We start from the raw sequence: 862,712 nt of genomic DNA, 5'->3' as shown, positions 1-862,712 counted from the left end.
TCCTATTGGTACACTAACCTGACAAGCCTCTTGAGATGGACCAGACTGGAGTATGATTTTTATTGCTGGGTTCCTGTAACAAGCATAGAGAATTCCTAGCATCAAATATTATTCATCTCCCTCCTGAAGACTTCAGGGGTTTGAGCAACAGCAAAACCCAAGTAAAAGGGTTGCAGGAAATCGCCATCTTAATGTATTCTCTATCCCTACTAAACTGAGTGCTGATATCTGATGAGGTACTGTGCATGTGCTGTAAAACACACACATCTCTCTGTAAAATGCCCAGATGTGCTCTAATTGGAGGCATCTAGCATTACAGGACTCTGAAAGGTGTAGTTCTTGCACTCACATCTACTTTCTCCATTTTAACTCATGGCTGTGAATACTGTGCACTTAACTTGTATGAAGAGAACCAGATGCATCTGTCTCCCCAAGAGAAATCTGCATTTAGAATTTTGTTTCTAGAGAGCGGCGCACACCTGACAAATGGGCATCTAATATGTGTTCCTTATGCAAGTTCCCTTGACATTACTATGACTTCATTATTTTATATTCTACTTCATACAAGTTTCAAGGTAGCTAACAATAAAGCTACCACAATCAAGCTGGAGAGATGTATTATCTTCATCTCAAAATTCATCATTTAAGTGCATCTCAAATTTAACTAAATATAGATTTCCCTCAAGCATCCCAAGATCTCATTGCTGATGAGATTCATTTTAGTGGACTCTTGAGGGGATGGGGTAAATTCTAGGGTGGCCCTGTGGGCGCTTAGAGCTTTTTCCTCCATTGTGTTCCCTTCCAGCACACTTCTGTCAAAAGTCAAGAGATGAAAGCTAGGGAATACCAATTCTTCCAAGTTAATTTAGGGTTGGGAATTAATTTTAATGAAACTAATTATGATTGCACAGTGGAACTACTGAAGGTGGAACATTTTTAATACAGGAATGTAGCATCATTTGCAGAAGCTAGTCTGAACCATTGTCCCAACTCCAGGAAAAAGCATTTAGAGAGCTCTCCTTTTTAGTTTCCTCTCCCAAATTGATTTTGTTCATTCGTGTCTCATATATTTTTAAGCTGATGCCTTGGCTGTGTAGCCTTTTCTTGAGTATATATGATTTTGGCATGGTGCATCAGTCCTTCATAAAGGTTAAGATGGAAACAATCCCCACAGATAGCTATCAACTGCATTCTTTATTCAGACAAGGGCAGTTGTTGCTGCTCCTTTTATTTACATGTTTCTCCAGTGGATCTGGTTCTATCTTAAGAACCTTCAATATACTGACTTGAGCTTTGCTGTGCAGAAGTCAGGATGATTTCAAAGCACAAGAAATGTGATTGCTATATGGCACTGCCTTGTGGAGGGGTGGCCTGTACTTGAGAGGAAGTATTCATGTCCCCCTCCCTCAGCCAGCCTTCATCTGTCCCAGGAAGAAGCAGTTCTCCTCCCAGTGATATGTGGCCAGGATCTCAGAAAGATACAACCGAGAAGAGGAAACAGGAAACTGCTTATTGCAGAATGAAGAAAACATCATTTGGAGGGAAGTGACTGGCAGGAAGAAAAGCTATTAAGTGTTCTCTTTTCAAACCACATCCTCTTTCCTCTCCCAGCCCTACTGCCACTAACAAGGCTTCAGATCAGATTCACCTGTGCACCCTTGAGAATAGCAAGGGAATTTGCTATACTGGAAGAGAAAAATGTAGCTCTGGAAATCTAAATGAGAGAAGTAGGATGCTGCTTCTATAGGAACTTGTTAATTATAACAGACAGCTCAATTAGATGGGCACAGTGGCAGAAACAGCAAAATCTGATTCTCAGTCATATGTTGCAGGCTAAGCCTTTCAAATGCAGGACATTTAATATGTTTGTTTCTGGGAAGTAGTGTTTTAAGGATTGCAACCTAAAGAAATATATAGATAGTAATGTAGTGGCTAGATGGAGTCTATGCTTCTACCCCATTGCCCTGGCATTCAGATTATTCACTAATAGGCAAAAAACCTTGCAGTTTAAGAACGTACCTATAGCCCACAGATATTTCTATCAAACTTTAAAAAGCAGGGAAATTGGGCAGCTATAGTGAATGCACCAGGGGAGCAGGAGACCTGACCTCCACTCTGAGAAATTGGACTGCCCTACAAATTTGTCAAAATGCAAACACAATTTGGGTTGGTCCAATCTACCAATCTACCAATTTCTCTGCTTTTTAATCCAGGAAGTAAGAAATGGGATCCTGTGCAAGTTTGCTGAGAATGGATTGATCATTCACATGCTTATTGAGTTCAGTGGGATTTACTCCCCTGCAATCATGCCTAGGATAGGTGAAACTGACCATGGGGGATTGGGAGGGGAGGAGGGGGAGGAGGGAGGGGAGGAAATGCAGAGGGGAGGACTGGGAGGGGAGCAGGCAGGAGGGGGAGGGGAGGAGAAGGGCAGGTTTGATCATTTGCATGTTTATTGTTCAGTGCGATTTACTCCTGTGCAATCATGCTTAGGATAGATAAAAGTGAGCGGGGGGAGAGAGTGCTGGAGTGGGCAGGGAAGGAGGAAGAAGGAAGAGGGAAGGGGAGGAGGAAGGGAGAGCAGAGGGAAAGGAGGGGCAGGTCTGATCATTTGCATGCTTATTGAGTTCAATGGGATTTACTCCTATGCAATAATGGTTACGATAGGAAAAACTGACCATGGGGGAGGAAGAGGGGGAGGGGAAAAGGGCATATTGGAGGGGACAAAGGCAGGGGGAGGGGAGGGCAGGTTTGATAATTTGCATGCTTATAGAGTTCAATGGTATTTACTTCTGTGCAATCATGCTTAAGGTAGGTAAAACTGACCGTGGGGAGGAGGAAGGGGAGGGGGAAGGAATTGGAAGGTGATGGGGATGGGTAGGGAGGGGCAAAGGAAGGGGGAGGGAAGGGGCAATAGGGAGGAGATAGGAGGGAGGAGAAGGGAGGGTGGGTTTGATCATTTGTATACTTTTTGAGTTCAATGGGAGTCATTTCTGTGCAATCATGTTTGAAAATGGAAGCGGACTGCCTTCAAGTTGACCAGACTTATGGCGACCCTTTGAATAGGGTTTTCATGGTAAATGGTATTCAGAGGTGGTTTTACCATTGCCTTCCTCTGAGAGTCGCTAGGAGATGCCCTGTTCTCACAGACCTTCAATCAGAGTGAGTGACTGTTAAACCAGTCTGGCCACTGGAGCTCTCTCAGTGGAATAGCAGTCTCCTCTCAGCACCCTTCACAAACTACACTTCCCAGGATTCTCTGAAGGAAGCCATGACTGTCTCAAGTGACATCAAAGTCTGGTGTGGGTGTGGCCCCCTGATTAGCCAAGCCAAGCAGCTGTGAGTCTGGCTTTTAGAACACTGACAGTTGGTTCTTACTGAGCATGCCCGACATTATAATTGGTTTCCAGCCAAAATTTCTTAAAGTAATTAAAAATCAGCCAGACATTTTTTTTAACTTTTAAATGGCAGAAGATGAAGGTCAGAGTATGGGGCAAGGTTATTAACAGGATTACAGGTACTCTGTGAACATGGCTGATTTTTAATGAATTTCAACATATTATGAGAACTCTGACAGAAATAAGCCCAAAAGGGCTCTGGGGTTTTTCCCCTCTCTTTTTAGACTTTGAACTCTCTATTCTCTCTGACTGTATTGTGTATCGCCATAAAAATTGAGAGAGCTGTTAAGCAAGCATTTCTGAGTTCAGGACTATACATTTTGTAAGGTTTTGTTTTGAAATGAGCTTATGGGAAGCATCAGAATGGCATGAGGGGTATTTTCAATTTAACACTGTGGAATGTGAAAAATCCACGCTGGCTATAGTATATGGCCACTGTCGTGGCTATATAATACATCTGAGCACACAGCATAGAGATTGCTCTGAATGTGTGGCACCTGTAAGGCATGGTATAGGGCAGCGTTTCCCAACTAGTGGACCACCAGATGTTGTTGGACCACAATTCCCATCTTTCCTGACCATTGGCAATGCTGGGTGAGGCTGATGGGAGTTGTGCTCCAACAACACCTGGTGGCCCACTAGTTGGGAAAGGCTGGTATAGGGGCTTTAGTCTCCCTTTTTTATCCTTTTCATGTTTATCCTGAAAACCCATTGAGATCAATGGGATTTGCCTATTGTATCTTCAGTCCTATGCACCATTAGGCATGCCTAAGACTATTGAAAGCAATGGGTTTAAGCACACCTAATTCTTCATAGGACTGAGCTGTTAAATACAATCATTCATTTGATAGACTAGTTTGGTTTTACTTAAACCATCCCTTTAGTTTTGATATATATTTTATGGGTATAATCTGGTGACAAAAGGGTTCAAGTAAAGCAAGTGTGAGATGAATGGGTTTGCAAAATAAAACTGCTGAACTTTGCTCCTGTGAGAAATTCCATTTTTGGCTGCACCTATCTCTTAGAAGCCAATATAAATTATGCAAACCAGATTAACACATTGATATGGGTTATCTCCTAGCTGTGGCATCTTTTTGATGGCAGTTTTGTATTTAATAGGGACACCCAGCATAATAGCCCTGAAAACCTAATACAGTGCCCATAGTAGAACTTCACTTCCTTTGTAGTCTTTCAGACTAGCTTTTTTTACCATAAGCTTCCTTTTAGCATCTAACAGAACTTGAACAAAATTAAATCCTATCGTCCATCAAAATAGCAGCCAATACTGGCAATAGTAGCCAATGTCTTCAGTGTGGGAATAGATGTTGCTGGTGGGAGCAAGGAGCCACCTGACCTTAGGGGTTGCCTTTTTGTACATAAGGGGCCCCTTACACAGGATTCATTCATGAAGGGGCTTGAGAGACCAGATAATTGTTTCTGATTCTGAGAACCATCAAGCATCACACTTTTTACAGGAAGGAAAATGCAGTAGCATATCAGATATTATCAAGAACAGTACTACAAGAAATAGAAGATAAATAAAGATGTATCCCTATCAAACTGTCGTAAGGGATAGAAGGTGAATTGTATCTCCAGAAGACTGTGGAACAAGATATCACCAGCTTTCTGTCCTCCCATAACATCGTTTCTATAAAATCTTTCTACCCAACCTTTCCTCATGTAGTTCCAAGGCTGAGGCCTATAGCAACATCCAAGCCCAGGAATGCAAACATTTGTAATACCTATGGATAACTATTTTATTAGTCTCCACCCTCTTCTATTAGTGTAGAGCAGGAGTAGGGTATTGCATCTGACTGGAGGGGGGGAATCTCCACTGCCAACTTTGACATCTGGGTGAGACTGCACACCTGTTGATCATCTGATGTCATAAGGATGTTGGGCAACAACTTCAACGGGGCTTGCTCCCAGCACCTATCAGCAGGGAAAGTAAGGACCTTGGAAGGAGTGCTGATCATGCTAATCACCTGATTGGTACTGACAGAGCAACTTCAAGTCACCCCTTTGATGACCATTTACACATGTGGTTTGTATTCAAACCATGCCTGCAAACGGACAAGAAAAATAACAGTTTGCAAGTCTGCTTTGAATCCCAACTGTGCATACAAATGAACTTTGAAGGCACACTGTGATAACAGGAAGGGCCTTAGACTAATTGGGCATTTAAACTTTAGCAGCAATAGCGGTTTTGAAAGATTATAGGCATCCAACAGGATGATCCCCCCCCCAAAAAATGATCAAAATGCTATGCTAAGTGGATAGGGTGGCCAGGTGCTGATGATAAGGCTACTACACCTGTAGCTTGTCATGAGCCCTGCTGAAATCCCACCTTTTGCACAACTATTAAAGGTGCAGGAGGTCTGTACTCTTTTTGTGTACTTCTTGCCACCCAGTATAAGCAGATAATGCAGGCAGCAGAATTTTTATCAGGAATTGAAGCTGGGAGAAAAGACCACTGGAAATCAAAGCATTACCATAATCCAAATGAGAAATAATCAAAAGTCAGAATCAGTGTCTTCAGCAGGTGATTCCTGTACCTTTTTGAGCTGCCTATGCTTTTGTATGCTTCAACAGGGCCTCAACCCACCTTGGCAATATGCCTGACTCTGCAGCTTTAACAAGCTAAGATCAGAAACTCCCTGCTTTTATCTTCCCACCTTGCATGCCTGCTGCAGGGTGTACTGGAAGCAAATATCTGTTACTTGTTTCCTACATTGTTGCTCTGGGATTGTATTAGATGTCTGATGCATGTATGTATTCTCATACATAAGTGATGATATTAATATATGATTTTATGTTCAATTAGACAAATGTAATTGCTTCAGTTACAGTGATCTCCACCATGCTAAATCCCTGTGAAAACATATGCAAACATCTATATATCTGTCATCCGAGTCAACTTTGGATAGTTAGAGTAGGTCATATCCCCTCAACCACCAAGGTGGCTGAACCATTAGTCAAACTTGAGACGACTGCCTCAGACAGATCATTTTGGGCATCATGATGGCATCAAATTGTCAGTTATTTAACACATTATTATTATTGTATTTTTAATCCCACAGAGAGGTACTTTTGGGATTCTCTGCCTCAGATGCCACAGTGATACAGTGGTTCCGTTCCTACCTGTAAGGCTGTTTCCAGAGAGTAGTGTTAGAGAGGTCTGCCTTGCTCCATGGCAATTATTTTGTGGGGTTTCATAGGGTTGCATCTTTCCCCCAATGCTTTTAAACATCTATATGAAGCTGTTGGGGGCAGTCATCAAGGGGTTTGGAGCTTGGTGCCATCAGTATGCTGATAACACACAGCTCAATCTCTCTGAACCAGAGAGAAGCTGTGGCAGTGCTGAACCAGTGCTTGGAAGTAGTATTGGGCTAGAATGGGGGCCAATAAACTGAAGCTGAATCCTGACAAGATAGAGGCAGGTGGTTCTTGTGTCTGGGGGTTGGATATATGACCTGTTCTAGAGAGCATTGCACACCCCCTGAAAGAGTAGGTATGTAGTCTGGAGACACTCCTTCATCAGATTTGTTACTTGAGACACAGATGGCCTTGGTAGCAAAGAATATCGATTTCCAGCTCTAACTGGTCACCAGCTATGGCCATGCCTAGACTGAGAGAGCTGGCTACAGTTTTGTACATTTTAGTAACCTCCCGTCTTGACTGAGAGCCAGTGTGGGGTAGTGGTTACAGTGTTGGACTACAACCTGGGAGACCAGGGCTCGAATCCCCACACAGCCATGAAGCTCATTGGGTGACCTTGGGCCAGTCACTGCCTCTCAGCCTTAGAGGAAGGCAATGGTAAGCCCCCTCTGAATACCACTTACCATGAAAACCCTATTTATAGGGTCACCATAAGTCAGAATTGACTTGAAGGCAGTTCAGGCAGGCCCGTCTTGACTACTGTAATGCATTCTATATAGGGCTTCCCTTGAAGACAGTCCTGAAATAAATTAGTGCAGACTGCAGCTGCTGGTGTATTGGCTGGAACTTCTGTATGATGTCATATAACACCTGTTTTGCAGGACCTGCATTGGCTGCCTATATATTGCTGGGCCTAATCTAAGATGTTAATGTTAATACATAAATTCCTGTACAACTTGGGCCTTAGGCATTTAGAACACTAGTACTTCTCCACATATCAGCTGACCTGAGCCCTGAGGTAAAGGGGGGGGGGCTGTCTTGCTGTCTCACCAGCAGATGTAGCTTGCTGTGCAGTCATTGCTTTTGTAATGGTTCCCTGTTGCAGGATAGGGCTACCTTTACAGTGGCTTCCTGACTGTAGAATTTTGTCCCCCACTGATGGCCACAACATTGATGGGATTCTTTTGCCAAGTGAAATAGAATTTGTTAACCCAGGCTTTTATGGGATGTGTTTAGATTGGTCTAAGTTTGGAATAATTCTGTAATGTAGCTTTTTTATTGTTATAATAATAAATAATAATTCTGTATTGTAGTTTTATTATTGTTATATAGCTGATAGGACTTGGATGAGGAGGTTCAGGGAACGCTTATCAGATTTGCAGATGACAGAAAATTGGGAGGGATAGCTAATACTCTGGAAGACAGAAACGAAATTCAAAGGGATCTTGACAGGCTGGAACACTGGACTGAAAACAACAGAATGAAATTTAACAGGGATAAGTGCAAAGTTCTACACCTAGGAAAAAGAAAACAAATGCAGAGTTATGAGATGGGGGATACTTGGCTCAACAATACTACAAGCAGGAAGGATCTTGGAATTGATTATCACAAGCTGAATATAAACCAACAGTGCAATATGCTATTTTAGGCTGCATTAACAGAAATGTAATTTACAAATCATGTGAAGTATTAGTTTCCCTCTATTCAGCAGTGGATAGGCCTCATCTTGAGTACTGTGTCCAGTTCTGGTCTCCGCACTTCAAGAAGGATGCAGACAAACTGAAACAGGTTCAGAGGAGGGCAACAAGGATGATCAGGGGACTGGAAACAAAGCTCTATAAGGAGAGACTGAAAGAACTGGGAATGTTTAACCTTATTTATTTATTTATTGTATTTATATACCACCCCATAGCCAAAGCTCTCTGGGCGGTTTACAATAACTAAAAACATTAAAAACAAATATACAAATTTAAAAACACATCTTTTAAAAACAATTTAAAACACAATTTAAAACAATTTAAAACACATGCTAAAATGCCTGGGAGAAGAAAAGACTGAGTGGAGATATGATAGCACTCTTCAAGTATCTGAAAGGTAGTCACACAGAGGAGGGCCAGGATCTCTTCTCTATCGTCCCAGAGTGCAGGACACAGAATAATGGGCTTAAGTTATAAGAAGCCAGATTTCAGCTGAATTGGGGAAAACCTCCTGTTAGAGCAATACGACAATGTAGCCAATTATCTAGGGAGGTCGTGGTCTCTTCAGCATTGGAAGCATTGAAGAGGCAGGTGAACAGCCATCTGTTGGGTATGCTTTAAGCTGGATTCTTGCATTGATCAGGGGATTGGAATCGATGACCTTCTGCTGGGAGGAAGGGTGGGGTATTAATCAAATAATAATAAATAACTCAGTAAAATAATAAATATATATATAGTGATTTAAATTGTGTTTTATACATTTTAAATTTTAATGAGATGCTAAAATGATGTGTTAATGATATGTTGTTTTTTGGTATTGGAAACCATTTAGGGGTCACACTGAAAAGAGATGTATAAGTACAATAAATATACAAAAATAATGCATTTCGAAGGGAAAACTTGGCAGCACTATAATTTCAGTACTGGCTATGATAAGCTCTGAAAGCCACAGTCAGGCTTATGAGGAGACTGTTGGGTTTATGACTTAGCACTCTAGGCCTTCATGACAGGGGGAAAAAGAGTTTCTGGACAGAAGACCAAATGGAGGAATTAAAAACTCCTGCTGGGAGGAAGGGTGGGATATCAAACAAACAAACAAACAAACACATAAACAAATAAACAAATAAACAAACAAACAAACAAACAAACTGACACACTAGTGTGTGTATATACTCTGAGATACCAAAGGAAAGAACTGTCCTGGCCAACCTCACTAGATTCAGAGTCAGACTGGTGTGTTTTTCTCCATTATGTTTAATGTGGAATTTCAGCTGATGGCATTTCATAAATGTCTGCCTGTCTGCACATCTGCCAGTGTGTCCTTGGAGATGTGGATGGAGTCAGGTCAGGCAGATATTCCTCAGGCACTGTCTCTGGTCCAGCAACTGATTCCCCCGTCACACGGGGCAGCGGCTAGGCAACAAGGGATGGGGGAGAGGAGGAAGAGGGGCCAGCTTGTTATCAGACAGCAGCGTTTCTCCAGTTGGAACTGAAACTAAGGGGGTAGAGCTTTCACTGCCTAAAGCATTGAAGCCCTCTCCAATTTCAGCCTCTTGCCACTGTAACCCACTGGGTCCCTCCCCTGGGTCCCAGATCTTCTCATCTTGATCACTCCAGGAGCCAGGACTCTCTACAGAGTCCATGAGAAGTACCTCTAAAGAGTCTTGAAATGAGAATTGACTGGTGCTGAAAGGAAGACTTTCCGCAAGTCCCAGCAGCTGTAGAGGGAATGGGCTGACTGAATTGAAAGAAAGGGGGCTCAATGGCTCCTGCATGTGGGGTGGTGGTGGAAGGGAATGAGTGACAGAAGGGGGAAAGTTTCAGCTCTCTTTACCTCAGAACATTCTGATTATTCTCTCTCTCTCTCTCCCCTCCCTCCCTCCCTCTCCCTCTCCCCCACCTCTGAGAAGAAAAGGATTGCTTACCAACTCCTCCTCCTAGTCACAACTCACCATTTCCATCAGAGAAGGAAGGGTATATATATTTCTAGATGCAGCTACTGGGGTGGGGGCAGGTGAGAGGAAGACGTGATGGGGAGAAATTTGTCTGCTTCATATTTTAATGCTAACCTCTGTAATTTCACTTCCTGAACCAAAACACAGCTGTCTTTCAAAATTAACATTTCCCCAAATTATGTGATTCAGTTCCCCGACCAAAACAAAGGCACACACACAAAGTTTATATTAGGGGAAAGCGCACACAATGCTTACATTAATTAAACATAATGTACAAAAACACATTATTTAGAAGAGAATTGCTTGTAAAAATGCTATAGTGCTGTAAAATGCATATCAGATGTAATGCATATGGAAATATGTATGACTTCTGAAGAGGACTTCTTTTATTAAAAATATCAAGCTGCTGTAGAAGTGAGAACTGAACTTATGATTGGAAAAATGAGAAACCGAGGGAATCTGAAATTGACAGATTTGTTCATCCCTCAGAGGAAGCAAACAAGGAGCTTCACTTTCTCTATTCTCTCCATTTGTTTCAATTAAACCAATGCATAATTCTGGACCGAGTCACTCTGCATATAAGAAATCCTGTTTCAGTAAGGCCTCTCCTGCATTTTCAACAAGACTTACCTGTGATGTACTATAGCCTAGCTGTCATTGTGCCATAAACTTCAATAAACCTACCAGTGAGGAGCATGGCCAGGTGTTTGTTTATTTATTTATTATTTATGTTTGATGCATTGATGTTTTTATAGATCTTATTGTAATTTTGTATGTTGTATACAACCTTGCTGGATTTCTATGAAAATGCTGTCTATAAATACCCAAAAAAAGATAAGAGGACAGGGCTCCAGCACCTTTTCTAGTTATATAGAGGAGGGATTTTCAGCAGGCATCATGTGCATGACAAGCTACACCTGCTGAAATTCTCTCATCTACACAGCTTTCATGGGTGCGGGATCCCTGTCCTGTCTGTGTTTCAACTGGCCACTACTATCTTCAAAATTCAGTGGAGATACTTATATACTTTTAAGTATGTGTACATAGGGATTGTGACCTTACTAGTTTGGCATTTGGATAATGAAATTATTTCCTAAAAGTTTCTATGTCTGTTCAGGATGCTTGTAACTGATGGTGTGGTCACAGATGGAATATTATGTACTTTTATGGCCTTCTCATCTTTAAAAGGATGTTGTACGTGGGAATGGCAAAGCTGTGGTCCTTCAGATGTTGTTGGACTGCAACTCCCATCATCCCTGATCATTGACTATGCTGGCTGGGGCCAAGGGAAGCAGGATAGGCAGAGATACTCTGCTGCCTAAGGCAGAAGTGTCACTGACACCCCCACATACACAAGCATCTCCACCTCCCTCATTTGCTCTTGTTGATTTTTCTGCTACATCAATGGCAGCACTGCAAACATGCCAAGGTTCTCCAGGGCCATCTCTGCACTACTTTGCCCTGATGAAGGATTCTATGGAATGTAGGGTCATTCCAGAGCAAGACATTCCAGCTGAAGGGGCCCCAAGGAACTCCTACTGCAGCAAATACTACTAGTTAATATTTAACTGTTAAACTTGAAATAGTGTTTGCCACGGCAAAGCAACAGCAGCAGCAACAGAAGCAATCTCTTGGGTGATCTCAACCAGATGCATCACTCTGAGGCACCAGGGGCCCTGTAGGACTGACCAGGTGCCACTGGACGGCAGATAGGTGCATCACTGATTGCTTTGTTGCAGTGGCAAAGCAGTACTGACACTCCTAGAGTGCTAAATGGTGGGTGGGTGGTCTGGCCAGAGTAGGGTGTGTAAACCCATTGCCTTCCCAAATCCACCACCTGAGACAAAAGTTAACAGGAGGACCAGCCCTAGAGTTGGAGTCCAACAACATTTGGAGGGTCATAGGTTTCCCATCCCTGTTAGAAAAGGTCCAGAGAGGGGCAAACACAATGATCAAGGAATATGAGCGGCTTGAATCTCATTTTGGAATAAAGACAAAGGCAGTTTATGATAGTTATAAAATTATGCTTGGTTTGGAGAAAGCATACAGAAAAACCTTTCCCCTTCCCAGGGCTGGTGTTTGCAAATGCCAGGCCCGATTGGGAAACTTATTGCGGGCACTGATTTCCACAAAGCAGCGGAAACGGAAACAAGTGCTGCCGCTCAAGGGCAAATGCCAGGTCCAATTGGGAACCTTATGGGGGGCAATTTCCACGAAGCAGCGGAAACGGAAACAAGCGCTGCCGCTCGAGGGTTAAAAAAAGGCACAATTCTCCCACGAGCACGGGGCCCTGCTAAGTGTGGGGCCCAATTGGGCCCAATCGGTCCAATCGGTATTTTGCCGGCCCTGCCCCTTCCTTATAAAGGTATAATTCAGGTCTTCCAATGAAATTGGCAATAGATTTAGGACAGACAAAAGCAGTTCACTCATTGCATGATAAATGTGTGGAATTCACTGCCACAATATGTAGTGATATCAACTGGCTTAGATGGCTATAAAATAGGATCCGACAAATTTATGGAGCAGGATTGGCCTATCAATGGCTATTAAGCATGATGGTGAATGGGGTCTTCATGGTTCAGAAGCAGTATGCCACTAGATACTCTTTGCAAGGAGGCAACAGTGCCTTCATATCCTGTTCATGGGCTTCCAAGAAGTATCTGAGGGACTGAGGCCACTGAAGGACATAAAATGTTGGACTAGATGAATTTTTGGTCTTAACTGAGGGTGGTCTTCTTTTAATTCTGACATCTCCCCAGTGATCTGTATTACTTTTGATTTCTCTATTGATACTTTCATTTAATATTGATACTGAATTTAATGTAGAAAATAAAAGTATAGATATGAATTTTGTCAGGCATTAAAACTAAACATTTGTTGTAAAGATGGCTTCCCCATCTCCAGTGGAGGGCATGTACACCTCTTTGATGGCAATTCAATTGTATGTACCATTCCCTCCCCCCAAAAATTGTGGTGCCCCTTGTTCTGGATGTGTGATTCCTTTCTGATCAGGACTTAACACCTAATATGTGTCTTTTCCTACTTTAAATATAGTTTACCCCAAAATGTTCTAGAGGGTTTTGTGTGTGGGGGGGTGCCATTTTAATGTTTTCATATTGTTGTTCTTAAAAGAGTACTTGATAAAATAAAGACAAAACACCAAAGCAACCCATAATAATAGTTCTTTGTATTTACACAGTACCATTAACCATAAGATCTCAAAAGCATTTTGTGTTCCTTAAATATAAAATAAAATTAGCTACTAACTATCATTACCCGGAGGTTGCAGAAGCACTTAATCTGAGGTCACTTTAAATCTGCAAAGAATTTCTCCTGGAATAAGTGGTTTGTTGAAACTGCCTTCTGAAGTAATTTCAGTAAAAATGTTCTGTTAATCAAGCACTGAGTCTGTAATCCTGTGCACACTTACCCGAGACTTTGAACATAGTGGGATTCACTTCTGAGGAGTAAGGAGGACATGAATAATCTCTAAACCATTGGGTTTCCTCTGCAATGGAGCTTGGTTGAAAGCACTAACTGATTAAACTATGAGATTCATGGATAAATCACATCCTGAATATGAAAATTTTTGTTTGGTTGTAAACTTGAACTAGCTGCCTGCTGATTACACAGACTGAAAAATTTGGGCTGCCATTCATTGTACCTTTACTTGACACTAAGGTGACGATCCAGCGAGGGGTGAATACATGTAACTTAATTTTGAATAAACATCCCTGGGGTGAGACTGCCAATGGACACATTGTGCTTCAGAACATGGGCAGTATCCAACGGAGTTGTTCAGTTAGTGCAAGGACTAGAGATGTGAAAGCCTGGGGAAAAAGAATTAGGGGAAATGGCTGTGTGTGTCTGAATATTTCCTTTTTTTCTGGAAAAAAATATGCGAAAGGGAGGAGAATTTCTTTTTTGTAACCTAATTTCTCCATTTCCCCCTCAGACCTTCACATCTCTAGCAAGGACTTTCACCTCTGCAACAGGACTTCGTATCCCCACATGCCTCTTAAATCTGTTCTGATTTTTGCCCCAACTCTCTGATCTGAAGCAGATTTGGGGATGGCATGTGGGGAGGGGGGAAGGTACACAGGGAGAGAAGAGGGAAGGGAAGTTCTGTTGCGCAGCCAGAAGTCGTTGCACTAATCTCTGAACTACTTCACTGGATGCCACCTAATGCATTTAAACTCACAGGTGCGTGATTCAGGCAATACATTTAAACTCACAGAATCCCAGATGTGCCTTCCACAAGTGCAAGGCCTCTTCCAAAAGCAGAAAGGCTTTTTACAACTTAGCATAAATTTCTTGGGTGAGAAAACAGTTGAAATTTAGCTGTATACTTAGCACTGTGTGCTGTTCAGTCTCTTGTATTGTGCAAGCTCCTCTATAATGTCTTAAACAAGGCGTCCTGACAAAAAGCATTGCAGAATTTCATGCACAAGGTATGCATAACTCTCATGATGTTTGCTTGCTAACTCCGTGTTGTGTGAAGTCTTCTGCAAACTCTTGTGCTAGTTTGTCAAACACCTCCACAATTTCTTCCACTAGTGGGAAGAAATAGTCCTCAAACTTCCTATGTTAGGCTAGCCCATTTTCCCAGTAGTATTGCTTTTAGATTCGGTGGATGGGGGATAAACTACACATTACATGGGAGTTCTGGGATTCAATTTCCTAATTTTATTTTTAAAAGGAATTGTTATTGAAATGCATTTCAATAGTAGGAGGGCACTGCCAATTTAACCTTCTCTTCTGTTGCTTCCTGGTTTTTTGAAAATGTCCCTTCTACCTGCTTTTTATCCACAGAGGAAAATTACAGGTGCCTTGGTACGGTGAAGGGGACGGGGATGAACCCCATCTCCCTGCTGCTTTGAAAAAATGGGAGCCCCCTCATGTCTGCATTTCAAACAGGAAACCTCATTTAGTCAGAAGGACCTCATGTAAAGTACTGTGCCCAGTTCTGGGCATCATACATTAAGAAGGATATAGAGCAGGGGTGGGGAACCTTTGGCCTTCTAGATGTTGCTGAACTAGGGTTGCCAGGTGCCTGGCCTGAGACTGATCCTGTATCTTTAGGAGAAGAGAAAGTCAGCCAAGTGCAGGTGTTCTTGCAACATTGTAATGGGAAAAACCACAAGGTGGAATTCTCCCTTCCTCCTGCACAACTTTTAAAGATACAGAAGACCTCTTGGAGGCTGGGCCTGGCAACCAAAAGGTCTTCTGTATCTTTAAAAGTTGGGCAGGAGGAAGGGAGAATTCCTCCTTGTGGTTTTTCCCATTACAGAGTTGCAAGAACACCTGCACTTGGCTGACTTTCTCTTCCCCTAAAGGTACAGGATCAGTCTCAGGCCAGGCACCTGGCAACCCTATGCTGAACTATAGCTCCTATCATCCCTAGTCATTGGCCATGCTTGGTGGGGCTGATGGGTGTTGTTGCTCATTAATATCTGGAGTGTCAAAGGTTGACACCCCAATATACAGTATAGGTAAACTGGAATAGATTCAGAGGATGGGAATGAAGCTGGTCAGTAATATGGAAAACAAGTCCTTGGAGGAAAGATTGTAGTAACAGTGTGGCCTTCTTTACATGACATGGGAAGCCAAACTATGGCTTACCAGAATCATGTGAAAGTGTGGGCTTCCAGAGAGGAGCTATCAGCTGCTTTGATTCTCCCTATTTTTTACTTCTGCATTGCACTGAGCAAAGCTAAGGTTTGGCTTGGTGTGTCATCTGACTGAACCTGGGCTTGTGGTTAAACTCTCTCCTTGCTAGCCATGAGCTGTAGCCAAGAACAAAACGAGGCTACTGTGTTATGCAAACCAAGTCAGTATATTAAGCTTGAGAAGAAGACTGAGGGGAGATATGATGATGACACTCTTCAAATACCTGATGGGCTGTCACATGAGAAGATTTCTGCTGCCCCAGCAAACAGGGCTAGATTTAATGGGTTCAAGGCGTATGGATTTCAGTTTATCCTTAGCAGTTCAACAACGGAATTAATTATATAGAAGGCTGATGGGCTCTCCATTCTCTCCCTCTCTGGAGGTCATCAAGAAAAGGATGATAGACATCTATGGTTATCGAATCTTAGAGTAGGAGGAAATCTTGTAGTCCGTTACCTTTCTTGATGCAGGAGATGCATCAAGGAAGCGATGCATCTCTATCTGTTGGAGATGCTTGCCCTCTGGATTTCCTGCATCAAGAAAGGGAATGGACTCCAGGGTTTCCACCTAAACTAAGATTCTATAAGCATGGATCTCTGGTGCAATTTGGACCTTACAGCATTCATGGAAATAAATGTTATTGCAATTATTTTAATAATTACAGTATTCTCATACGTAGAGTTGTTAAATGATCCAGGAGGGGGAGATGTAGTTGAGCCTGCTCACTGATCTGTAGAAATCAGCAGAGGAAGCATTGACATAAGGCAGGGGTAGATAATGTGATGTTCGCCACATGTGGCTCAACTCCAACTCCCATCATTCCCAGTCAGCATGGCCAATGGTCAAGGATGATGGGAATTGTAGTCCAACAGCAGCTGGAGGTCACCATGTTGGCTATTCCTGACATAGCATTACCACCTATCTGCAGATAAAGCTGCTGTTAGAGGCACTGAGGTCAGGGTCAATTCAGTAAGTCGTCCAGAATCAATGGAATGATAACTCTTTTCTTTGCATTGGGATAACTGTTGAATTAAAATGCAATGAATGATGCCTCATAAGGAAGCATATGAAGAATGTTATGAATGAATGAAATTGCAGTCTAAATCACATTAGATATGTCCATGAAGTGCAGTTCAGGATACACGATTTTCCTCGTAAAATAGATATCACCCTACATACAACTCACTTGCATAGTGCATGTCTTGAATTACATCTTAACCACAGAGGGGAGCAGAACTTTTTCAGCCTTCATTCTTGATCTCACTAAGTAAGTGATATATACAGGTTTCAAAAAACGCTTCCAGTAAGGGAGAAAAAGGAGCAGGTGATTTGCTTTCTGGAAGCTGTCTGTAATGATTAAACAAAGGAAAAGAACAAGGCAAGCCACCTGCTTAAGCTGCTTTCTCCCTTCTTCTAATTTGGCTACAGGGCTGTGTAACTAAATCTTGATGCCATTTGAGGTTGGGAAATGCAGACAGGTGGCCAAATATCTAATTATTTCAGTTCTTATGAAAACTACTATTGCAAAGAGAGAGCATGGATGTTGTTTATTAAATCCCATCTTTTTCTTCAACAAAGGCATGACATCCCTAGGTAATTAAAAAAGATGTTGAATTTTGTTTATTTGTTGATATGTACTTGCTTTTTTTTTGCCCCTAATTAAAGGGTTTAGAAATGGTTTTGAAGGTGGGGAAATAGCTTAGGGGACATCTGTACTGCCTGTCTTGCTCTTTGAACACAGCCGAGAACAGGAGGAGGACACACTTAACGTCTCACACTTCCAGAACAAACAGAACCTCCAACTGAATCAACATTCTGGAAACAATTAAGTCATATCAGTGGTCACACCATTCTGTCTCTCTAGATTTCTTGCTCCTTTCTGGAGTAATTTAGAATGTAGATTCAGCATAGAATGAGGTGGTGACGGTCTGCTGTTCCAACATTCCTAGGGAAAAGTGGGAAATCTTGCATCACATGTTCTTGACTTGAACTTCACAGGGCATATCTAATGCAAAATTTGGATCAAACACAGTGATTTCATGATGACCAAGCTCTGCCATAGTATTATAGAAAGAGAAAACAGAAATTGTGGTTCCTGCTCTGGATTGTTTCAACACACCATTGTTTATAACTAGTTGCAGTTCTGAGTTCAGGTATAATCATAATCTGTGGTTAGCTTAAACCAGGAAGTTGATGCTTCTATTCTAGCAATCACAAAGGAGGGATGGGTAAAGCACTCACATCCTAGGCTTTATCAGGCTCATTCCTGTAACGCTAAGCTATGTTATGTACAAACTGGATCGCAAACTATATGCTATGTTTAATATTATATTGCTCAGGTGGTGTAGTATTTTTTCTCAATAATTCCATACATGGATACAATGTACCTGTACCTATGCATCTATACATTTGGTTCCTCCTTAAGAACAGCTGGTAATCTGATATGGGTAGTATTTGAACTTTAATACGAATTGCAATATGTTGTATTTTTAGTGGTTTGAGCAATAACATATACTTTTTGTATATTTTTCAAGTACTACAAATGTTAACAGACATTTACTTGTTTATTTTGAATTATACAAAAACCCACAGGTGTGGCTTTGCTTTTAAATCATTGCACAATTTCCTGCTGAAGAAGATCCTTTGAGGCTGAAGCACATTCAGGACTCTGATATCTTTTCATTCACACATACACCATACTGTTACATTGTCAGATTTATTGCTGTTATTGGTGGTTTCTATTAGTGTATATACAAGATCTTCAGGGAAGTCTCTAGACAGTGGCCCTCATTGTTCAAAGTAGGGATGGAAAGATGTGTAAATGTTGGCTTTTTCAGTTTCTAATTTTTCCAATCTTAAATTCAGTTCTCCTCACTGCTGCGCAATTTACTTAAAAAAATTCTCATGAAAATTCTTCAGCAGTTTAATGCAAATTTCTCCTAATATGTGTGCACATTTTTATATGCAGTTTTGACTAATGTACATATTTTTGCAAGCAATTTCTGATGCATGTTTGTATGTTATTTCCACTAATATATTCATTTTATGCACATTTTCCCCAATATATGCATTTTTGTAAACATCATCATATCATTCTATGCTAAACAACTCCAAATGTTTGCTGCTGTCCCGACTATAAGCTGCTTAAATCCCACAGAAGTCAATAGGAACAAATGTATCCCAATTGTTACTGGATGGTGGTGGTGATTGACTCAGTGGGTAGAGATTTGACAATGAAACTTACCTGAAAGTCATATACATTCACATGCTGTTATTACAAGCAGTTATATAATTTGAATATCATTCATTGTAAACCTTTGGGAGTGTGAGCATGGGCAATTGGAGCTAGTCCTGTCTTGTTGTTTGAGGCATTAAGGAATAATAAGGACTAGAAACTTACTTTGTCTAAAAATGAAAGCTAAGATCCTCAAGATTCTGCACAATTATCTATACATATCCATTGCGCATAACACAGAGACAAATAGTTTTATAGATGGACCTTCTGCATTTGCTCGCTACAGGAGATTGATTTATAAGCATCAATTAGATATTTGTCTTGAAAGGCAGACTGGAAAAACAGTGAAGGAAGGAGCAGGTTGGCTGAGAAGTAATGAACGGAACTAAAGTATTACTGCTGGAGACAGCAGCTGTCTGGTTTCTGAGAGACAGAGTGTATTAGCTACACAGAGGGCATGATTTCTGTAAACCTAATTTAGTTTTCTTTTATGAGACGATGAGACCTGGGGCTCTAGAAATGCAGAGGGATTCAAGAGGAAATGAAATTTCAGGTCTGACAGGTTCTATATGTGCAAGAATGATGAGTCAAGGAGTTTGTTGTGTCTGGAGATAAAAGATAACCTGATGCTATGTACAGAGCAGAAAGGACTATTGAACTGAGGATGCTGTGTTACCCATCAGATGGAGAAAAGATGCACTGCACAGATTGCTTAGAAGGACACTATGATAATATTGCTATCTCTTGAGGACCTTGCTGCTAAGCAAGCACACAACACATTTATTATAAATTTGATGTAGTGTGTTCCTCTTAACCCCATCCATTTAACGTCTTTTTTAAAAAAACCTGTACTGCAAAGCCTGCACCCTGTGTATCACTGTTCCCAAACAGACTCATTCAGTTCATCTTCTTTGCTTTGCTTTCCTTTTCCACTCTCCAGAACTGCTTTTTCATGCTTAACCTGCACGGGATGCATATTCTTTTTTTCTTTCTGAAACACCACAGGCCTGCACCCGCAGTTCTCTATCCACAGATCTTTATTTCTTTTATCTGCACCTTTTTGTTTTTTGTCACTCCATAAATTTCTCTGTGTGCCTCCATCTCTCAGCTACTACTTTCCCCTCATGCTAAAGGTCTTCCTGTACCCAATAACGGGCTCTTTCTCTCTCTCTCTGAATCTCTCTCTGTATTCCCATCTGTTTTCTCTACTCCACAGAACTATCTGCACCCCAACTCTCAGCACCCCCTTTCTTCAGACAGCAAACTTTTGAGCACTTAGAATCATAACATTGTCAGTATATTTGAATTATGCCAGATGTTTCATTTTGGGCATGGAAAATACAATGTTAATCAAATCCCAATGATTCCAAAAGTTTAATGAAACAAGGTCAATGGGACTTTTCTTTTTAAAAAATCATTTCTTTTGGCTAAACCATTCCTACATCATTTGGGACCCACCTCACAACCTATCAGCGATTTTAGAGAGCCTACCAGAGGTTAAATAAACCTTGATGCATGTACTGCTTGCCTGAGACTACAAAAATATTTTTTTCAGATGGATGTTGCAAACAAGCACCTAACAGGACACAATACATGGGGTGTTTTCACCTTGATACATCAGATGTTTTGCAGGGCTACCCGACATGGTTAACTATAATAGTTGTCTCCATACCCTCCAGTGTTTTCCATATGAAAGTTGGAACATACATACATTTCATATTCAATTTTCATACCAAAAACCACTGCCCCAGGTGTCATAGAATAGTAGAGTTGGAAGGGGCCTATAAGGCCATTGAGTCCAACCCCCTGATCAATGCAAAACTCCAACTTAAAGCATACACTTTCTTTATCCTAGATGTAGACCTTTGCACTTATTCCTGTTAAATTTCATTCTGTTGTCTTCAGGCCAATGCTCCAGCCTATCAAGATCCCTTTGAATTTTGTTTCTGTCTTCCAGCTATCCCACCCAATTTTGCATCATCTGCAGATTTGATAAGCATTCCTTGCACCTTCTCATCCAAGTCATTAATAAAAATGTTGAAGAGCACTGGGCCCAGGACTGAGCCCTATGGCACCCCCCTCATTACCTTACCCAGTTTGAGAAGGAATCATTGATAAGCACTCTTTGAGTGTGATTCTGTGTTCCCATCGCATATTGCTAAAGACTCTAGTCAGTATTCCATTTTCATTGACTATACAGTTGCTTTAAAAGTCAGTTGGATGTTTGTTCATGGGGTAACAGTATGCCAGAAAAACATAACTGTCCTACAATATGTAATCAACAGTTAAAAATATACACCAGCAGCTTCAGCTCATGAAATGGCAGGCTGTGTATGATGTATTGTTCACATGGATGCACTTATCTACATTTGCATTAAAGATTAGGTAACGCATCTACTCACTCAAAGGTTTAACTTCTTAGGGCCTTTGAAGAAGCAGCCGCCTAGGTGAAGCAAAGCCATTACATCCCACCACCTAGCCACCAAGATGCTGAGGCCTAGGTGGCCTAGACCTTTATTTCCCACCACTTACCCTCCACTTTGTCAAGAATGGTGTTCTTTTATCCCACCAGCTGCCAACATTTTAAACCTTAAATTAACATAAAAGCTTGATTTATTTATCCTTTTCTAGTCCCACAACCACCATTTGTTTCACACACGTCCTAGCCTTTTACCAATACAGTAGCTGGATATAGGTATGGGACAAAATGAACCAGAGATTCTTACTTAAAAGTAAAACAAAGATATAATTTAGTAAATCTTAGTATTAACGTAACATGTTTACTTGTTTACTATTAGATACAAGATTACCTAAGGTTGTTTTAAGAAAATAGCTAGATATTTGCTCTAGTTCCTTTGCCTACGCCAGGGGTGGGGAACCTTTGCTAATCAGAGGGCCAGATCTTCATCTCCCCCACCCCTGGTGGGCCAAAGTTGACAGGGGAGCAGGGCAGCCCACCTGTCAGTCACCTGACATCATAATGATGTTAGGTGATGCTTCAAAGTGAACCACGGGGCTTTCAAACACGGAAGGAATATGAAGCTTTAATTTAATATTTGCTTTTCTGGGAGTAAAGCTACAATGCTAATCCTACATACCTGGAATAAACCTCAATGAATTCAGTAGGACTTACTTTTGAGTAGACATGGTTAGAATTGTGCTGTAAATTAATGGGACTTTTGAGTGAACATAGCAAAGAATTGTGTTTGTGTTATAAATCTTTCTCTCCCCCTCCAATCCTATGTTTTAAAGCAATTAGGTGGGGCTTACTTAGGTATCACAGTTTTTATCATCTAGGAAACTAATACTGATTTTTTTTAAAAAATGTTCTGCAATGACCAACTGGTTTGACAATAAACTATTATATGAGGTGTATATTTTTACATCGTGTGTGTATATGGAGTCTTTCCAACAACCCTGTGAGGTAGGGTTGGTGAGTGGAAACCAAGGCACCTCACAATAAGAAATAAATCCCTTTAAAATCCAATAACCATAAAAACAAGTTTAAAAGTTGCAAAACAGCTTAAAGTGGCATGATTCTGAATTTTGGGTTGAATGAAAAGTCCCTTATCACTTGAGGTTGCAGTACTGTGCATGCTTCCCTGTTTGAGTAAGCCCAAATGAATATATTGGGACGTGCTTCTGATTAAACAAACATAGGATTGCACTATAAATATCTTTACAGGTTGTGTAAATAATAAACATCTTTGAGAGTCATTCTTATATAAATATTTCTTCATACTGTGTCCCCATAAGTATTTGATTTCACACTATGGTTGTAGATTATCATTTCTTCTACATTTTAAGTGTGCCCTTCTTCCTTGGGGTCGTCATGATTCCCTTCTGTTGTTTTCATCCTGAGGGGAAGATAAGCTAAGAGATGGTGAGTAGTCCATCATCAGTACACTTTATAGCTCATTTCCATTTTGAAAAAAATAATTAAAAGGATTTACATGCAGGCAAAGTTTCTTAAGTAGATCATCCACACAATACATTTAAACCACATCCAACTCACATTTAAAGCGAATGACTTCCCCTAAGAATCCTGGAATGTGTAGTTTTCCCCTCACAGTTATAGTTCTCATCACCCTTAACAAACTACAGTTCCCATGATTCTGTGGTGGGATTCATGTGCTTCAAATGTTGTTGAATGTGCTTTAAATAAATGGTGTGGAATTGCCCTAGGCATGATGTGCATTCATTAGTGAATTGAAAACAGCAATTTTAAAAGATACTTTTTTAAACAGGGGAAGGGTTGTAGCTCAGTGGCAGAGCATATGCTTTGCATGCAAAGGTCCAAAATTCACTTTCTGGAAAAGACTATTGCCTGGAATCCAGGAGAGCCAATGCTAGTCCATGTCATCAGCATTGAGCTAGATGGTACCAAATGGCTTCAGTCAGTATAAGGCAGATTCCTTGGTTCCTAAAAATGGAAAGAGACCCAAGGGCCACAGTGAATTCAAAATTTATTTATGTATTTACACACAGATATATCACTGAACACTAAAGTTAGGATCATTCAGACCATGGTATTTCCAATCTCTATGTATGGATATGAAAGCTGGACAATGAAAAAAGCGGATAAGAGAAAAATCAACTCATTTGAAATGTGGTGTTGGAGGAGAGCTTTGTGCATACCATGGACTGCGAAAAAGACAAATAATTGGGTGTTAGAACAAATTAAACCAGAACTATCACTAGAAGCTAAAACGATGAAACTGAGGTTATCATACTTTGGACACATAATGAGAAGACATGATTCACTAGAAAAGACAATAATGCTGGGAAAAACAGAAGGGAGTAGAAAAAGAGGAAGGCCAAAGAAGAGATGGATTGATTCCCTAAAGGAAGCCACAGACCTGAACTTACAAGGTCTGAACAGGGTGGTGCACGACATATGCTATTGGAGGTCACGGATTCATAGCGTCACCATAACTCGTAATCAACTTGAAGGCACATAACAACAACACTTTTACTGACAACATTTATATACGGCTTTATTGTAAAAAAAGTTCAAAGCGGTTTACAGAAAGAATTAGAACAAAATTATTGGCAAAAACAGTTAAAGACAGGTATTTAAAAACATTCAAAATAATAAAACCAACAATTAGTTAAAAACAAATAAAAAACATAATAGCTTCTATATGCCTGGATGGGGTTGCCAAAAAAAAAAAAAAGATTTTAGCAGGTGCTGAAAAGAGTACAATGAAGGTGCATGGCTAATATCAATAGGCAAGGCGTGCCAAAGTGTAGGTGCTGCCACATTGAAGGACAGATTTCTTACAAAAGCAAAACAAGTACTATGTGGAATCCACAACATGGAAAGCACACCTTGAACTTGGCTGGTAGCAAATCAGCAACAACAGATTTCAGATCAGAGATATTATGTGCTGATAGGGTTTCACTCATGTTGGCAATTGTGCCACAGCATTCTGCACTGTCTGCAGTCCCCAGGTCAGGTTATACTGCATGTGGATTTCTGTGACCTTGGCTCACCGGCTGCCAGGATTTTTTTAGTTTTGGTTTTTGGTTATGAATCCTGACTGGTTGTGGGATGCTGAGTTTTCTGCCTTACTCATAGGAATCTTGTTGTGTTTGGTATGGTAGTGCATTTAGGAAATTATCACTGTCTTTTGTTTTTCTTTTCTATTTGCATTTCATTTATCTTTAACCTCATTTCCTTACAACCATAGAAGCAACAATAGTAGTTCCATGCACTCAGCAAAACCCCCTTAAACCCACTGATGATGCACCTTGTTGGTTGCATGATGTGTTCTTGCCCAATACTGGTAAAAGAGAATTCACATATTTGAAAGTGTGACTGCAGTTGTTGTTCCCAAGCTGCTACCTGTGAAGGTAGACCAAACCATGTGTGTTTTCTCTCTGTCAGTTATTACCCAATTATGGAATTGGGTTGGTTGTCAAAGTGAGTTTATAGCAGCCCATAGGGTACACAGAAAAGGGTAGAGAATTTTCTTACTTTTACTCATTTCTCAAACTGCTTTCTGAAGTGAAGGTTCAAATCTGTAAAGAAGTTTGGAGCAGCCATGACAGGGGGCATGGCATTCCAAGCAAGGGGTTGCCAACCCTGCTTGAATATGGACATCTTTGCAGATAATCCCTAGTCAAGCTTTACTAACAGCACAATCCAAACTATATCTACTTAGATGTAAGTACTGTTGAGTTCTATGGGGCTTAGTCTATAGAATCCTGTATTTAGAATTGCAGCCTTCAGGGCATCCATCTTTACTCCTGAGTGCTCCTATCTAACATCTCCACAACACTAGGCTGCTTTCTTCCTACAATGCCCTTCTGGTGGCTGGCCTGGCCTGAGAGCTGTTAAACCCTTTTTGCTAGAAGCAAGTAGGCTAGATTAAATGTTCCCTACCCAGGGTCTATCTTTTTGCTAAGATTTGTATCTTAATTTCTAGTCAGAGAAATCTATCTATCTATCTATCTATCTATCTATCTATCTATCTATCTATCTATCTATCTATCTATCTATCTATCTATCTATCATCTATCTATCTATCATCTATCTATCTATCTATCTATCTATCTATCTATCTATCTATCTATCTATCTATCTATCTATCTATCTATCTATCTATCTATCTATCTATCTATCTATCTATCTATCTATCTATCTATCTATCTAATCTATTTATTTATTTGATTTATATCCCACCCTTCCTTCCGGCAGGAGCCCAGGGCCGCAAACAAAAGCACTAAAAACTTGAGAACATCATAAAAACAAACTTTAAAACACATAAAAACAAAACATCTTTAAAAATGTTTCTTAAAAAAAGCTTTCAAAACATCATCTAAGATTAAAAACATTTTTAAAAGGAAGGTTTAAGAACATATTAAAATGCAATTCCAACACAGATGCAGACTATTTTTGTTTTAATTGTATGCTTCAAGCAACTGTGGTTCATGCTTAATGATATTACTCGGGCCCGCCTCCGTGACATCACTTAGGGTTTGCAATGCTTCTGATCTGGCAACCCTAGTTCCAATAGGCCCATCAGGCAATGAGATGGTAGGAGCCCCTCCTCCGCACTTCTCTTTCAGACCTCTGCGGTCTGAGGGAGAAGCATGAAGGGGACTGAAGTCATGCTCCCATCTGCCTATTAATGGATGGGCAGACAGGAACACGTCTTCAAATGCCCTCCTTCCCTAAGACGTCAGCTGGTGGGTGGGTGAGTGTGGTTTGGGGAAAATGGCCTTGGGCTAAACTGGATCCCTTGTGAGGCATGATTGGCCCAGAGGCTGGCGGTTCCCCCCCCCCGACCTGAGACAATTACTCTTTCTACTTACCTGAGACAATTACTCTTCCCACTTAATTCACAGGCATGTCATGAGAGTTTTACCTAAAGTCTTCCCTCTGGGTCAGGGTTCACTTCTCTTAGGTACCTCTGTAGCTTTACCAAGGTCTTCACTAGAAATCTTCACTCTGGACCACTTCCACCTGCTGTCACGCTGGCATCAGCATTTCCAAAGGCTGCTACTGGAGTTATTCACCTCTCTCAGTCTTGGAGACCTTATTGGCCCTCAGTTCAAGTCATTTCAGCTCCCAGGTGGGTTTCTTGGGCTTCTTCTCCTACTATTGCTTCAGGCTCTATCTCTCGGCTTCTTTTGGCCTTGAGTCTCGCTGAAAGTGTTTACAGTCTACCAAAGACCATTCAACTGACCTACCCCCAGTGCTGGACCTGACCTTATATTCCCTTCAGCCAGGACCATCCAGCCAATCCGTTTGTTTCTGCTGAAAGCCCAGAGTCTCATTGGCCTATTATTATGGACCAATAGATCTGAATGAAATGTCTACTAAATGACCAACGATAAACTGGCCACTTTTGGATGCTACTACTCTGTATATAAAAAAGCCAAAAGCCAGCATTTATACTGCTATCTTCCTAGCAATAGGGAGCAACTTTTGGCAATTTCACTGTCACTTGGCGCAATACTTTGGCTCTGGCCAGGGTAAAAAACAAGTTTCTTCTTCTTCTTAACCTTAACTATTTACATTCTGGTCAGCATTTAAATCATTACAACATTCTTACAATAAAACCTCACCTAATAACAATATGTTTTCTTCACAGAGGTTTCTTCACAGAATCTGAACCTGGAAGAAAGGCTATGTTAGATACTTGCACTAAAAATGCCACCTACTGGAAGGAACAGGCAGGGTCCACTAAAGCCTTTTGCCTCCTCTCCAGGGGGAGGAGTCATTCCTCTCATCAGACTGACTGACAAAGCAGAAAACTCCTCAACCCCATGCTGACATTCCAACTTCAACTCTGTTGATCACTGGAACCTAACTTTTAAGAAACTGTACGGAACACAAAAAGAGAAAACAGGGAACAGAGAAGCACAGCAAAAACGGGTTTAACCACACTAAAGTAGAACAGCCACCTGCAAAACCCAGTGGAGAACATACATGTGGAAAGGACAGAAAAATGCCTAACCATATGTGTCCTCACTGTACTGATCAGTAGATTTCTGTCTCTTAAGATGGTATTTCTGGTGGTAATAACATCAGCCAAAAGGGTGTCAGTGTTAGAGGCCATGTCTTCCTATCCATAGTCTGCATTGTGTTTTGTTTCTCCATCCTACTAAGGGGGTGTTGCAATCTGATGCACTTTTATTTATTTATTAAATTATATCGTACCCTTCCTCCCAGAAACTTTCATGCCTCGGGTCAGTACATCTCCACGCCCCCAACCAAAAGACAGAAATATGGACCAGGACCTAAAAATATGGACAGTCTTGGGTAAATAGGGACACGTGGATTGCATTTGTCTCAATACATTGGCCTGTGGGCCAATACATATTGCTGTTTAGCTCATATGCACACTTGCGTGTTGAGCCCCAACTGTGTATAACAGAGAGAGTTCAGTTTATCTTCTGGGTTCTCCACTTTGAATCTATTCTATCTGTCAACCTGAATAAATACTCCATAGTTACCTTCACTGGGTCATCCATTTCTCTTAGGTCTGATGCATATATTTTTGCTGAAAGCAGTTTGCCAGTTGGCTGTTTTTCCCGCACAGATATATATGTTGCACTTAAATAAACATGATTATACCTTATGTGAAACTACAGTTTTCTTCAAATGGTAAAAATAAAGCATCCAAAGTTTTAGAGACTTAAATTAGATGTGGGTTGCCCAACAATTTAACTTCTAATTGGCGTGTGGTTCCTCTTCAGCAACGAACTGATCCTGTAGATTTATGGTCCTTGAACTGCAGCGGAGGGGTGAGGGGGAGTTATGATCTTTGCAAGTAGGACTAAAGCACATAGTGACTATTAGAACCTTAAATTATTTGTGCAAGTTAGCTACTGTCAATGTGTTTAAAGATCCAATTCTATACACACTTTCCTAGGAGTAAGTCCAACTGAGCACAGTAGGACTTAATTCTGAGTAAGCATGCACTGGATAAGGCTGTTACAGAGCAATCCTGATCCAGCCTCTGGAACGATCAGAGCAGTTGGATAGGGCAGGATGTGATGGAGGGTTTTTTGTTTTTAATTTTTGGTTCACCAGCTTCAGGCTGGCATAGCAGAGGGACCTGAATTGGTCTTTTTCTTTCTTTCTGGGAGCTGAGCAGGCTTTGGATCCATGAGGATCCATAACTGACCCAGCTCTGACCTACCACATTCTGGGACCGTATGCCCATTACCACCACCAGGAGCCTTGCGCTCACTTGGATGGTGTTAGGTCTCCACCACTGCCTTTCCACCATAGCAGCACCCCTTTCTGCCGATAGAAGCCTGTGGAAAGGAGCCCAAATATCTTCCAAGCCCCTCCAGCCATCAACATTGGGGCTAAGATTGCAGCCTTAATTATATTTTGTGCACAACAATGCATATGTCGATGCTTAGTCTCGCATTACTTCCTGACATACAGTAGATGCTACTGCTAGCATAGGTGGGTCACTAAATTTAAAAGCTGCTACTGGGGTGCAGAAGCTGATAAAGATGTTCCTGTAACAGGGGTAGCCAGCATGGCATCTCTTAGACATTGTCGGACACCAACTGCACAGGAACATAGGAAACTGCCTTATACTTAATTAGACAGCTGGTCCATCTAGCCCAGTATTGTCTACACTGAGTGGCAGCATCTTTCCAGGGTTTCAGGCAAGGTTCTCTCCTAGCCCTACCTGGAGATGCCAGGGATTAAACCTGGGACCTTCTGCATGCAAGGCAGATGCTCTACCACTGAGCTACAGCTTTCCTCCATCAGCCCAGCCAACATAGCCAACACCCAAGGATGAGGTTGTAATCCAACAACATCTGGAGGACAACACACTGGCTATCCCTGTCCTATAAGTTTATAATTTATGTATGGCACAATCATTTGCTGTGGCAGGTATTTTCCTCTAGGTAGCTCTTCCATTGTGGGGATACTGCATTTCTTGTGAAAATGTGAAACCAGCTCCCATCCCGCAAACCTATCAATTGCAATTTACGCTGTTGTGCGGGATGTGTTGTAAGTCAAAGGGCACCTCCAGACTGTCAGTATTTTGCAGAAGGGCTTCAAGCACATACTGGAAATTTGGATTTGTGCAATTAAAGTGGATTGAAGTGCTCTGTCATTCTAGTCCAACAAATCCACTTTTTAACAAAAAAACACATACATCAACAACAGATTTTTCTTGTTAGGAAAGTGATAGGGATTGAAAAGTGTAGGATGAACAAATGATTAATGGAAAGATGTGTAAACACCACGCATGCAAATCAGGATGAATGCTGGTTGCTATATAATTGCTCCATAAACAAACAAAGACTGGACACAGTCTAACCACTGTGTAAATTTTGTGCCCATCTAAACGACGGTATAATCCGCAATGTAATTGCTTTGTGTAGTGATTAATTCTCCATGGTCCATACGACGTTGCAAGGTGTTGCGGTTTTTCGAGCTCACAAATCTGCATTTCTGATTCCCTGGAAAAACTTATTTGCTTTCCTAAAGCGGAATCAATAGCATTACCTTCATGGAGCTGAGATGCAATGCTGCAGACTGTACTTAAATGGGCTTTCCAGGGGCAGTCCAGGGCCGTTTTCCCATCATTTTCCAAGCCCCTTCTCTCCTTCCCAGCCAACAGCACATTCGCAAATCTGTGCATGTGTGTGAATGTTCGAGACAGCACGCAAGAACCAATTGGCTCATATGGGCAGAGTGACAGGCGGAGCGTTGGGGAATACCGAAATGAATGTATTTCATGGTGCAAAAACAGTGGATTTGTTAATATTGAAAACAGCAAACAAACAGCCAAGGTAGGGACTCTCCTATTACAAAGTGAATACGGAAAATGTGGATTATCAAGGTATGTTTGGATGAGCCCTTTGTGCAAGCAAATCAGGATGAAATCAGGATGAGTCCAAAGATAATTAAAACAGACAGGGCCTTAATGATATTTGTGCTGTTTCAAAACTGTTTCATTCTGTAATTGTTTTAAATTTGTTTTTAATTGTATTAGAGACTGAGTCTGCATCTGCACCATACATTTAAAGCACATTACTATCTACAAATACTCTTGGGAACTGTAGCTTGTTAAGGGTGCTGGGAACTGTAGCTCTGTGAGGGGTAAACTGCAATTCCCAGGATTCTTTGGGGGAAGCCACGTGCTTTAAATGTGCTTTAAATGTATGGTGTGTATTCATGAGTGTTTGGACACAGAATCACTTACATGTACTGTATTGCTTAAATTGTGAATGCAGAGTCCTTTAAAAACATAGCAAATATTTTATTTATTTTAATTTGTATCCCTTGCCACTGAATGTGGAGGGGGAGGGCAGGGAAATTTCAAGGAGACTTGACAATATAAAACCTAAAACATGTTCAATTTCTGGCATCTCCAGGTAGGAGAGACTCCTGGATAAGGAACCTGGGAAGCTGGCATTTGTCCCTTTAGCTGGTATTGTCTCCTGGCCTCTGGCTGGTAGTGACCGTCCCAGCGTCTCAAGCAGATCTTTCCCAGCCCTTGCTATCTGATCCTTTTAACAGGAGATGCCAAGGTCTGAACCTGGGAGCTTCCTTATGAAAAGCACGTGCTACCACTAAGCCATTGCATGAAGATTAGACTTTGCACCATTGTAGCATTGACAATGAACACTACTAGTAATAGTGGTAGTAGTATAAAAACCCTTGAAAGCATTCTATTTTATAGGAATCCTTGCCACATTACATTTTTATGTCTGCAATTAAGATGGAGGGTATGGTGAACTATTTCCATGCCTGCTGCTGTTCCTTTCAAAACTGTTTTCCTCAAGCTAATGGTTTGCTCTGCAGAAGAAAAGAAATAGAGATGTGTATAACATCTTGGTATGCTTGTCAGGCATTAGTGACTGGTGTATGCTCGGTGGGGAAGTCTGCTTGTCCGTGTCTCCATAATGTGTGACCTGGCTGGGCCCATCGTAACTTTCCCCTCTCCCAGCAACTATATTCAGAAAAAAGAGCAGCAGCATCCATTATTGTGGGTCTTGCCATTCAGCTAGAATGGGGGATGCTGTGACTTGGTAACGCTAATTTGGTGGCTGCTGTATAAGTAAGCTAAACAACAGGAAGAGGAAATAGCTACCCAAAGCTTGCCAGCTGCCAGCAAAGTTCCAACCTGCTTGAATGACTTTCTAGTCCAACTTGCTAAAAACTGTGATCTTGAGTTAAAGATAGCACATTGCAAATAACATAGGGCAAAGGTTGGTTTGAACTGAATGGACCCTTAGTTTTAATTTACCAAACTTGGAATAGCCACATAAGTTTTGTTTATTTATGGCTTGACAGTACAAAGTGCTGGGCCTCTGCTGTAAGGTGCCAAGCACCCTCAATTTTCTAAGCACAAAGAGAGACCAGAAGACCCTTGATAGCAGGTTGCTTGTCTGTTTGGTGTGCACAGTATATTTAGGGATATACTGAAATGAGAGACTGTAGATGAAATAAGGGCCTCCTTTAAACCCTGAATGAATGCACCATTGGCAGGCTGGATTCTAGGTTAGGCCCAAAGCCCTACTAGAATTCAGTGTCTACTAAACTTCTGGAAATTAATGTTTGTATACCTAACCTTCCTCATATCCAGTCTGTCATACTTGCTTTGATCCCACATGCTCTTTTCACAGTCCCTGCTCCATGGTTTCCCACTCCAGCTGTGCCCCCATACAAATGCTTGTGTATTTTATACTTGATTCCTGTATGTCTCTGGGCTTCACCACTTCCTGATCTTAGCTTGACTGTACTCCAGCGCTGGAATCCATATTATTTGTGGATATGCAAGCTTCTACCATAATCATGTCTGAGGGTTGTTTCTTCCTTGTTTTGTTGCAATGCTGTCTCAGTACTGGTCCATGCAATTTCTGACCTTATTTCAGGATTTCTCTTTGATGTTGCATGTTTACTGCCGTCTCAGTCAAATGGACCTGGATCTCTGTTGGTGATCTCATGTCCCCTGTAAGTGCACAGATTCCAACAGTATACTGTTGGACTCAATTACCATCAGACCCAGCAACTGTGGATAATGGTCAGGGATTATGGTAGTTGTAGTCCAGCAATGTCTGGAGGGCCCCAGATTCCCCTTCTCTGATGTACAGGATCTTAGCAGGTCACTAGTGTTTTTTTGTTTTTTTGTTTGCCCCTCCTTATAATTATCTAGTTAGCCAATTATTAGGAATAGCTTGTATTGACATCTGAGGAGGCTATTTGCTCTAATAATAAAGCTAAAGGTGATAATGGACACCTGTGATCAGATAGTCTCCACCAGAGGCCAACTCTGGCAAGGTGGGTAGGATCACCAACCTGTCACATGACATCCCACCCACCTGTCATAATCCCTTGTGCAGGGTACCCAAGCTTGGGAACCAAAGTGCAAGGGGCATTACCAGCCCTGTGCTTTGTAAGCTTCCCCGTGGTTCTGCTTTCAATGATAGTGGTAGGAAGGAGAAGAAGCATGGAGATACTTGCAAGCCTTTTGTGAGCTTTCCTGTGCTTCTCATTTCCATCTCCAATGTTCAAGGCAGAGAGGAGAAGCATGGGGTGGCTCCAAAGAGCAGCTCTGGGAAGCAGGGTTTTGGTCATCCAGGGCCTCAGGGGTTTTTAGACCCCTTGCTTTTTGGTGACCAGGGTCTCAGTGGGGTCCTTAGGTCTCCAGCATCCTATGAGCCAATCAGCAAGAAAGGGGAGTGTGTTAGCCACTGAGAGGACATGCTTCCTTGTCCTTTCCTGCTGATTGGAGCCAATCAGAGTGAAAGGAGGTGAGTCAGCCGCTGAGAAGACTCTTCTCAATTAACACTCTCCCCTTTTATGCTTACTGGCTCCTAGGGATATCTGTTGTGGGAGAAGGCATTAACAAGGATCTCATTCTCAACTCAGCGGAAAAAGGGGGGAGAGGGTGTGGCTGCGACTAGCTTGAAGGGACCCTACACTTCTGAATTTGCCACTATACTACTGCTGGGAGGGAGAAGCAGTTTCCATTGAATGCAAATTGCTTCTCCCTCCTTCTCCTGCCCATCAGCTGATGGATGGTTGGGAGAACACCTTCTTCTAGCAAAGCAATAATCAGAAGCCCTCTTAAAGCTCCCAATTGTTCCTTTGAAGCCCTGCCCCACACTTGACATCATGTATGACATGGGGTGTAGGGCAGGTGGGCTTAGCTTCCCCAAAATGGCATCACAGGCCCAATGGGGGGAGCCTAGCTGGCCAAATGTGGCCTGCTGGCCAGAGGTTCCCCACCCCTGGTCTCCACATACACTTCCAAACATATGATCAAACAGTCTCAATGTTCCTCCCCGCCCCCCATCAAAATATGATGTACATTCCTTGCTTATATGCCTGTATTGAGAGCTGAAGAAGTCACAATGGATCTAGAGTTGATCAAGCCCTAGGTTGAGTCCAAAAACCTGGCCACTTGCCTGGGATGGTGAGAGAGGCAGTCTCAGAACTGCTAGGGCCTGCCTCTGCTGACATCATGAACAGAGAAAGGTATCGTGTCTGTGATCAATGCTATAACAGATAGTTGTAGCAGTGATGTGCTTCATGTAACTGTTTTGTTTGCTCTACTCATGCAGTTGTGAAAAATGATGACTATGCATAGGCAGCTCAGGTCACTTATGGTCTGGTTGCAAGATGTGCGAGATTTGTTGTTGTTGTTGCACTGTTTTATTTATTTTTTACATTTATATGCCATATTTCCTCTAAGGAGCACCAGGTGGCACACATACTGGCCCAAGATCATTTAGTGGGCTTCATGTCTGACTGGGATCCTAGTCTGACACTATAACCACTACATGACACTACACTATACATGTGCAACTGTTATAGTTATGCTATGTGTATGTTAATGTCACACTGTTTAATGTTCTTATGTTTAAAAACTGAAGAGTAAATTAGACCCCACATACTGTTTGTATAAGATTTCGTATTTTCCATGTGGCGTATGATTGACCCTGATGACTTTTGTGCATCTATATTGCTTTAATAGAAAAGGGCTCAATAAAAGGCATGATGTAACCTTGCAAATAGTGTCATGCTCAATAACTTCCACTAGACTTTAAATTGTATGGCTTCCCTGGGGTACATTTGACCCTTATATTGGATTGGTACAGTTAGGATTTTTTTTATTGATGGAAGGTTAATTTCTTACAATTCATAAATCATCATTTGCACATTGCTTTATGAACTATTCTTGCTCACAGATGTCACCTCCATAAAGAAAGTACATATTACTCCTGTACATTGCTCCCATGTGATAAAATACATGTGTAGTGAAATAGACATATAAGAACATAAGAAGAGCCTGCTGGATCAGGCCAGTGGCCCATCTAGTCCAGCATCCTGTTCTCACAGTGGCCAACCAGGTGCCTGGGGGAAGCCCGCAAGCAGGACCCGACTGCAAGAACACTCTCCCCTCCTGAGGCTTCCGGCAACTGGTTTTCAGAAGCATGCTGCCTCTGACTAGGGTGGCAGAGCACAGCCATCATGGCTAGTAGCCATTGATAGCCCTGTCCTCCATGAATTTGTCTAATCTTCTTTTAAAGCCATCCAAGCTGGTGGCCATTACTGCGTCTTGTGGGAGCAAATTCCATAGTATAACTATGCGCTGAGTAAAGAAGTACTTCCTTTTGTCTGTCCTGAATCTTCCAACATTCAGCTTCTTTGAATGTCCACGAGTTCTAGTATTGAGAGGGAGAAGAACTTTTCTCTATCCACTTTCTCAATGCCATGCATAATTTTATGCACTTCTATCATGTCTCCTCTGACCCGCCTTTTCTCTAAACTAAAAAGCCCCAAATGCTGCAACCTTTCCTCGTAAGGGAGTCGCTCCATCCCCTTGATCATTCTGGTTGCCCTCTTCTGAACCTTTTCCAACTCTATAATATCCTTTTTGAGATGAGGCGACCAGAACTGTACACAGTATTCCAAATGCGGCCACACCATAGATTTATACAACGGCATTATGATATTGGCTGTTTTATTTTCAATACCTTTCCTAATTATCCCTAGCATGGAATTTGCCTTTTCACAGCTGCCGCACACTGGGTCGACATTTTCATCATGCTGTCCACTACAACCCCGAGGTCTCTCTCCTGGTTGGTCACCACCAGTTCAGACCCCATGAGCGTATATGTGAAATTAAGATTTTTTGCTCCAATATGCATAATTTTACACTTGTTTATATTGAATTGCATTTGCCATTTTCCCGCCCATTCACTCAGTTTGGAGAGGTCTTTTTGGAGCTCTTCGCAATCCCTTTTTGTTTTAACATGTATCACATGTGATGAGTTAAATACAAGATTCATATAGTTTCCTACAGAGAAGTAATTTCAGTGTAGGAAATTTATGATGTGTCAAAAAAAAAAGTCCTGTGTAACTTGCAGCACTCGTTATTATGAAGCAAAAAGCCATCAACACCAATTTGGCTTTTATATAATTTCCATCTGTTTCTTGGGATGCCTCAAAGAATTTAAGCCCTGGAAAACATACTTATTATTTGAACCTGAAGCTACATTTATTCAATATATATATATATATATACATATATATATATATAAGTTTTTCAGTTTGGTTGTAATGAGCCTCTTTGTTGAAAACAAATAATATGTCCCTCCTGTAAAGTTTAACAGACTGAGTCGGACTGCTCAGAATTAAAATGATTTGAAAACCTAATCTTCTCAATTCCCAAAGCACGTCATTAGCCACTTTTATATCACTTAATGTTGCTAATAGAACAGAATCTAATGTTCTTCACTGACAGGAAAGAACACTGAACTTTGGGGGGGGAGCAGATTATTCTCATTAGTGAAAGAAGAAAAGCCATTAATGAACAAAAAGTTTATATTTATGCAATTATGCCTTCTGTAGAATCAGCATAAATTCCAATTTAATAATTAAGATTATATCTGGAGCAGAAAACCAAGGAGACAGGATAGTGGAGAATGTTTACTGGAACCTATGGAAATCAGTCTTTCTGTCAACTGTGATGTTTCTGGAATCTCTGACGGCAAAGTTCAGAGCAGGGGAAGTGCTGGCCTGAGAGTCAAATGCAGCCCTCCTGGATTCTTTGTTTGGCCTGCGGACTCTCCCCACCAGGCCACGCCCCCTCAGCAGTGGAGTCACCATAAAACATCATAAAACACAGCAACAGAAACAAACAACAATGAAACAGCAATGAAATATTAGTAGCGATAAATCATTTAGCCCAGGATAATATATTCCAAACAAACAAAACCAATTCAACACTAGATCAAGCAGCTACAATATAACATACTTTCCAAAAAAATGAGGGGGCTTGAAACAAATAGGTCTTTTAAACCTGTTTGAAGACTTGGAATCATACGAACCACAGTTGGAACAGAGCTCCACAAGCAAGGAGACACAGCTGAGAAGGCCTGCTTCCTCAAGTCTCATGCCCAGCAACCTAACCGATTTCACTGGTGAGCATATGAATTGATGTTGTTATGTGCCTTCAAGTCGATTATGACTTATGGCAACCCTCTGAATCAGTGACCTCCAAGAGCATCTGTCGTGAACCACCCGGTTCAGCTCTTGTAAGTTCAAGTCTGTGGCTTCCTTTATGGAATCAACCCATCTCTTCTTTGGTCTTCCTCTTTTTCTACTCCCTTCTGTTTTTCCCAGCATTATTGTCTTTTGTAGTGAATCATGTCTTCTCATGATGTGTCCAAATATGATAACCTCAGTTTCATCATTTTAGCTTCTAGTGATAGTTCTGGTTTAATGTGTTCTAACACCCAATTATCTGTCTTTTTTGCAGTCCATGGTATGCACAAATCTCTCCTCCAACACCACATTTCAAATGAGTTGATATTTCTCTTATCCACTTTTTTCACTGTCCAACTTTCACATCCATACATAGAGATTGGGAATATCGTGGTCCAAATGATCCTGACTTTAGTGTTCAGTGATACATCTTTGCATTTGAGGACCTTTTCTAGTTATCTCATAGCTGCCCTCCCCAGTCTTAGCCTTCTTCTGATTTCTTCACTATTGTCACCATTTTGGTTAATGATTGTGCCAAGGTATTGATAATGTTTGACAAGTTCAATGTCCTCATTGTCAACTTTAAAGTTACATAACTCTTCTGTTGTTATTACTTTAGTCTTGATGTTCAGCTGTAGTCCTGCTTTTGTGCTTTCCTCTTTAACTTTCATCAGCATTCATTTCAAATTATTACCGGTTTCTGCTAGTAGTATGGTATTGTCTGCATATCTTAAATTATTGATATTTCTCCCTCCAGTTTTCACACTTTCTTCATCTTGGTCCAATCCCACTTTCCGTATGATATATTCTGCATATAGATTAAACAAATAGGGTGATAAAATACACCCCTGTCTCTCACCCTTTCTGATTGGGAACCAGTCGGTTCCTCCATATTCTTACAGTAGCTCTTGTCCAAAATAGAGGTTATGCATCAGGACAATCAGATTCTGTGGTAACCCATTTCTTTTAAAGCATTCCATAGTTTTTTATGGTCTACACAATCAAAGGCTTTGCTGTAATCTATAAAGTACGGGGTGATCATTGTCTGAAATTCCTTGGTCCGTTCCATTATGCAACGTATGTTTGCAATGTGATCTCTGGTGCCTCTTCCCTTTCTAAATTCAGCTTTGATGTCTGGCATTTCTTGCTCCATCTATGGTAAGAGCCTTAGTTGTAGAATCATGAGTATTACTTTACCTGCATGGGATATTAAGGCAATAGTTTGATAATTACTGCATTCCCTGGGATCCCCTTTCTTTGGAAGTGGGATGTATATTGAATGGTTCCAGTCTATGGGCCATTGTTTAGTTTTCTATACTTGCTGACAAATTTTGTCAAAATTTGGACAGATTCAGTCTCAGTAGCTTGTAGCAACTCTATTGGTATGCCATCTGTTCCTGGTGATTTGTTTCTTCCAAGTATTTGGAAGACCATCTTGGCTGTAAGACCCTCTCCCTGCTTGCTGGACTCTTTCCACCTGGTCTGGAAGGGTGGGGCCTTGATTGACTGCAGGTTCAAAAGGGATCACTACCTGAAGATGCCAGAGGCCAACTTGACTGTGGGGTGTTGTTTAGGGGCTTCTGTTTGGGTAAAAGTTTAATTTCTGATGGTCAGTTTTTTGTTTTGCTGTTATTGGGATTATGCGTCTATATTTTATTGTTGGATTTTATTAGGAATTATAAGGATGTATTGTATGTTTTTTACAATGTTTTTGTTAACTTATTGACCATTTGAATTTATTTCTTACAATGAGTTGTGTAACTTTTTTTTCTGTTCATGTTGTGAGCCGCCTTGTGCATAAATTGTTATGGAAAGGCGGCACACAAATAAACAGTGATGATGATGATGATGATTTTAAGAGCAGCTTTCACTTCACATTCTAAAATTTCTGGTTCTTCATCATACAGTTCCTCCGTGAATGAATCTGTCATCCTTTTATAGAGTTCTTCAGTGTATTGTTTCCATCTTCCTTTTATTTCATCACGGTCAGTCAGTGTGTTCCCCTGTTGATTACTCAACATCCCTACTCTTGCTTTAAATTTCCCTTTCATTTCTCTAATCTTTTGGAATAGGGCTCTTGTTCTACCCTTTTTGTTGTCCTCTTCTATTTCTATACAATAACTATTGTAATAGTTCTCTTTGTCCCTATGTACTAGTCGCTGTATTGTTGCATTTAGGGTTCTAACTGTGTTTCTGTCTCCTTTTGCTTTTGCTTTCCTTCTTTCTTTAACCTTTAAGAGTTTTGTCAGTCATCTATTGAGGTCTTTCTCTCTTTTTGAAATGGAAATGAACTTCCTTCAAGTCGATTCCAACTTATAGCGACTCTATGAATAGGGTTTTCATGCTAAGTGGTATTCAGAGGTGGTTTACCATTGCCTTCCTCTGAGGCTGAGAGGCAGTGGCTGGCCCACGGTCACCCAGTGAGCTTCATGGCTGTGTGGGGATTTGAATCCTGGTCTCCCAGGCCATAGTCCAACACTCTAACCACTACACCTCACTGGCTGTCTTTCTCTGAGGTATTGTCTTTTTGCATTCTTCCCTGATAATCCCTCTGACTTCACTCCATAGTTCTTCTGGTTCCCTGTCACCTCAGCTTAAAGCATCAGATCTGTTCCTTATTAGATCGTTATATTCTTCTAGGAAGTTATTTAAATTGTATTTTGGCATTTTGATTGCTTTGTTCTTCTTCTTTAGTTTTACTCTGATTTTCTATATTACCAGTTCATGATGTGTACCGCAGTCTGCTCCTGGTCTTGTTTTTGCAGAAAGTATGGAACTTCTCCATCTTCTGCTACCAATTATATAATCAATTTGATTCCTGTATTGACCATATAGTGATGTCCACGTGTACAGTTGTCTTTTTGGTTGCTCAAAAAATGTGTTTGCAAGAAACGAATTATTGGCTTCACAATTAATCTTTTTCCTGCTTCATTTCTATCTCCTAGGCCCCATTTCCCCACAATTCCTAGTTCTTCTCTGTTCCCTACTTTTGCATTCCAGTCCCCCATGATTATCAGCACATCTTGTTTTGGTGTGTGATCAATTTCTTCCTGTACTTCCACATAAAATCTCTCCAATTCCTCCTCTTCTGCTTTTGCCGTTGGAGTGTAGACTTGGATGATGGTTATGTTAATAGGTTTGCTGTTTAATCTCATTGATATCACTCGCTCAGACCTTGCCTTGTAGCTCCTACTTGCTTTTGCTACATCATTTCTCACTATTAAAGCAACCCCATTTCTTCTTAACTTCTCATTTCCTGCATAAAATATTTTGTAGTTGTCTGATTGAAAATGTCCCATTCCTGTCCATTTTAATTCACTCATGCCAAGTATTGTAATGTTGATACATTCCATTTCTTGCTTGACAATTTCTAACTTTCCCTGGTTCATGCTTCTCACATACCATGTTCCTATTGTGTAAGTCATACAACTCCGGACTCTCCTTTCACATCTGTGCGCATCAGCCTCTGGGCTTTGACCCAGCTGCATCATTAGTCACAGCACTACTTATACTTGTCTTTTGTTCTTCTCCAGTAGCTCGGTGAGTGCCTTCTGCCCTAGGGGGTCTCATCTTTCAGCACTCTCTCGTGTTGCATATGAGCATATCAGTATATGCATATGAGCAGGGCCTCTGAAAGTGACCTCAAAGTGCAGACAGGTGCAAGTAGTCCTTCATGTAATCTGGCCCCAAATCATTTAGGGTTTTAAAGGAAGGAAAACAAAGCAGCTTTTTGGACAGGGCCCAGAAACACACTGGTAGCCAGTGCAACTGGAATAATATTGGTGTCACATTTGCCAACCAACATCTAGGAAGCTGCATTCTGAACCAGTCGAAGTTTCCAAACCATCTTCAAAGACCTACATAGGGGGCATTTCAGGACGTTTTCACCTGGATGTCACTAGTGCATGGGTAACTGAAGCTAGGTCCATCCTTTCCAGACACGATTACAGCTGGCGCATCAGCCTAAGCTGATAAAAGTCACACCTAGCTATTAGCATCACCTGTGCTTCCACAGATAGCACTAAATCCATGAAGACCCCCAAGCTGCAAACTTGGTCTTTCATGGTAATACAACCCCGACCAAGATCTGTTGCAAATCTCCATCCACAGTACCTTCATCTGGATTAAGCCTTGGCTTGCTTTCCCTGATCAATCCCAAAATGTCCTCCAGACACTGGTTCAAGAGTTCCACAGCCTGCCTAGGATGAGCAGATGGCAACAAGAAGCAGACTGGCTTGTTGCCCATAGATGATTTCTCCCAGTGATTTCATGTTGATGTCAAAATTTCAAAAAGCATGGGGGACAGAATGAATCTTGAGGCACCCAAGGCCACAGGATGGAACAGAAACCCTTCAGCACCACATTCTGGGAATGACCCTCCAGGAAAGACGGGAGCCACTATTCCACCAAGCCTCCCCAAGTCCAAACCCAGTTAAAAAAATGTTTACATGCATCTGTTACATGGCATGTTTGTATCCTGTGTTTAAAAAGGTAGGATGAAGAGCAATCACTAGTTTACCTGTTTTATTTTTAAGGTTTGACTTATAATCTAATAGGAGATCTGTCATTAGCATTCCACAGTATCCATGGAGAAGACGAAGCAGAATGCTTTCATTAATTGTCAGGTAATTGTGTCCTTTTTAAATTATAGTTAGGCCAATATATTTTTAATCATAACCCTCAAGCACTTATTAATCTCTTTCATCATGAACTCGTGTGGGCAAGGAAGGAAAATATATATAAGCTTCTTGCATAATGGAATGCAAGAAGAGAAGAGGCCTTCCTTCTATTCCCATCATTTAGATCCCTGATCATGTATGAACAAATACAAAACAGGAAGAGATGTTGCACGTCCAAGGTGTGTGGGATATAAAATCATAGTATTTATCAGCTTCATTCTGTGAGGTCATCATTGTCATGCTCTGCATCTAGTCCAGCATTCAGTCTGGCCAGCCAGATGCTCCTAGAATGCTCATAGGCAGAGCATGATGTAATAGCTAACAGAGAGGACCCTCTAATCCTATAGATATGGGCTGTGGTCTAGCAAAGCCTACATGCATCTGAGTTCTATTGGAATCAAAGAACCAGAGTTCTTTCATGAGTAACTATTAAAATTTATTAATAACTGAAAATTTGTGAGGTTATACAGGCCAGTTATTTCCAATGGAGATTTGAAGCACATTGTTTTCCCCTCCCCTGAAGTTTTATATGCAAAAGTCACAGCCTACTGGGGAGTATCAACTCTTTTTTAATGTATGGTTGATTTTTATTCTAGAAGTGCTGATTTGTGAATTTGCTTGTTGACAGATTTGTCATGTTTTGTTTCTTTCATATTAATATATTAGGAAACTGATGAAGACCTTTATGTTGAAAAATGCTGTTGGGCAGATTTTGAAATATACTACACAGGATTTGGCCTGTTAAGGAAGGACTCATTATTGATTTTGTATGGTAGGTTTTTTATTCAGTACCTTTTGGGCTTCAGTTGTACCCATGCATAATTGCCATAATACCATAATGTGCACATGATAGTTTGGACGAATATAAGAACTTTATATAACATATCAGACATGCGCAAATGTGCTAGCTCACTGTGTTTTGCACTGACATTTTTTCTATAATCAATTTTGAAAGTGTACTGCTGGTAGAGATAGTACCCAGAAAAATTTTCAGGGCAACTGGGAAAACACCTGTAGAGTACTGGTATAGCAATGTGTTCTGGAAAAACATGTTACAAAAATTTGTCCCTGCCATATACTTTCTACTGCTACGTCTGTACCATATAATGGCATTTAGAGTGAAAACTCACGAGCAGGGGTGTAGTCGTGGGGGGTCTCAGGGCATCTTAGACCCTTTCTTTTTTGCAATCAGGGTCCCAGCAGGGTCCCTATATCTCCAGCATCCTACAATCCAATTAGTATGAAAGGGGAGTGTGTTAGTCACCAAGAAGAGTCTTCTAATATGCTTCCTTGTCCTTTCCTGCTGATTGGAGCCAACCAGAGTGAAAGCAGGTGAGTCAAACACCGAGAAGAGTCTTCTTAGAGCTAATACTCTCCTTTTTCATGCTTATTAGTTCCTAGGCATTAAAAAGGACCTCATTTTCAACCCTGCAGCAAAAGAAGTGGTGACGGAGCATGGCTGTGACCAATATGAAGGGACCCTGCCCTTCTGAATTTGCCACTACACTACTGCTCATGAAACATGCATTTAGTGTAAATATCACAGCTGTATTAACTAGTACAAAAGATCTGCAGCAAGCACAAGCAGCATCGGGCAAGATATTATGCATAGGAGACAAAGAGCATCCTCATGCCTTTATCTCTGTTCTTGGGCAACACCACTCTGGCTTGAACCCAATCACCTGGGTTAACTAAGGTGAAATTCTCAACTCACCACAAAGATGATCGGGGCAGGGGGCTACTTCCCCACTCTGCCCCTACTGACCAGTGTTCAGTATGGTGGTTCCATGACATCCCAACAATGCCAGACCAAGCATCCCCTTAAACCAGGTGGCAATGTGAGATAGTTGGCCAGGTGCCTTTCAGCCAAGGGTGTCTCACAGTGTTTACCTTATGTCCACATTATTTCCCATCCTGCGGTAAATGCCAAGTTGTTCCAAATGACAGCCAATTAAAAGCCAAATTATCTCAGTTGGAAAAGTACAGAGTAGGTAAAAAAGGTTACCCCAAGGAGCTCACTTTAAGTTCCCAATTGAACCTTTGAAGCCCCGCATTCACCCCACATTGGACATCATGTATGATGTCAGGTGTAGGGCAGGGTGGCTCAGCTTTCCCCAAACAGCCTCGTGGACCAAATGAGGTGGGCCTGGTGGGCCACGTTTGACCCATGGGCCAGAGGTTTTCCACCCCTGCTCTAACATGACTAAATATGTAACAAAAGCATAGAGAATGGATCTGCCGGGAAGTCGTATCTAGTTATGATCTTCATTTCTTATAACAGCTCTCCCAAAAGTTCTTATCTTTGGGCAAGAACAAAAAGTATGGTTCATGTCACCGTTAATTGCTTTACACCTTCAACCTGCATTATTTAATCCCCCATAAATGTGGTTAAGTCTTGAGGGTGTTTAAGCGCCAGTGAAAGATGAATTAATTAAAAAAACTTTCAAAGCAGAACTAATTGTTTGCTGTGGAACATACTGCCATAACTGTTTCTATTTAGCTATAGGTGTTTCATGCCCCAGATCTCTTTCCATTTAGCTTAATACGTTTTAATGGTTGTATCTGGGTTCATAGTAATACAATACAATTTTGCTCAGTAATTTCTGAGTCTGATCTTTTATTGTTACAAAATCAAATTCTGGGTTTCCTTGAATGGGTCCATGTTTAACTACTAGGCAATTAGCGATATTTCATACTTTCAGATACTGGAAAAAATGTGAACGAGATTGCTGTATTCCATCATCTCAATCAATCCATAAATTTTCCACAAGTAGAAATCAAATAGCAAAGATGCTTCTTCTGTTTCTTCCTTATAAAATATAGCTTCTAGTGGGGACAATCCAGATTTTAGTTTCCTTTTGAATTTACTTGCTGTAGTGAGCAAAGCTTTTGTACGTGGGTTAGTTTTAATCAACTCTTTGTTTTGTTTTTTTAAAAAGTTGTCATCCTCCTCTGGACATGTTTCAGTTTGTTGCTAGCCTTTTAAAACTGCAATGCCCAGAACAAGTACTCCAGGTGAGGTCCAGCCAAAGAAGAATAATGCACTACCATTAATTTTCACAATTTGGGCACTATACAAACTAGAATTGCATTAGTCTTTTTTGCTACTGCATCACACTGCTAACTCATGCTTAGCTTGTGGTTTAGGTAACACACACACACACAATATAACATGTGCAAATGCCATTGCCATTTTCTAGAGCCATGGAGCAAGGAGATTTATTATTGAGACTGAGCAAGTTTGTTTCATTCCTGCTTCCAATAGGTAACTAGCTGTGGGTGTTCTATTGGGTCTTGAATACATCTGTATTGATTAAATGAAATGCAAAATGACAGTGCTTTGCTATCAATGGATGAGACATAATTTTGCCATTTGTTCTCTACAAAATAAAGACATCAGCCATGAAAATTCTAGAAGTGTCTCCTTTGGCTCCACCATACAGCCAAGTAATTGAAGAAAGAATAGAGCTGACTTTGATCTCTGTGAGGTGCTAATTTGAAAGATCTGGGGACTGTTAAGAACTTAGGAAGCAAGGAAGCAGTACATAAACAATGACCTTTATCTCGAAGGCCATTACTGACGCATTACTCTCTGGATACATTCATTTATGCAAGTTTTTGAAGACAAGACAATGTGTCAATAAAGGAATTAAACCAGACACCTTGAGTCCATCACATTTATCTCAGTTTGCTGACAGGAACAGTAGGTGACATTAAGTCACAGAAAATACTTCAAAGTCTCCTGGGCCCTGAGGTTTTCCACAGAAGCCAAACAACATTTACTGCTTTGGTAACAACAAACAATGTGTTGGGAGAATGCAGCTGGAAGATGAAAGCCTAGTCCGCTTAGCAAACACAAAGCTTTCACATCCAGTATTCTTTAACCAGATTGAATTCAGTTGTTTTTGGCTTTTGAAAACTGAAATTATTTCTAACTTTCATCATGACCATTTTGAAAGGAACACTTGCTGTATTTTTTAAAGGATGTAGCAAGTTCAAAAACTAGCACATTTAAAGCTATGAAAAGCTGGTGGATTTGTTTCTACAAATGCAGCATGAGGTAAGATTAAAAGGTGAGGATTGTTTAACGGGTGGGGATTGTTGTTGTTTATGTGCCTTCCAATCGATTACGACTTATGACAACCCTATGACCCAGCGACTTCCAATAGCATCTGTTATAAACCACCCGGTTCAGATCTTGTAAGTTCAGGTCTGTGGCTTCCTTTATGGAATCAATCCATCTCTTATTTGGTCTTCCTCTTTTTATACTCCCTTCTGTTTTTCTCAGCATTATTGTTTTTTCTAGTGAAGCATGTCTTCTCATTATGTGTCCAAAGTATGATAACCTCAGTTTCATCATTTTAGCTTGTAGTGATAGTTCTGGTTTAATGTGTTCTAACACCCAATTATTTGTCTTTTTCGCAGTCCATGGTATGCGTGAAGCTCTCCCCCAACACCACATTTCAAATGAGCTGATTTTTCTCTTATCCCCTTTTTTCACTGTCTCAGCTTTCACATCCATACATAGATATCGGGAATACCATGGTCTGAATGATCCTGACTTTGGTGTTCATTGCTACATCTTTGTATTTGAGGATCTTTTCTAGTTCTCTCATAGCAGCCTTCCCCAGTCCTAGCCTTCTTCTGATTTCTTCACTATTGTCTCCATTTTGGTTTCTCTGTAACAGTTGGGATGTCTGCAAACAATCAGCTTTTCTTTCCAAGCCTCCCCAATATACAATTTTAAATGATTTGTGGCAAGGAAATAGTCCTCAAAATTATGCAGAGCTTCCAAGATGCAATGAAATAGGGAAGCTGAATATGTTTTAATAAAGGAGTAGGTTCTCCTTTAAACAAATACTGTTCCGCTTATTGCTGTTGGTGTACAAAAGTAAAAATGGCAGAGTCTATCAAATAAAGACAATTTTGTTCTTCATCTAACATACAGGAAAGCTGAAACATCAGCCATTCTAAAATTGATTATGATAAAAAATGACAACAATAATAATTCTGTTACCACTCCTTTTAATAGCAAACTTAGGTGGTGAGTGTCAGCAGCATCCTGTTGTCACAGTGACCAACCAGATGCCTACGGGAAGCCAACAAGCAGGACTGAGCACAGGAGCACTCTCCCCTTCTGCGGGTTCCAGCAACTGGTATTCGGAAGCATATTGCCTCTGACCATGGAGGTAGTGCATAGCCATCAGGGCTAGTAGCCACTGATAGCCTTATCATCAAATGTATGATTTGTCTAATCCTCTTTTAAAGCCATCCAAGTTGGTGGCAAATCTCTGTCTTTTGTGAGAGTGAATTCCATAGTTCAACTATGTGCTGTGTGAATAAATACAGTAATACCTCGCATTAACGTACTCAATGGGACCAGAGCGAGTACGTAAACTGAAAATGTCCTTAAAGTGAAGCACTACCTTTTAAAACTTTTTTTTACCTCTCCTTCATGTGGAGCCTCAAAGCCCCGTGCTAAAGCCTCTGCTGCTGCGCTGCCGCGCCTCCCAGCTGATCGCAATGTGCCTCCCAGCTGATTTGCGGTGGCGCGATCATGTCTATTTCCACCTCTGCGCTCTAAAGCCTCTGCTGCTGCGCTGCCACGCCTCCCAGCTGATCGCGATCGTGCCTCCCAGCTGATTTGTGGTGGCGCGATCGCATCTATTTCCACCTCCACGCACTAAAGCCTCTGCTGCTGCACTGCGTTTCTGGAGAAATACAGGCATATGGAGCATGTATGTTATAGCGAGGCTACGTTAAGTGAAGCAACGTTAAGCGGGGTATGCCTGTACTTTCTTCTTCCAAGGTTCAGCTTCATTGAATGTCCACAAGAGAGGGAGAAAAACCTTTCTCTGTCCACTTTCTCTATACCATATATAATCTTATACTCTTCCGTTGTGTTGCCTCTTACTTGCCTTTTCTATAAACCTTTGGCCAAACTTGGAGGGGCAATGGGTTGATCTGCCAATCAGTCACTAAATCTGTTTGAAGCTGAATATTTTAAAAATGTACTCAAGCTGCTCCCAGGCTTTACAGTAAAAAAGGACCCCCAGTTTTCAGAAAAGAGAGGTGGAGACCCACTGGAACCAGCAGAAGAGAAATGTGTCTCTACTCTAAAAAGCTCCAAATGCTGTAACTTTCCTTGTTAGGGAGTTGCTCCATGTCCTTGATCATCTTGGTTGCCCTTTTCTAACTCTAAAGTATCCTTTTTTTAGGTGACAGGACCAGCAGTGTGGTGGCAAATTCAGAAGTGCAGGGTCCCTTCATGTTAGTCACAGCTGTGCCGCTCCCCTTTTGTTGCTGGGTTAAGAATGAAAGCCTTTTTAAACCTTCTCCCACAACAACAGATATCCCTAGGAGCCAATCAGCATTAAAGGGGAGTGTGTTAGCTGCTCAGAAGAGTCTTCTCAGTGGCTGACTAGCCTCGTTTCAGTCGGATTGGCTCCACTAATCAGGAAAGAACAAAGAAGCATGTTAGAAGACTTTTCTCAGTGATTAACATACTCCCCTTTCATGCTGATTGTCTCATAAGATGCTATAGACATAGGGATCCTGCTGAGACCCTCCACTGAAAAAAGTAAAGGGTCTAAGACCCCCTGAGACCCTGAACAACTACACCCCTGGAGAGGACCAGAGCTGTACACAGTATTCCAAATGCAGTTGCACAACAGATTTGTGCAATGGCTTTCTGATACTGACTATTTTATTTTTGATTCCTTTTCTGTGTTGAATTTACCATTTTTTACAGCTGCTGCACACTGGGTGATAATAATATGGGAAATAAGAAGTTCTTCAACACATTATGCACTTGTTTGCACCATAAATTTGGGCTAGTATTTTAGTGTCAGATGCCTGTGAGTGAAATTAAAGATGGTGTTATAACTATGCTGCAGAAGGAAAGAGTGGCATGCATGTAAGCAGAGCTTGGAAGATTACTTTTAAAAAGTAATAAATTACAGTTACAGTTACATGGCCCCCCAAAAATAGTAATTACCGTTACAATTACAATTGCTCTGAAAGTAACTGATTACTTTGCTTTTACTCAAAACTAATTGCTACAATTACATTTTAGTTACTTTTTTAAAAAAAATTGCCAAGGTGCTGGCCTTGGCTGCTGCACATCTAAGTAGCCTAAGACAACATTAAAAATAAGCACGCACACAAAGAGGGTAGTAGAATATTTTTTTATCTATAAGATTAACGGAATGGCATAACAGAATCTCACATCCCCTCACCCCACCCCCAGCAATGATGATACCCCAACACACACATTTTTGTATATATATATATTGCCTCCAGCACTTTTGTCCTTCCACTCCTGTCAATTTTTAAACAATTGTTTTCTCCACCCCATCTCGCTCTCCGCCTCCTCCCTCGGTGCCTCCTAAGCACCCATAGAGCATGAAGGAAGCACAATGCTGCACAGAAGCCCAATTTGAAGCACATGGTTTTTATTCACAAATCAGAGGAGCAGAAGACTTTCCCTGCTCCCCCCCAAGTAATGAGCAAAAGTAATGCTGGAAACATTACAATTACTCCTCAAAAGTAATAAAGTTACTACTCGTTCTATTACCAGCAAAATGTAATGAAGTTACCCACTCGTTACTCAAAAAAGTAATAAATTACAAGTAATTCATCACTTGTAACTAGTTACTTCCAAGCTCTGCATGTAAGAAATAAAGTAATTGCACATACCAAAGACCTCAGTATTTGTGGTGAAGCCCTCTCTCCTTTATCTGCTTCCTCCTTTGATGTGAGTCTTTGTATCTTATTTATTTATTGTTTCATTTATATCCCGCCCTTCCTCCCAGCAGGAGCCCAGGGCGGCAAACAGAAGCACTAAAAACACTTTAAAACATCATAAAAAGACCTTAAGATACATTAAAACAAAACGTTAAAAACATTTCTTTAAAAAGCTTTAAAAATCTTTTTTTAAAAGGGGTTAAAAACTTTATTAAAGAAAACATATTAAAAGCAATTCTAACACAGACACAGACTGGGATAGGTCTCAACCTAAAAGGCTTGTTGAAAGAGGAAAGTCTTCAAAAGGCGCCGAAAAGATAGCAGAGATGGCACCTGCCTAATATTCAAAGGGAGGGAATTCCACAGGGTAGGTGCTGCCACACTAAAGGTCAGTTTCCTATATTGTGCAGAACGAACCTCCTGATAAGATGGTATCTGCAGGAGGCCCTCACTTGCAGAGTGCAGTGATCAACTGGGTATATAAGGGGTAAGACGGTTTTTCAGGTATCCTGGTCCCAAGCTGTATAGGGCTTTGTACACCAAAACTAGAACCTTGCACTTGGCCTGGTAGCAAATGGGCAGCCAATGCAATTATTTCAGCAGCGGGGTGACATGTTGGCGATACTCTGCCCCAGTGAGCAGTCTCGCCACTGCATTTTGCACCAGCTGCAGCTTCCGGACCAACCTCAAGGGCAGCCCCACATAGAGTGCGTTACAGTAATCCAGCCTGGAGGTTACCAGTGCGTGGACAACAGTGGTCAGGCTATCCCGGTCCAGAAACGGCCGCAGCTGTCTTACCAGCCGAAGCTGCTAAAAGGCACTCCTAGCCACAGAGGTCACCTGGGCCTCTAGCAACAAAGATGGATCCAGGAGCACCCCCAGACTACGGACCTGCTCTTTCAGAGGGTGTACAACCCCATCCAAAACAGGCAACTGACCAATTATCCAAACTCGGGAACTACCAACCCACAGTGCATCTGTCTTGCTAGGATTCAGACTCAGTTTATTGGCCCTCATCCAGCCCACCACAGAGTCCAGGCAGCAGTCCAGTCCCAGCACAATGGGTCCAGGGTGGGCTTTTTCAGGAGTGGCCGGATCACCGCCTCTTTCAAGGGCAACCGAGGCTGATGCAGTCCCATTTCCAGGCCTGATCCCAGACTGGGATGGGTCAAGATAATCTGTTTCATCCAAGAATACTAATTGCTGCGCCACAACCCTTTCGATCCCCTTCCCTAAAAAGGGGGTATTTGCAACCGGTCGGCAGTTGTCACAAACCAATGGGTCCAGGGTGGGTTTTTTCAGGAGTGGCCGGATCACCGCCTCTTTCAAGGCGCCTGGAACCACTTCCTCCCGCAATAATGCATTGACCACACTCTGGATCCACTCGGTCAAACCTCCTCAGCAAGCTTTAATAAGCCAAGAAGGGCAAGGGTTGAGAGGACACTTTGCTGGCTGCCTCATCGCAAGCACCTTGTCTACTGAAGCTGTTCCCAAGAAGTTGCAGCAGACGTTGCACTGGACACCTCATTGGGGACTACTGTAGATGTAGAGGGGGCATCAAAACTGCTATGGAGGTGAGCAACTTTACCCTCAAAGTGCCTTGTAAACAATTCACAGTGGGCCTCCAAAGGGTCTAAAGCTCCATTTCCTGGAGTTGATGTCAACAGACTCCTGACAATACAGAAAAGCTCCACTGGATGGCTACTTTAGGATGCGATGGAGGCAGAGAAGTGGGCCTTCTTCGTTGCCCTCACTGCCACACAGTAGGCATGGTTATGATGTTTTACTTGTGCCCAATCAGCCTCACAGCACGTCTTTCGCCACTTGTGCTCTAGCCATCGTCCATCCTGTTTCATTGCCCTTAGCTCACTGGTGTATCAAGGTGCAGACCGGGCTCCACAATGCTGGAGAGGGCGCTCGGGGGCAACTGCATCAAGAGTCAGATGCGCCTCACTGTTCCACAGCGTGACAAGGGCTTCAACAGGGTCACCTGCTCTATCTACTGGGAACTCCCCCAGGACATTTAGGAATCCAGTGGATTCCATTAGTCTCTGGGGGTGGACCATCTTAATCTGTCCACCACCCCTGCAGGGAAGGATCGGAGCCATAAGTTTAAACATCACCAGGAAGTGGTCTGACCATGACAATGGGGTGACACCCGCCTTATCTCCAGACCACCCCTTCCTCCATCTGGAGCAAAAACCAAGTCAAGGGTGTGCCCTGCCCTATGCATTGGGCCAGTGATAACTTGAGACAACCCCATGGTCGTCATGGAGGCCATGAAGTCCCGAGCCAGAACACTAGAGGCAGTCTTAGCATGGACATTGAAATCACCCAGCACTATTGTTCTGGGCTCCTCCAACACTACAGCCGAGATGGCCTCTGCCAGCTCAGTCAGAGAAGCTGCTGGGCAGCAGGGTGGACGGTACACCAGCAGCAACCCTAGTTTACTGTCTCCTCAGCCTGACACCAGGTGCAGGCCATCACAGCCAGCTCCAAGACAGAGTGGTTTCCTCAGGGGTGCCCCAAGGGTAGCTGGGCTTTTATGCCTCCTGACCCAGCCAGCAGTTGATACAAGAGGCTGCAAGATTAACTGCAGCCTCTCTCTGGAGCCAGGGTCAGGCAGGGGGTCCCAATCCTTGCAGCACTTACCAGGGACTTCAGCTGTCTTGAGAGACAGCATCCCAAAGGAGCAAGGAGCAAGCACCCAGATGCTCAGATACTCACTCCCTGGGCAGGTCTTCTTCAGTCCCCTAGTGCTGCAGCTGTTCCCCATTGCTTTCTTGCATTGTTTCATCACAGCACTCTCCAGCATATTTTTTTGGGGGGGGTATTCCGCAACACATCATTGATACAATAACCATGTGTTAGTGGTGGATTAATACTGAACCAAATCATTCTACTTTATTAGTTGTTCTACAATGTTTCCCCGACATTAACTGTTGTCAGGAGAAGCACCCTTGCACAACACTGCAACCAAAGTGGAGCAAAACATAATTGAGGACATTTGTAGTGTAAAAAGGTACAGGTATTCAGCAGAAAGTAATGGGAAACTGATTGGAAACAAAGCAGCATGTCTGCCCCAAAACTGTTGTAGGCATGAACAGTACTGAAAGTGGGATTGTGTATGACCACCCCAATATCACAATGAACACAAATAATCATGAATTATCAATAAAAAGGATGTCTGGAGGAGCCATGTGTCTGTGTTTGCCAAAGGCCATCCTTTGCAGGAAAAATATAAAATGTACATATTTTAATCTGCCTTTCCTTCAGTGAAACGTCATACTCTGTTCACATCTACACTGTACGTTTAAAGTTCTCTTATACCACTTTTACTGTAGTTTACTCTTCACAAAGCTACAATTCTCAGCACCCTTAACAAACTGCTGTGTTCTACCTTTAGTATCAGAGCCAGTTTGCCCCTGAGTACCAGCTGTTGTGGAACACACATGGGGAGAGTGCTGTTGTGCTCATGTCTCAGTTGTGGATTTCCCAGAAGCTCCTGTTTGACCACTGTGAGAACAGGATGCTGGACTAGATGGGCCTTTGGTCTGATCCAGCAAGGATCATCCTATGTTATTATGCTGTTTGGGCTGGGGCACTAGTGCATAGCCCAGAATGCTACTAGCTCAGAGAAGATCCTGACATCAGAGGACCAATCTGGTGGCACTATATGGTTTAAAGCTCCAAAATCTACTGCTTTCTTTCAGTCTGGACGTCACAGAGGGATGGTACCAGCTTATCTCTCCAGGTAGTTGCAGTCATATTCAGACCTGAATGCCTTTCATACCTTTTTGTATTGTTATGGCTAATTAACAACAACAACAACAGTACTACTACTACTACTACTACTGCTGCTACTGCTACTACTACTACTACTACTAATAACAACAACAAATTATTGTCACTGTCAATTATCAATTTCATTTATAAATCACTTCCCATAAATCATACTTAAGTGATGTAAGAATCTGCACTTAAAAGGCTTGTTGGAAGAGGAAGTTCTTCAATACAGTAGGGCCCCTCTTTTCGGCATTCTGCTTCTTGGCGTTCCGCTAATACGGCAGTTTTCAATTATATCCATGTTCATTATGTTCGGCACTTGTTCCGCTTTTTAAGCGTTTTTGCAGCATGACACGCAGAGCTTGGAAAAGTTACTTTTTTAAACTACAGTTGGGCTGATGGGAGTTGTAGTTCAAAAAAGTAACTTTTCCAAGCTCTGACGATGCCCTCAGCAGCTGAGTCCAAGAAGGGCATTGGGCGCCATTTTATTGTCAGTGATTCAATCTGTTTACAGCATTTGTGCTCTCTGTGTCTCTCTGTATTCTGGCAATTTTCCAAACTTTCAAAGGTTAAGGTTATTATAGTGTACAATACTATTTATATTGTTTTGCGCCTCCCCAATCTCCGAGCAGTGAGATTTCCAGGGTCCTGCACTCATCCAGGGTTTGGTTTCCTTTGGGAAGAAGGTCAGCGGAGACTGCGGTGTCTTTATGAAATATGGTTTATTTATTTACACACATTCCAACCTGAGCTTAAGATGAAGGGGGTTCAAGGCATCAGCAGTCCAATATCCAGCTTTTCCATCTGGGTTGCAGGAGGCACCCCAAATGCCATGGTGCAGAGAGCCAGTCTCTTTACCTGCCTTCAATCACCAGCCTTTCTCTAGACCCGACTAAAAACACAAACCTCTCCTAGGCTCCGGGGGGGGGGGAGGCTCTCCTGAAGAGTTTCAATGACAAAAGGATCTTCCTGGCTCATTCATCAGTTGCTGGCACCCAATAGGCCCATTAACTACCTGGCCACTCTATTAGCTTAACAAAGGAGATTCATCTGACCAGCAGAGCGATTTCCTCATTCCAAGGCACAGGATTCCAAATCAGAGGCTGGAAAGGGGACCCACAGGGATCATCCATTCCAATCCCCATGCTCATAGCAATATATACTGTATATAAATATATAATAATTTATAATATATAAATATAATAAATATAATATAAATATAATATATATATATTATATAATATAATAATATATTATATAAAATATATAATATTGATTACAATGGCATCTAAGTGTAGTACTAGTGATAAAAATAGGAGTCGTAAGTCTCTTACTTTAAATGCCAAGTTAGAAATTATTAAACTAAGTGAGCAAGGCATGTCTATGGCTGAGATAGGCTGTAAGCTAGGTTTGACTCGCCAAACAGTTAGTACAGTTGTGAATGCTAAGGGGAAAGTGTTGAAGGAAATTAAAAGTGCTACACCAGTGATTACTGAAGTTATAAGAAAATGTGATAGCCTTATTGCTGACATGGAAAAACTTTTAGTGGTGTGGATTGAAGATCAAACCAGTCACAACATGCCTTTAAGCTGAGCCACCATCCAGGGCAAGGCCCTAAGTCTCTTCAATGCTATGAAGGCTGAGAGAGGCAGGGAAGCTGCTGAGGATAAATTCGAAGCTAGCAGAGGCTGGTTTAACAGGTTTAAGGAAAGAAGCCATCTCCACAACATCAAAGTGCAGGGTGAAGCAGCTAGTGCTGATGCAGTAGCTGCAGAAAGTTATCCACGTGAGCTTTCAAAGATCATCGAAGATGGTGGATATACTAAGCAGCAGATTTTCAATGTCAATGAAATGGGCCTATATTGGAAGAAGATGTCATCTAGGACATTTATTGCTAAAGAGGAGAAGTCAATGCCTGTCTTCAAAGCTAAAGAGAACAAGCTAACTCTCTTGTTAGGGGCTAATGCAGCTGGTGATTGCAAGTTAAATCCTATGATGATTTATCACTCAGAAAATCCTAGGGCCCTAAAGAACTGTGCAAAAGCTAGACTCCCTGTTTATTATTAATCCAATTCAAAAGCTTGGATGACTGGCGATCTTTTCTCAAATTGGTTCACGGGCTATTTTAAGCCTACAGTTGAGGCTTACTGCAAGGAAAAGAACATTCCTTTTAAGATTTTACTTGTTGCAGACAATGCCCCTGGCCATCCTAGAGCTCTAATTGGTTTGTACAAGGAGATAAATGTTATTTTTCTACCTGCAAATACAACTTCATTGCTGCAGCCTATGGACCAAGGTGTAATTGCAGCGTTTAAATTCTATTACCTAAGAAGAACTTTTGCTAAGGCTATAAATGCCTTAGACAGTAATACAGTACCTGGGCATAGACAAAATAAATTAAAAGCATTTTGGAAAGGCTTCATGATTTTGGATGGTATAAAAACTATTAGAGATGCATGGCAGGAAGTTAAAGCAACAACATTGAAAGGTGTTTGGAAGAAGCTAATTCCCACACTTATGGACGATTTTGAAGACTTTGAGAATCCAGTGGAGGAAGTCACTACAAATGTTGTGGAAATGACAAGGGAATTAGAACTGGAAATTGAGCCTGAGGATGTGGCAGAATTGCTTGTCTCTCATGACGAGACCCTAACAGATGAAGATCTTCTTCTGATTGAAGAGCAAAGAAGGATGTTTCATGAAGAGGAGTCCCATTGTGATGATAGTCCTGCTTTGCCTAGAGAAATGACAACCAAGGAATTGGAAGAAGCTATCAACTTTATAGAAACAGGAATGGCAGCTTTTGAGAGGATTGATCCAAATTTTAAAAGAAGTTCTAAAGTGAATGCAAGCCTTCTAAACAGTATTGCATGCTATAAAGAAATTCTAAGGGAAAGGAGACGGGAATTTATGAGGCAAAGTTAATTGCTTTCCTACTTTAAGAAAGTACCATCGCAACCTTCAACAGCAACAGCTATCCTTGAACAATCGTCAGTGTCAACATCAACAGCAAGAGCTTCATCCAAGTCTCCACCATCAAAATAAATAAGATTCGTTGATGAGTCAGATGATGGAGACTTGGATGTCTTGGAGTCAGATGATGAAAATGTGCCAGCTCCAGTGGCAACGGAGAAGGCTCGCCATGCAATGGTTAGCCATCCGGCCCCACAGCCCTAAAGGCTGAAAGGCAGTGGTGACCCCCGGCTGCAACACCAACTGTGTTGCACGCTCCGGGCAGACAACGCCAAGCACTCCCTTTGCCAAGCTGCTGGAGCTGGACACGGCGGTGCGGAGAATCACAGTACAAGGAAGCTCCTTCGCCAATCTTTGCGTGCGCAGGATAGAAGCACTGCAGCCAACACTCCAATATTTTAAGGTAAGCAATGTGTGTACTGTATACTGTATTCATTTTACTTCTGTATCATTTTTTAGGCCTAGTTCTATTGTGTATTGTGTAAAAAAGTGAAAAAAGGGCTATGTTCCACTTTTCAGCGACTTTCGCTTTTCAGCAGGGGTCTGGAATCTAACCCACCGTATGAGTGGGGCCCTACTGTAGGCACCAAAAAGATAGTTGTTCCAAAGGGTAAGTGCTGCCACACTAGCCAGGCATTTCTTCTTGATTAGGGAGATTATTTGTAAATGTGGTAGTTGATGCTTTCTCATTCAGAGCTAATAGAGCAGATAGGGCTTTGGTATTAGCCATAAGAACGTGGCTCCACCATGATGGGAAGGTGCGTGTGTGTAAAGGATCAAAAGAAGCAGAGAGAGAAGAATCAGTTGAAGGGGGGAAGCATCTTGGGATCAAGCTAGAGATGGCCCTAACTTGAAGTTGAAACTCATGGTTTGTTTGTTTGTTTTAAAACCCTGTGCCGCCCACCCCCAATTTTCATTGGGACAGCAGCGCACAAGGAGAGGAAGTTAATCCTCTGTGTCCCTGCTGTGGTCATGACAAAAATTCCCATCACTTAAAAATAGACAACAAAACCGGCACTACCACTTCAATGAACCTGTTTAGCAGCAAATTAAGCCTTGAGTTCATGGATCTGCTGCCTGATAGGAGTGCACGTGCTGCTTTCCAAAAGTTTCCAGTGCCCTTTCCTCCGATGGAAGCCAAATTTGGGTAGTGCCCACCTCCTGGATCTTTTCTCTCCTCAAGGACATGGGCTGAATGTAACAGTATATGTCATTACAATATCACAAACTTCCTTTAAATTTTTATTTCGTTTAACAGATATGTATTGTAGCCCAATAAACTGCTCCTTTGGCCTGGCAAGTAGATAAAGGGCTGCACAACAGGTTTGCAGAGGAGGACAGAGAAAGCAAGGGATGTAGCTCCTTACTGAAATATAGCTCCTTATAGCTCCCACATCTGTCTCAAGTGTCCTATGTTCTTACAACTTAAAACCAGAGAATTGGATATTGGGCTTCTACCCTTCCTAAGCCACCTATTTATCCCTCACTTCTACAGCTGAGTTATGTTGGAGCTGGAACTCAAGTCTGAACGATGGAAATATTCCTGTGTGAACACTTATGCAAATCTGAGGGACTGAAAGGAATGTGTTAGCACATTGGGAATGTTTATGGGCTAAGTTCCTTCCCATTCCTCTTCTCTTGTTAAAGCAGACTTTTTTTTTTGAAGAGTGAACTGCATGTATTTATACTGTCACTCCTGAAGTTCCAGTAGATTGCTATCTATCTGACAAACCTTTTCAACTTGCCGACAGGTGCTCCGGAATAAAGTACATATAATTTTAACTTCTACTTATGGTTGTCAGCGATTGACTCCCAAATGCTTTTTTTTAGTAAACAGCTTGAATATTAGACAGAATGGTGATTGGACTAACACACAATCTTTTCAATGATTAAATGTGAAGTTTGCCAGCCATGGCAAGCTTATGATTTAATGTGGTTTTAAGAAGTTAGGGCTCATCCATACATCTGTATAATCTGTAATGTAAGCCACTCGTGCCTGCATTAATTCACCTTCATCCATATGACATTCACCTCCAATCACTATCTTCCCAACTTTCCCCTCCCTTGATCTAGAGTTTCCAATATCAACTATAAACCAAAAAGGAAAGAAAAAAGTGATTACAAAGAGTTGTTGAGGAGGGATGCCAGCTGCATTGTCTTACATTTTCACCTCCTTCCATGCCTCCTGCTTCTGTTGGCTCCCAAACCCCTCTCTCTTCTGATCTGAGCCAATCAGCAACACAACAAGATGAGAAGGAGGGCGGGGGAGTTTGTAAACAAAAAAGGGTATGCCTGCAAGTATGGATGAGGGAACCATTTGATTTGAGTACAAAGACAGCGCAAAACAATTAGGTTTGGACTGAAAAATGGAAACGGTCTGCCTTCAAGTCGATCCCAACTTATGGCGGCCCTATGAATAGGGTTTTCATGATAAGCGATATTCAGAGGTGGTTTACCATTGCCTCCCTCTGAGACTGAGACAAGCAGGCAATTCCAAAAAGGAAAATGAGAATTTGTTGTTTGGTCTGCATGACCCCTTAATTGTTAGTGAACCAGTCTCAAAATTTCAAGGTCTAATATGAACTGTGATTGTGAGCCCTTAGGACAAGCTCTAGGCAAGTTGACACAGTCAATTTTTTCCTACACACAAATAGCCCCCATTAACTTTAAAAATCCACACACATGAGCCTGCAGATTGTAGACACCACCAGTATACATTTTAATGGCTGCAGTGACTGGGAAGCGCTAAGCTAGAAATAAGCTCGATTCAAGGTGCTGGTTTTAACCTATAAAGCCTTACATGGCTTAGGACCACAATGCCTGATGGACTGCTTCTCCCGACATGAACCCACCTGTACACTACGCTCAACATCTAAGGCCCTCCTCTGGGTGCCTACTCGGAGGGAAGCTGGGAGGCTGGCAACAAGGAAGAGGGCCTTTTCAGTGGTGGCCCCCAGATTATGGAATGATTTGTATGGTGAGGTGCACCTGGCGCCAACACTGTTATCTTTTCGGTGCCAGGTCAAGATTTTCCTCTTCTCCCAGGCGTTTTAGCATGTGTTTTTAAATTGTTTTTAAAAAAATTTAAAATTGTGTTTTTAAATTGTTTTTTGTGTCTTAAAATTTATATATTTGTTTTTATTGTTTTTAATTGCTGTAAACCGCCCAGAGAGCTTCAGCTATGGAGCGGTATATAAATGTAATAAATGAATGAATGAATGAAACACTAGTGCCCAGTCTTACTTTTGAAAATGTTTCCATTCCTTTTATTACTCATGCCTTAGCTCTACACTTTTTTTTTGCAACTGAATGCCTTTGTGTCTTTGGCAAATATTATGTCCAGGATGGGTGACATGCAGAGATTTGTTCATGCATATTGAACGTTTCCACTACTTCTACCAGAAGTGTTGATGGCTCTTCTGGAGTGGCATCTAATGGGGTCACAAGAGATTGCAATCAGAATTTTGTAGTACTGTGTACAGTTCTGGTTGCTGCACCTCCAAAAGAGTATTGTAGAGCTGGAAAAGGTTCAGAAAAGGGCAACAAAAATGATAATGGCTATTGACGACATCCCTAGAGGAAAGGTTGCAGCATTTGGGACTTTTTAGTTTAGAGAAAAGGCAAGTAAGAGGTGATACAATAAAAGTGTATAGAATTGTTTGTGGCATGGAGAAAGTGGATCGAGAGTTGTTCTCCCTCTCATATAACACTAGAGGCTCCCGGGCTATGGTCTGAAGGCACATGAGGCCAGCACCCTGCTGAAGCTAAGCAGGGTCAGGTTTGCTCAGTGCCTGGATGGGAGACCGCCTGGGAACTATATGAAAGCCACCTTGGGTTTCTCTCATGCAAAGAAAGGTGGGGTATAAATGTAATAAATAAATAAATAAATAAATAAATGGTAATAAATAAATAAATAAATAAATAATAGAACTCATGGACATCCAATGAAGCTGAATTTTGGAAGATTCAGGACAGACAAAAGACAGTACATCTTCATATGGAAAAATGAAATGGACTGCCTTCAAGTCGATTCCGACTTATGGGGAAGCCTATGAATAGGGTTTTCAAGGTAAGCGGTATTCAGAGGGGGTTTACCATTGCCTCCCTCTGAGACCGAGAGGCAGTGACTGGCCCAAGGTCACCCAGTGAGCTTCATGGCTGTGTGGGGCTTTGAACTCTGGTCTCCCAGGTCGTAACCACTTTATAGTGCATAGTTAAATTCACTCCCACCTCCCACCCAGAAGGAACCCTGGGCGGCAAACAAGGGACAAACTCTAAAAACAAATTTAAAAATATAACATCTTAAAATAAAACACCTTATGGCTGTGTGGGGATTCGAACCCTGGTCTCCCAGGTCGTAGTCCAGCACCTTAACTAAAACCTATTAAAAACAATTCCAGTACAGACACAGACTGGGATAAAGTCTCTATTTAAAAGGCTTATTGAAAGAGGATGGTCTTTAGTAGGCCCCCAAAAGATAACAGAGATGGTGCCTGTCTAATATTTGAGGGGAGTGAATTCGAAAGGGAAACTGCCACTACTAAAGGTCTGTTTCCTATGTGGTGTGAAACAGACCTCCTGTTCATATGTTGTCATGGAAATGGTCAACATTCCTCTGATATGGAACCGTTTTAGGTGTACACACAGGACTCAGCCGAAGTACAATCCTGAACATTATAGTTCAGTATTTTTAGGTGATTCATGTTGCTAAATGAGAGAATTACCTAGTACTGGATCATTCCTATTGCTAAATGAGAGACATCTGAAAGCGGTGGATAATTCCTTTGAATTAATTCTTTCCTATCCTTTCCATAAAGTAAATGCAGAGGCTGGAAAAGTTACTTTTTTGAACTACAACTCCCATCAGCCCAATCCAGTGGCCATGCTGGCTGGGGCTGATGGGAGTTGTAGTTCAAAAAAGTAACTTTTCCAAGCTCTGATTAAATGTGATGTGTTATGGAAGTGATAGGAGAGAAGTCCTGCTCCGCTCGCCCGAACGCAGTCTGGGTAGGCAGGGCGCATTTGCGGCCAGAGGATGAAGCCCCGGTTGCTGTATTGGAGGAGGGCAGTAGTTGCACATTGTGCACTGAGTGCGCGTGTGGGATGCTGAGTGAAGGGTTGGGGCATCGGACCTTATTTAAGCCTGTGCTGCCTCCCTAATCCTCCTCTTGGTGTGCTATGGCTGGACAGAAGAGGATGGAGTGGTGTTCGACAGAGGAGGACAGAGCGGTGTTCACAGGAGTGGTGGCAATTTTGTGCCTTGCATGTGAACGGCACCATTTTGTCGGGCACCGCGGGAATTCGTGCCTTTGGCAGAGGCGCATCCTGGGCCTTTGGACCATCCAAAGGCTTGGGCCAGGCTGGGATTAGGCTTTCCTTAACTGCTGGAGGCTGGGGTGTGTGGTCAATGTTTGGGGGGTGGTGGAGGTGACCTTTGGACTGGGTGTTGCATTTGCTATATAGGCCTGTGGGCCTTTTAAGCTACCCCCTCACACCCAGGGCAGATTGTAGGAGAGGAGGCAGCACAGGCCTTTCGGGCCTTTCAATTCCCTCCCCCCATACACCTGGGATAGGTTTTGGGCCTTTTAAGACCCCCCCCCCAGCCTGGGACTGATTATAGGAGAGGAGGCTGCACAGGGTTTTCGAGCTTTTCAATGCAGGCCCTATTTCCCCCTTTGGTCACCGAGGCTGTGAGTGAGTTCAGCCTGGGTAGGGTGCACAAGACGGAGTAGGGCTGTGGGTAGGCCCTGGAAGGCTTTATTTGGCATTGTGCAGGGCTCTTTGGTTAGGCTTACAGCCTCTTGCTAGGCCTGTGCCTATATTAGGTTTGAGGTACTATATTCTATTATTTTTATTACATGGTGGCTGCATTGTGGGGTGCAGAACTCTTTGGTTAGGCTTATGACTTCTTGCTTGGCCCAGGCATATATTAGGTTGAGGTAATTCATTCTATTATTATTATATTATAATGTGGCCTTATTGTGGAGCGCAGGGCTCCTTGACTAGGCTTACAGCCTCTTGCTAGGCCCAGGCATATATTAGGTTTGAGGTACTTTAGTATTACTATTATATTACATTGTGGCATTTTTGTGGGGCCTGGTGAGCCCTTTGGGCCTTTCATATTTGGATAATAACATTGTGCACAGATAATAGTTTGCTAGAAAATGTCTAAATTGCCATATCTTGACAGTGAGCCTTTTCCATCCCAATTGTCAATTTCACATTACTTGTTAACTCTTGAGACCGAAGATGCATTTATTTGAATTTGGTCTCATATCAAAAACAAAACATATGGCATTTTTATATTTAAAGAAAAACATGCAAACTTCTGCAGGGAATAGAATGTCTAACAGAAGATAATGTGGCTTAATTGGAGGATAGGAATAAAGGGAAAAGCCAGATTTACTTAATAGGCTCTTATCCTTATTTGACAGGATCTTAGACTCTTATTGAAACAGAGGCTGCCGTGACAGGATCTTAAGATTCTTATTGACACAGAGGCTGCCTTTTAAGGTCCAGACAGAATCTTCACCCTTTCCTGATGATCTTTACAACAACAACAAAACCTTCTTTGTTAGGACTTCTGATATCATTTACCTAAAATCACATATAGCATGCAACTTTTACATTGGCACATCTGTTTTGCTGCAGGGGTGAGACTGTGCTGAGACCATCAAGGGGCAAGCTTTTCCACCTGTCTTCCCCCACCCCTCTGCTTGGATCTTATCAGGAGGAGCTGCAGACTCAGATGTATTGCTGTTTTGCCCCCTGCTCTTAGTGACATTTTTCTGGGGACTGTCCTTTACCAAGATGACGACTGCTTTTTGTTTTCAGTTGTTGTTGCTTTTTAGAAATGTTATAATTATGTTGGTTTGGATCCTTGTAGATTGTGTTGTTTTGATTTGTATTTATGTTTTTCTATTTGTGTGTGAGCCGCCTTGGGGGCCTTTTTGGCCGAAAGGCAGGCTAGAAATAAACGCTAACATAACATAACATCTATTCTGATATGTGTTGGAAAACCCACAATGAGTAATCTGCCACAGTGGGGCCACATACTGGTGACAGCAACACATCCTCAGCATCTGTTGCTCTAGGAATTATGATATCATTTACATGAAATCGATATAGCATGCAAATTTTGAATTTTGAACATCTATTCTGATAGGTGTTTGGAAACCCACAAGGAGAAAGCTGCTACAGTGGGGCCAAATATTGGTGACAGCACCATATCCTCAGTATCTGTGCTTTAGGGGAACTGGGTTAGCTGAAATGAAATAGCAGCTGGTAAAGTGTACTTACTTATAAATGATTTTCTTTCTTTCTTTACAGAAGGATGTGTGAAACAGTGAGATATGAGGCCAAGGGCCCTCAAAGGGGTGAGAAGCAGCCCAGTTAAGCTCGAGGTACTATGGACCTTGCTTGCAGACTACCCAGTTTATGGGAGACTCGTTTTTGTTATGGGCTTTTCTTTTTGGTTTCCGGATCCTATACTCTGGCCCCCAGCTTGCCTTCATGGCCTGCAATCTTAAATCTGTTTTAGGCGTGGAAGAAATCAGGGAAAGATTGATAAAGATATACAGTGGGCATGGTTCTTGGCCCCTTCCCATCATCCCCTGCCTCTGCTCTCAGGATGCCCCCCTCCAGTATACTGCCCAAAGTGGCAACTGGCGAATTCCACCTAATTCACCACTTGTCATACCCATGGGGTCAGTTAGTAATGGCTTCATACCAGATAGCCTATGAACAGTGCGCTACACTTCATTTGACATGCTGCACGTCTGTGGCAGAGGTGCCTTATGGACAAGTGTGACATCTAATCTGCCTTTCATCTCCTGCTGGTATACATGGTGGATTTTGAGCTGCTGGGTTTTGTCTTTTAGGTCAATTCTATGTGACAGAGCATTACCTATGGGCAGCCCTATTTTGCACATGGAGCACTTCAGCTTCGTGGAGGGAGCAGTCAGGAGACGAGTGGGCTCAGAAGCAGTGATTTGCTGTTCATGGGTAGGGCAGATGTTTGGGTGCATGTTAGCACCTGATGTCACAGTTTAGAGCCTGGCTATGTAACTGGGGGTTCCCTTGGAAGCTGGGGAAATGGAGGATCCTGCCCCAGTGTTAACCTTCCTGGGTATCAAGATTGACTCTGGGGCCCGGGGCTGCAGGCTGCCCAGGGAAAAGCTTGAACTGTTGCAGATCAAGATCCTGGAGTTTTCAGGGGCCAGGAAAGTTTTTCCTTTCTGCCCTCCAGGTGTTGGGGGTCTTTTAAGGCAGGTTTATGATGCCATGGCAGGGCTTTCACAGGTTCAGGGTTATGGCTGCCTTATGCGCTGACTTGGCTGTGTGGCCCTCTTTCCTGCGGGGCTTCAATGGTGTTTCAATTTGGAGGGAGGACCAACTCAGGGAGGTAGAACTGCAAGTCCATTTGGATGCGTCAGGGCATTTGGTTTTGGGGGTTGTCTTTGGAACTTCCGGGTGCAGTGGTTGCTGGCCGCAGGCCTGGATTCAGGAGGGGTTAATTAGGGATTTCTCCTTTCATTAACTTTTCCCCAGTGTTTTGGAGGTCAACTTATGGGCAAAGAGGCTTTGGAACTCTCCTGACCATTTTTGGTGTGAAAACATGGCCATGGGCCAGGTTCGTAACTTCGTAATATCTAGGAATGCTAGGATTATGGCCCTTGTCTGTTCCTTTGTTCTCCAGTGCCTATGTTTTAATGTTCTCTTTTGGGGCATGGCATGTGCAGGGTATTGAAAATAGTGTTGTAGATCCGCTGTCACGGAATCAGTTGGAGAGGTTTCGGCAGTGCTGTGCAAACTGTACATTGGGAGATTGGGGAGTGGGGTCGGAGAAGGCCATAAGCCTATCCATTGTCCCAGCATGCTCACCAGCTATCAGAATGCAGGAAGAGATTCCCAGGAGTTCAGGGCCAGCAGGGGCTATGTGAAGGTGTGGCCTATTCCTGTGTGCTGGAATTCCTCATGGATGGTAGGAGTAAGAACCTGTCTGTCAGTGCACTACAAGGTAAGCTGACGGAGCTGTCCTTTAAGGCCAAGGCAGGGGGTTTTCAGGACCATTCGGATGACTTTAGGATATGCCATGTGCTGGCCGGCCGGCCTGGGAAACACCCACATACCCCGGATCCTCATCCCCTTTTTCACCTGACCCGCTACTGGGATTGTTAGTCAGGGGGGTGCCCTGTGGTCATCACCCTTTGAAGCGCAGCAGTTGCATGCTCCACACTAATTTTGGAGCCTTCTGGATGAGGAAGCAGGTTGCTGGGTCTAGGTCAGACTCCTTCCTATGAGCCTTCCTGTGGTCCGAGGTTAATTTTGAGGCCCTAGTGGTGCAAGGGTTGCACCATCATTGTATCCTGCCCCAAGACTGGACACCTGCCCTGTGAGGGCGTTATAGTGTTTCTTGGATACTTGAAGCTCCAGGCCTGGTTGTCTGTTATTCATGAGAATAGATGTCCTCTCACAAAGTTTTGGTTTAGCGCCACAAGGCCTGGGAGTGGACCCAATGGGGGTTTGGGACATGCTCCTCCAGAATTTGAGTTGCCTACACAACAGTGGAGTTACTTACCCAGCACAGTCTATTTTGGGTTTTTGTAAATGCAGGTACAGGGTATTGGAAGGTGGAATTATGGAGCATATAGGAAACATTCACTCCTGGGGTGAGCCTGGAGGTAAAGGACCCAACTGTTCACAATTGTTTCTGTTTTTAGCAAGTTGCTGGATAGGGACCGAGCAGATGCGCAGCCTACTCTGTAGCCATGGCATGATCTTATGGGCTGGCCTTGGGGCTGCAAACTCACATTGGTTCACATCTGGGCCTCAGATGGTGGGCCACAATTCGGTGAGTCGACAGAGTATGTGCTGCAATGGACTCCTACCCATGTTGTTCCAGCAAGGTTCAGTGCAGATGGTTCCACATGTGGTGGTCATTTACCTGGGTGGGAATGACCTTGGTTACTTAAGGGCAAGGCCCTCAGTTTGCAGGCATGTGAGGACATGCAGTTTGTGAGGCAATGATAGCCTCTGGTTGTCTGATCTGGTTAGGCGTACTCCCTCACAGGCTTGGGGGACCCTAGGGGTAGCTATAGGGCACGCAAGAGGGTCAACCGGCTGCTTCGATTGGCCCTTCTGGCACATGGGAGGTTGGCTTTGCATCACCCTGATATAAGGCACACGTGGGTTGAACTTTACAGGGCTGATGGAGTTCACCTGATGGATGCAGGGAATGCCATTGTCCAGATGACCTGCAGAGGTGTCTGCAAGACAGGGTTCTTGGCAGTGGGGTGAAGGAGGACTAAATAGAGATTTGTCCCCCTTTTGTGGCAGCAGGAAGGGAAGTAGGTAAGGACAACTAGGTGGCCCCCTTAGGCATCTTTGGAGGTGATTGGTGGTTCTGGAGGCCTATCTGTCAGGGCTTTACGGCCCATGGTCAGGATATGGGCTGCTTCTGTGGCCTACTTACCTCAATCACCCGGAGTTGTAGGTCCCGGGGGGTGATGTGGGAAGGCCCCCCTGTTCACCTACAGGTGTGGCAGAGGTAAGGGGTAAGCAGAATGGCTTGCCCTTGCCCCAGCAGGGGCTGGTCACCCGATAGCAGTATTGCAACAGATTGCTTATAGACAGTTCCCACACCTATGTTTTCCCTCTGCAGGTTAGTTTAAGGGGTTTTGTTTTTAGTTTAATAAAGTGGCCCTTTGTTCAACCCAGCTTGCTGTGTCTGTGTATTATTTCAACCCTCAACTGCAAGTCCCGCTATGCTTGCCTGAGCGCAGCCTGGGAAGGTGGGACATATTTGCAGCCAGAGGTTGAGGCTCCAGTCACCATGTTGGAGGTGTGCAATAGTTGCGCGTTGCACACTGAGTGCATGTGAGTGGGTGGGGCATCGGACCTTATTTAAGCTCATGCTGCCTCCCTAATCATCCTCTTGGCATTTAACGCCCATCCCGCTCTCCCATTGCTATAGTGTGTTCTGGGTCACTTCAGGGCCGAGTAGGAATTTTTATCCTGCACACCCTTGTTGGCGGGCAGGTATTTGCCTACTCCACACTGTGGTGGTGGGATGGAATCGGGTTAGCAGGCATTGTGTTTAATAGGTTATTTTGGCTAATTCGACATGGTTAAGTTTAATTCCCTGAGTTGGGTTTAGCTTGTCTGGCAACGTGTGTGGCAAGGTGTGGGAAGACAAGTAGATAAGGATAGCTAGGTGCCCCCCTTAGGCACCTTTAGAGGTGATTGGTGGTTGTGGAGGCCTTTCTGTCAGGGCTTTATGGCCCAAGGGCAGGATACTGGTTGCTTCTGGGGCCTACTTACCTCATCCACCCAGAGTTGTAGGGCCCCGGAGGGTGGTGACATGGGAAGGCCCCCTGTTGAAGGGTGAACAACATTTTGGCAGAGATAGTGTTAATTAGGGTTGCCAGATCCACTTAAAGTGAGACCCTAAGACTTAAGAACATAAGAAGAGCCTGCTGGATCAGGCCAGTGGCCCATCAAGTTCTCACAGTGACCAACCAGATGGCTGTGGGAAACTTCTGAGTAGGACCTGAGCGTGAGAGTACTCCCTATTCCTGCATTTTCCAGCAACTGGTATCCAGAACCATACTGCAGTTTTGACTAATGTACGCATTTTTGCAAGGAATTTATCTTAATATAATGCATTTTGTATTACCCTTTTACAAATGTATTCATTTTGTGCACACATTCTTCTAATATATGATTTTTTGTAAACATTCTGTAGTTGAACTGCATTGCAAAATTTGGATGTGTGAATTTTGAAGGATAGCTATGTTTCAGTTCTCACATTGTTTCGGAAAGTGCAAATTTGATAATTTTGGCTTTCAGTGTGGACTGAATCGAATTTCTCCCCCAACCATACTTTGCACCCACAAAGGTTTGCTCTTAGGGATACAATACATTTGTCCACTTGCAGAATTAAGTAGTTATGCAGTTGAAAGAGGAGCAGGCCACCCATACATCAATTATTATACGGTTGGTTTACAAAAATCCTTCTTATGTACTTTATTATTTTTAATCTCTTGTTTGCGGTTTACAATGTTCTGCTGTCTTCAATTTGTGGCCATTCACTAACCAACAGTTCTCTGCCAGAAGCTGTCCGGATTACAGAAGCACTTTTAGGCAACCACAGAGTTTTGGAGAATTGGGATGCAATGAAATATTTAAGTGGAATTGTTCAGCTGTTGGAAAAAACTAGGCAGTAGCACTCTAACATGGTAACATGCCAGTGAAGAAAAATGGTAAAATGCCAATGAAGAAACAAGCAGGACTAAACTTTCTGTACATAATGCAACAAATCTAATTGTTTTATCATGTTAAGTTCAACAGACTAAGGACCTATTCAGTCTGTGTATTGGTAAGATGATGATGGAAAGTGGATTCCCACAGGGCTCAATTATTTATTTATTACATTTATATCCTGCCTTTTTTCATGAAACTCAAGGCGGCTTACATATGGTTCACAGGCGGTCTCACATCCAGGCACTGACCAGACCTGACCCTGCTTAGCTTTAGCAGGGAGCTGGCCTTATGAATCCTGCTCGTCTCCATCATCCCACCTAAAAGACAGGTGGATGAGATAGACATAGCACTCTCTTCACATGCAGGTGCAAAAATAGAGGACTGGATTGCAAGACTGTTGTTGTCGAATGCTTATAAAGCACCTAAAGCTTTATATAGTAAGCACTACACATATATTAAAAGTAAGACAGTTCTTGTCTGCAGGTGCACATCTAAGAGATATGATACAAGAGGAAAAAATGGGGAGGGAAGGGGAAAGCAAGTGCTGGAGCAGCAGCACCCTCTATGGCCAATGGATAAAGTACATTGTTGGTCTTCCCCTTTTCATATTATTGTCCCTGTGAGGCAGCAGGTGCAGCCTCCCTAGGATCCTTGGTTTCCTTCCTTCAACTTTGCACTCCCAGGGTAATTGGAACAAGCATGCACACCTTTGTGTTTGTGTGGTGGTGGTGGGGATAGGGAAACAGGGCTATACAGGGTTGGGCTGAGCCCTAATTTGGCCAAGTAGATGGAACAATGAATGGTTCAGTTATGTGCCTTCTAGAATTATTCTACAGACTGGAGAATAAAACCTGAGCAACAGGTATTTCCACCCCATGCTTTCCACCTCAGGCCAATGCTGTGATGAGGTGTTCTTGCCCCATCATAGTGCTGGACTAAGTCCAGTGCTGTGATGACATGATTTTTCTCCCCATGTCAGTGCTTCACTTGGAAGAAAAGAACCTCTCTTCTCAACCCTGTGCTATGATGGGGAGGAAGATATGGTTATTTAAAATAACTTGGCAGGCCTGATGCAACCCATAGCGCATGGGTTCACCACTTTTGCTGTATTATGTCACATGAGCAAATGAATGTACCAAGCCAGATTTTAATTTTATCTTAAATTATTTAAAAAGAGTTCGGAGGTGGCAGTGGAGGGAACTGTGACACAGCAAATGTGTGGCATTTGTGATTGAAGACCTACTAACAGATTGTCTCAGAAGCTCATTTTAAGAATGTGGCCCAACTTTGTATACTATCGGTCCGGTATATGTTTACAAATATTAATACATTCTGCAAGATCCATTCTAATATTACATCTTGTGACATAATTCCATTTACGACTGCTATACTATTGGACAAATTCTAATTAATCCTAAATGTAATATAATGGGCTACTTGGAAATCAATCCTGTATTAAAGCATAACACATCTTAATGCAAGAAAAAATGTGGGAAAAGGGAGTTTTGAGTGAGGCACAGGAGGAAAGAAAAGGCTTGTACACTATGGAGTAAGACCTATGTTAAAGCTCATAGGACCAGAAAGTCAAGAAGGAAGAAAGGCAACCATAGCCATGCCCCTATAATACCCTAGTCTCATTGAAACATATGCTTCTGTCTGGGGAAGGACCACATCTGCTTCCTTGCAAAAGGTCCCTGGTTCAATTCTTAGCATGGTAGGGCTGTAAAAAGCTTCTACCTGAAACCCTGAAAAACGTCTGCCAATCAGACTAGAGACAATAGTGAGGTAGATGGACCAATGATCTGACTTGGTATAAAGCAGCTTCCTATGTTGTTTTTAAATAACCATGGTTTTTCCTTCTTTTCAAACGTGGACAAACTGTGATTAATTTTATTTATGGTTTGTTCAAACAAGCAACTTCATACTATAATCCTGGCTTGTTTGAAAAGAAATCCTGGTTAAATCTAACCACAGTTCTTGGTTCACACTTAATGACAAACTGCACCACATTGAAAATGGAAATGGATGGTTCTGATCTGCTTGGAAGCTACACTGAAGGAGAAGGTGGAGTGGGAAGCAGGCTCGTGCATATAACACTAAAATGCTGCAGCTAGACTGTTGGTGGGGACAACAGCACATAACTCTGGTGTTCAAAAATTTGCTTTAGGTGGCCATATGCTACTGTGTCAAGTTTAAGGTTCTTGCATTCATTTACAAGGCCTTAATAAGTTGGGTTCAGGATATCTTAAGGACAGCCTGAAGCTTATATCCCTGCCTAAACACTGAGGACTTCAGGGGAGTCACTGTTAATGGTACCCTGGTGGCTTAGATGCAGAGCTAGTATCCACTAGGAGCCCAATTGTGTATTGTGGGCCTAAATTCCATCGAACTCCCGCCCAGCTGTGATCACGGAAGCTGTTGAACTTCCACCATTAGGTGAAAACCTTTTCATTTCAGTAGGCATTTTAAGTGAGTTTTCTGATTTTGTGGTTAATTTTAACTGATTTTATCGTTAACATAAATTCTTATTCTTACATAAATTTGTATCCCACCCTTCCTCCCAGAACATCATAAAAACAAAACATCTTTAAAAACATTTTGAAAACAAAACATCTTTTAAAAACATTTATATTAAAAAAATCTTTAAAAACATATTAAAAAAATTCAATGCAGATGTGGAATGGGATAAGGTTTCCACGTAAAAGGCTTCTTGAAAGAGGAAGGTGTTCAACAAGCACTGAAAAGACAAAAGAGATAGTGCCTTTTCATACATTTTTGTAATCTTACTGTACACCACATAGAGAATACAGCGTTAAGTAATATATAAATAGTTGAAACAAATAAATTATGGTCCAAACAAGTCTATGGGGACAGCCTATAACCTTTCTTTATAGCACAATTCCAAGAATGTGTATTCAAAGTAAATTGTACTGGATCCAGTGGGTCTTACTCTCAGGTAAGTGCATCTAGAACTCTGCCTTAATGTAGGAGAAATACTTCTCCCCTCTTCCCTGCCTGCAACAGGGGTCATACTTCCTCTGAAAGAGCAGGTCCATAGTCTGGGGGTGCTCCTGGATCCATCTTTGTTGCTAGAGGCCCAGGTGACCTCTGTGGCTAGGAGTGCCTTTTAGCAGCTTCGGCTGGTAAGACAGCTGCGGCCGTTTCTGGACCGGGATAGCCTGACCACTGTTGTCCACGCACTGGTAACCTCCAGGCTGGATTATTGTAATGTGCTCTATGTGGGGCTACCCTTGAGGTTGGTCCGGAAGCTGCAGCTGGTGCAAAATGCAATGGTGAGACTACTCACTGGGACAGGGTATCGCCAACATGTCACCCCGCTGCTGAAAGAATTTCATTGGCTGCCCATTTGCTACCCGGCCAAGTTCAAGGTTCTAGTTTTGGTGTACAAAGCCCTATACAGCTTGGGACCAAGATACCTGAAAGACCATCTTACCCCTTATATACCCAATCGATCACTGCACTCTGCAAGTGAGGGCCTCCTGCAGATACCATCTTATCAGGAGGTTTGTTCTGCACAATATATAGGAAACTGACCTTTGGTGTGGTGGCACCTACCCTGTGGAATTCCCTCCCCTTAAATATTAGGCAGGCACCATCTCTGTTCTCTTTTTGGCACCTTTTGAAGACTTCCCTCTTTCAACAAGCCTTTTAAGTTGAGACCTATCCCAGTCTGCATTTGTGTTAGAATTGCTTGTTAATAATGTTTTTAACCCTTTTTAAAATATGTTTTTAAAGCTTTGTTTTTAATGTTTTGTTTTAATATATTTTAAGGTCTGTTTTTATGATGTTTTAAAGTGTTTTTAGCGCTTCTGTTTGCAGCCCTGGGCTCCTGCTGGGAGGAAGGGCGGGATGTACATAACTCCATTTGTGAGCAAATTATGTTTTTGTTATGAACAGAAGCTCTCAAAAAGCAGGAGTGTAGTGGCAAATTCACCAGTGCAAGGTCCCTTCATGGAGCTTCACTCCTCCCCCTTTTTTGTTGCTGGGTTGAGAATAAGATCTTTGTTAATGCCTTTTCCCACAACAACAAATATCCCTAGGAGCCAACAAACATGAAAGGGGGAAGGGTTTGTTGCAGATAGGTGAGCTCTGAAAGTTTTCACAAAGAAGAGAAAGGGGTTAATAAAGTACAGAGTTGTTCAAGGGCACAAGGCAGCTGGCCCTGAACAGAAAGTGTTTAAAAGCAGTTAGCAAAAGAACAGAAGTGTGGGGGAAGAGCTGTAGTGGGGGATGAGCTGTATTGGAGAAAGAGACTTGTATCATATTGAGCTAAGTAAAAGCTTCTATTTACAAGAGCCTGGTGTGCACGTTGTTACTCTGGCTAACTTGTTTATTGCCTGGCATCGGAGCTGTTTGGTCTATCGCTTCTACATCTATCACACTTTCACAAGGGTTATGGGCCCAGAATAGGCCATAACAGAACCAGCAGAAAGCACCAGTGGCAGAAAGAAAGAAGCCAAAGGAGACCAGCTGCAAGCGGCAGTGAGAAAGGAAGCTTGGCTGGTAAGCAGAAACTGATGAGAGGCTGTAAATTATGGCAGTGTCACTCTTGGCGGGAATGCCTCTGGAAAGGCTAACAGAGACTAATTACATGAGTTGGAGATTACGGATGCAAGCATTTCTCATGAAAGAAGACGTTTGGGAAGTTGTAGTTAATGACCCCCCCGCCATGCCACCTCCGGAGCAGTGGATCAGAAGAGAGGAGAAAGCGAAAGCATTTCTGATCCTGGGAGTGGATGACTCACAATTGATTTATTTACATGACAAACCGACAGCTAAACTGATATGGGCTGCTCTGGGAGACATTCATGTAAGGAAAACTGCCAGTAGCCGAATCCATATGGCGAGGAAATTATACCAAATGAGATTAATGGAGGGCACATCAATGTCAGAGCATTTACTAGCCATCAAGAAGCTATTCGCCGAATTACAGGAGAGGCATGTAGAACATACACAACTTCAGAAAGTTTATATTATATTATCATCATTAGATATTTCCTGGGACCCTGTCGTAAGTTCACTCGAGGCGATGAGAGATGAAAATTTGACGGTGGATTATGTGTCTGGCAAATTGATTCAGGAATGGGAGAGACGGCAGGAGGCGGCAGAAAGAGAGCACGTGGAAAAAGGCAACAGAAAGGACAATAAAACATTCTTCAAAGAAGCAGGTTCCAGGGTGTTTGGTGTGAAAGCCTGCTACATATGTGGATCCTTTTCACATCTACAAAGAGACTGTGGGTCAAGAAGAAGAAAAGCAAAAGGAAGACAACAGTCATGTGTGCAGCTGGTGAGTGTGGGCAAAAGCTGCGGAATCAATAACTGTGGGAATTGGGTGGTTGATTCAGGGGCAACACATAGCCTGGTTGCAGACCAATCCATGTTTCAAACTATGGTTCCCACCACAGAAAGTGTACTTCTAGCAGACGGTACACAGAGAACTGTGTTAGGGAGAGGGACTGTCAAATTATGTGAATTGCAAACAATCATGACGGATGTATTATATGTGAAGGGACTGGAGAACAATATCTTATCTGTGACAAAACTTAATGCAATGGGTTTTGACGTGTTGTTTAAACATGGGGTTTGTGAAATAAGAAAGGAGGACAAAGTATGTTCCAAAGGGAGATTAAAGGGTTCACTGTTCTATGTGGATTTGGGGACAACCAAGAAAGCAGCAATGGTGACAAACGTAAAACCTCATGACAATTGCATCCATTTGTGGCACAGAAAGTTAGGGCATGCTAACTTTGATACTATAAGAGACATGCAAAAACATAGTGCTGATATGACATTAAAGGAGTGCAGCAAGCATGTAGAATGTAATACATGTAAACAAAGAAAAGCCACAGTAGCGCCCATAAACAAAGAGGCTAAAAGTGAAACCAATGAACCCTATCAAACTATTCATGTAGATCTGGCCGGGCCATTTCAGAAGTCACAGGGGGGAGCCAGATTTTATCTGGTAATAGTGGATGATTTTACCAGATTCAGTACTGTTTACCTGTTAAACTCAAAGGATGAAGCAGAGAAGAAACTGAGGATGTTTGTGCGCAAGGTAGAGGTGCAACATGGCACACACATAAAGAGAATTTGCTCAGATCACGGTGGGGAATTCACTAGCAAAGCCTTTGAGCAATATCTAACGCAGAAAGGCATAAAACATGAATTAACTGCACCATTTTCCCCATTTCAGAATGGGATAGCTGAACAAAAAAATAGGTCTTTGCAGGAGGCAACAAGAGCCATGCTACAGGACTCAAACTTACCAAACGCGTTTTGGGGAGAATGTGTGCTATATGCATGTTACATACAAAACAGAGTGGTGCACAGAGTACTTCACATGACACCATATGAAAAGTTACACAGCCAGAAACCCAGGTTACAACAGATAATCAGGTTTGGAGCAGAGTGCTGGGTGCACATACCACAGAACAAGAGGAGAGGCAAATTGGCCCCCAGAGCAGAAAAGCGGTATTTGCTGGAGTTTCAAAATACTTATTATCGGGTGTGGCTACCAAAACAAAGAAGAGTAGTATTAAGTAGAAGTGTGAAAGTCCAGGAACAAGATTGGGATGGAGTAAGATATGTGGAACTAGAAAACACACACGAAAAAGAGACAGAGCAAGAAATAAAAGAAGAGGAAGAGGAACAGGCTGTTATGGACTCAGGGCAAAGCAGCAGACATGAAGCTGAGCCACAAACAACACTCAGGAGGTCTGAAAGGGCGAACTTAGGGAAACCTCCAGATCGCTTTCAGATAAACACAATAACAACACGTAACACAATCAACAGGCAATGGCCGATAGATGAGAATAAACAATGTACTGATAATAGGTCTGAAGAAGAAAGAAAGTGGGAAACATTGTATGTAGAATGTGTGCAAACGAAATGCTCATAAAAAAAGGTAACTGAATGTAAAACTGTAAAACATGTACTATGAAATGTAAAGTGAATATTCTTTGTGAAAAGGTGGGGGCTGTTGCAGATAGGTGAGCTCTGAAAGTTTTCACAAAGAAGAGAAAGGGGTTAATAAAGTACAGAGCTGTTCAAGGGCACAAGGCAGCTGACCCTGAACAGAAAGTGTTTAAAAGCAGTGAGCAAAAGAACAGAAGTGCAGGGGAAGAGCTGTAGTGGGGGATGAGCTGTATTGGAGAAAGAGACTTGTATCATATTGAGCTAAGTAAAAGCTTCTATTTACAAGAGCCTGGTGTGCGCGTTGTTACTCTGGCTAACTTGTTTATTGCCTGGCATCGGAGCTGTTTGGTCTATCGCTTCTACATCTATCACACTTTCACCACAGGGTTAGCTACTGAAGAGTTTTCTCAGTAGTTGATTCATCTCATTTCATTCTGATTGGCTCCAATTAGCAGGAAAGGACAAGAAAGCATATGAGTAAACCCTTCTCAGTGGCTAACACACTCCTTTTTCATGCCCATTGGCTCATAGGGTGCTGGAGACATAGGGACCCTGCTGGGACCCTGATCCCCAAAATGTAAGGGATTTAAGACCGCCCGAGACCCTGGACAACTACACCCCTGTCAAAAGGTAATGGATTTTTAAAAAATATATCACAATACAGATGGTTGTTAACAAATTGGAAGTTATAAAGAGTCAATGAACTGCATGATACTCACAGGTCCTAAATTGTCAATCCTCTTCATAAATAATATGTGCTGCAGAGTATTGTTAGGCTTTACACAGAGGCTTTCAAGGATGTCTTTCAAGAACTCAGTTGCAGTGGCTGTGATCCTATTCTGACCCACAGTTTTCAAAGTATGATAAATTTTTCTTACTATCTTATTTTGTTATTGCTATCATGCATATGCAGCCCTGCCCAGAGATAAGGAGCTCACATGCAAGCCATGACCCCTCTTTGGCATGCCCTCTGCTGGCTGCACATTCAGCAGAAGTGTGAAAGCCCTTGGCATCAGTTAGTGAGAATGGCCTTAAATCAAAGTACTCTGCCCTGTCATGAGGTAAGACAATCTGTGCCATTCCCCAAGGTGTTCTCAGTTACTTGATGGGTAAGTTATTTTCCAACTTTGCAAGGGAACAGACTGATAGAAGCTGGAGCTCTGTGCAAAAGACCTCTCAAGATTCTTTGTGGGCAGAGTTTTTATTTATTTCACCAAATGCCTCCAATTTCCTTCTCCCTCCACCCCCAGGTTTTGTGTTAAGTTCTGAAAGTAAAAGAAGCAGCAATTTGTGTCGGCAGCCTGGCCACCACTGTGCATCCTCCACTAGGCCCATGACCTAGTTCTTTTAAAGGGGCACTACTGACTCACCTTCCCCCCGAGCTGCTTTGTGTGTTCTCTGTTACATCAGTTGTGCATATGAAGAATTACTTGTGTTTAAACTTGGCATCTTCAGGTGGAAGGGCAGGTTATAAATGTAACAGATAGACAGACAGACTAGGGTGACATTTACCTCTTCATATGAAGTGATACAATTCCTCTGCTGGCTCAAGTTTTGCTTCTAAATCTAAACATGAATGTGCTTATAAAATCACGGGGATGGGATTACATAGCCGATTAGAATACATGCAGATAAACACCTTCTTATACCACAACCTTAAAAAAACCTGACCCTGCCATAAGCCATAACACAATTTCATATTACTTAGTAGGTTACCGTACCAGCTGCATCATATACAGGACTGCAAATTCACATAAACTGCAAAACAAGCAATTTTCTCAAGCTCCATGACAGAATGTAATTAATGAATTTGAGATATCAAGCTGCCAGGGGAGAGAGACTCTGTGTTTGCCATCAGGGGATGGCTGTTTCCACCTGCCTTGCCCACCCTCCAGCCCTAGGAGTATTCATAAGGGAGCTGCTTCCGGAAGACTTTCTTGCCTTCCAGGTTGAGGAAGAAGATGCAGGGAGATAGAAGAGATTGTTATATCAGCTTTGGGGGGTTGCTTTTGGATATATTGGCTTGAGCTTTATTGTTGAGTGTTATGCTCATGTACATTTTGATGTATATTATATGTTTTTTTAGTGTTGTAGTGATTGTTCTTTTTATTATGTATTGTTGTTATGCTACAGTATTTGGATTGTTTGTTTATGTAAACCACTTTGAGCACAGACTATTTGTGGAAAATGCGGTATATAAATAAAGTGACTATTGACTATAGTTAGAAAATTCTGGTGAGCTTTTATAGCTGCCCAGGTAAAATTTGTTACACTTAGGATGGTTGGGTTTTGTTTGTTTGTTACTGCTTGTCATCAAATATTCCAACTTCTGTGCAAAGAAACTGATATTTTGTTTTTGAGGAGGTACTGGTGATTACCAGTCCATTATGATGAACTTCTTTTGGCCCAATGTGAACATTTCAAACACTAAATATTTAAAATGGGGCAATCTTTTGGTTGATATGGTATACTTCAGTCTAATACATAACATTCTCTGAGAGCTAAAAGCCATGACTATTACTACAATGGGAAATGGAAATAAGTCAATCCTGACTTATGGCGACCCTATGAATAGGGTTTTCATGGTAAGCGGTATTCAGAGGGAGTTTACCATTGCCTCCCTCTGAGACTGAGAGGCAGTGACTGGCCCAAAGTCACCCAGTGAGCTTCATGACTGTGTGGGAATTCGAACCCTAGTCTCCCAGGTTGTAGTCCAGCACCTTAACCACTATACCACATTGGCAGATAGAGCTAACTGGAAGACTGAGATTCAGAATGAAATGGCTGAGGTCTCTATCGTCAGTCAATCTGAGATGATGCTCACATTTCCCCTCTCTGTTGGTGTATATTTGCTGTCACAGCCCATAAGGATGTTATTTACCATGTCCAGGGAATAAAACCTTGCCATATACTAGGGAAATCTTAGCATAGTATTTCTTGTGTCTCAGTTATTAATGGATGTATTTACAAAACTGAAGATGAAGGTAGTACCTTGACAGAACTCCCTGATAAATGACAGTGCAATCCGCTCCATTTCTATTCAAGCCTGAAGTAAGCCTCACTGAGTTCAGTTGGGTTTACTTCTAGGTAAGTGTGCATAAGATTACAGCAGGGGTAGCTAACATGGCCTCTCAAGATGTTGTGGGACTACAACTCTAACACTCTCTATTCCCATTTGGGTTTTCTTCACTATGAAGAGTGCTACTTGTTACAACTCCTTGGCGCCCCAGACCAGCAAAAGTATAGCAGAAGTGCTAGAATGAATGTAAACAGAGAATTACATTATTACAGATGCATGTGATATTATAATTAAGTAAGATTGCAGCAGAGCCAGTGGTGTATCATATGCGCCACACTGTCACCAAATCTGCAGATGTTCATCCTTACTTTTATTAAGCATGACGATGCCCAGCAGGATCTATTTTGCCTGATTATACTCAATTGGAGAAGAATAGTAAAAGGCAGGATAATTAAAAATATATGCTCAAACTAAGGATGCGTCTACAATTCCTTCGTGCTTTGAAATACTTCAAATTTCTCAGTTGGCTCATATGTATAGGGAACCCAAAGGATGTCTTAAATTCCGACATATGTCTTCAGTCTGTTTAATGTGCCAGAACAAAAAACATTGCTGAAGACCACCATGATTTGATCTCTAGGTGGTGGCTTGACAGAAAGCCCCTAATTTTTAATAGGCAATGTATGATGCCATTACTGTGGAGGAAACTGCTGCTGTGTCTTGTTCATGTATCTGGTAGGAATATTTTTTAACTGCGCTAAGTTTCCTCTCTCCCCATGGAGTAAAAGCTAGGAAGTCATCTCATCTGAGATCTATCTTAATTTTAGAAAATGATTTCTTTGAAGCACGCACACACATACAGAGCAGCAAGAGCAAACACAGACTGAACTATTTGCTGTCTTCCAATTAGGTGGTTTCTCAACTGACTCAATGGGTAAATTAAGACAGACATGTTTGTGTACAAAATGATAGCCATTTAGCAATAGTAGTGGCCACAAATGCAGAAACAAACAAACAAAAATAAGCATATGGATGGAAGCTGTCCATGATGCATTTAGACTGAAGATCAAACTGAGAATACTTTCCTTCCACAAAGGACAATAGCTGTGTTTCATTTTCCTTTCAGGCGCAATAAATAAGGGCCAATCTGTGTAATCAATCAGATTGACATGTGTAATCAATCAGACTTCCTCCTAGCTGCTAGTACTGGCAGCAGTGATTGGAGGGAGCCCCAAATCCCACATCCACCTAGTCCTAATTTTGCTCCAAGTGTGCGGGGGTACTCTCTCTCTCTCTCTCTCTCTCTCTCTCTCTCTCTCTCTCTCTCTCTCATATGCTGTTCAGCAGCAGTGCATTGCTCACTCTCTGGATGTAGATTGTTGTGCTCAGAACAGTATGTGCAGGGTGGTGGGGAGACGAAAGGTGGGAGGTTAGGGATGGATGTGTCAATTTCTGTTTCTCTAAGTTTCTCATTTTTCCAAGCTTCTGTTCACTTAGCCACATTTCCACATCAGTCTGATTTTTTTTAAAGAAAAAAGTCCTCATGAAAATTCATCACACACAATATACACACAATTTTGCTAATATAATGCCTTTTTTATATGTTTTTGTATCTTTATATAAAATCAATGTATCTAAACATGCAGTATAGCAGCACACATTCTCTGGAATTCCTTGCCCATTAACATTGGGCAAATACCCTTGCTGTACTGTTTTAGACGCCTGCTAAAAACATTTTTGTTTTGGCAAGCCTACTCAAATATGTAATCTAATTATATGGAAATGGAAATGGACTGCCTTGAAGTCAATTCCAACTTATGGCAACCCTATGAATAGGGTTTTCATGGTAAGCAGTATTCAGAGGGGGTTTACCATTGCCTTCCTCTGAGGCTGAGAGGCAGTGACTGGCCCAAGGTCACCCTGTGAGCTTCATGGCTGTGTGGGGATTCAAACCCCGGTCTCCTAGGTCATAACTGTAATTTTGAAAATTTAATTATATACACTTGTTTTTAAATCTTGTCGATTTTATCTGTATTTCTGAGAAACATTTTACATTGTTTTATGTATGCCACTTAGACATTTTTTATTTTTTGATTCAGTACTCTATACATTTTGTTAAATAAATAAATGTATAGAAAGAATCATTCTACTGGAGTATAGTGCATTTGTATAATATATCAAATCATACCAGCCTTGCATGAAAAATAACCAAGGGTAATCAGATAAATCACACCATCAATATTATGAACTTCATGTATCAATGAATTTATTTAGAATACATTTGCTGCTTAATTTCTCAAAATGTCTTACAAAAGATTTTTGGGAATGGAGGTGAAATGAACTTGGTCTTCATTTTGGTAATCGATAAGCTAATCTAATTTTCTGGTCCTGGACATATGTGCAGATCAGAACCAGATTTCTTACAATAGTTCCACACCACATGTTATCCCTATGGTGCTAGGATTAATCAGGGAGCTTGGTCTTCCCTGGTGTTACATTATATCACTGCCTGCTCTGCCCACTGAGTACTTCTAAGGCAATGGGGTGGGATTGAGCTGCTGGATCTCACTCAAGCACATCATGGAGGCAAGTCTTCCCTTGCTGGCAGTGACAGTTGCAAACAAAATATAAGTGTGTATATATGTCACACTCCTTTTCCACATTTCCCACATTTCCCTTTCATAATATGCTACTCCATTCTGCTGTTTTGGAATCATATCTAATGAGTTACAGATACATGATTCATCCTGGATATAATTGATGTACTCCATAATGTGAACAGGAAGTGAGAAAAAGTATGATGTGCTTGCAAACAGAGGATATTATAAACAAATATATGACTTGTATTTATAGGATTATTTATCTGATTATATGTGATTGTTTTTAGGGCCAGGCCTTCCAGGGGATGGAGGATACACGTGAACCTATTGTATCAGGCTCAGAGCCAGCAGGGGGCTCAACTCCAAATTCTATATACATATATTTAAAAGTCTCTAGCCCTTGTAGAATGAGAGTTACAAAGCAAAGCAAACTGACCAACTGCTTTGTGAGAAATGAGCCCATCCTGCTTTTCACTATATTTTGTCAATAAGTGAAGTCACATCTGTGACTGATCTTTAGAGAAGCCATACAGAGAAAAAAGTCTTGCAAATTCTTTGTCTGGAGAAGGGACTTCCTGTCTCATTTTGAAGACATTTGTGGTCTTTCCTGGTAGAGACGCAATTGTTGCCTCTTCTAGGGCTCTGAGCTTTCATTAAAGAAGAGAAGAGCAAGTCTCTTGTGCCCTTGTAAAATAAGAACTATAAAGCAAAATGTGCAGGTGAAATTCTAATAAATTATTTTGTGAGAAATAAGTCCACTCTCCCCTTTCAGTGTTTTTAGCCAATGAGGGAAGTCACAGCTGTGATGAATACTTAGAGAAATAGTAGAATCCCACACACACACTAGGGGAGACCAAATAATGGCTTCAAAATGAACCAGGAAATCTTCTCTAGACAGTGAAAGACACAACTTCCTGGATCACTTTGAAACCATGCAACAGCCCCCCCCCCATAAGTGAATGGTACCCATACCCAGAGACAACAATTGAGAAATCCTGCTGGGAGGAAGGGTGGGATATAAATCCAATAATAAATAAATAAAAGCAAGGATTTTGGTGTAGCTGCTGCAACTGGGCGGCATTTTGTCCGGCCAAAAGGAAAAGATAGCAGCAAATGCAGGGATTCCATACTCTAAGGACACAATCCAAGTTGTATACATGCTGGGTCGAGGGGAGGTGAATACTGCTGGCATAAGTCCCCCCTCCCGGTGCAGCCACAGGGCAGTCAGCCGAAACTGGCTCAGCCAGGGATCTGCTAGAGAAGTCTAGGCCCATGTAGGAAGCTGGAGCAAGGCCCTAAAAGGGGGCATTCTGGGGGGGTGTCAGGGGAGGCACTGGGGGGGCCTTCCGCTATATCCAGGTCCTATTTGGCCCCCTCCCACAAATCTCTGTCCCGGCAGCCAGAGCACCAGGAAAAGGGTGGCAGAAAGAAACATGTATTTTGTTTCCTTCTGCTGCACCTTACTATCACAACCAGTGTCCTTTCTTTCCAGAGGCCTCTGAACAGCAGCTGGATGTGGCGGCCCCTTCCGTCAGCTCAGCCTCCGCTGACTCCGCTCCCGCTGGCCTTCAACAAGATGGATTACTCTGCCCGTTGATTGTGACAGCTACACGGGGTGGGAGGTGGAGCAGAGAAAAATAGGGGGGTTTTGTGGGAGGTTTGTTGCTGCTGGTACAAACAATTACATGATATATTCATGCCAACTAATTCATATCCCTTTTGCTCAAAAAAGAAGAGAAAAGAGTTGCTATAGTTACTATTAGGTATAAATTGCCACAACAAATGCTCTTAGGATACGTTGCGTGTTTTTCAACACTGTAAAGGGACACCAGTGTAAATGGGGAAGGGGTGTCATCAATTACGTAACGTTGCAGACTGAAAGCAAAAACAGCAAATGCTGATTGCATGTGTGGGATTGATTCCATTGCGGACTTGGGATGAATAAGCGAACACAATTTCCCGTTTCTGTTTCCGGCAGAACTCTCCAGCATCCTTATGGAAGGCTGCAACTCCCAGCACCCCTGACCATTGGCTGTGCTGTGGGAACTGTAGCCCAAAACATCTGGATGGCCACAGGATGGGGAAGGTTCCTCTAAAGTTTTATTTTGCTTCCAATGACTAGTGAACCTTCCCTGGCTCTGTCTATTTTTAGCCTTAACCCCTCCCCAAACTCCCCCCCCCAAGCATATAGAAAATAAAAGTTGTTGAATGAGGATGAAGCAGCAAATGTGTATATATTAAGAGAAAGAGCAGGCAGGATCTGGATAATTAATGTTCTTTGTGGAATTCATCTCCAGCAAAAAGGAACAGGGGAAACAAAATTGTGGAAGTTCCCTTGTGTGAACTCAAACAAATAAGATAAGGAAAATTGACATATGAGTATAGGATGGAAAAGAAAAATGAATCAAGTTGTTGGAAATGGGGGAGTAGCTCAACCCTATACACAGCCAATGCTATAGAGGACTGAGCAGGGGGTTGGACTTGATGGTCTTGTAGGCCTCTGCCAACTCTATATATATAATGCCGCCCTGGGCTCCTGCTGGGAGGAAGGGCAGGATCTAAATCAAATAATAAACAAACAAACTCTGCTATTCTATGATTCCTGTTGTTCCAGTATTGGCCTTGGAACACAGCCCACCATCCTTGGGACTTTGGCTGAGCTGGAACCAGCAGCAGTTACTGATGGGCTTGCCACATGACAATGGAGTGCAAATCCATTACTGACTTCACCTGCTCAAATGTTTTTAATTATTATTACTGTCTTGTCAAACTGCAGCAGAAGTTTTTGTACCAGGCTCAACACAGTAATACTTTCAATAAAATTAGGAGAAAGGTGTTCCCCAATAAGAAAATGCATCCCAGGACTAATCAACTCACCTTTGGACCTTAGCCCTGGGAGGGATCCATCCAATTGTCTGTTCTCAGCATGTTTGCATGCATGCATGCTAACAATTATTTTGCCCTGTGTTCCTCTACAATTTGCTTTACTTACAGACAATTTTGTTCAGCATATAGCATTTATCATGCAAAGTCAGGCAGAAATGGCACACCCCCTTTCTGTTTACTCTTTGCTGCCACACTTCCTTTTACTATTAAATGAGCAGTTGGACACTTACCATCCTATTTAAAGAGATTAAAAAAATATCCAGAAGTGTTTGTTTACACTGCATTGGACCATGTGGCACTGAGTCCTTTTCAGTGGAAAGCTTGCTGTAACATTCTGCTTAATTGATTTAATTCTTTTGTAGTCCCCAACCTCCCCCTCTGTTTCTGTACAATTGCCAGAGCCAGAAGATTAGCCACATTAAAAAAGAGAGAAAAGATCACATCAATCTTATTAATTAGCAGCATCTGGAACATCCGGTTGAGATATATATCCTCTGTGACTAGAAGTGCCTTTTACCAGCTTTGTCTGGTTCGTCAGCTATGGCCATTCCTGGACAGGGATAAACTGACCTTTGTAGTCCATGCATTGGAAACCTTGAGGTTGTATTACTGCAATACGCTCTATGTAGGGCTGCCCTTGGCCCTCGTTCGGATGCTCCAGCTGGTGCAAAATGCAGCCGCCAGATTGTTGATGGAAGGATGTGGCCAACAACATCTGACACCACTTTTAAAACATCTGCACTGGCTGCCCATCTGCTACCAAGCCAGGTTCCAGTTCCTTGTATTAATTTACAAAGCCCTAAACAACTTAGGTCCAGAGTAACTTAGGGACTGCTTGAACCCTTATTTCCCAGCTCAATCACTGAGATCTTCTGCAGGAGCGGCTCTGGTTGTCCCCCAAGTTGGCAAGGCTCATTTAACATCAACACGAAATCGAGCCTTCAGTGTCATCGGGCCAGTTTTCTGGATTGCTCTGCCAACAGAGTTTCAGCAGGCGCCTTCTGTTTTAACTTTTAAGTGCCTGCTGAAAACCTTTCTGTTTTGCCAGGCTTATGCAGGCAATTAAGAACATGCTTTTTCGCAACAATTGAATTTTTATTTTATTCTATGGTTGTCGTTGTTTTAAGCATGTTGTAAACCACACTGATGTTGTTAACAAAATAGTGGTATACAAATATTATTATAAATAATTAATAAATAAATAATGATTGAAATAAAGGCAGCGTTCAGTCAGTCAAGGAGGGAATTGGAGACCTCTCAGCTTTTTATGGTGGCCATCACCTTGGACCACAAGGCAGGGGTTTCTGCTTCTACAAGTTCTTGTATTGCTTCAAGTAACTCTGACTATAGCTTTATCTCAAGTAAGACATGAGGTCTCCCTAATATTCTTGATCTTCCACAGGAAGCATTGGCCTCTTGAAATGCCACTTCTTTCTGAAATGTTGCAATACAGAGCTGCCTGTTGTTATTATTATTATTATTTGGAGGGGGAGTGGATATTCCCAAAAAGTTTAGAGAGTGCTTAGGTTATTTTGGTTCAACTGGGTTACCTTCTCTTTTGAGTTTAATGTTCAGTCATGAATATTTCCTGCTCCTATCCCCCACAAGAAAAGAACTCTTAAAACAAACTTATAGCTTATAGCTACATGAGCTGTTTATTTAATGTAAAGGTTTTGAAAAGGTTTAAGTGAATGCATTTTAATTTCACTCAGTTTAGTATTACTTTATAAACAGGGATGTAGTCGTCCAGGATCTTAGGGGTTTTTAGATCCCTAACTTTTTTTGGGAGCCAGGTTCCAGTGGGGTCCCTATGTTTCCAGCATCCTATGAACCAATCAGCATGAAAGGGGTGTATGTTGGCCACTGAGAAGAGGCTTCCTTGTCATTTCTTGATGATTCCTTTCAGAGTGAAAGGAGTTCCTATTAGTTTCAAATTCAAAAAGCCAAGTTGTGGAGAGTGAGACTTTTGTAACTGTAGAAGAAGAGACAGTGAATCCTGGTGATAGCATCCCATCTACATCATCAAGCCGTTTGGAAGCAGCAGGAGATAAATATGCAGATACTGAACTCAGTAATTCAAGCAATATCTCTTCCAGTGAGAAAGGACAGTCAAATGTTGACAGTAATAGAGAAACAGAAAGCAGTATTCAAGCCTAGCCTGTTTTTATGCTGTGTTATCAGCATGTTCCAGGCATATCTGTTCCCTTTTCTTAATCAAGAATCTGTTTCATTTGTGTATACTCTGCACATAGTTCTTCCCCCAATAGATTGGGGGGTGTTTTGTCATAGGGCCTTGATTAAAAGAACTAGTTTCACCTGGGTGCCAGTTTGAATGTGTGCTTTTTTCACCCTCCCAGCAGCCATGGGGAACATGTGGTTCTCTCATAGGGATGGGGAGAAATTCAATTTAGTTCACATTTAAAGGTGAACTCACCTAATTCACACTTTTTGAAACAATATGCAAACCAAAACACAACCATCCTTCAAAATGTGCATGTTTCTGAATTTTGCAATGCAGTTCTCTGGCCAAGAAATGTGTACAAAAATGCATATACTAGGATAATGTATGCATATCATTGCATGTATTCGTGAAAATAACATATAAACACAGATTATATTAGGGAAAGGTGCTTTGCAAAAATGTGTGTATTAGAAAATATTGCAAACAAAGTGTGTATATTAGGATAAAGCATTTTGGCTGAAGAAAACATCTTTTTATTACCTTTTTTGGATTTAACCCTGGTAAGGATTAGGGTGCAATAATCTGTCAATTCTGGTTCTCTCAGTTCCTCTTTTTATCTAATCTTATATTCATTTCACATTTCTGCAGCAATTTGCTTTTTTTTAAAAAAAAATAAAAACCTCATGAAAATTCTTCAGCATTTTAGTGTGAATTTCTCCTAATAAATACATTTTTGTATACACTTTTGATGGACACATGTTTGCAAGCAATTTATCCTAATGTAATGCATTTTTGTATGTTATTTTCACCAATATATTCATTTTGTGCACACTTTCCCCTAATAGTTGCATAAACTTTCTTTCGAATTTGTGACATGACAGACAATGACAGCCTCCATTTAAAGAATTACAGTTTGTTTTAAGAACAGGAGCAGTTCTCAGGACCCTCTGAAAAATTCAGTGAATAAGGCAGGGCGAGTGCACAACAAAGCCTTATCTGGAAGGGTGATAGCGCAGTAATGGCCATTTTAGATATGGTAGGAAAAAACACTAGCTATGTTGTAGTCATTCCAAACAGATGCAGAAGTGTCTCAGAAGAAAGTGAAAGATATTGTAAGACTCTATAGGAAGGTTGTTGTTGTTGTTATGTGCCTTCAAGTTGATTACGACTTATGGCGACCCTATGAATCAGTGACCTCCAACAGCATCTGTCATGAACCACCCTGTTCAGATCTTGTAAGTTTAGGTCTGTGGCTTCCTTTATGGAATCAATCCATCTCTTGTTTGGCCTTCCTCTTCTTCTACTCCCTTCTGGTTTTTTCCAGCATTATGGTATTTTCTAGTGAATCATGTCTTCTCATGATGTGGCCAAAGTATGATAGCCTCAGTTTCATCATTTTAGCTTCTAGTGACAGTTCTGGTTTGATTTGTTCTAACACCCAATTATTTGTCTTTTTTGCACTCCATGGTATGCACAAAGCTCTCCTCCAACACCACATTTCAAATGAGTTGATTTTTCTCTTATCCACTTTTTTCACTGTCCAACTTTCACATCCATACATAGAGATCGGGAATACCATGGTCTGAATGATCCTGACTTTAGTGTTCATATAAATGTAATATCCTGCCTTCGCTCCTTGGTCTCAAGGAGCTGGGAGTCAGGAGAGTGAGTTTTCATTAAGCACTCATGTTTCACAAAGCAAGTATTCTAAGGAGCTTAGGCGCTCATAGGAAATATGTGTTTAATTATCAACAGCATAAACCAGCAGCAAACTATAGAAATTAAGGAAGGAAGAAGTTTTATGTTCTCATTTAGAGGGGGTTTCCTAAGTTGTAGCACATAAGTTTGCAATCCCACTGCCATATATTATTTTTAAGGATGCAGCAAAAAACATATGCATTCAAGTAAAGGGCTTTTTTAAAAAAGTTTACCTTGTGCATCTAGTATCCTTTATCACCCCTGTCCTATGTAGGAATCTTGCAGTTATGATTTAACAGGCATATTTTTATTTTTTAAACATAAGCTACAGCAGCACTGAAGCCACTATTATCACATCAAAAATCCCCCTTGAATTCTGATGTTAGCCATAGCTGCCAATGGAAACTTTCCCCCTTTCCACCCCTGGCATTTTCAGTGTGACTGAAGTGCACTGAAGTACAAAGGATGACCCAACTCCCCACACAATTTGGTCCCAATCCTGTTCCCTCAAGACTGCTATTTAAAGTATTTTAAAAGTGCACATTAAAAATAAGAGTACACACATTTAACATCATGTTTAGTGTGACCATTTGGTTTGCATCCAAGTGATGTCCTCACCTTAATGGAAAGTACTTTTATTTGTGCATGTTGGGGGCATCCATTTTCACCAAACCCACTTAATCCCACCCCAAATATCTGATGTAGGACTTTCCAGAACCAAACTGGATAAGATGCAGAAGGCTGCATTAGAGGTGTGTGTGTGTGTGTATCAGTGACCGACCAGGAGAGAGACCTCGGGGTTGTAGTGGACAGCACGATGAAAATGTCAGCCCAGTGTGCGGCAGCTGTGAAAAAGGCAAATTCCATGCTAGCGATAATTAGGAAAGGTATTGAAAATAAAACAGCTGATATCATAATGCCGTTGTATAAATCTATGGTGCGGCCGCATTTGGAATACTGTGTACAGTTCTGATCGCCTCATCTCAAAAAGGATATTATAGAGTTGGAAAAGGTTCAGAAGAGGGCAACCAGAATGATCAAGGGGATAGAGCGACTCCCTTACGAGGAAAGGTTGCAGCATTTGGGGCTTTTTAGTTGAGAGAAAAGGCGGGTCAGAGGAGACATGATAGAAGTGTATAAAATTATGCATGGCATTGAGAAAGTGGATAGAGAAAAGTTCTTCTCCCTCTCTCATAATACTAGAACTCGTGGACATTCAAAGAAGCTGAATGTTGGAAGATTCAGGACAGACAAAAGGAAGTACTTCTTTACTCAGCGCATAGTCAAACTATGGAATTTGCTCCCACAAGATGCAGTAATGGCCACCAGCTTGGACGGCTTTAAAAGAAGATTAGACAAATTCATGGAGGACAGGGCTATCAATGGCTACTAGCCATGATGGCTGTGCTCTGCCACCCTAGTCAGAGGCAGCATGCTTCTGAAAACCAGTTGCCGGAAGCCTCAGGAGGGGAGAGTGTTCTTGCAGTCGGGTCCTGCTTGCGGGCTTCCCCCAGGCACCTGGTTGGCCACTGTGAGAACAGGATGCTGGACTAGATGGGCCACTGGCCTGATCCAGCAGGCTCTTCTTATGTTCTTATGTTAACTGTCCCCACTTGTGTAAGCAGAAGCACTTTGAAGCCACCATGGGACACAACCCATTCAGGTTCCCCCACCCCCTGAAATGTTAGAATTCTCAGTGTGCATATAGTTTGAAATTGTACCAAGACAGACTCCAAAACTGCTGCCTGCTAATATATTGAATCAGAAACAGAGCTGTTTTTGCCACTGGAAGATGATGCCAATAGTAGCTCCAGCGTTCATGACATTATGTGCATTGATTATTTGAAGCTAGTTGGAGCACCAGCCTACTCATCTATCCTCCGACTTTTCTGCTTAACAATTTCTGTTCTGGAGATGGCACTTTGGTGCATTTGTTACTAAGTCAGTAACGGACTTTCCAAATCATGAGTGATTTATTTGCTTCATCATAGTCATTGATTTCTTGGACAATGACTGATGACTGATGCTAACCTGTATTAGAATTGCCTTCAGTAACAAGTTCACTGCTTGACTATATCAATACACAGCCAACATCTTTAAATATATACATTCAGTGGTCTATTTGAAACAGATCTACTCATTTTTATGTAGTGTAAATAGCATATAGTGTTGAATTCAGCTAAGTCCTATTTGGACGTAGATCCATTGAAATTAATGAGCCTAACTTAGTCATGTACATTTCAGTGGATCTACTTTCAGTAGGACTAGCACTGAATATCACCTATAGTCTTTTTAAATATTATATGAATTTTTCATCATAAGTTCATATTTGTTCATTAGCTTGTGTGGATAAATGAATATGCAACAAATTATGGCTACCATTTTTCTCTTTTATGCAAGCAGTAATAAAAGGGCATTTCAAATGTATGTATTATGTTATATTCCTTATGGAAGGCATATACACTTAGGGGCTTCATCATTGATGGATTTTTATTTTATGGTTGCAAGCAACAACCTACAACAATCTAGTAACATTTCCTTCTGCTGGTCTTCCACACATAACCATATAAGTATTACATCACACATGTTCTTCCTCCACCATATGGACAACATATAATCAGGAAGTAGGCCATCATTTAACTGGCCTTGTCGGTAACATTGTTATATTCCTTTCATGGTGATCTAGCTTCCCCCCACCCAAGTGCAGGAATTTTATCAATAAATATACGGAAACTAAACATGTGGTTCACTATTCATACTGCAGTTGGCTGCATGGATCTGAAATTGCCCCCTTGCCCAGAACATCTTATCTATATTTTGAAAAAGTAATTCACATCTCTCTCTCTCTCTCTCTCTCTCTCTCTCTCTCTCTCTCTCTGTTATTGCTGTTATGTCAAAATTGACACCAGGGACCCATTATGGGGAAATGCCTGTACTGGGCAAGGGCTGTAGCTCAGTGGTAGAACTAGATGGACCGATGATCTTACTTATTCTGAAGCAGCTTCCTATGTCCCCCCTAGTTAAAAATATTGAACACTGAGCAGCTTGCAACAAGCAAGAATGGACTAAATGGATTTAGGATGGTATGCACAGGCCTCCTGATCCCTGTGATGACTTGTTTACTGCTTATACAATCACTCCACTTGGAATGCTACACCTATGGAAAAATAGATCCTCCCAAAACATTTACCTTGTAGGAGAGAGCACTACATTTTTCTGGGGTATGGCAGATTGTGTAGTTTTCTTGTGAGCAGACTTCTTGGGCAAGCTGTCCAACCTATCATAACAAGCCCACATTCACACCATACACTTATTCCACTGTTATTCCACTTTACAGTCATGGTTTAAACAGTCAAGAATCCTGGGATGTGTAGCTTGTGAAGGGTGCTGAGAGTTGTTAGGAAGCCCCTATTCCCCTCACAGTGTTACCATTCCCAGAGATCTCTGTGAAGAAGGATTGATTGTTAAACCACTCTGGGAATGGTAGCTCTCTGAGGGCAGTAGGGGTCTCGTAACGATTCTCAGCACCTTTCAGAAACTACACTTCCCAACATTCTTTGGGGAAGCCATGACTGTTAAAAGTGGAATAATTGTGGAATAAATGTTTGGTGTGAATATGGCCCTAGTCTGGAAAGCTTCTCTGTGAGTAGATAAACAAATTTGGGGAGCACGTTAGAACTGTGGGAATACCTTTTTCTTTCTCTTTTCAACTATATGAGTAACTCTGCTAACTTTCTGGTGTTAGAGTGTTTGTTACTAAAGCACCACTTCCCTTTGACTTCCCCACACTGAAAGCATTAAACAACTGTGAAGACCACACTGCCAGCGTTGCTCCCACAGTGGTACTTTTTAGTACTTCAGAGATATCCTGCACATGTAGAGATTAGGTACACTGAAATCTCCTAAGTAAGAACTTGTTGGGTGCTTTTTAATTCATCAACTTTGAGCTTGAAAACAACATGTACCCACACCTTTTAATGACTTAAAAGTTTATTTCTCAAACTTTGGTTAACAAACCTGGCATATGGTAGAGATGTGGAATCTTACTGAAGGCAGAAGACTATAATTATTACCAGTGCTTTTTTGGTAAAAAAAAAAAATGAGGTGCAGGTATTCATATCTTGATAAAAGCACTGTGGGTGCCACCATAAAATGGCCGGCATGGGTAGGAAAAAAAAATGTACCAGTACTCTGTTCTAGTGAGTACTGTCACACACAAAATCCCTGACTGTTAGTTACCATAAATATAATTGTTATGTTGTTTCAACCTGTTTGACTTTGTAGACCAAGTCATATCATCTGCTGTGACTCTCTCAGAACTGTTAAGAGTAGGACCAGATTCCATTCTGGACCAGCTTCTGGGGGTTATATGCCAGTGGTGGGAGTAACAAATGTAAATGTGTAGTAGGTTACTGTCTATACACACCATTATCTATCTTGCATCTAGGCAAGCAGAAGATGTTATCAGAGTTCAGGAGACATTATGAGAGTTCAAGCACACATTCTAGAAGGCAAAAACACTCACATAGGATGCAAAGCAAGGCTGGTAAACAGTGTGGCCTAGTGAGAGAGGGGATGGCGAGGGAGGGGTGTAGCCTGGAGAGAGTCTGAAATATCAGATACAAAGGCCTGGGTTGCATTCAGTCCCCAGTTCTGAAGTTTCCCACCCCTATGTCAGAGGTTCAATGTGCTTGTGGAGAACTATGCCATTTTTCTACAAAATTAATAAGTAACAGACCTCTAAATATCTTCTGAAAAGAGGAGAAAAGCTGCTGTCTCCTTCATTATTCCTTTGAATGACTGTGCTATTGTTAGGACAAACCATCTATATCAGCAGCAGGGTTGCCAGGTCAGAAGCATCCCAAACCCTGAGATTTCAGGAGCGGACCTTAGCGGTGTCAGAGAGGTGGACCCTAGTGATGTCATTAAGCATGTTACGTTAAGCATCAACCACAGTTGCTCAGAGCATACAATTCAAACAAAAACATTTCTCTGATTAGAAATTAAGATAGAAATCTTAGCTAAAAGATGGAGCATGGGTAGGGAACATTTAATTTAGCCTACTTGCTTCTGGGAAGAAGGGTTTAAGTGCCCTCAGGCCAGTCACTAGAAGGCCATTGTAGGAAGAAAGGAGCCTAGTGTTGTGGAGATGTTAGACGGGAGCGCTCAGGAGTAAAGATTTAGGGTTGCCAGGTTCAGGGCCTGAGACTGATCCTGTATCTTTAGGAGAAGAGAAAATCAGCCAAATGCAGGTGTTCTTGCAACACTGTAATAGGAAAAACCACAAGGTGGAATGCTCCCCCCTGCACAACTTTTAAAGATACAAAAGACCTCTTGGAGGCCAGGCCTGGCAACCAAGAGGTCTTCTGTATCTTTAAAAGTTGTGCAGGGGGAAGGGAGAATTCCACCTTGTGGTTTTTCCTATTAAAGTGTTGCAAGAACACCTGCATTTGGCTGATTTTCTCTTCTCCTAAAGATACAGGATCAGTCTCAGGCCCTGAACCTGACAACCCTAGTAAAGATGGATGCCCCTGAAGGCTGAAATTCTAAACACACTTACTAAGCCCCATAGAACTCAATAGGACTTACGTCTGAGTAGATATGGTTTGGATTGTGCTGTTGGTAAAGCTTGACTAGGGATTCTCTGCAAAGATGTCCATATCCAAGCAGGGTTGGCAACCCCCTGCCTGGAATGCCCTGCCCCTCCCTTTTAACATGGCTACTCCAAAGTTCTTTACAGATTTGACCCTTCACTTCCGAAAGAGATCTGAGAAATGAGTAAGAAGATTCTTTCCCCTTTTCTGTCTACCCTGTGAGCTACTATAAACTCAGCCAACCCAATTCCAGTGAGTAATAATTGACAGAGAGAAAACACACATGGTTTGGTCTACTTTCACAGGCAGCAGCTTGAGAATAACAACTGCAGCCACACTTCCCATTGTGTGAATTCACTGTTGTTGCTTCTATGGATGTAAGGGAGTGAGGTGAAATGTAAATGAAATGCAAAAAGAAAAAGAACAGACAGGGATTATTTCCTAAATGCAATACTATACCAACCACAACAAGATTCCTATGAGTAGAGCAGAAAACTCAGCATCCCACAACCAGTCAGGATTCCTAACCAAAGACCAAAACCAAAATAATTCCTGGCAGCCAGTCAGCCAAGGACACAGAAATCTTCATTGTATTACTTTCAGCACCTGCTAAAAACATTTTTGTTTAGGCAAGCCTACCAAGGCATGTAGAAGCTATTGTGTTTTTTATTTGTTTTTAACTCATTGCTGGTTTTATTATTTTGAACATTTTTAAATACCTCTTTAACTGTTTTTGCCAATATTTTTAATCCCTTCTGTAAACTGCTTTGAGGTTTTTTTTACAGTAAAGCTGTATATAAATGTTGTAAATAAAATACATAAATAAATTTTTGGAGTCACTCTGGCCCTTGGGTCTCTTTCCTCTTTTAAGGAACAAAGGAACAAAGGGATCTGACTTATACTGACTCAGGCCATTTGGTAGCATCTAGTTCAGTACTGATGACACAGACTAGCATTGGCTGGCCAGGATTCCAGACAGCAGTCTTTTCCAGAAATTGAATTTTGGACCTTTGCATGCAAAGCACATGCCCTACCACTGAACTATAGCCCTTCCCCAGTTTAAAAAAGTATATTTTAAAACTGTTCTTTTCAGTTCACTAATTATTATTATTATTGTTATTGTTATTATTATTGTTGTTATTTTATAATTATCTTCTATTTTATTTTTCAGAATATACAGAAAAATGAACAGTTAATCAACAAACATGGAGTACATTGTATATACAAATGATGTTGATAATCCAATCTTGTGTCCAAACCTTAATAAAAACAAAATGGCATTTTATAATTATTTTTCACTCACTGACTTTATTCTCTCTGTCGTTCTATAAGTTTCTCTATGTGAGTGTGAAAGATAGACAAGAAAAATAAACACAGGTATAAAAATACAATAAAAATAAAAGCAATACAATTTACAAAAATTCATTTAAATAACAAATAACATTATCATTATCGGCACCGCCAAGAAAGAGGAGGTGGTGTTAGCAGGGGCAGCAGCTTCCGAGAGGCAGAAGGGTGACAGGCATTTGTTACAGTGAAGCTGTTTGCTGTTTCAATGTTGTCTTCCTCTCCATGTCCTTGGGCTTGCTCAGCTGCTACTCCCCGGGCTTCTGCTGCTGCTGGTGGTGATGGTTTGTGTTGGGAGGCGGCTGCGGGAGCTCGGGCTCGGGAACCTGGGCCTTGCCCGGCAGGATCTCACATTGTTGGCTATTAATGCACTATTTCTGGCCACCAGAGGGCCTTGGCTAGTTGCTCAGGAAAAGCCAAAGCCATTTCTCTTGTTATTTCTCTGTTTGGTTGAACAAGACACCCCCCAATGAATGGACATCATATCTAGGGCAGATCCATACAATTCATTTAAAGCACATTCAACACACATTTGAAGCACATGAATCACGCTACAGAATCATGGGAACTGTAGTTTGTTAAGGGTGGTGGGAACTATAACTGTGAAGGGAAAACTACACTTCCCAGGATGCTTTAGGGGAAGTCATGCACTTTAAATGTGAGTTGGATGTGGTTTAAACGTATTGTGTAGATCTACTTAATAAACTTTGCCTGCATGTAAATTGTTTTAATTAATTTTTTTAAATGGAGATGAGCTATGAAGTTGTCTGGGTGACCATGGGCTACTCATCATCTCTCAGCCTAATCTGTCCCACAGGATGAAAACAACAGAGGGGAACCATGACCACTCCATAGAAGAAGGGTACACTTAAAATGAAGAGGAAATAATAATATACAACCATAGTGTGAAATCATATACTTATCGGGACACAATATGAAGAAATATTTATATAAGCATGACAAAGATGTTTATTATTTACACAACCTGTAAAGATATTTATAATGCAATCCCATGTTTGTTTACTCAGAGCAAGTCCCAATGTATTCAGTAGAGCTTACTTAAACATAGAAGTTTGCACAGGGCTGCAACCTCAAGTGATAAGGGCTCCTGCTGGGAGGAAGGGCAGGATATAAATCAAATAACAAACAAACTTCACTCACCCAACCCAAAATTAGGAATCATGCCACTTTAAGCTGTTTTGCAACTATTTATACTTGTTTGTATGGTTATTGGATTTTAAAGGGATTTATTTCTTATTTTGAGCTGCCTTGGTTTCCAGTCGACAACCCAACCTCACAGGTTGTTGGAAAGACTCCATATATACACAGACTTCGGTGATATAAAAATACATACACCCCATGTAATAGTTTATTGTAAAAACCAGTTGGTCATTGCAGAACATTTTTTAAAATATTTAAAGTCAGTATTAGTTTCCTACATAATAAAAGCAGTGATGCCTAAATAAACCCTGCCTAACTGCTTTAAAAATAGGATTGGAGAGAAAGAGAAAGTTTTACAACACAAACACAGTTCTTTGCTATATTCACTCAAAACTCCCATTAAGTTACAGCACAATCCTAACCATGTCTACTCAAAAGTCCTATTGAATGCAATGGGGTTTACTCAGGGTATGTGTGATTAACATTGCAGCTTTACTCCCGGAAAGAGAGTATAGGATTAAAGCTTTGTACTGGGAAGGTTTTCAAAACACTGCCCTCTTCAACAGCCCAGGAAAATTTAAACTTGTTTTGACTCCTATACACAAGATAGAAAAAGACTGAAAGCTATGTACTTACTCAATTTATGTGATTTTCAGATAAGCAGGAAAAAAACAACAGTTTTCTGGCCTTGCAATGAGGTCTACCTACTGCCTGGAGGTCAACAAATCACAACCCTGACTTCACTTGTTGGCTACAAACCTGAAAGGGTGGGGTTAGAGCAGCCAACTACCAGCTCATTAAACAGAAGTTGTCAGGGGGCTGATGTTTTGATGTATATCTCCTGAACCAGACCACCTAGAAACTTAATTTGTTTTTTAAATGAAAGCTGAGGGTCCGGAGATTAAGGTGACTCACTCAGAGACCTGGAAAAGACCCAAAAAATCCAGAGTCTCTGGGCAAAAACTAGAGACCTGGCAACCCTAATCAGCAGTGACTTCCATTAGCATAGTAGTGACAAGAAACAGAACAGCACATCAGTGGCTCCTGTGAGGCTGACACTAGTGTTATATATTGTGTTGATGTGTCCTTATCACTATTTCAACTGCAGTTGTATTCTTGGCAGTAGCATGCAACCACTATATAAGCACATGCATAGTTTGATTAAAACTAATTTAAGTACTAAATATTATTTATTATTACCTTATACAAGCTATACATTTACTTATTAAAGATAGTGTAGGACATAGGCAGTACAATAAACAATTTGTTTACATATTGTTTTGGCCACCGTCACAATTAGTTTTGATTAGTCTAATAAAAATATTATCAGTGCATCTCTGTAGTGAAAACTAATTCAGAGATATAAAATGTAAAATGGATATAAAAATGTAAAAGCTGAAATAAAATATAAAAATGGATATTTTTATACATATAAAATATGTATAAAATATAATATAAAAACAAAAGGTAGATATACACATGTAAAAATTGAACAAAAATTAAATTGCAACAACAAAGTGGTTTGCATAATGATCTAATATGCATAAAGAATGGTGATGGTAAACTATTTGTATTTATTCACTAATTTCCTATGATGTTTGGCCTTGATTTGAACCAGTATAATGGTTCAGATTGGATGATGTAAGGTGAACTTTTTTAAAAAAAAAACAAAAAACCAAACGAGGTCAGGAAGGGTTCTTCTCTGGCACATTGAGATGCTGGTGGCCAGAAAGTGAGCCAGTCAAACTGGAAGTGACATGGCAGGGGCGCAACATCGCTCAGCCCAAAAGAAAATAAATGTGGGCCAAAAGATACATTGGGTGTGAGTCGCAGGTGCTGAGAAAGAGGAGAAAAAGGTGCTGAGGTGGGAGCGAAAGGGGTGGCAGCACAGAGAGTGCTGGTGAAGGGAATCCAATGAAGGAGAGCGAAAGAAAAGTGGCTGCATGAAGGTAGGAGGGGAGCCTGGCATGAAGTAGAGAGTGAAGATGAGAGAGTGGAAGTGGGGGGACTGGTATGGAGGACAGAAAAGGAGTGTGAATGAAAGTGAGCATGAAATGGAAGGGGAACAAGGAGAAAGAGCAAGCAGAGAGCCAAGTAGCAAACAGACAAAAACATGGGAAAGTAACAAGAAGCAGGAGTAAAACATGAACTGAAGCAGAAATAAGGGAAAAGAGGATCACCCATGGTGAATTAAGAGAGGAGGGATTGCATCTGAATGAAAGGGGATGGCAAGCATAATCAAGGAGGGGCAGAAAAGATAAGAAGGAAGGTTTGTAGGTTTGTTTTAATAGTAAGTTAATATATTTTAAAGTCTGTTATGATGTTTTAAAGTGTGTTTAGTGCTTTTGTTTGCCACCCTGGGCTCCTACTGGGAGGAATGATTGATTGATCAATTAATTAATTAATAGGGTGGGACACCATACTGCAGTCGTGGGCTAAGTAATAGGAGTAAAAACAATCATAAGAGTGTGCCTGTTGATAAGAAGAACCCTATCTTGAAAGGGGAAGGGCATACTAGCTGGCTCTGAATGTAAGAGACACACTAGAGCTCTGAAGCAGTTGAGATCCACAAGGAAATAAGTAGAGCTTGAAAGTAATTTGTTATAAGTAACAAATTACTTGTAATTCATTATTTTCTTGAGGAACGAGTGGGTAATTCCTTTACATTTTGATTGTAATAGAACCAGGACTAATTTTATTACTTTTGTGGAGTAATTGTAATGTTTCCAGCATTACTTTTGGGAATTACTGGGGGGGGGAAGCAAGGGAACTCTTCTGCTCCTCTGATTTGTGGATGAAAATCATGTGCCTCAAACTGGGCTTCTGTGCAGTGTTGCTCTTCCCTCATGCTGTTTGGGTGGGTAGGACGTGATGCGGGAGGAGGTGCAGAGTGAGACAGGGTGGAGTGGAGAAAACAATTGTTAAAAAAAATAAATGGTGGTGGTGAAGAACGGAGTGGAGGGAAAAAGGAGCTGGAGGGCAAGAACATGGATAAAGGAGGAGGAGGCAGCAGCAGAATGGAGATAAAGAACTGTGGAGGTGAAAGGTGTGTGTGTGTGTGTGTGTGTGTGTGTGTGTGTGTGTGTGTGTGTGTGTGTGTGTGTGTGTGTGTGTGTGTGTGTGTGTGTGTGTGTGTGTGTGTGTGTGTGTGTGTGTGTGTGTGTGTGTGTGTGTGTGTGTGTGTGTGTGTGTGTGTGTGTGTGTGTGTGTGTGTGTGTGTGTGTGTGTGTGTGTGTGTGTGAATACCGTGTTTGCACTTGGCACACAAAGTGGCCACCACCACTCTTTGTAGCTACTGTGCTGCATTTGCAGTATTTTAACTTTTTTGCATCTCAGGGGGAAATGGTTGCTTGGGTGAGTGTCCCTTAGCTGGTAGCAGAGCAGGGTCCAGGACGTGGTTAAGTGAGAGAGATTATGCTTGCTGGTTGGGGGGGGGAGTTGCACTTGGTTTGATGTGCAAAGATCTGAGTAGTGGCCTCTGCGTCCCTCCCCACCTCCCTTACCAGCAGAGAGACCGCCATTGCTAACTTATGGATAAAAAGAATTATTCTACTACTTCTGTATGTGTGTGTTTATTTTTAATGTTGTTTTAGGCTACTTAGATGTGCAGCAGCCAAGGCCAGCACCTTGTAGGTTTTTTTTAAAAAAAGTAGCTGAAATGTAATTATAGTGATTACTTTTGAAAAAAGTAAAGTAATCAGCTACTTTCAGAGCAATTGTAATTGTAACGGTAATTACTACTTTGGGGGGGGCATGTAATTGTAACTGTAATTTATTACTTTTTAAAAGTAATCTTTCAAGCTCTGGAAATAAGGTAGGAATAATCACAGGCTGCAATCCTTAGGTCTTTGGGTGGGCATCCCAAGGGCCATAGGTCAAGGGTAGAGGTAGTGGTCTGAATTCAGAGAGGAAGATCTAACCTTGTACGGCCCCTCCCAACTACCATGGAAACATCTATCAGTGACTATAGCCTCACTGATGTCAGAGTCAGAGCTTGGAAGTAACTAGTTACAAGTAATGAATTACTTGTAATTCATTACTTTTTTGAGTAACGAGTGAGTAATTCCATTACATTTTGATTGTAATAGAACTAGGAGTAATTTTACTACTTTTGTGAAGTAATTGTAACGTTTCCAGAATTACTTTAGGGCATTATTTGGGGGGGGAGCAGGGGAAGTCTTCTGCTCCTCTGATTTGTGGATGAAAATCATGTGCCTCAAGCTGGGCTTCTGTGCAGTGTTGCTCTTTCCTCATGCTCTGTGGATGGGTAGGAGTCGACGAGGGAGGAGGCAGAGAGTGAGATGGGGTGGAGTGGAGAAAACAGTTATTTTAAAAAATGGATAGTGGTGGTGAAGAATGGAGTGGAGGGGGAAAGGATCCGGAGGTCAAGAACGTACATAAAGGAGGAGAAGGAGGCAGCAGCAGAATGGAGATAAAGAACTGTGGAGGTGAAAGATGACAACGCGTGTGTGTGTGTGTGTGTGTGTGTGTGTGTGTGTGAATACTGTGTTTGCACTTGGCACACAAAGTGGCCTCCACCACCCTCTCTGGCTACTGGGCTGCATTTGCAGTATTTTAACTTTTTTGCATCTCAGGGGAAAATGTTTGCTTGAGTGAGTGTCCCTTAGTTGGTGGCAGGGCAGGGTCTGGGAGGTGGTTAAGTGAGAGAGATTATGTTGGCTGGCTGAGTGTGGGAGGGTTGCACTTGGTTTGACGTGCAAAGATCTGAGTAGTGGCCTCAGCCTCCCTCCCCACCACCCTTACCAGCAGAGAGACCACCATTGCTATCTTATGAATAAAAATAATTATTCTACTGCCTCTGTATGCGTTTGTTTATTTTTAATGTTGTTTTAGGCTACTTAGATGTGCAGCAGCCAAGGCCAGCACCTTGTAGGCATTTTTTTAAAGTAACTGAAATGTAATTGTAGTGATTACTTTGGAGGAAAAGTAAAGTAATCAGTTACTTTCAGTGCAATTGTAATTGTAACGGCAATTACTACTTTTGGGGGGCCTGTAACTATAATTTATTACTTTTTAAAAGTAATCTTCCAAGCTCTGGTCAGAGTTTGATGTCAGTAGGGGCAAAAAGAGGGCATGCCAGGAATGGATTGGGGTCTGTGCCAGGGATGGACTTGATAAAGCTTGGCTCCAAGACATACCTCACAAAATGGCAGGAACCGCCAGCCCTGGAGCTAGTGTTGGAAGCAGTGGCAGGAAAATTCTATTTCCTTTTTGAAACTCTGCTTTCTCTCTTCCACTCTGCTGCTGTGTACCTGGCAGGGTTCTGAATTTGGCAGTTTGTCCACCTTCAGTTTTACCCTACTTGTCTCCCCCTCACTTTTGTATTGCTCTGTAAATGGTGCAAGTGCAGCTGAAGAGACTGATGTTCAAGCACTCAAGAAGCATAAGCACTGATTATGTACACTCTTCTGAATATTACACTTGAATAGGAATGGGGAACATAATTTTCTCAATGCTACCCTAAAGTGATATTACTCAAGTTTACTGTAGTTCTCAAACTCAAATGAAAATGTAAAAATATGAAATTATGGCTCAATAAAGGGCTTAATAGAATGTATTTTATGAATGCGGGGACACACAATGGTAGTAAAATTAGGGTTAAGGTTCTAGTTTTCTTGTACAAGGCCCTATACAGCTTGGGACCAGGATACCTGAAAGACTGTCTTGCCCCTTATATACCCAGTTGATCACTACACTCTGCAGTAGATTGCCAGGTTCAATCCCTGAGACTGATCCTGTATCTTTAGGAGAAAAGAAAGTCTGCCAAGTGCAGGTGTTCTTTCAAACCTGTAATGGGAAAAACCACAAGGTGGAATTCTCCCTTCCCCCTCCACAACTTTTAAAGATACAGAAGACCTCTTGGAGGCTGGGCCTGGCAACCAAGAGGTCTTTTGTATCTTTAAAAATTGTTTAGGGGGGAGGGAGAATTCCACCTTGTGGTTTTTCCCATTACAGGGTTGCAAGAACACCTGCAGTTGGCTGACTTTCTCTTCTCCTAAAGATACAGGATCAGTCTCAGGGATTGAACCTGGCAACCCTACTCTGCAGGTGAAGGCCTCCTGCAGATACCATCTTATCAAGAGGTCTGTTCTGCACAACATAGGAAATGGACCTTTAGGGTAGTGGCAACTGCCCTTTGGAATTCCCTCCCCTTAAACATTAGACAGTCTCCATATATGCTATCTTTTTGGCGCCTACTGAAGACCTTCCTCTTTCAACAAGCCTTTAAAGCTTTTTTTAAAAAATATGTGTTTAAAACTTAAAAAAAAAAGTTTTTAAATATGTTATGTTTTAATATGTTTTTAAGAATGTTTTGTTTTAATATATTTTAAAATCTGTTTTTATGATGTTTTAAAGTGTTTTTAGTGCTTTTGTTTGCCATCCTGGGCTCCTACTGGCAGGAAGGGTGGGATATAAACATACAAACAAACAAAATAAAACTTGGGCCCCTTTTACTCCAAAAACTCAGAAGTTGCAGTTCCAGTGCGTTTGATCTTGAAGTCAGTTTCATGCAGACTTCAGAACTGATTGGCCATCAATCCCGGTGCCACTTCAGGTGTATTTCATGAAAATGCTTTGCTATACGCTGAGGCAGATAGTGATTGGCCCAACTCTTTGCTGTGGGTGGTCCTACAGTGGGGAAGAGAGATGTGTCCAGCTGCGGGCAGAGTTGTTTCAAAACAAAGCCAGAGAAAATGGTCTGGCTGCTTTTGAAGCAACTAGTGAGTTTGCGGCCAGGATCAAAAGGATCCCCCCCCCCCGGTTTCCATCAGAACACAGATAGAGAGCAGTGGTGTAGTGACAAATTCAGAAATGAGGGTTCCTTCATAATAGTCACAGCCACACTCCCTCATAGCCACACCACCTTCTAAGATTCAAGAATAATCTGCCGAGCCTCAGCAGCAGGAGATAAATGTATAGACCCTGAACTCAGTGCTTCAAGCAGTATCTCTTCCAGTGAAAAAGGACAGTCAAATGGTGACAGTGATAGAGAAACAGAAAGCAGTATTCAAGCCTAGACAGATTATTCTTTAATCTTAGAAGGTGGTGTAGTTGTGAGGGGGCATGGCTGTGACTATTATGAAGGGACCCTGCACTTCTGAATTTGCCACTACACTATTGGCTAAGACCCTTTCGTTGGTGGCATAGGAGCTGCAATAGCATCACTCCTTCCTGCAGCAGCACCACCAAGTTAATATGAGAAATATCCATTCAGGAAAGGGCCATGCTGCAGTTCTTCCTCATTTGTCAACACATGACACTGCTATGGCCCTCCTGCCTATGATGGCTGTGTCTACAGAGAACCATCCTTCATTTGAAGGGCACTCCTTGTACAGCTGTTCAGTTCAAGTCCAGCTTAAAGAGCCATAAGAAGGGGGAGAGCAAAAGCCTTGAAGGTGCCCAACAATAGCACCTAGGCAGGCACAGGCACTTATCTCTTGGGCAGACTGAATACCCATAAAGGTCACCTGATCATAGTCTTCCCCATGATGGGGAGAAGTATTTTTCATTCCATTTAAATTACAGTAATGATTCCTTAATTTGCATCTTGTTATAAATTAGCAAATCTCTCTCCCCTTTGTCCTCTTTTTGGGGGTGCCTAAGTGGCCACTCTACTGATGCTGCTGGAAGGTAATGATGAGATACCAGGCCTATATTCCTCAACCATTTTGATCCCAAGAAGGTGTGGTTGCCTGTATACATCTCCTTCAGGATGTCTAGATCTTTTATTTATTTACAAAATGTTCATTAAGAGGGGAAAATCCCAGGGCAGTTTGCAATAAAAATTCTAAAAACAGAGAACAGTAAAACAAGATGGTAATAAATAACAGAATGAGATCTGGAAAAATATTTTAAAAAGTTAGTCTGGCAGGCAGCAAAATATAACTAAATAAGTACCAGGTGAGTGTTTCTGGGGAAGGAGTTCCATGAATGGGTGCCACAGGCAAAAAAATTAGTTTTCCTTTTTACATCCATTAGCCTTACGGCTTACCTCAGGAGGGCACTTTGAAGAGATCATCATCAGAAGATGGCATTCACAACCATGTTGCCTGATATGGAAGGAGGCAGTTATGTTTCTGGGTCCCAAAGCATATATTATGTGTGTAGCTATTTTTTCCCTTTCTCACATGCACCTTTAAGAGGCTAGAAGGGAAAAATAATACTGAAGCAGCCCTTAGATTCATGTACACATCAGGTAGCACAATAATCAATTCTATAGACCACTAGTGGGCCACAGTCCTGAAACCACTTACTTGTAACTAATAAGCCCACACTTTTATCCTCTTCTTTATAAAGGACGCTTTTCTACAATCAAATTTCACTGATGTCTGCCAGTGCAAGCAGTGAATGTTTTAATATATCACTAATCTAAAAATGTTTGAATTGAAACCTCTTAAATAGTAGGGAGTATATGTTGTGGACAGTTGGGTGTTCATTGTGCAATTGGTGTTTCTCATGCATGCAAGTTTTTTTCAGCAACCACACAACACTGTTGGAAGCAAAATGCCAGCCTATTTCCCCATTTAATCTGAATTTACACTTTCTGCAATAAATCTGATAACATAAGCACAACATACATGGACCAAAGGGTTTTAAGAGACTAAGAATTTCCCCTTGTAAGTAGCTAAAACCTGCACTGATTTCAGTGGATGTAGGATCAGATTTTTCTTCATTTCAAACCCATGTGTCTCTTTCCCTTTACCTATAATTATTGAAGCCCTGATTTCACTAGTTCCTCTGTCAGATACATCATGTAAGAAACAATTACAGCTCAAGACCTTGTCTTATATCATTAGCCAGAGCTCTGGCATTTGTGCCCACAACAATTTCAGTAAAAAATTGCTGTTCAGAAGCCGTCATGGCTAAAAAGCTAATACAATCAAAATCTCATTTCTTGATTTATATCTGCTATTTGGGCTCTTAATTTCCAGGGCTTACCCATTGATTTTGATGATTATAATGAGATCCAATACATTTAAACCAAAGGACATTGCCTCCATTCAGAGACTTCCGTGTTGGTTTTTACTTCTTTATGTTATGTTAAATAAACTTATCTTATTGTTCATGTTTGCTCTCGTCTTGGATTATTAATTGATGGGGCTGTGATGGGCTTTGATTTATTTAAATCAAAACAGGCCTATCTGGTTTCAGTTACTCTTCATTTAAGGTCACATAGACATCATTAGAAGTCTTACTGATACAAAGAGTATCTGGTTTGGATAAATGACATCTGGGGATGCATGGCACCAGTCAGCTCCAAAAACATCCACAGTGTGCCATGCATCATTAGATGCATACATATTTTGTCTATGGCACTAATAACCCTGAGTTGATGAAGAGGCTAGAAGTTGCAAAGCACAGGAAACTTTCAGCAGCACAGAGATCTGAAGAAGCCTTCTATCGCAAGGAGGCACACATTATTGCAGAGAGAAAGAGAGAGAGAAAACATTATACGATCATATATTGTTCAAATTTTAAAAATATCTACAACATAAAGATTAATGCATGCATAATTATTTCATCCATACTGCCAGGGCCGGTTCTAAAGGGCTGTCAGGTGGGGCACTGGCCCGAGGGCCCCTGGAGCTACAGACGCCCCTGAGGGGCCCCTATGCTCCCCTTCTGTGATCCACGGCAGGAGCCATGGATCGCAGGACAGGAGAAGCTTCCAAGCCGCCCGCCATCCCCGCCGCTTCACCTGCCTTTCTCTCTGCTGTTTTTTGCTCGGTGCACAGGGTTGCCATCAATCAAGATGGCGGCAGAGGTTTCCATAAGGGTCTGAAGCCTCTGCCGCCATCTTGGTTGATGGCAGCAATGCGTGTGCATGTGTGCCATCAACCAAGATGGCGGCAGAGGCTTCAGCCCCTTATGGAAACCTCAGCTTCCATCTTGATTGATGGCAACCCTGCGTGCGCAGTGCACACAGCCACAAAAAACAGCAGAGAAAGGTTGGTGAAGCAGGAGGATGGCAGGTGGCTCAGAAGCTCCTGTGTTGCGATCTGCGGCTCCTGCCGTAGATCGCGAAAGGGGAGCGGAGGGGCCCGTGGCAGGCTGGTGCCCAAGGGCCCCAGCATGCCTGGAGCCGGCCCTGCATACTGCCATATAGACTTTCCTCTTCTCCCAGGCATTTTAGCATGTGTTTTAAATTGTTTTAAATTGTGTTTTAAATTGTTTTTAAAAGATGTGTTTTTAAATTTGTATATTTGTTTTTAATGCTTTTAATAATTGTAAACCGTCCAGAGAGTTTCAGCTATGGGGCGGTATATAAATACAATAAATAAATGAATGAATAAATAAATATAAATACATTAAGGCCGCAAACTTATCTGGAAGTAAATACCATTACATTTAATGAGACTTCCAAGCAGACATCAATAGGTTTCACTCTAACTTTAGTTATAAAATTATTGATAATTCTAATGCTTCAAAAGTTATAACGCTAGCAGAGAAAGATGGAAAAATTCAGTCATGTACACTTTAGTTTAGATCATAGCAAACAAAGAACATGCAGATAATCTCTATGCATATCATTGCAGAAAGCAGTTAGTAAGCAGATATTATTTATTAACTTGTCTTCCTAGGTTAGATTTTCTCTTCCCTGTTAATGTCTTAGTTAACGTCTAAGCCTGGAGATGCTGTTGTTCGAACTCCCACATACCTCAAGGCAACATCAAGTAAAACAGTTAAATACAGTACAAAAATATCAGGAGATAAATTTGAAAAACAATACAAAATGGCACCCATGGCAGAGACCTATTCATTTCGCTGGGAAAGTTTGCTGGAACAAAAATGTATTCACTTTAAATATACATACATACATATATATATATTGGAGATGTTCATAATATATAAATAATTATGCATAAGATATATAAGAATAAAAAAATGTTGTTTTTCTGAAAGTGCAGATAGCAGATGTCTATCGTGTCTCAACAGAAATGATGTTCCACAGAATGGGCCAGCCACAGTGTAAGCCCTGCTTCGAGTTACTGTTGAAGAGGCTTCTGAGAAATTTGGAGCTTGCAGAAAAACTTTCCTGCAACTTCAGTGACCTACATGAATCAATGAGGGATAAGGCAGTCTCTCAAGTAAACTGGTCATGTTTGGAAAGTGGTATTTTAATTATAAACACATTTTGTGAAAAGAAGTCATACTGAAGTAAATGGGGCTTGCTTCTCTGTAGTTCATTCCAGATTGGATTGTGGGCCCATCCATACAACTGTATAATCTACATGGTATAGCTTTGTGTCCTCCTTAATTCACCATCATCCATATTTATTTATTTATTTATTTAAATAAATAAATAAAAATAAAATAAATAAATAAATCTACATGTTATAGCTTTGTGTCCTCCTTAATTCACCATCATCCATATGACGTTGCAAACTAGTCCAGATTTTTGCATTCACAAATCTGCATTAGAAATACCACCGAAAAACTGATATGCTTTCCTAAACTGATAATCAATCACATTGATGTCTGTGTGCTTGGATGAAATGCTGCAGACTTTCCTGCAATAGGCAGTCCATAGGTGTTCCTCCATGATATGCCAAGCCCCTTGTCTTCTTCCTACCCAGTAGCACATCCACAAACCTGCACATGTCTGGGAATTAAAAAATATAGATGTTTCTGCGCTCTTCTGAATAAGCATGTGAAAAGCAAAAAATTATTATGGATCAATCACTGAAAAGAGCTGGACTTAGGGGGAGTGGTCAATGCTAAAGACAAAAAAAAAAAAGACAAGGCAAAACAAAGGCCACATGTATGTATGCTTGGTATTCAGGTTTTCACAATAATCTGACCACAAACAGGACATGTATAGATCTTGAGGCCACCACCTAAATATGGAAAATGCGGATTTTACGGTTAGTTATGGATGGGTCCTGTGATTCTGTTAAGGAGTCCTTGTGATGTAGAACTACTTCTTAACATTGCCTCTCACTCCACATGTTGCATCGGTAAAGAAATGGCTGGGAGATAACTTGGAACAGTCAGATGTATGTCTAAGACATGTTCAGTCAATTGGAAGCTAAGATGTTTGCCAAAGACCACTTCCAGACTATCACAGTTTTGCAGGTGGAATTCACTTACCTGGAAATTCAGGTTGCCCAATTAAAGTGAATTTGCTGCTGTTGAACAATAAACATTTTTCCCCTGAAGAAGAAACCAACCCCATCCCCACAGCTTTTTGCAGTAAGGAAAGTGATGGGGAAACGCTGCACTGGAAAGTGTGGGAAAACATTCATCTATTTTGTTTTATTTATCTATTTATACCCCACCCTTTTTCCCAGCAGGAGCCCAGGATGGCAAACAAAAGCACCAAAAACACTTTAAAACATCATAAAAACAGACTTTAAAATATATTAAAACACAGCAACCATTAAAAACCTATTAAAACAAAACATCTTTAAAAACATTTTTAAAAAAGCTTTAAAAACATTTTAAAAAGGTTTAAAATATATTAAAAAGCAATTCCATCACAGAAGCAACAATTGCTTGAAATGATGGCATATAACTTCCTGCAAACAAATCAGAATAAACAGTGGATGCCACATAATCTTCCTGCCAACTTTGCACTAATAAATCTGGATGAATGCTCAATAAACAAGTTGTCTGAGTGTCAAGAGTGTCCAGGTTTAGAACTGAAGCTTCTGCTGCTGCCCCTTGTGGTAAACGACCTCATGCTGTTACAGTTCTATTATCCTTCCAGGTTCCAGAACAACTCCACCCGTTGGTCCTTAAATATCTAGCCATAAATGCTATACATGCTTCCAAGTTAGGCTTGGGTCTTTGTGTCTGATGAGTCAGATTCTGGCATTGTTCAGTGGTCAACTAGGCATTTCCTTTTTTTTTTTTCAATAATTTTTATTCAGATTTTCATAAAACATACAAGACAAAATCATAAAACATTCAAAGACAAAAAACAAAATCAAAAATAGTTAAACAAAAAGAAAAAAAGAAAAAAAAAACAAAAATAAAAAATAAAGAGTAAAATATTGACTTCCCATTTGTCAAAGATCAAATCAGTTATAAGTCTATAATATATAACAATCCTGTCTCTTAAGTCATATTATAAAATCACTTTCCTCCAGTAGTTATCTTACTTAATCATCAAATCTCATAAACATTACTTTATTCTTTCCACAAAAAGTCAAAGAGAGGTTTCAATTCTTTAAGAAATATATCTATCAATTTTTTTTTCCAGATAAGCATATCGATTAATCCATCTCATTACTAATTATGATAATCTTGTTGTCATAACCATAGTCATTTCCAAGTACTAGCTTTCCCCAAATTTCCTCGCTTTTCTCCAGTCCTAGATATGCTTAAATCTCTTGCAAGTTCTGCAAGTACTTCCAGTCGGCTGAGACTCATAGTTTCAGTATTCTGTGCTCCTGGCTGTCCATGGCCCCAACCTTCAGGGAGACTCCAGCTATATTTACAGACATGTGTATTTTTTGGCTACTTTTGGCTACCCTGTGGTTTGGCAAAAGTAAAACAACAACAGATATCCACAGCAGCAAATCATGGCAGTGAGAAAAACTGCAGCAACAACAGCTGAAATTGCTGCCAGATGCTGCAAGCTGTACCTGGGTACAGTCAGCTTAGTTCACTCTGACATTATCCATGTGATCCAAAATGTAGGGGTGATAATGAGCGATTGCATAGAGATTAAAAATGTGGCTGCTTACATCTATGAACTAGCGTTTAGATATCATGGGATGGAATGCAGGAAAATTTAATGGAGATGTAACAATGTGAACACAGCTAGCTATTAAAGCAATTGAATAAAAATAATCAAAACATTCTGGCTTTTTGGATCCAACTTAGTGAAGCTGTGCTAGATCTGTAGAATTTAATCATACACATTGATGCGCTTGGGTGTTAAGATCAGCAGGGCACCAGGGCAGGCCCTGTTGAGAGATCCACTGTCCCCTGTGGTTCAACAGGAGGTGGCACATGAGAGAACCTTCTCTGTGGGGGGTCCCAGTCCAGACGTGGAATGACCTTCTCGCCAAGGGGCATCTTGTGCCATCATGGGATGCTTTTCCACATTTAGTCATCATGGCCTGTTTCCATAGGCCTTTGCTTGAGTGGATGTCTTCCCTCTTCCTGAATTGCCACTCTGTGTTGCTGTTTTGTTAACTTTGTTATTAGTTAGTTTTATTAATTTTTTGGTTAGTGTCATGGTTTTCTCTCATCTTGGATTATTAATTGGTTTTATTTTATAATTTTAATATAATTTGTACTTGTTTTAATTGTGATATTTTTGTAACCTGTCCTGGAACTGCTCAGTAAAGGGGAGGCTATAATAATTAATAAATATTTTATGGATCTTGAAAAGCCGTACAGAGGAAATGATAATGAAAGATGTGAGCAAATTTTCAGTGATATCGCTCCTTGTTGTTCAGTTTTTATAATGTATGTTTCAGTGTCACAAGACAATAAAGAAACCCATAAAATGCTAAGATTACAAACATCTATATTCATAATCTCCCTGTCTTGATATTTCCAAAAATTCTTTCATTTTCTTAAAGCAACTGTTGAAGATGAGTTCATTAAGCAAATGAGAAAAATTAGTAGGTCTAAAAACATGTTTTTCTTTTACAATGTATGCTAACTATTCAATGATGACAAGGTAATCTTTGGAAAACTGCCCTGGTGGAGATTAGTACTACATGAAATAATTTCCTGGTTCCAGTGACTTATCAATATGGTTAATTCAGAATGGATTTAATGGGTAACTAAAATACCTATACATTGGAAAATAAAATAGGACAATCTCCTAGAGAAGTGTTTCCACATGCATCTTAGAAGAAAGGCTTTCTACTGGCAAATAGAAACATCTCCTTTAATCTTAGTGAGTACAGCCAATAAATGATAAGAATTCCAAGTATAAGGCAAGCCAGTTTCCCCAAGATAACGTCTGCAAGCTTATAAAAGCAAACGGCACAAAACAGAATTAAAACATCGTGCAGTATTTGCTGCTCACCACCCCCATCTTCTTTTAAGTTGTGGAGCCTAGTGTAATCAGTTGGTCAGATCACTTCCTGAAAGGGCTATTTTCAGTTTCGACAGGACGTCTTTCTGGATTGTCCCCCCTCCACTCCTGCTCGCTAATTGGAGGTCAGATTGTGTTGAGTTTATAAACTGGTTAATGAAACAGACATGACGTACATTGGGTGGATGGATGAAGTGGTCAGATTTGAGTTCAACAATGCTTGCATTAATCTGTATCTGTAATTTGTCATTGTGCCAACATTTACAGATCTTGAGGGACATAGTAAAGTGAAAATGCAGGTATAATTATTCTGAGAGTACTAGGGCCCCAAAGAAGAAAAAGATTAGGAATAAAATTTGTAAGTAAAATGCTGGTTTTTCTATTACATTTATTTTAGATGAGTGACTTAAGATGCTACATTATTGTACTGAATGATGAATTCTAATTGCTCAGAGCCTCTGGGTACATATTAGGCTTAACATATACAAAGTATCCTAGCTTGGCTTGTATAAACTCAGAAATATAGGCAACATATAATGGCTTAGGACATTGTCTTCATCTGTTTTAGTATTGTTCCAAACAAAATTCAGGATGGAAACAGTTTTCACCATCCTGATGGAAGAGCTATACAAGGAAAGAGGCAGGGTAAATGTGACCTGATTTATATTCTACCTCAGGGGTGGCAAATAGAATCCAGCCAGTGGGTCAGAATCTGAGCTCCCTCATTCCACAGGACCACAGAATCATAAAATCATAGAATGGTAGAGTTGGAAGGGGCCTATAAGGCCATTGTGTCCAACTCCTTGCTCAGTGCAGGAATCCAAGTTAAATCCTACCCGACAGGTGGCTGCCCAGCTACCTCTTGAATGCCTCCAGTGTCTAGTCCACCACCTCCCCTGGTAATTGTTGTACCATTCAAACAGTTAGGAGGTTTTCCTGATGTTCAGCTAAAATCTGGCTTCTTGCAGTGTGAGCCCATTATTCTGTGTCCTGCACTCTGGGATGACTGAGAAGAGATCCTGGTCCTCCTCTGTGTGCCAAACTTCTGGGAGGAAGGATGGGATATAAACAAACAAACAAACAAATAATAAGTACCTGAAGAGTGCTATCATATCTCCCCTCAGTCTTTTCTTATCATGGCTAAACATGCCCAGTTCTTTCAGTCTCTCCTCATAGAGCTTTGTTTCCAGTTCCCTGATTATCCTCGTTGCCTTCCTCTGAACCTGTTTCAATTTGTCTGTATTCTTCTTGAAGTGCCTTGTCCAGAACTGGACGCAGTAATCAAGAGGAGGCCTAACTAGTGCTGAATAGAGAGAAACTGGTATTGCATGTGATTTGGAAACTATACTTCTGGTAATGCAGCCTAAAATAGCATTTGCCTTTTCTTCAGCCACATTGCACTGTTGGTTCATATTCAGCTTGTGATTAACAACAATTTCAAGATGCTTCTCACATGTAGTATTGCTGATCCAAGTATCCCCCATCTTATATCAGTACACTTGGGGCTCATCTACACAGGATGTTACTGTGTGTCTGGTGCTACTTGCATCCCCTTTTAATTTGCATGGTTCACATGATGTTACCTGCAAACAGAAGCTATCAAACAGTCCCCCCCCTGTAAATCCGTACTAACCAAAACCTCTGATAATCCGAAAAGGGAAGAAAAAAATGTCTTCACTCCGTATCTCTAGGACTTGCAGACGCCGTGCTCCAATGCTTTTAGGTGGGTGTGTCAATCATTCCCCTCTCCCCGCCCACTCCCTGCTCCCCCTTCTTTCATTGCATTTCCTGTGAGCTGAAGAGAAACTTCCACTTCTCTCTTCCGTTCTTCAAGCTTCTTTTATGTTGCTGCTAATGGTGCCTTCCCCCCCCTAACTTGTGGACAAAAGCATAACACCGCTCAACAAAGATTTGTATTTCATCTGTATTGTACCAGTGAAAATACAAATAATCGCACTTCGAGATTGTTGTCTTTAAAAATGAAACTTACTGGTAAAACTAACTGATCATGCTTGGTTGCCAGGTAAATAGAGGGAGTGGAAATGTTAAATTAGAGAGCATGGTCTTTAGGAAACTGCGTGATTGATGCTTCCCCTCAAGTGTGACTAGAAAACACCATGTTTGCAGCTGGCATTGATCCCTTACTGCAGACGATGCCAACAGAAAACGGAGATAAAAACAGCCTCTTTAGCACAAAGTTATGCTCCCATGTGGATAAGTCCTTGGTTTCTTTTTCCTAGGTATTGAACTTTTCACTTATCCCTGTCAAATTTCATTCTGTTGTTTTCAGCCTAGTGCTCCAGTCTATCAAGATCCCTTTGATTTTTTTTCTGTCTTCCAGGGTATTAGCTATCTCTCTCAATTTTGTATCATCTGCAACTTTGATGAGCATTCCTGACACCTTCTCATCTAAGTCATTAATAAAAATGTTGAACTGCACTGGGCCAGGATTGAGCCCTGCGGTACCCTGCTTGTTACCTCCCCCAAGTTTGAGAAGGAACCATTCTATGTTGATGACTGCTGCAAGGCACCATGTATGGGGTGTCCCTTGAAAACGGCCTCCAAGAGGTCTTCTGTATCTTTAAAAGTTGTGCAGAGGGAAGGGAGAATTCCATCTTGTGATTTTTCCCATGACAGTGTTGCAAGAACACCTGCACTTGACTGACTTTCTCTTCTCCTAAAGATACAGGATCAGTCTCAGGCCCTGAACCTGGCAACCCTAAACTGAACTGCAAGAGTTTGCTGTTTCTAGTTCAAGTTGTTCATTTGCACCTATAACAGCTTAAATGACCTGGGAGCAGGATATTTTAAGGAATGCCTTGTCCCATACGAACTCCAGCTTCCTTCAGTTAATTAAAGTCAACTAGAGAACTACCATTTCAGGTGCTTTTGCTATCGGAAGAGAGATTGCCCTTAGAATGAAGACTGTATGACTCCCAACTGTGTTTCCTTTTCTCAACAGATCCAGGAGAGGTGGAATTTCTGCATAGATGCCTGGGACAACGATGTACTAGGTGAGAGTGAATAAACCAAAGCCCAATAATAGTGAACTGGCTGACTGGCCTGAAGTTGCTCGTTCCTGTGTTCTGGATGGAGCCAACTCCCCTAGATGTGTGCAAAGGTGCATAGTTTGGGAGATACTGCTAGGTTGGCATTTCTCCTGGATCCCCATATAGTTACTGTGTCCTCTAGCATTCAGGTTTTTTTTCTTGCCTAGGACAAACTCTTAAAACATCAAAATGAGAAATGATGAAAAAAAAGAGTAGTGATGTTGTTAACATAAACCACCTCAGGTTAGAGACTGACTCTGTGTAGTCCACAACCAAGATGAAACCCAATGGACTGGTCAGTCCAATGAAACAGCTTGCTTCATTTGTGGAATAAACTACTATTTGCTTGTATTCACCCTTTCCAGTGCCTGCTTTCCCAATCTTGCTTCCAAGTACATGGATGGATCGCAATTTCTGTCAGCCAAAAAGTCTTTGAAAGTCTTCCGTTCAGGCCCTCTCTGTGTCACATATCTGTTGCTTTACCCTGGCCTTTGTTTAGCCAGGAACTATTTTTATGTGGCACCCAGGTATAAAGCTAGGCAGCTGATACGATCCTGAATTAGTCAGTCATTCCAACAAATAGAAAACTCCTGCCTGGCATTCTCCAGTTCCTACAGATGTTTACTTTTCTCTTTCAGAACAACGTCTGTTGGCTCTAGGCCAGTTCAAATTCATGGAGCTTTTAGTGGGGAAAGGAAAGATTGCTGTTAGTACATCAGCTGAACAAGAGTTGATTGATACCTTTGATCTGAAAATGCATTGTTTATAAAGAAAGGAAATAATTATATTGCTTATTTGCTCATACATAGTGTAGATAAGCATTTCACCTATATTTTCCATAACATGGCATGGCATTTTGACATTAAGTACTATTTATGTGCCCCTTATCAGACCCTTGCTTATGATAAAGCAACTTAATGGCAGCTTCAGTACCTGTAATTGCTCAGCATACCATAGCATTAGACAGAGAACTATAATTATCAATTCTCTGAAGGAGACAGCCTTGAAGACCAAGGAACTAAAGTGTGCAGTATCTAAACTACTTAAATACAGGCCTTCCCTGATCCTTCATAAGGTTGGTCTCTTAGAGCTAGACAACATGAGTTCTAGTACATTCATTTCTTCCCATCTATTTACTATGCTGCTTGTATCTTTGGGGGCAGTTGTAAAGTCCAGGAAACTCTGTTCCAGGCACTCTTGAATGAAAGTGATTTTCTGTATCCATTTCAATCATGGTTCAGGCTGGGTTTTGACACTGAAATTGCCTGGAATGACCTATGCTGGGTGAGAGAAAGGGGAGTGCATCCCTGTTGATTCTGCTGGACCACATGGGCTTTTTGATACCATCAATCAAGACATCCTTCTAGAGAGGCTGTGCTAGTTGAGTGTGGAAGGTGGTGCTGGGAAATTTCAACTCAGCCCCTTGGCATTTGTACTTTGGGGTCCTACAGGGCTCCATCTTATGCATGAAATGGCTAAGTGAGGTCATTCAGAATATAGTGTCACCAGTATGCTGATGGTGTGCAATTCTGTTTATAGTTCTTATTGAAGCCAGGTGAGGTAATGGGCCTGGGTGAGAGCTCAGTCCAGATAACACAGGGCTATTGTTAGTGTGTGGTTCCTCCTTATGTATTTATTTACATTTGTTTATAAAAGTATTTATAGATCACTCTCTCCTAAAACATTAGGGCAGTGTACAGAAACATAAAAACATTTAAAAACAATATAAAACAATCATTAAAATAATGGGCTACTCAAAAAGCATTTTAAATAGCTGCATGGGCCTGTTGGCACAAAAAAGTCTTCAAGAGACTCCTGAAAGTCACAAATGAGTATGTCTGCTGAATCTCTGCCAGAAGGGAGTTCCACAGCATGGAATAGCAACACTAAATGCCCAACTTCTGGTTGAGGCCAGTTTGGCCCCTGTAAAATGGGGGACAACTAAAAGTGATATTCTGAATGGTCTCAGTGATCAGGCTGGGATATAAGAGCTCAGACAGTCCTTAAAGTATCCTGAACGCAAGTGGTTCAGAGCTTTGTATACCAACACGAGAACCCTTGAACCTGGCTTGGTAGCAGATGGGCAGCCAGTGCAGATGTTTTAGCAGAGGTGTCACATGTTGTTGGCTGTCTGCCCCCATCAGCAGTCTAGCTGCTGCATTCTGCACCAGCTGGAGTTTCCATACGTGGCCCAATGGCCCAAAGAGCACATTGCATCCACCCAGACTCGAGTTTACCAATGCTGGGAGTATAGTGGCCAACTTATTCCAGTCCAGATAAGGCCATAGCTGGCATACCAGATGAAGCTGGTAAAAGGCACTCGTAGCCACCAAGGTCACTTGGGCCTCTAATGACAAAGATATATCCAGGAGCACCCCCAAGCTTTGTACCTGTACCTTACAGTGCAATCCCATCCTGAACCAGCAACTGTTACGTTTCAGGTATATAGTAGTCAGTCTGTTGTGGATGGAGCTGCACTTCACCTAAAGGATCAAGTACATAGTTTGGGGGTACTTATTGATCCATCTTTGTTACTAAAGGCACAAGTCTCTTCTCTGGGTTGGAATGCCTGTTACTACTGTAGGCTGGTGCACTAGCTATGATCCTACTTGGGGAGATAGCTTGGCTTCAGTGATTATGCTTCTTTTTTCCTTTTTCTGTTTGTTTGATGCTGAAAGAATGATAGCTTTGGCTGTCTAATAAATTTAGTGACTAACTTAACTAAATAAATATTTCCTCCTCCCCTGTTTTTTTTTATATATAGCTGGTGACTGGTGGATGCTTCAAGCCACAAGGATCTGAGACATCCTTTGCCTTCCTGGATGGGGGTTGAAAAAGATAGCAGAGCAGTTCATATTTATTTGGCCAAAGATCTCAGTTTTTAGCAGCCGGCTGACAAGAAAAAAAATATTGGGACTGCTGCTACTTTTATGGAATGATACTATTCGAAGAGTTGTGTTGCTATCTACCCTGTGTACACATTTCAGCTTGTAAATAAGTGGATAGAAGTGAACCACAATAAGTCTCTCCAGTATTCTTTCCTTACAAGGAAATAGATGGTGTGGAAGGTATCCCTTGGAACTTCCTAATGCTCAGGAAAATGGAGAGCATGGAATACTATAAGCCATAGTACTGATAACTGGATGATATATGGCAGATGTCGGTTCATTCATTAAGATAAGGCACCACAGATGAACACATTCAGGCAGGCAGTATTAATGAGAAATGTTTAGTTCCAAATTGTCGGGAAAAGTTCACTGACTGCTCAACTGAAATCCATAGGTATGAATCACAGAATTGATAGCACATTCATAGAAATTCACTTACTAATGTGAAATGGTTGAGATTCATTGTACTGCTCAGTGAGAGAGCAGGCCCCATTTCAAGCAATCTTAAAACCATCATGTTTGGCTTACTTAAATTCAGCTGATAACTAGCAAGTGATTCAATGAAGAATAATCCAAGAGCAAAGAATGTTAACAAGAATGAGGACCCCTTTGCTATGTCTTGTTTACAGGTGTTAACAACAGATCTTTTAAAAAACAATGGCAAGAAACATTGATATTGTTCAATAATAAAATTATATCAAACTGTTTAAAATAAGCAAGTGAATAAATAAAACTACATCATTAAAACTTGTCAAATATAAACTGTGGCTGAATTCCCACATAAATAACTGAAAAACGTGAGCAGTACTCTTTATATGTAACATTGCTCAATGGACAACATCCTATAAAACTCTGCAATCCTACGTATGTTTAAAATGTACATCCAAAGTTGGAGGTGCATCGAAACAACTGTTTACCAAGTCATAACTTATCATGGTGGGAGTGTAACAGTTGGGACTTGGACCTCACTCAAATCCTCACTCAGCCCTGAAGCTTGCTGGGTGACCTTGGGCCAGTCACAGTCTCTCAGCCTAACCTACCTCACAAGGTTGTTGTGAGGATAGAATGAAGAGGGTGAAGAACTATGCATGCCACTTTGAGCTCCTTGGAAGAAAGGTGGGATAAAAATGTAATAATAAATAAATAATAAAATAAATAAACATTTCATCACATATCAACTGAAGCTGTGTAGTACTATTGTGCAATGGAGAATAGGAATATTCTTTTAAAAAATCTAGTCCACCTTCATCCTCATAACACCTTGTTCAAATCACAAGAGCCCTGTTCACATGTTTGAAATAATGCTTGAGAGCTTAAACTGGGAGTAAGAAGTGAGTGTGCTTATGGTGGCCCCACTCTCAATGTCCTTGCACATGCTGGGCATACCTGTTCCATCCCCAAACTGAGTGGGAAAGTCTGAAGGGGGTTTGCAAGCCTATTCACCCGGACATATTTACAAGCCTCCTTGTGATCAGAAGCCCTAATTATGCACTTCAGCTGAAGACACTTACAAACCCCCTTCAGACCTTCATGTTCAATGAGGGAAGATCAGAGCTGGAAGGAATTCTTTCATCAGTGGAACATAGGAAGTTGCTTTATACTGAGTCAGATCACTGGTCCATCTAGCCCAGTATTGTCAACACTGATGGACAGCAGCTCTCCAGGGTTTCAAATGGGGGTCTCTCCTAGTCCTACCTGGAGATCCAGGTATCAAACCTAGGACCTTCTGCATGCAAAGCAGATGCTCTGTCACAGAGCTATAGCCTTTTCCCCTTAAATGGAAACTTGCAGTTTGCAGCTTAGAGGACATAGCCCTGCAGAGGAAGCACCTTCGATAGGAGGAAGTGAACCTTGGATCCAATTCATTATATTTGAGGTTCAATTTTTCAGTGCTAATTCCATATTTCAGAAAGGAATGGCAGGGGCCTAAGCCCTGGAAAGCACAGGGATGCCTTATAATACACCATACTCATTATACAAATGTATGACAATATTCCCCATTTTGCTAAGCTAAAACAAAATAATCTAAATGTGTATCTGAGACACCCCCTTGCTAATCTTCAGATTTCTCCTCTTTGATAGAATGCCATGAGAAAAATGCTTTTAATGGTGGTTCCCACTACAAGCACATGGCTTTCATCTGGGCTATAACCACAAAAAGAAAACCACGTGTTTGTGGCTTGAGAACACCAAGAAGAGAAACCATGCTCATTGAATTTCAAGCTAAAGGAGACACACTATGAAAAAGTCTCAATTCTCTTGCATCACTGAGTTCTCACTATTATTAAACAAGATCAAACAGGTCCAGCCAAGATTAACATGAAAGCAATACATATGTTGGGGTGAGGGGAAGAGGGAGGATAAGGCATTGAAAAGGAAGTGTGGAAGCGAAAGGAAACAAAGTTTTGGGTGCAGCGATATCTACTTTGAAAAATCCACAATAATTGGCATCTATGTCACATTAATATTTCAAAACCTATGCCTTCTTGAAACCTGGTGTATTAAAATATGGAGCTCCAAGGAAATGCTGTTCCCAAATTGACTTGATATGGTCAATGACAAGAAGATCTCCATAAAGCCAGCATTGCAGAGATCAATGATCAGCAATTTAATTTTTCAATGAGAAAATGCTTGAGAATCTTGAAATACAGTGTGAGAGTGTCTGCGCTATGAGTTTTCACAATTATATTGCCATTCTGAAGCAGTTAGCCTACTGTTGAAAAGTGTATAATTGTATTATACAGCCACATTCAAATCTTCACCGAGGTTGGCTGTAGAGACCCTGTCCAAGTGCCTGGAGTCGGTGAGTGGCTGGATGGGAAGGAATAAGCTAAAGCTGAACCCTGACAAAACCGAGGTACTGTTTGTGGGAGACAAGGGAAGGTTGGGGGATGTTGACCTGGTGCTCAATGGGGTACAATTGCCCCTGAAAGACCAGGTCCGCAGCCTGGGGGTCATTCTTGACTCCCAGCTGTCCATGGAGGCTCAGGTCTCGGCTGTGAGCCGGGTGGCGCTGTATCAACTCCATCTGATATGGAGGCTGTGCCCTTACCTTCCCAACCATCTGCTCCCATCTGTGGTACATGCCCTGGTCTCCTCTCGCCTAGACTACTGTAATGCACTCTACGTGGGGTTACCCTTGAAAACGGTCCAGAAGCTGCAACTGGTGCAGAATGCAGCGGCTCGCCTGATTAAAGGCAGCCGCTGGCGAGATCACATCACTCCAGTGCTGAAGGAGTTGCACTGGTTACCGGTTGTTTTCTGGGCCCAATTCAAGATGTTGGTTCTGACCTTTAAAACCCTATACGGTTTCGGCCCAGTCTATCTGAAGGAGCACCTCCAACATCATCAGGGATGCCGCTCAACAAGATCAGCCTCAAAAGGCCTTCTCTCTATCCCACCAGTTAAAACAGCTAGACTGGTGAGAACTAGGGAGAGGGCTTTTTCAATTGTGGCCCGCACTTTGTGGAATTCCCTCCCAAATGATCTCCGCCATGCCCCCGCTATGATGAGCTTCCACTGGGCCTTGAAGACCTGGCTCTTCAGGCAGGCTTTTGGGGTGGGTTAGGTTTTATTATTATTGTTGAGATTTTTAATGTTTTAATGTATTTGTATGTTTTTATTTTGTACGTCGCCCAGAGTGGCTGGACAGCCAGCCAGATGGGCAACTAATAAATTTAATAAATAATAAATAATAATAATAATAGCCAGCATAGATTTTTTGCATTCCACAATGTTAAATTGAAAATACCCCCAGTGCCATTCTGCTGCTTTCCATAAGCTCATTTCAAAACAAAACCTTACAAATCCTATACTCCTGAACTCAGAAATGCTTACTTAACAATCCTCTAAGTTTTCATAGCAATACACAAAATAGTCAAAGAGAATAGAGAGTTCAAAGTGTAAAACTAGAGAGAAAAAACCCCAGACCCCTGTTGGATACCAGAGTTCTCATAATTTGTTGAAGTTAATTAAAAATCAGGCATGTTCACAGAATACCTGTAATCCTATTACTGACCTTGCCCCATACTCTGACCTCATCTTCTGAAGTTTAAAAGTTAAAAAAAATGCCTGGCTGATTTTTAATTAATTTAAGAAATGTAACATTGAAATCAATGATAAGCAAGGACATGCTCAATAAGAACCAATTGTCAGTGTTCTAAAAGCCAGACTCACAGCTGTTTGGCTTGGCTAATCAGGTGGCCACACCTATGCCAGACCTTTATTTCAGTTTAGACAGTCATGGCTTCCCCCAAAGAATCCTGGGAAGTGTAGTTTGTGAAGAGTGCCAAGAGTTGTTAGGAGATGCCTATTTCCCTAACAGAGCTCCAGTGGCCAGAGTGGTTTAAAAGTCAGCCCCTCTTCTGAGGATTGTAGCTATGCGAGGGGAAAAGAGCATTTCCTAGCAACTGTCAGCACCCTTCACAATCTATAGTTCCCGGAATTCTTTGGGGGAAGCCATGACTATCTAAAGTGAAATAAAGGTCTGGTGTGGATGTGGCCAGGGGCAGCTTTGGTTTAAATTTGGGCGGGAGACAACATGAGCCTGCTGTAGAATAAAAAGATGGGGGAATGCTGAAAAGCAATGATACTGTTCACAGTGTTTTCCTTCTGGAAAGGAAAAGAGCTTCCCCTCTGCCCAGTGCCCGCCCACCCAATCCCCTTCCATCCCCTTCCCCTCCTTCTTCCCTCCCCCTTCTTACCTATCCTAAGCATGATTGCATGGACGTAAATCCCATTGAACTCAGTATGCATATAATCAGTCCATTCTCAGCAAACTTGCACAATTTGGTAACTTGCCTCTGAGCATATGGTGAGTGATGGCGACACCTGCAACCAGTCCAAATAACAGAAACAAGACATGTGCTGTGCTTGTTTTAGCAGGGAGGATGCAACAATTTTAAAACAGTTGATATAGTTCAGATAGTCACTTTAAATATGTTTGATTTACTTTGCAATTTTAGTGAAGTTTCTTATAGAAAATCATTTTCTTTTGCTTCTGTTTCTGTGAATATGTGGAGTGCAGCAACACTTTGCAAAACAACAACAACAACAACAACAACAACAACAACATTTTATTTACGGTCAAAGACCCGTCTAATGTACATATATTACAAATCATACATAGTACATAAAAATTAAAATGGAAAACGGTACCTGTCAGTCACTGACAAGTTGTATACAATACATCAAATTAACTAGCTAAAACCTCGTCTCTTAGCAGTTGCGCAGCGAAAACAAAATTGGCAACTTTCATGGTAATTTCCTTGTTTAATCCTGAGATAAGATAACTAATCATGTTATCTGGAGCCATCGCAGAAATATTTTCCAACATGCTCGCTAAGAATTTGCGGCGTATTGATTCATAAAAGGGGCATTTAATTAAAACATGAAATAGAGTTTCGATGTTACCCATCCCACAAGGGCATAAACGTTGATCATAGGGAGTTCCTTGAAACCTTCCTACCAATATTAAAGAATGGAGGGAGTTAAATCTGGCCTTGGTGAAAGCTAAGCGAAGTTTTGGTACCGTGAGAAAATCCAGATAAGGGGCTTGGTGTAGAAACTTGGGCTGTAGTTTAAAATAGATGGGAGAGCATGTTTTAGAGGCCATGGTTATAGCGGTTTGAAAGTCAATGTCTTTTAGGCGGGACCGGATTTCAAATTTGGCCATAGTAGCATTTTGTATAGATAAGTACTCTGGAGACAGGCCAATCGAAGATAGTTCGGTCTTAAATTTTCTGTTCCAGCTTGATGTAAAAGGATCGCTCCAAAGGTATGATAGATAACCCAAAGGGTATTCATACGATAATCTGATCCAGTAATTTGAGGCCATCAACCATGCTTGGCATTCTGTGGAGGGAATTCTAACCTAAGGGCTGCCGCCGGGGCGCATCTTGGTACGCCCAGTGTGTGACATAAAAATGTTGTAAGTACAGATTCAGCTGAGGAGTTAAATGCATGAATCCATAATGGCACACCAAACAGAAGCTGCGGAATGATTTTTACTTGGAAGACCTGGATGGCTGCAGGCACGTACCTCCCCCCTTTCTGGAAGAAGTAGCGTAAAACATTTTTTGCGGTGTTACATGCCACTTTGCAAAACTAAAAAAAAACTCTAAAAACAATTGTGGAATAATAGCACTGACTGTTCTACTATAGCTGCCCAATTTCCCTGCTTTTAACGTTTCATAGAAATACCTGTTGGCTATAGGTACATCCTTAAACTGCAAGGTTTTTTTGCCTATTAGTGAACTTTCTTCTAAAGTACTTACTTTTTGATATGCATGAAGTTCATTATATTATGAATAGCATAGTCCAGGAATTCAATAAATTGAAATTAATTTTTAAAGGACTAAACAGGTAGTTTTTTTTTAAATCTATTTTTATCCTGTGATTTCCTCCCTCCCTACAAGGGTAAAGCTGCATTCAAAAGGCCTCTCCCCCATAAATATTTTAATTTATAGTGTAGTTCAAATGGCATCTGGGAAAATGTCTTATAGTTTATGTTCTGGGCAGGCAATAGTGTTAGTTGTATGCTTAAATGATCAAAGTGGTGATCTGCTTTACCACACTCTAGATTCTAGAGAAGTGCTACTTTATTAAACTGTCAGGAAAAGCAGGCTGAGGAGATTCATCGGTCCCCTTGAACTACAAGTAATTGTACTTTATGACCTTGGTCACCTGTGTGGATGAGCTGTATCAAAAAGCATGGTGGTTGACAGGACAGTGGTAATGGTCCTCAGGAACATGGCAGGGAGGCGGTGGTGGTGGTGATAGAAGAATGTGATGACAGGAAGGTAAAGACAGGCCCAGTATTAATACCTGGTATCCTTGGGTATCATGTTGACATATACTCTGACTTTCCATGCTGGTCATCTGGATATGGGAAACACTATTTAAATTTCCCACAATGTTCTGGAGTAGGGTTGCCAGGTCTCCGGTTTTTGCCTGGAGCCTCCAGATTTTTGGGGACCTCTCTGGGTGAGTCACCTTAATCCCCAGACTCTCAGCTTCCATTAAAAAAATTTTTTTCTAGGTGGTCTGGTTCATGAGATATACACCACAATGTCAGCCCCCCCTGTAATTTCTGTTAAGTGAGCTCATAGCTGGCTGCTCTAACCCCACCCTTTCAGGTTTGTGGCCAATAAGTGAAGTCAGGGTTGTGATTGACAAGGGATTTGTTGACCTCCAGGCAGTAGCTAGACCCCATTGCAAGGCCAGAAAACTGTTGTTTTTTCCTACTTATCTAAAAATTCATAAATTTTCAGTAATGAAATATGAGTAAGTATATAGCTTTCAGTCTTTTTCTCTCTTGTGTGTAGAAGTCAAACAAGAAGAAGACCAAACTAAGAAACATCAGGATTGGTTTGATGAGAATGATAGTGAGATTGAACATATCACTGACAAGAAAAGAAAAGCCTTCCCGATATGGCAGGAAGACATTAACTGTGCTGATAAGAAAAACATCTATGCCAGTGCAAAGGCTGAGGTCCAAAGAAGAACTAGAAAACTTAACAACGCCTGGTGGATAGAGAAAGCTCAAGAAATCCAGCACTTTGCAGATGCTCACGATGCACAGGGCTTTTTTAATGCCACAAAGGCCATCTATGGACCAACAAATTATGGTATTACATTCAATGAATGGTACCAAACTTCTTAAGGATAAAGGGTCTATTGCACTGTGCTGGAAAGAACATTACCATGACCCCCTTAATCGTAACTCTGTTGTGGGTAGTGAGCTGGCAAATTCCACAGCAAACTAGAGACGAACTTGCAGTATCCCTTAATTGGGATGAAGTCAGCAAAGCCATCAATCAAATGAAGAACAACAAAGCTAGTGGACCTGATGGGATTCCTGCTGAAGTCTTTAAAGAAGGTGGACACCATAATTATCACCCTTTTGAAGAACGGTGATAGAACAGATTGTGGGAACTATCGAGGTATCTCTCTTCTTGCTACCACAGGTAAAATCCTTGCAAGGATCCTTGCAAATCACCTCCTGGCGATCTCGAGGGTGTCCTCCCAGAATCTCAAAATGGTTTCCGCCTTTCCAGGGGGACAGTGGACATGATCTTCACTGCACAACTGCTTCAAGAAAAATGCCGGGAGCAGAATCGACATTTATATATGGCATTTATTGATCTGACTAAGGCCTTTGATATTGTGAATCGAACCGCTCTCTGGACCATCCTTCTGAAAACTGGATGCCCTGATAAATTTGTGAATATTTTGCGACTCCTTCATGATAATATGACAGCAACAATTTTGGATAACAGTGGCTTTCAGAGTGATCCATTCAGAGTTGGATCAGGTGTAAAACAGGGATGTGTCATTGCTGCTACCTTATTTTCTATCTTCATTGCTGTGATTCTACACTTTATTTAGGGGAAACGTCCTACTGGTGTGGAAATCACATATCAAACAGGTGGAAAGTTTTTTAATCTCAGTAGGCTGAAAGCAAAAACTAAGGTAATATCAACCTCTGTCGTAGAACTTCAATATGCCGATGATAATGTAGCCTTCGCACGTTCAGAGAAAGATATTCAAACTATCCTAAATGTCTTTGCAGAAGCATATGGAAAGCTTGGGCTCTCACTTAATATTAAAAAAACCAAAGTGCTTCATCAACAGGTGACAACTAATCCCTCTGTAGCACCATCAATCCAGCTTAATGGTATGAAGCTAGAGAACATTGATCACTTCCCCTGTCTTGGCAGCCATCTTTCTGTAAAAGCTGACATCAATGCTAAAATTCAACATCATCTGAGCTCTGCGAGTGCTGCATTCTCCCAAATGAAGTGTAGAGTGTTTGAGGATCAGGATATTCACAGGGAAACCAAAATCCTTATTTACAAAGCTATTGTACTACTGACCTTACTGTATGCCTGTGAAACATGGATCATCTATAAACACCACTCCCAACTTCTTGAAAGATTCCACCAACGCTGTCTCCAGAAAATTCTGCAAATTATTTGGGAAGACAGACGGACTAATGTTAGCGTTTTGGAAGAAGCAAAGACCACCAGTGTTGAAACAATGATCCTTCAACATCAACTTCACTGGACTGGCCATGTTGTTCAAATGCCTGATCACCGTCTTCCAAAGCAGCTACTTTACTCCCAACTTAAGGATGGAAAATGGAATATCAGTGGACATCAAAAGAGGTTTAAAGATGTTTTTAAAGTGAATCTAAAAAGAGTAACATGTGCATAGAGAACTGGGAAGTCTTGGCCCATAAACGTCCCAAACGGAGGTAAGCTGTTATCAAAGGTGCTATGGACTTCGAAGAAGCATGAATACAGGGCGAATGGGACAAACGAGCTAAGTGGAAGGCACGTAAAACAAATCCTCATCGTGACCATCTTCCATCTGGAAACCTATGTCCTCACTGTGGGAGGTGTGTGGATCCAGAATTGGCCTCCACAGTCACTTACGGACCCACTGTTAAAGATCTTATCTTGGAAGACAATCTTACTCAGTCACAAGTGATCACCAATGAAGAATGTTTTGAAAACCTTCCCAATATGAAGCTTTAATCCAATACTTGCTTTTCTGGGAGTAAAGCTGCAATGCTAATTCCACATACCTGGAGTAAACCCCATTGAATTCAATAGAACTTACTTTTGAGCAGATATGGTTAGGGTTATGCTGTAAATTAATGGGTGAACATAGCAAATAACTGTGTTTGTGTTGTAAATCTTTCTCTCTCCTTCCAATCCTATTTTTAAAGCAATTAGGCAAGGCTTACTTAGGTATCACTGCTTTTATTATGTAGGAAACTAATACTGATTTTATTTTTTTATTTAAAAAAATGTACTGCAATGACCAACTGGTTTTGACAATAAACTCTTATATGGGGTGTGTGTATTTTTACATCTCCAGTGTGTGTGTGTGTGTGTATAGAGTCTTTCCAACAACCCTGTGAGACAGGGTTGGTGATTGGAAACCAAGGCACCTCACAATAATAAATAAATCCCTTTAAAACCAATAACCATAAAAACAAGTATAAACAGTTGCAAAACAGCTTAAAATGGCATGATTCTGAATTTTGGGTTGGGTGAGTGAAGTTCTTTATCACTTGAGGTTGCAGTTCTGTGCATGCTTCCCTGTTTGAGTAAGCCCCATTGAATACATTGGGAACTTGCTTCTTAGTAAACAAACATAGGGTTGCACTATAAATATTTTACAGTTTGTGTAAATAATAAACATCTTTGATAGTCATGCTTATATAAATATTTCTTCATGCTGTTTCTGATTTCACACTATGGTTGTACATTATTATTTCCTCTCCATTTTAAGTGTGCCCTTCTTCCTTGGGGTGGTTATGGTTCCCCTCTGTTTTCATCCTGGGGGATAGATTAGGCTGAGAGATGGTGAGTTTCCACTGCCACCCAGTAAACTTTATAGCTCATTTCCATTTTTAAAAATTAATTAAAACAATTTACATGTAGGGAAATTTTATGAAGTAGATCCACAATACATTTAAGGCACATCCAACTTGCAGTTAAAGTGCATGACTTCCCCCAAAGAACCCTAGGAAGTGTAGCTTCCCCTTTGCTGTTATGGTTTCCACCATCCTTAAGCAACTACAGTTCTCATTATTCTGTGGTGGGATTCATGTGCTTCAACTGAGGGGAGAGAGACTCGGCTGCCATCAGGGGAGGCTGCTTCCACCTGCCTTGCCCCACCCTCCAGCCTTCAAAAGGGAGCTGCCTCAAGAGAAGGACTATGAGGGGAGAGAGACTCGGCTGCCATCAGGGGAGGCTGCTTCCACCTGCCTTGCCCCACCCTCCAGCCTTCAAAAGGGAGCTGCCTCAAGAGAAGGACAATGAGGGGAGAGAGACTCGGTTGCCATCAGGGGAGGCTGCTTCCACCTGCCTTGCCCCACCCTACAGCCTTCAAAAGGGAGCTGCCTCAAGAGAAGGACTATGAGGGGAGAGAGACTCTGTTGCCATCAGGGGAGGCTGCTTCCACCTGCCTTGCCCCACCCTCCAGCCTTCAAAAGGGAGCTTCTTTAGGAGGACTTTCTGATCTTTGGGTTGGGCTGTGTGGGTTGGGGGATAGCTTCTACTTTGTTGTTTAGTTTTATTGCTTCTTTTTTGATGTTTATATGCCTTTATTTTGTACGTCGCTCAGAGTGGCTGGGTTTCCAACCAGATGAGCGACTAATAAATCGAATAAAATAAAAAAATAAAAAAAATAAAATAAATACTGTGTGTTGAGTGTGCTTTAAATGAATGATGTGGATCTGCCCTAGGTATTCTGTGCATTCATTAGTGAATTAAAAAAACAATTTTAAAAGATACTTTTTTAAAATGGGAAGAGTTGTAGCACAGTGGTAGGGCATATGCTTTGCATGCAAAGGTCCAAAATTCAAACTATTGCCTGGAATCCTGGAGAACTAATGCTAGTCCTTGTACTGAGCTAGGTGGTACCAAATGGTCTGAATCGGTATAAGGCAGATTCCTTTGTTCCTAAAAGAGGGAAGAGACTAAAGGGCCATAGTGACTCTCAAATTTATTTAGAGTATTTTATTTACATTTATGTGCTGCTTTATTGTAAAAAACCTCAAAGTGGTTTACAGAAGGAATTAAAATAATGAAATTATTGGCAAAAACAGTTAAAGACAGGTATTTAAAAACATTCAAAATAATAAAACCAACAATGAATTAAAAACAGATGAAAAAACAGAATAGCTTCTACCTGCCTGGGTAGGCTTGATTAAACAAACATGTTTTTAGCATGTGCTGAAAAGAGTACAATGAAGGTGTCTGCCTAATGTCAATAGGCAGGGAGTTCCAAAGTGTAGGTGCTGCTACACTAAAGGATTGATTTCTTATAAGAGCAGAACAAGTACTATGTGTCACCCGTAACACGGAAAGCACACCTTGAACTTGGCCTGGTAGCAGATCAGCAACCAGTCCAGATTTCAGAGCAGAGATATTATGTGCTGATAGGGTTTCACTCATGTCAGCAGGTAGGCTAGATTAAATGTTCTAGTGACTGGCCTGGTGACTGAGGGCACTTAAACCCTTCTTGCAAGTAGGCTGGATTAAATGGTCCCTTCCCAGGCTCTATCTTTTAGCTAAGATTTCTATCTTAATTTCCAATGAGTGAAATGTTTTTGTTTGATTTGTATGCTCCAAGCAACTGTAGTAGATGTTTAATGTATCATGCTTAATGACATCACTACGGCTCACCCCTGGGACATCACTCAGGCTTGCCCCTGTGACATCACTAAGGCCCACCCCTGAAATCTCAGGCTTTGGGGTGCTTCTCACCTGGCAACCCTACTCTGGAACAGCATGACAGGGGTATTGTGGGAAATCTTGCCTGGTGCTGCTTAGAACACTGTTATCACTGCCACATAAGCCTGGAGGGGGCCACCAAACTAGAACAGGGTCTTTACCAGAGACACTGGCCAGAGAGCGAGATTTTGACCAGATTGCCTCTACTCTGACAGCATCTGAGTATCCTTTATTTACCCCATGAGATTTTGATAGTCTTTTTAATGTATTTTTTTTGCTAATGGTGTATTTTATCAGATTTGATATTTTGTTGCATTATTTGATTTGTGTTTCAATGTTTTGTTGACTAATTTCTTGTTGATAGATAAATAAATTGTGCACTATACATGTAGCTTATTAGATACTTAGTATATGTATTAAGAGATCACTGCACTGCTTTTTAAATAGAAAAAGCAACATTACCATATGAATGCTAGGTAATTTTATTGTCAACTTTGCTACAGTCAGAATGCCCTTAATGTGACTGCGTGTACCACCATAAAAAGTAAAAAAAAAAAAAGCCTGCTATTAAACCTTTAGTTCGAAACAGTAGTTGGGTCTCAATATGCTTTTCTTATGACTTTTAAGCAGATTTTATTTTATTTTGGATCAAAACAGTGCATAAAAACTTGTCCTTAACTCATTCCAGTATTTCATCAATTCAACTACTTTCTCCATAATTCATTTTCTCTACATCAAATTACAGCAATTTAATTTTGCCATGCAGTTTTCATCGTTACCAAGAGGAAACTTCAGCTCTGCATGAAATCATGAAAATCCATCAGAGATTTACTGAACACAAGCCCACTAAGGAATGTTTAGCATTAGGAAGTTGTTCGCCTTCTGGTAGAAACCACAGTTGGCAAATCTTGTTTAATGATCTCTCTTAATTACTACCATAGAAAATTTAAAGATTGAGTCTTTTGAATACAAAAAGACACCTTCCTATCATTTGAAGTTGTATATTAGAGTAATATCAATTACTGACCTGCGAAGCCAAATCATAATCATTAAGTCCCAAGGAAAATTGTGGCATTGTATATCCTGAGAAGTTCATAATTTTGTCCTTCTATAACTGATGCATTTTTATAGGGTGGAATTATAGGGCTTTTAAAAATTCATGCTGTGGTAAGCTACAGGTGGCTGGCAGTATGATGAACCACAAACAGGAGGCTCTTAAACACCACACAAATGGAAAGTCTCACAATCTAGCCTTGACAGGCTCAAGTATTAAAGTAGCCCAGTATTGCACTCAGCACTGAGCTTTCACATAGGAAATGTAGACTAAGTACACTGGCACTTTTCACTGGACCAACATGCAAGCATTTGACCTTCACAATTTTTTTCTACAGTCCAGGTTTTCAGAGCAGAAATAAAATTAGATATTGCATTAGATACTATCTAGCTGAGTCTGTTTGCTTTCCCTAACAAAAACAAAACAAAACAAAAACCATGGAGGTTGGCAAAGCTATTTGGACCTTCATTCAGAGTGTGCCTTAACTCATGCTTCCTTTCCTTGGCAGGGCCTGCACAATGAGCCCCCAGAGGTGGCGGCCATGCTGTGGCCCTGGCTCACCGGTACTGCGGCTTTCTGGGGAAGTGGGCTTTCCCTATTTAAAAAGGGGGTCCTGGCCTCTTCCCATCATACCTCCCCCACCCAATGTCCCTCAGAGTTAGGTCTCTTGGCTGGAAATGTAATTGTCAGTGGTTGACATGGCCAGGAAGCAATTTTGCTATGACTGATTGGCCTTTGGTAATGAGACTTTTGCTTTCCCCTTAGCAAGAGCTATTTTCATGTAATGTGTTTTTGCCAAATTGTGTTTGTCACCACTATGGAGGGAAAAGGCATAGGGCAGGGTCATTAATAGAAGAGAGGAAGCCCTTATGGAGTCTTGGGGGAGTGCCTAGGGCTTGGCCCTAGCTCCAGAGACAGCAGGCGTTGCTCCACTGAAGCCAAGTTACTAGCTAACAACGGCATGCTTGGTCTGCACCACAGTAGGCACCTTAAGCTGATAACTCCCCTGGAGGCCCCCAGCTGATTGGCTGGGTGTGGAGCATCAGAGAGCAGGCAGGCTGTTTGATCACTGATCCATACCCAGCCAACCCTGTGAGCTTGCTCTAAGTGTAACCAATAAAGTTGTGGCCTGATTTCACCTGTAACTGGACTGTGTCTCCCTTTGCACAATTCCCAAGGGTGAGGTACCATTGTGCATGCAGCAGCACTGCATTTCACAAGCTGTGTGACTCTCCCGCAATGCTGGACCATATGTTATAGGACATAGGAGAATAGTGCTGCTCTTTGCTTCCCGTAGCCACAGATGTGGGACAATGTTCTCCTGCACATGAGAGGGGGAGCACAGATTCAGTGGAGGAAGCTGCTGCTGGCTGTCTCAGAAAAGACCTCATAGCACACTTGTTGGATGAGCGCCCACACATTTAAGATGGGCACAACCATGCAACAGACAATAAAAAAGGTCATAAGGCTGGGATAGATGGGCTGGGAGAATTGTTGCATCAGTTATCATTCATGTCACAGACACTGTCTGTTGATGATACTCAAACAACCACCTTCCGTATCATAATCATGTTAGCAATAGTAGCGCCAGCTAAGATGGGCAGGATCAGATTTCCACTGTAACAGTATATCAGTAGAAGAGTGCAATGTACATATGCTATTCTTTTGCAACAGAAGCAACATCTTGAAGGGAAATATTTGGATCCTGTGCAACTGTTCATTTATTTTACAAAAAAGCAATTATGTAACAAGTTTGAACCATCCTTTGACCACAAATAGATGGACTTACTGAGAAGACTGAAGAAACAGACAGCCAAACAAACATATTTATATAGTCTCAGTGGCCTGATGTGGACAATCATTCAAGATTTCAAGTCAAGACGAACCGTTGAGTTTGTGTGCACTTCTTCCATGCTCTGGCTTTGGTGCAAAGAGCCTGTCTTGTATTGTCAGTGTTCCTTGTTGTTGTCGTTGCTGTTTACTAATTTATGAATCACTTTTCACATGTGTCTCAAGGTGATTTACAAACATACAATTGGTTATGTTATGACTAAACCAGAGTCTGGCTTAATATTGGGTAACAAACCAGGAAAACAAGCCAGAAGAACATTCAACATTAAGCCAGAGTTTCCCAGTTTTTTTATAAACAGCCAAAGCCAGTGCATGATGGAACTAGGGGAGGGATGAGAGAAGAGCACTCATTCCCACACTAATTCCCAGATCCCTAAACCATTGTCTGTGGTGCATTGAACCATCATTCAAATCAAGCCACTGAGTTCAAGTGAACTTATTTCCAGATCATAGAGACTGCAGGTAGTCAAAAGCTCTTGAAACTCCAAATGTTGCTCCAAAAACTCTGAGAGCCATATCTAAACCTATCATGCGTTCAGTGAACCCATCATTTCTTCCTTATTATCATTGCTGTTAAACTCATATCAAATACTATGCATTCTCATACCAGCAGTTTCAATGACACTTTAACTCTTAGGCATCATGCTCCAGACATAGTTGGATTTGGGGCAGTGTAATTTTTTAAAAAACTGTTTCTCTGAATGTGACTAGCCTGCAGGTAAAGATAGATGGAAGGAGGAAGTTGAATCTTTGGTAAAACGGGTCGAGGTCCACTCAGCCTTCCATCCATCCGTGGTTAGTAAAATTAGTACCTGGCATATGCTGGGGGGAAAAGAAAGGTCGGGGAAGGAACTGGCAATCCCACCCCATATATACGGTCTGCCTAGTAAACATCGTAAGAGGTCACCCTAAGAGTTGGAAACGACTCGCACTATAAGTGCGGGGACACCTTTACCTTTTAGCTCTTTCAGTTCTTAGGATGAAGGTACATTTCCTTATCACATTAAACCACACAATGGTCCCCTAGAGACAAGTCCCTATGACAATCCAGTTAACAAAAGGAAAAGTGCTTTGATTTGACCAATGCTTTTCTGTCCCTGTTCTATAGCTCTGTGTCAGGAATCACTGCAATTTCTGCTCACCCCACCCCACCTTTTCAGCACAACTAATAATGTGACAGGAGACTCCTGTACTGAAAATGAGAAACCCACTAAGATTCCAGAGCTGGGGTTTAATTTAATAGGTTTAATTTGACCAGAGCAAAGGAGCATCACGTCTAATCACTGATGGAGCAAGGAAGCCGAACTTACACCCATCTGCATATATACCTGCCAATTGAAGAGAACACTTCATATATCCAATGATGTGAACTTAAAGTCCGTGAAACATTATGCCACAATACATGGGTTAGTTTTTAAGGTGCCATAAGATTTGTTTTTGTTTTATTTTAAGGATTGTATGGTAGAAATAGTTAAAAAGAAAATGTTAATGTAGTTGTAATTGCTCTCAGGAATTTTAACTTGAATATTGTACACATGCAGGGCTACTTACAAAAGTCCAATCTGTAGCAATTTACATTTGCAAATCAAGGTTTCAGAACTTTGAATGATAAAACCTCTAGAGGAGGGAACGAAAGAGTGTGCTCTTCAAAAATAAAACAAAAATAAAAATTACTGTCTTGCTGAAAGTGATTTGTGACATGAGAATTCCTGCCCACCCAGCGTATGGAGTACTCAATGCTTTGAAATAACTACAGTTACTGAAATGTATTTTGGTGGTATTTTGGTGAAGGCCTACTGAATACAATAGGCAGAGTTAACAAGAAAAATCTTGCAAACTATATGAATGTGTGTGTGCACTCAGTGCATGGGTAAGCAAACAATACACACACAAATCAGGGTTGTTTTCATTCTTCCTTTCTCATATTTTACCAAAGCCCGTACTTTCATTTTTACCTGTCCAAGAGAAGCTAATCAATTAGATCAAAATGTGTTCAGCAATCTTGTGAATGACTTTCCTTCCCAATGTGGTGTGCTCCTTTGCTGACACGTGATCATGACAGGAGCCTTTAAAATACACCAGTTCAGCTTGATTGGCATTATTCTCAAATGTCCTTGGCCTACAATCCACAGAGTCTGCTTTCAGTTCCACAGAGATCATTCATGCATTAATGCCTTTGAGCAGCAGCAACAGACAGCAGGAGAGGGTGTAGTGCTGGCACTCACCAGACCCCTGATTGGTCATGTCACAGTGCTTACCAGGAAGTAGAGGGGAGGTGTGAGGGGGGCAAGGACTGAATTGACGTCACCACTGCATTTACACTGTGCTGCCCTCCCCACCACCTCACCTCTACCTCCTGGTAAGCAGCAACACAATCACCCAGAGGTCAGGTCAGAGGCACTGCCCCACGCCACTATACACTGCTGTCTTTGATCATGTGCCTTTTCAGAATTCAAGCTTGCAGCAGTTCCTGAACTCTAGCAGTGCAGCAAGGGGAATCTGCCAAACAACCAAAAACAGGAGTAGGGGTAACCAATGAGCAGTGCTAGTTCTAGATATTTTATTGGCTGGAATGAAGCCCAAATGGCAACCCCCCACACACACACAAATATGAGGGTCAACACTTTAAACAAGTTTGTTGCACCATCCAGATACCAATTCCAACTTTTCTCTCTTCCCCTTGCCCTAACAGTCACCTGGAGCACGTTGTTTCACCTTAATGCATGGCAGAACTGGTTCTGGCAACAAGACAGGGAGGTCAGGTAACCCATTTCCTTTGTCTGTCCTTTTACATCTTTTCTGTTCCCTCCCCCCTCAGGTTGTGTCACTGTACTTCTTCCTGTCCATGCAATACTACAACCCAATTGCACTGGAGCAGGTCTGACAACCTTTCTCCTATCATAGAGAAGTATAGCACAGTGGGGAGGAGAGCCTGGCTGGGAGTCCAGAGGCTGTGAGTTCAAATCCCCAGTCGTGTCTCCTGGGTGTGAAGGGCCAGCTAAAGATCACCCCCACAGGGAGTGGATCAGGGGTTACGTGCTCTGACACCTGTGCAGCCGTGGGCAAGCTGCATAGTCCCAAGGAGCCCAGTTGCCCCCCAGCTGGCAGTTGCAGACAAGGAAGGGGCTGGCTTGTGCAGCTGTGGCAAGCTGAGCAGGCCCTAGGCAGCTGGGGAGGACTAGCCTCAGAGGGAGGCAATGGAAACCCCCTCTGAATACTGCTTACCATGAAAACCCTAAGTCGTAGGGTAGCCATAAGTTGGGATCAACTTGAAGGCAGTCCATTTCCATTTCAGAGAATCCACAAATCATCCTCTATGCACCTGAGACTAAAAAAAAGGGCGTTTCATCAAGATCTTTAATTTACCAGCAGGCTATAAGCCCAAACAGCTCTCGAGAAAGCAGATTCAGATACTTTAGGAGAGGGTGGGATTGCCAACACCGTAATGATGTTACCTTTTCAAAACCTAGGGAAATTAACTTTGAAGAACCCAGTGGGTTACCCATCAAAAGACACTACAAATTTCCATTCTGGCAATTTTGAACATCTGGGATGGTCAACATTTGGATTCTAAAAACAAAGAAGTAATTGTTTACTTGCTAATAGCAGCTAGATTGACCATCACACACTTTTGGAAGTGCATAGATAAAGCAATGGTGGGAATTTGGTATGATAAAGTCTGGCTTCTAGCCATGTCAGAAAAGCTAATGCAAACTGTTTACTCAGAGGGATAACAAGAAAAGACACATTTTATCCAGTCTGTTTTGACTTTATTAAACATATAAATGAGAGTGCAAAGGCACCCAAAACACCAGTAAGTTGTATATGCAAGTTTATGGAACCCTTAATAGCCAAAATACTTGATATGGAAGATCAGTGAGCAGTACCTTGGGAACTCTATGCTGCATTTTATGGAACTTGTGAAGAGACAGAATAATCAGGCTAAGCACTGACTTTTGTTTTATATTTTATTTATTTTTACTTACCGTTGTAATTCTGGGAATTTCTCTTGTGTTTATTTATGATTTTTAATCTTTGGGTGGTATTCAATGCTAGTCCTACTCAGAGTAGACCCATTGAACTTAATAGACATGATTAGCTTAGGTTCATTGATTTCAGTGGGTCTGCTCTGAGTAACACCCCCCCACCCCACCAAAACAGGGAAAATCATTCATCACAAAACTTTCTGCTTTAAGATCACAGTTAAGGCCACTTCATTGTAGCTCAAGTTCCATAAAGCTGGAAAACTGGGAGCTATGGCTTAACACACGTGCCCTGTGATCAACAATTTTTTTAAAAAAATGTTGATCAACAATGTGCTTTTGGAGTAGCAAGTTACGGTTTTGTTCCCATGATAAGAGAGAGCTGGCATATAGCTCTTATGGAGAAATTGACCAGACAGCTTTCAGCTTTCTTAAGGTCTTGTGCTCACTACCTATAATACAGTAATTTAGTGGATTTCCTGCCTTTGACCCAGCAATTGGGAAACTGTTCTGTGTCTATAAAACAGAATAAATGCTAAATTCTCCCTCAGTAATGGATGTTTCATACAAGTATGTGTTAACGCCTCTGATTTTAAATAACAGTGCAGGGCTATCATTTCAGTCATGAATTGTTGCTTTATAAAAGGGCTTAATGCTTTGCCAAAACTCTCCTCACATTGTTACTGTCATTCCTCTGTATTTTCAGATATTATCACAATTGCCATTTTTGGAACTGGAACCTTAACATAACAAAAACATTCAGCTTTTAGAAATCTGAGGATTAGTCGATTAGTCTTTTAGTTAATCCTGGTATGTCAAGGAACCCAGAATGTAAACTTTGAAAATTACTGTAAAATGAAAGGCCTTTATGACATACCTTTTCCAGGAAAGAAATATACATATTTTTATTAGAGCATAACACTTCAGAGCTTGGAAAAGTTACTTTTTTGAACAACAACTCCCATCAGCCCAATCGAGTGGCCATGCTGGCTGGGGCTGATGGGAGTTGTAGTTCCAAAAAGTAACTTTTCCAAGCTCTGCACTTAGTAAACAGAGAAATGCTGTTATCTTACAAGCACTGTTCATCTCCTTTGGTTTCCAAGGGATCTGGGTAACAGTCAGATCCAGTAGAATTAATCTGAGCCTTGAAAAGCACAGAGAGCTGAAACAGGAAGTGGGAAAAAGCATCACTGTTCCAATTTCCTCTGTGAATTCTATGTACTTTTTAAGGAGAGAAAAATGTAACCATCAGGGGAAGACATCAAGGACACTATTTTACCACAGGTGCCATGTTGGCACCCCCTGCTGTAAGCAAACAGGTTTATAAGCTTCCAAATATTACTTTAAACCTACCTGGTTGTACTCATTGATTAATAAATACAAAGAGAAAAGAGGGAAGATATGGAAACCCTTTCCTGCAGTAAGTATTTCAAATTGTTATTTAGTGATGCTGAAAATTACTTTAAAGTAGTGATGCCAGACTACTGTAGAAGCCTGTGGTCTCTGATAACTGGATTCAAGTGAAATGAGTCCCATTTACAATGCAACTGAGATTTAAAAGGGTGAAAATATAGCAAGGTTATAGATGTAAATTTAAGTAAAAGCACTGGACCATGCATACTCACTAATAGCAGACTCAAACCAAACAATTTGCTTTGGACATCCAAAGACTATTAAATCCTTTCCCCCCCACCCCATATTTGATGGTGGGAGTCATGCAGAGAAAGAAGTGCATTCATGAAATGAATTGTGGAACTTAGCTATAGTTATGGATTTAAATTCATAACCCATCTAGTCCCAAAGAGCAAGGATCACAATATTATTAATGGGAAAAAAGAGAAATAAAAAAGGAGTATGTTAAATAGGCTGGAGAAGATACAAATGACAAGCTTTTGCTACTTTCTATAGAAAGGATGGGGAATGTGACTTCATATGTTGTTAGTCTCCCAGTCCCATTAGCCCCAATCAGCATGGCCAATGATCAGGAAAGCAGTGGTGTCACTAGGGTTGGTGTCACTAGGGTTGGTGTCACCCAGTGCGGTAACTCATGGTGTCACCCCCCATGGACCTCCTCCCGTACCAGACCTAGGGTGCCTAGGGGCTCTGGGTTAGGGTTGCCATATTCCAGTTACACAAATCCAGATAGGCTAATTTGCATATTATGCAAATATTTGCATATTAATATTTGGATTGTCCAGTTGTTTTGTTTTTGTGCCTAGAAATTACCACCAAAAACTGGGGAAAGATGTGAGAAATCTTTTTTTAAAAAAAAACAACATTTTCAGCCTTAAATGCCAAGACTCTAGTTTCCAACACTATGGTATGTTGACTGATTGATTAAGAGGATTTATATCCTGCCCTTCTGCTGTTAAAAACAGAGCTCAGCACAGCTTACAAATATAATAAAAACAATAAAAATGCACAATCAATATAAAAACATAATAAAAACACAAAATAGCAGCAAACATAAAGTAAGTCAGGGCAGCAGTACGGTTAACCATTACATATACGATATATTTCAGAGATGTGGTGGGTGGAGAAAAACAAGCCAAAATGTTAGGAAAAGGAGTCTTTCACACCACATGCTTAGTTCTAAATACTGTTGCAGCAAGTTTTACAAGTTCCTCCAGTATTCCACTGGTGCAGGCACTCAGACATTCAAAGTATCTGTATGTTTCTTAGGTTTTATAAAAGCAGAGCTTTGCTTAACTCAAAATTTCTTCTCCCTTTGATCAACCGCATCTACAGTTTCCACCTCCCTACTCAAAATGAAACTGGGCCTGGAAGTGTGCAACAACCCCACACATACCTTGCTAATTAGATTACCAATGCCAGGATGTCTGTCTTATCGACTACTCTCCTCCCCCCCTCCACCGGGCATCATGAAAGACCCAATCCTGGGCTCAGAAAGACAATAAATATCTGGTCCTCTTCAAAGTACTCATAAGCCTCTTGTTTTAATTAAAATAATAATTATAAGTTCTTGTTCTTATCACTAATGGGAGTTAATTATCTTGCATATGCTGCTCTTGCTGCTATGGCTGTAACGGAGTGAGGTTAAAGATAAGTGAAATGCAAATAGGAAAAAAACAACACAAAAGGCAGTAACACTTTCCTAAATGTAATACCATACCAACCACAACAAGATTCCTATGAGTAAGGCAGAAAACTAAGCATCTCACAACCAGTCAGGATTCCTAACCAAAAACCAAAAATAGGATAAATGAAGAAATATTTATATAAGCATGACTATCAAATATATTTATTATTTACACAAACTGTAAAGATATTTATAGTGCAATCCTAGGTTTATTTATTCAGAAGCAAGTCCCAGTATATTCAGTGGAACTTACTCAAACAGGGACAGAACTGCAACCTCAAGTGATAAGCAACTTCATTCACACAATCCAAAATTCTGAATCATGCCACTTTACACTGTTTTGCAACTGTTTATACTTGTTTTTATGGTTATTGGATTTTAAATGGCTTTATTTCTTGTTGTGAGCTGCCTTGGTTTCTAACCCTACCTCACAGGGTTGTTGGAAAGACTACACACACACACTACAGATGTATAAATACATACAGCCCATATAATAGTTTATTGTCAAACCAGTTGGTCATTGCAGAAAAATCAGTATTAGTTTTTAAAAATCAGTATTAGTTTCCTGCAGAATAAAAACTGTAATGCCTAAGTAAGCCCTGTCTACTTGCTTTAAAATAGGACTGGGGTGGGGGGGACAGAAAGAGAACACAAACACAATTCTTTCTTACATTCACTCCAAAGTCCCACTGATTTTCAGCACATTCATAACCATGTCTACTCAAAAGTAAATCCTATTGAATTCAATGGGATTTACTCTGGACATATGGGATTAGCAATGCTTTTACCTCCACAAAAGCAAGTATTGGGAAGGTTTTCAAAACACTGTCCAGGATCTGAGTCCTACCCACAAGAGGGGGAAAAACTGAAATGTATATACTTACCCAATTTATGAGATTTTCAGATAAACGGGGGGGGGAACCACCATTTTCTGGCCTTGCAATGAGGTTTACTAGACACTACAACAGGTCAACCAAACACGTCACTGATTGGCTGCAATCCTGAATGGGCGGGGTTAAAGCTACAAAGTGCTATACAGTAGTTTAAAAAAAGATTTAACAGGGTGGGTGGGCCTGATGTTTTTATGTATATCTCGAGAACCGGACCACCTAGAAACTTAATTTTTTTAAAAATTAAAGCTTAGAATCCGGGCCAGCTAAGGGGCAAAACGGGCGCTGGGTGGCATGCAAAGAATCCAGGTAAAACCCAGCTAATGGTAACCCTACTGTGGGTGACACCCCCTCTCATGGTGTCACCCTGGTGCGGTCCGCACTCCCCGCACCCGGCTAGTGACGCCACTGCAGGAAAGATGGGAGCTGTAGTAGTCCAACAACATCTGGAGGGCCACAGGTTCCTCATTTCATGTCTAAAGGATACTAGGTTAGGGACAAACAAGACAGGATGATGACACCAAACTTAACCCTTAAAGAGCCATGGTCTCTCTCTCTCTCTGTGTGTGTGTATGTGATCAAAAATTCATAGCCACTATGGTGGTTTCCCACTGTTCACAGGGAGAGGGGTTAACACGTTCCTCCTTGCTGCAGTCCAAATGAAAATCAATTCCTCCCCATGGTGGCTATCTGCCCCAGAAGGCAAGCTCACATAGACATTTCCTTTTGGGGTGGGGCTGTAAGCCTGTAGCCCGGGGGAGGCAAATGAGTGCACCCCTCCTAGAGCTGTGCTTTGCCCCCTTCCTAGGATTTTTTGGGAACTTGTCTTTTTAACTTTTCTTTATGACAGCCAGTTACAGCCTCCATGTAAAAAATGACAGCTTGTTTGAAGAACAGGGGCAATTTAAGAATAGGACCGTCTGAAAAATTCAGTAAATAAGGCAAGGTGAATGCACAACAAAATCCTGATCAGGAAGAGCCAGCTTTGCCATGACTGCCTCCAGTCGGGTAGTGGTGAATTTTGAAGTGAACAGGTGCATGATGACAGCCCCCATAACTATGATCCCAAGGAGTCCAAAGATGCAATCAGCTATTTGCAATCAGCTAGCCATTATATACGACATATTTACACAGAGAGAGAGAGAAGTAGAACACAGCAGTGCATGGTCCTCCAACCTTCTAGACCAGATTTTGAGGGGGCAGAAGAGGGGAGGGGAGGATGAAGTTCTCTTCTACAAGTGGAAATCCATTTTGCTCATGTATGGACAGGATTGAATAGTATCCACAATAATTCTCATTGAGGTACAAATATGGATGGATGAATCTGTCAAATTCAGTTTCTCTCAGTTTCTCATTTTCCCAGTCTTAAATTCAGTACTCCGCATTTCTGCAAGCAATCTGAGACGTGGTGTGTGTTTTTTTTTAAAAAAAGTCATGAAAATTCATAAGTGTTTTAGTGTGAATTTTTCTGTCTATACGGTTTTGCCTCATTTTCATATTTTGTACACAATCTTCTCTAATAGAATGCATTTTTGTATGTTTCTTTTCAGTAACGTATGCATTTTGGGGTACATGTTCCCCTGACACAAGCATTTGTGTACACATTGTTTGGCTGGAGAACAGCACCACAAAATTCAGACAAGTACAAATTTTGAAGGATATTCATGTTTCAGCTCACATATTGGTTCAAAAAGTGTGAAGCAGTTAGCTTCTCATTAAAGTTAAAACAGTTTGACAACTAGCATTAATAGACAAATTGACGCAAAAGCTGAAGATTGCAAAAGGACAAATACATTTGTTGCAGAGTGGTGGAGCTTTACTACATACTCCAATGCAACAGACAATAAAAACAAGGTTCCCAAGGCTTTTCAAAGGTGATCGTAAAGGTGATCAAACCATAATACCAACAGATTATTTATTTGTATGTTTAAGTGCAGGAAAAAGTATTTCATATATGATGTACCTCTTACTTTTTTAAACTCATACAGTTAAGAACAACTCAAATCATACATTAACTGAGAGTTATGATTTGAGTTGTTCTTAACTGTTTCAATTAAAAAAGTTAAGTAAAAAACATGAAAATGAAAACAAAATAAAATCTCCCCCCTCTTGGCACAAACCAGTGTCTCAGTTAGATCACTTGACAGATGGAGGAGAGGTGTCACATGACTGAATGCTGTTCCATCGCAAAGAATAAAATAAAATCCTCCACAATATAAACTAGGTATCAGGAAGGGTCCTAGCCTAACCTTCATCCCAACATGTATATTTTTTATGTCCAGAGGGGTTTTTTTTTTGTATAGAGGAACATACCATTTGTATGAATAAAAATGGGTTAAAATAAGGATGAGGACAAAAATAATTGGAAATGAGTATGCTGCATATTTATTAGATATTATATTGTACTAATCCATATTTACATGTTTGTAACTTTGTATTAAATTTATTTTCCACTCCCTGCCAGAAGGTTCCCCAAGGTATATACAAAACTCTAGTATCACAGCATCTCACTCTCTGCTTTTCTAAAGTCTGAGAGATTCCAATGAAGAAACCACACAAAGCTAAAGATAATTGAGATCATATGGGTTTTTTTTATCAAAGCTTCCTCAGGAAAGCAGTTTAAGTGGAAAATCCATAAATCCCTGTCTTGACCACAGTCTACCGGTCTTCTTCCATATTAACTTATTCCTTTAGCTTATTTTTCACTTTAATTTCTATAGGAACAGGAAAGTCCATAAGAATTATAATCAAGCATTTTTAATAAGCAGATCATCACACCAAAATAAGCTTGACTCAGCAAAACCAAACATAGTTAACCCTAGAAGTCAGCTTATCTATCCTGTATCCACTTACTTGGGAATAAGATCCATTGAACTCCATGAGACTTACTTCTGAGTAGAAATGTTTAGGATTGCACTGTTAAAGCATGCTGTAATATGACATTTTCTGGGAGGAAAGGCGGGATACAAATTTAATCAATCAATCAATTTTGGTTTTGTAAACCAATAATATTTGCTGAAGGCTGATATAAATCTATTAAATAAATCTCAGAACCCAAACCATACAGTTTTGAAATGTATTGTAGTGGATGTGTTTATTGAACGTCTTGGTTGTATCCAGTGGTAAGTGAAAGAAAAGCGTGTCTGCTTGCACAAAACAGGGCATCCGGTTTTTGTCAAACTGTTCTGCTGCCTCCTGTGCCCCTGAACAGCTGAGGTTGGAGAGTATTGGACTATCAATGGCAGGGGTTGACACCAAAAAGTGCAAGCTAATGGTTAATTTTATTTTAAGGCTTTAAATGAGTTAGTTAGGTGCAATATCAAAGGTCACTCATGGTACAGAGCTAATTAACAGCTCTGGTTGCATCCAGAAAGCCCTGGCTACAAACTGCACTAAAAAGAGTTATGATGTTGTGTAGCAGCCAACGGAGCCAAAGAAGTTTCCCTTCAGCCTGAGTTTCTTGCATATAAAAACTCTAGCATTTTCAGTATGTTTCAGTAGTTTTATTCTGTTCAAAGTCTAACCTGTTTTGGCTCCTTAGCCAAGAGGCTTTTGTCTGCAAACTGTTATTTTGCAGTTGTCTCACTGCTACAGTTTTGCACAGTGTATCTGTTTAAGACTCAGTAAAGCTTGCCCAGCCCTTCACCTTCTGGATCCAGACTGCTTTATTCAGCTAACGGGGGCGGTATGGATTATGTGGGAAAGTATGGATTATGGTGTGAAAGGCTGCAGTGGAGGATCAGCAAAAATCATGTACCTTCCCTGCCCAAGTGGAAGGACTTACCAGTAGCACAAAGCCACCATCACATAGGACCCCCTGTATGTAAAGGAATGGAAATGGGTAAAATTTGACATTCTGTAGTTGCTCCTTTTCTCCTCTTACATATGTTTGTTTTTATGTACACCGCTTAGAAAGTATGTACACCGCTTAGAAATGCAAGGAATGAACCGGTATATAAATGCTTTAAACAAATAAATATTTGAATTGATTGTGGCATCTATAACCAGTGTTGAACCATCTTGAAACAGTGTTGGGGGAATGATTAACACATTGTGAAATGAAGCTGAGGAACAGATGGAAGTAGTAACTAAACAGGGAAGATATGATTATGGAAGTACCTTGAAGGAGTCTGTATGTCTGCCGAGGGCAGGTGGGGGGGGATGATCCAAGAAGCAAACAACAGGAAGTAAGTTGCTTGCTAAAATTATCACCTTTGAGTCCATAAATCTAGAATATGTTTGTGCTTGGAGAAAAGTGAAAAATACCATTCATAACTTGCCATCAAATCTCATAATCACCAGCAGCACGATGGCAGTGAGGCATGTTTCTAAAATATAGAATTTAATAGTGTGATATCAGCCATGGAGAGCAGAGAGAACAATGGAAGGTTCAAATGCAGAAGCCCTCTGCACAGGTTTTAGATCAAATTTGTGTGTATTTGTCATAGTTCATTTGAAAATGGTTCTTTCTGAAGACTGCAGTAGAAAATTCAATGGCCTTTGCGTGAAAAGCTGATGCTGAAGAAATCGGATTGTTATCACTTGCACAATGGAAAGAGAAAAGGGAAAAAATAAAAGGGTAATTCATTTGATGCTCAAGTAGAGATTATGATGCTGGGATCAAAGGCTATAGGATTTAAGTGACAAAAGGAGGAAGGGGGGTGGCCCCAAGATGCCGGCAAAGAAGAATTACTTATTGAAGGATTCCAAATGGATTTATTAAAAAAAAGGAATAGAGCCCAACGCTTTTCGGCCACATAGGGGTTGGCCTTCGTCAGGGGCGAATATGAAGTGTGTCTCTGCAAAGGTGTATTCGTCACTCAACTATATTGTATTCACAGCCGTTCAGAGTTTCCCCTCTCCAGTTTTGTCTGAAAAGAATATCTCATTCTTCTACAATTGGGATTAATGATTCAGTATGAAGCAGATAACAGTGCTAGAATCAGTCTTCTCACTTCCAGACTGTCACCGTTTTGTGGGTGGGATTCAAGCACATACCGGTAAATTCAGGTTGGGCAATTCAGGTGGATTTGGCGCTCTTGTGCAACAAATCCACTTCCCCAAAAAACCAAAATGGAACTTTCTGCAATAAGGAAAGTGACAGAAAAAGCACTGGAAAGTGTGGTATAGCAATTGCTTGACATGACATTATATAACCTCCCCACAAACAAATCAGAATGATATCGTATAATTTCTCCATAAACTTTGTATAAACAAATGAGGATGAATACTCAATAAATAGGTTGTCTGGAAGTGACCTATAAACAGCACAACGTGATTTTTGCATCAAAGCAGTTAAGTACATTTTCTTAATATATTACATTCCAATTAAGAATATAATGTAGAATGTTTTTCACTTATGAGATTGCTACTAAAATATATTGTGTTTGTTATTTGGGAGTTGCTCTAGTTTGTATCTTACATATACCTTATGTTTTTACTTGGGGAATGTGCAGACCTGTAATAATTCTGCTTCAGGTTGTTCTCCAGTATCTCTATGACTGATTTTTTAAAACATGAGGGGAAAACCCAGCACTGGCTGCCAGTACATTACGAAGCTAAGTTCAAGGTCTAAATCCCTAAATGACCTGGGACCAGGTTACTTGAAGGGCTGCCTTGTCCCTTATACCACACCCAGGTCACTTCAGTCAGGGACTCCCCGAGGAGGAAAAGTTGCAGCATTTGAGGCTTTTCTTGTTTAGAGGAAAGGTGAGTAAGATGTGACATGACATAAGTGTATAAAATTATGCATGGCATGAAGAAAGTGGATAGGGAGAAATTTTTCTCCCTCCCACATAACACTAGAACTCGTGGACATCCATCCAAGGAAGTTGAATGCTGGAAGATACAGGACGGACAAACGAAAGTGCTTCACACAGTGCACAATTCAACAATGGAATTTGCTCTCACAAAAGGCAGTGATGGCTAACAAACTGGATGGCTTTAAAAGAGGATTAGACAAATTCATGGAGGATAAGGCTATCAGCGGCTACTAGCCATGATAGCTATGATCTGCCTCCATAGTCGGAGGCAAAATGCTTCCGAATACCAGGTGCTGGAAACCACAGGAGGGAAGAGTGCTCTTGCACCAAGGTCTCACTTGTGGCCTTCCCTTAGGTATCTGGTTGGCCACTGTTTGAACAGGATGCTGGACTAAATGGACCATTGGCCTGATCCAGCAGGCTCTTCTTATGTTCTTATGATCTTATGTTCTTATCTGGAGAAGACCTTCTAACAGTCCCAGAGTGAGTTCAGATTCACTTAGTTTCTACATAAACCAAGGCCTTTACGCATAAAGAAACTATTGTTCCTATTGACATCTGGTGGGCACCCAAAATTCTGATATTCTCCTGCTTGCTGGTGACATTTCTGTCTTGCCAAGCATTTTTAGAGAATTAATTTAATTCCATGTTCATTTTTTTTCTGTATTTTACTTAAAAAAAAAGATGTTTTAAGGCAGGGGTTCCCAAATTGTGGCCCATGGACAACCAGTGGTCTGTGGCTTCATTCAGGTGGCTAGCAGCATGTAATAAAAATCATACAGCATCTAGCACATGACATTACAATTGTTTCAACAGGTAGAAAAAAGTGGTCCACCAAGACACTCATCAGTTTTCAATTGGTTTGTAGGGAAAAGCTTAAGAACCTCAGTTTTAATGCTTATATTGTAAATTGCCATGATTTTTTTTGGATGAGTTGGTGGTTTAGAAACACTCCTATAAACCGAATAAATAAATAAAACATTTGTTCATTAAATTAAAGTGTGTGAATTGTTTATTCCGCCTGCACTCTTTGTAGTATTGTCTGTGCTATGCCCAAATTGGCTGTCTCTCTCAAGTCAAGAGGTGTGGCTCTCACTCCCCTCCCCACCTCTTTGCTCTTTAAACTTGGATGCAGTTGCAGAGACTTGTGTCTCGTATTAGCTTTAACTGCTAGCATTGTAGACCTACTGGCACCATTAACAAAAGGGGAGGTTCTGACACTCAGAAAAGATATTATTATTTCACTAGCCAACAAAGATTAAATGGGAAGCCCTATTATTACTGCTAGTGACACACAGATTTACTGTATGATTAATCACTAAAGTCAGAATCAAAATTCTGGCTGGCTACTGAGAGTTTTTCCAGAGCTCATTAAACCTGTCTTTTTTAATAGGGCTTGTAATTTATCATTTCTTATGATATCAGTAAACTTCTTTTGATTTAATATTTCTTGCCATCATCTCAGGACATAAAAGCGGGTGGGAAACCCTGTTTCAATTTCTGAAAACACAACAAAACAACTAAAACAATTACTTTCATCTTGGTTGCAAAAATGGTATTAAAACAAATCAAAATAAAACAGGCTCAGAGGCAAAACTGGTATGCCAAAGCAAGACAGGGCAACCCCCTCATTATCTCCCTCTTTTACTTCTATACTTTGTGGTGTAAACATTCATTAAACAACATGATCTATCCACCAAAAGCTGATTTTTGATCTGGCTGAAAAAGCATTGTTTTACATATATATCTTGATCCAAGTAATGTGTCTAAGGTGTCCAAAGAAGCCATTATTTTATTACATATCTTCAAAATATTGGGATATTGCACCACTAATTCTAATTCTTAATTTTTAAAACATCTGATAAAACAGAAGCAGATTTACCAGTTAAAACATATCATTGTTTGAAAGGTCTATTTGCAAACTTCTAAGATCCAGTAAGTTTAGGAACAGGATCCCCCCCCCCTCCATTTAGCACTAAGGCTGGGTCAGTCCATATACATCCTGTCCATTTAAGCAGAGACAACACCTCTGGTAAGTTTCTCTTGTAGAGAGGTTAATAAGCAGATAGAAGAACGACATCCCTGTACTTTTGACTTTGATGCTACGACAAGGGAGGGACACAGGAATGTCTCCTCATTGGCGTCAAACAGTCCCCCTGAAGCATGCATGCAATTTAAATTATTACAAGGCAATGTTACAAGTATGAACCCTGGTACAAAATAAAGTAATTACATTTAATTAGGCAGCCAAAAAGGGACAGCCAGCCACTCGCTGCCTTAGAGCTCACCTTTTGTTGACTTAACACAGGACAGGTATTGAATGAAACTTCAAAGTGCAAGTGGATAAACTGCCACTTAATTAGTGGAGACAACGTTAGAAAACACAAGCAAAACAACAACAAAATCCTCAATTTTTCTTTGCCAAGGAGTTCAGATAAAGACTGTTGTGTCTCCTTTGTGGATGACCCCACATTAGGACAGTTCTTCGGCTAAGAGTTTGATTATGCACTTACGTTCAAAAGGGAAGATTTTGGTTTTAATTAGAGTAGCACTTCAGAAAGGTGCTAGATTGACAGGCCTAAAGACTGGGGATTTCTGACTAGCTCAATGAACATTTTTGTCTGCAAATAAGTGGTTTAGGCATAAACCACTCCTGTCTGCCGCTACGATTGAGCACAGATACTTAACCTATTTGGCACTAAATTTGAAAACTAATAATCACAGGACGGTATTCAACTAAGTCTTACTCATTGAAATTAATAAACCTAAATTAGTCATGTTTATTAGCTTCAGTAGGTTTACTCTGAGTAGGAATAGCATTGGATGCCACCCACAGAAGCTACAAAATGCATAAATTAATTGTACTGGGAAGATTGAAGGACCCTACTAGATCAGTCCAAAGGTCCACCTAGATCAGCATCCTGTTTCCAGATAGCTCACTAGTAGGACATGAAGGCAACAACCTGGTATACTGTCATTGAACACTGAACATGATAGATCTAGCCTACTTAATATGTACAAACCACTCTTAAAGCCATCTGAACCACAAACCATACCACAGTTTCTGGTAGTGAATTCCTCACCCATATGAGCCTGCTCAAATTTTTAACTTCAGAGGTCCTGCCCTCATGTCTACCTCTGTTGGTCATAGCAGGCGGAGGGCGGAGTTTGCTAGAAGCAGCCTTCTGGGCCATTGGGAGGCCCGTGGAGGGCCAAATTAGTGGCACTATTATTCAAGGAGACATAGGATGGAACAAGGCAAGCAAAGAAAGCACAAAACAGGTTTGAGATACCCCCTAGAAGTTCGAAGCAGGACTTACTCTGACCACCAGCACTATCCTGCACCCATTTTTAGGGGCAGGAAAACAGTGAAGCTCAAAAGTGGCCTCAGGTGAGAACCAAATACGGTAGCTGCTTAGACATCCCTTGAAAAGACAAAATGTACCACCAAAATAAGATGCAGATTTGCATAACTTTTGCATAAACTAATTTACATGCATAAAGACAGCATTTAGATGTAGATATCACGACACAGTGAGACACGGTGAGACCAGAGTTCAATTTCGGAGCCCCCCTCGTAATTCTCGTCTCCGCTTTTATTTTACCTCCGCTTGGAGGCGTGGATTATTTTCTCTCCATAAACAGCCTATGACCTTTAACTATTGTATAACATCACGTACATACATAGTACAACAGCATTATCTACGTGGCAATATGCAGGCAGTTATTTAACCACTACAGATGTCAGTATCGTTTACAGCCATAAAGTTAACCACATCCTGTTTTTCCACTGGTCAGATCGCAATGTCTTGAGAGATAGTGTACTGAGAACAGCAGCGTGGTTTGCCAACGTATGCTGTTCATTCAGTCCACCCCACATCTCCCCCTTTTTTATTTTTTAGCAAAAAGTAATTACTACGTAATGGTCGCGGAGCAACAGGTGTACACGTCTGGAAAAGGTATTGTAAAAAACAGCATAAGCCTATACTTAAAATGAGTAAAAGAATAGCATATCTAAGAATCTGACTTAGCCATCCAGTGGGCAGCCAACTCCAAAGCCACTGCCACCAAGTTGTAGGGGCGTCCTGCAAAATGTTATTAGCTAGATCCTTCAAGTTTTTTACCTGTGTTCTGATTTCAAAACTGTTGTCAGTTAAATTAAAACAGCACATATTCTTTATAGTTTCGCACCCCAACTGATGTTGTAATAGCAGGTAATCTATAGCTGCACGATTATCCAAGATAGCTTGTCTTAATATACCCTGCTCTTCATTTAACAAAGCAATGGCTCGAGAGGTGGCATTTATCATCTTAACATAATTACAGGCTAATTTATGTAATTGATTGCTGTTACTTACTGCCAATGCAGGAAGTCCAACAAGGGAGATGGCTAGTGATACACTTTCTGCTTTATTAAGCAATTCCACCTTGTCATTACAATCAGCCGGCATGGCAACAGCTTCTCTTTTCCTACGTTGGGCTAGCAACTCCCTTTTATGAAGGAAAATGGGAACCAGTCGACTCAGGCAACAGATGGTATCAGAAATATTAGCGGGAACATAATTAAAAGTGGTTTCTCCACATGTCCAAAACCATCCACCTGGTAAAGGAATGTGTCCGTACATACTGGATATGTTAATGTGCTGTGTACAATTCCATGTGGGTCTCCCAACCTTTAGACATCCCTTCTGCACCTTATGTCGACTACAATTAACCATCCGAGCACACGTATTATTAATGGAATTTGCAACATGTGATGTAAATAATTGAAAAGCATTAACAGGCAGCTGGAAGGTTGGAGTTCCCCAATTCGAAACAGTATGATATTTAATCTCTGAAGTATTCATGAACCGCCCAAGTCCTGTAATGTTCCCAATATCCCCAGGTGCTTTGCATACGGGTATTAAACATGTTCCCAACATACCCATTTCCTGTACATGTTCAGTCATGCAAAAGTCACTCACATTTGTCATTCTTGCTAACTGAACCCAGATATTGTGTTGAAACCGCATCCCCAACTCCTGCCCCAACCTGTCAGCCCCGGCGCTTCCTAAAATCCAACAAATGCAAAGTACAAAAATAGAATTTGTATTTAAAGACGCAATTAAAGCAAGAATGGTATTCTCAGTTGTCTTGTCCACCCCGGCTTGTTCCATTGCTTTTTCTGCTTGTGTTGCTAAGTTCTTTATTTGGCCCCAAGTCACGGGAGGTTGCGGAACATTCCGACCACGCTTCCTGGAAGACATCCCAGTATCCTGAAGTTGCAGAGAAAAATTAGGGATGGGATTCTTAAGATTATCGTGCCAGGACATCGTCTTTCCAGGGCCGGATACACCTAGCAGGTACCCACACAGGACCGTCAGGCGTAGACACAGCCGCGTAACCTCGACCCCACGTTATAAGCGGAACTGGGCCTTTCCACTCTGGATTTGGTAGTTGCCGAAACTGCACCCGCGGGGCAGGTAGAGACTCCGACTGCTGAAAATGCCGCTGCGCTCGAGTAGAAAAGGAAAAATGAGTATTGGGAGATTGAGACAAATTTAAATGATTAATGGTAAACAACACTTGTGCCAGCCACTCCTCTTTGGTGGCCAATCCCAGTGGTACTCCTCCTTTTTGTTTTTGTTTAAGCAAATGCTCTTTAAGGGTACGATTGGTACGTTCGACGACAGCTTGACCTGTAGAATTATAAGGAATACCAAACAAATGTGTAATGGACCACTTAGTGCAAAACTGTGCAAATTGCTGTGAAACATATGCAGGACCATTATCAGTTTTTATCGTCTGAGGTTGGCCCATGATGGCAATAGAACGAATGACATGATTAATAACATTCTTAGTTTTTTCCCCTTTCTGAGGAGTTACCCATATGTATCCGGAATATGTATCTACTGTAACATGCAAATACTTCCATGGGGAGAAAGTAGGAAAATGTGTAACATCCATTTGCCACAACTGGTTAACTATGAGACCTCGTGGGTTCACTCCTGGTTCTGGGGATAGAGTTAACTGTGTGCATTGGGGACATTGTTGAATAATGGCAGAGGCTTCCTGGGCAGTAAGATGGAATTGCTTCTGGAGTGCTTTAGCATTTTGATGATGAAGGGCATGACTTTCTATGGGTGTGCAAAGGAGGGCACGAAGAGCCTGATCAGCATATTGATTACCTTCTGTTAACAATCCTGGGAAAGGTTGATGACTGCGAATATGAAATATAGCAAATCGACAAGACCGAGTATGTATGAGTTTTTGAAGTGTAAGCATAAGAGCAAGTAGATTAGTGTCCAGCATGGGAGAGACATAACTACCGGGTAATGCAAGTACAACATTCTTAACATAAAGACTATCGGTAATAATGTTAACCTCCTGATCTGCAAAAGTCAACAGCGCCATACTAACAGCGGCCAACTCAGATCTCTGAGCGGAAGTTTGGGGTAAGGTGAAAATTGTCTTCCAAACCCCCTGCTCGTGCCATGCAACAACCCCTCTAGTTGGACTGCCATCAGTATAGACCGTGACCGCAGGTAAGGGTTGTAAACTGATTACAGATTGAAACTGGATAGGAATTTTTTGTGTAATTTGAAGCCGTGGATCTGATGAGGAACGACATGAAATTGTGCCCAAATAAGAGACTAAAGCCCATTGAAGGTCATCAGAAAGCGCAATAGCATTTTCCCATGTGTAAAGTTTAAGAGGCAACGAAATTTCAACCGGATCGATACCTAATAATTGCCTTGATCGTAATCGTGCTTTTTGGATTATTTCTGCTGCTTGCATTGGCAAAGTTGTGATAGATGACTTTGGTGTATGGGCTAAGTAAAGCCACTCTATTATATGTGTAGCATTGGAGCCTGACTCCTGAGTGAGTGCAGCAAAAAGTTGGCTTCCATCAAATAAAACAAATAAAATCAGTGGTTTATTCAATATTTGTCGATCCACCCAAATAGCTTTTAACGTTGTAGAAACTAATTCTAGGGATTGCCTTGCCTGTTTCGTTAAAGTAATAATATCTGCAGGTTGACGTCCTTGTTTTAAACATTCAAATAAAGGCCCCATGTCTTGAGTGGTAAGTTTACAATATGGTCGAATCCAATTAATAGAACCCAAGAATTGTTGTAGTTCTACATAAGTTGGCTTCATTGACAAGGTAAGACAGGGCAATACAGGAGTGGAGTAGGATTGCATTAATTTATGTCCTAAATACAGAAATGGTTCTTTGAGTTGTACCTTTTCAGGGGCAATCTGCAACCCTGACTGTGACAAATGATCAGTAAGGTGTTGTTGCCACATAGATGGGAGGGTTCTCCCAGCCACCAAGATGTCATCCATATAATGGTAGACCAATAATGTAGGGTATTGAGCCCGAAAGGGTCGCAGGGCCATGTCTACAAACTGTTGACATAGGGTTGGACTATTTAACATGCCCTGAGGTAGCACTTTCCATTGATATCGTTGCGCAGGGCCAGAGTTATTATATACGGGAACAGTAAACGCAAATTTCGGTGCGTCTTGCGCTTGTAACGGTATTGTGAAAAAGCAATCTTTCAGGTCTATAATAGCTAAGGAATAGTCATATGGAATTAAATTTGGATTGGGCGTCCCACATTGTAGCGGACCCATGGGCACAATTAATTTATTTATTTCTCGTAAATCATGTAAGAGCCTCCACTTTCCAGATTTCTTTTTAATCACAAACACTGGGGTGTTATAAGGGCTATTACTTTCTGCTATATGATCAGCTTCCAGTTGCTCCTTTACCAGTTGGTGCAGAGCTTCTAATTTTTCTTTGGGTAAGGGCCATTGTTCTACCCAAATGGGTATGTCTGTCTTCCATTGTAAAGGAAGAGCTGCCTTTTGTTGGCTAATCATTAATAACAATGGTGGTCTGGAATTGCTCCAGTAAATCCCTTCCCCACAGATTTACTGAAATGTCCAAAATACAAGGGCGAATGTGGGCTATACGATCACCATCAAGAGCAACAACTTGTATCCAATCCTTACTCCGTTTTGAATCCTGAGCTCCGCCCACTCCCCACACAGAAGGGGCCACTTCTACTGGCCAAGAGGATGGCCAGTTATGTTCAGCAATTACTGTGACATCTGCCCCAGAATCTATAATACCTTCAAAAATAACATTGTTTAAACAATACTTACGAACCGGTTTCTCCCTGGTCACTTCTGCCAGTACTGCAGCTACCTGTGGATGGAAAGGATTACCTGAAATACTCACACTCGGCGATTTCGTCCTTGTAGATCCGAATCCACCAGTACGTTTTTGGGAGGAAGTGTTCGATGTGAAAAGACGATATGGCAATAACAATAGTTGCGCAAAAGAATCTCCCTTCTTCAACTGAAGGGGAAGGTGACTCCAATACTGAATATAAATAATTCCCTGATAATCAGAATCAATAACACCAGGTACCACCATTATATTATTCTTGGAAGCAGAGGATCGCGGTAGTACAAGGCCTACGGTGCCTTCTGGTAAAGGGCCAGTGAGTGTGGTAGGCATTAAAAGAACTGCTCCAGGCAAAGGAACATCTTTTGACTCTGCATGTATTAAATCAATTCCAGCGCTTCCTTGAGTAGCAGGGGTGGGTACACTTCCTTGAGATTCGGGGCTGGAAGCCTGCCCCAAGTTCAGTTTCCCTCAATAGGACGGGAAGACACATTGGTATTGGTAGTGGGAGCTGAACGACACTGATTAGCCCAATGATAACCCTTTTTACATTTCGGACAGATTTTCTTTGGCCGGTTTGTAACAGTGCCCCCACCTTTAAATGCTCCTCCGCCAGGAGCCCGACATTCCCTTCTGAAATGACCAGGCTTTTGACAATTAAAACAATTGCCTGTAGGTTTGTTACCCTGTCTTAATGCCCCAGCTAACAATGTCATGGCATGAACATGTGTACCTACCTCTGCACAAGCTTGAATCATGTCTCCCAATTCATATTGCGGTCTATGAATAATGTTTTTCAAAATCTTTTTACAGTCTGTGTTAGAATTCTCGTAAGCTAATTTTAACAATAATTCCCCTTGTGCCTGAGGGTTATCAACCTGCCGTGTCAGAGCCTCTTTCAAACGGTCAACAAACTGAAAATAGGGCTCTGTTGCTTGCTGCCGTACATTCGTAAAAGAACGTAAGGGTTCTTTCCCAGCAGGCACCTTTTTAAATGCTTTCTGTATACACTCAGCAGTTCGATGAAATGCGGCTTCAGGCAATACCCCTTGTTGTGCTATGGTAGCAAAATTACCTGACCCATAAATTTGCTCGGGAATGATATTAGCATCCCCAGCTGCTATAGCAGCATGTCTAAATTCTTGGTCCCAAACTACATATTGCGAAGGAGTCAAAATCATCCTAAAGAGATCCTTCCAATCTTGAGGGATCATGTTATATCCAGTAGCTACTCCTTCCAACATCCCTTGTACATAATTAGCCGTAATCCCATATTCTCTTACTGCCTTATTTATTTCTCTAATAACAGAAAACGGAAGAGCTGTCCAAGTTGCTATGCGATTATTAGCATTATTAGGATCTGGCTGATATGTAACGGGAAAAGCTGAAATTGTACCCTCCCAGTCTCCCATTTCTTCCATAGATAATAATCCTGAGGCTGCAGCCTGAGCTATGGCTGCTTTAACCTTCCCAGTAACCTGTTCTTGTTGAACTGGAGGGCTATATGGAGGAGCATTTACAAATTTCTCAATATCCTTTTCAGGTGTAGGTAAAGAAAGTTGGGGATAAAGAGGAGTTTTCTGGTCAGAATTGGCAAACAGCGATGTCTCTTTTATCCCTAAATGACTAATGGCCTCAGCACACTTTTGCCATAATAAGAGATGGTGAATAGGTGCTCTTGGTTCTTCATGTAATTTTCTCCCTATCTTTATCCAATCTGACTGACGTAGTGATCCTTGCTCTGGATACCATGGACATTGACATTGAATTGTTTTTAACAATGATTCAATGTGAGAACGACTTATAAAAGCTGAGGTATCCTGTTTTAAAATTTTTTGTAGCTCTTGTGCATGAACCTTCTGCTGAGCTGACAATTCCCCCCCCATACTCACGAATGGGAGCTGTACGCTGAGGTGCACCGTTGGCTGATCCTGCCAGTGGGTACGAGGGTGTTTGTTCTGAATCACGTCGGGGTCACCAGATGTAGATATCACGACACAGTGAGACACGGTGAGACCAGAGTTCAATTTCGGAGCCCCCCTCGTAATTCTCGTCTCCGCTTTTATTTTACCTCCGCTTGGAGGCGTGGATTATTTTCTCTCCATAAACAGCCTATGACCTTTAACTATTGTATAACATCACGTACATACATAGTACAACAGCATTATCTACGTGGCAATATGCAGGCAGTTATTTAACCACTACAGATGTCAGTATCGTTTACAGCCATAAAGTTAACCACATCCTGTTTTTCCACTGGTCAGATCGCAATGTCTTGAGAGATAGTGTACTGAGAACAGCAGCGTGGTTTGCCAACGTATGCTGTTCATTCAGTCCACCCCACATTTAGAAATAAAGATTCCATGGACTATAACCAGGGGACGTATCTGCTGTTCAAGGGATAACTGTTGATGGGCAACTTCAAGACCCTGCTCTCCTTTATTAGAGTTCTTTGTTTTAAACCAGACATGGACTGGACAGGCCTTCAAACAGGAGACCACCCTTGATGAAGTAGGCTACTGTGGAGTCATAGAATCTTAGAATCATATGATAGTAGAGTTGAAAGGGGCCTACAAGGCCATTGAGTCCAACACCCTGCTCAGTGCAGGAATCCAGACAAAAGCATACCAGACAGGTGGCTGTCCAGCTGCCTCTTGAAGGCCTCCAGTGTTGAAGAGCCTGCCACCTCCCTTGGTAATTGGTTCCATTGTTGAACCTGATGTTCAGCTGAAATCTGGCTTCCTGCAATCTGAGCCCATTATTCCGTGTTCTGCACTCTGGGCTGATTGAGAAGAGAGCCTGGCCCTCCTCTGTGTGGCAACCTTTCAAGTACTTGAAGAGTGCTATCATATCTCCCCTCTGCCTCTTCTCAAGGCTAAACATGCCCAGTTCTTTCAGCCTCTCCTCATCAGGCTTTGTTTCTAGTCCCCTGGTCATCCTTGTTACCCTCCTCTGAACCTGTTCCAGTTTGTCTGCATCCTTCTTAGAGTGCAGTGTTCAGAACTTGATGCAATATTCAAGATGAGGCCTAACCAGTGCCGAATAGAGGGGAACTAATACTTCAGGCAATTTCAAAACTATGCTTTTGTTAATGCAGCCTAAAATAGCATTTGCCTTTTTTTTCAGCCACATCATATTGTTGGCTCATATATTCAGTTTGTGATCAACAAAAATTGCAAGATCCTTCTCGCATGTAGTATTGCTGAGCCAAATACTACAAATCTTATAACTGTACACTAGGTTTATTTTTCCTAGTGTAGAACTTTGCACTTACTCTGTTACATTTAACTCTGTTGTTTTCAGCCCAGTGCTCCAGCCTATCAAGATCCCTTTGAATTTTGTTTCTGTCTTTCAGGGTATTAGCTATCCCTCCCAATGTTGTATCATCTGCAAATTTTGATAAGCATTCCCTGCACTTCTGCATCCAAGTTATAAATAAAAATGATGAAGAGCACTGGGGCCAGGACCAAGCTCTGTGGTGCCCTGCTTGTTACCTCCCCACATTTTGAGAAGAACCATTGATAAACACTCTTTGAGTACGATTCTGTAGCCAATTGTGGATCCACCTGATAGTTGTTGCATCCAGCCCACATTTAGCTAGCTTGCCAATCAGAATATCATGGGGCACTTTGTGAAAAGCTTTGCTGAAGTCAAGATATATTATGTCCACAGCATTCCCACAGTACTAAGGAGGTTACCCGATCAAAAAATGAGATAAGATTAGTCTGGTAGGATTTGGTTTTGATAAATGTTGTCTTCTAGTAATCATTGCATTACTTTCAAGGTGCTTACAGACTGACTGCTTTATAATCTGCTCTAGAATTTTCCCAGGGATCGATGCCAGGCTGACTGGTCTGTAGTTCCCAAATTACTCCTTTTTGCCCTTTTTGAAGATAAGGACATTAGCCCTCCTCCAGTCATCTGACACTTCACCCACCCACCCTGATTTTGCAAAGATAATAGACAGTGGTTCCAAGATTTCTTCAGCCAGTTTCTTCAATACTCTAGGATCAAGTTCATCGGGCCCTGCAGATTTGAACTCATTCAAAGTGATTAGGTATCCCTTGACCATTTGTCTGTCAATCTCAAGCTCCAGACCTGCCCCTCCAACTTCACATTTCCCAGGAGGGTCATAGACCCTGTTTTGGGAGAAGACTGAGCCAAAGTAAGTTCAGCTGACATACTACTTTGTGTTGTTTTTAATGTGCATGTTTTAAGACTGATCACACCTCTTTCTTTAAAAGCATCTGCAGGGACTCCCCTGTACAGAGCATGGCTTGTTTTTTGTTAAGAAAGAGTCATGCCCAGTCCTAAGCACACTATTTAAATGTGCTATTAAGGCAATGTGTAGTATGGCTCTCAGTTAGTATTCCAACTCATACTTTACAAATGAACTTTCCTAATGTTTTGAAGAGTATGCCTGTAACAGTTGGAAACTGACAGCATACTCTGAGTGTTAAGAAATAAAAGGAAGAGAACTCATGGTCCTATTTGTACAAATGCTATCTCATAAATATTTCAGTCCACTTTAATTAATCTCCTGAGAATTCTCATGTCACAGATTAGACTACTGCAATGCATTATGCGTGGGGCTGCCTTTGAAGACAGTTAGGAAACTTCATCTAGTACAGAATGCGATAACCAGATTGCTGACCAAGGTAGGTTGGTCCACACATATAACACCAATTCTGGCATGGTTGCACTGGCTACAAGTTAGTATCTGGACTCAATTCAAAGTGTTGGTTTTAACCTCAATATCTCAAGGACTGCCTCTCCCTGTATGAACCTCCCCAGACCCTGTGTTCATCATCTGTGGCCCTTCTTGGTGTTCCCCTTCACGGGAGACTTGGAAGATGGCAACTTGGGAACAGGCCTTCTCTGTGGTGGCCCCAAGGACGCATGCCTGGCAACTTCTTTATCCATGTTTAGGTGCCAGGCAAATGCCTTCCTTTTGACTCAAGCCTTTGGTATGCTGTCTTTGTCCTTTTTGTTTGGGTTTTAAATTTTGTATATTGTATGCTTTTAAATTCATTTTATATTGCATAGTTTTGAAATGTGCTGTAAGTCACCTAGAGACCACTAGGTATGAGGGGGAATAACAAATTAAATATATTATTATTATTATTATTATTATTATTATTATTATTATTATTATTATTATTTATACCCCACCTTTTGGCCAAAGGCCCTCAAGGTGGCTTACAAAGAAAAATAAACACATGTGTAGAAATACAATAAAAATACAATAAAAACAATACAATTTACAAAAAATAAATTAACAAATAATAATACAATAAATAATATAGTAAATATCTTTGTAGATAAATTAATCATAGCAAGCAATCATTCTGGGGATGTACATAAAAGGAAAAAACTTGCATTTGAGACCGTTTGAATGCAAACAATCTCTTTATAGCTGCATAAATGAGCAGTTAGGGTGACAGATTCGAAGGTGAGAAATGGCTATCAGTCATTTAGCCATGGTGAAATTGTCATCTCCCATGTAAAGAGAAAACACACTCACCCAACTGTGCTTTCTCGGCTTCCGTGCACAGAGCCACAGCAGAGCAGTGCGTCTCTGCCCTGCTCCAGGCTGTTTGTCTATACTAATACCCTTGGAGACAACAGCCTGCTCATGTCACAAACCACATCTGTCACCACAAGCTTTGTTTCTCTATCCCCAAGTTAATATTTTTTGAAGGAGGCACCAGATCATTCTTTCTCTTTCTTTTTCATCCCAAGTATGGAGTCTGCCTTTCTGTTGAGGTGGTTGGGAGATCAAAACCATGCCTCTGACAGTGATGGGTGGCCCTGACAAGCAAGGGTGACAGCATCAAATCTGTTAGACAAAGTTATAAAGTGGATCTCTGTGGCAGGCACTGCTGAATGCTCCAAATGCTTTCCCTGCAGCTGCTGCTACCGCCGAGTGCCATGCTTGGCTTGCAGAGCTCTTTGTTTTACTAGAACAAGCACATCCTCTTCGATGCTAATAAAAGCATTTATTTCTGTCATCACACTTCTTGATTAACAGCATTTAAGGACCCCCTGCTAATGTTATATTTGCCCACCACAGGAGTGCTTTTGGAAAAATTCCAGGGAAGACATATATGAAGGAGGGGGGGAAATGTCATGTCAAAATAGCACAGTCATATGTAGTGTGCCGCAGCATTCTGAAAGAGCAGGAACTAGCTAGAAACGTGCCTTGTTTCTCAGCTAGACCTCCAGAAACCCCCATTCAGTCAACATGTTGGCTTTAGCTAGATTTCTTCTACAGGGTTAGAGCAACATGTGGGGCAGTTCTAAGTTTGAGGGTCCCTCACTGCCCAAGTGCTGCCTGGTGGCCCCTTCTGATAGGCCTTAGCAAATTTGGCATTGCAATCTTGGCAGGTGACTATGACCCACCTACCATTTTAATCCATAGTGCCCTGATGCAGTGTCACTCTAGAGATGTCAGAGAATTCCAACAGAAACAGAAATGGGAGTGATAATTGCCATCATCTGCTTATTTGCAGGGGTGTAGTCATCTGGGGATGAGGGGGTTCATAAACCCATTACTTTTTTGGGAACAGGATCTAAGCCAGGTCCCTTTGTATGAGCCAATCAGCATGCAAAGGGAGAATATTAGCCACTGAGGAGAGTCCTTTTCCTTTCATGCTGATTGGAGCCAATCAGAATGAAAGGAGGTGAGCCAGCCACTGAGAAGACTCTTCTCAGTAGCAAACACACAGCCTCCCCTTTCATGCTGATTGGCTCCTAGGGACATTTGTTGTAGTGGAGTGTGGATTTGTGAGATGCCATGGAGAGCAAGGGAGATGACGGAAAGTGGAAAGGGTGTGTGACTGTGGCTATCATGAAAGGACCCTGCACTTCTGAATTTTCGGCTACACTACTGCTTATTCATCCCATGTCCGGAATGGAAATCAGTCCAGCAAATACAATTGGTATTTGCTGTTGTTGCTTTCCGTCCACAAATGATATACAATTGATGACTTTACTTTGCCTTTGTATTGTGTTTCCTTTGTATTGGAAGGAATGGAGTTAGCATTGTAATGAATGGTGTGCAATAATGTAATAATAACCTTATTAATGACATAATTATGTAAAATTTCTCCTTAGTGGCTAGGGAGAAAAATAAAGTAGCTTTTGCCAGAAACCAAATTGTAGCAGAATGAAAACAGTGCTGCATGCGATGAACACATGCAGGTTAGAATGTAAATCAATGCCTTCTTACAGTTTGGGGCATTGTAGAAAATGTAAAATGATTGGCTCTGCTGTGAGATGATCCCAAACCAGGGAGGGGTGTGGATGAGTGGGCCCAGCAGCACACATGTCAGTTATGGTGGATGCTGTTGGACGGCTGGAGCCCTGGCAGGTACCTGAGGGTGCTGGGTACTGACTCTGGGCCTGCGTACCATGGTGCCTGAGCTGTGAACCAGAATTAGTGGTTCCAGTCTTGCCTCTCCCATGAAATACAGTAGGTGACCTTATGCAGTTTTGTGTCTCAACCGAGCCCTTTTGTACTTTGTTATTTGGGTATAACAATACCAATTCAACAGATTGGTTGAAAGGATTATTAAAGTAATGTATTAGAATCTTTGAAGCTCTTTGCTAAGTAAGAGCTGTAGAGCATATAGTAATGCCCTGTAGAGCATACACTAATTTGGAATAGATCCTGCCAAAGAATCCCTTTTGGTGTTGCCATATTGGTATGGAAGCCAGTGAAGCATGTGTCCTTCCCCACACTGCTCCAGTTATGTCAGAAGCCCAAGGTCATGTCAGAGGAGACCATGACAAAGATCACAATTGTGATCTTGTTCACATGTACATCACAATTGTTCCCATTTCTAGGGCACTTAGGATTTATATATCAAAGTGACACTAACCTCTACAGAGACATTAAAAAGGGAGTAATTACATATCCCTCTCCTTCCTGTTTATCAGCAACCAGCTTCTGCAATGGAGATGGGGAGCCAGACGTTGGACTACAACTCTTTTTGTATGTGTTTTAGATTGCCTTTGAAGGAGAGGGGGAAATTCCGAAACTCATGACTTTGAGAATATTCATTCTTCTTTAGTGCCTTAGCTCTCTTGTTTGTTGTTTTGCACTACAACTCCCACCATCCCTGTCTATTGGCTATACTGGCTAGGGCTGATGGGAGTTGGAGTCGGGTTCTCTATACCTGCACTACAACATTGTTCAACCATGCTTACAGGGCACAGGGTACAGGGAGAAATGTGGGGAGATGGGAAGACTGAGAGGAGAAAAGGGAGGGATGATGACAGTGAAGATGTCTTCTTGCAGGTCTAGAGCATCAAATAGTTCCAGAAATGAGGACCAAAGCCATAGACATTTCACCCTTATCTCACATTTTTTCTTTGACAGTCAAATCAAAATGGTCATCTGCTCATTGTTCTATGTGTGGTATATCTGGGACACCCAGCTTTGTAAGACGTGTTTGGCCAGCATGGCTGCCCATTAAATCCAGTCTGTGTCCCTTCCTTATTTCACGGGTAACAATGCCAATAATACAGACACAAAGAACAGATACATCCAGTGTTATATCTAGTACAAACCTTCATTATGTCAGAAAGGAGTATTAATTGGCCAAGAACATAACATTTGGTTTACGGTCCTTCCATTTTTTAGAGCATCTCTAGTATTTGTTTTCGTCAAGGATGTCCAGTTGGTAAAGTCATCTCTATATACTGTTGGATGTAGTCCGGATTAACTGTGGTTGCAAATCTAAAGAAGTTTTTTTTTATGTTTTACGGAGCAATTGTATACATATAATAGATGATAGATAGATAGATAGATTGATTGATTTCCCTATGGGAAATGTGGTTTATCCCCCTACAGAGGTATAATTCCCAGCACCCTTAACAAACCACAGTTCCCAGATTTCTTTAGGAAGCCCATGTGCTTTAAATGTGGTTTAAATGTATGTTGTGAATGTGACTGGATGCTGATCTGGATGTGCATTCAGAAGTGAATGTTCATTTGGATATGCATTAGAATGCTCATTTGGATACACATCTGAGTGTGTATCCAGCTAAAGGCAAAGCATCATGGATAGACCATGTTGACACTCTGATGTGCATTTGGGCTGTGCATCCAGTTTGCCCTGTGGCCCATTAATCCCTCTCTGTTTAAAGGATTCTCGAGGGGAAAGTTTGGCTCAGAGAATGCACATGTTCTCTGAGCACAAATGCACCCACCTACCCACTTTAGGCTCCTGGAGGAAAGCAAGCAAGCAAGCATCTTTCTTTGGCCTGATTCCTAACTGAGATGGATAAGGGCACGTGCCAGTGCACTGCAGTTTGCTGCCAATGTTCACTGGTTCATGAGAGCAGTGCATATTTATAGCCCTAATTCTTGCCAGTTTTAGGAAAGCTTGAAGCAGCTTCAAAAAACCCCAGACAATGCAGCATTTTGCCCTCATATCTTGGGGGTCCCTTCCACCTCTAGTGTCCAATTCAAGCCACTGATCCTTCCTCTTTTTTGGTGTTTGGTGCAGATGCATATAGGGCACACCTTTTCACTAATAGGGGCAGTGATATTGCACATATGGGAACCACCATCCAAGAAGGAATATTGCTATGCATGTGTGGAAATGTCAAGAGTAGGCTCCAGCCTTCAACTTTTCTTTTCTGTCACTCTAGTTTAGCAGTACACAAACATAGCAGTCATGAATTACAGCAAAACAGTTGTGTGATGCCGTGCAGGATGAGCCATTTAACAATATCAGCCCAGCAGCCATGCAGATCCAGGGATGACAGTGGCTCAAGTGGTTGCCCTGGACTGCAGTGTAGACCCAGCAGGTGTGATGTACTGCAGAGCTACTTCAGGGCAATTGCACATTTATACAAAGGTGAACCTGTTCCATGCAAAAGCAGCAACGCAGACATGCTGCACTTCTGCAAAATGAAGCTTTGCCTCACTAACTTTTTAGAATGCATTGGCTAGTACAATAAAAAAAAAAATTTTGGGGGGGGGGAAATATCCACAAACTGGTATGGAGGCCTGGCTGATATGGAAGACCAGAGCTGCACAAGCTGTAATTCAGCAAACCAAATACAGCGTGCCATCTATGTTTTTCTGGCCCCCAGACAAAAAACAAGCTCATTGCAATTCTGTTGGCCTTCCATTCATAGCCACTATATTTACCTTGGAGGGTTGCACCGGACATAGACAGTGGACTTTCAAAAAATGTTGGACAAAGTCCAGCACTGCAAGATTTTAAGAAAACATAAGTCCAGCTTCATATTCTGTTCCAAAATGGACAGCATGGGTGGTTGCACCTGCTGTCATCCTGCTTGTACTGTAACATGTGATGATATACTCCAAATGGACATATCTGTGGAGGGGAATCATATAATTCCTCCCTTCCGAGGATGAAAGATAGGACAATTCCACTTCCAGGCATATGAGGGTCCATGTAAGATTCTCCAATGTCACATATTTAGATAATGAGCCATAGAAGGGAAAATATTTGGGATATTTAAGATAATATTCTATCTATTGACCACTATGGCCAAATAATCTTTGTCCTAAAAAGCATCTGACAAGCCCCCTTAGATGGGTCTTGGCATGATCCAGCAGCATAATTTTTATGTCCTTGTGTCTTTACTGACATGAAGTAGCCATGGTGAGTGATTCATTCAGATTTAAATCAGTTTTATGTATCCTGCCTTTCTTTTGATGGTGTACTGGTTAAAAACTTATTTCCTGTGTAATGTCTTCTGCAATTCTGTTTATCATTCCATAGAAAATCCTACTTTTAAGTTTCATGGTCCTTTAAAGCTCATATTTATGATTTTCATCATGGACTCTTCAGGACAATTTCTACATTCCTTAACTAAGCAAATTTTCCTTTTATGTCAATGACCCCGTCTCTTGATTCTTAATTTTCAAATCTGATGCTTTCCCAACAATATTTTCCCATTCTAACATGCTGAGCTTTACAGTAACTTTACTCCCACCATTAACTACACTAGAAGATAGCTGTTCCTTCTAATAAAATAAATGCACGTGCTATTCTTGAGCAAATCTGACTAGTTTTCAATTCATTAAAAATATTGCACACACACAAAATCTGGTTATGGGATTATAGCCCAGTTTGCGAAACCATCGCTTGGAATTCTGAGGATGAGCCACAGCAAGCTGCTCCCCTCTTCTGCTCCGCTTTGGCTATGAGGAGGAGAGCTAAAGGTTTTACTTCCGTTTTAAATTAACCATAGTATAGCATGTCATCTAAACCTGGACAAACTGCGGTTACAGGCCCTCCACTGGCTGGCAGACAGGTGGGACACAGACCTGAGGGCCCCTGGGGCTCAGAGGGGCCCTTAGGAAGGTGGGGATCCCACATCACAATAGTGGTGGGTGTGATCTGTGGTGCACATCAGCCCCTTATGCCAGGCTGCAAATCAGCCACTCCCGCAAACTGAAGCTGGTGCAGATTGCGGAATTCGACCCTCCCATGTCATGCGAAGGCATATGCACATAGTAGGGTTGCCAGGTCCATGGCCTGAGACTGATCCTGTATCTTTAGGAGAAGAGAAGGTCAGCCAAGTGCAGGTGTTCTTGCAACTCTGTAATGGGAAAAACCACAAGGTGGAATTCTTCCTCCCCCCTCCCCAAATTTTAAAGATACAGAAGACCTCTCGGAGGCCGGGCCTGGCAACCAAAAGGTCTTCTGTATCTTTAAAAGTTGTGCAGGGGGAAGGGAGAATTCCACCTTGTGGTTTTTCTCGTTACAGAGTTGCAAAAACACCTGCATTTGCTGACCTTCTTTTCTCCTAAAGATACAGGATCAGTCTCAGGCCAAGAACCTGGCCACCCTAGCACACAGTGTGTTAGCATGCTGATGCAATGACGTAGGATTTGGGGTGGCTGGGCCTATTTAAGCCCATGCCAGCTGCATGGGGCGATATTGGTACCCAAGAGCCCCACCATGCCTGGCACCAGCCCTGCGTGGTTAATCTTAAATATGGTTAGCTGAAGCCTGAAACAAGGTAACTTCATAAATTATGGTTGGAAGTTGGCTTGTTTCAACTAAGCATAGTTCTTAAAAGTATTCATACCCCCCCCACGTTTTAAACAAAGAACGTTTAGGACTGCATTCATCACTGTCATTCAGTTGATGAAAAGGCAGAACAGGGAGGGAAGCAATTTCCATGGATTTTCCCCTCCCTCTGCAGCTCCTTCACTCTCCCCCAAATCTGCTCTGGATGGTCCTCAGAGCCTTTTGAGCAGCATTAGGGGCTGGGGTGGGCATTTTCACTGACAGAAGCTGAGCAACATCACTGGTTACAAGCCATAAAGTTTATGTTCTATGTTCAGAACTGGAAAAAACCCTAATAAAAGTATGAATAATAATAATAATAAACCTTATGGTTAGGTGAAATAAGTTTGAATTATAAATATCGGGAAAGGAAGTAGATAATAAAGATAGGAAGAAGATGGGATCAAAAAATGTAAGGATATTAGTTTGCAACAATGAAGTATATATGATAAGTGTAGAAATATTCTGATCCAGTTGGCTCAGAATACTAACACAGCCTACGCATAGACACAATTTAGATAAACAGTTTATCTGGATTTGTATGTCATGGTAAAGGCAATGTATTTCTGTATGCCAGATGCTGGAGAAAAACAGTTGCAGAGGTCTGTTGCTTGAGAGCATCCTGGAGGCATCTGACAGGCCACTGTTGAAAGAGGATGCTGGACTAAGTGGAGCCCAGGTCTGATTCAGCAAGGCTCTTTTTGTGCCCTTAAGCAACTTCTTAATGAAACAAAGAAGGCCCTTAAATTAGTAGTTGCAGCTTGAAATACAGCAGGATAAATCTCATGAAATGTGACTCCTTTTTATATATGTGTTTGTAGATCCTCATAAAGGAGAAATGCATCCCTGATTTCCCAAGCACTCTTTTTTGGAGGCATGTTGTTGTTATGTACCTTCAAGTTGATTATGACTTATGGCAATCCCTCTAAGAGCATCTGTCATAAACCACCCTGCTCAGATCTTGTAAGTTCAGGTCTGTGGCTTCCTTTATGGAATTGATCCATCTCTTGTTTGGCCTTCCTCTTTTTCTACTCCCTGCTGTTTTTCCCAGCATTATTGTCTTTTCTAGTGAATCATGTCTTCTCATGATGTGTCCGAAGTATGATAACCTCCGTTTCATCATTTTAGTTTCTTCTGGTTTAATGTGTTCTAACACCCAATTATTTGTCTTTTTCGCCATCCATGGTCCATTTGGAGGCACATACTTCTATAATTTAATAATAATTTTGGGGAGGGGGGATTGTGGCTATGTTAAACCTATGTATCAGTGACTATATGTACTACTTGCAGAACTAAGCAATTGTTGTTTATTTCTGTTTTAAAATTCAATAAGAATTATTTTTTTAAAAAAGGCATTCTCCTCTGAAGACTCTTCTCCTATGTTTCATTCATAAGTGCACAGACCTTGTCCTCCATGCAAGTTAATTGAAGTGATTTTTGTAAGTGGCAGATTTTCATTTTGAGTATTACTTAAGACAATAGTTTCTTAAAACAGTAATATTTGTGGGTGTTTTCTCTTAGTCTCCAGTCTCCAGGATCCATTGATAGCATACTGGCATCTGAATAATTTACATTACTTAAGATAATATTTTCTCTGTGTTACTAATTCCTCACAACCTGCAGAGGATACAGCCTCTCTTTCTGGTGTGATGAATTCCAGTCCTAAATTCTACAGTTCCAGACTTCAGCAAATATTGTAGCTTAACTACAAAATATTGCAACCAATACTTATAGAGAACCCCCCCATCTAGAAACCAGATGCCTTTGCTTGTGAGTCACTGACTGAAAAATATGATAAGAGAAGCTTTCAGAGAATCTCAGCAATGTGTGGACTACAAAGGTATTACAAGATGTTTTCTTTTGGGATTCCATTAGATCAACCTTTCATCTCTTAATCAATCAGTTTAGATCATACATGTACATGTTTTAAGTGTCTTTTATAAGTTTAAAGCCTTTGAAGAATGCTATCCAAAGGACACCAGCATTACAACAGAGCTTGGAAAAGTTACTTTTTTGAACTACAACTCCCATCAGCCCTAGCCAGCATGGCCGCTGGATTGGGCTGATGGGAGTTGTAGTTCAAAAAAGTAACTTTTCCAAGCTCTGCTTACAATATATTACAACATATAGTTCATATTAAGTACCAATTTTTATGTTCCTGTTAGGGTTAGTCCTTGAACCTGAGACCTCTTTAGATGAGGGACAAGGGGAGCAGGGTCCTTTAGCACAGGGCTAGGGAACCTTTGGCCCTCCAGATATTGCTAAACTACAGTTCTCATCATCCCTGATCATTGGCCATGCCGTCTGTGACTGATGGGAGTCGGAGTCAATCAACATCTGGAGGGCCAAAGGTTCCCCAGCCCTACTCTAACAGATTTCCACATTGCTATCCTAAGAAGCCATCAGATCTGGTCACCCCATCACAGGACTGTTGGTCCTCACACCAGCTACTGGGGTTCCTGGATGGGTCTCAGACCTTCCCCCTATCTCCCTGAGGGGCACAGAGAGATAGTGAGCCATGTGGGAACTTCAGAGCTGCTGCCCACACATGAGACTATGAAGCTGTTCGGGAGGAGGTGGAAGCACATGGGAACACCTGCTCAGATCAGGGCCTTACTGAGAGCCAGGAAAGGGCGGAGCCTCCAGCTCCTATATAAGCTGCCAGTCTAAACTGCTTTATTGCTGAAACAGCAGCTTTCATCCCAGCTTTACACTTCTTCCTGACCTGGGGAAATGGACAATTTCCCCAGTGTTTATGTCCTTATTTAATTTATATTTTGTATAAGAAAAATAGTTTGTATGCATTATGCTAAGCCAGAGAAGGGGGAGCATGTAGTCTTGCAGTTTTGTTGAACTACAACTCCTATTATTCCTGGCCATTGGCCATGACTCAAGGCAGCATACATGAGGTTCCTAGGCACTCATCCAGGCAGTGACGAGACCCAGAAGAACGTAATCTTCAGCAAGCATTACCCTTGGAGCCTCCCCGGGACTGGAAAAGAAGATCCTTATTATAATTCACTAATGGGCAAAAAACCTTGAGGTTTAAGAATGTACCTATAGTCCACAGATATTTCTATCCAACTTTAAAAAGCAGGGAAATTGGGCAGCTATAGTGAATGCACCAGGGGAGCAGGAGACCTGACCTCCTCTCTGAGATATTGTACTGCCCTACAAATTTGTCAAAATGCAAACACAATTTGGGTTGGTCTTTCACAGTCCAATCCACATCCTAGAAATCTGTGTCAAAGACATAGCTCTGTCTATGTGCAGAAGTCAAGCCATTTTCCTATCACTCCTTCCTTTGGGTGCTTCCGGATAGGGACATAACGTACAAACGGGTCACTGAAATATCACCAGCAGGTGGGTGGTAACAGGGTTTTTTAAAAACACTGCTTTTCCCCCAGAAAGGATAAATATGAATTAAATGAAAAAAATATAGATTGGCATTTTGCTGCCAACAAGGTCATATGAACACTGCAAATACTGACTGCATGAGGAGCACTATTTCCACAATAAACACCCATCTAGAAGTACCCTTTGTTGTCTTTGGAACACGACCTGAGAATGAGAAGGAAGACCGGCTCTTGATCTTTATTTCATCTGAGCACTTTTTGGTGTCACTTTTGGACATGTAACAAATATTGAAGTGATACATTTAAGCAATATAGGACATATGTTACAAAAGGTTCTTCACTTCCTAACGGCAATATTTATATGGAATACATACAGGACAATTTGAGGTAGCGCAAGATTTTGCTTTCCAAAGCGGGGTTAGCATTTCTTTCCACATTAGTTGAAGTTGCATTTACAGCTCTTTAAATTTATGCTCTGCAAATCCTCCAAACCCGAGTTAAACATAATGGTTAGCTAATCCCTATCCCTATCCAAACGCATAGCCGTTCTCAAAGCATCTGCAGAAAAAATGTGTTGGATGCATTTATCAGCAGGTTATTCGATAACCTTGGGCCCGTCACCGCCTCTCAGCCTCAGAGGAAGGCAATGGTAAACCACCTCTGAATACCGCTTACCATGAAAACCCTATTCATAGGGTTGCCATAAGTCAGAATTGACTTGAAGGCCATCCATTTATTTATTTTATTTTTATTTATTTATTTATTAAATTTATATACCGCCTGACTAGCAATAGCTCTCTGGGCGGTGAACATAAAACAGCATAAAAATACAATAAAAATTTCATTTTTATTCCTAGAACAATACAAAATTTCTGCTGGGAAGCCTTTAAAAATTCTGGCACATAGTAACAAAGCTTTATGTTGTGCAAAAGATAATTTTTGTTATGGTCAAAATCTTCAGTAGCTCATTCAAAAAAAGATTCCGTTTAGAAGGTAGGGATGAAAGAGAATAAATGACTAAATGTATATTCTGAGCAGGCCCAGAATTTGGCAGTGGTGGCAAGGGGCGGGAAGGGATCATTGAACATAACTGGTATTTTGTTGAGATTATCTTGTAACATTATATGTGAAACTGATCCTTGCATTTTGTTAATTGTTTGTTTTTCATTATATGTTGAATTGTTCTAGGATAACTAGGGGGGCTCTGTTCCCTGCTCGCTCTGCTTGCCAACCCCCAACCCCACCAACCCCCACCTTTCCTTGCCCTAATCTGAGCACTATCAGGAGGTAGGAGAACAAACCATCCAATCTGGTAGTTGCTTGATGCCCTTTTAAAAATACTTAGTTACTTGGGGTATTGGCCTGCTTTCTTTAGACAAGCACTGAAATGGCTCTGGGATTAGGAACTCTAAGTAGAGTATCAGCTAATGTGATAACAGAATTCCTAGGGTAGAAGAGGTTTGGTGTGCTAGCCTGAAATTTCAGCTCTCCAGTCCTTTACAAAAGAACCTTATCTGGGAACAAGAGAAGGTTTTAGCTCTGGGTGGAGGGGAGGTACTGCAGAAAACCTTTGCCAGGAGCACTTGGCAGAATCAACTCAAATAGAGAAGTTCCCAGACAAAGGGTCATTTGGTTGACTAATCCAGTCATCCTGTTCACTGCAATCTATGGGAGTGTCACTGAGAGCAAAGACATTGAGGGCAACATTTATCAATTTCTCCAAGCTCTGCAATACCTGTGGTTTCATTGCAATCAATGAGAGTTTCACTGAGAGAAAAGCTAAACATTAATGCACTTGCTTCTGCAGCAGGCTTTGTATTTCATTGAGTTTCACAGCAACCAAGGAGTTTCAGCAAGAGTAACATGAAAGGGTTTGTTTTTTTTTGCATGTGCACTTAAAAGGCACCTTGTCTGCTGAACATAGATGGTGCATACTCAGATTCCCCCTCCCCAGGTTTCAGTTTTCCCCATAAAAGTCATTCAGCATTCTGTGTCCTTCTCAGTCCTCATTGGGGTGTTTGGGGGAATCTCCCCCTTTAGGGGGTTTGCCTAAGGATTTTTAAAATATTTTGATAAAAGCTGGTGCTCCCTCCCCCATATCAGCTGATACCACTCTCTTTTGTTTTGATTGCATAAAACAGTGACACTCATCGTCCTGAACGCTGGAAATAGAAAGAATGATTGCTTTAATGTAATGTTTTATATTAAAAGACGGAAAACACATTTATTAGAAAGAAATACACAGAGACATTTGCCTAGAATCTAGGTAAATGTCTCTATGTATTTATAACTGTGTCCCATCTTTGAGACTGTCATAATACTATGGCTAATTCATCTGTTCTGGTTCACATTTAGAGATGGAAGGATGTCTGCATTGCAGCTTGCTAATTATTTTTACAATGGCAGAGGGCAATAGCTATACAATAAAGCTTCCTTTCCCAGATCCCTCTGATTTTTTAAAAGCTTTTTAAAGAGGGATGTCTATTTAAGCTCAAACACATAAATTCATTAAAGGTATATTAAGCCTTTGTATCATTTTGATTGTGACATGGAACTTCCACTTTCAGCTAAATTGGTGGGGAAAATGCTTGTACTACAATAATTTTTGGCTGTAGAGAGGCACAAGCAGGACAGAGGGCATACATAGTTAAACAGATGATTTCCAAAAAGAGTCCCCCCCCCCGCCTTTTATGAGAGTAAGTCTTTGCTGGAAAAGTTAATAGAAAATCTCTCAGGAATGCAGGCAGCACCCTCTGCTGCCTAGATCTGGAATAGACACAATATGGGAAAATAAATGCTCCCAAAGAAATGACCTTGATCCAGCATTACATGTGCTCAGCCCCAGTGAAATGAATTTATGGTCATTAACATTAGTCAACATTGACCATATAAGAAGGAGTGCAGGACTGAAAAATAGTGCTCTCACCCTCCGAACAGATTGTCTGTCTGTGGATGCATATAAAGAGTCCTCCCTCCTGTTTGGGATTGTTCTCCCCTTTGGGAAATAAGCATACAACATGAATTAGTTCTAGAATTACCAACTTCCGAACTAACTCCTAAAAGCATATGCCTGTTCCAAATATTTTTACAGGATATGAAATTCTTTCAGGTTTAGACACTTGCAGAATCAATCAGTGCTGCAGAATCAATAAATGCCAACATGATTTTAAGAGTTTCTTCCCATTTCTGTGCTGAAGGAGTTATGATAAGTCCACAGTCAGAAAGTGAAAGCAGTGTAAGATTCAGATGGGGTAAGACAGAAAAAGCTGACATTTTATGCAAGGGATCAGTTAGTCGTGCTGATGGTGGTGGTGGTGGGGAATGTGCAAGTTTATAAATTTAGTCAGTATTGCAGGTTCCTTTGTATTACGGGCATATATTTAAGTTTTGGCTTAAAGAAAGGCTATCAATTACTGCTCAGCAAAGCCAGCCCCACCATTAGGTAGAGTGAAGCAGCTGCCTCAGGCAGCAGATGCTGAGGCATGATAGTGACGTGTTAGAGGACAGAGCTGTGTGTGCCACATGCTCTGCCCAATGCTCCCTTAAGCTGGGCTCATCGCCAGTGCAGACATAGGATTCAACTGCCAGTCTGTGGAATGGTCTCTGTCCATTTTGTCCTTTGCCTCAGGCAGCAAAATATTTTGGGCTGACCCTGCAGCAAGGATGGGGAACCTGTGGCTCTCCAGATGATATTGGTCACAACCCCCATCACTCCTGACCATTGGTTGTGCTGCCTGGGACGGATGGGAGTTCAAATCCAACATCTGGAGGGTCAGAGGTTCACCATCCCTGATTTACAGCATCACAACGTTTTGATGGTTTGGTGGAATTGGTTAGCTTCATGGTTTCCAATGAGTTTTAATCTAGTTAGGTTCCATTTGTGTGTCATCCCTTCATCTTTGCCTTTAATTTAAAAGTTCGACTTCCGTCTTTGTTGGCAAACCTGATGGCGTTTTGAAGTTCATCCTGGCACTGGACTCTTCAGATGGGCGGCAATACCAGCCAACAGTGCTAATTACCAAATTACTGTCACAGAACTCTCTTGGAGAAAGGAATGTGGCACAGCTGATACCCTTGTGATTTCTCATAAACCACATTCTGTCTCTTCCATAGCGTACTATTATTCTGCCAGTCACAGAAGCAGGCTGTCATAAATCATGCACTCAGAATGTTTCCTCTAAACAAGATGATGGTGCAGACCCAGGATGCGAGTGTTTTGAAGCAATAGAGCCTGAAGGCCCAGGCATTACAGCAAGACAGGGAGAGCCCTAAACAGAAAAGCCTCTCTGAGAAATATGTGCATGAGATCTTCTTCTGGGGTTTTCTGGGGCTAGGAGGGAGAGGGCAGGACAACAGGGATGTTGGAACGGTGTAGGAGCCCATTTGGCAATCCCACGAATGTGCCCACACAACACTGACCTCTCTGCTGCCTCTCCTCCATCTGCGTGGCCAGGTGCGTGGCACCACCCCTCGTCCCCAATCTTTCCTGCTGTGAATGTTGTGAGCTGGCCACAGACCCAGAAGCCTGGGTAGCTCTTGCATCTTAGGGCTGGTTCACGCGGAAGTTTAGTACGACTCTGGTGCTACTTGTATCCCCGTTAAATTTGCATGGTTCACATGATGTTGCAGGCAAAGAGAAGGCAGAACAGTTTTTCCCTTTAAATCTGCATGAAAGCAATCAGGGGATAATGCAAAAAGTGAAGGAAAAAACTTTTCCGCTTCACTGCCCTCCTCCCATGCAGGTGCTTTGCTCTGATTTTTGGGGGGGGGAGTAGATAGTCACTTTCAGATACTCCCATTTCTCCACCCACTAAACTCTCCACAAATTTCATTTTATTTCTGGCACCTTAACAAGGCACGTCCGACTGACTGCTCCTGAACTCCTGCAGCCCTCCTTTCTTTCACCCCTTACTCCCCCAGTAAAATGCCTTCCTTCACACCTGTCTTTTCTTTCTTGTTTCTTGTAAACTTTGGCACAGTTCAAACTCTTTCCACCTAAACTCCCTTGGGCTTTGCAGAAGTAAAGCAGCGCCACCGTTCTGCAGGAAGGAAGGGAATGTTGGGCTGCGAAGTGTGTGGCAGCGGCGGCAACAATGCCCTGGTGCGATAGAAACGGGGCAGCCCAAAGTGCATAATGAGTTACTCTGAAATCACTTTTATGATCCAGGCTATCAACTTTGGCAGCTGCACACAAGTGTGCACACATCTCTCACTCGTCCGCCATCACCTGTTCTGTTCCCAGAGGAGGGGAGAGAGAGTGGGCAGAACAGGAGGAGGAGGAGGGGAAAATCGTTGGCCTTACATGGTGAAAGTGAAAGGCAAGTTCTGCTCCATGTGGAGTGACTGTCCCTTAGAAAACAATCCTGCACACTGTGCAAGCATTTCTTCACACCATGAGGTGCTACTTTTCCCTCCCAGTTTGCTGCACACCACCCAGCGGAGAGGGGAAAGGAACAGTTCCGGGGTAACCTGAGTCACCTCCACATCTCCCCAAAGCCACAACGTTCCCTAGTCCTGGACCATTCCTTAAGGACCCCCCCCTTGCTCACATGCAGACAATCCTGCAATTCTTGCAAAGCAATATTTTTTTATCCGCCAGTTACCGGCGATGTAACAGAAGGCACACACACACACTGTCTTTCACTATTAAAAATTGCATTTAATACATACTTAATACTTAATTTAAAAAGGGGTTTTTTTTACTGGAAATGAAACTGACAGAAAATAGTTTTTTGGGTCAATTGCACCCTCCATGCTCTCTGGCTTCAGCCTGCAATTGCCAAAAAAAACGCCTCCCCTTCTCGATTAGCAATATGGCTACTTCGGAGGGAGTAAACATGTAAGTTTGGGGGTGGGCCACAAGGAAACAGCGATACTAAACCTTTCCAGATGAATGCAAACTAGTGTGAATACAAAACAGCAGATTGGAAGGTAGGAAGTGTGTGAACCTTCCAAATCGATCGCGATGGAAAAAGCTGTGTCTTTAATCCTAAATTCAGCTCTCAGGTGAACCAGTCCTTAAGCTGCTTTACTGGTGCTCTTAGGTTGCTTGTGCAGCTGGGCAGGACTTGCATTTTGGATTGTGGGTCACTTACAATGATGGCGTGGGGGCCTCAAGGCATTGACTACCAGGAGGAGTTCCTGGTGGTGGTGGTGGAGTTCCAGACCATGTCAGTGGCAATGTCATACTATGATAGTCTTGATCATATTATAATCTGCATAGCCTCTAGTTTCTGAAACTAAGTGCTGTATGGTATCTTTGAAGCAAAGAAACTAGAAAGCAAAGTCTGCCCCCTGCAACCTAACGGGTACTCCAAAACCAAAATGCAGGGAAGGAAAACATTTAAAATGATTCTAAGATCTAAACTGCCTGGGCAAATAGGAAGGTATTCATGTGGTGCCAGAAAGTTTGTAATGTCACCTCCAGATGTGCCTCCTTGGGGAGAGCATTCCAAAATTAAGACCCCACCACAGTAGAGGTCCTCTTCTTTGTAGAAGTATAGCATACCTCTCCTGAAAATGGATACTTGGACAAAAGTCTCTGCAGAAGATCTTAAGACCACAACAGAATGGTATATTTGAGTCCCAAGCCATTTAGGGCTTTAAAAGTAAGCACCTCCAGCACCTTAAATTGAGTCTACAAGTGAATAGGCAGCCAATGCAGATCTTTCAAAATAAGTGCAAGATAAACAACTGTGGCTATACCCATCAAAACTCTAGCAACCAAGTTGTCCACTAACTGAAGCTTTCAGGTTGTCTTCAAGGCCAACTACACATACTGTATAACACATTACAATAATCCAGCTGGGAGGCTACTAGAGTATGGATCACTGTGGGCTATCCCTGTCTAGAAACAGTTGCAGCTGGTAAGCCAGCCAAAGCTGGTAAAAGATAATCCAAGCCCTTGCGTCCACTTGGGTCTCAAGTGACAGTCCAGAACAAGATGAACACCAATTTTCCAAAGCCAAGAACAACCCACCCATAGTGCCTCCATCTTGTCAAGAATCATTTTCAGTTTATTCATCCCATTACTGAGTCCAGACTGATTTAGCTCTTGCAAACTTTCCTTTTCTTTTTCATGGAAATCTCCTCAGTATATTCCTCTCTATATGTAGTTTGGTGCTTTCCTTTTTCATCATTCTTAACACATTACATTTGGTGGTGTGTCTCTGATTCCCACACTGATCGGGAGCAACTGGATGGGTGAGAAGTATATAATGAGGATGGTGACGACAATGGCGACTATTTTGCTATACACAAATCATTTGTTATACAAAAAAGATTTCCAAGCAACTTGCAGGGTTCCAGAGCATAAACATAAGTAAAATGCATTATAATAAAAACACATGCAATTCATAAAATCCACAGAACAATCATCAATAACGGCAGCCAAAAGCTTCAGCAGCACATCTAGAGCAAACAACCCCATCATAGTTCATAAAAAACCTGGGGGGGGAGTAAGTTTTAACCTGGTACTGAAAAGGTGTCAATGAAGGCACCAGGTGTACTTCATTAGGGACTGCATTTCACAAATGGGGAGCCACAACTGAAAAGGCCCTCTTCCTTGTCATCATCCTCTGAGCCTTCCTGAGGGTCTCAGAAATATGGGATTAGGATGGAAGGGGGACTAAATGGGATTGGGAATTAGGATCATGGGGAAGGGGATCTGGTATGAGGAACAGGGAGTAGATGAGGGCCTCAGACCAAAAGACCTCATAAGAAAGAGAAAGTATGAATAAATTTTATGAATTATAGCAGAATTGGGAGAAGAATCATCATGAACATTGCAGTATGGACAGGAAAAAAAGAAAGATGGAACTTTAAATCTACAAGATTTCTAATCAAAATCTATAAGATGAGAAGAAAAAAGATCCAGAACAGACAATGAAGAAAAAACAAAAAAGTTATAAACAATGAACAGTAGGAACCTTGAATTTTTTTTAAAAGAAAGAACAGGGTATCACCAGGACTTAAAACTGATGCGAAGAAATCTAACTCTGCCACTATGTTTATTAGGACAAAGCAGCTATGGAAAACAAAAGATCAGTGAAAGATAGTGCAGCAGGAATAACTATCAGAAGGAGATAATCAAGTATTAGACAAAGAACAAAAATCCAAAAGACAATGGAACTCAGTAGAAAAGAGAAGAAAGGGTATTGAAATCAGATTCCAAGAAGTATTAAAGCTTGGGCAAGGAGGGCCGAGATTAAGATAAATGTCAACAGATGATAAAAGTGACAAGCCAATAAACAAATAAGAAAAGACAGAAGAAAGCTGCTTAACACCAGTACAACTAGATTGGGCAGAAAATGAGGGTGGATGTAGATTCTGCAAGTCAATTGACAATAGACATTCAAAAGAAGGCACTGAGAAGGTCAATGGAAGGGGGAGGGAACTCATGCTAATTTACTGGAAGAGAAAATGTGAACCTGTCTTTCCCTAATACTCAACTGGGGAACAGTGGTTATTCTCAAAATACATTGAGATGTATTAGATTCTTTGATACCTATCATTGAACTGCTATTTTTTTATTGTGATAAATTGTGTAAGATTATGAGAAGATAAGAAGAGAGTTTCTGGATCAGGCCAATGGCCCATCTAATTCAGCATCCTGCTCTCACAGTGGCCAGTCAGATGCCGATGGGAATCCCGCAAGCAGGACCTGACGGCAGCACTGTTCTCCTCACTTGTAATTCCCAGCCACTGGCGTTCAGAGGCATACTGCCTCCAACAGTGGGTGTAGACTACAGCCATCATGGCCAGTAGCCACTGACAGCATTATCTTCCACAATCTTTGACAGTTTGGCAATAATAATAATAATAATAATAATAATAATAATAATAATAATAATAATAATAATAATAATAATAATAATAATAATAATAATAATGTGGGATAGCAAAAGAGCTGCTCAACAGTGAGGAAAACGGCTGATGCTAAGGCAGCCACCAATAACTTTCTGAGCTTGATGTGTCTTCCTCCAGGCCAGGCCAGGCCAGCCTGACCAAAAGCACAATACCAGAGACGCATCCCACCTCTTTTCATCCTATCCTTTTCTAGACATGCAGTGGAGGTTGGTCTGTTGGGGCGAATGGGGCTCTGCCCCACCAACCTCAGTCTACCCTCAGCCAGCTCCCACTTGCCTGCCTTCTTACTTACAATCAGTCCAGGGGGTGGCACTGCCTGTCAGCTTCCTTCTCCTCAGTCTCAGTGTTGCTTTGCAGAACACAGCAGGGAGGGGGGAAATGGGGACAAACCCAGAATGAGGTAGTTCTGCCTGTCATTGGCTCTGGCTCCACCTACTGTTGGGCTCCCTGCCTCCCGCCCTACCAGTCCCAGTGGGCAGCAGCCACCACTGAAGACTTTCCATGGCAAATTTAGACAACGGAATGTAACGCAAAGTTAGAAAATCTATTTTGTTGTAGCCATAGTGATAGAAAAACTTCCAAATTTATTGCCAAATACAGTTTCCAGTAAATTGTGCCCTGTTTTCATCTACCTCAGTAATATATGATTCAGGAAAGTAGCCTAGCTGAAGCTGCCAGGGCATCTCAGACTCACAAGTAGATCCCACAGAAACCACAACAGCTACATTGGAGCCAAGCAAGTAAACACCCAGCTGCACTGGTGAGAAAATAAATTCCAGAGCTTGGTATCTGCATCCTATTAACTTCCAAGCTTGAAAGATTATGACTGGTTTTCTCTCTGCTTGATGTATAGCAGCAAATGCCATTGCTACCAGGTTTAATGGATAATACCTAGAGCTATAAACTTGCAATGGAAGAAGCCTGCTTTTGTTGTTTGTATATTCTCCAGCAAGCAGCCTGACAATTCATCTGAGAAGGATGTGTTGCTGCTTTTATTTGGAAAAGTCTGGTTCTGTGACGGCTTCTGCAAGCAGAACTGCAGACTGCTTGTCAGCATGTGTGAACAAGAGGAACCCATTCCCCACTTCTGCAAATGCAAAACTTTATTCAAGCGGTATGACGTTATCAAGCCTGGCAAAAGCCAGTTTTGTAAAAGCATGATTATTCATGATTCAGAATGAGAACAATTAAAGGTCTTCATGCACCTTAACCTGATCATATCCCATACACTTTTACATGCATATATAGCCACAGAATCCCCCTTCCCCTTGCCTGATTTTTTTTTTAAATCAATTGCTTCAGAGCCCTGGAAGACAGAACATTTTATCAAGTCCCCTTTAGCATTAATGTTTCCATGGTTGCCTCTTTACAGTTGCCTTTAAGCAGCAATGTGCCTTATGGCCAGCAAACAATGTGTGTCCTCCTAAATATGAGTTTTCACAAGGCAGGGGTTCTGGAGATGTCCTGTCTTCATGGCCCTTAGAACCCTCCCACATGAAATGGGAGAGATAACAGGTCTAAGGTAGCCATGCATCCTCTGAGAAAGGGGAAGAGGAAAGATTGTCATTGTAGAGATTGCATCTCAAGCCAACCATTGGCCAGAGGGAACATGGAAGAAAGCTTCTCACACCCAGCCTGAATTGTTGATATGAAAAGCCATGCACAATCTTGTTGTGTTATAGTACATTATCTGAAACGCTTACCTTGTTCAGGGTCAAAGCACAAGGAATATCCTAGTCCTTACATCAGGGAACATCACACCTGGGGGCCAAATGGAGCTTTCCAGACCTCAATATCTGGCCCCAGGTCACACCTCTTGTCAATCCTGCTACGCACCAACCTTGACTGTTTTTGCCTGATTGGAATTTGTCCTTGAATGCTGATAAAGTTTCGTGCTGGCCTGGATAGAGGATGCGCAGGTTGTGTGTGTGTCTGCATGTACAGAAACTAGCCTACCGTACAAAGGGAACATTTACAGGTGTTGCTTTGCCTGCTTTTGCCTCTGGCCCTGCCCATCACTACCATGTGGCCCCTGGAAGGCTGCCCAGAAAGGAATGTGGCCCTTGAGCAGAAAATGGTTCCCCATCCCTGCCTTACAAGCTGATTAGATTGCCCTGAGGACCCTGGTGTTATGTTGTCTTCACACAAGGTGAAGCCTGGAGAAAATCCCAACATCTCCAAGTATGGTGCCCTTACTGTATAGAGTCATGTTCTAATGTGTCCTCCCCATGGAGAAGTATGTATTTGAACTTGGTTAGAACAATTTTCCCAGAAGGACAGAGCTTTGCGTATTACAGGTATCTACCAGAGAGGTTTTTAAAAAAGTTGTTTAAATGTTTGGAGAACTAGTGCATGTTTCATGGTTCCCTCTACAACAGTAATTCTCAAAATTTTCCCCTCCGCAGACCACTTGAAAATTCCTGATGGTCGCGGCAGAGCCCTTAATGGTTTTTCTGCTTGTTGTCATAATTGTAATGTGCTGTGCTAGATGCTGTATGATTTTTAATTGCATTTTATTGCTTCTTACATTTCTTTTATTGCATTTTGTAGAATTACAGTCTGTATTCCACAGAATTCAAACTGTAATACAATAAAATACAATATGAGAAATAAAAGAAGCAATAAAATACAATCAACTATCAATCTGAATATTTAATGTAGACATTCTGCAGACCACCTGGATGAAGCTCCCGGCCCATTGGAGGTCCATGAACCACAGTTTGGGAACCCTTGCTCTAGAAATCCCTTATTTTGGAGTATTTTGGTATAGCCCCCACCTTCCAAACCTCTGACTTTCCATGAAGCCTGCCTGGTCTACACAGTACCATCCTCAGTGATGTTGCTGGGCTATGAGATGGGGCCAGCCAAAGCCAAGTTGCTGCCTGAGGTGGAGCAGAAATGCCCCCCCTTCTCAAGTCAATGTGCAGAGTACCCAAGGTGGTGCAGGTATGTTGGCACCTGAGACAGAAAGTCCGAGGAGTGCCTCTCTCCCTCCCTGGCAGTAAAAGTACAATTACAACCAAATGTAAGAGTTGGCTGCCCTTTCATGACACCCCTAAAATTAGCTGTCTGAGACAGCCTCCTCACTCTGTCTAATGGCAGGACTGGCCTTGGGAGATCACATGAGGAGGGATCCAGCTGTTGTCCTAGGCTGTGTACACACTTACCCATTTGTAAAGGTGTTTTTCTCAATATGGAATTGTGCGTACACATTCTCAACATACTGCTTTCAATCTCATTTGATTCTAGATCCTGCTGTCCACAAAGGTGGGTGTGATTACTTGATACACATCTGAAAACCCTCCCCTCGATTAGGTTATCCATGCCTTATCATTCCCACACACGCCCCAGATGAGTGAAGGGGTAGTTGCGATTCTGGTATCCAGCAACCCTCAATGTCATTGGGCAGGTGTGGATACAAACCCCATTAGTTGGGACAGCCTCCATTCATTCTCAAATCAATCCATGGGGCGGGGGGGGGTAATACAGAATCAATCTGCATTGAGCTTTGATTTTCCAGAATGAAACTAGATTGTGAAAAAGGCCTTTCTGGGAGCATAAAACCAGACTGCATGTGGATTAGGTAGGAAAAGATGTCAGTGTGCACTGAATGTAGAATATTACATTGTGTGTGCAACGCCCACGTCTCCTTCAGCATCATCTTCATGTTAGATTGACAGTAAAGAAAAAACATCAGCATGGTAGTACCCCTGCAGCATACCTGTGCTGGGGTATGTTCCTGTACTTGTGCAACAATTGTGTGCCTTCACTCACTAGCCTCCTTAAAGCTGCTCTGGCAGCACAGTGCCAGAAGGCAGAATCAGAGTAAGATCTTGTCTTAAAAACAAATGTGCTTTTGTGGAATAAGAGGCTGGTGGTTTGAACTTTGTTGTTGGGACTAGTGGGGTAGGCTTTGATCATTGTTCTTACCCACTCTGGGATCACAAAAGTAATGAAGGATGTGATATACATCTAATTAATAACAATAAATAAATTTTAAAAATCCAGTTCAGTTATACACTTTTTTCAGTCCTATTGGATTCAGTGGAAAGGCTTGCATAACTGTGCGCTGGATTGAAGCCCAGATGATGGGGAAAGGCTGCAGCATTTGTGGCTTTTTAGTTCAGAGAAAAGGCGAGTAAGGGGTGATATGATAGAAATGTATAAAATTATGCATGGCATGGAGAACGTGGATAAAGAAGAGTTTTTCTTCCTTTCTCATAGCACTAGAACCCATGGGCATCCAGTGAAGCTGAATGCTGGAAGATTCAGGACAGACAAAAGAAAGTGCTTCTTTACATGGTGCATAGTTAAACTATGGAATTCACTCCCACAAGAGGCAGAGATGCCACCAACTTGGATGGCTTTGAAAGAGGATTAGACAAATTCATGGAGGATGCTATAAATGGCTGCTAGCCATGATGGTTATGCTCTGCCTCCACAGCTGCAGGCAGTATGCTTCCAAATAACCATTGCTGGAAACCGCAGAAGGGAAAGTGCTCTTGCATGCAGGTCCTGCTTGCAGGCTTCCCATGGGCAACTGGTTGGACACTGTGAGAACAGGATGCTGGACTAGATAGGCCATTGGCCTGATCCAACAGGCTCTTCTTATGTTCTTATGATAAAAGACAGTTGTCTCAAACTATAGCCCAGGATATGCCCCAACATACGAAAGAGACTGTTAAGAGACAAATAAAGTACTGAAGTAAATGTATATATTTTCATATGTATGAACATTAATACAAATCATCAAAACTACTTAAGGAACTCCATGAGCACCATTCAAATCAATGGGGCAAAATCCTGGGAGGGTCATTTGAGTAGTGGAATGCCTTGCGTAAATAAGAAAGTAACTGTTAACATTTTATTGCACATGGAATAATCTGGAAGATAGGAAGTCCCCCCCCCCAAAAAAAAAGGTTAGGAAATGAAGTGCTCACAGATGACCAGCTGGCAAGACCTTTTATGGCCAAAAACGAACACTTTTTCATGCCTGCTTTCAACTGCTGCACACAAAAAATTACCCTTCAATTTTCTTTTGACAGAACAGTTATAAAATCTGTTTTAGAATCAATTCATGATTATAAACCAGCCCATGAAATCAGACACAGCAACTGCCACTCTGCATTGTTATGGCGAGCTTTCAAATCACAGGCACAATGGTTTTAATCGTTGGCTAATAATAAAAATATATTTTCTCTTAAATAGAAATCTAAAATTAGAAAGAGCTCAGCCCAGCCACTGTCCTTGTATGAACACCAAGTTCCTATCCAGTAGTTTTCCCTTGGTTGCTGATTCATTAGTTCCTTGTCCTGTTGTGACCTCTTTTGGAAAATAAGAGTATTGCAGCCAGCTACAATGAATGCATTTTTGTTTGATTGATATGCTCATTGAGGGTTTTTCCCTTGGCTGACCCTATCCCATCATCCTACCCACTCCTGTTAGTTAAATGGAAAGCAAAAGTATGAATAAATAATAGTAACAGTGTAGCTCATGAAACCAGATGGGCAGAGAGAGCATTAAGAAAGTTCCATTCTAAAATAGCTGGTTCTCTGAAACCAGCTTACTTAACCTTCTTCAGGTTAATTAATCTTCAGAGATGTGGGAATTTTAGGACCATTCATATTACTACCACGTTTTCTTCAGCCTACAGTCTCTCTGTCCCATTCACCGTGAACATACCATCACCAGTGTGGTATAGTGGTTAGGGTGGCAGACCAGGACTAGTGAGGCCTGAGTTCAAATCCTCAATCTGGCCTGAATGTTACTATTTCTCAGTTTAGCATATCTTTCGGGATTGTTGTGAACATGAAATGGAGAGAGATGGGAGACCAATGTGTGCTGGGTTGAACTCCTTGGAGGAAATGTGGGATATAAATATATAGAATCCATGACACTAGTAAATAAATAGCACAACCACAGGTAAATGGCACACCTAGCTGGGAGGCCGCTTGAAGAAAGAACAAAGGCACCACAAATGTGTGAATTGGCCACTACAAAAGATAAATCAAGCATCTGTCTGTTTTTATTTAAATTAGAGTGTTTATCTCACCTGTTATATTTTAAACAATTCTTTGCTTCCAGAGTTCAGAGGACTGAGGGGAGTAATTCTAGATCAACACCCTTCCTCCTTTATCTAGCAAACAAGGACAAGGTGCAGCCAACTTGCAGAGAAGGTGGAATATCTCCCATGAGTTTATGTTCAAGCAGAATCCTTGTAATGAAAATTGAAAATGAAATGAAACGGACTGCCTTCAAGTTGATTCTGACTTATGGTGACCCTATGAATAGGGTTTTCATGGTAAGTGATATTCAGAGGTGGTTTACCATTGCTTTCCTCTGAGGCTGAGAGACAGTGACTGGCGCAAGGTCACCCAGTGAGCTTCATGGCAGTGAGGGGATTCGAACCCTGGTCTCCCAGGTCATAGCATAACACCTTAACCACTACATTAATGCCCTTTCAAATCCACCTTAATTCATTTGCAATCCATTCAGTTTAATTCAATCACCATGTGGGGATAATTCAATAAAGATAAGTGATGTTGAAAATCATCAGTGTGCCATGGAGACAAAGAGGGAAATGAATTACCTCCCTCTTTTCTTCTGTCTGTGCCCTGCTTCTGCTTCTGTCATGGCTACTTGGGAGGTAATGGATAGGGGAGGGTATTCTTAAGGATAGAGGCTGGCATCAAAGGTCACTGAAGTTGGGAAAAGCTATTGGAGATGGTGGGGAGGAAAGCTAGGAATAATTCTCTGGTTCAGATTTTTGATTCAAGCTTAAGAAGAATTCAGGGGCTTTAAAAGGCCATTTCTCATTTGAAGCAGGTTTTAACAAGCTCCCACAGTCCTTATTGGAGCCCCCTTGCATGAAGGCTTATATAAATGACTAAACAACTGGGAAGATGCTTTCTCATCTTGAATCATGTAGTAAAGAGAATTTTACAACACCTCAGTTTGCAGATGTCTGTAAACTATGTAGTGAAAATCATAACTGCCCTCTATTGCATACTTTGCTATGAGTCTTCAGAGCAAGTGTCAGAAAATATATTGTGGGAAATGAGCCAATTTATGACCAATATGCCCCAGTAAAAAAAAGTTTTTGATTAGTGTTTTAACAGTGACAATGTGGGGACAGCACTGCACTTCCCTGGGGAGGAAATTCCACAGTTGGGGCGATGCCACCAAGAAGGCCCTATGTCAGACTACTGCTCCACGGGCTATGTTCACAAGAGTGATCACAAGCAGGAACTCTCCTGCTGATGTCAGAGCAGATGTAGGTATTAGGGGGAGGCACTCATTTATGTACTTAGGTCCTAAGCCATTTAGGGCTTTGTATGTCAGTACTAGTATCTTGAATTGGATCCAGTAGCTCAGAGGTAGCCAGCACAGAGCTTTGTGAACTGGTGTCATATGGTCCCATCTAATTCCCCCTCTTAACAGTCTGGCAGCCATGTTGTGTACTAGTTGCTGTTGCTTCAGTTAGACATAGACTGTATTGTAGCAATCCAACGATGAGCTTATTAGAGCATGGATTACTAAGGCAAGACTCTCCCAGCCCAGGAATGGCCATAACTGGCAAATCAGCAGAGCTGGGTATCTGCACCCAGAAGGCCACCTGCACCTCCAGTGACAGCTTTGAATTGAGGAGAACCCAAACAAATGATGTCTGTGTTCCTTCTACGCTAGTGTGCGTGTGTGTGTGTGTGTGTGTGTGTGTGTGTGTGTGTGTGTGAGTGAGTGAGTGAGTGAGTGAGTGAGTGAGTGAGAGTGTTAGAATATAGAGGTGTCTTCTCTTCATCAGTTTCCAGTGATGGAGAGGAGCACCATGTAGGTGGTGATGGTGGTTCCATTGTAACATAAGCCTGAATGGTCAGGAAGGTACTGCTAGTGGGTGTCCAATTGGTAGCCTGGAGAAAGCCCTGAAACAGGATATTTTGATGCAAGAGTGGGGGTGGGGATCCATAGGATCCAAAGCCCTACAGATCCTGCAAGGAGCCTGATTCTAACGCTGCTGTACTGTGCCAGCCTTGAATTTCTCCAAATGGCCACTTTTGTGCAAGATGGGCAGTGGCGGCTGGTGGCTCCATGTCACTGGGCACCTAGGAGCTGTCCAAGGTGCTTTCAGCTTTCAGCACCTTGGACAGCTTCTTGAAAGTTCAGACTAAACCCCAGAGTGGATTCCACTGCCTACTGACATGGAGCCATCAGCTACTACTGAAGATGGGGGATCCATAAGTGTTTTGATGGTTTTGCTTCTTGTTCCCAGCAGGCCTTGGCGCAACCTGATACCCACATAGCACCTAGAAGAGCCTCATTTCAATGTCTGTGTTCCCCTCCTCCAGTCCATCTTAAGCTTGTGAGCAACTGCAGACTCCATGGCTTCAAGATCAGCCAGATTTTCCTCTCTCCCACATTGCTCGGTTTACCAAGTAGCCTGATGGAGAGTTCTGGGGAAGTCAAAATCTTCCACATTATTTCACGATGTTTTGGTGGGCTCTAAGGCTTTGTGTTTTATTATGTATGTCTTCTTATTATAATTGTTTTAATTTTTTCTATTGTGTAATTATATATTGTCTGTTATGTTCTAAGTTGTAAACCACCCTGTGGTGTCTTGACAATGGGTGGTATATAACAATAACAACAATAACAATTGCCTAGGGAGGTGGTGGGCTGTCCAACATTGGAGGCATTCAAGAGGCAGCTGAAGAGCCACCTGTCAGGTATGCTATAATTTGGATTCCTGTATTGAGCGGGGGTTATATGGCCCTTCCAACTCTACTATTCTATGATTCTGTGAACAAAGTGGGGATTTGGACTTCTTTCCCCAGTTTCACCATCTCTTCTTCATCCTTGCTATATGTTTACAGTCAAGGATAAATGCATCCCTGAGGCATCCTGTGAAAAGTCCAAATTCTTAAAGCAATTTAGAGTGGCAGCTTTAGTGCAGTGCAATAGTTTGTATCAATCCCTACAATTACTCTTTAAGCCCTCAAGCACCAGCAGTCAGGCTTCATCCTGTCTATATTTTACATCAACAGAGAAGATTTATTTATTTACTTTTGCTAAGGTTGTGAAATAGAACATCTCCTTAAAGGGTTGTCGGCTGTAAAGACTAGGAGAAAAATGGATTGTGAATCATTCATTAGCAAGCAAATGAAAAGTTCAGCACGAATGGGCCATTTTGCTGAACAGTCACTTTTGTTTTCCAATGTAAATACAGTAAGCCTGCATACACCGCTTGTGGTGGCATTTCAGTGTAATTTGAAGCTATGTCATTTCAAGCTGTGACACTGATCTCAGTGAGGGTAGGTGAAGCAAGAGAAAGGGAAAAGATAGACCCTAAAAACCAAGGAATCTTCACAATCATTTACTTCAAAGATAGTCATCAGGATTGTTAAACTTTTTGGAGATGGCCACAGGCCTACTGCCAGGAGGCAGCCAGGTTGGCACTGGCAAAAGGGCAGATGGCCTTGGAAGGTCCCCTCCCTGATGTGACCCAGCTGTGCTGCCATTCACCACATTCCTGCTGAGCCCTGGATTCTTTTCATTGGTGGGTGACAGTGCTACTCCCATTTGTGGTGGCCACATTTTAAGTGACCCCAAATGTAATGCTCCAGCCCATATATCTATGAAATGTATTTATTTCATAGATCTATAGTCTTGGGATGTAGTCAATATATAACATGGTATTTTTCTTCTATAGCCATGTATTATTAATGCCTTTAAAAGAGATTGATAATTATAACATATGATAACCCTATGTGAACAAAAGTTGTGATGGAAGCCTCTTTGAATTGAAGTTTATAATAAAGGCTTATCAAACAAAAGTGGGCTCTTTTTAACTGTGTAATATTTGTCTAAGGCATCACACAGTGTGACAACAGCATTCCATAGTGGTGTGTGGGTGGGCGCGCTTGGTGTGGCAGACAGATGAACGAACGAGTGAGTGAGGCTCATGTAGGTTGAATGAGTGAGCAAGTATTGTAAGCAAGGAAGGCAGGCGAGCAAGCGAGGCATGTGTGCATGAGGCGGTTCAGTGAGCAAGCAAAGGAAAAGCTAGCAAGATGGTGGCAACCGGCTAAGCCACAAAGGAACAGTCAGGACAGGTTGGGGCAGCTCCTTGGCAGCCATTCTGCTCTGCCCCCACTATCACCCCTCACCTCACAGACCATGCTGTTACTGTTTCTGTAGCGAAGGGCGAGGAGGAGGGAAGCAGCAGTAGAGCATGATGGTTGGTGACTGTTCCTGTGTGGCTCATCTCAGCTGCCCTTCCTCTACTTCCCTCCTCCTCATGAGAGAAGGTCTAAAGGGGGGGGGAGGTTTGGAGAGCTGTGGGGGTGGGAGGAGAGGTGGAGATTTGGCAACCTACAGAGGGGGAGAGAAGATGGCTTGGTGACCTGTAGTTGGGGAGGACAGCAGGAGGCTTGGTGATCTGTAGGGAGGGCAGATGAGGACGCATGGCAACCTGTAGATAAGAAGGTAGAGTAGGCTTGGCAAGCTGTAGAGGCAGGAAGGAGGCTGGGCTAGGTCTAAGGGGAGGGGGAGTTTGGCGAGGCCTGGGGGCAGTAGGGGGGTTGGCAAGGGGGTGTTGAGTAGATGGGATTGGCATTCCTGGAGTTAGGCAGTGGGGTGGGTAAGCAAAGCAGGAAGAGCAGCAACCTCTGTTTAATAATATTCTCCAAAATGTCTGCTTTAAACTGTATTTGCAGTTCCACCTCTGTGGTTTCTGTGATGATAATGAATGAATGAATGAATCTTTATTTTTACCCCGCCCTTTTTCCAAAACTGGAACTCAGGGCGGCTTACAAATAAAAACTACACATAGGTAAAAAAAACATACAAAAATATACAATTAAAATAGAATTAAACTATTTGTAACATTAAAACCATGAAACATACACTTAAGATACTAAGACAATTTAAAACATTAAGAATAGGACCACAGAACAATACAACAGACCGTGTGATGATAAAACAGATTATAACATTTAATTTGAGAATAATGCTATTGTATGCCACAGTTTTAAAATAGCTCCACTGTGCTAAGGATTTCTACTTGCAATTTGGTATGTCGCTATAACGAATAGCATTGCTTTCCCCTTCAGAACAGAAGTGATAGCTGCCCATAGGGGGAAATAATAAGAGAAAAGGTAGCATTAAAGATGGAATTTCACAGTCTTTCTAACCCAGATATTACTTTATATAAAAATATGATTTTCTAAGTTTCTAAAGAAGTTTATGTTGCACCCCTGCTTCCTCACCAACTCACTTTTGTTAGGACATGGGTTTTTATTTACCCTTCACACTACCCAGTATAGCAATGCTATTCAAAATTCCCTTCTAAGTTCCTTTTGGGTTGTTGCTATATGGTTCAGGTATAAAGGCAAATCTCCACTCCCCTGTGACACTTTGTCCCTTTAATGGTCACAGTTATGAGTTTGGCTCCTGTGACCTGATACTAAACCCTCCTTCAAGGGTTTGCTGCCATCACGGACACTAAGTATCTGACTCAGCCTCTGGCAAAGGCAAGAGGAGCTTATATGACAACAAAACAATATTTATTTTATAACAGATGTATTTGAAAAGAAGCACGTTCATTTGTCCATAAGCGTGTGGTTTCATTAATTGTCTCAAGGTCTTAAACTTAAGTTACTGTATGTTCTTTAAACACTTTCAAGCCCTTCTAATATTCCTACTCTAGCTCCACCCTCACACCATCTAAATCCAAAAACAATAAAAACGCAGACCCTACACTCTCTTACTCTAAAGCCCAAGCCTCTTCAACTAACCAATTGCCAGAACAGTCACACACTCAAATATATGAACCTTTCACTCTCAGTCACTCAGCCAATCACTATCCACACACTCATTCCCCCTCCCAACACTCACCACCTATTACCTAATATACTATAATATAACCCACTTGCCATAAATATTATTATATAACAGCATGAAACATTAACACAACAGCATGGAACATCACAGTTTACAGTTACCAGTAGTTGATGTTCTGGTGACCTCCTGTTTGGACTACCGTAATGTGCTGTATGTGGGGTTGCTGTTGATGGTCCGGAGGCTGCAGCTAGTGCAGAATGCAGCTGCTAGGCTGGTAAGAGGGGCAGCCTGATAGGATCATGTGCCATTGGCAGAGCTTGGAAAAGTTACTTTTTTGAACTACAACTTCCATCAGCCCAATCCAGTGGCCATGCTGGCTGGGGCTGATGGGAGTTGTAGTTCAAAAAAGTAACTTTTCCAAGCTCTGGATTGGTCCTGAAAGTGCTTCACTGGCTGCCAGTGAGCTACTGGGCCCAGGTCAAGGTGTTAGTAATGTCACATAAAGCCCTAAACTGTTTATGATACATGTACCTAAAAGAGTGCCTTCTCCAGTATCAGCCATCTCAGACCCTATGTTTGGTAGGTGAGGCCTTGTTGTTGATGTAACCACTGGGGGCTGCTCAGCTGGTGTTGACCTGTGGCAGAGTGTTTTCAGTGGAAGTTCCTCATTTGTGGAATGCCCTCCCTGGTGAGATGTGTCTGGCTCCCTCATTATTGAGGAGGAATTTGAAAACATTCCTTACCCAGTCATTTGATGGCTGAAAGACACAGTTCCTGGTAACCCTGATATCACTGGTTGAGAAAACATTTTTAACTGTTCTTCGAATGTTTTTAACTGTTTTTAGATTTTTAAAAATTATTATTGATGGGTTTGCCACCCTGAGCTCCAGGAAGACGGGTGGGATAAATTGCATGACTGACTGACTGACTGACGGAAGGAAGGAAGGAAATATTGCAGGTGGTGACTGCAAAAGTGTGGGTTATTTATTTTAAACAACTTTACCTCATGCTTTAATCAATTAGACTTCCATAGTGGCTTAAACAAGGTCAAGAAAACAAGGTGGTCCCTGCTCACAGGTTTACAATCAAAAAGGCACAACATGAAAGGAAAAAGGAACAAGGAGGAACAAGTTCAGGCATCAGTTTTTAACAATGACACACTAAATAACATTATTTTCTACATTTTGAAATCATGGTACGCTCAGCACTTGCTTAGATGCATTCTTAAATTTATAGTTGCTTCATAGTTTCCAGGGCTACGTCCTGGTATAAAAATCAGGTTTTAGGACTAGGTCCTTGAAAAATCTGGCTCAAATTATACAATAATATAAGAGCTTGTACATGAAGGCTGCAGGGGTCAGACTGCATTCTTCCACTGGAAAGACTGGACATTGTAGCTGTGAATGAAATCCATGTGATTTGTTCAAACTGCTTGAAATTTTGCATGGATTATCTACATCATGACTTCCAAATTTGTAGGAGTATGGTCAAATTTCAGACAGATCCATTGAGAAATTGCCAAGATACAGCAAATCTCTTCCTGGGCATATGTACAACCTTTTTTTTTTTTTGCCCAGGCATAACATAGTTTCAGTTTTGTCCCACTTTGTGCCTTTAGATGCATCCAAAGCAGGAAGAGTAGTGTGTTGCTTTTCTTGGTTTGATAAAAATTAGTTGTGAATTTATCAATTTATAAAAAAATTAAACCTTAGTGCAACTCAGCACAATTTTCAGGGAAACATCCCAACTGTTTAGGGAATGTTCAGATGACCCCCTCACACACTGAAAGAATGAAGGGGTGGGGAATAATGAGGCTGCATGAGCTAGCATGCAACATCCATGCCTTCTCACCATCTGTGTGTTCAGCCAGTGTATCATAGGATTCAGCCAGCCATTCATGTAGAATTCTTCCATGCAAGAGGGTGGTGAGCAGACGGAGCCACAATATCCCTTGAATAGTGATGTGTTTGTATTTTTATTGATTAAAAACCCATCCTGGATTTTTTTTGAAGGGTGGGATAAAATACTACTACTGTAATAGAAATGCATGTGCCCATTTGCTAAAGCTGCACATCTGGCCTCTCTGCCCCTCAGCAAAACTTGGGATACTATGTTGCAGATAATGTTCCTTTCTTCATCTCATAACCATTGTCCCTAAAAGGTTGGCATGTTGAAACTTTTCCTAACTGTATTATTTCCACAGGCTATGATTCATTATTAAAACATAAATGGCACAAAAGGTTTTTCCCTGGAGTTCGGAAACCTTGAATCCAAGAGCCACACTTTGGCTCAAATGAGTCACACTCACTAGGAGAATGGGAGAGAAAAGGTTCTGTAAGCCGCGGTACTTCTTAATTATGAAGCCCCCAATTTATTTATGTGCTAAGCAGCCCCACGCCATGAAGCTCTGCCAAGACATTAACTGTTCCTGTATGACAAAACCCAAGAGCTCCACTATGGGACCCGGCACCACTAATAGGTAAGATTATCAAGATGTATCAATCGGCAGAAACAAGCACAGCAGGCAGTGTGTAATTGGCTTTGGCGGCACAGCTTGTACAATGTGTGGCAGGAACAGGAAGGAATGGCAATAAATGTCTCTTTTGCTGTTTCTTATGGTGTTTTCTATGGCAAAATAAAGTTACTGTGTCACCACAAGACAAACACATGCCACACCATGTTAGGCTGGTGAGATAACTGCTCTGCAATGGCACCTTCGGCTGTGTCTTTATACTCCCACATTAGGAGAACCTACACTGTGATTTGGTATCATGCCAGGGTCTGGAATAGGTGATGCTGTTGTAGGGAGAAGCCTTACCAGGGCTTCTCACATGGGAAAGGGCTGAGCTATAGCTGCTTCTATGCTGCCAACATAATGTATGTATGATGGGGCTCTTGGGCTGCAGTCCAATACACACTTACTTGGGAGTAAGTCCCACTGAACCCAATGGAGCCTACTTCTGAGTAGACATGTATTGGATTGCAGCCTGAATTGATTTTTTCCATTCCACTTGCTATCATCGGTTGCAAGTGATTTGTAGCAAAAACAAGCCAACAAAAGAGTTCCAAAATAGGAGTGTTACAAAGTTTTCACTCACAAAATGGGGAGTTTAACTTTCTTATGCTAATTTGCATCTTCTCCTCTCCTCAATTTAAAACTTCCATGCCCTTAAAAAAGAAAAAGGAAAAAAAGGCATTCTCCTGAGGCACTCTCAGCACACATCACCATGCAGCCAATCTAATTCGGCTTGATCACAGTATCACAAAGACAAATCAAAGTGAGGGCAGGGAACATTGCCCTCATTCCGAAGAAGATTTCTGATGATGGCATGACCCAGATCAGAGTGGGGACAATGCTTTCTACCCTCACTCTGAATGGTGTTCCCCATCACCTAAAATGGCTGATGTGTTTCACCAGCAGCAAAGCTTTGTTTGTGTGTGCAAAACTTTGCTCTGCCCAACCTCATGTGAGCTCAGTCCTGTTACAAAAAACAATAACCAACAAACAACATTGTTATGCTGCCCTGGAATATTTGAATGTATCTTACTGCCCAAGAGACTCTGCTTTAAAAATCATGTCCTCTCTTAGAAACTGATTCTAAAATGTATACACTTTTTAAGTTCTGATTCAATAATTCACTAATACTGACAATAGTTTTTTTTCTAAATGCAAATATCAATCAATCATAATTCATGATGCTTAAGGGATATGTTGATTTTCACACCTGTAAATAAAGATGCAGTATTATTTTCATCTCAAATGCACTTTATCACACTGATCAGTAATTAAGAGACTGTTTTGTGAGAACAGCCCTCATATATCTTTGCCAATGCTCTTCCACAGCTGTCTGCTTCATTATTTTGCTTTATAATACACACTAAGTATTCTGTTCTGTGTGTATTACTTTAAAATTTTAAATTCTGCACTCATTTTATGCTAAGAAAAGACAACACAACTATAATTATGTCAATTCTGTATCCTTTATCCTAAATTCAGCATTTGCTTTTGAGTTATGTTTTGCTGTTTGTACAAACTATTGGCTATGATTTTGACAGTGGAGCATAAAAAGTGAAAACGTTGGATCCTTGGTCTTAAGAAAATTACAACTTATGATGGTCCTCTCTTACATGCAAGCCTTCACTTGATGCTGCAGTCTTCAAGTTATAAACATGCATGTATTATAACACTGCCCTTTGTGCAAGAGAAGCCTTAAATCTATATGAGATGAATGAGACAAGCAAGCATGAAGTGGGAGTTCAGGGTCAGGGTCAGAATAGGTAAGATGAGGCAATTGTGATCTGCAGGCTTATTAAAGAAGTGAGTTTGAGATGGATCTGAATGTAACTTTAGATATCCAATAAAATTCAGTAGGAGGAGGTGCAAATGGCTTCCTTTCCCCCTAATTTTGGGTCTCATCTGGAAAGATGCATTGAACAGGGGGTCGGACTCGATGGCCTTCTAGGCCCCTTCCAGCTCTACTGTTTTATGATTCTAAGATGGTGATGCACATTCCCCCTGTGGACCATTAACTCTGCATCAAATGCACCACTCTTCAGAAGTGTGGGAAGAGAGTGGGAATAAATAAACAGTGGCAAGAGAAAAGTTGAACAAGAGAGCATGGAGCAAAGGTGGAGATAGGGGCCAACAAACTTTAACTGGCCTTGGTAGACAGCTAAAATTTATTCTCACCCTGGCTCTATCCCACCTCCAGTGGGAGGCTACAAGGTCTTCTAGACATGCTGAGTTCAAGATCCTGAGCAACTGAGGTGAGGGGTCTCTATACTGTCCTCTGCAGATGAGAAGGATGGGTGCTCATCCCCATCACAATAAGGCTCAGACACTCAGAAAGCCCCAAGACATCCCAGGGATTTTAGAGTGTCTCCAAGGTTCATTTCAGCATCAGGGAGAGCCCCTGCCATTCTCCTGTGCTTCTAGAGTCAGTGCAGCATCAGGGAGAGTCTAATGATTCTCCAGGTGCAGGAGAACATCATGGGGTCTCCTTGATTATGTGCAAAAAAGCTATCACCTGCCAGTGGCAAGCTGGCTAAATGTATTTGTGGACCCTTGGTTGAAGGAGACTAAATGATGGAGAAGGGAAATTCAAGGACCTGAACACAAGAGTATTCTTCCGTCCTGCAGCTTCCAGCAACTGGCATTCAGAAGCATGCTGCCTTTACCTATCTGCCGTGTACGGTGTCCTACCAGCAAAAACCTTGTTTTTTATTCCCCTTTCAGACTATATAAAATGGCTGGGAGGTGTTAAACACCTGGCAGGCCTCAATGCATGGCTGGTAAATTGTGTCCAGCTTCCTGGACCACAAAGTTATGTAGGCCCCCTTTAATGGAAGCAGCTTAAACTTACTGATTTAATGCAAGCATGCAGAACCTCTAGCTGACTTGTGGTTCCATTTGTGAGCTTCCAATTGAGGTTTATCCCTGATGCAACCCATGCTTTTGGCAGGAAGCTTTGCAACCCTTTTAAAGAGGGCCTACCAAGGAATAAAGAGAAGGACACTTAAGAGCGTGCTTCCAATTCTCCCTTTTAAGATGAATCACTTGATCAGTTTCAGGGGGATGTCCCCGACTCCCTGCCCACAAAAGTGGCTCAGAGAAAGTGGGCTAGATCTAGACCTGGCTGTGATCAGATTTACTTCCCTAATCCTGATTTAATAGGATGCCAAAAAAAAAAATGGACTGCCTTCAAGTCGATTCTGACTTACGGCGACCCTGTGAATAGGGATGTCATGGTAAGCGGTATTCAGAGGGGGTTTACCATTGCCTCTCTTTGAGGCTGAGAGGCAGTGACTGGCCCAAGGTCACCCAGTGAGTTTCATGACTGTGTGGGGATTCGAACCCTGGTCTCCCAGGTTGTAGTCCAACACTAACCACTACACCACACTGGCTCTCTATAACAGGATGCAAGTAGTATTGAAATTTTAAAATGAGATGTCTTCATGTTTGTTTTGCAATTTACACTAAATCCTGGCCATGACTTGGACAGCGAAGGTGAAGCAGTGGCAGCTGGATCTTCCCTTGATTTCACAGCATCTAACCTGGAAGCCTCTCTCTCACTCAATATGAGGCACTCTGTGTACATATTCAAAGGCACTTTATGCTTATATTGTTGCGTTATATGTTCAGGTGGATTTGAATGCAAAGTCCTGGTGGATCCAGATTCAAACTAAGCCATGAACTTAAAACTCACATAATTGGTCACAGGGTTAATCAGGGATTAATTTTTTTGCTAAATTGCACAGATACTGGATTAAATCCATTTTAGCCGGTTTGCGAAAGCTGGCTGTGATACCTTGCTCTGGATATGCTTTCACTACTACATTAAGATGTGGATAATAATCCTTTTTGGAGGATATTGCATTACTACAGTGAGTATTTCCACAAGTGACCTTGTAGAAGCAGAGGTGAATCTGCAGATCTTTTCTGCCAATCTGATTGTGCTATATGCAGAATTACTTGGTTAAGTTTGAAACACGATCACTGACACTGTAGGAACATTGGGCAAGGTTCCAACAAAACAGGGTAGAGTTGCAAGGAAAATGTCAGAATTTCATATAACCAATTTTCCTGATTACAGTACATTATGGTATAACTTTATGCAATTTATTTGATATTCCCAGACATTTTTTTTGTCCTTGACAGATCATTTTTATACAAGCTAAGCTTATTAAAATTTCAGTGCTCATTGGGCTAGCAGCCTGTCACAGCATCCTTTGGCCTGGAATCCATCTTGTATTCTTTAACCTAAAGGCAAGCTGTAGCTGAAAATATATGGATCTGCATTTATTGCCCGATTACCTTTTATGCCTTTTGATATCATTCAAGTGCCTGCATCATTCCCATTTTAATTCTGGCCACTGTTGCCATAAGGTAAGGAAATTATTGATTAATCATAAAATTTGCAGACAAGGATATTATATAGAAACAAACAAAATGGATGCATGAGAGGGAAAAGGCTTAACCAGAGATGACAGAAATTAAAAAGCAAGACTGATTATCACAAACATCCCTGCTGTAAGCGATTTTGTATTATCTTTAATCTTCCATTCTATGCATCTACAAAGGTTATTGCACTATATAATGAGTATATTGCTGATACCAGGGGCCTGATTCATGTTTCACTTAGACCAGTTTTATAGCTTAAGAATTCCATTAAGCCTGCTCCTCAGTAGTTGTAAATTTACGAAGCTCCATTGGCTTCAGCAAAATTATGCTGATTTAACCTAGCTGAGTGTCTTATTCATTGGAGATATTTCTAATTTATAATACTGTGAGATCTGAATTGTTCCCTTTGTATGTTACACAGCTCTTATGAATGGGAGATTTTTTTTAAAAAAATGCACCCCGGATATACTGTGCAGCACGTTATGCTGTAAATGTAAATGGGTTGTATCCAGTGAGGGCTTTGCCTTAGCAGAAGTGCTTTTGCTTGTGCAAGTGAATTTTTATTGATGCCCCAAGCCACTTTTGCTCCCCATCTCCCTGAAAAGCTGTTCCTGAAGACTGTGAGCTGATGGGCTTTCCCCCCACTTTTTTCTTTTTCTGATTTTCCTTTTCTGTTTTTCTTTTTGTTATGAAAATTCAGTAGTTTGGGGGGCTGTCTTGAACAAAAAGGAAAATGTGCAGTGCTGCCATAGGCAGGGAGAATTAGTGCTAATTAGATTCCCCAACAAGCACAAGTGGAACTGTTTTCCATTCAGGCAAAGCCAGCAGTGGCTACAATCCACAGAGCCTGAAGCAGGTAAATAATAAGTACATAATGGTGATCAATTTGATATGGCTGGTCCAATTCTAACACTGCAGGGTTTCCATACATTTACCTGCAGGGTTGTAGATCTAGGAGTAAAGAATATAGCCCATAGCTAGACGATGAGAAGGAACATCTGAGAAAGAAGGAATTCCTTAATGGTCACGTCACATATCAAAACTGGGCTGGCTTATTGAGAGCAAGTTGAACCAATCTCTGTGGTTTTGCATATGCTGAAGCACATGAGTGGCTCAAAAAATGTGAATTGGGGCAGAACCAGTCAGGTCAGAGGCAGATAAGGGCAGAATACAGTTCATCATGGGTGCAGCCTGGAAGGTTCTAGAGCTTACCGGCTTTTCAGATCCTCATCTTGGTTGCTAACTTGACACAACTCAGCCTTTTAGGACTGAAGTAAATACACGTTTGAATTATGTGCTGACAGTGTGATGAAGCAAATCTCACAGCTGCTTCAGGTGATGTGCTGAACTTGGCAAGAATCCATACAAACCTCATTACCATCCTACCAATTTCACCATGTGAAGTGACCCTAGAAAGGTCTTACTGGCTTCCCAGGAGCTGGGAGCTTCCCAGGCAAAGCTTTAGCATTAACAATAGAGAGAATAAGTGGAGCAAAGCATCAGCACTGCCAAATGGAAGCCTTGAGTACATGTACATTATCCGATATTGCTATCCATAGTGTGTAAAAGATGATACAAACTGGAAAGGATACAGAGATGAGCTGTAAAAGTTATCTGTGACATGTAAAGGATCTTAAGAGAGTCAACATGTTTGTTTCAAACAACATTTGATTAAGCTGTTTGGAGGAGGGAGCACGTTCCTTCTGAAATAAATGGCTCTTCTAGATTTGTGAGGAAGGCATAGCAAGAGCCAACTGATACGTTCTAATTAGAAATAAGGCACATTTTCTTTTCTTTTAAAAAATAGAACTGATTTCCAAGGCAGCTAGTGATTTTCTTCACAGTTTGTTGCCTTCAAATAAAGACTAAACCTTCACAAGGGGTCACAAAACATAGGGCAGATTTTGCAGTGTATAGCAATTGAATTTACCAACCACGAGTGGCTGAGTCTCAGCCTGAAAAGAAATTAGACAAGATACATTAAGTGTGTAGGATTATCAGTAGGGTAAATGGGTACATGTTTGTAGGCTGAAACAGTAGTGGCTAGTGATTAAGCTTTCATGTACTTTACAGGCATGTCAAACAAGTGTGTGACTGTTGCCTTCTTAGCTACAATCAGTTTCTGTGCCTTTAAGTAGGGCTTTGATGATTATTAAACAATAACTCCAGAGCCAACAAAATTAGTCCATTTTAATGATATTTGTTCAGTGAGGTCGAAGCCTGTCAAAAAGAGTTGTTGGGAAGAACAATTAATTGGTACAAATGAGTGCAAATTCTCTGGATTCCCCCCCTTTTACTTTAAAGCATTTTGTTCAAAGTGTACAACTTATGTGCATGATACAAAGTTCAGATGGTTTTCCTCGGTGACGATAAAAAGCCTACTTTTATTATAAATGGGAGTAAAAATTAAAATGAAAAAGAAGGGTCACAGTTTTGTCATTGGTATGTGGAGGTTGTTCCAAGGACCCATCCAGAGTTCCTCGTCATCTGACTGTGTGTGATCACTGGGCAGTTCCAAAGGCTCTTTGATGTCCTCATTGTCGACAATGGACTCCAGCTCTTCTGTGCTTTTCAACCTGTTTCCCCCTGATTTTGTTGCTGTGTTGTCAGTGTCTACAGCAGAGGATGCAAAGGAAACAGTACATGGTCTTGTGTTCAGCTTGTCACTAGATGACACCCCCGTTGAAAATGTGTTCAGCGGGACGTTCTCCTCGTGTGTCACTGCTAGCTTATCAAGTTTCTTGAAATGTTTCCCCAGCCTCACGGGGGATGTGACCTTTAAATTGTTTGAAAGGCAACTTCGCCGGGTTCTAATAACCGATCCATTTTGAGCAATGTAGATGTTGCCGTTGATATTGGTTTGAATGTTGGGGTTGCTGAGACGATTCCTCTGATTTTCTGGGGCACTGTCCTCTCCAGTGGAGCTGGTCTCATACTCTGGATCAACTACCAACTTGATCCTTTTCTTCCTTGCCCACTGTTCAATGACAAACAGAGAGAGAGAAAATGAATTATCTATTTCATAGGTGTGCGTGTTTTTTAAAAAATGCATAGCCTTGCCAGCTCCTTTGTTTTCACTAGAAAATAAACTTAGGTAAGTGAGATTTTGGTTATAGAATCAATTTAGCTGCACTAAGTTATGTTTGATGGTCCTGTTAACTGCTGTGTCTTAAGATTAAAGCAATGAATGCCTCAATATTTATGTTTTTCTTTCCAAAATGAAATAAAAGCTATTTAAATCAAAATCTATAATAAAACTGAGAAAAAAGCAGTAATCCCTATAAACATTTTAAACATCGCTTGCTCGGTGGGTGCAGGAAAACCCTTTATTCATGACCTAGGACGCAACTAGGATCTGGATTTTGATCTCAGAGGGTGAAAATTACAAGGCTGCTCTAGGCAAAGGCCATTTCAGAATAGGGTTTGCCAAGGTGGTGCCCTCACTGGACTACAACTCCCATCATGCCTGAACATTGGCCATGCTTGCTGGGGCTGACAGGAGTTGGAGTCCAACAAGAGTTGGAGTGCCTCAAGTTGGTGGAAGCCTGGGCTAGTATCTTTATCCTCTGATTCATACTGCATAGTGAACTGAACATTTCGGTTTTGAATTTTTATTTGCATTTGTCACTACAGGAGTTAATTCCAATATGGGGAGAAAAACAAAATAACTAGGGGAACTAATCAGGCTAAGGCATCTCCCTGGGAAATGGTGGAATTGTTATCTGCAGATTGATCTGCCTCCCTGCATAAGCCAGTAACTGATCCAAAGCTGAACAAAGTCTGGGCAGTGATTGTGGTGACTTTTCCTGGGGCTGACAATCTATGATTTAGTTGTCTCTGAAATTCATTCAGCTGACGCAGTAGCTTACAAATGGTATCTTATCTCTTTACCTGCTTATTTCCATGATCAGATACTGAATTTACATGCAGTTCTCTCCAAGACAGCTGCACTCTGAGACAGAATCGGGCGCTCAAAGTCATCACACCATAAACACAGGCAGATGAACTGGCTTTAGATAGCAACGGGATTGGTATGTATGCTAATAGGATAAATATTTGGAAATGTATTATAATGTCCTTCTAGAAATTAATTGCATGAAATACTGTGTGGTAATGTCAGCTCATGAAGAGCACTTGTCATTTCTGCTTCATTGGGCTCATAGCAAAAGCAGGAGTATTTTAGAGTGCAGCAATATTCATTTCTGAAGCAAGTGTAGAGTGTGGATGTTGTGATCAAGGGAAAAAAACCCACATGAAACCATGATTATCCTCACATGATTTCTCACAGCATGAAATTCCAGTGTGTACAAAGATTTCCTCCGTGGTGCAGAGTGGTAAGCGGCGGTAACGCAGCCAAAGCTCTGCTCACGGCCGGAGTTCGATTCCAACGGAAGGAGGAAGTCAAATCTCCGGTAAAAGGGGTCGAGGTCCACTCAGCCTTCCATCCATCCGTGGTCGGTAAAATGAGTACCCGGCATATGCTGGGGGGTAAAGAAAGGCTGGGGAAGGAACTGGCAATCCCACCCCATATATATGGTCTGCCTAGTAAATGTCACAAGACGTCACCCTAAGAGTCGGGAACGACTCGCACTATAAGTGCGGGGACACCTTTACCTTTACAAGGATTTCCTAATTTACATTAATGGGATTACAGTAAACAAACCTAAAATTTGTAATACACTAGCTAAAGATAAGCACAACAGGTTCAATATAATTATTAATTACCTCCATAATTGGCATCCCCCATGTGGGCACTAACCATGTAAATTTAATGAAAAACCATCAATCTAGTTAATGAGTAGTTTCCATGCTAAATAATGAACCTAGCTATTAGCAGTTTGGATAGGCATAGAATTTATGCAAATAGCTCTACAGTGAAAAGTTTTTTGTTTCTTGATTTTAAAAGGAAGTTGCTTTCTAAGGCACAGACATCTTTAGAAAATACAAATCATGCAGTGGTAGAAACAGTCACTCCCTGGATATTTAAAGAAACAGCTAGTTCACACATGCTTGCTGTTGGCTTGATAACTGCAGCATCAACTGCTAACTTTTCTGAATGAATGAATCATTTGAGCAAACACTACAGGCAGAATGTTCATAAGAGCTCAAACCAATTCAAACACAACCTTATTCAGTGGAGTTCACATTCCATTAAGAATTGGGAAATGCTGAGAAATCAAAAAACATTTCTCATTTGTACAGACTGAACCAGTTCATTCATTCATTCATTCATTCATAATGAATGAATGAATAATAAAAGTTCTGTAAAAACGTTTTTGTAATCTGGGAATGCCACCCCATTATCCAAATGTGGCTGTAAACATTTTTTGTTTATAAAACAAATAGAAGGGGTGGCAGGTACTTACTAGTTTCCAAATTGTGTCTATCTGACTGGTTATGCTGAGACTGGTAGAATGTTCTCTAAAACCTTTTTAAAAAGCAACACAGAGAGCACAGCAAACCAAAACCACACCTTACTGCAAACTGACTACCTCCTGTTCCACCTACTGTCTTCTAAAAGGATGTGGAGTCACTAGGAGTTTCTGACTCTGCAGTATCTGGGATCTCTTTATTATCATGATCTGACTGTCCATGGTGTCCTGTGGGCACTTTCTTCCTAACCCTCTCCCTTTTCACGACATCTTCTCTTTCTGTCTCACTGGCCTCTGGATCAATTTCACTTTCACTCCTCCCTCTCTGTTTGCTGGAGGTTTCATTGTCATCTGACTCCTCTTCTTCCGCAGCTGACAGCGGCTCTTCTTCTTCTTCTGATAGTTCTTCTATCGTGTCCTCTAATTCACTTCCACCTGCAGATGATCGGTTCTTGAAACTGGCCCTGGAGCTCCTGCTTTTCCTTGTCCTAGGAGTAACTTCACTGCTGATCGAGCTCTGCAATGATGAGGACACCTTGGAGTCTGTATCATCGCCTTCAGTGGTGGAAACTTTGCTCCGAGAATCAGATGTTTCATCTTCTGAGCTGCTACTAGATGTGGATCCTGATGAATCTGAATGCTCTTCGTCAGAGTCCACCGTACTTTCGGTGGTTTCATCTTGGTCCAGTGTCACTTTCAAGTAATCTTTATCAGACTGGGATGCAGAGGTACTACTTACTGATGACGACGATGACGATTCACTTGATGAAGATGACTTTCTTCTCCTTTTCTTCTTCACGTAGTCACTGTCTTCAGACTCGCTTTCCGCTGTGACGCTAATTGAAATTCCTGACTTTGATTCAGATTCACTCACTTCCTCAGAAGTACCACGCTCCCGAAGTTTCTTGGAAACACTAACACGCTTAAGAGCACGGCCAAGCTTTTTTGTTGATGTCACATCACCTGCTGATTTCTGGAAATAGCTCCCCTTAATAACCATGCTGTCTTCTCCATCCGCTTGGCGCGCAGCCACCAGCTCAGCATAATCTGAATCTTTCCCTTTCACTTTCTGCAGCATCATTGGGAATATCTTTGCTTTTTTCCATGGAGAGGATGCTGCCTCAGCTGTTCCCGGCCTGTGGGTGCTAACTGATACTCGGCTCAGTTGCATCACTGCTCTTAGTTTCCTCCTTTCCTGGCTGGGGCCTTTTCTTACAGCTTCCCCTTCACCTACTGCACTAATAGCTACTTGAGCCCCTGGTCTCTGGCTTACACCTCTCCTTGGAACAACTGCACCTGGACTTGTGCCCTGCAAATTATAAAAATAATTATACACATAAATATACAAATAATTTTTGGAAGACTGGCTGGTGTGAAAACCTGTTACCCTTGAATACATTGGGGTGGGGGAAAATGAAGAGTTAACTTGCAGCATTTATCTAGAGTCAAAAATAAGCATATAGATTAGATTCCCCCCCCCCATCATCTCTGGAAACATCTAAGGAACAATGAAACTGCTGTTCACCGCCCAGAGAGCTATTCGCTATGGGCAGTCTATAAATAAAATAAAATAAAAATAAATAAATAAAAACTAAAAGAGTTGAGAGTCTTGTGACTCCAGCTTTTGGCTTGCAGTGGAGGCAGGAGCAAATTCTATGGCAGAATAACTTGGATCTTCTGCACACTTTTACATCAGAACTTCTTGATAGTTTACTGTTAAAGGGGTTTTAAGATATGCACTAGTTACATGATCATTGAAAACCTTTAATTTAATAAAATGCAGATCATCATTCTGGCCACTAGAGGATGGTACAGAGCTGGAAATGAATAGAAGATATTAAAGAAACAGTTTTAAAACTGTTTTTCTTATAGACCCATCTAGGGCTGCACACAAAGGACTTCTTGAAACTCTCCACCCAATTTGTGAGTAGGTGTGTATTGCAGAGGGGACGCCTCGGGACTTTGTTGCCTTACTTTTTCCACAGCTGCCCCCCTCCAATCTGCCACCTCTCTCCCACACCCACCATGGTGAAGGAGGAGGCAGGAGGGGAGGGGGCTCCCCAGCCAAACCACACAGCAGAGGCTTCTGCAACAGCTTCTCCGAGCAGGCAGAGGCGGAAAAAGAAGAGGGGGTGCAACACCGCAGGGCAAGAGACAGGCTGCTGGCAGAAGCTGGCAAAAAACTGCTTAATTCCAGTGGGGGGGTGGTGGAATTAAGCAGATATTTGCCCGTCCCAGGCTACTGCCTGTCTCTTGCCCTGCAGTGTGGCAGTCTTCCTTCTCCGTGGGCTGGCACTCCTGGGGAGGCTATTGCAGCAGCCTCTGCTATATGGATGTGCCCAGGAAGTCCTGCCTCCTCCTTCTCCATGGTAGCAGGGGTGGTGGATCTGCAGCAGCACAGTGTGAGTGTGTGTGTCTACATATGTGAGAAAGAGGGGTGGCATGAAGGAGAGAAGGAGTTTACTCGGGGAGGGTGGAAGGCACTTGCAACCCCAGGAATGACTATTTTGACTTCAAATCACCTGGCCTAGGAATGAATTGGACGTTGTGCTTGCTTCTTGGGTTTTTTACCCCCTCCCAGAGGTGATGAATCAGTTCAGGTTTCAGAAGAGGAGGAGGGGCACATTAGTTGCAAAGCATTGGAAAGGGACGAAGAATTGTGCCCTTTCTCTCTCTGATAAAAAGAGGCTTTAGAAGTTTGTGAGATCTTCCTGTCTTCTCCTCCCTCAGATTCCCTCCCCCCATGCACCTGAAAGTATTCCTGATGCAAAGCATTATAATTTGCAAACACAGAAGGAAAACGGGTGCTTCTTGCCTCGGTTTGTTATATGAGCAACAGATTATTCAAAGCAATGTCTTCCCTTCTCTTTCAAACTCTGCCCAGACAAAGTTGCTCTCTTGCTCTCTCTCTTGTTAACAAATTTAAGATGCAATCCAGCCTAACCTGGGACTAAGTTCCATTGAAGCCAATGGAGCTTACATCTGAGTATTTCTGTACTGGATTGCAGCCTTAATCTGCTCCCTGTGGGGAATGGATGCTGCTGCTGTGGGAAAAGCGAAAGAGGAAGCCATTTTCTCAGCTAGGAAGGCAGTCGCACAGTCTCTCCTCTTTGTCCTAAAGTCTTCCCCTTTTGTTGCTGCCACTACAAGTGGCAGCAGCAACAAGTGTGTTGGCACCCTGATCACAATACTCCAAGCCTCGAGTTGCCAGGGCATTAAGGGAGGAAATACCAGCTGCCACAAAAAATAGTGGAGAATATTTGTTAAAACATTCTTCAAAAAAGAAAAATGTCAGATATTTTCTCAGAAAAGTGTCTTCTGAGAAATTCCAGCGCATCTCTAGGCCCATCACAGACATTACAGATGTGGTATAGTTGGTCGCCAGACCGCAGCTAGTAATGTACACAATAGATCACACCGGTTGTCTGGATTGTATCCTTACGCGCCATGCCAATACCAGCCATCCTGAGGGAGGTACAGAAAGAAACCTTGGTAACCCATGTGACTATCTTTTGCATACATTACTGCTGTGTTGTGGAGCCACATGGTGTGGTTTTCCAGAAATAACCAAGCTTGGTGACATATTAATAGGGTTTCAGTCATGGTACAAGATCCAGCCTGGCCTCTGTAATGCTTGTAAGAAGGAATGTCACTGAAAAAGTAGTGAATACACCTCCTTCCTGCCAACCATCTATATCTGCCTCCTATCCTACTGGGAGGTCATGCTGGAGGGAGGTTTGGAACAGGCATAGGGAACTTGCAGCAACAATCAGCCCCAGCCAGCACGTTCAATGGTCATGGCATGTCCAATCCCAAAAAGCCTGGAGGGCCATAGGTTCCCCCATCCCTTGTCTAGATTCTCTGCTTGAGAAATGGGATATGAAAGGTGGAGATATGAGACACGTTTCTTTGATTCCCCTGATTCTAATCTTCACATTGTGTAGAATTGTGCCAAATTCTCCAGTAGTTTAAATATATACTTTTTTTATGAGACCATTGGCTTTAATTTTGACTTTATGCAAGTGACTCCCTCATTTTAAAATATATCTCCCATGGTATTCTTCTTCTTTTGGGCCTTTTTGTTTTGCAGAAATCCAAATTCTGACTATGATGACAAAATGACATGGCATCTAAGGTAAGTTAGCAGAAGGAAGATCAAGAGAGGAAAATGTTATGCCTCTCCTTCTCTCAGTAGCCTCCTTCATGTCCAAAAGACATCCTAGAGCAGATTTCAGGAGAAATCTGCTTAATTTGAGGTAATTTCAACCTCCCACAGCAGCCCCACCTCCATCCCATATTAATCAGGAAGTCACTCCTTGACTCCAGAGAGGCTTTTGGGATGCAGGTGACTTCAGGGAAGAAGATGGGATGCAAACACTTCCTTTCCATGAATGTCCTTCCATTCACTTCCTTTAGGAGCCATGCTTTTTTAAGAATGCAAATAAAAGTGCTTACTAATTGAACACGTTATATTAAAAGGCTCAACATATTTTAGAAGGTCATTATATTTGGAACGGGAAGAAAAACCTACCTCTGCTTCTGCTGTAGTTCCCTGTGGGCTGTAATAGTAGCCACTATCACTCTCCACAACCGCTTCACCATATTCATCATACATTCCAGAAGGAGACAACAATCGGTGACGACTTCCGTATTGAGGCAATTCGTACCTGGGGGGAAAGCCAGGTACAGACACGTCTTCTATGTTTGTATCCATGTGGATTATACTCGCAAACACACAGGAACTCATCTGTCATCATGAATTTGCTTGCTTGCTTGCTTTTTTTTTTTAAATAAAGATAATGTTTAGGTCTCCAGAGCCTGTGTTCTTTTCATATGGTTTTGGCCTCTGACAGTTTAACCATCTTTTATTCCCTATGTGGTATCTTCCTAGCTTTGGTGGCAGTGGGGTAAGAGGAATATTCTTACTATAAACAAAATTGCCCTCCTGCTTTCCTACCTCCAACTTCTTTCTGTATAGTTGTTTTGAGTGACTGAAAAACTGTTAGGGTCACAAAGACCCTTCTTTTAAGCCCAATGAAGTATGGAGAGCACTTCCTAAGAGTGGCTGATGTGACAGTCACTGTTGCATTACTGTATTCACTTCCAATAGTTAATCACAACTAGGGATGGACAAATCTGTCAATGTTGGTTTCTCTTTTTCATTTTTCCACTCTTACATTCAGTTATCCACATTTCCATATTGGTTTATTTTATTTTTTAAAAAAAGCACAAAGTCCTCAGCATTTTAATGCAGATTTCTCCTAATATACTCATTTTTGTATTCAAATGTTCATAATATAGATTTTTGCAAAACAATTTCCCCTAATATGATGCATTTTTGTATGCCATTTTTACTAATATATGCATTTTTATGTTCACTTTGCCCTAGTATATGCATCGTTGTACACTAGAGAACTGCATTGCAAAATTTGGACAAGTGCACATTTCAAAAGATGGCTGATTTGCATATTGTTTTGGAAAATGTGAATTAGGTAGGTTCACTTTTAAATGTGAACTGAATCAAATTTCTTCCTCCATCCTTAGTCACAACTTGCGACTACTATTTCAAGCTGTACTCAGGCCTGGCCTTGGAAGCAGCTATAGCTGGTTCTGAATATGGTGCTGACACGGTTTTCACTCAAGACACATTATATCTGTACCCCAGCTACAGTACTTCTGTAGCTCTTCCCCTCTACAACTGAAGGTGCTTGTTTTCAGTGTGAGTCTATGTGCTGCTTTGAGGTCGCATGGTCTCTACATGCATGGGATTATGGCGGAATCTGAAGTTATAAAAATAGCCACCACCCACAATGAAATGCCCAATAACATTGTAATATATTACACTGATGCCATCATAGGGGTTTTGGCCTTTCTTGATGATTTAGTTCAGGTAGAGGATCAATTAATATTCCAGCTTTACAAGATTTACAGGAAGAAATCCAAAGGCACAACAGAAAGGCACAAGTATAGAACCATGTGTGACATGCCCAAGGGAACAAGCAAACTATTTCTTAATATAAAAGGACTTTCACAAGCTGTTTCTGAAATGGCCCTGGGACCTGCTGTGTAAAGAAATCAAGTCTACACCCCCTCCCCTTGGGCATGCCTAAAGTAGTCTTTTAGATTCCAGCTATGATGTACATATACATTTGGGAAATAATATAGAAAATGCAGAATAAATAATACCCATGCTCATAACTGTAGTAATCTTGCCCATAATACTCTTGGCCAGGATCAATACCAGATTCCATAGAAAGTTCCTGTATACCAAAAAGAAAACAGAAAACTGAGTACACGAATCCATAGACTGTTGATGTTAAAGAGCCCTGACTTCCACTGTTGAAATGGGCAGGAGAAGAGAGAAAAGGATTAAAGTTGCTTGGTCTTTTTATCCTGAACTGTTGGCGCTGTTATAATAATATGAATCATAATCCAGTTTTTTTCTCCCTTTAGTGCCAGTGCTCAGATGTGGGGAAAATAAAAGTTCTTCTGTGGTGCTATTCAGCATCCTAAACTGGCAGTGGGGTTGAGGCAAGGTCATTGGGCTCTTTAAATGCATTTTTGGACTGTGCCTAAGTCTATTCCGATTTACAAAAGGATCTAGTTGACAGATGGTGTGCATTCAGGCTAATGCTGAAAGAACAATACTTTGAATGTGGTATCATATTTCTCTCACAAAAAATATATATGTTTTGCTTTCCTGCCCCAACTCTGCTAGCATTATTGCTAAATAAAAACTAAACCAAAGAGAGAGACCCTTCTATTCTCAGCAAGTTGGATCTTATTCATATGATATAAATTGCAACTTTTTTGGAGTTTTTATACAGTTATGTAATTTTTTTTATTTTGCAGCTTATTAATAATACTGTATTTGAAGAAACCCTTATGAGTCCTTGCATATGGAAAAATTCAAGACAAGAATGCAGTGGTGCAACTAGTTCATTTAAGACCAGGTGTGGAGAACATTTGGCCCTCCAGATGTTGCTGAATTACAATTCCCACCAGCCCTAGCAAGCACGACCAATAGTCAAGGATAATGGGAGTTGTAGTTCAGCAACAACTGGAGGGCCAAAGGTTCCCCACACCTGTTTTAGACCTGGACTTAGTTGTCTTATGGGGACTCCCCATAAGACAATAGCCATGTGTATTGCTTCAGTTGTGGAGTATACCATTGGCATTTCTCTTCTCTTCTCTACTCCGACATCCTATGCCTTATAACTGCTTCTACAGTCTTCACATCTTAGAGCCCCTATATTCTACCATACAATTCATTTCAATGACCTTTTGATCTAAGGGTACACTTGTCATTCAAGTCAATTACAACTTTCCCATTGGTATTTATGAAACTGGACTGTACCTCTTTGGCCTGATTCAGTGATAAGCTAGGTCCTTGAGGCTCTAATGCATACATGGGGCTCTCCATCCATATGCAATCATTTCTTCAAAACAAAGAGTTTTGTGGCATCTTAACAACTATCAAGTTTATTGTGGCCTATGCGTCATGGACCAGAGTCCACTTCATTAGTTATAGTGGTATCGTATTTTCCCAGGCATGGGTGTAAAGAGGAGAAAAATGTTAGCAGTGACATCAGAGAGAAATGTAATGTAGGAAATACAGATAGTGATAATTATGCTAAAGCTTAGATGTATGTAAAATACAATTACTATTCACTGTAATGTTTATTTTAAGTAGTATTGATAAGTATCCTGGCATTGATCATTTCTCTATGGCAGGGGTACGTGAACCTTTAGCCTTCTAGAAGCTGCTGGATTGTAACTCCCATGATCCCTCACCATTAGTGGCACTGGCTAAGGCTGATGGGAGTTGGAGTCCAACAACACCTTGAAGGACATCGGTTCCCCATTCATGATCTAAGCACGCTTATTTTAACTAGGATCCCAATGGATGGCATTGCTCAGCAACTAAACTTATAAAAATACCACAAACTAGACTGTTTTAATATATATTAATACATATATCAATACTTTGAAATAAATTTTAACAGTTGGAGGCATTACATTACAATAACAAAACTCTGTCAGACTTATTTAGAGGGCTATTATGGTCAATCATACGCAGTTTATGAATGTATGGGACCCTGTCAGAATAAAGTCTTCTGCCTGATCCATTATGAGGGTAACACAGAGCATCAGATCCCTTTCTAACGAGGATCCCCCTAGAAGAGCAGGATTCTTTTTAAAAAAAGATTTTTAAAGCTTTTTTTTTTAAAAAAAGATGTTTTTAAAGATGTTTTGTTTTAATATGTTTTTAACATAATATATTTGTTGTAATATATTTTAAAGTCTTTTATGATGTTTTAGACTGTTTTTAGTGCTTTTGTTTGCCACCCTGGGCTCCTCCTGGGAGGAAGGGCAGGATATAAACCTAATAAATAAATAAATAAATAAATAGAAGAGCAATGGCAGACATGCATGGTGATGGCTGAGGCTTCTTCTAGTTTTTTATGCACACCACTTCACATCCTGTGTGTGTTCTCATGAACACATGGAGGTTCTGAAGGTAGGTTGCTTTCTTCATTTTGACAAAGGAGACAATTCTTCAAGGAGCTTCCAGTTCCATTTTAGTGAATAAAGAAAGATTTTCCAGAGGGGGTATGCAATGTCAGTCTGTTGCAGCAAAAACAACAAAGAGCCTTGTGGTATCTTAAAGACTACACATTTATTATGATTTCGCACTGGCTATACAAAATAAAATGGCTGACATAATTCATGACATGAATAGCCCCTGTCCTGAATCACATCCTTACTGTTTCACCATAATAACCATGAGTTGTTATAAATTGTGCTATACCATGCAATGTCTTAGTCTGATCTCCTAGTTTGTTCTGTTTAAAGGCAGTAAGGCCTGTGTTTACATCTTTTTCATGGGGATGGGTCCCCAGGATCAAGACGTGAGAATGTGCAAATCTGACAGCATGTGTAATTGGTGAGTTGGCCAAAAGACATGACATGTATGCATGATTTGCCTCCAATACATGAACCTTCCTTCTCTTTAAAGTGTGGAAGAATCAAGCATGTGTGAATCACCAATACAACATGTATGTCAGGGGTGGACAGACTTCAGGCTTGCAAGTTCTACTAGAACCCCGAGATCTATCAACCTGCTGCAAGTGACATATCCTTAAAATTAAAGGATGTGGGCCCAGAAATTTGTTTTGGGTACCAGAACTGAATTGAACTCACAGTCCTTCCACACAAAAAACTACTCCTCTGGGTAAACCTCAAACTTGCTTCATTCCAGCAGTGGGGGAGCCATTTTGTTGTTGCTATTGTTAAACAACTGGTAGTTAGAAATCTTTGCCGATCTTGTGCAAATCACCCAGAGATCTACCATTAGATGCAGGGCTGCCTTCTTCCCACTCCTGACAAACAGTCTTCACTCATCTTACACAATATTTAATTTGTGTGGGGCTAGACACAAGTGCTTCCAAAATTTGGCTCTGGCTTTCATTTCATGGAAGATTATACTATGGTCTGAACCTCAAAAACAAGTCTTATCTTAGATAATTAAAGCAGTACCATGTATAAATATACTTTACAAAGAATTAAGTGTATTGTTTGTCCTTCTAGTAAAGTTAATGGAACTTATTAGGATTATTAGAGCATAAAGGATCTTGATAATTATCATTCAGATCCTTGAGTGTAGCTTATACTGCAGTTTAATTATGTTATTTTGGACTAAAAGGAACTTGGGACAGTTTCAGTGATAGCAGAGAGGCTACAGAAATACATCAACTTCAAAATTACACAACTGAAGTCAGCAGGCTGAACTGCATGAGACTACATACACTATTGCCAATTAAGTTTGTCAGTTAGTCTTAATAAATATATAGAGAAAATACTTCTTTTCTCTTTCAGTGGTAAAGACAGATAAGAGTCAAATGTATAAATGTGTGTCAGAAGATATTCTGACATGAGAGCTTTGAAAGTTCTAGAAGAGTAAAGGGAAAAAATGGTACCTCTGGTCTAAGAAGGGAAGGCCTCAGCAATTGCTGTTGCTGACAAAGAAAATTGGAAAGAGAAACAGGTTTATGAGAAAGACTGAATGGAAAATGCAAGTAATTTATTTTGAGGTTGAAGGGTTAACAAGGTAACCTTTAAGCCAGCATAACAACAGTATTTTTGCTTATGGCTCTAATAGCTGCAATGTTATTCAGAGCTCATTTAGTTCCACTGCATCTGTGACTTTTCTCCAGGCAAAACATAAAGCGTCGAATCCATGTGTGTTAAATTCGGCTTTGCTGCCCTGTAGTTGACCAAGTCCTCTACATGCCCTAAAAATTCTGGTCTCTAGGAAACTGGCTGTCCCAGTTGTCAGTAAAGCTATCTTCTTAGTAGACATTCTATACTCATTCTGAACAGATTCCAGAGTAGGCAACACGTCTCATGTCAGTTTTGTAGAGTGGCCATATATAGCTTTTTTCCTTAAAAACCCAAGTGAATGGTGACTGAATAAGGCACGCGTTCATATTTATTTTTGGAGGGAAAAGACTACAATCAAATAATTGAAGTGATATGTGTATTTTGACCTCTGAAATCTGTCCCAAGTACAAAATGTCTCTTGTGGCACAGCTGTAGCTCTCTGAGCCTACCCTCTCACCTGTCCATGTGGCTGTCTGTCAAGATTAAACTGTCAGTCCGATTGGTTTTTGTCAGTGCAGGCTGGTGGCTCTGAAGTCAGTGGGGCAGTGAATCTGTTTCGGGTTTTAGCTTGAACTTTCAAGGAGTTTTCAGCACCTTGGACAGCTCCTTGAAAGTTTAGACTAAAACCCATAGCAGAGTCACTGCCCCACTGACATTGGAGCCACCAGCTTCCACTGTTTTTTGTACAAGGCATGGGAGGGAAGGTGCCTTAATGTCCTTCATCTCAGGCAGCAAAATGTCTTGGGCAAGCCAAAAGCAGCTTGTAGGCATCAAGAAGTTTCTCTACTAATACTCAACCCCTCCACAAGCATTCATGTAAAAACTATTTTTCAAAACATAATTACCAAGAGTATATAATCACTACAAAAGCTGGGAGACTATTTCACAAACCAGGCACCAAGCAGAAGCCAGGAATGCTGCATTTGGAAATCCCTGAGAGGACTCCACTTGATCCAGCTTTGTGGATCCTCAGCTCTCACTGATAATGCAGCTTAAATGTTCTATTCAGTGGATTAAATAATATAAACTGCAATAGACAAAATTTTCCAAGCTATGCTGCAGAAAAGAGATGCAAATAGTAACTTTTTACTAAAATATAGGGAGGGTGTGTCTTACCTCTTGCTGTGCATATCCTCGCCTGAAATTAAGAACAAAAAAATATGTTAATTCAGCTATTAAAGTTATGAATATAAATAGGCATTCCACAAACCCCTTTTTCTTCAAAAGATAAGAAATTTAAAGGCGTTACAATACAATGTTATGGGCTCCGCACCACACACCACTGAATCCCGCAAAACTAGTCGAAAACAAACAATGAGGTTTGTAGATTACGTAACGTGCTTATGAGTGGCCTCCTTGGCTGTGCTTCAGGTTTCTAATCCAGAAACCACAGGTTCTTGAGACTTAATTTGGCCCACTACTGTGGGAGGCAACCATTTCCCTCCACCGTTTAATCACTGATTAAAAAGGGGATTAAAAGCATTAACATGTGGTTGGTTCTAGGGCAAATCCCTTGGGAATAATTATCAAGATATTAAGGAACAGGTAATTATGGCAACAGTATGTGAATATGCCATAAATATCTTAAGTAGAGAAGTAATGTGAATTTGTATTGATTACTACTGCAGACAGAATAATAAAAACTTGAATCCGAAATTGACCAAGGAAAGCAAGTTTCCTTTGACATGGGCTGGCGGTACTGCATCGTAATCATAGGTCTCTTGAGAATTTTTTTTCATCTACTTTCCCTTGGGATCCAAAGAAGCAGAGGTGGAGGATCTATTTGTAGTTAGCAGCATCTGGCCATTCATCAGGTCTTCAACCCACCTCTCCCCCTCCATCTACTGCACTTCCAGTAAAGTCAGGAAACATCTAGGAATGGCCTCCATCAAGTCACAATGAGCTGCAGTCGGGATGGAACATAGTGAGAGTTTCTGTGCATGAGTGGAAGTTCTTGGGCATTTGCAAGGATCAATTTGGACTTAGGCCATGGCAACCCAGGGTCACTTAATGACACATTTCCAGTCCAGGACATAATGATTTCATTGACGATTGCCTTTTTAGGGAAAAAATGACTCTGAATAATAGAATATGCATCTCAGAAACTATTTTCCTGTAAGCAGCTCTTGGACCACATCCTTGAAAACATCCTTGTTTTTAATGTTTATTTTTGTAAGTCACTTTGAATTTCACTTTTCTGAAAAAAGTGACTAATAATAACAATGTTAAAAATGGAGGATTGGAATCAGATTTAGTTTGCTTAGAATAGACCTATAAATGGGACAAGTTAATCATGACTAAACACCACTGATTTCAATAAATATATTGAAAGCTGCATCCAACCCAGAAAAAAATATCAAAGCATCTTGTGAATTTGCATGATGAAACTACTGGGTAGTAGCATTCAATGCTTCCCCTCTATTGACAGAAGTCATCCATCAGAAATTGCTTCCCTTCCCCATTTCATTTTCCATCAGCAAAAGGGAAGGATTGGATACTACCCACTGAATGGAAAACATTTAAATGGATCCTAAATTCTGCTAAAATCAATGGAACTTGTAATGCTATTCTATGTAGGCTTACTAAGATTGTTCAATTGCAACCCAGATACTAAATCTGTATATTTAAATAAAATGGGACTGCAATCTCATACACAGTTCCCTAGAAAAACCTTTTAACAGAATGAGACTTACTGAGAGATAACTGCACTCCCCCTATCCATTTTTCCATAGACCTTTGGTTCACCCCATGCTTCCTACTGTAGAAAGCTGGACTCTGGGTGTTCAGCAGAATGGATGGTGGATAAACAAAAGGGCAGGAGATGCCACTGCTGTGTTGCTTGCTTGATTTAGACATTTAAAGAAACAGCATTCATTTCTAGGATGTGATTTTGAGGAGTTAATATTTCCTAAGACTTCTGCTGCACTGAGTTCAATGGGATTCAGTTCCCACTAGGGGACCAAAGGACCTGTCAATTTTGGTTCTCATTTTTCCAGTCTTAAATTCAGTTCTCCACATTTTTTCAGCAGTTTGAAATTTTTTTATTTAAAAAATCCTCATGAAATTTCTTCAGCATGTTAACACACATTTCTCCATGTGTTTCAAAACACATTTTATATGCAGTTTTGATAATGTACACTTTTTGCAAGCAGTTTCTCCTAATATAATGCATTTCTATATAATATTCAGTTTTACGCACATCTTCCCCTAATATATGCATTTTATAAACATTGGTTGGTTGGAGAACTGCACTACAAAATTTGGATAAGTGCAAATTTTGAAGGATGGCTATGTTTGGTTCTCATATTGTTTCAGAAAGTGCAGATTTGATAGATTCAGCTTTACATGCAAACTAAATCAAATTTCTCCCCAGTCACTAATTCCCAGTAGCTGTGCACAGGATTGCCAGCTTAGGCATTTAATTATGTGTTTGGGCCACTGATTTTAGTAAAATCTAAGAGCGCTTAACTTCCTTTGGACTGATCTCTTCATGTTTTATTTAGAACAACTTTTTTTTCCTGATGTAGACATGCTTGAGACAGAGTGAATGCTCAAAATTATATTAAGCCTAAACTAGAAGAGAAACAGCAGATGAGGGAAACAATTTAATTACACCCAGGGGGGAAATAAAGAACAGTCTGGAGGTTCACATTTAATTTTTAATATTACCACCCACAAAGCCTTTCTATTAGCTTGTGCAGTAGATTATCACAGGTAAATTATTGCTGTAGTCCATTTGATAGGAAAGTAATGAACACCTAAAATGGAGATTTATCACCACGGTTATCAATGACTTTTCAAAGCCTACCTAAGCAGTACTGCTTTATTCTTTTGTATGCAGAGGTGTAGTTGTCTAGGGTCTCGGGGGGTCTTAGACCCTTTACTTTTTGGGAGCCAGGTCCCAGCAGGGTCCCTATGTCTCCAGTGTCCTACAAGCCAATCATCATGAAAGGGGTGTGTGTTAGCCACGAAGACTAAAGGAGTATTCAAGTCTGGCCAGATTATTCTATAATCCTACAAGGTTGTATAATCCTAGAAAGGAGTGTGGCTGTTGCTATTATGAAAGGACCCTGCACTTCTGAATTTGCCACTACACTACTATTTGGATGCCATGTTCCATTGCTGCCTTGTGGTCTTAAACCCTGGCTGCCACTTCTTGGTAAAGTGGCGCTGAGGAGAAAATTTGTAGGACAAACATGGCAGACAGCAGAAGGAGAGTTTCTTCCCTGTTCATTGCTCTCTGGCCCCACGCAACTGTCCCCCAACTGGGGTTCCACATTGATAGAACCATAGATCTGAAAGCTTGGCTAGAAAAAAAAGGGGCTTGGGAGGAGACAACTTGTAGTGAGAAGCAGCAGGCAGGAGAAGGGACGCTTCTCCTTCCCCTACCCACTGCTCTCCTCCTGGGAACCCACCAGCGAAGAGAAGATTCCAGTTATATGTTCACAATGGAAATATGAGTCTAACATTCCAACTGGGGGGGAAAGTGAATGGGGGAAATTGCAGAGGTGGAGGAACTATTGGATGGAGAGAAGGGTTCAGGAGTTTGCCACCCACCTGCCAGTCCTCAATAACAAATCATTCCTTGCCAATGGAAATGGGCTTCCAAGATGGCAATGTAGGAGGACGCTGTGTCTTGAGCTCCGCGGCTTATCTTTTTAGAGATTAGATTCAACACTGCTTAAATACCGCATCATATCCCCAACACTAATTGGTTACGAGTGTTTGTTTTAGTCTTCGCTGGCTGAATCTGGAGGATTGTTTTGTCCAAAATAGAGTCTTATCTTTTTTTACCTCTGCTTTGGCTCGAGATATACTTAGAACTACATCAAGTCAGTCAGTAGCAATAGCTATAATAGCATTCCACTAACATCAGTAATATCAGAGAGTTGTTTAATCAACTAGATCCTGGCATGTATTTGTCTTAATTTTGCTATTGTAGAAACTAGCAACTCACAAGCTACTACGTTGTTATTAAAGTGGAAACCTTGAAATATGGTGTATACCAGAAAAGACTACAGAAAACTGGGAATTGTGCCTTCCTTTGAGCCTACTCCTTAAAATGTGCGGTGTAAACAAACAAAAATTACACACTTTTACTCTTCCAAGGAGGGAGATGAGGAAGGCAAGGGAGATAAGGAGGAAGGAGAGGAATCTCCCCAACACCCAAATTTAATCACAGATTGGTTGTTAGGCACTAAAGGGGAACTTCAAATTGTTAATGAAGATCTATCTCCCATAAATCTTGCATTAGAGTTAGTTCTGGCGGAGAACTTGACCCCACAAGGGGTAGCTCAATCACTTGAGAATAGCCAGTTAAATGAGCTAAACAAACTGAGGCTAAAACAAATTGCAGAACTGTCCTGTAGTGAAGAAAAAGCTAATAAGGGGCCTATCTGCCAAAAAGAGATGACAAAAGGAGAGAATCTTCCAATTAAAGGAGATATTTTGCCAAATGAGGATTGGCTGTTCATGATAGTGAGAGATATAGAACATATTAAAGCTTTTTTATCCGAATGTAATAAGCTTCTAACCACATTTGTTGAAGTTTTAAAAAACTTAGGCTCAAGATGTGAAGGTGATAGTTCTGGGACTCTGATTAACAAAGGCCCAATACAAACAACATAAACAATTAAAACAACTACGGGGTGTAATAAGGAACTTAAGAGAATGACTAAGAAGAGATGGAGTAGTAATGTAAAGAAGAGCAAGAATATAAAACAGCCAAAGACTCAACGTTGCAATAAAATGGACTCTGAGAAACTTTTGTTTTTAGATACCAGCCCAAAGCAGAAAATAGAGCTGAAATGCAAGAAGAAAACTCAATCTGACCGAAATAAGGGTGATAACACCAATTCTCTTCTTGAAAAAGCAGCTGTTCTCCCTCTGCAGCCTTTAACAGATAGTTCAGCGCAGGATCAGGATCCTGACCTGCAGGACCCATGGGCACCTGTGCTCTTGGAACCTAAACCATCTCAGAAGATGGTGGCAGATGACAAATGGCTTCTAGTGCTTTATCAAGGAAAACTGGTTTTATCTAATTATCCCAAACCTATAGGCCTTCTCACACAAGATGAACGTAAATTTCATCTTTTAAAATATTTGGAAGGAACTCTTCCAGGCTTGTTCACCATAGACGACATAATTCAAGTGGAATATCTATATTACAATTATGTTACTGCACGTGCTGTGGTTACTTTTAGTGGCTGGGGTAAAGCCTGACTCATATTTGAATGTAGAGATACACTCTCTACCAGTGGTATATTAACATCCAGAGTTTTTGAGAATTTAGCACACACACCCAGGCTTTAGTTGCCTATCCTCTTACACACACAAAAGGAGTTTTGGCAAAGGTGGATAGTGGGCCAGAAATTTTTTTAATTGAGTTTGAATCTGCCGAGGAAGCTCCCCCACCTTATAAAGACTTAGATTTACAGGTCAACGAGGAGAAAAACTGTGCTTGGACCCAAGAATATAGGCTAAGGACCAATAATGGGATGGATTTGTTCAACGAAGAGGAGAAAAGGCTTTAGATTCTTTCTGTGCTTATTATGCCGCCCGACAAGATCAGCCACTCAGGACCTTCTCTCAGTCCCACCAACTAAAACAGCTAGGTTGGTGGGGACTAGAGAGAGGGCATTTTCAGTGGCGGCCCCCACTCTCTGGAACTCCCTCCCATACGATCTTCGGCATGCCCCTTCCCTGAACATATTCCGCATAGCCTTGAAGACCTGGCTCTTCAGACAGGCCTTTGGGACTTCCGGGGAGGGTTAATTTTTAGGACAAATTGCCTATTACTCTGAACTGTTATTATTTTACTGTCATGTTGTATTTTATTTGTATTTTATTGTGATGCATTATTGCAATTGCATTGTACGTCGCCTAGAGTGGCCATCGGCCAGATAGGCGACACACAAATTAAATTATTATTATTATTATTATTATTTACCACCAGCAGCACAAAATGAAATTGTGTCAAGACTTCAGATCTTGAAGACCCATTTATTAAACAGGCAAACGAAATGTTGGAGTGGTTCCTATATTGAGAAAGAATACCGAGCGACAGAGGATCTTGCTCCACCACAAGATGATAATTCCAAAGGTGAAGAGGGAGTGGCACAGGGACCCCTTGAAGATAAGAATCGTGCCCTCCATGCCAGGTCATAGCAGAAATTAACCTAACATCAATTAATACAGAACAGGGCTATACTGAGAAGGAATTAGTACCTACCATATCTAATGTAAAATCTGTAGCATTCTCATCTCAGACTTGGACAGATATAAGATATCTAGATGAAGAGGAAAAGGGATCTCCGCAGAAGGTGATCGTTTATACGGGCTATTCATTTAGCCCACTGCATCTAGTAGTCTCAAATGTCAGCAGGTTAGATCCAACTATAGAGGCAATTGATCATCTGGACACTGAACTGGGATCATCGACTATAGCACCTAAAGTGCAGAATTCACCATCTAAGCAATTAAGTGCCAGGAGGCCATCTGCTACACTTTGACAAAGAGTAAACCAACCAAACTGTCAGCTAACAATTCTCTCATGGACTATCTCAGGATGGAGGAACAAAGCTGCAGACCCATCTTTTTTGGATTATATTAAGATGCACGATATTATTCTTTTACAAGAGACCTGGGTCAGAGAAGAACTCGATCTGAATGGTTTCACGGCCCACTTGCTGGAAGCAAGCCCAAGCGCCAAGAGGGGGTGTCCTAAAGGAGGTTTGAGTATGCTGGTCTCTACAAACATCTGAGCTACTAACACCAGATCAGGCTCTTTGGCTGGGTTTGCTACCTCTCTAGCCATTAAGTTTAATTGGTTTTGGTTATTGGTAATAAATGTTTATTTGCCTCCTCATCGTCAAAAAAAGTTGGTGAAGGACACTGGGTCAAGACTAGAAGAATATATTGCTAATCTGACAGTTTTATACCCAGAAGCCCTTGTGATTGTGGCTGGAGATTTTAATGCTTGACTAGGATTGAATGATGAGGCTCTGTATTCTTATTTCCATGAAACCCCATCTGTAATAGATAAGGCTCTTAATTTACCAGTTAGACAGTTTAAAGATAAAGGGTGCAATTATGTTAGGTTATGTCTTACACAAATGCTAAATAGACTGGATTTAGTAATGGCAAATGGCAAGTGGAAGGAGACAGAAATGTAGAATTTACCTTCTTATCTGGGTTCGGAGCATCTACTATTTATTTTTTATAGTTTCTTATGATTTGCTAAATGCAATATCCAGCTGTGTGGTAGATAAACATACTGAAAGTGACCACCTGCCCCGGTCATGTCTTTGAACTGTGGCAATCAAATTATTCATGCTGACCAGGAACCCATCTTGAATGAAGAGATTGAAGCAAGAGCTGCATGCATCAGGTGGTCGGCTAAGTTGGAGAATGATTTAAAAGGGATGCTATGCTCAGGTAGGAGTCTTCGTTAATGCTATGTCTTGATGTCAGCGGACTCTGTGCAAACTGTTCTTGAGGCTTTCCAAGAACTGATTTTGGACTTACAAAACTAACTCATAAGTCCTTTGTAAGGAAACATAGCTTTCCCTGTAAGTCTAAACCTTGGTTTGATCAGGAATGCATAACTATGAAATAATCTCTGAACGAAAAATATAGATCATACAGAGATAGGACTCTATCAATACTGCCCATAGAATGGATGGAGCTGAAGAGGAGGTATAAAAATCTAATTAAGGGGAAAAAAAGACAGGCACAGAGAGAGAACTGGCAGTATTTAATAAAAGCTTCAAGGACAAAGGACTCAGTTACCTTTTGGAGGATGGTCGCTAGGAGATGGCTGAAAACATCAGTTGATTTGCAGTACCATACTTCTGTGAACTCTTGGGAATTGCACTTTAGCAGTATTTATGCAATGGACCAGAAAGGCCACCAGACAGCAAAGGCTAATATAAATGATTTCCCAGAGTGGCCACCTGTTAGTTATGGAAGCTGGAAATCTCATTGCCAAACTGAAACTGGGTAAAGCACCTGGGAATGATAACATTCCTCCTGAAGTATTTAAAGCTAACACGGAGTGGTCGGCCCCAGTATTGGCAGCATTATTTATGAGCATTGACCACTGAGCATGTATTCCAGATGATTGGGGGCTTGCCATTATCATCCCAATTTATAAAAAAGTTAAAAGATCTGACCCTGTTAATTACACACCCATTAGCCTGCTGAACATTATTAGCAAGCTATATGCTAGTCATCTACACGAGAAACTGCAGAATTGGCTGGAGCAAGAAAACATTTTGGTAGACGAGCAGGCTGGATTCAGGGAGGAGTGTTCTACAATGGATCACAGACTTGTATTACAACATCTGGTGGAAAAATATACAAATAACCTTGGGGGAGCCCTCTATGCAGCCTTTATTGACTTTAAATCAGCTTTTGACCTGATATAGACTTTGGGGGAAATTTGAGGCCACTAACACTGATAGACATTTGCTATCACTTATACGATGCCTGTATGAAAATACTCAATTACGTGTAAGATGTTATAGCGCTGGCCATCTGTCTAGGCCTATTCCCACTTTCAAGGGAATTAAACAGGGGTACATCTTAGCTCCCACTTTGTTTAACTTTTATATTAACTCCCTGGTCAAAAGTTTAGCGCTGGTATGTTCTCACCAACCTAGATTGTCAAACAGTCCTTTGTCTATTCCCCTTTAAGCAGATGATGCAGGTCTCTTATCTTTGACAAGCATTGGTCTGAGGCGCTTGTTGAGCGCCCTAGACAGCTACTGTAAAAAAGAACTACTGGTAATTAACTATGACAAATCTAAGGTTATGGTTTTTACCAGGAAGACCGACGGCAGGTAAATGATCACCCAATCGAACAGGCAACAACCTATAGGTATTTAGGAGTGACATTTCACTCATCAGGAACATGGAGACTTCAAGCAAAAAATGCCACTGCTAATGCGCAGAGGAGTATAAAGGCCCTCCTTTCCTTCTTTTACATTAAAGGGAGGCAGCATACTCCATCTGTCATTCAGGTGTTTGTTGCTAAAACTGTAGCTCATATGCTGTATGGTTCACAACTATGTGCTTATGATAACTCTGCCCCTTTCGAAACTGTGCAAACCAAACTTTTTGAGATCAATACTTGGTATTCCAAGTTGTGTCCCCAATCCTATCATGCGATTAGAGGTAGGGCTAATTTCGATAGAGGCCCGCATATGGATGTGCAAAATAAAGTTCTGGCTAAAAATAATGTTCTCACCAGTGGGACTGGCTCCACTCACGTTAACTGACGCTTTCCAGTCAAAATGGAAAAAGACCTTAAATATGAAATTACTAAGTTTAGGATTTTCACCTACCACTATTCTAGCATTAGCAAAAATGTGCATTTTCCAGCGAATTTGGGACATTGAATTCCAAAATCATTTAAGTTTGGCAGCATCCTACCCTGATTTTAGACATAGGGGCATTTGTACCTGCTCATTATTTGGCTAATCTGACCATTCCCAAATTTAGAAAAGCGTTTACATTAGCTAAGTTTAATGTCTTACCATTGGCACTTCTGGATGGCAGGTTCAAAAAAATCCCTTATAGTGAGCAAGTATGCCCTTGTGATGCGGGGGAAGTAGAGACAGTGGGTCATGTTCTACTTTATTGTGTCTTTTATCATGACCTTTGATTCTCTCTCATTACCCTGATTTTACAAAAAATTCCCGGTAGAGATGATGCATTTTATCAGGAGTATCTCCTGTCTGATCAGAATCCTCAGGTCACAGTTAAAGTGGCCAGGTTTTGTGCAGCAGCCATTATAAGACGGAGAGCAATGATAAAGCAATAGCACACATAGGCTTTGTAACTGGCTTTTTATCAGAATTTGTTTAGTTTTGTGGATGTTTGAATTTTAATTATACCCTATTGTTTTAATGCTGTGTATTTATATGCTGGTCTTTGACCGTAATGAATTTACTACTACTATTCCTTGCCAAAGCTACTTTGCAGAGAAGTAGTGGTGATGGTCACAATTTTAAGACACAAGGTAGCAGCAGAATGTATGATTCCACCCACAATCTCCGCAACCAATATTGCTTAGATCCCAAGAACCAATTTCCAAAGCACTTCCATGTTCACATGAGGGCAGATAGCAGTTTCTCAAGACCCAGTGATGCTGTTCTGGATGACACAACCTACAGGGGTTTTTTTCAGGAGTTGTCAGTGTGAAGAAGAAGCTAATTCACCTGTGTGCACATGTTTCTGTGCTCCAAGCCAAAATACTATGTTGCAGGCAATGTAAGCAAAACTGTTGCTTTAATTAAGGGGAGAGGAACCTGTGGACCTCCAGATGCAGTGCTGGCCAAGGATGATGGGAGCTGGAGACTAACAACATCTGCAGGACCACAGGTTTCCCAGCCCTATTTTGTTTGATATTCACTGAATTGAAATATTATCAAATAAAACTGTTCCTAATAAAAACAAAATAATACATATCTCATTTAGTAATATGTAAACTGTTCATAATAATAAAAACAAAAGAATATGCATTTCATTTTTATTTTTATACAATAGACTTGGGAGATCACTCTTTTGGAAATATTTGCCATTGTACTATCCTGACACTTAAGGGCAAACTGGGGTTGAATCGAAACAGATGATATTTCTTATACACATGTAGTCGTTGTTAGAAAGAAACATGATTTACCAGTTTCACCATTCTCTTAATTTGTGCTCCGTATCTGCAATCAACAATCTTGGATGTTCAATATAATCTGAATTCCAGGTTACTTCTGCTTTCAATCCTCTTTTTTTAAAACAAGGCACATTTCTAGTCACTATTACTGTGAAGAAACACTTGATGGCATTGATGGTTTTTGCTAAATGTGCAGATTACATGGTAGTTATAGTGTCTGGAAGAAAAGAGGTACACCTGTCTCCTGCACACTGCCAACATTTCCCCTTTACTATTCCATAGCTGAGCAAAAAAATCTTAAAATTCAAAGAACAAATGATACATAATCATGCCCCCCATCAGATGCCAAACCATTGCTGTACATATCTACTACTTCATGATACAAAGAAACATTATTTGCACAATTGGTTGCATACTGTCCCTGCAATGTTTTCCTGATATAGATTTACAGGAGCTCCAATTTGTCAACTAGCAGTTATTGGACTGGTTAGATTCCTATGTGTATTTGTCTTTGCCTTACTTTAACACGTTTTAGTTATTATCTTGTAAGAAACCAAAAAGATAGATCAAAATCAAAGGCAGTAAACAGAATTTAGAATTAGAACATGCTATCTTTAACTTTTGGCTTCTGAGATAAAGGTTTACTATTTAATGCTTGAACGATGCTGTTTGTCTCAGTTTTTGATAAATACACAGGCTCTTTTCAAATGGCTCATGGAAAGATAATTGGTTTCTCTTAAATCAGTTCCATTCTACCCTTGCTCTAAAAAATAAAGTTTTGAAGAGAACTGAATGTGTTATGATAGCCATAGTAATCTTTTCCCCTTCTGCTATGGTCTCTGATCAAGCAGTGGTTCAAAAATGGCTTGCCATTTGGAACAGTGTCAATGGGATTTTATTTGCAAGTGGCTACAAAACCTGACTGAAGATGTGAATTGGTCAAGGATAATTCACAGCCCAACAAAAAAAATTTTTTTTTAGTTGCCAAGGATGTTTGAATGACTTTAGGGCATTTTGGGGGTGCTAAATCCAAAAATGACATTAGTTTTGCCGAATTGGCTCTAGTTTTTGAGATAATGGATACCCCTCAAATGACGATTGTACCCCAATACGACCTGTAGCTGATGACATATGCAGCAGGGTTTGGTCTGTCTTTTTACTCTTGAACATTGTTTTGCAAGTTTATCCATTGCATATAATATATTGATACTTTTTTTGTTTTTGAAGAGGAATATGAGTTCGTCACAAAGAGGCTGCTTAAACAATCCTAATGCATTCTGCTACATTTGTGGCGAATACACTCTGCAAAAACAAAGAAAAAACATCACTGACTTTGTAAAACAAGCATATCTTGCTTATTTTGGAGTGAAGCTTGGAGATCAAGATAAGTCTTGGGCTCCCCATAAGGTTTGCAAAACCTGTGTAGAGCGCCTACGACAGTGGAAAAATGGAGAAAGGAAACGTTTAAACTTTGGTGTGCCTATGGTGTGGAGAGAGCTGCAAAACCATCACGATGATTGTTATTTTTGTGTTGTGAATGTGAAAGGCTTCAATCGCTACAAGAAACATAAGTGGGAGTATCCTGATTTGGACTCAGCAAGGTGACCTGTGCCACACAGCGAAGACGTTCCCATACCAGTGTTTACCTCACTGCCTGACCTTCCATTGTCAGATGTTGAAGAAATGCTGGACGTGGAGTGTAGCACAGGTGGTAGTCCTAGAAGTGGATATGAAGAAAGCTTTTCAACACCTGAGCAGTTCTCCCAAAAAGAACTCAATGATCTGATATGAGACCTCAGTCTGTCAAAGCAAGCATCTGAACTTTTAGCATCCAGGCTAATGGAAAAGAACTGTCTATAGCCAGAAGCTAACATAACAGCTTATTGGACAAGAGAGGAGGGAGTTCTTCCATACTTCAGCCAAGATGAAGAACTTGTATACTGCAATAACATTCCTGGACTTTTTCTCCAAATGGGACTACCGGAATATTGACCAGAAGATTGGCGGCTTTTTATAGACAGCTCCACCAGAAGCTTGAAATGTGTTTTATTGCACAATGGTAACTGCTGTGTGCATCTGCTCACTCAACAAAACTTAAAGAAGAATATGAAAATATCAAAATGATCTTGCAGAAGCTCTGCTATCATGAGCACCAGTGGTCTATTTGTGTTGATCTAAAGATGGTGAACTTCTTGCTTGGGCAGCAGAGTGGATACACAAAGTACCTTTGTTTCATCTGTTTGTGGGATAGTAGGGCAAAGCGAGATCATTGGGAAAAAGTGACATGGCCTTCAAGGGAACACATGACTGTAGGTGCAGCAAACATCATTAACAAGCCATTGGTTGACAGAGAAAAAATCATTCTCCCACCACTCCATATCAAGCTTGGACTGATGAAGCAATTTGTTAAGGCCTTGGACAAAGATGGTGATTGCTTCAAATACATTTGTAGATCGTTCCTTGGACTGACTATGGAAAAACTAAAAGCAGGAATCTTTGATGGTCCTAAAATTCATAAACGCATCAATGATTTGAATTTCACTAAATTTATGAATGATGTTGAAGCTTCTGCCTGGTGCAGTTATGTCTCAGTTGTCAAGAACTTCTTGGGTAACCACAAAGCAGGCAATTATGAAGAATTGGTTCAAAACATGCTCACTAACTTTAAACATTTGGGTACTAATATGAGCATAAAGGTACACTATCTCCATAGCCACTTAGACAGATTTTCGGATAATCTTGGTGATTTTAGTGAGGAACAAGGGTAGAGGTTCCATCAGGATATAAAGGTGATGGAGGAAAGGTATCAAGGCAGATGGGACAGACACATGATGGCAGACTACTGCTGGAGCCTCCAACATGATTGCCCTGATGCCCCACATAAAAGAAAATCGTACACACAGCATTTTTCTATGCATTAATTGTGATTATCTGAATCAGCTTACTTTGTTTTAATGTTATTGTATTGAATACAATGTCATTAGGTATTTCATGTGTTTATTTTTGTATGATTTGAGACAGTTTCCATGTCATTTGTGGGTAGGCTATGCCTGACCATTAAATTTTTTGAATTTGTTATGTTTTTCAATGGGGGCATCCATTATCTCAAAAATTAGAGCCAGTCTAGCAAAACTGATGCCATATTCGGAATCAGCAACACAAAGATACCCTAAAATCAATCAAACATCATTGGCAATAAAATTAGTGTTGACCATTATTATAGTAATGGTAAACTCCTAAAATATATCCAGGACACTGGTCTTCTGAGTGACTTCAGAAACCACAAAGATACTTTACGCTACACACTGTGGTTACATTCAGTAGGAGATCTCTCCATGGCACAATTTTTTATACTCTTATTTGCAGAGACAGGGCACACTGAAAAAAGTTCGTGTACTTGCCCTCTGTATAGTGTGTTTGCACATTCCAAGAAATGCTTAAACAGGAAGTGGGATTCATTGACACTCTCAGACTTTTATGAAAAGCACTTTGCATTTACTCTGTACAAGAAAGTGATCATGTGCCAATAATTAAACTATTAATTATTAAAGTAATAATTTAATTTAATTTATATCCCGCCCTTCCTCCCAAACAAAACACTGAAAACACTCTAAAACATATTAAAAAGACTTTAAAATATATTAAAACAAAACATCTTTAAAAACATATTTTAAAAAAGCTTTAAAAACATCTTAAAAAGCAATCAACAGACACAGACTGGGATAAGGTCTCTACTTAAAAGGCTTTCTGAAAGTGGAAGTTCTTCAGTAGGCACCGCAAAGATCACAGAGATGGTGCCTGTCTAATATTTAAGGGGAGGGAATTGTTGTTTGTGTAATAAAAAACAAACAAACATTCAGGCAGTACCCAAAGCTGAAGGGGGGAAGTGTGATGGTTTCAAAACTGGAGAAAAAAGGAAGTGGGATATTAAGGCCAGACTTAACTGTGCTCATGGGAAAAGAAGTGCGCTGCTTATAGACCCACTGGAAACTTAGGGAGAGGCCATCCTAACCCATCCCATTTTGAGTTTGCTCTATCGAAAATGATAATTTATGTTGAAAAGTTAAAACATTTCTAGTGCTTAAAAACAGCCTTCTGAATGGCAGTGTTCATTTCACCCAGGAGATTATTTTGAGCTTTGTGTGGCTGAACTAAAGAAATCTTTATAAACAGGGTTATTGTGCATTGGCTGACCCACTTGCATATGGACGGCCACACATGATTAGAGATTCATTATTCTCCTGACAAGATTCGCTAGAAACTAATTTTGAAAGGCGATGGCCATTTGGGTCTGAATAATTTCATGCTTTGAAAAATATGTGCTTTTGTAATAGATTTCCAATGTCTCTTCTGGTCTGCCGATATCAACCCTTCAAACCCACATGCCTACTTTCCTTACAGTAAGTGGCTTTATTGAATCGAAACATACTTTACACATTATATACCCTATTGTTAAGGATCTCAGCATGATGTAAGGCTTCCTCTTCAGTTTTATCTTGAATGACAGCAACTGAGGCTGCAATCCTATATCCATTTACCTGGGGATAAGTCTGGATAAATTCAGTGGGGCTTACTGTTGAGTAGACTGCATAGAATTCCACCGTGACAGTGCAATCCTATTCATGTCTACTCAGAGGTAAGTCCAACTGAGTTCAACAGGACTTACTCACAGGCAAGTATATACAGGACTGCAGTCTTAAACGCTTTGCCCCATGCTGGGATGTACCACAAATTTTCACAAGGGGGAAGGACTGAAAAAATGTACCTGGTCTAACATGAAAAATAAAAAAGGTATTTAGAGTTTTGCTTTAGATTTTCTGGCCTTAATGGATATGGCTATGGAAGTAACACAGCCTGTGTATTTGCTGCAGCACCCACTTAATAACAGGTTAATTCACTAACAGGAAAAAAACCTTACGGTTTAAGAAAGTATCTATAGCCAGCAGACATTGCTATCAAACTTTAAAAAGCAGGGAAATTGGGCAGCTAGAGTGGAAGCAGGAGACCTGACCTTCTCTCTGAGATATTGTACTTCCCTACACATTTGTCAAAATGCAAGCACAATTTGGATTGGTCTTTCACAGTCGCTTGGAATAATTTGGTAATATGTGCCTCTGAGCATATGGGGAGTGGTGGCAACACCTGCTATCTGCAAAGATGGAGAATTACATTTTTGTATGTTTGTGGGTGTTCTTACTTTTCTTCATTCCTGTGTTACTACTGTTTCTACAGAGAATCTAATCTAGAAAATTGTATTTCTCTCATTATTCATCCTAGAAATTGTGTCAAACTTGTTTTTATTAATTCCAAAGCCTTTTTATTGGTCAATGTCATATGATGGTAAAGACAGCCTTTTGTGTTTCAAACTGGAAGTTATGCTTTGTTTCTATTTTGGGAGCATTAACAGTTGAATCTGAAACTGCAGTTTGATGTAAAATCAGGCTGATTACAATAATGTTGCTACTTCTGCAATGAAACCTGCTGGAAAAAACAAACTTGGCCTGCCCAGGATGCATGTTTTCAGCTTGCTATGCTTAAGGAAAGGTGGACAGCACGGTCAATTAAAAACATAGAGCACACCTAGAATTTTTCTAGAATATATTTCACCTCCCACTGTTTTATCTTGTGCAAACTGAGACACTCCTCATGTCCATTGGAAACTATTCTACAGAACAGTCAGTGCCATTATTCCACAATTGTTTTTGGAGCTTTTTTTTAGTGTTGCAAAGTGTTGCTGTGCTTCACATATTCACAGAAACAAGCAAAAGAGAATGATTGCAAAGTAAATCAAACATATTTAAACTGACTATCTGAACTATATCAACTGTTTTAATATTGTTGCTTCCTCCCTGCTAATCAAGATCAGAACAGCACATGTTTTGTTTCTGTTATTTGGGTTGATTGCAGGTGAAGGGGGAGGGGAAGAGATTGGTGGGTGGGTACTGGGCAGAGGGGAAGCCCCTTTCCTTTCCAAAAGGAAAACATTGTGAATAATATCATTGCTTTTCAGTGTTTCCCCCACTTTTTTATCCTACAGCAGGCATATGTAGTCTCCCACCCAAATTTAAACCAAAGCTGTTACTGGCCACATCCACACCAGACCTTTATTCCACTTTAGACAGTCATGGCTTCCCCCAAAGAATCCTGGGAAGTGTAGTTAGTGAAGGGTGGTGAGAGTTGCTAGGAGATGTCCTGTTCTCCTCACAGAGCTTCAATCAGAGGGGCTGACTGTTAAACCACCGTGTCCACTGGAGCTCTGTCAGGGGAATTGGAGTCTCCTCTTAGCACCCTTCACAAGCTACACTTCCCAGGATTCTTTGGGGAAGCCATGGCTGCCTCAAGCGAAATAAAGGTAGTCAGTGGTCCTTCAGATGGTTTTGGACTCAATAGTCCTAGCTGTCATGGACAATCATCAGGACTGATGTGAGCTGCAGTCCAACAAATCTGGAAGACTAGGTTCCCTACAGCTGATAAGCAGCAACTTCATAATTTTCCAGTGGGCCCTGCCTCAAAGAAAACTGGTCCTGAGAAACAGCTATGGGGAACTTGTACTCCAGATGTTTTAGAATATAGTTCATACTGACCATTAGAAATGCTGTCTGAGGCTGATGGAAGTTGGAATCAAAAAGCAAACCTCCAGTATAGGAGGACAGCATGCCTCTGAATACCAGTTGCCAGGTAGCACAAGTTTTGCCAGCTACACAGTACTGCAGAATTGTGTATAATTCCGATGACATTCTGAAATAATGAAATTAAGCAGTTTGAGACTTACAGATTAATAAACCTGTTGTCTCAGGAGTTTCTGCTGTTCCTGAAGATGTGCTATACACAAGAGCGCTCAAAAATGTTAAACTTCTGTTATAGCAAGAAAAAGAAACAGAGTGATTACTGTACTCCCTAGACATTTGGCTGCTATTGCTACTCATGGCATAAGCTGGACTTGAAATCAACTCCTCTTTGAATAGGAGACTTTATTAAGCACAGAACATTTCTAATGTGTCAGCAGAACTCAAGTGATGAAGTTCACAGAGCTTGGCTCTGGGACAAAATAGAAACTACCTTCATCAATTTTTGATTGAGTCATCCATACTTGTCCCAAGAGCTGCTGGATAAAAAGGCAGACTTTTTAGACCTTTAACTAAAGTACCCTTCTAATGACTTGTCTGTGCATGTCTGATATTAGCCCAACAAACTGGTTCTAAGCTTTTAAAGTTCTCTCTGCATATATGTTTTTGGCACTGTTCATTAACACTTTCCTCTTAAATTCTGGTTTTAGCATAGATATTTGATTTGAAGGAACAGGAGGAAAGATGTGGTGAGCTGAACTCACATCTTTTAGGGCCAGACCAGATGCAACAAACAAAGATCTGTGATCACATCTCCCAATATTTCTCTCTCTCTCTCTCTCTCTCTGGTTCTTTTGTAATGGTATTATAGACCTGCGGGAGGTGGCTAAACCATTTCTCCAGTGGAAATCATCCTGTTTCCTAAGCCCTAGATGATCAGAAGGTAGATTGGTCTCTACTGGCAGATTTCTGGATGATTTGCAATAGAACACCAAGGATTTCTGATTCTTATTTGTTTACGAGCATCAGCAATAAAAGAAATGTTCCCTTCTCTGTCTTCTTAAAATTAGGCTACTGAGATGAAGAAAGCTTAGTGGGAAAACCAGGAGTGAATTTTGTGTATGACAGGACTATGAGTTCAATTCTGGTGTGGAGAACACGTTCCTAGACTGTGCATGTGATCAGAGGTATAATTCTAAGAGCGTGTTGTCCCTCCCACTACTATTTATTATTTTACACCTGGCTCTGATTGGTGGACCTCTGCATTTTAGTAAAAAGAGAGAGAAAAAGAAGATACTACTTCTGAAGTCTGCTTGTCCCTGCAAGCAAGTCTGGCACAATATGAATCTCTCTCTCTTTTCTTCCTCTGTGGCTAAAAGCAGCTGAGGGAAAATGTTCAATTCTCCTCCCCCAGAGCTATTTCCCTGATCCAAATCTTCTCCCCCTCTGCCACTTTTAACCAAAGAATGACAGAGATATGATCACAGATCTCCAACATCTCACCTACTTTGGCCTTTAGCCAAACTCCTTTTCTCTTACCTACCATAAAGGGCCAGCTAGCCAATTTAATACAATCAAAATGTAATAAGTATGTTTCATTTGAAGTACTGCAAGCCAAACTATTGCAAAATCTACCAGAACAAAATGACACAAACGTAAAAAAATCCTCTTTTTGTGATAATGATTCAAATTGCTTTATTAGATTTGATGGAATGAAAAGAAAATTCTCCGAACAAAGTAAGTTGAGCATGTTGCATGCAGAATGGAGAAACACTTTATTTTAATAGGAAGGTGTTTTTTTGTAAAACAAATGCTTTTTACACAGACTAAATTACAAAAGTGAAGTCTCAGAATATGCAGCGTCAGTATGTAAAAAAGTAATGAAAGGCATGCTGCGGATAACAGAAAGAAGGAAAAAAAGGTTGAATGACAAATAGGAGAACCTTTTTCAAAGTTGCATGCCTGCCTCCATGGCACAAAGCTCTCCAATCTACAGAACAAGATGATACATTATTGTAATAACTTCAGCTTTTCTTTCTTCTTTTGCTGAGTCTGTTTTGCCTCCTATCATTTGCTTTCCAGTGACAGCCAATATTTTACAGTGAAAAGTTAAGACCTGTCCCCTGGCGAACACTTTTATGTGAAAGCAATAAAATGCCACATTTCCTTTTTGCACTGCAGGATAGTTGCTTTGCTTCTTGATACAAACACTTTTGACAAAATGATGCCAACCAACCCCCAACCCCCAACAAAAAACACTTTGCATTACAGCTGTGCTAACATGTGCCTCCAGTACATTGATTTTAATTTTGGAATGTCCGGTTTGCCTCATGAAATATTTCACAGCATACTAAGAAATAAAAGCAGTACTTAAAAAAAAAAGTAATTGACTCTAGCGCTCCTTTATGGAAATAATCAAACATCACAAAATCAAATAAACTGGACCAGCTGAAGAAGGATGTGATGAAGGATTTGCAGGCTGCAAGGTGAGGAAGAAAATGGAAGAGCAGAAACTCTCGGTGATGATGACAAAGCAGATGGGCTCTGGAACCCATGAGGTATACGGGCGAGGTGTTTTGCAATGGAACCAGGACATACATTAGACAATGTACACAGAGCTTGTCATAATGCAGTGGACTGGGATGGAAATCGTTTTTCAAGTTCCTCCACTATGCAGCTGAAGTTTCCATTCTGTTGGCTGTGCTCAGCCTCAGCCGCAGTTTCAGTACTTGGTAGTTCCGGTGTTGCCATCACCTTCAGCTTGGCTATATGTTTAGGTAGAATGTGTTTTTTTGTCTATTTGGCTATACATATTGGCCACTGATTTTTCAATATCTGCAAAGTTCTGGATATTTTTAAGAATCCCCTTTAGCTCCTGGTGAGGAGGGGCAGGTGGCTCAGGCATGCAAGCCTGTGGTGACATCACTTCTTCTTTGGAGGGTGACTTAGTATGTTTTGCAGTGGACAGGAGCTGGGGGCTTAGAGTAGATGAGGAAGATGACAAAAAAAGTCTGGGAGGAGGGTTAGGAAATGGAGGTGGCAAGGGGGGAGGAGTTGGCGGCAGTGGAGACGGGGAAGGTGGTGGGGGAGGAGGGCTTTGGGGTGGATCTGGAATGATTTCCTTTACTTCAGCTTTTGGTTGAGAGGTGACAAGATTTTGGTGAGTTGGAATTTTGATCTTAAAGGAAGGAGGAATGGGCTTGTGACTTGGTGGAGGGGACAACTGTTCAGGAGACTCATGATGAGTGATGATTACAGAAGGTACTATAGATGTATTGAGTTCAGCCACCTCAGAACGAGGTATGAGGTTGGAAAAAGAAGGTGGGGGATGGTCTGGAGATGGAAGGAGATTTTCGGTAGTCAACTCTAATGAGCTCTCTCTGTCTTGGGTGTAGCTGCTGTGTGTTGGTGAACGCAAACATTTCAGATCTTGGGATTTCACTTGTTTCATTTCTTGCAGAGCCTGCTGTTCAAACTGCCTTGCTTTGTCTTTGACTGATATCTTTGTGCCAATTATCTTTTTGAAAATTGGACTGCTAATATCAGCTCTGCTGTGCTGGATTTCAGCCCTTTCATTCTCTGCTCTGATTCTCTCCTGCTCCCACTGAACTGGATCCATAAGACTGCCCTATTCAAAGTACTGGACACATGTCTTCTGGTAAGACGGGTTGGCAGAGTCCATGCCCGATGTACACCTCTCAAAGGGCATCCCAACAGAAAGTTTTTCAAGGCTAGCCTCCGAGGAGAAAAGGCCCGCCGAAAATCTTTTCATTCTTGCAGGAACCCAGAATAAGTGGAATCCTGGACTGAGCCCTCCATGTACAGAGGGTTCTGAGTTGTTAATGGGTTCTCATCAGATAAAAATGTGACATTACTTGCAGATTTTGGAAGGTTATTATTCAATGTTCCATTAATATTAGACTGCTTGTGGGCCTCAATTGCACGAGAGGCAAAGTTGCTTATCGCTCTCTGGCGGTCTCCTTCTTCTAAGACTGATTCCCCCCCCTACTTTGTTGAAAATGGTAGAAAAGAAAAAGACTTGAAAGAAAAGAAGATAATCACAGGTAAAGAAGCATGCATGGACATTGATTCTCATGAGAAAATATAATCTGAATGCACTGAACAAAAGGCAATAACAATTAAAGCCTTCTAAGGTTATCTAGAAATCTAGATCTATATGTAATTAATCTATATGCAATTAAACTAAAAAGGCAAGACACTTGGGAAGTGATTTACTTCTTTACCAAGGGAAAGAGACCTAAAAAGAAGATAAATAAGGTAAACTTTAATCTAAATGAATTTTTTATATAAACAAGTGCCTGACAAAAATTAGTATTCCTACTTTCTCCTAAAAACTAAAAAAAAAAAAAAATGACAACGAGGTGTTCAATGAGATCTATTTGCGTTCACATAGTAACTAGGTCCATGCATATAATGTGTTTACTCAAGCTTATGCATCAGAATAAGGATGAAATAGCACCAAAGAAATAAAATATTATTCAAATGTGGATTGTGTGGGCACATACAAAGTGCCGAAGAAGCAATAAGGAATTTTACTATCACCCCAATCCACTGATTTATTTTAGGGGATCTGAGCTACATATGGAGTCAGCCACAGCCAAGGCTTTACTATTCATTTGAGTGGAGGGGGCAGCTTCATGTTGAGAGCTGCCGCTTGCATTGGAATGAACAGAGACTTTGGGTACATTAGTGCACACATAAGGATCTTGAGTGGGATGTTTAGGTTCAAAATGAGCTAGACCACTCCTTATGGTCCCTAAAACATTCATTTTCTAGCTCAAACATCTAGAAGTACTCACCAGATGGTTTAAAACCAACACATTGTGCATCTGTACTCCATATTCCTAGTGGGTTCAAGAGAAGGCATCTACAGATATGGCAACTACCTAGTGGGGCTGTAGTGGGATGTGTCACTACAGAAAGGGCCCCTTCAGTAGCACCCCCCCATGGCAGTTGCACCATGTGGTCTGCCTGTGAGACCAATTGAAAATTGTGTTCAAGCGAGTCAGCTCAGCAGTATTTCTGTGCACGACCTACACATTTCATTTCTAAAGCATTTGTAGGAGCAGTGATTGGTAGTTATTCTCTATGCTTGCTGTTAATGAGACCTTTTTTTGCATAGTCTAACTGCAGACATGATAAACTGAAAAGGCTGCACTTTGGTGATTTGATTACTACAAAGCTTGAGCTAGTTAACTGTGATCAGTCTCACTGGAGTTAATGAGCCTTCCAGTGAATACAAATTTTCAGGCTGCAGCCTCTCTGTTTTAGAAGTGCCAACAATGGAAACAAGTTGCAGGGAATAGAATCTGCCAGAAATTACTGGTGTCCATACACAGTGCAATGACAGTATTTTTAGCCCCTTATCCCTACTTCCCTTTGGAAAGTAGTAAATTGAATGATTTGGAAGATAAATGTCTTCTAGATGCTACACTACTGACAGACTACTAGAAAATCATTACAACTCTACAACCCTCCACTACTGTTTCCATCTGCTACATTACACACAATGGTGTGAGTTTACTTACTGATGCCTACATATCCAAAGACAGAGATAAAAAGGAAAAAACAAGATAAAATCAAAACAAAACATATTTTGAAATGTTAGTCATGTACATCATGAGTAAATTCAATGAGAAAACAAGACTTGAAAGTAGAACGAGTGATACGGGGAAATCAGAAAAGTAATTAGAAAGAGATGTCTTCTTCAAAGCACCTATTACTTACATTTGGAGAGATCACAGAAGCACTGATACTTCAATTTCATATTGAAGAAATTATTAAAATGATGCAAGATGTTGTTTTACGAAAACAATTTCATTAAAGATAAAACACAATTAACAAAGCACAGTGTCCTTAAATCCATAAAGTCTCTCAGTGACTTCTCTGTGCACAGTAGGTCTTCTGAAAGAAGTCCCAAAAGCAGTATAAAGTGCCGGGCTGGATAAAGGGAACAATCCAGTGCATGTTCCAAACTGCTTGCACAGACTCTTGGGACTGTGGCCAATACCCAATCTATGTCTGGACATTAGGACTTCTGTACATGTATACAGTATTCCTCACCCCCTATGACAACTTTGTTGTCTCTCTTGAAACTGTCTCCCTCTCGTTACTGGAATTTTGCATTTTTACAGGATTAAACAAGGAATGGAAAGGAGCAATGGCTTTCTTTGGTCAAGTCAAGTGAATCTATAGTGACGATAGCCTTTCTTCACAATTGCCTGCAGAAGCTAACAACACACATACACACTCTTGAAATAGAACAACAATCAATCAGATTAATTTATACACATGCACTTTACATAAATGTACCCAGACACTATATTTGCTAGTCATACCTTCCTTCAATTTTTGTTCAGCACTATACAAAACTTCTGCCAGGTGTGTGTGTGTGTGTGTGTATGTGTGTGTGCGAGGAAGTGCTGATGTATAGCTGCAAACCCAACTTATAAGAAAGAAAAAGCTTCCTATGCTGTGCTGCTAGTGGACGGCATCACATCCTTATACAGCTGGGGACACATCTCAAGTAATGAAAGGCAGTGTAAGACACTGGGAGCAAACAGCCAGGATCTCGCCTTCTGCATCCCTAGTACACTAATTCCTGAGCAAGATAGACATTCTAAGTTTTGTGTTTCGAGAATGCAATCTCTAAGATGTACTACCACCAGCCTGCTTAAATATCCCTTACAGCCGACTCCACATGCCAACCCAGACTGACCATGTCCCATAAAACCCTGACATCAGAACCAAACCCCTAGTCCAAGTAACATGTCAGCAAAAGTAGCAGTGCAGAATCCAGATGCCATGCCATGCCATGCCTTGCTTTCTTCTCTGAACTGGACTTGACTTGACATCACTGCCTTTGCTCTATCAGATCCTGAGCTGCCTTCCCCAGAATTTGGCTTGGCTCTGACTATACATCCATCTCTGCCTCCTGGGCTGACAGCACCCAATGCCTAGAGTAGAACTTTACCGGGTCCTGATGGGAAGTTAGATAGACTGGCATGTAGTGATTAGTTTGGATACAGTGACCAGTGAGGAGTGCTAGGATCCACAAACCCATTTGCTATCAGTCTCCCATTCCAGTTCTCAGGATGTGGTGACTCCTGGTAAGTAGTGCAACACCCACTTCCTGGCACAGGGTCTGCCTGGGCAATCTCTCATCCCACCATAGCTTGGCTCTCCCCAACCTGTCCAGACCTGAAAAGCTGCAGATCCTTCTGAAAGGTGCGGCAGCAGCAAGTGATATTGTGAAGGCATGGCATGCAACAAGCCATTGTGCGGTAGGAAGGAAGGCTTACATGTTTGATATGTCCCTGGTGGTGAGATGTTGGCAGCTCTGCATACCCTAGGCTAGAGTCCACTTGCATCACATATGGAGGCCACTATACCCAACTCTGACTGAACACAGGCTAGAGCTCATTTTTGAGCCTATCATGTGGCAATGATGGCAGCAAAGAAAATTAACTTCTCTGCCACCACTGCGTCTGCTCAACGTTGTCCGGTGATGCTTTTCTGGGTGGCATGGGGTCTTTTGGGCTCTGGCCGAATATTAGACTCTGAGCCCTCAGTCGTTCATTGTGACATGTTTGAGAGACACTTTGCAGATAAAATTGCTCGCATTCGGACTGACTTGGACTCCTCATTAACTACAGTTGTGGTAGATGTCCCTGAGGCTTCCTCTGGTCATTCTTCTATGGATACCTTTCAGCTTGTAAAGCCTGAGGATGTGGACAGGATTCTGGGAGAATCGAGGGCCACTACTTGTTCTCTTGACCCTTGCGCATCCTGGTTAATCAACTCTGCCCGAGTGGAAGTGGTTGACTGGTTGGCATATTTAATTAACATCTCCTTAAGGGAAGGTTCTATGCCAACATTGTTGAAGGAGGCTGTGATAAGACCTTTGTTAAAGAAGCCTTCATTAGACCCTGCAGATCTTAACAACTTCCGCTCAGTCTCTAATCTCCTTTTTGGACAAGGTGATTGAGAAGGTAGTGGCTGCTCAGCTCAAAGTTTTCCTGGATGAATCAGACTATCTAGACCCTTTTCAATCAGGCTTCAGGCCTGGTTATGGGACAGAGACTGCCTTGGTTGTCCTGTTTGATTACCTACACCGGGCATCAGACAGGGGGCAGTGCATCCCTGTTGGTGCTGCTGGACCTTTCGGTGGCCTTCAGTATGATCAACCATGGTATTGTTCTGGGCTATCTAGCTGGGATGGGATTGGGAGGCACTGTTTTGTGGAGGCTCCAGTCCTACTTGTTGGACAGGACCCAGAAAGTGGTGCTGGGAGACTACTGCTCGACCCCCTGGCTGTTGGCCTAAGGGGTACCACAGGGTTCCATTCTGTCTCCCATACTCTTTAATATTTATATGAAACCGCTGGGAGAGGTCATCCAGAGATTTGTAGTACAATGGCATCAATATTCTGATGACACTCAACTCTATCTCTCCCTACCACCTTATTGTTCAAATGTGCCCTTGAACTGCAATAATACTAGGGTTGTGCTCCATATTTGGCTGAGATCAGGGCTATGGGGCGGATTGGGAGGGCTGTGCACAGCCCTAGATAATACCCCTTGTTTGCCTGGATGGAGAAAACTGTGGATGTAGAAACCGGTTGTTTGCATCGCTAGGATGTCCCCTACTGTACAAAAGTAAGAGCTGCTCTGACCACTGTTGCCTCTGAGCCCACCCACCATTAGTATGGGAAGAAGATTGCCCATGAAAGAATGTGGTTCTCAGACTGAAACTGTTCCCCACCCCTGCTGCTGTACAGCATACCCTTAATGTTTAGGAGACTATTTATAGCTTGTTAATTATCCTCTCTTCTTGAAGAGAAAAGACTTGAATTTACACAGGAGTATCAACTGTAAACTCTGAAGTATCAGAATGATACCTTGAATTACTAGTATTTTAAATGACACACTTCACTGAGGACTTACATGGTGCTGTCACCAAGTTCTTCGTAGAGATTATTGGCGGGAGTGCTTGTTGGTTTACCAGCTGGTAAGGCCATCTGGATTCGAGCTGTCTTTGCACATTCAGCTTGTCTCCTTTGGTGAATCACATGGAAAAGAAATGGAGAGTGACCCAATGGCCACGTAAGGGATATTTATTGCTGTTTTTCACCTCATAATTGGTTACAACAATAATAAGAGGATTTGAATAAATCACACAGCAGAAGAAAATCTAGTTCCTTGTTCAATTTTATTTCTGTTACAATGAAATATCCTATAGAGAGAATTCTGGAAGGGCTGAAATATAGACTCTCACTCTGAAATTAACACCTGAGATACCTAAACACGCAAGTGAAGTATATCCCACTATTTTCAGTGGAGCTTAATTTCCAAGTAACTTTGCTTTGAGAAATGATACATTTGTGTTACAGAGCAGATACAACTGGCTTATCTCAGTGTGTACTGCTGACTTAACAATCCATGTATTGATTAGCCTGCGTTAGGAAAATACGCTGGGATTTGCTCTTAATGCGATTATGCTATCAGACTGTTCATCCCCCTCTCATCCCTAGCCATGTTCAAGACTCAGCAGTTCATAATAAAGTGTACTTGCTTTATGCACACAAACACACCATGCAGCACAACATAACATGCATAATTTGATAACTTCTATTATACACTATAAAGGCAATATTCATGAAATTATCTTGTCCCTTTTAACATCTGGACATATGTATGTAATCTTTAACTGTATTGCTTTCCATAGATTTACTTCAGTAGACATTAAAAGCCGTGCATGGAAACCTGCATTTGAATATAACTTTTCTTTTCAGCATCCAATAGCTAAGGGATGGGGAACCTGAGGTCTAGGGACAGCCCTCCAGGCCTCTGTATCTGGCCCTTGGGACTTTCTGTAGGTCACACTCCCTCTCCTCCAGGCCACATTCCCCACTGACCCTGCTCCGTATCTTCAAATGCCTTTGCCCGGCTGGAATATGTCCTTAAATAATGATAATGCCTCTTGCTTGCCTGGTTTAAGGATGGAGAGGGTCTGTATGGAACCATCTGACTTTTGTGCGGTTGAAATGTAGCATATCAAAGAAAGACTTGTGTCCATTGCTCCACCTACATTTCCCCTGGCCCCACCCACCCTTGGAATGCTGAGAGAAAGTTGTCCACAAGGGAATGTGGCCCTTGGGCTGAAGAAAGAACTCGCAGCCCTGCAATAACCGCAAGGAACACCATCACTAGGTGAATGCTGATTTTGGTGGTCAGGAGTGTCAGGGAACCCACAGGGAGTGTACCCTCCCATCACAATGTAGACTTTGGTGGAGATTTAAGATGGTGGAAACACACATCTAATGCTCTAAATTTTAGTGCTTTTTATCTGAGACTTCAAGACATATACACAGTAGGAACTAAGTGCATTCCTCTTGTATACTTTGCTTTTCCTTGCAAAATGGTCCAAAGCAAACTTTTAGCAATCTTTGACTTTCTTATACAAATGCATTTGAAACAAGGTCAAAAATAAATACTTACTCTTTAAATCTGTTTTGTTATGCAGAGTGATAAAATAGAGGAGAAAAAAGTGAGTTTCAGTTAATCAAAAAAATCAGAATTGTGAACTCTAATAAATTTCATAAGGCATTGAACTTAATTGTACCATTGTATTAGGGCTAAAACATTAATCGATTAGCCAGTTTACCATGCAATCCTATATGTGTTTGCTCAGAAGTAAGCCCTATTGCGATTTATTCCCACGTAAATGTGTATAGCATTGCAGCCTGAATGAATAAATTAAAAGTCTTTTTAATTAACTAAAACAGCATCACTGATAGGGCTACCAATTCAAATTATTATTTTATTATAAATATTTATAAAAACCACAGATGGCAAAACCCCATCTTAAAAGAATCACCGCCAGTCATTCTTACACAGCAGCGAAAGCCTCTTCTAAGGCAGAAATTGCTGTCATATAAATGTCCCATTGTAAAGAAAAGAACAAGCTTCTTTTTCTTCTTTAAAACAGTCACATGTGAGTTGGCTACAGCTCGTGGTTAAGGAGGAAAATGATTAACTATGTACAAATGACATGCTAAGCCAAACCTTGGCTTAGCTGCTGAGTCATGCTAAGCTAAAACGACCAGACAACAGCAAAGTGGCTGGAAGCTCCTCTCTGGGAGCCAGCATGATCACAGTCATGGCAGCCAAAGTTCAGCTTATTATTATGTGTAAAGCAGGCCATAGCATGATCGATTGGCTTACTTTCTACCAAGGCTTTGGTGCACTGGCTTAGGGCTAGCAAGGGAAGGGTTCCAAACAGCCCTGACAAGTTCCATAGGGGATGGATCATGCCTTATAACTGGCTTTTCAGTTGTCAATTATTACTTATATTTATGTAATCTTTGTACAATAACCCACAAAGGGATTTCCAAGAAAAATAGCAATTATTAACTAGGCACTGTCTACAAAACCAATAATTAAAACAGCTATCAATACTAGAGTTGTGTTTTCAAATGTTAAGAGACCAAATAAGAAGTAACTTTTATAATTACCTCCTATTTTAAATTATACATGGAATATAAAGATTTTTTGAAGGCCGTTCTATATTTTGGGGTACATTGTGAATGTGCCACATCCTATGATTAATTGATAACCTGTGGTTCATAATGCTTTCTTCTTCAGTGCACGATACTGAAATTTCAGAGGTGTTACTTAATAGAAATGAGCAGTGATAAGTTCTTGGATTATTTATGAGCCATACAAGCAGGCACTGAGCAGTGCTATAACAAGGCTAATTCACACTGGAAAATAAGCAGTGTAGAATTCATATAACTTTGCTGTTCTTTTTTACGATCTACAAAAATTAATTCATTGAATATTAAACTGATCAGTGGGCTGGAAAGTATCGAAAAAATGTAGCTACCAACACACACACACTTTTAACATAAAGCAATTCTTAATGTTTCCATTTTATGTACACCAATGATGACAGTCATGTTAATTTGGCTTTAATCTTTGCACTAAGTAGCAAACCTGAACCGTTATTTTGCCAGCTTTGATATTTGTTGATGAAGGCATAAGAAAACCTTAAGAAGAGGGAAATAGACATATTTCCTTATTATTTAATCACAAGGGTTTAGGAGTTCTCTCAAATTTAGCTTTCATTTAGATCTATAGTATCTCAAGTGTCATCAAGGATACTTTAGGTACTGTAGAACTCACAGGAAGGAAGTAAATGGAAACATGGATGAGGAAAACCTGCCTTGCTTACACACTAGTGCAGAAAACTGATATATGTGGCAGCTCACTGAAAAAAAACAGGATCACAGTACTAAGGTTCATTTGAAGCATACCAGCCCAAAGCAGAAGGCAAGAGACCTTCTAAGTATGTGAGGAAAGGATTATGAGATGGAAGGGGTGGGGGGAGGGAAGGGAAGAGTCTGGACAGAGTACATATTGTCAGTCAATGTATGCTGAATAGAAACCCATGACTCATTTACTCCAGTATTATTCAGCCTAGATTACAGCAGTCCTCTAAAGTTTTGGGAACAAACCCAGAACCTTATTTGCAAAGCATATCTTCCACTTCTGACCCATGGCCCTTACCCTCAAATGGTGAGATGGAGACAACAGTCAGGCCTCTGCTTTTGAGAAGGATAGAGCTTTGAGCTGTTCTGTAAATATTCTTAGTGAGGAGGGCAGATGGTGGAGTTTGGAGTCAACTGAATCGCTACAATACTGTTTCTCCTGTGTACCACTTCCATGCAGCCAGGCCTTCCTGTAGGGCTGAGAAGCTACAGATGGCGGGAAATGGGATTCTAGCTCTAACACTTCTTCTAGCTGACCCTCTGCACCTGAGTTCTCAAACTTTTACCCCCACGGTCCACTTGAAAATTGCTGACGGTCTTGGCGGACGACTTAATGATTTTTCTGCCCGTTGTAGCAATTGCAATGCGCTGTGCCAGATGCTGTATGATTTTTAATTGTATTTTGATTGCTTCTTTTATTTCTTATTTTGTATTGTATTTTATTGCACTGCAATTTGCATGCCACAGAACTCAAATTGTAGCACAATAAAATATAACAATAAAAGAAGCAATCAAAATACGATTAAAAATCCATATGAATATTTATTGAAGACATGCTGCAGACCGCCTGAATGATACTCATAGACCACTGGTGGTCCACAGATGGGTTTGGGAATCTCTGTTGTATTTGGTCAGAGGAAGCCATGGCAGCCAGACAAACCAGGATACCTTTTGATTCTCACTTCCCAGGAGTTGTCATGTGGTGGCTTCAACACTGGGGTGGTATTCAATGCTATTCCTACACAAAGTAGACCCATTGATGTTAACAGACATGACCAACTTAAGAGCAATAATTTCAGTGGGTCTACTCTGAGTAGAACTTAATTGAGTAGAACCCTTGGTCTTTTGTGTTAGAGGGTGGGGAACATTTGCCCCTCCAGATGTTGCTGAATTACAACTCCCATCAGCCCCAGCAAGCATGGCCAATAGCCAGAGATGAAGGGAGTTGCAGTTCAGCAACATCTGGAGGGCCAAAGGTTCCACATGCCTGTGCTAGACCCTAAATATCCTGTTCTCACCCAATTTTTAAAGCATTTAAAAAATGTTGCTTATAGGGCTGTTGGGCATGCTGGAAAGTGCAGTACTGGTGAGACCTCAGCCACCTGCCATCTTAATTTGCTCAGACTTATATTTGCATATATAAACATATGCAGATTTATGCAAATTCATTCCACCGTCCTATGTGCTGAGTCTTTAAATACCTAGCAATGCCCCCTCCACCAATCTTTTCCAACATATATGGCTTATATTTTCCTACAGTTGTCTATATTCTGGTCATGTGATAGTTTCATGTTAGGTACCCACATGATGGGGCTCCGTCCATGGACCTTTAAATGTTACACATTGTGGTAAAAATGCTTCAGATAAATAAATACATTGGTACCATGGAACAAACCCACAAAAAAGTAGCAACCTTCAACTGGCAGAACTGTCCAGTCAAGCATTCCTGATGTTGCTGTGTTATTTGTCTCATTTAATTACCCAAATAGTCAACTCATTAAGTAAACCTTTTTAAAAAATGATTAAGATCCGTAGGATTATACAGACAAATCTGTATATGAAATAGGCCTTTCTGCTTTCTCAAACACTTGCTTCCTCGCTTTGCAAAGAAAACAAACGATATCAAAATGGTAGGGTTCCTCAAATGCGTACGCTGGAAAGAAGACCAAAAATATGAACCATGCCACCAAGCCTGCTGTTATACGGACTTTCATCTTTGAGTACTATGCAATCCACAATAAAAGAAGGCAGTATACTTACTGTCTGTAGCTGACCATAACTATTAAGATAGCAGGCATACAGCAAAGGATGATGATGACAGCCAGAGCCAGCAATGCCCCTTCTGTGTAGCCTACAGCTTGTGCCTGCTTTTTGACATTGGCCACCACATCTGGAGTGCGGATTTCCAAAATACGTCCTCCTTGCCCAAGGTATGGCTGAAATTCTTTATTGATATCCAGAAGCTTGCCATCCAGAAATCTTCAGTATTAAAAATGATACATTAAGAAGGTAACAAGTAAAACCGGCAAGATCAAGGTATACTGTGTATACCAGCTTTCTAAAACCTGGTGTCCCCTCCAGATGTTTTGGACTTCAACTCCCAAACTCCCTAGGGTTTGAAGAGGCTGTTCTATACCTATTGAAGGCTGTATCAGATATTATTTAATTTTGTATTTACTCCAAAATTAACAAATTTGACATACCTAAATAATAAGGGGAAAAATACACAGCTAAATAATTGGGGGGAGGGGAAATAGAGCGGAAAACAAAGAAAAATATTTATAGGAAAAATATTAACTTTCTGATTTTTTTCAGTGCCCCTTTGTTTCCTGAGACTGCTTTGTTTGTGTGTATGTGTGTGTGGGGGGGAACAGTTTCTTCCTCCTCCTTTGCCCTCTCCGAGCTGCATTTGGTCTCACTGCCATGTAATCTGATTGGCTACAGTGACCCACAGGATTGCCATTTAGAGGTGTGACATTTGTGATAACAGAATGGTCCGAGATAACATCATGACATCATAACAAAACCACATTGCCCTTGCTAATCATATTGGGACAGCAGTGAGGGCAAAGAAGGAGGTATAAAATGGAGCCAAGACACAGTGGCTATGAAGGTAACAAAAGGGCATCAAACAACACTGACACAATGCAAACATTATCATAAAGAATGGCAAAAATAGGAGATGGAATCCTATTCAGCAAAAGTGCTATAACCATTCAGTATTCTTTGTGAACTATACTTGGGACCCTTAGACTAGTACATTCAAGTATAACTCGAGAAGAAAGCCTCTTACTGCACACTAGATGCTGCTCATGTATAGATGTCATTTGTACTGATGGAAGAACATGAAGGAATTTTGCTTTGCCAGCAGTATACCTTAGGGAGATGTAACACTGTCTCTGTTAAAAATTCAATAAGCAATATCTCTACAAACCTCTATTTTAAGTTTTTTATAGCTTAGCAATGCATTTTCCACTCCAGATGAAACCTGGAATACTGTACAAAATATTTTTAAACATCACATATTTGTATAAAGACAACATGCATGAGAAATTGTCTCTTTTTTGTATTTATACAAGATAATGCAGGTATATAATATTTGATACCTAATGATTCTTTTCTGGTACTTGTAATGGAATAGCTATGTAGCACACAACTGAAGTTACTTTAGCAAGTAACTTCACACATGCCTTCTGAACATTCTCAAGCCAAGTCAGTTCAAATTCACAATTATATAATTGATCACAAGATTTTGCACACTTCCCTGGAATAAAACACTACTGAAATCAATAGAATTTAGGGTTTGAGTCAAGAATATTAGATAAAATTATGCAGGCTTCATTCTGTGTGAGCATTTCAATTAATGGGATGTACCACAATCACCTAATATTGAGTGGCTATAGACTGTTGATTTACTGAAATAGGTAATCCTAGCCAATTTTATGAATTAATGTTTAGCTCAGAAGGCACAGTGTACATCTGACAGCCTGAGGCCTCCCATCTCTAAGCCCTACTTGGGGAAAACAAGTGACACTGATATGTGCTCGGGATCATGGAACTGAGTAGTGAGTACAGATGTATTTATAGAAAATGCAATATATAAATAATTGACTGTGACTATTAAAAATTTGTTGGTTGCAGCCTGACTGCTATAACCCCTCTTTAGACCAGTGACTTAGTTCAAGTCTTCTTCTGCATTTTACTGCTTTCTCAGAAACATTCCCCTAAAAATTGGCTTGCTGGATAGCTCTCCTGCCTCACAAGTACAATAGATGGGGAATCTGGCCCCCTAGGTCCAGTCTTGGCAGGAACACAATACCTTCATATTCATATGACTACTGGTCTGGAGTGTTTGCATCTTGTGTTGTCAGCAGGACTGGGGATTCCGTTGGTGTACCGCCCACCCTGCTGCCCAACATACTCCCTAGCTGAGCTGATGGAGGGGGTCTTGGATGTACTGCGGAGATCCCCCAGACTGTTGGTTCTGGGGGATGTCAGCATCCATGCCAAGGCCACCTTATCCGGGGCAGCTCAGGATTTAATGGTTTCCATGACAACCATGGGACTGTCCCAACATGCCATTGGCCCAACACAGGTAGCAGGGCATACTCTAGACTTGGTTTTTGCAACTGGACATGGATGAAACAATATAGGAGATGGCTTGAGTGCAGATGAAGAAGAAATCCTGGTGGATGCAGTTACACACTGGGAAGTGCCTATGACAAGCTGTATTTAGGGACAGTGAGGGCAGCAAAAAACCCACAACAATTTGCTGCCACTATCAAATCATCAATCTGTTGCCCAGCAGAGCTCTTCAGAATTGTCCGAGGGCTATTACATGCTAGCCCCAAGGACATGGTAGAACCATCTGAGGCCCGCTGTAATGCATTTGCTAGGCACTTCCAGGATAAAATCTTTAGCATCCACCAGAACTTAGACTCCAGTGTTATAGCAGGTGAATCAAGTGGGGTATCCAGAGCACAGCCTTGTCTCACTTTCTTGGATGAGTTTCAGTTGGTACAGCTTGAGGACGTTGACAAGGAGCTTGGACAGGTTCGTGCAACCACTTCTGTCCTGGATCCTTGCCCTTCTTGACTAATAAAAACTAGCAGGGATGGAACAGCTGGCTGGGCCAGGGAAGTGATTAATGCCTCTCTGCGAGTGGGGGTGGTCCCTGGCTGCCTGAAAGAGGCGGTAGTGAGTCCACTCCTGAAGAGACCCTCCCTGGAGCCAGAAAATCCTAATAACTGCAGGCCGGTAGCAAATGTTCCATTCCTGGGCAAGGTCCTTGAACAAGTGGTGGCAGGCCAGCTCCAGACACTCTTGGATGAGACCGATTATCTGGAACCATTTCAGTCGGGTTTCAGGCCTGGTTTTGGCATGGAAACAGCCTTGGTCGTCCTGTATGATGACCTCTGTTGGGAGAGAGACAGGGGGAGTGTGACTCTGTTAATTCCCCTTGACCTCTCAGTGGCTTTTGATACCATTGACCATGGTATCCTTCTGGGAAGACTGGCTGAGTTCGGAGTGGGAGGGACCCTGGACTCTCCAGTATGGGGTTCCACAGGGGTCAGTTCTGTCCCCTATGCTGTTCAACATTTACATGAAACCATTGGGTGCGGTCATCCGGAGCTTTGGAGTGCGTTGCCATCAGTATGCTGTTGACATGCAGCTCTGTTTCTCCTTTTCATCTTCTTCAGGTGAGGCTGTCAATGTGTTAAACCGGTGCCTGGCTGTGACAATGGACTGGGTGAAGGCTAACTGAGGCTCAATCCAGACAAGACTGAGATGCTGCTAGTGGGTGGTTCTTCTGACTGGATGATGGATGTCCAACCTGTCCTGGATGGGGTTGCACTCCCCTTGAAGGAGCAGGTTTGTAGCTTAGGGGTTCTCCTAGAACCATCTCTGTCACTTGAGGCTCAGGTAGCCTCGGTGGCATGGAATGCCTTTTACCAACTTCAGTTGGTGGCAAAGCTATGCCCCTATCTGGACAGGGATAACCTGGCTTTAGTTGTCCATGCTCTGGTAACCTCCAAGCTAGATTACTGCAATGCACTCTATGTGGGGCTGCCTTTGAAGACAGTTTGGAAGCTGCAGCTTGTGCAAAATGCAATGGCCAGATTGGTAACAGGGACCAGACGGTTCGAACACATAAAACCAATTCTGGCATGCTTGCATTATCTACCTGTATGTTTCTGAGCTCGATTTATGGTGCTGGTTTTAACCTATAAAGCCTTACACAGCTTAGGACCACAATACCTGATGGACCACCTCTCCCGACATGAACCCATCCATACACTATACTCAATGTCTAAGGCCCTCCTCCTGGTGCCTACTCGGAGGGAAGCTGGGAGGCTGGCAACAAGGGAGATGGCCTCAGTGGCGGCTCCCAAATTATGGAATGATCTCCCTGACGAGGTGCGCATGGCACCAATACTGTTATCTTTTTGGCTCCAGGTAAAGACTTTCCTCTTCTCTCAGACATTTTAGCATGTGTTTTTAAATTGTTTTTACTTTTTTAAAAAATGTGTTTTTAAATTGTTTTTTGTGTTTTAAAATTTGTATATTTGTTTTTATTGTTTTTAACTGCTGTAAACCGCCTAGAGAGCTTCAGCTATGGGGCGGTATATAAATGTAATAAATAAATAAATATTCATATTTGAGTTTCTCCTTACTATCATGCAACCACATTTTGTCTACAGTGGACAAACAATTTTTTGCATAGTTCAGAATGTTGTTGTTTTTTTTAAAAAAACACCCATGGTTTGATTGTGATTCCTAGTTCTGGTTTGCAGGAAAACAATGGTTTGCATAAACTATGCTTTGCTAAGAACCAGGAATTATAGGAAGCTATAGGAGCACATGAAGGGATGAGGAAGTGTGCTAACCCAAGGCTCATGCCCTTTATTTATAGCCCCCTGCTGCAAAAAAACCCCCCTTCTTCCTGATAGTCTCCATTCTCTGAATGATAGTCTTTGGATGGGAAGGCCATGAGGGATACAGTGAGAAAACGCAGGTGATTGAAGGACCAGTTTACTCTTCCAAAGAACCATGAAGGCCATTTCTAAAATCACCCTGCAGGTTCCACTGGGTAAGAAAGGTAATTGAGTTCCCTTCAAAGCTTCCTACTACAGGATGAGGTGAAGGAAAGTAATGGAGTAGCTTTTGAGATTAGGATAAGAATCTGAACTTCTCTGAACGGAACCTCTGGAGGTTCCCAGCCACAAGCTAAAACATGTTAATGCTTCAGATTGAAACCCTCACGTCATTTCTTTCCTTTACGTTGCTAAACTGGCACTTGTTCACCTCTACCCCAAAGCCAAGGAACTATTCCCTGGGATTTTGCTGATTTACATTTTTGAAAGCTTTTGATGAGGCGTGGGAGAAGTCTGATTGTGTGAGCACAAAATTGTTTAATTAGGTTGCTTCCAAGCTTGTGTTAATCGGGGGCTGTTCAAAACAAGAACTGGCACACTTTCTTCACTTTTTTATTTTTTAAAACCTTTTTTTAGTCTAAAGACTGTATATTAAATTAAGGCATAATTATGCAAAACGATTCCTCAGCCCTGTATTTGGGGATGTGGAGAACAACCAGATTAACCCAAGATGTTAAATCTTTAAAATCTACACTAAAAGTGGTCTCATATTATTGGACAAAAGTGTCTGCTGAAAGTGTTGATGGTATAAAAATAATTCCTTTTTAATACATGCTGTGATTCTGTGTACACTTACTGGGCAGAAGAAGACATGATTCACTAGAAAAGACAATAATGCTGGGGAAAACAGCAGGGAGCAGAAAAAGACGAAGGCCAAACAAGAGATGGATTGATTCCATAAAGGAAGCCACAGACCTGAACTTACAAGATCTGAACAGGATGGTTCATGACAGATGCTCTTGGAGGTCACTTATTCATAGTGTTGCCATAAGTCGTAATCGACTTGAAGGCACATAACAACAATGTCCAGATAAATATTTGTGGGATCCACCTGTTAAACCTAAGAAGACCCCCGCTAGATCAGGCGAAAGGCCAATTTAGTCCATCATTTGGCTAACCAGATACCTAAGGGAAGCCTGCAAGCAGGGCCTGAGTGCAACAGCACCCTTTCCACTTGCAGTTCCTGCAGCTGGTATTCAGAGACATGCTGATAGTGTTTAGTTCTCAATGAAACTGATGAACCAAGCTACTGCTTAAAAAAACTCACTCTAGGCTGAAATCCAAAACATATTTTATTTAGAACCAAGTCCCATTGAAATAACTTCTGACTAAACTTTGCTAGGACTGGGCAGCTAGTTTATTGAGGGTTGCAGTTTCTTTGGGTGTTGGGAAAATATTGATACTGGGCCAGCTCTTTCGTTGCTGCTCTGTTTGTGTTTATTTAGTTGGCTCCAGTTAAGCAGCTGAGGGGAAAAAGCCACAGGAGATAGGATGAAATAAGATTGGATAGCCTCTCATAGTCCAAAAGGAAAGTACAGTTGCTTTCAGGTGCCTGTAGGTGTTAAAAAAGAGGTGGTTCTCCTGTTGAAATATCACCTGTGATTTATGTATGTAAAGCTGAAAACAACAATTGTGTAAAATGTAATGAGGGTTGTGTACACGTAGTACATTTGAAAAACATGACTTCCCCCCCAAGAATCTTGGGAACTGTAGCTTACCCTCACAGAGCAATAATTCCAAGCACTCTTAACAAACTACAGTTAGCAGGATTATTTGGAGAAAGTTGTGTGTTTTTAATGTGCTTTAAATATATGGTGTGTATGCAGCCTAGGTGAGCAACAAAGGTGCTTCCATTTCCAGGTATGGAACGTGACTGGTACATATATTCCCACTTCTAACCTAGCTGGATCCAGAGACAATGGAGGATTCAGAGCTAATATTCATATTCGTAATTCCCCAGATAGCCTTGTAAGATCCCTCAACCAAATGGGGCACAATTAAATCTAATACACACGGAATAGTCATCCCTTTGTCTATTCCTGATGGGCCCACCATCATGGGATCTGATAAAAACCAGAACACCTTTGGTGCCACACTAAAACATCTCTAGCCGTAAAACCATAAACTTCAAGCTGATGTTCAAGACATAAAATTTCAGAATGACTACCATGATTTAGGAGCAATTAAATCACACTGATCATAAAGGCCATTAATTATCTATATCATAAATTATTAAGTGGTTTCACTTAGTCAGACAATTGTTAGTATAAACATTGAAAAACATCCAATGTTCAGATGCATACCAGATATTGTCCTATATCTAAGAGATTTAGTATGTTATTCTGTAGCTGAAATTTATTGTATTTCATGTATTCAGATATATTGAGGAATGTACCATCTTGCTATATTTTAAAATAGTTAATTTTTTCTGACAATTAAGCTATGAATGTTTCATAAAATTATAATCTTAAAAGGAACATTTAGCATAATATTTCTGCATTTTAGTATAAAATAAGTCTTCCCCTAGGAGAGGCTCACTCATGCTTGCATCTCCAGACAGCCTAGTAAGATCCAGGTAACTAAGCAAGGTACCTCACCTCTGAATCAGATAGGTTGCATCAGCAGTGTGTTATATCTATGCAATATATGAGGATTTTAGATGTTATGCTTTAAGATATGTAAAGCCTTAACTTGCTTTTATTTTGATTCTATGCTGATTAACTTTTATTCTTATGGAATGTTTAAATAGTTTTATAACTAAAGGCCATTCGTTTAACTGATCTTACTTGTCTGAACACTTTCTCTCGAATCCTAAATTTCCTGTGTGCTAATACGAGGGGGGGGGGCTAACTCTCTTCCCTTTGACATGGCATTTGTTTCAAGGAAAGCTAAGGTGCAGGTTAACTGCCAGGCTCACAGCCTGCTACATAGACAGCACACTCAGACTTCTACCCTAAACAGAGCAAATCTGTCACAGCTGCCTATGAAGACAGTGAGATCTGCAAGCTACCAATCTCCAGGCAAGCTTCACAATATCAAGAAAATATTGCATTTCAAAAATATTTCTACATTCCGTCTAATTAACGGAAATCAAAGAATTATTCTAATAAAATATCCTATTGGATACATGATTAAATATTACTTTAAGGACATAAAAACAGGATATAACAGGATGAAAGAATGACTAGAGACCAAGATACTACAACTGGTGCTTTCTTTGGGGGGTGGTGGTAAAAAAATAAGGTACAGTACACATAGCATGATAAAAGTGCTGTGGGGGCCAGCACAAAATAGCTGCCATTGGCAGCAAAAAAAGAGGTGCCTGTACTCTGTACTGGTGAGCGCCATCACAAAAAAGGCACCAACTACAACATTGTATACATTTTTATTGGGTATCATAATCCTGCATACAAGCATGCATGCATATGACTATTCCATCTTTAGTGATAACTGTGTGAATGCAATTGATGATTGCCCAGATATTCTTTGTTGTTGTTGAGGGTGGGTGGGAAGGGAAGGGAAAAAGTAAACCAATTTCACCAAGAGGTTAGAAATATAGAATCATAGAATAGTAGAATTGGAAGGGGCCTATAAGGCCATCGAGTCCAACCCCCTACTCAATGCAGCAAACTAAATTAAAGCAAAGCCAGCAGCTAGCTGTCCAGCTGCCTCTTGAATGCCTCCAGTGTTGGAGAGCCTACCACCTGCCTAGGTAACTGGTCCCATTGTTGTACTGCCCTAACAGTTAGGATGTTTTTCCTGATGTTCAGCCAAAATCTGGCTTCCTGGGATGATTGACAAGAGATCCTGGCCCTCATCTGTGTGACAATCTTTCAGGTACTTGAAGAATGCTCTTCTGAAGGCTAAACATGCCCAGTTCTTTCAGTATCTGCTCAGGGGGTTTTGTTTTCAGTCCAGATATCATCCTCGTTGCTCTCCTTTGAACCCGGTCCAGTTTGTCTGCATCCTTCTTAAAGTGTGGAGTCCAGAACTGGATGCAGTACTCAAGATGAGGCCTAACCAGGGCTGAATCACACGATTTGGAAACTATATTTAATGCAGCCTAAAATAGCATTTGCCTTTTTTGCAGTCACATTGCACTGTTGAAGAACTGCACAATAAAAGAGAGCTTATGTTTTCTTGTTTTGCTCTGTATGTTCCAACATTTGTCCCTTTCAGTCTTTATGTTTGTTATCTCTCCATACAATGATAGACTAGAAAGCAAATTTTTCACTTTCTTATTCAGTAACTATTTCCAACCTCTCTCACCACCCACCATGTGCCTATTTACTACATCTCTTTTTAATAGCCACATGCTTTTCTATCTCACTTGTGCTGTAATTCATCCATACAAGATTGGGGACTCTGGGGCATAAGACTCCTCTAATAAATCACAATTCATAAGATAGCCCATAAGTATTTACTTCTTGGGCGCATGACTGACAGATTGTTTCATTCCATCACAGAGCGCTATGGCCTGACTATCCTTAGGGGAAAAGAGGTACCATAAATTGTATGCAAAGCATCAGCAGGCATCAGTGGATTTGGATAAAGAATAATGATTTCCCTCTCCTTGTAGATACAGGGGAATGGAAATGGGGGTAAAATACAACAGTCTTTACAAATGAAAGAACACACACCTACACATTTGTTATGCCAAATGCCCTAAACTTGCTGATTGTTAATGTTTGTGCAACTGCTTGCAATCCCAGACAAAGTTTGTGAAAGTCTAAAAATGCAGAATACCTCACTGCATTTTGACAATCACCTAACCATGATTGTTAGCATTCATATGTATGATTGAAATAAGAGGTAGGGAGGCATGTAGGTAGGTAGATAGGCAATATAGATATCTTTCTGAGCACCAAACTCATCTAGGATTGTCAGCATTCACTACAGCTGGGGCAAAGCATTCAGGCCACACTTTTTTATTTTGTCAGTTTCAGGAGGTTGAGAATGGAACAAAAACAGCCCCCAATATAGCAAAGATTGTCAAAGTTTGTCTGAAATTCATTAGTATGTGTGCGTGTTACCATGATTTAAGATGAGTTAGCAAAGATATTCGTACTTTTCTCCCTTTTCTTAAACAGGAAACAAAGATTTGCCGATGTTTCAAGTGGTGGTGGAGCTGCCGTCAAAACAGCCTATTCCCAGAATGGCCTAATGGGAATGATGCTTTGGCACAATGTAGCCTCACTTCCACGGCATTCTGGGGCAGGGGAAATACGGCTTCCTCACTGGCCAGGGAGAAGAGTACACTCGAACTCTTGTCTCTGACTTCTAGTTTTCTAGCTACAGGGAATGCTTTCATATGGGAGAGCACTCAGTGATGCTCCACCTGTAATCCAGGTACAGCCCAGAACACAGGTTTGTCTCACCAGAGTCATCTTCTGGTGTCCCGTGCCATGTGATTACAGTTGTATAAAGGGAGAAACTGGTATCACACTTTCTGTCCCTGCCCCCAATACTGTATCCTCATTGCCCAATACTTTTACTTCTCATGTGTTGTGTCTCCCAAGGTTCTAAATCATGTGGGGAACCAACATTCTTACAGCCAGCTTCCTGCTGCATACATTATCATTACAATAGGCATGGGTGCACAGACTGAGTAATCAGGACATAGAGATGGGGGATAAATTCAATTCAATTCACATTTAAAGGAGAATTTACTTAATTCACACTTTCTGAAACAATGTGCAAACCAAAACCCTTCAAAATTTGCACTTATCTGAATTTTGCAATGCAGTTCTCCAACCAATACATACCAAAATGCATATATTAGACTAAAGTGTGTACATAAATGCATACATTAGTGAAAATAACATACAAAAATCCATTATATTAGGGGGAATTGCTCTGTGAAAATGTGTGCATTAGGGAAAAGTGGATCTAAAAATGTGTCTAGTAGGAGAAATTTGCACAAAAATGCTGACAAATTTTCAAGAGAACATTTTTTGACCAAAAATTATTTATTTATTACATTTATATACTGCCCCATAGCTAAAGCTCTCTGGGTGGTTTACAGCAATCAAAAACAATAAAAACAAATATACACATTTTAACAAAAAAACAATTTAAAAACACAATTTAAAAAAAATTAAAACAATTTAAAAACACATGCTAAAATGCCTGGGAGAAGAGGAAAGTCTTGACCCAACACCAAAAAGATAACAGTGTTGGTGCCAGGCGCACCTCATCAGGACATCATTCCATAATTTGGGGACCATCACTGAGAAGGCCCTCTCCCTTGTTGCCACACTCCCAGCTTCCCTCGGAGTAGGCACCCAGAGGAGGGCCTTAGATGTTGAGCATAGTGTACAGGTAGGTTCATGTTGGGAGAGGCGGTCCATCAGGTATTGTGGACCTAAGCCGTGTAAAGCTTTATAGGTTAAAACCAGCACCTTGAATCGAGCCTGGAAACATACAGGCAGCCAATGCAAGCGGGCCAGAATCGGTTTTACATGTTTGAACCATCTGGTCCCTGTTACCAATCTGGCCACTGCATTTTGCACAAGCTGCAGTTTCCAGACTGTCTTCAAAGGCAGCCCCACGTAGACCATTTCCACAAACAGATGTGGAAATGTGGAGAACTGAACTTAAGACTGGAAAAATGAGAATCCGAGAGAAACCAAAATGGACCTTTTCACCCATCTCTATGGCCCTGCTCTCCTTCCTTGTGCACCTGCAATCACATGAGGGGAATGAAACCTGAACAGAGCTCAGCTGCTGGAGAAAACTAAGCCCATGTTCTTACTCATTTTCAGCTCTGGTATTCAATCTAGCTGGAAAGAACGCTATATTTCTGTGAAGTCAAATAGAGCGGGAAAAACTAGAGATAGGCTTATTTTCACTGCCTAGAAGCTGGGTAGTATTTATTTCTACATCTGCATTGGATGGGCAACCTTGGAGTTACACTAAGTCAAGACAAAGCTGGTGTCAAATCTGAATGTGGAGTGCATTGTATGGGCACTCCAAACTTTCACATGAATCTTATGTGGAACGTATAAATATTATGCTCATCTATCAACAGCCTACAGATACCTAATGGTCTGCATGTATCTCAGTGTTATGCAAAAGGGGCAAAAACCATTAATTTTGCCAGTCAACATAGTTACAGCATGAACAAAAATAACTATTTTGCAAACCAGATATTCAAGATGCTGACCACAAATGCCACAATGACGATAAAATAACTTACTTGAAAAGCTCATTCCTCATTATAGCACGGTTTGTTTGGGGGTCAATTGCGTAGATCATAAGATCAGATTTTGAATAATCTTCTTCTGAATAGCCATCTCCATATCTGCGAGCACCAATAGATTCTACCACAACTTTTGCACCAGGAATCTGGTCTTGAACGTAGCGTTCCAAAATCCTGATAATGGAATACAATGGAAAAATCTTCTGTGACTTTTGGGTATGATAATGTATGGTTAAAAATGCATAAACCCCAAAATGCTGTGAATGAACCCCAATTATTTTTAAATGAAGAACTCCTACGGAAAACTCTAGCAACACAGAAACAGCTCTCACAAGCATTGTGTCCTCAACAGTCTTTCTTTGTATTTATAATAGCACTGGGGTTTTAAATGGCTTTTGGGAAATTCCAATTATATTTTAAAAATAAAACTATTAGTATAGTTTGACCTCTTCATAGAAAGCTAATAAATTCTCTCACACAAAAAATATGCCCACAATGAGTTGCAGCAGAATATTTCATTGTACATACAATATGACATAACATAGCAGGCAGCAGTGCATCTAGTATTCCTAAATACATAAAGTAAGCTTTGTACCAGTGGGGAAAAAGCAGACTACAGAGCTGACAGGTTTACCACAGTATGATTTAAAACAAACAAACAAACCCGCAATTAAACCACAAGCATTATATAGAAACTAACAAATTGCTGAAAAATTGTTTAAGCAATGTACCTGCAAAAATACACAATGTATCAGGGACACAGAAAACATAGTTCACAATTGGCCTACATCTAGCAAGTGAGATCTGCTCAAAGAGATAGGCTTCTGCAAGTCCAGTGATACATATCAAAAGGTGCATCTATATTATGATTCTAAAAAGTGTTCAAGGTAGCAAAAATGCAATAGAAAATTAAAGTAGTAAATCAAACATAAACATCTATAAATTAAACTGTTACAGCAGTAAAAATTAGAGTCAGCAGAAAAATAGCAACATTTTGTTGTGGTGGTTGAAAAAGCAGCATCTGAAAGACCTGTTGAAATAAGTATGCCTCGGCTGTTCATCGAAAGGCAAGATTTCCTTCAGCAAGGCATTCCTTTGCCATGTTACTACCACAGAAAAGGCCCTGCCCCTTGTGCTCACATGCTGTACTTCAAAGAAGTACAAAGAATAGGATTCAATGAACAAATGGAAGGGTCAGGCAGATTCACTTGGGTGGAGGAAATTCCTAAAACAATGACTACATTCTGGATTGCACTGTGAATTAGTACTGACTTAATTTAGTGCTTAAACACTTGTCAGATTGAAAGGTGGTAACTGCATTTCTGGATCAATGATGAGAGGTGTGTCTTCTTAATACTATTTCCAGCCAATATTTTTCTATCCCTTTGTTGGATCACTCCATAGAGCAGAGGTGGCCCTCCAGATGGATGCGTATCAGCTCCAGCCAGTATGGCCAATGGTCAGGATCATGGGAGTTGTAGTCCAACAGCATCTGGAGGTTTAGAGGTTAGCCACCCCTTCTACAGTGTATAGACCTTTTTTCTCTTTCAGTATCTGACTAATGGCTCTGGAAGTCAATGGAGTGATTTACTACTATTTAAAATCTTGCTATGTGCTTCTCTGGATTCTCTTGGAGATAGGGATGTCAGAGGAAAATGGACTATGAAGTGGAATTCCTTCTTTTCACCCATCGTGGCATAGAGTCATGCTGTGAATGTTCTCTACAATGAACTTTTTTTTTTACTATGCGGCACTGCAAATAGATATATAAATTGCTATGCAATTTATGTCATTTATATATTTATTGGTATATAACTGCTGCTATCCTGACAGGGGCCTCACTGCTTCCCCCCCCAAAATGTAGTTTCTTGATTTTGTGTGCATGTAAATTGTTTGTTACTAGAGGTGGCCTACGAACAATAAGGATGAAATCCAAACCATCTCAACTCAGAAGTCCCATTGAATGTTTGTAACCTTAACCCACTTCCTACTGTGAATTTTTAAACCAGTAGAATGCATCATTCATTTTTGTTCTTTTCACATGGAAAGGAGTTATCTCTTTTGTTACCTGCTGATTTTATCTGTGCTCCTCAGTTAAAGTCTGAGGATTTCAAGCTGTCATACACAAAATCATATTTACCACAAACACTTAAAACATATATTAGCTTGAGTGTTATTTCAACTGATGCACACACACGACCATTTTCTGTATAAAGTACACATTTATGAAATAAAATGATGCATTACAAAAAATAATTATATAAATTAAATTACACTGAGTGAAAGAAAATGCTTGTAAAATGTTTCATAGGGTGGTATTCAACAAACACATCCTGTCAGCACAAGGATTTCCACTTTTGTAACGGGACTTTCTCCCCTCCTCCTCTCACTGCACGCATCCTGCACCTTCCCCCCAAATCTGCTCTAGAGGGTGGGGGAACCCTTCAAAGTGATTTGGGGAAGAGAGGGGGGAATGTTCTATCATTCAAGCAGAGATCCTTGTGCTTGTGTACACAGCGCTACGTTGGTCACATAGTGCTAGGCTGGATACAACCCATATAGTCTAGAACACAAAAAGCAAAACATCAACAAGGTACTAAACTATCCCTACCTTGGAGTCAGTTCAAATGAATTAAATGGATTTTACTTCTAAGTAGAGATGGTTAAGATTGCAGCCTTAGATGGCTTTGTGATGGGGCATTAGGAACACACATGGAAAAGTAACTGATTTGTACATAAGTGTTGATGACTGAGACATGCATGTCTATTAAGCACTATGATATACATAAAAATATGTGTATTGCCACATAAGCAGATGATGAGATGGAAGAAAGACTTGTGCAGAATAAACTCAGTGGAACAGAAAATACCAGATGAAAGTGTGAATGAATGTTGGAACCGATTGAGACATGTGAGTCCTGCTCTGTTTGGAGCTATTTCAGACAAGAATTATTATACTTATGTCCCACTCTGCAATGGGAGTCCCAGGGGTCTCCTGTCCAAAGGACTTACAAGATCCATGCTCACACTTTCAGCAACACTGCAGCACCAGCAGCCCGTCATTATTCACTGGGAGCCTCTCTGGGGAATCTTACATGGACCCATTAAACCTTTCTGGGTTCTGACCCTGACCTTATAATAAGAGTAAATCCTCATAGTCTGAGTATACTTTCTGCACTGGAAAGAAGTCTCCTTTTTTACTTTGAATGACGGTCCTGCCCATTTGGTAGGGGCGGGTTTGCCTACACCCTATTTCTAGGAAGGCTCGGGAAGGTTCCAGAAATTGTGTAAGAGGTCAGGTGGGGTATCTTGACCAATGGGGTAAGGGTTTTGAGCGGCTATATATAGCCTGCTCCGCTTTAAGAGCGCGCCTTTTTTGCCTTGCGGCACGTTAAGAAAAGGCTCCTTGGGTCTCCTGCTGCTGACCGTCTTTGGTGAATTTTCCTTGTAGAGGTTTCCTGCTTTCTACTGCCGGTACCCTCGTGCCTTGTTTAACTTTGCTTTCTCATCAGCTGAGAGGCGGGTGTGGGGCTTGCCTATTGGCGTTAGTGCCTCGTCTTACCTACTTCCCGGGCGTTCTTTCTGTTTGTTGCAGCCTTCCTCTTTTTCCCGCGCGTCAGCTGGGCAGCGGTGTTTGACCGGCTGCCTCGGCTTGCCGGCTGGCTCTGGCGCTGCGGCGCTGAGCCTGCACGTGGCTGCTTCCTGGAGTTCTCCCTCATCGCCTTCCTTTTGTTGGGCCCCCTTTTCCCGCGCATCAGCTGTGCAGTGGTTGCAGTGTTGCTTGCTAGCTCTACTGCTGCTGCGCTGAGCCTGCACGTGGCTTTCTATAGGACTTCTCACACTTTGCCTTCTGTTGTTGGCCCCTTTCCATTTGTCAGCTCTTCCTGGAGCTGGCTGTTTGCAGGTGCGTTCCAGCACCAATCCCACCCCATTTATTTCAGGGGCCTTCCTTGCACCCTATTGGGGCCTTGCTAGAGTGGGTTTTAAGCAAGTGCTTTGCACAAGCAACCCCCCTTTGTGGATGGTAACCTTCATTAACCCCCCCTCCATTCAGCCTGCTACATAATTCTTCCACCCCTTTTTGGATTGTGGGGAGTTGGGTTGTTTACCCCTCCCCTTAGCCCCCTCCCTTATTCCTTTTGCCTCTTTCATGGGGGAGGTGTGAGTTGCTCACAAGGGTGGGGGGTGTCTGCTTGTTTTGTCTTATTAATTAATTATATATAATATTATTTTATTATTAAATATATAAATAGATACGTACATGAATTAATTTTCAGATATTTCTAGATATATAATATCATTTTATTATTATTAAATAAATAAATACATGAATTCATTTTAATATTTATAGATATGTATTTAGATTCCCCCCGTTCCTTTTGCTTTTTTCGTGTAGGAGGGGTGAGTAGCTTGGAAGGGGGGGGGTGTCTGCTTGTTTTGATTTCTTAAATTCTTTATTATATATGGAATGATTTTATCATTATTATATGAATAAATACTTTGATAATATATAAATTAATTTTAAAATCTTTATAGATATATGCATAATCATATATAGATATATGAAGCTTATTCTGGCAGGTAGCATTGCGGATGTAGGTTTTAGATTGATCTTCGTTGTTGCTTATCCCCATATCATTTATTTTATATACTTAGTTCTGTTTGTATTCCTGCATGCATGTTTTGTATTTTAAAATGATGTTCTCAATCATGTAGCTTCATAATTTGTTGCATTTCTTATGCATGGAGGAAAAGTATAGATGCTTCTACAATAGCGTCTCTAAAGGGCAATAGTTTATTTTAAGGTGAGTATAGAAAAATCCCACATATTTCTTTTGCGGTTTTTTTTTTAAAATATGTGAATAGGTGTGATTCCGAGAAAGGTAATCTATGCTATGTAAGCTTATAGGAAATGCTCTGCAGCCAGGTGAACTCATTGTTGTGGCGTTCTGAGCCAAGCAGAAAGGAAATGCCCTACAGCCAGATAAACTCATAGTTGTGGCTTTCTGGGAGCCAATATGTTTAAGGTTAATATATATCTTTCCTGTAGTTTTAAATGCTCTGTTGTATCCCTGAAATATCTAAAATGAAACATTATGCTTAATTTGAGATTGACAGTTTATTGGTCCTTGATTAAAGTGCTCCTCTAGCATTAGGTAAATCTTTATTATGACGCTTTTCCACGGAATTTTAAATCAATTTAACTTTATTCCACAAATATGAATTGTATACTGCTTGTTTCACAAGATACAGGTACCCTCTTCAATCGCATCTATTTCATGGCAGTCTCGTGTACACTGGGCGCTGCTACCAATTTTCTCAAGCAGCCGTTCTTTCTTCAAAGAACAGAGGACTTCCTCCTGTAGCCTGAACTGCAGGTAAGTTTTGATACAGGCTGTAGTTGATAATTTGGTGTCAATTCAGGAGCTTGGGCGTGCCAAATAATGGCTGGCTGCCTTTAGGTGCCTGGGGGCTCACTATAGAATTTATTTTCTTGGATTATCTTCCTACAGTGCCAGCGGTACATATGTGGCCTTCTGCCCTTCAGATCTGCATGATACGTTCAGTGCAGCACTTGGCTATGGTTATGGGGTAAATCCCCAGACCCTCAACGCTATTTGAGCTATGCGCTTTGTGCATGCGTTTATTCTGCAAAGTATAATACAATATCTATTCATCACTTGGTATGTCTGGGTTTACGTGCAGTCAGGAACCCATTTTATGAATATCATAAAGGGGTTGGTTACATTTCACTCTAATGCCACCTGATCTTATGAGGCCATTTCCCCCCCCCCAATGAACGAATGATGTACACCTTGTTGCAGTTTATTATCTACTAAAGAGGGCAGGACGTTACCATTGGGAATATATCTTGCCTCCTTTCTGCCTTTGTCATTAATTTTCTGGCCAAGTGCATTAGGGAACCCATTTCATGAAAACCAAAGGGTGTTAGTTGCATTCCACCCTGAGACCGCCTGGTCCTATGTGGCCATTTGCCCCAGATGTGCTATCGATACTCCTGCCTTCGATGATTCTTAGTTCCCCCCCCCCTTACAGGACAGTTGTCCTGGGCGGTGGCCTTAATAATATTTTCAGTGAGCCTTTTGCCCTGGAAAAATTAGCTTTCTGGGCAAGTCATTGTAAAATTTGAGCCCTGTGCTTATATTGCCGTGCTGTTTTTTTTTTTTTTTTAAGCGCATACGCTTAATATGGACCAGTGGGCTAGTGACTGAGTGGTTAAGCTGAGGGGCTGCCCATCGCCCACTCTGTCTCTGGTTTCCCTCAGATAGAGCTTTTTCTCTGTTAGGCCAGTGGGCCAGTACTATCTTTTCATATTCATTAATGGCTATGTATTGATTTAATTTTGATTATTGCTATGTTGTTCGTATGGCCATTATGTTTAGAGGTTGCATTTCTTTCATACAGGAGCGGCTGCGACAACTGCCCTAGCGGGCATGCGTTCTGGAAGTATTCTGATATTTATGCTATATTCAAAAGGGCAAAATTAATTCTGTCATAATTATCGCTTGACACTCTCTGCGCTGGCCTTTAATCCAAGGCAAGAGGAATGCAGGATCATTCTGTAGATTTAGGGTCAGAAAGGTCCTTGAGGGTTGGTTGTGTTCCGCTCCCAAGGCCACTGACTGGAGGAGGCTAATCACACCCGATGTCCTCCTTCAGATCCTGCCTTTATTTAGGTCAATGTGCTCATCTCTGTATGAGTCGCACCTGTTCGCCGCAGTAACTCTGACGATGTTCTATGGTGCTTTTCGCCCTAGTGAAGTATTGGTTTCCTCAAAGCGCGATGTGTCCTGTAGTGCTTTATGCTGGCGATTGCACGTTAGGTGAAGATTTAATGAGGTTTTCCTTAAATGTCTTTAAGACTGATCAATGGGGCCATAGCAGTTCTGTATCTTTATTTAGTTGCCAGGTACCTGAACTATGCCCAGTTTCCGCTATGCGGCAATTTTGTGTGTGTGTGTGTGTGTGTGTGTGTGTGTTTCAGGCCAGCGGGCCAGCGTTATCTCTTATACATGCAGATAGTTCTGCCCTGACTCAGTTTCAATTTTGGGCCGTTGTTCGGTGGGCCTTGTTGGCCAGTGGTTGCGATGCTGGAGTCTTTGGGCTGCATTCCTTTCACATTGGAGTAGCTACGGCCGCTGCCCTCGTGGGCATGAGCATCGAGGACGTCCAGACGATTGGCAGGTGGCGTTCTTCAGCTATAACTTCTGCCCTTGCTCCCAGCTCTCAGAGGGCATACCAGCGTGCCTTGGGAACGTTCAGGCGTTCCATGCCAGTAGTGCTTTGCCTCCTGTATGGCCTATCCCTGTTTCACATTTGCTGCAGTTTAAGTTACATCTGAAAGGGCAATCTCATTCTGTTTCTACCATCGCCGGACACCTCTCTGCGCTGGCCTTTATTTCCAAGGCAAGAGGATTGCAGGATCATTCTGTAGATTTTAGGGTCAGAAAGGTCCTTCAGGGTTGGTCGCGTTCCGCTCACAGGCCCGCTGACCGAAGGAGGCCAATCACGCCCGATGTACTCCTTCAGATCCTGCCTTTATTTAGGTCTCTGTGCTCATCTCAGTATGAGTCGCACCTGTTCGCCGCAGTAACACTGACGATGTTCTATGGTGCTTTTCGCCCTAGCGAAGTATTGGCTTCCTCAAAGCACGATGTGTCCTACCGAGCCTTTTGCTTTGGCGATTGCACGCTAGGTGCAGAGATAGTTAGGCTTTCCCTTCGAGTCTCTAAGACTGATCAAAAGGGCCGTGGCAGTATTATTTCATTGAGAGTTTGCCAGGTCCCTGAATTGTGCCCAGTGGCTGCAGTGCGTTTATTTCTGTCAATGAGGCCAGCGGGCCAGCGTTACCTCTTTATACATGCGGATGGTTCTGCCCTGACTCAATTTCAATTTGGGGCCGTTGTTCGGCGGGCCTTGTCGGCCAGTGGTCGTGATGCTGGAGTCTATGGGCTGCATTCCTTTCGGATTGGGGCGGCTATGGCCGCCGCCCTCGTGGGCATGAGCGTTCAGGACATTCAGGCGATTGGAAGGTGGCGTTCTTCCGCTTTCAAGTCTTATGTCAGGTATTGATTCTGATGTATTGTTTTTTCTTTTCTTAGGTGTGCTGAGCCTTCCTGTGTCTGCGAGGGTCGTCATGTGTGGCCACTCTATTTTATTTTGGGCACATCGGAGAGCCTTCTCTATGCTTGCTGGGACACAGCTGCAGCTTTCCGCTAGAGCAACGGTTGGCTGGGAGGCTCAGAGGGGCATGCTTTGGGATGCGCTCATGCCTTTGGTGTGTCGCCTTATGGCATCGTTTAACCGGCCACATGTGTTGGTGGTTCATTTAGGGGAAAACGACTTGGTGCAGCGGCCAGGTATGGATCCGCTGCTTAGGATCACCCAGGATTTTAATGCTCTCATCCAGTCATACCCGGACCTTGTTATAGTCTGGTCCGACATGCTGGTGCGACGTGTTTGGAGGGGTGCAATGCACCCCAACAGGATCGACAGATCCAGAAAGTGGGTAAATAGGAAAGTTAGGAGTTTAGTTTTGTCATTGGGTGGGGCACATATTCCTCATGACAGAATCCGTTTTCATGCACCGCATCTGTTTCGAGATGATGGTGTCCATCTTTCGGATATTGGGTGTGATTTGCTATTGGAGGATTTTAGGTTGGGTTTGGGGGCTTTGTTTTCTTTGGGTTGAGGGGACCAAGCTTCAGCTGATCCCCTCTTGTGGCGTTGGATTCGGGCAGGTGAGGTAATTGGGGTTAAAAATGGAGGTGGATGAGGCATTTGGGTAAAGGGCACTCCCTGGTGAAACATCAAGGCGTAATGCCTGGTGTGGATCCGGGGGGTGTCCACATGGGACCGGCTTGCGCATCATGGTGAACGCCTGTATGGTGGGGCCAGGATGCGGAGGTTGGAACCACAAACCTGACTCCAATTGCAAGGAGGGAGAAGTTTTCCCACATCCTTGTCTGGGGAGTTGCAGTACGATGTGACTGACTTGCCTCCTGGTTTGGAGGGTCTAGACCCTCATAGATAGGTTGAGCCTCACCTGCCCGAAGGATTTGAGATTATTAATTGGCGGATTGGAATTTGATTGATTATGTGTTATATTTTAATAAATATAACATTTCAACCATACATGTGTCACGAGTCTTCCTTGGTGTGTTGGCAGTGACGGTCCTGCCCATTTGGTAGGGGCGGGTTTGCCTACACCCTATTTCTAGGAAGGCTCGGGAAGGTTCCAGAAATTGTGTAAGAGGTCAGGTGGGGTATCTTGACCAATGAGGTAAGGGTTTTGAGCGGCTATATATAGCCTGCTCCGCTTTAAGAGCGCGCCTTTTTTGCCTTGCGGCACCCACCCACCCCTCCCTTGTCAGTATGGGCTCAGCTAGTCGCCTGCGGGGGCTGAGTAGGAATTTTTTTTTGGAGATTCTGATTTCAGAATCTCTTTGGTTTTGCCTACTCCATACTGCTTGGGTTTGATTCATTTGGCTTGTTCCGGGTGGGTTGTGGTGATTCCGGTTTGGCTGGCATTGGATTCGGGCAGGTGAGGTAATTGGGGTTAAAAATGGAGGTGGATGAGGCATTTGGGTAAAGGGCACTCCCTGGTGAAACATCAAGGCGTAATGCCTGGTGTGGATCCGGGGGGTGTCCACGTGGGACCGGCTTGCGCATCATGGTGAACGCCTGTATGGTGGGGCCAGGATGCGGAGGTTGGAACCACAAACCTGACTCCGATTGCAAGGAGGGAGAAGTTTTCCCACATCCTTGTCTGGGGAGTTGCAGTACGATGTGACTGACTTGCCTCCTGGTTTGGAGGGTCTAGACCCTCATAGATAGGTTGAGCCTCACCTGCCCGAAGGATTTAAGATTATTAATTGGCGGATTGGAATTTGATTGATTATGTGTTATATTTTAATAAATATAACATTTCAACCATACATGTGTCACGAGTCTTCCTTGGTGTGTTGGCAAAGGCTTGCTGTGACAAAATATATAAACTATTCTAGAATATGGTAGGCAAAACTGTAGCAGCACAACATTGCCACTGGTGGAAAGCTCATCTGGTTGACATCAATACGTGTCATCTCCGCCCCCCTGCTTGTTCTCTGAATGTCATTTAACGTTTTAAGAGAGTTTGATGCTGATTATTCTAACAGTACAATGATCTTAGCACAAGTTTCAATACAGAACTTCAATATATATAAAAACAATTATTTCCAGCTGATTCAATGAGCAGTATGCCTTTGTTCAGTGTCCTCTAAAATTTGACCTGTCAGAGAGAAACTACTAACAAAGCGATTGCTTTTCATATTCATTTTAGACAGAACAGCAAGTTCTTTGTGGATGTTTGCTACACGCTACATCTAGTAAAAAGGAGATTTACAGGATACATAGTTACAGGAATAACTATGTGAACTTCAAACATTGTAATAATGGAGAAAGCAACTATTTTGATAAGTGGTTTAGGAAAGTTGCTGAATGAGATAGTGATGAAAAGTGAACATTGATTTTATATATATATATATATATATATATATATATATATATATAAATAAAAATATCTGCCACAGCATTAAGCAAATGAAAGTAATGATTCTGCATTTTTAACATGCAAACACACACATATATGTATGCATGTATGTCCTATTACCTTAAGAGAACAGGAATAATGCATAATCCTCCTAATATGGTTATTCTATAAACATGGAATGAAAAGGAGCATCTTGCTGAAGACTATTTATTTATTAAATTCCAACTGTTCATGGCTTGGGGACCACATTGCCAAATCAGTCAGTGGGCAACACCAGCAAAACAATCAAATGTTACCTCATACTCAAAATATACATTATTCCTTGTCCTGATGTACTTTCCCTATTTCTATGCATGTGACTGTGGACTTAGGGAGGAAGATCAATGATTGGAAAACATGGTGACGAAACAAAGGTTTTTAAAATTAAAATCTCAAAAAGCACAATCCTGCTTGTCTTGCACATGGAAAGCAGGGTACAGAAAGCTTATTTAGAGGCTAGTACTGCTGTTCCCTGAGAGCCAGTGTGGTGTAGTGGTTAAGGTGTTGGACTATGACCTGAGAGACCAGGGTTCGAATCCCCACATAGCCATGAAGCTCAGCCTCATGAAAACCCTGTTCATAGGGTCACCATAAGTCGGAATTGACTCAAAGGCAGTACATTTACATTTTTACTGCACTTCCCAAACTCACATTGCTGCCTTGTTAAGTGGCCATGGCTGTGATCTGCAGACAAGAGTGTGAGATGTCATAGGGTATCTCCTCTAAGAGAATGCTAGCCTGTGACAGTGAGTGTGTGGAGAACAGCAGTGGCCAGGCACTGGTAACACAGTGAGCGGAAGGAAGGTGTATACTAATCTCTAGTATACTATCCTCTAGTGAAGCTGCTCAGAATTATAGCACATTGGCTAAAGCCCCAATTCAAATATCATCCATGGCTAAATTTGGATGATAAGATAACACGATATGAATGAGTCTTGTGCCTCCACATCAAGCTGCTTCACTCCAAGCCAAGGTGTCTTCTATTACCTATAGCCACCCATTTCGTATCGAAATTGGGAAACTATGGTTAACGGCTTCAGAACAAGCAAGAGACGAAGCCATGATTTGAAGGTGTTAGCCACTGTTTCCCATTTTGGATGAAGTTTAAAAAATGCTATAGCTAATGAAAGGCTTATTTGTTTGATGGCTTATGTGAAGGGAGGAGCAAAACAGTTGTGCGGAGTCGCACAAGGCTTATTTAGTCTATGGGACAAAAAGTGGTATATAAATAAAACATAACATGTTTGTCCAAACATGGCCATTGGATAGCCTCCAGTAATCAAGTCTCTCTCAGCCTTACATCCTCTCCCACACCAGTTTGTAATATCAGGATTACTAATACTGGAAAGACTTCAAGAGGTGATGGGCTGCTATCCCATTCACTCTCTCTGCTTTCAACCACAGTATATTACTATCTTCTTCTATTCTTTGTTTTTGGGGCAGTGGGGGAGGGGGAGAGATACTGTCCTGGGCTCCATTTGGAGGAAGAGCAGGATATAGCCTCAATAAATAATCATAAATAATCATCTTCCTGGAGAGTGCAAGAGCTAAGCTTTCCTCATCAACTGCAATCTCCAGAAAGATCAAGATTAGGCTTGAAAAAAGCACACACAGAGGTCTTCTCTGGCACCCACAGGGCCCATCCTCCCTACCCTGCCCTGCTGAAATTAGGCTTGGAAGAAGTCTGCTATTGTAGCTGATTGGAGGCTTTTTAAAAGTCTAATTGCAGTGAGAGGACCTTTTTGGTTTGTGGAGATCACAGCTTGAGATAGAACAGTTAACCCTTCCTTCCCCAGCTGTGTCCTCCCCCCCTCCAAAAATGCTCCCCGCAATTAGGATTGAAATAAGGGTTTTCTCAATTTGAACAAGGGGAGAGGACGGGGGGCAGGATCCTGCACATGCCAGAGAATGCCTCTGCAGGCACATGTGTGCCCACAAACTCTGCATTGACCACCCATGAGAAAGGAAAGGTTCTCTCCTTGAAGAACAAGAAAGCATGTGTTGATTGTATCTGTTTTTTAAAATCCACCTCTGAAGACAACATGATGCAGAGCCAATTTATTTTCCATGTTAACAAAAACAGGCACTCGGCTATTGTTATTTTTTCAACCAACTTTTGGGATATAATATCTTTTCACGGGGGTACCCCATTCATCTGTAGAGAGATTAAATAAAATTACATTTTTTGGCCTTTCTTGAACAACACTTTAGTCGTTTCCTCTCTCTCTCTCTTTTGCACTACAATTATATAGCAATGCTCTCCAGGAGATCAGGTCTGCATGCTGACTTTGCTAAGGTTTTTGCATCAACATCCCTTATTAGTGTAGCTAGCAAAGGAGCTTTCAGAGGCAAAGCACCTAGTACATTTATTTTTCCTGGGCTCCCTTCTTCTTTCCTCCCTCCTCCTTAACCAAACAGCAGGAGGCGCCCTCTCCCTGGGGAAGCAGCATTCTGCTCTTCTCTCTACAGTGCCTAAGCCACCTCTTCCTTATGCATGTCATTCTAAACTTTAAAGCGGGGTTAACAATTCAAATCACTGGAAGTGCCACCTTCAGCTTTTTATCAGCTCAGGAGGTCCACATTGCCACATTAAATGCAGGAAGAGATTTTTTTATTTTAACTCAGTGCTTTCTTTTAAGCAATTCTTTATTAAATTTCTCTCTTCCCCTCCATAGATTAACCTTTTTTCTGCTGACAGTGCACTTTCCATTCTCTTTCTTCAAAACTGCTACACATCTGCACCCCATTCTGTTTTGCCTCTTTGTGTGTGTGTGTGTGTATGTCATCACCCACATGGTCTCCCCACACTTGTTTCTCACTTTCCTCTCTACATCCCCCAGTGGTCTCTTGTCTTCCCCAGCACCATAGGTTTTTCTAGTCCCTTCCTTTTTCTTCCTTCTGTGTTTGCCTGAATTTGGTAGCAACATCACAAATGGCTTTCACTCTCCTAGCAAGTCACACACTGAGAGAGGCTGGCCATGCAGGATGCCTGACTAGCAGCAACAGGTTGGAGAAACAGCTCTGCCAGCTAAGCTGGCCTCCTGTAGGTCACTGCCAACGGAGGGACAAAAATGTCACTCTGCCAGTGCAGAGCTCCACTTCCGCCCACCAAATGGGTGGGCAGAAGTGCTGCCAGTTGGACCTCCACTCGCAGAAGATCCAAAACTGGAATGTTCCAAAGGTGGGCCAGAAGGAAGAAGAAACAGCTGGTTGAAAGCAGTGGTTAATAATAGAGGAGTCCCAAAACACTGGAATGAAGTGAAATGTGAGAGCTGGTATATCTGTTGCCTTTGCCACAGAGAGTGGCATCCTCATGATATATTTTCCAACTCCAGGCGATATTGCAAAGCAGTTGACACTATGATTTGAGGCCTTTATGTAGTTAGTTTCTCCCTTCACCATTGATGTTAATGGTCACTTCCAGTGGAGGTGGAGAAACTTGCTACATTGTGGCTTCAATTCATTCAGTGATTCCACCATTGAATGTGAAAGTGTATCTGCAAAATTTGTCACAAGTACACCTATCTTAACAGTAGAGTTAATGCATGAAGCTATAATTATTCATTCATTGTGGGGAGACAGAAAGCCCAACGGAAGTTTCAGTGTTTCATTATGCTAAAAGCTCTCCCCGCCAATCACTGAAAACTGCAATTTACTGAGAGATTATTATAATAGACCCAACAAAGCCCTAACACTGCATATTGAGATTTGCTTCAAGATCTTCACCATGCTGCCTAGAATCCTGGATTCCCGGTGGAGGATCAAAGGCTGAACATACATGTCTGATAAGGATTTAAAAATATTAATTCTTCATTCAAAAACAGATATTGTAAAGCCCTAAGAAATGACATAGGATGCAGCTTCACAGCTAACTATAAAAGTCACAGATAGCTGTAAAATCTACTTTTAACTCCCAAATGTTGATATTGTACATTTTCAATTTTTGTTGTAAAAATAGTTTTAGGAGTTAATATTTGGGGTCAAAGGAAGGTCAGTCCATAATTGGGAAAATTTGATTCATGTATCATTTGGGGAAATGAAAATTAGGTAGGTTTGCATTAAAATATGAACCGAACTGAATTTATCCCTATCCCTACCAAACATGAACCAAAAATGCAGCTGTCTTTCAAATTTGCACTTCCTCTAATTTTGCAATGCAGTTCTGCAACCATAAAGTATGGTTGCATATAAATGCATAGTTTATTAGTCAAAATAACATTCAAAATGCAATGGGGAAAAATGCTTGCAAAATGTGTATATTTGGAGGAATGTACACAAAAATGCTCACAGACTTTCATTAGGACTTTGAAACAATCACAACCTGATGCAGAAATGTGGTGCTCAGAACGTAAGACTGGGAAAATGAAGAAGAAGAAAAAAGGTAAACTGAAAATGACAGATTCATCCATTCGAAACCAGACAGGAAGGATGCTTTTTGCTAGCTGGTCTAATTTTTCTGTGAAGTGGGATGTATTTCTTTAGCCTCAATATTCCTGGCAGAAGTATAGGTTGTGCAGCTCCTAGGATATGAGGAGTTTGGAATAGATTGCACATGTAATTTCTCAGATGGGGCTATGCACATATAGCTCAAGTATGGTTCTGACAATATGACTGTACCAGGCCAGATTTGATCCCTCATTCCCATTCTCTGCCCCTTACTGAATAGTTGAACTGTGCAGCTCAATGTTTCTAACCAGGCTTCTACACAGGCTTCACTTTTGTTACAAAGAAACTTGGCTCAGCTGGAACTCTGCACATGGCCAGGAACTGTGTATCTGCTTTGGCTTTGCTCTGAGTACTGAGTGCAGTGCCATTGCAAAGTGACAGAGGAAACGGCATTGGTTTAAGCTAAATGACTGGCTGCCCGCAGTAATTCAGAGTAGGATTGAACAGGGACATAAGTTGCCATATGCATCAGAAGCCTAATTAGTCCCTAAATCTTTGCCATATTTAATATAAGCATACCCCCAAGGGCAAGTATCTTCCCCCGGTATTGGATGGAGTCTAAATATGTATTTCTTGGGGAAGTGCCACCCCTTCTCTGCATGAGGGACACCTTAGTCACCCCTTCTCATGATCATCTTGCCATGTGCATTGACATGCCTGCTAATAGCACAGCACTTAATTAGCATTTCATGTCCCTTCCATCCAGTACTGTCATTAAGGCAATCGTCCTTTGTGTTTGAGCCAGCATCCACCAGGAAGCTTCTCTCCTATAACTGGACACCTCACATGCTCCCAAACTGTCCAGTCTTTCTGCCGTGAGACTGGTCCATACTCACCGCTTCTCCTCTTAAACCTTCATGATCCTGTGGATCCTATGGAAGAGGAACTCTTTTTGACTCAGCTAGTTTCTTCCTGTTTACCTCCTATCCTAGTCTCCTTGTCTCTCAGTTGTGTTTGTCATTTTCCTCAGGATTAGCAGGTCAGTGATATTTCCGCGATATGGAACTTTGTTAGGAGGGTTCTAAGGAACTTAGGGTGGAATCTTTCAACAGACAGAATCAGGAAACTGTCTTGAAGACTCCCTGCCCCCTCAAATGAACTGCTGTCACAGCCATGATGCAAGAAACCATCTCTTCTTCCACTTTCTTCCTTGGATCAGGCAACTGTTAGTGTCTCACATTTTCCTCCGATGTCTACATTTTCCATTTCATAAACATTGCTGTCTGTATTTATTTGTTACTTATTATTACATTTATATCTTACCTTTCCTCCAAGGAGCTCAAGATGGCATACATACTTCTCCTCCCTCTCCATTTTCTCATAATAAGAACCCTGTGAGGTAGGTTAGGCTGAGAGATTGTGACTGGCCTGAGGTCACCCAGCAAGCTTGATGGCTGAGGCGGGATTTTAACCCTGACCTCCCAGGTCCTAGTCCAACACTAGCCACTATACCATGTTGGCTCTCACCTTGTTATAGAACAGAGTTGTTACAGAAGCCCCAACCATTTGTATTCAAGCACTCCACAGGGGTGTCTGGGATTCCACAGCAGTCCTGCCAGTTCCCTAGTACCTGCCCCACTCGATATAAGGCAGCTCTCTTCCCTCCATCTCTATCTCTGGAACAGAAGTATAAGCTTATGATTCAGATCATGAGGGTTTGGGTAGCCTGTGTAACTTGTAACAACTATCTTATAGACATGAACAGATCTGCTAACAAATTGCTGCTTCAGATGTATTGGCTGCATCCAATTAAGCTCTACTTAAAGCAGACCTGGTGAAGTCAATGGACCTAAGTTAGTCATGCCCTTTCATTTCAGTGGACCTACTTAGAGTAAAGCTTAGTTGGATACAACCCTGTATGTTTGAATTAGGGCCACTGTGCTAAGACCGTGGGCCTCTCAGTTTGTGTGCAAAGAAATGAGTTTATTCAGTCTCCCTGTTACCCTCACATTGACATTTCTGTTGCTAGCGGAAAGAAAATGCCAATTCCTGACTACTCGAGGGATGGTACATGCCATTGATGCCACACCTTCATTGCTCTTGAGTTTTCTGCATGGAATGCTAAGTGAATGTCCCGAACAAGTGGGCTCTCTTATGACACAACTCGTGATAAGCAGCACAGATCTCTCCTCATATGACTGCTCATACAGTATATGATATTTTTCAAGTATCATATATACTGGGGGAGATAAACCTCAGGACCAGATGCCAAATGCAGTCCTCAAAGCCATTCTAGCTGCCCCTAGGACTTTTTCCAGGCCACAGCCTCTCTCTAGCCACACCCCCTCCTGGCCTTGTATTTGCCTAGATGGAATGTGCCCTTCAACTATGATAATGACTCTTACTTCCCAAGATGGAGGATAGAGACAGGTGTGTCATTGTACAAAGATAAAATTTGCATTCATTGCTCTGCCCACTTTTGCCTCTGGCCCCACCCACCACTGGCACATGGCCCTCAGAACATTAGCCAGAAGGGAACACAGCTGAAAAAGGTTCCACACACCCCTGATGTACACTAATAGTGAACCCAGTTCCCTCAATGGGATTCTTGTGTAGCCAAAACAGCATCTTCCATGCACAAGTGGAAGGTATCAGCAGGCTTGGAGGAATCCCAAGTTTTGCAGAAGTATAAAAAATCTTTAGGAAAGAAGGGAAGAACCCCAAACAACCTGCTGAGGACTGAGCATGCTCACTGGCCATGGAATGCTTGCGACTGACTGCTGACAGGAGGGGCTGGAAAACCAGGGAATGAGCAATGGACCTGAGCATCCTGGCTGGTTGGAACCTCAACAGAATTACTCCACACTGCAACATTTTGTTGCAATCCCCACTTGTTTATTATGTTTTATTCTTTTTTTTTTTAGAATATATGCTCTTGCATTTTACTTTACCAGTAAAAACCACACATTCAGTGATTTTTATTTTTAAAAAGGTGGTATATACCAGCAAAGTTCAATAATTACAATAGCACTCCACACATACATAATTATTTCAAGTGTTTATACTTGGCCTCTCCTACACCATAGCAGTCATCTATCCAGCTTCATTCCCCCCACTCCCTGTCCCAGATTTTTTTAAGAAGAGAAACGTTTAGAAGTGACTATCAGTATTCCTTGTTTAGACAGTGAGTGGTTAAAAGATAGATTGTGGAGAAGAATTGAAACATTCTTAAGTGCATCCTATTATAGTAGCACAACAATGGCCAAAATGAGACTTCTTCTAAAATTAATTTATCTTCAGTCTCACAGCTGAAAACAATGCGTCTACATTGAAAAAGGAAATGATCACCAATGTTCTTATTGTAAATAAGCTAAGCAGTAGTTTCTTTAATTTAATCCGAGAAGTAATTACTCTCTGTATGAACTAATTTATTGTTGCTTTGCTGAAGAATGAATAAAATAGTTCTTGACATAGAAATAAATCATAAAATCCTAATACCTTTAAGTAGGGCTACAAATTATCTTTGGTTAAATCAGTATATTAATCAACAAAAGCTTCACTTTATTAATCACTGAGGATCAATTTTAATATGTGGGAACTGTGAGTTAGCAACACATTTTTGAGGCTCTTTTAGTGCTGATGTTCTACTATGATAAGGAATGAATAAAAATGGAAGATGTTTTTTAACAAGGATTTTTTTAAGGAAGAAAATTATAATTAATCTTACACAACCTTTAGTGTCTCCAAAAGACATCTATATTGAGGTTTTAATAATAACCACCTTTAGTTAAATGTAATTAATTGGCTAAAAAGACAGAACAGGAGGATGTATTTCACAGAATCAGCAAAACCCTCTAAAATGTGGGATTTACTGGAGCAATTCCTACCTTTTCGAATTCCATCCCAGGAGAGACAGACGTACATCCCTATTTTGCATCTGTTTATGATTCCATATTAATCTGCAGTTTTTAAAAAACCAAATCCATCTAAAAGTCTGTATTTAAATAATTACTTAATTAAATATGTATTTTACCCCAATGTACACATTTCTAAAAATATTTTATCCTAAAATAAGTGTTTTTCACACATTTGGGTACATTTTTGTTGCAACAACTGTATTGCCAAAAAAGAAAAGAAAAGGATAACTCTGAAGGATTTGTGTATTAGTGCAGGAGGTGTAAATTAGGCTAGTTCACTCAAAAATGCAGACCAAACAAAATTCTCCTGCATCCCTACTACCACGTTCCAGGCTGTCAGGCCCAGGATGTGACTCAGGAACCAGACCAACGGCTGTAGTTAATTCGTGTTTTATTAGGGTAATGTCCAAACAAAGACTGCGTTTTCTCATGAAGCAATACAGGGATACAGGTCCTGCGGCATTGGGAGAAAGTTGACAGAGCAAGGGACTTCTTCCCGCCTGTTCTTTAAGAAGGGGCCAAACGGGCGCGCAATCTTTCGCTCCTCCTTAACTGCCCCTCAGGTACTGCCCGCCTTCCCCCCCTTCTCTCCTGTCTTTTCAGCTGTCTGCGTGTGCGCAGTGAGGGGGGAAGCATCACCCCCTCCTCTTCTGAAGTTTCCGATTCCAGGATGGGGGTTAGGGGAGGGGCTGATGGTAAACTGCCTCCCCGCTTTTCGGCTGTGAGCAGCCCTCCCTCTTTCCCCTCTTGCTCTGAGCCTGAAAGAGGGGGAGGCGTGAGAATGTCCAGGGAGGGCTCAGGCTCCCCGTTGCTAAGTGACCTTATCACTGGCAGTTCCTCTGTTTCGTCTTCGCTCCAAAGGGGGGAAGTTCCTCCCCCTTCCCTCTGCCATCCATCCGAATACTCTTCTCCCAACTCTCCGGGATCCAGCTCCCCGGGATTGGGACCCCAGCTCTGCCTTCCGACACCATCCCCCCTCCCAGGCTGTGCCCCCCTCCCCTTGTCTGGCTTGGGATGGTGGGGAAAACGTTGATGGAAAAGTTTTACCAATTCTGGAGCATGCACATCAGCTGCATCTTCCCATGATCTGTCAGCCACTCCATAGCCTTTCCAGTGAATCAAGTACTGCAGCTTGTGGCGTCTGATCCTGGAATCTAAGATCTCCTCAACTTCAAACTCAAGCTGCTCATTTACCAGGAGCGGAGCTCCGGGAGGTTCCTCCGGCCGTAACTCACTGGGAGGGGCGGCTTTCGTTAAGAGGGATCGATGGAACACAGGATGTATTTTAAACGTGTCAGGCAGCTTCAGTCGGTACGCCACGGGATTGATTTGAGTTTCTATTTCGAAAGGACCCACCCTCTTGTCTTGTAATTTTCTACATTTGCCCGGCATCTGGAGGAAGCGGGTGGACAGCCATACCTGGTCTCCCGGTTGAAGGGGGGGGCCCTCCTTCCTGTGCAGGTCAGCAACTCGCTTGTACTCCGTTTTGGCTTCGTTTAACTGCTGTTTCAGTGTCTGTTGCGCAGCTTGCAATTCCTTAAGGAAGTTCTCAGCTGCCGGTACCAGCATTCCTTCTGAGCTGCTTGGAAAGACTTTAGGATGGAATCCATAATTAGCGAAGAACGGGGTTTGTTGAGTGCTGGAGTGCAGAGAATTGTTGTAGGCGAACTCTGCAAAATGCAAATATGATACCCAGTCAGTCTGTTGATAGGACACATAACTTCGTAAATATCTTTCCAAAACAGCGTTCAAGCGTTCCGTCTGCCCATCTGTCTGGGGGTGATGGGCGGAGGAGAGTTTTAATTCCGTCTGCAACTGTTTCCACATTGCTCTCCAAAATTTGGCTGTGAACTGAGTTCCTCGGTCTGAGACTACGCTGTTTGGCAATCCATGCAGCCGGTAGACTTCTTTTATGAATAACTTGGCCGTTTCTTTAGCCCTGCACAAGGAAGAAAGTGTGCCATTTTGGTAAGTAGATCCACCACTACTAAGATGGCTGTCATTCCTTGAGACTTGGGTAGATCAGTTATAAAATCCATGGAGAGGTCCTTCCAGGGTTCGTGTGGGACAGGCAACGGTTGTAACAGTCCTGCTGGTGTCCCTGTTTGTGTTTTTGTCCGCAGACAGACAGAGCAGGACTTTACATAACTCTCAATATCCCGACGCATTTTAGGCCACCAGAAGTCCTTGGCCACATTCTGAATGGTCTTGTAAATCCCAAAGTGTCCCGCTGTGATGGAATCATGACACTGCCGTAGGATTCTGAGCCTTAATTCCCCTTCTGGCACATATCTGGTGGTTTTGAACCATAACAGTCCATTTCTCCAGTGAAAGGTTACTTCTGAGTCTTGACCTTGTCCCGTCTCCTGCTGATATTTTAGCATGTCTGCATCTTCTTGTTGTGCCTTTTTGAGTTCCTCTTCCCATGAAGGCTGGCATACTCCCAACGTTAATTTCTCTGGCGGGATTACGTACTGAGGCTGGTCCTCGGATTCACTTTCTTTGTATTGTGGCTGTCTGGATAAGGCATCCGCTCTCTGGTTTTTGGCTTGGGCATGGTAAGTAATCTGGAAGTTAAACCTAGTGAAGAACTGGGACCATCTTATCTGTCTCTGGTTCAGCTTTCTGGCTGTTTGGAGGCTTTCAAGATTCTTGTGGTCGGAGCGCACTTCAATTCGATGAGAGGTCCCCTCTAGGTATTGTCTCCAGTTTTCAAAAGAGTCCTTGATGGCCAGCAGCTCCTTCTCCCAAACTGTGTAGTTCTTCTCTGCAGGCTTTAACTTCCGAGAGAAGTACACACAGGGGTGCAGCTCCTTCCCTTCTTGGTCTAATTGTAGCAGGACCCCCCCGATGACAAAATCTGAAGCATCTGCTTCCACTACGAAAGGGCGGTTCGGATCAGCAAAGCGCAGAATGGGCTCAGTAGCAAACCTTCTCTTCAGCTCCTCAAAGGCCTTGGTGGCGTTCTCTGTCCATTGAAACTTCTTCTTCCCCCTTAAACAGTCAGTCAGAGGAGCTGTTAATTTGGAAAACCCTGGAATGAACTTTCTGTAATAATTGGCAAACCCCAAAAACCGTTGTACATCCTTTTTGGTGACAGGTTGGCCCCAGTCCAATATGCAGCTTACTTTCCCTGGGTCCATCTCCATGCCTTCCGCTGAGATTCGATATCCAAGGAAGTCTAGAGACTTGAGGTCAAATCCACATTTCTCTAATTTAGCATACAGGTGATTTTCTCTCAGTCTCTTCAACACATGCTGGTCGTGGTCTTCCTGGTTCTTTGAGAACACCAGGATATCATCTAAGTAACAGATTACATACGTGTCCAACAAGTCTCTAAACACGTCGTTCATGAATTTTTGAAAAATTCCTGAACTTCCACAAAGCCCGAACGGCATGACCAGGTATTCATACTGTCCGTAAGCGGTCAAGAATCCTGTTTTCCATTCATCTCCCTCCTTCATTCTGATCAGATTGTACGCTCCTCTCAAATCCAACTTCGTGAAGATTTTTGCAGAGCGCAGTCGGTCCAGCAACTCTGAGATCAGGGGCAGCGGGTAGCTGTTGGGGATGGTGATCTGGTTCAATGCGCGATAGTCATTACAGGGTCTGAGTTCCCCCCCCTTCTTTTTCACAAACAATAGTGGCGCTCCAGCAGGGGATTGTGAGGGGCGTATGAATCCTCGCCTCAGGTTTTTATCCAGGAATTCCTTCAGGGCCTCCCTCTCATTCTCTGTGAGAGAGTAGATTCTCCCTGATGGGATGCTGGCTCCTGGCACTAGGTCAATCGCACAGTCGTAAGGGCGGTGGGGGGGTAAAGTCTCTGCCTCTTTTTCATCAAACACATCTTTGAATTCTTCATACTTTGGCGGCAGGGTCTCTTGCTCGATCTCTTGCACTGCCCCCGCTAAGGTGTTCTTGATTCCTTCAGGTTGACAGTTATCCTGGCAATACTGTGAGGTGAACCACACCACCGCCTCCTTCCAACTTATTTTGGGTTCATGCTTTGCTAGCCAGGGCATTCCCAGAATCACCTCAAAGTTCGAGAGATCTGACACATATAGCGAAATGAACTCTTTGTGCCCAGGGATTTGAAGTTTCACTTCCTCCGTGGCTTGTGTCACCCCTCCTGACTTCAGGGGTCTCCCATCGATAGTCTCCACAGCTAGGGGAGCATCCAGTTTCCACTGGGAAATTCCATGACGCTTGACTAACTTTGCATCAATAAAATTTGTGGAGGCTCCACTGTCAATTAAGGCAGTGGAATTAAACACCACTCCTCTGGAAGTTGTAATCCGAATAGGAAGACCAACACCCCCTTTGAGGGAGGTTGGATCGTTGGGGGGCCTTTCTACAACGCTGCCCCCAGTCCACCGGCCTGCACGTGGACTGGGTGTTCTAGTTTCCCGACGGCTGGGCTTTCCCCCCTTTCAGTCCACAGTCTCTGGCCACATGGCCCAGCTTTGAACAATAAAAGCATAAATGTTCCCGGCGTCGTCTTTCCTTTTCTTCTTCCGACAGTCTTGGCCTAGCCCCTCCCTGTCCCTCAGTTGCATTACCTGCCATCCCTGCAGTGGGAAGGGTCTTGTTGCGGGATGCCGAGGCTGAGTATCTCGGGACCTCCTGCTTCCTTTCCAGGCGCCTTCCTTCCATCCGGTGATCTATCTGTAGGCATAGCCGGATGAGCCCTGGTAGGTCAGCGGGGGGGGGAGGTCCTGGCCAACTCATCCAGGATTTCAGCATTTAATCCACTCCGGTACATAAACATCAGGGCGGCGTCATTGTAACCAGTTTCCTGGGACAGAATTTTAAAAGCGTTAGTGTACTCGGAAACAGTCCCTTTAGCTTGCTTCAGAGCGCCTAGTTGCCGCGCTCCTGTTTCAGCCCTTTGCGGGTCTTGAAACATCTCGGTCATCCCCTGTATAAATCCTCTGTACCTTCCTAAGACAGTATCCTTTCTCACGAGATACGGAGTCACCCATTTTGCAGCTTCTCCCTCCAGGAGGCTAATCACGAAAGCTACTTTAGCCCCATCGTCTGGAAATTCCGTGTGCCTGACATCCAGATATAACTCACATTGAGCCACGAAGGTTGCCAACTGATCACTTTGTCCCGCGTATTTTGGGGGCAATCCAATGGGAACCTTTACTACGGCAGCTGGAGGGGCTGTTTGCATCTGGTCTATCGTGGCCTTCAAGGTTTGATTATCCGTCTTCAGCGCCTTGACTGCTGCTAGCAGGGCTTGAACATCCGTCTGCAAATCAGCTACCTTAGTCCTCAAGAGTTCCACTTCTTCCGTCTCAGAAGTGGGGTTCGTCTCCCCCGCTGCTCCCTTTGACATCTTGTCCCAGTCAAGTGAAGAGAGCGTTGAGGGTGATTTAGGTGGCTCTGTCAAGCTGTCAGGCCCAGGATGTGACTCAGGAACCAGACCAACAGCTGTAGTTAATTCGTGTTTTATTAGGGTAATGTCCAAACAAAGACTGCGTTTTCTCATGAAGCAATACAGGGATACAGGTCCTGCGGCATTGGGAGAAAGTTGACAGAGCAAGGGACTTCTTCCCGCCTGTTCTTTAAGAAGGGGCCAAACGGGCGCGCAATCTTTCGCTCCTCCTTAACTGCCCCTCAGGTACTGCCCGCCTTCCCCCCCTTCTCTCCTGTCTTTTCAGCTGTCTGCGTGTGCGCGGTGAGGGGGGAAGCATCACCCCTCCTCTTCTGAAGTTTCCGATTCCAGGATGGGGGATAGGGGAGGGGCTGATGGTAAACTGCCTCCCCGCTTTTCGGCTGTGAGCAGCCCTCCCTCTTTCCCCTCTTGCTCTGAGCCTGAAAGAGGGGGAGGCGTGAGAATGTCCAGGGAGGGCTCAGGCTCCCCGTTGCTAAGTGACCTTATCACTGGCAGTTCCTCTGTTTCGTCTTCACTCCAAAGGGGGGAAGTTCCTCCCCCTTCCCTCTGCCATCCATCCGAATACTCTTCTCCCAACTCTCTGGGATCCAGCTCCCCGGGATTGGGACCCCAGCTCTGCCTTCCGTCACAGGCATGACTTCAGAAAAATCCAGAAATCCATACAAGAAAGAGCTTTACCAAAGCTAAGCTCGGGCAAGTTCCCTTACTGAGCTAAAGCTTAGACAGAGACTTTTAATATACTGTCTGCAAATAATATCCTCAGTTTATATGACTGTAGAGAGGGCTGGGGCAGGGCTGTTACTAATATGGACTTGGAGGAGGGCTCACGGAAAGTATCTAGAAGTTATTGTCTGTAAATGCTATGGTACAATAAGTGTAGGCATCCCAAAGAATCCCCTTTCTCCCAAAATGCAAATGTGAAAACTTTGCAAAGAGGCTTAGACATGTCTCCTGCTTTGTAGGAGCTAAAGATATGGGACTCTGCAGAATTCACTCTATAGTTCACTTATAGCACAATGGTATACATATCTACTCAGAAGTAAGTCTCCTTGTGTTTAATGGGGCTTACTTCCAGGTACGTGAGTACAGGATGGCAGCCTAGGCTTTGACAATGGGGAAAACAGGGTTCTTGTGCCTTTAACACCTGTATGGCAGGCAGAAATCCAACAACCAAGCTTTTTCTAGTATGGAAATACAATTTGGGGAAAATCTTGACCATGACTACTCTCATGACTATTTTGTGTTATGCCATGCTGCCATCACTGCCGTTTTGTGACTGGTGCCCCCAGCCCTTTCTCAAAATTTGAAATATGCCCTCTGGTCCAAAAAGGTTGGCGACCCCTGGTACATGACAACGGGCTCTACCTAAACTTCAGTTTACTTAGGCCTTCAATTTAGAGCTATACCTAGTGGACTAGTGCAGAGTCCACTCAGTTCTTTGGAGTCTTAAAAACTAGTGTTGGTGGTTGGGTGGGTACACAGTTCTGTTGAAGCTGTGATTAGGTTTCCGGACCAGACTGGTTCCAGGTGTGTAGGGGGTCCTTGGCAGTGTGTCCTGGTGGGCTTCCCCAGTGTAGACTGGAACCTCCAAGCTTTTCTAGTACCAGCTGGGGAGTAGCACTGGCACTTGAAAACCACAAGAGGTGGTGGAGATGACAGCAAGTGTTCTAAACAGAGTGGTGATGGGACCAAGCAACAGGGCTGCTTGTATCGCCACAGTGAGAAGGACCTAGTCAAGAAGGAACAGCAGTAGCTCTCCAAAGAATTGCAGGGGTCAGGCCAGACTGGAGTAGGACTGACAGTAACAACAGGACTCTGAGTGGCCCGAAAGTTACCAGCTAAACATCTTAAAATGCCCTTCAGGAGCAACACTAAGTCCGGGGCATTGTAGGAAGTTAAGATGGCAATCAGGAAACTACTATGCATTTGAAGCACCACAAGAAAAGGAAATTTAAAGGGAGTAGGTGGCGCAGGACATGTCCAGGACAGACAAAAATGGATGAAATGTCAGTGGCACTCAAGAGCACACACAAATGAAAGCCTGTTTCAAAAATAGGGAAAGTATAACAAAAATGTTTAGGCTTAGGTCTTCTTTCTTGGCTTGTACCTTAGCCTTATGTTTCCTGTTCTGATTCAGAAAAGATTGAACAGTAACATTTTAATCATAAACATCTTCCACCATTTGACTCTGTGAGATGTTTACACAGTGAACACATTTCATTACCCTATAAGCTGATCCTTGCTTTGTTCCACGAGGGTAGGAGGAACATTTGAAACGACGACTTGCATATCCAACTGGTTGACTACAGAGACCTGGAAACAGAGAAGCAAAATGCACTTGAGCCGGTAAAACATACATTATCTCAAAATGGGAAAGGCAGCATTATGATCTCCTGTGAGATCCTCCACCTCCACCTGTAACCGCCATTGGTGTAGAGCAGTGATGGGGAAATTCAGCATGCAGAAGCATGGTTAAAGCAATGCCTAGAGGTTGCAGGCTTCTTTCACCAGGAGCTATTCAATGCTAGTCCTATTCAGAATAGACTAATTGAAATGAACAGGTAGGACAATTAATTTCAGTGGGTCTACTCTGAGTAGGACTTAGCTGAATGCACCCCATTAAAATCAATGAAATTTAAAAGCACTTAAAGTTTAGCAGGATTGCATCCTTTGATGGCTGGTTTCCCGAGGCCACACCCCTCACTGGCTCTGCTTCACACTCTCCTCGCATGTTTTTGCCTAGCTGGAATGTGCCCTTGAAATCTGATAATGTATCTTGTTTGCCTGAATGGGCAGAGAGAGGTGTGAGAGAGTGTGTGTATAAACCAGCCTACTGTACAAAAGTCAAATTTACATTTGCTGCTCTGTCGACTTTTGCCTCTGACTCTGCCCCCCATTGGCATGTGGGTCCAGAAAGTTGCTCAGGAGGAAATGTGACCCTCGGGGTCAAAAAGGTCCCCCATCCCTGTTTTAAGCAGGACGCCTTCATTCAATGAAACTCGCATTTTATAATTAATATACAGCTCACATTCCGTTGCATCTGATCATCTTGTACCTTTGCCTGTGACACAACACCAGTTAATTCAGTTGCAACTGGGATGGTCACCAAAAGAAAGGAAATGCATCTCCAAAAAAAAAAAAAGGGGGGGGGAGACACAGATCTGAATAAATTTTGCATATGCTGATTTACAGGTATATAATTACTATAATTTAAATAGAAATACAGTACACCTAACCACAGTGGGTAAGACTGTGACCAGGAGACCTATGTGCCTGTCTGCTGTCCATTTGCTGCTGATGGACAACTTCAAGGTCTCTGCCCTCCTTTCTAATGGCTCTTCATCTTTAAACAGGGTTTGGACTGGACTACCCTTCAAACAGAGAACTGCTATCTATAAAGGAGGACACACAGCCACCCTAGTTGCAACAGTTTGCCTACATGTATATGCAAATTAATCCCCCACATTACGTACGGGTAGTGAGTACAGGATTTGAGGCACAAAACTGTCTGTCAAAGATATTGTCTGTTTTTGAGACAAAACTATTTATCATCTCTCCCCTCAAGCTCTGTTGCTCAGAACAGCAAAGGCAGCCAGTTATAGCAAGGGAAGCAGAGATGGGAAATCTCAGCTCATATTTGCTCCTGTCTATGCGAGACAAAACAAGCACAGTGAGAGTTTATCCACGTGTACACTGAAAAAGTGATCAAGCTGTGTTTTTCTTCCTTCCTTCCTTCTCAAAAGCAGAATGGCATCAGTTGCAAAGATGGCAGGAGGGAAGGAAAGGAAAATGTACAAGCAGAGGACATTCTAAGCAAGTGGATGAAAGTCATCTCTTTCTCTCTCATACAGAGCCTTGCTTTCTCTGCTCTCCTGGATGGGAAAGAGCAGCAATCAAGTTGCTAAATGGAGACACACATCTAGAGAATTCTCTTCTCTAGCATTCAGAAACTAGCCAGGCACATGATGGTAAACACTATTAGTGACATAGCATGCAAATCACAAATGATCTACAGTAGTACCAACAAACTCTGGTTCAATTCTAATCTATAGCAAGCCATCCTGTATGCAAATAAAATACAAAAACATGTAATCTGCAAGACAGGAGGTTCTATCTTTCCACAGATAATGACATTCCATGGCAATATACTGAAAGATGTGAAGTATCTTTGCTGTGTTAAACAGACTGCAAAAATAAAGTGTTTGCAGACACGCATACCACACAGGTACATATCTCAGGGAACCAGACTTTCATGGCATTCAAAAGAATGTGTGAGAGCTCAAACTGTGATGGGGGTGTTGGGACATGCACATTGACCAGGCCTTAGGGAGATTCTAATCACGTTTAGCTGAATGCAGTAAGAATTCTCCCATTGGGAGGAAGATTCTAACCTCCACATTGTTGGGGTTAGAATCCCCATCCAGAACTTCATGCTAAATGTATGAAGGTTGAGTGAAGAGCTGTTGGAGCCACTCTAGCTCTGGATTTCCTACACAGAGCTGAGGATTGGCTTGTTTGGTCTACAAGGTCCCAACTCTATGATTCTATGCTGACTGGCAGCTGCTCTCCAGGGTGTCAGACAAGTGTCTTTCCTAGCCCTGCTTGGAGATGCTGAGCATCAAATCTGGGACTTTCTGCATTCAAAGCATGTGCTTCATCACTGAGCTACGGCCCTTCTGCTAGAAAATCAGCTGCTTCCCCATCTGCACACAAAGATAACTCCATAAACACCACCTACGTTGCACAAGAGTGGGATGAAAAGGTAATACATTATATATAGATATACTGGATAATTATATGTGCAAATATCTGAAAGTTATTAAACTCAGAAGTAAACTTCAGGGTAATCTACTCAAGGAAACTAAAGCACTGAAGTGTTGGTGCATTAGTCATTCTCAACACACTACGACTCTAATTTCATTTCCTACAGATGGTATTTAAATCTTCATATATTTAAGAGAAGATGAAAAACAACCCTTCCATTCTGCAGCCACATATCCCTCCATTGAGACATGATGAAAACCATGGCAAAGGCTCTGGTAATTACAAGCAGTAGCATCTATTCTATTGAAGAAAAAATCCTAAAGCCATTTCTCTCGGCCGAAGCTATTATGAATCCTTTCCTTTGCTCAAATATACCATATGTAAAACCAAGAAGGAATAAAATAATAGACAAAGCTAACAGGGAAATAAATCATTTTAACTAACTGAGGGAAAATGACTATGCAGATATTACACTTCAAAGCTTACACTTTCTTAACCTTTACTCTACCTAACATGATGTTTTTCTTCTCTCCTGTCTCCCTAAGTAATAAAGAAGTGTATGGCCATGATCCAGCCGAAGGGAAGCACTTTTAAGCACTATTAATTTCAATGGAAGAAAAGCATGCTCTTAAAATGATCACGCCCTCTATTTGCAATTGTCCTTTAAAGCAAATAACAAACACTTGCATACTACATTTCCAATTTATATCTATGAGAGGTGTGCAAGAAGGGATAAATCGTTTGTAGAACCTGTAAATTTTGTGACCCAAGCACAGTATGCACAAAGGTCCTCAAATTTTGGCTTGGCTCAGCAGCCAAGCCATTATAAGTAGTTGATGCCAACCCTTTCCCTACTCTGAGTAGCAGACGGAATGCAGAAAGCTTGGGTGGTGGTGGTTGGTTCTCTCATGTTGTTTATTACAAGGGAAAGCTTTAGAGAAAACAGAAGGAGCTTCTGTCTTGCCCAAAGCCCAGGTGATATGAGATTATTTGATGAGAAACTGTTCTGAACTCAATGGCAGGGGCTACACTGCCTGCCCCCTCCCTCCTACTGACACAAATTCTGCAGTTTGGATCTTACCAGTATGGTGCTGTGTGCCATCAGCTCCATCTTGTGCACAATGTCTCAGGTAGTGGAAAAGCAGCTATAAAATGTCAAGGATGGATCCAGCTTGCCAGTGACTAGAATGATGATGAGTGAAGTGACTTCTTTGCATGAGTGAGCTGGGCCCTGTTACCACTTCTGGATGCACAATGAAGCCACTGCAAATCAGTGGCCTTCACACTCCATCCAGTAGTTCTTGTTCACGCTCTACCCCCTTGTGGGCAATGATCATGAGCTGTCTTTGAAAGGCGAAGTGACTTGGCACACATTTTCTCTAAGTCTGGAGACAGAGACCCAATTAGGTTGCCAAGACTTTTTCATGCATTCCAGATAATTCAGAAGATGGGAGAGGAAAGTCTCAGGTCAGGCTTCTCTAATGCTGGATGCAATCCTCTGCAGTTCAACAACAAATTTAGGGCAGGAGAACTTTGTGTGCTGATGGGTGTTCTGCCTAAGGTAGGTGTTTACCAGATCACTAGCCCCTGATGATCTGATAAGCAGATTGGTGGAAGCTAGTCCCTTGTAGCACCAAGTAGACAACAGGAACAGGGAGCCTGTGTTTGAATCAAACTGATGCAGGCCTGGTCTTACAGCTATTGCATCATCAAATGGAATCAGAACCATAAAAAACTACGAGGGCAAATGCCTGCTAGAGAAGTGATCTAAAAGAAACTTATCCTTGCTACAAGAAAGAGCCTCCAAATGCAGATCTTCATTCATACTTACAAGTACATCTGATTTATTGCTCAGCCCCTTTCCATAGTTGTCGGTAGCAATGACATGAAACTTGAAATAAGATCGTCGCATGTTTTTGAAGAGCATAGCAGTTTTGATCAGCCCTGTATATGGTTCGATCACAAAACCTTCCTTGCCATCCTTGATTGGAGGAACAATCAGTCTATACTGCATAGCACTGTAGTTGCCTGTGTCTTTATCATGTGCCTGATAGGTAAAAAATAGAAGACATAGAAACAATTAAGTTAAGCATGCATACTGAGAAACATTCACCTTGGCCTTTATAATCAATCAATTTAAAAACTAGTCTAGTGGGCACAATGAGAATCAATTTGACTGCATACTGTATTTGTACTATTGGAAATTGATTTTTAGTAGCATCATGACTTCCACAGATATTTAGATCAGGGTAGAGAACTTTTTTCAGCCTGAGGTCCATGTTCATTTGTGGACAACCTCCTGGAGACAGCGTTCCAGAAGTGGACAGAGAAATGGATGTGACTCTTACATTTCTAGAATAGCCTACATTTCAACCACATAAAAGCCAGAGGGCTCCCTCCATCTCTCTCCCACACACCCACACACCCCACCTCTCCCTTCATCCTCTATCTAGGCAAGAAACAGCCATTATCACAGTTCAAAGATATATTCCAAACAGAAATAAAGCACTAGAGTACTGTGTGGAATGTGACCTGATGAGAGGGGTGTGTGGCCTAGAAAGGGCCCCAACAACCAGACAGAGAGATCTGGAGGGCCACATTTAGTCTCCAGTCCTGAGGTGCCTCACCCCTCATTCAAACTTTCAAAAACAGCATTAAGTGGAAAAAAGCAAAGCCCTACTGTGAAATTTTTGGTTTAAAATGCTGCCTAGAGCCGTTATACGGAGAAGCAAGAAAATTCTAGATGCATTTACCATCCTTGCCCATTTTCCCACAAACCTATGGAATTATGTAGTCAGATTAAGAATTTTTGGAAAAGTTATGGCTGTGCTTAAATCCCTTCTATTGCAATCAATAGGATATAACAGTGTTTTGGCTAGTTCATGTCAATGACTAAAACAGACTGTTAGAAATGTTAGAATTACTAATAAAACTGGTTTGTTCTTTTTGTCATATAAGCTATCATTATGAAAAGCTGCATGATATATATCCATGTTAGCACGCTAAAAGATTGGCATGAAAACTCCTGTTCACTCAATTAAAAGAAAACATTTTGGGGGGAAAGTTTGACATATGAATAAACTTTCCCCCCCACTTATCACTAGCATGTGTTGATTTTGTCAGCTATATTTATTATTCTCATGTATTCATAAATCCTTAAATTTAAGTTAAATGTTTTCTTCTGTTTCAGAGAGACCCTGAACTCTGCCAATGATGTCACACACCAAAGTCCTTTTTAACACAAGGCGGCAAGGGTGCTTGCTATCCCTATAATTTGTCGTGAAGGTAAATATTTTTGTCACTTCATTAAGAGAAGATATCTGAAGCCTCAAGGATTGTGATATGCCTGTCATAAAAGAGAAAGGATTGCAGTTAATTTTAATGGCAGTATATCTTTGCTTTTGTTTATGTAGCAGATATAAATATGCAGATGTTTTCCCAATTGTTTTATGAATGAATGCTGAGAGATATTATATGCCCTTTGTGTCAGAGGCAAACTCAACTGTAACAATTAGGTGCAACTTTATCTCTGGGTTGCAAAATTATAGCCAGGGTGAAGCACACTTTAAATGTGTTTTAAAATGTCGACCCAGTGTGCTGCAGCTGTGAAAAAGGTAAATTCCATACTAGGGATCATTAGGAAAGGTATTGAAAGTAAAACTGCCAATGTCATAATGCCGTTGTATCTATGGTGCGACCGCATTTGGAATACTGTGTACAGTTCTGGTCGCCTCACCTCAAAAAGGATGTTCTAGAGTTGGAAAAGGTTCAGAAGAGGGCAACCAGAATGATCAAGGGGATGGAGTGACTCCCCTATGAGGAAAGGTTGCAGGATTTGGAGCTTTTTACTTTAGAAAAAAGGCGAGTCAGTCAGAGGTGACATGATAGAAGTGTATAAAATTAGGAATGGCATGGAGAAAGTGGATAGAGAAAAGTTTTCCTCCCTCTCTCATAACACTAGAACTCTTGGACATCCAATGAATTTGTATGTTGGAAGATTCAGGACAGACAAAAGGAAGTACTTCTTTACTCAGCGCATAGTGAAACTATGGAATTTGCTCTTACAAGAGGCAGGGATGGCCACCAACTTGGATGGTTTTAACAGAGGATTAGATAAATTCATGAAGGATAGGGCTATCAATGGCTACTAGCCACGATGACTGTGCCCTGCCGCCACAGTCAGAGGCAGTGTGTTTTTGAAAACCAGTTGCCAGAAGCCAGAGGGGAGAATGCTCTTGTCCTCAGGCCCTGCTTGCAGGCTTCCCATCAGCATCTGATTGGGATGCTGGACTAGATGGGCCACTTGCCTGATCCAACAGACTCTTCTGAAGTTCTTAGGTTCTTAAAATTTAGAATGAACATATAAAGCTTTCTAAAACATGGACTGCATGTCATCATAGGCTCCCTGATTGCATCTATGAAGGGACATGCTGAGTGTGCATGGGTTATTTCATTTCATAGCACCATGGTTTAGCATCACTAAGAGAACGAGCTCTGTTAAGCCTTGGACTTACTTGCTCCCCTTCCTCTTCTCCACTGTGTCCAAACTCTGGAAACTGTGGTTTGTTTGAACTCTAGATAGTGAGAACAAACCAGGATCAAATCTGGATTTCAGAATCTAATTTGTATACTCTAGAGTTTAAATCAGCCTTTTGGAGCCTTCCAGATATTTTGGACTACAACTCCTATCAGCCCCAGCCAGCACTGTACTTGGAGGAATGTGTCCTCCCACACAAGCATGCCACACACAAATGTCATTGGCCAATCACCTTCTTCAAACACCATTTCTATCACAGGTGAAGTTTCTTATGGCAGGAGAGAGGACCTTTTCGGAAGTAGCACCCAGTTCTCAAATGCTACCCAGGTGGTATGCATGACACAACTTTGCTATCTTTTAGTGGCTGAGGGGCGGATGGAGCTCATTTTTGTTTACACAGACATTTTAAAACATTTTTACTATCTGAACAGTCCCCACACCATTCAACAAGCTGCTTGCAAAACTCAAATGAACTTCAGGAACAGCCTTTGACACAGTGTGAAGAGTTTCAGCCAGCAAAAGAAGTGACAATTTACCACATGTGTAGAAGTGCTGACAAATGGCCTAATGGGACGTTTTGGATTGCAGCCATTGTCATTAGATTAACTCAATTCATTGACAATTACCTCTGAAGATATGGCATCTTTAACCAAGTGTTCCAAATAATGAAAACTGATCTACTAACACTGTTTGCATAAATATGCAATCAATCAGAACCTAATCATTGAATTGTCAAGACTAAACAGAAGTGGCAATGGACTGAATCGGAGATGGAATGTGTTTCTGGTTTTCTTTTTTTTGCCTAGCAATCCATCCCCCTAACCATGAACTGTTCTGAAACTAATCCATATGTTCAACCAGCTTTGTGGGTGGCCAATTGAAACAAAACACATGAGTAGGCAAATACTTGAAAAGGGACTGGTGCTGCTGAAATGATCCCAATCCTTGTAATTTGTCAATTTCAAATCCTTGTTGAAAATAAATCCTGGTTAACATTGAAATGGACTGCCTTCAAGTTAATCCTGACTTATGGGGACCCTATGAATAGGGTTTTCATAGTAAGCAGTATTCAGAGGGGGTTTACCATTGCCTCCCTCTGAGGCTGAGAGGCAGTGATGAATTTACATCAGAAAGATAAGCGACTGGAGGATAGGAACATGTGATCCTATGGCCTACTTCCTTGGCCATGGTTAGGAATTGGGAAGGTTACATATGCATTAACTTAAATTGGTGATATGATTAAAAGTGCCCAAGTCATATAGACATACAAACTAGTAGAATGTGGCAACTTTAGATAAATCTTGAGTGAAAGCAGGGTGCTTCAGAGTGATTTTGGACCTGTACCAGGCAAAGTGATGTCTATACAAAGTTCCTGGAGTCAAAGCATGGAAAAACCTCATGGTGCCTTGGTTCCTCAGCACCAAACAAACACTACAGACAACTGATATAAGTGAAGCTAATGACTTTAACCTTACCATGTAAGGAAAATGCCAGAGTGGAGTGGAATAAACAGCAGAGTGGGAAGAGGAAGGAGGGAGAGCTTTATTATGACTGACAGATCAAGCTTGTTAACAGATAACATGATTTTATCCAGTCTCTCCAGTCTCAGTGCTTTAGGTGAGGAAAGTGAATCCCTCTTAGTTCTCTCCCCTCAAAATCTTTTTTTTTTGTGCCTAGCACAAAAACCACTGAACCAGTTTGTCTTAAATTTGGGAGGATTATTATCTGGGGGTACTGATCTCATGTCTGCTATTACTTACCCACAAAACATTAAAGGAGATTAAAAGAATCCCCAATCCAAAACAGTAAAGGCTGCCTTTGTGGGAAAACCAGTATAGTCAACCATCTTAAATTTGGCAGGATTCATCCCATTAGGAAGGGCTACGATACCTACAGATTTTATCTAGTTATGATTTATATATTACATTCATACCCCACCTTTCTTTTCATGAGAGAAACCCAAGGCGGCTTACATATGGTTCCCAGGTAGTCTCCCATCCAGGCACTGACCAGACCTCACGGGTCCTGGCCTCATGTGCCTTCAGACCATAGCCTGGGACTATGAGGTTCTATATAGTTCTGCTGGGGAATAAAGTTATAGAATTTCCTTTAAAAAATAAAAATAAATGTGCCCAGCACAAAACAGGATATATTCAATATAGCACTAAGTTGAATGTTCCATCAGTGCCACCCTGGGCTCCTTTTTTGGAGGAAGGGCAGATTATACATTTAATTCATCATTATCATTATTATTATCATCATCAATGCAAGGATAACTCCTTGTGCAATGGAATGTTCTTCTCTTCTCCCACCATGCACCCTCGAAATCTGTTTGGGTTTTCCCTCAACCCTCTGGAGCAGATTTGGGGACAGCAAGGTGGGTATAACAGGGGGAAGACAGAGGGGGGAAATCCAATTGTGCTAGCACAACAATTTAGTTGAATACCACCCTAGTTCTACTTGCCTATAATTTGGCAGGCTTAATCTATTATTGAGGGCCTACTTATGCCTGCAAATTTCATCTAATTCTGTCAAAAGGAAAAAAAGTTATAGTTTTATGTTTTTAAAAAAAATCTCAATAGCGAATGGGGGGGGGGCAACAAAGCCTTGAGTTTTTTTCAAAGGGGACTTGGACCTGGACTGCACAATGAATCTGGTAGCTTCAAAAGTGTTTTGGGCAGAGGCAGACTGTTTTCTGATGTGCCAGATCGGGATCTGAACTGAATCTTGTGGTTGGTGTAGACCACAAATACAAATTCATATAAACATATGATAATGTAGAGCTGACTCTATATAGTGGTGCTTCAAGCCACTGGTGTTCTAACCATGCAAAGAGGGGAGCTACCTTTCCATTATTTAATTTCACACAGCCAGGGACCCTTCCATGGGTGCATGAATCAGTCCTCAGTGAATCTCAATCTAATGTTATCCTCATTAAGTGTGTGTGTGTGTGTGAGAAATGTATGACTTTCAGATGTTGATGAACTACAACTCCCATAATCTTTGACCATTAATCATTCTTGCTGGGGCTGGTGGGTTGGAGCCCTAGAACATCTGGAGGGACACAGGTACCCAGATGGTACTATAATGTATGAACAAAACAATTTTAAAAATCAAATAGATGCAAGGAAAAAAGATACAATTGCTGGGTGAACTAAATGAAGGAAATACTGGTTTAGGATGTATAGTTAATCATCTGGGTTGAGAGAAGGTGAATATCTGGAACCCAGAATATGAAAGTAATAAATAACATACAGAAACTCCCTGTATTTTTTGTTTTTTCAAATCAGCATGGCAACCTGCAGGAATGTGCTTAGTTTTTACCCTTGAAGGACACAGATGCATAAGATTACTCAAGACAAGAAAAAATTCTTCAGAATTTATAACAGGAAGACAGCCTATGAGGTCAGTAAATATGAAATATACAGCTAGCTCTGGAGATAGTGACAATACAATGATGAAAACAAGTGGTATTTTACTGGTTTCAAAACAAGACAAAAAGAAGAATATAAGAAATATGGGAACAAATTTGCTCACAACTATGTGAGAGACAATGCATTAATGTCAAAGCATTAAAAATACTGGAGCAGCAGATGTAGCTTTTAAAACTGAAAATATACATCAAGCTGTCAATTCCTGCAGGGAGAAAAGTGATCTTGTTATAAAAGCTATTATATTTTGCCGGAAACTGTGATTGAAACATTTGAATTTGCCATCTGCTTTAGTGGTGCTAATGTTGACTAGGAAAGTCCATTCATTTTATGAGCCCCTTCAGTATGTAAGAATTGAAATTAAGAATGATCCTATGAGGAAGGCTGCAATGCACAAAAGGACTGATAACAGTTTTTCTGCATCAAGGAGCTATTTTAACTCAAGCTCGCTTTCTTAAAAAGAAACAAAAAGACAAAAAGAAATAGCAACTGATAGGAGTCATTGCTAATAAAGTGAAAAATTTTCAGCAATCTTCAGGCCCTAAGCAACATTTTGCTGAGTCCACAGAAAAAGTAGGGTTAAGGGTCAGTACAGTAGTACTTAAAGCCCCAATAAAAGCAAAAGAAGTGTGTATTTCTAAAGTGACAGAGAAACTGCATCACTTCATAACTTTTTGATAGCATTTTTATTGCAAAATCAGAAAGAATTTCATGAAGCTATAGCTTCTTGAAATACTCTTAGCAGTCCAGGTCAAAGTTCAAAATTTGGTATGTCTACTGTATCCTCCAATTCTTCCCTTTAAAAAAACCTGCCTCTTTGTGAAGCCCTAGCCACTCTTACTCTCAGTTATAACAAAATGTAAATATGTGTGATTCCATTTGGATTTATAGGGTTGTCATAAGTTGAAATTGACTTGAAGGCACATAGCAACAACAATACCTTGTTGCCCATGGCACTGCTGTGAATACTCACCACGCTTAGCTTGTATAAAACGAAAATGTTCATGGACAGCCCAACTGCCTACATTCCCACATGTATATGTATCTACCAACTAGGGATAACACTTAATGCATCTGATGAAGTGGTTTCTGTTCTCCCCTCTCATCACTATAAAATTTAAAACTGTAAACACTTTGAGGCACAATCTGTCTTTTTCTTTTATTAAAGTCCTTTTTTAAAACCAATTCTTATGCACCTTGATGTAACAAGTAAATCTTTGCTCATTAATGTTAACATTACAAAATATTATGAGGCCTGAATGCCATGTAATAAATAGATTCAGACAATTGAAATTATATACATGAATCTGATATACATAAATTTAAAACAGTTTTACTTATCATAGTTGGACTGAGAGCTTTGTGGTACCTCTGGGCATTAGTACAGAGCACTACCTGTTACAATCTACCCACCAGTTTCACAGACGGAAGCAGGTGAATTTGTTAACACTGGAAGGGCTCTAAAGGAGTCCATTATTGAGAAAGCTGTGCTTAACCCTTTCCTTTGTACTTGTCAACATAGTTTTGCTTAATTTATTGTGTTGATTGGTGTAGTATCAAATACCATAAAAGCTCAGTACTTTTACTCAGTAGTTTTCAAACTCCCTATCTTCAGTGAATCTTGTCCACATAGATTTGTCTCCTGATAAATTCCTGCACATCTGCCGCAGAATCCCAGTGTATTGGAGAGGATTCCTGAGCACGTTCTGGGGTGCATACTAAGGCCAGGCCTGTTGACCCTCACTATCACCTGTAGTATATGCACTCTGTATTCCTCTGTAGCAGTGTGTGGCAGGGAAAGATGGTTACCATGAGCAAGTTCTTATTCGAAAAAGCTAATCTGCCACTACTATTGAACTTCTTTGTGTGCTCAGCACATAGCCAAGTAGGGTTTGTGTGTGTGCACGTGTGTGAATACATCCAAAGTGGGTTTTGAAATGGTCACAACTCTGTTAGTTGAAGCTCACAGAATTTGGTGTGGCAAAGGGCAGGGTTCTAGTCAATGAGCAGCCTACCTGTGGGCTGATACTACCATCCCTACCCTTGCATGATCTTCAGGCCCCCTACAATGTGAACCACCACTGAGGACCCCTCATGCAACTTCGGAGTCTGGCAGCTATCCTGAGGCTGAGACGTTATGGTGACACCCCAACGCCTCTTAAGCGCCCCCCCAGTAGAAAGCAGGGTGCCCACTTGCTTACCTTAACTATGGATCCGATCCAATGCCTGCAATGTTAGAATAACATAACAGCAGACAACAATGATGCTATGGGAGAGCCAAAACCCCCACAACACTGTGCCCAATCATGAGTCATGACTGTGGGTAAAATACCTTCCCAGCCCTATCAACGTCTGTGATTAATCTATGTCCACAGCAACAGGAAAAACCACCTAGTATATAGGGGTGGATGGGCAGATTGGTGAGTGCAATGCCAGAACCCCAGGTCCACATATATGGCACAGAAGGGAATTTTTTTCTCTCTCTGGTCTGCTCCTTTCCCCTCTAGAGTGCAGTACTGCCACTGATTGGCTCCTGAGGAGGAGCCTTCTCTGGTTGTGGCGCAGCTGAGCAGAGTGCTGTTTGTGAGCTTACCTGCAAGCTGCCACTGCATGCCCAGCACAATTATTTAATTTATATCCCACCCTTCCTCCCAGCAGGAGCCCAGGGCAGCAAACAGAAACGCTAAAAACACTTTGAAACATCATAAAAAGACAAAATGCATGAAAACAAAACAACGTTAAAAACATTTTTAAAAAAGCTTTAAAAACATCTTTTTTTTTTTAAAAAAGTTAAAAACTTTATTAAAGAAAACATATTAAAAGTAATTCTAACACGGACACAGACAGGGATAGGTCTCAACTTAAAAGGCTTGTTGAAAGAGGAAAGTCTTCAAAAGGCACCGAAAAGATAGCAGAGATGTCACTTGCCTAATATCTAAGGAGAGGGAATTCCACAGGGTAGGTGCTGCCACACTAAAGGTCCGTTTCCTATATTGTGCAGAACAATCAGGCCTGCTCCCCACCCCTAATGCAGCGACACAAAGAGGGATCCAGGACAACTAATGATAAATCTCAAAGAGGAACCTCAGAGTTGCCAGGAACATTGTTAGACAAAACTACTGTGTTTTTTTTCAAAGTACAAACAGAATAATATAAAGAGCATATTTTGACCTCCTGTTACTCCTTGTGAGAAAACCAAAAGAAAAGGTTAGGGGGGAAATGGGTAAAAATTAAACAACACCAGAATACAATGTTATAACCAGATGTTAATGCTCAGGAAAACAATGAAGCAACAGGACAACAGTATTAAATTGAAAGATCAGTCTTTTAATTAATCAACCATAAGATAACATGCATTAATTATTCCTTGTAGAGTAAATTGAATGCATTGAGAAGAATGAGGAGATAGGGCTAAATAATGTGGAACATCCAAAAGGTATGTGAAGACACAATTGATATGCAAAACACTAAAATCATATCATGCTAAGTAAATCTCATGCTTCAAATCCCCTAGATTAATAGCTGCAATTATTGCATGTTTATATTTAATTTACTTATTTGCCACAAAAATGCATGAAGTAACATTTAACCTTACAATGACAATAAAGAATGAACAGCTGTTCTTATTTGAAATGTCTAAAGAAATAAAATTATAACAAAGATTGTCAAGAAAAGATGGATATAACTCTAGGGCAACTTATTCTGTTGATGCCTGGATTTTTACAGGAAAACTCCATCCATCCATCCCTCCCTCCTCCCCCAAAGTTACATTCTGTTTTACTGCTTCAACCTCAACTTCCAGATGAAAATATTTTCTTGGCTTGGTTGGCTTTCCCCACCCATGCAGCTGGGAGAGTGAATGTGCTGAATCACTGCAAAGGGTGGTCATTCCATCCAGGACCAGTCATAACATGCAGGAGAAGGAAGCATTCTGTTTCAGGTAATACTGAGGTGGGCTTGGGGAATAGATGAAGGCAGAAATTAACGTCTGAATGGTGAACAAAGACTCTTGGAAGTGTTAGCTAGCAAGGGGGGCACTTGGGAACCATTCTGGGAAGCAAAATTTCTCGGGGTTTGCATAAGCCATTCCTATCACTTGCTTAACTGTCTGTTCCTGTTCTGCATTAATTGATTGGAGGTCACCCAATTGATTGCTTTGTTGGCGTGGAAAATATGAGTGCCTCAGAAGCAACCCCACTGGATCTGAATTCTCCCTCTTCTGAGGTTTATGTTTGTTATAAAAATGTATCTTTCCCTAACCTTTTAGTTGTGCAAATTCTTATGTTAATTTTGAGTCAAGTACTGGCATCCAAAATCCATTGAAGTTGCCTTGCTGCCTCTGGGACAAAGGCAAAGAATGTGTTCCCTGCAGATACGCATTTCTAAATACATTTAACCCTGAGAAGAAACAAAACATGTTTGTTCTTCTCTAATCCACAGGTCACAAAGCATCTGTTTGAAAGGGGTGATAACTTTAAGGACAGGAAGACAGGAAGAGTGAAAACACACTTTTTGTTCTTTTATTACGTCTGTTTACAGCTTTGTTTGACGACCCTGCTTTTGATCTGTTTACTGTTTGCCGTGCCCTGATGATCTATAAAATGTTGATGTTTCCTAAATAAACTCGTCCATCTGACCATTGCTGTTGCCCGGTTGGACTGGGAGCTGCTTTGTGCGGGTGGAAACTTTGGCCAAAGATCACTTGTGTGTGAATGTGTTTTCTTTCCTAAGCCTGGTTCAGGGTCCAATCCAGCTCGTGCCTTACCTGGGGAAGGAGGCACAGTGAGATTGATATTGAATCTCACCCAACAGCTTTGTCTGGATTTCTTTGTTCAACTTTTTTTAAATGACTTACACAATTTTTATGTAGTTTTCTTGAAATTATTCACTACATCAATTCTATAGTTATATCAAGATAAAAATCGTATTTCTTCAAACTGTATGGCAAAGGGCATGTGAGATAGAAAAGGACTGAAAGAGTTGCCATGACACAACCTGAAGATTTCCTCTCACCATTAACTCAGGAGATGAGGCAATGGGGTAGACTAAAGGATTGCACAGGATTTGCCACTATTGCATAGTCTTCAAAGCTAGTGGCAAATTTAAACATAAAATGGAATCACCACGTTTAAATCTACAGGTAAGATTGTTTGATGTGCTCTTTCAGGTATGCTACAGAATGAAATTATTTTAGCCATTGTGTGCTTTGCTTTTTGTTTGTAAAATGGCAGGCTGCTTGGACCATGAGAGTCAGAAGTTCACCCATGAAAATAACATGCAAGAAAGAGAGAAAAAAGAAACCTAACAACTTAAGTGAGGCAGGTGATGATGGTAAGAAAACTAAAAAATTAGGGAAAACACAAACTGAGTTCTACTGTTCTTCTGATTGGCCAAGACTTTGGGAGGCTGACTATATAAGTAAAGCTGGCAAATAAAATTAAAGTTGAGTTGGAATTAGAGGGCCATAATAGATCCAAACTCTAGAAACAGAAGAAGCTAAACTAGGATAGGAAGCATAGTAGCAATATTACTGTTTAAAAGCCTCTGAATTGCCCTTTGAATAACCTCTATTAATTGTCTTATTGTCAGTCTCTGTTCCTGCTTGGGGGGGGAGGGGATATTAATTACTGATTTCCTTTTATAATCTTTTATCTTTTCACTATAGCAAAATATATAAATCTGCAAAAAATATGAGAGGAAATCAGTAACTGGAAGAGCAATCCTAATCCCCTTTGCGCTGGGGATGGTGGCAGATAGGGTGGAGATGTCCCTCCATCCAGCCCGGCTGGCCTCCCATCAGACCACCCGTGGAGTGATGCTAGTATTAATCCACTGGTGCAGAGCTTCACTTTCACTCATCAAACATGTGGGTGGGCAGAAGTGGCATCAACAGGTCCCGCCAGAGACAGCCTACAGAAAGTCCTGAAAAGGCAGGTGCAGCAGTCTATCTCCGCTCCCGTCACTGTGTGCAGCAAGACTGTGGATGCAGTGATAGGCCTGCCACACCATATAGTTGCATTAGACTGGGGGAGGAGTTAGGATTGTTTCCTAAAGCTCCCCCAGGGGCATCACTACCGGGGTGCGGAGGGTGCGGCCTGCACCCGGGTGTCACCATGAGGGGGGTGACACCCAGAGCCGCCCCGTCCCGCCCCGTTGCCCGGCAAGGCTGCTCCAACTCCTCCTCGGAGGCGGGTGGGCAGGCGAGACCGGGAGCAGCGTCAGCGGGGCAAGGGAGGCACGCCAGTGTTCCCAGGCCTTCTCCGGCTGGGTGCCCCTCTGGCGCCCGCCCTCCCAGGGGCATGGATGGGATGGCTGGCCCCGAGTGCGCATGCGCATAAGCCCAACCACCTCGTCCATGCCCCTGGGAGGGCGCGCACCAGAGGTCCGCACCCCCCTGCACTCCTGCTAGTGACACCGCTGAGCTCCCCCTTTCAACTTTCAGTATAATGCACTTAAGGCAGGCTATTCAAGGGGCAATAAACAGGCTATTCATCAGTAAACCCACTTCCAACTCAACAGGAAGCTGTAAAAGAGAAGAACCTAAGTGGGAAACTTTAATTAAAGGTACAGAGGCCTTGGAAAGCTATGACAGTGCTTTGTCTGATAACAGTTGACAGGTTGACACAGCAATTGTGTTAATATTTTTTTAAAAAAGAAACACAAATGAGATCTGCCCGATTTGCTTTAAATTGTGTCTAAAAAAACATAGGAAGACAATGAAGAATGAGGCAGAAAAACAGAAGCTTCTTTTGAGAAGAAAACTACTGAGAATGGGATACAGGTTTTGTCATAGCACTAGAACAAAGGATGCAAATTCTCGAGGAAAGGGTAGAAGCAAGGTTTTGTTCCCCCACCCTACTAAAAATGGTGTAAATTTTGTGTTACTACACCAAAACATATTCTAAAACTATTTATTTTAAGAATTTTAAACAAAACAGTGATTCTAGTCTTCACATTTTTAATTATTTTTGTCTACAAAAACCATTTTAATAAGAAACATACCTGGAATAGATATCTAGTTAATGCAATATTTTTTCACTACTTCCCTGGTCATAGGAGTTGTATCATAAAAATAAATACTGTCTGTATTATACTTCTGGTCAAATTTGTGCAACTAAAAGATACGGACAAAATATCAGATCTGTTTTCACTTTTATATTAAAATAAAGGTGAACAGAACAAAAGCCCTGTCTTTCCCTTATCCCCCATATAATCATAGAATAGTAAAACTGGAAGGGGCCTTAAGGCCGTTGAGGCCAACCACTTGCTCAATGCAGGAATCCAACTTCAAGCATACCTGACAGTTGGCTCTCCAGCTGCCTCTTGAATGCCTCCAGTGTTGGACAGCTCACTACCTCCCTAGGAGATTGGTTCCATTGTCATACTGCTTTAACAGTTAGGACTTTTTTCTGATGTTCAGCCGAAATCTGGCTTCCTGTACCTTGAGCCCATTATTCCTTGTCCTGCACTCTGGGATAAGTGCAGGATCTTGAGAAGAGGTCCTGGCCCTCCTTTGTGTGACAACCTTTCAAGTACTTGAATAATGTTATCATATCTCCCCTCAGTCTTCTCTTCTCAAAGCTAAACATTCCCATTTCTTTCAGTCTTTACTCATAGGGCTTTGTTTCCAGTTTGCTGATTATCCTTGTTGCCCTCCTCTGAACCTGTTCCAGTTTGTGCATCCGTCTTAAAGTGCAGGGTCCAGGACTGGAACCATTTTAAATTAATTGCAAGAAGGATTTTTGTTTGCTTAGTCCAAATTATATTTAATAGTGGAGATGAAATAATGCTGTACAAAGACCTGCATTTCTGGTTAGTTACAATGTTTATATGTAGCAAATAGAATGACTGTGCAGACATTAAGGCTATATAACACAATTTCTTAGGATTAAAAATTTCAGAGATTAATTTCTACTTAAATGTTTGCTCATCAGATTGAAGTCATTTTTCATGAATCTGTGATAAAAAAGGCACACAAATCTGTAGCAAATGAAATTCAGTTTATAAACATGAAACTGTGGCATATTTGATATACATTTCTTGAATGTGATCCACATAAATTGCTACACTAAAACTTAATAACTATAATAACTAAATCATCCAAGACTATTAAAGTGACACTCATTACAGTGAAAATTGTTTATACTGACTTGAACTATGTACCGGCCTCAAGAGCTTATCTGTTTAACTTCATGCAAATTATATCCTTTACAACTTGCAATGCATTCCATACCAATAAGGCCAAGATGCTCTCTTGCAAGTTGAGTGACAGAAGCATAACTAAATACAAAAAGGGACATGTAAGAAATGTATGTGGAATATTTCATAGTGTTTTCCAATTAAAAATTATCAAATGAGATACAGGGCATTTTAAGCATGTTTATTTAGAATTAAGTCCCACTAGGTTGTATTCAGTGTTAGTCCTACTCAGAGTAGACTCTTTGAAATTAACAGACATAGTCACTTAGGTCCATTAATTTAAAAGAGATTACTTTGAGTATAACGTATGGATGAAAGCTACAGAGTTCAATGGGTTGTACTTTGAGGAAAAAGCACAAAGGTATGCAGTCCTTCACTTGTGCTATGATAGTGCACAAAGTGGGAGAAAAAATGAAGTGGGATGGTTAGGCCAGACTCAGTTATGTTGACCTGAAAATGAGTCAGAGAGCTTCCCACCTCATTTTGACAGTTAGCATGCAAAGGTTCTAGTGCAAGCACAGAGTACACACAGGAGCTGCCCCTTCTTTCCTGGGACTTGGAAAATGTTAGGTGCACCAAAGGAGGATTCCTAGGCTCACAGAAGAGAAAATGGGGCACCTGTGCATCTACATGTGCATCTCAAAGCCCCACAAACCACTGGGTTTAGCGACCCATGTCATAAAGAATACCAGAATGGGTACAAGACAGAGTCGTAGTCTAAAAACCTATAACTCCCCTAAAACTGGGATCAATACTATCAAGAAAGCCAGGAACCAGGGATGGGGAGAGAACTTGCAGCAGCCACATACATTCAGGACAGAAGAGGACACTAGGCTTGGAGGTCCTCTTGAAAGCCTATTACCGTGAAGAAAAAAATGAGGATAATGTTTGAGAATTTTTATGCAAATGTATTTGCCAATATGTAAACAAAATCTCCAATTCTTGTAAGAATTGCTGGAGATTAATTAGAGACAGAATAGAGAAAGGGAGTGAAAGCGCTTGTATAGGAAACACTTGTAGTTTGAGAGACAAGAAGTGTGCCACTCTATGTGACGTGACCTTTCAAGCTACTATTTCCAGGGTTTCTTAGTTCTTGTAGGCGTGAACTTCCTTAACTGATCTTAAAGTGGCCATTCATAAGGAAAGGAATTTTAAAGGAAGACTGTAACATGAGACTACCGAATTACTATTAATCAGGCAATTCAGTTCTATGACCTGTACCATGAATTGCAATGAAAGTGTTCTTTCTGTTTTATCACACTGCATGTGTAAATTAGTGTACCAAAATTAGGATGTCTTACCAAATATTTTTGTTATTACCAACAATTTTTTTGTGAATGGCCATTGTCCCTACTTTCTGAATTCATTTCCCTTTGATCTCACTGTTTATAACCTCCCTATCCTCAATCACGTTTATATAGATCCACACTTATAACTCAAGATGACATTTCATGCATCTGATGCAATGAACTGTAGTTCACTAAATATACATGAAGTAAAAAATGGTTAGTCTTTAAAGTGCCTTGAGACTTTTCATTGTTTTTGCTACAGCAGACTATGATGGCTGCCCCTTTGGAAATTGGGATTAAAGGATTAACTAGGGAACTATCAATGGAACGTGGCCTGTGGATTTAACCAGTGGGGTTAAAGCTTAGAATCTTTTTCAGGAAGGCAGTAAGAAGTGTCCAGATCGATCAATTGATGTGTAAATGGCAAAAAACTGGCTTTTTGCAATAGCAGTATTCCCTACTGCTACTCATTTGGTGTCTGTCTGAGATCCAGCTTGCTTGCGTAGGAGTTGCTGGATTCTTGTTCCATATATTTAGCTGCCTTTGTTCCAAGCTGTTCCTGTTGTTTGCAGACATTTTAATCTCAAGAATTCTTTTCTTTCAAGTTTTCAGTTGCCATTCAACACCTTGGACATTTTTCTTAAACCCAATTCATCTTTTGCCCCTAAGATTACCAGCAGCAGTCCTGAATGAGACACAATACACTCTCAGTCCTTGTTCCAGGCAACCTGCAGCCTCCATTTGTCTCTGATAGTGTCGTTCATTATTAATGGTTTTACTTCTATGAGGTGTCATTTCGTTCTGTATTGTGCCTTCCTAGTTTCCTTTAATTCTAAGTTGCATGATCTTAGTTTGGCTTTTTTTTAAAAAAAACTTTCCTGAGTCTCCAAAATACAAATCTACTAGAAAACAGACAGTGTAAAAATGATACCTCCTTACTCAGCAGATGTGGCTTACACATTCATAATACTGCTCACTGCAAGAGTAAAGAAGTTCTTGCAACTTCTTAACTCAAAGGGCTCATCTACACGGTAGTTTACTGTATGTTTGGTGCTACTCACATCTCCTTTAAATTTGCATGGTTCACATGATGTTACTAACAAACAGAAGCTATCATGCAGTTTTCCCCCTGGAAATCCATACTAACCCAATCAGCTGATAATATGAAAAGTGGAGAAAAAAGTCTCCACTCCATTTCTATAGTGCTTGCAGATGCTTTGCTCCAATGGTTTTAGGTGGGTGTGTTAATTGTTTCCCTCTCCACGCCCATAATCTCTTCCTCCCTTCTTTCATTTTGTTTCCTGTGGATTGACAAGCAATTTCCAGCTGCTCTCCTCTGTTCTGCTGGCCTTTTTTATGTTGCTGCAAAAAGTGCCTTTATTTTCTTCTACACCTAACTTGTTTGCAAAAGCTTAACACTGCTCAGACAAATATTTGAATTTCAGCTGTATCCCACCAACCATTGGCAGGGAAAACACAGATATTCACACTTCAGGTTTTTTTAAAGGAATCTACTGCAGCTGGTAGAACAGACTGAGCATGCTCGGTCACCTAGCAACCAGAGAGAGTGGAAATGTATAATTAGAAGGTTGGGCCACAAGGAATGCCAACTTGTGTGAATGGGAATGTGATTGGCAGCTAACATTGAGCAGGAACTGCGGACGATGCAAATCTATAATGAAGGCAAATACAATGTATTTGCTACAAAGAAATGCTCCCACATAGATGAGCCCTATGTAAAATAGCCATGCAAGAAGAGACAGGGTTCTATTCCAGGCATACAGTCTGGCCTCTACACTAGGCAAATTTGATCCTTGATCTATAAATGAAGAAATAATATTTTAAGGTCTATAATTTTAGATTCATTTCTGAACATCTCAACTTCTTCCTATACCATGCTTTGCTGTGCAAAGAAGAGTTCTAATCCTTAATTTCCCTCCCTCGTTAGCTGAGTATGTGGGGAGGGGATCCCTTCCCTCTCCCTTCTTTCTTAATGTCGATTCCAGTCTGTCTCCTCCACTGGTAAAATGGAATGGAGTAGAAGAGGGCCAAACTGGATGACATGTTTGTTTGTTAAATTTAATATCCTGCCTCAATGTGCGTTTATGAACAACTATCTGCCTGGCCTGGGATAACTAGCAGTCCCTAATTCCTGACCCCCACCCCATCCCAAAGCAATTATATTTAAAGTAAAAAACAATATTATATACACATTAAAGGAACACCTAGTTTGGCACTGAATGTTTTTGCAAATAGGAGTTGGAGGAAACAATGATGAGGGGGACAGCACATCCTTGTCATCTAAGTGAAGGATAGCAAGTAAGTCTGAGGTCACTGATCCATCATGAGATGAGATCACTGAGGAGTGTGTCCTGTATTATTTTCAGGCTCATTCCTGGAGTGAGTGGCTTACAATAGAGCTGGGGTAAAGTATAGGATGAATGGTCCTTTGTAAGTGTTGAGTGTGGTTATTCCCATTTTAGCTTACAGTGCTGCTGTGTGTGGAAGGTGGATGGCTGGGTGAGATGCTGTGGTTGGAGGTTCTCCACAAACCTGTATGAGAATTTTGAATAAAACCAGAACTTTTGGGGGGCTCTAACTTAAAGTTTCAGAATTGGTGATCTGACACTAGGGGTGGGGAAATCAGTCTATTTCTAGTTCCTGTCAATTTTCCATGTTTTTTTATAAGTCTATTCCACTTTGTTTCTGCATAATCTCCATTTTTTTACAAAACAACTGCCTGAAAATGTATATTTAAATACATATTTTATTTATTTATTTATTTATTTTATTACATTTCTAGACCGCCCTATAGCAGAAAGCTCTCAGGGCGGTGTACAACAAATAAAATCACAATTAAAATATGAGCAAGTGTGAAAAATATAACATGATAAAAATCCGAAATAGAATTGCCATGAGTTTATAAATTAAAATCCATATTAGGTTTAAAATTAAATTTAAAATGTTTAAAAAGCCTGGGCGAAAAGGTAGGTTTTTACCTGGCGCCGAAAAGATAACAAAGAAGGCGCCAGGCGTATCTCGTCTGGGAGGGCATTCCATAGTTTGGGGGCCACCACTGAGAAGGCCCTAGATCTAGTTGTTGATCTCCAGGCCTCTTTATGAGTTGGGACCCGGAGAAGGGCCTTCGACGTCGAGCGTAGTGAACGGGTAGGTACATAGCGAGAGAGGCGTTCCACCAGGTATTGCGGTCCGATGCCGTTTAGGGCTTTATAGGTAAGAACCAACACTTTGAATCTGGCCCGGAAACATATCGGTAGCCAGTGCAGCTGCGCCAGGACAGGTGTTATATGGTCAAATTTCTCTGTCCCAGTGAGAACTCTGGCCGCAGCATTTTGCACTAGCTGAAGTTTCCGAACCGTCTTCACAGGTAGCCCCACGTAGAGTGCATTACAGTAGTCCAATCTAGAGGTTACCATAGCATGGATAACTGAGTCGAGATTCTCCCTGTCCAGATAGGGTCGTAGTTGGGCTACCAGCCGAAGCTGGTAGAATGCATTCCGTGCCACCGAGGCTACCTGAGCCTCAAGTGACAGGAGCGGATCTAATAAGACCCCCAAACTACGTACCTGCTCCTTTAGGGGGAGTGTAACCCCATCTAGGGCAGGTCGAACGTCAACCATCTGGGCAGAGGGCCCTCCCACCAACAGCATCTCAGTCTTGTTAGGATTGAGTTTCAGTTTATTAGCTCTCATCCAGCCCATTATCGCGGCCAGGCAGCGGTCTAGTACATCAACAGCCTCACCTGACGAAGATGAAAAGGAGTAGTAGAGCTGCGTATCATCAGCATATTGCTGGAAACGCACTCCAAAACTCCTGATGACCTCACCCAGCGGCTTCATATAGATATTGAAAAGCATGGGGGACAGAACTGAACCCTGTGGGACTCCATATTGGAGTACCCAGGGACTCGAGTAATGTTCCCCCAGGATCACCTTCTGGAGACGATTTCCGAGATAGGAGCAGAGCCACCGCCAAGCAGTGCCTCCCACTCCTAAATCCGTAAGTCGCTCCAGAAGGATACCATGGTCGATGGTATCAAACGCCGCTGAGAGATCAAGGAGAACCAACAGAGTTACACTCCCTCTGTCTTTCTCCCGACAGAGGTCATCATACAGGGCGACCAAGGCCGTTTCTGTACCAAACCCCGGCCGAAAGCCCGATTGAAATGGGTCCAGATAATCAGTTTCATCCAAGAGAGCCTGGAGTTGGCGAGCGACCACACGCTCTAGGACCTTGCCCAGGAATGGAACATTTGCTACCGGCCTATAGTTGTCCAAATTATCAGGGTCCAAGGAGGGATTTTTAGGAGCGGTCTCACCACCGCCTGTTTCAGGCAGGATGGGACCACTCCCTCTCGTAAAGAGGCATTAATCACCTCCTTGGCCCAGCCGGCTGTTCCATTCCTGCTAGCTTTTATTAGCCATGAGGGGCAAGGATCCAGAGCAGAAGTGGTCGCCCGCACCTGTCCAAGCACCTTGTCCACATCCTCGAGCTGTACCAACTGAAACTCATCCAGTAAAACAGGACAAGACTGTGCTCTGGACACCTCATTAGGATCAACTGCTACAATAATGGAGTCAAGGTCCCGGCGGATGTTTTTATTTTTATCCCAAAGTATGTATATCTAAACATATTCATCCTAAAATATGTGTTTTAATGTATTTGGGTATGTTTTTGTGCCAAGAACTGTATCACATAACTTGAAGGAGTGCAAAATCTGAAGAATAATTATGTTCTGATCTGTGTATTAGTCTACGAGTCAAGAATTAGGTCAGTTCACTTAAAACTGTAGATCAAACAAAATTCTCCATTCCTATTTGGCACCACTGAATGCTGCCTGCAAGTGTCTCCAGAGTTTCCTCATACGAATGGAAACTAAACATGTACTACTGCCCCTGGAAATTCTCACCCCCTTGGGAAGCATGCCACATACATTATTTGGAACTAGGCACTTAACCTATTGATCATTTCATACCGATTTGTATGATCAGTGTGATCATTTCTTACTGATCTATATGTGGGCTAAATATCCAGTGTTACATGGCATCTTGTTTTCCAGACTAACAATGCTATAACAAATGCTACCATGCCTCAGTTTTTCTGAAAAAGTACTTGTGATCATTGCAGTATCTATGCATAGTGTTATTTGATAAGCTTATATGCTTTGAATATATAATGCTTTAAATACTGTGCACTGTGATAGTTATATTTTTTGGGAAGAAAATTTTTATTTGTATGAACAATCATTTCAACTTGCATCAGCTTAATAACATTCCTCTGCCAAGTTCAACAGAAGGCACTTCCAGATTAACCATATTTTAATAGTTTATTATGTTTTCCCTAAACTGAGGATTAACAGCTCAGTTCAGAATGCACTATACTCCCCTTCAAAACTTTGTGGTAGTGCCTTTGTGTCTTAATTGGTTGTTTTCAAATTTTTGCTCAGATCTATCATTGTCAATGACCTGCTGTTTTACTGCTAAGAAACTCATAGGCATAGCAGTAAGGAGGGAACATCCATACCTCAGCAAAGTTTTACAGCATCCTTTTTTCACTGTAAGAGATCAAGTACCTCTTTTCTTCCATCTTATTTTAAAGTGTGCACATTTAATGATTTTCCCAGTTAAATCTACAATGGCATGGCTTTCTTTTACATTCAGATGCAAGCATCTTCAAAACTAAGTATAAGTATGCAATGAATTTCCTGGATACTGATACTAATGCAAATTTTAAAATTCAGAGACAAAGTGATATAAGCTGAAAAAGCTTGGTTTGATTTTAAATTTACCCTTTTGTCCAATATAATGAGGACAATTAGAATTCAGAATCCTAAATTACAATGTAGAACTGTAAAGAATTTTTAAACTAGAAATGCCCTTTTTCATTTCTGCAAACATTATTTTGCAGTTTAATTACATAAAACTTAATAGTCTAAACATAACATGATTGTTTTACAGTTACTTTTTTGCTCCCTTTTCATATGCTGCCTTGTAATGTCATGTAATAGTAAAGGAGAAATAAACTGGATGGTTGTTACTCATTTCATGATTTTATGTAACCTGCAGGTTTAGTTGATTGTACTTTCTTGCTGCCAATTTAGAGACAATTATTTGGAAAAGGCACAGCTATAACTTTCATTTATAGTCATGTACATTCTAAAACACTTACTATTTGGCAGAAAAAGTCAATCCACTTGGAAAATGTCCTAGGACTGATGGATCAAGTAAATTGATCTTCTTTTGCCTACCATAGTCCAAGTGTGTGATGATTTTTGTATGAACCTGGAATATATGTACAATTATGCTTGTTTTTGTGATTGCTGTTTCAATGGTTGATTCAAAAATTATTGACTATAAAGCCACAGGGTTCCTCACTCATAGCCTTTGGACAATCTGATCTATTAATAGCTATCCAATATAGACATCCTGTTGTGTTGTTTTGTATGTTTTTGGTATGTGTTTTTGTGACTGCAACTGCTTCTGGAAGAAAGCCAACCTATATTTCTGATTATTTACTTATTGTGCAATCCTAAGCATGTTTATTCAGAAGTGAGTCACATTGACTTCAATAGGGCTTATTCCCTAGGTCAGGGGTGGAGAACCCTTTGGGCCTGCTCTGCCCACCCCACAGGCAAACTGTTACAGGTAGATGTGACCACCCACCTGTCAATCATCTGATGCCAGGGTGGAGGGATGGGTCTGCTTTGCCATCAAAGCAGCACCCAGCAGGATTGAACTCTCTGCTCATCAGCTGATGAGAAGACGGTTCAGTCCTGTTCTCTGCAAGGGAGTGGTTTGCTACTACATGCCCTGCAGGAAACATGCTGGTGAAACAGTAGTCAGAAGGATTGAACCCCATCCCCATCAGCTGATATCAGCCAGTGCCATCAGTTGATTGGCAGGTGGGTGTAGTTTTGGGGAAATGTCCTTGTAGGCCAAACTGGACCCCCTGGTTGGCAAAGATTTGCCCATGGGCCAGAGGTTCACTACCCCTGTCCATGGGTAAATGTGTTTAGGATGACAGTGCTGATTTCTATAAATTTCTATAAGGCGATATGTGGAAGAACAGATGTAAAAGGTCAAAAATTAGTCAGAACATAAGAAGATGTCCATCTGCTCCAGCATTCTGTTTTCACAGTGGCCAACCAAATTCTTATGGGAAGCCCACAAGAAGGACCTGAGCGCAACAGTGCACTCCCCACTTGCAAATCCCATCAACTGGTATTAAAAGACATACATCAGTAGATGACACAGAGGGATGCTAACAGCAGAGATAGACATCAGTAGATGATGTTCAAAGCATGGTAGTAGCCAATATAGTTATTTTAGAGTTACAAAGAAAGCTGGGGTGACAATTAGGTACAGAAAGAAGTAGTCATATAATCTTAAAGTCAAACAAAAGTCACCATAGCAAAATTCCTAAGTTTTTATCCTATGAGATGATAACTTGAGTTTTGCTAATCAATAGTGCCTACTCCGAAGTAAGTTCCACTGAATTCAACCCTGTGAAGTATTACAACTGAATTGGCCAAAGCTGGGTCAACCATCTCTTATAAATGTAACATGCTTTTGTAGATAAGAAATGCCTTCATCCTTTTTAACAAAGCAAGCTGGAGGGGAGAAATGATGGACTTTTTTACGGCAACTTACTATAACCAGGAACTGATTGTAACTAGAATTTACAACAATTGTTTAATTCTTTGTGATCTCACCATTTTTAGTCTTCTTTTTTTTGCAATTCCAGTAAAATTGTGTAGAAAAGCAAGAATCTGGAGTGTCTGAACACCACATGGGTCTGAATCAGGGAGAATGGAATATCTGTTCAAAGGAAATAATTCCCTGTCACATCAGGATACAACCAACTTGGTAATGTGGAAAAACTCATTCAAAAGTCATAAATTTGGTTTACTTTGCTTGTTAATTCCATGCACTAGATAAAGCACAGTATCCAATGAAGTGTTTCTGCTAGTGCAAAGAATTTGCCACACCTCTCCTCTTCCCATGAACCCCCAAATCTGTTTTGGGTTTTCCCCACCCATTCAGACCAGATTTAGGGAGGGCGAGGAGAGGGAGAGCAAATTTCATTTTGCAAGTGGAAATCCTTGTACCAGCAGAAGCTCTTAGCTGAACACTGCCCCCTGTACTTGGAACTCTGCATGTAAGCAAAGTGACTATCTAGTAGAGTGTCAAAATGAGAACATGGAGATAATCTATACACAGAGTTTGAAGTTCTTTGCAAGATAGCACACATTCCCATATGTGGTGTATCCATTCATTTTCTCTGTGTGAGCATAATTTAAAGAGACAGCGAAGGCAGGAAGAAAGATCAGGTTGTTGCAAACCAAGGCATTCATTTCAGAGTGGACTTCTGTTAAGGATGTATTTGCCTGCCAGTAAACCCAAAGCTGTGAAAGCAGTAAGTAGAGAATGGGTTCTGTGAGAACAGATAGCAGATCAGGCATGCAAAATTATCTGATTTGGAACGTTTTCTTTTATTCTTAAAGTAATGCTTGTGGGGATTATGTTTACATCACAGCAGACTAAGCAGTGGACTGACAGAAGATACCATTTTGACTGTCATATAAAGTTGTTGCATTCCACATATGTTCAGCCTTTACAGGCAAGGAAAAAAGCCAGTCTGAAACAGGTCAAGATAATCAGTCTTCTCCAAAAGCATCTGCAGCTAAGTGGTTGTCACCCTCTCAAGCAGGATCTTGGGAAGGTTTTTTTTAGGTTGCACAACTGTTTGTTTCACGATTGTGGGAATCAGGCCCTGAGGCAGCGATAATCACTCCCAATACATAGTCAGTCACCTCCCCCCTCCCCAGACTAGTATTTATTAGTCAAGATGGGTAAGGGGCAAAATGACAGTGTCTGCAGATATCATGTCTGCATTCTTGGGCTGCAACAATTGAAACTGATCCCATAATCAATTACCAGAGGATACTCGGAACTTGAGAGTCTTGAGTGTGTTGCAGAGTGGCGAGATATCTTGCCACTGCTTCCCAGTCTTTCTTGGTTGGCAAGCTGGTTTTTCTGCATAGGTATCCCACTGCTAACACCACGTCTGGTCTGGTTATTGTGCTGATGTATTGGAGTTTTTCCTATAGCTTGTCTGTAGCTTTCATTGTCTTCCCATGGTTGATTGTTCTGGTCTGGTTTCAAGTATCCTACTTCCATTGGTGTAGGTGCTGGATGTGCATCCTTCAGTCCTAGACTCTCAAGTAGGTCTTGAATCTTTTGGTTTTGGTTCAGAAGAAAGGATCCATCTTCCTCGCTTTCAATTTGTATTCCAAGGTAGTATGTGATGTCACCAAGACATTTCACTTCAGCTTCCTTGTTTAGATTATTTACTAACTCTTGCTTGTCTTGTGGACTTGTGGGCGGTGACTAGATCCAGGGCCTTTTCAGTGGTGGCCCCCGAATTGTGGAATAGTCTCCCCGATGAGGTACGTCTGGCGCCGACGCTGCTATCTTTTCAGTGCCAGGTGAAAACCTTTTTATACTCCCAGGCATTTAAAAAAAAATTAAATATTCTATTTTTTTAAAAAAATGTTTTATAGTGTATTTTAAAACAGTATTTCATTACTGGTATATTCTGATGTTGTTTAGTTTTTGTTCTTTGTTTGTTTTGCTTTTTGATTTTCTTATATTTGTTCTATTCATATATTTTCTTGTTTATCCTCTATGTACACCGCCCAGAGAGCCTTTTTGGCTTAGGGCGGTATATAAATAAAATAAATAAATAAATAAATAAATAAATAAATAAAATAAATTAGTAAATCATCTATATAAATCCATTTGTTGTTCTTGAATCTGCTGTACAGGCATTTGTCTGCTTCGCCTCTTTGAAAGCCTTGTTTCAAGAGCATTTGGTTCAGTTTGTCATTCCATGCTCTTGCAGCCTTTATTTCTAGATGCTCTACTTGCATCTTCCTGTTGGCAGCAACACTCAGGAGTGTCCTGATTGTTGTATGCTTGACTACAGTTTCAGTCTCTTTCCAGGTCTCTGGCTCTGGAAGTTCATCAGCTCTTGCAAGGTAGGACAGTCTCAGTGGAGGTACACATCTGTTGGTGCGGTTAGAGTTCTTGGTCCAGGATTCTCTACTACCCCTTCTGGCTGTGCAGGTTCCCCTTCTTGTTCTGATTCCTCACTGTCCCCCAGTGCTGGCATGTTGCTGTAATCTGTAGTACTGTATGGTATTTCTACTTTATCTTCTTCACTGTCGTGGTCTTGGGATGGTGCACTTTCTGGTTGAAATGCACCTTGACCTTCATCAAAGTAGACAGCTCTTTGGATTTCAATCCTTTCTGTTTTGGGATTTAGGATTTTGTATCCCTTTTGTTTTGTAGAATATCCAACAAAGATTCCTTCTTTTGTACTGTTTGGTTCTCTTCTGGTGTGGTATGTGACTGTACACTTTTGATCCAAACACCTTTAGATGAGCCAAACTGGGTATGCATCCATGCCATAATTAGAATGGAGTCTTGTTGCCATTCGTTTTTGTTGGCAAATGATTCTGTAGATAGGTGGCAGTATACACTGCCTCTCCCCAATGTTTCTGTGGGAGATTGGCATCTTTTAGCATTGATCTCACCATCTCAATAAGGGTTCTAAATTTTCTCTCCGAGACACTATTTTGTTCTGGCTTGTGAGGTACAGTGGTCTGATGCTCAATCCCATGTTCACGCAGAAACTGCTGGGTAGCATGAGACACGTATTCCCCCGCATTGTCAGAATGTAGTATTTGTGGCTTTCTCTGGAATTTAGTGGTCACCATTGCAATATACTCTTTGAGTTTCTGAAGCATTTGCCCTTTCTCTTTCAGTATATAGATTACAGTGAATCTTGAATAGTCATCAATAAAACTAACAATACATCTATTTCCACCATTTGAAGGAATTGGCATTTCACAAATGTTGTTGTGAATCAACTCTAGGGGGCGCTTAGTCTTCCTTTCACTCTGCTTAGGAAAACTTGGTCTTGTCTCTTTAGCTTTAACACAGCACATCTTCCCTTTCCTTGGCAGGGTTCAATTTTCATGCCTTTTACTAAATTATTCTTTTGAAGGGTATTAATCTTTGCAATGTCTTTGTGTCCAAGCCTTCTATGCCATAAATGCGAACATGGCTTGTTACAGCAGTCCTTCACAATATTAGCCTCTGGACTTTGCTGATCAATTTCATACATTCCTTTTCTCTTAGTAGCTGTGCATATAATTACACCATCTTGAGAAATTGTACAGGATTTTTGTTCAAATAGCACTGAACACCCTTTATTGGTTGCCTCACTGACAGAGATCAAATTATTAGAAATTCCTGGAGTCCAGAGCGCATTTTTAAGGTAAATCTCTTTGGTACCACTTGGCATCTGGCAAACCAGCTTTGCATTCCCTTCCCCTTTTATGGGCACTTCTTGTGAGTGAGCAACTTTAACTGAGCCTCCACATGGGGTTAGACTTTCAAATAGGGTTCTTTCATTTAACATACGGGCAGTTGCTCCACTGTCCACATATACTTTATTATTATTACATTTTTCAACATGAGTTACTTGTAAACTGTTGAAATCTTTCTTGTCTGTCTTTTTAAATCCTTTATTTTGTCCTTCAGACTTCCCTTTCCTGTCGCACTGATTTTTAAGGTGAGTCAGCGAACCACATAGAAAACAGCCCTTGGCTCTAGCACCTTTTGATTGCTTCTTTTGTTCTTCAAATCTGCACATGACTGGCATTCGGCCAGAAGTCTGTTTACTAAGGAATAAGGAAACACTGTCCTTTCCTGCAGCATCTCTTTCGCTTTGCTGAAAGAACTGCTCTCTGACTTCTGATATAATTTCATTTAGAGTCTTTTGCTGTTGTGGCAATATGAGGCAGAAAGTATTGATTGATTTTGGGAGGGAATCTAGAAACAGAGCAATTTGGGTCAGCTCATCCAATTTTGTGCTGCATTCTTGGATTCCCTGATTCAACACCATAAACTTAGTGAGGTGTTCTTCAAATGAGTCATCTCTCATTTGCAAGTTAATACAGTAGGTCCCCACTCATACGGCGGGTTACGTTGCGGACCTCCGCTGTAAAGCAGAACTCATTGAATAGAATGGGGCTCGATGCCCGAAAACCGCTGTAAAAGCGGAACAAGTGCCGTATGAGTGGGGCTTTAGTCTAATTGCATCTGAGACCGCTGTATTAGCGAAGCGCTGTAAAGTGGGGCCCCACTGTAAGACTACGTAACATTGAAATTAAATGCCCTTGACTTTTTGGCTGGTGGTTAGACTCCAGTGCAATCCACATTTCTCTGGCATTCTTACAGTTAATGATCAAAGGGATTTGTGAGTTACTCACACATTTGACAATGAGGTCCTGAACTCGATCCAAACTCTCTTTGTCTCCTCTGAGGCTTCTCCTCCTGGTTCTGGGCCTTTGATTACTTCCATTAGCTTCTGTTGCTTTAAGTGACATCCCATCCGAAACGACCACAACTTCCAGTTTCCAGGTGAGAATTTATCAAGGCTTAGCTGTTGTTCCATGGTAGCCATCGTTGAGAAAAAGGCTTAACTCTTTACTGACTAAACTCGGAAGGTCTTTGCTAGCTTCCTTGATTCGCAACACAAAAGCTCCTTTAATTACTCTGATCTTTTGCATGGCTGGGGCCCATGACCTGTTGCAGAGTGGCGAAATTGGGAATGGAGAGACTGAGTGAGCCTTTATGTGTTTGAATCTTTGCTAAAGATTACACCTTCCCTGCAAATTAGTTAGACAGACACTTTAAGCTTTAAAATAAGAAATAACTACTTTATTCTGGAAGTACATATTTGATAGGAAAGAGTCCTATATCTCATGCTTGGAGGAGAGGGAGAGACAAAGAGAATATGTATGCTCTCCCTCTCAATAGAAAGAAGTAGGAAGGAAGAAGGAGATGTGGTCAACATCCTATGCATAACAGTCTAGCAGGAAGGGAGAGACAGCAGGAGATCAAAGGATAGGTATTAGCCTAGCAATCAGGAGGTCTTCTCTCTAGCTACCCTTTTTAACCCCATGCAGCCTCAACCACAAATTGGAGTTGAACCACATATTCCAACAGAGTGGATATGAGCAATTTTATTCTCAACGTTCTTAGTGCATTTGTCAGAGATGGCTACCGAGGGTTCAAGGTTCATCCAACACTGATTTCAACAAGCCTGTCACCACTCGGAACAGCTCAGCTCAAGAGGCAAAATACCCCCCCTTTTGCTTTCCTCACTGGCACAAAATAGCCATGATTATGTGCTCACACATATGTTTGGTAATGTTTGTTTCAAGATTTATAGCACTGGCGCTCTAGCTGTCACCCAAACTTCTTCATCACCTGAAACTCCCTAGAGAACCAGGGAGCTACCTGGCCTTTGCAGTGATGGACAGGGAACCTAGGCCCTCCCCATCACACCATTCCACAGTCAGACCAGGGCCTCAAAAGAATCACCACCTCTTTCAGCCGGAAATCCTCTGGAGCACTCAGGACTCCTTCAGGCTCCCTAACTCTCCAAGGGTAGGCCATGTTAATTAACGCCCCCACTCCTACAGGGGGTATTGGTACCATCAGCCCAAATCTCACCAGGAGATTGTCTTAACTATGACAATGGGGTTATTTCAGTCCTCCCCAGACTATCCCCTGCCTGCTCTATTGCAAAGAGTAGATCTAAAGCATGTCCTGTCACATGAGTTGGGACACTGATGAATTGAGACAGCCCCATAGTTATCTTCAGGGCCATATAGGCCTCAGACTGTTAAGGTGATCCCATATAGATTTTGAAATCCCTCACAATAATAATTCAGGGGTTTCCCAACACCACACTGGAGACCACTTCAGCCAACTTAAGCAGGGAGGATGCTGGGCACCGGGGTGGGTAACATGCCAGCAACATCCCTGCTCTGTTGCAGCCCCTCACCGGGAACAAGCATTCAAATCCAGCATGTGGCCAGAAAGTCTCCTGTGATGGAATCCATATGGATGATGGCAACATCCCCTCCAGCCTATGTTTGTGCTGTATTGAGTACCCAAGTAAGATCCACAGGCACCCAAGTCTCAGTAATACACACCAGGTAGACCCCTTCTTCCACTATAAGTCACATATGATTGAAGTTTTATTATGGACCAACCTAATTTAAAAATAGTATTACAAGGCTGGAGGGGTGGCTAACAAAGCAACCTAAACCTTGTTGGCTAGGAGGGCCCCAGAAGGGGGACAGATCTTCCCTCATGTTTTGCTCAACTGCCTCAGAGTGGCATATTATTCTCTGCCCCGTATTAAACTAATTTTGTCCAGCAGAAAAGCCCCTGAACCTATTTGTATGTAACTTGGCAGGTTTTATTCATTCTACCATGTCTGCAAATTTCATTTACTTCTGTGAAAAGGAAGAAAAAATGATAGCCATGTTTAAATTTCCCAGTAGTGAAGGGGGGGGGCAAAGTGAACATGGACAGTCAAGTTGAATTGGACAATCCATGAAGCAACTTAGATTGAGGCAGTCACATAGCACCAAATCTGGATCTAAACCAAATTTTGTGGTCAGCACACACTCCCATTACCTACACAAATCTGATTGATTAGGTAGAGTTGTGTTGTTATCCACTTTACTACATTTCCCAACTGGCTGAGGTCACCCATGTGACTGATCCAGGGAGTATTTTTTTTTCTTGTATTACTTTTCATCAGGTAATCAAAATAGGAGAACATCTGGCTTAGTCCTTATAGTGATTTCTTTGAGCCTTGATAATTGATTCCTTCCCACCACCTTTATAAACATTTTGGTAATGACTACAGTCAATCCAGCGACTGTACATTTCTATAGCACATTTATGATAGTAAAACATTCTCAGTATCCTCTGCCCACTCCTTAAGCAGTTATGACTAATTTCAGGGTTTGCTTTCTTGAAGTTTTTTGTAGCTTTTGTCCCAGTGGGCCTCTTCTCTTATGGTGCTACTATCAGAGATGGTGAGAAAATATGAATTATGAGAACTTCCCCACATCTAAATCTTTAAAGTTAACATTATGAGGACTACCCTGAGGAAAAATCATGGGTGTCTAATAAATTGCTGTCATTCTCCATTAGATTTCTAGCTTCCTAAATCAGGCCCAAATAAGAGAGAATTCTTGGTAGGTCAGGCTTCCATGGCCACTTTTCAATAAGCTTGTCAGCAATTTACACTCTTCGTCATGTTGACTCCACAAAGTGCAATATGAAGAAGAAAGTAAACACATATGGGCATTGGATCCTATGGATCATCAAAGACTTGTAGTCATATGCAATCTCTTAATAAACATGGTAGTTTGTATGGTACTTTTCCCTGTTAATCCTCCCTTCATTTGCAACATCCTGGTATACAAATTTAAAAACCTAATATGAACATCAAGTAAGAAAACTGATTATAGAGCAATTATACATCTTTGTATGTATGGAAAAATACTCAAAATATTTTTAAACAAAAGTTCCCAAATACCCCTAATAGTGCAGTCATACTGCTATAGCAGTGTAACTGGTACCAGGAAAATTACTCAGGGGACCACAGAAGGGACAAAATTATTTTGGGGGAGGGTGGAGCTTTGACCATGTGTCACATTTGGAGAGTGCCGCTGCCCAATTTTGGCTGATACTTCTTCCCACAGCATCTCTTGAAGCCCATTCCACACTGCTTGCAACTTTCTGGGGAGGCTTTTCACGGGGTGCAGGTGACTTACGGGGGAGAAGAAGAGGAGCAAAGACAAGAAAGTTCCCCTCCATGAACTTAACAGCATTCATGGTTCTTAGGGTCCAAGTCTTCTTCTCTGGAGCAAAATAAGGATGCTTAGGATTCTGACTTAGGACTGGGGAGTGCTCCTCACACTCTTTACCATGTCTCTGGTGCCTATGATGGCTCTGCCCTCTTCTTTCAGAGAAGCCCTCACCAAAGAACTTTCACCAAAATCTGACACTGGGTTGTACTTTCGACACTCCACAGCTTCAGTGGGCCCCAACGAATCACTGGATCCTCTGACTGTTCTTATACCTGAAATCAACTCACCCCTTGGGTTGCAAGGCAACACACAAGTGCCCCTATATAGAACTGTAAGAAAGTAAAAGTCAATATAACAGTGATGGTGGAGACTACTGCATTTGGAGCTGCAATTTTCCAGGGGATAGCCCATGGCCACTAGTTATAATCTCATGCCAGCACCAATAGCTTAGCACCGCAACTCTAAACATGCACAAAGGCTATAAGGGGTTAACCATAAGCACACCTTTAAAATATCTTATTATTGTCTTATTTATTTATTTATTACATTTATATACCACCCCATAGCCAAAGCTCTCTGGGCGGTTTACAAAAATTAAAAATATTGAACATTAAAACAAATATATAATTAGTAATTCAGTATAATTAGTAATCAGTATAAAGTAGTAATTCAGTATAAAGGAGCAACTATAATTCATTATTTAAGAGTAAAGTAATTTAACCAGTTGTGAAGTATCTATTGTTTTATTTACAAGCAAATCTTCAACTGAAATCTGTATGTATACAAAGCGGCATCCTTGCATCCTGATAGACTTGATGGTAAGTGTTAGAACAGGGAGCCACACTTGCTTTATAGCTACACCTTTTAAGATGTCCACATGAACATATTTCAAAGATTAAGTATCCTCAGCCTCAGTAGTGTATTTGTTTAATGGGATTCTCACCTTCACTTTCATCACAGAAGAAAACATTCTAGCATCTTCAGACACACCACCTATGTAGAGCTTTTTTGTGAAGATAGGCGCATGGTCATTTTCATCTTGTACTTCAATGAACACCTTGGCAGTATTACCTACAATAAAAACAAGACATTAGCAGAATTTGGCTACATTTAATGCTGTTCCCTAAAGGGCAAATCTGAAGAGAGACGCATAAAAGGAATGAGATTTACAGCAATAATACCCTGATCCTAAAGGCCTACATAGGCACACTGTGCACATTGGACACAGTGACCTGCTGCTGATGTTACTACTGTTTGAAAGGGAGATAACAACACTTGTAGTTAGTTACCAGAACCAGCAGGGGATAACAGACAGAGAAAGTAATCCTTGTGTTCCTCTCAGTCTTTGTAACTAAGAAAGCTACCTTGTTTGTCTTGCCCCTCTTCCCTCTTCTTCACCAGATCACTCTCTCCTTTGTTCTCTGACTATATGTAAGGATGTGCTCTCGCTCAGACATGGCTTTGTACACTAGAAGTAAACAAACCTTTAACTCTGTTTCTCACCTTCACCTGTGGTCTCAACAGACTGTTTATTGTTGCAATTGCTGTTAGACTTTGCTGACTTCCCATAGCTACAGTGATAGTCTGTATGAGATTTGCTGGGCTATGCATGTCCATTATATAATGTTTCTTCAATGCATGGAGTTCTGATGATGTAGCTTATTTATTTGATTTATATCTCGCCCTTCCTCCCAGTAGGAGCCCAGGGCGGCAAACAAAAGCACTAAAAACACTTTAAAACATCATAAAAACAGACTTTAAAACATATTAAAACAAAACATCTTTAAAAACATTTTTTTAAAAGCTGTAAAAAACATCTTTAAAAAAAAAGTTTAAAAGCATCTTAAAAAGCAATTCCAACACAGACACAGAATGAGATATGGTCTCTGCTTAAAAGTCTTGTTGAAAGAGGAAGGTAGAAGATAACAGAGATGGCGCCTATCTAATATTTAAAGGGAGGGAATTCAAGGGTAGGTGCCACTACACTAAAGGTCCATTTCCTAAATAACAAGTTGCTAAAATGTCTACAAGGGCATTTAAATGAAGTGTTCCTAATGCTGCCTTTATGTCTATTTGCTATTTCCTTAGCTACGGAATGACTTTGTGTAGTATCACTGCCCTGCATATGACCATGGTCATGGTAGTGGTCTTTTATTTTATTTATTATTAAATTTATATCCCACCATTCCTCCCAGAAGGAGCCCAGGATGGTAAACAAGCGATAAAACACTAGAAACATCTATAAAACACTAGAAACATCTATAAAACATATTTAAAACAAAGCATATTGAAAATATTTTTTAAAATCTTTAAAAAAAATTCCAACACAGATGCAGACTGGCATAAGGTCTCTATTTAAAAAGGCTTGTTGAAAGAGGAAGGTCTTGAGTAGGTGCCAAAAAGATTACAGAGATGGTCCCTGTCTAATATTTAAGGGGAGGGAATTCCAAAGAATATGTGCCACAGTTCTAAAGATCCACTTCCTATGATGTGAAGAATGATATCTGTAGGAGGCCCTCACCTGCAGAGTGCAGTGATCAACTGGGTATATAAAGGGTAAGACGATATTTCAGGTATCCTGGTCCCAAGCTGTTTAGGGCTTTATACACTTTATATGCGGTACCATGTTGGCAATGTCCTGCTCCAGAGAGCAATCATGCCACCATATTTTGCACCAGCTGCAGCTTCCGGATCAACCTCAAGGGCAGCCCCACATAGAGTGCATTATAGTAATCCAGCCTGGAGACTACCACTGTGACAACAGTGGTCACATTATCCTGGTCCAGAAATGGCTGCAGAAGTCTTACCAGCTGATAAAAGGCATTCCTAGCCACTGATCACCTGGGCCTCTGAACCTGCTCTTTCAGAGGGAGTACAACCCCATTCAAAGCAGGCAATTGACCAGTTATCTGGACTAGGGATCTACCTACTCACAGTGCCTCTATCTAGCTAAGATTCAGAGTCAGTTTACTGGCCCTCATCCAGCCCACTGAGTCCAGCAACTGGTCCAAGGCTTGCACGGTCTCTTCCAATTTGGATGTTACTAAAAAATAGAGCTGGGTATCATCAGCATACTGTGACACCTTGCCCCAAGTCACCTGATGACCACTCCCAATGGTTTCATATAGGTGTTAAACAGCACTGGGGGGAAAATGGCACCCTGAGGCACCCGACAACTGCCTGGGGACCAAAAGACCATTCCCCCAATGCTATTCTCTGAAACCGACCCTGGAAATAGGATTGGAACCACTATAAAACAGTGCTTTCGATACCTATCTTTGTAAATGTCGGCTCAGAAGGCTACCATGGGTGAATGGTATCAAAACCTGCTGAGAGATCAAATAAGGTTGAACTCCGCATGTCCTTCTCCCAATAAAAGTCATCCATCTGGGCTGCATGGCTGATTCAGTCCCATAACCATGCCTAAACCCCGATTGGAATTACTTTTGCAATGGCATAGATCCAGGCTGCCATGCTAGTTCATGCACCCTGCTATTTTACGGACATCACACACGATCTTATAACTTACTAAATTTATAACCCACCCTTTCTCCCAAAGGAGCCAGAAGTTATGACAGTGCACTGGTATAATAGTGACTGCAGTTTATTCTGAGAACAGCCTGGAATATCATAACATTGGGTTATTAATCACACAAAGACAGTTTCTTTGCAAAGGAGTTGTGGGGGTGGGTGGGTAGGAAAGTGTTAGAGGTGAAGCTTTAATGGACTGGAAGAAGACCCAAGGATGTAGGATTTGTGAGGTTTGTATCTTATAACACAAAATGAAGAGACTGACGAGGGCTGATGTGGGACCAGTCACAGCAAGCCTTTGTTTTGTGTTTCTCTGGCCTATAAAAGTCTTGGTAGGCATCTATGTCTCCAAACTCTGGCATCATCATTGGATAAGACTAAAGCATTCTAATAAAATGAAATCTGGTCTCGTATTAGTAACTACAATTTGGTTCCCAACGTGAATTGAGTATGAGCAATCATGCTAATCCATACTAAAATGGATACCGAATTCATTGCAGCCACACCATAGATCTTAGATGTGAAAGGATCTCCTTTTCAGTAACCATGAACCACGAGTGCATAAAGCTTCAACATCAATATGAAAAGTATACAGCAATCTAAAGAAGAAGAAAAATACAACCACAAACAACCTCATATCACTTTCAGACTCCATAATCAAAGAAGTTGACACATTGTTGAAAACAGTGAAAACTCAGATTCCTGAAAGAAATCCCATTTGCCAGTGAGAAATGATTTCCTTTCAGAGTTGATTCTTTTCCATGACAGAAAGTTATGGTTGTTTTTTTTAATAGTGCTATATATGGGACATGTTTTCTTCATATCCGTCACCCTGATTATTTTGGTTTCTTTTGTTTTCAAGTGCATTTCTGAACAGAGTTGCATAGCTGTCACTGGATTGGAAACATACCAGTTCCTATATTGGCAGAGGCATCAACAATATTATGACTTCTGTAGTCCAACCACTGGGAAAAATATAACTTCATAAGAAACACTTAATCTGATACTTTATATACATGAGAAGATAAACATAGAATTGCCAATACTTCAGCAGAATATCCATTTATTCCATTTCTTTGTAGATGTCTACAGTTGTTTTTTTAAGGGACTGGTGTAGATATGCTCTTAAATGGGAAAATATTCACTAATTGGCAAAAAACCTTGGGGTTTAAGAACATACGTATAGCCAACAGATATTTCTATCAAACTTTTAAAAGCAGGGAAGTTGGGCAGCTATAGTGAATGCACCAGAGTAGCAGGAGACCTGATCTCCTCTCTGAGATACTGGACTGCCCTACAAATTTGTCAAAATGCAAACACAATTTGGGTTGGTCTTTCACAGTCCAATCCACTTCCCATGTAGCTTGGAAGACTATGGTAACATGTGCCTTTGAGAATATGGGAAGTGGAGGCAACACCTGCAATCTCAAAAAATGGAGAATTACATGTTTGTGGGTGTTCTTCTTACTTTGCTTCTTTTCTGTGTTACTACAGTTTCTACAGAGAATCTAACCTAGAAAATTATATTTCGCTCATTATTCATCCTAGAAATCTGTGTCAGATTCATTTTTATTAATTTCAAAGCCTTTTTATTGATCAGTGTCATACGATGGTGAAGATAGCCTTTTGTGTTTCAAACTGGAGGCTATGCTCTATTTGTATTTTGGGTGCATTAACAGTTGAATCTGAAACTGCAGTTTGATGTAAAATCAGTCTGATTACAATATGTTGCTACTGATGCAATGACTCTAGCTGCTGGAGAAAACAAACTGGGCCTGCCCAAAATGCATGTGTTCAGCCTTCTATGCTTAAACTACTCCACTTAAGGAAAGATGGTCATGTTCAATTAAAAACATAGAGCACACCTAGAATTTTGCTAGAAAAATATCATCTCCCTCTGTTTTATCTTGTGCAAACTGAGACACTCATGTCCATTGGACACTATTCTGCAGAGCAGTCAGTGCCATTATTCCACAATTATTTTTGGAGCCTTTTTTAGTGTTGCAAAATGTTGCTGTACTTCACATATTCATAGAAACAGAAGCAAAAGAAAATGATTTACTATAGGAACTTCACTAAAATTGCAAAGTAAATCAAACATATTTAAAGTGACTATCTGAACTATATCAATTGTTTTAATATGGTTGCTTCCTCTCTGCTAAAACAAGATCAGCACAGAACATGTCTTGTTTCTGTTCTTTGGGCTGATTGCAGGTGTTGCCACCACTCACCATATTCTCAAAGGCTATTATTGAATTTTAATCCAGGAGGTATTTAATCCAGGAGATAAGAAATGGGATCCTGTGCAAGTTAGTTGAGAATGGATTGATCATTTGCATGCTTATTGAGTTCAGTTGGATTTACTCCGATGCAATCATGCTCGAGAATGAAATGAACTGCCTTCAAGTCAATTCTGACTTATGGCGACCCTATGAATAGGTTTTTATGGTAAGCAGTATTCAGAGGTGGATTAATATTGCTTCCTCTGAGGCTGGGAGGCAGTGATTGGCCCAAGGTCACCCAGTGAGCTTCATGGCTGTATGGGGATTCGAACCCTGGTCTCCCAGGTCATAGTCCTAGGATACGTAAAACTGACCATGGGGGAGGAGGAGGGTGGAGGGGAGGAGGGGGATAGGGAAGGAGGGGATGGAGGAGAGGAAGGGAGGGGGAGGGAAGGGGCAAGAGGGAGGGGATAGGAGGGAGGAGGAAAGGTTTGATCGTTTGCATGCTTTTTGAGTTCAGTGGGATTTACTCCTGTGCAGTCATGCTTAGGATAGGTGAAATGGGGAGGGGCAGGGAGGGGAGGAGGAGGGCAGGAATGGGAGGGGATTGGATGGGTGGGCACTGGGCAGAGGGGAAGACCCTTTCCTTTCCAAAAGGAAAACATTGTGAACAGTATCATTCTTTTTCAGGGTTTCCCCCACTTTTTATTCTACAGCAGGCACATGTACCCTCCCACCCAAATTTAAACCAAAGCTGTCCCTGGCCACATCCACACCAGGCCTTTATTTCACTTTGGACGGTCATGCTTTCTCTCAAAGAATCCTGAGAAGTGTAGGTGGTGAAGGGTGGTGAGAGTGGCTAGGAGATGCCCTGTTCCCCTCACAGAGCTTTAGTCAGAGCAGCTGACTGTTAAACCACTCTGGCCAATGGAGCTCTGCCAGGAGAATAGGAGTCTCCTGTCAGCACCCTTCACAAACTACACTTCCCAGGATTCTTTGGGAGAAGCCATTACTGTCTCAAGTGAAATAAAGGTATGGTATGGGTGTGGCCCTCTGATTAGGCAAGCCCAGCAGCTGTGAGTCTGACAGTTGGTTCTTACTGAGTATGCCCAGCTAATCATTGAGTTCTATGCTAAATTAATTAAAAATCAGCCAGGCATTTTTTTTTAAACTTTTAAACTGCAGAAGATGAAGGTCAGCATATGGGGCAAGGTCAGTAATAGGATTACAGGTACTCTGTGAACATTGCTGATTTTTAATGAATTTCAACAGATTATGAGAACACTGACAGAAAAATGTCCAACAAGGATCTGGTTTTTTTCTATTTTTGCACTTTGAACTCTCGATTCTCTCTGACTGTTCTGTGTATCACCATTAAAATTTAGAGGGTTGTTAAGCAAGTGTTTCTGAGTTCAGGACTATAAGTTTTGTAAGGTTTTGTTTTAAAATGAGCTTATGGGAAGCATCGAATGGCATGGGGGTATTTTCAATTTAACATTGAGGAATGCGAAAAATCCATGCTGTCTATAGTATACAGCCACTCTTGTGGCTGTATAAACAGTGTAATTAAAGTTCACTCTGTTACAAAAGTTTTAACAAGTCAAGAGACAAATGGCCATTTTTAATATGTCAGTAATGTGTAGGACCACCACAAAATGATTCTTTCAGAGCTTTCTGTTGCAGACACTCCAGTGTTGCCAAGCTTCATAATAAGCAGCACTGGGCATTGGGAGCAAGGAGTGGGGATGGTTGAAGAATCACACTGTAGTGGCTTATCATAAAACACACACGTAACAATTGACATTTGGAATCAGAAAAAATATACAGGGGAATTTGAGTAGTGAGACTAGATTTTTGTTCATTTTTGTTCGTTGACAAGCTATGGAATTGTCATCACCAGGTGTCATGAGATAAGGGCAGGGTGAGGGAAAGAAAAGGCAGAGGAGAAGCAAGGTGGAGATTATCCATAATCAGGAAGAAAACAAGAGCAGAATCTCCTTGTTGTTCAGAGATTCAAGTAGACATGACCCAGAAAACTATAGCGGCGAGAACTACCGATTAGTGATAAGTAACTATATGGCCAGAACCGATGGTTCACTGGCAGAACTCCTGCTCGACATCCTTCAGTCACATGATCGAGACCCAATGGAGCCTTGACAGAAACAGAAACTGAATGGTTCAAGACATCCTTTTCTGGTCCTCAAGAGGATGGGATGGGAAGGAAGAGTACAGAAAGGAGGCAAGGCAGGTCAATTGCTACAGTATGAAGGAGAGCTTCTAGTAAGCAACTTGCTTTAACAAAGGCTGGAGGTGACCTGAGGCCTTTTGAACTGCTGCCTTCAATCCACTTCTTCTATGTTCCTCCCCCCACCCCTCGAAGACAAACTGCATATGCTTAAAGGGCCTGAAAATAGACACTTCCACTCTGTGTCCTCCCACTTGGTGGACTAGCATGGGCTATATGGGAGGCATTTGGTTCCCCAGCCCAGGAAAAGATGCCCATGAGAGTCCTGGCTCCAGTTCTACAAGTCCTGGTATGGTGGGATTCATTTCAGTAGGCTCCTGTCTGCCAGCCTCCAGGCCAATAGATCTCTGATCCAGTGATCAGGCTCAGAGTTAGGGACCTGGTACAGCTCCTCAGCCAATGGTCCTGTAGCCTCTGATTCAGTGTGCTGGCTGCTGCTGTATTCCAGGGCCAAGACCAAATACAGAAATTAGAAGCTGGTATCAGTTTTTCAATGTTAGAAAGATATTTCCTGCTATGAACATTAAAAAATGTGTGAGATTTTAGTTCTAACTTCAACACTGAATGGAACAACCTTGTGTTCCAATGCTCTATCCAGAGTAGGGATTTGCTAGAATTCCACCCAATTCGGATTTGGTACCAAATTTTCCATTAATTTGCTTATTCTCAATAGCTGAGGGTTGGATTTTAATGTAGTGAATTTCCATGGTTATTTTTGAAAATAGACTTTAAACAAAATCCATCTCTAAAACATTGATTGTAAGAATGATAACTTATCAATATTTCCTTTTAAAATATCAATATTAATATCAATATTTTTTCAGAGCAGAAAAAACATGGATCCGTAAAAGCAGCAGCTAGGGGATACAGGGGAAAAAATTGAATTGATGCTGTTGACCATTGAACTGTACTGTCACTGAGTTTATTTTCCATCAAGTCTGCAAGTCTGGAAATCTGTAGCTAGAAGGAGTTATGTCTTTGCCCAGTCTGGGAACGGACAGCCAAGGCCGTTGCCATGGTAGCATCAAGATAGACTGGGAGAGTTCTAGCAGCTATCTGTGTTGAGCTGAGTCTTCTGTATATTGCCTCTGAACTGAGAGGTTGTCTTCTGTGTTTACCTTTGGAGAGAGATGTACCAGAAGGGGGGGTGACTGAAGAAACTCTACATGTTTTTACTCTTAAGCCTGTTGGCCCTAATGTCTTAATAAAGACTCTTAACCTGATCTAATGCATCTGAGAAGTTTCTTGCTCAACTTAACTCCAACGTAACGTATGCTGTGTCACGCAAGAACCGCCACCATCAACAGATGCAAGCCTGTTAGGTTGATGGAACACTTTCGAACCAGCACTGGCAAACAGATCCCATCCCTAATCCAGAGTCCTGCTGGCTTCCTCCAGCCAGGATGGGAGTTGAGAGTTCCCTCCTTCCCTCCCCATAATTTTTTACTTTTACTGTTTTACCACCTCTTGTGACACCACTGGGATGGAAAATACCTATGCCAGTTCCATACTGGCATAGGCCAGGGTTGTTTCCTGTGGCCATGTTGGGGGAATGAGAAGGATTTGGATCCAGTGCATTCAAGACTGCCTGTGACACATCCTATTTTGACTCGTACTGCCAGTGGTAGATCTACACCCATAAAGCTTTCCATGGGCATACTGGAGGTTCTTTTGCCCCATCAGAATGTCCATCAGCCAGCCTTCAGCAGCGGTTAAGATTGCTGTTAAGCCTCATTCACACCATACATTTTCCCCACTATTATTTCACTTTAAACAGTGCTAAGAGTTGGTAGGAGACTCCTATTCTCTTCACAGAGCTATAGTTTCCCAAGAGGTTTAACAGTCAATCTCTCTTTCCAGGGAACTCTGGGAATTGTAGCTCTTTGAGGTGAATAGATGTCTCCTAATGACTCTCAGCACCCTTTACACACTACACTTCAAGGTTTTTCTGGGGGAAGCCACGACTGTTTAAAGTGGAATAATAGTGGAATAAATGTATAGTGTGAATGTGGCATTAGGAACTGCAGCATTGAAATTTATTTATTTTATTTTTGAAATGTTTTTGTTTTTGAAACATTGAAATGTTCTTGGCTCGTCCCTTACTACAGTTAATTCTTAAGTGAAAGAATATTTTCCACAATTACAGTGCCTTGCAACAGTAATCAGACCCCTGACCAATGCTCATCACCACATCACAGTTCTGGCAAACTCCAGACATGCTTTCAGATGGTACTTTTTGAGTAATGGCTTCTTTCTTGCCACCCTCCCATACAGGCCAGTGTTATGCAGAGCTGTTGATATGGTTGACAGGTGCACCATTACTCCACTCCCAACCACTGAACTCTGTAGCTCCTTCAAAGTGATTGTTGGCCTCTCTGTGGCTTCTCTCACAAGTCTTCTTCTTGTTCAAGCACTGGGTTTTGAGGGGCAGCCTTTTCTTGGCAGTGCCTGGGTGGTGTGATGCAGCTTCCACTTCTTCATTATTGATCCAGCTGTGCTCACTGGGATATCCAAACACTTGGATATTATTTTGTACCCTTTTCCTAATCTACGCATTTGTATTACATTATCTCTCTCTCTTCTGTAGAATGCTCTTTGGTCTTCATTTTCCTTCAGATCTACAGCCTGACCAATAATCTTTCAACAGTGGGGTTTTGATCCTTTCAATGTGACAGCAACTTCACAGATGGAGGCCGATGGTAAAGTAATTGTGTCCTCGATAGCGTAATTTCTTTCATCTGTGTAAACTGGGAGCTTCCACAGCACAGGGGTTGAATTCTTATGCAAGCAACATGTTTCAGTTTTTTATGTTTCTTACAAACATTTCCCAACATAAAACCAATGTCACCTTACAATAACTGATTCTGAATTTCAGTGTTTCAAAATAAAATATCATACAGAATGAAATTACAATGTACCATTTGTAATTCAGTAATATGAGAGCATTGGTCAAGGGTTTGATTATTTTTGCAAGTCACTGTATATCCTGTATAAGTGTTCCTGATTTACAGAGATTGTAAATAACTAGTTAATGACAGGAGGAAATATTAATTTAAGTTCAATGTTTGCAGGACAGCATAAATTTGCATACTATATTTAAAATGTACAACAGGACATAAGAAGTGAACTGTATTATAATTTCTAAGTATGGTTTTCTATTAAAAGGTTAGATATAACTGAATCGACTGTCAACTTTTTAAAAGAGGTAAGCAAGCTTAAACGTTACAATGAAAGACAACTACCAGTACAACTAGCAGACCTTGACTGTGATTGTTTCCATTACTTCTAGGCCATGGACAGAAAGCCCAGACTTGAGTAACCTTGGAGTATTTTCAACATTACTTAGCCCAAAATATTTTTTCAAATGTCAAGTAATCTCCTCTGCATAATTAAAATTATTCTGCTATTTCTGTCTCTTTTAATTTCTGACATTAAACTATTAAAGCCTTTAGTCCCTATAGTTATTTATATACATACATTAATCTACCTTCCAGCTGAAACTTCAGTGACATTTAATTTCATTAACACCTTCATTTCAGCTCATCAGTTCATTTTCATACATGGCCTATATTTCATTGGCTTTGGCAGTTTGAGAACACAGCATCTGTGAGTCATTCATCATTTAACTCTTTCCTTCTAATAAGATTCCAAACAATCAGCAGCTGACTGCAATAAAATAATTACATGTCAAAATATAGCTATCGGTTTGTCTTCCGGTCTGGGTTAACAGATGCTAAAATCCCAGTTCTCATTCTTCACACAAGCAGATACAGATGTGAGAGGGAGATAGTTGTTTTGACTATAGGGGCAACAGCAAACAAAAACAAAACCACCATATGTGACTTAAAAATATCCAATCTATCTATATATACCCTAACTCCTAACATACTTTAGTGTCACTCTCTAGTAAGACCATGAAATGGAATCCAGTGCGAAGCTAGGGAGATGAAGGGTACAACGTTTTCGTGAAGGAGCAGGCTCTCGTCTCAAGGTTCTTCAGTTATATAGGGAAAACATAAGAAGTATAATCCTGCCTCTTTTCCCCAGGATTGTTTTTAAACCATAGAAGCTTTCACCCCCCTCCACGAGTTATGCTCCAAGCAATCATTATCATGTGGAAGGAGAATGCAAGGTTCACCTCAGGGTTCTATACCATGGTGGGAGCTTACCTGTGTAGAGGAATGTCCCCTCTACAGACATGCCCTTCAAAAGAAATGGCAGAGGGTTGTAGTTGATGGGGACACAACAGTGGGGGTCGGGTCAATGCATGTGGTCCCTCTTTACATCACCCTATGCAATTATTATTAATCATGTGAGGGGAAATAACTGAGTAGGGTTTTTAGGTTTTAAATATCAGGCTTTATTTTCAATACAGAAACTGTGCAACCTCTACAAATGAGGAAATGGCAAACTCTTCCTAGCATCACTTTACAATCATGCATTAATCTATCTGCTGCTGTAGAAACATTGGCTTGGATCTGAAGTTGTCATTGGCTTGGATCCAAAGATATCCTTTTGCTGGCAGAAAGTCTCTTCCACTCAAGTTAGGGTTATTTCTGACTGGGGATGGAAAGATCTGTCCATTTCTATTTCTCATTTTTCCAATCTTAAATTCTATTCTCAATCATTAAGGATCAGATTTCAATGTAGCAAATTCCCGTGGCTATTTTTGTAAACAGACATTTTTTTAAAAAAACAAGGTCCACCTCTAAAACATTGATTGGAAAAATTATAATTTACTGATTTCCTTTAAAAATATTGACAATTCCTTCAAAATATCAATATTTTATCGATATTTCCATCAAAATATTGAATTTCCTTTAAAAATATTGATATTAATATTAATATTTTTTTCTGAGCAAAAGAACCACCCTGGATCAGTAAAGCAGAGGCTAGCAGATACAGAACAAACTCAAATAGATGCCAGCCTGTTAGGTCGACGGAATGCTTTCGAACTGGCGCTGGTCAACAAATCCCACCCCTATTCCCAATGAAAAATATTAGACATGATGCTGCATCTGCTTTTGATTTACACTGGCACACCCATACTTCTACATTATAAAATATGTCTTTAAAAGAAAAGCATGATGAATGATGCTTCTAAAACATTTTGCACTCAGTAAAGATGATGCTGGGATAATACAACAGGATGTAAACAGGCAACATGATAGTAATATATAAAATGTTCTACACTTTTAAGACTTCATCTGGATGTGAATGCTAAAGTCTTACTGAAGTCAAGTGAAAGATTATAGCATGGGCTGTCAACCAGTGCGCCCATGAAATGTCTCAATAAATGTCCCCTCAAAAATCCACAATGCTCTTTGTTCTTCCTGCTCAATTTCTGTTTGTACTGGTCCTGGTACTATTCAAAAACAATCCACTGTCTGTTCAGACAGCAGTCTTCCTAACAAACGATGTCCTTGGCAACTTGTCCACTGACTAACAAGGAACATTTCAGCCATTTTGGACCATTAACCCTCTCCTCCCCAGCTCCCGAAACATACAATTATATGCACGTGACAAATATTTATTGAGCTTCATGGGACTTAAATGGTCTTAATTGGTTTAATTGATGCTATTCAAAAACAATCTACTGGCTTTTCAGACAGCAGTCTTCCTAACAAAAGATGTGCTTGGCAACTTGGGCATTGACTAACAAGGAACATTTCAGCCATTTTGGACCATTAACCCTCTCCTCCCCAGCCTCCGAAACATACAATTATATGCACATGACAAATATTTATTGAGCTTCACGGGACAATTGGTGCTATTCAAAAACAATCCACTGGCTTTTCAGACAGCAGTCTTCCTAACAAAAGATGTGCTTGGCAACTTGGGCATTGACTAACAAGGAACATTTCAGCCATTTTGGACCATTAGTCCTCTCCTCCCCAGCCCCCCCAACATATAATTATATGCACTTGACAAATATTTATTGAGCTTCGTGAGACTCACATCTACTATGGGGGCACCCAACTCCTCCCCCAATGGAATTTCCAGCACAAACAGCTATTCTGTTCCAAAGTGGGCTAACAGCAGATGGTTATTTCTCTTGCAAAGACTGCTTTCATTAAATCGTGGGTGAGCAGCATAATTGGATGGGTATCAGCAATCATTTATTTAGCCAGGATTTATTTAATGATTTGCCAGGATGTTCTTGCACGTTGGCAGGTAAAATAAACTAATAGTTTAACTTAGTTTTGCTTTAAAAACCTGGCTTGATCCACGAAGATTACAGTACTTTAATGACAAATCTTGCTTATCATTTCAATTCATCAGTCATCTGCCTTCTAAACAATTAATCAATTGTTTAATCTAGTACATGTAAATACATTTGTTTATTCCCAAACTTCAATAAATCTGCCCTGTTGACACAATGAAGGAAGTGTAAAATAATTACATTGTAGTACAATTTAATAATCAAGAGCTGCAACTTAGCACATTGGCCATTCTTAATGGGAGATACAGAACATGATGCCAGCAGAAGAAACAGAGCCCTCTTCCTTGCGACTCCTGAGTCTCCCCACCCCCCAAAAAATCGCCTATGGAGGATTCCCTCCAAAAGTCTGTTATACAAGCATTTATTTTTGATATTGTGAGAAAATTACATTGCCTTAAAATGTGTGGCAGCTGCCGACCCATGTCTCCTCCCCATGGATTCGGACGATATTTAGTTGAAACAGTGATGGCCACCAACATGGATGGCTTTAATATAGTATTAGACAAATTCATGGAAAAGGCGGCTTTTAATGTCTACTAGCCACAATGGCTCTGCTCTGTCTCCAGTGTCGGAGGCAGTGAGCCTCTGAAGACTGGTTGCTGGGATTCACAAGTGGGGAAGAGAACTGTTGTTTTCAGAACCTCCTTGCTGGCTTCCCATAGGCACAGAGAATGGACTAGATGGGCCATTGGCATGATCCAGAAAGGCTTCTCTTGCGTTCTTAAAGCAGACACATGATAGGACGTCACTGCATTCAGCAATCCCCTAATATCTGTACGTAGCTGGCAATGAAGTTTGGGCAATGACATAATAGAACCGAAATAGCTGAAAAAAATGAAATCAAATAAATGAACTTGACTAGTTCAATAAGCTATTAATTAAACTGATGAAAGCTTTCCAGAAGAGTAGCCATGTTAGTCTGTTGCAGCAGAAACAAGAGAGTGTCTTTTGGTATCTTAAAGACTGACAAGTTCAGTTTTTAAGATGCCACAATTCTCTTGGTTTACTTTGGCTAAAGCTTGAAGATCTAATTCTAACACAACTCATTATTCATCAGATTTTCAGACATGTTCACTGCCAGGGCTGGTGCCAGGCATGACTGGGCCCTTGGGCATCAGCCTGCCTGGGCCTGCAGTGCCGTACAGCCAAATACTTCCTCCTGGTACAGGCAGTGCGAGGCTTAATGAGGCTTAAATAAGGCCAGCCTGCCCCACCTACCTCTTGAGTCAGCATGCTCACATCTGCTGTCAACCAAGATAGAGGCAAGGGTGTCAACCTCTGAGGGACGCCCCTGCCTCCACACTGGGTGATGGTGTGTGTGTGCACTGATGCTCTAACATGACAGGTAGGTGGGGCAGGCAGTCTTATTGAAGGTTGCACTGTCTGCACTGGGGAGGTGCCTCGGATTGTCTGCTTCATGATCTGTGGCAGCGTCAGATCATATGACCCAATGCTGCTGCAAATTGTGGAGCAGGAGTATCACCCTACCACCTAAAGGAGGGGTCCCTCTGGGCTGCAGGGGCCGTTGACCAGGGCCCAACCTGGCCACCTGCTGGTGCTGGGCCTGATCACTGGCCTAAGCAGAAGTAATAACAAGACATACTCAACATTTATTACATATGTACCAACTGGATAAGTATATATGGTTCATAAGCTGGTCAGGGCCAGTGAATCACCCTGATTCCTTACTCTTGGTTAAAAGCCTGGCAAGAGTCTACCCTTCCCAACGCCCACTCTATCACATGCATGAATTCTCCCATACTTCCCATGTAAGCCTTAACTATGGTTAATGGTAACATTTGAACCTACTTTAACTATGGTAATTGCAAGCAAGTTCCCTCTTCACTGGGGTTTCAAACCTGCTTCAAACCATGGTTAAGATGGCTAACTTAAGATTGTTAAAGCCAATGCAGATGGGGGTAGCATGGGGGGGGGGTTGTTCAGAAGAGGAGAGAGGCTAGGGGGAGGAAGTGCCCAATCCACGGCCCCTTCCAATCTCTTAACCATGTTTAACAGACTGAAAGTGTTACATCTGCACCAGATCTCTGCCTAATTCCCATACCATCTCTGGAAAAAACAGAGATTCCCCAGTGTGAAGTTGATCTTGCAGATACACAACTCAAAGGGTGGACTGGGATTCCTCTTTAATAATAACTCGAGCCTCTGTCGGGTATGTGTTAACTTGGATCCTGCCTTGAGCAGGGTCTTGGACTCAATGGCCGTATGGGCCCCTTCCAACTCTACTATCCTATGATTCTTCTTCTTCTCAACTGAGCTTTTCTCTTGCTGGGATGTCTGCTCACTGATGAAGAGCAGACTCCCTTGTCAGAAAGTTTCCGGTAAGGAAACTGAATTTGATCTCTGTATTGTACCCATTTTTGCCCATGCTCACGCTTTTCTGTGTCTGTGAGCAGATGGAGAGGCCAAGTTTGAGATAGGATACTGCCTTCTACCTTTTGCCCTCTGCCTCTCTCACTGACCAGGTTCAGCTGCCTATTGATTCCATGGGACAAGCAGCAGCATGCTTGTAGGAGTGTGCATTAGCAATAGTTACAGACAAGGAATTACAAACTTGTTTCCAGTCATGCCATATGGTGAATTGAGCACTATTGTTGCTTAGTTGGGAGTCATATGTAGTTCTCATTCATGTGAAGCTAGTATTCCAGCTGTTCTGGGAAATAACACCAATTGCCACATGTAACCTTAGGAAGTAGCATAGATTCTTCATCACACCTATTCATTTAAAGTAGGGATGGGGAACCTGTGCCTCTGTCCCTCCAGATGGAGTTGTTGGACTACAACTCCCCTCAGCTCTAGTCAGCATGGCCAATGGTCAGAGATGATGGGAGCTGTAGTCTAACAATATCAATGGAGTGCCCACAGGTTTCCTATCCCTGATTTAAAGGGAACTACCAGTAAACATGTTTTTTTGTACTAGATGTGTACTGATATATAGGAAATAGAAATTTTAAAACAGCACAGATCTTTTCAAAAGCAATATGTAGCAAAGTTGCCTAATTTCATCATAAAGGTGGGGATGGTGGGTGTCAAGAATACCTAACTTTGAACTAAAGTTGGTCAAGATAAAATGGTTCAACCAGAGGGAATTCTGGAAGCTTTGTTGATCCCTGGAATACTCTGCTAGAGAAGTCCAAGGCTTTAGTGCCAGACAAGCAATTTGCTAATGTCAAGAAGATGCAACTGAACCTTATCTGTTATCTCTTATCTGCTTCCTGAGATCAAAGTCAGGGAGAGTTGGTATTGCAGATGAGGACAGCTGGGTGGGACTGTCTAGCCCCCCTTATCTTCAAAGGAGGTTATCATGGAAGGGGCACCTAGGATGGCTAATTGGTCCCCTCCTTGTTGCCAGCTAAACCCCATAAAAATGAAGGGTGATCCTTCAGTTACTTGTTCCCATTCTCTTATTCCAACTGCCTTGACCTGCCTGATGATGCTGACACGCTGTTTGGAACCAGGCATTTATTGAAGTGAGTATAGATAGGTTAGGCTAAGTTTGTTGTATTGATTGTCTGTTTGAATCTCTCACAGCATTATGCAAATGTATCTCTTGTTTAGCCAGGTTGAGGGCAATCAGCTTTAGAGGAAATATATGCTGCTCTCTTTTTGTATGTACCTTTCTTTTCTTTTAAATAAACTACCCTTTTATTAGTGGTGTGTATTGCTTGGGGCTTCTGACTCTAAATTCAGTCCTTGTTCACTACTACTGTCAATTAGTGTGAGTTAATGCCCTAGAGCAGAGGGTGTAACAACAGGTCTGCTCTAGGATCTCTGTTAGTGCTGTGAATTCCCCTTATTCAGAGTGGAAGCTAATAAAGACGTGGTGGCAGTGTACCCCTTCCAGGATTGGTATTTGGGTGTAACTAATCCTGGGAAGGTAACAGTTTGCCTGGGAAGCAGTGACCACAGGGAATTGGGGCTGTTCTCAGAAGCAAAGAACCCCCTTGGGGTGCTGAGGTCAAGGGACCCCAGGGGGGCAATCTTTGACAGTGGGGGAAATCAAACACCTTTTTTTGCAATTTGATTATCTACCTGAGAAATACTCATCACTTCTATTTGCTTAGTGCTTGGGGACGGCAATTGTTCTTTGAGGAGATAAAAAACAGAAGTGAAGATAAATTCTCTGTGTTATACTATAGCAATAAACAACCTCCTAGTCAACAGCTTACACAACAGAAAAAATGAGATAGCGATCAAAGGTAACATTTACCTAAGATGAAGATTCCACTAGGTATCATCTGCCAACTGGCAACACCTCTATCTTTGAGGACTTATTTTTCAGCCATATATTTGTATCCATGACGATTTTCAGAGTGACAAGAGAACAGCCTGAAGGCTTCTTCCTCTGAATCTCTGCCAACAACTGCTAAAGCTGGGTATCACATATAACAGGAGTGATAATTCAAGATATGATAACAAAGTGTGACCACTACCTTCAGCAGTTGTACAATAAGCAACCATCCAGCATTACACCTATGGGGTCATGAGAACTGAATTGGAAAATAAACAGCCTCCTTCTTTCTTGGATGTCTTAAAGCTTGGATATGGGAAAATATATGGCAAAATCCCTTAGAGTCTACTCTATAGAATATGAGAGAACAATGTGGTCTACTAATAAGGTAGAGCCCCGCTGATATGAACAAGATTGCGGCTTAGTAAGTGATAATCATGTCACTAAGCTATAAAATATTTTGTATTTTATCGTGCTTTATTGTACGCCGCCTAGAGTGGCCATTGGCCAGATAGGCGGCCTATAAATTAAAGTTTATTATAAGTTTATTAAAGTGCTAGATTCTGTGTCAGGACTCTGCTGAATGAAAACTCCTAACCGCGATTGAATCACTATTTCCCATGTGCCATAACTTTAGTGAAAAATAGTACTTACAAAAATGTTGTATTTTATTACACATTTCTCCTATCCTCTTCATTGTCTTTGTCCTTCTTTAGATTTCCAAGCTTCCCCTTCAAGCCAGGCATAGACTTCCTGAACTTCTCCACTCAACTCCAACCCAATGTTCTTTCTTTCCCATCAGACGAGTCAATTTTATATTGCTTCCTTCTCTTATAGTGACACCCATATGCTCTAGATTCGAATCCAGCAGAATGCTTTGAAAGTACAGTTCTAGTGGGATCCACACTTTCAAAAGGCACCCTTTTATGGTGTGTGTGTGTGTATGGATAGATGGATGGATATATATACAGAGTGTGTGTGTGTTTGAAAGAGAGAGAGATGCCCCTCTCTCTTTCTAAAGTTCATAACATGCCACACCATCTCTCTCTCTCTCCCCTTTACTAAAGAGAGAAGGAAACAACAGTGTGGGGTGGTAATGAAATTAACAGAGAGAGGGTGTGGTATGGCTCTGGCACTTCCCACCACTGCCAACTGCCACCATTATTTTAAGGTGGAGCAGGCTTGTATCAGGGGATTGGAAATGGGAGCACTATCCCCCCAGAGCTGTGCTTACCCCCCCCCCAGGATTTTTTGGGAAAATGTCTTCTTTTTAATTTGTGACATGACAGACAACCTCCATTAAAGAATAGCTTATTACAGAAGCAATTTAAGAACAGGATACTCTGAAAAATTCAATTAATAACGCAGGGCAAGCGCACAACAAATGTCTCATCTGGAAGACTTGCTGCAATTGCAGGTACTCTTGGATGAAAGAGATTATCTTGACCCACTCCAGTCTGGGTTCAGGCCTGGTTATGGGACTGAATCGGCCTCGGTTGCCCTGATGGATGACCTTTATCAGGAGAAGGACAGGGGGAGTGCAACCCTGTTATTCTTACTTGATCTCTCAGCGGCTTTTGATGCCATTGACCATGGTATCCTTCTGGGCCAACTTGGTGTGACGGGTATTGGAGGTGTGATGTTCCTATATTAATGTATATATGGTAAGTGTTGGTTGTTTAGAAGATACATGGTAAGTGGAGTGAAAGAGGAGGGGGAGTGAATGGGCAGTAGAATGCTAGATGATTGGCTGAGTGTTTAAAATGGCTGAACATATAAAAGGAAGAGTGAGAGTGGAATCTGGGGGGAGAAGAGAAAGAGTGGGTTGCTTGGTGGGGTTTAGAGAGTTGGTTGCCAGGAGAGAGTGGAGAAGGAGGGGGGTGGAGTTCGGATTAGTATTGAGTAAAACCATATGCTTATGTGCCTTAAGAAGAAATCTTGTTAATCTTGTTAGCTTTGTTATCTTTCAGAAATACTTAATTTGGTTTACCAAAGGCCTGATCCTTGGCTGGGGTTTCACAGACCAGAAGGGAGGGTAAGGTAATGACCAAGGCTGAAGGGAAACTGTAACAAATGGTGGCAGCAGTGAAGAGAATAACAATACCAGTATTCAGAGTCTCTGGGAATACTAGTATTAGGACGTGACTGGTGGTTGCCTAGCAGGGGGATCTGTTGAGATCTGTGCTAGAGCGGGGAGAGAAACAATAAAAAAGGACAGTCCGGACTGGTGGAGTCCCTGGTGGTGCCTAGTGACAGGCAGTAGCCACGCGCAGGTAGGAACCTGACAGGGAGAGCCAGGGAAGGGCGTCACAGAGGCACTGTTTTACAGTGGTTCCGATCCTATCTCCAAGGTCATTTTCAGAGAGTAGTACTGGGTGATTGTCTTTCAGCCCCCTTGTAGTTGTGCTGTGCAGTACCGCAGGGTACCATTTTGTCCCCCATGTTGTTTAACATCTATATGAAGCCATTGGGAATGGTTATCCGGAGATTTGGGGCGAGGTGTCAGCAGTACACTGACAATACCCAGCTCTATTTCTCTGTAACATCCAAATCAGGAGAGGCCCTGCAAGCCCTGGACCAGTGCCTGGACTTGGTGGTGGGCTGGATGAGGGCCAATAAACTGAGTCTGAATCCTAGCAAGACGGAGGCGCCGTGGGTTGGTGGTTCCCAAGTTCAGATAAGTGGTCAGTTGCCTCCTTTTGGATGGGGTCGTACTCCCTCTGAAAGAGCAGGTTCATAGTCTGGAGGTGCTTCTGGATCCTTCTTTGTCGCTAGAGGCCCAGGTGACCTCAGTGGCTAGGAGTGCCTTTCACCAGCTTCAGCTGGTAAGACAGTTGCGGCTGTTTCTGGACCAGAATAGCCTGACCACTGTTGTCCATGCACTGGTAACCTCTAGGTTTAATTCCTGTAATGTGCTCTGTGTTGGGCTGCCCTTGAGGATGGTCTGGAAGCTGCAGCTGGTGCAAAATGAGGCGGCAAGACTGCTCACTGGGGCAGGGTATCGCCAACATGTCACTCTGCTGCTGAAAGATTGCATTAGCTACCCATTTGCTACAAGGCCAAATTCAAGGTTCTAGTCTTGGTGTACAAAGCCCTATACAGCTTGGGACCAGGATACCTGAAAGACCGTCTTATCCCTTATATACCCAGCCGATCACTACACTCTGGAGTTCCATTCTGCACAACATAGGAAACGGACCTTTAGTGTGGTGGCACCTACCCTGTGGAATTCCTTCCCCTTAAATATTAGACTGGCACCATTTCTGTTATCTTTTCGGCACCTATTGAAGACCTTCCTCTTTCAATAAGCCTTTGAAGTTGAGACCTTATCCCAGTCTGCATCTGTGTTGGAATTGCTTTTTAATATGTTTTTAAACTTTTTTTAACAATATGTTTTAACCTTTTTTTTAACCTTTAAAAATGTTTTTAAACATGTTTTGTTTTAATGTATTTTAAAGTCTTTTAAATGATGTTTTAAAGTGTTTTTAGTGCTTTTATTTGCTGCCCTGGGCTCCTGCTGGGAGGAAGGGCGGGATATAAATAAAATAATAAATAAAATAAATAATAAATAAGAAGAAGTGAACAAACACACCCTATATTATTTATTTTCTCTCTGCCCTTCTCTAAACTTACAGTATGGACAAGTTTGTTTTCAGGTGGAATCTAAAACTGAGATACCTAATGCAGCATCAAAGCCAAGCTCAGGAGCTCACTGTCTTTACCAAAGTAGTTCAGTTCATGAAGAATCAGAACACAGGGACAGACTACAGGTGAAAGGGGAATGTAGCTAGAGGCAAAGTCAAGCTTTTGACTCTGGAATTCCTGGGGCTCTCTCAAAAAAGGGTAAGACAATTCAACAGATTAAATTTCATTCATGTAAGCTAACACACTCTCTGGATGGAGGTGGAATGATGGGTAAGATCGCTACTTTTTTCTTCCCCTGGCCTGGCCCTCACATACTCTCTACCAGTATGGCTGCCTCATGCTATGCACCTCTCCCCCCTCAATGCCCTACCTAGAAATGTGGATGTCCCACCTAATAAGGAAGGCTGGCTACAGGGCTGCTTCTAATATTTCTTCTTAAAAAATAATTACAATTTCTGCTTTTGCTTCATATTCGTTTCATTCACTGATTCACATTTTAAGTGAGGTAAGTTATTATGGGCAACTTCTGTGGGATTTCAAGATTATTATTCTTCCCATTCTTCCTCTAGCAACAATTCGCAAATGCAATGGATACAATAGTGACTATAGTAACTTGCATTTGAAAACTGTTTTTAGAAACATGCTCCTGAGAATGGGTTTTTCCTTTAAATATGTCCAATCTGGAATCAACCATATTTCTAGCACCTGGAGTTTGCTCCTCTTCTTTCTTTATTTTTTTTCTTGGCAGTGGTGCCATGTCTGGGTTTTTGTGTGTGTGTGCTTTGTTGCTTTTCTTTTCCCAATTATCAGCTCCAGATGAATTATAACTGTGTCAACGTTTGTCTTCTGATCTTCTCTGGAAGATCATTAGCATTTAGATATATCTATCATATATATAAGTAGGAAACAACTATTTATACATGATAAGGAGAACTCTTGGGTCATACACTTTTGACAGTTTATATGAGACACATCAAGAATGGAATGTAACTCATATCAAGATAAACTATACAGATCATTCAACATGCAATATATGAGCTTCAAAAAAGGTGGGGGAGGGGAAGAAGGTAAGTGTGAGCTGGAAATTTGGTGGATTGTTCACAAGCATTATTGTGCAACCTTCACACCATCCTTAAAAATATTTACATGCTTCACAGTTGTCAGTAACATTGCATTCATTCTGACCATGGTGAATAAAATAATGAAGGCAGGAAACACTCTATGTACTCAAAAAGTGCCTGTTTAATGGAATCCATGTTTATAATAAATTTGAACTAAGTTTTAACATTGGCCCTCTGGGATTAGTAGGGTCTAAAAGCCATGCCAAAAGTATTTTAATTGCTTCTTCAGATATATGTGTCAGGTTGTATTCTTTCTCTAGCATTGTGGGCATTAAATTATTTCAGATACGCAACTGCTCGTGAAGTAGCATCAGCTGTTCCTTAAAATACTATACTACTTTTATGTTACTTTGTAAGGAAAGGGATGAAAATAAACAATTTCATACTTGTATCGGAAGTCATTGGTGCAAAGGAGCAGGAATGCTGCCACACCAGCTATTAGAAAACTCCAGTGAATTAGCAGCATGCAAAGTTGAAGATTCAGGACCAGGGATCAGTTGCTACCCAACCACAAGAACCGGTGTTATAAGCAATATGCATTGGTCCTTAGATGGGAGAAAGGCAATAAGAATGCAGTTACCTGAGCATTTTTGGAATTTGGTCAGAAAATTCTTGCTGGCTCTGGGGAGCATAGTTCCCACTGTTGCTCATAACTCAGCTATTTTTTTTTTTAAAAAAACACCCTACATTTCCAAGAGTTCCTACTGATAATGGAAGGTTCAAGCTTGCTCACACATCTTCATTACAAAGAACTGGACACTTTGAGAGAGTGTTCTGCTATTGCTTCTGTTCCGTATCACTTGGAAGTTTGGAAATGTATGGGGAAAGAGGAAGAGCAGGGAAACGTTGGCAAGCGGGATGGAGTGAGCGAGTAAGTGAGTAAGCAAGTAGTAGTAGCAGTAGTAGTATATGAACTCCTGCAGTTGGTTCTTCAGAGAATTCTTGGGAAAAGCCAAGATTTTCCTGACAGTTCTCCAAAAACAGCATGGATAACCCCAGCTCATAGTAGAACTGGGAAGATTTTGTTTATCATTATGAATTAATTTTCTATTGCAATTAGAATTCAAACCCACACTAGGCCAAAGGTTCATTATTGAAGGTTCCATTCCTGGGCAAGGTCTTGGAACGGGTGGTTGCTGGCCAGCTTCAGGTGCTATTGGATGAAACTGATTATCTAGATCCATTTCAATCAGGTTTTAGGCCCGGTTTTGGCACCGAGACAGCCTTGGTCGCCCTGTACGATGACCTATGTCGGGAAAGAGACAGAGGGAGTTGATTCTCCTTGATCTCTCAGCGGCTTTTGATACCATCGACCATGGTATCCTTCTGGAGAGGCTCGCAGAGTTGGGAGTTGGAAGTACTGCTTGGCAGTGGTTCCGCTCCTACTTGGCGGGTCGTCTCCAGAAGGTAGTGCTTGGGGAACATTGCTCGACACCGTGGGCTCTCCAATATGGGGTCCCGCAGGGGTCAGTTTTGTCCCCCCTGCTTTTTAATATCTACATGAAGCCATTGGGAGAGGTCATCAGGAGTTTTGGAGTGCGTTGTCATCAGTATGCTGATGACACGCAGCTCTACTCCTTTTCATCTTCTTCAGGTGAGGCTGTCGATTTGCTGAACCGTTGCCTGGCCGCGACAATGGACTGGATGAGAGTTAACAAACTGAAGCTCAATCCAGACAAAACTGAGATGCTGTTGGTGGACGGGTTCTCTGATCAGATGGTGGAAATATACCCTGTCCTGGACGGGGTTACACTTCCCCTAAAGGAGTGGGTTCGTAGTCTGGGAGTCTTTTTAGACTCTTCCCTCTCACTTGAGGCTCAAGTAGCCTCGGTGGTTAGGAATGCGTTTTACCAACTTCGGTTGGTAGCCCAGCTACATCCCTATTTGAGTAAAGAGGACCTTACATCAGTGGTACATGCTCTGGTAACCTCACGTTTGGATTACTGTAAAGCGCTTTACGTAGGGCTACCTTTGAAGACAGTTCGGAAGCTACAACTAGTGCAAAATGCGGCGGCCAGATTGCTGACAAGGACCAAGCGGTCCGAGCATATAACACCTGTTCTGGCCAGCTTGCACTGGTTGCCAATATGTTTCCGGGCTAGATTCAAAGTGTTGGTATTAACCTATAAAGCCTTATACGGTGCGGGACCACGATACCTTGCGGAACGCCTCTTCCGATATGAACCGGCCCGTGCACTACGTTCTGCTACGAAGGCCCTCCTCCGGGTTCCAACTCACAGGGAGGCCCGGAGGGTGATGACAAGATCTAGGGCCTTCTCAGTGGTGGCCCCCGAACTATGGAACAGGCTCCCTGAGGAAGTACGCCTGGCGCCGACTCTGCTCTCCTTCCGGCGCCAGGTCAAAACCTTCCTATTCTCTGAAGCATTTTAAGTTACACTGATTTACTTTTAAAAATGTTTATTGTATTGGATTGTTGATTGTATTTTAGTATTATTTTGTTATTCATTGTATTTTTATGCTATTTTATGTTCACCGCCCAGAGAGCTATTGCTAGTCGGGCGGTATATAAATTTAATAAATAATAATAATAATAATAATAATAATAATAATAATAAGATGCCTAACAAGAGACAAATGGAGCTCTCCTGAAATAGAGGCTGAACTGTGTATGTGTGGGGAAAATCCCTGTACACACATCAGAACTTCCTGCAACAGTAAATAGCATCCTAGGGTATATTCTCAGTTTGTGGAGATCCTAACATGCTGGAAGCAATGCGTGGATGGGCCCAGACTGCTTCCAGTATGGTGGTCACCCCCTGATTTATGCCACTCCAGACACCTGTCTAGTTTCTCTATGTGGCTGACTGGCTTCTGCTCACAATCTAAAAAGGCACTGAGAAACAAAAGGAAGGGGAACAATGAAAATGATAAAACAAAACATATTTAAACTATACATTGCACAGAAATATTGCTGTTGTCATCTTACAGATAAAGAGGTATTGAAATTATAATGGAGAAGGAAAAAAAAGGACTAATGCTGAGAGATTTCTCCTGTCAAAATTGCAGAGCTGTTGTGGCAGACAGCCACTGACCGGAATGAAAACTGTTATCTTCTTAATTTCTAAAACTGGCTGAATAAGGAAAAATACTTCAAAATATTGCTTTACTTTATTAAAATATATTTCTGACAATAGAGAATCAAAAACATGGCCTTCTGTTTTCTAGAGCATATAGTCATCTCTGTGGAATACAAGCATCATCAACTATTTATCCACTGGGGAATTTCAGGGACACCCAAGGAAATAACATGGAAGAACTAGCAACTGTATGTGATGAGTGATATTTTCTGCAAATGCTAATTTTAATAAGAAATGCACTCACTCACTCACACACATCAGTCTTTGGGATCATTTCTGGCATATCCACCTATGAAAATGAGAAACATTACAAGGATATGCCCTGAAGCAAAAACATAAAATGAAATCCATAACATTCAAGTTGTCTTCATCACAAAATTTATTTTAATTACCATGCAATTTATTATTATCTAGAAGGCTGATTAGCCAAGTGTTTTGATGTTCTCAGAAGACAAGTTGCCATGACTCCTAATGCTTTGGTTTATGGTTATTATGGGTCAGAGACAAAATGGGAAAACTGGATTAATTTAAACAATTGCTTACGAGACATACTGTGCCTTTTCATTTCTTTGAGCCTCCCTCTACATCCTTATCCAGCTAGAGGCATATCTTATGACAGAAACATCCTGAAACGAAGCAATATTTTTTGTTGTGTTTGTAAGGATCTAGGAAGCGTCCATACAAGGAACAGGCCATTTGTCCATTTATCTCAGTATGATCTACTGACTGCAGCTCTACAGAGCTTCAGACAGGAGTCTATCACAGCCATACCTGGAGATGCTAGGTCCTTTTTTCATGTAAAACATATTCTCTATTAGTTGCCTATGGCCCCTTAATGTATTCACATTAATTGCATGATGTCATTATAATGGAAGAATAGTCAACAATATCAATAGCTGCCCCATTCTACAGTAATGAATATATAATTCCAAGGTTTGATTACTGTTCAGTTCTGCATTAAATTGGAAGAGAAATACAACTTTGCAAAATATTTCAAATCACAGCCTTGACTTGTATATAAAATACCCCAAAGGAGAAAGAAAAAGAAAACTGACTGTAGGAAAAAAATCTTTAGAAAAACGAAACTGTACGTTCTCTTTCTGTCTGTAGAACAGCAATGGCTAACCTATGGCCTTTGATGCTGCTGGATGCCATCTCTGACCATTGGCTATGCATCTGTGGCTGATGGGAGTTGGAGTCCCACAACATCTTGAGGGCTACAAGTTTCCTACCCCAACTGTATAAGAACAGAGAAAGTCCATCTAACCAAATTAAACTCAAAGACCAGCTCATTGTTTTGTTACTTAAGCCCATTAAGTTTAATTAATTGGAATGAAGCAAGCAAATCATCATAAATTAAATGGCCATAAATTTTAATCAATTTAAGTCACCAGTTAATGTTTTGTTCTTTTATTTAACTTCATGAACATTTAATTATGGTTATTGAAAACTTCAAAAGACTTTAATTCTTTACTGATCATATACCAGGAGACGTTCTTTCATAAAGTATTCATGCAGAACATATTGCTGTATCACTGGACTAAAACTTCCAGTTTTAATTACAATTCACACTTTTCATTTAAATGATACTTGTTACTTGTGTTAAGAAACCTTTTAGAAAAGTTGCCAATTCAAAACATTTTCAAGTTTGATAAGTTGAGCACAAGTCAATATTGGAAAATGCATGGAACACTGATAAACATATGAAACATATCAAACATATGAAAGCTAGACAGTAGAATATTTTACTTTGGTCATATATTGTACTGTATAGGCTTTTCCTCAAAGGAAAACACAATATTACTTTTTAAAAAATATATAGGCACAATCCATCCTTTATGGGCAGTAGAGATTAGTCCAGTAGTGTGAATGGGGTACTGCCCCATCAGCCTGTCTGCTCTCAGCCAGCCCCTACCGGCATTCTTACATACAATCAGACAAGGTGCTCAGTATTCCCCTTACAGAACTCAGTGGGCAGGAGGATGAGGGCAAAATTATAATTAGTTGGCGCTCCCTGTCATTGGCTCTGGATCCAGCTAATGTTGGTCTCCCTGCCTTCTGCCCTACCAACCCCAGTGGGCACCAACCACCACAACTTATATGCACATGTGCATACCCCCTTTTTTGGGGGGGGGGCTTATGCTACTAACAATCCTTGGAGGAGAGGCATCCTGTGGCAAAACGGTGGTGGTAGCAATTAGGGCCTTACCAAACATTGCTGAATCATCAGAATCACCAACATGTATCCTAGTGGAGGTTGGGCAGCTGTTTGGCAGCACACCCCCCCGGATCCTATAAACTGCAGGCCATCCTGAGAACTGTTAGAGCTGCACAACATCAGAGTCCTATATTTTAAAACAATATGTGGTATATTTTATTAGGGGACAGTAAGTAGTGCTATATACCGTAAGTAAGAGCCATGGGCATTCTTATAATACAGTTTAGATGCAGTGGCCTGCATCTTTCGCTGTACTATTCTATCTGGAGCTGCTGCCAATTTAGCATACAAAGGTCTTGACTATCAATTTAACAAAATGGCAAATTAATTCTTAAGGTAGTGGGTGAGGGGTGTGGCGGGTGAGGGGGGGAAAGAAAGATGACTTTTTAACGTAAATATCCAAATACATAAATAAGTAAGAAAACTATGGAAGTAACTTACTTTTGGATGGCACAGGTAAATTGGAGCGGACCACTTGTAATGAGTCAGCTTGCACACGAAGTAAATAGCTTTTCACAGTTTCATAATCCAGAGGTTTTTTGATAGATATAACACCTGTTCTGTTATTAATGGCAAACACATCTGGAGCGTAGCACACAAAAAAGGAAAAACAAGTTTTAGTGACTTTTTCTCCCCACCACTTAAAAAGTGTATTTTATTCATATATCATACAAAACCACCTGGGACAGTATTACTTACCATCTTCATTTCCTGAAACAATGGAATAGATAATTGTCTGATTCAAGGCAGCAGCAGTTACAACAACAATCTGAGTTCCCTTGGGTGCACCTTCGCTCACAGGAGGGGGCCTGCAGGATTGGACAAAACAGATTGCTCTTTCTTATTGTCATGTCCTGAGTACTGAACTAAATTACTCAATAAATGCAAGATTTTCTTCTGCTTTAAGAGGTTGAAGAAGAAACTGGAAGCTATGTGCGACTTGGGATCATGTAATTCCAGTGGTTGGCTGGCAAGAAATAAGGAAAAATTAAGCATACAAAATAATTCTGTGACAATGGCTTAAATCAAACATTAGAACAGTGACATGATTGTGCCTAAATTTGCTGCTGCACGGACAGGGCTCCAAGTGAATATGAAAACATTTTAATCCCTTTCACACATAGGAAATTGCATGGGGAAGGGATTCAGTATTCCCAGAGTCATACAATGTCCCCAGTCTTGTTGCAGAAAATTTTGGTGGGCAATCCATGCCACTGACTCAATGCTTTAATCTTGTCTAAGATTAATCTCGTCCTCTGGAATAAAAAGATTCTGCACAAAGGAAGCTGCATAAGCTTGTCCAAAGATGTAACTTCAGGACTAAGTTTGTACTAGAAATAATAATTTAGTTGCTAGTTCTCTTTGTTGAACAAAAATGACCATCCAGTAGAGATATATGTTGACAAATGTCACTAGAAGTTTCTCTTTTGAAAGTCCCTGTTGTCAAAAACAGGTCACAAATAAATATGCTTGGCAATAAAATGCTGTTTTCTGCACCTTGGCCATGAAACCCTTATTCAGTTAGATCGTCCTGAAAGAAAAAAAGATATGCTGAACTCAACTTACCTACCTCCACCATTTTGCATGACATCATAGGTCCTGAGGTTTATAAGAAACATTTCAAATCAGGTCAAGCCTCAGTCCTGATCATTCTGTAAATGCCTATGGCAAACATGGATGGATTATTCCATTGCTCCTGTTTGATGTGTCTTAGGGACATTACTCATTTCCCTTTTTATATTCAGTTCACATATCTGATAACAAAATACATGCATGCCCAGAACTTAAGAGGTATATATATAGATCTATAATTAGGTTTAGGTCTATTTAAAAACATCAGAAACAACTTCTGGGAAAGACTGAATTTGTACAAAAAGAGAGACATGCCTAATTCTGCATGTATGGGTCCTTTACATTTCACAGGAAACCACATAGTTTGCATTTAGTTAAGTTTATATAACAGAATGCAAAATACAAAGTGAGAATCAGCTCTAACTCAGCTCCAGTACTCTACCTCAGCTTCAGTATTCCTGTGAATCTGGTGAACCCGCTGATGTGTTTGCACTGTGCTGACCTCAACCCTCCCACCCAGTGAACAGTAGTAACGTGACTGACCAGAGGTCAGCTGAGTGCTCCCACCCCACCCCGCTGTCTGCTACTGTCTGTGAACTGCCACTTTGATCTCACTTGCCACCTTTGTGGTCCATAGTACACTCTGATTATTTGTTAGTACCTCACTGGGCTCCTTTGTGAGGAAGGGCAGGATATTTTTTTCTTTCTTATTTCTTTTTTTGAAATAAAAGAAATTGTCTTTATTTTTATTTTTCTTTATTTTTAATATGCCACTTTTCCACAGTAAGCTGTGCCCAAAGTAGCTTGCAACAAACATTCAAAATACAAAGCAACAAAACATAATAAATTCAAATAGAACAAAACCCAACACTTTAGCAAACAAAATAAACTCATTAGAAAAAGAAATAATCTAGATTTAAATACAAAGCAAAAAGAAAGAAGGCTAACAGACAATAGAGCTCCAGGTGCTTATTTTGCTGCACCTCAGTAGCCTGGCTTAGGTGAGGGATATAAATTTAATTAAAAAATTAAAAATAAACAATAAATAATAAACCCATTCCTCTGCTACTACTAGGTATGGCCAGTGAGCTCCTAAAACTCTTTCAGCCTAATTCCCATCATTAGTGAATAATAGGAATGGGGTTTACTGCCTAGTTCCAATCTGTTTGTATTCTGATAGTCCATTGTTCGATCCCTATCTGCCCTTTTTTTGCTCACACTTGCCGATTCGATTCACTGGTGTGTGTTTTTTTTGGTTGTGAAAAAAATGTGTAATTTTTACTGTAAATGTTTATGTAAATGATCAAGGTGTTCCACATGGTTTATTTTTTCTTATTTATCACATCTACACACTATTGCAAATGCATCAACTTAGAGAAATTACAACGATAATTACTTAAAATTGAGAAAAAATAAAAAAAAAATCCATGCCAATTACAGCTGCAACCTGCTGCAAAAAAATCTGTGCTGGTTACAGCCTCAGCCCACTGCAAGAAATCAGTGCCAGTCTCAAAAGATAGCGGACTGTTGAATTCGGTTGGAATGTGGTACTAAGTCCAATTCAGCGGATATTCTCCCCCATCCCTAGTGAAGAATGAGATTACTTTAAAATATCAAGCCCTATGTAATATATTTAGGTCTCTCTGTAGCCCATTTCATACATTGCTCACAAATAGGTAAATCACAGACGCAAGGTACAGTAGGAATGCACCTCTGGTATCACATCTATCCTCACACACACACGTACTAGTGTTTGTTTGAACCAAGCTGAAAGAAGAAGGCAGCTGCAGACAGGAAAACAAGCGGGAGCAGCAGCGGCTGAAGTCTTGTTTTGCCTGTGGGGCTCGTGGGCATCTCCAGAAAGACTGTGCAATCAAGCGAAACTCCAGGGACGGAGGCTTGAAGCAGGGAAGTGTGAACTTTGTTTGTAAACAGTCTCAAGATTTAGCACCTGTTAATTGGCTTCTTGACAGTGGGGCAAGCCATATATTAATCAAAGACAGAAGTTTGTTTTACACTTCAGAAAAAGTGCAGGATTTTGTGCAACTTGCTGATGGATCACATAAAAGGGTGGAAACCCGTGGACTGGTGAAATTTGATAAACTTGGGATAATGTCAGATTGTTTGTTTGTTCCGGAATTGGCTCATAATATTTTATCAGTCAGAAAACTGGTAAGTTGTGATTTTTCTATATTTTTCCACAAAGACCAATGTTATATAATGAGGGGAGATCAAGTGTGTTTGCAGGGAAGCCTTAATGATTCACAGTTTGTAATAAAGAGCAGTCAAGCAGGGTGTGCTGTGTTAAACGCTGAGGCACAGGTACATCAGGGCTGCGTTCATGAATGGCATCAAAGGCTGGGGCATGCAAACCTTGACACGATTAAGAAAACCCCAATGCATAGTGAAGACATGCGTTTAAGAGATTGTGGACAGTTAATGGATTGTGATTCTTGTCATAAAGCTAAAATGACTATTGCACCAATTAACCAGGAGGCTGAAAGAACCACAACAGCTCCCTACCAGCTAGTTCATGTTGATTTATCAGGGCCAATAAATGCTTCACGAGGAGGTGCGAAATTCTTTATGGTACTGGTTGATGATTTTTCGAAATACACTCATGTTTATTTGCTTAAGCAGAAAAGTGAAGCTGAGCAGAAGCTGAAACTTTTCATTAAGAGAATCGAAACTCAACATGACGTCACTGTGAAAGCGATTCACTCAGATCAAGGGGGGGAATTTACGAGCAAAGCGTTAAGTGACTTCCTTGAGAGTAAGGGAATACGCCAGACTTTCACAGCTCCTTTTAGCCCGTTTTCCAATGGATCTGCTGAGAGAAAAAATAGGGTGCTTCAGGAAGCAATGAGAGCCATGCTGATGGATTGAAGTTTAGGGAATTCCTTCTGGGCAGAAGCAATTCTTTATGCGAATTACATTCACAATAGGGTGTTACACAGTGCACTTGGAATGTCTCCTTATGAGAAAATCACTGGCAGAAAACCGAAAGTACAACACATTCAAAAATTCGGGGCAAGGTGCTGGATCCACATTCCACAGGGAAAAAGGAGGGGCAAGCTTGCGCCCAGAGCACAGCAAGGTTTTGTTTTGGGATTTCAGAATGCATATTTCAGAGTTTGGTGTCCAGAAACACAGCAGTTACTTCTGAGCAGAAGCATTAAAGTCTCAGAAAAACCTTGGGATCAAAGGGAAACAGTTGTTCTTACAGGGTCAGATGACACAGAAAAACAATCATTTAAGCCAGATCTTGACATTAAAGTGGAAGGCACACAAATACCTCTCAGAGATGCTTTGAATGAGCTCATTTGTGCAAAACGCAGATCAAAGAAACGCAAGGCTGAGGAAATGGAAGCTCCTGCGCAGGCTTTGCCAAGCACAAGCACAGATGGGGGGGCAGAGAGAGCAGAAGCTCTGGTACCTTTAAGACGTTCTACAAGAGTAAACATAGGGAAACCACCTGAAAAATTCACAGTGGGGTTAGTATCCAGTCCTGGAATGCATAAATTGGTGGACATGGATCCTGACACTTTGTATTTGACATGTGTACAGCCAAAGTTTGATTGAATAAAATTCTAGCTAAATGTACAGAGATGTTCTGAAATGTACTGTAATGTACTGAGATGTAATTTTGAACTGTACTGAAATGTATTGCAAGATGTATTGGAGAAATGTATTGTTGTTATTGTTGTAATGAGTTACAGACATGATGGGAAAATGGGGGGATTTGTTGACCATTGAACCGCACTGTCACTGAGTCTGTTTTCCATCAAGTCTGCAAAACTGTAACTAGGGGGAGTTATGTCTTAGCCCAGTCTGGGAACGGACTGCCAAGGTCGTTGCTATGGTAACCATCTGATAGACTGGGAAAGTTCTAACAGAGTCTGTAAGTTGTGTCTTCTGTATTATGTCTCTGAACTGTGAGGCTGGTCTTCTGTTTTATGCCTCTGAACTGAGAGGTTCTGTGTTTACCCCCAGAGTGACTGGGGGTGACTGAAGAAACTCTACATGTATTTACTCTTAAGCCTCTGGCCATAATGTCTTAATAAAGACTCTTAATATGCTCTAATGCTCTGAAGAAGTTTCTTGCTCAACTTAACTCCAACGTAATGTATGCTGTTTCACGCAACAACACACACACGCCAACAACTAGTCCTTCCCCCTGCTGCTACTCTTATGTAGACAACCTCTGCAAATGTCCACACTCAACATCTGGACAGCAAAGAAGAAGGCTCAATGAGGGATGTAATGAGGGACGCAATGTTGAGCTGCATGGCTCTGCTCCCCTTTAAGATCAGAATAAGAAGTTCCTGCTGGATCAGACCTGTGGCCTATCTAGTCCAGAATCCTGTTTCCCAATGTGGCCAGAAAGATGCCTTTGGGAAGCCCACAAACAGGACATGAGAACTAAAACCTTCTCCCATTCTTGTTCCTCAGCAACAGGTATTCAGATGCATGCTGCCTCTAATCATGGCATTAGCATACAGACGGCATGACTAGAAGCCATCCTTTTAAAGCCATGTAAATTGGGGGCCAACACCAACCTGTCTTGAATCTCCCACCATTCTTTGGATGACTCTGCATTCTAGCATTATGAAAAGGGAAAACAACTACAACCACCAGTAACACACATTTCTATGCATTTTATCCACATTGCATAATTTTATAAAATTCTACTCTTGCCAAACATTGTAACCTTTCTTCATATGGGATTTGCTAAGCCCCCCCCATTTCTGTTTACCTTTTCTACCATACGTATCCTTGACTGCCATACACACAAATAATGTGTCAGGAGATATAGTCTTCGCTAGTATTGTGGCTAAAAAAGAGATCCAAACAAAAGTGAAGTTTTCAAATTTGAATTCCATATTAGTATGATAACCTTTTCATTAAAGGAGAGTAGAAATGTTTGCTACTTAATTATCAATGAATACTTAATATGGTATTTGGAAATGCAGAACCATATATTTATTTTGTGACTGACTTCTCTCATAGAAGCATTTGGGAATCTTTTGATCCTAGCCTACTTGTAGCACTTCCTTTTTTTAGTAACATCTCTGTAAATCCTATTCAGACATTGTTGAATTCTGTGGACTGAGAAATCAATATCAATCAGGAAGTGCTTCCGCGTTCAGTATGGAGAATTTGAAGGAAGTGTATAAAGAAACACCAAAATTCATGTTCTTTGTAACCTTATAGTAATTGTGCCTTATTGATTTAACTTCCTTGAGTTAACAAACGCAATCAGGTTCAAAGAACAACACATCACTTCAATGAAAAAATACTTTTGGTCCCTAAAGAAACTTTTGTCAAACATGCACACTAAATTGGTAAAAAGGATAAAAGGACTCGCTAGCTAATCTGTGGCTGTGTTTGTCCTGCGCATTTTAGCTCACATACCTTCTGTGTTTTTTTCTGAAAAGTTCAGTTACTAAAAGAGAGTATTTTAGGAGAATATTCCCCTTCTTGCATTAATTGCATAAAGGGGCTGTACATGGGAAGAGTGAGGCTGTATTGCTGGCTCTGCTCCCAATGTCTTACAGCTCCTCGGCCCCACCCCTTGGTGCCTATGACGGGTCAAGTTATGAATGCAAGTCCTGGCCGTCTTGACATGCCTGCCTTCTAAAAATCAAAAAGTAGTAATCTATCTCTTTGAATTGCACTAGCTCTTGACACCACCCTCCAAGTACGTAGAATCTGGACATTATGACTGGCCTAACTACAATAATTGTTGTCTACTGAAACCTTCCAATATTTGTAAAATGCTTTCCAATACAATAGGCCCCACTCATATGGCGGGTTACATTCCAGACCCTGCTGAAAAGCGAAACCTGCTGAAAAGTGGAACTCCGTCAATAACATGGTGCCTGACACCCAAAAAATGCCATAAAAGGGGAACAAGCACTGTATGAGTGGGGCCTTACTCTGATTGAATACCGCCGTATTAGCGGAAAGCCAAAGCGGGGCCCTACTGTAATCAGTTTTAATATACCCTGTAAAGTGTAAATGTAATAAATATATAAATTGACTTTCCGCCTCACAGTTCCAAATGCTTTTTTAGGGGTTAGCATGCAACCTGCCATCTTTTTTTTTTTTTTAAACTGGACTTTGCAACTGGGACCAAAATCATTCACTTCAGGGAAAGAGCAAACCTGGAGCCAACATTTCTTTGTCAAGTGCAATTCCACAGTGTCACTGACTCAGTCCTTTGCTATCCTCCCCTTTTCTTTTCAGAATCCACTGAAAAGGTCACAGCTGGGGTAGCATCCATTTTGTGTCAAGTAGAAAAAAGGGATAGCATCCATTTTGTATCAATTAGGAAAATAACACGTAGTAGTTATAGTGTTGGACTACGACCTGGGAGACCAGGGTTCAAATCCCCACATAGTCATCAAGCTCACTGGGTGACCTTGGGCCAGTCACTGCCTCTCAACCTCAGGGGAAGGTAATGGTAAACCACCTCTGTATAGTGCTTACCATGAAAACCCTATTCATAGGGTCGCCATAAGTCGGAATCGACTGGAAGGCAGTTCATTTCTATTTTCAGGAAAATAACACACAGTGTAAAGAAATACTCTATTGAACTAAAACAAACATTAATATTGGTTCTTCCCCCTTCAAATAGATACATTTGAATAATAAAATTAATACATTTATCTGCAAAAGAGGTCTAAGATTTGCCAGAAAAACTTGGTCATTGTTTGCTAGGGATGGGGTTCTCTAGCTGGTTCCATTTTAGTTCTGACAGTTCGGCTTTCTGTGCTGATCTGCCATTTTTTGTTCCCATTTGTTTTCACAATTATCAATCTGCTGTTTTTTTTAAAGTAAGCAAACAAACAAACTAGCAAACACGTTGTTTCTAATGAAAATGTTTATAAAAATGCTTATGCTGTTGGACCTTGTTTCACCTTTTCTTTTTTTCTATTAGGCAGATAATCGCCCATTGAGACTCTCTCTTGCCTCAGGGTAACCGATGTGTTGCTTAAAGATGACTCCCCTCCATTTCACTTTTCTTGTTGTTTCACAGTACTTTTGATTTTTACTGTTGAAAAGTTGACCATCACTGCTTATTTTAACTGCTTTTTGGGGAGAATTTATAACTATGTCACTCACTCACACACAACACAATCATTCTCTCTCTCTCTCTCTCTCTCTCTCTCACACACACACACAGAGAGAGAGAGAGAGAGAGAAGAGAGAGAGAGAGAGAGAGAGAGAGAGAGAGAGAGAGAGCAGATTCAAAAGCCAGGGGGGGGAATCCTACCCAGTTCTGCTCTGTACTACAATATAATAAGTGGGAGGAAAAAAAGGGTGGGTTGTTGGCCATCTTTGAGAATTAACAAAACAAAGAGAAAATTAGAGAGAGGTTAATGGATGTAAATGCCGATTGTTATCACCTAGACAGCCATTAAGAATACATCAGTTTAGAGGAAAGCCAATAATGAAGACAATAACGTAAAATTTGGAGCAGATTTTTTTTTAACACCATGCCAATGACAGCCATGACCTGTCACAAGAAATCAATGCTAGTCTGAAAACAGAGCAGATTGTCAGATTTTGTCAAAATCTGGTAATAAGTCTGATTTAGCGGTATCCTCTCCTATCCCTGTTGTTTGCAAACTATAAGAATCCAAACAACATTTCTCGATAGGAAATCTTCAAATGTCAGAAACCCACTGGGTATATGGGAGTCTGGGAAAAGAGACTGAAACACTGGCAGATGCTGACAGCTTTGCTTTTTTGTACCCACTGCCACATACATATCGTGACATATCCCCACAAAGTTACACTCCCCCTCCGCTTTTGTAAAGCATGTTTAAAGCTGGATCTTGTGCATGCACATGATGTGCTGATCAAGGCATGGGGACAGAACATGCATAACATTCAAGCATTTTCTACTTATCAGTTGTGTTAGCCCTTCTGGAAATTGGAACAGACACATGAACAGAGACCTCGATGTGGCCCTTTTCATATCATGTGGTCTGGGACTTTTGATATTACTTTCCTGGTAAGGTAAGGAGCCATACTGCAGTGGCTCCAATTCAAAATGGAACTTGAAAAGTGGCCATAAGGTTAAATCTGTGTTCCGCTCTGCACCAGAGCATAAGGTGATTTTGTTATAGAGAGCTGAATATTTTAATTTACAGCATTCATGTTTGCATGCCTTTGTGTTTGCACGTGCCGCACCACACCAGTAAAACGTCTGCAATATGCTGAATTGCCACCATTCATTGCTTCCAGAAGCCCAATTTAAATGGTTTCTTTCTCTTCTGTGCAATATTATTTGCAAGGCATGTTCAGTAGGATTGTAAGCCTTTTACTATGCCCCCTCTTCACACTTGTCATCCTGGTTCATGAAGTTTTGACCTTTTCAGTGATATTTAACTCGGAAAAGATGACAAGGAAGTTTAGATATTATTACAATGAACCACTGACATAGCCTATTATCCTTAAAGATAAATGTCAAACTTCATTCTGATGGGCTTAATGTCATCAGGTGCAATGCATCCTTGTGTAGTCCTTCCAATGATTCAAAATGAAAGCTAGAAGTCAGTATTTTTGTCAGGAATTCTTTGGAATCAAAAGAACGGGAATACATACTATACTCTTTAAATAACTCTTTACCAGTTAAGTATTGTGGCATAATTGCCAAGATGAATCAGATATGGAAAGGTTATTCTGTTCTCTGAAATACAGTGAAAAGTTGGGGTCTGCCCCTAAAGAAAGATGATGGATTATGAAATTCATATGCTAAGTTTATTTGATTTTTTAAAAATGATTTTGCTAGAGGATGTTTGCTATTAAGGATTTATTCAGCAATCCTTACCTTTCTTTTGATAATAGTAAGAGCTAGAAAAACTTTACTTCTTTGTGAAAGTCAGATGAAAGTCTCCCTTTACTGTAACAGTTGATGCAGAATCTTGCTATGATTACATGCCTCATGTCTTTTGTATTAAACTCCCTTAGGGAGGTGTCCTGAGATTCATTTATTTGACTTTGAAAGAAGGATGAGAAAAACAAGTATTCTTGTATAGAATTGTCTAAGGAATAATACTTTGATTTGTTGTGCCTTTTTGAGTATCTCTGAAGAGAAAGTCCTGCTAGTTTTCTTAGTAAAAATGGTTTGGTTTGTGAGAAAAAGATGTTCTTGTAGTAGTGAGTGGGCTTGCGTGTTCCAATGAACCCTGTGAGCAATGCTGTCGGGAGTCATGTACTCCCAGCAGGGTCACCCATGGCGGTAAGGACAAGGGAGAGGAACCAAAGAAAGATCCAAGAATGTCCTCAATGGCAGAACAGGTGGAGGATAACAATGTGTAATTTACAATAACAATGTGTGAAGGTGGATGAAGGCTGCAGCAGATAAAAGACTTCCAATCGTTGTGGTATCCCATGCCATTGAATCAAAGCCTTTTTCTGTCAAGATTGTGTGTTGATCGTCGTGCGCCAATCTCCCCACATAAAACAAATTCACACACAGGCGTCTTCCAAGCAAATCTATCTGGAAACTTATGTCCTCACTGTGGGAGGTTGTGTGGATCCAGAATTGGCCTCCACAGTCACTTACAGACCCACCATTAAGGACCTTATCTTGGAAGACAATCTTACTCGGCCACGAGTGATCGCCAATAAATGAATGAAAAAATGAATGCTCAAATGAGGGCCACACAGAGAATGAACAGGGAATAGAAGTGACAGAATTACTAGAAAGATGCTGGCCTAGTTTGCACAAAGCACTAAGCCATGCTTTGTTTAACAAACCAAGAGTTAACTATGAGTGTCCCACACAGATAATAAAACAAGCCATCATGGCTTGTTTCTCTAAAGTGTGACTTCTTTTTGCAGCTGCTCGTCTCACTCCTTTGTTCTTCGGTGACCATCTATGGTGGGGCAGTCAAACAAACCATGGTTAATGAAGGGGGCGGGGTTCATATATAACACTACCCACAGTTAAAATAAACCAAAGTTCATATGTCAACAAAAAAACATGGCTTCAGGTTGTGGTTTGTTGGCACGTGTCTGGAAATGGGAAGAGAAGAGAGTTGATCCTGCTGGTCAGTCAGTGTCATTCTTGTGAATTAGAAATCTGTTCACCGGATCATGCATATAGAAACAAAGCTTGTGTAACAACAACATCAACTGCTGAACACCATTATTTTTGATATTTCACCTTTTTTTGTGAGAAATAATATCCTTAATAAGAGTGTTCCTTGAAACAGACCAGTTTCTCAAAATGGAGCCTAGGGCTTAATATGCTATTCCAACGTATTTGAAAGATGCTTCTATTTTCCTTTACTTGATATAAAATGCTTGAACACCTGTTAAATGTGCCCACAGGCAATACTTAATAGCTATTGATTGCACTCTTTAGCTAGCAATTTATTGCCTACAATTGAAGTCCATGGCTATTAACTATGACTTTCTAGTTATAGAAGAGTCTAGTTACAGAAGAGGACAAGATATGCATTAATTAACAAAAATCCAAGGTACCTTTGAACTCTTGCTTTTTTTTTTTAAAAAAAAGGATAATTAATCACAAGAGAATGCCATTTCTAAAAAAACAAAACAAAAAGACGATAATTTAACAATTTCTGCTTTATGTTTACTTTCCCATCTGGCCTTTACAATTTTGTAAGGGTGGAAAGCGACAGAAGGACTTCTATTATTGTTTTTTCAGAAAGTTTCCTTATTCTTAGCTCTCCAAAGTAATTTTGCACATGTACAGAATTACAGTCATAGATATGCTAAAAACATGCCATTGTCAAATTCTCAATAAATTCATATTCAAAAGAGCACATAATTTAATGAACATCCTCTTTGTTAAAACACCTCCTGATGTGTTTACGCCTATCATATCCTATGTAAGCTTTGTTCTTATTTGCCTGACACTCTGATTACCTGAAAATGTCTGATGCAAGCCATGTCCAATGCAAAATGGATCAATGGAAAAGCATTAGTATTCAGAACAAACAATACAGCACAATAGGGATTTTCCATGCAATAATAACTATAATGAACACATATTTTAACTTAATCAACCATGCGTTTTATTTTTGTGTGTGCTCTTACTCATCCTATTAAGCCTCCCAGAATTCTGCCCCTCTCTGTGCATAATTTTTTTGTTATGTTTTGATGTGAATCTTTTGAGCATAGCGCATATGTTAAAGTGATATATAGAATCAGAGAATCATTATGAATGGAGTGGCTATGACTATAATACCATTATGTCTTGTATTATGATGACGCTTTCATAGTAAATATAGAACAACACAATCACTTTAGTTCAGTTGCTCTAGTGTGCTGTAAGAGATCTGAGGTGGGCATGGAGCCCATGGAATATCCTTACATACGTACTGTTGGTACACATTGTTGACAGGCTGCTATTAGCCTATAAAGCTGGGAGACACTCCACCTCAGTATTGCCCATATGATTTTAAAATGCCTTCAGTTTGGTTCACTTTGCAAAGAGGCTGCTTAAGACCTGATGGGAAAAGTAACTGAAAGAGTTATGTTTGTCATCTCAACTGAGATAATATTGCCAGTCATATGCACGTGACATGACCTTTAGCAATCCAGTCAATATGATCCAAAGGTAACTTGTAGTTTTGCCAAAAGTAAAAAGTAGTTTGACTCTCAGGAGAGGAGCCCATTGTTCAAATCTAAATTTTATCAAGCCAAAAGTGAATACCACCACCTGTCTCCACAGAAGAAAAACCCACCACCTTCACCATATGACTCACATCAGGTATGGAAAATGAGGAATAACACCTCCTTGATCCAATCAGTGTTGGGTTCTCCTTTGAGGCTTTTGTTTAAGAAAAGTATAAAAACTGGACTCAGAGCCATTTTTTGTTTTGGGTTCTGGTTACCCAGTTCCATTCTACTGAATATCACTCTGCCTGAAGCCATTTCCTTAATCGCTTAACCAGTCAGAACCCAGGGGTCTGACTCCCCTGCTTTTCCTCCACTATCTCTGGATCCTGCCTGATGAAGCAAGGGGCTCTGCTTGCTGCAAATGTTTCAAAAGCCCTTGGCCGGGCACCACTGCTTTTACAGCTTTACCCTGGATTTTTGCTAGCTATGGCAGAGATCCAAAAAATCATTTTCAGGGCCTGCCTGCTGCATATTTTGTGTCCCTGCCTGGCCGCGGAGTTTCAGTGTGCCCCAGTTCTACTTCCGGATTGCCTTCCAGGGCTGAGAAAAGAAAGGTAATTGCATGAAAATGTAAACCTAAAGGCCCATTTTCACCTTCATAAACAGTTAACATGTTTTTTTATCAGTTAACGTAATTTCCCAAAGTTTCATTATCTGGCACTAGTTTTTCAAAATGGCATTTTACACATAAGTAAAACAAACAGAATCGTTGCATGCAAGATGACACAGAATTTCTTTATTTCCCCCCCAATCTTCAGTTAATGACCTCTCCAAGAAAATAGACACTAGATTAATGACCTTTTATTATACTGATAGTTTTGCTTTCTCATTTGGTAAACTGAGAAGAGATTTTATGTTAGGAACAAAACCAGATGAGTTTAGGACAATAAAACGTATGTTGGTTGAGCATTTATGCTGGTCACAGAAACAAGTACTTTTATTCCTCCTCAACAAATTAAAAAAATTGTAAGTTTTAACTTTATTCTCTTCTTTGAGTTTGTAAGCATTAAGAAAATATGATGAGATATTAACTGAGATGTGTTTTACATGCAACAATTTTTGTAACCATTTTAACACCACAATATGCAACTTACATAGCATAAACGTGTTGTCATGTGTGTCATTTAAATCCCTTTTTGGACTGCTGTAATTATTTCCCCAATAATTTAATAATTATTAGGCCTATTATTTGTACCATACTACCAATGCAGGGTACCTTACAGAATTTTAACAAAAAGAGACAGGTCCCTGCCCTCAAGAAGCTTACAATCTAAAAGGCAAATCAGACAAGGGCAGGAAGGACATATGGTATTGCTTTTAGAAGAAACATAATACAATTATATGTTAATATATTTAACAATTAGATAACGTTTTAGGTTAATTCTCAGTAAACTTCAGCCTAGATTTGGTTTATAAAAGGATTGAATTGATATTTCTCTAGTAGACCCCCACCCACTTTCTTGAAGCATGTAGAAGTTTCTACTAGCTTCGTTTCAGAAGTATCAAGGAGGCAGGCTCATATTGATTGGCTCCCCCTAGCTGTGCTGAATAGGTGGGGTCAGGGAGTGCCAACCTTTCTGGACAAGAGGGCACATTTCATATTTTGAGAAAGTGCTGGGGGTACCAGTCACAAAATTGCTGTCATGAGGGTGTGGCATAACAACAAATGGCTACCATGGGGTGTGGCATAACACAAAATTAGAGAGTAGTCATGCTGAACCTTTCCCCATAAATGAATTTCTATATTAGAAAAAATTAATTTCTGCCTGCCATACAGCCGTTAAATGATAAGTGTTGGACTGGAAAAGAAACAAATAATTAGGGTGTTGCCACAGCCAAGTGTGAATTCCTGTGGAATTCCCACACAGACTTGATTCTGACCTGCAACTTGTTAATGCACAGTACAGTGACATATGCACAGTGTCTTGCTTTTGGAGGCATTTATTTGTAGATGTCTGTCACAGAATTGTCACATATTACATGGGTCAAGTTATGTTGGTCACAGGTCATTTGCCAGAAAACCCTTTTTCACATTACCATAAATTTAACACTTGCCCATGAAATATTAGCTGTTTATATATGTTGCTGCAAATGGAATTTATTTTCTGATTCATACTTTTAGGGAACACAGTTGTTTAAGTTATATATAAATTCTTCAGGTTGCAAAACCATAGCATTGCTCACATCTTTCAAAACACAGTAAAAAGGAAATATGTAAATTACCTGTGGCATACTTCATGATTTACTTTTTCAGGGAAGATCAATCCAGTTAAAACACAAATAGTTTAATGTTAATTGGAGTTCAATTAATATTAGCTAAAACACAAAATATGATGTAAAAAAGCTTACAAATGTGAAGTTGGTCACTACAGAATTGCCCAGTATGTCTTGCTCACTATCCTGCCTCCTGGAGGTCCTTTCCCTACAAACTGTAGCATCCACATCTGCTCCCTCATCCTATCTTTGAATGTGTGTGTGGCTCTGTGTCCATCCTATGGTCTTCCTTGCCCAGCTGCACATGACTGAGGCCCAGTCTGCAAAGTGAGCCCAGAGAGAGAAAGGGCAGGCTAGCATGCCTTCCTCAGTTGTGCTGATCTCAATACCCCCATCTCCTCTTATGCCTTGTGTGCTTGCTCCTTCATGTGTGTGTATGTTGTGCATGTGTTGGCTTAGTTATGATTAATCTTATTTAGTTCATTCCCATAACAAATAAATGTATATAACTACTGAGCTATCCCCATTGATGTTGTATTCCCCATTGATGTGTTAAATGTGTATATTTTGATGTGTGCTCAATAAATACCCCCCTTTTAAGACCAATATGAGTGGATAATTTTCCACAGGTAGCCTGCCATCAGATTGGGTACTACTGCCATCTAGCGTCCGAAGGCAAGAATGCACTAGAGTTAAAACCTGGGCCTCGGGCCCCTCCCACTCCAGTCTTCATTCTTGCCTTTGTCTGAGGCAGGTTAAATTGTTGGACAGAGCGATAGATAAGTCTTTATTCCTTCTTCCATTTCACCTTTTTTCACCTGTTTGTTTCCCTCCCCATGTTGGTGTTCGGAGGGTGTGCAATTTTTTCTTATTTTTTCCTAGTATATTGTTCCTTATCTCTCCTTGGCGTTATTTTTTCCCCTTTTTGTTTTCCCGTTTGGGATTGTTTGGGGGTGCATCGCTGAGGCTACTTAAGCGGCGGCTGCTGCTTTTTTGTCGGGTGGGGGTCCCGCGGCTGTGGATCCCCCCCCTGCTCAGTTTCGGCTGCCTTTTCAACCCTCCTGGGGCCTTATTTCGCTGAGGCTGCGGCTCCCTCGCGGGCTCTCCACCCGTTCCCGCACCCCAGGACAGCGTTTTTTGGCCTATGGCTGCTCTTTCAGCCCTCCTGGGGTCTTATTTAGGCAACCCCGATATCGCGGCCGCCATTTTGTTTTTTGCACTTTTAAAGTTTTTTCCTTTCTGAGGCTTCTTGAGGCCCTATAAGGCAGCCTCTTGTCCCGGCTGCCTTCTCAGCCCTGTTGGGGCTTTATTTAGGCTCGGCTGCTTTTTTTTTTTCAGCCCTCCTGGGGTCTTATTTAGGCAACCCCGATATCGCGGCCGCCATTTTGTTTTTGCGGCCGCCATTTTGTTTTTTGCATTTTTGAAGTTTTTTCCTTTCTGAGGCTTCTTGAGGCCCTATAAGGCAGCGTTTCATCCCGGCTGCTCTCTCAGCCCTGTTGGGCCTTAATTTAGGCTCCCCTATTCTAAAGTATTTCTGCATGTGAGACCTGTGTCTTTAGAATGACCTATAGTCAAGAGATACCACACCTTCCCCATTGTGTGTGTGTGTATCCCCTTATGTGCACCACTATTTGAGGCTTAGTTTTCGTCAGTGCACTTTGGCGGTACCGCACCTTCCCCATTGTGTGCGTGTATCTAGCCCTGGCCATGCTGCACTTTTTAAAGAAAAGCATCCTTTTTTCCTGGCAGTGTAATTAGCGGTCTCGCACCTTCCCCATTGTGTGCGTGTACTTAGCTAGTGGCCAATAATACACCTTTACTTCTCACTTACTTTTTGGAGTCCTGATTGTTTAGTGGGGCACTTAATATTGGTGGGCGTACATCCACGATCTCAGCACCTTCCCCATTGTGTGCGTGATCCAGACTTTGATCTCAGCACCTTCCCTGTTGTGTGCGTGATCCAGACTTTGACATGGCAGATCAGAACCCAGAGGTGCCACAAGCTTCTAAAGCAGGTTGTCAGGGCATCGCTTCATCTCTACGCAAGCCACCTAAACACAAGCCCGCTAAAGCCTTAGCCAAGACTAAACACCTGTCTGGCCACGGGCCGCCCAAGAGGGCACGCTACGTTGCACCCCCGCTCCCGGAGAAGCCTCTGCACGCAGCGGTGCCTGCGCTCTTTCAGTCTCCTGAGTCCTCAGAGGATGAGTTTGAAGGCTTCCCCAGCCAAACCCCTCGCCAATCTGACCTGACTACATCAGTGCAGCCTCATGCGCCTCCACAGGAACATACTCTACCCACACCTCCACCTGCAGGGATACAGCTGACTCCAGATTTTCTGCTACAGTTACAAGAGATGCTTGGGTGCCTATATCAACCTCAGCCTCCACCTCATGTATCCTCTCAACCTGAAGTTTCGTGGCAGTCTACCTCTGCAAGACTACCGAGCTGCCACGATGATGCCCCGCTACCCTCACCTAACCCATTTGATGTGGTCAGGGGCAGAGTAGGCGTGGAATCCTCACAAATGGAGGACTACTTAAACCTTTTCCAGGCTGACCCTGATGAATGGAGTGGAGAATCTGACCCAGATGAGGACTACTCTTACCGCCTTTTCAACCCGGCAGACATCATTCCTCTGTCTCGCAGAGTAATGGACACCCTTGGCATTCAACCAGAACAAACACCACCGGTTGCCCCTCTGGTGAAGGGTGCCAGAGTCCTCAAGTCGCCTAGATCAGTGGATCATTTTATCCCTGTGCCAGATCCCATTAACAAGCTGGCCAGAGAAGAATGGGCCCGCCCTCTACATCCGCACCGTTCCTCCACTTTGGCCAACAAGCTGTATACCCTGGCCCCGGACTTCATGTCATTCCTGAACGTCCCGGGGGTGGACCAACCCATTTCCAATCTTGTGTCTCGGTCTCTCCTCCTGAAAGAAGGAGACTCCCAGTTCAAGGATCCCTCGGAGAGGCGGCTCGACTTTGTCCTCCGAAAGATCCACGAGGCATCCGCCCATTCCATCTGGGCCTCTGCTGCCGCCTCCATCTTCTCACGGGCCTCCATGATGTGGCTAGATGACCTTCTGGATGACCCTAACCCAGATCCCGCCAAGCTACGGAAGGGTCTACTCAAGGTACACAAGACTGCTGCATTTGTGGCTGATGCCACGTTAGACGCAACCCACCAAGTTGCACGGGTTCTGGCGGCTGGCATTGTTGCTCGTTGAACCCTATGGCTTCAACATTGGGATTCTGACTCTACTGCCAGAACTAACTTGTCCATGGGCCCATACTCGGGCGCTATGCTCTTTGGCGACGACGCACTTAAAGCTGTCCTGGTCGATCCCAAGGACAATCGTAAGCCTGCCTTAGCCACAGTCAGAAGAGACGACCGCAGACCATTTCGGCGGTTTACTCCTTACTGCTCCTTCCAGCCCTTTCGGAGAGGATGACCTGGTGGACGAGGACGGGATACCAGGCCTACAGGGCACCCTGGCCCAGACAATGTTTCCAGCCCAGAGCCCAATACCAAGGCAGGCAAGCCGCTTCAGCCTCTTACGGCAGAGGAGCCCGTCAGCGCAGGCAGTTCTGACACTTTTCCCATTGGAGGCAGACTCTCCTTCTTCTCCAGCTCCTGGCTCACTCTGACACAAATCTCTTGGGTCAGGGCAATCTTCACCCAGGGGTACAACATAGAGTTTTGGAGGGAACCCCCGGACAGATTTTGCCTCTCCCCCGTCTCCAAGTCACGCAGGGCGGCTATGCAGGATGCCCTACGCCATCTTCTAAACATAGCCGCTATAGAGACAGTACTTCCATCCGAAAGGCTGCAAGGCGTGTACTCCGTCCTCTTCACGGTCCCCAAGCGAGATTCCTCATGGAGGGCGGTCCTAGACCTCAAGTTTTTCAACCGCTTTGTCAAGTACCGCCGCTTCAAGATGGAGTCTCTGGCGTCTATTGTGGAAGCTCTACAACAAGGGGATTTCCTAGTGTCCATCGACCTGAAGGACGCGTATTTACACATTCCAATTTGCTCGGATCACAGAAGATTCCTGAGATTCGCACTAGGCCACCACCATTTCCAATACCGTGCCATGCCATTTGGCCTCTCCTCGGCTCCTCGAGTATTCACCAAGGTGATGGCCACCATGGTGGAATCTCTTCGCCTACAGGGGGTTCACATTTATGCCTATCTCAACGATCTCCTCCTTCGAGCATGCTCCCGGGACCTGGCCAACAGACAATTCCAGTTCACCCTAGACGCCCTAGACGCTCACGGCTAGCTGATCAATGCCGAAAAGAGTCACCTGCAGCCAACCCAACGCCTCCAGCACCTGGGGGCTATACTGGACACCTCTTCAGCCATGTTTTTCCTGTCCCCAGATCGTATTGCCTCCATCACAACCATGGCAACCTTACTGATACATCGCTCAAGGGCAGATGTCATGCTCCTGGCGCAGTTCCTAGGGTCAATGATTTCCACAATTCACATCGTCCCGTGGGCTCGACATCATTCGAGACCTCTACAATGGGCCCTCCTACCTCTTCAGGCGGACATCACCAAGTCCAACCATCGTGTGATTCCGCTGGACCCATCGTTGAAGGAATCACTCCGCTGGTGGGTAGCGACAACCCACCTCAGCAAGGGGATGCCTTTTCGGGACCCAGCCAGAGTCCTAATCACCACAGACGCCAGTCTGTCTGGCTGGGGAGCCCATTGCAACTCCACCTTCGTTCAGGGCGTGTGGTCCACTCAGGACCTAAATCACAACATAAACTGGCTGGAGCTCAGAGCTGCTCATCTGGCCCTTCGACGCTTCCAGCCTCTGTTCTCTCTACAACACGTCCTCATCCGTATGGACGTTTGCGTGAAATCTCATATCAACAGACAGGGGGGAACCAGGTCCAGGGTTCTACAGGAAGAGGCGACCCGAATCTTCGACTGGGCTGAGAACCATCTATTGTCGTTACGAGCAGAACATCTCAGCAGGGCTCTAAACGTGACCGCCCATTGGCTCAGCAGGCAACAGATCAACCCGGGGGAATGGAAGCTTCATCCAGCAGTGTTCCACCTCCTCCAGCTCCGGTTTGGCCCTCTCTCGGTGGACCTCTTCGCTTCCAGCCACAACTGCCAGCTGCCTTGTTACTTCTCGAGGTACCTAGAGCCGAGGGCGGAAGCAGTGGATGCGCTGACGACACCATGGCCAGACGGGCTTCTGTATGCCTTTCCCCCGATATCCCTCCTGGGCAGGACGTTGACGAAACTCCGACAAGAAGGGACTTGGATTCTTCTAATAGCACCATACTGGCCTCGCAGACCTTGGTTCTCGGACCTTCTCTCAATGTCAGTTGTGGACCCCTGGACCCTCCCGTTCAGGCCGGACCTTCTCACCCAGGGACCAGTTTGGCATCCAGACCCGACCTGGCTGAGCATGACGGCCTGGCTTTTGAACGGACACAGTTGAATACTGCTGGACTTTCTCAGGGGGTGATAGACACTATCTTAGCATCAAGACGACCGTCAACTACTCGCATTTACCAGAGTACTTGGCGTGCCTTCTCCAACTGGTGCACTTCCAAGGGTTTTTCAGCACCTCACGCCACTGTACAGCATGTTCTACAGTTCCTATACAGAGGTTTGGCATTGGGACTCCAACCAAACACTCTGCGCCGCCATGCCTCCACCATGTCCTCGATCTTATCCGTTTCCTCATCGGCCGCCCCCCTGGGAGCTCACCCGCTCATCAAACATTTTTAAGAGGGGCTGCCTGCCTTTCTCTGCCTGTACGCCACCATTTTCCTTCCTGGAACCTCTCTAAGGTCTTGCAAGCCTTACAGCGCTCTCCGTTTGAGCCCCTTGCTTCAGTACCCCTCAGACTGTTACCTTACAAAGTTCTTTTTCTCGTTGCTATTACTTCTGCAAGACGAATTTCGGAGCTACATGCCTTATCATCGGCCTGTCACCTGTGCGTGTTTCACAAGGACTCATTAATTCTGAGGGTTGACCCATCCTTCTGTCCAAAGGTCACCTCAGTATTCCACTGTGGCCAGGATATTATACTTCCTTCATTCTGCCCAAAGCCGGTCCATCCCCTCGAAAAGGCCTGGCATTCGCTGGATGTTAGGAGAGCACTCAAGGTTTATCTCTCTCGCACCCAAGACATCAGGCAGACAGAAGCATTATTTGTATCCTTTCACCCTAGGTCTTTGGGAAAAAAGGTTTCTAAATCCACTTTGTCCTGTTGGCTACGAGCCTGTATTTCTATCGCATATCAGTCTCTTAATCTGCCAGTGCCGTCTAACATCACGGCTCATTCCACCAGGTCAGCTGCCGCTATGGCGGCATTCCTAACTAATGCTCCTCTTGCTGACATATGTAGGGCGGCGGTATGGGCTACCCCTAACTCCTTCGTGAAGCATTATAAGATTGATCACTATGCTTCGGCTGACGCCTCCTTCAGGAGACATGTCCTTCAACATGTCCTTTCTGATTCGTAAGCTGTTTGTAGTCCCTCCCTATTAAGGGGCTGCGTTGGTACATCCCAATCTGATGGCAGGCTACCTGTGGAAAATGGTCCATTGGACTCACCTGAAGGGTGATTTTCACAGGTACACCTGCCATCACGTCCCTCCCTTGTGGGGGATTTCTAGATAAATTATGCTATAAGTTTAGTGCTCTGTTCTGTTCTCACTTAGTTAAAACCTGTGTTTTTGGTAGCAAGTTCTATGATGTTTCCTGTTCCGATTTTCCTACCTCTATTTTCCTTGCTGCTGCGGCCTTTGGCCTTTAGTTCCTTTCAGATATACCACTTCGGACTCATCGCAAATGAAGACTGGAGTGGGAGGGGCCCGAGGCCCAGGTTTTAACTCTAGTGCATTCTTGCCTTCGGACGCTAGATGGCAGTAGTACCCAATCTGATGGCAGGCATACCTGTGAAAATCACCCTTCAGGTGAGTCCAATGGACCAATCTGTCAAGATGCTCTGTTGCCAATGTCTAAAGAACCTAATTCACAAGACTGCTGGAACATGTGTATGTGAAACAGAGAAGACTTGCTAATAGCATGAAGAATTTCTGGTCATTTAACAGGACAGGACACCCCTTGCTTATGTAGAGTTCTATGTGTACAATTTCTGTTTGCCTCTCCCTAAACAGCCTCTGTTGGCTGCACGCAATTCATCTCTACATCAAATGTATTTCAGTCATCCTATCATTCTCAGTGCAGAGACTAACCAGAATTACTTGCACAAAGACAGGGGTGGGGAACCTGCGGCTGGCCCTCCAGATGTTGTTGGACTGCAACTGCCATCAGGCCCAGAAAGCATGGCCAATGGTAAGGAATGACAGGAAATCAATGGACTTAAGTTAGCCAGGTTCATTGACTTCAATGGGTCTACTATTAGTATGGCTTAGTTGGATACAATACACATGCCTGGCAAGGAAATATTTGTCTCTTGGTGCAAAATTTGCTTCAAGCGTACATGATATTTTTCACAGCCTGCATGATGAAATACTTTAAAGAATAATTTCCCTCTCCTCCCCCCCTACTCCGGTGGACCAATTTCCTTAAACTAGTATTAATGACAGAAATGGAACACATACTATACCTGTATTCATCCTGGGTAAACCTTGGAATTACTGAGGGTTGCAATACTGAAATTTCTACAGTGGTGGTGTTGAACTTCACGGGATCACCATCATCATAGGCAATGACCACAAGCTATTAAGCACACAAACACAGTGAACACTTTATGTATCAGTTTCAGTTTTACACAGTGTCATATTGCACTTAGGGTTATATCCAATGTAGCAGTAAGTGGTCATCCCATATGCACAATATTTAAGCTTGTGTAACGGAGCTTCCCCTCTCTGTCCATGCATGCCCTGTATCTTCCACAAATCTCCTCCTGAGAGTTGGGAAAATCCAATATCAGACTGGGGGAGGTGGTGAGGAGAGGAGGAATTTCTGTTACACAACTGTAAATCCTTGCACTAACAGAAGGAGTTAGTTGGATGCTGCCCTTAGATTTTTTGTGAGCTTATTTGTTTTTATTTAAAAGCAAAAATAACAGTGAAATAAAACATGGGCAATAAACCTAACAAAAGCTAAACTTTTTAAAAAACAAACTATTTGTAGAGCTTAATACTATAAATATTCCACACTATAATGAAAGATTAAAGTACATAATGCAAAAAAAGAAGTGGAAGGAATCTCTGAGATATGCAGAAGTTGTTTGAGAAATTCTTTATTCAGTTCTCTGAAATCCTTTTTAATTCCCTTAAAGCTTCGGCTATGGGGTGGTATACAAATGTAATTAATAACAACAACAACAACAACAACAACAATAATAATAATAATAATTTTGGATGTTTCACCTGAGGTGTGTGAACATACAGACTTCTCTTAACATTTCACTTCAGGTGAAATTGAGTGACAGCTCTAGACAGTTTCCACACCACTAATTATCCTCTTTATTTTTTAAGTCAGGGTAAAAAATAGATACCTTTTCCTAACTTTCCAAACAAAGAACACATTACCTAGGGACATTTACTGAAGAACAAGATGTGTGCTTTGTTGCATATACTGTACCACAGTGGGCCCAGGATACACCATTAGTTTTATTCAAGGCTAGCAGATCTATAGTCTCTATCAGCTTAAGCAGAACACCTTTTGTGGACTGGGAACTTCCATGTAAGAAACTGGGTTCTAGAACTCCAAATTGGGTTCTAATGCAAAATGGAAGTCTATTACATTTTTTGAAGCAAAGCATTCAGTTTTACTTTCAGTCAATCCTGAGTGCAATTATTTGAATCACTACAGATAAAAAATATCAGGGTAAGGAGATAATGTGTGTAAAGTGCACTGGTGTTATAGTATCTCTGAATTTGGTTTCTAGTATACTTTATATAACATATAAGAATAGATGCCTGTCTTGATTCTGTCTTGTCAAAATGTTATCTTAGTTCTGACATGCAGGACGATCTTTTGTGCATTTACTCAGAAGTAAGTCTCACTGTGTTCAATGGGACTTACTCCCTAGTAAGCATGCTTAGGATTGCAACCTAAGTACACATCTGCAATTTTCAACAATTTGAGAATAATACTGTATTTTACGGATTATTTGCCGCTTTTCTGAACCTGAGACACCAAAATGCTTAAAAGCCATAAAGTCATGTTCCTTCCACTTATTAAAAGTGAATGGTTTCATTTCTTTCATAGTTTCATACACATATATAAACAAGCTAGAAAACCATGGCAAACAGATGGTATTTTCCATGAAGACAGATGAGTGGGTTAAAGTAGTCAGACTCACTGAGAGATACCTTTTTTGGGGTTTGATGGCATGTTTTTCAATTAAGAAAAGCTGTGATTAAAAAGGAGCTGTTTTAACTCAACATTTCAGGCAAGAATAATTATCATAACCTGAACCTGTTCTTTATTCAGAAATAATGAGACAACACACATCCCCCAAATTATGCTGAATTCAATTTTTTGCATTGGAATCTGAGCTTTTAAAGTCGCAGTGTAATTTGAAATCCTACAGACAGAAACTGAGTAGGAAACTTTAATTAACATAATGGATCTCCTCATCAAACAACTGCTAAGACAACAGAAGGCATGAATAATAAGAAAAAGTAAAAGAATTACAGACATCTTCCCAATTTTATACACATTTATTTTGGTGAAGATCCCACTGGTTTAATTGAAGCTTGCTTCAAATTAAGCAGCTTGGAGACAATTCATACAATGATCTGGGAGATGGTGGATTCATTAATCCTGTGATGCATAAGTACTGTACAGCTACCCCATCAGTATCCACGTGATAGATCAGTCTTGTGCAGCCCCCCACCATTACCACTTTTGTAGGAAAGGCCCTTTCGTGGGACCACTTAATGGTGTCAGTGCTGCATGTGGAGTTGTCTTGTACTGACAACTGTATGATCTACTGCACTGACAAACAGATATATTGGTTGGGGTACAAGAATTGCTTCACTACCCAAATATCAGAACTTGTGATTAAGAATATTATAATTCTTGCTGAAGCTGAGCTGGTCAAGATACGGTCAGTGCCTGGGAATGTCATATGCTCTGCGTTTCATGATATAAGAAAGTTGAGATATAAATGCATCAAATAAATTATCTTGTTCATAACATATTCATATCCTGTTCATAACATGTGGTAGGATATGAATGCAGGAACTGTAATGCAGGTTATTCATCTGCTACTGAGCTTGGGAAGCCTCCAATGTCCAGGGGTCCTCTTTCCTACCCACAACAGGTGCCCCAATACTTTCACTGGGGGAATCATTGGGGAGTTGCAGATCATAGCAGTGGAGAATATTATGTGTTACTTTCTTTCCAGCTATATATCTTATTAACATAGTTACACAAAAAGGGATAAGCCAACATGTGCCACAGATGGATATGCATGGGCTTGTCTGAGGTAAACTGACTCCATGTAGTGTCAGCATAACAACATAAGAAGAGTCTGCTGGTTCAGGTCAGTGGCCCACCTAGTTCAGCATCCCTTGTCATGGTAGCCAACCAGATACTTATGGGAAGTCTGAAGGGACCTGAGCACAAGAGCACACTCCCCACTCATGATTCCCAGTAGCTAGCATAAGAACATAAGAAGAGCCTGCTGGATCAGGCCAGTGGCCCATCTAGTCCAGCATCCTGTTCTCACAGTGGCCAACCTGGTGCCTGGGGGAAGCCCGCAAGCAGGACCTGAATGCAAGAACACTCTCCCCTCCTGAGGCTTCCAGCAACTGGTTTTCAGAAGCATGGTGCCTCTGACTAGGGTGGCACAGCACAGCCATCATGGCTAGCAGCCACTGATGGCCCTGTCCTCCATGAATTTGTCTAATCTTCTTTTAAAGCCATCCAAGCTGGTGGCCATTACTGCATCTTGTGGGAGCAAATTCCATAGTTTAACTATGCGCTGAGTAAAGAAGTACTTCCTTTTGTCTGTCCTGAATCTTCCAACATTCAGCTTCTTTGAATGTCCACGAGTTCTAGTATTATGAGAGAGGGAGAAGAACTTTTCTCTATCCACTTTCTCAATGCCATGCATAATTTTATACACTTCTATCATGTCTCCTCTGATCCGCCTTTTCTCTAAACTAAAAAGCCCCAAATGCTGCAACCTTTCCTCATAAGGGAGTCGCTCCATCCCCTTGATCATTCTGGTTGCCCTCTTCTGAACCTTTTCCAACTCTGTAATATCCTATTTGAGATGAGGTGACCAGAACTGTACACAGTATTCCAAATGTGGCCGCACCATAGATTTATACAACGGCATTATGATATCGGCTGTTTTATTTTCAATACCTTTCCTAATTATCGCTAGCATGGAATTTGCCTTTTTCACAGCTGCTGCACACTGGGTCGACATTTTCATCGTGCTGTCCACTACAACCCTGAGGTCCCTCTCCTGGTTGGTCACCGCCAGTTCAGACCCCATGAGCGTATATGTGAAATTAAGATTTTTTGCTTCAATATGCATAATTTTACACTAGTTTATATTGAATAGCATTTGCCATTTTTCTGCCCATTCACTCAGCTTGGAGAGGTCTTTTTGGAGCTCTTCGCAATCCCTTTTTGTTTTAACAACCCTGAACAATTTAGTGTCGTCAGCAAACTTGGCCACTTCACTGCTCACTCCTAATTCTAGGTCATTAATGAACAAGTTGAAAAGTACAGGTCCAAATACCGATCCTTTCTACAGCCCTCCATTGGGAGAACTGTCCGTTTATTCCTACTCTCTGCTTTCTGCTTCTTAACCAATTCCTTATCCATAAGAGGACCTCTCCTCTTATTCCATGACTGCTAAGCTTCCTCAGAAGTCTTTGGTGAGATACCTTGTCAAACGCTTTTTGAAAGTCTAAGTACACTATGTCCACTGGATCACCTCTATCTATATGCTTGTTGACACTCTCAAAGAATTCTAATAGGTTACTGAGACAGGACTTTCCCTTGCAGAAGCCATGCTGGCTCTGCTTCAGCAAGGCTTGTTCTTCTATGTGCTTAGTTAATCTAGCTTTAATAATACTTTCTACCAGTTTTCCAGGGACAGAAGTTAAGCTGACTGGCCTGTAATTTCCGGGATCCCCCCTGGATCCCTTTTTGAAGATTGGCGTTACATTTGCCACTTTCCAGTCCTCAGGCATGGAGGAAGACCTGAGGGACAAGTTACATATTTTAGTTAGCACATCAGCAATTTCACCTTTGAGTTCTTTGAGAACTCTCGGGTGGATGCCATCCGGGCCCGGTGATTTGTCAGTTTTTATATTGTCCATTAAGCCTAGAACTTCCTCTCTCGTTACCACTATTTGTCTCAGTTCCTCAGAATCCCTTCCTGCAAATGTTAGTTCAGGTTCAGGGATCTGCCCTATATCTTCCACTGTGAAGACAGATGCAAAAAATTTGTTTAGCTTCTCTGCAATCTCCTTATCATTCTTTAGTACACCTTTGACTCCCTTATCATCCAAGGGTCCAATCACTTCCCTAGATGATCTCCTGCTTTGAATGTATTTATAGAATTTTTTGTTGTTGGTTTTTATGTTCTTAGCAATGTGCTCCTCAAATTCTTTTTTAGCATCCCTTATTGTCTTCTTGCATTTTTTTTGCCAGAGTTTGTGTTCCTTTTTATCTTCTTCATTCGGACAAGACTTCCATTTTCTGAAGGAAGACTTTTTGCCTCTAAGAGCTTCCTTGACTTTGCTCGTTAACCATGCTGGCATCTTCTTGGCCCTGGCGGTACCTTTTCTGATCTGCGGTATGCACTCCAGTTGAGCTTCTAATATAGAGTTTTTAAACAACTTCCAAGCATTTTTGAGTGATGTGACCCTCTGGACTTTGTTTTTCAGCTTTCTTTTTACCAATCCCCTCATTTTTGTGAAGTTTCCTCTTTTGAAATCAAATGTGACCATGTTGGATTTTCTTGGCAATTGGCCATTTACATGTATGGTTAATTTAATAGCACTATGGTCACTGCTCCCAATCGGTTCGACAACACTTACATCTCGCACCAGGTCCCGGTCCCCACTGAGGATTAAGTCCAGGGTTGCTGTCCCTCTGGTCAGTTCCATGACCAACTGGTCTAGGGAATAGTCATTTAGAATATCTAGAAACTTTGCTTCTTTGTTGTGACTGGAACACATATGCGGCCAGTCTATGTCCGGGTAGTTGAAGTCGCCCATTACTACCACATTTCCTAGTTTGGATGCTTCCTCAATTTCATATCTCATCTCAAGGTCTCCCTGAGCATTTTGATCAGGGGGACGATAGATCGTTCCCAGTATTAAATCCCTCCTGGGGCATGGTATCACCACCCACAACGATCCTGTGGAGGAGTCCGCCTCTTTTTGGGTTTCGAGCTTGCTGGATTCAATGCCTTCTTTCACGTATAGAGTGACTCCGCCACCAATACGTCCTTCCCTGTCCTTCCAATAGAGTTTATATCCAGGGATAACCGTATCCCACTGGTTTTCTCCATTCCACCAGGTCTCCGTTATGCTCACTATATCAATGCTCTCCTCTAAGACCAAGCACTCCAGTTCTCCCATCTTGGTTCGGAGGCTCCTAGCATTAGCGTACAGGCACTTGTAAGCAGTGTCTCTCTTCAAGTGTCTTTGGCACTTTTGGTTTGGCCTGTGGTAATTTTGCCCTTCCGAATTGATATCCTGTGGCCCTGCTCTCACAATGCCTACTTCTAGGCCTACCCCTTTTAGAATTTCATCATTTCTTTGGTCTTTATCCCAGAGGGGAGGTTTATTCCTTCCTCAGCTCCTGTCAGGTTTCCCCCCTCAGTCAGTTTAAAAGCTGCTCTGCCACCTTTTTAATTTTAAGTGCCAGCAGTCTGGTTCCATTCTGGTTCAAGTGGAGCCCATCCCTTTTGTACAGGCCTGGCTTGTCCCAAAATGTTCCCCAGTGCCTAACAAATCCAAACCCCTCCTCTGACAGTGAAAGCAGAACACACCCATCGTGGCTAGTAGCCATCGATAACCTTATCCTCCATGAATTTGTCTAATCCTCTTTTAAAGCCATCCAAGTTGGTGACCATTGCTAAAATGGATTAGCAAAATTATCCATTACACTAAAGCTGGGGTGGCTAATCTTTTTGGACCAAAGAGCTGCATTTGCCCATGGCCAAACCTCCAGGGGCTGCAAGACAGCAGTGGGTGTGGCCACCCCACCCTCTCACATGCACACACATACAGAGGACATATAGCTGTTCCAAGCAGATCAGTGGGTTATCATCCCTTCCTACTCATCAAATGACGTATCTGATGACAGGGGAAGGGGCAATTTGCATCCGCATCAGGGTGCTGAGCTGGGTGAAGACCCAGCATGGTTCTGATTTAATTTTTCTTTCGTTTTGCTGCCACTCAGTGGGGTTGTGGAAGACCAGAATAATTTGCTAGGGGGTCTGATGGAGCCCCCCAGGCTGGGGTTAGCCACCTCAGTGATAAAACATGTGCATGCTATTACCTTAAATAATGTACTGGGCTCTTCATTAAGGTTCACTCGAGTTACTACACGCCCAGAATCTTCTTCAACATCAAAGATACTTGCACTGTAAGGGAACTGGACCACATCTACTTTATACCTCACTCGACTTGCTGGTGTCCCCTGTGAGAAATACAACACATTTGTTATTGTATACAGCATGACTGGAAAAGAAGAGTGAAACATTAAGAAGTATCCCAACATTATTATGCTGACTTTTTTTTAAAAAAAACCCCAACCTATATTTTATTGTATTTTATATACAACAAGTGGTTATTTCTGTGTCTGCATACACAGCAGAAATATTGCAAGGATGTCTTCCACATGCATTTGGCAACCTATCCCAGTTTACAAACCTATAAGGGAGATAGATGTACAGGTTGGATATTTACGCAACAAATATTCATGTGTGAACTTGCAAACATGTGTATGTACAAAATAAGAAAGATAACCATAACACAATTTTGGAATTTATACAAAATAAAATCACAACACCAGAAGGAGTTCTTTAGGAAAGGTGATTGGTGTTGGAGCTCCGAACATGGCATACACTTGCTCAGCCTGGCAAGACTCTTGGAAGTTCTGGCTTTGGATGCCTGTCTCATCAGTCCCTCAGTCATTGACCTGTACAGTGTAAAGCCATAACTGGGGAATGAATGCAGTTCCTGCCTTATTTTTATATCCACTTTTCCTCTGCAGATCCTCACAAACCCTCTCACTCACCCTCTCCTCGACATGTTCCTGGACAGATCACAAGGAATCCAATAGGTATAATACTGCAATGCCCAGTTCTCTCCACACCAATCTTCTTCTTCTGCTGCTGCTGCTACTGCTACTCCTCCTCCCCTCTCTCTATGTGTCACCTGTCAGGATTCAGCCCTGCTCAGACCTTGAACCTGAGATTTCCTCAGATGAAAAGGAAGGGAAGCAGGACCCTACAAAAGATCTCCACACTGCCAATGACATTGAGGGGCTCATTGGATCTGGATATTCCTGCCCCAAAACCTAATATCCCAACACCAGCTAGATGGGGTCCTGGCCAGCTCTCAGACTTCCTTATCTCCTCCAGTGCCACAAAAACAGACAAGATGGCAAGCCAGGAAGGGATTCCAGAGTTTCACAGAAGCATCTGGCTAGCTGCACGTGAGGCTGCTTGGAAGAAGATAGAAGTACATGGATCATGACCTGACTGGGAACAAAGTTCTCCAGCTCCTATATAACCTCCCAGTTTGAGCGGCTTTGTTGCTGAAGCAACAGCTCTCATCCAAGCTCCAACATTCCTGACCTGGGAAAACAGTCACCCCTTCTTTTTCCTTGAATGCCAAAAAATCTGTGCAGTTGCTCTAGGTTTGTGCTGCTCATCTTTTTCTCTTCATATCTCTTTCTTTCTGTTCTAAAACAAAGCTTCAGTTTTTGCCTTTTATTTTGCTTTCAAAATAAAACCTTCTTTTGGTTTCATCTCTGCTACTCCCTCTCAGGTACCTTACAAAGGCAGTCCACTATCTAGACTAAGGCTGTAATCCTACACATACTTACTGGGGAGCACTTTTCATTGAACCCCTTCTACTTCTGATTACATATGTATAGGATTGCATTGTAAACTTCTTAAAGGTACAGATGCTGTACTCCTGTGTATTTTGGTAAACATGCTAGTTTCTGGGCCAAGTCTACTAGACTGACAGCAACCTGCCCACTGGCAGAAAGAAGCAGAGCCACCATGGGAAACATTTCCATAAACACTAGAGTAATTCCTTCATCCCAGTCATTTGTGTTTTGGAAAAGCTTATCCCTAAACAGAATCTTGCCTGAAAAAAGGTTCTACACATGTAGAGAGAAGTGTGTCCCAAGCAAGCGTAACAACATAGTTTAGAATCTGGCCTGAGTCAGACAATTGACAATTATTTCTGTACTGAAATATTTGGCTAGTGCTTTATTATTTTTGTATTGTATGGGGCTATTGACTGTAAGCTGCTTTGAATATGGGAGTGGCCTATAAATGCCATGATAGCATAAATTTGTACTTTATAGCATCAATAGATCCACTAGATAGCTGATGATACATGCCTGGTAAGCAAATTCATGTGCTGATAGCATAAATTAAATGCCACATAGAACTGGGATAGATTTCCTCCTAACTTCTCCCTTTCCACACAGAAGCATTTCATGGACCCTATGATTTGGGACAGATTTTAGTAGGAGGACATTAGCATTTCACATATTAAAATGAATCATTTGCAGAGCACTTGCAGCTTTATGATATTTATCTCAAAATGCATATTCAGTGCTTAGCACAAATAACTAACTTGAGGACACAATCACCAAATCAGTTATTCCGTATGCTTTCACCTATAAACCAATTGAAACTCCTGAAATATTAAGCACAAGTCAGTCAAGTATTGTAACTGCATTGCTAATTATATCAGGAATCAATGTTGGCTTTGCACCAGAGGACAGAAGTTGTGCAAAGCAGGACATTCATTTTATGCTTAGCCATTCTACTCACAGTATTCCCTCCTCCCACCGAGTTGATCCTATGGAACTGTATGGGATATTGAAAGGAGGGCTGCAGTAGCTAATGGGATCAGTGAAAATCAGATGCCTCACCTTATGATTTTCATAAAAGCCATCATTAGATACAATCCAACGAGTGTTTCAGTTTAACCTGGATGCACATAGCAAAATATTTTCCTTCAAACTACAGAAGCATGTAAGGAGACTACCCCATCATTGTCATGTGATATTCTTATCAATATGCTTCTGAATGGTGAGATCGACAGAGAAAATGCCCTCGACAGTGAATGATGGTAAACAATTCCAGGGACATTTTACTTATTGATCTCATGACAAACAGATGTACTTTGAAGTCACCTTTCCAACATAAAAATCATGGGGGAAAGTCACTTTGTCAAAAATGATAATGTAAGATCAGGCCTCTGATAGCAGAACTAAATTATATTTTTCAACCTGCACCTATTCTGAAATATTCTGGTCCAAGGGAGAATTTTTAAGTCTGAAACTATGCTACACTGGTAATTAATATATATCAATCTAGCATTTTTACCTATTGCACCTTGACACTTTATGTTTATCAAAATAAATCGGAATGTTTATACCAGTCAGGGGAACCGTTGGCCTCCAAATATTGCTGAACTACATCTCCCATCAACCCCAGCATGGCCAATGGCCAGGGATGATGGGAATTATACTTCATTAACATCTGGAGGGCCAAAGATTCTTCACACTTGAGCCCCATCTGCACAATACATTTAAAGCAGTATTATACCACTTTAAACAGATATGGTTTGCCCCAAATAATCCTGTGAACTCTAGTTTGTTAAGGGTGCTGAGAGTTATTAGCAGACCCCTTATTCCCCTCACAGAGCTACAATTCCCAAAGTTTCCTGAGAAGAGGGACTGATGGTTAAATCACTGGGAACGATGATGTTGTAAAGGGAACAGGGGTCTTCTAACAGCTTTCAGCACCCTTAACAAACTACAGTTCCCAAGATTCTTTGTGGAATCCATGACTTTTTAAAGTGGTGTAATATTGCTCTAAATAGATGGAGCCCTGGTTTATACTAATGATTGTTAAAACTATGGTCTGCAGTACACTCTGAAGGGGAATTTGAGATCATAAGGAAAATAATAGAACATGTTGGAGTATTTTCCAGAACAGTCACAAGTGATAAGTTAAATTTAACTCATTTTGCACTCTAAAGGCAGCTGTAGGAAATGCATAGTATATAAAATAGGTCTGTCCATGGCCATATAATGTGTGCGTTATTCTGCTGAGGATTCTCCTTCTCAGATGGACTATAAAGCAAAACTGGAACTAAGGAAAGTGGTAACTTCTGCCTTTGTGAGTAAGCAACTGTGAAGTTGTTGTTGTTTTTCTCCATCCTTATTACCCATGTGCTGTGAGTAAATTCATTGTTATACTTATTGATGGTTATGAGATGGCAAGCATCAATGAATATGTGATCAATAACAACAAAACTATTTTGCATCATGTTAGTAAATACAGCTTCAAGTAACCAATCATTTTAATGAAAATGTCAGTGAAAATTGGTGTGTGGTGTTATGTCTTATTAAGAAAGATGTAGGCGTTTAAATAGAATCTGGTTGCATTTAGGTAATACGACAGCATTTTTTTCTTTTGTAAAACTGATAATGAATTTTGAAACTGAACTATAGAGAGCATGGCCACCACCTACCCAAATCAGCAAATAAATGGAAAGAATGCAAATTTTGCTATATTGCAGGGAATGGGTACCTGTGGCCCTCCAGATCTTGGCCAAGGATTATGGAGGTTGTAGTCCAACATCTGGAGGGTCTCAGGTTCTCCATCCCAGCTTTATATTTTTGCCCACAAACACACACATATACAACATAAGCAGAAAAATTATGTGCCATTCCATTTCTCAGATATGATGGATTCTGCTTCCTGAGATGGCTCCTGTGCACCATAATGACTGATGTCTGCTACTATAAGCAGAGTGATGAGGTAACATGGAGTACTCACAAAGTCTGGCCACTTTATTTGGCTTCTGCTAGTCAGCTTATGATATGGCTGGGTTGCATGAGCCTTATGCACTTCAGCTGCCTGCATATCACAGATAGGATATATTCACTCACCACATTTCTTCTAGTCATATATATTTGTAAAAGCTGACTATATCAAACCTTGTCTGTGATACTGCAGCTTCAAAAGAACGTATAATATATCCTAAACATAGCATTTCGCAGGAAAGGGGAAGGAATACTGTCATACAATGCTGCCTAACAGGAGGCTCTGTGATCGAACTATATACAACCTTTCATTCCTCATGAGTGCGAATTGAGGGAGACAACTCAAAGAATGGTAGCAATAGATCCAATTTCCATAGATCCAAAATTTACTGCATATGTAGAAGAGAAAGAAATACATCAGGATAGGAGACAGGGAAAGCAACCTCTTCACTTTTCGAACCATTTCTAAGTTAATGTGAGGACCTGCTTGTGGTGCATTGCAACCCAAATATTTTGCAACCCAGTATCTTTGGAAGATGGGTCTGACTGACATTCTGCAGGCTCTAGAACAGTCTGCACAATTTATATGATATAAAGTTTGAAGGACAGGCATGTGAGGGCTTCCCACAAGACGACATAAGGCAAACTGGACGCCAATAAACCTCACCGGCTGATTACTACTGCTGCTGCTAGTGCTTCTTCTTCACTAGCCCTGACCCTTTCACACCTACCCTTTGTGCATTGAATATGGAGGTCTGAAGGGGCTCACTGGAAGGTACCTTAGGAGTCAGACCATTGGTCCCCCTAGCCTAGTATTGTCTATACTGACTGGCAGTGGCTCTTTAGGAGTCTCTCTCAGCCCTACCTGGAAGTTCTAGGGATTGAACCTGGGACCTTCTGCATGGAAAGCAGAACCACTGGCCATTTCTCATCTGAATGCAGTTAAAACCCTCCTCAGGTTCAGGGCCCCTACTCAATCAGGGTTCCCAAATGAAGGCAGGTTCTAACAGTATTGAACTGAACACAGTTAGAATCTCACTGCCTACCTTTGTGTGTCTGGAGAGATGTGGTGGAACTGGTACAGGGGTATTGGGGAGGAGGGCTAGCACATGCACATTCTTTGCATGCCTAAAAAAGGGCTTGTAATGCATCAGAATTCAATACATCTTCTGTTATTAGAATAGGTAATTGTTCAAGACTACAGATCCTTGCAAATGTAAGGAATTCCAACAAGATCAGAATGCACTGATGATTATACTCTCAATGTCAAGAGAAAACCTGATTTAATAATGTTTTTACAAAATACACTTAGCAAGAAATTACTCAAACCCAGATAATGTAGTTCAGAAGAGTGACAACCACAATTTCTTCCAATGACTAAAACCTACAATTATCATTAAACATGAGCACATTAGGTAATTAGTTATTGAATTCATAAAGCTGGCATGAGATCATTATTTCTGATGAAGCCACTTTTCTGCCATCATTTTAGAAAACAACAACATAAGGATATTACACTTACTGGCAAAATTGCAATTGATTGACAAAAGTCATCAAAAAGTGATTTAACATTGCATTTTTAAAAAAGAAATTAACTTTCATTATCTGTCACGTTTGTTATTTGTTTATATTACTTTAAGTCATTCAGGAAGCCTGCTTGCTTCTGTTGTGAACATCAAACATTTTAGAACCCTGGATTGCACATTTACATAGTGAGAGGTGTTATATACCTCATGCTAAGGAAAGATATAAGATATGCAAGAACTTGGTGTGTTTTAGCATGTAAAAAGGTTACCATTGGCATCCTCCACAAATGCTACAAAGGGATAACTGCTATGGGAGCAAGAACCTTTATAGTAACTTAACAGCATGTTTTTTGTTGTGTTTTGAAATGGCAGTAAGTTCCATTGAACTCCATGGGAGTTACTTCCATGCAAACACGCAAAGGACTGAACTTCAAAGCTTCAGTTTCAAAAGCATTAAAAATGGAAATGCCAAAAGCATTAAAATAAAATTTTGTGGTTACTGTCTTACGTAATAGTGGCTCATTACAAAGCACTGATTTACAAATGAGGAGTCATTGAGGTCTGGAAACTCTTTGCCTTCAGATCTTCCTGACTGTCCTCACTAGAAGACTGAGAACTTCATTGTATTCCTATATTGTAATGACTTTTGCCTGTAGTTTAATTTAATTATCTAGTTTATAATCTGTTCAGCCTGTTTGATTTATTTTAGTTTTTTCTGACTATTTGATTCTTGTACTTCTTATTATAGTTTTTACATCATCATTAACTTTAATTTTTAGTACTGATTGCATTGCCATATTGTATTTGGATTTTAGCAGGAGTTTAGGACTATTCTATTAATGCATCCTGACAGTGCAAGGATTTCACTGGCACAATGCAACTTTCTTCCCTCTGCTCCCCCGCCCCCACATGCTCCATGCCCATTCCAAAATTGCTCTGGAGAATTGGGGGAAACAACAACAGGCACTTTCTGTTTTAACTTTCACACGCCTGCTGAAAACCCTTCTGTTCCGCCAGATGTCTTTTTGCAAGAATTGACCTTTGTTTTTACTGTATCTTTAATGATTTTATTGTATTTTTAAAAAACTTGTAAACTGTTTTGATGTTTTTAAATGACATAGTGGTATACAAATATATTTACAAATAAATAAAATAAATAAACTGATTTTTTTATTTTTTTATTTTATAGAACAGATTGCCTTAATATCCCATGCAAGTAAAATAATGCTCAAGATTCTACAACAAAAAGGCTCTTACCATACATGGAGCAAGAAATGCCAGATGTCCAAGCTGTATTTAAAAAGGGAAGAGGCACCAGAGATCATATCACAAACATAGGTTGGATAATGGAACGGACCAAGGAATTTCAGAAGAAAATCACCCTGTGCTTTATAGATTACAGCAAAGCCTTTGACTGTGTAGATCACGAAAAACTATGGAATGCTTTAAAAGCAATGGGGGTGCCACAGCATCTGATTGTCCTGATGCGCAACCTATAGTCTGCACAAGAGGCTACTGTAAGGACACAATATGGAGAAACCGATTGGTTCCCAATTGGAAAGGGTGTGTGACAGGGGTGTATTTTATCACCCTAATTGTTTAATCTATACGTAGAACATATCATACGGAAAGCGGGATTGGACCAAGTTGGTGTGAAAATTGGAAGGAGAAATATCAATAATTTAAGATATGCAGACAACACCATACTACTAGCAGAAACCAGTAATGATTTGAAATGAATGCTGATGAAAGTTAAAGAGGAAAGCACAAAAGCAGGACTACAGCTGAACGTCAAGAAGACTAAAGTAATGACAACAGAAGATTTATGTAACTTTACAGTTGACAATGAGGACATTGAACTTGTCAAGGATTATCAATACCCAAAATGTAGACAATAGTCAAGAAATCAGAAGAAGGCTAGACTGGGGAGGGCAACTAGGAGAGAACTGGAAAAGGTCCTCAAATGCAAAGATGTATCATTGAACACTAAAGTCAGGATCATTCAGACCATGGTATTCCCGATCTCTATGTATGGATGTGAAAGTTGGACAGTGAAAAAAGTGGGTAAGTGAAAAATCTACTCCTTTGAAATGTGGTGTTGGAGAAGAGCTTTGTGCATACCATGGAGTGTGAAAGAGACAAATAACTGGGTGTCAGAACAAATTAAACCAGAACTGTCACTAGAAGCTAAAATGATGAAACTGAGGTTATCCTACTTTTGACACATAATGAGAAGGCATGATTCATAGAAAAGATAATAATGCTGGGAAAAGCAGAAGGGAGTAGAAAAAGAGGAAGACCTATAAAGCTCTATAGGTCCAGGCTATTTGTCAGACCGTATCTCCCCATATGAGCCTGCCCGGGTGTTGAGATCCTCAGGAGAGGCTCTTCTCTCAGTCCCAATACCTTCACAAGCGCGATTGGTGGGGACGCGAGATAGGGCCTTCTCGGTGGCTGCCCCCAGGTTCTGGAACTCTCTTCCTAGGGAAGCACGAATGGCCCCTTCCTTGCTATCCTTCCGTCAGCAGGCAAAGACTTTTTTATTCTGACAGGCTTTTGGACTAGAAGATGTTTAAGATAGGGCCTCATAAGGTCTGTTGTATTGTTCTATGGTCCTATTCTTAAAAGTTTTAAATTGTCTTAGTATTTTAAGTGTATGTTTTATGTTTTTAATGTTACGAATAGTTTAATTCTATTTTAATTGTTTATTTTTGTATGTTTTTCACCTATGGGTAGTTTTTATTTGTAAGCCGCCCTGAGTTTCTAGTTTTGGAAAAAGGGCGGGGTAAAAATAAAGATTGATTGATTGATTGAAACAAGAAATGGATTTATTTCATAAAGGAAGCCACAGACCTGAATTTACAAGATCTCAACAGGGTGGTTCATGACAGATGCTATTGGAGGTCACTGATTCATAGGGACGCCATGAGTCGTAATCAATGTGAAGGCACATAACAAAACAACAACACCTTCATAAAATTATATAGCTATGCATCAATAATTATTCCCTGGGTGGCTTACAAAGCAACAATGCTAAAAATACAATATATCATGAAAACCAACCACAAGAAAAGACAACCTAGGGGAATTCCCTAGTGCAGCTGATCCCACTGAGGCTTGCTATCAGTGAGCACCACTTGCAAAGGAACAACCAGGAGCTCACTTTAAGCTCCTGATTGTTCCTTTGGAGACATGTCCCAACCTATCCCACACCTGATGTCACATATGACATGAGGGGTGGGGAACGTGGGTGTGGTTTGGGGAAAATGGCCTTGAGGGCCAAAATGAACCCATGGCAGGCCTAATTAGGCTCGTAAGGTGGAGATTCTCGTCCCCGTTCCATACCTATACTTGGGGAAACATCCTGATTTTAAGAATTAACATTTCCTTGCAATCTTCAGTATCATGCCATTCAATATTTTATAATTCACTAATAGGCAAAAAAAAACCCTTGTGGTTTAAGAATGTACAGATAGCAAACAGATATCAAAATTTAAAAAGCAGAGAAATTGGGCAGCTATAGGGAATGCACCAGAGGGGCAGAAGACCTGACCTCCTCTCTGAGATATTGTACTGCCCTAGAAATTTGTAAAACTGCACACACAATTTGGGCTGGTCTTTCACAGTCCAATCTACTTCCTGTATAGCTTGGAAAAATTTGGTAACATGTGCCTCTAAGTATATGGTGAGCGGGGGCAACTCCTGCAATGAGGGCTACATCTCCAAAGATGGAGAATTACATTTTTTTCTATGTTTGCTGGTGTTCTTTGCTTTTTTCCTGTTACTACTGTTTCTACAGATCATCTAACCTATAAAATTATATTTTGCTCATTATTCATCCTAGAAATCTGTGTCAAATTTATTGTTATTAATTTCAAATCCTTCTTTTTGGTCAATGCCATATGAGGATGAAGACAGCCTTTTGTGTTTAAAACTGAAGGTTATACTCTATTTCTATTTTGGGTGCATTAACAGTTGAATCTTAAACTGCAGTTTGATGTAAAATCAGACTGATTACAATATGTTACTACTAAAGCAATGAATCTAGCCGTTGGGAAAAAACACACTTGGCCTGCCCAAAATGCATGTGTTCAGCCTGCTATGCTTAAAACACCTCATTTAAGAAAAGATGGATATGGTCAATTAAAAACATAGAGCATACCTAGAAATTTGATAGAATATTTTTCACCTTCCACTTTTTTATCCTGTGCGAACTGAGACACCCCTCATGTCAACTGGAGACTAGTCTACAGAATAGTCAGTGCCATTATTACACAATTGTTTCTGGAGGGTTTTTTTAGTGCAAATTATGTAAAGTGTTGCTGTACTTCACATATTCACAGAAACAGAAGCAAAAGAAAATGATTTCCTATAGGAAACTTCACTGAAATTGCAAAGGAAATCAGACATATTTAAAGTGACTATCTGAACTCTATCAACTGTCTTAATATTGCTGCTTCTTCCCTGTAAAACAAGATCAGCACAGAACATGTCTTGTTTCTGTTATTTGGGCGGATTGCCAGTGTTGCCTCTACTCACCATATCCTCAGAGACACATGTTAGCAAATTCTTCCAAGCTACACAGCAAGTGAAAGATGAAAATTGTGTTTGCATTTTTACAAATTTGTAGGGCAGTACAATAGCTCAGAGAGGAGGTCAGGTCTCCTGTTCCCCTGGTGCATTCACTATAGTTGCCCAATTTCCCTACTTTTTAAAGTTTAATAGAAATATCTGTTGGCTATAAGTACGGTCTTAAACTGCAGGGTTTTTTTTGCCTATTAGTTAATTTCTCTGCTTTTTAATCCAGGGGATAAGGAATGGGATCCTGTGCAAGTTTGCTGAGAATGGATTGATCATTTGCATGCTTATTGAGTTCAATGGGATTTACTCCCCTGCAATCATGCTTAGGATAGGTGAAACTGACCATGGGGGAGGAAGAAGGGAGGAAGAAGGAAGGGCAGGGGTAGGGGAAGAGGATGGGGAGGAGGAGGAGGGGCAGCAGGGAATGGGAGCAGGCAGGAGGGGTAGGGGAAGAAGAGAGAAGGTTTGATTATTTGCATGCTTATTGAGTTCAGTGGCATTTACTCCCATGCAATCATTATTTATTTATTATTATTTATTAAATTTATTAGTCGCCCATTTGGCTGGCTGTCCAGCCACTCTGGGCGACGTACAAAATAAAAACATACAAATACATCAAAACATTAAAAATCTCAACAATAATAATAAAACCTAACCCACCCCAAAAACCTGCCTGAAGAGCCAGGTCTTCAAGGCCCGGCGGAAGCTCATCATAGAGGGGGCATGGCGGATATAATCTGGGAGGGAATTCCATAAAGTGGGGGCCACAACTGAAAAAGCCCTCTCCACGAGCTAGAGGGAGCCCCAGCTGATGAAGCGTCAAGGCCCCAGCTGACAAAGCATCAAGGCCAGTTAAGCAGCAGAGCGAAAAGAGGGTAAGTAGCTCCCATTTATTCCATTATTTAAATTGAAGTAAAACAGCTCAGAGAAATAACTAATAAGGGCAGCCCAAGGTCACCCTGAGCTAGGAGCCAAATCCTGAAAGAACCTATATCTTAGGAGACAGATCCTAGGAGAAGGAAGCGTATAGAAAGCTAGTTTTCAACACCACCCTAGCAGGAAAGCTTCAGGGGACACTGTAAACAAGGCTAAATTCCAGTCGGAGAGAAGGGGGAAAAGGAAACTCCACCGATACATACAGGAAGAGAGTCAGCTCAGTCCTTGCTAAAAAGGGCAGCTTCAGCCTTCCTGAAACACAACCACAAGCTCTGTTTCCCTAGGTTAAAGAAAGGTCAGGCTGTTCTAGGTGGGAAAACAACAAACACAAAAGACTTGCCTGGAAGGCGCAGCCCCTTGCTGAGATTAAAAGCAGCCAAAAGCTTAAACAGCCCCGCCCCTCGCTCAGGAAGGAAGCCTGAGAGAATACTAAAGAGTTAAGCCCCAGCTGATAGCCATCAGCCTCAAGTAACACATCATTGGCTGGCAGCAGTAGCTGGGAGGAACCAGCCACACATATAAAGTCAGAGCACCCTAGCGAGGGAGCCTGCTTCACGAGCTAGAGGGAGCCACAGCTGACAAAGCGTCAAGGCGAGTTAAGCAGCAGAGCGAGTTCGGCAGCAGGGCGAGGAGGCCAGGGCCCCCCACTCTGCCCATCTGTTCCCTGACCTCAACTAAACCGCAGTCTCCAACCCATTGACGTAATAAACCTTAAACAAAACTATGCAGGTAAGAAGCCAGCAGGGGTGTGGGGGCTTTCCAGTGTTTTGCACCGCCAGCAGCATGTACGACTATCTGCCTGTTGGACAGAAGTTGTGGGTATGCTCTTGGTGCAATGAGCTCCTGGCTCTCCGGGAACGACTTCATTTCCTTGAGGCCAAGGTGGCGGACCTGGAAAAGCTGAGAGAGGCAGAGAGGTGTGTGGAGGAGGCCTTCAGGGACGTTATAGCTGTGTCCCACTCCAACGATGATAGCTCTCCTGCTATCATGGACAATGATGGTCTCAGGGAAGGAGAGCATCCAGCTGAGGAAGAGGGAAACGATCCCTTAGAAGGGACCCATTCCTTGGGGGATGAGCAGCTATCCTCTCGTGCCGAGGATATATCTCCAGGGGGTGGAGGGATCCTTGTAGTGGGTGATTCGATCATTAGGAACATAGACAGTGGGGTGTGTGATGGGCGTGTAGACCGCAAGGTGTTTTGCCTGCCTGGTGCGAAGGTTGCGGATATCGCCCGTCGTTTAGATAGTTTGGTAGACAGTGCTGGGAAGGAGTCAGTGGTCGTGGTGCACGTTGGCACCAACGACATGGGGAAATGCAGCCGTGAGGTCCTGGAAGCAAAATTTAGGTTGCTAGGTAGGATGCTGAAAGCCAGGACCTCCAAGGTGGCTTTCTCTGAAATGCTACCGGTTCCACGCGCAGGACCAGCCAGACAGGCCCAGCTTCGCAGTTTCAATGCGTGGATGAGACGATGGTGTCGGGTGGAAGGGTTTGGATTTGTTAGGCACTGGGGAACATTTTGGGACAAGCCGGGCCTGTACAAAAGGGATGGGCTCCACTTGAACCAGAATGGAACCAGACTGCTGGCACTTAAAATTAAAAAGGTGGCAGAGCAGCTTTTAAACTGACTGAGGGGGGAAATCTGACAGGAGCTGAGAAAGGTCCGGTTCGGAATAAACCTCCCCCCTGGGATAAAAACCAAAGAAATGATGAAATTTTAAAAGGGGTAGGCCTAGAAGTAGGCATTGTGAGAGCAGGGGCACAGGATATAAATTCAGAAGAGCAAAATTACCACAGGCCTAACCACAAGTGCCAAAGACACTTGAAGAGAGACACTGCTTACAAGTGCCTGTACGCTAATGCTAGGAGCCTGCGAACCAAGATGGGAGAACTGGAGTGCTTGGTCTTAGAGGAGAGCATTGATATAGTGAGCATAACGGAGACCTGGTGGAATGGAGAAAACCAGTGGGATACGGTTATCCCTGGATATAAACTATATCGGAAGGACAGGGAAGGACGTATTGGTGGCGGAGTCGCTCTATACGTGAAAGAAGGCATTGAATCCAGCAAGCTCGAAACCCCAAAAGAGGCAGACTCCTCCACAGAATCGTTGTGGGTGGTGATACCATGCCCCAGGAGGGACTTAATACTGGGAACGATCTATCGTCCCCCTGATCAAAATGCTCAGGGAGACCTTGAGATGAGATATGAAATTGAGGAAGCATCCAAACTAGGAAATGTGGTAGTAATGGGTGACTTCAACTACCCGGACATAGACTGGCTGCATATGTGTTCCAGTCATGACAAAGAAGCAAAGTTTCTAGATATTCTAAATGACTATTCCCTAGACCAGTTGGTCATGGAACCGATCAGAGGGACGGCAACCCTGGACTTAATCCTCAGTGGGGACCGGGACCTGGTGCAAGATGTAAGTGTTGTTGAACCGATTGGGAGCAGTGACCACAGTGCTATTAAATTAAACATACATGTAAATGGCCAATTGCCAAGAAAATCCAACACGGTCACATTTGACTTCAAAAGAGGAAACTTCACAAAAATGAGGGGATTGGTAAAAAGAAAGCTGAAAAACAAAGTCCAGAGGGTCACATCACTCGAAAATGCTTGGAAGTTGTTTAAAAACACTATATTAGAAGCTCAACTGGAGTGCATACCGCAGATCAGAAAAGGTACCGCCAGGGCCAAGAAGATGCCGGCATGGTTAACGAGCAAAGTCAAGGAAGCTCTTAGAGGCAAAAAGTCTTCCTTCAAAAAATGGAAGTCTTGTCCAAATGAAGAAAATAAAAAAGAACACAAACTCTGGCAAAAGAAATGCAAGAAGACAATAAGGGATGCTAAAAAAGAATTTGAGGAGCACATTGCTAAGAACATAAAAACCAACAACAAAAAATTCTATAAATACATTCAAAGCAGGAGACCATCTAGGGAGACAATTGGACCCTTGGATGATAAGGGAGTCAAAGGTGTACTAAAGAATGATAAGGAGATTGCAGAGAAGCTAAACAAATTTTTTGCATCTGTCTTCACAGTGGAAGATATAGGGCAGATCCCTGAACCTGAACTAACATTTGCAGGAAGGGATTTTGAGGAACTGAGACAAATAGTGGTAACGAGAGAGGAAGTTCTAGGCTTAATGGACAATATAAAAACTGACAAATCACCGGGCCCGGATGGCATCCACCCGAGAGTTCTCAAAGAACTCAAAGGTGAAATTGCTGATGTGCTAACTAAAATATGTAACTTGTCCCTCAGGTCTTCCTCCATGCCTGAGGACTGGAAAGTGGCAAATGTAACGCCAATCTTCAAAAAGGGATCCAGGGGGGATCCCGGAAATTACAGGCCAGTTAGCTTAACTTCTGTCCCTGGAAAACTGGTAGAAAGTATTAAAGCTAGATTAACTAAGCACATAGAAGAACAAGCCTTGCTGAAGCAGAGCCAGCATGGCTTCTGCAAGGGAAAGTCCTGTCTCAGTAACCTATTAGAATTCTTTGAGAGTGTCAACAAGCATATAGATAGAGGTGATCCAGTGGACATAGTGTACTTAGACTTTCAAAAAGCGTTTGACAAGGTACCTCACCAAAGGCTTCTGAGGAAGCTTAGCAGTCATGGAATAAGAGGAGAGGTCCTCTTGTGGATAAGGAATTGGTTAAGAAGCAGAAAGCAGAGAGTAGGAATAAACGGACAGTTCTCCCAATGGAGGGCTGTAGAAAGTGGAGTCCCTCAAGAATCGGTATTGGGACCTGTACTTTTCAACTTGTTCATTAATGACCTAGAATTAGGAGTGAGCAGTGAAGTGGCCAAGTTTGCTGATGACACTAAATTGTTCAGGGTTGTTAAAACAAAAAGGGATTGCGAAGAGCTCCAAAAAGACCTCTCCAAACTGAGTGAATGGGCAGAAAAATGGCAAATGCAATTCAATATAAACAAGTGTAAAATTATGCATATTGGAGCAAAAAATCTTAATTTCACATATACGCTCATGGGGTCTGAACTGGCGGTGACCAACCAGGAGAGAGACCTCGGGGTTGTAGTGGACAGCACGATGAAAATGTCAACCCAGTGTGCGGCAGCTGTGAAAAAGGCAAATTCCATGCTAGCGATAATTAGGAAAGGTATTGAAAATAAAACAGCCGATATCATAATGCCATTGTATAAATCTATGGTGTGGCCGCATTTGGAATACTGTGTACAGTTCTGGTCGCCTCATCTCAAAAAGGATATTATAGAGTTGGAAAAGGTTCAGAAGAGGGCAACCAGAATGATCAAGGGGATGGAGCGACTCCCTTACGAGGAAAGGTTGCAGCATTTGGGGCTTTTTAGTTTAGAGAAAAGGCGGGTCAGAGGAGACATGATAGAAGTGTATAAAATTATGCATGGCATTGAGAAAGTGGATAGAGAAAAGTTCTTCTCCCTCTCTCATAATACTAGAACTCGTGGACATTCAAAGAAGCTGAATGTTGGAAGATTCAGGACAGACAAAAGGAAGTACTTCTTTACTCAGCGCATAGTTAAACTATGGAATTTGCTCCCACAAGATGCAGTAATGGCCACCAGCTTGGACGGCTTTAAAAGAAGATTAGACAAATTCATGGAGGACAGGGCTATCAATGGCTACTAGCCGTGATGGCTGTGCTGTGCCACCCTAGTCAGAGGCAGCATGCTTCTGAAAACCAGTTGCCGGAAGCCTCAGGAGGGGAGAGTGTTCTTGCATTCGGGTCCTGCTTGCGGGCTTCCCCCAGGCACCTGGTTGGCCACTGTGAGAACAGGATGCTGGACTAGATGGGCCACTGGCCTGATCCAGCAGGCTCTTCTTATGTTCTTATGTTCTAGTTCTCACCAGTCTAGCTGTTTTAACTGGTGGGATAGAGAGAAGGCCTTTTGAGGCTGATCTTGTTGAGTGGCATCCCTGATGATGTTGGAGGCGCTCCTTCGGATAGCCTGGGCTGAAACCATATAGGGTTTTAAAGGTTAGAACCAACACCTTGAATTGGGCCCGGAAAACAACTGGTAACCAGTGCAACTCCTTCAGCACTGGAGTGATGTGATCTCGCCGGCAGCTGCCTTTAATCAGGCGAGCTGCTGCATTCTGTACCAGTTGCAGCTTCCAGACCATTTTCAAGGGTAACCCCATGTAGAGCACATTACAGTAGTCTAGGCAAGAGGAGACCAGGGCATGTACCACAGATGGGAGCAGATGGTTGGGAAGGTAGGGGCACAGCCTCCATATCAGATGGAGTTGATACAGCGCCGCCTGGCTCACACCAGAGACCTGAGCCTCCATGGACAGCTGGGAGTCAAGAATGACCCCCAGGCTGCGGACCTGGTCATGCTTGGATAGGATGAGATAGGATGGGGGATGAGGGGAAGGGGAGGATAATGGGTGGGTGAGCACTGGGCAAAGGAAAAGCCCCTTTCCTTTTTAAAAGGAAACATTGTGAACAGTATCATTGTTTTTCAGAGTTTCCCCCAACTTTTTATTCTACAGCAAGCACATGTAGTCTCCCATCCAAATTTAAACCAAAGGTGTCACTGGCCACATCCACACCAGGCCTTTTTTTCACTTTAGACAACCATGGTTTCCCCCAAAGAATCTTGGGAAGTGTAGTTCATGAAGGGTGCTGAGAGTTGCTAGGATACACCCTGTTCCCCTCACAGAGCTACAATCCCCAGAAGAAGGGCTGACTATTAAACCACTCTGGCCACTGGAGCTCAGCACCTTTCACAAACTGCACTTCTCAGGATTCTTTGGGGGAAGCCATGACTGTTTAAAATGGAATAAATGTCTGGCATGGGTGTGGGGTCCTGATTAGCCAAGCTGACTCACACAGAAGCTAAATCTGTATTGAAAACAAAGCTTTTCCCATCGCGATAGAATTGCAACATTCAGACACATTGTTTTCCACAACCTTTGAACCCGCTGTTTCCCATTCACACTTCCTCCAGAGTATTGCTAATGGAGGAGGGGAGGGGGGGTTATTCCATTTCTTGTCAATTGCATGCCTCTCCGGGCATTGACATGAAACGGGGGGGGGGAGTGAGTGAAAGGAAGGTAGGGCAGCTTTTGCCATGACAGAGACAGGGAGCCTTCTCAGCAGGAAGCAGAGATGCTTTTTCCTTACTTTTCAGATTATCAGTGGGTTGGATTGATTCACATTTAAAGGGAAATGCAGTGACATGCCTTCCCTTTCCAAAAAAGTCATGTGAACGCTGCAAATTAAATTAAGATGACGGGAGGCTTAATATTAAATTAAATTGCCATGTGAACGAGCCCTGAGTCTGGCTTTTAGAACACTGACAGTTGGCTCTTACTGAGCATGTCCATGGTTATCATTGACTTCAATGTTAAATTTCTTTAATTAAAAATCAGCCAGGCATTTTTAAAAAACTTTTAAACTGCAGAAGATGAAGGTCAGTGTATGGGGCAAGGTCAGTAATAGGATTACAAGTACTCTGTGAACATGGGTGATTTTTAATGATTTTCAACGTATTATGAGACCACTGACAAAAAAATCCAACAGGGGTCTGGATTTTTTTTTCTCCTGTTTTACATTTCAAACTCCCAGTTCTCTCTGGGTGTTTTGTGTATAGCCATGAAAAAGTAGAGAGTTGTTAAGCAAGCATTTCTGAGTTCAGAACTCTAGGTTTTGTAAGGCTTTGTTTTGAAATGTGCTTATGGGAAGGATCAGAATGGCATAGCTTGCACTGGCTGCCTGTATGTTTCTGAGCTCGATTCAAGGTGCTGCTTTTGACCTATAAAGCCTTACACGGCTTAGGACCACAATACCTGATGGAATGCCTCTCCCGATACAAACCCACCCGTACACTACATTCAAGATCAAATGCTATCCTCTGGGTGCCTACTCCAAGGGAAGCTCGGAGGATGGCAACAAGGGAGAGGGCCTTCTCAGTGGTGGCCCCCAAATTATGGAATGATTTGCCTGACGAGGTGCACCTGGCGCCAACACTGTTATCTTTTCGGTGCCAAGTCAAGACTTTCCTCTTCTCCCAGGCATTTTAGCATGTGTTTTATACTGTTTAATTTTTAAATTGTGTTTTAAATTGTTTTTATAAGATCTGTTTTAAATTGTATTTGATTTAATGTTTTTAGTTACTGTAAACCGCCCAGAGAGCTTCGGCTATGGGGCGGTATACAAGTATAATAAAATAAATAAATAAAATAAATAGGGGGTATTTTCAATGTAGCATTGCAGAATGTGAAAAATCCACACTGTCTATAGAATAAAGCCACTCTCATGGCTGTATAAAAAAGGAAAAATATTATTGCAGCAGTGGCAACAGGAATGTTACAGGTATGGAATTCCCTTAACCCCTATCTCCAGGCTTATTTACTTTTAAATAAAGCTAGAAAATTATGCATGCTCAGGTCACTTGTTCTAGTGGCTCAGTTTTACCCCCTGCCAATAGATTGCTATTGAATGACTAATTTGAAGCTTAAATGTTTTGATAAGATTGGCAACAATTACTTGGTATCCTTCAGTGGTATTATGGTGCTTCAGTAAACATGGACTGTCTTCAGTAAATAAGCACACCAAGAAAAATGTTTTACTCTGAAGACAATAAAATATGCCACTCTGACTTGGATGGAATCTAATGTGAAGGGCGATATATACAGAAGGGACCAACACAGTAATAATAGGCAAGTTCATTTATCTTCAAACTGATGGGACAAATGTCAGCTCAAGGAGCTCTGCCAATGAAAAATTACTAGACAGAATAAATGATGGCTTCATCCAACTGCTAGTTCTGAGAAACCTATTTAGGATGAGATTTGATTTAGTCATCAATGGAATGGTGATGTCCATAAACCTTTGCAAAAAGCTAGGATTGAATGGCAAAGAGGAAAACTACCCATTTCACTGCTGTTTCGTGGCTTCTTCTACCCTATTGTCACAGAAGCACTACTCATGGTCTGTGTACTGATAGAAATATACTAGTCTAGATATATCATTGGGGTATCCTAATGCCTACATTAAGCACTGTATTGATAATGCAGAGCCCTTCTACAAACAGACTACTGTGATGCGATAAAACATCCATTTCTATCTCAGGAAATCCCTTAAGTCCATAAAAAAGCCAATGCCACCAAACCCACAAACATTCATCCCTTTTTTTAAAAAAGCATAATTGCTGGCTTTGCTAGCTGGATGTTACTTAGGAAGAGCAGAGGGGAGTCTTTATTTATTTATAAATATATTTGTATATAGTTATTTCATTTAAAAACATCAAAGCAATTTACCACAAGTAAAAACACAACCCCTGTACAGTAAAAACCATTAAAAAATACAGTAAAAACCAAGATCAACTATTGCAAAAAGATGTCTTCCCCTTCCTTCCCATTAGCAACAGAATGGGAAAACATGCATATTCCCAGTTAATGTTGACCTATCTGGAAACTCTTTGTAACTTGTTTTTGGTTGCTTTATGCTGTATTTGTTTCTAGATTTTATATTTATTTGAGGAGTTTTTTTCTTTTTTGGTACTGATTGGTGTTTTTATTGATGGTTTTGCTATTACTTTGTATGGCACTGAACTTTTACTTTGTACAATGTTCTGAAATTATGTTCTCTTGTATTTTATATTTATTATTTGTACATCACTTTGAGATTCACAAAGTGATTAAGAAATTTTCTAAATAAATAAATTCATTCATACATAAAAACTCTTGAGCTGCTTTGTCTTTTAGAGTTCCCAAAATATATCTATTTATCATTCAGATTCACCAGTACTTTGACAAGTAAACCAGAATTTCCCCATGGGGTATATACAGCTCTGTGAATCGAATGTGAGACAGAGAATTTATTGGAAAACCAGATACTGATGTGAAGACTGCTTGTATCAAATCAGCTCTGCTGTATTCAAATCTTACATAGTATAAAAATGATTTTTTGATGAGGTTTCCTGTTTCTTCACACACACGCACACACAACCGACATATAGTTCATGCTGCAAGATGTACAATACTGGCAACTCAAAGAAATAACAACTCTTTAAAAAATGTGCTTTGTTTTCTGTTGGAGCCACAAAGCTGTTCCAAATGCAGGTTATATCCCCATCTACTTTTTCCTGTTTATGATCAGCACACTAAAGCCCAATAAGGATTTTACATTGACATTGTTCCATAATAATTAAAAAACAAACACACACACACAAACATAACTAGAGCAGGGAGCGGAGAGGCTTGGGGAGCGCAATACATAGGCTTTATCAGTCTTGGGAATAATAACTGAAGTGCAGCCTAGGCTTAAAACAGAGGATAGGTTGGCATAAAAATGCATGGGAGCTGCTGCTGTGTAAAAAAATAATAGTAATTACTTCTGTTGTTCAGAGGATTAAGGCCACTTACGTTTTATTGATTTTTTTTAAAGAAAGCACTCTTGGGTGCAGGGTACTAAAAAAACTTTTTTTGTTTTGCTTACCAGAGGGTCCTGATCCTCAGCTTCAACCGTTGTGATAACAGTGCCCTTGATTGCATCAGGAGCAACCATGCCCCTGTACAGAGATTTGCTAAATACTGGGGAGTAATCGTTCATATCCTGCAAAACATAATTAAGAATTTACTGCTGAATGAAATGAGATTATGGACATGTCTACAATTGTTCTTCCAAACTAGGCCCCATTCAGCCTCTTCTCACTAGCCAATCCATTCACCTTTATCAGGCCTTCTGGATTCTCACTTTTGTTACTATGCACACACAAGACTGGCACTCAAGAGGAAGATGACATATTTTCCATGTAATGTTAATGCGTAAAGGATTGACAGAGCAGACCTACTTCATAATAACAATCTCCATTCCAAAAAATATGATGAATGATAGTACATTGTCTTTCAATAACAGCACAGTGAAAACCTTAAAATCTTCTTCAGTATAATTGTTATGTTATGAACATTATGAGCTCCTTTTAGTATCCCTGTCAAAACCAGCATATAAATCTAAAAAATTAAAATAACTCCTGAAAAGTATATTATTAAACAACAGGCAGAGGGGTTATCACCATACTTAGCAAAGTGTTGCCACACTGGAGTTGAACTGCGTTTTTAAAACAAAGCTTTTTCCATCACGATGGGAGTTTAAAGATCACACTTCCTACCTTCCAATCACTATTTTCTGTTCATACTGAAGGGACAGAGTCAATCACACAGCTTCCTAAAGACCCCTCTTAAAGTCCTCTTAAAGTCAAACTATCACACCCTCATAAAGTCAAACTATCACTTCCTCTGTTTACCTTGGCAACCAAGCATGCTCAGTTTGCTCCAGAGTAAGTTTCATAAAAAAAGAAAAAATCCTCAAGTTTGATTATTTGTATTTTCAGAATCCAGCAGAAATACAAATATTTGTTTGAACGACGTTATGCTTTTTTGCACAAGTTTGGGGGGTGGGGTGAGGGAAGAAAAAAAAGCACAATTTGCAGCAGGCTTGCAGAATGGGAGCCAGCAAGAAATGACATAACGAAGGGAGGAGGAGGGAGCGCGTGTGGACTCACAAAAGCATCAGAGCTAAGCATCTACAAGCCCCTAGAGATACAAAACACAGACGGTTTTTCCTTCCCTTTTTGGATTAAACTTGGATTTATGTGCTGCGGATTAAAAGCAGAAAGCATCATGTGATTGCTGCAAATTAAATGGGCATGCAAGTAGAACTCATCTAGGAGGAAAACAAACCCTCTGCCTCAATGCTCAATGTGTGTCTGTGTGCATCCATGTCTGTGGTGTGTGAGACAGTATGCATGAGTGTGTGATTTCACATATGTGTGCCTTAGAGGGGGGGGAAGGGCTGTGTGTCTGTAAGTCTAATGCATGTGTGTTTGTGTCAATACTGTGTGTGTGTGTGGGGGGGAAAGGTACATGTATTTTTATTTTTTGTTTTGCCCCAACCACTTTTGGAATGCAGCGCCATAAGGTTGGCCAACTTCTAATCTGGTCCTTGGGCTAAAATGGGCTCCCTACCAGTGGCCTAGAACATTAGGAAGATGAGAGAGAGGTGATTGTTTTTTTTGGTTTGGGAGGGGGTGACTCCCAAGGTAGAGCTTCTGTATGGCACCCATGCTTGTCACCAAATTTGGAAAAACACCATTAAAACGTTTTCATAAGTACTTCAGTTCAGCATGCTAAAAACCATATGTCTGTTTGGGCAGGGAAAAAGCTTCTTCTAGCTGACAAACTTCTGCAGATCAAGCATGTTCCACATGTTTATCAGCAGGATGGTTCCACACCTGCACAAAAGCAGGAATACAGCTGAACGTCAAGAAGACTAAAGTAATGACAACAGAAAAATTATGTAACTTTAAAGTTGAAAACGAGGACATTGAACTTGTCAAGGATTATCAATACCTTGGCACGGTCATTAACTAAAATGGAGACAATAGTCAAGAAATCAGAAGAAGGCTAGGACTGGGGAGGGCTGCCATGAGGGAACAAGAAAAGGCCCTCAAATGCAAAGATGTATCACTGAACATTAAAGTCAGGATCATTCAGACCATGGTATTCCCGATCTCTATGTATGGATGTGAAAGTTGGACAGTGAAAAAAGCGGGTAAGAGAAAAATCAACTCATTTGAAATGTGGTGTTGGAGGAGAGCTTTGCGCATACCATGGACTGCAAAAAAGACAAATAATTGGGTGTTAGAACAAATTGAACCAGAACTATCACTAGAAGCTAAAATGATGAAACTGAGGTTATCATACTTTGGACACATCATGAGAAGACATGATTCATTAGAAAAGATAATAATGCTGGGGAAAATAGAAGGGAGTAGAAAAAGAGGAAGACGAAACAAGAGATGGATTGATTCCATAAAAGAAGCTACAGACTTGAACTTACAAATCTGAACAGAGTGGTTTATGACAGATGCTACTGGAGGTTGCCAATTCATACAGTTGCCATAACTCGTAGTAGACTTGAAGGCACATAACAAAACATGCTGCAGTGTTTATTTTTCTAATTAAGGATTCCAACAAGTTTAAATTTTACTGGACTGTCTTATTCATAACCTGTTTTGAAAACTTTCCCAATATGAAGCTTTTCTGGGAGTAAAGCTACAATGCTAATTCCACATATCTGGGAGCTAACCCCATTGAATTCAATAGAACTTACTTTTGAGTAGACATGGTTAGGATTGTGCTGAAAATAACTGGGACTTTTCAGTGAACACAGAAAAGGATTGTGTTATAAATCTTTCTCTCCCCCTCCAAACCTTTTTTTTAAGCAGTTAGGCAGGGCTTACTTAGGTTTCACTGCTTTTATTTGGCAGGAAACTAATATATATATATATATATTAAAAATGTTCTGCAATGGCCAGTTGGTTCTCCTCTCACAGTTATAGTCCCACCACCCTTAAACTACAGTTCCCAGGATTCTGTAGTAGGATTCATGTGCTTCAAATGTATGTTAAACGTATGGTGTGGTGCTGCTCTGGCATGCTGCGCATTCATTACTGCATTGAAAAGAACTATTTTAGAAGATACTTTTTTAAACAGGGTTGTAGCTCAGTGGTAGGGCACATGCTTTGAATGCAAAGGTCCAAAATTCAATATTTGGAAGAGACTATTGCCTGGAATCCTAGAGAGCCAATGCTAGTCCATATCATCAGTACTGAGCTAGATGGTACCAAAAGAGGAAAGAGACTCAACACCACAGTGACTCCAAAATTTATTTATGTATTTTATTTACAATATTTATATACCACTTTATTGTAAAAAACCACAAAGCGGTTTATAGAAGGAATTAAAACAATAAAATTAATGGCAAAAATAGTTAAAGACAGGTATTTAAAAACATTCAAAATAATAAAACCAATAATGAGTTAAAAACAGATTAAAAACATAATACAGGAATACCTCGCATTAATGTACTCAATGGGACAAGAGCGAGTACGTAAACCGAAAATGTCCTTAAAGTGAAGCACTACCTTTTAAAACTTTTTTTACCTCTCCTTCATGCGGAGCCTCAAAGCCCCGCGCTAAGGCCTCCGCTGCCACACCTCTCAGCTGATCGTGATCGTGCCTCCCAGCTGATTTGGGTGGCGCGATCGCATCTATTTCCACGCCCACGCACTGTTAAGTGTCCGTAAGTATGAAGCAAGCGTACGTAAACAGGGGCATGGTGGAGTATGGAATATGTCCGTAAAAGCGAGTGTACATTAAGTGAAGGTCCATATAGTGGGGTATTCCTGTAGCTTCTACATTCCTGGGTACTACTACTGGGGTTGCCTTCAAGTCGATCCTGACTTATGGCGACCCTACGAATAGGGTTTTCATGGTAAGCGTTATTCAGAGGGGGTTTACCATTGCCTCCCTCTGAGGCTGAGGTGACTGGCCCAAGGTCACCCAGTGAGTTTCATGGCGGTGTGGGGATGCAAACCCTGGTCTCCCAGGTGGCAGTCCAGCACCTTAACCACTACACCACACTAGGCTTGCCTAAACAAAAATGTTTTCAGCAGGTGCCAAAATGAGGTACAATGAAGGTACCTGCGTAATGGAAATAGGCAGGCAGTTCCAAAGCATAGGTACTGCTACACTAAAGGAATGATTTCTTACAAGGGCAGAACAAGTGCTATGTGGAACCCATAACATAGAAAGTACATCTTGAACTTGGCCTGGTAGCAACCAGTGCAGATTTCAGAGTAGAGGTATTATGTGCTAATAGGGTCTCACTCATGTCAGCAATTGTGCAGTAGCATTCTGCACTAAATGGCCCGGGTCAGGTTGTGCTGTGTGGGGATTTCTGTAAACTTGGCTGACTGGCTGCCAGGATTCTTTTAGTTTTGATTAGGAACCCTCACTGGCTGAATTTTCTGTCTTACTCACAGGAATCTTGTTGTGGTTGGTATGGTATTGCGTTTAGGAAATCATCACTATCTTTTCTTTTTCTATTTGCATTTCATTTACCTCTGACCTTACTCCGTTACATCCATAGAAGCAACAACAGTGGTTCTATGTGGTCAGCTCAACCCCTTTAAGCCCACTGATGTTATTTGCATGATGGTTTGTTTCTTGCCCAATAGTGGAAAAAGAGAATTCATATACTGGGAAGTATGGCTTCAATTGCTGTTGTTCCCAATCTACTGCCTGGGAAGGTAGACCAAACCATGTGTGTTTTCTCTCTGTCTATTATCACTCACTGGAACTGGGTTGGCTGTCAAAGTGAGTTTACAGCAGCCCACAGAGTAGACAGGAAAGAGAAGAGAATCTTCTTAACTCTTACTCATTTCTCAAACCTCTCTCTGCAGTGAAGGGTCAAGTCTGTAAAAAAAAGTTTGGAGCAGCCACATTTAAAGTCAGGGAGGGCATTCCAGGCAGGGGGTTGCCAACCCTGCTTTGATATGGATATCATTGCAGATAATCCCTAGTCAAGCCTTACCAACAGCACAATCCTAACAATATCTACTCAGAAGTAAGTCCTGTTGAGTTCTATGGGGCTTAGTTCCTTAGTAAGTGTGTTCAGAATTGCAGCCTTCCGGGGCATCCATCTTTACTCCTGAGTGCTCCCATCTAACATCTCCACAACATTCTTCCTACAATGGCCTTCTGGTTACTGGCCTGGTCTGAAGGCATTTAAACCCTTCTTGCCAGGCTAGATTAAATGTTCCTTACCTAGGCTATCAAAGCAGGTGAGAAGGAATGATCCCATCACTTCAGCTGGACCTGGAAACACCCTCATTTATATAAGATTTCTATCTTAATTTCCAATCAGAGAAAAAAAAATTGTTTGAGTGGTATGCTCCAAGCAACTGTGGTTGATGCTTAATTATCATGCTTAATTACATCACTAGGGCATGCCCCATGACATCACAAGGGCACGCCCCTGAAATCTCAGGGTTTGGGATGCTTCTAACCTGGCAACGCTAATATGATCTGACTGGGGAATAGCCCAAGAAGTAGGATCAGAAGGAAGGTTTAAGAAGGCAATGGTGTACAGGCTGTTTTTTGAAATTACTTCATCCAATACATTTTCTTGCTGCCCATGGCTCCTACTGAGAGGAAGGGTGGGATAAAAATCTAATAAATAAAATATATGGATATAATCTCGGTGCAGGAAATAGATGCTTAACTGTAATGTGTGAAATACAGTCCTAGTATTTTTCAGTACACTAACTGGGCCTCCAATGCACTGTAAATAAAAAACATTTTATATATATTTGTTCAAAAACACATTCAAGAACACATGTAAGAGACAACATTATTTCAAGCAAAAATCATATTCAGACCTGTCAAACATTGCTTGCTATGTCCCTTTATTGTGTCTCTATTGCTTCCCGATAATAGATGACAAACTCAGAATTCCTAAGCATTCATCTTCAGCATGTCCTTATGTCCTTATTGTTGGGAAATCAGAGACTAGAAATAGAAATGGCAGAGAAGCGATATGAAACATCCTCTGATAAGAATGTTTCAGAACATCCTCTTCTATCGGAAAGGAGTAGAAGGCCCTATTTATATTTCTAAGGTAAACAAATCAATAGCAAACAAAAGCATAAAGGTCCAAGTTCAAGGTTCTAGTCTTGGTGTACAAAGCCCTATACAGCTTGGGACCAGGATACCTGAAAGACCGTCTTATCCCTTACATACCCAGTTGATCACTGTGCTCTGTAGGTGAGGGCCTCCTGCGGATACCATCTTATCAGGAGGTCCATTCCACACAACATAGAAACAGACCTTTAATGTGTCAGCACCTAGCCTGTCATCTCTGTTATCTTTTAGGTACCTCTTTCAACAAGCCTTTTCAGTTGAGACCTTATCCCAGTCTGTGTCTGTGTTGGAATTGCTTTTTAATATGTTTTTAAACCTTTTTTTAAACAATGTTTTTAACCCTTTTTTTTTAAGATGTCTTGAAAGCTTTTTAAAAATATTTTTAAAGATGTTTTGTTCTAATGTATTTTAAAGTCTGTTTTAATAATGTTTTAAAGTGTTTTTAGTGCTTTTGTTTGCCGCCCTGGGCTACTGGTGGGTAGAAGGGCGGGATATAAATCAAACAAACAAACAAATACGACGTCACTTAAAAAGCTGAAAGGCAAAGAGTTTTTTGTCCTAACACCAGCTTTTTTAACATAAAGAATTTGACGGGGAAAAGTTGTACAATTAGCAACATCCTTCAATGGACAAAAAAGGTCAATACTCCTGATAGTGTGGAAATCCAACTGCAATTCAATTGTAGCTTACCCTGGAAGAGCAATTATTGGGTAGTTCTAGGAGGCACCCATCTGGAAGCAGCACAGATGTATTTGAGCTAATAGAACCTTTTAAATAAAAAAATAACAATAATAATAAGGCAGTCATCATTCTAGAACCCCAGGATAGGATGAGCTAAAAATCTAAACTAAATTAAACATTTTTTCTATGTGTACATCCTGCTATGTTTCATCCACATTAGTTGGTGTGACATTGCTGTGGGTGGGGCCATTTGAAGCCCAATACACAACTACTTTGCACTATGTGGTGGGCATCATTTCGTGACCCCATTTACTTTTTTAATTAGCACTAAAACATTATTCTGGCTAGATAGATAGATGACAGATAGATGTACAGAGCTATAACACCATCCATAATGCTGTAATGTTAACCTTTTAAAAATTATTATTTTTAAAAACATGGTCTTTTAGCACTAATTAAAATATTGGTTAAAAGCTCAGAAAAATGTATCCATTGCAAAGGTTATGATAGATTCACTTTCCCTATGCATAACTGGAGATGTCAAAACTCCGCCCTTATAAAAAGATGGATTCATAGCACAAATGGCATCTACACCTGTGAAGAATTTGCTACTCTTCAATACTTTTGAAAACAAGATGGAAGAACCCCAAGTAAAAATACAGGGTGATAAAGACTGGATGATGATGTTGTGTGGATATCCAGTAAAAAGTGAAGCATGGCATTTCCACACAAAACACTTAGTGTGGAAGCACTCTAGCAGTGAATCCTATAGATACCAAGCCAGATAAACCCCAATTAGTTCCATGGGATTTATTCCCTGGAGAATATGTATAAGATTTCAGCTTTAATATGCAATTCTAAACATAGCTACTTGGAAGTAAATCTGAGTGAAATAAATAGGACTTAAAGTTGGATTTCTATTTCATATATACACAATGATCCTTCAGTGTCCTGAGGGACACTTTCACAAAGAGAATATCTGAAACGTCTCATTTGCAGGGGTTGCCAGTGTGATGCCCACCAGAACCTGTTCAACTCCAACTCTTATCAGACCCTGGCATCACAGCCAATGGTTAAGGATGATGGGTTTGGCAGGGCATCAGCTTCTGGAGGGCACCACATTGGCAACTTCTGCTGTATGACTTCAGACTGCAGGTGTTGTCCTATATTTTTGAATGAGACCCTACATTAAATAAGCATCCCAACATGTACAAAACTAATACATTATGAAGAGGGTGTGGGAAAGCATTTAAAAAATCCAATCCTACACCTTTAGTTTTAAGTAGTAAAGTTCAGGAAGCATTTTACCGCATGATTTTGCTGATTGGTAGCTTTGCTCTTAATCCCTTGTAAAGTTCACTATTAGTAAAAAGTTACTGAAATAATCTTTGGAGTATTCCATGAAGGGCCTGGAAAAGTTAGATATGATAGTAATTTAGTTAGAGGAAAAGGATACACAGTTTGAATGTATATATGAACAACCAAAATTAGGTAAAATGATAGCTTTAAAAGTGCAGCTATTTTCTCTAAATGAAATGTTATGGGTGTGTAGCCTGCAATTTATTTTAAAGAAGGCTTTGTAATCCTACAAGAGGAAAAAGAGGAAACCTACACTGTACACTGCGTATGTGAGATGAATCAGTATGAATACTTGTAGATAATTAAATCATTTTAAATTCTTGGGAGATTCAGTAATACAGTTTTCATGTCCTCCAGCGAAGTCACTCATCCACAAAGGCATGGAGAAGAATGCTTGATGGCTGAAGAACATCTGCCATAGCTAGGAACAGGGCCCATTAGAGTATATAGTCTTTGGATCATACCCAATGGTGACAAATATATGTTGCAACAAGTGGACTACATCTCACACACAATGCAAGACTAAATTCTAAACATGTAAATCATGATAGACTAAAGGGATGACACGTTCAACATTCTCAATTTTTAACAACCTCGTGCAGCTGATCTCTCACTGAACTGAACTATGAAATATACAGTTACTAGACTTACAACACAGATGAAAATGATTTCACGTGTTAACTATATATTTAAGCTGATTGCCATTTCCATTATTTTCTTCATCTTAGATATTTAATATTACTTTGTTGTCTGTGTCTCATGCAAACACTACGTTATTAAAAATTCAACTAAACTGAAGAAAATAATGCAAATGGTAATCCGTTTGATGCAGTATCCTAAGTGTACAAGTTTTTGTTTCAAAGAATGATTTGTATTAGGATTTTGAATTATGGTATCATCTTTTCCATTGATTAAGAAGACTAGTACCCACACGAGACCCCTAGATCTATAATTATCATAGTTCTCAAGGGGTTGCTCCTTTCCAAACATTTAAACAGATTAATGCTGTTTCACAACACAAAGTCAAATATTACTATGCAAATTCTTCTATTGTTATTTGCATATTGTTTTTGTTGATTAAAATTCAAAGGCGTGGCATTTATACCTTACATACATAGTATTATTATTAGGTTGTATTTCTGATTTCATGGTTCGATTTCAGTAGATAGACTCTGAAAGCAATAAAGAAAAGTCATGTTTTTCATTCGAAATTTCATGCTTACACGAAGAGTGCAATATAGGAGGAATTCTGACTACATATTCTGAACTCTGTGTGCCTAGCCTTGAAATTATGTCACAATGAAAATAAAGACTGCTAGACCAGATTTCCTGAAGCCATCCCTATTGCAGAGCTGTTGACTTGGCTCTAGCAAGATCTGCCAATACCATTCCATCAAGATATTAACTGACAAATCATTTATATATATATATTTATATTTATATATATATTTATATATATATATATATAAAAGAGTATATTCTGTAAGAAGGTAACATTAGCTTTGCAAAAGAGGAAACAAATATGTTAAACAAACACACACAAGGTCAGTGAAGGATACAGTGGGACATGCATTCTAGAGACAGGGAGAAAGAATGTGAGGATACTGAAAACTGGCCAACTGGTTATTGACTTTTTCAATGGGGTCTGCATGGAAATAGCGCTTAGAGGGATTGCAAGCAGTTAGATCTCCCAGATCATCCCAATCATGGACTAAAATCTACTACCTGCTTCTATCTTTTCTCTCCAAGCTAGAACTTATGTTTCCTGAACATATGAAAGGTTGTGAGTAAACATTCTTAATATTTTTTACCAAAGACAACTGTCTCTGTTGTTTTTATTCAGCTAGTCTGTATGAGGGGAAGGTGGGCTGGTTAATTCTCATTCCGCTTTGCAAAATATATACTCTGCTAAGAAACAGAACTACTAAACTGTTTCTATTTCATTTTAAACCAAACAGTAAATAATAGCCCAGGCATGCAATCACTGAGTTCTTTGCTCTGAGCAACTAAACATGATGAAATGTGGCTTAAAAACTCCCAAGCAGCTTTTCTGAACTCACTTCCTTTCCCATTAGTGTTCCTAATTAAGAAAATGAGTTATCTTTAATGACGTTTCTGTAATGTGTTCAGGATGTCTTGGATGGGTTTCCTGGAAAGTTCTCAGGAACTTCTCTGGAATTTATACTTCTACCATCACCAATTTATTTATGGGATTTTTACTCTGCCTTTCAAATCCAACAGAATGCTGAAGGTGGTTTAAAAACAATGCTAAGCGTGCAATCCTATAAATATTTGCGTGGGAGTATGCCCCATTGATCTCAGTGGCACTTCTTTCTGAGTACTTCTTATGAAGGATTACACTTCACAAGAATACAATAAAATAATTAAGCCAGAACAGAACAGTACCATCACAGCCATCATTGTCGTCATTAAAAAAAACAACAGACTGAAGGTGAAGCATAGTGGGAAGGCAGAAGCATATAATGATTCTATAATTTATTTACATAATTAACACATAGCAATTTATGGATGATTTCAAAAAATGTAAAGTTATCATAGAATAGTAGGGTTGGAAGGGGTCTACAAGGCCATCGAGTCCAACCCCCATCCTTTTGGGATTACCTACACACATATTTTCAAAAGTTTTTCTTTTTTAAATTGGAAAATGTATTTGCTTCCTCTGTGCTTTAGAGCACAATCTTGCACATGTCTACTCAGAAGTATGCCCTATTGATTTCAATGAGGTTTGCTCAGAGGTAAGTGAGCACAGGATTGCAGCCTAAACTCTACCTGAATAGTACCATAGTCATAACTGCATAGATGAAGTAACAGGTGAACAGATGGGACTATGCAGTTTCCCAGCAGTTATTTGCATGGCATTTTGAAAAATCTTCCACATTCACTCTACATTGGGATTTTATTACATTTAAAGCTAGCTGCAATATTAGAAATGGGACTGACTACTAAGCATTAGCAGCTCATGTGGTCAAGAGGAGCCATGTTACCAACATTGGTGTCACTGCAGCTTACCTGGGCAGATCTAGGATGGGGTGGCGAGGTTGGAGCTGAATAGGTGCACTAGCAGGAGCACCAGATTGGTTCTGCAGTGTGCCCCTGCATCCCCAACCTTGTTGCTTCCCTACCCTGCCCCAACCCCACCCAGGTAGGCTGCAGCTAATGTCAGAAGTGTGGCTATATGCCACCACATGGGCTGCTACTGCTGCAAATGTCACTTAAAATTTTGTGGTCAGTGGAATTGTCTGGATCTATTATTGGAATGGATGAATCTAAATGAGCATCTTGTTAGGAAAATGATCCTCTGTTATTTCCACATTTATTGTTTAAACACATCTGCCTTGAGGGAGGGATATTAAACAGTAAGGAGTTTGCAATGAGTCAAGCAACTGATTACAAAGTGATTGAAGTCGGTGCAGTTGGTTCACCAATACAGTGGAAAATGACCATTGTAATGAAAACAGATCTGCTTGAAAAATTGTAACAAATGCCTGCTAGTAGACATTCAAATTTCCTTCTAAACATTCTATGGCATCTGTAGGAAAATTATATATTGGAACAATTTTTTTAAAAAAGCTCAGCTCTATTTTTTTGGTTTAAAAGTAATGATTGATGATCAGAGAACCATGTAATTTCATGAAATATTACCAGTCTTATTCACGATCATTCTCCCCTCCCTCACAACTGTTTGCAATGCTGTTTCATGGCTTGAGTCCAAACCTATTCCCTTGTTGCGTATGCCTGCAGCCTAAGTAACTCCCCTCCAATCTGTTCAGATGGAGGAAGGAGGGAGTATTTCCGCACTCTATTTTGAAACGTCCAGCGACACTTTCATTGCCACCACAACACAATGTCTGCTGGGATGAACAGAGAAAACTGTCTTATAGCAAGTCAGACCTTCGGCCCACCTGGCTCAGTATTGACTGCAGTGACTGGCACCAGCTCTTCGGGGTTTCAAGCAGTAGATTTTCCCAGTCCTACCTGGAGAGGCTGGGCACTGAATGTCTTCATGCAAAGTATGTGCTCTATCTAACACAGCGCTATGGCCCTTCCCTCAAGCTTTTCACACATTATTTCGAGAGTGGTCTACCACAGCAGCACATCTGACAATATAGTAAGTACAATCAGAAAACAAAGTGCAAGGTAGTGACTGGGTATTAGGGTAGCTGATTTTGCTTCAAAAAAAAAAGTCTTTGCCTTTTTATGAAAACTTTTTTGGATTCCCCTTGCAATTTTTGCCCACTTCTCTTATGATACTTGGAAATTGTCACTTGGCTATTTTTTCTTTTTAAACTAAGCAGACCTTAAAGAAATTGCAGTACTGTTGTTAACATGGTACAACAGCCTCTTTTTCACATTTAATGTTCAGCAAGCCCTTAAAGAAGCTAATTATTTAAATTAAGGGATATTGTTCATGCTGAAGTATATGAGGCAATAAAAGGCTTACGCAGACAATTAAACACCAAAGTGAAGTTCAGGAGTCTGACATCTGCTAAAGCTTCTCATTGCACACACTGCCCAGTGTGCCTCTGCATTTCTTTTCTCCAAAGGAAAATAGAATAAAGGGGAAAAAATACTGTGTATATCAGGCAACAAAGTCATCAAATGGGGTCTGTGAGAAGATATGTTTTGGGAGGTGGAAGAAAGATAACGAATGAACAAATGAAGAGAAAACTGTGCATACACAGTATGACACAGTGTTTTGGTACTGATTTGAGAACCTAACATTTCTTTGGAATATAAAAAAACCCACATGTCCGCTGAAACATGCTCCCTTGGGAAAAGGAGTTTAAAAAAAGGATACCCCAACTGTAGTCACCCAAGAGGGTTGGACCATGTAATGTTTTTGTACATACTGTCTGTCTTTTGGAGACATATCTGGAAGTAGCCTCACACATGTCAAGAACTGGCACAAAGTCAAACTAGTAGAAGATTCCTGCAAGCTCAGTAATCCATGCTTTGACAAATAATATTCAGGCCACATGTCACAACTGCCGTGGGGAGACTATTTTTCATAAATCTACATGGCCTTTGCCACCATGCGATGTTCACGTGTAATGGGCCATCATCTAAACTAGGCAGCTTTTTCTAAGCAACTGTAAAAGCTTAGATTCCTGACCTGGGCATGGGGAAAAAATGTGATGCCATAAAAAGATGAACTTATAGATGGCTCATCATATGATAACCACACTTTCCATCTGTTCAGCCTTACAGTATGCATTAGGCCATAGTTCAAGTTGATGCCCAAACTCTGACTACTGCAAAGGTGCCTCCAAATGACTTTTATAAAGCTCTGCAATACAACTGTTGGAAGAATGAAGAAAAGAAATAAATAAAATAAGACAAGTGATTTAAAAGTGATAGGATGGTAGCTTCAGACTTTTCTTTATAATGCCTTTAGCTTAGATATAGAGCTAGAAATAACAATTGTTTTAAAAATTGAAACTTGTAGAGAATGCAGTAGCCAGGGCTGGTACTGATGGGTCTTGAACATAAACAAAATCCCAGGTGATACTTTTAATAGAGAGACACTTTGAGCAAAATAGCAGTGGCTACAATATAGTCCCCTGAAAGATTCAACCTGAAAGTTTCTTTATTGTCTAACAATGGTCCAGTAATGAACTGCTTATTGGTACAAGTGGTTTAAGTGAGATATATTCACTCTCAAAGTCATACTTTGAGCAATGCTGACAGCTGTGGCTTGAGTGCACTTGTTTCTATAGTACAATCCACCACCAGGATCACAGTTCACGGACAAGGAATACCAAGCCACTATACATTAGAGATCTCATCTTAAACTGATCAGATGATAAACATCAGTATTATCATTTCTAAAAGGAGAAGTGATATGAAATACAATAACATCCAAAATAAAAACATGCACAGGCAGAAGTTATATAACAGTTGACCTTTGTTATTATATTTTTCATGTTTTTATTCCATGGTTGTTGTTTTTAACGTGTTGTAAACCGCTTTGATGTTTTAAATTATATTTGTTGTTGTTATATGCCTCCAAGACGACTACGACTTATGGTGACACTATGAATCAGCGACCTCCAAGAGCATCTGTCATGAACCACTCTGTTCAGATCTTGTAAGTTCAGGTCTGTGGCTTCCTTTATGGAATCAATCCATCTCTTGTTTGGCCTACCTCTTTTTCTACTCCCTTCTGTTTTTCCCAGCATTATTATCTTTTCTAGTGAATCATTACTTCTCATTATGTGTCTAAAGTATGATAACCTCAGTTTCATCATTTTAGCTTCTAGTGATAGTTCTGGTTTAATTTGTTCTAACACCCAATGATTTGTCTTTTTCACAGTCCATGGTATCCGCAAAGCTCTCCTCCAACACCACATTTCAAATGAGTTGATTTTTCTCTTATCTGCTTTTCTCACTGTCTAACTTTCACATCCATACATAGAGATCGGGAATACCATGGTCTGAATGATCCTGACTTTAGTGTTCAGTGATACATCTTTGCATTTGAGGACCTTTTCTAGTTCTCTCACAGCTACCCTCCCCAGTCCTAGCCTTCTCCTGATTTCTTGAGTATTGTCTCCATTTTGGTTAATGACTGTGCCGAGGTATTGATAATCCTTGACAAGTTAAATGTCCTCATTGTCAACTGTAAAGTTACATAATTTTTCTGTTGTCAATACTTTAGTCTTTTTGACGTTCAGATGTAGTCCTGGTTTTGTGCTTTCCTCTTTAACTTTCATCAGCATTCATTTCAAATCATTACTGGTTTCTGCAAGTAGTATGGTATTGTCTGCATATCTTAAATTATTGATATTTCTCCCTCCGAATTTCACACCTTCATCTTGGTCCAATCCTACTTTCCATATGATATGTTCTGCATATAGATTATATAAATAGGGTGATAAAATACACCCCTGTCTCACACCCTTTCCGATGGAGAACCAATCGGTTTCTCCATATTCCGTCCTTACAGTGGCCTCTTGTGCAGAGTATAGGTTGCGCATCAGGACAATCAGATGCTGTGGCAGCCCATTTCTTTTAAAGCATTCCATTTAATGAAATGGTGGTATACAATTTTTTTATAAAAAAAATAAAAATAACAAATAAATAGTTATAGCGTAACAGCATGGTATTATAATAATTCCAGGATAGCAAAGAGAACACTTACAATGAGTGTATATCTATGGTTGCCAATCACTTCATATGTCAGCCTTCCATGTTGAGTTTCTGTATGAGAATTCCTCTCTGCACAGTAACAGCTGTCATACGGTCAAATGTTAAGTACGCTCCACATGTTGGTCATAACATGTAACTTGGCCCTTAGTAAAAGGTATTACTAATCTAAACCTTAGTTCAGCAGCAGCGGCAGAAAAGGAACAGAGTCAAACTCTTTTGGTCACCATGTCAGATCACTCCATGGCAAATACATTTAGCAACAAACTCCTCCTTTTAAAATGGTACAGAGTTTGTCTTCATTGGAAGGCCTATTCCCATTACATTTTCATGGATGTAAATTCATGTATGGATAAGGATGCACGTGTTTTGAAAGATGGTAGCAGCCTTTCCACCTGTTGTTTCTCCCTTAGTATACAAGGCAGTGAGATTTGGTTAGGCAAGTTCATTTGCACAATTCTACTCACATTACAAAGCATGAGACAGACAAAAGCGGGGTGGCATGTACAGAAATGTCATAATAATAATTTATTAAGAAAGGTATACAATAACTTCTAATACTAGATCCTGTTGTCTTTGCACAAACTACTAAAACAAATTATGATCACAAACCCTAAATATAACTGCTAATAGCAAGGAATATTTCATTTTTATAGCAAGCAATATTTCACTTTTATAGCAAGCAATATTTCACTTCTATCTCATTCTGGGAAACACTTTTACCTCCTACAATGTTTCTGAGGTGCTAGCAACCAATGTTTTGGGTTGACAAAAACATTGGGTTGGTTTCTATGTAAATAACTATAGTTTCCTGTTTCAGACATTATGGGAAATGATGGTTATTGAACCCAGGAAATTTACCATCATGGCATGCCAAGAAGGGTGGAATGGCAGGAGGACAGAACATGTTTGCATAAGGCTAGTGGGCCATTGCTAAACACTCTTTTAAAGACAATTCAGTCATTGACTGAATATCGGTCTTTGTCCACTTTAGTACGTACACATATGTCCCCACTGTTCCTTTTCTCTTCAGTGATTATTTTGTGGCAAATTCAGGGCTCTTGGAAAGTCCTTACATCCAGAAAAGCTCCATACAAAGATTAAAATTCCCATAACTACAAAGAATCAGAATGGGTTGACTGCTCTTTATATGCTTAGTTCTTGACATCATTATATTCTTAATCATCATGCCTTCATGTTTTCCTCATTGCAATTGTTTTTATTCATGTGCTATTTTTAGAATAATTTCTTGACCATGCTAAGAAATCAAAGGACTTTAAGGCTGTAATTGCATCTGAAATTTGAGAGTTTAGATGCAGTTTGCTCTAACTACTCCATAATAGAGGAAAATAATACATTTATGTTTCGACCTTAAGTTAGAATTGCTGTCACTGTTTGAAGAAATATTGTGAAATGCAGGGTCAATCCAGGAAGAGAATGCAACAATTGGGATTTCATGAGAGTGTGAGAACAATACCATGCGTTCAAATTATGATTAAAAAAATGAACAATTTTTTTTCAGAGGATTAAAAAACTCATTTAAAAGATAGCACAGATCTACAGTTAATTGGGCTGTATCCAACAAAATCATACTCAAAGACTAGGGATGGGGGAGAAATGAGATTCAGTTCACACTTAAAGGCAAATCTATCATACTTTCACTTTCCAAAACAATATAAGAACCAGAACATCCTTCAAAGTCACACTTATCCAAATTTTGCGATGCAGTTTTCCAAACAATGTTTTAAAAAATGCATAGAGGAAAGTGCGCATTAAACTGAAAATATTAGTGAAAACATACAAAAATGCATTGTACGTTGAGAAATTGCTTGCGAAAATATGTACATTAGTCCAAACTGCGTACAAAAATCTGTTTATTAGGAGATATTCACATTAAAATGCTGGAGAATTTTCCAGAGGATTTTAAAAAACCTCACAAATTGCTGCAGAAAGGTGGGGAACTAAATTTGAGATTGGAAAAATGAGAAACTGAGAGAATAAAAATGGACACATCTCAGCAATGAACTGCAGCCAATCACAATTCCCTGAACAGCGTACACTTTTTGCAAGAATTCATATTTGATATTGCTGCCATTACACTTACAATATCTTGATTATATATCTAACAATTTAATGTCTAAAGTGGCCTTTAAAAGCAGTAAGAATAAAGTAACCAGATTTCACAGTACAATTACGAACAAAGAAATATTTATACTACAAAAGCACACAGTCATTTCTTTTGGAGAGCTGGAGCCTCATGACAGCAGAAATTGCAGTTCTACTATAGCATGTACAAGCATTTCATCCATAAGTGAGGCTCATAAAACTATGGGTTTATGCGAATTTAAACTGAAATATAGATGTTGCTTCTGTGGCAAACAATTTTGTTGAGCATTTATTTCAATGGTTGAGGGATTTTAAAGGGTTCACCAATCCAATTTTGTAACTCACAAATATATGAGCCAAGGCATAGCTCTATAATTATGTACATTTGCAAAGCAATTATATTTCTTAGTACTATACACTTTAAAAGTGAACAAGCTCCTGCTATAAAGTCTACAGACATATGCAAATAAAAGAGAACGAACATTAGAAAACTATAGGGGAGAGAAGAGAATTTCTCTTGGGTGTCTGCCATTGCAAACATATATTTGGGTCTCTGTTTAATGGCACCACGTAGCAGATAAGATTTTTTGTTTTAAACTCTTACCTTTATTCTCACAGTGACAGTAGCAAGGCCTGGAGGCATTGTTCCCCCAATATCGAAAGCTTCCACTAAAAATGTGAACGTTGCATCTGTGCCAGAAAATGACTCAAAATCCAAGGACTTTATAAGTGATAGGTCCCCTGTAAATTTGTTCAATGAAAAAAACTGCAACACTTCCCGGGTTCGTATTCCATAGGTAATATTGGCTCCAAGATCAATATCTGTAGCCTAGAGGAAATAAAGAACATGGTTTGGCTTACAGCAAAGATAGCGTACACAGATTTCATAAGAAAGAAACCTTGGAGGCCAAAAATTATTATTATTATTTCAACTTTATCTGCATAATCATTTAAGTATATATTAGCAAGATGACTGCAATACAAAAAATCCTAATACACACACTTTTCTCCTTCAGAACTGTAGGCACAATACCTCCATGAAAACATAGGCCTACACAAATGGAGAAATTGCCACAACGACGTACGGAAGTCTCCTCTCTACCATCCCATCCCTTGGTACCCACTGGCCATTACCTTGGAATAGAAGACCAATATGCCTACGTATACAGTCCTTCATTTCCTCTCCAGGAGCTTGATCACTAAATCAGTCCTGCTCTATTACAATCCTTCACTGTGCAGCTACAGTTGGACAGAGGGGTATGGGGAACTCTTTTTGCCCTGTGTTTTAAAAGTCCAAATTTTTAAAAGCAATTTTTCAGTTTTGTGGCTTGGCATGAAAAATTGGGTTGGAGGTGGAGAGGAAGCATTTTGCACTGGATTGCAGGCAACCTGTCTGTAGTGCAAGAGTTTGAATACACATATGGAGCTCCTCTATCTACAATAGCTTCCTCATTCATTTCATGCCTATATGTCAATGTCTGCCCACATCAACAAATCCATGATCTTATCTGAGCACATTCAGACTCCTGGATGATGATGTTGCCTCTTGCTAATATAAAGCTTTGCTTACAATCATGGAAATAAATAAGCTAAAACAAGTTGCTGAAGTAACAGGTCCTTATAGTACAGCAGGGATGGGGAACTTGTAGCCCTCCAGATGTTGCTGGATTACAACTCCTGCTATTCCTAGTAATGAGGCATGCTGGTTGGGGCTGAGGAGAGTTGGAGTCCAACAGCACCTGCCAGGGAAGAGGTTCCCCATTGCTGGAGTACAGTTATAGTTTACTGTTTTAGTATCATAAGAAAGAAGTTAGGCTCCGTTAGGTTGGCCTATTAAGTTCGAAGAGATGCTGAGATTAATAAGGAGTCATAATTCAGAAATTCAATTTTGCAATGCACTATTTTGTGATGGGGAAGAAGATCTAATGGTGCCCAAAAGTATTTCAGTATTAATCTAATTTCAAATATTGATTCTCTTTCTTTCTTTTAATTAATTTATTATGAAGTCTGCCAGTGTTATAGTCTGCCTTTTGTAGGTTAAAAACTTAATATAAATCCCAGAAATGAATGATCAAGACTTTTAGTTTTTCCCACTCACTCTCAAGTAATTTTAATGTTTTCTTTTAACAGATAGCCAACTGGGTGGATCAAGTCTGGCACAATCTGATTAAGACACATTCTGCTTAGGTGACAATATCCATGGAACTCAGGTCTCTCTTACCTCTAAACGTAGGAAGCCAGTGCCTGGGGGCAGATTTTCAGGAATAGTCACTGTATAGGAGGAATTTGTGAACACAGGACTGTTGTCATCAATATCCAGAACTTTGATTCCCAGAGTTAATGTGGTACGACGGGCATCCACAGCTCCATCTGTTGCTTCAACAATGAGTTCATAATAGTCCCTTTTTTCTCTGTTGAGCTTCACTAAGGTGTAAATACTGCCATTGGATGTTATGCGAAAAAGATGGTTGAAGTTTGCTAAACTATAACGGACTTGGCCATTTACTCCAGCATCGGGGTCAGTAGCCTAAAAGGTAAGAAAAAATATATAATCAGGAGCTTGTAGCACAAGGAGGCCCTCTTCAGGTCAATAGAGGAAAGCCAGCTTCTTTGATATTAAATTCATAACCCTGCAACTCTAAGAAAGTGAGGACATTCAGGGCTATTGATCAAAATGTCTTTGACAGGAATCCAGATTCCAAACAGCAATGTCACTGAAAGTCCCAGGCAAATGCAATTCTGCAAAAAAAGCCAGCTTAGCCACCTGGCTACTAAAGACTCTAAAACCGGGAGAAGCAATTTAAATTCAAGTAGGATCAAAGTGAACATACATCAGGTATTGAGACGAAGGGTAGCAAGTCCACTCCTGCAAGTAGCAGTTAAACAGTTCATCTTAAATTAGCAGTGGCTGTCACAATAATCCATATTCAGACACTTCCTAAAAAAAAATGGGAATGGACTGCCTTCAAGTCAATCCTGACTTATGGCTACCCTATTTTCATGGTAAGCGGTATTCAGAGGGGGTTTCCCATTGCCTCCCTCTGAAGCTAGTCCTCTCCAGCTGGCTAGGGACTGCTCAGCTTGCCACAGCTGCACAAGCCAGCCTCTTTCTTGTCTGCAACTGCCAGCTGGGGGGCAACTGGGCTCCTTGGGACTATGCAGCTTGCCCATGGCTGCACAGGTGGCAGGGCACGTAACCCCTGAGCCACTCACTGTGGGAGTGATCTTTAGCTGGCCCTTGACACCCAGGAGACATGAGTGTGGATTTGAACTCACAGACTCTGGACTCTCAGCCAGGCTCTCCTCCCCACTGTGCTATATCGAAGTCCTTACTTTTTCCTGAATCTCCTGAATTGCAAAAAAGAAAACTCTGCTTGCTCCCACTTTCTGTTGGGAGTTATTGGTTTCTACTGGGGATTGCCAGAGACTAGCATGAATGAAATCCTTGACTCTGTTATCTTCAGTCTGCTTCTATTCCTGCTTGAACCCATAGGTATTTCTACTCCTTGACCTAAAGCCATGCCTTGGATATCTAGAGGAGGCCAGGTAGATCGGGAGGCAGGGCAGAATTCAGAATATCAGCAGACCTGATACCATACAACCTCTTCTATTCACTTTAAATAAATGAAGGGGTAGCAACTTTGCCCACTTAAGTAAAATGAATGTCCACTAGACTAAGGGACTTTCATTTGTGCACATTTATAAAAGAGCCTGCAGATCATATCCCACAAGATGTTACATAACATAAAGGTTCCTGGTTATCAGCACTACTGTCAGGAAGTTTCTAAAGACATTTAATATCCTGCCATGGTGCTCAGTGTGAAGCATGATAATGAAACCATTTATCTTCATGGAAATCAATTAAAAGTTAATTAAAATTGTTAATAAAAAACGCACACTTGTTTCCCTTTTGTACTACATCAACACTATAAACAGTAATGGTTTTAGCTTTATTTCTGTCTGATGGTTAACACATCCTTGGAGAGAACTTCTTACTGTGGATGACGATGTGGTGCCTACTGTTGCTACTTCAATATTAGTGTTAAGGTTCAAAGATCTGAAAGATGCTCCTTGATATACTGCTGCTAGAATAGAATCTGTGCACCAAGAACAGAGTAAGAGGCACACATTTAAAACAATTACTTTGTCTCTATCCATGGGCAGGCAGCATCTGGCTGCCAATTAGCTACTGGGCTAAGTTCAAGGCTCTGGTTTTGATGTATAAAGCGCTAAACAGCTTGGGACCAGGTACCTGAAAGTTCATTTCACTCATATATTAATTCAATCACTGCGCTCTGCAGGTGAGGGTCTCCTGCTGATACCATCTTACCAGGAGGTCCATTCTGTACAATATAAGAATTTGCACCTACCATTTAGAATTTCCCCACCTTAAACATTAGACACGCATCATCTGTGCTGTCATTTCAGTGCCTACTGAAAACCCTCCAAAATGTTACCAGCCGCTACTGAACGAGATCACTTCTGGATGCTGCACTTTAAGGAGGATATAGACAGTATGTAAAACAACAAGGAAAGACTGAAGGAGCTGAAGGCACATTTAGGCTGCAGTAGGGAAGACTGAGGTTGGGACATTATTGTACTTTTCAAATACCTGAAGGGCTGTCACACTGTAGAGGAGAAAAACCTGTTTTTTGTGGTGGCCACCATTTTTCTAGGACTGATCAGAAAGTGCTTCCCAATCTTCATGGTCCCATTTGAGGGTGGGCTAAATAAATTCAGATTACTTTCTTGGGGGGTGGGTTAGAGGGGGGTCTTACATTTTTAGAAGCCACAATTAATAAAATAGAGGCTTTTCTTTCTTTCTTTCTTTCTTTCTTTCTTTCTTTCTTTCTTTCTTTCTTTCTTTCTTTCTTTCTTTCTTTCTTTCTTTCTTAAATAGTTTTGGCAGAGTCAAAGATAGATGAGCCCAGGTGCTGTTTGGTCATGTTATTTTGGATACTTTTCAGTTTGTGGAACCTGAGGATGTAGTTAAGCTGCATGGAGGGCTGAGACCTACTACTTGTTCTCTTGGTCATTGCCCTTCTTGGCTTTTGAAATCTGACAGGAGTGGGAACCTCAGAGGTAATGGATACTTCCTTGATGTATGGCATCACCCAACTGCCTTAAGAAGGACAGGAGTGAAACCACTCACAAAAACCAAACTTGAAACCAAACTCTGTGAGGAGTTCCACAACTTAGGGGATCCCACAGAGAATGCCCTCTCCTGGGCCACCACCACCCTGAGCTTCTGAGGGTGGTGGAACTACCAAAAGGGCCCCTCTGCTTATCTCAACACTCGAGAGGGTCTGTAGAGAAGGAGGCAATTTTCCAGATTTTGGGGACCTGCGTCATTTAGGGCTTTAAACACTAACATGAGCACCTTTCAGTGGGCCCAGAAACGAACCAGCAACCAATGCAGCTGTTTTAAACAAGGTGTTATGTAAGATCCAAAGGGAACCCAGCCAGTAATCTGGCTGCTGCATTATGGATCAGTTGAAGCTTCTGAGTTGTCTTCAAGGCCAGCCAACATAGAGTGCACTGCAATAATCCAATCTGAACGTTACCGGAGCATGGAGTACTGTGGCCAAGTCATCTTTGACCAAAAGAGACTGAAGCTGGTGCAAAAGGGCTGGTGGCTGGAGCTGCACTCCTAGACACTAAAGCCACCTGAGCCTCCAATGACAATGTTGGACCCAGGAGTATCCCCAAGCTGTGGACCTGCTCCTTCAAGGGGAGTGCAACCCATCCACAACAAGCCATTTCCCTTGGAGTTCCTTTCAGACATTAGAACTCTGAACACATTAACACCTCTGTCTCCTGAGGACATCTCCCAGAAGCTTCATATCTAGCACGGGGGACAAGATGGAACCCTGTGGAACACCAGAGGACCATGGTGTCGAACAGTAGCCTCCATAAGGCTATTTTTGGAAGTGGCCCTGGAGGTATGATCAGAGCCACTGAAGCACAGTGCCCTCAACCCCCAGCTCCCTGAGACACTCAACAATATCAAAAGCCACTGAGAGATCAAGGAGAATGAGCAGAGAGGCATTCCCTCTACCTATCTCCTGACAGACATCATCAACCAGGGTGACCAAGGCAGTTTCAGTGCCATGGCCAGGATTCAAGCCAGACTGGACTGGATCCAAGGAATCAATTTCCTCCAAAGATGCTTGAAGCTGAACTGCTACTACCCTCTCCAGCACTTTGCCCTAAAAGGGGATATTTGCCATTGGGCCATAGTTGTTTAACACTTTTGGGTCCAGGAAGGTCCTCTAAAGAAAGGGATGCACCACTGCAGGGACACACCACCCCAGTCAACAAAGTATTAGCAATCTGCTCTGTGGCTCATTTGAGGCAGCTTCAGCATGGAGATCAAAGTCCCTAACACCACTGTGAAAGGGTGTTTCAACACCACATCTGAGATTACCTCTGCGAGCTTGGTTAGGGAGGTTGTAGCACAGCAGGGTGGACTGTACACTAACAACATCCTTGTTCTGTCTCTCTGGCCCAACACCACAAACAATCCCAAAGACCCAGTGCAGAGTGGTCTCCTGGTGAGTGAGATGAAATTTTAATGGATAATTGCAACTTCCCCTCCCTGTCCCTTTGACCTGGAATGTGCTGTGAGTACTCAAGCAAACACAGCTGGGTTAGCACTGGGGCACCCAGTTCATCTACCCAGGTTTCATTTATACTTGCTACATCTGCCCCCTCACTTACAATTAACTCGTGGATGATAGATGTTTTATTTTGGGCAGACCTGGCATTTAACACAACCATCACAAGGCCAGGGGGTCGGCTGACTAACACCCCCAAATTCTGAAACACAGCAGGCAAAGCAGAGGGGAACAAGAAATTTGATGCAACTAGCCCTCCTCTTCCCCCATGTATACCTTCGCCCACTACGATATTTCTCCCTACCTACCAACACAGGGATAGCAGTCCCAGTCCCACCCACCCTCTTCTCTGGCCAAGACACATACTTCCCTGACCCAGCTCTATAAAACAAAGGAACAGCAGAGGATAGGAGAACAAAGAAAATTACTGGATACGACTCACATCCCAGCTCTCACCTGGGACAAAAACTAACCAATCCCCTACAACTTTCACCTAGGAAGGGCACAGTTTCATGATTGGACTCTCACCTAGGGTTGCCAGGTTCACGGCCTGAGACTGATTTTGTATCTACTGGTTTTGTAGGAGAAGAGAAAGTCAGCCAAGTGCAGGTGTTCTTGCCACACGGTAATGGGAAAAACCACAAGGTGGAATTCTCCCTTCCCCCTGCACAACTTTTAAAGATACAGAAGACCTCTTGGAGGCCGGGTCTGGCAACCAAAGGTCTTCTGTATCTTTAAAAGTTGTGCAGGGAGAAGGGAGAATTCCACCTTGTGGTTTTTCCCATTACAGTGTGGCAAGAACACCTGCACTTGGTTGACTTTTTCTTCTCCTAAAGATACAGGATCAGTCTCAGACCCTGAGCCTGGCAACCCTACTCTCACCCCAAGGGCATGAAACCACTTTCCACAAACACACCGCACTCCAGACCATCTCCAGCCTCTCACCCTGGTGAGCAGTCTAGAGAAAACCACAACAATCCCGCCCAGAGGAAAAAACAAGGAATCAACACCACACATAAAATTCTGCCCTAAAAACCAATTAAAAGGGATGAGCCTTCATCTTCATCACACCCCAAAGACATGACCCAAATAAGTGTTCCCCTATGGTGTCACCCCTGCCAGAGATGACACCAATCACCACCAGCATGCTTGGCTTACATCCTTCCCTTTCCAAGCCTGTTGGGTTGGGGAGTGTCCTGGGCAGCTGCAGCCATTGAGGCAGATGGAATACAGCCTCTGCAGGGCCTACTCCTGATGTTAACTATAGTTTAGTCACTGGAGGCCCAGGTCTTAGTCATATCTAGATGGAGTCAGGAGTTTCCTCTTTCCTGTTCTTGTTGGAAAGGGACAATCTCAGCACAGGCTGTTGTGGAATAATTTAACAAATGAAGAAAAGCATTCAGCAGTGTGCTTAATTAGAAGGGCAAAACCTCCTACAGTGGTCCTTGGGATGAGGATACTTTTATCTCTGAAAATGTGGAAGGCAGGTCAAACAAGCAAATATGCTTGTAACACACAGTTGAGATGGGAATTTAGCCAGGTCTCCCAATAGTGGCTACACTGAACTACTGCAATAAAAGTAGCTACCTGTACTTAATCATAGACTAAATTAAAACATTGTTAAAATCTTGTTTAGAAAGAGATATGATTTCTTTTTAAAGCAGAAGGCATCACAGAGATTTCAGCTGAGGTACTCCAAGTACCCTGTATAGTCAAAACCTTAATCCATTACAGATGTGCACAAGCAGAGCCAATGTGTGTGCTCAGATAGTTTTGCTTTAAACAAGGACTACATGAAAGTAATTAAACAGCTGCTAACTGGATTACAACATATACCCATTAAGACCACAGTAAATTAAGAAAGATTTATCACTATCTAAAATTAAACAGCCAAATTAAGTTGCGTAAACATGTAGTCCTCAATTTATCAGGGAAGCAGAAATGTCCTGAAAGTAGTGAAATGATTTTTTTTTAAATTGAAGTATTATTGTTGTCTTCACTTGAAAAGTTCAGAGCAATTTTTGCTCCAAAGGAGCCTACATGAAAAGCTGATACAGTACATGAAGGCTTTCGAAATGCTACAGTGCATATCCTGAATTAGCTGAAAGTCAAAATAAAAAATAATACTCAAGGGACAAGGTGAAAACAGAGTTTTCAAAAGAGCTGGTTTGTTTTTATAAAAAATTCCTTACGTAAAAAAGTCTTCTATTTCCTGGATAACAGCAATTTAACAGCTCAAATTTTGAAAAGCAGAGAGTGCCACAAATAGCTAGATAGCTAGATAGGCTTGGTTTGCACAGCATGGTAAACCAAATTATGGCTTATTGAGATCATGCAGGCTCCAAGAGCAGAACTCACAGCCACTTTGCTTCTCTCTGGTCCTTTTTGCTCCCATGCTGCATTGAGCTAAGCCAAATTTTAGGTCTTAGTGTGTCATCTGAACCAGTACATGTGGTTAAGCTCTCTCCTCACTAACCATGAGTTGCACCCCAGAACAAACTTTGGCTGCAGCCCATGGTTAGTGATGAGAGAGCTTAACCACAAGTCCTGGTTCAGATGGCATCTGGAAGCTCCTCTCCAGGAGATTGCATGTTCATGCAGGCCCAGAAAGCCATAGTGGTTTACAAACCAGGCCACAGATAAGATAGATATGCAAGTGTACTTCAAAAGGTGCAGTTATTTCTCTCGTTTTTCCTTCCCATTTTGGGTAGAGTAGCAGGAAGCTGAGGATGGGGTGGGGAGACATCCAAAGTGTCAACTTTTCCGCAGGGCTGATTTTATTTATTTATTTATTCGATTTATTAGTCGCCCATCTGGCTGGTTACCCAGCCACTCTGAGCGACGTACACAAGCAAATACATATAAAACATCAGAACATCGAAAAGCTAAACAATAAAACTAAACAATAAGGTAGAGGCCAACTCAGTTTCAATAATAGGGCTTCTCGCCTGTATGGTCCAAAAGATGTACTGTCAGGATGCAGGATTGGGGCCCTGATGTTTCAGAAGATGAGGAGAGGGAGGGGGTCATTTGGCCAGAGCCATGTGAAGAAGACACAGAGGAGGGGGAGGGAATCTCAGAGATAGAACTGTCTGGCAGCGAAGACCTTGAATGTCCAACAGACACACATCCTTCCCGTGAGCTTCCCACGCCTCCTCCCCCTTCGAGCTTAGAGCAGTTGGAGAAGGAGAGAGGGCAAGGGGGAATCCAACCTCCTCCTGATCTAGGGAAAAGCAAGGAGAAGCAGCCAGATGGTTTAGGCCTTGCCCCCCCGCTTTCCCCCATACCTGAATCAGAGTCCTCAGAAGGGGAGGGGGCAGTGGCACCCCCTTCACCACGTACAAGGAGACAGCAAAAGAGGCAACAAAAGAAGGGGGAGAGGAGGGGTGTGGATGTGAGCACTTTGAGGCAGTGTGAGAGAATTCGTGCTCGATTGCCCCCTTCTTAAGGGACAGGGGGAATAGTGGTTCCTTGTTCTGTCAACTCTCTTCTAAGTCGCAGGTTATGTGTTGTACTGAAACTTCATGAGACGACGTGGTCTTTGTCTGGATATTACTTTAATAAAAACTGATTTGCTTTCACCAACTGGTCTGGTTCCTGAGTCCCAACCTGGACACAACAGTTTGACAGAACCACCTACCTGGTGTAAGTCTTCCTACACTGGCCTAGAAACCGGTATGGGTGATAGTCCGTTTGCATGATCAAAAGCAGCACCCCCTCTTGATCTTAATGTCCAGCAGCTCCAAAAGGGAGGAGGGTGGGATTAACAGGCCCCTCAAAGTCAAAACTCACAGGAAAGTTCTTCTCAAAGAAGCCGAAGGTGCTGGGGCATGGGCGCAGCCGACACCAAGGTGAAGTAGACAAAGGCCGGACAGTAGGACGGCGGCAGCTGCAGGGGTGCTTCCTGGCCCTCAGAAGCCGCCGAAAGATCATCACAGCAGAGTGGCATCTCCCGAGGACAGGCCGCGGCAACCAGGCCCGCCAAAAGGCTGCAGCCCATCTCCAGCTTCAGCCCGACTCAGCGCCCTCCACTGCGAGAGGTGGTGGCAGCAGAGGCCCAGCGCAGACGGAGCACCAAGTCGCGGCCCTGGGTCACCCTGGGTCACTTAAGTGCTGGCTTTGGCTGCTGCACACCTAAGTCAAAGTACAAATCTGTCCACGTATACTTGGAAGTATGTGCCACTGTGTTCAATGGGGCTTTGAGCCACATGGAAACAGCATCTCTAAATTCTTCACCCTTTCCAACCTTAACAGTGGTTGCTGACTCTCTTTCCCTCCATCTTTCAGTTTATTATTAATGTTGTCCTTCTCTTTCCTGCTGTGGCTGCAGAGAGTAATGAACCTGGTGCTGATTTGCTGTCAGATAAATGGGGCAAATGATTGTTGCTATATCTTTTGCAATTAAGAATATAGGAATATAGGAACTGGGGAAAGCCCTAGCTTAGCGGTAGAACATCTGTTTTGCCTACAGAAGGTACCTGTTCCTATCCTCAGACTCTCCAGGTAAGGCTGAAAACCTAGACAGCTATCATCAGCCATTGTAGGCAATACTGAGTGAGATAGACCAATAGTCAGACTGAGTATCAGGTAGCTTCCTATGCTCCTAATTGCCTTCTTGGATAATAAACCAAGAATCCATCTGGTACAGCTCACTGTTTTCAACAATGGGCAACGTCAGATAGCTCTGGAAAGTCAAACAGGTTGCAGATGCCTCCTGTTGTTTTTGTCGAGCATCTGGTTCTCAAAAGTATACTTCCTTTGAACTTGATGGCTGCATTTAGTTCACCTGGCTAATTCACTGATGGACATGTTCATTAATATATCTAATCCTTTCTTTTAATGCCATAGTTATGAGATTCACTATTAGAAAATATGATGATGGCCACGAGCTTAGACTGCAGTCTTGGGTATACTATATATACCAAATCACAAAATACATATGGGTCCATCTAATGTGAAGAGCGCATACATGCAGAATTAAGGAGTGCATCTTTTTATAGCAGGAGGAGGAGGAAGGTCTGATTCTTTTCTGGCCATTGCCTCTATTTTTTTGGTAGGGGGAGAGATGTGTATGTAATCTCTCTCCTCGCCCCACCCTCCCCCTGTGCCCTCCCCAAATCTGCTCCAGAGGGTTGGGAGAACCCCTAAATTGAATTTTGGGGGAGTGCAGGGTGGAGGAGAGGGAGGGAAATTCCCATTGTGCAAGTGGAAATCCTTGCACTGATGTGATGGCTACATTGGATATAACCCCATGTACAGAAATAGTGAAAAGTAATAATAATAATAATAATAATAATAATAATAAGTTTTATTTTTCAGCCGCCTATCTGTCCGGGTTAGGGACACTCTAGGCGATGAACAACAAGAATAAAAGCAATACATATACATCAATATAATCAAATTTTAAGCTAAAAAACCATTCATTAATTCAATTATAACATAAGTTAATCTGTCCCAATCTTGTAGGCCTGCCTGAACAGCCAGGTCTTCAAGGCTCGGCGATAGCTGGACAGGGAGGGTGCCTGTCTGAGATCGAAAGGGAGAGAGTTCCAGAGGGTGGGGGCCACAACAGAGAATGCCCTCTCTCTGGTCCGTACCAGCCTAGCTGTTCTCACCGGTGGGACCGAGAGAAGGTCTTGCGAGGCTGATCTCGTCAGGCGGCACAATCGGTGATTCTGGAGGCGTTCCTTCAGATATACTGGGCCGAAACCGTAGAGGGTTTTAAAGGTCAACACCAACACCTTGAATTGGGCCCGGTAGACAACTGGTAGCCAGTGAAGATCTAATAACACTGGGGCGATGTGATCCCAGCAACGGCTATGCATAATCAAGCATGCCGCCGCGTTCTGTACCAGCTGTAATTTCCGGACTGTTTTCAAGGGTAACCCCACGTAGAGCGCATTGCAGTAGTCTAAGCGAGAGGAGACCAGGACATGTATCACCTGAGGGAGCAGATGAACACGAAGATAGGGACGCAGTCTCCGTATCAGATGTAATTGATACCAAGCTGCCCGGCTCACTGCTGTAATCTGAGCCTCCATGGACAGCTGGGAGTCAAGTATGACCCCAAGACTGCGGACCTGGTCCTTCAGGGGTAGACTTACCCCATCAAGCATCAGGTCAGTAATTCCTAACTTCCTTTTATCTTCCACAAGTAATACCTCAGTCTTGTCGGGGTTCAGCTTCAGCCTGTTCTCTCCCATCCATCCACTTACGGATTCCAGGCACTTGGACACGGTATTCACAGCCAACTCCGGTGAGGACTTACAGGAGAGATAGAGCTGAGTGGCATCTGCATACTGATGGCACTGCAACCCAAAACTCCTGATGATCGCTCCCAGTGGTTTCACATAGATGTTGAATAGCATTCGAGAGAGGATAGAACCCTCCATAATGAAGAGGCCAAGGGTCTGAAACCTCATCTCCCAATGCCACCCATTGCTGCCTATCCGAGAGATAGGAACGGAACCACTGCAAAACAGTGCCTCCTATTCCTAATCCCTCTAGGTGGTTTAAAAGGATACCGTGGTCAACGGTATCGAAAGCCGCTGAGAGGTCCAGGAGGACAAGGAAGGTGTATTCACCCCTATCCAATGCCCTCCGCATATCATCTACCAGAGAGACCAAGGCTGTTTCCGTACCATGACCAGTCCTAAAATCTGTATAAATTGTACACATCAGCACATCATCCAGCAGCCCTGAAAGAGGCAGTAATTCAACTGCTCCTGAAGAAGCACACCCTGGACCCATTGGTTTGTGACAACTACCACCCGGTCGCAAATACCCCCTTCTTAGGAAAGGTGATTGACAGGGTTGTGGTGCAACAATTACAAGTACTCTTGGATGAAAGAGATTATCTTGACCACTCCAGTCTGGGTTCAGCCCTGGTTATGGGACTGAATCGGCCTTGGTGGATGGATGACCTTTTTTGGAAGAAGGACAGGGGAAGTGCAACCGTTATTCTTACTTGATCTCTTGGCGGCTTTTGATACCATTGACCATGGTATCCTTCTGGGCACACTTGGTGAGATGGGTATCAGAGGCACTGTTTTCCAGTGGTTCCGATCCTATCTCCAGGGTCATTCTCAGAGAATTTTATTTTTATTTATTTTTTATTTATTTATTAAATTTATATACCGCCCGACTAGCAATAGCTCTCTGGGCGGTGAACATAAAATAGCATAAAAATACAATGAATAACAAAATAATACTAAAATACAATCAATAATCCAATACAATAAACATTTTTAAAAGTAAATCAGTGTAACTTAAAATGCTTCAGAGAATAGGAAAGTTTTGACCTGGCGCCGGAAGGAGAGCAGAGTCGGCGCCAGGCGTACTTCCTCAGGGAGACTGTTCCATAGTTCGGGGGCCACCACTGAGAAGGCCCTAGATCTTGTCATCACCCTCCGGGCCTCCCTGTGAGTTGGAACCCGGAGGAGGGCCTTCGTAGCAGAACGTAGTGCACGGGCCGGTTCATATCGGAAGAGGCGTTCCGCAAGGTATCGTGGTCCCGCACCGTATAAGGCTTTATAGGTTAATACCAACACTTTGAATCTAGCCCGGAAACATATTGGCAACCAGTGCAAGCTGGCCAGAACAGGTGTTATATGCTCGGACCGCTTGGTCCTTGTCAGCAATCTGGCCGCCGCATTTTGCACTAGTTGTAGCTTCCGAACTGTCTTCAAAGGTAGCCCTACGTAAAGCGCATTACAGTAATCCAAACGTGAGGTTACCAGAGCATGTACCACTGATGTAAGGTCCTCTTTACTCAAATAGCATTGGGTGATTGTATTTTGGCCCCCTGACACTTATGCTGTGGGGTGCCGCAGAGTACCATCTTGTCCCCCATTATGTTTAACATCTATATGAAGCCCTTGGGAGTGGTCATCAGGAGATTTGGGGCAAGGTGTCAGCAGTACAATGATGATACTTCCCTATAACATCTGAATCAGGAGAGGCCATGCAAGCCCTGGACTGGTGACTGGACTCGGTGGTGGGCTGGTTGAGGGCCAATAAACTGACAATCAGTCCTAGCAAGATGGAGACACTGTGGGTTCGTGGTTCCCGAGTTCAGATGGCAAGACAGCTGCGTCCGTTTCTGGATTGGAATAGCCTGACCACTGTTGTCCATGCACTGGTAACTTCCAGATTGGATTACTGTAGTGCACTCTATGTGGGGCTACCCTTGAAGCTGGTCCACAAGCTGCAGCTGGTGCAAAATGCGGCAGCGAGACTGCTCACTGGAGCAGGTTATCAACAACATGTCACTCTGCTACTGAAAGAATTGCATTGGCTACCTATTAGCTACCGGACTATGTTCAAGGTTCAGTTTTGGTGTACAAAGCCCTATATAGCCTGTGACCAGGATACCTGAAAAACTGTCTTATCCCTTTTATACCCAGTCAATCAGTGTGCTCTGCAGGTGAGGGCCTCCTGCAGATACCATCTTATTAGAAGGTCCATTATGCACAACATAGAAAACAGATCTTTAGTGTAGTGGCGCCTACCCTTTGGAATTCCCTCCTCTTAACTGTTAGACAGGCACCATCTCTGTTATCTTTTCGGCACCTATTGAAAATCTTCCTCTTTCAATAAGGCTTTTAAGTAGAGAACGTATCCCAGTCTGCATCTGTGTTGGAACTGCTTTTTTATATATTTTAAACCTTCTTTTTTAATGTTTCTAAAACTTTTCAAAAATGTTTTAAAAGATCATTTGTTTTAATATGTTTTTATTGGTTGTGTTTTAATATATTTTGAAGTCATATTTAAGATGTTTTAAAGTGTTTTTAGTGCTTTTGTTTGCAGCCCTGGGCTCCTGCTGGGAGAAAGGGCGGGATATAAATCAAATAAATAAATAAATATTTGCTGTCAATGCAGACGGGTTTCACAAACCCTTGTCTATAACAATTACAACTTACAAATCAATATCATCAAGCTATTATTTATTCATAGAATTATCACATGGAAGAATGGATATACTGCTAAATTCATCTAGATGTATCTGGAGGCGGGTTTATTTATATCAACATTGAATCAATGCATTGTCTGCTTAGAATAAAACTCTGCATAAATATGAATTAGTTTTTTCCCTTTTACTAGAAGCAAAAAACCTATATACATGATTCTCTGCTCAACAGCTGCATCTTGTCAATGACTGCAACAAAGGAATAGGGTGATGATATGTGCTGTTGGGACTGCACTTTCATTATATTCAATCAAAATTGTAACAAGCTAGTTCTTTTGATGTGTCTGCAGTATCTGCTGCTGCCTGATCTATTCTTTGTACAGTACATAGTGAAACAGCTTGGATTCAGAGGCAAGATATATGACATTTTCACAGTATGAAAAACAAAAGGCACCAGAGCACAAAAATTAAAAATAAAATCACCTTACAGTAAACAGAAACAAAAGCTGTGTGCACACCATACATTTAAACACATTTAGAGCACATGATTTCCTCTAAAGAATCCTGGGAACTGTACTTTGTTAAGGGTGCTGCAAACTGTAGCTCTGTAAGTGGTAAACTACAGTTCCCAGACTTTTGGGTGGAAAGTGTTTTGCCAACAAGCAAGAAAGATTCGGAATTTCAGAAGGCAATGAATCACACTGGTGGAAGAAGATTGTCTGTTTTATTTGAGATAGCAGTGTAGCTTTGAGTTGCAGGCCAGGCACTAAAACAATAAAACAGAAATGAAAGCAGCTAATGAGCCCCCCTCCCAGTCTTACATTTATCTTAAAAATTAATAAAATGAAATTCAATAAAGACAAATGCAAGATTCTGCATTTAGGCCACAAAAACAAAATGCATGGGTTCAGGATGGGAAATACCCGGCTTAGCAGTAGTGCGTGTGAGAAGGACCTTGGAATTGTAGTGGATCGCAAGTTGAACATGACCCAGCAGTGTGATGCTGCGGCAAAAAAGGCAAACACGGTTTTGGGATGCATAAACAGAGCTATAGTTTCCAGGTCGAGGGAAGGAATAGTCCCACTATATTCTGCATTAGTCAGGCCTCATCTGGAATACTGCGTTCAGTACTGGGCGCCTCATTTTAAGAAAGATATAGACAAGTTAGAGCGGGTTCAGAAGAGGGCGACGAGGATGATAGCCGGTATGGAGAACAAGTCTCATGAGGAAAGGTTGAAGGAACTTGGCATGTTCAGTTTGGTGAAGAGAAGGTTGAGGGGTGACATGATTGCACTCTTTAAGTACCTGAAGGGCTGTCACATAGAGGAGGGTACAGATTTGTTCTCTGCTGCCCCAGAGGGTAGGACTAGGTCTAATGGTTTTAAGTTGCAGGAGCGTAGATTCAGATTGGACATTAGAAGGAACTTCTTGACAGTAAGGGCAGTTCGGCAATGGAACCGACTGCCTAGGGAGGTGGTGGGATCCCCTTTGCTGGATGTCTTCAAGCAGAGGCTGGACAGCTATCTGTGGGAGATGCTCCACCTGTGGATTTCCTGCTGTGAGCAGGGGCTTGGACTCGATGGCCTACAAGGCCCCTTCCAACTCTATGATTCTATGATTCTATTATTCAGTTACTGGAAGCCTCGAAAACAGCAACAGAGTGATCCCACCGGTATGTATTGAAGCTTCTTGATCAAGAGCTAAGGGGGTTTATACCCCAAAGAGCCCCTGGATGTGGGCACAGGTTTGCACCTGTGTTTTTAATTAGCTATACCTTCTTGGGATGTTTTTAATTAGGCTCTCACACTTCTGCCTTTTGTTTATTACTTCTGCTGGCCAATGTCCTTGAACATGTCTCATAATCTGGCTTTGAAGGCTGCGTTCCCAGTCCTTGGTAGCGTATGTGAAAAAATCTTCCCCGATGAGCTCATGGACATCCACTGTCTGTTTTGGCTAATTAAAGGCCTTTCCTCAGCTTTCTGTACTGTTATGTTCAACATAAAGTGAGAAAGCCTGCAAATGGAGCTTACTGGCCTAAACAGAGCTTCTTAGACTTCTGTACTATACAAGAAGCCAGAGAAAACAATACACAAACTTCCCTGGGTGAGAAGCAGGGCTGTGAGACAGGAGTAGGGGACAGGGGAATGGAGCATGCCACACTAAATCTCCCCAGTTTACATCAAGATGTCTTGTGGTTATTTCCCGTACAGGAAGTGATGTGTTTTAAGTGTATGGTGTGCATACAGTCTAAACAGATTGTAGCAGTACATGCCTTACTTAAAGCACTGAAATCTAAACCTCTGATCAAAAGTGCAAATAATGTCTTCTGATTTAATAATGTTTTGTAATTGATTTTAATCATTTTGGTAACTATTTTAGCCAAGTTGAGTTTTAGTGCAGTAAATTTTATGTATATGGATTTTATTTATGACCACTTTTATGTACACTGTCAATGCACATTTTAGTTTGTAAATTATTAATTTGTGGAATGAATGGATGTGAGGTTTGCAAAGGCCTTTGGCTATTTACATTAAAGATTACTATCTCTAAATACTCCTAAACTAAAAATGTGCAAGTGATTCACATATCTTTCAACAGGGATCCCAGTGTGTGTTAATTCCTTTATGGCAGCCTTTCCCAACCAGTGTGCCTCCAGATGTTGTTGGACCACAACTCCCATCAGCCTCAGCCAGCATTGCCATTGGTCAGGAAATATGAGAGTTGTGGTCCAACAACATCTGGAGGCACACTGGTTGGGAAAGGCTGCTTTATGGTGACAACCTGTATCCATCTTTATTGCTAGAGGCCCAAGTGGCTTCAGTGGCTAGGATTGCTTTTTTTTGGCTGGTAAGACAGCTGCAGCCGTTTCTGGATTGGAATAGCCTGACCACTGTTGTCCATGCACTGGTAACCTCCAGGCTGGATTACTGTAATGCCCTCTATGTAAGGCTACCCTTCAGGTTGGTCCACAAGCTGCAGCTGGTGCAAAAATGCAGCAGTGCGACTGCTTACTCGGTCAGGATATTGCCAACATGTTACATCTCTGCTGAAAGAATTGCACTGGCTGCCCATTAGCTACCAGGCTAAGTTCAAAGTGCTGATTTTGGTGTACAAAGCTTGGGACCAGGATACCTGAAAGACTGTCTTACGCCTTATATACTTATATACAGCTTCAGGGTACTGTTTTATGTTGGCTCCGCTCCTTCCTGGAGGGTCGAACCCAGAAGGTAATACTCAGAGACTCCTGCTCAGCCCCCTGGCCTTTGACCTGTGGGGTTCCACAGGGCTCTGTTTTGTCTCCTTTGTTATTTAACATCTATATGAAGCCGCTGGGTGAGGTCATCCGGAGGTTTGGAGTTCGTTACCATCAATATGCAGATGACACCCAGCTTTATTTCTCCTTTCCCCCTGATGCCAAGGAAGCCGTTCGACCCCTGAACCAGTGCCTGTCCACAGTGATGGATTGGATGAAGGTGAACAAGTTGAAATTAAATCCAGACAAGACAGAAATGCTCTTTGTCAGTCGTAGGGCTAAACTAGAAACGTGGAATGTACCTGTGTTAGACGGGGTTACACTCCCCCTGAAGACTCAAGTCCGCAGCTTGGGTGTGCTTCTGGACTCGGCCTTGAACCTGGAAGCTCAGGTTTCTGCTGTGTCCAGGAGCGCTTTTGCCCAGTTAAGACTGGTTCGTCAGCTGCGCCCGTTTTTAGAGATGTCTGATCTGACGAAGGTAACTCATGCCTTAGTTACATCCAGTCTTGACTACTGCAACGCACTCTACGTGGGGCTGCCTTTGAAGACAGTTCGGAAGCTTAAATTGGTTCAACGTGCAGCAGTAAGAATGCTGACAGGGGCTGACATTCGCGCCCAAACAACCCCCCTGTTGCAACAGCTTCACTGGTTGCCGATTTGCTTCCGGACTCAATTCAAGGTGCTGGTGTTGCCCTTTAAAGCCCTTCACGGCCTGGGCCCTGTCTATCTGTCCGATCGGTTGTCTTCTTATGAACCCCCCCGTTCTCTCAGGTCCTCCGATAATTCGTTCCTTAGGATACCTTCATCCACACAAGTTCATCTTTCAGGAACCAGAGACAGGGCGTTCTCTGTTATCGCCCCTAGACTCTGGAATTCCTTGCCAATAGAGGTCCGGTCGGCCTCCTCGCTTCCAGCATTCCGTCGCCAGGTCAAGACGTTCCTTTTCCGTCTCGCATTTAACCTGGACTGAGGAATAGGAAATCTCTTGACCATGAGAGACTATGGAGTAATGATGTTGTTTATTTTACTGTATATAGTTTTACTATTTTAACCTTATCTTAAAAGTTTGTATTTATGGTTGTATGTCTTGTTTTTATAAGGTATTTTTGTCTATGTTCTTTTATTATAGAGTTGTTCGCCGCTCTGAGCTTTCCAGGAAGATAGAGCAGCATAGAAATGTTTTAAATAAATAAATATACCCAGTCGATCACTGAGCTCTGCAGGTGAGGGCCTCCTGCAGATACCATCTCATCTGGAGGTCTGTTCTGCACAATATAGGAAACAGACTTTTAGTGTTGTGGCATCTGCCCTTTGGAATTCACTCCCCTTAAATATTAGACAGGCTCTATTTGTGTTGTGTTTTGGTGCTTATTGAAGACCTTCCTCTATCAACAAGCCTTTTAAGGAGAGACCTAATCCCAGTCTGCACATGTGTTGGAATTGTTTTTAGGTTTTTAAAAAAAGATGTTTTAAAGATTTATTTTTAAAGATTTTTTTAAGGCTGTTTTAAAGATATTTAGTGTTTTTGTTTGCCACCCTGGGCTTCTTCTGGGCAGATAGTCGTGATATAAATAAAATAATAATATATCTGCTTTGATTTAAATACTAATGGAAAGACATTTGGTTCTGACACAAAGTTTAAAATATAGAACTGATCTATTTATAATCTATTAACAGGAATTACAAGAAAAACATCTAAATTCATTAGCAGGGAAAATACAGGCAGGCGTCACTTAAACCAAGAACTCCAGCCCAAAGAATTTTAGGTGCATTAAGATGCACATCCATTGCTGCCCTTGGCTTTTTAAAGTGTCACTCATGTGGTGAGGACCAAGCAATTTTCCCCATGCCAAAATAAATCACAAACAAAATTCTGACAAGCCACAATGCTGTAAAAATTACTGGATCCAGAGGGTATAATGCCTAGCAGCAAAAGATGTGGATAGTGCTGAAATAGTGTTCTCTAATGGATAGCAGTTTTTTTCTTAAGTTGTGGTCTTTCATTGAAGAAACCCTGTGTCAACAGGACTACTCCATAAATCAGGCACTTATCCAGAACCCTTTTAAATTAGCTTTTCTTTTAAAACCATTTGATCAATGCTATAGTTGGTTGCTGTTGTCTTTTAGTGGTGTAGAATTAAATATTTAATGAGACCTTCCAAATAGCAGAGAAAACACATCTGCATTGGAAGATCATCATTTAACCCAAGGATGCAAAGTAACGAACTTCAGCAAAGCAAAGCAGACAGACACTGAGAAATAAGCTTTTGGGGATGGAGTGTGTATGTAGGGCAGCCTTTCCCAACTAGTGGGCCACCAGATGTTGTTGGACCACAACTCCCATCAGCCTCAGCCACAATTGCCAATGGTCAGAAAAGATGGGATTTGTGGTCCAACAACATCTGGTGGCCCACTAGTTGGGAAAGGCTGGTGTAGGGGGTAAGATGTAGGTCTTCCAGTACAGAACCACCACAATCCCCAGGGAAAAATACACTCAGATAACATGCACTTCCAGGCAAAATATCCACTCAGATAAATTAGTTTAGAAAATAAATCAGGTGGGTTATTTTTTAAAGGGTGTAGTATGATAAACTAAACCATCTAAAATTGCAAAGAAAATCCCCCCAATCCTTCTATGAATAACTTCTCAAAATACTAATGCAGCTGACTGCTGACACTTTTCTATACCCACAAGCACAATGGGATTCTGCAAACAGCAAGTTATGTTGAATGGTTTTATTATATAAAAAAGGGAAGGTTCTTAAGCGGATGATTTAGACTGCATCAGAATGATGGTGTGAACCTTTAATTAGCAGTTATCCAGCAGAATTCCTACTATTGGAGCCTGACAGTGAGTGCCACCAAAAGTGGCAATGGATAAAGTTTCCATCCCTCACATCACCAATACTCGCTCTCTCCCTTCCTCCCCTGCTGCTCCCTCCCACTCCTTGCTCTTCCTTACCACTCTCTTCCTGGTGACATAGTGATGGCAGCATGGATGTCCCATGCCTCATTAGAGCAAGTTCTGAATTTATATACCAAGTCCATTCAGTGTTGAATCCTCCTAACATGCTTGAGTGATGAGGTTACTATGGATTACTTGCAGAGGTTGTGAAAAAGGAGTAGCTGAATAGGTAAGAAGGCATTTGTATAGGGTTCACAAAAGCATGCTCGGGTGAACTTAAAAGATGACATGAATTACTAAGTGTGCATTAGTCACTTCTGTATGAGATTTTTAGGCAAACAAGGTGTTTGTCCATTCCTAAAAGTGAAATGCAATATAATTTTTTCCTGTTACTTATGTGATACTTGTGAGTTAGCTAGCACAAACCCATGCTATTTTTCCCATTTCCTTTTGCATCTTTCCACACCAGAGGCCCTCAACGAGTATGATCCAAAATGAACATCTCTCTGCCCCACCTTTCAAAACCTTTCTATTAATGTGCTTAAGTGAAACCAATAGAGCATAAGAACTTAGTTTTGCTTTTAAGGCCCTGCAGTTTCATAGGCATTTAAGTGCATCTTCACTTACTTGGGATTGCTTCCTTTGCCTACATGACACCTACAGTAACCTATCTAGAGTGCCTTTCTTAGAACCATATACAAAGGGAGGATTAGAAATCTGACACAGATACCAAAAGGGAGCATTTAGCTTTTAGTAATTTCTATTGATTTCTCAAAAATTAAACTTGCCAATGGATTCTTAATAGAGAAAGGGATTCACTACAAAGGGATGTAGGCAGTTTTACATTTGACGTCTTAGAGTAGGAAATGTAACATGCCATGCCACATTGTGTGAAGAGCTTCTTTAAAATGGAAAATATTTCAAGCTTTGTAATTATGAATAATGCAGGAAGTTAATTCCAACATAATCTATTCTGCCCTCTTTCCCCTTCAAGGACTCCCACTGTGACATTAAGAAAAATAAGCAAGGAATGGGATGATCCCTGCCTAGGAAGTAATAGTTCAATTTATTAGAACATTAGGGAATATCTTATAATTTTCTCATAAATTCAGTTTATTTGGTCAACATTTCAAAGTCAGAGTGTGGTGCACTCTGTTCACTACACTGCTATTTTAATTTAAAATATTTTTTTTTGCACAATATCAGGGTTGTTTTTTATTAATCCCTCAGTGAGTTTGATGCCCAGGTCAGAAATTAAGACTTCTCTCTCTGGAGGTAGTCAAAGAGTATTATTGAATTAAGGCATAAATAGAGAGGTCACCTGCAGGCTACAATTATGTATATTATCCAATTCTCCTGGTGTGATGAACTGTTCCTAGTTGCAGGATCAAAAAAGAACTAAAGAACTTTGGTGTGTGGGAGAAAACTGTAAGAAGACAGTGAAGCATATTTCACAAGACTACTATATATAGAACACAGGAGGGAACCGTTGGCCCATAGATCAATTCTGGCCTGCAGGATCTCCCCTCTTTGTACAATCCACTCCCATGCAGCAATTAGACTTATCTTATCCCCCTTACATTAGTGCCAATGCAAGTTTTTTTAAAAGCCCAATTGCCAAATGGATTAGCCCTCCGTATGCACTGCAACACTGTCCCTGCAAAGTTCCTTTGCAGCAGACTGCAATTGGCTCCAATAGGAGGCCCCTTTGAAGCCCACCTGAGGTGTACCATTTTCAGGGAAGGGTCCACAGCATGGGAGAGAAAGGTTAACCGTCCTAGTGCACTGCAACCATCACCATGACAAATCACTCCCTGCACAGCAATTAAGCTAACTGTTAACACTGAAAGAATCTAGGGCCGGCAGCAGGCATGGTCCAGGAAGGGCACTGGCTGAGGGCCCACAACCTAACAGGGGCCCACTGTCCCAAGCCGGCCCTGACACTATTGCCAGGGCCGGCTCCAGGCATGCGTGGGCCCTTGGGCATCAGCTTGCCCTGGCCCCCCGGTGTGTGTGTGTGCACGCGCACATGCATATGCCCCCCGTGCTCACCACACAGCCCCCTACCTGTCTAGTCTTTACCATTGCCCTTAATGAAGATGGCGGCCGCGGTTTCCCTAAGGGGAATGAAGCCTCCGCTGCCATCTTTGTTGATGGCACATGTGTGTGCTATGTGCGCACATCTCTGCCATCAACTAAGATGTCAGCAGCAGCTTCAGTACCTTAGGGAAGCTGCAGCCGCCATCTTCATTAAGGGCAATGCTAAAAAGCCGGCTGACTGGTAAGTGGGAGGCATGGGGGGTGCAGATCGTGGAAGGGGAGCGGAGGGCCCCTTAGGGGCTCCTGTAGCTCCGGGGCCCTCACGCCAGTGCCCAACCTGGCCGCCCTTTAGAACCGGCCCTGACTATTGCCCCTGCTGCCACTGCCACCCTCCACCTCACCATCAGGAAAAAAAGCACCTCCTACCTACCTAACACACTGCTTGGTTTCTAGGCTTCTAGATATCTTAACCATCCTACTTACTACTCATGGGAGCTGAGTCATTCCCACTGAGTTGGGGCTTATTTCTCTGCTGTGTGCATGCCTTCTAATGCCTCTTAAAAGCAGAGCATGCATTTTCTGCATGCAGCTGAATGGGTTGCTCACTGCGAGGCTACCAATTTCCTCTTCCTTCCAGCCCTGCTTGGAAGGAAACCCTTTGATCTGCAGCCTGGAGTGGAAGGTTTTGCACTTTCTTGGAATTTGCCTAAGTAAGTAGTAAGCATCATCATGCAAGTAAACAAGCAACCCTGGCCTTTACAAAGTAAGTTAAGAAGAACTTACCGAAAGGGGGGGGGGAAGCACACTCTACACAATGCTGTCTGTGACTTATTGTCTTGTTTTTACATAAGGTTGTTTGTTTGACATGTTGGCACTTTAAAATAAATAAAAATATTTACAACCCCCCATCACCAATTTTTGATACTACTACATCAGATTTGTGAACAAGGTAATGACTAGCTATGTGTTCTGTGCTTTTTGTGAAACGCAAGGGTACAGTATATTTTTGTTCCTCTCCCCCCCCAGCGCAAAAAAGCTATACTAGAAACTCCAGATGCCCTTTTCAAAGTGTTTTCCCTATTCTTGAGTTTATTTATTTATTGTATTTGTATACCGTCCCATAGCCAAAGCTCTCTGGGCAGTTTACAGTAACTAAAAACATTAAAAACAAATATACAAATTTAAAACACATCTTTTAAAAACAATTTAAAACACAATTTTAAAAATTTAAAACAATTTAAAAAACATGCTAAAATGCCTGGCAGAAGAGGAAAGTCTTGACCTGGCACCGAAAAGATAACAGTGATGGCGCCAGGCGCACCTCGTCAAAAGAATAATTCCATAATTTGGGGGCCACTGAGAAGGCCCTCTCCCTTGTTGCCACACTCCCAGCTTCCCTCTGAGTAGGCACCCGGAGGAGGGCCTTTGATCTTGAACGTAGTGTACAGGTGGGTTCGTATCGGGAGAGGCGTTCCATCAGGTACTGTGGTCCCAAGCCGTGTAAGGCTTTATAGGTTAAAACCAGCACCTTGAATCGAGCTCGGAAACATACAGGCAGCCAATGCAAGTGGGCCAAAATTGGTTTTATATGTTCGGACCGTCTGGTCCCTGTTACCAATCTGGCCGCTGCATTTTGCACAAGCTGCAGTTTCCGAACCGTCTCCAAAGGCAGTCCCACGTAGAGTGCATTGCAGTAATCTAACTTGGAGATTACCAGAGCATGGACAACTGAAGCCAGGTTATCCCTGTCCAGATAGGGGTGCAGCTGGGCCACCAACCAAAGTTGGTAGAAGGCACTCCGTGCCACCAAGGCTACCTGAGCCTCAAGTGACAGAGATGGTTCTAGGAGAACCCCCAAGCTACGAACCTGCTCTTTCAAGGGGAGTGCAACCCCATCCGGGACAGGTTTGACATCCACCATCCGGTCAGAAGAACCACCCACTAGCAGCATCTCATTGTCTGGATTGAGCCTCAGTTTATTAGCCCTCATCCAGTCCATTGTCGCAGCCAGGCACTGGTTCAGCACATTGACAGCCTCACCTGAAGAAGATGAAAAGGAGAAATAGAGCTGTGTGTCATCAGCATACTGATGGCAACGCGCTCCAAAGCTCTGGATGACCGAACCCAACGATTTCATGTAGATGTTGAACAGCATGGCGGACAGAACTGATCCCTGTGGAACCCCATACTGGAAAATCCAGGGTGCCGAGCAATGTTCCCCAAGCACCACCTATTCTTGAGTTGTGGTAGTGATATTTTTCAAATAGGAAGGATTTGTAAACAATATAAAACTGCCTTTTACCAAATCCAACCATTAGCATACCTAACCCAGTGCTGTCCACTCCCCAGTCTTGCTTTTAAATTTGTTCACAAATGACCTGGAGTTAGAAGTAAACACTGAGAAGTGAAAACTAAAAAGGGTCACGAAGAACTCTAAAAGCATCTCTTGAAAGTGGGTGAGTGAGCATTAAAATAGCAAATCTGGTTCAATGTAAGCAAGTCCAAATTTCACCTATACACTAATGGTGCTTGTCACTCATCCCCTTTTAGAAAATAAATAAATTCAAACCCCACTGGATCTGCCTGCATGCAGCCAGTAGTGCGGCGGCTTTTACCCCAAGTCCTATTTCCACTACCCTTCCTGAAGAGAGAGAGCAAAGTCCAACTGGATCTTTTCTTCTTCCTTCCTCCTCCCTTACCACCCCCCTCAAAAAGCTGATCTAGAAACTTCATATTTTCCCTATTCTTGAATGTTGGTATTCCAAATGAGAAGGATTTGCAGAGACCCAGTTAGCTCACCATTTTCTAGGCTGACTGGCAGTGGCTTTCCAGCGTTTCAGGCAGGAAATATTATCAGCCTTACCAGGACTTGCCAGGGATTGAACAAGGGATTTTTTGCATGCCGATATGCATATTTCCTGTTTACATCTAAACAGCAGGGCTCAAATTCTATATTTGACAGTGCAATCCTATGTATGTGTCTACTCAGACAGAAGCTCCTATTAATCTGTTTATTTTATATCACACCCTTCCTCCCAAAGGAGCCCAGGATGGCAGGTAAGTGTGCACAGGATTGCAGATTAAGCTATACCTCTAAATTATACTGTTGAAAATGCAATTAAGAAGACATCTAATGGAATACTAAAGTTTGTGCTGTTTTTCTTTGACAATAAGTGGTTGTCACATTGGTCAAAAATTGTTTTAGTTTAAAGGGAAGGAGCCAAGATGGAGGGGTGTGGTTTAAGAAGGAAAGGATGGGGGCCAAGGTATCTGGTGCCCAAGGGCCCCAAGGAATCTGGAGCTGGCCCTGAGTTCACCCTCCCTTTCCCACACACAGTGGTCTCCATGAATATCACCCCAACCCCCCCCATCTCTAGCACAAAGCTCTAAGCCCTGTTACTGTGCAGCGGTGTGTGTGTCAATGAGAGAATGGATGTGCATGTGTAGATATGTAGGCATGAATGTGTATAACGTTTGTGTTTGGATGTGTATAAATGGGTGTGCAGATATGCACGTATGTGGGACAGGTAGGTGGCCCTGAACAGTTTTACATTGCCCCACTACTGTTGTCATGTGCACTCCAGAAGATTAGCCACAGGGGAATATGGCTTTTGAGCTGAAAAAAGGATCCCCACTCCCAATACAAAAGAAAGGAAGGAGGAGGCTAGTCGGCATTTCGGTCAGGATGCAACAGGAAAGAGTCATGCAGTGGGAAAGTTAGGACAAGGTAGTAGAAGCTGGTAACTTTCCAGTCATTTTGAAGCATTGCTCTGTGAGCAACAGACTTTCTTGTATTATTCTTTAAGCACGCCGTTGACTATCTTTTCTTTCTGTTCTTGCCTATACAAATACAGACGCTGCCACAATCAGAAACAAAAAGAAAGGTCAAACACTGGAATTCCAGTAAAAGTATGAGGATGGGCCAGTAGGGTTAGTTGTAGTTTATTTAAGATGAAGATGAAATGATACTCAGAAATAGCAGCAGCAGAAAAATAGAGCAGCAAGTTGTTGGCACAAAAGTGAGAATGCATATTAAAAGAATAAATAATAGGGCCAAGACGAAGGAGACAGAGACGAGGGCCCAAGACAAAGCATTGAGAAACACTGATTCAAATAGGAAAGAATAATTGTTACTAATAGATATGGATAAAAATGTTCAGAAAGATAACCTAGAAAGCAGGTGTCCACCAAATCTCAGAGAGCATAGCAAAGTAAGAGCAGATTCAGTAGAGTGAATATAAAAAAAATATACTGAAAGTATATTCTAACAGAATTCTCAGAAAGAAGACTTAAGAACAAAATATTTAAGAACATTTGAAGTAGAAGGTAAAAAAGAAATGCGACAATAATAAGAGTGGGGCAAAAGAAGGGTCAAGAGAAGGTTTATTCATGATGGGAAATACAATAGCAAATTCATAGAGAAATACCAGTAGAGAGTGAGAGGAAAAACTATGCAAGAGTAAAAGATTAAAAAAAAGTAGGAGAAAGATATGTTAATGAAAATAATACAAAAGGATTAAGTTAACAAGCAGTTGGTTTGGAAGAAGAGAAAAATTATGAAAAGATAGCAACAGATGAAAAAATGTGAAGTATAGGGAAATTGTCATTTTAATTATTAATGTCATAAAATAAATAACGAGAACTTTATCTTGTCCTTACTGTGTTAATTCAAGCACACTGAGCAGCTGCTGCCAATGAGATGGGGATGAAAGCAGTAGGTGGTTTCTGCCACAGCATGGTGGCTACAGGGGAGCAGGCCCAACATCCTCATTGGAAACCAACAATGTGAGTCAGTGGAGGCAGCAACCAGTTTAGGTAGCACTACACAGGCATACTGCTGGTGAATGGGCAGCAGTACCCAGCACTGACACAATCTGTTACACTATCACCCATGCTGGGCATTGTCGTCCATTCTCCAACAGTATCCCTGTAGCATGTTGCCTGTTCTTCCCCATCCTTCTCTGCATTGGCTATGCCCAACCCTGCTGCCCATTCACCAGCTAAATGCCTGCACAGTGCTGTCCACACTGCTGTCCTCTTCAAGCTGAGCAAGTAGCAAGGAACTGGGGCTATCAGGTTGAAGAGTTACCTCACCACCCTGTTGCACTCAACAACCAGGGACTGATGAATCCTGTAGAGGGCTGGGTGGCCCTGCCTCTTCTGGAGCTGCTCAGAGCCAGTATCTGGGCTGTGCATGGGGCTCGCCTCTTCCTCCCAACTAAACCTGATGGATAGGAAGCCTCAGGTGGCTAGCTGAACAGTGCACTGTCAGAACTAAGCAATGGCCCAGACCAGCAATTGCCACCTTACCTCAAGTCCCAGAAGTGTTGAGGCTGGTGCAGAGCTGAGATGGGGGACTGGCAGTGGGCAGCAAGGTCCCCCAGTACTGGAGCCCCTTTAGGCAGGGTGCCTTCTGGGGAAGCAGCCTCTAATTTTGCCCCAAGGGTATCTAGCCCCACAGTAATGCACACCACAGGATCCTTGTGCTCCTCCTCTTCAGAAGGGGTTCTCATCAGGAGTGAGGGCAGAGTCTCGGTGGGTCAAAACTTAGTCACAACTCAGCCACTGTTGACACTGAATTGACTTAGGTCAAGGTGTTAAAGTGACAGAGCATAAAGAGGTCTGTAGACTGGAACTGCAATTGAAGTAATAGCTTTTTAGTAATAAGACTCCCAAATTCATCAGTTTTGAAATTCACAGGGTCTCTGCTGCATCAATATGTCTCTTTTCCCACCAGCAATGCAAAGGGTTTCTTAGTATCAAGGGAATTGTGTGGTCCACGCTGATGCTTCCTGAAAATGTGCTAGTTGTAAATATTAAAATATGATCTTGCAAGACATTTTGGTGTAAAGTTTGATCAAAATATTTTAATGTTCTACATAAGATAGGTCAATAGCTGTAAGAAAAGTGGTTTGATATGGTTGAACTTCACTCAGTTTCATGCATTTGAACTCTCAAATCTTTCTGCTTCACAGTGGTCCTTTAAAAAGAACAAATTTGCATTCAAAAATTGACTTTGGGGGATCCCAATGATAAAATTAAAAGAACAGTGTGGGAGCTGGTACAGCTCCAGTTTCCACAGTCAAGTAAGTACTGTGCGAGTTAAAAGGATATGAAATGCATCCACAACACTTTGAGACATGTCCTTTTCAGTTTTTCTTCTTTTAATCTTCTTTGCATTCTCCCATTCCCAGCAGGAGTTTTTTTCCTATGGCACTGCCTACAAGGATTCCAGCAGTGAGCTCTTTTACTTCATAGGATTTTAACACTTTCTATCAATTGCTAATGTGTAATGAGGTATATTGATGTAGCTTTGGGTTCCCAAGAAACTAAGCAGTTGGTCTGAAACCCTCTTGCTTTGGTTTCAAATCCCAGTTCAAAAGTAAACTAGAGCAAAGATATTTACATTCAGGTTGGAAAGGTCTGTTTAACGTTTTGTTAACAATAGTTTCATTCCAGTGTTTCTCAAATTGTACTATGTTTCTTCAGACCAATTTGTGGTGGGCTTTTTTTCTTGTAATAAAACTAGTGTGAACTGGCAAAGCACAGGCTACTGCGCCCTTAATTAAAAACTTCCTCCTTGAAACTTTCCTTCATTGCTTTCCGTTCAGCATGACTGGGGGATGCATGATAAATTCCACTTTAATTGTTTAATTCCTTTGAGCAATTAAATGAGAATTAAACATTCATCTCCCCAACTATGCTGGTTTTAGTTACTAGTTTCTTTTAATTATTTTTAAAATAGTTTTCTTCAGTAGAACCAGTTATTAAAGTCTCCCACCCTGGAGAAAACTGAAGATGAGTTAAAGGGTAATTCATCATTACCCTACCACTGACCTACAGAGCCTATTGATGTAAACTTAAACATTCAGATCCTCCTGTATGTACAAATCCCACACTGTAAAAATGGAAGATATGGATCACACATTCGAGAGCCTATACATATTTGGCTATGTGCAAACAGGACACTTGGACATAGGGAGGTCGATGGGGACAGTGGGTGTGACCCTGATTTTCCATCTGGTCATTTCTACCTAAAATAATGCCTCAGCAGGACTATAGAAATGTACCTTCAGTCCCTTTTGACAATATTAAACCTTTTCAGATTACCTGAGTTACAATAAATGATGTCTACTCTTTGCAAATTAAAGCTGCAAAGCAACTGATAGAGTTAAACTCAAACTGTAACCAACATTTCCAAATCAGGGCAGATTTTAATTTGCATTGTTACTATTTTTTATTTTTCTTTGTGTACAGCCATGTGTGGCTCAACTACATTAGCTGGGAAAGAAATCCTGCTAAAGGGTCTTTCATCTTTCAAACACACAAAAAGGTTTTGCCAACACTTCTCTTGTTATTTCTGAATCGACTACTAGGTGACAATTCCAACTTCAGTGAAGGCAGAACTCTACAGGATTTAGAAATTACAATGACAGAAGACAGAGATATGTTGGAACAGTGACATATTCTATTCCACTACCTAAGCTAAGGAATGAGTTGCATTTTGTTATTTGAGACGATTTGTTGACAGCATCCTGAGAGAGCACAAAATGGATTTAAAAGGTGCTGGTTGCTACTCTAAAATGGCATGACTATATCCAGTAGAATGTCAGAAGACCATCAGTGATCATTTTATTCTAGTCTCAGACAATGTATGCTCACTTACATTTACATTCTTATTATTTTTATTTTGGAGTGTTTTATGAACCCTGTTTTCACACTTATTAGTTAATATTCCAAAACAGAATTTGCACATCTGTGGAAGGCATTTTTCCACAGATGAGATTCAAAGTTTCAATTTCAATTGTTATTAAAACAGTGCATTCCTGTTTTCCACAAAAGGTTTGAACAACACATCCCTATGAATGTTTATTTCCCCCCCAAAAAATAACCAACCCCATTGTATTCAGTGGGACTTTCATTTTAGTGTGTTTAGGGCTGCAGTATTAATCGCTATGAGATCAATAAAAGAATATTAATACAAACCCAGCTCACCTGAATAAAACATTGATAGTTATTCACTGGCCTGGTTTGGATATAACACATCTTGGCTTCCTAGGTTAATTAACTGGAGTTTGCAATTATGTCCAAACCAGGAAATTATTGTTACTAGGTTTGCATCTAACCAGGATCTGACACCAACTTCAAACTACTTCTATATTCCCCACAAAATATCTGAATGGGACTTAAGCATGTTACTCTAACATGAGCATCTGCAGGCTGGGGGCAGGGCAAGAAGGACAGTTGCCCATAATCCCTGCTTTCATTTAATTATTTATTATTATTATTTATTTATTACATTTATACCCTGACAGAAACCCAAGGTGGCTTACATATGGTTCCCAGGTGGTCTCCCATCCAGGCACTGACCAGACCTGACTCTGCTTAGTTTCAGCAGGGTAAAGGCCTCATGTACCTTCAGACCATAGCCTGGGACTATTTAAAAGAAAAGTCTTAAGCCTTTGTGGACTCCAAGACAGGAGGCAAATTGTGCAGGCATTCTGCTCATTCATTTTGTGAGAAACTAAACTGCCTTCAACAGTTTTAACTAATGAACAAAGAAACAACGATTGGCATTTAGGAAAGCAAATCTAACCAATTAGACAAAGAGAAGGCTAGATCCAGGCTGCATTCAGATATGGGGTTTATTGCATTAATTGTAGCGATGATAATGGTAGTGCTTCTGTCCTGATTTCTAACATTCCTTTCACGCTGCATTACTTGTTGCCTTATGGACCTGTGACTTTCTGATTGATACATCTGCATCTCGCGCTAAATTTTATTCACACCAGTGGGTGTGGGGTGATACAACAATGAACATTATTGGACATAGTGCTACTCCCTCACCCTTTCCCCACATGCACACTTCTTTTTCCCCATGATTCCCCCATGAAAATGGTGGAAAATAACTGTATGCCAGTATGCCAGAAGTTTCATCACTTCATTCCCATGATTTTCTGGGTCAATGTGGTTGCAAACTGTTTTTTTCTGGAAGCAATTAACACGGATATGAGTGTTACACTTCCACTATATTCTGCTAGATTTCCAGAAGTGGCTTTTACGTGATGTGAAGGATCAAATAAAATGCAGACGGGTAGAACTAGAATACAAGTTTCTCAAAGGCCAGGTCAATCCAGGCTGCTGCCAAAAATGAAGATGATGCCAGTTATGTATGTAAACTGACTGATTCAAAGTCTTTGCTTTGCTTCCCCACCCCTAAAAAAATCTGTAGACACCCATGTACGATACACTTCATTTTTATTCATTTCAGACACAGGATGATGGCACCTTATTTAAACCTGAGTCAAGTATGGTGGGGGGTCTTGTTTTTGGAGCCAAAGGGTCTCCTCCTCACTAGACAAATAGAGGATCCTGCTCCTTCTCTTTGCTCCTATCACTACTCACTGCCTGGTGATGCTGCCTTCTGACAGTGGCCATGCAAAGGGGCATGACCAAGGAGAGGTGAACCCTACCCCATGTATTCTGCTTGCTTCCCAATAGCCCTGGCACTTCTCTTCTGACCTAGCTTACTTCCTGTGTCAGAGCTCAGGTGGGATATTGAGAGAGTCTGTGCAGAGGAAAGCTGTAGGCAGGGAGCTTTAGTATTTAGCATTTACCAAGCATGTGTCCCTTTTGCTCTAAAGAAATATTCTCTGCAAAACCGCATTTTATACTCCCAACAGTTTATACTCCATGGTGGGTTGGGAGGGAGTGGTGGTTTGAAAAGGATGTCTATTGAGATAAGTTTAATTTCCGTTTCTAAGGAAATGTAGCAATGGTTTGAAATATTATCTAAATGGATAAAAGTTGCCCAGTAGATGATGTCAACATACAATCGACTTTATCAGCTATGTTCATCTTCACCAACAACAGACTCACCCTCACTTGACCAACAAACGCATTGGCTTCCTCTTCTTGTACTGTAAGGTTTTTCAGAAGAAAAGGATCAAAGACTGGTCCATTGTCATTTACATCTGTTACAACCACATTCACTGTAGCAGTTGATGTCTGCAAGAAAAAGGAAAATAAAAATATGATGCAGACATTTCAGCCTTACAGGATGACATTTTTCCAGTGTTTATTCTAAACGGTTAATACTATTTATTTATTATTAAGATTTATATCCTGCCCTTCACTGTAAGGTTACATCAATGAGAAAACAAGTGAGTTAGAAAACAGACACACAACACCTAAAACCAGTATTCAAATTTATGTTACAGAGTTGGATTATCACTCTTACTTTATACCTGGTTACACAAACCTCCGTTTCTATACATTTTATTTTTTTATTTCTTATTTGTTAAATCTGTATCCTGCCTTTACACTAAATGTTCCTCATGGCACCTAACAGCAATGATAAAAATGCAAGAAAACATGATAAAATATAATAAAACACAAAGTAAAAAATAAATAAAAAGACGGGTAAAACATAAATAAGATCAATAAAACACCCAGTCAAAACAAATTAAAATCACAACATATTTTCAAGTCTGTGTATATGCATATCTAAAGTATTTGCCTGCTGGCAGAAGATAATCAGGGATGGGGCTAGCCAAGCCTCTTTGGCAAGGGGTTCTAAAACCTAGGAGAAGCCACCAAGAAGGCCCTCTCAAGTTCCCACAAATGTGTTTCAGTTGTTGGGAAAGGCCCCCCCCGTGTCCCACCAAGGAATTTTAAACCCTGGCAAGCTTGTATGGGAGAATGCAGTCTAACCTGGTCACAAATCTTGCAGGACTTTGCAGGCCTTATCCAGCATTTTGAATTGTGCCTGGAAATGGACTGGGCACCAGTGAAGCTGTTGTAACACAGGGGTCACACTCTCCCTAATGTTCATGTCATGTCTTTGTAAAAAATGACAGAAATATTTTGCAGAAATTCTTACAAAATCATGGCATACTGGCTAGCCGTTTTGAACAGGTGGATGTTTTTCCTATCACTAATTGCAGCATGGGAGATGATTTCCATCGGGATCGTGTCTGTGTTGGGAAGGGGTAGCCTACGTGATTCTGAAGGAAATCACCTCCCCTTTCACCTAGGATTATTATTTTAAAAAACTCCCCTTGCATGGCTGCCATCCATACAACCAAGATTCCAATACTGGAAATCAGCCTGGTGGAAAGAACAATGTGCAAGTGAACGATGGAAGGTTCAGCCCTCATCACCCACATGTTCCCGCTGCTGCTTAAAAACCAGGCTGCCATACCCCTTCTTCATATGTAACTTGGACAGGCTCACATTGAAATAGATAGCTCTACTACAGATGGTGAACTCTGCCACACTGAACCACCAGCCCCAGCATAGCAGATCAGGGCTTGGGCTTGGACCCTGAGACGTCTTTTTTAAAGGCAGACAGAAATCCTTGGAACTAAATCTGAAGTCTTCCACATGCAAAGAATCCACTCTGCCTCTCACCTATGGCCTCTTCCCTTCAATGGGATATTGTTAATATCAATTCTATTTGTTGTTTTCGTGATCTTGACAGCGATGACTCAGTGATTAGATTACTTCAAACATTTAAGTTAGGGTTTTTTGCTTGGCAGTAAAAGCACATTTTTTGACTTTTGAATGAAATTTCAATATCTCACTTTATAGGGTTGTTGTTAGGTGAGTTTTGCTGGCGGGACGTGGAGGGATGGCATCCCATTACCTCTTCTGCAGGAGGCCCTCTGCTGGACCCCTCCAATCTGCCATCCCCACACCTCTCTCTCAGAGGCTGGGGGGGGGAGTCTGCTTGGGAGGGAGCCGAACTCCTCCACTTCTTCCTGAAACTAGGAGAGAAAGCAGTGCACTCAAGGAAGGAGTCGGCAGGGCCTCCTCCGTCGGCGCCCTGCAGTCTGCTGATTCCCACAGCCACTGTTAGCTGGGGCAAGATGGGAGTGGCTATGCAGCAGCAGGAGGAGGAGGAGGAGGATTCGTCAGAGACAACTGCGATAGCAGCAGCAGCAGCAACCTGCCTTTAGCACCTCCATTGTCGCATCCAGCTCATGGAGCAGGCAGGCATTGTTGCAAACCACAAAAAAACCCTCTGATTTTCTCTCACAGGCTCTGCCTTGCAAAGGAGGAGAAGAAAAAGCTCTTTTCCTGCCCTACCCTCGTGGTCACGCGTGTGTGGACCTTCTCTTTGCCTACCTGGAGAGAGACAGATCTCCCAGGTGCTTTGGTCTCTGTGTGTGCAGCCTGCCTGCCTGCTTCGGCAAAGCCGCCTGACCTTGCCAGGTCCTATAGCCCCTTGGGTTCTGCCGCTGCTCTCCCTTTCACCTATTTCTCTCTGGTTTTTTAGGTCAAGCCTGAGTGGTGGCTGCTTTCAGCAGCTGCCAGAAGATTCAAAGAAAGAATCCTTGGGGGTTTAAGGATCAGGGTTAATCTGGAAGGTTTTTCTTCTTTTTCTATTTTGAGGCTGGATGCATTTGTTGGTATGTTGTGTTCCCTGCTTCTAGGGGGTGGGGTGACCAATTATGGAAGGGGTCTGGCAAGTGATTTTCTTCCAAAGTCTGCCTTTTCTTTTTCAAGCCTGGTGTATGAGTGTCATTGTGAATGTGGTGAACAAGACAGAATGTGGCAAAGAGCCATTTAAAAACAACAGCAACAAAACATTGAATGTGCTGTCTTGACAGTCCGGGGTTTGTTATGGATGCAGGAAATTTGGGGGGTACTTGGGGTAACAATGTAAAGCACGCTAGTGAAATGGGTGGTGGTACTTTTCAGGGAGGATCTTTTGAAATGTGTTTATTTGGGGAGTTTCCAAACATACTCGCACAGATGAGAATTGCCCTTGCTGCTAAGTCACTAGTCCTCATGGCTGAAGATAAAGCCTTGGAAACAAAGGATAGAATCATAGAATAGTATAGAGTTGGAAGGGTCCTAAAAGGCCATCTAGTCCAACCCCCTGCTCAATGTAGGAATCCAAGTTAAGGAATCCAAGTTAACATCATCATTCCGGCACAGCAATCAGCCCAGACCACCACCACCAACCCACTTGGTCTCACAGTCCTACTTCACTGTTGGCAATTGTGTGTGCTGTTTGCATGTGTGTTGAATCAATATTTATGTTTTGTAGCTTTAGTGGAAAGTGGTGATGGTCTGGGTTTGGGTGATGTGGAAAACACTCTCCTTAAGTGTTGTTACATCTATTCTCCTGCCTGCTCGATATCCTCCCTTGTTTCCCCAATCCCTTGGGCTTGCACACTAGGCACTAAATGTGAAATTTCCACGCTTCATTCACATACCTTTTAAAGCATATCCACATGCCATGCTCATCCAGTCATTGTTCCCCAATGTTTTCCCCATGATTTTACATCTCTTTTCAGACCAAGAGAATCTGAGTTTTTCTTTTTGAAAGGTCAAAACATAAGAATGTAAGAAGAACCTGCTGAATCAGGCCAGTGGCCCATCTAGTCCAGCATCCTGTTTTCACAGTGGCCAACCAGATGCCCCAATGGGAAGCCCAAAAGCAGGACCTGAGCATGACAGCACTCCCCCCTCTTGTGATTCCTCGCAACTGGTATTCAGAGGCATACTGCCTTTGATAGTGGAGGTAAAATATAACCATCATGGCTAGTAGCCATTGATAGCCTTATTCTCTGTTAATTTGTCTAATCCAGGGGCATAGTCATCCTTTTTTTAGGTGCAGGGTCCCTATAACTCCAGCATCCTACAAACCAATCAGCATGAAAGGGGAATGTGTTTCCTTGTCCTTTCCTGCTGATTAGAGCCAATCAGAGTGAAAGGAGGTGAGTCAGCCACTGAGAAGACTCTCCTCTTTCGTGCTTATTGGCTCCTAGGGATGTCTGTTGCTGTGGGAGTAGGCATTCACAAGGACCTCATTCTCAACCCAGCAGCAAAAAATCAAGAAACAAGAAACAAAAAGGATGGGAGGGGGTGTGGCTGTGACTCTCATGTGTTATGGAAGTATGTATGCAGAGTGATTCAGCGGTCTGAGCTGCGTGCGTGCCAGTGTGTGTATTTACCTAAGTAGCAGGCTTTTACCCTGCATTGAGATCACCGAGACTTAAGACTTAGTAAACTAAGAAAAGCTACTTTATTTATAGAAATACATAGTAGATAGGAAAGGCATACCTAGTTCTAACTAAGTTGGAGGAGCAATGCCCAGACTTGGGTATTGCCCTCATGGCTCAGGAGAGAGAACAAAGACAAAGATGTCTCCTCTTCCATCAGACAATCCAAGAAGAAGACAAAGGAAGGAGGGGCAGGTAAGCACAAGGATTCCAGGTGCGGAGATTGTAGCTGTTTTGCTCCTCCCTGGTCGTTCTGAGTTAAGCCATGTCATTCGAACTTGGGCTCATGGTTTAGCTTTCCCAGAGAAACCATGAACTATAAGCCATGTGACAAACCTTGGTTACAGCTTGTGATTAGTCTAGAGCAGGCTTTCCCAACCAGTTTGCCTCCAGATGCTGTTGGACCACAACTCCCATCAGCCTCAGCCAGCATTGCCAATGGTCAGGAAAGAAGGGAATTGTGGTCCAACAACACCTGGAGGCACACTGGTTGGAAAAGGCTGGTCTAGAGAGAATTAAACCATGAGCCCAGAGTCAGACAACATGCTAAGCTAAGCCATAGCTGAGCTCAGCACAGTGCATCAGTAGAATGAGTGGGGAGGAGCAAAGTGGCCATGATCTGCTCTCCAAGAGCTCACACACTTGCGCATTTGTGCTAAGCCATGGTTTGGCTTAAAACAATGTGCAAACCAGGCTTTGAAACTGATGTTGAAACATAAGCAAAGATAAGGGGTTATAAAATCTTTAGGTACCTTACCATGGCCACTCCTACACTCTTGTTTGGCACTAAGCCAGAATTAGAAAAGGTACCATAATAGCATTAGACAAGACTCAGAAATTGTTTTGTGTGTAAATTATGGCATCATTTAAAAGTTAAACAAAGAATGTATGTGCAAGTAAAATATCCCAATAACTGAGCAAATGGATGAACATAAGTTTTTTTAAAAGAAAGAAACGAAACAAGAGACTTCTGTAATTTGTATCTAACTATTGTAAACTGCTATGTAAATTAAAATAAAAAATGAGAGAATTCTTTGTCATCAGAATGAAAGTGGTCTTAGCTCTGACGTTAAGCAAATGTATCGATTTAAATAGCATCTAGTTTAGAGAAAAGAAATTATCTCTAAACTGAGAAGGAAAATTTCAGGCAAAACCTAAAATATTCTATTATGAGAACTTAAAAGGAGCTTTGAATAGCACTTTTGTCCTCATACATTGGTATACAAATCATACCCTGATCCAGCAAGGGAGATCCTCATGCATAAGCAGGCTTCCACACCGACGTATCTGGATGTGCACTGCAATGCGCATTCGGACCCCACTGAACCAACTCGGTGCATCTTTCGTGCGGGAGATGGGATCCGTGTTCCCTTCCGGAGCCATTAGTTATTACGTGCAACTAGATTGTGCCATTGTACTTTTAAAAACTTGCTCTACTTCCTGCTCATTCTCAGCCATATATTCAGATGGCAAATGGAATTCATCAACAGAGTAAGATGTTCAAAGTAAAATGCTAAGAGGCCAGAAAATGATGCACTGCTTGAAAGGGAAGATCCTGAACTTGTACACTTGGATGCTACATCTTACTGATGGAAAACTCAATTCTTTTTTTTTTACTTTACATATTGGAAGTACAGCCTGAAAGTAGAATGTGGTAATTAGAAACAAAGATGCAAATGTGACCTTTCCACTGAAAAGGTGTAACCACAGTGACAGCTAACTAGCCAGGATGAAGCAACTGAAGCAACTGTAGTTCATTACAGTCTTGCTGACGCCCCTATAAATGCAATTGCAAGTCTGATAAATTAGCATATTTTGTTATGCTCACCAAACATTCTGTTCAAAATGAAATAAAGGTAAAAGAACTAAAACATAAAAGCTACTATATGGAAGGTGAACTTCAGACAGATTTTCTCCTTCAGTAATGATATATTTATTACAGAAAACTCTTTGCATACTGAACTGAGAAAGTCCCCAGATAGAATACACATATGTGGTACATTTATCTTTGTTTTTTTCATGTAATCATCAAATAAAAATCTATAGTCTACATGGACTTTGCAGGAAAGTTCAATGAACAATGGCAGGATAGAATCTAGTCTACTGCTCATTGTTTATTTGACAAAATCCACAGCTCTTTCATATTCCATTCACCCCCACCCCAATAAGTATTCTTCCGGAGAAGAAGAAGAAAATGACATAAAAATAAACTCCCATATGTGTTTTGCGACAGACGGGCACAGTACTGTCTGTTTGATGGTACTTGGTAGATTATATCTTACAGTCTATATCTTACAGTCAGTAGAAAAAAAGAAAATTTCACAAAGAAGCTTGAAAGGATTATGTAAAAGATTGTGCCATTTGTTAACCAGGAAGCTGTGCTTGAGTTTGGTTTACCCTTGCAGCCTATATCAAGTGATGAGTTGCATGTATGAATGAGTAATCATGAATCTAACACCACAAAAAGAGCTTTCATTTTGTCTCACATGCACAATGTTTTTCGATGCAGTCACACATTCAGTTCGCAGCAATTAGGGACAGAGAAAATAGCATACATGCTTATTACATTACATTTTTATATCCTACCTTTCCTCCAAGGAGCTCAAGGTGGCATACATGGTTTTCCTCCCTTTCCATTTTATCTTCACAAGAACGCTGTGAGGTAGGCTAGGCTGAGAGACTGTGACTGGCCCGAGGTCACCCAGCAAGCTTCATGGATGAGTGGGGTTTTGAACCCTGGTCGTCCAGGTCCTAGTCCAACACTCTAACCACTACACCACGCTATATGAGAACCAACCCTTATTCTCCAAAGGACAGAACTAAATGCTACAGCAGACACAGGCTTGCCACCAAAACATTATCCCTGTGTGACATGATCACACTGTAAATCTCCCTGGGTCCATTCCACTGACTGTAGCTTTTAGGGATAGGGAAACATTACATCACATATTGAGTATCTGCAGATGTTCAAGAGGAGAAAAAGACACGGTCGCCATTTTTTGTGGCAGTCCTCTGTCATTCAGAACACCTCTCTGAGAATGCCTCCTTATGCACACTTGGGCAAGACACACTGATTACACAGTTAACAGATTATTATTGGTTTATGAGCAAGTCATCATAAATGCTTTCATTATTTAATTTGAGCACTATAAAGGCTACAGAAATCGTACATTATAAGCAATAGCTCAATTTACCAAAATTATTCTTTATTTCCTGTAGTGACTGTGAATTACTAGGGCTTTAAAAAAAGGCAGAAGTGGTGCAATCCATAATCCAAACAAAGACCACAGTCCAGTCTAACTTGACAGCATTTAAGGGAAATGTAGTATTAGCCAATAATTGAAAGATTACCTGAAAGTATTAAGATAACTTTCTTGCCAGTGGCAGTCAATTATATGGCCACAGTTAACAAATACCATGAGAAACAAAGCAAAACCTTGCAATACCTCAAGAGCAAACCTAATTTGTAAACATGTTCTTCACACCCTAGCTAGTGGAAGAAAGCATTTTATAGTTTTCCTTATGATTTGTCACAAAACATTTCAAAATGATTTCCCCAGTGCTGGGGGGGAAATCAAACCAACTATATTTGTCATGTGCAAATTCTCTGTAGAGATTCTGGTAAAATGTTTTATAAGGTACAACAAGCATCTCAGGATATGGTTTCACAGAGTTGCAAGGGGGAATGTTCAAAAATGATGTGTGCTGGTCCCAGTGAGATGGAACAGCCACAAGATGCACCCCATGAGGTGTCCCTCGCAGTGTGCTGTGTGTGTATGTGACACAAATCATTTCAGTTGCAGCTATATTTCCAAAATAGTACATTGGAGGCATTTGCACAAAACTTCCAACATAAAGGGGAATTGCTGAAGGTTATAGACAGGTCAACATAGTACTTGCACTTAAGATGTTTTGGCTGCACTGCTCTTAGCTCTCCATTGTTTTGGTCTCAGAAACATGTTCTTACATTTCTGTGAGAAACTTACCCCATCTGGTCGGCCATCTGAGGCTGTAACAATCAAAATGTAGCGATCAGTGCTTTCTCGGTCTAAAGGCTTTCCTAAGGCTAGAAGCCCGGATCTGCCAATAAAACAAAAAAGCATGCTATATCAAAACATAGCTCCTAAAAAGTATATTTATATGCCACTGGGTTGGTAGTATTAGTGAATGATTTTCTTTTAGGAAATATTACTTGCCTTTTAAAATCTGCTTAGTTCCCCCCCCCTTTGGAGCAGAGGTTGGTAAAAAGGTGTGTTTCTGAGGCTTTACAGCTGCAGATATATGCATGAATTAGGATCATAGGAGAGATTTGGAGATTTTATATTACAGGATCATATGACAGATAATCCCAGCATTAATACAACAAGCCTTGAGCTGGTAGCACAGCTGTCTCAAACCACAAGAGATAACTTAATACACTAACAATAGTATCAAAACCACAGGACCTCCCTGACTAGAATGGTTTTAATGGCTACAGTAAACTACGAGAGCCAACAATTTCAGTCAAATTATAGATTAAGATTAAAGCTGCTTTATACAAGGGGTAGCCCATGTGGACTCCCCATTAGACCCAGCCAGCATGCCAATAATTGGGGCTGATGGAGATTGTAATCCAAAACTTCTGGAGGACACCATGTTGGCTCTCCATGCTTTATACATATAGAAAAAGCTGATAGTGACAGATAAACTCCCATCTAGCGTGATGCACAGGGGGTGAGGCAGAGTTCCAGTTGTTTCCCCCTCTCGCTCAGCAATTGTGCCTAGAATTGTAACTTAAGTCAATTTGGAGAAAGTATTACGTTTTTGTGTGTTCATCAGTATATCATTCATTATATTTCCCATTACTAACAATAAAGAATAACAACTGTAAATCACATATTGTGTTTGTCATTAAACAGCTGCCCATTCAAAAACCACATAATCTTATCATAAACACTGGGAAGGAGTTGTGATACAAAGCAAAATAAAGCAAAGCGAAATGTTTTCCTCTGTGAGAACTGCAGACAAGTACTTTCTATTTTGTTTGCACATTAAACACACACACACACCAGTAAGTGCTGGGAATAGACTAAAACCATTTTCAGAGAGAAAGTTACAAGGCAAGTACGTTTTCTTCATTAACTTCTGCTGATGTGGAAGATCAGAACTGTCAAGGCAAGGGCATTTTTATTACACCATTGTGAGTAACCTGTGCATTTTCTTTATAGCTCACCTAATTTATCTATATAAGCACTGTAACAAGTGCAGATTTTGCACCCAACTAGACACACTGGATATCAGAATTCATGACCAACTGTTCAGGCGCAGGGTTCGCAGAAGACAATGGATAAAGACTTCCCTTTATCTGTGCTGCTATGTATTGAGTACTTGTATGACTGGCTAGCAAACGTTTACATGTGGAGCTGTACATGCGGAAAGGCAGTCCCTATCCCCATGTTTCCATTTTGCTCAGCTCCTATCTGCTGAATGTATGGGAAGTTGGCACAAAGTGGAAAGCTGTCATTGGTTCTTTAAGAGCCATCTGACACAGCTGTGTTGACTGATGGAGAGGCAGAGAGTGTGCTTAGCTCCTCCCCCCTACTTCGTGAGATACCCTTTTAGCTTAGAAAGCGAGGGTTGCCAACCTGTCGCCTTCAGTGGTGCCTCCAGCAGGTAGCCCGGAATCTGAGCTTCCTTTAAAAAAAAAAAAGTAAGTCTCTAGTCTTCCTGGGAAGTTATGGAGCAAAATGTAGAGGTACTTTGCAAAGTGATTTCTGTGAAATGAGCCAGTCTGGCTACTCCTGCCGGTCAGTGTTATTAGCCAGTGAGTTAAGTCAGAGCCATGACTGAGAAGTGACTTGTTTGGACACCAGGGAATAGGAATCCCTGGGGTCCTAAAGAGCTGCTGTTTTGCCCTTTTCCTGCTTTTTCTTTCTAGTATTTGGAATCCCCATAGTTTGCCCTTTCCCCCCCCTTGGAACCAGGATGCATCTTTTCTGGGATGAGTTTGCCTGAGATCAGATAGCACCTAGAAATTATTTTCCGCAAATATAACTACACAATAAGTGTGCGTAAATGCTAATGAATCCCCCTTCCCACCCAAAAGGCAAATGTGAAAACTTTACAAAGAGGCTTAGGCATGCTTTGTAGGAGCTAAAGACCAGGGACTCTAAGCATTTACTGTATATATTTGTTTAATCTATCCGCAGAACATATCATACAGAAAGCGGGATTGGACCAAGATGAAGGAGGTGTGAAAACTGGAGGGAGAAACATCAATAAGTTAAGATATGCAGACGATACCATACTACTAGCAGAAACCAGTAATGATTTGAAACGAATGCTGATGAAAGTTAAAGAGGAAAGCACAAAAGCAGGACTACAGCTGAATGTCAAAAAGACTAAAGTAATGACAACAGAAGAGTTATGCAACTTTACAGTTGACAATGAGGACACTGAACTTGTCAAGGATTATCAATACCACGGTACAGTCATTAAACAAAATGGAGACAACAGTCAAGAAATCAGAAGAAGGCTAGGACTGGGGAGGGTAGCTGTGAGAGAACTAGAAAAGGTCCTCAAATGCAAAGATGTATCACTGAACACTAAAGTCAGGATCATTTAGACCATGGTATTCCCGATCTCTATGTATGGATGTGAAAGTTAGACAGTGAAAAAAGTGGATAAGAGAAAAATCAACTCATTTGAAATGCGGTGTTGGATGAGAGCTTTGCACATACCATGGACTGTGAAAAAGACAAATCATTGGGTGTTAGAACAAATTAAACCAGAACTGTCACTAGAAGCTAAAATGATGAAACTGAGGTTATCATACTTTGGACACATAATGAGAAGACATGATTCACTAGAAAAGACAATAATGCTGGGAAAAACAGAAGGGAGTAGAAAAATAGGAAGGCCAAACAAGAGATGGATTGATTCCATAAAGGAAGCCACAGATCTGAACTTACAAGATCTGAACAGGGTGGTTCATGACAGATGCTCTTGGAGGTCACTGATTCATAGGGTCACCATAAGTCATAATTGACTTGAAGGCACATAACAACAACAGTACAAAGTCTCTTTAGGTTTAAATAGGGTTTGCTTCCAGGTATGCAGGTGCAGGATGGCAGCCTAGACTTTGGGTTGGCACTGGGGAAAAACATGGTTCATCTGCCCTTAACAGCTGCATGGCAGGCAGAAATTCAACAGGCCAAGTGTTTTCTAGTGGGAAAATACAATTATGGGAAAAGCTTAACCGTGACTACTCTCTAATTTTGTGTTATGCCACTACCCTGTGACAGCCATTTTATGACTGGTGCCCCCAGCACACTCTCAAAATGTGGCCCAAAAAGGTTGGTGACCCTATTATAAAGGAATTCCATGGGATATAGGTTTTTTGTTCTCAGTCCTCATCAGGGCCGGCTCCAGGAATGCCAGGACCCTTGGGCATCAGCTTGCCCTGGGCCCCAGCATGTTTGCGTGTGTGCGCGCGCACGCATGTGCACACATGCACACGCCCCCCATACACTCTCACCTACCTGTCTGCTGTCTTTTACCATTGCCCTTAATGAAGATGGTGGCCGTGGTTTCCCTAAGAGGAACTAAGATGGCGGCAGGGGCTTCAGTAGCTTAGGGAAACTGTGGCTGCCATCTTAGTTAAGGGCAATGGTAAAAGACAGCAGACAGGTAGGTGGGGGACGTGGGGGCATGGATCACAGAAGGCGAGCAGAGGGGGCCCCTGTAGCTCCAGGGGCCGTCGGGCTAGTGCCCCACCTGGCTGCCCTTTAGAACCGGCCCTGGTCCTCATGACCCTCACCTGATACTATTGCTTGATGAAGTGCAACCAATGCTCCATATGTCTAGTAGAGGATTGTGTCAGTGATGGACCTGTCCTCATGTAGTCATGACAGATTCTGAAACTATGAGCTCTGTCCAAAATTAATTATTCCAGTTGCACTTCAAGCCTCTCTGATTTGCTTGATCATTAAAGAAGTGATCAGTTGTGGAAGCCACATCCAAGAATTAATTATTTGGTTTCTCTGAATTCCTGTAACCCCAAGAGAAGTAGAGAAAAAACTCTTTTTAGATTGATCAGTTCTATGACATGCATAAGCAGTACTACCAAACTACTTCTACTTCCAAAAGCATGCATACACACAACATATATCTGCTCTGAGCTTTTTTTTATTTTCGTTATCCTGCCATACACCTAGAGAAAATGAAGGCTAGATTATAATTGTGCATGGAACCACATAACTTGTGGTGGCCCACCCCATAGTTCAAGGAAGCTTGCCACTCGACAGAACCTGGAACAGGTTCAGAGGAGGGCAACAAAGATGATCAGGGGACTGGAAACAAAGCCCTGTGAGGAGAAACTGAAAGAACTGGGTATGTTTAGCCTGGAGAAGAGAAGACTGAGGGGAGATATGACAGCACTCTTCAAGTACATGAAAGGTTGTCACATAGATGACGGCGGGGATCTCTTCTCGATTGTCCCAGAGTGCAGGACACGGAATAATGGGCTCAAGTTGCAGGAAGCCAGATTTTGACTGAACTTCCTAACTGTTAGAGCCATACGACAATGGAACCAATTACCTAGAGAGGTAGTGGGCTCTCCGACCCTGGAGGCATTCAAGAAGCAGCTGGACAGCCATCTGTCAGGAATGCTATGATTGGATTCCTGCATTGAGCAGGGGGTTGGACTTGATGGCCTTATCAATTATCTATTCTAGTAATTCTATACTGTTCTATAATTCTATGAGTCCAATGAACTAACTGAAAATATAACAGTGTGTGTGTGTTGGTGTGGATGTATGTGTATATACAGTATTTTACTTCAGCCAAGTCTCACAATCAGAGGAAAGCAGAAAGACTGGGTAATGGGACAAGTTCCTCTATTAAGTTTTGACATGTATTTTCCAACAGGTTTTTAAGATCATAGTGTGATAGGATTGTTTTAGGCCTGGAGTGGGGAATCTTTTTTTCAGCCTGAGCGCCACATTCATTTTTGGGCAACCTTCTATGGGCCACATGCCAGCTGGTGGATGGGCTGGAGGCAAGGTTAGGTGGACTAATTAACGTGAATTTTACCTTTGTATAGTCAGCTGGTTTCTAAAAAAGGTAAAGGTGTCCCCGCACTTGTAGTGCGAGTCGTTTCCGACTCTCAGGGTAACGTCTTGCGATGTTTACTAGGCAGACCGTATATATGGGGTGGGATTGCCAGTTCCTTCCCCGGCCTTTCTTTACCCCCCAGCATATGCCGGGTACTCATTTTACTGACCACGGATGGATGGAAGGCTGAGTGGACCTCGACCCCTTTTACTGGAGATTCAACTTCCTCCTTCCGTTGGAATCGAACTCTGGCTGTGAGCAGAGCTTCAGCTGTGTTACCGCCGCTTACCACTCTGCACATATTCAAACACCCCTCTATCCTCCTTCCAGGGAAGCAAGATGCATGATCACAATTCAAGGACACGTTTCAGCCAGGAAAAACACTCAAGGAGGATGCAAAACAGGGCCTGTAGGGGGTGTGGCCTGCACAGAATCCTGAGGGCCCTACAGAGAAGCCTGGGGGCCACATTCGGCCTCAGGGCTAAAGGTTCCCCATTCCTGTTTTAGTCCAAAGAATACAGTTGCTAAGGGATTCAACTTGATGTCCTTCTGATCTTTAGGATGTGAGATGATGTGATGTTCCAAAAACAGTGTGAAATCTGGAACACATGAAAGGAATCCATGCGGCAGGTCCTCCCAGCAGCAGTGTCTTCCGTCCCAGAAACATGGAAGAGCCAAGGACCTACAATATGACCTGGATCTTCTGACATTTTCAGTCAATGTCTCCCATTTCCTAAAGTTGGTGCTAGATTGCAAATGGGGTATTTTCAAATTCTTTTATTCTAGAATATGAATAAATTACCATTTCTTGACATATAATGGAGCTGTGACCCAAGAAGAACACTATGGTGTTTATATTTTGTTTTTATGTTTCTTTTGGTATGAATCAGATGACAGTTATTTAATTAGTAATACCTATTAAAAGTGGTCATGCTAGTTGGCATCAAAAATTATGCACTTCTCTTTTCTTACAGATCACTGGAGAGAACCTGCCATAATATTATATCACATATTTTGAACAGGTTTTCTTGAAACATTTTCCCCTTACTCGCTTTTCTTTTAATTCTGTAGATGTTTCTACCTCATAGGCTTAAACATCCATAAAACCTCTGCAGAGTGTCTCAGCTATCCTTGCTTTTAGGGACTGCAGGAATAAATCAGATATGCATTCAGATGTTGCCCATTACTTTTCACAGCGATACACCTGGAAGTATGGATGCAGTTCATTACTTTTAATAGGTGCACATCTAAATGCATATCAAAAAGTAATGCTGGCCCAAAGTATTTGGCTCAAACTTTTGAGTCAGGGATTTTTGTGAATTTGGGGTGGGAGAAATTTCTAATACTTTTCAGGGAAAGAGTTTACCACAATAGATATACGGAAGAAAGCTGCAGTCAGCCTTTTAAAAACAATTCTGGCAAAATAAAGGTGTCCAATGGGGGAGTTATCTTTCCTTTTTTAAAGCAAGAATGTCCCTGGGACAATGATACATCATAACATGGAGTCATTCCTATTGAGCCATTCTCAGTGAGAAATGCCACCAAGGTGCTGTTGCTTATTGCAGGCGCATCACCTTTTGAATGGATGGCAAAGCTTTTTTTTGCGTTAAAAGAAAAACCAACTGTAACCCTCTGCCACCTGGCACATAAATTTCTCCCTGACCTCCCTCCAAAAACACCCAATCCCCACCTTTTGCAGAAAACAAACAATTCCACAAAAGTTGGACGCATTTTCAGCCCAGCCTAATTGAAAAGTACAATGCTGTCCTTGGCTTTCAATGGTTTGTTCATTCTTAACTCTCCAGCTATCTTGCGCAACAGTTTATACATCCAGATCCCAATATTTTTTCCCCTACAGTGGAAAGTGAATTGCATAGAAATGGACAGAAGGGAACTTCTGGATAATCATCTGTAGCAGCAGAACTACAATATCAGCTTGGGGAAAAGTTTCTAGATTATTGCAGCATCCTCAGTTTTTAGTATGTATTCTGCTTATACCAGTATTCACAGTAGTGAACAAATACCTTTAAATTTTATTTTTGCTTAGCTCAATTGTTGAGCTTTAAGAACATAATCATAAGTCTCTACTTACTCTTTTCATAATTTCGCTCTCCCCCTTCCGTGTCATTCCTTTCCCAATTCTTATAATTAATATTCAGGCAAATAATAGCTTTGCCAATGACAGGTTCTAAAAGGAAAGAAGTTTTCCCTATTTCTAGTACATACGCTTTCACTGCTCCATGGCTTTTCTTTACACTAATTAAGGTGGCATCAATTTGGAAGGAAAGCTAAAAGCTTTCTCAGTTAGTAATGCCTGGAATGTCTGGTGCTGAATTCAAACAATAGCCCCAAAAGGTCTTCCTTTTCACTGCATCACTTTTCATTTTCAAGACAAGAAACGGTAAGTAAAAAAATGTCACTGTCATTAGCAGAAACCTGGCAAGTCTAAAGGCTTCTAATTAATCCCAGGTCACTCATATAATGGAAGTTTCCATCTCAGTGGGTTTTACCTAGTCAAACATTTAAAATAAATAAATGGTCTCAGGTGTACAATTTCAAAGTTCAGTACCATTCACAGAGCTCCCATTCGTGTCTGAGAGTTCAGCTTCACACAGCTGAATACCTCTGATTAGAAGCTGTGTTATTTCCACACAATCTGCATATTCAGCTGGGCTGGGAAGTTGAAAAATCTGTCATAATGGTTATTCTACTTACGTTCTAGAAAGGTTAAATACTTGCTGGGGATCTCCATTCTGTATGACGTACGTTATAGGGTCACCCTCCCGATCAGTTGCCTTCAGAAGAACAACACAAATAAGTGGCATGTTACAGATTGCAATAGTTTCATTTTTATAAGGATCTTTTTTTTTTAAAAAAAATCCTCAGTAGTGATGGACAACACATTTTAAATGCTAATCAACTCTTTCATAACAATTAAACATTTGACAGCTTTAATTCTAGATCAACTGATTGTATGTGTTTGTCCTCTCTGGAGAGTGCCTGCGTTTTGGCTGCATGGAGAGTGCACTCTCATAAGCATGATAATTGCTTACTGGGATTTCAGGAAATTAGAGTATTTGCATACTTAAGCTTTAATCAACAATGACTGACAGAACGAGAGGTAATAAGGAAGCTTTCAATAGGCAGTAAATTCTCCAGCTAATTTTCAAGATAACTCAGTAGGGATTTATTACTACATTCCTTAAAGAAAAACATGATAGCTTCATTTAAATATTGCACTCATTTGGGCCCTTCTTAACATATGCGATATTAAAAACCATACTGGACAATAATTAGTTTGAAAAGGATGAAGATATTATTAGATAATGCCATTAATTAAACAAGATCATGCAACCAGTAAGCATTTAGGGAAAACCCCACTGTATCTGTTTTAAGAATATAATGCACGATCCAGTTCATTGATTGAAGCATGTGAAATCAATGGGACATCAAAGTGCTTAACTTTGGCTGATCCTAGTATTTCCAAGTGTAATACAAATGTGATCCAGTTCCACAGCTGTTGTTTTCAAATAAAGCAACAAATAAATAACAATGCTGTTTCCCCCCCAAACTTCCAAACTTATTTTTAATTTCACGAATTTGAAACCTATCTGTTAAATTATGAAGGTATACACCATAAGCTTTACTTTGATAAGCCAGGAAAGTCATAGAGATCAGATGACTGGCAAGAAATGTTGACCTTTTTATAGTGCTGAAGCCTGGAGTGAGCACTTGTGTTTAGGTTTCTGTATTCATAACCCACAAGTGGCCTAGAATTGACCATTGCCACTTCTGGCTACTGCTTACCAACTAAACCTGTATCCTGCACTCTACCCCCCTCTTCCTGCAAAATGAACATGAATTACTTTGACTTAGGCTGCAAACCTAACCCCCCCCCCTTTGGAGTAGGCCACATTAAATTCAATAGGACTTACTTCCGAGAATACATAATTAGAATTGGACTGTAAGTAACTGTTTTAAAGTAAACCTTGTATAGAAATGACTATGGATGGATGGATCAGTCTGCTTCTAGTCAGTACCAATTTCACATGTGTTCATTTATAAAGTCTATTCCATCTTGTTCCACATTAATTGCATTTTTTTAAAAATGCATAAAGATTTGTATTTAAATACATATTTTATCACAAAATATATATTTAACTACATATATTATTTCAATATATGAAGTCCTAGATATATTTTAACACATTTTGTATGTTTTTTCAGACAAGAACTGTAATCACTGTATTTGGAGATGTGCAAAATCTGAAGAACAATTACATTTTGATCCACACTTTTGTGCAAAAGTTTGCAAATCAGGTCCGTTTGCATCAGGATTTACAGAAATCAAGTTCTTCAAGCATGTAGCACTGACTATCAGTCATTTAATATGTAAGGGAGACATTTGTACCAGTCAAATAACCTCAGGCTCATCCAGACAGTTGCTTTCCATATTTCTGATTCAGTTGCCTGATTAAGACTGCCAATATTGTAATGATCCTGCTACAGAGCATTTAATAGCAACCAGACACAGTAATTACACAGGTAAAGCTTTGCACACCATTCTATTTTCATGCAAGAATTATTTATTTATTATAGAATAGTTATAATCCACTAGATCAAAGAGTTCTCCAAGCAGTATACAAAACAACTGTAGAAGAAACACAGCTAAAATCCACAAACCAATTAAAAACACATATACATAGAGCCATCATACATAGAGCACATAAAATTATTCATGTCAGGCAATATGCCAGGAACAGGCCAAGCTGGGGAAAAGTTGGTTACTCAAGGGACATGAAGGTATCTTTTCCATGAACACATTCTTGTAGTGCTTACTGGAATCAAATCTTGTGTACAACACAGCCCCGGATTGTTTTGTACTGCAATATGATTGCCATATTGGCTGCGATTCTGTGCGTTTGACAGAAAAATATTCAACCAAATCAGGTTTTGCTGGCTGGCACAAAGACACTGTGATGAGAAAAGCTGCAGCCTGCCAGTATGTTGTTAAAGGCTTCTGCATGGGAAAAGGTGATAGCCCTGCCTTTCCCTATCACTAATAGTGACTAGCACTGTCTAAAGGTACCCCTTACATTTCCACAGCAACAGTATAGCCAGTCACTGAACTAAGAGCTATCTGGACACATCAAAATCCTCTTCTTCCCTTCTCTTTATCATTGCTGTTCCTTTTGGAAGTGTCCTCTATGCTGAGACAAGCAATTTAGTATTTGTAATCATATGCTAGCAGTACAACTGCAGTATTGTCAATGCTGAAAAGTTAGGAAGTACAGCATAGTCTTATACTGAAGTATAGCCTTATACCGAATCAGAGCACAGGTCCATCTAGCTCAGTATTGTCTATACTAACTGGCAGCAGCTCTCCAGGTTTTCAGACAAAGGTCTCTCTCAATTCTGTTTGGAGATGCAATGGATTGAACCTAGAACCTACTGCATATGCAAAGGATTTGCTCTAGGCCTTATGAAAAGACTGTGCAACACTATACAGTATATTATGCTGTATTCACATCTCATTCCTTTAAACAGCGACAAATAAAGATCTTAAAACATCTCTGTAACAAAAGCTGTTATGTTGAATGAATGAATGAATGAATGAATGAATGAAAGGGTTTCATTTAAGACAGCGTAGAGCAGTAGTGTTCAAACTGTGTTCCAGACGTTTTCCAGGGATTCTCAATGAGAAAAATCTATAACGATGGGCAACCTACTCCAACAGTGATAGCTTGTCTATCACTATTGTCCACTACAAAATGAAGCCAAAGGAGTGTGCTAGTGTGTTCTAGGGTGCATTTTCAACTCCATGTAGGGCAACAATGAGGTCTAAGAGGCCCAACTAACACAGCATGTGAAGTGACCATGCACCCGAGGTCTCCCCAGAATATTAAGATGTACATGCAGACGTTTCTCAACAGGCAATCCAATAAGAAAAGAGTTAAATGATGGCAGAAATATTCAAAGCCCATGCTGTAGAGCAGGGATGGGGAACCTGTGACACTTCAGATGTTGTTCAGTTACAACTCCCATCAACTCTAAACACTGGCCATACTGGCTGGGGCTGATGGGAGTTGAAGCCCAACAACATCTGGAGGACCTCAGGTTCCCCACCTCTGCCACAGAGCAATGTTTGTCCAGAACATGCCCTAGAAATACCAAAGGTAGCTAGGATCAAGACCATTATATCCATAAGCAGAAAGAGTTCTGTAAATGCTTACATTGAAGCATTCTGTACCTGCAAATTTAGCAAAATGGCACCAATTCTCATGGCCTCACTAAGTTCAAGACTGTACATCTGCTGGGGGAAGCGGGGTGGGCTCTGATTGTTTGGAGGAAGAACCTCAATGTAAACAGTAGTGATGGAGCTCCTGCAATGACAAGGAAACAAACAAAACCCAGTCAAAAGCAATTCCCAACACGGCACCTCCCCTTCACTAAAACTGCAAATGTTATTATACTTCAGAAATAAGCACTCAACGCTCCTTATGAACCAGAGTCCCAGTTCAGCAATTGCTTGCATATGATGCACAACCCATTCACTCTAACATTGAGAGCATATTTGCATGGAGTGACTGCACAGGCTGTATGTAGGTTTTTTCTTATTTTCTACCAGGATTTAGATTATAAAGACTAATATGAAAGCTGGCAATTAAACAACATGCACATTCATACTTAACCAGTTATAACGTTTTCCTAATCTACTGTCAGAAATAACAATTCTTGTCTAAATGTCCATAATCTTTTGCTCTGAAGATGTAAGGACTCCAATTTTTCTGTTCCCCAGTCTAAGGCGCGCACACACGCACACATACACAAAGAACCTAGGGTAATTTTTTAAAAAAACAATACACTAGACAGAGAAAATAAAACCTTTTGTTCTTTTTCGCCTCCAAATACATGGCTTACCTGAGTAAAACTGTTCAAGGTTTGAAGTGAATTGTTAGATAATTCTTCTAAGCTAGTCCTGAACTCCACAGCAACCAGCGCAGTGATGAGAAACAGGAAGCCTTCCAAAAACAAAAACTTTACTGACGAAGTGGAGTTGAACGTGTGCTTCCTCCTCGATATAAACTATATCGGAAGGATGGGGAAGGACGTACTGGAGGTGCTGCTGCTCTACATGTGAAAGAGTGCATTGAATCCAGAAAGCTAGAAACCCCCAAAGAGGCAGATGCCTCCACAGTATCATTGTGGGTGATGACTGGGCCCCAAGAGTAATTTAGTACTAGGGACATTCTATCATCCCCTTGATCAAAATGCTTAGGGTGATCTTGAAATGAAAAATGAAACGGAGAGGGCATCCAAATGAGGAAATGTAGGAATGGACAACTTCAGCTACCCTAACAAAGAATGACTACATATGTGTTCCAGCCACGACACAGTAAAATTTCTAGATACCCTAAATGACTGTACCCTAGAACAGTTGGTCATGGAACCAATCAACGGGACAGCAACCCTGGACTTAATCTTAAGTGGCGCACAGGACCTGGTGCAAGATGTTTGTTTGTCAAACCGATTGGGAGCAGTGACCATAGTGCTATTAATTAACATATAGTAAATGGTCAATTGTCAAGAAAATCCAACACTGTCACATTTGAGCAGAGCTTGGAAAAGTTACTTTTTTGAACTATAACTCCCATCAGCCCTATCCAGTGGCCATGCTGGCTGGGGCTGATGGGAGTTGTAGTTTTAAAAAGTAACTTTTCCAAGCTCTGCATTTGACTTCGAAAGAGGAACCTTCCCCAAAATGACAGGATTGGTAAAAAGAAAGTTGAAAGTCAGAGACAAGAGGGTCAAATCACTTCAAAATGCTTGAGAGTTATTTAAAAACACAATATTAGAACCTCAACTGGAGTATCTACCACAGATCAGGAAAGGTACTACCTGGGCCAAGAGGATGCCAACATGGTTATTGTTATTATTATTATTTTTATTATTATTATTTGATTTATATCCCACCCTTCCTCCCAGCAGGAGCCCAGTTAATGAGCAAAGAAACTATTAGAGGCTTCCTTCAAAAACTGGAAGTCTTATCTGAATAAGGAAAATAAAAAGGAACACAAACTCTGGCAAAAGAAATGCAAGAAGACAATAAGGGATGCTAAAATTTTGAGGAGCACATTGCTAAAAATATAAAACCAACAACAACAAAAATCTTTAAATACATTCAAAGCAGAAGACCATCTAGGGAGGCAGTTGGACCCTTGGATGACAAAATGTGCTAAAGAGGATAAGGAGATTGCAGAGAAGTTAAATGAATTACTTGCATTTGTCTTCACAGATATATATAGGGCAGATCCCTGTGTCTGAACTAAGTTTGCGGAAATGAGTCAGAGGAACTGAGGCTGATAGTGATTATGAGAGATGACGTCCCAGGCTTAATAGACAAAATAAAGACTGACAAATGCCGGGTCTGGATGGCATCCACCCGAGAATTCTCAATGAAGTCAAAAGTGAGTATTGATTTTCTAACAAAAATATGTAATTTGTCCCTCAGATCAGCCTCTGTGCCTGAAGACTGGAAAGTGGCCAATAAAACACCAATCTTGAAAAAGGGATCCATGGGGATTCTGGAAATTTTAGGCCGGTTAGATTAATGTCTGTACCAGGAAAACTGGTACAAAGTATTGTTAAAGATAACATAAGCATATAGAAGAGCAAGCCTTGCTGAAGCAGAGCCAGCATGGCTTCTGCAAGAGTAAGTCTTGTCTCACCAACCTATTGGAGTTCTTGGAGTGTGCCAACAAGCATATAGATAGAGGTGATCTGGTTGACATAGTGTACTCGGGCTTTCAAAAAGCTTTCAACGAGGTACCTCACCAAAGATTCCTGAGTAAGCTTAGCAGTCATGGAATAAGAGGAGAGGTCCTCTTGTGCATCAGAAACTGGTTAAACAGCAGGAAGCAGACAGCAAGGATGAATGGACAGTTCTCCCAATGGAGGGGTGTAGAAAGTGGAGTCCCCCAAGTATCGGTATTGGGACCAGTGCTTTTTAACATGTTCATAAACAATCTAGAGTTGGGGGTAAGTAGTGATGTGGCCAAGTTTGCTGATAATACTAAATTGTTTAGGGTCATTAAAACAAAAATAAATTGTGAAGAGCTGCAAAAGGACCTCTCCAAACTGAGTGTATAGGCAGTAAAATGGTAAATGCAATTTAATGTAAGCAAGTGTAAAGTGATGCATGCCGGGGCAAAAAGTCTTCTTTTCACATATATGCTCATAGGGTCTGAACTGGCAGTGACTGATCAGGAACAAGAACTTGGGGTCACACTGGATACTCAATAAAGATTTTGACCCAGTATGTGGCAGCTATGAAAAAGGCCAATTCCATTCTAGGGATCATTAGGAAAGGTATTGAAAATAAAAGTGCTGATGTTATAATGCCATTATACAAATCTATGGTGCAAACACTTTTGGAATACTGTGTACAGTTCTGGTTGACTCACCTCAGAAACCATATTGTAGATTTGGAAAAGGTTCAAAAAGGGCAACCAAGATAATCAGAGGAATGGAGTGACTCCACTCTGAGGAAAGGTTGCAGCATTTGAGGCTTTTTAGTTTAGAGAAAAGGTGAGTAAGAGGTGACATGATGATCGATGTTTATAAAATTATGCATAGCATGGAGAGAGTGGATAGGGAGAAGTTTTTCCTCTTTCTCTCATAATACTAGATCCAAGAAGCTGAAGCCTAGAAGATTCAGGACAGATAAAAGAAAAGGACTTCTTCACCCAGCACATAGCTAAGCTATGGAACCAGCTCCTTGAGGAAGCAGTAATAGCCACCAACTTGGCCAGCTTTAAAAGAAGATTAGACAGATCCATGGAGAATAACAGTATCATAGGCTACTAGCCATAATGGCTGTGCTCTGCCTCCACAGTCAGAGGCAGTACGCTTCTGAATACCAGTTGCTGGAAACCACAGGGAAAGGGCTCTTGTACTCAGGTCCCACTTGTAGGCTTCCCATGGGCATCTGGCTGGCCACTTTGAGAACAGGATGCTGGACTAGATGGGCCAGTGGCCAGATCCAGCAGACTCTTCTTATGTTCTTATAATTTAATGGGCCACATATAGAGATTACACTTGCTCATGCTAGAGCTCCCCAGTGCCCATTTCATAATTTCAGGGAACCTTTGGTAAGGCAGATTCATACAGTTTACTAATCAAAAGCTCTCTCACACTTCCTTAATCTTGTCGAGTGCTTCATGCAAATTAGAATGGCAGCCACTGCAGAAACAGAGGACCGTAATACAGGTTCCATGTGGACATCACAGCTCCTGCTCCAAGTTATCAATATGACAGAAAGTCATTACTGACTTCCAGGAGAAATTTAAAAACATTCTTGTTTACCCAGCATTTGATGGTTCAAAGATAACTAGCCATGGCAACCTTGAAATTAGTGAGTGCGGACAAGTGATTGCTTTAAATATTTTTAGAGATTATTTTAGATGGTTTTAAATTGTTTTAAAATGTTTAATTTTAAATGTTTTACATATTTTCATTTTATTATAAATTGTATTGTTTTAACATTTCAGTGTTTGCCATTTTTGGCTCCTTTGGGAAGAAGGGGGGGTATAAACATTTAATAATTGACAATGATGACAGCTACAATAACATTAAGAATATTCCCAAATAATTTGCTTTTTCTACTAGTCACATTAGTTGATTTTACAAGGTTTTGTTGATGAAGCAATATCCAACTAATTATGAAAAAAACTATTTAATTATTAAGAAGCTATTTAGCATGTCCCCTATCCAACATTATTAGGATTAAGACCAGAGAATTCCATTCCACCAGTCAATGCCACATTGAGATCATCTTCAGAGTGGAAAAAAAGAGATTATATTAGTTTCATTTCCATCTCGATTTAAACCCTAGTTAAAATATGAACAACTGGGCTGCTGCTGCACTGCTAGGAAACAAGCCATGGTCTGGTTTAGGATTGTGTCTAAACCCAGTAAGCCAAGAAAAAATCTTGGTTACCACTTATTTCTGTCTGGGCAGAAATAAACCACAAGCCTGAATTCAGACATAATGTTATTGTTGCCAGACCCTGATATGTTTCCTAGGAGCAACAAGAGTACAGGAGAAGTGAAGCACCCACAATTTCAGCAGCCTGCACGACCCTCTGCACGTTCACATCATTTATTGTAACTAAGTGACATTGTGATACTGGACTTTATTTGTTTAAGTTAAAATGCATTTTAACTTACTCTGGCTTGGTTTACTTAAGAATTGTGGCACAGTGAACTTACAGTTAATTTACTTGTGTGTGTGTAACAGAAATGCTAATTTGCTGACTGGTATTGTTTGTATAAAGCTGCGTTTGCAAAATAGCTATAGCTGGGAAAATCAGGCTTTGTTGCAATATGCAGCTGTGTTTGTAGAAAAAGGTATCAGATATGAGTGAAACATCCAAGGTTGAAATGGGAAAAACAAGTTGTGAATAACAACTCCAAATATGGAACTAGGAAGAGAGGGGAAGGTACCAGTGGACATGGTTAAAGTGATGTATGGAAAATGAAAGTGATGTAGTTATGATGCTAATGATGCTAATGTAATTAACATAACAAAGCTGATAAAAAGGCCAGCAATGCATAGTTTTGCCAGAACTGGCCTGGCCTCTTCTCCACGTGCACGTGTTAGCAATAAAGATACTCCTTCTCCATCATTGTTTCGTCGTTTCTGAGACTCTATTGGGGTGAGTATTGGGAGCGAACTCAAGCCACCAGGATCCCTAAAAGGGACTGGGGCGTTTTGTTGGTAACAACATGTGAGCCAGACCAATGTCATGAAGAGTTACGAATTAGGAACATAATTTCTGTCCCTATGTTAAGTCTAAATCGATTTAACCACTGAACAGAGTTGCCCCCCTTTCTACAAAGCCAGGCTGAAGTTCTGCTACTATTTGTTCCCATTCCCAGGCAGTAGCAAACAACCTGTGTATGTTATTAGTCTCAAACACTGGATGTCTAAAGACAAGCCTGAACTTGCCCCATGCCCCCACCTTATGTTATACATAGGAAAACCATCTCAATCCCCCTGGCCTATTATTTACCATTTTATAACACATTGTTACCTGAAGCTAACTTATAAGTTTCCCTATGAGAGTGGAGATAAGGCTATTGATGGGAGTCTTCTTGAGTCAAAGAGCCAGCAAAAGCCGTATCTTTCTGCCAATCAGAAAGATCCATTTAATTTCTAATTCAGAAACAACTGCTTCTCACTATGGATCTTATGCAATCTTATACAGTAGGGCCCTGCTTTACGGCGCTTCGCTTTACAGCAATTCGCTAATACAGCGGTCTCAATTAGACGCAATTAGACTAAAGCCCCACTCATACGGCGCATGTTCCGCTTTTACAGCGGTTTTTGGGTATCGCACACCATTCTATTCAATTGTTGAGCCTCGGCTCTCTCTTCAGGGGCAGGAAGGGGGGAGGCATGAGTTGCAGGTGCCTCAGCTGTCAGAGGGCGCGGAAGACCCAGGAATTATTGAGTCTGAGCAGGACCTTGGGAGAGGAAGCGAGCCTGAATTTGAGCCAATTCCCACTGATAGTGTGCTCTCAGAAGAGGGGAGTGCGCCGCCCCCAGTTGTTGCAGAGGAGCCGTTGGGGGAAGCTCAGGAGAATGTGCCAACTCCTCCCTCGCCAAGCAGTTCTCAGGAGGCCACCAGCATGACGCAGCCTCCTGACCTCGAGCCTACTCTGGAGCAGGTGTCTTCCAATGAACCGTTGGAAACACGCCCCCCGTCGCCTCGCTCCCGCCGCCGTGAGAAGTGGACAGGGCAGAGACAGGACTTGCGAAGGAGTCAGAGAATATGCTCAAAAACGTTCCCTACTTAAGCTGGCAGCACACGGGGGGGGGTTGCTGAGTCAACTTTCTTCACACGTCAGAGAGCATGTGTAGAGTGTAGTTTGGGATTCAAGTGAGCCAGTATAGGTGTTTCTTATGAAGTACAATGCTTTTGATGTATCCATTACTTTAATAAAATGAGATTTAATTGCACCCGCGTCTCAGTCTCGTGGTTCTGGCTCTGGATGGGACATCAATGAGTTCTGCTTTACAGCGGTTCTTGCTTTACAGTGGGGGTCCGGAACATAACCCGCCATATGAGTGGGGCCCTACTGTACCCATTTACCTGGGAATAAGCAAGATTGCACTGCAAGTAAATTTAAAAATTAGTGCTGTGCTGAAATTTTCTTCTTTTTTTCCTCCTCTGGCCATTCTCATCAATTAAGGAGCTCAGAAATTGTATTTGAAAATGATCAAGGAGATACAATTCCAGTGACATCCTCAGGGACAGGCTGCAGTGTATTTTTGCACTTACCTTACTTTCAAGGTGGGCCAAAGGGTTTTGTAAGTGTCCTTTCTTTCATTCTACAAATCATCTGTCTGGTAGGGATGGTGGAAAAATTCAATTCGCTTTGCATTTAAAGCTGAATTTACCAGATTTGCACTTTTCAAAAAAATATGAGAACTGAAACACAGTCATCCTTCAAAAGTCACACTTATCTGAATTTTGCAATGCAGTTCTCCAACCACTGTTTGCAAAAAATGCATACATCAAGGGGAAATGTGCATAAAATAAGTATTATAGTAAAAATAACATACAAAATGCATTATATTAGGAGAAATTGCTTGCAAAATGTGTACATTAGTCAAAACTGCATACAAAAATGTGTGTAATAGAAGACATTTTCATGAGGGTTTTTTTTTAAATGCAAATTGCTGCAGAACTGAGTTTAAGACTGGAAAAATGAGAATCTTGGAAAACCAAAACTGACAGATCTTTCTATCCCTACTGTTGGGTGGGCAGCATTCTGCAGCACTCTCAGGTGCTTGCGCTTCCTGAAAACCCCATGAAATCCTCAGCAGGGCTTTTGTATAGGTGCAGGAAGTGGGGAAGCTATCTACTATGCCCCTGGCTGTTTCCAGAGAGGCAGAGTGTTGGAGAAATGCGCAGCAGAAAGGAAAATGCACACACCTGCTTTGGCCTGCGGCACAATAAGGCAAGCTCTCAGCCCCACCCCCATTACTGAAATTATAAAGTGCTGTGAGAATGGGGGAGAAAAAAAGAAGCTTCATTTACATGGGAACAAACCTTTTGAGAAATTGGAGGACAAGTTTTGGCACAGCATTATTCTAAACACCTGCCTATTATAAGATCTGAAGGGATGTATTAAGCCAGGATCAATATTTTGTTTTTTATTTCCTTGAATGGAATTACATGTCATTTGTGTATGTTAATAAACCTAATACCTTGTTAAATAAACCTGGGAGAAGGGTCTGCTAAGCTTATAACACTCCATTTTAATGTCTTTGCCCTTTCAGTCAAGTTTCCAATAGCTTGGTAGAGTGGATTAATTAGAAACTGGAGACTGGCAGCATTATAACTGGGCCAGAGCAAGAACTAAGTTGACTGGTACTGAGTTTGCCTTTTGGTCACTCAACAGAGGATTGCAGCTACTGATTGATAGCGAGTAATGTAGTTATAGCAGTAAAGCTGCAGCAACTAGAACTCCAGGGTAAGGAAAGGCGTTAAAAACTCTCTGAAGGACCCAAGGGATGTCACAGGGATGTTTTATTCACATTATAATGGAATAGTTGAAGTTCCATCTAATTCATGCCAATTTCACTCTGGCAGCAATTAATCTACCAAACATGGTTCTTAAGACATGCGCCAACAGAAAACTGAAAGACGCCTAACTGCTCCGTAGTCACAAGGGTCTGGATCTTAGCAAGGCCTGCATTTCAATAATAATAATAAAAAACACAGCAGAAACACCCCTAAGTCTTCCATTGGGATATAAGTCAGGAATGAAGGCATGCATGTGGAATACAGAAAATCGAGTCAAAGCTGATCTCAGTGCAGCTCTTGAATGAGAGAATAATTTGGCTGTTGTCAGTCACCCATCTCCTGATAATACCCTGGGCTTTCAGAAAGCAAGGACTGTAGTCTGTAGGGGGTGACTTCAATATCCAGCGATTAAGCCAGTTTTAGAAAATTGCTCAGATCTAATAGTAGTAGTCCATTGAGTCATTGCTCTACCGGTCACACAAATTGAGAATCGGGGGGGGGAGGGGAGGAGAGAAAAAGAGATGACTTGAAAATGTCTCATCTGACCAACTTAGAAGGGAAAAAACATTTTTAAAAAATCAAACATTTCCTTAAAGGCTAGAGAAGGGATTCTCTATCAATGCAGGGATGGAAAAAGTAAAGCCCAAAGGACATGTATACCATCCAGTGATTTCTGCATAATCTTTGAGTTTATTCTAGAACCCCAAGGCTACTTGCTTTTAGTTACAGCTTCTAGCCCTTGTGTTTGTTTGCAAATGTACATTGGAAAACAAGATGGCAATCCTATGAAATGACTGGAAACGACAACAAAAAAGTAAGCTAAGAGTCAAAAGTTTAAACTCCTGTGGATTCTAAGCCTATACACCACAATTTTTCAAGGACTGTGTAAAGTTTTTTTGCATCTTAGAGTAGCACTAGGGCTGATCAGCCAAAAGCCTTTCACACATGTAGTATATATAGCATACACATGCTGAGGAAAGTGGGATTGCCCTTGCTGGTCCTACTCCCTACAATCACATGCTCTGCCCACAAATGTCAACACATTTAATGGACCGTTAGAAAGGAGAGCTATGCACATACAGCTGTGTGTGCTTTAGTTCTGCACCCAATCAGGATGAGAGCTTATGCATGTAGTAGGCTCTCTTCTCAAATGGCCCTTGAAGGTGGGGATATCCATGGCGGGTTCTGCAGACATGGGTCTGCTCCTGCCTCCACACATATACCACACATGTGGAGGACTAATGACCAAAGAGCCCTACATTTACAACATGAATATTGTAGAAATTCACCATAGGGAGAAGAGTTTGGACTTCCAAGTTTTGCCCACAATAAACATAGGGGCTATTTGGGGTGATATTTCCTCTCTCTCCATATTGGGAATGGTCCTTGGTCTCACCTGATTCTTCCCAACTTTCTCCTTAAATATAATAGTAACATTCAAACCAGGAGGAGAAAGAGCCCCCTCTCGTGTCTCTTTCATTACACAGAGAGGTGAAGGGGGCCATGGGCAGATTCAGCAAGATCTGTTTTCGTTTGCTGTGTTTCCTTTTTATCTTCCTTACACTTCATTGGATGATAGATTCAGAATTTTTAGAACTGAAGGACCAAAACTCCTTAACTAGTCTCTACACATTTCTCCAGCTTTACTTTACTGTGCTTTTGTGGTGCTAACACGTGGCCATCTCACATCTTTTTGCCAACACGGTGATCATCTTTGCATCTGCACACCCTGAAAAATGTAATGCATAGTCCCTCATGGACCTGACAGACAATGGGTGGGTATTAAACTAAGCCCTGCTCAGAATAGACCCACTGAAATTAATGAACATAAGTTCGTTGTGTCTATTAACTCCAGTGGGTCTACATTGGCATACAAAACCATCCAATGGAATTTGTTGTTTAAATTCAAAATGGATCTGACCTCATTTAAAATATGCATGCCACATGGTACTTGTTATCCCCTGCCCCCTCAGTATGCATACTGTCACATGGAAAAGGGAGAATCCCTGCAAATTATAACATGCAAATCAGGATTAAGCCATCTCAGCTATTCTATTTAAACCTGAAAGTGTTCTGAGAGCTAAAATATCTCTTTTTGTTGTTGCTGCTGTTTCTGTTAAGTTGGTATGAGAAAACAGTCCATCTCTCCCTACTCCTCGCTTCCCAGATCTAACAAGTTGGAGATTAGAAACTGAATTTGCTGGTGCAAACGTGTTTCCGTGGAGTGTATTTCATTGCTTGCCTAGCGTTTGCACAGCTTGCAATTTGTGCTCCAAATTGAGCTAAGGCACACTATAAGATTGTATCATTTGGATAAAAGGTTACCACCAGCTTAGCAATCCTTTCATTCCAGGATTTGGAGATATTACCTTTGCATTATAGTTTGCAATTTATAGAACAAACACCTACTTTTGCCTTCATTGCTTAGCTTTCTCTCATTCTGTCCCTTAAACAAACCCACACGGCAAATATGGATGGAAGAAACTTAACATGTAACAATTTACAATAATAATAATAATGACAAAACAACATATTCTGGTGCACTGAAATAGCCACATGCAAATATCTGTGTGCTGGATATATACTAATTTCATTAATGAGCTATGACATTCCGATATAAAGACTTCTTTTCAATATGACACTTCAAGCAATCAACTGATGTGCCTTGTCCAAAGAAACCAAATAACTGGAGTTGTGTTTCTTTGATCATTGTGCTCCTTTACACCATTTATGAACTATAGTGTGGAAAGGTTAATTTCTCAGCTATGAAGGAAAAACATTTAATTACAATATTAATTACCTTCTCTGTGCAAGAGGAGCACTGTCAGATGCTTTGACAGTGAGGGCATAGGAACGTCCAACCACCAATTCAATTCCTGGAGCAATAGTGATAAGGCCTGTTTGATCATTAATTACGAAGTCTCCCTGATCCCCGGCCAGGATTTCATATATGATCCGCCCATTTGAACCTTCATCAGCATCCATGGCAGTGAGCTGCAATTGAAAATTAGAATTTGATTTTTGTTTCATGTTCAGGCTGGTGGTTGTTGTTGTTTTCTGCTAGAATGACAAGAGACCCATGCTATTAAAATAAGGAGTGTGTGTGTGTACATGTGTACAACCTATGAAACGAGGGAGAAAGCAACCATGTATTGAATCTGTACATCCTGCATTAAAGAATGAAGTTCAAGAAACTGCATTACAAGTGCAAGCACATAGCAGCAGGAACAGCAGATCAGTTAACCCAATATAGTGGCTACTAGGTTAAATCCAGTGGTGGGTTTGCCATAGAGGAAAGCTTCTGGGAGGAAGGGCAGGATATAAATCTGAAAGAGAGAGAGAGAGAGAGAGAGATCCTCCCAATCAACTTCAGCCCTTCACACTATACACCATTCTGTTCCAGAGCATCCTCTGACCATCAGGAAAAATTTTTTGGGAGGGGATAGGAGGCTCCAGAAGCAAGTAGTGCTCCAACTTGTGTGGGTGAAAGCACTTTCTACTAAGGCAAAACCACCACTGGATACAACCCATTATCATTCCTGGTGGATACCAATGCCTTAAAGTAGCACTGCCCTAATTGTACAAATCAGGTCAGAACCAGGCCAACCTTCTGATGTTATCCATCTGAAGGTAGCCAGGCAAACTGAGAAAAGGGGTAGCGCTAAGTGAGCATCCTGTCAGTGCAAGGATTTCTGCTTACACAATGGGACTTCCCCTTCTCCTCTCCATGCCCCCTAGTTCTATTCTAGGGGAACCCCGAAATCTCTGGAGCAGATTTGGGGACGGCACAGGGTTCATGCAAGGGGAGGAGAGGGCAGCACAAGCGGAAATCCTTCTGCTGCCAGGATGCTTACTTAGCGCTATGTTGGATACGACTCATTCTTTTATGAACACAGATGCAAATCTGTTTTACATCGATATCTAACTGTAGAAGTCACAATGTGATTTCTTTCTTAATTCAGTGTTCCCATTTCCATTATGTAAGGCGGTGGTTCTCAAACTTTTTCCCCATTTGAAAATTGCCAATGGTCTTGGTGGACCACTTGATTATTTTTCTGCCTGTTGTAGCAATTGCGATATGCTGTGCTAGGTGCTGTATGATTTTAAAATGTATTTTTATTGCTTCTTTTATTTCTAATATTATATTGTATTGCATAACAATTTGCATTCCATAGAATTCAAATTGTAATAACATAAAATATAAGCAATAAAAGCAGCAATAAAATGCAATTAAAAGTCAATATGAATATTTAGCACAGACATGCCACAGACCACCCGAATAAAGCTTATAAACCACAGTTTGAAGACCACAGTTTGAGAACCCCTGATATGGACATTATCACATGTCTGTGCAAGTATTATCCTTGAGGTGGTAGCAATTTAGGAGGTCCCTTGTAAATTCCTAGTGTCCATGAGAAACACAGACAAATAAAACTACTGCTATATTGTGTGAGAGTTTTTTAAATGAGGGGAAACTGAAATGAAATCACATGCTTTGCAACCATTGTTTTAAAGAGCTGCTTCATGTTTTCTTTAAAAAACAAATTTGTGAAATATATTCTTTTGAAACCATAAAAACAGATGCTAGTTTAGGCACCTAACCAGAAAGCTTCTCTGTAGAGTTAAAACCTGCTGCTGGACATCAAGTTCAAGAATTTATCCATTTTGCATATCTTTGCTTTTTGGTGTTTAAAATGCCATCACTTTATTCTGCATATAATGAAGTTCATGATAGGGCTGGGCCAAAATACTCCCCCTTTATGTCTCCATAGACCATAAAATATGGGTAGTGGTGGCTATTTTTGGTGGTGGGTACATTATTTTTGTTGGTAATAGGAAACTTACTGAGCTCCCTTAATCTGATTAGCTGGTATCCACCATATTTTTTTTTACCAAACTGCCCCATTTGGAGGGGCAATGGGGGGTTATTTAGACTACTCCCTGGACCATGGAATTTGCAGGGGACGGGGAGATGTCTATTTCTGGCTGATTGCAACAAGAGAGTGCTGGTAAATTTCTATCCTGTGAAAATTCCACACTAGTAGTGGATGGAGTGGTGCGATGGATGTGCTTACCTGACCTCCCAGCAGGTGAGTCGCTGCTGCTTACTGGGAGGGAGAGGAAGTAGTGATGGGGAGGGCGGCAGGGTACAAACGCACTGACAGGAACACTAGAACACTTGTACCACTCTGACCTTGCCCCTTCCACTCTCAGTATGCAGCAGCGACTCACCTTCCTGGTTGGTCAGGCACACACGCCCCTAAAATGTGACAGAGGGCAGTAAATTTCATCCCTCTCTTCTGCTCCTGAGCCTCTCTAAATTCAGTTCTACAGTCGACAAACACATGACACCTACAAATCTACTGCTCTATCAGGCTGCATACAGATGTACCTGGAAACAGAAGGGCTGTTTGCTGACAGTGAGCTCTGCTTTCACCCACCTTTCGTCCTGAACTGACACGTATATACTGCCTATCAATCTAATTCTGAATTGCTTCTTCCTGATCACTCCTCATGCTTCAGGCAGGCAGTCTTTTTGTTTTTTTAAAAAAGTAATTAGATTAAAAGTGTGTTTGGGCAGGCACTGATTTTTTTTAAAAAAAAGGAGCTCCCCCCCATTTTTAAACACCACCCCTTCCAACAAAGCATGGAGGAGGGAGGTGACTTCATGACTAATAGGAAGGCTCTTGGCATTGGGCACAGCGCTGTGGTGAGAAGGGTGAGTAGCTTCATGACTGACAAAAGGGCCAGAGAATGGGCCCTGCAAAAATCCAGCTTCATCTCAAAGAAGGAAAACAGAATTTTCCCTAAGCCCACTTAGCATAATAAGGCTGTACATGTGTGACATGATGTGTTGAGTTCGGTTCCAAACTGGGCTCTTCAGTGAATGTTTGCATGTCTGCTTGTGCTCCAAATGCCTTGTAAAATAAATGCTCTTGTCATAGCCAGCATATTTAAACTAGTAAATAACCCCATTTACTCAGATCTCCTACAAAGTATTTCTACATACTGGTCAGGTATACATGGTTTGGTGGACATCACATTGAATGAACAACTACAGCAGCAACAGCCTTTTCCTTGCAGAGAATACAGGAGGGGGAATACACACACCTCCATGCATTTAATGTATGCATGAACGGGGCTACAAGGATGCATGGGTGATTCCCGCCCATTGCCATCACTGAACACTGACATCACTGTCCCCTGACAAATGTCTGCATGAAATCTGTTGGAAGGATTTCTCCCTATATGTAGATCAACATGCAGACAGCTAATACATGCAAGGAGGGATCCTGTTTGCCCAGGATCTCTCCTCACATGTCGGAGCTCTCTGCATGTACATCTATTCCTGGGAAAACTGTTTCTGACAAAGACAAATTGATGCTCATTGGGGGAGTGTGGTGGTGGTGGTGTAACCAGGCTAACTCACACAGCCCCATAATTTCCTCCATGTGTACATTCAGCAGTTGTGTGCATCTTGCTAGGGAAAGGCAGGACTGAAAGGATTTTTTCTTACAGCCTTTGCCTGTAGGCCACTTCTGGGCCATTAATCTCTATAGGCAGACAGAAGCTTCTGTCAAGTGATAATTCATTAAAGCTGCAATCCTAAACCCAATGGCTAGGAAATAAGCTCTGCTTATTTACGTTCTGAGTAAACATGCATAATATAAGAGGAGCCCTGCTGAATCAGACAGCATCCTGTCTTGACAGGGGCCAATTAGATGCCTATGGGAAGCCCACAAGCAGCACACGAGCTCAACAGCTCGCTTGTGATTCTCAGGAACTGATATTCCAAGGCATACTACCTCCATACTACAAAGACATAATGGCTAGCAGTCATTGATAGCCTTATCCTCCATGAGTTTGCCTAACTCCTTTTTAAACTGTCATCACACCACCACCACACTCCCTCATTGAACATCACTTTGATTTTGTCAGAAAGTTCTGCAAAATATAGATGTACAAGTTGGTGGCCATCACCACATCTTGTGTGGCAAAGTTCAAAGTTTAATTATAGAATCATACTCCACAAGGCTATCATTTGAACAGATCCATGGAGTATGGCAACAGAGGATGATGCATTACAGCACTGAACTCAACAATGTGCCTCATTTTTATTGCTTAAAAATACTCTCAAAAGCATATATTCCTTTAATCATTTAAACATTTCCTTGTAATACTTCTCATAGTTGTTGACCTCATAAATGAATGTTATTAATAAAGGTTGATGAGAGCTTTAAAAACGTTATAATAACCTTCTCTAGATCAGCAATAAAGGGGTTGGGTAAAGATAAATAAGAGCTTCATATAAAATGCAAGTCCTAAGCGTTTAATTATGTACTTGGAACCAACCCAAGTTTTACAGCGACAACACAAATAGGGAAACTGGTAGACTACACAAATACATAAATTAATAAGGTTAATTAAATTTACAAATGAAGGTGCCTTGAAATGCTAAGTCATCTGAATAATATTTTGGGGCCAGAAAGATGTCTGAAAGGGAGAATTAAAGTAAAATAAACCAGTCACAACACTATGATTTTTAAAATTCAAATTGCAGGTGGCTTTGGCTGACAGACTCCGTAGTTTACATGAATGTGTGTGTGTGTGGGGGGGAAGGGAATAACATCTAAGAGGTTGAAATAGGATCATTCTGCTTTTTCTATATAACTTCATGCAGTAGCAGCAATTTTGTTCATTAAAAATGTGCAATACTCACAACTTGACAACGATAAATATATTCTGTTAATGCTGAGGCAAAGACTTGATTTGCATTATGCAAATAGGAAGCTACATGAAACCTTCACAGCATCGTGTCCTAACAATGCCACTTTGTTTACAGGGTTGCCAGTTCTGATTTGTTGCAATCATTTTTAACAAGAGTTAGTTTAGTTGGACAGAACCCTCTTTACCGGTGATGTTTTCCACCAAAACGTGGAAAAGTTAATAAGACATCCTGGCTCCAGTAGTTCCATGTCTGTCATGAACGAAAAGTTCAGGCAAATTGGTCTGATTCCCAAATGCCTAACGTGATTACTTCCTGCTGATCTAAATTGAAACCTGCAGTCATTGTGTGCCAAAAGGTTTTGCCTTCCAACCTTCCACATGTGGAATAACTGTTCCAAGCAAACAAACCTGCTTCCCCAAAGTCATAGACAATTAGCATAAATGTATTCTAGCTACTCCTGTAGTGTTATGAAAATTACCATGTCGCACTGCAGCTGACACCTTTGGATTAATAAGCAACTGGGGTCTACCATAACAAAATTCAGGCAGTCTCTGCATATGGGCTCTTCACTTGTTCTTGGCCCAACATTACAATCCATCCACCAAGAGCCACAGTTTAATAAAGTGGATGTGATACAAACTTTATCCCCCAGTTACTCAAAGGCTGCATCTGTATGGGGGATTTCTTCTGATCCCAGCTTGCTTCTGCAGGACCCCTAAAATATTCTGTTTATTATGATTAAATTACTACTACTATTACTGATCTTATTGTTTTTGTACACAACCTTGGAATTCTCCATAATGAGAGGAATTGTTTTAAATAAAAAATAAAATAAAATCAAAACCAGCAAGGATAGGGAAAGTTACTTGAAAAAGAGGGATAATATGGCATATGAGAAGCATGTGCCAACACTACATCTTGGGTTATATAGATGCCTGTGGCGATTAGGTATTCATTCTCTTCTGCCATACACATAGGTGAAAGACCAATATGAGCATCTGCATTGTGCAGATGAGCACGCTGTATTAGCAGTGGTATCAATGCCCCTCCAAGGTCCCTGTGTGGCTATTTGTACTTCAGTCTCAAAGCCATACTTTGGAAGGGCAAACTTACTAGCTCTCCTTCCTCCTTCAGAATTATAAGCATTCTGCTCTAGCAACAACAACAACAACAAAACCATTCTCAAAACCACTGCACCCAGAAGGATAGCATCAGAGGGGCCATAGTGGTTGCCTTTTCACTAGGGGTCTTTGGAGGAAGTGAGAGGGCCTATAAGAAAATGACATTAGAAGTTCCATGAAGATGTGTCCTCAGTCATCTTATTCTCTCCCAGACAGTCTGTTCTAACTTTGGTACAAATCAAAGCATCCTTGCCCATAAGTATTTTTTCTTAACAGCACAGAGAGTGCTTGAAGCATTGAGCCGGGGGTTCAACTTGATGACCTTATAGGCCCTTCCAACTCTATTATTCTATGATTCTATGAAAAATAATTCCCTGCAGACAGTATGCAAGCTCTCTGTCCACACTTTGTAAAGAACTTCTTGCATGAATATTGCAATGTCTGCATGATGGCTACTGCCGGATGACACACCTTTTCTTTTCTGAGAAAGGTAGCTCCTTCACAGCATTGCTTTGGGGGAATTTAAGTACACAAGTGGAAACCAAATTTTACTGTGGGAATATGCCTGTCATTGTTTTGGTTTCCAAATCCTATTTCCCACTGATTCCCCCATTTCATTTTATTTCATTTCCAATTGCATGCTGACCACAGAAATGCAGCCTATAATTAACACAGAAACAAGTCCTATTGATTTCATTGGAACCAGACCTACTCCCAGGTAAATGTGTATAAGATTTGCAGCCTTAGCCAATAATCTCTCTATAGTATAGGGAAGCTTTCCCCAGGAGTTTTAGATTCTTAAGGCAATCTAACTTGCTGTTTCATTTTTAAAAAATGGAAGACTAGGAGGAGGTGGTATGAGACAAAGGGATGTGGTAGAGGGTCAGAAGAGTTGTGGCAGAAAATCATATTCAAGGTCACATGAAATAGCAAGGAAGAACTGATCATACACAGAGAAAAGTATGAGGGATGTGGCTAGACCTCAGGATTCATTCTCACTTTAAGAAAGTTGAATCCATTTTAACTCCTTTTCCTGACAAAGGTCATGTACAGGGACTGATAAGGGAAAAATAATCCTCTCCAAATCCTGAAGACTATGAAAACATTGAACCACAAAAGTCTTGAAACTGCCGTTGCAAAGGTTGCTGTTAAAATAATGGAGAGAGGGAAGAACCAAGAATTCAATTGGTTATACCCAATCAATGAATAAATCAAATCCACCTACTTCTTCCCTGCTCTTTCTTCATGATTGTGTGCATTCGTTCTTCCATTACACAGGGAAAATGGCTAACAATTTCAAATCTGGAAATCTAGTGTAGGGGGTTTTGAGGTCAGGCAGGGCTGGATTTAGGTGACCCAGGGACTGCCTGGGGCACTCAGTTCAGGTGATGCTTGTCACAGGCTATTTACTTAGCAATGCACTTCACAGGTGCAGAAAGTTCACCTTCCCTTGCAACACTGACCTGTGTGACCAGTGATGTTAGTTAATCTTTGTTATTGTCATTAACATTTGCAGGAAGATTTGCATCGTGATCAGTCAACAAGCTGTGTGTGAGAGTGACTGAGATCAGATCCATGTGTGCAAAAGTAACTTATACAAAGTCTCAAATCATGCATACATATCATATATCCAAGTCATGAATAGGGAACAAATGTAATAATAAGTTATTCAAAATGTGAACAAATTGAGGGAGATACCATAAGTGGGGAGGAGAGCCTGGCTGGGAGTCCAGAGGCTGTGAGTTCAAATCCCCGCTCGTGTCTCCTGGGTATAAAGGGCCAGCTAAAGATCACCCCCACAGTGAGTGGCTCAGGGGTTACGTACCCTGCCACCTGTGCAGCCGTGGGCAAGCTGTATAGTCCCAAGGAGCCCAATTACCCCTCAGATGGCAGTTGTGGACAAGGAAGGGGCTGGCTTGTGCAGCTGTGGCAAGCCAGCTGGAAAGGACTAGCCTCAGAGGGAGGCAATGGTAAACCCCCTCTGAATAACGCTTACCATGAAATCCCTATTCATAGAGTCGCCATGTGTGTGTGTGTGTGTGTGTGTGTGTGTGTGTGTGTGTGTGTGTGTGTGTGTGTGTGTGTGTGTGTGTGTGTGTGTGTGTGTGTGAGAGAGAGAGAGAGAGAGAGAGAGAGAGAGAGAGAGAGAGAGAGAGAGAGATCCAAAATAGTCAAAAGGCCCACTACTCCAATAGTTCCAACATTCTCCCTTTCCATGGAACACCCAGGAAGGGAGAGGAAGCATGCAAGAAAACTCAATTTGTACACACCACTTCTTCTAGATAAAGGGGGATACTGATGCATTGGCCAAGATCCTTAAATCCTGTAGCCAGCCCTGCACACTGCAAATGCCATTGGTTAATCCAACTGTAATGTTTTCCTAACATTTATCACATAAAGCCAACGTTAAAACCAACTGGTCTGACAAATTATAATCGTAACAGATAATGTACTGGAGTAGGAACTGTCATTTTTGCAAGACAACTATATGTTACCCAAATTAAATGTTTTATTATCTCAGTAATGCAACTCAATTAGCGAATTGAAGAAGCCTTTCATGATGAATTATAGTTTAACTGTGCAAATGCACTAAGGTCAGTATTCTTTTTCTAACCTACTTTTTTATTAGAATATCCTGTTTCACAGTCTAATCATGACTGACCTGGGCCATTTTTCTTTTGAAGCGATCACAGCTGATTATCATCTTGAAGGAGGCAAGTGTCCTTATAAGATTATAAAGCAATTAGAAAGCAAAGCAGCAGAGTAGGACCACACAATTTCAAGAATAAATATTAAGACCTGAATGATTATTTCTGATACACAGTCCACCCCCAATTAAAAAAATATATAGTTTCTTATTTAAGAGATGTGCAGTCCAACCCTATACATATTTACTTGGAAGTATGTCCCATTGTGTTCAATAGAGTCAGTGCTTTGGGACAGTAGCCAGAATTTCTGAAGCTGACAATCACATACTTTAAAATATAATGAAAATAGACAGTCCCATCTGAATCAATTGTTGGCGTGTGTGCGTTGTTGTGTGAAACAGCATACATTACGTTGGAGTTAAGTTGAGCAAGAAACTTCTTCAGAGCATGTTAAGAGTCTTTATTGAAAGACATTAAGGCCAGAGGCTTAAGAGTAAATACATGCAGAGATTCTTCAGTCACCCCCCTTCTGGTACATCTCTCTCCATAGATATACACAAAAGACAGCCTCTCAGCTCAGAGGCATAATTCAGAAGAAGAAAACAACACACAGACTCTGTTAGAACTTTCCCAGTCGCTATCAGATGGCTACCATAGCAACGGCCTTCACTGTCCGTTCCCAGACAGGGCATAGACATAACTCCCCCTTAACCACAGTTACGTCTTCACACTTGCAGGTTTCATGGAAAACTACTAGAGACAGTAATGCCTACTGGTCACCAGCCCAACAGCTTCCCTTTTTTTCCATTAAGACTGCAAAATACTCATGAAATACATCTCCATAATACATAGTCATACAGTCATACATTTCTACAATACCTCTTGCAATACATTTCAGTACAGTTCAGTACAGTTCAAACTTACATCTCAGTAAAGTTCAAAACCTTATTCACTCAAACTTTGGTTCAACACATGTCAAATAAAGTGTCTCAGGATCCATGTCTACAACTTTATTCATTCCAGGACTTGTTATTAATCCCACAGTAAATCTGTCAGGCGGTTTGCCTAAATTCGCTCTCGTGGAGCGTCTTAAAGGAACCAGAGCCTCGGCTCTCTCTGCCCCCCCCCATTTGTGCTTGTGCTTGGCACAACCTGCGCAGGAGCTTCCATTTCCTCAGCTTTTCGTTTCTTTGATCTGCGTTTTCCAGAAATGAGCTCATTCAAAGCATCTCTGAGAGGTATTTGTGTACCTTCCACTTTAATGTCAACATCTGGCTTAAATTGTGTTCGTGTTTGTGTTTCATTTGTTTCTGTAAGAAGGACTGTCTCCCTTTGATCCCAAGGCTTTTCTGAGACTAATGCTTCTGCTCAGAATTAACTGCTGTGTTTCTGGACACCAAACTCTGAAATATGCATTCTGAAATCCCAAAACAAGACCTTGCTGTGCTCTGGGAGCAAGCTTGCCCCTCCTTTTTCCCTGTGGAATGTGGATCCAGCACCTTGCCCCGAATTTTTGAATGTGTTGTATTCTAGGCTTTCTGCCAGTAAGTTTCTCATAAGGAGACATTCCAATAGCACTGTGTAACACCCTGTTGTGAACGTAATTCGCATAAATAATTGCTTCTGCCCAGAAAGAATTCCCTAAACTGCAATCCAGCAGCATGGCTCTCATTGCTTCCCCAAGCACCCTATTTTTTCTCTCAGCAGTTCCATTGGAAAACGGGCTGTGTGGAGCAGTGAGATTCTGGTTTATTCCCTTACTCTCCAGAAAGTCACTCAATGCTTTACTCGTAAATTCTCCACCTTGGTCTGAGCGTATAGCCCCCACCGTGACCAAGTGTTGAGTTTCGATTCTCTTAATGAACAGTTTCAGCTTCTGCTCAGCTTCACTTTTATGCTTTAACAGAAAAACATGACAAAATCTTGAAAAATCATCTACCATTACCATGTAGAATTTCGCACCTCCTCGTGAAGCATTTATTGGCCCTGCTAAATCAACATGTACTAGCTGGTAGGGAGCTGTTGTGGTTCTCTCAGCCTCCCGGTTTATTGGTGCAATAGTCATTTTAGCTTGATTACAAGAATCACAATCCATTAACTGCCCACAAGCTTTTAAACGCATGTCTTCACTGTGCAAAGGGGTTTTCCTTACCGTGTCAAGGTTTGCATGCCCCAGCCTTTGATGCCATTCATGGACGCAGCCCTGATGTACCTGTGCCTCAGCGTTTAACACAGCACACCCTGCTTGACTGCTCTTTATTACAAACTGTGAATCATTAAGGCTTCCCTGCATGCACATTTCATCTCCCCTCATTATAAAACATTGGTCTTTGTGGAACAAAATTGAATAATTACAACTTACCAGTTTGCTAACTGATAAAATACTATGAGCCAATTCCGGAACAAACAAACAGTCTGTCATAATGCCAAGCTTGTCAAATTTAATCAGACCTTTAGCTTTTACAGATTTCCGTGATCCATCAGCAAGTAAAACAAAGTCCTGCTCATCTGTAGATGTGTAAAACAGACTCCTGTCTTTAATTAATATATGGCTTGCTCCGCTGTCGACAATAAAGTTAATTTGTTCCAAGTCTTTAGACTTCTGTTTACAAACAAAGTTCACACTTCCCTGCTTCAAGCCTCCGTCCCTGGAGTTTCGCTTGATTGCACAATCTTTACGGAGATGCCCACGGGCCCCACAGGCAAACCAAGACTTCAGCCGCTGCTGCTCCCGCTTGTTTTCCTGTCTGCTTTCGACAGCCTGCTCCGGTTCGGCACATTTCTCCTCCTTGCTTCTGACAGCTTCCACCGGCTGGGCTCTCTGCGCCTCCTGCCTCCGCTGCCATTCCTGGGACAAATCCTGCAACGTGTCCCACGTCTGTTTAGCCGACGGCTCATCTCTCACACACATCAGTTGAGAATCCAATAGAGCCAAGATTATAAACGCCTGCGCCCTCTGGTCTCGACGCTTCCAGGCTGCGGTCGGTACCGCCGGGGTTTTTTCCTCAATCACGTCCCATAAATCCTCTGTTATCAGCAAAGCCCTCATCCTCGGCTTCCAGCTGCCAAAATTCTTGTCATTAAGTTGTTCCATCGGCAAGCCTCCCCCAGACAGGTTTACAGCCATGTTGCTCACCTCCGTCTGGTTCAATCAATCAAGCTGCCCTCTCTGGAACTCCGTCTGCAGTTCAAACCAGCAACTTACTCCGGTGTAATGCGCTGTGGAGCGTAACCATCCTCTGCTACCACTGTTGGAGTGTATGCATTGTTGTGTGAAACAGCATACATTACGTTGGAGTTAAGTTGAGCAAGAAACTTCTTCAGAGCATGTTAAGAGTCTTTATTGAAAGACATTAAGGCCAGAGGCTTAAGAGTAAATACATGCAGAGATTCTTCAGTCACCCCCCTTCTGGTACATCTCTCTCCATAGATATACACAAAAGACAGCCTCTCAGCTCAGAGGCATAATTCAGAAGAAGAAAACAACACACAGACTCTGTTAGAACTTTCCCAGTCGCTATCAGATGGCTACCATAGCAACGGCCTTCACTGTCCGTTCCCAGACAGGGCATAGACATAACTCCCCCTTAACCACGGTTACGTCTTCACACTTGCAGGCTTCATGGAAAACTACTAGAGACAGTAATGCCTACTGGTCACCAGCCCAACATCAATGTCCTATGATAGACTATCAAGTCTCTTAGACTCAAAAAACCAATACTTTAAAAGGTCAATTTATTCCATTTGGAGGAATACTAGGGTCACATCCACACAATTTGTTTAAAGCACTCTTATACAACTTTAACAGTCAAAGAATCACGGGAACTGTATTTGTTAAGGGGCTGACCTCACAGACTTAAAGTTCCCAACACCCTTACCAAACTACAGTTCCCAGGATTATCCATAACTGTTTTAAGTACTGTAAGAGTGCTTTAAATGTATGGAGCGGATGTGACCTAGATTAAAATGCCCGGGTGTGTTATTTTGCCAGATAGGTTATAAGCACTGCTGTGCTAAATGCTATTTGTCCTTGAAGAATGTTTTAAATTGAGGCAAATGGAGGTCTGCCAAAATAAGTGTGTAAAAGCAAGTTCAGAGCTATTGAGTAATTTGTTGTCTGAATCAACTACTGTTAGTAGCAATTCAAAAGGTCAAAGCAAGTCTATACTCTTTTTGTAATGGGAATGCATATTTTGAAATTCAAGTTCATATAGCTTAATTACAAAGTTTTGAAAATGTAAAAACAGGAGCTGTCTGCCAATCACAATCAGTGTTCCATAAGTACCTTTTCAGGGCTGGCCAAAGACATTTTCATCTATAGCAACACATGTGGTCGGGCAGAGCTACAATTTAAATCCCAGCATTGCTGCTGCTTACCTGAGCAGAGCTGGGCTGGAAGCTGGTATCAGTTTCGGATTCTCAACTGATGTGTGTGAGAGATGAGCCGTCGGCTAAACAGATGTGGGACGCGTTGCAGGATTTGTCCCAGGAATGGCATCGGAGACAAGAGGCGAAAAGTGCTGAGGAAAAGCAAAGAGCCAAGCTGAAAGAAGAAAGCAGCTGCAGACAGGAAAACAAGCGGGAGCAGCAGCGGCTGAAATCTTGTTATGCCTGTGGGGCTCGTGAGCATCTTCAAAGAGACTGTGCAGTCAAGCGTAACTCCAGGGAAGGAGGCTTGAAGCAGGGAAGTGTGAACTTTGTTTGTAAACAGAAGCCACAAACTTTAGCACCTATTGACTGGCTTCTTGACAGCGGTGCAAGCCATATATTAATCAAAGACAGGAGTTTGTTTTACACGTCTACAGATGAGCAGGACTTTGTGCAACTGGCGGATGGATCACGCAAGAATGTGGAGGCTCGAGGTCTGGTGAGATTTGATAAACTTGGAATACTGTCAGATTGTTTGTTTGTACCAGAATTGGCTCATAACGTACTGTCAGTAAGAAAACTGGTGAGTTGTCAATTTTCAGTCTTGTTTGACAGAGGGAAATGTTTTGTGCAAAGAAGAGGCAAAGTTGTCTGTCAGGGTTTTATGACACAAGGGCAGTTTAAAATGACCATGGGTGTGAAGTGTGCTGATGCCTTGAGTTTAATGGGGTGGAAAGAGAATGACGGTCAGAGCTGTAAAAAGACAGCTGTTAAAAGCACACAGCCACAGTATTCATGTAATGCAGTCAGGCTGATGCCTGAAAGAGTGCATCACAGCCGAATTGACAAGCCACAGGGTAAGAGACGTGGCAAACGTGCACCTAGAGCACAAGAGAATGCATATTTCAGAGTTTGGTTGCCAGAAACACAGCAATTAGTTCTGAGCAGAAGCATTAAAGTCTCAGAAAAGCCTTGGAATCAAAGGGAAACAGTCATTCTTACAGGGTCAGATGACACACAAGCACAAACATTTAAGCCAAATCTAGACATAAAGGTGGAGGGCACACATATTCCACTCAGAGATGAGTTAAATGAGCTCATTTGTGGGAAACAAAGATTGAAGAAACGTAAGGCTGTGGAAATGGAAGATCCTGGGCAAGCTGTGCCAAGCACAAGCACAAATGGGGGGGCAGAGAGAGCAGAAGCCCTAGTGCCTTTAAGACGTTCTACAAGATCAAACATAGGGAAACCGCCTGAAAGATTCACAGTGGGGGTGGTGACCAGTCCTGGAATGCACAAACAGGTTGAAATGGATCCTGAAACATTATATCTGACTTGTGTTCAGCCAAAGTTTGATTGAATAAAGTGTTAGCTAAATGTACAGAGATGTTCTGAACTGTACTGAAATGTAAACTGTATTGCAAGATGTATTGTAGAAATGTATTATTGTTATTGTTGTCATGAATTACAAACATGATGGGGAAAAGGGGGGATTGTTGACCATTGAACTGTACTGTCACTGAGTTTATTTTCCATCAAGTCTGCAAGTCTGGAAATCTGTAGCTAGAAGGAGTTATGTCTTTGCCCAGTCTGGGAATGGACAGCCAAGGCCGTTGCCATGGTAGCATCAAGATAGACTGGGAGAGTTCTAGCAGCTATCTGTGTTGAGCTGAGTCTTCTGTGTCATGTCTTTGAACTGAGAACTTCTCTCCTGGGGGGGGGAGAGCAATTCTACATGTAATCTTAAAGCCTTAAGCCATAATGTCTTGTAGTAAAGACTCTTAACCTGATCTAATGCCTCTGTGATGTTTCTTGCTCAACTTAACTCCAATGTAACGTATGCTGTTTCACGCAACAACGCACACACATCAACAGTTAGAAGCAGGAAAGAGGTGAAACAGGATTGTACAGCAATACAAGGAGCAGGGCTTTGAAGTGGAAGTAGCAGGTTTAATTCTCAGCTCAGCCATGAACTCATTGAATAGACTTAGGCAAATCACATGGGACTATAGGAAGCTGCTTTATATGGAGTCAGACCACTGGTCCATCTAGTTCAGCATTGTCCACTCTGACTCTTCCAGCTGTACCTGGAGATGCTGGGGATTGAACTTGGGACCTTCTGCATGCAAGGCAGATGTTCTACCACTGAGATATGCCCGTTTCCCTACAACCCTTATATCTCTCAGCCTGTGCCTCCATCAGTAATAAAGGACACTGATACCAGGATATTGTATAGCGATTACTGAGATAAGGCATGAAACAATAATAAAAAGAATGTTATACTTGTTATTTGAAAAGGTTTATGGTCAAAAACAAATGGTCAAAATCAGAGCAATCCCTTCATTTCAGCACCAGCTGTCAGCACACACCCTTTTCTCACATTACTGTTGGTGTAGGCAGTATGGTTGTATTTGCATTTATATGACAGTGTTCAGTTTTCATCCACAAACAGTCACAAGTGAATCTCCTTTCTCAATATTCTATCGCTTTTCATTTTTATGGCAAGGTTATCCTTTCCCTCCTATTGGTCAGTCAGCTGAACAATTAGCACTTTTGAATGTTTGACAACTATTTTGGCTCAGAAAACTGAAAATTATTTCTGGTGAAGAGGTACTTAACTCCACCTTACTGGCTATATGCCTTTTCTCTCTTCAATTTAAGAGTAGACTACTATAAAGACATAGTGGCTCTTCACCATATGTCAGACATGTTGACTCTAAAAGTCATCCACTAATAATGAAAATATGCTATCAACTTTCCAAAGGAGATACATCCTGATGAGTGACTGTTTTTGTCTCTCCTCACAAGATCAAATACAACTTGAAGGCAATGAATAAATGATTGCACAATGTATGAACATGATAAAAGATCACGGTGGGTATTCAAAATGATTTCACTTTTACATATGTTCAGTCTGGTACATAACATGGTGACATTTGGTATGTGTGAATTATACACATACAAATTCCTTTAATCCAAAATGTAATAAAATCTGTATCATTGGATTAATTTCTCTAACCCTCTTTTAAAGACATGTAAATTGGTGGCCATCACCACATCTCATGGTAGCAAATTCCACAGTTGAAGGCTATGGGCACACTAGTCGCATACAGACAAGCGTTTCCATTGGCCACACAGAGAGGGGCAATGGGTTGGTTTGCCAATCAGTTCCGAAATCTGCCTCCAGCTGATCTGACCAGGTTTTAGAGTAAAAAGGGCCAGGGTTTGACTAGTATCATGTGTCCCCGTTTTCAGAACCGGTACAGCAGTTAGTATATCTCTGCTCTAAGTATGTGTCATGTGAAGAAGTACTCCCTTTCATCTGTTTATTCAGCTTCACTGAATGAGCCTGGGTTTTAGTATTATTCTCTTTACCATGCACAAGTTATATACCTCTAGCATGTATCCTACTTGATTTTTTCCCTAAACTAAAATGCCCCAAGCACTGTCATTTGTTGCTTTCCTTTCTCTTTTCTGCACCATTTCTGGGGATATTGGGGAAAAAAACTATCTTGCTTCAACCCTTGGCTCTAGAGTGGCCCATCAGCCAATCTAATCGCCATCCAGAAGCAAATGTGATCTTTTTTGTACATAACTCATTTGGAAGCAATGGCTAATTTTCATCTATTTGAAAGCTGCCAAAAAGAAAATAATCAACAGCATTAGAGAACTAATCTACAGTAAACAAAGATGGCATTCACATAAGAAGAAACTGGAACTAAATTATCTTAAAAGAACTAGTTGTCCAATTACAAAACAACAAAATTACCAGTCTAAATCTCTTTATTCACATGAATATATAACTGTAGCAAGCAGTGATTTAAAAAATCTGTGGCTCAGGAGAAAACTTATTAAAGTTCTACTTTTGCAAAAGCTGAATTGGAGAATAGCACTAAAGCTACATACAAAGCCCAAATCTCAAGGTAAAGTCTCACAAGCAAACAAACAAACAAAGCAAATCCTCAATTGTCCTAAGCGATATTCAATACAAGCCCCTAAAAGGTGTTACATACTGATTTCCCACCCCCATGAAGGCCACCAGTAGTGTTAGAAACAAGAAAATATTTCCTCCCACCACAGATTTTATATGACTTGTTGAAAATGAGTATCACTTATTTTCACATTGAAAAATGTAAACAGGTTCTTTAAATTCCTGTCCATTCACATCTTCCATTATAACATTTTTTTTTGCTATTTCCCACTTTATGGAACATGATAAGAATGCATTACAAATTATTAAAGTATTAGTAATAGTCATGGTGGAAGTTTCTTGGAGATGTGTCAAGGAGGGGAACTATAATGGAGAATCTAAAAATGGCTATAACTTTTTTTTCTTTTCACAGAGGTGTGTGACTACAGGCATAAGAGGCATACAGAATGTAAGCAGATACATCCAGATGTTTTCATTCAGGGCAGCCTTAAAGTCTGCTTTTTAAATAAAAGAAAAGTCTGTTTTTTTCATTTTCTGCCAGAATTGGATGCAATTTGCAGGCATGGCCATTCAGTTTAAGAGAATGAAGACTACTAAGTTTCAGAATGATAGCTGCAGTGGTTCTCCTGCAAGAGCAGACTTTACTGTTTGGGGATGGGTTCAATAGGAACTATAGAGAGTGGGTAGTGGTGGAAAAAAGGGTATGGATCCCCAGGAAAAACTGAGGTGTTGGAAAGGTCATCTAACAATTACTCTGTCACCTCAAGGGTCATTCTGCCCCCCCCACCATGGATTTTTTTGGGATACAGTTTCTTCTTCCTGTGAAGGAGAGATCTCCTTGTCAACTTGCATATGGTCAGAGAATAGTGGAAAAACAGTACAAATCCCCAGGAAAGAGTGGTTTGGGGAAAATTTAACCCCCTCTCCAGCAAGGGCCCTACTATCCCAAGGATCACTGGTCAGGCTCGATTTTGGGGGATACAATGGAGATCTTTCTGTTGACTTGCATAGGGGAAGGTAGACCCACAAGAAAAACAAAACAGTTTTTAATTGTCACCAATGGGAAATTGGAACCAGGAGTAAGACAGAAACTGGAGATGAAGTAGTAGCTGGTCTGGGTGATGGTATGTTAAGCACCATCAGCACAATAAGAATTGCCTTGCTGCATGAGACCAAACATCCATTTATTTGCATGAAAGGGGCATGATGCAGATAGCCAATTTGCCGCCCTAGGCTCCTACTGGGAGGAAGGGTGGGATATAAATCAAATCAAATCAAATCAATCAATCAATATCCTGATGTTTGCCCCCAGCATTCACAGATTTTGGTGATGCAAGATTTTCCCAACTTGCTGGAGATGATAGATGGGAAAGTAGTCTCAGATTATCTGGGATCCAGTCAATGAAGCATCTATTAAGCTGGGAAGCATATCAGCCAACCAGACTATCCAGCCACCCAACAGCTACTCTTCAGAAGATCATGGCAAAGATCAGGATCCTCAAGATGTATTATTTCTCCAAAACACTTTTATTTTTATAGTTCAGTTACAGGTTTCATTGAGGAACAGGCAAAGAAAAAAATCCACCAAATGTAAGAAACCATTTGATTACCTTGATAACACTTTCTGCAGGCCTCATGTCTGTGTATATCTTGACATTATACGATATGTTAGAGAAGGTTGGTGAGTTGTCATTTGCATCAATCACAACAATATTGACTGTAACTGGCAGGCTTTCTTGCACACCATCAGAAGCTATCATCTTCAAAATAAACAGACAACAAGAGGAAGTCTTTGAGAAAAAATACAATTAAATGCATACTAATTCAAATATGACAACTTGATTTTACTTTTGCTGCTCATATTATTTTTTCACAAAATCCATATATGACAACTTTTGCAAATTAGTCACACAATCTTAGTATACCAGTTAGGACAATTCCTTAAAGTGATCCCTTTAAAGCCTCTTTTCAATAATTATATCCCCAAAAATGATGGAGAAAACCTTTTATTTTAATTTAATTTGTGAGCTATCTCCTTTCTTATTCTTCTTTGGTTCTCTTCACACATTTTTTTTTTAGGTATCTAAAGGTGTAAATTGCAAACATGTGTAAGGATATGTGCACATTGGTATACTAGCGTCTGGTTCATTTCGAGCTGAGATCTGGCAGCTGTAAAGGCAACCTTGCCTACTTTTCCACCCCCTTCCTGATTTTTCTGACCTATTAAGCCTTACCGGTTATTGTAAAGACATGGACTCAGACATCTATTGCATCAGCCCTCAAATTAATGAATTTGCCACCTCCTCAAGGAACATGCAGACCCCATACTAAGCTATATCTTGCCTTCTTGGCAGAATTCCCTCACGCCTAGCAGAAAAAATTCCATTGTTTAAGAGAGCGTCAGAAGAACAGAACTAGTTCTTTCCCCCAAAGGCATTTTAGCATGTGTTTTTAATTTTTTTTAAAAAAATGTGTTTTTAAATTTGTATATTTGTATATTAAAATGTTTAATTGTTGTAAACCACCCAGAGAGCTTCGGCTATGGGGCAGTATACAAATGTAATAAATAATAATAATCCCAGCACAGAATTATCTCATGCTCCAAAATCTGTTTTTTCATGTGAATTTTGGGAGGTGAAAGTGTATTTAAGAGCAGGGTTTTGAGCCATAAGATGGTGGATCTGAGCTCCAACTTGTAACTATGTCCCCAGCTGTGGTCTGAAGGCACATAAGGCCAGCTCCTTATGGGAGCCATATGTAAGCCGCCATGGGTTTCATGAAAAGAAAGGCAGGGTATAAATGTAACAAATAAATAAATAGCTATGCTCTCAAGGGATGCAGCGCTTGATTTCGGATCATGCACCTTCCTGCCTAAACAGACATGGCAGCTGTACTGCAGTTTCCACACTCTTGGGCCTAGGACAGGTAATTTCTGTTAACTACCTACCTCTGGATTTCCTGCATAGAACAGGAGGGTTGGACAGCCTACAAGATCTCTTCCAACTCTATGATTCTATGAAATAGCTTTCTTAAAATATCTGCCAATTTGACATCTCCACTGAAAATCTCATATTTGTTTTTCAACAGTTAAACCCTGCAGTATCTGACATAAATGCTCACTGTAGCACTAACTCCCCCCCCAACATTGCTTACCGAAAAGGTGTAGAGCTGTTGGAGCTCCCTGTCAACTGGTTGGAGCAAGGTGAGGTAGCGGGTTATGCCAGTCTGAGTCACAGTGAAAAATGTATTATAGTCATTTAGAAAAAGATGGAGCAAGGGGTCCTTTGTCTTCAAATGGAAACAAAGAGAACAGCTATTACATTCTCAAAGGTATAGCAACAATATACATGCAGCCTTTTTAAATTATAGTACTAAATATCTAGACAGACAATTAAATTTGGGAGAAAATGCAACATATCTAAATTGCTGGAATTACAACCTATGTTTGAATTGAAGGGAGGTGCTGGGGAGGGAGGACCTATTCCTCACGCCATCATTTTCCTTTTAACCAGAAATGCTGGTGAAAAGCCGTCATCTTTCTCCCAAATAATTCAAGCTCTGATCATAATTGTCTTTTGGCAATTGGGTATTTGAACAATTATTTCCAGATTAAACTTAAAAAAGCAGTGAGAGGGTGAAGATTCCGGCCACCTGCCACATGAACAAAACCCCAGCACCACAGTGAAAGCATTTCCTGATAATATATTTGCTACAAACCGCCCTTCTTACAATGCAGGTTTCAACAGACCAATGGAAAGATGATAATTTATGATCCAAAGCATCTGCTTCCATTGAAGGACTTGAGAAAACTGCCAGTATGTGTAACACAATTGGGATGCAGAATAGCTTTGACATGTTGACAATTGGTGTAAGGCTGTTCCTTGTGCACGATAAAACAAAGGGCTGAGGATCTCGTTTTGTGCCACAAAGCAAGCCATTCACAAAGGGGAAAATGATCTTTTGTTTTCTGTATCAGGAAAAAAAAACACTGGGAAATGAGAATTGTCTTGATTTAAAAAAGACTGAGGGCATGAGAATGACTAATCTTTCATGTGACAGAGCTCTTCTCTTTAATTCATACAATTTAATTCATACAATTTTCTGATATATGAACAATATCTACATAATTGGTTTTTAGTAAACCGCTTAGAGGGTTTTTTACAGTCAAGTGGTATATAAATTTTGTTAAATAATAAAAAAATGCTAGCTTGGATCCAGACTTAGTCATGCTTAAAGATGATTTGGTGAAATCAATGGGACTCAAATTGGTCAATGAGTCTACTTTACACAAGGATCCAACCCACTGCAAAGACCCTCAACCTAGAAGACCCCTCTATAGAGGATACCCTGCAATACATATTTTAACACCCATGCCCAAATATTCCAAAGTAAAAATTCCAGAATAAGCATGCCCTGAGCTGTGAGGAAAAGGTTAGCTTTTCCTTAAGAAATAATATTTTCCAGACTTTCTCCCTTGGTCTAACTTGTCAGAGTTTTGGGAGAAGTGGAAATGTTATACTTTTATAAAGCAGCACTGTGTGTGCCACAGCAACATCCAAAGTCTGTGCTCCTTAGGTCAAATCCTGTGATAGAGTATTTTTGCAATGCTATTGTGAAATAGTGTTTGATGCCACTGTGGAGTAATGCCATGATAACTGAGAGGTATTGGGCTTCTGGGCAGCAAGCCAGCTATGCAGAGTAACAAAGGTCTCATTCCACAGACCAGTTTCCAGACAGAACAACATCAAGAGTTCCCATTTGCAAAAGAATGTGATTTTTCTGCAAGCAATAACATCTATTTGCAAAGCTATTCTGCAATATGTATTATAAAAATCTTCTAAACATCAGTTAATGTAATACCTTTTATTTTCATGAACCAGTTACATAGCAAAAGTAAGTGTAAACAGCCAGTCACTTATGCTGTAGCAGGCATAACAGCATCACTGCAACAGTCAAGAAGAGAAGCAGAGAACCAAGAAAAGGCCCATGTCTATTTTTCACACATGATGCATCTTTTTACCTCCTTTTCCCAGCCCCTCATGGCTCTCTTTCACATTCAGTCATAAGACAACACTGCTATGCGCACATAAAAAAGTGGAAGAGACATACAACAGTGTGCAATGTGTTGGAAACGGTTAACAAAGTGAGATGGTGGTTTTGAATGTGATGTAGGGGGAAAGCGTGAGAGGCTTATGCTTCTTCAGAAGCTATATCTCCATCTCTGGTCTTCAGATAAGATGTGGAAGTACAGGCAGAGGAAAGCATTCAACTCATGCTTTCAGTCTATGGGTGACATCCAACGATGTCTGCCCACTTGGCCAATGGAAATGGGACTTCCTGTTCCTTTTCTCTCCTGTGCAGTCTCCCCTACACCACAAAAAATGTGATACAGAGAGTCTCCCAACCCTCCAGATCAGACTTGGGGGGTGCACGGAGGACTGCGGGGGGAGGGAGGCATGAATAACTCCTTGTGTGACATTGACTCTTGCCCTAAGTAATATCCAAAGCCACCCACTGACAGGAAAAAAGATTAACAGTACAATCCTATCCATGTGTACACAGAAGTAAGTCTTACTGCAGGGGTGGGGGATCTGTGGCCCTCCCGATGTTGTTGGACTCTAAACCCCATTAGCCCCACTCAGGATGGACAAGAGATAGGAAAGATGTAAGATGAAGTCCAACAACATCTTGAGGCCTACGGGTTCCTTATCCCTATCTTATTTTGTTCAATGGGGCTTGCTCATTAATAAACACACTCTGACTGCAGGCTATGCTTAGCCATTTTTTTATCACTGCATAGGAAAATGAAATATTAGAAAATTTAATTAATGAAGGTAGAGAACCTACTTCAATTATTAAAGCTAATGTATGCAAAAATAGAAACCTCATTGAAACAAGTAGTTTCTAGCAGTTAGTTAAGGGGTTTTTCTTCTAAATGAACAAAGATAAATACATGGTTTATTGCGATACTAATCAGATACTATTGTGTAAGTGCTATACAATGATTTTGTATTTATTCAAAATCAGAGTTTTGAAAAAATATTCTCAGCAAAAGGCAATTCAATTTTTTCACATTCTTTAAGACTTATTCACACAGGAAGAAAAGGTGAGAAAAAGTAAAGTCGAGGAGTAGGAGTTAACACACCAAGACAAACATCTAAAAATACCTACAGGAATGGCACCTGGTGGGATCTAAAAAGCAAAGGGAAACAAATAGAAAATAAAACAAATATAAGCAGGCAACTTATATAATGCCTGGAGCCTTTTTAAAAATAAACAATAGAAATAAGACATGTAACAGCAACAGATCACCAAACAAAAGCATTCACTAACAGGATCTTCTAATATTTTTCCTTGTAGAGATTACAGACTTGGGCTGAACCTAACACTCGTACCATTCTCTAGATTTCTGTCAGCACTTTGCCATTATAATCACAATTTCTGTTTCCTTATCCATGGAACAGGAATCACAAGCTCAAGTGTGTTTGCTCTTCTGAAGTTACACTGCTCACATTATTAGATTGTATGCATAAATTGGGATTTGCAGGGAAACAGCTCACAAAAGTAATGTTTCTGCACCACCTCTTAAAAAGCTAAAAAGGCACTAGGAAGAAGGGGAAGAAACAATGGTGAAACTACCAGACTGGTAAATAGTTAGCTGGGAAATTAGAATTCCTAAATCATAGTGCTACATGAGGTACACTTGGTTCCACATCATCTTCCCTCATGGAAAAGGTACTGTAAACCACCCAGAGAGCTTCAGCTATGGGGCGGTATACAAATACAATAAATAAATAAATAAATAAGTAAGTAAGTAAGTAAGTAAGTAAGTAGTCCGGTAGTTTGCCCCAGAAAACAAGTGTTTTTTGTGAAGTCAAAGCTTCTGAAAAGAGTTGGGGTTAGGAAGTGGATTTTGTTGTGGGTCACAGGAACCGGACATCATTTTCTTAATTTCCTATACTAGGAGGATGTTCTTTGTACTAAAAAGCAGTAGGTATGAATCTTTGATGGCAAATATGTGTATTGGATAAGGTCTCACAATATCCAATAACCTGAGCTCTTGCAACATTTGGACAAAGAGGCAGGAATAAAGCCAGGACCCATCTTGCCTCATCTTGAGTCAGTGCAGGCAAACAACATAGACAGAGCTTCATTGACTGGGAAGGGGAGGGAGAGGCTGGTGATATTTAGTATCATTAGAAAATTTAATTAGGCCTCAGGATGACCCTCTCTCCTGTAACATGTAGTGCACTAGCTTGGGAAGAGGCCCCACTCCTAACTGCTCATATAGGGAACTACACCATACATTTGGATCCACCATAGCAGGGTAGCAGCACAATAAGCGGAGGACAATCTCTGTCCCTTGTCCCATACTAGGAGGGAGGAGCAGTCTTGGTTTGTGGGAAGAAGCAATAGTACAGGGTACACAGGTTCAGCACTTGGTTCTGTGGTGTAGCTGAGGCAATTGTATTAGTGCCATGAATCATATTTAATGGCTACAGCCCTCCACCAATTAAGGGATTACAGCAACTACCCCTGACCTCACAGGACCCATCACATTGTGTGGAGCATCAGTAGCAAGCTGCAGTGGAGATTGGTGGCTCCAATGTCAGTGGTGTAGGGAATCAGCTCCGGGTTTTACTCCAAACCCCGAAGCAGATTCACTGCCCCACTAACATCGCAGCCACTAGTCTCCACTGGTAGTCTGCATACCAGTACTTTGGTGTTTGTGTCCTATATAAGCTGGACCAATCCTTCACAGTGGTTTACATCAGGGGGTATGTTTATGCTTCTTTAGTCTGTGTTAGATGTCCAATCTTTATAAGTTTCATTAGACCAGGCTGTAAGCAGATGCCTGGTCTAATGAACCTAATTATGCATGTATCCCTTTCCCCACTCTCCCACCTACAGTTGGGCCAGATGCATGAGGTCCTCATGATCATTCTTGATCACTTCCTATGTGAAGGAAGCAATCTTGAACTGCTTCTTGGATGACAGGAACATCTTTCCCTGCATAGTGTCCAGGAGCACTTCCAAATGTTTAAAATCTTGTGCTCTTAGCAAGGTTGATGTGGAGGCTGGGGGAATCCTAATAGGACAACATGAGGTACATATTTGTGAGACAGAAATATCTTCTTAGAAGATCATCCAGTAGATGTGACTCCAAACAAAGTTGCTGAAGTGAGCTCTAAGGGCTACAATAAACTTTGGGAATGCCCAAGGACCTGAAGACCAGTACTGCACACTGAGCTTGTCTGTAGCTCTACGCGAACCAAATAAAACTCCAGGGAACCAAATAGATGGGAACATAAAAACATGTTTCAGTTGAGTAAGCAGAAGTTCACAAATGTCTTTCCTGAATCACCATGGAGATTTCCTGAATCATCTTGGCAATTTCAGTGTCTCCATTCTGAATTTCCTCTTTTGCCAGAAACCTGCTGAGAAACTTCAAATCCAGAATGTCCACCCAATCTCAATTCTTTTTGGGAACAATGGAAAATATTGCAAATGATGGCCCAGAAGGGCTATCTCAGCAGATATGTGGGATGTCAGGACATACCAAAGGCTGGAATGCTACACAGGTAGGATGTTATATATGGTATTAGAGGTAAGATACAACTGTAAGGGGTTATAATTGGCTTCCACAGGAAATGTCTCTCTCTTCAAGAAAGGAACAGGGCAGTTTTTTTCAGATGCAGCTGAACTGTATCAGGGAGACATCTTGGCTAGCTATCTACATTAATCTCCCTGGGCAACACAACAAGATTTATAACTCCTTTCACACTGGCCTTAATAACAAGCATAACATGCCATGTTTGTTTATGAAAGTTGTGGCTGGCATAATGGCAGTTATTGGTGTTGGCTTGTTAATTTCCTTCTATCTGCAGCAGAAGGTGTATTGGCCTTCCTGGTAGGATACCATGCATGGCTCATAAGCATTCTTCACTTTATAGATCACAAATTTCAAAGGCCTGATCTAGACATTCTGTTACAGAGTTAGTGCTTAGTTTGAATCTAATGCAGAAGGCTCATGCTATAATGAATACTCAATGTTCCACACTAATTCCATGTCTGAGCTTCTGAACTCCACACCATTATTAACACTAACTTCTAGCTTTCAATTCAAGAGGGAAAATGCATTTTCATTAATTTTACCAAGTCTTCAGATGCTCATGTTCTCACATGCAGAAATCCAATTGTTACACCTCAGGGGTTTGTCCACAGGGAGTTAAATTAGCAATGAACATTTATTTTTGGTTTTGATTTAATGGAGGCAAACAAATTTATCGTGTTTTAATTTTGAATTAAATATTTTTGCTAATATGCAAATGAGATTACACTGATGTGAGTTAACGAAGTTGATGCTTTAATATACTTGACTAAAATATTCTTGAAAAAATATTGAAGCAGCTAATTCTGTTTCTCCTTCTATTTCCTCTTGTCTTTGCTGCCATCAAGGCTATATATTCATTGAGATTCCTGTTTTGACATATAAACATTTATTTGCATAGCTTGATTTATAGCATGCCCTATTTAAAAGTGTCATGGCCAAAAAAAGCCCCACACTTTTAGAAAAACAACTACAATATAGCAAGTTAAAGTAACACAAGTCTTAATAATGTAATGTCAGCCCAAATATAGTGGACCTGCATTGCTTATGGAAAATGCTTATCAGGGATGCAAAATCCGCATGCCCAATTGCCACTGGAACCTAAAACATTGGGGCAAGGGGCAGGTATCTGGGTTGCTGATGAGAATGGGAAGAAGGTTTCTTTGTCTCTTCTTATTCTCCTAGTTTAACCCTGAAGTTCCAGGAACAACTATGAATTTAAGATTGTATCAACATTCCAGACCTGAACTATTAAGAGGACCCTAACTCCATCAATGAAACATATTTTGTCTCTCTCTCCCTTCCCACCTACATATCCTGATCACATGGATCACTACATTTAGTTTCTCTGGTATCATCTAGATCAATTGGCTAACAGTCGATACTGCAGCACAGTGTGATTTCCAGTTTTAAAACAAGCTGTAGGCTAGAAACCTGGGTAAAATCCGAAAAAAGGAGGCAAGGGATTTGGGAAGACATCCTAACTACTTAGTCTCATGTTCTCTGCCTTAAGATCATGTTATATGACATAGGCATTAGATGATAGTTGCTAGTAAATAATGCAGCTGTATGGAGAGTTGTTTCATATGCTAAACCATTTGTATGCACATATATTTGAAGATAACACAGGAGTAGGAACCAGAGCATCAGCTTTCAAGGTTCCAAAAGATGTTGACAGTAAAAATTCTTCAAGCTTTTTTTTTAATCAGAGGAAAAATATCATAGAAATGTGAGGCATGATACCAGTCTCATAGATTTCAGTGAGCAAGGACGCCTGAGCCCCAGGCCTTTTGCACTAAACTCTTCCCCTTCCCTATTTTTAAACTTAAAAAAATATTTAGTTACAGGACTGCTGAGCATGCTGGAAAGCAATCACCAATCACAATCTTAATTTGCTCAGAGGGAAATTAATGCATTAGGCCCAGATTATCCAGTTGGCACCCCACAGGTCAGAGTAAATAACAGCCATAGTTTGTTTTTTTATCTCTGAAAGGCAATCTACATTTTCATCATATATATGATTTGCATCATATACATATTACATAAATATATGAATGGAAGAATGAAACACAAGCATAATTTTTCCCCACTGATAGGGGTGTTGCTAGATACTTAAAAGACTCAGGGAACAGGCTCATGACACAAATAAATTTGCTATATGGAAATTTGTGTCATGAGCCTATGTCTTGAGTCTTTTAAGTATTTACTACAGCCCTGTCAGTGGGAGAGATTTAAAATGGAAATGGACTGCCTTCAAGTCAATCCTGACTTATGGCAATCCTATGAATAGGGTGTTCATGGTAAGCAGTATTCAGAGGGGGTTTACCATTGCCTCCCTCTGAGGCTAGTCCTCCCCAGCTGGCTAGGGCCTGCTCAGCTTGCCACACCTGCACAAGCCAACCTAAGCTTGTGCTTAATTCTCCCATTCAAATCTACTGAACTTGAAAGCGCCTACCTTTCTCTGGATCATGCCCATGGCATTTTTGTACTAAAAACTAGTGGGAGGGGTTGAATGGAAATCCTACTCAGAGTAGACCAATTGATGTTAATAGACAGGACTAATTTAAGTTTGTTACTTTTAATGGGTCTACTCTGTGTAGGACTTAGGGAAATACAACCCAGTAGAGGATGGTAAATCCCCTCTGAATATCATTTACCATGAAAACCCTATTCATAGGGTCACCATAAGTTGGAATTGGATTGAAGGCAGTCCATTTCCATTGGTAAGTCAGTGCCTTGTCAGAAAACAACCCATTTCTTAACAAGTATTACAAGCTGCTTTTGAAACGCATCTCATCCCAAATTTAAATCTTAAATGAAAATGTTAAGCACAATAATTTCATTTTCTTGACACCTCCAAATATTCATAAGGCTTCATTTCAGCCTGGGCTATACAATTCTTACTAAGGAATCACTAAGCAATTATCTACTGTTACATGCATTTCCAGAATTGACCCCTTTGTATACTAGTTCATGTTAGATTGGCCAGATGCAAAGGAGGACAGAGAGAAATCCAGCAGGTGTAGCATTTCATGACTAAGAAGTGGACAATCATGTATGACAGAGCACATTCTAAAAAATGGGGGACAAGTTGGAAGATATGATTGAAGGGAAATTGGAAGGATGGAAAAGCATCTAGATACAGATGCAGAAAGTAAATTAAATACGAAAAAGGGGAGGAGATATATATGCTGTCCTGAAAAAGCTTGCACAAGACAGAGAAGAATGGAGGCTTGTTGGAAACCAATCTATGGATTAAAACATGAAAAGACCACCTTTTCTCATTACTACATTATAAGGTGAATGCCCTCTACACAACTCTGAGAAGTACAGGGGCCTTGTCCTCCTTTGCATCCGGTCATTCTGTCTGTGCCATGCTTGGGGCAGGGTGATGGTGGTAAACAGTGAAATTGCCTAGGCATCCAGAATATATCTTTTAAGACTTTATGATCAGGAATATTGTTATGATCTAGGTCTGCCTTTTACACAATGTAATCTGGTTTATTTCCTTCTAAATGGCAAAGGTTTAAATTTTTACTACTATAGATTAAGTTTAAACACTTCCTTAACTATTTACCGTAACAGTTTATCAGCATTATCATTAAACTTTGTTCGTGATCCCTGCCTAGATTTCTCTAGCTGCCTGAACTAATCAGAACAACCCTGAATCAGAGCTCCTACAAGTATATTATTTCCATTCTAGGCTGGATTTGGATCACTTCAGTTGCAAAAGCCACCAGAGCAAATATATAAGGCTCATTCACATGAGAGCTGTACTTCGTATTAAAGATGAAGCTTTTGCCATCGCGATAGATTTGCAAGGTTCACACTTCCTACCTTCCAATCCACTGTTTTCCATTCACACTGAAGGGAAAGGATCAATCACGCAGCTTCCTAATGACCACCCCCACTTAAGGTCAAAATACCACTTCCTCTGGTTACCTTGGCAACCGAGCATGCTTAGTTTGATCCAGAGTAAGTTTCATTAAAAAAAGGAAAAACCATGAAGTGTGATTATTTGTATTTTTACTGCTACAATCCAGCTGAAATACAAATATTGGTTTGAACAGTGTTATACTTTTTTGCACAAGTTAGGGGGGAAGAAAATAAAGTACCATTTGCAGCAGGCTTGCAGAATGGGAGCCAGCAGGAGGAGGAGGGAATGCGCGTGGAGAGGGGAATGATTGACACACCCACCTAAAAGCATTGGAGCACAGCCTCTGCAAGCACTAGAGATACGAAGTGGAGACTTTTCTCCTTCCCTTTTTGGATTATAATTGGATTGGGTTGATATGGAGTTAAAAGGGAAAACTGCGTTCTAGCTGGTATGCAAATTAAACAGGGATGCAAGTGGCGCTAATCTCTCAGTAAATGGCTGTGTGAACCAGCCCATAGAGCAAATATTTCACTGCTCTTGGGACTGATCCTAGAAGCAAGAGATTAGGTTGAACTGTGGGACTGTAGTGGTAGGATAAGATGTTGAGCACTGTTTCTGAACATTCTGCTATCTGTTTTTATTCTGTTCTATTGTATATCACATGTAGCAGTGACATTGGTAAATCATGGTGCAATTGGGGTTTTATTTATGAAATTATCCAGTGTTTATGGACAAATACGGCATTTCACAGAGCACACACCAGTGCTTTAACAATACAAAACACAAACCTCTTCAACATCATTATCCAAAGCTATGATTTGCAGTGGAGACGTCAAGTTCTGGTTATCTGAGATAGCTGTACCCACAGGCGAGGACTCCAAAATAAAGCCCTCATACGTTGCTTCTGTGAAGTAAGGTTTCTGATTGTTTTCATCTAGAACTTCAATATGTAGATTGGCAAATGCTGGAAGAGGATGGCCATTGTCTTGTTCAGCCTACAAAAGCAGAACATGAATTTGTTACTGGTTCCCTCTGCCACTCTTAACATCAGAAGCAAAAGAAAATGATTTACTATAGGAAACTTCACTAAAATTGCAAAGTAAATCAAACATTTAAAGTTACTATCTGAACTATATCAACTGTTTTAATATTGTTGCTTCCTCTCTGCTAAAACAAGATCACCACAGCACGTCTTGTTTCTGTTATCTGGGCTGATTGCAGGTGTTGCCACCACTCACCATATGCTCAGAGGCACGTTAGCAAATTCTTCCAAGCTTCACAGGAAGTGGATTGGACTGTGAAAGACCAACCCAAATTGTGTTTGCATTTTGACAAATTTGTAGGGGAGTACAATATGTCAGAGAGGAGTTCAGGTCTCCTGCTGCCCTAGTGCATTCACTATAGCTGCTGAATTTCTTTGCTTTTTAAAGTTTGATAGAAATATCTGTGGGCTATATGTACATTCTTAAACCGCAAAGTTTTTTGCCTATTAGTGAATTTCTCTGCTTTTTAATCCGGGAGGTAAGAAATGGGATCCTGTGCAAGTTTGCTGAGAATGGATTGATCATTTGCATGCTTATTGTGTTCAGTGGGATTTACTCCTCTGCAATCATGCTTAGGATAGGTGAAACTGACCACAAGGGATGGGGAGAGGAGGAGGGGGAGGGGAGCAGGCAGGAGGGGGAGGAGGACGAGAGGTTTGATCATTTGCATGGGCAGGAGAGGAGGAAGAAGGAAGGAACAGGGGAGGAGAAGAAGAAGGAAGGAGCAGAAAGGCAGGTTTGATCATTTGCATGGTTATTGAATTCAAAAGGGTTTACTCCCATGCCATCATGCTTAGCATATGTAAAACTGACCATGGGGAAGGAGGAGGAGAAGAGGGAGGGGGCGGAAGGGCTGCAGTGGGCAGGGGAGGAGGAAGAAGGAAGACAGGAGGAGAGGAAGAGGGGAGGAGGAAGGGATAGGAGAGGGGAAGGAGGGGAAAGGCGGGTCTAATCATTTGCATGCTTAATGAGTTCAGTGGGATTTACTCCCATGCAATCATGGCTAGGATACGTAAAACTGACAATGGGGGAGGAGGAGGGGGAGGGGACAGTAAAGAGAAAGGAAGGCGGGAGAGGGGAACAGAAGGGGGGAGGGAAAGGAGGGAATTGGAAGGGGAGGGGGAGGGGTGAAGCAAGGGGGAGGGAAGGAGCAAAAGGAAGGTGATGGAAGGGAGGAGGAGGTTTGCTAATTTGCATGCTTCCTGAGTTCAACGGGATTTATTCCTGCGCAATCTTGCTTGATAATGAAATGGACTGCCTTCAAGTCGATCCTGACATATTGTGAATAGGGTTTTCATGATAAGCAGTATTCAGAGGTGGTTTACTATTGCCTTCCTCTGAGGCTGAGAGGCAGTGACTGGCCCAAGGTCACCCAGTGAACTTCATGGTTGTGTGGGCATTCGAACCCTGATTTCCCAGGATGTAGTCCTAGGATGGGTAAAACTGACCATGGGGGAGAAAGACGGGGAGGGGAGGGCGGAGGGGAGGGGAAGGAGGGGATTGGAAGGGGATAGGAAAGGAGGGGTGAAGGAGGGGGAGGGCAGGGGCAAGAGGGAGGGAATAGGATGGAGGAGGAGGGGAGGGCAGGTTTGATCATTTGCATGCTTTTTGAGTTCAGTGGGATTTACTCCTGTGCATTCATGCTTAGGATAGATGAAACTGACCTGGAGGAATGGCAGGGAGGGGAGGAGGAGGGCATGAAGGGAGGGAAGGGAGGGGGGAGGAGATTGGATGGATGGGTACTGGGCAGATGGGAAGCCCCTTTCCTTTCCAAAAGGAAAACATTGTTAACAGTACCATTCTTTTTCAGCTTTTATTCTACAGCAGGCACATGTAGCCTCCCACCCAAATTTAAACCAAAGCTGTCACTGGCCACATCCACACCAGACCTTTATTTCACTTTAGACAGTCATGGCTTCTCCCAAAAAATCCTGGGAAGTGTAGTTAGTGAAGGGTGCTGAGACCTGCTAGGAGATGCCCTGTTCCCCTCACAGTGCTTCAATCAGAGCTGCTGTTAAACCACTCTGGCCCCTGGAGCTCTGTCAGTGGAATACGAGTCTCCTCTCAGCACCCTTCAAAAACTATACTTCCCACAATTCTTTGGTGGAAGCCATGATTGTCTCAAGTGAAATAAAGGTCTGGTGTGGGTGTGGCCCTCTGATTAGGCAAGCCCAGCAGCTGTGAGTCTGGCTTTTAGAACATTGAGAGTTGGTTCTTACTGAGGATGCCCAACATTATCATTCAATGCTAAATTTTTTAAATTAATTAAAAATCAGCCAGGCATTTTTTTAACTTTTAAACTGCAGAAGATGAAGGTCAGAGTATGGGGCAAGGTCAGTAATAGGATTACAGGTACTCTGTGAACATGGCTGATTTTAATTAATTTCAACAGATTGTGAGAACTCTGACAGAAAAAATCCAACAGGAGTCTGGGTTTCTCTCTCTCTCTCTTTACACTTTGAACTCTTGATTCTCTCTGATTGTTTTGTGTATTGCCATGGAAATTTAGAGGGTTATTAAGCAAGTGTTTCTGAGTTCAGGACTATAAGTTTGTAAGGTTTTGTTTTGAAATGAGCTTAAGGGAAGCATCAGAATGGCACGGGGAGTATTTTCAATTTAGCATTGTGAAATGCAAAAACTCCATGCTGACTATAGTATACAGCTACTCTTGGGGCTGTATAATCAATTTCAAAATTATTTGATTGACTCATTGTTTCTCTCTAGTCTCTAAGTTCTGCACATGCGCATGGCAGCATCTGCGGCCAAATGGAGACCCTAACTGTGGTACCTGGGATGAGCCTTTGTCACTGTTGCCTTACGTTGGTGGGTTAGGGAAATAGAGGGCAGCAGCACAGCAATGTCAAGTACAGCAGAAGGGGAAACTAAAATGAGTTTGACTAAAATGAGATTGAGACCAGCCCTAATTGGATCTTGGGGGTGGGGCTGATGCCAGGAACCTCATATCCTATTTAAGATTCCACTCTATCACTATAAATCTCAGCATAACTCATCAAAATAAGAAATATCTCCTTGGAGAATTAAGGGGGGGGAAATACTGATTTCATCACTGCAGCACATTCTAAATTATGTAATAAAAAACCCTCATTCATTATAATGGATAACCATTAATTCTAAATATCAAAGTCTACTCATATTAAACACCAGCTGTGTCAGAAACAGGTAGAATATGCTGATATAGTATTTTTGAACTCTTCCCACTTCCTTACTACTACATCTATACACACATAACACAGGATGGGGGGAAGTGGGGTGCAGAGAAGATGACTTTTTAAAATTCTGCTTCAATGAGAAATGTACTTAGAGGCAAATTAACTTATTGATTGTACTAAGTTTCCCAGCTAACAGAGATCATTTGACCAGAAATAATCAGTGAAATGAATCTGTCACTTTCATGAGATGAGACTGGGCAAATGTTTAAAGTAGGTATATATTTTTAGACCTTCTCTTTCTTTTTTTTCTCACAGTCCAAATTCAATGATGACCCAAGCATCTCCCTTTCCTTGTGCCATAGCAGGGCCAATTTATCTGAACTCAGTACTAAGAACTGACTTCTCATAAACAGGAATGACAAGAGTGAAACATGAAATATCAACAGCAGTAGAAGGTTAAGGGTTATTTTTTTTTGTTTTGTTTTTGGAAAGCTGAGATCTCCTCGGCTAGATGTGCCAGGGATAGTAAAGGGTATATAGTTTTTCTTGTATCTGCCTTCAAGTTTCCCTGTGAATATGTAAATAAGCTCACAAAGAAAATGAGCAGTTAAATCAAGAATGGGGAATCTGTGGTTCTGGTCCTCCAGGTGCTGTTGAACTACAATTCCCACCCATCTTGTGACCTTAAGGTGAAAGCTGGTAGGAAATCACCATAATCATCACTAGGATTTTTTTTAAAAAGGAATATTGTAAAGTCGGACAAGGTTCAAAAAGGGTAAACTAAATAATCTGATAGTCATGGGGGACTGGGAAGCAAAAATAGGGAACAGAGAAGAACTAGAAATTGTGGGAAAATGGGGCTTAGGTCATAGAAATGAAGCAGGAGAGAGACTTATTCAATTCTGTGAAGCCAATAATTTGTGTCTTGCAAACACATTTTTTGAACAACCCAAAAGATGACTGTACATGTGGACATCATCAAATGGTCAATAGAAGAATCAAATTGATTATATTGATAGCAGAAGATGGAGAAGTCCCAAACTTTCTCAGAAAACACTACTAGGGGCAGACCGTGGTACAGATCATGAATTGGTTTCTGGTGCCTCTTCCCTTTCTAAATCCTGCTTGGATGTCTGGCATTTCTTGCTCCACATATGGTAAGAGCCTTTATTGTAGAATCTTGAGCATTACTTTACTTGCATGGAATATTAAGGCAATAGTGTAGGGCCCAGAGCCAAAGGATTCAGACTGAGGTGAGGTGATGTCTTTTTCTCTTTTTATTAAGGTTATGGTTACATTTATTAAGGTTATGGTTACATCCAAAGCAGTGTGCTTCATACACCTGACTACTCTGACTCACTACTTTTCCTAACTATCCTAACTAAGCAGTCTCTGCAGCATTTGGGGAAAGTTGACTCAGCACTTGCGCCTTGGACGACACTGGTTTAAGTAGGGAAGGCTTTTGTATGTAAACGGTGGCTCCTCCTGAGTTCCACCTTTTAAAAGTCTCTCTTCTCACACCTCCTCACATGGGATGAGGGGGGGGGTGAGTCTCAAGCGGCACATCAGTAAGAGGGCTTCACTAGGTGACAGTGTGGGCTCCGGAAGCCAGATGCTGATTGGCTGGGAAGCGCTCGAAGTGTCTGGCAGGGACTCCTGCACAGGCATGGAGGGTGCAACCGGGGAGTCTCACCTCAACTGCTCAGACATTGGACTTGCAAAAGGGGCAGGAACTGAATCCATGGGCGTGCTGGGCATGGGAGTCTGGGGTCTGTCTGAACCCTCCCCGATACTCTATCTTCCCCCAGCTTCCCAAGGGATCTTGTCCTCATCTGACTCCTCTCCTCGATCTAGCTCTCCCTCAGTCTGGGGCACAACAAATAGTTGGATAATTACTGTATTCCCTGGGATCCCCTTTCTTTGGAATTGGGATGTATATTGAACTCTTCCAGTCTGTGCGCCATTGTTTTGTTTTCCATATTTCGTGACAAATTTTTGTCAACATTAGGACAGATTCGGTCTCAGTAGCTTGTAGCAACTCTATTGGTATGCCATCTATTCCTGGTGATTTGTTTCTTCCAAGTATTTTAAGAGCAGCTTTCACCTCACATTCTAAAATTTCTGGTTCTTCATCATACAGTTCCTCCGTGAATGAATCTGTCATCCTGGCATCTTTTTTATAGAGTTCTTCAGTGTATTGCTTCCATCTCGGTCAGTCGGTGTGTTCCCCTGTTGATTATTCAACATCCCTAATCTTGGTTTAAAATTCCCTTTCATTTCTCTAATCTTTTGGAATAGGGCTTCCCTTTTTATTGTCCTCTATTTTTATACAATAACTATTGTAATAGTTCTCTTTGTCCCTAAGTACTAGTGGCTGTAGTACTGCATTTAGGGTTCTGACCATGTTTCTTTCTCCTTTTGCTTTTGCTTTCCTTCTCTCTTTAACCATTTGAAGAGTTTCTTCAGTCATCCATTGAGGTCTTTCTCTCTTTTTAACTAGAGGCATCATCTTTTTACATCCTTCCCTGATAATGTCTCGGAATTCATTCCATAGTTCTTCTGGTTCTCTGTCAACTAAGTTTTAAGCCTCAAATCTGTTCCTTATTAGATCTTTATATCCTTCTGGGATGTTATTTAAATTGTATTTTGGCATTATGATTGCTTTGTTCTTCTTCTTTAGCTTTACTCTGATTTTTGATGGAAGTTTTCAATTTTTGAGATTTTTGAGAGAAAGTGGATAGAGAAAATTTATTCTCCTTCTCTCAGAGAGCACTAGAACTCAGGGACATCTGTTGAAGCTCCATGTTGGAACATTCGGGACAGATAAAAGAAAGTACTTCTTCACATAGGACAGAAACCATGGAATTTGCTCTCACAAGAGGTAGTGATGGCCACCAACTTGGATAGTTTTAAAATAGAATTAAACAAATCTACAGAGGAGAAGACTCAATGGCTAGGCTACTAACAACTATAGCTATGTCGTAGCTTCACTTGCACAAGCATTATGCCTCTGAATACATGGTGCAGGGAATCATAGGTGGGGAGAGTGCGGTTGAGCTTAGGACCTGCTTCTGGCCTGCCATAGGCAACTGATTGGCCACTATGAGAACAGGATACTGGACTATATGGGTCTCTGGCCTGATCCACCAGACTCTTCTTATGTTCTTATGTGGAAATTTCCCCTCTGCCCCCCAAAACCAGCAGCCAATCACAGATCACATCTGTCTCCATTGACCTAATCATAAAAACCACAGATTCAGCACTTTTCAGCATTGTCATGAAATTAAAATCATGGATCTGAGGCACTGATCCTTATATGGATTTTTCATGGGATCCTCTCAAACCCATCATAAAATCACCACAGATGTGACCTGTGACTTGACAGTTTTGATGATATTATGTAAACAGTGTTAGAGCAGTACAGCAATGGAACCAATTACCTAGGGAGGTGGTGGGCTCTCCAACACTGGAGGCATCCAAGAGGCAGCTGGACAGCAATTTGTCAGGTGTGCTTTAAGTTGGATTCCTACATTGAGCGGGGGTTGGGGGGTTGGACTCGATGGCCTTATACACCCCTTCCAACCCCACTATTTTATGATTCTAATTATTTTGTGTTGATGGCAAGTACCAGAGCTGTGATGCTTACTGTAAGCTTACTGTAATTGAGCACTGTACGCTTTAGTTTTAAGGGTTTTGGGGGGGGGCAGTGTAAAATAATGCAAATTCCATTCTACTGGATTTACTCAGATTTACCAGGATTTATCCAGAGATTCTGAGATTCACACAGAACTCTTGGAAGGGCAAAGAGTCCGTTTGTGTGTGTGTGTACTCTCTCTCTGTCTGTCTGAGAATGGAGAGAGAACACAGGAACCTAGGAAGCTAGCAGACCATTGGTCCATCTAGCTCAGTATTGTCGATACTGAGTGACAGCATCTCTCCAGGGTTTCAGAAAGGGATCTGTCCCAGCTCTACCTGGATATGCCAGGGATTGAACCTGGGACCTTCTGCTTGCTCTACCACTGAGCTATGACCCTTCCCAAGCAACCAGAGGAGTTGGTGCCCATGACACTCTCTCAAAAATTCCAAAGGTGTCTACAGGCCCCCAACAGTTGGTGACACCTGCATTCAGGCTTTAAGCTGCCCATGAAAAACAAGAAGCCACAGAGGTGTGTCAACACAATCCAAAGTTTCAGACTCAGAATAATAACAAATTGAAGTGTATTTACAATTAAAGGGGAGGGAATACTTGGAAAGATTTTTCATGTAGGTACTGAAGTGCAACTTGTGGGTACAGATAAATGAAAATGATATATGTATACTTTGCAGTATGCACCCATGCTGGGAAAAATGTGGCTTGCTATTATTTGCACACACTGTAAAATCCACACATGACATGCAGATTGCACTCCCTCCATGGAAGTGTTTTCCTTGGAACTATAAAAGTGACCCTAAGAGAGAAAGGAATTGTAGCATCTTCTGTGGTCATTCCAATCCTGCCTGCATTTTTTTCTCTCTGAATTAAATAAAAGCAAAGCTTATCTAAATAATGAAAATCTATGTCCAAGATGTACAGCAAGGTGTACAGGCATTACCAATTATAGGAGGTCTTTCTGTACTTCACAGTATGTTCCACTAAATGGCTATGTTGTACTAAAGGAGAAAGATTAAACTCGTTGCAGATACATAAAAACTAGCATGTGTTTTAATCATGCTTCCACTCACACAAAAGTCTCTCTCTTGCTGCCTAACATGCTTGGAAGAGCTCCTGTAGGATACCACCTGTCTTACTTCCAGGAAATCACTCCTTTTCTGTCAAGCTTTTGGTTCAGCCCCCTAGTTCTCATGCCCCCTGCAACTAATCAAGCATGAGCATATGTCAAACACATATTCTTTTCCTGTTTATCCCTGCCTCCACTTCTTTACCCTTCCTGTGTTATTTTTCCTATGTTGAATTTTAGATTGGAAGCTCCTCAGGGCAGGGACCTATCTTCTTATACTCTATAAAGCGCCATACACAGTGACTGCTCTGTGTAAATTAATAACAATAATTAGGGGTCAGTATAATCAGTCTGATTAAGGATGTTTGGCAGCTTTAAGACAGAAACGATAGAGACAAAGTAACCTTTCCAGTCTAGTGATTCTTCCTTTATATCTTTCACAATAAGCAGGCAGCATGCCGGCTCAGAGAAGCAGTCCTTTGCACATGTTCCTTCAGTTTACCTCTCTCACCACTCAGCCACAACCAAACCTAATTATATAGTTGTGCAGTTAAGTATGGGTCACTGCTACTGACCAAGTTCAGGAATCTCTAACAGATCTAAGGAAAAGAACTGAAAATATACTGCCATTTCCTCTCCCAGCCAAAATTAATAACTGTGGTTATATAAAGCAAGCACACTTCACACTTAATTAATCAAAACGGTAATGGAAATACTATGTTTTGCAATTTGTTGGTTGCAAGACATTAGCAACCCTGAAACAAAAGTTCTTATCAATCTATGCAAGCCCTTATATAAAATAAGATGCCAGTTTGGTGTTGCTTTTTCACTCTGTGTTGTATTTTGTGCCCTATGTTAATAGCCTGGGAGATTGCCCTGCTGACAACTTGACGTGTTAGGGCATGCCATCATGCATACATTCACGGGCTGACCCAGCTGAGGCAACATGCTTCTCCCACTTAGACTCAGTGCTGCAGTGACTAATCAGCTTTCATACTATATCTCACACAGGTTATTCATCATCCAGGGCTGGCTCAAAAGACATTTTGCTGCCTGAGATGGAACACATCAAGGCTGGCCAAATTATTTTACCATGTATGACAGAGAAGCACACAATCGCCTCTCCTTGAGAGTAAAAATATAATTAACTAAATTAAGTAGCTAACAATTTCCTAACCTTTCATAATGTCCAGAGGCAGCTGCCTCACTCTCCTTAATGGTAGGGTTTGTCCTATGAAGTGTCACCACTTTACCACATATAGGGGCAAACTATATGTTACATAACAGTGCTCCAATAGCATTTTTTGTAAGCAAAGCTGTTTTGGAAGAGAGGTTTTAGAATAGAAAAGTGGTTAGAGGATAAATGTGATATTTAACCCTTCATCAACCTGACAAAGCAAAGAGCCAGTAAAGCCACTTAGACTCACTGAGTTCTGTGATTTTCCACAAACAGCCCATTTCCCAGAAATATTGTGGAGTCTTCCAAAGCCTGTTGATACTACCCTCTAGTGCATGGATGGCACTATTTGGGTTACAAAAGGAGAGACACTCAGAGAATTGAGATAGCTTCTAGTATGTATAATTCCCAACATAGAAAGCATTGAAAAGTGAGCTTGCACACCTGTCTTTCAACACGCTCATAGCACTTTTCATTAACTGAATACTACATCAGAGGTTCACAAAAGATCAAACAGAAAATTCATCCAAAATAAATTGTCAAAGTGTGGATTCAAAGAACAGCTGGTAATGGAAGTAGGGAAGGAACTTTTTATTTATTTATTTATTTATTAAATGTACCATTGGTCTCACCTGAAAGGTGATTTTCATAGGAGGTATCCCATCACTGCGGGGCTGTAGCTCCACCTATCGTGCGAAGGCAAGAATGTTTTTGAAGTCAAGACGAGGGGCGTCAGGCCCCTCCCACTCTCCAGTTCATTCGCAGCGAGTCTAAGGAGAAATATCTAAAAATACAATAACAAGGCCAACAGGCCTGCCAGCAGGAAAATAACACAATGGTAACATTCATAATAACGTGACTCCAACATAGCAAAATAACAGAACTAGGAGCCTTGACTTCACTATAAAATTTAAATATAATAGCGTAACAGGGATAAATAATACATGAGAAAATATCTATTCATCCTCCAGCTGGGAGGGTCGTGATGGGATACCTCCTATGAAAATCACCTTTCAGGTGAGACCAATGGTACATTTTCCATAGGAGGTATACCATCACTGCGGGATGTACCAAAGCAGCCCATACAGGGAGGGACCACCCACATGCTAATACTCATTAAGAACCTGTTGCAACACTCATCTGCCAAAAGAAGCATCGGCAGAGGCATAACGATCTATTTTATAATGCCTGATAAACGAGTGAGGGGTAGACCAAACAGCAGCCCTGCAGATATCAGCAACAGGAGCGTTGGTAGCAAAAGCAACCGTAGTGGCCGCTGACCTAGTTGAACGAGCTGTTATGTTAGCTGGTACTGGAAGCTTAAGGGATTAGTAAGCTAAAGCAATACAAGCCCGCAGCCAGTGGGATAAAGTGGAATTAGCTACTTTATGCCCCATAGAACGTGGGTTAAAGGATACAAACAGAGACTCAGTTCGTCGTATATCCTGGGTCCTAGACAGGTAGGTCTTGAGAGCCCTCCGGACATCCAACAAATGCCAAGCCTTCTCGAGAGGATGGGTAGGATTCGGGCAAAAGGAAGGTAAAACGATGTCCTGGTTGCAATGGAAGACTGAATCAACCTTGGGACGGAAGGAAGGATCAGTCTTCAGTACAACAGAGTCCTTATGGAAGACGCAGAGATGGCGAGCAGAAGACAATGTGCCCAACTCCGAAACTCGTCTGGCAGATGTAATTGCGATCAGGAACAAGACCTTGAAGGACAGCATACGTAGAGGCACAGTCCTGATGGGTTCAAACAGAGGGCGTTGCAAAGCCTACAGAACCTTCGGCAAACTCCATGAGGGAAACCGATGGACAACAGCCGGAGATCGTAGGGCGACTCCCCTCAAAAAGCGTTTGATGAACGGATGTGAGGTGATAGTCGCACCAGAAGAAGAAACTGATAGAATAGACGACAAGGTAGAGGCATGTCGACGTAAGGTGTTGGGTCTAAGTCCCATCATGAAGCCGTTATGGAGATATTGTAGCACCTGTTGCATGGTGGCCTGGGATGGATCGTGGTGGTGGGACTGGCACCACTTGGAGAAAGCCACCCAAGTATGTTGATAAATCCGAGTGGTAGATGGTCTTCTTGAGGCCAAGATAATATCAATAACAGCGTCAGACAGGCCAGCCAACCTCAAATGTCCCCGTTCAAACGCCACGCTGTTAAGTTGAGCCAAGTGGGGTCCTGGTGCCATACTGGACCCTGTGATAGAAGGTCTGGCCTGACTGGGATTGTCCATGGATCCATTACTGACATTGCAAGAAGGTCCGAGAACCACGGTCGGCGTGGCCAAAATGGTGCTATCAGGACCAGCTGTGCCCTCTCGCTTCGCACCTTCCTCAATGTTTTGGCTAACATTGGTATTGGAGGGAAGGCGTACAAAAGACCTTCCGGCCACGGTGTTGATAGCACATCCACTGCTTCCGCTGTTGTGTCCAGGTATCGGGCAAAGTACCTGGGAAGCTGGCAATTGCGACTGGAAGCAAACAGGTCGATTGAGAATGCGCCGAACCGACACTGGAGACAATGGAAAATGGCTGGATGAAGTTTCCATTCTCCCGGAAAAACCTGTTGTCTGCTGAGCCAGTCTGCTGTCACATTCCAAATCCCTCTGAGTTGTTCTGCTTTCAGGGATTGTAGATGTTGTTCTGCCCAGACAAAGATGAGGGAGGCTAAGTCCTGCAGAGGACGAGACCTGGTGCCTCCCTGTCTGTTCAAATGTGATTTTACACACGTGTTGTCTGTTCGAATGAGCACATGGTCCAAAGGGAACAGAGACTGAAAATGACGTGGAGCTAAGTGGACAGCCTTTAGCTCCAGCCAGTTGATGCTTTGAGTTTGCTCTGCGGTGGACCAAACCCCCTGAACGTACTGGGAGTTGCAGTGGGCTCCCCAGCCGATGAGGCTGGCATCTGTGGTTACAACAGTTCTGCAAGGTTCTTTGAACGGCGTGCCCTTGGAAAGGTGTTGGGCCCTCGTCCACCAGCGGAAGGAGAGGCGCAGTGCGGGGCTCAAGTGAACTTTGCGATGGTTGGAGCTGGCAATGTCCTGTTGAAAGGGCAACAAAGTCCACTGAAGGTGACGAGTGTGGGCTCGAGCCCATGGCACAATATGGATGGTAGAGATGAACATTCCGAGCGCCCTGGCTAGGAGCATGACATCTGCGGATGTTTGTTGCATCAGGGACCTTGCGATGTTTGTGATGGCCGTGATGCGATCTGGAGCCAGAAATACCATTGCCTGCAGGGTGTCCAACATCGCCCCTAGATGTAGTAGGCATTGGGTTGGTTGAAGATGGCTTTTGTCGAAGTTGACAAGCCAGCCGTAGGCCTGCAAGACATTGAGGGTGATTGTTAAATGATGATGAGCCAGCTTTTCAGACTTTGCCCGTATTAACAGATCATCCAGATATGGGTAGAGATGAACCCCTTGAATCCGGAGATAAGCCACTAGAATGAGTAGCGCTTTGGTAAATACTCTTGGAGCAGAGGAGAGGCCGAACGGCATTGCTCTATATTGAAAGTGCTGGTGGCCAAAGGCAAACCGAAGAAACTTTCTGTGGGCTATGCAAATGGGCACATGGAGATACGCTTCCTTAAGGTCGATAGAAGCCAGGAAGTCTCCTTCATGCAGACTCTCTGTAATGGAGTGGAGTGATTCCATTTTGAACCTGCGATATGTCACAAAACGGTTGATGAACTTGAGGTCCAATACCGCCCTCCATGACAAATCTCGTTTAGGCACAGCAAATAGGAGGGAGTACACTCCTTCCGACCTCTCAGTTGTGGGGACTGGCTCTATTGCCGCTATGTCCAAGAGGTGGTGTATGGCTATCTGCATGATGCTGTGCCTGGCTGGTGCCCTTGGACAAGGGGAAGGATGGAATCTGTCTGGTGGGGTCACCCAAAACTCTATTGCATAGCCATAACAGAAAAGCTACCTGATCCAGGAGACCATAGTGAGGCACAGCCACTGGTCTCCAAAATTAAGCAATCTGCCACCAACAGGAGGTGCGTTAATACTGCTTGCATTGACGAGGCCCTTCCCTATATGAGGACGATGAGGTACCCCTGCGCCCTTGGCACTGACCTCTGCCCTGGAAACGCCGGTTCCAGGTTCCCTTGAAGGAATTGGGGTCATATGATCTGAAGTTGCGGCCTCGTCCTCCTGGCCACGTTCCTCGAAAGGGCTGGTTAGTGCGGAAGGGAGGAGGTCGCCTGAAAGGCCTGAGGTCGATGTTCTTGACAGTGGCCAAAACCGGTTTGTGGGCGTCTTTGGGATCAACCAGCACTGCCTTTAGAGCTTCCTCGCCGAAGAGTAGAGATCCGGAGTAAGGAGCCCTAGATAGATTCATTCTGGCCGCAGAGTCAGCTTGCCAGTGGCGAAGCCAGAGGGTCCGTCGAGCAACTATCTGAGCCGTCATGGCTCGTGCCCCCAGTTGAGTGGCATCCAAAGTGGCATCAGCCACAAACGCCGCTGTCTTACGCAACTTTATCAGTGACCTTCTGAGGGAGACAGGGTCCGGGTTAGTGTCCTCTAGAAGATCATCCAGCCACATCATAGCTGCTCTGGAGAAGACGGAGGCTGATGTGGAGGCACGCATGGAGAAAGCAGTGGCCTCATGGTTTTTGCGGAGGGTGAAGTCTAGTCGTCGCTCAGTAGCGTCCTTCAGTTGGGATTCTCCTTCCCTGGGCAAAAGCGATTGTGAAACTAGGTTAGCGATCGGTTCGTCTATGCCAGGGACGGCTAGCTTGGTGGCAAAGTCCGGAGCTAGGGCGTAAAGCTTGTCAGCCAGGTTCTTGAAGCGGCAAGTTTGGAATGGATGAGACCATTCTTCAGAGGCCAGTTTGGCAATAGGTCCGGCACCGGGATGTAGTGCTCAGTAGGTGCAGGGGATTTGAGGACCTTGGCCCCTTTGATAGCTGGAGTGGTAGATGTTAAAGGCGCAGCTTGGAGACCAAGGGTGTTAACTACCCTGCGTGCCAGGGAGTGATAATCTGAGGCATTAAACAGGCGATACGATGTATCCTCCTCATGATCCGAATAGTCGCTCCAGTCATCTCCTTCAACGTGGTCAGTGAAGGTTGATTCCTCCCCATACGAAGCTTCGTCAAGACATCTGCCTCTGGCTACATCAAAGGGATTTGGGGAACAGGAAGGGTGTGCTTCATGACACGCACGTTGGTCCATAGAGCATTGAGGTATGGCAGGGACTTGTGGTGGTGACTGCATTTGGGTGAAAAATGACAGCATGCCTTGAAGTTGGGAAAGGAAATCATGGGACAGCTGCAGCCCCGTTGGAGCAGATGTTTGTGCCTGAGTAGCTGGCTCCGTGGGTTGAGCCGGAGGATAAGCCCTGGGCGGCAACATGGAGGGAGGCTGGGTAAGCGAAGGCTGAGTAGGAAAGCCAGCAAAGTCCTCCTCGTCAGAGGAAGCAGCAGGTGAATGAAATATATCTCTTATTTGTTCCTGAGCTGCTGTGGTGGGGGTCGGCACAGAAGCATAACATGGACGCTTTGGTTTGCTATGGCTGGAAAGATGTTTGGTCTTAGCCAGTGCTTTAGCATGCTTAGTGTTAGTTGCCTTAGAAGGTTGCGGCTTGGCTGTTTGAGACATGCCTGGCTGTTCTGCCATCTTAAATTCACTTTGGGTGCGGTACATGGCCACAGCGGGGGCAGGATGTAGGGACCCGAACGGGCACAGTGTACGACCACAGAGGGGGTAGGATACACTGGCAGATGGCTAAGTGCACGGCCACAGAGGGGGCAGGATGCACTATGGTATCAGCGTTAGTATAATGTAGGCTGGATTTCAGGCTTGGTACATGGCCACAGAGGGGGCAGGATGTACAGTATAAACTTCAGGCTAGGTACACGGCCACAGAGGGGGCAGGATGTACAGTATAAACTTCAGGCTAGGTACACGGCCACAGAGGGGGCAGGATGTACAGTATAAACTTCAGGCTAGGTACACGGCCACAGAGGGGGCAGGATGTACGGGTCAACAGCTCGTGCACAATATCACAGTCTCAGCACACGGCCACAGAAGGGGCAGAATGTACAGGTCAACAAGTTGTGCACCCAGTGACAGAGCTGGCAAGTTTCAAAAGTCTAGAGCTCAGTCACAGCGATAATGAAACAGCCACAGAAGTACAGGAGCTAGCTGTCAGCTAGTTGTCAGAAGCAGCAGCAATAGTCGTGTGATAGAGGAATCCAAGTAGAACTAAGGAACCCTATCTAACACAGACGTACAAGGAGCCCTTGCCAGGTGAGCCCCCTTTGTTTAGTATGGGATAGACTGAACAAAAAAGGCAGGAAAAGAAGAGAAAAAAGATGGCGTCCAACCAAGGAGTGGGAGGAAATAACGGTCAAAATGGCGTATTATGAAGGGGGGGCAATGGCGGGCACTGAGCAGCCCAGCGGACTGTAAAAATGTCGGGCACTGCCTCAGCAACACGTTGCAGCCACAGACCCGATATAAGCAACGCTGCTCTAGGTCAGTGGCGGGGCCTCAGGGAGAAAAAGACTAAGCGCTGAGGGGGCAATAGAGATGAGCTGCAGCCACCGGCTGCAAACGCTGCCGCGGCAAATTACAAGTCCGGGAACGGATCTGGGGAGGAGAAAAAACTCAAGCGGCTAGGCGGCAGCCGATATCAGCCTCAGCCACGGCAAAATTAAGGGGTCGGGAGACGGAGTCAAAACCGGCGCCGAACGACGAAAGCCGCCGCAGCCGCAAGCTCCTGGAGGGGGAAATAAGGAGGCCGCGAGAGCCGGCTCCTATGTGAGGCAAACAGCGGGGCAAATCGGGAGCTGCAGCCGCAAGCTCCCGCCTGAAAAGCTAGAGAGCCGCAGCCGCGGTCTCTGCTGAACTGACAGACTCAAAAAAGCTGGGAAAAAGGGACCGGGTGAGGGAATATCCCCCCCAACAATTCTCCAGGAGACACAAACGAATTAAAGACAAGACAAAGGGAGAAAGTGGAATTACATATAACAACCTCCACACACTGTCAGACAAACACACAAGTAGACACAAGAAACTTAGCTAAGCTACACTATCTGCAAATATAGAACTTGCTTGTACGAAGGCAAGAATGAACTGGAGAGTGGGAGGGGCCTGACGCCCCTAGTCTTGACTTCAAAAACATTCTTGCCTTCGCACGATAGGTGGAGCTACAGCCCCGTAGTGATGGGATACCTCCTATGGAAAATGGATTAGTCGCCCATCTGGTTGGGTGACGTACAAGATAAAAAACAATACATTAAAAAGTTAAAATTTAAAACCATAACAGTAAAAAGCTAACCCACCCCAAAAGCCTGCCTCAAGTTAAGGACTTCCCTCAAGATAAGGACAAAGATGTTAAGATGGATATGGATGAAGATGGATTTTGACAATATAATTAAAACTGACAGGGAAAATGTCTTAAAGCTGGTGCTATTTGGCTTTCAAATTTTGTTGAGTTACACATTGCAAAACACAAACCCAAATAAGCAAATTTGCCACATCTTGCCAGTTTAATGGATCTTTCAACATACAGTAATTGTGCTAAATGATACTATTCAAGCATGTCTGCATATGGCATATTATTAGTCTTACAGATTGATACTCTTGCTTATTATCCACTCAACTGCACACAAACCACAGTAATTCGAATCGAATAATGTCTGTAAAAATTTCCATTAATAATATAGCCAGTTATCAAGGCACTAAAATGTGGTTATGGACAACTGTAAACTGATTTTTTTAAAATTAGTGTAGAGTTACTGTGCTTGATTACCTTGCACCATTTTTTTCAAGAAAAACTAACAGGTCTTTGTCAATGGCGGTTTGAACATGCAAACATGTTAACGCATTTGTCTTAAGCACAATCCATGTACATTTGAAACATTCAAATGAGAGAAGTACTCTAACAGCTAAGACATGAAAATGAATTGTTTAATAAAGAAATTCCCTGTAATTAGTGACATCGATAGTTGTCACATTCCTTAACAAATATTCATATGAAAGCAAACCAATACAAAAATGTGTGTGTGTGTTTGTACACCGGGGGGAGTGCATATCTTATGTATCTGTGTCTCTTGAAGTATATATTGGTTCAACACATTTTATATTGACAAATAGCTACTTGATAAAGGGGCAAAACAATCCTACTGGAGGGTCTGTATGGAGGGAAGGGGAGGACTGAAGAGACAGGATTTGTAACTTCCAAAACCCTGCTAGGTGTAGAGTGGCAGTGTAGAAGGGAGGGAGGAGCAGCATTTTTCCTTTTTTTTCCCTTTACCAATGACAGGAAAAACACATAACCAATTCCAGGAGTGGTGTAAGTTTCCTGCCATTTTGAGGCATGTTGGGAGATTGGGAATACTTTGGATTCATGACTTCCCCAATCCACCCCATCATACATCCCTTTTCCCTCTACTGTGAGTCAAACTCCGATGTCAGGAAGGCAAGGACAATTGAGGTTCCATAGCAGTGGGGAGGGGCATCATCATCATCATCATCATCATCATTATACCACCCTTACTCCCAGAAGGAGCCCAAGGTGGCAAACAAGGGACAAAACTCTAAAACATCTTTAAAACAGAACATTCATTAATTCGTTCGTTCATTAGACTTATATCCTGCCCTTCCTCTTACATCCTGCCCTTCCTCCTAGTAGGAGCCCAGGGCAGCAAACAAAAGTGCTAAAAACACTCTAAAACATCATAAAAATAGACTTTAAAATATATTCCAACAAAACATCCTTAAAAACATATTAAAACAAATCTTTAAAAACATCTTTTTTAAAAAAGTTTTAAAAACATTAAAAAGCAATTCTAACACAGACACAGACTGGGATAAGGTCTCTACTTAAAAGGCTTGTTGAAAGAGGAAGGAAAAAATCTTAAAGGTATCTTAAAAATCAAACACCTTATTTTCTTGGCTGTAAGTGAAATAAACATGCTTCCCTAACCTGATGTCGTCCAAATACTTTGGACTACAACTACTGGCCAATGGTCAGGAATGGTGAGAATTTTCATCCAAAACACCAGTTTGGGGAAGACTTGCTTTGGACACAAGACTCATTGACTGCAGTGGGATGAGACTAAGTCCCAGCTAACTTTTGCTGGATGGCACATCTTAAGTGCCAAATACATAATGTTTTTCCCCATGCAACATTATTGTCAAAGCAATTGCAATGATATGGATTAGTTACTTATAATGTGCTATTAAATTAAACTTAAATTATTTGAGTCAATAATGTTAAAGGATCACCTTCCTCCTAAACTGAATCTTTAAGCTGATGGTTCTTTCTAAAAAAGGAATCCTCACATCCTTCATGGACACTGCTACTTAGTAATGTACAAACACATGAAAAGAGAATCCAGCTGAAATTACCTTAATAACCAAATCAAATTTCTGGTGCAAATCCCTGTTTATTGGCTTTAGGAGGCTGAGTACAGCAGTCGTAACATTCATACTGAAATACTGTGAATAATCCTCAGGAGTCCCTGCAGAAAGACAATGGGGTTTGATCAGATAATTGAGAAGAAGGATTAGTATGGAAAATCACAGCTTTATTTTTCTAAAAAAACAACAACACTTCATTTGTCAATAATGGAATAAAATTAAATCCACTGTGTAAAACATTAAATAATGTAGTAATAATACTTGATACATCTTCATTTAATAAAGTTTTCTTTTTGCACCTTGATCATCACTTTTAATGTATGGGAGGCCTCACGACACTTCCCCCCCCAATAAAAGAGAGTTGAGTGGAAATGTCAAGGTGCCAATAGGTTTAGCAGAGAAAATCAGCAGCTTCTATACTGAGCCATAGGAAGCTCCCTTACATGGAGGCAGACCACTGATTCATATCACTGACAGGCAATGGCTCTCCAGGGTTTCAGGCAGGAATCTTTCCCAGTCTTAACTGGAGATGCTGGAGGTTGAACCAGGGACCTTCTGCATGCAAAGCATGTGTTCTGTCACTGAGCTACAGCCCCTCCCCTGTAATTCCTCCAAAATTCCAGGAAAATTCTTGTCCCTTTGTCCCTTCCAACACAGACTATGCACGGCATTTCCAGAAGCTGGAAAAGTGCACACAAGAAAAGTGCAGAAAAAATATTATTACTCCATGTACACATATTTTTGTTCGGGGGGGGGAACAGCTCTGAATGGAAACAGGAAAAAGAAGACAACGATTTGCAATGTAATGAGTGAGAAAAAACATCCACACAATCCCACTTCTGTCCTGCAGGAAACAAGTTTCTAGAACTATTTCGTAGAAGCATTACTTTTCCATCTCTCCCAGTGCAGCACTTAGACATTTTAACAATTATACCCCATGCTGTGCCAGAGATCTGTGTATAGAGCTCACCCATGCACAGAGCAGATGAATGTCTCTTTCCATTGTGCAAAAAAATAAAACTAAAGGAAACAAAAAGAGTTAGTTATCTTCACAGCTGTATTTAGGGTTTTCCATACAGAGTGTTATAACTTCAGAAAGAGGATGTTCTTTTCAAGCTGCAAACTGATGGTATAGATTGCTGAGATTTGATCGGTAATAAAACATATTCCTGGCTCCACCAAACACTGCAAAACAGTTCCTAGGGTTTGTAAGTGAAACATCATTCCTATAAACACTTTTGGATGTGCTTAGTTTTATGCATGCCAAATAAATGCAGTGAATTTAGCTGTACAGTTTCTGTTCCTTCACCACATCATGGTTATAGGGCCTTTGTTTTTCCTGGAAGATACACAGGCTCTAATCACAGACTTTGGCTGTGTACACACCATACATTTAAAGCACATTTAAAGCGCATGACTTTCCCCAAAGAATCCTGGGAACTGTAGTTTGTTGAGGGTGTTGGGTGTTGTAGCTCTGTGAGGAAAAGAAAGAATGCTAAACCAGTATTTCTGACTTGATTTACCTATAGAATCAATATGGTTCCTTATTCTGTAGACAAAAAAAACAGGTCTCCTAGTTGTTTAGATCAGCAAGCAGACCTGATGCAGAAGCTTTTATAGGATCAGCAATTTTACCTGACTTCTACTGGCCTATAACTTTAAGGTGGATTCCTTGGCTGGTATAGCTGATCTCTCTGCAATTTATATCTTGGGTCAAAGCTGGGTAGTGATGTTAGGCTAACTCCTTGCCTGAAATCCTTCACATCACCCATTCAAGACTCATTGTGTGCTCAAATCTGAACATGCAGAAGAACAGGCAGCTTATATATATATATGCCAATGTCTCTGTGCAGCATCAGTACACCCAACCCTCCTCTAGAACTATGCTTCTTATTATGAAAATATTTTTATTTTATTTTCTTATATTTATATCCTAACTTTTTTTCATCAAGGAACTCAAGGTGGCATACATGTGGTTCCCATCCAGGTACTAACCTGAGCCAGACCTGCTGAGCTTCGGAAAGGTGGTGGTGGCCTCATGTGCCTTCAGATCATACCCTGGTCTGAAGGCTTATGAAGATGTGGTGAGAAACCAATATTTCACCATTCTAGCTGAATGCAAAACTTGCATAAAATGGAGTGAGGGGTGCGTGGGTATACATACTGAAAATATTAATAATAAAATAATAGGTAACACTGCTCTTTGGTTGTATTACTTTAATGAGACACACAAGAAATGGGTGATATTGGGAGAAAATTGTGTGTTTTGCTACACCAAAGCTTGCAGGAAGCTTGGGCTCTGTGATACAAATATGATCTTGTAGGAGACTTGCTACTCCTCTCTCTCTCTCTCTCTCTTTGCAGGACTGCAGATAGCAGAGATGACTAACCTTTAAAGAAGCCTAGAAAAATTCACAGTCTATGCTAAAATGAGCCCTGATTGTCTTTGTCAGATCATGGCATGAAAGCAATGCTATTATGTGAATAGAAACCATCAGGCTGTTGTAAAAAATTAAAGAAAGGGAAACGGGACTAGATCAACTGTATTCTATTATATCAAGAAGAGCAGTAAATCAATTGTTCTCTGTGTCTTCTAAACTTCAGAAAAGAAAGGGGCTATTTTATATGGCCGGTTGTGATACTAGACAAATCTGTTATGCAGAGCAGTTACATAGGTTTCATACAGATGTGGGAAGGAAGTAACAACTGAAACAGTGAACTTCACAAATACTGGCTAAGTCTGGGTACAAATAACTTTTGAAATCAGATGGGATTGGAATTATTTGATTTCGTATGGATAAGTCAACAATGTTTTTTTAATGTTAACTTAATTGTTGACTACTCACTATAGAATTATTTTTTTAAAAAATACTCCTTCTATATCCCCTACTGTTCTTGAAATGAATGACAAGGCTTTCAATTTGGATTGCCACCTTGGCAAGGTTAAGTTATGGCAAGCAGAAGGGGTTGATCATTATAAAAGACTAGTTTATAAATGATGAAGCTCTATGTTACAACCAAATTACTCAAATGAAACATTCTACCAGAATCAATATTTCTACCAATATTTACAAATAAGAACTTGTAAATCAACAACATCCAGAAATTTAATTGCATCCAGATTTCTGAGTGCATCCACAGCTGTGAGAGCCAGATGGGAGTTCCACTCATGCAAGCTGCCTCTGCTCAGTTTTTGCTGTAATGATCCAACTCTGAGCAGTGGCTAAGGAGTCTGACACAGAGGGAAAAATCAGCTACATCAGGAAGACCAGTGGTGTATGCTGTGGAGATGCTGAACCTGTACCCAGTCCCTGATACCAAGCTTGAGCCTGTCAAATCACGAGGCCTTCAGCCTGGGATTCCCAAACTGGGCAACTTGGAGAGAACCAAGTTTATGCAACTCCAGTCTGACCCTGCCTACCTAACTTACTCTCAGGCATCTATTGGATGGCCACCCACTCAAGGCCAGAACAGAATAAGCCTCTCGCTGCTACTTCCTGTACCACATTCCAGACTTTTCCTGATACTTTTCAGAGTGCACAGGAAGTTGCAGTGTGGTTAAGGGGGGCGGGAATTCCACTGCACAAATTGACTTCTGCTTGCATATCTCTGGATATAATCCTATATATTTATGCTGGAACTCTGTCTGTATTTATCTGGAAGTAAGTTCCATTGAACTCAGTGGTACAACTTTCCAATAACCATGCATATGCTTTGGCTGTTAGGTAAAAGAAACCCATTTAGAAAGGGAAAAGGGTAAATATTTAAGATATATCTATACATAAAAAGGAATACCTGTGGCATAAAAAATGTATAAATGAAATAGACAGTAAGACTTTTAAGTAAACCTTTCAGCCAAAACCTGGTATTTCTTATTTATGAGGCAATCACAATTTCCAACAGCACTGCAGATTATACAAAATGGTTACAAAATGGCCTCACAGTTGTATTGAACACCATGCAGCATTCATAAGATTTAAAACATGGAAGAGGGTAACAGTTGGTACTATCAAGCATTTAAAGTAGGGTTGCCAGGTTCAGGGCCTGAGATTGATCCTGTATCTTTAGGAGAAGAGAAAGTTAGCCAAGTGCAGGTGTTCTTGCAACACTGTAATGGGAAAAACCACAAGGTGGAATTCTCCCTTCCTCCTGCACAACTTTTAAAGATACAGAAGACCTCTTGGAGGGTGGGCCTGGCAACCATTACAGTGTTGCAAGACCACCTGCACTTGGCTGACTTTCTCTTCTCCTAAAGATACAGGATCAGTCTCAGGCCCTGAACCTGACAACCCTAATTTAAAGGTGATTTTCATTATGTGTGGAAGTGTAAAAGGAATTTAATATTTGGATGTGGTGCTAATTGTTTTTAATGAGCTGCTTAAAATACAGTTAAAATCAGAACCTGAACTTTGTTTTCTTAATTATGTGAAAAAATAAATAAATAAAAGGTCTTGCTCATAAATATTCAGGACCCTCTTTTGTAGATGCTGACAGGATTAAGAATAATATATACAAAACATATGAAAGCAAATCAAACCATAAGAAATGAGAATGCCTCAGAAAAGATTGATCAAATTAATACTATCTGAAAAATATCCTATAAAAGTATCAACTACTAGTTTTCACCCTCCGCAGGGGACTAGGACCTATTAGGATGGTCCGCCCCAGACGCCTGATGGATCCTAAAAGATTCCTGAATGCGCTGGGAGATTTGGAGCCGGCTGAAGGGCGCCGGTCGAAACCCTGGTGATGGAGTGGAATAGGGAGATCACTAGGGCAGTAGACTGGGTGGCTCTGAAATGTCCTCTCCCCCTGAATAGAACTCAGATAGCACCCTGGTATACACCACAGCTCCGGGGTCTGAGACAGGAGGTGAGACGACTAGAGCGCCGGTGGCGGAAATCTCGTTCTGAAGACGATCGGACACTGGTTAGAGCAGCAATAGCTGCCTACCAGGTGGCAACAAAGGCAACAAAGAGGGAATTTTTTGCTGCCTCTATTGCGTCCGCAGAGTGTTGTCCCAAGAGGTTGTTCCAAGTGATCCGAAACCTGGTTGGTCCAGTTGTTCAGGAACCCATGGAGCACTTTAAAGCCTCCTGTGACATATTTGCTAAACACTTTGCCGATAAAATCGAGCGCCTGAAGAGCACGATTCCGTACGCCATGGATACAGGAAGTGAGCCAGAGTCGGCCAGTTGCATTCCGGTCCGGTGGGATTGGTTTCAGCCTCTTCTCTCTGAGGACATGGACAAGGTGCTCTCTACTGTGAAGCCAACCACCTGTCTGTTGGATCCTTGCCCTTCATGGCTCATTATGAGCTGTAAAGAGAGACTGAGCAAAGGGATCAAGGCAGTGGTAAATGCATCCTTGGAAGAGGGTGTAATGCCATCAGCCCTCAAGGAAGCAGTAATAAAGCCCATCTTGAAAAAGTCTTCCTTGGATCCCCAAGAGTTAAATAACTTTCGCTCAGTCTCTAATTTACCATTCTTGGGCAAGGTGATTGAACGAGTGGTGGCCAAACAGTTACAGACACACTTGGATGAAGCAGATTATCTAGATCCATTCCAATTGGGTTTCAGGACTGGACATGGAACTGAAACAGCCTTGGTCGCCCTGGTGGATGATATGAGGAGGGCGTTGGATAGGGGAGAATATACCTTCCTCGTCCTCCTGGATCTCTCAGCGGCTTTCGATACCGTTGACCACGGTATCCTTTTAGATCGCCTGGTGGGATTGGGAATAGGAGGCACCGTTTTACGGTGGCTCCGTTCCTATCTCTCAGACAGACATCAACGGGTGGCATTGGGGGATGAGGTTTCAGACCCTTGACCTCTCAATTGTGGAGTGCCACAGGGTTCTATCCTCTCCCCCATGCCATTCAATATCTATGTAAAGCCGCTGGGGGCCATCATCAGGAGATTTGGGCTGCAGTGTCACCAATATGCGGATGACACTCAGCTCTATCTCTCATTTAAGTCCTCACCATGTCCAAGTGCCTGGAATCCGTAAGTGGATGGATGGGAAGGAATAGGCTGAAACTAAACTTCGACAAGACCGAGGTGTTGCTCGTGGGAGACAAGAGAAGGTTAGGAGAAATAGACCTGGTGTTTAATGGCGTAAGATTACCCCTGAAAGACCAGGTCCGCAGCCTCGGGGTCATTCTTGACTCCCAACTGTCCATGGAGGCTCAGGTTTCAGCAGTGAGCCGGGCAGCTTGGTATCAATTACATCTGATAAGGAGGCTGCAACCCTACCTTCCTGTCCATCTGCTCCCACGAGTGATACATGCTCTGGTCTCCTCCCGCTTAGACTACTGTAATGCGCTCTACATGGGGTTACCCTTGAAAACGGTCTGGAAATTACAACTGATACAGAATGCGGCGGCATGACTGATTAAGAACAGCCGTCGCCGTGATCATATCACTCCGGTGTTAGTAGATCTACACTGGCTACCAGTTGTTTACCGGGTCCAATTCAAGGTGTTGGTGTTGACCTATAAAGCCCTATACGGTTTCGGCCCAGTTTATCTGAAGGAGCGCCTCCAGCATCACCAATTATGCTGCTGGACGAGATCAGCCACACAAGACCTTCTCTCGGTCCCACCAGTTAAAACAGCTAGACTGGTGCGGACCAGAGAGAGGGCATTCTCAATTGTGGCCCCCACCCTCTGGAATTCCCTTCCTTTCGATCTTCGCCATGCCCCCTCCCTGATAGGTTTCTGCCGAGCCTTGAAGACCTGGCTGTTCAGGCAGGCCTATGGGATCCCTGGGGTGGGTTAGCTTTTAATACTGTTATTAATCAGAATTGTAGTGTTTAGTCTAATTATTGATTGTGGCCCTCATTGTTTTATATTGTATTTTATTGTACTGATGTACGTCGCCTAGAGTGGCTGTTAACTCAGCCAGGTAGGCGACTCATAAATAAAATTTTATTATTATATTATTATTTTATTATTATTATTATTATTATTATTCACCCTGAAGACCTTTATAAACACACACACACACACAGAGGATGCAAAAGGTTCCTTGTTCAGCCACTAGCACCTCCAGTAAAAAGGATCAGGTGGCAATGGATGGGAAAAGTTGTCTGCCTGAGACTTTGGAGAGCTACTGCGAGTCAGAATAGATAATACAGAGTTAGATGTACAAAGAGACCGGCCTGCATCCTATGTTAGATGACTAAGTAGACAAATAAAGCTATGTTCTTTTCTATCTTTAACATTAATGACAATGATTTGAATCTGTTATAAATGTTTTTGAAAATACCCTCCTCCCAAATTTATTTTGAATGTTTGTTATTTTCTTTCATGGTTTGTCATGTTCCAAAGTAATTTCTACATGTTAAAAAATCTTTTTAAAAAGGCAGCAACGCAACAGGTGCTGCTTCCCAATGACAATATACACAGGGATAATGGCTGGAAATGGTTGCTCCTAAGAAGTGGCACTAGTAACAACGGGCACAGCTGGACAGATGCTATTTCCTCCACAAGGCTTATGTGTGAAAGATTTCCCAGCTTCTGAACCAGCCGTACATTAGATAAAATGTGAATATGCACCAAGCCAACCATAATTAGTACATCAAATTGACTGAAATGTTTATACTCTACAAATGCACCTGTCACATAATCAACTATTTGCTCATCTCCATTTTCCTATAGTTGTTCTTAGTAAAAATGTGACAGGCAGTGATATTATAGCAATCAGAATCTGAGATACCTGAATAGCAACAAAGACTTAACTAATAAGCAGAAATGTGGGAGAGGCAAATTCTGAAGGTGTTAAAAGAAAAAAAAGAAATAAGTTTCTACAGGGCAACTGGATATGTGGTGAGGAAGATGAAATAGATTACAAAATCACACTTAAATTGCTTAGATGGGCAATTACATAAATTGCTCAGTAAGGATAAGAGGGGCTGTAATCTCCACACTTTTAAATGATCATCTCTTAGGGCAGAGACACATACTGGAACGCTCTAATAAAAGGAAGGGCTACTGAAATGTCACTTCAGCTGATACAAACAAAACTCTCTGAAAAAAAGCTGTAGTTTGGGGCTACCACTGAGTACCTACCAGCAGATCTTGGAAAGCTTATAAATCGCAGCACATTGTCAGAGCAACTAAAAACAAACAATCCAGTGCTGTAATATTTTGGCCCCTGGAACAGAACACAACAGAATTGGGGGACAGTTACTGGCTGACATATTCAGCTGGAGACCAAGGGTAGAGACGCACTTACTGTTGTGCCGGTTCCATTGCATCTCTACCTCTCCTTTTAAAAACAGGGGCACATGACGCTAGTCAAACTTCACCTCTTTTTACTCTCAAAAACCTCATCGGATCAGCTCCAGTGCATTTTTAAATTATTACTCAGCTTCAGGAAGGTTTCACAACGGATTGGTAGATCAACCTCTTTGTTTTCCAGGTGTGGCCAATGGAAATGTTTGCTGCAGGCTCAGGCAGACACAGTGATTGGTTCAATGCTTTACTGTGGACAGTCCTGAAAGGTCTGAAGGCAGCAGTGGAGAAGAGAGGTCAGCAGAGGGCAGCGTTACTTCAAAATGCAGCCAGAAAAACAATTCTGGCTGCTTTTGAAGCAACTAGTGTGCCCACAGCCCAGTTGGGGCATAGCCTCTAAGCAATTCAAGGTATCAAGGCTCCAAACCTTGTCCTTCCTAAGACTTTCACAACTAAAGTATTTTTCACAAAACCTCATCAGACAGCGGCTGGCATTGCTGGGCTTCTCCTACACCCACAATGAGCAGGTTTCAACACCTGAAAGTCCTTGAAAGTAGCATAACAAAGTGCTAGATCAGACACAACCAGGTATTTTTGGACTACAGCTCCAAATGTTCCTGACTGTTGGCCTTGCTGGCTCAGGCTGAAGGAAATTAAGACCCCAACAACATCTGGAAGTCACTGTGGGGCTGTTTACATGCCCGGAAAATCTGCATCTGATGCTTTTTGCAGATCCTTTTAATTTGGACCATTTACTTGACGTTTTACCCAATGTGTGTACATTCTACTGCTTTTGCCTTTAACTCCATATATGCCCCGTCTATAATGAGCTTCCGCCGGACCCTGAAGACTTGGTTTTTTAAGCAGGCTTTTGGAACGGGCTAGTTTTACTGTGTTCTTAAATTTTTAACTGTTTTATATACTGTTTTAACGTGTACGTCGCCCAGAGCGGCTGGCCAACCAGCCAGATGGGCGACTAACAAATCTCACAATAAATAAATAAATAATAAATAAATAAATAAACTCCAGATTAAATGGTTGCGAAAAAAACCGAAATTGCTTTTAAAATCCGCACCTGCTTCTACCGTGTATTACCTTTTAAGTGCCTTTTTTGGCTGTGCAGTTTGTTCGCCATTAGATCCTCCCTTTTTTCCGCCCCTTTAACTGTCTCTGGGCATCATTTTGTTTCCTGCGGTTGATGAAGCAACTTCTGGTTGCTCTTGCCTTCCTTTTTCCCATTTACTCCTGCTTCTCCTCCAATACATTTCCTCCTCCGCTCCTTTAAACGAAATCACATTCCCCACCCTTTCATTCTCTCTCTTCTGCAGCAACACCAACAACTCCCCGAGGGTAGCAGGGCTGGAGCTCGTAAAATTCCTTCCTCAAAGCTGTGGTTTTGGCGCTGTTGTTTACATCTAGCGTGTGTGTGTGCGAGAGAGAGTGTGAGAAAGTGTTTGTGTGGAGGGCCTCTTCTGCCTCATAGCATCCCTCCGCTCCCCCCCAAAGCTGGATCTTCCCCCCCTTGGGCTGATGCATGTGCCCTTTTCACAGCCACGGTGAGAGGAGGCTGGCGAAGGCGAGCTGGGGTAATTTATAAGTGCCCAAAAGTGCAGGGGAAAGGGGAGCTGCCTTGGCGTTTCATCCCAGCATCTGCTCCACTCACAGAGAGCGATAATATTAAATGGTCAATGCTTCCTTTAGTAGCTGCTTTTAATGTCTCTCTAAAGATAATTGTTCAGGGTTTTTTTATGTTTCCCAGAATGCATGCTGAGGCTTGTCCCAGGATGCCAAAGGCACACCAATCTCGCACAGGGACAGCCTAATAGCCACGGGTGGGAGCGATTCCCTTTCTTTCAAGCGCCTACTACTTCATTTAGGGAAACACTGCCCCTTCCCCGCCTCCACAGTTAACATGCTAATGTGTGGGAGCGGCAACAAGGAAACGCTGATAGCAATAAACGCACACGCGTGTGAATGCTACAAAGAAAAACAGCCAATTTATTCGTAGCGAGGGCGGAAGTATGTGAACTGTCAAAATCAATCGTGATGGAAAAAGCAGCATTTTTAATGTGGATCTTGGGTCCCATGTAAACAAGCCCTGTGTTGGCTAGATGTTGAGAGAAGTACTCATTTTCCCCATACAATACTTAACAAAGCAACCTGCTTCAGCCATGTAAACAGACATTCTGCTTCACCAGATATATAATCTGGAGAGGAAATAAACCCATACAAAATGTTTTTCCCCAAGTCACAGGTAAAATGCTGTTTGATCAACCTCTGTTGCCCTCATTCATTTAGCTGTCACAACATAGCATGCACTTGCAGTAGAATGGGCTGGTTCTATGAGTTACATCCAAGGATCAAAAACATGATTCCCATTGGCTTACAGTGGCTATATTTCCAATTTTACTGCATTCCAAAAGTAACTATGATTTCTTAACTTAATAATTTTCCTACTTGTAAAGTAGAACAATCAATTTTGGATGCTTACCCTGGGTGAATTTAAGTGCTGTAGGAAATATTCACTTATTAACCATTATGGGAATATTCTGCCAGATAACTCTCTTGTTGTGAGTTGCTGAAAGCTCCAAAAGACTAACATATGACAACTGCAGTCACCATGAGAGTAGCAATTATAGTCATACATTTTTATTTAAATGTATAAGTTGTCTTTCAACAATGTATTAGAAGGCTGCAATTCTAGGCATTCATACCTCTGAATAAACATGTGTAGTTTTGTAAAGAAAAGGCCACTTCTGTTACAGTTACAGTGCAATCCTATGCATTTTAATTTGATAGTAAGTCCTATTGTGTTCATTGGGACTTACTCCCACGTAAGTGTGAATAGGATTACATCCTTAACAGAATGACTAATAATGCTAGTTTTAGTGCAGAACCTTAAAAACAGTTTTGCTGACTTTGATCAATGTAAGCAAGGAGCATTAAATATCTGGGTGAACTGTACTTATGTGTCTTGGTGTGCTGTTTGTTATGTTGTACACAAGAGCAGCCACACAGGAGAAAGAAGAAAAGTCAAAGCAGAGGAAAAAAATGTACAGCAAAAGTAAAAACAGGATGATTTTAAAATTTGAGGTTTTTTTATTTAAATAGGATTTTTTTTAAAGATCAGGAAAACTGTCTCTCTAAAATGAAATCTGAATTTAATATAAACTTGTTAATTGTAAAAAATGGAATCCATGACCTTCTATGAAGCAGATCAAATAGACTGTTTTTGTATATAATAGAATGGTATCACTGTTGAGATCAGGAATAAGATGAAATACATCATGTATTATTTGTATTAATTAATACTGGTTTCGTCCTGGAAGCAAGAAATTGGGAAAAATCCCAGGCGTTAAGTTCCAGAATACTCCATCCTGTATCTCATTAGGATCAACTACCAAATCCATCTGAGTAATCTTTATGCCGGGGCAGGGAACCTGTGGCCTTCCAGATGTTGTTAGACTCCAGCTTTTTCATGATCCCCAGCAAACATGGCCAGTGGACAAGGATGTTTGGAGCTGTAGTCCAGCAACATTTGGAAGTCCACAGGTTCATCTTCCCTGCTTTATGCTGCACAATTGCCTGCGCCCTGCATTCTGTCCAGTTTTCAAATTATGAATATTTGTGACTACCAACCAAATATCATGGACATTTACTTTCCATATGTCTAGCTCTTGCTTCTGGAAGGTTGGCATTTCAGGTAAATAGTCTTGCTTAATGTTCTTTGGTGTGAACACAGAGAACGAAACAGACATTACCTAATAACATGTGTGTGCACAAAGACACACCCACACAAAGATCATGCACTCCTAGGTAGCATAAAGCCTCTATTTAATTGCAAACCAATATGTTTTATTTGGAACTAATTAGTGCTCCCGTTTGTTCAAAAATAGACAATGTACAACATGGAAAACTTGATTTAAATCAATTATTCAAATAACTTTTTTTCTGTCCTGGTTATTTAAATCATGATTTATAGTATTAATTTAAACTGCCTTCATTCAAATTATTCCACTCTGCTTTAGAACCCTTGCTTTGCTATAATTAAATGACCCACCTTTAATTTCAAATGGAAATTAAGTTATCGGATATCTTTATATGTGATAGTGTCAACTCCCCCCTCCCCACATACACACCAGAATCCTATTATACCTTGGGTTAATCACTAGGTCCCAGTTACTGGTCAGTTCAAGCATGAATATGCTCTACACAATTTAGTAGTTTATCTTTGATTCAAACCTATCTGACAGCCCAGTCTTTAACTGCTGCAGAGGCTTCTGCTGCCGAAGCTAGAGCAGAATTGTAACTTTATTTCTCACCTTACTACATCAAATCCTGGACGCAACATCACATACACACATGATATGATATCCAATGCTGCAAGTGGTCTTGTGCAAGCCTATTCTAGTCTTGAGCATCACATGGTATTCAGCTAAACTTGCATCAGTGCAAACGTTTCTGCTTCCCTCATTATTCTCTCGCAATGGAACATCTTAGCTCACAGAATGCAGTAGTGCAATAAGGAAGAAATATATGGTGATATATGCTTATCTATCCAAAGTAACAGAGCAGAGATCAAAACAAAGAACGATGACATTAATAGAGGTGATGCTAGCCTCATTAGGAAGTGAGAAACATAGGAAGTTACTAGGCCAGACTATTTGTCCATCCAGTTAGGGCTGGGAGCCTGTGGCCCTCCACATGAAGTTGGACTACAAGTCCCATCATCCTTCATCAGGGCCATGCCATTTGGGGCTGAAGGGAGTTGGAGTCCAATAGAATCTGGAGGGCCACAGGTTTCCCCATGCCTGACCTAGCCCCATGATGACTGACAGCAGCTCTACAGGGCCTCAGTCTGAAGTCTTTCCCATCATCTCTGATCCTTTTAGCTGGAAATTCCAGGGAATAAACCCAGGACTTTCTGAGTATGTATTTTACTGCTGAGCTACTCTCACTCCCTTAACCCTATGAATTTTTCAAAACCTACTTTTTCTATGCTCAGAAAAAAAAATGTGGCAACCAAAAGGGCTGATTGTTATGCCTCTTGTATTTCCTTTGTCAGTTCAACACAGCGTAACAGCAATATCTGTATATGTGGACAAGCATTTCCTCGGATTAATTTAACGCACTTTATTATTTGAGGCAAAAAAACAAAAACAGAAACAACTCCCCCAAAAGAAAGCTAAATCTTCAAACAGCAGCAATCCAATTTGGAAATAACCATAAGAAGAAACTGCACAATAAAAATCCTTGAACAATAGCAGCTATCACACTAGACTCAGCATGAATCTGCTTTAGGTTTCTACGCCCCACTTAATCTTTGCCTGCCTGCTGGTAATACAGTGTTGATTGTAAAAGACAGTGAGGTTATCAAATACCTACCAACTAAGATGGAATAGAGGATCCCTGGCCGATCTGAAGGAGTCTGGATGTTTCGGTCCTGATCTATAGCTTGTATAGGTGGTGTGACATTGATTGGGTTCACACGTGCCTGGAATGAAAATTAAACACATTACATTACATTACACATTACACATTACCCATTGTAATGGGTTGGTTCGGTTGGTTCTGAGGATTGGAGGGTGGATTGGATTAGGCAGGTAGTGAGGCAGGTTATTGATGACTAAGAAACATAAAGAGTAACATAAAGAGTAATTGCAGGGCAGCAATTTGGCGGTAGAGGCATGTAATCAATATGGCGGTAGAGGCAACAGCGACGGGCAATGGAGCCCCACCGCCGATGGCTTTTATAGGGCAATCTTCCCTTGGTTGATGGTTACAAAGCATGGGAATGCACATAAAATACAGGGGAACCCCCCCTCCCTTTTATTATGCTGCCTCCCTTGTTATTTGACTGGGACTTGGATGCCCGTTATCAATATGACCCAGGGACCTATGTACATCAGGCCACCACTGCCTCTTGTGGTGGAAAGCGCTGGGCCGGCTGGAGCCAGAGCCGGGGAGGAACTGCGGCCTCTCGGCGGGCCCGTTGTTGTGGCCTATCCTGGAGGACATCGGTTCCTGTGATGATCTTTTGGCGTTTCAGAGGCGGTTTGGAGGCCCGGGAAGCGCCCCTGCAGCGGCCGCCGCCCTTCCATACAACATTCATCCACTTGCCTGATATCGGCGGCATTTACACTCTGGCCCCTTCACTGAGGCTTCTCTAAGAAGAACTGCTCTGTTAGTTTCATTTTTGAGAGGCTGGTTGTTCCGCCCCTCTCCTCGCTGGAACTGCTGGATGCTGGAGTTGGGGGAGATGCTGGTTTTTGACTTTGTAAATGGACTATCTCCCACACTGGTTTTATGCCAGGGTGGGAAGACTTACATCAGGAACTCCCATCTCTAGTTACACCTCGGACCATACAGGCGAGAACCCTATTATTGAAACTGAGTTGCCTCTACCTTGTTGTTTAGTTATCATTTATTGTTACAGTTTTTATTGTTTGCTTTCTGATATTCTGTTGTTTTATATGTTTTGTTATGTACATCACTCAGAGTGGCTGGTAAATCTAGCCAGATGGGCGATTAATAAATAGAATAAAATAAATAAATAAAAATAAATAAATAAATGCTTACAAAGTGGGTTCTGCTTAATATTAACTCAAGTTACTGTGTGTATTGAATGTGTACACAGTAATGGTCTATGGTGGACACAAGGAATACAGTTACACAAGCATATCATTTTGCAGTATTGAATACGTTAGGCACAATCTAGAGCCATTAAAACTAACATGGGTTTGGCTATTGGGTCACAATTGAAAATGCATCCTGCAAATTACATGCATTTCTGCCATCATACTGTTCTATGTTGCACTTCCCCAAGTGGTGAGAAGTTCCAGGGATATCAATTATACAGGTTTGGTTCCCTTTGGTAGGGGAAATGACTGGAAAGGCATTCCTGTAAATTTGAGTTTATACAAAGGCATTAAAGTTGATAGGAAAAGGCACAGCATAATACTTTTAGAAAGCAAATCTACTGCTCCAACATCAGATTTCTAAAGAGAGAACCTTCTACATTCCCAGATGCTTTATCTTACAGCTCTCTCTGTCTCTTTCTCCAATTCATTCCAAACAGCAATTTCCTCTTCCTTACAGGGTTCTTGCTTATATCAGCTGGGAAGGCAAAGGTATGCCATCCAATCCTCTGCCCCTTCTGATGATTTTCACATCTCTGGGAAGTTTCTGCTATTTACCGCCTATTAGCTTCCATTAAGACACATTGCTCCATCCACTGAGCCATTAACCAAAAATCTGACTAACAGAAGGAAGGGATGGCCAGACCTGGCTGGCTGGTTTAGCTGAATATTCATAACAATATTTTTAGTAGATTAAGAGAACTTTTCTAAGTGCTATATATTTGACAAACATAGAAGTTATAAGTAGAAGATATTCAGGGTGGGGGAAAAGTACACTCATGAGGGGGTTTGGGGTTCATGCTGTGTAAGATCCAGGCAAATGCTTGTAGAGCTCTTCCCTGAGAAGTGGGAAGAGCCTGATTGGCCTAGGATCCCTCCTAGTATGGAAGAGTTCTATGCATGTATGTTAGAAAGAACATAGGGGCCCCTCTCAGAGTCAGCAGAAGCATGGCTGGTGGGTGTACCAATGGTGGAGCCCGTCCACATGACTCCCAGCCCCCCCCACACAGATGCTTTTAACTTGTGATGGGGTTTGTCTATTAATAAGTGTGCAGGCTTATTTCTGTTGCTAGGACTTTCCACACAAAATTAGAGTTGTCTCTTTTAACAACAGAAAGGTCTTTGCTCATGCACAGCAAGTGACACTTAGGTCACTCTGCCCTCTTAATGCCAAACTGTTTTCAACTGGCCTGTTTCCACCCAAGTCATTTGCTCAGCCTGTCTGCTGGGCAGAACTGGAAACTGTTAGACAGAAATAGCAAGAATATTCAGTACAAGGCAGAGGTTGATACTTGTGGTGGTGTAGTAAGATTCAGTGTAGTGTAATGGTTGGAGTGATGGACTGGGACCTGGGTGACCAGGGTTCAAATCCTTGCTCGGCCATAAAGCTCACCAGGCAACATTGTGTCAGTCACTGTCTATCAGCCTAACCTATCTCACAGGGTTGTTGTGAGGATAAAATTCGGAGGGGAAGAACCATTTTATGTAACAATAATAAGAAGTTAACCCATTCTAGCTCATGGACGAATATGGGTATCCTACAACCCCCTGCAGACTCCTACTAGACAGACCATGAAGGAGGTTGTAAGTTGCCTGTAAGTTGCTTGCTATTCTCAAGTTTTTGCCCAGTGCCTATGCACTATAGGAAATGGACAAGTCCTGAGGTACAGAAGAGTCTCCACCAAGCCTCCATCAAGATGATGATGCCTGGGATATCCTAGGATGACGACACAGCTGGTGACAAAGTTCAACCTTCCTTCAGCTATGCCCCCCCAGCCCCTCACTTCCCATTCCTCTTTTCCTTGCTTTCCTGACTCAGATCCAGCATGAGGAGAAGGAGAGAAACAAAAAAAGCTTCATTAGCCTGGTAGACATTTCATACTGAGGGTCCCGTTTCCATATGGATAAATTAGCTGTCTTCCATACCAGTACTACAGCTCTGGTGTCACATTCCTCATTGTCCTCCATTTTGACTGTTTTGCCCTTGATGTTTGACTGTAAGCATTTATAGCAATTGACTAAAAGGGAGCTCTGTTCCGAAACATCAATCCCTTGTTACTGTTTCCAAACAATTTCAACTTATCCACAACAGTTTTAATATTACAGCGAATTACAGTGGAGATAAGAACAGATTTCATTCAGAGGGGCAACCTTAAAAAACATCCTATGATTACTTCGACTACTAGACGTATATTTTTCATCAACTATATGCATACCCAGAGATACTATATTCTATGTTAAAAATAGCCTTTTTCTCAGCCATGGGGCAGGGTTAGCTATGGACAAATAGTTCTTTTCTTTTACATATGTGATTGATTTATGGCTATACTTTCACTCTACTTTAATAGGTGGTACATTGGAGAGATTAAAAAATAGAGGCTTTAAGTCTGAAGTTATTTTAACTGCAATCCCACTGTTGCAATACATATAGGCTAATGTCAAAATGCAGCAGTATAGCCACAAGAAGGAACTGCCTGTAACAAGATTTAAAACCCCTGAGTTTTAAGCACATTTCCACCCCTGCAAGAATAGCTTGGCGTTACTCAAAGCACAAAATGAGTCATAAATTTCACAAATGGAATGTTGGGAAACCAAACCATTTTAAATAGCAGATTTCTTCTGAGTTTAGCATTATATACTTGTCACATAATAGGACAGGAAGATAAACAGCAAAGTGTTTATTTAGAGGCACCAATTGGAACCCATATGCTATGAGTTAGTAGACTTTGAACTTCTATCATAGCGTCAGATTTAAATTTTACTGGAGAATTTGGAATTTATATGAAAGATCCTTCATGATTTCCCCTTAAGAGTGGTATTTATCAATCTAAAACAAAGCAGTAGTGGTGTACTTCTATTTCGGACAAAGCCTGAATACCAAATCAAGATAGGCTGCTTCAGAGGTATTTGGATCTCCTTCAAAGCTAAGCATGTTTAGCCAGTGTAATGGTTATAGTAGGACCCAGGAGATCAGGGTTCAAATCCCCACTCAGCCATGAAGCTCGCTGGGTGACCTTGGGCCAGTCACTGCCTCTCAGTCTAGCCTACCTCACAGGGTTGTTGTGAGAATTAAATGAGAGAGTAAAAACTATGTACTTGAGCTCTTTGGAGAAAAAGTGAGATATAAATGCAATAAATAAATAAATAAAAATTCTGCAAAGTGGTCCAAAGTGAAGCTGGCTGGTCTGGAAGGAAGGTGGTTTTTGTAGGGGCAACTCTCAAAGGCTCCATGCTGCCTTCAAAAAGCCCCCACTAGTTATTTTCAGGCAGGCAGCCATACAAATCTTGCATCCTCCTCAAGTGCTGTCTCCAAGATTTCCCTCCATGGGGGAAATAAAACCCACATCCACATCCACAGTTGGTGGAGGGAAAGCTCACTCCTTCCATGGACCCTTAGGGCAACAGCCATTTTTGTGAATGATGTCTTTATTTTTTCCCTTTGATGGCTGTCCCCACATTTTGTAAAACTCAAGTGAACCTCTTCCTTCAAGTCTGAAGGCACATTGTGGCCTTACATCCAAAGCACAGAATCAGGACTGGGTTAAAATAAACAGTATGGATCTTCTTTCAGTTATGTATATGTTTTTAGAGAATTTGTTTTTTCCAGAACGTTTTATTACTCTGAAAAACCAAAACCAAACAAAACCCAAGCAGAATTAAGTCATGTTATCAGGACAATTTAAGTGCAATTAAAGCAAGGGATACAAGATAGAGAATTCATACCCATAGTGGCCAATAGACTTACTATTGTCCAGCAACACAACAATTTCCTGATTCTGCCTCTTTAAACATATGGTTTAGTGCTTTTAATATCACAGGCACTATGGTTTTCTCTGCTGTCAGATTTATTGTGCTTTTATTCTGATGTTTTTACTTGTTTTTGATTTTATGTCCATGTTATATTTTTATTTTTTATGATTTTTAAAGGTACAATAACATTGTTAATGGGCAGTATAAAAATTTGCAAATATTGTCACTCATCTAGAAAAACAATGAAGCCTACACTCAACTTTTGTTATTCAACCAGTTCCACTGCAATCATACATAAGTGCTATCTAGATTTTAATACAAAAATATCAATGTTGAGTAGTTCTTTGGCACTGAGTGTACTATACTACCATTCTTCTCTCCTGATGTGGAAAGACTAGTGCTCTCTCTACACCTACTATTTTTGCCTGTAAAGGCTGAGATCGATATGCATGATCTTGACAGGGAAGCAACTGTGTGTGCAACCCCTAAGATGCAATGTTTCAGGGATAGTTCAAATATTCATTATGACTGGGTTATTCTACACGTGATGAAGTCATATCTGACGATTCACATGTTAATGTGTAAACTGACACTACTGAAAAGCACTGCAGTCAAGGAAATATTAAATGTTATAGAGATTTTGTTTTTCAGCTGACAATAACATTTTTCAACTGGCTAAGGAACATCTGAATGTATTAAAGTATGGTATAACACATTTTATTGAAGAGCTTCAGTGTTGCTATGGTCAAATTATATAATATGTTTTGAAGACATACATGTCCATTCTTTACGGTTGAGTGAATAAATAAGAATAAGTAAACTCCACAAAGTCTGTCAGAACAGGTGTCCTTACCCATGTCATTACAGTACAGATTCATTGTTCAGGCTCAGAAATGCAAGAAGGTATTCATGGTGATTCAATGGTTGGTTGTTTTATATTGTGTTGTGTTTCATGTTGCTACGCTGAATGGCGCTGCTAAAGACAATATGCTGGTGGGGGTAACTATTAGTACACATTTTCTAACATTGCATTTTGTCCAGAGCTTGGAAAATTACTTTTAAAAAGTAATAAATTACAATTACTGTTATATGGCTCAAAAAAGTAATAAATTACCATTACAGTTACAATTGCTCTAAAGTAACTGATTACTGTTACTCAAAAGTAATCACTACAATTACACTTAAGTTACTTTTTTTAAAAGTGGAGTGCCTACAAGATGCTGGCCTTGGCTGCTGCACCTCTAAGTAGCCTAAAACTACATTAAGTAGCCTAAAACTACATTAAAAATAAACACACATACACAGAGGGTAATAAAAAAAAATCCATAAGATTAACAGAATGGCATAGCAGAATCACACATTCACCCCCACCCCAGCAATGGTGATAGCCCAACACACGTATACTTTTTCACTCAAAATAAAATTTAAACTTGAAATACTGCTTTTACAATACATTTCTGTCATGTCTCATCTTTGCTCAAAGAGCACGTCAGACAAGGAATGTCATTATGTTGTCACCAGTACTGAACAGGCTGCAAAGAACAACAGAGCACCCCTTTCAACTAAAGCACATTTTTATCAATATGGCAATCCCCTATCATCAAAGAAAAATGCAAACTTTAGTATTTTACCAGGTGCCTTGGTAATTTTTTTGGTCAACTTAATCCTGTGCATACATACCTGGGAATACGTCCCACTGAATTCATTGGGTAATCACGTATGCACGATTGAACTGTCAGAGGTAGAACTTAAGAGACATAACAGAGGTAAACAGAAAATGCACATATCAAAAGTAATCCATCAGAATAAACATTATCCCTTCTGCTGTAATTAAAAATGTAGTCTTGCATAGCATAGAGTGAAACTATGGAATTCACTACCACAAGAAGCAGTGATGGGCACCAACTTGGATGGCTTTAAAAGAGGATTAGACAAATTCATGGAGGATAAAGCCATCAGCAGCACCTAGCAATAATGGCTAAGTTCTACTTCCGCTGTCAGAGATGGTATGCTTCTGAATATCAGTTGCTGGAAATACAAGCGAGCAGAGTGCTGCTTGTGCACTCCGGTCCTGCTTGTGGGCTTCATTTAAGGGCATCTTATTGGCTGCTGTGAGAACAGGATGCTGGACTAGATGGGCCACTGGCTGGATCTAGCAGACTCTTCTTATGTTCTTATATGTATCGCAGATACCATTTTATCGGGAGGTTCGTTCTGCACAATATAGGAAACGGACCTTTAGTGTGGCAGCACCTACCCTGTGGAATTCCCTCCCTTTGAATATTAGGCAGCTATCTCTGCTATCTTTTCGGCACCTTTTGAAGACTTTCCTCTTTCAACAAGCTTTTTAAGTTGAGACCTATCCCAGTCTGCATCTGTGTCAGAATTGTTTAATATTTATTTATTTATTTATTTATTTATTTTATTACATTTTTAGACCGCCCTATAGCAATAAGCTCCCAGGGCGGTGAACAGCAATTATTATTAATATGTTTTTAATAATGTTTTAAACCCTTTTTAAAGGTTGTTTTTTAAAATGTTTTTAATGCTGTTTTGTTTTAATGTGTTTTACGATCTGTTTTTAAAGTGTTTTAGTGCTTTGTTTGCCGCCCTGGGCTCCTGCTGGGAGGAAGGGCGGGATACAAATTAAACAAACAAACAAACAAATAAATATTGCAACAAGCAACAAAAATTACTTGTGGGGCCTTACAGACCAGGGATAGCCAACGCGGTGCCCTTCAGATGTTGTAGGACTACAATTTCCATCATCCCTGAGAAATGGTTATGTTGTCTGAGACTGATGGGAATTGTAGTCCAACAACATCTGGAGGGCAATATGTTGATGACCCAATTAGATTAGCACAACTCCCTTCCCACTTACCCACCTGTTTCAAACATGTCCAGAAAAGCATGCCTCTTAAATTCTATGTCTGACAGTGTGTTCCTTTCAGAGGTAAAAATTAATCTGCAATCTTATATAATCTATTTAACTCAATGAGGCTTAATTCAGAGTAGACATATACAGGACTGGACTCCACCAGAATATATTTCAGCATTTCAGGGGCTATACTTTATTAATGCTGTACCACCTACAACTACCAGCTGCTGCTTATGTACATATATTATCTCAGCCTACGCTACCTCACAGAGTTGTTGCAAAAATAAATGGGGGGAGGGAATGGCAATGGTCATGGCATTCACAAATAGGGTTGCCAGGTTCAGGGCCTGAGACTGAACCTGTATCTTTAGGAGAAGAGAAAGTCAGCCAAGTGCAGGTGTTCTTGCAACATTGTAATGGGAAAAACCACAAGGTGGAATTCTCCCTTCCCCCTGCAAAACTTTTAAAGATACAGAAGACCTCTTGGAGGCCGGGCCTGAAGTATATACCTGAAGTATATACTTTTAGTGCCCTTTGCATGTCCAGTGAGTGCCGAGCCTTCTCTGTGGGATGAACTGGGGAAGGACAGAAAAAGGGAGCACAAGCTCCTGGTGACAGTGAAGGAGAGACAACACTTTAGGATGAAACAAAGGGACAGTGTGGAGAACTACCCTATCTTATGAAAAATACAGTAACATTTATCAACAGACATAGCATTCAACTCAGACACTCTTTGGGCCGAGGTACTAGCCATGAGGAACACAACTTTAAAGGACGGTAGGTGGAGAGACTGCTGAGAGGCTCAAAGGGGTGTGTGTGTTGGAGGGCCGTTAACACTTTGTGCAAGTCCAAAGTTGGATAGCAGTGCTTTGTGGGTGCAGCGGACAGTGTTGCTCCCTGTAGAAAATGCTTAATGAAGGGATGGAAACCCAGAGGATTCTCTGGGGATCTAGACAGAATCGCTGACAGAGTTGAGGCCTGACGCTTTAAGGTGTTAGGTCTGAGCCCCAAGGATAGACCATCTTGCAGGAAGGTCAGGACCTCATTGATACCTGCCTTCCTAGGAAGCAACTTCTTCTGTGCCCAAACCGAGAAAGCCTTCCAAGTCCCCTTGTATATCCAAATGGTGGACGGCCATCTAGATGCCATCATGGTCTCTACCACTGGAGGTGGGATGGCCTTCTTTAGCAAGCATCGTCTCTTAACTTCCATACATGAAGAGCCAGCCATCCCGGATCTGGGTGGTGTAGCTGCCCTAGCAGGCCCTTCCTCAGAGGAATCTCCCAGAGCTGGACCACTGATAAGTTGAGGAACCAGGATCTCCTTGGCCAGAATGGGGCCACCAGCAGCACTGTTGCACTCTTGGCTCGGATCTTCTGGATCACCCTGGGAATGATTGGGATTGGAGGGAAGGCATACAACTGTCCTGGAGGCCATGGGGATGTCAGAGTGTTTATCCCTTCTGCCGCCTGTTTGGCATATCTGGTGAAGAATCTGTTTGCCTGGCAACTGAGGTGCGTGGCGAACAGATCCACGTTGACTCTCCCAAAGTGATCCAAGATTTCCTGAAAGGCCGTTGTCGTGTTCAGGTTGGGACTCAAGAATCAGATCACTTGGTGAAAGCAAATCAGTTTTTATTAAAGTAATTTCCAGACATAGACTCCTCCGTCGCATGAACAACTTCTGCAAACAAGAACCTGCAACATGGAAGAAAGGTGACAGAACAGGGGCACTCTGCTCCCCCCACTCTTTATAAAGGGGTTTTTCTGGTGCGAATTCTCTCACTTCGTCTCAAAGCGCCCTGTTCTAAACCTCTCCTTTCTCTTTCCCTTGTTACTTTGAGACGCCTCCTGGAACGAGGTGAGGGTGGGGGCATGGCCTTCTCTTCTTCTAAAGTAGAAGGTTTAAATTGTCAGGCAGGTTTTTCTCCGCTTGAGGGGGAATTGGAACCCCTCCTTTTTCAGTCTCTAACTGCTCTGGGCTGGAGAGAGGGGAGGGTGTGGGAAACTTCTGGGAGCCATCTGTTTCCCTGGTTACCAGGCTCTCAAGGTCTCTGTCGGCAGACATCTCTACCTCTGTCCTCTCTCCCTCCTGCAACTCTGGGAAACTAACATCTCCCCCCTCCTCATCATCCTCTGAACTCCCAGGGTCCCAATCCTGCATCCGGACAGCCGTTGGGTGGAGCTTCCATTCTCCTTGATGGACTTACTCCCAACTCAACCAGTCTGCTTGCCTGTTGTTCTCCTCTCTCAGGTACTCTGCCATGATTGAGTCCAGATGTGTCTTCATCCACAGAAACAGCAGTAAGGCATCTTGTTGGAGCTGCAAAGAGCACGCGCCTCCCTGATGGTTCAAATGGGCTTTGGCTGTGACATTGTCTGTTCTGACAAGCACTGCCCCCAACTGTCTCGATCCCACAAAGTGCCTTAATGCCAGACAAATTGCACAGAGCTCCAGGAGATTGATGGGGAGTAAGGACTCCTGAGCCATCCAAGTCCCCTGAACTATCTGACCATTGCATATGGCCCCCAAGCCTGCAAGACTGGCATCTGAGGTGATGAGAGTCCATGGTGGATCTTGGAAGGGAATAAGCAGAGGGTGGCTAGCATCCAAAAGAGAATACAAAAAGGGGTCAAAGACCAAGATGCTGGAAAATAGGAACTTTTTAATTTTTGATAAAACCCAACGCATTTCAGCCTGTTATCTACAGGCCTTCATCAGGGGATAATAGCTTATAAGATTATAAGACAAGCAAATCGCTTTCTGTACTGTGCCAATATCAAATTTGATATTGATGGCCTGTAGATAACAGGCTGAAACGTGTTGGGTTTTATCAAAAATTAAAAAGTTCCTATTTTCCAGCATCTTGGTCTTTGACCCCTTTTTTGTAGGATCTTGGAAGGGGACACCCCTCTGAAGATTGGGCTTGTGTATCCACCATAGGAGGGATTGGCAGACCAGTGCTGATAACCTCAACCATCGGTGTTGCCTGGCAGCTATATTGCTTTGAAATGGGAGCAGCACCCACTGAAGGGTGGGTGTATAGGATCCACTGATGAGGAAACAAGGATGGATAATATTGCTGAGCTTATCTTGCTTATTCTGCCCTGTGACAATGCTATAACTCCTTGCTTGGAGTCTACTGTGGCCCCCAGATGGGTGATGCAGCAAGATGGAATCAACTGACTCTTGGCATGGTTGATTAGGAAGCTGTGGTCTTTTAGACGCTAGGGTGACATGTAGGTCTTCCCAAGACTTGTGTAGCGATGGGGGGCAGATCAAGACGTTGTCCAGATAGGGGTATACATGAACCCCCTGCATCCTGAGGTATGCCACCAGAGTAACTGTGATCTTTGTGAATACCCTGGGAGCAGACGACAGCTTCAAGGACATGGCTCTGTATCGGAAGTGGTCTTCCCCTACTGCAAACCTCAGATAGTGTCTATATGGCTGGAAAATAGGAACATATAGGTGCACTTCTTGTAAGTCGATTGAGGTTAGGAAGTCCCCCTGTCTCATGGCTTCCTTGACCACCATTAAGGTGTCTGTTCGAAACTTGTGGTAAATGACATACTCGTTCAGGCTCTTTAGGTTGAACACTGCTCTGAACAAGCCATCTTTCTTCACGACTGTAAAGAAGAGAGAGTAGTTTCCCCAAAATCTCTCCCACAATTTGTAGTAGGTAGGAGATTGCCTGTTGAATCCTCACCCTTTTGACCAGAGATGTCAATATGGGGGATGGTATGAATCTCGGTGGTGGTGGTAATGTGAACTCCAGAAGAAGCCCATGCCATAAGGTTTATAGGACCCATTGGTCTGATGATATATCCCTCCACTGATGAGCGAACCGCTGAAGACCTCCCTCTGGAGTAGTGTTGCAGTCAGAACTGGTGTTTACTCCCTCATGATTGGATCCTGTATCCAGCCTTGTTGGAGAAGCGTTGCTGGCCCTTTGCCTGGATGGATTGTCTATTCCACAAGGGCTGACTGGGCCGGCCATCCTTTGGTCTTCCAGATTGTCTGGAGGCACAAAAGGACTGGGCTGTCTGGTAAGGGTGGAAGGATCTCTGAAAGGATCTTCTGTCCTCTCTTTTCCTGGTAGAAGGCACTGACTTCTTTTCTTTTGACTCCAGGGCTCCTGCCAGGGCAGCGTATCTGGGTCCGCCTCCCAGTGGCGCAACGAAAGGGTCCTTCTAGTAAAAATACCAGCTGCGAGAGACCTAGCTGAAAATTGCATAGCATCTATGGATACATCTGCCATGAAGGTCACCGCCCGGGCAACTTTTAGTAAGGATTTTCAGACTCTCGCTGGGTCCGGTTGCGGGCCATTCAGCAAGTCTTCCAACCAGAGGAGGGACGCCCTTGTGAACACCGAGGAAGCCAACACTGCCCGGATTGATAAGGCACTAGCCTCATGGATTGTTCTGAGGCCCTGATCCATCTTGCTTTCTATAGTGTCTTTAAGATGGCCATCTGAGTCTTTTGGGTTCAAGGATGGATTTAGTAAATTCACTATAGGGGCTAGTACTACAGGAACTTTTAGCTGACCCATGATCATTTGTTCCAGCATATAATATTTGATAGCAGCAGGGACTGACTTCTTAAATTGCAAGGGAATGTCAAATTCAGATTTGATCACCTTGGGCAGTAAGGACAGAAGTTTAAGTAGCCTTGACTTGGGTTCCTGAACAGCGCTCTTTCTGCCTTCAACAGCTAGGTGGAGCTAGCTACCCACCTGATATCATCTTTCCATGCACAGGAGAATTTACTTGGTTGATTGATGCATCTTTGTACTATAAAGTGTCATATTCTTCCCACACACACACAAATTAGTACAGCTTCAAGGCTTCAACCAGTTCTTATCTTGCCTAATTAGTACAATCCTACACCCAATTTGATTTACCTGGGAGTAAGCTCCATTAAACATATAGACTTACTTCTGAGTAGACTCATATATATTGTATTGTTAGTTAACTATACAATGATTTTTAACAAGTGCCTGTTTGGAACTCTTTGCATTTGCCATGGGGAGGGGGATATTTAAATTTGCAGAAAAGAACTTCCAAGGAATACTTTCCTCAGAAGACAAAGATGCATCCTGGTTGTTAGGAAGAAAGGAAGGGCAGGAAAGAAAACAGGAAGCAGCAGCTCTTTAGGACCTTGGCTGCTTGCTGCTGCAACTTCTGCCTGCCCCTCGCTCATCCTGAAGCCACGGCTGTGCGGAGGCTTTTGGCTGGGCTCCTTGCTCTCTCAGCAGCCCTGCTACTTCTGGGCAGCTAGCTAGCAGTGGTGGTCTCTCATCTTTCTGCTGGTGAGAGAGGGGAGGAGGGAAGAGAGTCAGACACCACCGCTCAAAGCTTTGCAAGCCAAACCACGTGCAACCCCCCACTCTTTCTCAGCCAGCAAGCATAGCCTCTCTCACTCAACCACCTCCCAAACTCTGCCCTGCCACAAAGCAAACATTTTCCCTTGGGATGCAAAAAAGTTAAAACTGCAAATGCAGCAAAGTGACCAGGGAGGGCTACTCCCTCGCATGCACACGCACACAAGTCGTCGTCTCTCACTTCCGCAGTTCTTCATGTCCATTCTGCTGCTGCCTCCTTGCCCTCCAGTTCCTGTCTCCCTCCATTCTTATCCACCACCGTCCATTTTTAACCATTTTTTCTCCACTCCACCCCTGACTCGGTCTTCACCTCCTCCCTCGCCGCTTCCTAAACACCCATAGAGCATGAGGGTAGAGCAATGCTGCGCAGAAGCATGTGATTTTTATCCACGAATCAGAGGAGCAGAATGTTTCCCCTGCTCCACCCCCAAGTAACACCCAAAAGTATCGCTGGAAACATTACAATTACAGCTCAAAAGCAATAAAATTACTCCTCATTCTATTACAATCCAAATGTAAAGAAACTACCCACTAGTTCCTCAGAAAAAAGTAATAAATTACAAGTAATTCATTTTTCCTAATGAATTACTTCCAAGCTCTGATTTTATCAGATAATAACTGTAGTGAAATTTGCTCACTGGGCTTTTCCGTTGTGCCTGTTGAGCTCCTTTTTGCCAATTTATGGTACTCTCCCTCATATCTACATTTGTATGAATAATGCAATGTGTGATAAGGATCTCAACTGCAGCAGCTTCAAGAGTCTCTGGTGCAGAAGGAGTCTGTCGTAGCTGTTGAGATTTAGTTTCCTATGAACTGGAGATGCTATAACAAATCCTACAAGTGAAGACCAGTGGTTCAACTTAAAATCTGACTTGCCATTAAAAAAACCCAAAGTGCTACATTGTTGTTTTTAATGAACCTTTTAAAATTAAACAAGGGTGTGCATATAGCACTGCAAACAGAAAGATACATTCCAGCCAGTGTTAAACACTTTAGCATTGGTTGCAATGCAAGCGATTTAAGCAAGAGAACTGAATGGCATTTAAAAGTGCTCAACACTGGCTGTATTTAATCCAAAAACTTTTAACCTTTCAGCATAAGAATGCATCTTACTTAACATCAGAGAATTTGCACCATCAAACAACCCCTTGCTGCACTACTACAAAAAGAATAATAATACTACTGTTTTACAATGCTACCTATCCTTTAAAACAATATATTCCTCTTGACCTGTGTTAATCCATTATTATGGTAAAGAGAAAGACAATTATTCAATTTAATTACATAGGGATCCAGCTGCCAAGAGATTATAAAGCAACCATATTGAAGTAGAAACTGAGGGCTTATCCACATGGGGGCATTTCTTTGTAGCAAATACACTGCTTTTACAGTCATAACAGATTTGCAAGGTCCACACTTCGTGCCCAATGGTAGCTTTAAATCCGTTGTTTTCCATTCACACAAGCAGGCGTTCCTCTGGGAAGGATTAGTGTTGCTGTTTCCTTCTGCCCCCACCCTCTAATTTTACATTTTTACTCCCATCCAGTTGCTTAGTTACCCAGCATGTGCAAATATGTTTGACTTGCACAGTATTTCCACTCTCTCCTGCCCCCACACTTCCTGAAATTTTGAGACTGAAAAGAAGTGGTGTCATCTGCCCTCCTTCCTCTGCTGCCCCTTGCTTTTTCTGAGTTAATTTTTCCCTGATGGAAAAACAAATCAATATAATATCGATATTTTAAATTTATTTATTTATTATTTGATTTATATCCCGCCCTTCCTCCCAGCAGGACCCTGATTAATATCAATATCAATATTTCGAGAAAATATCAATATTTTTAGGGAAATATTAATATTAATATCAATATTTTTGATGTGACTTCAAAAATAATCTACTTTAGATGTTTTAGAAAAAAAATCGGAAACCAGGCGTGGAGAGATGTTACTTCAAAATTCTCTCCACAAAGATAGAGAATATGAGAAAGAATGATAAAATCCAGTGGCAATTCCCATTGCTAGTTACAACGAGTGAAGGAAGTTTACTTGGGGAGAAAGAGAGGAAAAAAGGGAAGGCTGCAGCAAATTGTGAAGTGGGAAGGACAGAGCAGTCCAAAGTTGCTAGATAAACCACCGGAAACAAAATGGAATTCATGGGACAGTTAATGGGCAGAGAAAGGGGAACAGCTGAAAGTGACGATTCACCTCCCCACTAAAAAAAGATCGAAGCAAACCGTCTGCAAAGATGTGTGGAGACGAGTGGAGCCATATTGTTCTAAACTTTTCGTATTATCAGCGGGTTGGGTTAATATGGATTTACAGGAGGAAACCTGTGTGATAACTTCTGTTTGCCAGTAGCATGATGTGAACCATGCAAATTAAAAGGAGATGTGAGTAGCAACAAACATACACTCAACCATCATATAGATGAGCCCTGAAGTGCTTCTCCACCAGGAGAAACCCCCTCCTTTACTGAACTCCATCGCTCCTTCCTGCTCACACTTTAACTCCAGAAGAACCAATAGTATATCACACCACACTTTTTGATATTAGTCCACAATAATACTGCAGTCCACATGCTTCATTCTGAGGGAGGGAATCCCTGTATATGGAGCAAATTTTTGAATTCTATAGGAACATCCCTACCCCGTAATGCCCTTGTCATTTTAAATGACAGCATGCATACTCCTCAGCTAACAATAAATAATGCAGACATGCAGTCAAGTTATGCATTCAGCATCCGCCTCAGAAATGCCATTGACATTATAAAGTAGATTATAAGAAACTGATTTACTTTCATTATTTATGCAAATGATTAGGAGTTCAAATGCCTACACGCAAGGCTGTAAAATGAGAAAAGAGAAATTTTGCATCACCCACGATTAGATTGTAGGCTGCTAATGCAGACGTTGTAAAGTCTATGAAACCAAGTACCAAACCATTGTCCCATTTGCCTTTAATAACCCTTACCCCACTCCTAATTGCAATGTTTGGCTTGCACTAGATGGACATTGCTGCCCAGATTGCCCTTAGCCTGATGTGCAAGGGGGAGCTCATCTCCCCCCCCCGACAAGCTTCCTGCCCTCTACAATGACTTTGCATGGCATAGCAGTGACATATATGGGCTTTTCTGCAGATCAAAGTAAATGGGAAGATCTTAGGTGGATGCAAAATGGTCTGCTTGACAGGCTACTAAAGCCTGTGAAGCATGGAATAATAATATTGCTATCTTGAAATTGTTTGTGCTTTACCCTCATACCCTCTTCCCCCAACACCACGCCAAATGCTAAGGCCTTTGATCCACACTCCTACAGGATAATAAATATGTCATTGCTTTGAACTTATCCGGATCACACAGAGAGAAACTATTAGAGCCAAAGTACACATGACATTCATTACATGAAAGCAGTTAATATGCATGTGAAAATAACAATAATGTGCATTCAGGACATACTACCCCTGACAGTGTAAAGACAACATAGCCATCATGGCTATCAATGGCTACTAGTCACTATGTCTATTGGCTACTAGTCACTATGTCTATGTCCCTCTTCCACTGTTGGAGGCAGTATGCCTTTGAATGCCAGCTGATGGCAATCAAAAGTAAAGAGGACCACTGCATTCAGGTCCTGCTTGTGTGCTTCCCATAGGCAAGTGGCTGACCATCACTGCATGGATAGGATGATGGATTAGAGGGGTCTTTGGCCTAATCCAGCAGGGTTCTTCTTGTGTTCACATTTATAAAATCTAAATAGTCACTATGGGGAATGAGGAAAGCAGGATTAGGACTGTGGTGCATGAGGAAGAGGGGTTTGACCCTTTTCTCTTAATGTGGTCCCAATGAAAATCAACCCCTCTTCCCCAATCAAAGCTGCTATTTGTGCCAGCAAGGAAGTTTCCATTGATGCCCATGGCAGCTACCCTCCCAAGGCAAATGGCAGCTTGGGGGGGATTTTCAGATTGATCTCTGTGCAGGGGTGGTTAAATTCTTCTCCCTGACTGCTGTAGTCCAGATCCTGCTTGGAGGCCCACACAAGAGCTATTTACAATGGTGAGTAACTGTGCACATTATTTTTTTTTCACATAATTACAGCTAGCGTTAGTGAGCTATGATGATCTGTGGTGTGTACTCAAATCTCAGGGGTGCAAATTCAGCCTCTGCTATTAGCAAGCAGTACAAAATCTCTGGATTGGTTAGGCTTGGTATATTGCAAGAATAATGGCTTTCTGCCTTTGCCAGGTCAACAGCACAGGCTCTATCTTTCATCTCTTTTACAGAACTGCAGGCTCACGTTCATACTCCTGGCACTGAGCTCACAGCCCCAGGGTGGCCCTGATACATGGAAGGAAACCTATAGGTTCTGCAGAAGATAATGTGCATGTGATTTTATCCCTTCATATCAAACTGCAACAAGCAGGTCAACTGGAAAGATGGAAGGAAAGATGCTGTTAAACATGTATGTTTCTGCTAATCTATCCATGATTCCTAATAGAATGGAAATCCACATTTCTGCTTTCTCCCTTTTCTATGTTTTATAGTCCCAAGAGGATTATTTCCTTTTGTGTGATCCATGAATTTAGCACTTACTTCAGGCAAAGCCTAAATTGCATATATTTGGGGAAGATTTATTGTACCCCCAACATACACAAAGCACTAAATGTTGTGACAATAATACTGTGAGAAGACAACTTATCTCAACCTTTAACGAACAGTTTCCAGACAAACAGGATAGCTTAGCAAATTATGATTATCTCCATATGAAGTGGCACTGTGACAAAGATGAGAAATCTTTTCGAAATGAAGCACACTAATAAACCATCATTCTGAAACTATCTTATATTGTCATTTCAAAATCTCTAAATTGTCAGAAGTGACATTTAAAGATGAAAATATATGAATACACATCATTAGATCAAAATAGTTGAACACATTAATTTCCTCTTCTCTTCCTCTCCTCCCAATTCCTTATTATGATTTATGCAAAATAGAATTTTAAGATACATTTCTGCATGCCCAATTTGTCACAGAAAATATTCAGCAGAGGAATTCAATTACAGTAAGCATCAACCATACCTACTGAGGACTAAAGAGGCTTTACATGTACAAAGACTGTTGATGCTGAAGAGCCATGATTTCAGCTTAAAGAGCACTAATAAGTGGAACAAAAGGAGGCCTATTTACCTTATACAGTATTTTCTTGGCATGCTGAAAACCTCAGAAGATAACCACTTTGCCAATGTCCAACTTGCAACTTACCATTTCCTTGATGGACCAATTTTTTGAAGAATTGTCCATCAAAGAATCTTAGTTTTCTTTCTTTGGTTAACACTATTGGCTACAAAGATTGGGTTGAAACTGGGGAGCTCCTGCAAAGCCAAGCCCCAAAACTGTTCAGTCTTCACCAACTGGGAAGCCCACGGAACACATGCTCTTGAGCACCGTTTAATTTAGCCCAAATCTGGTTTCAACTACAAACTTCTGCACCAGCCTGTTCTTCCATTGCTTTGAGCAGTCTGAAGTAGAAAGTGGCAAGCATCCAAAAAACAGAGAATAAAAATGCAGAGAATATTACAAGATGCTGGAAAATGTGGTAATTATTTTCAAAAAAAGCCCCCAAAGTCCAATGAGTTGCACAGATGTATGTATTCACACACACACCCATTTTTTTTGTATTTGTGGATGCCTTGGAGTTTCCCCAGGCATACAGGTACTTCACTTTTGTTTCTTGGTGGTTCTGTTTTGGCTACAAAGCTGTCAGGATCATGAGGCTGAGTTCAGCATTAGGAGTGATGATTAAACCTCTTCCTATTAAAATCAATGGAAGGCAAAGTGCTTAACTATGGCTCAGTCATGCACATAGTATCTTTGCAATATTTATTTATTTATAAATATATACATTGAAGGAGGCAACTTAGACTCATACAAACATTTGCCATGTTCTTTTCTTTCTTTCTTTTTAAAGTTTTAAGGTACAAACTGGCTTTTCAAGATATACAACTTTTTTAAAAAGTTGACATAACTGATTTTTAAAAAATAAGTGTGTCTCAAGTTTAATCTTCATTACATTTTAAATATTTGAAGATAGGCTATGCTTCATTATGTAATATAGCTATTTTAATGATAATCCAGCCTAAATCTTTAGCCACATGTGAAGCACAGTTATAAAACAGACCCATCCACAGCTAGGAAGCTTTGTAGGTAATAGAAATGGATACACATCTGCCAAAAGGAAAATGCAACCCCCACATTCCCTAAGCTTCATGTATTTCCATATTAAAATTAGTGCCAATTTCTTTTAATTAGCCTTGTCATTCTTTGTGCAGCCCCATAAATATAAAAATTAATTATCTGTAAATTCACATCTTCATAATTTTTAACCTTCACTTCACTTGTTTTCAGTGACATTTACTTAAAAACACCACTTATCAGGAGATTGCACATGAAGGACAGACAATATATCAAAAGGTAAAAATGAAAAAAGGATGAGGAAAAAACACCCCAAAATAGTGCATAAAACATGAACTACCACGTAATCAAGAGCTCATCAAACCTTTCTGTTCTGATGCTGCTGAAAGAGGCTTCCCATTTAAATGCCATTAAGGTGAAATGGCGATTTTCATTAAGTTGCAATATCTAGTACCTGGCAAGTCTTGCTGTAAATCTGTTGAAAGCTTAACACTCCCCTTCACCTTTATTTATATCACTTTATATCACTGATGACTCTGTGTTCCTGTTGTGATAAACCACAACGTTATTTAAAATAAAAGTCAAGGAAGCTCTTAGAGGCAAAAAGTCTTCCTTCAAAAAGTGGAAGTCTTGTCCAAATGAAGAAAATAAAAAAGAACACAAACTCTGGCAAAAGAAATGCAAGAAGACAATAAGGGATGCTAAAAAAGAATTTGAGGAGCACATTGCTAAGAACATAAAAACCAACAACAAAAAATTCTATAAATACATTCAAAGCAGGAGACCATCTAGGGAGACAATTGGACCCTTGGATGATAAGGGAGTCAAAGGTGTACTAAAGAACGATAAGGAGATTGCAGAGAAGCTAAATGAATTCTTTGCATCTGTCTTCACAGTGGAAGATATAGGGCAGATCCCTGAACCTGAACTAACATTTGCAGGAAGGGATTCTGAGGAACTGAGACAAATAGTGGTAACGAGAGAGGAAGTTCTAAGCTTAATGGACAATATAAAAACTGACAAATCACCGGGCCCGGATGGCATCCACCCGAGAGTTCTCAAAGAACTCAAAGGTGAAATTGCTGATCTGCTAACTAAAATATGTAACTTGTCCCTTGGGTCCTCCTCCGTGCCTGAGGACTGGAAAGTGGCAAATGTAACACCAATCTTCAAAAAGGGATCCAGAGGGGATCCCGGAAATTACAGGCCAGTTAGCTTAACTTCTGTCCCTGGAAAACTGGTAGAAAGTATTATTAAAGCTAGATTAACTAAGCACATAGAAGAACAAGCCTTGCTGAAGCAGAGCCAGCATGGCTTCTGCAAGGGAAAGTCCTGTCTCAGTAACCTATTAGAATTCTTTGAGAGTGTCAACAAGCATATAGATAGAGGTGATCCAGTGGACATAGTGTACTTAGACTTTCAAAAAGCGTTTGACAAGGTACCTCACCAAAGGCTTCTGAGGAAGCTTAGCAGTCATGGAATAAGAGGAGAGGTCCTCTTGTGGATAAGGAATTGGTTAAGAAGCAGAAAGCAGAGAGTAGGAATAAACGGACAGTTCTCCCAATGGAGGGCTGTAGAAAGTGGAGTCCCTCAAGGATCGGTATTGGGACCTGTACTTTTCAACTTGTTCATTAATGACCTAGAATTAGGAGTGAGCAGTGAAGTGGCCAAGTTTGCTGATGACACTAAATTTTTCAGGGTTGTTAAAACAAAAAGGGATTGCGAAGAGCTCCAAAAAGACCTCTCCAAACTGAGTGAATGGGCGGAAAAATGGCAAATGCAATTCAATATAAACAAGTGTAAAATTATGCACATTGGAGCAAAAAATCTGAATTTCACATATACGCTCATGGGGTCTGAACTGGCGGTGACCGACCAGGAGAGAGACCTCGGGGTTGTAGTGGACAGCACGATGAAAATGTCGACCCAGTGTGCGGCAGCTGGGAAAAAGGCAAATTCCATGCTGGCGATAATTAGGAAAGGTATTGAAAATAAAACAGCCGATATCATAATGCCGTTGTATAAATCTATGGTGCGGCCGCATTTGGAATACTGTGTACAGTTCTGGTCGCCTCATCTCAAAAAGGATATTATAGAGTTGGAAAAGGTTCAGAAGAGGGCAACCAGAATGATCAAGGGGATGGAGCGACTCCCTTACAAGGAAAGGTTGCAGCATTTGGGGCTTTTTAGTTTAGAGAAAAGGCGGGTCAGAGGAGACATGATAGAAGTGTATAAAATTATGCATGGCATTGAGAAAGTGGATAGAGAAAAGTTCTTCTCCCTCTCTCATAATACTAGAACTCGTGGACATTCAAAGAAGCTGAATGTTGGAAGATTCAGGACAGACAAAAGGAAGTACTTCTTTACTCAGCGCATAGTTAAACTATGGAATTTGCTCCCACAAGATGCAGTGATGGCCACCAGCTTGGATGGGTTTAAAAGAAGATTAGACAAATTCATGGAGAACAGGGCTATCAATGGCTACTAGCTGTGATGGCTGTGCTCTGCCACCCTAGTCAGAGGCAGCATGCTTCTGAAAACCAGTTGCTGGAAGCCTCAGGAGGGGAGAGTGTTGTTGCACTCGGGTCCTGCTTGCGGGCTTCCCCCAGGCACCTGGTTGGCCACTGTGAGAACAGGATGCTGGACTAGATGGGCCACTGGCCTGATCCAGCAGGCTCTTCTTATGTTCTTATGTTTATGTTCTTAAAATATCAGACAACCATTCAACAAAAATAACTAAAAAATATTTAAATTACAACAAACTGTTTTACACCTAAGCAAAACTGTTTCTTACAACTTTTGAACTAGTTTTTGGCTTCCATCCAAAAGCTGAAGATCAATTTGTTATGCATCTATTTCCAAAATTGATCTACTAAGGCTGTAATCTTGTACAAATGTGCCCTGAGATTAAATCCCACTTTACTCATTGGGATTACTTCTGAGAAGACATGTATAGAATTGCACTGTAAACTTGTTATCCTTGAACCAATTTAGCCACAACAAATAAATCATCAGTTATAATAATAATAATAATAATAATAATAATAATAATAATAATAATAATAATAATCACTTAGCAGCAAGTGTCTGAAACGGCAATCAATCTTCTTTTCCCCTCTCAATCTAATGATTTCAGGCTTTGCCCCCAAATCCTATAAAATTGCAACTGCTATCATGAAAAAATAATCCCTGAAAATGAGCCCAATTGTTCATTGTCAGCCCAGTGACAATAAAAACAGTTGTAGACCTCAAGTGAGAAGATAGACTGATTGTTTCTAAATGGCCATATGTGAACAAACATGAAGAATGGCATTATGAGTATATTTCCATTCCCTAAGTTCTCCTTGTTGCTAAGATGGGGTGACAGGAGTAAATTGTAGCTAATATTTCACCACCTACCAAATGTCTTTTGTAAGATAGTAAGCACATATACATCAACTCCATTAGTATTTAAATGTATTATCTGACAAGAACTTGTTTAGTATGTGAGATTCTAATCTAATTAACACCATCAATTCAAGGACAACCCAAGTGTCAAGGAGGCCTACGTTTTTGGAGAAAACAGAGGAATGTGTTCTTTGATATCAGATACAATGCTTCCATTGCAAATGGTAGGAATGTAGCCCACCAATCTGGATTAGAACTATAGCAGAGGATAAGGGGTTAAAGCCTCCCCCCCCCCGCATACCTTCCCATGCCAGATTTCTGATCTGGATCAAGTCTCTTTCACCTGCTATTTACCTTTGAAATGTCATTCAAACCATTGCTAATTGTGGGAATGGTTTCTTGTCTGGTTTAGTTCTCCCTTTCCATGGCACACTGAGAATAAACAAACAAGAATATCTGGACTGGCTCAGATGTTACTTGGGAACTTCCTATGGGTGGAGGGAAGGAGTGGCCTCAAGATCACAGGCTGACTAGACCACATGGGAAGTCCGGAGGATCTGAGCATCCTGGCCTCATGCAGATAGAATTTGCATAATTGTTTTTTTCCCACCCCTTTTGGGAGAGGGAAGGACTGCTAAAATGATACAAACCCCACACATGTGACTTCATTTTATTTTTACTAGCAGCTGGCGCCCGATAGCCTTGCTCGCCAACCCCATCTACTGTTGCCATAGCACCCTCTTCCCGTACTGCCCCAAACGGGTTGCCACAACTCCCCCTTCCTGCCCCCCACATGGGATGCCAAAGCTCCCCCTTCCCACATCACATAGGAGTTGCCAGAGCTTCCCCTTCCCACCCCAGATGATGCTTACAAAAATATGTATATATATGAGGAAAAGTATTTATACTCACACCCACTCACATGAAATATGTGCACAACATAAAATGCTATAAAACGATATAAAATAATTGCAAGAATGACTGGCTAATCTAAAAAAGGAAAATAAACAACTGAATAGGCCTGTTGACACAAAAAAGTCTTGAAGAGACATCTGAAGGTTAACCATGAGGATGGCTGCCAAATCTCTGCTGGAAGAGTGCTCTAAAGCATGGGACTGGTGACATTATATGCCTGACTTAGTTGAGGTCAATTGGGCTTCTGAGACACAGGGCTTCTCTAACAGAGCTCCTCTAGATTATTTCAGTGATCAAGTTGAGATATAAGAGCTCAAACAGTCCTTAAGGCAGCCTTTCCCAACCAGTGTGCCTCTAGATGTTGTTGGACCACAACTCCCATCAGCCTCAGCCAGCATTGCCAATGGTCAGGAAAGATGGGAGTTGTGGTCCAACAACATCTGGAGGCACACTGGTTGGGAAAGGCTGCCTTAAGGTATCCTGGACCAAGTTGTTCAGAGCATTGCATATTAACCCAAGAACCTTGGACCTAGCCCAGTATCATACAAGCAGCCAGTGCAGCCCACATTCTGCACAAGCTGGAGTTTCCAGACTATGCCCAAGGACAGCCCCACATAGAGCACAGTACAGCAAACCAGTCAAAAGGCTGCCAGTGCATGGACTACAGAGGCCACATTATCCTGGTCCAAATATGGCCATAACTGGTCTACCAGACAAAGCTGGTAAAAGGTACTCCTAGCCACAAAGAACACTTTGGCCTCTAATGACAAAAATGTATCCAGAGTATCCCTAAGCTACATACCTATCCCTACTGAGGGAGTGCAACTCCATCTACAACAGGCAACTGACCTATCTTCTAGACATGGAAACCACCTGCCCACAGGGCTTCCATTTTCCCAGCATTCAAACTCAGTTTATTAGCCCTCAACTCATACATCACTGTGATCAGGCACTGGTCCAGGCTTGCACTGCCATTCCTGATTCAGATGTTATGGTGAAATAGAGCTGTGTACTGATGGCACCATGTCTCATACTCCTAATGACCACTCCCAACAGTTTAATGTAGATGCTAAATAGTACTGGGGACAAAACAGTACCCTGCAGAATCCCAAAGAGCACTCACCCAGTGAACTTGACCACACAGGTTGGAATGAAACTACTGTAATCCAGTTCCTTCGAAACCCATCCTGAACAGTGGAATACAGGAGAACACCATGGTAAAAAGACTGAGTAACAGTAACAAGTCACACTCTTCCTGTTCCTCTTTCAACAGAGGCCATCTATCAAACCTGGTGCGAACCCTGATTGAAGTGGGTCCTACTACAACTTTCTGCATCACCTTTCCCCCCAAAAAGGGGTATTAGTGACTGGCTGGCAGTTATTGCACACCAGTGGGTCCAGGGTGGACTTTTTAAGGAATGAACACACTACCGTCTCTTTAAGGGTGGCAGGCACCATTCCATCATGTAATTATGTGTTCACAATAGCCTGGATCTGCCGGGTCACCCACCCGCCATGGATCTGCCCCATGCCTGCCCACCTCTGCACTATGGAGAAGGAAGAGGCAGGAGAGGAGGTTCCCCCTCCCTGGCTGAATGATAGAGTGGAGGTCTCAGCAACAACCTCCCAGAGCATGACCAGACTTTGGAGGAGGAGCAGAAAGGGGAGGCGTGAAACCGTGGAGCCAGTGACAGGCTGCAGGCTGGGATAGATGAAAAATCTGCTTAATTCTGACGATGGCTGGTGGTGGTGGTGGTGGAATTAAGCAGATTATTTACCCATCCCAGCCTGCAAGCACTTGTTTGCCCCACGATGTGGTATCTCCTTTTCCTGTTCCTCTTCCTCCTCTGTGGTCTGGCCCTGCTGGGGAGGCTGTTTCTGTGGCCCCACTGTATCCTTCAGCCCAGGTGGGGCCTCCTCTCCTGCCTCTTTCTTCTCTGTGATGATGGGGGGGGCAGGCACAGAGCAGATTGGCAGTGGCTGTGGATTCCATCCTTCATTCAACTAATTAAAATGTTCCTTGGTCGGTAGTATAATCAGATTTGTCTACATAATAACTGGAATGTTATCACATTCATATATTTAGGATAATTGGAATAAATATGGAGTAAAGCAAAATTCTGACAAAGTCTACAAACATTAAATATTTCAAACAGAGAATATATGGTTAGGACAATCACTTTTAAAATATTGCATATGTTGCTACTTTTCATAATCTTTTCTTATCCAGGGCTACTAGTAGGCTCACCATGCTGAACAACTCAAGTCATCTAGGTTAGACCACAGGAAACTCCATAATGTTCATTACAACTTTGCTCTGGAGCATAGGCAAAATGGCAAGAACAGTTCTTAGGAGGGTTGGCAGCAGGTGCCCAAGGATGCTAATCAGGGTGAGGGGATGTGATCATTCTGTTTTTTTTTTAATAATTTTTATTCAAATTTTTCAAAAGACAAACAAAACAAAGTCAAACAACAAAAACATAACAATACAACAAAAGAAAAAAAATAGTTGACTTCCGATTTGTCGCAGATCAGCTATAAGTATATAATATACATCAAACCTGTCCCTTAATATATACATACAGGATCACTTTTCTCCATAGGCTATCTTAGTTAATCGTCAAATCCCAATAAGTCTAAGAGAGGCTTCCATTCCTTAAGAAATGTGTCTGTCGATTTTTCTCTAAGTAGACATGTCAATTTATCCATCTCTACTAAATCCATTAATTTCAATAGCCATTCTTCTGTTGGTGTTGATTCCATTTTCCACTTTTGTGCATATAATAATCTTGCTGCCGTAATCATATATAATATTATTCTTCCATATTTCTTTTCTATTTGTTTATCCATAAAACCCAATAAAAAATTCTGGTTTTGACTGAATATTTATCTTTATAATTTTTTGCATCATCCTACCTATCTGTGCCCAAAATGATTTTGCCTTTTTACACAGCCACCACATATGATAAAATGATCCTTCTTGTTGTTTACATTTCCAACAAACATTAGAAACATTACTATACATTTTTGACAAAAATGGGATGTGATCATTCTGAAAGGACCTTTCCTAAACTAGGGCTGGACTTGCCACAATTTTGATATAAAGGAAGATAGTTCATTGTTTGCTCTCCTAGATATTAGAATGGGCAGAGTGATAGTATATCTTTAAGATAAATGGCTCACTCTCCTAACCCAGAGGAGGGGAGCCACCAACACAGGCTCACCCTGCTGCGGCCAGAGGGGGCAAGCCCCAAATTGCTTCCTCTTTCTTCTTGAGGGAGCCCCAGCCTCTTGGCCTTCCCCTAAACGGGGTCAGAGCCAAGAGGCAATACCATGTTGCAGACAAGCCCAAGTCCTGTTTGTTTGTGTTTCTGCTTTCAACTGGTGGGAGTCCAAACCTCTTGGAGACCTGAGACAGCTGCGAATCTGGATGTTTCAGACACTCCCAGAGAACATGCAACCACCGCCCGCAGAAGGAGCCTGGGCCCACCCCGCTCCCCAGCCACAGACTCTGCGTCAGAAGATCCACCCTGAACCCATCAACGCAACTCCCAGAAAGGACTTACACGCCAGATGCTTGTGCTGCATCCAACCCCCCAACTATCTAAAATGTTGCATTTTACCTGTGCTCTGCTTATTATATGTAACCTTGCGCTCTGGGAACTATTATATGTGACCTATAACCATGCCATTTAAATGCGCCGGATGCACCAGCTCCACCTCAGAGAAAGCCTCAGAAGAGCTTCCTGCCTTGGAGAAGAACTCCCACTACCCAGGATCGATGACTGGAGGCTACAATCAGTGGAAGAGGATTGATCCGGCTCACCGGCCCCACACAAGGTGAGACTGGCTTTGCCCCAATCTCCCTTCCGATACTCTCAAAACTCATTTATTGGACTTTAACCTGGACTTACCACCTTCCCTAAAAGAACTTTCATGCCTTACCATATGTTGCTTCCTGCCATTGCTTGTTAGAACTTTTTCTGCATGCACCCAACTTGTATGGGAGTGATATATGCTGCTTCATTGCCTGTACACTGATCTGTAATCAAAACATTATCTAATAAAAATATTTATCTTGAAGGCCTGATGATGGTAAGATTAAAGCCTTGCTCTCTCATTTAAGAAGAGCCAGAGAGGTCTTCATAAACTGGAAAGGACTACAAGAATTTTCAACTGCTGCTACAAAGGAACTGTGAAAACCTTTATAAAAAGTGAAGGCCTACGCAGTCTAGACCTATAACTATAGAGAACAGACACAACTTTGAAGCTTTCTTTGAAGTTTTTTGCACAGTTTGGGCTTTCTGTTCTATTTTATATATCCCAAGTTAGAGAGAATTTTCTATATAATTGAGAGAATAGCTGCACAGCCAACAAGTTGTATCATAAAATCAAATACCTCAATTTCACCACCACTGTCGCAAAAATATAAAGGTTTTACTTGACCTTGTGCTCTTGAAATTGTGTTACTTCTGAGATTTCACTGGGGAGAAGTTTTTTTCCAGGGATTTATTTTGCTTTCAGTATAGTGGACTGTTTTAGAAAAACTTATATTTTTTTTCAAAGCGCTAATATGTTTTGTTTCTAAGACCAAAGCAACAAGAATGTGAAAAATATTTTAGGAGACGATTGGAGAAATAATACTGAGTATACAACCCAGTCTGCCTGTGACAATGTATACCTTTTTCTGAAATGTGAATTTTGTTTACTTATTTATTAAATTTATTTATTACATTTATTAGTCGCCCATCTGGCTGGTTGTCCAGCCACTCTGGGCGACGTACAAGATAAAAAACAATACATTAAAACGTTAAAATTTAAAACCATAACAGTAAAAACCTAACCCACCCCAAAAGCCTGCCTGAAGAGCCAGGTCTTCAAGGCCCGGCGGAAGCTCATCATAGAATAGTTGAATACTTGAATAGTTTTTATATTATCAACATTTGAAGCCAGGTCTGTTATGGACCTTTGGATCTGTTCAGAAAAAACAAATCCTCCCATCTCTCTTCACATGTCAATTACAGTTTTAAGGACCAGAAGCAAGCAAGTAATCACAGGCATTGATTTGGAGGAAGATCCAGGATATAAATGTAATAAATAACAATGTGGATTAGCCTCAATTAGGATTCAACAGGATTCATTCAGGCCTCAAGTTGCTAGATTTCAGGGTCCTGAAGGTGGAGGTGAGGCTTATGCTCATTCTGCCAATTTTACTCTGCTTCAGATAGAACGACATAATTGTTTTATTCCATAGACCCCAACAAAAAGTTTTTCTTTTACAGTGTGAGTGAGAAGCAAAAGGAGGAATGGGTGTGTGTGGCAGAGCAGAATAGGGGGACAGCACCGCCACTGCTGGTACTACAAAAATGAGGGTGGAGGACAGCACAGTGGGAAGAGAAGGATGTGCTGGGCCTGCTTGAGAGTCACTTTTAAAACTTTCCAATCAGTCTTTGGATGCATTGATCACATTGGCATTCATCACATTTCCTAGCTACAAAATGCAGTCTTGTGTGTGGTAATTCACAGGTTTATCAAATGTGCCATATGAAGGACATTGGAGCTTCAAGACAAAGAAGCTTTTCTTTTGTTCACAAATAACCTTGATGAATTATGTTTTCTCTATGAGAATATTTGCAGGAGTCATTTGGAAAAGACCTCTGCTTTATACTGAAGTGCCAAAGCAAACAACGAGTTGCTGGCAAGCTCTTGTGCATGAGTAGGCTTCATGACCTTCACTTTGGTGAGCTGGGAAAGAGGTGGGAGAGATTTATACAGAAAATACATCTGTGCTGACATACACAGATATCACAGATTTCTCTGAAATACATCATATAAAAGTTGGTTGTGACTTTTTTCTTTCAAAAAATGTCTGATTAAAAACAATTTGAGAACAAAGACTGTGGTAAACATGAATGGTAAAGGACAAAACTACAACAGTGTTGATAGGTGGAACCAATGAACTTTACTAAGACAATAACTTCCTGACTCAGCAACTAGTCAAAAAACAACAGCTTTATTAATATGGGGTGAGTCATACTGGGCTAGATTAATCCCATCCTAGCAAGTGCCAAAGGAAATTAACTGCTAATGTGTGCTAAATGTGTTGTAAAATAGTACGGACAAGTGGGACCTGCAACAAAATGTTGCAGTGTGGATTGTTCCTGTTCAATGTTCCAATCAGCCAGTCGCCTATCTCTTTGTCCACAATATTCCATTCCGATCACTCCACTATCCAGCTTTCTGTAGCCACTAAGCACACACAATCCTCATTGAACTGTTCTGGTTGTTGCTAAATCCACTATGGGGTTTTTTTCTTAAAGATTTTTTGTACTTTTGCAAATCTTGGTGTTCCACCAGCCTGCTACTACCTTCCTCTTATGTGTGAATGAAAGCTGTTTTGGCTACATAAGGATCCATGCACACTTTTGAACTTTGGAAATAGAGGGAACAATATTTTTATTTATTTATTTATTATTTGATTTATATCCTGCCCTTCCTCCCAGCAGGAGCCCAGGGCGGCAAACAAAAGCACTGAAAACACTTTAAAACATGATAAAAACAGACCTTAAAATACATTAAAACAAAATAAAAACTTTTTTAAAAAGCTTTAAAGACATCTTTAAAAAAAAAGTTAAAAATATTGTTTAAAACAAAAAGGGTTTTAAAAAAAAATTAAACAGCAATTCCAACACAGACTGGGATAGGTCTCAACTTAAAAGGCTTGTTGAAAGAGGAAAGTCTTCAAAAGGCGCCAAAAAGATAACAGAGATAGCACCTGCCTAATATTTAAGGGGAGGGAATTCCATAGGGTAGGTGCCGCCACACTAAAGGTCTATTTCCTATGTTGTGCAGAATGAACCTCCTGATAAGATGGTATCTGCAGAAGGCCCTCACCTGCGAGTGCAGTGATCGACTGGGTATATACGGGGTAAGACGGTCTTTCAGGTATCCTGCTTCCAAGCTGTATAGGGCTGTGTACACCAAAACTAGAACCTTGAACTTGGCCTGGTATCAAATCAGCAGTGGGGTGAATGTTGGCAATACTCTGCCCCATTGAGCAGTCTCGCCACCACATTTTGCACCAGCTGCAACTTCTGGACCAACCTCAAGGGCAGCCCCACATAGAGCGCATTACAGTAATCCAGCCTAGAGGTTACCAGTACGTGGATAACAGTGATCAGGCTATCCTGGTCCAGAAACAGCCGCAGTTGTCGAACCACCCGAAGCTGGTAAAAGGCAGTACTAGCCATGGAGGCCATCAGGGCCTCTAGCAACAAAGATGGATCCAGGAGCACCCCAAAACTATGAACCTGCTCTTTCAGAGGGAGTACAACCCCATCCAAAGCAGGCAACTGACCAATTATCTGAACTTGGGAACCACCAACCCACAGTGCCTCCATCTTGCTAGGATTCAGACTCAGTTTATTGGCCCTCATCCAACTCACCACTGAGTCCAGGCAGCGGCCAAGTGCTTGCACGGCCTCTCCTGATTCAGATGTTATGGAGAAATAGAGCTGGGTATCGTCAGCATACTGCTGACACCTCACCCCAAATCTCCTCCCAAGGGCTTCACATAGATGTTAAACAGCATGGGGGACAAGAAGGTACCCTGCAGCACCCCATAGCACAACTACCAGGGGGCCAAAAGATAGTCACCCAATGTTATTCTCTGACAGCAACCTTGGAGATAGGATCAGAACCACCATAAAACAGTGCCTCCAATACCCATCTCACCAAGTTGGCCCAGAAGGATACCATGGTCAATGGCATCAAATGCCACTGAGAGATCAAGTAAGAGTAACCAGATTGCACTCCCCCTGTCATCCATCAGGGTGATGAAGGCCAATTCAGTCCCATAACCAGGCCTGAACCCAGACTGGAGTGGGTCAAGATAATCTGTTTAAACAGAGCCCAGAAGATAATGAAGATTGAAATGGGGGCAACCACCTGGTTTCTTTTCAAAACAAGTTCATTTCCAGTTTTAAGTTCAGTTCTCTACAATTCCACATCTGTATGCAAATTTATTTTTAAATGTCCTCATGAAAACTCATCAGCTAATTGACCCTAATTATATGAAAGTGGCTGTATACTATAGCCAGCATGGATTTTTTACATTACACAATGTTAAATTGAACATACCCCCCATGCCATACTGCTGCTTCCCATAAACTAATTTCAAAACAAAACCTTACAAAACCTATAATCCTGAACTCAGAAACACTTGCTTAACAACCCTCTAAATTTCATGGAGATACACAAAGCAGTCAGAGAGAATCAAGAGTTCAAAGTTCAAAAAGAGGGGGAAAATCCAGACCCCTGTTGGACTTTTTTATGTCAGAGTTCTCATAATTTGTTGAAATTAATAAAAAATCAGCCATGTTCACAGAGTCCCTGTAATCCTATTACTGACCTTGCCCCATACTCTGGCCTTCATCTTCTGCAGCTTATAAATTAAAAATGCTTGGTGGATTTTCAATTAAAGAAATTTAGCACTGGAGTCAATGATAAGCGTAGGCATGCTCAGTAAGAACCAAATGCCACTGTTCTAAAAGCCAGACTCACAGCTGTTTGGCTTGGCTAATCAGGGGGCCACACCAACACCAGACCTTTATTTCACTTTAGATAGTCATGGCCTCACCCAAATAATCCTGGGAAGTGCAGTTTGTGAAGGGTGCTGAGAATTGTTAGGAGGCTCCTATTCCCAACAGTGTTCCAATGGCCAGAGTGGTTTAACAGTAAGCTGCTGTGATTGCAGGGGAGTAAATCCCATTGAACTCAGTAAGCATACAAATGATCAATCCATTCTCAGCAAACTTGCACAGGATCCCATTTCTTACCTCCCGGATTAAAAAGCAGAGAAATTCACTATTAGGCAAAAAAAATCCTTGCAGTTTAAGAATGTACCTATAGCCAACAGATATTTCTATCAAATCTTAAAAAGCAGGGAAATTGGGTGGCTATAGCGAATGCACCAGGGAAGCAGGAGACCTGACCTCCTCTCTGAGATATTGGACTGCCCTACAAATTTGGCAAAATGCAAACACCATTTGGGTTGGTCTTTCACAATTCAATCCACATTCTGTGTAGCTTGGAAGAATTTGGTAACATGTGCTTCTGAGCATATGGTGAGTGGTGGCAACAGCTGTAGTCAGCCCAAAGAACAGAAACAAGACGTGCTGTGCTGATCTTGTTTTAGCAGAGAGGAAGCAATAATATTGTCGATATAGTTCAGATAGTCACTTTAAATATGTCTGATTTACTTTGCAATTTTAGTGAAGTTTCCTATAGCAAATCATTTTCTTTTGCTTCAGTTTCTGTGAATATGTGAAGTACACTAGTATTTTGCACACTTTACACTAAAAAAAACTCCAAAAACAATTGTGGAATAAAGGCACTGACAATTCTGCAGAGGAGTCTCCTCTGGACATGAGGAGTTGTCTCAGTTTGCACAAGATAAAACAGTGGGAGGTGAAATATATTCTAGCAAAATTCTAGGTGTCCTCTATGTTTTTATTTCACCATGCCCGCCTTTCCTTAAGTGGAGCAATTTAAACAAAGCAGGCTGAACACATGCAGGCCAAGTTTGTTTCTTCCAACAGCTAGAGTCATTCATGAAGTAGCAACATATTGTAAAAAGTCTGATTTTATATCAAACTGCAGTTTCAGATTCAACTGTTAATGCACCCAGAATAGAAACAAAGTATAACCTCCAGTTTGAAACACAAAAGGCTGTCATCATATGACAGTGACCAATAAAAAGGCTTTGAAATTAATAAAAATAAATTTGACACAGATTTCTAGGATGAATAATGAGAGAAATATAATTCTCTAGATTAGATTCTCTGTAGGAAAAGTAGAAACACAGGAATGAAGCAAAGTAAGATCACCAACAAACATACAAAAAAATTAATACCCCATCTTTGGAGATGCAGTCCTGATCGCAGGTGTTGCCACCACTCACCATATGCTCAGAGGCACATTACCAAATTCTTCCAAGGTACACAGGATGTGGATTGGATTGTGAAACACCAACCCAAATGGTGTTTGCATTTCTACAAATGTGTAGGGCAGTACAATATCTTAGAGAGGAGGCCAGGTCTCCTGCTTCCCTGGTGCATTCACTATAGCCACCCAATTTCCCTCCTTTTTAAAGTTTGATAGAAATATCTGTTGGCTATAGATACATTCTTAGGTTTCAAGGTTTTATTGCCTATTAGTCATGAAGCTCAGTGGGTGGCCGTGGGCCAGTCACTGCCTCTCAGCCTCAGAGGAAGACAATGGTAAACCCCCTCTGATTACTGCTTACCATGAAATCCCTATTCACAGGGTCGCCATAAGTAGGAACCGACTTGAAGGCAGTCAAATTACAATCAAGTGAATGTAAATAGGCAGTGAGTTCCAAAGTGTAGGTACTACCATACTAAAGGATCAATTTCTTACAAGGGCAGAACAAGTCCTATGTAGAACCAGTAACATGGAAAGCACACCTTAAACCTGACCTTGTAGCAAATATACACCTTTTTGCAAAGCAATTGTCCCTGATGTAATGTGTAAAATTCATACACCCCATATAATAGTTTATTGTCAAAATGAGTTGGTCATTGCAGAACATTTTTTAAAAAAGAAATAAAATCAGTATTGGTTTCCAACATAATAAAAGCAATGATATATTTGTAAACCCTGTCTAATTGCTTTAAAAAATAGGATTGGAGACAGAAAGATTTCAAACACAAACACAATCCTTTGCTATGTTTACTCAAAAGTCCCATTAATTTACAGCACAATCCTAACCATTTCTACTCCAAAGTAAGTCCTATTGAATTCAATGGGGTTTACTCTGGGTATGTGGGATTAGCATTGCAGCTTTACTCCCAGAAAAGCAAATATTGCTTTAAAGCGTCATATTGGGAAGGTTTTCAAAACACTGCCATCTTTAACAGCCCAGGAAAATGTAAACTTGTTTGACTCATGAACACAAGAGAAAAAAGAGTTTTGGTACTGCTGAAAGCTATATACTTAATGTATGAGATGTTCAGATAAACAGGAAAAAAACAATAGTTTTCTACCTTTGCAATGGAGTCTAGGTACTGCCTGGAGAACCAGAAATCTCTTGTCAATTACAACCCTGACTTCATTTATGGGCTACAAACCTGAAAGGGAGGGGTTAGAGCTGCCAGCTAAGAGATCATTTCACAGAAGTTGTAGGGAGTGGCGGCTGACAATTTGGTGTATATCTCAAGAGCCAGACCACCTGCAAACCTTTTTTTTAAAATTAAAGCTGAGAGTCCGGAGATTAAACTGACTCACCTGGAGACCCGGAAAGGACCCCAAAAATCCAGAGTCTCCAGGCGAAAACTGGACTTCTGGTAAACCTACTTACATTTAGGTGGGGCTTGTTCAAACAGATTCATTTAGAGTACATCCACTGGATGTTTTAATTAATCCATCTAACATCTGAACCTGTTTCAAATCAGCAATGTGACAGCATGTGGGTCTAAGAGCTTCCTACTGTTCCCACTACTCACCACAAGCTTTATCTATCCCCTTTTTCAAGAGGCAAAAGGAGTAAAGTAACAAAGACAGAGAGACAGATAACAATTTAAGAACAGTCTAAACTCCAGAAGTCTCCAGGCATCCCAGCAGAGAATTTCTGCTTTCTGCAGTGTCATTAATGTTAGGTATATGAAACAGCAAAGAAAATTGTATTATTTAAGGAATAATAATAATAGTAATAGTAATACATTAGTCATTTATTTCTGTATTGCATAATAGAACTTGCTGTGAAAATCTCCTTGAAGATCAAGCACAAGGAAAAGAAATTACGAAAAGATTGGATGAAGGCTTGGGCAAAGCAAAAATAAATAGTATTAAAGCACACCCACTCACATATCTTACAACTCACACTTCTGTCTTGCTTCCAGATATGTCCAAGCAGTGGGTTCTGAAGTCTTTTTAGTTTATGATTACATCAGGAAAACTGTATTACTTATTAATACAAGGCATGTTTATCATGCACATGTTGGAGAACAAGCAGTGAGGTGCACATCATTAATAAACTAGGGATTGTGCCCCTGTGTGCTTTGCATGCCAAACACTCTCCTTGCCCCAGGTCGCCAAAGCACTGTCCTCCCTCCCTCCCTGTGGCCCAGCTCGCCAAGGCATCTTCCTTCCTTCCCATGCCCCATGTCACTAAGGCACTTCCCTGCCCTGCCCCTGCTGTGCGTCTAGTGTCACCCATCCTTCTCCCTACCCCCAGCAGCCTGGAGGAACAGGAGGCCCCGTGGTAGCAATGTTGAGGCCTCCCATGAAATGGCTTCACAGTCATCCAGGGCACCACCCACACACTTGCATCCATTCCCATTCCTTTCCCCCGTGCTGGCCTTGAGCCCAGCATGGTTGGGCTGACATGCGTTCGCTCACCTTCTTCCCCTGTCCTTCCCACTACCCCCAGCTTTGAGCGCTGCACAACTGAGCCACTGTTGTGCACTCGCCTTCTTTCCCTGCATCCTCACCTTCTTTCCCAATCCTCCCTTTGCTGGCCTTCAACTCAACGTGGCTAGGTCATGCTGTGGTCTGCTCAGTGCCACCTGCCTGTAGCCACACGAACTGTACCATGAGGCTTACGCTTTTATGTATATAGATAAAATAAAATTTAGCTAGGCAAGCGTCAGAGTGACACAGGAGAGTCATCCCATCAGCAACAGGAAAAAGTGGAAATCTAACAAAAGTTCCTAGAAAAGGTGGGAAGAACATGGCATTAAGGACCCCCCCCCAAATATCCTGTTCACTTATTGTGCTTGTCAAAGCGTATCAGACACAGACCAAGAAGAATTTGGGCTCAGCTATTCAGGCATGAGGCTTACTGGATGACCATGAGCCAATCACTATCTCTCAACTTAGACTACAAAGGAAGCTAGCATATAGTGAGTCAGACCACTGGCCCATCTAACATTATTGTCAACACTGACTAGGAACATAGGACCCTGCTTTATACCAAGTCAGATCATTGGTCCATCTAACAGTACTACCTGCATGGACTGGCAGCAGCTATCCAGGATTTCAGGCAGGGGACATTCCCAGCCCTATCTGGAGATGCTGGGGACTGAAACTGGGACCTTCTGCATGCAAAGCAGACCCTCCACCACTGAGCTATGGTCCTTCCCCATCTGGCAGTGTATCTCCAGTATTTCAGGCAGGGGTCTCTCCCAGCCCTACCTAGAGATGGCAGGGATTTAACCTTGGACCTTTTGCATCCAAAGCATTTGCTGTACCGCTAATCAATGGCCCTTTCCCTACCTCATAAAATAAACACCCCATGTATAATGCCATGAGAAGGTGAGATACAAGTGAAACAATTTGCTGTGGATTCATGCACTAAGAAGGTACTTTTTCTTTAACTGAAAATCTTAATGGTTCCTAGGACTCAAAGTAATCTCTATTGTCCTTCTGATTTCAAAACTATGCAATTGTGTTTTAAGCTCACTGTCATTTACGGTCACAACTGATTTGATGGATAACAGCCTTGTATCAAACGCCTGCTCAGATGTTTAGAATCTTCATTTTAAACTACACATTTGTTGTTTGAAAGCAGGCAATACATTGATTTTATTCTGTTACTGAGCTGTTACAGTACATCACAGCTGTTTGATGCCATTAATATGGATGTTCTTACTACCTTAAATACATATTATACCATCAACGTTATAGTAAGGGAGGAGGCAAAATATTGGTGTTGCTGAAATGACAGAGTCCATAACATCCATTACAAGTTGCTCAAGTACTTGTTTCACCTTCAGTCCCTTGTGCAGCCCAAACCCAGCTGTTGACCATTCAGCCTGTTGATCGCAATTTCTCTTATAAATACTTGTGTTAACATCTGTATTGTTGACAAGGTGCAAATAACATAGCTCCCGCAATATTCTTTGGAAAACTTTCTTTATGAAATTGGCAGTTCGGGGCCAATTTATTCTATAACCCCCCCCCAGCCAAATTCCAAAAAGCTGCTTCTAAGGATATTACAAATTAAATCAAAAGAAAACATAGCACAGGTCTAAATATAGTGTTCAGAAGATAATAATTTCTCGTAGTGGCATTGTTAACTATTAGCTCCTAGAAGTCATGAATAAACCAATTAAACAAACAGCACTCTTCTCAACAGAGTCCATTAAATTATGCCAACCACCTTAATCTCCCCAGCCACATATAAAATAAAAATGCAACTTCGTTGATATTTTGTATTCTGCCAATGTATCAAGCTGTTTTAGTGCTACTAAAAGAAACAATTACATTACAGATGTAATCTCTCTCTTTTTTACATCACAAACAGCTTTAATAAAAACCAACTGGAAAATAATTGTGCTACAAAAACAGAACACCATTTTACATTCTACATTACACTCTTAAATATGCTCTGTTCTGGTCAATTCAGTGTCACATTTCTTCTTTTAAAATTGTAAACATCCATCAATTAAAAGGTTCTTGCATAGCTGAGAAATAAATATATGTGATTTCTGGAATGCCCAACTGTATTTGGAGGACTATACATTGTGAATGATTACCACAGAATTTAAGGTTCCATCTCATTCTATCCACCTACATTGTTTGAAAGAAATACATCAACCTACACTTGCTAAGTGATTAGCATTTTGAGAACGTTGTCATTAAATAGATCTACCAATTTGCCCAGTGGGGCGTTGTCTTTCTCTGCTTCTGTTTACTACAAGGACTATGGTAAATAAATCAGCAATCCATGCCTGCATTAAGGATAAGATGGCCAGTCTTGGGCCCAGATGAACCTGCAATGGCCCCAAATACAAAGGTGTGAGCTGAAGATCAGAATATAGTGTGTGTGATGAAGTTAATACTGGGGATACTTAGACAAGACAGATGGTATCCAGTGACTGATAATGACCAATTCTTAGTTTAATTTTTGTACATGAGGATTCATATCACATTAGAAATCACATTCATAGTTTGCTGAAGGGCATGCACATGTGGAATTAGGCATGCTTCTCTTTTTTATTTTTTTAAAGAAACACCTTTGAAATGTCAGTTGAGAAAGGATACCATTTCAGGGATTAATTTTTAAAGACAGAAATGTTACATGCACAAGTTTGTAATACTTAATGAAGAATAAATACATTTTGTGCTCAAGCGTGTGTGTGTGTGTGTGTGTATCTGTCTGTATATATGTGTGTGTATAAAAAGAAAAATGAAAAAGGCCCTCAGTGTCCACTTCACTCTCTCAGAAAAATTGGCTCCTCCTTCTATTGAAGGCAAGTTAACCCTCTACTCCCCATGCGCCATGATTCCCCCCTCAAAAAAAACTTCTGTTGGCTCCAAAATAAGACTTTGTCAAGAATAATTGCAGTATGGTGCTGCACCTTTGGAGGGAAATCACAGCTGAAGAAGAAAGGCTTAACCATCCATGTGCATTACATCCTCCCTGTAGTGTAGTGGCAAATTCAGAAGTGCAGGGTTCCTTTATGATACTCACAGCCATGCACCCTCAGAGCCACACCCCCTTCAGATATTATACAAACTTCTATAAGAATGAAAGGAGACTGAGAAGAGCTAACTTGGCTGACTTGCCTCCTTTCACTCTGATTATCTCCAATAAGCAGGTAAAGACAAGGAAGCATGATAAAAGACTCTTCTCAATGGCCAACACACTCCTTTTTCCTACTGATTGGCTCACAGGATGCTGGAGACCCTGCTCTCAAAAAGTAAGGGGCCTAAGACCTTCCAAGATCCTGGACAACTACACCCCTGCAACTTTCCCTCACGCACACACATACAGAAAATCCCCTGCCCTGCTGTTTGAAAAAAGCCTTCTTTTGTCTCCAACAGAAAACTCCCTAATTGTTAAAGTGAAGGGGGATATGGAATGATGTTCCTGTAGAGTGCAGCTGTGGACAGAATCTCTCTGGCAATTAATTGTTGTTGTTGTTGTGCACATAGTTTGGGCAGTGGCTTTTGTCATGTTTGTGTCCGCCATTAGCCAAAGGGCCCTGGAAGGTTGGTCAGGAAGGTAGGTAGCCCTCAGGCAGTGGAAACTGGTGACTCCAATAATGGACAGTGAATCCGCTCTGGGTTTTAGTCCAAACTTTCAAGCAGCTGTCAAAAGATGTGGAAACCAATTCCCAAAATAGGTTCAGGACCTTGGACACCTCCTTGAAAGTTCAGACTAAAACCCAAAGCAGGTTCGCTGCCCCACTGACATCGGAGCCACCAGCCTCCACTGCCCTTGGGGCAGAAATGGTTCTCCACTAATGCATTACAGAGTCTTTGGCAAAGCCTGCAGGGATATCCCATTTTTATTTTATTTTATATATTTTTAAAAACATATATATATACTGGCAACTCTTATAAAATATCAAAGTGATGTACAATAATATATACAGGTACAATAAAACATAAACCACCATGAAACAATACAAAATAATAATTAAAATGACTGGCTAATCAATAAAGTTTAAACTGTTGGCATAAAAAGGTCTTCAAGGGATGCCTGAAAATCATTAGCAAGGATGCCTTCCAAATCTCTGCTGGAAGTTGGTAGTTTCAACACATAGGTTGAGGCTGGATTATTAAGGCTAAACATGTGGTTGAACATAATGTTGAATCTGACATTTTGAATTAGATTGGAAATGGGACCATCCACTTTCTTTCTCAGTCATTTAAGAGCACAGCCTGAGAACTGGAAAGTTCTCTAAGCCTATTCTTCCAGCAGAGCCCAAGGTTTCAGAGTGTGGCACTCAGTACTCTTATATAACACAACATGTTATATATATTATCAATGAATGCATTCTAACTAGAAAGATAATAACAAAAAGCTAGTTAAAAATAAACTTTAAACCAGGCCTGCTCATCTTGTGACCCACACACAGACTGAATGCATCCTAGCAGATATATATGTGGTTATCCAACAGGGGCTTGCTGAATCAATGTTTGCTATCTTCAAGGAACTGCAAAAACAGGAGGATTTTCAAACACTTGGCAGGCACAATATCTGTTGGTGGACTGCATTTGGCATGCTGGGTGCAGGACTATGCTAACCAAGAGAGTTGCTGACCTGAATGCAGACAGAGAATGAAGGAAATTCAAAGGAAGGAAAGAATGCTCATTTTTGTACTTACAGGGTCAGTGAGCTCCGGCAAACTAGCCTGGTAAGTGAGTGGCCGACAGTCCCGAGTATTGAAAACTAATACACATGGAAGGAACATTGGGCCAAGGTCATCCCCATCGAGGACATCAACAGTGAGGGTGGTTGTACTTGTTCTTCGTTCCATAAGATTTTGAGCTCGGTCCTGTGGAGAAAAGAAAATAGGATTTACAGAGTTTGCTCCTTCACACATGAAAAGTTATCTTGCTATCACGACACATCATAATATACAATTTGAATCCATATGCCATAAAACTTGTTACAAAGATAGGCAGAGGTAAATATGGAACTTCCTGACCTCAGAAGGCTGTAAACTAGGATCACTTATAGGACCAAGTGGTGGTGGAACGTTTGTATGTGTGTGTGTGTGGGGCTACTAGCCGTCTGCATCTCAGGAGGCAAATATCCTTAAGAGTGCTCGAAACTGTAGCACAATGAGGGCTAAACTATAGTTCCCAGGATTCTTTGGGGGAAGTTATGTGATTTAAATACATGGTGTGTATACAGCCTCTGTAGTATCATGTTCTGTATCTTTCGCTTCTTTCTTCCCCCCCTCCTCTCCTCTACTGCTTTCTCTCCTCTCCTTGACCTTCCTTTCTACCTGTATTCCAAGATACATCTTTCTTGTCTACAGAACTCTTTCTCCTCAAAACTCTCCTTTCCTTGGACACCAAATCATTACTCTCCTGAAACTGTTGCATGCAAGACTGAGGCATCTGCTGACATTACATACAGAGCAAAATTTGAAAAGTAGGCGAGCAAGCATTGAATACAGAACCCATCTTTTGTGCTGTTTTGGTGGCCTGTCTGGGAAGGAAAGCAAGTTATCCAATACCAGCAAAGAGATCTAATATTAGCCATATGAGAAAAAACTTTAAACTGAAGGGTTTTCTCCCCCTAGCAATATTTGAGGAAACAAAAATGTAGAACAGATTCTGTGATAAAATCTTCTCCCTTGCAAATTTGGAACTGATGAGCATTGTTTTCCACACATTACAACAAAGGATTTTAATCCTCTGTATCTCAAAAAAAAAAAAAAAAGGAAAGGAAAAAAGTTACACAGCTTTAATTACAGAATCACTTATCAGCACAGCACAGCACACCAGTATGTGTTCCATATATTTTGTTACTGACAGAAGAATTCATGAATCCTCTTTGTTGCTTTTCTAGTAGGAAGAAAGCAGTGTGCAGAAAAAGAATTAAGCCAGACTGCAAAAAATCACTATTCTTATTCAAAATGGTAGTAATATTATCACATCACAGATATTTAATTTGGAATTTGCATGCCACTTCTGCTTTCAGCCATTTTACAATGGAGGGTCTGGAATAGAGTATTTCTAATGCATATTATTATGGTCAGGATAATCCTGTAATCAAGCAACAGCCTTGCCTTCAGTGATGGAACTTTTCAGGAGAAGGCTATATGTTTAACAGGAGACATTCCACTGTATCATTATGTTGATACTTTAAGTACTAATTTGTTTAGCTGGTCAAGTAAATAGAAAGTATAATACTTGCTATAAATTGAATTAAAAGCAAGGATTGCAAATGTGGACTTGGGGAAAATTTGAACTTGCAGTCTTAGATGCTTGGTGGAAACAGACCATTGATCCTGGGAAAGGACAGGAAGGGGGACAAAATGGTGGCAGGGTTAGGCTCATACCCAGAGGAAATGGTGTGGCACGATGCTATAGAGCTGGAAGGAAGAAAATCAGGCTGAAGCAAGTAAGAAAGGTTAGCAGCAAAGGTTGACAGTTGTGCAGCTAGGACTGGATCTTGGGACTGAAGTCCAGGGCCCTATAACTAGGACATCTCCAAATGACTATCTAGAGCAGCCTTTCCCAACCGGTGTGCCTCCAGATGTTGTTGGACCACAACTCCCATCAGCCTCAGCCACCATTTCCAATGGTTGAGGCTGATGGGAGTTGTGGTCCAACAACATCTGAAGGCACAACGGTTGGGAAAGGCTGATCTAGAGAGTAGCAGTAATGGGTGCAGCAACAAAAAGGTCCCACATCAGCACCTAAACTGGCATAGCCATGTTGGAACTCACTGGAATTAATTCTGGTCCCTGCAGCTTCCTTTCTTTCATCATCATCATCATCATCATCATCATCATCATCATCATCATCATCATAATGGTGACCATCTGGGCACATGCATGGTTACAGATGCTAATTTTTTTTAACTTTAAAAGTGTATTATAATTTTCTACAACAAAATTGTGCTTATTCCCAAATAAATGTCTTTAGCATCAGGAGTGTAGAAGCAAACAGCACTTTATTCCTTTAACAATGATAAGTGAGTTTAAAATGAAAAACTGCACGTACTCAGAGAAGTATATCATTTAATCGGGGTTGGCAAATTGGTTTTGAAATGTTTTTGGTTATACAGTATCAGGAATGCAGAGGCACAGAATGGCAGTTATTGTGGAGAGAAGAAAAATGTTAGCTATGTGCTTCACAGCTGAAATAATATACATGGGGGTGTCCCAAAAAGCCATTAAGTCCAGGATCTAATATGACCTAGGTGCACCCCTGAAGGCTGATCAAGAAACAATTCCAAGAACAAATAATATGATGCTTAGGCTAACAGAAGTGATTCAGAAACATCTATAGATAGCCAGAATTGGCAAGAAGTAGTGACCAGAAAGTGGGAGTAATGAATAGCATTCAGCTCTCTTTAGTGATTTGACCCTAGTGACAATTGATGTAATCACCAATCCTGCATCTGGTATGCTCAGAGTCTTCACATATGTGCCATTCAAAAGTGGCACAATACCCATGTGCTCTGTTCTCACGTATTTGAATCCAAGTACGATAAGACTGGTCCTAGGAGGCATCAAGAGCTCTTGAATCAAAAGCATAAGTATTCTAAATTATGTGAATAAGGTCTTCTAGACTGTTGCTATTTTGGAGTAGGATTCAATCACATACCAGCAAATTCAGGTTGTGCAGTTATATTAGACTGGGAAGTCTTGTGCAACAAACCCACTTCCCCCTAAGATTTGATTTTTTGTGATAAGGAAAGGGATAAGAGAAAGCACTGGAAAGTGTGGCAAAACATCCTCCCTGTATGCAACATCATCTAACTTCCCTGCAAACTAATCAGAATGAATGCTAATTAAATAGCCAACATTGTGTAATCTCCCTGTAAACAAACCAGAATGAATGCTTAATAAACAGATTATCTGGAAGCAACCTTAGTGAAACATATCAGAAGAATGCTGGGAATTCATGACTTCTTTAAAGTGGATTTATAACTCTGCAAGTAACTTGCAGAATTCTACAACAAATGGAACCTTTTCCAGTTCTGCTTGCAAATACAATATCATTTGAAAAGCTGATTTAGGGAAACCTTTTCTGGCTTTCAAGGGCAAAGAAAGCTTCCCAATAGGCAGATATACTTTATACAATGTAAACATAACTTTATTTCTCAGCTTGAAATATCTGTTACATAACATGTCAGGAAAATGCTTCACACACGCACACATATGATATACACAATTGGAGAGAAAAGAAAAAGCATCTTCAGAAAGTTGCATTTCAAAACTGAAGGATGCAATGGCAGCCATTAAATTAATTTCATACCAAATTAGTGTTGCTAGTTGCATCAGAACATTAAAACTCATTGACACTACAATGCATCATTCCAAACTTTCCCAGACTTGAAAGGCTATTTTTCAACTCAACACCAATACCATTATAACCAGTTAATAACCAGTTAACATATGAAAGATTGTGTTACAAGGCAACAAAAACATAGGGCTGATTCTCATGTATGCAGGTCTCAACAAATGGCATCACTTGAGAACTGCAAAATAATTTGGTAACTTCTTCCATTAAAATGTGAGGTTCGTCAGCAGCATATGATCTACAATGGTTCATTCAGATACAATGCTGCAACAATCAAATGATGGATATTTATGTGTGAATTCACTCTTGAAATAATGTGATATGTTGATAATGGCAGCTTAAATGTCCATCAGATACAAGACAAAGAAATAGTTTCTTTTGTCCCTTTAAATCAGTTATAATAAAGGGCACCAAAAATGACAAGTAAGTCGTACTCACATTGGCTTGTACAATGACAAAATAGCGTGTCTTTTCTTCATAATTCAGCCTCTCACGCAAAACAACTGCTCCAGACAATGTAAGAGGAATGTCAAAAGTTCTATTTGATGTCTGAAAAATTAAAAGAGAAAAGGGGAAATATAGGATCACAGGAAAAACTGATATTATCAATTTGGGAAGACTAGTCAGTGGCAATCAATAGCAACACTCATTGATTTCAACTGCAATGGATAATCAGTTACCTTTCTCCCCACCCCCTTCCCCATGGACCAAATGAGTTTCCATAGAAAGAAAGGGTACAGGCTTTTTCCCCTAAATTTGAAGCAAGTTTTGTGTTCGGATTTTATTCAGAAAGCAAAGATCCCTGGCGAAATGGCAGCACAGAATGACATTATTTCAATGAAAGAACAATATCACCAGGGAAAAAAGTACCTATTTTACAACAATAAAAGTCCAATTAAAACACTTTCACACCGGACAGGAACAGAGGGGGATATCCAACTATATATATATATCCTGCTACAATCTTTTGAGTCAGGTCTAGCTATAACTAACATTGGATATCACCAGGGTCTGGTAGAAGTCAAGGGCAGCAAGTGACGTGATGACAAACAGGGCTTAAAACTGACATAACCAACCAAAAGGTTAGTAGAGATTTGGAACCTGTTCACATGACCTAACTGCATTAAAACCAAGGCAAAGTGGTTGCCTGATTTCTTCCTTAGAGGCAGAGAAATCAGTCACTTCACCATTGCTCAGACTAACATGAAAAATGTTTGCATTGGCATGAAGGGTGTGTTTACACAGAGAACTCTCACCACAAGAGAGAAATTTGTTCTTCTGTGTTTATGTGGGCCTCATAATCACAGCCACCTGTGGTTGGACACCTGCATAAATGAACCCGAGGAGGGAAGATTCCCCCCCTCCATACAGTTGGGACTCTGAATGAGAGGCCAGCATGTGTGGACCCCCCCCACCTCCATACATGCACTCATTTGTACATGGTAAGTCTCCACATAGTTGGAGTCTGATTAAATAGGGTGAAATAATGGACTTTCATTTGCTGGAGAATTAACACAAGCTTTTAGGCAAATCAGTTCTTCTCCCATGGTTTTATCTTTACTTCTCTTCATGGGGGCACATTAGTAAAAACAGGTAACCATGGAAGAATCTTAGGAATTTTTTCTCATACCACTGTGAGATTCCTCTGTTAAAAAACCAAACACATTAGGTGAAGCAATCAAATTACCATTTTGCCATGCCTAAAGTGCTCACCAGGAGAACAGCACTTTAGTTTGTAATTTGCCTAAAAGGTTGTGCAACCTGAAGTCAGCACAGGACCATTGATCATTACAGGGCATGATAAATGTAATCAAGTTACTTTTGAGGATTGAAACTTGTCAGGTTAAAACTGAAATGGCTAATTTCTGTACCCAAGGATCCTTTGATCTGCAAAGTCTTGATTCAGAAATTTGCTGGTGATGACAGGCTTTATGTAACAGAGAAGTAGTGTGTGTGAGCTCATCCACATATGTAACGTATGTTACAGACACTCTACTTAGAGGTCTGTACGTAAGCTGCTCCATTTGAAGCTGCTTCCTTTACAACTGAGGCTACATCTGCACTATACATTTAAAGTATTATGATTATACCACTTTATACACTGGGGACTGTAGGTTGTTAAGGGTACAGACAGTTGTTAGGAGACCCCTATTCCCCTCATAGAGCTACAGTTCCCAGAATGAATTAACAATCAATCTCTCTTCCCAGGAACCTCTGAGTGCAGAACTATGAAGAGCCTCCCCAACCACTCAGAAGCATACACTTCAATCTGAGCCAGTCAGATGCATTCATTTGAAAGCTGCTTGGTGCTCTCTCTCTCTCTCTCTCTCTCTCTCTCTCTCTCTCTCTCTCACACACACACACACACACACACACACACACACACACACACACACACAGAGTTCAGTGAGGGGTGTAGTGGTAAACTACCCAAAAAACATGTTTGTCTGGCATGGGTGGCGGGAAGGAATGTGGTTTCTTCATGGGCTGGGCTGGGCCCTATTTACTGTAGGGAGGAGGAATAGCATAGGAGATTCTTGGTGGCAAACGGCCTCTAAACATGCTTGGGTGGCATCATAAGGGGGTGGGGGATTCTTAAGGGGAGAGAGGAGATTCTTGGTGGCAAACTGAACCTAAAAGTATTTGTTTGGCATCATAAGGGGGGATTTGGTTTCTTCATGGGCTGGAATTGACTTTTTTATTGTTAGGGTGGGGGAAGAGGAGATTCTTGGTGGCAAACCATCTCTAAAAATTGTTTGGCTGGCATCATAAGGTGGGAGGGCAGAGAATCTAGTTTCTTATGGGTTGGACCTGGACTGGACCTTTTTATTGCCAGGGTGGGAAGGAGAGGGATTTGTGGTAGCAAGCTGCCCCAAGAATGGATTGGACTGGACCTTTTTTTAAAATTATTTAAAGTATCTGAAAATTTGATATGGGCTTGTATATGAAAATTAACTCCCATTAGGGATAAGAGGAAGAACTTATAATTATTTTAATTAAAACAACAAACTTAGCAGTACTTTGAGGAGGACCAGATTTTTTATTCTTTCTGAACCCAGGACTGTATCTTTCATGATGTGGGGAGGGGAGACCAGGAGAGTAATTGATGACACAGGCATCCTGGCATTGGTAATTCAATTAGCAGGGCATGTTTGGAGTTCTTGCACACTCCCAGCTCCAATTTCACTTTGAGTGGGGAGGTGGAGGCTGTGTAAATGTAGCTGATCAAAAAGAGAAGGAATTTTGAGTTAATCAGATCCCTGCTTATTGATATTAATATTGATATTTTATCACTATTTCCTTTAATTTATCAATATTTGCTTTAATTTAGCAGCATTTCCTTTTAAAATACTGATATTTCCTTTAAAAATATTAATATATTTTTTTTAACAGATAAAACTGGATTGGTAAAAGCAGGGGCTTTTGGACAAAGAGCAAACTTAAATTGATACCAGCTTGTTAGGTCAACAGAATGCTTTTGAACAGGCACCAGGCAACGGATCCCATCCCTAGCAGAGATCTAGGTTTCTGTTCACTACTGAGGACGTATGATGTAACTATGTGCACACTCATGACAGCATAGGACTAAAACCTTTTGGAATACCTACAAAATGTGAGTTTCCAGCAAGTTGCTCACGTTGTGCTTTTTTTTTTTTTTTAAACAGGATTGGGAGAGCATTACTGAATGAGCAGAGATGTAGGTTTTTGTTCACTATGGAGGTAGAATGACTAACTGTGCACACCTATGACAGCAAGCAACGTTTCTCCCATCTGAGAAGCAACTGTGACAATAGGGACCCCTTCTGAACCAAAGACACTCTAAAGTTTGTTTAGGTGCTGTTTGTAAAAGTGCAGTGCGTAAGCGTCTACAGCATATTTGCAAGGGAGGAAGATGGAGAAGAAAACAGAACTTGGTCCTGCATCTCAGCTTTTGCATAATCTTAATCACAATGTAGCCTTGGTATAATAAGTGACCTAAAAATGATACCTTCCCCCCCTCATCTTGACCCTACTATCAAAATACACTTATATATGTTTACATTTTATTATTATATTCATACTGCCACTGATAATTAAGAACTTGGGCACAGCAATAGTAATATGAATAGTGAATAAAAAATGCTCAAGATGTCTAAAAATGAAGTACTTTTGGATATACCTGAAATGTGCAAAAATCTATAATTGGTAGAAACTATTCTCTGGGTTTTGATCTTGAATTAAGACTTGATTCAAGAATTATATCCAAAAATTCTTCTCTCCAGAAATAGCCAGTCTAAAACATCAGAAAACTAATTCGACCTGCCCGCTAGGAAGTCTTTTAAAAAATCCGATTAGCTAAATGCATCTGAATAAAACTTACATGAATTCACTGGTTTGTAATCTTCATGACAAGTTAAAGAACAGACTGCAAAACTCAATCCGGTTTTAACATAGATAGCAAAAGGGGGCAAACAATCAAATGGATGTACTAATACATTTTATTATACAGCCACCAGAGTGGCTGTATACTATAGCCAACATGGATTTTTCACATTCCACAATGTTAAATTGAAAATACTCCCCATGCCATTCTGACGCTTCCCATAAGCTCATTTCAAAACAAAACCTTACAAAACCTATAGTCTTGAACTCAGAAATGCTTGCTTAACAACCCTCTCAATTTTCATGGTGATACACAAAACAGAGAGAATAGAGAGTTTAAAAGGAGAGGGGAAAAAACCAGAGCCCTTTTGGACTTTTTCTTCTCAGAGTTCTCATAATCTGTTGAAAGTCATTAAGACTGGTGGCAAATGTCCCTTTTTTGGGCAAGGTTTTGGAGCGGGTGGTCGCTGGCCAGCTCCAGGCGCTCTTGGATGAAACCAATTATCTGGATCCGTTTCAATCTGGTTTTAGGTCCGGTTTTGGCACTGAAACAGCCTTGGTCGCCCTGTATGATGACCTTTGTCGGGAGAGGGACAGGGGGAGTGTGACTCTGTTGATTCTCCTTGATCTCTCAGCAGCGTTTGATACCATCGACCATGGTATCCTTCTGGGGAGGCTCGCGGAGTTGGGAGTTGGGGGCACTGCTTGGCAGTGGCTCCGCTCCTACTTAGCGGATCGTCGCCAGAAGGTAGTGTTTGGGGAACATTGCTCGACACCCTGGACTCTCCATTGTGGAGTCCCTCAGGGGTCGGTTTTGTCCCCTATGCTCTTTAACATCTACATGCAGCCTCTGGGTGTGGTTATCAGGAGTTTTGGAGTGCGTTGCCATCAGTACACTGATGACACGCAGCTCTACTTCTCCTTTTCACCTTCTTCAGGTGCGGCTGTTGATGTGCTGAACCGTTGCCTGATAATGGACTGGATGAGAGCTAATAAACTGAAACTCAATCCAGACAAGACTGAGACACTGTTAGTGAGCTCTTTCCCTGCCCAGATGGTGGATGTTTCTCCTGTTCTAGATGGGGTTACACTCCCCTTGAAGGAACAGGTTCGTAGTTTGGGGGTCCTTTTTGACCCTTCCTTGTCGCTTGAGGCTCAAGTGGCCTCGGTGGCATGGAACGCGTTCTACCATCTTCGCTTAGTAGCCCAACTACGCCCCTATCTGGACAGTGATGATCTCGCCTCAGTTGTTCACGCTCTGGTAACTTCTAGACTGGATTACTGTAATGCGCTCTACGTTGGGCTGCCCTTGAAGACTGTTCGGAAACTTCAGCTAGTGCAAAATGCGGCAGCCAGGTTGCTGACGAGGACCAATCGGTCCGTGCATATAACACCTGTCCTGGCTCGCTTGCACTGGCTACCTATTTGTTTCCGAGCCAGTTTCAAGGTGCTGGTTTTGACCTATAAAGCCTTACACGGTGTGGGACCGCAATACCTTGTGGAACGCCTCTCCCGCTATGAACCTACCTGCTCACTTCGTTCAGTATCTAAGGCCCTCCTCCGGGTACCAACTCACCAGGATGCTCGGAGGATTGTTACTAGATCTAGGGCCTTTTCTGTAGTGGCCCCCGAACTGTGGAACAGCTTACCGGAGGAGATACACCTGGCGCCTTCGGTTCTTTCTTTTAGGCGCCAGGTTAAGACCTGGTTATACTCTCAGGCATTTTAATGTTCAATGTTTTTATGTTTAATGTTTTAGTTTAATTTTGTTGCTCTTTATTACTGATTTTATTCTAATATTGTATTTTAATCTTGTTTTGTACACCGCCCAGAGAGCTATTAGCTATGGGCGGTTTAGAAATGAAAATAAATAAATAAATAAATAATAAATAAAAATCAGCCATGTTCACAGAGTACCTGTAATCCTATTACTGACCTTGCCTCATACTCTGACCTTCATCTTCTGCTGTTTAAAAGTTTAAAAATGCCTGGCTGATTTTTAATTAATTTAAGACATTTTGGCTGCAACTCAATGATAATGTCAGGCATGCTCAGTAAGAACCAACTGTCAGTGTTCTAAACGCCAGATTCTCAGCTGCTGGGCTTGCCTAATCAGGGGGCCACACCCACACCAGAGCTTTATTTCATATGAGACAGTCCTGGCTTCCCCCAGAAAATCCTGGGAAGTGTAGTTTGTGAAGGGTGCTTAGAGGAGAGTCCTATTCCACTGACAGAGCTCCAGTAGCCAGACTGGTTTAACAGCCACTCTGATGGAAGGTCTGTGAGGGGAACAGGGCGTCTCCTAGCAACTCTCAGCACCCTTCACTAACTACACTTCCGAGGATTCTTTGAGAGAAGCCATGCCTGTCCAAAGTGAAATAAAGGCCTGGTGTGGATGTGGCCAGAAACAGCTTTGGTTTACATTTGGGTGGGAGGCTACATGTGCCTGCTGTAGAATAAAAGGTTGGGGGAAATGCTGAAAAGCAATGATACTGTTCACCACATTTTCCTTTTGGAAAGGAAAGGGGCTTCCCCTCTGCCCAGTGTCCACCCACCCAATCTCCTCCTCCTACTCTCCCTGTCCCTCCCCCAGGTCAGTGTTGGACTACAACCTGGGAGACCAGGGTTGGAATCCCCACACACACATGAAGCTCACTGGGTGATCTTGGGCTAGTCACTGCCTCTCAGCCTCAGAGGAAGGCAATGGTAAAACCATGTCTGAATACCGTTTACCATGAAAACCCTATTCATAGGGTCGCCATAAGTCAGGATCGACTTGAAGGCAGTCCATTTCCATTTTCAAATATGATTGCACAGAAATAAATCCCACTGAACTCAAAAAGTATGCAAATGATCAAACCCACCCTCCCTTCTAATCCCTCCTATTCCCTCCCTCTTGCCCTTTCCCTCCCCCTTCCTTTGCCCCTCCATCCTATCCCCTTCCAATCCCCTCCTTCCCCTTCCCCCTCCTCCTCCCCATGGTCAGTTTTACCTATCTTAAGCATGATTGCATGGGAATAATACTATTGAACTCTATAAGCATGCAAATGATTAAACCTGCCCACCCTTCCCCCTTCCTTTGCCCCCCTCCAATCTGCTCCTTCCCCCTCCTCTTCCCCCATGGTCAGTTTTACCTATCCTAACCATGATTGCATAGGAGTAAATCCCATTGAACTCAATAAGCATGCAAATGATCAGACCTGCCTTTCCCCTCCTTCCTCTCTCCTTTCCCTCCTCCTCTCCCCTCCTTTCTTCCTCCTTCCCTGACCACTCCATGTTCTTCCAAGCTACACAGGAAGTGGATTGGACTGTGAAAGACCAATCCAAATTGTGTTTGCATTTTGACAAATTTGTAGGGCAGTACAATATCTCAGAGAGGAGATCACGTCTCTTGCTCTCCTGGTGCGTTCTCTATAGCTGCAAAATTTCTTTGCTTTTTAAAGTTTAATAGAAATATCTGTGGGCTGTAGGTACGTTCTTAAACCGCAAGGTTTATAGCCTATTAGTGAATACATTTTATATTTAGTGATGCATACAAAAGCACCATTTTACTGATAATACCATCTCTACATGCCATTCTTGACCTTTGGCTCACTCAGGATCAGTTCACAGAGGACATGTGAAGGGTTCAGTGGTCATCAGTGACGCAAAGAAGATCATACAGTCTTTCCCAACATAAGTAGAACCTTTTGTTAGTTAGGACCTGCGTATGTAAAATGCCTACATCACTAAGCCCCACTCATTGAAACCCACCCCTTGTTCATGGTGAATGGGTCATGGGAACAGCCAACTTTCATGAATTCAGTTCATATTAAGCATTCTACATGTGGCATCCTCCCATAAATACTCCATACATGTGGCATAATGGAGAATTCTTGATCAAATGTCCTTCTTGGATTTATGCAAGTAAATGCCTACACACTGCCATGACCTATTTGTCGCGGGAACTGATCTCTTTTTAGCTTTTTGTGTTTAGTTCATCCCTCCCCAGCCCACTATCTCCCTGAGGGCTGTTCCCTTGCCCAGTGCCATACATATCATTTCAATCCTGGATTCAAAGTGCCTTAGGAAAAAAAGGTTACAAAAGCCTGTTCAAAAAGTTAAGAAGACTAACAAAGACAAATGATGTTAAAGATAAATTGAGTGTTTTGTTTTGTTTTGTTCTCACAACAACACATTTACCGAAAAGAAGAATTTCACATACTGGGTCATTGGGATTGTACTGGATGATGTACTCTATCTGGCCATTGGGACCGTCATCTATGTCTGTGGCACCATTGTTTCCAGAGAAGTCGGTGAAGATAGTAGTTCCAACTGGTGTCAACTGCAACAACAAAAATGATGAGGACACTTAGGAACCCTCAAAAGAAAGCAAGAAAAAGCTTAAGTAAGGGTTTCAAGCAAAAATGTGGTTCATGGCAATGCTGGCAATGCTACCCTGTTGAACAATATCATTGTCACCACTCCCATATTCACTGTAACTTTTTTTAAAAACACCTCTCAATGGAAAGCAGAAAGACCTAGGCTTAATCACACACTGCAGTCCTGAATGTTTTGCATTTGCATTTCTTCTGAAGCTGAGGAAATACAAATGTGTGAGTGTAGCAGGCTGAGGAGAAGGCTGCAGAACACCACAGGCTGGCAAAGAGGCAAGTAGCACTGCCCAGGGTAGGCTATACTGGATCAGAAGATGAGCAACAGGAAATGGTACTCTATTTCACTCATGATATACTTTACACCATTTCAAAGACCAGCGAGTTGTGAAAATTACACTGCAGGCTCAGAATCAACATATTAAGCTCTACTTATTCTCATGCTTATCCACAACACTATTCGAGTTACATGAGAGTGGGTACCACACAACCCCATGAAGGAATGCTACACAAACTTCACTCAAAAATATGCCTCTCTTTTTGCTCTCTTTTGCAAGTCTTGCTTCAGTACTAAAGTACCAAGCCACTAACATTCAATCAGCTCCCATGAGCCCATGTGCTTATTCAGAACTATAGTTATTAGAACACTAATATGATTTCATCAATTTTATATATAGCCTTGTCTTTTCAAAGTTCTGCCACTGAAATTCAAGTGTCAATACTTTCTCGCTCACTCACTCATTCGCACCCCCCCACTTTTTCAAAATCAGATACCCAAATAATTACTCCAAATTGTTAAGCTTCTTGAAATGTCAAGTCGAAATCTAAATGTTCACATCATTCCGAAATCAAACAGTTGTTCCATCCCTATTGCACAACTTGTATACATAGCCTGTGAAAAAAGCTTTTACAACAAACGGGAGCAAAACTGTATTCTGATGGGAATAGCTGCTGAGAGGTCATCATTACTTCACCATTCAAGCACTGCAGAAATTATCTGGAGCATTATGGCACAATTCATGGCATTCTAGAAATCTTTCCTTCTGAAAATGAAAAACCTACTTTAGCATCTTTCAAAGGCTTATGGTGGACAAATCTAAGGAGCACTGAAATATAGGAGATGGGGGGAATTGAATTTGGTTCACATTTAAAGATGAATTTATCAAATTCACACTTTCTGAAACAATACAAGAACAGAAACATGGTCATCCTTCAAAATTCACACACATATCCAATTTTTGTTATGCAGTTCTCCAAACAATTTTTTCAAAAATGCATATACTTGGGGAAAATGTGCATAAAATGAATATATGAGTGAAAATAACATACAAAATGCATTATTTTTGCTTGCAAAAATGTGTATATTCGTCAAAACTACATATAAAAATATGTTTAGTAGGAGAAATTCACACTAAAATGCTGAAGAATTTTCACAAGGATTTTTTTTAAATGCAGACTGCTGCAGAACATAATTTATGATTAGAAAATGAGAAACTGACAGAACTTTCCATTTCTAATAGAAAGCTACATTATACTGAGTCAGGCCATTGGCCCATCTAGCTTAGTATTGTCTGTACTGACTGGCAGTCTTTTCCAGCTCTACCTGCATATGCTGGGGATTGAACCTAGAACCTTGCAAAGCAGATGCCCCACTACTGAGCTACAGCCTTTCCCCAAGAGCCAAATTTCACATGATTAATTGTATTTGAACAATAAGTGCACTTATAAAAAACAATGTGAATAGCTGCCCCAGAAATCATGAGCAGGATCAGGACCTTTTCATCCTTGCTGCGGTCCTGGTAAGAATTGCCCTTTGGCAACAATGGAAGCTCTCCCTCCCTCTCTCTGTCTGTGTGTGTGTGTATGTGTGCATGTGCTGTTGAACTCATGGTGTGGGGTGGGGGGAAGAAGCACCAATCAATGAAATGAATGCACAAGGGTACAGTAGTGTTTTTCCTGGTGGACTGAATCTTAGATTGATCAAAAGAGATTTTAGTTAAGTTTCATCTGTTCTCTTGCTAGTAGCCATGGACTTCAGGGTGTCATGGGTTAAGAATTTTAATTAATATGGCATTCGTTAAAAACATTCAATTACTGTACCAGTAATTACATGGGGAAAGGATATGGTATGCCAATATAGCAATTAATCAGATTCTTGAGCAGAGTTTTGAAAAGGTACATGGCTTAGATTTATTTTTATTTATATTTAAACTTATAAATGGCTCAATGTAGAGCATAAAAACATAACTGATTATCACAGTTCAAGAATGCACCAACAGCAACATGTACAATCTTTTACAAATGATTTTTCCTTTTATCACACTTTTTGGATTTATTTCAACGCAGTTTGGATTTTTTGCTGATTTTTAAAAGTGGATTAAAAATAGGGCAGCAAGTGCATCCAGCAAATACAATTATGCAAGAATTTCCCACATATGAGAACCAGGTGGTTAGGCTGTTTGCACTTGGAAGACTTGGGTTAAAATACTTCCCTGTTTGGGCCATGAATCCTATTGGATGACATAACTCAGTCTCTCTCTCTCTCTCTCAAATAAAAACACACAAGAAATCATAGAAAAATCCTACCATGCTCATGGAAGATGCTGTCCTGCTTTGATTTTGAAAGCTGCCCTTGTTCCTTAGGCAAGTTTTGCCCCAAACCACTATTTTCAGAAGAAACAAAATATAGCTTAAGAACAGAATCAGTTTGTTTTCAGATACCCTTTTGGAGTGATGAATAGGGTGCACTGCGCATTCTTCAGAAAGCTAGTCATAACTGCCTATACTAAGAGAATACGTTCAGAGAATGTTTGTTGCTTGTCACTGGCAAACAAGGGGGGAAACCCACACTATCTGTTTTAGGCAAATAAAATACAGTATAGAAAGGAAGTTGATTCTGTTCCTCCTCAGTTCTAAGTACTGTAATTGCTTTCATAAGTATATTTCCATAGAGATAATTATTGTATGATTTGGTCAAAAAACTCTTTGGGTTAAATATTGGATGCAGGAGAATTTCAAAAGGATTTGGAAAAAGAGTCAGACATTAATATTGGTTGAAGATATAGAAAATCAGGTTAGTGGCTAGATAAGCAATAGCCCAACTCTGGAAAGACACGTGGCCTGAGTATAAGTAAATAGTTATGACGAATGTTATTAATGGAAAAGTTAACACACCATTTATGAGTCATAAGAGGAATGATGATGCAGGCTACTTTTATGCAGTATGGCATGATTTATTTCTTTGGTAAATAATAAAAATGGCCAGCTAGAGTAGAGTACCAGCCTAATACACCTTTGTTTGGAATTTATGAACATTATAATAACTGGATGACTGCAACTCAAAAAAATAGATGACTCCCACGCAATAAATATGAACATGGTATTCTCACACAGTCTGTGAATAGAACAGAAATATAATATTCTCCAATATTTTTTTCTTTATTCTTTTTGTATCCGACCCCTCTTTGCTGGATATTTCATTATTTGTATATTTCACATGCTTAACAATGCCTTCACCACAGTTCATGGTTACATTTTATAACATTGGTATGAAGTACATATTTTGTGTTCTGTGCTGATATTTGTAATATATTAAAAATCCAATAAAATCATTTTTAAAAAAGCAGGTCTGCTAAAATGCATAAATCTTCATTTTACTATTAAGGACTATTTGTCCTTCTGGATTCTTTATATGAAGCATGGATCCTATGGAAATTAGTAGAATACTGGAACAAGGATTCCAGGGGTTCCAAAAAGCTAGTGATAGCAGCTATCCTAACCAGATACATAACATGTTGGTTGGGGCCGACAGTAGTCCAAAATGCCCAGAGGGCATCAAGTTGCAGAAGGTTGCTACAAGGTGTTTAAAAAGTTGCAAGGAACTTGCAAAACCAGAACAGGCTAATTCTGTTCTCTGCTCTAGAAGGCTGCTGAGGGTGCAGTAGACCCAAGTATTGAAGTGAGATCCCAGCTTCACAAACTCACTGGTTAAGGAAGCAGAGAAGTGTGAAGCTGGGTGCCTGCTTATTAGAATAATCTTGCCTTACCTTGAACTTTCAAAAGCAAGCAAGCAAATACACAACGCCTCTACATGTTTCAAGTATCCAAATGGGCTCCTTTGGAAGGAAGGGTAGGATATAAATGTAATAAAATAAAACAATGCATGAAACAAACTTAATTTAGGGTTATTTGGGTGTGTATAAATAAATATTCAGGGGTTTTGATTTTTGTCTCAAAACTGTCCCTTTGAATAGATGAAATGTTTGGTGGCGTATCACAGTCCCAGGGGCTGAATGTGGCCCTACTGTCCTCTCTGTCTGATCTTTGGGACTCTTACCAGGCCACACTGCCATTCTGCCAGGCCACACCCTGCTTCACACCCTCCTCAGGTGCTTTTCCCTGGCTCTGTGTGATCTTGAACTGTGAAAATATCTCCATCCAGGCAACCAACAGGCATGCATGAATGTAGAAACCTTTGACTTCTGCATGGCTGGAATGTAGCCTTCTATACTGTACAAAGGTAAGAGTCACAGCTAGGGATGGGGTAAGATTTTGGTTCACTCCACAATTTGGAGAAAACCTCCTCAGTCTGCACCTGGGGGCAGCCATCTTTTTCTCCATACAATTACCCAGGAAGAGGTGGCATGTCATAATGGACCACTACTTCCAGGGGTTATTTACTCAGAGGTTTTCAGCATCTGCAGAGAGCACTTTTGTTTAAAAGAACAAGGGAAGCTCTTGGACCACCTCATTAAAATAAATAAATACATCTGTTGAAAGCATGTGAATTTTTAAGAGGGTTAAGGATTTTTGCTTTTAAAAATCTGCACAGATGTGGGATGGAATGGACTTGCTGGTCTACTTGTGTGAGAGAGACACAAAGCCAGATCAAGGCTATTTCACACATTGTTTGTCACCTCCATTGATTCGCCCACTTTTGCCTCTGGGGCATCAATCACTGGCATGCAGCCCCCAAAAGGTTCCTCATAAGGAGCCCCCTCAGACTAAAAATAGTTCCACACTCCTGAAGGATACTATAGGTGTAAACGACTGACAGCATCTCACCATGGAGGTGTAAAGTCCTCAGACAAGCCCTAAATGAGCACTGATGGCAACATTCTCATGTCTCTGATAAAAACGGACAGAAGAAAATGCTGAAAAATCAGCAAAACACAGAGGTGCTCTTTGAAAGAAAAATAAAGAACCTATGTGATTAGTATGCACTCAGTCTTAATGCACTGAACTGATGGGGAATCCAACTGTCTTTCCTCAAAGATGCACTTCTGTTGCAGGGGAAGTTCAATTTCCAGAACTCAAAACACCATTTTTGTTTCTTGGAGAAAAGCAGTTTTACACATACCACACATGTCTATCACTTTCTAAGATACATAACCTATAGTCTAAACTGATTTTATTCCCCTGTCATTTAAAAAGGCTCTTCATAAGACTATGAATTGTCTTGCCTTCAACTGTAATTTTAAACTTTCAGTATGCTGGTTCATGCATATACTTGCAAAGTGTGATCTTTTGTCATTTGATTAACCAGTGTGTGATGACCTTCAGCCAAATGCCACGAACTCTCTCCACAGTCAAGTATAGTGTTTGTGTTAAGAGTACACTAGGTGATACTGAATGTTCTGTTTGTGATGGAGATACAACAACGGCACATGTATTCATGTAGGTCATTGGTTGCTGTCACCATTGATGAGGAATGGTTTAAGGTAAGTCACTGCAATATGTCTCAATAACATACTGGTTATTGATTTAAGGTAGTATGTAGTCTTCTTTGACTTAATCTGCTATATTTAAAACAATTAATGAATCCTGGCTTCAGAGTTATAGAAATACTAGTGTCAGTGGCAACTGGAAATTTAACTATGGCAGCCAGCAACAAAAGCCTTCAGTGGATGCAACAGGAGTAAAAATTAATTTAAAATATACCAGCAACATTCGAAGGCAGAGAGTGTCTCTTTCAAAATGGCACTAAACTGCATCTTGCGCATCAGCATTATGGATTGGTGGGAAGGGTTAGCTACCAGCACAGAGACATACTTAACTTGTCACTCCTCTGCTGCAAACCTTCCTGATGGGGCTTATACAGGATGCAGGTAGGGGTGAAACAAATGTGACACACACTTTGGCCACCAGTCACCAGCATGCTTACTATACCATAAGGAACTAACTCTAATGGTAAGGGCAGAGCCGCCCCTAGGCACTGGGAAGTGGGGCAGTTGCCCCTGGCCCCATGCTTTGGGGACCCCCGCACTTGGCAGTGTTTTTTTTTTACTTTCTTTCCCCCTCCTCAGCCCCTTTGTTGGGGGCTCTGGCGCTTTGTTGGGGGCTCTGGCGGCTGCCGTTCCCCTGTTTGGGCTCACACGTCTCCAGTGAGACAAGCCTTGCTGGGAGTCCGCAGCTGCAGCTCTCCTTGCAACCTTTTTGCCCCTTTGCCGCCAGCTCCATTTCTCTCAGGCGGCGGCAGCACTCGTATTTTTAGCGGCCTGACCGGGAGACCATGGCTGAAAATACGAGCAGCAGCAGCCGTCTGAAGCTTAAGGCTGCAAATAGGAGCTGCGCGTAAAAAGTAGCCATAGCAGCTCCCAGCTGCTAAAATTACAAGCTGCCGCCACCTGGGTGGAAACGAAGCTGGTGGCCAGGACAGGCGTTAAGGCTGCAAAGGGGAGCCACAGCCACGGGCTCCCAGCCAAGGCTCGTCTGACAAGAGACATCTGAGCTGATGGGGGAACGGCAGGTGCCACAACCCCCAACAAAGTCTAAGGAGGGGGGGAATTATTTAAGAACTACGATGTCTCAAGAAAGGTTGTCTAATTTGACTTTATTATCAATAGAAGACAAATTGTGTGAAAATCTAGATTTTGACAAGTTGATTAATGATTTTGCAGAAGTGAAAGCAAGGAGAATAAAATTTTGAGAATAAATATATAGTTTCTTATATTTGTATTATTTTAATTTTAATCCGAACGTAATTGCCCGTCAACAAAGCAGCCAGACTACAGAAATGATTAAATTCTGTTATCCTCGATATTTAAAACAATGGCTCTGCACAAAGTGTTTTCAATTGTTTAGTTAGGAAGATAAAGATGGGAAAATATGCCTAGAAATAGACTGCCATATCTAGCAGATATCGAGAAAGGGAAGACAGATGTTGAGAGACCAGTGAAGAAATGGATATGGAACAGGTTGACTAGAGGCCTATTCACTGAAGTGAAGGTAACCATATTTGTATTTAATAGGTTGTTAGTGCCTCATATGTAAATATTATAATTACATATATTCGTAAATAAAATCTCTCTCTCTCTCTCAATATATATATATATAGAGAGAGAAAGAATGTGGGGGGGGGGCAACTATGCTTTTGCCCTGGGCCCCACACATGCTAAGGGCGAGCTTGGGTAAGGGCATATATGATGGGATATGTGTCAAACACTTACATGGGTGAATGTGTTACCTATAACCTTTTTCACATCTGTTTTATCCCTTTGCTTCTGTAGCTCTGCTGGCTACTAGAAAGAATCCCTGGTTACCAAGCCCAGCCAAAATTTATAGATGTCTGATCGTCTGAATCATGAGATGTACAAATCATTAGCAATGACATGTCTCTTTCACATGGGCACATCCCAATTAAAATATACATTCTCTACATTAGTCCTGTTTGACTCCGTGGAAAGTAAAAATAATTTGGTCAATGTGTGGAACACAAGGGATTAGTGTTTAGACCCAACCTGTAAATCAAGCCACTTTGAATAACAGTTTGAAGACTGTAGGCCAGGAGTAAGGGTCAGGTGTTTGCTTTGAATTTCCAAAACCGAACAAAATGTGCATCAAGTAAGCATTTCCTCCTCTATTTATTTTATTATTTATTTATTAATTATATTTATTAGTCGCTTTTCCCCAAAATGGAACTCAAAGCGACTTACCAAAAAAAAATTGTGTTCAGTGGCTTACAACAAAAACAAACAATTACAAAAAACAATTTCATAATAAAATAATACAACAGCAGTAATAAAAGAGCAAATGTCACAGTCTCTAGAGCCTCTTAGAACAAGAACCCCCCCCCCAACAAATACACAGAAAGGCTTGGCAATGATGAGTTATGTAGTTAGTGCCATCAAATTGACTGAACTAAAAAGGTTAAACATTCTCTTGAGAGCTGTCAGGTTTGATACTAGTAAGTAATTTCCTAGTCCCACCTATAATATTCTTAGGGGCCAGAGGAGGCATTTAAATACAAACCCTCCTCCAGGGGAAAGAGAAAATTGCTGGGTGAACAAACTACTGTTGCACAACGGCACTCTCTTTGATTGCACGTCAGAAAATCACATCATGAGTATGAGGGTCGTGGGGGTGGGGATTATACTAGAGAAATCTAAGGATGAGACTGCTCACCAATTACATAGAAGTTGGTAAAATTCTGTACGTTGGAACCTTCCATATTTCTGATCAGCTTGTTAAAGAGTTGATTATCACCTAGAAAGCTCTAAATGGTCTGGCTCCAAGATGACTGTTGCTTCCCAAACAATCCTGCCCACATCTTAAGATTCGATAAATAGGCTCTTTTGTGTGTACCAAAATGAGATGAAGCAAGACCAGTTGCAAAGTGTTAGAGGGCCTGTTTTGCCCCCGTTGTCCATGAGGGGCTTTTTTAGATTCCATTAGCAAGTTTAGACAGTTTTGTTTAGGCAGTCTTTTTAAAGCTCATATAATTTTATACTACTCTGATGTTTTAATGAACTGCTATTTTGCCTCTTTAGTTTATTTATCTTGTATTTTAGTTACTTTTTATTTGTGTGTTTTTAACTGCCTTGAGTTATTTCAGTGGAAAGGTAGGAATAAATTATCTTAATAAGGAAATCTGCCTTACATGCTGGTTTTTTGAAACACTATCATCCTAACCTAGCAAATACTGTACAGGCTGTCTGTGGAAGCAGGTTTTTATAGGTGAGTCTACTCTACCAGGAGTGCAGAAGACTAATCCATGGGGAGAGAGACCACATCCAATCACAATGTAAGGCAAGTACAATCCTCATTACTGATGTACCCATCCTTGTGCATTGGCACTGCCTATATATATAAGCAGCAGCAAGCCTTCTACATAGTTCACTAGAATGGGGCTATTAGATTCAGTGTAGAGAAAGTGAAGTGCAGCCAAGATGCACTGACATCAGTGAGACACGAAAACTCACTGACATCAATGGGACATGAAAACATCAATGAGAGACATTCTTAGGAACGGGAGGAAGTCCCACTGAAAACAAAGTAATTTACTTTTAAGCATGGTATGCATTAGCTCTTAAGCTCTCATTGAATCTCATGGAGCTTTGGCATGCAGAAATGCGAATGGATTGTTCCCCTGAATTTTCCTTCACTACGGTATTATGGTTTACATGTTGACTAAGAGAAAGTTGGTAATATACCACCTCTACAACATTACTTTCAGAACAAAAAACCTGAATTATGCTAACTTAGGCTGCAGTCCTAACCGTGTCTACTTAGATGTAAGCCCCACTTGATTCAGTGGATCTTACTACTAGCTAACAGAGCAATCCAAATCATAGGATGCCAATGGAGGAGGAGCCAGCGGAAAGCTGCACCGCATCCATTTCACGTTAGGGAGCAGCTGGGCCAGCTAAACACTGGCTCAGCCAACAGAGCTGCACACAGGGGTTAGAAATCACAAGCTGGTTCTCACAAATACCCCTACTGGGGAATAAGAACCAGAAAATGCAAGCCCAGATGTCCCGAGGATACAGACACAGGAGTATGCTGACAGACTAGCGAGGGAAACTCAGTCTGCTGGCAGATCGCCCACTGCCATAACAACAGTAGCAGCCACTGCCGGGGAAACACAGGGGACAACCCCCTGGCATACTGCCAATGCCTGCCACAAACAGCCAGAAATCCCACCTACAGCCCCTGGGAAATGCCCCAGGATTGGCAACCGTCACATGCGTGCACATACACATGCACCTTGGTGTCAGGCAGATGGTGCGGTAGGGAAGGGACGGCGGAGGGAAACCACAGCAGACACCTCTGCTGACACCAACACTATATTACACATCTCTTGCATGTCCCAGTGGAGGGCCTCTGACTGGCAACAGGCAGCCATCACGACCCTATCCACTGAACCCTGCACACCCCACATAGATCCTGCAAAGGCACCATCACCACCTGCAGTTGCGTTGCCACTGGCCCAATACCACTGCCGATGGTGTGCACCGCAACTGCCAAGGCGGTGGCAGCGTCCTATCACAGCCACCCAGTCTCACAATGGCCAGCCTCCACGTGAGGGCACAGCACCGCCACCATGCATGGAAGCAGCTGCGTAGGGCAAGGGCCCTGGGCACGTGGCCGCAGCCACTCCCCCTCCTTTTGGCCAGCCTTCTCCTCGAGCACTCCTCCTCCTTCTGGATCACCATCATCCCACTCACTGAACACCTCCTCCCCGTCGTCCGCTGCTGCTACCACCACCACATCCTCCCCCACCCCAACATCACTCGTCTCACAGGCAGGGGTGTTTGCGGAGGTGCCCCATGCCTGTTACTGGGGCTGGGCTGAGCATCCTTGCTGTCACCACGGCCATCTCTACCCTCACTATTCCTGCCATTGCCACCACTGCTGTCGGAGAAGCCAGGAACACCACCTCCTCAGGTGGCAGGAGGAAGGGCAGGGGGTGTGGACAGAGGCCCCAGGAGGAGCAGGCACTTGTCTGGGGGAGAGGGAGGGCAGCAGCTCAGAGGGAACGGGTGGGCTGCTCAGCTGCGGCTGAGTGAAGGGGGGACAAAGCTTGGGCAGAGGTTACCAGGGGAAGCAGCACCATCTCCAGCAGATCTTCCATGAGGTGCTCAGGCTCATCCCACTCAGAGGGACTTGCTAGGGGAGAAACTGGCAGGTAGGAGGACGGTGCTTGGCCTCCCAGCAATGCCACCAGGGTTGCCGGTGGCGGCTCAGGCACCTCTGCTGGATTGGGGGCAGTGGGAGCTGGCACAGGAGCAACATGGAGAGCCAAAAGCAATGGTCCCTGTGGCACTTGCTGCATCACCATCACCACCTCTGGGGAGAAATGAAGCGCCAGGGAGCCTGCAGGAAGCAGAGAGGGAAAGGGAAAACAATAATCACCACAGACCCAACAGAAGGTCTCAGGCAGAAACCCATGCACCCACCTCAAAGTGGCATGATGGCCTCTGCATCGGGGAAGACCCCCCCCCCGGCTGCAGTCAGCCACATGCAACTCACCGCCTGGGCTGAGATACAACTGCAGGGATGGTCCAATCCATCTGCAGAGAATGCAGCTGGTGGATCTTCAGCTGGCTGTTAGGCAATGGCCACCTTAGGCATAGCACCTGTTTCTGGGGTGGGTGTTCCCAGCGAGAGGGGTTGTGAGGGTTCCGCTGGGTCAACCTGGCATGCATAGTTCCTTGTGGGCATACAGTTTGGCTGCTCTTCAGAGGCAGACTGGCATCGCTCGGCACATTTTCCATCAGAATCCCTCTTCTGCGCATCAATGGGAACTCCTTCGCACTTTGCAGACGGGGTTGGCCTGGGCTGCTGCAGCAGGCCACCTTCAGCGTGTTCCTCTGAGGAAGGTTGGACAGTTGGAGCTGCAGGACAGAGGGGGGAGAGGACAGTGAGGGTTGTGCCAAAGTGTGCTACAGCCCGCACCTTGCATGAAGTCCCCCCTTGTCCATGCTTACCTCTCAGGGAGTCCTTCCCAGTGCTGCAGACACCCTCAGTCGGCAGGATTGGGCTGAGGATCTTTTCTGGGGCAAGAGCCTGAGTCTTGCCCTCCTACATGAGCACACCGCCTTGCACCAGCTCTCTGGCATGGCAGCAAATGTTGGAAAAGGTGTCATTCCAGTGCTTGCGGCAGGACTCTCACATGCACACTGCCTTTCCCAGAGCCTTGGCCTCCATGGAGACAAACCAGTTGGGCCGCCATTCCTTTGCTGCACCCTCTCCCCAGGTGCAGAGCATGGTGGGCACATCAATCACCACTAGCTGATAGAGGAGGGATTTTTCCTCAGCATGCCAATTGAGCTCACACCACCTGCGGTCCTCTGAGGGAGTGCTGTGGCTGGATATCCCTTCCCCAGCATCAACCATAGCGGTGCTGAGTCGATGTGGCTGTCAGCTAGGCAATGTGAACCCATGGCAGAGTGACTGCTACCAGTAGTCCCATCACCCCAACAAGGGCAATGAGATTCTCCATTCCTAGCCTCCATCCCATGCCTTCCACATGCAGGGCCCCAAAAAGGAATACAGGCTGCAGCACTCCCAAGGCACTGGAATCAGATGAAGATGATAAGCATGTGTGAGGAATGTTACTCCCTGCCAGTTTCCAGGCACAAATTCTGATAGATCCCCTCAGGAGATGCACCTTCCTCCCTCACGGTATGTATGAACTCACAGCCAAGGACATCTCATGGAGGGGTGTTGGGGGCTTTGCTGTGAGCCACCAAGTTCTCTGGGGGTGCAGGCGCCCCTCTTGTAGGGCAGGTAAGTGCCAGACCACTGCAGGTGGGCCCATGTTTCTTTCATTGCCGCAGTGGTTGGTGGGGGTTGGAGGTGGAACTCCCTCCTCACCATGGTGTGGATCTTCTGGGAGCTGCAGCATGCGACCACATTGTTAGAGAGTTCTCTACCCTGGAAACCACACCCCTACCCATCTTCATCAGCACGCTCCTGCCCACCCTGGAATCACTGCTGGGCCAACATTGGGGTGTGGCTGCTGATACCCCCATCTGCCAGCCCCCCTTTGAGTGCACCCTCTCCTGCTTCCCCAGTGGGGGGTTAATACTCCCACCCCACCATTCCCCCTCCCTAACTCCAGTTCCACCTGCCTCTGCCATCTGCCTGTGTCTCAGAAAGGTCCATCCTACTTGTTGGTGAGGGTATGTGTGGGGGGCATGGGTGAGTACTTGGCCTCCCGCCTCCACACTTCACTTGCCAAAGGGCCCCTCTGCGAAGCTGCCAACAGCAGAAGCAGCAGCAGTCAGGCCTCCTGGGGATTGAGGCTGCAATCCTATACATGTCTCCTCAGAAGTAACTCCACTGGGTTCAGAGGAGGGGGAGGAGAACACAGGGGTGGGGGGCAGTTCCCAGGTAAGCGGTGTAATGGATTGCAGCCAGGGTTGTTGAGGTGCATAAGCTAGCCTTCCCTGAAACCCGTCCATGCCTCTGCTTCCCAGCCCAGCCCAGCCCAGCTGAATCCCCTAATGAAGAACAACACAGTTGTGAAAAGTAACACAAATGATATTTATTACACATGATGGCTGGGCAGCAACTTGTCTGGTGAGGTGGGAAGAGGGGGCTGTTGCCGATGGCTGCGGGGCCACCACTGCTCTGAGATGGACAGCCGCCATGGTGGCCGCTGCTCCAGATGGGTGCCAGCCTGTGGAGGGGGGGTGGCAACAGCAGAGGGAGGGGGAGGAGAACACAGGGGTGGGGGCAGTTCCCAGCACTTGTCAACACTGCCAGATGCCACCCGCTTCCCTGCAGGTGGGCTTCCTGGGCATGCTCACAACTTCCCTCTGCCGCTGCTGCCTGAGTGGTGTCCTGATCCTTGTGGGCTGCTGGGCCGGGATGTCAGAGGTGAGACCTGCAAAGCAAAGAGGACACACAGTGAGAGGGAGAGAGACAAGCTGCCTGGCAGTGTCACCTGCTTGCGTTCAGACTTGGCTCTCACTCCAGCAGCACCTCCCCTTGTGTGTCTGTGAGTGCTGCCGCCACCACTGGCTCCAAGGGAATGGCGTGCCTGCAAGGGAATAGACAGCATTAGGGTTGTGTCATCTGAGGGCTGGAGCCCACCACACCTGGCAGGCTCCCCTGGCTGCCTTGCCTCTGCGACCATAGCGCTGCCTCCCCTGTATAGGGGTTGGCTAGGTCAGCATCACAGGGGGCTCCATGGGGACTGCGGCCATGGCCTCTCCCCCACTTTGCTGATGGAGACGGCACGTCTGGATGGCCACTGCTATGCTGCTGGGACAGCTGGAGCAGACTGGGGGGGTGCTTGAGGTCATCCAAAACCCTCCGTAATGTGTGGGTGGCTGTCTGGTGGGGAGCACCTGCCCAGACTAACCTTAGTTGCTGCCTCCCTAGCAGATTGCCCTTGTGCTTGGGTGCTGCTGGTATTGGCTGCCTGGAGCTGCAGTGCTGCCGCTGATGCTGCTGGATGTTCGTTGCAGAGGAAAACTAGAGAGAGGGGGGTTAGTGTGTGGAGCATTCTGGCTCCCTCCATCTCAGGAGGAGAGGTCTTTGTGGCAAATGTGCTCAGAGCGCCCAGTGTTTGTGAGGGTGTCTGCCCACTGCAAAGTGCCTTCTCCTGAGTACCCTGTGCTCCTCACCCAAGCAGCAAATACACCAATCAGGAATCCAACTGGCAGCATGCCGTGCCATGTGTGAGAGTGAGGAGGGACTGGGGCATGCTCTGTTTAAATCCTGTTGTTGCTGCTGCTGCTTGATCAGTCGTGGACTCTGCCATATCCAGCAGGCTGTTTCGGACAGGTGAGGAAGGGGCTCTTTGGTGTGCCTGGGCCTGATTGGAGAGAATCGGGCCCTCCCCATCGACTTCCATTGCAACTTTTTCCTTAGACCAGCTTTTCTCCCAGCATAACTTTTCCCCGACTCGGGACTTTGTAGGCTGCTCCGAATGGGAGTTGGATACAGCATACGCCCCTATGCCTCAGCCCCTCTTCCACCATGCCCCCATAATGCCCCATTTGGTGACCTTATGCCAGCTCTCCGTTTGCCAAGCTTGCCATCTGCAATGGACCCCTGCCTGAGCCGGCAGGGTCCTGACAGCATCACAGCTCTGGTGGGATGACACATTTCTTCCAGCACAGCCTGGCAATGCCAGGAGCCGTCCACCTCAGCCAGGGATCCGCCACATCCAACTTCCTCCAACTTGGCGCAAATACAAGTTGGATTGCGCCCTAAGTGGGGTTAGGATGGAAACCATATTTATTTATTACATTTATAAATAAATACAGGATGCACCTTCTGTTATTTCTTTTACACATCTTTTAAAAATCTGACAACTGAATATGCGTATTGCAACTGGACCCTCTGGCAATTCTGACTCTATATTTTATCTGATATTATAATGATGATGTGGTTAATGGTTTTATATTGTTGTTTTTTATATATTAAGCTTTGCATATCACTTAGAGATTTTCCTATAATATTAGGCAGGTTACAAATGTTCTTAAATAAATTAAATTTCCTGCTTTTGCTCCAAGGAGCTCAAAGTGGCATACATATCATCCTCCCTTTTATTCTCATAATGATCCTGCAACATATGTTAGGCCCAAGGTCACCCAGTGAGTTTTATTCTGAATGGGAATCTGTAGTCGGGTCTCCCTGGTCCTAGTCCAACACTCTAACTATTGCACTACACCGGTTTATGCTTTTAAGTTTTAACATACATAATTGTAATACATCAAATACATTATTCTTCTCATGTATAGTCCATGCCCATGCCAAAGGAGGCTTCAATGTGGAATAAGTTGCTTCAGTTAACACAGTACCACTATTTTGCATACCCATGACTGCATGTGGAGAGACATGTTTTGATGGTAAAATGTGGGAATGCACTGTGTGTACATCCAACCCTCTTCATGGGGGAGCACCATACAGGTTACTGTGACACAAACAAACCTCTGAACAATACACCTACAGTGACTACAAAGTTGAATTTTATTCTCTGTAAAGGTTACAAACATATATTCTTAATTAAAGAAAGTTGAGAAATATGTTCATATTCAGCTATTTGGTTCTCACAGGTTACATAATTATAAGGTAATAATATCTTATTAAGAGCATATTTTGTATTCCATACCATGAAATGCAGAAACATTTCTAGCAAATAGGATTGGAAGAACAAACTGATGTAACAGCAGGTAGTTATGAGGTCTGTCTCTTCTAACATCCACTACAAACCTGAAGGTATGTTAGAATAGTTCAGCTTGAAATTTATATCTGTGACTATTTTAATAACACGGACAGCTATGCTTCATCAATTATTTCATGCTTTACTGTTCACTACAATAAACAACTGCTATGATTTAGTTATCAGTCCTGAAGTGACATAACTGACACACTGCTATAGATATATGGAATGGGCTTATGACATCCTTTGTCACACAACATTGCCTTCCTACCAATTTGCTTCTGACAGTGTACTGCAAAATAGCTTGTGAACTATTGCCCCTTTCCTAGGGTACAGAATATGAGGCAAAGCTGTGTAAAAGCAAATGGAGGGTGAGCCTATCAACTGGAGAGAAATTAAAAATGGAGTAGGAAGGAATGGTATGCAGCTCAGTCAAATCTTTAAAAATGTGACTTTTAACATCCTCATCAGACTGTCAGCCAAATTAACATATTACAGGATAGATTCCAACATCCCAAACACTAATGACCTCTTTATTATCTAAAAAGTAAGCTGATTGAGGCCATTTGTATGTAAGATATCATTAATGTAAATAACCCCCCCACACACAAATTAGGTGCCTGTAGGTACATATGATAGTTCCACAGAAATAGCATGGATGTTTTTGTGATTTCAAAAGCATCCATCAACATTCATTTTTGTGGAACTAGAACAAATCACTTGGAGGGCTGCAGGAAAATTTCATCAGAGATGGAAGGATCTGTCCATTTTGGTTCTCACAGTTTCTCATTTTTCCAATCTTAAATTCAGTTTTCCACATTTCTGCAACAATTTATTTTTTTTAAAAAAAATCCTCATGAAAGCTCTTCAGCATTTTAGTACAAATTTCTCCTAACACACACATTTTTGTATGCAGTTTTGACTAATGTACACATTTTTGCAAGCAAAAATTCCTAATATAATGCATTTTGCATGTTATTTTCATGAATATTATTCATTTTTATGCGCACATTCCCCTGATATATGCATTACTGTACACCTTCTTTGGTTGGAGAACTGTCTCACAAAATTCAGAGAAGTGTGGCTTTCAAAGAATAGCTGTGTTTCAGCTCTCCTATCATTTCAGAAAGAGCAAATTTGATTGATTCAGCTTTAAATGCAAATTAAATCAAAATTTTCCTCCATCCCGAACCATCACACATGAAACAGCAAGGATTGTCTGTTTCCAAGGTCCTCTTCAGGTGATTGGCCCTTCCATGACATTGGAGCTCCTAAATCAAGAGCAGCCTGTTTCCGTCACACATACCTCACACCAAGTTACTATGACATCATAACAAATTAGTCACTGCCTACTGGATGGCATCATGCTAGGAGGCAATAACTGAATTGTCCTTATGCTCAAGAGTCTTAAAAGTTAACAAATATGTTCAGATGAAAGCAGAATCCGTTTAGTTTTCATTAAAAACAAACACAAATGCTCCAGACCAGCACGAAGTTAGGCACATTTAATTATTTCAATGGGACTGTGGTCAAAGATTCTGGCTAGTCTGCACTCCTACAGAGAACAGCCTGCAAACATTATCAGCTCATGTCCAAAAGGTGAATCAAGAAAGTAAATTAAAAATAATGAACATAACTTTGCAATACCAAATTTGTCTCCAGCAGCAGGTGCCAGTGAGCTGATTCGCTTGTCAAAAGTACCAGCAGCTGCTGTGGCCTCTCTCTCTCTCTCTCTCTCTCTCTCTCTCTCTCTCTCTCTCTCTCTCTCTCACACACACACACACACACACACACACACACACACACACACACACCTTTGGAGCTTCAACACTAATGCTTTTGTATTTAAGAAGACACCTTTTTTGATTCAGGCACAGACTTTGATTGAGTGTGGGTCCTATTCCAGAGATCCTAGTATGACCCTTTCCAATGGTCACCTTTCTTGTGTAGCATGAGAATGGCAAAAATGCCTTTTTTTTCTTAGTAAAACCATGGGTTATTGCTTTTGTGCCATAGGCGGACTGATAAATTTGCAACATACCAAACCCTATGGTAGGCATCTAGTGTTTTGAGGGGTACGTGAACACTACTAAACCAAAACAATCATATTGTGGAGCTACAGTTGTAAGGCATTTTGTTACCCTCCTTCCCCCAAACAGTTTGAATAAACTATCGTATGTTGGTGTTTTGTTAACAAGTTGTTTACACACTGTAGTTTTTCAGAGGCTTGGAGAAGGCACTTCAGGACACATTTCTGTGTGTGTTTCCAATGGTCCCCAGACAACAGTTTTGAAACTTCACATAGTGCTTCAGGCTCAAGAAGCAAGCCCAGTGCTGCTGTTATAAGATGCATCTATGTTCTGGTGCAGGGTTACAAGCACCTGCTGGATAGTGAGGAGACTTCTACAACAGAAAAAGAAGGGTAGCCTCAGAACACCTCTGGCTCATAACCAAGCATATCAGTGTACATCTGAGGAAGCTAAAATGGACCTTCAACAAGCAGAACAGAACAGAGCAGAAATTAGATACCTTCCACTATGACACTGCAGTACTAAAGGTGGAGTGTAATAATTTTTTTATTCTGCTCAATAAGGTATGAAGCCTGAAGAGGTATCTGTAGCTTTAGAGGCCTGAATGACTCCTCATCTTTATATCTGAGTTATAAATGTAGACACCTTGGAAAAACGTTGAGGTATGCATTTAAAATAGAAACATAAGAAGCTGCCTTATACTGAGTCAGGCCATTGGTCCACCTTGCTCAGTAATGTCTACACTGATTGGCATTAGCTCTCTAGGGTTTAAGACAGGGATCTTTCCCAGCCCTACTTGGAGATTGAACCTGGGACCATCTGCATGCAATGCTCTAATATGAATTTTCTGGAATCTAAAGAAAAACTAAGACGTAAAGTGAAGCAATCTCTTATGGGAATATTGGATTATAGATTCTTATTTAGAAAAGGCACCCTATTGTTCATAACAATTCGATGCATTTTAGTGATGCTTACTGATTGTGATATTCACTATAACAGATATTTCTTTGGCTTAATATAATGAATGTAAGAAGAGTCAGACCATTGTTCTAGCTCAGTACTGTCTACACTGAGTGGCAGTGGATCTCCAGGGTATTTCTAGTGTAAAATGTCCTCTCTGTGTCTGGTGCATCCTTCTTGGATAACTGCCACGATGACTGACACACTTCCCACCTCCCATTCCTCAAGTCATTTTTTCATATATATATATATATATTAAAGTAGTTTGGAACATCAGTGTCCTTATGCCCTATAAACCGGTGTAACATTACTTTAACATCTCAATTCCTCATAATTCAAGCATCAGGTAGACTATTGGCCAGAGCTCAGGTAGCGCTAAAAGGAATGTTGCTTGTATAGCTTCAAAGAAATAATAATCAATTTATAACTTTCAGGTGATTTTTTAATATTTTTTAATATGAAACCAACCCATGCAATGAAAAGAAACTACATTGTTCCCTGCTAAGTCAGCTGAAGATTCCCAAAGAAAAGGGGGAGGATAATTCAACCAGATAAACTATTGCAAAGTAGTCCAAATGGCTTTTTTTTTACAAGACAGTCTACAAAAGTTAACTGCTGCCAATTAGACAAAGATTTCTTGCATCCCTGGGGAAAGTGGAGGATTACAAATAAAAGAGAACCGTATGTACACATGGAACATTTTAAATTTTAGAAATCCACTTCAGTAATTTATATATTAATCTGATTTCTATTGGATGCATCCATTACTCTTGTGACTGGTTCTGAGAACGAATTCTTCAGTTATGGCTTATTAAGAGAGTTTTAAACAATTAAATATAATTTGTTACTGAAGTCCTTTGTAGCAGAACAAAATACATTTTACAGGTAATTATTGCACACTAATATGCTTCTGATGCTATATACCAGCTGAGATTAGTGATTTAAATATTATATGAGAGGGGGAAGAGTAATTGTGGAGGAAACTTATTTCAAACTATAATTACCACAATGACTGATGCAAATAGTTTTAGACAGCACAAGTTCAAATTCTACTAAACACAGACCATACTTCCCACAAAGGGGTCAAACTACGCATAAGAATTATCTTCCAGAAAGAAAAATGTAATAAAAACAACAATGAAAGGATAGTTATTTTCTTTTTACTATCTTCAATAAAAATAGTTGAGCGTGCTTCAATACCAAGGCAGAAATCAATACATTAAACTCGTGTACCTATTAGGAAGGAAATAACTGAATCTGAATATTCTTAAATAAAAGACCGTGATCTTGCCCTTAGAATAAGCATTAAATACTACATCAACAAAATGACTTCTCTCAAAATGGAAGATAGTAAATTTTGCAGTAATTTCTCCCAATAGTTATTACCCCAAAACACACCATGGTCTGTTGAAGTTGGCATTGAGGCATACCAAGATTTATGACTGTACAGGCCAGTAATGGATTCATTGACCTTCAGAGCTACCTCATCATAATAAATATCTTGCAACTACAAAAGAAGCAATGATCCAATGGACTATTTAAAGCATATCAATGTAAGCTATTGGTATCCACTCTCACGTTAATCTTCTTTTCTCTTAGCTAAACAAACCAAGTGCTTCTGACTTTTCCTCATGTGGCATGCTTCTGAACTATTTATCATCTCCATTGCTTTTCCATTATGACTGAGTATGACTGTTCTGCATCCCTAGGAAGTTTAGTTTTGTTTTATCTCATTTGTAGTGTGACTGATGCACATTTTGATTCCATTACATACGCACACATTCACACACACACTCATTTCATGGCTGGGGAGGGTAGTAATGCTAAAAATGAAGGTACTGCTTAAAATAATATTTCATTTTCTTACACTACCTATTATGGTTGTGCAAGAAGTTGCTGAACAAAATTCAACCAGAAATTAACAAGTTTATGTGGAATTATAAAGCCCACAAAAAGAAGTCAAAAGAGTCACAAGGTATACAACAATAAAAAAATTAAAGGTGGATTATCAGTTTCTAATATTATTGGGTCACATTGGTACTATGGTCTCAACCATTCAGATATATCCCGCCACCCCAGATGAAGGAATGAATAGGGATTGGTTATTCACTATCAGACTGGACTTGGCTTGGCAAATAAGAGTGAGATAAGGTGCAGCAAAGTGAAATCAGTATTTTTTTATACATTTATATCCCATCGTTCTTCCATACCAGAACCAAAGATGGCACAACCATCCAGGCACTGGCCAGACCTCCTTAACTTCAGCAAGGTGATGGTCTCATGTCCCTTATAATCATAAAGCACGTACATTCTTTGGCACCTAGAATCTTCCCCTTGGCTCCAGTGCTCAATAGCACAAAACAAATGGGAGAATATTCCACCTGGACTCGAGAGGATATGATAAGAAATTTAGCAAAACAACCACCACCAAAAACAAATACAAAACTAGTCTTCATTTGCCTTTTTCAGTATTTCGCAATATTCAAACTCTTGTAAGAGGAGCAGAAATAAGGGGTCTCACGCAATGTCTAGAAATAATAGTTTCTGGAAAACAAAAGGATTTGTTGTCTTAAATTTAGAAAATACTAATAAATTTAAACAGTAGTAGAAATAATTCAGTAAAACAGGAATGGGAAAGAGATCAGAATATATTAATACCTCAGTTAACAAATCCTCCAGGAAGGAAGCTCCTTTGAAGGAAGGCTTTTTAAAAGTCGAAACTGACCAGCTTTGCTCTGCTATAGATAAACTTTCAAGCCTGTTCCTTTGCTTTAAGGTGAAATTTACCAACATGTCTCTTTGCTTTGATCTCTTGCTTTCTCCCAGGGCTGGGGAGGGAAGGATCCAACATGATTCAGAGGAGGAGAAGGAGGGGAAGGGGAAGGGGAAGGAAGGGGAGTTAGTGGGTGCTGGTTAGGTGTCCTGCCGGAACTCAAAGAACTCAAACACAGCTGTGATTTTTTCTTTTACTGTATTGTAGTAAGAGACAGCTTCAATTCAGTGCTCTTCATGAATCTACCTACAGCTTACGCAGTACTCAGCATTCCTCTAGGACTAACCAGCCACAACTTTGTGGCACTAAGATGTTGACTCAGCAACTACTCCCCCCTCCTGATCTGGCTTAAGTAAGGCTGGGCGGGCACCCTGCTTGCATGTGCCAATTGTCACTGTTGGGAGCGCATCTGTAGGTGAATACTCCACCTCAGCTGTGTCTGTTGAATTTCCCGCCACCTTCACCTCCTGGCGCGAGGTGAAGTCAGAGCCTCTATCACCATCCCGTCTTCCCCCTCCAAGGGAGGGCTGCCAGTTAGTGATGCAGGGAGAGGGAGAGGGGAAGCAGACCTTTGGGGTGGGTTAGATTGTAGTGTTATTGTTGGAATTTTAAGGCTCTATGTGAATTATATGATTTTATGTTGTGTGTCACCCAGAGTAGCTGGACAACCAGCCTGATGGGTGACTAATAAATTTAATAAATAAAATAAAATAAATAAATGTCAGGCTGGGAAACAACTTTCTGGTCAGGTTGACTCTCTGAAGCTGTTGGGGTTGAACTGTCCAGAGCTGGGGCACCTTCTGAGACCCACTCCCTGATCGGCCCTTCATCGGCTCCACAATCCCGCTCTAAGTACTCCTCCTCCTCCACTTCGTTCTCATCAGTCCAACCCCCTGTAGCAGGGCTCATGATAGTAGGCACCCTTTAAAGACCCTGCTGAAGCTGGTCCCACCATCTATGAGCAGGTATAGGAACCTATCCCTATTATTTCCATGTCATTCCTATCTCGGGTACCAAAGTTTCTGTTAAAGAAGTAATGTCCAAGAATGCATCTACTTTGTTAACTGCGGTTAACTGTACTGACATACTGGAAATACAGGAAGAGGCTATGTTGTTAGGGTAGTATATGCTAATAGCATCATAGACTAAGGGCTGCATTCCCTTGTGAGCGACCTTCCAGGAGTCACATACTAGTGGTGGGTGGGGCCAGAGGCAAAGGGCAGAGCAACTAATGTAAATTTTACCTTTATATAGTAGGCCAGTTTCTACATGCACTCACGCATCCCTCTCTGTCCTCCATCCAGGTAAACAAGAACTGTTATCAGAAGTCAAGCCAGACAATGTTCAACTTTCCAGCCAGACAACAAACAAAACTTGAAGAGAGTGCAAACAGGTGAAGAGTATGGCTCAAGAGGGTGTGTGACCTTGCAGAGAGTTCTGAAGGCCAGACAGAGAGACCTAGAGGCTGTGCTTGACCGACAGGCCTGAGGTTCCCCATCCCTGCCTGAGGACTGACCAATGGACAAGAAACATCTGGAGCAGCGTAGACATGAATAAAATTACTAGGGTTGTAAACAGTGTTAGTCAAACTCAGAGTAGACCCACTGAAATTAAAGGACTACTCCAAGTAGAATTTATTTGGATCCAACCCAAATGTTTATGGGAATGGGAAGGGAATTTGCAATCAGTAATGAAGGCTGTATCCAGTGGTGGCTTTGCACCCCATTTCCGCCAATTCCCCCTACTAGTTGCAGCCCTGTATGCCATATCCCATACGATTCTAGAGGGTCCTCCAAAGCTCAGGAGAACCTTTTGAGGGGATGTACTGGGAAGGAGGGATCAGTGAAAATCAGGTGCCCTGCTTTGTGGAAGAAGTGCTTCTTCTGCAGCAGCAACTGCATACATCCTACACTTTTCACTAGGCACCATTTATTATGAACAGAAAAACTTGTGAATTTGGCCATTCCATGAAATGAATTCATGATACCAAGTGTTACATAAGGAAGAAACAAGGATTTATGTAAATATGAATAAATGGTAATAAAATCTTTTAAAACTATATTGTTCAAAAGCATATGCAGGATCATTCCAAGCATAATGGCAGGTGACCATTCTTAAGCAGAAATCCAGGCCATGTTCAATTTGCACATGACAAGCCTACACAGCTTGTGACCCACCATGGTAAGCACAGTCCACTAGATATATATGGTTGCCTACCCAGATATTTGACGCTTCCATCCTTGTTTTTGCCAAAAAGTAAAACAAACAGGTAAGCTACAAAAATCGATGTTTCTGAACATACAAGGCTGAGCATACAATTGCTTTGAGGGACACAAGTAGGGATGGAAGAGGGCACTGATTACCTTTCTGACCCGTGTTCATCACATGCAGTTTGGCTTTTGACAAAAACTACATTTTTTTGGCTCACTGTCTGCTGTGGCACAATTTTATCTAACTAATTATCTCACCATTATGTTATTCCACACTATTTGTTTCAAAGCAAAATAAACAGTTCATTTTTTTAAAAAAGAGCAGTCACTTATGTATTGTTTGCTGATTGAAAACAACAACAGCAAATACTGATTGCATTTGCTTGACTGGTTTTTGTTCTGGACATTTATTTATTTATTTATTTATTTATTTATTTATTATTTGATTTATATCCCGCCTTTCCTCCAGCAGGAGCCCAGGGCAGCAAACAAAAGCACTAAAAACACTTTAAAACATCATAAAAACAGACTTTAAAATATATTAAAACAAAACAACTTTAAAAACATTTTAACAAGGTTTGAAGACAACTTTTAAAAAAGGTTAAAAAACATATTGTATTTTTTAAAAAAAGGTTTAAAAACATTTAAAAAGCAATTCCAACACAGAAGCAGACTGGGATAAGGTCTCAACTTAAAAGGCTTGTTGAAAGAGGAAGGTCTTCAATAAGCGCCGAAAAGATAGCAGAGATGGCGGCTGTCTAATATTTAAGGGTATGGAGGTCCACAGGATCGGTGCTGCTACACTAAAGGTCCATTTCCTATGTTGTGCAGAATGGGCCTCCTGATAAGACGGTATCTGCAGGAGACCCTCACCTGCGGAGCACAGTGATCGACTGGGTATATAAGGGATAAGATGGTCTTTCAGGTATCCTGGTCCCAAGCTGTATAAGGCTTTGTACACCAAACCTAGAACCTTGAACTCGGCCCAGTTGCTAATGGGCAGCCAGTGCAAATCTTTTAGCAGAAGAGTGATATGTTGGTGATACCCTGCCCCAGTGAGCAGTCTCGCCACCACAGTTTGCACCAGCTGCAATTTCCGGACCAATCTCAAGGGCAGCCCCACATAGAGCGCATTACAATAATCCAGCCTGGAGGTTACCAGTGTGTGGACAACAGTGGTTAGGCTATCCCAGTTCAGAAACGGTCACAGATGTCTTACCACCCAAAGCTGGTAAAAGGCACTCCTTAGCCACTGAGGTCACCTGGGCTTCTAGCAACAAAGATAGATTTAGGAGCACCCACAGACTATGGACCTGCTCTTTCAGAAGGAGTATGACTCCATCCAAAGCAGGCAATTGACCAATTATCCGAACTCGGGAACCACCAACCCACAGCGCCTCCATCTTGCTAGGATTCAGACTCAGTTTATTGGCCCTCAGCCAGCCCACCACCAAGTCCAGGCAGCGGTCCAGGGCTTGCATGTTACAGATGTTACAGAGAAATAGAGCAGGGTATCATCAGCATACTGCTGACACCTTGCCCCAAAGCTCCTGATGACTGCTCCCAAGGGCTTCATATAGATGTTAAACAGCATGGGGGACAAGATGGTACCCTGTGGCACCCCACAACACAACTGTCAGGGGGCCGAAAGATAGTCACCCAATGCTATTCTCTGAAAACGACCTTGGAGATAGGATCGGAACCACTGTAAAACAGTGCCTCCAATACCCATCTCACCAAGTCAGCCTAGAAGGATACCATGGTCAACAGTATCAGAAGCCGCTGAGAGATCAAGTAAGAGTACAGGGTCGCACTCCCCCGTCCTTCTCCCGATAAAGGTCATCCATCAAGGTGACCAAGCCGATTCAGTCCCATAACCAGGCCTGAACCCAGACTGGAATGGATCAAGATAATCTGTTTCATCCAAGAGTACTTGCAGTTGCTGCACCACAACCCTCTCAATCACCTTCCCTAAAAAGGGGGTATTTGCGACTGGGCAGTAATTGTTGCAGACCAATGGGTCCAGGGTTAGCTTTTTCAAGACATGGGATGAATAAGCAAACATTAACAACTTCTGCTACCGTTTCCATCGGAATTCTTCAGCTAATTGTATATATTTGGCATGTGCTCATTTCTGTCAATCACATTATAGACATTAGAGCAACCAGATGATGTGGAGCACATCTCCCATCATCCCTGAACATTGGCTCTGCTGGCTGGAGCTGATGGGAATTGTAGTCCCAAACATCTGTAGAATACCACATTGCCTACCCCTACATTAGAGGAAGGCATATATTTTACATAATTTTAAAATTAAATTAGAAAATAAATTATATATAACCCAGTCATAATAAAGAAATATAGCATGATTTGTCTTTTAAAAAGACGATTCCCTAAGAATAGAGAATAATATACTACTATCACTATGGGCCTTGTAACCAGTAGTTTCTCCTCTTATCCATTAATGATTACATGTTGAGGTGCTGTCCTACAACTCAACCTATCCGCCTCCTTGACACAATTAAGCTATCACTTATCCAGTTACCTCTGTGGAATGATTTTTTAAAAAAAACACACTAAGGAAATTACATTGGGGGGATTATGTGCACATATACAGTTGTTTTATGTAAGTCGAATTCAACTCATGCAATGAGACTTTCCTGTTGCCCCTTCCCCCTTCAGCTTCCTCCACACACAGAAAGCCCTTTCTGAGGATAGAGGGAGGGAACCCCAGGAAGGCTTGGGGTGTGGGGTGTGTGGCTGCAGTAGAGGAAGGAATTGGTGAAAATGAGACAGAGGCAGCTTCTGCTAGCGTAGCCTCGATTTGCAGAAACTGCCTGTGTCCAGTTTTTCACTGCTGTCTCTCCCTACTGCAAGAATTGCAAACTGTTGCCATGCCATATCCCAGGCCTCTGCTGAAGGTCCTATGACTCACACAAGAGGCTTTTTGAAGGCATAGGGTGCCACAGTAGAGAGGTGGTGGCAGGAAACCATTGTTCTGTAAATTAACTTTATAGGAACATAGGAAGCTACCATATGCCACGTCACACCTTTGGTCCATCTACCTCAGTAGCGTCTACGCTGACTGACAATAGTTCTCTGGGGTTTCATGCAGGAGGCATGCCCAGCCCTACCTGGATCTGCCAGGGATTGAACTTGGGACCTACAGCATGCAAAGCAGATGCTTTACCACTAAGTTATGGCCCTTCCCCTAACTCAGCTTCTGTAATGGCCAGTAGTGAGGAATCCAACAACATCCAGAAGACCACAAGTTTCCCATACATTCCTGATAACTAACCCTACCCCAAATACTAGAGCTCTAATAGTGATACTGAGTTCTTAAGCTCTGCACATACCCTTATACAAACCAAACAGCAGTTCCTGCAAGGCTTGGGATATGCGTAATATTCAGTAACATCTGAAACTTTGTAAGAGCTGCACCTAGATTAGCAAGAAAGGGGGCAATTTCCTGACATCATCAATTCAATTTCCAGTCCTACTTTCTTCCAAGCCCATCAAACATTCCTCAAATCTATGGAGCATATTATTGATCCTTTATTTTAATAGACAGCTATACCATAAAAGGTGTGTGCGCGCGTGCATGTGTGTATGCACATGCATGTGTGTGTGCAAGCAGTAGGCTATATTTTGAAAGTGTTCATTGCTACGGATCATAAACTAGTTTTATAGTCCCTAATTTCAGCTAATTAAACCACACAATTAATTTTGCTACTGATTTATCACAAGGCTGCTTACCATTTCATATGCTGTCCTCAATGATATTAAGGACTTTTGAACAGAAACTTAATTCAAAGACGCTCCTAATAGTCATGTCCGTTCAAGTAACATAACTTATAAAAGATTTATTCCAAACCAGCCACAAGCCACAGATGTCTGTAGAGGAAAAGTCAGCAGAGGAGATAATCACCTTTTGGTCAACTGAGGGAGAATAACAGCCTCCACCAATGTGAAAGAGATACAGAGATCATGAGGACTGTATATATGAAAGAACTTGGTTCCGTCGCGTAATATGACAATGATGTGGATCAATCGCCAATGGTAACCCCTTATACTGAAGATTCTTCACACGACCTATACAAGTACAGGCATACCCCGCTTAACATCGCTTCACTTAACATCGCCTCGCTATAACGTACATGCTCCATATGCCTGTATTTCTCCAGAAACGCAGCGCAGCAGCAGAGGATTTAGCGTGTGGGGGTGGAAATAGATGCGATCGCGCCACCGCAAATCAGCTGGGAGGCGCGATTGTGATTAGCTGAGAGGCACGGCAGCACAGCAGCAGACGCTTTATCGTGGGGCTTTGAGGCTCCGCATGAATGAGAGGTAAAAAAAGTTTTAAAAGGTAGTGCTTCACTTTAAGGACATTTTCGGTTTACGTACTCGCTCTGGTCCCATTGAGTACGTTAATGAGAGGTATTACTGTAGTAGTAGTGGTCTTAATTCCACACATTCCATCTAAGAGAGCAGTGTGTGAAACAGCCCTGTAATAGTTGTTATGGATAGCCTTTTTCTGGCCACAAGAATGTTTCATCAGTCAATAGTTACAAGTGAATTGGCCCTAGTTTGATTATCCCCCCCCTTCCTAATTGATCCTGGATAGCAAATTCAAACATCTTTTCTCACTGGGTGCTCATCGTCAACATTTTTTGTAGCAAAATATAGATAAAATACTTTCTTTTGGCGTACTTTCACAAATGGCAAATTGGAACACATCCAGAGTAGGGCAACAAAGATGGTTAGGGCATGGAAAACAAGCCCTATGGTGAAAGGATGGTATGTTTATGAATGGAGAAGACAGAGAGAAGGCCCAAAGTGCTGTCAAACAGAAGAAGGGAAAGACTTGATCTGAGCTGCCCCAGAGGAGAGAATTAGATCTAATGGGCTTAAGTTACAGGAGGAGAGTTTTAGTTGAACATTGGGAAAAACATCTAAACAGTAAGAGGAGTTTGACTATGGAACCAATTATTTAGAGCGGTGTCAGACTCTCCTTCACTGGAGGTCTTCAAGCAGAGGCTAGATATCTATCTATTGGAGATGCTCTAGCTATGGATTTTCTGTATTGAGTAGGGGATTCAACCAAATGGCCTACAAGATCCCAATCATTCTATGATATGAAAAAAAAATCCAACCTGTGAATACTTTACAATATCTAGCATGAGAAACATCAATTTTACACTGCACAGTATTTTGAAGTACTTTATAATTGTTTGTTTGTTGAGTGTGTACCCCTGTATTTTGCCAGGATGGCCTCAAGGTGGCTTGACTCAGTTGCACTAGCTACCAATTCATTCCCAAGCCTAATTCAAAGTGCTGGTTTTAACCTATAAAGCTTTACATGGACCATGCGCCTAATACCCCGTGGACTCCTTTTCTCCATATAACCCTACTGTCTCTGAGCCTAAGATCATCATCGGAAGCCCTTCCCTGGGTTCCCTCCTCCAGAAGAAGTGATGAGGGAGACAACAAGAGAATGTTTTTTTCCAGTAGCACACCCATTTGTCAAAAACACTCCCCAATGAAGCTTGCCTGGAGCCATCTTTTCAGCACCAGGTGACACCATTTTTATTTTCCCAGGCGTTTGAGTGCTATTTTTTTTTTGCAGGCTATTTTAGCAGGAATAGTTGGTGCTTATCCCTGCATAATGTGGGGAAAAGGTGTTTTGTTCTTTAGTTTTTATAGGGAATATTCACTATAAAGCATTCCAAATGTGCTGCTGCCTCTGCTGAGGCTCTGACAAGCGGTATAGCCACTGCCACACCTGCAGCCCAGCCACTCACAGCAGCGGAAGATGGGGAGGAAGGCATATCAAGCCTGATCTTTGCCCTTTCTCCAAGATGGCACAGCGATTGGGCCCAAATTAGGCCTGATGCTGGCCTGCACTGGCAGCAGCTCAAGCAAGAGCAGCTCAAGATCTAGGAGATCCCGGGCCAGCTTAGCCTCACAATGCTTTCCACTGGGCCCTGCTGGTGGGGATACCACCGGCAGGCCTTCTGCTCATCCATTTGGGCAGAAGGGGGAAGGCTGTGCTGATGGAGTGACACTTGTATCACTCCATTGGTGGCATCCAGCAGAAATGAACAGAAGCTGAGATGCTCTGCTCATTCAAAGCCCCTGCCCCAGCCTGACAAAAGGAAGTTTGGATTTTGAACTTTATTTTTGTAAGCAATTTTGAGATTCTTATAGAAGGCAATGAATAAATAAATCAAACAAACTAACATGACACTAAAATGCAATAAAACCAGCAATTTTAAAAAGAACAGTAAAACAGATAAAATGGCAGAGCTAACACACAAAAACCCATATAAAGCATAAGCATGCAGATAAAATGATGTTTTAAAAGGTTCTCAAAGTACAATCAAGATTTATTAAAAATACGGGAGAACAGGATGTACTTCACCTGGTACCTGAAAGGTGACAGTGACCAGGGTAGGAGTCCCATAATTTGTGCACTGCGCTGAAAACGCCCTGCCTCCAGAAGGCACTTGCCTAACTTCCACGAGACCTAGAGAACCTTAACTGGTAGATAAATTCATGCAGGAAAGGTGGTCCTTTATAAAAATGGAAAACATTTAAACACTAATAGTATGGATGTAGTCTTTCTCCCACTTAAAAAAAAGTTAGCATGATTTAAAAAACCCAAAAACCTGATAACGTAAGAGGAAAATTCTTATCACACTTAAGATGAATTTAAAAACTTGTTAAATGCAAGAGTCAAAGAACTGTAAATTACAATTGCAAAACACAACACATGTATTCTATAATTATATAGAACTTATATGCACTTAACAAAATCAATTATAGGGGGAAATTGCTTAATTGTTTGAATTTTAAACCCACCCCACAGGGCTCAAAGCAGGTCAGGAAGTACTTAGACCCCAAACGTTAACAAATAATTAAAAGCTTCAAGACACAAAAACAGCCAATATACTCTTCCATTAAAATGAAATTTGGAACAACAATAATGATGTTTACAATAATTTGTGCTACTTAAAAGGAGATAAATCCATATACAGAATGATGGACATTAAATGCTTTGAAATCATAGTTCTTAAAATCAAGCAGTGCACAAAACTGTTCTGAAGCGTTTTGGATTTAGGCTCAGAAATACAAAATGAAATGAAATCTACAAAGAAAGAAAGTGGCATGTATCGGAGAGCTGCAGAAGGAACAGAGCAGCTAGAGGGAAATAATGAATTTCTGGAGAAATTAATTTCTGAGGAAATCAATACATTTGGCATAAAATTGGTATAAAGTATTGAACTATTCTGCTCCACTGGATAATACTTTTGAAAACCATCGTCATTGTTAACCTCTCTGACATGACTGAACAGTATACTGGAAAGAGTTGGAGAAATCAAGAGTAGTAAGGAAGCACCAGGGGAGAATTTCATACCATCTGAAATCTATAAAATTATTTTGGACTGGTGGGTTCCAATTCTTGCTAGTGAGAGAGAATAATTTTAGAGTTAGGTTTGTTGCATGCTTACTGAAATCCAAAACAAAATCCTTTTCAATTCCAGTTTGATTCATAAGTAATCCTGCTCCCAGTCTCCTTCCCCAAAGCCTATGTTCCCTAAAGCCAATGTGTGTGTGTGGTGGGGTGAATTGGTAGGTGCTGCTCCTTGTGGCTTTCATTAGATCAGTCCTACAGTCATATCAACAGAACGATCTTTATTTAGAAGACCAATGTACACAAATGGTTTCAAGAGTAAAAAAACTGGGTAGCTTAAGTATTTCTGAATGCAGATTTTGTTGGGTGACAGTTGGATTAGTTGCCTTCAAGTGGCAAAAGTAAGATGTGGAAAATATAGCACAATCTGTTTTCAGAAACAGCATGGATTGGGTAGATGAGGTGCATAGCTGGCCCAAGACATTTTGCTGCCTGAGGCAAAGGACAAGATGGGACTCTCCAAAGATGTCTGGACTTGCAGTAGAATCTTACTTCAGTACTGGCAACAGAATAGTGTCCTCCAGCACAGGTAATGGTTAGTGTAGGAGGTACAGAATTGTTCAGATCCTGCAAGCTCAGGTCTGTGGCTTCCTTTATGGAATCAATCCATCTCTTGTTTGGCCTTCCTCTTTTTCTACTCCCCTCTGTTTTTCCCAGCATTACTGTCTTTTCTAATGAATCCTGTCTTCTCATGATGTGTCCAAAGTATGATAACCTCATTTTCATCATTTTGGCTTCTAGTGACAGTTCTCGTTTAATTTGTTCTAACACCCAACTATTTGTCTTTTTCGCAGTCCATGGTATCCGCAAAGCTCTCCTCCAACACCACCTTTCAAATGAACTGATTTTTCTCTTATCCGCTTTTTTCACTGTCCAACTTTCACATCCATACATAGAGATCGGGCATACCATGGTCTGAATGATCCTGACTTTAGTGTTCAGTGATACATCTTTGTTTTTGAGTACCATTTCTAGTTCTCTCATAGCGGCCCTCCCCAGTCCTAGCCTTCTTCTGATTTCTTGACTATTGTCCCCATATTGGTTAATGTGCCGAGGTATTGATAATCCTTGACAAGTTCAATGTCCTCATTGTCAACTGTAAAGTTACATAAATCTTCTGTTGTCATTACTTTAATCTTTTTGACTTTCAGCTGTAGTCCTGCTTTTGTGCTTTCCTCTTCAACTTTCATCACCTTCTTAGAACTAAGACAGGGCAAACCTCGCAAACAGGGAAGAGCAACACCTATGGGTCCTGTTATAAACCTTTTGTATGTCAGTATCCATCCATCTCCATTGCACAATACATTTGCTTGTTCACAGTTGAGAATTGGGCTGTGCACCCCCCTCCACCCCATGGCTCAGATCCAGGAAGCATAAGGCCAACCCACCCTGGGTTGACCTGAGGACCACTACCCTGCCCTGGATCTAGTCCTGAATAAGTCCGGACGCAGGGCAAATGTTTAATTGGGGGTTTAATGCCCTAATTAAACATGTAGCCAGGAGAGAGGCAGGGGAAGGAGAAAGAGAACTTGTGTCTCTCGCCCCCCCCTCAATTCTGCAGGGTGCTTCAATTCCCCCCTTACCCTATGTAATGACTTATGCTACAAATTGACCCCTCTGTTCAACAGCTGTGGAGTGGAGTGGATTGTGTGTAGGTGATGCTCCATAAATGGCTTTCCTAATGGAAAACTGCTTGCAGGGCATCACCAGCACCCTGCAGAATCAACCCCTCCACTGACAAGCTGTTGAACAGAGGGTTGATCCTGCATGGGTGAGGCTCAGCAAGGGACTTTCCATTAGAAAAGCCACTTGCAGAGCATCACCTGCACTATGCAGAATCTCTGAGGAGGTGTCAGTCAGGCAGGAAGCTTCTACCGGAAGATGCAGCCACCAGCCTGCAATCTGAGATAGGTCTTGGCCTTTTTGCTGGGTTTTCTTGACCTGCCTTGCTCCCTTCTTGCCTGATGCCCTGCTCCCTGACAGCCATGAATTGTTCTGGGTCATCCAACCCAGCCCGTAGCTATCTGTTGCTGTCTTAACCCGACTCATCTGATGCCCAAGTCTCTCTGAGTAGGCCCAATTTTGCTTGGGCCTCAGATGAATCCAGTGCACAGCCCTAGCTGAGATGGAGGCAGCCCAATTGAAACAAAATTTGCAATAATTCCTTCAACCAGGCGGACTTATAAGACTCTAACATTACCTGGAAAACAAAGGAATTTGGAGTAAGCAAAATAAAACAGCACAGGCAAAAGTGACTGCAATGTATCCAATCCAGGCTACTCAAAGAATTTAGACTAGTTTCCAGATTAGTAGCAGCATCAGAAACACATCTGGGGATGCTAAACCTAGATCTGATAAAATAGGACTGAACTCCTTTTCGAGAGATTTTAAAGCATGGAATCCAAACAGATGATCCAAAAAGAATCTGGATATAATTTTGGCTTTAGAGACACAAATGAGTGCTGGAACAAATTTCCACCCTTTATACAAAAAAGCCCAGTTATTGCACACACATTCTGCTCCACCTCGGCTCTTGCTAGTTTTCTTTGGGTTCTCCAGTTGGTAGATTCATGAAACTAAATGCCCAAGTAACTGTGCAAATCAATTCAATTGAACATATGATTATACAGAACCCAAGCATATCTAAGGGCCCATCCATACCTCCAAACTACTATTTAGCGATCAAATGTAAAATCAAATGTTTAATAAATAATATTTCCACTTGAAAGCTATTTTGCAATATTATGCAAACAATTCATTGAAAACATGGAATGCACCTCTGTATTAGCAAATTTTAAATAGTATGTACTATGGTATATATAACAGCCCACACAAAAGTATTTTATTTTTTAAAAGTTTCAATACAGTTTGTTAATAATAAATATAATAATTTGTGCCTTCTGCAGTTGAAGGAATTTCTATTTAAACACAAACTTGCAGATGCATGCTTTAATTTTTTTAAAAGACGTTTTTGAGCTCTTCTGGAAAAGCACGCAAAAAGCAAACTACCGTTATGGACCAATCACTGTGAAGGGATGGACTTAGGGGTGTGACAAAATGCAAGAGAATTGATGCCCCCCCCCAAAAGCCCACATGGATGCTTGAAAATAAGGTTTTAATAAATCCAACCACAAACAGGACATCGTATGGATCTCGAGGCCGCCAACCAAATATGGAAAACATGGATTTTGAGGTTAGGTATGGATGGGTCCTTTTCACAATAAGCTAGTCCAGTCAGTAAATGCTTAAAAACCAACCATGTCTGTAAAATTAAAACTGCATCATCTGCATTCAGAAGAATAGATAGTATCATGTCATTAATTTTAGGAGAATGAGAAGATATTACTTCTAAAAAATGAGAAAACATCTGTCAGGTACAAATTAAATAAAATGGAGGCAAGAACACTTTCTTGCCTAACTCCATGAGAAGACACAATCTCCTCAGAAAGATTACTATAATTATTACTAACTCAGCACACATGATATAGGACATGGATCAAAACCACTTGATACTTTTTTCCAAGACAGCACTGATCTAATATACTCCTTAGATAGTCAGGATATATATAAAGTCAAAAGCTGATTCTCAGTCAATAAAAGCTGAAAATAGCTTAATAAATAAATAAAGTTGCGGCTAAATTTAGATTGGTGCCTGCGTCTTCCTTTCTGTCTACAAGTTGATAGGATCTAACATGGAACTGGTTGATATAGAATAAAATTAATTGCAAAGACTGGTGGTAGCCAGCAGGTTGATCTTTTTGCTGAAATTGCCATCAAAATGAGGACTAAAGAACAATTTTTTTAAAAAAAAATTGCCAAGAGACAACCCTTTAAAATTTGCAAATTAAGGTTGCGGTTAGTAGTCCCTTTGCATATTATTATCCCATTTCTATCGTGGAAGCATAATGAGCAGATCCTTTGGGGTTCTTTTTGTTGTAGTGTTTTTTATAGCAGTGTGCTTAGCAGTTTGTATCTCCTTTGCTCTCTCATATACATACAGCCCTTTTTTGTACTATCACTTTGATTGAGTTGGGTTTATTTAATCAACACAAGTATGTTTTTTTAAGTGAGTCATCTCAAGGCAAATTGTTAATATAAGCACATCAACTGGAAAACAAAACCAAATTAATATTATGTGCATTAATACTACAGCATTGATGAGAAAGGCATTTTATACCAAAAAGTGTGTTAGTAGTGAAAAATAATAATAACAACAATAAATACAATTAACAACAACAATACTAAAACTGACCTCATTGACCGCTACATAGTACTGCTGCTGCTGAAACTGGGGAGAGTTATCATTTCTATCCCTCACCACAATCCGAACTTCATGATAGATAACAGTTCCTACTTTTCGGTTAATGCACTGGACTTGGACCACAATGGACTGAATGGACATTGGTGGCTGTAAAGAAGTGAAAACAATAAAAGCGTAATTAATTACTTTGAACAAGCACCTGGATATGCGTAGTATACTTTCTGCTTAATGTATCATACACCAGCACAATCTTAACCATGTCTACTCAGAAGCAAGTCCCACTGAATTCAATGGGGCTTACTTCCAAGTAAGCAGGGTAAGGATTGAAGCCTAAGTTAGAGATAGAGAACCTGTGGGCCTCCATTTATCACTAAACTTTACTTCCCATTATCCCTGACCATAATGATTAAGGCTGCTGGGAGATGTAGCCCCATAACATCTTGAGGCCACCTCATCAGCTTAGCCTGGTGCAGATAATAGTGAGCTAGATGGACCGATGGACCAATAAGGTACAAGGCAGTTTCCTATGCTCCTATTTTCAGTCCTCTTCCTAACAGCCCTAACATGGAAATAGCCTTTTTTTGCTGCTTCTGCATAATAGACTGGTGTTTTCATTGAGTTGTCCATATGACCAAATCTCTCTTACAAAAGCCCTATGCACATGTCATGTGCAGGTAGAGAAATCTCTTGTTCACTGGAGAGCAGGCCCATGCTTTTAACTCTGCCCCCAGCCTCCTTAAATAAATGTGCATTGTGAGTGGTGGTTTGTGAAGGAACTCCTGCTCATATGTAAAGGTTCCACATAATTAGGCCACCTGCACCGCTGGGTGTCCCACTCACGTAGAGCTCTTACACATGAACAGGATCTAACACATTGGAGTTCCTTCACAGGGAACCGCATGCAAAGCACAGTTGTTGAAGGAAGCTGATGAGGTGTCAGGGACAAGGTTAAGAGCAGTGTTCCATTCCTTACTGAACACATCATTGCCGTCCATGTGAGCAACACATACATAAGGCTTTAGTCACAGTCAATTCAGATTTCACCAGTGTATAAGTGAAGTTGGGGGGTGGTTGGGGGGTGGATCTCTATCATTACTTACACAGAATCTCATTAGCTACTTTTCCCATTCACGTAATATGGTGCCCCTTTCAGACCCCCATCACATCTTGGGTTGTCATCGCCCATAGTAATTTGGTGTAATCCACAAAGTTGGCTACTTCACTGCTCTTCCTTGATTCCACGTCATTTATGAAAATTAAATAGCACTGGTCGCAATAGCATCAGTGGAGACCCCACTCCTTATTTTCCTCCTTTGTGACAACTTCCACCTATCTTTCCCTTCCTATTCTTTAACTAGTTGCCAATTCATAAGAGGGCCCATTCTCTGATATTACACATTTTTAAGCATAACATTACACATTGACCAAATACTTTTTTCTTGTATGATTACTTAATTCTACTTCATTTAATCCACCCCAATTGATTCTTTAAAATATACTGAGGATGTTTGCACTTTCTGTGTCTCTGAATAAGAAGCTCAGTATGTTGAAATCAAATAGAAATGCATAGATTTGACCAGTGAAAACCTTGTAAACTTGTCATTTTAAAAACCTTCAACAAACTTCTTTTGAAAATAAGTAAATAAAAGAAAGGACCAGGTATTTGGCTGTTAACTTCAAAACAGCTGCTTCAGGGCTTTATTAGATCAGATGCACCCAAGAATATGGTATATGCCCTGGAGTCCCAAAATCTGATGAAAGTGTAAAGAAATGAAGGAAGTGATTGGCAGTAGACAGAAGCTGCAGGCTTGGCCAGAGGGAAGAAACCTTCTGGCTTACTCAGTAGGAACTCTGCCTATGGAGTGTACATTCAAATCATAGCTGCTTTTACACAGAAGCAAATTGTATGGGCTACATACTCAAAGAGATGAGCAGTTCATAAACATTCATCTCACAATAGCATTACATAATTCAGGAAGATTGCTTTTTTTGTGAATGTGGAGGGGGAGAATGGGTCATGGAGATGCATGAGATTTTATTTTAAATCAAAATTGGTGAGGGCAGGGCAGCCTGCTTGTTGAGGGAAAAATGCCTGCCCACTCCAGCTTCTAAATTCCAGCCACTTCCTCTAACAAAACAGTAGAACGGTGAAATTGGCTAGACTGAACAGATTCTCTTTAAGTTTTTATCTTTTGACTGTGAAATGAACATTTTTAAAACATAAGAGACATTTCTTGAAAAGACAGGACTCTGCTGTGGATAGGTGTTTAGCACCATTGTTGTTGTTGTTATGTGCCTGCAAGCAGATTGTGACTTATGGTGAGCCTATGAATCAGCAACTTCCAATAGCATCAGTTATAAACCACCCTGTTCAGATCTTGTAAGTTCAGGTCTGTGGCTTCCTTTATGGAGTCAATCCATCTCTTCTTTGGTCTTCCTCTTTTTCTACTCCCTTCTGTTTTTCCCAGCATTATTATCTTTTCTAGTGAATCATGTCTTCTCATTATATGTCCAAAGTATGATGACCTCAGTTTTGTCATTTTAGCTTCTAATGATAGATCTGGTTTAGGTGGTTCTAACACCCAACTATTTCTCTTTTTTGCGGTCCATGGTACTCACAAAGCTCTCCTCCAACACCACATTTCAAATGAGTTGATTTTTCTCTTATCTACTTTTTTCACTGTCCAACTTCCACATCCATACATAGAGATCGGAAATACCATGGTCTGAATGATCCTGACTTTAGGGTTCAGTGATACATCTTTGCATTTGAGGACCTTTTCTAGCTCTCTCATAGCTGCCCTCCCCAGTCCTAGCCGCCTTCTGATTTCTTGACTATTGCCTCCATTTTGGTTAATGACTGTGCCAAGATATTGATAATCCTTGACAAGTTCAATGTCCTCATTATCAACTTTAAAGCAGGGCTGTGGAGTCGGTATGCCAAACCTTCGACTCTGACTCCTCTATTTTTCTACTGTCTGACTCTGACTCCACCCAAAATTGCTTCTGACTCCACAGCCCTGGAAAACGCTGTAAATGTCTTTTTAAATTGGAAGCTCTTGTAGGAGCAGCCTGAATATGCGCTGATCTTGGCATCACAGCATTTGTCTTCATCTGGGTCCTGTGTCATACACTGACACACAAAACGCTTTCCATCTTGAGTTATGGTGAAATGCTCAAATACAGCTGACTTCATGGGGAGCTTCTTTGACATTCTGAATTTATATTTTTAAAAAATTGTCAATCAAAATTTATTTTGAAGCCGGAGTCGGAGTCGGTACATTTCTACCGACTCCGAATCCAACTCCGAATCTACCCAAGATTTCTTCCAACTCCGACTCCACGACTCCGACTCCACAGCCCTGCTTTAAAGTTACATATATCTTCTGTTGTCATTACTTTAGTCTTTTTGACGTTCAGCTGTAGTCCTGCTTTTGTGCTTTCCTCTTTAACTTTCATCAGCATTCTTTTCAAATCATTACTGGTTTCTGCTAGTAGTATGGTATCGTCTGCATATCTTATGTTATTGATATTTCTCCCTCCAATTTTCACACCTCCTTCATCTTGGTCCAATCCCGCTTTCCGTATATGTTCTGCATATGCCTAGTAGTAACAGCTACATAAATGTTAATGTGGATAAGCCAATATGCACACATTGCTTGTTATATGATAAAAGAAAAATCTGTACATCCATTCTGGTAATGGTGGGGTGAGGATGGTGCTGGCCACCAATAATGTTATTTGTGCTATCCAGTAAAAGATTGCAACACCCAGGCACACACCAATTGCAGTAACACTGGCTGTATTGCTATGAATAAATCACTAATAAGGAAAAAACCTTGCTGTTTAAGAATGTACCTATAGCCCACAGATATTTCTATCATATTTTAAAAAGCAGGGAAATTGGGCAGCTATAGTGAATGCACCAGGGGAGCAGGAGACCTGACCTCCTGTCTGAGATATTGTCCTGCCCTACAAATTTGTCAAAATGCAAACACAGTTTGGGTTGGTCTTTCACAGTCCAATCCACTTCCTGTATAGCTTGGAAGAATTTGGTAACATGTGCCTCTGAGCATATGGTGAGTGGTGGCAACACCTGACATCTGCAAAGATGGAGAATTATATTTTTGTATGTTTGTTGGTGTTCTTACTTTGCTTCTTTCCTGTGTTACTAATGTTTGTACACAGAATCTAAAGTAGAAAATTTTATTTCCCTCATTATTCATCCTAGAAATATGTGTCAAATTTATTTTTATTAATTTCAATGCCTTTTTATTGGTCAATGTCATATGATGGTGTAGACAACCTTTTGTGTTTTAAATTGAAGGTTATGTTCTATTTCTATTTTGAGTGCATTAACAGTTGAATCTGAAAATGCAGTTTGATGTAAAATCAGACAGATTACAATATGTTGCTACTTCAGCAATGCCTCTAGCTGTTGGAAAAAAGAAGATGCATGTTTTCAGCTTGCTATGTTTAAACCACTTTATTTAGGGCATGGTGGGCATGGTCAATTAAAAACATAGAGGACACCTAGAATTTTTCTAGAATATATTTCACCTCCCACTGGTTTATCTTGTGCAAACTGAGACACTCCTGATGTCCACTGGAGACTATTCTGCAGAATAGTCAGTGCCATTATTCTACAATTATTTTTGGAGGTTTTTTAGTGCCAATTTTGCAAAGTGTTGCTGTACTTCACATATTCACAGAAATAGAAACAAAAGAAAATAATTTCCTATAGGCAACTTCACTAAAATTGCAAAGTAAATCAAACATATTTAAAGTGTCCACCTGAACTATATCAACTGTCTTAATAATGTTGTTTCCTCCCTGCTGAAAGGGAGGTTTGGTCATTTGCATGCTTATAGAGTTCAATGGTATTTACTCCCGTGCAAACATGCTTAAGATGACCATGGGGAGGAGGAAGGGGAGGAGGAGGAGGGGGAAAGGGAAGGAGGGGAATTGGAAGGGGATGGGGAGGAAGGGGCAAAGAAAGGGGAAGGGGCAAGAGGAAGGAGCTAGGAGGGAGGAAAAGGGAAGGTGGGTTTGATCTTTTGCATACTTTTTATTTCAATGGGATTTATTTCTGTGCAATCATGTTTGAAAATAGAAATGGACTGCCTTCAAGTCAATCCCGACTTATGGCAACCCTATCAATAGAGTTTTCATGGTAAACGATATTCAGATGTGGTTTTAGGAAAACAAATACTGATAGGTCTCCTCTAGGAATACAACACAGTTATGCTGATTCTATTGAGATTGTTTTATCTTGGATAAGCCAAACACTGCCACCTGCCAGTTTGTCAAGCAACTGATTATTCCTTCCTCCATGTTTGCAGCAGTAGACAAAACCAGGAGGTTCATCAAACCCCTCATGGGCTGCGCTATATGACAAGCAGCAGGGCTGGAGGGCCCCTAGGCTGATTGGTGTTTGGGCCCCCCTATCCCCACGCTTCACCTACCCTCCCATTGTTTTTTGCGGCACGCACAGGTTTGCCATCAATCAAGATTGCAGCAGAGGTTTCCCTAAGGAGCGGAAGCCTCTGCTGCCATCTTTGTTGATGGTAGCAACGCATGCGCATAGCACGCATGCGTGCCATCAGCCAAGATGGCAGCAGAGGCTTCAGCCCCTTAAGGAAACCTCGGCTGCCATCTTTATTGATGGCAAATCTGCACGCCGCAAAAAACAACGGAAAGGTAGGTAAAGTGGGGGGATAGTGGGGGGATGGTGGTCCACGGATGCTTCCACGGATCACGGAAGGAGAGCGGAGGGCCTCCTGTAGCACCAGGGGCCCTCGGGCCAGTGCCCCACAGGCCCCTAGGCTTCAGCCTACTAAGCCTAATGGATAATCTGGCCCTGACTAGCAGGCTGTGTTAAGCTTAGAGTTCACAAAATGCGCATGCCTGGATTACAGATAAACAGCTTTATCTGTAATCTGTAGGTTGTTACCCATATATCTTGTTTATTGTTTGAAATCTCATCACTTCAGGTTTACTTGGTCCAGCCTGGTCCAGCCTTTAGATCTGTGGCTCTCCAGATGTTTGTGGACCCTAGCTCTCATCAGCTCCAGCTGGTCAGGGATTATAGGAGTTATAGTCCACCATCTGGAGGGCCACAAGTTAACACAACTCCTCCTTTAGACTGTGAATGGTCTTTAGGAACCTAGGAAGCTGCCTTATACTGAATCAGACTATTGGCCCATATACAGTAGCTCAATATTGTCTACATTAACTGGCAGCAGCTTTCCAGGGTCTCAGGCTGGGGTCCCTCCTAGCCCTACCTGGAGATGCCGGGGATTGAACCTGAGGCCTGCTGCATTCAAAGCAGATACTCTACCACTGAGCTACAGCACTCCCTTTTATTGTTTTCATTGTTGATGCACATGTTATTAACTTAACAAAAGAGAAACCTTACTTTAAAAAAAAGTGGCTTCCCACTTAACATTTTGTATTCAGGAAAGAATACTTGAATAGAAAATATACACAGCCTTGCAACCATATGAACACAGAACATAACACAGGCACAAAATGTATTGTTCTAAAAAAACCCCACTATTAACTATTCTGGATAAAACATCCAAAACTTATAAAACATGCTAATAGTATTTTTGTTTCCTAGGTCATCTTCACTTTTTCATAAGCATCCTTAGACTGGAATCTGAAACACAGATAGCTAGCTAAGCTCAATGGGACTCACATCTGAGTAAACCAAAACACTTCAGATGCAGACTACACATTTGCCACCTTTATTAGTCGTGAAAATATATATCTTCTATTGAAACTGGAAGCTGAATACAGAAGAAGAACTGTGGGTGGGGTGGGGGTGGGGGTGGAAGTAGGAGGAGATAAGCTAACTTACATCTCTGTCAAGAATTCGTCCAGTACTGTTTAGATAAAGCCTCTGGTTGATAGGATCTAAGATAACCCAGTAGTCTACGTTGTCCTTTAATGTTAGTTCAATGGTGGGATCAGGTCCTCTTGCTGTACCTTTGATCAACATGTTGTCTACCAAGATAGTGCCTGAAACACAAAATAGTGATGACAGGTTTTGTGTTATGCAGGTGCACTGCAGCGGCAGTAACAAGTTTGCTCATGTCTCAGACAACTGCTATGTGCCATATTCACTAATTATGAATACAGCTGTACAAAATACTGACAACTGAGATATATTATCTAAAGTTATGAGCAAACAGAGAAGAAAAGAACAGTCACAACAGAACCACATATATTAAATTAATCAGAAGCAAGTTTTCTAATAGGGTCGGAAGGGAGAGAGAGAGATGCTTGCTTCAGGTGTATGAATAGAGACCCAACAGGATTTATTTATTATTATTTATTTTCTTACATTTATTTCCTGTACATGTGGTTCCCAGGTGGACACCCATCCAGGCACTGACCAGACCCAGACCTACTTAGCTTCAGCAAGATGATGGACTCATGTGCCCTCCAGTAGTGCAGTGGCAAATTCAGAAGTGCAGGGGCCTTCATAATAGTCACACCACACCCCCTTTCCACTTCCTGTCATCTCCCTTGCTCTCCCTGTTGTCTTGTGAGTCCCCACTCCACTACAATAGATGTCCCTAGGAGTTAATCAGCATGAAAGGGGAGGCTTTGTGTTAACTACTGAGAAGAGCCTTCTCAGTGGCTGACTCACCTCCTTTCACTCTGGTTGGCTCCAATCAGCATGAAAGGATGAGGACTAACATGCTCCATTTTCATGCTGATTGGCTCATTCACAGGGACCTGGCTGGGATCCTGCTCCCAAAACAGTAATGGGTCTACGTTCCGCCGCAACCCTGGATGACTACACCCCTGGTGCCCTCACTCAGACCATACCCTAGGATAATGCCTTGGGACATAGATTGTAAGTCACCAATAGTAAGAAACACTAGCCCTGGAAATCTGAGGTTGTATACACCATAGCACTAAGCAGATCATTTCTCCTTGTGCAATGGAACAATCTCCCTCTCCCCTCCTCTATAGGGCAACCCCTAGTCTGTACTGGGGTTTTCCCCAACCCTCCAGAGCAGACTTGTAGATGGCACAGGACACATGCAGGGGAGAAAAGGGAAATCCCCTTGTGCTAGTGCTAATCTTTGCTCTAGTACAAAAACGTTGTTGAATATATCCCCTGGTCTCTCAGCTTTTTTCTTGGCTTGTAATGCATTAAGCATGCCCATTATTTCTACCTAATGAGGAAATAAAGTTTCATTTCTAAATTGCCATTCAGCCCACAGGATCCCAGGGCAGTTTATAAAAATGGCTAAATAAAGCAACAGAAAATACACGAACCACAAAATAATAAATGCAAACTATGACACTTCAAATATAAATATTTTATAACACAAATAATTCAGTAGAGCTCAGGCAAAACATTGGTAAGAAGCACACATAACATTTGACCACAAAACCTAGTAGTTGGTGTACTTGAATAACAAGAGTGGGGAAAGAGCGGGTTTGGCTCCCTTATCTTATGTGAAAAACACTTTCTATCTTGTTTTTAGAAGACTAACAAGGGTCATGATTGGGCTAAAGCTAGGAGTCACAGGATGGGCCTTGTGGGTTTCATTTAATCCCCCAATTTTCTCATCATTCAACCAATATGCATGTAGTCTCTCAATCTAGTGGAGTAATTGAATGTACTTTGGGTATAAAATTTACCCACTGATGGCCAAAGTAGACATGACCCTAAACATATAATTAAAAAACATGTCAGGATATTTGCAGGGGAGTGGGGGTAGGCTGAATTTCATTACGACCACAGTGTGAAGATAGGGGACACTGAACAATTCCCTCTCTAGCTAGACCTTCAACAAAAAATGTCCCCTCAGTACAGCTATTACCCTTAGAAAAAAAGCTCTTGTTGGTAGCAATGGTAGCTTTTTCCTTAAAGCAAATAGCCAGTAGCCAGGGATGTTTTTTGGACTGGGTGGGCAGCATGCTTTAAAAAAGAACATTTAAAAAATCTGATATTGTTTCTAATGGCATGTTTAGTATGTCTATTTGGTCCTGACTTCTGATCCTGTCATGCTGGATTATAGCCTTTAGTGAATTCTGTTATAGTAAGGTTCATTTTTATATTACTGTATAACATTTTTATATACAGAGGAGTTAATCATAGGGCATGTATTATACTCCTCTCACTTACTTAATTATACATTTTGAAACACCCCTTTATCCTAATTTTTATTCTATTTATGAACTTAGTATGTGTTGGCTTTTGCTAAATACCATTTTTAATTCCTTTTGACTCTTGATCTTTCTTTTTAGGTGCTTGAAGTTGCTTTTGCTCTTAGGCTAAAATGCCAGCTTGATAACCTACTGGCAATACATCTGAAAGGAGCAGATAAGATTTTGATGCAGCATGGAATGACATTTTCTACACTAACTTCAGCCTATGTACTTGTGTGGCAGGATACATATTCTCAAATACACAGTGTACATTCTTCTTTACAAGACAGCTGAATCCCTGGTTGGCAATTCATTTCTAACAGAAGCCAGCATCAGAACCAGGCAAGAGCTGAAAGGCCAACAACACTGGCTTCACCTATTGATTTTTTCCCACATAGACCAAAAAACAAGCACAGGCTTTTTACCCCACCCCCTTCTCCTGCATGGGCAGAAACAGAAGCTTTTCCACCTGCCCACTCCTGTAAAGTAGACAAGTCACAGGCAAGGGGAAACAAATTATTATTATTATTATTATTATTATTATTATTATTATTATTATTATTATTATTATTATTATTATTATTATTAGCAGGCTCTGTTCAGCCAAAAACACAGCCACTGTGGCCAGCCAGATGCCTATGGGAATCCCGCACTCAGACCTGAGCGCAACAGCGTTCTCCCTACTTGTGATTCCCAGCAACTGGTATTTGGAGGCATGCTGCCTCCAGAGTTGTAACTGAAAGTTGCAGCCTTTCTATCAAAGCAAATTGAAACAAATATTAGTCAAGTGTGGGGAGAAAGTCAGCATTATTTCAAAATGGTAATAGAATTGGTAAATATATTTATGTTTAGTAACATTTTAAAGCTGCTTTCCTGTCCAGAGGACCCTCAACATTAAGAAGCAAGCAAGCAAGCAAGCAATACAAATACCATAAAAATCCAAGAAATCATAAAAAATCAGCAAATCATAAAGAATAGAGCAGCAGAACAAAAACAACAAATCTAACAACCTAAAGAAAACCACCAAACCAAGGTGGGTGCATGGGATCTATTTACTACTGAAGGCCTGAAATAATATGACTCTCTTCACCACATGTCACGGTCAATAAAGGCACATGGATATACCCATTTTACTTTGTTAGGGATAGAAATGATGTTTTATTTTGTTATTTTACTGCTCATTTTGGATTTGTGTTTTATATGAAGTTTTTATGATTGCTTGTATGGTTGTTTTAAGAATGTTAGCTACCCTGGCTTTTATGGGAGGAAGGGTGGAGTATAAATTAATAAGATCCTAGGTCTTGTGTGAATTCAATATAGAGTGATTGATAGGCATGTGACCCCATGTTTTGGACAAGAGCAATATTTCCAGATATTAAATACATAAAGCATTAGTTCAGACAGTCTGGATAGGGATTATCTTTCCTATCTTTTCTTTTTGCGTGTATGCAAGGAAAGAAAAAAGTGTGTTTTTCATCTTACACTGAAGCTCTGAATAGCAGCTGTTGAGTTGAAAATCAACACAAACTCTATAAACACTCTTAAAGTGACTTTGCAGGCATTCAGTCCTGTACAGCACAGTCAGGTGTAGAAACCATGTATACCACCTTTGGACTTTGTTCTCAACAGAAGGCAGCTGACCTTTTACACTAAGTGGGACATCATTTGTAAAATCCAAATTACTTGGTTCTGGGCTATTTTAGCAAGTGAGTACCATGTGTTAACCCTGCTTTAGAAAAGCAACACCTTACACACATAGGAAGAAATTGATATTGTGGTCCTCTTTGTACTAGAATCTTATCCTTTGATGTAGAAAACTACAAAAGCAATGGGTGCAGCAAAGGTAAAATGAAAGTTGTAACTTATTTCATCATAGCAGATCTTTAAAATGTTTGCTTTTAAAACTGCTTAATTTTTCTTTAAGCATAAAGGACAATGGGCAATTAACCTATCCAAGATCACTTCAGAGATCTCTATATTTCGTGTCCTACAGAGGATGCAAAATTGCCAAGGTTGTGAGGAAAATTCAGCTGTCTTTCTTCCAGAATTTTCATTAGGATGCAAAACCATGTTGGCCTTGAGCGAGACTCTTTTCACATGTTGAAATGGAAAGAAAAGATCTGCAGAGCTTATCTTTCACTCTCCCATGGTTTGTTATAGAAACAGCTACTCCTCCTGGACCATTCCAACAGGCAAGAAAAGAAAGGGAACAGGAGCCCTCCTCACTTCAGTATTATCTCCCTTCCTAAACTGGTTGCCAAAATTTGAAAAGAAAGACGCTGCATATAAGCAGGCTAAAAATGGCACTCCATCTTAGGTGCTATAAATAAAACAACTGTCTCAGACTCAGTTCACCTTTAACAATAAATCATAGTTTGGAATTACATAAGCTAACCTTGGGCCCTCTCCTCAGTCTTCCTCCCTGAGTACATACTCCATTTCACTTGTGTACTGTTCATTACATACGCTTAGGAGTAGGGGAGGAATACGGCAAACTCTGATTTCTAAGCAGACTGACCTGTTTCGATCCAGGTAGATGATGACATGGATCGGATCAAGAGTCAACTTCAGAATGTGCAGTCCAGAGGATTCTTTTATGAAGTAGTTTTGAGGGCTGCATTACTTCCCTGTTCCTTAAAATATTTTCTTGCCTTTTAAACTTTCAAAAATCGATAATCCAGCACCCCTAGCCTAGAATGGGTAGCATGAATGACTCTTTGCTGCCACATGCTTTGAAAGTATAGCAAGCCCTCTTGGGAGTAATGAGACTTGATGACATTCTGTCATTCTCAAGGGGAATTGTATGGAAAAAGGCATGGTTGCCTCCATGTAAACACTGGCACATGGCAGCAAGGAGCACCATATGCTAGCCACTCGAGTCCAGGCTGTGGGTAGCTGGAGTTTAAAAACACAAAAATCTTATACAAGAATAGAGGCAGTGATGATCACCTCATCAGAATTTTTCTGAAAAGAGTTTCTACACAGATTTTAAAGGATTTTCCATTTTCTATCCCCATGCAGAACTGGGATAAGCTGGACTTTAATGGGTCCATCCATCCCTACATATGACACAGCAAATGTCCCTACATATGACTGAATGTGCCGTGTTTTGATTTGGAAGGTAAGCTCAACCACAGTTTTCTGGTTTAGGTATATTGGCAAACTAAGCAGCTTGTGCTGAACAGGAAGGAATGGGGCTTCCATTGAGAGAATGAGGGAGGGAGGAGGGAAAAGAAGGGAAAACTCCAAACACAGTTTGGTATAATATGCGAAAGATTCAAAGAAATGTGAAATTCAATTTCACAACATTCCTGCAGGCTTCTTTTGTATTATTTTATTTTTATGGAGCTGCCCTTGAAAATGGGGCAAGCTTCAAACTGATGCTAAGCAGAATGGTTTATCCTTTTAAAGAAGGTTTTAGGAAACCAGATTTGATAAAATCTTTGCCAGAGGGACAATGGGATTTGATATTTTCCTTCACAGAGTTATCATTTTAGAACTCCCCCTCTCATTGTGCCCAAGCTTTACCTACTAAAGCAAATATCTGTAACAAATGTGAAATCAGATTCTTGGTTTCTGAATACTGTTAATTTAATTCAATCATATGGATTTTCGGTGACATATTTTAAGGGGATTAAGCTGGATGCGACTGAGGTTAACTTTAAAAATAGGTTATTTTTGTGCAATCTCATTTGGTGAAACAGAGAAATTAAAGCAGCTCCTTGCTACCATATGATTAAATTTGTACATGGCTCTGAAATTTATTTATCAATCATTTCTAAATTTCAAATCAGGAAACATTCCCTTCACTTTGCATTCAGTTTATGCTTTCTGTGTCAGGGATTGCCATGAGAGGAAATAATGCCACTGCATCCCAAGCACTGCATTTGTGGTGAAAGAAACATAAAGGAATTGCTCCTGTTGTTTCAGCCACTGAGTTTCAATCAGCATTTACACACCAGATTCAGCTTCTCTGTCTTTTGTCCAAACCTTCTGTTTTCATATAAATGGCAAAAATAAGAGAATCTTTATACTTGCCTTGAGCCTGAGCAAGGAAATGTTTTTAAATAAAAAAAAAATTAGACAAACTGGTTTAGTAGCACCATAAGAAATGTCAAACTTTTGGGAGATGGGAAAGTAGATGTGACAGGAATAAAAGGCATTCAAGCTCTAGTTTTATAGTTTCTGGACTGTTATCTGCTATAGTATGTGGTACTTAAGCATGAACAACTATGCACTCCAAAGGCCTGTCATTTTAGCCTGTGAAAACTGCAAATTAGTTTGGGCATTACCAAATGAAAAGATCAGTACATGTTGGGATTTTTTAGGTTTTGATTTCTACTGAAATATTCTAGGACAAGCCTAAAACAAGGGTGACCACCCTGTAGTCCTGTAGATTCCACTCCCATCACTCCCAGCCACATCCAGCAACATTCCTACACTGTCTGTGCAAAGTACAGGATTCAACAAAAAAGCTCCTGGTTTGGCACCATCTTTCCCTGTTGTAGTATTTCAATGGGACAACACCAGTAGGAACTGAATTAATTTAAAATGAACTTTCAAGGCAAATTTGTTCAGGAGATAAAAAAGGAATATAAAGTATTTGGATATGACTAGCAAAATTGCCCAAAGAGTTTCACACATCTGTGCATTGACTGCATATGGATGTCATGAAAAACTATGGTTTATCATGCTAGGAATGAGCCTAGGCAAGATGTGCACTCCTGCGCCCTCTGCCATAGCCACAAGGAGGAGCCTAGGCGTTTCACTTCTGTTTTAGATTAACAGAAATTTCTTGTGACCTCCAATTCACACAAACTATTATTAATCTTCATGTTGGTTTGTTTAAACAAGTCAATGTCAAATCGTAAGTGATGAAGCTGGCTTGTTCAACAAATCATAGTAAGATTAACTACAGATTATGGTCCAGCTGACATGCTACATTTTAGTTAATCTAAACCAAAGCTGAAGCTTCTATTTTCCTCCTCACAGCCATGCTGAAGGAGGAGGGTAGAGTGCATGAGTGCAAAACTAATTCGTCTAACACTTAATCATGGCTTTGCTTCTGTTTTTTTTAATTAACTGCACCTTGTTGTGTCATCTGACCATGACGATTAATGGTTTGTTTGAAACAAGCCTGCTTCAAACCATGGATTAAGATTAACCACAGTTTAGGGTGCATACAAAATGATAATAAAAATGCAAGTGGAAGCTTTTCCTTTTCATGGCTGTGCCAGAGGATGAGAAGGAAAGCGGGAGAGCAAGAGCAAAACGCTTGCCTAGGCTTGTTGATAGCTGGTTGATCATGACGGGAATGCACCTAGGCAAGCCTTGGGCTCTTGCACTCTCCACAGTTTATAATGATGTTCAAATATAGCCACCACCTCCAGATACTGTATCCCTAAAGCAACATTTCAAACTTGAAGGTTCATACTTGATTGAAACACCTAAAGAATGTCAATAATACTAATAGTGTGTACTATGCATTTGTACTATGTAGTACAAGGCATTTGAGTGTGGGGAGAGGGGAGGAAATGATTTTACAAGGCGTGGAGAGTCAAGATTATCACTTGCCCTTGAGTGATTCCCCAAGCTTTGGTGCTCAGTTTTATGCCTGCAGTTCAGCCTTGCCATTGGGTTGTCAAGTGACTTTATAAACATCACAGGATAACTCTTTTTCTCATGCCAAGAAGAGATACATAAAACAATTTTATTTGTTACTGTCAGAACAAGCCTCCAAAGTACCAGCATAAGAAAAAGGCTTGTAATGAAGCCTAGGTTGTAAGATCAGCGTAAATCAAGCCTCTAAGTAATATCTGTGTTTACTGACCCTGATTTAGATATTATCTATACATTCTGATTGCCTCAAACTATCAGGTGCTACATGCTCTTTCCTTCTTATAATTACCAGCACATCTCAAATAGTCTAAAAATAGGCAAAAGAATACAGAAGAATTCCCTATCTACATCATGCAGAAGGGAAGTGACAGATGCTGTCAAAATTTCATATCCCTCTCTCAAGCTCTACATATCCCATATACTGAAGGATCAACTGCAAATGTCACAGTTCTCATGTAACTGATGCGTAACAGAAATATAGAATGCAGAGTTGCTAGTACATTTATATTTCTATAGTAGCAGGGGCAGATTGTGTCTCCCTGATGGTGCATAAACTGGTTCAACATATTCCCACCGAATCATTTATTTGGCAGATGCTTCCATCAGCCAAATTTGTCATCTAGATGTCTATCATATGGAGAATAGGAGGTTAGAAAAGTTTCTTTAGTTATAAAAGTACCTAGTTATTTGAATTTGAGACACTTCTGTAAAACTAGAAAGTACAAAATTAAGCTGAAGCTTTAACATGCATATATTAGCATATATTTCAATATTCAATTAACAAATGATGAAGTATAAATCTCATTCCCCCTTTAGGATGCACACTTTAATGTGATGAGGGGGCTTGAGAGTATGGTAGAAGCTGAGAGCAATGCCGTTAGGAATCTAGACCAAGAGGCTAGACTCCTAGCAGGGTCACCCAAGGCAGAATGGTCAAAACTGAGACCCCAGACTAAGATGCATCCAAACTCAGAGGAAGGCAACCCCTATGAATAGACTATCCAAAATGCAACATGAGATAGTGCTGGAAGATGAGACCCTCAGGTCAGATGGCACTCAGCAAGCTACAGAGGAAGAACAACAGATAAGTATGAGTAGCACTGTGACAAATGACTTAACTGGGTCAAAGCCGAATGAAAGCCTGAAGGCTGATGCACACAGATGCGAAAGGAGAGTCCGAAGTTGTACAACATACACAATAGGAACATGGAATGTGAGAAGCAAGACCTGGGGAAAGTTAGAAATTGTCAAGCAAAAAATGGAACATATCAATATATCAATATTACAATACTTGGCGCGAGTGAATTTAAATGGACAGGAATGGGACATTTTCAATCAGGCAACTACCAAATATTTTATGCAGAAAATGATAAATTAAGAAGAAAAGGGCTTGCTTTAATAGTGAGAAGTGATGTAACAAAAGCAATTAGGAGCTATAGCTCAAGGTCTGAGCGAGTGATATCAATGAGATTAAATGGGAAACCTATCAACATAACCATCATCCAAGTCTATGCTCCAATGGCAAACACAGAAGAAGAGGAAATGGAGAGATTTTACACAGAAGTACAGGAAGAAATTGATCACACACCAAAACTGGATGCTCTGATAATCATGGGGGACCTGAATGCAAAAATAGGGAACAGAAAAGAACTAGAAACAGTGGGAAAATGGGACTTAGGTGATAGAAATGAAGCAGGAGATAAACTTATTGAATTCTGTGAAGCCAATAATTTGTTTCTTGCAAACACATTTTTTGAACAACCAATTGAATGGTTAATTAATCACTGAATATATTGGATATGATCTAGACTCTGTCTTGCTTAGCACAGACTCATTGAAATCAGTGGGGCTGCTGATTTGAATGGATCTACTTCTATGCATAACTAATACAGCCAAAGTCTAGATCCAAACCAATATGACACCCTTTTAATTTCCCGCTTCTCTTTCTTACATGCTATGTCTTTTCTCTTGAATATGGTTTTTATTTTTATTGTTTTGCTATATCAAATTCTGGAAATGAGAAAGAAGCCACTCTAGTCTAGGGTATCACTCTATCCACTGTAAATGCCATTTTTGGTAACAATAACAACCTACTACAAAGGATTGTTTTGCTGAAACTATTAAAAAGGCACCTGAAATCCACCTTTGTTGAAATTTCCAAATATCAGAATCACAAAAATAATTTAATATGTATTTCAGGAGTGCTGAAAATCAGAGAAAAGTAAGACTGTTGTTGAGGAAAGTAAATTGGTTCTGAAATTAATTAACATTTTTCACACACACACACACACACACACACACACACACACGGCACACTTTTCCAGGGTAACGTTGTTTAAAAGTTAAATTTGCAACCCTTATCTCAAGGGTTATTTTTCGTTAGGCCTTCTTTAATGTAAAACCAATTAGTTCAAAGATGAATCTAGGTCCTTCAAAACAGACAACAGCTCAATAAGATGTGGGTAGAGAACAATCAGTATCTGAACAACTGTTTCGGAAAACAAACTACAAGCACATAACATTTTAAAAGTGGATATTTTATGTAGCTTTTCAGAATGACCAGAGCCTCCTCTTTCTTCTGTTTCGCCAAGGAACATTGTTTATATAGGTAATTTAGGAAGAGATGACCAAACCTATCCACCTTGTATTTCAGACTGCAAACTCAGTTTAAAATACCTCTTTGGAAAATCAAGGTTGCTTTCCCATTTCTTCTTTCATTATCCATGTAAGTGAACATCTACACCTCTTGCTTCTCTTATTCAGAAAACTATTTGATTTCAAGCAAGTACAGGATGACTAGTAATGAATCAAACGAGGCCAAAGAAGCTTCATCTTTCTGACTCATCCAGATTCCATAAGAAATGACTACAGCAAGTGTAACCTCAACTCTAATCCTAACCCTATTTACATGAGAATAAATCCAGTTGAATTTAACAGGAATTACTTCTGGGTTAACATGGGTAAAGAATGTTCTGTTAATGTCTTTTTTCCTAGTTAATTTAGAACAACTCTATGCCCTTGTATCCATTAAACAAAAAGGAGCATCAGGTCAAAACAATGATTTATTTAAAATGTTAAAGAAGGGCATTCCATGCTTCCCAAGCCTAACTGAATATTTATAATTCAATAGTGATTTATAAATAGTGATTGCTTGTTATTCCCAGAGCTTGGAAAAGTTACTTTTTTAAAACTACAACTCGCATCAGCCCCAGCCAGCATGGCCACTGGATTGGGCTGATGGGAGTTGTAGTTTAAAAAAGTAACTTTTCCAAGCTCTGTTTATTCCGTTTAGTTTTAGAAAGCAATCCAACTCAGCAAAGGCTGGTGGAAGCAGAGTCGGTGGAAGGGACTGCCACATCCTACCTGCTTTCAGGAGCTGCTGCAAGGGGAGGACACTGGCTGAGCCAGTAGAGCTCAGTGGAAGGAAAATAAAGCCATGTTTCCTTCCGCCAACCCTTCTCCTGGTGTATTGGCTGCCAGGACTGTGGGCCGCAAGACTGAGCAAAACGGGCTCAGGACAGTCCTGAATGAGCTGGCTGGGACCTGGCTATGCCCAGGTACCGGTGGAGTTCTCTGGCTGCAGCTGTGTGTGTGGGGGGGACTTCTGCTGGTGCAGCCCAATTGCACCGACACCCTTCCTCCTCCACCACATCCTATATCCCCTAAGCCAGGCATATGTGTCAGTTAGATTGTGTCCTCATTGTATATTTATGTTTTTTTTATTATGGCAGATTTTATTGTTTTACACTGCTTAGATACTTATGTAGAAATATGGTGTTATGTCTTTTAATTACTAGATACATTAAAGAAAGGAAACACCTGGGTAAGGAAAATTAAATAATTTTCAGCTAAAAGCAGGTCCCAAGGTTACAAATGCTGTTGTAGTAGTTGTTGTTGTTATTTGTCAAAAATACTCAAGCCTACTTTGAAAAATATAAAGTATACAAAATTTAAAACAAAATAAATCTACCACAATTTATCCATATAATACCAAAAAACCACCCTGCCCCATAAAAATTAACAGAATCAACATCAGCACCATACACATACAATAACCAAGACTGTCAGAAACTTCATAATAAATACCCTATCACATGCCAGCAAATGCCAAGGACCAGATGAAAGACTTACTCTTATGTCCAAAATATAGCACCAGGTAGGCCTCGCTGGGAAGAGCACTCCATAAGCAGGGGACCACAACTAAAAAGGCCCTCTCCCTTTTTGCCACTCTCTGAACCTCTATGAGAGGGAACACAGGCCCTCACCCACACAATACCACAATCCTATCCCATACATACAATCATATAAGTCATAAAAGAAAAAAAACCTATTTTAATTCTGAAATTACATTTTATTTATTTATTCATATTCTATGTTTGTGAAATTACACCATCGTTCACACTAGCACTTCTGTACCATGCCCCCAAACACCTATCCTTTCTTTGCTATTTTTTTAAAACCTAAACATTCAGAAAGGGTTCCACATAGCTTTCTGTTTTGTAACCTTGTCAATGTTTTGATTTTTTTTATTCTACTGTACTAAACACAACCAATTCACTTTCAAGCTTTATTTTTCTGGCCTTTTTCAGTTCAAAATCATGAGGTTTTTTCCCATAGTTTCCCATAATTTTTCTTGCAAGGTCACACTTGATACACAAAATAGCAAGCTGGCTTAACTGTTCTTTCCTCATAGTAGAATGTCCATAGTTTTAAATGAGTGCTCATTTGTTGAAATGTCTTTCAGCTTCTGCCAGATTCACTTATGCTATAGACAAAATCTGTAGAGCAATGTACACTTTACTGAAAATTAGTGGCAAGTTCATTTGATTTTTGAAAACCTCATTTAATAAGATATGTGAGGGTAGCTCACATTCTTTCTAAATGTAGACTTGAAGATTTTTTTTCACGTTTAACATTTCACAAGGAAAATACCCTGAAAGATCTGCAGGCCACTTTGCGGAGTAGTCTTTTAGCAGCATCTTCCAGCTCCTCAGGCTCTTGCGTTACATATTTTAGGCTTGAATGGAATATAAAACAACTATTATTGGTTGTTTTGATCTACAATTTAGCTCACTTCCCCTTCATGGTAATGGAGTTGTAGCCTGAGTCAGGCTGAGCTCCCCTGGATATCTGAGTATTGGTAAAGTGTGGCCCTCTCTATTTTGGACACCTGGCTAAGATAATGAGAAAAATATTATCAACAAAAATGGATACATGATAGCTGGTAATGGAGCGAGGAAACAATAAGTCCATCAAACAGGCAGGCACACAGGGCATGGGCAGTCAGAGGATATAGCTCAAAGTGAGGAGCCAAGCTAGAGTCAACAGTTTTAGGGAATCCAGTGGAACCCTAATGGGTCATTACATCACCCAGGCCCTGCTAGCCAGGGCTCTCAAAGTGGATAAACTGAACACTCAGCAGAAAGACCCAAGTACCTTCCTTTCTGCACCACCAACATCATACAGGTATGACAGAGAGATGAAAGAGAAATTCTCCACTAGGAAAAGGATTTTTTTGGCTAACCATTTGAATAAACAATGGCCTGGTTCTCATTACAAACTATGGCTCACAGAGACTGCCTGCATCTGCTTTGCTCCTCCCTGGTCCTTTTTACTGCCACACTACTGCACTCAGCTTTTTATTATAATTTTAATCTCACCCTTCCACCCAGAAGCTTAGGGTTTACACGGTCCCCTCTTAATTTTACATTCACAGCATCCTTGCAAGGTAGATTAGGCTGGTAATCCTGTGAGCTATATCACTGTGTGGGTATTTAGACCTTTTTCTTTCCAATTACATTCTAGCATTACTGAGATTTTTCCATATTTTGTGAAAAAGCAAATGTAGGTAATAAAATTAAAATGGGTAAATAAAAATAAAAAGATGGACAATATTCTTTCTTTGAATTGTATTTGCATGTGGTCTGTATGTAGGCACAACAACCAGGCTCCTTGCTGATAGTAGCAACACCCAAATTTATGAAAATTGTAAATAGAGATTATAAACCAATAAAAGTAATGGATGCAGCAGCTAAATCTAATCATGGATCATAGGGCATCAATAACTACACAGCAAGCATTAAGACCATGAAAATTAATATAATGGTTTTCATTATGAGCAACTCAACAAAAAGTAAAGCACATTAATACATTACCTTTTAGCTCTAATATGGGCTATATTTTTATTTACACAGATAAATATTAATTCATGAAATGAACTTTAATATGACGAACTGATTTGCCTTTGAATATACTCTCCCCCTAGGAATTAATTTAACATCTAATGGCATATCAGTTTCTCATGCATCATTTCATAATCTTTGTTTCTCAACATTTAATCTAACTGCTGGGAATCTTTTAGCAATAAGGACTGTTTTAACATGCTGATAGTTTTATATGAATGCTTCATAGTCCTCGGGAATGGAATGTGGCCGGATAGTGTGCAGCTATCTATAATTATACAGCCACGAGAGTGGCTGTATACTATAGCCAGCATGGATTTTTCACATTCCACAATGTTAAATGGAAAATACCCCCGCATGCCATTCTGATGCTTCCCATAAGCTCATTTCAAAACAAACCCTTACAAAACTTATAGTTCTGAACTCAGAAATGCTTGCTTAACAACCCTGTCAATTTTCATGGCGATACACAAAACAGTCAGAGAGAATCGAGGGTTCAAAGTCTAAAAAGAGAGAGAAAAACCTCATAGCCCTTTTGGACTTTTTTCTGCCAGAGTTCTCATAATCTGTTGAAATTCATTAAAAATCAGCCATGTTCACAGAGTACCTGTAATCCTAATACTGACCTTGCCCCATACTCTGACCTTCATGTACTGCAATACAATATCTCAGAGAGGAAGTCAGGACTCCTGCTCCCCTGGTGCATTCACTATAGCTGCCCAATTTCGCTGTTTTTTAAAGTTTGATAGAAATATCTGTGGGCTATAGGTACATTCTTAAACTGCAAGGTTTTTTGCGTATTAGTGAATATATGCTAGCTCTTACACATGAGAGCCATGTCAACACAGAAGAGCTGTCTTCTGTTGTTATTGTATTACAAGATTTGACTAGATAGGGACGAACTCAACTGCTCTTCATAGGGGCACAACCATTTTCCCTTTGGATCTTTTTCCCAATCAACCCACAATGAAGAACCATCGTATCATAACAAAGCAATTCTGAACCTGTTTGCTTTAAGATAGCCACTAGTTTGCCATGAGAAGGATCACAACTCTTTAATAATATACTCCATGCTTTGCATGCAGAAGACCCCAGATTCAATCAATCCCCTACATCTCTAAGTGGAGGTTGGAAAAACTCTTGTCCGAAACCCTGGAGAATTGCTGTGAGTAACTGTAGGAAATACTGACTCTGCATTAGGCAGCTTCCTATACCTTTCTCTGAGAGGCTTCCTGCTGTCTCTCTGCATGCTTTACTGTTTTGGTTATGCCATCTTCTGATCTGCCATCAGTGCAGATTGATAATTTTTCCACGTCTCTGTGTCAACTGTGATTGGGTCATTTATTTACTGCCCATGCAAAAATATATCAGAATTACCTGCTGTCACAGAAAGATATCCACTAAGCCACTACACAAGTCACTGTGCTGGGATTCCTTTATTTGAATCAGGGAGCATGCCCATTTTACTGACACATGGAAAAATAGAGGGATTGAACTCCTCTAGAGGTTGACAGTTTTAAGGGAGAAATCATAGCTGAGTGGCAAAGCACATGCTTTGCATGCAAAAGATCCCAGATTCAATACCTGGTATCCCCAATTAATAGGATCAAATAGCAGATGAAGGGAAAGATATCTTGGAGACTATGAAGGTCTGCTCCCAGTCAAAATAGACCAATCTTCCAACCTGGTGTCCTTTAGCTTTTTTAAAAATTATAACTTCTATCACCTTCAGCCAACACTGGCAGTTCTCAGGTATGACAGTGTTGTGGGTCCAAGCCTGTGGAAATCACTCCTGACTGAAATTAGACGGGCACCCTCCTTGCTGAACTTCAGGCATATGACAAAGACTTTCTTATTCCAGCAGGCATTTTAAGTTAGTGTTTGCTTTTGTAATGGCTTTTTATTGTTTCGTTCTCTGTATGGTTTATTTTTACATACACCACTTAGAAATGCAATTGATCAAGTGCCTTAAATAAATAGTCCACCACTGAAATAAGAAACAACCTTCCTTTAATTAATGCCTACTAAGAGTTTTGGACTACGACCTGGGAGACCAGAGTTCATATCCCCACATGGCCATTAGCTGACCTTGGGACAGTCACTGCCTCTCAGCCTCAGAGGAAGGCAATGGTAAAACACCTCTGAATACCGCTTACCATGAAAACCCTATTCATAAGGTCGCCATAAGTCGGAATTGACTTGAAAGCAGTCTATTTCCATTTCCCATATTGAAAGGAAAATAGCTATTTGAAAAATCATAGGTCTGTCCTGTCCCATTTTACTCTATTTTTGAAAGAATGCACCAAAAATCTGCATTTAAATTGTATGTATTTAAGTGTTTGCATGCAAATACTTTTCAGTGCTTTTTTGCATAAAATGTGCATTTTATATGAATTTTGAGTTTAATTTGTAAATGTAAATGAACACTTTTTGTGCACTAAAATTGTACTGCAAAATCTGGAGAAGTACTGGAAGCAAATTCAGGAGCATCAGATTAGATCAGTTCATTGGAAAAAGTGAACTGAATGAATTCCTCCTTTAGTGGTGTGTGCCTCTAATTTTAATTTTATTCATGTATTTATTACTACATTTATAACCCACCTGTGCTGAAGCATTGAACACCTGTATGGTGTCAACACATGGGTCAAAGTTGAGAATAAAGTTTCACATATAGATGCACCAAAGGTGAGTCCTACAGCATACAAAGTGTATATGGGTGGAAAGGCTTCCTTGTATAGGTACAGTGTTTTAGTAAGCTTGTGAACTGTGAGTTCCGTTCTCCTGAGGCAGCTACTTCTTGGAACTAACTACCATGGTTATTTTGCCCTGCGAGGAAAGCAATTAAAAGATGTTTCACTTTAAAAATTAGATTAATACCTATACCTATACCTATTAGCATCACTTTTCATAAGGAAATGCTTGACAGCATGTCACATAGGAACTATATCTCTCTCTGAACTACAGGTGTTAGAATCAACTGTACAAGCACACAATCTCTGTTCTTAAGAAAGACCCTGGGCCAGCCAGCTAACACTGCTTCTGATAGCTCTACCAGCAAATCTCACACACCCTATTTTGGTAGTACATAAGTTCACATGAGCCGGCTCCAGGCATGCGGGGCCCCTTGGGCATCAGCTTGCCTTGGCCCCCCGGTGGTGTTGGTGTTTGCTGATGTTTGTGTGATCAGCTCAGCTTACACTTGAGATTGAGACGGTCAAGAAACTCCAGAGGCAAGAGATAGTTTAAGAGTCCTTTACTTGGACATTAAGGCATGAACGCTTACAGGCTACAAAACAAACGGTTTCACTTTTCCCTCACGACACCTCCTTCTCCACACAGAATCAAAACCCCCACAGAGAGCTGGCAAAAGCTTCTCCAGCCTTTATCTGACCGGTTGCCTTGGTAGCAGGTGCTGGCCTTGAGGCTGTGCCAGGCGTCTTGCCAAGGCTCTCCAAGGACCTTCAAGAAACTTAACTCCTGCTAATGCCCATCCTTGTTCCAGGCTTTCAGGCTTGATGGAAATAACCAGAGGTAGTATTGCCTATGGGTCAACAGGTGGGTGGGTGGGTGTGCGTGTGTGTGCATATGTGGGTGGGTGTGCGTGCGTGTGCATATGTGCGCACGTGTGCCCTCCCGTACCCCCACAGCCCCCCCACCTGTCTAGTCTTTACCATTCCCCTTAATGAAGATGGCAGCTGCGGTTTCCCTAAGGGGAATGAAGCCTCCACCGCCATCTTTGTTGATGGCACACATGCATGCTATGTGCGCACATCTCTGCCATCAACTAAGATGGCGGCAGCAGCTTCAGTACCTTAGGGATGCTGTGGCCGCCATCTTGATTAAGGGCAATGCTAAAAAGCCGGCTAACAGAAGTGGGGGGTGTGGATCGCGGAAGGGGAGCGGAGGGCCCGTCAGGGGCTCCTGTAGCTCCGGGGCCCTCGGGCCAGTGCCCAACCTGGCCGCCCTTTAGAATTGGCCCTGCACATGAGAAAAGTTAAATAAGGTGAATTATTTAAAACGATTTGCACAGTTGGGTGGAGATCTAAAACTGTTGCAACTGAGGCTCTAGACACATTATACTCTTCAAAACAGAGCTTGAAAAAGTTACTTTTTTGAACTACAGCTCCCATCAGCCCAATCCAGTGGCCATGCTGGCTGGGGCTGATGGGAGTTGTAGTTCAAAAAAATAACTTTTCCAAGCTCTGCTTCAAAACTATTTTGAAATGGTATGAAAGGATATCTTTTTCCACTTTTTTTTAACAAACTAGGGAACAAATTCCCCCACATGCATGCACACATGAAATATTCCATCTCCCCATTGCCTGGGCTAAGTCAGTAAGGTCTTGTTAGACTTCCTGAGCCTTGGAGTGTTGGAATATGTGGTTCAAGTTGAACTCGGGGCTGAGGCTGCATGGGGTTAAAAAGGGTAGCTAGAGAGGAGACCTCCTGATTGCTAGGCTAATACTTATCCTTCAATCTCCTGCTGACTCTCCCTTCCTGCTAGACTGATATGCATAGGATGTTGACCACATCTTCCGGTCTCCTTCCTTCTTCTTTCTCTTGAGAGGGAGAGCAGACATCTTCTCTTTGTCTCTCCCTCTCCTCCAAGCATGAGGGCAAACACTAGGCTTAGTGTTTGCATCTCCAACTTAGCTAGTTAGCTTTCCTATCAAGTATATACTTCCAGAATAAAGTAGTCATTTCTTATTTTAAAGCTTAAAGTCTCTGTCTGACTAATTCCAGGGAAGGTGTAATCTTTAGCAAAAATCCAAATACACAAAGCTCACTCAGATGCTCAAATATCTAATTTCGCTACTCTGCAACATGGAGAGCCAGCTTACTCACCTCTCTACTTCTTCTTAGGTCCTGCCCTGGGGTGCTTTCACACTGCACTTTATTCCGTTATTCTGACGATTTATTTCCTGTTAAATTGCGCATAAAATTTGAGCTTTCACACGACATAATGGGTAGCTCTGGAATTCTGGTGGAATGTAGTGGACGTTTAGCGCTAATTTCCGCAATAAATGATACCACAAAAATTCCGATAGCAGGCTGGGAACCTGGAATATTGCGGGAGTTTTGCACTAGCTGCCACTGCTCACGTGACAGCCATCCCAGTGCATTCCCGCCCTTACTAACCGCCGTCCCAGCATGCAGCCTTTGCGCGCTGCTGCACTGCCACCGCCGTGCCTCCCAGCCAATCCCAGCTGCTCCTGAGAGCAGCCTGTGCTGCTGCTGCTTGTGCTCAACGAGAGCCTCTGCTGCTGCACTACCGCGCCTCTCAGCTGATCGCGATCGCGCCTCTTTCAACCCCCCCACGCAGAAGAAACAAGCAGAGCTTTTGAACAGAAAAGGCAGGAAAAGAAGCAGTCTTCTAACGGCCACAGTAGGTGAGAGTGCTGTGTGAAAGACCATTACACGAAATGCTGCTAAATTGGTACTGCAGTATGAAAGGGATTTTTGAAATCCGGAACGAAGCGCTAGATTTTTAATTCATTAAACTAGCGCTATTAGCCCCATGTGTGAAAGCAGCCCTGGACTTGGCTAGGCTGCTGCACTGTCTAGGCCCAAAAGCCTAGGCACACCCAACAGATGCACTAATAGCACCCACCACCTACAGAGGCTGCCTGAGCACTACAGGGGAGAGGGGTATCACTGTTGCCAACAAGATTTTTTTCCCTCACCAGATCCACACCCCAAATCCACCAAAAACTGACCTTAACCCACTAGACACCGTGTCTGATAACATTTTTGCATTATTGTGAAACACTGTTATGAGGAATTGCTTAACAAGTTGCATAATAGAATTTAAAAGTACTAGCAACCATTGGTGTGTTGTATTTAAGTTTGGAACTGCAGATATAAATGTGTGTGTCTTTTAGACCTGAGAGCAGTATGGAGGTCTTACATTCCTGGTTTTTTTAGGTTTAGAAAATGCTGTGTGTGTGTGTTTGGTTGGTTCACTGCTCTGAGAACAGGATGCTGGACTAGGTGGGCCTTTGCCTGATCCAGCAGGCTTTTCCTGCAATAATTATAAGATGTACTGTTTATACAAATGATACCCATTGTGGAATCATCTTATTAAATACAAACAGAGGTTCCTCACTGGGGAGGCAGACGCACTGTGTGCATGCTCAGGCCATTTATTTCTGAGGCTTGTAGCTCCTAATCATCATGTGTCCTTTGGTGGTGCTTAGGCTGCATCACACTTTGATTGGGTAAAATATTGCCTGCACAGTTTCCTTCTCAGTTAGCCAATTGGCAAAAAACCTCCTTGCCTTTATACCTTTAAAAAACAAGCACACCAGAGGTTCTGAAGACTTGACTTAAAAATCATTCTCTCTGTCACTGGCTCATTGCGTTGTGTTGGGTAAATTACTCTAGTATCCTTTCAATCAAAGCCATGGCTTACAGCAGAAATGAAACAAGTCAAGTAGCACTTTAGAGACTCTACATAGGAACAGAAATGCAAACAGTAAAAAATACAAGAAAATATCCAAAAGTAGTTTTTTTTTAAAGAGGCTAGTTTTTGGCTAGACAGTTTCATGAAATACATAATAGTGGAGGGGGCAGAATGAAATTGAAATATTTGTAAAAACAGCCAGATTCTGACCATAAAATATTTGACATCCACTAGATTCCCCACTAGCAACTAAAAAGCAAAATTCGCCACCAGACATGCACCTAAAAACACTAGATTTTAGTAGGAAAATCATTAAATTGGCAACAATGGGGGAGATGCTCTGTAGTGTAGAACAGTACTGTCCTTCCCGCCTTGCCTTTCTCTAATGGCAAACCCTTAGGTTTGCCAACTCCCCTCTATCCATAAAGATTTGTGTTCGCTTTGTTCACACTTTCAACTCTTATGTTTGCTGTGCTTGGTATCTAGCCCCTTTTATCTATGAGACAAAGATACTGTGGATTCTTGAGGAGAATTTTATTGATCACATCCCCTCACATTCTTGGCCTAATCTCTCCTGCCACTTTCCCCTCTCCTCCCAGCTCCTCCCCTCAACTACTGGGCTCTGCTCAGGACAAACTTCTTAAACTTATTATTAACAGAATCCAACACTGTGTTTGCATTCCCTTGGTAACTTTGCCCTGTTGTTCTCTTTGCATGCCTAAATTGTATTTCTAAAAGCTCAACTGAAGTTTTAAGTTACTGCAATGCTAGAAATTTGGTGACCGAAGGAAAAATTCATTTTATGGGGAGAATTATCATTAGAGGGGCAATGCTGTCATCCCGCCCCATTCACGACACCCCTGAGAAAGCTGAAGATTAATCTTGTGCATACAGGAGGCTCATTTTATATTTCCTAACAGTTTCTAGAATGATTATCACATTAATATGGAACCAGACAACGTTCCCTTCAGTTGTCTAATGGAGGAACAAGCTAAAAGATTCATTGAATGTGGTTGCCTTTCTTGATATAACACTTAAAGATGCCAGCCCATAATAAGACTCATCAATATGAAAGGTAACTTAGATGTTAGGACAATTCTGTTCTATTTGAGATTAGCTACCAGTTCATTTGGTATTTTAAGTTGCATCGCTTTACATGATTACTTTTGCAGTTACGGGCCAATTACCTGACTAAATACTTCCACATTATTGTTAAATCATAACTTTGCTTTGAAGATTTGGTCTTTCCAAAATGTCATTGCCTTTTTCTTTTTTTACTATCCTCTTTTTTATCTTTTAAAACTTTTTTGGTATAGAGCTGTTTTATGAAGTACCCAGTTATCTCTTAAAAGTTCAGTTAAAATGAAATATAACAAGAGAAAGCTATGCAAAAGTAAATGTGGTTCCTTTAGAGAGTTATCAGAACTTTTTAAAAAAGAATTTTCTTTTCCTTTGGAGTGGCAGAACCATCACAGAAACCACAAGTCTGAGTTTCTCTTTGGAGTCTGCAACTGCAGTCGCTTTGATCTCACTGGTATATTTTAACATACAATTTATTTCATGCCAGATAGAAATAACACTCTCCGCTTACTTGTTCATGCATAATGCATGACACAGACAGAACTGTGTAGCTGCAGAGTGATTATCTGTCCCAGCAACTTCCAGGCACAAACTACCAGAGTCAGCACAAGACACTTTGCTGCTTGAGGCACAGGACAAGGTGGTGCTGTCCCTTGTTCCATGTACAGAAGCTGACTAGACTGTTAACTGAATCTTGCCTTAACACTGGTGATGGGATAGCCTCTTCCACCGTACCTCAGAGCAACAGGCTACTGTAGGGCTACATGACAGATCAGGTACCTCTTACAGTTCGGTCTTGCAAAAATGGGGGGAAACCACTAGGGACCAAAGAGAGACTGAAGGGATTGCCATCCCACAGCATGTACCACCTGAGATTGCCTCGCTCTGCCTAATGGTAAGGCTGGCCTTGTGACCAGCACAGTATACTACAAATGCATGTAACAAAGCCCCATGGGATTCCAGACTTGTATTTGAAAGTCTGTAACGCTGGTGAGGTAAAAGCATCTGCAGAGGGAATTTTCAGAGAAAACATGACTGGCAGAGGAAGGGTTATATACTCCATTCCCTCCCATACTCTTGGTTACAAATAATCCCCCCAAGAAAGGATGGGGACCACTTGTTATTTCCAGTTTGTAAACATTTCCGTCGAATTGGCAGACAGTATTGGTTTGAGTGTACTCTTTGTCGAATATTTGTTGCTTTTACCATCCTGATTTTTTTCTCCATCCCAATTTTCTTCTCCCTAAATGGGCTATTTTAATTATTTCCAACGTTTTAGGAAAGGGAAGCAGCTTTCCCACCCACCAATCCGTCCCCCATTATCTCTCCTCCTCAGTCTGCTGCGAATGAGGTTGGTCAGTTTCACATTAGCAAGCAAAGATGACTGGCTTACAGTGTGCGCATGCACCCATTCTCTTCCCTCCTTTGCCTACTCCTCCTCCATCACCTGTGAGAGGCTGTTCACTTTCACATTAGCAAGCAAAGAAGGCAGGCTATTTTCTTTTTGGATAGGAAAGCAGCTTTCAGTGCGTGCACCCATTCCTTTTCCGCTTCACCTCCACCTTAATCTGGTGTGACTGAATCCAGTATCAGGGAAAAACCTGCAGACGCTCACGGCACTCAGAATCTGTCTGCAAAGACAACGAAAATGTGAATTGGGGAGTCCTGTATCAACTCCAATTTTCATCGAAATTCTCCCCATCCCTACCCCTGAGGCTTTGTTGCATGTGGCTGCAGTTTAACACATAATTTGTCCACAGGTCATAAATTTTAATTTGGCTAGGTATGACATTTCAGTACAATAATGATTAATATATTCTCATTTGAGATTAAGAAATACTATGATTATGTATCATTTCTATGCAATTTGCACAAAAGTCACTGCAATATTTATCACATTTACTTGCACAACAGCTGTGTATTTTGCCTAGTACCACCCATAGAACTTCATGGATTAGGAAGGAATTTGAACCTGGTCAACTGCATCTAACACGAGAGAACTGACACCAGCAAGTTCTAATCTCTGCCTAGGACAGAGGAGCTTCTAGCCTACAGGGGGAACCTCCAGCCTATAGATCAAACTTGGCCTGCTAGGCCTCCTCAGTTGGGCCCACAAGGTTGTTTTCCTCAAACCACACATGATGTCAGCTGATATGTGGGGGAGTTCAATCCTGTTTGGTCACTATCTATCCTCATCCCATGGGCCAAACATTTAATTCTTCATATTTAAAAATTGTAATGTTTATTCCGTAACATTTTCAATTTACTAACCATTTCTCAAACTAACATGAATGGCTACCCAGCTTCATACTGATAATATTCCTATATCCGTAATACATGATGAGAACATATGGACCTTACATGAGACTACCTAATCAAGTCTTTTTGCAGAGTTATAGTTCTGAAGAAATGGAATGGTCACTTTAAGGTATGTCTTGAAGACAACAGTCAAATCACCCCCATTAAAATGGAGGGAGAGGCTAAGCAACAGAGCTTTTAACCAGAAAGAGAAAGACATCACTTGGTCTTTGCTAGGGAGATTTGCTGCCTTTTAAATCTGCAGATGGCTTGCAAACATGGGACCATCCAAACCAACCACCTGCAGAACTTTAAAGCAGTGTATATACCACTTTCATGGAGGAGCTGGCTTACAAAATTTATGTATTTTATTTATTAAATTTACATTCTACCCTTCCTCCCGAAAGAACCCAGGGCAGCGAACATAACAAAACAATTTAACAGCAACAAAAAGAAAAACAACCAAACAGAAATTTTGCATGAGCCTGCCTGATAAGAACCCCAAAGAGAGACTCTTGTGCCTGAGGTGTGAAAGAGTTGGCCGGTGATAAGACCACCATCATACTCTACAGGCATCTTTAGCTCAATCACTGCAAACAGTGTCTAGCTACTATGTAAACAGCAGCAGCAGCAGCAGCAGTGTACAAGGTACTTTACAGTTTCACAAAAGCAAAAGGCATGTCCATACCCCAAGAAATTTACAGCCTAAACTGAAAGGAGGCAGAGAGAAGGAGAGACAACATAAGGTAGTGAGGGGAAGAGGTGAACCTTTATACAGAGCTTATGCACACAAGTTAGGCCTGCCACCATCATCCTACTCCTCCTCTTCCTCATATTCATTAATCCTTGGGAGTACATTCTACTCCACCACCACACATTCATTGTAACTTTGCCCTTTGTGCATTGTTGCCCTTTGTGGGAGGCAAAGGCAAGAAGAAATTAATGTAAGCAGATGCAGTTAAATGCACTTAGGCTTCACTTTAGGTGGGGATGAGGACTCTGGAGTTAAGCCAAAACACCTTGATGAGAGAGATGGGTTTCTAGAAAAGGGTTTGATGGAAAAGTGTGGACTGGTACCACACAGATGTTCTTCTGCCATAAGAGTCAGCAAGGAAGGAAGGAAGGATTCTTACAAGCAAGATCTTCACGTGCTTCGGAGTGAAAAAATCAGAGGGCAAAGGTTATGGACAAGGGCATGTTGTGATACAACAACAGCAGGATGAGAGAGGCAAGAACATGGAATCCTTGAAAAGAAAGGGCAAAGCATAGGAAGAAATCAAATATGACAGCTGAGGATTCCTGCCTGCTCAACAGGGTGGACGGTGATGTTATCTGTGAAAGAAATTCAGAAGAGGAATACTTGGGAGAATAAATGGGTTCAGATTTGTTTGGTGTATGTGGGTAAAAAGAGCAAAAAAGAGAGGAAATAGTCACCTATTAACTGGCAGCTACATTTTCTTTTGTTTCTGTAGATGTCCTTATTGTATATAAATACAAATCCAGTGCATGAGGTGACACACAGCAGGGACAATTATTGGTAGTTAAGGAGGATATGATAAAAGAAATTGTGCATTTTTTCTTATTTAAAAAAATAGAGAAACCATCAGAGACACTAATTACAACAGGGAGAAACATCTAAAAAGTAGGTATAATTTGTGCTTTCATGGAGATAAATCTATCTATCTATCTATCTATCTATCTATCTATCTATCTATCTATCTATCTATCTATCTATCTATCTATCTATCTATCTATCTATCTATCTATCTATCTATCTATCTATCTATCTATCTATCTATCTATCTATCATCTATCAACCAATAGGTCATCAGATCACTTTATTAAGAATAAAGCCTCTTATTTTAGAAGATATAATGTTGGACAGAGAAGTTACATATTAAATGGTTATTGGCACCCCTTTCCCTACTTTCTATTCAAGTTTTAGACACCAACGGCAGCTGTGCCAGTTACCCAACGTTCCTAATCAAACAAAAGGATCATTCTTTATGGCCAAGAGACAGTTCACTTCTTCATCATAACTAAAATAACTCAAGGATGCTTGCCAAAAGCTAGTGTCTTATGTTAGTTATAGCTAATGACTAGCAGGTGGTTTGGTGTGTAGAGGGAACAAAAGATGGATACGAGACAATTTCTTTAGATTTTGCCTATTCTGTTATGTTGCATCAAGGTTATTAAAGGAAAATCAAGTTAACCTTTTATAATGCAGCAGCAGAAAATGTTATATTCCAGATTATTATAGGGATTTTTGAAGTTATAACAAAGGATTTGCAATACACTCAGACAATATATCTAAACAATGCAAAATTACATCCTGCTATTCAAAATTATATATAATTCTGGCAACACCTGTAATCAGGACTGCATCTCCAAAGATAGAGAATTACATTTTTTGTATGTTTGTTGGTATTCTTACTTTGCTTCTTTCCTGTGTTACTACTCTTTCTACACAGACTCTAACACAGAAAATTATATTTCATTCATTATTCAATAAATTGTCAAATTTATTTTTATTAATTTCAAAGCCTTTTTATTGATCAATGTCATATGATGGTAAAGACAGCCTTTTGTGTTTCAAATGGGAGAATATGTTGTATTTCTATTTTGGGTGCATTAGCAGATGAATTTGAAACTGCAGTTTGATGTAAAAATCAGACTGATTACAATATGTTGCTACTTAAGCAATGAATCTAGCTGATGGAAAACACAAAGTTGGCCTGCCCAAGATGAATGTATTCTGCCTGCTATGCTTAAACTACTCCATTTATGGAAGGGTGGGCATGGTCAATTACAAACATACAGCACACTTAGAAAATTGCTAGAATATATTTCACATCCCACTTTTTTATCTTATGGAAACTGAGACATTTCTCATGTTCACTGGAGACTATTCTGCGGAACAGTCAGTGCCAGTGTTTTGGACCAACTCCCATCAGCCCCAGCCAGCTTCCCTGTAATCGTATCAGTTGTTTCCAGTTGTATGTCATCTTTCCCTACTCCTTATCTTTCTTTCTTTCTCTGTCATCTTGAACCCGAGCAATCTGACATTTCTCTTATATGTTTTTTGGCACTCTTGTTTCATTCTTCACCATCTCCTCTGACAATTCAGACTGCAGCTAGACCAACTCCCTACCGTTCAACTATTTTGCCACTGCAGCTGCCTAAGGAAAACTGAAAGCTACATCATTTTATCACTCTGTCTTCACTTACCTCTTCCTTTAGGACTACAATTTCCCATAAAACAATTCTACTATTCAGCCCACATTGACTTCATAGCCTAAAACATGGGTGGGGGACCTGGCAGCTGAATGTGACCCTCCAGGACTCTCTCTCTCTGTCCTGTGAAACTTTTCCCAGGCCACAACCCTTTATTTAAAAAATGTGTATCTTTCTTTTCACCATCAATGTCTCAAAGCAGCTTACAACATTGAAAATATACAATGTACAAAATTTAAAACCTCAGAAATTTAAAAAATTCTCATAAATGTAAACGAAAAAACATCTTGATGCAAAAGCCTTGTAAAATAAATCAGTTTTAACTCAAGTAAGCTCCATTGGGTTCAATGAGATTTACTCCCAGGTAAGCATGTAATGGATTGCAGCCTTAATTATTTTTATGTTTGTTAGATTTTCTATGTATATTTTTTTTTAAAAAAGAGATATGTGAATTCATTTTGTTCATTTTCTTTCACTACCTCATATCGAGAATATGATCAGAATTTCCCGTAGCCCTGGAATATATTGTTACTGTTCCCAGTTAAGGCTATTCTGCCTGCTCCATTTAGCATAGTTGTTCAGCGTAAAGTTTCACAAGTCAGTGAGAGATATTTCATATATTTTGCAGTCTTCTGTACAGACCAACATCATGGTATTGCAATACAGAATTAGTAAGCTACAACAGATGTTAAAGAACTATAAGGAACAAAATCAGCATTGAAATATTATTTACAAAGTTGGACCAGTAGCACAATGGATTTATATCTAGAACTTATCTTATAGTATTTCTAAAACTATTACCTGAATTTTGACTTGTTTTTAACAGTGGAAGGGCAGGATATAAATCCTCTTAATAAATAAATATTCCATAGTATTGGAAACTAAAGTCTAGGCATTTAAGGCTGAAAATCTAAGTTTTTTTAAAAAAACGATTCCTCATATCCTCCCCCAGTTTTTGGTGGTAATTACTAGGCACAAAAACAAAACAACTGGACAATGCAACCATTACTATACTTAATTTACATAATTGCACAATATGCATATTAGACTGTCTAGACTTGTGGAACTGGAATATGGCAACCCTACCTCAGCTGCTTAGTTAAGAGGCTGGAACTAGGAACTTTTCAGTAGGCACATACAGACAGAGAAGATGATTTGTTCTAATGGTTGCCACTGTTTCAATATCCATTAGGTTGCCATTTCCTTACTGCTGTTCCTAAGGTCAGTTGGCATTTTGATGTCTGTCTTTCAGATGACAGGACACAAGCTCTCCAAACAGAATCTATTATCTTCCCATCCCTCATAGTTTACTGAAAATCTCTCTTCCCTTAAGCCACCAAAGCTGTTTAAGATGAAACTGTCCAGACATGTGGAATTTTAAAAAAAAAATTAAATTGTTTTAAATTGTTTTTAAAAGATGTGTTTTAAATTTGTATATTTGTTTTTAATGTTTCTAGTTACTGAAAACCGCCCAGAGAGCTTCGGCTATGGGGCGGTATACAAATACAATAAATAAATAAATAAAACTTTACTATAGAAAAATAATGTAAACCTTGTAGAGTCATACCAACAATCCATCTTTCTGTAAAACATTAACAAAGCAAAGATAGTCTAAATGCAGACTAATATATAATTTTGAGAAATGAGAAAGTTTGTACAGACAAAGAATTGTTTTAATTTCCCTATCAAATGATGAAACTTAAAATATGTGTGAAAAGCAGCTGTTTCAAAAATGATGTATTTATAAAATATATAAATAGGACATATCTCTTTCCTCTGGCCTAGTTTGACTGACTAGCACATAGTATAGTTGAACTATCATACTACCTCCCCTCCCCACCTCCTCTCAAAATAACAGTTTCAAAATATCTCTGATATAAACAAGAAGACTGGTAGCACATCTCCAGAAAAGGTATTTATTTGTGTTCAGGACTATTTATAGTCTCATATTCTTGCAGCTATCATCAATTATCATATAAATAGTTGAAGTCTTTATTTACTGGTTTATGAATAATGCATTTGTGTCTATTGCCTTCAACAGAGGTTTGAAGTTCGTAAATGCTTTCTAATGCAAAACAAGAAGTAGCTTGTATGAGTTTAGAGATAAGATGTTTAAGTTGTTTGGATTCTGTTCCAATATTTTTTTAAGGTGCATCTGAAAGCTACTCCAGTGTTATGCCATTCAGCCCCTAAACTATAATGGGCAATGTCTTTTGTTATTTGGGACCTTGTGTTTGTGGGGTTGTTTTTGGACCAGATGCTTAAGGGCATTGTAGAATTGTATGAATAATCACATCAAATTGAACTGCCTAGACTATCTTAAAAAATGTTCCTTTTTAGTTAATAAGATCTCAAGTACGTCATGTCACCCTACTACTTAATGCCAGCACACTAAAATATGTAGCTTTAATAAACTTTTCCCTCTCCCAATGTTTGTGGTAAGAAAATGTTGCTTTAACAGAATCTTCACAATTCAGCTTTTAGCTTGCTGAGACATTGTTCCCGAGACTTAAGATGTGATCATTTGGGCTAGAATTTTATTGATGAATATCAAATAGCCAATTACCAATCATTCCAATTAGGTATCCCATCCCATCTCATCCCAATTTGGCTTACTTGCTTCCAGACTCACAGTGACTGCATGGCCAGTTATTAATTAATTTGTTCAAAGTGATTTACAACAAAGTAATGCAAAACCCACATTGTTCTCTTATGTTAATTAACATGGATTAAACAGTTCTCTTTTGCAGCCTCAGGTAGGATGACTGATCATTCAATGGTCATGGAGGTCTGTCCTCCTGGCATCCCTGCAAGATGGCAGAATTCGGGGAGCTACCTGCAACCTCTTTAGCTGCCTCAGGTAGAACATTACAAATGCTCCTGGCACCTGCTTACAATTAATTAAACATCTGAACCAGTATTTTCTTCTTCGACAGTTTAGGATCAAGAAACACAATTTTGCCATTTGCTGCATCTTGCTTTCTGGGTTCCATTCCATATGAGGCCTGCAATTTATGCAACACAACAGTAGTTTTCAAACTTTGAACCTTCAGTGAGCCCTTTGTCACACAGTGGATTGCTTATTGAGGAATCTCAGTGCATTACAGAAGATTCTAAGTCATGTTTTAAAGTACATGGATCATGCAGAGTAACAATCTCCTAACCACGGAAGGCTGGTCTGTTAGGGTGAACAGGGCATCACCCCACCAACTTCAGTCTACCCCAACCCATCCACCTTCTTGCCTACAACTAGTCCAGGGAGAGGCATTGCCTGTCAGCTTCCTCCTCTTTAGTATTGTCCTTGTAGAATTCAACAGGGAGGAGGATGGAAGCAGAACTAGAATTAATTGGCTCTGCTTGTCATTGGCTCTGGCTCCATGTACTCCTTGGGTTCCCTGCCTTCTGCCTCACCAGTCTCAATGGGCGCCAGCCAGCCAACACAGTCCCTTGGGGCTCCACAGTGCATAAGAAAATTGGCAACAACAGACAGGCTGGCAGTGAAGAGCAAGCTGTTTTTCAGGGAAGCTGGTCCTCTGTGATTAATCTGCTCATTGCTGACCCTTGATAGCTTCTGAGAAAGCCCAGAGTTCTCCAAAAAAAAATCTGTAAAAAAATCTTAATTTTCAGAAATTATGTAAATCAAGATCTACATTTTATAAACATATTCATTTAGATTTTTTAAATAACAAAAAATTAAACAATTCAGCAACGAATTGATGTATTTTTAAAAAAAACACCGATTCTGGCCCGCTTGCACTGGCTGCCTATATGCTTCTGAGCTCAATTCAAGGTGCTGGTTTTGACTTATAAAGCCTTACACGGCTTGGGACCACAATACCTGATGGAACGCCTCTCCCGATATGAACCTACCCGTACACTGCGTTCAACATCAAAGGCCCTCCTTCTGGGGCCTACCCAGAGGGAAGTCCAGAAGGTGACAACGAGAATTCTCTCCCTGATGAGGTACGCCTGGCGCCAACATTGTTATCTTTTCGGCGCCAGGTAAAAACCTTCCTGTTCTCCCAGGCATTTTAATATATATAATTTTAAATATTTTAGCAATTTAATATTTACATCTTAACATCTTAATATTCAATCGATTTAATGCATTTTACATTTAATATTTTAGTACTGAGTTTTGTAGTTGTCTATATGTTTAATTATGTTTAGGTATTTTTGGTATAATTTTTAAGTTTAATATATGTTTTTAAATTGTATATTGGATGTTATATGTTGTGAACCGCCCAGAGAGCTTTGGCTATGGGGCGGTATAGAAATATAATAAATAAATAAATAAATAACATGTTAAAACTGGGTTGGACAGACTCACTAAGGGTAGATGTGCCTGCAGTTTCATTAGATTTGCTACCAGTCTCTCCAGCAACTTGTTCCTGACACAACTTTAGATTTTTATTTCCTGGAAATGTAATTTAAACTTAGCAATGAATAATGAAATATAAATCAGAGGTTCAAAAGGTCATAGATATTATATCATTGGTACCTAATCTAGTTCACTGAACTGTGAGTACCAAGAAAGGTCTATTACTGATGACATTTCAACTCAAAGCATCAAAGTGACAAAATAATGGGCAATCAAATAATGTTTCCTTGTCTGAAACAAATGCACAATCTTGGTGAAAAAAAGTGGAAGATAAAAAAAAAGAAGGGGTGATTTTGAGAGAACTTGAGCATGGCTTAGTAAGGTAATGTTCCAATAAAGGTATCCAATGTCATCACCTCTTGCCTCAAGAAGAATTAATACTAGAGCCACAGGGTTGTCTAAAAAGATGTGTGCTCTACAATATATATATAAAAATACTGTTCTAATCTTCAATTTATTTTCTGACTCAAGAACTCAAGACCATTTATGACCTCAGAGATGACCAAATGCTAAAACAAAGTTGGTCAGCACTTTCACCAATTCTACCTAGCTACAATGAGGCACATAAAATAATCAATAGGATTTTTTTTCATGCAAAGGGGTCTACACTTAATTGTTTGTGATCACTGGTTAGTGCATTGTTTCCACTCTTCCTTTCCTTCCCCCAAGAACTTAGAAAGAAGCAAGATCTGCTCTCACTTTATGGTGGGATTTGGGAGATGAAATCTTCAAGTTTTCTAGAATACACAGAGAACTGGGGGAAGAGCAGTTGTGCTAGATGTTCTTGAGAAGGCATAGTCACTAGAATGAGTGTCATCATGGCAACTGAACTTGTGGAACCCTGTTTATAATTAGGTGAATGGAAGATTACTTTGAAGACATGAAATGCAGATCCTTACCATCTTGCTTATTCTTTGAGTTTCCTTCTAAAATACTGAGGTTTTATTAAAATCCAATTAAAAGGATATATTTCCTCCTTCCTATGACCAAGAATTTAGTGAACATAAAATAATATACAAATATTATGCCCGATCAGGACATCTTTGGGATCAAGTGTTCTGTTTGTCCTTCTGAGAGGGAAAAATATATGAATGATAATGTTTGGATATAAGATTAAGGTTACAATCCTATGGTAACTTAATCAGAATGAACAGAGTGGGATTTATTTCTGAGTAGGGATTCATTGGCTTGTGCTGTAACTAGCAGCAAACTACACTCAGAAAAGCACTGAACTGAATTTTCCTTCTTTGTACCGTTAGACATCTAGTATTCCTTCTTAAAGTTAATATGCAAGAATGACACAAAGACTTTTACTTTCAATATTTACAAAAGAGGCATATAAAAAAAATGAGACTTCTATTTCAGGTTTCATTTTGGTAAAAAACTGTACAATCAGTTAACACTCTTCTCTTGTCATACGGCCAGGAACAAGAGTGGAAAATGGGTGTGCTATTCAAAATAAATTACCACCTCAACATTAATTGAATGCTCAGATTTAGTCATTCCTTGTTTCTGTATTAAACAAACTCATTGGCCAATCATATTGGCTTAATACAGTGGTTCTCAAACTTTTTTTGGTTCATGGTGCACTGTAAAACATATAAAAATTTTCTGGCGCACTTCATGTACAAAATTAAAAATATATTAATATATTTTAAACTATGAATAAAAAATAACTTAAACTATAGAAAACTATTACTTACCCTATACAAATGGGTTTCTTCTCATTTTTAAAATATACTTTCATAATATTTGAGGCACACCTAGCCACCTCTTAGGGCGCACCAGTGTGCCTGGGTGCACCGTTTGAGAATCACTGGCTTAATAAGTCAATATGTGAAATCTTTTGTCCATAAACACAGTCCCTTTGTTAATCTCTTCAGGTGAATAACTATTATATTTTCCCATTTTGTCCAAACTGGGAGAATACATTTACCATTTTTGAAACAAATCCTAAGCAGGGCCAGTGCCAGTCTTGACTGGGGCACCAGCCTGCCCTGGGACTGCAATGCCGTAGCCCAACTCCCCTTCACGCACACAGGCAGTATGGGGCTAATAAGCCCACCCGCATGTCCCACATACCTCACCCATCCCTGTAAATGATGTGTGCGCTGCGTGTGCATGCCTGCCATCAACCAAGATGGCGGCAGGGCAATCAGCCCCTCAGGGAAGCCCCCGCTTCCATCTTGGTTGATGGCAGGCATATGCACACAGCACACATGTCATTCACAGGGACAAGAGAGGTCAGTGGAGCATGCATGTGGGCTTATTGAAGCTCACACTGACTGTATTGGGGGGGATGTCTAGGAGCTCCCTGTCCACGATCTGCAGCAGGGCCAGAAGCCGACACTGCTGCAGATCACAGAATGGAAGCACTATCCTCCTACCCTGAGGAACCCTTCGGGGGGCCCTCTGGGCCACAGGGGCCCTTCACCAGGGCCTGACCTGGCCACCCTTTGGCACCAGCCCTGATCCTAAGCTATGGTTTGAAATTGGTTTATGATCCTGGCTTGTTTCACAGCTGTTAATTGTAGTTTCCCAGTTTGGTTAACTGAAGACTTTGTAAACATATTTATGTTATGGCATCAGTTATATAAATGTGTTCACCTGATCCTGATGCTATATCCTAATTTGTAGCTGGACATTAAACCACAGTTTTCCAATTTGGATGTAATAGGAAACTGGTTTAACATACCTTGTTTTAAGACACATGAGAGAAGTGAGGAGTGGAAGGGAACAAATTAGAAACCCCTAATTAATTTCCCATACTATATCTTGTATACTGTAGGTCGATTTAGAAAATAAGGCTCTCCCCCAGGAAAAAAATGCAGTTGCAGAGTTGTAGGAAAGTAAGAGAATTTGATTGTGTGAAGGATCCATTAAATGATGATACTCAACCAACATCTCACTTTTAACTACCTGTCCAATTTTTCTTGCTTTTATTTTTGTTCTTGAAACTGAAGAGAGAGAAAACATTTACCAAGTTCATTATTTCATTTTACATACTTATATGTTATGAATTCAATTTTCTTAGGCTATGGGTAAATTATACATAATCATATACTGTAAACTCTGGGTTCATTTTAAGGGCAGTTTCCTCTCAAAGACAGGAAAAGAGTTGACATAAATATCACTTTAAGTGGCTGAAGAGATAGCACCTTGAAATATTTATCTAATTTTTTAAGGGTACAAATATACTTACTATTTTAGGTGCAGTGGAGAGGCAGTTGATAGTTATTCTACCACTCCTAAAGGACAGCACTTTTTCCCTCTCTTTGATGTGAGTTCTAGAGCTGGAATGGGGAGCCTTTTAGAACCTGAGAGCCATATTCTCTTGTGGGCAACTTTCTGGGGATTGCATGCCAATAGTGAATGAGTCCAGAGGCAAAAGTGGACAGAGCAATGTATGTGACTCTTGCCTTTGTACAAGGGGCAGATTTATAGGAACATGTAGTAAACACAGAAGTAGGGCCCATGCTGCTAACCCCCCCTATGTGTTATTAGTATTCATCATTAACTGAGAAGATACCTTTGGATCATGATAACAAACAGTGAATTGCAACTGCTGAATTCTAGTATTTTAGTTTGCTGCACTGTTTCCACTTTCCATTTCTCTTATTCCCCAATTAAAGTATGCAGGGCCCCATGCTAATAAATCTGCCACTATACCAGTTACCTACATTCTAGTCACGCTAAAGTCAGAGGTTTCTATACACACCCCACCATCCACCATACATGCAGGCAAGAGGCATTATCACAGTTCAAGGTCATATTTTAGCCAGGTTAAAACACTCAGCAGGGCCGGTGAAGGGTGTGGCCTAGGGATGGTGGGGTGGCCTAGGGAGAGTCCTGGGAGCCAGATAGATAGGCCTGGGGGGCAGGTTCTCCCCTCCCCAGCCTGAGGCTTTCCACCTCCTTCTAGAGGTTATGCAGAGGATTGGAGTAGTTCAGCATGAATGGGTGAAAGTTTGGAGGACACATGCTGACTAGCAGGGGTGTAGTCATCCAGGGTCTCAGACCCCTTACTTTTTTGGAGGCAGGGTCCTAGCAGGGTCCCTATGTCTCCAACATCCCATGAGACAATCAGCATGAAAGAAGTGTGTTACCCATTAAGAAGAGTTTTCCTAACATGCTTTATTGTCCTTTCCTGCTGATTGGAGCCAATTGGATTGAAAGGAGGAATGAAGATTCTCCCCTTTCATGCTTATTGGCTCCTAGGGATGTCTATTTTTGTGGGAGAAGGCATTAACAAGGATCACATTCTCAACCCAGCAGCAAAAAAAGGGGGGGCATGGTTGTGACTATAATGAAGGGACCTCTGCACTTCTGAATTTGCCACTACATTACTGCTGTGATGTCACCAATATACATTCCCATTCTCATATCAGTTTGTAACTTCTAAAAAGTTTGGAAATTTGAAGGTAGGGTAAGGTGATTTCAGTTCCCAGCTCCCCAGCAGGAAATGACTGCAGAGTACGCAATTTCTAGTTTTTCTGTTTCCTCATTCAAAATGAGAGGCAGAGAGAATTATAAATGCCATGCATTGCAGAAGAAAATCACATTTCTGAGCAAGCTCAAAAGCACAATTTATTTCCGGTTATGCATGTGACGTGCAATCAGACCTCTCTTATCTTTAGTGAGCCTTTGATGATTACACTGTAAGGGTGATTGTTTTCTTTCTTTTCTTTTCTTTTCTGTGGAAAGGGGTAGTGGTGGTTGGCAGTGAGGCCTGGCTAGCAGTGGGAGCAGGATGAACTCCCATAGAAGATGGAGCTAAATTTGAAGGGGTCTGGGAGTGGTTGGCAATAGGGTAAAGCTTTCTATCCACTCCATTCTAAATTCAACCCATTACAAAATAACAAGTACCTCATTAAAAACACATAAAGTGTTCTTATTATGTGAGGCAGCACATATCCAATATGTCTATCCTATAGTTTGGTGTAGACAACCTGCTTAAAAATGTATCAATGTAGGGAGAGGAAGCATTAGGCTTGTGGCTCCTAGCCCTGCCCCCACTCCCCATGCATTGACCATAATTTCTTCACAAGGGTCATGCCGGCATTCCAACACATGTAGGCTCTGAATATGAAGTCTGTACATTTCAAAAATGTAGGGTGCAATGTAGGGGATACAGGTGTGCAGAAGTGAAGATCAACACATGAAAGTCAGGAGCAGGGTCAGCAGGTACAATTGTCATTCTTTCTCTTTGTGTACATTTCTGTTTAGTTTAATCACCTGATTAGCCCCATGCCTCCTGGCCATTTTACTTTATTTTCTTTTCAGAAGGTAGGTTCTACAATGTGGCACAAATGTTAGCAATCACTAGCTATTTTGATGTGCTGCCAGATTTGATAAACTTCGTATTAAAAAAAGACATTCTTGTCATGATTTATTTATTTATTTACATTCAAGTTGACTATAGAAAATGGGGCATTTAGGTTTGAGTTTCCATAAAATGTTTCCCTCAAATATGTCTAAAATTTATCAGGCAATCTTTTTCCTCCCACAGTATCTATGATTGATAGATTACTTCAAAGAAACAGCTAATGCACTGAACGTATGCTACTATAAATTTCCAGTCATTCAGGAAAATATCCAAGATAAAAAGTATATTTAGAAACTGCACATGACTAGAATTCAGCTGCTATTAGGGATGTAAGAAGGCACTGCTTTACATTCTGTCCTGCATTCTTCACACTGTTCCATTCCACTGCAGTTCATCTTCTGCCAAAAACTGTATTATTTGTCTCACCGTCCACTGTAATAAAATTATGTAGCTTACGTAATTAATAGCGTATATTATGAACATTTCATTGTCATTATGTTATTCCATCCCATTCATTTCAATGCAAAGGAAACACAATGCAAATGGAATGAAATGTAATCAATTACATATCAATTGTGGACTGAAAGCAACAAGAGTGAATACCAATGGTATTCGCTGGATTGATTTCAACTCTGGACATGGGACAAATAAGGAAACATCATCAATTTCCACTCCCATTTCTGTTTTCCTCAGAATTCTCCAACATCCCTCACTGCTATACACATAGAATCACAGAATCAAAGAAGGGGCCTATAAGGCCATCAAATCCAGCCCCCTGCTCAATGCAGGAATCCAAATTAAAGCATACCCGACAGGTGGATGTCCAGCTGCCTCCTGAATGCCTCCAGTGTTAGAGAGCCCACCACCAAACTGGAACTAGAAATGACAGTGAATTTAGGAAATTGGTGGCTGGGGGCAGGGGCGGAATTCCCCTAGTTTTGAAATCCATGCCATGTTATGAACCTAGTTCTAATCCTTACTCCTAATTCCAGTTCATAATGGGGTCTCTGCCAGCCAGTCCTCCTTGTCAGTTCCCTCCCCTCCCCAAGTAAATGTCCTTTTGTGAAGGGGGTGGCACATTGGTAGTGGAGATACTTGCTGAATACAGGCTATTTAGTCCTCATTCTTAAGCCACAAATGCACTTGCTGGGGTGCATGGGACTTTTTCTTTCCTGTGTCTCACAATTTATTGAACTGAACAAAAAGGCATAGAAAATGACAAATCCAATAAATCCAGGTAGAAACCAAAACCCTGAAGCCTGAGCTTTTCAGAGAATTGCTTGAGAAAGTATTGAAAAACAGAATTGATTTCAAGGCAAGCTGGGAGAGCCCACCCATCAGTATCTGTAACAAAGTATATAGGGAGAAATCCAGTAGAATGGGACAACATGGATACAGTCTGAAGTGGCACAGTGCAGACACATGTGCTTCCACTGGAGTTTATTTCTGAGAGAGGTTTAGCACTTTTTAAACAGCATTCTGTCTCATTAGTGAAGGCTGTGATTCACTCAGATAAGATATGCAGTAACATTTCAGCCTTTTTTCTCATCCAGAATGTCTGCACACACCTTTTCTTTTAAAAAAGTCTTTAAATGAAATAAATGGAACTTTGTTAAAACAGCATCATAAAATGAAATACTTTTTATCTATTAGTGACTGACAACACATCAGCATGATCCTTAAGCAAAAAGAGAGAAGTGCAACAACTTACTGCTTTTCAGTAGCAATGAGGAAAGATAAATCAAGTACACTATATGTAAAGGGAAGTATGCTGGCACTACTGTCTTCATTAATGTTTAGTATATTTGAGTTTACCAGATGGAAAATGCGTATGGCAAATATATTTCCTATAGCATTAATGAACATGGGAGATGAAATTATAAAACTGGCTTGAAGCAAGCAGCAGTAAATTGTTTCACTTTGCTTAGCAAACACAATGATGCAATTTAGTGATAGATACACTCTTGCTACTTATTATGCCAACAGTCATTTCACAGTACAATATGCTTTAAGGGGGAAAAAGTATATGGGTATGTGGAGAGAGGGAAGTGTAGCTTTCTGGTGCAGCTATTGTCAGTCAAGGGAAAGCTATTAGTGCAATTTCATTTTCTTCTTATCCAGCCTTTCATGGCTTTACTGGACAAGAGCACAAGAAGATCAACCCAGGAAGGCATATTGCTAAAAACCATGCCGCCAGAGGCTTTAACAATAGTTCAAAGCACACAGAAGCATCAAACAGTCCTGGATCTTATCCTTGGGCCAAAATGTGATTAAACGTGAAACTCTGTTAGCTATTAGGGACTTCATAGCTTGACCAGGCAATCTGAACCCACAACATTAACTTCCCAAGTTAGGTACAAATGAATACACTGCATTATGTTGTATCACTTCCAGGATGCCACCACAAGTAATGATTGAACTATATAGACCCATATTTACTAACGTTCACAATTCAGTAGTCCCCACTACTCATATTACTGCTAGACACATGGGAATGGGGTTGTTTAAATGGGAGTGTCATACAGTCCCCATGGGCTGAAGTGGTTCTCCCTGTTTCACCACCCTCTTCGGGGGAAGCCATATAGGAAATACAATTTCAGCTATATTTCAGGGGTGTGGGGGATTGTATAATTGATTCAGGGTTGGGGGACTGTTTACTTTCTTTAAAAATCACATTTCCAGGTGTATGTGTACATGTGTTCACTCACTTGCTCTCCATCTTGATATATACAGACATCAGAGTTACTTGGGTCACCAGACCTTCAGATCGTAGGGGCCAGAGCCTTGGAACTAAGGGGTGGTGCCTATGCACACATAGGCCATGGCCAGTCAAGAAAGGACATACTTATGCAGAGTGCCTCAGGATGAAATATGATGGACACTGGTGGGGCACAGAACAAATGGCAAAATCCCTCAAACCAATCACAAAGTAGCTTCTCCTTTGATTCTGCACCTCTTATCCTGAGATTTTATTAATTTCCCTGAACTCACTGAGAAGGAGAGAAACTTCTGGTCAGATTTTGAAACCTTGGTAACCTGATGGATGTACCAGAAAAATAATGTATCATGGAAGAGGATGTTAATCTTTTGAACCAAATAAAAAAACGTATGTAAATCATCATTGCTTTTTCACTAGACTGAGAAATAAAACAAACTACAGAATTAACATTTGATGTCTACTCACCATTCTGACTTTCTTCATCAATTGGAACTATTGTTGCTGGAGGCCCTGCCCTGGCCAACTTGCAGTCTACAAAAATGAAAATACAAGTTATTTCAAATTACAGAGTACAATGGTGGACAAACCTTTGGTATAAAATCAGCAATAGGCACCACCAGTTTCCAGAGTACTTACCCATATTTTACATTTAATTAAGTAAGCTCCTCGTGACATAAGGATTTCTTCTTAGCAAGGCTGTAGCATAGGTCTTTGTAGCTGGCTTTAACAGCAACACATTTAAGATGAGGTCTGGATTTGCATGTAATGCTAAGCCATGGTTAATGTAAACCAAGTTTTATAAAACAATGACAAATTGTGGCTTGCTAGTGTGGTTTGATTATGGTTGAGATGCTGAGCTGGATTCAGATGATCAAATTAAACCACGGGGTTTAAGTCACTGCATGAGCAGAACAACTTCTGCTTGTGCAACAGACCTTCCCTTCCCTCTCCTCCACCTGTATGCCACCTCCAGTTCTACTCCAGAAGGTTGGGGGAAAACCCAGAGCAGATTTGGGTGGTGCACAGGAAGAGGAGAGGGAGCAGAAGTCCTACTAAGCGAAGAGAAGATGTTACACTCACATAATGACTTTGTTAGATACAATCCATGGTTTATTAAAACATGATTTATAAACCATGACTTCACTTTGCATGTGAACCAGACCATAATGTGTATTGATTTACTAGGTTACCAGGATCTACTTGCTAAAAATGTTGCCATGTACACAAACACCAAACCTTTGCCACATCACAAAACAATATAATTCTCTTGCTCCTTTTTAATCATGTTTTATGCTAAACAGAGATCCACAGAGACCACTATGGAAGAGAAGTCCTTCAGGACAGAGATAATGTGATGGTAATTTAACCCAAAATAACAATACAAAAGAATGATTAAGAGGAATAAATTGTAATTAAAGCTTCACAACAGAAACAAACATAATTGAAATTTAATTGCAACACAAGTCTCTAATTAGAGAGAGTGAACAGAATTTCAATAAAGTTCTAAACAAAATAAAAATGAAAAACAGACAAGCAATTTTCAGGAAGTTACTGTTTGCCATCTTACCCTCATATTGCCAGTCTGGAAGGAAGTTAAGAGTCATCAGTGGAAGCAGAGCAGAATAATGAAAGAAAATAAGTAAGATTTTGTTGTGGTTTATAGAGAAAGTTTTTAAAGACACACATCTCAACACAAAAAGAAGTTTAATTTATATATTATTCACCACAATGCAGAGTACTTGCTGGTAATTGCCATGTGTAATATTTCATACAGGAACCATCCACAACCTACGCTAGATTAAATAATAATTCACTCTAATAGTTCCTTGCGTGCATATAAAGACTTCCCTATTCATGTCTGTGAAAAAAGCAACTGTTGTGGAGTTTTCTCTCCTCTGAAGTGAATGATGCTGGTCAAGATTCTGCACAAGAGGAGGGGAGTATCTGCAAACTCCAGACTGGGGAAGGAGAATCTATTACCTGAGATTTATAAAAGAGTAAGTAAAATTGTAGTCTATCTGAGGAGCAACTAATAACAGACAGAAAATATAATTTTCTCCCCTAAGACAAGTGGTTTTAAGGAAATAATATGATTAAATCTAAAATACAAAGCAATGTTACAAGCATGAACCAAGTTAATGAAAATACCAAACTTCACATAATTTATTCAGCTTTGTCCAAAGTGACTTTAATATCTGAACTCCAGTTTATTTCAAAAGTGGCTACAGCAGTCCATATAAAATGCAAACAGCGTTTGATTTTCATTTGGTGAAAGAATAAAATGATATTCCAACTCAAAGAAGAAAGACTGTCCTTATTGGCACTGCTCTAGAACTCCCATGAGACACCAGTCAGCTTGGCCGGGGCTGGCTGAAGCTGATGGGAGTTGTCATCCAAAACATTTGGAGGGCACCATGTGGGTGGACGCTGGGTGAGTAGAAGGTACTTCTGCACATTGAGGGGAGACTTCCTAATTTATCCAGGTTGTCTCTTTGAGTTGCAGTCTCCTGAGCCATATCCCATGCTGTTCCTGAGAGTCCTCTAACCGTCACGACCAGCTTTCCAAAAGCACAGGAAGAAGAAACTGAAAATCTCTATTCCACGAATGCAAGTCTGCTCACCTTTCTTACATACCAATGCTATGCTTCTAACCCCATGACTTTCCGAAGAAAAGTTCCATTCAGATTTTCTACCATGGACCTAGCATTAGGGGTCCTTGAGGATTTCATTCAGTCCACATTTTTAAGCAACCCAATCTGATTTGTGCTTCCTAGACTAATACACATATTCTTTAATTTTCACACTTCTCTGAATTTACAATCCAGTTCTTGGCTTAAAAAAACAAACCAAAAAAACCAAAATGTATATAAAAATGTATATTTTAGATTAACATGCTTAAATCATATTTTAATATGAAATGCATACAAACAATTTTATTTTGTGGAAAATGCAATCACAATTGCAAATGTTCACGCCTTTCAAAAAATTGCAAAATGATGTGGAAAGGGGACAGAATGAACGTATGAATGAACATAAGAAAAACTGAATGGAAATAGATGAATCTATCCATCCCTGCCTGGTAGTATTACAAACCCCACATATCCAGGTGAAACCATATTTCTGCTTTACAAGTATACCTCAATAGGACATGTTTACATTGAGACTAAAACAGAGAAAGATTCTGCTTGACCATTAGACTGTAAGTACCATCAACATTACATCATTCTCATTAATAAGATTCTTTCCCCAAATTGAAAAACCTTGGATAACAAGGTGGCATAAAGGAGTACAGGGAGAGAGCCACACAACAATAATTAGGGAGCATTAGATTTATACCAGCTTGCAAATATTGCCAGACAGAAGAACAGTGCTAAAATCAACATAGATGACAAATGGCAGATGACAGGAATCTTCTTAATTAAAATGCAAATCATACATGAGCAGCAGCAAATCTTCATTCTGAACCACTAGAACCATTTCTATCTTGGTAATATTGCTTAAAATACTTAAACAATTAAGTCCATGTTTTACACCTATATTTTGCATATCACCGCTTTTATTATCATACTTTGGAGAATTGTGCATCTATTTAAGGAGCAGTTTTTGATATATCTTATAATATTGTTCTAAGGCTGTCGTCATGCTGTAATTTTACAGCATGACGACAGCCTTCTAAATGCTGCTGGGCCATCACAGTAGTTGGAGGGCAGCTATGGCTGGTCCAGATGAGCCATGGAGGAGCAGTCATGACAGGCCAGCTCAGCTCCTCAGTAACTGTCCTGTTCAGCCACCACTGCTGCCACCCATCTCAGTGACGAAGCTGTTTCAATGGTAGAGGGTGAGGAGGAGGGAAGTGGCAGGCAGCAGGAGGGCAGGACGGTTGGTGAGGACTACCCCAGCCTGTCCTAAGTATTCCTGTGTGGCTTGCCTCAGTAGGCCACTTCCTTCCTCCTCATGGGAGAAGGTCTAAAGGGAGGAAAAAGGAGGCTTGGTGACATATAGAAGGGGTGGGGAAAAAGGAGGCTTGGTGAACTGTAGAAGGGGATGGAGGATTGGCCAGGCCTAAGGGGGGTGGAGTTTGGCAAGGCCTGGGGGAAGTGAAGAGTTTGGCAAGGGATGGAGGTAGGTGAGGTTGGTGTTCCTTTGCACCTCTAGAAAAAGTGGGGGAGGATCATAAAAGAGTTTTGATGAGCTCTACGTGGAAGAATGATGGTTTGGGTGAGGCTGTTATGTGCAGGGTAAGCGAGCAAGCAAAGTGAAGTGAGCAGGGGTGGTAGCCCACACACACACACACATCAGTACTTATTATTACATCCAACAAGATGCACTTCATGTTCAAGAACTTGGCTTTTTAAAATTAGATTTTACAGCTCAGTGAACACTAAATATATACCCTGATACAACACATGCACACAGCCTGTGTTGAAGAGAGGATTTTCTTTAAAAAAGAAAAAACTTCACTGAGAGCATAGTTATCACCTTCCATTAGGATGGGGAAGAAATTAAATTCAGTTTGCATTTAAAGCTGGATCTATCAAATTTGCACTTTCTGAAACAATATGAGAACCAAATCATAGTCAACCTTTGACATTTTTACTTATCCAAATTATGGGATGCAGGTCTCCAACCCATGTCTACAAAAATGCATATAATAGGGGGAAAGTGCATAAATGAATAATATTAGTGAAAGTAATACGCAAAAATACATTATATGGTGATAAATGGTTTGCAAAAATGTACATTAGTCAAAACTGCCTACAATAATGTGTTTATTAGGAGAAATTCACACTAAAATGCTGAAGAATTTTCATAAATTTCTGCAGAAATGTGGAGAACTACATTTCAGACTGGAAAAACGAGAAGCTGAGAACAGTGAAATAGACAGATATTTCCATCCCCACCTTCAACTTGTGATGCTTTTATGTAAAAATATTTATATTTACTTCTCTCTTTTTGTTTCTCAAACAGGGACTATCATTTATGTCTTTTTTATAAGTTCTTCAGAGTTGTATCTCATCTCCAAGGCCCTCAAAGTGGAGTACACAACAGGATCTTCTTCTTTTTGTTACACCAATCATCTGATACAATTGTGGGTGAGCTACAGTGATTTGCCCAGGCATATCTAGGAAGTAGCATAACCAAGGAAGAATTTTAACCTGGGGTTTCCATATCCATATCCAATAGGCTTGCAACACCACCATCAAATATCTTCCTCAAAGCATGCTGTTGTCAAAATTACTATACAGAACAATCTACAAACTACAAGTGAATGAGGTTAGGAAGGTCTGTGAAGCCACTGGGAGCTTTCCATTTCAACAGCTGGCAATAGGAATATCACAGGCAGAGCAAGTCCAGATATGAGTGTGCCATCTGTGCCCCCAACATCAATGCACCCAAGGGTGGTTGGCAGAAGCAGAGCCATAATTTGTAGCAGACTGCTATAGTCACCAACCAATTTAAATTTCTCACAGTAATGCTTTGATGTAGCATTGTTCCAGGGCATTATGGGGCATTTAGAATGGTGGGCTCAGTGGAAATTAAAAATTGTAGTGAGACATATGAGCAGACAACGTATGGGCCAAATCCTTTGCAGGCATCAGCACCAGTGGGCCTCAACAGCAACTTGAACGTTCTGAGAGTTGATGATGAACCTGTCCTAGGTGTATATTTAGTTCTTCTTATATTAATTGCAATGGAATTTTCTAGGGGCATCTACTTTTCCTTTATTTTTAGAAATGAATAAAATAAAAAGGAAAACTAAATAAGTAAAGTCATTTCTAATTCATTTCTGTGAGAAACAAATGAAAACAGAAGCAAATGAAAACAGAGAAACAAATGGAAGAAATGAATAACACTCCCCTATTTGTTACTATTCTTTCCATTCATTTAGAGGGTCTTCCTAAAACTATGCATTTCATTGTTTTACAAACAACATCTGCAAATGTTGTTTACAGGCAATGCATTTCATTGTTTTACAAACAACATTCTAGGTGTGTTCCGATGTATGCCTGAACACACAAATGCTGTATTCTTAGGGCAGGGGGGGCAGCAGTATGGCTGTGCACATTGCTCTTTGTGTTCAGTCCCTGATGTTCCTCATGTTAAGTGGGGAAGATCTGCAGGGGCCTTCTACTCAAATTCAACTGAATTTCCCCTAATTATGCATTCCATAACAACACTACACTTTGTGAAAACACCCACCCACCTATTGTACCTCACTGTTTCTTTCAGTTTTTGGACAAAATAAAAAGAGAACTGTAGCTCAACAGGAAGTGTTAATGTAGTCAAATTAGAGTTGCTAGGTCTCCGGTTTTTGCTAGGAGACTCTGGATTTGGGGGTCCTCTCTGAGTCTCTGGGTGAGTCGCTTTAATCTCCAGACACTCAGCTTTCTTTCTTTCTTTTTTTAAAATGTTACTAGGTGGTCTAGTTTATGGGATATACACCAAAACACCAGCAGCCCCCCATAACTTGTTAAATGAGCTCGTAGCTAGCTGCTCTAACCCAGCCCTTTCAGCTTTGTAGCCAATAAGTGAAATTAGGGTTGTGATTGACAAGGGATTTGTTGACCTCCAAGCAATAGCTAGAACCCATTGCAAATTTCCTGCTTGTCTTAAAATTTCTAACTTTTATAGCTTTTAGCAGTAGCAGTCTCTTGTGTGCAGGAGTCAAACAAGTTTAAATTTTCCTGGGCTGTTGAAGAGGGCAGTGTTTTGAAAAACTTCCCAATATGTAGCTTTAATTCTGTACTCACTTTTCTGAGAGTAAAGCTGCAATGATAATGCCACATACCCGGATTAAACCCCATGGAATTTCTTTTGAGTAGACATGATTAGGATTGTACTGTAAATTAATGGGACTTTTAAGTGAACATAGCAAAGGATTGTGTTTGTGTCGTAAATCTTTCTCTCCCCCCTCAATCCTATTTTTAAAGCAATTACGCAGGGCTTACTTAGGCATTGCTGCTTTTATTACGTAGAAAAGTAATACTGATTTTATTTAAAAAAATGTTTTGAAAATGAACTATTATATGGGGCATATTTATTTTACATCTCCAGGGTGTGTATATATATGAAGTTTTCCCAATATCCCTGTGAGGTAGGGTTGCCAAATGGAAACCAAGGCAGCTCACAATAAGAAATAAATTCCTTTAAAAATCAATAACCATTGAACTTGAAACTTTATTTTTACCCCACCGTTTTTCCAAACTGGAACTCAGGGCGGCTTACAAATAGAACTACATGTAGTTAAAAAACATAGAAAAACATACAATTAAAATACAATTAAACTATGCACAATCTTAAAACCATAAAAGGCACTTAAAAATCTAAAAACATTTAAAATAATACAAATAATAATATAAAACAATAAAGCAAGCCTTGTAAAGCCCAATCCTAAACACCTTGTATCCCAAAAGCCATAAATAACCATTTTACACTAACTGCAGTCCCCAGATCAGGTTGTGCTGCATGGGGATTTCTGTGACTTTGCTTGACTGGCTGCTAGGATTTTTTTTAGTTTTTGTTTTTGGTTAGGAACCCTGACTGGTTTTGGGATGCTGAGTTTTCTGCCGTACTCATAGGAATCTTGTTTTGCTTGGTATGGTATTGTATTTAGGAAATCATTACTGTCTGTTGTTTTTATTTTACTGTTTGCATTTCATTTATCTTTAACCTTACTCCGTTACATCCATAGAACAACAGTGGTTCCACGCACTCAGCAAAAACCCCTTAAACCCAATGATGATGCAGCTAGATGGTTTGTTTCTTGCCCAATAGCGGTAAAAGAGAATTCACATACTGGGAAGTTTGGCTGCAACTGCAGTTGTTCGCAAGCAGTCGGCTGTGAAGATAGACCAAACCATGTGTGTTTTCTTTCTGTCAATTATTACCCACTGGAATTGGGTTGGCTATCAAAGTGAGTTTATAGCAGCCCACAGGGTAGACAGAAAAGGTTAGAGAATCCTCTTACTCTTGCTCATTTCTCAAACCTCTTTCTGAAGTGAAGGGTCACATCTGTAAAGAAGTTTGGAGCAGTCATGTTAAAAGGCAGGGACAGGGCATTCCGGCCAGCAAGCTGCCATGTTTGGATATGGATATATTTGCAGAGGATCCCTAGTCAAGGTTTACCACCAGTAGAACCCAAACTATATCTACTCAGAAGGAGGTCATATTGATTTCTATGGAGCTTAGTCTCTTAGTAAGGGTGTTTAGAATTGCAGCCTTCAGGGGCATCCAGCTTTACTCCTTTGCTCCCATCTAACATCTCCACAACACCTTGCTCCTTTCTTCCTACAATGGCCTTCTGGTGACTGGCTGGCCTGAGGACACTTAAACCCTTCTTGCCAGAAATAAATAGGCCAGATTATTTAACAGTTATTTAACTTTTGTAAATTGTATTTTGTAAATTGTATTATTTTATTGATGTATTTTATATTGTATTTTTATATTTGTGTTTTTTGTAAGCTGCCTTGAGAGCCTTTGGCTGGAAGGCGGGGAATAACTAAATAATAATAATAATAATAATAATAATAATAATAATAATAATAATAATAATAATAATAATAATAATAATAAATAAAAAGATTAAAGTTTCCCTACCCAGGCTCCCTAAGCAGGTGAGAAGGAATGATCCTGTCACTTCAGCTGAGCCTGGGACCACCATCTTTTAACTAAGATTTCTATCTTGATTTCCAATCAGAGAAATGTTTTGGTTTAAATTGTATGATCCAAGCAACTGTAGTTATTCTTAATGTATCATATTTAATGACATCACTAGGGCCTCCCCCATGACATCTCTAGGCCTGCTCCTGAAATCTCAGGGTTTGGGATGCTTCTGACCTGGCAACCCTAAGTCAAAGACATTGTTTGCAATTAAAATATCAAATATATTCACTCCCCTCCCCTCATATTGTATACAGTGTTAATCATCACTAGATGAGCCAGTTTACATTGAACTAGAAACATATTTTTGGCATCAACAGAAAGATAGGCCTGGCCACTGATTCTTTTGTAACTTGTCGCCTGGACTAGTGTAATCTGCTTTATGCAGGCCAGCCCTTGGATAGTGTCCAGAAACTTGGATTGGTCTAAAATGCCACTGGAAGACTGGTGTCTGAAGCTGACTGCATAGAGCATTTCACTTTGACCAAAGCAGCCAGCATGCATTGGTGCTTGCATCTACCATTTTAATCCTCTTGGGTCCTCCCATAATATTGTTCTGGAATGACAGTAATCTGAGGCTTCAGATGAATTGGGAGGATTCAAACAGCAAGCACTAGTAACAAGGATTTGCCGGCTAGAGAGGCTTTTACGCTGCTCAAGGTAAGGTAAGGGGCTGGGCTGGGCTCTTCATATGGCTTGGGCTGTCAACAATGATACTGGGACAGAATCCCACCTGAAACCCTAAACAGTCAATGCCAGATAGTGTCAACTATATTGAGCAAACAGTATTGTCCCTTTTCCATTTAAAGTTCAATTCCTCCATTTGTTTCTTCTCTGTCATTTCCAAATCCCCATTCTTCTCTCAGCTTATTTCTGCCAGTTGCATTTTCCTACAGAACAGACCGATCTTGTTTGTAGATTGATTCTCTGTTCTCCCTTGCCTCTATCTTCAGGAGATGAGACTCAGAAAGCAAAGAAGTTGACAACTATAAATACAATATAGGCAGCTGCTATCCAATCAGCTGCCACGCAATGCGCCAGCTATCCCAGCTTCTCAACATAGTAACCAACCAAATGCCAGCATGGTACTCCAGCTTCTGAAGTAGGGGACATTCTAGAAGGAGACCCAGCAACTCATTTTTTGTGCCTGTTGATCTACTTCATGTGCCATCACCATCTTGGAACTTTTAAAAACAACACCAATTCTGAAGTGTCATCTTAAGGGGGGGGGGAAGTTGATCAGCTTGTTTACCTTTTTGCCCTAAAGATAGTGGTTCATCACACTGCGCACTCTGTATAATGAGCCTCTGGTGCCTCAAGGATGGAACCAGAGTGCTCTCACTTTGGAAGCTATGCCAGACCTGCCCTTCACTCTGCACTTTCCTAGCCTGTGAAATAACTTCACAAATCAGCCTCAGGCCCACAGCAGTCAATTATGCTTCATGAAGTATGACATTTCCTTAAATCAAGGGGCAATGGCATGCTCCGAAAAAGCACATAGGAAAGCTGAAAGTAAAGAAGTCTCTGGAGAGTTTAAACAAACACATAAAAGGCCCTTGCACTTGTTGATTTTTTTTAAAATACGATATGTGTGCTTGTCCTCATCATTTGTTGGGCCTCAGCTAAACCAGAATGGACAGGGAAGGGGGAGGCATGAGTTTCAGGCGCCTCCGCCGCCAGAGGAAGCGGAGTTGGGAATTATTGAGTCTGGACAGGACCTTGCGGGAGTGGGTCAGCCTGCACACCCGCCAATTCCCATGGTTTCCGCACTCTCAGAGGAACAGAGAGCGCCGCCCCCAGCTGAGGCAGAAGACTTGTTGGGGGAAGCTCCAGAGACAGTGCCAGCTCCTCCCTTGCCAAGCAGTTCCCAGGAGGATTCCAGTGTGGCACAGCCCCCTGATCTTGAGCCTGTTGCTCAGGAGCAGGTGTCTTCCAATGAGCCATTGGAAGCACGCCCTCTGTCCCCGCGCTCCCGCCGCCACGAGAAATGGACAGGGCAAAGACAGGAATTACGTAGGAGTCAGAGATTACGTTCGAAAACATTCCCTTCATAAGCTTGCTGCTTACAGAGGGGAGTCGTTGAGTTAACTTCCTTCACACGCTGCAGAGCATGTCTAGAGTGTAGTTAGGAATTCTAGTGAGTTAGCACAGGGTTTTCTATGAAGCGCAATGCCTTTGATGTATCCATTACTCTAATAAAATGAGATTTACTTGTACCTACGCTCTAGCCTCGTCCTTCCGGCTCTGAACGGGATAGTTTGACTCAACCAACATCCCTACTCGAATCTGTTCCATGGTGGATGACATGGACCAGAACGGAGCTAGAGGGGAAGTACCCATCACCATGGAAACCTTGTATGCCGAGATCCAGAACCTCCGAGTCACTACTCAAGCCCTACAAACTGAGAACCAGAACCTCAGAGCTGCAACGCAAGCCTTGCAAGTGGATAAACAGAATCTCCGTGCCTTGATTGCCCAAGTCCAGGCTGCGCCCCCCGGGGGGGCAGCCCCTGTGAAGTCTCCAGTGGGGCTCCCCATGCGATACGGGGGCCAGAGTGAACAGTTTGACACGTTACTAGCCCAATGTGAGTTGTACATTCAGGTGCGCAGAGCTGAGTTCCCAACTGATGATGCGAAGGTGGCATTCATCATCAGTTTATTGGAAGGGGAAGCGGCAAAATGGGCCACCCCATATTTGATTCGCAACGACCAGATATTGCGCCAGTTTGACGCATTTAAGAATGCGATGGGGGAGATGTTCCGAGACCCCCAGAGGAAGGAGACGGTCACCCGCCAACTAGGGACCCTGAGACAGGGAAAGGGGTCCGTGGGACTGTACACCAATGCTTTTTGTGTTTTGTCTCAAGAGACAGAGTACAATGATCCACCCTTGATGTACTTTTACAGAAATGGACTGAGTCCAGAAGTTTTGGATGAACTGGCACGCTCCACACAAACCGACTCACTGAGGGGTTTGATTCAACTGAGTATGCAGATAGACAGCCGCCTAGAAGGAAGGAAGTTGGAGCGGAGAATGGAACCTTCCCGGAGCCAGGTTGCTACTCCGCTGCCTGTGCGTGCCCAGTGCCCAATCCTGGCGTCCCTACTGTCTCGGGAGAGGAGCCCATGCAGATTGGGGGGGGGCTAGACCGCAATTGACAGAGCAGGAGAGGGAGAGGTGCAGGAGAGGACTGTGTCTCTACTGCGGAAAGCCGGGCCACCTCGCCCGAAATTGTGCAGCCAAAACTGGAAGACCCCAGCCGCCGGAAAACTTCACATCCCAGCTCTCGTAGAGGCTAGAGAGTTGGGGGCTGCCACAGACACTGAGCCTCCGCCATGACCCCTTCCATCCCAAGGGGCTCTCCTGTTGCCCATTTGCATCACCCTACCCTCAGGCAAGAGCTTCTCAGCCAAGGCTATGATTGACAGTGGAACATCTTCTTGTTTCATAGACCGAGAGTTGGCGCTACACCACGCTATTCCTACACGAGAACTGGGTCAGCCGTTGGCAGTGGAAACTATAGATGGCCAGCCTCTGAAGTCTGGGGGGGTGACCCGGGTGACTGAGGCTGTGGAAGTGATGGTCCCTGGACATAGGGAAGACCTGTCGTTCTATGTGGTGTCCTTGCCGCGCTTCCCGGTGCTGTTGGGCATGTCTTGGTTGGTTAGGCACAACCCCACAATCTTTTGGGATGAAGCTGTGGTGGTTTTTACCTCCAAGTACTGCCATCAACATTGCCAGCCTGAAGAGGAGCCAGAGGTGTTGGCAGGGGCGCCTTCCCCAAGAGAGATAACTTTGCCCACCAAGTATGGGAGCTTTCGGGACATCTTCGACAAAAAGGAAGTGGAGCAACTCCCTCCTCAACAGCCCTATGATTGTGCCATTGACTTGGTGCCTGCGGCACGCATCCCTGCCAGGCGGATCTACTCTCTATCTGAACCAGAGTTGGCAGCGCTAAGGGAATTTCTGTATGCCAATTTGAAGAAAGGCTTCATTCGCCCTTCACAATCCCCAGCTGGTGCACCCCTGCTGTTTGTGAAGAAAAAAGGGGGGGAGCTCCGTCCCTGCAATGATTATAGAGCCCTAAACCAGCTCACAATCCCCAACAGTTACCCGCTGCCGCTCATCAGGGAAATGTTGGAGCGGTTGCGTTTTGCCAAAATTTTCACGAAGCTGGATTTGAGAGGAGCTTACAACTTGGTGCAGATTAAGGAGGGGCACGAGTGGAAGACTGCGTTTAAGACCCGTTACGGTCAGTTTGAGTATTTAGTAATGCCATATGGGCTGTCGGGAGCACCTGGAGTCTTCCAAAATTTCATGAATGACATCTTCCGGGACTTTGTGGACTGCTTCATGATAGTGTATTTGGATGATATTTTGATTTACTCAAATACTCCCGAAGAACACGACTCACACGTGCATGCAGTGCTGCAGAAGTTACTGGAACACCGCCTTTACGCGAAACTGGAAAAGTGTGGGTTTGACCTAACCACGTTGGACTTTCTGGGGTATCGGGTCTCTCCGGCAGGAGTAGAGATGGACCCAGAAAAGGTTCGTTGTGTACTCACGTGGCAACCCCCCAAGACCAAGAAGGATTTGCAACGCTTCTTGGGGTTTGCCAATTACTACCATTGGTTCATAGCCAATTACTCCAATCAGACTGCACCGCTCACAGATTGCCTGAAGGGCTCAGGACCTTTCCAATGGACAGAAGCTGCACAAGAGGCGTTCGAGAGCCTGAAGCGAAGGTTTGCTACTGAACCCATCCTACAGCATGCCGATCCTGCACTCCCTTTTGTGGTAGAGTTGGATGCGTCAGACGTAGCGATCGGAGCGGTTCTTTTGCAACCTGCCCAGAAAGGGGGAGGACTGAAACCTTGTGCCTACTTTTCCAGAAAGTTAACCGACTCTGAACAAAACTACACTGTGTGGGAAAAGGAGCTATTGGCCATTAGAGATGCCTTTGAAGCCTGGAGACACCATCTGGAAGGGGCGCAGCATGAAATTGAGGTGCGCACGGACCATCGTAATCTGGAGAGTCTCCATACTGCCCGTAAACTCAATCAGAGGCAAGTGCACTGGGCTCAGTTCTTCACACGGTTCCATTTCAAAATTCATTATATCTCTCAAGCGCAGAATAAGCGGGCTGATGCCCTCTCAAGGAAACCTGAATTTTTTGGGGATCCCACCCCAAGACCGTTACAGTACATTATTCCTCCTGAGAGGGGAGTGGTAGGGGCCTGCCAAGATTCTTGGGAAGCTGAAGTACGTGAGGCGCAACAACAGGACCCTTTCGTGCAGGAGCAGCGGGTCGAAGAGGATGCGCCACCCAAGGCAGATCAGAAGGACTTTATATGGAAGGATGGCATACTGCACCATCAGGAAGCTATTTATGTGCCCCCCGGAGAACTGCGAGCGAGAGTACTTCATCAGTGCCATGACGCCCCCACAGCAGGCCACTTTGGGGTCTTTAAGACCATTCAAGCTGTTACCAGGGAGTTTTGGTGGCCCAAGGTGAAGAAGGACATAGAGCATTATGTTCGCTCTTGCCCCACTTGCTTGAGGGCTAAACATGCCACTGGGAAGCCACCGGGGCTGTTGGAACCCCTTCCTACTCCCGCAGGACCTTGGGGAATGATTACTATGGACTTTATAACAGACCTTCCACCTTCGCAGGGGAAAACCACAGTTTTGGTGGTAGTTGATGCCTTCTCGAAAATGGCTCACTTCATACTGTGCGCAGGGCTCCCAAGCGCTCAAGACACTGCCAAGTTGTACGTGCAAAATGTGTATCAGCTGCACGGATTGCCAGACAGCCTGGTTTCTAATCGGGCACACAATTCACCACGAGTTTTTGGCAAGCGTTGTGGAAGTTGCTGCAAAGCGAGCTAAGACTGTCGTCTGCCCATCATCCCCAAACGGATGGGCAGTCCGAGAGAGTGAATGCAATTTTGGAACAATATTTACGTTGTTTTGTGGGGTATCAGCAGGACAACTGGATGTCCTACCTGCATTTAGCAGAATTTGCGTATAATAATGCTGTGCATTCGCACACCCAACAGACTCCTTTCTTCACCAATTTTGGATACCACCCCTGAGCCTTCCCTGCCCCAAAGGACAGTCTCTCAGTCCCAGATGCTGAGGATTTCTTGCAGGAACTTCACGCTATGCAACAGCTACTCCAAGAGCAACTGGAACGGGCCAAGGCGGATTACAAACGTGCGGCTGACCAGCATCGGAGAGAGGGAGACCTCATCCAAGCGGGAGACAAGGTTTGGCTCTCTACACGTTTTTTATCTATGCCTGGCCGATGTCGTAAGCTGCAGGATCAGCGTGTAGGGCCCTTTGAGGTGGAGGCAAAGATTAACCCCGTGGCTTACAGACTAAAATTGCCGTCAGCTTTCAAGATGTACCCAGTCTTTCACAGGGCATTGTTGACCAAGGACTCTCCCCCCGATCCTCACCGGCCGCAAGTGGAGCCCGCACCGCCCTTGTGGGTAGAAGGGGAGGAGGAATATGAAGTAGAACAGATTTTGGACTTGAGAAAACACCGAGGGTGTATTCAGTACCTGATTCATTGGAAGGGTTACAATCCAACTGAACGTTCCTGGGAAACAGAGGAGAATGTGCACGCTCCGACTTTGGTGAGAGAATTTCATGAGGCTTATCCAGCGAAACCTAGACCTCGGGGTGGGAAGGGTTAATGCGTGGAGGGGGGGATGATGTTGGGCCTCAGCTAAACCAGAATGGACAGGGAAGGGGGAGGCATGAGTTTCAGGCGCCTCCGCCGCCAGAGGAAGCAGAGTTGGGAATTGTTGAGTCTGGACAGGACCTTGCGGGAGTGGGTGAGCCTGCACACCCGCCAATTCCCATGGTTCCCGCATTCTCAGAGGAACAGAGAGCGCCGCCCCCAGCTGAGGCAGAAGACTTGTTGGGGGAAGCTCCAGAGACAGTGCCAGCTCCTCCCTTGCCAAGCAGTTCCCAGGAGGATTCCAGTGTGGCACAGCCCCCTGATCTTGAGCCTGTTGCTCAGGAGCAGGTGTCTTCCGATGAGCCATTGGAAGCACGCCCTCTGTCCCCGCGCTCCCGCCGCCACGAGAAATGGACAGGGCAAAGACAGGAATTACGTAGGAGTCAGAGATTACGTTTGAAAACATTCCCTTCATAAGCTTGCTGCTTACAGAGGGGAGTCGTTGAGTTAACTTCCTTCACATGCTGCAGAGCATGTCTAGAGTGTAGTTAGGAATTCTAGTGAGTTAGGGCAGGGTTTTCTATGAAGTGCAATGCCTTTGATGTATCCATTACTCTAATAAAACGAGATTCACTTGCACCTATGCTCCAGCCTCGTCCTTCCGGCTCTGAACGGGATATCATTAAAAGGTGAAAAAACAACTTGCACTTCGAAATAAATGGTGTTAATTAAATGAAATAACCCGTGACTATATTTCCAGTAATTTTAACACTTTACATTTTCTACAATGCAAGTGTATGCAAGCGTAAAAACATCACACAATTATAATTTGCAATTTCAGCCAATTATAACCCATGAACCCGTGAAGAAAGAAAATAACAATCAGCAGTCTCTATCAAAGCAGACTAGACTTCCCCAACCTGGTGCCCTCCAGATGTTTTGGACAATAATCCCCATAAATTGCAGCCAGCATGGCCAAAGGTAAAGGATGATGAGAGTTACAGTCCAAAATGCCAGAAGGCCACCAGGTTGGGAAGTCTAAACAGACACACACCCACTAGTTAAAGCAATACTCCTTCTCTTGTATTTTTTTTTAAATCTTTCTGTGTGTGGGGAGGGGAACATTTCACTTCCTTTTAAGATATTCTTGCATTTTAAGTTATAGGAAATGTTTTAAATGTTAGACATTTATTGCATATTAAAACCATTTCACATTCAATTGTGCATGTTATCCCTTCTGATCAATGGTCTTAAATAGGGCACACAATAAACTTCATTTTTTTTAAAAAAAAAAGACAACAACCTGGGTTATAGTTTCTCTGTAATATAAGTAATCTCATGCCATTTTTCTCATATTAATGAAGATAAAACCATGTGTCCATAAACATAAACAGTCCAAAAACATTATAACCGACTGGCTTTTAGCAATATCACTCCAGAGAAAGCTAGGAAGACAGACTATAGCTAAATCAATTTTCCCCATGGAAATGACTGATGTTTGCTTGTATAGCTGGCAAATGGAACTATAACCATTGCAATTCAGCCAAGAAGTAAGGTAAGGAGGTCAGAGGCAGTGTGTAAGCATGGGAGTTTTCATTCCAAATGTTACGTATTATATCTCATAGGGCCAAGCCTAACCAGTTCGAGTAACATGGTCTCTCTCCTTTATAACTGGAAGGAAAAGAAATGTTCTGATGTTACATCCTACTGGGTTTTGGGTTCTGTTGCTGTTAAGGTTGCTAGACACTTTTCCTTCTAGTACTACACACTATTTGACACTGACCAAAAAGTGTATCAAAAGTGTTGACATGCTTTTTTTCCATGCTAAGAACATGGAAAAATCTGTGTGGGAACAGAAAACTGTGTGAATACCTCATGTGGGAATAGAAAAACTTTGCACTGGGTCTACACTGGAATGGGCCTAAATGTCAAGTATTATTAATTTCTCCCCCATTGAACTAACGGCATATATTCAAATATTTTTCCTTGTGGCAGTATACGCAAAACACAAACAAACTCCAAACTCCATAATTTTCTGCCTTTTAAAAAAGAAAAAAAAAGAAAAAGCAAACAGGAAAAAAATAGTCTTGCAACAGATTACATAACCTTTAGGGCAAGACATAACTCTGAAGCGTCTGAAATAAAAATAGATTCAGCCTCTCACCCCACTCCCCTTTAAAAGGCTTTAAAAAAAATGTGACAAGCTGCAGTATTGTACAAGTTCCAAATAAAGAGCAGCAAAGAGCCATACATCTAAGTCATCTGAGTATCTAAGCAACCCAATGTTAAGGGGAAATTGCCCTGTTTCGTTTCCTGTGTAAGTGAATTCAGAACTACAGCTGTGCAAATTAGGATAAGCTTGCCACAGCTCTTTACATTAGCTGAATTGTAGTATAATTCATCTGCACTGAAAACTGCATAAGAAGGGCTTTCAGTCTATTGCCAGCTCTTCCTGCAGAGAGATTCAGTTGTAAAGTCCCTGGAAGGAATTACAGTGAACCTTAAACTGTATTCATCTAGCACACTTGTAGTATGCTTGTAAACTACACTTGGTTTCTGGGCTATGGCTCAGACTGTAAATTAGGTGGTCAATTAAGCAGCCCTCAGAAAATTGTAGTTCAAAGATTCAGAAGGAGAGATGCCACAGAATATAAAAGGTTCTTGCAAAAAGTTGGCCAAATGCTAGTTGTTGACTCTGACAGCAATTCTGCTTTTGTATTTAACAAAGCAAAGGCTAAGCCCTTGGCCTGATACATTCTAGAAAAGCAAATAAAGGAAAAAATGTAAAGTGTGAAACCTCTTCTAATAACATTAGCAAATTGAAGCTCATTCTTTCAGAATCATCTGAATGAAACATTTTGCCCTCGCAAGCAACAAGAAAGAAGAAAGGAAACAGTTTTGTTGAAGAGATTTATCATTCATGTTAAGTAGTTTGAACAAGCTAAGTACCAACGGTAAAAATCACTCCATCCCTATACAGGATTTATTTGGGCAGTAAAAGGCCAGTATAACATCTCTTAAAAGTTATCATGATTTTTATTTTATTTTTTGCTGGACAGTGAAGTGGCATTTTCATTAAATCTCTTTCTCTAGTTTTACTAGCAAAGAAAAACATACATCTGTCTGAAAAAGTGTTGTGTGTAGAGATACTGCCAAAAGCAACACCGTGCTCCTGTAGGCTATGCTGCCTGTGGTTAATTTATAGAGCCATTCCACAGAGTGTCCCAAATGAATTCGGTAGAGAGAGTAGTAATGGCCCATGCTGAACAGAAGGGTTATGGAGGATAGCAGGGAGCATCCTGTAGAAAAGACACTTGGATGACTGGGAGTGTCAGAGGGTGGTTGTCTGGTTTCATATTTGTGTGTGTGTGTGTGTGTGTGTTATATTGCCTTTTGGGTGAGTGTGTGGAAGCATGTGTGTTGTCTGATTTTTGTTTCTATGGGTTTTGAGGGGGGTTGCCAGGGTATGTTTGTGTGTGTTATAGGGGACGGTTATGTTGGTAAAATGAGATTTCCTTCTAGTAAATTAGCATTTTACGTGAGGTCAAGCATCAGACCCAAATGTGGGAGGAAATGTTTCCCCCCAATTTTCCAGGAATGAGGGGGGAGAAAGAAGAATTCGGGGAGGGGGGACAAGAAAAATGTTTTCCCCCCAATGTTTTCAGATTTTTTTCTGGGCCTTCACACCTCTAGCCCCAACCTCTGCCTTATTCTCACTTCTTGGGGGGAGGAGGAGGGGAACTTGTCACTAGCCAGGCTCCCATGGCAGGAGGGCCTGTGCCAGGGGGAGGCCAGGTCGGGCCCTGGCTGAGGGCCCCTGAAGCCCAGAGGGGCCCCTCCTTAGGGTGGGAGGGTAGTGCTCCCATTCTGCAATCCATGGCAGCTTTGGCTCCTGACCCTGCTATGGATTGCAGAGAGGGAGTTCCCAGGCACGTCCATCCCAAATATAGTCAGTGCGGCCCATGCATGCCCCACTTACCTCTATTGCTCTTGTAAATGATGTACACACTGCGTGCATGCCTGCTATCAACCAAGATGGCAGTGGAGGCTTCCCTAAGGGGCTGATGTTCCTGCCACCATCTTGGTTGATGGCAGGCATGTGCTCACAGTGCGCACATCATTTACAGGAGCAATAGAGGGGAGTGGGACATGTGGGCAGGTTTATTAGCCCTGCACAGCCTGTACGGAGGGGTTGTGCTCTGGCGCTGTGGACCCAGGGCAGACTGGTGCCTAAGAGCCCAGGCATGCCTGGCGCTGGCTGTGCATGACAGCCATTTTGCCATGATTTTCACAACAGTTTCTCAGATTTTGAAATACATTCCTGGGCCTAAAATAACTAGGGATCTCTGGTTTAGCATTATGAGACTGATTATGAGTCCTCTCTTGGGCTTGCACTCTCTCCCCTTCTCCTTAGTAATGTGTAAGGGGCTTCCAATTCAATTTCACATGCTAAAATGTGGCTAAATACTCAACCATGGTTAATCTTATACAAGGTTAATGCAAACAAGCCAGCTCATAAAATATGATTTGAAGTTGGTTTGATTCCACCAGCTGCAACTTTTTTTCTAGGTTCAGATGACACTGCAAGCTGAAATTAATCTAAACCAGAAGCAAAAGCTTCTAAACTCTATGTCATGGCCATGCTGAAAGAGGAAGGAAGGGATGTTCAGGTCCAAGGCTTGTTCCAGCTCATTCTCACACTTAACTATGGTTTGACATTTGTCTGAACTCTGACAATGACTGCCCTGATGTTACAGTAAATTTCATGGCCAAGTTGGGATCTGAACCTTGATCTTTCCTTGAACTTTTTTTCCCCTTTTGGGTGGGGGTACCCTGAATACAAGCTTAAGTCATTAATTTGAATAACCATAATTAAAATTATATTCAACCTGTGGTTAATTTAATTAAAAAAACACCAATTCTCACTTTTAAACCCCTAAAATTATCATTCCTTGTTTCTAGAGGAAACACTGTCACTTGTTTACTAACATAAATATTGTATAATGGTAAAAATGTTGGCTGAAAATGTGTGTGACAACAGTAATTACTGAACACACTCTAAGGGGCATATCTTTCACACTAAATATAAAGAAAACAAAATGCTTCTTTTTCAGTAATTTATTCATGAAAGTTTTATTGGTATATGCCGTCATGTTATCTTGGCAGGTATTCTAAAACATAATGTGAGAATAGCCTCATAAAGGAAAAGCCACTGTATCTGCCTATTAAGTTCAACATAATTTGAAGAAGAGACTCTTTTCTAAACAACAGAAACCCTTAAAGGAAGAGAAATTAAGCAGTCTAATTAGGGATCCACAAGTACTGTAATTTTAAACACCCAAGAGGTTAATACTACCTTTTGTTATAATAAACAACTCCTTAATTTATCTTACAAACAACATCTTACTATTTATAACTCACAGCGAAATCCTATACATGTCCATGCAAAAGGAAGCCTCATTAAGTTCTATACCCACTGAGTACAGATTTCAGCCTTAAGGAAGTAGTGATTCAACTTCTCATCACAATTTTATGTGGCAAAGTCGTCTAGAAAAAGCAGTCTCATGTTAAATCACAGCTGACAATATCCTTTGGTATTGATAGCATCTGACATTACCATGTGGATGCACTCTCACCTTGCCATAAAAACACTGCTAGGAAAATTCGCCATATACTAGCTAGAAATGAGGTTTCAACTTCAAAAATAATCAGGATCCATAGAGCTGCTTGGGTGCTGCTTAGCTGGAGCCTTTCCTTGTGTCTCTGCACTTTCTTTTCTTCACAGTTTTTCCATGCAAAGTTTGAATACTGCAGGCAGCCTAGACATTAAGAGTCTTTTCCCAGCACCAGAGCTTGGAAAAGTTACTTTTTTGAACTACAACTCGCATCAGCCCCAGCCAGGCACTGGCTGGGGCTGATGGGAGTTGTAGTTCAAAAAAGTAACTTTTCCAAGCTCTGCCCAGCACTAGTTGCATCCAACAAGCTGAGTACAAAAGTAGCCCGTGAAAGGAATGCATCTCCTCATGTGCATAAAAAAATGTGTCCAGATGAGAATTATAATGTGGATAATCATTAAGATGCACACGACAGTAATAATGGCTACACACAAAAGACTACTTCTGGAACATGGTTAAACAACAAATTTCACCACTTACATCTAGAATAAAAAAGCAGATTGGACTTAATTTTTTTCAGGAGCCAGGTATGGTCCAGGAATGAAACTTTACATGGCTACAGATAGGACACTTTGGAAAAGGGATCAGCTACCTGTGGCCTTAAGGTCTAATTCTTTTAATGTAGAATTTGCCACCATTCTGATGTTGTAGAGTGTTTATAAAATTCAGGTGCACCTGGTGGCATTTTCTTTTTCTGATCAGGCTGACTTGCAAAGGTTTTGCCAACTAATGAAGGAACAATGTAAATTTACTTTGGAATTATTATTATTATTATTATTATTATTATTAATAATAATAATAATAATAATAATAATAATTGTTGTTGTTATTGTTATTGTTGTTATTTATATTAGCTGCTTGATACCTGAAGGTCCCCAAGCGACTTACACAATGTTAAAGCAAAACAAATAAAACACACTATAAATATATAACATTGGGAGTACCCTACCCCAAGAAGTTCGCTCTGCTCCCTCCCTGTTGGTTTTCCAGAGACTTCTGAAAACAATCTTGTTCCGGAGAGCCTTTGGGAGGGACTGAAGGTAGAGCCTGACACTGATTTGATGTCTTCTACGTTAAATTTTACCTTTGTAGTCCCTTTAGTACCAGTCCCTATATATATTATATATGTGTGTGTGTGTGTGTGTATAAATATATTGTATTTTATGTATTTTAATTGTATTTTAATTTATTTTAATGTTTTTGTGATTTTACTGTGTACAATTTTATTATGTACATGCCTGATTTTATTTTTGTAAGCTGCCCTGAGTGCCCTTTTATAGGGTATTAAGGCGGGATAGAAATATTTTAAATAAATAAATAAATAAATAACAATAAACAACAACAACACAATAGCAACACCACCCCCACATAGGCACAGGAAGATTTGGCAGCATTACTTTGTAGTTGTTTTCTTTTCAATTAAGCTCTTGCTTCTTAGGAACTAATGGCTGAACACCAGATATTCGTTCTGAAGACAAGGAAAGTAGAATCTGCACCCAGGCCTCAGAGTGCCAGCAAAAATGCTTTACAGCCTGCACTTTCCCTCTAGAAACATCTCATACCTCTCTAACCCCAGTGAGCCTAATCATAATAATCAACAGGGAAGCTGCCCTCCCCAGAGGAAAACTGTCTTTTCTTCTGAAGGTCTCTTCGTTGCTAATTCTACAATTTAAGAGTAGTTTTTGGAAATGGCCATTGTGAGCTGCATATACCCCTCATTTTAGGGTCTTCAAAGGGCTGCATCCCTATCTTCATCTCAACCCCTCAAAAAAAGAAGACGTGGGGACCCTAGTTTAAGCTAGTGGCCACTTAGTAATACTACAGATGTTCCCCAGGAAGGTGTGGCACATTGGACCAGATTAAGGGGTGGTGGGAATCTACCTACCTTACAGGGTTGTTGTTGGCTTACTCAGCCCTAGTAAGGGAAGGCACAGGGTTGTGCCTTGCCAGAATCAACTGCCCTGGGTTTGAGAATTGAGACCTGAGACTGAACCAGGGTGGTTCATGACAGGGAGGACCTCAAAAAAGAATATGTACCACTGAACAAAGGTCAGAAATGTACATTTGCTAATTTATAGATATGCACGCAAATTGAGAAATAATTACTAGAATTTAAATTTTAACTCCACCAAAAATACATTGTACATAGATAAATTCTTCAACTAATTTGTTCTAAAGATGCTCTGTGTAGGTTTAGAGGGAGAACCTTCTGAGCTGGGTTGTCTAAGGGAAAAGAGTGGGCCAGTAATTAGGCTGGATTCAGACTGGAGAGAGTTTAACAGTGGGGCAAGGATGTTCTGAGAGGACTGATTGGAAAGGCTAGCAAAGGGATGGAAGCTCATTAGAAAAAGGCTAAGAAAGATAGGAAAGACACACTGAGCTTGTACACCTCAGAGGATGGAGTTTGAAGAAATCTCGTTTGCATGCATGCCTACAATCTCACATGTTAGTCTCCTCTACAGGGCAGGCTCCTGTTCCCTTTCAGGGAGGGGGAAAATGGGGAGGGGGCAAGGCAAGCCGGCAGCTCAGCCACCGCTGATGACCCGCTGCTGTCTCCCCTGAACTGAAGCCACAAATGCCCCTGAGAAACAAAGGTATGTGATGACACACTCATTTTCATTTCAGGGATATTGTAAAGAGAAATGGCTACCCCTTATGCCCCTACATGCAGCCATTTTTTCCAGATGCTTCTCTGGAAACAAATGATGGCACGCCATCATTCCCAGGGGCATGCATTTCAGGCATCAATTGGGACAGCTGAGGAGCAGGCCATCAACAGTAGCTGAGTGCCACCTTCATAAGAGCCTGCTGGATCATCTAGTTCTACTTTCTGTCCTCACGGAGGTGAACCAGATGCCCATGAGAAGACTGCAAGCAGAACCTGATTACGCTTGGATTTAATTACCAAAAAAATAACAATACACCACCTGCCTTCCCTTTATATTTCGTACCATACTTACAGGAAAGCAGATGTTATATTGATCAGGATGAGACCGAGGATAAAATAGAGCTTATTTAATAGTTCTTAAGCAGTAAAACATCTGAGCTTGTTCTGTCCTGGCCTCACCCAGCACACACAACACTGACTAACTAGTTCTGGTAACTAAATCAGTCTATCTCCCCCTAGGGTGTGTAATACACTCCAGAGAAAGTTAACTCTTTCTTTGTTGTGCATCTAACTTAAAGACACATTTCACTACAGCAGACACTGGCTCAGACAGCACACGAAACACTTGACTGTCTGGTATGAAAGAGAATACACAAAGTTGGGGAATTGGAAGCCAAGGCTGATGCCTTAACAGATGTGCCCATGAACAGCAATGATGTTGTGTAATGTCACAAACTGCGCTTGCTTACACCTTATCCTCTATGCACCCAGACTCTTCTTGGCCTTTCTAGATGATGAAGATGAATGCCAGCAAAGATGAATGACCAGCAAAGATGCCCCACATTGTCCTTATGAAGCATTTAAGCCTTACTCTGTTGCTAGAGGAATTTTCCTGTAGGTTGGTCCATGCTTGTTTCTTGCTTACATCAGTAGCTGGCAGGTTGGGTAAGCAGTGGGAAGGATTTTTTTATTTATAATTGAATACTCTGTTATTCTAAACTGCATACCACAGAGGACTGTGCTATTAATGTTAAAATGTAACAAAACATCTAAAGATGATTATTAAAAAAATAAAACTTGTACAGTTTAAGTGTAATATAATAAATGCTTCCAATATGTCCTCCCTCCTCGCAACGACATATATCAGGATGGGTTGTTTTAATCCTGTCTGTTTAAGGGACAAATAAAACACGAACAACCATTGATCTGTTCATATTCAGCATATACATGTACATGAGCACTGTAGGGGGATGGGAGTGGAGGCAAAGATAATGAATGGTCCCATAACAAGTTATTCAAATTAATGAACATAACCCAGCACTCCTTTTACATGCCTGGGAAACTGGGTGTGGAAACTTCCCTGCAATCAAACTGTCCTTGGGGGCCAGATATGGACACTTTCAGGATCTGGATCCAACCTCCAGAGGCCTGCACAAATATGCATAACTACAGATACGAGTGCGGCACTCTGCTTTTAACAGGGAATGAACTGGTCCAGACTTTTGCACAATGTTGCCTATAACATGTGTTAAACAGGGATGTGTGTGAAGGATCTTTCTTCCTTCTCTCCAGAACTGCAGCTGTCTCAGGCAGGCAGGAAGAAATATCCTACACAGTCTCCAGCACTGTGATACAGGATCGTGCTAATCATGGCTGCCTGTTCCATATTTCCCTGTCTTCTGGTAGTTAGAAAACACTTCTGGGTGTTAAAAAAGCAGTTCAGTGGAAACATGAGGAGAGGGCACCTGGAGTGAACAGTGGAAAAAGCTCAGCAGGAAAAAAAACTAGGGTGGGACACTGGGGACTCAGGTAAGTGGACCAGACAATGGAAAATAACTCCCTGATCTCACATTTACAAATAATGAAGTGCTATTATTGCAAAGGTTGTTTGTTTTGTATTTTGCTGACCACTGGAGCATTTGGACTGTCATATTCTTTACAAAGCAATTACTTGCAACTCTACTTTTGTGCATTCACCATGAAAATCTTGTTAATTAGTTATCACTTTTGCCAAATGCTGCATTGCTACGGTGTCCCATCTTCTCAATTTCTTCCACTAGCTAGTTAATAGGCAGAACACCTGACAGAGAGATAATCCATCAGATACAGCACACATTCCAATCTGGCATGAGTAAAGATGCTTATGAATTTTGTATCAGTCAATATGTGTTGCAGTGAATGAGACTCAGGTGCCATGTTTTCATGGAATGATAAGCCAGTGGGATATCAGAGTCATCTTTTCATAGAAAAGTTGCCCGTATTCTTTCAGTATAATAGTGAACATGTATTTCTTTATTTGCTTCACTTTGCTTGTTTTGGAAATGAAAAGAGCTTTTTCAGTATACTAAATTAAGGGCTACTGGTATGGATGCGCTCTTAATATAGACACGAAGAATAATGGAGGAATATATGGTGGTACTTATAGGTAAGTATATACAAATTATGTATGGAGAAACAGACACTCCATGAGAATTCAAAAGGAAGAAGCACCTACCTGTACACTGAAAGCTAAGATCAGAACAGCAAACTTATTTATTTATTATTTGATTTATATCCCGCCCTTCCTCCCAGCAGGAGCCCAGGGCGGCATATACAGTCAGATATTCATTATTCATCAGTTCCTTAGTAAAACAGGCCTCTGAGCATATTAGAAAAGCTTATTTGGCGCAAGAGAAGCATGGTTCTCTAGCATTCTACCTACTGGTGTGGAACAGTGAATTTAATGAGATCTTACAATGGGGAACAGGTACATGCATCACACTGGCTAGGGTCAAGCTGGAGCAGGAAAATATACCCTTATTACTCAAAACAAACAAATCAACATGTACCCTCACGCATTGGAGATATAATTGACTCCATGTGAAATAATTCTGCTAGAACTATGTTGTGCCTTTAATTCTAACTAACCCAGTTCACACTAGTGCTGTGTTGATATTTTATTCCCTTCACAATTTGACCATTCATAAGAGGAGGGATGGAAAGAACTTGCCCTCAAAAATGGGGGCCAAATTTTCAGTGGCTGAAGGAGTTTCATGCTTACTGTAAGGCTTTATAATGTTTTGAAGTGGCCAAAGTGGTGTGTCTGTGTGTTGCTGCTTAAAACAATGCAGCCCTCCAGGCTTCCACTTCTTACTGAAAGCCCTTGGGAGAACCTCAAGAAGCTGCCCAGGGAATGCCTGAGGTCTGCTATTCCCCCCCCCTGTTACAGCATGTCCAGTCTAACTTCAACCTTCACACCCTTGTGCTGCTCTCAAGTGCTCCACAGGTATCCTTTCAAGCTGGTCCTGCTTTGAGGTTATCCCAAGGGCTTTAAAGAAGAGCAGGCCCTGGAAGATTTCCTGCTGAGCTCCTGAGAACAGCACAAATATATATGGCTCTCATGCACTCCAAAGGCATTTTCCTGGGTTGCCTGTGTTGGAAGTGGGGCAAGAGCAACTCCTGTTTTGTTCTTTTGTCTATGTTCCAGAAGGGAGATAGAGTTAGGATCCTCCAGACGGGTAGACTTGATTACCTTTACCTGTGATGCTCTGACTGACTTCCTTCCGGCTACTAGGCTGTTAAGTCTTTAGGGAAGCTTACCCACCCCTCCTCCTTCTGCCCTTTCCACTCTTTTTTCTTCTCAGACTGACTGGGAGAGAGGAGACACTTTTGTCTCTGCTCTCTCCTAGCCATGAGGTCAACTCCTACAGCTGGGCATTGCACCTCCAACTTAGCTAGTTAGTTAGAACTAGGTATGCCTTTCTATCTACTATGTATTTCTATAAATAAAGTATTTTTTCTTATTTTACTAAGTCTCAGTGATCCTGATGCAGGGTAAAAGCCTGCTTTCTTGGGTAAACGCACACACATGCTGGCACACTCGCATTTCAACATCCACTGTTACTCTCTGCTGCTGTTGTGCTGCTTTAAACAAATTTAGTAGCACAAACACACAGCAACAGCCTGCGCTTTGTAATTCCTTCCAAAGGTTTTCAGGATGTGCTAGAAGATTGGGACAGGAGGGGGCATTGTTTTAAGCAGGAACACACATGCACACACACTGCCTTCAGTTAACTCATAACATTAAGAAGCCTTAAGATAAGCAACAATGTACACAAGTTCTTGCTGAACTTTGAAAGAGGCAGAAAAATTACTGCCTTTCATGGGAAGGGGGAGGAGTTTCATAATATGGAACAGTGTGGTTTGGCACAGGACTATTCAGATTTGTGATGGGCAAGTTCCCTCTAGCACAACTTGAAATTCATTTGAAATCCACTAGGTTTCTTCTGAGCTTTCATGGAAATGCTTCAAAAAAAATTAAAACCTATGAAATGAAGCTTGCTCACCTCTCTGATCAGTTTCCTATCCTGTCCTGTCCTTGACTAGAAGCCTACAGGACACATTAGGGCGCCAAGCAAGGCAGTTCAGGATTTCAGAACATTGGAGAGCTCTGAGGAGCAAGTTGCTCCAACAAGAGCCTTCTTTGGGTGTTGAAAAGTACACATGAGAGGTCACGCAAGGTAGGTGCCACCCCTACCCCAAACTTGTATGTGCTTGCCACCCCTGCCCCCTCCTCTCCCAAGCTTCACACATTGAGCATGAAGGTTAAAAGGGGTTTCTAAGTGCAATCATTTGGATGTGGTTAGAATCCTCCCTGTGATCAGGAACTCTGACTGTACAAAGTTAGAGTCTCCCTTCAGACCTTTGAACTCAACATGTGAATATTGGGATAGAAGAGATGAAATCATTTCTTTGATATGAAGAGTTGATGGTATTAAAGGGATAATCATCTGGCTTAGAGCCTAGCACTGCAAACCAGTTGCCTGCACAATGAAGATGGTCGTGGCAGTGATGCTGGAAAAGCCCACCCTGCACCCTTTGGTTTGTGACAACTACCACCCAGTCACAAATACCCCATTCTTAGGGATTGAGAGGGTTGTAGTGAAGCAACTGCAAGTACTCTTGGATGAAACAGATTATCTTGACCAATTCCAGTCTGGGTTCAGGCCTGGTTATGGGACTGAATTGGTCTTGGTCACCCAAATGGGTGACCTTTATCAGGAGAAGGACAGGGGGAGTGTGACCCTGTTATTGTTCTCTCGGCAGCTTTTGATACCATTGACCATGGTTTCCTTCTGAGCCCACTTAGTGAGATGGGTATTGGAGGCACTGTTTTACAGTGGTTCTGATCCTATCTCCAGGGTCGTTTTCAGGGAGTAGCATTGGGCAATTGCCTTTTGGCCCAAAGTTGTGTCTTTCGGCCCAAAGTTCTCAGTTGTGCTGTGGGGTACAGCAGGGTACCATCTTGTCCCCCATAACATCTATATGAAGCCATTGGGAGCAGTCATTAGGAGATTTGGGGTGAGGTGTCAGCAGTACGTTGACAATACCCAGCTCTATTTCTCTGTAACATCTGAATCAGGAGAGGCCGTGCAAGCCCTGGACCAGTGCCTGGACTCGGTGGTGTGCTGGATGAGGGCCAATAAACTGAGTCTGAATCCTAGCAAGACAGACATGCTGTAGGTTGGTGGTTCCTGAGTTCAGTTAATTGGTCAGTTGCCTACTTTGGATGGGGTTGTACTCCCTCTGAAAGAGCAGGTTCATAGTCTAGGGGTGCTCCTGGATCCATCTTTGTTGCCCAGGTGACCTCTGTGGCTAGGGGTGCCTTTCACCCGCTTTGGCTGGTAAGACAGCTGCAGCTGTCTGGGCTGGGATAGCCTCACCACTGTTGTCCATGCACTGGTAAGCTCCAGGCTGTAATGTGCTCTATGTGGGGCTACTCTTGAGGTTGGTCCGGAAGCTGCAGCTGGTGCAAAATGCAGGGGCAGGGTATTGCTAACATGTCACCTCACTGCTAGAAGAAGTGCACTGGCTACCTATTAACTACTAGGCTAAGTTCAAGGTTCTAGTTTTGGTGTACAAAGCCCTATACATCTTGGGACCAGGATACCTGAAAGACCGTCTTATCCCTTATATACCCAGTCGATTACTGTGCTCTGCAGGTGAGGGTCTCCTGCAGATACCATCTTATCAGGAGTTCCATTCCGCACAACATAGGAAACAGACTTTTTGTGTAGTAGCACCTAACCTTTGGAATTCCCTCCCCTTAAATATCAGACAGGCATAATCTCTGTTATCATTTCACCATCTACTGAAGACCTTCCTTTTTCAACAAGCCTTTGAAGTAGAGACCTTATCCCAGTCTGCGTCTGTGCTGGAATTGCTTTTTAATATGTTTTTAAACCTTTTTATTTTAAAAAAGATGTTTTTAAACCTTTTTAAAGAACTTTTTCAAATATGTTTTATTTTAATATATTTTAAAGCCTATTGTTATGATGTTTTAAAGTGTTCTTAGTGTTTTTGTGTGCCGCCCTAGGCTCCTACTGGGAGGAAGGGTGAGATATAAATCTAATAAATAAATAAATGTAGAATGCTGTGACCATTTCCATTGGTGTACAAGGTTGTCAAGGTTCCACTTGAGCCCAGAAGAAGTCAAAGCCAACATCACTGTTGATCACTAGCTCACCTGTGGCAGTGCACCTTTAAACTACAATTAAGAAATCTAGCTGTTTTCTAGCCCAACTTCCTTTACTGCCAGACATCAGCTCTGCATGTACACTGAATTATGAAGCAAATTAGGGTGATTTGGTGAAGCTTCTCATGTTTCTGAGTCAGACTGCACTGGTAACAAGGCATTTCAGGTCAGATCAGGGACCCTCTAAGGTTCCAAATCACTCTGTGGCCTTGCCTGTCCAAAAAACACATGCGGGTTCCCTCAACCTGAGACACAAAAGCAAGCTGATTGGGGGGAACACCCAGAGCTCCAGGTGGGTAGAGGATGGAGAGGTGCAGAATCTTTTGTTTTGACGGACAGGTCTAACTTTTAATTACTATGAATTATTTTCCCAGGGCACTCCAATCCCAGTGATTTGAGGGAAGGATTAAAAATGTCCCATCCCAATGCAAGTCAATGGAGAGATCTCCATTGTATCCCCTGGAGCAGAACCCACCCCCTCAGAGGTCTCTTGGAGTAACAGGGTCTTGCTGGGTGTGTGTGACATTTTTCCAACTCCAGTCTTTCTTCAAGATTTATATTATTTTTCTACCAGCCCCTTTCCCTATCAAGTCAATAGAGAGAGATCTCTCTCCCCAGGGTGAAGAGTCTGTATATCCCAAACTGTGTGTGCACACTCATTCACACACACACACGTGGGGGAGGGTGACAAGCCCTTCCACCAATAACCATTGGGGTTACAGGGTCTTTGCTGCATGGTGACATTTTCCCCAGTCTTTCCTGGAGATTATGCTCTTTTTTCCATCCTATATGATTCCTAATGTACCCACCCTTAAATGGTAAAGTCTTCCCTTGCAGAAGACCACTGCAGGTATCATTCAAAAATCTGACAAACTTCACCACCTCAACAAGGTGACCATGCATGCAAACTATATCCAATTGTGACAGAAAATATAAAAGTTACAGGCATACCCCACTTTAACATACGCAATGGGACCGGAGCGTGTATGTAAAGTGCAAATGTACTTAAAGTGAAGCATTATCTATGCATGTACTGCACTGCAATCGCCACTAGATGGCAGCGGCGTCATGCCATTAAGTGTCCATAATTGCGAAGCACACGCACGTTAAGCGGGGTATGGTGGCGTATGGAGCATGTACGTTATAGTGAGGCGACGTTAAGTGAAGTGACGTTAAGCAGGGTATGCCTGTACACACTTCCTTTTTTAAAAAAATTAAAAATGTAAAGAAGCCCTACATGAAAACCTCTTGATTATCTGCCTGCAATTTGGCAGGCTTAATCCACTCTGAAGGGCTACTATGTCTGCAAATGTTATCCATGTCTGTAAAAAGGAATGTGTGTGTCTGTGTGTCTAGATTCCCCATGATAGTGAATGGATAAAAAACAGAGCTTCATCTTTAACAGATCTAATTTAGTCAAACTGGAAAGACACACAGTGGGTCTGAAACAGTTTGGGCTGCTTCCCAAAACTACAGCTACAAGTCAAATATTGTGACCAGTGCACACCACTAATAAATATAGTGTCTCAACTTTCTTATTCTTATATAATTTCTCAGTCTTGCCCACCTTTAATCACTACTCAGCCTTTTCCCCTTCTTGGTTCTTGATCCCAAGAGTAGTATTGTTAACCCCTCAAAATCAGCTGTACAATATGTGTGCACGAGAACGTGTATATGCAGACTAGCATATTTAGTAACAGCTTCTACAGACAGGTGCTGAGGGTACAGACTCCAGAGGTTCTAGTTCAGACTGTGGCTCAGGACCAGCCATGATACTGAGGCATGGATTTCTCTACACAGCAACTTCAGTGCTGATGGTCCAGCTGATCTAGTTGGCCTCTTCTCATCAGGGCTGGAGTCAGAGTCTAGGCTGCTGTTCAGATTGGCAATCACGACCCACACCACCCTTGCTAAACAACAACAATATTTGGCTGAGTGGCCACACTAGAAACAAGAGTCTTGTCAATTCTTTCTTAATTGGAAGAGATGCTCCGAAATATTCCCAGGAACACCATTTTCTGCTGGGGAAAATTGGATTTGTAGTTTCTGCTACTCCCTGAATTGAATATGGGACCTTTATCTGACCTATAGAACAGGGCTGTATGCTTTAGCCATAAAATTAACTTCAAGCAAAAGAAATGGAAATAAATGGATAGGGAAGTTAGTGTAAGGAACTCTTAAGCAGACAATAGATCTTTTTTAGTTTAAGTTAGTGTTTATTGTATTAGGTAATAATAGTAATATAATTTTGTTTACTTCATTGTAACTTGTGTAATGTAATGGAAATTTCATATTGAATTTTTACCTAAAATTTGTGAAGGCCAATAGCTAGTACTATAATGTTGATGATTACCGATTGACTGAACTGAAGGAAACTACAAACCCCATATTCATGTGGGCAGAAAAGGTTGTTTTTGCTTGGAAAAGAAATAATTGACAGAGAAACCTGGTTAGTAACAGGGCCCACATTATTTTCAAACTGGACCTGAAAGTCTAAGGAGTTTGATCCCAGCTTGAAATGGAATAACATTTTTTGAACTAAGGAAGTTAGAACTGCCCCAATGAAGACTTTGCCTCATCACTTGTTTGCACATTACCCTTTCATCATAATATCCTGCAGTAATCTCCTTATAACTGGAATAGTGCTTATTGCTGAACAGACCTTCATATATTGCAGTCATCACAGATTGTCAGGGATAACTTCTCTGCCCTGTGCTGCCGTGGAATGCAAGCTCACTTCAGGCCATGTGTCCTCCTGCATCCTTTGGTTTCAGCCAGCAGCAGCTTCCATGTCAAGTCAAGTCAAGAACATTTATATTAGGGCTGGATCAAAGCATCCATCCCAGCTTTTCTTTTTTTTTGCAACACTGGGGTGTGTGTGTGTATGTGTGTGTGTGTGTGAAGGGTGAGTACTCTCCAGAAGGAGTGTTAATGAGGGGGAATAAGTCTAGGGAGGGGCATTTACAATTGCACAAGGTGGGAAGTCCTTCCCCACACATTTTTCCATTTTCATTAACGTTAAGCTGAGGTGCTGTGAACTTTGAAAATGGAGCTGAATGCCCCTCATTCCTGGGAGGGGCAGGGGGATACCTGCCTTCATTGACTCCTGGGGGCAGCCACCTTTCCCTCAGGAATGTCCTTGGGAAGAATGCTATGTCATTGTGCAACATTGTTCCAAAGGGCATTTAGCTCCATTTTCAAACTGCTTGGGATGTGGCAACTTAACTTGTTTAAAGGTAGAGAAAAGGGTAGGGTTGGGGGACAATGATTATTATGATTTAAATTTATATCCCCCCCTTCCACCAAAGGAGTCCTGGTTGGCAAACACATAAACAGTAAAGCAATTAAAAAATCTAAAAACAATTCCAATATGGATGCAGACACCTTTGACACCTCATACTCTGATACGTACTCCACCTGGAAGTCACACCATTCCCAAAGCCCCCAATGTTCTCCTCCTACCCCCAACTTCATGGGGGCCAAATGTCAGGTGAAGGGGGTGTGGGAAAGCCCAAATGTATATACCCCCATTTTTTGCGATTACAAACTGGGTTCATGCAACAGATACTGGTACAATATCCCAGAACAAGTCGTTAACAAGAATGAGTAAATAATCAAAACGAAGAATCACAGAACAAACAATTTCAATAATAAATGCAGTACTCAAGTCCTAGCAGTTTGCTATATGAGAATAAACACTGTAACACATTAAATAACATATCACAATGAATTCTATAAAAAGAAGCAGAGAGAGGCCCCTGGCAGGCTGATCAACAGCCCTTGCTCAGAATGCCTTGTTTGTGCCTTGAACCTGATTGCCGATTTATTTCGTTCTACTTTGCCTTTTTCTGAAAATGTTTCCCAGATCCTGCCTTGGCAGTCTACCTCTTCTCTCTCCATTTGCCCTTATTTGCTTTTTCACTGATCAAGCCAGGCCACCCATGTACCGAATCATCTCCTGACACAGAATGTTAGAATTAGCATCCTTCAGAGATGACATTCTCTGTCTGTTCCTCCTCTTTCATGTTTGATTAGCCAGAAAGCCATAAGCAAACATCCCCATGATACATTAGCAGAACTTGCTCAAGCAAAATAACACCTCCCCCTTTGCTTAAGTCTTTAACGTTAAAAAAAAAATGCTGGGCCCCTGGAGGTGAACAATTACTACTCTGCACCTCTATGCGCACTGGTGCTATTAGCTTAACAGATAAAATTGTAGATTGGAGGTATGGTGTTTACTTCTGCAGCATCCCTAAGGCAAGCTCCCATATCTCACTGATTAGTTTCATTCAATTATGTTCTCTTAATTGTTCATGTGCTAAAGCTCATTAAATAGGGGGGAAATATTGCTTATATACAAGTTGCACAAATTTGATTGCAGCAAAACAACAACTATGGACGACTACTTAGGGATGCTTGAAGACTTCAGTTTTTTGCGAATTCCTGTACATTTTTTTGCAAATTCCTAAGATCACCTGATCCATTACCTTTTGGACTAACATATGAGTTGGAACATTGCTATCTACCAGATTTCACACTTAAAATATTGCAGGACAGTCCTCAACAGTTTAAATGTATCAAAATAAGCACTGAAATAATGAATTTTGTGAGAAAATGCACATTTAAATATGTATTAAAATACCTATTTGAGAGATATTTTTGGGAGGGGAAATGCAGATTAATGCCAAAACAGAACACAATTATGAGGGGGAAACCATGGAAAACCAGTGCCAGCATGAAAAAAAACCCAGTCAATTCTGCTACTTTCCTCCTAGGCCAGTGAGAGCCAATGTGGTCCTCCAGATGTTGATGGACTGCATTTCCCATCAGACCCAGCCAGCATGTCAAATGAACAGGAATCATTATGACAGGAGTTGAAGTCCAACAAGATCTGCAAGGAACCACTTTGGCTGCCTCTGTCCTAAACACTACTACAATCAGTGCTACTGGCTGACATCGCTCGAGTCATTCAAAAGCCATACAAAGGTGCAACACAGGGCAAAGTGTCAAATTTAACAAAGTTAATTTATGATAACTTCTTATAAACTGAAGTGATATATATATTATGGCACATTCTGAGGACCTGTGGCAGCAAATCACCAAAAACCCCACACAAACATGTGTGTGTTCCATGAATGTTTTAATGCCTAGCTGTACTGACATACAAAAACAGGTGTGCAGTGCAGAGACAGTGCATGAATACATGAGCTTAGTTCAATTATCTTTGAAGCTTTTTTGCACTCACATAAAAGCTACTTTTTTTGTTCACTGTTCCATTTCTGCACTCAATATGGGATACTCAGTAAGCCCCATGGAAGAAGATTGGAGTCCTGCTTTTTCAAAGGGAAGAATGCTCAGAGAACAGCCTATGAACATAACTCCTGCTGGATCAGAAAAAAGGTACATCTAGTCCATTCTCATCCATGCCAGTATGACTTGTGACCCACTAAACTGAGTGTAGCCCATCACCCATATACTGTGGCCAAACAAGGGCTTGATAATCCCTGTGTTCATACAATTCCAGGAAGGTGGGGGGCGAGGAAGAGAAGTTTATCAAAGTGCTGGTAGGCTACTACACATGGCTGTACTTGAGTTGGCAAAATATTTAAGATATAATTCTCTTCCTAGCAGTATTTCTTATCAGTACCAAAACTGTTACTCTACATTAGAGAACAACTCCACATTTTCTACATTATTTGTGGCCCCATGCTAATGGTGAGTTAGCTGAATTGCATCCCACCAGTATAATGAGAAATGAAGGTGGGTGGGTTCTACAACTTACAGTATACTTAGTTGAACAGACTGGTTTGAAACTTGGGTGTGTAGAAGTAGCATTTCTGAGGATGCTTGATTTGGAAATGGTTTATTTCGAATGAGTTAAATACATAAGTACTTTTGGGAAGTTGATAGGAAGTGTGGATTTTTCTTCCATATTCTTTGTTGTGGTGGTTTGGGGGAAAATATTTATCTGTTTGTTCTGCATCTTTTGGGAAATTGTTGTGTTACATCAAGGGGAATGTCCAGTATGTGTCATTACCCATGAGTTGTGTAATATATTTGTAGCATTTATTAAAAAGGTGAAGGCATTTTGTGGCCAATGTTATTCAATGGGACTTCATAAGGATGTCACCCTAGATGACTTTCAAATGATCTTCAGCTTCAGTTGCAGGATAGGTTCAATTACATAGATTTTAATGTGTACATTTCAGTGAACAGATAAATCGGATTTAGGTTCACAACTTTTTCACTGACAGCCATTCAGCTCGAAAAGTAGTGGTGAAGCTAGAACTAACCACAGGACAGGACAACATATATCAATATTGCCTAAATAACATGTCTGTTAAGAGTGTGGCCCTTAACAGCTATAATTTCCTGGCATTTTGAAGTTGAGTGAACATGGAAACCTTTTAACTCAGCACATTAAACTGAAACCTTTTTTTGTTAACTGAATTCTGCAAGTTTGTAGTTAAGGATGTCTACAGTGAAGAAATTAACAGGAGACTTATGAAAGTCTATAGTTAAGGGTTGGGAAAGATAGACAGACAGACAGACAAACACATGCCTACTAGATATTCAAACCCATCCCCCCCATACTAGTGTTAGGAGGTTTCTTTCCTTTAAAAGGCGAAGACATTCCTACATTTAGAGGTGCTCTGATAGTGTTTAAATAAACACGTTTGAACTTTGGTGATGCACATTGTACCAGATCATGAGTCATTCCATTTGCCAGCTCAGTTGAGGAAGCAGAAATGTACTGTACACATTTTTGCTTTGAGCTGAAATTGGGTGACCAGCATGCATAAACAGTTAGTTACATTCAGGACATCTTCTCCTTATGAGATGATAAATTTACTCTGTCCCACAGCAAAATGTATACAACATGTTATGTAGAAATACTCCCAAATAGGTACAAACCTGTTAAAAATACTCCCAATAGGTACAAACCTGTTAACATTTGGTGTGAGGAAATATATATATACCATACACCCCCTCCATATATTGTGTTGGGGGGAAATAAAACATGAGTATTAGGTTCTAAGCAGAATGACAACTGTCCTTCTAGATTTCATGTCTAAAACTCTGCAAACCAACAATCAAATATTTGGGGCAGGGGAGGAAATTAATCAAGATAGACTTTTCATTCTTCCCTCCAGCCAACACAATTTTACAATAATATGGAAGATGCACATTTTAGTACTCAAACATCAATAGAAAATAAATTGCAACAAGAGCCAGGCAAACTGCCAGGAGTCCACCTGGGTCAGATGTGGGCCCAAAGATAGAACTGTATTTGCCGGGTGCATAATCATATGTACAATGTAATGCACAACTTGTGACCCACCAAACTAAATGCACCCAATCAGTAATGTATGACAGCCCACTGGTTTTGGGACTGCAAAACCAAGAGGAGGAGGGTACCAAACATCAGGGATGCCTTACTATGTGGCAGGTGGACTATTTTCAGCTTGATGGACCACAAGGTGTACAGCGCTGAGGCAATGCATGCTGCATAACATATATGAGTACTTCTATGCATGTACATGGTTAATTCTCCTAATGTTATCCTTTTTTGAGGGGTGTGAATTGCAGGGACTGGTTAACAAGTAGTCAGAGAGGCTAATTTTTGTGCATTTAATGGCAACAGGATGATGATGATGTTGATGATGATGATGATGATCCCACCCTTAACCCTGAGGTCCCAGGCCTGGTTACAACATTTCAGAACACATCATTTTAAAAATAATTTAAAATCTCAACATCACAAAAATTGGGTGGATTCTAAGAATATATATCTAAGTGTCAAAGGCCAAGGTAAGAGGTGTATAGTCTGCACTTGCCGAAAACTGTACAGGGAAGTTGCCAGAAGCATCTCTGTGAGGAGGAAGTTCCACAGTTTAGGGACTGCCACAAAGAAAGCCCTCTCCCAGGCCACTATTCCCCACACTTCTGAAGGTGGCAGAACTAACTGGTGATCTTAACACCTGAGATGGTCTGTAGGGATGGAAGTGGTCTTTCAGATATTGGGGACCTAAGTTATTTAGGTCTTTAAACATTAGCATAAGCACCTTGAATCGGGACTGGAAGCAAATTGGCAACCAAATGCAGCTGTTTTAACACAGGGGTTGTAAGAGATCTAAATGGAACCCTAGCCAGTTATCTGGCAACTGCATTTTGGACCAGTTGAAGTTTTCAAGTAGTCTTCAAGGACAGCCTCAGATGCAGCGAACTGCATTAATCCAATCTGGAAGTTAAGAGAGCAGGTAGTGCAGTGGCCAAGTCATTTAGGGTGCCATGTCTTTATTAGGCAACACTGAGCAAGCAAGCAGCATTTCAGTTTCAAGCCATGACCCATCCCAACAAGTATGCCATTGCCACTGATGCCATCTTGCAGCAGCAGAAGCCATATTCTTCCGAGATCAGGGAGGAAGAGAAAAGAAAAGGCTGCTTTTATGGAGGGTGGCACTTCAAGGGTATCAAAGGTGTGCTAAAGTGGGATAAGGAGAAGCTAAATGAATTCTTTGCATCTGTCTTCACAGTGTAGGGCAGATCCCTGTGTCTGAACCAACTTTTTCAGGAAGGGAGTCTGAGGAACTAAGGCACACAGTGGTGATGAGAGATGAATTTCTAAGCTTAACAGACGAAATAAAAACTGACAAAACACCAGGTCTGGATGGCATCCACCCAAAAGTTCTCAAATAACTGAAATGTGGGATTGCTGATCTTCTAAAAAAATATGTAACTTGAAACTCAGATCCATTTCCATACCTGAGGACTGCAAATGGGCAGCCAGTGCAATTCCTTCAGCAGCGGGGTGACATGTTGGCAATACCCTGCCCCAGTGAGCAGACTTGCTGCTGCATTTTGCACCAGCTGCAGCTTCCGGACCAACCTCAAGGGCAGCCCAACATAAAGCACATTACAGTAATTGAGCTTAGAGGTTACCACTGCATGGACAACAGTGGTCAGGCTATCCCGGTCCAGAAATGGCCACAGCTGTCTTACCAGCCAAAGCTGGTAAAAGGCACTCTTGGTCAATGAGGTCACCTGGGCCAGGCAACTAACCAATTAACTGAACTCAGGAACCACCAACCTACAGCGTGTCTGTCTTGCTAGGATTCAGACTCAGTTTATTGGCCCTCATCCAGCACGCCACCGAGTCCAGGCACTGGTCCAGGGCTTGCACTGCCTCTCTTGATTCAGACATTACAGGGAAATAGAGCTGGGTATTGTCAACGTACTGCTGACACCTCACCCCAAATCTCCTGATGACTGCTCCCAAGGGCTTCATATAGATGTTAAACAGAATGGGGGACAAGATGGTACCCTGCGGCACCCCACAGCACATCTGCCAGGGGGCTGAAAGACAATCACCCAATGTTATTCTCTGAAAACGACCCTGGAGATAGGATCAGAACCACTGTAAAACAGTGCCTCCAATACCCATCTCACCAAGCTGGCCCAGAAGGATACCATGGTCAATGGTATCAAAAGCCGCTGAGAGATCAAGTAAGAGAGCAGGGTCGCACTCTCCCTGTCCTTCTCCTGATAAAGGTCATCTATCAGGGCGACCAAGGCCAATTCAGTCTGGAATGGGTCAAGATAATCTGTTTCATCCAAGAGTACTTGCAATTGCTGCACCACAACCCTTTCAATCACCTTCCCTAAGATGTATTTGTGACCAGTCAGTAATTGTCGCAGACCAATGGGTCCAGGGCGGTTTTTTTCAGGAGCGGTCGGATCACTGCCTCTTCCAAGGCGTCTGGAACCACTCCCTCCCACAATGATGCATTGACCACACCCTGTTACAACAAAAAGGGATTGTGAAGAGCTCCAAAAGGACCTTTCCAAACTGAGTGAATGGGTTGTAAAATGGCAAATGCAATTCAGTGTAAAAAAAACATATTGGAGCAAAAAACCTTAATTTCACATATATGGTCATGGGGTCTGAACTGGCATGACTGACCAGGAACAAGACCTTGGGGTCGTAGTAGATAACTCGATGTGAAGATTTCAACTCAGTGTGCAGCTGTGAAAATTTCAATTCGATCCTAGGGATCATTAGGAAAGGAACTGAAAATAAAACTGCCAATATCATACTGCATATATCTATGGTGTGACTGTAGTTGGAATACTGTGTACAGTTCTAGTTGCCTCACCTTAAAAGGGATACTGTAGAGGTGGAAATGGTTCAGAAAATGGCACACAAAATTATCAAAGGGATAGAGTGACTTCCCTATGAGGAAAGGCTGCAGCATTTGGGGCTTTTTAGTTTAGAGCAAAGACAAGTAAGAGGTGGCATGACAGAAGTGTATAAAATTATGCATTCCATGGAGAAAGTAGATAGAGAAAAGTTTGTCTCCCTCTCATAATACTAGAACTGATGGATATCCAATGAAGCTGAATGTTGGAAGATTCAGGCCAGACTGCAGCACATAGTTAAACTATGGAATTTGCTCCCACTTGGTTCCCCAGAGGCACTGATGGCCACCTTCTTGAATAGCTTTAAAAGAGAATTAGACAAATTCTTGGAGGATAGGTATCAGTGGCTACTAACCATGATGGCTATGGTCTGCCTCCCTAGTCGGAACTAGTATATTTCCAAATATCAGTTGCTGGAAACTGCAGGAGAGGAGAGTGCTCTTGCACTCAGGTCTTGTATGTGGGCTTCCCATGGACAACTGTGAGAACAGGATGCTGGACTGAATGGGCAATTGGCTTGATCTAGCAGGCTCTTCCTGTGTTCTTATGCCTCCACTACTGACTTGTTCCAGAATCAATCTGAGTGATTATGGACACAAGACACACTTCTAATAGAACAGCAAACACATAATGAGCCCTCTAAAGGAGAGGAGGAAGTAGCCTGTTCATCTCACCTGTATTATTTATGCCAACTGTCTTGGAGCAAATAGATTTGCTGCTCTGGAGCACTTCATTTAAAGCAGTTGCCTAGCCAAGGGACTTCATCCCAAAGCAAGAGGAAACCCTAATCTTTAACTCCCAAGGATACACTGCCTCTCAAGAGATCAATTTGCTTAGTTGCTTTTCCACATTTTTGTTAGATTGTATTTTACTGTAATTTCATGCAAACATGCATATATTGCACCAGTGGTCCCTGTAATGTGAAACAAAATATAAAAACCAAAGAATTAGGATTGTGCTCTACTCATATTCACTCAAGTACTCTTCTCATGAAATGATTTTGAGATCACAAACAAACTGTAACAGATATTAACCCAAACTGAAGTTTAGCAGTGGTATCACTAAACGAATAGAGGTATCAGACAATGACATAAAGTTTAACAAAGAAGAACCCACACAAAAACTACAAGGGGCAACCAGATATGAGGTGTCAAAATTAACAACTGGCAATTGCATAGGCTTAAGGAGAAACTATGTTTCTTAGAGACTCCTTGGCCCTGTACAAGACCTCATTTTCATAGTCTACACTGATTCATTTAGAACAAATGCTACCACATGGGTTCTCCACTCACAGTCACTAACACAGATTAATGAGAGGCATTCAACTAAATTATTGTGCTAGCAGAATGACTTTGACTAGTGCAACTGAACTTCCCTCACCTCTCCTCCCATTGTGCATGCCCCATGCCATCTCCAAATCTGCTCTGGAGGATTGGGGAAACCAACATAACAGATTTAGGGACCCATGTGGGGGAGGAGAGGGGGAGAATGTCCTATTGCACAAGGAAAAACTTAAACTTAGTGCTATGTTGAATACAATCCAGAGTCTTTGTTCCATCTATAAAAATGCCACTCATCAACTCTCTTTGTTGTGCAAATGGAGGGTTGAAGGATGGATAAAGGGTGTTAAAGGGTAATGAATCTGTGTAAAGGAGCCTCACTGTATTCCCTCTGCAACCATGAATGTGTCTGGCAAAATGCTTTTATTTTATGAGATCCAGTAGTTATCAGACATGAGTAAATTAGAACAGAATTATATTGAGCATGATATAGCTATTGAAAAGTGATGGAAATTTTTATGATGATTGGTTCTGTACATTTCAACATTGGATTCCCTATTATGTATACATAAGGGTCAGTTTGGATAGAAGTAACTAAAAACCTCACACAGGATTGGGATAGGAAAGTAGTCCCAAGCCCAGTCCAGTGTGGGCAATGGACAATGGTTTGAGAGATTGAAACCTAAACAATGGAAAAGGGGAGAATGAGGCTTGAAGAAAAAGACTGGAGAGACAAAGAACTGACACAGGAAGGGGTTAATCAGAGAAAGATCAGGAAGGGAAGAGGGAATAAGTGTGTCCAGGAGACTGCTCAAGAGAATGGGTGGCTACAGAGGATGGTGAAAAATGAAGGAACCCAGGAGAAAATGTTAGTGGGATAATACTTCACAAAAGCCCTAGAGAGAGGAGGAGAGGTGTGTTGTTAGTAGTGAGAGAAATGTATATAAAATGTTGCTTTTTCAGAATATTCTAAGGATAAATAAAATATGTGATTTTATTGTTAAGAATAAATGGTTAATAGGTTAATAGACTGCAGTAGATAATTCTATAGAAGCTGGAGTTAACGTAGATAGAGAAAAGGGGCTTTTTCTTAGAATAGGACATCTGTCTGAAGTTCAAACAAAGCAGCCAGAACAGACAGTTTGTGGTCGAGTTCCACTTCAAAATAGAAAGGGGATTTACACTTGACTAATTCAGCTGATGTTTTTAGCCCTTCATTGCTTTGCTTGATGTAAAGGGAGTTTTTATGCTTAGTTAATGAGGAGGGGAGGGGAGCAATATACCATATATGGGAAATAATAAATAAGGGTATAAGGTAGCCTAAAATTGAGGAGTGGGAGATGTAAACAGGGGAGGAGTTTCATGTGACAGGGACAGGCAGATCTGATAGGCTGTGAACCCTGGAAGTACCTGACCAATGGGGAAAACAGGGGAGGGCATGAAGCGTCGGGCTAGGGGATAAAAGATTTGTACCAATGTCATTTGGGTGTGTCTGCCTTCTGGTAGGACACCCGTCCTTGCAAGTACGAAATAAGCTCTAAATTTTGATTCACAATTGTCTCTGTCGTGGGTCTTCCACAGGGGACCATTTTGGGGTCCCATAGGGGTTTTTTTTCCCTTAAGGAAAACCACGAAAAACCACGTTTCTTACAGTAGTCAGGAAGGGATACTCAAGAAAAGTTTGGAGGGCTGCAGCCAAGGATGTATAAGGTTATAGATCTAGATACTATACCTTGGCAGGAAAATTCTGCAAATTGTGGTTTCTACTGTCATTGCGGGATTGCAACCTAGCAAATCTAGGGGGCAATGAGGACCAAAAAACTGAATTCATTTGTGGTTTGGGGAGGGGTGAATTTTGCTTATTGATTGAAAATAACCAGGCAATTCCTTTCCTTTAGAATTCTGGTGAAACTCTCTAATCTAATTATGAACCAATTTCTAGCAGTATAACCTGTACTTTCAGAGCCTCCCTTAAGAGTCATATAGCTTCCTGGCTTTGGCAGTTCAGCAAAGAAGAATATGTAAACAAAATCTCCATCTATCAACAAAAGCCATTAAAGATAATAAAATAACCCATCTTTGACTGATTAATGTCCATTACTGGGGGGAAAAAGCTATTAAGATCCAAGGAATATATAGCTGTCTCGGTTACATTTGTGATATAAATCATTTGTCATATGATAATGCTAGCTAAAGATTGCATACAAAATTCATTTATTATTTAAAGGCCAGAAGAAGGCCAAACCTTAGGCAGAAAATGAGTTAAGGCTCTCAACAATGAAACAAGTATATGTTCACATTTGTATAGTTATCTGTTTGTTTGACTGAGCCCTAGGAATTATTAACAAATGAAAATATATACAGAGTCTCTGAGCAGAACCACTTATATCTGCTGAAATTTCCACCTACTCCCCTCCTCAAGGAAAGTGTATTATGAAGGTCCTTTTAAATTTTTGGTATCTTTATTTTTCAAATAATTAGACACCTGTTAACATGCAAAAAGCATGACCCCCCCTAGTGAGTAGAGTGCAACAATCATTGCTTTATATGAGTGCCGCAATACCCTTCACTGTCTTGTAAACTACCTGGAAGAATGTTTAACGGAAATCAGCTGGACTTAGATGGCATCCCCTGGGCTCTCTTTGGATAAATAAATTTATTTATTTATGTATTTATTGTATTTGTATACCACCCCATAGCCGAAGCTCTCTGGGCGGTTTACAGTAACTAAAAACATGAAAAACAAATATACAAATTTAAAACACATCTTTTAAAAACAATTTAAAACACAATTTAAAAAATTTAAAACAATCTGAAATAACTTGCCATATTTTCTATCCCATCCCAAGTTTGGAAGATGTAAATGACTGTTCACAGCCCAACACTATATTCTGCCATTGTCACATTGATCTCCCTCCTCTGCACCTTTTCCTTAGTGTGTCTTGGCTTTGTTTGTTTTTTAGTTTGTAAGCCTGAAAGCAGGGCCTGTTCTCATATTATTTATGAACACCGCCTACCATCAGCACTGTTGTGAATTTTTTATGTGAACAGATTTGGGATATGTGAGCCTAAGAAGTGGGATAAAAATCTATCAAATAAAAATATAAATAAAGAAATAACAGCGAAGCAGGTATTTGAACCTAGATATCCTTATGTCCAGATCCACATCCTTAATGACTGAACTCAAATAGCAGAAGTTGCAATATTTTTTTCAACATAAAACTAAACAACATTCTCTGTACTATGAGAAGCTTTTATAAAACAGCACTGTGGCATAGTGGTTAGAGTGCTGGACTATGACCTGGGAGACCAGGGTTCAAATCCCCACACAGCCAAGAAGCTCACTGGGTGACCTTGGGACAGTCACTGCCTCTCAGCCTCTGAGGAAGGCAATGGTAAACCACCTCTGAATACCGCTTACCATGAAAACCCTATTCATAGGGTTGCCATAAGTCGGAATCGACTTGAAGGCAGTCCATTTCATACATTAAATGGCCATAGGAATGGCCATATAGGAAGAGTTATTTTAGGTATGTCTAAAGCAGGGCATGACTGAGCATGACTAGAGGGGAGTTTTGACATGTTTTTTTCTTTGAACTGCAGTTCCCTGGTGCATATTTCAGGAATCCTTTTTAAAGCACTGACAGTTATAAGTGTTATGCCACACACAGAAAAGCCGTGGCTCATGCTATAAATACAAGATTCTCAGTGATCATGTGTTACCTGGATTGGATCCTTGAATATAGCTAACAACCCTGTCTCAAGTAATTTTGTATCATCTGATATTTTCCCTCATAATATTTGGATGACCCTGAACTAACACCTAGCATGGCTGTTTTCAATTATCAGTCTTTTCTCAATTTCACTAATGCAGAATTTAATGCACTTGTTTGTAATACCAACCAACAAAAATATGACTTTGTAAATTATACACAGCCACCAAAACAGCAGTGCCATTACACTTCTAGGCAAGGCAGATCACATTTCCCAATGGCTTCAATACTGGTCCTAAATACCAACGATTAAGCAAGAGTAGCATAAGGCAATCGGATGTGTCATGTATAAACCTCAGCCATCTGTTAGTTTGTATGGAGCTTACTCTAACTTTATGCCTGTAGCAAATATGTAATTTTGTGTTTTTCTCTTGATCTTTAGTGCTTTAGCTTATTCATAAAAATGTGCATATAATAAGCTGAAGAGCAGATCTGGCCATTTGTTTAATTCCTCTATTGTTACAGGGAAAAAATTACAAGAGTGGCTGCCCAATGAAAGGCAGATGAGAGATTTTATTAGAGCAGCTGTGTAGGTAACAGTATGAAAACAAGTTCTGTTTAGAAACAATGGAGCTTTGTGAAATTCAAAAGTCTGCCAACCTTATTTGATCAGTAGTGCTGGTCCAATAAAAAAACTATTATTTTTAGATCTTATCAACAGAGAGAAGTCTGTGCAAGGAAACATCAGCAATCATATATCCCCCCACCCTGCAAAAAAAAAATCTAATTAGGGATGATATTGCTTCACACTTTTTAAAGTAATGAGCTAAGGGCTCTGTTTTCAGAAGCAATGTGATAGGGTAGGAAGCTAAGAAAATACATAAATGTTATCATCCCAGTATTCCACATGCTTTAGCCTACATGGCCAACAAACATGATCATTGGACTAAGACATCTTTTGATCCAAGACACTGGGGTTTTACTTTTTACACATGACACTAACACTACTTTTTGTATTCTTGCATCTGAAATGCAAACATAAAATCTACATTTGCTAGAGTTGACATTCATTTTAAAAACAGATCTCTTCCATTTCCTATTCAGCATTACTAGCATTCACACAACAGTGCCAAACGATAAAGGAGAGCCTCAACTGCATTTGTGTGAAAATGCCCTTAGTTAATTATAGGAACAATGATGCCTGTACACATCAAAACAAGTCATTCCCAAAATGTGAGTCTGGTATTCCTTTTTGAAAAAGTGTGTTGTGAATCAAACAGTCCCTTTTGGTCTCTGGAAGGCATTTTACATCTCCACCACGATTTCTCTAGTGTTTGTTCCTAGTAGCAGCTCCTTGAATTGCAGTGGAGCTCCCCAAATTTTGGGGTACCGTTTGTCAAGTGGAAAGACTGCTTCCAGAAAGATGAGGGCATCTAGAAGCCCATTCTATCTGCAGACCATCACCATTTAGGCTTCTAGACTTTGGGTCCAAGGTCAATAGTTTGTGCATGTCAAATCTGCCATTCTGAATAGTAATGTTTGAATTTCTCTTGAGTTTGAAAAACTCATATGAGTTTTTCAAACTCATACGGTTTTCTAGACTACAACCAAAATGTTTTGCTTTTTTAAAAACATCATCATTTGACCAGCCATTTTCAAGGATTTTTGACACTCAGGTGCATAGACAATATCTAAATTGATATCGATCTCAGAAAATGTATTCTTCATTTGTGGTGGACAAGGCTTGCATTTAAAAAGAAAATGAGAGAAAATATGTAGTTTCAGAATTTATATACTAAAACAGATAAAAGCAAAGTACATACTGATACAGTTGTTCCTATGTATGGAAACTTCTACAAAGGACATTTTAAGATTAAAATAACTTTCACCCAATAGGAAATTCAACTGTCAACATAGCAGACCACAAAAGTCTCTTAAAATTGGTGGGCAGATAACTTAAAATGAGATATTATCTCAGGCTGGGGAGGAGGGAAGGAAGATATTCAGAGATCATATTGCCAGGAATAATTAGTTACCACATAAAAGATAAATGAACTGAGTGTCTTTTAACATTTATTAGACTACTTAACACATCGTGCACTCTCCAGGTATGGATGGACTATCATCATGACTCCATTTTGAACTGAAGGTGGGTTCAAGTACATAATGAATGACTTTTAACAAGAGAGGGGTTGGGGAGTGCAACTCTGTTACTCTCACCTCAGTCTCTAAGAAGCTTTTGGTAACATTGACCATGATATTCTCCTGGATCAACTGTGTGGGATTCCTATCAGAGGCACTGTATTACAGCAGTTACATTCCTACCTGTGTGGTTGAGTCTAGAGAGCAGCATTGGGTGAGTTGTGGAACCCCACTGTGCTGTGGGGTCCCACAGAACACTACTTTACCTCCCCCATGCTATTTAAAATCTGTATGAAGCCATTGGGAGAGGTCATTAGGAATTTTGGTGCACCATCAGTAAACACACAGATCTCCATAACAGTGCAAGCCCTAGACTGCTGCCTGAATGCATTTGTGGTCTGGATGAGGGTCACATATCTGGCTTGTCAATTTTTCAGGTATAAGTTCCTACTACTACTCAACATCCTTCCTCTCACCATTTCAGATTGTGGGGAAACATCCACATTTCTTGACTCTGTTGAACATAAAGCTTAATCTCTGCCAAAATGCAGGCTGCCAGTAAGCAGTGACTTCATGTAATGGGTTTTCAGCAAAAGACACAAATCATTAGTCATTTTGAGATTTTTGTAATGATGAGGGTGTTTATGTATCAAAGAGATCCAGTGTGGCATAGTGGTTAGAGTGTTGGACTATGACCTGGAAGACCAGGGTTCAAATCCCCACACAGCCATGAAGCTCACTGGGTGACCTTGGGCCAGTCACTGCCTCTCAGCCTCAGAGGAAGGCAGTGGTAAGCCACCTCTGAATACCGCTTACCATGAAAACCCTATTCATAGGGTCGCCATAAGTTAGAATCAACTTGAAGGCAGTCCATTTCCATTTTTATGTATCAAACTTCACTCTGTATGATGGGAGAATCTCATGAGCAGAATTCTTTTCAAGAGACACTCTGAGTGGGGTTCCACACAAGGACCACTGCTGCCGACAGAGGCAACTTTTGCTGATTCCTGCCTCCCCTTCAAATCCCCAGCACCACCTTCCACACTGTTCTGGCCATCTTGTAAAGTGAAGTAAGATAAGCAGTAACCCCATCCTGAAAATTTCAGAGAAATTTCTTCCCCATGATTTTTTGCAAGTGTTTCATTTCACTGCCACCCACCCAATGAATTGCTCCAGAATAGTGTGGGAGGTAACACTTGGGGCAACAGAGGGAGGGAGGAATCAGCATAAGTCTCCTCTCCTCCACCACTGGATCAGATGGAAAGATCCTTTCTGATCATGGAAGACAATGTTTGGATCCAACTCAATGTCATATCTATTGTTGAAGTATTTTAATTTCAGTGAGTGAGAAAATCCCATCCTAGCTACAGCCTGTCAGTTGCAATATTTTTATTCTCCCATAAAATGTTCTCCTTGACTTTTGTCCTTTCTCCCTTTGTTACTTTTCTTGATGCTACAGATCGATCTTCTCTGATGTGACAGCAGATCTTACTTTAAGGGTGTTGAAATCCTTGTGATGTTCTTATATTAATGTATATATGGTAAGTGTTGGTTGTTTAGAAGATATATGGTAAGTAGTGAAAGAGGAGGGGGAGTGAATGGGCAGTAGAATGCTAGATGATTGGCTGAGTGTTTAAAATGGCTGAACGTATAAAAGGAAGAGTGAGAGTGGAATCAGGGGGGGAGAAGAGAACTGAGTGGGTTGCTTGGTGGGGTTTAGAGAGTTGTTTGACAGGAGAGAGTGGAGAAGGAGGGAGGTGGAGTTCGGATTAGTATTGAGTAAAACCATATGCTTATGTGCCTTAAGAAGAAATCTTGTTAATCTTGTTAGCTTTGTTATCTGTAATAAATACTTAATTTGGTTTACCAAAGGCCTGATCCTTGGCTGGGGTTTCACAGACCAGAAGGGAGGGTAAGGTAATGACCAAGACTGAAGGGGAACTGTAACAAATGGTGGCAGCGGTGAAGAGAATAACAATACCAGTATTCAGAGTCTCTGGGAATACTAGTATTGGGACGTTACTGGTGGTTGCCTAGCAGGGGGATCTGTTGAGATCTGTGCTAGAGCGGGGAGAGAAACCATAAGAGAGAGCGGTCTGGACTGGTGGAGTCCCTGGTGGTGCCTAGTGACAGGCAGTAGCCACGCGCAGGTAGGAACCTGACAGGGAGAGCCAGGGAAGGACGCCTCACAATCCTCTCTTCCCAAATTTCCCATAAATATACTATCTTCAAAAATGGTGGTCAATTTTCTGTTGTTTTCTTGGAAGGACAGAGAGAAAAATTTTCAGGAGGGCGATGCCATTTAATTGTTGCCAGGAAGTGCAGTCAGCAGGAAGCACATGCCATTTTCCACTGGCCACATTTCTGATAATGCCTTGGGAGTGACATGATGTGCCATGGTGTTGCTCCCAAGGCATCCCACAAAGTGTGGCTGACAGGAAGCTCCAGAAAGAACCTTGCACTGTTTGAGAGAGGAACAGGGTTTTCTCTTTCTTTTTTTCTGGTTTAACCTTAGCCATCTTGTAAATTTAAGTAAGATAAGCAGCAACCCCACCCTGAAAATTTCAGAGAAATTTCTCTCTTCCCCATGATTTTTGGCAAGTGTTTTGTTTCACCCCGTCACCCAATGAATGGTCAAAAAAGATCTTTGGCACAGCTCTCCTTTGCACATACCACAGTCTCTCTGGCTGCATTGAACATAGCTGTTATGGTGACACAGACAGCCTTGGCAGCTGACTGTTAGTATTAAGCAGGCAAGTGCCAGTTAAGGTGGCCTGTGACATCAGGGCAGATCCAACAATGGCATCAGGAATTTGAGTTCCAAGGATCATGAGGAACTGTTGCAAAGCTAAATACCATAAGTACCTCCTACTATACTGGTCCAAAGCAAATTGGTTCAGCAGCTTCTGAGCCTTTCAGCTCTGTTGATGAAAACATACAAGACAGATAACACTTGCAGCTTATAAGGAAGGGCTGGTCTACATATAGCTGTATAAATATACAGATACGTTGTGGAAAGTAGCAGCAATCTTTTGATGCAGATCATGATCAACTATTAGTGGTTACTTTTCAAGGCACCATTGCAAATACTACTACTACTACTACTACTACTACTACTACTACTACTACTACTACTACTACTACTACTACTACTACTACTACTAATCTGTTGCAAACAACAACATAACCACCCTCCAGCCCAGCTAAAATAATTTCAAAACCACACACTACAATTTTCCATAGCAAAATGATACAATGCAAAACAGGCTAATATGTTTCCTAGATAGCAGGTCTCTATAGAAGCAATATTCTAGCAGGATTTCTCCCTTTAGGAGCAAAATGCATTAGAACAAGATGTGTATAAGGCTCTTCCAAGATAGAAATAAATGGGCAGTTGGCTGCTGGCTTGGTGTTATGGAAATTGTAAGTCAGAAGAGAGGGTAAAGAAAGAAGAAAACAATTAAAAATTGGATACTGGGCTCTTGAAGCATTTATAGCACTGCTGACTAACAAGAGCCTCCTAAAACCAACTTTCTCTGACTCCCAGAGATTTAAGCATAAACAGCAGCAAGCTTATAGCTTTTGCCCAGTGTGCTCAGGGATTGTTGTTGTTATGTGCCTTCAAGTCGATTATGACTTATGGCGACCCTATGAATCAATGACCTCCAAGAGCATCTGTCATGAACCACCCTGTTCAGATCTTGTAAGTTCAGATCTGTGTCTTCCTTTATGGAATCAATCCATCTCTTTGGCCTTCCTCTTTTTCTACTCCCTTCTGTTTTTCCCAGAGTTATTGTCTTCTAGTAAATTGCTCAGGGATACAGTCTGGGAAATACAACTAACTGCTGCAGTTTATATAACAGAGAAATTTAATCCTTGAGTTACATCAGTGCCTTTCAGGTGGTATGCAAATACAGCATCCCTGACAGATGGCCATCCAAGCTCTGCTTATATATCTCCAGCAAACAGCAACCCACTACCTCTTGGGCATACTGTTCCAATGTCAAACAGTGTGTACCTCTAGAAAGTTTCTCCTATTGTTTAGCCAAAATCTGCTTCCCTGCAATTTCCATCCAACAGAATCAAAGAAATTTGGTTCAACAGCTTTGGTGCAAAACATGTCAAGACTTTCTACATTTTGAACTGCACCATTTGAGATTTTCTCATGTTATCTACTGGTGGCACATTTCTGTATCACATCATACATTTTGGACATAAATTGTCAAATCCGAGAACAAATAAATGTCCAGCTGAGGTGAAAAAATAGCAACATTGAATAACATGAAGAGTTGCATCCAGATTTGCCCACAACTATTTTGGTTTATTCGAACTTGGCATACCAATTGCTCCAGAAAACAGTAACTTTCACATCCTGTTTACCAGATACCAAAAACATGAAATCTAAATTTACCCTTTTGCTAGCATTGTTCACATTCTTGTGATCATCTCAAACAAAAGCTATTGGCTGTACAAATCTGCAGGCTTGTTAACTGCACTGTAATAATTCTACAGTGTACAACTGCAGGTCTGGGAGGTTGGAGATGTTCACATCTTCACAGAGGGATTTGTGGGGATGTATCTTTTGCATAGCACTTTAGCCTCTGAGAATGTAGAAAATGTTGCTTTCTGAATTATATATCTATCAAATAAGTATACTTTTTTTCTCGTGAGATTTTGGGCAAAATTATGCAGCACACAGAAAAAGACTTACCATCATCATTCTGGGCCAAAGAATCCATGAAGACAGCAGAAACTGCAATCCCTATTGCTAACCATTTTGAGAAGCAAAGCTGCTGTAACATTTTATGTCACACTTCAATCAAGGCAGATCTAGAAGTAGTAAAAGAAGAAAAAAAATCTTTTTTTAACCAGTGTGTTACAAAGATCTACAATATCACCATCATATATATTCTATTCCAGTAAAAATAAGGATGAACTTTAATATTCTTGTAAAATAATTCAGTTTTTGAGATGCATAAGAAACAATGTACTAAAATTTGCGACATCCTGCTGAATGCAAAATGTGTTTTTTCCCTTCATCCCCAGTTGTTATTCAAAATGGCTGAAATTGACATTGCAGTATCTCTGTGTCGAAGATCAAATAGGTATCCCCTTTTTAAAAATTAGCTTTTCAAATATTCAAACATTTAATAGGATCATTTGTGCCTCCTTATGATCAGCACAGAAATCATGAGAAAAAATCTGTGTAATTCTAAAGCTAACCTTGAAGATTTCAGTTAGCTACATCAGCATTAACATCTGTTAATCATAAGGCCCACCATCAAAATGTTCTGGTATTCATGTCCAGACAAGTGCTTTGTTTGGTACTCACTTCTCCCATAACAACAGCAGCCAATGTGGGTAAAAATGAAAAAAGAAACTGGTGGTATGTTTCACACAAGAAGCTTTGAACTACCCCAAATACTTTACAGCATCTTGCACCCAAAACAAACATTTGGGCTAGATGCAATGCTATGCTGTTGCGCAGAGGATACTCCTGTAAGTGTGGGTGTCTAATTTGGAATTGTTCTAAAGCTTCTTGTTGGCTGAACAGCCCAGTTCATTTCTATCCATATTGGCTATCATTGGCATTGGGATGCCATGCTTGACAGTGCCCTGATTTGCATGTTATGTGTGAACAGATGAGCAGGCAGGGTCCCAGAGAAGAAATTGTAGCTGCTTCACTTCTCCCTGTCATTTTGCTTCTGCATCATCCTGAGCTAAGCCATGGTTTGGCTTAGAATGCCATCCAAACTCAGCCTCATGGTTTATCTCTCTCCAGACTAACTATGAGCTACAAACCAAGGTTTGTGTTATTGTTCATGGTTCATGGTTTGTCCAGGGATGCTATACTGAAAACTCACTAACATGACCTCTGATTGTACTGTCTCAGCCAAGGATGAAACACTTTTAGATGCCCATCCTATGGAAAACCTAACCTCTGGTCATCTAGATTTTCAGAAAACCAATGCATTTGATTCTCTGTCTCTCTCACACTCCCATTTATATTAAAAAGGCACTCTGTTACTTCTGCTTAAGAATTCCATGCTAAATTGACTGAATGATCTTGAGCTAGTCATTTACTGATTTTCCTCTGTATTCCTTAGCTATAAAATTGGACTAATGACCTCTAAATGTATTCACTAATAGGCAAAAAACCTTGCAGTTTAAGAACGTACCTATAGCCAACAGATATTTCTATCAAATTTTAAAAACCAGAGAAAATGGACAGCTATAGTGAATGCACCAGGGGAGCAAGAGACCTGACCTCCTCTCGGAGATATTGTACTGCCCTACAAATGTGTATAAATGCAAACACAATTTGGGTTGTTCTTTCACAGTCCAATCCACTTCCTGTGTCGCTTGGAAGAATTTGGTAACATGCTTCTGAGCATATGGTGAGTGGTGGCAACACCTGCAAGCAGCCCAAATAACAGAAACAAGACATGTGCTGTGCTGATCTTGTTTCAGAAGGGAGGAAGCAACAATATTAACACAGTTGATATAGTTCAGATAGTCACTTTAAATATGTTTGATTTAATTTGCAATTTTAGTGAACTTTCCTATCGTAAATCATTCTCTTTTGCTTCTGTTTTTGTGAATATGTGAAGTGCAGCAACAATTTCTAAAATATACACCAAAAACCTCCAAAAACAATTGTGGAATAATAGCACTGACTATTCTGCAGAAAAGTTTTCAATGGACATGAGGAGTGTCTCAATTTGCACAAGAGAAAACAATGAGAGGTGAAATATATTCTAGCAAAATTCTAGGTGTGGTCTATGTTTTTAATTGACCATGCCCACCTTTCCCTTAGTGGAGTAGTTTAAGCACAGCAGACTGAAAACAGGCATCTTGGACAGGCCAAGTTTGTTTTTCCCAGCAGCTAGAGTCATTGCTTAAGTAGCAACATATTGTAATCCATCTGATTTTACATCAAACTGCAGTTTCAGATTCAACTATTAATGCGCCCAAAAGAGAGATAGAACATAACCTCCAGTTTGAAACACAAAAGGCTGTCTTCACCATCATATGACATTGACCAATAAAAAGGCTTTGAAATTAATAAAAATAAATTTGACACAGATTTCTAGGATGAATAATGAAAGAAATATAATTTTCTAGATTAAATTCCCTGTACAAACAGTAGTTAACACAGAAAAGATGCAAAGTAAGAAGAACACCAACAAACATACAAAAATGTAATTCTCCATCTTTGGAGATGGCAGGTGTTGCCACCACTCACCATATGCTCAGAGGCACATGTTACCAAATTCTTCCAAGCTATACAGCAAGTGGATTGGACTGTGAACGACCAAACTTTATTTCTCCTTTTCATCTTCTTCAGGTGAGTCTGTTGATGTGCTGAACCGTTGCCTGACCGCGATAATGGACTGGATGAGAGCTAATAAACTGAGACTCAATCCAGACAAGACTGAGACACTGTTGGTGAATGCCTTCCCCGCTCAGATGGTGGATGTGTATCCTGTTTTGGATGGGGTTACACTCCCCCTGAAAGCACAGGTTCGTAGTTTGGGGGTGCTTTTCGACCCTTCCTTGTCTCTTGAGGCTCAAGTGGCCTCGGTGGCACGGAATGCGTTTTACCATCTCCGTTTGGTAGCCCAACTACGCCACTATCTGGATGGCGACGACCTCGCCTCAGTTGTTCATGCTCTGGTAACTTTGAGATTGGATTACTGTAATGCGCTCTACATAGGGCTGCCCTCGAAGACAGTTCGGAAGCTTCAGCTAGTGCAGAATGCGGCAGCTAGACTATTGATGAGGACCAGTCGGTCTTCGCACATAACTCCTGTTCTGGCTCGCCTGCACTGGCTACCTATTTGCTTCCGGGCGAGATTCAAGGTGCTGGTTATGACCTATAAAGCCTTACATGGCGTGGGACCGCAATACCTGGTGGAACGCCTCTCCCACTATGAACCTACCTGCTCACTTCGTTTATCATCTAAGGCCCTCCTCCGGGTACCAACTCATTGTGAAGCCCGGAGGGTGGTTACTAGATCTAGGGCCTTTTCTGTGGTGGCCCCCGAGTTGTGGAATAGCCTCCCTGAAGAGGTACGCCTGGCGCCTACATTATTATCTTTTCGGCACCAGGTAAAGACCTTTTTATGCTCCCAGGCATTTTAATCATTTTACTCTTTTTAGCTTTAATCTTATCATACTAATCCTCTGATTTTCTTATATTTTGTCTAATTGTATTTTGTTTTTTGTCTTGTATATGTTTTGTGGTTTTACTATTATGATGTATGTATTTTACCCTATGCTGTTTACCGCCCTGAGAGCTACTTGCTATGGGCGGTATATAAATGTAACAAAATAAATAAATAAAAATAAATAACCCAAATTGTGTTTGCATTTTGACAAATTTGTAGGGCAGTACAATATCTCAGAGAGGAGGTCAGGTCTCCTGCTCCTCTGGTGCATTCACTATAGCTGCCCATTTCTCCTGCTTTTTAAAGTGTGATCGAAATATCTGTGGGCTATAGGTACGTTCTTAAACCACAAGGTTTTTTGCCTATCAGTAAATAATAGTAATAGTCACTATTGTATAATAATATAGTAATACAAGGTTGTAATGATTACTGATATTATGTTTTCATGGTCCACAGTCCACTTCATCGGATGCATAAAATGGGCTGTACTCTACAAAAACTTATGCCATAATAAATCTGTTAGTTTTTAAGGTGTCACAAGACCCTTTGTGTTTTTGCTGCAAGCTACGAACACATCTACCCCTCTGGAAACTGAGATAATGCATGTTAAACACATTGAATATGTAAAATGTACTATATATAAATGCTAAGTATTCAGTATTGTTCTGAGAATGGCATCATCTCCAAAATAGCTAATTGTAGATGAAGAAAGATTAATTCACTAATCACAAATACCTCCCATAGATAGCCCATTTAAATTAAGAACCAGAATAAAATGCCAAATTATGCTGACAAGATTCCAGATGGCTATATTATTAAATCACACAACAGCAGAAACTAAAGTGAATAACATGGCCATGTGATGAAGACTCACATTAAAATAAACTCAAGGCATTATTTATAGCAGTACAGTGCTATACAGTACAGGGTTAACTCTGTAAACTGCCTAATCTAACATAATTACTCACTGTCACCATCTCATGATTATACTTTTGTATTATGGTCACATAAGCAACACTGTTTTTATTATTTCTGAGTCAAATAGATTCTCCCTTTCCTATACTCAACTCAACAGCCTTCAACATCAAAACAATCTGTTCTGCCTTCAATCTGAAATCATTAAAGTCACTGCTATCATTTTACTTCCAGAAGTCAACTTTTCTCATCTGAGCACTTGCAGTGTCATTTTTGGCACTTATTTACATCACAAATGATGGTATCATGTCAAGACGATAAAGCTCCTCTCTGGAACGTTCATTCTCTCTTTATATTCATTGCAGTCAAGAGAAAATAGGCTTGCTTTTAATGGGGATAGATGGCTTTTTCATGAAAAGTAGGAACAGGCAAACATATCTATTAAAACTTGAGGTATTGCTCTTGATTTCTCAACTTATGGCTTTTATGGTGTCGGGGGGAGCAGTCATTTCAACTGGCTAGATGTTTTAAGCAAATTAAACAAATAGATATATAGCATCGGCTACAAGGAAAGACAAGAAATATGATAAATTTGAAGCTATAAATATTTTAAAAGATAGATGCAAAATAATAAACAAAACAAAATTAATAAAGGCTGTCAAACCTGGTTATGGAAACCGATATCCTGATAAGTCAGTTTACTGTACTGAAGCCATAGTTCACCTTCCTTCATATCCACAAAGTATATCTACTTTTTTTAAAAAAGAAGGGGCTTTTGAATGGAATATCACTTACTACAAACCAAGATTTTCCAAAGTGACTCTCCATGTATATGTGTGTGTGTGTGTGTAAGAGAGAGAATAATGCAAAGAGGTTGAAAAGTGGGCAAAACTGTAATACAAAATTATTTCAAGAAGAAAACATTGCAGTGCAGTAATGGAAAGCTGTACAGATCATAGCTCTGTAGACAAAATCATAGGAAAAACATACAGATAAAACCAGTCCTATGATGAAAGGCTGAAGGAACTGGATGATTAATTTGGAGACTGGAAGACAGAGGGTTTAACATGGTTGCACTCAATACCTGAAGGGCTATCAGATAGAAGAGACAAAACATTTGCTTCCCCAGAGGGTAGGCATACATCTAATGGGTGAAAATTACAGATTTTAGTTACGCGTTAGGTAAAACATCTTGACAGTAAGAGAATCAATTGACTGGAATCAATGATACAGAGCAGTGGTTGGCTCTCCCTCATTGGATCACTTGAAGCAGAGTCAGGCTAGCCATCTGTTAGGGTTTCTGACACTGAGCAGAAAGTGGACTGGGTTGGACTACAAGTCTTCCTTCAGTTCTGTGATTCTATGGGAAGCCTTGGGTTGGGACTTTAAAAAAGACTGAGGGAACAGAAAGGTTTCACAAGATTAAAAGAAAAATGCAATTTCTGACCAAAGATAGTTAAACAATCTTGGGATACAAAATATAATCAAAATGTATCCACTGAAATGTTTTATGTCCAATTCTCTTTTCCTTTCTTCTTTTCACACCATGCAGCAAATAGTGATGTTACTTTATACCAGGGGTAACTAGCCTGTGGGTATAGATCAGATCCAGCCCACAAGAGGTTTTTTTGGCAGCCCCCAAGACACCAAATATGTTTCTATTTTTTAAACTGTTCCATTGAGGTATTCCCTGCTGTGGTGTTGCAGTGTTCCCACTGTAGTGTTGTGAGAATCCCACCAGCCCTCCGAACACCAGACATTCAATTTATCTTACAAAGGCATCTCTTCACCCTCTGATGTGGTGCCACTGCGAGAAGTTCTTTATGCTCAGGAAACAGTAAAAAGCACTCTTTCCTGTTGCCTCAGCTCTAAGACCTTCTTGCAATAATGGTACACCAGAGGGAAAAGAGGGTAAGAATGACTCTGAACTTTATTTTTCTTTCCCATTATAGTGAAGAAAGTGAAGGAGAATTTATAGTGAAGGAAAATTTAGACAATCCCAGTAACCTTGTGTGTGTTTTAATATTACTTTAATGTAAAAATCTATTAAATGATTAATAAAAAGCCTAGTTTCTTTCCTTCTAAAAGCCAGTTGCCAGCATGTGATCAGGCAAAGGCCATTAAATTCAGACTTGATTATTAAGGGCTGTTCTCAAAGACCATCCCAGTGATGTTTCTGAGTATATCCTTTTCAGAGCTAGGGCATCATGGCATCTACACCTAGCATACCTATTTATTTTATTTATGTATTTATTTATTTATATCTCGCCTTCCTCCCAGTAGGAGCCCAGAGCAGCAAACAAAAGCACTAAAAACACTTTAAAACACCATAAAAACCTGTTGAATGTTATTGTACTTCCTATTTAAAAGGGTTAATGCTACAGAGAAGCTTCTCTAGTATTAACCCTCTAAATGCCATACTTTCTAATCCGACCTCACCACCGCCGCCTCTGCCTCAACAAGAGTTAGCTTCATGTTTGCAAACCCTTCCCCATCCCTTACCCCGCCGTGGCATGAGAAAGCAAGGGATTACTCTGTCTCTTCCCTGTAATGTCAAAGCACATCCTGACAGATTCTTGGTGAGCCCTTGCAGCCTCATGTAAAACCTCTGTTTTAGTCACATGCCTCAGGCATCAGATGTGATCTTAGAAATCTGTTCAATGGTCCTCTTCCCGTTTTCTGGCCAAGTATGCCCTTCTAACTTCTGAATAAGCTCAGCTGTCTCCTCACAGGCTCCAGCAGTGACAAAGGGGCACACTGACAGCCACTACTCATTGCTGTAGCAACGAGGCACGACTCAGACTCTTCATGCAGCTGCAGTATCTCCGGTGTGCTTAGGCACCTAAAGAGATGTGCAATAAAAGGATCTATACAACACATAACTGAGGTTTCTGTTAGAGCCCCTTCATATATCAGGCAAGAAAAAAATACCTGAGCAACTTCCAGGGCCTGCTGGCACAGAATCCCACCCTGGGGCCCATGGAGAGGTGCTACAAGCTGCCATTTCCTACAGTGCCATGGAGCACCCAATACAACACTGTTCCAGTACATTTTGGGGAAATGCAACCTACTAGAGGCTGCCAAGTGTTAATCATGGGGACTCACCAGAGGGCATTATGCAGAGGGCTGTAGTTGGCCCTGATCTTTTTACTTTCTCCCATGAAAGTTAGTTAATAGCTGTCATTCACTCCTGTATCAAAAAGGTGCTGTACATGGGGACTTATTGCAGTCCTCTATATCAGACACTGGGTAGCTCAGCTTTCAATCCCAGGAGCGTGGCAGAGGATTCCCAGATGTATGTTTGCTGCAGATGGAGAAAACCAGCTGAGCAGGAGTTGTTGGGGAAGAACTCCCTCCCTCCCTCCCTCCCTCTCCCTCTCCCTCTCCCTCTCTCTCTTGCACACACACACACACACACACACACACACACACACACACACAGAGCTCAGCAAAGTAACATCTAGAATTCTTAGCCACATGTCTATTGCCAAATATGCAGATCAGCCCTACACACATGCACCCCCAAAACACTCAGCTCCACCCTCCTCACATATTCATTCCCAGGGTAGTTTCTCTCTATCTAGAAGTGTTCTCTTGTTCACTTTTCCATGCTCAGATGCTGAGGAATCCATGTTTGGACATCACAGAATGAGCCATTGCTATCCTCCTCTTTTTGAGTCCAGGTGTGTTGCCCCTTGGCACACATGCACATAGGAAGCTTGCTTCATGAACTTCTCTTCCTATTTGCTTCCTTGACCTTGAGATCATCATGGTCATCCTGTCATATTCTCAGATAAACTACAGCAATAAAGGCCAAATCTGTGGAGAAGAGAAAAAAAACGATTCCTAACAATAAAGCATTGCTATTTATTTATTTTAGCAGAAGGAAAAATAATTGGGTATGTTGCGAACAGGTTCTACAGATAAGACAGTATGCAGTATCCCATATTCTCTCTAATGCCTCTAGAAATGGGTCAACGATTTCACAAGCCTAGGAATAAATTAATTCCCCAGAGGATCAGAATATTTTGTTGAACTGATTTTTAGAATGTGTCTCTGCATATTTGTTGCTGTCAGTGGTAAGAGGGAGGAGAGGAAATGATACCATGTGCAATCTTCTGTACAGAGTAATTGTAATTCCGAAGAAGTGATATAGAACAGGTGTGATTGTTAGTTTGCTTTGTGAGCCACTCAGAGAACTCTTGTAAGTAGATAGATAAATAAATAAATAAATAAATAAATAAATACATTTGAAAAGCATTGTGGTAGTTTCATGAATGAAGGTGGAGATTATTTAGCTAGGAAATACTATTTTGCTAGGGAAAGTTGTTAATTTAGGAGTAGATTCCAATGATATGGTATAAATCCTCCTCAAGACTGCACCACTTCGGAACAGAATGTTACCTCATCAAGAAGGAAGAGCTTCCTTCCACCTTTTTCACTTGTACAGAGGTGGGTTTTTTTTAATGGATAAAGTTCTTTCACACATGCAATCCCCCTACCTACATTCTGAAGTGTTACAGGGCCAAGACAACTGTACCATATGCTTTCTCAGAATATATGGATCAATTTTAAGGAAGGCTTATGTCATTGAAAATGTGCTGAGAAATCAATGTATGTACACGGGTGTATGTTATTTATAGAGGTCAACAGTGCAATCCCAACTGCAATCTGAGGAAGGGCTGTAGCTCAGAGGGAGAGCACCTGCCTTGCATGCAGAAGGTCCCAAGTTCAGTCCCTGGCATCTCCAGGTAGAGCTGGGAGAGACTCCTGGCCTGAAACCATGAAGCGCCACTGCCAATCTGTGTAGATTATTTTTATTTTAAAGTGCTTATTTTAAACAAGTGCTATAATTAAGTAAGGTCAATTGTCATTGGTTGAGTTGATAAAATTAATTTGGAATAGTTGAACTTGTCCCCCACAAGGCTTTTAAAGGATGTAATTATTCTTAGAACAATTAATTCATGGCATTTTCAATTAAAGTAGCAATGAATCATAAATACATTTTTAGATCCATGTTCTATAATGCAGTGGCTCCCAAACTTTTCCACGAACCACTTGAAAATTACTGAGGGTCTTGGCGGACCACTTAATGGTTTCTCTGCCTGTTGTAGTAATTGTAATGCACTGTGCTAGATGTTCTATGATCTTAAATTGTAGTTTTACAGACAGACCATGGGCCAACTGAATGAAAGCTCATGGGCCACTGGTGGTCCAAGGACTACAGTGTGGGAACCCCTGCTACAAAGCATTCTGAATATTTTGAGCCCATGGTTAAAGTGTTTGCAAACTCAAGCCGTACTTTAGGAAGGGTCAGCTGTTGAACAAACTACCAAATGAATTGAAAGCTTAAAGCTTGTGTTAAAAGGACAGGTAAAAGCATGTCCCCTAAGTGAAAACATATAGCAGGGCTAGGCAGACAATGTGAGATTTTGCTCATTGAAAGGTACGTTGTCTATTGACTTGACCTTCCCTTAAATATATGTTTTCAAATAGAAACATCCCCATCTCACTTCCCAACTGTTAAATGCTCACTCTCTTAAATCCTTTGTGAAAATACCCTTTGTACATGATGTCACAGATATAGTGATTTCTTTTCCCCTCCAGGTTCATCAAAAAGCTCATTTTTTAAGAAATGCAAAAAGTTACACATATTCCCTTACTTCAGCTGCTTGAAAGTGTCTCGCAGCAGGGTGAACCTGGCAGGCAGAACACTATGGGCATGTCTGTAGGCAGTGGGATTATTGAGCCCAGGACCCCTTTCAAAAAGAACACATTTTCTGCCCTCCTCTGAGCCAGAAACAAACAGGGATGTCATCTAGAGCAGCAAAAGGAAGGTAAACAGCCAGTGGAAAGCAGATGGGGCTTAAAGAGGCACAGTTTGTGGGTATGGCTTAAACGGATAGTATCCCTTTTCTTAATTAATATAACATTTTGTTGTGTGTACACACTTCTAAAATAATGAATGTTTTTTGCCAATATTATATTCTGATTTACTTATTCAGACATCATAGTTAGCCAAACTATGGCATTCTGGGACCACCTGAGTTTTTACACTCCTGGAATATCTATGCTTTGCTCCCACCCAATCCTTTTTACTCCCACACTAAGGCTTGACTTAGTGTGCCATCTAAACCCAGGCTTGTGGTTGAGCTTTCTCTTTGCTAATCACAAGTGATAGCCAAGGTTTATTCTTCTCTGTATTCTTGAGCTTTAGCCAAATATCAAATGTGATAGCGGCAGCGGCAGCAGCAGCAGCAGCAGCAGCAGGGGAACACAGTCCTGAACAGGATCTTTGTGATCAAGTTCTGCACCTCATTTGCACAGAAAAGTAATGGAAAATGCTTTTACAACCAACTTAGCAAAAGGATCTGATACCATTTGAGTGGGGGAATTGAGTGGGTGGGTGAGCACAGGCCATGGGAAAAGCTGATTTCCTTTCCTTTTGTAAAGGAAAACATTGTTAATAATATCATTATTTTGGGTGAGAGGGGAAATGGAACAGTAAAAGCAAAGGATAGCAGAAAAATAACTAACCCGAAATGGAACTGCCTGTCAGTTCAATGAAATGCAATCAAACAGGCATCAACAAGCAGATCCCATCTCTACTTAGAAATAAGTCCCATTGTATACAATGACACAACCTAGTTAAGTGTGTTTAGCACTGCCTTCCCTCCAACTCTGAAAGTAAACACGCTATAAGACACATTTTCTTCTATAGTATACTGATTGGAAAGGAATGGGTTTTCATTTTATCTCTTAAATGAAGCAAGACACTTGCTGAAATTGGTCAGGAAAACCTTGCAACTTCTCCAGTAATTGCTGACACCATCCTAGGAAAGTACTCTTTGCTGTTTGAAAACCATGCTCTGCAATAATGATTTAGTGGTTTATCCTGAGCATGTCAAGCTAAGTCCACTTGCAACAGTACACTACCTTTTGATTACAATGGCTGTGTTCACCTGTAAACCTAAACCATGGCTTAGTACTACGTAGACATTAAATTTAACAAGCCATCTTCATGACCCATGGTTTGAAGTTGACTTGTTAGGAAACTTCCCCGAGTTTGTTTTAAACCAGGACCCTTCGTTCAAACATAAGTGCTAAGACTGGATTCAGTAAAAGTGAAGCTAAACTGTGCCAGCTGCACAGGAGGAGGAGGAGGTCAATCCATTGCAGGGCTTCTCATACCATTAGACAGAGTGACACAACTATATCAGGTGACAGCAGCGGCAGCAGTAGCAGCCCCTATCTGTTCCTCCTGAGCTCCTAACCATTACTCTCAATTGCACATGGCCTCTTCTGGCCTGTTTTCCACAGGTGTGTTGGAGCATGGTATCCCACCCCCAGTGTTGAAGTTAAGATTCAAGTTATGAGCCCAGTTGGCTTCTGGCAATGGAACTAGGAGGATAGTCCCTCAGAAACTGTGATACTAGCTCTTTCATACTTCTACCTAGTAAACTTTAGTATCATACAAGTAAGCCACACTAAAAATGAGATTATTTGAGTAGATTTTGTGAAAGTGGTTTCTGTGTACAAAAAGAGAAAAAGAAAACTACATGTATTTGGCTATGTTCACTGTCATTATTTTGTAAAACCATCTTAACTGTCCAATTCTGAATGAATGAATGCTTTATTGTTCAGAGCCATGGGCTACCATAATTAAACAGATGTAAATGGAAGATACAAAATACATATTAAAAACATCATATTACAATAAAACACAGTTCAACAAAACTGTCCAGCTCTATAGATGTCTATTCAAACCTATGGCTGCAATCCTAAACCCACTTACCTACAAGTAACTCCCACTGGAAATACTTCTGAAAAGTCAAATATAGGATTGCACTGTAAGTTCTGTTGAGTTTAATAAAGCTTACAAGTCCCAGGTAAGTAATTGTAGATCAGAGCTTGGAAAAGTTACTTTTTTTGAACTACAACTCCCATCAGCCCAATCCAGTGGCCATGCTGGCTGGGGCTGATGGGAGTGGTAGTTCAAAAAAGTAAATTTTCCAAGCTCTGTTGTAGATATGCTTGCAGCTTTAAACTCATTTTTTTCTTGTTTGTTATAAGCAGAGCCCTGCAATATCTGACTTCATTTCACCTACAAGGTACTCAATGATAAATCAAACTCCACTATATTAATTGCCAAGTTCAAAAGAATGATTGTAATTTTTACATTATGCAGGAAAAATGAACAGAAGCCTGGACTTTTTGTAGACCTTTCAATTCCAGGTGACAGCGGCAGTAGTGTCAATAATAAGTAACATTTGATTCAGTTTCTCCTTGGTGTACCTTAAGAGCTCAATAGTGCACATTTTAATTGAAAGTTCCTGCAGTGTTAAATGATAGAATCAATCTGTTTTCTTTATCACATCCATGCAAAAGGCAGAGTAACACAGCTAAAGAAAAAGCTTCTGAGAACCACAGAGTTCTATCATCAAAGGATAATGGAAAATCATAGGGAAGGAAGGTCTGGGACACAAGCATTGGGAAAGCACTACCTTGCAGGCGCAAGTCATCTGAAGGCAGTGATGTATGTCTTCCTCCAGGGCAGTAGTTCAGGCTTCACACCGTGTAGTTTCTCTTCTCCATGGGGAGCACAATGTCACCCTATCTTGAGGACACATCCTGTGTTAAAATGATGAAGTTTCCACCTGTCCTTATTCTTCAGGGTGTTGTTATTAGTTTTAAAAACCATTTACTCTCACACAGAGTTCTTTGTAAAAGGAATCCCCACCTACAACATCCTGTAAATCTTTCTTTGTGGCAGACTTCCTGGACATTACCATCCATCTCTAAAGGAAGAGATGCCTTCAGGGCACGAGGATCATCACTGTCAATTCTGTGCTAGCCTCCAGTCCAAACCTAGCTGTTGCCAATATCTTAGCTGCAATGTTTCCCAGAATTTGCTAAACAGATTTTAGGATGAGCTTTTCTAGAATAGCTGTAATCCACCTAAATGCTTATCCTCTTTCCCCCACCCTCAGTCTGCAAGGAAACTGGCAGGGGGGGGATGTAGTTGGTGACACTCTGGATAATAAGGATCTCATAAGCACAGCCTTATTACCAAGTCAGAAACATCACATAGACATGCATTCGAAATAAGATGCATAAATTTTGGGAGGAGGGATTTACTCCTCAATTATATTACTTATTTGGTCTGGTTAGGTATTTTGCTCACAAGACATAGATAAATGATTGTAATGACAATGCCTTGCCTTGGCAGAAGTTCTTGATCTGTACACACAAACTATAACACAGGGACTCTTCCCAAGGAGAGAAAATTGGAAATGTCTCTCTAGATGGAATGGAATATAATTTCAATGATTACTGGGTGTGTGTGTGTCTTAGAGGCAACTAAATTCGATATTGTTATTTTGCCAGAGGATTGTATGACGAAATTACACAAAAAACTATATTCTATAGGCTATAATGAATCATTGTCTGTAAATATAAAAATCATACAAAAATCTTAGATGTTTTAACTTTTTCACTGACTTCCCTAAGCATCCTGTGTCAGTTACTATTCTTAACAGTTACAAGAGGAGAGAACCCATTATTCAAATGCAAAATGCAATCAGTGAAATCTAAAATGACAAAATGCCTTGAAATAATTTTGTGGCATAGTAGATAATGTATAGTTTTGGGCAAGCTACGTCTTTCAGCCTAAGTTGCTTCACAGGGTTATTGCGAGAACAACAAAATGGGAAGGGACCCCTGTAGACCATAGGACGAAAAGAATAAAATGCAATAAATAAAACTGACATACAATACATTTGGGGTTGATTTGGCAGTTGGTTCTGGGAAACCTCAGCATTCATTTTGAGATTGACTTGTCAGAGGTTGGCCAGAACTTCATGGCCATCATGACAACCATGGCTTTGACTTTTAAAGCCTTTCTAGGACTTTCCACTAAAGTAGCTGAAGGGACTCTCCTGTCTCTACATGTGTCTCTCAATAAAAGTCATCCGAGGCCCTTCTCTGGGTTCCTGTGTGATCTGAGCTATGACAAGTGGCACCGGCTATCTCAATGGAAATGCCCAGACTGAAGAACGCTCTTCCCAGGGAAGCTCATCTGATGCCTTCCCTGATGTTATTTCAGCACCAGGCAAGCACACATACAGGCTCTTAATTCGATCATGGCAGATTTGCCCATTTTAATGTCGCTCCTGGTGGTTTTACTGTTTTTAGTATATTTTTATTTGCACCTTTTCAACCTGCTTGTTTTTAATTTTTGTAAGCCACTCTGGAAGTTTTATTGATGCATGTGGTATAAATCCCTCAAATCCCTCAAATAAATAGATATATAAACTAATCCAAACCATGAAGCTATCCCCCAAACATCAGCAGTCTTCCACAAACATCTTGCAGTGGCACTTTGTATTTTTCAGAGCACACTTCAAAAAATATAAGGTGTGTACCAATTTTTTTTAAAAAAAGGATAAAAAGCATTCCATGTCGGAAGGTTGTTGTGAGGCTACAACAGCACTTTGATCTCCTTAGAGTGAAATAGTAACATAAGGAAATAAGTAGACATTTGAAAACAAAATAAAATAAGCTTAATTTCTATTTGCTGCTCTATTGTCTTGTCAAAGGGGAGGAAAGATAATTATACAATGATCAAGTGTGAGGCTTATTACAGTCACTCAACTCAGTGGTTATACTGAGAGACTGAATAGCCTACAGTAGGACTGAGGAGATAAAATGCATTCAATTCACATTGTAATGCAAATCTACCAAGTTCTCACTTCCTGATCCAAAATGCAGCTTTTCCAAGTTGAATTTTCCAAACACTAGGGATGATGGGAGCTGTAGACAAACAACATTTGATATTGGTTACCCCTGCTCTACTGAATCTTGAACCTGGATCTCCTTTACAAATATCATACAAGTACTAGTACAGCCCTTCCCAAACTTTGGGTCCCTTGATGCTGCTGGACTATAGTTCCCATAATTCCTGACCATTGGCCATGCTGGCTGGAGCTGATGGGAGTTATAGTCCAGCAACATCTGGGGAACCAAAGGATGGGAAAGGCTATACTAGTGTATTAATATAATAATGTAGCTGTCACATAGCCTGAAGTTATAACTATATTTCCTTGCATCTCAATACCACGCAGCCCAGACAATAGTAATAAGATTTCTCCCTTTCCTGAAATTGTATTAGAAGAGAAAACAATTATTTTTTGGGATGTTTATATTTTCTTATCAACTTGCACAAGTTTCTAATTGAGACTACTTTAAATAACAGCATACACACATTTCTGAAGGCAAATGCAATTGTTGCCACCCCCTCCACTGTTGTTCTCACTACTAAACTAGTTTTGGCTAGCACTTACTAAATAATAGTAAAGAGCCCCAATTTAAAAGAAAAGAGACTTCAGACCTAGCTGCTTCTTTAAAATAGCCTCAATATTATTTCCCATTCATTAATAAAGTCAGTCTTTTATTATCTTGATTGTGTGTGTGTGTGTGAGTGTGAGTGAATGTGAGTGTGAGTGTGAGTGTGTGTGTGTGAGAGAGAGAGAGAGAGAGAGAGAGGAGAGAAGAGGAGAGAGAGAGATCTATTTGCTGATCCCACCCTCCTAAGCCTATGGAGTAGCCTGTTGCAGTTACTATTTCAAAAACTTGTTTGCTTTCATAAAAGAGTACAGAATCCTCAGTGATAGGAACCAAGCTTACATCTAAGCTAATGAGATCAATGGTGATAAGATACATGTTTTGAAGGGATGTTATTGCATGCAGTTCTTATCAAGAAACAGCAAAAATCTGTACATCCTCATCTTATTATTGTGCAATCCAGTCCATGCTGCAGGGAAAACAAGGCAGTGGTATGCCCACAGCAAGCACCCTATATATTCATGATGAATGAGAATGGGATATGTAAGGTGCATAAAGCAGATTAGGAGCCTCATTCATTTCCTGTGCTAACATTTCCATTGTGCTAACATTACTCCAGGCTTAATCTATTTTAGGGGAACAAACAAGAGAAAAAACCAGCAAATGATATCTTTTTCTAGCAGGTATGACAGGACATACGCAAATTTGTTGTTGTTGATAAAGACCTAAAGAAGCTTGTCAAGAATGCCCATTTTGTGGTTTGCTAAACTGGGGCACACTGTAGAATTTTGTTACTTGTCTATAGTTATTTATTTACACTGTAAACTTAAAATGAAATCCTACACTGCTGGGCACATTTTAATAGTTATGAAAGGTCTTAATTAAAAAGTGCATGAGAATTGCAACCAACCCTACATGCATTTAGAACAGTTCTATTTGAATTGATTTGCCTAATATGCTGGAGCCACTTTCATCAATCATATGAATTTTCCATTCACTTGAAGAACACAGAATATATTAGATGTTTGTATATCTTATATTAGTTTCACAGTCATGCTTAAGGCTGCAATCCTATGCAAGCTTTCCTGTGAATAAGCCCCAAATGAACTCAATGGGACATTTCTGAGTAAAAATGCATAGGTTTGTTTGAGTTTCCTGCAGGTGTGATTATATGGAAAACACAGAATATTTTAATTTTCTTCTTCTCCTGTTTCTTAGCCAAATTTAACAACAAATAGCACCAGGATGGTTTAACTCATTTTAACCATCATATGTAACACAGTTTCTTTGAGCATTTACACTCTAAAATAAGATTTGGAGAATAAGGAAGCTATTGAAATCTGAAAGTTGTCTGCTCATGTATTATGATGGAAATAAGAAGGCACAGTTCTATCGGGGGTGGGGTGGGGTGGGGTGGGGTGGGGTGGGGTGGGGGTGGGGAATGCTCTCCATGGTATCTCCATGCCTATATATTCATTTTGCACCCAGTTTGCCTTCTTAGCCTTGGAGACATTTCCACCTTCCATCAGAAAGATAACATACTCTCAGCTACCGCAGCCACCAATACACCACATAATACTTGTCAAGAAATGGATTCACAGAAACTACTAGCATGGCCATTAAGTATATTACCTCACAGGTTTTTTGACCGTTACTGCCAGCACATGAGGAAAAGATTATCACAAGGAGAATCATCATCACCATGTGCCCAATGCTTTAGACAAACAATATGCATACTGCTGTTGTCAAATGATATAAATACCACAGCTTCTTTTAAGCTACTCTTAAAATACCTCAATACGCTTGTCGTGCCAGCTTGTCAGCCTTACCCTGGCCTATAGTTAAAATGGCTGAACATCAAAGCCTTGTAGAGATTTTTTTCCCCTTGACATCTTTTTTATTAACCTACTAGCAAGCAGTTAAACATTTGATTTTCCTTCATCACTGTGACTTGGTGATTTTACAGCACAGCTGTATCAGCTTACAGTTAGCTTCGCACCTTCTTATCAGCAGAAGGGGCCTGGTTCCATCAAGTCCGTAAAACTCCTTCAGTTTGTTATGGGAAACCAAGAGGAGGTGCCAGGTGCTATGGGAACATAGTTTTTTCATCCCTTTGATGAAAATGTTAATTGGTTAATTGTCTCCAGCTGGGCGGAAGATTTCTTCCAGAAGAAGCAGCTCAGAACTTTTGGCTAATTGTCCCCCTTCGGAGCACCACCTTGTCGGTTTGGCAATGTTCTGTTGTGGCTCCATTTTCCATCCTGACTCGCAATTCCCTGAGGGGAGAAGGCTATCCATCTAGAGATCCTATGGTCTGTAAGTATAGCTTAGGCCAGAAAGCTTTGTTAGTTTGATTTGTGCCAAAAAACTTACTTTACTGTTTTTCTTACCAAACCTTGCCCTGTTTGGGGGTGTATGGTAACAGGATTCAATTTGCTGCTAAAACTTACTTTTGTGCTCCTCTTTGTTTTTTGTAATATTTTTATGCTTTTCTTATTTTTTTTTTAATAAACTTTAATTACTTTAACCAACGTGTGTTCATTCCAGAGAGAGGGGTCAGTTCCTAAATTCAGTCCTTGCCATTCGACTACAACTACCGAGTAACAAAGGAACATTTTACCTGAGACTTTAGAAGGGGCAAGGAGTATATTTAGACTCTTGCCCTGAGAAGCTCTGGTGTTTAACTGGGCTCTGGAGTTCCCTTTGCCCCAGAGTAGCTAACCAGTCTGAAGGGTGGTGGCAGTTACTACCTTGCAGGGTTGGTGTGAGTGTGCACAACCTTGGCAAACCAGGATTTGCTGGGATCAATTGCCCACGGCTGGGGATTGAGCAGACGGGGAAGGGTTCCCCACTTTCACTACAACGCTCACATGCAATGTGGAATTAAGTGACCTTTGCTTCAGTCCAATATGTAAAGAATGAAACACAGGTCACATAAGTCAAGCTCAAATATGTTTTTTAGAGTAATTTTCCAACTTTTTCCAAATATCCCTGCATCTCTTTTGAAAGCTGAAATGGGTCAATTCTCTATCAGATAAGCAGTCCAATCCTAAACATGCTTACTCAGAAGGAAATCCCATTGTTTTTAATGGAGCTTACTCTCACTATGCATGGCATTGCAGTCTAAGGGTACAAACATTTTATAGCTCTTTGACGAGGTGCGCCTGGCACCAACACTGTTATCTTTTCGGCACCAGGTCAAGACTTTCCTCTTCTCCCAGGCATTTTAGCATGTGTTTTTAAATTGTTTTTAAATTTTTTAAATTGTGTTTTTAAATTGTTTTTTGTGTTTTAAAATTTGTATATTTGTTTTTAATGTTTTTAATTGCTGTAAACCGCACAGCTTCGGCTATGGGGCGGTATATAAATGTAATAAATAAATAAATACAGGCCAGTTGTAATGAATTAGGGAAGATCTACCCTTACGTTTGAGGATTCCAATGTGCTCATCCAGTCCTTCAAACCCTTGCAAACCCCAAGTGGTCTGAATGGCACACACATTGGCCCTGTAATCATCAGCACAGCTATCACAAGCTAAGTAGCACAAGCTGCTGAAATTATCTAAGATGCATTGGGTTGTAATCCAAGTGGTGTTTCTCAGATGACAGAAGGCTGTTTGATCCAGTGAAGGTTTCTTTCAATGGAACAGGAAAGGAAGGTGATTTTTGCAAATTCACCATCTGTCCTGAAGACCCCATCATCCCCCCAAAATTTGATCCAGAGGGTTGTGTGGCACTTCAGAAGAGCATGGAAGGACTTACTGGGGTAGGGAGGGCTGCAGGAGTTAGGCGAATAAGCAAAAATGTCCTCCCATTCTGCTGACAGGAGCCTCCAGTGTATCAAAAAGCCTTCCATCAGTGAAAAGGGAACACCATTTGGATATCATTTACTGTCAAGTATAAGGGAGTGCAGCACATGGGAGTCTTGCAGTTTTATTCAGGAGCTTCCTAACTCCTGAAAAGTGTAATTAGTGTAATTACCTTCAACGATTACAGAGGAGACAGCAAATCAAAAAGCCAAGTAAAACAGGGATTGTGGCCCAGTTCATACAGAACACCTACAAAAAGAGTCTCCCACATGGCTAGATGCTTCCAGCCTACTGTAGAAGCTACTGTTTGTGACAGCTAAAGAGTTTCCATCACACACACATATATACTCTACGCTACCTACCCTACAACATGGGGATTTTTCTTCCAACACCTTCAATAGCAGTGATTGTTTATGATTTTTTTTATGTAAAAATCTACATGGCACCAGAAGGTAAGGGAGCCAGATGATGAGCAGCACAGTGAGAAAAGTATAATGGGTGTCTCTGGCTGACTGTAGCACTTTTAATTACAACCACCAATAGCTGATATAACTAGCTAGAGACTTCTGACTACATGGAAAAACTTTTAGGGTTCTTATGTCAACCATTTATTAGATGTCTGAAGAAGAATCAATAATTTGTCAGTAATTATCTGTGCAGAAGCAAGCAATTCATTAGGTACAGTGGGATACACTGTTAGTATATCATTAACCAGATCCATGCTAATGTACATACTTTAGCTACTTGCAGTTTACATTATGTGCTCATTTTTCATGAATGGTTTGGATCATCTTACACTTAATCAGAACAGCTGGGATTATATTCCTGCTGGGGCCTATGAAAAATATTCATAGGGTATGGTGTGGTCCTTTAACTATATTGCTGTTTCTCTGATCTAGGTTTTTGTGTGTGAGCATATCACACACCCCCACAGGTTATCTTTATAACTTCATTTTAAACAGAACCACATTTGCAAAGCAAGGCATATGGCACATAAAGAGAAAACGAGTGCCACTGAACTACTGTAACAACTACAAGAAGTTTAACCAAATCCTTAGTTGCTGCAAAAGGTTTCTGCCTTGAAATTTCAATTTCTGGTCAATTGCTCGGGCCACTACATTTTACATCCTCAATACTGGAGGCTACCTTTTTTTTTAAAAAAATGAAAAATTAAACATCTGTTACATTAGTAATATCCATTGGAGCCTAGAATTTCATAGGGAGGAAAAATCAATAAACGTGAGCAAGAAAATGATGGTGCAACTGATATCTTAATTAGAGACTTAATGATCTGGTTTAATTTAATAACAAAAAAATGATTTCACATTATGAATGTGTAAAAGTAGTAGGGGAGGAATTCCTCTCTGTCCACAGTGGTGTGGCTCTTCAATGATACATTACAAAAAATTTAGTGCTTCATTACCTAACTTGCTGTTGGGCAGAAAGCTAGTTGTTCAGCCAGAGCCAGCACATTCTGTTACACAAAAGCGTAAGACATTAAAATAGTACTAGGTTTTGTTTCTTTCACAAAAATGTTATGATTCACTTTTGTGATATCATGGAGAACTAATGAACTCCACACTTTGCTTATCACTGAAACAATGTATTCATTTTTTAGCAACTGATTTAAGGTTTTCATTATCCATGACAATAATACAAACATCACAGGAGAAAAAGGACAATAATTTACTGGAACAATTTACAGCAGATTCAGGCAGCTAAAGGCAAACAACTTGTCTGAAGGACTTAGCCTTTGATAGAAACTGAAAAGAGCTGCACAGTTCAAGACAGCAAAAGACAATTTTCCCAGAGGTAGCTAATAGAACATGTTGTGCTACAGCGTTATCCTAATATACTGGTATAAAAACCAAAGGAGGCTTTTTTTAAAAAATACACCACCTTAATTCTTCACATTAACTTTCTTCACTGACCCTTTTCTCCTCTCCCCACTCCTCTCAACTGTAAAAATCCAAACACCTGTAAAAGCAAGGCTTGAGTATATGTCCTGTTTCTTCTCCCAATGACCAGAGGTACAGGGCAACTCTTTGACACAAAACTTCTTGAAGAAGAAAAAGCCTCAGCCACACACAACAGTAGAGTCAGATAAAAGCGTAAGAAGAGCCTGGCTGGATTAGACCAACTAGATGTCTCCAGGAAGCCCACAAACACAGTTCTGCTTTTCCTGGACTGTACCACTTCAGACAGTAGGTGGGGGATTGCATGTTTAAATTATTAGGGATGGTGTAGAATATTCAAAAAATTGGATTTGGTATCGAATTATGGAATAATCCGCAAGTTTGTCTCATCATCAGACTCCCACTCTTTGCATGTGTTTGTGGCTGTTAGCAACACTGTAATTTTTTTAAAAAAAATTGTGGCAAGAATTATATGTAATTATTTTCATAATCTGCTGCTGCTGTATACATTATATAAATATACAGCAGCATAAGGAATAACAGAGGAAATTATGTAATTTTTCAGAAAAATAAATTTTAAAGGGGAGAACCAGGAATTGCGATAACTAGTGGAACACGATTCATAGCGAATAGGAAATGGCAGTCCATTTGAAGAACTAAAAAGCAGAACGGAATCAGATAGCAAACCCATCCCTAGTCCTGTTTTCTAAAATTCCTTTCACGCTGCAGCACCTGAATGCATGAGGGTTTTTTTACTAATATACCAGCATGTTGAAGCAGTGTGAAAGACATTTGTGCAACTGGAAACATCAAGATCTTGGAAAAAAGCAAGAAAAACAGCAAGAAAGCAAAAACATTAAAATACAAGCTGCTGCAGCCTTGGTGCCACTCAGGTAAAAAAGACTGAGGCGAGAAAAATGTAAATATACTGCCTTCAAGTCAATTCTGACTTATGGTGACCCTATTAACAGGGTTTTCATGAGGCTGAGAGGCAGTGACTGGTCTAAGATCGCCCAGTGAGCTTCATGGCTATGCCGGGATTTGAACTCTGGTCTCCCAGGTCACAGTCCAACACCTTAACTACTACACCACACTGGCTCTCCTACTGAGGAGAGAAGAAGGAAAGACAATAGAAAAGGACTTTAAAAGACTTTAAAGCAACTTCAGCAACTATCACACACAATAAGCTTCATGTCTGAAAGCAGACAAGGGAAAGTAGGTGGAGTAAACTGAACAAAGAGAAGAGAAGAGAAAAAAAAGGCAGGTAAGATCTTTTAGCAGCTGCCCAGCTCCATGGGGAGGAGGAAGGAAGGTGTAGAAAAGGACAGGACTTCCAAAGCACAGATCAGAGGACAAACTCAGAAAAACAATGTAAGGAGGACTCACCAAAGGCAACCAAAGGCAAAGAGGGGACAGGCACAGGCAGGAACAAGTTAAAAATACAGAAAATAGTGAGGCGAGAGAGAGGAAACTTGGATGCCTCTCACGTGACCACAGTTGATTTGACTTATATAAAATTGATTTACATCATGATTTAAATCATGATTTAAATTGCTTCTCTGAAGAACTCAATTTTAAATGATTTAAATCACAGTTTAAATCACTAGTGCAGAAGATTCTATTCAATTTTTTTAGTAGAAGTACATTATTGTTTAATATAATCTTAATACATATTCAGAAATATAGGTTTCAATAGAAAGTAGGTACATGCCAAGCAATTATTCTGAATTGTTTTCAGATTAATTTTCATCAAAAATGGGATGATAATTTGGTCATTTTAGTACTAAAACAGAAGGAACCTGTTAAGTCATTCTAGAGGTGAACCAGCTCCAATTGTTCAATTAATCATAATATTTTTGTCATGATGTGCCAAAATCACCACCCCCCACAGGCTTTTAAAATGTACTACTAAGATTGTTTATTCTTCTAGTTAATTTTCTTCAACAAAAAACAACATTAACAAAACACGCACATGGATATTTCAATGGTTAACTATTTCAGTTTTTAGATAAATATAAAGTTCTTTAAATAATAAAATTTAGGCAATTTCAACCAAATCAACATGAGAAACTTGAAATATTGGGTGGAATAGTTAATTCAGTCTTCTTCTTCTTCCCTGGTATCTTCCTTGTTCATTGTCTGGAAAAGGAATACAAGCTGTCCTGCTTTTTCGGTTCCCAACTTATTTATCAATTTAGAATGAATTAGTCCAAAGGAAGAAAAATCTCTCTACACCCACAGAAGAGGCTACTGCTGTTAAGAGCTGTATTACCATTTCAATGGTCTCCTGCTTGTTCAGATCTACTGTATCTCCCCAAATTCTCTATTAATTGACTGTCTCTGTATTTGTACTGAGAGAGAAGCAAGGCCTTAAAGAGAGCAAGAGAGCGAAGGAGCATGTACTTTATGTACACCACCAGCAGAATAGGACTGCTCAGCTTATCTCCCATCTCCATAAACTGATGTTAAAATACCCATAATTAGAAGTTGTATAATTAATGTTCATGGTGGTATCTTTGGCCTAGATTCTATTTTTTACTGATTGTTTTAAGAAAATTTTGAAATCCGATTTAAATTTTAAAAAAATGATTTTTGATTTTTTAAAAAAAACAACCCTGCATGATAGGCAGCTAGTGCAAATTTCCCGCAATCTTACGAGTTCCCAGGCTTGCAAACGGATTATTTCAGTTATTATTTATGAAAATAAGTGCTAAATTTGCATTAGATTTCATTAGATTTCTGGAACTAGATTGTATGTCATGTGAAAGATCAAATAAAATGTGCAAATTACCAGGTAAGAAATTGTCAGAATAATGGAATAATATGCAGTATGAATGCAGCCCAAATCACACTTTCCTGAACACAAGTAGGGTTGCCAGGTCTTTGGTTTTCACCCAGAGATTGTTTTTTTTGGGGTACCTCTAGGCCTCCAGGTGAGTCATCCCAATCTCTGAACTCTTAGCTTTCTTTTTCAAAAAAAAGTTTCTAGGTGGTCTGGTTCAAGAGATACACACCAAAATGTTATCCACACCCCCAATTTCTGTTAAATAAACTAATAGCCAGCTGCTCAAATTTGTGTCCTTTCAGGTTTTTAGCCAATAAGTCAGGGTTGTGATTGACGAGGGATTTGTTGATCTCCAGGCAATAGCTAGAACCCATTACAAATCCTGAAAATAGCTGCCTTTTCCTGCTTATCTGCACATCACATGTTGAATAAGGTATCGCTTTCAGCAGCAGCAAGAGTGCTTTTTTCTCTATGTGCATATACTGCACAATAATTGAGCACAAGATCTAGAACAGCAGATCACAGCAGGATCTTGGCAGGCATGCACAATAAACAATTTCAGTTATGATTATAATAAAACTGTATATGCAGAGTTTTTTTAATTACTTGCAAAAATAGCATATTATACATTTTATCTTTCAAATAATTTTTGAACAGAAATTTAAAAATTGTATATGCATCTTATGATTCCATTACAATGTGTTATACTTTTCTAATTATGAAGAGTCAAACAAGTTTAAATTTTCCTGGCCTACTGAAGGGGGCAGTTTATTTGTCTAATTCATAGCCTGTTTTGAAAATCTTCCCAGTATAGTTTTAATCCTATACTCACTTTTCTAGGAGTAAAGCTGCAATGCTAATCCCACATACCTGGGAGTAAGCTAAATTCAATAGGAGTTACTTTTGAGTAGACATGGTTAGGATTATGCTGTAAAAAAGTATCTTTTAAAATTGTTCTTTTCAATTCACCAATGAATGTATAGCAAACCTAGGGCAGTTCCACACCATTCATTTAAAGCACGTTCAATAAACATTTGAAGCACCTGAATGCCACCATAGAATCATGGGAATGCAGTTTGTTAAAGGTGGTGGGAACTATAACTATGAAGGGGAAACTACACTTCCCAGGATTCTTTGGGGGAAATCATGCACTTTAAATGCAAGTCAGATGTGCTTTAAATCTATTATGTGGATCTACTTCATAAACTTTGCCTGGATGTAAATCATTTTAATTAATTTTTTAAAATGGAAATGAGCTATACAGTTTACTGGGCTACTCACCATCTCTCAGCATAATCTGCCCCTCAGGGTGAAAACAACAGAGGGGGACCATGACCACCCAAAGGAAGAAGGGCACACTTAAAATGTAGAGGAAGTAATAATGTGCAACCATAGTGAGAAATCAGATACTTATTGGGACACAGTATGAAGAAATATTTATATAATCAAGACTGTTGAAAATGTTTATTATTTACACAACCTGTAAAGATATTTACAGTACAATCCTATGTTTATTCATAATCCTATGTTTACTCAGAAGCAAGTCCCAATGTATTCAATGGGGTTTACTCAAACAGGGAAGCGTGCAGAGAACTACAACCTCAAGTGATAAGGAACTTTACTCACCGAACCCAAAATTCAGAATCATGCCACTTTAAGTTGTTTTGCAACTGTTTTATACTTGTTTTTATTGTTATTGGATTTTAAATGGGTTCATTTCTTGTTGAGAGGTGCCTTAGTTTCCAATTGGCAACCCTACCTCACAGGGATGTTGGAAAGACTCCATGTACACACACACTGGAGATGTAAAATACATATACCCCATATAACAGTTTATTGTCAAAACCAGATTATCATTTCAGAACTTTAAAAATAAAACCAGTATTAATTTCCTACATAATAAAAGCAATGATGCCTAAGTAAGCCCTGCGTAATTGCTTTAAAAATAGGAGAGGGAGAGAAAGATTTACAACACAAAAAACAATCCTTTGCTGTTCACTCCAAAGTCCCATTAATTTACAGCACAATCCCAACCATGGGCTCATTCACATGGCAATTTAATATGAGATCGAGGCTGGCTGCATTCCCTTTTAATTTGCAGCAATCGCATGACGTTTTTTGGAAAGGGAAGGCAAGCCACCGCATTTCCCTTTAAATGCGAATCAAACCAATCTACTGAAAATCTGAAAAAAACACCTCTACTTCGCTGCGTCCTGCTCATGTAGTGCCTTATTCCGACGTTTCCTGCTGGGGAGGTGGATCGTAACTTGCATATGCTCCCCTTTCTCCACCCACTAAACTCCCCATCAATTCCATTTCATTTCCGTCTGCTTAGCCGGACACTTCTGCCACTCTAGCCTTCCTTTCTGCCCCTTCACTCTTCCCCCTGTAACATTAACACAGGCTTGTGGGTGTGCAAACGGGCAACATTAATGCCCCCCCCAAGTGCAAGCAAAATAAACGTCTGGATTGTTTCAGGCTGGGAGGAAAAGAACACAACTTATAGTGTGTGCATGAGGGGGAGGGGGAGGGGGAGAGGGGGAGGTGGAGAGGGGGAGGGGGAGAGGGAGAGAGGGGGAGAGGGAGAGATATCGGTCTGCCTGGAAGGAAAGAACCTGAGTTCCCCTTCCTTACGTTCCTGGATGTTTAGCTTCCCCTCCCATCCTCATCAGCTGTTGGGCAGGAAAAGAGAGGCTTTTCAGCCCAAGGAAGCTCAGTTAAAACCTTCCTCTAAACGTTGTTTGTGTAATATCGCAAAATTGTCATTCTGGAAATATTGTTCATTTACCATTTGATTTTATGTTTGATCACAAAATAGTAGATTTTTTTAAAAAAAACAGATGTGAGAGGAATACCCCAGCTCACTATCAGAAGCAGTAATGAAAGGAGAAGGCTCCCTGTCTCTCTGCCGCCTGCAAAAGCTGCCCTACTTTGCTTTCACTCACTCCCCCCATGTTTCATGTCAATTTCTCACCCCCAGGCTGCAGAGAGGCATGTAATTGACAAGAAACAATGAAACTGACCAAAAAAGAACCCTTCCCAACATCGAGAGAGAAAGGTAGTAATGACTTTGGGAGAGCCCAGAGTGCATAACAACTTCAATGGTCTATCTGTCAGGAGGAACCAGGGCTGTGGAGTCGGTACGCCATACCTTCAACTCCGACTCCTCTATTTTTTTACTGTCCGACTCCGACTCCACCCAAAATTGTTTCCAACTCCACAGCCCTGGAAAGGGCTGTAAATGTATTTTTATTGGAAGCTCTCATAGGAGCATTTTTATCGCTGCCTGAATATGCGCTGATCTTGGCATCACAGCATTTGTCTTCATCTGGGTCCTGTGTCATACACTGACACACAAAATGTTTTCCATCTTGAGTTATGGGGAAATGCTCAACTACAGCTGACTTCATGGGAAGCTTCTCTGACATTTTGAATTTATATTTTTAAAGATTTGTCAATCAAAATTTATTTTGAAGCTGGAGTTGGAGTTGGTATATTTCTACCGACTCCGACTCCACCCAAAATTGCTTCCGACTCCAACTCCACGACTATGACTCCACAGCCCTGGGAGGAACCTCTCTATGGTTATCAATGATGAGCCCTGAGCGGAGGGTAAGCACTGTTGAGGCTTACTTCTGAGTAAGTAAGGACCGGATAGTTGCTTGCGGCTGCAGAAGGCACACACACTTCCACTAAAAATTGCATTTCATAAATACTTTGAAAAGGGGTGGTTCCCCCCTGCATGCTCTTCCTGCTTCAGTGTCCAATTGACAAAAAACAATGAAACAAAACCCCCCTCCCCTTCTCCATTTGCAATACTCCAGAGGGAGTAAACATGCAGATTTGGGGGCGGGGCCACAAGGAAACAGCGATACTAACCCTTTCTAGAGGAACGCCATGAGAATTGAAAGTAAAACAAAACTTATTGGAAGCTGGGGAGTGTAAACCTTCAAAAGCTATCATGATGACAAAAGGTGCGTATTTACTATGAAATTAAGCTCCCATGTGAACCAGCCCCATATCTACTCAAAAGTAAGCCTTATTGAATTCACAGTATGTGGAATTAGCACTGCAGCTTTACTTCCAAGCTACACAGGAAGTGGATTGGGACTGTGAAAGACGAACCAAAATTGTATTTGCATTTTGATAAATTTGTAGGGCAGTACAATATCTCAGAGAGGTCACGTCTCCTGCTCCCCTAGTGCATTCACTATAGCTGCCCATTTTTCCTGCTTTTAAAAGTTTGATGGAAATATCTGTGGGCTATAGGTACGTTGTTAAACCGCAAGGTTGTTTGCCTATTAGTGAATTTCTCTGCTTTTTAATCCGGGAGATAAGAAATGGGATCCTGTCCAAGTGCGCTGAGAATGGATTGATCATTTGCATGCTTATTGAGTTCAGCTGGATTTACTCACCTGCAATCATGCTTAGGATACGTGAAACTGACCACAGGGGATGGGGAGAGGAGGAGGGGAGGGGAGCAGGTGGGAGGGGGAGGAGGAGGAGGGCAGGTTTGATCATTTGCATGCTTACTGAGTTCAGTGTGATTTACTCCCATGCAATCATGCTTAGGATAGGTAAAACTGACCATGGAGAGGGAGGCCTGGAGTGGGCAGGGGAGAAGGAAGAAGGAAGAGGGGAGGAGAGGAGGAAGGGAGAGGAGAGGGGAAGGAGGGGAGAGGCAGATATTATCATTTGCATGCTTATTGTGTTCAATGAGAACAAAACCCCCCTCCCCTTCTCCATTTGCAATACTCCAGAGGGAGTAAACATGCAGATTTGGGGGCGGGGCCACAAGGAAACAGCGATACTAACCCTTTCTAGAGGAACGCCATGAGAATTGAAAGTAAAACAAAACTTATTGGAAGCTGGGGAGTGTAAACCTTCAAAAGCTATCATGATGACAAAAGGTGCGTATTTACTATGAAATTAAGCTCCCATGTGAACCAGCCCCATATCTACTCAAAAGTAAGCCTTATTGAATTCACAGTATGTGGAATTAGCACTGCAGCTTTACTTCCAAGCTACACAGGAAGTGGATTGGGACTGTGAAAGACGAACCAAAATTGTATTTGCATTTTGATAAATTTGTAGGGCAGTACAATATCTCAGAGAGGTCACGTCTCCTGCTCCCCTAGTGCATTCACTATAGCTGCCCATTTTTCCTGCTTTTAAAAGTTTGATGGAAATATCTGTGGGCTATAGGTACGTTGTTAAACCGCAAGGTTGTTTGCCTATTAGTGAATTTCTCTGCTTTTTAATCCGGGAGATAAGAAATGGGATCCTGTCCAAGTGCGCTGAGAATGGATTGATCATTTGCATGCTTATTGAGTTCAGCTGGATTTACTCACCTGCAATCATGCTTAGGATACGTGAAACTGACCACAGGGGATGGGGAGAGGAGGAGGGGAGGGGAGCAGGTGGGAGGGGGAGGAGGAGGGCAGGTTTGATCATTTGCATGCTTACTGAGTTCAGTGTGATTTACTCCCATGCAATCATGCTTAGGATAGGTAAAACTGACCATGGAGAGGGAGGCCTGGAGTGGGCAGGGGAGAAGGAAGAAGGAAGAGGGGAGGAGAGGAGGAAGGGAGAGGAGAGGGGAAGGAGGGGAGAGGCAGATATTATCATTTGCATGCTTATTGTGTTCAATGAGATTTACTCCCATGCAATCATACTTGAAAATGAAATGGACTGCCGTCAAGTCGATTCCGACTTACAGTGACCCTATGAATAAGGTTTTCATGGTAAGTGGTATTCAGAGGTGATTTACCATTGCCTTCCTCTAAGGCTGAGAGGCAGTGACTGGCCCAAGGTCACCCTGTGAGCTTCATGGCTGTGCGTGGATGCAAACCATGGTCTCCTAGGTCGTAGTCCTAGGATACGTAAAACTGACAATGGGTAAGGGGAAGGAGGAGGTTGGAAGGGGATATGGGAGTGGAAAGGAGGGGTGAAGGAAGGGGGAGGGAAGGGGCAAGAGGGAGGGGATAGGAGGGAGGAGGAGGGGAGGGCAGGTTTGATCATTTGCATTTTTAGTCCAGTGGGATTTACTCCTGTACAATCGTGCTTAGGATAGATGATACTGACCTGGGGAGGGGGAGGGAGGGCAGGAGAAGGGCAGGAAGGGGAGGAGATTGGATGGGTGGGCACTGGGCAGAGGGGAAGCCCCTTTCCTTTCCAAAAGGAAAACATTATGAACAGTATCATTGCTTTTCAGGGCTTCCCCCACCTTCTTATTCTACAGCAGGCACATGTAGCCTCCCACCTAAATTTAAACCAAAGCTGTTCCTGGCCACATCAACATCAGACCTTTATTTCACTTTAGACAGTCATGGCTTCTCCCAAAGAATTCTTGGAAGTGTAGTAGTGAACAGTGCTGAGAGTTGCTAGAAGAGGCCCTGTTTCCCTCACAGAGCTTCAATCACAGCTGCTGACTACTAAACCACTCTCTTGGCCACTGGAGCTCTGTCAGGGGAACAGGAGTCTCCTCTCAGCACCCTTCACAAACTACACTTCCCACAATTCTTTGGAGGAAGCCGTGACTGTCTAAAGTGAAATAAAGGTCTGGTGTTGGTGTGGCCCCCTCCTTAGGCAAGCCCAGCAGCTGTGAGTCTGGCTTTTAGAACACTGGCAGTTGGTTCTTACTAAACATGCCCAGCCTTATCATTGTGTTCAATGCTAAATTTCTTAAATTAATTAGAAATCAGCGAGGCATTTTTTTTAAACTTTTCAACTGCAGAATATGAAGGTCAGAGTATGGGGCAAGATCAGCAATAGGATTACATGTACTCTGTGAACATGGCTGATTTTTAATGAATTTCAACAGATTATGAGAACTCTGACAGAAAAAAGTCCAAAAAGGCTCTGGTTTCTCTCTCTTTTTACACTTTGAACTCTCAATTCTCTCTGACTGTTTTTTGTATCACCATGAAAATTTAGAGGGTTGTTAAGCAACTGTTTCTGAGTTCAGGACAATAAGTTTTGTAAGGCTCGTTTTGAAATGAGTTTATGGAAAGGATCAGAATCATGGGGGTGTTTTCAATTTAACATTGCGGAATGCAAAAAATCCATGCTGACTATAGTATACAGCCACTCTTGTGGCTGTATAATTATGGGGAAAGCACTACAAGGATAGGGACAATCTGATCTCTGTATAAAAAATAAGAAAAGCTACTTTATTTATAGAAATAAATAGTTGTTAGGAAAGGCAAAGCTAGCTCTAACTAACAAAGTTGGAGGCACAATGGCTAAGCTTAGGCATTACCCTCATGCTAGAGGAGAATGAGACAAAGACAAGATGTCTCCTTTCTCCTTAGTGATCAGGGAAGGAGAGGGAGGAAAGAGAATTTAGAAGGAGTGGTCAGCTTCCCTGAGAGTGTTGGTTTACATGGAAGGAAGACAGGTAGATGAGCACAGGTCAAATAGATAGCTTGGCCAGCTGGATGACTCTCTCTCTGTATCTCCCTTCAGGCATGCAGACTTTAACCCCCAAATTGGAGCTGCACTTTCCCACATCTTCAACACACCTTGAGGCCCCAGGGAGTATCACAATAGTTTAATACACATCATTAACTTGAAACCATTCTTCACTCTTCCAGTACAATGGCATGCACTTTGCCATAGTTCCTAGAATGGGCTGACCAGACAGGGTTTTCGTTTCCTGATGGTATCACAAAATCAAATATGATTATGTGCGTTGCTGGCTATGTGATTCCTGAATGGCTATGATCATATAGCCATCAATAATATTACAGTAGGGCCCCACTCATACAGCAGGTTAGGTTCCAGACCCCCACTGGAAAGCGAAAACCACCGAAAAGAGGATCAGCTGTAGCGCAGGGGTCTGGAACCTAACCCGTTGATTGAACCAGAGGAGGAGAAGATCAGATCTTCCCCTCCTTGGGTGCGATCAGCTCAAGCAGGAGTCTGATCGCACCAGAAGAGGATAAGATCAGCTGTAGCACGCTACAGCTGATCTTCCCCTCCTCCAGTGCGATCAGCTGGAGTGCGGAAGTCTGACCACCCCTGAGGAGGAGCAGATCAGCTGTAGCATGCTACTGTTGATCTTCCCCTCCTCCGGTGCAATCAGCTCGAGCAGGGGAGTCTGACCGCCCCTGAGGAGAAGATCAGCTGTAGCACGCTACAGCTGATCTTCCCCTCGTCTGGCATGATCAGCTGGAGTGCGGGGAGCTCCAGCCCCCCTTCTAGCTGATCACCCCACTGGTGCCGTATTAGCGGAATGCCAAAAAGCGGGGCACTGAGAAGCGGGGCCCTACTGTATCTTTTCTGAAATAGCACCTAGAAGGAAAGCAGACAGATGTATCTAGGCATTTGGAGAATATACAGGGAACATTTTGATTGTCCCAGAATGTCTACTTCAAATATTTCAAGGAACTCTGTTTCATATATCACATGTTAATAGGTTGGATATGTGTTCTAAGGTATAGTGGACAGCCCTTTATTTGAAGAGCTGTCAGGCCAGTTTAAAGACAAGAAAGGAGGGCAGGGAATTTGAAGTTTGCCTGCTGATAATTAGTTCCTGGACAGCAGACTGAGCAAACACACATGTCTCTTGGTCACAGCCTTCCCCACTATAGTTTATATATTGTATTTCTATTTCAGTTATAGTAATTATTTCTAAATGTGCATCTATACATATAAAACAGCACATGCAAATGTTTTGCAAATGTTATCTTTGTTGTCTTTTCGATGATGAATTTAGGGTGGGGTTGTTGTTGTTTTTGACAATGCATAAGTAGCCATCCTACATGCTGGAAAATCTGGATTTGCCTTTAATTGTACATTTCACAGAGAGACTCAGCCAATGTCAATTCTCTGAAAAGTACACCTATATGATGATTAACATGTTTGTAAAGACATGCTTGTTACAATTCACATGCTTTCATAGTGTGCAAAAAACACATAATACAAGTATATTTAAAAACTTACAGAGTATAACATGGTCTTGAGAAAGATCGTGGCGGGTAAATACGGTTGTTTCTCTCATCTTTCACTGACCCTAGTGAAACTTAAAGGGTTTCGTCTGTTTATTATACGACAACAACAACAACTACTACTACTACTCATTCATCAGGAATGGCCGATTGCTGTGGTACAATCCAAGACCTCCAACACTTTCATAGCCTTTACCTACATAGTCTGAGGCCCAGGGCCCGTGGAGATGTGAGCTTCCTCAAAGACATCAAGAGACAGATTGGCAATGATACCAATTGCTACTTTTCCTAACAAACCAAAAGTGTGCATATTTTTTTTAAAAAAATTATACCTGGATTAAAATTTGGTAGGGCCAACAGAGACCAAGTAGAGTTGATCTGAAGTGAGACTGTGGACCACAGGCAACATCCTAACATTACAGTTATCCCTGTGCTCAATCTAGTTTGGCTAAGATCACATTCTTCTTCCATTGCCTGTACAGATAGTAATATACGAATTGATTCTACTTGAGAACAGTAAGGAAGGCTAAACACATTTTAGCTTTCAAAGCAAATATTTCAAGTTGTTTCTTTCTGTGTTTTAACCATCAGCCTCATGCAAGGGAATAGACAAGGCCAAACATCCCACTGCCAAAGGCAAAAGCTTAGTAAAACAAATGGTCAAGGCCCATGATTGCAACAACTGCTGTTGGCCAGACTACCAGTAGAGCTTAATTTTTCCAAGAGCAGCAATAACATTTTTTGTGGTGAGATGAGATTAAATGCAGCATGCAGCTCTGAAAAAGCATGCAATTCCAACTGATTTGAATATATAAAACTAGTATTACATGTGGAAAACAAAGGAACACACTTTAATAGTATGCATATAGATTAACTATTTTTCATGCAGATTTTATGAATAATTTGCATTCCCAATACTTGTTATAAAATATCTCAGAATAGTCCACTAGTCATTTCTATAAAATGTACAACTTGCTGAAAGCTGCATTAACGCATTTTCATTTGAGAAAATTAACCTAATCTAGATTGTTATGCACATGAATTGCTTTATAAATATATGAATCCAAATATGTTCTTTTGCAAATGGAAGACTCTTCTACCTGCACAAGTCAACCTCCCAAATCTATCAATTCCCCCCTCCTGCTGCACATTCCTACGTCTCATCCCACACTATTCTGGAGGATTCCCAAGGAGTGTAGTGGCTTTCCAGGGCATAGGCAGTGCAGTAGGGAGGTGGGTGAACAGAAATCCTTTCACATGTCTTAGGATCCAAACCTATGTACAGTGATGCAATGATAAATTTTAAAGTGCAAGAACTCGCATGACAGCCCCTACAATCATACCCCCAAGGAAACCCCATAACAATTCCCACATGGAAAATCCAAAAATGCAGGCAGCTCTGTTGCTCCAGTCTTTTATATATACATAGCCACACAACTCAAGAGCACACAGCACAACGCACAATATATTAATATACTAGGATCAGCATGCCTGCAGTCTTATGCTTGTACGCTCCATTGAACTCAGCAGTGCTAATTTCTGGCTGTACATTGTGATTTAACACACTGCGTTTTAACAAAAGATGTTCAGCCAGCTGCAATGAGAACTACTATCATTCAAACTGCCAGTGTGAAGTAGGAACACCACCAAAGAAAAGTAAAATAGTATTCTGCCATTGCTTAATTGTTTTCCACATTTCCCAATTTGCCTCTATGCTAATATGTTGCACAGAAACTTGAAAGCCTCAGTATCACCTCATGCACTTGCTAGAACAAGAGAGCCCCATCTGTTCCCCTGGCACTCTAGCAGATGACCCAGTCTCTGAAAAAAGGTCCCCTGTATTCTCTTCCATAAACAACTGCCTATGTATATGCATACTGACATACTACTGCAGTATAGTACACAAATATATACAGGTGGGCACCGCTTATACGGTGGGTTCCGTTCTGGACCCCCGCCGTAAAGCGGAAATCGCCGTAAAGCGGAACCCCATTGAATATAATGGTGCTGTCACGCGAAAATGACGCAAAAATGTTGCAAAATGTCGCAAAACAGCAAAATCGGCTTAAAAATGTGAAATCAAAGCCGCCGCATTAGCGGAATGCCAGGAAGCAAAGCGCCGGTAAGCGGGGCCCTGCTGTACATGATATATATTCAACCTATCTGGAAAAATGGTAAGGGAAAGGAAGTGGTTAATTTTCCTCTCTAATCATGAGAATAAATAAAACTATAAAATCTAATTCCTATGAAAGGCAAGACGACAAATATATAGTATCCATCCATACTACAAATGACCTCAAATTGAACATACAATCCTAATTGAAAATCCCCACATCACATTCATTAGATGGTGGGTAAAATGCACATGCACACAAAGAACATTAGGAGTGACTTTCCCTCCAAATAACACTATCAATGCAGCTCGTAAAACAGCAGGTATAAATCCTGTGTCTCTGCTCCTGAAAAGAGGCTACTTCTTAAAAAGTGTACCCTAGAGCCTATACCTCAGCCCCTGGGCAACTACAGTTTGGGGTGCCACAGGGAACCATCTTGTCCCCAGTGCTATCTAATATCTATATGAAGTTGATGGAAGTGGTCATTAGGAGATTTGAAGAATGGTGCCAATAATATGCTGATGATAATCAGCTCTATTTCTGTTACATCAAGAGTTATGTGGTCATGCAAGCTCTGAACCAATGTCTGGATGTTGTGATGGGGCTGGATATAAGTCTTATGGGGATGGTTCCTGGGTCGAGGAATTGGGCAATTTGCCTCTTCTGGATAGATTGCAACCCCCACCCCTCGCAAGGAACAAATATGCTGTTTGGGGGTTCTTATTCCACAATTGTCACTAGAAGCCCAACTGGCTGCAGTGGCTAGGGTGCTTTTTTACAGCTTTAGCGGGCACATGAACTGCACCAGTTCCTAGACAGAAACAGCCTTCCCACTGTAACTCACATAATGATAACCTCAAGATTTGAGTACTGTAATATACTCTATGTGAATCTGCCCTTAAAATTGGTCCAGAAGCTGCAACAAGAGCAAAATGCAGCAGCTAGGTTACTCTAGAGGATCTCCTATTGCACATATAAAACCAGCACTCCAAAAGGAGCTTCACTAACTGCCAGTAAGTTACTGGCCCAGGTTTTTTGCTTTGAAATATAAAGCCCTAAAAAGCTTGGGACCAGGACATGAAATAATGGGCTCAAGTTACAGGAAGCCAGATGTCACCTGAACATCAAGAAAAACTTCCTGTTAGAGTGGTATGACAATGGAACCAATTACCTAGGGAAGTGGTGGCCTCTCCAACACTGGAGGTATTCACGAGGCAGCTGAAGTCACCTGTCTGGTATGCTTTAACTTGGATTCCTACATTAAGCAGGGGGTTGGAGTCAATGGACTTATAGGCCCCTTCCAACTCTACAATTCTATGATTCTATGACCTAAAGCAGCAACCTTTCCATTACTGTCCTGAATGCTTGTTATAATCAGCTGATGATTCCCTCTTGGTTGTGCCACATTTGGAAGCTCGGTTGGTGATGACCAGAGGGAGGGCCTTCTCTGTGGTGGCACCCTTATTGTAGAAAAGCATCTCACCAGTAAGCTTAGGCAAACACAGACATTAATAATGTTCTACTGCATATTAAAGACTCATTTATGTTCCAGAATTTAGCTGGAACATAATCTGGCAGCAGATTATTTCATTTTATCTTATTTTAATTCTACCTGAGTTTTCAGCTGTTTTTATTCTATATGGTGATTCTTATATTGATGTTGTTAAATATTGTACACTACCTCAAGAATGAGGTAATAGGCAGCAGAAAAACATTTTAATGAATGAGTGGAGCAAATCCTTCTAATCAAAAGATAGCAACAAAACAAGAAATGAGGTTTTACTTAGCATAGTAACTCCAAAGCTCTTTCCTCCCTGAGCATTGATGGACTGCAATAAAACATAAGTGAGCTTCAAGTATTAACATGAGGTCCTGATTAGCCATGCTCATAAGATGAGCTCCCCAACCCAACCCACCGAGATCAGTACCGATATGTTACATTCATTGAAAACTTGAACAAAGAAACCATTTATTTTTAATGAAGGCAGCAGGAAAACAAATGATTTCACAACTACATTCTGTCATATATGGCAGCCTCAAGAGAAAATATGCAAATACTGTCCAGGATGATGTATGTCTTAGGCAATCAATAAACATACAGCGATGGCTCAGGTTGCAAATTTCAAGCACCATTGAAAGACAGTTGTTTTTTAAAAAAAGGTCAGGTATTTAATGCCTTTGTTTCTGAGAGGTGGGACTATCATTTGGATTTTCTGCCTCAGGCAGAAAAGTATCTTCAACTAGCCCCAAGTCAGAATAATTAAAATGGCAAAGATAGAGGAATACAGCCCTTTGTTTTCAGTTTGATGTAGAGACAAAGCAGAATTATTTGGCAAATGGCCTTAAAAACAGTATGAACATTTTCATTTTTTCATTCATTATTTTCAAGCTGTATGCTAAGCCACCTGCCCTATCAAATCATCTTGGAATGGTGCAGTACCATACAGTGGTTAAAGCAGATTTCACCTACCTGGTGCCCTCCAAACGTTTTGGACTAGTGTGTTGACCTATGACCAGGGAGACCAGAGTTCAAATCCCCATTTGGCCATGAAGCTCACTGGGTGATCTTGGACTAGTCACTGTCTCTCAACCTCACAGGGTTGTTGTGAGGATAAAATGGGGAGGGAAGAACCATGTACACCACCTTGAGCTCCTTGGAGAAAAGGTGGGATACGAATGTAATAAATAAATAAATATGCAAATTTCATGTAAATTGGTTGCCTCTTTTGTCAGTTTTGAAGGGGCAATGCATAAGTGGCCACCCTAGAAAACAGTGCAATCCCCACCATTGCACAGACTTTGATTTTTCATGTCACTGGATAAGGGAATTATTTATAGCAGAGATGGTTGGAAGGAATAGAATGAGATTGTGAAGAGCTGGGGTTGTGACTAAGAGAGTACTCAGTGTGCTGAGAATTTCTCATGACCTCAGTACACTCAGACCCTTACCTGCAACATGGGGACAATAATGTTGGACGGCTTCACAGGTTTGTTGTAAGATTACCAAGATAATGATATGAAGCACATGGAGTAATAAAAAGAGATAAAACAAATGCTACATATTGCTACTATAACCATATAATTTAACCAGATAAATAACTTCAGTGTCTTTTGAATTGATATCAGAAGATTCCAAAGATCAAAAGTATTTGTCTATCTTTAACATGACATCCATGCTATGTCTGGAATTCTTAGATCTGTAGAAGTTTCCATACAGAATAATTTGTGTGTGTGTGTCACATTTTTTCCTTACAGAACCTTGACTGTGTTTTCTTTTATGTTTTCTTCTATATAATTTTCTGGTCTCCCACTGGTTTCTTTTCCCCTCTTTTCTTCTTCCCATATACCCTGATACATGTGTGTGTGTGTGTGCACACGCACGCAAGCACGCACATGTACTTGCGTGGCTGTAGGACCATTTTAGTCTCTGTCCCTCCTTATTACTGTTTTCTTCTTCCTTCCTAGACTTACCTTTCCTTGCCTCATATTCAGTAATATTTCTGTATTGTACCTGTTAAAAATCAACACAAAGTATCAGCTGATCAAAAGGGGAAGCTTCAAAGTCTATATTCAAAAAGATCCTGTCAGTTTTTACTCTGAACTCCAGACATCAAAATCAAGACCAATTTTCTGAATACAAGCTAGAAATAAACCAGGATGGGAGTCCTAACAGAGAAAGGCAAGGAAAGAAAACAACCTGAAATGAAGAGTGGCGATGGGAATGAACTCTTATTATTGTCAAGCTATACTTATGTCTAATAGCTTAATCTACAGTGGTTCTAGAGCAAAGGCTGAGAACTAGTATTTTCAGAGCTGGCACAGAAGAGAACTCCATTCTTTGCTTTAGTTATGCTATTATTAACTGAGCCGAGACAGATCATGCTCCACTCAGCAGTGATATCAGTGAGACTCACACTTCCAAGTTCAGAAATATGAGTTCCAGGGCTCATAATGCTCGCCAAAAATAAGAAAATAAGCTGGAAATTCCCCTCCTTCTGAGGTCAACCCACTCTGCTCCCTAGCCCTGTTGGAGGAAATGTGGTATATTATAAAATTAATGAATACATAAACTTACTTATTTTTTTCTTCAAAAGATGGAATCTAATATAATTTCTCTTGATAAATCAAAGCATAACCCAATCTAGTGTGATCAAGTAGGGCTCCTCCCAATGACTTCTTTACTGAGCATTTATTGAGCATGCACAACATTTCCAGGGAGGTGAGATTATATCCTGTCTTTACTGAACATTTGTTTTGAGTTGTTTTCAAGAAGGTTATACAACAATAAGTATTTGTCCTACACAGGGCCAGTGCCAGAGGGCATCCAAGTCAGGCCCTAGCCCAGGGTCCCTGGGACCCCTCCTTAGGGTGGGTAGCGCTCCTGTTTCATGATCCACATCGGCATCAGTTCCCAACCCTGCCGCAGATTGCAGAGAGGGAGCTCCCAGGGACCACCCTACAACATTGCAGGCCAGCAATGTTTACCTGCACACCCCACCTACCTCTCCCATTGTGGTGAACGCTGGCCGCGCTGCACATGCCTGCCTGCCATCAACCAAGATGGTGGCTGAGGCTGCCCTAAGGTGTTGATGCCCCTACCACCATCTTGGTTGATGGTAGGCAAGCGTATGTGCATAGTGCACATGTGTGCCATCAACTAAGATGGCAGCAGATGCATCAGCCCCTTAGGGAAGCCACAGACACCATCTTGGTTGATGGCAGGCATACATGTGCAGCGCAGACAGCATTTACCGCAGCAGGAGATGTAGGTAGCACATGCAGGCAGGTGCCGTGAATCCGGGGCAGGCTGGTGCTCAAGGGTCCAGTCATGCCTGACACCAGCCCTGGTCTTACATTCTTCCTGACGTGTTTGCAGTGTGTTTATACTTTTCCCATTAATCAATCATCCATCCCACTTTTCAATGCATTTTGCCATCACTTTCGTAACTGCAAAAGTCTGATTCTTTTTAAAAGTGGATTTGTTGTGCAAGGACAACAGAGTGCTTTAATCTACTTTCATTGCAAATTCTCTCTCTTTTGTAATTTTCAAATGCAATTTATTTTCCAATTAATTGATGGACAACAACTGGAAAAACTCTAGCTCCAGGTTTAAAACTCTGGGTTGTGTAATGTTAAGGCAATAATTCCATTAGCAAGATGATTTCTCCTTGCACAACTGAACAATCCCTCATCTCTTCCCTCCCACCTATCCCCTAAATCTGTTCTGGATTCCTCCAACATTCAAGAAGATTTGGGGACAGTTTATCTACTCCGGCTCCTGCCTTTGTCCCTCTACATAGGCATACATTTTGGCCTCCTGACTGTCCAGATCTGGCCCTTCCAGCATCACTCCTAGCTCCTGGTTCCTGAAGCACACTCTGACAGCTTTCTGTGGCTCAGCCATGTTATAGCAGTGTTTTATTTTTGGCATGCTGTTTCTCTGGCAGGCTGGGTAGCATATTCACATCCTGTGTTTTTATTATATCTTTCACAATGACATTAGGTCTAGTTTGTTGAAAGGAATGTTGTCAAGACATCTTGTGTTTTATTACATGCAGGCTGTCATTTGCTTTCTGTCACCTTCTTTCTGGAATATGCAAAGCATATAAATCAGTAATCTCCAAGTAAATCTGAGAACATGTAAAGTTTGGCTTTGCTGATGCTTGACCAACTCAGCATTACAACTTTGTGTAATAGCTTTCCGAAGCATTAACTCAGGATCCAGTTGTAATCTGTGTGATAGCTTATCATATAAAGACCTACTACAAGGTAGTCCCTGAGAAGGTCATCTTTGAGGATACCAGACTTGCAAAATTTTGCTAGTGTGTGTAAAGACATGATAAAGCTGGCCATGGGATATGAAGGTCGTTAATTGTGGGCATGAAATGGTGTGTAAAGGCATCTTCCAGTTTATTATGCTCAGCTTTGTGCTGTTTAGGAAAAATGATAAATTTCATCTGTTTGATCCTCCATAGAATAGAGTAGGCTATCACTTGGTAAACTCAGCATTAATATGTAAATTGGATTTTTTCCTGAACATCTAGGCCATATTGACCATCTTCCATGGTTCACTGTTGAATTAATTACTTATGTTTAGGTCTTATTGAAGCTTGCTCAAGCATTTCAGCACTGTCTGTTTATACATCACCTACCCACCCTCCTTCGGCCTCAACCTTTAACTCACTTTTGCCATGATTTTTCTAGAATTTTTGAATTGTCTGTGGCTATTGTTAGCTGCGGTTCTTTTAGCTTATATTTCTTATGATGTTGATGGCACAAACCAGCTACTGCTCACACCATATATTATTAACTGAACTGGAGAGCTAGTTCTTTCACATGTATTATTATGACAAAGTAACAGGACTTTCCCCTTATGAGGATGTAGTCTCTATCTAGTTACCAGTAAAAGTTTAATGCTTTCTACTACAAGTAGTTCCCACTACCAGTACTATTTCTGGGCTAAACATCTACAGAAAGCTGAGGAAATCCTTCCACCCAAATTCTACTGAAGGCACCGGTAACCTATGGAAAGTAAGGAAAGCAGGATGATGCTGTTTATTACCTTACAACAGAATGCTACATTAATAATGCAAGCCTGCTAGGACAAAAACAAGCATAAATTAGACTGCTTTTTCTACAATAGTAAGACAACATATTGGTTCATAGTTGATTGCTTGGTTGATTATTTTTTAACAGTTTCTCTCTTTAGCAAAATTCTCATTTGTGTAAGTTTTAGAATCAAATTAGCTGCAATGCTTATAATGTTGCAAAGATCCACTTACTCATAACCAGTTCTGTTGGACTGTATTCATACTCAAGGACATACTCAGTTTTTTGGAGAACATTTTCACTGTCTGAGATACTCATTCTGACTCCTAGTTACTGCAAAGGAAGTGTAGATTGCTGGTGATGAGCTGAAAGTATTTTTTGCTGTTAAGAAAAAGATCCCCAAACCCTCAGTGCACTGTCACCTGGCCCCATAGCCTTTTCATTAAAGGGACCTGACTTCTATGCCACTTTCAGAGTATATCCATAGCTGTAACTGCTGTGTCCAGCAGTGTGGGCCATTTGAAGGGGTTTGGTTGTGCTTACTTTACTTTTGAGGTAGCTGAGGAGTATTTGTGAGTGTCCTTTCTTTCATTTTCCAATTCATCTCACCAGTGAACCAGTGTAGTCTTCATGAGTGCCCACACTTCATTTAAAGCCAGGGGAAGACATCATGAGGTAACTTCTCCCATGGGGGCTTTTTCAGATTAGGCAGGCAGCTAGGGAGGCTGCAGAGTGATGGAGAAATGTTTACTCTCTAGTTACCAGTAGAAGTTTAATGCTTCCTACTACAAGCAGGTCCCACTACTGATGGGGAATTTTGGGTTCTTGGACCGGGGGTCCTTGAAGAATTTAGAGAACACAGGCTTCAGGCAAAAGAAGGCCTTTATTCTATACAAGAGTATGCAAGGACAGCCTCCCTATAGCATCATGGTACTGTCTACATACATCTTTTATACAGTACTAAGCACAGCATGTGACATCATTTCACCAATCATATAATTTCCTTAAAGCATTACATAAAGGTTACAACCCCCTACAGTATTTCTAAACCAATCAGACAATATTAGGTAACTCTATCTCATTACATAAACACGTGTACAGGTAAGCTTTCATTATACACACGCATATTTCCTATTCCAATATTCTGTCTACCAGACTAATGTTACCACTGTTTCTGCTGTTCCCTTAACTGATGTTCTTCGAGGCCAGTTGAAACCAGTTACTACCAAGCACAACATTATATTATTATGATTGGTCTGCCATGCATACCCAGCACATAGCATATTCCATTGTTTCTGATTGGCCAAGCCTTCCCGGCACACCTGTTGTTATTGAAACATGTTCTATGCATCTGTGGCCTTAATAGCCATTTATCAAATGTTAATCATATACAGGCCTGGTTTTGCTCAAGTTCAGGTGCCTGAAAGTTCAAGAACACCACAGGCCTGTTGTTTTGTTATAAGTTTCCTACTCATTATACTTCTTAAAATATTTTTCCTAACATATATATATATACTGCCATTTCTGGGCTAAATATCTCCAGAGAGCTGAGGAAATCCTTCCACCCAAGATTCTACTGGAGGTGCTAGTAAACTATGGAAAGTAAGGAAAGCAGCATGATGCGGTTTTACTTACCTTACATCAGAATGCTACTTTAATAATACAAGCCTGCCAGTACAAAAACAAGCATAAATCAGACTGCTTTTTCTACAATAGTATTTTTTTTCAGCACTGACCTTCCATTGCTGACTAAATAACTACTTCTGGTTTATTTAAGGATAATATTGATTAATAACTGAGATATCACCTCACAAACACAGTCAATGATTAGCTAACTCTAATTTAGATTGCATATGAAAGTGGATCTAAAATCCTTGTCCTCTATGACTTGTAAAGAACAGCAGCATTAATTCTGGGTAGGGCTAGGATCCGTTGCCTGGTGCCTCCCATCACGTTAATAGGCCTGTATTGATTCAAGTTCATTATTTCTCTGCTAGCTGCTACTTTTACCAATCTGTTTTTCCTTGCAAAAAATATGGATATTAATATTTATATTTTAAAGGAAATATCAATATTTGGAAAGGAAAATCTGTAAAGGAAATATTGATAAAATTATAATTGTAAATATTGTAAATATTGTGAATATTGATATTTTAGAGGCAGACTTTTTTTAAAATATCAGTTTTTGAAAATAGCCACGGAAAATTGCTATATAAAAATCTGATCTGCAATGATAGAGAGTAAGTGAATTAACTGAAAATTCAGTACCAAATATGAATTGGGCAGAATTCTAGCACATCCCTTGAATAATCTGATCTTATATTTATTTTCATATTTTTCTGGTTGTTATTACATCCCCTTTGGTTTTAGTAGTACTGTGCAGCATATTGCCTGTTTACAGTCCTTTTGAAGTACACTGCTGAGCAAATTAAGGCAGATATTCAAGTGTCTTTCCACTGCTGCTTACAATTGACACCTCATTTCTCATTCCTCCTGCTGCTTTCTATCTGTCAGTTACAATCAACACCTCATTGAAATCAGTGAAAACGATTACACATTTAAAGAGCTCACATAGAAAGTAGATCAATAAAAGTCTCACGCTATTGATGATTTCAAAGTGAATTTTAAAAAAAAGAATAGAAAAAAAGAAGAATGAATGGGAAACCAGGTGTGTAGAATTGCTACTTCAAAATTCTCTCTGCAAAGATAGAGAATATCAGAAATAATAATTAATCCAATGGCAAATCTGATTATGCAGAAATGGAGCCCATCACTAGTGTGCACAGGAAAACTAGGCAACAAGTTCATGCTTGTGATAGCATAACTCAATACTGCAGTAGAGCAATATTTGCACTCAGCGGCATGTATACAAACCAGGAAGAAAACAGAGATTAATTACATTTATCTTCATTTCTAAGCCTTAACAGATATTACCATCTCCAGTATTTGTAGGCCTCTTAACATTTACTACACTACACTAAATGAGAAGATGAAAAATACAATCTCATCTTTTTGCGACCAATGTTTCATATATTATATTTCATGCATTATGCAATATATTTAATGTATTAGATCTACATTTCATGTAGCATACCTGGAAATCTGAGTTACACAACAAAGAGGCTACTGAAATTGTTGGAACTTTTTCTTTTACATGTCTAACACCAGAGGAGAGCAGATATAACTGCTCTTAGGCTGTAGTCTGTACTCATTTATTTATAAAATATTTGCAAACCACTATTTCGTCAAAAGCATCAAAGTGGATTACAACATGTTTAAAACAGCAACCACCACCACCATAGAATTTTAAAAACACTTTAAAAATACAATAAAAACAAAGGTCAATTGTGTGAAACAAGCATGTTCTTAATTGCCTGCATAAGCCTGGAGAAACAAAGATTTTCAGCAGGTGCTTAACAGTTAAAACAGAAGGTGCCTGCTGAATCTCTATTGGCAGAGCATTCCAGAGAACTGGCCTGATGATACTGAAGGCTTGATTTCGTGTTGATGTTAAATGAGCCTCGCCAACTTGGGGGATGACCAGAGCTGCTCCTGCAGAAGATCTCACTGATCGAGCTGAGAAATAAGGGTTCAAGCAGTCCCTAAGATACCCTGGACCTAAGTTGTTTAGGGCTCTGTAAATTAATACAAGGAACTTGAACCTGGCTCGGTAGCAGATGGGCAGCCAGTGCAGATGTTTAAAAGTGGTGTCACATGTTGTTGGCCATATGCTCCCATCAGCAATCTGTCCGCCACATTTTGCACCAGCTGGAGCTTCTGAACCAGGGCCAAGGGCAGCCCCACAGTAGGACTCTTTGCTGCCCCCCTCCGATTGATAGGCCTGACTGTGAGCCCAAACACATGCTCAGTCTGCTCTGGAGCGAGATGTATGCCACTTACTCTCTAGCCCTCACCTGGTCCGTTTCATCAACCACAGCTCCTCAGTATACCAAGGAGCAAAGTGGGCTTCATGGCACCAGAGAGGGCCCTCAGGAGTGATTGTGACAATGGCCCTATGAGTCCTACCATTTCATAGTGAGACTAGGGCCTCAACAGGATCACCTGCTCTGTCCACTGGAAAATCCCCCCAGAGCGTTCAGGAATCTATCAGATTGCATCAATCTCAAGGGGCAGACCATTCTAACTTGTCCCTCACCCCTGCATGGGAGAATTGCTGCTACACCACCAAACCTCGCCAGATGGGGCTTACCTCTGAGTAGACATACATAGGATTGTACTGTTACTCATATCTATGCAAAAATATTCATTTAAAAAAAAATCTGCTGCCAATTCTCATTCCACTCTTGAGTAAGCTTGATAATATTAGAGCACCAAATTATGTTCAGAGTTTGAAACTACTACTAACTGAAGAATGTGTTATTTTCTTCATGTTCCAATTCAGCATGCCTCTTTAATGAGACCAAAAACATCAGTACTTCATCCATCTACCACCCTGTAAAATTCTCACACTTCAGCAAGTCATCAAAATAGTTTACATTAGCACAACAGATGTATTATCCAGCAATCTGTTTGGATTTTATTCTGAAAACTAGCATATTGGGGTGGGGTGGGGAGAGCACATATGGAGCATAAAGTTTTCAGCCAACAGTGAGTGAATTGCAGTCAAGAAGTTAAAATGCAACCATTGTGATATTTGCTGTCCTGTGTGCAAACTGCAATGCTAATATTCTGACTCTGTAGTATAACAAGATTAACTGGCATAATTTAATCACAACTGGTATTATAAATTTGCATCTCAAACGTAGCACATTATACACACATCTAAGCAGAGAATGCCATAATGTTGCATATACACTTCAAGAAAAAAGCCACAAGGGAAAAAGAAACTTTTAGCAAGTACCACTATCTTAAATTAGAGCAAGAGAAAATTATGCAAAGTGGCTATTTGTCCTTTATCAGGAAAGAATGTCATCATATTTTAGAGAACTAGGAATTTCAGCTAATTCAGCAAATCAAGGACAAGGGCTCAATATCAATCACATTCATGGAGAGACACTGGCTGTACTCAGACATTATGCTAAACTATGATTTAGCAAAATGTGAATGAGCCTAGTCATCTCCCAGGCTCATGTGCTTCCTCTCATCTCTCCTGTGACCAGGAGGAGGAGTTGAGAAACTTCTGCTTCTGATTAATCACAGTTTGTTATGTCATACTAGCACAATGGTTAATCTTAGCTATGATTAGTATAAACAAACTAGCTTTGTAAACCACAGTTTGAAGTTGTTTGTTTGAAACTATTACACTTAAGATTTATGACAGTTTGTTGAGTTTGGACAACATGGCAGGGCTTGCCTAGTCAAAACCTTATGACTGGTCTGGAAAAGAAGGAGTGGAAGCACCTGAGCTCAGGAGGGGGACAAAGACTTGTTTATGTCTCTCTAAACCATAGTCAGTGAACAATTTTAGAAATCTTCTAGTGATATACTCACACACTTAGTTGTGTTCATATGCAAGAATAATAAAACAATAAAAAATAACACCAGATAAAAGTTATTTAAGCAAAGCCCCATCAGATTACCTGCATTACCTGGACTGGAACAAAAACAGTATCTAAGGCCTTCCTACAGACCAACAATGAAGAGGACATGTGTATTGTCTTTTGAATGGTGTTCCAAAGATGTGGTTCAACACAGAAAAGAACCTGTCCCTGGAACTTGTCAGCCTTACAGCTGTCACTAACAGACCAGTGCTCAAGCCCTCTAGTGCCAATCTTAAAGGTTGGGCAAGTTCACATGGGTGCAGGTGATCCTTCAAATAATATGGCACCAAATCATTTAGTCACCAAGTGGCCTCTGTGGCTAGGAGTGCTTATGCCCAAGCTGAGGCTGATTCACCAACTATGGCTGGTCCTGGATCTCAGTTATCCATGCTATGGTGACTTCCTATCTGGACTACTGTAATCCACTGTATGTGGGGCTGTCCTTGAAGATGGTCCAGAGGCTGCACCTAATGCAGAATGTGGCTGGTAGGTTGGTAAGTGGGGAAGCTTGATGGGGTCATATGTTACTGGTCCTGAAAGTGCTGCACTGGCTGTCAGTGAACTACTGGGTCCAATTCAAGGTGTTAATATTCACATATAAGCTCTAAATGGCTTGGGACCCAAGTACCTAAAGGAGCACCTTTCCCAACATCAACCATCTTGGACCCTATGATTGGCAGGCGAGCGTTTGTGGTGGTGCTGCCACTGCACTGACCCATGACAGGGCCTTTTCAGCGGAATGCCCTCCCCAGTGAGGTGCATCTGTTTCTATCACTATTAACTTTCAGGAAGAATTTGAAAACATTCCTGTTTACCCAGGGATTCAATGGCTGAAGGGGACAGTTCCTGGCAACCTTAAGATCACTGATGAAAGAATATTTTTATGATGTGTTTTAGAATATTTTGAACTGTGTTTTAGAGTATTTTTTGGTCAGTCTGACAGTTGAAAAATATTGTTAGAATATTATTAATTGTAATTGTGTTTTGGAATGTTTTTAACTGTTTTTAGTATGTTTGGGAGGAAGAGCAAGATATAAATCCAATTAACAACAACATCTTATAAAGGTTGATACTAGCATCATAAATTTGTCTGCAGATGAATAGTTGTAATATGGTCTGAATGCTTAGGTCCTACACACATTCTCACTGAAGCATTCAGTTGATGCAGTTGATGTAAATTTTACCAGCTCATAAAAAGCACTTCTGGGCACCAGCAAGTGCTTTTTAGACAGTGCCAAATCCAGGGAGGGGAGTGTATTCCCCATCCAGGGCCAGTAGTTCACCACCAATAGAGTTCAGTCTGGAACAGTGACCCTGTTTTCATTGGTTCTGTGATCATTACATTTGGGACTTGATCCAAATGAACTACTGTAAGTATTTACCCAAGGACTTGAATATGCCTTGTGGGATTTGTTTACTCCATTCACCCTTATGCAGCAACTCCTGGTGCACTATCACAAACTGCTTTTGAAAGTCCCCCCAGTGGCGACATGATGTAAGATTATGAGAAACATCATGCTGAAGCTTACCCTTGGCACATGGAATTAGTTTTGATGTCCTTTGAATGTCAGACATTGTGCTTCTCTACCCAGGTTCTGAAACCGCCAAATAGAGTACTTAACAACCATGTTCCCAGCTTTGTCAGGATCTAGCCAGCTTCAGACCCCAACACTGTGGAGTCCTTGGAGGAGGAGGAGAATCATCCCCTCAATAATCCCCACTTCTTCCAAGCTGTCCATATCCTGAGGAGCCATTGGACTGTATCACCTCCAATGACATTCCATCAACAGCACTTGGAGAGGCCACACTGTTCTGCTGGGCCCCTGTTCCATTTCTGGGTTTCTTTTCTTTTTCACCCTGTCAGTTTCAGAAGCAGAGGTGGAGAGATCCAAAACCACCACTGAAGCACCTGCCTCCTTTCATTGTTTTACTAGGGGAAAACCAGTACCAATCCATGGCTAGGTCAGGACCTAGCTATAAGCCAAGGAGGGGGTGGAATAACCACCTCTAGGATAAGCTCTATCTTGGTCTGATTGGCACTGGGCAAGAACTCCCATAGGCTCTATTTGGGAGCTCCTAATGACAGTCCCTGCGCCAGCTCACACCCCAGCCAGAGTTCCAAGGTTAGTGTGTTTTCCCATCACCTGGGGATTGAGGAAGCAGGCAGCTTCTCTATTATAAGTATGAAGCCAGCCATAGTTTCTCACATTGGTTGGAATGGAAATCAAGATGTACTGAAAATAAGAAAATGTACCTCCTTTCTTACATAAGAATCATGGTGAAAGTGTTTTAAATGATCCTTCTACTTTGTACACAGTGCCATACAATAACTCTTCCGTGTTCCTGGTTCTGTAGTTATGGGGCAATAGATTCAAGACATATGCTCATTTGGAGAAGGAAACCGTGGTTTTTCAGGGAGAGAGAGAAAAGGCCAATTCTGCCAAAAAAACGTAAAAAAAACCACAAGCAAGCCAAATAAACTCACTGTACTGGGAGATCAAAGAGCTCTTTTCTTGCTCTTTGTGTGTCGCTTCAGCTGGATATGCCAGTGAATAACAAATCTGTGATCTTTGAAATGTCACAAACTCAAAATAAATCACTTTTTGCAGGAATTTCTGAAGCAGTCTGTGGATTTTAAGCTTTCTGTAACAGTCAAAGTTTTCTTTTAAATGCAAGTGTCACTCAGCCACATTAACCTTGATCTGATCTAAGCTTTCCTGCTTCTACTGCTTGAAAAGCAAGATTCAGCCAGACCTTTGAACTTCAATAAAATAGGTTAGCCTAATAGCCACATCAAGTCAGACAGGATAATCATTGGACCAGAGGGTGGGTGGGGGGTTGGGTAGGATAGTTTTTTTAAACAAAAATGGTAGCAACATCTTGACCTCACTAGTAATTCTTCTTGCACATCTGACCAAAATTGAAAAGTAGTTTTTGACATAAGTGCTTAGAAATTTGAATGAAAAGAGAGAGATTAGTCGGCATGTAATGAAAAAAGAATCACCAAAAACCCATGAAGCATGTTCCAAGTACTTTTATATAAATTCTGCAAGCAACAATCACACCTGGAGATTGTTAAACTTTTTTATTTCAGTCACCACGTCTGAAGGAGTGGTGCTAGGACTTCCAGCTGATGTATAGGCTTATCACACACATATATATAATGAGGGACAAAGTTAATACTGGATCATTGCATGCTTACATTTCATGAAGTCAGACAGAATAATAGATGAGTGCATTATGTTGGAAATAAACAAAATAAATAAACACTCACTGAAATTTCATGTGAATATTTACTTCTTCACTGGATATTACACGGAGACTACATATTCCCTCTCAAACATTCATTCATTTCCACGCCCACTTTCTCTCACCCAGGCACATTCCATTCAACTTTCTACACTTTCAGTTCCTTCATCAGTTCTCCCCCAATACCCCACATTCAGTGCACCACCTCTATTGTGCCTAGAGTCTGAAAAAAACATGGTTGGCAGAAACAGCATATCAACAATTCTATTGTTACCTTCATATACTCTTATTTCCAGAGGAGTTTCTTTATTTCTGTTCTTAATTATATTTTGATGATGTGCCAAAATTGTATTATGTAACCCTCATCATCATCTTCCCATATGGCTAAATCTATCCAAGCTAGCGGCAGAGGTTCCAGCTGCTAGTTTATGAGCCACATTTGTGACTTTTCCCCCTGGCATTAAGAGCCAGTCTATCATCAGCACGACAGCTTCCATCAGCAGTGCTGAACTTATATAAATGTAATTGTGAAAACAGTGTTGTGCTTTTGTGCAGAGGTGGGGAACTGGCAGTCCGCCAAGGAGTGCCAGACAGCTGGCTTTAGCTTTTGTTTTAATTTCTCCCAATGCTTTGCAGCAATACTACATCAGGGGCATTGTGATAAATCAAAATGGTGGACAAACCCATTGGAATACCATTTTTGCCATTGCTTCTACCCAGTAAGTGGGCCCACCAACAAAGGAGGAGGCCCAGCAGGTTTTTTGACTGCCCCTTCATAAACTGAAAAAACTGCTGGGCAATCTTTCAAACACATGACATTTCCTCATGATTATGGTGGGCTGTTCAGCCTTCTTATGTACCATGAGCCCTGTGCTATTTATGGCAGATGCCACAAACCTGGCAACAGTCTACACCAGTTCTTAACCTTCCAGGGGCCAACAGCAAAACCAGAATCATGGCCTTGGTCACCCTCACAATTATTTAATAACAGTCTCTTACCTAATTAATCCCTCTCTAGGATGCACACCTTAATGTGGTGAGGGGGTTTGAGAGTGTTGAAACAGCTGAGAGCAATGCCATCAGGAGTCCAGACAAAGAGGCTAGACTCCTAGCAGGGGCACCCAAGGCAGAGTGGTCAAAGCTCAGACTCCAGACGAAGATGCATTCAGACTCAGAGGAAGGCAATGGTAAACCACCTCTGAATACCTCTTACCATGAAAACCCTATGAACAAACTATACAAAATACAACATGAGATAGTCCTGGAAGATGAGACCCCCAAGTCAGATGGCACTCAGCAAGCTACTGAAGAAGAACAAGAGACAAATACCAGTAGCCCTGTGACAAATTATGTAACTGGGTCAAAGCCAAATGAAAGCCCAGAGGCTGATGCACACAGATGCGAAAGGAGAGTCCGGAGATGTATAACGTACACAATAGGAACATGGAATGTGAGAAGCAAGAACTGGGGAAAACTAGAAATTGTCAAGCAAGAAGTGAGTGAATTAAAATGGACGGGAATGGGACATTTTCAATCAGGCAACTACCAAATATTTTAAGCAGGAAATGATAAATTAAGAAGAAAAAGGGTTGCTTTAATAGTGAGAAGTGATGTAGCAAAAGCAATTAGGAGCTATAATGCAAGGTCTGAGCAAATGATATCAATGAGATTTAACGGGAAACCTATTAACACAACCATCATCCAAGTCTATGCTCCAATGGCAGACATAGAAGAAGAGGAATTGGAGAGATTTTACGCAGAAGTACAGGAAGAAACTGATCACACACCAAAATGATCTGTTAATCATGGGGGATTGGAATGCAAAAGTAGGGAACAGATAAGAATTAGAATTGTGGGGAAATGGGGCCTAGGAGATAGAAATGAAGCAGGAGAAAGGCTTATTGAATTCTGTGAAGCCAATAATTTGTTTCTTGCAAACACGTTTTTTGAGCAACCGAAAAGACAACTATACACATGGACATCACCAAATGGTTAATATAGGAATCAAATTGATTATATAATTGGAAACAGAAGATGGGGAAGTTCCATACTTTCTGTGAAAACAAGACTAGGAGCAGACTACAGTATGGCTCATGAACAGGTAATATCGAAAATCAGAGTAAAGCTAGGCTTTAAACGTAGTTGATATAGACCCAGAAGAACTATGGATTGAAGTCATAGACATTATCAGGGAAGAATGCAAAAAGAAAATACCTCTATGTCCATAGTAAAAGACAGAGAAAAGAAATGTTGGCACAGCTACTCAATGAGGATGGCAAAATGATAACAGATGACAAAGAAAAGGCAGAAGTGCTCAATTCTTACTTTGGCTTAGTCTTCTCCCAAAAAAGGGCCTATGACCCTCCTGGGTCTTCGATAAATCACATGGTCTTCAATGTCTGTATACTAATGCTCAGAGCATGTGAAACAAGCAGGACGAACTTGAACTCTTAATACAGGAGGGCAATTATGATTTGATAGGTATAACTGAAACTTGGTGGGATAACTTCCATGACTGGAATACAGCAATTGAAGGATATAACTTGTTCAAAAAGAACAGAAGGAATAAAAAGGGAGGCGGATTCGTGCTATATGTTAAAAATATATATCCCTGCAGAGAAATTCAGGAAGATGAGCTTGGTAGCTCCACCAAGAGTATCTGGATTAAAATTAAAATTATTTTTCCAAAGGCTGTTTTCAGGGCAGGGGAAATGATAATCTGATTTAATTTTAGATAATCAGAAATGAACTGTGTAAGCACAAATTTGTTCACAGACCATAAAGAGCTGCCCCATTCTTTCCTTATACAAAACTCTTGCTGTTGTTACCAGTTGGACAACCTACATCAACCTCCACAATTACATCTTCCAGAGACCACAACTACATCTTGCAAAGACAACTCTCTTTTTTAAAGAGATGCATTCAGCGTTTCAGAGAGAGAGGGAGAGAGGGAGAGAGAAATGTGGGGTTGCAAATTTCTAAGAAGGTTTCAGGATGTATAATATGGCTTACCTCATGGTTTTATGAGGTGGCCAACAGTTCCTTTCCCTATTTTTCTTGCACTGTTTTCACATCCACTTGTAGCAGGTGATGCACTGCCTAGCACCCTTTTCCCTACATTACCTGGGACTGGGCTAAAGGATGGCCATGGGAACATACTCATAGGAATTCTTCCACTCCAGATCCCAGAAAAGGAAAGCTGGAAGGATGCCTGGAGCAAAGCCCCATCCCCCACATTTTTAACAACTGAGAAAAAAATGGAGAAAGGAATAATCAGCCACTTTGTAAAACTGTCAAGTAAGCCAATTCCCACACAATCAAACATATTTCTTAGAAATGTATGCCACCTGAAAGCAACAATAAAAAAAACCCCTCTTCCCTTTTTGGAAGGATTACTTTCAGGAAATCCAGGGGGATTTCAGCCCAGCTTTACTTTTAAAAGAAAAATGAAACAGAAATATGCTTAGATGCAACACTGTAACTCCAATCTACAAGTAAATTCCAACAGCTTGATTTAGCTAGGTTTCAACATGTTAAAAACATGCAAATAGATACAAATATTGAATTCTTCTGTACTTCTCGCTTATTCCCAGCTCCGCCCATAACACTCCCCCCTATCAGCCAATTGGTCCGCAAAAATATGACGTATGCTCCTCTCCCCCTTCTGCAACAAAGCACAACAAGGTGAATGCGCTTGAACGTACGAGCGCGAAAGTTTGAATTTCCTGATGGTTTGGTAGTAGTGGCTGTAATGGAGTTCCTTGTCACTCACCACTCTGGAGCGGAGCAGCGCCGGCCGGGGTGTGTGTTGTGATGTTCCTATATTAATGTATATATGGTAAGTGTTGGTTGTTCAGAAGATATATGGTAAGTAGTGAAAGAGGAGGGGGAGTGAATGGGCAGTAGAATGCTAGATGATTGGCTGGGTGTTTAAAAATGGCTGAACGTATAAAAGGAAGAGTGAGAATGGGGGTGGATGAGGTGAACTGAGTGGGTTGCTTGGGGGGGTTTAGAGAGTTGTTTGCCAGGAGAGAGTGAAGAAGGAGGGGGTGGAGTTCGGATTAGTATTGAGTAAAACCATATGCTTATGTGCCTTAAGAAGAAATCTTGTTAATCTTGTTAGCTTTGTTATCTTTAATAAATACTTAATTTGGTTTACCAAAGGCCTGATCCTTGGCTGGGGTTTCACAGACCAGAAGGGAGGGTAAGGTAATGACCAAGGCTGAAGGGAAACTGTAACAAATGGTGGCAGCGGTGAAGAGGATAACAATACCAGTATTCAGAGTCTCTGGGAATACTAGTATTAGGACGTGACTGGTAGTTGCCTAGCAGGGGGATCTGTTGAGATCTGTGCTAGAGCGGGGAGAGAAACAATAAAAAAAGGACAGTCCGGACTGGTGGAGTCCCTGGTGGTGCCTAGTGACAGGCAGTAGCCATGCGCAGGTAGGAACCTGACAGGGAGAGCCAGGAAAGGCTGTCACATGTGGTGTCAGTAGCGGTGGGATACGAACAACAGAGAATCCAGATATGAACCAAAGAGAGTCCCAAAGACACGTGGTGACAAAGGAGACTACGTCACAGGTGTTGGCTGTAGCAGTGAGATATGAATACTAGAGAATCCCTAACAGTGGTGTGACAAACAGAAATAACAAAACAAGATTACTTGTGAGAGTGACTGGCAAAGAGTGTGTGGCAAAGAGTGAGTGAACTCAAACACTATGGCTGAATATATAAAAATGAAAAGATAGAAGCTGGTGGAGAAGTGCATAACATCCAATTTACCTCACGAGGGTAAAGGGGTAGATGAATTGAGGGTAGCACTTATAGGATTTGCTACTGCCCAGCAAAAACAACCTGTCAGAGAAGAGACCCCAGAAGGATATTTAAGCAATCCCGCTTATATAGAGTACTTGAGAGAGAAGTTAAGATGGCAGGCTGAGGAAAAAGACAAGCAGAGGGAGTTGGAAGCTGAGAGATTGAGGATGGAAGGTGCAGAGAAGGAAAAACAGAGGGAGTTGGAAATTGAGAGAATGAGATTGGGGTTTGAGGAGAGGGAGAAGCAACAAGCATTGGATGCTGAATTACAAGTAGAAAAGTTAAAATTTGATAGAGAGAAATTTCACTCTGAGGAGACAAGGAAAGACAGAGATGGAGCAAAAATAAAAATTACTCCAAAGGACTTTGCTGTCTATGAGCCTGGTCAAGATCCTCAAATTTACCTCAGCACCTTTGAAAAAGCAGCTCAGTTGTGGGGGCTACCTGAAGATAAATACATGCAGTATTTATCAAACCTGATTAAAGGGGAATTGGCTGAGGTATACCAATATTTCCCCTCAGACAGGCCCGTCACCTATGCTGAATTCAAAGAAACAGTGTTTAAAAGATTCAGACTGGGGCCTGATTATTTTAGAAAGCTTTTCAGAAACTGCCAGATACAGACAGGGAGGTCTTTCGTGGAGCTGGGGGCAAAACTGATGGACATATTTGGGAAATGGCTGACAAGTGCAAAAGCTCAGTCTGTGGAGGAGGTGAAAAACCTCATGATATTGGATCAATTATACCATCAGTTACCACCAGAAATAAGGCTCCTGGTCAAAGACCGTTCCCCTACATCGGTGCAGGAGGCCGCAGAGATGGCAGATCACTTTGCCTCCAACAGAACTGGCTGGGTGGGGAAAACATCAAGAGATTTTAAACCCAGACCATATAATGCTGGCAGAAGGGATGTGGTACCACAGCGAGTGAGTCCTCCAGTAAAATCTGAAGGGCACAGGACACCCCAGAGTGGATCTGTGTATCCTAAAAGTGAGGAGAAATTATGCTACAAATGTGGTAGACCGAGGCACCTACGTTTTCAATGTGAGGTTGCCAACCCCATTAGTAATCCTGCTCAGACAAGGGCAGTGAAAACAGAGCCCAAGGCTTTAGAAACAGCGAAAAAGGTTCAGTTTTGCCAGATAAACTGGACAGAAGTAACAGACCTTGATTCAAGTCTGAGAGAGGAAGTGAGTGTACAAGGGGCAAATTATTGGGCATTGCTTGATACTGGTGCCGCTCAGACATTACTGAGGCCAGATTTAATAAAATCTGAAGTAATATTACCTCAGGAAACTGTGACTATCCAAGGAGTGAGGGGTCAACCAGAAAGTTTGCCTGTGGCCCTGGTGGAAATGACTCGGAGAGGCCGAGAGGGCCGATATAAAATAGGCATTAATGCCCAGCAACAAGAACCAGTAATACTGGGAAGAGATGTAATGGGAGCTCAAGGAAAGATCTATGTAGTGACCAGACAGCAAATTGGCAGAGAAAAAGAAGCCATATTAAGGGGGGCTGAAACAAACAGGGTGGAACCTGTTAACCAGCCTCAGGTCACCATAGCAACCACTAGCAGGCCTGCTGAAGGAGACAAACTGTATCAAGTGGTCTCTGGGGAAGAAGCAGAGCAATTCAGGGAAGAGCTGCATAAAGATACCAGTTTGAATCAAATAAAGGAACAAGCCCTGACCCAACAGATTCCTTTCACTGACAAACTGAGGAATCAAGTTGTGTGTGAAAATGGGATTTTATATAGACTGTGGATGCCTGCTGAGAGAAAGGATGAATGTGAACCAGTGAAGCAATTGATAGTACCTAGCAAATACAGAACCAGATTGCTAGAGGTAGCCCACGATGTCCCATGTGCAGGACATCTGGGAATAAAAAAAGACCAAGAGGAGATTGGCGGCACGCTATTATTGGCCAAACATCTCCAAAGATGTAAAACAACATTGTCTATCTTGTGGAATATGCCAAAAGGTGGGAAAAAGTGGAGTAAAGACTAAGGCACCCTTAAAGCCCCTTCCTATAATTGGACAACCCTTTTATAGAGTGGGAATAGATTTGGTGGGCCCTTTTTCCAAACCCACAAGGCATGGCAAGAAATAGCTATTGGTGGTGGTGGATTTTGCCACCAGGTACCCAGACGCAGAAGCACTAAGATCTGTAGAAGCCCCTGTAGTGGCAGAGGCTTTATTAAAAATCTTTATGAGGCTGGGTTTCCCTCATGAAGTGCTGATGGATCAAGGCAGTGTATTCATGGGAGAAGTGATGCAATGTATGTGGAAATGTTGTGGTCTAAAACATCTAAAGACCACTACTTACCATCCCGCCACTAATGGGTTAACAGAGAGATTCAATGGCATTTTGAAGGGCATGATCAGAAGCTATGTTCAAGATCACCCACAAGACTGGGATGAACGTTTGGGATGCTTCTTATTCGCATATAGAGAACTCCCTCAAGAGTCAACAGGCTTCTCACCCTTTGAACTCATGTTCACTAGAAAAGTGAGGGGACCTTTGGAACTATTAAAAAATTCATGGGAAGGAACCCTGGGAGAGTACAAAACATCTGTAGTAGATTTTGTATTGGAATTCCGCAATAAATTAACATCAATGATGGAGGTGGTGAAAAAGAATTTGAGTCAAGCACAGGAGAAGCAATGTTACTGGTATGACATAACAGCCAGGGAACGTGTGTATGATGTGGGAGATATGGTTATGGCGTTCATACCCAGGAAACATGACAAATTACAGGCTAACTAGGAAGGCCATATACCATCAGAGAAAGGCTTGACACAGTGACGTATGTAATCACCACAGACCAATTAAACAAAAGCAAAGTGGTTCATGTAAGCCTTACCATACCAGGGATGTACAGGTGTTGCAAGTTACCTTATTCCCTGAGGGAAGTGGGCCTGAACTTCCAGATTTGGTACAGGAAAGCAAAGACAAAGGAGGGGTAGATCAAGTGGAATGGTCAGAGGAGGTGAAGGAGGAAGTAAAAGAAGAGATTCTGAGAGTTTTGAAAACCTATAGGAATCTCTTTAGTAACAAACCTGGCCAAACCAGTATAGTTATACAGTCCATTGATACTGGAGATCATGCCCCAATCAGATCTGTTCCGTACCGTGTGAATGGGAAAGTTATGAATGAGATCAAAAGGGAGGTGGAAGATATGCTGGAATTAGGAGTGATCAGGGAATCCATCAGTCCCTGGACCTCAAGTATTGTCCTGGTTCCGAAAAAAGATGGAACGACAAGGTTTTGCATTGATTATCGGCTAATCAATAAAATTACTGTCCCAGATGCGTATCCTATGCCTAGGGTAGACGCAATGTTAGAGTTATTGGGGGCAGCAACCATTATCTCTACACTAGATCTCTGTAAAGGATTTTGGCAAATGGAACTAGACGAGCAATCCAGAGCCAAAACTGCCTTCAGTACACCAGATGGGTTATATAAGTTTGTGACCTTAACCATGGGACTAAGGAACTCACCAAGTTCATTTCAGAGGCTAATCAATACTGTGTTGCGAGGCATGTCAGATTTTGCCGTGGCCTATATCGATAACGTAGCCATTTTTAGCAAGTCGGTGCCTGAGCATGTCCAACACCTGACAACAGTATTGGAGGCCTTAAGAAAAGCAGGCCTCACAATAAAAGCTAAGAAATGCCAGTTTGGACTAAAGGAAGTAATCTATTTAGGACATAAGGTGGGGAGTGGGAAAATCACCCCCTTATGGAGCAAGGTGGAGGCAATACAAGCGTGGCCTATCCCCTTAACCAAAAAACAAGTAAGGGCATTTCTGGGTGTGGCTGGATTTTATAGGAAGTTTGTGAGAAATTTTGGGGAAATAGCAACCCCCTTGCATGAATTAACAAAGAAAAAGTGTTCTGAGCGTGTGGTATGGACGGATGAATGTCAGAAGGCTTTTGATCTACTGAAGCAAGCCTTGTGCCAAGGACCCATATTAATAGTACCAGACTATGAGAAACCATTCATCGTGGCTACAGATGCGTCGGACCTGGCGCTGGGAGTCGTCTTGCTACAGGAGAGAGAAGGCACCAGACATCCAGTGGCGTACCTGAGTCGCAAGCTGTCGCCGAGGGAGAAAAACTATTCATCGGTCCAGAAGGAGTGCCTAGCGGTCGTGTGGGGACTGAACAAGTTGCGCCCATACGTGTGGGGACGAAGATTCACAGTGACTATGGATCATTGGGCCTTGTTATGGTTGCAGACTATGAAAAACCATAACACTATGCTGCAGAGGTGGTCCTGGGCCCTACAGGACTATCAAGTGGACTTCCAGTTCATAAAAGGCAAGGACAATGTACTGGCCGATGGACTTTCCAGGCAAGTGGCTGGGACTGCAGTGACGTGACCAGACGGAGAGACAAAGAAAGACATTTTCCCCATAGAGACTTTTATTTGTTAACGCGATGTATAAATCCTGGAACAGGAATAATACTCTGCCGTTGTTTAAGGGGGGGGGGAATGTGATGTTCCTATATTAATGTATATATGGTAAGTGTTGGTTGTTCAGAAGATACATGGTAAGTGGAGTGAAAGAGGAGGGGGAGTGAATGGGCAGTAGAATGCTAGATGATTGGCTGAGTGTTTAAAAATGGCTGAACGTTTAAAAGGAAGAGTGAGAGTGGGGGTGGATGAGGTGAACTCAGTGGGTTGTTTGGGGGGGGTTAGAGAGTTGTTTGCCAGGAGAGAGTGAAGAAGGAGGTGGTGGAGTTCGGATTAGTATTGAGTAAAACCATATGCTTATGTGCCTTAAGAAGAAATCTTGTTAATCTTGTTAGCTTTGTTATCTTTAATAAATACTTAATTTGGTTTACCAAAGGCCTGATTCTTGGCTGGGGTTTCACAGACCAGAAGGGAGGGTAAGGTAATGACCAAGGCTGAAGGGAAACTGTAACAAATGGTGGCAGCGGTGAAGAGGATAACAATACCAGTATTCAGAGTCTCTGGGAATACTAGTATTAGGATGTGACTGGTAGTTGCCTAGCAGGGGATCTGTTGAGATCTGTGCTAGAGCAGTGAGAGAAACAATAAAAAAAGGACAGTCCGGACTGGTGGAGTCCCTGGTGGTGCCTAGTGACAGGCAGTAGCCACGCGCAGGTAGGAACCTGACAGGGAGAGCCAGGGAAGGGCGTCACATGTGTCTCCAGGTGCCCCTGACCATCCAGAGGGATTGTGGGCGGGATCAGCACTTGTAATTGCCGGGCGAATCCCCCCGTAACCCTTGGGATCATTCACTGCAGGGTTCAGCCCCGGACCGTTATGTGGCTGAGCGGTAGGAATGCTGCCCCTGAGGGAAGCAAACAGCCCCCCCCCACGGGTGGCTGCTCTTAGCTCGGGCAGGGAATGCGGGCAAACAGCCCCACCTGCTGCTGTGTCAATCTGCGCTGAAGCAACCAGCAAAGGCTTTGCGGTGTTCCCTCTGATAAAAGAAACATGCAAACCACTTATATGCCTACATTTCTTGTATTTTTGTTTGTTTGTATTTGCGATATTTCACAAAACCGACTTTATGCTTTTCTACCTTTAACGTTTCTGGAGATACACATGATTGCAATTCCACTTATTTCTCCAGAACAGCAAGTAACGATGTGTCATGTCTAGGAAGGTAGACCACCAGTCTCTATGGTTGCGAGTGGGTGAGACGCTCTAGCAAACCACTTATATGCGATATTTCACAAAAGCGACTGTATGCTGGGCTGCTGAGCACCTGCAGGCTGTGGTTGAAATTGACAAGACTCAAAGAGAGTAGCCTTGCAGGCAGGAAAGCGAAATTGACTAAGGGTGCGTGAGTGTCTGTAATCCAAGAGGAAAACCTCTATTTCTCTTCTCCCCTCCTCTCCCTCGACTCTGGATGCCTGGAAGCAAAGACCAATACGTTCAAGAAGGGCATTTGATGCGGGGGCTGAGGGGTGGGAGGTGGAGGTTAGGCAAAGATAAATATTTTCTCCCTTGAAAAAGTTTACAAACAACCACAATTGCAGATCTCACCTTGAAAGGCTGCCCAGTTTGCAGGCTGACTAAAACTTAACCGCCGTTACTGCTTCTGTGCAAATGCACTTTTTTGCATCTGCGCAGTAGAAGTTGCAGGGGGGGCCCACAACACCACACCATTGCTCTGATAGGTTCCTTTTTCCCAGGCTTTCCCCAGACATTCGCACACATGCGCAACAGTGGAAATACATGATTGGCTGAGAATGAGAGAAGGGATATGGGGAACCACCCAAGAACCGCCCATAAACACCCACAGCTGTAAAGTGCACAGTATTGCATCCAAGCGCCTGAAGGTACAGCAGATGATTCCCAGTCATATTTTAATAAATATAATCTGTAACCATTCCCTGTCCGAGTCTTCATTTTGGGTGTGGGGCAAACACATTTATCATCAGCTGTTCTCATTAGTTTTTGGTTGTTTGTTTGTTTTGGAAAATACACAAGAAATAAGTACTGAAAACCAAATGCATCAGAGCTTTTATCATTATTCTAGAGATTTTTAGTAAAGGTTATGCTTTTCCTCAATTGAGCTCTTAGCTGCTATGATTTTGTCAAGTTTTGACCATAATAGCTAAAAATTTAACATCCCTCACTAGAACACCAAATGTGAAATGTAAAATAAGTAATAAACTTGCCTCCTGCATGTTTAAACAAAATTAAAGGAATCTGGTCCCAGACAAACAAACTGTACTTCCATACGGATTCAGTGATCCAGAATCAGAGAAGTGTCACTCTGGCTCCTTTCTAAAATAACAGGGAAAGCATTCATTAGGAGGCTTTGCTATTAGAATGATGCACTTCATTAAGTACATGGCTGTCTTCCTTTACACAGGAAGCTGTTGTTAATTCTACTGGCCATGCTCAAGCTTTCCTTTCACTGAATACAGAAATGAAAGAAACTTCTAAATAATAGAAATCATGCGTCTCTCTGCAACAGGACATTTATATCCCAGTGAAAATGGGAAGGCACTTCTAACTGGCAATTCAATTCTGAATCATTTTGAGCAAACATTATTCTATCTGCTATGTTAACCTGAGAAAATCCTTTCTACAAGTCAAAGGACCTCCATACAATCCAGTCAGTAAACAAGAATCACATTTATTTCAGAATATGTAAGAATGGCAACTTTGTATGGTACATTATTCATCCACTAAGAAATAAATGGACATAATCATGTTCAAATGAACTGCAGTAATCATCAAAAGCCCACTGCTGATAGCATTGGCAGTAGCAATATTTCCTGTGCAAATATTCTCTAGGCAACTTTCCCGATTGTATTTGCTATATGATTATTGGTCTTAGTGAGGGAAATGGAACCCAGGAAAATTTCAACAGCAAAGGAAGTATGTGAGTTTATATGCCACTATGGCCAAGTCACACAACTTCTTGAGTGCGGGATAGCTATAGAAAGACCTGCATATGCTACTCTTTTCAGCACTGGGGAAGTAGTCATGCCCACATCTATTCACTAATAGGCAAAAAATCTTGTGGTTTAAAAACGTACCTATAGCCCACAGATATTTCTATCCAACTTTAAAAAGCAGGGGAATTGGGCAGCTATAGTGAATGCACCAGGGAAGCAGCAGACCTGACCTCCTCCCTGAGATATTGTACTGCCCTACAAATTTGTCAGCTTCGAAGAATTTGGTAACATGTGCCTCTGAGCATATGGTGAGTGGTAGCAACACCTACCATTTCCAAAGATGGAGAATAATCATAGAACAGTAGAGTTGGAAGGGGCCTATGAGGCCATCAAGTCCAACCCCCTGCTCAATGCAGGAATCCAAATCAAAGCATTCCCAACAGATGGCTGTCCAGCTGCCTCTTGAATGATTTCAATGGGGTTTATTTCTGTGCAGTCATGTTTGAAAATGGAAATGGACTACCTTCAAGTTGATCCCGACTTATGGTGACAGTATGAATAGGGTTTTCATGGTAAACGGTATTCAGAGGGGGTTTACCATCCCAGGTCGTAGTCCAACACTGACCCGGGGCAGGGAGGGGAGGAGATTGGGTGGGTGGGCACTGGGCAGAGGGGAAGCCCCTTTCCTTTCCAAAAGGAAAACATTCTGAACAGTATCACTGCTTTTCAGTGTTTTCCCCACCTTTTTATGCTACAGCAGGCACATGTAGCCTCCCATCCAAATTTTAACCAAAGCTGTCCCTGGCCACATCCACGCCAGGCCTTTATTTCTCTTTAGACAGTCATGGCTTCTTTGAAAGAATTCTGGGAAGTGTAGTTAGTGAAGGGTGCTGAGAGTTGCTAGGAGACACCCTGTTGCCCTCACAGACCTTCAATTAGAGTGGCTGACTGTTAAACCAGTCTGGCTACTGGAGCTCCGTCAGTGGAATAGGAGTCTCTTCTCAGCACCCGAAACTACACTTCCCAGGATTCTTTAGGGGAAGCCATGACTGTCTCAAGTGAAATCAAAGTCTGGTGTGGGTGTGGCCACCTGATTAGGCAAGCCCAGCAGCTTTAAGTCTGGCTTTTAGAACACTGACAGTTGGTTCTTACTGAGCATGCCCGACATTATCACTGAGTTCCAGCCAAAATTTCTTAAATTAATTAAAAATCAGCCAGGCATTTTTTTTAACTTTTAAACTGCAGAAGATGAAGGTCAGAGTATGGGGCAAGGTCAGTAACAGGATTACAGGTACTCTGTGAACATGGCTGATTTTTAATGAATTTCAACAGATTATGAGGACAGAAAAAAGTCCAAAAGGGCTCTGTTTTTCTCTCTCTCTATTTAGACTTTGAACTCTCAATTCTCTGTGACTGTTTTGTGTATTGCCATGAAAATGTAGAAGGTTGTTAAGCATTTCTGAGTTCAGGACTATAAGTTTTGTAAGGTTTTGTTTTGAAATGAGCTTATGGGAAGCATCAGAATGGCATGGGGGTATTTTCAATTTAATTCTCGTGGCTGTATAATACAGAATTTGGCTTCTGGCTTGCCACTACAAATGCTCACAAAGCAGCATTTCACCAAAAATCTGAATCGTGCACTAACCAGCAGACACATATGAATGACTCACAATGAAGCAGCTAAAAGGCAAAAGAGAAAGGATTTCTCCTCAAACATCACAAGCTAAAGTACATGTGACAGTAGGCCTTCATAAAGATGTAAATAAGTTTATAATTAATCATTGAATGTTTACGTTTACACTATTTTACTTATTTATTTTTTATATCCTGGCCTTTCTTCAAGAAATCAAGAGTGGCATACATAGTTTTTCCCTGCCCCCACAATTACAACGTTTGGCAAGGATATAGGCAGTGATTAGTCCAAGATATCTAATCAACTTCATGGTTAAGTAGAAATTTGAATCCAGCTCTCCTTAATCCCAATGCTCTATACAGCACACTAGCTGCCTGCTAAAAACTAGATACAGAAGTATGACAGAGTTCAGCAGCTCCAAGACACATGTGCCCTTGAATCTCTCTACAAACAAGGTGTGCTCCGTTCGTTTCAAAGTCAGAGAATCCTGTGAGCAGGGCAGTCTCTGCTTGTGTTGAGCATTATGGTCATGCTGGATCCCTATAGAGCTCTGGATTTTAGCCAAGAGATAGATTGCCCACAGAAGGTAGAGATAATTAAAAATACCATTATCTTGTGCAGTCAGTAATCAAGATTAACAATATACAAGTTACAAACTGTTACAAAACTCAAATACAGAACAATTTTTCTCTAAGGTTACTAACACTACCACAATGCAAATGGATAATAAAATAATTAGATCAGCCAAGCTAGTAAAGTTGTTACAGCACTGGCTAAATGATTTATGTTAATTTAAAACCCGCTGGAACAATCATATACTTGAATAACTATGAACAGATGGAAATCAATAAAATGATACTGCCTTTAGAAACCAAAGCATTAGTTTTCTCTAGATAATAGTATTAGATAATGAGGTCTTTTAAAACCAAATATTCATGTCATGTTATTTTAAGATTAAAATTTAGTTTCAAATTTTTTTGACACATTAAGAATTTCCATAGTTCACTAAACCCAATAAACCAATTCAAAAGTGGAGTTTTTGTAACTTTTTAAGAGTCATTTCAATTAATATATTGACTTCATTAGTTCTGTTGTACACTACGTTGGGCTACTCAGCTGAACTATATAAGAAACAAAATCACAGAAGGTTATAATTCAACTTCTCAAAAAGGATTTCCCAGGTAGGAGTATCCTGCGCACCTGAAAGCTGATGAGTTCCTTTGACAGATATTACACAGCTCATTCAAACAGATCCACTCATTGAGAAGTTACACATATAAAGGGAATGACAAAGGTTGACATATGAATCAGCTCTTCAGATAGGAATTAGTGCAAACTTCCTTAAATGTTCAGCTTGAAATAAAAGTTGGTAACCTTGCAGAAATCACAACACAGTGAGAATATAACCTTAGTGTGCTTTCAGTTGGGAGTTTATTGTGGAACTAGTGCAGCTCATGCATGGAAGTTTTTTGCAGTGTCCACATATCCTCATCTTAGTCAAAATGCCAGCCCATAATATTTTTATATACATTTAATTACTGCATACAGTCTGGTAAGTAAAATAATCCATTATACCTCTGTAGTTGCTGCCAATATGTAGACTTGTTGGCATGCTTCTGTTTTTTGTGGACAGTTTATTGTAAAATGCATGGCGATGTTTCAGTGGATGGCCTCTAATGCCACATCCTGACTTCTATTTGCTCTGACCTAGCTATTTTGCTTTTGATAGTCTAAATCATATGAGCATGGTGACTTCCATCAATTGCCACATGCTAAAGGCATGTTTAAATTTCACCAACCTGGTTAGGAGGAGCTGTTGTCTCAAGATATTCACACTATACCTGTAGGGATTGTAATCATAGTATAGACACTGGGCTTACTAACAATAACAATAATAACAGAAGTCTTGTGAAGACCTCTCCATCACTCTTACACTAGACCTCATTATTTTATATATCTATATATCTATTACATCAAACAGAACATCACCTGCAGGCCCTGCAATATAATTTATGTCATCAAATGCAAAAGACCAGGATGTCATATCCAATACGTAGGAAAAACCACAACTGACCTACGCACACGCTTCAGAAACCACAAATCGGCAATCTTAACAAAAGGGGAGCAACCAGTTGCAAAGCATTTTAACATTGAGGGTCACAGCCTGTTGGACTTTTCCATAACAGCGATAGAGATGCCAGCTGATCCAGCAGCATTGACCAAAAGGGAGAACTTTTGGATATACTCTCTGGACACATTGGCACCACATGGCCTGAACCTGGAGGACAGTACCATTACTACTTAGCTTCTGCAAATGAAGCCCCTCTGAACATTCCATCCTCAAAGCTCTATAACTGCCACCTTGGTAACAGCATTTGTATGTTAGCAGCTGATGAAAGCAGAAGCCGAAACGTTTTGCTATTACAATAAAAAAATGTGTTTTGTTAATCACAATTACATGCATATATTTTTAGGTGATTAACAGAATCCTTATAGGGATCCAGAGCAAGCTTGGGTGAAGTTCTGTTTGTTGCTTTCAAAACTGTCTATCTGTCTATCTATCTATATATATAAATGGAAACGAGCATTTCTTCCTTCTGCCCCCCCCCAACAATAAGAAAATCACAAGCAACTAAGGTTGGTAACATTTGTTCTTGTTTGCTTTTTGGATTTTTTTAAAGGTGTGCATGCACAGGAACAGAGATGCCTGCTCCCACAGCCAGATAAAAAACAGGCAGGGGACAAACAAAGAAGCTCCCCTGGAAAATTCCATCAAACTCTGCCCACCACTGTGAATGGCAAACAGAAGCATAGAGATGAATAACTGAAAAAAATGGGAACGTGTGCCAAACATGACCACAGAAAAATCATATTTGAACAATTAGGACCCTGTCTGGAAGCACCTTTATTTTGAACGTTCTTGCTTCAGAATTCTCCAGGCTTTCTGAAAGGAAGATAAAAATTATGGAGCGATCTCCAGTGTTTGGCATAGAAAACCACTGTCTCTTGAGATGGAATTCCAGCAAGCAAAATTAATCCAACTTTCTATTTTATTTGAGGTCTGCTCACAGATTAGGTGCAATTTGGTGGATATAATTACATAAACAATGGAAGAGGCAGCTTCTGTTTCAGCTAGCACTACATCACAAGTGAAACATTTTTGCTTTTATTATTGTCCAAAAAAATTCAATTTTTTTGACGTGCTTTTGATAGCTCCCCTCAAAACTGGGTTATTTTATCCTGAACACTCAAAGGAAGTGTGCAAAGGCCACCAAAGAGTGCTTTGTTAAAAGCCTCAGAATGCAGTCCCAGAGCTAGTTCACAGTGCATGGTTTCTGGCCCTTGGGAGCAAGGAAACTGCAATCTCTGAGTTTATGTATGTCAAGAGGCAGTATGCTCTGAGTTTATGTATGTTATCCATAGTTTCTGTGGAGGCAGTATGTTTTTGAATACCAATTTTCAGAAACAGCAAGAGGGGAGAGTGCTCTTGTGCTCATGTCCTTTTTATGGGCTTCCCACAGGAATCTGGGTGGCCACTGTGAAAACACGATACTGGACTAGATGGGCCATTGGCCTGATCCAGCAGCACTCTCCTTATGTTCTTAAGAGTTACCTATGGAGGAGCGTTAGAGTAATGGAAGCTCCTGCCATTCGTATTGGATGAAATGCTATATGTGTGTATGTGTGTGTGTGTCTTTAAAAAATATATGACCTCTGTGACTGCCATGTAGGGTTGCCAGGTTCAGGGCCTGAGACTGATCCTGTATCTTTAGGAGAAGACAATGTCAGCCAAGTGCAGGTGTTCTTGCAACATTGTAATGGGAAAAACCACAAGGTGGATTCTCCCTTCCCCCTGCACAACTTTTAAAGATACAGAAGACCTTTTGGTTGCGAGGCCTGGCCTCTGAAAGGTCTTCTGTACCTTTAAAAGTTGTGCAGGGGAAAGGGAGAATTCCACCATGTGGTTTTTCCCATTACAGTGTTGCAAGAACACCTGCACTTGGCTGACTGTCCAGTTCAAAGCGAGAACCACCAGTCGGAGATGAGGGTGCAATCCTTGTTTTATTACAGTAATGGATACATCAAAGGCTGTGTGCCTCATAGAAACCCCTATGCTAACTCACTACAATCCCTAACTGGACTCTAGACATGCTCTGCAACTTGCGAGGAAAGTTGACTCAGAGCCCACTTCCGGGCACGGTAGCCTCAAATAGGAGAGGTCTTGGGGCGTAACCTCTCACTTCGTCACACACACCCCTTTCTGCCCTGTCCGCTTCTCCTGACGTCGTGAGTGTGGTGAGGGGGAGTGAGCCTCTGAGGGCTCATCAGAAAGCAAAGGTTTCTAATCAGCAGGCAGTAGAGCGGAGGGCAGGGAAGCGGAGGGTGGGGAAGCGGAGGGCGTTTCTAAGATACTGCTTGGTGAAGGAGGAGTGTCTGCTCTCTCAGGAGCATCCCCCAACAGTCCTGTGGGAGTGCTGGGGGGCTGAGTGCTGTCCCATTGAGGGGCAGGACAAGCCATGGGAACTGGCAGGGCAGGCGACTCACTCTCTTCCTCAAGGTTGGGGTTAGACTCAACAACAGCTGGATCGTCCATGCTCCCTAATGGCTGAGGCTTCTGAAACTCATGCCTTCCCCCTCCTTCCTTAGGAAGGAGGTTGGGTCTGTCACCCCTGGGCTCAACACTGACTTTCTATTCTCCTAAAGATACAGGATCAGTCTCAGGCCATGAACGTGGCAACCCTACTGCCATGAGGCCCTGTTTTGGTACACTGGTGCAAGCCTGCTTGGCAGTTGTTTGGTGACAGCTTCTGAGAGGAGATAGACAATTACAAGATTATAGTAGATGGGGCCTGATCAGATAAGTTTTTTCTGGTTGGCTGGAGTTAAGTGTCAGTTAGGGAGTTAGAAACGGCAGACCTTAGAAAAGTTACTTTTTTGAACTACAACTCCCATCAGCCCCAACCAGCATGGCCACTGGATTGGACTGATGGGAGTTGTAGCTCAAAAAAGTAACTTTTCCAAGCTCTGAGAAAGGGCAGTCGGGGCTAGTTGGAGGTGGAGTTGGTGATAGTTGGAGTGAGGAGTTGGTTGGTGAGAACAGCTGGAGAAAAGTCGGAGGCCTAGATATCATTACTCAGGGAGTCACTAATAGTGGCCTGGTGAAGGTCAGAAAGGACCCGGTGACTGACACGGTCTGAGAAGCCGCCCCGAAGAAAGGTCTTACGAGATGGAAGTGACACAAGCAGGGGTATAACACTGGCTAAACTGTCCACCAGCCAGGAGCACAACAAGAGGAGCTTTGGGGTCACAAATGCAAATTGGCCCCAGTAGCTGAACTGGATTATGGAAGCAATTGCCTGGGGTGGAGGTTTAGGGAGATTGGCCTGGAGGGAGAGCCACTTAAAGGCTGGTGACAGCAAGGATGTCTCTGGAGCCTTTAGAACCCATCAGAAATAACCATTAAGAACCTAAAATAAGTAACAGCATTTCCTTTTGTAAATAATATCCCTTTAATAAACCTACAAACATAGGTTAACATTTATACTGTCTGTCAGTGGTTGTGGCATCTCATGCCTAAAGCCTTCCATACACGCTACTAGGAGGGTTTAAAGAGTTATTCTATGGAAATTAGCAGCAAAAGAGATAAGGAAGCCTATTTTACAAGAAGTAGAGGCTAAGGAAGCAGAGGAATCCCTGACACAAGGAGACCACTTCAAAATATAACTTTAGTTCTGAATAGTGAACTTAATTTCCATGGGAAAGCATAACTAGGGATGGGGGAGAAATTTGATTCAGTTCACATATAAAGATGAACCTATAATGCACACTTTCTGAACAATATGCAAACTGAAAAACACAAATTCTTTCAAAATTTCCACTTCTCTGAATTTTGCAGTGCAGTTCTCCAGCCACATAATGTGTATAAAAAAGCATTTCTAGGGAAAAAGATACACAATAGTGCATATATCAGTGCAAATAACATTAAAGAATGCATTATATTATGGAACTTTACATTGCAAAAATGTGTATAAGGCAAAATTGCATACAAAATTGTGTGTATTAAGAGAAATACACAGTCTAATGTTGATGAACTGTCATGAAGACTTTTAAAAAAAATTAAACTGAGGTGGAAACATGGAGAAATGAATTTAAGATTAGAAAAAATAGAAAGTAAGAGAAACTTTCCTATCTTTAGGCATAACTTATCCTGACTTTTGATCACAATTGTGCTGGTGATGGTGAGAAGAAACTATGACAAAATGAACATAAGAGTGCATCAGAGCAAATGTATTGTTCACAACCACTTCATCGTTATGCATTGCCAAAAGGCAAAGGCAGAAATAATTCAAGGAAGTGAGTATTTCTTTTTTTTAACAATACAGGATCTAAGGTTTTATCTTGCATGGTGGATGCCCCAGTTTCAGTTTTGCCCCCCGCCCAACAAATTCACACAATCACTTCACAGGGGTTAGAAAGCAAAGAGCATTCTTGGAAAATCATTTGCTCACAGTATTTTGGAGTAAAACTTGAGTAGAAGACACTTGCAAGGCAGATCTGAGAAGCAGAGGGACAAGTAGAACAGAGTTTGTGGTGCCTTCATAGTTGTTATTTTAATTACTGTTAGCTGCTTTGAATGCTACTGGTTGAAAAGGGTTATAAGGCACTTCAATTTAAGCTGGGTCAGAGTAAGATATTATAAAATGCAGAGGATACGCCTATAAATATGAAGTGAAAGAATGACCAAAAAAAATTTCTTGTCTTAGCCAAGTTCAAATCTGCTAGATTGTTGCCAGGGGTGAGTGTGAGGCTGTTGATTGAAATATGTTAGGACTTCCTTATGTGATCTTGCCAATCTACCTTGAAGTATCAGGTGGACATTCTAATCCTTGAGTGATTCTGGTCACAGAACGAAGAGGTAGCATTTATTCAAGATTAGTTAATAGGAAATAAAGAAAGGTGAATTCTGCAATTGCAGTTGCCTCTTTAGGCACAGCAAGGCAAATTAAGTCTTGGATAGTATTGAAGCCATATTTTGATTCTGTAGAAAGTAGACAATCTCTATAGAAAGTAGACAATCATAAAAGCATTGAACTACAAATAACATACTAAACTAGGAGTAAGTAGTCATAAGCACTGCTTCCTAAACAATTGATAAATTTGTTCCACAGTAAAATTCTTAAGTGTTTAAAGCCATCACAGGGATCTTTGTGTTATGTGCTGTAGCAGACTAACATGGCTATCCATTTGGACTCTGTTCTTACACTATGATTACACTTCTCTATGATCTGCTCACTTGTTGTAACTTGGCTCACTTGTGTACAGATGGGAGCAAAGGGTATTAATTTCTAATTAGCAAATCAAACAGGACAATGCATCCTTTATTATTTAGTTTGCATATACATTGCTTGATCTTGGCTAGTAATTTAGCACTGAACACTACCTAATATTTTCAACAAACTTACCAGAAGCACACATGAGTAAATCAATAATCCAGTATAAAACAACACTTTCCAAAGAATACTAAGAACTTCAGCATCACTATTTTTACAGGTGACTGCTCTTCGGGAAAAGCTATTACACCTGAGCTAAGATGACATGAGATGACAATGCAATTATTCCAACCAGTGATTTAAGACAAGTAGATAACTATAAAGCATAGAGGAAAATCCAGAGTTTGCTACAGTCTGCACACTTACCATTCAAGGATAACATGTGAGACAAAGTGATTGAGGCTAACATTCAAGCCTAAGCACATTACTACATCAGCAAAAAGAGTGGTGTTTTGTCTTTAAGAGGAACAGCACTTAATTTAAACTGCACTCTTATTTCATAGGGCTTTGGCTCCAACCTGGATGGATTATGTTGCTGAAACAGGAGTAACACCACAACTAGATAGAAGCATCAAATAACACTTTGCCAGCATAAGACAATCCTTTCAAACATAAAACAGAGAAATACCACCCATAATTAGACCTAACTAGAAGTGTGTGTGTGTGTGCAAAGTTGAATTTTCCACCTAATGGCAGTTAAGCTCGCGACAGCATAATTAATACTAAAATTGCATCCTACTATATAAATTAATAGCTCTCTTGTTATCAGAAGAAGCATCAACTTCACCTCCTGCCATATTAGCTTACCAGCTCTGACACTTAGTTGTCTGAGAATCAGAAAAGAATGGGGCAAAGTTAAACTTGCAAGATATATTATTATCATTTAAGGATGACACAATTATAGTTGAGATTTATATCTCCTAATGAGAACAAACAAAATTAGCAATAGTGAGCATCAGATTAATGTGAAGCACACTTGGTTTAATGCCATAGTTAGACATACTTTTATGTCTATAAAGTAAAACTGCATGCACGTTTAGGAAATTGCATACTGACGTCCCACAAGTAAAACACACTAACTCTGCAAAGAAGTTATTACTTTAGCTACTTAGTATTCATGTAAAGTGCTTATTGCTGCAACGGATAAACCAACATCATATATTTCCTCGGCACAGCTTTCCAATTAACTTAATATATGGATCAAATGGTGCCTCATTAGACAACAAGTAAAATACAACCCCTTCTTTCTGGATAACAACCCTCTCAACTATTATCTTCTGACAAAAACAAAACATACAGCAGTCAAATCCATAATTAAGGTAACTTGCTTTCAACTCCACACTAGAAAATAGCAAGCATATACTGTGCTGGTTTACACTGCAATTCTAAACAGACACGTATTTAAAAAGCAAAACACAACAAGCAAAAGGAGGCATGTCACAGAAGTTAATATGCAGGAGACAGTGTTTCTAGGGTGAGAGAGGCTATTGAGCATCTTCTAAAATAAATGGTTAGTACCACTTCATTACTGCCGGCTTCCAGCTATAAACCTCAAAGCAGATGATTCATATGCTAGATACATCACTTTTTCCTTTGAGAGAATTTCCATTCTTAGGTAGTTTACCATCAACGCCAGTTTAAAGTGGGAAAAATAACTTACAGAATAGCTGAAAGTTTCATGCTTAGCCAATGCAGGGTTATGCATGAAGTTTTTTGCTACTAAGCCTGTTTACAGTGAGTGTCTCACACATAAGAACGAGATTTCCATTTTTTTTTTCATTTCAAGGTAAACAAGGTGAAGTGCAGAACTGCAGTAATCTCTTTACATGAAAAACATTCATCACAATCATAGCCTGAATAAGAACAAACTTAAAAAAATACCTTCTCATATCAGATCAGAAAGCCACAAAAAACATTCTTCACGTTCTGCTATGTACTCCAGCTGCTTTAGCCATCACAAGTAACTAGCCATGCGCTCCAAGCAGGAATTTGTGTGCCCTCTATCTGCAGCTATTAGCTCAGCACATTGATTCACTGGCATTAAAGCAATAGCAATTAGCTGCCCTGCTTTCAACAACTTCTGGAGAGAGAGAGACAGCGCTGAGTGGGCTAAACTCTTACAGTGACCACGGATCTCTTGCCGACAATTAGTAGCAGGTGCTCCAGCCCTAAGACAAATGGATATCCCACTGATAATCAGGGCTAGCTCCTTGAATGAAATGTGTGTCCAATCAACCTTTACCAGGGACTCTTTGTTTTTTCTACTTCATTAGTAACAAAGGAGTACAGCAGCTTATGTTCATTTACAACATATCATTTGACCAGAAAGGAATAATTCGTTTAAAGTCTCTCATCACAAACACAGTGGATAGTTAAGTCTACCTTATGCTCAATCTGTTACCTAAACAAATAGAAAAGGAATGGAATATGTTATTTTTTGCCATTTCTAAACAATAAAGGAATTTTTGTCTACAAATCAATAAGACTGCAAAACAATTTTCATTCATGCATTTTAGATATATATATAGCATCCAGAATGCACATCCATTTTAGTTTTAAGGAATCTTCCAGTAACATTGTGTAGCATCACATGATTACAAGACTGCACAGTGGGTCCAATTAGGTTATACATTCCCTAATTGCTCCCCTATGCCTGCTTGAGAGAAAAAGTGAGACTTGATTGCACAACCTGCCCACCCACTGTGCATGCCCCCCAAGCCACCAGACATCCTCAAGAAGGGAGCTTAACATTCTAATTGTGTGTGTGTGTGTGTATGTGTATGCATGTGTATACATACACACACACACAATCCAATGTATATAGGGCTAGATAGCACAGGGTTGACTCCACACAGAGGAGGGTATACTGGGAGGGAACACCTGCTCTTGCTTTCCTCACGCAGGGGATAAATCAGAGAATGTATCATTTGTTCTTGCCTAGAATGAGGGGGGAAAGAAGCAGGATAACAGCAGCTTAGTTGTGAAACCATACTTTCTATTTAACACTTCAAGTAGTTCAAAGAAAACATAGATAATTGAGATATAATGTAGGGTAAGTATTTCAAGGCATAATAATAATAACAACTTGTCAAGAATTCAAAGCATTTAGCAATTCATATAACAGCCCTCAAAGGCAGGGTCATGTTGTTATTTCCTTATGGCAGCTTGAAAAAAGGTAGCATCTACAGCTTCACATAGTGGCTTGCCTAATGCCACATAGTCATTTCATCAACAAAGCAAAGGTTGGCAACTGACTTCCAGTGCAGAGATATGATCTGACACAAGATCTCAGTGATCCTGTGTTTTGGTCATGTCCTTTCGTTCATATTTGATTGATAATATCACATCCTATGACAACTGAACTAGGCTGAAATCAGACAGTAGTTTTAAAGAGAGCTGAAAGTAGTCCAACAGAGGCAACATTACCAATGGCACGAACACTCATTTCTCTTGTCCCACTGCGGCCTCTGGAGAAATAGGTTTGCAGGTTCTTGAACTGTATATGCCATGGGCAACAAATGCCTATTCCTTACCATCCTTCAGCTCTCTGAAATACCTGGCTCTAGCCCTTACAGCATATAGAAGACTCTTATTTTGTTGGAAAAAGTAGATAGAAATGTTATTCTGTACCTGGAAGTCTTAGTGCAAACCATAACATACTCCAGGCTGTGTCCCTGTTCAGTGAATTTTCAGACAACTGCACAAAAGCCAAAACAAGATTAAGTTAGACTGATAGTAGAAGAGAGAATAGTTCTCTCTCTCTGTTTCGTGTGTGTGTGTGCATGAGCACGTGTGTATTTGTAACTTCATTTTTTTGGGGTGCAAAGGATAATATTGGGGATTTTTCATTCTTTGATTCATCTCAGTGAACCAAAGTTTGGAAGCCTAAAATATGCAAGGAATCCTGGGAAATCTCTGTGGAAACGTGAGCTATCTGTAAATGCCAAAAGCCAGAGGTCACAAACATCCTGACCCTCACAGGAAAAATGCAAAATGTATGAGTCTGTGTATCAGTAGAAACCAGGTGCTTCCAACAAACAATGGGGCCATCTGGACAAAGGTTGTGATATCCTTTAACCTTTAGGCGATAAGGGATCAATCACCCCAAGACCAGGAATTTGTAGTAAATATTTCTCAGGAGACAGGAGTCTTATCAGGAAACACATATGGTAAAGCCAGAGCCCTTATAGATAATTCCAATTTTTCCATTATCCTCTCATATCACATTCACACTTCCCCTCCCAATTTACATACAGACCAATGGAGACCCAAGCTATGCTTAAAACTGGGCGATTCTGAGGATCTGTAGCACCTCTCTCATCTGCTGCCTTATTCTACACTTCGCACCCTAGGAACCAACATCAGGGCTGCACTAGCTTATGAGAACTGAGGAAGGGTGGGATCTTTCAAGTCTAGTGAAGGCTATAGTGAGGGCAGAGTTTTGGCTCAAGGCTAGATGTGAAAGTTCTCTTCTGACCTTAGACTCTTGCTGCAATCTTCAGGAAAGGTGTATTCACACTAAACTCTTTAGCTGCTTTCTTTAATTTTTCCTCTGTGTGATTTGACATAACTCTCAAGTGTTAATAAGCATTAAGTTCTCTGTATTATTCTATCTAGAACATTAGTAAGAGCATTAGAGCATTGCCGTCTTGGGCTCCTAGTAGGAAAAATGGCAGGATATAAATCTAATAAATAAATAAATAAATAGTAGTAGTAGTAGTAATGGGTTGAAGTTAGGATGCTACCCATTTTAACAGACATTGTAAAACGCAGTATTTTTCCTGTTTCTTCTTCTAATAAACCAATCTTTATTTTACTTTCTGTGTGGTTCATTGGGGTTAAGGGCAAGGTTATACACACGTAAGGGTGATGTGCGGATTTAATTCCAGCAAAAGATTTCACTACCCTTTCAGAAGTGTTGTTTGAATTTCTAGTGAGTCAACATGCATGTGGAGATTCAAACATACCCATGTAACAGTGGTGGTGGTTATACAATTATGATGCCACTACTGAATACAACCTACATAACAAAACTATAACTCCTTCACTTGATGCTATCCTATGTTCAATGAACTGGCATTTCCCCTAACAGATTGCAGTGTTTTAGATCCCAACTCCTAGCAGGTTTCCAGAGTTCCCCAAGTAATTGCAGGGTAGCCTGGCCCAGGCTTTATGATGGACTAGAAAGTTATGTGACTTGTGATATCGAACTCTTCATTCTGCCTGGCCTTTTAACTATCTAGTCAAAGGGTCATCTGCTCTGTTATTTCTAAGTCTCCCACAAACACACTCTTGAAATAAACCAGTGACAGCATTTTTACTGGGGACCATCACATACAGTGCAGGGCATTAAAGTAGATACGAAAAAAACAGTTATATTGCTGAACATATTTGGTGGCACAACAGAAACACGTTACCCTTGTTATACGAAAGAAAGTCCAGCAGCCATGTTTATTTATTTATTTATTTAATTTATTAAATTTATTAGTCACCCATCTGGCTGGTTGTCCAGCCACTCTGGGCGACGTACAAGATAAAAAACAATACATTAAAACGTTAAAATTTAAAACCATAACAGTAAAAACCTAACCCACCCCAAAAGCCTGCCTGAAGAGCCAGGTCTTCAAGGCCCGGCGGAAGCTCATCGCTGAAGTTGAAGTAGAAACTGAAATGCCTTTATTGTCCTTTATTTATTCAACTCTATCTCTCCTTCCTGTTCACACTTTAACTATCATACCACAACCCTTGCCATCTGAAGTCATTTTGGTGTTACATGAGATCAGGCTTTCAAAAGCATGGTTGACTTACTCTTCTGTTAGACCTGCTTCTGATCATTATGTGCATCAGCTGTAAATACATTTCCCAATCAAGTGAATTTGGTATTGTAATCCTTGAACCTGCTCTATTTAATTATTTGAAGTTTACTCTCAAAACATGTATCACATCATATCCTTTCTTTCAAACTTAAGGCCATTTCTTATATTATAGCGTTAAGTCAAAGAAATTTTCTTGTATGAGTAAAGGGTTTATAAAATGCTGTCTATTTACAAGATAGGTTCTAGATATGGCTATGTTAAAGGGTCACTAATTTTCCTCCGGAGTTAAAGTTACAAGGGAAATCGAGGTTTGAAGTACATATTATAGAAGAAATGAGGCTGCGAAAATACCATTCTCATGTTGAACTTTTCTTCCCCATAATGTTGGAAGGGACACAGTGTTGAGCATTTCTGACTCGACCACCACCAACTCTCTTTCTCTGTAACATCTGAGTCTGTACTAAATTTGAAATTGATTTTATATATGAAATTGTTTTAGTTGTTTTATTTATGGAATTGTTTTTAATTGTTTTCATATATGACATTATTTTATATATGTTTTCTTGTATTGTGAAATTGTTTTGAGATGCTTCAGTGGAAGCAATACATAAATGAAATTAGGTAATAATAATAATGTAGAGCAGAGACGGAAAATATGGGAAATAGGGAAAAGTTGACAAGAGATTATTTTTTTTACAGCAGCCCTTTTGACTTCTGTAACAGCCCTTTTGTCAGACATGGCATGACTGTTGAAGGAGCAGGGAGTGTTTGCCTCTCTGCATCCCCATTATATCCAAAATAGAATTTTACATTCTACTTGGAACTGTGTCACAGCAAACGCTGTTCAAAGAAAGGACCATGCCTAGCTTCCACATCAATGTCTAAACAGGGCAGCACTATGTTGGGGCTCTGTCTTCTAACTTAAGATCTCACAGGCCTAGAAATGAGATGAAACCAGCTTTGTTAGAAGAGACAATGGCGTGCTTGGTCCTGTTTAACCTAAGGCTCTCTTATGAAAATTGCATTTTTGGCTCTATTCCTCTTTTCACTCCTGGTCTGAGATGATTCCACAGTGACACATAAAAGATGGTAACTGGTGGAAGTAGCAACTGCCTCCCGAGACAGATGCATAGAGTGCTGACATGCCTAAATCCTATTTTCATTAGGATAGGCTGAATTATCTGTGGATGACCACCATAACAACTAGGGTTGCCAGGTCAGAAGCATCCCAAACCCTGAGATTTCAGGGGCGGGTCCTAGTAATGTCACAGTGGCAGGCCTGAGTGATGTCATGGGGTGGGCCTGCGTGATGTCATTAAGCATGATACATTAAGCATCAACCACAGATGCTTGGAACATAGAATTCAAACAAAAACATTTCTCTGATTGGAAATTAAGATAGAAATCTTAGCAAAAAGATAGAGCCTGGGTAGGGAACATTTAAGTTAACCTACTTGTTTCTGGCAAGAAGGGTTTAAGTGCACTCAGGCCAGGTCAGTCACCAGAACACTACTGTAGGAAGAAAGGAGCCTAGTGTTGTGGAGACGTTAGATGGGAGCGCTCAGGGGTAAAGATGGATGCCCCTGAAGGCTGCAATTCTAAACACACTTACTAAGGGACAAAGCCCCATAGAACTCAAGAGGATTTATTTCTGAGTTAATATAGTTTGGATTGTGCTTTTGGTAAAGCTTGACTAGGGATCCTCTGCAAAGATATCCATATCCAAGCATGGTTGGCAACCCCCTGCCTTGAATACCCAGCCCCTATCTTTTAATATGGCTGCACTAAACTTCTTTACAGATTTGACCCTTTCACTTCAGAAAGATGTCTGGGAAATGAGTAAGAACATTCTCTACCCTTTTCTTTTTACCTTTCTATAAACTCCCAATCCAATTCCAGTGAGTAATAATTGACAGAGAGACAACACACATGGTTTGGTCTATCTTCATAGGCAGCAGCTTGGGAACAACCATTGCAGCCACACTTCCAAGTATATGAATTCATAGGGCCAGCCCCAGACATGCTGGGGGCCTTGGGCATAAGCCTGCCCTGGGCCCTGGCACTCCCCTTCCGTGATTCACAGCACGATCGCTGCCGTGGATCACATGGCAAGAGCTTCGGAGCCCCTCCCATTCTCTTGCTCCAACCTACCTTTCTTGGCTATTGTGCGTTTGCGCACACAGTGCTGCCCTGAACCAAGATGGCGGCCGAGGTTTCCCTAAGGCGCTGAAGCCTCTGCTGCCATCTTGATTCATGGCAGGGATGCGCGCATGTAGCATCCTAAATGCTATACCATACAAACCACAACAAGATTCCAATGAGTCAGGCAGAAAACTCAGTATCCCACAAGCAGTCAGGATTCATAACCAAAAACCAAAACTAAAAAAATCCTGGTGGCCAGTCAGTCAAGGTCACAGAAATCCCCATGCAGCACAACATGACTTGGGGGCTGCAGTTAGTGCAGAGTGCGGTAGCAGGCTTGATAACATGAGTGAGACCCTATCAGAACCTAATGCCTCTGCTCTGAAATCTGCACTGGTTGCTGATTTGCTACCAGGCCAAGTTCAAGCTGTGCTTTCCATGTTACGGGTTCCATAAAGTACTTGTTCTGCTCTTGTAAGAAATTGGTCCTTTAGTGTAGCAGCACCTGTGCTTTGGAACGCCCTGCCTACTGACATTAGGCACATGCCTTCATTGTACTCTTTTCAGCGCCTGCTAAAATCATTTTTGTTTAGGCAAACCCATCCAGGCATGTAGAAGCTATTGTGTTTATCTCTTTTTAACCCATTGTTGGTTTTATTATTTTGACTGTTTAAATACCTGTCCTTAACTGTTTTTGCCAATAATTTTATTGTTTTAATTTTTTCAGAAAACTGCTTTGAGATTTTTACAGTAAAGCGGTATATAAATGTTGTGAATAAAATACATAAATAAAGTTTGGAGTCACTGTGGCCCCTGAGTCTTTTCCCACTTTTGAGAACAAAGGAATCTGCCTTATACCAACTTAGGCCATTTGGTATCATCTAGCTCAGTACTGGTGACATGGACTAACATTCCCTCTCCAGGATTCCAGGCGATAGTCTTTTTCTATAAAGTGAATTTTAGACTTTTTCATGCAAGCCATATGCCCTACCACTGAGGTACAACCCTCCCCCTGTTTAAAAAAGTATCTTCTAAAATAGTACTTTTCAATTCACTAATGAATACACATCATTGTTATAGCAGGTGAATCAAGCGGGGTATCCAGAGCACAGCCTTGTCCCGATTTCTTGGATGAGTTTCAGTTGGTGCAGCTTGAGGATGTTGACAAGGTGCTTGGACAGGTTTGTGAAACTACTTCTGTGCCGGATCCTTGCCCTTCTTGGCTAATAAAAGCTAGCAGGGATGGAACAGCCGGCTGGGCCAGGGAAGTGATTAATGTCTCTCTGCGAGAGGGGGTGGTCCCTGGCTGCCTGAAAGAGGCGGTAGTGAGACCACTCCTGAAGAGACCCTCCCTGGACCCAGAAAACCTTAATAACTATAGGCCAGTAGCAAATGTTCCATTCCTGGGCAAGGTCCTTGAACGAGCGGTGGCAGGCCACCTCCAGACACTCTTGGATGAGACTGATTACCTGGATCCATTTCAGACGGGTTTCAGGCCTGGTTTTGGCATGGAAACAGCCTTGGTCGCCCTGGATGATGACCTCTGTCAGGAGAGAGACAGGGGGAGTGTGACTCTGCTGATTCTCCTTGATCTCTCAGCGGTTTTCGATACCATCGACTATGGTATCCTTCTGGGAAGACTGGCTGAGTTGGGATTTGGAGGGACAGCATGGTGGTGGTTCCACTCCTACTTGGCGGGTTGTCTCCAGAAGGTGGTGCTTGGGGACTTCCGGGAAGGGTGACTTCGCTTGTGCCTGCTTTTGGGACGGGCTCCCGCCTCAAAAGAAGCTTATTCAGATATAAATCAGTCAGAACATTTTTTTTTTTTGACTGATGAAATTTCTCCCGGGCAGGGAGAAACGTAGAGATCAACCTCAAAGCCTGTTTTTGTTGGGAGGACTGGATTTCATTAATTTATGAGATAAGGTCCAGCCAACAATGCCGGACGGACTTTCTAACAAGTTCTATCTGCTTAAGCGATACGTTTATCTTTTCTTCAAAGAGAGAATGGACTAACAGGCAAGCACCCTTCTTTCTATTATTTTTTTTACTTGGTTTAAATTGTTGCAGCAAAAGGAGATTTGTCAGATTGATCGGCTTTGGACAACTTCTGGGTGAGATATAGCTCTTCTCTGTTATTCACGAAATTAACAGCTTATCTCTGTTTCTGTCGCAAAAAGCTGTCCTGGAAGTGCATTCTAAAGATAATAAACAGAAGAGGGATTTCTATTCCTGATTTCTATTCCAAGGAATATTATATTGTCTGGGACTATTCTTTTTTTGGTCTATTTTATTTTGACGAACCTGCTTCTTCATGACGCCACTAACTGTTTTGATGCTGGGAACTAAATTTGTTTTGCATTCTTGCACAAGAGAGATAAGGCAGGTTGCTCTGTTTATACTGTGATGTCATCAAGCCTGGAATATTAACCCAATTGTTGCTGAAATAAGAAGTGGTTCTTCTTTATTTTTGTTTTGCTTTGTTTTCGTGGTTTTAAAAATGGCAATCAAGAAAGTGGCTGAGAATCTGGAAGTAATTATGTTTCAGAAAATAATGGATGAGATTGAGATAACGAAACAAACCCTGCGACAGGGTAGTAAGGAGCTGAAAATTGAACTGAGCAAAATGACGCAGGAGCTTAAAGAAATAGGGGACCCTGTGAGAGAGGAGAATGAGATCAGAGATGAGAAAAGAAAAAATAAAGGGAAGATACAAGCCCTGGAGATTGGAACAAATGTGGAATTGGAAAAAGATCTGGAGTTTATGGATTTTAGAAATAAAATCTACTGTTTGGAATTTAACGTTATCTCTGAAGAAATTAATGAAGATATTAGAGATAAAGTTATCAATGGCTTGGATAATCTTCTGGACTGGAATGATGTGATGGAGCTTGATATAGAGAAAATCTATGGAATTAACTGCAGCCATGTGACAATGGAAAAACTCTTAAGAGATGAGCCAGTGCATTTTGTAAAAAAGAAGAACACAGATATGACTTTACAACAGTATTTCAGCAACTTATTCAGAATGGATGGCAAGAAAATATTTGGGATAGAGGAAATTCCCATCAGACTCTTATTATATGACTATGGCTACAACAGCAAGATTATTATGGAATACTGATAATGGAAGATTGGACACTGAAATTACTGGACTTAACAGGACTATTGAAGATGGAAGATGGAACTAATAGGGATAATGGAATAATGGCTATTGAAATTATTGGACCTAACAGATTCTGATGAGATGGATTAATCGAAATGTTTATTTGGACTATGGTTATGACAATAAGATTATTATAATTATTAACGAGATGGATTAATTGACATGTTTATTTGGAGAAAAATTGATAGATATATTTCTTAAAGAATTGAAACCTCTCTTTGACTTTTTGTGGAAAGAATAAAGTAATGTTTATGAGATTTGATGATTAATTAAGATAACTACTGGAGGAAAGTGATTTTATAATATGATTTAAGAGACAGGATTGTTATATATTGTAGACCTATAACTGATTTGATATGTGACAAATGGGAAGTCAACATTTTATTTTATTTTATTTTTTTGTTTAATCATTTTTGTTTTGTTTTGTTTTTTGTCTTTGAATGTTTTATGATTTTGTTTTCTATGTTTTATGAAAATTTGAATAAAAATTATTGTAAAAAAAAAAAGAAGGTGGTGCTTGGGGAACATTGCTCGGCATCCTGGACTCTCCAGTATGGGGTTCCACAGGGGTCAGTTCTGTCCCCCATGCTGTTCAACATCTACATGAAACCATTGGGTGTGGTCATCCAGAGCTTTGGAGTGCGTTGCCACCAGTATACTGATGACACGCAGCTCTGTTTCTCCTTTTCATCTTTTTCAGGTGAGGCTGTCAATGTGCTAAACCAGTGCCTGGCTGCGACAATGGACTGGATGAGGGCTAATAAACTGAGGTTCAATCCAGACAAGACTGAGATGCTGCTAGTGGGTGGTTCTTCTGACTGGATGGTGGATGTCCAACCTGTCCTGGATGGGGTTGCACCCCCCTTGAAGGAGCAGGTTCATAGGTTGGGGGGTTCTCCTAGAACCATCTCTGTCACTTGAGGCTCAGGTAGCCTCGGTGGCACGGAGTGCCTTCTACCAAGTTTGGTTGGTGGCCCAGCTATGCCCCTATCTGGACAGGGATAACCTGGCTTCAGTTGTCCATGCTCTGGTAACCTCCAAGTTAGATTACTGCAATGCACTCTACGTGGGGCTGCCTTTGAAGACAGTTTGGAAACTGCAGCTTGTGCAAAATGCAGTGGCCAGATTGGTAACAGGGACCAGACAGTTTGAACATATAAAACCAATTCTGGCCCACTTGCATTGGCTGCCTATATGTTTCCAAGCTCAATTCAAGGTGCTGGTTTTAACCTATAAAGCTTTATACAGCTTAGGACCACAATACCTGATGGATCGCCTCTCCCGACATGAACCCACCCATACACTATACTCAATGTCTAAGGCCCTCCTCCTGGTGCCTACTGGGAGGGAAGCTGGGAGGCTGGCAACAAGGGAGATGGCCTCGGTGGCGGCTCCCAAATTATGGAATGATCTCCCTGACGAAGTGCGCATGGCACCAATACTGTTATCTTTTTGGCTCCAGGTAAAGACTTTCCTCTTCTCTCAGACATTTTAGCATGTGTTTTTAAATTGCTTTTTAAAAATGTGTTTTTAAATGTGTATATTTGTTTTTAATGTTTTCAGTTGTTGTAAACCGCCCAGAGAGCTTTGGCTATGGGGCAGTATACAAATGCAATAAACAAACAAACAAACATACCTAGGGCAGACCCACCATTCATTTAAAGCACATTCAGCACACATTTGAAGCACATGAATTCCACCACAGAATCATGGGAACTGTAGTTTGTTAAGGGAGGTGAGTACTTTAACTGTGAGGGGGAAACTACACTTCCCAGGATTCCTTAGGGGAATTTATGTGCTTTAAATGAGAGTTGGATGTGCTTGAAATGTATTGTATGGATCTACTTAATAAACTTTGCCTGCATGTAAATCATTTTAATTAATTTTTCAAAATGGAAATAAGCTATAAAGTATACTGAGTGACCATGGGCTATTCACCATCTCTCAGCCTAATCTGCCCCTTAGGATGAAAATAACAAAGAGGAACCATGACCGCCCCAAGAAAGAAGGGCACACTTAAAATGTAGAGGAAATAATAAACTACAACCATAGTATGAAATAAAATACTTATTGGGACATAGTTTGATGAAATATTTATATAAGCATGCCTGTCAGAGATGTTTATTATTTATACAATCTGTAAATATATTTATAGTGCAATCCTATGTTTGTTTACTCAGAAGCAAGTCCCAATGTATTCAATGGTGCTTTCTCAAACAGGGAAGCATGCAGAGAACTGCAACCTCAAGTGATAAGGAACTTCACTCACCCAACCCAACATTCAGATTCATGCCACTTTAAGCTGCTTTGCAACTGTTTATACTTTTTTATGGTTATTGGATTTTAAAGGTATTTATTTCTTATTGTGAACTGCCTTGGTTTCCAATCACCAACCCTACCTTAAAGGGTTGTTGGAAAGAGTCCATACAGACACGCACACTGGAGATGTAAAAATGCACCCCCCCATATAATAGTTTATTGTCAAAACCAGTTGGTCATAGCAGAACATTTTTTTAAAAAAATCAGTATTAGTTTCTTACATAATAAAACTGTGATACCTAAGTAAGCCCTGTCTAATTGTTTTAAAAATAGGATTGAAGGAGGAGAGAAAGATTTAGAACACAAACACAATCCTTTGCTATGTTCACTCAAAAGTTCCATTAATTTACAGAAGAATCCTAATCATGTCTACTCAAAAGTAAGTCCAATTGAATTCAATGGGGTTTACTCTAGGTATGTGGGATTAGCATTGCAGCTTTACTACCAGAAAAGCGAATATTGGATTAAAGCTTCATATTGGGAAGGTTTTCAAAACACTACCTCTTTAACAGCCCAGGAAAATTTGAACTTGTTTGACTGTTGCACACGAAAGAGAGAAAAACTGAAAGCTATATACTTTTTCAATTTATAAGTTTTTCAGATAAGCAGGGAAAAGAACCATTTTCTGGCCTTGCAATGGTGTCTAGGTACTGCCTGGAGGTCAACAAATCACAATCCTGACTTCACTCATTGGCAGAGCTTGGAAAAGTTACTTTTTTGAACTACAACTCCCATCAGCCCAATCCAGTGGCCATGCTTGCTGGGGCTGACGGGAGTTGTAGTTTAAAAAAGTAACTTTTTCAACTTCAGCTCATTGGCTACAAACCTGAAAGGGTGGGTTAGAGCAGCCTGCTACGAGCTGATTTAACAGAAGTTGCAGGGGGGTGGCTGACATTTTGGTGTATATCTTGTGAACCAGACCACCTAAAAAAAAACTTATTTTTTTATTTTTAAAAAATTAAACCTGAGAGTCTGGAGATTAAGGTGACTCACCTAGAGAGCACCTCCAAAATCCAGAGTCTACAGGTGAAAACCGAAGACCTGGCAACCCTAACAACCCCTTTACTGAAGGAAGCTGTAGGGAGTTGTAAGCTTTCCAAATATATTTAGGGAGACTGTGGAGTTTGGATTCTCCAATATGACAATAGCAATAGTAGAAGCAGCAATATCAATTAATAATGTGATTGCCTCCTTCTTCTATATATTATGTTGTATTGTATTTTTAATGTTTTTATTTTATGGTTGTTTGCTTGTTTGTATTAATTTGTTGTAAACTGTTTTGATGTTTTTAACAAAATAGCAGTATACAAATATATTTATTAATAAATATATAACACCCATGTCACCTATTAGTTGCAGCCATATTTGTTCTTGCCTTAAAAACTACCAACCATCGTATCTGAATAGCTGCATAGTAGTTGGCACTTCCCCTTTTATGTTGATATAGAAATTGGGATAGAAATAGATTAGGTTACAAATCTATTAGGGCAAATTATTTTTACATGGTGTACTATTAAATATTGTTTCCTGCCTTTTCTGACTTCTGCTGTAGTATGAATATTTAATTGCTATTGCTGGACTTATTTAGAGTTTAGTTTGTGCTGCTGAGTTTTATTCTGAGTTGGTTTAAATTAATTGACAGTTCATATTGTGTATATGCATTTAAGGTACTGTAAGCCTGGGATGCAGGTTTTTTTTGCTGTTACAAATCTCTGAAAGTGGGATGTGTTATAAAATGCTGACAACCTAATTATGGCAATCCCTGGGGATTCACAAAAAAGACCAAAACATTCCAATGGGTATACTGTCAACAGCAGCAGCAAAATCCCTGTTGCAATGAGCACCATGGGGTATGATTTTAAGAATAGCATGGAAAAATAAGCTTTATCTGCATAAGGCATACTAAGAGGCAGGGTATAAGGCAACCTGATTATAACTCAGAATGCAAGGAGCGGAGAAGCAGTGGGACGTCTTATACAGAGCCCTGCAATCAGTCCATCTGTTCACCGTGAGGGCTTAATCTAAATCCCATATTCACAAATCCAGGGCCGGTAGTAATTGACTATTAAACAAACAGAAGTTTCTATTGCTTTTACAATTTCATGTTAACATCTTGCTATCACAGGTTGGTTTCCCCAGCATAAATAGCTATTTTCTCCTTTCCAATGTTTTTAAGAGTTCCAATATCACTTACGGAAGAACGTTTTGATAAACTGGCACTCTGAATACCAGCATTTTATTAGAATGCGTCTTTGGTGCTGAAATACAATAACAAATAATTGCATTGGTATGGATGAATTGCCTTTCATGGAACACATCTCTCTCTCTTATGCATTATAAAGATATGAGCTCCAAATTGATGCAAACAATCATCTACATTTTATGTACAGCTGTGAACAGTTTAACCAGCTGTTTACATTCAAGCCAGTTCACCTCTGCTGGGAAAATATGAATGAGACAAGCAGGCCAGTTATTTCTGCTGGCCTGCTTTTGGAACCAGCTACTACCTATGTAAGCATGCATGGGGATATTCCGTATAATCTAAGCCTTGTGTGTGGTCAAGGGCCAAATCATTAGTTTTCTATAACTAGAACTGTTGGTTGGTTGTTTCTGTTCCAGTTGATCTGACACTGAAGTTGTTCCCATTTGGCTTTAGTTTGGACCACTATAGTGTCAATGACCTTTTTGAAATTCCTGAATTGACTGGTTAACTTCTAAAAATTAAATAGCATGCACATTATAGTGCTTATTTCCATATGTGATAAAGTAATCATTGATTATCATGTGAAATTGTGCCCTAATGCCATTACTAGACACTTCAGTATGCTAGGCAAAAAAGTCTACAAGTAGCATAAGAACTATAGCATAAACGGAAATATGGAAGAAACATAGGATAATAATGTGTTGGCATGCACACTGTTGGTGCTATACTAATATTACTATCATTGACATAATCAACAACTGAGTTTATTGATAGCAATACAGTAGTAAATGTTCACCTGGAACAATCAGCTCCTTTCTCAGGCACATTTATGCAAGCAAACTAACTTCTATTTATCTAATCCTTAATTTGAATTGGGCTCCCTTAGGGAGGAAGGGTGGGATATAATTTCAATAATAAATAAATACATTTGAGATCAAATTGCAAAAGCCTAATTGCTTTTGCTATTTCAGGACCCTTGAGTCACCTGAGCCCCCAATGCCTCAAAAACATATGAATAAAGATTTTATTGAGCATTTATTGGGAATAGAAAGCAATAGGAGAACAAGGGACAAATGGATAATATGCAAAAACATTTTTTAATATTCCTCATTATGCTCACTCACTATTTTTAACTATACAAATATCCAATTATTAACTATTTGACTTTCAAATATATTCCACAAGTTTGCATAACACAGTACTCTACTGTACTGATGATTATTTTGCCTGAGTTTTTAACCTTCAGCAATAAACTTTAAGCACCTGACCTCAATATTCTCCTGAGTTTAGTATGACAAACTGCTTGCTGAGCAAAAAAGTACCAATTGAATTATTATTATTAGTAGTAAAATTAATCTGGAAATCAAACAAAAATTTAATTTGCTGCAAAAAAAAAGTTGAGGTATCAAACATATACATAATATAAACCCAACTGAAGTAGATACTAAGGTTATTTCTAACTTGAATTTATTTCCTCGCATGAAACAATGAATCTCGATTCAAGAATTGGCACTGAGTGGATCCTCATATGAACTCCATTCTGGATAAAGTAGAGAAAGGAATTTGGTAGTCCCATTTTTGACACATAGGTATGGTAAGAAGAACACAAAGCTGACTGCCTCTTAGTCACTTAGTCATACAAGATTAAAACAGAAACTCTTTAAGTAGTGCTGGGTCCTAAAGCACAACAGCTTCAAGCATTCACTGCATCATTTAATATAATTAGAAAGCAAAACCCTTTCCCAGATAATGATGGAATAACATTCTTGCTGTAGCTCTTGATGGGGTTCGGGAAGAATGTGTCATTCTGTCATTGCCTAAGCAAGGTATTATGATGACTTACAGTGAAAACTTCTTAAAGCGGAATGTAGGACTCTGTATTACATAAAGGGCTTATCCACATGGGGACATTTGTAGCAAATACACTGCTTTTACTGTTGTTGATAGATTTGCAAGGTCCACACTTTGTTCTCAATGGTAGCTTCAAATATGTTGTTTTCCATTCACACAAGTATACATTGCTCTGGAAAGGATTAGTGTCGCTGTATCCTTGTGGCCCTGCCCTCTAATTTTACACTCCCTCCAGTCACTCAGTTACTAGGCATGTGCAAATATTTTTGACCTGTGGAGTATTTCCACTCCCTCCTGCCCCCAGGGCTGGTGCCAGAGGGTGGTCAGGTTGGGCCCTCAAGAGGAAGGTCGCTTTCCATCCCGTGATCCATGGCACTGTTGAATCCTACAACCTGACCCTATTGCAGAGAGGGAGCTCCCAGGAGCCCCCCCCAATAGAGACAGTGTGGGCATCAAATAAGCCTGCATGCATGCCCCACCTACCTTTCCCGTCAGTGTGAATGTCGTGCATGCTGTGTGCACATGCCTGCCATCACCTAAGATGGGGGGGTTCCCTAAGGGACTGATGGCCCTGCTGCCATCTTGGTTGATGACAGGCATGTATGCTATGCATGCACATCAATCACATGACACGAGAGGTAGGTGGGGGGCATGGACAGGCTTATTAGGCCCATGCCACCTGTATCAGAGGGTGTTGGGTGTGGTGCCACAGGCGCAAGGCAGGCTGGTGCCCAAGAGCCCAGTCATGCCTGGCGCTGGCCCTGAAGTTTGGCAGTTGAAAAGAAGTAGGGTCATCTGTCCCCCCTTTCTCTGCTGCCCCTTGCTTTTTCTGAGCTAATTTTCGCTGATGGAAAAACAAATCAATACAATATCAACATTTTAAATAAAATATCAATACTTTGAGAAAATATCAATATTTTTTAGATGACTTTTTTTAAAAATCCACTTTAGATTTTTTAGAAAAAAAATTGGAAGCCAGGAGTGGAGATATGTTACTTCAAAATTCTCTCCACAAAGATAGAGAATATGGGAAAGAATGATAAAATCCAATGGCAGTTCCCATTGCTAGTTACAAGGAGTGAAGGAAGTTTACTCGGAGAGAAAGGAAGGAAAGAAGGGAGGGCTGCAGCAAACTGTGAAGTGGGGAGGACAGAGCAGTCAGAAGTTGCTAGATAAACCACTAGAAACAAAATGGAATTCATGGAAGAGTTGGTGGGCAGAGAAAGGGGAATAGCTGAAAGTGATGATTCACCCACCCAATAAAACCATAGAAGCAAACCGTCTTTGAAGAAGTATGGAGCAGAGTGAAGCCATATTGTTCTAAACATTTTGTATTATCAGTGGGTTGGGTTAATATGGATTTACAGGGGGAAACTGTGTGATTGCTTCTTTGCCAGTAAAGTCATATGAACCATGTGAATTAAAAGAAGATGTGAGTAGCACCAAACACACACTAAACCATCATGCAGATGAGCCCAAAGACAGAATCAGGGTGTTGAAGCATGTTTTCCTTTGCATTATCTGATATGGTTACTCATGCAGTGGTCTATTAACAAGCATGCTAGTTAGTAAATTAATTAATTAGGATATTTTACTCTACTCCTTATCATATGAACCCAGAGCTGGGTACAATACAATTAAACATAAACAATTCCAATACAATTTAAAAAAGCAGGTAAAAACATAACACACCCATAAAAATTATAAAAACCATGGAGTCACCAACACCTCCTTAAATGCAGTGGCATGTTAATATCAACTTCCAACAAAAGCCTGAGTAAACAGGTAGGTCTTGGCACTAGGAACACTATGGTGCACACCTTCCTCACTTGATGGTAATGATAAAATTGCTATACGTTTTAGTAGTGGTGGATTGTACTCATGTGGGTGGAGTAGTGCCTCCCTGCCCCTCTGCAAGTTTCTGGATTAACTGTTATCAGCATTCAAAATTTGAAAGAATGTGAAATAGCCCTAAATTCCTGTACTCATATACCACTTTGCTGCTTCTTCTGCAACCAGGTTACGGCATGCTAGAAACCTTATTTTAAAAAATCAATTATTTCAATGGAGAATGCAGCCAATAGTAGAATGCAGCAAGTCAAATATTGGGTGGGGGTGGGGGGGACCAAAATGACTGAACAATCTTTATCTGGAAAGACCTTCCAAACATGTTGATCTGATGTCTGCAGTAAGTTAATGGTGGCAATATGTCCTACTTTATAGAGGACAGGACAGATTTAAAGTGTTGTCAGGGGATTCTGAAGGTGTTTGGCCAGTCTTAACTCCAGATTAAAGAAAAAGAACCATACGAAGGGTGATCAGAGCCTCAACTTTGCCCATCAACAGGTAGCACCTGAACAGCAGACACAAACATCCCCTCTATGGTGAGATATATTATATTGCTATTGAAATTACAATACTGATTGCTAGATTTGCATTGTATTTATCAGTTAGCACAGGGGCATCTTACACAAATCTGTAGTCTCTTTTGGTGATGTATTTCCTTTTTGGGGAAGAAGGGTGGAGAATACATAAATGGCCACCTAAGTAAATTTGTGGGAATGCACTGGCTGTCTTTTTGAAAAAACAAAAAACAAACAAAAATACTTATGAGGCCTGAACATTCATACCTTTTAAAATACTGCCATTACAGTTTTATCAAATAGGGCAGCTCAAAAAACATTGTCTCACTTCATAACAGCAAGTAATTATCTATCCATCTATCTATCTTAACCACAGAAAGATCTGTGCTTGAAGTAGCACAAATCTTCCTATCCCTAAAAGGCTTAAATCTGCATGTGACTGAAGATTACCATGAGGTTAAAAAGGCACATTGGATTATTCTGCTCACTAACACCTTAAGCCAGCAAGACAGCAAAGAAGCTTGGATTCCCACTCCAAAACTGCAATCTGATACTTACTTACCTGGGAGTAAGTCCCATTGAACCTAATGGAGCTTACCTCTGAGTAGACATGTATTAGATTGCAGTGCAAGTGTCTTAAGCAACAAAAAAGCAACCAACCTCTTTTTCTTTACTTATCATGTTCACTAACAATGCAAACAAGCACCAAAATGCAAACAATATTCAGAATATTTTATTATTTATTTTTTATTACATTTATTTCCCACCCTTCCTCCCAGGACAGCAAACAAAAACACTAAAAGCACTCTAAAACATATTAAAAACAAAACATTTTTAAAAACACTAAAATAGCTTTTAAAACATATTAAAACAAAACAGCTTTAAAAACATATTAAAACAAAATATTGCAGGGAGGGCTTGTGGTTATCGAGCTTGTAAATGTGATATCAATCTTGTATATTGGGTGACGTATTCCTTAATATATTATGTGAGAATGTGGTTATAAATAAATACATAAATAAGTATTGACTGTGCATTCTGCTTAATACTTCTTGCTGACTCTCTTGACAAACGAAACATTTTTAAAAGATAACAAACACTGAAAAGAATATGTCTGTGGCAATGCATCATTGCATAAAAGTTTGGTAAGTAGTCAAGAAGCTGTTATGCCTCAGGAGAAATGATGTAGTAGGAAAGATTGAAAGTTAATGGAAACAACAACAAAAATCTCTTTGAACACTTTGCCCCCAAATTCATTTTTTATGTTGATTCAAGTCCTGTGAGTACTAAAATTAAAGCAAAAATTATTCATTTCTTTTTAAAAAAAAAAAACCCTGGTAGAGAGAGGGAAGGTCCCCCCCCATCACTTTTTTTTTTTACAATAATTTTTATTCAAATTTTCATAAAACAAACAAAACAAAATCATAAAACATTCAAAGACAAAAAACAAAACAAAACAAAAATGATTAAACAACAAAAAAAATGTTGACTTCCCATTTGTCGCAGATCAGTTATAGGTCTACAATATATAACAATCCTGTCTCTTAAATTATATTATAAAATCACTTTCCTCCAATAGTTATCTTAATTAATCATCAAATCTCATAAACATTACTTTATTCTTTCCACAAAAAGTCAAAGAGAGGTTTCAATTCTTTAAGAAATATATCTATCAATTTTTCTCCAAATAAACATGTCGATTAATCCATCTCGTTAATAATAATAATAATCTTATTGTCATAACCATAGTCCAAATAAACATATTGATTAATCCATCTCATCAAAATCTGTTAGGTCCAATAATTTCAATAGCCATTATTCCATTATCCATATTAATTTCATCTTCCATCTTCAATAGTCCTGTTAAGTCCAGTAATTTCAGTGTCCAATCTTCCATTATCAGTATTCCATAATAATCTTGCTGTCATAGCCATAGTCATATAATAAGAGTCTGATGGGAATTTCCTCTATCCCAAATATTTTCTTGCCATCGATTCTGAATAAGTTGCTGAAATATTGTTGTAAAGTCATATCTCTGTTCTTCTTTTTTACAAAATGCACTGGCTCATCTCTTGAGAGTTTTTCCATTGTCACATGGCTGCAGTTAATTCCATAGATTTTCTCTATATCAAGCTCCATCACGTCATTCCAGTCCAGAAAATTATCCAAGCCATTGATAACTTTATCTCTAATATCTTCATTAATTTCTTCAGAGATAACGTTAAATTCCAAACAGTAGATTTTATTTCTAATATCCATAAACTCCAGATCTTTTTCCAATTCCACATTTGTTCCAATCTCCAGGGCTTGTATCTTCCCTTTATTTTTTCTTTTCTCATCTCTGATCTCATTCTCCTCTCTCACAGGATCCCCTATTTCTTTAAGCTCCTGCGTCATTTTGCTCAGTTCAATTTTCAGCTCCTTACTGCCCTGTCACAGGGTTTGTTTCGTTATCTCAATCTCATCCATTATTTTCTGAAACATAGTTACTTCCAGATTCTCAGCCACTTTCTTGATTGCCATTTTTAAAACCACGAAAACAAAACAAAACAAAAATAAAGAAGAACCACTTCTTATGTCAGCAACAATTGGGTTAATATTCCAGGCTTGATGACATCACAGTATAAACAGAGCAGCCTGCCTTATCTCTCTATGTTCAAGAATACAAAACAAATTTAGTTCCCAGCATCAAAACAGTTAGTGGCGTCGTGAAGAAGCAGATTCGTCAAAATAAAATAGACCAAAAAGAGAATAGTCCCAGACAATATAATGTTCCAAAGTTCATATTTTTTATTTTTTTCTCCTCGGAATAGAAATCCCTCTTCTGTTTATATCTTTAGAATGCACTTCTAGGACAGCTTTTTGCAATAGAAGCAGAGATAAGCTGTTAATTTCGTGAATGACAGAGAAGAGTTATAGCTCACCCAGAAGTTCTTTAAAGCTGATTCATTTGACAAATCTCTTTTTGCTGCAACAATTTAAACCAAGTAAAAAAAGAATAGGAAGAAGGGTGCTTGCCTGTTAGTCCGTTTTCTCTTTGAAGAAAAGATAAACGTGTCGCATTAATCAGATAGAGCTTGTTCGGAAGTCCGTCCGGCATTGCTGGCTGGACCTTTTCTCATAAATTAATGAAATCCAGTCCTCCCAACAAAAACAGGCTTTTGAGGTTGATCTCTACGTTTTTCCCTGCCCGGGAGAAATTTCATCAGTCAAAAAAAAAATGTTCTGACTGATTTATATCTGAATAAGCTTCTTCTGAGGCGGGAGCCCGTCTCAAAAGCAGGCACAAGCGAAGTCACCCTTCCCGGAAGTCCCCCCCCATCACTTTTCATGTCATAGAGGTAAGGTAGATAGGAGAGCCATGTTAGGATAGTCCAAGATTTCCCTCAAGAGTGTATGTTAATCAGACACTCTTTTATCCTTCACTCCTTTTACCTTTCTCTTGAGGTTCACATATGCACTGAAACGAACTGTTAAAAGGAAGAGAAGCACATATAACGCTTAGCACTAACAGGACATCGGACTGAAACAAGATATATCCATTTAGAGCAATCTGCTTCCAAACCTTTCCAAGTGAATATGAAGGCTCTTCTTGAGGAAGCAACACAAGATTTTTGGAGAAGCACAAAAAGTTTTGATAAGACCAGCAAAATTTCACACCAATGCAGAAATGTTAGGCAAGCTGTGCTGTGGATGTCAGCTGATATCAATACCATATGATGAAACCCTCCATGCACTGGGCAAAACTGATATAATCTGGAACTAGAATGGAACTAGAACTGGAACTAGAATTAGAATGGTCCACCCTCGAAGGCTGATGAATCCAGTTGGATTTCTGAGGGCCTTAGGGAAGTTTCCAGTGGGCAGTTCTAGCAATTCTGTTGATGCTCTAGCAGCCCTCTACAATAGGGAAGCTACTTGGGCAGTTGATACAATCACTTCCAAACATCCTCTCTGGAACTGCAGAGCTCATTATTGTCCCTGGTATACCATGGAGCTACGAGTGATGAAAACAGCTTGGGAGATGATTAGAGTGATGTTGGAGGAATACTTGCAACAAATACAACCGGACACAGACTGGACCTCATTTTAGAGCCTACTTTATGGCAGTGATGACAGTGAAGAAGGATTTTTCCTCTACCACCATCGCATCAGCAGGGAACCAACTGGAGGAACTTTTCTGAGTGGCGAGACACCTTCTACATCAAAAGCCTCAGAAGGAAGGGATGAAGCCCTCAGTTGTCCACTGTGACCAATTGTTCTTTGTTATCTGTATTGTTCTTTGAATATAAAATCATTCAAATCTGGTTCAGTCTTGACTCAAGAGTTATGACAGTACCTACTGAGTTGCCTCAGGAACTCAGTTTTCCTATTGTTATGGATTCTTTTCAGCTTGTACAACCTGAGGATGTGGACAACATCCTCTCCAGTGTTCAGGGCACCACATGTGCTCTGGATCTATGCCTTTCATGGCTAGTAAAATCTGCCAGGAATGGGTTGAGGGAATGGATTAATAACATCATAAATGTGTCCTTATGAGATGGGTGGTTACCGGTGTCATTAAAGGAGTCAGTAGTGCATCCACTACTGAAAAAACCCTCTTTGGATACACTGCAACTTAACAACTACTGCTCTGTCTCTAACTTCCCCTTCTTAAGCAAACTTATTGACCATGTTGTGGTGTCCCAACTACAGAGGTTCTTGGATGAAATAGATTATCTTGACTCATGCCGTTTGGTTGTCACCTAGGTCATGGCACTGAAACTGCTTTGGTTGCCTTGGAGGATGACTTGTGCTGGTAACTGGAGAGGGAGAATCCGTCCTATTGGTTCTCCTGGACCTCTCAGCAGCTTTCAGTACTATTGACCATGGTATCTTTCTGGACTGCCTTAGAGGATTGTAGCTGGGAGGAACTGTCTTTGACTGGTACCAGTCCTACCATGAGGGTTGTGTCCAGAAAGTGGTGATGGGGGACTGTAGTTTGACCATTTGGCCTTTGGAGTTCCACAAAGCTCCATTTTGACCCCCATGCTATTTAACATCTACATGCAATGGCTGGGAGCAGTCATCTGAGGATGTGGGCTGGGCTGCCAGCATGCTGATGATAGTTCTAGATATCAGTCCCATCAGATCCCAAGGATGCAGTGCAGGTGCTGGATCAGGGGCTCCAGGCTGTAATGGGGTGGATGTAGGTGAACAAGCTGAAGACAGAGGTATTGATACCTCTGACAGACAGAGGTATTGTTAATGAGCAGAAATGATAACCAGGATTGCAGTTCCCATGAAGGAGCAGGTCTGCAGTCTGGGAATCTCCCTGGATCCGGCCTTGCTGCTAGAAGTTCAGGTAGCAGTGGTGGCCAGGGAGCTTTCACTCAGCTTTGGCTGTTCCGACAGCTACAGCCCTATCTTGGATGCTCAGATCTGACCACCCTCACCAGTGTCTTAGTCAGTTCACATTTAGATTACTGTAACGCACTCTGCATGGGGCTGCCTTTGAAGACTACTCACAAGCTTCAGCTGGTTCAAAATGTAGTTGCTAGGATGCTAACTAGAAAGAGCCACTTTGAGCACATTACTCAGCAGCTCCCAGTTTGCTTCCGAGTACAATTCAGAGTGCTGGTTTTGACCTTTAAAGTCCTAAATGGTTTGGGACCTAAGTATCTGTCTGTCTGCCTTCCCATCATTAGCCATACCCATTGCACAAGAGCCAGGGAGAGGGTCTGCTGTGAGTGCCTACTATATCTGAAGCCCAATTGGTGAATACTCACAACACAGCCTTCTCTGTCATGACCCCTAGACTATGGAATGCCCTCTCCTGTGAGGTAAGATCAATCCTTTCTCTTCCCATTTTTAGATGGCTGCTGAAGATTCATCTTGTTATATCAGCATTTGACTAAATTTCCACCCCTGAGTTTTGATACTTTAAAGGATTTTATTGATTTGTTTATGTATGGATTCTTTGTATGTTTTTTATTTTCAAATTTATGTATGGTTTTTATGCATGCTTTATATTTTTAAAACTTTGTAATCCGCAACAGGACCCAGATTCTGGGTGAGAGAAAGACTACAAAAATAGATGATTTATTATTATTATTATTATTATTATTATTGGGCAACAACATTTTGAGGGCCACAGGCTCCCCATTCTCTTCTAAACAATAACGCTTGTGTGTTTGTGTATGCATCTCTGTGTAGAACTCATGATGGAGATGTCAGTTCCCTTGGTGGGTATTACATATAGACTAACTGTCAAACATTTCAAGATAAGTGACGTGCCATGACTTTGACAGTAATTAAGATGGGCTCCAATGATCAATCTGATTCAATGGGTCAGCATATCCAGTTATGCCCAATTAGTCCTCTTTCTGTAATTGATAAAAATTATGCTAGGCTTTTATGTAATCATATTTTGGAACAGATGAAGTAAATGTTCTGGAAGATGAACAAATTGGCTGTCATGAGTGCCCTGGAAAAGGCTTGGACTGACTGGAGCAATGAGGATTAGGCAGACTGGGAGTTGGAGGAAGGTGCAGGAGGTGAGCCTTCAGGCATGCTGGAGCTAGCAGATGCCCGTGCCATGGAGAGTGACAGTTCAGCCCCTATAGAACCCACTACCTCTGAGCCAGCACCACCTGTTCAGGAAGCTGCCTCATTGCCCTCTCCAAGCCCTCCTTCCTTGCCTGTGCCGTCATCATTATTGCACAGCCCTGCTGCTCCCAAGAAGGAGGATTTTATCGAGGTAGTTCCACTCCCTTCCCCGCTCGTGCCATCACGGCTGCTGACTCAAAGCCCACCTCTGGAGGGGGAGGACCTTGGTGACAGCCTCCCACACTGCACACATGCAGGAGATGGTGGTGGCAATCTCTAAGAGCTTTTACCATCCATCTTAGGAGGAGCGAACATTTGTGCACATGCTCTCAGTGACACCAAGCTCAAGCAAGTAGGGTGCCCTCCTATTCTTACTTAAGGCTGTGAAGGGGGAGTGAATGATTGCTGCAACATTGCCTTTAGCCTGGTTCAGACTTGCCTAGGCAAGTACAGTAGAGATGCTGATTCTTGTATAATCTGTAAGCTGATTCATGAAGCACCCTGAGATGGAACCTTTTGTCATGTCTGTGTTTGAGTCTGACTTCAGGGAGTTTGGACAGGAAAAATGGCTTTAGATCAGGCCGTTCAGCTGTAGATCATGGTTTCCTTGTAGATCATGGTGTCCCATCTTGCAGAAAGTACTCTAATGAGGTTTTGATTTAGTTCCAATGAATCTGTTATGTTGGAGTTGGAGACATTGGCCATTGATAGTAGACTTCTGTTTTTAATTTGGAATTTGTATAGCCAAATGAGTGCAGGTGGACAACAATGACAACTCCAATTTAACTTCAAGAGCAGTGGATAAAGGATATGAGTTAGCTCCGTTTTTATTTATTTTTCAATGATATTTCCAGAATATTATTATTATATTTATTACTCACTTTTTCACAAAAGTGACTCACTTACAGAAAGCTTCAATTCATTCACATCCAGTAAGGCTAGCCTTGCTGAAGATTTTTATATTACTTTACAAAGGCAATGCTGCCCTGCTTTCCAAGTGGAGGCTAGGGCTTTTCTATGTTTTGGATGCACTTGCTATTGATTATCCTAAAAATCAATGACTAATGATAAAACTAAAATTATGATTTTCTCTAAACCTAGGAGAATTTCCAAATGGACAATAAATGGTAATCAGTTTGAGCAGCCATTTTTATGCCACTTTTCCAAAAGATTGTGCCCATAGTGGCTCACAACAAATCAGATGATCAGCAAGTATAACAAAAAAAAAATCATAATGTCAATAAGTAAATACAATAAATGACTAAATCCATACAATATTGTATGGAACAATACAACACATAAACAAGAAGGATAATAATGTCCCATATGGTCTCAAGTTATAAATATTTGGGAATTTACTTTAAATTTTGTCTTGACTGGTTCTTGGAAAGAATTAAGTCTATGAGTGTGGCTAAAAAAATGTTTCTGCAGTTCTCTAATTTTATTACACTAAAGATAGCTTGCATGTATCCTCAGTATTGAAACTTTTTAAGGCTAAGTCCAGTTGCTGTTTAGAGTTGCAATCTGGATAAAAGGTGCTGGACCATCAATGGAGGTGGTACAGGCAGTCAATCTATTCTTGATCTCCCTAAATAGTCTGGTCCCAGGCTATGGTCAAGGCACATAAAGCCACCTCCCTGGGTCAGGTCTGGTCAGTGCCTGGATGGGAGACCGCCTGGGAACCATATGTAAGCCACCTTGGGTTTCTACCATGAAAAGAAAGGTGAGGTATAAATGGTATAAATAATAAATGTGTTGGGGTGTCAACTTTGTATTTGGAAGTTAGAATCTAACTGAGATTCAGAATCTGTCAGAGTGCCTTGAAGTTTTGGATTTTGCTATATTGTCACATTGTCTTTGGTCAGCTACATAAAAATAACGATGTTTCTGCATGGATGAAACTGGTTTGGAATAAGATATATCTATTGATTCTTTTGCTAGTATGTGTGTGTGACAAATAGAAAAATGTGGGCTAAACAGCAAAACAAAATTTGTCTGAGATAGTTATGGATTTAGACTTTAAAACATGGAATTTTTAGCAAATAAAACCCACTCTCCTTTATTTATAGATGCGAATCCCAATTAAGGGATTAAAGTGACAAACTGTTTAGAAGTATTAAATCTTAATTATAGGGGGGCTTTAACATTGCCTAGGTTAAAAGTTTTTATTTGCAAAGAAGATTTAGAGATACCACTTTTGATACCTTGAGGGACTGCATAAGTTGAGTGTCATATATGCCTTATTATTTTATTTTATTATTTATTTATTTATTATCATTATTTTTACCCCGCCCTTTTTCCAAAACTGGAACTCATGGCGGCTTCTAGATAAAAGCACACATATAATTAAAAACATACAAAAGTCTAGATTAAAATCAAATTAAACAATGTACAGTATTAAAACCATTCATACATATAGTTAAGATAATTCAAACTCAGTTTAAAATAATACAGTTAGGCAACAGCAATGCAGCGCCCTTCAAGACCTGTCTTTAACAGCTTTCAGTTCCAAAGGCTTGTTGAAATAAAAAAGTCTCTGCTTGCCGACGGAAGGACTGCAAGGAGGGGGCCATTCTTGCTTCCCTAGGAAGGGAGTTCCAAAGCCTCGGGGCAGCCACCGAAAAGGCCCTATCTTGCGTCCCCACTAGTCGTGCTTGTGAGGACATAGGTATTGAGAGAAGGGCCTCTCCTGAGGATCTCAGGGCCCAGGCAGGCTCATATAGGGAGATACGGTCTGACAGACATTATTACACAAAGTCTGTTTTATGCAAAGATTAGATCAAAGTTGGAGTAAGATTAAAGGAAACCTTTGAATGAGTTAATTGGATGTTTTATTTCTGCAAATAACAGAGATCAGACTGAGGTTTCTGAAGACTTCTTTGTAAATGCAATGAGACAAGATTGGAAAAATATTGATTTAATGTTTTCAACATTAAATTAGTCTATGGCTATAATAGATCTTTGATTTTATCTGATCAACGGCAACAGCTATTTTTTCCCTATAACCACCAGTTTTGCTACACTGAGGCTGGGTGTTCCTTCTCTTATTTCAAGAATTATCAGTTAGGTCATCCTAGTATTTAATTAAATGTAAATGTACTGCCTTCAAGTCGATTCCGACTTATGGCAACCCTATGAACAGGGTTTTCATGAAGCTGAGAGGCAGTGACTGGCCCAAGGTCACCCAGTGAGTTTCATGGCTGTGTGGTGATTCAAACCGTGGTCTCCCAGGTCATAGTCCAACACCTTAACCACTACGCCACAATTAATATGGTTAAATAATAAAATCAGCACACCACAAATATAACTTTGGGAGTCTTCACTCATTTACTTCCTAATAATTTTATTTTGGACTCTCAGTTCATTTCAACACTGATATGTTTTAATAATCTTATCTTGAGTATGAAGGGTAACTGATCACTAGAAGGGAACTCATCTGCAACACTTCTTGCCATAAAATGTGTTAACTTTCATTCTCTCATATCTTGCACCTTCCTTTGGAAAGGCAATCACCATTGCCATCAAAGAGATTAGTCCCTGTTTGCATTAGCAGAAACTTCTGTGACTGGTGTTTTGATGGCAAGGAATATATTACTTACTGCTGATTACCTTTGCATATAGCTTTACTATTCACTTCTTGGAACCCATCACATTTTCTTCTATGATGCTGTTTTTGTTGGGCTGGTGACCAGTAGGCATTACTGTCTCTAGTAGTTTTCCATGAAGCCTGCAAGTGTGAAGATGTAACTGTGGTTAAGGGGGAGTTATGTCTATGTTCTGTCTGGGAACGGACTGCCAGGGTCGTTGCTATGGTAGCCATCTGATAACAGCTGGGAAAGTTGTAACAGAGTCTATGTGTGTTGTGCTCTTCCGAATTATGCCTCTGAGCTGAGAGGCTGTCTTTTGTGTTCATCTATGGAGAGAGATGTCCCAGAAGGGGGGGTGACTGAAGAATCTCTACATGTATTTACTCTTAAGCCTCTGGCCTTAATGTCTTAATAAAGACTCTTACATGATTTAAATGCTCTGAAGAAGTCTTCTTGCTCAACTTAACTCCAACGTAATGTATGCTGTTTCACACAACAACGCACACAAGCCAACAGTTTTATGGACCACTGTGTACACAAATGAAAGGCTCAAAGGTGATGAAGAAAGAATTAATGCTGGCTTTTTCCTATAGCAAAATAAGTTTGTTGAGCTTTTCTTTCCTCTTTGAGGATATGACCCTTTTTCATGAAGTGCAGTGATGTTGATTGTAAAAGAAGCTTATCAAATACAATATGCAATAGAGTCAAACATGGCAAGAGATCACAAATATGACAAAAAATACCCCTGTGTCAAGCAGCAATTTATTTGTTTATAATCCACCCTATACCATGTAGATCTCAGAGCAGAGTACACAAAAATGCAACAATTTCATTGATAGAGCAGATAAAAACACTTTAAAAACACATTGAAACAGATAAGAGTGGGAGTTATGACAAAATTTAATATTCAGCTGCATATCAACAATTCAAAAATGTCCGAGAGAGCAACTAGGTCTTGGGCTGGCACTGAAAGAAAAACAAATTTGGCACCAGGCATACCTCAGGGGAGAGGGGTGAAGGCATTCCACAATCAGGGCAGTACCAGGGAGCAGCATCTTCATTCACATATGCTAGGATACCCTATCTCAACTTGGTCCTCTCCAGATGTTTTGGGCATGCTGTCTGGGGCTGATGGGAACTGGAGTCCAACAACATCTGGAGGGCACCATGATGACTGCCCCTGCTTTAATGCTGCAGCAGGAGAGGGCTTCTGTTTTCATATTCTGATCATGGGCTTCCTAGAGGCATCTGTCTACCACCGTGGGAAACAAAATGTCAGACTTGATGCTTTGGCTAAATCCAGCACGGATCTTCTTCTGTATTCATGGTTGTCTGTCCAAAAGAGCCAGGAATGGGTGTATTAGTCACAGTCTGGCAGAAGGCATGGCCCAGAGCAACAAACCAGCATCATAAGGGATAGGAACAATGGAAAAGGGAACAGAAGCTAGTTCTGATGACCAGACTGTATATGGGGCATAGTGCACTCGGACTGACAAGAATGGGCTCAGTTGACTGGATGTTCAGCCAGGCTGGTACTGGCATGGTCCAAAGTTCACACTATAGGAACCGTCGGAACAGAGCACTAACGTAATAGGAGATAAGATGCCTGACTGCTAGATCTCCCAGTTTCAGATGTACACACATGCACCTCAACCCTTCAGTTTTTCAGTGTGGCAGCACCTACAGTCAGGAACTCCCTGCCCACTGACATTAGGCAGTCACCTGCTAAAAATGTTTTTGTTTAGGCAAGTCTACCCAGATATGTAAGCCTGGCACATATTTTAATAGGTAATTTCCCCCTTTTATATGATGTTTATTTTTAACTACTGATTCTTGTTTTTAACTTCTGACTTTAACTGATAATTTTAATATAGATTTTATGTTCTATGTAGACATCTTAGAGGTTTCAACAATTAAGTAGTATACAAATGTTATAAATAAATAAATAAAAAAAAGTGTGAGGCTGTTTCAAATGGAAATCCATACTAAAAGAGAAACTCAGTAAGTTAAAAAAAAAGTCATCATAAAAGTGGTATGAAAAATCAAGGAACAGATGGGCAGACCTGGCAATCGTACTGCAGATTAGGACATCCATTGTGTGCCTCGTGAGCAAGCAAGGAACAGCACTGCCACAGAAAACTACCAATGTGGATTGGTCCTTACTTGGACACAACCCAGTATGTACCAGAAGGACGTGATTAAAAGAGAGTTACAAATGCACATAAACACAACTACAACCAGGAATATGGATTCTCTTTGGTGTACTCTCATTAGGATGACCAGATGCAAAGGGAAACAATACTCTAGTACCATTTTTAGGTGTGCAGGAGATTGAATTTGTATGGAAGAGTGGTTTCCCTACTCAATAATTTCCACAAACTGTATAAAATTATATTTTCCCCTTTCTCCATGCCTGTTAATGGATATTTCCATGCACATCGCTCCCTGGTATAGAAAGACAAAATAATGAATTAGGACTGGTTTGCATTTTGTGTTTTACAATGGATGCTAGTAACCACCTCCTTGGGTAAATGTCAGTAGCAGAACATACAAAGACAGAAAAAAAGTGCACATTTATTTGCAAGGGGAAAAATGCAGCAATTCAAATTCTCTGAAAAACAGATGAGAGGAAAATGAACATTGATATGTATTAGGTATGTGAGGCTTTTGCATAGAGGAGCTCTCTTTCAAAAAGCAGCCATTATTTGTATTCTATTTATGACACTTCCTGTCTTTTTCCTTTGACATTCAGGTGTTTCCATTTTTGTAGGGCAAAAAGGAAACCTTTTGCTCAGGTTATTTGCCAAAAGCATAGGTTAAACTGTGATCTGTACTGTGAAATATACAGCTCATGCGCTTTGACAGGAGTGATATTTGCTTTTTTTCATTTATGCTATTAGCTTATGAAATTGGTCCAGCCACAGTCAATAGGAAATACAAATTCATGCTTTTAGTTATTCACACAAGTTACAGAACAAATTTGATTTGTATTTTGGTATTTATGTTCTATTATGAATCACTCAGACATAAAAAATATTCATTGCACCAGGTTGCACACTGTGGCTTATATAATTCAATATTATATGCTAATTTTACAAATTCTTTTTCTTTGTAAGTTGGTTTTTTTAAAAAAAGAATTTACTGCATACACAAATTATAAGTTAGTCTGAATGTTATGATTATCACCTCAAATAAATGACTTATGACATAAATTGATTTGGTTCTATCATCACCTCCTTCCCCCTTCACATGTACAACATTATCAGAAATGAAACTGCTCTTAACTTTTGATTTCTTCCTGCTGTGTAGGAAGTAAAACTAAAGAGAACCATAGAAATCAATAAAATAATTAATTATGTGTAGATCAGGAACTTTCTCATAAACAATACTTATGCTTCAGCAGAGGGCTATTGTTTCCACATAAAACTAACTTCTTATTGGCAGCAAACATGGTTCTTTCTCTCTCCATAAACAAATGCATGCAGTTTAATTCAATAAATTATAAGACTCAACACTCTTATTTCAAGCGCTTAGACTCTCTGTACCCACTGAGACAAAGAATTTAGAGGAACAGCAGTGTTAGGAGAAACAGAGGAATTTTATTGCCTAACCATAAAACTCACCATGGCATTGAACTAATGTTCAGGGTGGGGAATATGGATTAATGTGCTAGTGCCATGGCAGAGTCACCATATTGTAATGGGAACATAGTGGACAGAATCAGGAAGACTTGGGGTCAAATCCCCACTGGGGGTCTTGAGCAAGGCTGTAAACACACTAGTCGCCAGATCAAAGCATTTCCATTAGCCACACCTAGAGGGAAAACAGTTTGATCTGCCAATCAGTTGCAAAATCTGCTTGAAGCTGAATTTATTTTTTAAAAATGCACTCAAGCTGTTCCAAAAAGTTTTACAGTAAAAAGGGGCAATGTTTGACTAGTGTCATGTACCCCCATTTTCAGAAGGGAGAGATGGAGACACACTGGAACTGGCAGAACAGTGAGTGTGTTTCTACCCCAAGTGTCTTAGCATAAACTTCCTCAAAGGATTGTTATGAGATAATATACAAACTATCATGAACATAGCTGGAATTACAGGAGAACTGTGCATTACTGACAATTACAGGACAATTCCATTACTGGAATTACAGGAGAACTGTGCTACTGACAAGGCTAGCCTTCAGAAAGGGTTCACATTTAATTTTTACTATTTATCTCCAGGTTTTCCAGTCTCCTAATTATCTGTATAGATTCAGGAACCTTTATGTCAACAAGGGGTTTAAAGCCCTCTTTTCATTCCATTCCATTAGCCTTAAGCAGTGCACTTGGAAAACGTTGCTTTCTCTGTAGAATGCTGCCTCATTGGCTGGTGCCCACATAGGCAACTGATTCTAGTTAAAAAGTTCAATTTTGTATATTTCTTGCAGTAAGAGTTACTCTGTGTCTCTTGCAGTGAGGGTGTATCCCGGTGTGTCAAAATTGTTGCTAAAAATGTTTACTTTTACTTTTTTGTGTTTGTTTTGATGCTGGTTATTATGCTATTTCTAAAAAGGTCTTATTGTAGATTTTGAATCTTTCTGTTATATTATTGTTTTCAAAATGTTTTTTTGGGGGGGTTGTTCTATTGTCAGGAGTTTGGGATGTATGTTAAGTTAGTGTTACTAACCAGCCCTTTGATTTCAATAGGTCTTTTCTTAAGTACGACTTTGTTGGGTAGAAACTTCTGTTTTTAACTTGGTATTGTTACACATATTTTGAAGTATTTTACATTCTTATAGCAAACTTCATACAAAGAAACATGATAGTTTTTAATAGTTAAACATGACTACTACAATGTAGTATAAATGGGTCAGCCTTTGAAAACAGTTCGGAAACCCCAGCTAGTAAAGAAATCAGCAGCCAGATTGCTGACCAGATTACATCAGTCGGTACATATAACACCAATTCTGGCACAGCAACACTGGCTAGCAATTAGTTTACAGACTCAATTCAAAGTGCTAGCTTTGACGTATAAATCCTTATGCAGCTCAGGACCTCAATATCTCAAGAAATGCCTCTCCCCATGTGAACCAACCCAGACTCTACACTCATCATCAGAGGCCTTTCTTCATGCGCTCCCACTACGGGACGCTCAGAGGGTGGCAACGCAATGGGCCTTTTCAGTGGTGGCTCCCCCAACTATGGAAGGCTCTCCCAATAATAATAATAATAATAATAATAATAATAATAATAATAATAATAATTTATTTTTGAGTCGCCTATCTGGCCGAATGAACGGCCACTCTAGGCGACGTACATAATACATACATAATACAGTAAAATACAATATAAAAACCAAGAAGGACCATAATCAATGGATGCATGTCTGGCACCTTCTTTATCCATCTTTTAAGTGCCCGGCAAAGACCTTCCATTTCACTCAGGCCATTGGACCTCGAGGTATGCTGCCTTAGTTAGTTTCTTTCATTTGGGTATGCTTTTACATTTGTGTTATATGTTTTTAAATATGGTGTAAGTTACCTAGAGACCATTGGGTATGAGGCGACCAACAAATAAAACAAATGATGATGATGATGATGATTTTATGAGCTTTCATTTCACTGTATTTTTGTGGTAATTATATTTCTTATGTTATTTGTACATTTACAGTGTGCTGGATTTATAATAAATGCTATGTTGTTGCGTCTGGTGTTTCTTCCCTTCCTTTTTTGCCTTTTCAGTTTAACCAGGCCTGAATTAAGCTGGCCCCATTCCAGTCTAAGACACGCTCCCAATGATGTCATTCAGAACTCCCAATATGACACTCCCAATGATGTCATTTGGAACACAGTGGGCCTCTCCACCCAGCCCTCCTGCAAGCTCCCTCCCCACTGTTGGGTTTCATATCTCCAAAAACTTATTTGACAGCATTGAGACTTTGTAGTAGGAAGGCCTCCCTGAGAGGCTTTCAATAGAGCTTCAACATGATGGCAGAGTCCTTGGGATAACAGTCTTTGTGAGATAGCATTCCCATAGTAAGGTCATCAGGATCTGTGAGTGCTACATTTTCCAGAGATTCTTATGTCCAGGGTACTGTCATACGTATGCACAGCAACAGTGGCTCAAGGATATAGTTCACACACTACTAGTATGTCAGGATTCATGGAAAGTTTATTTTCATGAATTTTTGCACATGATGTTGCTATGTCAATGACAAAGTTCTAATGGTAGCCACACACTATGGCTTCTTATTGCACTCATCCGGTAAGTTAGGATAGGAAATGAAAGGTGCAGGTGTTTCAGTGATGGCTAGTACCTGACTAAACCCATCAAAAACCTTGGTTAAAGTTTGGTGGGATGCTTAGGCTCAAAGAGTTTTCAATCTGGGAAAACCCTTGAAAACAATTCAAAAGCTTTAACTAGAACAGAATGCTGCTGACTAGCTCTAGTGAGATGTGGGAGGTGGGAACATATTCAGCTTATCTCAACTGGACTGGGAATAAGCCCAATTCAAGCAGATGTTTCTTACTTTTAAAGCCGTTCATGGCTTGGGTTATGCATACTTCCTCTTTCCATACTAGCCCAGCTACTGCTAACAATATATAGGGCAGGATCTGCTTTGTGTGCCTACACCATGTAAGATGAGGGCATCAGCTGTAAGGTGCAGGGTGTTTGTCACAATTGCTACAAAGTTATCCAACAGCTTCCCCAATCAAGTTCAAACCTGTACTGTTCTTACTGTTTTTCAGGGACAATGCAGACCTTGCTGCTGCTGTGAATACACCATGTATAGTGATTACTCTCTATGAGATTATTTTTGGGGAGGGATTAAATTGGGTTTTATTATTTTTTTGCTGAACGTAACTTTGAATGTTGAAGAGATGAAATTCAAAATAAATAAATATTAATGAGAAAAAATCAATCAACACAATTATGATCGTCCATTATAAAGGGAATCCTTCCTAGAGAAACAGCCAAAAGCATTCAGAAAGTAAGTGTCTCAGACAAACATTCTGGAATCACACAATGGAAAGATGAGGGTGGGAATGTTATGTGACAAATACGCAAAATAACAAAAGAAAGTATTTCATCAGAATGTAGCAAGAGAACCAACTTCCATTCACATATACCCAACTGTCATGCCTATGGTACAGCTTCACAGAGAATCATTTTCAGAGAGAAACACCTGAAATAATCATTCTAAATAAAACATGTCTTCCGTTGGTTGCACATCATTTGGTTTCATAGTCTTCAGGGAAAATTGCACAAGTAGAATTAGGCTGCCAACTGACAGCTTGGCAGCGAAAATAATTGGCATCAGACTTTATGGTACACGGATTGTGTGACAAACACTAGTACATAATATATTAATGAATAAGTCTAACAATCAAATCAATCTGTTGCCATCAGACCTCCAGGCCAGACTATTACCATTTATTTTCAAAAACAAAGGTTTGATGCTGAATGCCAACTCCAGTGTATTATGACAAAATGTGTGCGTTACAATTTAAGGATGCTGGGTGGGTAGGTGGGTGGATTACTTTTAGTCACCACTAAATTTTATGCTTGATGGCTTAAATTGGTCTTATATGTTTAGGAAATTAATGTTCATTTATCTGAATTTCTAACCATTCCCATCTCTGGCCTCACATTAAACAAAAACCTACTAAAAAAAACTTGTTTGCATTGATTAAAAGATTGCATGAATATAGTATAGCTATAATATCTAGGGTTTTTTATTTACTCATTTAGTTTTATTTACAGTATTTATAAATGGGTTCTCATGGCAGTTAAACCAGTTTTGAAAACAGATTGAAAATTCCTAAAACAAAAGAATACCATAAAACATGTGGCAGAGATCAAACAGACTAAAGCTAGCAACACCTGAGAAAATAAAAGGCATTCATCTGGCTCCAAAAAGACATCAAGGCAGGTGCCAGTCAAAATCAAAGTGGTTTAGTTTTTGATAGGTTTAGATGAATAGCTGAGAGTGGCGGGATGAAGCACTAAACCTAGGGTGGTGAAACCACTGCAGAATTATTTTTCTTATTATTGTGAAGTGTCGTTTGAATGTTCTGTAGCACTGTAGGCATGCCAACAGCCAGCAGTTACTGCATTTGTGCTTAACCTGTGAAATTTGGATTAAGCTACAAGATAGAGAGCTAAACCCTCACCACATGTTTGCAATATGTTAGAGCATATGTTGAACTTTGGCTATCATGCCAAATATACTGCTAACTCCATGGTGCCTTCATGACATTAGTGATTTATCTAGATCCACCTTCTGTGTGTATTCTTTTCGAGCTATAGTTTGTTTAAAAAAATGTTTATGCCCCTCTCCAATGGAAAATTTTCAAGAGCAGTTTACAAACAGATCTTAACACTCAACAGACTAACAACCAATAAAAACATTTAACACTAAAAATGATTCCAACTAAAAGTAAAAATCCATCAGAGATTATATTAACCTGGACCTTTATGACATCAAGCACTTGAGTCAAGCAAATGACTCTGGGGAAAGAAGCAGAGGAAAGATCTTTTACCTGGTTGCCATCCAGGGAAGTATACCTGGAGAAAGGCCTTCAAAGATGATAGGGCTGAATAACACACACACACACATACACACAGAAAGAGTTGCAGAACTATTCACCCCTCACAAAGGTAGGAGGAATATTTAGCAACTGTCAGGGTGTGTTGGCAAATTCTACAATTTTTTGGTGAGGATGTCTCTTCTTACTGCTTGAAGTGATGACTTTGTTGCTCTGAAAAGCCTGGCTGTGTCCTTAAGGTCACAATGCTCTTAGAAATGACTCTACATCATGATGCCATGTCATTCTCAGAGGTACTCTTGGGGAAACAGATGGCTGTCCCCATTGATAACAACTCAGCTGGAATTTGGAAACATAACAAAGAGATTGTTATTTGTGTGTAACAAATTATACACGCTAATTTCCTATAAGGTGGGAAAAGGTTGAAACTCAGAAAGGTACTAACAAAATAGCTGGGTTAGGCAAAACCCAGGCCTGCAAATTTATCAATCCACCAGACTGAATACAGCCACCAACCATATATTATAATTTACATGTGCCTGTTTTTGTAGTCCCAAACAGGAAACAAACCTAGGAAGATTATTGACCTTTGAGGATTACCATCAGATACTTCTACCCCAACATGTCCAGGATACACAATACTCTGTCAGATCAGATCGACCTGACCTGGGGATTACCCACCCTCCCCAGGTGTGTCCCTCAATCAATCTGGGGGTGGGGCTAACATTTAATTAGTTTTTTAAAAATAATTAAACAAATGGTAGGGAAGGAGCAATGGAGGGACACATTGCATCTCCTTCCCCCCATCCAAACTGAGAGCAGAGTGGGATTCAATCCTGCACCCCACAGGATCGAATTCTCCATTAGGGTTACCAGGTCAGAAGCATCCCAAACACTGAGATTTAAGGGGTGGGCCCTAGTGATGTCATGCGGGGCCCTAGTGGTCACAGGGCAGGCTGTAGTGATGTCATGGGGTGGGCCCTAGTGATATCATAGGGGTGGGTCCTAGTGATGTCATTAAGCATGATGCATTAAGCATCAACCACAGTAGTTTGGAGCATCCCACTCAAACAAAAAAACTATATCTGACTGGAAATTAAAATAGAAATCTTAACTAAATGAAAGTGTTCCCAGGTCCAGCTGAAGTGACAGGACCAATTTCTTCTCACCTGCTTAGGGAGCCTGGGTAGGGAACATTAAATCTAGCCTACCTACTTCTGGCAAGAAGAGTTTAAGTGTCCACAGGCCAAGGGCCAGTTCGAAAGGGTGGCCAGGTAGGGCCCTGGCCAAGGGCCCTGGGGCTACAGGGCCCCCTGAGGGGGCAATTCATGGCAGGATAGCTGCTCCGGAGCCCCTGCCATTCCCTTGCTCAACCTACCTTTCTTGGCTATTTTGTGGTTGCGCATGCAGTGCTGGACTTAACCAAGATGGCAGTTGAGGTTTCCCTAAGGGGCTGAAGCTTCTGCCACCATCTTGACTCATGGTAGGGAAACTCAACCACCATCTTGTTTAAGGGCAGTGCTGCATGTTCAACTACACAAGAACCGAGAATGGTAGGTTGAGCAAGGGAATGGTGGGCGCTCTGGAGCTCTCGCTGTGCGATCTGCAGTAGCAATCCTGCCGTGAATCACAGAAGGGGAGTGGAGGGGCCCCTCAGGGCCCCTGTACCTCCAGGGGCCCTTGGCCAGGGCCCCATCTGGCTGCCCTTTGGAGCCAGCCCTGTCTCAGCCTAATGTACCTCACAGGGTTGTTGTGAGTGGGTAAAATTGGGAGGGGAAGAACCATGTTCAGATGCCACCTTGAGCTCCTTGGAGAGCTCCTTGGAGAGCTCCTGCTGTGAATTGCAGAAGGGGAGCACCAGGGCCCGGGGCAGGCTTGTGCCCAAGGGCCCCGGCATGTCTGGGGCCAGCCCTGCACAGGCTAGACAAGTCAACAGAGGGCCAATGTAAGAAGAAGGGATGTTGTGCCAAATGTTGTGGGGATGTTAGGTGGGGGCACTCAGGAGTAAAGGTGGATGCCCCTGAAGCCTGAAATTCTAAGCACATTTACTAAGGTACTAAGCCCCATAGAACATAACAGGACTTACTCAAGAGTAGATATTGTTAGGATTGTGCTGTTGGTAAGGCTTGACTAGGGATCCTCTGCAACACTATCCATATCAAAGCAAGTTTGGCAACCCTCTGCCTGGAATGCCCTGCTTGCCTTTTAATGTGGCTCCAAACTTCTTTACAAATTTGACCCTTCATTGCAGAGAGGTTTGAGAAATGAGTAAGAGTTAAGAAGATTCTCTACTCTTTCCTGCCTACTCTATGGGCTGCTATAAACTCACTTTGCTATAAACTCAACCCAATTCCAGTGAGTAATAACTGACAGAGAGAAAACACACATGGTTTGGTCTACCTTCACAGGCAGTGGATTAGGAACAACAGCAACTCAAGCCACACTTCCCAGTATGTGAATTCTCTTTTAGCACTACTGGGCAAGAAACAAACCACCATGCAAATAACAAGGTGCATCATCAGTGGGTTTAAGGGGGTTGAGCTAAGCGCATGGAACCACTGTTGTTGCTTCTATGGATGTAAGGGAGTAAGGTCAGAGGTAAATGAAATGCAAATAGAAAAATAAAAGACAGTGATGATTTCCTAAAAGCTATAACATACAAACCACAAGATTCCTACGAGTAAGGCAGAAAACTCAGCATCCCACAACCAGTCACGATTCATGACCAAAACTAAAAAAAATCCTAGCAGCCAGTCAGCCAAGGTCACAGAAATCCCCATGAAGCATAATGTGACTTGGGGCCTGCATTTAGTGCAGAATGCTGTGGCACAATTGATGACATGAGTGAGACCCTATCAGCACATAATACCTTTGAAATCTGTCCTGATTGCTGATTTACTATCAGAGCAAGTTCAAGGTGTGTTTTCCATGTTGCAGGTTCCACAAAGTACTTGTTCTGCTCTTGTAAGAAATTGGTCCTTTAGTGTAGCAGCACCTGCGCTTTGGAACTCCCTGCCTATTGACATTAGACACATTCTTTCATTGTACTCTTTTCTGCACCTGCTAAAAATATGTTTTGTTTAGGCAAGCCTACTCAGGCATGTGGAAGCTATTACCTTTTTAATCTGTTTTTAAACTCATTGTTTATTATTTTAAATGTTTTAAATATGTCTTTAACTTTTTTTGCCAATAATTTTATTGTTTTAATTCCTTCTGTAAAGTGCTTTGAGGTTGTTTACAATAAAGTGGTATATAAATGTAATAAAATACATAAGTAAATTTTGGAGTCACTGTGGCCCTTGGGTCCCTTTCCTCTTTTAAGAACAAAGAAATCTAAATTATACCAACTCAGACCATTTGATATCATCTAGCTCAATACTGATGATGCGGAGTAGCATTGGCTCTCCAGGATTTCAGGCAATAGTTTTTTCCATAGATTGGCTTTTGGACCCTTGCATGCAAAGCATATGCCCTACCCCTGAGCTACAGCCCTGTTTAAAATGCATCTTTTAAAATTGTTCTTTTCAATTAACTAATGAATGCACAGCATACCTAGGGCAGGTCCACACCATTCATTTAAACATTCAACACACATTTGAAGCACATGAATCCCACCATAGAATCATGGGAACTGTAGTTTGTTAAGGGTGGTGGGAACTATAACTGTGAGGGGAAGGCTATATTTCCTAGGATTCTTTGGGGGAAGTCATGCACTCTGATTGGAAATTAGAGTCAATGCGAGTTGGATGTGCTTTAAATATATTTTGTGGATCTACTTAATAAACTTTGCCTGCATGCAAATCATTTCAATTATTTTTAAAGAATGGAAATCAGCCTCAAAGTTTACTCATCATCTCTCAGCCTAATCTGCCCCTCAGGATGAAAACAACAAAGGGAGAAGAGCACACTTAAAATGTAGAGGAAATAATAATGTACAACTATAGTGTGAAATCAGATACGTATTGGGACATAGTATAAACAAATATTTATATAAGCATGACTATCAAAGATGTTTATTATTTACACAACATGTAAAGATATTTGTAGTGCAATTCTATGCATGTTTGCTCAGAAGCAAGTTCCAATGTGTTCTGTGGGGCTTACTCAGACAGGGAAGCATGCACAGGACTGCAATTCAGGGATAAGGAACTTCACTCACCAATCCAAAATTCAGAATCATGCCACTTCAAGCTGTTTTGCAACTGTTTTATACTTGTTTTATGGTTACTGGATTTATTTCTTGTTGTGAGCTGCCTTGGTTACCAATCAGCAACCCTACCTCACAGGGTTGTTGGAAAGATTCCACACACACACACACGAGATGTAAAAATGCATACACCCCATATAATAGTTTATCATCAAAACCAGTTGGTCATTGCAAAACATTTATTTTAAAAAATAAAACCAGTATTAGTTTCCTACATAATAAAAGCAGTGACACCTATGTAGGCCTTGCCTAATTGCTTTATAATAGGATTAGAGGGGAAGAGAAAGATTTAAAACACAAACACAATCCTTTGCTATATTCACTCAAAATTCAAATTGATTTACAGCAGAATCGTAATCATGTATACTCAAAAGTAAGTCCCATTGAATTCAGTGAGGTTTACTTCCGTTATGGGGGATTAGCATTGGACTTTTACTTCCAGAAAAGGAGTATAGGATTAAAGCTTCACATTGGGAAGGTTTCAAAAAAAATGTAAATGTAAATGTACTGCCTTCAAGTCGATTCTGACTTATGGCGACCCTATGAATATGGTTTTCATGGTAAGTGGCATTCAGAGGTGGTTTTACCATTGCCTTTCTCTGAGTCTGAGAGGCAGTGACTGGCCCAAGGTCACCCAGTGAGCTTCATGGCTGTGTGGGGATTCAAACCCTGGTCTCCCAGGTCATAGTCCAACACTCTAACCACTATGCCACACTGTTTTCAAAACAGCCTATGAATTAGACAAATAAACTGCCTTCTTCAACAGCCCAGGAAAATTTCAACTTTTTTGGCTCCTCATAATTAGAAAAGTATAACACGTTGTAATGATAAGCTGCATGTACACTTCTTTTAAATTTCTGTTCAAAAATTATTAGAAAGATAAAACATATTTTATTTTTGCAAGCAATTTAAAAAACCCTGCCTGTACACTTTTAATATAATCATAACTGAAATTGTTTACAGTAAACAATTGCCTACCAAGATCCTGCTGTGTACACAGAGACAAAGGGATTTTTGCTACTTCTGAAAGCTATATACTTACTCAATTTACAAGATTTTCAGACAAACAGGAAAAGACATTTTTCAAACTTGCAATGGGTTCTAACTATTGCCTGGAGGTCAACAAATCCCTTGTCAATCACAACCCTGATTTCACTTATTGGCTACAAACCTGAAAGGGCAGAGTTAGAGCAACCAGTTACAAGCTGATTTAACAGAAGTTGCAGGGAGGGGGAACTGACATTTTGTTGTGTATCTCTTAAACCAGACCACCTAGAAACTTTTTTTCAAAAAAATGAAAGCTGAGAGTCTGGAGATTGGGGTGACTCAGCAGGAGATCCAGAGAGGTCCCCAAAAATCCAAAAAACTGGAGACCTGGCAACTTTATCCTCCATCCAATATCTGTTGAGCAAACAATTCAATTCTGTGGGGTGCTGCTTCACAAATGGTTTCCCTGGAAGGAAGCTGCCTGCAGAGGAGCAGCCTAAACCTTACACAGAGGATTTGATTTTGCATCTGGGATGAAAGGTGGGATATAAATGTAATAAATAAAAATAATAATAAATAGTGCAGCATTCAACCTGTGGGGTGCTGCTTTAGGGGGTGGAGTATCAGGCAGGAAGGCCAGAAGGGGAAGTCATATGAAAAGAAGCACCATGAACCCTGCATCCAAAGGCATCCACCAGCCCACTTTCTCCTGGGAAGATGTAGCCAGGTAGGTCAGGTAGGTTCCTCCTACTCTCCTAGGCCTTTTTGCAGTTTCCCCTTCTTCCTGGCTGAAGTCTGCCTCTCCTTCCTGCCTCAAGCCTTGCTCCCTGAGAGCTCCAGATTGCTTTGGACTGCCCAATCTGCAGTACTCTGAGGCTATCCCAACTCAACTTGGTGATGCCTCGATCCCCCTGAATCAGCCCAATTCTGTGCAGCTCAATACATTGCACAGCCCTAAATACCATACATAGCTGATGGGCTGCATTTTTTTCTTGGTAGTTACAATTTGGGCAGGCCCAGTCTTATTCAATTCCAACATAATACCGAATATTTTTCACAATGGAGCACCAAAATAGCACATTGAAGCTGTCTGGGTGATAGTTTTATTCTGAATGTTTGCAGAGTAATTTACTGTTAAACACGTTTTCCTAGAATAAACACAGCTGAAATCTGAGCCTATATTCAGCAAGTTGTGTGATATTCTGCATGGCCTATGTTTGTATGTGTGAAGCCACAAAGTACTATTAGGTATTCATATTACTTATGGTTCTACATCTCCGATTATAAAGACAGCCACCTCAAGGTCTAGGATATCATTTATCCTTCCATAGGAAGATGTCTTATACAGAGCTAGCCTTTGGTCCATCTAGCTAAGAATTGCCTATGATGTTGGCAATGGCTTTTGACAGTGTCATACAGGAGCCTTTACCAGCCCTACATCAGGATGCAAGGGAATTAACTTGGGGGGCTTTCTGCATACATCGAGATATGGGGCCTTTCCCCAAATATACCCATTGGTATACTGTAAATTAATTTTTAACTATTTCTATTTCAGTACAATTTAATAACCCTCATTTATTTCATATTTCCTTCTACATTAATATTAATGTATTCCAAATCAAGCTGGTAATATCTAATCTCCACTACAATCTACACAACCTTTTTTAGTTTTGCCCTTATCATCCTTTTTGTTCACTTGATGTAACTTGCTGCTGTCCCTTGAAACCTAACAAACATATTTCAGGTCTCTCCTCCCACCCGTAGTTTATTTAAATGTTACAGATCATTTAGTAGGCTCTGCTGACAAAATTGTTCCCGGTGTCTTGCAAAGTTATTTTCCATTCACATGTTTTATATGTGATCTGTCATGGACTGGCCCCTGATGCTGCCATCAGTTTTGAGAGTTCTGGGTGTGTATTCTCCATTTCATTCCACTTCAGGGGGGGGTAATAGGGTCTCTGGTATAAATGAAGAATGACTCCCACTGAGGAAACAGGGGAAGATTATGAACAATCCATCCACAAATTTCTGAAAACTTCTCAACCTAGAGAATGCATGAAGAAAGTTGTCCATTCAGACAAATGACTTTTTCATGCCCAACAACATGATTCAATACTATGTTTGAGTGTAACAACAAATGAGTGGAAAACTCTAGGGGATGTTTTCTTGGATTGATAGAAGGGCCACAATGGATTAGCCCTCACAAATGTATTTCACCACATGCAGCTAGAACGGATGTTTATTTTCATAGCAGAACTCTTACTGACACAGTGGTCAGAGATTAATTGTTCTTAATTGACCAAAATCTGCCTCCCAATCAGAGCTTGGAAAAGTTACTTTTTTAAACTACAACTCCCATCAGCCCCAGCCAGCATGGCCACTGGATTGGTCTGATGGGAGTTGTAGTTCAAAAAAAGTAACTTTTCCAAGCTCTGCTCCCAATCGTAGTTTGGGTGTCCTTTTTGACTCTTCCTTGTCACTGGAGGCTCAAGTGGCCTCGGTGGCACGGAATGCGTTTTACCATCTTCGCTTAGTAGCCCAACTACGCCCCTATCTGGACAGCGACGATTTCGCCTCAGTTGTTCACGCCCTGGTAACCTCTAGACTGGATTACTGTAATGCGCTCTACGTAGGGCTGCCCTTGAAGACAGTTCGGAAACTACAGCTAGTGCAAAACGCGGCAGCGAGGCTGTTGACAAGGACCAATCGGTCCGCGCATATAACACCTGTCCTGGCCCGTTTACACTGGCTCCCTATTTGTTTCCGAGCCATATTCAAGGTGCTGGTTTTGACCTATAAAGCCTTACACAGTGTGGGACTGCAGTACCTTGTGGAACGCCTCTCCTGCTATGAACCTACCCGTCCACTTCGTCCAGTATCTAAGGCCCTCCTCCAGGTACCAACTCATCAAGATGCCCGGAGGATTACTACTAGATCTAGGGCCTTTTCTGTGGTGGCCCCCGAATTGTGGAACAGCTTACCAGAGGAAATACGCCTGGCGCCTACGGTATTTTCTTTTAGGCGCCAGGTTAAGACCTGGCTATACTCCCAGGCATTTTAATGTTTTAATGTTTAATGTTAATTGTTCATCTTAATGTTTTAAATTTTCCTGTTATTTGAATCAGATTTTATTGTGACATGGTATTTTAACTCTGTTTTGTACACCGCCCAGAGAGCTACTAGCTATGGGCGGTTTAAAAATGAAATGAAATGAAATAAATAAATAAATAAATAAATAATATTAGAAAGGAACTTAATCACATCCCTCTTTTTGTTGTTATTTTTGTGACACACAGTTTTTCTTCGTGATCCAGATTCTGCATGTTAATTTAAATGCAAATAGAATGGCAAACCTTTACAATGTTTTGTGCGCATGGTAGATATCCATTAAGCAGTCTGTTAAAGCTAGCAGTATGAAGTGTGCACATCAACATCTGTGTGTATTGGTTTTCTGATTCTCCTTTCTAAATTAGAGTTTATAGGAACATAGGAAGCTACCTTGTACACTGACTGGCAATGGTTTCCAGGTTTTCAGAGAGGGATCTCTCTCAGCCCTGCCTGCAGAGGCCAAGGACTGAATCTGGGATCTTTTGCATGCAGACCAGATGCTCTACCACTGTGCTACCCTTATTGGGGATGTGTGTACTAGTTTATTTCATGACTTTTTACTATTCAGCCCATAGTATCAAATATTTATAGAAACTCTTTATTTACATATTTATTTGTTTATAGGATTTTTACTTCTCTTCAGCTGAGAAGGCTTCCAGAATGACTAAAGATCTATAAAGAACAGGACAGTCCCTACCTTCAGGCTCACAGTCTAATTCACACACTTACATACACACGAGGAAAAAGGGATGGGAAGGGCAGAGGGTGAAAGTAAACAGACCTCAGTTCTTAAAGTTACAAAGCATAAGGACCAGCTGGGATGGAAACAGTTCAGAGAGAGGACAAGCCACAAGGAGCGAGTATCTTAGCCAAGCTGATGAAGTGGCCCTTGAAATTCCACCAACAGTGTCAGATATTTGTGGAAGCTCCACATAATGTTTCATATCTGTGAAATATCTGAACAAATGTCATACATGCACACATTTGCCATCCTGGGTTCCCTTTGGGAGGAAGGGCAGGTTATATATATAATAAATAAATAGATGTATTTCCCCACAACAAAAAGTGTTTTCCCCATCTTGCTCACTTATAGGGATGGAAAGATCTGTCAATTTTGGTTCCTTCAGTTTCTCCTTTTTCCAAATTCAGTTTTCCACATTTCTGCAGCAATTTCTGTATTTTAAAAAAAAATCCTCATGAAATTTCATTATTTTAGTGCAAATGTCTCCCTATAAACATATTTTGTAGGCAGTTTTGACTAATGTACCCATTTTTGCAACAGAAGGAAGTAGAAAAAGAGGAAGACCATACAAGAGATGGATTGATTCCATAAAGGAAGCCACAGACCTGAACTTACAAGGTCTGAACAGGGTGGTTCATGACAGATGCTCTTGGAGGTTGCTGATTCATAGGGTCGCCATAAGTCATAATTGACTTGAAGCCATATAACAACAACAAAACACATTTTTGCAAGCTATTTCTCCTCATATAACAATTTTTTGCATGTTATTTTCATTCATATATTCATTTTAATGCACATATTCCCCTAACATATGCATTTTTGTAAACATTGGTTGGTTGGTGAACTGCATTCCAAAATTCATATATGTGTGAATTTCAAAAGTTGGCTGTGTTTTAGTTCTCATGTTGTTTGGGAAAGTGCAAGTTTGATAGATTTGTCTTGAAATGTGAACTGAATAAAATTTCTCGCCCATCTCTACTGGCTCATGCAAAGGTTTCTTCATCCTGCTGGTCCTGGAAAACCTGTTGCTAATTGTGTATTACCTTGCCTCTGTGACAGACAGCAAGGAGCAGTGGTGAAACTGAGAAACTTGGACATAGACTTTCACTTCTGCTGTGAAGAAATATCTCTGGACCTGTGGGAGAGATGAAAGAGGAAGAGCCCTGGCAGTTTCACCGCTCTCTGCCCCCTTTGTATACAATTCCTCAACCTTATTCAAGATGCAACACATTATCTCCTATCTAGTCCTGAAACTGACAAACTGGAGGCAGAATTCTCTTTCCTGTGAAAGTGAAACCCATTGCTAATTTCACCTCTACAGTGAAAGAACTTTTCTGGCCATACTGCAGAGTTAGGAGAAAGCTTCTCAGCATCAGTGATGTCTGTCCTGAGCATTCTTTGTACACAAATCTCCAAGTTTGTGACAACATCCAACCACATATAATTGGTTTCTCTGTGTAATATTCATATCAGTTTAAGCATCCAGTGTACTCTCAGATAATTGGTTTTTTTTATTTCCTTGATTAAAATTAAATTGAACAGAATCAAATATAAACAGGGTTCAGGATACCTGTCCACTCAAAGGATCTATGACATCCATGGCACAAATTAAACCTGGTGGATTACTACAGTATTCCTAGTTGTTTAGCTAGAAAAATATGGTTTTAAAATAATAATAATAATAATAATAATAATAATAATAATATAAAACAAAACACCCAGGAAGAGTATATACTATAGCCAGGATAGATTTTTCACTTTCCACAATGTTAAATTGAAAATACCTGCCAATGCCATTCTGCTGCTTCCCATAAGCTCATTTCAAAACAAAACCTTAAAGTTCTGAACACAGAAATGGTTGCTTAACAACTGTCTACATTTTCATGGTGATACACAAAACATTCACAGAGAATCAAGAGTTCAAAGTGTACAACAAGAGAAGAAACCCAGACCCCCGCTGGACTTTTTTTCTGTCAATGGTCTCATAATTTGTTGAAATTAATTAAAAATCAGCCATGTTCACAGAGTACCTGTAATCCTATTACTGACTTTGCCCCATACTCTGATTTTCATGTTTAAAAGTTTTAAAAATGCATGGCTGATTTTTAATTAAGAAATTTAACATTGATGTCAATGATAAGCACAGGCATGCTCAGTAAGAACCGTCAGTGTTCCACAAGCCAGACTCACAGCTGCTTGGCTTGGCTAATAATGGGGCCACATTTACACCAGACCTTTATTTCACTTTAGACAGTCATGGCTTCCCCCCAAAAATTCTGGGAAGTGTAGTCTGTGAAGAGTGCTGAGAGGAGACTCCTATTCCCCTGACAGAGCTCCTGTGGACAGAGTGGTTTAACAGTCAGCCCTTCTTCTGGGGATTGTAGCTCTGTGAGGGGAATAGGGCCTCTCCTAGCAACTCTCAGCACCCTTCACAAGCTACACTTCCCAGGATTTTTGGGGGGAATCCATAACTGTCTAAAGTGAAATAAAGGACTGGTGTGGATGTGGCCAGGAACAGCTTTGGTTTAAATTTGGGTGGGAGGCTACATGTGTCTGCTGTAGAATAAAAATGTGGGAGAAACCCCCCCCAAATGATACTGTTCACAATATTTTCCTTTTGTTAAGGAAAGAGGCTTTCTGTCTGCCCAGTGCCTGCCCGCCCAATCTCTTAATCTAATGATATTTAGTTTCCTTTTCAGACATAGACTAAGACTGAGCAGAATATATCCTGTTGTGTCATATTCAGATGTAAACACCGCTGTAGTAATACAGTAAGAGATTTGTTAGATGCAATGAATGTTTAATTCTACTCAAGAGCCCTTTCCCAGGACAACAAGAGTAGGTAGTTCACTTACAATTTACCAATGACTTTTCCAGGATAACAAATCATTTTTAATATTGTGAACCTTGAAATTGCCTTAAAAATATGTCAAGCTCTCAGAATGTACTTGGTAAGGACTCTCTTGTGTAGATCTTGAAAAACAATTCAAATTAATAAGCACACATCAATTATTATTATTTAAAAGTTAGCATCAAGATTTCTTGCACCAACCAAGTAAATAGCTGAATACATATCTGACATTTCCACTGAAGGCAAACATGGTATAAACAGTGAGTGCATTCACAGCTCCCTGACTCCCCACCTTCACAACTGACAAAATAAAATAAGTAAAACTGTTAATCTAACACTTCCAGGCCCATCAGTATTATGCCTGCTTGCTTGTGCCCTTATTTAGCACCTTAACCTCCAATTAGGGATAATTAACAAAGTGTGCCTGCACCCAAGTACCTGAAATAGAAGCAGCTCTTTTTATATTATGTCTATGTTCATCCCAGATAACAACATAAAACATTTTTTCACCAGCCAGCCAATGTAGGCTTTATTTTTTTATAAAAGAAATCTCCTTAATGTCATATTGTAAAATAATATAAAGTAACTTAAATTGAAATAATTTTACATGTTGGAAATCAAATCTGATCCCCACTTTTATTTTGTTTGGATCAGATGCCCAATAACAGCAATGAAGAGCAAGAAGCAGCATGGTATAGTAATGCTGTGGGAGGAAAGCTGCAAGATTTAAAGATGCATTTGTCAGGCTTCATTATTTTTGATGTGGTGTGACGATGCTAGGGTCAGAGGCACTCAAAAACACCATAGTCGAAAGAGAAGCAGACAACATATTTATTGAGCCAATAACAAGGTGTATGTTTTCACAGTTCGCACGCTTAGCATGGCTTTGCCAATAAAACAGAGCATCCTTTCTGCCTCTCCTTGGTAAAAAAAGTGCCTGTTCCTACTTTACGTGGATTGATAATTACACTTCATCTCTGCCACAGATACTAGCTTCTTTTTCTCAGGTGCCCTGATAATATTGTGGTGTACTCCCCTCTTCTTCAAATAGTGAGAAGTTCCAGGGCCAGCAACACTCAGGTTTGGAGGAGAGAAAACTGAAAACCTTGGGATTATTTTTTTTAAAAAATTGCTTTGTTTTACAATATACATAGTCCCTCCTCTCACGGTGCCACTGAAAGAGGTTGCTTCAGCCTGCTCCGGGCCTTCCTGTTGTAGGTGGCACCATGACTGGAGACAGATGAAGGCAGCAGTGGTGCAGCAAGGCATTTTAAACTGCTGGCCCTAGGAGAAGGCACCACTTGGACTGAGCATGATAAACATGGTACTTCAAGCAGCAGGATAATCAACTATGATTAATGGAAATAACAGTTGCACCTTGCACTCCAAGAACACTGGGAAAAAGGAATAGGTGTAGATAATAGAGTATGAACCGAGCACAAGATTCAATTGAGACTTTGCTTTGGTGCTTTGGAAAAGAACAAGATTTGGTCCAAAGTTATTTGGAGGCTGTTTGATTTGGTTTGGGTTCCAAATTCGAATCCAGATTTGGAAATAAGAAGCTTTCGTGCATTTATTTCCAATATTTATAAATGGGTTATCAGGGCAATTTACAAAACAGTTTTGAAAACAGATTGAAAATTCCTAAAACAAAACAATAACATAAAACATAAAAAAAAGAGGAATTGGATAAAAAATTGCATTCATGTTAGCTCCTCTAGAGTGGATAATGTCTAGGCATTTTTAAAATTGGTGGTGGCAGTGGTGGTGTGTGTGTGTGTTTCAAAAACGAACCATCTTTTTATTTTTACTTTTGGCAGAATTAGATGGGAGGTGCTGCAGTGGTTTTCCTGCAAAGGCAGCCTTTACAGTTTTGGAGTGGGTAAAAGGATTAGCTTAATCTCCTAATTAGTATGAGAATGGCACACATCATGAGAGAGGTATCCCAGGTAAGAAATCTGACAAATAGGTCCAGGGATTTTTGTGTTAAGCACCTCCGAAGTCTATTTTGGGGGGAAGGACTAAAAGCAGTATGCTTCCCTCACTGTGATTACCAGAGCAACAATATGACAATGACATGTGAAATATGTTGTGTGAAGTAACATTTTTCTTATATATTATTAAACAAATAAAAATGAACAATAAAAATATTGGCTGGGATTCTGATTTTGCTCTTGCCTTGGGGAATCATCCCATACAATGCAGTATACACAAGTCACCAACACTCCTGTCTTGGCAAAGAAGGAGGAAGTGGAGGAACTGCAGGTATTCCTGGATTACCTAGAGCAACTACAATCTGGGTTCAGATTTGGTTTTGGAGATGAACAGTCTTGGTCTCCCATGGATAATCTTTATGGAAGGGGAAGTGAGACCCTGTTACTTTTGCTCCATCTCTCTGTGGCTTTCGATACCATAAACTATGGTATCCTCCTAGACTGACTCAGTATTGAAGGAACCATATTATGGTGGCTTTGTTCCTACCCTCAGGGCCTTATTCAGAGGGTAGCACTAGGAAAGAATTCCTCTAGCCCCTGGCATTTGTGCTATGGGGTTCCACAGGGTACTATTTCCAGTGTTAGCTAACTTCTATATGAAGCCAGTGGGAATGGTCATTAGGAGCAAGATGTCATTAGTACGTTAATGACACACAGCTCTATTTCTCCATAACTTCTAAATTAGGAATGGCTGTGTAAGCTCTGGGACAGTGTCTGAACACAGTGGTGGACTGGATGAAGGCCAATAAACTGTGTTTGAATCCTGGGGAAGCAGGCTGTTTCTGTGGATGGTTCCTGTGTCTGGACGTTACACAAGTTGCCTTTCCCAGGGGGCTATGGTCCCTCTGAAGATGCAGGTACATACTTTGGGGGTACTTCTGGAAAACATGTTTGTCACTAGAGGCTAGGGATGGGATCCATGGGCTGGTGCCACTTCGAAAGCATTCCATCAACCTAACAGGCGGTTATTGATTTGACTTTGTTCTTTGTCTGCTAGCTGCTGCTTTTACTGATCTGTTTTCCCCCCTACAAAAAATATGGATATCAATATCAATATCTTCTTTCAAAATATAGATATATAAAAGAAAGTATCAGTATTTTGAAAGAAAATATTTTCTTTCATTTATTATTTTGAAAGAAAATATTGACATTAATATCAACATTTTTGGAAGGAGAAAACCAGTTGGGTGCGTGGGGGCAGTGAAAGCTGCTTTCCTCCTTTCCTTTCAACATGAAAACTGAGCAGCCTCAGTCACAGCAGAAGAGGAGGCAGTGAAGCTGCTTTTCTTCCCTGTGTCAATATTTTCTTTCAAATTTGAAAGAAAATATTGATAATTTGAAAGAAATAATTGATAAGATGGACTGGACTCTGGCAAGGAACTCCCTTGAGGGAGGTGTGGGGGATTGCTGCAGAAGCCCAGTTCAGTAAGGATGCTTGAGGGGTGAAGTGGGTGAGGAAATTGAAAAGAGGGGTCCAGGAGTGAGAACAAGAAGAGTGAGGGGGAAACCCGCTTCTATTCCCCATACCCCCAGCAGACACACACCACTGACAAATACTTAGTTGTCTTGTTGACTGACCAGCCTGCCTTCTTTGCTTTACTGTGTGAAACTGACAAGTGTGCTATTTGCTTTCGGGTGGGGGGGGGAGAGGATAAGATAGAGTAAGGATGCTAGTTTGGGAGAGGGGAAAAAATTAAAAGTTTTGCTGAGCATAGCCTGGGCTTGCAGCTGTTGGAAGAAAAGAAAAGAAAAAGCAAGTCTCTGCAATACTGAGTCAGGGCTTCATTATGCTGGGCTGCGGGTTGGGATAAAAATTCAGCTTTCTTCTGATGGGCGGAAGGTACTAGATCAAGTTGCTGCTGTAGTTTTAACTCCTCCTATTTGATCCTCCTTCCCCCTCTCCAAAGCAGGCTTGTCAGTTTCACACAGTAAAGCAAAGAGAGGCTGGTAAGTCATTTTAATATTCAGTATTTGAAAAAGCTGCAGAAGCTCATAGCATTCTGTGCTGTTCTAGAGAGATTTTGAATATGTGAATTGTTGGGGAATGTGGTTTTATTCTCAATTCCAGCGAAATCCTTGCCCATCCCTATTAGAGGCTCAAGTGTCCTCTGTGGCTAGGAGTGCCTTCTATGAGGTTTGTCTGACTTGCCAGCTATGCCATTTTTGGACAGGGATCACCTGGCCAATCTATCATGCATTGCTAACCATGAGATGATTACTGCAATGTACTCCATGTGGGGTGGTCTTTCGGCCTGGACCAGAAGCTTCAACTGGTGCAGCATGTGGTGGCTAGAATACAGATGGGGGCAGAAACCAGCAATATGTGACACCATTGTTAAAACATCTGCAGTAGCTACAGATTTGCTACTAAGTCAGGTGCAAGGTTCTTGCACTAATTTACAAACCTCTGAACAACTTAGGTCCAAGGTACGCTTGAACCTTTATATCCCAGCTCAATCACTGAGATCATCTGTAGGAACATTGTTGGTTGTCCCCCAAACTGGTGAAACTTACCTGATGTCAACAAGAAACCAAGCCTTGAAGGTTATTAGTCTTGTGGAATGTTCTTTCAACAGAGATTGTTTTATGTCTCTATGATTTTTTAAAATGAAATTATAGTATACCAGTATTTTATAAAGAAACAGAAAATCAGAGTTCTGCTCATGGGGCACTCCTGCTGGTGGAAGGTAACTTTCACAAATTTCCCCTTTCCCCTTATGTCATCCCCCCAGAATCTGCTTCAGATAGCTAAGGAACCTTCTGCAACAGTGGGAGGGACCTGGAGGGGAAATGAGCAAACATGACTCTCTCTCCTTCTACCAGCAGACTCTTCCATTGGATCAAAAGAGCCCTTCTCTTCACAGAAGTCATACTTGCAATTGGGAATTAGCAGGTGTATATTCTATTACTTACCAATGAAAACTGAAATAAAAGTATCCAATGCTTATAGATTTCTCTGCAATTGCTTCCTCACTGAACATATTTGCAAGGAAGCAGTAAAGCATTTTTTAAAAAAATGCTAATTCCATCTGTAACATTTTAAACATTTTCAGATATATTTTATCACACAATAACTAAGAACTAAAATAAGGAAAAACACAGTATTGCTTTTTGTTGTAGCATCAAACTTTTTGAGGTTGATTAAAGATTTCTGAACATCTTTTCAGATTTCTTCAAATACTGTATGCACATATGTATTAGGAAGGTATTCTTTGTGCTTTATCCCTACTTAATCTACATGATTTACTTTTGCAGGGATTTCAAAGGAGGAGGAAACCCATCTCAGTGAGGTGAATAATTTTGTCATTTAAAAATGCTACAAGCCAAAAAAATAAGTCTGTTAACGCTAAAAAAAATACATTTCTATATATGCCTGAATTATAAACTTAGATGTTAAATGAATGCTGAATCCTTTGAGTTCTTATTATTTCAATCCAACTGCAGAACAAATAGATCCAACAGTACACCCAGGGATGTATTGGTTTTCAATCTTTTTTGCTGTGGGAGAGGAAATGTTGCTACATTTGCTCTGAATTTAATATTGAATAAAGAAACAAAACAAAAAAAACTTTGTGTGAGCCTAACAACTTCATATCTATTACAAGAACATTATTTATTTATTTATTGTATTTGTACCCTACTGGCTGTGAGGGCCTGCACCCAGTGTCAGGCCCAGGAGACAGGAAACTAGGGTTTCTACTGGTGTACTGTCCACCCTGCTGCCCAGCAGCTTCTCTGACTGAGCTGGCAGACACCATCTTGGCTGTGGTATTGGAGGAGCTCAGAATGATAGTCCTGGGTGATTTCAATGTCCATACTGAAGCTGCCTCTAGTGTTCTGACTCAGGACTTCATGGCCTCCATGATGACCATAGGGCTGTCTCAAGTTGTCACTGGCCCGACACATAGGGAAGGGCACACCCTCAATTTTGTTTTTGCTCCAGATGGAGGAAGGGATGGTCTGGAGATGGGGGGGGTGGATGTCACCCCTTGTCATGGTTAGACCACTTCCTGTTGAAGTTTAGGCTTATGGCTCTGATCCTTCCCTGCAGGGGTGGAAGACAGATTAAGATGGTCCACCCCCAGAGACTAATGGAATCCACTGGATTCCTGAATGCCCTGGGGGAGTTCCCAGTAGATAGAGCAGGTGACCTGCTGAAGCGCTTGTCACGCTGTGGAACAGTAAGGCACGTCGGGCTCTTGACACGGTTGCCCCAGAACACCCTCTCTGGCATTGTGGAGCCCAGTTTGCAGCTTGGTACACCAGTGAGCTAAGGGCAATGAAACAGGCTGGATGACGACCAGAATGCAAGTGGTGAAAGATGTGATGTGAGGCTGATCGGGCACAAATAAAACATCATAACTGTGCCCACTCTGTGGTGGTGAGGGCGGTGAAGAAGGCCTACTTCTCTACCTCCAACGCATCCTAAATAGCCGTCCAGTTGAGCTTTTCCGTATTGTCAAGGGTCTGTTGACATCAACTCCAGGAAATGGAGTTTTAGACCCTTCAGAGGCCCATTGTGAATTGTTTGCAAGGCACTTTGAGGGTAAAGTTGCTCGCCTCCAAAGCAGTCTTGATGCCCCATCCACATCTACTGTAGTCCCCAATGAGGTGTCCAGTGCAACATCTGCTGCAACTTCTTGGGAACAATTTCAGTTGATGCGGCCTGATGGTGTAGACAAGGTGCTTGCAATGGTGTGGCCAGCAATGTGTCCTCTCAACCCTTGCCCTTCTTGGATTATTAAAGCTTACCGAGGGGGTCTGACCAAGTGGATCAATGCATTATTGCAGGAGGGAGTGGTTCCAGCTGCCCTGAAAGAGGCAGTGATCTGACCACTCCTGAAAAAGCCCACCCTGGACTCATTGGTCTGCAACAATTACCGACTGGTCGCAAATACCCCCTTCTTACGGAAGGTGATTGAGAGGGTTGTGGTGCAGCAATTGCAAGTACTCTTGGATGAAACAGATTATCTTGACCCATTCCAGTCTGGGTTCAGGCCTGGTTATGGGACTGAATCAGCCTTGGTCGCCCTCATGGATGACCTTTATTGGGAGAAGGACAGGGGGAGTGTGACCCTGTTAGTCTTACTTGGTCTCTCAGCAGCTTTTGATACCATTGACCATGGTATCCTTCTGGGCTGACTTGGTGAGATGAGTATTGGAGGTACTATTTAACAGTGGTTCCATTCCTATCTCCAAGGTTGTTTTCAGAGAACAGCATTGGGTGATTCTCTTTCGGCCCCCTAGCAGTTGTGCTATGGGGTGCCACAAGGTACCATCTTGTCCCCCAAGTTGTTTAACATCTATATGAAGCCTTTGGGAGAGGTCATCAGGAGATCTGGGGCGACGTGTCATCAGTACGCTGACGATACCCAGCACTATTTCTCTGTAACATCTGAATTGGGAGAGGCCGTGCAAGCCCTGGACCGCTGCCTGGACTTGATGGTGGGCTGGATGAGGGCCAGTAAACTGAGTCTGAATCCTAGCAAGATGGAGGCACTGTGGGTTGGTGGTTCCCAAGTTCAGATAATTGGTCAGTTGCCTGCTTTGGATGGGGTTGTACTCCCTCTGAAAGAGCAGGTCCGTAGTCTGGGAATGCTGCTGGACCCATTTTTGTCGCTAGAGGCCCAGATGGCCCCAGTGCCTTGGAGTGCCTTTTACCAGCTTTGGCTGGTAAGACAGCTGCAACTGTTTCTGGACCAGGATAGCCTGACCACTGTTGTCCATGCACTGGTAACCTCCAGGCTGGATTATTGTAATGCACTCTATGTGGGGCTGCCCTTGAGGTTGGTCAAGAAGCTGCAACTGGTGCAAAATGCGGTGGCAAGACTGCTCACTGGGGCAGGGTATCGCCAACATGTCACCCCACTGCTGTAAGAATTGCACTGGCTGCACATTTGCTACCAGGCCAAGTTCAAGGTTCTAAGTTTGGTGTACAAAGCCCTATACAGCCTGGGACCAGGATACCTGAAAGACCGTCTTATCCCTTATATACCCAGTCAACCACTGTGCTCTGCAGGCGAGGGCCTCCTGCAGATACCATCTTATCAGGAGGTCCGTTCTTCACAACATAGGGAATGGACCTTTAGTGTGGCAGCACCTACCATGTGGAATTCCCTCCCCTTAAATTAGACAGGCGCTATATCTGTTATCTTTCTGGTGCCTATTGAAGACCTTTCTCTTTCAACAAGCCTTTTAAGTTCAAACCTTATCCCAGTCTGCTTCTGTGTTGGAATTGCTTTTTAATATGTTTTTAAACTTTCCTTAATATGTTTTTAACCTTTTCCCCCCTTTTTTTCTTTTTTTTAAGATCTTCAAAGCTTTTTTAAAGGATGTTTTTAAAGATGTTTTGTTTTAATGTATTTTAGAGTCTGTTTTTATGATGTTTTAAAGTGTTTTTAGTGCTTTTGTTTGCTGCCCTGGGCTCCTGCTGGGAGGAAGGGCGGGATATAAATCATATAATAATAAATATAATAAAAAATATCTTGCATTTGGACAAGTTTTATATCTACTCCAATTATAACATTTTATACTGAAGGCTATGGGTGAGGGATAAGATGGTATAATATCCTGTTTTTTAAAAAAGATTCCCCCCTCCAACTGAGGTAGTAACCACTATTATTTGTATTCAGATAAATGAATTTATTTTTGTGTTCACATTACAATTGTTTGGCCATTGAAGAGGATCTTATCTGGTCAGTTCATTTAAACGCATCTAGCCAATTCATCTAAGGAGCACTGACTTTTAATTGGCTTTTGGCAGAATATAGGAGTGCATTCTTAAGATTTGTCTCTATATTTTATCTTATAGAATATTAAAATGTGTTTTTATGCTTGTATAACCTATTATTGAGTATTTTATCTTCCCTTGTTTCCCTAAACTACAATTAAGATTAACCACCGTTTCAAGTTTGGACATAACAACAAATCATGGTTAGTTGAAAATGGAAGTGAAAGCTTTAGATCTCCTCCTTGTGGCCATGACAGAGGAGAGAGGAAAAGCCTGAAGTTCTCTTGTAATCAGATGACTGTGCTGACAATAAAGCCTATGTTAAATTCCATTGCCTACCTTCTGGTGCATTAGTGTAGTTAAATGTGTATGCTTTTGCTGCTAAACAAAGTAATTATAAGGTGATGTTATATCGCATATGGGGTTGTCATCTTGACTTTAAGTTATGTTACTTAGTTTTAGGTATGATGCCAAGATACGAATTGCTATATACCATTGATTTGACAGTATATGTACTCAGAGGTGGAATCTTTAGAAGTATAAAGTGATTTTAATGAACCGTCACCTAGAAAAAACTTCCAGAGAAACTGGAAATTACATGAATACCTTCATAAGATATTAAGTTCTTCCAGATAATAAGACCTATACAATAGAGTGCAGCATTTTTAATTAGTACTATCTGGCATCCACTAAGTTTCAGCAAAAAAATATGTATTAATAAAATACAGCAGATTCATCTGGTTGCTCACAATATTTTTCTGCCTGTGGCTCACAATGTAAAACAAGTCTAGTATTTCTACTCTAAAAAGCAATTAAGACAATCTGTAAAGTCAAGAATGGAACACACAAAACTGCCTAATAGTGAATCAGACGTGCTCCACCTACCTCTTGTGCCAGTGTGCATGCCTGCCATCAACCAAAATGGCAAAAGGGGTGTTAACCCTTTAGGGAAACCCCTGCCACCATCTTGGGTGATGGTAGGCGTGCATGTACAGTGCACACTGTCAGGAGAGGTAGGTGGGGCAGGTGGGCTTATTGAAGCCCACACTGCCTGTATTGACAGAGTGCCTGGGAGCTCCTGCGTTGGGTTGCAGGACTTGAAGCTGCTGCAGATAATGGAATGGGAGCGCCACCCTTCCACCCTAAGGAGGGGCTCTTCAGGGGCTACTCTAGCTGCCCACTGGTGCTAGGCCTGCTACGTTTGTCACCCTGGGCTCCTACTGGGAGGAAGGTTGGGATATAGAT

General features: G+C 41.3%; 1 protein-coding gene and 2 long non-coding RNA genes across 11 annotated transcripts; 2 read left to right on the top strand and 1 right to left on the bottom strand.

Annotated features, from left to right (window-relative positions):
• The first annotated feature begins 17,309 nt into the window (after positions 1 to 17,309).
• Positions 17,310 to 94,739, top strand: LOC133388368 (uncharacterized). 2 transcript variants are annotated; one of them, XR_009763764.1, is made up of 4 exons: positions 17,310 to 17,472; positions 41,639 to 41,728; positions 42,449 to 42,554; positions 94,638 to 94,739. It is a non-coding gene; the product is annotated as an uncharacterized LOC133388368 (long non-coding RNA). The 2 variants fall into 2 exon arrangements; XR_009763763.1 differs by lacking the exon at positions 94,638 to 94,739 and adding an exon at positions 45,176 to 45,392.
• A 104,467-nt stretch (positions 94,740 to 199,206) lies between these two features.
• PCDH15 (protocadherin related 15) lies at positions 199,207 to 804,470 on the bottom strand. 7 transcript variants are annotated; one of them, XM_061635350.1, is made up of 37 exons: positions 804,169 to 804,470; positions 730,527 to 730,645; positions 678,796 to 678,861; positions 638,777 to 638,937; positions 631,906 to 632,061; positions 596,137 to 596,256; positions 588,009 to 588,119; positions 583,910 to 584,080; positions 543,022 to 543,130; positions 529,389 to 529,501; positions 510,687 to 510,893; positions 503,582 to 503,602; positions 500,564 to 500,698; positions 499,021 to 499,170; positions 480,414 to 480,607; positions 469,267 to 469,399; positions 465,732 to 465,811; positions 457,910 to 458,003; positions 449,788 to 449,916; positions 418,407 to 418,712; positions 416,790 to 417,014; positions 398,823 to 398,939; positions 377,800 to 377,940; positions 370,913 to 371,025; positions 348,550 to 348,659; positions 348,292 to 348,432; positions 320,242 to 320,369; positions 287,902 to 288,117; positions 283,531 to 283,619; positions 257,009 to 257,185; positions 245,135 to 245,353; positions 239,769 to 239,879; positions 213,682 to 213,703; positions 212,382 to 212,420; positions 208,588 to 208,661; positions 206,933 to 207,068; positions 199,207 to 200,006 (listed from the first exon to the last, which is right to left on the bottom strand). In XM_061635350.1, the coding sequence occupies exons 2-37, from the start codon at positions 730,615 to 730,617 to the stop codon at positions 199,455 to 199,457; spliced, it is 5,157 nt and encodes a 1,718-aa protein (XP_061491334.1). In that variant the 5' UTR covers positions 730,618 to 730,645; positions 804,169 to 804,470; the 3' UTR covers positions 199,207 to 199,454. The 7 variants fall into 7 exon arrangements, with proteins under 7 accessions (XP_061491334.1, XP_061491335.1, XP_061491336.1 ...); XM_061635351.1 differs by having other exon boundaries at positions 212,382 to 212,414; XM_061635352.1 differs by lacking the exon at positions 503,582 to 503,602.
• Positions 361,033 to 420,034, top strand: LOC133388877 (uncharacterized). 2 transcript variants are annotated; one of them, XR_009763962.1, is made up of 4 exons: positions 361,033 to 361,180; positions 385,042 to 385,916; positions 417,202 to 417,442; positions 418,316 to 420,034. It is a non-coding gene; the product is annotated as an uncharacterized LOC133388877 (long non-coding RNA). The 2 variants fall into 2 exon arrangements; XR_009763963.1 differs by having other exon boundaries at positions 361,035 to 361,180; positions 385,042 to 385,190.
• Positions 804,471 to 862,712: the final 58,242 nt, after the last annotated feature.

Source organism: Rhineura floridana, chromosome 7 (genome assembly GCF_030035675.1).
Source record: "Rhineura floridana isolate rRhiFlo1 chromosome 7, rRhiFlo1.hap2, whole genome shotgun sequence".
Classification (NCBI taxonomy): domain Eukaryota; kingdom Metazoa; phylum Chordata; class Lepidosauria; order Squamata; family Rhineuridae; genus Rhineura; species Rhineura floridana.
Note: the sequence above shows the minus strand (reverse complement) of the source record. Positions and strands in the feature narration are given on the sequence as shown.

Excerpts from the sequence above, each read along its gene's own strand:
- PCDH15 (XM_061635350.1), bottom strand. The coding sequence starts at position 730,617 with ATGTTACAGCAGCTTTGCTTCTCAAAATGGTTAGCAATAGGGATTGCA. Across the intron at positions 469,400-480,413 it reads GCTCCTCTTGCACAGAGAAG|GAGCTCCATCACTACTGTTT; the intron begins GTAATTAATATT and ends TTGTCATTGCAG. Across the intron at positions 288,118-320,241 it reads CTTCTGTGATGAAAGTGAAG|GCACATGATAAAGACACAGG; the intron begins GTGAGAATCCCA and ends TTTACCTATCAG.